The 853,929-nt window shown below is 45.8% G+C and overlaps 318 protein-coding genes and 4 non-coding genes across 322 annotated transcripts; 157 read left to right on the forward strand and 165 right to left on the reverse strand.

Moving 5' to 3' along the window:
- Window positions 1–50: 50 nt before the first annotated feature.
- Window positions 51–1,898, reverse strand: C8R40DRAFT_1097562 (Septin-type guanine nucleotide-binding (G) domain-containing protein; the record flags this gene model as incomplete). The annotated part of the gene is made up of 8 exons (XM_046227777.1): window positions 1,682–1,898; window positions 1,427–1,558; window positions 1,220–1,301; window positions 875–1,012; window positions 675–792; window positions 458–559; window positions 251–399; window positions 51–152 (listed from the first exon to the last, which is right to left on the reverse strand). Coding segments are annotated over exons 1-8 (893 nt in total), but the record flags the coding sequence as incomplete, so codon positions are not given.
- Window positions 1,899–3,122, reverse strand: C8R40DRAFT_1097565 (P-loop containing nucleoside triphosphate hydrolase protein). The gene is made up of 7 exons (XM_046227778.1): window positions 3,076–3,122; window positions 2,972–3,023; window positions 2,837–2,921; window positions 2,625–2,789; window positions 2,324–2,558; window positions 2,213–2,269; window positions 1,899–2,159 (listed from the first exon to the last, which is right to left on the reverse strand). The coding sequence occupies exons 1-7, from the start codon at window positions 3,114–3,116 to the stop codon at window positions 2,123–2,125; spliced, it is 672 nt and encodes a 223-aa protein (XP_046087626.1). The 5' UTR covers window positions 3,117–3,122; the 3' UTR covers window positions 1,899–2,122.
- Window position 3,123: 1 nt separating this feature from the next.
- On the forward strand, window positions 3,124–4,344 carry C8R40DRAFT_1097571 (ATP synthase subunit C-domain-containing protein). Its single transcript, XM_046227779.1, has 7 exons — window positions 3,124–3,248; window positions 3,311–3,422; window positions 3,477–3,554; window positions 3,615–3,651; window positions 3,705–3,783; window positions 3,838–4,014; window positions 4,081–4,344. The coding sequence occupies exons 1-7, from the start codon at window positions 3,176–3,178 to the stop codon at window positions 4,158–4,160; spliced, it is 636 nt and encodes a 211-aa protein (XP_046087627.1). The 5' UTR covers window positions 3,124–3,175; the 3' UTR covers window positions 4,161–4,344.
- An 8,794-nt stretch (window positions 4,345–13,138) lies between these two features.
- Window positions 13,139–13,677, reverse strand: C8R40DRAFT_1042148 (uncharacterized protein; the record flags this gene model as incomplete). Its single annotated transcript, XM_046224060.1, has 4 exons — window positions 13,139–13,191; window positions 13,250–13,373; window positions 13,425–13,583; window positions 13,633–13,677. Coding segments are annotated over 4 exons (381 nt in total), but the record flags the coding sequence as incomplete, so codon positions are not given.
- Window positions 13,678–15,086: 1,409 nt separating this feature from the next.
- Window positions 15,087–15,716, reverse strand: C8R40DRAFT_1018859 (uncharacterized protein; the record flags this gene model as incomplete). Its single annotated transcript, XM_046222971.1, has 2 exons — window positions 15,087–15,613; window positions 15,671–15,716. Coding segments are annotated over 2 exons (573 nt in total), but the record flags the coding sequence as incomplete, so codon positions are not given.
- A 210-nt stretch (window positions 15,717–15,926) lies between these two features.
- C8R40DRAFT_1016029 (uncharacterized protein) lies at window positions 15,927–16,989 on the reverse strand (the record flags this gene model as incomplete). The annotated part of the gene is made up of 2 exons (XM_046222930.1): window positions 15,927–16,238; window positions 16,300–16,989. Coding segments are annotated over 2 exons (1,002 nt in total), but the record flags the coding sequence as incomplete, so codon positions are not given.
- Window positions 16,990–17,151: 162 nt separating this feature from the next.
- Window positions 17,152–17,817, reverse strand: C8R40DRAFT_1041834 (uncharacterized protein; the record flags this gene model as incomplete). Its single annotated transcript, XM_046224022.1, has 1 exon — window positions 17,152–17,817. A coding segment is annotated over one exon (666 nt), but the record flags the coding sequence as incomplete, so codon positions are not given.
- A 5,381-nt stretch (window positions 17,818–23,198) lies between these two features.
- C8R40DRAFT_1042342 (uncharacterized protein) lies at window positions 23,199–23,928 on the forward strand (the record flags this gene model as incomplete). Its single annotated transcript, XM_046224073.1, has 2 exons — window positions 23,199–23,624; window positions 23,683–23,928. Coding segments are annotated over 2 exons (672 nt in total), but the record flags the coding sequence as incomplete, so codon positions are not given.
- Window positions 23,929–24,575: 647 nt separating this feature from the next.
- On the forward strand, window positions 24,576–24,848 carry C8R40DRAFT_1042251 (uncharacterized protein; the record flags this gene model as incomplete). Its single annotated transcript, XM_046224065.1, has 1 exon — window positions 24,576–24,848. One exon carries the CDS (start codon window positions 24,576–24,578, stop codon window positions 24,846–24,848), a length of 273 nt encoding a protein of 90 aa, XP_046087633.1.
- Window positions 24,849–25,160: 312 nt separating this feature from the next.
- Window positions 25,161–27,755, reverse strand: C8R40DRAFT_1068351 (uncharacterized protein; the record flags this gene model as incomplete). The annotated part of the gene is made up of 9 exons (XM_046225994.1): window positions 25,161–25,751; window positions 25,789–25,887; window positions 25,938–26,117; window positions 26,173–26,299; window positions 26,346–26,379; window positions 26,566–26,887; window positions 26,973–26,993; window positions 27,048–27,116; window positions 27,168–27,755. 9 exons carry the CDS (start codon window positions 27,753–27,755, stop codon window positions 25,161–25,163), a joined length of 2,031 nt encoding a protein of 676 aa, XP_046087634.1.
- A 556-nt stretch (window positions 27,756–28,311) lies between these two features.
- C8R40DRAFT_1068352 (uncharacterized protein) lies at window positions 28,312–29,693 on the reverse strand (the record flags this gene model as incomplete). The annotated part of the gene is made up of 3 exons (XM_046225995.1): window positions 28,312–28,338; window positions 28,401–28,469; window positions 28,521–29,693. 3 exons carry the CDS (start codon window positions 29,691–29,693, stop codon window positions 28,312–28,314), a joined length of 1,269 nt encoding a protein of 422 aa, XP_046087635.1.
- Window positions 29,694–31,820: 2,127 nt separating this feature from the next.
- C8R40DRAFT_1015680 (uncharacterized protein) lies at window positions 31,821–32,018 on the reverse strand (the record flags this gene model as incomplete). The annotated part of the gene is made up of 1 exon (XM_046222926.1): window positions 31,821–32,018. A coding segment is annotated over one exon (198 nt), but the record flags the coding sequence as incomplete, so codon positions are not given.
- Window positions 32,019–32,550: 532 nt separating this feature from the next.
- Window positions 32,551–35,257, forward strand: C8R40DRAFT_1068353 (uncharacterized protein; the record flags this gene model as incomplete). The annotated part of the gene is made up of 12 exons (XM_046225996.1): window positions 32,551–32,586; window positions 32,685–32,790; window positions 32,845–33,165; window positions 33,308–33,483; window positions 33,525–33,570; window positions 33,619–33,731; window positions 33,786–33,821; window positions 33,867–34,250; window positions 34,303–34,455; window positions 34,502–34,696; window positions 34,748–34,911; window positions 34,960–35,257. The coding sequence occupies 12 exons, from the start codon at window positions 32,551–32,553 to the stop codon at window positions 35,255–35,257; spliced, it is 2,028 nt and encodes a 675-aa protein (XP_046087637.1).
- Window positions 35,258–36,848: 1,591 nt separating this feature from the next.
- C8R40DRAFT_1068354 (uncharacterized protein) lies at window positions 36,849–38,341 on the reverse strand (the record flags this gene model as incomplete). The annotated part of the gene is made up of 8 exons (XM_046225997.1): window positions 36,849–36,959; window positions 37,008–37,100; window positions 37,158–37,468; window positions 37,510–37,528; window positions 37,757–37,825; window positions 37,874–37,943; window positions 38,006–38,092; window positions 38,145–38,341. The coding sequence occupies 8 exons, from the start codon at window positions 38,339–38,341 to the stop codon at window positions 36,849–36,851; spliced, it is 957 nt and encodes a 318-aa protein (XP_046087638.1).
- Window positions 38,342–39,277: 936 nt separating this feature from the next.
- On the forward strand, window positions 39,278–39,998 carry C8R40DRAFT_1017823 (uncharacterized protein; the record flags this gene model as incomplete). The annotated part of the gene is made up of 4 exons (XM_046222952.1): window positions 39,278–39,400; window positions 39,446–39,708; window positions 39,763–39,819; window positions 39,869–39,998. Coding segments are annotated over 4 exons (573 nt in total), but the record flags the coding sequence as incomplete, so codon positions are not given.
- A 1,484-nt stretch (window positions 39,999–41,482) lies between these two features.
- Window positions 41,483–42,862, reverse strand: C8R40DRAFT_1068356 (uncharacterized protein; the record flags this gene model as incomplete). Its single annotated transcript, XM_046225998.1, has 9 exons — window positions 41,483–41,509; window positions 41,548–41,643; window positions 41,703–41,917; window positions 41,971–42,044; window positions 42,142–42,242; window positions 42,298–42,520; window positions 42,574–42,649; window positions 42,704–42,739; window positions 42,802–42,862. 9 exons carry the CDS (start codon window positions 42,860–42,862, stop codon window positions 41,483–41,485), a joined length of 909 nt encoding a protein of 302 aa, XP_046087640.1.
- Window positions 42,863–44,359: 1,497 nt separating this feature from the next.
- Window positions 44,360–45,223, forward strand: C8R40DRAFT_1012585 (uncharacterized protein; the record flags this gene model as incomplete). The annotated part of the gene is made up of 2 exons (XM_046222878.1): window positions 44,360–44,972; window positions 45,099–45,223. Coding segments are annotated over 2 exons (738 nt in total), but the record flags the coding sequence as incomplete, so codon positions are not given.
- A 739-nt stretch (window positions 45,224–45,962) lies between these two features.
- Window positions 45,963–46,525, reverse strand: C8R40DRAFT_1169089 (uncharacterized protein; the record flags this gene model as incomplete). Its single annotated transcript, XM_046231315.1, has 3 exons — window positions 45,963–46,014; window positions 46,068–46,441; window positions 46,490–46,525. The coding sequence occupies 3 exons, from the start codon at window positions 46,523–46,525 to the stop codon at window positions 45,963–45,965; spliced, it is 462 nt and encodes a 153-aa protein (XP_046087642.1).
- A 3,639-nt stretch (window positions 46,526–50,164) lies between these two features.
- On the forward strand, window positions 50,165–50,442 carry C8R40DRAFT_1007635 (SNF2 family N-terminal domain-containing protein; the record flags this gene model as incomplete). The annotated part of the gene is made up of 2 exons (XM_046222818.1): window positions 50,165–50,265; window positions 50,325–50,442. Coding segments are annotated over 2 exons (219 nt in total), but the record flags the coding sequence as incomplete, so codon positions are not given.
- A 629-nt stretch (window positions 50,443–51,071) lies between these two features.
- On the forward strand, window positions 51,072–51,561 carry C8R40DRAFT_1041719 (chromatin remodeling complex subunit; the record flags this gene model as incomplete). Its single annotated transcript, XM_046224013.1, has 3 exons — window positions 51,072–51,159; window positions 51,211–51,315; window positions 51,368–51,561. Coding segments are annotated over 3 exons (387 nt in total), but the record flags the coding sequence as incomplete, so codon positions are not given.
- A 2,992-nt stretch (window positions 51,562–54,553) lies between these two features.
- On the forward strand, window positions 54,554–55,630 carry C8R40DRAFT_1169091 (uncharacterized protein; the record flags this gene model as incomplete). Its single annotated transcript, XM_046231316.1, has 3 exons — window positions 54,554–55,169; window positions 55,226–55,488; window positions 55,538–55,630. The coding sequence occupies 3 exons, from the start codon at window positions 54,554–54,556 to the stop codon at window positions 55,628–55,630; spliced, it is 972 nt and encodes a 323-aa protein (XP_046087645.1).
- Window positions 55,631–58,498: 2,868 nt separating this feature from the next.
- On the reverse strand, window positions 58,499–58,728 carry C8R40DRAFT_1169092 (uncharacterized protein; the record flags this gene model as incomplete). The annotated part of the gene is made up of 2 exons (XM_046231317.1): window positions 58,499–58,656; window positions 58,692–58,728. 2 exons carry the CDS (start codon window positions 58,726–58,728, stop codon window positions 58,499–58,501), a joined length of 195 nt encoding a protein of 64 aa, XP_046087646.1.
- A 3,129-nt stretch (window positions 58,729–61,857) lies between these two features.
- On the forward strand, window positions 61,858–63,012 carry C8R40DRAFT_1068360 (uncharacterized protein; the record flags this gene model as incomplete). Its single annotated transcript, XM_046225999.1, has 9 exons — window positions 61,858–61,875; window positions 61,929–61,952; window positions 62,015–62,042; window positions 62,125–62,201; window positions 62,394–62,413; window positions 62,444–62,456; window positions 62,489–62,656; window positions 62,701–62,870; window positions 62,910–63,012. 9 exons carry the CDS (start codon window positions 61,858–61,860, stop codon window positions 63,010–63,012), a joined length of 621 nt encoding a protein of 206 aa, XP_046087647.1.
- Window positions 63,013–64,866: 1,854 nt separating this feature from the next.
- Window positions 64,867–66,010, forward strand: C8R40DRAFT_1068361 (uncharacterized protein; the record flags this gene model as incomplete). The annotated part of the gene is made up of 7 exons (XM_046226000.1): window positions 64,867–65,091; window positions 65,126–65,187; window positions 65,240–65,275; window positions 65,332–65,419; window positions 65,479–65,773; window positions 65,839–65,900; window positions 65,966–66,010. The coding sequence occupies 7 exons, from the start codon at window positions 64,867–64,869 to the stop codon at window positions 66,008–66,010; spliced, it is 813 nt and encodes a 270-aa protein (XP_046087648.1).
- Window positions 66,011–66,571: 561 nt separating this feature from the next.
- Window positions 66,572–68,217, reverse strand: C8R40DRAFT_1169095 (uncharacterized protein; the record flags this gene model as incomplete). Its single annotated transcript, XM_046231318.1, has 7 exons — window positions 66,572–66,858; window positions 66,924–66,986; window positions 67,054–67,349; window positions 67,407–67,476; window positions 67,529–67,727; window positions 67,797–67,911; window positions 67,970–68,217. 7 exons carry the CDS (start codon window positions 68,215–68,217, stop codon window positions 66,572–66,574), a joined length of 1,278 nt encoding a protein of 425 aa, XP_046087649.1.
- A 1,359-nt stretch (window positions 68,218–69,576) lies between these two features.
- Window positions 69,577–70,650, forward strand: C8R40DRAFT_1169096 (uncharacterized protein; the record flags this gene model as incomplete). The annotated part of the gene is made up of 4 exons (XM_046231319.1): window positions 69,577–69,619; window positions 69,676–70,176; window positions 70,246–70,396; window positions 70,464–70,650. 4 exons carry the CDS (start codon window positions 69,577–69,579, stop codon window positions 70,648–70,650), a joined length of 882 nt encoding a protein of 293 aa, XP_046087650.1.
- On the forward strand, window positions 70,604–72,384 carry C8R40DRAFT_101200 (uncharacterized protein). Its single transcript, XM_046222868.1, has 13 exons — window positions 70,604–70,645; window positions 70,711–70,832; window positions 70,886–70,999; window positions 71,056–71,173; window positions 71,234–71,389; window positions 71,439–71,565; window positions 71,620–71,627; window positions 71,680–71,735; window positions 71,790–71,877; window positions 71,937–71,982; window positions 72,037–72,170; window positions 72,239–72,272; window positions 72,333–72,384. Exons 2-12 carry the CDS (start codon window positions 70,806–70,808, stop codon window positions 72,247–72,249), a joined length of 885 nt encoding a protein of 294 aa, XP_046087651.1. The 5' UTR covers window positions 70,604–70,645; window positions 70,711–70,805; the 3' UTR covers window positions 72,250–72,272; window positions 72,333–72,384.
- A 74-nt stretch (window positions 72,385–72,458) lies between these two features.
- Window positions 72,459–74,540, reverse strand: C8R40DRAFT_1041923 (SET domain-containing protein; the record flags this gene model as incomplete). Its single annotated transcript, XM_046224035.1, has 11 exons — window positions 72,459–72,668; window positions 72,746–72,944; window positions 73,001–73,169; window positions 73,225–73,264; window positions 73,321–73,392; window positions 73,453–73,473; window positions 73,534–73,848; window positions 73,912–73,973; window positions 74,029–74,109; window positions 74,164–74,350; window positions 74,403–74,540. The coding sequence occupies 11 exons, from the start codon at window positions 74,538–74,540 to the stop codon at window positions 72,459–72,461; spliced, it is 1,494 nt and encodes a 497-aa protein (XP_046087652.1).
- Window positions 74,541–74,633: 93 nt separating this feature from the next.
- On the forward strand, window positions 74,634–76,543 carry C8R40DRAFT_1097596 (CRAL-TRIO domain-containing protein). Its single transcript, XM_046227780.1, has 8 exons — window positions 74,634–74,817; window positions 74,867–75,069; window positions 75,122–75,144; window positions 75,201–75,533; window positions 75,596–75,662; window positions 75,712–75,763; window positions 75,821–75,912; window positions 75,969–76,543. The coding sequence occupies exons 2-8, from the start codon at window positions 74,886–74,888 to the stop codon at window positions 76,373–76,375; spliced, it is 1,158 nt and encodes a 385-aa protein (XP_046087653.1). The 5' UTR covers window positions 74,634–74,817; window positions 74,867–74,885; the 3' UTR covers window positions 76,376–76,543.
- A 73-nt stretch (window positions 76,544–76,616) lies between these two features.
- On the reverse strand, window positions 76,617–78,026 carry C8R40DRAFT_1097599 (Metallo-dependent phosphatase-like protein). Its single transcript, XM_046227781.1, has 8 exons — window positions 77,854–78,026; window positions 77,731–77,801; window positions 77,559–77,683; window positions 77,376–77,505; window positions 77,269–77,325; window positions 77,130–77,211; window positions 76,784–77,075; window positions 76,617–76,732 (listed from the first exon to the last, which is right to left on the reverse strand). The coding sequence occupies exons 1-8, from the start codon at window positions 78,018–78,020 to the stop codon at window positions 76,712–76,714; spliced, it is 945 nt and encodes a 314-aa protein (XP_046087654.1). The 5' UTR covers window positions 78,021–78,026; the 3' UTR covers window positions 76,617–76,711.
- Window positions 78,027–79,413: 1,387 nt separating this feature from the next.
- C8R40DRAFT_101713 (uncharacterized protein) lies at window positions 79,414–80,593 on the forward strand. The gene is made up of 3 exons (XM_046222943.1): window positions 79,414–79,750; window positions 79,805–80,357; window positions 80,418–80,593. The coding sequence occupies exons 1-3, from the start codon at window positions 79,579–79,581 to the stop codon at window positions 80,482–80,484; spliced, it is 792 nt and encodes a 263-aa protein (XP_046087655.1). The 5' UTR covers window positions 79,414–79,578; the 3' UTR covers window positions 80,485–80,593.
- Window positions 80,594–83,643: 3,050 nt separating this feature from the next.
- Window positions 83,644–83,910, forward strand: C8R40DRAFT_1041953 (uncharacterized protein; the record flags this gene model as incomplete). The annotated part of the gene is made up of 1 exon (XM_046224039.1): window positions 83,644–83,910. One exon carries the CDS (start codon window positions 83,644–83,646, stop codon window positions 83,908–83,910), a length of 267 nt encoding a protein of 88 aa, XP_046087656.1.
- Window positions 83,911–84,371: 461 nt separating this feature from the next.
- Window positions 84,372–86,398, reverse strand: C8R40DRAFT_1159972 (putative amino acid transporter; the record flags this gene model as incomplete). The annotated part of the gene is made up of 9 exons (XM_046229954.1): window positions 84,372–84,775; window positions 84,839–84,950; window positions 85,001–85,188; window positions 85,245–85,470; window positions 85,522–85,771; window positions 85,832–85,892; window positions 85,944–86,102; window positions 86,155–86,247; window positions 86,350–86,398. The coding sequence occupies 9 exons, from the start codon at window positions 86,396–86,398 to the stop codon at window positions 84,372–84,374; spliced, it is 1,542 nt and encodes a 513-aa protein (XP_046087657.1).
- Window positions 86,399–86,896: 498 nt separating this feature from the next.
- On the reverse strand, window positions 86,897–88,458 carry C8R40DRAFT_1169103 (BRO1 domain-containing protein; the record flags this gene model as incomplete). The annotated part of the gene is made up of 5 exons (XM_046231320.1): window positions 86,897–87,112; window positions 87,167–87,677; window positions 87,730–88,090; window positions 88,139–88,220; window positions 88,273–88,458. 5 exons carry the CDS (start codon window positions 88,456–88,458, stop codon window positions 86,897–86,899), a joined length of 1,356 nt encoding a protein of 451 aa, XP_046087658.1.
- A 1,606-nt stretch (window positions 88,459–90,064) lies between these two features.
- Window positions 90,065–92,015, forward strand: C8R40DRAFT_1068369 (uncharacterized protein; the record flags this gene model as incomplete). Its single annotated transcript, XM_046226001.1, has 2 exons — window positions 90,065–90,482; window positions 90,535–92,015. 2 exons carry the CDS (start codon window positions 90,065–90,067, stop codon window positions 92,013–92,015), a joined length of 1,899 nt encoding a protein of 632 aa, XP_046087659.1.
- Window positions 92,016–92,216: 201 nt separating this feature from the next.
- On the forward strand, window positions 92,217–94,397 carry C8R40DRAFT_101787 (uncharacterized protein). Its single transcript, XM_046222954.1, has 4 exons — window positions 92,217–92,912; window positions 92,970–93,920; window positions 94,035–94,108; window positions 94,248–94,397. The coding sequence occupies exons 1-4, from the start codon at window positions 92,426–92,428 to the stop codon at window positions 94,347–94,349; spliced, it is 1,614 nt and encodes a 537-aa protein (XP_046087660.1). The 5' UTR covers window positions 92,217–92,425; the 3' UTR covers window positions 94,350–94,397.
- A 444-nt stretch (window positions 94,398–94,841) lies between these two features.
- C8R40DRAFT_t96 lies at window positions 94,842–94,942 on the forward strand. Its single transcript has one exon. It is a non-coding gene; the product is annotated as a tRNA-Asp (tRNA).
- A 1,335-nt stretch (window positions 94,943–96,277) lies between these two features.
- On the forward strand, window positions 96,278–99,420 carry C8R40DRAFT_101813 (acetoacetyl-CoA synthetase). Its single transcript, XM_046222960.1, has 15 exons — window positions 96,278–96,537; window positions 96,592–96,692; window positions 96,745–96,970; window positions 97,037–97,134; window positions 97,198–97,400; window positions 97,453–97,591; window positions 97,643–97,723; window positions 97,790–97,914; window positions 97,969–98,033; window positions 98,098–98,244; window positions 98,308–98,346; window positions 98,401–98,586; window positions 98,647–98,716; window positions 98,770–99,040; window positions 99,097–99,420. Exons 1-15 carry the CDS (start codon window positions 96,426–96,428, stop codon window positions 99,268–99,270), a joined length of 2,037 nt encoding a protein of 678 aa, XP_046087661.1. The 5' UTR covers window positions 96,278–96,425; the 3' UTR covers window positions 99,271–99,420.
- Window position 99,421: 1 nt separating this feature from the next.
- On the reverse strand, window positions 99,422–103,889 carry C8R40DRAFT_101834 (uncharacterized protein). The gene is made up of 2 exons (XM_046222964.1): window positions 102,506–103,889; window positions 99,422–102,446 (listed from the first exon to the last, which is right to left on the reverse strand). The coding sequence occupies exons 1-2, from the start codon at window positions 103,551–103,553 to the stop codon at window positions 99,739–99,741; spliced, it is 3,756 nt and encodes a 1,251-aa protein (XP_046087662.1). The 5' UTR covers window positions 103,554–103,889; the 3' UTR covers window positions 99,422–99,738.
- Window positions 103,890–113,984: 10,095 nt separating this feature from the next.
- On the forward strand, window positions 113,985–118,934 carry C8R40DRAFT_1097661 (uncharacterized protein). The gene is made up of 2 exons (XM_046227782.1): window positions 113,985–114,135; window positions 114,196–118,934. Exon 2 carries the CDS (start codon window positions 114,288–114,290, stop codon window positions 118,650–118,652), a length of 4,365 nt encoding a protein of 1,454 aa, XP_046087663.1. The 5' UTR covers window positions 113,985–114,135; window positions 114,196–114,287; the 3' UTR covers window positions 118,653–118,934.
- A 14-nt stretch (window positions 118,935–118,948) lies between these two features.
- On the forward strand, window positions 118,949–120,172 carry C8R40DRAFT_1042057 (putative undecaprenyl diphosphate synthase-domain-containing protein; the record flags this gene model as incomplete). The annotated part of the gene is made up of 6 exons (XM_046224051.1): window positions 118,949–119,182; window positions 119,245–119,387; window positions 119,469–119,585; window positions 119,645–119,753; window positions 119,819–119,938; window positions 120,020–120,172. The coding sequence occupies 6 exons, from the start codon at window positions 118,949–118,951 to the stop codon at window positions 120,170–120,172; spliced, it is 876 nt and encodes a 291-aa protein (XP_046087664.1).
- Window positions 120,173–120,447: 275 nt separating this feature from the next.
- C8R40DRAFT_1097664 (uncharacterized protein) lies at window positions 120,448–122,110 on the reverse strand. Its single transcript, XM_046227783.1, has 10 exons — window positions 122,035–122,110; window positions 121,922–121,955; window positions 121,783–121,856; window positions 121,659–121,720; window positions 121,456–121,598; window positions 121,236–121,331; window positions 121,087–121,167; window positions 120,845–121,026; window positions 120,728–120,782; window positions 120,448–120,675 (listed from the first exon to the last, which is right to left on the reverse strand). The coding sequence occupies exons 1-10, from the start codon at window positions 122,046–122,048 to the stop codon at window positions 120,625–120,627; spliced, it is 792 nt and encodes a 263-aa protein (XP_046087665.1). The 5' UTR covers window positions 122,049–122,110; the 3' UTR covers window positions 120,448–120,624.
- Window positions 122,111–122,440: 330 nt separating this feature from the next.
- Window positions 122,441–123,217, forward strand: C8R40DRAFT_1068376 (uncharacterized protein; the record flags this gene model as incomplete). The annotated part of the gene is made up of 2 exons (XM_046226002.1): window positions 122,441–122,555; window positions 122,613–123,217. The coding sequence occupies 2 exons, from the start codon at window positions 122,441–122,443 to the stop codon at window positions 123,215–123,217; spliced, it is 720 nt and encodes a 239-aa protein (XP_046087666.1).
- A 458-nt stretch (window positions 123,218–123,675) lies between these two features.
- Window positions 123,676–124,815, forward strand: C8R40DRAFT_1041837 (uncharacterized protein; the record flags this gene model as incomplete). Its single annotated transcript, XM_046224023.1, has 8 exons — window positions 123,676–123,867; window positions 123,925–124,004; window positions 124,068–124,149; window positions 124,203–124,279; window positions 124,352–124,390; window positions 124,464–124,529; window positions 124,593–124,708; window positions 124,763–124,815. 8 exons carry the CDS (start codon window positions 123,676–123,678, stop codon window positions 124,813–124,815), a joined length of 705 nt encoding a protein of 234 aa, XP_046087667.1.
- Window positions 124,816–125,004: 189 nt separating this feature from the next.
- C8R40DRAFT_1169112 (uncharacterized protein) lies at window positions 125,005–127,361 on the reverse strand (the record flags this gene model as incomplete). Its single annotated transcript, XM_046231321.1, has 5 exons — window positions 125,005–126,157; window positions 126,218–126,408; window positions 126,464–126,605; window positions 126,657–126,897; window positions 126,947–127,361. The coding sequence occupies 5 exons, from the start codon at window positions 127,359–127,361 to the stop codon at window positions 125,005–125,007; spliced, it is 2,142 nt and encodes a 713-aa protein (XP_046087668.1).
- A 320-nt stretch (window positions 127,362–127,681) lies between these two features.
- Window positions 127,682–128,891, reverse strand: C8R40DRAFT_1041907 (beta-lactamase-like protein; the record flags this gene model as incomplete). Its single annotated transcript, XM_046224031.1, has 5 exons — window positions 127,682–128,089; window positions 128,147–128,258; window positions 128,311–128,419; window positions 128,478–128,500; window positions 128,551–128,891. 5 exons carry the CDS (start codon window positions 128,889–128,891, stop codon window positions 127,682–127,684), a joined length of 993 nt encoding a protein of 330 aa, XP_046087669.1.
- A 433-nt stretch (window positions 128,892–129,324) lies between these two features.
- C8R40DRAFT_1169114 (uncharacterized protein) lies at window positions 129,325–131,428 on the reverse strand (the record flags this gene model as incomplete). Its single annotated transcript, XM_046231322.1, has 19 exons — window positions 129,325–129,429; window positions 129,494–129,731; window positions 129,791–129,815; window positions 129,862–129,919; window positions 129,974–130,001; window positions 130,063–130,122; window positions 130,192–130,292; window positions 130,345–130,390; window positions 130,446–130,461; window positions 130,517–130,528; window positions 130,588–130,612; window positions 130,659–130,696; window positions 130,749–130,774; window positions 130,827–130,852; window positions 130,906–130,923; window positions 130,980–131,082; window positions 131,137–131,150; window positions 131,208–131,286; window positions 131,340–131,428. The coding sequence occupies 19 exons, from the start codon at window positions 131,426–131,428 to the stop codon at window positions 129,325–129,327; spliced, it is 1,107 nt and encodes a 368-aa protein (XP_046087670.1).
- Window positions 131,429–133,154: 1,726 nt separating this feature from the next.
- Window positions 133,155–134,469, forward strand: C8R40DRAFT_1169115 (uncharacterized protein; the record flags this gene model as incomplete). Its single annotated transcript, XM_046231323.1, has 4 exons — window positions 133,155–133,467; window positions 133,533–133,806; window positions 133,863–133,940; window positions 133,998–134,469. The coding sequence occupies 4 exons, from the start codon at window positions 133,155–133,157 to the stop codon at window positions 134,467–134,469; spliced, it is 1,137 nt and encodes a 378-aa protein (XP_046087671.1).
- Window positions 134,470–135,544: 1,075 nt separating this feature from the next.
- C8R40DRAFT_1097726 (microtubule binding protein) lies at window positions 135,545–138,015 on the reverse strand. The gene is made up of 7 exons (XM_046227784.1): window positions 137,902–138,015; window positions 137,748–137,807; window positions 137,408–137,504; window positions 136,590–137,352; window positions 136,523–136,532; window positions 136,278–136,473; window positions 135,545–136,214 (listed from the first exon to the last, which is right to left on the reverse strand). Exons 2-7 carry the CDS (start codon window positions 137,777–137,779, stop codon window positions 135,717–135,719), a joined length of 1,596 nt encoding a protein of 531 aa, XP_046087672.1. The 5' UTR covers window positions 137,780–137,807; window positions 137,902–138,015; the 3' UTR covers window positions 135,545–135,716.
- Window positions 138,016–138,042: 27 nt separating this feature from the next.
- Window positions 138,043–140,420, reverse strand: C8R40DRAFT_1159980 (uncharacterized protein; the record flags this gene model as incomplete). Its single annotated transcript, XM_046229955.1, has 11 exons — window positions 138,043–138,150; window positions 138,207–138,547; window positions 138,598–138,676; window positions 138,732–139,141; window positions 139,193–139,375; window positions 139,429–139,633; window positions 139,717–139,823; window positions 139,888–139,965; window positions 140,027–140,106; window positions 140,161–140,242; window positions 140,303–140,420. 11 exons carry the CDS (start codon window positions 140,418–140,420, stop codon window positions 138,043–138,045), a joined length of 1,791 nt encoding a protein of 596 aa, XP_046087673.1.
- Window positions 140,421–140,788: 368 nt separating this feature from the next.
- On the reverse strand, window positions 140,789–142,889 carry C8R40DRAFT_1159981 (mitochondrial distribution and morphology protein family 31/32; the record flags this gene model as incomplete). Its single annotated transcript, XM_046229956.1, has 8 exons — window positions 140,789–140,995; window positions 141,045–141,083; window positions 141,139–141,211; window positions 141,264–141,706; window positions 141,767–142,095; window positions 142,153–142,533; window positions 142,594–142,646; window positions 142,699–142,889. 8 exons carry the CDS (start codon window positions 142,887–142,889, stop codon window positions 140,789–140,791), a joined length of 1,716 nt encoding a protein of 571 aa, XP_046087674.1.
- Window positions 142,890–145,287: 2,398 nt separating this feature from the next.
- Window positions 145,288–145,839, reverse strand: C8R40DRAFT_1097763 (uncharacterized protein). Its single transcript, XM_046227785.1, has one exon. The coding sequence runs from the start codon at window positions 145,579–145,581 to the stop codon at window positions 145,330–145,332; it is 252 nt and encodes an 83-aa protein (XP_046087675.1). The 5' UTR covers window positions 145,582–145,839; the 3' UTR covers window positions 145,288–145,329.
- On the reverse strand, window positions 145,584–148,023 carry C8R40DRAFT_1068383 (laccase; the record flags this gene model as incomplete). Its single annotated transcript, XM_046226003.1, has 17 exons — window positions 145,584–145,639; window positions 145,698–145,759; window positions 145,817–145,840; window positions 145,903–145,991; window positions 146,043–146,099; window positions 146,159–146,514; window positions 146,567–146,796; window positions 146,847–146,941; window positions 146,995–147,085; window positions 147,135–147,162; window positions 147,215–147,293; window positions 147,346–147,379; window positions 147,430–147,501; window positions 147,555–147,604; window positions 147,660–147,728; window positions 147,779–147,845; window positions 147,899–148,023. 17 exons carry the CDS (start codon window positions 148,021–148,023, stop codon window positions 145,584–145,586), a joined length of 1,584 nt encoding a protein of 527 aa, XP_046087676.1.
- A 1,225-nt stretch (window positions 148,024–149,248) lies between these two features.
- On the forward strand, window positions 149,249–150,575 carry C8R40DRAFT_1249116 (UPF0005-domain-containing protein; the record flags this gene model as incomplete). Its single annotated transcript, XM_046233668.1, has 10 exons — window positions 149,249–149,413; window positions 149,469–149,541; window positions 149,596–149,606; window positions 149,659–149,726; window positions 149,781–149,957; window positions 150,010–150,064; window positions 150,120–150,171; window positions 150,222–150,393; window positions 150,459–150,472; window positions 150,532–150,575. 10 exons carry the CDS (start codon window positions 149,249–149,251, stop codon window positions 150,573–150,575), a joined length of 831 nt encoding a protein of 276 aa, XP_046087677.1.
- Window positions 150,576–152,091: 1,516 nt separating this feature from the next.
- On the reverse strand, window positions 152,092–153,612 carry C8R40DRAFT_104139 (Alpha/Beta hydrolase protein). Its single transcript, XM_046223996.1, has 7 exons — window positions 153,357–153,612; window positions 153,164–153,300; window positions 152,976–153,107; window positions 152,763–152,917; window positions 152,419–152,706; window positions 152,198–152,363; window positions 152,092–152,139 (listed from the first exon to the last, which is right to left on the reverse strand). Exons 1-7 carry the CDS (start codon window positions 153,505–153,507, stop codon window positions 152,131–152,133), a joined length of 1,038 nt encoding a protein of 345 aa, XP_046087678.1. The 5' UTR covers window positions 153,508–153,612; the 3' UTR covers window positions 152,092–152,130.
- Window positions 153,613–154,661: 1,049 nt separating this feature from the next.
- On the reverse strand, window positions 154,662–155,180 carry C8R40DRAFT_997665 (uncharacterized protein; the record flags this gene model as incomplete). Its single annotated transcript, XM_046236794.1, has 1 exon — window positions 154,662–155,180. A coding segment is annotated over one exon (519 nt), but the record flags the coding sequence as incomplete, so codon positions are not given.
- Window positions 155,181–155,612: 432 nt separating this feature from the next.
- On the reverse strand, window positions 155,613–157,637 carry C8R40DRAFT_1041940 (uncharacterized protein; the record flags this gene model as incomplete). The annotated part of the gene is made up of 3 exons (XM_046224037.1): window positions 155,613–156,789; window positions 156,851–157,116; window positions 157,170–157,637. Coding segments are annotated over 3 exons (1,911 nt in total), but the record flags the coding sequence as incomplete, so codon positions are not given.
- A 1,551-nt stretch (window positions 157,638–159,188) lies between these two features.
- On the reverse strand, window positions 159,189–160,984 carry C8R40DRAFT_1097808 (D-isomer specific 2-hydroxyacid dehydrogenase). Its single transcript, XM_046227786.1, has 6 exons — window positions 160,962–160,984; window positions 160,169–160,906; window positions 159,980–160,078; window positions 159,890–159,918; window positions 159,792–159,836; window positions 159,189–159,727 (listed from the first exon to the last, which is right to left on the reverse strand). Exons 2-6 carry the CDS (start codon window positions 160,641–160,643, stop codon window positions 159,602–159,604), a joined length of 774 nt encoding a protein of 257 aa, XP_046087681.1. The 5' UTR covers window positions 160,644–160,906; window positions 160,962–160,984; the 3' UTR covers window positions 159,189–159,601.
- A 481-nt stretch (window positions 160,985–161,465) lies between these two features.
- Window positions 161,466–162,542, reverse strand: C8R40DRAFT_1068388 (uncharacterized protein; the record flags this gene model as incomplete). Its single annotated transcript, XM_046226004.1, has 1 exon — window positions 161,466–162,542. The coding sequence occupies one exon, from the start codon at window positions 162,540–162,542 to the stop codon at window positions 161,466–161,468; it is 1,077 nt and encodes a 358-aa protein (XP_046087682.1).
- A 137-nt stretch (window positions 162,543–162,679) lies between these two features.
- On the forward strand, window positions 162,680–165,543 carry C8R40DRAFT_1144950 (MFS general substrate transporter). The gene is made up of 8 exons (XM_046229503.1): window positions 162,680–163,321; window positions 163,377–163,401; window positions 163,456–163,623; window positions 163,684–163,918; window positions 163,975–164,346; window positions 164,400–164,734; window positions 164,788–165,059; window positions 165,114–165,543. Exons 1-8 carry the CDS (start codon window positions 163,085–163,087, stop codon window positions 165,180–165,182), a joined length of 1,713 nt encoding a protein of 570 aa, XP_046087683.1. The 5' UTR covers window positions 162,680–163,084; the 3' UTR covers window positions 165,183–165,543.
- Window positions 165,544–166,844: 1,301 nt separating this feature from the next.
- On the forward strand, window positions 166,845–170,490 carry C8R40DRAFT_1042079 (glycoside hydrolase family 92 protein; the record flags this gene model as incomplete). Its single annotated transcript, XM_046224054.1, has 23 exons — window positions 166,845–167,001; window positions 167,057–167,075; window positions 167,131–167,158; window positions 167,213–167,252; window positions 167,306–167,380; window positions 167,442–167,549; window positions 167,609–167,734; window positions 167,786–167,882; window positions 167,936–168,037; window positions 168,085–168,415; window positions 168,471–168,544; window positions 168,602–168,611; window positions 168,667–168,776; window positions 168,830–169,024; window positions 169,076–169,157; window positions 169,210–169,296; window positions 169,347–169,546; window positions 169,601–169,649; window positions 169,715–169,750; window positions 169,799–169,837; window positions 169,888–169,972; window positions 170,027–170,058; window positions 170,107–170,490. The coding sequence occupies 23 exons, from the start codon at window positions 166,845–166,847 to the stop codon at window positions 170,488–170,490; spliced, it is 2,466 nt and encodes an 821-aa protein (XP_046087684.1).
- A 141-nt stretch (window positions 170,491–170,631) lies between these two features.
- Window positions 170,632–171,219, reverse strand: C8R40DRAFT_1159988 (CoA-binding protein; the record flags this gene model as incomplete). The annotated part of the gene is made up of 4 exons (XM_046229957.1): window positions 170,632–170,811; window positions 170,869–170,964; window positions 171,026–171,076; window positions 171,127–171,219. The coding sequence occupies 4 exons, from the start codon at window positions 171,217–171,219 to the stop codon at window positions 170,632–170,634; spliced, it is 420 nt and encodes a 139-aa protein (XP_046087685.1).
- A 488-nt stretch (window positions 171,220–171,707) lies between these two features.
- On the reverse strand, window positions 171,708–171,962 carry C8R40DRAFT_1041915 (ribosomal protein L39e; the record flags this gene model as incomplete). The annotated part of the gene is made up of 3 exons (XM_046224033.1): window positions 171,708–171,755; window positions 171,811–171,856; window positions 171,904–171,962. Coding segments are annotated over 3 exons (153 nt in total), but the record flags the coding sequence as incomplete, so codon positions are not given.
- Window positions 171,963–172,175: 213 nt separating this feature from the next.
- On the forward strand, window positions 172,176–173,272 carry C8R40DRAFT_1097825 (uncharacterized protein). Its single transcript, XM_046227787.1, has 5 exons — window positions 172,176–172,378; window positions 172,430–172,470; window positions 172,528–172,559; window positions 172,627–172,725; window positions 172,778–173,272. Exons 1-5 carry the CDS (start codon window positions 172,211–172,213, stop codon window positions 172,873–172,875), a joined length of 438 nt encoding a protein of 145 aa, XP_046087687.1. The 5' UTR covers window positions 172,176–172,210; the 3' UTR covers window positions 172,876–173,272.
- A 131-nt stretch (window positions 173,273–173,403) lies between these two features.
- C8R40DRAFT_1169128 (uncharacterized protein) lies at window positions 173,404–173,980 on the forward strand (the record flags this gene model as incomplete). Its single annotated transcript, XM_046231324.1, has 2 exons — window positions 173,404–173,463; window positions 173,516–173,980. The coding sequence occupies 2 exons, from the start codon at window positions 173,404–173,406 to the stop codon at window positions 173,978–173,980; spliced, it is 525 nt and encodes a 174-aa protein (XP_046087688.1).
- Window positions 173,981–175,039: 1,059 nt separating this feature from the next.
- On the reverse strand, window positions 175,040–175,704 carry C8R40DRAFT_1169129 (uncharacterized protein; the record flags this gene model as incomplete). Its single annotated transcript, XM_046231325.1, has 4 exons — window positions 175,040–175,102; window positions 175,171–175,249; window positions 175,343–175,497; window positions 175,582–175,704. 4 exons carry the CDS (start codon window positions 175,702–175,704, stop codon window positions 175,040–175,042), a joined length of 420 nt encoding a protein of 139 aa, XP_046087689.1.
- A 2,767-nt stretch (window positions 175,705–178,471) lies between these two features.
- C8R40DRAFT_1068394 (uncharacterized protein) lies at window positions 178,472–179,219 on the reverse strand (the record flags this gene model as incomplete). The annotated part of the gene is made up of 2 exons (XM_046226005.1): window positions 178,472–179,031; window positions 179,096–179,219. The coding sequence occupies 2 exons, from the start codon at window positions 179,217–179,219 to the stop codon at window positions 178,472–178,474; spliced, it is 684 nt and encodes a 227-aa protein (XP_046087690.1).
- Window positions 179,220–184,162: 4,943 nt separating this feature from the next.
- Window positions 184,163–184,423, reverse strand: C8R40DRAFT_992820 (uncharacterized protein; the record flags this gene model as incomplete). Its single annotated transcript, XM_046236742.1, has 1 exon — window positions 184,163–184,423. A coding segment is annotated over one exon (261 nt), but the record flags the coding sequence as incomplete, so codon positions are not given.
- Window positions 184,424–186,066: 1,643 nt separating this feature from the next.
- On the reverse strand, window positions 186,067–187,334 carry C8R40DRAFT_1042116 (uncharacterized protein; the record flags this gene model as incomplete). The annotated part of the gene is given in 4 exon segments (XM_046224056.1): window positions 186,067–186,354; window positions 186,372–186,568; window positions 186,624–186,795; window positions 186,849–187,334. The coding sequence occupies 4 exon segments, from the start codon at window positions 187,332–187,334 to the stop codon at window positions 186,067–186,069; spliced, it is 1,143 nt and encodes a 380-aa protein (XP_046087692.1).
- Window positions 187,335–190,473: 3,139 nt separating this feature from the next.
- On the forward strand, window positions 190,474–191,140 carry C8R40DRAFT_1169132 (uncharacterized protein; the record flags this gene model as incomplete). Its single annotated transcript, XM_046231326.1, has 4 exons — window positions 190,474–190,596; window positions 190,681–190,835; window positions 190,930–191,008; window positions 191,078–191,140. 4 exons carry the CDS (start codon window positions 190,474–190,476, stop codon window positions 191,138–191,140), a joined length of 420 nt encoding a protein of 139 aa, XP_046087693.1.
- A 1,956-nt stretch (window positions 191,141–193,096) lies between these two features.
- C8R40DRAFT_1169133 (uncharacterized protein) lies at window positions 193,097–193,673 on the reverse strand (the record flags this gene model as incomplete). The annotated part of the gene is made up of 2 exons (XM_046231327.1): window positions 193,097–193,561; window positions 193,614–193,673. 2 exons carry the CDS (start codon window positions 193,671–193,673, stop codon window positions 193,097–193,099), a joined length of 525 nt encoding a protein of 174 aa, XP_046087694.1.
- A 2,572-nt stretch (window positions 193,674–196,245) lies between these two features.
- On the forward strand, window positions 196,246–196,910 carry C8R40DRAFT_1068399 (uncharacterized protein; the record flags this gene model as incomplete). The annotated part of the gene is made up of 4 exons (XM_046226006.1): window positions 196,246–196,368; window positions 196,453–196,607; window positions 196,701–196,779; window positions 196,848–196,910. The coding sequence occupies 4 exons, from the start codon at window positions 196,246–196,248 to the stop codon at window positions 196,908–196,910; spliced, it is 420 nt and encodes a 139-aa protein (XP_046087695.1).
- A 905-nt stretch (window positions 196,911–197,815) lies between these two features.
- C8R40DRAFT_1169135 (uncharacterized protein) lies at window positions 197,816–198,567 on the forward strand (the record flags this gene model as incomplete). The annotated part of the gene is made up of 2 exons (XM_046231328.1): window positions 197,816–197,963; window positions 198,017–198,567. 2 exons carry the CDS (start codon window positions 197,816–197,818, stop codon window positions 198,565–198,567), a joined length of 699 nt encoding a protein of 232 aa, XP_046087696.1.
- An 843-nt stretch (window positions 198,568–199,410) lies between these two features.
- On the forward strand, window positions 199,411–200,825 carry C8R40DRAFT_1041894 (uncharacterized protein; the record flags this gene model as incomplete). Its single annotated transcript, XM_046224029.1, has 2 exons — window positions 199,411–200,188; window positions 200,257–200,825. The coding sequence occupies 2 exons, from the start codon at window positions 199,411–199,413 to the stop codon at window positions 200,823–200,825; spliced, it is 1,347 nt and encodes a 448-aa protein (XP_046087697.1).
- An 853-nt stretch (window positions 200,826–201,678) lies between these two features.
- On the reverse strand, window positions 201,679–203,231 carry C8R40DRAFT_1068402 (uncharacterized protein; the record flags this gene model as incomplete). The annotated part of the gene is made up of 3 exons (XM_046226007.1): window positions 201,679–202,186; window positions 202,236–203,014; window positions 203,067–203,231. 3 exons carry the CDS (start codon window positions 203,229–203,231, stop codon window positions 201,679–201,681), a joined length of 1,452 nt encoding a protein of 483 aa, XP_046087698.1.
- A 274-nt stretch (window positions 203,232–203,505) lies between these two features.
- Window positions 203,506–203,587, forward strand: C8R40DRAFT_t97. The gene has a single exon. It is a non-coding gene; the product is annotated as a tRNA-Ala (tRNA).
- An 86-nt stretch (window positions 203,588–203,673) lies between these two features.
- On the forward strand, window positions 203,674–205,742 carry C8R40DRAFT_1159991 (WD40-repeat-containing domain protein; the record flags this gene model as incomplete). Its single annotated transcript, XM_046229958.1, has 6 exons — window positions 203,674–203,945; window positions 204,005–204,144; window positions 204,197–204,273; window positions 204,329–205,108; window positions 205,182–205,439; window positions 205,497–205,742. The coding sequence occupies 6 exons, from the start codon at window positions 203,674–203,676 to the stop codon at window positions 205,740–205,742; spliced, it is 1,773 nt and encodes a 590-aa protein (XP_046087699.1).
- A 257-nt stretch (window positions 205,743–205,999) lies between these two features.
- On the reverse strand, window positions 206,000–206,716 carry C8R40DRAFT_1169139 (uncharacterized protein; the record flags this gene model as incomplete). The annotated part of the gene is made up of 4 exons (XM_046231329.1): window positions 206,000–206,118; window positions 206,186–206,251; window positions 206,309–206,576; window positions 206,651–206,716. The coding sequence occupies 4 exons, from the start codon at window positions 206,714–206,716 to the stop codon at window positions 206,000–206,002; spliced, it is 519 nt and encodes a 172-aa protein (XP_046087700.1).
- A 772-nt stretch (window positions 206,717–207,488) lies between these two features.
- Window positions 207,489–208,892, reverse strand: C8R40DRAFT_105175 (t-SNARE). The gene is made up of 6 exons (XM_046224730.1): window positions 208,576–208,892; window positions 208,432–208,516; window positions 208,183–208,328; window positions 207,917–208,122; window positions 207,706–207,860; window positions 207,489–207,647 (listed from the first exon to the last, which is right to left on the reverse strand). The coding sequence occupies exons 1-6, from the start codon at window positions 208,791–208,793 to the stop codon at window positions 207,636–207,638; spliced, it is 822 nt and encodes a 273-aa protein (XP_046087701.1). The 5' UTR covers window positions 208,794–208,892; the 3' UTR covers window positions 207,489–207,635.
- A 330-nt stretch (window positions 208,893–209,222) lies between these two features.
- C8R40DRAFT_1068406 (uncharacterized protein) lies at window positions 209,223–212,112 on the forward strand (the record flags this gene model as incomplete). Its single annotated transcript, XM_046226008.1, has 10 exons — window positions 209,223–209,309; window positions 209,358–209,600; window positions 209,656–209,727; window positions 209,780–209,824; window positions 209,876–209,929; window positions 209,989–210,489; window positions 210,550–210,888; window positions 210,945–211,433; window positions 211,487–211,696; window positions 211,756–212,112. The coding sequence occupies 10 exons, from the start codon at window positions 209,223–209,225 to the stop codon at window positions 212,110–212,112; spliced, it is 2,397 nt and encodes a 798-aa protein (XP_046087702.1).
- Window positions 212,113–212,936: 824 nt separating this feature from the next.
- Window positions 212,937–213,991, forward strand: C8R40DRAFT_1097912 (uncharacterized protein). The gene is made up of 2 exons (XM_046227788.1): window positions 212,937–213,203; window positions 213,259–213,991. The coding sequence occupies exons 1-2, from the start codon at window positions 213,088–213,090 to the stop codon at window positions 213,734–213,736; spliced, it is 594 nt and encodes a 197-aa protein (XP_046087703.1). The 5' UTR covers window positions 212,937–213,087; the 3' UTR covers window positions 213,737–213,991.
- Window positions 213,992–214,815: 824 nt separating this feature from the next.
- C8R40DRAFT_1184012 (uncharacterized protein) lies at window positions 214,816–215,968 on the forward strand (the record flags this gene model as incomplete). The annotated part of the gene is made up of 4 exons (XM_046232983.1): window positions 214,816–215,113; window positions 215,178–215,368; window positions 215,423–215,812; window positions 215,881–215,968. Exons 1-4 carry the CDS (start codon window positions 215,021–215,023, stop codon window positions 215,966–215,968), a joined length of 762 nt encoding a protein of 253 aa, XP_046087704.1. The 5' UTR covers window positions 214,816–215,020.
- A 3,406-nt stretch (window positions 215,969–219,374) lies between these two features.
- On the reverse strand, window positions 219,375–220,057 carry C8R40DRAFT_105252 (uncharacterized protein). Its single transcript, XM_046224763.1, has 3 exons — window positions 219,704–220,057; window positions 219,539–219,643; window positions 219,375–219,476 (listed from the first exon to the last, which is right to left on the reverse strand). Exons 1-2 carry the CDS (start codon window positions 220,017–220,019, stop codon window positions 219,630–219,632), a joined length of 330 nt encoding a protein of 109 aa, XP_046087705.1. The 5' UTR covers window positions 220,020–220,057; the 3' UTR covers window positions 219,375–219,476; window positions 219,539–219,629.
- Window positions 220,058–220,223: 166 nt separating this feature from the next.
- C8R40DRAFT_1068409 (uncharacterized protein) lies at window positions 220,224–221,301 on the reverse strand (the record flags this gene model as incomplete). The annotated part of the gene is made up of 6 exons (XM_046226009.1): window positions 220,224–220,429; window positions 220,493–220,715; window positions 220,769–220,813; window positions 220,872–220,884; window positions 220,937–221,061; window positions 221,128–221,301. The coding sequence occupies 6 exons, from the start codon at window positions 221,299–221,301 to the stop codon at window positions 220,224–220,226; spliced, it is 786 nt and encodes a 261-aa protein (XP_046087706.1).
- An 869-nt stretch (window positions 221,302–222,170) lies between these two features.
- C8R40DRAFT_1068410 (S-adenosyl-L-methionine-dependent methyltransferase) lies at window positions 222,171–222,824 on the forward strand (the record flags this gene model as incomplete). Its single annotated transcript, XM_046226010.1, has 1 exon — window positions 222,171–222,824. The coding sequence occupies one exon, from the start codon at window positions 222,171–222,173 to the stop codon at window positions 222,822–222,824; it is 654 nt and encodes a 217-aa protein (XP_046087707.1).
- Window positions 222,825–223,045: 221 nt separating this feature from the next.
- Window positions 223,046–224,542, reverse strand: C8R40DRAFT_105078 (uncharacterized protein). The gene is made up of 4 exons (XM_046224665.1): window positions 224,155–224,542; window positions 223,903–224,096; window positions 223,340–223,851; window positions 223,046–223,278 (listed from the first exon to the last, which is right to left on the reverse strand). Exons 1-4 carry the CDS (start codon window positions 224,227–224,229, stop codon window positions 223,268–223,270), a joined length of 792 nt encoding a protein of 263 aa, XP_046087708.1. The 5' UTR covers window positions 224,230–224,542; the 3' UTR covers window positions 223,046–223,267.
- An 836-nt stretch (window positions 224,543–225,378) lies between these two features.
- Window positions 225,379–226,413, reverse strand: C8R40DRAFT_1159995 (uncharacterized protein; the record flags this gene model as incomplete). The annotated part of the gene is made up of 2 exons (XM_046229959.1): window positions 225,379–225,836; window positions 225,885–226,413. 2 exons carry the CDS (start codon window positions 226,411–226,413, stop codon window positions 225,379–225,381), a joined length of 987 nt encoding a protein of 328 aa, XP_046087709.1.
- Window positions 226,414–227,013: 600 nt separating this feature from the next.
- On the forward strand, window positions 227,014–227,867 carry C8R40DRAFT_1169149 (uncharacterized protein; the record flags this gene model as incomplete). Its single annotated transcript, XM_046231330.1, has 2 exons — window positions 227,014–227,174; window positions 227,243–227,867. 2 exons carry the CDS (start codon window positions 227,014–227,016, stop codon window positions 227,865–227,867), a joined length of 786 nt encoding a protein of 261 aa, XP_046087710.1.
- Window positions 227,868–228,050: 183 nt separating this feature from the next.
- On the reverse strand, window positions 228,051–228,990 carry C8R40DRAFT_105642 (uncharacterized protein). Its single transcript, XM_046225081.1, has 4 exons — window positions 228,710–228,990; window positions 228,585–228,641; window positions 228,306–228,525; window positions 228,051–228,246 (listed from the first exon to the last, which is right to left on the reverse strand). The coding sequence occupies exons 1-4, from the start codon at window positions 228,799–228,801 to the stop codon at window positions 228,235–228,237; spliced, it is 381 nt and encodes a 126-aa protein (XP_046087711.1). The 5' UTR covers window positions 228,802–228,990; the 3' UTR covers window positions 228,051–228,234.
- Window positions 228,991–230,944: 1,954 nt separating this feature from the next.
- Window positions 230,945–235,963, forward strand: C8R40DRAFT_1097929 (RNA dependent RNA polymerase-domain-containing protein). Its single transcript, XM_046227789.1, has 19 exons — window positions 230,945–231,167; window positions 231,224–231,287; window positions 231,344–231,397; window positions 231,447–231,554; window positions 231,606–231,637; window positions 231,690–231,720; window positions 231,773–232,370; window positions 232,440–232,911; window positions 232,964–233,063; window positions 233,114–233,791; window positions 233,841–234,020; window positions 234,071–234,177; window positions 234,218–234,220; window positions 234,285–234,323; window positions 234,382–234,499; window positions 234,557–234,568; window positions 234,624–234,906; window positions 234,963–235,735; window positions 235,792–235,963. The coding sequence occupies exons 1-18, from the start codon at window positions 231,120–231,122 to the stop codon at window positions 235,720–235,722; spliced, it is 3,687 nt and encodes a 1,228-aa protein (XP_046087712.1). The 5' UTR covers window positions 230,945–231,119; the 3' UTR covers window positions 235,723–235,735; window positions 235,792–235,963.
- On the reverse strand, window positions 235,770–237,603 carry C8R40DRAFT_106589 (uncharacterized protein). The gene is made up of 3 exons (XM_046225706.1): window positions 236,180–237,603; window positions 236,022–236,117; window positions 235,770–235,965 (listed from the first exon to the last, which is right to left on the reverse strand). Coding segments are annotated over exons 1-2 (1,185 nt in total). The 5' UTR covers window positions 237,363–237,603; the 3' UTR covers window positions 235,770–235,965; window positions 236,022–236,115.
- A 379-nt stretch (window positions 237,604–237,982) lies between these two features.
- On the reverse strand, window positions 237,983–239,855 carry C8R40DRAFT_1097933 (S-adenosyl-L-methionine-dependent methyltransferase). Its single transcript, XM_046227790.1, has 11 exons — window positions 239,670–239,855; window positions 239,439–239,621; window positions 239,223–239,391; window positions 239,131–239,162; window positions 238,933–239,078; window positions 238,859–238,883; window positions 238,591–238,803; window positions 238,426–238,534; window positions 238,296–238,371; window positions 238,184–238,240; window positions 237,983–238,134 (listed from the first exon to the last, which is right to left on the reverse strand). The coding sequence occupies exons 1-11, from the start codon at window positions 239,718–239,720 to the stop codon at window positions 238,089–238,091; spliced, it is 1,107 nt and encodes a 368-aa protein (XP_046087714.1). The 5' UTR covers window positions 239,721–239,855; the 3' UTR covers window positions 237,983–238,088.
- Window positions 239,856–239,934: 79 nt separating this feature from the next.
- On the forward strand, window positions 239,935–242,240 carry C8R40DRAFT_1169153 (uncharacterized protein; the record flags this gene model as incomplete). The annotated part of the gene is made up of 3 exons (XM_046231331.1): window positions 239,935–241,260; window positions 241,315–241,368; window positions 241,425–242,240. 3 exons carry the CDS (start codon window positions 239,935–239,937, stop codon window positions 242,238–242,240), a joined length of 2,196 nt encoding a protein of 731 aa, XP_046087715.1.
- Window positions 242,241–244,548: 2,308 nt separating this feature from the next.
- C8R40DRAFT_1042196 (permease family-domain-containing protein) lies at window positions 244,549–246,936 on the reverse strand (the record flags this gene model as incomplete). Its single annotated transcript, XM_046224062.1, has 15 exons — window positions 244,549–244,711; window positions 244,766–244,846; window positions 244,909–245,050; window positions 245,102–245,268; window positions 245,384–245,451; window positions 245,507–245,705; window positions 245,765–245,918; window positions 245,974–245,987; window positions 246,039–246,146; window positions 246,201–246,280; window positions 246,329–246,556; window positions 246,612–246,629; window positions 246,691–246,720; window positions 246,768–246,848; window positions 246,904–246,936. 15 exons carry the CDS (start codon window positions 246,934–246,936, stop codon window positions 244,549–244,551), a joined length of 1,566 nt encoding a protein of 521 aa, XP_046087716.1.
- Window positions 246,937–247,257: 321 nt separating this feature from the next.
- C8R40DRAFT_1042002 (kinase-like domain-containing protein) lies at window positions 247,258–248,418 on the forward strand (the record flags this gene model as incomplete). The annotated part of the gene is made up of 2 exons (XM_046224047.1): window positions 247,258–247,306; window positions 247,364–248,418. The coding sequence occupies 2 exons, from the start codon at window positions 247,258–247,260 to the stop codon at window positions 248,416–248,418; spliced, it is 1,104 nt and encodes a 367-aa protein (XP_046087717.1).
- A 351-nt stretch (window positions 248,419–248,769) lies between these two features.
- On the forward strand, window positions 248,770–250,203 carry C8R40DRAFT_1169156 (ras-induced vulval development antagonist-domain-containing protein; the record flags this gene model as incomplete). Its single annotated transcript, XM_046231332.1, has 3 exons — window positions 248,770–249,227; window positions 249,283–249,354; window positions 249,411–250,203. 3 exons carry the CDS (start codon window positions 248,770–248,772, stop codon window positions 250,201–250,203), a joined length of 1,323 nt encoding a protein of 440 aa, XP_046087718.1.
- A 761-nt stretch (window positions 250,204–250,964) lies between these two features.
- On the forward strand, window positions 250,965–253,373 carry C8R40DRAFT_1169157 (aldehyde dehydrogenase; the record flags this gene model as incomplete). Its single annotated transcript, XM_046231333.1, has 17 exons — window positions 250,965–251,083; window positions 251,143–251,156; window positions 251,212–251,288; window positions 251,343–251,466; window positions 251,521–251,624; window positions 251,679–251,729; window positions 251,785–251,814; window positions 251,867–251,926; window positions 251,982–252,051; window positions 252,108–252,158; window positions 252,190–252,400; window positions 252,460–252,470; window positions 252,526–252,689; window positions 252,744–252,936; window positions 252,997–253,109; window positions 253,168–253,262; window positions 253,325–253,373. 17 exons carry the CDS (start codon window positions 250,965–250,967, stop codon window positions 253,371–253,373), a joined length of 1,536 nt encoding a protein of 511 aa, XP_046087719.1.
- A 739-nt stretch (window positions 253,374–254,112) lies between these two features.
- C8R40DRAFT_1169158 (uncharacterized protein) lies at window positions 254,113–254,816 on the reverse strand (the record flags this gene model as incomplete). Its single annotated transcript, XM_046231334.1, has 3 exons — window positions 254,113–254,487; window positions 254,542–254,576; window positions 254,630–254,816. 3 exons carry the CDS (start codon window positions 254,814–254,816, stop codon window positions 254,113–254,115), a joined length of 597 nt encoding a protein of 198 aa, XP_046087720.1.
- Window positions 254,817–257,003: 2,187 nt separating this feature from the next.
- C8R40DRAFT_1169159 (uncharacterized protein) lies at window positions 257,004–257,636 on the forward strand (the record flags this gene model as incomplete). The annotated part of the gene is made up of 4 exons (XM_046231335.1): window positions 257,004–257,126; window positions 257,183–257,337; window positions 257,426–257,504; window positions 257,574–257,636. The coding sequence occupies 4 exons, from the start codon at window positions 257,004–257,006 to the stop codon at window positions 257,634–257,636; spliced, it is 420 nt and encodes a 139-aa protein (XP_046087721.1).
- Window positions 257,637–258,497: 861 nt separating this feature from the next.
- Window positions 258,498–260,291, forward strand: C8R40DRAFT_1068423 (uncharacterized protein; the record flags this gene model as incomplete). Its single annotated transcript, XM_046226011.1, has 9 exons — window positions 258,498–258,691; window positions 259,032–259,044; window positions 259,151–259,344; window positions 259,538–259,600; window positions 259,658–259,683; window positions 259,802–259,819; window positions 259,870–259,938; window positions 260,107–260,162; window positions 260,217–260,291. The coding sequence occupies 9 exons, from the start codon at window positions 258,498–258,500 to the stop codon at window positions 260,289–260,291; spliced, it is 708 nt and encodes a 235-aa protein (XP_046087722.1).
- A 1,050-nt stretch (window positions 260,292–261,341) lies between these two features.
- Window positions 261,342–262,000, forward strand: C8R40DRAFT_1068424 (uncharacterized protein; the record flags this gene model as incomplete). The annotated part of the gene is made up of 4 exons (XM_046226012.1): window positions 261,342–261,464; window positions 261,546–261,700; window positions 261,790–261,868; window positions 261,938–262,000. 4 exons carry the CDS (start codon window positions 261,342–261,344, stop codon window positions 261,998–262,000), a joined length of 420 nt encoding a protein of 139 aa, XP_046087723.1.
- Window positions 262,001–262,198: 198 nt separating this feature from the next.
- Window positions 262,199–263,632, reverse strand: C8R40DRAFT_1097973 (uncharacterized protein). Its single transcript, XM_046227791.1, has 5 exons — window positions 263,526–263,632; window positions 263,027–263,465; window positions 262,936–262,970; window positions 262,494–262,874; window positions 262,199–262,433 (listed from the first exon to the last, which is right to left on the reverse strand). Exons 2-4 carry the CDS (start codon window positions 263,223–263,225, stop codon window positions 262,497–262,499), a joined length of 612 nt encoding a protein of 203 aa, XP_046087724.1. The 5' UTR covers window positions 263,226–263,465; window positions 263,526–263,632; the 3' UTR covers window positions 262,199–262,433; window positions 262,494–262,496.
- Window positions 263,633–264,279: 647 nt separating this feature from the next.
- Window positions 264,280–266,306, forward strand: C8R40DRAFT_1041859 (ABC1-domain-containing protein; the record flags this gene model as incomplete). Its single annotated transcript, XM_046224026.1, has 9 exons — window positions 264,280–264,502; window positions 264,561–264,749; window positions 264,801–264,886; window positions 264,936–265,068; window positions 265,124–265,272; window positions 265,322–265,406; window positions 265,464–265,600; window positions 265,657–265,753; window positions 265,816–266,306. The coding sequence occupies 9 exons, from the start codon at window positions 264,280–264,282 to the stop codon at window positions 266,304–266,306; spliced, it is 1,590 nt and encodes a 529-aa protein (XP_046087725.1).
- Window positions 266,307–266,366: 60 nt separating this feature from the next.
- On the reverse strand, window positions 266,367–266,450 carry C8R40DRAFT_t99. The gene has a single exon. It is a non-coding gene; the product is annotated as a tRNA-Gln (tRNA).
- Window positions 266,451–266,688: 238 nt separating this feature from the next.
- On the forward strand, window positions 266,689–268,299 carry C8R40DRAFT_1068427 (uncharacterized protein; the record flags this gene model as incomplete). The annotated part of the gene is made up of 1 exon (XM_046226013.1): window positions 266,689–268,299. One exon carries the CDS (start codon window positions 266,689–266,691, stop codon window positions 268,297–268,299), a length of 1,611 nt encoding a protein of 536 aa, XP_046087726.1.
- A 1,225-nt stretch (window positions 268,300–269,524) lies between these two features.
- C8R40DRAFT_1169164 (uncharacterized protein) lies at window positions 269,525–270,508 on the forward strand (the record flags this gene model as incomplete). The annotated part of the gene is made up of 1 exon (XM_046231336.1): window positions 269,525–270,508. One exon carries the CDS (start codon window positions 269,525–269,527, stop codon window positions 270,506–270,508), a length of 984 nt encoding a protein of 327 aa, XP_046087727.1.
- A 382-nt stretch (window positions 270,509–270,890) lies between these two features.
- C8R40DRAFT_1041956 (Alpha/Beta hydrolase protein) lies at window positions 270,891–272,260 on the reverse strand (the record flags this gene model as incomplete). Its single annotated transcript, XM_046224040.1, has 6 exons — window positions 270,891–271,113; window positions 271,173–271,460; window positions 271,513–271,670; window positions 271,725–271,856; window positions 271,904–272,043; window positions 272,107–272,260. 6 exons carry the CDS (start codon window positions 272,258–272,260, stop codon window positions 270,891–270,893), a joined length of 1,095 nt encoding a protein of 364 aa, XP_046087728.1.
- Window positions 272,261–273,759: 1,499 nt separating this feature from the next.
- Window positions 273,760–276,046, reverse strand: C8R40DRAFT_1098001 (malate synthase). The gene is made up of 6 exons (XM_046227792.1): window positions 275,493–276,046; window positions 275,305–275,440; window positions 274,912–275,241; window positions 274,722–274,856; window positions 274,463–274,667; window positions 273,760–274,403 (listed from the first exon to the last, which is right to left on the reverse strand). Exons 1-6 carry the CDS (start codon window positions 275,836–275,838, stop codon window positions 273,933–273,935), a joined length of 1,623 nt encoding a protein of 540 aa, XP_046087729.1. The 5' UTR covers window positions 275,839–276,046; the 3' UTR covers window positions 273,760–273,932.
- Window positions 276,047–276,051: 5 nt separating this feature from the next.
- On the reverse strand, window positions 276,052–277,084 carry C8R40DRAFT_1098002 (WRB/Get1 family). Its single transcript, XM_046227793.1, has 5 exons — window positions 276,955–277,084; window positions 276,710–276,890; window positions 276,469–276,651; window positions 276,339–276,419; window positions 276,052–276,283 (listed from the first exon to the last, which is right to left on the reverse strand). The coding sequence occupies exons 1-5, from the start codon at window positions 277,036–277,038 to the stop codon at window positions 276,231–276,233; spliced, it is 582 nt and encodes a 193-aa protein (XP_046087730.1). The 5' UTR covers window positions 277,039–277,084; the 3' UTR covers window positions 276,052–276,230.
- Window positions 277,085–277,954: 870 nt separating this feature from the next.
- Window positions 277,955–279,636, reverse strand: C8R40DRAFT_107499 (uncharacterized protein). The gene is made up of 4 exons (XM_046226794.1): window positions 279,306–279,636; window positions 278,798–279,238; window positions 278,306–278,740; window positions 277,955–278,244 (listed from the first exon to the last, which is right to left on the reverse strand). The coding sequence occupies exons 1-4, from the start codon at window positions 279,414–279,416 to the stop codon at window positions 278,212–278,214; spliced, it is 1,020 nt and encodes a 339-aa protein (XP_046087731.1). The 5' UTR covers window positions 279,417–279,636; the 3' UTR covers window positions 277,955–278,211.
- Window positions 279,598–280,834, reverse strand: C8R40DRAFT_1068432 (uncharacterized protein; the record flags this gene model as incomplete). Its single annotated transcript, XM_046226014.1, has 5 exons — window positions 279,598–279,951; window positions 279,983–280,187; window positions 280,240–280,361; window positions 280,438–280,637; window positions 280,681–280,834. The coding sequence occupies 5 exons, from the start codon at window positions 280,832–280,834 to the stop codon at window positions 279,598–279,600; spliced, it is 1,035 nt and encodes a 344-aa protein (XP_046087732.1).
- A 2,403-nt stretch (window positions 280,835–283,237) lies between these two features.
- C8R40DRAFT_1041778 (uncharacterized protein) lies at window positions 283,238–283,705 on the reverse strand (the record flags this gene model as incomplete). The annotated part of the gene is made up of 2 exons (XM_046224015.1): window positions 283,238–283,496; window positions 283,545–283,705. 2 exons carry the CDS (start codon window positions 283,703–283,705, stop codon window positions 283,238–283,240), a joined length of 420 nt encoding a protein of 139 aa, XP_046087733.1.
- A 4,985-nt stretch (window positions 283,706–288,690) lies between these two features.
- Window positions 288,691–291,952, forward strand: C8R40DRAFT_107528 (uncharacterized protein). The gene is made up of 6 exons (XM_046226837.1): window positions 288,691–289,736; window positions 289,805–289,948; window positions 290,008–290,764; window positions 290,811–290,971; window positions 291,029–291,663; window positions 291,725–291,952. The coding sequence occupies exons 1-6, from the start codon at window positions 289,152–289,154 to the stop codon at window positions 291,765–291,767; spliced, it is 2,325 nt and encodes a 774-aa protein (XP_046087734.1). The 5' UTR covers window positions 288,691–289,151; the 3' UTR covers window positions 291,768–291,952.
- Window positions 291,953–292,179: 227 nt separating this feature from the next.
- Window positions 292,180–292,790, reverse strand: C8R40DRAFT_1169170 (uncharacterized protein; the record flags this gene model as incomplete). The annotated part of the gene is made up of 2 exons (XM_046231337.1): window positions 292,180–292,653; window positions 292,716–292,790. 2 exons carry the CDS (start codon window positions 292,788–292,790, stop codon window positions 292,180–292,182), a joined length of 549 nt encoding a protein of 182 aa, XP_046087735.1.
- An 840-nt stretch (window positions 292,791–293,630) lies between these two features.
- Window positions 293,631–295,063, forward strand: C8R40DRAFT_1098044 (uncharacterized protein). The gene is made up of 2 exons (XM_046227794.1): window positions 293,631–294,319; window positions 294,389–295,063. The coding sequence occupies exons 1-2, from the start codon at window positions 294,061–294,063 to the stop codon at window positions 294,745–294,747; spliced, it is 618 nt and encodes a 205-aa protein (XP_046087736.1). The 5' UTR covers window positions 293,631–294,060; the 3' UTR covers window positions 294,748–295,063.
- On the forward strand, window positions 295,059–296,629 carry C8R40DRAFT_1249188 (uncharacterized protein). The gene is made up of 3 exons (XM_046233669.1): window positions 295,059–295,425; window positions 295,481–295,690; window positions 295,745–296,629. Exons 1-3 carry the CDS (start codon window positions 295,291–295,293, stop codon window positions 296,261–296,263), a joined length of 864 nt encoding a protein of 287 aa, XP_046087737.1. The 5' UTR covers window positions 295,059–295,290; the 3' UTR covers window positions 296,264–296,629.
- Window positions 296,630–296,741: 112 nt separating this feature from the next.
- On the forward strand, window positions 296,742–299,205 carry C8R40DRAFT_1042016 (organic solute transporter Ostalpha-domain-containing protein; the record flags this gene model as incomplete). The annotated part of the gene is made up of 4 exons (XM_046224049.1): window positions 296,742–296,881; window positions 296,936–297,047; window positions 297,098–297,278; window positions 297,332–299,205. 4 exons carry the CDS (start codon window positions 296,742–296,744, stop codon window positions 299,203–299,205), a joined length of 2,307 nt encoding a protein of 768 aa, XP_046087738.1.
- A 187-nt stretch (window positions 299,206–299,392) lies between these two features.
- C8R40DRAFT_107900 (uncharacterized protein) lies at window positions 299,393–300,240 on the forward strand. The gene is made up of 3 exons (XM_046227030.1): window positions 299,393–299,951; window positions 300,000–300,004; window positions 300,061–300,240. Exons 1-3 carry the CDS (start codon window positions 299,564–299,566, stop codon window positions 300,181–300,183), a joined length of 516 nt encoding a protein of 171 aa, XP_046087739.1. The 5' UTR covers window positions 299,393–299,563; the 3' UTR covers window positions 300,184–300,240.
- A 224-nt stretch (window positions 300,241–300,464) lies between these two features.
- Window positions 300,465–302,349, reverse strand: C8R40DRAFT_107917 (uncharacterized protein). Its single transcript, XM_046227033.1, has 4 exons — window positions 302,071–302,349; window positions 301,996–302,004; window positions 301,190–301,943; window positions 300,465–301,138 (listed from the first exon to the last, which is right to left on the reverse strand). Exons 1-4 carry the CDS (start codon window positions 302,256–302,258, stop codon window positions 300,779–300,781), a joined length of 1,311 nt encoding a protein of 436 aa, XP_046087740.1. The 5' UTR covers window positions 302,259–302,349; the 3' UTR covers window positions 300,465–300,778.
- A 61-nt stretch (window positions 302,350–302,410) lies between these two features.
- On the reverse strand, window positions 302,411–305,744 carry C8R40DRAFT_1169175 (uncharacterized protein; the record flags this gene model as incomplete). Its single annotated transcript, XM_046231338.1, has 7 exons — window positions 302,411–302,556; window positions 302,609–302,957; window positions 303,007–303,760; window positions 303,807–303,986; window positions 304,255–304,613; window positions 304,665–305,415; window positions 305,488–305,744. 7 exons carry the CDS (start codon window positions 305,742–305,744, stop codon window positions 302,411–302,413), a joined length of 2,796 nt encoding a protein of 931 aa, XP_046087741.1.
- A 2,053-nt stretch (window positions 305,745–307,797) lies between these two features.
- C8R40DRAFT_107988 (uncharacterized protein) lies at window positions 307,798–309,182 on the forward strand. The gene is made up of 4 exons (XM_046227063.1): window positions 307,798–307,988; window positions 308,037–308,132; window positions 308,237–308,815; window positions 308,884–309,182. Exons 2-4 carry the CDS (start codon window positions 308,083–308,085, stop codon window positions 309,089–309,091), a joined length of 837 nt encoding a protein of 278 aa, XP_046087742.1. The 5' UTR covers window positions 307,798–307,988; window positions 308,037–308,082; the 3' UTR covers window positions 309,092–309,182.
- A 993-nt stretch (window positions 309,183–310,175) lies between these two features.
- Window positions 310,176–311,672, reverse strand: C8R40DRAFT_1169177 (uncharacterized protein; the record flags this gene model as incomplete). Its single annotated transcript, XM_046231339.1, has 3 exons — window positions 310,176–310,538; window positions 310,590–311,337; window positions 311,410–311,672. The coding sequence occupies 3 exons, from the start codon at window positions 311,670–311,672 to the stop codon at window positions 310,176–310,178; spliced, it is 1,374 nt and encodes a 457-aa protein (XP_046087743.1).
- C8R40DRAFT_107932 (uncharacterized protein) lies at window positions 311,399–313,257 on the forward strand. Its single transcript, XM_046227039.1, has 3 exons — window positions 311,399–312,203; window positions 312,261–312,880; window positions 312,947–313,257. Exons 1-3 carry the CDS (start codon window positions 311,808–311,810, stop codon window positions 313,152–313,154), a joined length of 1,224 nt encoding a protein of 407 aa, XP_046087744.1. The 5' UTR covers window positions 311,399–311,807; the 3' UTR covers window positions 313,155–313,257.
- A 108-nt stretch (window positions 313,258–313,365) lies between these two features.
- C8R40DRAFT_1098062 (uncharacterized protein) lies at window positions 313,366–314,481 on the forward strand. Its single transcript, XM_046227795.1, has 3 exons — window positions 313,366–313,555; window positions 313,624–313,821; window positions 313,875–314,481. The coding sequence occupies exons 1-3, from the start codon at window positions 313,421–313,423 to the stop codon at window positions 314,367–314,369; spliced, it is 828 nt and encodes a 275-aa protein (XP_046087745.1). The 5' UTR covers window positions 313,366–313,420; the 3' UTR covers window positions 314,370–314,481.
- A 1,084-nt stretch (window positions 314,482–315,565) lies between these two features.
- On the reverse strand, window positions 315,566–316,677 carry C8R40DRAFT_108050 (uncharacterized protein). Its single transcript, XM_046227088.1, has 2 exons — window positions 315,790–316,677; window positions 315,566–315,742 (listed from the first exon to the last, which is right to left on the reverse strand). Exons 1-2 carry the CDS (start codon window positions 316,292–316,294, stop codon window positions 315,684–315,686), a joined length of 564 nt encoding a protein of 187 aa, XP_046087746.1. The 5' UTR covers window positions 316,295–316,677; the 3' UTR covers window positions 315,566–315,683.
- A 441-nt stretch (window positions 316,678–317,118) lies between these two features.
- C8R40DRAFT_1041796 (CPSF A subunit region-domain-containing protein) lies at window positions 317,119–321,359 on the forward strand (the record flags this gene model as incomplete). Its single annotated transcript, XM_046224018.1, has 12 exons — window positions 317,119–317,344; window positions 317,401–318,080; window positions 318,132–318,310; window positions 318,367–318,728; window positions 318,786–319,198; window positions 319,252–319,493; window positions 319,546–319,758; window positions 319,814–319,976; window positions 320,038–320,157; window positions 320,213–320,419; window positions 320,471–320,596; window positions 320,655–321,359. 12 exons carry the CDS (start codon window positions 317,119–317,121, stop codon window positions 321,357–321,359), a joined length of 3,636 nt encoding a protein of 1,211 aa, XP_046087747.1.
- A 255-nt stretch (window positions 321,360–321,614) lies between these two features.
- C8R40DRAFT_1160007 (mitochondrial ATP synthase g subunit-domain-containing protein) lies at window positions 321,615–322,292 on the reverse strand (the record flags this gene model as incomplete). Its single annotated transcript, XM_046229960.1, has 3 exons — window positions 321,615–321,665; window positions 321,719–321,945; window positions 322,079–322,292. The coding sequence occupies 3 exons, from the start codon at window positions 322,290–322,292 to the stop codon at window positions 321,615–321,617; spliced, it is 492 nt and encodes a 163-aa protein (XP_046087748.1).
- A 590-nt stretch (window positions 322,293–322,882) lies between these two features.
- C8R40DRAFT_108800 (uncharacterized protein) lies at window positions 322,883–326,484 on the forward strand. Its single transcript, XM_046227390.1, has 5 exons — window positions 322,883–322,960; window positions 323,012–323,257; window positions 323,313–323,488; window positions 323,544–323,682; window positions 323,734–326,484. The coding sequence occupies exons 2-5, from the start codon at window positions 323,099–323,101 to the stop codon at window positions 326,038–326,040; spliced, it is 2,781 nt and encodes a 926-aa protein (XP_046087749.1). The 5' UTR covers window positions 322,883–322,960; window positions 323,012–323,098; the 3' UTR covers window positions 326,041–326,484.
- A 558-nt stretch (window positions 326,485–327,042) lies between these two features.
- C8R40DRAFT_1068447 (uncharacterized protein) lies at window positions 327,043–328,236 on the reverse strand (the record flags this gene model as incomplete). Its single annotated transcript, XM_046226015.1, has 5 exons — window positions 327,043–327,134; window positions 327,221–327,404; window positions 327,457–327,501; window positions 327,652–327,891; window positions 327,949–328,236. The coding sequence occupies 5 exons, from the start codon at window positions 328,234–328,236 to the stop codon at window positions 327,043–327,045; spliced, it is 849 nt and encodes a 282-aa protein (XP_046087750.1).
- Window positions 328,237–328,609: 373 nt separating this feature from the next.
- On the forward strand, window positions 328,610–329,580 carry C8R40DRAFT_1160008 (protein-tyrosine phosphatase-like protein; the record flags this gene model as incomplete). The annotated part of the gene is made up of 4 exons (XM_046229961.1): window positions 328,610–328,672; window positions 328,730–328,980; window positions 329,030–329,165; window positions 329,221–329,580. 4 exons carry the CDS (start codon window positions 328,610–328,612, stop codon window positions 329,578–329,580), a joined length of 810 nt encoding a protein of 269 aa, XP_046087751.1.
- Window positions 329,581–329,664: 84 nt separating this feature from the next.
- On the forward strand, window positions 329,665–330,317 carry C8R40DRAFT_1041957 (OsmC-like protein; the record flags this gene model as incomplete). Its single annotated transcript, XM_046224041.1, has 4 exons — window positions 329,665–329,763; window positions 329,814–329,961; window positions 330,018–330,199; window positions 330,258–330,317. 4 exons carry the CDS (start codon window positions 329,665–329,667, stop codon window positions 330,315–330,317), a joined length of 489 nt encoding a protein of 162 aa, XP_046087752.1.
- A 401-nt stretch (window positions 330,318–330,718) lies between these two features.
- Window positions 330,719–333,194, forward strand: C8R40DRAFT_108676 (major facilitator superfamily domain-containing protein). Its single transcript, XM_046227354.1, has 18 exons — window positions 330,719–330,742; window positions 330,795–330,970; window positions 331,026–331,043; window positions 331,096–331,124; window positions 331,182–331,219; window positions 331,270–331,293; window positions 331,348–331,399; window positions 331,465–331,510; window positions 331,561–331,645; window positions 331,697–331,718; window positions 331,769–331,823; window positions 331,875–331,893; window positions 331,945–331,988; window positions 332,042–332,202; window positions 332,260–332,600; window positions 332,650–332,692; window positions 332,740–333,012; window positions 333,061–333,194. The coding sequence occupies exons 2-18, from the start codon at window positions 330,914–330,916 to the stop codon at window positions 333,071–333,073; spliced, it is 1,320 nt and encodes a 439-aa protein (XP_046087753.1). The 5' UTR covers window positions 330,719–330,742; window positions 330,795–330,913; the 3' UTR covers window positions 333,074–333,194.
- A 478-nt stretch (window positions 333,195–333,672) lies between these two features.
- Window positions 333,673–334,919, forward strand: C8R40DRAFT_1098144 (uncharacterized protein). Its single transcript, XM_046227796.1, has 5 exons — window positions 333,673–333,846; window positions 333,917–334,001; window positions 334,056–334,315; window positions 334,378–334,847; window positions 334,902–334,919. Exons 1-4 carry the CDS (start codon window positions 333,702–333,704, stop codon window positions 334,482–334,484), a joined length of 597 nt encoding a protein of 198 aa, XP_046087754.1. The 5' UTR covers window positions 333,673–333,701; the 3' UTR covers window positions 334,485–334,847; window positions 334,902–334,919.
- On the reverse strand, window positions 334,738–338,961 carry C8R40DRAFT_1249207 (DNA topoisomerase). The gene is made up of 16 exons (XM_046233670.1): window positions 338,825–338,961; window positions 338,406–338,770; window positions 338,179–338,351; window positions 337,868–338,126; window positions 337,734–337,815; window positions 337,548–337,684; window positions 337,271–337,491; window positions 337,028–337,219; window positions 336,798–336,976; window positions 336,608–336,733; window positions 336,270–336,558; window positions 335,679–336,217; window positions 335,424–335,627; window positions 335,345–335,372; window positions 335,173–335,292; window positions 334,738–335,115 (listed from the first exon to the last, which is right to left on the reverse strand). Exons 1-16 carry the CDS (start codon window positions 338,906–338,908, stop codon window positions 334,946–334,948), a joined length of 3,168 nt encoding a protein of 1,055 aa, XP_046087755.1. The 5' UTR covers window positions 338,909–338,961; the 3' UTR covers window positions 334,738–334,945.
- A 99-nt stretch (window positions 338,962–339,060) lies between these two features.
- Window positions 339,061–341,603, forward strand: C8R40DRAFT_1249208 (digestive organ expansion factor; the record flags this gene model as incomplete). The annotated part of the gene is made up of 12 exons (XM_046233671.1): window positions 339,061–339,304; window positions 339,349–339,533; window positions 339,585–339,636; window positions 339,688–339,823; window positions 339,878–340,315; window positions 340,377–340,461; window positions 340,512–340,597; window positions 340,652–340,802; window positions 340,855–340,926; window positions 340,980–341,110; window positions 341,167–341,265; window positions 341,320–341,603. 12 exons carry the CDS (start codon window positions 339,061–339,063, stop codon window positions 341,528–341,530), a joined length of 1,890 nt encoding a protein of 629 aa, XP_046087756.1. The 3' UTR covers window positions 341,531–341,603.
- Window positions 341,604–341,629: 26 nt separating this feature from the next.
- C8R40DRAFT_109050 (autophagocytosis associated protein) lies at window positions 341,630–343,334 on the reverse strand. The gene is made up of 7 exons (XM_046227479.1): window positions 343,237–343,334; window positions 343,151–343,186; window positions 343,045–343,090; window positions 342,930–342,984; window positions 342,437–342,871; window positions 342,269–342,380; window positions 341,630–342,210 (listed from the first exon to the last, which is right to left on the reverse strand). The coding sequence occupies exons 1-7, from the start codon at window positions 343,249–343,251 to the stop codon at window positions 341,794–341,796; spliced, it is 1,116 nt and encodes a 371-aa protein (XP_046087757.1). The 5' UTR covers window positions 343,252–343,334; the 3' UTR covers window positions 341,630–341,793.
- Window positions 343,335–344,666: 1,332 nt separating this feature from the next.
- On the reverse strand, window positions 344,667–344,912 carry C8R40DRAFT_1041724 (uncharacterized protein; the record flags this gene model as incomplete). Its single annotated transcript, XM_046224014.1, has 1 exon — window positions 344,667–344,912. A coding segment is annotated over one exon (246 nt), but the record flags the coding sequence as incomplete, so codon positions are not given.
- Window positions 344,913–345,294: 382 nt separating this feature from the next.
- On the reverse strand, window positions 345,295–345,783 carry C8R40DRAFT_1013415 (uncharacterized protein; the record flags this gene model as incomplete). Its single annotated transcript, XM_046222893.1, has 1 exon — window positions 345,295–345,783. A coding segment is annotated over one exon (489 nt), but the record flags the coding sequence as incomplete, so codon positions are not given.
- A 950-nt stretch (window positions 345,784–346,733) lies between these two features.
- C8R40DRAFT_1041995 (uncharacterized protein) lies at window positions 346,734–347,282 on the reverse strand (the record flags this gene model as incomplete). Its single annotated transcript, XM_046224046.1, has 3 exons — window positions 346,734–346,848; window positions 346,917–347,038; window positions 347,115–347,282. Coding segments are annotated over 3 exons (405 nt in total), but the record flags the coding sequence as incomplete, so codon positions are not given.
- A 1,778-nt stretch (window positions 347,283–349,060) lies between these two features.
- On the forward strand, window positions 349,061–350,653 carry C8R40DRAFT_1098198 (uncharacterized protein). Its single transcript, XM_046227797.1, has 2 exons — window positions 349,061–349,210; window positions 349,306–350,653. The coding sequence occupies exons 1-2, from the start codon at window positions 349,136–349,138 to the stop codon at window positions 350,428–350,430; spliced, it is 1,200 nt and encodes a 399-aa protein (XP_046087761.1). The 5' UTR covers window positions 349,061–349,135; the 3' UTR covers window positions 350,431–350,653.
- A 408-nt stretch (window positions 350,654–351,061) lies between these two features.
- Window positions 351,062–353,265, forward strand: C8R40DRAFT_1098200 (heme peroxidase). Its single transcript, XM_046227798.1, has 13 exons — window positions 351,062–351,543; window positions 351,600–351,648; window positions 351,722–351,803; window positions 351,861–351,997; window positions 352,059–352,093; window positions 352,153–352,189; window positions 352,249–352,310; window positions 352,363–352,379; window positions 352,437–352,502; window positions 352,556–352,633; window positions 352,690–352,761; window positions 352,822–352,905; window positions 352,959–353,265. Exons 1-13 carry the CDS (start codon window positions 351,247–351,249, stop codon window positions 353,056–353,058), a joined length of 1,116 nt encoding a protein of 371 aa, XP_046087762.1. The 5' UTR covers window positions 351,062–351,246; the 3' UTR covers window positions 353,059–353,265.
- C8R40DRAFT_1098204 (Prefoldin beta-like protein) lies at window positions 353,266–353,990 on the reverse strand. The gene is made up of 5 exons (XM_046227799.1): window positions 353,938–353,990; window positions 353,840–353,885; window positions 353,710–353,789; window positions 353,569–353,636; window positions 353,266–353,518 (listed from the first exon to the last, which is right to left on the reverse strand). The coding sequence occupies exons 1-5, from the start codon at window positions 353,944–353,946 to the stop codon at window positions 353,326–353,328; spliced, it is 396 nt and encodes a 131-aa protein (XP_046087763.1). The 5' UTR covers window positions 353,947–353,990; the 3' UTR covers window positions 353,266–353,325.
- Window positions 353,991–354,053: 63 nt separating this feature from the next.
- Window positions 354,054–357,146, forward strand: C8R40DRAFT_1098207 (PLP-dependent transferase). Its single transcript, XM_046227800.1, has 13 exons — window positions 354,054–354,284; window positions 354,338–354,578; window positions 354,635–354,887; window positions 354,939–355,064; window positions 355,115–355,133; window positions 355,193–355,426; window positions 355,484–355,501; window positions 355,556–355,628; window positions 355,695–355,731; window positions 355,817–355,870; window positions 355,936–356,167; window positions 356,431–356,536; window positions 356,797–357,146. Exons 1-13 carry the CDS (start codon window positions 354,087–354,089, stop codon window positions 356,877–356,879), a joined length of 1,674 nt encoding a protein of 557 aa, XP_046087764.1. The 5' UTR covers window positions 354,054–354,086; the 3' UTR covers window positions 356,880–357,146.
- A 1,006-nt stretch (window positions 357,147–358,152) lies between these two features.
- C8R40DRAFT_1041939 (uncharacterized protein) lies at window positions 358,153–360,418 on the forward strand (the record flags this gene model as incomplete). The annotated part of the gene is made up of 2 exons (XM_046224036.1): window positions 358,153–358,352; window positions 358,411–360,418. The coding sequence occupies 2 exons, from the start codon at window positions 358,153–358,155 to the stop codon at window positions 360,416–360,418; spliced, it is 2,208 nt and encodes a 735-aa protein (XP_046087765.1).
- A 173-nt stretch (window positions 360,419–360,591) lies between these two features.
- C8R40DRAFT_109588 (Muskelin N-terminus-domain-containing protein) lies at window positions 360,592–364,111 on the reverse strand. Its single transcript, XM_046227720.1, has 13 exons — window positions 363,887–364,111; window positions 363,752–363,834; window positions 363,679–363,698; window positions 363,606–363,615; window positions 363,368–363,560; window positions 363,218–363,302; window positions 362,828–363,160; window positions 362,234–362,760; window positions 362,145–362,176; window positions 361,880–362,087; window positions 361,495–361,830; window positions 361,375–361,428; window positions 360,592–361,315 (listed from the first exon to the last, which is right to left on the reverse strand). The coding sequence occupies exons 1-13, from the start codon at window positions 363,982–363,984 to the stop codon at window positions 360,766–360,768; spliced, it is 2,529 nt and encodes an 842-aa protein (XP_046087766.1). The 5' UTR covers window positions 363,985–364,111; the 3' UTR covers window positions 360,592–360,765.
- Window positions 364,112–366,282: 2,171 nt separating this feature from the next.
- On the reverse strand, window positions 366,283–368,994 carry C8R40DRAFT_1068458 (Endonuclease/exonuclease/phosphatase; the record flags this gene model as incomplete). Its single annotated transcript, XM_046226016.1, has 4 exons — window positions 366,283–366,376; window positions 366,473–368,586; window positions 368,641–368,711; window positions 368,895–368,994. 4 exons carry the CDS (start codon window positions 368,992–368,994, stop codon window positions 366,283–366,285), a joined length of 2,379 nt encoding a protein of 792 aa, XP_046087767.1.
- A 105-nt stretch (window positions 368,995–369,099) lies between these two features.
- On the forward strand, window positions 369,100–369,184 carry C8R40DRAFT_t98. The gene has a single exon. It is a non-coding gene; the product is annotated as a tRNA-Glu (tRNA).
- A 485-nt stretch (window positions 369,185–369,669) lies between these two features.
- On the reverse strand, window positions 369,670–370,181 carry C8R40DRAFT_994917 (uncharacterized protein; the record flags this gene model as incomplete). The annotated part of the gene is made up of 2 exons (XM_046236758.1): window positions 369,670–369,832; window positions 369,898–370,181. Coding segments are annotated over 2 exons (447 nt in total), but the record flags the coding sequence as incomplete, so codon positions are not given.
- Window positions 370,182–372,507: 2,326 nt separating this feature from the next.
- C8R40DRAFT_1169197 (uncharacterized protein) lies at window positions 372,508–372,928 on the forward strand (the record flags this gene model as incomplete). Its single annotated transcript, XM_046231340.1, has 2 exons — window positions 372,508–372,717; window positions 372,776–372,928. 2 exons carry the CDS (start codon window positions 372,508–372,510, stop codon window positions 372,926–372,928), a joined length of 363 nt encoding a protein of 120 aa, XP_046087769.1.
- A 103-nt stretch (window positions 372,929–373,031) lies between these two features.
- C8R40DRAFT_1098233 (Alpha/beta hydrolase family-domain-containing protein) lies at window positions 373,032–375,102 on the reverse strand. Its single transcript, XM_046227801.1, has 6 exons — window positions 374,991–375,102; window positions 374,515–374,918; window positions 374,275–374,451; window positions 374,105–374,222; window positions 373,448–374,042; window positions 373,032–373,394 (listed from the first exon to the last, which is right to left on the reverse strand). The coding sequence occupies exons 2-6, from the start codon at window positions 374,675–374,677 to the stop codon at window positions 373,236–373,238; spliced, it is 1,212 nt and encodes a 403-aa protein (XP_046087770.1). The 5' UTR covers window positions 374,678–374,918; window positions 374,991–375,102; the 3' UTR covers window positions 373,032–373,235.
- A 419-nt stretch (window positions 375,103–375,521) lies between these two features.
- Window positions 375,522–376,692, forward strand: C8R40DRAFT_1184126 (uncharacterized protein; the record flags this gene model as incomplete). The annotated part of the gene is made up of 3 exons (XM_046232984.1): window positions 375,522–375,571; window positions 375,660–375,909; window positions 375,962–376,692. 3 exons carry the CDS (start codon window positions 375,522–375,524, stop codon window positions 376,481–376,483), a joined length of 822 nt encoding a protein of 273 aa, XP_046087771.1. The 3' UTR covers window positions 376,484–376,692.
- A 559-nt stretch (window positions 376,693–377,251) lies between these two features.
- C8R40DRAFT_1042086 (uncharacterized protein) lies at window positions 377,252–378,235 on the forward strand (the record flags this gene model as incomplete). Its single annotated transcript, XM_046224055.1, has 3 exons — window positions 377,252–377,680; window positions 377,738–377,941; window positions 378,002–378,235. 3 exons carry the CDS (start codon window positions 377,252–377,254, stop codon window positions 378,233–378,235), a joined length of 867 nt encoding a protein of 288 aa, XP_046087772.1.
- Window positions 378,236–381,215: 2,980 nt separating this feature from the next.
- On the reverse strand, window positions 381,216–381,766 carry C8R40DRAFT_1169201 (uncharacterized protein; the record flags this gene model as incomplete). The annotated part of the gene is made up of 3 exons (XM_046231341.1): window positions 381,216–381,386; window positions 381,514–381,667; window positions 381,732–381,766. 3 exons carry the CDS (start codon window positions 381,764–381,766, stop codon window positions 381,216–381,218), a joined length of 360 nt encoding a protein of 119 aa, XP_046087773.1.
- A 398-nt stretch (window positions 381,767–382,164) lies between these two features.
- Window positions 382,165–384,172, forward strand: C8R40DRAFT_1169202 (uncharacterized protein; the record flags this gene model as incomplete). Its single annotated transcript, XM_046231342.1, has 3 exons — window positions 382,165–382,637; window positions 382,692–382,764; window positions 382,814–384,172. The coding sequence occupies 3 exons, from the start codon at window positions 382,165–382,167 to the stop codon at window positions 384,170–384,172; spliced, it is 1,905 nt and encodes a 634-aa protein (XP_046087774.1).
- A 1,240-nt stretch (window positions 384,173–385,412) lies between these two features.
- C8R40DRAFT_1041910 (P-loop containing nucleoside triphosphate hydrolase protein) lies at window positions 385,413–386,109 on the forward strand (the record flags this gene model as incomplete). The annotated part of the gene is made up of 2 exons (XM_046224032.1): window positions 385,413–385,469; window positions 385,531–386,109. The coding sequence occupies 2 exons, from the start codon at window positions 385,413–385,415 to the stop codon at window positions 386,107–386,109; spliced, it is 636 nt and encodes a 211-aa protein (XP_046087775.1).
- A 166-nt stretch (window positions 386,110–386,275) lies between these two features.
- C8R40DRAFT_110561 (nucleophile aminohydrolase) lies at window positions 386,276–387,563 on the forward strand. Its single transcript, XM_046228130.1, has 8 exons — window positions 386,276–386,347; window positions 386,401–386,416; window positions 386,472–386,498; window positions 386,552–386,566; window positions 386,636–386,789; window positions 386,845–387,011; window positions 387,062–387,313; window positions 387,368–387,563. The coding sequence occupies exons 1-8, from the start codon at window positions 386,345–386,347 to the stop codon at window positions 387,502–387,504; spliced, it is 771 nt and encodes a 256-aa protein (XP_046087776.1). The 5' UTR covers window positions 386,276–386,344; the 3' UTR covers window positions 387,505–387,563.
- Window position 387,564: 1 nt separating this feature from the next.
- Window positions 387,565–388,633, forward strand: C8R40DRAFT_110521 (RNAse P Rpr2/Rpp21/SNM1 subunit domain-containing protein). Its single transcript, XM_046228107.1, has 4 exons — window positions 387,565–387,959; window positions 388,008–388,090; window positions 388,143–388,525; window positions 388,578–388,633. Exons 1-3 carry the CDS (start codon window positions 387,625–387,627, stop codon window positions 388,496–388,498), a joined length of 774 nt encoding a protein of 257 aa, XP_046087777.1. The 5' UTR covers window positions 387,565–387,624; the 3' UTR covers window positions 388,499–388,525; window positions 388,578–388,633.
- A 136-nt stretch (window positions 388,634–388,769) lies between these two features.
- C8R40DRAFT_1041869 (yippee-domain-containing protein) lies at window positions 388,770–389,373 on the reverse strand (the record flags this gene model as incomplete). The annotated part of the gene is made up of 5 exons (XM_046224028.1): window positions 388,770–388,831; window positions 388,894–388,997; window positions 389,060–389,116; window positions 389,168–389,223; window positions 389,278–389,373. The coding sequence occupies 5 exons, from the start codon at window positions 389,371–389,373 to the stop codon at window positions 388,770–388,772; spliced, it is 375 nt and encodes a 124-aa protein (XP_046087778.1).
- A 59-nt stretch (window positions 389,374–389,432) lies between these two features.
- On the forward strand, window positions 389,433–392,815 carry C8R40DRAFT_1160025 (Vps53-like protein; the record flags this gene model as incomplete). The annotated part of the gene is made up of 17 exons (XM_046229962.1): window positions 389,433–389,559; window positions 389,622–389,767; window positions 389,822–389,972; window positions 390,023–390,093; window positions 390,146–390,273; window positions 390,322–390,624; window positions 390,679–390,799; window positions 390,853–390,959; window positions 391,008–391,286; window positions 391,397–391,517; window positions 391,568–391,650; window positions 391,701–391,925; window positions 391,973–392,042; window positions 392,108–392,178; window positions 392,231–392,300; window positions 392,350–392,421; window positions 392,474–392,815. The coding sequence occupies 17 exons, from the start codon at window positions 389,433–389,435 to the stop codon at window positions 392,813–392,815; spliced, it is 2,487 nt and encodes an 828-aa protein (XP_046087779.1).
- Window positions 392,816–393,059: 244 nt separating this feature from the next.
- On the reverse strand, window positions 393,060–396,751 carry C8R40DRAFT_110684 (uncharacterized protein). Its single transcript, XM_046228178.1, has 5 exons — window positions 396,321–396,751; window positions 396,022–396,268; window positions 395,826–395,968; window positions 395,533–395,770; window positions 393,060–395,485 (listed from the first exon to the last, which is right to left on the reverse strand). Exons 1-5 carry the CDS (start codon window positions 396,535–396,537, stop codon window positions 393,304–393,306), a joined length of 3,027 nt encoding a protein of 1,008 aa, XP_046087780.1. The 5' UTR covers window positions 396,538–396,751; the 3' UTR covers window positions 393,060–393,303.
- A 41-nt stretch (window positions 396,752–396,792) lies between these two features.
- Window positions 396,793–399,254, forward strand: C8R40DRAFT_1098282 (uncharacterized protein). Its single transcript, XM_046227802.1, has 4 exons — window positions 396,793–396,869; window positions 396,933–397,282; window positions 397,423–398,142; window positions 398,200–399,254. Exons 2-4 carry the CDS (start codon window positions 397,070–397,072, stop codon window positions 399,058–399,060), a joined length of 1,794 nt encoding a protein of 597 aa, XP_046087781.1. The 5' UTR covers window positions 396,793–396,869; window positions 396,933–397,069; the 3' UTR covers window positions 399,061–399,254.
- Window positions 399,255–399,400: 146 nt separating this feature from the next.
- On the forward strand, window positions 399,401–402,757 carry C8R40DRAFT_1184140 (putative fungal-specific transcription factor; the record flags this gene model as incomplete). The annotated part of the gene is made up of 19 exons (XM_046232985.1): window positions 399,401–399,482; window positions 399,600–399,682; window positions 399,735–399,754; window positions 399,802–399,856; window positions 399,912–400,069; window positions 400,128–400,245; window positions 400,295–400,302; window positions 400,354–400,613; window positions 400,663–400,754; window positions 400,806–400,870; window positions 400,924–401,082; window positions 401,142–401,301; window positions 401,353–401,470; window positions 401,522–401,598; window positions 401,649–401,804; window positions 401,855–401,991; window positions 402,044–402,067; window positions 402,115–402,618; window positions 402,676–402,757. 19 exons carry the CDS (start codon window positions 399,401–399,403, stop codon window positions 402,755–402,757), a joined length of 2,358 nt encoding a protein of 785 aa, XP_046087782.1.
- A 370-nt stretch (window positions 402,758–403,127) lies between these two features.
- Window positions 403,128–404,250, forward strand: C8R40DRAFT_1041779 (glycosyl hydrolase catalytic core-domain-containing protein; the record flags this gene model as incomplete). The annotated part of the gene is made up of 5 exons (XM_046224016.1): window positions 403,128–403,225; window positions 403,280–403,429; window positions 403,487–403,683; window positions 403,736–403,974; window positions 404,035–404,250. The coding sequence occupies 5 exons, from the start codon at window positions 403,128–403,130 to the stop codon at window positions 404,248–404,250; spliced, it is 900 nt and encodes a 299-aa protein (XP_046087783.1).
- A 687-nt stretch (window positions 404,251–404,937) lies between these two features.
- Window positions 404,938–409,159, forward strand: C8R40DRAFT_1068472 (uncharacterized protein; the record flags this gene model as incomplete). The annotated part of the gene is made up of 6 exons (XM_046226017.1): window positions 404,938–405,154; window positions 405,209–405,337; window positions 405,517–405,570; window positions 405,634–406,233; window positions 406,287–408,624; window positions 408,682–409,159. The coding sequence occupies 6 exons, from the start codon at window positions 404,938–404,940 to the stop codon at window positions 409,157–409,159; spliced, it is 3,816 nt and encodes a 1,271-aa protein (XP_046087784.1).
- Window positions 409,160–409,652: 493 nt separating this feature from the next.
- Window positions 409,653–411,657, reverse strand: C8R40DRAFT_1160032 (uncharacterized protein; the record flags this gene model as incomplete). Its single annotated transcript, XM_046229963.1, has 5 exons — window positions 409,653–409,749; window positions 409,822–409,975; window positions 410,042–410,688; window positions 410,782–411,407; window positions 411,499–411,657. 5 exons carry the CDS (start codon window positions 411,655–411,657, stop codon window positions 409,653–409,655), a joined length of 1,683 nt encoding a protein of 560 aa, XP_046087785.1.
- A 925-nt stretch (window positions 411,658–412,582) lies between these two features.
- Window positions 412,583–417,123, reverse strand: C8R40DRAFT_1236353 (GMC oxidoreductase-domain-containing protein; the record flags this gene model as incomplete). Its single annotated transcript, XM_046233408.1, has 24 exons — window positions 412,583–412,971; window positions 413,422–413,448; window positions 413,509–413,581; window positions 413,636–413,700; window positions 413,759–413,791; window positions 413,852–413,899; window positions 413,953–414,033; window positions 414,090–414,230; window positions 414,283–414,524; window positions 414,581–414,659; window positions 414,710–414,852; window positions 414,917–415,101; window positions 415,159–415,227; window positions 415,313–415,324; window positions 415,381–415,419; window positions 415,471–415,529; window positions 415,599–415,681; window positions 415,741–415,810; window positions 415,873–415,946; window positions 416,000–416,043; window positions 416,097–416,158; window positions 416,210–416,318; window positions 416,378–416,385; window positions 416,958–417,123. The coding sequence occupies 24 exons, from the start codon at window positions 417,121–417,123 to the stop codon at window positions 412,583–412,585; spliced, it is 2,301 nt and encodes a 766-aa protein (XP_046087786.1).
- Window positions 417,124–417,366: 243 nt separating this feature from the next.
- C8R40DRAFT_111604 (uncharacterized protein) lies at window positions 417,367–418,741 on the forward strand. Its single transcript, XM_046228579.1, has one exon. The coding sequence runs from the start codon at window positions 417,547–417,549 to the stop codon at window positions 418,534–418,536; it is 990 nt and encodes a 329-aa protein (XP_046087787.1). The 5' UTR covers window positions 417,367–417,546; the 3' UTR covers window positions 418,537–418,741.
- An 854-nt stretch (window positions 418,742–419,595) lies between these two features.
- C8R40DRAFT_1169215 (uncharacterized protein) lies at window positions 419,596–421,117 on the forward strand (the record flags this gene model as incomplete). The annotated part of the gene is made up of 5 exons (XM_046231343.1): window positions 419,596–419,640; window positions 419,702–420,004; window positions 420,058–420,522; window positions 420,576–420,782; window positions 420,833–421,117. The coding sequence occupies 5 exons, from the start codon at window positions 419,596–419,598 to the stop codon at window positions 421,115–421,117; spliced, it is 1,305 nt and encodes a 434-aa protein (XP_046087788.1).
- A 92-nt stretch (window positions 421,118–421,209) lies between these two features.
- C8R40DRAFT_1160034 (Di-copper centre-containing protein) lies at window positions 421,210–422,788 on the reverse strand (the record flags this gene model as incomplete). The annotated part of the gene is made up of 10 exons (XM_046229964.1): window positions 421,210–421,308; window positions 421,367–421,504; window positions 421,554–421,579; window positions 421,638–421,708; window positions 421,766–421,800; window positions 421,857–422,170; window positions 422,238–422,355; window positions 422,412–422,446; window positions 422,497–422,590; window positions 422,654–422,788. 10 exons carry the CDS (start codon window positions 422,786–422,788, stop codon window positions 421,210–421,212), a joined length of 1,065 nt encoding a protein of 354 aa, XP_046087789.1.
- Window positions 422,789–425,376: 2,588 nt separating this feature from the next.
- C8R40DRAFT_1042042 (uncharacterized protein) lies at window positions 425,377–427,345 on the forward strand (the record flags this gene model as incomplete). Its single annotated transcript, XM_046224050.1, has 6 exons — window positions 425,377–425,475; window positions 425,530–425,837; window positions 425,889–425,952; window positions 426,014–426,098; window positions 426,151–426,752; window positions 426,806–427,345. The coding sequence occupies 6 exons, from the start codon at window positions 425,377–425,379 to the stop codon at window positions 427,343–427,345; spliced, it is 1,698 nt and encodes a 565-aa protein (XP_046087790.1).
- Window positions 427,346–427,556: 211 nt separating this feature from the next.
- Window positions 427,557–429,468, reverse strand: C8R40DRAFT_1098333 (S-adenosyl-L-methionine-dependent methyltransferase). The gene is made up of 11 exons (XM_046227803.1): window positions 429,315–429,468; window positions 429,220–429,245; window positions 428,989–429,155; window positions 428,869–428,932; window positions 428,582–428,812; window positions 428,413–428,528; window positions 428,283–428,361; window positions 428,125–428,224; window positions 427,901–428,065; window positions 427,748–427,806; window positions 427,557–427,680 (listed from the first exon to the last, which is right to left on the reverse strand). Exons 1-10 carry the CDS (start codon window positions 429,368–429,370, stop codon window positions 427,800–427,802), a joined length of 1,011 nt encoding a protein of 336 aa, XP_046087791.1. The 5' UTR covers window positions 429,371–429,468; the 3' UTR covers window positions 427,557–427,680; window positions 427,748–427,799.
- A 315-nt stretch (window positions 429,469–429,783) lies between these two features.
- Window positions 429,784–430,143, forward strand: C8R40DRAFT_1042141 (uncharacterized protein; the record flags this gene model as incomplete). Its single annotated transcript, XM_046224059.1, has 2 exons — window positions 429,784–429,970; window positions 430,031–430,143. 2 exons carry the CDS (start codon window positions 429,784–429,786, stop codon window positions 430,141–430,143), a joined length of 300 nt encoding a protein of 99 aa, XP_046087792.1.
- Window positions 430,144–430,280: 137 nt separating this feature from the next.
- On the reverse strand, window positions 430,281–431,375 carry C8R40DRAFT_111769 (Fcf1-domain-containing protein). Its single transcript, XM_046228668.1, has 7 exons — window positions 431,319–431,375; window positions 431,201–431,268; window positions 431,077–431,142; window positions 430,875–431,023; window positions 430,751–430,823; window positions 430,446–430,705; window positions 430,281–430,383 (listed from the first exon to the last, which is right to left on the reverse strand). Exons 1-6 carry the CDS (start codon window positions 431,319–431,321, stop codon window positions 430,480–430,482), a joined length of 585 nt encoding a protein of 194 aa, XP_046087793.1. The 5' UTR covers window positions 431,322–431,375; the 3' UTR covers window positions 430,281–430,383; window positions 430,446–430,479.
- Window positions 431,262–433,324, forward strand: C8R40DRAFT_111850 (uncharacterized protein). The gene is made up of 3 exons (XM_046228695.1): window positions 431,262–431,383; window positions 431,488–431,935; window positions 431,994–433,324. Exons 2-3 carry the CDS (start codon window positions 431,633–431,635, stop codon window positions 433,146–433,148), a joined length of 1,458 nt encoding a protein of 485 aa, XP_046087794.1. The 5' UTR covers window positions 431,262–431,383; window positions 431,488–431,632; the 3' UTR covers window positions 433,149–433,324.
- A 1,212-nt stretch (window positions 433,325–434,536) lies between these two features.
- C8R40DRAFT_1042346 (L-Aspartase-like protein) lies at window positions 434,537–437,156 on the forward strand (the record flags this gene model as incomplete). The annotated part of the gene is made up of 10 exons (XM_046224074.1): window positions 434,537–434,610; window positions 434,688–434,860; window positions 434,911–435,228; window positions 435,282–435,824; window positions 435,881–436,191; window positions 436,254–436,270; window positions 436,328–436,419; window positions 436,478–436,906; window positions 436,958–437,055; window positions 437,106–437,156. 10 exons carry the CDS (start codon window positions 434,537–434,539, stop codon window positions 437,154–437,156), a joined length of 2,106 nt encoding a protein of 701 aa, XP_046087795.1.
- A 470-nt stretch (window positions 437,157–437,626) lies between these two features.
- C8R40DRAFT_1160040 (FAD dependent oxidoreductase) lies at window positions 437,627–439,307 on the forward strand (the record flags this gene model as incomplete). The annotated part of the gene is made up of 7 exons (XM_046229965.1): window positions 437,627–437,792; window positions 437,849–437,951; window positions 438,013–438,426; window positions 438,479–438,578; window positions 438,644–438,852; window positions 438,909–439,005; window positions 439,056–439,307. 7 exons carry the CDS (start codon window positions 437,627–437,629, stop codon window positions 439,305–439,307), a joined length of 1,341 nt encoding a protein of 446 aa, XP_046087796.1.
- A 484-nt stretch (window positions 439,308–439,791) lies between these two features.
- C8R40DRAFT_1068483 (carbamoyl-phosphate synthase) lies at window positions 439,792–443,763 on the reverse strand (the record flags this gene model as incomplete). The annotated part of the gene is made up of 10 exons (XM_046226018.1): window positions 439,792–439,960; window positions 440,012–440,390; window positions 440,449–441,068; window positions 441,119–441,314; window positions 441,372–441,921; window positions 441,971–442,412; window positions 442,466–442,480; window positions 442,533–442,759; window positions 442,812–443,092; window positions 443,124–443,763. 10 exons carry the CDS (start codon window positions 443,761–443,763, stop codon window positions 439,792–439,794), a joined length of 3,519 nt encoding a protein of 1,172 aa, XP_046087797.1.
- A 1,883-nt stretch (window positions 443,764–445,646) lies between these two features.
- C8R40DRAFT_1068484 (uncharacterized protein) lies at window positions 445,647–449,466 on the forward strand (the record flags this gene model as incomplete). The annotated part of the gene is made up of 17 exons (XM_046226019.1): window positions 445,647–445,818; window positions 445,869–446,009; window positions 446,067–446,425; window positions 446,472–446,699; window positions 446,741–446,926; window positions 446,975–447,171; window positions 447,220–447,265; window positions 447,335–447,433; window positions 447,497–447,636; window positions 447,670–447,787; window positions 447,846–448,025; window positions 448,077–448,271; window positions 448,332–448,619; window positions 448,672–448,974; window positions 449,102–449,104; window positions 449,239–449,333; window positions 449,388–449,466. 17 exons carry the CDS (start codon window positions 445,647–445,649, stop codon window positions 449,464–449,466), a joined length of 2,829 nt encoding a protein of 942 aa, XP_046087798.1.
- Window positions 449,467–464,160: 14,694 nt separating this feature from the next.
- C8R40DRAFT_1042179 (uncharacterized protein) lies at window positions 464,161–464,622 on the forward strand (the record flags this gene model as incomplete). The annotated part of the gene is made up of 2 exons (XM_046224061.1): window positions 464,161–464,275; window positions 464,327–464,622. Coding segments are annotated over 2 exons (411 nt in total), but the record flags the coding sequence as incomplete, so codon positions are not given.
- A 98-nt stretch (window positions 464,623–464,720) lies between these two features.
- On the forward strand, window positions 464,721–465,450 carry C8R40DRAFT_1068485 (uncharacterized protein; the record flags this gene model as incomplete). Its single annotated transcript, XM_046226020.1, has 3 exons — window positions 464,721–464,777; window positions 464,831–465,107; window positions 465,164–465,450. The coding sequence occupies 3 exons, from the start codon at window positions 464,721–464,723 to the stop codon at window positions 465,448–465,450; spliced, it is 621 nt and encodes a 206-aa protein (XP_046087800.1).
- Window positions 465,451–466,859: 1,409 nt separating this feature from the next.
- C8R40DRAFT_1042247 (uncharacterized protein) lies at window positions 466,860–469,127 on the forward strand (the record flags this gene model as incomplete). The annotated part of the gene is made up of 14 exons (XM_046224064.1): window positions 466,860–467,065; window positions 467,123–467,309; window positions 467,368–467,600; window positions 467,665–467,701; window positions 467,814–467,944; window positions 468,000–468,051; window positions 468,111–468,220; window positions 468,285–468,393; window positions 468,451–468,486; window positions 468,545–468,604; window positions 468,676–468,686; window positions 468,746–468,858; window positions 468,915–469,051; window positions 469,107–469,127. The coding sequence occupies 14 exons, from the start codon at window positions 466,860–466,862 to the stop codon at window positions 469,125–469,127; spliced, it is 1,443 nt and encodes a 480-aa protein (XP_046087801.1).
- A 701-nt stretch (window positions 469,128–469,828) lies between these two features.
- Window positions 469,829–470,739, reverse strand: C8R40DRAFT_112204 (ribonuclease H-like domain-containing protein). Its single transcript, XM_046228843.1, has 6 exons — window positions 470,566–470,739; window positions 470,462–470,504; window positions 470,374–470,413; window positions 470,273–470,315; window positions 470,181–470,214; window positions 469,829–470,122 (listed from the first exon to the last, which is right to left on the reverse strand). Exons 1-6 carry the CDS (start codon window positions 470,607–470,609, stop codon window positions 469,898–469,900), a joined length of 429 nt encoding a protein of 142 aa, XP_046087802.1. The 5' UTR covers window positions 470,610–470,739; the 3' UTR covers window positions 469,829–469,897.
- Window positions 470,740–470,743: 4 nt separating this feature from the next.
- On the forward strand, window positions 470,744–472,012 carry C8R40DRAFT_1098364 (uncharacterized protein). The gene is made up of 3 exons (XM_046227804.1): window positions 470,744–470,830; window positions 470,878–471,878; window positions 471,989–472,012. The coding sequence occupies exons 1-2, from the start codon at window positions 470,772–470,774 to the stop codon at window positions 471,806–471,808; spliced, it is 990 nt and encodes a 329-aa protein (XP_046087803.1). The 5' UTR covers window positions 470,744–470,771; the 3' UTR covers window positions 471,809–471,878; window positions 471,989–472,012.
- Window positions 471,895–475,512, forward strand: C8R40DRAFT_112591 (uncharacterized protein). Its single transcript, XM_046229002.1, has 11 exons — window positions 471,895–472,096; window positions 472,171–472,236; window positions 472,289–472,331; window positions 472,384–472,712; window positions 472,764–473,061; window positions 473,125–473,327; window positions 473,379–473,892; window positions 473,952–474,293; window positions 474,346–474,632; window positions 474,678–474,855; window positions 474,915–475,512. Exons 1-11 carry the CDS (start codon window positions 471,977–471,979, stop codon window positions 475,412–475,414), a joined length of 2,880 nt encoding a protein of 959 aa, XP_046087804.1. The 5' UTR covers window positions 471,895–471,976; the 3' UTR covers window positions 475,415–475,512.
- Window positions 475,513–475,609: 97 nt separating this feature from the next.
- On the forward strand, window positions 475,610–476,605 carry C8R40DRAFT_1041839 (uncharacterized protein; the record flags this gene model as incomplete). Its single annotated transcript, XM_046224024.1, has 3 exons — window positions 475,610–476,232; window positions 476,285–476,444; window positions 476,552–476,605. The coding sequence occupies 3 exons, from the start codon at window positions 475,610–475,612 to the stop codon at window positions 476,603–476,605; spliced, it is 837 nt and encodes a 278-aa protein (XP_046087805.1).
- Window positions 476,606–476,718: 113 nt separating this feature from the next.
- C8R40DRAFT_112491 (uncharacterized protein) lies at window positions 476,719–478,645 on the reverse strand. Its single transcript, XM_046228953.1, has 3 exons — window positions 478,298–478,645; window positions 478,100–478,235; window positions 476,719–478,040 (listed from the first exon to the last, which is right to left on the reverse strand). The coding sequence occupies exons 1-3, from the start codon at window positions 478,375–478,377 to the stop codon at window positions 476,883–476,885; spliced, it is 1,374 nt and encodes a 457-aa protein (XP_046087806.1). The 5' UTR covers window positions 478,378–478,645; the 3' UTR covers window positions 476,719–476,882.
- C8R40DRAFT_112580 (uncharacterized protein) lies at window positions 478,220–478,987 on the forward strand. Its single transcript, XM_046228997.1, has 2 exons — window positions 478,220–478,686; window positions 478,745–478,987. The coding sequence occupies exons 1-2, from the start codon at window positions 478,383–478,385 to the stop codon at window positions 478,825–478,827; spliced, it is 387 nt and encodes a 128-aa protein (XP_046087807.1). The 5' UTR covers window positions 478,220–478,382; the 3' UTR covers window positions 478,828–478,987.
- On the reverse strand, window positions 478,898–481,061 carry C8R40DRAFT_1184206 (aryl-alcohol dehydrogenase; the record flags this gene model as incomplete). Its single annotated transcript, XM_046232986.1, has 14 exons — window positions 480,736–481,061; window positions 480,554–480,680; window positions 480,460–480,496; window positions 480,315–480,404; window positions 480,153–480,254; window positions 480,030–480,096; window positions 479,939–479,976; window positions 479,810–479,885; window positions 479,586–479,686; window positions 479,435–479,529; window positions 479,294–479,344; window positions 479,153–479,226; window positions 479,047–479,103; window positions 478,898–478,983 (listed from the first exon to the last, which is right to left on the reverse strand). Exons 1-14 carry the CDS (start codon window positions 480,767–480,769, stop codon window positions 478,898–478,900), a joined length of 1,035 nt encoding a protein of 344 aa, XP_046087808.1. The 5' UTR covers window positions 480,770–481,061.
- Window positions 481,062–481,301: 240 nt separating this feature from the next.
- On the reverse strand, window positions 481,302–481,865 carry C8R40DRAFT_1098395 (uncharacterized protein). The gene is made up of 3 exons (XM_046227805.1): window positions 481,602–481,865; window positions 481,378–481,554; window positions 481,302–481,324 (listed from the first exon to the last, which is right to left on the reverse strand). The coding sequence occupies exons 1-2, from the start codon at window positions 481,800–481,802 to the stop codon at window positions 481,387–481,389; spliced, it is 369 nt and encodes a 122-aa protein (XP_046087809.1). The 5' UTR covers window positions 481,803–481,865; the 3' UTR covers window positions 481,302–481,324; window positions 481,378–481,386.
- A 328-nt stretch (window positions 481,866–482,193) lies between these two features.
- On the reverse strand, window positions 482,194–483,717 carry C8R40DRAFT_112673 (uncharacterized protein). Its single transcript, XM_046229036.1, has 7 exons — window positions 483,276–483,717; window positions 483,153–483,216; window positions 482,947–483,086; window positions 482,739–482,894; window positions 482,544–482,683; window positions 482,396–482,485; window positions 482,194–482,342 (listed from the first exon to the last, which is right to left on the reverse strand). The coding sequence occupies exons 1-7, from the start codon at window positions 483,398–483,400 to the stop codon at window positions 482,320–482,322; spliced, it is 738 nt and encodes a 245-aa protein (XP_046087810.1). The 5' UTR covers window positions 483,401–483,717; the 3' UTR covers window positions 482,194–482,319.
- C8R40DRAFT_113032 (uncharacterized protein) lies at window positions 483,412–485,308 on the reverse strand. The gene is made up of 6 exons (XM_046229166.1): window positions 485,100–485,308; window positions 484,764–485,046; window positions 484,644–484,705; window positions 484,378–484,594; window positions 483,836–484,323; window positions 483,412–483,781 (listed from the first exon to the last, which is right to left on the reverse strand). The coding sequence occupies exons 2-6, from the start codon at window positions 484,987–484,989 to the stop codon at window positions 483,572–483,574; spliced, it is 1,203 nt and encodes a 400-aa protein (XP_046087811.1). The 5' UTR covers window positions 484,990–485,046; window positions 485,100–485,308; the 3' UTR covers window positions 483,412–483,571.
- Window positions 485,309–485,694: 386 nt separating this feature from the next.
- On the reverse strand, window positions 485,695–487,162 carry C8R40DRAFT_1042299 (glycosyl-transferase for dystroglycan-domain-containing protein; the record flags this gene model as incomplete). Its single annotated transcript, XM_046224071.1, has 5 exons — window positions 485,695–485,787; window positions 485,840–485,987; window positions 486,040–486,221; window positions 486,276–486,646; window positions 486,703–487,162. 5 exons carry the CDS (start codon window positions 487,160–487,162, stop codon window positions 485,695–485,697), a joined length of 1,254 nt encoding a protein of 417 aa, XP_046087812.1.
- A 476-nt stretch (window positions 487,163–487,638) lies between these two features.
- Window positions 487,639–489,269, forward strand: C8R40DRAFT_1042067 (peptidase S8/S53 domain-containing protein; the record flags this gene model as incomplete). The annotated part of the gene is made up of 4 exons (XM_046224052.1): window positions 487,639–488,076; window positions 488,132–488,618; window positions 488,670–488,804; window positions 488,854–489,269. 4 exons carry the CDS (start codon window positions 487,639–487,641, stop codon window positions 489,267–489,269), a joined length of 1,476 nt encoding a protein of 491 aa, XP_046087813.1.
- Window positions 489,270–489,428: 159 nt separating this feature from the next.
- Window positions 489,429–491,669, reverse strand: C8R40DRAFT_1042244 (molybdopterin binding oxidoreductase; the record flags this gene model as incomplete). Its single annotated transcript, XM_046224063.1, has 12 exons — window positions 489,429–489,642; window positions 489,708–489,835; window positions 489,892–489,937; window positions 489,995–490,117; window positions 490,176–490,234; window positions 490,299–490,551; window positions 490,618–490,731; window positions 490,854–490,921; window positions 490,975–491,014; window positions 491,068–491,190; window positions 491,243–491,548; window positions 491,599–491,669. The coding sequence occupies 12 exons, from the start codon at window positions 491,667–491,669 to the stop codon at window positions 489,429–489,431; spliced, it is 1,545 nt and encodes a 514-aa protein (XP_046087814.1).
- A 646-nt stretch (window positions 491,670–492,315) lies between these two features.
- Window positions 492,316–492,519, reverse strand: C8R40DRAFT_1041826 (ATPase, F0 complex, subunit J; the record flags this gene model as incomplete). Its single annotated transcript, XM_046224021.1, has 2 exons — window positions 492,316–492,383; window positions 492,435–492,519. Coding segments are annotated over 2 exons (153 nt in total), but the record flags the coding sequence as incomplete, so codon positions are not given.
- A 577-nt stretch (window positions 492,520–493,096) lies between these two features.
- Window positions 493,097–496,725, forward strand: C8R40DRAFT_1169239 (uncharacterized protein; the record flags this gene model as incomplete). Its single annotated transcript, XM_046231344.1, has 9 exons — window positions 493,097–493,279; window positions 493,331–493,453; window positions 493,500–494,114; window positions 494,165–494,284; window positions 494,339–494,575; window positions 494,626–494,994; window positions 495,059–496,231; window positions 496,294–496,469; window positions 496,521–496,725. 9 exons carry the CDS (start codon window positions 493,097–493,099, stop codon window positions 496,723–496,725), a joined length of 3,201 nt encoding a protein of 1,066 aa, XP_046087816.1.
- Window positions 496,726–496,963: 238 nt separating this feature from the next.
- C8R40DRAFT_1098437 (acyl-CoA N-acyltransferase) lies at window positions 496,964–498,579 on the forward strand. Its single transcript, XM_046227806.1, has 2 exons — window positions 496,964–497,326; window positions 497,378–498,579. The coding sequence occupies exon 2, from the start codon at window positions 497,380–497,382 to the stop codon at window positions 498,379–498,381; it is 1,002 nt and encodes a 333-aa protein (XP_046087817.1). The 5' UTR covers window positions 496,964–497,326; window positions 497,378–497,379; the 3' UTR covers window positions 498,382–498,579.
- C8R40DRAFT_1098439 (uncharacterized protein) lies at window positions 498,568–499,700 on the forward strand. The gene is made up of 5 exons (XM_046227807.1): window positions 498,568–499,101; window positions 499,133–499,134; window positions 499,218–499,256; window positions 499,311–499,387; window positions 499,446–499,700. The coding sequence occupies exons 1-4, from the start codon at window positions 498,978–498,980 to the stop codon at window positions 499,332–499,334; spliced, it is 189 nt and encodes a 62-aa protein (XP_046087818.1). The 5' UTR covers window positions 498,568–498,977; the 3' UTR covers window positions 499,335–499,387; window positions 499,446–499,700.
- Window positions 499,701–499,989: 289 nt separating this feature from the next.
- C8R40DRAFT_1184254 (AGC/PKA protein kinase) lies at window positions 499,990–501,626 on the forward strand (the record flags this gene model as incomplete). Its single annotated transcript, XM_046232987.1, has 5 exons — window positions 499,990–500,332; window positions 500,388–500,617; window positions 500,669–500,884; window positions 500,935–501,311; window positions 501,371–501,626. The coding sequence occupies 5 exons, from the start codon at window positions 499,990–499,992 to the stop codon at window positions 501,477–501,479; spliced, it is 1,275 nt and encodes a 424-aa protein (XP_046087819.1). The 3' UTR covers window positions 501,480–501,626.
- C8R40DRAFT_1184256 (SNF2 family N-terminal domain-containing protein) lies at window positions 501,627–507,736 on the forward strand (the record flags this gene model as incomplete). Its single annotated transcript, XM_046232988.1, has 18 exons — window positions 501,627–502,350; window positions 502,401–502,457; window positions 502,508–502,543; window positions 502,592–502,974; window positions 503,083–503,209; window positions 503,268–503,396; window positions 503,450–504,010; window positions 504,064–505,160; window positions 505,217–505,289; window positions 505,342–505,753; window positions 505,819–506,527; window positions 506,567–506,725; window positions 506,747–506,786; window positions 506,829–506,894; window positions 506,922–506,965; window positions 506,993–507,022; window positions 507,062–507,088; window positions 507,145–507,736. The coding sequence occupies exons 1-18, from the start codon at window positions 502,126–502,128 to the stop codon at window positions 507,734–507,736; spliced, it is 4,767 nt and encodes a 1,588-aa protein (XP_046087820.1). The 5' UTR covers window positions 501,627–502,125.
- Window positions 507,737–507,771: 35 nt separating this feature from the next.
- C8R40DRAFT_1098456 (uncharacterized protein) lies at window positions 507,772–508,963 on the reverse strand. The gene is made up of 4 exons (XM_046227808.1): window positions 508,867–508,963; window positions 508,749–508,816; window positions 508,629–508,689; window positions 507,772–508,574 (listed from the first exon to the last, which is right to left on the reverse strand). Exons 1-4 carry the CDS (start codon window positions 508,943–508,945, stop codon window positions 507,826–507,828), a joined length of 957 nt encoding a protein of 318 aa, XP_046087821.1. The 5' UTR covers window positions 508,946–508,963; the 3' UTR covers window positions 507,772–507,825.
- Window positions 508,964–509,090: 127 nt separating this feature from the next.
- Window positions 509,091–510,596, reverse strand: C8R40DRAFT_1271845 (mitochondrial carrier; the record flags this gene model as incomplete). Its single annotated transcript, XM_046234059.1, has 5 exons — window positions 510,191–510,596; window positions 510,069–510,137; window positions 509,595–510,015; window positions 509,377–509,532; window positions 509,091–509,320 (listed from the first exon to the last, which is right to left on the reverse strand). The coding sequence occupies exons 1-5, from the start codon at window positions 510,272–510,274 to the stop codon at window positions 509,091–509,093; spliced, it is 960 nt and encodes a 319-aa protein (XP_046087822.1). The 5' UTR covers window positions 510,275–510,596.
- Window positions 510,597–513,567: 2,971 nt separating this feature from the next.
- C8R40DRAFT_1160055 (transportin-PC) lies at window positions 513,568–516,751 on the forward strand (the record flags this gene model as incomplete). Its single annotated transcript, XM_046229966.1, has 9 exons — window positions 513,568–513,669; window positions 513,726–514,055; window positions 514,108–514,993; window positions 515,064–515,137; window positions 515,189–515,299; window positions 515,354–515,665; window positions 515,714–516,188; window positions 516,243–516,517; window positions 516,572–516,751. 9 exons carry the CDS (start codon window positions 513,568–513,570, stop codon window positions 516,749–516,751), a joined length of 2,745 nt encoding a protein of 914 aa, XP_046087823.1.
- Window positions 516,752–517,113: 362 nt separating this feature from the next.
- On the reverse strand, window positions 517,114–518,916 carry C8R40DRAFT_1098473 (legume-like lectin family-domain-containing protein). Its single transcript, XM_046227809.1, has 12 exons — window positions 518,769–518,916; window positions 518,660–518,721; window positions 518,575–518,605; window positions 518,479–518,526; window positions 518,358–518,420; window positions 518,211–518,304; window positions 518,125–518,158; window positions 517,945–518,062; window positions 517,819–517,887; window positions 517,739–517,760; window positions 517,580–517,682; window positions 517,114–517,525 (listed from the first exon to the last, which is right to left on the reverse strand). Exons 1-12 carry the CDS (start codon window positions 518,880–518,882, stop codon window positions 517,243–517,245), a joined length of 1,041 nt encoding a protein of 346 aa, XP_046087824.1. The 5' UTR covers window positions 518,883–518,916; the 3' UTR covers window positions 517,114–517,242.
- Window positions 518,917–518,924: 8 nt separating this feature from the next.
- Window positions 518,925–521,290, forward strand: C8R40DRAFT_1236374 (initiator tRNA phosphoribosyl transferase). Its single transcript, XM_046233409.1, has 9 exons — window positions 518,925–519,114; window positions 519,172–519,212; window positions 519,267–519,373; window positions 519,426–519,493; window positions 519,547–519,712; window positions 519,773–519,803; window positions 519,863–520,036; window positions 520,091–520,619; window positions 520,680–521,290. Exons 1-9 carry the CDS (start codon window positions 518,976–518,978, stop codon window positions 520,811–520,813), a joined length of 1,389 nt encoding a protein of 462 aa, XP_046087825.1. The 5' UTR covers window positions 518,925–518,975; the 3' UTR covers window positions 520,814–521,290.
- Window positions 520,587–524,586, reverse strand: C8R40DRAFT_1098481 (uncharacterized protein). Its single transcript, XM_046227810.1, has 20 exons — window positions 524,445–524,586; window positions 524,115–524,397; window positions 523,986–524,067; window positions 523,743–523,935; window positions 523,574–523,688; window positions 523,340–523,470; window positions 523,250–523,287; window positions 523,087–523,128; window positions 522,891–523,039; window positions 522,749–522,841; window positions 522,600–522,699; window positions 522,510–522,538; window positions 522,267–522,454; window positions 522,191–522,220; window positions 521,975–522,139; window positions 521,717–521,922; window positions 521,587–521,663; window positions 521,339–521,486; window positions 521,197–521,289; window positions 520,587–521,131 (listed from the first exon to the last, which is right to left on the reverse strand). Exons 1-20 carry the CDS (start codon window positions 524,466–524,468, stop codon window positions 520,858–520,860), a joined length of 2,460 nt encoding a protein of 819 aa, XP_046087826.1. The 5' UTR covers window positions 524,469–524,586; the 3' UTR covers window positions 520,587–520,857.
- An 85-nt stretch (window positions 524,587–524,671) lies between these two features.
- C8R40DRAFT_1098493 (glycoside hydrolase) lies at window positions 524,672–526,672 on the reverse strand. The gene is made up of 12 exons (XM_046227811.1): window positions 526,634–526,672; window positions 526,496–526,563; window positions 526,421–526,442; window positions 526,307–526,362; window positions 526,121–526,240; window positions 525,864–526,068; window positions 525,735–525,809; window positions 525,525–525,668; window positions 525,441–525,470; window positions 525,286–525,385; window positions 524,993–525,231; window positions 524,672–524,944 (listed from the first exon to the last, which is right to left on the reverse strand). Exons 2-12 carry the CDS (start codon window positions 526,516–526,518, stop codon window positions 524,693–524,695), a joined length of 1,266 nt encoding a protein of 421 aa, XP_046087827.1. The 5' UTR covers window positions 526,519–526,563; window positions 526,634–526,672; the 3' UTR covers window positions 524,672–524,692.
- Window positions 526,616–528,023, forward strand: C8R40DRAFT_114318 (uncharacterized protein). The gene is made up of 3 exons (XM_046229491.1): window positions 526,616–527,610; window positions 527,666–527,755; window positions 527,812–528,023. Exons 1-2 carry the CDS (start codon window positions 526,720–526,722, stop codon window positions 527,753–527,755), a joined length of 981 nt encoding a protein of 326 aa, XP_046087828.1. The 5' UTR covers window positions 526,616–526,719; the 3' UTR covers window positions 527,812–528,023.
- Window positions 527,954–528,567, reverse strand: C8R40DRAFT_1041984 (uncharacterized protein; the record flags this gene model as incomplete). Its single annotated transcript, XM_046224045.1, has 3 exons — window positions 527,954–528,139; window positions 528,198–528,248; window positions 528,301–528,567. The coding sequence occupies 3 exons, from the start codon at window positions 528,565–528,567 to the stop codon at window positions 527,954–527,956; spliced, it is 504 nt and encodes a 167-aa protein (XP_046087829.1).
- A 395-nt stretch (window positions 528,568–528,962) lies between these two features.
- Window positions 528,963–531,532, reverse strand: C8R40DRAFT_1098511 (KRI1-like family C-terminal-domain-containing protein). The gene is made up of 8 exons (XM_046227812.1): window positions 531,399–531,532; window positions 531,164–531,349; window positions 531,058–531,113; window positions 530,608–531,008; window positions 530,312–530,554; window positions 530,028–530,254; window positions 529,621–529,973; window positions 528,963–529,567 (listed from the first exon to the last, which is right to left on the reverse strand). Exons 1-8 carry the CDS (start codon window positions 531,505–531,507, stop codon window positions 529,094–529,096), a joined length of 2,049 nt encoding a protein of 682 aa, XP_046087830.1. The 5' UTR covers window positions 531,508–531,532; the 3' UTR covers window positions 528,963–529,093.
- A 385-nt stretch (window positions 531,533–531,917) lies between these two features.
- C8R40DRAFT_114499 (uncharacterized protein) lies at window positions 531,918–533,167 on the reverse strand. Its single transcript, XM_046229504.1, has 5 exons — window positions 532,980–533,167; window positions 532,889–532,923; window positions 532,660–532,831; window positions 532,459–532,604; window positions 531,918–532,399 (listed from the first exon to the last, which is right to left on the reverse strand). Exons 1-5 carry the CDS (start codon window positions 533,036–533,038, stop codon window positions 532,170–532,172), a joined length of 642 nt encoding a protein of 213 aa, XP_046087831.1. The 5' UTR covers window positions 533,039–533,167; the 3' UTR covers window positions 531,918–532,169.
- A 597-nt stretch (window positions 533,168–533,764) lies between these two features.
- On the forward strand, window positions 533,765–535,827 carry C8R40DRAFT_1169252 (uncharacterized protein; the record flags this gene model as incomplete). The annotated part of the gene is made up of 9 exons (XM_046231345.1): window positions 533,765–533,976; window positions 534,041–534,118; window positions 534,168–534,251; window positions 534,304–534,415; window positions 534,465–534,528; window positions 534,582–535,006; window positions 535,074–535,474; window positions 535,536–535,692; window positions 535,747–535,827. 9 exons carry the CDS (start codon window positions 533,765–533,767, stop codon window positions 535,825–535,827), a joined length of 1,614 nt encoding a protein of 537 aa, XP_046087832.1.
- Window positions 535,828–535,977: 150 nt separating this feature from the next.
- On the reverse strand, window positions 535,978–537,388 carry C8R40DRAFT_1068507 (uncharacterized protein; the record flags this gene model as incomplete). Its single annotated transcript, XM_046226021.1, has 4 exons — window positions 535,978–536,080; window positions 536,130–536,305; window positions 536,369–537,188; window positions 537,327–537,388. 4 exons carry the CDS (start codon window positions 537,386–537,388, stop codon window positions 535,978–535,980), a joined length of 1,161 nt encoding a protein of 386 aa, XP_046087833.1.
- Window positions 537,389–537,743: 355 nt separating this feature from the next.
- C8R40DRAFT_1024439 (mitochondrial distribution/morphology family 35/apoptosis) lies at window positions 537,744–538,093 on the reverse strand (the record flags this gene model as incomplete). The annotated part of the gene is made up of 2 exons (XM_046223059.1): window positions 537,744–537,827; window positions 537,890–538,093. Coding segments are annotated over 2 exons (288 nt in total), but the record flags the coding sequence as incomplete, so codon positions are not given.
- Window positions 538,094–538,732: 639 nt separating this feature from the next.
- Window positions 538,733–541,151, forward strand: C8R40DRAFT_1184316 (FMN-dependent dehydrogenase-domain-containing protein; the record flags this gene model as incomplete). Its single annotated transcript, XM_046232989.1, has 13 exons — window positions 538,733–538,776; window positions 538,835–538,889; window positions 538,942–539,202; window positions 539,266–539,345; window positions 539,397–539,551; window positions 539,589–540,047; window positions 540,102–540,118; window positions 540,181–540,238; window positions 540,353–540,433; window positions 540,552–540,572; window positions 540,628–540,698; window positions 540,758–540,868; window positions 540,922–541,151. The coding sequence occupies 13 exons, from the start codon at window positions 538,733–538,735 to the stop codon at window positions 540,967–540,969; spliced, it is 1,461 nt and encodes a 486-aa protein (XP_046087835.1). The 3' UTR covers window positions 540,970–541,151.
- Window positions 541,152–541,362: 211 nt separating this feature from the next.
- On the forward strand, window positions 541,363–542,408 carry C8R40DRAFT_1041962 (uncharacterized protein; the record flags this gene model as incomplete). The annotated part of the gene is made up of 3 exons (XM_046224042.1): window positions 541,363–541,772; window positions 541,832–541,982; window positions 542,037–542,408. The coding sequence occupies 3 exons, from the start codon at window positions 541,363–541,365 to the stop codon at window positions 542,406–542,408; spliced, it is 933 nt and encodes a 310-aa protein (XP_046087836.1).
- A 713-nt stretch (window positions 542,409–543,121) lies between these two features.
- Window positions 543,122–544,373, reverse strand: C8R40DRAFT_1041860 (uncharacterized protein; the record flags this gene model as incomplete). The annotated part of the gene is made up of 5 exons (XM_046224027.1): window positions 543,122–543,314; window positions 543,376–543,446; window positions 543,500–543,625; window positions 543,684–543,973; window positions 544,028–544,373. 5 exons carry the CDS (start codon window positions 544,371–544,373, stop codon window positions 543,122–543,124), a joined length of 1,026 nt encoding a protein of 341 aa, XP_046087837.1.
- Window positions 544,374–545,579: 1,206 nt separating this feature from the next.
- On the forward strand, window positions 545,580–546,547 carry C8R40DRAFT_1160066 (ER lumen protein retaining receptor-domain-containing protein; the record flags this gene model as incomplete). The annotated part of the gene is made up of 6 exons (XM_046229967.1): window positions 545,580–545,601; window positions 545,666–545,734; window positions 545,840–545,996; window positions 546,048–546,305; window positions 546,365–546,460; window positions 546,511–546,547. The coding sequence occupies 6 exons, from the start codon at window positions 545,580–545,582 to the stop codon at window positions 546,545–546,547; spliced, it is 639 nt and encodes a 212-aa protein (XP_046087838.1).
- A 389-nt stretch (window positions 546,548–546,936) lies between these two features.
- On the forward strand, window positions 546,937–549,515 carry C8R40DRAFT_1169258 (terpenoid cyclases/protein prenyltransferase alpha-alpha toroid; the record flags this gene model as incomplete). The annotated part of the gene is made up of 8 exons (XM_046231346.1): window positions 546,937–547,113; window positions 547,164–547,408; window positions 547,467–548,450; window positions 548,501–548,649; window positions 548,700–548,805; window positions 548,858–549,080; window positions 549,136–549,282; window positions 549,342–549,515. The coding sequence occupies 8 exons, from the start codon at window positions 546,937–546,939 to the stop codon at window positions 549,513–549,515; spliced, it is 2,205 nt and encodes a 734-aa protein (XP_046087839.1).
- On the reverse strand, window positions 549,463–551,874 carry C8R40DRAFT_115066 (uncharacterized protein). Its single transcript, XM_046229548.1, has 9 exons — window positions 551,329–551,874; window positions 551,158–551,273; window positions 550,979–551,099; window positions 550,853–550,913; window positions 550,786–550,794; window positions 550,535–550,724; window positions 550,109–550,475; window positions 549,950–550,041; window positions 549,463–549,883 (listed from the first exon to the last, which is right to left on the reverse strand). The coding sequence occupies exons 1-9, from the start codon at window positions 551,686–551,688 to the stop codon at window positions 549,607–549,609; spliced, it is 1,593 nt and encodes a 530-aa protein (XP_046087840.1). The 5' UTR covers window positions 551,689–551,874; the 3' UTR covers window positions 549,463–549,606.
- Window positions 551,875–552,125: 251 nt separating this feature from the next.
- Window positions 552,126–555,248, reverse strand: C8R40DRAFT_114922 (AAAP amino acid permease). The gene is made up of 13 exons (XM_046229531.1): window positions 554,960–555,248; window positions 554,628–554,908; window positions 554,488–554,546; window positions 554,332–554,439; window positions 553,873–554,279; window positions 553,649–553,821; window positions 553,527–553,599; window positions 553,295–553,472; window positions 553,050–553,229; window positions 552,789–552,996; window positions 552,609–552,732; window positions 552,521–552,558; window positions 552,126–552,460 (listed from the first exon to the last, which is right to left on the reverse strand). Exons 1-13 carry the CDS (start codon window positions 555,054–555,056, stop codon window positions 552,311–552,313), a joined length of 2,076 nt encoding a protein of 691 aa, XP_046087841.1. The 5' UTR covers window positions 555,057–555,248; the 3' UTR covers window positions 552,126–552,310.
- A 235-nt stretch (window positions 555,249–555,483) lies between these two features.
- C8R40DRAFT_1024003 (uncharacterized protein) lies at window positions 555,484–556,526 on the reverse strand (the record flags this gene model as incomplete). Its single annotated transcript, XM_046223047.1, has 2 exons — window positions 555,484–555,899; window positions 555,959–556,526. Coding segments are annotated over 2 exons (984 nt in total), but the record flags the coding sequence as incomplete, so codon positions are not given.
- Window positions 556,527–557,467: 941 nt separating this feature from the next.
- On the forward strand, window positions 557,468–559,986 carry C8R40DRAFT_1042132 (alpha/beta-hydrolase; the record flags this gene model as incomplete). Its single annotated transcript, XM_046224058.1, has 17 exons — window positions 557,468–557,723; window positions 557,787–557,801; window positions 557,857–557,923; window positions 557,978–558,033; window positions 558,093–558,146; window positions 558,209–558,239; window positions 558,296–558,353; window positions 558,410–558,544; window positions 558,604–558,616; window positions 558,672–558,808; window positions 558,875–559,086; window positions 559,142–559,168; window positions 559,228–559,305; window positions 559,373–559,379; window positions 559,435–559,762; window positions 559,830–559,865; window positions 559,916–559,986. 17 exons carry the CDS (start codon window positions 557,468–557,470, stop codon window positions 559,984–559,986), a joined length of 1,581 nt encoding a protein of 526 aa, XP_046087843.1.
- Window positions 559,987–560,612: 626 nt separating this feature from the next.
- On the forward strand, window positions 560,613–561,978 carry C8R40DRAFT_1098546 (uncharacterized protein). The gene is made up of 6 exons (XM_046227813.1): window positions 560,613–560,850; window positions 560,901–560,929; window positions 560,985–561,061; window positions 561,189–561,347; window positions 561,401–561,451; window positions 561,514–561,978. Exons 1-6 carry the CDS (start codon window positions 560,694–560,696, stop codon window positions 561,752–561,754), a joined length of 714 nt encoding a protein of 237 aa, XP_046087844.1. The 5' UTR covers window positions 560,613–560,693; the 3' UTR covers window positions 561,755–561,978.
- Window positions 561,979–563,051: 1,073 nt separating this feature from the next.
- On the forward strand, window positions 563,052–565,700 carry C8R40DRAFT_1041942 (anthranilate synthase; the record flags this gene model as incomplete). The annotated part of the gene is made up of 3 exons (XM_046224038.1): window positions 563,052–563,374; window positions 563,423–565,302; window positions 565,378–565,700. The coding sequence occupies 3 exons, from the start codon at window positions 563,052–563,054 to the stop codon at window positions 565,698–565,700; spliced, it is 2,526 nt and encodes an 841-aa protein (XP_046087845.1).
- Window positions 565,701–566,822: 1,122 nt separating this feature from the next.
- Window positions 566,823–568,442, forward strand: C8R40DRAFT_1098552 (uncharacterized protein). The gene is made up of 5 exons (XM_046227814.1): window positions 566,823–567,032; window positions 567,083–567,235; window positions 567,285–567,344; window positions 567,397–567,513; window positions 567,563–568,442. Exons 1-5 carry the CDS (start codon window positions 566,987–566,989, stop codon window positions 568,108–568,110), a joined length of 924 nt encoding a protein of 307 aa, XP_046087846.1. The 5' UTR covers window positions 566,823–566,986; the 3' UTR covers window positions 568,111–568,442.
- A 1,626-nt stretch (window positions 568,443–570,068) lies between these two features.
- C8R40DRAFT_115421 (JmjC domain, hydroxylase-domain-containing protein) lies at window positions 570,069–574,147 on the reverse strand. Its single transcript, XM_046229585.1, has 8 exons — window positions 573,744–574,147; window positions 573,083–573,690; window positions 572,770–573,030; window positions 572,455–572,716; window positions 571,798–572,401; window positions 571,405–571,731; window positions 571,088–571,352; window positions 570,069–571,034 (listed from the first exon to the last, which is right to left on the reverse strand). The coding sequence occupies exons 1-8, from the start codon at window positions 574,040–574,042 to the stop codon at window positions 570,223–570,225; spliced, it is 3,438 nt and encodes a 1,145-aa protein (XP_046087847.1). The 5' UTR covers window positions 574,043–574,147; the 3' UTR covers window positions 570,069–570,222.
- A 284-nt stretch (window positions 574,148–574,431) lies between these two features.
- Window positions 574,432–575,610, forward strand: C8R40DRAFT_1169266 (uncharacterized protein; the record flags this gene model as incomplete). The annotated part of the gene is made up of 1 exon (XM_046231347.1): window positions 574,432–575,610. The coding sequence occupies one exon, from the start codon at window positions 574,432–574,434 to the stop codon at window positions 575,608–575,610; it is 1,179 nt and encodes a 392-aa protein (XP_046087848.1).
- Window positions 575,611–604,364: 28,754 nt separating this feature from the next.
- C8R40DRAFT_115454 (uncharacterized protein) lies at window positions 604,365–605,457 on the reverse strand. The gene is made up of 5 exons (XM_046229590.1): window positions 605,344–605,457; window positions 605,189–605,279; window positions 605,033–605,138; window positions 604,715–604,971; window positions 604,365–604,620 (listed from the first exon to the last, which is right to left on the reverse strand). Exons 1-5 carry the CDS (start codon window positions 605,380–605,382, stop codon window positions 604,475–604,477), a joined length of 639 nt encoding a protein of 212 aa, XP_046087849.1. The 5' UTR covers window positions 605,383–605,457; the 3' UTR covers window positions 604,365–604,474.
- A 561-nt stretch (window positions 605,458–606,018) lies between these two features.
- C8R40DRAFT_1160074 (uncharacterized protein) lies at window positions 606,019–607,208 on the reverse strand (the record flags this gene model as incomplete). The annotated part of the gene is made up of 5 exons (XM_046229968.1): window positions 606,019–606,124; window positions 606,177–606,437; window positions 606,513–606,705; window positions 606,759–606,902; window positions 606,959–607,208. 5 exons carry the CDS (start codon window positions 607,206–607,208, stop codon window positions 606,019–606,021), a joined length of 954 nt encoding a protein of 317 aa, XP_046087850.1.
- Window positions 607,209–607,511: 303 nt separating this feature from the next.
- C8R40DRAFT_1098580 (uncharacterized protein) lies at window positions 607,512–614,984 on the forward strand. The gene is made up of 10 exons (XM_046227815.1): window positions 607,512–607,834; window positions 607,886–608,011; window positions 608,058–608,777; window positions 608,829–609,145; window positions 609,196–609,376; window positions 609,429–609,614; window positions 609,664–612,129; window positions 612,177–614,585; window positions 614,636–614,664; window positions 614,739–614,984. Exons 1-10 carry the CDS (start codon window positions 607,559–607,561, stop codon window positions 614,743–614,745), a joined length of 6,717 nt encoding a protein of 2,238 aa, XP_046087851.1. The 5' UTR covers window positions 607,512–607,558; the 3' UTR covers window positions 614,746–614,984.
- Window positions 614,985–615,033: 49 nt separating this feature from the next.
- On the forward strand, window positions 615,034–617,252 carry C8R40DRAFT_115619 (kinase-like protein). The gene is made up of 10 exons (XM_046229610.1): window positions 615,034–615,300; window positions 615,358–615,392; window positions 615,455–615,716; window positions 615,766–615,798; window positions 615,848–616,138; window positions 616,196–616,275; window positions 616,343–616,424; window positions 616,476–616,679; window positions 616,732–616,865; window positions 616,914–617,252. Exons 1-10 carry the CDS (start codon window positions 615,133–615,135, stop codon window positions 617,086–617,088), a joined length of 1,464 nt encoding a protein of 487 aa, XP_046087852.1. The 5' UTR covers window positions 615,034–615,132; the 3' UTR covers window positions 617,089–617,252.
- Window positions 617,253–617,791: 539 nt separating this feature from the next.
- C8R40DRAFT_1098591 (uncharacterized protein) lies at window positions 617,792–619,776 on the reverse strand. The gene is made up of 8 exons (XM_046227816.1): window positions 619,352–619,776; window positions 619,253–619,295; window positions 618,944–619,166; window positions 618,790–618,892; window positions 618,580–618,730; window positions 618,398–618,524; window positions 618,265–618,339; window positions 617,792–618,199 (listed from the first exon to the last, which is right to left on the reverse strand). The coding sequence occupies exons 1-8, from the start codon at window positions 619,416–619,418 to the stop codon at window positions 617,906–617,908; spliced, it is 1,083 nt and encodes a 360-aa protein (XP_046087853.1). The 5' UTR covers window positions 619,419–619,776; the 3' UTR covers window positions 617,792–617,905.
- C8R40DRAFT_1249374 (uncharacterized protein) lies at window positions 619,777–622,585 on the reverse strand. Its single transcript, XM_046233672.1, has 5 exons — window positions 622,030–622,585; window positions 621,789–621,979; window positions 620,570–621,738; window positions 620,416–620,523; window positions 619,777–620,345 (listed from the first exon to the last, which is right to left on the reverse strand). Exons 1-5 carry the CDS (start codon window positions 622,454–622,456, stop codon window positions 620,159–620,161), a joined length of 2,082 nt encoding a protein of 693 aa, XP_046087854.1. The 5' UTR covers window positions 622,457–622,585; the 3' UTR covers window positions 619,777–620,158.
- C8R40DRAFT_1098604 (uncharacterized protein) lies at window positions 622,563–624,449 on the reverse strand. The gene is made up of 5 exons (XM_046227817.1): window positions 624,152–624,449; window positions 623,910–624,101; window positions 623,686–623,857; window positions 623,293–623,630; window positions 622,563–623,241 (listed from the first exon to the last, which is right to left on the reverse strand). Exons 1-5 carry the CDS (start codon window positions 624,425–624,427, stop codon window positions 622,705–622,707), a joined length of 1,515 nt encoding a protein of 504 aa, XP_046087855.1. The 5' UTR covers window positions 624,428–624,449; the 3' UTR covers window positions 622,563–622,704.
- Window positions 624,450–624,574: 125 nt separating this feature from the next.
- Window positions 624,575–629,579, forward strand: C8R40DRAFT_1041842 (calcium transporting ATPase; the record flags this gene model as incomplete). The annotated part of the gene is made up of 21 exons (XM_046224025.1): window positions 624,575–625,145; window positions 625,204–625,355; window positions 625,406–625,614; window positions 625,670–625,954; window positions 626,006–626,181; window positions 626,241–626,258; window positions 626,315–626,901; window positions 626,956–627,177; window positions 627,227–627,475; window positions 627,544–627,627; window positions 627,682–627,802; window positions 627,859–627,945; window positions 628,001–628,146; window positions 628,198–628,312; window positions 628,363–628,406; window positions 628,465–628,698; window positions 628,754–628,896; window positions 628,948–628,973; window positions 629,033–629,216; window positions 629,278–629,367; window positions 629,423–629,579. The coding sequence occupies 21 exons, from the start codon at window positions 624,575–624,577 to the stop codon at window positions 629,577–629,579; spliced, it is 3,900 nt and encodes a 1,299-aa protein (XP_046087856.1).
- An 873-nt stretch (window positions 629,580–630,452) lies between these two features.
- C8R40DRAFT_1041804 (NADPH oxidase regulator NoxR) lies at window positions 630,453–632,524 on the forward strand (the record flags this gene model as incomplete). Its single annotated transcript, XM_046224019.1, has 9 exons — window positions 630,453–630,542; window positions 630,597–630,721; window positions 630,774–630,875; window positions 630,934–631,138; window positions 631,193–631,267; window positions 631,320–631,485; window positions 631,526–631,807; window positions 631,843–632,216; window positions 632,276–632,524. 9 exons carry the CDS (start codon window positions 630,453–630,455, stop codon window positions 632,522–632,524), a joined length of 1,668 nt encoding a protein of 555 aa, XP_046087857.1.
- Window positions 632,525–633,097: 573 nt separating this feature from the next.
- On the reverse strand, window positions 633,098–634,659 carry C8R40DRAFT_1169280 (uncharacterized protein; the record flags this gene model as incomplete). Its single annotated transcript, XM_046231348.1, has 10 exons — window positions 633,098–633,349; window positions 633,413–633,421; window positions 633,505–633,519; window positions 633,592–633,674; window positions 633,732–633,830; window positions 633,886–634,014; window positions 634,068–634,146; window positions 634,212–634,367; window positions 634,422–634,540; window positions 634,599–634,659. 10 exons carry the CDS (start codon window positions 634,657–634,659, stop codon window positions 633,098–633,100), a joined length of 1,002 nt encoding a protein of 333 aa, XP_046087858.1.
- A 622-nt stretch (window positions 634,660–635,281) lies between these two features.
- C8R40DRAFT_1041896 (putative feruloyl esterase B-2) lies at window positions 635,282–637,058 on the forward strand (the record flags this gene model as incomplete). The annotated part of the gene is made up of 3 exons (XM_046224030.1): window positions 635,282–635,655; window positions 635,756–636,455; window positions 636,504–637,058. The coding sequence occupies 3 exons, from the start codon at window positions 635,282–635,284 to the stop codon at window positions 637,056–637,058; spliced, it is 1,629 nt and encodes a 542-aa protein (XP_046087859.1).
- A 297-nt stretch (window positions 637,059–637,355) lies between these two features.
- Window positions 637,356–638,984, forward strand: C8R40DRAFT_116069 (uncharacterized protein). Its single transcript, XM_046230041.1, has 4 exons — window positions 637,356–637,446; window positions 637,650–637,886; window positions 637,946–638,506; window positions 638,571–638,984. Exons 2-4 carry the CDS (start codon window positions 637,797–637,799, stop codon window positions 638,817–638,819), a joined length of 900 nt encoding a protein of 299 aa, XP_046087860.1. The 5' UTR covers window positions 637,356–637,446; window positions 637,650–637,796; the 3' UTR covers window positions 638,820–638,984.
- Window positions 638,652–640,579, reverse strand: C8R40DRAFT_115712 (uncharacterized protein). The gene is made up of 6 exons (XM_046229620.1): window positions 640,550–640,579; window positions 640,159–640,492; window positions 639,750–640,099; window positions 639,393–639,691; window positions 639,149–639,333; window positions 638,652–639,086 (listed from the first exon to the last, which is right to left on the reverse strand). The coding sequence occupies exons 2-6, from the start codon at window positions 640,419–640,421 to the stop codon at window positions 639,008–639,010; spliced, it is 1,176 nt and encodes a 391-aa protein (XP_046087861.1). The 5' UTR covers window positions 640,422–640,492; window positions 640,550–640,579; the 3' UTR covers window positions 638,652–639,007.
- A 407-nt stretch (window positions 640,580–640,986) lies between these two features.
- C8R40DRAFT_1098612 (Alpha/Beta hydrolase protein) lies at window positions 640,987–642,553 on the reverse strand. The gene is made up of 4 exons (XM_046227818.1): window positions 642,173–642,553; window positions 642,057–642,122; window positions 641,764–641,997; window positions 640,987–641,702 (listed from the first exon to the last, which is right to left on the reverse strand). The coding sequence occupies exons 1-4, from the start codon at window positions 642,469–642,471 to the stop codon at window positions 641,093–641,095; spliced, it is 1,209 nt and encodes a 402-aa protein (XP_046087862.1). The 5' UTR covers window positions 642,472–642,553; the 3' UTR covers window positions 640,987–641,092.
- A 358-nt stretch (window positions 642,554–642,911) lies between these two features.
- C8R40DRAFT_1098616 (uncharacterized protein) lies at window positions 642,912–644,978 on the reverse strand. Its single transcript, XM_046227819.1, has 7 exons — window positions 644,744–644,978; window positions 644,537–644,689; window positions 644,164–644,473; window positions 644,033–644,093; window positions 643,561–643,972; window positions 643,369–643,504; window positions 642,912–643,310 (listed from the first exon to the last, which is right to left on the reverse strand). Coding segments are annotated over exons 2-7 (1,053 nt in total). The 5' UTR covers window positions 644,539–644,689; window positions 644,744–644,978; the 3' UTR covers window positions 642,912–643,178.
- A 736-nt stretch (window positions 644,979–645,714) lies between these two features.
- On the reverse strand, window positions 645,715–647,619 carry C8R40DRAFT_1041795 (uncharacterized protein; the record flags this gene model as incomplete). Its single annotated transcript, XM_046224017.1, has 2 exons — window positions 645,715–646,201; window positions 646,265–647,619. The coding sequence occupies 2 exons, from the start codon at window positions 647,617–647,619 to the stop codon at window positions 645,715–645,717; spliced, it is 1,842 nt and encodes a 613-aa protein (XP_046087864.1).
- Window positions 647,620–648,061: 442 nt separating this feature from the next.
- On the reverse strand, window positions 648,062–648,766 carry C8R40DRAFT_1041922 (uncharacterized protein; the record flags this gene model as incomplete). Its single annotated transcript, XM_046224034.1, has 1 exon — window positions 648,062–648,766. One exon carries the CDS (start codon window positions 648,764–648,766, stop codon window positions 648,062–648,064), a length of 705 nt encoding a protein of 234 aa, XP_046087865.1.
- Window positions 648,767–651,228: 2,462 nt separating this feature from the next.
- Window positions 651,229–655,223, forward strand: C8R40DRAFT_1236404 (uncharacterized protein; the record flags this gene model as incomplete). Its single annotated transcript, XM_046233410.1, has 4 exons — window positions 651,229–652,177; window positions 652,234–653,905; window positions 653,964–654,234; window positions 654,292–655,223. The coding sequence occupies 4 exons, from the start codon at window positions 651,229–651,231 to the stop codon at window positions 654,778–654,780; spliced, it is 3,381 nt and encodes a 1,126-aa protein (XP_046087866.1). The 3' UTR covers window positions 654,781–655,223.
- A 148-nt stretch (window positions 655,224–655,371) lies between these two features.
- On the forward strand, window positions 655,372–657,528 carry C8R40DRAFT_1068536 (uncharacterized protein; the record flags this gene model as incomplete). Its single annotated transcript, XM_046226022.1, has 5 exons — window positions 655,372–655,789; window positions 655,877–656,360; window positions 656,424–656,871; window positions 656,929–657,088; window positions 657,155–657,528. 5 exons carry the CDS (start codon window positions 655,372–655,374, stop codon window positions 657,526–657,528), a joined length of 1,884 nt encoding a protein of 627 aa, XP_046087867.1.
- Window positions 657,529–657,905: 377 nt separating this feature from the next.
- Window positions 657,906–659,399, reverse strand: C8R40DRAFT_1169289 (uncharacterized protein; the record flags this gene model as incomplete). Its single annotated transcript, XM_046231349.1, has 3 exons — window positions 657,906–658,668; window positions 658,723–659,266; window positions 659,330–659,399. The coding sequence occupies 3 exons, from the start codon at window positions 659,397–659,399 to the stop codon at window positions 657,906–657,908; spliced, it is 1,377 nt and encodes a 458-aa protein (XP_046087868.1).
- A 1,114-nt stretch (window positions 659,400–660,513) lies between these two features.
- C8R40DRAFT_1169290 (glucoamylase) lies at window positions 660,514–662,739 on the forward strand (the record flags this gene model as incomplete). Its single annotated transcript, XM_046231350.1, has 10 exons — window positions 660,514–660,767; window positions 660,827–660,942; window positions 661,000–661,052; window positions 661,102–661,126; window positions 661,155–661,308; window positions 661,363–661,795; window positions 661,853–662,091; window positions 662,145–662,383; window positions 662,446–662,541; window positions 662,594–662,739. The coding sequence occupies 10 exons, from the start codon at window positions 660,514–660,516 to the stop codon at window positions 662,737–662,739; spliced, it is 1,755 nt and encodes a 584-aa protein (XP_046087869.1).
- Window positions 662,740–662,984: 245 nt separating this feature from the next.
- Window positions 662,985–664,498, forward strand: C8R40DRAFT_1098622 (DUF2407 ubiquitin-like domain-containing protein). Its single transcript, XM_046227820.1, has 6 exons — window positions 662,985–663,195; window positions 663,250–663,296; window positions 663,348–663,513; window positions 663,563–663,710; window positions 663,761–663,986; window positions 664,036–664,498. Exons 1-6 carry the CDS (start codon window positions 663,007–663,009, stop codon window positions 664,118–664,120), a joined length of 861 nt encoding a protein of 286 aa, XP_046087870.1. The 5' UTR covers window positions 662,985–663,006; the 3' UTR covers window positions 664,121–664,498.
- A 2,659-nt stretch (window positions 664,499–667,157) lies between these two features.
- On the reverse strand, window positions 667,158–667,735 carry C8R40DRAFT_1098645 (uncharacterized protein). Its single transcript, XM_046227821.1, has 2 exons — window positions 667,297–667,735; window positions 667,158–667,248 (listed from the first exon to the last, which is right to left on the reverse strand). Exons 1-2 carry the CDS (start codon window positions 667,628–667,630, stop codon window positions 667,217–667,219), a joined length of 366 nt encoding a protein of 121 aa, XP_046087871.1. The 5' UTR covers window positions 667,631–667,735; the 3' UTR covers window positions 667,158–667,216.
- A 61-nt stretch (window positions 667,736–667,796) lies between these two features.
- On the forward strand, window positions 667,797–669,088 carry C8R40DRAFT_1098648 (uncharacterized protein). Its single transcript, XM_046227822.1, has 5 exons — window positions 667,797–667,911; window positions 667,971–668,100; window positions 668,152–668,237; window positions 668,288–668,401; window positions 668,465–669,088. The coding sequence occupies exons 1-5, from the start codon at window positions 667,872–667,874 to the stop codon at window positions 668,980–668,982; spliced, it is 888 nt and encodes a 295-aa protein (XP_046087872.1). The 5' UTR covers window positions 667,797–667,871; the 3' UTR covers window positions 668,983–669,088.
- Window positions 669,089–669,691: 603 nt separating this feature from the next.
- On the forward strand, window positions 669,692–672,355 carry C8R40DRAFT_116615 (glucoamylase). The gene is made up of 11 exons (XM_046230804.1): window positions 669,692–670,106; window positions 670,168–670,283; window positions 670,353–670,401; window positions 670,460–670,473; window positions 670,536–670,680; window positions 670,736–671,168; window positions 671,232–671,488; window positions 671,542–671,759; window positions 671,813–671,831; window positions 671,895–671,971; window positions 672,038–672,355. Exons 1-11 carry the CDS (start codon window positions 669,853–669,855, stop codon window positions 672,181–672,183), a joined length of 1,728 nt encoding a protein of 575 aa, XP_046087873.1. The 5' UTR covers window positions 669,692–669,852; the 3' UTR covers window positions 672,184–672,355.
- Window positions 672,356–673,281: 926 nt separating this feature from the next.
- C8R40DRAFT_1042252 (glucoamylase) lies at window positions 673,282–675,361 on the forward strand (the record flags this gene model as incomplete). The annotated part of the gene is made up of 8 exons (XM_046224066.1): window positions 673,282–673,535; window positions 673,586–673,750; window positions 673,799–673,812; window positions 673,859–674,003; window positions 674,058–674,490; window positions 674,544–675,003; window positions 675,059–675,154; window positions 675,213–675,361. 8 exons carry the CDS (start codon window positions 673,282–673,284, stop codon window positions 675,359–675,361), a joined length of 1,716 nt encoding a protein of 571 aa, XP_046087874.1.
- A 562-nt stretch (window positions 675,362–675,923) lies between these two features.
- On the reverse strand, window positions 675,924–677,396 carry C8R40DRAFT_1169295 (uncharacterized protein; the record flags this gene model as incomplete). Its single annotated transcript, XM_046231351.1, has 10 exons — window positions 675,924–676,051; window positions 676,111–676,177; window positions 676,239–676,258; window positions 676,326–676,526; window positions 676,588–676,594; window positions 676,658–676,809; window positions 676,863–676,966; window positions 677,021–677,137; window positions 677,191–677,254; window positions 677,309–677,396. The coding sequence occupies 10 exons, from the start codon at window positions 677,394–677,396 to the stop codon at window positions 675,924–675,926; spliced, it is 948 nt and encodes a 315-aa protein (XP_046087875.1).
- Window positions 677,397–677,831: 435 nt separating this feature from the next.
- On the forward strand, window positions 677,832–678,631 carry C8R40DRAFT_1098687 (ribosomal protein S5 domain 2-type protein). Its single transcript, XM_046227823.1, has one exon. The coding sequence runs from the start codon at window positions 677,862–677,864 to the stop codon at window positions 678,384–678,386; it is 525 nt and encodes a 174-aa protein (XP_046087876.1). The 5' UTR covers window positions 677,832–677,861; the 3' UTR covers window positions 678,387–678,631.
- On the reverse strand, window positions 678,519–680,122 carry C8R40DRAFT_116886 (uncharacterized protein). Its single transcript, XM_046231264.1, has 2 exons — window positions 679,577–680,122; window positions 678,519–679,522 (listed from the first exon to the last, which is right to left on the reverse strand). The coding sequence occupies exons 1-2, from the start codon at window positions 679,863–679,865 to the stop codon at window positions 678,651–678,653; spliced, it is 1,161 nt and encodes a 386-aa protein (XP_046087877.1). The 5' UTR covers window positions 679,866–680,122; the 3' UTR covers window positions 678,519–678,650.
- A 241-nt stretch (window positions 680,123–680,363) lies between these two features.
- On the reverse strand, window positions 680,364–684,752 carry C8R40DRAFT_1169297 (uncharacterized protein; the record flags this gene model as incomplete). The annotated part of the gene is made up of 10 exons (XM_046231352.1): window positions 680,364–680,849; window positions 680,897–681,083; window positions 681,136–681,196; window positions 681,245–681,479; window positions 681,543–681,860; window positions 682,541–682,588; window positions 682,647–683,654; window positions 683,711–683,752; window positions 683,812–684,258; window positions 684,318–684,752. The coding sequence occupies 10 exons, from the start codon at window positions 684,750–684,752 to the stop codon at window positions 680,364–680,366; spliced, it is 3,267 nt and encodes a 1,088-aa protein (XP_046087878.1).
- Window positions 684,753–685,763: 1,011 nt separating this feature from the next.
- Window positions 685,764–687,903, reverse strand: C8R40DRAFT_116722 (uncharacterized protein). Its single transcript, XM_046230978.1, has 11 exons — window positions 687,667–687,903; window positions 687,483–687,609; window positions 687,409–687,421; window positions 687,295–687,349; window positions 687,032–687,229; window positions 686,886–686,968; window positions 686,769–686,823; window positions 686,661–686,713; window positions 686,542–686,601; window positions 686,398–686,485; window positions 685,764–686,339 (listed from the first exon to the last, which is right to left on the reverse strand). Exons 2-11 carry the CDS (start codon window positions 687,533–687,535, stop codon window positions 685,966–685,968), a joined length of 1,032 nt encoding a protein of 343 aa, XP_046087879.1. The 5' UTR covers window positions 687,536–687,609; window positions 687,667–687,903; the 3' UTR covers window positions 685,764–685,965.
- A 311-nt stretch (window positions 687,904–688,214) lies between these two features.
- On the reverse strand, window positions 688,215–689,193 carry C8R40DRAFT_1160088 (HAD-like domain-containing protein; the record flags this gene model as incomplete). The annotated part of the gene is made up of 5 exons (XM_046229969.1): window positions 688,215–688,342; window positions 688,394–688,876; window positions 688,946–689,011; window positions 689,059–689,100; window positions 689,148–689,193. 5 exons carry the CDS (start codon window positions 689,191–689,193, stop codon window positions 688,215–688,217), a joined length of 765 nt encoding a protein of 254 aa, XP_046087880.1.
- Window positions 689,194–689,298: 105 nt separating this feature from the next.
- On the forward strand, window positions 689,299–690,930 carry C8R40DRAFT_1169300 (uncharacterized protein; the record flags this gene model as incomplete). Its single annotated transcript, XM_046231353.1, has 2 exons — window positions 689,299–689,659; window positions 689,711–690,930. The coding sequence occupies 2 exons, from the start codon at window positions 689,299–689,301 to the stop codon at window positions 690,928–690,930; spliced, it is 1,581 nt and encodes a 526-aa protein (XP_046087881.1).
- A 1,395-nt stretch (window positions 690,931–692,325) lies between these two features.
- Window positions 692,326–693,652, forward strand: C8R40DRAFT_117482 (peptidase A4 family-domain-containing protein). The gene is made up of 5 exons (XM_046232239.1): window positions 692,326–692,329; window positions 692,402–692,719; window positions 692,786–692,964; window positions 693,042–693,054; window positions 693,108–693,652. Exons 2-5 carry the CDS (start codon window positions 692,480–692,482, stop codon window positions 693,495–693,497), a joined length of 822 nt encoding a protein of 273 aa, XP_046087882.1. The 5' UTR covers window positions 692,326–692,329; window positions 692,402–692,479; the 3' UTR covers window positions 693,498–693,652.
- A 155-nt stretch (window positions 693,653–693,807) lies between these two features.
- On the reverse strand, window positions 693,808–694,542 carry C8R40DRAFT_1042285 (thioredoxin-like protein; the record flags this gene model as incomplete). The annotated part of the gene is made up of 4 exons (XM_046224070.1): window positions 693,808–693,989; window positions 694,117–694,196; window positions 694,263–694,273; window positions 694,324–694,542. 4 exons carry the CDS (start codon window positions 694,540–694,542, stop codon window positions 693,808–693,810), a joined length of 492 nt encoding a protein of 163 aa, XP_046087883.1.
- A 225-nt stretch (window positions 694,543–694,767) lies between these two features.
- C8R40DRAFT_1042266 (uncharacterized protein) lies at window positions 694,768–696,661 on the reverse strand (the record flags this gene model as incomplete). The annotated part of the gene is made up of 2 exons (XM_046224068.1): window positions 694,768–696,063; window positions 696,128–696,661. The coding sequence occupies 2 exons, from the start codon at window positions 696,659–696,661 to the stop codon at window positions 694,768–694,770; spliced, it is 1,830 nt and encodes a 609-aa protein (XP_046087884.1).
- A 453-nt stretch (window positions 696,662–697,114) lies between these two features.
- On the reverse strand, window positions 697,115–698,132 carry C8R40DRAFT_1068550 (uncharacterized protein; the record flags this gene model as incomplete). Its single annotated transcript, XM_046226023.1, has 5 exons — window positions 697,115–697,302; window positions 697,323–697,354; window positions 697,412–697,463; window positions 697,660–697,999; window positions 698,058–698,132. The coding sequence occupies 5 exons, from the start codon at window positions 698,130–698,132 to the stop codon at window positions 697,115–697,117; spliced, it is 687 nt and encodes a 228-aa protein (XP_046087885.1).
- A 4,507-nt stretch (window positions 698,133–702,639) lies between these two features.
- On the forward strand, window positions 702,640–703,652 carry C8R40DRAFT_117526 (uncharacterized protein). The gene has a single exon (XM_046232301.1). It carries the CDS (start codon window positions 702,851–702,853, stop codon window positions 703,604–703,606), a length of 756 nt encoding a protein of 251 aa, XP_046087886.1. The 5' UTR covers window positions 702,640–702,850; the 3' UTR covers window positions 703,607–703,652.
- Window positions 703,653–704,323: 671 nt separating this feature from the next.
- C8R40DRAFT_1098743 (P-loop containing nucleoside triphosphate hydrolase protein) lies at window positions 704,324–708,438 on the forward strand. Its single transcript, XM_046227824.1, has 20 exons — window positions 704,324–704,518; window positions 704,580–704,786; window positions 704,833–704,916; window positions 704,966–705,080; window positions 705,134–705,671; window positions 705,726–705,803; window positions 705,856–705,959; window positions 706,009–706,107; window positions 706,160–706,311; window positions 706,361–706,570; window positions 706,622–706,807; window positions 706,859–706,967; window positions 707,024–707,120; window positions 707,171–707,306; window positions 707,364–707,551; window positions 707,604–707,697; window positions 707,748–708,017; window positions 708,068–708,142; window positions 708,196–708,284; window positions 708,340–708,438. Exons 1-20 carry the CDS (start codon window positions 704,423–704,425, stop codon window positions 708,425–708,427), a joined length of 3,015 nt encoding a protein of 1,004 aa, XP_046087887.1. The 5' UTR covers window positions 704,324–704,422; the 3' UTR covers window positions 708,428–708,438.
- Window positions 708,439–711,060, reverse strand: C8R40DRAFT_1098748 (pyridoxal phosphate-dependent transferase). Its single transcript, XM_046227825.1, has 13 exons — window positions 710,645–711,060; window positions 710,576–710,590; window positions 710,416–710,522; window positions 710,293–710,361; window positions 710,193–710,239; window positions 710,072–710,137; window positions 709,899–710,018; window positions 709,579–709,843; window positions 709,460–709,522; window positions 709,269–709,408; window positions 709,102–709,213; window positions 708,935–709,053; window positions 708,439–708,873 (listed from the first exon to the last, which is right to left on the reverse strand). The coding sequence occupies exons 1-13, from the start codon at window positions 710,656–710,658 to the stop codon at window positions 708,511–708,513; spliced, it is 1,500 nt and encodes a 499-aa protein (XP_046087888.1). The 5' UTR covers window positions 710,659–711,060; the 3' UTR covers window positions 708,439–708,510.
- Window positions 711,061–711,359: 299 nt separating this feature from the next.
- Window positions 711,360–712,842, forward strand: C8R40DRAFT_1249420 (3-ketoacyl-CoA reductase). The gene is made up of 7 exons (XM_046233673.1): window positions 711,360–711,449; window positions 711,503–711,621; window positions 711,672–711,831; window positions 711,895–712,014; window positions 712,062–712,200; window positions 712,256–712,424; window positions 712,483–712,842. The coding sequence occupies exons 1-7, from the start codon at window positions 711,404–711,406 to the stop codon at window positions 712,756–712,758; spliced, it is 1,029 nt and encodes a 342-aa protein (XP_046087889.1). The 5' UTR covers window positions 711,360–711,403; the 3' UTR covers window positions 712,759–712,842.
- A 2-nt stretch (window positions 712,843–712,844) lies between these two features.
- Window positions 712,845–716,476, reverse strand: C8R40DRAFT_1271881 (uncharacterized protein). The gene is made up of 8 exons (XM_046234060.1): window positions 716,173–716,476; window positions 716,002–716,121; window positions 715,794–715,942; window positions 714,778–715,737; window positions 714,539–714,724; window positions 714,291–714,489; window positions 713,465–714,234; window positions 712,845–713,405 (listed from the first exon to the last, which is right to left on the reverse strand). Exons 1-8 carry the CDS (start codon window positions 716,360–716,362, stop codon window positions 713,076–713,078), a joined length of 2,904 nt encoding a protein of 967 aa, XP_046087890.1. The 5' UTR covers window positions 716,363–716,476; the 3' UTR covers window positions 712,845–713,075.
- Window positions 716,477–716,528: 52 nt separating this feature from the next.
- C8R40DRAFT_1145246 (uncharacterized protein) lies at window positions 716,529–720,540 on the reverse strand. The gene is made up of 4 exons (XM_046229505.1): window positions 720,273–720,540; window positions 720,001–720,190; window positions 717,277–719,936; window positions 716,529–717,216 (listed from the first exon to the last, which is right to left on the reverse strand). The coding sequence occupies exons 1-4, from the start codon at window positions 720,337–720,339 to the stop codon at window positions 716,795–716,797; spliced, it is 3,339 nt and encodes a 1,112-aa protein (XP_046087891.1). The 5' UTR covers window positions 720,340–720,540; the 3' UTR covers window positions 716,529–716,794.
- Window positions 720,541–722,887: 2,347 nt separating this feature from the next.
- Window positions 722,888–724,355, reverse strand: C8R40DRAFT_1098765 (TBPIP-domain-containing protein). Its single transcript, XM_046227826.1, has 7 exons — window positions 724,262–724,355; window positions 724,178–724,209; window positions 723,991–724,114; window positions 723,786–723,926; window positions 723,662–723,732; window positions 723,471–723,607; window positions 722,888–723,412 (listed from the first exon to the last, which is right to left on the reverse strand). Exons 1-7 carry the CDS (start codon window positions 724,308–724,310, stop codon window positions 723,256–723,258), a joined length of 711 nt encoding a protein of 236 aa, XP_046087892.1. The 5' UTR covers window positions 724,311–724,355; the 3' UTR covers window positions 722,888–723,255.
- Window positions 724,356–724,399: 44 nt separating this feature from the next.
- C8R40DRAFT_1271883 (mitochondrial carrier domain-containing protein) lies at window positions 724,400–725,722 on the forward strand (the record flags this gene model as incomplete). The annotated part of the gene is made up of 5 exons (XM_046234061.1): window positions 724,400–724,610; window positions 724,665–724,743; window positions 724,791–724,936; window positions 724,997–725,060; window positions 725,115–725,722. Exons 1-5 carry the CDS (start codon window positions 724,521–724,523, stop codon window positions 725,720–725,722), a joined length of 987 nt encoding a protein of 328 aa, XP_046087893.1. The 5' UTR covers window positions 724,400–724,520.
- A 1,475-nt stretch (window positions 725,723–727,197) lies between these two features.
- On the forward strand, window positions 727,198–728,132 carry C8R40DRAFT_118439 (uncharacterized protein). Its single transcript, XM_046232990.1, has 3 exons — window positions 727,198–727,580; window positions 727,643–728,012; window positions 728,075–728,132. Exons 1-2 carry the CDS (start codon window positions 727,314–727,316, stop codon window positions 728,000–728,002), a joined length of 627 nt encoding a protein of 208 aa, XP_046087894.1. The 5' UTR covers window positions 727,198–727,313; the 3' UTR covers window positions 728,003–728,012; window positions 728,075–728,132.
- Window positions 728,133–728,376: 244 nt separating this feature from the next.
- C8R40DRAFT_118178 (uncharacterized protein) lies at window positions 728,377–729,588 on the reverse strand. Its single transcript, XM_046232957.1, has 5 exons — window positions 729,322–729,588; window positions 729,173–729,264; window positions 729,073–729,122; window positions 728,658–729,012; window positions 728,377–728,602 (listed from the first exon to the last, which is right to left on the reverse strand). The coding sequence occupies exons 2-5, from the start codon at window positions 729,246–729,248 to the stop codon at window positions 728,577–728,579; spliced, it is 507 nt and encodes a 168-aa protein (XP_046087895.1). The 5' UTR covers window positions 729,249–729,264; window positions 729,322–729,588; the 3' UTR covers window positions 728,377–728,576.
- Window positions 729,557–730,969, reverse strand: C8R40DRAFT_118394 (kinase-like domain-containing protein). Its single transcript, XM_046232982.1, has 2 exons — window positions 730,793–730,969; window positions 729,557–730,738 (listed from the first exon to the last, which is right to left on the reverse strand). The coding sequence occupies exon 2, from the start codon at window positions 730,716–730,718 to the stop codon at window positions 729,873–729,875; it is 846 nt and encodes a 281-aa protein (XP_046087896.1). The 5' UTR covers window positions 730,719–730,738; window positions 730,793–730,969; the 3' UTR covers window positions 729,557–729,872.
- A 965-nt stretch (window positions 730,970–731,934) lies between these two features.
- Window positions 731,935–733,381, forward strand: C8R40DRAFT_118481 (rho small monomeric GTPase). The gene is made up of 8 exons (XM_046232992.1): window positions 731,935–732,159; window positions 732,228–732,258; window positions 732,320–732,381; window positions 732,438–732,444; window positions 732,504–732,576; window positions 732,641–732,659; window positions 732,717–732,809; window positions 732,861–733,381. Exons 1-8 carry the CDS (start codon window positions 732,142–732,144, stop codon window positions 733,227–733,229), a joined length of 672 nt encoding a protein of 223 aa, XP_046087897.1. The 5' UTR covers window positions 731,935–732,141; the 3' UTR covers window positions 733,230–733,381.
- Window positions 733,382–736,706: 3,325 nt separating this feature from the next.
- C8R40DRAFT_1169315 (uncharacterized protein) lies at window positions 736,707–737,418 on the reverse strand (the record flags this gene model as incomplete). Its single annotated transcript, XM_046231354.1, has 3 exons — window positions 736,707–736,893; window positions 736,952–737,079; window positions 737,137–737,418. 3 exons carry the CDS (start codon window positions 737,416–737,418, stop codon window positions 736,707–736,709), a joined length of 597 nt encoding a protein of 198 aa, XP_046087898.1.
- Window positions 737,419–737,463: 45 nt separating this feature from the next.
- C8R40DRAFT_118581 (DExH-box splicing factor binding site-domain-containing protein) lies at window positions 737,464–739,091 on the forward strand. Its single transcript, XM_046233002.1, has 2 exons — window positions 737,464–737,800; window positions 737,873–739,091. Exons 1-2 carry the CDS (start codon window positions 737,538–737,540, stop codon window positions 738,876–738,878), a joined length of 1,269 nt encoding a protein of 422 aa, XP_046087899.1. The 5' UTR covers window positions 737,464–737,537; the 3' UTR covers window positions 738,879–739,091.
- A 1,255-nt stretch (window positions 739,092–740,346) lies between these two features.
- Window positions 740,347–740,925, reverse strand: C8R40DRAFT_1169317 (uncharacterized protein; the record flags this gene model as incomplete). Its single annotated transcript, XM_046231355.1, has 4 exons — window positions 740,347–740,364; window positions 740,420–740,629; window positions 740,694–740,839; window positions 740,901–740,925. The coding sequence occupies 4 exons, from the start codon at window positions 740,923–740,925 to the stop codon at window positions 740,347–740,349; spliced, it is 399 nt and encodes a 132-aa protein (XP_046087900.1).
- An 865-nt stretch (window positions 740,926–741,790) lies between these two features.
- Window positions 741,791–744,005, forward strand: C8R40DRAFT_1264498 (xylose isomerase-like protein; the record flags this gene model as incomplete). Its single annotated transcript, XM_046233890.1, has 11 exons — window positions 741,791–741,932; window positions 741,982–742,150; window positions 742,242–742,409; window positions 742,472–742,555; window positions 742,609–742,729; window positions 742,806–742,905; window positions 742,961–742,977; window positions 743,030–743,061; window positions 743,124–743,131; window positions 743,184–743,292; window positions 743,378–744,005. 11 exons carry the CDS (start codon window positions 741,791–741,793, stop codon window positions 743,805–743,807), a joined length of 1,380 nt encoding a protein of 459 aa, XP_046087901.1. The 3' UTR covers window positions 743,808–744,005.
- Window positions 744,006–744,181: 176 nt separating this feature from the next.
- On the forward strand, window positions 744,182–746,760 carry C8R40DRAFT_1264499 (uncharacterized protein; the record flags this gene model as incomplete). Its single annotated transcript, XM_046233891.1, has 3 exons — window positions 744,182–744,847; window positions 744,897–744,960; window positions 745,018–746,760. Exons 1-3 carry the CDS (start codon window positions 744,441–744,443, stop codon window positions 746,758–746,760), a joined length of 2,214 nt encoding a protein of 737 aa, XP_046087902.1. The 5' UTR covers window positions 744,182–744,440.
- A 287-nt stretch (window positions 746,761–747,047) lies between these two features.
- On the reverse strand, window positions 747,048–748,035 carry C8R40DRAFT_1098821 (uncharacterized protein). The gene is made up of 3 exons (XM_046227827.1): window positions 747,602–748,035; window positions 747,480–747,547; window positions 747,048–747,422 (listed from the first exon to the last, which is right to left on the reverse strand). The coding sequence occupies exons 1-3, from the start codon at window positions 747,976–747,978 to the stop codon at window positions 747,178–747,180; spliced, it is 690 nt and encodes a 229-aa protein (XP_046087903.1). The 5' UTR covers window positions 747,979–748,035; the 3' UTR covers window positions 747,048–747,177.
- A 76-nt stretch (window positions 748,036–748,111) lies between these two features.
- C8R40DRAFT_1098823 (amino acid permease-domain-containing protein) lies at window positions 748,112–750,854 on the reverse strand. The gene is made up of 11 exons (XM_046227828.1): window positions 750,531–750,854; window positions 750,122–750,472; window positions 749,878–750,063; window positions 749,735–749,825; window positions 749,639–749,685; window positions 749,486–749,566; window positions 749,339–749,431; window positions 749,099–749,280; window positions 748,912–749,037; window positions 748,827–748,854; window positions 748,112–748,765 (listed from the first exon to the last, which is right to left on the reverse strand). Exons 1-11 carry the CDS (start codon window positions 750,733–750,735, stop codon window positions 748,329–748,331), a joined length of 1,827 nt encoding a protein of 608 aa, XP_046087904.1. The 5' UTR covers window positions 750,736–750,854; the 3' UTR covers window positions 748,112–748,328.
- C8R40DRAFT_1098828 (uncharacterized protein) lies at window positions 750,855–751,423 on the reverse strand (the record flags this gene model as incomplete). The annotated part of the gene is made up of 3 exons (XM_046227829.1): window positions 751,403–751,423; window positions 751,183–751,267; window positions 750,855–751,110 (listed from the first exon to the last, which is right to left on the reverse strand). Coding segments are annotated over exons 2-3 (235 nt in total), but the record flags the coding sequence as incomplete, so codon positions are not given.
- A 583-nt stretch (window positions 751,424–752,006) lies between these two features.
- On the forward strand, window positions 752,007–753,313 carry C8R40DRAFT_1098837 (uncharacterized protein). Its single transcript, XM_046227830.1, has 8 exons — window positions 752,007–752,105; window positions 752,183–752,256; window positions 752,323–752,488; window positions 752,551–752,594; window positions 752,660–752,752; window positions 752,820–752,890; window positions 752,950–752,982; window positions 753,039–753,313. The coding sequence occupies exons 2-8, from the start codon at window positions 752,209–752,211 to the stop codon at window positions 753,238–753,240; spliced, it is 657 nt and encodes a 218-aa protein (XP_046087906.1). The 5' UTR covers window positions 752,007–752,105; window positions 752,183–752,208; the 3' UTR covers window positions 753,241–753,313.
- Window positions 753,314–753,492: 179 nt separating this feature from the next.
- Window positions 753,493–755,234, reverse strand: C8R40DRAFT_1169322 (nucleotide-diphospho-sugar transferase; the record flags this gene model as incomplete). Its single annotated transcript, XM_046231356.1, has 5 exons — window positions 753,493–753,683; window positions 753,748–753,837; window positions 753,894–754,920; window positions 754,984–755,073; window positions 755,130–755,234. 5 exons carry the CDS (start codon window positions 755,232–755,234, stop codon window positions 753,493–753,495), a joined length of 1,503 nt encoding a protein of 500 aa, XP_046087907.1.
- Window positions 755,235–764,012: 8,778 nt separating this feature from the next.
- C8R40DRAFT_1184692 (uncharacterized protein) lies at window positions 764,013–765,503 on the reverse strand (the record flags this gene model as incomplete). The annotated part of the gene is given in 6 exon segments (XM_046232991.1): window positions 764,013–764,555; window positions 764,642–764,847; window positions 764,863–764,954; window positions 765,003–765,157; window positions 765,174–765,264; window positions 765,321–765,503. 6 exon segments carry the CDS (start codon window positions 765,501–765,503, stop codon window positions 764,482–764,484), a joined length of 801 nt encoding a protein of 266 aa, XP_046087908.1. The 3' UTR covers window positions 764,013–764,481.
- Window positions 765,504–766,206: 703 nt separating this feature from the next.
- C8R40DRAFT_1042008 (ribonuclease H-like domain-containing protein) lies at window positions 766,207–767,198 on the forward strand (the record flags this gene model as incomplete). The annotated part of the gene is made up of 4 exons (XM_046224048.1): window positions 766,207–766,295; window positions 766,348–766,529; window positions 766,589–766,813; window positions 766,888–767,198. The coding sequence occupies 4 exons, from the start codon at window positions 766,207–766,209 to the stop codon at window positions 767,196–767,198; spliced, it is 807 nt and encodes a 268-aa protein (XP_046087909.1).
- Window positions 767,199–768,773: 1,575 nt separating this feature from the next.
- On the reverse strand, window positions 768,774–771,031 carry C8R40DRAFT_1160107 (G-alpha-domain-containing protein; the record flags this gene model as incomplete). The annotated part of the gene is made up of 14 exons (XM_046229970.1): window positions 768,774–768,893; window positions 768,965–769,047; window positions 769,118–769,298; window positions 769,353–769,426; window positions 769,480–769,509; window positions 769,565–769,568; window positions 769,635–769,690; window positions 769,744–769,776; window positions 769,841–769,873; window positions 769,926–769,978; window positions 770,035–770,626; window positions 770,678–770,698; window positions 770,757–770,771; window positions 770,803–771,031. 14 exons carry the CDS (start codon window positions 771,029–771,031, stop codon window positions 768,774–768,776), a joined length of 1,524 nt encoding a protein of 507 aa, XP_046087910.1.
- A 2,328-nt stretch (window positions 771,032–773,359) lies between these two features.
- On the reverse strand, window positions 773,360–777,361 carry C8R40DRAFT_121303 (uncharacterized protein). The gene is made up of 11 exons (XM_046233206.1): window positions 777,080–777,361; window positions 776,911–777,018; window positions 776,676–776,852; window positions 776,573–776,617; window positions 775,815–776,518; window positions 775,695–775,757; window positions 775,600–775,641; window positions 775,201–775,543; window positions 774,429–775,140; window positions 773,551–774,377; window positions 773,360–773,492 (listed from the first exon to the last, which is right to left on the reverse strand). Exons 1-11 carry the CDS (start codon window positions 777,152–777,154, stop codon window positions 773,418–773,420), a joined length of 3,171 nt encoding a protein of 1,056 aa, XP_046087911.1. The 5' UTR covers window positions 777,155–777,361; the 3' UTR covers window positions 773,360–773,417.
- A 2,215-nt stretch (window positions 777,362–779,576) lies between these two features.
- Window positions 779,577–780,298, reverse strand: C8R40DRAFT_1169329 (uncharacterized protein; the record flags this gene model as incomplete). Its single annotated transcript, XM_046231357.1, has 2 exons — window positions 779,577–780,182; window positions 780,233–780,298. The coding sequence occupies 2 exons, from the start codon at window positions 780,296–780,298 to the stop codon at window positions 779,577–779,579; spliced, it is 672 nt and encodes a 223-aa protein (XP_046087912.1).
- A 258-nt stretch (window positions 780,299–780,556) lies between these two features.
- On the reverse strand, window positions 780,557–782,704 carry C8R40DRAFT_1042127 (Flavocytochrome c; the record flags this gene model as incomplete). The annotated part of the gene is made up of 8 exons (XM_046224057.1): window positions 780,557–780,607; window positions 780,660–780,752; window positions 780,806–781,300; window positions 781,349–781,555; window positions 781,612–782,130; window positions 782,192–782,359; window positions 782,420–782,540; window positions 782,607–782,704. The coding sequence occupies 8 exons, from the start codon at window positions 782,702–782,704 to the stop codon at window positions 780,557–780,559; spliced, it is 1,752 nt and encodes a 583-aa protein (XP_046087913.1).
- A 418-nt stretch (window positions 782,705–783,122) lies between these two features.
- Window positions 783,123–784,667, reverse strand: C8R40DRAFT_1098915 (P-loop containing nucleoside triphosphate hydrolase protein). The gene is made up of 6 exons (XM_046227831.1): window positions 784,434–784,667; window positions 784,285–784,366; window positions 784,211–784,222; window positions 783,864–784,160; window positions 783,709–783,805; window positions 783,123–783,530 (listed from the first exon to the last, which is right to left on the reverse strand). Exons 1-6 carry the CDS (start codon window positions 784,496–784,498, stop codon window positions 783,319–783,321), a joined length of 765 nt encoding a protein of 254 aa, XP_046087914.1. The 5' UTR covers window positions 784,499–784,667; the 3' UTR covers window positions 783,123–783,318.
- Window positions 784,668–784,688: 21 nt separating this feature from the next.
- Window positions 784,689–787,089, forward strand: C8R40DRAFT_1098921 (membrane dipeptidase-domain-containing protein). The gene is made up of 9 exons (XM_046227832.1): window positions 784,689–785,040; window positions 785,096–785,235; window positions 785,293–785,364; window positions 785,420–785,474; window positions 785,529–785,611; window positions 785,874–786,023; window positions 786,264–786,489; window positions 786,543–786,722; window positions 786,779–787,089. The coding sequence occupies exons 1-9, from the start codon at window positions 784,774–784,776 to the stop codon at window positions 786,947–786,949; spliced, it is 1,344 nt and encodes a 447-aa protein (XP_046087915.1). The 5' UTR covers window positions 784,689–784,773; the 3' UTR covers window positions 786,950–787,089.
- A 952-nt stretch (window positions 787,090–788,041) lies between these two features.
- Window positions 788,042–789,515, reverse strand: C8R40DRAFT_1098935 (ubiquitin-specific protease). The gene is made up of 6 exons (XM_046227833.1): window positions 789,419–789,515; window positions 788,827–789,369; window positions 788,733–788,775; window positions 788,528–788,677; window positions 788,261–788,458; window positions 788,042–788,197 (listed from the first exon to the last, which is right to left on the reverse strand). Exons 1-5 carry the CDS (start codon window positions 789,478–789,480, stop codon window positions 788,291–788,293), a joined length of 966 nt encoding a protein of 321 aa, XP_046087916.1. The 5' UTR covers window positions 789,481–789,515; the 3' UTR covers window positions 788,042–788,197; window positions 788,261–788,290.
- Window positions 789,516–789,680: 165 nt separating this feature from the next.
- On the forward strand, window positions 789,681–790,146 carry C8R40DRAFT_1042260 (SOH1-domain-containing protein; the record flags this gene model as incomplete). The annotated part of the gene is made up of 2 exons (XM_046224067.1): window positions 789,681–789,892; window positions 789,951–790,146. 2 exons carry the CDS (start codon window positions 789,681–789,683, stop codon window positions 790,144–790,146), a joined length of 408 nt encoding a protein of 135 aa, XP_046087917.1.
- Window positions 790,147–790,494: 348 nt separating this feature from the next.
- On the forward strand, window positions 790,495–792,119 carry C8R40DRAFT_1041816 (triose-phosphate transporter family-domain-containing protein; the record flags this gene model as incomplete). Its single annotated transcript, XM_046224020.1, has 6 exons — window positions 790,495–790,679; window positions 790,753–790,941; window positions 791,084–791,172; window positions 791,222–791,663; window positions 791,715–791,854; window positions 791,905–792,119. 6 exons carry the CDS (start codon window positions 790,495–790,497, stop codon window positions 792,117–792,119), a joined length of 1,260 nt encoding a protein of 419 aa, XP_046087918.1.
- Window positions 792,120–792,933: 814 nt separating this feature from the next.
- On the forward strand, window positions 792,934–794,343 carry C8R40DRAFT_1042069 (uncharacterized protein; the record flags this gene model as incomplete). Its single annotated transcript, XM_046224053.1, has 6 exons — window positions 792,934–793,025; window positions 793,074–793,478; window positions 793,538–793,858; window positions 793,919–793,991; window positions 794,051–794,147; window positions 794,198–794,343. 6 exons carry the CDS (start codon window positions 792,934–792,936, stop codon window positions 794,341–794,343), a joined length of 1,134 nt encoding a protein of 377 aa, XP_046087919.1.
- Window positions 794,344–795,157: 814 nt separating this feature from the next.
- C8R40DRAFT_1098978 (uncharacterized protein) lies at window positions 795,158–797,702 on the forward strand. Its single transcript, XM_046227834.1, has 15 exons — window positions 795,158–795,517; window positions 795,566–795,595; window positions 795,658–795,764; window positions 795,814–795,853; window positions 795,914–795,986; window positions 796,036–796,069; window positions 796,127–796,146; window positions 796,209–796,213; window positions 796,264–796,395; window positions 796,443–796,463; window positions 796,593–796,683; window positions 796,736–796,743; window positions 796,799–796,860; window positions 796,911–797,568; window positions 797,619–797,702. The coding sequence occupies exons 1-14, from the start codon at window positions 795,513–795,515 to the stop codon at window positions 797,225–797,227; spliced, it is 945 nt and encodes a 314-aa protein (XP_046087920.1). The 5' UTR covers window positions 795,158–795,512; the 3' UTR covers window positions 797,228–797,568; window positions 797,619–797,702.
- A 7,570-nt stretch (window positions 797,703–805,272) lies between these two features.
- Window positions 805,273–807,245, forward strand: C8R40DRAFT_1068581 (uncharacterized protein; the record flags this gene model as incomplete). The annotated part of the gene is made up of 12 exons (XM_046226024.1): window positions 805,273–805,362; window positions 805,421–805,483; window positions 805,536–805,641; window positions 805,694–805,768; window positions 805,819–805,865; window positions 805,925–806,078; window positions 806,133–806,190; window positions 806,250–806,265; window positions 806,317–806,489; window positions 806,539–806,545; window positions 806,598–806,689; window positions 806,750–807,245. The coding sequence occupies 12 exons, from the start codon at window positions 805,273–805,275 to the stop codon at window positions 807,243–807,245; spliced, it is 1,377 nt and encodes a 458-aa protein (XP_046087921.1).
- A 24-nt stretch (window positions 807,246–807,269) lies between these two features.
- Window positions 807,270–808,821, reverse strand: C8R40DRAFT_121944 (uncharacterized protein). The gene is made up of 5 exons (XM_046233252.1): window positions 808,589–808,821; window positions 808,028–808,535; window positions 807,926–807,973; window positions 807,539–807,869; window positions 807,270–807,486 (listed from the first exon to the last, which is right to left on the reverse strand). The coding sequence occupies exons 2-5, from the start codon at window positions 808,414–808,416 to the stop codon at window positions 807,295–807,297; spliced, it is 960 nt and encodes a 319-aa protein (XP_046087922.1). The 5' UTR covers window positions 808,417–808,535; window positions 808,589–808,821; the 3' UTR covers window positions 807,270–807,294.
- On the reverse strand, window positions 808,595–811,262 carry C8R40DRAFT_1041968 (uncharacterized protein; the record flags this gene model as incomplete). Its single annotated transcript, XM_046224043.1, has 11 exons — window positions 808,595–808,884; window positions 808,933–809,142; window positions 809,200–809,480; window positions 809,541–809,656; window positions 809,721–809,734; window positions 809,783–809,903; window positions 809,954–810,147; window positions 810,201–810,823; window positions 810,872–810,933; window positions 810,991–811,019; window positions 811,073–811,262. The coding sequence occupies 11 exons, from the start codon at window positions 811,260–811,262 to the stop codon at window positions 808,595–808,597; spliced, it is 2,130 nt and encodes a 709-aa protein (XP_046087923.1).
- A 106-nt stretch (window positions 811,263–811,368) lies between these two features.
- C8R40DRAFT_1098997 (HAD-like domain-containing protein) lies at window positions 811,369–813,364 on the reverse strand. Its single transcript, XM_046227835.1, has 13 exons — window positions 813,220–813,364; window positions 813,088–813,173; window positions 813,013–813,031; window positions 812,878–812,946; window positions 812,709–812,830; window positions 812,593–812,646; window positions 812,495–812,543; window positions 812,351–812,423; window positions 812,102–812,289; window positions 811,907–812,034; window positions 811,820–811,833; window positions 811,728–811,742; window positions 811,369–811,673 (listed from the first exon to the last, which is right to left on the reverse strand). The coding sequence occupies exons 1-13, from the start codon at window positions 813,322–813,324 to the stop codon at window positions 811,510–811,512; spliced, it is 1,086 nt and encodes a 361-aa protein (XP_046087924.1). The 5' UTR covers window positions 813,325–813,364; the 3' UTR covers window positions 811,369–811,509.
- Window position 813,365: 1 nt separating this feature from the next.
- Window positions 813,366–814,771, forward strand: C8R40DRAFT_1098999 (uncharacterized protein). Its single transcript, XM_046227836.1, has 3 exons — window positions 813,366–813,443; window positions 813,491–813,602; window positions 813,655–814,771. The coding sequence occupies exons 1-3, from the start codon at window positions 813,389–813,391 to the stop codon at window positions 814,676–814,678; spliced, it is 1,191 nt and encodes a 396-aa protein (XP_046087925.1). The 5' UTR covers window positions 813,366–813,388; the 3' UTR covers window positions 814,679–814,771.
- Window positions 814,772–818,328, reverse strand: C8R40DRAFT_1099001 (uncharacterized protein). Its single transcript, XM_046227837.1, has 10 exons — window positions 817,959–818,328; window positions 817,834–817,904; window positions 817,640–817,781; window positions 816,863–817,586; window positions 816,685–816,793; window positions 816,478–816,625; window positions 816,100–816,416; window positions 815,804–816,029; window positions 815,195–815,742; window positions 814,772–815,137 (listed from the first exon to the last, which is right to left on the reverse strand). Exons 1-10 carry the CDS (start codon window positions 818,226–818,228, stop codon window positions 814,987–814,989), a joined length of 2,706 nt encoding a protein of 901 aa, XP_046087926.1. The 5' UTR covers window positions 818,229–818,328; the 3' UTR covers window positions 814,772–814,986.
- A 39-nt stretch (window positions 818,329–818,367) lies between these two features.
- C8R40DRAFT_1042274 (6-phosphogluconate dehydrogenase) lies at window positions 818,368–819,305 on the reverse strand (the record flags this gene model as incomplete). The annotated part of the gene is made up of 2 exons (XM_046224069.1): window positions 818,368–818,703; window positions 818,754–819,305. 2 exons carry the CDS (start codon window positions 819,303–819,305, stop codon window positions 818,368–818,370), a joined length of 888 nt encoding a protein of 295 aa, XP_046087927.1.
- A 681-nt stretch (window positions 819,306–819,986) lies between these two features.
- Window positions 819,987–823,644, reverse strand: C8R40DRAFT_1169345 (uncharacterized protein; the record flags this gene model as incomplete). Its single annotated transcript, XM_046231358.1, has 6 exons — window positions 819,987–820,975; window positions 821,034–821,171; window positions 821,224–821,287; window positions 821,342–821,394; window positions 821,451–821,618; window positions 822,042–823,644. The coding sequence occupies 6 exons, from the start codon at window positions 823,642–823,644 to the stop codon at window positions 819,987–819,989; spliced, it is 3,015 nt and encodes a 1,004-aa protein (XP_046087928.1).
- A 164-nt stretch (window positions 823,645–823,808) lies between these two features.
- Window positions 823,809–826,466, reverse strand: C8R40DRAFT_1099010 (cytochrome P450). Its single transcript, XM_046227838.1, has 15 exons — window positions 826,347–826,466; window positions 826,187–826,295; window positions 826,003–826,131; window positions 825,915–825,941; window positions 825,776–825,853; window positions 825,658–825,705; window positions 825,545–825,594; window positions 825,384–825,489; window positions 825,261–825,333; window positions 824,989–825,209; window positions 824,848–824,931; window positions 824,616–824,788; window positions 824,395–824,561; window positions 824,236–824,337; window positions 823,809–824,189 (listed from the first exon to the last, which is right to left on the reverse strand). Exons 1-15 carry the CDS (start codon window positions 826,380–826,382, stop codon window positions 823,964–823,966), a joined length of 1,629 nt encoding a protein of 542 aa, XP_046087929.1. The 5' UTR covers window positions 826,383–826,466; the 3' UTR covers window positions 823,809–823,963.
- Window positions 826,467–826,487: 21 nt separating this feature from the next.
- Window positions 826,488–828,361, reverse strand: C8R40DRAFT_1236451 (uncharacterized protein). The gene is made up of 4 exons (XM_046233411.1): window positions 828,335–828,361; window positions 828,032–828,284; window positions 827,533–827,979; window positions 826,488–827,479 (listed from the first exon to the last, which is right to left on the reverse strand). The coding sequence occupies exons 3-4, from the start codon at window positions 827,895–827,897 to the stop codon at window positions 826,660–826,662; spliced, it is 1,185 nt and encodes a 394-aa protein (XP_046087930.1). The 5' UTR covers window positions 827,898–827,979; window positions 828,032–828,284; window positions 828,335–828,361; the 3' UTR covers window positions 826,488–826,659.
- C8R40DRAFT_1002326 (uncharacterized protein) lies at window positions 828,131–828,286 on the forward strand (the record flags this gene model as incomplete). The annotated part of the gene is made up of 1 exon (XM_046222767.1): window positions 828,131–828,286. A coding segment is annotated over one exon (156 nt), but the record flags the coding sequence as incomplete, so codon positions are not given.
- Window positions 828,362–828,522: 161 nt separating the features above from the next.
- C8R40DRAFT_1041981 (ClpP/crotonase) lies at window positions 828,523–829,572 on the reverse strand (the record flags this gene model as incomplete). Its single annotated transcript, XM_046224044.1, has 6 exons — window positions 828,523–828,572; window positions 828,629–828,712; window positions 828,768–829,086; window positions 829,147–829,238; window positions 829,290–829,325; window positions 829,377–829,572. The coding sequence occupies 6 exons, from the start codon at window positions 829,570–829,572 to the stop codon at window positions 828,523–828,525; spliced, it is 777 nt and encodes a 258-aa protein (XP_046087932.1).
- A 157-nt stretch (window positions 829,573–829,729) lies between these two features.
- Window positions 829,730–830,635, reverse strand: C8R40DRAFT_122358 (uncharacterized protein). The gene is made up of 3 exons (XM_046233293.1): window positions 830,214–830,635; window positions 830,000–830,148; window positions 829,730–829,935 (listed from the first exon to the last, which is right to left on the reverse strand). Exons 1-3 carry the CDS (start codon window positions 830,395–830,397, stop codon window positions 829,879–829,881), a joined length of 390 nt encoding a protein of 129 aa, XP_046087933.1. The 5' UTR covers window positions 830,398–830,635; the 3' UTR covers window positions 829,730–829,878.
- A 1,074-nt stretch (window positions 830,636–831,709) lies between these two features.
- On the forward strand, window positions 831,710–832,382 carry C8R40DRAFT_1169349 (uncharacterized protein; the record flags this gene model as incomplete). Its single annotated transcript, XM_046231359.1, has 3 exons — window positions 831,710–831,881; window positions 831,938–832,180; window positions 832,237–832,382. The coding sequence occupies 3 exons, from the start codon at window positions 831,710–831,712 to the stop codon at window positions 832,380–832,382; spliced, it is 561 nt and encodes a 186-aa protein (XP_046087934.1).
- Window positions 832,383–832,912: 530 nt separating this feature from the next.
- C8R40DRAFT_1042334 (uncharacterized protein) lies at window positions 832,913–833,436 on the reverse strand (the record flags this gene model as incomplete). Its single annotated transcript, XM_046224072.1, has 4 exons — window positions 832,913–832,969; window positions 833,030–833,075; window positions 833,126–833,228; window positions 833,301–833,436. The coding sequence occupies 4 exons, from the start codon at window positions 833,434–833,436 to the stop codon at window positions 832,913–832,915; spliced, it is 342 nt and encodes a 113-aa protein (XP_046087935.1).
- Window positions 833,437–834,743: 1,307 nt separating this feature from the next.
- On the forward strand, window positions 834,744–835,749 carry C8R40DRAFT_1068591 (uncharacterized protein; the record flags this gene model as incomplete). The annotated part of the gene is made up of 2 exons (XM_046226025.1): window positions 834,744–835,354; window positions 835,449–835,749. 2 exons carry the CDS (start codon window positions 834,744–834,746, stop codon window positions 835,747–835,749), a joined length of 912 nt encoding a protein of 303 aa, XP_046087936.1.
- A 525-nt stretch (window positions 835,750–836,274) lies between these two features.
- Window positions 836,275–837,933, forward strand: C8R40DRAFT_122199 (uncharacterized protein). The gene is made up of 2 exons (XM_046233271.1): window positions 836,275–836,781; window positions 836,854–837,933. The coding sequence occupies exons 1-2, from the start codon at window positions 836,724–836,726 to the stop codon at window positions 837,510–837,512; spliced, it is 717 nt and encodes a 238-aa protein (XP_046087937.1). The 5' UTR covers window positions 836,275–836,723; the 3' UTR covers window positions 837,513–837,933.
- Window positions 837,934–840,037: 2,104 nt separating this feature from the next.
- C8R40DRAFT_1099038 (uncharacterized protein) lies at window positions 840,038–840,927 on the reverse strand. Its single transcript, XM_046227839.1, has one exon. It carries the CDS (start codon window positions 840,748–840,750, stop codon window positions 840,493–840,495), a length of 258 nt encoding a protein of 85 aa, XP_046087938.1. The 5' UTR covers window positions 840,751–840,927; the 3' UTR covers window positions 840,038–840,492.
- A 207-nt stretch (window positions 840,928–841,134) lies between these two features.
- C8R40DRAFT_1236455 (uncharacterized protein) lies at window positions 841,135–842,249 on the reverse strand. The gene has a single exon (XM_046233412.1). It carries the CDS (start codon window positions 841,883–841,885, stop codon window positions 841,310–841,312), a length of 576 nt encoding a protein of 191 aa, XP_046087939.1. The 5' UTR covers window positions 841,886–842,249; the 3' UTR covers window positions 841,135–841,309.
- A 905-nt stretch (window positions 842,250–843,154) lies between these two features.
- C8R40DRAFT_1169353 (uncharacterized protein) lies at window positions 843,155–843,731 on the reverse strand (the record flags this gene model as incomplete). The annotated part of the gene is made up of 2 exons (XM_046231360.1): window positions 843,155–843,277; window positions 843,324–843,731. The coding sequence occupies 2 exons, from the start codon at window positions 843,729–843,731 to the stop codon at window positions 843,155–843,157; spliced, it is 531 nt and encodes a 176-aa protein (XP_046087940.1).
- A 4,937-nt stretch (window positions 843,732–848,668) lies between these two features.
- C8R40DRAFT_1068595 (uncharacterized protein) lies at window positions 848,669–849,448 on the reverse strand (the record flags this gene model as incomplete). Its single annotated transcript, XM_046226026.1, has 4 exons — window positions 848,669–848,991; window positions 849,231–849,323; window positions 849,352–849,370; window positions 849,413–849,448. 4 exons carry the CDS (start codon window positions 849,446–849,448, stop codon window positions 848,669–848,671), a joined length of 471 nt encoding a protein of 156 aa, XP_046087941.1.
- Window positions 849,449–850,773: 1,325 nt separating this feature from the next.
- On the forward strand, window positions 850,774–851,193 carry C8R40DRAFT_1013814 (uncharacterized protein; the record flags this gene model as incomplete). Its single annotated transcript, XM_046222900.1, has 1 exon — window positions 850,774–851,193. A coding segment is annotated over one exon (420 nt), but the record flags the coding sequence as incomplete, so codon positions are not given.
- Window positions 851,194–853,929: the final 2,736 nt, after the last annotated feature.

Below are 853,929 nucleotides of genomic sequence, written 5' to 3' on the forward strand. Positions count from 1 at the left end.
GGATAGTTATCAGAATGGTCGATGGCAATAATATCCAAGCTAAAGCGTACCGAGCTTCCATATATGACCCGGTGGTCCTAGAAAGCTTCTCGGTACGGTAAGTCTCGTAAAGTACGTCCTCGGTCAACGACTTGAGGTCTTGGAGATGAGTACTAGTATTTGAAGCGAGACGAAACGAAGCGATGGATGTTGAGAAAAAAGTGAAATCATTAGTAAATTTACGATAAAGGAAAAGACGAAACTTGCTCACCCAAGGATTGCGCCCCTAAGCCTACTAAAATCAGAATGTTCTGGGTCGTCAACGATAGCCACACCCCATGGGTACACCCGCGCGCGGACATATTCGCCATCGATTTCGACTTCCTCTTCGGAACCCATAATGGCAAAGGGAAGCAAGGACTGCAACGCGACACCGTTCCTGAGTTCAGGAGATGGAAAGCAACGAACGGATTCTCACCCTAAGCTCCTGATTCTCTTGAATAGTATCCTCATCGTCTTCCTCCACATCATAAGGAAAGTTGTACACTGGAATATCGAAATGCGAAATATCTTCCATGACCTGAAAGAATTTGTATTAGTACGACGAAGGGTCAATAGGAATAATATGGCAGCGAAATGAGTGTGAGGGTAACTCTGCACTAAGCTACGTAACAAAATCAGCGGAAGTAGCTTACTCGTTTTTTGAACGCCTTCAATTCGCTCAAAGTCAGCGAATCCGAACGACCTATAACGGGAATAACGTTGACTCGATGTGATAGCTTTTGCATTAATTCTACATCTATTTCCCTCAGGCTATGAAACAAGGGGGTAGCAGTAGGAAGATTATGGTCAGCGAAAGAATAACAAAAAAACCTAACGGGATGTATATGCTCACTAATGACCTGTTGGAGGAATAAAGTACAGCAAACAGTGTACCCTATTGTCACGGAAACGTGGATTACGCTTGATTCTCGACTGTTCTGCGAGTATATCGTCGTATTGGCGTTCGAGGTAATTCACGATCTCTTGGAAGCTAAAATTTAGGAAGACGTCTCGTGTTAAAATCATGCGTAAAAGGGGAAGTAATATGAAGAATGCGCAAATTCGATTACAACATTCGTGGTGAAGGAAGGCTGTTTGACTATTCCATGTTCCTTTTCCATGGAACGTAATTGCGGCACGAATGAGGGTGAATCCTGCCAGCAAGGCAAGAGTAGACGAATAGGATGGATTCACGTACGCAAGGTCATTATTGACGTTATCCCCAAAACCAGGTGTGTCGACGATGGTCAAATTTATCCTGAGTCCGTCCTCTTCGATATCTGATGAAGCGAATAGAGAAGTAGTAGTTAGTAGGTTCCTTCGCAAGATCTCAAGGAGCTGAGCAGCAAGACTAAAGCTAGAACAGAGCACAGCTGATTACACACAAACGAAGGGATGAACGTACCGACGTTGACCGGCTTGATTGCAAGACTTGTTTCGAGTGCAGCAGTTTCCGGATTATCGCAATCTTTGTGAGGAAGAACTTCGGATTCGCAGAGGGTGTTGACGAAGGTAGTCCTGCCAGTCCCGGAGGCACCTGTAACAGTCCAATACGAGTCGAAATTGAGTTTGATTTAAATAGTAAGATTTAATGAGAGCAAAGAGAGGTAGTTGAGCATCGCGTTAGAATCTTGAGCATCGAACCATTAAACCCCCATACCGACAACCATTACAGTAAATCCAACACCCTTGGCCTTGCTTCGCCTTCGCTTTGTGATATTGGGTGGCATAGTTCAAATATCCCGAACGTTTTCAGTAGATGGCGAAGAGAGAGGCGGATAACGCTTGATACGTGGTAATTCGCAGGTGGCCAGGTGGTGGTTGAGTTCACAGAGAAAAGTATAAACCTTCGTCGATTTCGTATTGGAATTGCGGCACGTGATACCTTAACGACCCGCCTCGGCGTCCGAGGGCCGCTCGACGACCACAGTCGATCACTGATAAATAATGGAGAGAAACTATCTTCCAGATTCCTTGACCTTGAGGAAATTCCGTTCTTACACACTGGAAGCGGCGTTCGAAGAATTTTCTGAGGAATACTATTCAGTTTCAAAGCTAGGCTACCCATTATAATGTACAACATTCACTGATTCGGCACATTTCAAGTGGATGAGTTAGTAGTGTTCTTCTGTCTATCTCTGAAATAACGAAGTTTAAATGAGTCCGGTGCAACCAGTAAAATGAAGCTTACCTCCGACTATTCTGCACACGGATGAACAACCAGTCCACAGCTCCTCTAACTCCAGTTCTATCAACGAATGAGCAACGGTAATCAGTTGAACATACCGATCCACCGGCTCACCCTTCGATAGCCGACACACCCATAACATCCAAGCTCGCGATCCTCTCCTTCCGTGCAGTCATGTCCTCACCCTCTCCATATCTCACGGTTCTTCTCGCGTTCTCTATCTTACGTTGGTGATAATCCTCATAATCGTTACGAATTTCTTCCACAGAAAGACTGTGCGGACTATCTTGCTTGTTCGCGAGTAGGAGGAGGGGCACACCGAGGATTTGTGGTGCTGATAGTACTGAGTCTGGGAAACGAGTTGTAATATTAGAACAAAGCAGTGACTTGGGCCACAGACTGTTTCTACACATACCAAAGACCTCCCAACCTTCGCTCAGCCTCTCCCGGTCGTCGGCGTCAATAACGTAGACCACAGCATGACAGTCATCGTAATATTTGTGCCAGATGTTCCTGATACCCCGTTGACCTCCTAGATCCCAGAACTGGAGAATCGTCGAGGGCAGGGTGATCTTACCAGCTAAAACGATTGAGGACAGGATTTATAGAACTCGAATTACCACTGACTGTTTTGTCCAACAGTAGGGCCTATCTTGTCCGGAGAAAGACCTGGAGTGTCATTATACAAAGTCTTAATCTTTTCCAGTAGAGTCTACAGTTCATTATAGATGTTGACAGTGAAGGACATCCTCCAATACACACAGTCTTTCCAGCGCCGTCGAGGCCGATAATGATGACTGAGAATTCTTCCTTCCTGCGAACTAGTCATCACATTTGGAGAGCATAACACCAATCAGAGTAAATACCTCGTTAAATGTTCATGCAAGCCTTTGAGCAAATGGTACATTCGAAGGAGTCGCCGTCGTTATATAATCAATCAGTTCCTCTTTCTCTTCCCACTATACAATGGGCTATTACTACAATTATGGTCTCGTAACCTTCATCGTCATTGTCGTCGCATTATATCTTCTATTCACCGGTATGATTGTCTCCAAGAATGAAGCTCAGTAATACCTATTCATTTTCTCCGCCTCGTCACAGGTTCCGGGGAAGCGTTCAATGTTGGCAGGTTTTTAGAAGAATCGAGTCCATACGCGTGGGCTGCGACTGGAATCGGTCTTTGCATAGGGCTAAGTGTGCTTGGAGCCGGCTGGTGAGGGTATAAGGCGAAAGAGTTCGAACGAAGGTTGATGTAATCCATGTGTAGGGGCATCTTCATTACCGGCTCATCGATTCTTGGGGGAGGTGTTAGGGCGCCACGTATTTCGACGAAGAATCTCATTAGGTGAGTGAACAAATTAGCAAATTAGCTCTACACTGAGCAAATGCTGATAATCGAATTTAGTATCATTTTCTGCGAAGTCGTGGCCATATATGGCGTTGTACGTCCTCAGCTTCTCTCTTTTCCGGGGATACCTTCATCTCAGTCTCTTAGATCATCGGCATCGTCTATTCTGCAAAACTAGCCAGCGTTCCAGACGATATCCTCTACACCAGACAAAACTACTTTACTGGCGAGTCCACCTTCTCTCCGTACTCCATTAACATCTGTTTATTTGTGATGTTAGGGTTCGCCATGTTCTGGGGCGGCTTCACCGTTGGCATGTGTAACCTCCTTTGTGGTGTCTGCGTCGGCATCACCGGCTCTACCGCTGCACTTTCAGACGCCGCCGACCCCAATCTCTTTGTCAAAATCCTTGTCGTAGAGGTGTTTGGTAGTATATTGGGTTTATTCGGGCTTATTGGTCAGTCTTACACGCGCTTACCCATGTCTCTCCACTACTATGCTCACGATTATGCTCTGTTCTCAGTCGGACTTCTCATGACAAGCTCAGCACAAGAATTCAAGGGCGCAGAATCTTCGCCTATGGCTTCGCTATTTGTGCATTGACTGGCATTCGAGTAGAATGATGGACTCTTCTTTACTATGGATATAATGCATCAATAACAAGGTCAAAGTATATGCTAGTTCGACTTCAATGTCCGTTCGCTCTACAGATCGATTGGTACAGTACTAAGTAAACGTCAATATGTTGTTGGAGTGAAAATAACCAAGACCGATGCTGGTTTCCCAAAGTATGATCTATAAGACCCCATGCTGTGCGATTCTTCCTCCATGATCAATTTCTAACTAGGTCGCATTCGAGTACGCCGTGCATTCGTGGTCGCTAGGTGGGGACCCTGATTGGTGATGAACAAATCCAGTGTAGTTGTGTGTACGTCGAAGTGCGTCGAGATGTATGACGGTGGCAGGCGAATAAGTGGCGATTTTGTGGGGTGAGTGTGGTTGTACACTAGTTCAATTACAAGTGTCTTCCCTGTTGCTTCTCCTGCTGGATATAAATTCTACATTCTGACCATCGGATGAAGACAGGAGGAAACTGACCGTGGTCAGGCGGAGGTCCAAAAACTTCGAGCTCTTTTGAAGGAGCATCAGGATATTCTCGATACTCCTCAATGCTCCTGTTCGCAACCTTCCCCAGGAAAATTCAGGGAAATTGTTCAAATTTCTTCTATATAGTCGGATCATTGACACGAAGCTCCAGCAATTGCAACAATTGGCTTGTCGAAAAAATCATTCCAGGCCGTTTTTGTCCAATATTCAGACCTTAGACGCGAGCTCGTCCTCAACCACGTCACCGATGGTCATTGATCACGCTTACGACGCCTCGATCCGACAATGGACCTCACTGGACTGAGAGTATACAGAAGTGCAAATATTGGACATGGCCAAGGAAAACTCGTGGCACCTGAGCTTGAAAGCCTGGCCTTGTCAGTGTGGATTCTCCCTACCTCTGAATCGTCATCCTAAGTTCGGCCCAACACACCGGAAGTAGAAAAAATTCTGTCCAACGGAATCATGACTTGATTATTATTTATTCATCTGCATCGATAACAGTGTAGATAGTCTTAATGAATCAAAATATCTCAACATTGTGTATATAATAAACGAAATAAACTCAATCATGGAAACATTCGGTTGAATAGAAGCACAGTCTGAATCTTTTTGTTTCCAAGCCAGTGAATTTACAACTAAATTGACAAATCTCGCAAATCAATTTGAAAAGAGTGAAAGGAAGGGTCTCGGTGTCCTTGGAAACATTTATGAATCAAGACTTATCAGTGTTGCAGAGAGCTGAAATGAAATATGAACAATCTTCAGGCCTCTTAGAAAGGATGAAAACTCGACTGAGCCATCACATATCAATGTGACTGATAAGACACTCGTGGAAACCTGCTGTGTTCGCAGGTTACACTAGTCAACACTCACAAGTGGGCCAGGTACTAGGAATCGGCTATGATTGGAAGAGCGAGAGAAAAGGACAAGAGGAAATCTAGGATACAGGAGAGTACTCTATGTGACTAGATGGAGGGAAGCGGATAAGATGTAATCTCGAAGTAGAGCTGTATATATAGTGTGATCGGTCACAAGTGTGACTATATGCATATCCGTAGTAAGCAGTATGTTTACACCCTCACCCAACTAAAGACAAGACAGGACTGTAAAAAAAAATATATATATATAGTTAGTGCTTTGCGGTCGTTCAGTATAATTCCACGGAATTTAAAAGTTGAGGCGGGCCATCACCCCCATTGCGAACCCAATCATCCAGGGCTTCACAGTCGTGTAAGGCACTATAAGGAAGCCAACGGTCCTCGGAAGGGGCTTGGTCCACCCAACGAACCAAAAACTGCCAGCCTCGGCCGCGGCGCCGTGAGTCGAGGATACGGTCAATATCAAATTCTTCATGTCCATCAACAATAGTAGGTTCGGGAATCCCACGTTGACGGCCAGGGAATATAGCAGGATTGTTCGGCACGAAACGCTTAAGTTGATCAACGTAGAAAGACGGGAAGGCATTTGGTTGGTTTGGCATGTCGAGGGTGTAGTGTGATGTGGCCGGGAATGCTTTAAGGATTTTATAAGGTCCATCGAAACGTGCGAAAAACTTCGCTGCGCGTTTTTCACCGGCCTTTTTGAAGACCTCCCGGCAATGGTAAGTTGAAAGCATTACCCAATCACCTTCTTCAAACAATTCGCAAGGACCACGATGTTTGTCCGCCTGATAAGCTTGAACCACCTTGGCAAGGGTAAGATTATCTTGGGCTTCACGAACCATTAAATTTATTCTTTCAAGGAAGGTACGCGCTGCGGCTGCATCGGTGGAGGCATTCGGAACAAGGAGGGAGGGGTCATTTAGTAGAGGTGGGAGTACCCACGGGGATCGGCCATAACGTAGTTCAAACATTGAAAGGCCAGTAGAAGAATTTATGGAATTCATAATGTCGAATCGAATTTTTGGTAACGCATTAACCCATCCCATTTGGTTCCGTTCAACGTAGAAACGGATGCATTGATTAATAGTTTTGTTCGAGCGTTCACTGGAACCATCAGTTTCAGGGTGGAAAGAAGACGACATTTTTATTTTGACCCCGGTCAGTTTGTTTAATGTGGACCAAAATTCGGAAACAAAAAGCTTATCTCTGTCGGACACCCACTCCGAAGGTAGACCATTATCACAATACCAATGATCGAAAACTAGTTTCGCCAGCGCAGGAGCCGTAACATCGATTGTGGTAGGGATAATTTTTAGGTCTGAACCCAAACGGTCCGTCATTGTCAAAATACAATCAAAACCTTGGTCGACAGGTAATGGTCCAATGAAATCCATGGCTACACTTTCGCAACGTCCTTCAGGAACAGGGAGAGGATGTAATACCTTTTCCGTTTTTTGACGTACGACCTTTATTTCGTTGACAATCCTCACAACCTGGCACGTAATATTTGCAAAGGTCGCGCCACATGTGTGGCCAATAATATGAATCCGCCAGCATGGCATAAGATTTGTCCGCACCGAAATGACCGCAAGTGTCATGGGCCAAATGAAACAGATCTTCACGAAGTGACAAGTAAGCAGGAATTACAAGACGACCTGAGACAAACCATAACCCATCACGACGGGAAACATTTGGGACCAGTGAGCCCCCTTCAATTAATTTCAGGATGAAAGGATCATGATCGTAACCCTCTTTGATACGCATGAGGAATTCTCTATTGGCAGTCAGGGAAAGGACCGAGGAGCAAATGAAAGGGTTAGATTTCCAGCTTTCCACATTGGAGGGGCTTTCAATTATACCATGGGCAGGGTCCGAAGGTAAGGCGCCAGCGCGAATTCGACTTAGAGCATCAGCGGCGGGATTATTCTCACCACGAATGTAAGCAATTTCAAGATCAAATTGACTAAGTTCTTCCTGCCAGCGGAGCTGACGCCGGCTCAAATCTTTTTGTGTTTCGAAATTTTCAAGAGTACGGTGATCAGTTAGAACATGAATGCGCATCCCCAAACAGTCTGCACGCCATTTACGGAGCGATCTGACTATAGCGAGTAATTCTTTTTCGTGTACGGGGTAATTTAGCTCAGCTCCTGAGAATTGAGCAGAGTCAAAAGCTACCGGTCGGACCCCACATGAGAACCGCGCCGTGCCGCCAATCGCTTGCATCCGTTACTAAGAATATGTGATTATCCCCAGGATTATCATGGTCAATTGTTGTAAGAACTTGTCGGCTTAGCACGAGCGTTTTTATGGAAATGAATGCATGCTCATGCTCACGCGTCCACACGGGGAAATGTTTTTCACAATCCTTTTTTGTCAATGGTGTCAAGACTCTAGTATGTTCCGCAAGGTTTTCAAGATATCCAGCAATAAAACGAACCATTCCCAGAAAGCGGCGAACCTCGGATGCAGACGTGGGTGTGGGATAATGTAGGACAGCCTCACATTTCGACGATTGAGCTTCCACACCACGGCCAGAGATGTGATGACCAAGGAAGTCTATTTCTAATTGGAAGAATTGGCACTTTTTTGGGTTACAATAAAGTTTGGCTTTCCGTAGTGCTTCCAGAATGAGTTGTACATGATGGGCATGCTCCTCAGCATCTTTTGACCAAATGATAATGTCGTCAAGATACACATGGCAAAATCTCCCAATGTATTCACGGAGTGCTTGAGTGACGCGACGTTGCTGAATTGCGGGGGCATTCCGCAATCCTTGAGGCATGACTAACCATTCATATTGTCCCAATGGGGTTTGTACAGAAACTAATGGCACAGAACCAGGTGACATGCGACTTTGGAAAAAGGAATCCGTCATATCCATCTTTCCCCAGATTTGACCTTTTGCGCAATCGGCCAAAATGGAATCGATACGGGGCAGGGGATGGCGATCAGGAATTGTATTAGCATTTAGCTTCCGGAAATCATTTACCCAGCGGGGCAAAGCGTTAGGGTCAGATTTGGGGATGAGAAAGGCAGGCGAGGAAAACTGGGAAGAAGAGGGTCGAATTCCACCTGCCTGCAGATGCTTCTCAATAAGTACTGACCAAGCCTCTCGATATTTGCGAGGGGAAGCATATCCACGGGATTGCATAGTTAAATTAGCATCTTTAAGGGAAATGTTGCAAGTGATGTCCGTCGGGAGTTCATCAATGTGAGGGATATCTCCGAAAACGTCAGCAAAACGCCACTTTAGATCTTCCCCACGACGTTGTAAATTTTCAAGTACAGCCAATTGTTCAATTCGAGAATGGACGGCAGCTGCTACATTAATGGGTAGTACAGGATCGGATTGACGTAAAAGAGGGTGGTCGCGAAAATATGCGCGTAGTTCTACAAGGACAATTTTTTTCTTTTCTAAAGTATCTTCATAAGTATCAAAAACATCACGGCGACGTTGTTTAGGGCTGCGACACGGCAAGGGAGGAGTTGGTATATGAGGGTTCATGAGATCAAAACCAGAGGTCTTGTCAATGACAGTCCGAGCTGCATAATCGGTAACAAGAAAGTTGTGGGCCAGAAAAGGAATGCCCAACACCATAGGATAACATAAAGAAGGGACAACGAGAGCACGAACCACACGAGAGGACCAACCTCCAGAAGGATCGTCAAGAGATAATTTACAGAAATGTGTAGCCTCAAAAATTTGAGGCGTGCCTTCGGACATAGCGACGGACATTTGTTGTGGGCGGTGAAGAGTGCGCTGCTTTAATCCTAATTCGAGAACAATATCAGAACGGATTAAAACAAAAGGGCACCCGTCATCAATTAAAAGGGAACATGAAATTTCAGAAGTAGAACTTTTTAAACGAGCTGACCATACGAAATGTGGAAGTTCAAAAGGCATCGGAGATACACGTACATTGTCCGAAACGACACCTGCACCATTTTCACTTCCCGGCGAAGGCTCTTTCTCGATCATCGCAATAGCCTTTGTTCGAGAAGCAGGTGAAGGAGACATGGACCCGTCAGACCAATCCACATCCTCGTCGGTGTCATCGCGAGTTAAATGGTGTTGTCCAATCACCGGGGCAACAATTTGAGAAGCCCGTGAAGAGGAAGAAAAGTCAGAACGGCGCATGGAAGGACCAGCAAAGGAACCATAAACGTTTTCACCACGCGCCACATGAGCTACAGAGCGAGCGCCATAAATTGCCGCAGCAGGAGGGGCACAACTCGTATCATTTGTAATGTAAGCGCTGATATCCTCAAGAGGAGGACCTTGGATGGAAGATACCGAAGTTGCTGAATTGGCCTGTTTAAGAATAGCGTTGTACAATATAGGACGACCAGTCGATTTATGAGCTGCAATAGCCCAGTCGACCATCTCCTTGGTGAGTGGCCGCCAGGGAACTGAAAGCGTAGCACCCGGGCACTTGTCAAGATTAGACGCACAAGTACCCCACGCAGTACGACACTTCACGCAGGCACTAATACGCGACAGCAATTCTCGTTGTTCCTTTTGCATAGCCTCCGGCATCTTACTGAAGGCTCGCATGTAGAAAGGCCCCGTTCCAGTGTTTGATGCAGGTCCGTCAGTAGTTGAACGTTTATTAGGATGACCGCTAGGGTCACTGGTAGTGGTTCGTTTGTGAGGAGGGAAGTTGTTACCATTACCCGAAGGAAAATTTCCACGGCGGCCAGTACGATCAGCAGACATTAGGCGAGTTTTAAAGCGTACTTCAAGATCCCGACAAGAAGTGATCCAATCTTTATAGACCGTCGTCTCATCAATGACGGTGCCCTGCTCAGAAAGAATGGCCGTCAGAGTTGTCGAGATGCCACGTGCGAGAATTGTAAGAAGTTGAGGGGGAGTCAGGTAATTTCCAACTCCTTTGAGGCGATTGTTACACCCCTCCACTTGTGAGAGGTATTCATCAAAACACCCAACCCCGCCAACAGACATGCAAAGATCGTCCCGCCGAGCAGAATGGACCTGGGCCCAGTCATGTCCGCAGAACTTGCGACGAAGGGCATCCAGGAAGGGAAAGGTGGGAGGACCAGTATCGTCCACCGGATCTTTTAGTTCCAAGGCTAACGCCAGGTGTGTAGCTTTCTCGGAACAGAACCAATCTCGGTGAACACGGGCAGAAAAAGCGTCCACAATTACTTCACGTACGTTGCCGATAGTCTCCTCGGAACGTAATTTAGCAAATCGACGTGAATCTTCGTATAGATCATCGAGATCTTCAGGAGACAAAACCGCTGTCGGCTTTACGCGAGGCCCGTATTTGCCATGGCTTAACTCGATATTCCCAGATTCGTTAAGTCGAGCGGTCATGATATCTTCGTCTGATGAAACAGGTGAATAAGTGCGAGGAGTGACTGGAACAAGAATCTGGTTTGGAGAATTAGGGAGACTTGGAAGCTGAGGAATTTCTGAATTCGAAGATGAAGATGAATGAGCTGAAGGATCGAGAACAGGTGTCTTGACAGAACTGCGTAAACCTTCACGGCGAGGACATGAGTCAGCCAGGGTAGGTGAAGGAAATCTATTAAATGACGAGTTGTTAACAGGTCACTCGCAAAAGGAGAAGAGGAGGTGCGACACAGAAAAGATGGATACGAAGACGTTGACAAGTTATGGTCACGAAACGTGAGATACGTGATGGGTCACGAAAAGCGAAATACGAAAGACGAAAGGCAAGATACGAAAAATGGAGGTACGAAAGACGAAGGATGGAACACTTGTTGAAGTCTGAAGTCTTCTTATGTATGAAGGCAAGGACAACACGTTAGAAAAAACTGGTTTATGCGGATATTTTCTTTTAAGATTGGGCAAACCCAATTCAAGCTCGAAACGTAGTAAAAAAAAAGTGGAAACCTGCTGTGTTCGCAGGTTACACTAGTCAACACTCACAAGTGGGCCAGGTACTAGGAATCGGCTATGATTGGAAGAGCGAGAGAAAAGGACAAAAGGAAATCTAGGATACAGGAGAGTACTCTATGTGACTAGATGGAGGGAAGCGGATAAGATGTAATCTCGAAGTAGAGCTGTATATATAGTGTGATCAGTCACAAGTGTGACTATATGCATATCCGTAGTAAGCAGTATGTTTACAACTCCCGCGTGATGAACAAGACGCAGACGCAATCAAACCCCAGCGTCAGAATTGCTAGCCATCGACTCCGCTGAAACATAAGCCTAAGGAACCTTATTGAGAAGTAGTGAAGCAGATAGAGGTGTTTCCTGTGTACCGCGCAAATATCTCTACGTTCACGGAGTGGGATGAAATCGAAGAGTTCCTACTAAAAAACAAAACCCCGATCACATGTGTACTGTGTAGACGTCTGAAAGACATTATTTCACCCCAGACATACCAGGCTATCGTTGGAGAGCGATGCGCCAAATGACAGGATTTGGACTATTTGGAAGATCTGGTAACGCTTCTGGCACTCCGGGCGCAGGTGGTTCCGTAATACTCCAGTGTACCAAAAAAGAAGTCTTTGTGGCATCTAGTTACAAAAGTTTGAGTTGGTAAACAGACAAAGGACAATGCAACAACACACTGTTAACCACGAATCCGGTTATGTGGTATCCATATTTAAACAGGCTATGATGTTGTTCCTTGCTGTATTCGCAGTCAGGGTGTAACGTATATATATGACAAGCAAAGCAATAAGTTGACTTACTGAACAATAGCAGTGTCAGAACCTGTTTTGAGCGCACTTTTGATCATCAAGCTCTCACATAGTTTGACAATGTCGCCGTCGTTCGGGACGCAGCATTTCCAGAGACTCTCACAGTTTCCGTAGACGCCATGGTGCAAGTTGCACTTGGTATCTCAGATTGAAAGCTGCCTTGGCGCACGCATTTTGAAAGGACGAGGAAGGAGGGTCGCTTCAAGTGGTGCCAGACGCCACCGGCGCTGCTGCCGTAGTCTCGAAGCGAGAGGCCTCTAGATCTATGTGAAAAAAATCCAACCATTAGAAGCAAGTTCAACAGACAGAAGTACAACATACTAAAGCCGATATGGATGATCGCCACTCAGTGTTCGTTTGAATGTTCCTTTCTCTGACCTTGAAGATTAGACCAAAGGCCACCACGTTGCGAGTTCTGAGTGCTCGAACTCGTCTTTTCTGAGCTTAGGATCGACAACTTTGTTCTCTTCGGGATGATAACTGTAGAGCAGAGAACGATAGGTTATTGAAGTTGTCCCCTTACAATTGAAGGACAAACTGTAGAGTTCAACGAAGGCGACAGATGATAGCACAAGGAGGGAAGAGAGTCTGAACGTTGTCTGATTTAATGACTAGATCAAGTGGAATGACAGGTCCCCTTGCGTAAGAAAGCTAAGAAGAACGTCAGTGTATGTGTTCTGGGTAGAGGTAACAAAAAGGACATATACATACAGGTAATGCCAGAGATAGCTGGTGTGACTTGTGAGGCAGAGTGTACTCAGCAGAGTTTCATACTCACAGTACACGAAGTTACCTGTTTGTCGATTAAACAGTTTACCTCGGATCTGAACTGGGGCTAGTGTATGCCAGCCTTGCGGGTCTGTGATGGGTCCTGGTATGGTTGTGTTCTCCTCATACGCAACTTGTCTGAGCTGTGAAGGAAGCTGTGTGCAGTGCACGGTGCGCTGAGTATCAAAGCTGAATAAGTTCACATTATATTTCGATTAATTAATGGATACGTACCTGCCCAATGGAAGAGATCTTCAAAGAAGAAAAAGATTTGCCATGACATAGTAGAAAGCGAAGGGAAGGGGACTTGGTAGGTCTTCATTCCAACGAACTCGGACATAGGGTAGAAGAGCCAAATCTAATACCAACATGTCAGTGTGCATTACTTCATGCATATCAGGGGACTAACAGCAGGGGGTTCGACAGTAAGATGAGCCCAAAGCACCTGTTTGGTACAGTCCCATTGCTCTTGGGGAGTTAGAATCTTGTCAGGCTGTAGCTTCCATTTCTGGAAATATGGAATAGCGTCGATGATAATCCAAGGAAGAGAACGCTCGAAATATACAATCTGCATAAAATTGTTGAGGATATACGGAATATCACAGTTCATTACATACTTCATGCATGAGGAAACTAAGCATTCCAGTCGCAATGATTGGATTTCCCCACCAAACATACCAGGCAACCCATTTTTGTTCCGCCTAGTTCAATGAAGAAAAGTTGGGGCCGGCGTAGAGTGCATCCATAACATTGCCTGCTTCTACAGTCCCGTTGAAAGCCATCGCGGGTAAGAAGGAATGGACGAGGTAAGAAAAGATTTACTTGAAGGCAAGAAGCCACCTGGATGAATACGTACGTAGATGAACGGTGTTGTGATTCTGGATGCAATTTGTTCAATGAATTTCTGTGGGGGGATGAGGATGCATACCGATGGTCCGTCTTCAGGAAACCACGAGAAAAGCGGGCAATTACTTCATATTGTACGCTCGCCCTGGCATGCCGTTCCATGAAAGTTTGTGGAAGACGAAAGACCTCGACCCGAGGCGCATCTTTCGACCCTATAGTGATCATGAGGTCGGGAGATGTGCAGAGAAAGGCCAATCATGTACTCCTTGACATTTGCCCTTTGGACTGGTACGCCCGTCAGACAGTGACCATAATGTTTGGTTCTAGTCAAGGAAGATATGTTGCTTCGCGCCCGAAAAGTTTTCCCCTGAATCTACGAGATGTTACTATGTGTAGACCTTCCTCGTGTACAAGCAGTGTACAAGTAAGAACTCTTACCGAAATTACTACTGCATTTGAGGATTCGCCACTTTCAACGGCCTCATTTAGAAGAACATCTAAACTCTCCGTGGTGGGATTAGGTTGGTCAGCGAATTCGAAAAGGCCTGGCTAATGTTGTTTGCATGTATACTTCGTACTCATATGACGGCGAGGAACCACTCGAAGTTGTGTACATGAATACGAGAACCAGTTGAGCCTAGTAACATACTCACTTTCTTCCACGGTATCGTCTGAGGGCCACGACAGCATCTTTGCAGGTTCTTGGGGACCGAAGACCCATACAAGTCCGACGAGCACTACAACAGCAATAGCGAATTTTTTCCATGCAACCGCTTGAGCTTCTTGTTGCCCATCCTACTGGGTCCCGTTCCGCCTTCGAGTGGCTCGTGAATGCTGCTTCGTGGAGAATTTACCATTTGTATAATTGGTTCCTTGTCTATCGGTACTTTCACTGGCCAAGTTACTAGATTTGTTATGGAGGTGCAAGTTTCGTGAACGAGAGTGACTGGCTATGTTGACTGTGGGGACAACGGCCCCAGCTTATCGACCGGATGAGTTAGAAAAAGATGGAAGGGGATGTTTCATATCGTAGTCGACGCTGCCATTCATGATGACTTTTGAGCGTCTGTTCCTGGCATAGCTAGCTTCGATCTGCATGGCGCTGTTCTCATTTCCTTTGTAGCAACTTAACCAGATGGCGTATGTCTTTGCAGTGATCATGATATATAATATAATCCTCTATTAGTAAATCAAACTTAACGTTGACTAACGATTCAAATCATTGTCTAGACAGATTAACGAAAACAGATCTGCTATGAGAATAGTCAAACAGAGCAGCATGAGAGACAATATGGTCTAAACCAATTATCTCCTCAGTGTCACTAAGCTGAGATGAGTACGTAGCTGACTGGAGATATGGGTATTGGAGAAATGGGTCATAGATATTTTTTGGCAATTGTCGATATGCCCGCACATGAAGACGAAGTGCAGAACGGGTTGGGGCATTCTCGATAAACTGAATTTGACCCGGTATAGGAATTTCACTTGCGGCTGAACGGTAGATGATGGTTGCATTTCCTATGTGTGTCTCCACACCAGAGAAATTGACACCGTCGGATTGGGCGTATGCACGACGTGAACCCTTAGCCTGAACGAAATCTTCTGTCGATCTGGGAGCATTGACTGGCACAAAGCATTTGTTGAAGATGACCTGTACTTGTTTAATTGCTTGGGGACAGTCCGGGCGATGAAGCCAATGGCGGAGGTTAGCTGTACGAGCCCAGCTCTTGCTAATTGTTGATTCCATAGGCCCTGAAGACGAAAAGATCGAGGATGATTATGAGTATTCAAAGCGGACAACTGACATACCGCCTATGTGATCGTTGGTTTTGATTTTCTGCAATGCGCCAATCAATCGCTCAAATGGAAAACACCACCATGATATTACCGGTCCAAACAAAACCAAGAAATCAAATATATGGACAGCTGCATGAATATTCGGGCGTGGTATACCTTCGCGAGTGTGAGGATATAATGCGCGCAAATCCCTTATCCACTCTGTTATATATCTCCGAAAGGCATGGGTGTGAGAGAGTGTCACATTGTATCGGATAGCTATTGATGCTGCTTGAAACAATGCCATTGTATGGTTGAGAGCTTTCACTAACAAAGCAGATTTAGCGTCACTAGCTGTAGGGGCACAGCCATTATCATCGCCCCAGAGTGTGATCAAAGCAACTGGAAGATACACTGTGCTGAGAGTGCACCATTCATCAGCTTTGATTGACCCGGCCTTTGCGTCCCCATAGTTCTTAGGAACTGAATTAAGCCAGGATGGCGTTATAGTCTCTTGTATGACGTGCCGAATATGAGCGAGAGTTTCCGCCGTTCCAGTTGGAAGAATATAAATGTCAGAGCTGAAGGGTTGTTGTAATCTCTGAAATATTTCCCGTGAGTTACATAGACATCATATTATATCGTATGATTGAATTATTCACCCAGTTCAGTAACAAGGCGATAAAGTGATTTTTTTGGGTTGCTGATTTGGTGAAAGGGAAGATGAGTTGACGAGAGTTTTTGTCGGCAGAGCGTTTTCGTGAACGTTTATTATAAATTGAAGATATCTGTTCGTTGATATCATTTAGATGTGTCGGCAGTGAAAGAGTATGTGCAACAAAGTGTAAGGCATCACGAGGGGCACTATTTTCTAAACGTGTCCACATTCCTTCTAGAGTGATAGCTTTCTCCCCTTCAAGAGCCAAACATAACGTTTGATGGATGTTTGCCACACGGGGAATATGTTTCTCGGACAACTTGTTGCACCCACCCGGAACAAGATCATCGTCATATGGAATCCAAGGCCAGTCGAAAGCATACTTGAAGCCATCGGAGCTGATTTTGGCACAGGATCCATCTAAACGGAGTACATGTCGGCAGTGATATTGTATGAGACCTTCGAGAATACAGTGCATAGAATCAATTACAAGCATTCTTGTGGGGTCCCAATATTCCAACATCCAAAGGGAAGACCATCGAACTCCATGATCCTCCCAGATCTTCTTTTGCTCACCAAGGATTGAGGCATTCTTGTAGGCATATGCCCAACGTCGTAATTCCTTAACATCCCGGGGGGTCCAGTGATCACAGTCTGTATTGAAAACTTGTTCCGTTCCGCGCAACTGACAAATACTGCAAATAAATCTGGACCTTATCCCCTGGAACCCGGCCACCTTGCAAGCAGCAGGGAGATCATTTACAGAAAGCAAGATGCCAGCTTCAACAACTACAGGCACCTCCGATGACGCAGTTCGAGAAACCAAAAAGCCAGGTGACCAGGCTTGAACGAACTGATCAATAACAGGTTGAACAAAGTGATCTATTTCGCCTCCTTTGGGTTCGCTTGGACCTGGTATGATACCAGCAAGAAACATATTCTCGGGTAAATAGCGAATGGAAGGATCCAGTGCCAAGTTTGCACTTGATATTACCCCTATCGAATCATGAGCGCCTCGATGTGTGATACCATTAGGATTGAAAAAGTCAAGATGAATAGAGAAGGCAAGTCGTATTTTGTCCCCGCGGTCTACAAAGAGTTTACCATTGGGTCCTTGGAAATCTCTGATGAATTCGGCCTCAAACACATCGTGAACACTGGTCGTCTTCACATGATTTCCGGTTTGGATATCGTGAAACGCTTTATCAGTGGCGCGAACCGATTGCTCCAAATAAGTAGAGTCTAGAAGACAGCGTGCAAGATAGTCCGGGAAAGAGCCTACAAGGTAGGGCTTGATTGGCTGAGGAGTACCGTCTTTGCGACGAATGAGAAGGGGAGCTCCACAAGTAGCAGTGCCTTCTTTCCCCACTATGACATTAGGACAAGTTTCAGGCCAATCGTAGACACCATCTTCTAATGGTAGGCCTTTTGTTGTAGAATTGCAGGAGGGACAGGTTGCATATGGAAAGAAGGTGCCCTCAACGTCGAATTTTTGTAGCGCATCGGACAGAGAGGTGGGCATATCGGAAATAATGCCATTTTGGGAAGGTGAGAAAGTATTCGTTCCTTCCATGGAAACATTGGTTGTCATGGCCAATTTGATCAGCAAACCAGTCACAGCAACCAGGAAGTTGCATTGGGTAGTCGATAATTCCATAACCGTGTTACAAATAATAATCAAGACAATAAGAACCTGGTTGATTTGATCCAAATGTACAATATCTGTATTGTAAAGATGATCTTGTAAAAGCATCAATCCAGGAGCGAGCAACAAGTAACGGGTAACACACCTGCATTCACGGGGATTGGATTCGTTGGAATAAGTGGTGAATACAGAGCATAGATTTTCGCATAGAAGCTGGTCATGCGAACACGCAATTCCCTTCTTTCATCCCTCAATCCATCTAACCCTCCTTTTTTCAGCTTGAATTTTGCTTTCAGGTCGAAGTCCCCAAGTCTTTTCAAACCACGTTTCAAGAAAGCGGTTGCTTCATCGAGCAGTGCTGTTTGTGGTTCCACCGAAAGCATCGCAAAGTTTGCATTGAAAATTTGGGCATGAAGCTGCTCATATCGATCACGGATACAATCTAGTTCTTTGAGTTGGTCGCGTTCAATTTTTCCAGTGTGATGGCTGAGATGGGATGGGGAGCGAGAACACAATTGCCGCGGTGGTGATTTCGACTGCGTGAGCGGAAGCCTTCGCCCGAATCGTTGACCTGGACGTAACGTGGGCGAGGAAGCAGTCGCCTGCATAGTAGCCACGGTCTCTAAGCTCTCCACAGCATCGGAAATATCGAGGGACTTCAAAGTTTGAGGTACCAGTGGTATCCGTTCCTGATAAAATTCGCTGGAGGACATGAAAAGCTTGTGGTGCGTAGTTGTATCAACAGGGGTTGCTGTCAATACTGCAGCTGTTATTAACGTTTCGACATTCTTTAATTGATCGTTGACAGACGGCATCGACTCGTTCTATATTCTGTAGTCAGCATCCATTGTGCCGGTCCTGACTACAACTTACGGGGTGGACTGTGGAATCAGACGAGAAAGTCGAAAAAGAACCTGGCATGCTGAAGCTACCGTCTAATGACTTTTTTGGAAAAATCAATCAGCCATGTCTTCCTCTGAAGTTATTAGCATATACCTCCCCAGCTTCAGGTTCATGCGAATGTGGCGGTCGCGACAAGGGAAGCTGCGATGCGACAGGGGTTCAGTGAACAAGTGCTTCCATTAACCACAGTATTTACCTCGTTTTTAGACTTACTCAGACGTTTCTGTATCAAATATCCGGTCAGTACAAGAACACGAAAATGATGTGCTACACACATCAAGCTCTTTGGTATCCTCAGCATATGAGGTCAATGCGGCCATTAAAGATGATAAGTTCATTTCTGAAGATCCGGAGGCCTAAGCGGCGGCGGATTAGTTGCTTAAACTCATTCTTGGCAGGTCATTTTATGCGAGTCAAGCAAGTGATATCCAAATAGAGCACATGTTACGAACACAAAAGATGGATACCAGAGGACGAATAATTCTAATTCCTGAACAAGAACAATCTATTCATCATCTAGAACAAGGATTGAATAAATCATGATCAGTTATGCTACTGGGAGAGACAAACTGACAAAAGAAAATCAAAAAAATTTCCTATTTGAAACGACAGACAAGACGCTGTCATCAGTCGCAACCTATGATCAGGTTCACATTCAAGAGAACAAGGAGAAAAAAGGAACAAAGATGAACACAGTGCCATTGGGAACAAGGGACTGAGCAATCTGGACGGCGTCATGCAAAGAAGATAACGAAGTATAAGGGGCAGTTTGACTTCCTTGGCAATATTTGGTACCCGAGGAGTTTGGACGTTTGCGTGAAGATTGGTACCCGAGGAGTTTGGACGTTTGCATGAAGATTGGTATCTGGTAAGCTTAAGGTATATATATATATCAGTCACGGTACGAGCAAATTAAGGGTACATCCATTCCACATACTACTTAGCTTTTACGATCATGTCCTGCTCCCTCGTTCATAGGATAGGATAGGCATAGAATTCGGATAGTCATCACGACCGATTAAATTTGCCAAGTATAGGGCTGAGACGTCAAGGCACAGGATCACTGGTAGAATGCGTATCATGACCACATGCGTTCACCAGTACTAGTGTGTAATAGACGATACGCTCGGTATTACGATACAAGGCCTACGACGATGGGCTTCCCCGAATTCAGAGCGCAAGCATGCCTCCACCTATTCAGCGCTAAGTTCTGGAAGCCCTATTTGAGGTCCACTAATATGGTACACATCAGTGGTAAAGCAGTATTAATGACGCGCATCCTGACATTGTGAAAACATTTGTGAACTAGGGCATCTCCGTCTCTGGAGGAAGCGGTCATTGACAATAATCAAAACAGAGACATGAACTCACTGGCAATTCGAGTGCGCTGCTTCTGTGGCGTTTGGTGCTGGGTTCAACTTGGAAGCAGACCTCTATTGTTCAATTCTGTTTTTTTGTTGTCGAATCTGGGGAACTTGCTAGTCACACGCATTGAATTGTTGCCACCTTCTTCAAAGCGTACACTACCGTTTGGAACGTCAGGAGATTGCCTCAGATCATCATCATGGGTTGAAGAAGGAACACGAAGTCCTACATGGGAAAGCACCAAACATACATTAGCAAGAATACCACTCGTGTTGTCCTGAAACTCGCCTAGCAGATACCACTGGTGTTGTCCTGAAATTTGCCCAGCAGAGTGGCTGGGGAACGTGAAATAAGGACTTCGTCCGCGATTCGTACTCCTGAAAATTTTGAGAAGAATAGATTACTTGATATTGAAACTGAAGAAACAATAAAGGGTGACCTTTGTTCTCGAACTGCTGGCGGTTCGACTGCAGCTCTTCACATGTGGTCATTACTTTCGCCGACTTTAATTGTTATTGATTCCGTGAAATTTTCCCAAACGTACTTTATTATACCTCGCAAGCTATTCAGAGTTGTTGGTAGCTAGCTCACGAGATACGTAGTATTAATTGTAAAATATGTTTGGAGGAGCATGCGTCGGCATAGGGAGGTAATAACAAAAGGTGATTAGTAATCTATTGAACGAGTCATTGACTTCATGTTCCCCCGTGTTCAATCAATGACTTAAAAGCGAAAGTCTTTCCTTTCAAAATCAGCTCTCGGACTTCCTACAATCAAGTTGGCCGTTCGCGTAATTACTTATGTCTCAGTTGCCCCTTCCATCTTCACAAAGCATCCCGTCCATTTCACGCAAACGGCAGATCGAGGTCCTGGCAGAGCCTACTGAAGATTCCTCCAAAGTTCGTGTCATTCAGCTTGCTGGTATTGATCAAAATCAATTTGACAATGTACGTTGTAAATCACTAGTACTCTTCAGCCCTGACTGGCCCTGACCGATACCAGGAACGAGCTGCGCGGCGCTCATTAGAAGAACAGATGACTGTCCTGTTAAAGGAAAATCAAGCCCTCACGTCCGAAAAAGAACAGACGAAAAAGCAAATTGCTGAACTGGTGAGCATCTCACCCATGCATGGCCATCTTGATCAAGAACCAAATTGAATTACATATGTCCTTTAGACCGAGGAAATAGATTGATGGGAAGTGACCTCTGTCATCCAAGGAGAGACACTCATGACTCTGGTTGTTCATTTTCAGGCGTAAGAAACTGTTCTAACAATATATATTTTTCTTTGTAGAAGGAAGAACTTACAAATATTTTCGAGGAGAACGCATGGGCTTTTGGGGGAAGAACACGTCTATTCTCAAGGAGGTTCTCATCAGGTAGTGTTTCTGACTCAAGTACTAGTATCTTCATTTTGTCCTCTAACATTTCCTCGCAGACCGATATTCATGGCCTCAGCATACACGAAATTCGTCAGCAGGTGGTTCGCATGGTTCGTAGCAATTCTCCTATGTAATATGTTCGGTTTTAGTCCTCACTTTCGCAAAGAACAAGAGGAAAGCCGAATGGAAGGCTGCTCTAGACGAACTCGTACGTACGATATGCTTTGAGCTTAATGCTTTGCTAATCACTCAATAGACTCACGAGCGAGAAAAGGCTTTGGGTGAGAGAGACGAAGCTCTTCGGGCCACCGGTGAATTATCCGAAGCCTCTCATCGGGCAATTGAACAAAAAGAGACCATACTACAGCAAACGGTTAGTGGCTTGCTAATATATACCTTTGAGTCATATTATCACTGATTGTGCGACAGCTTTATGAACGAGATGAAGCCTCACGTCGAGTGATTTCTACTATTCTTGTCATAGTTACCTCTCACGCCCTTACGTTCGTCGTCACAGGTGACCGAGGTAACAAGTATTCTTCAACAAAAAGAGGCAGAACTGCGGGAGATTGTGAGCATCAGCGTGCTGTATATGGTCTGCATATTAATCATATTTCAATAGAGTGTCGAACGGGCTGAAGCAGTCCATGAAAAAAACGAAACTCTTGAAAAATGGCGGCAGGTTCAGGCCAACGCAGCGGATATCATCAGTCAGGTAAGTGTTCGTTAAGAATATCTTCATCAAATGTACATGTAATGACTTAGAATGTGATTAGACGAGTGCAGCGGCAGATAAACTTCGTCGACAAGATGATATCCTTCAGCAAATGGTTTGTTTCCGATGTCTTTAAGTCATACTCTTCACTGGTCTAACCACTTCCTCTCAGCGCGATGAGATTGCGCAACAGCAACGTTCTATAATAGAAATGGTAAGTGAATAGCAGATCTTCGGAGTCATTCTAGATCTCTCAATGCCCTATTAGCAAAATCAGAGAGACCAGGCTTTACATGACAAAGTGAACATGTATTCTTCTTCACTCAAGTCCTATTAATTAATATACAATCAAGGTTACATTGGAATCAGAGATATTTCATCGTCAGTCAAGAGCCCGAGCGGCATCCCCGAAGGGCAAAACTCGTCAACCTCGTACCCGCACAGCAGATCGCGACGGAGATGCTGACATGGATGCTGATGATGAGGATGAGACCGGGGCACCAAATCGCCACTCCGAAACATCTGCCACCCCCTCCGACGGCGATACTCCTAGCTCAAACCCATCCGAATCGACAACGAATAAACTGTCTTCTGATTCCGCGACTTCAGCCAATTCTGCATCGTCTGGGACAGGGAAACCTTCCAGTGGAGTGTCGTCCTCTAGCATCGATGTCGCTGCCATTGTCAGTGAAACGTTGCGACAGCTAAACCAAGTGCCTATTTCGACCACTCGAAAGCACAAGGAAGGCAGTGTTGCTTATGTAAAACAAATAAAGAAGGCTGGATTGAGTGCGTTACCGAAAAAACTGGAAAAAGATTGGAGGGTACGTTTACTATTGCTGTGAATTGCCTCATATTGTGACATTTGCTCCAGAGTCATATTTGTACTTGCTTTTGCAAGGCTACAGGATCTACATCGGTCAATACATTCCAAACTTATCATCCCATTGACACAACCATCGCAGTTGAATTCGCCACAGGAAAAGGTTCTGGTCCTGAAGGCGAGTCTGAGTACCGTTTGTACTTTGGCAATGAATGGCGCAAAGCAAAGTGGAATCACATTGTTGTCCGGAACATAATAACATTAATTAGCTCGCAGAAAGAACAAGCTCACATTTATGGAGATTTGTCCTCCGAAGTCATAGAAGCTTACGTTTGGGACTTGGTAGCACAGGCCCGCGTTTCCTGGAGGGCCCGCCTACCTCGTCCTCATGTAGCTGAATCACGTTGGGAAACGCCGGCAGAGGCCCGCACTCGTGCTGAGGAGTATGAAAGCAGACGCGAGATGGAGTTACGGGTGAATTCTCGTAAACGTAGTGTGAGTGATTCTGTTTTCCTTGTTGTGGTGCTACATTTGAATTTCACGGTCTTCACAGAAATACGTTGAACGCAAAGATGGCGTAATCAAAGCTTCTGCATCAGCATTTGATACTAGGAAGTGGACCATGGTACAGAATGTCCTGCTCAAATGCGGTATAGAGGTGCAGTCCTCTGATAACACCGACGCAGACGATGAAGTCAATTCACCCGCGGCACTCCGCACCGCTGTTCCGCATTATCGACGACGCATCCTCGGCGTTGTTTTCGAAGACTTAGACACCAAGATCAAAGAACTGAACTGACGCGTTGCGCGTGATACTGGAAAACGCATAATACCCAAGGCATCCAGGATACGTATCCGATCTCAAATCAAGACCAAGCGAACCATTGCTTGCAAATTGCCCGAGAGCTGCTATCATGCCCGTTTTGTCCGGAGTTTAGATCCTCTTGCTCTCGAAAACCTGGGGGTGAAGAGAGTTGAGATTGATTTGTTCGACAAGTGGGCAAACGCCCAAGGCAATTCAGACTCAATGGAGGAGGTTTAGGTTATTGTACATGTAGTTAACCTGATATCGAACTCCAATTTCACGAAAAATCTAGTATAAAGTATCATGCAAAGGCTGAGAGCCCGGGAGTCTCATATTTGAATTGTATACCATCTTCAGGTCTCTATGTATACTCTCAAGGATTTAAGTATTTTTTCAATTGCAATCGAAGGTACATAGCAATATTAAGCTGACTAGAATCGTTGAGCAGTCACGTGGGTGTCGATGCAACTCCCGAATCTTATCTTTCCGAGTCGTCTATAGCTATATATCTCTTCGCAGCGCAAAGCCTATAGACAGATTTATCATAAGCTGAGGTTGCCTTTTTCATCTTGCCATGACAGATGCTGGGTTACTTATGCTCGCTGCAGGAAGTTACGGACGAATAACGTTGTCGTTTCATCATGAATGATTCAGTGCTTCGTGGTGCAATTTCTTTGATACCTTCTGCACTAGCGTTCGAATCCCCTTTCATTCCCAGTCAACTTGACGAGGTGGAGAATGTCGATAATTACCGACCTGGAGGTTTCCATCCCGTGAAAATTGGCGACAATTTTTCTGCTGGGCATTACAGGATTATACATAAACTTGGATTCGGTGGATCGTCTACTATCTGGCTAACTCGCAACGAAAAGTTTTCAGAAACAGGCTCTGGAAAACTAGTAGCTGCGGGCTGATGAATCAATTGCAACTACCGACTACCCCGACCTATAGCTAGTTATCCCCAGGTTGCTACAGCGGACCGGACCGTCTCTCTATTCGAGAACGATATTGATTATGCTCTTTGGGGAAGATCCCGGCTTCTAATGTAGATCCGATGTTCGAAAATACCGAGATGAAGGTAGATGCAAAAGAAGTCAATCTCCTGGCAGACCTTTTAGAGAAAATGATGAAGTACCGCCCAGAGGATAGGATAAGAATAGGAGAGGTTGTCAATCATCCATGGTTCGGGTACAATCTAATAGTGAGAACTTGTACGAGATACTCTACTAAGTTGTGATGTACTCAATGAGGCCCTTCAGCATTCTCGAAATATCGTCCATCGCTGTATACCAATCCTTTTCTAATTCCTGCCTCTCGTCCTCTGTAAGACTCTCCAAACCTTCGCGCCACCATTTAACACAGGTAATGATAAGCATCCATCCGTTCTTCCCGGATTTATTGAGGCTTTTCCAATCGGTTCCGTATATGGAGACTGGGTTCAGTCTATTCTTTGACACTGAATATGACCTCCATGGTGGTTGAAGCGAGCACCACCAGGTCCAAACACTTTCGCCGGAGTGTTGAACCAACGCGACTGTAGAAAGTGCAGGGATACTAGCAGATCTCCGTTTGCTCCAGTCATTTAGCATCCTTGGGCGAAGCAAGTCTGCTAGTTTACTCTTTGGATTTTTCCACTGATGGATTTGTTCAAAGCGCATCCATAGCTGTAACAATTCGGCATACTCTACTCCAAAATCACGGTTCAAAAATTCGAATGCTTGACCAAACCATGGTGGAGCCGAAGAGAAGGGGAAAAGTGTCATGAAGTAGGTTTTGAGATTTGGGCCATTATCAGATGCCGATTGGACTTGTATGTTCTTCAGCTCCCTGAAACCATATACTCAACATACGCACCCTGATCCCTCCTTCTGTTATGGATGACGAGTCATGGTCAACCTGCACAGTCCAATTGCGAGCTCCGACTTCAGGGCATTCATTGCCTGAGTTGAAATCCTACTTTCAAATGAATGATTATACATTTCAAATCGCTGATATTGACGTACCAGCTCACACTGAATCCCGACTTCGGCTTTCATTGTTTCCACGATAACATTCCCTTGATTCACTTGATGCCTATTCACCAGGGTCTGCAGATGTTGAACTTTGGAACGAAGAGTTAGTATTTCGCTGGCAAGGCTGATGTCTTCAGGTTCGTCATAGTCATCGATTTGCCTTCGCTGTTTCTATCATGAAGCCATTGACAGTTATCCAAGTCAAAGGTACATCATTGAGACTAACTTTATTTTGTGTCCTCGAGGGACTGGAAAGTCGACGTTTCAAGGTTGGTGGATAAAATGGGGGCTTTTTCAACATCGTGGATTGAAGAGTGTGAAGCCAATTGTCAGTCATTGTATGGGTCATAGAACTAAAAGGCTCGCAGATATGGAAATATTAATATTGGTACTGCCTACGAGATTCGCGCCCACATCTTTAGTACAACAAAGCCTTTGTGGCATTAATATTTTGAGTACAACGAGAACAAGGTTGTAACATAAGAACAAGGCCATCGTGGCATTCTGTAAAATCGTCTCCTAGGATACCGGAGTATTATTTTGCGTTCCTCCCCGAATTATTTCCTTGAACAATTAAGATTTTCTGCTCCTCCGCGGACTATTGTAAATATTTGCCCACCTTGGATTCCCTGTCGCCATACTGTCCATATGACATCGGCCAACTCTCCTTTAGCAGCATCGCGCTCACGATTTCCCATCGATAACCACACTTTTTCCTGCTCCTGGTATTCTCGCAATAGTATTGTCGACCCACGAAATACCTCGGAAATGCGCTGTTGTTTTCTAAGTGGTTTCCAGAGGTCTCCTTGGACCAATTCAAATCCATCTACCATATCCTTGACAAGCATACCTTGTGGCCATACTTGTGAGCCTCCGCCGCCGACGTAAACACGTCCTTGTGCCTTCAAGACCTTGCGACAATCTTCGATAGACAACATCCCCTGTGCACGAAGGCAAACATCCTGGAAGCTGTGAAACTAAGAACACATTGAGAATAAGTATGTACTAGCTCCAGAAGAAACAAACCCGTTCTTGGAGCTCATGGAACTAGAGAAAGGGTCTTGAGAAGAGAAGTTGTTTACTTAATAGCAAAACACACACCCATTCCTCTTCAGTCCGTATCTGTGCCCTCATTCGAACCAGCATATTTTCCATGAATATGAGTATAGACTGGTGAATTCAAAATCAGTGCATAGTGTGTGTATATGACAGGAAACCTACCCAGAGAGAAAGAGTGCTCATATATGTTTCTTCCTCAGACCGTTCAATAGGTGCAGGTTGAGTGCCAATGAGTGTCAATTTTTTGTAACAGTACAGACTATACTCCTCCAAACATTCTAAGTATTCCCTACTCTGTTTCAGATGCGTGATTGTCTTGGTGAGTTTGTTGTTCTGTTTGGTAGTCGATCTACAGGCGTCGTTTGCCAGAATGGTATCTGGAAGCGGGAGACAATGTTTCGGATTATCGATAGCATCCCGACGCGGTTCCCGAAGAGTTTCCGAATTGCATAAAACACTTGCATCATTGTGGTTATTGCCAGGATCGATATTGAGGAGAGCGACGGGCTGGGCGATACTAGTACTGTAGTTGCTCGGGGAGAGAGTCCTCTCACAATCATTTAAATGTGGCGGATGAATTGAGGGCAATGAAAGTCCAGACTGCGTCACCAACGAGCCCTGGTCCACCGCCAAGGCGGCCTGTGGTAACTGAGGACCGTTGTCATCGAAATCCTGCCAGGTCAGAAGATTCCAGGATTCTTCCACATCCCACACTGTACGGTTTTCGTATACCAAGGAGCCGCTGGCCATGGATGAATGCTCGAGCTAAGATCGTACGATTAACTGTATGGTTGTCTGAACGATATTAGTACTCACAGATACAGACATTGCAAAGTCGTTCATTAATGTTAATAAGGCGCGAAGATAAAGAGCTACCAGTCAATATTTCCGCAAATGTGCTTCTTTCCTGATCCTTTTCTGGACGGCTGTACATCAATGGGACCGTCCCGGTTTTCCTTTCCTTTCCTGGAAGCCGGTTCAGTGAATCTTCGAACGCTCTAGCTACCTCTCCTCTTTGGCGCGGAAGAAAATATATACTACGTCGCTGGGTTGAAATTTAAATTGAGACTAACGTGGCTTTGAATTACATGACGAGATATGGATGGCAGTACAAGAGAAAATGTTACATATTGGAACATCTCGATGTCTGCGTTCAAAGAGTGTTGAAGGGGGAAATAGTGATTGGAGGTTGAATTATGTAGTACAAAGGAAGGCCTTGGAACATATATCTGAGCAAGAAGAAGCTTGGACAAACTTGAAGCATTGGGTTATAAACACCATCTTCACTACAAAGAATACCCATCATTTAAAATAGATTCTGAAGTGCACGAAACTAGCCATAAGGATAGGAATATTATTAGCAGAAAAATCATATCCTGCCAGGAATTAACATACCCTTTGCTCCTGAGTTTGAACTTGTTTGCTGACTTCAGCCATCACATTCTCCATGTACACAAGCAAAGTCTGCTTCGAAAAGATGTTTAGCGGCAACAAGAATGTGAATAAATGATTTACCCTGATAGAACGAGCGCGCAACCCTATATTCGTGGAAAAACGATCAATTGGCAAAGGCTGAGCACCGATGTATGACATCTGCGCATGGAGGAACACGATGTACTGTTCCAGAGATTCGAGGTAGTGCCTGTTTGTCTCATGACGGGTAATCGCCTGAAAAACCGGAGGTTCAATGGAAAGTGCTGGGTTAAATAGATTGTCTTGCCAGAAATTTGAGTTATCGTTAGGACCAGACTTCTCTACTGGACTCGACTCGTTCGAAAGAGCGATAGTTGGTTGGATGGATAGGTCAGGTAAGGGGTGTTCCACTAGATCTCCGACATTAAGGAAAGGAGTCACGGACAATGGTGGGATAGGCAGATCGTCTTGACCGAAAGTCGTGCTGTCATGAGGACCAGACATTCCCATTGCATTCGACTCGTTGAAAAGAGCGAGAGTGGATTGGATGGGTCGGTCAGGTAAGGGGTGTTCCAGATCTCCGATGTTAATGGATAGAGTTGATTCGACGGACAACGCTGGGTTAAACAGATTGTCTCGCCAGAAATTTGAGCTATTGTTAGGACCAGACTTCTCTACTGGACTCGACTCGTTGGAAAGAGCGATAGTTGGTTGGATGGATAGGTCAGGTAAGGGGTGTTCCACTAGATCTCCGACATTAAGGAAAGGAGTCACGGACAATGGTGGGATAGGCAGATTGTCTTGACCGAAAGTTGTGCTGTCATGAGTACCAGACATTCCCATTGCATTCGACTTGTTGAAAAGAGCAAGAGTGGGTTGGGTGGGTAGGTCAGGTAAGGGGTGTTCCAGATCTCCGATGTTAATGGATAGAGTTGATTCGACGGACAACGCTGGGTTAAACAGATTGTCTCGCCAGAAATTTGAGCTATCGTTAGGACCAGACTTCTCTATTGCACTCGACTCGTTTGAAAAAACGAGAGTTGGTTGGATGGGTAGGTCAGGTGAAGAGTATTCCAGATCCTCGACATTAATGAAAAGAGTTGATGGAGGATAACGCGGTATTGGAGCATGAAGGAGTACATCCTGAGGTAGCCCATATGCATACGTTTGACTAGCGAGATTGTACTCACGGGCCTGTATTGGAGCATTGACGGGTAAATCCTGATGTTTGCCACCGAAACCGTGCTCGCAGGCCTGCTGATTGTCAGGGTCCATCGAACCATCAAGGCAGTTGTCACTGGCATGAATAGCAGTGAGGAAAGTCGTTTTAATCGTAGGTGAGTTGACGCTTCTAGGGATATATAGGCAGTTAGGAAATTGTAGAGAAGGATTCATTTCTAGACGGCCCCGAAAATCCTCAGTGTGCTCCTCTACATGTAGAGGTATACTGAATGCTTGAGGTCGGCGGTGGATACCGCTGACACGCCTAAATTTTGGCTAGACGTCTATGTTGTGAATTGTGACATTTTCACGTATAGATTCGTATCAAGAGGACTGTAATTGAGACCCAGATTGACAGTCAAAGTCAATACTGAATCAGTCTAATAAGTTGAAGGGACCATATACCCATACTACCACAAGTTGGTTAGTTTACCCATCCCTGATACTACCTACGGATAGCAGTCTACCTGTTTGTCAAGCAGGATTATACCAGACTCGGACTACATCCAAAGGATGACCATTCACGTATGACATACCAAGGGTATTCTTATTGGACCTTACACTGGCAGGAGTTTGGAAGAACTTACTCAAGTGACCATGAACCGAGGATTGACTCAAAATGACTTTCTAGAACTCAGGAATTATCAAATACTCCTTCTAGAACGAGATCATGCATTAATCTAAAAGACTGCGATTTAGTCTAATAGACCAATCAAGTTGCATGGTTGAGGAAAATGACTAGAAGAACGATCGAAGTACTGCGAGGCTCCGAAGACATATCAAATGAATGTCAAAGAGTCCTGACGTAGAAAACATTGAAGAATGCAATTAAATGAATACTATGCGTAACTCCCTTGATAGAGTATAGGCACAATGGGTGTCTGTTGAAAGAGAGAAGCAATTAGTTTAATCCAGATGAATCAGATTGATAGGACTAGAATCGAGGAGAGCTGATTTGCCTCCGGACGAGGTGACAAACGATCGAAGTAAGTGTTGAACCGCAATGACAGTTGAACACCATTCGAGTCATCCTCCAAAAACAATTAAATTAAATGAATATTGAAGTACCTGCCTATGTTTGGAGGTATACTAGAATCTTGGAACCAATATGGACCAAATAAGGACATGTAGACTCAAATTAAATGGTATCTGACTGAGTGTAGAAGTTTCCTTGCGGTTCCAAACATTGATTGTATTAAATTAATTGTACTATGCGACTCTATATTCTGTATGTATAAATAGCGATCCGATGTATCTGGAATACAAGTGATTTTGGGACGACGTTGCAGTGCTAATCCGTAAAAAGGAAAGACACACTCCCGCCAGACTGAAACCTCTTCGCTAGCAGCCATTCGGGCCCGGCACTTGTGAGTATAGGAACGTTGTGTTCTGCTCCTTGTGACTGCGAGAAGTCTATCCAGTTGTTGGGTATTCTTCGAACTTAGGATCAGTTGTTGGTCTTAAGGGCAAATCACGCTGTGTGGTTGTGCCAGCACATAGTTCTAGCCCTCCGTAGGGGTCTGTGTGTTTCAGTTTTAATTTACTTTGATTCGAACCCCCAATTCTTTACCGCGGTCATCCAAAGTACACTCTGGCAAAAGGTGGGGACTCCATAGATATTTCAGATTTTTGTTGGTGGTCATCGGAATATTCTGAAGAGTTCGACACTAAGCTCTGTGGCCAAGAAAGTAAAGCACGTCGGACAAAGAAAAAGACAGCCGAATCGCGTACTCGCGATAAAATGAAAATGAGAAAGAAAACCTTTATTAGGAAGCCTTCGAAGAGCGAGATTATTAAGACGCTTCCATCAGGAAACCGGTCCTCGGGTAATGAAGCAATAATTATGAAAAATTCCATTCAATGTGAATATGGCCGTTAATGTTTTGATAATATTCATGAATTTCACATAGTCATCAGTCATTAGTGCTCGTCGATAAAAATGATAAACCATTAGAGAGAAGTTAGTCAATAAGGACCATAAAAATCATTGACATTAAGTTCAGTAGGAGTGTCGGAACACCTGTGGGAGTCTGTTTGGGTGCAAAGTGTATCGAAGACTTTACAAAAGATCTCTACCAAATTGTATACACACTCGAAGACAATATTAAGTTTCTATGATAAGTTGAAGTATGTAAGCTCGTCTTTGAAGATATTCAACAAGAATGAAGGGGCACGATCTAACACTGTTTCACTACTCCATTCAGAGGGGACTGATCCACCCCATTGTGGAAATAGGTGTACACTGCGGACAATGCTGTCGAGGGAAATGATAGAGGCAGCACATAGTCCGTCACCACCAACATCTCTCTTGATCCGATATAGGCCCGAGGATGGCTCAGGATTGGTCTGAAACTTTGTGAACCACTCGACATATGCAAGATGTTGTGGTGGAGGGATGTCGGAGGGTATCAAGGTGTCGAGTTTGTTGAAAGGGAGTGAGAATACGACCCGTACTCTGCCTACTCTCGTATCTGACTTCAGATTAGTCATATACTATAAAGTGATATGATGAATTCGTACCTTTAGCCCAATTATCTCCAACTTTAAGCTTGACAAGAACAGTATCGAAGCGGGAAGACTTCACTAACTGACCAGAGGGTTTCGAAACGGAAGGATGAGCCGAAAATGAGTCAAGTGTTTTCTTTCCAAAAAGCTCCGTATTAACATATTTGATCTTGTGCCAGACTGGAAGAGAGGTGAATGGAAGAACGACGAATTGTGCCCAGTCATCGATCTGATTAGGTGGAATGTCAGGATACCGAAACTGAACAACGAAACACTTCAACGCATGTGTGAACTGAACAGCGCAATAGCCGTTAGCGCAGATGTCTTCAAGTCTGGATAATAGAACGTGTTTGACCGTAGGGAAATGAGTGACCTTCTGTGTAAATGAACACGTCATGTTCTACCAATGTCCGTTGTGCACCGGGAAAGTCGTAGCGTTGGTGTATGTGAGAAGTGATGGTATTCGGGATAGAGGTAGTGTTATGGTTCGAGGGTAATGATGCTTCGGCAAGCCTCCATGAGATGTAGTTTGTGTGATAGTCAGGTGGAAATAAACCCATCGACACTGTTGTTGCTAGCACCACCATCAATGAAAATCCACGCGAAACTAGGTCTCGGAAAAGAAAGTTGACTGGGAGCAAACCGGGTAAGCCTTGCCTTAACCAATGGAAGCATTCACAAATTCACTGTGATTCTCTAGACAACAGAGAACTGGAGACTGAACAGCCAGCAAAACGCTTGCGCGGGTCAAAGAAGGATACCATACTCGCCAGTGTCTCTACGCCTCAGTTTTCACGCAGGCAGAGGAACAAGAATAAGAACGTACTTGCCCCTACTCCCCTCGATTCTGCTATTCAGCCTATGCAGGCCACTCAGGAGATGCCGACACCGACACCGAAACCACAGAGGAACGCAAGGACAAAGCTCTCTTCTACACCGCGAGGAAATCTTGCTTTAACAGGTGCAGATACCCCAAAATCCAGAGGCCGCGTAGCAGCACAAACACCAAACCAAATCCGCAGTAAGCCAGTGTACCGCTTCCACTTAATGGAACTGATAAATTTTTAGGAGGGCGTCCTGTCGTTATACAATCAGATGATGACGATGAAGGAAAGCATGCAAGTTCTAGCAAAATTACCTTGTTTTAATTCGTTCTTGTTTAGGTGACCTGCTGTTTAACCAGCCACATATTCGACAAGAGATTAAGGAAGCCCAAGAAGACGATGATAGTGACCAGGATAGTGACCTGAATGGAGATATTGGTGACATTGACCGTGAGGTTGAACGTCAAAATGATTCCGAGGCAGCCAAGCATTTCAACGAAGAGGTCCCAATTCATGTGCTTATATTCAATGGATTTTCTTACTGAATATTTCATAGGCAGCACAGTTCCCAAGTCGAGGTCATGGCGGAAAGAACAAAACAGGTACATAACCAACTGTACTCATTGTGAGCACTCTGAAGTCTTTGTCAGGTGATGCGGGAATGGTTAATGACCGAAGTCGACAAGTTGAAGTTGGAGAAGACATTGAGGAAGCCCTTTCTAGCTCTGAAGACGATGTTCCAAAGCCTGCTCCTGTAACCAAGGTGCGCAACCTATATTACAGTGACCTTCCCACCCATTGCTCATTGACCGTGAAGAAGGTACAAAGAATGGCTGCTAAGCTCGCAGTAGAGGTACGCATATTTCATCCCTTAGTATCATCACTCAAGATATTCCAGCTTCCAGTCGTCTCCACCAACGATGTAGATATGCCTACTCCCACCTCAACTCTTCCTCAATTTCGATCTGCTGAGCCTGCATGGCTTCCACATACAAACTTAATCCTCAAACCATCCACTGATGCGACTTGGTCCTACAGACTTGATTTGAAAGCCCAAAATGCTCAAGTCAGATCTGTTGTGAAAGCGGCAAGAAGTCGGGCAACTTTGGAGCTTGTAACTAATGGTGAAGAATGTGGTCTGCAAACCTCGGGGCTCAATGCCATCACATTAGGTGCCCTGATTCAATGTGCCGACGAGCTGGGATTTGATGAAGACCTTGACTTATCACACCGACTCGAGGAGGGAGACCATACAACATATGCTAGACCTCTTATAAAATACGTTAGTAATAACACACACCGCTACCCTTCATTACTAATTCCCAACTTTGCAGGTTGCACAGCGGGTTATACTTGAGCGAAGAACCCTAAAAACTGGCTTTTCATCTGTTGTCCTCACTGCATTTGGGCTCGACTACTCTGAAGAGGGAATTGAAGACGCAAAGCAGTTGGTTGCTAATTCGGATTATATCTATCAACTATTACCAGTATGTGCCACACAGATTTAGGTGTCAATGACTAACTTTTTGTTAGTCTGGCCTGTACGACTACGCCCGGCCATTCAGTCACAACGTTATCCATAAATATCTTAGCGCGGCTCTTTTCAGTTCAACGAAATACTCGAAACTAATTATGTCGAGGAAAGCATCAATATTCGTTTCTTCTCTTCCTCATAAGCCGCTTGAATTGGAACTTCCAAAAGCCATGGTAGCTATGGCCAGTTGTGTGGTACGTGCATTATTTGTTTATGACAACGTTTTGGTGCTGATTTTGCTCGAGATACATTCTATCTTGCAAGACCATGCAAAATTTACTGAGGAAAATTTTCCACCAACTGGGCTTCACTCGCAATGGTCGACATTCATGGCCATTTTGACAAACTTGGAGACTGCTAGCAAGGTGAATTATCACAAGCTCATGCATAAGCTCTATCTGCAATCTTCGTATGTGTTCTCGTCGTGCTCTTATTCCAATTCACTAATTCTATTCAGTCGTACGGTTGCACCAACCAAACATGGTCTCTCCCAGGATCAAATTCTGCAACGTATCAACCTCACTGCATTTGCAGCCAATGGCGGTGACGATGACAGCAGTAGCAGTTCATCGGAATCTGATCCGGTGCATGGAAGTTCAAATGATGGAGAGCGCACTATTAGCTTGAGCGGGGATGGCATGGCTAATAATTCACTCAATGGTGAGGGGTCTGCGAATAGTACTGGGTCCGTAAGTGGTCAAGACGATGAATTCAATGAAGATAAGGCGGGCAAAGAGACTGAAGTGCATGCTTAGTTTACATATTCTATACCCAGAGTAATCCATCAATTCATTACATTTCATGACTTTCTGTGACGATGAGCTACCTCAAGTCTCAAGATAATGTGCAAAACCTGTCATGAGTCTACCATTAAACTATTGCTAACTCATTGGTACACTATCAGTATCCTACCAGTAAGTTTTTATTAGTGTACCATTCAACTATCATTAATGTTTATTAATGCGTCAAAGGGGCCGGGCAATGTTCATTAATTTCCGATAATGTGCCGAGGCCACTAATTATTGAATATTATCAGAATTTTCAAAGAATTTTCACCGTATTAATGAGAGACCAGTTTCCTGATGTCGTAGCGGAAACGGAACAGTCAGACTGAGATTCAGAACAATGATTTGTTTGCTGCTATTTGCAAGGCGCTGAGAAGTTGTCAGGTACATTGGGGCGAGTTGTCTGAGCATCCTTTATGGTACTTGTCCCGGCATTCAGGCCCATCGCCACTGGTGAAACTTTAATGCAGTTATCATTGTTCACATGATGTACAAACGATATAAAGTAACGCTCTGATAGTCAATTGTCGCCGCATCTCGATGCAGACAATCGAAACAAAGCTCATTTCAGGGTCGCGGGCAATGCTTGCTCCAGTCTTGAGTTCTAAAATGACAATGTGGTTGACACTGGTACTTCTGAAATATTATGAAGCTTACACTTACAATTCTGCGTAATTTTAGAAGCCTGTATTTTGCTTGTGAAACGTCAAATTGCATCCTCCCTACTTTGTTCTAAGTTGGATCTATCATCACATCCATGGACCACAAAAGCTTGGGAAACACTGACTCTAGTTGTCCTCGGATGTTGACTCTTTAACGGGACCAATAACTCAGGAGCAAGAGGCCAATACCCATAACTAAAGATAACTCGTGCGTCAGCAATGATTTTCTCCCGCGTAGTGAGACTTGGATTCGAGCCTGAGCATTTGTGCATGGATTTTCTCGACGTGTACTTCGAGAGAAGATATGTAAATCATCATTCTACGGTTTTCGTTCATAGTTGAGCTAAAGTGGTTGTTAAGACAATAATCGACAAAACCACATGGAAAATACTTGCAGTTCCGTCGAATTGAAGACTGATTTTTCAAAGAGATGGTTCGAGCCTTCGAGATTCCTACGGATATATGGATGAGCAGTACTGCTCTCGGTTGTAGAGGGAGGAACAGCTTTTGGCATATAAAGCTAGTAGTGGTAGGGAAGGGACGCGTACGTGCGGATGATCTTTCCAGCACATGACTAGAGGCGGTAACGCTGGAATTAATATTGATAAGCAGAGCTGATATGATAAGATATATACGTCTCTGCTGCTCGCTTCACTTACACGGTCACCTTTCCCCTTCTAGACTATAGCTATCTAAATCGCGATCGGCGCAGATATTTAAACCTCAAAACACCCTCCAGGTGCAGTTCATGTGAATGAACTGTGACAAACAACGACACCGAATATGTCGATCTCATTGCAAGTATATCTCAGTAAGTCTTTTTTGAATCTGAATGCACTAGCTATAGTTCGCGACAGGTCTAAATACATGTTGAAACATGAACAAGGCAATATATTCCATCACTTCTTCTTCTTTTCCGTGTCCTTTACACTTTTGAGTTGGTCCCGAAGCAGTGTATCGGTCCCCCAATGGGCCTCATGAACCTTAAGCTCGGTAAAGATTTCCTCAATCTGGTCAATAATAAGCGAGACTTTCATCGAAAAAGAGAATAGGTTTACCATAAATCGAGCTTTCTCGTGAGCTTCGGGACTCTGATCACCAAGTGGTTTTTGGATGTCAAGATGCAATTTGACCGCCTCTCTTGCGATTTTCTATTATCCAACACAGTTACTAAAGATATCAGATTAAACGAATGGTAAGGTGCACACCCTGTAAGCTTTCATTGTTGAGACATCCCATCCAGCATTTCCTACCGTCATGCTGCTGTGAGGAGGAGGAATAATGATGGGAGTGATTGACACAGGATCAGGAGGTGTAGATGAAATTCTGCTTCGAAGAATCAGTCGAGGAGAATTATCCTTCCCGCGAGCCTGTTTGGCATGATTGTAAGGGTTATGTCGAACTTTGGAAGGGAGATTTTCGTGTATAGAAAGTTTCTGACGGAGTTCATTGTACGGGACAGAGGTGGTATAGAGAAGAATCACTCGAGGAAGGGGTGCACTCCTAGTTGAAGAAAATGCTGAGATTGAGCGAGCTTCAGGAACAGAGGACATAATTTACCTAGTCTATTTCCTGAACCCTTTGATTAAATATTATAGAAGAAACGTGTAATGTGGAAAGAAGAATAAAACAAAGCAGTGTCAATGCGTGAACTTGAACGACTTCGTATGACAAAAATCAATTGTAATACTATACAAGCAACCGATTCAACCAGGGTCCTTATTATTACCTTAACTGACGCTCAAACACTGCAGTCTAGACTATCTGTTGGCAACTATTTCCAATAATAAATTAAAGTGGAACTTACAGCTGATTGTAATTCCGCAAGTCTGGCTTTTGCATGTGAAATCTCGAACTGCAACTTCACAATTTTCTCCTAAACTGGATCCATGATTAATGACAATTGAGCATGTATGGAGCGTACCATGGTTATTGTTCGATGTTGTCCCTTTAATAGAGCTAAGGCCTCGGGGGATACGGGCCAATTGTTAAGTCTGGATAGATTGAAAAATAATGACTTCGCATGGTGACTTCGCATGGTGGTTCAAATTCGAACCTGAGGCACTGAGCATGTAATTTTTCCACATGGGCTTCAAGGGACGTAGCGTAGATCGCCTCCCTATGTTTCTCGTTTGAGGTAGCTCTGGTATTGTAGGAATTGAGCACATGGAGAATTATGAAAATGATCAACATACAATTCGACCGGATTGAAAAGCGATTCTGTGAGTGATTTAGTCCATATTTTGAGATTTGGATCTTTCTCCCAGGTGTTGACAGCGAGGGATAACGAATGGTCGGGCTTGTTAGCTCCCTGATGATGACCAGGTTCAGTACCAGACCAGATAGCAGCTTCAGGCAGAGTGAGAGATGGAGAGACATTGCCGCAGGACATAGGTGGTGTCGATACTGATGAAACTAGAATTGAGGCCAAGAAAATATGAAGAAGCACGTGCGTTTTGAGTCGGAAAAATCAAAAAGGCATTTCTGAACCGGTAGCAGCGTGTGTTGGAAACTCAATGAGAACGTTCTGAAGAAGACAGAAAAAGCTTGAGTCGGAAAGCTAAACAGGCATAGTGTTGAGAAATCTGAAAATCGAACATTGAGATCGTGAGTTAGAAACATAAAGGAAGATACATGAAGGGCTAGAGACAAGAAGTTCTAAGAAGACCCTGTGTAATGTGTTGATGAGAACAATGCATATGAAAATGGTGATCTTTTACCAAGTGTTTGGTCTTATTTCGTTTCTTTCGCCATATCTTCCTATATGGGCTACTGCGTCAAACTGCTCTACTCTAGTTGAAACTCGATCGCGAATTACAAGGACGTCAACTTCTATTTTGCCCGGTTGGACTAATCGTACGCCTTTCCATTATGCGCGACTCTCGTGTTAAATGATAACAATGCTCTACGTTTTCCTCCGCGGCGATTCGCATGAACTTGCCGCACCCGTAGATGGCTCTTTCAAAAAACAATTAAGAGATTTAGAGCACTATTGTCATTCTGAAAGGGTCCCTGATTTGGATTTTCTTGTTAAAAATGCGAAAATTGTCTTGCCTCGTTTCATCGACTCATGAAACTATTTCACAAAGTAAACAGCCTTCCTTCTCAAAGTACGCAACACAAGTACAAGCTACGTACTTCCCTCTCTGGTCATAGAGGGGCGGTCGCCTGCTTGGCTGTTCATCCTTTGGGAACATATGTATCCAGTGGGGGTAGGTTCTGATTGTCCTAATACGTGCGTCGCATTGCTAACTATCAAAAAGGAGATTATGGAACCTATATATGGCACCTTGCAACATCTCAACAAATCCGTGCACCCGCAGGGCCCGGTGACAGAGGCGCAACTACAGCACTGGTCTGGATGACCAGGTCAAATGATTCAGACGACGGGCTTGCATTTGGTACTGAGAATGGCTATCTCTGTGTCTGGAAGCGGTCACAAAACAGGGATGTAAGTTTCTTGAAAAATTAAAGCTCATCGTTGACTGTGAAGTAGTGGAGAGAAGTATTTTGTCGACGTCTGAATGGCGGCGAAGATGGCCAAGAAATCGTAGGAATTGCATATGATCCTGGTTCTGCACAGCTCGCAGTGGTCCATTGGTCCCAAGTGGTCCACCGATTTCTGATGAATAGTTCCATGCATCCGAATTCTTTGAGTTCTAAAAGTATTTCAAACCATTGGCCGCAGTCGGTTGGGTTCGGACAAACTGGTGCGCGCGGACCCGAAATATGGTCAATTGGGAGAGAAGATGGAGTAATGTGAGTTCGTCATGAAATCAATATACATGTTCTTACGCGGCATTCACTTTGAAGCCATATTCTGAATGTTAATGGCACAATAATCCAAAGTTGGCCAACGGAAACTATAATGTGAGTCTACATCTAACATTTTGTGAATTTGTCATTTATTGTACTCTAGTGGACATGCGGTGGTCAACATCAAAGAGGATGCATTGATCCTTGACGATGTTGCCCAAGGTGTGGTACTATTCAAAATATCCGGATTGGAGAGGGTCAGAACTTTCGCAGTACCTTCCAGGGAGCGGAGGTCCAGAAACGTGGCATTCCATGACAGTGGCAACACTCTGATAAGCGGTAGTGATCATGGTGTTATATACATCTTTGACCGGCGAACCGGTGATGTCGTTGACACCATTTACATGGGTGTCAAAGACTGGGTGCAGTCGGTTGTAGTAAGTATTTCAAGCCTACTCCTACATGACATCTTCACCGTCGTTGTTCCAGACTACCGAGTTGGACAATATTCCAACAATCATCTTAGGCCAGTCCGGTGATAATACTGGGGAAGGGCAAATTCAAGTGTGGCAAAAACAAAGTACACCCGCCGCCGACGTCACAAGGAGATCATCCCTCTTAGAGCAGACGTCTTGGGTCATTTGTGCCCTCCTCACAAGTTTATTTGTTCTAGAACATATTCTGGTACGGCTTCCCTTGAGTTTTGCTTCAAATATTATTGCTACATAATTAGTCTTAACAGGACCTTCCAACTACGAATCTGAAGCAATTTGGGGACTGGGTCATGATTTTATTGAAGAATTTTCGAGTCAATGCGATCCAGGAAAATGAGCTTGTTATAGAAGATTTGGATTATGTATAGATGAAACTATTTGTGCATGTAGCGTGCAAGATGGACACCGTACGCGTCGACAATCAGTATCAGTGCTTGCAAAGAGAATAGCAAACTATGTACAGAAATTCTGAAAAGAACCTTACAGCAACCAGCGAGGGAAGAAATAAATAAAGCCCAATCATTGATCAACGTCAACGGCTATCACCATCAAATGAAGTCACGAAGCTATGAAAATTGAGTACCAATTTAGGTAAAAATCCAAGCCTCGTGTCAAAAAGGGATCTCGAGAGTGATGATTGCTGAAATTAATATATTAATATTGACGCTACTGTAGCAGAAGAGGCTGTTATCGATGGTGCAGCCACGGAAATTTCCTGCGGCTAGCAGATATCCACGTCATAGGGTTAGGTAACTGGTGTCAAACCGATACATAAACTGTGGTAGGAGCAGATGGTACGAAACTGTTTGTGTAGTTATAGCAAGAACGCTCAATGACAATCCGAAATTTAGAGTAGTTGATCGTGACTACTTTGTTGAGAGTAGAGGGACGATGAATATTGAGATATGGTCCTAGGAGCAACGTGCGCTAGACTCCCGTTCTCACCACAGAACGGGGAGAAATCAGCACAAGGTGGCCGATTGTTATTTATTTGTTGAGAAGTGTAAAGGGACGATGAATATTCAGATATGATCGTAGGACCAACGTCCACTAGACCTACGTTCTCGCCAAAGATAGGAAAGAACTTAGCACAGGGTTCGATGTCGAATACCCGATTGTTACTGATTTGTTGAGAGGGATAAAGTGTAGGACCAACGTCCACTAGACCTACGTTCTCGCCAAAGATAGGAAAGAACTTAGCACAGGGTTTGATTTCGAATACCCGATTGTTACTGATTTGTTGAGAGGGATAAAGGCAGGTCGTATATTCAGATATGTTTGAATCATAAACATATCCATCCCGCGGACGACTGTTGAGCGCTTTCAATTTCCATGATTCGGAGCGCACGGTGTCGAGGTATTCCGTATAACTGCGATGTTCCCGGCCTTTGTAATTATATGACACCGGATCCGCATTAATCAGTGAGTCGCTGGTGTCTGGTATCTGGTACGAGAACAAGAAGCAATTAAATAGCAAACAACCCATTTCATAGATTAACTAACCGTTCGCTCCGGGAGTCGTGCCGTGGAAAGAAACGTTGGAATCTGGAACGGGGCGGAAATTGTGTTCAGGTCCTCTGGATTTTGGGGGAATCGTGTCAGTTGGGTGCAGTCCTCGACCTCGACCTCCTCGTCGACGGCATGAATGGGTGTAGAAGTTTTCAAATTCCGTACAACAAGTTTTGAGTTAGACCGTCTGGGAATGGACGTAATGCATTCTGGTTTGCGCAATGAACACCTTTTGCCAATGGTTTTAATGCAAATTAATTACCTTGGAAACGTGCAAGGCAGTTTTCGCAGGGCGTTGATCCCCCATTTCGCCTTGTACACCGACGCTTCCTAACCCTGCAATGATCACAGGAATCTGAGTGGTGGTTTGAGCTTTGATAATAGGTAGAGTAACGTTAAATATCGACCTGTTTTCGATCTGATTGTAGCGGACCTCGCAAGAACGGGGAGGTTGTTGAGCGCTTTCACTTTCCGTCGTGATTTGGACAAGCTCGCGGTGTCGAGGTGTTTAACATCACTGATGGTGTGTGATATCTAGTACGTGCACAGGAGATTAGTAGATAACAGTACATTGCGCAAATCGACTAACCGCTATCGGGTCCATCATTCGTTCTGCGAGTTGTGTAGGTGAAGGAAACGTATTTGTGCGATCCTCAGGACTTTGGAGCAATGGCGTCTGTTGGGTGCGGTCCTCGACCTCGGCCTCCTCGTCGACGGCGTGAATGGGTGTAGATGGTTCGAAATTTATTGCAACAAACGAGTTAGACCGCTTGGTTTTGGAGGTAATGCATTCAAGATTGCACAATGAGCACCTTAGAGCCATAATTTAAATTCAAACTAATCGCCTTTGAAGTATTGAAGGCACCTTTCACAGGCCGTTAATCCACCATTTGGCCTTGTACACCGAGTTTTTCGAAGTTTGCAATGATCACAGGCATTGGCTAAATGATAATGTGAGCTCCTAAGATAGGCAGAGTAATGTGAAACGAGTCTACCTGCTCTAGAAAAATTTTTTTCGATTGTCGGGGGAGCTAACGAGAAGAAAAAATAGTTAGCCCATCACAGCATCAATTCATGACCATACCATACACACCGTTGGTCTGCGCAAAATTGTAGAGCTCTATACGAAGCGCGATATCCAGAGCTGATTCCATAGTTGTGGATAAAAGAAGAAGAGCCTTTCGACTGATTACATGGCTTATGAAAGTCTCTCATATGAGCGTGTGCACTTTCAGGAATTCTTCTCCTCGTTCTTGCTCTGACCAAGCTAAATCAGCCAAAATGGACTCATTGGTGAGAAATACAATGATTATTTAGCATGCTCCACTTACCTTCCCATAATTGTACTTGCTCAACTCCTTACTCCAACCAGGTTGCCGGAAAACGGAAAACTCGATCTACTCTGAAATTGTCAAACCCAATCTAGGTGCGGACGCTAGTTCTTCGATGTCTGGACTTTGAAACCTGATCATTTGTATATGCCCGAAGGCTTGCTTTTCTTTATTTCGCCTCTGAACGCCCGCAGCGTTTCAGCTCTGGATTCCCAGGAAGGATATCAATTGTTGCATCTTCCATGAGTCCCAAATCCTGATCAACCTACCTAGGCCGAACACTGGGGAGAAAGGCCCCCTGCAGAAGTACTCCATCGCTTAGACGAGGAACTGTTCTTACGAGGATGGCTTCTAGCTCCTCCAAGTGTCTTTTCATCTAGATCCATTGAGCGATTTCGTCCGAGTATTACATGAGTATATTCAAATCTTATTGAAGCGCTTGAGCTAAACTGTAGGCCCGCAGATCAATGACACACATGAAAAATGGCTGTAGAAATTTTAAATGGGATATTCGAAGACAGAAATTAAACAATAGCAACAACAGAAATATTGGCGGTGAGTATCTTCGCAAAAACGCTAATACTGATAAATATAAATGGAGAATTTTAGTCGAGGGACATACCTGAGGCTCAGGAGCCAAATTGCTCCAGTTTCGATATCGATACTATGGCCGCTACACGGTGAAATCGTAAGACAAGTTAGCGGAGTTCAAGAGAATATGTAGATTATGTTGCGAATCGAAGTTCAAAAGAATGAAAATACAAGGACGCACAAGAGGCCTTCGCAATGGTCCAAAACATTACTGTGGGTCCGCAGGAGCCACCGCTGACACAATCGACTGCCGTTTGACTACTATCGAGTATCTACGTTGAAGCCAACGTTGAGTGAGACGCGCCTGGGCCCCGGCGCGATATTACCAAAGACTGTCACGTGTAATTCAAGATACTTAAAGTGGGGCGCCTGTTGGATCACCATTTTAGTAATATAAAATGTTGCTCCTTACTGCCTTCCTTGTCGGATAACCATTTTAGTAATCTAATGTTGCTCCTTACTGCCTTCCTTCCGAATATTTACCTACGGAATGTTCATCTTCCGCCTGGATCCTGGAGCGCACCTTCTAGATCTTTCTCCCTGTCCAAATATCAATCTCGGAACCAATGTAATGGATCACCTTTTCGCAAACGGCAAAGCATTGATAGGCATAAATCATGTCAGGTTGGACGCTGTAGCTCACTCTGAATTCCTCTGAATTCCCACTTCTCGATGACGTTTGCTACGTCGCAGTCGCTTTTAGAATGCGCGGCGTCCGTACACTCAATACGTCTAAACGAGCAACTAGCAACCCTTATTCCACGTTCGCTCTGGAAACCCAACTCACTCTCTAATTCCTGTGACGCTTTTTCTTGCGAATCGATTTTTTTGTCTTTCGCAAACTTCACCTCCTCGTTCCCGGTAGACTTTTCTATGTTCGAACGCAGACACCACTGCCGTAAATGCGGTGGTATCTTTTGCCACAAATGCACCTCGCGCACTACGCCCTTACTCAATACGCGTAATCTGCCTTTCCTCAGCCCCCCGAGGAATACCAGCATATATGACTTTGGGTCTGAGGGCGGAATTGTTGACTCCCTCGCACGAGTTTGCGATCGTTGCTGGGACCAATTACATGGTACCACGAAAAAGACTGAAACACCAGAACCAGAGTTGAAGCCTGGTGTGCTGTCTACACTGAAGACACCTTGTCGTTCCTTTGTGATGTCATCTGCCACTTTGGAGAGTGATACACAGTGTTCTTCTCCGACCCGCGTTGATACAAAGTCTATCTCTCTTGGCGAATTATCTGCGTACCCTCTGTGTCGCCCATCTACACTCTGCAAAGCATCTGGAGGAGGCAAATGGGTCCCAAGGCCCAATGAGGCCCCAGAAGACACTTGTATTATCGAAACGTCTTTTCCAGACTTAGTTTTTCTCTCAGATTCATCAAGTCCACCATCCCACTTGGGCTTAGTGTTATCCCCTCCTCGACATTCCCGCTTCCCCGCCTCGAAAGCCAACCGAGCTCCTACTCTTGGCATTGGTAAAGCACTATGGGAAGTCGAGTGGGAGAGGAAGGTACAGAAGGTAAAGAGGTTACTTAAAAACCCTGTTGTAAGAGATGGTGAGTTTTGCTACAGGGTTTATCGTGGTGCGAGTTTAGATGACTATCAAGATGAGGATGTATATGATGAGCATGATTCAGCAGAGTTGGTTTCACTGTCAACCTTCTGAGACTGCGTTCATTTCCCGCTGACCACTTACTATTTTTGCCTTATATTGATTGCCCTTATTTTTGTGGATCATTGATTACCTTTCTGTGTATGTATCGCTATGCTAAGGATCATATGCTGACATGCACTTGGAATGTAAGAGGGATTGAGAGTTGAAAAGGGGAAAGAGGTTGCGAGTGTTCTAAGTGCATGACCCTTGATGATCAGTCATTGAACAAGAATATCCATGGGCTGAACCGTTTGGCCAATAGCTGGGGTGGTTCTAGATTTCACGGATCCGGAGTGCACAAGCGCTCTCTTGCGGCTAGAACGAGAAAATTTTCGCTCAACGGATCGCCAGAGAAAAGAACTGCCATTAATATTATCCGGTGATCTATTCACCACCGAATTGTTGGATGCGAAATCCATGTTGACGACGACAAGTCTGGAATTGATCGTGATCACCTTTGTACATTGGAGTAAAGAGATATAGGAAAGGAAAGGAAAGGAAAACCGACACGGTCCCATTGAGGAACATTATATGGAAAAGAATGCACTGAGTTAGGTACAAAATATGAAACATAGAGGGTAATTCGCAATCGACTACGGAGACGCGTATGTTATCAGAATGACACGGTGTAGCATTCATTTCTGAAAAGGGTAATGGTTCTCGGAGCTCAAGAGCCCCGAGGACTATTCCCTTGAAACTTTGTCAAGATCGGTGCGATCCTACATAAGAGAAATAGTAAGACGAATGGTCTCTTGAGAAAAAATACACCAACTGTTTAACAATATAATCTGCAAGACGGTAATCTCCCTGCCCACGCATATTGACAACAGAGTTGCCATATTTGGAGCCAGTACGCATCACGACCAGGTCCCCCTGGACACCGAGAACAGGGTCAACAGGTAGACGCATCGATCGTTTAAAAAATACACGGAACGATGTTTTTGGTTTACCCGGGACTTTCAAATTGACAACGACATCATGGGTATGAGGCTGAAATCGGTGAGACTCGAAATGAAGGTCCACAAGAGGGTAGCGACCCTGTTCTGCATTAAAGTGGCAGGCAGCAGTGAGAACACAGAATGTTCGGGGGGTATGTGTCTGGCCAGAATAAAAATGAGAACGAAGTTGTAGAGTTGTTTTCATCCTCTGGAAGATAGATCAGAATATAACAGCGCCACTTAGAGAAAAACGTACAGATGTAGATTCGACGTAGATCCTTTGATTGACCATGACTGAGGGTTTTGAGCGACTCAGAGAAGTCGATCTCTTAAATTACCTGTACTAAACAAAGTGTAGTTACCAATAAAACAATATCGTGGTTACTTGTCGGGAATGTCTTTTGTAACTTGAAGAATACAAACTGATTCTGATGCGCAACTCACACAATTAATATTAATGTACACATGGGCAGTAAACATTCGCTGCGATTTAACAAAAGCAAGAGAAAGTGCAACTGATCACACACCAGAAGGAGAAAAAATTCCGCTCGACGGAAATGAGAACGAACAAGAAGAAGTATGCCTGAAGTATGCCGTGTTCTATTTGGGCCTTACGTAAATCAATCCTCCTACGACCACTATCAGTCTCTACATCTATTCCCAACTACCTTCACCCTCTAGCTCTGATCACGATCAAATCAGAAACAGAGCAACCTCAATTGAGATATCTTCCAATCATCCACACCCGACTATTCTCTTGCCAGGCCGGGCTCTTACCTCCTCACTCTTCTCGCACACGCAGATTCAGAATGCGTACGAACACTCCAGCAATCGCTAGAAGGTGGCAATCACTGACCTCCGACCAAAGCTCTGGGTCTTTACTCTTCGGACGGCCTTCTCCTCGTCCTACCGTTCGTCTTTCTCAATGTCACACTGTGTCGGCTTCCAGTGCGTCTTTGGGCCGCGATCATCCAGCAGCATCTTCTTCGATACCTCCAGGACATCAGCTTTATAATCTAGCACTGGATTGCGAAGAACTAGTCCTCTTTCCACACACGCCTTCGTGCACTTTCACCTCAAACCAGTTGCCGCAGAGCTCTCCAGATGCAAGCACACACGAGGTCTTCTTATCTTTCTGAAATCATGACCTTGCCCTAATTTTTTGACATATTCTAGGCTCATCTCATGAATCCGGAATCCGATGACGATAGCCTGGAGGTTGTTTCAATCGTATGTACGAATATTAATAACGCGTATTTGTCTATCATCACCTAATTTTTACGGAAACAATAACGATTGGAGTCGGCGAAAGTAATGACCACATGTGAAGAGCTGCAGTCGAATCGCCAGAATTTAGAGAACAAAGGTCTCCCTTTATTTCTTCATTTTCAGTATCAATTCTATTCTTCTTATTCAGAAGTACGTCCTGACATTCCAAACGGTAGTCTGCACATGGAAGAAGGTGGCAACAATTCAACATGTGCGACTGACAAAAACACATTGTCCCAAAGGACTATCGAACAAGTTCGGATCCTATGTGTCTATGCCATGTTGATATAGATACCGTTTTGTGAATTTCATTGACGTCGAGTTTTTGTTAATTGACTTCGATTAAAACTCTTTCTTTATCCAGCCTTGTTCTATACTCAGGCAGTGACGAAAACAACGCCTCAGTTGGTTAGACTCAGCACCAAATGTTAGAGGAGCAGTGTACTTGAACTGCCAGTGAGTTTATGTCTCTAGATCTGTTTTGATTATTACTAAGGACCCTTTCTCCAGGCCCTTAATCCATAAATATTTTCACAATGAGGATGCGCGTCAATGCTTTACCACGAAGCTGTGTGTACCGTACCTGAATTCGGTGCTGGATGGCCCATCGTCATAGGCCTTGCGATTCAGCGTGGGAGGCGCAGGTTCTGTATATGTGTATTAATTGTTTATCACGCAATGGTTAACGCATGTGGTGGTCCTGATACACATTCTGCTGATACCAAAGAAAATCTGTGCCTTGACGTCTCAGCCCTATTGACTGAGCGAACATAACCATTTGTGATGATTATTCGAATTCTATGATCGAGAGGAGCAGGACCATGATGCGTATGATAAAAGCTATGAACTAGTATGTGGATTGAATGTACCTTTGCTCGTAACATGACTAATATACCTTACCAGACACCAATCTCCAAGCATCCAAGCTCCCATTGTCAAGGAAATCAAACTGCACGTTATACTTCGTTGTCTTCTTCACATGACGCCCGAGTAGATTACTCAGGACATTATCCTGACAACTATCAAATATCTATCGAACATCTATAATTCCGCAGCCCTTGTTCTCTTATTGCCCGAGTAGATTACTCAGATAGATAGCTCAGGACATTATCCTGGCAACTATCAAACATCTATAATTCAAAGCGCAGCCCTTGTTCTCTTATCGTAACATGCTTGAAGAACGATTGGATTTTGTCTTTCTGCGAGGATTCCATTCCCAGCGATTTCTTATTGTAAGTCTCCTGGTAACTGTTGTTCTTCTCATTAACATCAGAGCAAGAACAAAGATATATCTCTTTCCTATTTTGATAGATGTCATAACATGTATCAACGACTGCCTTCAAAACCTGGAGCTCCAGAACCCAAAACCTCTGACCCTAAATCAATAACTTAGGTCCAAAGTTTGAACGTCAAGCACCTAGTCGGTATGGCGCCACGGTATGTGTGTGCGGGATTCATTGCAGGAGACTGAACATCCTTACCTCGCATCTAGACATATCATATTTCCAAATTCATTCTCGGATGATGTGAAGCCTCATCCTCTCTTCATACCTCCGGATGAGAATGTGTTTGGAAAAATAACTCATGGAATTAATATTGAGAACGTCCTCCAGATCGAATCACCCGACACACAACTTAGTCAATCAAACCAAGATTCCTTAAAGCTGTCGAACTCAGACCGTCAAGGTGCCAATATCAATGATGACGTAGTTGTAGATGAAGGCGACAAGCTGCAACGATCAACGTCGACCCCCTTTGGCAAGTGCCTTTCAACCTTTTACTCACCTGCATGATAACCGGACACTCACTAGGGCCTGAGAGTCCCATTCCGATAGGGACCCAAATTAGCAAAGCTGTAAACCCAGATGAGGATATTTTCAAGTGGTTCAACAATCGGGAACGCCGATTTCACGATTACCACAAATGTGGCATGGTAATAGAATACTCAAACCTTAGACTGAGGTCACACCAAGCTTATGCAAGGCAATGGATGGCGGATCAGGAAAGTAATGGCCGAAACGGTGGAATCGTGGCAGATGAAATGGGGTGCGTCTGTACAATTGTCAATCATTCAGCCATTGCTCATTACATGCAATACTTAGTCTCGGAAAGACCATACAGACTCTTGTCCGAATCTATGATGATAAATTAAGAGCGCTTGCCGCAGGTGAAAACCTGAGCCCGACCCTGTAAGTCGATTGAACATTCTGCGGATTGTTATCTACTAAGGACTGTACCTGTTAGTATTGTTGGGCCGAAATCTATCCTTGTTCAGTGGCATGAGGAAATCCAACGCTTCTTTCTACCTAATAAGAAACCCAGTTGCATCATCTATCATGGTCCCAATCGGGATGTTAAGTATAGTAAGTCCTAGTATATGACTCCTTCGACAAGTGATGACGGTCGGTTGAATTTTCTAGCTCTGACAATCTTGAAGGAAACAGACATAGTACTCACCACGTATGGGACTCTGAGTAATGACTACCAATATATCGAAGGTAGTGAACATACTTCTGTTACTAGTATTTTGACATCCGGACTGATAGTGAACATTAGACGGTAACTTGCCAGCGATATCTCATGGTCTATTCAGAATAACTTGGCGTCGTCTTGTACTAGGTATTACTGTTCACTTCTTTCTGTTTTGAGCGTGACTTTTTGTATAGATGAGGCACATGAGATCCGAAATGTTAGTACAAAGAAAGCTCAGGCTGCCTTTGCTGTGAATGCGGAGCACAGATGGTGCTTGACCGGAACACCGGTGTGAGTATTTTTCGATATAATATGCTTTATGTGAACAGCGCTCAGAATTTGTCTTACAGGCAAAACAGAATATCTGATCTTTTTTCCTTGTTCCATTTCCTTCGCATTAAGAATTTCTCCAATGCCCAGTGGTTCAAGAGCAATATAGAGTACCCAGTCACGAAGAATGATAAGAAGGATGCAGCACAAGCTAACAGACTTCTGAAGGTTTGTTTTGTGTGTTTTTGGTATCTCGGGTGATTGAACGACTCCTTAGCTTGCACTCAGTCACATTATGTTACGACGACTTAAGACTGACTACGTCAACGGTCTTCCCATCCTCGTACTTCCAGAGCTCAAGATCCAAGTTTGGGACTGCGATCTTTCAACACCGGAACGAGAATTTTATGACGCATTAGAAACGCGAATGCAAGAAGTTCTAGGAGAAGTATCCAAACATCTGGAACGGGGCAACTTGCGCCTTCACAGCACTGCTTGGGTCCTGGTTCTACGTCTACAGCAAGGTAAAGCTACAATTCGTATTCACTTTCTGCCGTCAGCTCACATTAAGACCTCGAGCTTGTGCACATCCCGCTCTATTAGCAGATCAAACAAAAGTGAAGTATGAAGATGGTTCAGAGAATGACAACAAATGCCCTTTGTGCAGTGTACGGCTTGGTGGTTCAATCGGGAATGAGTCTGCTACACATAGGGAGGCCTGTGTGCGCTTCATCGAAACAGCCAGACGGTTTGGAAAAAACGAACCTTCGAGTAAGATCACAACTGCGCTTTATATCTTGCGTGAAATCAAAGCTCGACCTGGAAATGAGAAGACGATCATCTTTTCTCAGTTCACCTCGGTGCTCAATCTCATCGAGCCTTTCCTGAAAAGACAGGATATACGTTTCTCCCGACGTAAGTAATGATGTTCTTGCGCATGGACCTGTTTGAGTCGTATCATTCTAGTGGATGGAATGATGGACATGAAAAAGCGCAACCAGAAACTGATCGCCCTTCAAACCGACCCCGATGTTACTGTCGTATTGATTTCATTGATGGCGGGAGGGACTGGTATGGACAAGTTTTATATATAACAGCATACCTCAAATAATCTGACACGCAGGGCTCAATATTACAACTTGCAACAACATTGTTCTATTTGATCTATGGTGGAACCCTGCTGTTGAGGAGCAGGCATTTGCTCGTGCGCATTGCATAGGACAAAGCAAGACTGTCAATGTTTACAAGCTTATCACACAAGACACCGTGGAAATGCGAATCATGGAAGTGAGCCTGTTTCTTTGCCGTGCTCTGTAAATGGAATGAATATCACCTGAATAGCTCCAGGACAAGAAAAGGAAGCTTGCCCTCAACGCATTGGTTTGTGATGACAATGAGAACATCAAGGAAGTCTCGAACGATGAGATCACTCAATTATTGGGTTGACTGAAGTAGCACCGGGACAATTTAGGTGGGACGTATGACGAAATGTGGGGCGAAATGATGAAGGGATCGAAATAGCACATGTAGCGAATCCGCCAAGTCTATTCTTTGGATGCCGATATGTTTTCTTCGTTTAAACTACCGTCCTGATAAGTCAACTAAGTGGGGGTAGCGTCGATTGAGGCCCTGAGTCTTGATAGGAAAGGAAAAAACCGACACGGTCCCATTCAGGGACAGCGGGCGGTAGGATTCTAGGTTTTGGATTCTCAGGACGCCAACCAGTGATCAATATGTACATGCATGTCCTGGAGAAGCCTTGTACATGTGGTATTGATGGAAGCTACGCAGCCACGAGCGTCACCTCGAAATGCTCCCTTTGGCAGTTCCCACGCATCTAGATCTGATGATGTTTGGTCCAAGCTCTCTTTATAGATAGTGACAGCTTTCGATGTAACTTCTGGACAGCACCCACATACAAAACGGCCTTCAACGGCGTGGCATGTGAGAGAAAACTTACTAGCTTCTGTCTCTTCTCACTTCATGCTCGTCAACCTTTCACCTTCACATATCATTCATCGAAAGCACGGATGTCGACCTTGTAACGACTCTCGTCCGTCGACAAGGTGAAGAGTTGCTGAAAGTGCGAAAGGATTTGGAGGAATCCAAGGTAAGCGTAGTAGCTATTTTCTCTTCCCGGGGTGTAGCCTGTTCATTCAATGCCAATTTTCATTCAATGTATTATGGTTGACCGGAAACTCTACACTACGGCTGTACATGTCGATGTTGTCTCCACATCCGAGAATGCTATAAGAACATCGTTGCAATGGCAGTCGAAATTTATGACGATGATATCCGATTTAGTTTCTCTTCAATTCGAGCACAAAGCGTCATTGGCCTAATTGAAAGCCACCTGCACGGAACTGCGTGCCACGTTGAGATTGTTCAATTCAAGAGATGTCCCGACGACTGTTTCTTTGCTCGAGCTCCCCATCTCGAATCCAAATTCGGCTGTACTGACAACTCCAGAAGATCCAGTAGATGGTTATACCAGCGAGTCGTCTATTGCAAGTTGATCTTTTTATATAATTTATAAGATTACTGATTATGAACATACGTTAGAGTGATATCTCCGTCGATAAAGAAGAACTTGAACATGATGAAAGTTATAAAACGCATATTTCCGTAAATGTAAGCTCCTATGATCGTTCCGTGATTACCGTGTATCCATGTTGCATTTTCTCTAACCAGCGTGCTTCTATTGCAAAGTTAGTCGAAGTCGTGGCTGGAGATTTCATGGACGTCCCTGCTGTAGAGACAGAACTCAGGTCGGTATCATCACAGGATGGCGTACTCGACGATGTTCCCGCAGTCAACGACTTCTACGTGAGGGGGATGATCACTCAAACGATGCGAAGGTGAGTTCACGATTCGACTGTCCTGTGCTGCCATTATGAACTAACGAATGGTATCTTCATCCAAGGTCGGTTTTTCCGTTCCTGGAACTGTTCCTCAACCTCTAGTTCTCTTATCGGCGTCGACTGCGACTCCCGTATTGGAGACCACAATTGGAACTTCGGACACCGTTCTCCCCGCCCCCTTGGCCCCGGTCGAGACTGCGACTGCCGTACCAGACGACACCTCCGGGTCTGACAAGCCCAAGTACAACGAGACCTTGATGCAGCTTCTCTTCCCAAGCCCTCCTCTCCGGCCTTCGGGAAGACGCCTGCAGTGCCCGAAAGCTTCAATGCAACCTTTAACAGGCTCAACGGCGCCTCGTTCTCCTCATCTGTACTTTCGGGTGTTCTTCCTCCCGGTTTCCATCACACTCTCACACGTCACAGCTACAGATACCTTCTGCTACTGCTTCTCACCGTCCTTCGTTTTTTCACCATTCGCCTGTCAACGGTGCCGTTATTACTCATGCTGGCAACGAGGGTGATTATGCAGTACCTATGGATATTTCCCCTCGAACCGAATCTCCCGAATACCCTCCACTAAATGGCCATTCTCATGCCAATGGTATGTCAACTCACACCACGGACCCCTCCCTCTCGGTATCTCAATCTCAATCTACTAAACTCGGCAAATTCTCAGGCTTTGGGAAAAAGTTTACTAGGCAGATTCGGGTCCGATAAACACGCCACAAATTCGTAGAACCATGAATTGCCTCCCGTACACGATGTTGGGTCGAGCTCTACAGGGTCCTTGAAGCGTACACAGTCTGACGGGTCAGATACACGGTCTATGCGCGGGGAACCTTCCTCTCCACGAGACACTCAAACCCCCTGTCCATCATGGTGATGGTAAACGGTTCACGGAAAAGGAAGCTGAACATAATAAGAAAGAAGCCGAACGTCTCCGGATCCATCGTGAAGCTGAGATCCAGCGTCGGGCTTTGGCTGAGAAGATGCAGAGAGAGCAAGCGAGCGCTGTGATGCAAATACGTAATTTCCTCAAGAACTCTATGAAGGGCGCGAAAGGCGCGACTGGGATGGGAAAGGAAATTGAGTGGAGGAGCGGAGGGAGTGAACACCCGAGTATTCGTGTATCGTATACACAGCAAATGTAGCATCATCAACATCAGCACCAGCAGCAACCGACTGTCGGACCAGCGGCAGTTCAACCAAGTCTATCTGCAGTAGTGAAAGGGAAACAGCCAGGTCCGATTCGCACCACGACGAGGGATAGAGATCGTCATGTGAACGGCGTTACAGTTTTTCCTAGATTACACCATCCACATCCTTCACATCTTCCAGTGGTTGGAGTCGGAATTGGAGTCGCAGGGCCTAGCAGTACTTATTCACATGATACTATGGACTGGCGAGACAGCGATCTACCAGGCAAACGGTCGACAAAAGTTCGTTGAATGGACCTTGACGATGATGTTTCTTCCATAGTGTCCTCTTCGACTGACGTCCATAGCACAGGTCGATCTTCTAATTCACATATGTCTCAGCTCTCACACATGTCAGCGATATCATTCGCTTCGGTGGGTACCGTGGATACGTTCAACACGTTCAATACGATTGGTTCATCAAATACTGTGGATTCTGTGGGGAGTGATCCTAGGCCTGGTCCAACCAGGCCATCAACGTCAAGGATTCGAAATAGACTGAGTTTGCTGGGCTTGAATAGGGTTACTTGGGCGGGGGCCTCTTTGAGACCGTCTCCTGATAATTTCACTACTACAGCTTCTGCTCCACCTGCTCCACCACCTCCCACCAATTTTCCGCCGAATTTCGCATTTTCGCATTCTTATTCACCGCATTTGCATACGCATACCCCATCTCAGCACTCACACAACTCGTACCACTCATGCCGCTCCACGCATACACACTCGCTCTCTACACCGGCCTCCGCCCGGTCCTCGAACTCCTTTAATAATGTGCCTTCTTCCGTTGACAGTCAGCTCGTGCATGATTTTCGGAATTTGGCGTCGATGGATCAAGAGCACCTTACAATGGCAGAGTCTCCTCCTCAGAGTATTTCTCCACCTCCAATGCAGCTGTTATCCTTGTCATCGCCTTCACGTTCACAGACACGGTCTCAGTTCCAAATGTGACACCCATACCTCTGAGTTCGAACGCCATTGCTGCGCAGTCCAATGGAACATCTTCTGTTCCTGTTCCTGTTCCTTCGACATTTACTGCACCTGCTTCACCCAAGAGTCCAAATGCAATCCCTTCAAGCTCCAAAGCCTCCGCCTTGGTCCCGGCTCCGACTACTACTCCGGTACCGCAGAGGACAAATTCGGTTACTGCTAAGCTCAATGGACCCCCGCCTGTGATTGCTAGTTCTTCTGTGCGTCTTTCCTTTCTCGTCTCTGAACTGTTTCTCATCTGTGCTTCAGAGTAGTGTTCAGGGTTTCGGTCCTGCTGACACGCATCCACTCAGCGAAACTGATATGCACGAAACTATCAGCTGTCTATACCTGGAAGGTTGAGATATGTGTGTGAAAGTAAGTGACCAATACCAAATACCAGGTATCATTTGTTCGTTTGTCTAACGTCTAGTCAGGTGATCGGAAGTCCCAAGAAAACAAATTATCACATCTCTAAGACCCCTGAAGTCTTATTGGCATATCCTTCTGGCCGAAACCTAGCGCTCGTAACGGTGTCAAGAAGTGCACACGAGGTTTCTTCCAATCTCACCCAATTTCAAATTCAGCAGACAATGGAAAGGGCGAACAGTGCGACAAAGCACCTCTTTTTTCTGGTTTAATTTCAAGGTGGAGTGAGCTATGAACTATCTGTCAATGAATACAACTTGCTTTCAGCGAAAGTGAGTACTTAAGTTATGTTCATTTCATACATGTTTGAATCTTGCTTCGTACAGACAAAAAAGTGTGTACTCAGTGCGGCGAAGTCACTTCGGTATCAGGACATCCACGACCAAAACCAATATGCTCTAGAATTGCGTTTTACTAGCGATAGCAGTGCCATCGAGGCTGCTATGAGGCAGGCAGCTACGAGAAGAGGGTTCGTGTGGTTTGGTGAAATCATCTGCACTTTTAGTGGGTTTAGACTTGTAGTTACTTATATATGCACCGTGTTAAGTTAAAGCGCGAATTGTATCTATATACAGTGTATCTAACAAAAAATCCAGTCGTTGCAGGTGGTATCCTTGGCCAGGAACAGATCTCATACCTGCCTTGAAGCTGCTAGTGTCTGGATCGGACTGGGAAGAAGGTTGGCAGTAAAGATAAAAACGTGATCGGCTCGTAGCGAGCAGAGTGATAACTGCTCTCAGAACAGGAACGTAATGTGGTGATACGAATCACGGAAAATGATTTTCGACATCGTATTTGATGTTCAGCCCCAGTTCTCATACAAAATGGCAAGTACTTAGAGAGTACTGTATCGTGATGGTCTCATATGAACCTCTTTGTTGATTGTACTGGAAAGAACACGTCAATGCGTTGCAATAATAGATATTAGAACAATCGTTGAATGGTATGGCAAAGAAACGAGACAAAGTGGTCCAATAGCCAACATAAAAGCCCAAAAGTCAGATTAAATGAAAATGCATTTCCCAATTGTAACACGCGAGAGCGACCATATAATTCGCCCAATGGTCCCATGAACTTGTTGTAAGGAGGGCCTGCAAATGAATTAGGGGCGATCGGAGGTAAACTAAGGAAGACCCAGAAGGCGGGTGTACCTGAAAGCAAGTTTCTACATCTGAGTGGGACAAGGATGTAGCCAAGGTGAGTGAGGGACCAACGCATACGCCGAGGCGTAGAGAAGGAGTTAATTGCACCCGTAATGTCAGGAGATGATGGCCTGGACGTGAACACAGCGGAAGAGTAATTATTATCATCCGAGTCAAAACCATCGTGCGGACGGAGATGGAGGTAGGTTGGTGTTAGGCGGTGCATGGAATGGCAAGTCGATAGGTGATACGTATCTTGGAGACCTTGATACATCACTTCCGGCAGCGGGTTCTTCATCTATTGGCGTGATGAGAGGTGGAGTAATGTAATAGGCCAGCTATAGGTTCAGCGGTTCGGAGAGGGGATGAAACGATGGGATCACCTCGCGCTGTGAGCGTGTCTCCGACCCCCGACATCACGTAATATACTACCTCGTTCACTGCCATACACCGGGGTGGGGTAAAGTTTCCACGCTGATATGACCCATTTTTATTTGAGTCTATAATGCAGTAATTATGCATTTTCAACTGTAAAGTACTATCAGTGATGCTGAGACTGGACAGTACATTGTATTCAGAGAAAACACATAGAACTACACAGTGATTGCATCTGAATGACACTTAAGTGGGTCTTCATAGCATAATACAGTTGTATTTCCAAATAATAAAGCTCTAATACTAAAACCCACACTTGTGTTTGACTTGGACTGTGACAATATCTGCAGGATTAAAGTGTTTCGAGCTTCACCTTTGTATAGCATTTCAATAGAGCTGAATGATAAGATTGAAAGATAACAATATTCCGGACCTCTGGAGTTAATTCCGAGAATATCAGAAATGATTTAGCATATGTCCCTCATCCGGAAAGCCTTCCGAGGTACAGCATGATTTCCATCAAAGGTAGCACATGGTACAACAAGACCACATGCTACTCCGAGATGCAGCATGATTTCCATCAAAATCAGCACATGCTACAAAAGTTCCACATGCTACAATGATTGATATCAGTTGTTAAGGGTTATTTTGAGGATATATAAGGAGGGTGCTGGCCTCTAAATGAGAACAAGCACTTTCCCCCCCCACTTCCGAGAGGATTTGGTTGGTTGGTTAGTAGCTTCTGGCTATAGTGACAAGTGCACTTTAAACAAAGATGATACAGTGTTAACTCCCACTTTAAACAAGTTAGAGTTTAAGAAAGATAGAAAGAAAGAAAGTTCAAAGTCACAGATTACCATTATGCTTCAGAGTTAATAGCAGTCAGAGTGCTGTGAGTAGTGCACACTCTTTCTGTGGATTGTACTTGTAGTGTATAATACAAATCAGAGGTTTTGTTCAGTTCAGATAAAGTTAAAGAAAGATTTAGCATGCCCGAGTTTGATAGAATCTCGAGAAGAAAAACTATTCAACCTTAACATTATACCCACATGATGAAGATATTTGTAGAGTTGCAGTGTGATCTTGCTTTTTCAATGATAAACCCCCTTGAACTTAGTGTTTGATGATGGTTTGTGTTGGTGTTGGTGTGAGTGTTAGAGCTTGCACTAGCATTTTATGCATAGCCCAGAGTCAGCATATCAATGCTCGGAGCAAGTCCCTTGACATGCACACTACAATGTGCATCTGCACCAATAGGGATATCGGTTTCCGGTGAACGCATCCTTCATTTTCCGTCTGTTCCATAGAATACAGTGCCTGAGCGTGGGCGATACCCGACATCCAACGCATCGCCTTCCTTGAGCGGAGACCCAAAAACCTGAGTGGCAAATAGACAGTTGTGAGGCTTGTCATCGTATGCGATGAAGTAACGATTAAATCCGGCTAGAAGAAATGAACGATAAGGTTCAGTTACCAACCTGATAGCAAATTGGTGGACTCTGGAAGATCGAACATCTTGACCTCCCAGTAGTACTAGTAGGCCTTCTCGAGCTTCGGTATCTCAACGTCATGAAAGTTGAGATTGCAAGCGTGTAACTTGTAGGAAGATAGTTGCGTTCTATTTCATCGTGCTACAAATCACCCGGACTTCGAGGTCGCGAGATGATTTAAGTGCAAGATCATTTGTGCATTCTCAAACGAAGACGTTACTATAAGCAGGTACTGAAGTTGTCCCACGGTTTCAGTACGGTGTGCATAGAGGGTCAAAATACACTTGCCATATGCCTCTTATCCGGCAAACACCAAGGATGTAGCAGCAATACAACAACTGCCTTGTATTCGTGTGTACAATCTGCATCGTCAGAATCCTGGTCCTGACTGGGTTCCTCGAGCAGAGACGCAAGTCATTTCAAATGCCCTCAAATTTTGAGTGACCGCGAGTAAAATTCCTACAAATTGCCTGCTTATGAGTTTTGCCTTGTGTTCCAGATTTGACCCCGTAGAGATTTCGAGCCGGTTCCCCAGACGATATTCGCCAAAGCACCTGCGCAATGCGGCTCAACCTACTGAGATACAAAGTTAGGCACATTCCCATAGCTAGTTTAAATAGTCACGCACATCCATGATATCGTCAAAAGAAATGCAGTACCATTCACCTTGCAATTGATTCCTTGCCCATCCAAACCTGTCAAATACGTCCATACAGCACAACAAAACACCAGTATGACTCAGCTACGTGCGGTCCACAAATGTTGCTGCAGTCTGCAGTACTTGAATAGTCCCTCCGACGCACGGGGATGCGGTATGAACTAGTGATACCTTGGATAGGATAGGACAGAAATTGGCCGATTCTGTTGACGAGGAGTTGAATCTTGGAATAGTACAATCAAGTATTATAAATGTGATCACTATGAATACTACAAACAAAAATTTGTGAAAGGAACAAACAAGAATCGCCAAACATGCGGCTCACTAGTTCCGCTCTCAGCAATCACATATACGAGCCTCTGAACATAGCCCATCGCTTTCTTCGACAAACACAACAGCCCTTACGATCATGGAGTCTGCCTCCAACTGCCGGGAATCCAAATACGATAGAATTAATGCCCATCACATTCAGTGCCTACCTGCATAACAATTAGCGAGCATATTACTCTGGTGTCGCTCTCGGAATCCTTACATTGGTTCCCGGCAATTGATGGACATTATCCACAAAACGAAACTGCCTGCATAACAATTAGCGAGCATATTATTCTGGTGTCGCTCTCGGAATCCTTACATTGGTTCCCGGCAATTGATGGACATTATCCCCAAAACGAAAAATTCGTGGTGTATGAAGTGTTCGGATGTCAGCAGTCACCGACATATTCAGGTGTAGCTCGGGATCAAAACAGGTTAGGTCTCTGGAATAATCACCTCTCTACTCATTAGCATATTTGACTGAACATCATAGCAGTAATTTTTGATCAGCCTCTGTCGATTTGTTGGCTGAATATTTAGTTTCGGTCCACGGTCATGTCACCACTTGCGCATCTTCGATTCATCTATATCGTCCTTCATAATTTGAAAACCCGGCTCATCTCTTATCGTTCGAGCGAACCAAAATCAGCTTGCAAACTGCGATAGTCCTCTACATAATGTCGGAGATGGTAGACGTTAGTGCAGTGCATTCCACCGTGGCGTATAATCACCTCTCTAGTCCGCTTTTTGAAGGCTTGACAGATTAATATTGATGAGAGCCAGTGAGCCATGTTTCATTCCTATGGGATAATAGAACCAAGAACACTAGGCCGCTCGTGATTATCCACTTGATCTGCACCATTCCTCCGCTGCATCCTTGCTGTGAAGACATGAAGTCCCACATGTGCCCGAGCCGACTGAGACGAAATGGTGCATTGTCTTGAACATGGACATGTCCTATCCTAGTTGCTGGAAGCAATCAAAGTAGACGAAGTTTTGTTTGGAATTCGGGATATGCTTGGCCGTGAATTCGTTACCCCAAAAGACTTTCCGGCGACGTGAAATGGAGGTTGAGACTTGGACCATAGAACGGGTGGTTCACGAGGGATAGACGCGTGGGTTGTTTTTTTGGGGCAGAAGGGGCGAGGTTGTCCATGTTGTTTCTCTTTCTCTTGTGCGATGGATATAGATTGAGGAGAATAAGGGTGACGAGTGCCTGTATTTGCAGCCATCGACAAGCTAGCGAAGATCCAGACAAATTGCGTCAAAGGATACTGGTCGAACTCGAACTTGGATTGAGCACGTTGTCATTTCTCGCTGGTAATCTACTTGCGCTAGATTTGAGAGATTCTAGTCCATGTCAATCCTGAGTAATCTTTCTTCTTGCAGTACTCGCCGTAGTCGGAAAAAAGATGAGTTTCTTATTTGAATGTCTAGCCAAATTCACTCACTTGTTCTATCAGTCCACTATTAGACGGCTCATCCAGGTGACCTTCCTCTGAGGTTCTGAAATTCAGTAATGTCGGCACGTTTCCTCGAACTCGGACAAGATCATCGTATCAGTGCTCAAGACTAGTTAATCAATATCCGGTATGTCATATTCTCTGTGATCTCGTGAATTTGTGTGAATTTTTTTCTATTCAGTGGTGATATTGCCGGACTGCTATCCGGACATATTCGACTACTTTCCTTGATTATTGAAATTCTCACCCTTCTCTATGTGGACACGTCCCATAGATTCTCCTGCAGATTTGAGTTTGACTGCTGCCGGAAAAACAAATATGGGAGACGGTGGGTTAACTGAACCAGAATTATCAGGTTCTTGACTTGCCAAGTAGGGTACCGTGTCCGAGTAGACGCCGAACTATTTAAATTTCTTCGTGCTTCTCTTCTTCCTCATTCACAAATTTCTCCTGAAAACCAATGTTCGTTTGCTGCGATTGCCTTCAGTCCTTCACTGGACCAGAAAAACCACTTACAACCATACGCCGAGCCAGGAAGAAGGCACTTCAGTACACCACCACCAATAGGCGATGCCATCGCCATTGCACACAAGTGCGTTTGTTTCTTTTTCACTTTTTCACCAAGAATGCTAAACGTCGTTACCATTCAAACACGATATATATAAGGCTAACACGGTGAGAACAACGAGAACCTGGATTTACCTCTTACTAACGACGCCTCATGATCAAGCCTACAGTGGTACGTTCTCTAAGGCGCCTTCGTCGTGACTAGGGCTTCATCATATTTTGTAGCATCGAACTATCACTCGCCGCATGGTTAGTTTTCCATTTGTGCCATATATGTGTTGCTTCGAACGTTGACGAGCTTTCTGCCAAAGAAACGTGAGGGTCCTTTCCTAGAAAGTGGTATGTATCAATGCTCATTATGGCTCGTGCAAAGTCGTTTTTAAAGCACTCTCTAGACAGAAAGAATGCGTATAACCTGAAGATTTCGGCAGGTCCCTCTGGATCCCACAGTACAACCCCTTCTATGACTACCGATTGAATAGTACGAATATCGACTGTGTATGTTCATCTGCTGCTCCTCATTGTCCATTCAATTGACTTTCTAGTATAGTGTCGCACGGCGCTCCTACAAAGTTCTGAAACCGCTTCATCTCTTCTACACTTCTTGATCTATTTTCTGTACCTTACTGCTCCTTGCTTTGCTGTTGTGAACGACCTATAACTTACCTAAATCTATCTGCTTGTACATAGTCTGTAAATATACTGAACCAGTACGTACCATCATCATATACATCGTATAGTTTAAACAAAATTGTATGTCTGATTTCCATCGATAACAATCGAAGTGGGGTGAAAGACTAAAGTTTATCAAAACCCAGTTTAAGGTTTTGATTCATCCTGAATCCTCAGAAGACGTACCTGGATATTCTACGCATATGTATGGAACGGTAGCGACCACCAGCCCTCCAGACTCCGTGTATTCATTCGTGAATTTCACTTGTCTTACCATGCAGGTATGTACAATTAAATTGAAACATTTCTGCGCTCAACTTGTGAGAATAAGCGCTCAAAAGAATTCTCGTGTAACACGGGTGCTCTTATCTACCTATCGATGCGAACTGGATGGGCACCGCGTACTCTACTTCCTCTTCTTGGGAGAACAACTTCACCTCTTCTCCTTACGAGCCGTGGCAGGGTCTTCTCTTATTGGCTATGTGCGCAACTTTTGTACGTCATCGTTCTTCTTTTCACTGACCTCTGTTGCAGTTCCAACAGTGTCCTCCGTGTATTCTCGGTGACCCACCTCGGCTACCTTGGTCCTCCTACAGCTTTCAGTTATCGGTCAATGACCGTTCCTGCTCCTCTATGACATACATTTCCTATCCGAAACCTACCTGGTACTTTTCGTAGGCAATCCAACCAACGTGGCTGTCTGTGAAGGATTTGCTATCAATAATGCCGCATTCACTGCATATACCATCTTACCGTTTCTTGCTTGCAACTTGTATGCTTCCTAGCGCTCCCCTTTCAGTTTCGTGACAAGAAGCACATTCCTCGCAAACTGCGCGCTACAGGTACATTAAATCCAAGAAGCGTTCTCCGCGATCCAGGTGGCGCCATCGTCGGAATCCTCCTCCTCGGAACATGCTTGGTGGTTATTATCATCGTCAGTCTCTTCGAAGTTGACATCTGGAAAATCAGTTCACCGTTTGCGGTGGCAAAGCTCATTTGACTTTGCCTGGGACCATGACCGTTTTACGACCGGAAAGCCCCCACATCACGGTCATTCGGATTTCAATGAAGAGATGACGATCCCATGTATTCGCAAATCCAGCGAGCGATGACGTCGCCGACGGAAGAGGGTCCGCACCGCAAGGTCCAAACTCCAATGCACGCACCCTTACAAATGCTACAGCCTCAGCCCAAGTTATGGACAGAAACTCGCCGGTTTCCTCAACCAAATCATCTAAACTCAGCCAATCCGTCGAAAATTTCCCAAACACCTGCCGTCGTCTCCAAATCACACATGACGGGTTGGCTGCCCACTTTTCCACCTTTTTTCACTGCCCTACCGCTTTGTAGATGACGGAAAGAGGGACCAGGAGGAGGAAATGCAGAAGGGCGGAGACTCTTGAACTCATCAGAGTTACCTTGTATAAACTGCTAGAAAAAAATTGAGTGCTTTGAGTTCAAGTATCTGACAATCCCAAAGTATCTTCCCGACAGTTCGCGTTCAACAAAGTATGTGAAACTGAGTACTGGTCACTCATTGCCGCCTGTCCTCTACAACATTTATCTACTCCATTTCATTTGAACCTACCATTCACCTTATGACGCCCAGAGTATGTCTCAATCCGTGTCCCAATTGTGATTTAATAACGCGCGGCTAACTAGGAGGAACTACATGCAAGGATTGTAATGACAGAGCACATATGTAATAACGGTCTTCGCCGCAAACTTGGTACATACTTAGATCTTGCACGATGTGTCTCTGCATTTCGCGTCCGCGTCTCTGTATTTTGCGTCCGCGTCTCTTTCATGACCCGGGGGCGCCTTATCAATCAAGTTTATATCTGAAGATTCTTTTGTATGTTCACTCGTCCTGAATGACCTGAAGAGTGCTCAAATTTCATTCAAATTTTCTGCCACATAGATATCCTTTGATCCATCTTGTTTCTCAAGGGCACTGTGATGCTTCCTTTCATATCTATGGAATCAACCTGGGAAAATTGTCAACACGCTTGTGAAATCTTCACTTTAGGAACATAGAAATTCAGAATATAATTGGTTCAATCTGAATGGATTCATGATATAAATATATTCGTCTACTGTATACATAATTCAGAAATAACTCGATTCAACCGAGTTTTCCACCCTGCTATCAGTCCAATTGAGAAGATATCATTCTAATAACAATTCCGTCGAGCAGAATTTTTTCTACTTTCGGTGTGGAAGCTAAAACCGTCCTATGATATCACAATCTATGGTTTAGGTTTCATATCATTCTTCCGTAAATCACTCATAAGAAGCTGATGTACGAAAGTATATAACTACTAGTACAGGATTTATTGGGACGCATTTTCGTCGACGCGCGTCGTTTGCTTGACAACCAAAGGTAACACAATGAGATGTATAAAACAAAGTCGCATAGATTGTTTCCTGCCTTTCACCCCCTTCCAAATTTACGGGTTCTCAATCGGCGAACAGTGAAAACCCGGAATCAATGCGCCCATCCTGGCTCACGCTTTCCATGATATGGGTGTTCCTCAATCTCTCAGTCTTGTGGGCCTCCGCCCACAGCGCAAACGGACAAGATACAGAGGCCGAAGTTGAAGATACGATTTGTGCATATGACCCTCACAAGCAGCTCCAGCGACGCGCCACAGATGTTTCTGGGAATGGTACGGATGTGGGTGTTGGCGTTGATGTGGGTAGCAATTGTTTAGATGTATGTATATGACTGCTTGGCTAATGCAATGCAGGTTCCGTCTGTGGGACTTACGCTAGGAAATATCACAACAAAACTAGGAAATATCAATTTGACGTACGTTCGGAATCAAATTTTTACTTTTTCAATGGTTAATGACATTGGCTAGTGTTACCAATGTTACTATATCTGTTGGGAACATTGAGTAAGTAGTATTTTACTCCTTTCCTAGTAATGGGCACCTACTTATTCAATAATTAGCATTGAGAATATAACAATCGGGAATATAACTGTGATAGTCTCCGTTCCACTACCGGGAGCAAGTCCGATAAATGCATTCAGTGCCTCCGTGAGTTCTCCTTTACTGATAATCCACTCAGGCTCCCAGTACTAAAACATATTGTCCAGACCGCTAGTCAAAGTATCACAACCTCCACTGCTTCTGCCACATCTACTATATCTCCCTCTACGACTGTCTCTCAAACATCCACAGGGCTTTTCAGAATGAAGCGTCAAGACTCTTCCACCTCACTCACTACCATTACGCCTTCGCCTACATCCACTTCCGGAGTAGGCTTGCCTAATCCCACAGTCTCCGCTTCAGTCGGCGGAGGCCCTGTCGGCTTAGGAGCAGGGAACGTGGACACAGAGATTGGCAACATCACGATCTTCGTTGGAAATGTGAATGTTTCGGTTGGGGATGGTGCGAATGGCTCTCCGTCTCCTTTAGGCCACGTTTTTAACTCTCGATATTATTTTTTTAAATAGTCAGTATCAAGAATGTGACCATTGGAAATATTTTTGTTCTAGTTCAGATCGGACAACCGGATGTACGTGTTTCCCCTCAGTGGCATACATATTTCTACGGAAGCTCATTTTTTTTGGTTGAATATAGCTGAATGGCGCTATCGGGAACTTGTCGAGTCAGCTCGGGGCATAGCGTTCGGAATGACAGTGACGATGCATCGTCCTTCCTCGAGTATTATTTAGACAGCAGACTTGATTCCGAGTTTCGATTTGATGCGGTAGGGATATATATTGGACAATGGGATATATCAGGGATATATATCCCTTTCTTAACGCTAATACACGGAAAGCCCAGCTGCAATAACCAAAAAATTTTGAAGTTAAATGTACTTTGGCATTACTGTAGCTGCTATACGTAGCTAAAGAAGTCCGCAGATCCTTCAACCTTTTCATTTCCCTCATGCTCCGAACTTGTACTTCGTGTTGCGAGCAATCAATGGTACTGCCTTTAGAGGATATGCTCACTAACACGTACACGAACTGGAGCCAGTGCAAATTCAAGGCAATACATACACTAAGTTCGTAGTCCATATTGACAAGGGTATAGGTAGAGGAGATCAGCGGTACCATAATACACAATACATACTTACTTACATTCCTGTTTTCATCCTTTCTTCGTCCATAGAACCAGAAAGTCTAATCCGTTCTAATGATACCAGCCAAATCGCGAGCCAAGAAATACAGTATGCTATGGTCATTTCAAATTTGGCACTGCGTTGGCAGTCGCAGGCGCTCCAGATGCAGTTGCAATTTCGGACTCCCGCCGCCCGACTTCATGTTCATCCTCAAAAGGATCCTCGTCAGCATCTGCATACAATTCCTCGGCATCACTATCCAGTCTTGATATGGCAGCTGGCGCAGGAGCAGTCTGTTCGGTGGAAAACCTCGTTGATTGACTGGGAGCGCCGCCAACCGGAGGGCTTGTAGGACTTTGTGCTCTAAAGAGAGAGACAGGGCGTTTGGGTAAAAGGCCTAATTTGCCTGAGAGAGTTCGGGGAGAATATGATGTTGACTGATAGTATCGCCGACAGGAAGCTAAATCTTACCTGCATCTATTCCCGAGCTCGTAGGAGGTGTTCGAGGGGTGGTTGCAGGCGTGAATTCGACGTCTATTGAAGGAAAAACGCGGATTGCCATGTGAAAAACTCTTTCTTTATCAAAATAGGAAGGACATACGACTACTCCTGGGACTTGGCGCGGCATCATACCCACCTGCAGACGAAGGCGGAGATTCGGATGTAGGATTCGGGTCATAATACGCAGGTTGTTGCTGGTCTTGTCTCGCAAGTTGTTCTTCCTGTTGCTGCTGCTGTTGGAGTAATTGTTGTTGTTGCATTTGCTGCATCCGCTGGTGCCGACTCTGCTGCTGCTGCGGGTTCGAGTTTGGCTTCGGGTTCGGGTAGGGAGCTTGTCCGGGTTCGTAAGGATACGTGTCACCGCCTACACCGGTACTCCAGGACGAGCCTTCTTGTCTATAAAAGATGATGATAAGACGGGAAGAAAGGGGATTGAACGGGACGTTGGTGTACCTTGACTGATCAAACTCTGAGATCTTCGCCTTCACTTTCGAAAAGATATTCCCAAACGTCTTCTTGCCACCTGTGCGAGCGCGGGTCAGTGGAAGTGAACAATGTAAATGACTAAGACAAACTTTCTGCGATCTTATTGAACTGATCACTAATCTCCGTCATCGTATCCTTCTCCTGAGCAGGTTGAGGATATGAGTCACGGCGACCGCTGAATGTCGGACGAGGGCGTTGTTGCTGCTGTTGAGCTTGCCACGCGGCTTGCTGTTCTTGATCTTCCATGTAAAGCTGTCGAGCAAAATGCGCGTCGAGCTCCTCTTGAGACTGCGGATTGGAATTGAAAATATTCGTTAGCAACCAATTCAAAGACGTAGGCAAAGGATGGCGACGCACCGCAACGGGCTCCTCTTGTGGCCTATGTTCACTGTGGTACTCAGGATCGCTCATTCCCAGTAAAACATCAATTGCTTGGTCAGAATTGCCGCCAACAGATTCCAGTACAGATTGTCTGTGAAAAGCGAATGAGGTCGGGGCAGCTTACAGCGAAACATCGAGCGCGGGCTCACAATAAGGATTCGTCGAAATCCGGAAACATCCCTTGTAATGTTGACAACTTTGGATCCCGAACTCGTTCTCGTTCTTCGGGTTGCTGAGGCGTTACTGCAGCTGCATCAGTCTGAGGAGCTTCTGTGCCGGAGTGTACAGGCTCTGATGCAGGATAAAGATCCGCAGGAGCATCAAGGCTCACTGCAGAGTCACCGCTACCTTGTTCAGTACGCGGAGGAGGGCTGACTGGAGGTGCGGTTTCGGTCATGTTTTTCGAATGTCTTGAGAAAGTAAGTTTAGGATAGGATGGGATATGACAGTTGTTTATAATGGCCTTCTTCAGGATCGTAGAGAGGAATCCAAGAATGTCTGTGCAATTGATGATGGTACAAGATTATGATGTGCAACTCTTACTTTGGCAATTACTTGTTAAAGACTTTATCTGATCCTGAAAAGCCTGATTCCCGATGATGATCCTTGTAATTGACAGTTGGGGCCTGTTGGGAAACGAAAAGAGTAAGTTTCCGATGAAGTTTTTGAGATAAAAGTGAAGCTGTGAATCAGCTGTGAATTGAGTGGCTATGTAAGCGCAGTCGGGTCAGTTGCCACCACAATCTCCTTGTTTTTCTCTGTTCTGCTCCACGGCAACCGCACAATGTAGTCTCGCGGAAAAAGTGCTCAAGAGAAGGAAGAAAAGTTCGTAAATGTATGTACATTACTACTTAGCAGTCTCGCAAACTAGAATTCACGAGTGAAGAAGTATCTCGTGGTTTCCTAGCATTTCCCAGAGACCAACAATAGCGGCGCAAAGACTCGCAAAGATCTTTAGCGAGTTCCTGCCAGGCACTCTCTTGTATCTTCATTCCATCGTACCATCCCCCAGTTCTTGTCGAAGCAAGATCATCACGGTTAACGCCTAACTTGCGCCACCTGCGGACTCGTCTATGTCACGGCCCACAACTTATTCAAATTTTGTCAGGACGAGCATCAGGGATTCGAGGACAGAACAATGCGTACCTGTCAACCTAAAGGTGTCAAGCTCTTCCATATCTTGCCATTTAACTGACATGCAAGCTTGGAATAATCTTGAATCTCGGGAGCTTTCCAGCCAACTATTCATAGATTTGACCTGCCGCTTTTACTCTACGAATCTTCCTGCCGGAATTACCATTGCACTCCTCACACTACGACGTCCAAGAGTTCTCGAGGTACCTCCTGTGAGCTTAATTCCTTACACCTCAAGCATTACCCACGCTCGGAGATGGTGTGCATGTGGATTTACGTGTCGTACCTAAGACCTGCATATCGTATCGTTTTGTTCTAGTTGAGGAGTCATCGAATCAGGAGCGTTTGTATCATGTATGATGATTGTGAACACTGAAATATAATGCCTGAATGACTTGAGCTAGATATTCTTCGGAAACATTGAAACTCATTGAAGGTGAGATGGGATTGATCACTGAGAGGTCATCCTAGGTCATCCTTGCATTGAAAAGGTAAGTTCATAGACCCCTGCTTTGCTTTCTTGAATCAAGTCTTGCCGAGCGAGTTATTGCGATAAATCATAAGGTTAATAATATTCCCACGGAAAACAGTAAGTCTCAACGCGTTCAATTAACCCTCAACCATGTCTGCTGCATTGTACTCTGAAGATGACGAGGACGATTTTCGTATGCATAAACAGCCGAGTTAATGTTTGCCGAATTTGACTCAACCTTCTTCCCAGTGTCTTCTCTGAAGACTCGGAGTGGCTCTTCAAGTTCTACCTTGTCTTCACGTCCTAATACGTGCGAACGAGCGGAGGCTGCTGAACGCAGTGATCGCTACAAACTGGCTGTGGAAGTCCTCAGAACTGTCTATCATGAATTCTACGATGAGCACGTCAGATTGGCACAGGAGGAAATCGACAAATTGAAATTTTCCAACGAGCCGCTACTAGAGGAGTCACCTTGGATCACCTTTTTTAACAGTACAGATGGTGAAGAACAGGTCATTCAACTCGGGGAAGTGCATACTATCATCTTAGAAAATGCTTTTGACGATTCCGAAGAATTATACTATTACTGCTGTGCTCCTGCATCGCAGAATATGGAAGAACTGGAATTTTTTACAAACTTTGTACCACACGCTGATGCACCTGAGTTCGATCTGGATGAATTCTTGGCCTGGGATGAAGATGCTCGAGATTCATTTTCATTTCCATGGCAAAACCTGGAAGATCCTGACCGTTCGTCCTCAGTCATTTTTTTTGTTTTGAGGTAATATCTACTCACGGGGAATGTAACATTCTGTGCAGGAGATATCATAGATGTTGAGGTTGCACGAATTCTTCACTACAAGCATCAATTCACATTTAAGGAGATCGATAAATTGGGATTATTGCGTCTTTCACTCCGAGGTCCCAATGACAATCCGGAATCTGGTTTGATTTGGATGAATTCTCAAAGGTGTATGCAACTCGTAATTTGTGATTTTCATTTAATCTCACTGATACAATGCCCTTTGGCTGCCCAGAGAAACTATTGAATGGCAATCATCTTGCTCTGCGAAGCTTCAATTACCAAGATTTCCGACCAATTTCTCTCATGGCACACTTCTTGAGGCAATAAATGCTGGTGTATATCATTTCTGTGCTAATCTCAACTGCATCACTTCTCATTGCGCTACACATTATACCGGTGACATTCGGAAACGCAGTTAGTCTGATGCCAAATAGCATTATCCCGAAAACCATCATTGAGTGATGCATTTTTTATTTCAGTCACACAACCCTTTGAGCCTTGTGAACCCAAAGAAACACAAGAAGGTATCTTGCTCAAATATGCGAATTTGAACCCTTGCAGCAAGTTCTGTTTCATGACACATTTGAATGAGGAGACAATAGTCAGTCTTTTATTCTGCAGTAGTGGATCTTGGCTTACACACATTTATCGAAGGAAACCAGCATATGGCGGGCAGAAGATGAACAAGAATTGCGGGAGTTGCTAGCTTTTATACCTGACGCCAATCCATGTGATCTTGCAGTGATGTGTCGAAAACGCTGCTATGAGGTTTGTCGCCAATCCTATTGTTTCTCCTGCTTTTCAACGCCTATGTGCCATGTCAGGTTTACTTTCATCGGAAGAATATTTATCCAGACAATGAAATTTTGAAGAGACGTTACAATGAAAACCTTGAACGAAGAAACGCTACATTAGTTTCGCCATTACCTAGAGATTTATCGGGTGCATAACTAGCAGCTTTGGTATTCCTCTCCACCCTTATACTGATGGTGAAGCATCCAGAGTTTGAAAATCGCGTTGATGGATTGGGAAACCCTATACTTGATTCTTCCCACAATCCCTGCATACATCAAGGTAGCTGTGGTACCGAGGCTCCCAACTGTTCTTGCTATACTTCGAGGCATTACTGTCGAAGAGAATGTAGATGTCCCCAAGATTGTAAGGCTTTGATTGTTATGATGTGTCCAGAGTATCACAACATTATTAGGTCCCTATCGCATTCCCGGATGTCATTGCAAAGTCAAAAAAGGTATAGCATGCAACACTACACGATGCCCGTGCCGCGAAGCTGGTAGAGAATGTGACCCTGAACGCTGTATAAGCTGTGATGCGAGGTGATAGGGTTTTGTTGAACTCCTTCAAGTTGATTTACTGACGTACTCATTTAGAGCTTGCGGTAAAAGTTTATGTCAAATGACTGGGAACGCTCTAACCTCCTGGTACTGAAGGATATAATGGGATAACAAACTGCCGCAATGTCAGAATGCAACAAGAGCAGCACAGCGTATGCTTTCAACTAGGTTTGTTATCCAACTTCTCTAACGGTCTTTCTGAGCAGCAATTCCAAATCGAAATCAAACCATCGGAGAGACACGGTAATGGAGCGTTTGCTTGTAAATCAGCCAGAAAGAATCAGCTCATCGGAGGTGAGCGCTCGAGCACTTGACCAAAAGATTTGCAATTATGGTCTTCATTTTTGGAACAGAGTACGTGGGTGAAATACAAGGCAGAAATACTACAGACGAGTACCAGTGAGTAAACGGCAATGGATTTTGAATGCCTATCTCAGAGTCTGAAATATTCAGGATCATCAACAATTTTAGAGAGCTCAACTACATCTTCGACTTCAAGGAATTTGAGGTTCTGAATAGTGCCACCATGGGAAATGAACTGCGGTACCTCAATCACGATTCAGAAATCTTCAACTGTAAGCCCGAGAGTGAGTTTTGTTCATTACAATTCTGTTCAAACCATCTACATGATGTATGCTGTAAAACAGTGATGCAGGTAAATGGTGATCTTCGAATTGGTATCGTTTCTAGTATGTATTTTTCATTCGATATACACTTGAATTCACAGCTGAACATCTGGTTTGCAATAGCAAAATACATCAAAAAAGGCGAAGAATTATTTCTCGACTATGGAGAACAATATTGGTCCAAAACCGATTAATACAGCCTTAGCTATTGATTGTAATACCCCATGATACGTGGTAACTACATGTGGTCTATCGTTTCGCTTTCTTAGTCGATTGATTTGAACCATCGAAAGCCGGAGCAGACTTTCTTTTATGTGTACCTCCACCTCTAGCTTTCCCGGCCGTTACCAGTCGCTGAAGAGTGTTCTCGAGGATTCGTTTCTCCCCAAGACGCACGAATATCGCCTGGTACTTGTTAAGAGGCATTCCAGGCTCTTGTTTTAGAATTTCTTCGTCATCCTAAGATGCGAAGATACAGATACACGGTCAATGATAGGTGAAAGAGCGTAAGCGAAAGAAACAAAGATATTACTGACTTTCATCGTCGAAGGATATTGTGCGATTCGTTTTTGCAGGACAACGAGGATGAGATTTAGTGCTTGAGAGTCTAATTTCGGTTTGGGAGGTTTACTCTTTTCTTGCGCCTTTTCCCATTCGTCCGACGACAGATAAAGCAGTCGTGTCAGAGATACCATAGCCTCGGGAACCTCGTAGTCAGTTCCAAGGACAAAAGTACTATGGTCAAGAGTTTGCAAACTTTCGGTGATTGCAAGTGAAGGCGTGAAACGTACTCGTCACCCCCTTCCTCCAACCACCAATCAATTCTCTCAGTACTTGAAGTAGATTCGGACTGTTGGGAAAATGTTGCAAGTACTAAATCTGCCCTAATTTCGACTACGTCTGCTGGATTGCCCTTGCCGCTTCCTGGAAGGGGTAGGATATCGACGTGACCATACCTTCCTATATAAACGTTTCATCGATAAAAGTGGTCAAAGAATTTGGTCAGAGATCGTACGGAGTAGTTCACTGTTTGGTAAATCGTCGTATGTATTCCACTAGAATTCTCTGAGACCCTTCATATATTACTGTAGTCAGAACTGGAATAACTCACAATTTGTTCTCCGGCTAGAATTCGTTTGGTTGTCACCATTTTGAGCTCCTTTTCTTCGTAGAAAAGTTTCGCCTGATACCAAAACGTTAGTAGCTTCATGAATAGATATAATTGTTCAGTTGGAATTCTTACATTCTCAGAACCGAAACGAGCCTAGTTGGTTATTGTTCAGAACGGAGTGAAACAAACATAGTATGTCGAGGGCAGCCTTACATTGAGAAGGTCCGCAATAGGCACCATCGAAATGTCTATAGCATCTTCCTCGCCTTCGTCACCATCTTCAGACGGGCTATCATCTTGAATAGATGTATCTTCCACGCCGGTCGTTTCGTCATGTTCGTCGACATCCATGGCACTTCCTATACTTTTGTCAGCTTCAGGATTCATCTCCTCTCCGTCGTCACCGCCATCTATGTCTACACGCTCGACGCCGAAGCTTCTAGAGAGAATGCGACTTCCCATAACATGATAACGTTCGAGTGAGTAGTGATTTGAAAGTGTTTCCGGTGGGAAAAGGTCCGGTCGGCTCTAACAAGAAGAATTATCCCTTGTGGGTGCTTGTAATGATCAGGCGAATCTTGATATACATACTTGTATAGCTCGAAAGACCTTGTCATGGTAATCGCGTTCTGCGTCCTCCTTTCCTAGTTTTTCTAAGCCAAGAAAAATTCAGATAATTCCTGTACCTAAAGAACCACTCAAACAGACCTACCACCGAAGTACCCTCAAGCTCTTTCAGGTCTTTTTCGCTCCAGAACATTGGGGTATCAAAGGCGGTAGGTAAAGTTGCTAAATTAGGATCGTTAACATGCATTTCAGCAAGAAGCCTGGGAGATAAATTACCAAGATAACATCTCCACTTGGAGTTGAACGTCTGAGCATCCTCCCACATCATACACAAGATAAGTCCTGACCATCCCTTATCCAATTTGTGTTCTTTCCAGGCTCGGGGTCCAAACTTCTCAGGTAACAATGATGTTTTGGTCGAAAGCGTTAATGGACGAGGGATGGCGAATAATGTTTGGTCTTTCTACACAATTACTGAGCCCGATTTTTCTAAATGAGGTTGGGCATTGGCGCACCTCGATGTTTTTCAGAGCAACAGCACCGCGTCCTCCTTCGGTAGAAGGAAAATACTTGAATCCAACGGCATCTAAATCAATTCTTCCGCCATTGCTTTGAAACCAGGAGAGAAATTCTTCCAGTTCTGGGAGCGACATGAAAGCGATGATATTGGTGGACGCAAAAGTCTATGTATCGGATGTCCGGACCAGGTCAATTGATGTATGACCGGGCCGACCAAGACCACCTGCCCCGGGTATACGAAGGCTTATTTATTGCACCTCTCTCGAACAAACTATACGCGTCATTATCGCCAGAAACGTGCTCGACTAACTTCTCCTCCAGTAATTCAAAACAAGTTTTTGGTTTGGTGCTTTCACTATCTACAGTCTGAAGCTTGACCTGACCAATCACCAATTTGTTCGCATTTCAAAGGTAAATGGATCGCTTGACCGTGGTTGTCAAAGCTCTGAACAATCTTCAGTCTTGTAAATGTCCTTATCATGGACACACGTCTGCTACTGCAGGCAAATTGCGACAGACTCTTAGAACAATATGAAGCTAATATGAAGGTCGTTCGAGAGCTTCAGTCTACTCTAATTGAAGATGTGCTTCCGTCGCTTGCAGACGAACTCGCCCTAGACTCAGAGCAGATAGCTTGGGCGAATCAATACCTGGAAGATAGTCGTACGTCTGTACACCTTCGTTAGAATTATATCACTCAGGAACCTTCCTTTAGAAACCATATTCCAACTATTGCGAGTACGTTTGTTCCGCCTGTTTGAATCTAGCCGTTCCTTACGCTCAATTCTTTTTAGCGTGAAAATTTTACTAGGTCGTTTGCGATGGAATCTATTCGTAAAAATTTATTATGGCGTTTCAAGAAACTATGGCCTCCGGAGCCGGAACTTCCTCTGACGAGAGTGTATTTTCTTCCTGCTGACGTCCGAGATCCCTTTGGGCGGCCAATCATCATCATTCAGGCCATAGGCTTCAAGAATTCCTCGGACACTTACATTCCGCTGCTCATTCGTGCAATGGAACAGTTCAGGCTTCGATTAAAGACCTTGAACGACACGTCTGATCAAGGGTTTCCTGTTCTCCAATATATTGTTTTGTTCGACGTCAAGGATCTTTCGGTGCAGAATTTGGTTCGTTCGCTTCGCGCCAAAGGAACACTTGAATCTTCCAGACTGATTCCTCCTTATCCCAGAGTGTTGATTTAATTTCTTGGGTACTCCGAGACCTGGTCCCGCGGTTCCCTGGCATGCTTGCAGCAGGTAGGTCTTTTATATATGTTGTATTCGCCCAATTTACAGGCGGAAACAGTTTTCATTGTCAATTCGTCGTGGGCGCATTCGGGAATGTGGAATATAGCCAAGTGAGTGACAATCTACAGTCATCTGCATCAAGGGGCTCTTTCGACGTTCTTTGAAAGGCGTGTACTCCCTGCCTCTGCCGTTTCACGAGTGTTCTTCTCTTCTCCGAAAGAGCTAGTGGCTTTCTTCACACCTGCTTCCTTACCGAAGGGTGAGTGTCATTTTGACTTTGCGATAACCCCAAATTAATGCAAGGACCTCTGGCAGATTACGGGGGAAGCATACCGCCTTTGTATTCCCTGGCTAGTAGACCTGCTACTCCGGGAAGTGCTTCATCTTCTCCCGAGCTCACCAAATTGCACAGTGACATAGGCGCTTCGACCAGCCTGAGTCCTGCCCACATTTCACCAACTTCATTGCTCAATCCGTTCTTTGGTTATCCTGCTTCAATGGCTAGGGGTTCTCCGTTGTTGCAACATGGACGTCGCCGAAAACGGGATCTCCTTCACACATTGGCCGTCCTTTTTTGGTTACGCTGGCGACGGCTGATTACTACATGTCTATGGCTAATCCCGTTGGTATTAGCAGGAAGACTGTGGTTCCGCAAATGGCTACTTTTGTCCCCTTCAGGTGCATTTCTATTGAGGAATTGGTGGGAGTCGTTGACAATGTAGCCAACATCTGCCAGGCACCACCTTCGTGTTTTGGTACACTAAATGTAAATTACTGGCGATATTTATAATTATCTGATTTCATTCTGCCTATTTGGGTTGCATTTACCAGAGCTAAGTTTGAGGTTCATGGACCATGCTCCCTGCGAGGGGCTATTTGGATAGTGTGGACGGATCTTTGACATTTCAAGAAGCTCAAACGACACACAAGTGAACAAGTTGGCGTTAGGGACCATGTGTTGCACCGGTGAGAACGGTTACTATCTCTCAATCTCTCAATGCAGCCTGACTAGGTATTGATACAGAATCCATATTTATGATACTCGAAACAGGCTAACACTATAAGAAATATTCTGGCAACTGCGAGACGTCAGAACAAGGATCAAGGATTAGCCTGATCGAAACGCTTACCTTTCCACTTGCGTTCTGAGCAGCTTGTTGTGTTGGTCCATCTCGCTCGTTTTCAGGCGCAGCTTCAAACACATTGAAATACATAGATCCACCCGGACCTACTTCTAAGATACTTGCGGAATTACCGCATCGATAACAATAATTGGGAGCTGACCATACGGTCGAGAGGTGCCGGTCGAACAACGATGCGTAGCCTTCCATACATAACTGATGTGCGCGGAGGATATGTGACATCTTGTTGATCTCCAAGAATTTGTGTACGACCCCAGAACCAAATGTATAGCCGGCACCACTAAAGCAATCCGTGAAATTTCCATGCAAGATATATCTGTTACACGCTACGAACCGAGGTGAGATGGCGAAATCCTCTTTTTCAGGATCGGGATCCGACCAAACCAAATCGGCCATTGGTCCTTCATGTGGTATTTCTAAAGACAGAGAATAAAAATCGCTGTGAAAGGAAGCGATGTCAAAGTCATGCTTACCTCGAAATCGATCCACAACTTTTATTTGGTCTATTGAGTGTATTGAAGGTGATAGACCTGAGAGAATTTGAGCACAAAACTATGGTGTGAGAAGGAGACCTAGTCACCGCCGTGAACGCAAAATATCCGATCGTCAATGACAACTGACAATGTCAGAAAGTCGAACATGTCCGTAAAGTATGTCCAGACATGCGAAGATCCGTACTTGCGGACACATTCAGTGTAAAATCCGTAAGTCTACAGTTTTGTTCGTCAGGATTTGTGACTTGTGGATTGTTTGGTTCACTTACTTGAGTTACGGCTCTGGATTCATGATTTCCTCGAATCAGTTGTACTCGATCTGGATAACGCAGCTTCAAGCATGTCAAGAGAGATATTGTCTCCACGCTGAAGAGGCCACGGTCAACGTAGTCGCCTGAGGAGTTATCGGCACACGAATGTAGAATCGGTGCCAAAATTCACCAAGGAAGAGATAGTTTGTGTTAGGAGCATATCCGCCTATCCTGAATATCTCAATGAGATCGTAGAACTGTCTTCAATGGCTAATGAACGGTTTTTTTCGCTGCAAAGTCGAATATGACTCACCCGTGTATATCTCCCACTACTGTCACTGGTGCGCTAACATGGACGACATTAGATTCTCGCATAAGGACCTCCTTCGTCTTCTCGCATATTTCACGAAGGAGAGCTTCATGCAGTAATTGTTTCCGGAGAAGTTGTTCAATACAAGCGTCAAGGTCAAAGGGAGCCATGGGTTTACCCAATTTGGTAATCTGTTCGCGAGAAAGTTGTTTCGTCATTTTACACTCCAAGCCCCGATAATTTCTTCTTCGTCACGGCTCTTTTTCCCGCAGAACTCGAGTGTCCCCCAAATTGTTTGTCATGCAACCCTAAATGCGACAAAACCAACTAACGGTCGGCTTCACCGCTATTCGTTCATAGAGCTACAAACCTAGGTCCGAAAGATAAATGCAGGCCATCGCGATTTTTTCGCACTTTGCAAGGTAGCCAGAAGTTCAGGTTCAGCCAAGGTTTACCGATACTTTCGTCCCCTTACATTCTTCTGTTCTTCAATCTTCTTCTCTGCCCTCATCCGTACTTCGTTTTCTTTCCGCGTACTGATTCTCTCCACACAGAAAGTTTGTCAAGGCTACATAAGATGGTAACGATTGCTTCCGGATTTGACGCTCTGTTCAAAAATGCACATCTGAACATTCACGTCCATTTGATTCCAATGAATAAACTTTCATTTTGACTCTCAAACTCTAATACATCTAAATATTCGGTGCTGGACGTCACATTGTCTTCATGCTTGATGCTACTGCACCGATCCTATTCCATTTGACCATTCAATGTCTTTAGCCCCGCATTTACTCATGTGTTACTCAACTTTTGTCAATTCATTCCATAGAGCTTGCGTTTTCCTCGTTCCCTCGTCCGTATCACGTCTCAGAGCCGGCTGTACTGACGTCCTGATAAAAGGAGAACTACGTTTTAGGGTCGGTAATTTGCACATACTATCCTCTGCGATCGGTGCTAACATTTTTTGGTAGAAGCCTAGTAGAAGCACAGATGACTGAATTCCATTGTGTGCTGAATGTAGAGCCAAGGCTTCTGAATTTCTCCGGCGTTTCCACCTTCATACTCTGTAGGTGTGTTTATTCATTGTCCTACATTATTCGTTTGCATCTTGAACCAAACGTTGACATATATGCACTTTGCACCATTCGTGAGACTCTTATAATTATGTGTGATATCTTTCTGAAATGTCAGTGCATTCCCTTATGTGCCCAGTCTCCAATGTCATTTGGGCGAAGTTGCTCATGTTCCATATATATTGTCAGTGCACCACATCCTAAATGGTTTCTTCGGATTAACTGATACATCGGTCTTCTGTAGATCGATCTAGGGCAGAGAGATATTCTTGCACACCATAAAGCCACGTTCAAATGCTTTCGGATTTCGCCGCCGAAATATACTTTGACAGCTTGGGTTGCATTACTTTTGAAGTGTTCGTGAAGGCGAAAGTTGCCTCAGGTTCGCAGCGTCTTCATTTAAAGTGTCCTTGTAAGTTCCAGATAGTAAAGTCTACCCGTAAGGAACGGGAGATCCTGTCTTTCGCTACCATGTAAAAAGTAATTATTTGGTAAGCCCCTCGATTCCGCATTCCCTACTTTGGATGACAGCCAAGCGGTGCCGGTGTATTTAAGGGCAGACCGCTTTTCGAACTTTCTCCATTAACGCCTCTTGCTCTTGGCCATTACTTTTCGCGCCTCCGCCACAACGTCTAAACCTAGATCTTGGTTCATTATGCATGGTACCCCACGCACCTATTCCTATGATGATCAGGGAATCGGATATTCACAAAACAATGCGACCCATAGTGGGTCCAACTATCCATACACTCAACAAATTTTCCATGAACAAAACAGCGGCCATTATTATCCTTCTACAAGCCAGATTACTGGTGCAATGGCCCATGGTGCTATCTCGTTTGCTATCTGACAATGCTTCAGGCTAACGGGCTGAACAATAGGTCACTCCGACCCCCGATATAGCCGTTCTACAACACCTGCTCCCGGAATGGGAAACCGCTATGGACGACACCCAACGGATCCCAGGTACTACCAAGGCTCATCAGGAACGATAGCCTCGTCATCACACAACGGAAACGATTCTCCCTCGGCTCCCTTGTTTAACATCCACCAGTATCCTTCCTCTCAGAATCCTTCTGGCCATCGTAGTCGATTCATTCCTACTCCTTCAGACATCGTTCACGCTTATAGCAATTATCCGGGGTCCATTTCAGACCAACATATCTCCCAGTCGCCCTCGACGTACTCTACTCCGGGACATCACTCCCGTCATCATCGTCAAACTTCGACGAGTCCCATCCTGAGCAGCAGTCGAGCCGCTCCTGTACGCGCCTCTTACGGGTCTGCCACATCCCCCAGCAATGAGCGCTATCCATGCGAGATCTGCGGTAAGACTTTCTCTCGATCTCACGACCGCAAGAGGCACCACGAAACGCAGCACATCGCGAGCCCTGTTCTGCACCGCTGTCGCTACTGTCGCAAGGAATTCAGCAGGTACGCGACTCATCTCGGCTCTTTTAGGCGGAAATGTTTCTGAACAGCTGTAATTCGCAGAGCTGACTCACTGAAAAGGCATCTCGATAATGGATGCGATGAAATGCCCGCTAACTCGAATAAATGATGCTTTCCAAGTCAATTTCGAGCTCATCGACCGAACGCCCCGAGGACGAAGAGGACGGTATAACTCTCGGCTAGTGCGCGTACAGATCTTGGACAATGCCGTGCTATACACATTCTTCCTTTATTCCCAGTGTCTCCGATATCTTTCTTGTCAAAGACAATATACATAGCTGATTATGTAGTACCCTTTGTTGACTTGACCTACGATGTCATTTAAGTTATTTATTTACAGACTGTAAATAACGGCGGTCACTGCTAACGACTTTGGACGTTTTCTCAGTGAAAGATCTGTATTGCATTGTAAATTTAGTACGCTTTCGATTACTTGGGGACAGGAGTACTTCCTTACTTACATATCTGTACGCAAATTATGCCATGCTCTCTCATACAATCCCCTAGCATCAATAATGCAAATTTCCTTCTTTGCGTATGTTTCAAAACATGAGGACCTTTGAGTTTTTAAGCCCTACCTCGCAAACCATGTAGACTACCTGAGGCGTTCTCTTGCACGCCATTCTACTCTGTAAAGCGGGAATAAAATAAACGATTTTCATTTATCTGAGCTTTCGTTCAAACACATGTCGGATGTGTACTGGGACTTTCCGGAAAGCAAGAATGATAATCAACAATGAGTGCCATGTTATCAAGTGAATATAATTTTACGCCTCGCTTCGTTGAGTGTTGGCTTACAGGCTATTCAAAATACAGCTTTCAATCTACTAGAGCGCGTATGCTACGAATTTTGGAGCAGCTAATCTAACCATCTTCGTCTTTATCGAATCGAAATAGGAGGAAAGAACTGTCGAACTCTAAAGGCCTAGGCTTGCGGCAAGGTCTGTTTAGACACAAAAGCCGAACAGACCAGAGAGATCGCATTTTGCTTGTACGCCATCCACGTAGATTTTCATCTTTATCAAGATGTCTGTTCTTCGCTTTTCTAAATATATGATGATATGCCACATGGAGGTTTACTGAGTGAAAGTAGATGAGGAGAAAACCGACACCGAGGGCTTAGCTGACCTGACAAGAGGAGTTGTTGGGTTGTTGGTTTTTGGGTCAATGGGCGTTCTTCCACCTTCTTCCACCATCTCTGAATCTAATTCGAAAAGTGGAAACTCACCAACCGGGAGGTTCATTGAATGGCTGATTAGGATACGTTACCAAACAGCACATTCTTTGAACGAGACGCATTTACGAACTGCAGAATCGCTGCTTTGGCACTCGTCGGATCTACTATCGATTTTCCGCACCTACTAGAGCCACGGACATTGCACTTTTTTCTTCTGACCTCTCCCTTGCAGCTGGCGGGCCGATGGGATGTGTGTGTTCTATTGACGTAGTCTTGAGTTGGAGTTGGGTTACAAACAAGGCGTCATCTGTAAATCTGCAAAAGTTGTATCCTCGGCTAATTGTCCGAGAACAGCTGAGAGCGCTTCCCAGCAGCCAAAGCACACCGAGGAAGTTAAAATTTTGCTCTCAGTGCTAGTGCTGGAGAGCACTCTCCAGCCAGTACCCTTTATCTGGCGTACAAACAGATTTTGCAGATGACCGTTGATAGCAGCAAATTGATCTCCATAGGAAAAGTTAATGTATATGCGTATAAATCGGAGCGGCCTTGGTCCTCGAGCATTTGCCTGTGTAAGATCCTGAAATCGCGAATGAGATGAATGTGTTCGATGGCGGTCTGCTACGGATAACAGCGGATAACACCAATCTATACAGATCAGACCAGTACGGCCTAGGTGTAACTTAGGTAGGTAATATAGACATTCTCCTCGCCCCCTTTCCATACTTTGTTGCCGGATTTTGCTGGCAGTGTGAATACATATCAATCGCCAAATCGTTGACTCTGGAAGACTGGAACAGCGATCTCGGAGGATGGTCGGCAAGTCAAGCCACATCAAATACTTGTCGGCAATTCCCGTCGCAGCCACCTTCTTTCTCTTCCAGCTTCAAGTTACATTGTTGTCATTACTGTGCACTGCCAGTGTGCCTCAAAGTTCAACAGGTTAGTGACATACTAGGCGTTTGTACATGTGCACTCTTCATTCTCATCCATTTCTCATGCTTTTTTTGGAGCTAATACAAGGATTGAGGTGTAAGGAAGCAGTTTGCGTCATATTTTACCGGGAGGCCTTCCACGTAGAAGGAATTCGTGATTGACATGCATTTTTTCAGATATCATCTCCCACCCTTTCCTGTGCGACATATGCTCGTCAAGAGCCTCTCTTCGTGATCCTTTGGTGTAGCTGGACCGCGCATCGCACCGTTGGCAGGTAGTGCACGAGCGGGATGAAAGGTCCGCTTTCATGGAAAATATGAATGTCTGATATCGTTCCTTATATACACAAATCAGTGTAAAATCTGCATAAACTACTCCAGCCGCTCTGGTATGATTGGCTTTTAATCGTTGTCCCAATTGTACTTACCAGGAGCAGAACGGAAAAGATTGACTTAAACTTTTTCTTGCGTCATGCATCCTTCGGGGTTCCGGTTTGTGGTCAATGTTAAAGGTGCCGTATCTTGTCTTGTCAAAACTCACACATTCTCTTCGAAGCATTCTCTAGAAACTTCTCATACCGACGTCCTGATTCCTCGTTCTCCAGTGATGCTCAACTCTCACATCCACGGTCTGAACGTCATTGAACCAGGACATCTCGATTCTGGCTCTCAGAATCTACTTTCGGGTCCATTTCCAGACTTATCATTATGGACTCATCTGCTTTTTGAAAGCGAGGACGGGCCCGTGTCTGCTCTAACGAATGACAGCGGGCTTGGTCAACTGACTGAGGAAGACGAGGACGGTGGGAACCATGCAGGAATAGAGGTTGCGGACGGCCATATCAATGTCGTTGCTGGAATGGCCGTGAACAATGAGTATCTGTCACAGGGCCAGCTGCCTCCGCTGTCGCTTGATATAGATTCCCTGCCATCCTCATTTGGAATCAATCCACTTGTCCTCGCCGGACAGTCACAACCTGCTGAGCAGGTCGCTCCTGTATTGTTAGCTATAAATGTAGCGAAGCCGTTGCCTCCTATAGTTCCCCAGCCAATGGATGTTCGGCTACCTGATCCTCAGCCTACCGAAAGCATAATGCCATCAGCCAAACGTCAGCGGTCTCGAAAGTTGTCGGTAGGAGAATCGTCTCAATCAATGTATATGTCTACCCCTCTCACTACTGCCGAAGATAAAAGGCGGCGGAATACTGCTGCTAGTGCACGGTTCAGGCTGAAAAAGAAAGAGCGCGAAATAGCTCTTGACAAGCAAACAAAGGAGTTGGAGGCAAGGGTCAATGAGTTAGAGAAACAATGTGAAGGACTTCGCCGAGAGAATGGCTGGTTGAAAGGCCTGGTCGTCGGTGTGACAGGGGGTGCTCAGAAGTCATCAACGGGATTGCAGCCTCGCAGGGAAGAAATATTGTGTTGATGGTGAGAAGAGCAATATCTCAAGCTGTTTCATGCAGTAGTCAGGAAGTTGAAGCAAATGATGCCTAGCTATTGGTAAGGCACCACTTGTATATTTCCTTACACCCCTTATTCGACTGCAGATGAAGCCAAGCCATACGTTTTATACCGAATACAAGTGCAAACAGTACTCAAGCATCGCTCTATTACTGTTGGACTACTACTGTATGTGTTCGCACAGATATAAAATTAGCGCTATTGCGCCACCAAGATCCTCCAAGATCGATCACGATTCATCTATGTGCATACACTCAGGCTCAAGAGAATACGCTTTGACCATGAGTACTTGAGTAGTCAACCCTGACTTATTGAAAATTCGAGATATGTATATACGAATGAGATAAAACCATCTAAATACTAAAAGAGGAAGCCATTTTGAAGCATTTCGGAGGATTGGATCCTACCGAAACGACGAGATGCCGATCAAATGGTTTCCTTGGTGTGAGGAACAATCGGGCCCGAGTATCTTTCTCTACCATGCACAAACCACCAAAGTACCGTCAGCACGCCTAGCCCAGCTAGAATAGCAGAATTATAGTTCATCTCTGATGCTTCGTCTACGGGGAGAAAATAAGGGAAACAGTATACGGTGTTTGTTAATAAGATCAGCGACACTGCCAGGGTGTTGATGACTGGTCCGCAGATAGGTCCCATCCAGAACGGACCTTCTCCGATGTTTGGTCCAGCAGCAGAAAGACGGGAGAGAAGATGAGGAAAGATTGCAAGGAGATAGGAGGTGGTAGTGAGAATAACGAAAGAGCCGACAAGGTCACTGAAGGCAGTCGAACTACCAAGTTGTATAGCGCCAAAACCAAGACAAAGGATGACTGCATGACACAGAAATCAACAATGATGGTGGAGTGAGGCAGAATAGACGAAATTGGACATACAGCAGAAGACAGTTGACCGAATCGGACAGCTCAAGTCAACAGACACCTCGGAGAAGAATCCCGAAAATGGGGTGGCATTATCGCGAGCGAGGGCCCACCAGCACCTTCCTGCCTGTCATCGGATTGAGGTCAAACCAGAAAACGCCATGGTATTACACATACGACCGTATAAGTTCCCAACAAACACCCTACCTGAGCCAAAATAATGATGAACAACAAGATGAAAGTTGCCGCAGTGTTTCCCGTAGCCTGCCGATAAATCTCCGCTAGAGGAAAAGATGTACCAGTGTTTAACACTGCATCCAGATCGGTGATAGCAAACATGATGACGATCGCAAAGGCAAACGACGCTAGGAAATGAAGAGATATTAGTAGGGTAATCTAAAACCTAAAGAAGCCAACTTACTTAATGTTCCAATAACCATCTGTGCCGCAATGGCCTTAGGCAAATCTCTTTTAGGATTTGGAAGCTCTTCAGCAATATGGGTGATCGCATCCGGTGTACCGATAGTGTACGCTCCGTTAAGCATGCCAGTGAGGAAGGCGACACCGGACGGCCATCCGGTTTGGTTGTCCCATGTGGTGAAGACGGATGCAGCAGATGCATGATGACGCGGTAAGGCTGCGAGAATCTAAGTGAAAGGTGGGCGATAATTCACTGAAGAAGTTAAAAGACGGCGGACCACAACTGTGGCAACCCCACCTCCAATCACAGCCACGCTCCCCAGCCTTTGTATGAGCGGAAGCCATCGATTTCGAAAAATAACAACCAGTAGACAAGATACGTTGATCAGAACAAACGCGAGATAAACGTGCCAGGTTTGTCGCGTGTACGTGCCTTGATGGAAGAGGGCATACATGTCTACGAAGACATTTGACGGAATGAAAACGATAGATGAGAGGGCAAAAATCCAGCCGTAGAAATTTATGAAACTGCCGGAATGAGGGAACGTTCATTTATCAGATTGGAGTACTACAAGAAGGAAACCAAACCCAGTGAAGAAGCCAACCACACGCCCATATCGACCCGCTGTCACTGACGCCCAATGGTAAACTGACGACGGTGAACTGATCGCCAAGCGGTGGTGCTAGATGGGAACCCTACCTCCTCCGGCACTTGGTATTGAACTAGCGAGCTCCGCAATACTTGCCGCTATGAAACAATAGTATATGCATGCTACCAAGAGCTCCCATATGATGCCTGGTGGACCGCCATTCGACAATCCTACGACGATAGAGCCACCCATGGCCACCCATGCACAATCTACGAAGGGGATCGAGTTCAGGCAAGCCATCCTCACTCTGTAGATACACACCGATAGTAACAGACGTTGAGCAGATACTCAACAAGCTGTACTGACGCTGCAATTGATCAATGTGCCCACTAGCGTTGAGCCTTGTCAGTGTGACTTCATCCAGGGCGGAATTTTCGATCTCAAAACGAGTTCCATTCGTTTTCGGCAGGTCAAAGGCGAGAGCTTGCTTCTCGGGCCCAGCCGAAAACGTTGGACTGGTTTGCGAGGCGGAAAGATCCTCGGATTGCTGATTTGCTTTTGACATACTGTACCCAGAATAATTTAGGGTGATCCGTCTGACTGAAATATCAAGGTCGCAATGTGGGGACTTCAACTTCGTGAACGATACCTCGAGTTCGAAGCGTCTTCAAATAAATAACAAACTGCTATTTCAATGCGAATACGTACTGAATCGGCATCAGCATGGAGTGATAACGTATACGCATAACTCTTAAAGTTGTCTCTCTTCCATCGAAAAGGTCAGATATCTGCCAATGAGGTGGGTTCCATATATCAAATCAAAAGCTGAACGGTGCGTGCTACGACGGTTAAGGGCAAGTCCTGTAGATAAGGTGTGTAAATGTCAAGCATTGTTGGAATATGTACACATGCGCTTCGAGCCTTGAATGATGAGAATAGGTTGTATGATTACACGCAGTTTAACCACAAAGAAGAAAGCAAAACTGTTCGCAATCGCGTTAGTATAGAATTACTTGAACATGTGTTGTAAAACATACAATAAAACTACGTCATATCCACAGTTTCAATAGTATTCTCCCGCACCAGCATATGTGCTCGAAGCAGATCCACCCATCGAGCCTTCCCGATCTAACGTATCTTGTTCCTTTTGCACCCGAGCACCAGAGCCTGGTCCAAACATGGGCTCTGGAAGACTATACGGGGTGGCAAAAACGGCAGAGACACCACTTGAAAGACGGGACTGTAGATCTGCTTGGGATGGGATAGATTTAAAATGTACCTGTAAAAGATGTTATGAAGGCCAGGGGAACATTGACAGAAAACGGATACGTACTGTATCATTAATTTTCTTGTAATGCTTCAACCAGACGCCAGTTATTTCCAACTCTTTGGTAACCTTTTCTTTCCTCAAATTCCTATCTCTCTTCTCTTTCTCTCCCCTTGATAGTCCGACTCCCTTGCCGCCATCTTTCAGTTCTTGAAGCTCTTTCTGGGCCCAGATCAGTAACCCGACAGCATCGCCACCTCTGTCCTCTCCACCGTTCTCGCCTGCGTCGATGCCGAACCATTTTTTTGCGAGAGCGGAATGCAGCAAGGCTTCGTCGCCAAGGTAATGTCGCAATTCTGGAGATACGTCTTCAGCAGACTTTGATGATGCTGATGGGGTCTTAGCAAGAGTTCGAGCGCTGGAATATAGCGAGGCACATTCCAAGTGCAGTTTGGCAATCAGACCGGGGGCAGGGTGTGATTTGGGAAGTGGAGGACCGGGCGCAATGTTGGAGTCATAGAAAGATTTAGATAACAATTTGCGAATAGCTAGGGTTTGTGCGTCTGCCAGAGACATCCTAGAAAATATTTCAGCACGATAAATGAAATTGACGCGAGATGCTCTGGTACCTCGCCAAAGCTGTATTGACTTCAGGTGAAAGGTCTGGTGGCAGTTTGGATTTAGATGCAGAAGCTGAATGTTGCAGCTCGGGCAATACTGTTTCACTGAGATACGTGAAAATTCCAGAGGCACGACTCAAATGACCGGTCGCATGTTTCAATTTTTCCTCTTTAGTTTCCCGTTCTGCCTGGGATATCGCGCGATCATGCTCGAATGGCCCGAGACTAGTTACGATAATTCTTGCGAGATTGGAAAGCGCGAAAGCATAAGTGAGGAGGCTGCAAGCATGCTCAGCATGAAGAGATGGCAGAGAAATACGAGGAGAGTTGTTCAGGAAGTTTGCGGAAAGTGTAGTTCTCCAACTAAAAACTTTGGTTCAATTGGGGTAAGTACGAATGCAATAAATTATTGGCGGACCAGGTTCCGATTTGAGCTCGAGCTCATGGTGTGCGACACAATTGATGATACTCTGTAGTTGAGGAAGGTAATCATCTATGATCTTTCCTGGCATTAGCTTCTGTTAACTTGCATTGGAGATCTTTGAATCTTACTTTGATAATCGTAAGATAGTCCTTCTCCCCATCTGTTCGTTTGCTTTCTTTCAATGCACCTCGTAGTCGAGAGCGCATCTGGGTAGCTTCGGAAAGCCGTCTCGTAAACGAGTTGGAGGGGTCATTTATAATATCTGAAAAAGAAATGGCGCCAGTGGTCGAGAGATCGTACAAAAAGGTAGTCATGGTAAGGAAGTGACCGTGTGACTTCCAGGTGACTTACTCAAACGCGAAGCCTCAAAACGTGCTTGATACAAATTATCCTAACGCAACGAAGACTAACGAAGACAACGACAATGATAACAAGAGGAGGACTCTCCAAAGTGCGCATGAAGATCACAGAACTGAATATTGCCATCGGGTACATCCACGATATCTACCTGGATTAATACATCTTGTTTGGATGGGGCCTGTTCGGATGCCTTATGGTGGCTTTGTATTGGCAAATATGGTGATATTATCAGGCGGAGACATACGGGTGCATCTGCTTTTCAAGAGCACCTCAAGATTCATCCAGGTGATCAACCAGATTCCTCTGACGATGAAAATTGCGACTGTTCAGAGCGAGCTCAAAGATTAGAGTCGTTCATTAGGGCTGGGTTAGCTTTGTTGCCTTCGATCGGCCGCGCAGAGTTCCCCGTTATGTGCTGCACGTTCTCCCGACAAACTTTACGAACTCTTGTGGCCACTCCAATCTGCTTTTGAACCACCTTGAGCCACGCTTACTTCATCCCCTTCTCTGCAATTCAACTCGGCGGCATCGCCGCCACCAACAGTATCATCCTATCTTCCAAAGTTGATCTATGCCACGCTTGCGCCTCCTTTGCGCCATCTCCCAGGCCCCCCAAGCACCAGTCTTGTAAATGGAAGCATGCGTGATACGCAGGATAATCTTTGTAGCCCTTATGGATTTAGAAATCTACCGTGACCGAACAGATCATATAGACTAAATCGATGGCAATATCCAAAAGGAAAGGGTTCGCAAATACGGCTCAATATTCCGAACAAAGGACATTATTCTTGGTGAGAAGACAACAGTCCGTTCTCCATGTACATGACAACTCTGAAAGATCTCTCGTTGAAATGCATAGTCGAGGTATACACTAGTACACAATCGAATTGGGCGCTGTTGCCCGTTTGAAGAATAATTATGAGTATCTGGAAGCCTCGATTTTCTGTGGCTAACTACGGGAAATGGTCTTGAAATGGTTGGTTATTTGTTTTTTGTCGTTATACCAGTTCAAGCACTAAATTATCTCGCTGACATTCGTTAGGCCTGCTCATGAGTCATGACCGAACATGATCAACACAAATTTCAGAAACATTATACAACCTAATGCGTTCAAAACACATCGTACCAGAGGCATACTTGACCCTCGTACTTCAAGTTATGTGTCAATTTCTTGATTTGTTTAGAATCAAGCTTTCGCTTCCGCGCAAACTCGGAACTCAACTGGCATTTTCTGGTACGTCAATCGTTCCGTATTACGCAGACGGGTTTCCGTTTTCCTCAGTGTATTAATTTATTGATAGCGATACAATTGTGTCGCTGGTACGATGGTGCACGGCGCGGTTGGTATGCAGTCACACGCAGTTCCAGAGCCATCGCTTACAGGCAGAAGGTGTGCGGTTTGAGGAACAAATCGAGTGTATTGGTTCTTTTCCGCACTTTTCCATGAGAAAACGTTTTTAATAAACATACACGTGGTCGCGTCAGTCATCACCCCTATAACTGTCGTTGTTTCAACTTTCCACAACCTTCACGCTCCTCACGGTGGCTCTGATCCTCACAATGGGAACCAACGGGTATCGCGTATACTACTTCAATGGTTTCTACTTCCTCTACTACTGTCACTATGACTCTTATCCCAGGGGCCTTGGCGTAGAATTCTCTAATGAAATTCCCTCAGACCCCGATGAGTACCAGATCTACGTGGCCACCAAGAAAGCCGAATTGCAAAGCTTGCTTACTCACCACGACCTTTTCAACCTGGGCGACACTCAGATCTGGGAGGACAAAGAGGTTCCGGGAAAGGGGCCAATTGACCAGCTCTTCGTAATGAAAAACCCCCCAAAGCTCACAACGGCAGGACGTTGGGTCGATTATATTTATGAAATCGATTTGGAGCATCACATATTCTGTATCAATGGGGAACCGCTGTTTGATACGAGGAACATGCCCTATGGTGACGAGTTTTTGCTTTATCTTGGTAAGTGACACAATTCAGTCTTCGAGTTATTTTGACTCCATGTGACAACTAGGGACGGACCTGTACGACCGCATCTGCTTTTCGAAAACCACGCCTGAAAGACATCGATTCAAACTCCCTCCGCCGGCCACAGTCGACTGTGATATCCTCGACACGTACGACGGCTACAATGTACAATGCATACCGGATCCACACACGTTGCTTCGCTTACCAGTGAACTTACGCCCAGTTGAACAAACCCGCGTACGAATCATGCAAATATTTATCGCTTCCCTGATGCTTTCAATGTGCAACCAAGAAGGATTTGGTATACGAGCAGTCCTTTCTCACTCTGTGCTCAACATCATCACAAAGCTCCGAATCATTTGTGAAACATTTTCCAATGCTCTTTTGTATGCGGAAGAGTGGAGGTACCACGACAGCGTCTACGAGGACCGTCCTCAGCCTTGGAGATGGATCCTTGAGGACGAATTTTGTTTGTTAGCTGTTCCACGCCTTGACAGCGAGCCTTTACTAAGAGCAGCAATCGTGGAGCTAGTGCAAGCAGTCACCAGCTATTTTGGGACCAAAACAAATTCAGAGTCTGCTGTTACTGGTACATCATTTCATGGAGTGATCATGTCACTGTACCATATCTCTATCGTGCGTTTCGAGGTGGTAGAATCTCCGGAAAATATCCAGTTTCGTGTGGAACACACTCCTTACATGCCATTCCTTCCCGAAGATCACTGTCGTAGACAGGATACACCAGGTATCACTGCTCTGTCTCGTCTTGGACAACTTCTACACGAGAACACCCTTCGGCACAAACTCTTCACTAAAAATGCAACTTACCACAAAGCAGCATCCCGGAACACCTCCAAGAACACCTCAAAACTTGGCGTGATTCCTTTGGAAATTGCTCACAACATTGCACAACATCTTCCACCATACTACTTGCTATTTTTCGCCACTATCTCTCCCGCGTGCGCCGGAGCAGCATTTGAATTTCTTCTTCACCCCCATTTCCGGGATGGTAATGTGGCTAATACTATGTACTACGGGTTCCATTATAATTCCTTGAAAGAAAATTCAGTCCTGCTTCGGTGTCACAAGTGGTATTGGTACCGCGTTCTGCCAATATGCGGTCCAGAAGTTGTTTTCTCCATAGAATCAGATCCAGATGGGGATGATGATGAGGAAAGAATTTCGACCTTATCCTATCGAGACTTATACTTTTCGACATTCTTTGCGGTGGATGAAAATGGAGAAGAAATCAAGTTTCTACTGACAGCGTATCCCCGGGGTTTTCAACCGCGCTTTGCTTTTCGGAGGATCCAAGGTCACGATTTGGCCAAAGAAAATTGCATGGAAATAAGGAAAACTAGACATTTTTGGCATGAGTTTGATGTAGCGTTTGCAGTCGGTCGGAGGATCCAAGGTCACGATTTGGCCAAAGAAAATTGCATGGAAATAAGGAAAACTAGACATTTTTGGCATGAGTTTGATGTAGCGTTTGCAGTCGGTCGGAGGTGGTGCGAGAGCGTGCTATAAAATGTTAATATTTACAAGTTTGCAAGATGATTTGAACGTGGTGTTCGACGTCAGGGTTAGGTCCAGACTTCCAAGCTTGAAGTAACTATCATTATTAACGCAAAGTTGAATGAAATTTGACTGGCTACCCAGGGGGCACCACAGGATAAAAGCGCTGAGATCGCAATACCCGTTGGGGGTTGTTTGGCAACAGCTTTAGTCGCCGTATTGCCGTGTTGCCGATTAGTGCCGTGCGCTTGATTCACAGTTATCGGATTGTGCTTTAGTGTGTAGAGCTATTGGAAAGATATCTCCCCTCTTCCGTGTATACGAGGCAGTACAGGGCAGTACATGCTGCAACGCAGCGGAAAATTATCTTCTTCAACTACGCTTGCCTGATATTATTTCTCTGGATCATCTCTATATTATCAATGCCAACAATCTCTAAAAATAAGAATGCTTCCCCTCCGACGACAGCAAGACTTATTACTGGCGATCGCATCATTGCATATGATGTTTATCTCAAGGATGGAAAGTACACTGTAGACTGTGACGTTTGTAGTCAGTCAATTGTTGTTGGAAAAGGTGCCTATGCGAGACACGGCGCTGATTGGCAAAACGGCAACATGGCTACTAAAGCTGTTGCCAAACAACCCCAACGGGTATTGCGATCTCAGCGCTTTTATCCTGTGGTGCCCCCTGTGGCTACCTATCTATTTATATTACTCCCAATGCCGAATCCCAGTTTCACTCTCACCGAGATTCAACAACTTCAGGCTGAAGGATTGGTCCTGCGATATCCAGATGTTCTGATGAACGCTCAAGTAACACTGGAGGGCTCAATTAGTTTGTTGTTGAGAGCGGCTCAGCAAGCCATGACGGTGCCATTTGTCTGGTCGTGGATTGACCGCGCACTGGGTGAGTTTTGACTCTTGTATTACACCCCCATTATATTAATTACAAGCACTCGAGCAGATGGGCAAACATTCATTGTTTTCTTGCCTTCGCACACTCCATTCCCAATCGACGGTATTCGCTGGCCTGAATCTGAAAATAAATACAGCATCAACCAGGGAACGCCAAAAGAGCTCGAAGTATGCGAAGCCAAATTTGGTTTTGTCCCTGGATCTGGAGAGACGATGGCGGCGAGGATTAGAAGGAGATATCGATTGGTTCATGGCGGCGGAATGGGCGGCATGGGTGCGATGCCTCAGTTATGGGTTGTACACTATACTCGAGGGCCAAATGGACCACCCATACCTCCCGCCATTGCTAATCAACTAGCGAGGATGTATCCGTTAAGACAAGTAAACGAGCCTCCCATGTTTGTCGCAGGAGAAAAACTGGGTCAGAAAGTCTTTCCAGGACAGGGTGGAATGGGCGGAGGCATGCCTAGCGGGGGTGCTGGAATGGGTATGGGTATGGGTGCCGGAATTCCAAGTGGGATGCCTGGTATGCAATCAGGAATCGGCGGCGGTGTGGGAGGAGGTATGCCCGGTGGAATAACTGGCAATATGGGTGGGAATATGGGTATGCCTGGCGGAGCAGGTGCTTTCAACCAACAGCAAGCGCAAGCCCTGATCGCACAACAGAACTCCAATATGGAAATGCTAGAAGCCCGTAGGACTCATTCTCTCGGTGGACGTGCCGGTCCTCTTCCTCCTGGTGCTCCTGTCCCGGGTGCTCCTGGCATGCACGGTCCACCCGTTCCTGGTCCCCACGGACGAGGCATTCCTCCTCCAGGTGTTGGTGTTCCTGGAGTTCCTCCCGGTAGAAGACCGGTAGGTGCACCGGGTGGTCAAGGCTCACCAGACGACGACGATTCAGGAGACGAAATCGATTCGATATCAACACGTACACATGCTCTTATGAGATACAAGCGGAATCATGATCTAATGAATGAGGTTTTTGTGAAAGCCTCTTTTGGTGAGTATTTCGAGCGTCTTAATCATTACTTTCGGACCCTTGTGCATCTCCTTCCTCTCGTTCTTCTGGTTTTCGTGAGATAGCACGGATCATGCTTATAGTATTTCAAACTAGGCGTTCAGCCAAACTCTAAACCACCAACTTCTCCATACGCCATATTCGATAAGAAGGAGTTAGATGAGAAAGCGGTAAGTCTTTTCACTTTTCACACTCCTTCGTCCTTTATTTTTCTAAACCTTGGCCCTTTCTTCCATTTATCCTCTATTTGTAACTTCCATTTCGCGAGTTTCGTCGTGTTCTAAGTTCGTTCTCAATCTCACAGGCAAGACTTTCCACCGAAATTGCAGCTCTACAAGCTCGTGCAGAGGAAAAGATTCGAAAAAAGGTCGAACGAAAAAACCGAAACAGTTTCAATGGGCAAATGATTAGTGGTACTCTCTCTCCGTCGTCATTGAGTAAAAGTCCGACACCACAACCCCAAGAAGACTTAACTTCCTCTTCGGCGGAGACAGGTACTGCTGCATTCATGAATTCGTCGGGGTCAATCCTGGGGCCCACAATGGCGACTGGGATTGGGGGAATGAACACGGCAGCATTTGACACTGTAGAGGCGGAATCAAAACGGCTATGATCACAGTTAAATCAGCTTCGCCCGCGCAAGTGGGGTTTATCGGTTCGGGAGGAGGAGGGCAGGTAGATGTACCTGCGTGGTAAACAGAGGTCATTTGTGCCGGAACATATCAATGTAAAGACGGGCAGAGAATTCGGAGGGATTGTGTCAGCAGAATATCGGAATTTTAAGAAATCAAAAGCTCAAAGGCCCGGAAGGGTGTGTGTACACAGTGTAGGATGCAGAAAGAATAATATTCAATAGGGTTCAAGATATCCAGAGAACAAGCAAATTTATGCACTTAATCCGCATCCCTGGTAGTATATCGGTTAGTACACGCGCCTGTCATAATTCATGAGGTCTTGGCGTAAGCATGTCGCGCGAAAGCTGGGTTCGACTCCCAGCCAGGGAGAATCTTTTTTCACTTCCCCTTTTGTCGTGTCTTTAATATTCGGTATTTAATTCATTTTTGCGAAAAAGGGAAAGGAAATATATAGACGTGAGTTAATGCTTCAAAGAATACATAGACGTGAGTTAATGCTTCAAAGAATACATAGACGTGAGTTAATGCTTCAAAGAATACATCGATCCTTCCCAGGTTCGTGTCTGTTCCTTTTTATTCATCTCCCTACATAGTTTAGATTCGCCAGTCATCATAGATTCTATTGTGTTCTTTCAATACATTTCGAATTCGTTAGGAGTGGAAATGACCGAGTCAAGACTCTAGGTGAGCCTCCGACCTAGTAACCATACAACAATCTTCGCCAGACTATACAATTCCCAGCGACGATATCAAATTAATGGAAGCAGAGTGAACAGTTCCTTCACCCATTGTGGAAGTGGATGACAGCCTGAATCTCCTTCCTTCCCCTTCCCCTTGCCCGTGACCTCTTCAGTAGTGAAGCTATTGGGAGCACTGGCCTCTACATTACCAGTCGTGGGCTTACTAAACGGCATCCGAAGATCTTTTGGCCAGTCGATAATTGGCAGCTCCTGATCCCACCGGACAGTCGCACTGTTTTTAGTACAGCCTTGGGAGGGGTGTAAGTCGACTTCTTCAATAAATAGAGTAAGACAGACAAAAGCTACGTGCAAGTAACGACCGTACTGGCGGCTAGAAAAATGAAAATCGATGAACTTACCTCGCGGGGAACACCACACTCGTAACCCGATTTGACTCAGTTTTGCCTTCGGAATACCCATTACGAAATCTTCATTTGTGCCTTTCGCAACGAGAATAGTTGTAGCCAAAGCCTTGTGCGAGTCTTTGGAACGATGACCAAACGGTCAACGTTAAGATTGAGTAAGGCAAAAACACCCACAATAGGATTTGATGTACTGTGTAGGAGGTCGAAGTCACCTGCAATAGTACACTAAACAATAAATCAATACTCTGCACTCCCATCGAAAATTCTCGGTATTCTGTCCCCGTCCGAGGTATCACGAGCTTGTCGAGTTGTGAGGATAGACTGGAATAAGAACTTGAATCTGTTGCGCTGTGTTGACCGATACTACATATATGCATTGAGGAAAAAGTACCAGTAACTTTGTGGTGAACAGATATCTGTTGAGCACAGTTAAATAGTCTCGGTTTGGGACGTTCGAACGAGCGCTGCATGTCGGAGAGCATTTGCTTAGAGTCAGACCAGGTTGGGGACGTGGACCGTGACGCGTGACGTGAAATCTCTTCCAAAACGGGAAATTCAGTCAAATGGTGAGATAAGATAAGATGTTCCGACAGTTGCTCGGACCAATCACTTAATTCAGAATCACTTGTCCGTCTTGTCTCTTCAATGTTCGACCACGAGACGCGGGGTATATAAGGTAAACTTAATAGTGAAGGGAACGCGTGTGTCTTTCTTGGTTTTCCTTTCCCTCCAGTATCAATTTCCTCTATGGCCTCATACTTCGATTCCTCACGTATCCTCTGGGAAAATCCTCAACCCCAATTTACCAATGTCGAAATCTTCCGTCGTATGGTCAATCGCAAACGCGGACTGAATCTCAGTTGGTTGAGCTCTTTGCGTGTTAGGTGAATATTCTGACTGTACTCGTTTGCAGAAGATTATCATGAGTTTCACAAATACTCCATTGAGAATTACTCATTCTGGGAAGATGCCTGGCAACATTTACGAATCATATACTCTGTTCCTCCACAAAATGTACTTATCCACTTGGATTCGACGTACAACTCTGCTGACGATATTGATTTAGGTTATCACAGAAGGGCCTATCCCAAACGTACCAATTTGGTTCCCTGGTGCTCGTCTCAACTATGCAGAAAACCTGTTATGGAGGAACGACGACAGCATCGCTTGTACTGCAGGTGGAGAGTCGGGAAAAGTAACACAGTGCACCTTTCGAGAACTCAGACTCAAAGTACAGAGTACGGCCTCTGCGATGCGGGCAAATGGCTTGCAAATCGGTGACCGCGTTGCTGGTATGCAGAGTACAATCTTTCTGGAAAACAGTCATGGTTCTGATTTTGCATCCCATCATCATCTAGCCGTCGTTACAAATTCCATTGAAGCCGTTACTCTTGCTCTCGCAACCGCGAGTATAGGTGGTATTTATTCTAGCACGGCAACTGACATGGGTACCCAAGTACGTCTTCCTGATCGCATATTAGTATCCTGTACGTCAGATTAAATTCACTCTCTTGAACAGGGTATCCTCGACCGCTACCACCAGATTCAGCCCAAATTTGTATTCCTTGAAACAGAAGTCATGTACGCGGGAAAAACTGTAGACTTGAGAGACAAGGTTTCTGCCGTGGTCAAGGGACTCCACGAACATGGACTAAAATGTGCCATTGTACTACCCAGCGCGATTACCGGGAAGGAGATAGAAGTCGGCGGCGTACAAAATACGTTGAGTAATATGCATTCAAATTATTCTTCGACTGTCCGAGCCCGCTTTTAGCATCACTCTTAGCAAATTCCTTGCAAGTGGAACTGGAAACGAACTCATATTTGAACAGCTATCATTCAATCACCCGTTGTATATCCTTTACAGTTCTGGCACTTCTGGTCCTCCAAAATGCATAGTGCATTCAGCTGGTGTATGTCCTTCGTCTCAAGGTTTACATCACCTCTAATCCTTAACTACTTAGGGAGTGTTGATGCAAACTCTTAAAGATCAAAGGATGATTTTCGACATGAAAGACACCGATACGCTTTTCCAGTTCACCACTGTACGTTGATTTACTTACATGTATCTCGATCTACTGCCTCGAATACTCAGCGATTACTATTCACAGACGGGCTGGATGATGTGGAATTTCATGGTTTCATCTTTGGCCTCCGGGTGTCGAATGATCCTATATGATGGATCTCCATTCCATCCTACTTTAGAAGCTTACTTGAAATTCATCAGTGACGCAGGGTAAGCATCTTATTTATATCTTCGCTAATACAATTCCGAATGAAATGCTACTAGAGTAACACTCTGGGGAACTAGTCCACGCTTTCTTGCTGAGGTCAAAGGTCGAAAAATTTCGCCATGTGAGTGAGCACCGGTATCTTCGTTTATTCATGTTCAACTTTCCACATCGCCTGATGAATACAGTGAAAATCGGCTCTTTTGAAGGACTCCGAACGTTAGCTGTGACCGGAGCGGTAGTCACTCCGCCCATCTTCGAGTGGTCACAGGAGGCGTTCGGTGGGAAATTTCTCTTTGTATCCACATCTGGAGGGACAGATGTCTGTTGTGCTTGTGAGTTCTCGGTTAACGCTAATCTGCCATTTTCTATCATTGTCATTAATTTCTTACTATAAGTTGTTGGTGGGGTCCCCAGCCTTCCTGTACACGTCGGAGGTAAGCTGGAGTTATTTAAATCCGGTTCAAGTTCCTCATCGTATCCGATGTAAGAAATTCAACATAAAGCGTTGGGCATGGCAGTGGAGGTTTTCGACGAAGATGGAAAGAATATCGAACACACCGGACAAGCTGGCGAACTGGTTTGCACTAGACCACATCCATCGCTTCCCGTGATGTTTTGGGGGGACACACCTAGTGGGAAGAAACTTCGTGATACATATTTCAACTTCTACCCGGGTGTGTCAGTCTTTCTATGGAGATCTTTCTTCTCCTATTCATCAAACACATGTGTTGCAGGAATTTGGAGACAAGGTGATTTCATGGTTGTCAATCCCAAAACAAAGGGAATTATGGTCTTGGGCCGAAGGTGAGCAAACCACAGTTAGATTCTCCCGATTTTCTCAGTTAGACACAATTCAGCGATGGCGTGCTTAATCCTAACGGCGTCCGCTTTGGCTCGGGCGAAATTTACACTGTCATGGAAAATTTTAATACTATCATAGAAGATTGCATTTGCGTAGGGCAGCGTCGTCCCAATATTGACGAACACGAACGAGTGCTTCTCTTCCTAAAAATGCGGGCTGGAAACAAGTTCACAACGTCGTTGGAGAGGGAAATAAAAAGCAGCATTCGAACAGCATTGAGTGCACGGCATGTACCGTCATACATATTTGAGGTCGAGGATATTCCGGTATGTCCGTCAACAAGTGCATTGCTTACGCTTTAATCATACCTCGGTTCTCAAAGGTCACTATCAACGGGAAGAAGATTGAAATTGCCGTAAAACAAATTGTTTCTGGATCAACTTTGAAGCCAAGTGGGACTGTGGCGAATCCCGAGTCTTTGAAGTTATACTTCAAGTACAAGAACATCGAAGAGATAGCTGAAACTGATAAAGTGGGGGTGAAATCAAGACTTTGAACTTGCGTTAGGGCGCCGCATTATATTTGTAGACTGATGTGCATTTGCCAACATAGATTTTTTCTGTCTAACCTTGCCTTCGCTAAAATGAAAAAAAAATAACCTTAGCTCTCCTTAGCTTCGATGTTCTAAGGCAGGGGGGAAGCAGCCATTTGTGAAATTTCAAATGATTCATATCCAAAATAAGGTAGGTAGGTAGTTAGTATCCCAGATACAAATTCAGGCTGGGTAGGACAAGACGGTCGTCAAGAGGAGCCAAATGTGGCGGCAAAACAGACAGACAATGAGACAAATCGAATGAAAATAATGACTATGGTAGAAGTGACTATGTGAGTAAAAGTAAGTAGATGCAATATGTATATGAGATAGATATACAGATGGAAAGGACAAAATACGCAGAAAAGACAGGAACATGATCATTTAGCAGTGTCACCCTTCCAAACACCCAACCTACATACAAAGGACTACTCAACTCGGTCCGAAGCTCATTAATGCCAATCCACCTACCCAGCACATCTCCATGACTGATCTGCCTACCGGGGTCAATTTGAGTTTCAATTCCATGCCTCCGAAGCCCCATCCATCTTGTCCTGACATCTCAGCTCCATTCTCAACAAAGTCCTCTGCGACCATGCCCATGGGAAGCGGATTCAACACTTTACAAAGCCCAAGGGATATAAGTGCTTCAGGATCAAACTCTACTCCAGACTCGCGAGAATGGCATACAGCAAGAATGGTAGGGTCTGGCATAAACGACGGAGTTAAAGGTGACCCAGAGTCGGCCATGATACCAGACATACTGTCAGGTATGTTGAAACATTCCCTCCATGCCTCCTCTAACGGACCATTCACCGTTACACCCTCATCGGGAACTCGCACACCTGTTCCCTGTAGATCGCGATAAGACACCCGCCGAACGGTGATGAGGAATCCAGGAAGAAGGATGTTCCTTTCGTCATTGGCATGAAGTTGAGCCCAAGTTAGGTTGGAATGGTGAGTCCCACTGGCAGTAGCGCTGCCCGTGCCTGAACCACGGCCTGAACCACCCCCAATACCAATACCTCCCAGAGAACGTGAAGAGCGGAGAAAGCCTGTGCTATCACTCGACGACGTTGGAGAGGCATGCGAAGATTTCCCTGAATCCTTGCCCGAATCCTTGCCAGAGTCTTTTCCGGATCCTGCGGATTTGTTGGAATTGCTTTTGGACTTTTTATCCTTCTTGTCTTTATCTTTCGTTTCCTTCTCTGTGTCGGGAGAAAATCCAATCAGAGAATCGATGACTGCCAACGCAACCTCTTCTTTCTCTTTATCCGCTCCAGCTTTCCTATCTCCGTCTTTTCCCCCTTTCAGCGATGGCAATTGCGGTTCGAGGGCCTTGTACCACACCAGCAAAAACGTTCTCTTCTCTAAGGGAAGTACTGGCTTCTTGAACGAAGACTGAGAAGGTGGGTAGACATGCTGTGAGTGCGCTTGAGAGGGTGGATCAGTGTCCCCGGGCCAGAGCGGGAGGAGCATACAGAGAGACTCAGGGGGTACAGATGCAAAGACGTCCCTAGATGGGTCAGAGGAAGCCTTACTGCTCGATCCCTTGTCCTTTTTACTCTTCCCGCCACCACTGACACTCTTTCTTCTCCCACTGCCAGTTATCGTACTTCTGGTACTTCGACCAACGCTGCTACTTCCAGGCCGTCCATGATTCTCCCGGGGCGTGCTGGGCAATAGGCCCACATCTTTGAAGCTCATATTTAGATTGTCTACCACTCTCCGTTGCTGTTCCTGTTTCCCGCGACTAGGGAATGTTAGCCACGGAGGATCGAAGGCGGGCCCAGCTGTAGCGCGTAAAGCAGATGCTGAAGGATCCAAAGAGTCGATAACGCCGGTGCGGACGTTACGATTGATAAACCGTAGTATTGAGAAAGGCGACGAGGAGGAGGATGAAGAGGAGTCAGACACTATTTGAAGTATTCTCTGTCGATCGTTTGCACTGCTAAAGTCTACAGTACCATACGTCTCGTTATGAGGTGTCCGAGCCACTCGAGATGAGCCACCGTCACGGTGGGGTCGGTAGCCATACAAGTCATCATCATGGTCGTCGTCATTATAAGAAGATTCGTCCGCTTCATCTTCGTTATGATCATGATCATATTCATGCAACTTTCTTCGAGGTATCCGATGTCTATGAGGACGCGAGGATCCGACGGACGATTCGGACGCAGAAGCTTCAGAGGCAGAGGTAGAGGATATTTCTGATAGTTCAGAGTCAACAAGTGTGGAAGATCGGTCGGTGTGCTCAGTATGATCGGTATTGTCCGTGTCGGTCGTGCAGGAGGACATCCTTTGAGATACAGATGTGGAAGAGGATGCGAGAGAAGTAGACGTGGTTGATGTGGAAGAAGAGGATGGAGGTCCCTCGATATTAGTTGAAGGCGCATCATCCGAAAATGAATTGGGGTATATCGCAGGAGGAGAAAGACTCGAAGAATTCAAAGGGGTTATTTGGGCCGATGGTGATAACGATGCAGGTGTATTCGGTGTTGTCGGAAGAGCAGGGACTGGAGGAGGAGTCGCTGAAGAACTACGCGACGGTAACTGCGGCTGGGACGCTGAGATACTTTTCTTTCTGCGCATTTTCTCTGGCGACGGTGATGATCGGGCAGATTTTCCATCTCCCGGGAGCGATTTCTTTCTCTTATCTCCATCTATGTCCCGAATCCTATCCTTTTCGTTCCGACTGAGTGAGCCAGAAGGAGGACTCAACAATCCATGATCAGCTAACATCTTCGTGGTTGTGGTACTTGTGAATGCTTCTTGCACTCTCCGTGGAGCCAACAGGATGATACGGTTGGCAGTAGCTCGGGGAACAGGCAAAGCTGACGAACCGCTACTTCCAACAACACCAGCAGCTTTGAGATGCGGAGGTAGACGAGCATGCTGTGAGTTTACAAACCCTTCGGATGGAGTTGCGCTTCTTGCACGCATTGCTGCTGAAGAACTGGTGACATGACTTGGCTTGTGGTACCTTGTTAGACTAAACGCCATCGCTTTGGAATGTTTGTGGACGGTCACGGGTGGATGGGGAAGATATAAGTGCTGCTCAGAAGGTTTTGGCGTTTGCTGCGGGTCTGGTCTGAAACGGATGAGTAGGCGCTGTTGAGGACCTTTCATTGGGTCTTCGGCTGTGTCAAACGGGCGGTTAAGATTCATGTTAACTGACATTCGAAATAAAGCAACTCACCCTTCGCACCTCTACCAACCTCTTCTCTATACACCGCAAATTTCCCTAGAAGATCATTACCCCACACCTCTTCCGAACCAACAGGCATACCTCGCCAATGCATGGTTGAGCGGCGAAGACGTTCCTTTTCCCTCTCTTTATGCGAATGATCTTTTTCTTGAGACCGCGAGTCTTTGGAAGTATCGTGTGATTGGGATTTGGTATGTGAATGGGATGCTTCCCTGTCTTTGTTGAGGGAAGACGGCGGTTCCGGACTGAGAAAACCATGAGAAGTCCCAACAGCAGTTGACGTCACTGCAGTGATGTTGGTAGCTGTGCTCATTCTGGGAGCAGTACTCGTCGTTGTTATTCGCTTCAATTTTTCCTCTTTATTTCCAGAGGATGTGGGTGCTGAGCTCGAAGAAGATGAAACTGGGTGGACCTCCCTCCGGATCGTCCAATCTTTCCTCTGCTCCTTATATCCCTCTCCGCCCCACTTCAATAAAGTCTGGGCGAAAGTATCATCGTGGATAAACATGTTGGACGAGTTTGAGCTAGCAACAGTCGCAGTCGAAGGTCGACGACCGGAGAGCCAGGAAAAGAATAACGACTTTCCGAGGGAGTCTTTCCGGCCAGAAGTTTCCCGATTACTGGAAGTACCGGAAAGAGACATAGCACTCACTCGTCGCGGTCGAACAAAGTCGGGCACAGAGGAGGAAGGATCCGCAGACAGGTCAGCACCGAAGGAAGTGATGTATGCAAAGTCGAAGTCGGCATCCATACCACTAGGTGTAGTGTCAGCAGACGGAGAGGTGGGAGTTGCGCTAACAGAGGGAGGACGGGCCATGCCCGTGTCGAAAGAGGGAGGGACCGAAGAGGATGGAGAAGCAACGGCGGATGTAGACGCGAACGGGGAAGTGAATATAGGTGGAGGGCGGTCCCTGTCGCCTCCACTGTCAGGACGCTTTATTCTTAGCGTCGCGACGCTGCCTTCTCGATCTCGGTAACCTTCTGGCGGTCCATAGCTAGCGTGTCCGCCAAAATAATTTCCCGTACCTCCAGAAGTCATTGAAAACCTTGCCGAACTGATTTCGATATTCTCTTCGCCATCATCCCCTTCCGAGTAATCAATATTATCAAACTCATAAGAATCGTCATCTGAGCTAAATTCAACGTCTTCTCTCCCATTCGAAGAGTATCGACCAGGTAAAGCACGTGATATATGCGCACCGCGGGCTGAAGAAGAGGATACAGACGCCGATTTGGCCAACACCGACGTAGGGGAGTTTGAACCAGAGCCGGCCTCTGCGGACGACGAAGGTCGTGACCGAGGACGTCTATAAGGGTAGACGAGTGCATCTGGGTGCGTAGGAGCAACGCTAGGCCTCGGTGTAACATCCACGGTGGTGACTGTCGGAGATACCTCTCCTTCCAGCTCTTCTCCAGCTTCGTCGTCTGGCTCTCCTATATCATAATTACCCACCACAACATCGACTTGAGGCTTTGAGGTGGTAGCGTTTCCAAAAGAGAACGAATTGAGCGAGTTGGTGGTGTAGTCATCGGCGCGGTGGACGTATGTCCGGTTTGCTTGTTCCGGACTAGATTATCACGTTTGACATCAATATCAGTTAGCATAAAGACAAACAAAGAGGATAGGTAGAAGTAGTCAAAGTAGGCGCAAAGCTCCAGGCAGATAGGCCCGATTGGGCCTAATTTTGAGGGTACAACAGCGGAACTTTTGATGAAATTTTGTGAAAAGAAATTTCACATCTGCTGGTTTCACTGCGCCCGCTTTGACTATTCCTATGAACTCACTCTATTCCCGCTTCCCCTGGTCCTAACATACTGTTGTTGTCCAAATTCCCATATCCATTTCTTCCTTTCATCCCCAGCCAAATTCGTATTTGTCTATTTAGCTCCTTGTATGCTTAATCCTGAGTCTTAGATATGTATCTTGATATTGAGCTTGTGAGCGACAGCAAGAACGCAGATCGAAGTAAGACTGACCAAAATTAAGGTAAAATGATTGTTAGCTTGTGTGTGCAACGTCAGATCGGCGTTTATTCCTTCTTTGAGTAGTCCAGTGTGCTCTTTGGTAACGTAGGAGGGAATAAATGGTGTTTCGAGTCAAGAAGGTGATAAAATAGAAAACAAGGCGGATCCTTGCCGACCAGTCTTGCTCGCGAAGAGTATAAGGGATTTTCAGGAGCTTGGACCACGTGCTGTGTCTTTATGCTACTTTGGGAATGATTCGGGCCTTTGACCGACACTTGACCGATTCTGCCTTTGGGTAACATTTTTGACTTCAGCGGTATCTCTTCTTGACACAAACATTCGGGAGTATTTGTTGCATGCACTAAAGGGGACTGGGGATGATAAACTCTGGGAATCTCTTCTTGTTCAAGAAATTCGATGTTATCCAATGATGCAAATGGATTGTAAAATGTCGATGAATACGGATATCTCAGGGTGAAATGAGTACGACTGTCAATGTTACTTTGTCGCTTCCGGCTCCGACGTCAAGACTGCAGTTTAAAAATGAAACTCACCCCCGGAAAGCATCTCAAAGGTTGCTCGAGCCTCAAATTCTCATCGATAGTGATCCCAAGCTAGTATTGATCCTCATACCTTGGCTTGTATTCTTACGATAGTTCACACTACCGACTTGGCTGGGAAGCCGTAGATCAACGATTTCCCCCCGCGGTTTTTCTCCTAGAGATATTTCAGTTCGGGTTTTGTGACCTGTATGCTCTGAATACACTGTCAATAACGACGAAACTTCACTGTTGTAGCGGGCTTAGTGGTCAAACAAAATAAAATCCTGGACCAAGATCAGTATCAACTCTGATTACTTTCCGTGTTTTTATAGAAGCATGAGGTTCAGACTCTATCGACTTGTTTTTCCTATTTATCCGCTGCGCACTGTTATTCCCTGTCATCCCAAATGATGTCATTGAGCCATCGACCAGAGAAAAAGAACTTGACAGAATGGGAAGGTCTACAAATATGTATATTATATGTATAAGAAACTTAGAGACCATTCATGAAAAAAATACAGTCCTTTCAAATTTGACAGTGTAAAGTGGGAACAGGTTCTAATGATGATTTTAGGTTATGATTTCGGCTGTGATTTATCTGTTCATATATACAGTGACGCGCAAATCAAATCCACACCCCCCGATTTGGAAATTTTGTGATTAAACTGTTTTTGTGAACATTTTTGTATGCTATATCCTGTAAAGCATGTTGATTCTACTATAAAGACTTACTTGTGGCAATATAAGCTGTTTGAACCCTCAAAATTCAATATTTCTGAGCAGAGGAACAACAGATTCACGCTGATTTACGGTTCTGGGCTGGTGACATAAGGCCTTCCAAATCGGGGGGTGTGGATTTGATTTGCGCGTCACTGTATGCATCCATTCACGAATGCCACATTGTGGATTCAGCATTGGTTTGCCTGTTTCCTTCTCGACCAATGTCAGATAAAATAGGACCAGATTGAAATAGGCCAAGTCTGTCATAAAATGCTGAAATGCCGGACTTCCTGGGCTGTCCACCTCCAATATCTTCTTGGTCTGTGAAAGCAGTAGTTGGAAATTTTTTATGATAGAAGTATGGCGTTTCCAAAATGATCAGTCCTTGCCTACGTGGACCACAAGGCGGGATGCTTTAGAACCATTGTTAACATTCATCCAGAAAGTATGCGGGTCTCCAGATGGAAAAGTCTAGATTTCTCTTACTTCCTGAACAAGAGGAATCATCCTTCCTTTGCTATCCTTGAATGAAATGACCCGAGGCTCAAAGCAAAAGTTGGGTCCATGAGTATCCCCAAAACAAATGGAGAATGAATTCGCAGTCGGTGCAGTGGCTGCACGGTTCTGCCCCGGATCCTTCCATGCCAGTGTGACGACCATATCACCACTGTTCAGGCCTAAGATAAGAACTTGATCAGCTGGGTACCTCACTACATAAGCATTTTTACTTACGTAGTACTCGCCGTTCAAGCTGATGTCTTGTTGCAGGATTTGGTCTAGCAACTACAGCAACAAAGAGAGCGATAGCCACCAACAAGCGGAAGGAATTCGGAAATGTTTGGCTTGCAGATGAAAATAGGAGATGGTTGAGAAGTATGATCATATTTGGTGATTTGGACCTGGATTGACCCAAGAAAACTAGAGAAAATTAGCAAACGAGGGACAATGCATGGCTAGATAACTAGCACACACAACAGCAGAGATAACGCTGTTCTCTGACTGACCATCAGAAGTTGAATCTACTCAGAAACCAGCACACATACCGATGAAACACTTGGGTGCAATGAATTGGACCCGCGAATATCACTTGTAAAGAGAACTAAACGAAGGACACGGCAATGAGTAAAATTTCATGTCGAAATTTGGACGAGCGGACAGACAATCTATGTGCAAGCAGTGAGTATTTCGCCCAAAAGTGTAGCGTCAATAGGTTCAACGGGGATGTTTTAGATGGAGACGCGAAACCGAAATCAATTGAGAAACCGTCCTTTATTTATATGACAGGCTCCGTCGTCGCCGTTGGTAAGTGGGTCCAGGAATGTAACGCCATCGGTCCGTCCTTTCTACAGTCTACTTGGTCGAGTGGGTCACTGACATAATCAAGAATAGCAACGCAAGTGCAAGCCTTGAAGCTGAAAAAGGCGATGGTTTGGGTCATGTCATGTTGCGAAGAAATTCATCTAGCAATTGCACGGAGGTAAACAAACGTTCCCGGGGTGTCTGGAGGGACTTCACCTTCTAGCAACACTAGTTCCCGCTCTTGATGGACATCATGATCGTCATGAGTGCACAGCTGGGGTATGGATAGGATAGGATAGGATATGAATTATACTGGCGAGGTCCGATTCCCGAACAACCAGTTTACCATGTACTGTACAATATTACATGATGTTGTACAATAATGGAACACACATATCTAATACAGGGGGGCGATTATGATCATCCATGTCCTGGTTATTGAGGGGAAAAGCGGAAAAAAACCCCTCCCATGGTATCATGAATTACACGGTCTTCCCTGCCTCAATATGCATGCAGTGCGTCACTCCAGCCGATATATTTCAACTGCATAGAATACTTCCAACACCTCATGCACATACTTTGCCAGCAACCCCACAACCCTCTTATCTGCCAGTAACTCCCTAAAGAGCTCCCATCCATCCCCATAGTGCCTTGCAAAATGGGGTATCTCCTGTATTACCCTTTGCATAAAGGCTTTCCTCAGCTGTATGACCTTGCAGCTGTTGCTGCATTCAAACAAAACATGTGCCCCATCTTCCACTTTTTCCCTACACATTCTACACAGTCTTTTATCATGCTGCACCATTGGTTTGTTCCTCTCTGCCCACCTTAATCTCTCCACTGCTAATTTGTGGTTGCTTGTTACCATATCAATCAAGGATCTTCTATGTTCACCTATTGGAATCCTCAAGTAGTGTCTAAAAGCCATGGTCTTTATAACCATTTTTTTTGTCTTCTTGTCATACTCTCTTCTATCTCTCAGCACATCCCTTGTCTTGTTTGATGTGTCCACCTTTTCTTGAATGTCTTTCTCCATTGATTTCTTTACCCTCTCCATTACCCCATCAATGTGTTGCACAGTCAAGTCCTTGAATCTTGGTATATTCCATACCACCCTGTGAGGTAGCCTGTCTAACACTTGTACCATTTCCATAAAGACTGAGTTTTTCCCCTGCTCTGCTAGTTCATATGCTTGTCTGCATGCCTTCCATGCTAAGTGGTCTCTCTTCAACTGCACCAAGTACTTCAGATTCTTCAGGAACAGAATAATTCTTCGATATCGAATTGGCCATAGGCCTGTTTCAGAGAATAATAGTGCCACCATTGATTTATCGTTCAGTCCCAACATCCTCCTAATGAAGTAATGCTGTACACTCTCTAATTGCTTTCTTCTTACATCATAAATGTCCACTATCACTTCTGCTCCATTTTTCAAATAGGGATCAACCCTGCCCATGTACAGCAACCATAAGTCCCATATTGGAATATTTTTCCCCACAAACACTTTTGCATGTAGTACTGCTCCTGCAGTCTTTTTTGCTTTCTCAGCACTCTCCTTGTACTGCTGCTGATACATGTCAACTCCTGTTGTCTGGTGCCAGATTCCCATGTACTTCATCTCTTTCTTCTTTTTCAACCTTTTGCCATACAGAGTAAATGGCAAGCCCTCTGTCTCCTCCTTTCCATACACTGCATAAACACACTTTGGAACTGACGCAATAAATCCAGTCTGTGCAGAATATTCTCCAAATTGGTTGAGTTTGGATTGGAAGCTTGTAGGGCACATTGTAGTCATCAATACATCATCTGCCTGTTCTGTATGGTTGACCACTTTGTCATATAATACCACATCCCCTGGGTGCTCACTAAGTCTGAAGTCTGCAATTGCTAGATTGAATAGCATAGGTGTTCCTGGGTCCCCAGTCCAAGCTCCAATATTTGAAGTAAATGCCTCTGAGAAGGAATCTGCCACCTGAACCACATTTCCCAACTTTTGGTACATCAGCCGCAGCCAATCAATCAGTGGTCCCCTGATGCCCATTTTATTCAGCTTCATCCACATCATTGGTCTATTTGTTAGTGGGAAGGCATGCGTCCAATCCATGTATGCAACATATAATGGCTTTCCTATTGCCTTAGCTGTGTCAACCATGGTCTTGAGAATAAATGGATTATTTGTAGTTCGATAACCTGGCCGAAACCCATTCTGGGTTGATGGCAGTAAATCCTGGTGCTCTGCATATTCCCTCAACCTTCTGTCAATAATTAATGTGAGCATTTTCAGAAAGCAACACTCTAGCACCACCAGTCTATAGCTTGAAGGGTCATCTGCCTCCTTCCCCCGTTTCAGTATGCCCACTACCAATGCAACTAGCCATGCCGATGGAGCAGTCCTGTTCTCTATACAGTGGTTCAACAACTTCACACAATTCTCATTTGGGATCTTCATAATCAGTTTATAATCCACCTGGTCCACACCTACAGAGCTGTCTAGGTTCTTCATTGCAATATGTGCCTTTGCTTCCTCAATCTCCTCCTCCTGTATTGCACGGCTAAAGAATTTCTGCTCAGTTGTATCCACATTTTTTTCTGGTATCATTGCTTCCCATTGCTTCCACAGTGCCAGATACTTTGCATCTAAATTTGGTGGGATAATGACTGGGCTCTGCATGCGTGACCGGAATTCCCTAAGCAACTGTTCCATGGTCACTTCCATTTCCTTTGCTTTGCCATCCATCCAGTTGATATATAAGGACCAGAACTGTGCAATAGTTTTGCAGTTTTGTAACTTCTTTAGGTTATCCTCCTGAATTTTTGCAACTTTTGACCTTCCTCTGTGTGATACTTCACCCTGTCTCACATCTTCAACCCCTGCTTTTCTCTCCCCCCCTACATCTTTGGGTAGAGCACTTGAGACCTTGTCCCCTTCTAGTGGTACTAGGCAGGAGGTGTTACACTTCCATGGTACCTCTTTGAGTGGCCTATAATTGCCTGGCAAATCCATTGTAGCACCCTTCTTGGCTAAATTATCTGCCTCATCATTATTCTGGTTTCCACTGTGGCCTTTGACCCATACAAATCTGGTTGAAGCTGCTCTCTCTTTAAGTAGAAGTGTGATGTCCTTGAGTATATCGCCATTTGGTATATTCCACCCCGTGGCCAAGTGGCGGCCAGCCCAGTAGCAGCATTGCCTAATAATATACTCTGAGTCTGTGTATATTATCAGTGGCCTCTTTGGATCCATTTCAAATAGGACTAAGTACACTGAATATGACTCTGCCCTATTATTTGTTTGTCTTCCAGGTCCTGGTACTCGCACACTTTGATTCCTCCTTGAGTTCAGGCCATAACATATTCCAGCACCAGCTTGTGCAGAATCAGTTCCCCCACCCAGACATGACCCATCTGTATATACTGTGACTGGATCGTTGGCATAGTAGAAATCCCCATAGTATTGTTTCAATGCCTCTTCTTCCGATAGAGCACTTGCCAGAATTTTGTTATAAAGTATATCTGTAGGTTCATGTAGAGGCTGTATTTTGAATGTCATTTTCCCCTGCCCCTTCACTGCACTGGCCTTGGGTGTGAGTGACAACTCCACTGCCATTGAGAGCATAGAATGATCTGACCACCTATCTTCCTCCTGCTTTGGATTACCATGTACTCTCATATGCTTTACTGCATTCACCATGTCATTTGACACTACACAGTAGTCAACCACAGCCTTCCCATTGTGCTGATGTGATGTGTAGGCACCCGGTTTGTTGACCTCCAGCGCAGTCCCATTTATCACTGACATATGTTCCTGAGAACATACCTGCATGAAAGCCCGACCCCGTGCATTCTCTATGGCATCACTTGATACTCTTGGTCTGTGTGTATATATCGGAATGTTAGACCCAATCCGACCATTCAAGTCCATCATCACTATCACAGGTTTATTTGACAACCGACACAGCCTGATAATAGTCCAGAGGTTCTCCTCTGGGGCAATTTCCGAAAAGTGAGTATACTTTGAAGACGCTGGCAGTACATATGCCACAATAAGCCATGTTGTGCCCAAATCCAGTACCAGAATGTCTGGCACAGATAGGCTTGATTTCTTGACCTGGATGTTATTCCGTACAAATGCGCACACTCCTCCATGCTGATGCTCCCATGGCTCAGCTGCCTTCCTTGACTGAGCAAAGAATTGATACCCTTGAAGCTTTGCCATAGCATCTTCCTCCTCAGGACATAGATGTGTTTCCTGCAAACCAATAACATCATACTCCCCTATAAGCATCTTAAAATCTGGGCTGAGCATCTTTACAATAAGGTCTCCATGAACATTCCAAGAGGCGAAGTTTACCTCAGTATATATTTTGAAACTATCTACCCCCGCTTCTGTTTGTTCAGATTCAACCTCATTGACCTGCGAGAGACCCCCAGCCCCCTCTAAAAATCCTCCCCTATACCCCGGAGCTTCAATCCTTCCCGCTCACTCAGCGAGTTTTTATAACCTGCGCTCCATTCCTTGGTAAATGCGTCCCTCTCGTTATATGACCGGAATGTCATGACCAAGACCCCGAACCGGTACTCATCTCTCCTTACATCCCCAGGAATGACACTTCTTGGAACAGATTTTGCAATGAGCGCAATCTGATCACCCACGCCGGCCGTAGCATACTGCCCTCGAAACACCCCGATGGCCAACTTCAAGTCCTGCTTGTCCTTAGCTGGGGCGGTTGGTGCAAATGCCGGTGGTTGTGCGAGACGTGGTGGTGGTGCCCCATACCCTTGATCATGCTGATAGCTTCCACGAGTGTGAGAATCATTCCGTCGATAGTCCTTCTGACCACTCCCTCGGTTATCATTGCTCCATTCACTACCCCTGCCGCCCATATCATGCACTGACTCCGCGCCGTTACCACGCGGGAACTTCCCACTACGGCCTTCATACACCATTTCATCCTCCCCCAGCCTCTTTCTCTGTGCCCCATAACCCATAACTTCTCTCGCCCTTTCCGACATCCTCTCCACCTGTGCCTCCTCTTCCTGCCTCTTTTCTTGTGCCACCCTTTCAACCCTGCGCTCAAGGTCTCTGTTCTTGCCCTCCAGCTCTCGATTCTGCCTCTCCAGGACTTCAATTCTCGCCACCAAATCCTTTACAACATCCTCCACCTTTGCTGTGTACGCCTCCGCTTTTTTCTTCTGCTCGTTACACTTACTCTCCATTTCCTGCCTCAGTCGCCCCTGCATCTCTTTGAGACTCTCCTTCATAACTGCAGTCACTCGCTGGATCTCGACCTTCAACTCCGCACGCACTGCTCTGCCCTCATCCCTTCCCTCCTTGCTGACAACCTTCACATCATTCTTCACAATCCCTCGCAAGGCCCTCATCTCCCCGTGTATCCCGCCGCATGTCTCAGCGATGTCCTCCTTTACTCCCTTTAGTGCCACTGCCAGCCTTCCGTCAATCTCGCTCCCAGTCGGCATCTTCAATGCCACCTTTTCGACGTTCTGCACCCTGCTCTTGAGCAGCACCAGCTCCGGTCGCAGAACAAACTCCCCCACTTTTTCGCTACCAGCCCGGCCTTTTTCCGCTCTAGCCACTCGCTCCTCTAGCTTGCTGAGATCTTGACGCAGAGTTGATGTCTCGTCCCGGAACGCATTCCGCATCTCCATCTGCCATCCCCCAACCGCGATAGTGGTTTTCTTAAGTTTGCTCGCCACCTGGACAACCTTCGAGACTGAGCTCATATCCAAATCAATACCATACTCCTTCTCCACACGCGCTTCCATCGTCGCATTACCTAGTGGATCCACAGTAGCCTCCGGCGCCTCCGACATAGGAGAGAGAAGCAGTGATGTTGCTAAAGGTTCGTCCCCGGACTCATCGTGGTCTATTGTTGCTGCTGACATTGTTGAGGGAAGCGTCCTGGCTGCCGGAGAGGCGGTCGATCCACGCGTCCGCGGTTTTTGCTTCACGTCCGATGTGCCCTTCTCCCCCCCCACTTCCGACTTTCGCGCTGTTCTCGCCTTCGCCTTTGGCGCTGCCTGCGCCCCAGCCTTTTTCTTTGTCTTTTTCGGCGACTCCACCACAGTCCCAGCAGTGTCCGCGGACCCATTGAAGCTCTCGCCAACCCTTCTGCCGCCTTCAACACTCGAGCTTGTGTCTTCTTCGTGACCACCGTCCTTCACCAAGCCTTCTCCCACTGTCTTCGCCTCGGGTGTAGCTCTCCTATCATCGGTCTCCTTGCTTCCCGCAGGGCCTTGCTTGTCTTCTGAGCCTCGGTCCTCACCAACAGTCCACTCCGTCTGCAAAGCCCCATTCGCAGGGCCGTCAAAGCCTTCGGTCGACAGCGCTCCCTGTTCTTGATTTGTCAATGCGGAGAGGCCTCGCTTGTCCGTCTCTGGTGGCGACGACATGCTTGCTTTTGTGATAGAACTTTCGTTTGCCCTTTTTTCGCTCGGTACGTGATAAGGTTTCTTCGATTTTGCTCTACGTTACCCACTATCGAGGTCTTTTTTTCTCCCCAGCGTTCAGCTGTTTAGCGTGGGAAAAAGCAAGATGATGGTGGTCGAAGAAAAAGGTATCAAACCTAAATTCTTTAATGTTTTGACGAAGCCTATCACGGTTGAGCGAGGGCACACCCATCAGTCCCCTTGCATCGTTCTGAGCTTCCATAAGTAATCCACTGTGGTCAGTCAGTTTCACTGTAAAGAAAGAGTTGCATTGGGGTTTTTGAATGGCATTGATTGACGCTATCCTCCGAGAAATGTTGGAATTGTTCTTGTAGAAGATACTTCACTAGGTTGGTCCATCGAGACCGGCTGTTCCGGTCTGAGACCACACCTTCGGGCGGCCCCGTGTATCTATCTATTTATTTATCTAGGTCCTTGATTCCACGAGACCATATCGTTCAGGCAATGTTGGCGTTCAAGAGAAGTGCAATTGAGAAGTTCTGGCGCTTTCTGGCGTCTATTCTAACCATAATGCTCAGATTAACCTTAATTCAAACTGGCGCCCGTCTTCTTTGTTCCCGAACCACGAACTATCATCGTGTATCATCCAGAACCTCCATAAAACCTGCTGCTCCAAGCACACACAGTGTCAGAAATCTTCCTTTGTCTTGTGTAAATTCGTGTTCCCATCTCACATCTTTTGTGCAGTTTCGACACAGAATCGTGCTACCAGGTGCTACCGTAAGCTAGCACCGGGAGCTTCTCTTTCCGTAAGAAGAAGAAGAGAACACGATTATATCATGGGAAATACAGCATCACCAAATTTCTCCGGGTTCCAATTTCAATCTATAGGGAAAAGTCAGTCAGACAACCAAATCTCACTCTTGAAACGATTGTCTTCTGTGAAGACTTCGGATTCCAACGAATACGATGATCAGGATCATTCCACGCAGACCCATGACATAGATGTGTCGCAAGGGTCTACTTCCGTGCCAACCGCAGCAGAGGTGGACACTTCTTCGGTCGCCATATCATCTGTGCCATCTAGGCGCACTTTATTTCAAACTCTAGGGAACAATGAACAAGTCACATCTGTGCCTGTTCAATATGGGCCTAAAGTGGATATTTTTGGTCAACGATTTCCATTTGTTTTACCGTCTGTCCGTCCAGTGGACTCTATGAACTCCACAACCGTCTCCCAGTCAGTTGTTGGTACTTCTACTGGCAATAATGCTGTTGATGAAGTTGTATCATTGCCTTCATCTTCAATCCCTATATCCAAACCTCCCTCTGACCTTCCCTCTATTCCTTTCCAATCAACAATCTCTCGAGCCAGTTCATGCGCGTCGAATTCTTCTCATATTGATCTCACGTATCCCATGTCCACCCCACAAAGTCCGCAGCAGCCTCCTTCCCCCTTTGTTGTAAAATCTGAATTGGCTAGAGCAGCTGTTCATATTCCATCCAAGGACCACTTGAATTTTTCGTCGTTGACCCAAGGCGACTCTTCCTCATCTTCTGCCCCGACGCCAACATCATTTGGCCCTTCGTTTGCGGCTCTTAACGAAATACATTCTCGTTTGTTATCCACATTCCATGACCTGAGCTCGGAATCCTCTGAGACAATTGCGCAAGCATCTGCTAAACTAGCATCTGCTTTCGAATGCGCCAGCCGTGCACAGAATCTTGCGCAGGAATCTTTAAAACTCACTCAAACAGCATCTTCCACATTAGTTGATTCTTTGGAGGCTGGGAAGGACTCGCACGAGACAGCGGACAAGGCCATTTCCCTTGTGGAAACGAGCATGAAGATCCTAGCAGCCTACGAAACTAAGCACGCGAAAGGTATCGCAGAAATGAAGGAAGCTACAGAGAGGATTGGTGGGTGGATTGATGAGGAGCAACAGCGGTTGAGGTTGACGAAAGAGGCAAAGGCCAAGGCGGAGAAAGAATTACAAGCAAGGGAAAAGAAAGCAGGAGAGGTGAGAGAGGCAAAAGAGAGAAGGGAAGAGGCGCAAGAGAAGATAGAGGACCAGAAGAAGGAGAAGTCGGCAAATGAAGCGCAGGAACGAGGAAATAAGAAGAAGCGGGGACCGGTGGCAAGGTTCTTCAACCTCACGAACGATGTCAATCATGTAATCATGAGTGGTCCTTCATGCATCACTGCCCACGACCCGCCGACATCTCATGCTCCTGCTGCCTTGGTCGATGCTACCGATTCCTTATCGGTGAACTCCTCCTTCAATTTCAGCATTGACGCCTCAACCTCTGCTCTTGACTCTCTCGACTCTCTTGAAAAAGCCGATGCCTGGATTGAGAAGCTCAAGACGATCGAGAACACCGCACGCAGAGCAAGAGAAGAAAAGGAGATGCAGATGGAGAGAGTCATGAAGGATAAGAACAGACAAAGAGAGGAGTACAAACAAGCCGAGGAGACTCGCCAACGTCAGGCAGCGGAACAAGAAAGACAAAGGCTCGAGGCTGAGCAAGAGGACCGGAGACGCAAAGAGGAGAACGAACGCCGTCAGAGCGACATGGCTGCTGCCGAAGGAGCACGCTGTGATACTTTAGAGGAAGAAAAACAGAAATGCGAAGCTGCAAACCTAGCTGCGGAGAAAGAGCTCGTCGAAGCTCAGCTGAGGAAGAAAGCTATTGAAGAACGGGAGCAAAAGCTTAGATTGAAACTCGAGCAGGAACAAGAGCAGGCACAGGCATGGAAGCAAGCAGCGATTGATGAGCAACAACGGAGGCGTGAAGCACTGCAACAATCGCAGGCTGGTAGAAAGCTTGGTAGCCAACGCGCGACCCCCGTTGGTAATATAGGTTTGCCAAGTGTACCGATCATCCCAAGTATTCCCTCAGTTGTATCGCCAACCTTCACCTCCACCTCCACCAGGCCTTTTAACCCGTCAGCCCTGCCCAAGTCCTCGGTTCCATCCAGACCTCAACTTTTTTCCTCCATCCCGACGACTCCTAATGTTATTGCAAATCAGACTGTACCGAAATTGACGAAAAAACAGCGACAAAAGGCGAGGAAAGCGGAAGCGCTTGCGCAGCAACAGCCTGTTTCTGGGAATGTACCTCTTGGTCCGACTGAATCGCCTTCCTTGATAGCAAGCAAGGTCACCCTTCCGACTGCTGCCTCCGGGGTTCGTCAGAACCCTACGACCCAATCCATGCCATTGAATCCTGATCATCGGACTAGTGTCAGCAACTATCCTCATTCTCCTAGAAATAATATCTCTCTGGGGCTCATTGACGGTAGCGTTTCGAGAAGTTCGAATTCTCCCATCCTTCACACCAATTCAACTGATGCCGGGAACATCCTCCTCCAAAGTTCAGCACCTAAATCTCCGGAGGTACGGGCCGCGAATATGCGGTTTGTCGTAAAGGGAGCGGGAGCAGGGATGGATAACTCCACCAGCTCTGATTCAAATGCAAATTGGAGAGAAAGAAAGCTAGCCATAAGGAAGTCGAAACCAGAGTATGATATACCGATGTTCAAGAATGAAGATGATGACAGAGATTCAATGAAATGCCTACGCTCACCAGCCAAAATGACGATCCCTGTTGTATCCCATCCTACGCCCGATCTTTCTACACCACTGTTGGAGGCAACTAGCAATCCACAAGTCTTGCCTCCCGCTGCGGAAGGTCATAGTAGGGTTGGTAATCAATCAAGGAACTCTTCAGAATACATTCCTGGTGATGCTTCCGGAGCAGGACTGGGTTACACACCCATAGCTCCCAATGTGGCTAAAGCAAGGTCAACTTCAGCAAAAGGTGTCATCAGTGTTCCTTCTCTTCTCAAACAACCAGCAAACAATCCTACTCTTACCTCAACAAGTGCTCCTGCGCCATTGCAAGAACCAACTTCTCAGGCTCGTCTAGTCACCGGTGCTTTTAGGCGACCTCCTTCTGCACCTGCACCATCAAACTCACAGACTCACCCAACTTCCCAGGGCAACCTAACTGCCCCTAACACCTCAGTATGCCCACCTCCTGCAACTGCGCTATCAGAATCGCAGAATCGTCCTGTCTCTCGGGCTGGTCCCAATGCAGTTGCCTCGCCCGTTTCTCAAATGTCTGCCCCAATTCGTTCACTTTCCCCCATTGCACCTAATGATGGAGGTTGGGCTAATGTTCGTATACCTGATTCTGCTTCTGAATATATAGCGCGGTCTGGTCGAAGAGGGCACAATCATAACTCCCCATCGCCTAATTCGATCGGTTCTGGTCGACATATGAGTTTGGAGGGATCACCATTTATTCCTCGATCGCCACCTTCGGCGATTGGTAGTCCTTTTTCACATAGAGAACAAACTCAACGTGACCGACGACTTTCTTCCTCTCCTGATCAACGTGAACGTTCTCCTTCTCGCCCGAATCGTCGAGGTAATTCTACTTTTCTGGGATATGGTCTTGACTCTGGTCGACCATCTAATAGCAATGGCCAAGATATACGAAGAGGCGGAGGCAGAGGTCGTACCAATACTCCGCCGAATCGAGCTACTTTCAAATCTAGGTCCAGGTCTCCACCTGTGACACATACTGGGAGGAAACGTTCTCGTGTGGATGACGATAGGAGAGACACTCCGCCTTTTAGACAAGATCATTACAGTCATCAGGCCGAGTCTATCAGCCGAAATGGCTACAAGAATTCGAGGCGCACTTCCTATCCGGATTCTGAACATTCGGTCGAAGCGTACAACGAAAGTCTTTCCCCGCCGAACTCCTCCCCCACCTATAATGATATACCTACATCCCTCGAGTCCCGCCTTTCAAATGGATATGATGCCTCGGGAGGTACATCAGAAGGCTTTTATTCTTCTTCTTATGACCGCAACGATTGGGTTCTCGATAATAGACGACTTTCGCCTCCCTTTCATCATCAATCCCAACCTCCTGAACTCCCAAACAAGCGCCAGAAACTGTTGGACCCTGGCTCTGCTGACAAGGCTCCACTACTTTCCCGGATGGCTGGTTCCAGCTACGAGGGTACTTTCAAAGGCCATAGCGGACAGGCGGTACGAGGGTATGGGCGTGGACGGGGACGAGGACGGGGACGAGGTGGAACTAGCTATAATTCACATTCTCATCTCGGTCCTGGTCAACGTCACCAGCAACCTGCAAAGAACTCCCTTATGGACCGCCTGAGCTACTAAGTTTTTTTTGGTCAGCGCAAGGCTCATCCCTTCTGGTTGTGACTTGTGGCTAATCCGGAACCCTCCAGGAGTTCGTTTACTATTCGAACTCTTCTTTTCTCGTTGAAGCTGCAACACATTCTAACTTAAGCTCTTGTTAGTACCTGTACATTAGTGTCTGACGGGCGTCGTACTTTCGTCGTCAATTGAACATACGTATCTATTTCTGCAACGTGATACAGTTAGGCATTCAAATATTAATTGTCAAAAGATCGAAATTCAAAGAGGGATGAACGTGGCCAGCGCTTATTCTTCACATGGCAAAGCCATTTACCTTGGTTTTCCTTCTTTCTATCCTGTATCCTTTTCAATGGATTTTAGCGAAACTTCGGATAACGCGGCTGGCTCAGCGTTCTCTCCTCCACATACTAGCTGCTGGATCAATTCCCCGACACGTTGGCTTCGTCATGGACGGGAACCGGAGATACGCAAGGGGTAAGGGAAAACTGGTGCAAGAAGGACATGGAGATGGATATTTGGCATTAAGAAGGGTGAGTTTCGTGCTATCTTTGCTATCCACGTTTACGAATGACCCGTCTCGCTTTAATGGAAGGTATTAGAGATATGTCTCCGCCTGAACATCCGCTGTGTGTCGGTGTATGCTTTTGCGATAGACAACTTCAAGAGGCCTCAGGAGGAGGTGACCGCTCTTATGCAGCTAGCTGAGAGCAAGTTAATGGAATTGTGCTCCCATGGGTGAGTGCATGGGCGTGTTCGACCTTTCGACCTATCTTCGAGCAAACACCGTAATATTGACCCTTACACATTTGTTCTCAGTGATCTACTACAAGAATACGGTGTCAAGTTGAATGTCATAGGAAGGAGGAGTTTGTTTCCGGAGAGTGTACAAGCTGCAGTTCGAAAGGCGGAAGAATTGACGGAAGGAAATAATCGGTGAGCTTCACCATAATTCTTCCTCGGCTGTTCGTAATCTCACTGAACAACTACCTCAGCTCGATTCTCAACGTCTGTATGCCCTATTCCTCGCGAGACGAGATAACCACGGCAGTAGAAGATTGTATTCGAGAAGTACTAGCGCCTGCGAACGATTTCATGTCGTGCGTTTCTTCCTTGTGTCACAAAACATAGTGCTTGACTCTCATTCGCGTAGAAATGATCCTATTGAGGAGATATCGGAGGATACCATCAATTCGCATTTAATGTCCGTCAAACAAGGCAGCCCACCGCTAGACATCCTTGTGCGTACGAGTGGGGTGAAGCGTCTGAGTGACTTCATGCTATGGCAGGTTAGTGGTCCCTGCGTCGTTCGCTTGGCTTCTTTCTTTTCGTGTTTCATCATACAACTTACACAACTCTTACGTGTATAGTGTTGCGAAAATACTCAGCTACATTTCAGTAACACCTACTGGCCTGATTTCGGATTATTTGATTTTGTGCCTATTATTTTGGAGTGGCAGAGATCAGTGTGGTTCCGCAGACAAGATGTCTGGCTTAGGGATAGCCATTCTCGAAATAGATGATGACCTTGTTCTCTCCAAGACCGAGCTGGAAGGATGTTTGGGACAAATTTCAATATCAATCCTGATATTTTATTCTCACAAACTTGGATGCAGTGATTCCTTTGAATTACATGAAAATGATCGTTGTGTGTTGTATCTCATAATTGGAAACTCACCTGAAGTCTTTCCAGTGCACATGTTTGCAGAATTCGTTCAGATCCTCCTGTTGTACACTTACTGGTAATCGAAACGCGTGATGGCTCTGATGACGATTAAGTGCTTTGGGCGGAGGAGCAATGGGTAGATAGTACTAGTGGCTTAATGATATTGTTCCGTGGGTGTTGCTACAAAAGATCTATTGACCGAAAGGTCTAAAGTAAAGTCCCCCGTAAAGATAGTACAGTTTGATATAAATTGTGCATTCCAACAGGTGATCGCAGTGCCCTCAAATAGCCTCAATGTAGTTTCTGTAATTAAGCACCACATATCGAAAGCTCACGCATCTCTTGGAGCACTCCTTCTACCTAGATGTAAAAATCAGTAACGAGATTTAGTCCTGAAGGAGGAACGGGTAACCTGAGCGTCCAATTGTCCAGCTGCATAGTCATCTCTGACACTGTCATCGAAATATCTGGAAGATCAAGTCCGACATTCAGTGGTGGGTTAAACAGGTGCACAATATGCATAACACACCTCTGTACTCCGCTGAGCTTTTCATATCCTTCTTCAGCGAATTTAGATTGCATGCGAATCATAGCTTCGAAGCTTGGATCAAAGTAAGGCACCCGTAGGTCGAGCAGCTGTGGTAGCTCTGCAATGAGTTGGTCGTTCAGCATGTCGAAAACTTCTTTTGCGTCGTCGTGCTCCTGTTGAGCCTTGAGGGAGAAATGTACGACATGTAAGAAAGTGATATAGGTTGATCAGCAAAACCACACCTTGGGAAGCTTCGTAGGATCCTCGCTAGGCTTGTCGATGAGTTTTCTCAGCCTGCTTCGTGCTGCGTCGTAATCGAGGAGCTGAGTGATGAATGTGATGAAGAGCATGTAATCAGGTGAAAGTACATCATAGGACGGGAAGTGCGTACCTTCTTGTTCCGCTTCGCAATATGTTCATTCACAGTTGGGAAGTATGCACACATCTTCCCTAGAGGTTCAGATATCGCCGTGCGGTAGGGTAGGTCCTACGTAAAAGAGTTGAGTATTTCGAGTCAAAGGAGTTGTCAAGAGCACATCAAGCTTAAATATTGCGAGTCGCGTTTATCATATTCATCGTATTCATCATGATTATTGAAGAATCTGACTGACCAGTTCACGACCAAACCCTCCGTCCAAATCATCTACGGATCTCTTATACGCATGACCTGACATTGCACCTTCAGATGTTCGATCTGCGGATCCGTAGAAGATTTCCAGGGTTTCTGCTATATGGGTTTGTGCCGCAGTCATCGCTGTGTATAACCTATTAGACATGCCTGTATGCTGAGATTATATGTGACTTCTGGACGCACCTTTCATCGCATCCCAGTATGCTTTGCTGTCCTTCTGTAGTGCTTGACATTCTTTCTCATATCTGAAGAAGCGACATTGACTTAGTTCACTGAGATGAGGTGTATTGGAGATGTAGGGACACACGTCCGATATTTGGCTTCCTCGTCGGTAAACTCCCGGTCCACCGTACGCTCAATTTGCCCAGTTTTTTGAAGGAGCTGTATGACACCGTAAAATTGAAAATTGAATTGAAGTAAGGCGGGAGTACGGGATCGAAATTCACAGTGGTTCCTGCTCGGTTCACCGATTTCTTGAAACTGATGAGGATTTAACATTAAATTTCGCAGATATATGAGTATGGGCAAAGCAGATGAGGTGGAGGAAATATTGACACACCCTGACCAGCTCATTATAGGATGAAGTTGCTGAAAAGTTGAACGTCGCAAGATGAACCCAAGATGTCGATGAACAGCGACGGATTCGGCATCGGTGAAACTCGGTCCGGTATCTTTTGTTTGCCTGTAGTCAGTACTCTGGTACTCCCTTTCACTCAAACCCAGTTCATCGGTCCTCAAACTCAGGGGAGCTTGAATCCAACGACGCATTGGCTACTAGGTTCGCGGGTCGAACCTATCAGTTTCAGCAGTCACTTGGTATCTACATACATATCCGCCTTTCATTGGTTGACCGACGTGCATCTCAAGTTCAATTCGACTGCGTTCAGTTGCTGTAACTTGTATGTGCTAGTCCTTTACAATTACAATGTCAACTAATCTTGCACTGACAGGAAGCTCCCTCATCCATGCTCCTCCTACAAAATACCTTTGTTCATTGCCTTTTCTTTACTGTCCTCCTCAGAATGACCGCGTTCGCCAGTCCAATTGCTGCAACAAGTCATCAACTCGATCGTCGAGGACGTAAGTGATAGTATATGTACCGTCGCCCCAAGGCTGAGCGCTGATGACTTATCCCAGGTAAAAAGGGCGAAATGGCAATCACTATAGCATGGCAATTTCCTGGACCATTGACAGACACAACCAGGTTTTCACTGTTCTTCGATGAAATTGGCTTCGAGCCTGTGGTCGTCTATCACAAGAATGAGCATGGTAAAACAGTAACCCATGTCCAGGAAGTCAAGGAAGTCTCATGGCGACCCTCGCCTACTAATACAATACTCCTTGGTTCCGTCTTCAAAACCAGCTCCCTCGTATGTCGATTCGGTGACTCGGCTGACTTTCGAAAACACATATTCGATACCATTAAAGATGTTCAAGAGTTGCAGTCGCAGACCATAGCATTGTTGGAGGGCAGACAGAAGGAATTTGGAATGGTTCAAACGGGGCCATACTTTGACCCAAGGTTGAGACAGCATCCTACCATCGAAGATGATCTAGACTGGATCAATACTGTCTTTCTCTTCTTGTCGTTGACTGATTTGCCCATGTCTTCCGGCGGCCCCGCGCACGTGTCTCCCATGGCCACTCCCTTGGTGACTGCGACTAGTCTGGAAACCTGGAACAAAAAGTTCAACTTGCTATGTCTCGCCAGATATCCCAGCCTACCTCTAAATCGTTGCTGACTACAGTATAAACTAGGAATGGACTCGGTATCGGTGTCGGGTGATTGTAATTTGAAAATTAATTCATGCACTTAGACCAAAAGTCCTTTTTTGCCCTTTTCTACAGTGAACCAACACTAAAATTCCTGAGGTTACATATTCTACCATTCAAATTGGTGCGATAAGGATTTGCTTGTTGTGGCCGAAATTTTGTGTTATCTGCAGTGGACCTAAGAGGAATTAGAACTCAGTACCTCATGGAAACTCCGATTCTTACATCTTTTTTCGTCTTTCAAAGGCTATCCAATATCCAAGAACATGATCATAATTTAAAAGACAGGCAGTTCACTAAAGAAGAAGCAAGAATTGGTTCTCTTAGTCGGCTATACAGAAACTGGCATCCTTCAAAAATACCCTTCCTGTCGATCGTCGACACCAAACTTCCTCCCTTGGTCTGTCACCTATTGCGTTCACTTAGCATGCAACTTCCTGTTATCTGCGCTCTGGTCTCAGTTGGACTCAATGCCGCTTTGATTTTTGCACATCCTACTGCCCATGACCAGAGCACTGATACTCAGTTAGCATGCGGACAAGGTGGATCATACTTTGACCCTCGAGTCAACGGCGGATCGATGCTCGACGCGTCTGGTGGTCTCGGTGAACCATTGAACGTGACTCCATCGGACTTGATCACTAATTATCTGAGAGACTCACCGAAATACTTATAGGTCATCATTTCTGGTCGGAGCAGCCCAGATGTCCTGGATGCCACGGGGAAGTTCTACAACTATGCAAACGCAATTGGCTTGTAAGTAAGACTTTTACTTTCGTGGTTTTACCACACCGGACTCTGTTCATATACCGTGGATAGCTCTTACGAGTGCCTCGGGTTCCATATTGGCGATCCGCAACAAGCAAACTTAGGAGACGGTCGTGGTTGGGTCAATCAAACTGTATTGTCGATTTTATATTGACATAGCTGTCCAACTAAGTCAGGTTCTTGTAGGCGGTTATACGTCAAGACTACGGAAATTCGGTATTTGGAACTTGCGAAGAGAGTGTCATCGGTGGAAATCATTTCCGGTATGTTCAGAGGTTTTCGTCTTTCGCCTACTACTCGGCCACTCACAGCACTTCGACTTTGTCTCTTTCCAGCATTTATCCGCAACTGGGTACCTGCGCATTGTTCTTAGCGTAAGCTTTCTCCCTTTTCCCTGGAAAGAAGACTTTTCTGTTGCAATTCATGATTTCTTCTTTGATCTTTCAGTGTTTCCATCGAAGAAAAAGCTTCGACAAACCATAATATTGAACCTAACGGATACGATGCGGGAAGGTACGTGTTTGTCTGCTCTCCAACTCAGCACTTGTACGAATAATCGGTCTGAATTCGCTGTAGGGATGCTCTCGTCGCTGGTGCTATCGGGGAACGTCAGTTCGATGGAGTGAAGTACACTACTACTGCTCAGACTATCGAAGGACTGCTCCCTGTCGGTACCCAAGGGATTAATCACAGTAAGTCCAAGAAAATACCAATCGTTTCTTAGTCTCATAATGGCCTTATATAAGACATCGCCATCGATGGCAAGGTCATACTCTTGACCGTGACAATTCACAATTGATGTATGTACTTCATACGAACCGAACATAAATTTCTTGAAAAAGCTTATCGCAGACATTCAATTTTCCTTTCAACTTACCCTATCGTTGTAGTACCAGTATTACAACAAATTCATAGTGATTGTTCGGCGTCTTGTATTAGCTTGTATCACTGCGTCTTGAGGCGATAATTTATGGCGCAAACATTATTTCTACATTATAGATGCTTCATGAAATCCTGTCATCCAAGTTTTAACATCTTCCCATACCTCACTTTTGATCTTCTCGTCCCACCATCCGGGAGGTATCATAAACACATCATGAACCGCATCGGGGATCCACCTGACTTGAACACACCCTCCGCCCAGAGATACCAATCCTTCCCGAGGTAAATCTTCCTCTTCTTTATTCCCTGCATCCTTCATATTGGCAGTCTCAGCTCCAACTCCACCTCCACCTCCACCTCCACAATCACAGTCCTTCCCCATAGCCCGAGCGAGATTTCCGACTTCCGTAGTCAGCCGCTCTGCGTCTCCGATGAGGATCAAGGTCTTGGGAAATTGCGCGAATAACGTGTGGAACTGAGGATACCTGCTCGGATAAGAATGGGCGGGATTCCGAGGGGTGTATGTATCCTGATTCCGGAGGACGGGTGGGCGATTCGGGTTTTGTGACTCTGACTGGGACGTAGATGCAAAATCAGTTTGCTTGATTTCGGGTACGGCAAAGGAGATCTTATCCTTTGATGATGGGGGTTCGGAGGTGTTGTTATTTGGGGTATCGTTTGAAGGTTGTGGGTTCGCACCATTACTATGCGCATTCACCTCCCAATCAAACTGGTCGTATGCGATATTGGGTGTTAACCATACCCGTGTCTTGTTGGATGGTTCTAACGAGGAAGCATCCGCTTTCGACGATCTATCGCCTAGTCTGGAGCCATCATAAAGATCCACTATGTGACCCCAACGACGCAGTACCCGTGGACTTGCAGGGCTAACATACTCTGAGTGGATAATCTCCATCAGGGACCTCGTCTCTTCCTCGATTTCTCTCCTTTCGCGTTCCTCCTTCCCTTCTGCGCTCTCCTCTTCGGTGACCTCCTGCGTACCCGGCCAATGCTCACGGATTCCCTCTTCTTCTTCGTCGATAACATCAGTTGCAAGAGATGCTGACGGTGGCGGTAAACCATGTGGCGAAGACTCTATATCGGAGGATACAGGGCTGCTACCAGCATGTATAGATTTTGTAGCAACATCTTTCACGCCTCGTACGAGCTTGGAGGTGCTTGCACTAGCGACACTCGCCACAGCTAACGCCAGTCCCTTGGTCGTGGATTTATGGAAATGTCGCTCCATTTGATCTCCGCTAATGGTCAAAGCTCCTTTCAGTCTTCACGGCGTGTGGAGCTATGAGAAACCTGCTCACCCTTCCCTGTTTCTTCCGCGCTTCCATTGCCCCCAGCCAGTTCCTCCAGGTCGGTATTTAAAACCAAGAAAGGTCCTCTGCATCAGGGCTCTTGGCTCAGGAGTATCCGTAAGATAATCTGTGCTTGCGTGAGGTCGAGGGATGTACGAAGAATGAGTCGAAGGGAATGCGTGGGATGTATCGCAAGACGGCTGGGGAAAAAATCATCAGTTTTTAATGAAATAAAGTACAACCGTGAAGGCTCACTGAGAACAGTAGTAAACCATCGGGCGTAGGTAAGATTTGCTCATCCCGTATCCATCGCGCTAGAGCGAGAGCTAAGTTTCCACCCGAGGAATCGCCTAAAAGCAAGATTTTGCAGGGCTTTCTCAACGGTTGCTCGGTTGACCTGTCTTCACGATGAGTTGACCTAAGCGGTACAAGCATGAAAAACACGTACCTTATATAATCTGGGCCGTAATATTTATTAACAACATGTGAATAGACAGCTGCAGCGTCCATGATTACCGCAGGCAAAGGCGCATGTTGTAGTAAACGATATTCGACGGCATAAATTTCCGTGAACAAGTTATCTCTCATCAAACGTCGTGGTATATGTGAGGTCCTGGATTTTTCGTGTGCAGACAGTTGAGAGAAACCTCCACCATGAAAAAATACCCCAACTACCGGTATCTGATGCTCTGAATCAAATCAGCCTGCATCAACACCGCGTAAAGGGTGAAAAATCACTGTTTAGGGCTTCCTTACGCCATACAAAGCATCCAACCCTCTTATACGGCACCCTTCTGAACCTATCCACTGCAACACCCTTTCTGAGAGATTCTTTCAAAGGAGGTGCCCATTCGAATGTCGTCTCTTTGAGCTCCTTCGTTCCAGGTTCATCTTCAGGATTCCGAGTACCCCAAGTAACACCAGCAACTTCCGTTACACGGTAAATACGGCGTGTAAAGTTGACGAACACTATCTGCCGCAAAGACCATGACTTTCGAGGACGTCGAGAGCGAGATAGATTGGATAGTATCCAGATGGGAACGAGGAGGACAGTGGTAATGATTCGCTGGAAGACATATATCGCTTTGAAAGGTTCCTTGGCGAAAGGTAGATGAGCAAAATGAGGATATTGCGGCGTCTTGTCGTACAACATTGAGAAACTTTACAGAAAATTTACAAGTTGAATCGGTGGTGCTTGCATGAGAGAACTTTGATTTGCGCGGTACATAATTGTGATGAATTCATGGAGCGAAATATTGTTCGACGTCATTAGAGACGCGTGAAGTGTAGGCGGCTTAAAACGGCAATATTTTTCCACAATCATAAGCGCCCAAGTTCTAATTGTCATCCTGGTCAAATTGAAATTCGAATTGTATGGGAGTGCTCACGATTCGACAAGTTCAAGTTAATAAATAATGGTACAAATTCCTTCTTCTCTTCTCAAGTATTTATAATGATATCTGTGTTTTATTCTTAATGGAATCCATAGCCCTTATTGCCTTCCTCCAAGAATGCCCATGAAGCCTTACCCTTCCATCCGAGCTCCTTCCAGTCATTGAGAGTCTCCGGGAACAAAGTGATAACACCGTCCAAGGTCGGGTCGTGTGCAGTGATCACGAATACATCGGGATGTGCGTCAATGACCGTCAATTTCTCCTGAGAAACAAGAGCACTGGCTCTATCAGCGTACATGGAAAATCCTTCTGGGATGCTCAGGATAGGTTTTGAAAGGTCGGCGAGAATGCCTCCTGGGCAAGGGAAATTCTTGTGTATATGCGGGTTGGGTCTCAGCTGGCCTGGGTGGTGGCAGACATCAGCTCCGAGGAGTACGAAGGAGTTTTCTTTGACATGGGCCAACGCAGAGAGATGTCCAGGCCAGTGCTACATCGGTATATGTCAGTGTGACACTCTTATGCCAGCTCAAAAGACTATACTCACTCCTGGCGTATCCAAGAGGTACAAACTACCATCACCAAAGAAGTCGATGGCAGGTATTTCGCCGATAGTGAAATCTGGTTTTTCCCAATTGATTTCAACTACTTCATGTCCTCTAGGCATGAAAATCAGCCGTGGATCTCTTGTTGTGTATATAAGGCACATACGCAAAGTCGCTCTCGAGAAGCATGGCATCAGGAACTGATGGGAACGTCCTTCTGTCCGTACCCTTTCCGACAATCAACTTCGTTTTTGCAGGGAATAATGACATGTCGCCTGGCATGGCATTCAAATTCTGAAAATTCCACTACGGGATGGGTTCGCATGTGCTTACCACTATGATCGAAATGCGAATGACTGTCAATACAGTCAGCAATGTACGATAACATCGAACCCTCCTCACTCACCTCCATATCACGCTGTCGATATCGTCCACTGACACTCCACCAGCCTTGAGCTGCTCAGTAATATCGGCATCAACGCTCATCTCGAATCCACCCTGCGCAAGCAAACCTTGCATCGCGGGAGGGAGCTTACTGAAGTCCTTCATCGGCCCTAGATCGAACAAAACCTTGCGTCCACTCGGGTGCTCAATGAGGAAGGCATAATCGGGCGACGCCAGTCGCTCTCTTCCTGGCTTGACAGGGGTAACGAATAGGGCGGCGGGTATACTTGTTCTTGGTGAAGCGATGTTCAACGCTTTTACTGAAACGGTAGAGGTGGACTTGGGCAGAGTGATGTCGGCCATGGTGATTATTTGGGAACCCAATAACTTTGCGTGTCATGGGTATTTATACGATCACAAGTTGACGTATGCAGACCGGGTAAGGATTCTCAGTCTCCATGAAAAGCATCATAAATTCTCGGGCAGCACTCGGGGACGTCGATAATCAAGCAGTATCGATATCAGCGATCGGCAGAATATATATTGGATTTTCCGATGCACTCAGAGGGTCACTTGTCATTCAAGTTCCAAACTTTTTGTTACTATGATACTATGGCTGGGATAGGATGTACTGGATGATCAACATGTTAGAAGGTCAAAGCTAGTTATAAGAAACGATCGACATATTAGGGAAGTCAAAGCTAGCCATCGCAAAATCGTGACTATACATCGGTCAGGGGGAAAATTTGAATATCTTATCTCTGTGAGGGGCAAGGAGTTACATAGGACCCAACTTTCATGAATGAACAACCACAGTGCCGCGTCCATGTCGCAAATCCGAAGTTATCGCATGGTGAGCCCTTTGTATCACGACCTCAACAGGCATTTGACGTACTATAGGCTGAATAGAACCGGGTATCATCATTTACACGAGAAAACGCAATCATAAAAAATTAAAGACTTACCTCGGGTTTATCTTCCACTTGGAATAGCGGAAGACCTATCTCATTAATGGTGGGAACGTTCGTGTCTGATGTTGCCATTCCGGTGAGCTTTAAATTCAATCTAGAACTCGAGTTGGGTGGAGATTGGCCTAAAAGGATGGAGGTTGTAGGGTCGTCGTTGTTGAAGTAAGGTAATATGTGTGTTATGGGTGGAACTTTGGAGGCCTGATTTGTCTGAAAGTAAACACTCGCATTCAACCTTTCCATGCAAGTGATCAATCTAATCAAGAGATGGTATATTGTTTGGATGAAACTTACATTGAAAAGCAGCAGTTGATATAAACTACATTGAGTCAGTATGAAGACATTGGGAGACCATAACACCTTACATTGGGGTAAAGCTATTTCTGAGACAATGTACAACGGATGTTGTACGCCTATGGCAAACTAACAACCTCTCGAGTCAGTAGATAGTCTAGAAATCGCTGGATGTGGTCGTACTGCTATGACAACTGCTACGGAGAACATGCTACAACAAAAACATCAAGTTCTAGCCCAGGTACTTCGTCAGTCAATAAAAATGAACGTACCCTGTGATGATTCCCGTGTTCACGAGATAAGCCACAAGCATCGTGCCGCTCGAACTCGTCCTATGTAAACAATGTAAGTAATATCGGGCATTAACTCAACATCATGATTTATAACGGCGAAATTCTTACCAACTCAGATCCGTATGGGACTTGGCAAGGGCATAAAGTAGTGTTCCGCCAACAAGTAAATCAGAAACTGAAGTACTGCACATTGACAAGATGACAATGGGCTAGAAAGCAATTAGTTCTCGCCGTAAGATTGGAAAGAGTGTTTTTAGCTACTTTGAATTTTACGCTCGCAAGATCAGGTAATACGTCGACAGTAAAGCTGGAAAAAGTTTGGACATTGGATAAATATGTAGAACATCGTTGTAAGAGCTCACACTTCATAAGCAAACACTAGTTCCATGAACATGATTAGTATACACTTCTTGTGCTCAATGAAAAGACGCACCAGCCCCCAAACCTATGGATGGTTCCGGACCATCAGATTTGATTTCAGACGGGAAAATGAAAGATACAGACCAAAGTCAATAGATAGATAAACGATCTATCCGGGCCATCAGCCATCTTCCACAGAATGAATGGAAACCTACCAATCCAATTGGGACCCATTTCGAGACAAGGTGTTTGACTGCACCGATATCTAAGTAAACTAATCACGTTGATCAGGTCTGACAACTCACGTTTCCACAAGCGACTCGTATAAAGCCTGTATATAAGGAGATCATTATGGAGTCTTAAAAGGGAAATTCGATGCTCACAGTTTCGTTGAGCTCATGATAAGAGTCTGAGGTCCGTTGATCAGAACAAGCTGGATGAGAGAACTTACTTCTTACTTACCTGCATGAAGATTTGTATCTAACACAAATAAATTGAGAACCAGAGAGACGGATAATGGCAGGGCAAGCTCTCACTTGGAAACTCCAGATGAATGGCGGGGAGGACACTCCTACTTGATCAACAACGTAGAAGTATGTCGAATTGAAAACAAAGCACAGTTGCAACACGTCCAACACCCTAAGTCAGGGTTCAATTCCGATTTGATAGACTTGAGTGAAAAACGACATTAACCATAGTAGACCGACCTACATAGTTAGTTAGTTCTTATGTTGAACATGTACTGCAAATGGGCGATATCGCACCGATATCTTATTGGAGATTGGGTCTGTCTTTTTTGCACAGAAAAAGATGGCAGCTTGTATGCTCGCGGTCCCACACAAGCTGAGAAGGATGAGATATTATTTGACAAGCGATCTCAAGAATATACCACGTACAGCGCCGCCAGCAACAATCCAACCATCATTCCACCATAGGTTTCGCCAACGTTGATCGCGAAGGTCAAGCCATTCAAGTTCCAGCTCATCGTACTACAGGGTGTGAGGATCGAGGATGTGACCGTAAGCTTTAAAAGTAGGTGGGTTGTCCAGTTTCCACTCACAGCCCCCAAAGATTCAAAACTCGGAACAAACAGATATAGATATCTCAATCAACCCTAGATCTCCAAATCGCGCAACATTGCTGTAAGTACAGTGATTGATCCTGGTGGTTTCTCAAAGGACTGAACAGCCTTACATTCAGGCCTTCCACGAGAACGCCGAATTTGAGGACGAGTCATCACATGATGGTCAAAATGAGATAACTTCTCTCTCTTCCGCTTTCGTTCCTCAAGCGCGAAGAGGCAGCACCCCAAGGTGCAGTGCGAATTGATATTGGATGTATCAGAACCTTGCCATAAAAATCGAAACAAAGCCTGATCGAGGTTTGATCAGTCCATGAGGTGACTGACTGACTCTCATCTTGATGGAGTTGTTATTGCGAGTGGGGTGAACATCCTTGCCACCTACATGAACCTTCATGTACCATGATCCACCATCTTCCCCTCTAGTCTTGTCCCTAAGGCATAGCAGAGACGATAGCTTTGCGTCTGCAACTTCTTTCTTCCGTTGGGTAAATCATTTTGTACGTATCCTATAGAAAGGGCTTGAATACGTACGAGACATGATACGATTATTCGGTCATCGCAAGAGAAGATCTTGGCACCTTCTGACAGTCGAAAAAGAAATATCGGCGCCAGGTCGTTCAAACTTCAGGTGACTATATACGGAACACTGTAAGTAATTTACTTACACGAACGTCTTTCTTGAGGTGTTCTAGGGCGCCTCCCGTGCTGATTAATTCACCGCTCGTCTTCCTTCCCTTTCCTGCAATGGCAATTGTTCGCAAGATAATGTCAATGGCAACGAACGGGATACATACCTATGACGAAGGAAAATCCAGCCCTACGAAAAATATTTTCATCCGAGGAACATACCCACTTCAAGGCGCGATTACATAGTCTCGAGCATCATGATTTGTGAATTGGACTAGATACTTTTTGATAGCCATTTTGCAACTTACATGATGTTGTTTCCGATGACGGGATGAACATTTCGAAACGATCTTTCTCGGTATATCCTCCGCAGGCAATGCAGCTGGTTTGCTATGGTAGGTTGGAGGAATCGAGAGCTAAGACGCTGCTAACTTGAAGACTATTAAGAGCTTGAAGGAGCAGGGAAGACCAGGGTGGGCGTCCTCAGTCCTGCCGAAAGCAGAAGTTATGAGTACGATCGCGGAAGCCCTTGTATGTTTTGATACAGCCTTTTGAGCGAGAATAACCGGGAGACTTAAGAAGGATAAGTCGAATGCCTGTGCTGCTGATTCCTAAAGGGTTCGGAGAACAGTTCAACCGGCACGTGCCAGCTTCGTGGGAACGTCCATATTTCAGAGCAACCCTCGAAATCACAAAGTCAAAGTCTCACGGAATTGCCTTCACTAACAATGCGAGACCGCAACTCGATGCCTCCAGTCTTATCGTCCCTATGCTTTTTTAGCACTAGGATCAATTCCGTGATAGATTTTTAATCTCCCTCTCGTTGTAACCTCTAGACATTGCCTAACCGCGATTCATGCTACACCAGGATGCCCAAACTCCGCAACTGAGTTGAGAAGATTAGGGGATATATACATGTATTTAGTCTTTATCTTATAAGGATTTCCAAATATCCAGGATAAACGATATCGATAAACCCTCATATCTCCACCAGACGACGATGCATGGCACCTTCCTTTGCTTTTGCACCTTTTCAGGTTTCGAATCTCCCTTCCTGTTCCTTTTGACTATACTCTTTATAGCCGAAAGTCATGCAATATTCCAGTTTGGATATATCGACGATGAAGACGGTGACTCTGTCACCGGGCTGGTCCCAATCTACACTCCTTCGAATTTTTGGCAGCAAGGAGACTCGTGCATCGTCTGCTTTTTGGCGTTTGATCCTACACAGATGTTTCATGGCACTTGGCACTCTATTACACATCAGACGCCGGATCCCGCTGCAACTGTCGAGTTTAACTTCACAGATATGTGTCTATCTCGCTATTTTCTTGGGGATGCTCTGGTATCGTGAAAGCTTATCTTATTCTGCCCACAGGGATATCTCTAGATGTATATTGCTTGCTGCCAAACTTTATACTTGAGGACGGACCGTTAGAGGATTACACGTCGACTTACAATTTATCCTTCGCCTTGGATGGCCAACCGGTTGGGCAAAGTTTCACACATAAAAGCGATTTCAGTGGTGTCACTCAGTACAATGTCAGTGTATTATCACTCAGCAATTTGTCTCAAGTTCTGCACACCTTCACCATGATAGGTGCTTCTACAGTCGACATGCTTACCATACAGTTTGACTATGCGAGGTATACGTGTGTGCCTTTCCAATTATATGGATTTTCTCCAGTAACTCAGCCCTTGATTGAAGCTTTGACAATGATGCCAGCCCGTCGCCTCCAATTACTCTGACGGCCTCGACCTCGACCTCGACCTCGACCTCCACCTCGTAAGCCTTATATATGATTATCGTATCTCAACCATCATGAAGTTCCCATTCACACAGTGTTACCAGCATCTCCAGCACACCTACCATACCTCCTTCATTCATATCCTCATCTACCTCTCATAAGCCTATTACATCTACTACGGCGTCAACATTGTCACCTAGTAATACATCGGTGGCAGAACCCCTAGGACAAAAGAAGAGTTTGGATCGCACAGCGATAATAGGTGGGAGCATTGGAGGAATCCTTACGCTCTTTCTCCTTCTTACCCTAACATTCATTTATCGCCGGTACAAACACCGCATCCGTCAACGATTCTTCTCCCATCCTCGACTCAGCGGTCAAATTGACCCATTCGATGTCCAACCTTCCTCTATAGGGCGTTATTTGATGCATTATGGAGATGCAGCTTTAAAAACCTCTCGTGAGAGTTCGTCGATTGCCGTTAAAGGAGCTGCTCCAGTTGCAACAAAGAGAGCGGCCAAACCAACACCGAATTATTACTCGGCAGGGGTAGGGGAGGCTTTCTAATTCGCCCTGGGCCCGCGGGCTGTGAAGGACGTGGATCGGCAGAGAAGGGCTTGAGTAGCGAAGGATATAGTGATTAAATGCCACTGCCACACAGACCGCTCATGTTGAACACATCTAGTAGTCGCACTGTAAATGAAACGTACTGATACCAAAAGGCACTGAAGATACCATCGCAGAAGCGCTGAAGCTCAGAAGAAGAAGCACAACACCACAAGGGATGATTTGTTTCATTTTTAGACTGCGTCCGAGAAAGACGGTAACTAGGATTTCCTCTTACCCCAACATTCCATTGACAATCAAGTTCTGTTCGATAGTAGTGTCCAATCTACACTTTTGTTGCGCAAGCATCGATGAAAGGTTTGACTGTCTTTTTTGAATTTTGTTACATATGTAGTCCGATCCAGATTCAGATAGGCTGAAGTGTTGCATATAGTAGCAAAGCAAACGCAGTACCCAGGAAAGTTTATAACACGGTTCCATCTATGAGTCAAAGTTGAACAAACGCAGGCAAGAGACGTAGGCAGGTGCCTAATGCTTGGTAGTGGTATAAGTAGATGTTTATATGAGATCCTTGGAAGCGGAATCCGTTATCAGCCTGTATAAAGGAGCAACAGCACTCTTACGCACCATCCTTAAAACAAGCTACCATTATTACGAATAACAATTCACCTCTGTACGTGTCTGACTTCGCACAATTTAATCACTCTTCTCTCTTGGCTCAGCAGACATCCGTTTTTCCAATACATCCGAGAGATATATCCCTGCTGCGGCAACAGCGCAGATACCCAACGAAAATTTGACGCGTGTTGAAGCAGGAAGGGCTTGAAGTACCGAAGAGCATTTGTCGTGCGGATAGTTTGATACCAAATAGCGAAAATCAGAATAAGCGAGAAGATGAGAGTTGACAGAAAGTACCAGCCCAAGATTGAGCAAGGGTTCGGTTGGCGGCTGATTTGGATGTCGCTGAAGGTACAGAGTTTTTAGGCATGATGAAGCAAAGTGAAAGCGAAAAACTCGGGCTCAATAAGAATTAATCGGCATTTCGGCATTGACAAAGGCAATTAATTCGAATTAAGCGCCCATTGCTCGGTGGCGGAGTAACGCGACACCCCGAGCGGGACTAGCTGCTTAACGTGCATCGCACGGGTCACTGCTAGTATAGTTATAATGCAGGTCTTTGTATCACGAGTATTAACTGACGAGCCTACAGGGAACATAGCCAAAAAGATAATGAATGAACGACAGCCTCATGCCGCGTCCAGCAACGCCTGCGCCGCCTTCCTCGCGTTCGCCCTCTGAGCTTCAACCTGCAACTCCAAATTCCGAATCAACTCTCGAGCCTCCCTTAATTCCTTTCTGAGTTGAGCGTTCTCTTGACCTAGAGTAGAATCGTCCCTAGAGTTGGATTTCTGTATCGTAGGGGCAGGAGCAGGCGACGGAGGCTCCGCCGTAGTCGTAGAACTAGGAGTCGGGATGGAGTAAGATTTTGTGATAACGGGTGCGGAAGGCGTCTGCGAGGCAGGCGCAGGCGTGGAGTAGGAAGGGGTTAACGGAGCAGGAGAGGGCATGGAAGCAGAGACTGGAACAGGTACAGCAGAAGGGGGAGCAGAAGAAACGAATGAAGCTCCGCTAGCTAGATCGACAACCTTCCTAGGAGCGTTCTTGCCTGAGAAGAAATCGTTTGCTGACATGCTGGGTTCTGAGGAGGGTGCAGGAGGGAAAATGTCAGATTGAAAACCATCAGCCTGTTGTAAATATGAGACAAAATGTTAGTGGACAGTAGGGCATAATCAGGCGTCGCTACATACCCTTCGCGGAACGATGAAAGCAATTGGTTCTATGTTTGATCCGGCTATCTTGTAAGCTCTTGCAATCTCGCAGTCGGCAACATTGAGGGCGCGTCGAGGAAGGAAACACATTCCGCGTTGAGGATCAACGCTCTTATGCTCGTCAAGAGCGAAGAGATTATCATTTTCATATTCATAGTAACGAATATTGCCGTCACTATGTAATAGTCAGCGATCATTAGAGATAAGTTCGGAGAATCGCTTACCCTTTTCCAGCTGCAAGAACGAAAGATCATAATGAGTACAGAAATGCATAGATGTAATGGTACTCACCAAGGAACAGGATGTTATTCTCAGACCAGAACGGCATCATTACACCTGAACTCTGATCTATAGTCGTTGTCTTCAGATTGCTCAAACTGCCCGTCTCCCAAATGGCCACCTGTCTATCAGACATCTTGCTGAAGCCAGTCGTTGCGATCCTGTCATGATCACCCATCCAGACCACTCTGGCGCCTTTGATACCGCCATGTCCGTCCGTGACGCGCACTGCATCGCTACCAGCACGTGGATCGAACAACCGCAGCTTACGATCACGACATGTAGTCACCAAAAGCGTTCCAGTTGAGTTGAAAGCTAGACTCTGGATAGCGTCGTTATGACCTGAGAGAACATTTCGTGGATCCTCTGTGCGAGCAAGATCCCAGAGTTTCACAGTGTAATCTCCGGTAGCACCCGCGACGACGTTGGAGGCTGTCGGATGGAAGAGAACTTGGCCGACTTTGCGGGGTGATGCGTCGATACGCCATACAGGATCGAAATCTTTAGGAACCCAATGATCTGCGCCCCATCCTTCAAACGCGCTATCATCGACCTTCCATATCATGACCTTTCCATCATCTCCACCGGACGCGACAAGTGAATCATCATGAGGAGACCAGTCTGTATCAAGGACAGATGCTGTATGGCTTCGAGCGAGAGGTAGAGTGTCCGGAAGCTTGTGTGGAAAGCCAGAGATAGTATGAAAAGGAGAGGGAAGGGGCAAAATAGCAAAAGCACCTCCTCCGGAGGCGTTCCAGTTGATGCTAACGTATTTCTGTAAATGGTCAATGATAAATATAGTGAACTAAGGATCTAGTCGATATAGTTACTCCAGATGCAGCGATAATGTTGGTATCCCAGGCGTTGTTGGTTACTTTGACATTTTCAATGATGTATTCCTTCTTGCCCGACTGGCCAAAGACGTGTCTGGGGAGTAAGCCAGTTAGTATGGACGTATTACTACTGGCCCAGTGCTAGCGCGGAAAGTGAAGTACTAATGAATTTTCATTGATTTGGCACAAGATATAACATGAGAAATGGAACACACTGTCAGGATCTCCCATCCGCATTTGCTCTGAGTCACCAGCAGAAATTGCCCACCCTCTCTCGCCATTCCGCTGATCACCCAAGCGCGAGCCATTGACTGGGCCTCAGTGCAAAGAAACTTACCGATATTTTGATGCTCTGACAAAGCGAGACATGAACTATTGCTGTTATCGGTGGTGAGTGCTGAAAGAATAATGAGCAAAATGCGAGAAATGCGAGGAAACAAATTTGGTCAGAGGGGTAAATGGAACTTTTGATGGTCGAGAAGGGTACGTACAGTGGGGTTAGGGTTGACAGTACTCAAATTCTATGTCGCAAATTCAATTTGGGGAGACGCAAGCTTACAAGTTTAACTCGTCAAGTCACTATTCAAGTAGGAAAAGCTCTTGCCCTTATTTACAAGCTACGATATATATAATCAAGCCGTATCCTCTTTTGATATTCCCCAGGCGTCCTTGATTAAGTCCGCAGCCCTCTCGGCGACTATGTAGACAGGAACCTGTGTATGAGCAGCTGGAAGTCTGGGCTTTATCGAACGTCAGTTTGGTCTCCCTCCTCAAGGACGCTGGCGCAAGTACGTACGAATACTGATGCATCGACAATTCGTAGTCCTGAGAGGCCTTTGACTCGCAAATTTGGGTCAACAACACCATATGCAGCACTCTTCGAGGACATCGCCGCAGTACCAACCGGGTGATTTTCAGTCGCCGCATTCTGGTTGATGTACTCATCAAGTTCTTCATCTGTAGTTGCATTGGTGGGTGGACTCAAGATGTAATTATCCCAGCTATGCGCGGCCAAGAACTTCTTTGTGTTTCGAAAAGCCTCACGAACTACGAAACGATCGAAAGTCGTACTGAATAGATTAAAATTGATCAGTGGATATTCAAGTGGATTGCTGGAATTCAATGTGATGGATCCTCCTGTAAGAACCTTTTCTTAGTCTATCTATATGCCAAAAAAAGGAGCTCACTGGAAGTAGGAGAAGAAACAGATGTGCTGAAGGTTAAGAAGTTACCAGTTGCAGGAGCAGGCTGCGCTAACGCGCCATTCTGAATGAACAGAAGTGGTTAAGATTACGCTTTGACTCAACGGCTAGCTGCTCACGGTGATTATCAACTCATAATGTGATGTATTTGGACCAGCAGCAGGATCCGGAACTTGTTGGAAGATCGACGAATTACCTGGAAGGCGAAGCCAACCAAGAAATGACAGCGGAGGATCGACCAAAGGCCCCATTCTACGATGCTGCCACTCCCGCGTCACTTCCGCAAGGAGAGTGTCATTTCGGGCGATTGTCTCCAACGTGTGGGTGGAATTGACTAGCCATTTATTTCTAACGATGGGTTGCTCTGTGAGGTTCTTTCCTACCGAAGGTAAATTATGAACTGTTTGTATTCCCAACGAATGAAGTTCTTCTGAGTCGCCTATTCCAGAGTGCATCAAGATGTGCGGAGTCATGATAGTTCCGGCTGAAATGATAACTTCTTTGGAAGCGGTAATAGTATGCGTCGTGACTGGCAACAGTTATTAAGACAAATAGTGTTGGTTCGTACTACAAAGCGCACCTCCACTATCTTGTGTGAACTCAACAGTACGAAAGTCGGATGGTTGGGGCTCATTTTCGAGTACGCGTAATACACGCGTATTAAGTAGCACATGGAGGTTCGGCCTGGAGATGAACGAAGGACCCAGATATGACGCAGCGGAACTACTTCGCGTCCCGTCGCCGATTGTAGCTTGCACCCAACCTGGCACTTGGATTAATCAAATGCAACTGACAGTATTGGACCAAAAAGCCCACCAATCCCAAGTTGATACCCAGAATTCATGTCCAGATTGAATGGGAATTCTTTGTTCATCTCAGACGTCGTTTGTATCGTTCGATTGTCGATTTCGTTCGGAAATCCTTGTAAGCTTACTGAAACGATGCCATCGAAACTGTGAACATTGGGATCAAATTGACCAGTGGTGTTGTGATGATCTGCTGGCGGGGTAAATCGTTCGTTCTGCAAGGTGGGAGAGGTGTGAAAATATTCAGAATTGAAGGAATAATAGACAGGCCAAGCAGCGAATGGAAGCTGCTATATACCTTCCGGATGTATTTCTGCAAGCTATCCCATGACCATCCTGCGTCGTCCGTTATGTTTGCCCACAGATCGTAATCTTCAGAGGAACCTCTAGTGTACACCATCTGGTCTGAAGACGAGTAAGTATTCACTCAATCAGTCATACATTCGTTATCACCTCTCAAAAGACTTACTAGTAGAGGTCGTTCCTCCAAGTATGAACCCTCGAGAAACAGTCAAGGTTCGATTGTTCAAAGCGCTCTGAGGTGTGGCTGAAGAAGATGATAAGGTAATCAGAGTTCTGGGGACGAAGTTGGTTAAAAATATCTCCACAGGTGAAGTTCCAATCCCAAGCGCTGTTGACGAGAAAGTTAACCAATCCAGGAGCGGCAACATTGAGCACTCCTTCGTTTCTACATGTGAGCAGGTCAATTTCAAGCAAATATTTCAAATCAAAGGCAACTTACGAGCCTCCTGCCTCAACAAGAAGGACAGATACATCGGGATTCTCTGTCAACCGGTTAGCTATCACACTCCCTCCTGCGCCACCTGGAATTTCAGAGAAAGTTAGTAGAGGTCTAATGCAAGAGTCGCTCCAAAATAGTTGACCTCCAACGACGATGAAATCGAACGGTTGGCTTACGACGGTATCCAAATTCCTAATCACCACTGCTACAGCAAAGTGTGCTATTAATCCAAGTACTAGCGGGAAATTAAGCAAGACCATCTTCGAGACTGAAGAGCTATTAAGGTGAACTCATGATTTGACTTCAAAACAGTTTAAGTACCGCGCAAGTTCAGCTTCCGAAACAAGTCGCGTGGATCAAATGTCTTCTTGAAAAGCTGTAGATAACAGGTATCCAGTTCAAAAGCCATACTTCGGAAAATACTGGGACCAAAAATAAGGGCCACTGAGGGTTCATCTATTGTTGGAATCCTTGAGAGAGTGGTGCTCAAATGAGTCCAGAGAAGGTTATACCTGTTCGAGTTCAAATGTCATCGATCATGCGACTTGCACCAGGAAGCGGAGAAGGAGGTGAAGTTGGCTGACGGCGATTCACGTGAATTTCTTGCTCAGATACATGCTATATAGAACTAAAGTTCAACGTTAAACCAATAGCGTTCCCTTTCTTCTAGAGCTTTCAAGTATGTTTCCCGAACGCGTATGGAAACAGGATCGACTAGGTTTCGCAACGCAGATAGTACAGCGCTAGCTGTCATTTGTAGACTCCAGACACTAACGGTCTTGATACGGCGATTAATGTTGGCTTGTGTGACATGGAACGCCAACGCGTCATACATCTGGAGGAGTATTTGAGATGCGTCCCATAGAAGCAGCCTCCCAACTTACCTTCAGCGAAATTTCGTCAAGAAGGCCAGTCTCCCACATCTAGAGTAGATACTGTAGATATGTTGAAAGGGCAAAGAGAAAAGTGGCGACTTACAGTCCAAGCACCATCAAAATCATTGAGAACTTTCACGACTCGACAATGTATGGGGACCAAGGTCCGATTGGCACTGTGGTTGGGGGTCATGAGCAATTACACAGATTGTATAGCAGTAGACGTACTTCATGAAGGCAACGATAGGACGGATCAGTGCGTTATTCACGTACGACAAGTCGCTCGTGAATATCGGCACTGCAGCTTTGACATCTCTAAACCTTAGGTCCAGCTCAATGACCACTTTAGGCTCCTTGCTTTGCTCCAAATTCACAGAAGCGGTGAACTCCTCTGTGTCAGGAGCACTCAGCGGAGGTTTCGCTAATTCCCGCTGACCAGGAATGCGTTGACGCAAAGGATCTAAAGCTGGTGAGGTAGATAACGTGTTGGATATAGCATCGGCAATTTCTTCTAGTATCACATTCAATGCGAGTGCGTCATCCGGGTCTTTGGGAAATTTGATGTCCAGGACCGCATCGAGTTTGCCTGAAGTTATCCACGAGACAGGGCCTTCCATCGAGGTGGAGGCTTGAAGGTGATCAATGCTCACACCGTCAATCCGGATACGCGACTACTCGAAGAATAATTAGATCACATATCACAAGTGATCACATGTTCAATTAGCACATACCATCCGAGCCCAGTCACCGTCATGCAACTCACTTCCCGTGGTACGTCCTATGCTTTGGGGCTTGTGCAAGCTGAACAAACAATTGTCAAATTGCCCAACAATATTCTCCGCAGACAAGAAATCATAGAACATCCATCGTTTACGAAAAGTTCGGATATCTGCGCGGAAAATGGACGCTGTGTATGGCCTAAAACCGCCAGGTTGATATACAGTGATGAGGACGTCCTCAAGCTGAAGAGAATCTAGCTCAAAGTCCCCCACATGGGACTCATGACGAAAAGATGCAGGGTCAAGAGGATGTTCAGGATCGTACAAAACGGAGCGTCGATCTACGGTAATCGGATCAGGATACGAAACGTCGAGAGATAGATATTCAGATACAGCACCTAATACACCTCGAACTCCTTTGACAACGGCATCTTCTACCAACCCTCTGCCGTCCAACCACCTCCATAGCGATAGTGTGACATCAACCGAGTCGATATTGAGGTCAAACATAGAGTAATTCGTGTCTTGCTCTGAGGCAACATGTGCTTCATCCTCTTCGTACTCTCCGAAGTCTTGATACTCTTGTATGCCAATACCAGCCGCAGCCATATGGGCATTAATTAACTTTTGCCTAGGTGTGGTCATTGGACGCCGCGACACGTAAACATTTTTGAAGGAGATGCGCGAATCTTTCCATTTTGGGACGATGGCACTTTCGAATATGATAGTTATTCCGGTTTCGGAGGTGAGATAGTCGCTTATGCCTCGAGCCACGAAGTCTGTGGAAGAAGCTCGTGGTTTGAAGTGCTTCGAACGAGATGGCAGAATGAACAACTCACGTTGTAATCGTAAGCTATTTACAATGGCAAATATTACAGACAGAAATGTGGTACTGGATGGGAGAGTTTTTAGCAAATATTCCACCAGGAGTGAAGAGCGCATACGTTCCGACTAGAATCCAAATAGTCTGGCTCATAAGTATCCATGTTGCGATACCTGAAATATCATCGGCATTGAATTTGCGAAAGGATTTGATGGTAAACCACTTGAACCGGATACGAAGACGTTGCCAAAAGCCGTCTGCCACCCTGAGAAAGTCTTCTTGCGTCGGACGATGAAGTTGTGGAAGCGACATAGCTAGCTGTCGGAACGATCGAGAGTAATATTGAAAGTTATATGGCAGTATATGACGCTGAGGATCGTCGGATACAATATTTGATTGGGAATCTTCCGTTCGTGTTTGTTCCTCTGATACAGGTAGGGGTTCGGACGGATGATGACCTTGAACCTGCTGAAGCTCTTTCTCCGGAGAATTTAGGCGATCTTTCTGGTCTGAACCATCAGCATTCCGTGTAATCGGGTCGGGCCTGGCACCTTTCTGCCTCGGAATATCTTGCACTGGGCCTGATTTCTTTCGCAATTGTGAAGCAGTGGAATGGAAGGACTGGATGCGAAATGAGCTTCTACACGAGAGTTCATGTGAGCCTATAACCACAAACCATTAGAGCGTTGTCTTTCCATGTGTATTTAGAAGCACACCTGTGTAGAGGAGATCTTTTCGTACTGTGAAAAAATTACAGATTGTTCTGTAACGGTCCACTGCAGCATAATCATGGCGTCGCACGATGGCGACGGGTATTGCAGAGTCAATGCTCTTCAACAAGCGAAAGGACATGGAAATACGGGAGCAATGTTGTTTACAGACCAATCCTCATCCGAATGGTCGTGGACGTCATGGACCAATTAGCCCACGTGAATTATGTATTGAAAGTGGGCGCTTCCAAGTGCTGCATTCCACACCCGTTCCACAACAAGTTCGAAGACTTCAAAACAGCTGAGTTGAAGACAGCAAGAGTTCGGCCAGTACGCTACTCTTCGAAATTGATTGTTGAATTAGTCGAGTACTTGAACATATCTTCCACTCGAGATTCAAGAATGGATACATGAAGAATCAAGATGCTTTTGAATACAACTGTACAACGAAGTGAGTATCAGAGCCTGGTACGTATCCTGGAATATATTCCTCCAGAGTCCCTCTGCTAATCTCGCGATGCCCATCTAATACTATCAATGGCAACAGAAAATGTACATGATCAAAGGAAACCAGACGAAGCAGAACAATGAACAAAAAATAATTATACAAACGGTCAGAACGAAGTGGGAATAAGTAATGGAAATGTGACACAAGGAAAGGATAGGCTGTGACGACAAGGAATCGACGGGCCTTTGACGATAATGCAAGTGATGAAGGACAGTGTAGTGAGTGTCAAGACAAAGCTCTGTGTGTGACTGTTGAAGTATGCGCGTGTATATGTTTATGAATCTTCATATCCCGGGCTATGAAGTGTGCGTAGAAGACAATTCTCTGTATTGAAATTGAAGGTGAGTAAGCTGATTTGGCACGAGTGGAAAATATGGCTCACGCAGAATGTCTAATAGTTTCGAGTTCAGGCAATCACGCAATAGCTGTTGCTTGCGCTACTGTTGGCCTCCTCTTCGACTGGTAATGGACTCGTTGCTGTGACTTCATCGTCACTACGAGCAAAGAAAGTTGCGAGGGTAGAGAAAGAGTCCATGTGGAACGTTGGTTGGCTTTAGAAAATTGGACTGAGTACGCGTAGGTGGCGCTACTGAGGATGAACGAATCGGTGACAAAGCGAATTTGTTGGGGTAAATCAGTGCATCCTTTGAGGTTTTATACCTCGCAATGAGGCTGGTTCGGGACGTCTTCATCGACGCAAGATCTAGCAGCGAGCACCTAATTGTTAATGAGATCATTGAAAAGGGCTCATGTACATAAAGACAATAACGGAGAAAGCTTTCAGATTCCAGGCACCGGTGCCTCGTCAAAAAATCTGACTGAACGCATGTCCTTGTTAGTCGTACAAGGTCAATGATCTGTCCGGCTCATCGTCAGGCTGACGGGGTAAGGTTCTTATCTTCTCCTATCCTTGATTTCGTGCCAAATCAAAACGCTTCACTGGCCTTACGAACAATTGAGGGGCGATGAAGATAGCTGTTGCACTCTCTAAAAGAAGCCAAACTGACGCCAATTCTCATCGTGCATATTATTATGTGCATTAAGCAGCATTGCAGCGTGTGCGTCAACTTAGTGAGAACAATAAGGGTAGGTACAACCGAAACCACCCGTTGTATCACCGGCAGAATTTACCAAGTTGGAGTGTCTTTGGTGTCCCCGAAGGGCCATAATACAATAAAATATCTTGAAGGTGTTCCTGACCTCAATATAGCTTGAGAGTCGAGCATCAGTATATTGATGTCTGGAATGACCTATCTGCCGCTGGGTATACTCGAGCCATTCCGGAACTCAGTATAAACAATAATAACAGACTACAAACGGAAAGAAAGAATTTTTTTTTGATACTTTGGTTCTGATTCCCGCGGGCCCGGCTTATGACCGGCTTGCTTATTGTGTTTTTGTCTGAGAAATGATACGAGCGAGAAATGCTGGACACGCTCGCTGAGAGACCGCAATATCGGCTGAGTTTCAAGGAGTGGCTTAAAATTCTAATCCTGTCAGTGTTACTGCAGCTGATGCGGAACAATTTTAGCGCTCAGAGGTCAAAGCTAAAAATATCGGCCAAAAAGGGAAATAGGAAGAAAACAGATGGATATTCAATTATGATAATCGTATAATTACTAAAGGATAAAGTGCAGTAGAAGTCCATATAGTCCATAGAACGTTTCGAAGGTCGTTGATATAAGTACTGACGTGTTTCTGAATGGTTGTGAGCTATAATTAAGTAAGTGGTGGTGATATCTGAGTACAGACTGATACAGTAGCAGAAAATTGAAAGAAGAATCATACTCAAAGCTGGTCGGGCTTGAGATTATCATAAATAGGACAGAGTGCGTCCCACTCCACTGTGAATATGAGTTCAGTAATTGGCGTAGGTTTTTGGATGCAGGAAGCAAAACGTACACGGAACTGGATTGTTGGACTTGACATCAGGCACGTCTTCAGCCATGACAACTGCGAGGCCACTATACAACAAATTACTAGTTAGTGTGCGATTGCAAAGCGATAACTGGTCAACTCACGCAGCAAGATGGAAGTCAATATGACTGTTGGTTTCAATTGAATACTGGATCAGAACTTGGATAATTCAGGAAATGTGTTTTCGTACCAATGCAAGAACCATGGCCCAGGATTGTCGGTTACAAAGCGAATTGTTGTCGTCTCTCCCGCAGCCACAGGAGTCGTATCTCGACGGACCTGTGGTTTAATGTAGGTACAGGGCTATGACACAAGCAAAGTATAACTGACAGGGTTTTTAAAGTTATATTCCGAACTGTCGAAGCTTTTGATAACGTCGAAATTGTGCTAAATAACCCGAAACCGTTCGAATGAGCGCTGATGGGTAGTGATTTCGGACAACGTACCCCGTGCAAATGGAAGGGATGTGGTCCTCCGGGTGCAGTTCCACCATTTATATTTATCTCATAGACTTCGTTCTTTTGAAGTCCGAAAACACTACCTTCCGGAAGAAGGTTCTGTGCTTGCTGTGTTCCGCTCAGGATTTGAAGGAGGACCGGCACGCTGGGAGACACAAAGGAATAATTGTTGATTGTGAACGCTCCGGCATTGAAACCTAAGGTCATATTGATAACGTGAGCACCGCCTGGGTACGGGCTCCCCGGGGCACCAGGATTCTGGAGCGGGTGCATTAGGCTTTCTGTGATACCAATTACCCCCGATGATGATGGTGCGATGGTTACGGGATCGGCATTGGGAGCACCTTTTACAAATTTCAGAGATCCAGAGAAAGCTTGGAGCGTCAATGAACATACCATTATATCTCAGGATAGCAGAGTTGATACCATTTGCAAACGGGTCATTTGCTGGGGTGCCTGCAAGCTGAGTATTGGGAGAAGCCCGTATCCAATAATTTCCGACTGGTTGATTAGCGGTCAAAACAAAGGAATATCTTTGCGCGGCATAAATCTGGATCTGATTTACTGTGACCGGTGTGGTACTGACACCGTCACTTTCAATGACCGTCAAGTTGTGGCCGTCAATACTGAGGGAGTATTAGTTTTCGTGGAAGAGACCATGTAAGTAGACAGATACCTGAACAAGTAATTGGGGTCGCAAGACATGGAGATTAGCCGAAATCTATAACGCTTGCCAGCCTGAACGTTGACTACAGCAAGCGATGCATCTGGCTGCAGAGAAGTGGTGTTAGAAACCGAATATGCAAGTGCGATACAGCACTTACGCCACCGGGATAGCGCCCTTGCCCGTTGATCAAAGTGGCGTTAGACACCGCGGCACCATGAGCAAGCACCTGGAAAGCCTTGGGATGGTACCTAAATGGTGTTGAAATAGGTATGATGATGTTGAACAATTACTACGTACCAGTCTGCCAAGGTTATCACAGTATTTTCTGTCAGGAAAAGTTAATGTCTCAGCAGCAATCCTGTCGCCAAAACACCCACCATCGTCAACATCATACATGTACGCTTGGGGATCATGCGGGTCATAGACGACGAATGGACCGCGAAGACCGTCACAATACTAGATGCTATTGAGAAATGTATTCCGTTCTCATCTCAGTGTGAAAACGTACTTGTACTCCAAGATGGGAGTGATACCAGTAGGTTCTATTCGAAATAGTTCAATTTTTGCAGCGTTCAAGGTTGACTTTATTTACCCTGCTTGGTCAGGTACAGCAAATCTGTACAGGAAAGAGTTTCCGGGCGCTATGGGGCATTGGGTGACAAAACTAAGGGATGATATGAGTCGGATCCCAGTATATGTGAATGGAGAAACACAGACCTTGGCCCATCGGCCCAGTTCGTGTGTTCCTGGAACAGTCCATGCCAATGCTATTGCGGATTCGTTAAAGAAACATCGCGGAGACGATATTTCTGTGAGGCTTACGATGCTCGTTGTTCGATTCATGGTTGTATCAGTGAGAGAGTCGACAACATCGATATTAAATGTGTCCCCCTGATGAATCGTCGGTATGATTTCAAGTCATGTTTTGAAGATAAGCACACCTTATTACCCTGGATGAGAGGACCAGGAAAGGTTGCGGAACCAGCACTTGTACCAGCTAAAACAGTGCTAATGACACAACATAAACACTTGAGAGTAGCTACATGAATGCAAACGCTCACGGGCGGGAAAAACCATCGGGAGACAGTTCTTTGTTCACGATTTGCAAGACGCCATTATTGCGAATTATATCTAAGGCCTGGGAATAGATAAGATGGATAGCGAGAGAAGTCAAGAGTAGACGCATAATGAATAAAAAGGAATGAACGAGGTAGAGGAAATCTCAGTGAAGAAAGAGGCTCGCACTTCCTGCTCCCCTTTATACTGTGAAGGTCAAGGACATAAGCTGTTTCTCGGCACACAATCATCGAGTCAAGTCATTCTTGTATAATTTCCCCATTTCGAAAGTAATCGGATAGCATTGCGGTCTGAGTATCCATGCGTTCAAGCGGCTAGGCGAACATTGCCCAGGAAACACTTGTCGGGCACGCTTATCCGGATGGCACAGATAATGTGTACAGATGGATGTAGGAGGGTGGTGTAAAGGTTTTGAGTTGGAGTGACAGCGGTGAAACACAGGCGGGCGCCAAGATGTCTCAAGATGCCCTATGAATACGTCTGACTTGCTATTGAAGTAGTCGTTAAGACCCAGAAAGCCAGGCTAGAGCATGAAAGAACCGTCCAAAGACATTTTTGTATCTTGTACATTCAAGACGGCAGGTGAATATCTAACATTTCAAGAGGCGGGAAGTTTAGTGCCATTATGATGTCCATTGTCACTTCACCCCTCTTGTCCCATGAGAGTGAGCACAAACGTAGGGCAGTTGTTGTAGCATTAATTTATCGTGCCTGTGCAGATAGCAAAGCACATCACTTTTGTAACTAAGATTTGAACATTGAAAACTTGTACACCTTCTGCACACTCAATGATGCACCGAATGATGTTAGTCAATCTCGTGGAAGAATTGGGGGGACGATGTGATGCGTACACTAGTGTCAAATATCGACGCCGTTTGGAACGAGATCCTTGGCAAAGTCGGAATGGATATAATCCGAAAGCATATTCCTATACAGACGCAAATGACTTCGAAGGAGTCTTGCTGTGTAACCCAAGAGATCCGATGTTCCGAGAAATCCCGCCCTTCCTCGTTGCCGCTGACCTCGGGATTCAAAACGTTATGGAGATACAGATACAGCTTTGGCATGAAACCTGAGAGCGACCAACGAAGACGATAAAAGAGACCCACTTCACCGGTCTTCACTAAATTGAAAACATAAGATCACTGAGCTCCGGTAGTTTCTGTTGAATTTTGGGTGCAAGTCATAAGTACAGTGGCAGGCAAAATTCCAAAAATTAAACAAGGGAACAAGGGAGAGAACAGCAGAGAAAGCTAGAGAAAGTCGAAGCCTAGATGCCCGACGGACCTTTGCTTAGTCAACGCAGTAATTGAATCTTTCTTCTAACTTCCATCATGAGCCAGTATCCTGTACCACCACCGTCATACGGCTCTGCAACGCCTTCGCCTAAGCAGGGTAATCTTGGAGATGAAAGCCGGGATCCTCTGTTAGGCAGCTCCGCCAGTGGCAGAGCTTTTTTTGATCAACCCGAGGCTGGTGATATTCCAGACGACTTCAAGGTGAGTTCTATCTTGACAACAACCTAAACTTCATCTTACTCAGGCTCATCTACAGTACGGCACAACAGTATCTGAGAGCTCCCCAGAAATTCGAAATGCCTTCGTCAGGAAAGTCTACACGATACTTTGTGAGTTGTATGTAGATGATTCTTTGGCTGCTCCTGACGTTCCATTTTCCACAGTCTGTCAAATTGTACGAATCTCAGCTCCTTTGAACGAACAAGATTCTGATGCTTGTATATTAGCTTGCTACTTGTATCGTTGCGGGTGGGATATCACACTCCGAGTCTGCTATCTTCTGGGTTCTCAATCAGTATGCTTTTCGAGATCGAATACCACCTCACAATGCTCATCTTCTGCTTCAAAGCACTTGGTCTTTCTATGTTCCCCTTTTTGGCACACTTATCAATCTTGGACTATTGTATTGGAAGCGACATGACCACCCTTTGAATTTTGTACTCTTGTCAACTTTCACGGTAATGGAGGCTTTTACACTAGGGGTTACAGTGGCGTTCTTCGACACAAAGATTGTACTTCAAGCTCTGTACGTCCATCTGTTTTGCCTGATAACTATCGCTCAACTCAGAATTACACAGCCTCATCACTCTTGGGGTTTTCCTTGGACTTACTCTATTCACTTTCCAGTCGAAGGTAAGTGACAAAGCTGCGCTGTTCTAGACACATAAGTCCTGACACAGAATTACAGTATGATTTCGAAGGCCTCGGACCCTGGCTATTTGGTGGATTAGTTGCTCTTTGTATGTTTAATCAATCTCGATTGATCAGTCGCACTAATTCCTCTCGCCAGTAATGACCGGATTTGTTGGAATGTTCATACCATTTGGCCAAACAATGGATCTCATCTATGCCGCGGGGGGCTGTCTCATCTTTAGTGGCTATATTGTGTACGATACATACTTGATAAATGCGAAGCTGTCACCCGACGAATTTATCATGGGTGCTATTAGTCTCTATCTCGAGTATGTCTTCAACTCTTGCTCATATAGTCTGCTCGCTGATAATGTTGTCTGTTTCATGCGTTCAGTTTCATCAATCTATGTGAGTCTTTCCTGTCCCAAATAATACATGAATTTTATCGATCGATGACAATTTGACAGTCATCAGCATCCTTCGTCTGCTCAACAACCTGCAGGAACGGTAATCAGTTGAAGAATATATCTGTTATCACAGATTTCATACGTCTTTCCTCTGGAGTTTAGCTACATCTGTCATCTACTCTTTATGTACTTATATATCTGGTTCTAGTCTTTGAATATCCAAGCTGCTGCATTCCACCTATCACCTGCTTGAGGATCGCAGTCCTTCCATGACAATTCTCCGCTTTCACTTCTGATACATACTGCCTTGACCCTTTTGGCGTTGTCAGCTAGACGTCTTGGTTGGATATGTAGATCCAAATGTCGCCTCTCCTTCAATTCGGTTTGCTTTGTTGCCCAAGTCTATCTCGAACGTAGGGTCGATCAACAACGGAGGACGAAGGCGCCTCCAGAGCTATTCAGGACAAGCAGAGGCAACATCTATTTAAGGGGTACATTGTAAGTGAAGATATTGATTAATAATGCATACCAGCCAGGGGTTGTAAGGTCTCAGTCCTGAGCGAATGCGCCGAGTTCACTAGAAAATACAAGAGTTCCTGCTCGTCAAATAGACCCAAAAAGGTCCAAGGCGATCCCAAGAACACGCACGCATTTGCGGATGCAACTCTTCACGGCGCGGTAAGCATTCATTCCGTATTTTGCTCTGATAGAGTACTAATTTACCTAATTTACTTCTGCTTGCGTACAAGAATTCTACTGCTACTCTTCTTGATCCTGCCATTGGTCCGTAAACTTGAGCTTGGGTTGAGATTAACGATCGAAATATGTAGACCATGGGCATAATTATCCGCGTGATTAGTGCTTTCTCTGCAGAGCGGATGATGTTCAGAGCTCCTTCCAGTACATCTTAGCTGTGTGTGTGCATGTATGTTCATGGTTTCAAGTCAGTCATTGACTTCGAAATAGATTCAGATAGATTCGCCTTCATAAACAGCGAAAGGGACGGCTGCTTGTACGATAACATGTACGTCCTTGAGCCCGTCAGGAGATTCCGAACGTGCTCCGAGCTGTCATTCATTGCTCGCTATATATAATAATCAACGTGTTTCTTTCTTTATTTTTGTCTTGTCAGCTACAAGAAATGCTTGTGAATTTTGACGTTCCTGTTGACTACCGAGAAACATTCAAGCTGTGCATGTACGATAGTAATTAATCAACTAGAGCGAAGCACACTCACATAATGGGCTACAACGGGGTAGTCTATGGCTAATATGACCACTTTGAAGAGAGGAAATAGTCTACGACTTGGTCCTTTTTTGGTACATCTCAGGCTACGGATCAATGTAGCAAGGATCTTGTGCCCTAGCTGAGTAGCTGCTCATTTATCTCTGATCAGAGTCATGTTAGAGTTCTCATCCGGATGAATGTTTGGTCAAGGCTGGTTTTGATCGAACTAAATAGTAAAAGCCGTCCGCAAAAAGCTCAAGTGCGAGCTTATTTATTTGCGGGAAAACGAGACTGCCTGAGTCTCATTATTGACATTACACACTTCAACCGCCCCACATCGTCGATAGAATTCTAATAACAAAGATCCTGATTTACTGGTATCAAAATAAGCAAAAAAAATATGCAAAGATGCAAAGGAAGGACGAATCCATTTTATTGCGGCTAGAGAACCACACGATTATTATGAATTCCAATTCTTCGCTCGTCACCGAGGACTCACATATGTAATCACGAAATCGTCGTCGTCGTCAGAATCATTGTTACCCTCTGGTGTCCAGCCATTTGACCGCAGAAGAGCATCCCAAGGGGACAGAATGTGCTCTGAGACTGGTGGCGGTTTCCGGTCGTCGTTTTGCAAAATGAAATCGTGAAGTACGGGGTTAACTCTTCAGTGATTTCGCATCAGCAGTTCATAGTAACATAGTAACTCCAGGAACTTACTGGCTAGCATAATCGACCCCCACAAAATGTGGTGCTCCTGGTACAACAAATAAGGAGGCCTCCACCCCAGCATCTTCCAAGTCCTGTAAAAACTCCTCGCTGTAATCTTGATTATATGCCACATCGTCTGTGCCATATACAAGCTTCACTGGGCATCGTAGACGGGATAAAGCCGCCTTCGGTTGTGATTGTCGGCCACAAAGAAGATCGAGGGTCGCAACACGAAAATTTCTCTTCCCATGATAACCCCAATGCTTCTGGCACAGTGGAAATGTTGCATTGAACAGACTTGAAAATAATATCCGATCAGAAGGTCAATTGTCAGATATGAAGATGGTGCGTACGCCTGCGCTAGATTCGTCATTTTATTACTGAACATGAATTGCGAAAATCCATAGCCACCCTCCATCCCGAGCTCTACATCAAATTGATCGGGAGCAGGAAAGGCTGAGGTCCACGAATCATACACCTGTCGGTGACCTTCACACACATCTGGAGGCTTGACACATTACAGTCAGGTCAGCTTGAAGACCTTCATAATTGTCAAAAAAACCAACCTCTTTCAAACAAATTTGCGACACAAAGAACAACGATAAAGCTCGATCTGGATGATCGATCGCTATCTGCAGAGCGATAGGACTTCCATAGTCTATCGCGACAAAATGGCATGCTGGAAGGCGTAGAGCATCCTAATTTGTAACTTTGAATGTTTATTACTTGGCAACCTGACGCGATTAAAACATACCATGAAGGCTAAAGAATCTTCTGCCGCTTCCTTTATTCCATACCCTTCCGGCAAGTCATCTCCTTCGGTATCACCGTGGGTCCTGAAGTCGAATACGACAAGGTTAAACTTCCGAAGCAGGGGGTCTGCAAATTGAGCTAATATGATAGGCCGGGTCAGAGGCGGACGAAATAAGGTTATACCGTTAACATACAATGGAATACATGAGGAAAGGCGAGAGAATGAAAGCAAAGCAAGACTGGAAGATCGGGGTTTATGTTCTCCGCAGAATCTGAGTTGGGAGTGCTAATGGTGTAGTTGAATTTGATTCTTCCAGAACGGGTCTTGACCTGGACGAAAGGCATTTCTGAAAGTTGAAAGGATCGTGTATGGTATGGTGGTAGAAAGTGGAAGAAAGGGTTCTCAAAAAATCAATGACAGGGCGGCCGAATCGGAGCGGTCTTTGCCGTTTTTCTAAACTGAATTCTGACAGAGAATCAGAATGTTCAGCGAAGGGAACACATAATATGTCACGCGAATGCAGCGATATGAGATCCAGCGAGATTCAGCGGCGACCTGCCCAATTATTCAGTTAATCCCGATTCTACTTTCAAGTGTCATGTTATTAAGAGTAGAAAGGGTTCTCTGTATTCCATTAAGACTCACCTAAAACGACTCGCGAGAGCTCCCAGAGCACTTCAGCAACACTTCTAAACATAGTTTGCGTTCTTGTTTGTTGACAGCTGTTAACAAGATTGTCGGTCGTCCATCCAACGATAAGATATCTGGATTCTGATGCTTGATATGCTTCGTGATTACATATTTTTGTTTGGGGTCGACGGAGGACGATTGTGCAGGGTCAGAGCGAAGGAAGCAAAATGATCTGATGACCGTGACCGCCCTGGGAGCTTTTTGCTTCCGTGTCCGTTGAACTCCGTTCTGGTCCGTTAGTATGTAGGACAAATTGAGGGCAAAGCAGAGAATTTCTGCCAAATGGATTTCTTTATCGACGTTCTTCATTCATCAGTACTGTAGTACCTAGCATGACTAGAGGCTCGTGGTATATTGTCCACGTACGGACGAGCAGTGAACTGCTAAGACACCATATATGTAGCCCGCTCGATATTTTTTCCGAGTCGATTGCTCCAGCGCAAAAAAATACGAAGTGATCTATTTGGTGGGCTACAGCAAGGAGTACAGCACAATAGATCGTGATAGTTCATTAGTATAATACAAAACAACACTCGGATGCCCTGCATGAGGGAGGGTGGTCGACATCAGGTATAAAAATACAGGCGAAAACTTGCAGATCATAGAATGGTTGTAAATGACTTCTCAGAAGAACCATAATTATCCCGATGATTAGGAATGCTGTAATATAGCGATATAGCGTCCAGAGCGATGCATGAAGTTGTCGTGTTTACTAGAAACGTCTTGGAGTGAGAAAGCATTACATAGCAACCACGGTGAAGGGATTCGTTTGGTAGCTCTGGCGAGGGGGCGCTCGTTCTACAATCACTTGATGTTCGTCGTCAAAAGGAGTCGCAAACGGATCGACGTTGGACGACCGTCGAGCAGAGTGGGAAGTCAAGAATCGGGTTACTGGAGTGACCGATGAAGCTGCTGGAGCTGACATTTTCCACGCAGGGACGGATGATGAACGTCGATGGCGATCTTGAGGGGGAGCTAGGGTTGAAGGAGCCTGGATATTCGACCTTAATATACCGGTGAAACCGTGATGCAGGGGCGGCGCAAGGGGGGCGTGCCCAACGTGGACGGCAGAACTTTCGTACACAGAGTTCACATCAGCGGGGATGCTTCGGACGTCCTGGCGCATAGTTCGATTCGGCGGAGGACCATGATCGTAACTGCGACGAGTAGGAGAGAGCATGCCCATCCAAGGAGCAATTTTCGTTACTTCAGGAGAAGTGGACCAGCGCGAATGCGGTTCTCCATCTTTGGCTCCGTCGGGGTCCTGAGCTAAGGTGCGCGTACTAGAAGCCCGATCGATAGATATTCGGAGATCAGGACGCGTCCGATCGCTTGGTGGGGTCGGAGATACCGATTGAGGGTCCGATATCTTCCTGGTGAAGGTACCAGTGAGACGTGTGAACCAAGTCTTTCCAAACTGATCATCCTGCCCCAGACCCGCTCGCTCTGGCTGGTTTCCGACTGCAGGCACCAATTTGAACGGTTTGCTAATCGCAGGAAATGGTTTCTTGCGAGAGTCCCCAGCACCGAAAAAGTTTTCCCAGCTCTTGCCTGTTTTGGGATCAGAAGATCGAGGCGCTCCCGAAGAACCGGCGGCATTGTCAGAGAAAGATTGTGTCGGTGGCGGGGTAAATGATAGGAAGTCAGTCCCAGGTTTTTCGCTGACAGGTTGACCCAACCGGAAAGGAACAACCAAGCCGTCAACACCACATCTCTGCTCTCGCTCCCACTTCCTGTGCCTCCTCCTCTCTAAATACCGCTTGCCATATGTGCTCCAGAGGATAATGCAAATCGCCATGAGAACCACGACTCCCCACAAACCCATGAAAATTCCGAACATGATGCGTTCTTTCTTCAGTGATGCAACATACGCGTTCACCAACTTCCCAACGAAACCACCATTGTCGTCGGATCCATCACCAACAGCGGCTGCTGCAATGGGCTGTGAGACTTCATTTATTGACTCTGGTGATAGCACGAGGATACTATCATTCATGCGAGGCATATCAATCTGCAAGTTGTTGTTCAAAAACGTGAGCGCGTCCTCAATAGCCTCGACTTTGGAACCAATGAAACAAGCAAGAAACTCCTGGAGCGGTTCTTCGAGCAAAGTACCGTTGAAGGCATCGCTGATCGCGTCTTGTATATCACTGTAGAAGGTGGCAAGGGTGTCATTGAGAGTGGTGGTAGTACCATTCACCCAGCCGAATAGACCATCGTTGATGGAGGATTGAAGAGTGTCGATGTGAGAGTTGACATTATTGGCATAAGTAGCAGACTGATTGTACATGCTGGCATTCATTGAGGTGGCAATTGTGTTGGAAAAATCCGTAGCGGTGGATGCTGCAAGTGCTGAGTATTTTGCTTCCAGGGGATGAACCGCAATGAGCTGTATTTCAACCGATAACAGGCCGAAAAAGCCGATGAGGAAACAAGCGAGAGCAGGAGCATGGAATATGTAGTGCAGGAACCAGGATAAATTGGTGTAGGTGGTCGGAGAGAAATGAAGACGGGCGGACAATTGGTTCATGATGCGGGTGATCAACGGATGAGAGCCATTGGCTTGCAGCATTAGCAGATTGTGATCTGTAAGTGTAACTGAAGGTGCACCGAAGCCTTTGCTTTGGGTAACTGAGGGATCCGTCGACCAGGCTTCTCGAGTGTACTGCAAGTGCGCTTGCTGGCAGCGCCACTTGTACCACTCAAGCAAGCAGTTAAGACCTACAAGGAGAAGGGCGAGAAGGATGATGATTATTACTCCGATTTTGGTGATCTTAATCAGATCCTGTCCCAAATCATCCACGACCGAAGTATCGAGCTGATCGCAAAATGAGACCTCGTTCTGCTCTGGAATAGTAAGCAACGAGGAGTTGAACGAGAGGTCTGCAAAAGTGTCGTTGATATCCTTCTTCAGTAGTTCGAACGGAGTATCAAGGCTGGGAGAGAAAAATATAGTAGTCAGCGAATGTCATGCAATGGTCTCGCAAGTAGACACACATTGCGTTTATATCATCTTTCAACTGCGAGAACGTAGGCAAAGAGCTATTGAGCTGGTTCAGCGAGTCTTGAAAGCTGGAAGGAAGGGAGACATTGTTGAGGGCGCTCAGGTCCGGAGAGGATATCTGAGGAATGGATATATTGCCAAATGGGTTGACCTTGTTGATAGCATCGATGGCTGATGTGATCGCAGAATTGGCACCACTTATGCTATCCTGGATAGCAGTCGAGATTCCAGAGGCAACATCCTGAATCACGTCGTTTAACTGTCAAAGTTCCATAAGGACGAGACATCATTGCCATTTCGCGGTCCACTCACCGCTGATACAGCGCCTATCACGAGCGAAAGTGCGCCACGAACGACCAACTCCACGAAACATAACAGTGTAGAACGATAGATATCCACGATGAAATTGATGATAGCCTCCATCACGGTCAGCGCGAGAACAAGAGTAGCCCGAGCAGCGTTCATGGAATCATTGACTGCAGTGACAAACTGGTCATTGGTAGCAATGGCCATATACCGTGGCATACTTGCAGCAGCAGTGGCAGCCTTTTGTGCGGCCTGACAGCTAGCAAGTAGATCAGCCTTTGCATTGGCGACATCGTCCTGAGCAGACGCCAAAGATAGCTGCAGACGGAAGGCGATGAAGAGGAGTGAAAGAATTGGGTACGCGAGCCACGTAAGGGAGAGTAGATGGGGAAGTTCCAGGTAAGGCTTCAAGGAGGTCGTAGAGACGTAAGAGTTCGAGTGAGCGTCGTACGTCGGGGGTGGTGAGAGAGACATGCCAGAAGTCGACCGGCGACGTCGAGAAAAGTAGTGAGTAAGACGGAATGGAAGATCGTAAAAAAGAGTACGAGGGAAATTCCGCTTTGTACTTTCCTTTTGAGTCTGTGCACTGTCGCCATTGTAGCCCTAGTCATTGTTCTTTGTGCAACACGGCCAAGAAATGAACAATGAGGATTTCTCCATTTAGACACCTTATTGTTCGTCCGAATACGTGATGTGTTACGTAATACAGCCCGAATAAACCTTGAAAAGACAACAAGTTACGAGGCTGTAGTTTACGGAAGTATCGTCCTTATGTACGGTACTCCATACAAAAATTATTTCCCTTTATGGCAGTAGTTTCGCCTTATTTGGCCAAATGTAACACTGAGTTGAATTGTATTGAATTCTTGTGACCGGCACGGGATATCACGGGACTGTGACTCTGTCACAATTATTTTTTCTCGTCTCACAGCATCTCACTCAGTTACCCCCTGTTACTCTCACTACGTCGGCAGTCGCTAATAACGGCTGGGATTTACAAAGGGAAATCTGAGTCAAAACTTTGATTTCCCATCTGTGCTTTTGATGTATTGATCTTCCGGCAATGACTTGATTTCTCGGCTCATCATTGATAATCTTTCCCATAGATAATTGATAATCTTTCCCATAGATAATTAATAATCTTTCCCATAGATAATTGATAATCTTTCCCGTAGATAATTGATAATCTTTCCCGTAGATAATTGATAATCTTTCCCATTGATGATTGACAATCTTTTACATCTGAACAAAATTTTATTTCCCGGTTCGCGAAAGTGAATGCCCGACTTTTGAGCCACTGCAAATACTAGTCTTGCGTTGATACAGAGTGAGAGTTACCAGAGTTGTGCGACATATAGTTATCCAATCCATTCAACATCTTCACCATATCGGCAACAAGTTCATGCCATCGTTTCTTATCACCTTCTGGATCAAAACCCTGTCCCCACCATTTGACGCATGCAAGAAGTCCCAACCAACCATTTCTGCCATGCTTATTGAGTGTAGTCCAATCATCACCAAATTCCTCAAATGCAACATTTTGTAAGGAGATACCGCCTCTCAATAGTTCTGGACAGTGGCTCAAAAGTCGGGCATTTACTTTCGCGAACCGGGAAATAAAATTTTGTTCAGATGTAAAAGATTGTCAATCATCAATGGGAAAGATTATCAATTATCTACGGGAAAGATTATTAATTATCTATGGGAAAGATTATCAATTATCTATGGGAAAGATTATCAATGATGAGCCGAGAAATCAAGTCATTGCCGGAAGATCAATACATCAAAAGCACAGATGGGAAATCAAAGTTTTGACTCAGATTTCCCTTTGTAAATCCCAGCCGTTATTAGCGACTGCCGACGTAGTGTCTATAGATACTGTAATTCATGTATTTATTTCATTCTTAAAAAACATTCAATGTCGGCGCCTGTAAGGCGCCCCGTTTATTTGATTCCATAATATTTAATAGCCCCCAAAAAAGGAGCCGAGTTTTTGCCATGCACGGTGGTGCAGTGGCCTGCAATCGCATGTAAAATCATTCCCGAGTCCCATGTTTCCAGCCTTTTTCCAAGCCATTCGACTCTCGAGCCATAAAATAATGGAACAGAAAGAAAGCAAATCGGCGCACCCGGAAATTCGAATGTGCACACTAGTATGTATAGCCAAAGCCGTAAATTTCAACAATTTTTGGAAAAACAACCAGTAGCAACTAGTGGACAAAGTTACATACGTAGACAACAAGTAGACAAGGTTATGCTCCGAATGAAAACGAACATATATCATTCGGAAGGACCTCGCAATCCAACACATAATTCCATCGAGTTACCTTTTCGAAGTTATTCTGCCTAGCACCTTACCTTCTACGCGCAAGAAACGTAAACACAAGCCTATGTAAACGTCGCCTGCAGAATTGCAACAGGCGCATCTCTCGCCGTGATTACATTTCATTGACAGCGTTCACAGGCTTCCCAGTCCTGATAAATGTCTCCAGATTGAGCAAAATCTCCATTTGCTGATCTTTTTCAAATGTCTCGTTGGCCACTGCGGCATGAGGAAGGAGCGTCTGGGAGACGGCAGCCCGGGGGGCATCATTCAGACTGTGAATGTAGCTGGGGATAAAGACTCACTGTACGCGGCGAAGCAATGAGTCCGGGGTGAATTTTCGGTTCAAACTACATGAAAAGTATGGCATCAATGGGATACGATGATGATATAGCTCTCATACCTCGTATACGTCCAGAGCAGCGCGAAGAACTGACTTAGTCGGAAGATGGTTTAACAACATGCTTCTCAAATGGTCTGTAGCTTTGCATACCTTTTCCAGAGTTCAGTGCCTCAACGAGCGCGTCTTCGTCTATCACAGCTCCTCTGGACGTGTTCACGATGATCATGTCATCTTTCATTCTGTCGAATACTGTCGGACAGAAGGGAAAGAGGAGTCAGCGTTCGGAACGTAGAATGGCTTTAGCAAATTCAGTCCTGTTCAGCCTAGATAGAAACGCACCTTGCTTATTGAATAGATGTCGTGTGCCCTCGTTCAATGGACAATGCAGCGATATGACGTCCGAGCGCACCAGTAACTCCTCGAACGAAACGAATTCCGCTCCGTTCTCCTCATATGGTGGTAGGCGATTCCGATTGTAATATACGACTTTCATACCAAAATGCTGCATATGTCCGGAAACAAGTTTCCCGATATTACCCATCCCAACGATCCCTAACGTCGAGCACCTAGCGTCTTTTGCCAGGGGTTTCGACGGATCCAACCATTTCCCTGCACGAGCATCGGCTTCGCGTTCAGATGATCCACGAAGAGCTTGTAATATCATCATCGCAGTGCTATCTGCAGTCCGAAGTGCAGGCATCTTTGGTGTGTTGGCGTAGTACACGCCTTTAGCTGTCATGTACTTGATGTCGACCTGAAGTAGAGTGAAAGAATGAGAACCAGAACCTCGGAGTTCGGAGTATCGGATGATCATCTGGAACTGACAAAGTCATATCCTGCACCCCCAGAGCTGAACATTTCACATCCTGTCTCGACTAGTGGACCAATCAGAGCTTCGTCCATAGGCCAAGGGAAAGGACGTGACCACCAATTGATGAAGACAATGAACGCTGCAGGGAACGTCAACTCAGAATTCGAAGTTTGAATTAACTGTATCCCACCAACAAAAGGACCGTTCTGCTTGACTGCTTCAGCTATCCTTCCAGCTACCACGTCGTGAGAGGCCTGTTCTATCGACTATACTTCTGTTGCTCAACCGACTGCTTTCCAACAAAACACGCGTTGCACTCACATAAAATTCGACCTTCTCCTTCAGCTGGGCTACATAGTCACTCGGAGCCTTGTCGGGAGCATTGAGAACGAGGACTTTCGGTTTGTGTACACTAGCCGATGCCATGATTACTGCAGGTTGGCGACGTTCAGAAGCGAAGTTAGATCAATGGATTGGAATCGGAGGTAAAGTCGGCGATTTGAAACGCTTCTTATAGAGCCTGAAGGTATAGTATGGTCTATAACCGTAAGCATTCATATGACGCTCAAACAAGACCTAACTAGATACATAGTTGCATGCATATGGTGTTTAGCAAGCAAAATGTTGGCACCCGAGTTCTCAAGATCTCAAGTTTTGCACACGGTCGGAGGTAACGGTGAAAAGCTTAGAATAAAAAGGCTTGTGGTACAAAATCCTAGTATGTTCCCTATGATATGAATGAATAATGGACATGTATGCGTAGAGGTTCTTCAATTCCGATTGCACTCGGGACGAGTATCTATGTTTGACCTTATTGCTCAACGTTCAACCTTGGCGACCCCGACGAAAACGAAAAGCGAGCCTTCTTTCTGGCTGATTGGGACTGGAATTGGCAAAGTCATTGTCGAATTTCGTTGAATTGCCGTTTGAACCATTCGTCCCAACCGAGGTCGAATTATCCCTTGTTGCAGAATCATCTGATTTCATGGTACTAGGGGGAGTTGTGCTATTCTTGACTTCGGGCAATCCGGGGACATTTATGCGTCGCATCGCAGCAGCTCGAGGGACTCGCCTCTCAGAGGAGTTGTCGGATTTTGATCCAGTAGAGTTGGAGCTCGACGTGTCATTGTCTGTTCCAGGCAGCATATCGAACAGGTTCGTACGTCGCAAGGCAGACGCTCGAGGAAATCGCCGTGAAAAATTTGTTTCAGTAGGGTTGACACTGGGGATGGTGGTAGTGCTGTTTTTGTTATATACAGGTTTCAAATCCGAGGTTTCCAGACGTCTCAACGCGGCAGTTCGAGCAGCTGGTGGCCCAGTCCTTACATGTTCTGTGGTTTCTTCGCGCCTGTTGTTGCTGTCAGCACTGTCCGTAGCACTAGGATGAGAAGCCGAAGACGAGGGATGTGCTTGCTCCGTAGAGTTGGAATCAGAAGACGACGAAGGCGCATTTGAGGATCCGTAATCAGCGTTGTGAATTTGTCTAGCGGCGAGCGATGGCACTGGAGGAGTGATGGTGGTGTTGGCGTAACGCGGAACAGGCTGCGATTTCAGGGTATCCATGGCGACCCCCAAAGAGCCGGGTTCATTTATAGCCTGTCGAGCAGACGGAGAGGCGTCTGCAGAAAGTGCCACGGGCGAGCAGTCAGAGGAGCAGGGAGGGATCTGAGTTGGATGACTTGATGAAACTGTACTTTCTGAGACAGCTCGAATGCTGGCGTTCACATGCGAAGGAGTTTGAGGAGGAGAAACTTCACGCTTGTTGTCACTCTTGAAGCTGCGCGGGACACGATGAGGTTGGGCGAGATCAGAACTGTCATGCGGACGGTAGGGACGGTAGGCAGCAGCTATGTGAGTAACTGTCAAAACACAGAGCAGAAGGAAAGATAGACGAGGATGCATATCAGAGGTAGATAGTATGGTGAGTCGCTGAAAAGCGAGATTAGGATGACGCTAGAAAAAAAGTCTGTGAGAGTAAGGATACAAAAGTGTAAGCAGAGAAAGTGACTATTTATGCAACGGAATAGCACAGCCTCATTCTCTTTTCGCGCCTATACCGTTACGCGCCGACTTGCAACCTGCAGTGATAAATTATTCCTACCCCACATTCATTTACTTTCGGATGGTTTTATCGTTTCAGTTATCTGATATCTGTGCCATACGGTACCGTAGAACGGCAAGAGAGCAAGAAAAAAACTCCCAAGGTTCTATACATAGGGTTCTATGTAGCTCGCTGCCTAAAATATGTCACTCGCCACCCCTCACCACCTCCCGATTGGCTCGGATAACGAGAAGGTTATGATACTGCCCAGCAACTCCCAGCGTTGAATCTTGATCGCATCAACGGTAACGAGCCAGCCAGGCACCTTCATTGTCAGGACATCTCTACCACATATATAGCATAACGCAGCCACACATGCAGCAACTCTCTTTCTCCTTCCCAGATGGATTCATCTATACCGGAATCTCAGGAGACGAAGTACGCTCGCACTCTTGATAATGAAGTGATAGTACAGGGATCGAAACCTTCCAGTGTTATTCGTGAAGAGTCCATACTTCCAAAGGATGAAAAGTCCAACGCTGTTGTCACTGAGCACAAGTCGGATGAACTAACCGTCCAGTACGCTTCTGGAAGTAAATTGGCAATTTTGACCTTGGGAGTATGTTTGGGACTTTTTGTGGTGAGTCTATCTTCCAAGTCTCCTTGACATGTCTAGTAATAATGTTCGTTATTAGGTCGCCCTAGACAGCACCATTATCTGTGAGCAGGCTTTCTTGAATTCACTGCTTTCTTGTTATTGAGAGCTTCCCTAAGCGACGGTCATCCCTACCATTACCACGGTTTTTGATTCCCTCGGAGATGTTGGTTGGTATGGTTCAGCCTATCTGCTCGTCTTGGCATCTCTTCAACCATCTTTCGGGAAGCTCTACACAGTATTTGACTTGAAAGCAGTCTATCTAATTGCTCTCGTCATATTTGAAGGTTCGCATTAGATCTGTTCCCCCCCCTAAACCGAATTATGCCTGATATCAGTCCATGTAGTTGGATCAGTTGTATGTGCTGCCGCCACCAGTTCCCTCATGTTCATCATTGGCCGAGCGGTAGCAGGAATTGGGGCTTCTGCTTTATTGTCTGGGAGCATCAACATCATCGCATATGCTGTCCCTCTGGAAAAACGTGCGGCCTACAACGCTGGTGTGTCCAGTATGTTCACTATTGCTTCTATCGTTGGCCCTCTTATGGGAGGAGCCTTCACGGACAAAGTATCATGGCGATGGTATCACTTAATTTTCCGAATGGATGGAGAATTATACTGACTTCAATAATCTCCAGGTCATTCTGGATCAATCTTCCTGTTGGTGGCGTTGCTTTCTTTATCGTTGCCCTTTTCTTTACATCTCCTGGGAGAAAGTCAAAGCTTCCGCTCAAAGAGAAGCTAGCGAAGCTTGATTTTTTCGGTGCTCTATTCTTCATCGGTGGCACCATCTGCTTGTTGTTGGCCCTCCAATGGGGTGGGGCAACCTTCTCGTGGAAAGATTCCCGGGTATGGGGCTTATTTTTAGGGTTTGGACTCATCGTGCCCGTCTTTGTGTATATCCAAGTCAAGAGAGGAAACCGCGCTACTATCCCGATCTCGATTGTGAAGCAGCGTACTGTTCTCATCAGCATTCTCTACTCGTTCTTGTATAGCATGGCTTCTTATACGTGGGTCTACTTCCTCTACTAGATTTTCTGGTTCCTAAATCTATCTGTATTAGGCATATCTATTATCTGCCTCTGTATTTCCAGGCAGTTGAAGATACGTCGGCAGTTGTCTCGGGTATAAGGTTGATACCGTACTTGGTCTTCAACACTGTAGTCGCAATCATGATGGGGATGTACGTCAATCGCACCGGTTATTATTACTACCTCCTCTGGATCGGTGCTATTCTCTACACCGTCGGTGCTGGACTTCTCTCAACACTGGATGTAAATTCATCCACCGCTGAATGGGTTTGTTACCAAATGATCTCTGGTATGGGACGTGGTTCGGGCCAAATTCCATTCGTCGCAGTTCAGGTTGTCTTAACTCCCGAAGAAGTTCCTATCGGAAGTACGTCCTTGATATATCAATCTCTTTTTAGTGACTGATACAGTCTTGAGAAGGTAGTCTGGTCATGCTATCGACATCTCTTGGAGGGGCCGTCGCGCTTTCAATATCACAATCAATATTCAATAACGACCTCGTCAAGGAAATCTCGAAATATGCGCCATCTATTGATCCGAGTATTGTCGCCGATGCTGGAGCCACACAATTTCGGGACTTCGTACCCGCTGACGCACTGAGTGGTGTGTTGAAGGCGTATGCAAAAGCGATAGATACAGTCTTGATACCCCCAATCGCTTTTGCCGGACTTAGTTTGATTATCGCACTTGGGGTGAGTTTTTCGTGCACAGAGCATTCCGCCGAACTAACATTATTTCATTTCTAGATCGAGCGTCTGAATGTGAAGACCATAAAACAATCTATCGCTTCGGACTCGAAAGACGCCAAAGCTTAAAGCAGTTCTAAAGCCTAATCCTTACCAGGGGGTGATTTACCTGGTCGCTCGTTTTCCTAAACCATATATTTTACTAATTTCTGCACGTACTTGCTCTACTAATAGTATACACCTAACGTGGAACTTCAAAACTTTCTGCGAGGAAAATAATGAAGCGAGGGGAGTCGCACTTGAAGATGTTGGAAAACTCGGCCCCGGGAGAATTGATTGAATTCCCGTTACCTTTGTTAGAGGTTGAAGGGTCTTATACAGGGAAAAGTTGTCAATTCGAGCCTAGCTAGCCATCTTGTAGAATGAGGAAGAACTTAATCTCTGTAATTCTTTAGTTGTGGTTTCTGAAATGTCATTGCAGGTCATTGCATACCTCCCCGAGAGAAAACATGTGTTGTTCCCTTAACACCCTCAATTCAAGTCTTTTCATGAATACTTTCTAATGGACATATATTATGAAAGCTGCATTGACACGCAAATATCAATGACTCCTTGGGCCTTAGGCCTCAATGAACCAGGTTTAATGAGGTTTAATGAGGTTTAATGGCGGCGAGTTGACGGCAACAGACTTTCTCACAGGCGTCGGAGCTTCAAATTTTTGGAGGTTCCTTCGAACCACGACAGGACCCCGGATAATCAGAGTGAAGGTCGTTCCCAAAATTGCCGAATTTCGGCTGAAATGTCCGAACCAAAACGCAGGATTTCTGTCAAAAAATGTCCGAAAGTCGACCAGCCTCCGGCGCTTAAGCAAATTAGCGCTCGCTTAAATGATCTTCGGGGAGGCTTCAAAAAATTTCCAAAAGTCCTACGGACTCCCACGTGAAGATATAACTCCCAAAGCTGAAAAAATGTCCGAACCCCTGTGAACAACCTACCGTCGTCAGAGGCCTTGAAATGTCCGAAAATCGAACGGAATTTTCGAAAAATTTCTCAAAATTTGTCCGAATTCCCGAACGACTGTATGCCCAATTATCCGGGGTCCTACCACGACATAACACTCGCGCCGTACTATATACAGTCTTGCGGCGCTTCCATTACCAAGTTCCTTCAAAATGAACTATTGTGACGATACAGAACTGTCATCGTTTGCCTCGGCGAAGAAAAGCTAATCTGATATACTTTGGTGCATTTTTCTTTACCTCTTCTCCAGGCTCCAGGGAGCTTCATAGAGTTCATCAGAGACTCGAAGAAGCTTATCTTTTTCGGCGGCTCATCCTTTATCTGAAGCACTATCTGCTTGTTGCAGGCCTTCCAATGGGGGGCAGTGAGGTGACGTATCAATTGCTCAGCCCAGTGCTACTTCTTACTAGGCTTGAAGTGAATGCCAGGGTGGTCTGCCGGTTGCATTACTTCTATAATCTTCTTGATTTTCTGATTGTCTTCGAAGCCGCTTACGGACTCTTCGTCGCTGACCATACAGCGTCATGATCTGGGAGCAGTTGATTTCCGTTGATTTTTATAAAAGTTCAATAAACTTGTCGATCACGAGGAAAAGCGACATGCTATACCTGGACATCTATCGCATCCCATGAAAGCAAGATTTGGAGCATACGATGGAAGCTTCCCATCCATGCGGGTCCGTAGACTTGAAGGTGTACCCTTCACGAGATAATGCTACCTTTTGATAGATATAAAGGCTTCCAATCCCCAACTGCTGTCTTCTAGTTCATCATGCCCCCTCTTATTAATACCGTATCACTCCTTCTCTCAACCGTGCTGGTTTACGCGCAGCCATCTCCAGAGGTGCAAAAGAGGATATCGGCTGCCATAGTGGCTGCTGCAAATGGTTCCAGCCCCGATTATACAACTTTTGTCAATCCCTTCATTGGTACTGGTATGTGCATTGTTTTTCTGCGACTCTCTTGTGTTTCATCTTTTCACAGATAATTTCGGGGATGTATGGTATGTCCTCCTCTAAAAACGCAAAAGCATAATGAACGACAATTCCTGTGCTCAGCCCAGGGGCTTCAGTGCCATTTGGAATGGTGCGGCAGCTTCTCGCGAGTGCCTGAAATTTTTGTATAACGCATACTCTCCAGGTGAAGTTCTCGACTGACCTCACTGGATACGCCCCCGCTGGTATACTTGACATTCTTGTAAACGCGTTTCCTGTAATAATCAGTATGGTGTAGGTTATGTTACAGATCCTACACAGACGATCCGGGGGCTCAGTCCCCTGCACGATAGCGGAACCGGCTCGTCGCTCGGTATATTCCCTTCCTTCTCATACTCCGACAAGCTGCCTACAAACTGATATATGGGGCTTAGGCACATACGGAAACTTCGAGATAATGCCTATGACGTGCTCTGGAGGATTCAATACTTGCGCTACTATGCTTAGCGATAGGGAGACCTTTCGCAAAAATAACACAGACGGTCTGTTGACCTTCTTCAATCTCACGCATCCAAATCTGACAATGACTTATACGTACTAGATGCATCACCGGGTTACTTTTCGCAAACGCTTGATAACGATATCAAGATGGAAGCAACTTCTACAAGGAGGGCAGGATTAGAGAGGTTCACATTTCCCGAGGGCTCAAAACCATATTTTGTCTTAGGTGAGCTTCCCGCATCTGCATGGAACCCCCCTGACGGACGTCATAATATAGATTTGTCCAATGACCTTCCTGATTCATTCGTTGGTGGAATAATGGATATCGACCCACAACAAGGCCGTATAACGATCGGAGGCAAATGGGGATCCAGGTACGTCTCAAAGAATAATCTTAACGACATTCTGATCCTCGTGATATCTGCAGCTTCGGGCCCGGAAGTTTCAGTTATCAAGCTTTCTCGTGTTATGACCTTCTGAACAATGGAAATCAAACTCTCGACGAATATGGAATTTGGGAGGCCAATCCGTAAGTCTCCAGCTTACAAAAGTTACAGCAAGTTGAATCGATCCTAGCTATGGTCTTAATGCTAAAGGACTTGGCCAGACACATCTTAATCTGACCCAAAGTCTCATTGGGGATCACTACGAATACGGTGCTCTTTTTTCTTTCGCAGGAACTCCCGAACAGATTACCATTCGTGTTGGAGTCTCCTTCGTATCCGCGGATCAGGCCTGCGCTAACGCCGAATCTGAAATTGGCACCTCGTCTTTCGACGACATCATGGCTCAAAGCAAAGCATTATGGAACGAAAAACTTAGCGCGATTCAGATTGACCTTGCGAACACCGCTCCTAACGTTACCGAACTGCTGTATTCCTCTTTATATCGTGCCTCCTTGACTCCGGTAAGGCACTCACTCTTAGTATTCTTTTTACGCGCTCAGATGCTCTCCTTGATAGAACAATGCCACTGGAGAAACCCAAGGGGTCTTTGCTGGGACAAGTTCATTCTATTTTGATTCATTGTATTGCAGGTTAGTAAGATCTGATGTCTTTTTTCAAGAACGATGAAGCTCACGCGATTTTTATAGCTGGGACACGGTAGCAACTAACACAACTTTGACCTCGATTGGGTATCTGACCTGTAATACTTTAGTTCCGTACTTTCTATCCGCTCATGGCCTTGCAACACCCAGTCGATTACGCACAGATCGTAGACAACTACATCGACGGATGGCGCAAGCTCGGTTGGATGCCTGAATGTAGGTCAGTGTCTTTTCCAATCCTTTACGGCGGCCGAAAGCTAAACTTCACGTTAGAGCGAACAACCTTCCAGGTTGGACTCAAGGTGGATCTAGTGGCGACGTTATTGTGGGACATTTTGCTATCAACTACCATAATGAAGCGGCTGCTCTGGGAATTGACTTAGATGAACTTTACTCTGCTATGCTGGCAGACGGCGATTTGAATCCCATGGAATGGGATATCCAGGGCCGAGAAGTCAATCTATATACGTGAGTACTGCAATCCATATAAGAAGCTGCGATCTCATGAACTGTTATCAGACAATTTGGATATGTGCCCTTCGACGCTATCGACCCGTCTAGTACTGGTCGTCAAACTCGGGAGGGAAGTAGAACGCTGGAAGTGAGGTTACAGTTCAACGCCTTCAGAGCAGCCTTTTACTTAGTGTGTATAGTACGCTTTCGAAGATTTCAGTATCCGACAGGTAGCATTGTTGCTCAATAACACCGCCGATGAAGAGAGATATCTAAACCGTTCTTTGGTAAGTCGCTGAATTCATTCACAAAACTTCGCTTTTTTAAGTCTTCGCAGTGGTATCGTAATGTCTGGGATAAGACAGTTGTGAGCGATGGCTTTCAAGGCTTCATGCAAAAACGATATCCAAACGGTACCTTCAATTTCACTGATCCAACTGATTGTTCTCCACAAGACACGGATGCAAATCGAGAGTGTTCGCTCCAAGGAGACAATATCGAAGGCTTCTATGAGTCGTCGTCTTGGGAGTATAGCTGGTATGTGAAGTTGCCTTTTGCTATGAGAAGGCGAAATGTTGACTTTTTTCAAAGGTTTGCACCACACGATACGAATGGTCTGATCGACCTTATGGGTGGAAACGTATGTTTTCTTTCAATCCGTCTCAAATCATAGAACCCTTCACTCAATGAACCTCTGGATTACAGAGCACTTTCGTGAACCGTCTGGACCATTTCTTCGATGTAGGTCTGATTCTTCCAATAGTTTTCGCAACGCTCAGGATTTCGAAGGCTGGCTACTACCTGGCTGGAAATGAGCCTTCATTTCAAGTATGTCAATTGAAGTGAATCCTTATTCCAATTTCTTGATACCCGCGTAGACACCAATTGGATATCATTATGCCAACCAACCTGCAAAGTCGATTCAACGCGTGCGGCAAGTAGTGTTCGAGAACTTCGATATAAGTATGTGGCTTCTTGTATTCATAGCTAAGCCTGAACTGATTGTAAACGTACTAGCACCGGCAGGACTGCCAGGAAACGATGACCAGGTAATAAACACTGACTTCCATTCTCCACTCGTGCTGACAGCGAGACAGGCGGCCATGGCGTCGGTGCTCGCTTTCCATCTTCTCGGGCTCTACCCGATTCCGGGTACATCTCAATTCCTCATACTCTCCCCATTTACCCCCAATTACACCATCCATAACACTTATCTCAACACTTCGACTACTGTAACAACGCTGGGTTTCGATCCCAAGTCCATTCAGGCTACCATTCCTGACGGTGCGGCAGCGTATGTGAAGAATGTCACCATAAACGGAGTCGAATCGCCTACCAAGTGTCATTTTGATTTCTATGATGTGTTCAGGGCTGGCGGAGAAGTGATTATCGAGGTCACAGATGATATCGCTCAAGGGAACGATTGTGGATCTGCGGTCCCGGAAAGTGTGTCAATGGGCGGATTTGGGAGCTTGAGGTAGGAGCGTCGACATAACAGTGGATTTAAGTGGACCTGTATATACCTACAACAATCTTTGCGCTAAAGGTTGATCACAGTCTACTTGTACTTGGAGCAAAGAATTAGATTCGGTGCCATGATTGCACAAACTTTCAGATAATCACTAGTAGTTGGTTCGGAAGCTGTCTCCTTCAACCAAAACACACGATCCACCGTAGATGACTTTATCTACCATGTCGTTATCCTTGATAAACTGTATGCAATCGCGGTCTGAAGCCCCAGGTTGAATCCAGAGGGCAGGGACATTGAGTTCTTTGGCTTTCTGCAGGAGAGCGAGAGTTATCTAATTGAGAAGACTGTTAGAACTAGTCCAGTACCATTCTCAGTGGGACAGGCGAACCTTGGAGGGTGTAATAATGCTGATGGAAGTTGTGCTGGGAGAAGATAACTCTTCGATAGATTTCACTGCAGTGATACCTTCTAGCTCAGATTCTTTCTATGTCGCATACATAGCAATAAGCTACGAGTCAGAGTTCGAACCAGCTCTGTCCGCTTACAGGATGAACTGGAGTGACATCCATTTCCCTAGCTTTATACCATTGGAGGACCTTTCGCAACGTTAGTTGAAGATTTGATCACCCACAGCGATTTGACGTACCTTAGTGCCATACTTGGTCTGATCTTTCGAGGCTCCTACAACTGCATAGGCTGGGGAGTGGAAGAAGGCAGTTTTGACAGCTTCAAATACCATTGATGTCTCGTCGAAGGTAGCAGTGGAGTTGCGATGTTAGTGAGAGAGGGTTTCGAAGCCTTGTTCGCAGTTAGTTATAAAGAAACTTTAACCAGCGTAAACCGAGGTGCATCTTCATAAGCAAATCACGGGGGTGTTCTGACAGTGACAACTTCCACATGCTCTACTTCGAGCTACAATCTCCTGGCTTCTCGACGAGATGGTAATCGAAAGACTTGCAGTAGAATTGTGACCTCGCAAAAGTTAGACGACACGCACAAACGTACATCGTTAATTGTGACAGTCAAAGGGGAGAAATATTGAATTATATTGCTTCCCAAATGTTGTACACAGATCCGGAAGCGACGCAAAGGGCGTGCGCAAAACTGGTCCACATTGGTAAAGGACATAGAGCATGTATAGGCCTAGAAGCATATGCACATTATTTGTAGTTCGTCAAAACACCCTCGCTCTCTCTGAAGTATCCCAACTTCCCCATACAATCCGCTCTAGATGTTGAGCTTAGTTCTTCTCCAGTGACGTCTCTTGGCGTTATACTGCAAAATAATCCACAAGTCTTAGTTAGATCCTAGGAACATTCAAATCACGCACCTGGATTTTTGTGTCAGTCTTCAGACGGAACCACTGAGGGATGGGTCTGTGGTAGTCAATGTCTATCGTTTAGAAATCCAAATGGGTCCATACCTGTTCTGGCGGGAAGCTTTTGCGAGAATACGCTTGGTGCGGAAAGTCTTTTGGGAAGGCTAAAAATATTATTATTTAACCAATCGAGCAGCAATCTAACTAGAATAAAACCATACCATGATAAGTGGAACGCGAGACGGGTTTCAGTGGACAGGAAAAAATAGAGTTCGTGTGATCACGAACTGTACAGTTGTTTATGCATGTGTGGCTGAACCCTCGAAGACTGAAATAAGCACAGTCACCTGAGCAACGTGATATTTCCAATTTCGTGACGTGTCCGTGCGCGCTTCTTCTCAAGTCTCCCAAGATGCAGATTCACAACTGGGTTCTATGTCTTCTCGTCGCCGCCGCTACTGGCTATGCGCAGGACGCCTCCTCCCCCGAACCTCCAACTGAACTAGTGATTGAGACTATCTACATGCCCGAGGTCTGCACGTTGAAGGCTGGAACTGAAGACCAAATCAAGGTTCACTACGTGCGTGCTTGTTCATACTTCCGAACGACTTGATGTTCAAATCATCAACAGACCGGAACATTACATGCAACTGGAGCCAAATTTGACTCGAGGTACATATTGCAATTATCATCGCTTCTCAACACAAGTATGCTGACCTCACTTCCCAGCTACGACCGCAACAGTCCTCTCCCGCTGAAGCGTAAGCGAAACCCAATTTTTGTTACATTCTCTGAATGGCCGACCTCCTTTATCTCTGTTTTTTGTAGTTGGTGTCGGACAAGTCATCAAAGGCTGGGACGAAGGACTTCAAGGAATGTGCGTCGGGGAAATACGACTTCTTACCATTCCTGCTCACATGGCATACGGTATGAGCTCTTCCACGTATACCATGCTTCTCACGTACTGATTTTCTTCTAGGCTCACGTGGATTTGGAAATGTCATCCCTGCCAACTCTGCTCTCGTGTTCAAGACGGAGCTCATGGAATTAAATCCTAGGTCTCGCGACGAACTGTAACTGAGCATTGGCCATTACATATAAGAGAAACTATGTGTAAAACACTACGTGGTCTGAAATCATATGATGAACACTTGTGCACAACCCCGAATATTTACTACTGGTCCGGATTTTTTGCCGCCACCACACTTTATTCCACCACCAATTTTGGTACATATATTGCAAGGAAATGTCGACAAACCAAGGTTTCGTACGATTCTTTATTGGTAATGGCGGATGTTAGAAGGAAACCTCAAGGAATCGAAGTTCTTTACATATAACAAGCAAGTGATTCAAATGATTTATGTTCCAGCTGGAATACATGAATACATACACACATATTACGCGTTCCAAGGCATTGTGTTGAACAAAACGAACATTGTACGACTGAAATCGTTGTAATAGTGGGTATGAGAAGGTGTGCAGATAAGATAATCTAACGTGAGACCAAGTGATAATCTGAAAAAGCGTGGTAAAATCTTCACGCGCGCAAGCAAGGTCAAAACTTACAACTTCTGTTGAGATACATACCTTCCAAAGCTACCATCCATGTATATCCCAGACGAAGAGATCTATAACCCGTGCCCGCGTCCGAATCCCGCAAAAAGTGTGAGCAATGTTCACACTGCTTGTTTCATTTTTACAAACTTGCTTTCCACAGCGGATTAAACCTGAAGACCTTCCGAAATGTTACACGGAAAAGACGCTTCCTGAAGAATACCGTTTCAACGTCCGACGTTGGAGGCTTGAGCCTGGATACATCAAACCCCGGAAGTTATTCTACGGGTTTGGTCTGGATATACAAGATTTTATCGACTACCACCAAAGACATCAACTCCCTCGACCACCGCCAATGGACAACCGAGCGAGCTTGTGGCACTACATCATGGACGACGTTATGGAGGACTTGAGTGCTCATTGTCGCTTCAAGCTCCAGCGTATACTACCTTTGTCACCAAAGTATGACTACACGATTGCGCTCTATAATTCCCACCACATTAGCGTCACAGAGCTGGAGGACGATGAAGAGGAAGATGTTATTCGGATTATCAAGGAAAGATTCGGTGAATACCTTGCCGCACAGAGGCCGCAGTGGTTTTTCCTCCTTATAGATTCAATCCACTGAGTACATGAACTGAATCTCCGGCAAAGCCACATTTGGATTATTGTCATTTCGTATCATACCCACACAAGTATTTTCTTCATTTCGTTTGCCATCCGTTCTTCTAGCACGTACATCTCCTATATACTTGATGATGCGTTTGAGCGAGAAGTCCTTTGCATGAAACTTCGCCCTTGCTGCCTGGGATGTCGATGTCACGCCTGCTTCCCTAGTGCTGGGCGCCGCCGGTCAGTATAGAAAAGTTCTATCGCATCGGAGTTGGTCTTCACAATCATTTATCTGCAGCCTACAATGTGCGTATTAACTGAATATTCTCAACGTCCTTCCCATTGTCTTCTGCCTCAGATGTAATGCTCATTCAAATCCATACACCGACTTCCCTTCCCTCTCGCTAGTGGATGACTGGATCACAAGCAGCCTTTAGAGTGGCACAGCTTCTACGGCTTTCAAGGCTGAGGCTGGTGCTCCCTTTCTAAACGGAATGTGAGATCTCTAGTATTTGTGCCTCAGCAATGCCCCGGGATTGCTTCAGACGTGAATTCCTTCATCGGATGTTCAAGTCAGTACTGTACAACATTACTCAATGGCGTTGAACATGATATCAATCTGGTATCAACTTGAATGTGAAGTAAGCCTGTGTAATTCCTACAGAAAGCCTCGAAAATCTTAATGTCCTACTGTTTCTAGTAGAGGTAAGGAGTGAAATGCACATGGGCTAACCTGCCAATATCAATCACATTGGCTTTCTGGCATTGCACGGAATATTGAGTTGTTGCGTTGTGTATTGAACGCCCTCAAGGCTCGCAGATAGGCTTCGAGGATGTGCTGATAGCTATGTACAGTAGAGGTGTGGGATAAAAATTATCAAGCACCTCGATGTACGGGTTTCGGAAATGCATTTGAACAAGATTTATTTACCAGCTGGAATACATGAATATGTACACTATGGGTTCCAATGCATTGTGTTGAACAACTTCAATGGTTCCCTGATACGTTCATGCAATGAGAAGAGAATATAGAAGAATGACACTATCTGGATCAAGGATACTGGTGGCAAGTAACCTAGACAGCGATAGGAATGAAGCTGAACTGAGTCTTGGCAGTAGTTCCTGTAACGCGTACGTTCTGCAAAGATGAACACAACGCAAAGCTACGTTAGCTCCAGACGGGATGAGTTATTGTGCATGACTTACATTACTGCCATCGACACCCCAGAAAAGCTGAGTTCCATCGCTGGTCATGACATATCCGGTCCAATAGGTGTTAGAAATGCTAGGAAATGAATGTACAAATCAACCCATGATCTTCATTTTCGAGCTCTCCCAGTGGCAAAACTGTGGACATTCAAAAAAAGACACCACTTACAGATTAGCTCCCGAAATGATCCATTGCTGGGCGATAGTTCCAGCATCAGCGACTACATTGTTTCCCGAAATAGCAGGGACATTCGGTGTCCGAGCTTGGGAAGCAGAGCTTCCAGTCTGGAACGATGTGATCACTCCGTCACCAGTAATTTGCCACTAATGTCGAAATTGTCAGTGATAATTGAAACAAGAACGGGGCGAAAGGAGTCGATGGTCTACGCCAGAGCCTTGTTCACTTACAACTTGAGCAGTAGAGGTATTAACAGTGATGTTGCCTCCAGCAGAAGCAGGTCCTGCAACCTTCTGGTTGGTATTACTGGTGACCTGAACTTGGTAGAGACCGGGAGGAACAGCGACGGACATGATGAAAATGAAGAGCTTGACTGGGTTGGTGTGAGTGAAAGTGAGTGAGGATAATGAGATAATTCTTGAAGGCAAGTTTTCCTCAGTCTTTATACCCAAGACGTTCAACCAAATACGGAAGCTTTGTAAAGATATGCGAGACTTGCTCTGACGATGAGAGAGTTAACCCACTTGGGTAGGACAAAAAGTAGTTGAGGCGTTGAAATTGGTGCATGCCAGCTTTCTGTCTCCCTGTCCAGACTCGTTTCGGATGAAGAACACCACCGAGCCAGATTAGTGTAAGAACTTAGTTATTGTGCGTACGCCTACCGCTGTGGATTATGGATATGCCAGCCTGGAAGTAATCGCTGGTCATTGTGACTCATAACCCAGTTCGAACGGAATCAGGCCCAACATTCCTGACTTCAACTTTTGAATAGGTACTTAGAAGAACCACAAAACTCATACGATTCACTAAAGCCAAATACATCATCAGTGGCACGAATTTTTTTAGTCAATACCTTTGGTTCAGAGAGTAGTAGTATTTCACTCTGACTACCGTGGTCGTGAAACTTTCCGATTGGGGATCGTAAATTCTGTCCAAGATAAATCTTATTTATCTCCGTTAAATTATTTTGAGTCCTAAGAATGAGTTGGGAGCATTAGCAGAAAGGATGCCGACAAATGGAAGTCACTTACTTTGAGTTCAACAACAACAATCATCCAGGACCTGGATTCATTGACAGTTGAGGTCAATCAAGATTCAATTCATTGGACTCTAAGGTTTCTCCCAAGCAGCGTGCACACTAGAACCCGTAGGTACACGTTCTACATGATTGGGAAACGTCGTACAAAAAAGGGGACGGAGATCCCAGTCAACGATGAGATTGGAACGTCCTTTAGGATTTCTGGAACCATTCTAAAGTTTAGGCCAACATGATGAACGACATTCAGTACTATTCACGGAGTAGAACTCCAGATGTTGGGCGTGCCGTGCAATCTTGACAGTGGGTTTCCCGAAGGATAATCTGCTTTACTATAAGTGATTATTCATTAGCACGCATGAATGGAGAGAAATCTTGCGCCATGCTTACCAAACCGTACATGTACTTTGTAATTCCGATTTCCCAGTTCCGAGGAAGTTAACTGCAGAATAAATTGCCCAAGTGGATTTTCTGATGCAACGTTCACGCTTTACCAGCGGAGAAGCTCCCATCAAGAAACAGTACCTTGGGTAATCTTTTCCCCCAAGCACAACGCACAATAGCCAAGTGACGAAAGAATGATCTGCTGAAGTAGCGTGGTGGATGGTGGAGAGACTGACACTTTTTCCGCATAACATTGGCTTTCTGAGAAGAAGACGAAGAGAGGGAGATAGATAGACCGGTTGGACTCCATTTCGCCTCCAACGCACCTTCATGTACTTAGCTGATAGAATCAGCTGCAAAAAAAATCCGATTAAGATGTTCAAAATACTCTCGGCAAGCCACAACCGGCCCAGTGCGGATCTCAAGACTTGGCCATAAATGAAATTCAAGTACAACAATATTTGAAGAAAAGACCGACATACCTTCATTTGCCAACGAGGTATGCAAATGTGACGGTTTTTCGACGCGGAATATTCAGCGTGAAGTTGCATGTCTATAAACCCTACAAACGCAGCAAGCATCAATTGAGTCTATCAAAGCACCATATTTATTTCGGCATATCGTGACGAACCTTGGATACTTGAAATTGGCCTAATTAGAGTGCGAGATGTCTTCTGCAAGCGAACGAGCAAGATTCAGACCCAGTTCTGAATCGACGTCGCCCAACATGTCACGAGCCTCCGTAGCGAATTCAGATCCTGTGAAGTTTCAGAGGAGGTACTTGATACGTCGAAGCATCCGAGGAAGTTTCTGGGAAAGCTGTAGGAGCTACGTAGCTCTGTTACGGCGGAGTCGTGTCTTTCCAGCTTTGCTCCTCCAATTGGCCCGGCATCGAAGATTCGGTCGCAGCCGAAGAGAGAAATTCGGGCAATCCTTCCTTAAAATATGGTTGTTTATTCGAAGGCGCGGGGAAGCTAAGTCGAGACTCGATGCAGCTATGGCGGAATTGTATCTTTCCTGCCCTGCCCCCACAATTAGATGGGCTGGTGTTGAAGATTCGGGAGTGCCGATGACTGAAATTCGGATTGTCCTTTTTCGAGTGATTGTTCATGAAAAGGTACAGCGGATGTTGAGCTTATACTGGAAGCAAGATTCGAGACGGTTTCGCAAGGTATATACGCCTCCTTCAAAGCCGCGACATGCTCCTCCACAAGTTCCATCAGGATACCGATACAGCATTTGATGTTGTCGAAAAAGCAGATTGCGAGAGGCCGACAATATATCCCTCTTCCCTTCTCTGGTCGTCTCTTTGCAGAACTGCCAATCTCTGGTCCACCGTCCAAGTCTCTTTATTCAATATATTCCAATCATTCTCCAACATTGCACCTTGAGCCTTAACATCCTCCCTCGAACGACGCGTTACTTGAGAAGCACGATAACTTGCAGCATGACCGACGATCTCAGTACCGATTGGTTAGAGTTAAAGAACGCGAAACTGCCGTGATTCATTCCGGCAAAAGTTCAGCGCTATTTTCGATTCGCACATCCTCAGTCAGTTTTCATCCACGTTGCTCAATGTCACCCTTTCCCGGGTCAACACGCAAGTCATGGCTGAATCGAGTATTTGGTTCCAGGAGAGTACACTTCTGTAACGCTTCGTACTACGGTACAGGCGAGTGACCACAAAGAACAGAACACCATCAACGCGACTTCTCCCCAGACCTCAAAGCCCTCATCTTTCGAAGTATTGCCTGCCCTTTCTTCAGATCGTCCGCGTCCAATACTGGGTCAACACCATTGTTCTTGACCAACGTCAGATATTCGAAGGTAGCAGCAATATGGCTCAAATCATCGGTAATCTCGAGCACGGTAGACTCGGGTTTCAGCTTTTTGATAGCCTGTATGAGTTCCTGAGCATCTCCTATAGTTCTCCAGACTATCTCTCGAAGAAGATGGTCATCGTTAAGGGTTCCCTCCAGTGAAGAAGCGGAATCTTTCCCCAACGTTAACAAGCGACTTCGATCGATTTTGGGCTTGCGCGAATTACTGCCGGAACTGCTCTTCCGCGGACTCGCGATATTTGATGTGATTTTCAAAGGATTGGAGCCGCGTACGACCTCGTAGCCTCTGTGCGCACCAACGAAAAGGGTGAGCCATAGTTTTGCTGTGAGGGATCTCTCATTGATTCGAACGTAGTCCGAGTCATCTTTGTCCATGATTTTGGCTGCCAGCACGATAATTGGCCGTTGTGGATAGGTTCCTATATATACATGAATGATCAGTTTTATTTTCCCGGTGATATCTTTCTTTTCAGTATTGCTTACCTCGCCGTTCGATATCTGGAGCAGGAGCTATCAGGGGAACTGCAACTACTGTGATACCGAGGAGCGTGGTAACAAGCAGACTATATACAGAAAGTAATCGAGGTGGAACTTGTAGGAGGAGCATGGATAACGAGTTCAAAATGAACGACCAGCGAATTTTGGAATAACTGTGGAGACAAGGGTGAGTAGGGAAATAGCGATTGAAAAGAGACAAAGAGCCACGTACCGGACCAGCGTTGAGGATACTTCAAAATGAAGTCTGTACTTTATATGAGAGGGATCGTGGATGGCTGTGAATCTGCGATGTCGTATCAGCGCTTAGCGTGTCATAGCCTCCCTTCAGCGTCGGCCGTCGGTGCTCCCCGTTGTAACAAAACTGTTACACAGATAGATTGATTGATATGTACAATGTAGATTGATACACGGCTCCGTCCCAGGTCCGGCATCGGAACACCGGTTACGGTAAGTTGACAACAGCGAGCTCAACCCACGCGAAGGGAAGGTAGAAGCAGGGTAGAAAAAACAATGTACTACAGCTAGTACAATCGGTGAGGGAAGAAAAGAGAGAGATGACTATGAGACATATGTACAAGAATATAAGGACATTGACTGAGCATACCTAGTACAATCGGTGAGGGAAGAAAAGAGAGAGGCGAGAAAAAGAAGCCCAATGTAAGTACTTATATTCGGTAGAGCACGGCAGCGAATACTACATAGGTGTCAAAAAATCTGAGTAATGAATTCTCCTACCGGTTGGGATGTAGCACTGCTAAGCGGCCATCTCACTTGTAGACCTCAGGAGGGCGGGCCCATGCGAGCCTGTAGGTAGAGATGGCCTTAGCGAGGTGCGAACGATGAACACTGAGAGCTAAACTCACCTGCTATTAGCCTTGCGTAAACTTCCGTTTAAGCTCGACGTATGAGTATGAGTACAGGTAACAGTTAGAGTGAGAAGAGTCGGAGTACGAGTAAGAGATCTCAGATCAGTAGGTAAGAGAAGGAGTCCGGCAGACACTTAGAAAGACAACCAATATCCTACACCGATGTATGCGAGAAGTATGCGAGTAGTATGAAGAAGTACGAGTGCCAGAGAGAAGCGGAGAAAGGGAGAGAGGCGAATTTTCAAAAATGCAGGAAAGTAAGATGTGGGAATGTTTAGCTATCGACGACTCCTTCTGCAATTTCCTCATTGTTGTCTTGAACCGTAGCGAGAGGCGGGTGCCGCAATTTCCAGTATACGATGATGTCGTGGACAAAACTTTGTTGCCTCCAAACATCTTATGGACAAATTCGGATTTGAACTAGAGACCTTTCGCAGACATTTGGGGAATGCAAAGCGAACGCGACCACTACATGCCCAAGAATGCACCGGATGATATTCAAATAAGCATCAATTTAACAAATAGAGCGATAAAAGTTGTAAACAAACATTGGCAAAACAGAGACGAGAAAAGAAAAAGTAAAAGATATAAAGAGATTCAATAGAACGACATAGACAAAAGAGATAGGAATGACTTTGACGAGAGAGTGGAGGTAATACAAGTTGCAAAACAAGGCAGAACATTTCAGTAGCAGGGGATAGAGAAAAATGGTGTGCGCATGTGGAGATGTGGGCGTGGATAGGCACAGAGATTGTGGTGATGGTTAGGTAGATATCCGTAAACGAGATGAGTGAAGAGAATAGCCATATCCACTATTTCGTATCGCGTAACTGTCATGATCTAAAGTTATAGTGAGTTCTTCTTCGACGCCCAAAGATATTCCTATCATGGTCGTATCGTTGTTCATGAAAAGTCGAGTCATCTTGAGTTTTATCGGGACGATAAACGACGGCGCATCAAGGGAACGGGGGAGCCTATGGCTCGTTACCTTCCTCCAGACCAGTTTTGAACGGGATAGTGATGTATAGAAGTCGCCCGTTGTTTGAGTCTTCAATGTACTCGAGTCCACGACTATCAAAATAATAGGGATGATGAAAAAGTTGTGTTAATTAATTGAAAAAGAAGGCTGAAAGCAAAGCGAAGAAAAAACAAAACAGCATAGAGCGAAGCAAAGAGTGAGATTAACCCGTTACTGACCTATCCAACGCCTCATTCATAGCAGATTTGAATTGTTGCGTCTTGCTTTTGTTCCCTTTCGCCGCCTTGGGCATCGTCACTTCTAAACGAGTATACCCAATATTTCTTGCATCTTTGTTGGTCAGGAGCTTCCATAGTCGGTCTTCGATCTCCTCTATGGCGATTTTCAGGTTGGGGGATACCTCTAGTGTATTGCTTTCTTTGGAGGAGGTCCAATCTAAGCACGGTGAATCTTTCGCCTGAAGACGATTGTAGAAGAGAATTGACACATACCGGTATTCGAAATTCTCTCGACCCTTCTCTCAAGCTTCCGTATCTGTTTCGCGATCTGCTTATCATATCCATCTCCCTGTTTCTGAACCTTCCGCAATCCATTGATCTGCTTCAGGAGATCCAACGATAACTCCAGTTTTGCGGAGGAAGAAGCATTCGACGGAAGAAGTTCGGTATCAGAGTCTACTTCCTTCTCCTCCTCCGCCTCTTCTTCTTTCGCGTCTGCCTCTGTTTTCGCTTTTTCTTTAGCCTTCTCCGCTTCGTTATCGTTTGTCTCGTTTTCCGGAGGGCTGGATGAATCGCCTGCGGCGCCATCGTCAAGTTTAGGCGCGGTTCGAGGGGACGCAGAGCGTTCTTTAGGAGATACTGACACTGTGGAGAGTGCTTTCGCTGATAGCGCTTTAACGGAAGGTGGCATCGGTTGAGGAAGCTCGGGTGTTCCTTTAGGAGACACCGACACAGTGGAAGGTGCTTTCGCAGAAGGTGCTTTGGTGGAGGCAGCTTTGGCGGAAGGTGTGATGTTACCAGTAGTAGCACCACCAACAAATGATCCTCCCTCCTTCTCCTTCTTATCCTTATCTGTAGTGAAATCCTGATACCCCGACGCGGAGTCATCTGGAAACAAATTCGGAGCACCATCAGGGAATGTCTGCGACCATGTTGGCGGGGGAGAGGGTCGGGATCGTTCTGATTTGTGTTTATCTACCGATGCGTTGATCTCGGAAGGGGCCTTGGTATTGGCCTTCACACTACCCCAAGGATTACTCCAGGAGTTGCTTTTCGTCTCATCCGCTGCTGGAGGTGTCGCGTTTCCGCTCAACGGTGACCGACCAGCACTTCCTAATCCCCATCCGGTACCAGCCCCAGCTCCGGTAGCGCCAGGCTTAACGAACGCATCGGTAATCCCGGCGACCGAAGAAACCGCTGACACGACAGATTTCGTCTTGGTCGGTTTCCCTGTCTTATTCTTGTTCTTACCAACCAAGTCGCCAAAGGAATCGAGCCATCCAGGTTCGGACATGGCTTTTTCGGGTTTCGCAGAGGAGATAAGGGTAGATTTCTTGGGGTCTATGAGGGGTTTGGGATCTTGATTGGTGGAGAAGTTGAAAGAAGAGGAATTAGAGGTGTTGACCGGCTTGGAGTTCTCTTTGGGTGGTAAGCGGGGGGGAATGGGGGTGATAGGCTCTGGTGTCTTGCTTTCGGGTGGACCTGGAGTAGGATGCTGGGATCGAGGTTGTGCTGCTTGTACTCCAGGTGCGAGCTTGAGGGCAGGCGTTACAGTCTTGGTCTTCCCTTTCCCTTTGACGCTGAACTCACTCTTAGCATCAAATTCGTCGTCCTTGACCGTGCCTTTTCCTCTAATGCTGAACTCACTCTTTGAATCGAGCCCTTCTTCTTTGGCTTTGCTTTTGACGCTGAACTCATTCTTAGCATCGAGTTCGTCGTCCTTGGCTTTGCCTTTCCCTTTGACGCTGACCTCGCTCTTAGCATCGAGCCCTTCGTCCTTGGCTTTGCCTTTGACGCTGAACTCACTCTTAGCATCGAGTTCGTCGTCCTTGGCTTTGCCTTTCCCTTCGACGCTGACCTCGCTCTTAGCATCGAGTTCGTCGTCCTTGACCTTGGCCTTCCCTTTGGTATTCCACTTTTTCAAAGGAAACTCGAACGGAGTTTCCTTTTCAACCTTTTCCCAACTATCGTAATCAACATCCACATCAGGTATATCCGGAACCTGATCGGCAGGTGGCAAAGGCGTTTTAGGCACGGTAGGGAGGTCGATACCCGTAATGAGCAGTTCGTTGTTATTGCCGTTGAGGTCGTTAGTAGTGTCTGGTAGGGTAGGGAGGATAGGATGTTCTGTGGTTACGGGTGACTGCGTGGGGGTAATTTGATCTAACTGCTCTGATTGTTCTGCTTCAGCAGCTTCCACGACTTCGAGAGAAATATCCCTTAATGTACCTGCATCGGGAGTGGGCGTCTCTGTCGTAGTAGAGGACGTATCGTCGTCGCCTTCGTCATCGTCCGAATCGGATTCTGTGAGCCGTAAATCGGGTTTCTTGGTACTAACAGGGAACAAAGAATATCTTGACCCGCGAGAAGTGCCGAGTAGTTCGTTGTCTGTCGTCAACCCAGAGGCAGAGCCGGAAGAATTTGTTGAGGGACCTGTGTAAGGAAATTTCCTCCTCGATAGCCTGTTCCTCGGCAGTGTAGTTATTTCCGTTTCTGTCTCCGAATCTCGCATGAAATGCCCGGGTACCCGGGTCTTACGGGGAGTGGGAGTGGTTCCAGGTGTGGGAGGATGGACAGAGACAGCAGGCCCTGTTGATACAGGAGGTTCTGTTGGTTCAGGAGGAGTCACAGAGGAAGCTGTTGTACTTGACGTTGTCGTCGTGGAATAAACAGATGCAGCAGGGGTACCGGCAAATCGAGGTACTGTCCTAGTCGTCGCAGTAGGAGCAGTAGGAGCAGTGGCTGTCGACACAACAGAATATGTAGGTCCAGAAACCGCAGATGAAGTCGGTGAGACCACAGATGTTGTTCTACTCCTTGATGAAGGAACGAACCTCACTGTCCTGGGTCGATCCAAGAACGGTATCGCTATCATAGGCATTCTCGGCATCCTTCTCCCCATAACCTTCATGTCCCTCTTGAACCGACTCCAAATTCTCCTCCCGCCCGAATCCTTCCATACTCCCGGACCAACATCCGCCAATACCATCCCTAACCCGGTCCATATCGCGACCAAAACCATCCTCGGTACACTCTCAGTAACCAAAAGATCCACGAACATCCTCACGCCATAAGCAACATACGGGTCGTACGATCGAGGCCATTTCTGCGTAAAATGCAATAAAACAATGCCTTCCCAGAGGCCGACCAGAGTTCCTGTTACTTTCAAGGACGAGGGGGAGTCTCGCGAAATGAGTGTGATGAGGAAACGGAGAGAAAGACCAAAGCCTATAGCGAAGATGTTGTCCATGAAGAAAGCAGTTCGGTCATTGAGTCCTAATGAAGTAGAGTTGGCGGAGAAGATAGTCGAGCTGATTGTTGAGCCCACAATACTAGTCATGCTGTGTGCCGGTTTTTCCTCCTGAAAGGCAAGTGGCGGTAAAATTTGATTGGATGAGAGCCGAGTGTGGGAATATTGATATGTTATAGATGCCGATTTGTTGCCGGCCCGGAGATGTGACCTTCATGGTCTTTCCCTTCGTTTCTCAATTGAGGGCATTTCTCCTACATCTTTCGGCGGATCGCTCTACAAATCGCAAGGGAACGTATACAACGGAAGACAGTGAAAGGTCGAGATAGACAAATAATTGTAATACAATTCCTTGCTCCCCTGAGCATTTTTGTTCTCTTGCACCTCTCAATGTCATGTGTTTCCTCAAATCGGATACGCTTTGCTTTCCGTCACCTGGACTTTCTTCAACGAGAAGCAGGGATATCTTTGCTTTAGTCTGACAATAATCTCTTGGTATAGTTCTGTGAGTAAATCGTCAGTTTACTTGTGCAGCGCTCACACATCCTTGCGAAAGGTCGGCCTCACGATCACTTTCTGTTAAGTGCGAACTGCTTCAAACGGACGTTTATCTCTCCTCCTTTCGGGTATACTGTTTGGGTTTTGGGTATCTTGTTGTACTCGGACGAGATATTGTATATCAATGGATCGAGACTATTTCAGCCTATACCCTGACGTACAACGTTACAAGTGCTTCCAGAATATAGAATATGTACATGTAGTAAGTTGAGCTAGCAAACACAAGGTGTGAATATACAAGTAAAGTTAGAGACGATTTAAACTACAAGTCCATTATTGGATGGCAAAGAAAGTGGCTTTTACCTGCCCAAGCCCTTCTGGTCGAGTCGTACACCAGTTATCGACAGAATAAATAGCATAAATGGGTGCGGGGAACTCGACATAAATTTAACGAGCGTCCCTATCATATGCAATAGCATGTGCATCTTTGCCCTTTGCGTATCCCGCACGCATCCAGTCTAGAAGGGATTGGAATTTAGTATCGATGTCCGAAGGTACATTGAACCAGTCTTTGGGCAAAGGACCGATTTTGAAGCCCTCAGGGCGTATAGGCTACTTGAAGCCTCCTGGAGACCCGCAGTTGGGCGTGTAGACCCATTCCTAATGCAAGCAAGAAGAGGAGAATCTCGCAAAGGGATGATGTTCTGCCGGGTCTCCTCGTTCTCGTTGTCGAGCGCGAAGTTTTTTAGCTGGAGCATTATCTGTTTCTAGTATATGCCAGCAACCGTTTCCCGAAGGTTCACTGCGCGACGGAGTAAGAGCTTCATCTCTTGCTTGTTATTTCGGGAAGAGTCAAAAGCCGACATGATTCTGAACACAGAGTAATATTCGTTACTGACTGCGTAAGCAAGGGAATTCGGGGGAGAACGGTGTAGAATGGAATAGGGGTGTTTCTTAGAGAGGCGGGGAAATGTGATTGTTAGGAAAGATGAAGTTCAGGAAGGGGAGATAATCACAGGGGGGCCCCAGCCGTGAGATGTGAGGACCGTTCGTTGCGACCAAGATAGACAAGCTAAGCAAGAGACGCCGCGGCTCCGATGCGGGAGATAGACTGCAGTAGAGGTTTCTGATCAACGTCAAAGATTCTAAACCTCAACTCGAACCAATCCTGCCTGGAAAAAGGCATGTTCCAGAATTGCCAAAGACCCTCCATCCTCTGCTAATACATTCAAGCGTTCGAAATCTCTCAGTATCTCCTCCATATACTCAGTGGCACCAGAGAGATATGCAACTCTACAAGCTGCAGCATGGAAAGCAAGGAGCTTCGGATCTGGAAGAGGAACATTGGGGTCGGAGGATGTTAGCGTGATAGGCCCGTTTAATTCTGACAATAGTCGGTTGGTTTCATCAGTTGTTTTGATGAAATATTCGTGCTCATTGTCCTGAGCACGAACGATGAGAAAACCGTCAAGGCGTAAAGGAGTATGCTCACTGTGGCTTCAAACCAAAGTTCTAGCCTATCGAAAGAGTCGTGAATTGGCTGAACCAAAGTCATAACATTCCATAAACTATGGATGTTCCCCTCGTTCAATTTGTCAAACTGAACCCCGAAGCGGTCGAACACTGCTAGAACTGATGCCGAGTAATCTTTTTGCGATAGAATTAAGTCAATCGATGTATACAGAAAATCAAAAGATGCTACGGCATACCGTCTTTCCTTTATCCAAACCGAAGTACGTAGCTTCTGGTATGATATGAGCGCACTCTGTTCGAAGTGTACCGGATTTCTTGAGCTCAGTGAGATCGAAAAAACCTTTGCACTCTGTATCGATTGTTCCAGTGACGACACAGCGATAACCATCACGTACAAGAGCCTAGGTGAAACGATTGGTCAATGTACTGAAACCAGCAACATCGTATAACCGACTTTATCTTTGGCCTCGGAATGATTTTTTGGGGCCTGAAGTATAGTTGCTTTGATTTCTTGAACACGAGCATCAAACGATGGGCGACTGGGATGGCTTGGGGTGAATGGAGTTTGAGAACCTTTAACCTTATAGACTAAAAGTATGTCAGTGAGCGTACCTTGAATATTGCGGTACAACTCACAGGAACGGACAAAACAATCGCTATAAATTTCCCCCAAGACATATAAATCACTCAAGTCTGTGGTTCTCACAGCAGTAGCAATCTCCGCAAGTGCCTTATGATCTGGCCCTGGAGCAAGAAGAACTAGATAACCAAGCACTCGAAGGCTCACGAGCTTGGCTTTATTGTCTTTTGTTGTCAGCAAAGTCAACCGCTCAGCCGCGTAAACTAGATCGTAGACACTCTTATGGCCGGGAGTGAGGAAAAAGTGCAGTATATCATCAGATTTAGGAAGTTCGCCCGGCGACAGGCCTTGGATCAACATGTTTGGGTTGAAAGAGGGTTGTTAGGCCGGGTTTGAGCCCCGTGACCGCCGCACATTTCCTTCAAGTTCATGCGTTGCCTGCACGCTTGACGATATGTTTAAATGTCAGAATTCACATTCTGCTTCGGACTATGTACCTGACAGATCTTCAGGAACCTCGTCTTTCTAGGTCTTTCTGCCCTTATCTTTCTGCCAGAGATAGTATATACGCAAGAACTCTATTCCTCTTTTTTCACTTATCCTTTGGTCGTTGAATGTACGCTCAAATCAGAGCAGGTGGTATCAAAAGTAAATGTGCCACAAGTGGAGGGGGTCCGGAGAGTATGTTTCGAGCTTTCTTTTCATGGCTGGCGAGACTAGGAATTCACTTTCTGCGAATCGAAAATAGTGCTGAACTCTTGCCGGAATGAATCACGGCAGTTTCCTGTTCTTTGACTCTAACCAATCGGTGTGAGGTCACTGAGGTGCCTTTACATAGGTCGAAAACTGGAAATTTGCGGGTCGAAATTTCCTACAAAGAACATCGCGCTGCTTATTGCCCCGCAATCTCTTCGTCTTCTTGGTCAAATCTGGGTTGCATGCCACCCGGCCCAGCGTCCTTTCCAGTACTACCGAGATCGTCCGTCATGCTGCCAGGTATCGTGCTTCTCAAGTGACGCGTGGTTTGAGGGAGGATGTTAAGGCCAGAGGTGCAACTTTGGAGAATGATTGGAATATTTTGAATACAAAGATTCAGACGATGGATCAGAAATTGGAAGTTCTGCAAAGAGATGACCAGAGGAAGGAAGAGGGATCTATTGTCGGCTTCTCGCAATCTGCTCTTTCGACAACATCAAATGCTGTATCAGTATCCTGATGAAACCTGCGGAGCACCATGTCGCAGCTTTGAAGGAGGCGTATACAGCTTGCAAAACCGTCTCAAATTCTACTTGCAGTATAGGCTCAACATCCGCCGTACCTTTTCATGAACGATTACTCGAAGAAGGACAGTCCGAATTTCAGTCATTGGCTACTCCCATATCTTCAACACCAGCCTACACCAGCCCATCTGATTGTGGGAGCAGGGCAGGAAAGATAGAACTCCGCCATAGCTGCATCGAGTCTCAACTTCTCCGCGCCTTCGAATAAACAACCATACGTTGAGGAATGATTGCCCGAATTGCACTCATCGGCTGCGACCGAATCTTCGATCCCGGGCGATTTGGAGGAGCAGAGCTGGAAAGACACGACTCCGCCGTAACAGAACTACATAGCTCTTACAGCTTTCACAGAAACTCCCTCGGATGCTTCAAAGTATCAACTACCTTCGAAACTTTGCAGGCTCTAAATTGATTACGGAGGCTCGCATTATGTTTAGCGACGTCGATACAGGACTGGGCCTCAATCTGATCTTTCGCTTGCAGGAGAAGTGCCACACTTCAACCACGCTAATTTTAAGTATCCAAGGTTCGTCACGATATTCCGAAATAAATATGGTGCTTTAACAGGCTCAACTGATGGTCGCTACGTTTATAGGGCTTGTAGACACGCAACTTCTTCACGCTGATTATTTCGCGTCGAGAACCCGGCATATTTACATACCTGATTGGCAAATGAAGGTATGGGTCTTTTCTTCAAATATTGCTGCACTTCAATTTGATTTCTGGCAAGTCTCGAGATCCGCACTAGGCTGGTCGTGGCTTACCGAGTACCTTGAACATCCCAACCAAATTTTCCTGCAGCTGATTCTATCAGCCAAGCGCATGAAGGAGCTTTGGAAGCAGAATGGAGTCCAACCGGCCTATCTTTCTCCCTCTCCTCGTCTTCTTAGAAAGATTCAATGACATCCCCTTTTCCAGGAAAAGCGGGAAAAGTCATAGTCAAGGTATAGTCCTCCAACATCTCGGCGGAATCGCGGGTTGTGCTTTAGGGAAAAGATATTTCCCAAGGTACTGTTTCTTGATAAGAGCTTCCTCGCTGCTATAGCGTGAACATCGCGCCAGAAAATTCACTCGGGCGCTTCCTCAAGACTTGGAAATCAGATCTACGAAGTACCTGTACGGTTTGGTAAGCGTGGCGCAAAATTTGTCTCCATTCTTGCGTGCTAATGAATAATCATTTATACTAAAGCAGATTGTCCTTCGGGCAACCCACTGTTGAAATTGCACGGCACGCTTAAGATCTAAAGTTCTATTTCGTGAATAGTACTGAATTCCGTTAATCATGCTGGTCTAAACTTTAGAAGATTTCAGGAAATCTTAAAGGACATTTCAATCTCATCGTTGACTGGGATCTCCGTCCCCCCTTTTGTAGGACATTTCCCAACCATGTCGAACGTGCACCTACTGGTTCTAGCGCGCACGCTGCTTGGGAGAAACCTTAGACTCAATGAATTGAATCTCTCCAGAGCAATGGTTGACCCCAACTATTGGTAAACCTTAGTCCTGGATGATTGTTGATCTTGAACTCAAAGTCAGTAACGGCATCCTTGGGAAACCCTCTGCTAATGCTCTCAACTCGCTCTTAGGACTCATAATGATTTCACGGAGGCAGATAAGAATTTTCTTGGACAGAAAATACACTCCCCAATCAGAACTTGAAAGTTTTACGACCAAGGTATTCAGAGTAATATACCACCACCCTCCGAAACAAAGGAAGATCTCACCTCGTATGTTGACTAAAAAAAGTTCTTGCCACTAGCAGTGTATTTGGTTTTAGATGAGTTTTGTGGTTCTTCCAAGTATTTGAAAGCTGAAGTTCGGAATGTTGGGCCTGAGTCCATTTGAACTGGGTTATGAGTCACGATGACCAGACATTACTTACAGGCTGGCATATCCATGAATCTATCGTGGTAGGCGTACGCACAATAACTAAGTGCTTACACTAATCTGGATCGGTGATGTTCTTCATCCGAAACGAGTCTGGACAGGAAGACAGAAAGCTGGCATGCACCAATTTTAACGCCCCAACTCCTTGTTGTCCTATTCAAGTGGGTTAACTCTCTCATCGTCAGAGCAAGGTTCGCATATCTTTACAAAGCTTCCGTATTTGGTTGAATGTCTTGGGTATAAAGACTGAGGAAAATGTGCCTTCAAGAATCATCTCCTTATCCTCACCCACTTTCACTCACACCAACCCAGTCGAGTTCTTCATTTTCATCATGTCCGTCGCTGTTCCTCCCGGTCTCTACCAAGTTCAGGTCACCAGTAATACCAGCCAGAAGGTTGCAGGACCTGCTTCTGCTGGAGGCAACATCACTGTTAACACTTCTACCGCTCAAGTTGTAAGTGAACAAGGCTCGGGCATAGACCATCGACTCCTTTCGCCCCATTCTTGTTTCAATTATCACTGACGATCTCGACATTAGTGGCAAATTACTGGTGACGGAGTGATCACATCGTTCCAGACTGGAAGCTCTGCTGCCCAAGCTCGGACACCGAATGTCCCTGCTATTTCGGGAAACAATGTAGTCGCTGCTGCTGGAACTAGCGCGCAGCAATGGATCATTTCGGGAGCTAATCTGTAAGTGGTGTTTTTTTTTGAGTGCCCACAGTTTTTGCCACCGGGAGAGCTCAAAAATGAAAATCATGGGCTGATTTGTACATTCATTTCCTAGCATTTCTAACACTTATTGGACTGGATATGTCATGACCAGCGATGGAACTCAGCTTTTCTGGGGTGTCGATGGCAGTAATGTGAGTTTTGAATGGTGAACTCATCCCTTCTGGAGCTAACGTAGCTTTGCGGTGTGTTCATCTTTGCAGAACGTACGCGTTACAGGAACTACTGCCAAGACTCAGTTCAGCTTCATTCCTGTTGCTGTCTAGGCTTTACTTGCCACCAGTATCCACAAAGGCTGAGCACTCACTTGATCCAGATAATGTCATTCTTCTATATTCTCTTCTCATCGTATGAACATATCAGGGAACCATTGAGGTTGTTCAACACAATGCCTTGGAACCTGTAGTGTACATATTCATGTATTCCAGCTGGTAAATAAATCTTGTTCAAACACAATTTCCGAAACCCGTACATCGATGTGCTTGATACTTCTTATCGCATACATCTACTGTACATAGCTATCAGCACATCCTCAAAACCTATCTGCGAGCCTTGAGGGCGTTCAATACACAACGCAGCGACTCAATATTGCATGCAATGCACAAAGCCAACATGATTGATGTTGGCAGGTCAGCCCATGTGCATTTCACTCCTTACCTCTCCTAGAAAAAGTAGGACATTAAGATTTTCGAGGTTTTTTGTAGGAATCACACAGGCTTACTTCACATTCAAGTTGATACCATATTGATATCATGTTTAACGCCATTGAGTAACGTTGTACAGCACTAATTTGAACATCCGATGAAGGAATTCAAGTCTGAAGCAATCCCGGGGCATCGCGGGGGCACAAGTACTAGAGATCTCACATTCCGTTTAGAAAGGCAGCACCAGATTTAGCCTTGAAAGCCGTAGAAGCTGTGCCACTCTAAAGGCTGCTTGTGATCCAGTCATCCACTAGTGAGAGGGAAGGGAAGTTGGTGTATGGATTTGAATAAGCATACATCTGAGGCAGAAGACAATGGGAAGGATGTTGAGAATATTCAGTCAATACGCACATTGAAAGCTGCAGATAAATGATTGTGAAGATTAACTCCGATGCGATAGAACTTTTCTATACTGACCGGCGGCGCCCAGCACTAGGGAAGCAGGCGTGACATCGACATCCCAGGCAGCAAGGGTGATGTTTCATGCAAAGGACCTCTCGCTCGAGCGCATCGTCCAGTATACAGGAGATGTACGTGCCAGAAGAACGGACGGCAAAGGAAATGAAGAAAACATACTTGTCGGGGTACTTTAATTGAAAGCCGACAACTGAGCACAGTTATGGCGCGCACCACAGAAGAAACCGCAAATCGTTACACAAGATTCGGACGAGAAGACAGGAGGGTTCGAAGCTACTGTGCCTATCCTACTAATGAGATCGGAAAGTAGCTGGTCAAGGCAGACTGAATATGCGGTCGATAGCTTCAGTGGGTAAAATCGAAAAACTACTGCGGTCTCTGGGCAGCAACAAAATCGCCGAATCTTCCCTTTATGGTCCGAATAACATCTTCCTCTTCGTCGTCCTCCAACTCTGTGACGCTGATGTGGTAGGAATTATAAAGGCCAATTGCGTAATCATACTTTGGTGAGAAAGGTAGTATATGTTGGAGATCGAAGCGACAATGAGCTCTTCAGTCGTCCATGAATTTGTCCATCATATAGTGCTACATGCTCGCTTGGTCCATTGGCGGTGGTCGGGGGAATTGATGCCTCTGGTAGTCGAGAAAATCCTGTATATCCACACCTAACCCGTAGAATAATTTTCGTGGTTTGATGTATCCAGGCTCAAGCCTCCAACGTCGGACGTTGAAGCGGTATTCTTCAGGAAGCGTCTTTTCGGTGGGACACTTCAGATGCTCTTCGGGTTAATCCACTGAGGAAGGCGAGGATGATACAACGAAACACTGAGCAGTCACAACACCACTCACATTGCTCACGGGAGTCGGACGCGGGCACGGTTTGTAGATATCTTCATCAGAGGTCAATTTCTTGTCCAAATATAGTGGCAGCAAAGCGCAGACTTCAGAGTGTTTGAAGGTCCTCGTGGGAGCACCAAAGTAAAATGAAAAATTGGGTACTTCGTGATAAGTGTACGGGTATGATACGGAATCCTGTCAAATAACAAGCGAAGACGAGACAATAATCCAAATGTGGCTTTGCCGGAGATTCAGTTCATGTATTCAGTGGATTGAATCCATAAGGAGGAAAAACCACTGCGGCCTCTGTGCGGCAAGGTATTCACCGAATCTTTCCTTTATAATCCGAATAACATCTTCCTCTTCATCGTCCTCCAGCTCTGTGATGCTAATGTGATGGGAATTATAGAGCACAATCGCGTAATCATACTTTGGTGACAAAGGTAGTATACGCTGGAGCTTGAAGCGACAATGAGCACTTAAGTCCTCTATAACGTCGTCCATGATGTAGTGCCACAAACTCGCTCGGTTGTCCATTGGCGGTGGTCGAGGGAGTTGATGCCTTTGGTGGTAGTCGATAAAATCTTGTATGTCCACACCAAACCCGTAGAATAATTTCTGAGGTTTGATGTATCCGGGCTCAAGCCTCCAACGCCGGACGTTGAAGCGGTATTCTTCAGGAAGCGTCTTTTCCGTGGAACATTTTGGAAGGTCTTCAGGTTTAATCCACTGTGGAAAGCAAGTTTGAAAAAACGGAACAAGCAGTGCGAACATTGCTCACACTTTTTGCGGGATTCGGACGCGGGCACGGGTTATAGATCTCTTCGTCTGGGATATCCATGGATGGTAGCTTTGGAAGGTATGTATCTCAACAGAAGTTGTGACTTGAACAATGCGTGTGGTATGTAATAGTATCCTGTGGACCTCTTGCTGAAATAGACGCCATGGATGCGGGAATTGAAAGTAGCGCTGGGAAATAAAGGGATTTTTGCTGGAGACTGAGTTTCGAGTTCTTTCAATGAAAACTACACGTCAAAAGTAATTTCCTGCAGAGGACATCGTACTACTTATTTTCTGCGCAATCTCTTCACTTTCTTGATCAAATCTGGGCTGAATCCCACTGACTGGATCTGCGTTCTTTGCAGTGCTGCTGAAATGGTCGGTCATGCTGCAATTTCGTGCTTCTCAAGTGACACGTTGTTCGAGGGAGAATACTTATGCAACTCAGGCTAGACTGTAACCTTCAAGAATGTTTTGAGTGCAAAGACTCAGAAAGTGGAAGAAGTTCAGGAAAGAGATGTTCAAATGGGACGTTTGAGCACTATCGGGCCCCTACAGACTGCTTTCGCGCCGACAACCTCAAATGCTGTATTAATATCTATTTCGGAAGTGATGGAATTTTCTGGAGGAATGCTGCTTCCAGTCTACACTCAGCCTCCCCCGTGCCTTCGACAAAACGATCATATATCGAAGAAGAATTGCTCGAATTATGCTCATTGAATCTTCGATACAATTGCGGGAGGCCCTCAAACCAGCTTGTGCAACCTCCATATCGCTTCTTAGAAGCCCTCTAATCTTTTAAAGTAGTAATTGAGATTTTGCGGGCTCCTTCACCACAGAGGCGCGCATCATGTAGAGTGACTCTTCCACTGTCGGATCACTGTATCTGACTCTCTTTCGTCCATAACCTATAAGTACAAGTTGCAGGAGAATTGTGCGACAGCCTGGCGCCGCACTTCGCACACAAATTATCCAAGGTTCGTCGCTAAATACTCTCGGCTGAAGTGGATGCTGCTGTATTTCGTGTGAAAACTAGGCATGTTTTACATGCCTGATAATTATTATTAATTTGCTAGTAGCAAATGGAGATATAGTAAGTCTCTCCTCCAAATATTGTTGCACCGTGATTTGAGTTATGATTAGCGGGTTCCAAACGATCTATCTTTCTCTACCTTTGTCACGGTCTTTCAAAAATTGAAAGCTGTTGTCTTTTCGGTAAAACGCAAGAGGGTGGCAGCCAAGGTCCAGTTCCCAACATTCACGACTTCATCTCAGTGGAACTGCCTTATAACTCCTGGCGAAAGATGTCACTCAAGGGACTGATTCTCGCCAAGACGATGGAAGTTGCTTCTATGTTGGTCATCCACCTAAAGTGTGGACATTGCGTCAGGCTGGCTGCTCGGGTCATTCACTTTTAGAGTCAAATTTCTCAAGACATGGGAATCAGGACTACAATATTCCTGTACGGTTTGGTAAGTGTGGTGCAAGATTTGTCTTCATTCTTGCGTGCTAATGAATAATTACCTATATTAAAACAGATCATCCCTTGCGCAACTCGCGACTGTCAAAATACACGGCACGCTTAACACTTCAAGTCTTAGTTGAATAGCGCTGAATCAGGAAATCCAAAAGGTCATTTCGATCTCAATGTTGGCTAGAATCTCTGTCTCCTTTTCCGTATGTTGTTTCCCAATCTCGTATCAACGTGCACCTGCGGTTTTAGCGTGCCTGCAATTGTAGTGCTTGAGAGAAAAAATCTGAGATATTCAAATGAATTGCCAACGAATCTCTCAAGAGTAGTTTTTGACCTCAAAGGCTGTTGGTGAATCCTGGCCCTGGCTGACAGTTATTCTTGCTCTCAAAGTAAATGACTTTCCTTTGCCGGTATCCTCAAGAGCCCTCTGCTAATGCTCTAAAGTTGTTCTTAGGACTCAGAATCATTTCACGGAGGCAAAAGAGAAGATTCTTAGATATTGTTTACAATTGGAGGAAAAGGAGGAAACGACACGGTCCCATCACAGTCCCATTGAGCGATCTCGGAAAGTCTTACGACAAAGGCACGGTCTGCGAATCGGAGTCTCTTTGTCGTAAATCGCAGAGTGAAATCTTACCACCCTCTGGAATAAAGGTGGAGCATAAATCAGAACTAGGTCATATATCGACTAAATCATTTTTGCCATTGTATTTGGTTTTAGTGAATCATATGAGTTTTCTGGTTCTGTTGAAGTTTGGAATTTTGGAACTTGGGCCTGAGTCCGCTCGAACTCTATGAGTCACAATGACCAGCGATTACCTCCAGGCTGGCATATCCATAATCGATAGCGGTAGGCGTATGCACAATAACTAAGTGCTTACACTAATCTGGCTCGGTGGTGTTCTTCATCCGAAACGAATCTGGACAGGAAGACAGAAAGCTGGCATGCACCAATTTCAACGCGTCGACGACTTGTTGTCCTACCCAAGCGGGTAAACTCTCTCATCGTCAGAGCAAGACTCACATATCTTTACAAAGCTTCCGTATTTGGTTGAACGTCTTGGGTATAAAGACTGAAGAAAATGTGCCTTCAAGAATCATCTCATTATCCTCACTCACTTTCACTCACACCAACCCAGTCAAGCTCTTCATTTTCATCATGTCCGTCGCTGTTCCTCCCGGTCTCTACCAAGTTCAGGTCACCAGTAATACCAGCCAGAAGGTTGCAGGACCTGCTTCTGCTGGAGGCAACATCACTGTTAATACCTCTACCGCTCAAGTTGTAAGTGAACAAGGCTCCGGCGTAGACCATCGACTCCTTTCGCTCCGTTCTTGTTTCAAACATCACTGACGATCTCGACATTAGTGGCAAATTACTGGTGACGGAGTGATCACATCGTTCCAGACTGGAAGCTCTGCTACCCAAGCTCGGACACCGAATGTCCCTGCTATTTCGGGAAACAATGTAGTCGCTGATGCTGGAACTATCGCCCAGCAATGGATCATTTCGGGAGCTAATCTGTAAGTGGTGTCTTTTTTTGAGTGTCCACAGTTTTGCCACTGGGAGAGCTCGAAAATGAAGATCATGGGCTGATTTGTACATTCATTTCCTAGCATTTCTAACACCTATTGGACCGGATATGTCATGACCAGCGATGGAACTCAGCTTTTCTGGGGTGTCGATGGCAGTAATGTAAGTCATGCATAATAACTCATTCCTTCCGGAGCTAACGTAGCTTCGCCTTGCGTTCATCTTTGCAGAACGTACGCGTTACAGGAACTACTGCCAAGACTCAGTTCAACTTCATTCCTATCGCTGTCTAGGCTTTACTTGCCACCAGCATCCACAAAGGCTGAGCACTTACTTGATTCAAATGGTGTCGTTCTTCTATATTGTCTTCTCATTGTATGAACTTCATATCGGGGAACCATTGAAGTTGTTCAACACAATGCCTTGGAACCCGCGGTATGTGTATGTATTCGTGTATTCCAGCTGGAAAATAAATCATTTTTGAATGACTTGCTCGATATATGTAAAGAACTTCGATTCGTTGAGACGGTTTCCTTCTAAAATCCGCCCGTATGAATAATACCAAGCTTTGATTTGTTGACATTTCCTTGCATCTTCGCCATCATGCCTACGGTGACGACTTGGATTGGGGTGGTACCGGTCGAGTTGTAGTGTGTGGAATCCAAAGGTTGGAGGTGTTCTTTTTCCTTTCGACATTCAAGTTGTATACTTTGCTCGCAATGAATCCTTGTTCGTTCAGTAATATTCGTCCTCAACCGACCCGAATGGGTGAATGTACGATCTTGCACAATCCGAAACCCGACTCGTCACCGGTCACCGCACAGCGTCTTTTCGTACAGCACCGCCATCTCTAGTCATTACGACGGTCGACGCAGGTTTGACCCTCAGGAGTCAGTAGCCCTTTCAAGCTTGTCGTCTATATGGTCTAGGGCCTTCCGTTTCAAAAAAAACTATTGGCAGCTGTGCAGACCTGTGCAGCTTGAAACAGGTTCGCAAAGTTGGAACCGCTTCCAGATTCCGAATTTTCCAGAACCCTGAAAACAACGATGATTGAAAAGAGGCGGCCAGTCATTCCCTGGATTCTCAGAGCTGGTCTCTTCAGTCTTTGAACTACCATTAGGCAAATCGTACATCACCTCGGGTCCAATAAGAATCCAACGCTATCGTTATTCGAGTTCTACCACACAAAAATCCCGATATGGTTCATGCACACGCCGCTCTTGTTGCTCTCTTTGTTTTCGGAGCTGTCTTCGTGCTTGCAGTCCCAGTTCCAGAAGATCTTTCCAGCGCTCTCGTAGCTCGGTCGTTCACATATGGAAAGCGCTCGTCATTGCCATCCTCCTCAGGTAAACCAAATTTTTTTATAGATGATCAAAATTCGAACCAGTTGCCTCAATAGGGTTCTCTATTGCCAGTGGTCTCGAGGGTGAAGAACGAGATACTCTCAGTCCCTTTGGATCACCCAAAAGCCCTGTTTTCGACCGTCATCCCGAACCCTATATCCACTCCGACATCACCTCTCAAACGCCAAATGGAGCGATACTTTCTCAGATAAACGCTTTAGTGCAATACGGGCCGCTTAGAAACAGGCTTCAAAAGCTCCTATCGAACTCACATCCTCCGGCTAAACCTACCTGGAATGCCCTCTTCGATATTTTGAGGAACCCTCACGACCACTCAACCAGAAGCAAATGTGACGAGATACTCAATGGCATAGAGAAAGTAGATGCGAACACACAGCTCGAGATAATCATTCTCTGGATTAATAAAATCATCACTGAAGCTGATAGACGGGAATTAGAAACGATTGTCGGCAAGTTGAAGGAACAACCTAAAGAAGATGCGTCTCTCGACTTTGTCGATGACCTGTGGTTGAAGTACAACGAAGAGTTGATGAACTATAAGGTAGCCCTTGTGCATGCTCTTCCTCGAGGTTTTCGAAGTCCTTAGCGTCCTGTCCTTGTCGAAGTCAAATGAAATGGATGGGAATGAATCTGAAAGGGTGGGTCTCCAATCCATCTGCCATGATTGTATTAAGCTGATGCGCTGTTCTGTACATCACTTTCTGTAATATGGAACTAGACGGAATGACTGGCGTATCAGTACGCCTCCAAGACTTCACAAAACATTTGCCTCAGGGTACTACTCTAGTACATATACTTGGCCCAGCAGGCGCGGGTTTTCCGATCACTTGTTATCTTGTTTCAGGTAGAGGTTGATGTATGGGAATCTACATAGCCTTAAACGGTCGAGTGGATTCGATTTTTCAAATCACCTACATAATATAGATTTTGTATTGTCACGAGCAAGCGTTGAATATTTACGCTTTGACCAACTGCTTTTTATTCTGTCTCGAACAGTCAATGCTGCGGGTTCTCCGTTCTTCGCCCGAATGCTCTATACCTCACTCTGCATCTTCTCAGACACGCTTGAGCAAGAACAAATGGATACTGTGGGATATACATACATACATCAAAGAAGCGATAGGAGCATTATTGAAAGGATAGTTGCTGTCATATACACGTTTTGGGCGCAGTAGTAGCACATTGTCTTCGAAACATCAGAGAGGTAATGACGGGGCATATAGGAAAAACATCACGAAAGAGGGGAGACCGTTTGACACGTTGCCGCCTCATGGTGTTCAAAGGAAGTGCACCAAAACCATCGGGTAAAACCCAGGTATGGAGACTATATTTCTTCTACATGTCCTCAGTCACGACTACAACTTTTCCGACCACCCTAGCATATTATGGCGCTGGAATCATCGGCTTTTTCACTCTCGCATCCTTTGGCATGAAGAAAATCTCTGGCTGTTTTCGCTGGATCCCGTTTTCACGGAACGATCTCTCCACAAACGTCATCCAAGACTTAAGACAGACGTTATCACAAAGAGATGCTGAGATTGCGGAACTTCGAGTATCTCTTTCTACTGCGGAGAATAGGTCGACGAAAACAGCACGGGAATTGGAAGCCTCGAGGAAAGAAATCGAACACGTGAATCGAACACGAACTAATTTGGAAAAGCGGGTAAGGGAGGCGCTGGTAGGGAAAGAAGCGCTGGAGCATGAATTGGGCACTCGAGCAGAGGAGCTGGCTACATCGAGAGAGGACGCGAACAGGATCCAGGAGGCACTGAACCAGACAAAGACGCTGTTGGATATGCGCACTGCAGAGCTTGAGGTCGCACAAGCGTTCCTACCGAGATCAGATCGATACGCGGGAGCAGACATCATGAAGATGGTTGAATCGCTCAATTCAGAGATCCACCAGACCGCATCCATCATGGCAGACGTGTTTTCACCAGACTTGCAAGGCCCAGGAACGGTTCTCGGTGATGGCGAAGTGGGATTACACGAGGCGGCTGTGCACACTGAAGAAATCTTGGGAGAGGGGATGACGAAGATACTTCAGACGTTCAACCACCAGGAAGAGAATATCTTACTCCAAATCGCGTTCCAAGCATCGATGTGTGCGTTCACCGAATGGATCATGGACTCTTGGTGTTATCATGACAGGGATTCGGAAGTCGAGGCTGTGTTGCAGGAGACATACGAACAACTACGAGAAACAGGTAAGCTGTGGGGCGTGCATCCTCGTTCGTGACACGTTTTGAAGATATCTTTGGGTATCACCTATTAGAGGAACAGCCCGTGTCTGCAAGGTGGCGTATCCTGACTCGAAAATACGTTCGAAAACTCTACCCTAGAGTTGAGCAACCGAATCTGGCCTACCACATCCTTGCTGCATGTGCCAACATCTTGATCACCTCCGGCCTTCACGAATCGGAACAAGGGCTCTTGGAAAGGCTCGCAGCACGGTTTGCCGACAGAGTAGCACTGATAGTTGAAAGAGCCGTCCATCTGAACAATGTTATTGGCGACGATATCACGTCTTGCGAGTTTGTGCCGATCTATTGCACGCCAGATGTCATTTTCGACCCCAGTACGATGGAGAACGCGACTGAAAACGGATCTGCGACGGCAGGTCAAGAGGAAATTTCTGTGCATAACGAGAACAAGATCCTTTGTACTACGGATTTGGGACTTTTGAAAGCAGAGAAGGTACATGGAGAGGAGGGAACTTGGGATAATACGGTTCTGCTCAAACCAAAGATCGTTATGCCATCTGCTTTGACCGCCTCGCCCACCTCATCCGAATCCCCTGATTGGAGGACTCAATCACTCCATGGTGAACAGGAAGAGTTGTAATCACAGCTGGATCTGTATTATTTGTCGCTCATTTTCAATGACCTTTTATGATATGCTGCAAAACAAACTTACCTTCATTAGCTAGTACGACCCACGTTGCCTTCTTGTCTATAGCATATTCCTATCATATTTACGACTGTATATTCTGCATATATTACTCCTGTAATATATTAACTGCTGACTGCTGTATGGGGTGCCCATAGAAACAAGTAACGCAAAAAGATCGAGCGACACGCGCACCTACTAAAGCTCGAAGACCCGAGCAGAAGTGTCCTTTCTCAGACGGTCCTCTTCAGCTGCAGCTTTCGAATCTCCGAGACTTGACTGAAAGTTTCGTCTGCAGCATTCCGGAAGAACTGTGCCGACATGACTTCGAAGAAACCAGACCGTGTCGATCGTCACAAACGCATTTTCACCAGACGAGTAGACCCAGAAACGAATGGATTATACTACTTCCATCGGGGAACTGTCAGTTTAGTATGGACTTTGACCAGGAAGAGTCTCTGAAACCCACACCAGACAGAGCGCTTTCACTAAACACCAGATAGATCATAGGCCCCGAGTGAATTCGCGTAGCATCGACCTCAATCTTTGACCTTCAGGCCTACTTGAAATCGAAACATGTCGTCTAGACTCTGAGTTAACCACTTCACAGTAGCTTGGTCTGACTGTCATTCATTTTCAGTCTCCCATCGCCTTCACGTACGGACCTCTCCTGGAATCACCCATCATAATTTTCTTCTTACTGACAGTTCCAATAGATTGTACCACATCAAGTATATGAATGTAATAACCTATATGAGGTAGATGGACATGAAAACGAGGTACAAGGGAAATATGAAGCGACTCACACTCATGAAGAGATCTCCTCTGCATCAATGACTTCTTGTTCAGCGGCTGCTTTTGCCTCTCTCTCTAATTCTTCCAATGTCGGGTTGGCTTTCTCCCAAGCTTTCAGTGCAGCCTCAAAAGCTTCCCACACTCTCCTACCAGCAAGCTCACCACCAAATTCACCATCATCCGGTAGATCCAGGGTTTGCGGTTCCTTCTCAGCCGCCTTTCCATTTCCATTTCCCTTATCGCTTCGATTTCCATCCGCAACTCCTTCCGGAGGTGGAGAGGGCACCTTTAACCTCACCACAGCACACTCGGCGTACAACGCACCAGGTTTGAGTACCTCTTCAGGTGACTCGGTGACGGACTTGTCAATAAGACTATCATTCTTGGCCTTGGGCTGATTCTGGATTGTTTGAGAGAGGAATTTGAACGGGGTCGGCAAGAATAGGACGTGCAATACCGACTGGACCGCAGCGACGGAGGATTTTGTGCAAAGGTGGAGCAAGGGTAGAGCAAGCAGGTACCTGAGAAACCGTCAGGATCAAACATAGAGTAGATCGGAGCACGACTCACAGAAAAACACCCATTATCGAATAACCGTCGGTGGACGTCCAATCTGCATTTAGTATACGAGCGACAGTATCTGCTCTACTGATACCAGGCGAAACCGTGATCGCCACGATGTTAGATTTTTGTGAATCGGAGTTCACGACGGGGATTGCAGAGCTATTACTGTCGGTTTTCGGAATCTGAGCGGCCGGCAGTGCATCCAGGATACGCTGCAGATGTCGGGTAAGGATGATGGTGCGTAAAGAGCGTGTTCCTTCTGCGAGAAATGTGGAATTCAGTGGAGGAGTTTCGTCAGATGTAAGTGAGTCGTAGAATGCCGATGAAAATGAGGGAGCAGAAGCGGCAGCGTAGAAACGGTTGACAACGTTGATTATACGAATGTCGCGTTCGGTAGGAGCGGTGAGAAGAGATGGAAGTAGGAGCGTGATCAACAGAAACGAAGCTAACGAGAGTTGCTCTCTCTCTACATCATCCTTCGCTTTTGGCTTGGTCATAAAGCGTCGGAGTGCACCAATGTGTGGAAATTCATGAGTGAAAAGCAGAGCGTCCAATCTCTTTACTTCGCCTGACAAAAAGTGTTTGCAGAATGACTGGATGGACGCTGGAGAAAGCAAATCACAATGCTCGGCATATATTTGTTCGTTGGACGTCGTTGTCCGGAGCACATCAACTATTAGAGAGACCCTTGGGGAATCTATTGGATCTGGTGAAAGAGCAATTATATGGGCTCCTCTTTCGGCTAGTTCTTGTAAAATGGTCAGTCCAAAAGGAGTGAAGCCTCCCTAGAACAAACGTTTCAAATCTACAAACAAGAAAGAGTTTGTCGTCACATACAGTGACCAGTATAGTCCTCGCATGCAAATCTCTTTCTCTGTTTGTTGCCCGGCCTTGTGAATATGTTCGCACAGCAAAAATAGTCGCAATAGCAGCGACGATGTGGAGTGTGTATTGAGTTGGAAAGTACTTGGAGCCCAAGACTTCGAGGATATTGAGAACCATGAAAGAAATCAAGCGCGACTCAATAATCAGATGCCGCTGCTTCAAGCGCCACGTGGAAAGTTGATTATCTTGTTTTGGCCCTTCTTGAAGTTCCCAAAGGTTCCCAAAAATATTCGCTTCAGAGAGCCAGCTATTATCTGAACGATATCTACTATTGCTCCATCTCTTTATCTCACCAGTAGAGGAAAATGAAGGTTCATTTCGCGGTTTCGATAATGGCTGGCGCAGGGCTGGCGAATGGAAAATTCTTAATAGCCCATGCATCAAATTCAACGGGCATGTAGTGTAGGGGTTATCGCGTTCGCTTCGCATGTTTGCCCTGCGAAAGGTCTCCGGTTCAATTCCGGACTTGTCCAATCATTTTTCTTTTTCTGCGCACGCGCGACGCGGCCCGAATCCAATTTTTTTTGAAGAAACTCCTCACGATACGACCACCATCCAGATGAGCGGCAGTCTCATCTCCGCCGTCTCTTGGGTGAAACGAGGTGTCGCCCTTCAAAATCCCTCCAAATATGTTTTGGACGATCAAGAACTTGAACGTGTTAGTGCATTAGCAAGAATCGAACTAGAGGACGCGCAGGTTGAACTTAAGAGGGCACACAATGCTGCGAAAAGTATGGGAAAGAGTGATATAGATGGAGAGGATGGCGACAGCGACGTGGACGTTGAGGTTATAGAAGGAGATAGGGATGGAGATGAGGGAGATTGGGTCGAGTGAGTTGATTTCTGTACTGAAATTTCAGTTTTTCTTCTTTTCCTAATTCTTTGCACAGCGAAGATGAGAACGCAATGGACGTTGATCCCGAGGCTGCCCCTCCAAATCCTAACTCGGATTCAAAAACGACAACATCAAAAGACGACGATCTTTCTCAATATAACTTGGACGACTATGATGATGATACACCTGGAGATAGTAAGCATTCGTATATCTCGGGGAGCCTAGTCCTAACAATACTAATTCGCAGATATCAGCCATTTCAGCAATATCAACAATATTGCTGTGTATAAAAATAACGATGAAGATCCTTATATCACACTAAAAGTAAAATTAACGATCCTTCTCGTCTATTCTTTTACCGAGTTATTTTTCTATATAGGACGACGAAGATGACATTGAAGCAGAACGCTCTGAACTTGAAGTCCTTCCCTCAGATAACCTCCTCGTCGTTGCCAAAACCGAAGACGAAATCTCCCAATTAGAGATCTACGTTTACGAAGAATCTGAAGCCAATCTATACGTCCACCACGATCTGATGTTACCCAACTTCCCTCTATGCCTTGAATGGCTCGACTTCCCGCCCGCTTCTTCATCATCTTCCACTATGAACAACGATCCTTCAAATCTAGGCTTCGGTAACTACATCGCCGTCGGGACACTCGATCCCGAAATCGAGATATGGTCGCTCGACGTCGTAGAGGCAATGTACCCAAACAGCGTCTTGGGTCGACCCGATAAGACAAAAGCCCATATCCCAGTTCCCCTTGGTACGGGTAAGAAAAAGAAAAAGAAGACCAAATCGAGACAGACGGAAAAAGCATACCACGTCGATGCAGTGTTGGGGCTAAGCTGGAATAAAAAGCAAAGGAATTTACTTGCCAGCGCGAGTGCGGATAAGACCGTGAAGCTATGGGATCTGAGTCGGGATCCGACGATTACTGGGGGAGAGGGTGGTGCGTTGCGGAGTTTCGATGTTCATAAAGACAAGGTACAGGCGGTGCAATGGAATGAGAAAGATCCAGCGGTATTGTTAACGGGAAGTTACGATCGGACTGTGAGGACATTCGATTCGAGAGCGCCGGAAGGAGGGGTCGGAGCGTTTTTGGGAAGTGATGTCGAGGCACTGAGATGGGATCCGTGGAACGAGAGTGGGTTCTATGTAAGTATCATCCTCTTTCCGTCTTGTGAAATGCCTGTTTCAATTACCAACTCTTACTATTTCGCTGTCTTAGGTTTCCCTCGAAAACGGCCTCGTGCTTAATTTTGACGCCCGCACACTTCCTTCCAGCTCCAACCTCGATCAGCCTTCCCCGGCACGGTTTACACTCCAAGCACACGACGGTGCTGCATCCGCTCTCGACGTGAACCCACATATCAAAGGCTGCATCGTGACAGGTGGAAGCGACAAACTAGTCAAAGTGTGGAACATCGAACAAAATGAAGGCGGGAAAAACAATGTCAGCCTGGTACAGTCGAGAGATCTAGGGGTGGTACGTGCCTCTTGGATACCAAAATTGAGACATGAACGAACTGATTTTTCTCCACAGGGAAAAGTCTTCTCCACCTCATTCTCTCCAGACTCGCCCCTCACAGTCGCCGCCGGAGGGTCAAAAGCCAAACTACAGATATGGGACGTGGCATCGAACGCAGGTGCGAGAAAAGCGTTCGGAGGGAAGTTGAGAGAGGCTGGAAAAGTGTTGAGTGAAAGGAGTGCTGAAGAGGCGCGGGGAGGTGTAGTTGGATTGGTTAGCGATGGTGAAGAGAGCGATGGTGAGGATGGTGAAGATGAGTAAGAAATAAGGCATTTAATTTAGGTGATAGTCATGCCTGATCTACGAATCATACTTTTGGCAATACGTTTGGGCGTTCAAACGAGATCGAATCGTAACCGGGCTCCAGTGCTGAACTGCGCTGAAGCGCTGAAATCTGGGCTCTGCATTATTCCAGACAGAACTCGCCTCAATTGCACGGGAAAGGAAAAGCCTTGTACAAATATTCAGACAAATTGAACGATGACCTCCACTACATTCCCCTTGTATATAGGTACGTTTCAAACAACTCTATCTCGTCTTCCCGGGACCCGTGTCACTAGCACATCTGCGTTATCCTCAGACAAGTAAATTGTCTTCCGGGCAAGTTCTGTTTGGGACCTGCTACTACTTTCCATGACTATAAACCCAACCCAGAAGCTGTTCCCAAGACATCCACTGGCTGCGTGCCGGTGGCAGGAGCTCACCGCTCCTTAACCGTTCTACGCGTATTTCTAGGTTCGACGGGACAATATCAGTCTCCTTGTAAGGGACTTAGATGATACATGAGTACGGCGGCTCGCACGGACGTAGATCAAGCGTCTGCATACTGCACTCGAAATACGTGGTATCGTACCAGTGACCTGTCGCCTCTTTGAACTTGTTCAAAATCTTGAATTCTCTGGGATGCGGCATTCGTCCGTAGAAGGATTCCTGCCGGTCCAATACTCTTTGCATCGTTGCCTCAAGTTTTGGCGACTCGAATTTAGACGCTGGCTGTCGGAGCTTAGCTCCAGCATACTGCCCGATGAATTCGACCACTATGATGGAGGTACTAGGTTCATTACGGGCTTCGAAACTTGGCCCACTGTCAGTTCCCTAAGCAAAAGGTTAGATTTATTCAGTCAGGTTCACTCCCAGGCAAGTCCAAGATACTGGTTATAGCAACGCACATTCAATGGTGCAGCATGCACAACACCAAGAGCAGCAACGCAGACACTGAGGATTCGGAGGTGCATTTTTTTAAGACGCAGAGATGGCAATGTGGAATAAGAGAAGGAGCAGACGAAGTAAAGGCACAAAGCGGATGGAGGCTAGCCGAAACGAATGCGACGGGGAGGGGGGGTTGAGTTGACCAGCAGCTTGGGGAAGGTGTTCAATACTCTATAGCTATTTATACCATTGCTCCTGGCTCATTAGTGTCTTTCAACCATCTCAACGGTAACTTAACCATCTGAACTGCTCTATCAGATAGGATAGATCCGACTCCGATTGGACCTCTGACGGTAAGAAAACTTCTGAAGATCCCTGGAAAAAAAATTCATTGACCGCAAGCAGGGGGAAGCGAGAAATGAAACTAAGTAGAACGCCAAATCTGCGTCGTGCTTCAGACCCAGGTTATGGTTATGTAGATTACAGGATAGGAAAACGAAGAAAACAAGGTGAGGTGTGACATTCGATTGGCTTCCAAAATGAGGAAATCCGAACGCAACGGTCGGAATAGATGGAGGGGACAGTAAGGGAATCTTCATCTTTCTGACGACGAAGTTGTCTCCTTTGCTCAGTGGGAAATAGAAGATCCATCACTCACCGTAAAATTTACTTGTTTAAAGTGGAAGCTAAGGCAAAGTGAATGTATTCCTGAATCAGAGATCGTCGGTGAAAAGTACGTCGTACTTATGTATGTATATCTTGACATAAGTATATCTTGACATAAGTTGAAGTCGTGACACTAATATAGTGTACAGTTCCAGAGTCTAGAAAAAGGGGCAAGAACGCATAATGATAACCGGTAGGATAAGCTGAGGATATATATAGGGATTAAAGTATACAACGCGCTATGTTGAATCGCTGGATAGTTCAAAAGAAAGAACGTTCACAGTGATGAGTACAGAATGACTAGAACAGGAAAATGGATAGAAGAGTTCCGAGGAGGGCCTACGACAAAACCTAACCACATGGACAAGTTATGAGCAGTATTTCCTCCTGTAAGCAACGAAACACGCACCGCGAGTAGTACAATCGCCACTACGACGATCAATATCAACATCAAGCACGCCGCACGTCTGCCGGCCTTTCGCTGATACTCATGCGCTGTGGTCAGTTCTTCTGCAGCACGAGATGTGTCCATATGTACACTTTGGATATTGTAATCGATATTGTCTATCAGAACAACGTAATCAATGCGGGTGCCACCTTAGAAGTATGTAACGGCTTACCGAGCATTCCGCCTTGTTGATGCACTAAGGTTCCCAAGTCTCTGAAGATTTCGGCCAACTCGTGCACTCCGGCTTCTATTTCTCGGATATCCTCCTCCCGTTCGTGAATGAGAGATTCTTGGTAGGCCAATTCATGAGGGGAGAGTTGCGCCTGCAGAAGTTGAGCTTGACGCTGAGAAGGTGATGAAGGTGGCTCGTTAGCTTCCCTGATGAGCAAACAATTCAATCACACCGAAAACAACTGGAAAAACCTCATATGTGCTCACGGTCCTTCGTTATCCTCCACTGCCATCTTCACACCTTGCACCACCGTTCTCTGTCGGTCAGCACTGAGTTGCTGCGCACGCTGGAAACCGACGAGGGAGAGTTGAAAGTCATGAGAGGTCTTCTGCAACGAAGCCTTTTGATGAGGCTGTAGAGGATCGTGCCGACGATGAAAACAATTTCAGGTAGCGCAGAAAAGGGAAAGTCGCGAGTGAAAAGATTGGTCGAATGGGATGTCTTAGACTGCTTACAAGCTTGGTCTGTTGTGTGGTAAGTTTCTTCAAGTCCTCAGACCCTCTCTTGGCCATGGCACGGGTAGTGTCCGTTAGGTCGTGCCTGCGAAGACAACAATCATTCCCCAAATTCGTTGAATAATTGTTCGCTGAAAGACCCACAGACTCTTCCTTAATGCCGCAGAATCTCTTCCAGTTCCGAGCTGGTCCACGAGCTTCAGGATCCCCTGTACATTCGCGTTCATCTTGAGCATCTGTAGCGAAAGACTGGACTGCAGACTGCGAAATGCTGCATCCTCTGGAGACTCGGGAGTCGCAAGGGAAATGTTATTGTTGGAAGCCCCGGGTCCAAATCCAGCTTCAATATCTTGAAAGCTCATGGTTCGAATGCTATCGAGGAGGCAAAAATTGTGACAGGTGTTTGAGGTGAGATGGAGGTAAAGAACAAATGACAATACAATCAAGTAACCGTGAGAATGGGCGAAAAAAGCTTTCAACTCATTTCAGCAACTCCATAATTTACCCAAAATACACTGGACTCTTTCTAATTCGAAAAGAAGGAAAAGGACCTTCTGAGGAATCAGTAAAGTACGACCTTCCCCGAGAAACTGAAATTGGGCCTAGGCAACGTTCAGGAATATTTAGCCCTTTTGCTTCATTTGCCCCTCGTTCCCTCTATGCGGCCAAAACTTGAATTCGAAATTGATTTTTCCCCATCTCCTTGCGAAGAATGTCACATAATAAGAACCGAGCGCGAAGATCTTCGCAACGAGCTCGAAATAGCCAACCAACAAATTGTCAAAATCACTATGGAAAAGGGGCGCCTTCTCAGTCAAATCGAGGAGTTGAAGAGAGAATTGGCGCGCCGAAATCAAGGAAACATACCTAAATCACGCGTAAGTGGACGCTAATGTATCTTTTTGTAACTCACATATCCTGTAAAGGCATCTCGACAACCATCTATCAAGCCGGTCGTGATCAGTGATGATGAAGGCGATGATCTCGCTCAAGACAACTTGGGACCTAGTACAGTTGATACAACCTCAATCACCCGCATCAAGAATAACAAGAGAGTCCGAAGTATATCCCCAGATGTGGAAATTATTGAAGTTGGACCTGTTGATAATGAGTTGAGTTCTCTTCTGAAGCGCCGAAGAGTACTATCCCCAGAATTAGCTCCAGTCAACGTGAGTTTTGGAACTGATTTGCTACTATGCTCATGCTAACGGTCCGGGTAACCAGGGCTCTCGTGCAGATGCAGCACATTTCGGGAACACTGACATTATCGAAAAGCCTTTGTCGAGTTTCACTGCTGTAAGTCTCAGGAGCTTGACGAAAGCTAAAAATCTGTCTCACGCTATTGTAGACACCAGGTGCCGACAGAGATACGAATGGTATTCTGCCTCACAAGGTAAGTTTCGCAGATCGTTGTGCAAATAGACCAGCCAATTGCTGTCTTCAGAAATCTACTCGCCTATGTCAAGCTACTCCCCCCTACACACCTTCTCAAGCTAGGGTAAGCTGCGAATACTACATAATTTGGCCGATTGTACAGAATCCTAAGACAAACATTAGGAAGAGTCGCATGACGTTGGAGAGAGCCCCAACGTAGAACAGCAGCAAGGACAGCAAGATTATCTTTCCTCCTTGAATTCCGACCGTGACGGTACAATAGACTGCGGCTCACGCAGCGCCTTTCCTGCTTCATCGACCAGCGATGTTTTGCCGCACATTGACCGGCATGCAACAGCCACCGAAAAAGATAGCGCACCTGTTACAAAGTCTATCTTCAATGGTGTTTCTCCACAAGGCTCTGCTACTGCGGGTGGCCTCGCTCATCTTTTCCTCGAAACGGAGCATGTTATTGGCGATAGCCCAGCGGTTATCAAGCATACTAAAGATGAATTGAAAAACCCTGTGCATGCTCCCTTCATCGGTGCTTCGTCTGCACCTACACCATCTTCATCTTCATCCTCCATTGCTGCCGCCGCACTTTCCTATTCTCATTCTCCTCTCCTATCTTATAGTCCATTTACTTCAAGTTTACCTCCTACTGTCGACCGAGATGCTGAGATGGTGTGTACTATCACATTCAACGTATCTATCGGACGTACAACTTTTTTTTTTTACTTACAGATACCTGCACCGAACGTTATACGCGAGCTTCTTGCTCTGCCAATTCCCACTGTGATATTTTATTTTTTGTGTATATTCGTCCCGTTACTGACCATGCCCAAGATTTCAAGTGACGTTGTGGACGGAATCAAACATGAAAACAGAGTTCCGGAACAGCCAGTTTCCTTCGCAGTCATGTCGCTTTCTTCTGAGTACCCGAATCAACAGGCGCACGATTCTAGCAATCATGCTGACTCAAGCAAGCACGGAAAGAATGAAGATCGAGAAGCACCCGCCACCACCACCAGCGTAAAAAGCTCTCTACATGGTGATAATCCTCATAGTACTGCCAAAGTAAAGGTAAATTATCAGCTATTTCAAACCCCTTACGTGGATGACTGGCTAATGACTCACAGGGGAAAAAGCGCTCACCTCAAACATCTCGACTTTCCTCAGTACCTACCATACTAGCTTTAGATCCTCTGTGGGTCGAAGCCGTTGCCGGTTTCTTGCATGATACTCCTGCCCTTATCATCAATCCTGATCCTGACATGAACTTTCGCGTTCCACGTGCACTCCTAGGCCAGAAGTACAAGATCAGTACTGGATCTTTCCAAGCTATTGTCAAGGCACACCTCAATCCGTCATCTACCCCCAATAACCCTCTTGTTCGTTCAATCCTGTTCCCGTTTTACGACCAGAACCCTGATCTTCCAGCAAAACCGGGAGATCCCGGAATCATCTTGACGAAACGCACTGATATCCTGGAAATTCAGCCTGCGACCATCTTCATCAACTACGATGGGCGGGGCAAGACCCCAAGTGTCTGGCTCTACGCTGGAGAGTATACATTGAAGAAGTGCGCAGAGATGACTGGAGAGCAGTTTTCTAGGCAACCTGTGAAGGTTGGTTGGTCAATCTTCACTTGGATCTATATTGAATCCACGATATTCTATAGACACAAGAGCGGTGGGGACGTACCATCATCACACTGAAGCGAGATAATGTTTGGGCTCAAATGCGAGCTCGTATTTACCTGCGAAAGCACAATATGCCCCTGACCCACGAAAATATCAAGACGGAATGCGACAAGATTCAGGCTGTCAAAGGGAATCCTGGGGTTCTTGACGTTCAGGATGTTATTGATGCTTTTATAAGGGGGGATGAGGTAGGCATTAGAGCGTCCATTCAAAATTTTGGTTCTCATTTGTTCCTTTCCTCGGACAGTGCTTAGATATTATCCATATGCAATGTGTCGCCTATGACCGTACATTCCTCGAAGATCTCCGGTCGAACAAGGCTGCATCCACAGTGACAGACTCGGATTCGAAAGTCGTGCAACCAACAATAAAATCGAAGATGAAATCACGGATGAAAGGAAGCACTAAACGACAGGGTATCGCTGCCGGGAGCGCACCAGAAGGCTCTGCGCCCGGTTTACGACGTTCCGCTCGAGAACGAAAGCCTTCGGGACGGACATTTTTGGAAGCTGACCCTGATCCTGACGTGCATTTGGATGGGTCAATGAGTGATCTCACTAACTCTGATTATCTCTACAGTTCTGGCGAGGAGGGTGAAGGATGATTGTATGAGCTCGAATTAGCTCACATATCGAGCCAAATATATCTTGGTCGAGGTTGGGATCGAAATTTTGATGATTGTAATTGTACTGAATTCCTTGTACACAAGTCCAGCAGGCGTAGTATAGTTCATGTACTAGTAGCGTACAGGGGGTGAATCTGAGCCTACTCATAATAGTAATACTATAATACATACTTTTCCGTTTCATTTCCGCGGATTCCTTCATTGCCATTGACGACCGCACCGTAGACGACCGTCCTCGTAAGTCTGACAGTCTGTAACCATTTTTGGTCAACCATCAAGCTAGTCCCAGTAGTCCCGGTTTGTGGGTTCATCGACATCGACATTTTCCCGAGTTTGTGTTGATACTATTTTTCGAGTTTCCCGCGGCTGCCATTCATGTGAACACGACTGAACCCAGATTCCACAGTTCCACTTCAACAAAATTTTGCTTCGAGAGTCCGAAAAGGACCTATTAGCATAAAGAGTGAAAGGGTCTTATCCTAGCCCCAGTACGTCAAATTACTTGGTAATATGCAACTCTTACGAAGAACACCGCAGAACGCCACAAGCTTTGCCAGCATCGAATTCCCCCGAATTCGGTTTCGAACTTTTCTTCTATCTTGCAGCGTGTACTTTTCAAACTGCACGTGGAGAGTACGAGATGATGATTTCGTTTTTGGCTTCTCTTATTCTTCCCTTCAAGCGCTACCTCCTCCACAGCCATATAAACGACGTTGCTCGCCATCTCCGTGATTCAGGATGTCAGACCGGTCATTGGAGCCTAAGCTGCAACATCTGAGTATTGTCAAAAAGTATTATATGCCCGGGGGTGATTTGTATTTCCAGGTGAGGCTTTAGTTGTGATAATCTGCGTTTAAGAATTACGACCAATGGACTTCATATCGCAAGGCCGAGAATAGTTTGTTCAAGGTCCATCGTTATTTCTTTGATCGAGAGTCCCCGAAATTTCAAGATATGCTGTCAAGGCCGCCGCCTACCGGGCAAGCGGCGTATGGTTCTCTCAACAATCCTGTGGTACTAGATGTGACGAGCGAGGAGTTTCAGCAACTTCTATGGGTGTTTTATAATCCGTGTGTTAACGCTACATGCCCATTATTTTGAGTTGCATTGATTTTCCTCCTTCAGGGTTTATACATACGAAGAAGCTAAACTAGAAGACTGGGCGTGCATACTGTCCCTCGCATGTCACTACAAGTTCCCCGAAGTAAAAAGATTGGCAGTCCGAAACCTGGAGAAATTAAATCTCGATCTTGTCGAACAGATTTCCCTGTATCAGGAATACAAAGTTGACGAGGATTTACTCATTCCGCTCTATGCACAACTATGTGCTCGAGATCGAACACTCAGCCTCCTCGAAACGCACAAACTGGGATACGAAACGGCAGTCATGGTGTTCCAGGCGCGGGAGCATCTGCGTTCCCCCGCAGACCGAGGGAAGAGTCCTTTGCCCGATGATATTGAGGAGGGAGAGGTTGAAGATACGATTCGTGATCTCATGAAAGATCTCTTCAGTGGAAATCCTAACGATAACCGTAAGAGCATTTCTGCTAGTGGCTGGGTGAACATTGCTCGCATTCGTCATTCGCGCGAGAAGCTGACTTGATTTCTTCTTCGTCATAGGCAGCAGCTTACGAAGAGGCATTAGCGACAATAAACATGGAACCCAAACCAAGAAGTATACGGAGAATTCAGAGGCCTCCTCCCCCTCCCGCTCCTTCGAGCGACACACCCGACGAGATGGATGGAATGCACAAAATGGAGACGATTACGGAAGTATCAACAGTTCGGACTGGGAGGACTAATAGTCTCTCCTCGCAAGTAACAAACTCTAAACGACGAGCTCAGAGTCCCAACGGAGGTGAGTACTACCGACTTCATCAGATTCATACTACATGCTGTTGGCTAACTGGGGCGGGCAGTGAAGACGTCTGGCCAGACACTGAAGAAGAGTCAACTCACGTACAAGAATCAGAATCAACAACGCCAAAGGAGGAAGTCCATTCGGAACACGTTACTGGGATTGATTTCACCACGCGACGACCCCCACTTGACGACAGACGAAGTTCAATGAGATGGAGTCGGGCGCGAACCTTCCGGACTGTTTCTACCACTTCTGTCCCTCCCCTTCCCGGGTCGTGGTCCGAAGCCTGACCAAATTACTTTCATACTGAGCAGTCTGTACATTCCACATTTACTTATCTTTTGGACGTTCTGTTACGATATGTATACACTATGTAGTTTGAATTTCCTGTTGTGAAGGGTGTCTTGGTAAATATATCTAGGCATTGTCGCCAGATGGAGGTTGTGACCTTGTGTATGATTACTATGATTGACACGAGGACCATAGCAATCAGAACATACATGAGCTGACAGTTTGAGAACAATGAGGCGCCGGTCAAAGCAAGAAATTGCGGCGTGTGCAAACAGATGCAAAGCGAGCGTTAAATTTTACCTCCGCGCGCTCAAATGCCTTCTTCCGTTGCTATAATCATCGAAGCTTCAGAAGTCTACATAGATATATTAAACTGAAATGAACAAACCCTGCAGCTTCCTTACGCTTGAACATCGCCTTGTCTACCACGAACCGACGCTGCGCTCTACCTCGAGGTAAAGGACTGCCAAATGTCTTCATACAACAATCGGCATACGTCTGATCGAACAAAACCCTATACAGTACAGAATACTACAATGAGGTCCGACAATATTGGAATCCCAACAATTGCAGGAACATCGGTTTGGTAACATGTGTTATACACGTGTAAATTAGCCGACAATTGGTTCAAATAAACCAGAATTTTTTTGTTTTCTTTCCTTCCATTTCACCAACAACTTATACATATACCCGTCGTTCGGTCAACAGGACAGACGACTTTTCCCCCTTCTTGACATGTTCTCTCACCAGTCTTCCGATTCGGAAGGTTTCACGGCTCTGCGCCGACATGAAGAGTACTACCTCACCGGTGGTGATCTCTTCTTCCTGGTATGTTGCTGCGAGTAATAATGAAAATCATATCTTGAACCTAACCTGCTTTCATTTCGTTTAGATTGAACAGAATCATTTCCGAGTACATAGATATTTTTTTGAACGAGAAAGCCAGTTTTTCAAACGAGAGCTAGCGACACCTGCTTCACCTGGGGCAACTCGACAAGGAACGTCCGAGTCGACAGCCATCGTGTTGGACAGCAGTGTCAAGGCATCAAGTTTTGCCAAGTTTTTATGGGTCTTTTACAACCCGTATGTATCCGAATACCTTGGAAATTTCAAGTCATCTTATAAGTTTGTTTTCAGTAAATATTCATTGTACAAAGCACGGGTGGAGGATTGGGTTGCGATCATGGAACTAGCTCACAGGTGGGGGTTCCACGAGGTTATGAAGCTGGCAACAAGAGAGATAGAGAAGCTAGAGATGCCGGATATCGATCGTATCGTGGCATACCACAAGTTCGAGCTTGACCGCAGCCTTCTTCTTCATCGATACGCAGCATTGACAGCCAGAGAAGAGCCTCTAAATCTAGAAGAGGGTATGGCTTTGGGAATGGACACCACGTTGAAGATTTTCCGAGCTCGAGAAGTCGCACGAGCTACTCCTGCTGCCGACGGTAGTCGCAGTCCCACCTCTGCCACGTTACCAGATGACGAGATGCAGAGTCTGATTGTTGATCTCTTCGAAATCCCCGAGTATTCTGAGCCATTGCCGGACGATGAGCCTCCGAGACCTCAGCCCACGAAGAAATCTCCGGTCAAAGCCGCCCCCGTCAAGAAAACGCAGGAGACTCCCTCAGCCGTACCCATTGCCCCAGAAGAACCACCTGCGCCACCTGCGCCCCCGGCTAAACCGAACCGTACTTCTAATGCTACAACTAACGCTACACCGACTACTGCCACTGCCACAACGAAGTCTACCAATAGTTCTGCTTGGGGTGCCACCGGTTCTACCGCCAACAAGCCTGCCAGTCCTTGGGGGTCCAATGCCACTACGAATTCTAAGTCAAATAATGCTTCGAGTAGTACGCCCGCTACTACCACATCAACCCCTCTCGCAGATGTTCCGCTAGCGTCCACCGACGTTTCCCCCTCCCTAATTACCACGGTGGATGAAAGCGGCAAGGATGCTAAGGTTATTGACAAGAACGCTGACAAATCTGGCGATAAAGACGTGAAGAAGGCTTCTCCAGGTGGATTGGTGAATTCTGTTACCCCCCTCGTTCCAGATTTTGCTAATCCATCCTCGCCTTCTCAGCAGGTTCGACCAACACTTCAGGCGGACTCGGTGGTATCACGAACACCCTCAATACTATGTTCAACCAGCTCTCTACCGATGCAACTAACAACGACACATCTGGGGCCGCTACCGGCAATGGAACTGCAGAAACCCCGGCCTCTGCCGCCAACATCAAGGACTCAGACCTGCCTCGAAGCCCTACCCCTACTGGCGGAAACAAAAACAGGAAAAAGCCCTCAAAATGATGACAGGAGCGTAACTGATTCTGGATTGGATATAGACGGGGGAAGTGACAGCGGTAGTATGAAAACGGTAGAAGAGTTGTCAGACGACGATGAAACTCGGGTTGATAGCGGCGAACATGACAATTTTCACGATGATGATTTTGGTACGAGTGAGAAAGATGAAAAGCACGAATCGAAAAAGGGTGATGATGTGGTGAACGATGATAATAAGAGACAGGCGGAGACTGTCACTGTCAATGACGAAGAGGAGGTAGCGTCCATCGCTATTGATGGTGAGGCGATGGCTTCCTTTACTGCCACCACATGGGGTTCTCATAACCCTGGTGATATTATTGTCGAGGACGCCAAAACAGCGCTAGTCGCTGCTCATGGTGATGCCGCTGGTGCAAATATTGGTCTCGGAGCCATTGCAGGCAGTTCAGAAATTGTCACAACAGCGCAGGTCGATGATTCAGAAGATATTCCGCTTTCCAAACTTGTACCATCCAATACGCTATACCCAGGTGCTGCTGATGACACTGATCAGACGGCCCTGGAGTTTGCTACCACTACTACTTCGGAAGCGCCAGAGCCATCGATTGAAGTTCCCCTTGATACGGCGGCTGCGCACAACGATCTTAAGGAGGAAAGTCCCGCGGCAAATACTACTAATACACTCATACACACGTCGGAGGGAAAAGGAATAATTTCTACCAGTACTGCTAACGAGGCAACCCTAGAGCCAGGCGCAGCGGAACATACACCAAGTCTACTACCAGAGGATAACACGCAAAGTGTTTCTGATCAATCTGAGTCCATTCAGGCTCAAGCTCTTGAGCAAACTGAAAACAAGGTGACTATCAAACCAGAGGATGAAATGCAAGCCGTCTCCAACGGTCCCGTCCTGACGAAGACTCCCTTACCTGAGATCCTTGACAAGGGTATGTCAACTGTGCCAGCACCGCAAGTTGATTCCGAGAGCCTCGTTCAGGTTGAGGCACCACTACCTGAGAAATCTGAGGACACGAATGCGTCGATTTTACCAGCAGGGGACGTTTCCAATAGCCTAACCCAGGATAACGCGATCTCGTCTACGAATCCTAGGGACACGAATTCGTTGACCGTGGACTCGGGAGATCAAGTAACCTCCGACCATCTCAGTACTGAACTGGTCCCCGAGATTTCATCCCAGCAACATAAAGACACGGAGGCTATAGAACCTACATCTACATCAGAAGGGGACAAGGATGATTCTGTACAAATCAAGGCTGCAACCCCAATCCAGGATGACAAGGTTGCTACCGGTGAAGGGAACACTGAGCCATCTTCGGCCATCGTCCCACAGGCCGAAGCATTAGTAGCAGAAACACCAGGGAAAGGCGATGACTCGAAGCCTCTTGTGACACTACTTAGAGACACAGAAGCAGGAACACAGGAGCCCTTGACAACGACTCAGCAGGAGACGTTGTCCGTACTATCGCCGTTGAAAGACGAAATTCGGGCAGCCTCCAACAGTAACGGGGTTCAGCCAGAAACGCCCAATGACCCTAAGATCCTGGATGGAACTGATCATGTGTCTTCATCTGACTCGCCCAAGGTGACGAAGACTTCGTTGGAGAATACAACGTCAACGCAGGTCGTGGTTACCGTCGAAGGTTCAACTCCTGATGTTCAGCCTTTGGAAGCAGACACTCCGAACAAGGGCGAAGACGCTTTACCTTCCAACGTTAATCCTACCGGTAACAATCCGGTGACGATTGGGGATGATTATCCGTCGGGGGGAAACCACGACGAGGGAAAATCTCTCGATAGCAAGGAGGAGGAACCAAACTTGGGTGCAGCTCCACCTGTGCCGGATAAAGACGCCAATGTCGAGCCTGCCCAATCACTGGACCCATCAACATTGGATACACCTCCACCTGTGCCGGAGAAAGACGCCAATGTCGAGCCTGCTCAATCACTGAGCCCATCAACAGCACAAGCTCCGCCAGATGTCTCGGCATCTCTCCTGCCCAGTGAGGAAATGAAAACTGTCGTACCTGAGTCCTCGAAGGAATCGAAAACCGAAGGTCCACTGCAATTCCCAGACGGTGACACTTACGCAAAGAACGAGGAGGAAGTCATCCCAGGCATTAGCACCACCAAGAACGACTCGGATACTTCTAATCCAGCGAAACTTTCAATTGAAGCTCTACTTCCCGTCCTCACTCCCGATTCTGCGACAAATACTGTAGTTTCTACAGTCACGAAGCCAGGCTCCACCCCCGAAGTTTCCTCCTTAAATCCTCCAGACCCTGGTATTTCTCGTACGGAGCCGGACTTCTTTCAATCATTGAGTTTCAACTTTGGGGGTGGTGATGGTACTGATAATGCCTTCCAATTTGGACGAGAGACACCAGAACATACCACTACTGATCCGCACGACTCCACTTGGTCGAAAGATTATTCTCATATCTGGGATGCTGCACAATCCTCGGACGCGACCGGAGCGGCTGCTCGAAACGCCGTGAATAATCTGGATCTCTCAGCCTTCAGCGACGACGATGAGTTCTTTGATTTACCAGAGGGTCCACAGGGGGAAGGAGGTTTCATGGCGCATTGATTCATCTTTCCAAACTTCTTCAGATGATAACAATACGATACCCGGACAATCATTCGAATGACAAGCAATCGCGCCCTCTGCTGGCAGGACAGGATTCAGATAGTGTACGAAATTAGTATATGTATGTAGTTCAGATCCGATATAATTTACTATCACTCCAAATCATGTATTCATCCAATTCACCCTGCACAAGATTGCCAAACAAGCTTAACAAAACCTCTTCTCCCTATGGCACAGAGAATCATTATTCCCGTTGGTAACTGTCCGCCCTAGGGCATGAAGTTGAAACTACACCTAATATCGATCCAGGGTTTAACTGATAGGGTACAAGACAAACAGCAGTGTAGAATTCGTACTGCATCTGTTTGCGTCTCGTTAGCTCGTGTCGTTAGACTCGGATAGTCGCTACGAGAGACGAGGTGTAAGTACTGTCCGACAAGATTATGGTCATGGTTCGTTTTCTAGGAATGATAATGGATGAGGATACTCGAGTTCCAGTCAACGGCAAAATTACGACGAACCAGAACCAGCAGATCGTCGAGACTTTGTCCGACCCAATAAAGCATCCTTCCAGCTAATCTTCTCTTCGACCATTACCTCTTCTTCTTTGTGCACAGGATTTCGAGCAAGTCTCCTCAACCTCTGAAGATCAGCTGGTGACAGTGAAGAATTCGATCGTAATTCGTCCAAAATTGACTGCAGGACAGATTCCTGTGCGTTCACGCGTGCTCTTTCATCCGCAAAAGTATTTCTCTGGTAAACGAGGTGAAGAGAAAGAGAGACATTGGCGACAGAGTATACCATATGGGGAAGATAGCCCGAAAACAGTGGTGGCATTTGAGGAATTCGAGACCGCAATATTTTTCTCACACTCTCTAAACTTATTGATACATTCTCTTATTCAAACAAGTAGTGGTTGTATCAACCACTCTGAATGTGTAGAGAAAGGCAGAAAACCGTTATAAATATTAAGAATCTGATCCAAGCCACCAATCAAGTCCGACCATCACTCTCTACAACAGTTCCATTAGGGGAAATAGCTCAATGGCGATTTTGTGAAGCAGTGAGAGTTTGGTTGCAGGCAGCCTGGGCTTCATGCGGACCCAAATCTCGAATGATTCCAGCGGCTTTGCCGACATGAACACAGGCTGCTACCACAGAATCAACCAACCCCGGGGTAGGCGGTTTCCACATTACGTTTGGCCACTTTTTCCACTCGGCAGTCGGGATGGAATGTGGTAGTTCGTCTAAGATCGGTATGATTTTATGAGATCAATGCAATTGAGCTTCGAATTCAAGAGTGGACTGACCTGGTGGGTAGCATCTCACACGAAGTTTGAGACGATTCTCTCCGTATTCCATATAACTGTGCGAGGGTGATTTAACAAGGAAGGGCGGGGGAATAAGCATCATGAGATTGTTTTCGAAATCGGAAAGCAAAATGTGGTCGTGACGTTCTGCTAATCCTGAGATCATAGCATCAAGATAGACCATCAGATGCGCAGTGCGGTCTTCCGATTTTGGGATATACACCTGAACAAACCTTTCTCAGTCTGGTAAACTAAGCGAGTGCATCGACCGCTCACTTTTGTCTCTTCATAAAATTTTTCCTTGTTCGCGAACACCATACACTATTTGAAGATTGTAAAATCAGAAATTTCAATCGTATATCAAAATATCTAGACTGACTGTCCAATAATCACTGCATGGATATATATCAAAGACCTGCACGATGATTCTTTCCAATTACTCACGGATCGTTTTTGGCAGGCGAGAACATTCCAGGTCCTGGAGACAAATATGCACCTTCTCCAAGTGCAAGGCCAGAGGCACGAATTGCGGAAAGTGTCCCTAGGGCGTTGTATTCATAGGCCTTTTCCTAGAATGAAGGGTTCGTTTCCATACTCTTTTTTCCTAATGTCGGAAAAATATAAAAGGTACACACCCAAAGAACCATTCGCACTCCCACGAAAACTTCGTCTGCCTCTTGTTCGAATTTCTTCGGAGCCAGAGAATGGAAATGCGCGCGAACTCCCTCCTCTCTGAGCTTGTAGGCCGGTATAAGATCAGCGTGGGTGTCAACGGGTGCAGCTTTAGAGGACCCCGGATAATTGGGCATACAGTCGTTCGGGAATTCGGACAAATTTTGAGAAATTTTTCGAAAATTCCGTTCGATTTTCGGACATTTCAAGGCCTCTGACGACGGTAGGTTGTTCACAGGGGTTCGGACATTTTTTCAGCTTTGGGAGTTATATCTTCACGTGGGAGTCCGTAGGACTTTTGGAAATTTTTTGAAGCCTCCCCGAAGATCATTTAAGCGAGCGCTAATTTGCTTAAGCGCCGGAGGCTGGTCGACTTTCGGACATTTTTTGACAGAAATCCTGCGTTTTGGTTCGGACATTTCAGCCGAAATTCGGCAATTTTGGGAACGACCTTCACTCTGATTATCCGGGGTCCTAGCTTTAGTAGCCAATGATGCTATGACAAGCGCGAGATAGGTAGAAATAAGAAGATTAGAAGGAAAAATCATAACGCGAAGTTTGCAATTGTAAGGAGGCCAGCTCAAAATTTCGAAAGACTTGCACCAGGCAAGTATGTAGGTAGGAACGGAAGAAAATTAGAGGTTGTATAACCCGGTTGTAACTTCGAGGCTTTTATCAGGCTGAGCCAATTCTTGAGCGCAGGATCACTGTTAGGTACCGGTAGGATCATATACATACGCCCGACGGAGTCTAAGTCTGGCATTCACCGGTGAGCCCTTCACAAAGTTAGGTCTTCCTAGCTCAGCTGGTTTTCGTAGTGTTTTCGTTTGTGTTCGCATTCGAGGTTCGAAATGGTATACATAATCTAGACCCAAAGTTCCACAAGATTACCTTCGGGTTAGCTTCGGTCGACAGTGGTCAGGAAATAGAAATCACAAATCACACATGCATGCATTCAGCTGATGCGCACCATTGATTGGTAGCTTACGATTTGTTAGTACCCCCAATGTCAACCTCAACCTCGGCTACCGATTTGAAAGCTATCGTGAAAGAAGGATATGACGCGATAGCTCCAAAATACCACAGTTGGGCTGCTCCGCGATTGACACAAAAGCGAACAGAATACATCGAGAGACTCGGGAAATCGTTGCCCAAAGGTTCGAAAGTCCTTGAGCTGGGATGCGGCGCTGGGTTACCTGCAACACAACAGTTGGTCGATCAGGGTTTTGAGGTACTCGGCGTTGACATCTCATCCTCTCAATTGGCTCTCGCCAAGGAGCATGTACCCAGAGCACAGTTCATGCAAGGAGATATGACGGCAATTGAATTCGAGAAAGGCTCATTCAACGCAGTCATGGCCTTCTATTCCCTATTCCATCTCCCGCGCGACGAACACGGGCCTATGCTGAAAAAGATGGTCGACTGGCTGAAGCCGGGGGGCTGGGTGTTGTTCAATCTGCACACGGATGAGAAGGATCACATGAGGGATGATTGGATGGGTGTAAAGATGTTTTCGACTGGCCTAGGGATCGAAGGTAACAGGCAGATGCTGGTGGAGTATGGGGCGGGATTGATAGACGTGGAAGACGTGATTGACAAAGAGTTCGTTGGAAGGTTTGAGGAGGACTTTCATTGGATATGCGCCAAGAAAAGCTTTTGACAGTGATGTATGTAGGAATATGGGCCATGGTACGCCCCCGAAGATGGACATTCATTCGAATTTTAGTGTTGACCGTAAGAGGAGAGAAAGTGTTGAAATTCCCATGATACAGATACTACAGGGGCCCACAGAAAAATACTACAGGTACAACTCGAAAACAAACCTCACCAATCGATTTTTGATCAACGGCATTCAACAAGGTTAAATGGATCAAATCACGTATGTTTCCTACAAGAATACAACCAGCTGGAATATGTACCATGACATGCATGACAATCCGGGCCATGAACGTATGCATACTATAGTCCTGAAATTTGAAACAGTGTCCATATTAACGCGTTATCAATGCACCGTTCCGATGTCCTAGAAAAATCATCCTTGAACATGTTCATATTTAACCTTGTCCTATTATTCGATGTGAAATCAATCTAGGGGCTTCATCGTCATTTAGACCCTGTAACGACAATTGTCAGTAAACCAAAAACTTGATACAAAATGTATGATCAAAAATTGACCTGATACGCTTGGATTTCGAGAATGGGTATTGAATCCAAATCCACTGCTAGGCCTCCGTGGAGAGTCAAGCCCGTTGAGTCTGGGCCTTGGTGTTGCTGGAGGTGTAGCTTCTCCTAGCGGGGGTAAAGCTTTGAAGAGACTGGTGATGACTTCTTTGGCAGCATCTGGACCCACTTCGTCTGGAAGAGGACTTTTTCCTCCCGACGCCAGCGAACGCAAACGCTCCCTGGCTTGAAAGATAACGATGGTGGTCCGGAACCCTAATCTTGTTGATTCGTCGTGGTCGAGCGTGGCTTCCCTAGAGGCAAGCTCAGCGTACAACGGCACGCGGAGTTTCGAATCAACATCATGGTCTTGATACAGAACGATTCTGTCGACAAGAGGGATATCTAGCTTCTGAAGCTCCTTAATAGCGAGCTCCTTGACATTTGGGAAGTCCCATAGGTTGGACAGCTTCAGGATAGATGCCCATTCTTCGTAGGGCCGTTCGAGATCATAGAAATAGTATTTCCTAAAATATACTCAGAGAACGTCCATACGAAGACACTTCTAATTAACGCACGGGTTATAGAACACCTTTAGGAAGCTCTCGAATTCCTCTGGGGTGATATCGTAGTCGTCCAGAACGATTGCACTCGACATCGAACTCCCATTGCCATGCAGATCAAACGCATCAGAGATGGCGAGCCGTTGTTTAAAGTGCTGCGATTCGCGAATGAAGAAGTATGAGTGCACTCGGAATCTGTATTCGTTGACCTGTCGATCGTTGATGAAGTTAGTCAGTTATCAAGCCCTGAATGAGCAGCAGTCGTACGACGAGATGCAAGTCGCCACCACTGAGGAAAAACGAAGGACTCCTCTTGAGCTGTCGAAGATTTCCTTCCATCATGGTGAACGAGTTTGTTGTGGGTATTCAAAAGACGATTGTAAGGGGACAGAAGTAGTGAAAGAATATGACACAGATGAGATAGGTTGGTGCGATGGCAATGTTATCCTGCGCAGACCTTCGGGGACGATCTTGAAGTAATTCAAGAAGGTGAAGTCAAGGTTGCATACTTCATATCCGCGTCCCAGGCCAACACGTGTAGTCCGTGCTTCAATTCCATGATGCTGGATTCTCGCGATACTTTAATCGAGACTGAATAGATTGGATAACCAGCTAGGATGACCTGTGTCCACGCATGTTCTCCCGTTTTACATTCGTCATTATTGCTGAGGGCATTTTCTGAGGTTGTAACATGTAAGAAGAAGAGGTCAAGTACACCACGTTGATAGCGTACGTACGCGATAATTACATCGATAAACCAAAGTCACACGACAGATTGACATACTAAACCAGTTCTGCCCAAGCTTCAACATGCGCAGGCGGCGGCAGGCCACATCAACGCACCATTACCACGAATATGTATGCCTGTGCACGTCGAACAGAAACACTTGCCTTGAACTAGGCAGATCGAAATGGTGCATAGTTTACGCTTCCTTGATTTATCCCCCTTGACGTCAACGAAAGCAGATATCAAATTTGCGGAACGCAGGACAATAGAGCAAAGCCGTGCAAAGGCAGAAACTGCTAGTCATCTGCATTGCGATGCAGCCTGATACAGCGTCGTGTTATCAGAAAAACGAAAGAGTTTTCCAAGTTGGGCAGTCACAGCCATTTCAAAGCATGTAATATGGTACGTACCACTGGAAGGATCATGGAGCTTGGGTGAAACGAGAGTCGAAGATAACATGGCTGGCATATCTGCTTCTGGGACCCACATACAGGGTTTTCGAAGAGGTAGCGCAGTCAAACGAGCACTCATTCCAATGCTGCGTTTTGACTGCGAGGACGATATGTTAACAGACGTTTATCGATCCAAGGTGAAATGTAGATTCGAAATAGTTCAATGCAGTGGAGACATGGGTTCAGGGGAAGATTCGTTTCTGGATATAGGTACAAGTCGATGGCGATAAGTATGTGACGACAGTTGGAACGAGGGTTGCGAGAAGTGAAACGGAAACCTTGTGGCAGCCATTAACTCGTCCCACTTTCTATTCATGAATCTAATTGGAGAACGTCTTCAAAAGTCTCGTACGTTTCCTTTCCCAGGACCGCAAATACCACTCTATCAAATGATTTCTCGAACGGTGCACCTGTCTCGATCAAGAGCTCCTTCCATAACCTAGCAACAACCTCAACGTTGTTTTTGAACACACCGGTTCCGAAACTTCCTAGGACCAAGTTTCGCACACCTTTGAGAGCAAAGATGTGCAGAATCCGAGCCATACGCTCCTTCATCTCCTTCTCGATTCTAACTTCAAGTGCGCGTTTCTCTGACTTGGTCGCGTTCTTTATGTGATGTTTAGTACGGATGTCACCAGCGTTGACCGCGGCGCTGGTCAGGACGTCCACAGGAAGAGGCTTCAGCCATGAACCCGTATCGTCGCGGAAAAGCAGCACTGAAGGAGAATATATCATTGCGTGCGTGTAGAATCCAGCGTCCCGAGTATGACCTTCCATCTGCTCTCCAGCATCAGACAGGTCCTGTTTCTTGCCTTTACCAAGTCCGTTCCATTTCCCATTGTGCTTCATCCGTTTGTGAAGTTTATAGAACTCGTCTGCGTTCCGAGTTGTCAGAGAATAGTACAAGGTGGAAGACCGCGCGATACTTTCTTCTTGTGCTGAGGCTCCACTCAAAAATCCACCGCCGGGTTTAGTGGCAGATGCGAAGTTGAGCAGACCGATTTTGGGGGTGGCTGTGGGGGTGGCTGTGGGAGTCGCAGCAGAAGAAGAAAAATAGGATGATGCTGTTGTAGCGGAGTACTGCGCCGATATCTGAGCGGCGAGAAATCTCGACCCTTCCAACGAAGAGATTTCCTGAAGCGAGATATCTAAGTTTCGACGAATGTCAGGTCTGACCACCCTCGTCGCCGCCCAACTCGCGAGTCTCTTTGAATCTGGACTCCAAAACTCGGTTGACGACCTCATTTCGTTGACTGCAACCTTCAAGTCGTAGATGGTCCCGCCGAGTTGAAAGGAGCCGCTTTCAACAGCTTCGATGGTCTCCTCGGCAATACGCTTAAGATTCATATATCGAGGGTGATTACCATTCGAGAAGCTGGTTGTGTCGGGATTGCTGGTAGACGATGTGAGGATAAATGATGATGAGGGTGTCTGGGAGACATTCAAAGTGACGGGCTGGGAGGGTTTTCGCTCCGCAGTTTCAGGATATGGTGTAGGACGTAGTTTGGCCTGTCCCTCCGATGTTGTTCGGTTGACGGAGCCGGTCGCACTGACTCTTTTGCTTTTCGCTTTGGAAATTGGAAAAAAATAAGAGGTGATAGACATGAGAACCAAAGTGCGGGTTTACTGGGACGAGCTTCGCAGGAAGGGAATATAAGAAGGAAGGATTGCACAGCTCTGCGTAGATTGTGGGTCCAAAGATTAAGAGTCAGAAGGCGCAGGTGTACGCGTGTTATATTCCCAAATTATCACAGGCGGAACCGCGATGCCATGAGCACAAGTCAGCCAGAAGTCAGCGCCGTTTTGTCAAATATGACAAGCAATAAGTCAGGACGCGAAAAATAGAATAGGAATAGGATAGAGGGTCAAAAAAAATTAAACTAGAACCTCGGTGTAGAAGTCAGGAATGATTGTGGGAACGACGCGTCTAGTAGGTGGACGACTATCATGTCCTCGGCACTAAAAGCGGCCAAAAATCTTATTAGGTTCTTTCGTCCTGGTGGAACACCTCACATATATGACTCTTCTACTCCTCCTCTCTTTCAGCGACCTTCACCTTGGTGGGCCAAATGGACCTTTGCTCTGGTCGCGTGCGATGCCTTCATGACGTGAATATTTACAATTTCGAGCGCGTACACAACACGGTTACTGACATCCTGCTTTTTGCCTGTTATAGCGGTTCAGCCATGGACTTAACTTGGAATCACTGGTCGCAGCCGATAGACGGAAAGTCAGAGTCTGCAGTCCCCCCTCATTCCGAGTATTACACCCTTCGACCGATGTGGCAACGCCTGGGCCTTTGCTCAGGATTTTTTGTTGGCGGCGTTGGTGCTGCTTCTGCACTTTTCATTGCTGGCTTTCGATACACTAAAGTCCTTGACGTATTCCCTCCCCTTCAAACCATCGTTAACTCAAGCCGGATGGACAAAAATGCCGTGCAAAAAGCATTGGAAAAACGCCGTGTCTTTATCCAATCAGCGCGACATTCCCGCTCCCGCGGAATCACCTTTCCTCTCTCTCATTGTACCCTACATCGTGGACGAGCAGACTCTGAGCTCCTGCTCACTGTCGATAACGAAAGAGGACACTGGTACATTGGCCTCGACGATAAATCTATCATTGACGGACAGAACTACAAGGGAAGTGCTGCTCGTGAAGTAATGCTTAAAGCATGGAAAGGCGGCTGGATCAATGATGATCTGGCGCGCGCTGCCTCTCTACCTACGCCGCCTACGCCAAAGAAGAGTATAGATAAACAAAAAAAGACTCGTACTCACGTATCATCATCATCATCACAATGATATTTCCATCAACTCGATCTGCTTTCAGATTTTGGTCGATATCTGATCGTCTGCAAACTTCTAGGACCTTGAAGGTCTTTTCACTGTGTTAACGGCGTCCTTCCTCGGGCTCATTCAAATTGCTATATAGCACTACACTATAGAGACGGATTTGGAGATTCTGAATCCGCATTCAATGTATTGCTGAGATCTCCCGATACTTGATACTCCTCCTGCGTCTGCCTACATTTGTACAAACAACAAATCTACAAGCTAATCGTGAATATCCCGCCCCAGCCCGCCCCCTGACTTCGAGACGTGTAGGCGTGAACGTCGCTCGACCTTCGGCGAGACGTGCAATTGACAATGTCTTTCGACTCAATCAAGCTCATACAGTGATCTGAATCAAGCAGCTATCAGTATTCAGCGCACACCCGAAATCCTACGCGTAGTAAGTACACACACTAAACCACTGCGATCTTCCAGCGCCATAGAACCCTCATTTTCACGGGTCGCAATACCCATGGGCATAGCCACTATCTGCGTTTTCTTGCCATTATTGCCAGAGTTGCTATTGCTGTTCCCGTTCTGGTCTGCTCCAGATTTGGCTCCTTTGGTTGCAGCCTTGATGCCCTTCTCAGACTTAGATGTTGCCTTGAATAAATTAAGTAGACCGCCGCTAGAAATGAGAATTGTCCTTGATTATCGTTGAACAGGCATGATGAGGTGTTTCCTTACAGTTGTCTGGTTTCGAAATTTGGTTCTGAGGAATCGCGGACCTGCGAGCTGGTATCACTGGACCCAGAAATATTTTAATGTAAGTTTGTTGTGAAAAGATTTTGACGCAGTTTACGTTTACTCACAGACTCGTGTATGAAACAGGTGCACTATCAACGCCACATAACAAAGCGAGAACAGTCAGGAACGCGATTGAGGATGAAGAGTGGGATATCATATTGAAATATAGAGGATATGTCGATTACGGACGCCCTGAAGTTCTGCTCCTGGAATGATTTAGAGACCTGCTCTAAGGAGACTGAACTTGATCAGTGCGACCACTTTATAGCCCTGGCCACTCGCCATGTAATAGGCCTTCCACCCGGAGATGATCTACCAGTGGTATACTATAACAGCCTTCGCTCTTCCTATCTTTGATGTGTATACCCGAGACCTCATAAGTTTCAAAAATTTTGGAGGATCTCATCGGAGTCGGAGTCCTGCTCCCCGTACCTGATGCCTGTAACACTGTTCAATTTAGATAACCTCTGATAGTTCCCAATGCTTATGATCAAAAAACAAAAAGTACTAGATGGGAACGGCTCTAGCTCCTTGGCATGTATTTGAGCAATCGGAAGACTCATCTCGCGGGTGATTTTCTCGGACTCATAACGGGGTTACTATTGGCGTACTATGTAGACAAGATCGTAACTTGTACAAAGATGCACCGTCTTGTATTGAGTGCTTTACCCCGTTATGCCGCCCCTACATACATAGATTTTGAATAGGTACTAGGTAGGATAGAAATTACTTGATGCTTGTTGGAAGTATCTTCACACCGGAAAGAGAAAAAATTCCGCTCGACGGAATCGTAACAATTCAGCGTAACTGATATATCATGTGACCGCGGATAAGCTATATCGGGTATATCGCCGGTCACATGATATATCAGTTGCACTGAATTTTGGTATTTCCCACTGCGGGGATGAGCCGATTTCCTCGAGGCGAAAATGTGGGTTTTATCTCGAGGTTATGTACAAAAATATGGCAGCAGATATTTTGAAGGAATTGAGCTGAGGTTATGGTAAAATTATGAAAAGATAATTTAAAATAAGCACGGCCCCCCGCCAAATTCACGATAGCTTCACAATAATCGCCACACGAAAAGTTTTAAAATTCGTGCCCAGGATTTTTGATGAATTTTGGTAAAAATCCTTGCATTTTCTCTACATTTTCACCGCGAAGACATTGGCTCATCCCCACAGTGTCCGTCGAGCGGAATTTTTTCTCCTTCTGGTGTGCTTCCTGCCTGGCCGATTCTTTCCGCTTCCACGTGACTCACACTATTTAGTTTGTATTTCGCACGCGACTTTCCCTCAGCTGTTTAGATCCTCATCGGTTCAACACTGAGGGTAAGTCTTTTTCTGTCCACTGTACCTATACCTTTAGATACTAATTAGCAAGTAGCTCTTTTTGTTCTTCGTATAGGTACAATTCCAGCTGTTTAGATCCTCATCGGTTCAACACTGAGGCTCTTTTTGTTCTTCGTATAGGATTGACCTCTAAGAATGCTGTCCCAATTCAGACTGAATGAAATAGCCCCTAAAAAGCTCTGTGTACATCTGCAAAACTTGGATTTTTGGCTAAGAGATTGACAGTATTTCCCAGCATTATCTGGCCAGTACACTTGATCATCCAGGTTCTGCAAATGAACACCAAGTGCAAGCATCATCTTTAGTGGATACCTGCTCAACCACATGCAGTAAGGTCTGAAACAGATAGCATTCCTTGAGGTGTTAAGGTAAGTTTAATCTACGGTGTAGTTAGTACATGAGCGGGGTGTCCAATATACTCGAGCTCACCTCAGTTGGTGGTAGAACAACTGAGGGGCTCGGATACGTCGTCATGCGTGATCTATATGGTACTGTACAGTATAATGTAATCGGAGACGGTGTATACGGATAGGGATGGTCAAAGCGGGGAGTACACGTATGTGGAGTAGTAGGTGTGTGTACGTACGGAGTGTTCCCCAACACGAGGCTATCACCGAACTCGAGGTGAAGAGTGTAAAATGCAATCTCTGACCACTAAATGTGTACGAAGATACAAATAATTATTATCCATTGACATACTGACATGCCATGATAGCCAGATAATTAGAACAGGTTGGATCTGACACTGAGATTTTGGATGACCTGTTGATGATGGTGAAATAAATAAAGGTTCAGTAACATAAACAAGGCCGATTGTGCATATCATCCTACAACTGGATAGGGTGTAGAAAGAATACTGAGATAGATTAATGGCCTATGAAGGAATTAGAGCGATAGGTCTTCAAATTCAAATTCAGATTCTCATCTAATCTGTAAACGATCACGTGTGTGTTCGGGCGGTAATCAAACGTCTCTAGCTATAGAGTCTTAACGCTCGCATGGCCGTTTTTAGGTAACTTCGTCGATCCTCCTAGGCCCATCCATCTTCTACATATACACCAGGATTCCAGCTGTTCTTTCGCGGGACCTCCGACTACCTGTGAACCCAGGCGGAACACACATAATGGGAAAAAACACAAAGGCGCCATACAATAATGATAATCATATGGGGGTATGTTTTGAACATATCACGAATATCGCCCCGCTCGTATTGATTCCATATCTTAGGATACAGAAGATCTAATTGGATCAGACGATAGTGAATGGTTCGAAGAACTCACGCAGAATCTTGGTATGCTTTCACGTTGACTTTGGTGACAATAGTTTGCATATGCGTAACTCATACAGTGCAGTCTCCCGTCCCCACTCCGAGGAAACCAAAAATGAAGAAAACCAGTCCTGGTAACTTACAATTGTTCATGCTCATGACTGTAACTCATGATGCAAGCAGAATCGGTCCCAACTATCACGACCAAGAAGATTCCAACTGCCATCGATTTGCATACTCAATGGGGACCATCCAGTCCTTTCAAAATTTCTGACCATACTTCAACCAGATGTAAGCTTTTACATGCTGCTTTGGCTGAAAGTGTTTCATCGTATCCTCTAGTTCCTATCAATGCTCCTCGCGCTCCGACAGTGGTAAGGCTCTTTGCCCTCTCACAATCGATTCCACTGACATTGTCATGTTTAGCCCAACCTCACTTGGATATCAGATGAGGAAGGTAAGTGTCACTAATTCAGCAATATCGTTGTTCAGATTAGACGTATTTTCAGATGCAGGGGATACCGCCACCGATAGCAGCTCATCCTCGATTTTCGATCAATACTCCGGACTATCGCGGCAGAATACTACGAGCTCGATTTCATCATTTACACCGGAGTCCTTTACCAAACCGAATTCTGTGCGCCCGTCGGATACAGGTTCTCTTTCTCTTCGGGCACATGCAGTCCCTCAGCCCATTATTTTCGACAATCCGAACTCTGCAATCTCGCCTTCTGATGATGATTCTCTCGCGAGCTCTCCTACCCTATTCTCGCACAGCGCGCCTTTCCCCTCTGCTCTATCTCCTCCACCCACCCCGTCGGACTCTTTATCAGGATCGTTTCCTCCCATTCTCCAGAATATTCGCAAGCCATTCATTATCGCACATGATAAAGAAACTCAGAAGCTATTCGACAATCCCGATGGGTTAGTACCCTGGGGAGCTCAATACGAACTGGCTAGAGGCGTAATACTGAGAGAGTGGACTTGGGAGGATGTTCGAGAGAAGATTCACAATTTTACCGGAAAATCAGACGCAGATACGATGCATTCGGTATGCTATATCATGAAAGATGTGACATTACCAAAATTGCTAAAGACCGACATTGGGTAAGTACAATGCCTCTGTTAGGTCTTTGATTCGATGTTCTTCAAGCTGATGCACTTTCATTGACTCAGACAAGAAAGCGATCGCGAACAACTCGCGATATTAGAGAATCGAGAGCGTGGTTTAGGGTTGATGGGTCATTTTCAAGGCGCTGACCACTGGTTTGGCGGGCAAATTCAACAAATTGCGACTCTCAGAAAGACAGCACGGTGCACGCTAAGACTGCAACTTGAACCCCTGGAGATGCGTCGGTCGACTAGATTGGCTCGCCAATTTGGTTCCAGGCGCGTGTTGCAAGTTCGGATTCCGGAGGACTTGCTTCGAGGTGAAGCAAGGCGAGAAACGATCAAGTTCCTAAGCAACAAGTTCATCTTGAATGGCCGAGTCTTCGCTCCAACCCCACCGAAGGAAGGTGCTGTCTATTTCATTGAAATCAATGAAGACTATGAACGGACACCTGTCGACAAATTTGGTGATCAGTACCGGAAATCATTGAGAGAAGTACTCGATTGGCATAATCCAATGACATTAAACTCCCAGCAGGTGATTCTCGTAACGCGAATGATATTTGTCCATCAATTAACATTCTCCATAGCCGTTGTCAAAATATGCAGCAAGAGCAGCGTTAGCCTTATCGAACTCAGTACCCGCTCTTCTCTTTGAAGCCGAAAATATTCATTTCATTGACGATATAAGTGAGTAATCTTCGTGGTGTGGCGGAATGATGCTGACGTTGACTTCTCAGTTGCATCGGATTGTACGGAACGAAAACCACCGGCGCACAAGGTCCTGACTGATGGATGTGGCTTCATGAACGAGGCTGCACTGAAAGCAATTGCCACAGCGCTCAATTATTCTAGTCGTCCTACTGCTGTTCAAGGCCGGATTGCCGGCTCAAAGGGTCTATGGACTATTTCCCCTGATCAAGTAGCAAATGCAAGTGACATTCCGCAAATCTGGATACGTGACTCCCAACGCAAAATCGTGTATCCGCATTTCAACTCCTTCAGTAGGCACTATGTGATGCTCGATAGAGTACATCGAACTTTTGACCTTTGTCATGCCGCGCTACCCTCTCTTTCTACTGTGGGGCCGATGGTCTCTCTCAAGAAACAGAGTGTGCTAAATTTGTGGGCAAATGGAGTACCGATTGAGATCTTCAGAGAGCTTATGGAAAAGGGTTTGCAAGATATGATTCAGCCGTTGATCCAATGGGAAGGACAGTTTGCCATGCCGGCGTTGTGGGACGCAATCAACAAGGCTGGCAAAGTCTCGCACGTCAGGACTACGAGACTTGGCGCTGGTATGGCTCGGGCTTTAGGACTTGCAGGGAGGGAATACAAAAAAGAAGGGTCTACCCAAGGCGAAGCGGATGCATCAATCTTTTCCTCCACTGTATCTGGGAGGAACGAGATCTCGGGTGGTGTGTGCGGTATCTTTATGCAAATATACACTAGCTCATTGCTGCATAGCTCCTGCCACATTACATGAGGTTGCAATTGAACTCGTTCAGGCAGGATTCCACCCTGCGAAAGATGCATTACTTTGGTCCACACTGGAAAGTGTGTTACGGGTCACTGTCCAAGGGGCCATCGATAAATGCAACATCCCCCTGCCAGAGGGGTCTGCTGCAACAGCGTTTGTTATCCCAGGTGGGTTTTATTTTTGATTATGGTGTCAGTTGCTCATGATCAAGATGCAGATCCTCTCGGTATCCTGAATGAGAATGAGATTTACTATAGGTCGTCGACCCCTATGAGAGATCCTAACACCCAAACACTGTTTCATGTAATTACCGGCGAAATGCTGGTAAGAACTCGTTTTTCTTAATTGTCTGATGAAGGCTGATATCCTTGTTCAGATCTTCAGGTCAGGGATCTATCTCTTTACTTCAGTCGCTGGGCATTAAACTTGCATTCAGGTATCCACTCCGTGTCACCTCGGACACGCAAAAGGTGGATCGTTTCGATAATGAATTGATACATCCGCTAATCCAAACTCTCCGTTGTGTAGGTCATTGCGGTCGACAAGCCTGAGCTTGCCCCATGGTCAGATGTTTTCATTGTTCCTATAAAACCCTCCCAGTCAGGCCAGGGGCTTGTAAGCATGATGAGTAAATGTTCAGGCGGAGGTGAGCCATGCACTTATACTAGATGAACCCAATATTCACCGAAATTTTGGAATTTAGATCAGGATGGTGGTAAGTGATTCTTCGAATTGACACTTGTACCCCTTATGCGACAATTGACTTTCAGATGACCTGTGCGGAATTTGGCTGGATCGTCTGGTGAAGCCGTTCAAGGTTTCCCCGCTTGTGCTCGAGCCGCGGGATATTTCGGCCAATTTTGAAGACAAAGTAGAGAAGGTTGACGACTTTTTGAACCGAATCAAGACTGTTCCAGATGTTGAAAGCAGTTTGATTTCTGTTTTCTTGCAAGGCTTGACAGACTCTAACGTTGGGTTGTATGACGAGTTTCATGACAAGGCTGTTCGTCATGATGGGTATGAGTCTATGGAAGCTGTGAGACTTGCATTTCTGTGAGTGATGATATGTGTATTACCAAAACTTGTAATGTCTAAGTGGCTTTATCTAGGTTCAACCATTTACTTGACGCTCCGAAAACGGGCGCGGTTCTTCGCGCCGCTGTTTCGACAGAGGATAGATCGCAAAATCAGAAGTATAAAAAGTCTTTGGAGCATCGGGCCCAGACGGGCTCGCAGGAATCTTTCATTTTTGATGAGCTTGAAGCTTTTGGTCGCGAACTTTTGGAGGCCACTATGGCGGAATTCATGCAACTCCCAGCGTCGTCATCTGAGAAATCCGACGTACTTCTTGAGCCTTATAGAATGGCACAGAGACTCTGCAAAGTCGGCTGTATTCCTATGGATGCTGCCACGAAGATCGCGGAAACTGTCGGGACTTCAGAACTAGGTGCCAAGAATGTGACGCAAATTCTCCTGGAGGCACGGCGCTTGGACTTGGACTTGATTGAGAAACATGTTGATCGAGCGTTTCACAAATTTTGCTCTATCGCTGGCACAACCAAAGATTTCGACGACGAGAAGAAGAAGAAAAAGGGGAAATCTTCTCAATCTGACGTGATGGCTCCTGCAATTGCACTATTTGCCCAAGAGATACATGGACTTACAAACACACTTCCAAATATTGATCAAGTCAAAGCTTCATACGCCTACAGTAAAGGAAAGACGGTCAATTTTGGGAAAACCGTGGCGTTCCGCACGTTGTGCGAAATTCAAGTCGCTGCTTCTAGCGAGGGCGGCGCGCCATGCCTCAGGTTATTAGATCAGGTTAAATCCATTTCTGGGGGAGCGCGACGTTTGTTCCAGCAGTAAACAATTTCAAAAGGTATACGCATTTAAATCTCCTTCTACAAACTGTTCCACAATTGACGGACGATGCAGATGTACTTGTCCTATATACCCCTATATACCCTCTATCTGGAGTTCTAATATCTTGCATAACTTGTTCCTATGACTTTAGGATCTTTCAATAATGTACTGTACTATGTAGTTGTGAATGGTGTAAAATACTTGTAAACCTTGGAGCAGTTACGAATTATACCACGTCTCAAACACCTTGAAGAAAGCAAAGTCTAGTATTGCAATGCCAAAGTAAACGTAGGTAAACGTACATTACCCGAGTATACGAGGAATTGACGCCTCCGAGTCCGAGTCCGAAAGATAACATCGCATCACAGTTGACGTTGTGTAAATACGGTCGTGGTCTCCTTGGTTGGAAGAGATACGTGATATTTAGTGAGTGACTCTTTCAACGCATATGGCGAAATACATTTGTTTCTCAAACGCGTCCTTTCGCATTGAACAGCTCTATGCCTCTTCTCCTCGTCTACCCGTTTCACAGTGTCTCCACACCGCAAACAGAGGATTTTCAATTCTAAATGAATAGATTGGGCATGCCTCGAGAAGAATTTGCTTTGCATCATTTTCTCGCACCCAAGCCACCCACATCGAATCTTTCTATTACCTGCAGCCTCAAATTCGCTACCGTCATCATTCATATGGACGTTGTCGACGTTGCGATGGGACTGGAGGTGAACCTTGGCTCCTTCATTGGAGGTGAAAGCTTCTCCGCATACAGTCAAGGCATTGCCAAGTTGGTCGGTTTCCATAACCCATTGGCAAACTTGATCATAATGGCCTGGCTCGCGAACAAGGACAAAGTCAGGTTCGTGCTCGCCCGGTTTCTTCCTCACGTAAGGTTTAGGTCGTGCACTTTGCGATCCAGTCCTACTAGGACCCGCAGCTGACCCAACTGCTCCTTGGACCGCTGCGCATGCGGCATGGCGCTGCTGATTCGTGCGTTCTTGAATGCTGTTCTCAGACAACGGGCGTGAAAGGGGTTTGGAGGAAGGCTGCGATGCGGTAAGGGAACTGGCAGGAACCCATGGCAACTTGAAGGACGGTGTATTCATGACCTCCCGTTGAGAGGGAACATGACAATAGCTCTCTGCTAGATTAAGGGAGGAGGATCGTCCAAGGGCAGTGACCGAAGGAGGGGGTACTCCTACAGGCGAGCAAGCATGTCGGTGCGCGTTTGATATAGGATTGCTGCTGGAAGCAAAAGATTGAAAACCTTCTTGTCTTTCAACAGGATCTAGATCGTCGATTTCCGGTGAAAGTCCTAATTCACTGAAGGAGGGTAAGTGGCAGGAAGTTAACGAGCTTCTGAAGGCATACCTATGATCGGTATCCTGTGTCATCCTCCGCCGCAGGACATAATCAATGTGGTCCTCTAGCGATGTTAGAGTCCAGCCAGTAGGTAGAGGATTCCTGGTTGAGTCGCTAATGCGTTGGATGAAGATCTCTTGACCGGCAAGAATTTCTAAATCTTGCTGAATTTCGGAAGGGAGATTGACACTGGCTTGGCATTGCAGACGAGGAGTGGTCGACATGTCTCCCGCATGTGCAAATTCAGAGATACAGCTCATCGACTGAGACCGGAAGCGGAGCATATTGTTGGTGCTCAGACTGGCATCTGAAAAGAGCGTGAATAACTCACGTTACAATCGCTGGTAGCGGACGACCCAAAAACTTCAGGCATTTAGGTTCACTGACTGGCGGTTTCGAGGAGTGGCACAAATCAGAGGTATGGATTGAAGGTCAAGAGCCTGTTCCGCTTTGGTTTGGAATTCTGGGCTCATCATCCTGACCATTGTTAACCTGTGGGCCCAAATTGGCTTGTCCAAGCTGGAGCATGATGCGATATGACATGTGATCGCGTCGCAGTATTCCAGATGATCCTGACATGCAACTGCCATGTACTATAATCACGTTAACTAGGATACTATTAATCTGGTGAACGGAGAACACCGTGACACTCGTTCTGAATTTCGTTACATGGTGAACAAGAAATCCCCATCATACGGCGTCAATTTTCCCAAAAAGGGAAAGACTAGCACGCGTCAGGATCTACGGACAATGAACGCGATGACATATTAGGCAAAGAGCTTGCTTCCGCGCCTTCTCATCGTGTTGACGGTTCCGAAAGTACATTTGTTTGGCAAGTTCAACCATTGACTGCCAACCTTTTGATAATATTGTTTTATGTACATCCTCATCGGTGATTCAAGCTGGTCTGCATCTACTATGTGCTCATTTTGAAACTTCATTTGAAGAGTTCTATTTCGTTGTGCATTCTAAGGTAGCATACTAGAATTAAGAAAGCAGTTACAGTAGAATTATACCGCATCTTTCCTTTTAAATAAGTAATGACCAACTCCCCATCTAAAAGGAAAGTTAGCGATGACAAACGACAAGCCAAATCTACACTCACTCTTCACCTCTGTTGAAGTTGAATAGTTCAGAACAAGCCATGTAGAAAACGCGGAACCTGATCGACGAAGTCTGTCAACTTGTGAACTCTGAACTCCCGGCGAACCTCTTACCGGTAGAAAGCTTTCACACCCTCGATCGGGTCCTGTCCTTTCGCCTTGGCGTCAGCTTGGAGCTCTTGCAGACCAGCTATGGCATCGCAATTAGTAAGGCAAGGGCATCATCTACACCAGCACAAATAACCTTCTCCGTTCTGATCTTGTAACTTCAACCAGGCTTCTAATGTTTTAGAATAGTGAGCACCAGAGAGGTACCAGCTCCGCACGAGGGTCAAGTCGTCTTGGAAGTACAACTATGAAGTCGGTATGTCAGTCAGGAAGAAAGAATCACAGTAACGAAACAGTCTACCAGCAAATCATGCGAAGGCATCGTACCACCGGAAAAGAAATTTTTGGCCATCCAATTCGTCTTGTCCCCACCTTCTTTGTCTTCCGTGTCTTCAAAATGGTATGGGGTCATACGATGGCAGAAAATATGGATGAACAGAAGTGAATCCGTAAATTTGAGCCAAGTGGATATTTTCTGAAGGAGGACCTGATAGTTCTTCATATGTTCAAACATCTGACGGGAAGATATCCAGTGTTAGAGAGTGTGTGTACATCAAAAGACTACGTACTTCAATAGAAAGTATCCGGTCGAACCTGCCTGAAGTGTAAGGAAATTCGAAGACGACGTGTATATGAAACGCACCGAGTAGTTTCCTGAAAATCATGAGTATTTACGTCGGCGGTGATGATGTTTAAGTTTGTAAGGCCTAGCGATTTGGCGGTAGCATCTATGTGCGCTTTCTGCGTTGAAGAGTTTGATAATCCGGTAATACGGGATTTGGGGTACTTCTGCTGTAAAGGTGAACATTTTGGGGTGAAGATTTTCGGGGTAGGCACGAACCTGAGCCAGGTATAGCGAAAGACTTCCCCAACCTACAGTTGAAAATATGAGAAAAATCAAAGGAAGATTTATAAAAGTACATAGGCACGCACCACATCCCAAGTCCAAGACATCCTGTCCGTCTTGTAGCTGCGCTTTCTGGCAATAGCTCTCCAGCATTAGCACCTCGGCTTCTTCCAGGGTCTCATTTCCAGTTGGAAACAAGCACGAGGAGTACTTTGCCCACGGACCAAGAGTCGATAGAATGAATTTTGTAGACACCTAGAGAGAATTGAAGATTTTGAAACGGTCAATGATAGAGTGCTCACCTCATAGTGTTGTTCGTTAGCCTTCTCTGGAACATCTGCAATGGTAGTTCTTCGCTTCACGCCTTCTATCCAAGCCATTTTCATTGCATGGTTTACTTCCAGAGAGCCATGATCTATTTCACGAAGCCGTTGACGCAGCAAAGCACGAATAGCAAGTCTGACAATGAAGTCTGGAACTACGCCCTGCGCAAAGGTTAGAGGGAGCAAAACTTTGTCTTCAACAAAACTCACTCGGTCAAGTCCGTCATAACCCAGTTGAAGAATCCAATCAGGTATCGCCATTGTGAGGGTACAGAGTCAACCCGTGGTTGAACGGGAAGCCGTAGGATGTCAAAATTTCAAGCTTCATTGGCAACCGATCCCTCCCTACTCTGCACCGATTCTAGAGTGACAATAACCATGATTGCTTCTGTCACAGTCACAGGCGGAACTGTAGTCACGTTAGCAACAACCATTATATAATCACAATAATCCATGCCTGCATTTGCTCTTCGATATGCGGCTGGGAATTCTTCGAAGGTTCTCGTATTTGATTCATCGAAGGACGAGATCAGATCCTGTTCTCCTTCAATCTTCTCGTCCCGCTGCCGCCTTTTCTTCCTCAATATCTTTGGATGGTCTCCAGCAACGCAATGATTTGGCGACATGCGTGATCGATACTGTTCTACCACCAGCACCAGTTCTATCTCCTTTTATGCCTATCCATATTCCGCCCGACGTAGAAGATCCCACGCCGCGTTCGATTCATTCTCAGCGACTTTCGCCAAGGTCCCCCGTTGTAGATAGCGATCCCTGGCTTCGGCTCTCTGCAGCACAGAAACACGCTGGTGAACTAGCGGCACAATCATCACAGCTCAAAGCATCTCTAGAGGCCCTCAAGATCGAATCAAACTCTGCCGAAGGAGCAGCCCGCAAGGCTAAGAATGATCTTGACCGCGTTCGATCACTCGCCAATCGCCAGAAACGCGCGAGTGCAGATTTAGAATTGCGAGTAAAAGCGAGGAGGGATGAACTCATTCAATGTGAAGCATTTGCTAAAGCGCTCTCTGAACCCGACCTTCTAGCTCTTGCTCGTGCTCGTTCAGGCTTGGCAACTTCACCAGAAACGACGAGTGGACAGGATTTCGAGGAAAGTGCTGTCGAAGCTATTCGGGAAGCTTCATCTAATGACGGAAGTATCTGGTCCAAGATCGTATCACTTGTTATCGGCCCTCGTGCCCCTGACAACTACATCAACTCTATCAACATGACTCTCCAGGCCAGACAAGAACTTCGGTATTGGAAAAAAGTCTCGAATTTCTGGAAAAAGACTGCAAGAGAAAACAATACTAACACTGGCGCTCCTACCCCCTCCACTTCAATTGTATCCGAAATACGGGAAATTCTAAGCGATGAGCGGAAAAGGGCAGTCCAAGAGTTGACCGAAAAGAGGAAAACGCTGGGATTGAACACTACTTGCAACGAGTCCACGTCGAGCGGGTCTCTCAGTTCAAGTTCAAATGAATCGTTCAAACTGTCGTATCGACTTCCAGATTCTCAACCGTCTTTTACTTCGGTCATGTCTACTATGTCAAAATCCGTATCCAGCCGTGAAAGTACAGTTCCACAGTCTGCTGATCGCCTTGCGCCTTTAGCAAGCGACCTTTTCAAACAAGATCTACTCTCTAGTCACTCCGCTCAACGTATGTTTTCAAGTTCGTCGCATAAATCTCTATGGTCCTCCTTCGCAGCCGAGAAACAAGTACAAGTCATCTCAAGGCCTTCCGAAAAATCTTTCGGGAAGCGCAAGGCAGTAAGCGCTCGTGATAGTTCTGCCTCTACGGTAAAATCATGTGTTATCCTTGCTGATGTAGATCTGATCTCGCGACGTTCACAGCTCCCAACCAGCTTTTCCTTCGAATCGAACGTTGGCCAAATCGGAAGTTCCGCGGTATGTTATTTATTCTGCATGATCTTGATCCTCGTCCCGACGGTTCTTCCTCACAGATCGACTCATCGTCCTCGAGCGGCCATCTATCCAGTCTGGCGTCGTTCAACTCTAATGCATCGCGTCAAGGTGTTCCGATTTCCCACCTCTGGACAGGTCCTAAATCTCTACCCGAAGACATCGAACCCTCGCACAACAGCCTAACGTCTGCGGAACGCGCTTTGGAGTCTTTCGAACGTATCTGCAATCGATTCTCTAGCGCAAGCAATCTTGGGTCATTGCAGAGTATTAGTGAAGAATCTGCCTTTTCCAATCCAACAACGAATGGACCTCAGATTGTGGTACATATATCGGAAGAGCTTAGCTCAGAGTCACTTTCTAGTGCTGGGTCGATGGGAGATCTCGACGCACAGTTTGCTACGCTACATCCAGAACTTTGTCTTCCTGTCTCTAAAGCTCCGACTTTCGAAGGAGACATGACACTGGTCGAGAGTGGGAGCGAAGAGAGTAATCAAGGGTTGACTCATCACGAGAACGACATGACACTAGTCGAAGTCGACAGGGAAGAAGGATTGAAGGCTATCATCAAAGAGGACGCCTCCCTGGAAGATGGACCTCTGACGAAGAAATCCCGCCTTCCATTCTTCAAAATCCCTGATCGTCTATCCCAAATGTCCAAAATGACTGGATCCTCGTCCAAGAAGTCGCTTTCCTCTTTCCGAAGTCGAAACTCCTCAAGCACCATTTCCACTGTAGCTTCCAAAGAAAATAACGGTCCACGTTCAGTGAAGAACTTCCTTGTTGGTATACCCGGTTTCAAGCCAATATTGCCCTTGCGTATCATCAAAAAGGACAAACTCGGGACAAACATATGATTCCCGTCGATTCTACATCCATTATCTTTAGAATTTATTCCTCTAGTTTTGTCATTCAATTTTTTGGCTTTCGTTTTGTTTCTATGTATGTACCACTGTTCTTTCATTGAACTCCACTGTGTTTTCCCATTCTACAACTTGGTGCTATGTCTTCCCAACTGGAGACTTGTTTACAGGCAGTAAGTAACAACTTCCCTCCGACTCGAAAGTTAAAGCGAGACTTACAGTATCATGCTGACCGAACTTGACAGACGGATAATGCATTCAGCTACAAGTTAGTATCAGTGTTAGTTGTGTCTTTGCCATTGCTATGCCGCACCGATAGGGTACGCTGGTTGAAAACAAGTATGTATAAGCTGTTCACAAATAAACGCCTTCAGTCAGCTTCAGCCAAAACTGTGAACGACGTCTCATCTGGCAATTCCGTGCTGCCTCTCCCTTGAGTAGATGGCGATGAAAGTTTTTGTGTCAGCTCAACAAATTTGTCTCTCTCGTATTCCCTTGTTGTGACCTCCAAAAGTCATACGACAGTGGCCCTCGTGTAAGAATTTCCCAGCGTCGACACTTCATCTACTCCTCAAGTACTGATGTTGCCTACACTCAAGTCAGCAGCGTCGGATGTGACATTTTGGAAACTGACGCTCAATCTGCAAAGGTGTCAGCGGAATTCGAAGTGATTCCGTACATCACGTCTCCCTTTGAATGACCATCTGCTAGGGTAGCGCTAAATTGGTTTGGAGGTGTTAATAACATGTTATTAACATTGAGCCCTCCAAACTGCAATTTAACATGAGTTAATACATAACATGATTTTAACATTCACACGAGTTTGTTATTAACAAGTTAAAACCCTCAATATTAACATGTTATTAACATATGTGAATGTTAAACTACCTTTTGCAATTCAAATAGCCTCCCAGTTGATATTTTCAGTCCCTAGCACACTCAAAACAGCAGTTTGTGCTGCTGGCCATACCTCTGGCTTAAGAGAGGAGATAAATCACCTGTTTTGGCAGTGTGGCAGAAGGACAGATTGGCCTCATTTTTGACAAGCACTATCTGCAAAACATAGATGTTTGCCAGAGCAAGGATACTGGCTGGAGAGCGCTGTCCAGCACTGAAAGCACTCCCAGCAGTATTGATCAACCGCTGGGAGTGCTTTCCCAGCTAGACAATGCTGTCAGCTGCTCTCCAGCTATTAGCCAAAAATCCAGGTTTTACAGATAAGTTCCAGCTTGTATGAATTTGGGAAGAATTGTGGACTGCCTTTGTTAATGACATTGTCATCCTCTGAGTTTGAATCAATGGCATTGCACAGGTCCACAGATTCATCACTGGACTTTGAAGAGGTCAAGGCAAATGGGACATGTCATGGAAGCCAATTAAATTGTTTGGCCCACTTGTACATTACTAACTAGGTGCTAATATAATTCTAACATGGTCTAACATGGTATTTTTGGGATGATGTTAATAACCTGTTATTAACCTGTTGTTAACCATGTTAATTAACATATGTTAGGAACTTTTGAAGTTTAGCGCTACCCTACCATCTGCTTGTTGTACCTTCATCTAGCCTTTCACCAACATCTCTGCACAGGTAAACTCCACCCCCTTCACCAACAATTCTCTGGTCATTTGTCCCCCCCACTCAATTCCTCGCTCATCGTTCAAAAAAAGCACTCCCGCTTTCCCCAAAAATTTTAGCGCCTTCTGTTCGATCTTCCGATCTCTGCGCGGCCCTCCTACACCTCGATGCTCAGCACAAGTACCTTTGCCTACATCATTTTAGGTGCTCATCATGAGGATAGAATTAACTTATTGTCAGTGTAACTAATTTTCGAAGTTCCAATAATCCCCCTTCGACTTCAGCCTTGATTCCAGGTAGAAGGTAAGCAACGAGAGGAATACTGTTCAAAATTCTGTATCGCGTTCTAGATGGTGGATATAATTCGTACAGCTACGTACCGATAGATTTTGAAACAGATGAACTACATGTTATAGAAGGACAATATTAACGACTCCAAAACTCAAGAAAACAAGAAAAGTATTACTGCAACAGCGAGATAAGAGATAGATAATACACAGAAATGCCTTTTAGATTGCATCGGGATGTTTCTCGAGTGTGCTGATGCTTCTTCCACCATTGACGTGGTCCTGTGAAGCGGTATCGATCGAAGCATGTCGAGGAACATATCGTTCCTCAAGTACAAGACCTTCTTCTGTTGGTGGGGCTCGACCAGTTGCTTTGAGTCTATATGGTACTGAGTGAGCCGCCGGTGGCTCGAAATTAGAGGAGTGTGAGAGGGACTTACAACCAGAGAGGGAAAATACTACCGGGGGGTATCGTCCATTCTTCTGACGCGTCGTAGTTAGGGGGAACAATCCGGTCGTGGGTTAACTTGCGAATTGCCCAAGGAATGAAGTTGATGGCGACATAGGATAGGATACCGGCAATGAGACCGTAAGCAATGCTATAATCCGAATATGAGAGTTGCGCAAGTCGATGGAGTGAGACTGAAACTTACTTATATGACAAGGGAATGATGATAAGAGTAATGAAAGCTGGGACAGCGTCTCCGATATAGTCCCAGTTGATTTCTCGAACACTGAATTGTTTCAGAATTCGGACTGAGCATTTGACACGCCACGGTTCGGAGTTTGAACTCACTTTCTGATCATGAGAGAACCGACAATTATCAAAGCACCTCCAGTTGCCCACCCTGGTATTGACGCGAAGATCGGAGCGAAGAAGATGGAAACAAAGAATGCTAGGCCGACGACAATGGCTGTGATACCAGTCTTGCCACCCTCTGTTGGGGGAATGAGTTGTGAGCAGAACAACTGAATAAGCAGGAACGCACCGCTGATACCAGTCGCGCTCTCGATGAAGGCAGTGACAGGGCTAGTGCCGACGAGCGCTCCCATGCTGATACTGAACGCATCAACGCAATAAGCGGCAGTGGAACCTTCGAAGTCTAGAGTGACCGGGTCTCGTAGACCAGCGAATTTTGCCATGGAATAAAGTGTACTATCGGGGGAAATTTTTACGGTAAGCAGATTGCGAAGTAGAAAAAGGTTGAATTTTACCCAGTTGTATCTGAAACGCAAGTTACTTTGTGCGAGTGTGAAGTAGGTGAGGCAACGTACCTAGGATGTCGACATATAAGAATGTTACTAATGCATACCAGACTCTCGGATTTCTATAATTGTACTGAAGAATGAATGCATCAATGGTTGGTCCAGAGATACCAGGTAAGGTTTCTCACATTGATGACATTGCCTACTTTGTGAAGAGGGTGGAATGTTACAACCTGTTTGAAGAAATCGAAGAGTGCGTCGCCAGCATCGGTATGAGGGAAATAAGTGACGGCCGTCGGTCTGGGCCAGGAAATGATTGACACCAAGAAGATGCCAATCAAGATAGCCCCCCGTACTCGATAGAGCATGAGGAGTACGGTGAGAATGCTGTATGAATTTACGGGGGTTCGGATCAGTCGTTCAGGATAGGATACATTCAATCTTACCCTCCGAGAAATATACCAAGCCACATCGTTGGATTACGGAGCTGTCCATGCTCACAGTAGTATGGTAGGTTAGTGATATAGTTGTCGGCTGTGCAACCCCCTAGACCGACAAAATTGGTTGTATCACCACCGATGACACCGAGACCAGAGGGCGCTAGGAGGGATTCAGGATTGGGCGCCACATGTTCGTAAATCACTGGAAAGCTCACACAGGCCAATAAAACTAAGATATAAATTGAGATGTTGTTCGGCAGAAGAGGTGGACAACACTCACGCTATTAAAAGACCAATACCAGCACCAACGGCTAAAACTAATGATTCGGGGATGATTCGGACTAGCCATTGACGAAGACCGAGGAGGGAAAGGGCAAGGAAGATCCAACTAATGCAATCATTTGGGGTGTGAACGGTTACAGTTAAAATGCCAGTGACACACCCTTCCAGGAAAACAGCGGCAAGAGCTTCTTGATATGTGACCATTCCGGTTCCATGAAAGCCCACAATCGAGTAAGCAAACTGGAAAAATCATGAGATGCGGCTTGGGAAAACTGCTGATGAACGTACATAAGCATTGAGTCCAAGACCAGGGGCCATACCAACTGGCAGATTGGCGAACAGGCCCATCAAGACTGAAGATAGGGCGGCCATGGCGGCTGTCGAAATGATGAGGTCGTTGCGAACATCGTTCACACATGCCAAGTAGGTGGTATCATTAGTGCAGGAAGGGTCGGTCGCACTCGTGCAAACACATGTTCCTCCTGAATCTGAGACGATAGAAGCGTTGACTGAAATCTATCGGAATGGATTTCAGTGAACAGTGCGATAAGGGAGAGAGCAATGTACGGACTATATAGGCCATCGCCGCCTGCGAATATCGTATCCTGAGTGTGATGTTTTCCCCTGAGTAGCTGACTTTCCGTACGTACCCATGTAGTAAGGCCAGCCCGAATTTCAGTCTGCAAAAGCTCAGCTGAATCACGGATGTAGAATGAAGTCTACTTACTACAAACCGGGATCCTATACGCTCTTTGGGGTGCCCAGAGCCCTCCAGTCTAAACCACCTCCCAATAGGGGAAAAGGCAACCTATTGCAAAATTCGAGATGAGGAGTTGCGACTTGAAGATCAAGATGATATTTACTTGAGCGTTGAGGCGGTCAGCAAAGTTCACCATAGCGAAAGAAGGGAGTGGGCGCAGTGAGAAGGAGCGAAAAGACAGGAAGATGGAAGAATCAAAGGAAGCTGAGAGATACTCCCATCAAATGATCTTGAACTCGAGTAATTTATGACCGATTGTCCGGACATAAGTTACGTCTTATCTTATCTTATCTGCTCGTGGTAAGATCAGATCAAGATCAGACGCTTAAACCCTCCCCAGTTTCTCCACACCCTTTTCACGCTGGATTTTTACATGCAGAATTCTTGGCCTTCATCACCTCCTGGAAACTCCCTTTCTGCACCAGATGGATTTGTCCGACCTCCTCCTCCCTCCATGATGCACGTTAAGCGTGTTACGCTAACGTCCAAAAAGAACTGGTGGATGGGTGCGTTTCTGATCTTAAAGTCTATCTGTGTTGTTGAGCAATTCTAACTTTTAATAGTTGAAATGGATGAAGAAAACGAAAGTAAACAGCCTGCCTCCTCCGCAGACACGGTCGTGGATCCGTTTCACTATAATGACTACATCAAGCATGAGATCCAAGGAGAACACACGAGAACGCCTCCTACTCCTACTCCTACCATGCCTCCGATGAATTACAAAATCCCTCGCCATCCAAATGCCATATTCTCTTTTCCTACTCCCACTCCGTATTCTGCGCCATCCGGTAACCCTACTTTAACCCTTGCGCCATGCGCGAATGGATCTGCTTCTGAACTCTTCAAATGCATTGTGAAAAAGCCTGATGTGGTGCAGATGGAGATTAACGACGAAATGCAGTCAAATGCGTCTGATGTAACCGTGCAATTTTTAGCCGAGCTCAGAGTCTATACGACTGTCCAAACGCATCGCAACATATGCGCTTTTCTTGGCTCACTCGAGAATGTAGGCATGGTACTTGAATATATCGACGGACGCACTCTCTTCGATGTCATTTCTGTCAGACCTGAGCTGACCGTCTCGAAAAAAATTGATTATCACAATCAACTCTTGGACGGCCTTACACATTTGCATTCATATGGGCTCAGCCATGGTGATCTATCGTTGCTCAACATTCAGGTTACCAATTCGTCCGATACCATAAAACTTTTAGATTTTGGCCGCTCTGTATCTGCAGATTCAGTATACGCGAATCCAGAAGCAGAGCCTATAGATCCTTTTACTGCACTTGCAAAACGAACTTCGATCTTTTCTCCCCTTCCGCCTAGCAAAACTGAACAGATCCATCCTGGTACTCGTCCATTCTGTGCACCAGAAATCCTTCGTGGAGAGTGTCAAGATGCACGGCTGGCGGACGCCTACAGTTTCGGTTTGATTATCGTCTGCTTGGATCGATGCGAAACTGTCGATATAAGGCCTTGGGATCAGCGGAAAGATCTTTTGCCAAGGGATCTGTTTGAGGGTTGCTCAGTGTTTGAGGATCGGGCTCGGGCATATCTGCAGAAATGGATGACTCGTCGGAGACTGATGAAGGAAGACAAGATGGCCCTTCCATGAAATGTACGTATTATTCCAGAGGCTTTCACTCTTTGGTTCTTGCGATTGGACTTGATTTGTAATTCTCTCTGGTGGGTGAACTTGTGCGGCATGTCATATATCCCAAGGTGTATCGAAACTAAAAGCAATTGTGCCATTATTGTAACAGAATATCTAACTCACACTGCATTATACCATCATGAATAAACGAATAAACCTTTATGTATACACTGCATTGTGTTGAGTTGTACCAGGTTGTACCCTGTTGTACCCCGCATAAAATTTGTCTTTGTGGCAGTGCGGCTAATCGGCCGGCCCTACTTTAACTTCGCACCACGTCCATTGAGTTTATCGAGCTTTCATTCGTTGATCATGGCTATGGTGCACCCTTCTCGCTTGGGTCTTGTCCCTCCAGATTCTTCTACTCGCAAACGGTCGCCTTCTCCGCGACCCTCCCGCCGCAGTCCTTCTCCAAGAAGAAGTTCAAGGACTGAGGATCGTAACTCTCGGAAACACGATAAACACGATGATAGAGAAAGAGAGGGCGACAATGGGCGGGACAAAGGACGAGCTCGGTACTCTAGTCGTGAAGATGACTATGACCGTGGCCGAAGTCATGGAAGAAATAGAGATAGAGGAGAGAATAGGAGGGCTAGTCCAAAGTATGAGGACTACAGACGAGCATCTCCTCCCAGAGATGATCCTCCTCATAAGATGCAGGGTGAAAACATGTACCCTGACAGAAAGGACCGGGGTTTGGACCGTGGCCCACCTCCGCATAGTGGTTATGTCCCTTCACGGAGCGGCGGAAGCGCAGATTTCTTCGAAAGGTATTCCCTTGTTTACCGTTCTCTTCATATTCAAATCTATTCAAAAATTTTCTAGCCGCCGATTACAGCGTGAAAGTATGACTGTCGATATATGGCCGCCATCTCCGAAGGCTCCCACTCGAGAACTGTATGCTTCTGCATCCTCGTATTCGCGTTCGTCCAACTCACAACTTCTGGTTACAGGTCACCCAAACGGAGCCACAAAAGATCTAAACGACGACTCTCGATATCGTCTGACACTGATTCTGAAGAAGAGGAACGTCGCAAGAAGGAAAGGACCGAGCGAAAGAAGCGGAAGGAACAGAGAAAAGAGGAAAAACGAGAGAAGAAAAGGAAACGGTCTCGAAGTCGACGACGGAGTGACGAGGAGGAGGAACGTCGATCTAGGAAAAGAAGTTACAGCAAAAGCAAATCCCCGCCCCGCAAGCGAACACGTAGTCCATTGCCCATCGACCATGACGATGAGTGGGTCGTCAAAGATTCTGGGTCTGGAGCCATGCTTCCTCCTGCGCTTCCAGTCTCGGAGCGTGTTCCTCAGACGTCCATCAATCGTGATGTTGGCTCAGACGATGATGATGATACCGTCGGTCCTCAACCAGCGGTCAGACCGAACATCAAACGCATTGACGAACGGTCATATGGTGGAGCTCTACTTCGCGGCGAAGGTAGCGCCATGGCCGCCTTCTTACAAGACGGAACCGAATCACGTATCCCTCGTCGTGGTGAAATTGGTCTGACCTCCGACGAGATCGCCCAGTACGAGGACGTGGGTTACGTGATGAGCGGTAGTCGACATCGCAGGATGAATGCCGTCCGTATCAGGAAAGAAAACCAGGTCATCAGTGCTGAAGAGAAGAGAGGTATTTTGAAGTTGCAAAAGGAAGAGCGGGAGAGGAGAGAGACTATCCTTAGGGAAGAGTTTTCTGAGCTTGTACAAGAAAGTTTGAAGGGTGCGGAAAGACCCAAGGCGGGTTGATTCATGTTAGGGTTGTCAAGTCATCAGGGATTCGCGATGTATCTTAGCACTCGGCATCCAGGTGATTCATGTTATTTTCATCATTTTGTATAACATTCGAAATCCTATTCAATGATCATCACAGGTGTACGCTTCGGTTGCAACTACTTCCTACTCATATCCTCTGAGGATCATAGGACTGTAGTTCGCTGTTGGGTATTTGTCGGATGTACTTATTGAGAATCTATTCTATGTGGCTGTTCCTCAAAGTCTAACTCGTGAGTAAAAGCTGGTCCAATGACCTCACCGCCTTCTGCAATACTTTAGACAAACATTCGTGTTGACCATTGACAATCTTCACTGAATGCTACGCCGCCGGGGCTCGTTGTTCGCAGAACGCAATAGGAGTCTCAGCTCTGGACGAATCCATTCTTTTGACATCTTTGAATCTTCAACTACGTTGAGGATGCGTAAGTTTCGACGGACTTAACACGTCCTTCACTCTCGGCGATCCTCTGACTATCACCACTCCTTACCATCCTCGGGCCGCCCACAGTGCGGGAATTCGTTTTCCTTGTGGGACGATCCACCCACATACAGTGAGTTTGACTACTTCCTTCTGAAAATCTACATCTAATGATCACCTGGCAATGACTTCGTTTTGTAATCAAGTCATCATTATACTCAAAGTTACGAGCGATTTAAAACCAGTGGTGCTTGACGTCAAACATATATCGCCCATCCTTAACGCACAACCAGCACCACCGTAAAATTTCGCAAATATGCCTGAAACATTCAAAGTCGAGTTGGATACGCCAATTTACAAAGGAAGCGTCTCGTGTAACACTGGTCTCTTCATTAATGGCAAGTTCGTTGACGCTGTAGAGGGTGGAACTATCGAGTAGGGGTACTCTCATAGCCCGTTTACATTTATAACTGAATGTTCTATTTAATCGTCAGTGTCATCAACCCATGTATGTCTCCATTATCTGCTGTATCTTTCCTGTTGATATCTCATGAACGTCTTAGCTACCGGAAAATTACTCACAAAGGTAGCCGCGGCAACCTCAAAGGATGTTGACATTGCTGTTGAAGCGGCGAAGAAGGTAAATAGTCCTGCCAATCACCTACTTCTTAATATCATCCCGGTCTTTCCGTAGGCGTACAAAACGAGCTGGGGTCTCAAGGTTTCTGGCGCCCAGAGGGGTGAGCTCCTGATGAAGCTTGCCACCCTTTTGGAAGCCAACATTGATGAATTTGCTGCTCTTGAGTGTTTGAATGTTGGTATGTCGTGATTTGAACTCTATTCATCGTGGCCTGTGTTAAAACATGACGTAGGGAAACCATGGTCAGAGTCAAAAGGATTCGATATGAAACTCACGCTGCAAACTCTAAAGTATTATGCTGGCTGGGCCGACAAAGTTCACGGGAAGACCATTGAGGTATGTCCTCCGGTTGTATACTGTTCGATTCGCCATTTATTGACATTTTCCCAGACCAACGAGCAGAAACTGGCATACACCCGACATGAGCCTTACGGGGTAGTCGTAAGTCTAAAATTCCTTTCCCACTTTGCCAAAGGCTTATACACATCCGACGTAGGGTCAAATTATCCCGTGGAACTATCCTTTGGTAAGAAGCCACCCCTTGACTCCTTTTGAACGCAATATCGAAAGTTTTTCAGACTATGGTGTCCTGGAAAATAGGACCTGCTTTGGCCACCGGAAACGTGGTTGTTTTGAAGGTAAGTTTCCAACTTCATTCCCGTGACAAGCTCGTGAACTTCCTACGAATTATAGCCATCCGAAATAACTCCCCTTACCGCCCTGAAACTCGCTGGCTTGGTACAAGAAGCTGGTTTCCCTCCTGGTGCAGTCTACCACCATATATAATCCAACGGTGTATGTACTAACCACTGTTCATAGGTGTCGTAAACATCATTCCCGGATACGGCGAGTTGCATTTCATTTATGTGCGTTTTCGGAGTCAATCTGACTGTCCCTCCAGGAGCAACGGCTGGTGCCGCAATGTCATTGCATCCTGATATAAGGAAGATCGCGTTCACCGGAAGCACACTGACAGGCCGTAAAATCCAAGAAGCATCTGCCAAATCTAATCTCAAAGTTGTCACACTGGAACTGGGCGGGAAGAGTCCCAACATCATTTTCAATGATGCGGATTTGGAACAGGCAGTGAAGTGGGCAGCAATTGGAATCTTGTTAGTCTCCTCATAGTCGGTGCTGCATTCATGTTCTATTATTTATTTGATATTCACAGCTCTAACTCGGGTTCGTATGAATCCACTCCATCCAGTTGCTTTGATAATTTCTTAATCCTCGTTAGGCCAAGTATGCACCGCTGGTTCACGAATCTTTGTACAAGAGGGAATATACGATGCGTTCATCAAGGCCTTCAGTGAAGCTGCAGCTGGAGTCAACACGAAAACTGGGGACCCGTTTGCAGAAGGCACTATCCACGGGCCAGTAGTGTCTCAAACTCAGTTTGATGTATGTGCTGCATGTACATGATTTGGGTTTCCATGACTCACTTGGGGTCTTCAGCGGGTTATGGGCTACATCGATGCTGCCAAGGCAGAAGGGGCGACCGCTTTCATTGGCGGTGAACGTCACTCCCTTACCGAAGGTTTCTTTGTCAAACCAACCATATTCACCGATTGCACTCCCGACATGAAGATTGTTCAAGAAGAAGTTTTTGGTCCTGTAGCAGCGGTTGTCAAGTTCAAGACGGAGAATGGTTGGTGACATGACTTGTAATCTTCAAGATAGCCATTCTTACGTTCATCGCATAATACAGAGGTCATCGAAATGGCGAATGATAGCAACTACGGATTAGCCTGCGCCGTGTTCACGGAAAATGTTAGCAGGGCAATCAGAGTATCTAATGCGCTAGAGGCTGGAATGGCATGGGTGATTAAACCCGTCTTCGAGAAGTCTGATCTTGGATGATGACCGCAATTCCTTCCAGGTCAATTGCAATGTGACCACAGAATACAACGTTCCGTTCGGTGGCTACAAACAATCTGGGTATGGCCGCGAACTGGGTGCATATGCAATTGATACGTGAGTGCAGCATTATATACTCAAGGGTCGGCAGTACTTATGATAACACTTGGGTTGCGCAGATATACCCAAGTCAAGGCTGTCCACATCAATGTAGGGCTCAGGATCTGATTGTTTCCTCAAGCGTACTTTCTGGTCAAACAAATTGTATTATTATGAGTGGTACAGAATAATGATCGAATTTTCAAGTTCAAAATATTATTTAGAGTAGCAAGAGTGAGGTTCAAGTTGTTGGCCAAGGTCCAGGGTCGCTTGGTACTCAAACCTACTCAAGCTCACCTATATACGTAGAGAAGGAATAAGAACGAAGAGTGATTCACAAGGCTGTATTATGTGCCACTGTACATTATAATTAAGTGCTCCTGGTCCGAAAGTCTTTGACAAAGATCCCCTTCTCTGTACATATACGAGGACAATTTCCAGTGAGCGAAAAGATGATGCAGAGCATACTCTTCGGTTTGGAAGAAAACAGATCAGAAGGAGATGCAGGCTCTGGACCTCCAAATTTAGTATTAGTAGACATTGTTTTCATTGAGTTCAGGATAGAAATAATTTTAATCCGTCTCTCAAAGAACTTACCATTTCTTTGCATAAACAGTGAGTTCGCGCTACCTATATATTCCCCGGTAAGATAAGACGTAGATCGACGGATATTGTCGTAAATTTCGATTGAGAATAATGTCCTTATGATTGCGGAATGCACTGGAAGTATGACGAGGTACATAACATTAAAAACGCACAAAACGTAGTAGGCCATGCGCGGTGCTCGTTCTGATGACACATCATACCGGTATCACTTGGAAACATAGTCCACTGAACGCCGGTTTCCAAAAAAATACATGCGCCCACTTTACACCGGCACCATGTTGAGCGTCACCGAGTAGCATACAATAGGACTGGCACCCGAAACTCCGGACTGTGAGGGAATGGTTGTGGCGTTAAAGTATAACGAGGTTTGTGGGACACGAGGCGCATCACTAGGGCACAGATACCACAAGTCCGCAATCTCATTGACCGCAAGGATGGGGAAAGCTCCATCGGACACAGCGGAGAAAGCCGTCGAAGCAGGTGTGCTATAGAAGCTGCTAGTGCCCCAATCTAATGAACCACCGGAAAGTGGGGCACTGGCATTTGTCTCCCATGTACCATCGGGGTAGAAGGCGCGAAGCTCGCCACCCACGAGGCCAAGAGAGGGAAAATCATTATACGGGTAAGAGGCGTATGTCTATGAAAGAGGTTATCAGACTTTTATATGACGCTTGATTCGACAGTTACATACTGAGCTGACATGGAAAGACTCTCCGTCAATTGCGCCTAGAATCAATATTAAAAGCGAGAACGATTGCGGACGACGACCTACTACTCACCGGCAGATCCCAATACAAGAGGTGCACCCGTGGAATTCGCGTTCGGAAGAGTATTGTTCAAGGCAGCGAGGGTGAAGTTGTTAGCCAAAGTCGTCACGCTCGAACGAGCTGAGATTTGTACGGGAGTTGTGGCAACAAAACTCGTGGACGCCAACATCACGGCAAGTAAACGAACAGATGCGAACATGTTTGTCGAGAGCTAAGTCGAGAAAAGTAGCAAGAGATGAAAGGTGCAACCCAAGGCTAAGCTGAAAAATGGAAGATCTGCAAACCCCGCTTATAAAGGGAATCTAACACTGTATTATACTGTATATCCGCTGTCATTTTACCCACACTGGCTCTAGCGGCTTTCTGGCTCCGTGAAAGTATGCCAAGGGATACTAACTGCTGTGTTATGACGGAAGACGATCGCCGCAGGCAAGTCGAGGCCACTGCGAAACCAATTACTATTCGTTGTTTCACAAAAAGAAGCCCGAAAGTGAGAAAGTTATGTCCGTTCCGCGAAATTTCCATTTGGATAGTCCGGGATGGGGACAGTATCTCTTCGGTTGTTGACTCGAATAGAAGGACAGCCAAATCAATGTCAGAAAGTACCCAGGCCAAAAGGTAGTGAACGAAAAGCAAATGTAGACGTAAAACAACATTCCAGTACGGATCTAAAGACGAGATTCAACACATGTATCAAGCGGTGCCCACGCAATAGTCGTTAGGTACTCACTTCTATTTCTTGCTCTCCAACTCTTCCTCCATCGCGTCCTTTAATTTCTGCAACTGTACTGTCACAGCAGTGTTGCCACCCTGGGCAGCGGTGGTTCTAGCTTGGAAATCTTCGACGAAGTTTCCTAGACGTATCGCGACATTCTTCGCAGAGATAGGCCGTGAAGATATGCAGATTAGTAGACTTTCGGAATCAGCTGTATCATACTCCATCGGGCTCCATTATAAAATGAATGAACGCCTCAAAATCATTGAGCGTTTCGCAAAGGGCCCCAAAAATGTCAGGGAAGCGTCAATGGTTGTGGAACTGGTTTCCTTCTTATTGGTGACCTGTCAGACGAGGGTGAAAAGTGTGACCATATGAACTCATATGAATCGAATCATGTCAGTCGACAAAACAATCTTCATCGCGTTGCAAAGAAGGCAACTGAACGGGAATACCCTCGGGACTTGGCACCTTGTAACTTATTCTTATTCTGAAGCCAACTCTCTCTCAGACTTGGGAATCGGAACTACGTAGATCCTGCACAAGCACCTGTACAGTTTAGTACGTGTGGTCCATCATTTGTCTTCATTCTTGCATGACAATGAATAATCTTTTGTAGTAAAGTAGATCATCCCTCGGGCGACTGGCCACTATCAAAATTACACGGCACGCTCGTTGATAGCATGGAATACATATTGTCGGTCATGTTAGCCACACATCAAGAAAATCAGAAGAACTTTTCGATCTTAAACTTTTTGATTTATGTACGTCGTTTCTCAGCTGTATCTGCTCATACCTGGAGCTTCTAGCGAGCAAGCTGCATGCAGCTATGGTGCTCGGGAGAAAACGTGTGGAAAGTCAAAATGAATTCGATCCTCTCGCGGGCTATTTTTTTTGAGCTCAACTGTCGGTGAATCCTGGTCCCTGGCTACTTTCTCTCAGATTTCACTCAAAGCGAGTGGTCTGATGATGTCTTCAGCTTGTTCCTGGGAATAACAATGTTTTTAGGGATGTACAAGTGAAATATACTGGGCAGACTCATCAAATGTTCCGATAAAGGTACATAGTACAGGGTGTGATAGTACTATAAGTTTTTGAAACAAGAGTAGGGTATAGTAGATCTCACTACATATGACGACTCAGCAAGCGTTGCTGGCAGTGTATCTGGTTTTAGCGAATCAGATCAATTCTGTAGTCTTTAAAAGCATATACATAGACGGTTGAAAGTTGAAGTTTGGAATGTTGGGCCTGAGTTCACCTGAGTTCGCCTGAACTAAGTTATGAGTCAGAATGACCAGTCTTTGCTTTCAGGCTGGCATTACTACCATCGATAACACAATGGCGGGTAGGTGTATGCACCATAACTAGGTACTTACGCTAAATCTGGCTCGGTGGTGTTCTTCATCCGAAATAATGCTGAACAGCAAGAAGACAGAAGGCTTGCACACATACAATTTTAACGCCTCAACTAATTTATTGCTCAGCTCCAATGAGTCCAGTTCTTCATCGTCAGAGCAAGTCTCGCATACATTTGCAAAGCTTCTAGATTTGGTTGATTGTCAAGTTGGGTATAAATTGAAGACTGAGGAAAATCTGCTCTTAAGAATCATCTCATTAGTATCCTCACTCACTTTCACTCACACCAACCCAGTCAAGCTCTATATTTTCATCATGTCCGTCGCTGTTCCCCCCGGTCTCTACCAAGTTCAGGTCACTAGTAACGCCAGCCAGAAGGTTGCAGCACCCGCTTCTGCTGGAGGTAACGTCACTGTTAATACCACCACCACTCAAGTCGTAAGTGAATGAGGCTCCTTTCGCCCCGTTCTTGTTGCTGACGATCTCGACATTAGTGGCAAATTACTGGTGACGGAGTGATCACATCGTTCCAGACTGGAAGTTCTGCTGCCCAAGCTCGGACACAGAATGTCCCTGCTATTTCGGGAAACAATGTGGTCGCTGATGGTGGAGCTACCGCGCAGCAATGGATTATTTCGGGAGCGAATCTGTAAGTGGTATCCTTTCTGAGTGGTCGCAGCTTTTACCACCGGGAGTGCTCAAGAATGATGGGACTAATTTGTTCATTCGTGTCCTAGCATTTCCAACACTTATTGGACCGGATATGTCATGACTAGCGATGGAACTCGGCTTTTCTGGGGTGTCGATGGTAGTAATGTAAGTCATGCTTGGTGAACACATCTCTCGTTAAGTTGAGTTAACACAATTGTGTTTCCATCTTTGCAGAATGTTCGCGTTACAGGAACCAGTGCCAAAACTCAGTTCAGCTTCATTCCCATCGCTGTCTAGGCTTTACTTGCCACCAGCATCCACAAAGGCTGAGCGTTGAGCACACACTTGGTCTAAATGGTGTCATTCTTCTATATTATCTTCTCATTGCATAAACGTATCAGGGAACCATTGAAGTTGTTCAACACAATGCCTTGGAATCCGTAGTGTACATATTCATGTATTCCAGCTGGTAAATAAATCTTGTCCAAATGCATTTCCGCAACCCGTACGTTGAGGCCGAATCCTGCTTGATAAATTGTATCGCACACATCTACTGCAAATAGCTATCAGCACATGCTGAAAGCCTATCTGCGAACTTCAATACACAACTTCGCAGCAACTCTACATTGCGTGCAATGCACAAAGCTGATATGGTTGATATTGGCAGGTCAGCCCATGCGCATTTCACTCCCTCCGCCTCTGCTAAAAGTGTAGGACATTAATATCTTTGAGGCTTTTTGTAGAGAATCCACACGCTTACTCCACGTTAGTATCACGTTCAATGCCACCGACTAATGTTATACAGCACTAAGTTGAACATCCGATGAAGGAATTCTTGTCGTGCTGCAATACACTAAAGTCTGAAACAATTCCGGGACATCGCTGGAGCACAGATACTAGAGATTTTTCGTTCAAGTTAGAAAGGGAGAAAATTTCAATACCAGATTTAGCATTGAATGCTGTCGAAGCTGTGTTACTATAAAGACTGCTTGCGATCCAGTCTAGGAAGCCATAGAGCAAGGTTTCATCCCCTAGAGAGAGAGGGAAAGGAAGTTGTATGGATTTGAATAAAGATGCATTTGAGGCAGAAGACGATGAGAAGGATGTTGAAAATATATCTTGAATTTAGTTGATACGCACATTGAAAGGTGCAGATAAATGATTGCGAAGACCAACTCCGATGCGATAGAACTACTGACCGGCGGCGCTCAGCACTGGGGAAGCAGGCGTGAAATCCGAAGCAGCGAGGGTGAGGTTTTAAGCAAAGGATGTCTCGCTCGAGCGCATCGTCAAATGCAGGAGAATGGAAGAAAACATTTAATTGAAAGCCGACAACTGAGAAAGAAGGAACCGTAAATTGGTAGACGAGTTATTTGGACGAGAAGAAAGGATGATTCAAAACTACCATGGCCGTCTGCTTTTCGTGTTTGTCGTCCTAAGACTGGTTGCTGGAAATTCACCTTTTCAAGTTTTTGATGCCATGGATGGATGCCGGAGTAGTGCTGTGAAATGAGAGTTATTTTGCCGGAATGAATCACGGCAGTTTCGCGTTTTTTCGATGAACCAGGTCAAAACCATGTACATGATTCCCTGCAAAGAACATCGTGCTCTATCGTGCCACTTATTTCCCGCGCAATCTCTTCACTTTCTCAATCAAATCTGGGTCACCAACTTGATCTGCGTTCTTTACAGTGCTGCTGTAATGGTCGGTCATGCTGCAATATATCTTTCGTGCTTGTGACACGTCGTTCGAAGAAGAATATTTACGCAGCTCAGGCTAGAGGTGTGACCTTGTGAATGCAAAAACTCAGATAGTGGAAGAAGTTCAGGAAAGAGAGGACCAGATGGGACGTAGCATTGCGCACTATTGGGCCCCTACAGACTGCTTTCGTGCCGACAACCTCAATGCTGTATCGGCCTCTATTTTGGAGATGATGGAACCTGCGGGGGAATGCTGCATTGAGTCTAAAATCAGCCTCTCCCGCGCCTTCGAACAGGCGACCATGTATTGAAGAAGAATTTTTCGAATCTTCGATACAATTACAGGATGCCCTTACAGAGCGCTTTTGCAAGTTCCACATCGCTTCATAGAAACCCAACAATCTTTCAAATTAGTAATTGAGCATTTGCGGGCTCTTTCAGTGCTCTTTCTCTACGGAGCCACGGTCGGATCAGAACTGACTCTCTTTCGTTTGCAGGAGAGGTGTGCGGGAGCCCAGTCACGCGTCGCACTCTGGCCGCACTCAAATTAAATATCCCAGGTTCGTCACTATATTCTCTCGGCTAAAGTAGAGGCTGTTGTTCACGTCGAAAACTAGGCATATTTACGGCAAATGGAGGTACGGTAAGTTACTACAAATATTCTTGCACCGTATTCAATCATGGCAAGCCTTGAACTTCGCCCTGAGCCTGTCCTGGTCCACCAAGTATTTTAAACAATTTGATTGGGTCTTTCACCGCAGCCGAGTCTGTACGCGAAGGTGAGCACTGAGTCCAACCGGTTGATATTTTTCTATCTTCGTCGATATAGACAAATTTACCAAATGCTGTCGCCTTTTCGATGAAGCGCAAGAGGTGACAGCCAAATCCAGCTCCCATCGTACGTGACTCTATATCAGCGGATCTGCCTTATAACGCATGGGGGAGAGATGTCACCTAAGAGATTAATCCTCGCTAACACCATGGAAGGTGCTTCTGTGTTGGTTATCTATGTGCCTAAAGCGTGAACATTGCGCCAGGCTGTCTGCTCGAGCCATTTATTCTGAAGTCAAACCCCTCCAGACATGGGAATCAGAACTACATGACAAGTTCCTGTACGGTCTGGTAAGTGTGGTGCAAGATTCGTCTTCACAATTGATAATCATTTCCGCAAAGCAGATCATCCCTTGGGCAACTGGCCACTGTCAAAGTAACACGGCACGCCCGGAATCTGAAGTTTTCGTTGGTGAATAGCACTGAATGCCGCTGGTCATGTTGACCTAAACTCTAAAGCATTTCGGGAAATCCGAAAGGACGTTTCGATCTCAATGTTGGCTAAGATCTTCGCCTCCTTTTCTGTATGTCGTTTCCTAATTTGTCCAACGTCCAACGTGCACCTGCGGTTCTAGCATGCACGATGCCTGTAACTGTAGTGCTTGAGAGAAAAAATCCAGGAGAATCGAATGAATTGAATCCCTCAAGAACATTTTTTGACCTTGACTGTCGTTGAATCCTGGCCCTGGCTGATTGTTGTTCTTGGTCTCGGAGTAAGTGACTTTCATTTGCCAGCATCTTCGGGAAACCCTCTGCTAATGCTAAGCTCGTTCTTAGGACTCAGAATGATCACACGGAAATAAAAAGAAAATATTCTTGGATATTGTTCGCAATTGGAGGAGAAGGAGGGAACGGCACGGTCCCATCACGGTCCCATCGAGCCATCGGAAACTTACGACAAAGGTACTAGGCTGGTTCGCAGATTGACATCCTACCCCCCCCCCCCCCCCAAAAATAAAGGTGGAGCATGAATCAGAAACCTAGGTCATATATTGACTAAATAATTTTTTGCCACTGTATTTGATTTTAGTGAATCATAGGAGTTTTGTGGTTTTGTTGAAGTCTGGAATGTTGGGCCTGAGTCCGCTCGAACTGGGCTATGAGTCACAATGACCAGTGATTACTCTCAAGCCGGCATATCCATAATCGATAGCGGTAGGCGTACGCACAATAACTAAGTGCTTACACTAATCTGGCTCGGTGGTGTTCTTCATCCGAAACGAGTCTGGACAAGACAGAAAGCTGGCATGCACCCAATTTCAACGCCTCACCCACAACAATTGTTGTCCTGCCCAAGTGGGTTAACTCTCTCATCGTCAGAGAAAGTCTCCCATACCTTTACAAAGCTTCCGGATTTGGTTGAACGTCAAGTTGGGTATAAAAATTGAGAAGAATCTGCTCTCAAGACTCATCTCATTATCCTCACTAACTTTCACCCACACCAACCCAGTCAAGCTCTTTATTTTCATCATGTCCGTCGCTGTTCCTCCCGGTCTCTACCAAGTTCAGGTCACTAGTAATGCCAGCCAGAAGGTTGCGGCACCTGCTTCTGCTGGAGGCAACGTCACCGTCAATACCTCCACTTCTCAAGTCGTAAGTAAATAAGCCAGACCATCACCGACTCCTTTGGCCCTGTTCTTGTTTAGGGACTATCACTGACGATCTCGACATTAGTGGCAAATTACTGGTGACGGAGTGATCACATCGTTCCAGACCGGAAGCTCTGCTACCCAAGCTCGGACACCGAATGTCCCTGCTATTACGGGAAACAATGTGGTCGCTGATGCTGGAACTATCGCGCAGCAATGGATTATTTCGGGAGCGAATCTGTAAGTGGCATACCTCTTTGAGTGGTCGCAGTTCTTACCACCAGGAGTGTTCAAAAATGATGGGACTAATTTGTTCATTCATTTCCTAGCATTTCCAACACTTACTGGACCGGATATGTCATGACCAGCGATGGAACTCGGCTTTTCTGGGGTGTCGATGGCAGTAATGTAAGTCATGCTTGGTGGACTCATCCCTCATGGAGCTGACATAGCTTTGCGGTGTGTTCGTCTTTGCAGAATGTACTTGTTACAGGAACCAGTGCCAAGACTCAGTTCAACTTCATTCCCATCGCTGTTTAGGCTTTAGGATATTTGTCACCAGCATCTGCAAAGGCCCAGCACGCACTTCTGGTCGAGATAATGTATATCCTTATGTAGTCTCTCGTCATTATTTAAATGTATCAGGGAGCCATTGATGTTGTTCAACACAATGCTTTGGAACCCGTAGTGTACTCTTCTTGTATTCCAGCTAGAAAATAAATCATTTTCAAACGTACATCCCGCAACCCGTTCGTCGAGGCCAACCCGAGCTGTTAATTCAAGTTGTATCGCACAATTCTAGGTTCAGGAGACTGTATATCAGCAAATAAGCCTATCTCCGGGTCTTCTAGTAGGGCATTAAGCACATAAAACAATAAATAAAATTCAACTGTCCGACAAGGTGGTCGAGATATGGCGGAGAATCTGATAGGAGATTGACAGATCGTTTCATGCGTATCTCGCTCACTATTTTCTAGCAAGGGTACATCAATTTTTGCAGGCTTTTTTTTTTTGGGAGAATCCGTGTACTCACTCTTCATACTGGTATGATGTTCAATGTCACGGAGTAGCACTGTACAGGACTAGCTCCAGATGCCCCAGATTGAGACGGAATTGTTGTCGTGTTATAGTATACAGAGTTCTGGGGCAATCCCGGGGCATCGCTGGGGCACAGATACCACAGATTTGCGGTTCCGTTGAAAGCAAGGACGGAGAAATTTCCAGTGCCTGATTCTGCAGTGAAGGCTGTCGAAGCTGCGCTACTATAGAGGCTGCTTGTGGTCCAGTCCAAAGAGCCATGGAGCAAAGGAACACTAGCATTAGTATGCCAGCTCCCTTGTCTTGAAAAGGCGCGAAGGTTTCCATCCACCAGCGCGAGGGAAGGGAAATCGTTATATGGATAAGAGGCGTACGTCTAAAGTAGAAACCGATTAGAAGGATGTTAAGAACATAGTTGACAATCAATCGGCGCGCACCGAGGTCACATCGAAAGATTCTCCGTCGATAGCACCTGTGTATGAATGATTATGAGGGCCAGGTCAGATGCAAAAACACCCGAGTACTGACCGGCGGTGCCCAAGACAAGGGGAGCGCCAGTCAAGTTTACATTTGGAAGCGTGACATTCAAGGCGGCGAGGGTGAAGTTTTGAGTCAATGTCGTCTCGCTCGAGCGCATCGCTAAGTATACAGGGGATGCGAAGATGAAGCTGGTGGAAGACGACATCACGACAAGGAGAGCAGATAGAAAGCGAAGGGAAGAAAACATGCTTGTCGAGGGTTGAAATTGAAAATAGGTTGAAGGTAGACAAGCAGACGACTGGGCGAAATATGTGATGTTGAGAGTTCAAAAAAAAATCGGAGTCGTTTCGAGTACGGAAGAGCGAATAATGTGAGGATGTTCCGAGCGGTGACTTTATATCACTCTTCCCCTTCGGACAGATACTCATTTTCCGGTGGAGAACACTTCGATAATCAATTAATTATACAGCGCATAGCAATGCAGCGCCTAATACTTAAATCAGTAGATGGATAACAGTGAGTGAATACTATGATGAAGGAACCATACTTTCATGCGAAAGAAAGAAAGATTCAGAGCTGCTATAATCCTACTGATTTCCGTGTTTGTATCGTGGTTTGTCGACCAAGAATAGTTGCTGGGATTCGCTTTTTGCGTGATGCCAAGTCTAATCTAGCGCTGGGAATTTGATGAGGGAATTTTCGAAGCCGCGAGGGTGCCGGAGTGAATCACGACTCTTTCCAGTTTTCTATACTTGGCGACTCTAGTAGCCAATTGGTGGTTAGTAGTGCTAACTGGTGATGTCCCTTTAGTTCGAAACCTAAAGAAAAGAACCCCCTGCTACTTTTATTTCCCGCGTCATTTGTTCGTTGGTTGAATGCCACCTGGCCCAGGATACAATTGGATTTGCGTCCTTTCAAGTGCTGCTGAAATCGTCGGTCATGCTGCCAGATATCGTGCTTCTCAAGTGTCGCGTCTTTCCAGGGAGAAGGCTTCTGCAAATAAGGCTAGAGGTGTAACGTTGGAGAATGATTGGAATGATTTGAAGGCAAAAACCCAGACGGTGGAAGAGAGATTGGAAGTTCAAGAGAGAGATGGCCAGAGGGAGGAAGAGGGACGTATCGTCGTGCCCTTGCAGCCTGATTTTGCGCCGACAACCTCGAATTCTGCATCGGTATCTATTTTGGAGCCGATGGAGACTACGGAGGATCGTGTTGCAATTTCGAAGGAAGCGCATACACCTTCCGAAACCGCCTTAAATACGGTCTCGAATGTTGAATCAAGCGTAAACTCAACCTCTGCCATGCCTTTCGATGAAAAACCACTTGAGGAAGGACTGTCCAAATCTCAGTCATCGGCTACTACCGAATCTCCAATACCAGTCGATCTACTTGAAGCAGAACTGGAAAGAAACAAATCCGCTATAACAGAGCCAGCTGCTGCAGCCTCCACGCTGGCTCATAGAAACACTCTCCAATCTTCCAAAGTACCTTCTTCGAAACTGGGCAGGCTCTTTCATTACGGAGGTACGCGTCGTGCAGAGCGAAATCGATCTAGAATTGACTCGCGAACTTTTGTTTACAGGCTTAGCAGCATCTTTAGGATATGGAGCAGCTTCAGAATTCCTTCGTCCATCTACATCCTCCGCAAACGCGTCTGGTACACCAAATCGTTCAGTTCTACTGACTGATGCTAATATCGGTCGTCTGGTGTCGAAACTATCCCAAATGAGAGGTGCCGCGCTCAAATTGGGCCAATTTTTAAGTATTCAAGGTTCGTGAGACAGACCTGGTATTGAAACGAGCTTCAATAATGCCTTTGTAGATACGCATCTTCTCCCAGCTGAAGTAGATGCTGTATTTAGACGCGTCCAAGACTCGGCGCATTATATGCCTGATTGGCAAATGGAGGTAAGTCTGTTTCCTAAACGTCATTGCACAGTAATTTAATTCATGGTAGCAAGTCTTAAGTTCCGCTTTGGGCCCATCTTGGTCCACCGAGTATTTTGAACATTTCAACCGAATTCCATTCGCAGCTGCGTCTATTGGCCAAGTCCACGAAGGAGTGTTGAAGGCGAAATGGAGTCCAACCGGTCTGTTTATATTCGTCTTCGTCTTATAAATATTCAACGCTGTCCTCTTTTCTAGGCAAAGCGGAAAAAGTAGCAGTCAAGGTTCAGTTCCCCAACATCCGCGACTCTATCTCAGCAGATCTTTCTTATATCACCTGGCTATTGCGCGTTACGCTTGGGGGTAAAATATTACCCAAGGGACTATTTCTCGATAGGACTATGGAAGTACGTACTTCTCTGTTGTTAATATACCTGAAACATGAGCTTTAGACAGGTCATGAAACAAGAACTGACAGACGAATGCAACTATGTACGTGAAGCACATTTCCTGCAACAATTTCGTTCGGCGGAATTTCTAGGTATGAGGTTCTCCTCATTCTCAACTGGGGCTTAGCTCATTCGGTCAACGCGCATAGGATCTGATTCTCGTTTCCACGTACCTTGGGTTTCATCTGTTTCCAGCGAACAAGTACTCGTCATGGAATTCGTTGAAGGAGGCGTCAGTCTTGGCTCCGACCTCGTCACAGCATTGCCGCAGAAAGAAAAGGACAAGGTTTGTTTGGCTTCAGAGTGTAGTACTTGCTGCCATTTCTTATTTTGAGATTACAGATTGCGACGACAATCCTTCACCTGTGTTTACTCGAGTTGTTCCGTTTCGGGACAATGCAAACCGACCCGAATTACTCCAATTTCCTCTACGTCCCCGGTATGTTGAGTTTCTGTGGGCAATGCTCATCGGGTACAATTTCTCATGCACTACTTGTGTAGAAACAAAAAAAATCGCTCTGATAGATTTCGGGGCTACACGAGAGTATGGTCCTGAATTTCTGGACGGATGGCGCAGGCTCCTCGAAGCTGCCGCCTCTCTCGATCTGAACAGCGGTGACTTACATCAAAACCCTGCTTGGAATGCGTGTGTCCACGAAAGTGTCTCCCTGGGGTACCTAATAGGAGGTCCGGGCGAAGGCGAAGGCTTCGAGTCGCCTGAAATGATAGAAGCGCATGTAACGAGTCTTGCTTTATTGGCGTTCCCGTTCAACGAGAGGACATCGCAACCTGTGCGGTTTGGAAAGGGATCTGAGTTTGGGCGGAACACTGAACGGATACGAGATCTTATACCGGTGATGTTGAGGGAACGAAAGAAGGGTCCGCCAAGGGAGACGTACAGTTTGAACAGAAAGTTGAGTGGAGCGTTTCTGTTGGCGTCGAGGTTGGGGGCAACAATTCATGCTCGAGATATATGGGTAGATGTATTGTGACAGATTATAACATTCAACTGGTTTACTGTACACTCATTCCCAGCAAAAATTTTCATACACAGGTCTAACCAGGACTCGAACCTGGGTTACGGGAAGTAAATCACTCGTCAAAATCCCGTGTGATAACCTCTACACTATTAGACCATTGTGCGGCTCCAGAGATATCTTGAATCTCTGCGGGAATCTTTCCGGTCGAGTTTGATAGACTATGTAGCGCCGTCTTTGCTTACAAATTTACAAGATGATACTCATCAGAATCTTTGCCTTGAGGCTTCGACACCACACCTGGTCACCTGGAGCACCAGGGAGCTCCTCTTTGTGAACTATACTCTATATTATCCACTGGTACCTGCTCCTCTCAGAAATTTTAACGAGGTGTCGGATGTCGGGGCAATTTCAACCACGCTCGAGGATTGGGACCCAGTCGCTCCAAGAACATCTGCGATCGCCTTGCGGGCTGTCAGAGAAAGAGTTATCCGAGATTACACAGCTCGTCAAGGTAGCTGAAGACGATCTGGATGGATATCATGCAGAGATATTACGGTTAGAGGCTAGGATTGTATATCTCAAGTCCGAACACGATCGGCTCGTCGACCATAAATCCACCCTTTCTTCTCTTCTTTCACCTATACATCGCCTTCCGAACGAGATCATGATCAGGATATTCACCTTTTCATGCGATCAAAATACTCTAGGCCACTCAAAGCAAAGTCATACGTTAGACGTTAGCGCAGTCTGTAGCAGATGGCGTGCTTTGACTCTTTCGTGTTCGGAACTCTGGGCCACCTTCAGCATAATCTTGCCTCCTATAGTTAACGAGCGTCATGATCCTCAACTGCTAGAATATGTTTTGGATATCTTTCTTGAACGCTCGAAACATCAGCTCCTCACAATCAGCATCGACGCGTATGGTTCCTCGGAGCATCCCCTACTACATAAAGTCATGCAAACTTCTCCAAGATGGCGCGATCTGACTTTGAACGTAGATGTTGTGCGATTCTCAGCACCATTACATTCTTGTCTTATTGGGCTGCGACTCCCTGAACTGCAATCTGCCTGCATAGTGCAACCCACAGGGTATGGAATCAGCACCCTGGACCTTCTTTCCGGAGCTCCCAAACTTCGTGATCTTCATGCCTTGTCACTGCCGCTCTCTTGGACAAATCCTCACTCTCTGAGCCAGATCACTCATTTATCGTACTGTCCGTCCTTCACAAATTTCTACGAGTTGCTTGACTGGTGTCCCCAATTAAAAACTCTTTATCTGTCTAACTTCGAACACGATAGAGACATTCGCGCTCGATCCATTCCTGCCAAACAGGTTCCTATAATTTCGTTGACAGTGAGCTTGGCTGGGTACTACCCCATGGTTCAGGACATCCTTTTGGACTCCATGGAATCCCTTGTTGCTCCTGCGCTAACTTCACTCGTACTAGAACAGCACGGTGAACTACCTGATAACCTGTATGCTCCACCTAGCCCTTTCAATGCTGTTGACAGCTTCTTAGCTCGTTCAGCTTGTCCATTGACGGTACTAGTTCTAGATAGCATGCCCTTGACAGATTGTGAGGTGGTCGCGCTTCTAAAACGACTACCTTCTCTTGTCGAGCTTACCGTAACGGAGTCCAAATTCGAGAATGCTCTCCCTATCACACTCGATTTCGTCGAGAGCCTACACTCGCATAAAAGGAGCGCCCTCCGTTCTTCTGTAAACCCCATTCTGCCAAAACTTCAGACGTTGGTTTTAGAGGTTCAGGTGACTGCGAGTGAATTTGAAAGGGAAGGCTCTACACTGGCGTTGATAGATGTAATTGTGTCTAGATGGTTACCAGAAAAAAGCTACGCGGCCAGTATAGGTGTCTCGTGCCTGCGGTCTGTCGAGTTGTACCTGTTGGGTCCTCCTCGACCAGGCCAATTCCAACTCCTGGAACCTTATGACAAATCGGGCTTGCGATTCGTGGTTGGAGAAAGCAGGGATTTTGAATACCGATAGGCCTGGGATCAAAAGCGAGGGGGTCGTATCTTGAATCCAAAGATTACATGGTACGTTTTAGCTCATTCTCACTAAATGCGTCTGCACATCTTATTGTAGATGAATGAAATGTTTGAAAGAAGAGCGAGCGTTTGACCTCCAAAAAAACTAGACTGGCTGCTGAAGCGCTTAAGTCTAAGCTGTCGAATGCCCTACAGCTATCAAAAGTATGTGTACCTACTATATATATCACCTTATTGGACAATTTTGATCGGCGGGCATACTTTAAACCTGTTTCGTTCTAAAGGTTCTATATCACTACTCGCACTCTTGTCCCTCACCTAGCATGCATATGGGACCCTGTACCTACTTGGGGCGCGCATATTGCACGCCGCATTTTTGATATACAATTCCAGTACATTAGCCACCACCTGCCACCACCAAGCATGGTGTGGTCCACGACAGTGGAGCCTAGTATCGTTTGGTGCTTCTGATTCAAACCAATCAGAGCAACCCTTATCCACCCACACTGAAAACTGGTTGCAAACTCCTTCAGGCTAATGATCACAGACTCTCCAATGTTCAATGTTCATGAGCTGGTAGACGGAGTACCGAGGCAAACGGCACCGCCGAGGGTAAGCTTGCGATGTAATTGTAGTCGCAATTCACTCGGGATTTTGTTATGGGTAACGTATGGGTTTAAAACTTTGGGCGAACCCTGGACAGTTTGGTTTAATTTACGATTTCTTTTTCTCCCTGCCAAACAGCTGGATAATCCGAGGGATCACCTTCAGGACTGGAAGGACAGCATGGGTACACCACACGCACAATCTCCTTCTTCTTGGAGGACACTACCTTCGTAATCAAATCGGACGATTTGGAATAGTCTATCTATTCGGACGGTGAAAGTTTGGAAGATCGTAAAAGCTTTTCACATATTTCGAGCATTCTGAGACGTTCAAATTATTACCTTTTTCCCCAACACGATTATTTTCGGTTGGGTGAAACTCGGCGTAAATGCATTCTATCACTACCCTACTACTTATCTTATCATCGTTGTGCTGACAATTTGTTTTCTTTCAGCCTACTTGGTTAGTCTGTCGTGTTTCATAAACTCCGGTACTTGCGTAAGAAAGATCATTGCGCGCATAAGACAACCCCGTTCGGTTTTCCGGTTGACATTTAAAAGTTCTACGTGGCAACCTCGTTTATTCCACAACTTCGCTCCGCCATAACACTCAAAGAAATGACCAGTCGACTTCCCCCTGAAATTTATCACCTCTTCATCGACGAGTTGGCAGATTCACCCCAGCTTCTCAAATCATTTTCCTTCGTGTCGCACGTCTGGTTATCTAGATGCCGCACACACCTTTTTAAACAGTTTAGTCTGCACTGTATGCCTTCAGCTGTGCATGATGCTGTCGAGGAGTATTCAGAGTGTTGGTACCCAGCGAATTCTTTTCCGGCCGATGACCCTGGTGCCGCAGTAACTGGTTCAGAAGGATATTGTTCTCTGAAATCACTTCTGAAAGTCCAACAAATCCAACAATCCATACGGGAACTATCATTGATCGAAGGAAACACGGTAGATTGTAATCGCTACAAGAAGCTTGATTTTGGAATGTGCTTATCGGAGTTGGCAACCAACATACAGTTTCCAAACCTCAACGCCCTCGCTGTCTCGTTCAATGGACCCGGATCACGGGAGTATTGCTTAGGTGTCACCGCGGTAGGGGAGCTCATGCGTATCCATTCGAAGCTGGAACACCTTGGCATATCCTCCCTTTATCTTGACACTCACTGTTTGCAAAACCTTCTCTCCTCTATGAGGGTCTGCGCCCAATTGTCAAGTATTACACTCGAATGCATCACTTGCGCAGCTGGTACAGAGTCTTTGATTTCTCGCGACTCTTCTTTAGCGTTGGAAGAGAACACCGCAGCATTACCCCAGTGGTCTCGTGCACCGATTCAGAGGCTCTCTTTGTCCGACGTTGGTCTTAGTTTGGTCGAAGTTTTGTTTTCTCCAACAAAACCGACCATATTCCAGATAGAACTGAAGTCACTGGCCATTGATTGTTCGAATCTGGACAGTAATCACGGAACGATGGAAGGGAGCGTAGGATTTAGGTTGATAGACCGTCATGCGTCCAGTCTACAACACCTCTTACTGAAACATCCAAAAGCAATTAATCATGGTCTGTACCTTGTGCAATTTCATAGACCCACCTGATTGACAATGTTTTCAACCAGCATTTTATAAACCCTTATTGGAGATGACTTTGCCTTTTCTTTTTATCATCGAAATTCATTTTACCAATGTCCACGACGGGAGGTTTCGCTATGCGCTCGAGAACTTATGCTTCTTGCGATCTCCCATCTCCGAATTGCGTATAGGACTGAAATACGGTCCTCGAACGGCCTTCACCCCTCCCGTTGATAGGTCGCTCATCAACTTTTCTCGATCGCTCCAGTCTCTAAGGCGGGTTAAATTCAAAGTAATCCATATGATAGACAAATTTAGCTGCGAACATCTGCCAAAGGCTAACCTTCATTTGCAGTTAGAAATTGTACAAGGAGATAGGTGTATAAGTACAAGATAAAGAGTTTTACATTTACAGGAAATCGAGCGTCTCTACTAGGTATGAGGGCGAGCAAGAGTTGATTATGATACCGTCATCAGAGGAAGAGTCCGCGTCTTCAGCGCCGTCTGGATTCAACCCCGCTTGTCTCATTTTATCTTCCCAGGGGGATACAACATGATCTGGAATTGGGGCACATAACCCAAGGTCAAAGCGATCGTTTTGAAGAATGAACTTGTGCAGAACTGGATTTATACTTATAAATATCTGATATTTCAACAATTGACACGGATTACGATAAATCATGTTCCTCACCAAGCTGCGAAGTCTGGCGATAAGTAGTGTGGTGCACCAGGGACTTCTAGTAATGAAGCTTCAACACCAGCTTCTTCTAATTGTCGAAGAAACTCTTCTGCATATGACTTTGGATATGCGACATCTTCAGAACCATGCACAAGTTTTACGGAGCCAATTATTCGAGCCAATACAGATTTTGGATGAGATTTGCGGTTGAGGTAAAAGTCAAGGTTCATGATGCGAAACTGATCCAAATGATGATAGTTCCACCTGACCATGGCGACTGGATAAGTGACACGGGTCATACTGTCGACGCTCGAAATCAGTAGTACTCAGTAAGATGCCAGCATTCACATACGCTGTTACAAGAGGAGAGAGCTTCGGATTGCTGAACATGTACTGTATGTTGCCAAAACCCGCATCATAAATAGCATCTTCTTTCACAGTCGATTCGTCTGGGAAAGCGGAAGCCCAGACATCATTAACTTCTTTGTGACCCTCGGCTACTTCAAGTGGCTAGAGCGATCGTAAGAATAAAGGTTAAAGATGTGTGAGAGGCATGAACTTCACTATTTCAAGGCACAAGTGAGATATTAGAAACATGGACAATACACGCTCGGGTTGTGTTACTGCTATTTCAACAGCGATTGTAGTCCCAGAGGACATGGCGACAAGGTGACAGGGTGGTAGCTTGATTGCATCCTGTAGAAGCTGTTAGTACATACTATAGTCGAACCTGAGATACATACCATTAATCTCATAGTGTCTTCTGCAGCTTCAACCTGTCCGTAGCGAAATGGAACTCTGTCGCCAGTTGTACCACCGTGCCCTCCTCTCAAATCAAAAGAAACAAGATTAAATCGTCGTAGTTGACAGTCACAAAATTGGGCTACATTGTAGAAACGTTATTGTTAGCACCAGAATTTTTCGACATCGAAGGAAGAATACACACCATAATATATATGTTCAGCTATAGACACAGGATGAATAAAAAGCAAGGTTGGAAGATTTCGATCAATCTCGTCAGCCTCTTCAGAGGCCGGAGTGCATATTGTGTACTTGAATCTGGTTTTCCCAGTGCTAGATGTCACGTCGACATAGGGCATATTCGAATAAGCCTTGAATCCGGGGAATGATAGTGGGAGTTGAAATAAGGTGAGGCACGTACTGTGAATGTCTATATAAGCGTAGAATGCCTCCCTACCCCCCAAGATCGTGGGCTGGTAAATAATGTATATACGAACGTCGAAAGAATCACTACAATTAATAAATAAGATAAGTACTTTCGCCACTCGCGAAGAACCTGATTGGCATCATGCGGTAAATCACGTTGGAGTACAGTTCATATTGATTAAGTGATTTCCCTTACCTGCAGGCTTCGAGATTCCGAAGTCGAACGACGACCAAGCGCAAGCTCGATGAAAGGATGTGTCCTATCTGGGCCAAGTAGGACAAAGTCCTGTTTCGACTGCTTGGAAGGAAGCCTTGAGAGGCGGCGTGGACTGGATTGGATGCATTCAATAGACTAAGCTTTATGGACTTCCATAGACCGTCTGGAATATTTTATACTTAGTTCGTAGATCGTAGAGCCTGTTTTTAGAGTTATAATCAGCGTAAAGGCTCAGAAAATCCTCGAGAAAAGTCCAGGATTCGTTGCTGCACCCTATTCCGGGTACTATGTGTATCAACAAATACATAGATTCGAGGCCAGATAGCAGATGTAGAGTTTGGAAATTGGAATCTAAAGACATGGTGCAATTCCTGACATCTGTATGCGGTGAACCGGCGGGAAAAGAAGAGCAGAAGGATTGGACCCACAACTATATCAAGAGCACACGACGAAAAAAAAACCACTCGAAATTCTGAGCCGTACATACGAATTCCTATGAGTGTCAGATCGGGACTTCGCATTGGCTGCTTACCTTGTATAGTTTGAGCATGCATTTAAGTAAGTAGGTATCGTAGTCTTATTTGCAGCTCAGCGACATTGTCAATATGTATCATAGAGCTTCTTGGGAGACGGTCTGAGGCGGTATGTATGATATTCATTAAATTAGTCCTTGTCAACGCATGAATGGAAGCGGTTTTTCGAGAACACAAAGGAGGCAAGTAGAGGGGAAATTATCAACAGTAGAGTCTTGGTAGCTCTTGGTAGTCGTCCATCCATCTTTTTTTGATTCTGATTCCAAGATCTTGAACTTGAAGGGAGCTTTCGACCATTCTTTTGACCCTTTTTCCAAACGATAATTATAACAGCGCTAACCGTCTGCTAGTGAACAAATTTTGCGACACTGGATATCTTGGATCTGACCACCCTCGCCCTTTCCTATCAAGAGCCAAGTAGATTTGAGCATAATTCCGCCATCAAGCACACTCCGCCGTTAAGCACGGTCTGTCTGCAGAAATAAGTAGCACCTTGTGGTCTTGGTTATAGATAGAGATTACCTCGTTCGCGACACCTGAAATACATGTACTCCATTCTACCTGATCAGCATTGGTCTTGAGTCGGCGGAGATGGTGGTTGGTGTGCATCTGTATCACAGTGGTCAAGACTGGAGGAGCTGCCTGAAGCAATCCTGGTGGATGTTCTCGATCCCGGTGAAAGTTTTGGAAATAGTTCTGATGATGACAAACATTAGCAATTGCTCTTTCTATTTTGGGAAATACAGTCATTGCGATTCGTATTACATTTGTGTCTACATACAGCGTACAAGTACCTTGGAGAAGTGCGAAGAAGAAATCAATGCATGAGAAGCGGGTCCAAAGTCCTCCAAGAATTTACAAAGCCGACTTTTGCCATTTGGGCTCTGCCCCATCAGCAATCGCCAAGTAGGGCATCAGGTCACTAGTCAAAAATTCGCTCGGCCACTCTTTCTTAATTTGACCCTTGAGGTAATCCACCGCGATCTTCAGGTTATCCTCCTTTACCCCAGGGTAAATCTTCTTTACATCCGGTGCAAGCTCGTCGATTAGCTTTTCTACGTATTCTGCCGTGATGTATTGTCCTGATTCGAGACGGGAGTTGTACTTGACCCATTGCCACAGCTGAACACGAGTTATCTCCGCGGTAGCAGCATCCTCCATGAGATAGTTGAGAGGGATGCATCCATTGCCACCTATCCAAGCCGAGGTGTAGGCCAACGACGTCGAAATGTTGGAACGAACGCCTTCGTCGGTGATCGTGCCAGGTACACGAGGGTTGAGAAGATCGACAGCAGCGACTTTGACGTCCTCACGACGGACGTGGTACTAAAAAAATAGGTTGAGATAAATTTCGAAGCAAGAGCAGGGATTTCTGAAAGCCTTACCTGGTTGGGCCCAAGCATATGTTCATTGAAAACCGCTAACGCAATTTTGTTGATGAGGGGGTGTGCAATCCAGGTACCGTCGTGTCCAGCTAGAACTTCGCGGAGTTTGTCCAGGCGTACTTTTTCCATAACAGCATCGTTCGCTGCTGGGTCGTTTTTGATGGGAATTTGAGCAGCCATACCACCCATCGCGGCAACTTTACGGCTGGATACATCTCCGTCAGATAAATGTAGTGGTTGTTTGTAAAGATAAACATACCGGTGGCAAGTTTGGATAAGAAGACGAACGTAGGAGTCCATAAACGGTACAGTCATTGTGACGTCTTTCCGGTCAGGAAGAACAGCAGAGCGGTCTGCACGACGCTTCTTAATGAAGCTGAAAATGTAGTCCCATCTAGATGTATACGAAGGTAAGCTACACGAGTTTGGAAGATAACAGTTGATGTCACCTTCCACAATTCAAACCAGAAGAATGTGTTCGAAGTTCAAAGAGTATCTCCTCCATGTTGAATACAGCGGGAAGAGTCTCAATGAGGACAGTCGCACGAATAGTTCCGTGTGCCAAACCAATGTAAGATTGGGAAAAATTGAATACGTCATTCCAGAGACGGGCCTCGAGATAATGTTCCATTTTGGGCAAATAGAAGTAGGGACCAAATCCACGTTTTACGAGCTCTTTTGCGTTATGGTAAAAGTATAAACCGAAGTCAAACAACGAGCCAGATACGGGGGCATTGTCGACTGTCACGCGAGGTTCATCAAGGTGCCATCCTCTTGGACTGGAGAAAGAATAGTATCAATGAGAACTTGAATTTTTTGAAAATACGATATGAAGAGCTCACCGAACGATAAGAACACACGGTTTCTCGATAAGCTTGTAGCTCTTTCCACCGGTATCGAAGTCAATCTCACGCCTGATTGCATCGCGGAGATTTAGCTGTCCGCTGACCATGTTAGAGAACGTGGGTGAGCTAGAGTCTGAGCGATAAGGTTAGCGGAAAATTTCTACAAAAACGGTATAGTGACATACCTTCAAAATCAGCCATGAAAGTTTTTGCTCCACTATTTAATGCATTAATGACCATCTTCCGGTCGGTAGGTCCTGTGATCTCTACACGTCTATCCTCGAGACCAGGAGCAGGCGGCGCACACTGCCATGAAGCTTCAGCGCGTATATGCGCTGTTTCTGGAGGGAAGTCAAACGGAGCACCCGAGTCCCAGCGACGTTGAGCTTCTTCACGGGCGATGAGCAACGATTGTCTAGTAGATTCAAAGGTACGGTGAAGAGCAGCAAGAAAAGCAAGAGCATCCTCTGTGAGGATAACGGCTTGGGCCTGTTCGGCGAGCTTGGAGTGAATTTGAACGCCAGACACCATGGTTGTAATTCTGTAAGCAAAAGAGGTTGAGGAGAAAGATGTTGGCTATCTGGCAATATAAGTCTCGGATTTGTTTGGTGGCGGGATCCCGATCCGTTATACGTCATTCCGTTTTTCACATGATTCCGTTTCCGTCCAGCATCCCCGCCTCCTTTGCGCGCCTCCGACAAGCCTCCGAGGAACAAAGCCAGACTCAGCCAGGTTCCGAGTCCACCGAGAAAAAATGGAAAAATAAATCAGCCGGCGGCTCACTGGGCTTCTGTGTTCAACAATATTCCGAATACAGCTGTTCTTTACCGTTCTACCACCAATATCGGTTGTCCGTAGTTCCGAAATGTCAAATAACATGTTTAGAGCGCTCCATTTACAGTGGTTAGAAACACATGGATATATTATGATGCATTCTTCTCAGTTACAGATGCCGGTCCCATTGCGGTATACGAGGCTAGAGCAGCACTTATCAAGGTCGGTACATTCAAAGGAACGGAAGTATAACTGACCAACAAGTTCCTTCGCTGCCCGTTCTCCAATTTTAATCACTCTTCTACAAGCCATCTGCCACATTCCAACACTCACAGCGCCTGATGACCACGTCAATACCAAGAGAAAAAGCACATGGGCATCGCTTACCCTTTGGCGCAAATGGGAAAGCTAAGACCCACGCCAGAGGTCCGAACCATCCTGGTGGAAGGTAGAAGATGGCGGCTTTTCTGTACCACCATCCGATGACAAATTGGGCGCCTGTGGTGCATATCCAAATGCCCGTGCTGAATTTGACCGAGAACGAGGTCTTCACCGAGGAAATATCACTGTCTAGATTCAAGTGACATCGTAAGCAGGGAGACTTTATCAGACTATAACGTATACGAACTAAGTTTCTCGAGATCTGCCAGTCCCTTGTCCACACTCCTTCTCAATTTGGCCCATTTGGCAAACTGATCTTGCGCACTTGTCTTCAAAAGCTCTGTTTTGGTGTTCAGAATATCAACTTTGAGCTTCTTCTGCTTTTCAGCAAGCGTTGGATAGAAGATACGGAGATAGAGAACGTAGAACTGGTACCCAAAATTGGCAACGTGTCAGCTTGATATCCATCGAAGTGAAACGAAAACAGCTCACCCATCCAATCAGGACTGATTTACCAATCCATGAGATGAGCTCTGCGAAAAAGACTAGACAAAATATTGTAACAATCAGGGACATTTCGAGCCAGAACTCGTTGACGTCGACGTCAACAAGAGAAAGAAATAATATATTGCCAGCATCAAACAAGCGCGAGGCGCGTCAGACTATTTCCTAATTTGGAGTATCCTCAAACAGCTGGGACCGTGCCGGTTTCCTTTCTCACACAAAGACGCTGTTTGAACAAAAGGCATTGCGCAAATTGAATAGCCTCTTTTCTCTACTTCCTGAGTAAAACCAATATGAGTACCCGATGAGTACTTGCCCCAGTGTTTTTTATAGCCTATACGCGCGTTTTCTAGAACCTGTTCCTGACAAAAAGTTGATATCGTCTGCACTATTTTGTTCACGCACGACGGTACTCATACCCCAAAGTGAAGATGAATTGCTCCGGATTTCGATCTCAGGGAAGGAAAATTGGCAGGGAAGAAGATAATAGATCAAGGGGAGCTTCAGCAGCAGGCCCGGTGAGATGGAGCGATAACTTCTCAAATTGGGGAATCGACTCTTTCTTTCTTCAGCGGAGAGTAAGGGAAGTATTACTCCTAACTTTGCTTGTTCATCAAGCCAGATGAGATAACAGTCGAGCCAGTGAACCTGCGGAACCGATATATCTAGGAATGGAGGAATAATTAAATCGTAAGTGCACAAGTCCATGAAGCAGCTCCTGCATCCTGCCATCGCAGGCAGGAATTTTCCCTCCTTCGCGGGTATTGGAGAAATGATGTTGTCAGCTCGAACCTCATGGAAGCACACACATGTGCTCCTACCCTTCGGACGCGTTACTGACTGACATCACGCATTCTACATTACTGATATCATACATCCCTAGATAGTATATATACTTGTACTCTTGGTTCTTGACTTCCTTCTGGTTCCACTACCATCTTCACTGTCTTCTTCTCCTCTGTCCCTCTTCTGCTGTATATCAATTGAGACCCTTTGTCTGTTTGCTCTCCAAGACCTCGTGGGTTCTTTCCTTGAGTGTTGCTCGCTGGGTGGCCCTGGCAAGCTTCCACCTCATTCATATCACACAGTACCAAGCACCCATGCCAATGAGAACCAGAGAGGTGCCATTGATTTTATAACGACGTTGACCTCACATTGATTTCGCGAAACACGGCATCGTTTAAAATCCTTAAGAATATGTACATAGTGTGTCAGGCATCACAAAATCGTGATTCAACCGGTCGACTAGCCCTTTGTTTGTGCCTTTCGAATTGTTTCCTATTTATCACGACCACAGCGCCATGAGGTCATGCAGTACTCGTAAAAACAAACAACTCACACTGGCCTGCCCAATCCTTCCTCTTATGATCGACACAACCTCCCTTTTCGCCGGGTCAGTTAGTCTCCCAGTGACTTTGCCTTCCTCCTCCTTACATCTCCCGTTGTAAATCCCATTTACAACCTCCAATTCGTGCTTGCCAGCCCCTGTAGTCGGATTCAAGACTTTTGACTGGAAGCGGACATCGAAATGGAAGTAATCATCCTGATCGGCAACTGGATATCCATCCCACTTTAATATTCTAATGGTCGATACACCTTGGAGGTACTTGGGTGCAGCATTGAGTACCGTGATAGCAGCAAACTTGGCCGATTCTTGTATGTATCGGTCTGGAACCGCTGGGGTCCTACCATTGAAGTTGACGGTGGCTTCGAGGGTAGGACCTGAACCGCTGACCATCTTCTCTCCGACTTCTTCACGGTTCCATCGACCAAGCTGCCAAAACAGAGGAATCAGTGTCCACCAGAAGATGCCGAGCATCAAAAAACACACCTGATACCTCCCTTTCCGAAAGGATATGATTATTTTATTGGACTGTAGATTCCGTAGTTCCCCACTGAGGGTAAGTTCCCGTTTAGTTGGCCATGTCTCTATGAAATAAGGACGATCCGAAATGGTCCCTTGAAATGAAGAAAAGTGACCACTCTGCTCGAAATTGACATAGAAGCAATACGAGGAAAGAATGGCTTTTGGATAATCTTGCCACCTGGTGACTGTGATTGTTATCCCTTGAACGGTAAGATGGGGGGATGCTGTATCCATGATACTCTGAACAGCGTCTTTGAAGAGCTTGAGCTTTCCTTCATCAACCTGATCCCCGCCCGTAAATCGAGCGGTAGCCTTTAAGGAATCGGTCGACAACGTATCCGCAGGGAAGGAGTTTACGTTGGAGATTGCATGGTTCAGATTGTCAGACGAATGATCGGCAGGTAACTGGAGAAGTCGGTCAGTCAGATAATGTGGCGACGAAGGAAGTATAACAAGGCAATGTCAAGCTCACCGAGTCCAAATCGGCAAAAGCAACGTTCTTAGTAGGTAAAGCGAAAGTCCATGTAAGGGACGTGAAAAGCAGCAAAAGGGTCAGGTAGAGCTTGAAAGAAGTTGTATGCATCGTGGAGACGAAAAATTTTGACCAGCAAAACCTTTTCCAGTAGCGAGAGGGTTTGTAACCAGCCAGTGGTGGGAGGGATATTTAAGCCTCGGATACGTATCCTTTTTGAACAAAACGAATGCCTGCACATCTTGATGATGATTTGATCAACCTCCTGCGCGTCGGTTTCCTTTCCTTCGTACTAAGTTCGAACATGCTTCCGACATTTGCTCAGCTGGATGAGCTTGTTTAGCCCCGGTTTGGCCATGTGGAATCCTATGGCATACACAGGATTTCTCAGGGATAAAAATCCCGCATCTGATTGATTGGGATAGGACCTGATAAGACTATCGATCAACGCGATCTCGAAAATCCTTCCCTGCAGCAAGTCGCACCAGGTCGCACCCTGCCCACTGATCGCCGCAGCCGACGAATGGTTCACGCCAGTGAGATCGAAAACTTCAAAACCAAGCGCGGGATCCGCGACGACATAAGCATACGCTTCCTGGCCCAGAACTGATGTGATGGAGAACGGTAAAACACCAGAAGGAGATAGCTGAAAAGTTTTTCGAGAGAGATCCATTAACACCGATGTCATAGTACCCAAGATATCCTGGGGCAGTGGGTGTCGTACCAGAGTAAGCCACGAGAAGCTTTGAAGAGTCAGAGGAAAAGAGGATCTGGCTGACGGTGTTCGTGGGTCCAGCAGCAGGTGTGGTTTGGTTGATACCGAGGTAGCGGGCGGTGTCGGCCAGAGGTGTTAACCCGGAAGTTTGGTGTACGGGAAAACAGCTATGCAAGAGTTGATTAATTCGAATATTGATTTGAAGAGGGAGCACTGTACCTGATGCCATTAACCTCGCCTCCGTTCATTGTTGAACGTGACTGACGTGGGCCACTGGCCACCACTTTCCGCAGCGAAAGATTGCTTGGGTCAGAAGGGTTGATGGAAATGAAGGAAAACCGCTACAGAACCAGGCTGTATATACATACATAGGAAGGATTCCAAATCAGAACGGATTATAAAAACTAGGAGACATACGTTGACCGCAACGAGCATGTTCGTCACATTGCTCACAGCTACAGGACCTTGCCCAAAAAGTCCATCTGGGCCAGTATTCCCTCCGTTGATCCCATGAAGACCCATTCCGCCAGTTGCATACGCTTCACGGAGGTTAACTTGTCCGTCTGAACCGACATCTGCTGCGAGGATGCAGTTGCCACTATCTTCGTTCGTCATCCCTATCATGTAGCGTGAGTTTCCAATGAAGACACAGGAACAGACAATACTCGCAGTATCCAGATCCAATGGTGGTCCCAGACGCAGAGTTGACTTGAACGGCTGGTGTCGGCTTTCCATGAACTTTACCGCTTACGGAGATGACATTTCCTAAAGCGAGGTCGATAACGGCGAGGAGCAGACGTGTTGTATGCTTCATCGTAAATGCGAGAAGAAAAGGGGTGGAATTAGATTCGATATGGGTCACATGAATCGGGAGCTCAAGCGCTCACCACCCGACAATTCTCAAGTTCGGAATTACCAAATTGGATAGGTCGACACAAACAGACAGTCTACAGCCTGAGCATTCAACGTCAACGTTCAACCCTTGGCCTTAACAAGCAAAGACCTCAAAAACAGTTGAAATGTCTTTTTTGCAAGAGCTTTCTGCCATCCGGTGTATGGAGTGGTCCTGCCTAAGTACCAGCGCTATGGGCTGCCAAGCCCACTTTGAACATCGACTAGACTCCGACAACGGATATATGCACTCTATGCCATGAATCATTGGCACACTGGTATACCTTGGTATACATTATCTTCCAAGGAAAGGTGCCGGAGAGTTCAGCGGTCGGATCTCAGGCAATCTGGTGTCTTCACCTTGCTAGTGCCAGAGGCGCTATCTTAAGCACAGTCCTGTGAGCCTTGCGGTAAACATTCTGCAGTGGTTGAGGCAGAACAACAAGCTATTCAGCTGGCCATGACGGGAAAACTCCAGTTACGGGTTACGAATTTCATGATCCCCGCAGTGTCTGACTGACACCGAAAGACTCGCAACCGAGAAAATCGCAAGGCTTCATTACTTGCACTGCCTGTACATCGCGCGGCTCCGACAGATTGGAAGGTAGGAGACTTAACGACACCAAAGTGGCAGAGGCAAAGTGCATGTTATTCGCAACAAATCAGAAGGGGATACTCACGAATATCTAGGTGTGGCAAAGAAGTTAGACCGAACAATGATAGCAAAATCCGTTCGATGCTAGAAGGCGCAATGCCAACAGCGGGAACAAAGGATTCTTGGAGGAAAGGTGAGGGCAAATTGATTTGAGCGAATCGACGATGTTCTCAATCATCGTCGTGTAAGACCTCGGAACATGGCAACAAAACCGGACACAAGTGACTTTACTGGCGAGCGACGAGTTGGCCCGTAAGGTAGATATTAATGCACAGAGCTGTACTATCAAGTAGACCGCTATATCCGCATACAAGAAAGGCCGGCCTCGTACCAGTCCCGACAGATGTTCATCGGATGAAGTTGCCAGGCCCTTTGTGTTCAGGTTCTATGCAGATTGAGGTCTGCGATCTGGGATCATGAGGGATGCAGGCGCTGTTGCGCCAAGGAATATCAAACGAATGATTTCCCAAGGAAGATGCGGCAGAGTCTGGGAGCAAAGATTCTCAAGGATTATAAGTTAGAACGTTTGCCAACTAGTAGCGACTCACCATGCGTCAACTTCAGGAGCTGTCATTGTCTGTTTTCAGTACGGCATTCTGCCTCTTCAACACGTCGATATCTTTCTTGAAGTTTTCGTTCAATTCCTTGAGGGTTGCATTCTCTTTTCTGAGGGTCAAGCCATCAGCGAAGAGACATTGAAGAAAGTAAATTATGTAACACTGCCACTGAATAACATACAAACGGTCGTTTCGATGGTCCTGCTCAAACTATTCGAATATAATATCTATTGGAAAGTATTACAATGATGCACATTCTTCGTATCATATAAAGTATTGGTACATGAGTATCGGCTTATTTATCATGATCATAAAATGTGGATTGGTCAAAAAACGACAGAGACTGTAAAACCCGGAAAAGTCGTCAAGGATGGACCCGGCAGGTTCGAGTAATCAGTGGATGGAGTTGTATGCTATATGTAGAGGAGTGTCGCAGGAAGAGATATTGGGAATTGGGAGTATAGGCATGCGATGTGGGGGTGAGATGGATATGGGTGCTGTATTTGGTATATTTTGAACAAATCGACGACGGTAGACCAACGTTCAAAGAAACAAATGCATGAACAGAGAGCAAGATAAGCATAAATAGACAGACGAGCAAGAAAATTAGAAGAGACAAAGATTAAGACAACAGGGAATCAAGAAAGAAGAGGATTGTTGTGGGAACAAAAAAAGAGAAAGAATTAAAAAAAAGAATATGGAGGTAACGTCGAGAAAGAGAGAAATGAACAAAGAAATCAGGTGTTACGAATGCTGGATCGAGGATGTATCTCTTCAATCCGCTTGAATGGGGTACTTTTTTCAGCGCCAAAGCCAAGGAGGTCCCTGGTTCAACACAGCGATCGAAGCCTGAACAACGATCGAAGAGATTAGGCCCTAGACGCAGATTGAGGATATGATGACCACCGGTCCGAAGAAGACAATCCGAAGAAGGCAGCATGAGGAACTACGGGCTAAGTATAGCGTGGAGCTCGGACGGGCCTTAACTTGCAGGCGTGTGTGCACACAAGTTTTAACTCTTTACGAGGTTACGAAGGCACTAGCTTCCCTTCCTCCAACTGTCCTTTTAATTAGCACTGACACACCATGGATTTCGCAACAATGACCAGTCATATTAGAGGAATGGGGCCATCGCTCCACTCAAACCCTGTCTCCTCGGTACGACTATCTTCAATATCTCACCATCGAACTCTGCCCGGACACCGACGAGATCTGCGTCATAACCAAAGCTGATTCGACGCTCAAAGTGGCCGCCACTATGTGATGTCGAAGATTCGCCAGGATTGGGATTGCTGCTTCGCGGTGAAGGATCGGGATCCGGCCAAGAATCAGCAACGATGTGTAGAATTCGACGTCGTTTGGTAGATAGTGTTCTACAGGAAAATTTAGAAACAAATCAAACGAAGGAAAACAACACTTACATTCCGTCTCTTTTGAATCCAGGCAGCCGTATGTTTAGTCTATACTCTAAGGGCGTCGTCTCTACCTCTATCCAAGAGTCTGCGGGAGGTGGCATGTGGGAGAGGAAGGGTGCGTAAGGTGGAGTTGCACTAGAATGAGGGGAAACGGTACGACTGGCCATCGAGGACTGGCCGAGGGCACCGGGAGCAGACAGAGAGCTGTTACCCAGGTTGGCGGCGCCGGGATACGATAAGGTCGAGGATGCGGACGAAGTCGAAGCAGAGGAAGTGGAAGCAGAGGAAGTGGAAGGTCCGGCGAGAAAATTACCAGTGACACTCCTTGTCCGACTGGGAGGAAGTACAGGTGGCAGTTCACTAGGGTCTACAATTTTGGGTACTGGCGGCGGGGGTGTCTGGGTGTCCGCTGAACCATTTGATTCCATACTGCGTTGCGAAACAGCATATCTGGACATGAATCCCATATTCGGTGGAGGACTCGGTGGAGGGAGGATAATTGGCGGTTCGGGGGGTTGACTAAAGACTGATGAGGAGGAATTTGAATCAGAAGATGTTGGACGGCGACGGAGGGCAGTAGCATGCGCAGTGGTTTCTAGAAGTGTGTTGAGCCGTTGTCTTGCCTCATCGCTCGAAAGGACGGAAGAAGTTCGGGCAGATGCAGGATGTGCGCAATCGAGCAGATTATTGCGAAAGGCATGAGCGTTAGGATTATTAGGGTTATGTTGAGCACCAGACGAGGAAGGTGGAGGAGACCTGAACGAAGGAGGATCTGCTGCTTTGGGCGGCGATGGCGACAAACTATGAGACGTGGAAGGTAATGTATCCGTACTGCTTCCTGAGCTATTCCTACTTTCAAGTTGTGGTCCATCCATGTCTTCGGCAGATGATTCTGGTACCTGGCTTCTGGCAACCTCACTCACAAACCCCCGTAACCTGCCAACATCTGAGTTGTGAAGCTCACCAACCTTTGGGAGAGTGTAAAACGGGATTTGGGAGGGGAGGGGCAACGACGCAGATGAGGACCTATCAACGCTCTTGAAGGAGTCCCAGCTTGGCTTTCCTATTCCAAGCTGTTCACTATTATAGATGTTCAACCCTTCCTCTGTTTGGGACCTTCCTAATCGTGGTAAACTGGTTTTCTCATTATCGGTCTCGGTCCCTGAGCTGATCACCGATCCACCGGAGCCTGACGACGAGGAATGTGGTAAGGAGTATGGCCTTGGAAACGGGTGTATCTGTTGCGAACTGGCCGGGAGCATTCCCAATGCGGTATAAGTTTCGTACAAGTGAGAAGGTGCGCCTCTGTGTGCCGAATTTAGAGCGCCTTGTGCCTGGGAATTGGAATTTTGAGAAAGCGAAAGTGCAGGAGATGGAGGTTTGTCCACTGCAGTCCACTCGCTATTCTCAATTTCTTCAAAGACAGGCGAAAAGATATCTTGCTCCTTGTCTTTCGCCGAAGAATGACTTGGCTGAGGAAAAGTAGCTTTTCTGGGGCTCCGCGGACCCTTAAGAGGAACATCGAAGTAACTGAAGTCTGCTTGTCCTCCCTGAGCTTGTAGAGACGGTGAAGGCATAGGAACTTCTCTAGGAGAATCGAACGAGGCGTGTCGCTTTGAATATGACGGCTGACGAGGAGGAGGAGACGGACGGCGGCCTGCACAAGAGTTAAGTGCTTGAATTAAATCTACTTATGAAGAGCAGCTCACCACGGGGAAGAATTAGATGCCCTTTCTCCTTCTCCATCTCATTCTCCTTGTCTTTGTTCAATGCACTCGGGCCTGCAACGTTGACATTCGTCGAGGTCGAGGGCATGCTGGCAACTGGCAAAAAAGAACCAGGCATTCAAACGTGCAAGGTTGCTCTATGCTTGTTGAACGAATCGAATGCTCAGCCGTTGAGCAATTGGACGATGTGGCTTCCGATTTATCACAACTGAAGGTAGTGAATGAGGGGGCAGGAACGAGTTACGGCGGTGAAATCGTTTGTGAGTTACTGTTGGCAGAGGATGAAAGAAAGGCAGAAGGGGAGAAAATGTGGTGTGACTTGCAGGCAGATGGGGTGACTGTAGACTAAGGAAGAGAAACGATTATTTGTCTGGTGGAGCTTTCACATAACTGATTGGTGTTGTAACTGATTAATCTGCCGACTTCTGCCGACCGGTTTCGGCGGAGATCATTGTGGAGAAAGTGATATCATCGCTTAAAAAGGCGAACTCAGGCCGGATTATCTGTGTCATCAACCGGGCTACCTTCAACTCTAACTGCGTCGCAGACTCACAATTTCCGCAAGAAATCCAGGAAGGCCATTTCAATCATAGGTAGGTCTGCTGAGGACAGAACTCCCACCCCGAATTTTACTCTGTGCAAGGGGACTTCTTCTTTGCTCCACCTTTCGCTGTATGAATGCTATAATGTGAAGCATACAGCTTGGTGCGGTTCCGTGAGATGCGTGAAAGCTGAAACTCTGATTGGAGAAATACACTCTAAATATTGCATTATTATACAAAACTTATGTTTTGTTCAAGACGTCGAACACGATGTACATGATAATTGAATGGCTTTGAATGGACAGTCAAGTATTGACCAAGTGACATACCGAAACCTAAAAAATTCATCGAAAATTACGGAAAATTGGCCGAACTCGAATTTGACAAGGTTTTTATCGAGCTTTCATATTTTTGTGTAGTAGTGTACTCGACTCACCCAGTCATCAATCCCAGAACCTTCCAGCCTTGTCAGAGACCGCGGTCTAGGTGAGTATTATCTTAACCATCACCGTTCGGCTTCCCACTTGCCCTCACTTACCTCGGTTCATACCTCCGAGGGAGTAACCTCTAGGCAGAGGATGGTAGGGCGAACAGTGTAATTTGGCTACGTGAGATACTGCAGTTAGTAATGTGCCTCACAGTGAACTGTAGAATGTGTGTGGAGTTAGATTGTATGCGATACAGCCATAGCGGATATGACGCGTCATCTGCACCGTGGTGGACGGCCTGGAATTTTACCTGTGACTAGCCTTTGATTTACCGAGAATCGAGTCGCCGCCATTGAGTAGTTTTTCTGCATTGATATAATCTGGTCTAGAAGGACATACATACTGTAGTTTCGAAGAATTCTTGAAAGGAAGGAACTTCGGCTGAGGCATGTGAAAATATTTTTATTCTGGTATAGAAAATGGAATGTTCAGAACCAAACCAGCCTTCAAACGGCTTCGAAAGTCAGGCCACTATTTCGCGAGAATTCGCCACCCCAAAACTGTCGAAATTGGCCATTGGACGACGCCTCCGTGAGCCTGATCCTCGCATTGACCTATTAGTCCTCGCAACACGACGACTAAACCCCCGGAATGCGAAAACGTGAAGGAAAAAAGGGTAAACAAATCGTGCGATATCAAGGAGAACTTACTCAATCCATGATATCAGTTTGGATCTGATATCATTCAACGGTGAGCATTTATGATTTCGGTATTGAATACACTCCACCTAAAGCATACGCCCCCACCGTGTATCCAGCCTTGGCATGCCCCGTTAGGCCCTTGTTACACCAATGGAGAAGTTGGCGTCAATGTGTTTGTTGAGGTAATTCGAGGGTAGCGATCTTGTAAATAAGACCTTGCGGAGAAGTGGAGACTCCAGCACCAGCGTTTGATATTAAATAAACTTGAATTACAAGAGGTACCGGTTTTGATCCCAGCAAGCAGCAATTGTGGCACCTAATTTGACGCAGTGGCAATTAAGACCTTGATCACATCCTCATATTAGCCAAATTGATGAACGAAAGGGTCTATGTTTGAGGGCACCTAGAAGGAAGTCGTTGTCAGTCTTGAGAAAATCATGAGTCCAAAGATAGAGCGGCTCCTTTTTGCATGTCCGACTTGTACCAGAAAACTCGACTCGATGCACAAAGAATTTGCTAGGCTTTTCAGGGATCCTTCATAATTCGAAAAGGGCTTCCTGGGACAGTGTTTGGAAAGGTCGCATACTCCAAAGCTCCCAAGATGATTTCTTATCCTAACATTGATGTCAATTATACTCCCGATTAGTGATTATGATCCTGGGAGGCTCTGAGAGGAGACCGGCTCATCCCTGTATTAATGGAGACAAGAGCTATACATCCTCCCAAAAAGGCCTTTCCAAAACGATCTATAAATGTGTAAGATAACTGATGATGTCTAAAGCGTAAAAATCACTTTGGAAGAGAACTAGATGAGCCAAGTAAAGACCATCAGTGACTACATATAACCATATGGTCTCTCCTATAACATCCTGCTGCTGCGCCGACCAAGAACGAGCCATGTGCTAGAACCGAGGAATAGGGTCGGACGTAGAGTTGGAGCATATGTAGCTAAGCGTGCATTAGTCCTCTAGATTTACTGGCTCGCGGCTTTGAATGAAGAAAAAGAGAATTCAGAGTGTGGAATCGGGCCGCCAAACACCGTTGAAGGTTAAGGTATACCATGACCCGCGATCCTCTGGCATTACTCGCTACTCGTTCCTCGCTCTCGACCGAGTACTTCCCCACACAATCTTCCTCTACAAATAGATATCTTAGAACACTATTACCAATCGGACTCGTCAATCTCTCTCCCATTGGGACTCCAGGGCTGCTCACTCTCGCTTCAAAATTCGAGACCCTCATTCTTGATAACGTCTCGGTTTTATGTCTCCCCGCTAAAGATCAAGATGCTCCATCTCCCTGATCGACACACTACACGAGGCCCGATGCCGATTGATAGTTCAAGCTCATGCACAAAATCCTTTTCTCAGATGCCTTGACGATTCAAGACACCCACTCGAACACGATATCATGATGACCGAGTCGGCGAGACGGGGGACGAGTATCGCCCAACTGCGTCTTCGTATGGTGTGCCTAATCATATAAAGGAAGCACCGAGAGGGTCATTCCCTTGGGTGAGTTGTCGATATTCTCTGCTGAGTCTATCGTGATTCTCTTATTGATAGATAGCTCTGACCTTCCCATGTAAGGATGAACAATTCGCTTTCAACAGGACCCTTTCACAGTTAATGGAGATCAATCACCATCGTGAAGAGATATGGATACCCCTCCCACTTACTTCACGAAAGTGGGAGACTAATCCCAGTTCGAACGGAAAACCTGGTCCAATCTCGTAAATGATTTCGAACGGATCCTAAGCAATTCCACAAACATGCGCAGTTACACGATTTCAATTTCAGAACAACGATAATTTTACCGTCGAAGGTGCATTCAAGGCTGCAAATAACCAACATCTCCCTAAGGATGCACGCCTGGAAGACTGGATTAAAGGTGCTGGTGAATAGGGATCAGACAGTAGAGCGTATGAGAGCTCTCAACCTGAAACCAACGACGAGCCTGTTGAACAATTGTGAACAATAACCATCCTGATGTGGAGAATTCGTCGAACAATGGAGTTCTTTCAAGTTGATTGGCAATAGTCATAGGCCATATCTGGATCCACGACCAAAGTGCAAAGTAGTAGATGATATCAAGTCCTCGTCACTTCCCCTCGTGCAATCACTTTTGATTTTTTTCCTCACTTCGCATCATCACTGGTACCGTCCTCATTTCTTTCTTCAGCGTCGCGAAATAGAATTCGCACGATCGCCCTCACATGACTGCGAAACCAACTACAGTTGTACCACCAGCAAAAGCGACTCCTTACAACTCACGCGCTACCGACTTCCTGATATCCCACGAAGGTCATCTTGACAATGAAAGAAACGCCGTCATAGAGGATCTGGGGAACATAGTGCCAGAGATTGACCTAGACTGGTTCTTTGAAAATCCCTTACCACCACTGCCGACGGGTATAGACACTGCAACTGTGGTCGAGCATTTGCAGAAATCTGGCGTAGCTACTGAAGATGCGTGGGGCGGCTGCTCCCTAGACCCTCACGGACCTCGTCATGAAGACGTAGTTTTTGCTCAAATCCTTGAACCTATTTCCAAGGCGATCTTCGACACTGTGCAGGAACTCAATCCTTCACTACAACAAACATTCACGCTTTTGCTGCAGCCGACAAAGTATCCGACCTCGGAAAGGGCATGTAGCACAATGCCTAATAATTGCTGGGTTGCCATAAAAGACGTTGAGAGCATCAAGGCTGATCCAGGTCGCTTTTACACTTGGTATAACATCGCAGGCCCCGTCGAGGATAAGAAGCTACCTGAGGGCTCTAGAGAACAACGCAATAAGGTGCGCTTTCTCATCATAGTCTTCACCTCGCCCTTTGCTCAGGCTGGTGTTGGTACAATGTTGCTCAGATTGTCTTCAGCATGCAACAAATTATGTCTCTCGATCCTTGTCGTCGGTTTACCTTCGGTACCACGATGCGGGATCGAGAATTGAGGGTCTGGTATGCGTGTCGAGGATTTGTTCTTACTACGAAGCCGTGCGATTTGCTGAAGGTATGTTTGTCCTATCAGTGGTTTTGCACTATGTTCATGGCAACATTATCTGATTATAGGACTATCACCGATTGGTCCATCTTTACATCGCTTTTGCATTCTCTTCCCGCGTAAATTTCGGCTGGGATCCGACTATTAGTTGCCTCAGCCCCGAATTTATCTTGCGAGACCAGCGAAAGCGGAGAGTGTATAAAATACAGGTCCGCAACGATGAAGGTCAGGTCAAATCCTTCAAAACAATTCGTATCCTCGCGGATTATGCTGCGGACAGCACCCTCAGTCGAGCTACTCGCGTGTGGTTGGTTGAGGATGAACAAGGTATCCAATATGTTCTCAAGGATGTCTGGCTTGACATGGATCGACTTCCGGAGCATATAATACGCGCACAGATGCTCGCCGATGTTTTGGAAAAATGTGGCGCTGACGACCATGTTACGCTCCAGAATCATCTTTTAACTCTTTACATCTGCGGAAAGGTCTTCGTCAATGGAGTAGTCGATACTACCGATGACATGATGCATAATCAACCGCCCTGCTTGTCTTCAAATTCGGTCTTTAGTCTGAAGCTCGAGCAAACAAAGAACCCTTTGCGGCAAAGCTGTGACCCAGCATCCTCATCCGCAACCCTTAGTGCAACCACAAAAGGCTACTCTCACAATCGCTATCCACAAGCGAAACCTACTTGGCAGGCCCCTCAACCGCCTGTTCTTCGCCGCAAATATCATTACCGGATTGTTTTTTTTGAATACGGACACACATTATTTGCCGAAAAGAGTTTGTTGAATATATATACTACTCTCACTGATTTGCTCACCGGTAAGCTTATCCATCAGATGTTAAACTCGATTCTAATCTCCTTCAGCGCTTCATATCATTCATCGCAGCGGCTGGGTTCACAGAGACATCAGTTGCGGCAACGTTTACTACTATACAGGCCCTACTGAAGCCGAGCCTCGAGGTCTTCTTGGTGATCTTGAGTATGCCAGGAAGTGCGATTCGAGGGAGGAACATCAGATGCGCACTGTGAGTTAACATTTTTTGAAAATTTTAATTTAGGCTGGTCGTTGATTTGTTCCTAAGGGTACTCTCGATTTCATGGCTTCGGAAGTTGTAAGTCAAGTATGGAACTACATGGTGCCTCCTCCGCGCCCCCCACCCAAAAAAGGACTCGTTTATAACCTTCCGAAGCGAGCCCCTTTTACATACACTCCCCTTCATGATCTGGAATCCTGCTTATGGCTGCTCGTCTACATCCTTTTCTTCAATGATGATGCACTAAATCCCCTTTTGGATCCTCAAACCCTCATTGTTCGTAATAAAAAAACTAACCAACTTTTCTCTCGCAAAGCCGAGACCTTTTGGCGCTTTTACTTCATTCGAGATTGGGATACCATAAATGTCCATACGACCGGCCTCTCACCGACTCTTGAGTCTGCTGTTCGCACTGTCTCCTACTTCGCCAGCTACTTGCATGCCGCCTTTCAGGAGATTCAAAAGCCATACACCTCGGTCACTGTTGAAGAATCCTTTTTGCAGACTCTGTATGATAATATCCTTCCCCTCGTCAATGAGGATTCGCTTTTACGGGAAGAAATCCGAGACATTCAACTGAAGTCAATACCGAAGCCGGTCATGAGTGCAGGCGAGAAGCGAAAAGCTGAGGAAGAGGCGGACAAAGCCAATGTCAGCAACCTACCGAAATCTAAAAAATCAAGGTCAGCGTTTTTTGCGTTTGTATTTCTTCTTTGCTCACTTACACGTTTCTTCTATGACCAGAACACATACTTCCTTGCATGGACTTTGTGGAACACTTTTCTGAAAGCATTTTGTCAATTCCTTGGATGATCTTCGATAACATTTCATTTTTCAAAGTTTGCATTGTGTACTTCTCAAGCACTAATTGTGTATTAATATCGCCGTTGTTCGAAGATGTTTTCTCCAAGTATGTATGTAGCTATATCTACACTTTAAAGTTTTCATTATTGACTCACTAATGTATCGTACATGTATCAATATATCAAGTCTAACTTTCAGCAAGCTTGGTTGGACTTTGAGTCGGATTGACTTCAAAATGCTCGCTTTTGCTCTTGGCTCACGATCAATGTTTACGATCAATGTTATTTCCTCCTTGCTCTTGTCGTTTTAAGTCACATCGTCACATAAGGATCATTTATACTAATCTTATGTACTCTTTCAAACTCTTTCTCCCTCGACATGGAAAAAATCCCTTTCTAAACTCCATTAGCCGCTGTAGCAGCAGGATACTCTTTCCGGAAGGTCTCCAGCAACTTTTCGAAGTCTCCACCCGTCTCGGTAGGCACGGACTCATATACACCATGGAAAGGATCAGTAGTAGCGGTACCTGGGCCTGAACCCATATCCACAATCCCAATAGCATATCCCGTCGAGTACCCAGCATCATGCTTCATTCGGAATCGAACATGGTCCAGCTTCAATTCCGTCGAATATGCATTTTGCCAAGAGACAGCTTTCCCAAATTTATGCCACAAAAAGCCTTCAACCTGGCCCTGCATATGCCTAGCAGTCATGGGATCCCTATGAACAGCAGCATCCCTATGGCCAAACGTGATACCAGGGACGAACCAGACGTCGATGTCTTTGGATTGTTTGGGTGGGATGCGAGGCCCTTTCCCTTGACGATGAGGCGACTCATTTCCGGAATACATTTGAGTGTCGGTGGGAGACTTGATAGTGAGCAAAAACAATCAATAATAATATTTTTTTTACAATTCTAGAATTTACTCACTACAACGGGCGATGCAAATGCAACGGACAACAGACTGACGCCCAGCGCTATAAAGAAGGCGTGAAGGAGACGCATCGGTGGATGATTCGAGCAGGGAGCGGCTACAAAGAGAGAAAAGAAAAGCACGAATGAGGATGTGATCGGGATGTGATATAGTAGGTATTGTATAGAAAGCGCTCTGCGTCAGGTATCTTCTTTGACCAGCAAAAGAAAGAACTTTGGTGGGAGTTCGGAGTCAAACAGGTGAGTATAGGGTTTTATCTGGTTTCTTATACGTTTACCGAAGGCTGAGTAAGGACGACACTTTACCGACGGTCATTATTATGAGGAGCTTTAGACCTAAAATACATGTTGAAATGTTCACATAATGGGCCAGTAATGAGCAAAGCCGGATGGGTGTTAGCTATGGCGGACCCGGCAGGTGATGTCTGTAGCAGCCATGTCTCGCAGTGGCTCTTCTCGAGTATCCTTCCTCTCGGTTTCACTTCCTAACCATGCTATTGTAGTCCTCCGTTGTTCTCTGAATCCGGTTTTCTAACTTCCAGACATGTGCAGATCCTCCTATGGAGCTTCAATTCGGAACCAGGATCAGTAGAAAAGTTGATTTGCGTAGGATCACAAGAGGTCCATAGGATGCGATCCTAGTGGAAAGCAAGTCTGATTATCTCAATGCCATGATGGCATTTAGCAACAGTGCGCCGGTCTAAAGACTCGAGGTGTCATTGTAGGTAACAGTATAACAAATTCTAGTGAGATGAGCATATGTAGCAGGACCTGAAGGAGGATGTAGCGCGCTCAGGCCAGAAGAAGCTTTAGGCAAGAGAAGAAGGAGAGTGAAACAGCTGGAAAGCCTGGAGAGGGGAGGAGCGGGTGGGAAGAGATATCGGCTGAATCTACAATTAATCATGCGTGGGAATTATGCCGGAATTATTCCGTTTTACCCTTCGGGATTCATTTCTAATTTATGCACACCTCGGCTTGCTTGCTTCCAGCATGCGCTGCCGTGTTTCTTGACCTGCTTAGCAACTACTCTTTCTTGTATCCCCGAAGATAACTGTTTCATTTGCAGCGGACACTCCGAGAGTTGAGTTGATACTAGAGTCAGATATCGACGAGGTACGTTGGGTAGTCTTTGGTATTTCACAGGGCTAACAATACGTGTTCTCTTTAGATTGGGCTTTATCGTCCTCCCAGATGTCAACTCTGAATACAGAATCGAGTTCGAGCGCAACTTTTTCCTCTTCGTTCGACACAATCACCACGTCCTCCTCCTCCTCTAGTTCTGCTTCGCGTTCCACTTCGATTGGTATGCCTCTTTGACCTTTTCCTGATTCCGTCTCATGAAATGGTCGCTGCTAATCCAGTCGTATTTCCGAGCACCGTCTATACTACCACAATTGCTACTGCAACGAATGTCGGCTCTTCTGGGACAACCAAATCGCATCTGTCACCGGGAACCATCGCAGGCCTAGTTATCGGAGGTTTGTTCGCTGGATTTGTGGCTGGAGGGTGTATCGTGTTTCTAGCAATCCTCATTCAACGACGGCTGCGGCGAAGAAGGTCCGTTGTGAGAACGCAACCCGAAGAACGCCTCATGCATTTAGGTGTGTTTAATTTTAGCCATTTTTCCTTCGTATCTCCCCGCTAATTAAATATATGTGTACCTCTGGCAGAGAGAATGCGTGGAGAAATGGCTCCTCCGTTACGGGAAGGTTCCACGATACAAAGCCTTCCTCCGTCCAGGAATATCCGGGTGTTAAATTGGTTGGCGCGTACTCGTAATGCTGGGCCTCCTAGTGTAACACAGCACACTATGAGTGAAAGAAGTACAGGCGATCATCGCAGTGCGACATCCGTCCCGCTTCCAGTTTCGGTATCGGATTCCACTAGTCAAAGTCATTATTCTCAACCTAGTCTCGACCCGCACAGATCCGAGCCTCAGAGAAGCTCTTCTACAGTGGTGCGTCCCACAAAATCGGATTCTCGGTCAGAACACGTAAATGCAACGAACGATGGACTAGACGGACGATGATCATGATCTATCTTTTTATTTACAGTATCATATATACTAATTCGACAACGCACGGACTTTATCAGTTATGCTCAGTTATGTCAAGAAATGTATCGCTACTTTATCAAACTATATGCATGTACGGCGGCGTTTCTTTCAAATTCAAGCATGGGTTTGGACCAGGACCGTTCAGCGGATGAATGAGGAACTATGAGGAAATCATCGTTCAACGTTCGTTCAGTTCTCGCAGTGTAATAAAATTTCCTTTCCCTCTTTGCGCGTGGGATTACGTCGACATCAGTCTGTGACGAATTTATCGTTGCATCGCTGGCATTTCATTGGCCATCTCTTGACCTTCCTTTTTGGGAACGTGCATATATGCAGAACATCTACGTTTTTTCTTTCTTTCCCTCAAACCCCCAACATCCTTGACTACTTTTTCGCGCTTCGAGCTTCAAGCCTCTAAGATATCATCAACGACCCAGGTGTATTCGCTATACTCTTTCACTCTCAAGACTCTTCCACCTCTCTACAACGTCTTTTCGCCTGAACATCAACCTCAACATGCGTCACTGCAACAGATGCCGACGCAAATTCTATTCAGAGCAATCCTTTCACACTCACTGCTGCAACAGAAATGATCATCCTTACTGCGTATCCTGCCGGCTACCATTCAGAAACCTCGACGACTTGCACTGCGTAAGTCCCCCGCTGATAGCCTCACTGCCGACTTGACTGAAGGCATATCTGGTAGCATCTTTACCAGTACCATGATGAAGACACATCCTTTAGCGATTCAGACTGCGACTTGAACGAAGAAAGTAACTCCGACCCTTGCTGCCATACCTGTAACCGCCAATTCAGGAGCTCGGCCAGCCTCTATCAGCACCTCGCCGGTAGCTCGCGACACAACTGGTGTTTTGTCTGTTCGAAAGATTTTTCAAGTCCAAACGCCCTTAATCAGGTTCTTACACCTTTATTTAAGCATGGTAATCTCAGCCTTACGCATAGAACCTAGCATTCATCCTCCCAGGTTCACCGTTCACGCGATATCAAATGCCCTCTGTGCTCTGAGCAATTCAAGATGGCCTCAGCAATCGCTCAACACATCGAATCTGGTGCTTGTCACCACGCCATCAACCGACACACCGTGACTCAAGCAATCCACAACCTCAACCTCATTCCAACCATCTCGATTAACCGTCGTATCGCCGGAAACTCGGAAAGCATCCCAACATCCCGCGCTATTACGACGTACTCGGCCTCTGAATGCGCATATAACGGCACTGCGTATGAATGCTACCTCTGCGATCGAACGTACAACACTCTGAACGCACTCAACGCGCATCTGGGCTCGCCAGCGCATGATTCGAAGGAGTTTCGATGCCCGAAATGTCAAAAGCAGTATTCTTTGATCTCGGGTCTTGTGCAACATATTGAGAGCGAGGTGTGCGGCGTGGCTAGGTTTGAGGGAGTCCGGGAGCAGATGTTGGAATTGACGAGTGGTCACCATTTCCAGAGAATGTTGACGATGTGATACCGCAATGGGGCCGCGCTACAGTAACCGAATTCTGCACCATAATAATAGCTGAAACTTCACTCTTCTTTATGTACTCACTGTAACTTATGCACCTAGCACTATAACTGTACCTAATGGCCATGGAGAAGGCTTTTCATCATACAAGGAGCATCGATAAAGATCCTAATGAAGCGAATGCAATTTTCATGCATAGTTCAACCAGAGCGCTCGATTAGTTGAATGCGCTCAATATAATGAACCCCATTTTCGAAAGTCAGTGATCCACGACAACATTTGAACTGAATATCCGCACCGAACAAGCAAAAGGAGACTGGTGGGGTTTGAATATCCTAAGATGAGAAGAGATATGATGAGCCAAAAGAGTTTGACCGGTTTACGGGCCGGTAGCGCAGTAGCGGGATCTACGTAACTTCCACTAGTAAGCCCTTCGAGACTGACTGTTTCTTCATCAGTAACTTCAACGTTACACCCAGTTATGTGGGGAGATGGCGCTGGATCTAGGCTGCCTACTGCGGTGCTAGTCTTAGCTGGCCTCTCTGCTTTCTTTGCTGTAGTAATATCTGCTACCGGTATCTTTCTACAACTCAAAAACTACCGAAAACCATATTTGCAAAGGTATTCATCAGTTTCTCTCGCTTCGCTTTGAAATGTTCACATATTTCTGTATAGGATGGTCATTCGAATCATGGTTATGGTTCCTATATATGCAATATCGTCTTTCATATCTTTGTTCTCACTAGAAGCTGCGTTCTTTATCGACGCTGTTAGAGACATATACGAAGTAAGCTATTTCATTTGTCAATACGAGACGTTTCTTAAACCTCAGAAAAGGCCTTTGTTATATACTGCTTTTTCGTCCTCTTATTGTCGTATCTCGGTGGAGAACGCTCTCTGCTGATCCTCCTGCATGGCCGTCCACCAAAGGACCCTCCGTTTCCTGTGAACTTGTTTAGACGGGAGATAGACGTTAGTGACCCGTATACATTCCTCTTTTTGAAGCGGGGAATTCTTCGTGCGTTCACTATTCGTGTTCGTTTTTATCTGTCAGCTAATCCTCTCGAGCAGAATACGTGCAAGTCAAACCCATACTAGCTATCGCAACTATGGTCTTGAAAGCCTGTGGAAAGTTCAACGAAGGCGACCTCCGCGCTAACTCCGGGTACCTATACGTCAGTATCATCTACAACGTCAGCATTTGCCTGAGTCTTTACTGTCTCGCCATGTTCTGGATATGCGTCAACGACGATCTCAAACCATTCCGTCCAATGCCCAAATTCCTCTGTGTCAAGGGAATTCTCTTTTTCTCTTTCTGGCAATCTATTGGCGTTTCCATCATCGTTGCCGCCGGTGCTATCAAGCATTTAGGTCCTTACACCGATCCGGAAAGCATCTCACTCGGACTCACCGACACCCTGATCTGTGTGGAGATGCCTTTCTTCGCTATCGCTCACATATTTGCTTTCTCTCATACCGACTTCATTGACCGAGACAAGACATTCATCGGGCGAATGCCGATATCTTATGCATTCCGGGACGCTTTCGGCGTTAAAGACGTCGTTGAAGATACGAAGACGACTTTACGTGGCGAAGGGATGGATTATCGGGAATTCGAGCCCTCTGAAGGATTCATGCATCAGGGTCTAGGGAGAGAACGAAGGATACGGGCGGGTCTGAGGTACAGCAAAGGCGGGAAGCGAAAATACTGGCTGCCGACGTTTAGTGCAGCTGAACCTCCCGGACGTATCGAGCGCGGTGTGGACCGAGTCGTGCAGAAGGTTGCTGGAAGGGATCAAGCTGAAGATGTCTATGCACCGTTGTTACAAGGACAGGCTGAAGACGTCGTGCATCTGGCTCCTGATATGATTGACGATAGTGACGAACTGGTCGATCTATGGTCTTCTTCGCGCGTCGGAGTTGAAGAAGGATTCGACCTACCCTTCGGAGATCTCGATGACGACGACGAGGCGCTCTTCGCACACTGTAAACGATATCTTTTCGGTGACTACAACTACCCATGTATCGACGCCAGTACCGAATTCGCTCGTGCAGCTATCTGGGACGAAGAAGAGCGGATTTTGCGAGACGAACACGGGGCGTGGGTTTCCCCAATTCGTGGATCAAAAGGACTTGTGAATATACAACAACAAAGGCATGTTCCAGGAGGTTATGGTGCTATGGGGACATCGAACCGACAGTATGTTGATGATGCTCGGGAAGAGAGAGTTATCGATATGGAGTTGGAGAGAGAAGAACGGAAGGTAACGGGGGCTGTTAAGATGCAGTGGGCTAGGAATAAGAATCAGACCAGGCCATCAGGCTCGGGATCGCGCTCTCCTCAAACAGGGAATGGCAGTCGCCCCACGTCTCATTCTCCCAATGTCCGGGTACGGGTGGAAAGTGCTGGTAGTAGTAGTACTCCTAGTGCATCAACACCTTCACGGACGCCTGCAGGGAGCCCTGGCGCAAGTCGACTACGTAGTCTACCCAACCCTTTATCGCGAAGCAATTCATCGAATAATGAATCACGTACCCCGCCACTACCTCCAGACGCCGTCGATTTGGTAGTAGAGGCGTCCGAGGATGACGATCCCAAGAAAAGACTTCGGAAGGTCTACCGTCGAGGATTCGTTGCGAGGGATGAGCAAGGGCATCCGGAAGAAAGAGGCGAGATCGAAGTAAAGGGACACGGACGAGATAGAGTTGAGGCTGGAGAGGAAATTGCGGAAGCCATCGAGGATGAAGGAGAACATGTTGAAAGTGCTGTCGAGCGTGTTGAGGGTGACGATGTTGATCTGGAAGTGGAGATTGACCGCGAGACTACCACTGGCGTCGCAGAACAAGATAGTCACGGTCAGGATGTAGTCATTGCGAGGTCGACTACTCCACCAGCATATGCACGACCACGGTATGATTTGGACGATGATAATCCTTGGGCTTGATTAAAGGTTCCTAAACAATGTCACGACATTCACGACTTCCATGTTTCGGGAAACACAAACTACATACTTCGTATTTTTATTGCTTTTGTTGGCTGTATGTTTCTATGATAATGCACAGTTTGTACTCGAATTTGTTCGTTAATTTACTGCACGCATAGTCATAGAAGAGAATCGGGCGCTTATCTAAGCGCTGCGGTCTCCCCCGGCGCGGTGCTCCTGAAAGGTTAATTCAATATTCAATTCCAACCGCCTCCCCCTTGTTACTTTACCAAGCGCTTTGGATCTTCTGCTGGTTGGAAGCATCCTCCCTCACTGTGTACTACTTTTTCTTGTCTTCATTCTCAAAATCAGACCTACGATGCGCTTCAACGCCACCGTCTACATCTCTCTTGTCGTTTTCCTGGCCTCCGCCAGTGTATCAGGTAGTCCCATCTCTGTCAGTTTCCATCGTCTTCAAATTACTTTTATCTTATTTTCCCGATTTCCTCTCCAGTCTGAAAACACTCAAGAGGTAGATGCTACAATCACTCACAACACTGGAGCGCCTGGTCAAGAACATATCTGGACGTTAATGAGACAAGTTTTTGAAGAAAAGCATGGTTGGACGCGGACCCAAGCAAACCACCTGAACCTTCACATGGTGCACGATGATAGTGTCAGCATACGCCAGGATGGAAAAACATTCTTTGCGGAAGGAATGCTGGGTGTCACCCGGAAGTGTAAGGGCGTGGTTGGTCCTGAAGGAGGTCAGCTTGCATATACGGATACTCATGAAGTTTACTACTCTTCTCCAGGGAACGTATGTGCGCTAGCTGTCTACACTCTTGTGATACTTTTTGATTTTATCTGTTGCAGACACTGCAAGCGTTCCCAAGCAGGAGATCGAGAAAGAAGAAAACTAACTCTTCCGGGCCCGTCGAACAGTACCACATACCTGGAGCGTTCCCAACACAGCCCCCCATGTTATTGCCCTTGTGACAGTCTTGTCCTGTTATTCAGAGTTCGCCAATACGACTCAGTCACTTCCTTCCTAGTTCATCCGGGTGCTACTCTTACCACATGTCTCTGATGCGCTGATTACTGCGATTTAAGTCAGTAGTGACCTAGATAGGGTAATAGAAATATTACATACCCTATGATTTTCGGCATAAGTGGATTTACAAGACACTGCTGTGAAAGATTCTCCAAGTCTTCGAGACGCTTGAGATGCACGAAAGCAACCAAGAATGGTAGGCTGATCTGCCGCAATTGCCGATTGACTGTCGAGAGACCGAGCAGCTCCGCAGAGGGACTCTCAAAAGCTGCCGGAAAGCTGGATGAAAACGGTTTGTCGATAGATGTCAATATTATGTAGTGAAGCAGCTCTTCAGGGAGCAACATTGGCGGTTCGGAGTCGTTCAACTCCAAGTAGTCGTCTCAAACACAAGGTCATTTGTCTATCATTCCAGAGTCCAGACCCCGCCACCCTCGTATATGACCAGTAAAACACAGCTATATTCTTCTATAAATGTGTATTAGAGTTGACAGTCACCAGTTCATGCCTGATGCTATAAATTGTATTTATTGCGAGCCCTCACCCGGATATGCCGCCAAGTTCTAATGTTCCAGCGAAATCTCGAGCACCCCTGACACTGAGCCATCCTTGGAGAAACCAATCTCCATGAGAACAAGATTTCTCATCGCCATACCCCTCTTCTTCAACATATACAGCTTCTAGAGAAGGCAGGCCTTTCGAAATGAGAGACATATACCAATATAACCTGGCTTCCGCTCGAGCACCAAGTCGCCGGACCCGATGGATCTTATCAATATGGCGAAGTGGCTTCCATGGCCGGTGTAGCTGTTCGTCAGCAGATCGCAACCGCTCGAAGAGGCGAGCCGGCTTCAACACTCGGAGTGACCGAAAGGAGGCGAGGACAGCCACGAGTTTATCCTAAGCAGGATTGCCGTCAAAACTTGGAGACAAAAATTAAGAAATACGTACGACATTGTATCGTCTCTTATGATAAATCCAAAAACCCAACGTGCGCAAACATGGAAAGCAAGAAGCAACGATTGGAAGAATTACAAGTAGAGAGGACTGGACATTCATGATGAGTTCCGTGACGTGCCACCCTGAAATGGATAGACAACCACATTGAGTACGGCTAATCACAAGGCGTGTGATATTGAAAGTTGAGTCGAGTCCTCGCTGGGACGACTTTTCGATAAAAGGAAGGATGAAAGGGATGGTGTCAGGGGTAAATTGCATTTTTGAATTTGACATGTCGACGAATATGACATTCTTCAATTGTGGATGAGCGGATGCGAGTCGGGGAAGCCACCCCAGAAGGATAGGGTGGCGATTCATGGCCAAGCTGATTTCATGGAGACCTTGAAATGTGGAGTTCCCAAATTCTTCCTTGAGTGATTCTGGTTGGCGAATAACGAGTTGATACACTTTCAACCCGCGAGCATAGGAGGTCTCCAAGCCGGGATGAGATATGCTTCCGCACTCGACTACGACTTTTGACAAATCCAAGGAACTGAGTGGTTTCGGCAGATGATGAAGGCCGTACAATGAATCGACAATCATTGCCGAAACAGAGGGATGTTTATTCACAGCGTTGAGCAGTGCGACACTCGAAGTGTAACCTTGCAGGTCTATACATGCAAGACGAGGAAGATGAGGCAGCAACATGCATAGTTCCTCGTGTCCGGTCTCCATGGGGAAGTACACATTATCTAGTTTGATTGTTCTGTGCCGGTCAATAAAAGAAGTAGACAGATACTAAGTAGAGTACCACATACTTGATTATCCTGCCAAATGTTGGATCAGAAAGACACTTTTGAATCAGTTCTCCGAGAACTTCAAGTCGTTTTAACCTGAAGAAAGCAAATAAGAATGGTAGACTGATGCGTCGCAGCTGCCGATTAACAGCTGAGAGTGCGATGAGCTCAGGTGATGAATTTTTGAAATGAGCTCCAGACGGACTGTCTGACGGATACGCCGGATTGTATGCAAGACTTTGGGTCGCCAGATGGAGAAGCTCTTCAGGTAGAACTGTTAACATGATTGGTAGTTTTTAACACGTCGAAGCTCAAGCTCGTTCAGCTCTGGACGCAGTCATGTGACGGTTCACGAGACAATTGCGTTCATCAAATTCATGGAAGGTGCATATGTCATACGTATTACTTAAAACACGCCTACAGTTTTAACCTAATCTCAAGCAATGGTATCAGATGTATTGGACTCAGGCGCTTTTGATGCGGATTGCGTGAAGATCACCTTCAGTGTTATAGTTGAACTGTATGAGGTTTTGTGATCACTGTCTGGTTGAAGCACGACAACACTCTGCATATTGAAGTGGGCTATGGAGTTAAATGTACAATTTAAAAGTTCTTCTGCCAGGTGCCGGTAAACCATCGAGCTTGAGGATTCCCGTGACATTTCGAGCAGCGCCGTCAACTTTCAACCATCCTGCAAGATGCCAGTCCCCATTGGTGCAAGATTTCTCGTCACCATATACCTCTTCTTCAACATACAGAGCTTCTATAGACCGAAGACCATGCGCAATGAGGGACGCATACCAATATAACCAAGCTTCCGCCTGAGCGCCAAGCCTCCTCACCCGATGAACTTTGTCGACGTTACGGAACAACTTCCATGGTCGCTGGAGCTCTTCATTTGGGGATCGCAACCGTTTGAAAAGGTGAGATAGATTGAGCACTCGAAGTAACGGAAAGCGAGCGAGAGCTGCTATGAGATTATCCTGGAATGACTAAGCATAAAGCACTGGACGGACAGTGAAGACGACGCACAATGTCATATCTCTTCCTGCAATGTTCAGCGCTGATCCCCAAAGTATGGATGGTTGGGAAACACAAAGTGACAAGTGAGAGGATCTCGATTAAAGAGGACCGGACACTCATCGTGAGCTCTGAGACTTGCCAATCAAGAGATAAGGAGCCACGATGAGCTCGGCTTACAACGATATGTGTAAGATTGAAGGCTCTGCAAAGTTGTTCTTGATGTGCCTTTTCGACAAATGATTGAACAAAAGGGACAGTGTGGCGGATGAAGTAATCTTTCATGGTGGATTGGTCAATAAATTTAATTAGCTTGAGATTCGGATGGCCAGATGTGAATTGGTGGAGCCAGGATAGAGTGACAGGATGAAGGTTCAAATTCAGACTGAGTTCTTGAAGACCTCGAAATGTTCTAATCCCGAATTCTTCCTGAAGCGACTCGGGTTTGTGAACGTCAAGTTTTGTCAAAGTTAGCCCTCGAGACAACCACACTTCCAAGCGAGGATGGGAGGAATCTGCACGCTCAAGGACCGTCTTAGATAAATCCAAGCAACTGGGGCCTTTGGGCAAATTATACAGGCCATATGGTGAATCGACTAGAATTGTTGAAACCGATGGGTGCTCGTATAGAGCTTTGAGTAGCAAAGCACTTGAGGTAGAGCCTTGCAGGTCTAAACATACCAAACGGGTGAAACGAGGAAGAACTCGGGAAAGAACGTCGTGCCCCGTCTTCCGGGGAAAATATATCCCATTCAATTGTATCGTTCTGTGCCAGTCAGTGACCGAGATAGAGGAATAAGAATTTTACATACTTTATTAGTTTCGCGAGAAGTGGATTCGCAAGACACTGCTGTGTAAGATTCTCTAAATCTTCAAGACGCTTGAGATGAACAAAAGCAACCAAGAATGGTAGGCTGATCCGCCGCAATTGCCGATTGACTGTCGAGAGAGCGAGCAGCTCCGCAGAGGGACGCTCAAAAGCTGTCGGAAAGCTGGATGAAAACGGTTTGTCGTCGGATGCCAATATTATGTAGTGAAGCAGCTCTTCAGGGAGCAACATTGATGGCGGTTCGGAGTAGTTCAAGTTCAAGTTATCGTCTCAAACACAGGGTCATTTGTCCATCACGTTGTCCAGACCCCGCCACCACCGCGCACGACTAGTAAAACACAGCGATATTCTTCTGCTACAAATGTGTATTGGAGTTGACATTCACCAGTTCATGCCTGATACTGTAGATTGTATTTATTGCGAGTCCTCACCCGGATGTGCCGCTAAGTTCTAGTGTTCCCATGACATCTCGAGTAACAGCCCTGACACTGAGCCATCCTTGGAGAGACCAATCTCCATGAGAACAAGATTTCTCATTGCCATAACCCACTTCTTCAACATAGACAGCTTCTAGAGAAGGCAGGCCCTTTGAAATGAGAGACATATACCAATATAACCTAGCTTCCGCTCGAGCACCAAGTCGCTGGACCCGATGGATCTTATCAATGTGGCGAAGTGGCTTCCATGGCCGGTGTACCCCTTCGTCAGGGGATCGCAAGTTTTGGAAGAGGCGAACCGGCTTCAGCACTCGGAGTGACCGAAGAGAGGCGAGAACAGCCACGAGTTCATCCTAAGCAAGATTGCCGTCAAAACTTGGAAACAAAAATCAAGAAATACGTACGACATTGTATCGTCTCTTATGATAAACCCCAACACCCAACGTATGTATATATGAGAAACATGAAGCCACAAGTGGAAGAATCAGAAGTAGAGAGGACTGGACATTCATAACGAGTTCTGTAACGCGCCACTCCATAGCTGATAGGGAGCCACATTGAGTGCGACTGATCACCAGGCGTGTGATGTTAAAAGTTGCATCAAGCCCTTGCTGTGACGACTTTTCGATAAATGGAGAAATGAAAGGGATGGTGTCGGAAGTATACTGCCTTTTTGAGTTTGACATGTCAACAAAAATGACATTTTTCAAGTGTGGGTGAGTAGACGCGAGCCGGGGAAGCCACTCCAGAAGTATAGGATGGCGATTCATGGCCAAGCTGATTTCATGAAGGCCCGGGAACCTTGAATCCCCAAATTCTTCCTTTAGTAATTCCGGTTGGCGAACAACCAGTTGATACACTTTTAACCCGCGAGCATAGTATGTCTCCAAGCCGGGTTGAGAGATGCTTCCGCGCTCGACTACTACCTTCGACAAATCCAAGGAACTGAGTGGTTTCGGTAGATAGTGTAGGTCGTACATCGAATCGACTATCATTGTCGAAATCGAAGGGTGTTGATTTACAGCGTTGAGTAGTAGAACACTCGAAGTGGAGCCTTGCAGGTCTACAGATGCTAAACGAGTAAGATGAGGTAACAGCCTGCACAAGTCATCATGCACGTCCTTGTTCGGAAAGTACGCGTGCAGCTTGATTACCCTGAGAGGGTCAGGATAGCATAGGTGACATATACGGTCAGCAAACGAAGTAGACGGACAGAATACCACGTACCTGATTGTGCGCCCAAGTATTGGATTGACAAGACACTTTTGAAGGAATCCCTCGACATCTTCAAGGTGCTTCAAGGTTACATAGGCAAACAAGAATGGTAGACTGATGCGTCGCAGCTGCCGATTAACCACAGAAAGAGTAATGAGCTCTGAGGATACGCGTTTGCAGCGGGCACTTGACAAACTATTGAATGGATAAATGGGAGTGTACGCAAGGTCTTCGATCATCATTTCAAGCAGCTCTTCGGGTAGCAACATAACGATGATTGGAGATGGTTAGAACTTGTAAAGAGGAGTGCAGTCATGTGACGGTTCTTTCAGGCTGTCATGTGGACTGTGCAGTGTGGACAAGGCGCGCACCAGGCGCGCACGAACAGAAGGGCGTGACGTTGTTCTGTTCGTCGCAGCCTGTGGTGGTCACTGCTAGTACACGTACAATCAGTATATCGGTCGTCAATGCTCAGAGATAGTCAGATACCTAGATACGGCTCCGTCGATAATGGGGCCCCACAAGGGAACAGCCCGAGATATGTACCACACTTGTATTCCATATGTGGCACCAGGATCGTTGCGTGCTTTGTGCTCTTATTGTTCATAATCATATGTATAAAGTTCTGTCTCGTTTCCCATTCATGTCGTTTTTCTAACTTTTATTCTACATCTGGATTGCGTCCTATAGCCCACCATGTCTAGTGGACCCTCCTCAGATGAGCAACTCATTCAGGCTATTCTCTCTGCAACTGATATTGTAACGATGGAACCCTCCGGTATCGATGACGCCTCTCAGTCAACGCGATCTCCTTCCCTGTACGACTTGCACTTACCGAAGCAACTTCAACTCAGAATGCTCCAATTGGGAATATCATCTTCAAACGTGTATGTCCCTGAAGGTGACTCTTCAACGCCTGCTCAGCTAGCAGGCTCTGAAGAGGACCGGTTCCTTAAACGGCTTTGGCAACAACCGGCAATACTAGAGCTTCTTCGTGGACCTCGTGGTGTCAATTTGAGACAGCAATGGTCTGCACAGCTCAACCTTCTCATTGCAATAGATTGCATTGACGAAGAAAGTCTTGTGTTCGCTGAGAACACTGTCTCCATGGTTATAGCAGACCTATTGGCTCTTGTGGTGGTTGATCTATCCGACATCCAGTTCGAACATATGGGAAGATGGAGACTTCTCTCACCTTATTCGAGTCGAGAGAAAGAAACAAAGGCTGATTTATTGTTTGGGCTGCATTTGGAGGATACAATCAAGCAATTCGATGTCAAGCTGTCCAGTCTTGAGGGGTACAAGGCAATATGGCCATTGGTCGAAAATCTCAATCCGACTTACATGCGATGCATCACTAGCATGGAGTGTAAAAACATTGCTCTCGGTGATCCTAGGGGTTACCTTATGCTTCTCCTCCTTACTCGACTCATGACAGATGGAAAGGTCAGGGAGTTCTGGCCACGGTTGGACTGCAGTGGCTGCCAAGAGTTCGCTGAATCCCATGCTGCGTTAGCAAGAGATGCCGCCTCAGTGCAAATCCCTGATGATGATCCTGGTCGAGAGCTCGGTATAATACCCACTACTAACCCTGTGGTTTTTCGTGCCGAGTTCAATCGTCTTCTGGCTTTGATTCCTCCAAATACTATCACTGCCAATGCTAGTGACTCTAAGAAGACGGTCGGCCCACCTCGAAACCAGAGTCCTTGGTACAACACAGTTTACAAGGAAATGAAACAACTCCTGATTGAGTTAGGTCATTCTGATCCCCGAGAGCTCAATGCAATCATGCATTGGGCAACTCCAATCCGCAATATCATGATTCAGGTAGGTAAATGTTCCTCTGTCATTCTGTCATTTGAAACCTCCTAATTAGATGATTTTTGAAGAATTGGAGCCAGATGGTTCGACACAATTTAACATTATCGACTGTCACTCACTTCACCAAGTCTTTTGGTGTTCGACGTGACCGAGAAGCCGGATGCGCCACGATATCCTCGCCTGATTCTGCTGATTCTCGAGGTTATCTACTCCGCAGGGTTGCGCGGAACCTTGACGCATGGATGGACGCTTTGGCGCGGTCTCAAATCGAACAGGTGCCTTGGGTCGATATCTATCGCAAGAGCAAAAAAACCACTTTTGTCTACCATTCAGCGAGCGAGGAGTCTGACGATTCCAAGGATGATAGTTATCAGCCAAATCAAGGTGACACGACTACTGACGAAGACGATAATGATGAAGACGATCCTGACGAAGACGATAATGACGAAGACGATACTGACAATGGCGATAGCGATAACAGTAACGACTCTCCAGATCAGGGTAACGACTCGGCCGGGCCAAGAGGTGGTGCTGGTGCTGGAGGAAACAGTGGGTCGGGCTCGAGTGGCCAGGGTCGGAGCTCAGGAGGTGGCTCGTCTAATGCTCGCACAAAGCGCAGTCTGAAGCCTACATATTCTCAGGGAGACAACAAGCGCCCCCGACAGCATTCAGATTTCCAGGTTGTTCTGAACGTAAGTCCCATCTCTCTTGCTAACATGTTTTTAATCCTGGGTTTTCAGCGATTACACCTCGCATTTAATTGTCCGGGTGAACAACTGCTATCGGATGGCTTCAGTCACTATTTTTTCATTCCTACGGCAGAGTCATCCACTGGTGTGAGTGGTGGTGCAGCTACAAATATCACCGCTGCATTGCCTGTCTCTGTGCCTTCTGGCACTGTGACGCCCCCTCGTCGTGGTTCTCTAACTTCTTCACTCAGTAGCGGCAGTGGAACATCAAGTAGTGATACTGATGCCTTTTGGTCACCAACGAGCACTGTCAGCTCAATTCATTCTCTGCCTCTATCTTCCCCGCAATACAGCCCTGTCCGCCCGAAAGGCATCACCACAACCAGATCCACAGATAATTCACTGACCCAAACAACCTCGCAATCAGTTGTGGAATCGTTAAGCGCCACTTCTCTCATTGAATCCCGCCCTCAGAATCCCCTCTCAATCATTGATCATGCCGGTGTGATCCTCGACACTAAGGTTCATCAGTCTACTATCGGGATTGTATGGGCCGGAAAGATGTATCTCGAAGGACTGGCATCCGTCCCTAAACCCCTACGTATTGTAGTCAAGCTTGCGGACTGGGAGAGAGATAGCGAGGCGCCTGAGGGATCTGAAACTCTTCACGGTAAAGCTCTCCGCTCTGAAGCCAAGATTTACCACCACTTGGTTGGGTCAAATATTGGCCCTCATTTCTATGGCGTTTTCAATAACTCAGGATCAATTGCACTTGTTCTCGAATACATGGGTAAAAGGCTCTCCAATTTTGGTACCCTCACAGATGATAGGTATTTTTTATCCACGTATGCCAAGTCATGCAAACTTCTCTGACATTGTGATGTTCTCTCTTTCCTAGCAAACACAAACTGTATGATCAAGTTTGCAACTTGCATGCGCTTGGGGTCCAGCACAATGATCTAGCCCCACGTAATATCCTGATCAACAAAGAGGAAGATTTGACTATCATTGATTTTCACCAATCAGAACTTGGGCATCAGTGCAAGGGATCCGGAAGATGCTCAGAGTTAAGGGACTTTGCGGAGCAACTTCGGATAGTTGTTTGAATTGTTGCACGTTCGATTTAAGGTCAATGACAAGCTGCTGCTGTACTAGGTTCACCAGTTGCGTAAAGGAATAGTGTAAATTCGAAAGACCACTTTACATTTTCAGTGAACTGTGAATGTTTCAACGCTCGCCAGCACAAATAGGCTTACATAAGGCTAATCGAAAGTATCTAGTTGAACTACTAGTAGTTGTATCAGGTGTCGCGCGCTATGCCAGCAAGAAAGTCAGCAAACTGGCAGCATGATTTGGGACAAGATCCAGACCCTACCATTGAGATGATACAGCATGTAGAGTGGATTATGATAATATTCCGGGTGGGATGGAGGGTCAAACAGGAAACTTGAGCTCTCAGTCGTGAAGACAACGCGCTCACTGTCGTGGTGATGATGGATCTAGTAGTGGTAGTACTCCCGGTGCATCAACACCTTTGCGGACGCCTGCAAGGGGCCCTGGCGCAAGTCGACTACCTACGTAGTCTACCCAACCCTTTATCGCAAAGCAATTCATCGAATAGCAAATCACGTACCCCGCCACTACTTCCAGACGCTGTCAACTTGGTGATAGAGACATCCGAGGATGACGATCCCAAGAAAAGACTTCGGAAGGTCTACCGTCGAGGATTCGTTGCGAGGGATGAACAAGGGCATCCGGAAAAAAAAGGGCGAGATCGAACTATAGAGACACGGACAAAATAGAGTTGAAGCTGGAGAGGAAATTGCAGAAGCCATTGAGGACGAAGGAGGACTTGTTGAAAGCGCTATCGAGCGTGTTGAGGGTGACGATGTTGATTTGGAGATTGACCGCGAGACTACCACTGGCGTCGCAGAACAATATAGTCACGGTCAGGATGTAGTTATTGCGAGGTCGACTACTCCACCAGCATATGCACGACCACGGTATGATTTGCACGATAATCTTTGGGCTTGATTGAAGGTTCCTACACAATGTGATGACATTCACAACATGTTTCGGGGAACACAAACGACTTTGTATTTTTAATGCATTTGTTGACTATATGTTTCTTTGATAATGCACAGTTTTGTACTCGAACTTGTTCGCTTATTCAGCGTACGCACATATCCCTCACCTGGGTGTGCCCCTAAGTTCAAGTGATCCAGTGACTTCTCCAGTGGCACCCCCGACACTGAGCCATCCTTGGAGAGACCAACAACCCTGAGAACGAAATTTCTCATTGCCATAACCCTCTTCTTCAACATAGACAGCTTCTAGAGAAGGCAGGCCCTTTAAAATGAGAGACATATACCAATATAATCTGACTTCCGCTCGAGCACCAAGTCGCCGGACCCGATGGATCTCATGAATGTGGCGAAACGGCTTCCATGGCAGGTGCGTTTTTTCGTCAGGGGATCGCAAGTTTTTGAAGAGGCGAGCCGGCTTCAACACTCGGAGTGACCTAAAGGAGACGAGAACAGCCACGAGTTCATCCTAAACAACATTAGCGTCAAAGCTTGGGGACAAAAATCAAGAAACACGTACGACATTGTATCTTCTCTTATGAGAAATCCAAAAACCCAATGTGCGCAAACATGGAAAGCAAGAAGCAACGATTGGAAGAATTACAAGTAGAGAGGACTGGACATTCATGATGAGTTCCGTGACATGCCACCCTGGAGTGGATAGAGAACCGCATTGAGTACGGCTAATCACAAGGCGCGTGATATTGAAAGTTGTGTCGAGTCCTCGCTGGGACGACTTTTCAATAAAAGGAAGGATGAAAGGGATGGTGTCAGAGGTAAATTGCACTCTTAAATTTGACATGTCGACGAATATGACATTTTTCAAGTGTGAGTGGGTAGATGCGAGGCGGGGAAGCCACTCCAGAAAGATAGGATGGCGATTCATAGCCAGGCTGATTTCATGAAGGCCAGGAAATGTCGAGTTCCCAAATTCTTCCTTTAGTAATTCCGGTTGGCCAACAATAAGTTGATACACTTTTAACCCTCGAGCATAGGATGTCTCCAAGTAAGGTTGAGAGAAGTATTCGCGCTCGACTACTACCTTCGACAAATCCAAGGGACTGAATGGTTTCGGCAAACGTGGGCCGTACAATGAATCGACTATCATTGTCGAAATCGAAGGGTGTTGATTTACAGCGCTGAGTAGTAGAACGCTCGAAGTGGAGCCTTGCAGGTCTACACACGTTAGACGAGTAAGATGAGGTAACAACCTGCATGAGTCATCGTGCACGTCCTTGTTCGGAAAGTACGCGTGGAGCTTGACTGCTCTGAGAGGGTCAGAATAGCATAGGTGAAATATACGATCAGCAAACGAAGTAGACGGACAGAGTACCACATACCTGATTGTGCTCCCAAGTGTTGGATTGACAAGACAAGTTTGAAGGAAACCCTCAACATCTCCAAGGTGCTTTAAGGTTACAAAGGCAAACAAGAATGGTAGACTAATGCGTCGGAGCTGCCGATTAACCACAGAAAGAGTAATGAGCTCCGAAGATACACGCTTGCAACGGACACTCGACAGACTGTTGAATGGATATACAGGAGCATATGCAAGGTCTTGAATCATCATTTCGAGCAGCTCTTCAGGTAACCTCGACAACATGGTTATCACATTAGCGCCTGGCACGTTTACTTACCAGCTGCTTACCAGTAGGGTGACAGTATGTGACGGCATTTTGGTTCAAGATTTTTTTTACAAGCATCGACACATCGCAAACCCTTCGAACAACTTCAATTCATGCAACAGTGCCTCACCACCGAGGGCGACCTGAACGAAAGCGACAGTAATAATAGCAACAATTCTCCAAATCAGGGCAATGACTCAGCTGGGCCAAGAGGTGGTGCTGGAACTGAAGTCAATAGTGCGTCAGGCTCGAGTGACCAAGATCGAAGCTCAGGAGGTGGCTCTTCTAATGCTCGCACAAAGCGCAGCCTGGGGCCTACATATTCTCAGAGAGACAACAAGCGCCCCCGACAGCACTCAGATTTTCAGGTCATCTTGAATGCAAGCCCCATTTCTGGCGGTAACATATGTTTTTTAACCCTGGGTTTTCAGGAACTACACCTCGCATTTAATTGTCCCCGTGAAAATCTGTTGTCGCATGGCTTCAGCGAATATTCTGTCATTCCTATGGTAGAGTCATCCACTGGTACCAGTGATAGTACAGCTACTAATATCACCTCTGCATAGCCTGTCTCTGTGCCTTCTGGCACTGACAAGCCTCCTCGCCGTGGCTCTTTCACTACTTCAATCGGCAGCAGCAGTGGTGCATCAAGTAGTGGTACCACTGCCAACTCAATTGAGAATCAGCCTCTGTTTTCCCCGCATTCCGGCCCTGTCGTTCCCGAGGGCATCGCCGCAACCAGATCCACAGATAATTCATTGACTCAACCAGCCTCGCAATCAATTGTGGAATCGTCGAATGCCACTTCCGTCATTGAATCCAGCTCTCAGAAGGCGCTCCCGATTGTTGATCATGCCGGTGTGATCCTCGACACTAAGGTTCATCAATCTACCAAGGGGATAGTATGGGGCGGAAAGATGTATCTTGAAGGATTGAAGCCTGCTCCTAAACCCGTACATGTTGTGGTCAAGCTTGCGGACTGGGAGAGAGATAGCGAGGCGCCTGAAGGATCTCAAACTCCTTATGGTAAATCTCTGTGTTATGAAGCGAAGATTTACCACCACTTGGTTGGGTCAAATATTGGCCCTCATTTCTATGGTGTTTTCAATAACTCTGGATCAATTGCACTTGTTCTCGAATACAAGGGTAAGAGGCTCCCCGATTTTGGTACTCTCACAGACGATAGGTATTTCCATTCATGTATGATGGGTTCTGGAATTTTCTCTGACATCGCGGTGTTCTCTTTTTCCAGAAAACAAATGCTATTCAATCAAGCCTGCAACTTGCATTCACTCGGGGTCAAGCACAAGTATCTAGCCCCACGTAATGTTCTGGTCAACAAAGAGGGAGATTTGACTATTGTCGATTTCCACCGATCGAAGCTTGGGCATAAGTGTAAAGGATCCAGAAGATGCTCAGAGTTAAGGGACTTTGCGGAGCACCTTCAGATAGTCGTCTAATATCGTTACACCTTTAACCTATGCTGTAGCAGTATTTTTCCGTCGTGTAACTAAAAATATGGCTCATCGAAATAACGAAATTTTCGACGTCGGTATCGGACAAGAACCTAGTAAGCTTCTATACATATTCAAAATACATTCAAGGTTCAATTATATTCAATCCTGGTCCAGTCGGTTCGATGCAAGACCAGCTTGCGTAATTCGTAGTGTTCTGTACATGTGCCAACAGCCTTGCAGCTGCGCTTTTTTGCTTTGTACCGAGAACGATGTTTTACTGCGAAAGATGTGCTCGCGAATTCACCTCTCCTGGAGCCCTACACGCTCATTGTCGAGACAAAAACGATCACCCATACTGCGCGGACTGCGAAAGGCTCTTCAGAAACTTTGATGCGCTGGACAATGTAAGCATGTCTCTGACAGTGAGAGATTGGTTCTAGTTGGTTCTTCGAGACTTATTTTACTCTTGTAGCATACTCGGGATGTGCATTTCGACTCAGACGACGACTACTATGAGACTGATGACGATAATGCTAACGTATATTGTCAATCGTGCGACCGCGAGTTTCAGGACTCGACAAGTCTCATCCAGCATCTCGCCGCCAGTTTGAGGCACAACTGGTGCTTCGTTTGCTCAAGAGACTTTTCAAGTCCTAATGCCCTCGCTCAGGTTCTTTCTTCTTCATACACATCTCAACAATCACACTCATCGATATTACTTAGCATTCATCCTCTCAAGTGCATCGCGCTCGCGATATCAAATGCCCTTTGTGCTCAGAAGCATTCAAGATGGTTTCTGCTATCGCTCAGCATATCGAATCTGGCTCTTGCCACCATAGTATCAACCGACGCACGGTCACCGAAGCTGTTAAATCTGTCGTTCCATCCATCTCTATTGATCGCCGGATCACCGGAGGTAGCAGTTCGACCACCACCACGACTTACTACGCCACAGGACGCGCATACAATGGCGTTGCGTACGAATGTTACCTTTGCCACAGAACTTTCACCACCTTAAATGCATTGAACACACATCTGAACTCGCCTGCTCATGATTCGAAGGAATTTAGGTGTCCGAAATGTCGAAGGGAGTTTTCTTTGATCTCGGGCTTGATCCTACATATCGAGAGCGAAACGTGTGGTGTTGCGAGGTTCCAGCAAGTTCGAGACCAGATGCAGGGACTCACGAATAATTTCCGGAGAATGTTGACGATGTAATGCTCGGTGCCCTCTACGTAAGTAGTACCAGCAGCAAGCACGTAAATTTTACACATGTATCATACCACCTTATATCAGTACATATTTCACTACGTCTCAGAAGAACACAAAACTTGAACGGCTTCAATATTGGATGCCAAAAAAATAGAAAGTAGTTATAGGTATGGGTATGTTAGTCTATTCATGCCTTAAGATCCTCATTCCTAACTCACACCCACGACATCTTACTTCTTTTTCGCGGCAACGATGTCCCTCCTCCCAATTTCACCTTTCGCTGGAACGGGAGGAGGAGGGCGATGATGTTGCACCGGAAGTCGGGATGGGTAATTCTTCCTATTTTTCTTCATCGAGGACAGCGACGCCACAGATTGACCTTGCATTGTATCCACACGACCACTAGCGTACACATTTTGAGACGACCCACTCGCAGCGGCGACTCCAGTTCGAGGGGAGGTGAAGTGTATGTTGTTTCTTGCATTTGCGGCTTTCGTGGAACGCGAAGGTGATGTACTGTGGGTCTTTTTGAGTGAAGAGGATATAGTTGGTCTAGAAGGCGGACGGTTCGCAATCGGTGATGATGTCCGAGCCTCTTGACAGCGACTAGCAGAAGGAGTAGAGCGGTCTTTTGGAGTCTTCCCAACTAATTTCCGTACCGTTGTAGATCCGACTGACATTGGTAAAACTTTGCTAATGTCCCCTGGCCTGTCTGGAGTCGAGAGTAAATTCCCTTTTTTCAATGGAACGTTCAGGCCAGTCTTGGCAGATTTAGTAGGCGATCTCGATTTAAAGCTTGTCGGCGAAAGAGAGATCGAAATTCGTCTAGGAATTCTTGAAGAAATGTTGAGACTCTTCAAGATGGAGTTTCGCTTTTTTGCAGAAGAACTTTCAGCGGAAGTTGGGATGGATACAATAACGAAATCAGCTTCGAAATCGGATCCGGATTCGTCACTATCTGAAGACAGAATGTCGGTTTCACTAAGAAAGGCATTCTCAGCAGGAACGCAAGTGGTATGTGCCTCTGGAAGAATCGTGTCAGCAGGGCATACAGGACTGGCTTCATTGATAGTGTCGAGCTTCATGTTATTGAATCGGTTATAGATCAATTCCAGAGATTGGATTGCGTCCTTCGTAGTGAAATCGCTACCCGCGGACTCGCTATCATGCCCCGCAGCTATGTTATCGGAAGAGACACCTGCGTTACTTGCAGCAGCCCAAAAGTCAGAGGAGAATAAGGATAACCGGGGAAGAGGGGAAATGGCTTCCTCAGAACAAAGACGTGTACTTGTGGATGGGGCAGAGCCGACTATAGAGCTGTCACCGGAAGATTGAGTGCTGGGAAATGATTCTCCCGAGGAGGAGTGCGTCAGGGAGGCCTGCAGAAAGTAAAAAAAATGAAACAGCATAGTCAATGAACACTTACTTACATTGAGTGTGACGATACTTGCTGCAACCGAAGCTGACATCTGAGGCTTGATGGACTGAGGGTCGGGGGGCATAAATAGTGAGCTGGCATTCACGGAGGGTGCGGATGGTTTCACAGTAAAAGCATGAATAAGAGCAGTATCCTCTTCTCGAGCTTGGCTCACAACAGTGCTTCTGATAGGTAACTCTCCACTCTTCAACTTGATCCATAATGCGTCGACTGCTTTCTGCCGTTCGGTTGTAAATACTTCCTGTACCTCTGAAAGAGTAGAACCAGATGGTGTGATGACGTCCTTGTGTTTCTCATCTTCTTGAGCGGATGATTTCCAGTATCGAGCAAGATTCTTGATTCGACGGACGTCAGATCTTGTTCTCAGGGTAATGCTAAGAGCGGATGCGTAGTGATCCTGAGAGCGGGCTCCGATTACGGGAGGAATCAAAGCAGACCATGGACTATGCGGAACCTCGGCAGCCTCTCGGATGGCATCCACAATAGCGTCCATAAATACAAAGCCTGATGATATCGCACTCCGAGTACGATGAAAGACGGGACCGCAGACAGCGATGTCTAAAAGAAGCACAAAAGACTGATCAATAGAGTCGATGCTAGTCCCTAAGGAAACGAGCTCCTGCTCAAACGCCTCTATAACAAGATTCAACTTGCTAAGAGAGTGATTCAAAGACGCGATACGGGTCTTGTACGAGTAGAGTTCGGTGGATTTGAGTTCAAGCTGCGTCTTGATATGTTCACGAGTGACCTGTAGTTGAGCGTTTTCTTTCTGTAGTTGACTGATACACTGTTCGACATAGAAAATAGCAACGGATGGGTTTTCGGAAGATTCAGCAAGTAGTGGGCGATTAGAAGTTGTGGTGCGACTCTCAGTAGGCGGAAGTGCGTTTGGGTATCTCGAATAATCTCCGAGTTGTTGAACTAAGTCGCCGAGAGAAAGAGAGTGAGGAAAGTCCCGTTGTGAAGGTAGGGAGAGCTCCGGAAGAGCAGAGTCAGATCTAGTTCGACGATGAATGAGATGCGAGAATCGCCTGAGGAGAAAGAATTTCATGTTGGGATAGTGTCGCCAGCCAGCAGCGAGGACCGACCAAACCAGATAAAGACTGGAGTTGGAAAGTTGAAGGAAGATATTGTACAGCTTTGACACTTACTAATCTGAGTAATCGCCTTTTCTTCTCTGCCAAGAACTTCAACTTGTGTTGCTCGTTTGCAACGCCAGCAGGCACTCCTTCTCCGTCTTAGTCTTCTCACTAAGATCTTCCTTCTATACCGTCAAAATTATCCGCAGTCTTAACTGACCAGCGACCAGCAAATACCATGCACTTGTACAATCTCACTCTCCAGCCTCCGACAGCCATTACACAGGCCATAGTGGGCAATTTTTCTGGAGTTCGTCAGCAAGAGATTATAACTTCGCATGGAACCCGACTCGAGCTCTTAAGACCTGACCCTCAGACAGGAAAAGTCGCGACAATACTTTCTACCGATGTATTCGGTTCGATACGTTCTTTAGCTGCTTTTCGGTTGACCGGCGGTACCAAGGGTGAGCGCACTCTGTATGTGTATGTGTCTCCTGCTGCATCTCAATCTTCTCCTCAGACTACGCCATAGTAGGATCTGACTCTGGCCGTATCATTATCCTCGACTACGACCCTAAAACGAGCTCGTTTATGAAACTACACCAAGAGACGTTTGGAAAATCTGGAGCACGTAGAATCGTTCCCGGGCAATATCTCGCAGTAGATCCTAAGGGTCGTAGTGTCATGATTTCCGCTATGGAAAAGTCGAAACTGGTCTATATTTTGAACAGGGACGCTGCCGCCAACCTCACAATCTCATCTCCCCTCGAAGCTCACAAAAACGGCGCAATCATTCACCATATCGTTGGCCTCGATGTTGGCTTCGAAAATCCTACATTTGCTGCCCTCGAAGTGGATTACACAGAATCCGACCAAGACCCAACAGGAGAAGCATTTAAGAACGCAGAAAAGATGCTCACTTACTATGAATTGGATCTTGGGTTAAACCATGTCGTCAGGAAATGGAGTGAACCTACGGATCGTCGAGCAAATCTTTTACTGCAGGTTCCTGGAGGTCAATTGGCGTCTTCGGATCGTTTTGACGGGCCTTCCGGGGTCCTTGTTTGTTGTGAGGACCACATCATTTATCGACATATGGATGCGCCCCAGCACCGTGTCCCAATTCCGCGCCGGAAGCATCCATTGGACAATAGAGATCGAGGGATGCTCATTGTTTCAGCTGTCATGCACAAGATGAAGGTAAGTGCCATTTTTACGCAGGTTCTTGTACCAAGTTGAATTCACTTTTAGGGTGCCTTCTTCTTCCTGGTTCAAAACGAGGATGGCGACTTGTTTAAGGTCACTATTGAGCACGAAGACGAAGAAGTGAAGTCGTTGAAAATCAAGTATTTTGATACTGTACCTGTTGCGTCCAGTCTCTGTATTCTTAAATCTGGTTTCCTTTTTGTTGCTTCCGAGTTTTCGAATCAGTGAGTGACCTAACTCGATTTAGGGGCTTCCGAAACAACTGATACGTGCTTTGCAGTTATTTCTACCAATTCCAGAAACTTGGTGATGATGACGAGGAGCCCGAATTCAGCTCGACTTCTTATCGCTCGTTCGGCATGGCAGACCCTACAGCACCTTTGCCAAACGAATATTTCCGTCCTCGTCCATTAGAAAATCTTGCACTTGCTGACGAGCTTGAATCGTTAGATCCTATACTAGATTCCAAGGTGTTGAACATACTTCCCAATTCTGACACGCCTCAGATATTTGCGGCGTGCGGTCGTGGTTCAAGGAGCTCTCTGAGGACGCTCCGACATGGTCTGGAAGTTGAAGAGTCTGTAAGCTCGGATTTACCTGGTATACCGAATGCAGTTTGGACGACCAAAAAGAGAGAAGATGGTAAGTCGTTATACCTGTTTGAAATACAGACATACATTCTAACTACTCTCTATTCAGATGCTTACGATTCGTACATCATCCTTTCGTTCGTTAACGGTACCCTGGTTCTTTCCATTGGTGAAACCATTGAAGAAGTTCAAGATACCGGCTTCTTATCTTCCGCTCGCACCCTGGCCGTGCAACAAATTGGCACTGACGCACTCCTTCAGGTTCATCCAGAAGGTATTCGGCATGTTTTGGCTAATGGCCACGTTACCGAATGGAAGTCGCCATCGGGGAAGACCATAGTTAACGCCACAACGAATAAGCGACAAGTTGTTGTTGCCCTAAGCTCAGCTGAATTGGTGTATTTCGAGTTGGATCTGGAGGGACAACTAAATGAATACCAGGATCGTAAAGCTATGGGTAGCACTGTGCTGGCGTTGAGTATCGCAGAAGTACCAGAGGGCCGACAGAGGACACCGTTCCTGGTGCGCGCATCCCCTCATTCTGTTAATTATGAGTTTCTGATCGACAGACGTAGGCTGTTGGCTGCGAAGACCAAACTGTTCGAGTCATCTCCTTAGATCCCGAAAGCACATTAGAAACCATCAGTCTTCAAGCCCTAACCGCTCCACCTTCTTCCATCTGCATCGCAGAAATGCTCGATGCAAGTATCAACAAATCCCAACCTACCTTGTTTGTCAACATTGGTCTTCAAAATGGTGTTCTACTAAGGACCGTGCTGGACCCCACCAATGGCCAGCTAACTGATACCCGTACTCGGTATTTGACTTATCATTCATCCTTTCCATATAATAATCTGACTAGCTTGTAGTTTCTTAGGAACGAGACCCGTCAAACTCATACGTGTGCAAATTCAGCGCAATCCAGCTATTCTTGCGCTATCGTCCCGGTCATGGCTTAACTACACTCACCAAAATCTCATGTACTTCACACCATTGATTTTCGAAAGCTTTGACTTCGCGTGGAGTTTCTCAGCCGAACTGAGCCCAGAAGGGCTTATTGGGATTACCGGAAGCACATTGCGGTTAGAGTACCTGCTTTCATCGAAAGAATGCAAGCACTCATTTGTTTTGTTTAAGCATATTCCAGATACCAAAATTGGGCACACAATTGAAGCAAGACTCCATACCGCTTTCGTACACTCCTCGGAAATTTATCGCGCATGGAAACTACTTTTACATGGTGGAAGGGGATCATCGAGTACTTGGAGAGGATGCCGGGGAAAAGAAGTTGGCCGAACTTGTACGTCGCAGATTGGATCGCCATTCAGACATACACACGTTTAACTTAACCATACGCGTAGCGCCAGCAGGGCAAGAAAATCGACCAAGAGGTTATTGATCTTCCTGTTGAAGTGTTCGGAAGGCCAAAGGCTCCTGCTGGGACATGGGGATCTGCTATCCGAGTCATTGACCCTGTAAAGGTTCGTGTTTCTTAGTCGTGGACTTTGGGACCGCGTCTGACATGTGGTTATTCAGGCGGAAACAGTCGCATATATCCCTCTAGATTCTAACGAGGCTGCGTTCTCTTTAGCAGTGGTTCCCTTTTTGGTCCGGGGTGGTGAGCTCCACCTAGTTGTTGGGACCGCGGCTGATACGACGGTGTCTCCACGCTCTTGTTCGAGTGGCTTCTTGCGGACTTACAAATTCACGGATGAAGGAAGAGGCTTGGAGTTACTTCACAAAGTGAGCTTTTCCCTCTCTATTTGCTGAAACGTATATTAACCTTGTCTCTAGACGGAGACTGATGATGTACCACTAGCGCTTTTGGCGTTCCAGGGACGACTTGTCGCCGGTGTAGGAAAAGCTTTGAGAATCTATGATATCGGAAAGAAGAAGCTACTTCGTAAGGTTGAAAACAAGGTCAGCATCCAGGTTTATGCTATGAAAGGGACGCTCATCATAATCATACATGGTTCAGACATTCGCTTCGCCCATCATCACACTCAATACGCAAGGTTCGAGAATTATAGTGGGGGAAATGCAAGAATCGGTTTCTTTCGTTGCATATAAAGCACCAGAAAACCGTTTGCTTGTTTTCGCCGACGACTCCCAATCAAGATGGGTCAGTGCTGTAGCGATGGTGGACTACAACACTGTAGCAATCGGAGACCGCTTTGGTAACATTATCGTCAATAGGCTGGACACTAAAGAATCGGACCAAGTCGATGAAGACCCTACCGGAGCAGGTATCCTTCACGAAAAAGGGATATTGATGGGTGCCCCTCACAAGACCAAGATGGTGGCGCATTTCCATGTCGGAGACCTTATCACCTCTATACACAAAGTAGCGATGGTTGCTGGAGGACGTGAAATCTTGCTGTATACTGGTCTCCATGGCACGGTCGGGATCCTCGTACCATTCGTTTCGAAGGAGGATGTCGACTTCATATCGACGTTGGAGCAGCATCTGCGGACAGAGCAGAGTAGTTTGGTTGGCAGGGATCAGCTGAGTTGGAGAGGGTATTATACGCCGGTGAAGGCGGTTGTAGATGGTGATCTTTGCGAGACATTTGCTCGACTACCAGGGTCCAAGCAGAGTGCCATTGCTGGTGAGCTTGACCGGACAGTAGGGGAAGTTCTTAAAAAACTGGAGCAATTGAGGGTCACTACGAGTGGATTTTAAGTATTATAACTGACTGTAATACTGAAGACATATATACTTGGGAAATTGAGAAGGCTTCTGTATTTGATGTACCGTAATAACCATACATAGTCGTCACGAAACTGGGGAAGACGTGGGGACCTGTAACATTATCTTAGTGGGGGTATGGTTAAAAAAACTGTCACTTTCATCTCAGAACACGGGAACCCCATTTCGAGGCGGCACAAAGCAAATTACTCAATCTAAAGTGCGGATGATACATGTGAAAATGCCGGTCTATTCAAGCTTGTAACCAACAATACTCCTTCTCCCAACCATTTCGCCTATCTGCACCAATGATATTTGAGGGACATCCAAAGGTGAAATACGAATAAGCTTACCTTGAAGATCCCATATGCCTCCACAGCATAGACTCCCAGTCTCGCAATTTCTCCGTTATTAATCGCTTTCTGCCAGAATACCTTTGATGTGGCATTCGTCCATATGGTTCTGTATGCCGACTGGACTGCGTCAACGGATGATGGGGGTGAAAGGCCTTCGGCGCGGTAAACTTGTTTAACAATTTCTCGGAAAACAGCGAAGTTGTAAAAAACTGGCTCTTTGTACGCTAGCGTTTAAAAATTTCGCGGTTAGTTCACCAGAAATACATCCAACGAGTACGAGTTAAATAAACACGCTTCACTTACCTCCCATCAACTTTCCTGCTCTTTCTCCTAAAGGACCAGCAGATTTTGTCGCACTAGCGAGGTATTTTCCAGCTGTCTCCCCCAGTGGTCCAGCAAGTTTCTTCGCGCTCTCTAAAGCTTTGGTGGCCGTCTGCTGTGTACTTGAGAGGACTTCCTGAGCCTTCTTTTGAGCTGCTTCCAATTGTGGATTGGAGCCGGTGGATGCAAAACGAGTAGGTCGTGCAACTCTGCTGCGAAGAGCAGCACGAAAAGATGAAGGCCGTAACATTGTGGGGACGACAGTGACAATGACGGTTGCGGGAAGTGTAACAAAAATTCGAGGCGTCTTCCGTTCCGTCCCGGCCCGATGCTTGGCTTTGTTTGGTTCAATTAATGGCAGACTTATAACATAGATACTAAAAATAGTAATCGTAACAAAGTAACAAACTAATATTACCCATGTTACTTTTTGACCTTTTTCGACTATCTTATGCACGCTGGAGATCAAGTGCCCAACCAACCAGAACCAACCTGGCTCGAGTCTTGATTCGCTAGTTCTTGCTTACAGACTAAATCCTCGGCAACATGCAAGCACAGCCTGTGTATGTATAGTGTATGGATCTCAAGCTAGTCAATGATTCTGAAGTTCAATAACAGCGCTGAGCGCTGATTTCATTCATGTAGCATTGAATAAAACGAGCACTATTCAGAACTGCTTCTTGGATCTTCCTCTCTAGCTCAGTCCCTCACTGATGGATTCTGAGCCCGAACTAAAGTTGGGATGTCTGACTCTGTGCTTTTGGAAAGGCAGGAGGAGACGTATCAGGAATACCAAAGTTGTTTTTGATATGTTCTTAATGCTGTGGAGACTGATTGCAGCCTTCCATATAGGATCATAGGAAGAAGAGTAGATCCAGTCACGATGATAACGAGTCGAAGTCAAATATTGAATCAGAGGTATGAATTATATCACTTAGCAGGAAAGTAATGTCGCTAACGCGCTCACAGTCCCTCCCCGCTTACAATACGGTTTCTGGAAATATCCAAAAACCCAATCTTACCAAACGCGGGAAAGGTGTCGCAAAACGTCGAAGCATGGAAGATAGAGACACCAATGGAAACCTCACCAAACGCTATGTCTTCGAAGCATCAAGAAAGACCGTTGAAGTGTTACAGGGAGTGGCAGAAATGGCTGGTGTCCCGCTTGTCAAGCAAGTGCTTGAAATCGGATTATCGCTCATCAAAGCATGTGAGGTGGGCTTGCACGTGTACAATTCCTCTCCCTTTCTCATCAGCGTCAACACATCAGGAGCTTAACGAAGTCCAAGAGAAGGTTCAGCAGTTGAAGAACAGAGTCGCGGAATTCCTACTCGTTATTGCCAAATTCATGGACAGGCCACAAGATGCGAAATTGGCTCCTCATTTCAGCACCTTCTTCGCAGAGATGTCCGAGGACCTGGAACGAGAGTTGGGAGACCTTAAAATGTACTAGTGCGCTTACATTCCTCTTATAGAATCTTAAACTAATCATGTTTCTTAGCTGTCTAGACTCTATAACCAAACGTCTCGAGCATATCAAGGCACGGAACGCCTTGATCACTGCTATGCTACCTGAATCAAACATCGATGAAATTCAGGCATGCGAGACCGAATTTTCGGACGCGATCGAGCGATTCCAGGTCTATCTATCCACTCTTAGTGATGTTTTCATCCACTGAGATTTTGGGCAGACCTTGCGTGGACTACATGCTGCTGAGGACATCACGAAATTACAAGACAAACTGGAGGTCGTGTATAGCGAGATTAAAGCTATATCACAACAGGTGACCCAGTTACAGACTTCGTTCGACGATCTGAAGGCCAGGTTGGGACCTCTGGATGACTCTCAATTGGTTGTACCCACCATGCCCAACCCTCCCACTATCTTTCATGGGCGGAACGAAATAGTGAATGAGATTGCAAATACTCTTGCAAGGCGCTCGATTGATGGCAAATTGTCTCGTTTTTGTATCCTTGGACCCGGGGGACTGGGAAAAACATCCGCTGCTTTGGCAGTCATGCAACATCCACTCATACGAAGTAGTTTCGAAGAAGGTCAATTCTGGATACCTTGTAATACGGCTAATTCCCCCAATGCGTTATTAGATGCATTAGCTGAAGGCACTGGTGTGAATCCTCAGACTAAGAATCTGCTTCGTAGTATTCTCAGTCGACTCTCATCCTTGCCAGGGCAATCCATTCTGTTGCTCGACAACTTCGAGACACCTTGGCTTCTCGATGAAGGTTCCCAATCCAGAGTCCAGGCCATTCTAGAACAGCTAAACTCCCTGCCGAATGTCGCTATACTCTTGACAATGCGTTCCAATTCGCCGCCGTTACGCGATTGGAAGCATACAGATCTTCCTCCAGTGGATTTAGATAATTCTCGGAAAATCTATCTTGATGTTGACGGAGCCGCACACGATTCTCCTGACTTGGATGTTTTACTAGACACACTGGGACATATGCCAGGTGCAGTGTATCTCATGGCTAATCTAGGAGCAAACTCCCTTTCAACACCGACAGAGCTACTCCAACAGTGGCGTGCCGGGGGCATCAATGTCATGGATCACTGCATTGGACTGTCAATGAAGAGTAGCTTTGTTACAGACTGCGAAGGTGCAATCGAGTTACTCCAGGTTCTGTCGATGCTTCCAGCTGGAGTTGTTCGCAGTCATTTGAAATTATGGCTTCCCTCGTATCGCCCCGAAGCTATTCAATGCCTTCGAAAAGCTGCTCTACTTCATGTGAGCTCGGGAAGCGATCCGAAACTCTTTGTTCTCCCTGTTATCCAATCATGCGTTCAAAAAAGCATTCCGGATGATGTTAGCCAACGAGTCTACAACTCCTGCTGTCAAATTCTACTCAGTTATAATGGAGCAATAGATGGGCCGAATAATCCGCTCTTTAAAGCTCATTCACGCTTCATTCGCTCAGAGCAGTCGAACGTTGAATCTTTGCTCACGGAGATGTTGACGAACATCTTTCACTCTCATACAGACACCACGGCAGAAACGGTGGCCCACCAATTAGATGCGTTCAGAGTGTTCATTTGGTTCCGGTATTGGAGTCAACCCCACGTGGAACTGGCCGTCAAAGTCGCCCAGGCGGCTGAAATGACCAACAATACTACGTCGCAGGCCGACACTCTTCTCTGCCTCGGCAAAATGTATCGTATCACTGGAAAGTCGGATGACGCTCTGAAAACGTTAGCTCGTGCGCGAAAGCTTTTTTCGACCCTTGATTACACACAACGCCGAAATCGTCGCAACGCAATGCGCTGCGAAGTGACATATACTGAGATGTCGGCTCTGGTGCGCAGTCTGCGTCAAGAGGATGTCATACCTTTAGTAGAATCGCTTCGTCCTCAATGCGAAGGTGAAGATACATATCTCGAAGCTCTGCGCCTCGAAAGTCTAAGTGCTTACCAGTTCAAGGCACATCAATTTGAGGCTGCTCTGGTTTCTATCTCGGAATCTCGGAATCTCTTCAGAGAAAATGATTGCCCATTCGACGCGGCCACATGCCTTCTTGACCTCGCTCGTATTCTCGGATGCTTAGAACGTTATGAGGAAGCATTACAGATAGCAGACGAAGCGGTTTCAAGCTTCCACGACCTGGGGTTTGAGGGATATAACACTTGTTTCAGCTACATTCTTAAGGCCCGTATCATGAAGTCATTACAAGCGCCCGGAGATGCTATCTTGGAAGTACTCAATGATGCGCTCAAACATTCATACCGAGAGCCACTACCGCTTGCCTTCACTTTGTTGGAGTATGGCGAGGTTTACTTGAAAAGAAGAGATTGGCGTGCGGCTACGCTAGCATACGAGGAAGCAAGAAATGCGATCTCCCGTCTAGATAAAGAGGGTCATCGCGGTATTCCTGATGAATGCAACAATAAAATTCAAGTCATACGAAGATATGAAACACAAGAAGTCGACCCTCCAGAAGAAGAGCTAGCTTCCTTGATTCCGGCTCCGAGATTGTTTCCGTAGGGTTTAAAGAAGTACGCAACAAGATTTCTAACTCTAAACAAGACTCTTTTTTGTTTCGTAGTAAACGGCGTTCTAAGTATCTCCGCTATCAAGTAATCCACTGGAATGAAACTTTTTCTTATTGTCCTATCCGAGGTCCTTGTACTGTCCCACCCAGCTCCCACAAATCCTCTGGGGCTAGTCACCCTATTTCCATTCAAAAACCGCTCAAGTCAATGGTATTGCAGTTACAGTAGTCGTAGGCTGCGTATATTGTTTGTTCGTTCATCCTCGCATTGTAGCTACCGAGCTGACGCGCGGTAAAAAGTCTACCCCCGTAATCATTTTTTCTTGCTTGCCTTGGTATCCTGGCGCCTCTAGTGCGTATCGCGAGAAAGTTGTGCCGGGGTAACCACAAGGTGCTTTGACCCAACTCTATGCACCGACATCTTCAAAAGTTGAGTAGAAGGATATAGAGGGAGTATCATTTGTAAAGTTCATTTGTTTGTTCCCCTGAATTTCTTTTTGATGCAGAACCGCATTGCTATTCCCTGTTGCTCAACCGCAAGCTAATAGTTCTCTTGCAAAAGATGAAAATCATAGGTTAGGTGGTTAATTTTGGACTCTTTGCGAGGCGTTGGGTGAAACAGAAGGCCTAAACATTGAAGTAGATAACAGCTGTATCTACATATGAGTACAAGGCTTCATATCGAGTGGTAACACCAACAACACTCTGTATGGACATATATCTTCTGCCGCTTCGGGTCGAACGTGAACAGAATGCAAACGATATGATTGCTTTGACACTGTCTGATTCCGCGGTAACTCTTAAACCATCGGTGGGGGTAAGAAAACAGAAAGAGATTGGAGGATTACAGTCACAGGAATTTCACACGACGACCAGTACCTATGATCTATGTATGTCGCGACACGAAGGTGACGAAGCCAGAACCGGTTTTCGAGGATATTGCCTTTGTAGAGTACGTACATGATTCGCCCGGCCGTCCCCTCTCAAACAGTGTATCAAAAGAACTGTTTGGGAATGCCACGCTGCAACTTCTGTTGTTTCTTCACCCCGTCCAGAGCCTCCCAACGAGCAGCAGGTAGGTCCGTTGCTGTAAAAGGAATATTGTTGATTGTTAACGATGAAGCATGAGAAACAGTTTGGAGAACGACCGGTACTGCGACCAAGTCCACGCACCCTTGACCTCAAAGGACACTTCAAATCTGAATTTTCCCGAAGATGGAACGAGAAGTACGTAGTGTCCTCCACCTAGTTCAGCAAGGACGGTGACTGCTGAGAGTTTTGCTTTTTTGTCTTTGTGACTCTCGATATGCTTTTTGATCATCTTGTGTTTCGTATCGACGGTTTCGGGGATGTACACCTACAGAGATAATAGATCGGTGCCAAGTCCAACAAAAGGATGAGGTACTCACCATGTCGAGTTTATTCAATTTCCTAAGTTGAGCCCATCCTTTACCCTGACAAAATGCATAACAGAGAAACATGGTTATGAAACGACTGAACGTAAGTGGCAGGACTTCAGACTTGCCTGTTCGGACCCCTGAATGTAACTGGGTTAGATTTCCGGGAATACATCATTTCTGGAATTTAAGCTAAATATTACTTACAAGGGGAACAAGGTCATCGAAGTAATTGGGGCTTGGGAAAAAATAGTTGTATTTTATGGTATTGATTTTTTCTAGTGACTTGAGTAAAATTTCCAGTCTTTCGAGTGCTTTCCGAGCTGCATTCTGACCCGGTTCTTTCGACGATCCAGTATCAGAGTCTGCGGCATGAGAGCCTGCCCAACTTTCCACGTCGGAGATCTCGACTTCAAGGATCTCCTTGGGAGACACTCTTGTTGTCGCCTAGACCATTTTATTTGATGATATATATAGAGCATGTGAGAGCGAAGGGCGACTTACTCCTGCTTTCACCCACGCGTATCCGACCACCACCTCTTTAGGACCTACATTGAAATGCTTAAGGATTCTGTCACCAAAGGACGTTTGGGATTGTTTCGGAATACTGCTGGCATCGCCAGAGGCCCGGGCGACGGGGGAAGCGGCACAAACGCCAACCAGCACGGCGATTAGAACGAGCCTTATCACTGTTATGGAAAGCTGGAGACTACGTCTGGTGTGCGAATGCTGGTATGAACGAGAGTAACTTGATATGGATGCATTCGAGATATTGGAAACGCTGAAGGCCATTGTGTCAAGGGTGAACATATAAGGCGAAGAGTATACAAGGGAAGCAGAGACCAGCTCTTATATCGAGGTTGAGGTGCGCCAGGCAAAGACGAAAAGTTGGAAAACTCATTGATACCGTTGCTGGGTTTTTAAAGGTTTTATGTCTTGATCGGAGGGCACTCCGGGATCCACAGATCCACATGAACCTCTTGGCCCGACGGATGCCCATCAATGCCAAATGCGCGATTATCTTGCGATTACATCATGAATGTCGAATCTCGTGGGAAAAGTTGACCTTTATTGCCTCTAGGTATGCATTATACCGCTAAAGTGGATTATTCGTTACTTCGAGGTCCAGGCATCGTCAACGCCTCCCTCAGTCCGCACGTTGGACATGACAGACACTATCACCAATCCTCCGTTCATAGGCATCAACAACTTTCGCGACGTCGGAAGAGTTATCAATGCGTGCACAAGTCGGCATGATTGCGTTGAAGTCTGCGAGTTGAACAAGCTTCCTCGCATGAAGGAAGGCATGCTCCTACGCTCTGGTCGTCTTGATAAAGCTACTGCAGAAGATACACAGCTGATGGTAGACAAGTATGGGTTGAAGACTGTCATTGATTTAAGAACCAAAACAGAGCATTTAAGGTCTCGGGATTTCGAAGTGCAATGTGAAAGACGGTGGGACACGGTGAAGATTAACTTTATTGGAAGGAAGTTTGAGTTGAATCTATTGAAGCAATTGAGGTGGTGGCAAGCTTTGTGAGTGTTTTAGTCTGGTCATGAACATCCAGTAACTCTGACGATGTAGATGGTTCATTATCCTCATTCTCTTTCGGCAACGTATGGCGGCCATACGTATAATCGGGAAAAATGTGATGAGTCCCAGAGGACTCGCCGAGCTAAGTAAAGATTCTTTACGGTTCTGTCAAGACGAGATTCTTCAGGTAAGAGATTGAGCTCTGTCATTCATGTCCTATGCCTATCCCGAACCTCATATAGGCATTGGAGGTATACATCAGTCCTCAAGTCTATCCTGTCCTTGTCCATTGTACCCAAGGCAAAGATCGTTCAGGTCTCATAATCATGCTCGTTCTCTTCGTACTTCATATTCCACTGGACCTTATAAAAGCGGATTATGTATTATCGAATGAAGGTTTGGAACAAGTGCGGGCATCAATGATGATCGAAGTATTGGAAATTGGGATGGACGAAAAATATACCCAGGCGCCGGAGGAAGTGGTCGATGAGGTATGGAGTTTCCTCGAAGACGGCGGAGGCGTAGATGCGTATTTAGATGAGATTGGATTTGGTGAAAGTAAAAGGCAGAAACTCAGAGAATTACTGCTGGAGTACAATTAAACTTGTGAATTTTGCGATCCCAACTCGTTATCTTATCTTATCTGTCTGACATCATTCCTACCGACACATAAACACACCAACACCATGTCCTTCGCCCGTACCACATTGAAAGCCTCTCGTGCATTCACCAGTGCATCTCTCCGTACCAGATCCAGAACTCTAGTCACACTAAAAGACCACAAGGTAGGATGTTTAGCCTGGAAGTAAACCAACAACACTGAACAGTTCTTCAGTATACGGCACAGGCTGTTGCTCAAGGTGCAGGGAGAAATGGAGAAGTCACTTCCAATGGACTTGACCTGAAGCTTGCTCTTCCCAAAGAAATGGGCGGAACGGGCCAGGGCCAAAATCCAGAACAACTATTTGCAATGGGCTACTCCGGTACATTTGCCCTGCTCCGAAGTATTACGACTGCTAATTCGATTTTCCCCTTTTAGCTTGTCTCCTTGGCGCAATCCAAGCTGTAGCCAAGAACCTGGGGAAAGCAGACATGGCAAAGAATGCCAAGGTTCATGCTAGCGTTCACATAGGCGAACCGGAAGGAATGCCAGGATTTGGAATCGCTGTTGACATGAAAGTGGAAGGAATCGATGAGGAATTGCTCAAAGCAGGCCACGAGGTATATGGATGAGCCCTCTCTCTCTCTCGCGAACGACACGTTCATACTTTTCATCTAGTTCTGCCCATATAGCCGGCTCATGAGGAATGGTGGTGTTGTTAATGTATCGCTAGCTTAGGAAATGTCGCTTGAAGTATGAATGACAGATTGTATGCATGTATTTCGCTTCCTCTCTTTATCTTGGAGTTGTCCTTTTCAGGAGCTCTCGCCTGTTCTCGCTCGTAGTGCGCCAAAGAGCTTCAGTATCCTTGTGATCACAGTAGCTCCGAATCGGACTAGAAGCTTCAAGGTATCCGACCATAAACTTCCCGTCCGTCGTCATCTCTGGAGTGCGTATAAAGACGGCCGAGTTATTCCATTCTTCCGTTTTTCCCATTTACTCTGCACCTCAATGTCTACCACACACAACCGAAGCTCGGGAGAGTTGAAGCTTCTTGATCCAGAGAAAAGGCCTTTAGATGAAGTTGAAATTCGAAGAGTGCTTCGTAAGCTTGACTACCACATACTGCCAATTGTTGTTCTTCTCTATCTACTCGCATTTCTGTAAGTCCATCGTTTGTTTTCCCTCGCAGATATTCACTAAGGATTACTTTAGGGATCGTGGAAACATAGGTTAGTTCTCGACCTCGTGCGTAGGTGCACCTTGTTCATTGTACACTAGGAAACGCAAAAATACTAGGTATTCTCTGGGACGTGTCAAGTGTGCCAGTACTCATGAAGGTTTTAGGAATGGTTGAGGATGCAAACTTGACAGGCCTCCGCTACAATATCGTGTGTTTTGCCTTATATGCACTTAATCATCTTGTTGAAAAAATGATTTTGTTAGTTATCTGCAGTCTTTTTCGTGAGCTCCCAAACCGAGGGTACTTGATGCCGCCACTCACGATTTCCATAAGATTCCATACTGTTTGGGAGAGGTTCCTTCGTGAGTCGGCGACTTGTGTGACTAACTTCTCAAACCTGTATCTAAGATTTTGCCCAGCAATATCATGTTGAAGGTTGTTCGCCCATCGAGATGGCGTACGTTCTAATTCTAGAAATTCCTAATGACCACTGAAAATTCCTTCCAGTAAGTGGTGCTGCCGTAGCCTGGGGTTCGTACTTGAATATTCACTGCTTGAATGCTGACACTAATGTTTCCTTCTTAGGGACAATCGTGACTCTGATGTGCCTCTGTGATTCATTCAAAAGCCTCTTAATGTGAGTCTCGAGCCAATACCATTCATATCTTGATACTATGATTTGCCTATCGTTATAAATACTAGCACACGTCTGTTCGTGGGACTGACGGAGAGCGCATTATCTCCTGGGGTTAGTCAGTATATGCCTCATCTAATACCTCCTATGCCGACTGTGTGTAGATTCTCTTCTATCTTTCGACGTGGTATCCTCGCCGATATCTTGCTTGGCGGGTCGGACTTTATGTGAGCGCAACTGTTATTGCAGGCGAGTATTCCTTGCCCATCGGCGGTGTTCGAAATCCTCACGAGCATGTAGGGGCGTTTAGCGGGCTCTTGGCGTATGTGTAGTTCCCTTCGTATTTGAGATCCCTCTTTTCAGATTTCACAGATATGGGATCGAGCGTATGGACAACTTGGGTGGGCTTCATGGCTGGCAATGGATTGTAAGTGTAACTATCTTGGCCACGTTGGCCCGACGTTGAATGTATCTTTAGTTTGGCCTTGAAGGAATCGGTGCGTCATTTGCGCTTGGTTTGACCTACTATATTCAAGTATTTGTTGAAGTCACTGTACTTGTTGGTCTTGTTTCTCTGTTCTTCATACATGATGTGAGATATGTCACTCAATTCCAAACATGGATCCTCTGCTAACAATTTGATAGAGTGTTCAAAGCGCCAAATTTATAACTATGTCCGAGAAAGACTACCTTCAGCGCGCAATCGCCCGCGACTCCTCTGAGCTTTCGGTTCATTTGGACAAGAAGTTCATCTGGCAAGCTTTCAAAGACTATCGAACATATCTTCATAGTCTATGCTTCCTCGGGTTAGTCACTTATGACCAGCCTTGACGAGGCTGTGATCGAAACTAATCAGCGAACAGGATAATGATACCACTCTACTCCCTCGCACTGTTCCTCCCAACCCTAATCAATGAATTAGGATATCGCGCTATAGATGCGCAGCTATTTACAGTCCCGCCATATGCGCTTGCCTGCGTATGCACTCTCGTCAGTGCCTACCTCTCGGACAGACTGAATTTGAGAGGTCCTTTTATCATCATCACAGCTTTACTTGGCATCGTAGGGTTTATCATGCTGTTATGCAGTAACTCCTCTACTTTAAGCTACGTCGCAATGTTTTTTGCCACGTCGGGCGTTTTCTCTGCAGACGCCGTGTTCTGTACCTGGTTCAGTACTGCTTACAGTGGCGAAACAAAGAGGGGTTTGTATTTTGCTTTTCTCTTTCAACTTGCACTCAGAGATCAACACAGCGGTAGCAATTGCAATAATTAATGGAGCTGGCAACCTGGGAGGGTGAGTAATGACATTCTGAATTTCAACTTCTCTAAACTAGTTTGTAGTGCACTGGCCTCTTTTGTGTATATCAGTCCGAAAAACTATTATATCGGCTACATCGTGAACATTGGATGTTTGGTTGCAACGTCAGTTCAAAATTTCTCCTCGGTATCATTCTGTTGCTTAGGTCTAATTGCTAGAATCTTGCTTACTGGCTTCATGATGTGGGAATTTAAACGAGAAAATCATCTCAAAGAGCAAGAATGTGCTGGAAAAGATATCACCGTCGAGTTGAAGGCGGAATGGAAGAACATGGGAGATCGAAGTCCCCTCTTTAGGTATGCTGATACATGCTCGGTTTGCTAGGCTCTGACACAGTCGTACAGATATCCGCTGTAAATGTTACCTGTAGAGTTTTAAAATTATCGAGTGCAATATTCATCTGTTCCACGACCATTAGAATCAGGAACCATGAGTGGCTTGTCTTCGTGCTCATGAGGCAGCTCAAGGATCAAGCTCAATCCTTCTTTCTCTCGGCGCGTCAGGCTTTCCGCATCGAGCAAGAGACTAGTGAGTTCTGATTCTACTAGATCGAGTTTTGGAACGGGTTTGCGTTTTTGTGAGCTCTGCGAGAAGACTGGATGAGGAGGGAATCTCGCGCGTTTGACAATCTAGTGCGTGGATGGGAAGAAAAAGCGGTCGAGGGGACTGAGAAGATGAATCAGCCTCGATGGGCAATGGGGGGAGAGGTCTCCAGTTGTCACCGTAGGACCGGAAGGTTGATCCCTAGAGTCCACAGACTCTATCAAATTTGTCCTCCCGTTTGGAAATATCAAGTGGATTAGAATAGTCTCTCCAAAGCTTTTTTCGAATTCTATCCATTTTCGCTAGATGGCGTATTTAAGATACTCATCATCGGCAAGCCTCAACGGCAGAATCCGACGGGGCTGTGCAGAGATATATAAACTAGCGATAGAAACTTTGATGCCCTCAAGACAGGCAGGCCTGATCCCCCAGCACAAGAATAATGGTCGTCAACATGAGCACATTGAGTTCCGCAGAGCGGACGTCCACACCACTGTCGAGACACCATGTGTTGTATATTGCTTTTTCGGAATTGTTGTTCTCCATCATTTTCCTCGTCGTAGGGATCTTACTCTTGTATACCTTGGGTAAGTACTATCATCTGAGCTCGTTGGTTTTGCACTGCAAGCTTACGATGCTCTTTCTTTGGCGATGCAGGTGAACAAATTCTGGATGTCGATGCGGTTGCGTTAGCTCTACACATTTTCTCTTACTTCTTCCTGGGGCTCTCTACTATATTAGGGTGCGTCGCTCGATTTCATGACAACTTCAAAGTACTGACATTTTGCATTGTTAGAATAAGCGGGGCTTTGTATAGATCTTGCCCTCTGGTTGCCATGTTCTGTTCCATGATAATGGCTCAACTCGTTTTCGGCATTGGGTCTGGTATTTACTGCCTCACAATACTATTCAGCGACCCAGGAGACATTACCAGCCGAATTCTTCACCAAAAGTGTCTCCATTTAGACCATTTCTCGGGCGCTTTCTGCGAGCGGACACCCCTGATGAAGTACTTGACCCTTGCCTTGTTCGTACAGGCATGGTTAATCGAAATATGTATGACTCGCACGCGTTATGTCTTTGACCAACAGATAAGATGCTTACCCTTTTTCTTACAGTGGGTATCTACTACGCTCAAGCCTACGTTCAGGAGCTTCTCGATGAGGAGACAGATGGAATGAAGGAATTTGATTACGAGTTTGATTACGACTATGCCTACTACTAGTATAGTGAATGTTGATGTTATGAGCAGTATACGCACGCTGGATTTTTTCCCTTGACAGATCGTGACAACTCGAATCTTGAATTCCTCGTATACAAGTCTCGTTCCAACAAATTTCGTGTTCCAGGTTGAACATCTTCCTCCGGAACCGTTGATACCGTTGATCATTGCGTTAGAACTTAGGAAGTAAAAGAATGAAATTCTGATGTGATTGAAATGATGATTAACTTACCCTGTTGGGGACTTGCATTGCTTCTCACTTGCCTGATGATGTTCTTTCATCAGTTGGACTTGACATCTGCAAAACCTGGATGTTCATGAGAGCAAGGATCCTAACTGGAGAGTGCTGTCAGCTGCTTTTGAGCTCCTGGCCAAAAATACAGGTTTTAATGACAGTCAATCATTACAGTGAATTATATACAATTGTTTGTGTCCTTCCTATAATTTAAAATGATACACATACATTAGAACATTTCTCCAGGTATACTAAGTCCTGACTTTGTCTTAGAACGACCTTTGCCACGCCCTCTGCCCCCGCGACTTCCACGACCTCCAGCACTACTTCGACCTCTTCCTCCTCGAGAAGAACTCCCCCTGCTGCTTTTCGTGAAGCTGTTACTAGAAGCCGTGCATGCTAGGCGCAATTCAGAGTAATGAATAAAATCGCATTGGCGGATGAAGATGAACACACCATTGCTCCAATGACCAGGCTTCCCACATTTGAAGCAGGCTTGATCTTGTTGCGATGCATTTCCACCATTTGATCCAAAGCTTCGCGATCTCTTGTTTGTGGAGCCATCTTCGGGGCAATCTGCATCATCCAAGTCAATAGAAGTCTGGCCATGAAAGTCGAAGGGACACACTAGATGCCCAATGTCCAGATTGATGGCACTGGTTCAAAATCATCAGCAGATAATTTTCCATTACAGCGACAAGCCATACCTTGAAACACTCTCCCAAAGCTTGGTCTCCTCTCGTACGAGAGGAACCAGGTTCTCCATCCCATTCCCAAAACTTACAGCGACCTTCGCCTTCTTTTGCACAGCGCCAGAACATCCGTCCTTGATTTTCATTCTCTTTACGAGAGGTCAATTTCAAGGCGGGCTCATTACATTGGCATAAGCGAGATGACGACTCGGTAGAAGCCTATTGGAGGGTACATGAGTTGAAATCATCAACATGAAATGGAACACTCACGTTAGAAAACGTCCTCTTAGTCGGTACAGTGGACATGGGTTTCGAGGGAGGCATTGAATCATCTGCCCAAGCGAAATAATCACAGGCCTTTTCTTCGCAGGTCCAGAACGGTCTGCCTTGATTTGGACCATCTTTCACAACGGCTCGTCGTCCTGCAAGTGCATCACATTTACAATTTGGTGCTTGAGTCGAAGCGATGGAATTAGTTCGGCCAGAGTTTGAGGATATATTTGATTGCACCGCGTCAATGAACATGAAGAAGTTGCAAGACTCCGGGGTACTTCCGCACTTCCAATAACTTCGCCCATTACTCGCAGACCCATCAGTAACTACAGCAGGGATTGCTGGAACACTGCATCCGCAAAGAGTTTGATTTCCGTAGTTTCTAGAAGCACGAGAGGGAGGTTTCGCCGATGAAATAGACCGAGGATTTGAACTAGATGACGAGAAAGGCTTTACTGGTGGGATAGACCGAGAACTAGAAGAAGCAGGTTTCGTTCGTGCGATACTTCGTGGTTTGGGGGCTGGCGGTGGCAAGTCTGTTGGGATAGAGTATGAATATAACGCGAGACGGTGGAACTTGATACTTGCCATCATCGGAGTTAATGTCGATGATATCTCTTCGGGCGTCCGTTGAAGAGCTTGACTGTTTGCGCGAACCATTATCAGCCCTTGCTCCGCGATTACCTCTTGCACCTCCGCGTCCCCCTCTTGAATTGCCACCGCCACCGCCTCCGCGTCCCCTGTCACCGTCTGCATTTCCGCCACCTCCGCCTCCTCCACCTCCACCTCCATCACCACCGCCTCCACCACCACCACCACCTCCTCCGCCTCCACCTCCGGCCGCCAAGTTATTTCCGTCGATGGCACGTCGCATGGCCTAAATGATGATGAATACTTTCCAACACACGACGTATGAACCAACGTACTGCAGCGATCTGCTCGAGTTGCATGCGCACGATAACATACATTTCCTTATATTCCTCAACACATTGTGCAATCATGTCGTGTTTGCTCAGTTGACCTTGAGTTATCTGTCTCATCCGACGTTCAGTCTGCAGGACCAAGTATAAAGGGACTGATAAGCTTTGGAAGTTAAGAATGAGCGACAGGACCTACCTCCCGTCTAAGCATCGGTTTCGTCATACTCTTGACGATATCAATATTGTCGTAACCTTCGACAATCCCGAGTCCTAGGGTGGAAGGAAGGAGGTATTTGGTCGCCCCCTCATAGTGTTCAATGACATACTCCCGATCGATTATGGTTTGAATGTGTTGCGCAATTGTTGCATCCGTGCCTTAATTGATGTTAGCCATGGAAGTGAGCGTCAAAGCTGAAAAATACCTACCAATCCCGTTCTTGTCCATCAGTGCGACGAGGTCTGCTTCGGTCAGCGGACTTGGTTTCGTCGTTTGACCGTCGCGTAATTCACATACTGAGGGGTCGAAGGTTTCTCCTTCCGTGAAGTCAGGAAGAATATTGTCTACCCACTTGTCGTAGGGATATACTTCGAGATAATTCTTTGCAATGACGGTCAATCCTGGAAAAGGCCCAATTAGCAAGCTTTGTATATGACACTCGGATATCTTACCTGTGGCATAGAATTTCTCGTCTCCGCACACCACGTCAACGGTAGTCTGGTTGCCTATAGCATCCTCAGAGCAGCTAGCCAGGAATCGCCTTGTGATATAGTCATACACTTTCTTCTCGTCGCCGGCAAGATTTGCAGCGTGCGCCGTCGGATGGATGGGAGGATGTGCTTTGTCGTTGTTCCTTCCTTTACGTGGCGTGTGGAAGCCGCCTTGTCGAAGTCTACGTGAAAAATTTAAGAATTAGAGGTATATAAGTGAAGAATTTGATGATCACACCGTTCGGCAAAATTGCCCCAGGCTGGATCCGCGGTCTGTTTTTGGATAAGGGACTGAAAGTCGAATTGAGGGTCGTATTGATCTGTCTCTGTGCGTGGATAAGACAAAAACCCATTTTGGTAGAGTTTTTCAGCAATCTGTTTATATTTCAGCATGAGTCCTGCCCCAATAATTGAATCAACATACATCGAGCACTTTCTTCGGTGCGAGCTTCAAGAGTCGAGACCCGGCTTTCTGTAACTCTACGGTTGTGAGCGGAAGAGGTTTCCTGAGACAAAATTAGAAGCGTAACACGCAGTAGCCGAAGCAACCGAACTTACCATTTCTTCGTCTCCTTCTTTACTACTTTTTCAACTTTCGCTGCAGGATCCGCTAGGACATGCTCATATAGGACAATTGCGATATCCTGATCAAATAAGTGGCCTCGCCGCCAGTTGAATCGGGTTTCTTCATTGGCACCTTGTGAAGCCGATGGACGTATCAACGAGAGGTAAATAAACCAAAATGTTTCCGCTCTGAAGTTTTGCATATCTTGGAATCTTGAGACGACAAAACCGAGTGTGGGGTACTGACAGGATCCTGGAGAAGAGAATGAGAAAATTGCGGCTAGAGATAAGAGTCAGGCTTTTACCGTAGCTCAGCATCTGGATGTCGTCTAGCTGTCGAAATTTAGCTTTCAAAGTCAAAGTCTGCCAACGAGTGAAAGCAGCGCCAATCTTGAGGTCAAGAACCATTCGTGCTTCAACTGCATCGACTAGTCTCTGGTCCAAATTGAAGGGATTTTGAGCAGCGTTATGGATCTGTCTGGGCCTGAAGGTCAGTGCACTCATTTATAGGCCCCTAGTAGTAGACACGCACTGAGCTATGATGGCACTGAACCTAGCCCGCTTGACAACAATGTTGCGTTTTGCCCTCCGACAAACTTGGACAATCTCTGACCCAATATGCTCTCCTTCTCTATCACAATCAGTCCATATCATCAATGTGTCTGCATTCTTTGCCTCGTTGAAGAGATTTTTTTCTATTGCTTTCATCTTGTCTGGTACTTTGATAATGGGCCCGAGATCAAATAATGTAAACGGATCGCAGGAGTTCCATTTTCGAAAGGCATCGGGAAAGTCGTGCTCTGTAAGATGTCCTGCAACACAGGTGACAGTAAACTTTGCACGAGTTTGAGGATAATCGAAGTCGTAGTTCTTGACGAATTTACTCGGCGAATTTCGCTTTGTGTCCTCGTTTAAAAATGGACAGTAGTAAAGATGTTAACAACTCCTTACAGTAGTGTATTGACCGCCAGAGAGGATTTGGGTGATGGATTTTGAGATGGATGGCTTCTCAGCCACACATAATACCTTGGGCATGGAAAGGGAATTACAAACGAATCACTAAGAATGTAGAATGTTGTTGATGAAAAGGACCGCGTCCGAGATGAGTCATGACGCGCTAGGTTCCATCAAACACGTGCATATCATATGTGCGATTAATTTTTTTTAGTTCTACTACTTGCGCCATTATGGTCGACGAAAATACAACAACAACCCGACTATTGACCCTTCTCAATGTTTCTGCAACGAAGGCTGGGAAGAAAAAATGGGAGCCGTATGTTCCCGCAGTCAAATTAAACAAGCGCAAGTCGGTCAGGGTGATGGAAGATGAAAATCCAACTGCCGAGGACACACCCGATGTACAGATGGGGGATGGAGACCAAGTACAAGAGATTGCATTTGCGAAAGAAGAGATGGGCCCTGAAGGTGTGTGTTATAATTGCCCTTGGATACAATTTAACTTAAACTTGTGTCAGATACAACAGATCCATACGAGCAGCACTTTGGCTGTAACTCCGTCCATCTTTCTGAAGCAGCTAGGCTCTCAGTAGATGAACGAGCTTGGAATCTTCAGCAGTCATCTCGGGGAAGGCTTGGACCCACTCATGAGTCCATACCTGAAGGATGTGATCCCGGTCCTTCAATCATGAAAGGAGACGCTGTTAGTCTGTCGTTTCCGCCTAATCTACCCTGGACCTACTGGTTTTCCTAGATCCTTGATAGGCTGAAGAAGCCGTCGAATGCCAGAAAAGGTGTACCGAAAGGTTGGTTTTCTTGTTTTCGGCCTTTTGAACTGTACATGACCTGACTCCCAGATCAACATGACCTCCAAAACGATCTACTTTCTACATTATCCACCTATCGAGACCTTTATTTATCCTCTAGCTCTTGGGAAAACAGGAAGCCAACCCGTGAAGCTATATCCCTACATTTATTGAATCATATCACAAAGTTTGCACTCTTTCCACCGTAATCGAGCTCTGTTGAATACTGATTGTACGAAAGAAAGCGCCGACGGGTGATCAAGAATAACGAAAGAATATCAAACGCTACAAAGGCTGGTAACGAACCACCTGAAGACATCCAAGATCAAGGATTTACTCGACCCTCTGTTCTCATCCTCCTACCTTTCCGTTCTTCCGCATTGGCCTGGTTTAGTGCACTTACGACACATACTCCTTCACCCGAATATCAGATCGAAAATCATACTCGATTCACCTCTGAATATGGTCTTCCTTCTGGTGCAATCGACAAACTGGCGACGGCAGAACCGGGTACATATCCTCATGATCACGTCGAGACGTTCAAAGGAAATGTGGATGACAATTTTCGAGTTGGAATCAAGCTGACACGGAAGAGCGTCAAGCCCTTTACAGAATTCTATGGCTGCGATATAATAATGGCCAGCCCTCTGGGTCTGCGACAATCAATACAGAAAGAAAAGTCAGCACAGTTTACTTGCTATCATAGCTAATTTAATGGCTTCCACTGACATTTCGTTTAGGAACGCCGATTATCTTTCCTCAATCGAGATGCTGGTAATGGACCAACTTGATGCGTTAACGATGCAAAACTGGGATCACGTCAAGGTTCTGAGTTGGTTCCTTTCTTTTTGCTTCCTTGTTAATATGTCCAAAAGTTTATCCTCGACCATCTTAATAAGCTACCTAAGGAAGCCCATGACACAGACTTTTCGCGTACCAAACCCTGGTATTTGGATGGGCAGTATGTATCTATCATAGACATGGCTTGAACGCGCTTTATAAATTCGGTTTTCAGCTCGGAATACCTTCGTCAATCGATATTACTTTCTGCGTATGAAACGCCCGAGACACGACAGCTCTACAACGCCAGACTCAAGAACGTCGCAGGCAAGATCAAAACGTACAAGCGGTGGCCACCAATAGAAGTCCCAGAAGGTGTTGACCAGGTTTGTCCGACCTTGACACCAGCTGAATTTCGGTTAAATCCAATGTTTACAGAGTTTTCTTCGTTTTGAATGCGGGAATCCAAAGGACGAAACAGACAAGAGATTCAACTATTTCACGACCCAGGTAAGATCTGTCAGCGTCAAGAGGCTTGCAATATGATTCTCATCTCCACTCAGCTTTTACCCACCATCCTGAAATCCGCAGTGCAAAGTTCCAACACAGTCATCTTCGTTCCGTCGTATTTTGACTTTGTTCGAGTGCATAATCACTTCCGCAAGTTGAGCGTATCATTCACGGTACTATCCGAGTGAGTCACAAGTTCGGTCCTCATTGTCCGAGGTTACACTTATTCCCGAATTCAAGATATTCTACCAATCAAGAAATATCTCGTGCCCGCCAGGCTTTCTTTTCGGGACAGAAATCGTTTCTAATCGTCACCGAACGGTTCCACTTTTACAAAAGGTATGAATCTCGAGCCTATGGGGATATGTGCTAAATATATTCATTGAATGATAGATACAAACTACGAGGGATCCGCAATCTTGTCTTTTACGGACCTCCCGACCATCCTCAATTTTATAGCGAATATTTGTCTTATCCGTTCTTGGACGATGGAGTTGAGAGCCTAGATGTTACGTGTCGTGTGTTGTATTCAAAGTACGATTGGTTTAGGCTAGAGAGGATAGCAGGAACGGAGGAGGCTATCGAGTTGACGAAAAGTTTGTAGGGGGCGTAGCTAAGACGCTATGATATGTATCCATTCTTATGTTCAAGATATACATGTCCTTTACAGAGCTGTTCTGTGAGCTCTGAAGCAATTTAGCACGCCGTCAAAACTTGTACATTAACAGATTTCATTCCTTTCTTCATATATATCGATCGGAGTACTAAGACATACATTCTCGAATTCTATACGAGACTATCGATGGAAATATACATATATCAGGGTATCAACGTTCCTGTAAAAATCTTCCTGCTTCTGAAATTCCACTAGAAGGATGTTGTAGAGTCGACCTCGATAGTAGGCACAATCGAGGCAATGAACTTGAGGAAAACAACCAAGTAAAAATCAACTCTCATTCCCTCTACCTCTTCATCGTCCCCAGCAACAGCAGCAGCGGCGGCGGCGGCAGCGTTCTTATCGTCCTTCCCAGTGCCACTGGTCTTTCTACCGAAAGGCCATTTCTTCTTTTCCTTTGGAATTTTTTGCTGCGCAAGCTGCTCGGCCACTACGCTGTTATTCATACGCTCGATGACTTTCTTCATCACGCTCGCGTGTTTGCATGGGTGGACCGAAGCTGCCTGGAGGGAGGAGGAATGAGGGAAAGGTTCAATAGTGACGGTTTTGAGGGCATGATCTGCTGAGACGTCTTGGAAGATTTGAGAGGGTGTCAATGGGGTTCGGTTCTACACACATGAATACTATCAGATTATGAGTAAAAAGAGAGAGCGTCGCGTTGCGAACCTCATCGTAACCTTGTAGCCAGATTCGGGGGGTTTGATAATACTTGTCGTATGTGATCATGACATCGTAGGTTCGAACTTGAAGTAAGTTCCCCGTCGCTACTTCGACTTGACTGTAAAATCATGTCGAGTTGAAAATTATGATAGAGAATATAAAGCAATCACGCACCTGGGGTCAATCACGTTTGGTGTAGCCTTAACTGGAGCAGTAGCGGCATCTCCTTCCTCAAGATCTTCTTCCTCCATATCAGGTATCTCGTCAATATCCGGGATTTCAGACATCGCCGGTACATTGCCCAACGACATATTTCCCACTCCCGAAGCAAGGTCATCATCTTGCGCGTTATCATCAGGAATATCGGCGATCTCTCCTGGATTCGCTGCTGAATCTAAATTTGGTTTGCGTCCAGCGTGTGTCTCGACCCACTCGTCACCATCTCCGCCTGCTGAGGAGTCACCAAAGTTGAGTAAACGCTCGGCGTCTTCGTCTGCGTCGGTATACGCCAGAGATGTAGCACGACGGAGACAGGGAACGCCGCGGGTGACTAGGTATTGTTTATCGGCTGGAAGATAATCTCGAGCTTTGGAGGAATCTCCCTTCTCCCTATATACATACACGACATTAAGCCGTAGAACGAGATCGCGACGGTAGAATAACGAACCAAGTCCATACAGGAAACTTGTACGCAAGAAAGTCCCCTGCAGCAACGAATTCCTCTGAGAGATGCAGGATGAGTTCAAAGTATTATTTAGCGCGTACAGTGGGTGGCAGCTTACCTGGTGTAATCCGTCCGTGTTCTTTGAATTTGCTCTCCTTGAGGACCTATTTGGATGCAAATGTTACTTTCTTGACGCCACTGAAATGTTGCGAACGGTTCCTCACTGGGCTCAGATAATCACGAATGCTCCAGTATTGTTGCTAAAGAACTGCGTAAGTTCAATTGCTGTAGAGTTGTGCAAAGGCCTTACTTGTATGGCGTGCATAGTCAAAAAGGTTAGTGGTTAGAGAGAGGAAGTTGAAGTTCAATCGATCACACGTGGGGAGGGCTCCCGTAAATTTACTACATATATCGATTGTGACAACAAATCCGGTACCCAAATTAAAGCAAGAACAACAAAAGATAGCGGGAGATAAGAGAACATCTACTACGACTCTGCTTCAGAGACAGATTTTCGTGGTTTTTTAGATTTCTTTTCCTTTTTCTTCTCTGTTTGGACGTCCAGCTTTGCCTCCTCAACCACGGAAACCTGTTCTGTCTTGCTCTTCTTTGTTGCGGTCGATTCTTCAATAACATTCTTCTGCTGCTCCTTGTCCTTTCTCTTGTGTTTATCCTCCTTAGACTTCTCTTTCGCCTGCTCGATCACCTCTGCTGCCTGTTTTTCGACCTTTTTCCGCCTCTTCTTTTCTGTTTTCGCCTCCGGATGTTCCGAGTCTTCGGGTTGCTCCCGTTCCTGAGTCTCCTCGGTTTCCACCTTTTTACTTTTTCGTTTCTTCTTCTCCTCTTTCATTTCCGATTTTTTCGCATCCCCGTTCACCTCCGCCTCACTCTCCTTCCTCTCTTTCTTCCCTGTTTTTTGCGTTTTTTGTTCCAAATTCTCCTGTTCTCGCTCCTTCACTTCTACTACGTCGTCCTCCTTTCTCTTCTTACGCTTCTTTTGCTCCTCCGTCGACGACTGCTCTTCCTCTTTCTTCTGCCCTTCCACTTCATTGACCTCCTTCTTCTGCTTCTTCTGCTTTTCCTTCGTCTCTGTACCAGTGACCAGACTGTGTTCACCTTCGCCGCCACTTCTCGATTTACGACGCTTCTTCTCCTCCTTGGTGCTGGTTACATTAGCCATTTCAACATCCTCTATTATTTCCTTGTCCTGCTTCCCTTCTGCAGAGGAAATTTCAGCAGTAGCAGTAACATCTTTGGCAAGCTTCTTTGCCTCCTTGCGCTTTTTCTTTTCTTCCTTCTCCTCGCTCGATTTCTTCTTGCTGTCCTCCGCAGGCACGGCCTCGGCGATCTTGGACTTTTTACTAGGTCTATTCTCATCCTGATAACGGTTAAGAGATAAGCACAAGCGAACATTGTGCACTTACTTGAGCACTTTCACCGCCTATAGACTTTCGCTTCTTCTGTTCTTTCTTCTCTTTTCTCTCTACCTCCGCCTCAATAATTGGCTCGGGTGCAGCATCAGCAACGACAGCAACAATGGCGGGACTGATTTGCGCTGATTCTTCAGGAGAGTACCTCGGCGTACCTAGAGGTGTATCGTTCGCTCCTGTGGCTGAATTGTACGACTGACGGGACCATCCACCTCGACCTCCGCCACGACCTCGTCCACGTCCGTTTCCTCTGAAAGAGCCATTCAGTGGAGATGAAAAGTCCTGCTCAACTGCTGGTTGAGGAGGATAGTTATTCTGCCCTTTCTACAAACCGAAAACGATTGTTAAGGGATACGTGATTGAGATGAAAAAGTAAACACACTTTGGGACCTTTATACAAGGTCTTTTCGTATTTTTCTGCTTCGCTTATACATGAAGTATGGCTCTTATATTCGGCCGGTGTATTGAAAGTCTTGCTGCAGTCGATACAGTCGAATCCTGTATGACAGCGATTCCTATGTTGATCTAGTTTGGGCTTTTTGACAACATCGTTGCAGGCTTATGAGAGAGTAAGGAGTTTAGGGAGCTCTCAATGAAGAGCAAGGGTAAAGTAGTGGTAAAGTTCGCTAACCATGGCATCTGTGATTAGGGTAAATTTAGTAAAGAGTGTCCATTTTGTACCAATGGAACTCACTGAAAGGAGACCATTTGCAATGCCTAGTCAAGTCCAATAGTAGCGTATGGTAGGATGGCCAGGTTCCGTGCACAACCTTGCGTTACGAACGGTACAGACAACGTATGGAGGAAAGATAATTACAGATTTGCCGGAAAATTTTGCATAGCCACCACGTGGGTTATCGAAGTACTGCTGTAACTGCACTATGTTACATGTGTACTCGCAGCCAAATTTTCTATCATAAATACATCAATATCTAATCGCTCATCTTCACCACCCATGTCTCTGCAACAGGATCCGATCCAGGCAGTAATCGAATCTTCTGGAAATCCTCCACTTTCTCCAGCCCCCTAAAAATCGTCGCATCTCCCAACCAATCTATCCTCTTCAGCGCCTTATCCGCATCTGACTGCCCTCGCTTCTTCGCCGCCTTCTCAATGGTCTCTCTCAATTTCTTCTCACCAGCAAGCATCCCCCATTCAGAATCCGCTATATTCTCCTGCAGCGCTGAATGCAGTGCATCCCAAACTGCTGCGCAAGTAATTGGCGTGGTCGATTTTATCTCAATCGACCAAGGAAAGGCTTTTGAGATGAGTCGTATGTGATAAGTGGGTATTGCCATGGCGTACATATCGGCGTAGGCGTAGAATGTTGAAGCATTTATCCCTGCACGAGGTTTTTGTTTGATATCGATTTTCAAGGTGGTGCTATCGACTGCGAGTATGTGGTGAAGACTGGGATATTTTGCAGATCGATTTGTGGCTGATGATAAGAGAATGTGAGTCAGTGTTTTCACAGAGGAGATAAGTTTTGTCGTACTTGGCGGTGGAAGCTGAGTGGGATATCCAGGAGCATAGAATGGTGCTGGATGGGGGTGGTATTGTTGAGCTGGAGGATAGTATCCCGGCGCTGGGTATGCATACGGGTTCATGGTTGTCTACGAATGAGTCTGAATGAATACCCCTTGCGAAGATAAGTTAAATCAGCTAAATTGGTTGAGGCGGTGCTACACAACGTCCTGAGCGCTGCCACGGGGTCGTATACTGTAATACAAATCGCAGAAAGCGTCAATCAACATCACCACCGGTACCATTGTGATGCTGAGGCAGATCATGATGACTTTCGGTCGCAATCTGGACGTAGTGCGATACACATTTCTCGTGCTTGTCCGAAGGTGTCCAATGTTGTAGCCCAGCTCCCGAGACTATAGCGTAGGACCAGTCTAGATGCGTGACTACTTGAACAGCAAGAACCTGCGTATCTTCGAAGTATCCCAAGTTTACACTACTGTAATGATCCTTTCTGAGCGGGGGGACGACGATAAATGCTGGCGGGGAAAATGGAAACAACGGGAAATGACAACTTGCTACTATTGCCAGGTCATGATCAGAGATCCTTCATCCAATCCTCCAGTCAAAGTGAATCATCGGACTATGATAAGTACCCGGTGGACTGAGGCTCGAGCAAAGTTTAATCTGGAAATAGAATTTCGACTGCGTTAAGTTTTAGTAGATATGAAAGTACAGTACCGAGACAACAATAACGAATGTGATTGACTAAGAAAAGGGATACACAACGACTGAGAATTATTTGTCCTGTTCAAGTTCGAAGTGGTCCAGTCCATGTCCATAGTGGAATTGTAACAAAGTTGAGTAAGAATTTGCTTCAGCTAGACTTCGGCTCCTTGTCCTCTAACCATACCTACTGCGAATTCGAATAATGCAGCCAATCATTGAAGTTCAGATATGGCACGGTTTCGCCTGTAGCAGTCCACGCAGTGATAAAATCCCACCAGTTAGTGATGACATTGTTCACGCTGCAAGATTATAGTGAGTTTTTTAGAAGTAGAGAAGAGAATCTATATTGGTCAATACAAGTACTCACTCGGGGTAAACATCAGTCGCAATGGCAGACAAAGTACCGTAGACAAAGTCGATGTAGTTTTGCTGGGTGATGGGGCATCCACCCTCCTGCCAGGCGCACTCACCGACGATCGAGGCATAGAGCTACATGATATAGAAGACAAGTGAAAGATCAGGAATTACTAGACTATCTGCAAATACCAATTCTTTGAAGACGCACATTATAGTCCAAACTCACGATCTCCGGTGCGTCAGAGACCGTTACGCTACTACCGACCTCAGTCTGAGTGCATTGCACCATCTCAACGAGCGGTGTGACACCTTGACAAGTAGCAGCAGCGACACAGGAAGCAACTCCCCAGATTTCAGTGATGTTATTGTCAGCAGCTGTGAATCTGCAGTTCTCCACCTGTCAATTGGTTGAATGGAAATTTAGATATTTACTGATATGAATCACAGCCGGACTTACGAGGTTAACACAAGAATCATCCTGTGTGCCGTGATAGACACCCCGAGTGAACTTGAAGAGGGAAACACAATCGCCGGGAGTCAAATCACGGGAAGAGGGCTGCTCCACGACGGGGGATGGGAGAGGGAGCAGCAAAGACACAGGTCAAACTGGCCAGTGTGACAGAAAATAGTGCAACAATCGAAGAGGAGGAAGCGACCTTCATTGTATAGTTCGAGCAAACCTGAGGAAAAGAGGCGAGATCGTTAACTTTTCTTCTGGGTCAAAATTGCGTTCTTATAGGAAAAGAACTGAATCCCAATTGTTGACATGGAGTAACAGTTACATAGTGAATCACAAGCTGGAAGTTTGAGATTAGTACGTCCAGACTGCCAAGAAGCGGCGAATGTTCCCCGAGCCATTAGGGAAGTAAGGAAGGAAGTTGAAACAAATAATGGCTTGGCCCAAGACTTGAACACGGCACGGTCTAAGGATACTCCCGGTGTGGCACATCGCCATCAGTGCTGTGAGTTCGCACCTGGCTCTGGAGCCACTACTATAGATCTCTGCCCGACCCCAGAGGCCCAAAAGGTGGGCAGTCTGCTTATGACACGGTCAGTCCCTATTCATGTAGACAAGAACACCGAGTTCGGAGCATTAAATCCATGCCTTGACATGGCAAATACGTTACCATGTCGTTTAAGAAGATCTTAGGTTGTTTGGCTCCTCCCATTTTTATACTCTTCTCTCACCGGCAGCTTCATAGGTTGTGACATACATTAATTCACGGAAACACATCGTTGTCACCGATACCTGGTAGAAATTGTCATATTCAGTTTTGCCTTGAAGAAAGACGTATATTGTCTCATACACCCTCATACTCTGATTGATGCAATTTATTGTTGGCATATCTCCCTCGAAGAAAAGTCTTGCAACCAGCGTAAATGGATTATCTTTGTAGCGAGTTCGACGATAGGTATGTGGCCTCTGGATCTTTAGTAATTACATGTTCGTCCCTTGCAGCGTTAGGATATCCGATTCTTCAAGCACTTCCGAGCGCATCTCAGGTGTTGATTGGTTATCCAGTATTAGGTCCAGGTTTGTAAGACCACGAAATTGAAGAGAGATCAAGGAGAGATAGACCGATGTCCATGCAACGATGAGATGCGTAAGTGTTTGAAGCTCCAATTGTCCATAAATATTAGAACATGTGTACAGTGAACGGATGAGAGTCTGACAAAAGAGATTGAATAAGCTCTCGCCTGAACCGTCATTATTGTTTTCGGGTCGTTGGAATCTGCTAGAAAGAAAGCCAATAAAGGTTAACGTTGGTTGAGACGGATACAAAACAGAAGAGGGCAAAAAATCCGAGCCATGCCAGTGTGTATCCTTCCAAGGAAGAATGCATCGTGGTAGATTGTGCTTGTGCTAGGAAAAAATATGGCTTGAGAACGAATTATATAGCGAACGTGTTGGAAGGAGAGCTTACAACCCAAACAAATTGGAAGTTTGAACGACAGAAAGACAGAACTGAAAAATCACTCAGTTCATCAATTTCCCACGGTTGCTTCAAGTGGCCAAAGTGCTTTGACGATAAAAAATCCAATCATCCATTGTGACCATCTCTCCATTGTCCGCCTTCTGTGAACATTGCTATCCACATTGCTATCAAATCTCTTTTGAGTGCATATAAAGTCGAGTCCAGCAAACTACCTCACGACCTCAGCATTACACCACCCCACATTCTACCCTAACAATCGCTCCACACATCACTCTAATCTCTAATAATCATAATGATGACCAGCACGGTATCCTCTCAAGACATTGCGGACGCCTCCAGCTCGCGGGCTGCTCAGCGTAAAGCTCGGCTAATGCAAATCGAGTATCAGCAACAATTGGAGGATATGGAAGCGCTAAAAATGTCAGAGGTGAGCTCGCCGAGATTGCACCCGATTTCACCCACTTAGCATGTATTCAGGAGCAACGCTATACGTTGATGCAATCGTTCAGCTCTGTCAAAGTTGAATTCTGTGACCTAGATGGATTACAATGGACTGGGTCAGCATTGCGAAAGCGAACTGTTTCTCGCCCAGACTCAAATTCTGGCATATTGTCCCAATGTAAAAATCTGAACCAAAACTCTCCTCGTCGTGCCCGTGCCCAAACTCTTTTCTGTCCATCATCTCCGTCCCTATCATCTTCGAGCTTGTCGCCGTCCTCGTCATACTTTCCATCTCTCGACACCCCGCTTTCCAGTCCCAAATGTCGAAAACCTGAAGCCTTGACAACACTGAATAACGTGGACTTTGCCCCCAACTTTGATGAGAAAACCGTCCGTGCTTGTGTCTCTCCTGTCAAAGCCGCTCTGGACTCGCAGAAACATACTGCTTCTAATCGTGATCTGGACTCTCGTCCACCCGCAAAGCAGAGGCGTAGATCACGCTCCCCCGTCAAAGGCGCTTTTATTGGTGAAACCAAATCCTCGGCGAAGCACGAGTCAAGGTCCGACATTTTGCCCACTGTGGTTTACGACAGTAAACCTGCGATGTCTACTCCTCCTCCGCCTGCTTACACCGGTGGTGCACCTATGGAGCGCCTTGAGAGTAGCTCCAGCCGACGGTCCCTCACGCGCACGTATACCCAGGCAGAGATCACATTCGGCGTCTCTCCAACGGTTGCGACCGAGGTGATGCGGGGTAGAGAGCGTTCACGAGGATTTAGGGTTCCTTCCAAACTAGCCTTGGAAGACACTATGGTGTTCGACGAAAGTGAAGAGGTTATTGAAAGTGACTTGGTCGGTCTGGGTCCCATCAGGCTCAGCCCTCCGAAAGCCGACCGCGAGCGTGGACAGCGGCTCCGAGGACTCGCACCTCAACATCCCTCTTCGTCGGCGAGGCTTTTCCAAAGTATTGTAGAAGAGGAAGATCCTTTGGTGACACCTACGCCTGAACGGTTTAGCTCCGTCCTTGAATATCCCATCTCTCCCGAGACGCCCATTCAACCTCGTTGTTCCTGTGCCGATCTCACCCTATTGAAGAGAAAACGTCAATCGAGCGAGGCACAAAATGAGATTGACCAGGAGCCGTGAAGGACGGGTTGTGGAAAATCCTCGACTCCGTCTGTTGAGCCATGATTTTTACTTAGAGACAAACAGACTCGGTTCGTCACATTCGCATTATCCGCATACATCCCGTAATAGACCTCACTCGCATTCAAGAGGACATCACAATAGTATTTGCACATATATAGCTTGTAATTACTGTCTTGCTTTCTGTATCGAAAATGTATCAAAAAATATAAAAGCATACCCATATTTATGTATGCCCCTCGTGAAAAGTGAGGCTTTCTCTCCCTTGTGATGCCTGAGCATAGTTCCTCCCGTGATTCTAGCTATCAAGCTGCCGCAACTGTCAAGTAGCACAAGCTGGGTCTTGGAGTCGAAGGTCCCGACATTGCCCGGTACGACAGAAATTGGCGTTGCAAGTTATCAGGAGACCATGTTGGCAATGGGTACTGGTATATATAAGTAGTACATAGTGTATGAAATAGGTATGCAATACAATACAACGAAAATATGATCATGTGAAGAAGATGGCTTTAAGAGAATCAGGCCGGTGATTTTCGATATAATTAGTGGAGCTTCGAATCTTCATCCTAAATTGCAACCATGAAATTTTGAAGGCGCGTCTGGACGCGACGAGACGATACTCGACGCGTTTGCGAGGATGAGGGACGTACTAATCCTCGGAATCTTATTGGCCGATCAATTCGCCCGCTTATCAATTTCAATTTTACCCCAGGTCATGCAAAACAGTCACGGCTTGCTTGCTAAGATTTCAGTTACAAGTTACGGGAAGGACCATATAGAAAAACGACAACTTACTGCTGTTCAACTCGAACCCCCATGTCTTTCTCTCTGTTTCGGGCTTCCGTCCGCAAGGTTGCGACCGCTGGGTCTCTCCCCAGAGCGCAGCTAAGAAATCAACTCAGGATTTCTATTCGTAAATTCTCTACACCTCCTCCGGAAGCACCAGCACCAAAGAGTAATACCACATTGTATGTCGGTATCGGTGCTGTCGTCGCCGCTGCAGGTGCTGCTTTCTACTCCTTCAGCGACTCGGGAACGAACGCGGTGAAGTCTGGGGTGCAGGTCGCAAAGGTCAAGACTAATTTTGTGCCGACTAAGGAGGACTATCAGAAGGTACCTGCGTGAAGGCTAAATTATTTTCTTCAATTCTCTGACATAGACTCGTGTAGGTTTACAACAAGATTGCGGGAATATTCGACGATGCTGGGGACTACGATGGTGGGCCCTATCACATCCGCCGTCCAATGGTCTTCTTCATTCTCACATTTTCCGGTTGCCGTTTTGAACCCAGATGGTTCATATGCTCCAATTATTTTACGTCTAGCGTGGCACTCGTCCGGCACTTACGATAAGGAGAGTAAGACAGGCGGGAGGTATGTTTTATAATTATGTGTACATCTTGTTGTCGATCCTTATCATTTTACTTATAGCAACTACGCTACCATGCGTTTTGCTCCAGAATCACAACACGGTGCCAATGCTGGCTTGGATGTAGCTAGGGACTTGATGGAAAACATTAAAAAGGAATTCCCTTGGATCAGCTATGGTGACTTGTGGACTCTCGGAGGTATGGGCGCCTTTGTGTTCGAGAATCCCTTCTTATTGTTGGATCGTTGAATTGTTCATAGGCGTGGCTGCTATACAGGAAATGAATGGTCCCAAGGTAACTATACATTCTGCCGGAGGCACTTCGAGCGAACAATGTTTCATGTCGGTCGATAGGTACCCTGGCGTCCTGGACGTGTTGACGGGGTCCAAGGTGATTTGTACTTCGTGATATCGTATAAATCATATACTAATCCCTGCAAACCATCTTAGCCCAAGCAACTCCTGACGGACGATTGCCCGACGCTTCACAGGGTGCCGACCATTTGAGAAAGGTAAGAAATGTTCCCGCTTCCTAACAATGCCGTATGCTGATTCCTTGCACAGATTTTCGGCCGTATGGGGTATGCATTTGTTATACGTCCCTTTTAGAATGGCTTGTGCTCATATCCATTCACCAGATTCAATGACCAGGAAATCGTTGCTCTATCTGGTGGACATGCTGTTGGTCGCTGCCACAGTAATCGGTATGCACGCTGTCTGGACCTCGATATCAATGTGATATTCTAATCCGATGTAGTTCTGGCTTCGATGGACCATGGACGTTCTCACCTACCACAATGACCAATGACTTTTTCAAGCTTCTATTCGACGAGAAGTGAGTGTATTTCTCAATACGTCGCGTCGTAGGTTTGAGGTACATTCTCCATCTAGGTGGGTATGGAAAAAATGGAATGGACCTAAGCAACTCGAAGACAAGGGCACCAAGTCTCTGATGATGCTTCCGTGAGTTATCGAACATGTTTTTAGTGCCCCGCTCTTTAATAACACGCGCATCCTTCTCAGCACGGACTACGTTCTTGTTACAGACAAAATTTACAAGAAGTACGCCAGAGCATATGCAGACGATGAGGCTCTATTTTTCAAGGAGTAAGTTTCCACCGTATCATACATCTTCAGGTGCTTGATCAATCTTACAATAGCTTTTCTGCCGTCTGCGCTAAACTCTTTGAGCTCGGAGTCCCCACCGAGCAATGGGTCACTCCAGAGCCTTGGATCATGAAGAACGTCGACGAGAAGTAATAAGTGTCTTTCGGGGAGATTCTGTGGTCAAAATGGTTGTGCTATGTGGTTTCCTTTCTAGAAACTCTTAGATATGTCTGCTCTTCTGCTCTCGTAGAGGTCCGTGTAGAGATCTGTAGAGATTCCTGTGGATTTGGTTCGCCAAGTCATGATCTGCCAACCTGTATCTTATGTATTTGCTTGCTTATATATTGTTTTTGTGGAACGAAGTCGTCTTTGAGTAAATGTGTCGTAATTTATCAGGACAGAGAAGCAACGACTGATGATTCATTCGTCTAAATTTATAGCACTGCCAAACTTGGCGTATAGCGCGACTTTCAGCTGCTTCATGTCCGCCTCGCATTGCTGAGCAGATTCTGACAATTTTGTAAGCCTTACGTCGAGATCGGTTTGATCTTTCTCCAGTCTTTTCAATGCGCGAGGTAACGACATGTGCACATAAGTTTCGCCAATTTTGTATCTGATATATGGCGATGTCAGGGATGTATGTGTGAAGAGGATATAACGCACAGCACGGGTTCATCCTCGTCTGCCAACTCCAATTCGGTAGATAGATCGTCCAGAGCTTCCTTTTCTTGCTGTAATCGTTTCATTTACGACGAACATCATCAATGCTGACACGCATAACGCATAGAAGGCACGTAAATTCACCTTGCCAGCGTCAACCTTAGCCTCGAAACCCTTCATACGAGTGTTGAGTTTGGAAAACGAATTGATTTTCTGCTGATCCTCTATCAAACAATTGTCAATGATTACCTGCAAGTCAGGTGCTGTTACTAACCCCATGTTACTTCAGTAGAATCATCGTTTTCTTGATCCTGTTCTATCTGAAGGGGTATCGGAGGATGTAAAGGATCGACCAGGGACAAAAAAGCGTACCATCCGCATTTTGAAAGTTCAACGCAGCCAGGGGCACTGTAACCGGCTGTCAATTTCAGAATCACATGGTAATTTCACATGGCCGTGTCCGGCCACTGTTTAATAAATAGCTTCAAGCAACCTTCAGCTTCAACCTTCAACGGTCAACAATGTCGAACACCGTCAAAAAATTCACTGACGCTATCGGTTCTTCCAAAACGCTACTCTTGCAGCGCTCTCTGTACGAAAATTTCAAGTCGCTGCTGTTTATCTACTTCCTGGTAACTCAGAGTATTAAAGCTGAACGACATCTGAGAGCCAGAGGGATTCTTACGACGTGTAGAGAGTTATATGCATGGATAGCACAAGTTTGTCTCTACCAGGATTCAAATGATTTGACTATCTCTGACATCCTTACCAGCGGGTTATCTTTCTCTTATTACGACTACCTTCGGCCAGAGCAAAGGTCAAGGCAGAGATGGATAAAGCGAAACTCGACATCGAGCAATCTTTATGTCCACAAGGTGCTGACGTTGTGCGACACCTCTCTTTGCCCGCAGAAGGCCAGACATTAGAATGGATATTATCCGAAATGGACACAATGGATCAACAGTCCGGAACCTTAGATTATAGACGCGGAAAGATATCTGGTGCTGTTTACCGTATGCCCTGTCCCCTCGTCGTTACAAAAATTCAAGACTGAGATCTCCTTACTCAGATGGTGGAGATGACTTGGAGAAGGTCATTGTTGCGGCGTACAAACATTACTGCGTGTCCAACCCGCTTCATCCTTCTGTATTCCCTGCCGTGCGTAAAATGGAAGCCGAAATCGTAGCTATGTGTCTGCGATTGTACAACAACCCAAATGGTGCCGGTACAATGACTGCTGGCGGTACTGAATCAATCATTATGGCAGTCAAGACGTACCGCGACTGGGCTAGAGCTACTAAAGGCATCACTGAGCCGGAAATGTTCTTTTTCTTCCTTTGAAGCCCCGAACGGAATGCTGATTCTGCGTGTAGGATCATACCTTCGTCTGCACATGCTGCTTTCGACAAAGGTGCCGCTTATCTGAAGATCAAAGTACATACCATCCCAGTGGACCCAGTAACGCGCAAGGCCGACATCAAACGAATGAAACGCGCCATGTAAGTCTCTTGTGGATCTTGAATCGCACTGAACTTTAATTATTTGCTAGAAACACTAATACCATTATGGTGAGCCTGAAACCGAATATATCTGGTACTTGAAATCTCAAAATTACTTTGTGATGTAGTTGGTCGGATCTACCATCAACTTTCCAGACGGCAACCAGGACGACATAGTCGCGCTCGGAGTGCTCGCATCCAAATACAACATCGGTCTCCACGTCGACTGTTGTCTCGGTAGTTTCATTGTACCTTACCTCGAAAAAGCGGGCCTGGCGGAAGGCTCGAACGGAAAATACAAACTCTATCCATTCGATTTCAGAGTGAACGGTGTTACCAGTATTAGTTGTGACACCCATAAGGTCTCGACTCATATTTTTTCGTCGCGATCGTGTAGGTGCTAACAGCGTTTGCTCAAGTATGGTTTCGCTCCCAAGGCAATTATCCATCTTCCTGCGATGTCTAGATTTCCATTCTTATGCATCTTTTAGGGTACCTCGGTTGTAATGTACAAAAATGCTGCGCTCCGCAGGTTCCAGTACTACGTATATCCTGATTGGTCAGGTAAGCCACCCTCAAAAAAAACAATCAATGGTATCATGCTCATTGTTGTGCACATTTTGATTACAGGTGGAGTCTACGCTAGCCCTAGCTTATCTGGTTCGCGGTAAGCTCCCAGCTGCTTCACGTCCTTATTGTACTTATCGTTTGTGCACTTCAACCCTCCTTCTTGCATTCCCCGTCCCTCGTAGTCCGGGCGCTCTTATTGCTGGAACGTGGGCTGCTATGCAATACATGGGTGACAAGTAAGCACATGCAAGTTTTGGGAGATATAACAGCAGAGCCTCTGATTCCGCCGATATTTTGCCAGAGGCTATCTTGAGTCCTGCCGTGATATCGTGACATGTGCACGAAGTATCGCCGATACTGTTGCCTCCAGTATTCCCGAACTCTACGTTCTCGGTTCCCCGCCAGCTTCTGTTGTCGCTTTCGGATCTAAGCACCCGAAGGTGAACATTTTGGAGGTGGGGGACATGATGTCGAAAAAGGGTTGGCATTTGAACGGACTCAGTGGCCCGCCTGCACTTCATATTGCTTGCACGGTCGGTGTCCGTTTTCTTCGAAGTCTTTGAAAGAGCTAATCATTGCCCCCTGCTTTTGCTTTCGCTGAAATTTTCGGTTTTCTCGGATGTGCTCTTTGGTGCTCTCCTTCATATGGTAATGTCAAACTGCGGTACCTCGGAAATCTCTTTCATTCCTTCTTGACCGCAACAATCACTTTTGCTTCCTAAATATACATCTATCTGTGTGGTTTTTTTCGGGGTTTATTGCCCCGCTGTCGATCTGTTGGAAATACACTCAACAGAGGCTCACTGTAACGATGGTTGATACCTTCATCGCTGACCTGAAGGATGCTATCAAGGAGGCGAAGATTACACCGAATGGAAAGGGTACCATGGTTGCCCTGTACGGTGAGCACTGTTTCTTTCCGTCCTGTTTGTCTCTCTATATATTCGATCTTGCATTGTTACAATGCTGTCAAGGGCGTGTGGATTGTTGGCACGTTGAAATAAGCAATAAGGTCGTTTGAATGATGATCTTCGGTCAAATGTCATCTTTTGTGTTCATGTTTTTTTTTCGTCCGTCATGATCTTTCCAATATGAGGACTGTTCTTCGCGCGCACGATCGTCTTTCTGTCTTCCTGTGCTGATTTATTCTCTATTGATCCAGGTCTGGGAAATTCTAGCCCTGTAGGACCTTCAATGGTTACTCAGTTGGCAGAAGCATTTCTAGATACAATGTACAAGGCATGATGCATGATGGATCATTACCTAGAGATTCCTCGTATTCAGCGGCCTAGGTCGTCGTCGATGAAGTTAAACCCAATACGTACACTATGTATGTAAGTGCTGTCTATTTTAGTATCTATCATGAGATTTTTCTTGGAAATGGGAGGAAATGGGTCGCTCAAAGCCATATCCATCCTTATCTATACGCTCTATGAGATCCACAACGAGAAACACTTCAGCAGTCTATACACGTGCGTCGCACAGCTTGACACTGCACTTGGAATCGTTCAGGAGCGCTCAATGAAGTCGTCGGCTGTCGTTGGCGAGATGAACGAGGATCTCAACATCTTCTCGAGATAAGCTTATCATACAACAAACTGAAATAAACTATCGGCCCAGCAAGAAACTGGGTTTTTTGAAAATTGAAAGTCCCAACTCAAGATTCCGGTGTCGCTCGGTGTCGGAATAACTCCAACAAATGTCCAAGCTAAATATGTGTATGTACTTCAGATGTCTTGGGATGTTTATCCGTACCTCCGAGGAGGAGGGCCTTGTGTGAATGTTGGAGAGTTGAAAATGTTGCGAATCCACCCAAACCCATTTTTAGCGAGACGTATGATCGAAAATTCGAAATCGAGGAACATGCTGGAACATGATGATTTCGGACAACTCCGGAAGCTCAAATTTACTACCAAAATATTTTGCAGGTATTGTGGACGCAAGGGGGACGCATGGAGACTGTCTCAAGAGCTCTAAAGCAGTACAAGAAGAGCATTCATTCAGAACTTTTCTAGGGCCTCCAGGCTCTTCTGGGCGAATTTTGCGTCAGGGTGACTTTCGGATCCGGCCCGTATCAATGAAGTCAGCAAGATATCTTCATTTTTGACCCGAACGGAAATCTGAATCCGGTTAAGAAAGATATTTTCACCACTTGAACCGATACGGCCACATCTCTTTTTGCGCTGCCAGTGCGCTGCCTTCTTCCTCAAGCTTCTATTCGGAACGAGCCCCAAGTGATATTTAAGCTTGGAGAACTTCCCTTTGTGAGTTACTTTGTGAAGTTGTAAGTAAGCATCGCCCCTGTTGATCTTCCTTTTGTATTTACCAACATTCATTTCTTTCTCATTTCTTCTCATAGCTCAGCTCAAAGATGCACTCTATCTTCAATGGATCTGTGTCACCTGCTTCAAGGGAACAGCATATAGCTATCCCTCTTAACGAGGAGGAAGCATCTATTCAGCCTTCCTTCCTACCGCAGTCCGGCTCTTTGTCTTCACTTTCACCGACCGATCACGACATGAGTAAAGAGAAGGAACGCGCAAGACTTGAAATAATCCTGGAGAAGGAATGTATCCTTCTCAAAGGTACTGGGGTCGACGTCGAACCAGCTCGTCTCTCCGGGCATGTTGCGCTTTACCTTTCAGAATCGACTTCCATCAAAGAAATCACTCTGCAGTTCAGAGGTAAAGCTCGCTTACCTGTTCCCTCTCATGAATCGTACGTCGAACATTCTTCAATCGCGACTCAGCCGCGTACTCATGTCTGATATTATCAGTATTTCCTTGAATTCTGCTCCCCTTACATTTATTGTGTGCAATCATGAATGGTCTTTTCTCGAGGGAGAGAAACGGCACTCGCATACACTGAAAGCTGGTCGTCATTTCTTTCCCTTTCAACTCCAACTTGGCGGTTCCCTTCCGTCGACTGTATCGACCACTGTGTTTGGTGGCGCGTTTGTCGCATACAAACTCCGAGCTCATGTGTCCCGACCAGGTCTCAGTCACAACCTTCAGTCCCAAATTCCTGTCACCATCATTCGCTCCTTTGCACCCGAAGCGCTTGAGTATCAGCAGACACTTGAGATCGAAAACACATGGCCGGAGAAGCTCATGTACTCCATCATGATTCCACACAAGGCTTGGGCTTGCGGTGACACCGTCACTGCCCTTGTGAAATTTTCACCTCTTCTGAAAGGGGTCGGTGTGCTCAACATCAATACTTCCATTCACGAGACCGTAAAAGTCTATACAAGGACTGGTCATCAGGAGCATAACCGTGCGGTTGCTAGCATGAAGCATGAAATTGTAGGTGGTAAGGCTGTCGAAGTGCACGAACACGAACACCGCCATCGAACAGCTCAGACACCATGTGGGTCACCATCTCCCGGGACTCCGAGTTTGTCCAGCAGCTATCGTAGCACAGGATCCGCTGGTGGCTATTTTGCCTATTCACCTAACGGAAGCCAGACTTCCCAACCTGGGCCTTCTTCATTGCCTGCTTCCTTGTCTGCATCTCCATCATCTCAGCTTTTACGAGACCCTGTCGAAGGCCTGGAAATGAGCCAAGATGACGTCGTAACCTATCTTCTTCTCCCAATTCCACTCAACATCACTCCGACTCATGTTCTTGATCCAATACATGTCACTCATCGGATTCGATGGAGCATACTTATACTGAACCCGGATGGCCACACCTCCGAATTACGGTGTTCGCTTCCTCTTCATGTCCTTGACCCACGTCTATTGAATGAGGCACGTATGAACACAGCTGCCACACGGCGACTGTTAATAGGAGGCCCAGAAGTTCCAGCGGAGGAAACAGAAGATGACATGGAGCTTCCTAGCTACCATGCACACGTCCGTGACCGAATAGCTAACATGTACCTGCCTGAAAGTGCGACCATGCGCGTTACCAATCCATGGGTCCGAGACGGTGTCAACTCTTTAGGTGGGAATAGTGACGTTGTTTCACCTTGGCCGAGATCGCGTTCTGGCTATTCATCACCTTTAGATGCTCATGCATTATCGCATCTTCCTCACGCGCCTGGTTCAGGGGATAGCACACCTTTGGATTGGGTCAATTCTGAGCTTTTGCTTCTTCACCCCGACAGTGATCCCCACACTCAAACAATTGGTCATTTTTCTCAAACATCCTCAGAGGTTTCTCCTGACCATTCGAATCCCTCCTCCAGTCCTGTAACCCGTCCCAACAGTCGTCCAACCAGTTCGTATCCCAGTCGTCGGTCAAGTCGGGCTTCCAGTCCCGAACGTGGTGGCCACGTAAATCCTCAATCTCTCCATGTCGCCGGACCAAACGAGACTTACATACATACTGGAAAAGACAGCCGGAATATTCAGGGCGTGTTCAAAGCGACGATGAAACCTTTTACTTCCCTCACTCATCCCACATGGCTCGGTTCTCGCTCCCACAGTCATAACAACCTGTCTTCGTTGACTTCTTCCAGCTCTTTAACGGCTAATCTTTCTCATGACCGCCCAGGTCAATCAATAACACCTGGCAATCGAACGCTTCAGCTTTCGGATTACAACAACAGTCAAGAGGCAATGCAACGTGTACCCGATTATCAGATAGCATCGAGGGGCTTCATCGGTGGCGTTCCTCCGTTGACAAGTTTAAGAGACCTGCCGTCGTACGAAGACTCACAGCTTGGGACTCGTACCCGTAGTGACTCTGACCTGGCTTCGAGGTTTGCGGGCGTTTCGCTTTCACCTATGGCGACGGTTGCAGGTAGAACCGCGTTGCCCACTACACCTCTTTCATGATTTTTTTCTTGCATTTTAGAATAGTGTAAATTATTTTCCTCTCATTGTCGGTGCTATCGCTGTAGCATATCTGGGGTTTAGTTGTGCTGTCATTGTCTCCCACCATAGATTTCTCATTCTTTTTTTAGTCAATTATCTGCATCACTGTCATCTTTCTATCTGGACCCTCTACTCACTCAACTTTCATGATCTTTCTACAAGTCACTACCACACTCATACTCAGCATTCGCTTCGGTATCCAGTACTTGGTCCTGACCTTCAACAGTAATTAAAAAAGTAAATACGTACTGTACATACATACATACAAGAACTGGCCCAAATACATACACTAGCAAGGGGCCGCATACTCATAACAAATCAGCGTCGACATCGACTAGTTCCAGAAGGCTCCCAGCAGGTTGTTTTGCGTCATCGTCAACAAATTCCAAGATAGCCTCGAAGGTCTTTGTACGTTGAACGAAACATTCCTGCGACGTAGGGTCTTTTGTGGGGTGGAGCTTCCTCTCGTATGGATCTTCAGAGGTTTGTATCTTGGTATTAGTCCGATTCTGACTCGACAAATCAGGTAGAGGCTCAGAAGAGATATGCACAGAGTCTAGACCGCTTTGGAGGAGCCCTGGATGGCCAAGTTGGTCCGAGCTATTGCCTGTGGATATATTCAATAGCGATGAGTCAGTTTGAGGCTTAGCGTTGCCTGCGTAATTATTTCTGGGTGACTCAGTCTCAATAGCGGAAGGGACGGTTGAGATTGGGGATGAATTCATCAAGAGATGGGTCAAGAGAGATCGAAAGAGTTGAGTTTCGCTGGGATCATCGTGATTCACTACTTCCGAAACTTGGTTCTGAAGGTAAATGAGAGATTGAACTGGAGCTTGAGTTTCACACATTTCTTTGAACCTAGAGTAATCAATAAGATCAGCAAGCTTTGTGAGAGAACTCAGGATGTAGGTTTCTACCGTTGTTGGCGAATGAGATAGGCGGAACGCCGGATGAGCTCTTTCGACGAAAGTCTTGAATTCAAGGACATCGCGCCAAATGAGTACCTTTGGACGCTCGATATTCAAAAGCCTACATACCTCCATAATGACATTTCCCAGAAATCAGACAACCTTTTCATCGGTGCTTCTTCAGTCTGGCCATCATTTCCCTCCCTGAGTTTCGCGGAATCAGAATCCATCATGGTTCCTCCGTGCAAATACACCGTTTTGGACGGAAGATCGTATACAACTTGATGAGCAAACCTCGACGGAGGATTGGCAGTGATCTGAGGAGATGACGACGAAGGGGTAGGGCTCTTATGCAACCCCTTTAGAGGTTGTATTTTTTGCCATTTTCCTGGTCGAGATGGATAACGATAGAGCCAGTTTGAAGACTCGGATAGCGTGGCACGGTCGTGGATAAGCCCGCCGAATCTATAAATGTTCATCAATTGAGAAGCATTAGCGACTGGTCCAGACTGACATGTAAATTTCTTGCAATGTAGGGTCTATAACAGCACGCTGTGTAAAGCACGGCTGGGGACCACCCGAGGACGTAAAATCAGAAAACACTTCCGTCGCGGTGTTTGTGGCGATATCGTAAATATACATGTCCGAAAGAAATTTCTCATCTCGTTCGCCAGCGAATATGTATAGCTGCCGAGTGGTAGGCTCGAGAATCATCGAGTGACCTGCACAAGGGAAGGGAGGACATCAGTTCAGAATCTTCAAATCAGAAGTCTCCGTACCAAAACGAGATGGAATTGTGCTATCAGTGGCCCTAGACATAAGTGAAAATTGGATGAAAAATTTTGTTCTGCAAGATAAATAGACATACTGAAGTAAGCTCCACTTCTTCATACGCACATTAAAGCTATGGAGTCCCGAATAGTCGTAATCTTTTTCGGCTGCACGCCCTCCAAACACGTATAAAATTTGCGCTTCGCTATCCATAACCATTTGATGGTCAAATATAGTTCGAGGTCCGTTAACATCGATATCGAGATGCTCCCATGTGTTATCTTCACAGCGATATCTGTAGAACTCAGATGAAGGCATTGGCCTCGAGCTTAATGTTGGTGTTTCGTCCGCGGCTCCTGATGAACGATTGAAGCCCGGGGACCCCGCAGATTCTGAATTTCTAGTTTGCGCACGACTTGTTGGCCTATCTTGGTCGTCTAATCTTCCAAGAACATAAATGCTATTAGTTTTGGAATCATACACCATCTTGTGGCATGACCTGGGCCCTGGACCATTCGATTCGAGAGACGTGTTGGCACTGAGAACCACCCATCGTTGTTCCTTGATATCATAACGCCAGAAATCAGCCAAGCTTGTCTGGCCATCCCATCCCCCGAAAAGGTACTACAAGTTCAGGAGTTGAACGTTGAGGCTTGACAGATCGAACCTGAACAGTGTGAAAATCACTCACGATGTACCTTCGTTGAGTATCGATGCACATAGCATGCCCGCCACGAACGGAAGGGATGTCACCATTGGCGTCGGTGTCGCGTATTTCTCTCCACACGGCGCGTGGATTAGAGGATTTAAGGCATTGCTCAAACAGACCTGCTGCGGACATGTCGTGTAGAACGTTCTCGGCTTTGTCCCAATTACCAGTGAGAACCACGCTTTCATACAGTTCAGTAATCAGAGGATGTTCAAGTCGGACGCTTGATTGAGTCAGGATGGAGTTGAAGGGCGTCAGGAGCCGACGTTGGCGAAGATGTTTGAGAATGTGTTGCATGACTCGCGTTTCCCGAAACTAAACATTAATGAATGAGTTACGCAGACAGAAGAACTCGGGTTCAACTAAACATACTCGATCATAATCTTCCTTTACTTCCTCGACCGACACCTCGTTGATTATTCCGGTAAGTGAAATGTGCCATATTGAAGTATTGTAACTGGGGGTAGCATGAATTGCGGTTAATCCAGTGGTTCATTCATACATAATGACATCGTACAGTACCTTGGGCTAAACACCGTGAGTGGTTCTATTTTGACAAAGCGAGTCGGAAAGCAGTGACCAGTACTGTTATGATGCCGAATTGAAAAGGTTTCCCTAATAGGGTCATTCTTCAAAGACGAGTGCAGAACTTCGGTCATATTCTCTGGAGTCATGCCGACGTAGACTTTGAACTCTTTCATATTGCAGGGATGAGCTGTAGATGATGAGTTTTGGCCGAGTATGAATATAAGACGCGTACATGTATGATACTAGGATAATATCCCTCCGTCAAAGTTTTCAAGAAAGAGCGCAAACGTTAGAGGACAAGATACCTTCCCAAATGTTATGCTTTCTGATTGATGCGATATGAATAAGAGAGCTGCGAGGGTAACTTATGAGACGCACTGAGAACTGAGAGCTTATTGAGGCGCAGAAGTATCCAATGTACGGCCTCAGATTGTTGTGTAGTCCATCGACTCTTCGAGTTACTGGATGGAGAGTTGAATCTAGGAATAAACTAAACGGTGGTAGCAAATTCACCTTGGGTCATCTACCAAGATATTCTCCGGGTAAAAGTGGGTGCTGTATGAGGAGTAGTCATGAACAGTATATTCAATTGCATCTGAGGAGGTTTCCATAGACAGAGTTATATCCAGAAAGAGCGACCCGTGAATGATCTTGGTTAGCGCTTGAGCGCTTGAGCACAATCGCCGGCCGGCATTTTCCTTTCTTTCTATTAATGCTCAAATAGCGACGAAAACGACGCCTCCGTTGATTAGTCCCAGCTAATCCTTATTAACCCCTTGAAACCTCTAAACGCCCTTTCAATATTGAAGGTGACCATGGGGATTGCAAGCTCCCTCCGATGAAGTCGCTAAATCATGCCCTGTAGCTTCTGGCACAAACCGTATCGGAATAACGGCAAAACGACGGTTTAGGTCAGGCAACAACAACAAATGCTATCGCCATGAACAAGAACTATCGAGGGACATAGATGCAATCTGGAAAGATGTTTCCGTAGGCAAAGCAAAGCAATGCTAGGCAGTTCAAACGTTCAACGTTTAACGACCAATCTTTATAGAGGCCGTGTCGAATCATTGGCAAGTTCGTTTCCAATGCACAAATCCAATTTTAGGTAGCCTTCAAGTTCCGCAGTTGTCGCTCTCACCACAACTACTTCCAGTTACATGTCGCTATATCTATCCGCTAATGCTAAAGTACCCATTCGGAACACGCTTGGCTCCACAATATCATCTTATAGAAACATGTCATTTTTGGTCTTTCCGTCATCAATAGTCCGGTTTACCAACCTGGCAATATCTCCCGTGTGGAATAAGTTTCTTTTCCTCAAGAAATCTCAATCTACGGCTCAAGCTATTTACTATCTGAAAATGAGGAAAAGGAGAACGGAGGTAGCGCGCCAACGAACTGCTTCAGTGGCACTGGTAGTACTATGTAGCCACTAAGCCTAAACTACTGCCTGAGCTCATCAATCGAGGACCACCCGCTCTTGCAGCCGTAAGAGCGGTAGAAGGCTATGATCTGGTTAACGAGATATGTGGGTCGTGAACTTGAGACTTGTAACAATGATACTCATTTGGTACTAGGTACGTACCTCACTGCTCGAACCAGGTTTAAAAGGGCCTGTCCTTGAGGTGGAATTCCTCAGGCCGGTCCTCTACACAAAACACACTCTCTTCGCATCATCTCGACTACCAACACTCTCCTCAGTGACCATGAAGTTTTTCACCATCCTCTCTGCTCTTCTCATTGCCGTTGTCTCTGTCAACGCTGTCGCCCCGGACGCCGACAGTGCCTGTCGTTGTCCCAAGAACTGCTCCCATAAGAATGGCAGCTCATGCAAGTTTTATAAGGATGGTAACGTCTTGGACGGATGTCGGTGACTTCACAGTTAAATGAGAGGATTGAACTGATGATTACCCTCCATAGCTTGCGGTGACGGCAACGGTGGTCTCACTTGCCAAACATGAGGTCCAATTTAGCCATTCTGTAGAACCGTCACTGGGGTAAATTGTCTATGCATAGAAGGCTTTCATATTCGTTCTGACAATCATCTTGTTAGATAATGAATGCTCTTCCAACGAGCAAGAGTTTAGGGTTTTCGCATTCATCTTTTTGTTCACATCATGTAAACGAGGTTGGATTGTTGTGTGACACAATTTTAGAACATTGATTTGAACAGTGAGATTTGATGAGACTTAGCTATAGGAAAACTACAGTCCCTGTCGTAGGAGGCAAAGCGTGAAATATCAATCAGATCAGATCCTCAGACTAGTCCAAGAGCTAGTTCAGTGGGAATGGACACTTAGCACAGGAAGGCACGGGACAAACAAAGAAGAAACAAACATAACAGACAAGGACAGAGACAACGTACGCTAATGACAGCAGCAACAGGAAAACATAAGTATATACATACACAAGAGCACAAAAGAAAGTAACGAACAGTAGGCACAGAAGAAGGTGAAGTGAAGATCAGTACACATGAAAATAACTCGTATGAACAGTAGATACGTAGCACATGCACCTATTCGTGGCTTTGAAAAAATTTAAACAGGCAAAACGGCAGCAAAGAAATTCAAAAAAAACACCTATGTAACCTATATGTACCACAAAGTACCACAAAGTATACAATGGCTGGATGAAAAATAAAGAGAGTGACTGAAAAAACCGTTTCGATAGAGAGAAAGTATAGACAAAGAACTTGATAAAGAAAAGAAGTGGGCTATAGGTGGTCACGATTGTGGGGTAAAGAGGGACAGACACGATACGAGAGATACAAGCAAGTAAACGAACGAGAGTGAACATAAGATAAAAGGAACGGTAGTAGAATACACTCGACGTACACCCCAAAGTACAAATATCGCTTGACATCGGGATAGTTTTATTCAGATTCTCCTTTCCTAACCCTTATTCTTTCACGAGAATGGTAAATGTCCATGCTCGTCTTTTGACGACGACGTCGTTTCCCTTGGAGGCTTGACCCGGAACTCGGCCATGATGCATATATGACTGCGATAACGAATTGGGGTAGTTGTTAGAAATAGAGTCAAAGGAAAAAGAGCCAGAAAAAAAGAAAACCAAAAGAACAAACAACAAGGGACTCACTCTGAGGGAAAATGAACATTCGGAAATCCCACACATTTACTCATGTACACCGGATCGACTTGACCCAGGACGGCGTTCACTCCGAGGCTGGAACCAGAGTACCAGATATAGTCGAGAACACCGCTGAACGAGGACACGTAGTTGGTCGTTGGAAGGAGTTCAGGTGAAGGAGAGGAGGTGGAAGATCTTAAAAGAGAAGAGGAGGTATGGGTGAGGGAAGTGGAAGCAGGAATCGACAACAGATTATTCGATGCGCCAGGCGCAGGAGTAGAGCCCGGTGTCCTCGTTCCCGAAACCGGCAGTGGTTGTTGCTGCTGTTGGTGCAGCGATTGCGGCGCTCTAGAATGTGCACCATGAACACCATGTGCCGGCGCCGCATATGCACTTTTCAGCCCTAACCAGCTTTTCAAGCCATCCGCGTTCCCTCCTGCTGAGCCGGGGCCTGAACCTGCACCCCCGGTATACTTCCCGTACACATGCCCCATGAAATCCGGATGGTCCTTTCTTAGCGTACCCGTTGACAAAAACTCGTACACACCGGAGCCTGGAATGGAATTAAAATCGCCACAGAAAATGAGAGGGATTTGCGAGGCAGATGTATATGTCGGTGGTTTGGGACGTTGACGACGTGTAGAAGGCTTTGAGGAGGGAGAGTCGGGAGGTGATGATGACGACGACGAAGGTGGTAAGGATGATGAGGGTAAGGATGAAGTGGTAGGAAAAGGAGAGGACAGCTCTGATGATGATGAAAACGAGGAATCGGCAATGCCATCGACACTATCAACGTTCCCATTTGCCGTCTCCGGCTCAGGCCACAACCTCGGTGGCAACTTCACGAATCTCTCCGCCATTTTCTCCACCTCCTCAACCATCAACGCGACATGTACTAGCTTCACATCACAGAACTTGGGATCCCACAATATATGCACATTCGCAACCAGCACCCTCGAGCCCGTATCCCTATTCTCAAATGCACACGCAGTCGCAATATGGTCTTTCCCCAACACCCTATTGAACATATCTTCCGTCTTCTTAAAATCTTCTCTCTGCATCGCAACCGCACTAAACTCGATAAGGTGTTTCTCGATAAGTTGGTACTTGTCTGCACGAAAGAACGTCGCCAATCCATCGACGAACCGCCGCTCGTTCTCGTTAGACATCGTCTTGGCACGGGATTTCGGCCAATAGACGGATTCGTAACCGGCTTCGGAGAGGTGTTTGAGGAAAAAGTCTTCGTAGGAAGTCACGTCGACTTCTTGGAGACAAATGAAATCAGCTCCATGAGCGAGAATTTCGGAGAGAATGAGTTCCCGACGGTAATCCCAGGCCAGCGCCCAGGAGGGAGTATATCCGTACAGACGCACGGTGGCAGCGCGCTGGCAGAGGATATTGTAGCATACGACGGAGATGGTCTCTGTCGATGGTGGTAGGGCTTCTTGTTCAACTGGTGTAATGAGCGGTATCCACGCTCGATTCTGGGGTGGCGCCGAAACCGGACACGAATCCCGCAGAAAGGCTATCAAGGCGGGAGTACCGTCCTTGGTGATGAGGTTTTTGAGGTTGGTGTCCAAAGGATTGCCTTCGACACCGAGAGTCTGTAACTGGTGCAAAGTTCCAAACTCTGGGGGAATTGTCATTATCTGATTATCAAACAGATAAAACTCTTTCATGGACACCAGCATGCCCAATTCTGGAGGCAACGTTGTCAATGCATTCCCAGATAAATCCAGCAGCTCCAGATTTCGCAGCTGAGCAATCTCTGGAGGGATTGCGATCAGACCGTTGTGATTGAGGTAGAGATTTGTGAGGAAATTGAAGGAAAATAAGCCAGAATTTGATGGAAGATTCTTGATACCTACTCCGCCCATGTCTAATGACGTCCACGTTGCCTCTGACCGCGGTCTGGGTGGTTCAGCGATAGGTGCAACCGTCGACGACGGGTGGCTAGCGTTCCCATTGGCCAGTGGTGGGGAGTCCGATAGTAATGGCTCTTCTGGTGGTGGTTTCGGGTTCGGGTTCGGATTGGTGATAGGGATAGCTGATTTCGCGACTGTCCGCGACGCCATTGCACTGGCTCGTGCTCGATGATGCGGAGAGCGAGATTGCCTTATGATCTGATTATGATTATTCATTAAAGAGAGGTGCCTACGAGTGCAAATATCACTCACCTCGCATTTCAACAACTGCTGTTGCCAATGTTGCGCTAGCGGCGCACTGGCTGGACTCCCTTGATTTATCCCTACATGGTGTTGCTGAATTGGCGGGCTAGGATAATGAGGATTGTGATGAGTATGTGTATGATTGTGATTGTGATTATGAGTGTGGTTGGTTAAGTTCTGCGGAGGTTGTTGTCCAGATAAAATCTGATGGTGAGTTAAGGGTGGCCCAAGATGACTATGTTGGTGGTGATGTTGAGGCTGACTGTAGATTCCGTATCCAGGTGAGGTCGGCGGCGGTGGCCCACCAACAGGCTGTCGAGGCCAGGACTCAGTCCCTAGTTTCTGACCTCCCGTGAAATACATCAAGCATGGAAGAAAGAGTAGTACAAGGAAGGAATTGTCGCCGACGAATGACCTAATCACTAGTTTCTTATTCAATTTAACGAGTCGGAACCTTTTCACATGCATTCCGATATGGTGTAGTGGCTAACATTATCGCCTCTCACAGAAAAGTGTATCGCGATAGCCCGGGGTTCGATTCCCCGTGTCGGAATACTGTCACCAGGGAGTTACATTTTTTCTGTTTTCAAAATACGTTACTGTTCTCATGTGGTGCGCACCACCCGTATAAATAAGTCTCCCTGTAAGCGAAGACTTTGACCAGTGATGAACCGAATGTTACCATTTCAACAGGACCGAGAACGAGGAAAAATCAAAATTTGCTCCTATGTACGAACGGTTGCGCTCAGTATCGAAGAATGAAATGAAAAAAAGATACTTTTTCCATCCAGATTGGAAAAAAGCATATAGTTTCATTTGAGCATCTATTCAATTACTTCGATACTCTAGCTCTTTATCTTCAAGAATCTTCTGCAGGTATTAAATAGGATGCGGGAACATCAGCGTTTTCCAAACCTCATTCTTCTCTTGAAACTGCGCGCGCCTCCATTCTCTCTCTGTCCCTCCTACGTGTCCATTACTATTATCTCCATTTCGACTCGAAGACTGATCAGTCTCGATGGCATCCTTTAGACTCCACGCCCGCCCAAAATCGATCAGCCTAAACCGTCTATCGTTCCTTGACTTCATCAGCGGGAAGTCACCATGATCACCTATCTGCATGACAATGTTCCTATGTGCGAAGGAACCGTGTGTCCACCCGTGGTGGTGTAGCCGGAAGAGGAGCGCGGCGCATTCTTGTCTAGAGGTAATGTTGTCAGCAAGAGTCAAATGAATTAGGATAATCGCAAATGCAGCTGCACACACCTATCATCAAGAGACAGCTTCTTAACTTCGATTGGGTTGCCGCAATCTTCGATCAAAAGGATAGGGCTGAGAAATGAATCCCGGTCTATGACTTTTTCCTCGTTGTCTTTTGTCTTGTCCTCTTCCTTGGAATAGAACCCATAGAAATTCGGCGTAATCGCCCCGGTAGGAGTCGGATCCCTTAGTGGTAACGCAACTGTATACCCGGACCAATGCTGCGAAAAGTCTTCTCCGAAGCTTTGATAGCATTTCGCCTCCTTCTCAAGGTGATTGTCATCATAAACAGATAGCTTGGCAATAACGGATACAGATGCTGTTGGAGGAACTGGGCCTGGGAGAGGACCGGAGATCGAAGACGTGACAGCGAGGTGAGAACAAGGAGCAGGATCAGTTGATGATGAATCGTACCAAGGTACAGTGTCGACGTGAATGGTGGGAATAGACTCGCCGGTGTATTCGAGATAGTCTAACGTTTCACCGCGAACACTGTAACATGGGGTGTTTTCGTCCTCCCGTTGGCCTTCTCGAACGAAGTTCATATCAATCGCAGGAAGATGTTTCTTTCTTAAGATGAAGTTCCCGCCCACAATCTCGTCTGCAGGCCCAACTTCATCAGAAGGACTGCGAGTATCGCCAGCTGCGTTTGATATCGTGTCTTTTGACAAAATCTTCTTCGCGGCTTCTATTACACATCTATGACATATCACGTATTTTGAAAACACGGATCGAGGCAAATCCCACTCTGCGCGGTAGACAACAGAATGATGGCCCTTTCCGACGAATTCTGTAGGACTGATGAATAAGTGGGCTTCGGGAATGGACGATGGCGAGGCAGGTGGTGAAGGGACAGTCAACTTAAATGCTGTACCAGATTGTGCCGTAGACGATGATCCTATCCCTGTTTCAGTGCGGTTCAGGATTTCAAGTGAAAAGCCAATGAACACTGGACCGCCTTCCCGGGCTGCCTCAGTCATTTTGGCTCGTTCTGCGGCGATGGAATCCTTGATAGAGGGAACAGTCAAATTGAGACTATATCTATGAGTGATATCGTCGACAGAAGTCCAGTCAACGTCTAACTCGTCAGGGGGGTCACCGCCGTTGAGAAGACGAAATGGATCATGTACGATTAATGTTTCTGGAAGTAGATGAAAAGGAATCGGCGACTGGAGGGTGGGCGCTTTGGATGAGAATGGCACGAGAGGCCATGGATCAGGGTAGTTTTCGTAGTCAAATGGACGTGGTATTGCGCTCTGAACTTGAATGTAAGAAATGATAGAGAAGAATAAATGGTGACAGCCTACATACGATGGTCTCGTTTTCGCTTTCGTCGCTTTCTTCTTCAGCTTCGCCATCATCATCATCGCGCATCGAAATTCCACAAGAGCCCATCAAGATCGCCAAATTCTTTGCCTCAATGATCTCTAGAATATCAGCAGCAGGTCTCAACCTCGGTTTCTCCTCCATCTCGGCCCACTCTAATTCATCTTTAGCATAGAGCTCTCCATGAGCCTTCATCCACGCATATAGCTTACTTCCACTTGAGAATCCCAGCATCGCATCAGCACATTCATCGTTGAAGCTTCGGAACATGTAAAAGTCGAGGATTGTCGCACCCCAGAGGTGGTAACTGTTATTCGTTCTATACCCTGCAGAAAGCTCGCGCAAGTCGGACATTAGGCACGGTTTCCCTCCTCCTTTGGGATCTCGGGGCCAAACCTTGTATATGCGACGTGTATGTTTGTTAAACTCCGAGTCTTGCGAGCCTTCTTCTTTTTTGAAAAGTTCTTTGTATATCCTAAGTGACCATTCAGAGTCCGGATCTCCATCAAACATCCCTTCTAAAGTGTCACTCGAGAAGCGAGTAAATTGGTGAGTCGATGAAGACATGATATTAGTGTAAAGAGCGAGTGTACAAGAGTGGGCGATATAGTGATCACATGTCTTGATCGACAGTCATGCCAGACTGACGACGGGTATAGCCTGAAGAGGGATAGAAGAGGCAAGGCTCTTGCTGGACGGGGAAGGAGAAAGAGAGGCAGCAAACATGGAGGCTGGCGAGACATCATCAACAGCGTGTCATATCCACCTGAGGAGATACATCAGCTGGGAATTCCTCTGTTTTGATTGCCCAGAGCACGGTTGTATCAACCTGTAAAATATGTCGGTGACCTGCACAGACCATACATAGAAAAAAGAAAGCAAGCAATATGCGTTTGCTATCTTTTACGTTTACGAACCCAGTGGTAGCGGGGGCTGTAGCTGAGTGGCTAGTCCTTGTCGGTGCTGTCGCACCTCCGAACAATGTGTAATTCAACAACGGGGAGTACTTGCATATACTTTAGCTAGCCATCATGGAATGCCCGTGGGGACACCTAACGAGGACATTGACAGAGCACGTGTGTATGAGACCGATATAAACTTGCAATGTATAGTCTTATCTTTACTGCTATTTCGATGTTTTTTTATATCACTAATAAGGTGGGACCCTTGCCAATGCCCCGACGGACGCAGAATGTGGTGAAATCGTGCAGTACCCACTCACTGTCGCTACACAAAATGCACCAGCTGGTGGTGACTCACAATATATGTAGATTCTATCACATATTTTACATGAATGCAGTCCCAGCTTGGTTCAATGGTGCTTTCCAAGCAGCTCTTGCCCCTATTCTTCAGGAAGTCCAAGGCCTTCGTGATGATGTTGGTCGCATGAGACGAGAGTTAGTTGTCTTAAGTAACCAGGCAAAAGGCGATGGTCTCAGGATGCCATTTGCTGCTGTTCATGATGAAAATGGTAATCTTCCAAGTCCTGCCTTGAATTTGGTATATTTTCTCCATATTTAGTCATACTTGCTAGCCTGATGATGCATGTTCCTTTTAGCCAGAGCTTCAGAATATCAATGTTCTTAATGACCTTACACATGATCAAGCATTGGGATGGTATCAGCACTATTTCCCAGAAGGTGCCAATGAAAGTCGAACTGCAATGGTAAACCAAATTGCCCACTACATTGGTTACTTTGCTGCTCTTTAATCTGGCTCAGGTAGAATTTCTTGTTGTATTTCCAGTAGTCAGGGACCCAGATTAGTTCTGTACATAGTAGTTGAAAGTTGTCTGCAATTATAAATCTACTATTTAGCATCTTTGCCTTGTTCAATTGAATCTGAATGTCTCCCAACTTCTCTGTTTGCTGACTGCTGTGTTGACCACTCACATATTTTCTATCTATCTCTGACTCATACCATTTGCTACATTCACTAAATGTTGGTCCCAGGAGATCACCTCAAAGGCATGTACTGGACCACATTAAATAGCTACTCTTAGGTCACTGCGTGTCCTATCAAAGTCTGCTATGCAAATTACCCCGACGTTGATTCCTGGGCTTCTGCGTCCCCTGATCTTCAGAGTTCTCTCCTAAAAAACTGACCGCGTCGGGGGTCGATTCTGAAAAGATGTCCCATAAAGCCTTCGCCGTTGCTTGAGGAGATGTTTGTATCATCTAATTAATGGAATTCAATGCAACCCCAAAACGAACTTTGATCCCATACTGACCATATGCCCAACGTCCTCAACCCTCGTCACAGAAGTGAACACCCTCCCTTGTTCTGAATCCTCCAAACGATCCTTCATCTCTCGCGAAAATAGATCATCAATATCACCCCACACGATGTGAATTGGTATGATTGGTTTATGGCTTCCTTTGGATTTAGACGCCGTTCTTTTACCTGCTTCGTTATCGCCTACATGAGCATTCGCACTGCACAGCAGATTCAGCTGCCACAGCCCAGGTAAACTCTGTCTTATTCCCCTCTCATAAGCCAATGCCTCAGTTTGTCTCGTGCAACTCAGCGTCACTCCTCCTTTCGCGTTATCCACCAACCCGAAGTCAACATATGCCTTCAACACCCTTGCATCCCACATCCCCCAGGGTATTTTTTTCTCCATCCATACCCTCGCTTCTTCCTTCGACGCCCAAGTGTCTTTGCGATTTGTCATGAGAAGTGATATCGCGCGATATAGAGGCGTATGTAGGGCGGGATCAACGAATGCGGGAGTAGGTGCGATTGCGGGCTCAATGAGGACGAGAGAGTGAAAGATATTTTGAGTTTGGAGAATGGGGAGGGGGAAGAAGGTTGTTGCGAGGATGCTGGTGGTTTGTTACAGTCAATCGCCGTTCAATGAGCATGGGGTAGAAGTACGACAACTCACGCAGCAGTAGCACTAGCTGAATGAGCGACCAAGACGAACTTGTTATCTCGGTAACTGGGGTTAGAGCCAAGGATGTCTCGTCTGAGGGTGACGAACGAGTCGGCATAGTCCCAAATTGCTATGATATAGTCAGTACAAATGCCCACTATCTATAGCAGAACGATGCGTACACCAAGCCTCCGGTTTCTCTCTAGTAATCCGTTCGTTTAACACCGCAGCTTCGCCGTGATTCTGGACATCTATTGCCCAGCATTCGCGGATAGTAGGTGTTGGCGGCGATTTTGTTGATGTAAGCTCGGATTCAAGACTGAATAACTGTTCAATTGTTGGTTCCCAGTGTTCTTTGTCTGAGAACGAAGAAAACAAGAGTCAAAATCAGCATCCTGGAGGGAATACATAAATAAACGCACGATATCCAGTTCCATGAGCCATCAGCAACACCAGTCCCTGCTTTACCTGATAATCTCGCGTTGAGTCTGATTGCAGAGGTCGATAACATTTCGCAGAGTTCAACAACGACAGTCCAGTGGTGTGGGTCTCAAATGTGAGTGAAGATATCTCGAGGACGACCATAATGTTTGCAATGAATTCGTTAGAGCCGAAACTTCCATTTAAGTAAGTGTTGCATCAGGTTGCATCCTGGGTCCGGTATCCCTGGATGTCAAGGTAAGCGAGCTATCAGCGCTTCAGCGCTTGGTGATTAGCTCAGAACTTCGGAAGGTCCTTCGGCTCTACCATGTACATTGTACCGGAAGGGGCTTGATTTGAACAGGTTTGAGCAAACGAGCGACGGGGTCGCTGGTTCTAGTTATGCCTACGGGAACTTTAGGCACGAACTTATATTGTGAACTGTGAGCCAAACGCTCTCGAATTGCAGTGTACCTACATTGAGATGGCAGTAACAGCCTGAGAACACATACCAATCGGGTTCTTCCAAACCAATTTGTGAAATACGGGAAGAAGAGAAGTGACTGTACGATCTGCAGAAAAACGAGAGGTCTGTTGTCACTGCCTGTGGGTGGAGAAAGAAAAATTGACGGTCGGAGCCTCTTACACTGTTGCCTTGCAGGGCATTGATCAAGGAAGGCTAAATTTGAAATCGAACCGACGCGTACCATGAGCAATGGATTGCTCACGAACGCGAATTACTCATGAACGCGATCGGTGACTCATGATAGAAAGAATCCAAAACCCTGTCCAGTGTCGGAATGTGGTATAGACCAGTTGGTCACCTTCAGCGAGGAAAGGCGCTTCTGTGATCAGGTCATACGATTATGCCTTGCCTGTTCACCCTAGATAGCGCTGAGCTCAAGCTTTACACACCATACGATGGTTATGAGAGATGTTGAGAGTGGAATTTGATTCGGTCATAACTAGGGGCCTTAAGAGCATTCCGGAGTGAAGTAGAACAAAGATTATGTCCGCAACGTTCAAGCACACTGTTGTGCACCTGGAAAGAGCTCAAAAGTTAGTACCACGTGGCTTCTGTGCAGTTTTGATTTTGCTGAGTCACAGTCCATCATCACTCATCAACTTGACCGTTTACCACCACTAGTCGCCCACTTGCCGCCTTCGTCTTGAGTGGCGCACTGATCTCGCCTCAGATGTCCGCGATGTCCCAATCGCCCTCTCCTTCTCCTCCACCGCCTAACTCCACTACCACCACTAATGGCGAAACGAGCACGCCAACTAACGGTCTCTCACTGCCCCATTCCTCACAAGTCGACGCGGAAACCTTGTCTCTTCGAGCTAAAAATCGAAGGGAGAGAAACAAACTTGCGAGCAGGAAGTGTAGAGCTCTGAAGGTGAGATTCTGAATACGAGAGTCCATTGGGATGGAATGCTAAACGACTGAAGTCCGCGAGGCTAGTCTACCTCGACGGCCGAGTAGCCGAACTCGAAGATGAGGTTCGGGTCCTCCGAGCGGCTCTGGGAGCTTCTGCAAACGCTATTCCTACGTCTGTTGACCAAGGGCTTCCAACACCATACGTGACTCCTCGAACAACCGTATTATCTCTCTCATCCTCTACACGATCTCTTGCTTCCGTCCAGTCCTCTTCCCTTGCTTCAATAACGTCTACTTCCTCGACGGACACCGTTCCAGACATGGAAGTAGAGGAAGATAACTCGATCAACGAGCTCAAACGAGAGAATGAGGTTTTAAAAGCGTCTATGGCGAAATTTGAGCAAGAGTGGAATGCTGCTCTTGCCACTCTAGGCATCAAATTCCCTAATGGCAAACAGCCCCCCTCTACCTCCGCTCCGGACGAATCCAAAGACGAAGGAGCTTCGGAATCTACCTCATCGAACGCGGAGTCTTCCCAACCATCACACTCACTTGCCACTTTAATTGCAGCGGCGAGCCAGCTTCCCCACTAGTCTCAGCTTCTCAATGCTTTCAATCGTTGATTCTGGTTTCAAAGGGGAGTGGAAATATAAGAAGGGAATTTATGGTTGTCGTACATATGCATACCCTTTATGTACAACATGCAACTTGTTTCATGATCCTGATACATGTAGTCCTTGGAGTTGATATTGTAATATGCTTGATTATACGGGAGTTGTGGTGGTTGCGTTCAGTAGAAGTAGAGGATGTATGCCGATGCTTTCATAACAATGTGGAAGGAATTTCATTGTCTGATTCTTATCGTTATATGCACCATCGCATGAAAACGTGAGAATCTACATTGTAATAAGTTAAGTTCAACTTCATTACTTTCCATTGCCAACAACTTTCCACAGCTTTCCAGTGTCCACCAATAGTCTTTTGGGACCTGGTCATTTCCTCCGAAAGATGGCTAAACGAATGAAGAAAGAAGTATTCGTACTGATAGTAAGCCTCCGGCTCTCATGTCCAGGAGACCATGAACTCACAGTCCGGGTCTAAGGAACGCCGCCATACAGACGAAGACGACTCCGTTGGTGATACAACCGATGAAGAGGCTCCTTTAGAGGCTGCTATGAAACTCGAAGAAGAAGAAGAAGAGAAAAAGGCTCTAGCAATCCTTCTGAAAAGGGAAAACGTGCGTTGCAACGACGAAAACAACCTGGACTACATTTTGACTGTGCATACTTATGTACCAGCCGGAACTGGAAGTCAAGAAAGAAACCCTTGTGCCTCCTATCCCTGCATCAACTGTCCTCTCAATGCTTGACGGAATAAAACCATACGTCCTGAACCCCACTCAGAGGCTGCATTGTGAAGTTGACGTGTCTCGCGAGTTTATGTCCAACGTTTTTGGTGGTAATACACAGTACACATTTCCGGCGATAGGCAAAGACAAATTTAGGAAGCATGGTCTCAACGATTTCATGTATCTTTCGAAGAGTTATAATCCTGTTGCACCAACGATCCCAGGTCAATCTGGACTATTCTTCTCACATGATAATTTTTGGCTTTCAAATATCAATCCTACTGCAAAAGAGCTTGAAGACGCTGAACAGCCTGGATGGGCGAAAGTCAGCCAGAGGGTTTTGACGCGTCTGAAGCCAAGTCACTGGTTATATGTCGGTCAGTATACCGTGTCCTTCTCCAGGGCACTTGCTCCATCGGAATGGGAAAATCTATCAGAGAAAGTGAGTAATTGCTCTGATGTATTGCGCTCTCATCACATCCCTTGACAATTTTTCCAGGTGAAAGGTACATGGGTGGAGAATATTGCTGAACGTGACTGGGCAACTATTGTCCGTGCGCGCATCTTACTCCGAGACCGTTTAGGCAGGAGACCTTCCGTGGCGGAGGTTAACAATAAGCTCAAACGAGCAAAGAAATCCGGAACCAAATTTAAAGACATCTCAGAAGACCGCATTCTGAAGGCTTTTCAAACCGGCGAAGAGGTTCGTTCCACTTGACACTATCTTCCGGTTCTTGCTCATGCATACAAACACTTTGGGTAGCTCCTGCTGATGTGGACAATGGAATGTATGGATTATGATGCAGACTTTCAACTTCGGTTGGCAAATGAGTCAAAACTCTGGAGCTCATCGCACCAGAAATCCACGAAGCAGGGCATGAAGACCAAATCAAGGAGTCGGAAAAAAGGCAAGGATGCAACGACCAAACTGACTGTGACCCCTAATCGTAAACGAAAGAGAAGTGACGATTCGGATTATGAGCCAACTGGTCGATAAACTTTGGGACTGGGTGATATGTGGTCGCCTATATGTATGCAAATAAAGTCTGCAGGGCTGTCTACATTTTCAGACGACGCAACAGAAGACGATATGTATTGTGCTTACACATCCGTCAAAGATGAGGTGCGCCAGCACCAATGAGTTAAACTTCGAAGCAACCTATGTGAGAAATGGTGAAATGCTCTGAGGGCCAGATGAAGGAGGACTACACGCATTGCGAATGTATATACCATACTCGCAGGACGCGTAGATACCTGGATACGCTTATCTCTTCTAAGAGCCTGGGACAGCGGCTCAGGACTGCAGTCACCATGAACGCAATGCTTGGTTTTGGGAACTAACCACTCGTTTCAATAGATGGTAGCCATAATTCGGTGGTCGCTCGGTACTAAGTACTACATAAGAAACAAACAAAGACGTGCCGACATTAATGGAGTCACAACGTCAGGATTGATCATACTTAACGTTAATCAACGCGAACATGTACAACCGCGTGACACGGTGACGGCGGTCAAGACCAGGTTGGGAGAGAAGCTTCGTAGGCCGGGTCGTAATTTATTTTTCAAAGATGCTCGGGCTGTCAGCTGGCATACACCCTCAAATTTTCCGTATACTATGCTTGCGAGTTCAGGCTCAGATACCAAAGGCCTTGAGACTTGGAAACGTTGAGACATACGTTGCCATAACTTCGAAATGTTCAAAAATGAGTTCGTCAGGATTTGACATTTTAAAAAAAGGACAAAAATATGTACTCACCGGTGGGTTTACCCTCCGATGGTTGAGCGGAGTCCATGATTTTCGGATGTATTTTTGGACTATCCGTTCGTGGATAGACTCCCTCTGAAAGCTTACAGAGACAGTGCACCTCAGGCTCATGAAGCTAATGAAAGATAAGCAGCGAAATCGTCACATAGTAGTGGCGTACTAGGCTTACCTCCACCAGCCTGGAATATTGGTTCTCTTTGTTTGAATTAGAAATCTTGGGAGAGTTGAATACCGATCGTAATTATTGTCGCTTTTCCTTGAAGCGAAACAGAAATAGCAGAGGAAGTTGTAGAAGTTAGCATACTATGGCCAGTGTCAGAATCTGTAAGTAAAAGATCGAGGAATGACTCCTTCATATACTTCCACCAACGATCTTGACATCAACAATCTCGTGTTATACTTTACTTTGAAATCTCGGGAGAAGACCTACCCCCCAAAAAATCAAAAGATCTATCTGGTTTTTGAACGGTTATGCGGATACACACGGGAGGAACAATGCTCAATACTCGCTAAGAGACCGACAGGGTATCAGAGAATTTTGAAATGGGAGGGAACAATGTTAGTCTTCTTACATCGCGTTGAATATAGCGGTATTACCACTTTCCGGCGAGCCAGCCATAGAAAGATGTCGATCTGAGTTTCGAGTTAGCGCGCAAGAATAATTGGGAGCTGTCAAGTTTATGGCCAGAGCGTGACATTAAATCTTTGCACAAGCGGTATGCGCTGTGAAGGTAAGATAAGGAGGGGGAGCTAAGGAACAGGTATCATACCAGGTCATACCATCAGGTACTGGCGGCCAAATGTACCCATAACTTCCGGGCTCATTAAGGAACAGACCTTGACTCTGCATCAAATGTTAAGAGAACACTGACGAAAGAACCTGATTTCGATGATATAGTCATATGTTCTCGAAAGTTGTCCCCGGAGAAATACGGTTCCGAAAATCTCGTAGATGTCCAGACGAGGTTACTTGGACCCGTTGAAAAGGATTGGTTTTTAGGAACACATCAGTCTCCAAAAAAGCGATCATTGGCACAGAGTTGGCTGATTTATCATGGAGTCGATTTCTTCACAAAGTATGGAGCGAGGAGAAATTCAGTCTGCCATGAGTCAGTGAATTGTGTGCTATTGTATCCATCTCATTTAACCTTTCTCACATTAAGCCACAATTGACCTCAAATCAGCCTCAAATAGCCTCCAGTCAATCTCGCACGAGTTTTTCTTTGACGTCTGCCAACAATGCATATAATCAGTCTAGCCCCTCCCCCGTTTTTGCAGATATATTTCCACACTCCACCTGGTATCTCATAGTTTGTACCGGACGTGTGAGTAACAATGAGTGTCAAGCTGGGATCTCCACATTCCTCCGTGTCAATCCAAGAAATCACAGGCGGAGCTACTCACAGTAGGATGACAAGCTGTAGTCGTGCAACCATATGGACATCCAGCTTTTTCGGGCGAATACAGGCGCATCACCATGAGTCGAGGAACCCTAAAGGAACGTCATTCACCTCGTCGTATGGACAATGACGGTTGATGGCGAGTTCATGTTTACTTTCACCTCGGATCCCCTCGGTTTCAAGGCTTATAGGCCATCTCCTGCCATCTCCTGCCATCTCCATTTCTCGGTAAGGGCCATTGGGTTCAGGAACGATCTCGAAATTGAAGCGCTGAAGAGGCCAATACCTTCCAGATACTTACGTTCAGCCGGTAGCTCGGTTACCAAGAGGAAAACAACCGCACCTATAATTTTTTTTCGTAGCCTTGTGACCAAATACAACAGTCGTATTCAACCTTCAGAAGCTGCTGTGATGTCTGCTGTAGAATAAAGTGGAATACAAGAATTTATAGTAACCTTGACTCCGAGTGTCAAAGGTTGTGTACACAGCCTGGCTTCGGTGTAGAAAAACCACTCGCCAAAGGAGATACACTACACTGGATTTCGATAGCACGCCTGAAGTATTTGTACAACAACGGGGGTACAGTACGTACTAGAGCGACAACAACAAATTATTTTCAGCGACAGGTTGTACGCTGTTCAAACAGACCAATAGTGAGAAATAATTTTTAGAGGCAGCACATTATTCGGGTAAAAGGCAGAGACAAGGAAGAAAACGAACGGTTCCGTAACATTCCCCGTGCATATGATTTCAAAAAGCTGCCTTCCGAGCCCAACTGATAATCAACAGTTCTTCCTTCAAGTTCTGACCATTCAGTTTTCTTTCATTTCGTCGTCATCGTCATCTTCCTCTTTCTCGCTGCTCTTCAGACCTGCCTTTGCGAGAGCCTCAGCGGATGTATAATCAACCTTTTTACCACGCGTACGGCGCCCAGCCATAATCACAGATGGGTCAATTTCTTCCATGGAGTCGTCTTCATCTTCCTATATGGATATACGCGTTAATTACTGATAGAGTTAGGGATAGAGAGTGGCACAAAGAGTATCATTCGTAGAGTAGTGAACAAAATTACGCGTCCCGCGCCTAGAAAGAGCAAAAAAAGATACGGACCTCTTCCTCTGACCCTTCTTCCTCGTCTTCGTCATCTTCGTCATCGTCATCGTCTTCATCTTCATCCATAGACTGATCTTCCTTTGGAGCTTTGCCTTTGCCTTTGGCGTTGGGAGACGCGTCGATAGGCTGGGTGGCCTCAGCAGCAACTTTACTAAGAAAAAAAAGCGGGAATGTTCAGAAACAGGTTTTGGAGATTAGCTACATGAAAGACTTACGTAGCAGCTGTAGGGTCCGTCGCGTCAGTAGACATCTTTACTATAAGTAAGTAGTTGAGTTGGACGTTGGAAGTAAAAGAGTTTGTTGTTTGTTTGGCGAATCCATGTAGTGATACGTAATCTTTGAGATTATGAAAGCAGCACTTCCTCAATTTATACTTCTGTCGTTGTTCTTGGGCGTGCCAACGTATTCAGCTTGTTATTCCGCTCAAAGTTGTAATTATCGAAAACTTCTTGTTGGACCGTTTGCTCCTCATATTCGGCGGAGAACCCATTTTCCCGGGCCCACTTAAAACGGAAGATCTGATGGATCTGAATGCATGTGCTTTTTCGGATTTCCGTTTTGATGCATCATTATCTCAGCATTGCCGTCCAATCTGAATCTTTCTCAAGTGAAGTATATGCCCTTTCTCCTTCCGACCACCTTGTTCCAATGAACAGAGGTTCATTCTCTTCATCTTCTTCATCTTCTCCCGACGGCCCCCCTCGTCGTCAAATGGATGGCAGTCCATTGTCGACTTTCCGCGACAGCAGAGTCTCTCGTGCCTCGGTTCTTCCTTCAGTCGTTTTGCCATATCTACGTCGCCTCGACCTTGGGGATACTTCTGGTCTCCCTCTCAAAGATCCGATGCTGGTCCTCAAGCTTTCTTCACAATCCTTTTTGGATAGCGATATCAAAGACGACATTTCTCGGGTCCCCCTGTACACTATCAGGACTAACGGTACTCAAACCAGCGTTGTTCGCTCAGATCCCTGGAATGGAAATACCACCATAGCAGAAGTTGAATGGCCTATCTTAGATCCTAGCAAAGCCAAAGGCAAACAGCTAGATGGTGTTACCATCCAGATGCGAAGTGGGCGGCAAAAACAAGCAGATACATTTCTGAGGCCAGGCTCAATTCTGAGGTGCGTTGATAGCGCTTTTCCATGGAATAGCAAGGTAAATTGTTGTATATCTAGCGCCCCGCGCAAGTTCAAGATTCCCGGATATTCACGTTCTTTGAAATGGAAGGCTGTCGGATCGTCCTACTGGGTAAGGGTTGGTGCTGTCAATAATGTAGACTCTACTTACGTATTTATAGTGCCTAGCTGCCTCTGCGAAAGGTCCCATCGCGATTTTGGAACGAGGTGCAGAAACCATGCCTCCAATAATCAAGGTCTTCGAAACATTACACGATAAATACGACACCCGTCCCATGTTGGTCCACCAGGGTGTCTCCATTCTTCTCCTGGACTATGTAATGGTTACCGCTCTCCTTTTGACTACCGACATACAAGAATGGATGGTTGTTCAAAAGCATGACGGAGAAGTCAATCATGAACTTCCTCCCGAAGTATCCGGTAGTGACGACTTTGGTCCTAGGTCAGCCCCACCTGCGTCAACTTCGGCCTTGCAGTGGAGAAAGGTTCTTTACGGTGTCCCACTCTATCCGAAGCGACAGTCGAGTGCATCTACTGCCTCGCACGTACGCTTTCCTGGGAACCTTAATCAAATTGCCAAAATCGTGAATGGCGAGCCAATGTATCCATCTCTGTATAGAGAGAGCTCGAGTATCGATTTCTCATCTTCCGAGAGTGAAAGCGATCAGGAGACTGAGTCTGAAGACATCCTTGATACGAGGGTTCAGCCGTCTTCGACTCCGTCCCGCGCACCAAGTCCCTCTGCCGAATCTGTTCTCTACCCTCTCACGACAGCCTCTGCACCATCTCACACTTATCTAGACCCATCCTTCTACAATGAATATGGTATCCCTCCCGTTCCTCCTCTCCCTGCGGAATATGTTGCTTCGCGCAACCTGGTTAGTCCCGTTTCCGCGTCGGCTTCTCGACGGCCTAGGGAGCTTCCTAGACCGCCTTCCCAGCACTCAGCGACACATCGTTCTCGTTCTAGTCCTCCAAGACCCCATACAAGTCCCTCTAGCCCCGCTGAACCATACAGTGCTGATTTTACTCCAGACCGCAGGCGACCCTCTGTCGACTCAACTTTCTTGAGTCGCAATAACTCACAATTTCAGAGGACGTTACCTGAGCTTCCTCCAATTTCTTTACAGGCCTCAACAAGTCACTCACCACTTCGTCATAGTCAAAGCAGCACACGGCCAATGAATTCTCGGACGAGGGAAAAACGTTCATCACAGTGTCCTCGCCGTACGCTTCCCCCAACGCCGACAGCAGTGTCACACCCAGATTGGATGACTGGCTTGCGGATCCGGAAACGGTCACATAATGAGTTGGCACAGTGGTTTCACAATGGTCACGACTCTATGCCAACTCGTTATGATGACCACAGACAATCGATGGTGTTCGATGCACTCGATTGTCCGCCGCCAGCATATAATTCCCTCGAATTTGCGGCCGGCACGTCTTTGAATATTGCTCCCTCGTCGTCTCTGCCGCCGCCGCCGCCTCCTATGCATGATATGCAAGGAGTCTTACAATAAACTGTTCGTATGATCAATCAAAATTAATCACTCTCTCCCGGGGTCGGAGGAGCGGAAAACTTGTATCATTTATTCTTGTTATCTCGGCACCTTGCATATCTCTCACACATCTCTACGTCACCATCACCATCATCGACTCATCACGCATGGAATGTGCTTGGGCCTCATTCCAACGACTCTTTTTTACTAGTATACAAACGTCAATGAGTCTTCCTCCATCACTCATTCTCATCATCATTCAGTAATCTCCCCTATCCTCTCGTTTCAGAACTCGTTCTTTCCCACCCCAGTCCAACTCCTTGGGCTCCGCGATATTAAAACAATAGCTGGTCAATATCAAAGCGAACGATGTCTACTTTTGTTGTGGTAGATTTGGCTCTCGATTTCTCTCGTTTCTGAAATCTATTTTCCCTTGTCGTTTTACATCGCTTCTCTCTTCGAATCTGTCAGAATCCCTGGCGGAGGTACATGTAATTCAGTCATGACAGAATGATGATCCTCTTACTTTTCTCGACACTTTTTCAAAATCCGTGCTGTTGTTGTTCTACCTGTTTTATCATTTCCGTCCTCCATTTCTGACTCACATATACACACCACTGCTGTTATCGTTAATGCCGCATATTTGTATCCATATACATTACTCGATGAAGTCTAATTCGATAATTCGAATGTGTTTTGCTACATCTACGTTCTGATTCCCTTTCTGTTCTGTTGTTGATTCTTCGTACTATTCTTAAGGGATACGTAGTTTAATTGAACGAGCACAGCGTTGTTTTTCTTCGAGTGTTCGTTCCTGTTCATACCTGAACCCATTCTGTAATAAGTATCATTTACATAACTTTTTTACTACTGCCTTCCTCTCCATAGAATTTCAAAGTCATTGAACAAGGGCAGTCGCGATCGGTCGCGGACAGGTAATTCATTGTACAATATGTAGTCTTCTCTGTTTGTGGCTTACAGTATACACTACACTTCCAAGCTGTGTGGGTGACAACAGGACTCGGACATCCCGATGATTCCGATGAGTTGTGCAAACACTAGCCCTATGTACAACTCGAACCAATACTAAATGATGGCAAAATGAGGTATGTCGAGTCCCGGTTGTGCATAATGAGTACTGCCACCGGTATCGGGATTCGGACCGAGAAGTCCGTGCAAGTGTTTCCTTCGAACGAAGTCTTACTATCCAACTTGTTGGAATACTCCCTTTTCATCTCAACATCACCAACAAATTACCGTCATGGAATCTTTGCATGAGCCAAAGGGTGACCGGAAACCGGTGCTGATTGTTGTCATGGTTTGTCTTGCATAATGCACCTCCGCTCCCCGAAGCAAAACCTTCTCAACATGGACCACAGGGCGTATCAGGTACAGGGAAATCGACGCTGGGTGCAGAGCTTGCGAAAGAGCTGGGGATACCGTTCATCGACGGCGATGATCTTCATCCACCTGCAAATGTAGAAAAGATGGCTTCCGGGCAACCACTGACGGACGCAGACAGGGAACCATGGCTTGAGCTCATTCGGACGACTGCAGAGCACAAATCTGTAGAGCTTCAGGCGGAGAAGGGCTGTGAGAAAATACACGGATTGGTCGTCGGATGTTCCTCGCTCAAGAAGTATTATCGGGATATTCTGCGAGGCAAACGAAAAGAAGCAGCCGATACAAATAGCGCAGTGCTACCAGAGCATCTCGAGCCTCCACATCCCGACCTTTTACCGACATATTTTGTGTTCATCAAGGGTTCAAGGGAATTGCTGCTAGGTCGAATGCAGAAAAGAGAAGGTCATTTCATGAAGGCGAGCATGTTGGATAGTCAGCTGCAAACTTTGGAAAGCCCAGAAGGAGAAGAAGGTGTGTTTGTGGTAGATGCTGAGGACTCGACTGAGCAGCAGATTGCAAAGGTCAAAGAAGGTCTGGAGAAGTTAGACGTGTAATTTTGACTACAAAGACCTTGTCATACAGTCCACATATAATATGCAAGCTAGAATGGAAAGACAGATATTTCGTACTGTTATGTTCAGTAATGATTCGTGAAGGATGCAGAAGATCATGGTCAAAGATGGGGAGCCGTGCGGTCCGGCATTTGCCGAGGACGCGTATGCGCAAGTGACGCGTCTTGATCTCTGAAGTTGTACTCACCTATTCTGATTCTCTCATCTCTCATCTACTATGGTAAGTACATCACAGCTTTCTCTGAAGAATTATTGCTGACGAGTCTCTAATAGTCTCGAAGATATGATAGTATGTTTATCGCTGTCGTCGACCACTAGTTACCCCGCTGACGACCGTTGAACAGGTCGGACAACCATCTTCTCTCCGGAAGGTAAGCATCGTAATAAAAACACCTCGCAATCGAGCTCATCAGCTTCTATCTAGGCCGGTTATATCAGAGTAAGCACATATAATTCAAGTGACCGGGGATTACTTGAAGATTATGTGCAGTTGAATATGCCATGGAAGCAATCTCACATGCAGGAACGGTGCTTGGTGTTCTAGCCAAAGATGGTGTAGTTCTTGCAGCAGAGAAGAAAGTCACGGGAAAGCTCCTTGATCTTTCAGGCGCGAAAGAGGGTGGATATGGTGGCAGCGGGGAGAAAATCTTTCTGCTAAATTCGTGCGTTACACACATCCGAATGTCTGACCATCGTCGCTTACCTACGTACCTCCAGAAATGTCATTGGTGGCGTAGCAGGACTGACTGCTGACGCTAATTCGCTGATCAACTATGCTCGATCTGCCGCACAGCAGCATCTACTGCAATACAATGAGGATATTCCGGTAGAACTGTTGGCTCAGCGGCTTTGCGACATGAAGCAGGGTTACACGCAGTACGGAGGTACGTCTCTTCAATGGTCTCGTTTTGTACAGAAAATGATCGCCTGTCAGGTCTTCGACCATTCGGTGTCTCTTTACTCTACGCTGGCTACGACCAGCATTACCAGTTCCAGCTCTATCATTCGGACCCATCAGGAAACTACTCTGGCTGGAAAGCTACTTGCATCGGCGCTAACAATGGTACAGCACAAAGTCTACTGAAACAAGAGTACAAGGACGATATCGAAGTCAAGGCCGCGATAAGTCTTGTGCTCAAAACTATGAGCAAGACGATGGACAGTACGACATTAGGAAGTGAGAAATGTGAGTCCCTGTCTCTGTGTATTCTTTTCAACCTTGCTCAAATCCGCTTTCTAGTGGAATTTGCTGTCATTACTCTTGATACAGAAACACAACTTCCGAAGGCAAAGATCTACAAGCCGGATGAGATCGATGAGCTGCTGCAAGCGGAAGGATTGGCGAAAAAGGAGGACGATAATGCTATGAAGTCCTAATAAGTTGTATATTTTGCGCGTAGGGATTAATGCCAATTGTCTTCATGATCCCTATTTGTATATACTGTATGCGATTTCGTTCGCCTGAGCTCAAGGGTCCTATCGAAATTTTGTTCAGTGATGTGTGTCATTTTGTGCTTCTTACCACCACCACCTCCTCCATCAGTCATGGGCAAAAAGCCGAAGAACGACATCCCAAATCCGAGCAGCATCTCTAATCGGGACGTTATCCAACGGTTGAATTTTTTGTACCAAGCAAGCGTTTACCTTAACAACATTCACTCGTCTTCGCCGTCAACGCCTGTGTCATCCTCATCTCAGCCAGTCAATGAATCCACTTCTAGGAAAAACGAGGGCAAGAAAAGTAAAAAGAAAAGGATCGTACAGCTCAATGATCTTTCAAGAAGTTACATAGAGACGATGAAATCGGTTGGAACAAAAACTACTGTTCAAGTGTAGGTTCGACTTCACTGTGTTTTGTCCAATTCGTTGATCCGAATTAGGGACCCTTCAGTGAAACGGACACTCTGTAAAGGATGCAATGTTGTGCTTGTTCCCGGCTCAACAGCCTCTGTTAGGACGAGAAGTCGGTTCATATTCAGCTTAATTCTTCCCACATCTTCCTGACGCTCATGTAGGGTCCTCTACTCATGGACACATCATGATTTACACATGTTCAGGATGTAAGCATTACTCCAGGATCCCTGCTGCCCCGATTCTCAGACCAGGTGGAGAACCTACCGCCTCCGAAATGGTCGCAGTAGCCATGAATGTCGATGTACCTCAGGCTCAAACAGAGATACAATCCATCTCACAAGCATGTTTATCGGAGCACCAACAGCCAAATAATCAGATCAAGACGAGGAAGAAGAAAAGCATTCAGCCCCGTCTTCCCCAATTATTTGCTCGGGATGCTGGTCACATCGTGTATGCGGGTAACGAACAGCTCCCAACGTCAAATGGATCTTGGGATGATGGAATATACATAACTTGAGGATCAACAGTTCAAGGCAATGAAACTGTAAGTACTTGGTTATGTGCATTGTTATGGAGCTGATTCAAATTCACAATAGTAGCCTATCGTTAGATATGTATATCTTTGTTGAATCGTTCGGTGTAACTGTACAATATGTGGAAATGATTTTCCGCACAGACTGCCATTTGGCGTGGCAGGTGAACGCTGTCCATAAGATGATTCTGAATCTGCACTAATGGGTCAAGGGTGCCATAGCGGCTCTCGTATATATTTTCTTGCTTTGCACAACTCATTCATCCAAAGTCCAAGCGTTGTCTTTGATTATTTTCTCCTTCTCCAAGAGATATTTCCCTACACCATCATGGTATAAGCTTTAGCATACTACACACTTATTGAAAGGCCAATCTTCTTACCTTCTTTATACTTCTGGGAGTGTTCCGACGCACTGTGATAATACCAGCCCAACCTGTCATTGCATCCCATACAGAATACATCTGCAACCGAATGAAGACCTGTGCTATCGTATAGACATCCAGCGATTCCGGTTGAAACGGTAAGGTATTTGAGTGATAAGCTTACAGCAACGGCCGCTCTTCCTTTACACCAAGCTTGACGTTGCATGCAGAATGCATAAGACTGTATGGCATCAATGACTTGGATCACAGAAATGTCAGGAATAATGCTCACTATCCTCGGCCATCTCTACCAGAGAACGCTTTACTTATCAGCTCGTCTTGAAGAGCCTATCAGGCAACTATCGGTTTTGGATTCTGTATTTATGCCATAAATTCACAGACAACAACAGCAGAGCATTTAGCGCAAGCGTATGTAGGTAGATTGTCATATATTTGGACAACTTGAGCACGAGTATCGCTTGAAATGGAGGAGGCCATGATAGGAATAAGCGCCGTTGTGAAGCGCCAATGATGTCCACGTGGTCCAGTATCCTGCTATGCAGAACGACGACCTCCCCACTGAAGTGCTCATCGCTGTACAACGCGTATTTGAGCAACATTCATCTCTAGCCGCAGGTGCTAGCTCCAACGCTATAGATGCGCTTAATAGCTTGTTTCCCAATGGTCTGTGTAAGTTCCGTTCTATGCATCTTCATAATCCTTCTGACTGGTCGTTCGATACACAGAATCCTCTCTTGCATATACCGAAGCGGTACAAGCACGGCTTCTGGAAAGACAGAGGGAAATTCAAAAGGAAATAGATCTACTGAGGGAGCGACTGAAACGAAATCAGGACTCCGACCGAATGCAACTCATTCAGGAGATGATATCAGTGCGTTCCCTGTTGTCCGTATTCTATCCTCCAAATTCATTAATGTCATCACAGGAACTACTTGGTCAAATGTCACGTATACGCGAAAAGGCCACAGAATCTGAAGCTGTTGTCAGAAGTATCACGAAGGACATCCAGGTTCTGGATCTAGCAAAGAAGAATCTCATACTGAGTATGACCACTTTGAAAAGGCTTCAAATGCTTGGTTGGGTCTTATAATTTCTATTGCTGTGTAGACACTGAGCGGTCGGTTAGTCAATGCTTTGGCGCAACTTGAAGATCTCCTCTCGGAAAGGAAATACCGCGAGATCTCGCAAACTCTTGCCGTACGTCGCGATGTTATAGAGGTTCTGCATAGTTTGTTCATCTTTGCAATAGGCTGTAAAACAACTGGCGTCAACATTCACGTCGTACATGTCTGTGCCTCGAGTCTTGCAGACATGGAAACAAATACAAGAGCTTCAAACCAAGCTGCGCTCCGTTATAGACAAGGATTTCGACACCTTGTAGGTTTCTTTGCTTTTCACAAATCGTTGGCCTGACCCCCGGATTAGTTATTTGCAAGATAGCTCAAAGGGTATGAAACCTGCTGTCATCGCGGACGCCTGTCTCGTAGTAGATGTCCTCGGGGAGGATTTCCGTTCGCTCTTGGTCGAGAGATATGTTGCATTAGAATTGAAGGAATACAGACGAATATTTCGTACCACAGATGAAGCAGGCCAGCTGGATAACATTTCGAGGCGATTTTCCTGGTTCAGACGGTTACTGCAGACCCACGAACTTGAACAGGGAAGAGTGTTTCCCTCAGAATGGAAGGTCGGTTGGCACCTGCTGGCGAAATTCACTGAGATCACTCGGTTTGTTCGACTGTCTCATTCATGACCCTGCTGCTGATATTATTCGTGATTTAGAGATGACATTACTACATTGTTATCTACTGCAGGAAAGTCACTGACTGTCAAGACGCTCCTTGATAATCTGCAAATTGCCGCAGAGTTTGAATCTTCGATGGCCAAGAAGTGGGCTACACCGGTACAGTTCACGAGGTTGCTGGTATGATCTTTACTCATGGCCCTACTTTCAAGTATCAAGATATGCTGTCTGCTACTGTACAATCGAATTCCCGACCTCCGAAACCCCTCACGCACGCATTTGACCCCCACATGAGCGTATTTGTTGACGCTCAAGATAGGTACGTTTCTCCTTCTCATGCTTATCAATATCCTCATGATTACTTCAGAGCATTGTCCGACATGCTTGCTCCTCATCGAAAAAACAAGGGTCTCAAGAGCACCCCGCGCCATTCTTTGGAAACTCTCGATGCAGAAGATGGTGACGAAAGCAATTCATCTCCGATCGTGGTACTACCATCATCCACGGAACTCTTCTACTTCTATGCTCAGAGTCTGGAGCAATGCGCCAAATTATCTCGAGGATCTCCTCTTTTCGAATTGTGCAACGTACATAAGAAATGGTTACGAATCTATGCAGGTACTGCAATCAAACTTCTCGCTTTAAAGTCATGTTGTTCACTTTTCACAAAGAGGACGTCTTGAGAGCTGGTTTGAAACAACGGTATCTATGTTCTTTAGGTCAACTTTGAATGGTCTTATGCTTTTCGATGAACAGACTTCCTCCAATTGTCGCTCCTCGTAAATCCATAGACTCGGCAAGGTTCGACATCGCGGAACTCAAGCAAGCATCCATGGTCATTAACACAGCGGATTATTGCCAAACTACTGCATCAGAAGTGAAAGCTGTTCCTATGTTTCTACATCATTTCATTGACTCTTTACATAGCTAGAGGACAAGATACGCAGCCATATCGATGAAGAATTTAAGGAGAAGGTTTCTCTGCAGGAGGAGCGTGATCTATTTGTGAGGTGGGTAATTCACACTATGAATACTTCTTGTAATCGATCTATGTTTATAGTGCCATATCGGCCGCTATCGTTGTTCAACTTCGGGAACTCGAATCCGCTTGTGAACCTGCTTTCAGTTCAATGTCGCGGTCTGTTTGGTCAAATCTCAACCACGTCAGTGGTCCATCTGCCTACACTGCGGAGCTAGTTCGAACAGCGGAGCAAATTGTTGAAGCTCTTAAGCCTACTGTAGAACAAAAGAAGTACCTTAGAAATTTTCTCGATAAAGCCTGCAGGTGAGGGACGATGTTTCTCATGTGGGAGGCCGGCTAAATTGTGTCAGTCTAATCATAGCGAAGTTCACGAATTCCTTGGTGAAGAGCAGACCATTGAAGGAGATCGGAGCTGAACAGGTGATATAAATTCCTTTCGCTATATCCCAACACTAGAAAATAATGTGATGTTTGTTTGGTCCTAGCTGCTCATTGATTTGCAGACAGTCAAAGCGTACCTTTCAAAAATGCCGGGGGATTCGCTGATCACTCCGAGGTGCAGTTTATCAACCTCTTTCCAATTGACACGGATACCAACCTCAATTTAGCTATACTCGGTCATTAAGTAAGAGTACCAGTAGACTGGAATCGTTATTGAAAGTCATAGTTACACCGGTAGTAAGTGTTGTGAATATTTTGTCATTGATTTCTCTAATCGGTTGAACAGGACCCACCAGAAGGATTCATACTCAACTACACACTTCTTATCGGGGACGCCTCATTTTCAAATTTCCAGAAGGTAGCGAAGTTTTCAATGTATTTATTAGATCCTTCCACTCAGCATTTTCAAGATTCTTGACCTGAAAGGGACCCCGAAAGGCGAACAAAATCATCTTCTGGACTCTTTCGTAACAATCACCAGTACAAAGGACGAACTTCAGGGCACTTCGTTTTTATCGTCGTTGGATATGGACCCCCCGAGTGTCACACAATTGGGTGGAACACTAACTAGCCCTGCGATAGTGAGCGCGACAGAGAGTATATTCTCTGGGTTGGTTTCTCCGCCAATAAGTGGACCGCCCACAGGCTCTACGGAAGTATCACGGAACGACCAACGTCGAGAGGTCTTCTCAGACTTCAAACGTTTTGTCAGTTTTGGGTTGCGACGTGACTCTTCACAGATACCTCCTTAGTCCTTCTACATGTTCTGAATATTAATGAGATTACTACTATATGCAAAGCTCCAGCATTTGAGATACAACACGAAGAGTAAATGGCATCGGAATGGTAGCCGTGATACGAGAACGGGAAAACGCATACAATACAAATGATACGGAGAATAGCACGAAATGAAGGAGTGTAACTATATGAAGAAATTCAAGAGTCCCCTGAGAATTACAACAACATGCGATAATGGTGCCAGAATCCAAAACTTATATACAGTATGTAGATTGTCAGATTAACATGTATGTGCTTCCTTCGTTCAACTTTCAGCCCCTCCGAGCCCATAGTTTTGAGGATTTGTCGGTGTTGCAATAAGATGCTGATGCAGGTGGGCGAAAAATACTGTCCGAATTCGGTACATGGGATAGCAGTGGAAGTGACCTCATGGGATTTGCAAATTCGGGATTCCACACTCAAACCGCATCCTATGGACAGGATTGCGAGCGAACTAAAGCAATCATGAGCTGCCAGCGGTCCGGTGGGCAGATGGTGACTGAGGGTCAATTGCGGAATTTGATCGGCTGTGAGGGAACACGCGACTGACAATATAGCTGGGACTTGATAAGGTCGGAGAAGTGGGTGGGGCGACATGAGATGGCGCATTCAGAGGAGGGGGAGATGTTGGTGTGGGAGGAATGCTGGGAAGAGGAGGATGAGGAGGAAGGTGGGAGCCAGGATCCGCAGTGGAGTCTGTAATCAGGTCGTCATTCTCCGAATCACTGTGTCGAAAGTGTAGATCTGATATAGATATGGGAACACTATCTGACGGAGAAGCTGGGTTCATGGCAATGCCAAAAGGATGAGGATGAATATTTAGTCGCCCAGGTGCGAGCGTTTGGTATGTCCCCGACGAAGGTGTGACAGGCGGCGATGGCTTGAATCCCTCCGGGTGATGCGGGGATGCGGGCAGAGATACAGGGAATGGGAAATTACTAGAAGGAGAAGAAGTCGATCCTCCGGAATTCTGAGAGTCCGATGACTCCTGCCTGAGATTGTGTGATCCCAAATCAGTGGCGGTAGTAGCGCTCCATCTTGACTTCAACCCTTGCCCTTGTGAAGCCAACGACGGTTCTTTCTGTGAAGAATCCGAGTTGGACTGGGAGTTTGAACCGCTTAGATCCAAAAAAGATGTAGCGACTTTAGAGTCGGCTTCTGAGATCGGGGAAGTGACCGGACGTTGAGGAGTTAAACGGAAAGCGGCTTTGGGAACCTCCAAACGACCAGGTGGTACAAGTAGACTATCATCTGCTAGTTCTGCACTCTGGTTTTTGGAACTTGATGTCAATCTATCAGTATCATCCTCGAATCTCACTGACAGCCTCGATTTCCTGCTGGCACTTTCTACGGTCTTACGACGGTCGTGCCTCGCAAGATCAACATCCGCCGAGGGGTCTTGACTTTGTGGTCGAAGTGTTTCGTCGCTTACAAGTCGCTCGCGAGGAAATCTGGGGTCGTTTTCTGAATGGCTAGCAGAGGGAACCGGTTGGTGCAAACCGAGGGTAGTGAAGGCGAGCTCGCTAGTACGAGGACTCAAACTTCGTATTGCAGCTCTAGCTGTTGCTGGTCCCAACATGCTCAAACCATCGTCATTGGTTCGCACACTACCGCGATCCATCTCGCGCGCGTACATGCTGGCGGCTGTACGGCTCACGCTCCGTCTGGTTGAGAAAGTGGCATTGGTACTTTGGACCTCGAATTCTTGGACATGCACCTGAAGATCGGGTTCTTGTCGAGTTGAAACAAGACTAGAGCGAAAGTCGACTTCTGATTCAGACTCATTTGACCTATGAAACCCATCGCGGATGAGCGGCGCGCCATGACTGACTGTTTTGCCGTAGTCAGGAGAAGCAGCAGGAGGCTGAGGGTGTGATGTATTGGAAAGGTGACTAAATGGCGCATTGAAGGAGAGTTCCCGAAAGTTTCGAGTGTCAGGTGTCGACATGTACGTCAGGGAAGTAAAATCAGACAAGGGTGTGTGAGCGGTAGGAGGTGGAAGTAATGTTGGAATCTCGAAATGCTCCTGGGACAGATTTAATGGAGGGAGATCGATTGTAAAGCTGGGAACATCTTGCTTCGACTTCCCAGTCCAGCGGCTTTTGCCTTTCCTTCCAGGACTCTGAGTAGGAGATGTAAAAGAGATATTAGACGATTTGCGACTTCCCGATCCATCCTCATAAAGATTATCATCATCCAAATGACTGGGTGCTTTGTCCTTAGGAGAGTACGAATGCCTAAATATCAGCCCAAGCGCGCCGAGCACATTTCCACCATCGGTGGATTCCATTTCCCGTTTCCAGCGGAGAAACCCTGAGCGGCCGCTACTTCTTTGGCTTCCACGAGTTCTCCGACTTCCAGTTGGACTGATATTGGACACGTAGCTGGGAGTGTGCTGTCCGATGTTGAGGACTGCGTCTCCACCACTAGCATCTCGTTCCAGCATGTATCGTTCTCGTAGAGCTTGCCGATGTTTAATCTTCATTGGTCGCCATACAAAGAAAAAGAACAAGAGACTGCTGATGAGCAGAAATGCGAGGATACCAGCTAGCACCAACGCTGCTATAGTCCCTTTAGGAAGGGAGCCGCTACTAAGATTGCCACCAGGGGACGCAGCACCTGGTGTAGTACCCGTCGAAGGAATACTGAGAAGATATGAGAGTAATGACACGTATGGAATAAGATTACTAACTTGGGATCACCAGAGGAGTATACTACGAAGCCGTTGAAAGGTAAAATTAATGTGCCTCCATTATTTGATATTTGAACATCGTGTGCTACGTCGGTATTTAACGCGCTGGCAAAGAAAAGAAGGGTGTTGTTCTGGATGAAGGATGCATTGGCCGAAAACTGGGACGTTACATTGTCCAGTTTTACGGTATAATTTCCACCTTGCGGAGAGACTGTCCCATAAATTTGTAGCGCAGTGCCTATCAGGAGCCTTATAAGTCCCCATTTGATTGGTCCTCTTGGAATTCGGCTCACCGTTAAATTTTGCTGAGGCACTGTCGTCCGGGTTGTTAGATATGTAAACAGGGCTCAAACCATTTCCTGAAGTATTCTGGAAATTCCATTCCCCGATGAAGCTGATTCCGCTATCATTCAACGACTGTGGGGCAAAAAGTGTGCTTCAAAGGACAATGTGAGTTCCAGATAGATTGTAAATGCAAGAGAAACGCACTCGACGGTGGCGTTATCGGAAGCTGGCGGTGCTAAGATTGTAGCCTTATCGAATACAAGGAACGAGGACGTTTGATTTTGAGTAGTGTCCGAAATGATGGTTGTAAGTGAAATGTCATGGTCAACATTGTCGAGATCTTCAATTGAAGCTAGGAGAGTCTTCGTGGATTTTGCATCTCGAGGGAAACCGTCTAAGAGAATGGTATATGATGCATCCGTGGTATACCCAGCGAGCTGAATCCCGGTTCCTGCATAATTCGTGAGCGGAGTCACTATATTTGAAAGTTACATTTAAATGACCTTTCCATTTAAGAGAAAAAGAGGCATTATTGAGCGAGGTGATGTGAACTGTGGTGCTATTTTCCACCTCAAGAGGAACCCCGCCAAAGCTGGTTTGATTAAATAACGGATTCCAGCCCGCCGTGAAATTTGGGATTGAAAGGGTGTCACCAAAAGGAAAATATAGGATGGTGGGTGATGTATCGTCCACAACAAACAAAGGAGGAGAATTTGCCATGGATGCATGAGCAGGAAGGGTGTTGGACGCTACGAGCACAAGAGCAGTTGCGTCCCGACGCAAACAGGGTGTAAGATAGCTTGTCAAGTAAAGAGGGAGATGGAGGAGGCGAGTAACCTATTGGCCAGAAGGGGACACACACCATGCTTCGCGGAAATTTAGCCGATTCCCAGTGGCCGATTCAATCGAGATGGGAATAGAAATGGATGCTAACACCATTCTAAGTGATTATCTAATCTAATCAGCACGTGCGATGAACTTATGACAGACTCATGATCAGAACGAGATTCTCTCTGCAAGGATACCCACTTTTCCGCTTCCTAATCAATTTGGTAAATATCATTTAGCATCTTCCTCATTTGGCGCCTTCAAGCTTCATATATTGCTTCTGACAGCCACCACCATCACACCTTCGCGGTAATATAACTTCACGAAACTACCCGTGCCTCGAGGTTCCAACTGTTTATTCCCGAAACCAGGCTAAACTGGCAGGGCGTGCCGGAATTCCTCTGCAACTCGCTTTGGAAATCTTATGTCGGATATGGCCGATTTTCCTCTAACTCGGATCGGAACCCCCTCCTTCGTCCCTCTACTTTTAACAAATGCTCGACTAGCTTCGGGTGGTCTTCCCATTGAACCTGTCATCTTTCAATCAATTCTACTCTGTCTCATTGCTGGAAACAAACACCTCATTCTTCGAACTGTAGAAGATGACATTGGTCTGGTGGTCAAGTTGGCTGTCAAGGTAGGCCTTGCGCGTACTCATTGCTGCTTGGCCTCTCTTCCTTGTCACGTCGATAGATAAATAAATGCTAAATCTTTATTCTTTCCCCATATTCACTGATGTGTATGTGTAGTAGCGCTTACTAGATTTTTTTGTCCTAGACGTTGGCTACCGTGTTTGGTCTTTTGACGCACAGAATTCGAATCCATCGTCGCACAGGCACTTCGAAACATGATTTATCTGCAATTCCTGGAATTTCTACTTTCCTTCGGTCTCTATTCGTACCTATCTCTGGAACTAACTCCTCGCATCTTGGACAAGATGAAGTATCGACATTGACGGGCCATGGCGCTAGAAGATACCGCAAACGTCCTGACTCCAGATCCAGATCCCGCTCCGCCACAGTACGAAGCATGACCAGCCAGTACACTAAATCACTTTCATATCCCAATGATTTACTATCCGCAAAGTCGTTAAACACGGCTCCTTCGTTATCACTGTCTGCCTCCGAACCATTTGGAGACTATAACAGTCCGAGTATAACGGAAGTAGTCTCACCTACTCATATAAACACTGCTTCCAGAAACTCCTCACTATCCGCTCTTCCCCAACCTACATTTCCACATTCTTACTCTGACCCGACCCCGCTCCGTGTAGTTCGGGACCCTACTCAGATTCAACTTCCGGACGCACTAGTACTCTCTGGACTGGAACATGCCAGTCTCGCATCTCAGAGAGCCCTGACCGAAGTTCTGATCGAAAGAAGAGTTGTGATAGATGATACCGATTTGAGCGGTGTATGGCCATTCCCCAAAGACTTCATCCTTGTCTATATCTGTCCACTAGACGAGCGGGAAAGGCCCCCTATCCACAAACCTCTAGTCAGTCCCTTGTACATTTCCAACGTTCACCGATTGACTTCATATTTGGCTCTGTAGCTGGACAAATTTGCTCTGAGCGCCACGGTGTTGCTCCATCCTACTGTCCGTGCACTTTCAAAGAATTTCTTTCGCTCTGTATCCCACCGTTCCTCTCCAATCCTATCACCTTTACCTCAACTCGCAAACTCTCCCCCGAACTCACCACCTTTCTTAGCTCAAGCGTTACCTCATCGACATATCTCGCCAGGAATCATAACGCCTTCAAATGGCTTGCCAGCAGTGATAACGCCTGAAATAATGAGTCTGCTTAAGGAAGTCTATTCCCGAGTTCACGTTCCTTCGAATCTGCATTTATATGTCAGTGATCTATTTTCTGCCACACGACACCATCATCAATTGGAAGGTAGACTTGTTTCTATCACCGCAATCAAGGACGCGTCAGAACTGTCTCGCGCAGCTAGGGTTCTAGGTGGAGATCCCACTGGAATGGAACTTATTAGCGAAACATTACGTTCGGACGCCAGGACGGATGACAACTCGACGACCGGTGGCGAAACTGGTGACGAGAGGTTTTCCAAGGTTTTAAATGACGTTGAAAGTGCATTTGTTGTGATTGATCCCCAAGTAAATATTGAGAACCATTTGTCTACCGAGTTTGCTCACGAGGACTCGGATTCGGTCAGAGTACCAGCACTGCCTGTTCTTGATCTTACGCAAGCAGATATTGCGAGGATCGTTCCCCGCGTGCTAACGCATCGCCTGCGAGTTAAGGATGGACCAGAGGATGAAGTACTTGCCAGTGCAGTTTTCGGTGCAGCGTTTTCGGCGACCTCAAAGAAGGAGGAACGAGGAAGGAAGCGAGATCGTAATCGTGTGACCGTGAAAGAGCTGTTGGTAGAAATATTGCAGGAGGTTTAACTCGAAGAGTTAGGAGTTACATGCATGTATGTAGAATTCTACGACCCGCAGCTCTACCACCACACAGGGACCCAGTCAAGGTGTACCCATATCTGAAGAATGGAGAAAGGCAACAGACGAGGATATCACCTATTTGTTTCCGTGACTCCCCGCGCCTTAGTACTTAGATTTACTTACTTGCGGTTAATGAAGAGTTTAAAATTTTTAAAAAAAGTATGTAGAATTTTCGCCACATTCAAATTGCCGAGTATTGCCGGGCGATCTCCGTTCGAGTGGCGAGCGCTTGTTTACTCATAAGTCATCTTGACCTTCCTCGCACTTCCAGAGAAAAGTTCTGGCAATGGCCAATGTGACCACTTCCGGAAGTGCTTCAAAGCGGCGCAGGACTCCGGGTAGCTGTGATCTTTGCAAACGGCGTAAAAGTTGAGAGCGCTTTGATGATCTGAACAAACAAATCACTGACATCCTCGTTGACATCCTACAGTCAAATGTAGGGGAATCCAAAGTACATTCCACAGCGTTATTCTTAATATTTTCAGGCGATAGCGGAGGGGTCGCAGGACAACGCTGCTCAAACTGTGTCAATGCGGGAGCTGAATGCACCCATGTAGAGTTAACGAAGGTACCCCCCGGATACATGCTTGATAGTTTCTTACTCATACAGCAATGTGCAGAATCTCGGTTCCGCGAAAGGGTATTCCAAAATCTTGACATGTCCCAGAACTACTCTAATCTATATAGATACGTCTCAGGGTTAGAACAACGACTGGAAAAAATGGAGACACTTTTGCAAAAGGTGCGTATTTTACTCTCAGATTTCAGTTTTTTTTAAAGTAACTTGATGTATTCAGCTGCTACCCGGCGTCGACATCGCTCAAGAATTGGAAAACGGAATTGATTGTCCACATGATGAAGCTGAAGAACTTCCCCGCAATGATGCAAGCCTCAGCTTACGTCTCGAAAACCTCAAGTTAGATCCTAACCGAAAGCGATTCTTTGGAAGGTCAAGGTATCAACTATTCATGATTGTTTTGCGAAACTTCAAAATGACTGGAATGTGTGTCTAGTGGTTTGTATCTCATCGAAACGGCCTTACATCACAAGGAACATCATGTTGGAGAGTCGTATTTTAAGCCACCAGAGGTTTTGAACCGGAAACGTGATGCAATATGGGATCCGGAGGACGTGCGTGCAGCCACACTTATTATCGGAATAATACTAACGTTTTTTCCAGTGGCAAATGTATGTCTCCCCAGGTCCTCCCTGTCGAAATGTATCTAATGTATGATCTAGGCGATATCTCCAGTACCCACAACCACAATACGAGTTCCCACCCGACGATCTTTTGTTGGTACTTGTGGATCTATATTTCGACAATGTCGATATTGTACTTCCTCTTCTTCACCGCCCAACGTTCCAGAAAGGAATAACGGAAGGTGTCCACCGAGATGATCCATTTTTTGGCGGTACTGTGCTACTGGTCTGTGCGATAGGCGCTAGATATTCCGATGATCCCAGAGTATTCTCAGAAGGGCCTACTATTCCCTCTTCTGGTAAGATTCTTCTCTGCAATTCCTCCGTATTACTGAAAGTACCTCACAGCGGGGTGGCATTATTATGCTCAAGTACCCATAATACGAACTAGTCTTCAACTCTCAGCAAAGCCTTCCCTTCACGAAATACAATGTTACGCGGTGAGCTTATTCCTTTTATTCCTTTGGCTAGGTCTGACATTTGTCGTTCAGCTCAGTGTCACGTATATCAAGGCAACCACAGTATCGCAGAGTACATGGACACAAATTGGGTTCGGGTGCGTCTGGCCTTTCAAAGTGAATGAGTTTCTGACATTCATACATTCAACAGCTTACGCCTAGCGCAAGACGTTGGTGCGCATCGTACGCGAAATCTTCCACGTCCGACTGTTATGGATGAATTGTGGAAACGGGCGTTTTTCTTACTACTGACGCATGAAAGGTCAATTGGATCTTTTGCAGGCCGACCGTCGACAATACACGAAGAAGAGTCAATACCTTGTTGATTCTGAATTCAATGCGGGCATCTGATTTCGAAATCTCTCGTAGATATGACGTAGATTTTCCTGTAGACTGCGATGATGAATACTGGGATCAATCTGACCCAGATTCAAATTTCAAGCAACCCGCTGGAACGCCTTCCAAAGTCTCTTATTTCATTCATTACCTGAAACTTATGGATATATTGGCTTATTCTATGCGTGCAATAGTAAGTAATCCTTTTCCTGATGAGAAAAACCTCATACTGAAAAACATTCAGTATCCAATACGACAAACGAAGCTCGTCTCCGGCCGCCCGGTAATGAAGCCTACTCAACAACTCATCGCAGAACTGGACTCCTTACTCAACCAGTGGCTCGACGCGATGCCGGAACATCGTTTGTGTCCAAGTTTTCGTTGTCATTCCTTTCTCTTATCTCTATCTTTAGTGAAATGGGATCCAGATCGGCGCGGTCCTTTCTTCAAACAAAGTGCGATGTTATATAGCAATTATTATAACTTGCAGGTAAGTATACTATGCTCTTATCGTAGAACGTGACCCTCACCTGCTGATAGTGCTTCATCCATCGGCCATTCATTCCAATGCCTCGAAATCCATCTTCGTTGTCTTTCCCTTCCTTGACAATGTGCGTCACCGCAGCACGAGCATGCAGTCACGTTGCAGTAGCTATGATCGAACAAAATGTTCTGTTGCCGTTTCCTCAGTCCACGGTGCGGATATTCATTGAGCGCGGTTCAGATTCTGTTAATCTTCCTTCTAGATGTGCTTTTTCACTGCTGCAGTCGTACTACTGCTCAGTACTTGGACAAGAAGACGCTCTGGCGTAGCCTCAGCAAATGCTGATGCGATGTTGGGAGTGGATGCTTGTTTACAAACGTTCAAAATGTGTGAAACCAGGTAAGCTAGTGTACTGAAGGGCAAGTTTGAACTCTGATGCACGCTATCATAGATGGCCATCATCGGGAAGATTCTGGTGAGTAAGGCAGTCTACTATCTGAATCTATGCTTATGCAACCCTAGGGATATGATTACAGACATGGCCAGAGTTGGTGAAATACTTCCACTGACTAACAACAAGAGGCCAAGATCGTCTGAGGACTTGCGTGACCAAGTTCAACAGTCGTCGGCTGAAAACAGGGAAGACAGACAGATTGTTGGCTCGTATCGAGTGTTCCATACCCCACGCGATCCGTTACACGGTCCTCATAATTTCGGACCCGAATCAGAATTTGGAAACGAGGCTACCCAAAGTTTCGATTTGAGCAGCTTCCTTAACACCACTCCGAGTCAAGGCTCTTCTCCTGAAGGCTCTGTACTTGATACCCCACGACATCTCTTTGAGGACCCTCTCAGCACACTTAGACCTTCAGAATTCACAATCCCAAATCCAAATTCTCTTGAAAATGCTAGCGCTGACTCTTCGCCTCAGACCGATTTCGATTTCGACACCTTCTTGGCCTCTTTACCCAGTAGCATGGATAATGCAGCATCGTCGATGTGGTCCGCAACGCCGGCTGGATATGAGTCAGTATCTGCTGCATGTGGCCGTCATTTGTTCTAACACACTCGATATCTCTTCAGGGCAGATGACTGGAAAGTCTATTTATCGAACCTGCAAGGAACGGGTGTCCTCGACAGCATTGTGAACCAGCAAACGTGGTAGTTAGCGAGAAAATTTTTGGACATTTAAGACTGTATTTTGTATCGTTCCAACAGGTTTTAGAGACCTGTTCAGTCTAATCACAGTAAATAGTCTTGTGCTACATATCAACCTCTAATATTTGGGACTCGGAGGACGATCAGATTGGAGCCTGTTACAGCATGGTTGATGTGAATTCAGTCGACGTCATACATCCTCATCCTTCCCTTCTGGAGCTGTTCATCTTGTATAAAGGACACCACTGACGAAGGAGTAGGAAATATAGACAAGTTCCACGACCATCATGAATTCGATGTTTCCAAATTTCTTGGTTTCCCTTCTTTTTCTAATCCATCTAAAACCCGTAATATCCTTCATCAACCATGAAACCCTGATGAGCAGAGCAACCAACTCATCAAAGGCAGGTCTTGCGTGGCCCAATGGAAATGATATTGATATAGACCAATATTTAACGACTGGAAAGATATCTTGGTGAGTGTCGGGACAAGTCAATATTCAGACTTCTCTGACCATTTGTTTTTGAAGGTATTACACATGGTCTCCCGATGCTATTTCTTCCACAAAGATTGAGTTTGTGCCCATGCTTTGGGGAAACAATTCCGTGGACGATTTTTCTTCTACAATAAATGATACGATATCCTCCCATAATGTCACTGCAGTCCTCGGCATGAATGAGTGAGTCTGTGTTAGAATCATAGTACTTTGGCAGGTTTAATATCAAGAGCTTCTCAGACCTCAGCAGAGCGGCCAATCGGAACTGACGCCGGCGCAAGGGGCGGAACTGTGGAAGACGTACATGGAACCACTTAAATCGCAAAACATTCGTTTAGGAAGTCCAGCTCCGTCTAGTGCGCCTTCTGGTAAAACCTGGATACAGGATTTCTTGACAGCCTGTAACGGTAGCTGTACGGTCGACTTCATTGCTCTCCGTGAGTCTATCTATTTCACAGATTTTTGCGCATTGTCTCATTGACTTTCCAGATTGGTATGATATTAACGCCACCGCGTTCATAGAATACCTTGAAGACTTCCACAACACCTTCCAACGGCCTTTATGGGTAACGGAGTGGGCTTGTCAAAATTACAACGGCGGATCCCAGTGTTCCTATGATGATGTTGTGTTATTCTTGAACGCGACACAATCGTACATGGATTCAAGCGACTTTGTTGAACGTTATAGTTATTTCGGAGCTATGATAGATCTTCAAGGAGTGAACGAGGTAAGCGAACTCGCTTCCTGAAGCATATTCGCATGCTGAAACGATTTGGTTGCGACGTAGGACAACGCACTGATGAGTTCTAATGGACAAATCAACACATTAGGGAAGCAGTACATCGGAGAGCAGGCCCCACAGACCAGCGGCTCGGGTAGCGCAGATGGACCTTATGCGCCTGGAGGAACATCGGGTTCACCTACGCTCAACCAGTTTCTACCATCCGTCGTCGTTGGTTTGGCGATCATTCTAATTATTGCCGGCAACGAAATTCCGAGGTAGTTGAAAGACCTTATTTGGACATCTGCCTTCGTTCGCTGATTCCTTGGACCTTGAAACATGACATCCACAAAGAATCTACTTATGAACACAAACTGACAGTCGTTGGACCCTGAAACATGACATCCACAAAGAATCTACGTACCGCATATCTGGTCCTCTACGCGTAACTATTGTACTAGATTGTACTATACCCACTTACCCATAATCGATACCCTATTGCATCTGTACCTGCATTATTATCGTTTTTTACATATGATATGTATAACAGTGGTTTTCTGACTTTTCTTCTTAGAGCTTGTTTTCCGGATTTCGGCACAATTCTTTCGACGGGATCTTCTCTGACCCTCTCCTCGAACAATATTGCGGCATTCCGAGAAGCTTGCGAAGAGGAAATTTCCAATTAAACACTTGCAGCAGTATGACAATGGCATCGCAGGCCCGCCGACTGTCTCCCTCGCCGTTGTCGATGGCCTGACACCGAATCCGCGGAACGACATTCATTTCCGGGGTATGTAACCCAATTAGGCAAATTTTGTCTTCTTTGGGATTTTGCACGGTTAGTGTACTGTTTAGGCTTTAGAGAGCTCTTCGCTCGTCACCCGATTTGAGTCTCTCTTATGCATCTGACGTTCATCATCCCTTTATATTGACTTTCTTATTTAATCTTTCTTCAAAATCAAGTTACAAATGGTTTTCTCTCTTTGCATGTTCTCATTCGCTCTCTTTTTCTTTCTCCCTGGATTGAGCCTCGTATTCTTTTCACAATGTATATTTACGCGTCGAAACCTTGCGAGCATTGTTGTGCTCGTATCTTTTGGCTTTCTGGGAGGTGTTGAAGCTGTGACTGGCATTTTGGGAGCATCGACTGGAAGCATGATTTCAAGCGCCGTCCTGGACGGGTTTTGTCAGTATTCTACTTCAATACCTTCTCCACGATCCTGAAATTGAAGATTTGCAGCTGGAATGACTACTATCGTGCTCCTCGTTGGTAGTATCAACAAGATTAACCAGAATCGTGAATCGTCTATCATTCCGAACGCCAATTTAGGAGTATATGCGGTTTCTATGAGTCTGCTCGTTATAGGCGGTACGCGGATTTCTTGTGCAGACCTATCCCACACTGATTTGATGTAGGGAGCGCTCTATTACTCACTCAGAGACTCGTACCTTCCTCGTCACTGTTGGGACCTTTGTGTAATCTTTTATTTGCAACTACGGCGCTTCCGTTGCTCGTTTATTTGTTTCTAATCACCGTTCCTGGCTCAGCAAGTAACGAGGACCTTCCAGGCCCTACGGAAGATGTTCAAATCCCAGAGGCTAGTACGCCCCAGAAACACCACCTTACCCTTCCACTTTCTCCTTCTTTTCTTTCACTCTCCTCAGATCCACCTTCTCCAGCTTCTAACCGCACATTGACGACTGATGCCTACCTTGATCACCCTACTCCAAGGACCAAGGAATGCACCTCCTTAAATTCATCCTCAGCACAAATCTATTCCATCCAGTTGAATACCGAAACGGAAACACATGTCGGGTCTAATAAGAAGATGCTCAGTGCTCGACCTGCTACGTCCCCGATGTCTTGTCGAGAGAAGAAGACCAGGCTCAGGCCTACCTCCTTGGATGTCTCTCGACAGATGGAAACAAACGTTGACTCGCCACAGATCTCAGGATGCGTACTACCACCGAGAACACGTTCGTCCAACTGGCACCGGCAGCATCAGCCTCCGAAGTCGGATTTTCCTCCCAAGAGAGTCATGTCCCAATCAGTCTTGTCCATAGCACACGGGATCTGGATTTTCCTCATCGCTGCTCAACTAGCGGCGTTGCTAGCTGAAAGCCTCGGAATATGCATACAGGTTGTGCTTTCCGGAATCGAGGATTCTGGACCCAAACAGGAACCGTTTGGGATAGTCATGGCGGTGATATTTCAGAACCTGTTCTTTGTGGTACAGGCAGGATGTATAATGTGTGCCTTGAATTGTGAGTTCGTATTCTAGACGGAATCAAATTTTGCTGATGCTTGATCGTGATAGCATATACCCACTTTTCACGTTCGGCAAGAGATGAGCCTTTCCCGGGATCTCATGGCTCGGACGCCAATTCTCCCCATACTTCGACAAACCGCCTCCAAATTTTGATCAATAATTCAAATTCCTCGGGACCTCTCACAGATAACGCGCTGCGTACAGGCTCAGCTTTCCTAACTTCATTTCCTCCTTCACCATTTTGCGAACAACATGAAGAGAATATTAGGCTAGATGAGGACGTCGAGAAGTGCTTGCGTGCATTGAACGGGAACACCAACCTAGAAGCATTGGACCTAGCATTTCCTTTGACGCAGACTACCTACAGTGTTCTGGAACAAACCGCTTTGCCCCTGAGGCCAACCAGAACTTTGGTCCACGATAGGCAGGAGCTTTGCCAGTCGTTGTCTGTCAGCGTACACAGTGGGACTGACGTGCACTATACTCAGGTGGCGTCGTCAACTGTATTTATAAATGACTTCAACTCGCTTTCTCACTCTTTGAATGCCTTGGAATTCGGCTCGCCACCGCGATCGGTATCGTTTGTAATGGCGGAGGCGGAGGCGTCTAAGACAGCAGACAAGTTAAAATCAACTGTCATCTTTCCCATTCAACAGTCTCAGCTATCCATTCCGTTTGACGACAAACAAATACTAAATGATCTCGGGAAACCAGCATCACTCACATATAGACCGGTTTCTGGTCAACTGCAATCTAGTCCCTCAAGGTCGAAGAAGGACAGTTTCGGGAGCAAAAGTAGCAGGAGCTTAAAGCACAGCCGTCTTCCGTCTATCCTATCGCTCTCGTCGCTCTCGTCATCCCTTGCCAAATCGAGATTGCGTAGTTTCTCTTTGACTGGAAAGAATAAGTGGACAAATTCTCCAGCCACAGCATCAATGATGGATTTGGATTCAGAAAACCAACATGATCCATCTACTGTGTCTCTGTCGCGCTCATCCTCGTTCTGTTCTCCAAGACCGAAAAGGAGAGCATTTCTTAGCGGGGAGATGGAGGTAAAACACTCTGCCGATGACACTCAAGTACAATTGTATGACCTGGGCGAAAAACGGAATCAGGATGAGTCTCAGGGGCCGAACGTAGACGTTTTCAGTTCAGAGCACCACCGTGACGAATCACGAATGCGTCGTCCAGATGCCCTATTTCCAGATAACAGGACTTTGTCGCCTGTTCCATTCGCGTCGTACATATCGGAGAACACATCTCACATAGACGAAAGCACCCGTCCCGCCAGTCGATGTAGCGAAGACCAAAGACCACCTCTTCGTCCCACACGTTCGTCCACTTTCCACATTTTTCCCAACTTCGATGCATTGGTCGGTTTGGGCTCGCTTGGTGCGAAACTAGGCCGCGGACTGAGCGGAGGACGATCACCATCGCCGATGCCGACGAGAATGCTCAGTACCGGTGCAGGCGAAGGGATGATTGGTATGCGCTCTCCGACGCCTTGGAGGATGGCCGGAATCATGGAGATGACGAAGGCTGCGGTGAGTGGTGCCGCAGGAGTAATGAGGCCTCCTAGCGGTCTAGGTATGGATTTGCTTCGGACGAAGGATCCGTTGGGTGCGAATGGGGAGGTGATGGCAGTGGAACGGATCGAATCTCATGGAGACGAAAATATTGTCAAAAGCAAGCAAACAAGGAACGGTGGACGTGGGTGGATCTGTGTAGAATCGGAAGATGAGGAACAATACGCATCTGATGCCGATGTTAATCTCTGTGAGATCAGGACACCAAAGAAACTCAGTAGGCCAGCGGAAGAAGACCGATGGACAAGCCCTTCGAGGATCCCGAGATTGAAGACAACGGTTCTACATAGTCCTGAGTCGTTGAAGTCAAACTCTTCTTCAGAGATATCAGCTTCGTTTGGTCTGCAAACGCCTCGCACTCCGTTCACACCAAACACCCCGATATCTTCTTTCCGCAAACTCATCCACTCTGAATCACCTCAGTCTTTACCCGAAACTGTGTCTATATCGTTGAATCCTTACGACGCCTTTCGCTCTTCCCCCCTTTCGACCAAAAATAAGCCAGCTTTCTCCCCACCACCGAGTTCATTCAGCAGTTCTCGTTTTGGTTCCAAGAAAGCCCCACATTTTGGTGGGCCAGTCGAAGTGTTCAGCAATGATCCAGATCCTTTTGCTGGTCCCGAGCTAGGTGCTATTGTCCGAGACTCACAAGTTAACCTTTTACGAGAAGACGCGGACAAAGATGGATATGGAGTGCAAAGCGCTACAAGGATGTCCGCATGGGGCAACCTAACTTTATCTGTACCGAAAGAAAAAAGGAATCCAGGTGTTGGGCTGAGAAGGCCTGTGGGGGACATTAGGTCAGTTTCTTTCGGTTTCCCTACTTGTAATTGTTAGCGCTCAAGCTGCTAATCCAGAAACGTCTCTAAGCGCAATGTCGCTGCCTCTACTCCCCCCTTCGACAGGTCCATCGATACAAGCGACAACCAGACTGGTAGTGTACATGCTGAGACTGATCATTCCCTCGATTCACCATCAGCATATGCACAGGAGATAGTCACTCAGGCACGCTTAGAGGCCATGTCACTGAGTGGGCCGTCAGCTGTTGAGGATATGAAGCAAAGAGAGGTTGGGGACCGGGTCAGTCATGGGTCCGTTTCTCAGGTCCCTGTCGAAGAAGCACTCCTGGCCCAAAGGCTTCTACGAAAACTTAATCGACGGGCCGAGGGTCGGAAGGCCGTGGGCGGAAAGCAGAGAGGAGCCCAAGTTAAGAATTTAAGTGGGCCAGGAGCCAGTCTTGACGTCACAGCCAATAGCGGAGGAAGGAGTTTCTTGCTAGGCATGGCTAAAACCAAGTTTCTGGGTTATGGACGGTCTACTGAACCTGAGCACTAGATTCCACTGATTTCAAGTTTCCGTTTATGGACTTTCGCTGTTACTGTTGTGCCATAACTTACAGTTATCTTTTTGGCTTATCAGATAGTGATCCTACCAATAGGCCTGTTGTTTGTTTTCGTCGCACATTGACTTTGTTGTACCCCTCGATTCACCTTCACAAAATGTAGTCAAGATTTAGCCATCGTTCTCTTCTCTCATCAGCTTCACCTGTACTCATTATGTTGTATCATAGATCTAGTAGATACTAAGCTCGAGCCCTTATTCCGGTCGGAATCCTCGGATTTGGTTTCAACGTTTGTTCCATGCCCAATGTTCATCGGGTCATTGACTCGTTTCTGTAGCAGCTTGAGCATGGCGTCCGCTACGGACGAAGTATGCAGGTGCTCTTCAAGAAAGAGTCGAAGGCTGCTGAAGGAGGGCAACAAGTTTGATGAAGTGTCATGCTACGAACGACGATGCAATGAATGACAGTGTCAGGAAGCATGAGTCGCTATGCCATCCTCGCTAGCCTCCGGCTTTCCAAGTCCTTCATCCGCTTCCAGACGTCTATAGATACCTCTGGCTCGTGCGTCGAGAGAGCTAACAATCTAACGGGTAATGATAAGTGCTCAAGTCAAAACTCAAGACTATTGATTGCGGAAACCTACTTGGTCATCAACATACGATGAATCAGGTCATCTGGGGTTATTGTAGTTTGCGCTTTCCTCTCAACGGAAGATTGTGATCTTTGCGCTTCGTTTTGCCTTTCCTGTACGAATTCCTCCTGGATAAGCTCGGCTGCTGCATTGGAAACCCCAATCCCTCCTACAGGTACTGGCGGCGGCGGCGGTGACGAGGAGCTTTGGTTTACAATATGGACTGTTTGCTTTGCGATCGCACCTCCAATCAACTTCCGCCATGCTTCCAGTTTCTCGATGGGAGGAAGGTTTAGCTCATCTGGTAATTTATATAGTCGTTTCTGGAGCTCTGAAGTTGACAACGAATCGGCGGGTCTCAGTGGAATAGTTGTGTGCGTTTCCACTAAAGCACTCTTTTTCCCTTCCGTGCAGACGATACATCCGATGTCGGTCTCGAAGCGGTATACACTATACGGGAATACATATTCGAGGGTTTGATTGCGAATGACCTCTTGTAACGCTCTAAGGTTCCGAACTCCGCGATCGTTGATTTGGCCCTCCGTGACACTGGAATCTGTGATGAGGCATACCGTCGACGGGGCGAGTTGAAGTAAACCGGAGTAGAGCTCGTCCTCTGGCTCTTCGTCAGCACCTTCTGATCGCGGCCGAGGCTTGGACTCGGGGAAGAATACCCCGTCGTTTAACAACGGCAGGGATAGAGGCACATGTGTTATGATGGGCAAGAGAAGAGATAGAACATGGTAAAGGGCTGGTGTGCCAGTAGACGTTTCCAGTCTATACACATCGGGGGTATCAGACGTTGAAGCAGTAGGTACCACTTTTGCAGGTGGAGGCGGAAAACGCGCCAGAGTGAGGGAAGCGGGGATGATCGGTGGGTGTCGCGATTGGCTATGAGCAAGTATACATTAATCACTCGGGATCAAAGGAAAAAATAAGCCAAGAGAGCAGTATGGAGAAAGAATGAATGTGGATATTACTCACACTCGGGAGATTATAGATAACAAAACCCATTCTGCTGCATCCATGTCGCCTGCTAATGATTCATCCGCTATCCATTTGACGAGTTCGCGTTGAAGGGCTCGATTTCCCTTTTCCAATGAGGTCGATTCGTGCGTGTCGGTCATCGTCAGAGGATACACTCGATATGGTTTGTGCGCTGTGTTCTCGTGCAGATGAAACAAGACATGTAATGTATCGCGTTCTGCTTCAAAGAGACCGACGAACGTCGCAATGTCAGTACTCTTCAAGTCAGGGTCTGATTGTACAGAGTAGATATTGGTATGGACACCGATATGTGCAGTGGAAGGCAGAGGAAACTTGTGATCCGCGCTTCGATTTGAGTTTTTTGACGTTGAAGCCAGAACAGCGTCCGTGCGAGTCTGTCCGGCCCACTCAGTTTCACCAGGAACACTGATCACCCAGTATCGGGTGCATTCACGAAGATTTGAATAGTCGATATGTTCGTCCATTGATTCATGCGCGCCCCAGCCACCATATTTCCCTTCTCTGAGTTGCGAGAGATACAATTCCGGAGACGCAGAGGTGTCCTGAACCATGCCGCGAAATTGTACCAGACGGGGCGAGGTTGAGGAAGAGTTACTTGAGCTCTGGGCAAAGTATGTCGAATGAAGGTGCGGAATCTTGGGTGAAAGAATCACTAAGAAGTGGCACGACTGTATGATTATCACCACCACTCACCAATTCCAAACGTTGCTCCTGATCAAAAATTTCTCGGAAATGATTACTGAGAACAGAGTGAAATTCGATTGAAGACTGCGACTGAAGATGTTGATCAAAAAGCTCTTGTATCGCAGCTTGAGGGTCATTCAGAACATCGAATGGCACAGATGAGACCATGGTTTTGTGAGTCTGAAATTTGAATACTGTGGCACGAATCGCGTTTGCGCGTTTGCTTATGTCAAATTGGGTCACATGCACCTTTCGCCAACTGCCAGTCGTTGGAACTTGGAACTCGGAACCAGTCTCACCAAGGATCCCACAACAGAGAACGACAGATCAGAAACGCAATGATATTGTTTGAAAGAGCTATTTGTGAGCCGAATCTCTTTCTTTTCTAGCTCAGATCCAGAACCTCGGCGGACGAAGGAAGATAAAGTCAAAACCCTAGGTTAAAACTTTCTGATGCTTCTCCCTTACAGAGACACTTTCTGATGCTTCTCCCTTACAGAGACGGGGACAAAATACCGTCATCCTAAATTTCTTCGCGAGCATGATCTGAGTATACGCTTATCTGATGCAGGAGGTGCCACTCTAACGGTAGACTGAACTGAACGGCGCAAGTTCGCCGAAAAAGATGTTTAGAAGATCGGAACTAATCTGCTCAGTCTTGGAAGATTCTTTCTTTGGAACACTCATTACTCTCGACGTGTACTAGATTCAACTTGCTCAGCTTCGCTGCCATTTGGTGTCTTGGGTTCAAGGTCATGGTATTCAAAAAATGACTTACTATCGTGCTCATGTGCCCGTCCGTCCATACCGTCAAAGAGTAACATCTTAACGCATGACCTCACATAACCCTTTCCATCTCCCGTTTGGCCCTCTCGAAAATCCTATAAAGTCCTTGTCGTTCGTCTGGTCCTTCATAGACTTCCTACCTTTCGCCCCTACCTTTCGCCACAACACTCCTCCCGCTGCATTTAGCTGTAACTCCCTATGTTTGCTCTCGTTCAACTCACTGTATGGGCAATGGCGTTCTGGACCATGACACGTAAACGTCCCTTCGTTCAGTTCCGTTCAGAAAATTCTTGATATTTGTGATTGTTCACATCTTGTAGACACGAGCCTCGATGTTTTCGCTCAAAATTCCACCTGCGCTAGTAACTACACCGTCCAGCAAGGAGACATCTGCCAAACCATCGCTGCTCAGTTCAATATCACCATCAGCGATTTGGAGGCCGCCAATCCTTCGATCAACTCGGGGTGCACGAACCTTGCCATCGGAGAGGTGCGTTGACTCGTGTTCAAGGTGTTCAGTATCACTGAGACCCTTGGTGCGCTTTTGTGCCAGGTTCTGTGCATTCCAGGGGCTGCAAGCTGCCCAAGTGGGGTAACCTACGTCGTCAAAGATGGTGATGTTTGCATCGACATTGCCGATATGTTCAACATCACTGTTGCTGCTCTTGATGCTAGTAACCCAGAGATCGACGCCAACTGTGACAACCTCAGTATTGGAGAGGCAAGTGGCAATATCCGATCTCTTTGGGATTTGTTTACTTATTGGATATCCTCAATTGTAGCGTTTGTGCATTCCCAGCTCTTAATTTTGCATCATATCTTCGGACACTGTTTTTCAAAAGGACTAAATTCGGACATATTCTGACCTTCTATTTTTTGTAAAACTAAATCTTTTTCAAAGTACTCAGAACCATTGGTATACATGGACTACATAAATGACATGCAATGTTTGAACAATGCTCGCAAAAGTTCTAGGCCCACATTTGTTTTTCAAGTGTATTCATATCAGAAGGCTAGACAGTAAGACGCAAATTTCTATTCAAGTTCGGAGCTCATTCAAGGAAGAAAAGCCCCCTTGATGATTTCAGCAGCTTATGACGACGTGTTAGTGGCAAGCCAAAGGGTATTTGTGCAAAGTTGACATACCTTGTTCAGCTATGATATAAGCAGTGGCTACAATTTACGATGATTTTTCGGTCATCCCATTGAAGCGTGTTGACAATATATGCGCACCTTGGGTATGAGCGGCAATTTGCAAAGGGACAACCGACAAATCCACGACGCGTATGTTCTTGGTTCCGTAGACCTGTGAAACATCGCATCAGCATCGTTTATCAGAGATTGTTGGGTTCATACAGACTTTCAGCTTTGAGTCTACAGCACCATTTCGATCCTTTGGAAGCATTGAAAGCGTACCGACTGTATCTATGGGAGGATTGAGAAAATTGAAAAGCCCTTAAACTAGTACTTAGATGTAACTTACGCCAACCAGTGCTCAAATTCTGCTTTAACCAGCCTAAAAAGCAACACGATGATGGGTAAGTATGTCAATACACAATTAAAGAGCGGCACATACTTGCAATCTGCTCGTCTGTCTGAATATCTGCACCGGGATTTAGCTCTACTGTAGCACTATGTGAGTCATGTTTTTCAGGGTATAAGTGCCGCGATCCCGACCATCTGAAAGAACATCTTTCAAAGGCGCTGTCTTCACAATTTTGCGAATATATTTGACTTCGTTAATAAACGCTTGGAGATCTTGTTGAAATCAGTAGTCAGTATCAAATAGCAGCTGTAGTTGATCCAAGGTAGACCTATATCGTGTTCAAAATAATGCGGATCTATCAGCGGGGGATCGTAGGGGTTGCTTGATGAGCTATGAATTGTTCCGCGAGAGAAATTGTGATTCAGGAAACCGATGATCGTATAATACTTCTTCTCCGGTCGTGGTGGATCTATCTTAAAGCTTAGCCGGGTTAGAAGTGGACCCTAATGTCCGAGACTTACTTGGACCAGAGAGGGAACCGGATAAACTGACGAATTCACAATCCAGGGCATCATGTTGATGGTATTGCAACTGGAGTTCATACTGTTCCGCCAATCCTGGTGGATACCTGCCTTCTTTGATATCCTGGTGTATTCTTATTTTTTCCGCGTCATATAATGCTTCTGCATCTGAAGCGATTTTCTTCAGAGGAAAACTGGCCATATTGACGATTCCGGTCATGTATATACCTTGACCCTTTGAGCTATAGTTACTCTTGTTAGATTACATATACTTGATTTGACCTAGGATGACTCTTACTAAAGATCAACATGTTCTGACTGTTGAACGCTATCTCGCAGAAGATCATATGTTTCTCCGGTGTAATCTTCCTTGAGCTCTGTTCGAATACTGAGTATAGAATAAGTGATAAAAGCCTGCTCAACTTACCGAATGTACAACCAATAAACAGATGCTCTTGCAAGTTTTCACCCACACCTTCTAGAGGAACTTTGACATCGATGCCAAGTCTGGACAAAATCTCTTGTTTCCCGATACCTGATAGTTCAAGGATTTGCGGGGACTTGAGCGATCTGAGTACAAGGCACTTAGTGTTCCAGAGACTTCATATTGGTACATCCACGTTTGAATATTCACCCAGCAGACAGAATGACTTCCTTTCGTGACAGAGCACAAAATTTTCTGTTTGTTGCTTTGTGAAGAAATTCGACACCGGAAGCCTCGAAATCATCATCTTTGGAGTCAGAGGAAAGGATGACCGTAACCTCGGCGCCGACTAAAACGGATAAATTCTGTCTTTGGAACGCATTATCCTGTGATGCCTATTTTGTGTTACTGAGATTTGGTTTTCATGGAAATATTGAACGGGAAAGGCATACAGTAGCAGCATACGTGCGAGAATGCAAAGTCGGATGTACGTTGTTCAAAGCGAAATAACATCCATGACTCTGCAATATAAGTCAAATTAAAAACCCACCAATGACTCCACACTGGACACGAAGACACGAGTGAGTCAGGAAAGAGGTTACACACATCGCCATGATACTAAAGAAATACTTGCTCAGAAACAATCAATGAAATAGTATGAATATAATTCATACAGGAGCTCGAGATTGGATGAAACCCATGTTCAACAAAGTCTAGAAGAAGTTCCATGACCCAAATTCTCCATGGAGTCTGGAAAAACTTGCCTGATGCATTTTGATATCCACGTCGAGTACACCACGAGGGTGAGCGACTTGTAGAGGACCTGTTCACGCATATCAAGCACATCACATTAGTATTAGCCCGGTTTCGTATAAGGTGAAATATAATTTACCTTCACCATGAGGTTTGTTAGCGTCCCAGACATTGAAAGCCTCGACAGACAATGCGGTAGTGGTGGATTCAAGAGGTGTATACCTATCAGATTGGGAGATGATATGACTCTGGATTCACATGATGGGGTTGGAAAGACCTACGTTATTGCCCGTGTTGTGTGCTTCTCAAAATTAGCCCAATTCCAGCCTGGGTTTCCAAGTTTCTCCCAGTCTAAGAGTAAGTGACGGTAGGATCAACAAATTCTTGGGGAACAAGACCAGATAGTAACTGACTGTCAATATCCTCTTTTGGAGGAAAAGTCCACACAGAGAAGTTCATTGCTGAAGTTCCGCCCAATCCCTTACCGCTGTCATTCAATGTGAAGCAGGAGCAATACACAAGAGGTATATCCAAATTCACCGACTCCATAGATACTCATTGTTATCTGAAAATTTCTGGGGTACCTAGTATTATTCATATTGAGAGGTTTGAAGGCGGGAAAATCGGATATACAAACAGTTTTGAATCCCCAATCATACTCCGGATTACCGATTTGCATTCCAAATTGCCCCGGGCGAGCTATGCATATCATCTAGGACGATTCATTACCCAGATTTAAGAATCTCGTACTTATCAGAGGATGATTCTCCGAGTCTAGATGCGCATTTCCCGCTTCTAGCACGAGTACAGACGAATCTGCATCTTCCGACAAGCGAGAAGCGAGGGTGAGACCTGCAGTCTACGTTGAGCATGATGCTTCAGTTATTCGCTAAACTAACAGCACAAGATTACACATACGCCGCCACCTGGAAACAAAGAGGTATGTAGTGAGAATATCCTTGCAAAAACAATCTTAAGAAGTTGACTTGCCTATCACAATGTAATCGAATATAGAGCCTGCAACTTGCTCTATTGACACGAGAGGCATGGTGGGTGAATTGAAGAAGACGAATCTGCAACTCCTGATGTACTTATGACTACTTATAAGCTGAGCTGAGAAAGTCGCAAGTATGGTACCCGGTCAGCGGCAACGAGACATCTGTCAGGCGCGACTGCAACCAAGGAGCCAGAAGGATGATGGTAGTAAAGAATTAATGGCAAAGTAGCGATAGTGAAGATGGGCAACTTCGAATTCTTATTGAATTCGATTACAAGCTCAGAGACGGGTTAGGATCCTGCTTGATCCTGCTTCCCTGCTCTACTAGAAGCTGCACACTGGCATCTGATTTATACAGATCCTCCGGATACTCAATGTAGTCTTTCAGTTTGTCCGATCAGCACAAATGAAGCGCAGCTACCTTGACATAGCTTGGAGTTGTACAGACTTGTACGGGTGGGTGCTGGACAGAAATTGTGCGGAGAATTCTCCCAATATCACCATAAGAACCATCGCCCTGAGTCAGCTTTGTGGGAAGATCACAGCTATTGTATTCAACGCTCAACAGCAATTCTGCATTTGCGAGGGCGCTGTCGGTGAGAGCCTCTGCCATCCCGCGCCCAAAACCATGATATACGACTTGTGCAATGCCCTTCATAGTCGGCATAGCGAGCGCAGAGGCAACACAACAAAGGAAAAGAGTGATAGGCGTATTGCGATAGCGAGGGTCCAGGAAAGTTCAAAGTTCTTGTTGTACACTGTCTGGAGGGCTGCTGGCTGCTGTTGCGATTGATGATTGGCCAGCTATTCACCGTATTTTGATGGTTTGATGCTGATACATGATCCTCCCTCCCATCTTGTAGGCAAAAGAGTCAACAAACTTGGTGAGCGAGCGCGGCCCAGCTGGGACGCAGTCAAAGTCTAGATCACATTACGTGGAAAAATTGAGTCACATGAGTGTGAGAAGTATCTCAAACTAAGGATTGCCACGTCGCTCGTATTTTCTCTTCACGACTGCCACGTATATCTATCGATCGTCCTGCTAACCGCAGTATTAAAGCCTCATTCCTCCTCTTATATCGCCCTCAGAATGCCCAAAGTGCCGACAAACAAAAACTCTTTTGTCAACCCAGCATCTCTTTCTTTACCATCTACATCTGACGACATGTTTTCTTCTCCTTCACCCGAACCTCAGCCTGGTCCTTCTCGAAAACGTCCTCGTACTGAACAATCTTCTGAGGACCGCAAAGAAGCCAGGGCTCACCGTAATCGTATTGCTGCACAGAATTCTAGAGACCGTAGAAAGGCCCAATTCTCCTATCTTGAGCGCCGAGTCGCTGAGCTTGAGGAGGAGAATCGTCAGCTTCGCGCTGGCATGGGAATGTCTCCTGCAGCTGCAACATCTGCTCCCGTTCTCGTGTCTTCTGCCCCAATCAAATCATCTTATGATGAAGCTAGAGATCGTGAGAACGAAGAACTCAAGGAGCGGATAAGAACCCTCGAAAAAGGTTGGGACGCTGTTGTTAAAGCTCTCGCCGAGCGGGGTCTTCCAACAGGTGTCGCTTCATCATCGAATGTCGAGATTGTACCTTCCGCTGTTTCCCCTCCTGCCCTTTCCACTTCTGTTATGCCTCCCTCGCCTTCCTCATCGACCACCTTCTCCTCCTCATCTGTGTCGACATCACCCATCCCCTCAACTGTTACGTTGTCACCGTCATCATCATTAGTATCAGAGTCTTCTGAGGCCCCCCAGTCCACTCGCCACCTAGCACGGGTGGCGACAGGAAGAACCCCCCTTCCTTCCCTGCAGCGGGTGAACTGGCCCTCTATGACCCCTACTGTGACAATATCTCAGCCGCCGCTGATTTCGAGGTTCCCACTGGCTCTCAAGACGCACCGCCAGTTGACGACGCTACCATGGAATCCCTCTTCCGCGAGATCATCTCTGACAGCGAATCTTCACCTGTCACACAGACGCATTCGGAGCTCGTCTCGCTTCCCACCGAGAGTCATTCGACTTATGGTCTGGCTCAACCAAAAGAATTCCACTCGCAAGCGACCTCCGCCAAGGAGGAAATGACCATTGGGCTTTTGGATAGCGATAGGAGAATGCGTGTGGATGGATTAAGTACGGTCCACTTGAACGAAGAGAATGCAAGTACAGAGGTTGATGGGCTGGATCTTGGTCTCAACCATGGCCGTATCGAGAACGACATGATGGATTTGAGCGACTACATTGGGGAATCGGCGTCTTCACCCGAGTCAAGTGCCGCCTGGTCCGATATCGGACTTACTTTGGAGGCCTTCTTGGATATATTGCCTGGTACGCAGGATGTCAATGATAACATCCCCACAACAGGCTTGTGGGAGTCTTTTGAGGGACGAATTGGGCTTGTCTGAGCCGTCAAAAACGTTACTGCAAGGAAACGGACATCCTCCTCTTTTGTGATCTTTATTATCAGTCTATTCTTGGTGGTTACGTGTCATGAATGCAATGTATCGCCTATCTCCTTTTCTTTGGTTTCTATCTCGTCTCGTTCCTCATATATATCCGTCTCGCACCTCTCATTTTTCAATCTCTCAAATGGACCATTACGATACCGCACTTTTTGATGCCTTTCACCGAAGACTTCACCGCGTTCATTTCTTTCGTATCATCCTATTTTTCTTGTTACCAATATCCCTCGTGCACACGTTCCTTTCTCTCGTTACCTATCTCTCCCCTCCTTCCTCACCTTCCAGATCCTGATGCAGTCTCCCACTGGCCCTTTGTTTCGTTTTGTGCAGCGCATTTTACTAACCCTTCGAGCCTTGAATTTTCTCCTTCTCGAAGTGATGAACTTTCATTGTGTTCGAGGGTGCTAGGATCATGAGCGCGCATAGTGGAGCGGGTGTGTCTTTGGTGAGCGCTTGGGTGTTTCGGTCGGTTAGGCTCCCGGTTTTTTCTTCGTTTGCACGATTTTCAGATATTGGTCGCGGTTTTCGAAGGATGTTTACGAAGGGGGTAGACATGGACGTTGTGTAGTGTTGTACTTAATTTATCAAATGGATGCGTGTTCGTGTTGGTTTCCATGTGTGCGAACGTCTAGTGTATTGCGGTTTATCAGTGACTACGGTTTCTTGGTTAACTTCCTTCTCAATGCAGAAAAAAGAGGATATTGTTAAAATTGAATTCTGCGAACAAGTAAGTCAGGTTTCTGGTTTGTCCTATCTTTAAAACATCAATATTGATTGAAGAAATTCAGCATGTTTCGAGCCAACTGAAGGTAGAAGACAGTCTCGACGTCGACATTCGAAAAATCAAAGACGAAGACTCCGATGACACCAAAAAAGTTCTTGAGCGGTCTGAAATCAAGCCAGCCCTTTCAAAATCATCCTTTGGAATTGTTAGTACTTCGTCCAATGGCGTTGGCAAGACGAATGCTTCCGCTCCTCCTCGTACAAGGACTAGACTAGTGCTAGACCATGTTTATATCGACTCCTCCCAATCAGACAAGAAATCTAAAGAACTTCAGGAAGCGTTGGCTAGGCTCAGGGCCATGCGAAATGTACGTGTGTACCTACTACTAGTACTTTCGGTCTGTTCTGATTATTTCTCCAGCCGAAACTGAAAATTAAGAAGAAGGACGAATATGAATTACCTCTGAATCCAAACACACTTCTTACGCTCCTCGATCAAATGAAACCTTATGCAGTCACAATTGCAGAGCTTGAGCGTTCTGTTACTGTCTCAAGAGAGTTCATGAATAGTGTCTTTGGAGGAGGAACACGAAAATCTTTCGTAAAAGTTCGTTTGGAGAAATTCAAAGAGCACGGATACAATGATTTCGCGTACCTCACTACAGAAGTGGACTCACTTGCTCCAAGTCTGGCCGGGCAGCCAGGGCTGTTTTTCTCCACTCGGGAAGCATTTGACCATGAATATACACCTGTTTGGATGAAGGAACCTTATATCTTCCGCGTCTTCACCCGGCTTGAATCCAGTCGTTGGCTTTATCAAGGTCAATACAAATTTGCCCATTGTAAGACCCTCACTGCGAAAGAATGGGGTGAACAAGGTGAAAAGGTAGTCTCTTCAATGCATTATCTCTATATGTACCAAAATACTTGGAAAATCAGGTGCAGAATACTTGGGCGCAGAATATCGCACAATATCGCTGGGGAGCTGATGTTCGTGGTCGGATAGCATACAGAGAACAATTTGACAGAGATCCTTCTGCTGCACAATTAAAGGAGATGCTGATGGAAGAAGCAACGAAAAAGACAGCAGCATTCCCACACATCACTAAAGAGAAAGTCCTGTCAGCATTTCAGAAAGGGAAGGAGGTCGGTGTCAACGTTCTTCCTTCATTTATTTTTACTAACTTTGCTAGCAGCGTATGGTGATTTGGAAAATGGAATGTGTTGGATACGACGAGGGCTTTCAACGACGCATTGCTGCAGAGTTCAGGGCATGGGAACTTGGTCAGAACCTCACGCACAAGTACGAGGACATAAACCCTGTCACATTGAATCAAAAAGTGGAGACTGGGGTACGGCAACGCTACATGAAAAACATCCCTCAACGCACTAAGATGGGAACCAAAAAGAGAGGGGAACAAGAAGAAGTTGTTCAATATGTTCCTCGAGGGACCAGATCGCGCCCCCTACAGAGTTCTTAATTCTTGTGTTGTTTTTTTGAATGCATGTAAATACAGTCCAATTAATTACCTGCTACTAAAGGTAGAGTTTCGGGATAGAACTGTCCCCTGTCTCATTCATAAATGTAACACAATATGCCAGCAGTGGTATTGATAACATCTCCGACGGTGGATTCTTCGAACATACCGTCTGCATGCATAACAGAGTCCAACTAGTTCGAGTAAATTTTTAGTAAAACGAGAAGGTTCCAAGTCCCGAGAATCACATACAGATAACATCGGAGGTCCTCCGTTAGGATATTCGGCATAAATTGTTGCATTGTCAATCATCTGGACAGAACCTCCATAAAAGATCCCCGCATTCGCAGAGTTCGCGATTTGCCAGTCGTACCAGACTTTGTCCACCATCTATGCACGAATATGATTGGTATAGCTTTGATTAGAAGATAAAACATACTGCATGATGCATCCAAAATATAGGCTCTGTAAATGGGATCACGGTTAGTAAGAGAAAAAGAAAAAGGTAGGAGAAAAAACTCACCGTTGGCCGAAAAGGTGGGCCCCGGTGTGCAGTTAGCGGGAGCAGTACTTGGACAAGTACCACCCAAATCGCTGTCCAAGTCACGAATGTCAACCTCAAGAAAAATGTTGCAAACGTTCATGACTTGCCCGCCCAAGATTTCATGAACACTACCGTGCGCGCCCTTCAGGATGGCATTTGAGTTAGACTCCACAAAATGCGCCCTATTATTAAACACACCTCGAAACCTTCCATATAAACCTGGAATCCCTTATAGTCTCCTACGAATCCATCGACCATTTTATCAACTTCAGATTGGGTAAAAGTCGCATTTGCATCCTCATACGGGTTTGTGAAAAGTGTGGGATCAAGGCCGATGTATGGTTGAAGAGTGAAGTTCCGTCGTAGAGTGTGATAGGAAGGATACGATAGTTTGAAATCGGAGAAAGCCCCGTTGGGCACTTGGGCGTCATCCGATAGGTTGCCCCAGCCACCAAGACCACTGACAGGATCGAAATCCTGGAACATTGTAGACCCATATACATCAGATGCATCTACGTCGGAGGTGATAGAACAAATAAGATTTTTTTACTGTATCTAGTGTCGATAGCAGATATTCACCAGCAGCCCAGTTCCAGTACGGAGAAGTCCCATTGAAACCGCACTTTTCTTTCAATGCATTTTCATACATTTGAACGTACCAACGATGAAAGGGAAGAAATAGACCCGTAAAATGAATCTGAACGATGATCCAGTCAAGATACTGAATGATGTCAGTCAGAGAGAGCTGCCTACGATGTGATTGAGATCCATGTGCATGTAAACAATATCTGTTCTGGCGTTAGTCTCAGATCTAGTTGTCAACGAAGCTCATACTCACCATCGTAGTAAGAGCCTGAGGCGTTCACAGATACAATGTCGTCGGGATTGACGTATGGAGTGAGTGCAGGATCGTGCGGGAGTTCACTCAAACACTGGACGGAAAAACGGGAAGTGAGACCGGGTCATGGTCAATAAGGGTAGAACTTGGAGCATACCTGAACGGCGCTGATCCAATTGGCACGCTCGTCTGTGGACAAGGTGCGCCATTCCCTCCGCACAGCCGGATTGGTGCAATTCGCATGTGCAAAACAGAACAAACCGAAGAGGAAGACCGCACTAAGACCTAGCATCCTGCACGATAATGGGGGCGTGAATTATCCAATGACCTACCCTTTTATCTTCGAAAATTGTGCCGTGTTCATTTGTAGAGGCTTGATTTCGTCGTCGGTCTATTCGGACTTCCGACGATCGTGGATTGTAATTGTTGCTGAAAGTTGTTGATATTTGGCAGTCTTCGCTCTTCCAAAGAGCCCCCTCCCAGCCCCTCCCCCGAATCTCGGAGAAGCGTCGATATGCAAGTTCGAACGAAACGCAATTAACAATCATATATTCATTTGCGAAATTCGGGAGTATACAGTAGACGGGTACGAGGCCTTCGGTAGCTACGCCGCGGGCCTTCGTGTTACCTACATAGTAACCCAGGCCTTCCGTAGGTCGGAGAGGGACTGTGCCGAAACGATGCCAAGGCTGAATGGCTAAAATCTGGGCTGAGTTCACATCTGTTCACATTGTATGCAGATCCAATTTCTTCAGTGGAGTCTGAGCATGCGGCATGTAAGCGCAAAACAGCATGAGATTATGCTTTTCTATACCCTTTGAAGTTGGAAGCCTCGTAAGGGCTACGGAGAGCTCTGAAGTTAAATTGTAAAACATGTCCGTAGTTGAGATGGCCACATACCAAAATAAAGGCATTGTTCGAAGGATGGGTGGGAAGAGACTGTTTCGAATATGGCGCATGCGGCACGAGTTGTAATCTTTGTCGCAAGTTGGTGGCGGTAAATCCTGTGGTTTGACGGGGTGGAAGGTTAGTACCAGCTGAAACTACGTAGTGTACGAACGGCTAGCCTAAGTGTAAGATAAAGAAAGAGGAATGCGAATGAATTTTCAAACGAAGTCGTGAAGCAAACACGTGCCTCTTGCTCATCGCGCTCATTGATGTCGATGAGCCGCTACTCGCATTTTCCCCTCCTCTTCATCCCTCGCTTCATGAAAACATGAAAATTAATCTAGGCCCACCCTCCTCTTCCCTATTCATCGATTACACTTGGTATCTTTGGGTCTCCTCCAAACCGTTTCCTCACTAGACCCGATTTACCTTGTGTACTGGAATTGCTCCATCCTCGGAAATGATGCGGACGCCGGCCGCAAGCGGCGCCAATTCCATCCGCAAATCATTCAATGAATTTGCTGCAATGTTTGGCACTTTGTCAACTCTTCCAAATTCTCTTCGTATGAAACAACCTATATATATAGAAGTTATACCACCTTCCATTTCTCTGTTCACACCTCGATATGGAACTTGCTTTATACTTGGGATGGGAGAGTTTCGATGATGTTCAAATGTTCACACGCGGACAAAGCAGAAGTTATTCTGCGCTTTTTCAAAACTCTTCCATAGCCGCTGCGGCCCATCAAGAGTCGCGACGATCGGTACAATTTCCCTGATTCCATAGCTGTTTTTTTGATGTCATGTTCCGGCTCAGCGCGGGAGGTGGGTTCTTGATGTCACTTCCTCCACCAGGTTAGCCTGCCTCAACCTATGTCCGCGTATTGCGAAAAGACCAATTGTGGCTCGCTCCCAAATGCTAGACGCTTTCCAGTTTGTCCTTCAAGAAACATATGTAGTATCATAATCTATCATGATGCCCTTGTATGTGGACGCGACAATTTGAACTTCAGCCTCGACTCGGACGACATATAAATGTATATCATCCATATGGTTCAAGACGTTGAAAGGTATGTGGTGCCAATGTGGTGCTCCAACTGACATGAATCCGTTATGGGCCTTTATGCTTATTATGGTTGTTAATGTTCCGATGTTTTTTTTTTTTACCTGAGTCCCGGTAACACTTGTCCGATGGGTTATGGCTGCAATTAACTGTGAGATACTCAGGAGATACTGAAATCCTTTTACTCGAATGCTTTCACTGCTGATTCACTAATTTAAATCAATCTTCTCCAGGTTCTGTCACGTTCTGTGTCTCTAGTCATCTAATCGCATGCCATCCAGCCGCTGTGACCTGGTAGTTTGTCTAATTTATTCCGGATGGAAACCTAATCTCTCCGTAACTTGCGTTAACGTTTTCTTCCATCTGACTCGCGACTTTAATAAGTGGGACCTTTTCAGCCCTTCTATTTTCAAGATGGCTGACGTTGATGTCTTTATTATCGGAGGGAAGCAGCGTTTCTGCACTTCTCGTTCCAACTTGCGGGCGAACCACGTAGATATGGTTTCCTCCCCAAAAATTTCTGTAAGTATAGATCAACGCTTCAAAAATGACTCAAAGCTAGAATTTTCGTTGTACTGCTGCTTCATAATCACCATAACTCCAAACCACCGTAACCAAGACCATTCCGGCGGCGGGGAGTAGGAGGCGGTAAGTGGCGGCGGTGTGAAACTCTAAATTTACTGTTTATGTACACGTGTGATGTTATTTTCATGTACCTTCCGTAGCGCCTCGGTTTTTTACTCAGTCTTACCGCCTCAGTACCGCCTCGGCATGCTTTCCGTATATTTATATTCCCCAATGAGAACTCAATATCTCATTCTTTTCTCTAATTCGTTGATTCCCGGTTGAATCTTTCGGTGACATTCCTTGTCTCCGTAATCTTTGGATCGTACTTTAACCTTCAACCTGGCGCCTCCTCATCTCTCAATATGACCGCTTTGTCTCTTGCTGCTGCCCCAGGCGATTTGCTTCTTGAAATAGCTGCTCATCTTGATTGTCGAGCCGACGTTTTTAGCCTCTGTTTGACGGTAAGCGCTGCTAATCATTGGCACTGCTCACATCTCTAAATTCTCTCCAAACAGAGCAATAGATTCTTCGCTACAGTGTCATCCGTTCTTTATACCTCAGTCACCCTTAACTCCGTTGAACAATGCTCTACCACGTTGAAGATGCTCAGGAATCGCCCGGATATCGCCCGACACGTCCGCGAGCTCATCGTTAGGCCCGGGGCTCTTTCTACATCTGATAATCAATTCAATGCTAGTGAACGGGCTTCTGCAGCAGTCAGGGATGTTGCAATGTCGAAAGCCCTAGATGCGCTGGTGAAGTTTACTTGGGATTTCGATGATTTACCAGTATATGACGACATGTGGTTTGCTCTTCGTATATGGTTCGTGGTATTCTCCCATGATCTATGTTCCTTTACTGATCTTTCGTTAAGTTGCGGTCAGCTTCGATATGTGGGCACCTCAATAGGAACAAGAGTCCCGAACCTTCACAGCCATGTGAGATCTTATAATATCCATTTCAATGATATCTAGGTTACTGAAGGCTGGATGATTGAAGTTATTTGACTTTGCCGACCTTCGAGGATTCTCCTTGTATCTGAAGCGCGCATTTTTTGAAAGTCACCTGGACATTTTCTCGGATGGTAAATATACGAGGTTCCCAAAATTTGGATGAACATTGATCAGACATCGCAGAGCAACAACCTACTTCACGGAGATTCTGGCACATGCTTATGAAGCGGTGTCCCAACCTTCAAGAACTAGTCATAGACGGTGTCTCACCGTTCCCTGTCGACGCTCGGCCGCTATCCCATGCACGCTGGCCAAACCTCCGGCGGTTAGTTTTGGGTGACGTTGCCGTCGATTGGCTCCCTGGAGATGCGCTGGCCGCACCCGATGCGAAGAGTCCTTTCATAGAGTTTCTGGAAGCGCACCCCAACTTGCAAACGTTGGGCCTTTCGAGATCCAATGTCAGCCACACTCGACTGGCAACCATGGCTCCCGACACCGTCAAGCTGCGCTCATTCACTGGCACGCTAGAGCAGCTTCAATCGATCCCCCACATGCACAAATATCTAGATTGCGTTGCCTTTCGAGAACCAATGCGAACAAGAGACGTCACCGCGCTGGCAGTAGCTGGTCTACTTCAGAAATTGACTTCATTGACGAAACTCAAGATTTCATTCATGCTGCATTCCATGTATGATAGCGGGAATTTACTACGTTCATTAATCGCTTCATGTCCCAACCTTACACACCTCGAACTAGCATGCGGCCATAAGCCATCCTTCCAGCTAGTATGTTTTTCCCTCGATCCCCTCGGCCGATTACTCACAATGCTGTTCTGTAGGAGTTATTCGCCAAAACGATTAGAGGCTTTTCGAAACTCCGCGTTCTACACTTGACCCTTGTCAAATATCCTGGAGACGATACCCTCGCTACGGGAGCTGCACGGATTGCGATGACCAACCCCAGAATACAACATTTTTCCTTGACTTTCTTACCGCCAACTTACCCATTCGGTTTTCCGTTTCCTTTCTTGACTTTCCTGCCGTTTCCATATCGGTCAAGGGATTCGGGTTCGTTCACACTTACATGCGACAAGCATGGCCTGCCGCAAACACTTCGTGGGTTTGAACGGCGACGATTGCTCTGGCCGTTTGGACTGGGGCAAACTTACCGGATGCGGAGATATATCAACGATCTTCGACCTGCTGGTTCTCCAGGCAGGCGGCAAACAGGCTTCCAGGGAATAGTTGAGCTACTGTCCGAGAATTCCGCTGCAGGGGAGGAATTGCGGATGTTGTTGTTCTGCGGACTGCTGGTCTTTTTAGCTATTTGGGGATGCTGGCTAGGGAATCGCAATCACGGTAAAGACAGTACGTTATGACTCGCCTGATTCTCCTCCGGCTATTTTCCATGATTTGGTCTGGATGTTTCCACCATTGGACGTACACTCTTATAATTCCCCTTATTCTTTTATTTTACATATAATAGTCAGTTATCTGATAAACTATCGTGTTGTACCTGCTCTGTATCTCTGCTTAACTTAGACACAACGTGGATGAAAATGCTTTGCGTTTCTAACGAAAACTACACATTGACACAACAAGATAGCAGAATCAAATTTGTAAAGACAGTCGATATGAAAACGTATAGATACGGCTATTAGATATGATGGCTCAAGATGATACTCTACTCTGGGCTCCATTGAGGAATTAGTACCTAAAAGCATGACCCCATGAGTGACAGATAGGCAAATTGGAAGTAAGCAAAAGCGAAGTTGAATCACCGCAATGGCCCCAACAAAAAGGCGAATAATTATCGGGAGCCAAGGGATACAATCAAGACCTGGCCAGCGAACCGATCAGCTTTTGATTCACACCCGCTCGTACATCCCGACAAGGGCCTCAAGATACCGAGAAGATAGAGGAAACGAACGCACATTTTGTATGCCATGGTGGTTGACGCAGGGTCTTGTACACTCTGGTATGTTATTGAGATATCTAAATCTCGGTTGTTGCGCTGATTCGGTGCACACGTCAAACGTCCGGAGATGGCGTCCCCTTCTGAGACGGTAATAGTATTCGGAGTGTAAAACACAGTTTGCCTGCACGAAATGTTGAATCAATGAACATATTCGACACCATGACTGTGGAACAGACTCACTTCCAGTGCGTGTACTGCGCGTGAGGGCCAGTTGAAAACTTAACCTTTTTGTGTGTGCATTCGAAAGATATATCGAACCAAGCGAGGAACGCATGGGCATCTAAGATACGTACGCGAAATGACAACGCGGAAGAAGAAGGCGTGGGGGTTATGCTTACAATCGTTCCGGGTGGCTCGTAATGTGAAGGGGACCTCAAACGTAAGGTCTTCCTTTTTCGCAGTGAGCAGATCAATGTGCTGCCAAGGAAAAGTCAAAGGACGTATGACAAGAAACAACGGTAAACATACCTTGATCATGCAAGGATCCGTAACCACCGACTTCAAATCGACAGTGTCCACCAGCGGCTCTCGCAAGGCGATGTCTTTGATGCAGGAATAGTCGAAACCATATACATTATCCCAGACTAATGTCTGAGTGAGCATTCGCAATCAGAGCCCTTCTCTCCACGTTACGCACAGTTGATTTTTTCTTCCTTATAGTCCTGATCCTCGATCGCAGCAAGGTACATCGTAGCGTTGTCAGGGAATATGAGCCCTCCAGGTTTGAGGTATTGGTCCCGGGCAAGAAGAACAGTGTCGAGCATAGATTCGTAAAGAAGGAAGTACCCCATCCATTCGGATATGATAATGTCAAACTGTTTTATAGGAAGATCAGATTCTTCCAGTTTACCCTTGACGAGGGTGATTGCTGGATGGATGATTGTGAGTAAGGGTCAACTGGGTATTCTGAACGTGGAGACTGACTTTTTGAAAACCCATTGGCATCAATGATTTTTTGAGCTTGGTCGATGATATTCGACATATCAATCTAAAAATATTCCAGTAAATGCAAAATCATCATGTACAGAATGTGTGTCAGCGTACTCCGACCACATGAGATGCGCCAGCTTTTGCAGCAAACATGCTGAGGATTCCAGTACCACATCCAACATCTAGCACAGTCTTTCCTTTGAACAGATGAGGGTTGTTTATAATCGCACTGCGATAAGATCCTGTCCGGACTGAATCTTTGAGCATTTCTTCGTGGATTCCTGAGCAGAGTCGATGAATTTATATGTAAGCCACTCTTGGGCATCTAAGGGGAGCACACCGTACCAAAATGTGCGTAAGAGTCGGCATAGCTATTGCAGTGAAAAAGGAAGAATCAGAATGAGATCCCACGTCATTAAACGTGTCGGAATGGGCGCAACTAGTCTTTTGAAGTCATGTCGTGAGGAACTTCTGAGGTTGAAGCCGTGGTGTCCATTTTGAAGTGTAGATCGATGTGTATACGCTATGTACAGATTGAACCCCAGGAAGGCAAACGAAAAAAAATGCTTTCACGTGCTGAAAGGCGCTTATATTTGACGCTGGCGTGGAGCAGTGTAATTGGTGAAACATTTGTCAGTTGAACATTCTTTCTTCTTTACACCCATCTTGAAGCTTGAACGTTGAACCTCGCAGATATTATGGTACGTCCTCTTTTGACCTTGAGTGCTACCTCTGTTTATTCTGAACCATCAGACTCATAGCGATAATCCCCCCTCATATGATTCGTTAAAGGAAGGTAGCGATGGTACGTGTTCATTCAGTTTCACCGAATCTCCTTTTATAAATTAATCTGTAGTCCCGAAACCAGACGAGAATAGGGACAATAAGCATACCCCTCAACTCCATTCCATGATACCTGGCCCTTCATCTCATTATATCCATCCCGGTACCACAATAGGACCTTCTCCAGTACTATATCACTACCGCAACCCTCTCACACAACAGACCGTTGTTTCTCTTTTACCCCCAGATCACCCCGAGATGATATGCCTCCAATCTGGGGAGCATATTACCCAGACGCATTTCGGTATCCTTGGTGAGCTACAGCTTTACCCCCCAAGTCAATCGAGAACTAAACACAGCCCCCGCTTGTCAGGCATCCTTGCTGCGGTTTTTTGGTTTCCTCTTGGTGTCGGTCTCTGCCTCTTGGATCGCAGAGTGAAATGCAGACGTTGCGGACAGGTGATTGAAGATGGTATGTGCGCTTAGGTGTCCCAGCACAGTCATGTGGTCGGTTTCCTCCTCTTTATATTTTGACTGCATCGGACTTGACTTTGTATGATACACACGACTCATTACCTGTACCTCCGTTCCTGATTATACAATTCTATGGATAAGTGTTGTGTTTAATCAGTAAGACTAGCTTGGCACAGTATAAAATTGAGGTATTCTCGAATTTTGACCCGTAGTGCCACTGCCGATACATAATGAAGATATGATTTAACGAAACTGCATTGTGGAAGATCGTAAGCTGCAGCAAGATTGGGCTTGAAATCTTACTGGGAACGTACTATGTAACACCTCACTGAAAATAATTCGAGGCCTCTACACAGGTGCACCCTGATCTGGTAATCGCTCGATTGCGTATCGTCGTTTGACAATATACATCAGTGGAATACCAGGTATTTGCCGTATCCGCCGTCGAAGTTCTCTATCGCAAGTGGCGACGATGTAGCATTTATGCGCATTTACACGTTGAACAAGACAGTCATCGGCGTATGTGCCGGAATGAGTACATGTTAATCGTTCGAAGCGAGGGTCCCGAGCAACGCTGAGGGAGAATGAGAACAAATTTCAGAATGTAAAGGCTACTCACCGCAGTGCCACTCGATACTTGTGTCCGAGCTTTTCTAATTCAGCCATTACACAGTCTGTCACGCATGGTATACCTGATCTTTCTTGATGAATTTCTTCCAGAACGGTATGCGGACGAGACTCACATTTCGCATACAGACAATCCATCATTCCGCTAATGAGTTCTAATTTGTTTTGCAAGCTGAAATTTATGAAGTTGGTGTCAATTAAAACTCGGTAGGGAGGTACGAGGGATGTATTATGGGCCAAGAATAAGGAAGAAGCTACTGGGGCACTAGAAAGTCGAATAAGGATGTGAGCGAGTTCAGAGGTTGAATAGCAGCATACACGCGTCGGACTGCCTTTTCTTTTAGATCCTGCTCCTTTTTCTGTTGCTTTGCCTGATTTTCTTTCCTAAACATACGTATGAGTGTGGTGATTCCTTGTTGAAACTTATTCAATCGAGACTTGCAATCGTATATCGTTTGGATTGAGCATCCGCTTGACAAGAGCAAACTTCTTCGTCTTTTTTACTTTACCCTGATTAACATCAGTCCATGTCAGTGGACAACAAATCATCTGCTGCTCACCATTTTCCACGACGTCGAGGAACAAAATTTCAATGACAAAGGCGCCCAGAGCGCCACATAATCAGGTGATTGATCATACGTAGTTATCTCAGTCTGAAATTTTGATAGTGGACTGCTGGTCATAATAAATACATTCTACTGGACCCACATGCGGATTCTAACTATGCAGAGTTACTGTTGGAAAAAGACTTTTGACGATCATCAGTTACTCAAAGCGTGAATACTCTGGTGACAATGTGGCACACATCAAATTTGTAGAATACTACTCGAGTATTGAATCTGATGACATCGGCGTCCCATCTTCTCTTCTTACCATGATGAACATATCTGCGCTTCGACACAACGCTGAACACAATGAACCAGCGAGCTCCGAAAGCGAAGAGGGAGAAGAGTGCGTCGTTCTTAGTCTCTCAGAATTTTTCGTTGTTAACGAAAGTCGAAGGTTGACTCCTTGGCCAGAGCACGTTCATGAAACTGCGCTCTCCTATTCGCCTTACGCGTCCTCAGCGCAAAACCAATGGGCCAGCTATGAGTGGTCGAATAGAAATGGCAAATCTATATCTCGAGACCTTCCAAAGGACCAACAATATCCTATCAACATTTTTGGACATACTGCTGTGAGCAGTCAATACAATTTTGTACCGTCAATCAAACACTCAGCCATTTTTCGAGCAGGAACAGGCATTTGCCGATTTTCCTGAACCAAGAAATGACTTATCCAGTGGCGAAGACGATGATTTTGCTGCTCATTTCCCGGATACTCGTCCTCGACGACCTCACAGTGCTTTATCTCATTACGCGGTATCCAACGAGCGTCACTCTCAAAATGAATCTCCGATATCCCCTAAGTCCTCGAACTCAAATTTTCGGCCAATCTTCCATGAGCCGTTCCAATCTCACTCTTATGAAAACGCATTCGGAGGCGCAAGTTCATCCCGTGGTGACGCTGCTCCTTTTCTAGAGTCTACCGGCCCAGGATTATCTAGAATGTCGATTGGGAGTTACCCAGACGATGAAACCGGTCGCAGAAGAAAACAACTGTTTGACAACGAAGAAACGGTTTCACAGTACCTGGACAGTCCAGTCGTCTCGTATCCGCTATCCGATCGCTCCCCGGGCGGAATTAGCGCAAAAGTCAAAGGCAAACAACGATCCTACGAGGATGCTGAGGATTCTGCCATTCCCAATGTGCAAATGTCCGGTCTTCATTTGGGAATTGAAATGTCCACGGGAACTCGTACTTCGCCTCGATTAGAGTTAAAAGATGATGATAGGAGGAATGCTCGGTTCCGTAGCTCACCAACCGGATCGGTGTATCTCGATGAAGACGACGTAGAGGAAGAGTTCGATTGCCAACGAACGGAGACACGCTCAAGAAAATATACCTCGCAGTCTTCTGCCACTGGTGGTCGCCTTGGTAGTTCACGCGCAGCTGTATCTAGATCGGGCAAACGTCCTGTCACATCAGATGAAGAGGATGAAAGCGCTCTCGATCAATCCGCAGACGCTCTGCCTACGACCATCGTTTCGCCCACAAAGCCCAGCGGAAAGAAACGCAAAGTCAATCGTTATCCATGTCCGGTTCCATTATGCAAGGAGACTTTTACCAGGAGAAACGATGTCAGGCGGCATATCAAAAACGCAGCGGTTCATCGAGATTCTCCAGAAGCTTTGGCTCTTCTTGGTGAAGTCGTTGGAGCAGGAACTCGCTGCAAATACTGTAATGCTGATTTATCGCGATCCGATGCGAGAATGCGCCACGAACGCGCATCTGCATGCGGCAAACGGACTACACAGAAAATGAAGGACCAGATGCTTCTGAAGACTTGAAGAGTGTGTCATGTATCGGTTCTTCATCAACTCTGTCTAATAAAGCCTTCATAGATCCTACATATCTTATAGATCATTATTGTTCTCAAGATTATAACTACATTATAAATATATGAATCAACTCTATCAGTCATCGGCATCTACATTGTTGACCATATGGAATGTTTTCTGCTGTGCTTCGTAACCTACGTTCCATAAAGCCTTTTTTCCTCCGGTGATCAGTAAATTCCAGACTGATTGTTTGCAGTGCCGGGCAATATTGCAAGCACTGCACTTTCGGTACGCTCAGGGCTTCGAATTAACCCTTGTTTTAATCCCCTGACCTTCGTGGCTTTCTGTCGCATTTTGAAAATGTTAGTGAATGTCTCTCCGTTTAGTCCGGAAAATAACTTGCTTATTGGCCCTCTAGGATCTTTTTTGTGCTAACCAAGCTTGACCAGGCTATGTTAATCAATCTATGGCTGATTGTTTCTTACCCGTGCAGAATCACGTCGTATTCTGCAAGCATCCAGTGTGACCGTTCCGTTCTCTGTACTGACATCCGCGTGGAATACGAATACAGGTAAATTCGGACACGAATGTCTCCGATCCCGAATTTCAACTCTTTCTGCTATCTCTTGTGCTGCCTCGAGGCTAGAGAAGAAACCTAGGCAAGCTTCTCGAGTTCAGTCTTGTTTATGTTGCTAAGCTAACTTGCCACCATATCGGAATAGAATACGGTCCTACATTGTGGCGAAAACCTCGATATGTAAGCTATCTATAGAATTTCACAACGTTCAGGCAGTGTTATAATTCTCCTGACCTACTTACGTGCTCAGTGGCAAGGTCGGATGACCAGCGGATGACCTGGATTATCTTTCAAGAAGTCAGAGACATACTATACATCAAATTTTCGGTCCAGCAGTCTGGCGTGAGCACCTGAAAGACTGATTGGCAGCCTGCTCTCAGTGGGTGCTTGTGGATAGTCGCCACATTCACTGCTCTGGAACCTTTATTTTCGTATGTCTTCCTTTCCGTCATGCGGGTTCCGAAACTGATGTTGGTGCCAAGTTGGTGCAAGAATTATGTCTCCTCATGGCGCAGATCACTCCGGCCCAGCTCTTCCATAGCCCTTCTATATCCAGGTACTTTCATCTAGAACGTAATTCCCAAGGCACGCGCCCGGTATATAAGGCCTATGGTCAAATCTGTGGACGCATCTTCGTTCCCTTCAAACTTAACCAAGTACCTTACTAGTCGCCTCGTTTAATCTTTATCGTAATATCGCAATCATGGTTATGCTCTCCGCTGAAACTCGCACTGGAATCCAAAGGCGTCGTTCCTCCGCTGCTACTCTTCCTTTTGGCGACGGAATCATAAAAGTACAAACGTCGAAGGCATTGAAACCAATGTCAACACTCCCTGCCGAACTCCCTCTCCTTCAATTTTTCATGGATTCAAATACAGAGCTCGAGGATTACAAGTTAGTCTTCTGGTTATTCGATGTCTTCGGACGAAAGAAACTAATGCTATCGATTCTGCGAAACTTTCGGTTCTCAGATGTGGTAAATATGTGACAGTCGACGGCAAGACTCTTTCAATAGCGGCTATCGTCGCGGCATCTAGACAGGGTACATCTGTCCAATTAGACCAGTCCCCCAGAACGAAGGAAAAAGTCGACCAAAGCCGTAAAACCATCGCGGACAAGGTTGATAACGGAATATCTGTATATGGTACGTCGCTGTCATTGGTTCTCTCACGATATGTTGAAGACTCCCTGTAGGAGTTTCTACTGGATTCGGTGGAAGTGCGGACACCAGAACCGACTCACCTTTGGCTCTTGGACATGCGCTTTTGCAAATGCAACATGCCGGGGTCCTTCCCTCTTCAACCAAAACACTAGATATTTTGCCTCTCCTCGATCCTATGGGATCAGTCATGCCAGAAGCCTGGGTACGCGCGGCCATGCTGGTCCGCATGAATTCTCTTATTCGTGGACACTCTGGAGTTCGCTGGGAACTCATTGAGAGAATGAACCAAGTTCTATCAGCAAATATAATTCCCGTTGTTCCATTGCGAGGAAGTATATCGGCTTCCGGAGGTACGTTTTCCGACCGGCTGCTTGCGCGAAAGAGCTAAATAGTCTCCCTGAAGACCTTTCTCCTCTTTCGTACATCGCAGGAACACTTTGCGGAAATCCCTCAATCCGAGTGTTCGATGGACCTTCCGTATTTGGGTTCCGGCAAATGGTCTCAAGTCGCGAAGCTCTTGCACGACACCACATCGCACCCATACCATTGGCTTCGAAAGAGCATCTCGGAATTCTGAATGGCACGGCTTTCTCTGCAGCGGTGGCTTCTTTGGCGTTGGACGACGCGGTCAAATTAACACTGTTGTCTCATGTCCTCACTGCGATGGGAGTTGAAGCTCTCTGTGGCACAAGAGGATCTTTCGATCCTTTCATCCATGATGTCGCTCGTCCCCATCCTGGCCAAATAGAATCAGCGAAGCTCATCTGGAACCTTCTTGAAAGCAGCCAGTTCGCAGTCCTTAAGGAAGAAGAAGTCACAATCGAAGAAGACGAAGGCACACTTCGACAAGACCGCTATTCTCTTCGTACAGCCCCTCAATTTTTAGGACCTCAAATCGAAGATCTGCTTGCGTCACTTGCAACGGTAACGAAGGAATGCAACTCCAGTAAGCTAAAATCAAATTGAACCTCCATCATGGTTTTATTCTAAAACTCACAACAGCGACCGATAATCCATTGGTCGATGGTACGACTGGTCATGTACATCACGGCGGGAACTTCCAAGCCATGGCTGTCACCAATGCCATGGAGAAGACCCGTCTATCGCTCCATCATATCGGAAAGTTGATGTTCGCCCAATGCGCAGAACTCATGGACCCATCCATGAACCGTGGACTCCCCCCTTCGTTGGCATCCACTGACCCGTCTTTGAACTACCACGCCAAAGGGATAGACATTGCAACAGCTGCATATGTGAGCGAATTGGGTTATCTAGCCTCACCGGTATCCACACATATTCAATCCGCGGAAATGGTCGGTTCATTTTTCAATCTCGAAGTTCTACTTATCTTATCTGAACTTGTACTCCCATATAGCATAATCAAGCAGTCAAGTAAGTAGCATTCCTTTGTATCTGGGATTCCATTCAAATCATCTTCGACATCTCTAGTTCTCTTGCATTGATCTCAACGAGACAAACCTTGACTTCTTTGGACGTGCTATCAATTCTCATGTCGTCGTACCTATACGTTATTTGTCAAGGTAAGATCTCAAATATCCATATGTTCTCGTTTGGGGCTTATTCTTCCTGGTACTCTAGCGCTGGATCTGCGCGCTTTACAGCACGAGTTTTTAATCGGACTAGCCAGCATATGCCATGAAGAAGTACTCGCCTCTTTTGGCTCTGTGCTCCCTCCATCTGAATTTTCTGTCGTCGAGCAACACGTGCGCAAAGCTGCTATAGCTACATTTGAAAAGACCAGTACGCTAGATTTGCATGAAAGAATGCATAAAGTTGCAGCCTCCAGCACTACCGTCCTCGTCGACTTCCTCACTTGCTCTGTCAATGCAGATGCCGCATCTTCACTGGTCCATATTCCCGAATTTCGTCGCTGTTTCTCGGAAAAAATGGCTCTCCTCATGGTCGACCTCCGTGAAGCTTACTTGTTTGGAAAACGCGGGCCTGCTCCCGCTAGTCCATATCTCACCAAAACTAAACCAGTGTATGAGTTCGTCAGACTGACACTAGGTGAGTGCGGTTTACTATTTCCTCTGCCGTTGTTGATCTCTCCTTTGATAGGAATTCGCATGCACGGGTCTGAAAACTACAATCGCTTTGTTAACGGTCACGGTGTCGACGAATCCACTGTTGGTGAGGCAGTGTCTCTGATTCACGAAGTAAGGATTTGTTCACATTATCTTTGTCTTCCTCTGATCATTTGCCTCAGGCTATTCGTGACGGAAAAATGCAACACGCCATGATTGCCTCCCTTATTTGATTCTTGATTTTCTTGTTTTTTAAATCATACTTATCCATATATCATTACTTCAAATCGGGTTTCCCTTGATAACCTGATTATAATAACAGATAATAGTAATCCCGGGAGGCTTGAAGCATTCGTCTTTTTTACTTAACTGTTGCTAATCCTTGGAGGTACAACTTGGCTTGAGGCCCTGTTCAATATATATCATTTGACAAAACGCTTTCGAGTTTGAGTTCTTCAGCAGATGGCACGTCGCATATTCCATGATGTTTGGTTTTCAGCTCGCTATGCTCTTTCCAAGTAGTATGGTGGGTGCGCGGGGCTGGTCCACAGGCTGAACCTTGATATCTAGATGCTCTATCTTAATGACTGAGCTGTTCTATTATCCGGTCGATCTTATCTTATGGAGCTTTGAGAGTGGGTTGGACCATGTGCATGATCAGTCAAGAAATCGAATCCCGATCCGTTCTTCAGAGACCTCTTTCATGAACCGACAAGGCTTAGATTGTAAAATTGTGATTGTGGGAGCAGGATGTTTTGGAATATCGACCGCCTATTATCTACTCACTAGAGGCTTTCAAGATATCACGATAATCGAACGATCTAACGAATTCCCAGCGAAGGATGCAAGTTCGAATGACATTAATCGAAGTCGGTGACCCCTCACTAAGTTTCTTTCGAGGAGCACTACTAATACCTACATGTAGTTGTCCGCACTTCTTACACCGATCCTTTTTATGCCAAGCTCGCAAAGGAAGCTATTAAGTCATGGAAGGAGGATGTGGATATCTGGGGAGATAGTTATCATGAGTGATGATATGCGGTTATCAATCTAAATTTATCGTTAACGATATCCGTTTCTGCCCTATAGGTCTGGCGTCCTTCTTATAGCAGGAAAATATGCAGATGAAGCTTACTTGAATGAAGTGCAACAAGGGTTGCGCCTCACACAATTCGAACGCTTTTCAATGGTCCATCAGAGTTTTCCTTCGAACGCTGCTGTCTATCTACCTGAAGATACCAAAGGATATCTCAACCATGACAATGGTTGGGTCGATGCTGGCAAGGCTACCTTTCTTCTCACAAAGAAAGTGATAGCTCTTGGCGGCAAGCTCATTCTAGGAAAACGCGCCACTAGACTGCTGCGGAAAGGAGGTATCACAGAGGCTGTAGAGTGCCATGATGGTACAGTTGTCGGGGCATCTCTCGTGGTTATTGCTGCAGGCCCATGGAGTCCCTCGATCTTTCCTGAACTAGAATACAAGGATAAATCGCTTGCAACTGGGTATGAGTGACAGTATTCCGTCTGCGGTCGCAGACTCAAATTCATATGGCAGACAATGTGTGGCCATGGTTCAGCTTTCACAGGAAGAAGCTGATATATACCGCAACGTTCCAGTCGTTCTCAATTACTCTACAGGGTTTTACTGCTTTCCGGTGAGTTGCTAATAAATGGCATGTATTACCCTTTGTTCAAGTTTTACAATGTTTCACAATTACAGCCCACGAAGGATAATATCGTCAAAATTGCGATCCATGCACCTGGATTCACCCATACTATTGACAATATCTCTATCCCGCGCACCGTGACCACTCATCCGGAAGATGGTCTATTCATACCAAAGGCATTTGCCCAAAGATTGCGAGATGAGTTTGCAGCTGTGTATCCAGAGCTTGCGAAGAAGGCTTTCTCAAGTACTAGGCTCTGCTGGTAACTTAGAACATTATTTTTGCATGAGTGTCTCATCGTTCTCTGTAACTTAACAGGTATAACGATTCTCCCGATGGAGATTGGATCATTGGACGGCATCCAACCGATAGTTCGATATTGTTTGCAACTGGGGGGAGCGGGCATGCATTCAAGGTCAGTTCCCCAAAATCTGAATTCAAGAAACAGAAGCCCATTTTTTAAAGTTCTTGCCTGTCATTGGCCGTATCGTTGCCGATGCAATACAAGGTACTTTGGACTCATTGGTTGCCGAAAAATTTGCATACGATCGCGAGATAACTCACGTCGACGGTTCTCGAGATGGAACAGGAATGGTTCGCGAAGAATTGAATGTGAATGATCTTTGTGGGCAACAATTCGCCAAAAACGAAATTTTGAGCAGCTCGGGAGGACGTTGGGACGTGCGAGGGGAGAGGGGAGAGGGGGCGAAGGGGTAGAGTAAAAAGGTCGAAAGCTATGATGGGCAAGGCAGACGCGGAGGAGAGGGGTAGGTACAGAAGCAGAGCGAACTCAAAAGTTTAGTGTTCAGCGGTAGGTTCTGTGCGATACAGTGACTGGTATCATCTGGATATCCATGCGTACGCGCGGGATAATATAAATGTGCTATCGAATATTTTCTGAGTCCTGGTCAGGTCTTGGTTAACTCGCGCAATCCTGACGATGCAGATAATGTAAATCCCTGTAAAACCTCCATCCGTATCGGGCAATGTATCTGGAGCCTGCAACGAGTCACGGCGCTGAAGCTAGCTCCATTGAGGACCACGCCAATTCCCCCTCTGCATCCTACACCTACACCTTGCCAGGATTTGAAATTTTCTACAGACACCATTATTTTCGGAATCGAGACTACTATAAATATAAGTAGATTATGATACAGAGCTTGTGCGCTCTTTTGGATCGAAGGATCCGCTGAGATCTCCATTAAACCCGCGAGCCAACAAATTCTCTCCATGACTTCACTTCCGAGGGTATACGGCCTTCAACGTAGCCTTTCAGGCCACCGTGGGGTATTTTTCTCGCCAGACTTTCGACGAATAGTTGAGCGTTACGAGCATTGTTGAGCAACGGTAACCCAAAATCAACAGCATTTCTAGTGAGCAGTCATGAGTGAATTGGACAAAACAAACAAAATGAAATTTACCGTCGGGCGACATAATCTTCGTCCGTAAAGGACGTAGCTCGAGAATTGGCGAGATTAATGACACATTGAATGTCATATTCGTCGAATACCTCACGCAACTTTCTCTTGTCCTTGGTGGGGAAGAAGATACGTTTGGCTGAGATGTATGGGATATCATTCAAGAATTCTTCGACAACTGGTGATGAACAGTAGAGTTTGAATCCCAACTCGAACAGTTTTTTCGCAACAGAAATCATCTCGGGTTTATTTATGTCACCACCCAAGAGCATACCAGAACCAGCGCTGGGTACTTTAAACCCAGTCGTGCTCAAGGAAGATGCCCAATAGGCTTCGTGTATGTCTTTTCCGAAACTGGCAACTTCCCCTGTACTAGCCATCTCTAGAGTAAGTATTAGTACGAAGTTCGGATTTGAGCCCACAATTGGAACGCCACTCACCCACTCCCAAGAAGGGGTCAGCACCTGGGAGTCGAGTCCATGAAAACTGCGACACTTTTATAGCAGTGTAATCCCTCTTCTGCGCCATAAGGTCAACAGGTTCAGGAACGTCTTGACCCACAATAGCAGCAGTAGCAGTATCAACGAAGTTGCGACCGAGAACCTTGGATACGAATGGGAATGACCGTGAGGCGCGCAAGTTACATTCAATAACCTTAAGCTCCGCTTGTTCGTTCGCTGCACTGGATTTTTTAATGATCTGCATGTTGAAAGGTCCGGAAATCTTGAAAGCGGAAGCGACCTTTTCAGCAATGACTTTGAGACGGGACATGTCGCTTTCGGACAAGGAGAAGGGTGGAAGGACAAGGGTGGCATCTCCGGAATGAACTCCAGCGTTCTCAACGTGTTCAGATACAGCATGGACCAACAGCTTGCCCTGGTGTGCAACGGCATCAACATCGATTTCTTGAGCATCGTCAATGAATTTCGTGATAACAACTGGATGGAGAGGGGACACGGAGGCAGCAGCGGAGAGCCTGTAATCGAGGTCTGATTCTTGATGAACAACATTCATGGCAGCGCCGGATAAGACGTAAGAGGGACGAATCAACACGGGGTATCTAGTCACAGGTTAGTAAATAACAGGAAAACTGTCTTTTGTGCCACCTACCCGACTTTGTCGGCAAACTGTTTAGCAGCAGCGACAGTTGTTACTTCTGTCCACTCAGGCTGGTCTACCTCAATGCTATCAAGCACGGAGGAGAATTTGTGTCGGTCTTCAGCATTGTCAATTTGCTCTGGGTCGGTGCCAAGTACATTTACGCCTGTCTTCTTGAGTCGAAGAGCAATGTTCTGCGGGAGCTGGCCTATAGATAAAGACAATTAAATTCAAAACTTTCATGCCGGTCGGGAAATACGCGTACCCCCCACGCTGACGATGACACCTTGAGCTTGTTCAAGTTCGTAGATGTCCATCACTCTTTCGTATCCAAGTTCCTCGAAGTACAACCGGTCGGCCTCATCGAAGTCGGTGGACACAGTTTCCGGGTTATAGTTGATCATGATGGTACGTTTACCCATGTCTCTTAGCTTTCGCGCACATGTCACAGCACACCAATCAAACTCGACACTGCTTCCGATACGGTAAACACCGCTACCAAGGACCATGGTGCCATGTTCATCGAATTCAACATCGTGCTCGGAGGCGTTGTAGGTGGTGTAGAGGTAGTTTGTGTGTGCGGGGAACTCTGCAGCAAGGGTATCGATCCTTTTGACAAAGGGTGTGATACCGAATGACTTCCTGTGCGCACGAACCTGATCCTCAGTTGAAGACACCAGATCAGCAATTTGAGTGTCAGCAAAGCCCATACGCTTCGCACGAGTCATGAGCTCAGCATCGATATTTTCAAGCGACCCAGCCGCCTTGAGGGTGTGATGGGTTTGAACAATGTTGTCGACCTTGTACAAAAACCACTGCGATACTATTAGAAATCATTCAACGTTCTGTGTCCGAATGCCTCACCTTGTCAATCTTGGTCAAGTCGTGGAGTTGATCTATCGTGTAGTTTTTCCTGTACATGGCATACGCAATAGCGAACAGGCGCATATCGGTAGGCTGAGTCAAAGCATTATCCAAATCCTCGGGCTCAATGTAAACCTCAAAACCTTTCCAGCGGGGATCAACTTGTCTGATAGCTTTTTGAAGACTTTCCTCGAAAGTACGACCGATGGCCATGACTTCTCCAACGGATTTCATAGCTGAACCAACTTGACGGTTCACCTGCGAAGAAAATTTGGCCAAGTCCCATTTTGGAATTTTGGTAACGATATAGTCCAAGGAAGGCTCGAAGCAAGCAGTCGTAGTCTTGGTGACAGCATTGGGAAGTTCCGGCAAGGTGTACCCCAGAGCTATCTTGGCTGCTGTGTAAGCAAGGGGATAGCCTGTAGCTTTGGAGGCAAGGGCACTAAGGATCATATTGAGCGAGGAGGACGGATCAGGGAGAGGAAAAGACATTACCTTGATCGACTTAGGCTGTATGGAAAATAATGAGTAGGAGTTGTCGTAAAAAGATGTCAGCTCCTACCGAGCGTTAACTTCAATCACACAGTATTCCCTGGATTTCGGATTCAAGGCGTATTGGATGTTACACTCTCCAACGACACCGAGATGGCGAATAACTTTGAGAGCAGCAGTCCGAAGCATATGATACTCATCATCTGGAAGGGTTTGGGAGGGAGCGACCACGATAGAATCACCAGTATGTGTGCCAAGGGGATCAAAATTTTCCATGTTACAGCAGATGATTGTATTCTGAGGATCAGAGATAAAAGACGGTAAGAATTTCGAAGGGAGAACGACGTACATCAGCACCGTCCCGAACGACTTCATATTCCAATTCTTTCCAGCCTTTCATACTTCGTTCTATCAGTACCTGGGGACTCAGACTAAGACTTTTCGCGGAAAGGTCGCGCAATTCATCGGGGGTGTTTGCAAACCCTGAGCCTAATCCGCCGAGAGTAAACGCAGATCGAAGAATGACAGGATAACCAATTGTTTCTGCGGCAGCGAGGGCAGCATTGACTGATGAAACTGCCGTGGATTGAGCAACCGGTATATCAATTTCTGTCGGGTACACTGAGATATCTATGTTTGAAAATCGATAAAGAGAATGAACCTTTGAGAGCCTGGACGAATAGATCACGATCTTCCGAAACTTCTAGTGTCTTGATAGGTGTACCGAGGACTTGAACGCCTAATCGTTCCAGAACACCCATTTTATCCAATGCAATACCAACATTCAGAGCACTCTGGCCGCCGAAAGTCAGAAGAATACCATCTGGTCGTTCTTTTTCCAAAACGTATGCAACGTAATCAGCAGTAATGGGTAAAAAGTAAACCTCGGAAGCCAGTTGGTGAGACGTCTGCCAAGTCGCAATATTAGGATTGATTAGCACTGCCTGCACGCCCTCTTCGCCCAATGCCTTTAATGCCTGCGAGCCAGAATAATCGAATTCTCCGGCTTGCCCGATGGAGAGACCTCCACTACCGACAACCACTACTTTCTGAACGTCAGGTCGTGGCAGTTTTGGGAGGACTTTGGCTGATATTCTTCTAGCCAGTTCTGAGGGTGATTTTAAGACGTGCTCCCCGTCTTTGAGGGCGTATGAGCCAACCGCAGGAGCAGCTACGGCACGTAAAGGATTGGTGGGTGCTATGGCCCCAAGAGAGACGCGCGATTGGTGAAAACATCGAGCTGAAGGTTGAGAACAATGTCGAACCCAGTTGCGTGTCAATTGGGGGCGTAGAAGGCTCATGTTTGAGCAATGCAGCGAGCCCACGCTGCCAGAGCTCTGGTAAAGAGATAGACGAAAGATGACTCGAGACTGACTCGAAAGAAAAAAAATTGATAGTAAAATTCTTTGACGCCGGGGACTTTTATCTCCTTTAGTCTAATCTCTAAGTGATAACCAACATGATAAGTCTCGTGGACCTTATCTGCCACTCCTTGCTTTCCTCAGCTTTCCTCGCTTTCTTCCCTCCACCTCCCATCGCCATCCCCTTGTATTAATCTAACAAGCTTTATACAAAAGCGCACGACTGGAACTCGAGTGGCTTTCCCGGAGATGATGGGAATTGCGTAGATAAATTAAAGCCAATATTAAATGGCCGTTCACAAATGTGTGTTCGTATATGTATCTTCGTTTTATTTACTCAAGTAATATAAGGTGACCATCTGTCGAAAAATTGCAAAACAAAAACAAAAACCAACGCCTCGGTCAAGGAAACCAAAACCTATCAAAACGATGTCGGAGCACCGATGAATTAGGCATGACTTCGTTGACACTGACAGACTAGATGACTTCCCGTAAGGATTATTGGACAGTTCATTTTTTCTAACATTATGAGCGTGCTTGTCCGATCAACGGATTCTGAGCAAAACTTGAGCAGAGCATCTAGGGAGGCATCGGGAGCCCTCTCCAGATGGTTCTGCGCTTGCTTACTGGGCTCACCCACCGGAAAGAGAAAAAATTCCGTTCAACATAAACGGAATCTCATGTGACGAAAGATAACCTATATTAGGCATATCTTCATAGAGTAGAATTTTTTCTCTTTCCATTCAGACCGGCTCGAGAATTATTAGATCTACATAGGCTTATGGGAAGCCATCTACCTTCATCCACTGATGTCGAATCGTCGACCCCTCCTAGATCTAGGACTGCTTATGTTATAATACGCTGAACTACTGTGTTTGGGCCGTTATTCGGAACAGCACAAACAATTATGGTCGCCCAAATACAAATATGCTATGGTGCAGTTGGCTTAGTCACCACTAGTTTTGAACAAGCGGACTGACACACTCAAATTTCAGTATTTTTCTTATCTCTCTTACAGAAAGGCTTATAATAGATACAGAAAGAGAACTGTAAGAGCAATTTCTCTCAAAGTAAAAATTGCCCAAGTAAGTTACACACGAATGGCGCACTTCCCAATTGGGAAGTGATTAGGGCTAGGGTTACCACACTCTACTGCACTAAGGGTCAGCTAAGGGTGTCTCAATGTCAGCTCAATGCTCCCTTTTGTCCATTCTGATAACAGGATATATCATCTATACATTGCATCGGGGTGCCAGGGACTCTAGAATACATCAATGAGCTTTATTCCTCTTGGAAATGCACATAAAAACACCTAAATCGCGTCTATAATTTTCAAAATTTTTTCCAAACCCCGAATGGCGCCTGTCCCAAATAGGTGGTGACTAAGCCAACTGCACCATAGGCCTCTCGCACTCTGCTTCAATTTTGCACCTACTTGCTGCTCGCCTTGTCGCCTGATTAGGTGAAATCCATTGATGAGACTGGTCAATGTCCGATAATGAGACTCATTTCATGTCGGAAACTTGAAATGGCGCTTATAATCGGCCCGTGATTAGAATTTGATTAGATGTCGATTACACCGCAATTGTAATCACATTATGACACATCTGAAACTTGAAATGGCGCTTATGATCAGCCCGTGATTAAAATCAGATTAGATGCCGATTATATAATCGCAACAGGATGTTATGATAAGATGATAATCAGATCACTGTACAGCTTTTTGAGTGGACGCTCAATTAGGCAAGGTAGGGATTTCAGACAGGTTTGCCTTTTTTGGCCTCCACAGAAAACTCTTAAACAAAACATTGTTTCCTTTCTAAATGTCTCGCCATAGGGCTGCTCCTAACACAAATAAACGTGAATGCAATATTTGCCATGGCCTATTTGCTCCACAGACCTTTGCACGGCACCAGACTGCTTGCAAACGCAAAATAGAGGAAGAAAAATCTGCGAGGTTATACAGGATGAGGGAAGCACCTTCTGAAACATCAGGTGAGGCTCTGGAGCTCAAGGAAATATGTATATACTCAGTTCATAGCTAGCTTTTGGCGACACACACCCTGAAGCTCAAGAAGATGACCCCGGCGTTGGCAATTTTGAATCAGATACAGACTTGGAACCTATTTATTTCGACAATTATCAAGAGACTTCCACAAGTATGGAAGGGGATAATCATACTCCTAGTAGGTCCTGTACTTCTATACACTTGGTCTTCTACTGACCATAAGTTACCTACTAAGTTCTCGAAGAGTTGGAATCTGAAGAGTTGGAATCGGAAATACAACTGGACGATATCAAAATTGAATATCATCCCAACAGTGGCCGGAAGCCTGTGATTGTACATTTCGATGACTTCGGAAGGAGCGAGGATGTAAACAAAGGATCGATTCCACCAAATTGCACACCATGGCATCCATGGAGGAGCCGTATGGATTTTGAAGTTGCTTCATTAGCGCTTAACTGCCACATGAATAAACAAAAAACCGACAAACTTATCAATTTGATCTATCGCGCTGCCCGTGGTCTTGACGCTTTTACATTAAAAGATCACCAAGAAATCCAGAATACTTGGGACTTAGCAGCTGAACGATTAACAAAGGTTTGTTTTATTAATCCCTCAAAAACAGATATTGATATTTTAACAGTTTCGAAAGACAGAAGTTGTAGTCCGCTATCGTGATCTAGAGCCAGAATCATATGAGCTGTATTACCGACCTGTTTGGGACTGGTTGCAAGAGTTATTACTTAATCGCGATATTGTATCCAAGATGGAATGGGATGCTCGTAGACTCTTCAAATTTGATGGTGGATCTCAGACATGGAAACGTTTCATTGAGGAAGCATGGTCAGCAAATTCATGGTGGTCATTTCAGGTGAGCTCATTAACTATCGCCAGTATAATACTGATCACAAGATACAGAGTAAACTTCCAGCCGGAGCGGTACCACTTTGTGTTGTGTTTTACGCTGATAAGAGCAAACTATCATCGTTTGGTACTGCAAAAGGTTATCCTGTCATTGTTCGATGCGCAAATTTACCCATGGATATCCAGAATGGCTCTGGTATTGCTGGAGATAGGGTCGTAGGGTGGTTACCAATTGTACGCCTAGTTAATCAGCTATTTACGCAGTGTTTGACATCAATCTAGGTTTCTGAAGATGCTGCACATAGTGGTAAGGCCGATTTTGTCAATTTCAAAAACGTTGTATGGCATGAATCGGCCGCGAAGATATTCGAGTCCATGGCAGAGTATTGTCGAACTGGGTATACAATGGTTTGTGGTGATGGAGTTCATCGGTGGATGTATCCTATTGTCCTCATCAAGTCAGCCGATTATGAAGAGCAGTAATTCATATCTATTGTATCCATCGACACGATCTCATGAATATATAGATGTGTCATCTGTCTTACTCGGGGGTTAAAAAGCTTGCACCCATGCGTAAGATGCCCAATTCCACATGACCAATTATTAGACTTTGACAATAAATACCTTGAATGAACTGCGAAGGACACTATCGAAATACTCAATAATGCTAGACAGAAGGCATTAATCTCAAAAGCAGATGAAGAAGCAGAGCTTAAAAAGTATAGTCTGCGACCATGCTTTGTATGTATTAATTTCATCATCATAACTTACTGGCTGACCTCAATTCAAAATTCCTTCTTCAAGCTCGCCCATAGTGATCCATTTGCAGGTGTTTCCTTCGACGATCTCCACTTCCAAGACAGTGGGGTTTGGGGCGATCATATATTTGAACATGCAAAGATCCAAATTGATAATCGGAGTGCAGTAACCAAAATTGATAATCGGTTTGTTTTCAGTTCTTCAAATTTGTTGTATAGCAACAAACTGTCTGTTAGGTTTAAAGAATTTCCTCGCTGGTCCAAACTCAACCATTTCGACACTGGTGTTATGAAGCTATCATTTAATGATGGTAGTAAACACTACGATATATCAAGGGTGAGTTCACGCTAGATTTATTTTCACCATCGCTGTTCATATTACAGATCATTTCTAGCTCTTTTTATTTGCCGCCCATGATGTTATATCAGAAAAGGAGAACAAAGCTGCCTATACGCTTCTCAAAGTCATGCGGAAGTACATCAACATGATCATGTATTCGGGACTGAACGTACAGACTTCTGATACAATAGCACTTGGCCATGGTGCTATCAAGAATTTTGTAGATATGCTCAAGGTTTGTGCTCTTTCGAGAATCTGACAAATCTAATGCTTTACCTACAAATAGGTGTACATATCGCTCTCACCTGATGTGAATAAAACATTCAATGTCATCAAGGTACATTACCACCAGCATCTCTACGATGACATTGAGAACAAAGGTGTTTTACGTAGAATGAGTACCAAACCAAATGAGAAGTTTCATGGCCCTTTACGCAAAATTTACCTTCGACAAACAAATTTCAAGGACACAGCAAAACAGGTATATATTTGTAATTTGTTTCTTATATCTTCTGTGCGTCTAAGATCACCGGATTCTTAGATTGTACGGTTTGAGCATCAGAGCGTTGTTGCTACCCTCATACAGGATGAAATCCAAATACTGGATAGATATAAGCATGGCGATCCAGAGCTCCCATCAGATCTGGAGACATCAATCGACAATGTCCACTTCACATTAGGCTCAAAATTGAAGCCCGTTTCCTTTGCTCAACTTGAGGGTGAAGATCTTATATTTGCACGAATACATATCCGCTTGGCAGAGTTCATGTCGACCTTACTCACAACTGCAACCAACATTGTTCGCGTCACATATACAGCTCATGATACTGTAAGTTAATATTTACAATTCATGGTATATTCTTATCGGAGCATACTTAAAGGTTATTCCATATCAATTCTTGAAAATCCGTTATGAGTCTTTAGAGACCTGGCGGCTTGCAGTTGACATCCTGCGTTGTAATCCCAGCTTTCATGGCCATCCTCGATACGACTACATCATCTTTCGTGGAATTCTGGGGCCAGTCTTTGCCCGGCTGCATTATTTACTCCTTTGTAATGCCTGCAACAGCCAATACCCGATAGCACTTGTGCAAGCTTACAAGATTGTTTATACCCGGTCACGTATAGACAAAGATCTTGGACTTCTTCACATTCGCAAGGAGCATAACCTAGAATTTATTTCGGTGCGGTCAATTGTCCGGGGAGCAGTTGTACTACCAATATCATCTGAAACTGATGATAAGTTTGTTTGGGATCCTCTGGATGGAGACATGTTTCTTCGAGTAAAAAAATACTTTCCTGGGTTTACAGATGGTAGGTAGATATATCTAGTTTACTTGCTCTCCGCAATCATTATTATGTCATAATCTTGAGATTTTTTGTGGGTCCAAGTTGCCACAAGCTCTCATCCGTCTACTTTGAGTACTCTTCATTCAACATGTTTGAAGATGAAGGCAATATCTCAGATGCCTCTGATGATCCTGAATTTGTACCATATACACTACCTGACTTGGAGAAGGTTACGATGCATGATTTGCGACAGGTGAGTGTCATTTATTAATCTTGCTTTGTTTTTGTCTCATTTACATTACATCAGGCTCTCGAAAAGGTTCAAGATCAGAATCAGCAGCTCCTTGGTCACAACTCAAAGCTCAGGATGCAAAATTCAGACTTGAAATCACAGCTTGCCCTAGCAAAACGACACAAGCATTTAGGGAAGACAGTGGGAAACGCAGATCCAAATATAAACCATGAACTTGTGGTGAAGCTGGCGAAGAAGTACACTGTGATGGTATATCCTTGGCCTACTTCAAATCTTTTTATGAGCTTTCCGCCAAACAATTTACCTGATCCCGAATCCCCGGTAACGAGCTTGCCTCGTTTTTGTGTGAAAGAGAAAGGAAGGAATCTAATGGGCACTCCAACCAACCAATCTAATACACAATATGCGAGTTCACTGCTATCAAATTTATTTAATAGCAAGGGGTAGCGTTGGCAAAGGTTCCGCAAAGCTTTGAGAGCTAAGCACGAAGCTTTGATCAATCAATTTGAATCGTTCTAAGGGTTCGATATATTCCTTTGATCAAGGTAGATTCAGCACGATTTGTGCTTTGGTTTGTATTGATTTGGGTATATCAAGAATTGGGGGTTTGAATCAAAGTAAATTAAAACCGAAACACACAGACCCCTACGGAGGGCTAGAACTATGTGCTGGCACAACCACACAGCGTGATTTGCCCTTAAGACCAACGACTGATCCTAAGTTCGAAGAATACCCAACAACTGGATAGACTTCTCGCAGTCACAAGGAGCAGAACACGACGTTCCTATACTCACAAGTGCCGGGCCCGAATGGCTGCTAGCGAAGAGGTTTCAGTCTGGCGGGAGTGTGTCTTTCCTTTTTACGGATTAGCACTGCAACGTCGTCCCAAAATCACTTGTATTCCAGATACATCGGATCGCTATTTATACATACAGAATATAGAGTCGCATAGTACAATTAATTTAATACAATAAACGTTCGGAACCGCAAGGAAACTTCTACACTCAGTCAGATACCATTTAATTTGAATCTACATGTCCTTATTTGGTCCATATTGGTTCCAAGATTCTAGTATACCTCCAAACATAGGTAGGTACTTCAATATTCATTTAATTTAATTGTTTTTAGAGAATGACTCGAATGGTGTTCAACTGTCATTGCGGTTCAACACTTACTTCGATCGTTTGTCATCTCGTCCGGAGGCAAATCAGCTCTCCTCGATTCTAATCCTATCAATCTGATTCATCTGGATTAAACTAATTGCTTCTCTCTTTCAATAGACACCCATTGTGCCTATACTCAATCAAGGGAGTTACACATAGTATTCATTTAATTGCATTCTTCAATATTTTCTACGTCAGGACTCTTTGACATTCATTTGATATGTCTTCGGAGCCTCGCAGTACTTCGATCGTTCTTCTAGTCATTTTCCTCAACCATGCAACTTGATTGGTCTATTAGACTAAATCGCAGTCCTTTAGATTAATGCATGATCTTGTTCTAGAAGGAGTATTTGATAATTCCTGAGTTCTAGAAAGTCATTTCGAGTCAATCCTCGGTTCATGGTCACTTGAGTAAGTTCTTCCAAACTCCTGCCAGTGTAAGGTCCAATAAGAATACCCTTGGTATGTCATACGTGAATGGTCATCCTTCGGATGTAGTCCGAGTCTGGTATAATCCTGCTTGACAAACAGGTAGACTGCTATCCGTAGGTAGTATCGGGGATGGGTAAACTAACCAACTTGTGGTAGTATGGGTATATGGTCCCTTCAACTTATTAGACTGATTCAGTATTGACTTTGACTGTCAATCTGGGTCTCAATTACAGTCCTCTCGATACAAATCTATACGTGAAAATGTCACAATTCACAGCATAGATGTCTAGCCAAAATTTAGGCGTGTCATCCCCCCCAAACTAAAGAATTTGACCGTCCTCGGTCATTCGTAGTTTTGTATCGGGAAAGGATACCCAATCTGTTATTAGATTGATTCGACAAGACTATATCTCCTTTTAATGTAAATCACTGGGTTTGGATCTCTACTTCTCCGTGCTCTCCAATCAATTTGGATGCCCTCAAATGGGTTTCTAGCGCTCATCTTATCAATTTATTCACACGCCTGCTATGAATCGTAGCAGTTTAGCGCTCAATTTGAATTGAATACATTTTCGGTATTCGTATCACATTTCGAAAATGTATTTCACAATCTTTTCATCATCTAGTCACAGAACGAGCTTCCATTTCACGAAGAACTGCTCTGACGTACGCACTGATTCAGTGTGTACGTTTATTTGGTTCGGGGCACGGGGTTCAATGAAATTTTTCGTTGAAGTCCGTTTTCCCTCTTTATTCCTTCTTTCATCTCGTTCTTATCAAAATGGCTTCAACCTCGAGTCCAACTCGATCTTCGGCCACAACCACGCGTTTACCATGCTCTCTAATGGAAGCTCAGGTGATGCTCGCGGGTATCTCGTTTAAATCCACTCTGCCTCTTTTCTTTGAAAGCGCTGTATTTCAACGACTTCAACAAGGCGATTACTCCCCTCCTATCATTGATTCAAATAACTCTCCGGATTACGATGGATCTGGTCCCTTCCCCGCTTTTTCGTATCCCCGCTCTTTAGTTCCATTCTGTTTCCCTTTCGAAACTTTACGCCCTTTGTCGGTAGCATCAGGCTTGGATTTGTATTGTTCTGCCCAAATGGCAGTTCGAACATTGCAGGTTTTGACGGACGATTCTCCTTCAGACGATTCTCCTCACAGAGTCCTCGGGAGATTACGATGTTTTTGAGGAGGCTGCACCATTTTTGGTACGTAAACTGAAAATCCCTCCTACATCGTTATATTAATGGTTCTCATTAGGTCTATATCCGGGACTTCTGGATCGGTCGGGCTAATTGCCCTTTATTCGCGGAGCAGGTTCTATTGTCGGCAGAATCCCTATCTCTTGGTCTTCCCATTTTTCTTCGTGACAACCTGACGCAACAATGGGGGGTTCCACCTGAGCATCGGTCTTCAGCTGGAGTAAGTGTTCTTTCCCATTGAATTCTCTTTATTCTCATTCCGTTTCATCTACAGGGTGTTCCCAAATTCGAACGATTCCCTGCCCTTCCAATTCCGTTTTGTCTGCGTTTTCGTGAGGGAAGCGCAATGATGCGCATGGTTTCGTCTACGGATTTAGACCCATTTGTCTCACTTCGAGGCCAAAATGCTCTTTCTGGAGTTCCGAAAACTGTTTCCTCTCCCAAGGTTTCCGATTTAATCTCGCCTTCCCCTGCCAACAAAGCACAGGCTGTGCCCCCCAGGGCACTTCGAAGGAATCGGGAAATCGAAAGCCTCAAGGCTGACGCTTCCTCGTTTCGTGAGTATCTTTTTAATTTCTTCATTTCTATTTGATTATTCATTTTGTTTGTCTTCAGTTGCTTCTCCCCAGTCCATCCATTCAAAAGACTCCGATAATGAGCTCTTAAGAGGATCCCCTTCTGTAGACCCAGCTCCTCGAACTTCCACGTCTACTAAGGTTCCTGTGGACAGCAAGAAGCCTAAATCCAAGACTACCATCAAAGTAGTTGAAGATTCTAAAGCTTCTATTTCCTCTCCTGCGGGTATGGCTTACAAAAGGGTCCGTCTTCCCCCTCGTTCGAGGAAAATCGCGCCAGCTACCGCAAAAGGCAAGTCCCGACAAGTAGTCGTTTCTGAAGACGACTCTGCTTCCAATGAAGTAGAGTCTGAAGACGAGGAAGAAGACGAGGATGAGGAGGAGGACTCTGCGCCTCCTCCAAAACGCCTCAAAACGACATCTTCCATCTCTGGTAAAATTTCATTCTTCATTTCTCTTCTCATGTTTTAATTCAATTTGATTGTAGCTTCGCTACCTCGTCGTTCAGTTAAACGGGTGTCCGTTCCCAAACGAGTTTCTAAGGCTGCGGTGAAGCCCGTTCCCGAGCGTTCCCCAGAGAGTACCTTCCAACCGGTACTACTAGCGGATGCTCAAGGACGACTACGACTTCCAGAGCAGTCAACTGGTGCTTTCACACCTTTTCCAAAGTTTGCACATGCCAGGGTAAGTTGTTGTTATTCAATTTAATTCATTCCAAGTGCTAACTCTATTAATTTAATAGAATAGCGCTGCTTTAACTCGAGAAAACCCTCTGCTTGCTATCAATCCTGACTTCGTCGAGCTGGGCTCCATTTTGGAGACTCAGAATGCTCGTTTCACGATGCAGGACTTGATGCAGGTTAATCGGGTGATTCGCGACGTGGGTTTCCTTTTAAATGTTTTTATTTTAATTTAATTGTTCATTATGCTTTCTTTTCATGTAGCCTTCAATTCCCAGTCAAGCTTGCGTTTCGGCGCTTGCTCGAGGGGATTTGGAAGCCAATTCGGCCCCTCTTCCAGGGTACAAATGTCAAGCCTGCTCCTCACGGAGTTTGAAGTGCCTGGGATCCTTGGACGTGGAGCTAGCCATGGATGCGCTCAATGCGCTCCATAAGGCTTCGACTAGCAGTACGCATAGTAAGTTTTTGTATTCTATTTGATTTTATTCATTTAATTTAATTCGTTTGATTCTATTTAGATCTAGCAAACTCATTACGACGAGCTACCGACCTGAACGACCAATTAAAGCAGATTGGGTCCCTTTTTGACACTACGCGGGAACTCTTCTTGCGGTCCATTTTGGACTTGCAGAATGCAGGAGAGGACCCCGTTGTTGTGTTGGAGGCACTCAAGGCCGCCGAGCCCAATCGTCGGGCGATCAATCTAAATGAGTGGACCCTTATGGCCACTCTATTCCGTTGGCCCAGTCCATTCAATCTGAGTGGGCTGGATTTCGACAATCGTACCCCCGGTGAATGGATCGAACTGCTTTGCAGCATCCATTCCGGAGAATCAACTGCGCACATCGACGAACACGGACACCTGGTCGAGGCTTCCCCACCTCCGGATTCTGCTACCGAGGCTTTGGAAGGCCTCAAGGAAGTCGAGAGGGGGTTTGCGGACGAGGGTGCTAGCAGTCCAGTAGGGGGATCGGTTCCTATGGAGCTGGATCTCCCTACTATCGAGAGTTTGGCCGAGCGAACTCTGTCTCCTGAAAAGGGGGCAGAGTCAGCGCAGATTCTCTAGTCGTAGCTGGCTCCTTGGGCGTCGTTTTTGTTTTTTATTTTAATTTTGTCATACACGGACGGGCTTCCATGCCCACTGTCTTTACGCCATCACAGCTGTATAGTAGATGCATCATCTTACCATCGCCATTCATTTTATGATGTTCGTTTGTAACAGTATATCACCAGAGTTTCAATCTAATTATTGATCCTCTCCCTCACTAAGTGCTTCGTCAGAGTCTGTATCTGAGAGTCTCAGATGCGGTATGGCATCGAATATATAATCATTTTCTGGTGTCATCCAATATTCATCTTCGTCTTCTACCATTAAATCTAATTGTTCGGCAGTTAAGTCGATAAGTTCGTGAATATTGTTTGGCAATTCAATTGGTTCATTTCGCGTGAAATGCGGCAATACCCTGAAGGCACCGACCTTCTCTTTGAGTACTGTTCCATCCATTTCAGCAATGATATAAGAGCCACCCTTAGTCCGTCTGATTACGACCATAGGTCCTCTATATCTTGGATACATCTTTCTATCCAAACTCTTTTCAATTCCAGAATTCCTAACCTGGACCAATTGACCTGGTTTGAAATCCCAATCTTTAATTGTATGTCTATATTTTCGTTCGAATCTTCGTAGCTCTGCAACTTTATTTGCATCTACTCTACATCGTACTTTCTCAATGAATGAGTTATGTTTCGACAGAGCTTGAGCACGATATCCAATTAATTCATTTCTAGTTAAGATTCTATTAGGTGGATTCACCAACCAAGTTGATTCCACTATATCAAAGGGAAGCAACGGTTCAGCTCCTGTTACCAGGAAATATGGAGAACAACCTAGACCACGTCTCGGTGTTACTCTATCCGCCCATAGTATCATTTTCAAAAAGTAGAACCATTTAGATACATCTCCACCAGTTGCTTTAATTAAAGCCTGGCATATGTCCAAATGCGCTCTTTCAATCTTTCCATTAGCTTGAGAGTTGTAGGCGGAAATTCTTATTCCTTTAATTCCATACTTCTCTTCTAACCAAGCTAGCATGTTTTTCATTTGACCTGCATTATCGGTCACCACTTCTTCAGGACATCCCCAACGACAAATTATATCGTTAAAGAACCATTCTCCTAAAGTTCTAGCATTTTCATGTTTTACTGCCCGGGCCTCAGACCACGAAGACAGTGAATCCCTTCCATGGATGATGTATTTACATCCATTAGACGGAATCGACATTATCATTGTATCGACATGTACCTTTTGAAACAATGAAGGTGTATGCATCAGAGTAGGAGGTGCTTTCAACAGCTTCATCTGTCTATTTTGACACTCCTTACATGATCTCACATACCATTCCACGTCTTTATATATGTCAGGCTACCAGAATCGTTTCTGCAAGAAATCATTCGTTGCAAAGACTCCTTTATGTCCTAAACAATCATGTGCACTATTCAACATGTGCATACGTTTTTCTTTCTCCACCACTAATTGTGGTTGATCCGGTTGATCAGTATTCCTATGGTACAACCTTCCTCGGTCGTCCACTTGAAATTTCTTAATTAATCTAATAAATTTAATCCGTTCATCTTTTGACATTTCACCCAGAGATTCATCTGATGGGTTCGACAAGTACTTCCCAATCAAAGGAATTAATTCGTCTAATCTATTACCCTCAGAAGATCTATGTGCTTCTGGGTACGGATTATTTTGTACAAATTCCTCGTCAAAAGTAGGGAACAAATTCCTACTGAAGACTTCACATGTTGCGTCTTTGGATTCTAACATGTGGTTCCTACGAATCTCGTAGCTGCGCTCTTCATCAAGAGCTTCTTGTACATCTAATTCAATATCATCAGCTTCTTGAGCTGTTTCGTATAAGTAACCACTTCTAGGGTCAATTTGATCTTTGAAGTCATCAAATTGATACGGCTCTTCCGTTTCCCCATCTCCCATAATAAAATTAATTGGTTCCCCACCATCCTCATCAACGTAATCTTCTGGATTTAATTCTGGACGTTTTGTTTGCCATCCACCAGGTGTGATTCGTGATAATCCATCAGGACCATGGGTTGCACCTTTTACATGGATTAATGTAAAGTGATAGTTTCGTACATGCTCAATCCAACGGTTTATGGTTGCATTAGGACCACAACTAGGATTGTCTAACATGCCTTTAATATAACTTGCATCGGTTTCAACTGTTAAACGTCTACATCCATAGACATGATAATAACTAGCTTCCAATGCTAATTTCAAGCCATACAATTCTCTCTTAGATTGCGAGAATCGTGCTTCACGTTCATTCAAAGTCATTGATCCAAAGTAATTGAAAAACTTCTTCTTTTCAGTCGGATCAATTTGATAGATATACCATCCCACAGCTTTGTAAGAGGTATCCACTGCTAAGTAAACATCCCAATCAAAATTAATTGGTCTCAAAGCTGGACAGTCTCGGATTCCATCCTTTAATTCGTCCATTGCTTTGTCACATTTTTCATTCCATTCAAATGGAACGTTACTTGTCAACTTAGTCAAAGGAGCTGCTTTCTTAGCAAAGTTCGCAATGAACATTCTCAATTGACTTGCAGTCCCTAAGAATGCTCGAACCTCAGTCTTATCACGACATGAAGGCCATTCTAGGACTACTTGAGCAATATGTTCTTCGGGCATACTGCCTTCATAGGTACATCTATGTCCTACGACAATTGTTTCCTCACAACAAAGAAACGCTTTGGTTCCACTGAAGGTTCCACCTGCATATTTCATTCGTTGTATTACTCTATTCATATTTTGGAAATGTTCCCAAACAAATTGTCTAATTCCAGGATTTTCTGGAATAGTTTCGTAACCTCCTTCTGGTAATTCATATCGAGTTGATGGTCCCTTTACAGGTACATCATCAATGTAAGGAATTGTTACGTGTGGTATTTCATGTCGTAGAATATATGTCACATCATCGTGAAATATAGGTACAGAATTCGTCCACCCCATAGGTAGTTTTACTAACCTATGTGGTCCATACGGCGTTTGAAACGTCGTCATGTCTCTAGACAATTGATCTAATTCTCGTTCATCATATCCAACATATAAATCTAAGGTTCCTCCACAAGATCTTCCACTGAAGGATCTTGCTAGATCTGCAGTTGCAGGAGGTACGCCTGAGTGTTGGATGGTAACCTTATTCAAAGGTTCCAAACTATGTACTAATCGTAGACTCTTGCCATCTTTCTTAATGACACAGAACCATTTCGAACGATAACTAGCATTCGATGGTTCGTATATTCCTGAGTCAATTTTACTTTTAATTATTTTGCACACATCCTCGAAGATACCTGGCAGAATAGGTATATTCCTTTCAACCCACGGTTCATGTGGAATTACAGGTACTTTCACAGGTGGAAAGAATTCATTTTTAAAGGTCCCAGCTTCACTTGGTTCCCAAGCAAAACCTGCTTCCTGTTTACACATCATTTCGTGCATAAGATCTCTTTCTTGTTCCCATAAAAATCCTTCAGGATGATTCTTATCTATAATCTCTTTCCTTTCTTCCGTATATCTTCCCGTAGGAACAAACGGTTTAGGATGTTTCGACAATTCAGGTAGTTCCAATAACGGATCACCATGAATGTGTCTTTCAATTCGAAATTCATCTGGTAACGTCGCCTTTATAGGGTTAACCTTTTTATCAACTGGTTTATACTTCGTAAACACTTCTTCTGTGTTCGAGTTGATTGGTTTCTCGACTCCTATGGCTTCATTATCCACTTGTTTATTCGTTTCATCTATTAAATTGATAGGAGATCTATCCTGCTGATTCAATTTAATACGTTCTTCAAGTTTGTTTGTTGGAGGTTCATTCAGTACATCTGCCTGAACATTCTCCTTCTTGTCCTTCGAGTCCTGGGCTTTTCCTTTCTTTCGTTGCCTCGACTCATATCTTACTTTCTCAAAACTCGGTTGAGATCTTTGGAATGATTCAGTTCCTCTTTTGAGTATTTCATATCGAACCATTCTCTTCCTAGTTCTTTGAGAGTTTTTAGGTTTATTCCAATTATCATCTCTGATCGTTTCAGAGGTATTTTCGTTATTACATTGATTCTGTGTGGTTTCTGTGGATTCAGATTTATCGCAATTCTCCCCCAAACTAAATTTTTGCAGTATAGGTTCGACAAATCGCCTCTTCTGAACTTTCTTTCGTACGGGTTTAGGCTTGATCCTTCCATTTTGAAGGAAGAACGACTTTATAGGATTTAAATTGAATTGTTCATTATTCAATTGATCGTCAAATTCGCCTAAAACTCCATCTCTCCATACACAGAATACTTGTTTATCCCCAATCGTCTTTTGATTAAGGTAACAATCAATTATTTCTTCAGCTTGCTCATCTTGAGATTTCAAATGTTCCCTAGATGCAAGAACATATGCTTCAGAAAGCTCCTTCTTAGAGAACGTTTCTTGTTCACATCATTTGTATCCATCTAATACGATGTTTTGCTTTTCATCAAAGTGGAAGCTTATAGCGTATTCATCCTCTCCTTGGTCGCTACTCAACTCATCGAGGAATGAAAATTTCCTTTTAAATCATTTTCACCTGTCGATTTTTCATTATCAGGTGTTACATTCTTTGGTTCATTATATCGTGAAGTATTAATTTGAATGTTTCGACCTTTCTGGCCACGAGGATAGGTTCCTACAGTAACCCTCTTGTGTGAGTTCGGATCGCTGATTGTTATCTCGGAATCTCCGTTTCCAAAGGTCTTAATTTCACTTTCCACCAAGACGTCAAAAGGTCTCCCTAATAACACTTGAAATGGCGCTTTATTCTGTACGTGTAGCTGTAAGTACACCGTAACTTCACCAAATTTAAATGGAATATTTCTTGCTAAACCAAGAGTTTGGTTTAATTTTCCACTTGCATCTTGCATTCTGATCGTGAATTCTGGATCCCAAGTAATTCCTAGACCTATAGCTATCAATTGGTCTATCACAACAATCTGTGAACCTTGGTCCAATACACTTTCAATCTCTTCATCTTTATTATTGATTTCAGGAGTAACAGCACGTAGTCCATTTGATTGATTCGCTACTACCACTGGATGATCACTATGGTCTTCATATGCCACACTCTGATTAGCAACTATGGCAATGTTCCTTCGTTCATCATCAATGGAAAGGTCTCGTAGAAAACTTTCCACAATGTCTTTCTGCACTATAGATCCCACAGGAATGTCATTACGACTTTCAGTCAGGACTTCAAACATATCCGTCTGATCCTGCCAAAGATCTCAATTCTAATGCATGTATCAATCATCTGTACCCTAGATGGATCATCCAAAATTTCAGTTTCTCCATCTTCGGATAAAGTTGATACGTAGTTATTCGTTTTAGTCCTTGGACGGACTCTCCTATTGCGTATCTTGCGCATAATAATCTTTCTGATAGCAGGTGATAAAGCTGCTAATTCTTCTGTACTCAAATCAACTTTAGCATCGAATATCTTCTTTGCTATATCTTCTTCTACTACCTGGTCTCGAGACTTCATTCCTAATTTTATAGGCTGGAGTATATCCATGACTATCAATTTGATTCGTCTGGTCTCTTGGTACCTTCGTAGGTGTATTAATTTGAATAGGACGATACGTCCTAGGTTGAACATGATCATATGGTCTATGTTCGCTATTAATTTGATTCGTTGGTCTTGACGAAGGAATTAATTTAATAGTATCCTCGTCATCAGATTCATCAACATCTTCGATCGTGACTGAGGGCTTCTTCAAAGGCCGATCTATGGACTTTGGAGCCTCAAATCTTACTGTTTTCTGATTTCCATTGGTCGTTTCAACCAATTTCCCTGGTATTAAACCTGGTTTCTTGGGTATATGCACCCCATCAAATACTAATCTTTTCGTATTTTCATTAAATTGATTTCGTTTTGCTTTCTCACTTTCCTCCGGAGCTACAGCATTGGATCTTAAAGTTCTCATGGACCGATCCTGCTCCTTCATTGGAGTACTTATTTTTTTCCATTTGAACTATCTTGGTTGAACACACGGACATCATCTTCTCGGTGTGCTTCCAAATTCCCAAGTCTATCTGATAGTTCCTCTATTCTTGTCATCCAAACAGCTAGATTGACGTTAGGATTCATCTGCTGGTCCATGACTTTATCATCTTCGTCATCTTCCATGTTTGCAAAATAGGATTCAGCACGATCCCATCCCAAGTCTTTCGCCATTTGTTCAATTTTCTTGTAACGAGGTACATTTGGATCGTCTCGAGGCATTCTAGCGTTGTCTCTTAGTTTGTAACGCTTCGAGTCACCTCCTTCAGGCATCATCCAACCTCTTTTCGTAAATTCCAGCAAGTGTGGACATTCATTCATAAAATGATCTGTCGACTTGCACAAGAAACATGCCCACTGAGTTCCATTCGAACTTCTCGGTGTCGTATTTCTTTCAAATCTATTAGATTGATTCGAGGGACCACTCGGTGGTATCGAATTAATCATTCCTTTAGCATTTTCTTTGGCCATCTGTGCCATTACTGCTGTTAACTGCGTCATAATGTCTGCTCCTTCTTTGAAGTGCGACTGTAATGACTTCACAGCTCTAATTTCTTTCATGTTTGCCTCCATGAGGTCTTTATTCAACGCAACCATCTGCTGTTGTTCCTCCGTTAATTCCCTTGGGATCAAACTTTCTAATTTAATTCCCAGAAGATCCTTAAATTCGTCTTCTACTTTGGGTTTCAATGCTTGAAGATAGTTCCTATCTGTCTTGGGAACATCTGCAGCAAACGGTAAATTAATGTGTCCCCTACTAAATGAATTAGGGTTATTAATTGGTGGGCTCGAAGAAGCAATGGAAAGTGTTTGATAGTAGTTATCAAATGAACTCCCAATCATATACTTCTCGGCCGCATTCATTACTTCGTCAATCTTAAAAGGGTCTTCCTTTCGTCTATCTGACATAGAAGTAACTGATACATCTTTCACAACTGTTTCTAGCACGCCTCTCCTTACTTCGGGAGTCATAGGTGCCAAGAACAATCTTACTGCATCACTGTTTGTGATCATTTTCGGTTCATCCATCAGCTTTTTCATTTCAGCATCGAAGAGGAGTCTGAAGATTCTCATCTTCTCCTGTTCACCTGCATCAATTGGATTAAATTGATGGACCAATTGTTCAAGCAATAATCTAGATCCTCTTTCGTCTCCTACAGATTGCGGAAACATATTCTTTAGATCCTTTTTAAATTGATCCCAATTCGGTTTCTTCACCGAATCAAAGACTCTTAATGCTTGTCTCGTTTTATAAGACGTCCATTCTAAAGCTAATCTCACTTTAGCCTCGTCAGATGTAATTCCTCCATGTTCAAATATGCTTTCAGTAGCTTCGAACCATGGTATCATTTGACTTGGATCAGTTATATCGAATAATGGTGCTGTCTTATACTTTCTTGGAAGTTTCGCACTGGCTTTATCAATCTCAGCCTTAGCTTCAGCTGACAACGCAGGCATTCCATAATTATTGGTAGTCATTTTGACTGGTTCAATCGTATTACTTGTTTGAGAGATAGTCTGATGTAACGTATCTATCAATCTAGTTGATTCAATCGACGTAGAAGATGTTGAAATTGACTCTGGAGCAATCAATTCAATTATATCTTCTTCAATATCAATCGGATTAATTTCTTTTCTCTTTCTTTTCGGATCGAGATTAGATTTCTTCAGATTCCTCGGCAAAGATGTAAGTCTTCCTCGAGATATAGATGATCCTGTTCCTCTAGAAACAGAACTTCCACGCGATTCTTCTGTCGGTATTTGAGAAGAGGATGGACGACTGGATTCGTTCGTAGGATTTAATAGGGATGTTCGAGCTGATGTGCCGAACGTAGATCTCCCGAATACAACTCCTGCTTTACGATATTCTTCCGGTGTCAAAACTCCTGCTTTCTCCGAATTCTTCGAAGTACGCGGTTTTCCTGATGAACTAATGTTGACAGTTCACAGAAATGGTATCACAAAGATCAACACACTTCTACCAAATAATCGAATATAATCCAAACAAACGTTCAATTTAATTTATCAAGCTAAATGTAGCTTCAAAACCACCCCTCGCGGTGGGCTCCAGATAACGAGCTTGCCTCGTTTTTGTGTGAAAGAGAAAGGAAGGAATCTAATGGGCACTCCAACCAACCAATCTAATACACAATATGCGAGTTCACTGCTATCAAATTTATTTAATAGCAAGGGGTAGCGTTGGCAAAGGTTCCGCAAAGCTTTGAGAGCTAAGCACGAAGCTTTGATCAATCAATTTGAATCGTTCTAAGGGTTCGATATATTCCTTTGATCAAGGTAGATTCAGCACGATTTGTGCTTTGGTTTGTATTGATTTGGGTATATCAAGAATTGGGGGTTTGAATCAAAGTAAATTAAAACCGAAACACACAGACCCCTACGGAGGGCTAGAACTATGTGCTGGCACAACCACACAGCGTGATTTGCCCTTAAGACCAACGACTGATCCTAAGTTCGAAGAATACCCAACAACTGGATAGACTTCTCGCAGTCACAAGGAGCAGAACACGACGTTCCTATACTCACAAGTGCCGGGCCCGAATGGCTGCTAGCGAAGAGGTTTCAGTCTGGCGGGAGTGTGTCTTTCCTTTTTACGGATTAGCACTGCAACGTCGTCCCAAAATCACTTGTATTCCAGATACATCGGATCGCTATTTATACATACAGAATATAGAGTCGCATAGTACAATTAATTTAATACAATAAACGTTCGGAACCGCAAGGAAACTTCTACACTCAGTCAGATACCATTTAATTTGAATCTACATGTCCTTATTTGGTCCATATTGGTTCCAAGATTCTAGTATACCTCCAAACATAGGTAGGTACTTCAATATTCATTTAATTTAATTGTTTTTAGAGAATGACTCGAATGGTGTTCAACTGTCATTGCGGTTCAACACTTACTTCGATCGTTTGTCATCTCGTCCGGAGGCAAATCAGCTCTCCTCGATTCTAATCCTATCAATCTGATTCATCTGGATTAAACTAATTGCTTCTCTCTTTCAATAGACACTCATTGTGCCTATACTCAATCAAGGGAGTTACACATAGTATTCATTTAATTGCATTCTTCAATATTTTCTACGTCAGGACTCTTTGACATTCATTTGATATGTCTTCGGAGCCTCGCAGTACTTCGATCGTTCTTCTAGTCATTTTCCTCAACCATGCAACTTGATTGGTCTATTAGACTAAATCGCAGTCCTTTAGATTAATGCATGATCTTGTTCTAGAAGGAGTATTTGATAATTCCTGAGTTCTAGAAAGTCATTTCGAGTCAATCCTCGGTTCATGGTCACTTGAGTAAGTTCTTCCAAACTCCTGCCAGTGTAAGGTCCAATAAGAATACCCTTGGTATGTCATACGTGAATGGTCATCCTTCGGATGTAGTCCGAGTCTGGTATAATCCTGCTTGACAAACAGGTAGACTGCTATCCGTAGGTAGTATCGGGGATGGGTAAACTAACCAACTTGTGGTAGTATGGGTATATGGTCCCTTCAACTTATTAGACTGATTCAGTATTGACTTTGACTGTCAATCTGGGTCTCAATTACAGTCCTCTCGATACAAATCTATACGTGAAAATGTCACAATTCACAGCATAGATGTCTAGCCAAAATTTAGGCGTGTCACCGGAATGATTCAAGGATGAAAGTGCTTTTGAGGCTGGTCTTATAAACGAGCTCCATCTGTATTTGAATGACCGAGATCTTCGCAAAAAAGCAGCAGAGTATAGTCCATTCCAAAAATCTGTATGTGCTTGTTGAATCTTTTCACGTTGGCACTAATATGCTTTGACTTCCAAAGTTTCTACAACAAGCAAAGCAAGGCCGGAGTTCAGCCCTGCATACAATACGCGCGAGTGTGCTTCCATTATCATGCAAGGCATCAATGTCGAGGCTGCTGTATGGGTAACCAAAGCAAATTTGTTGCGCCAGAATTCCACAACATTAAGACTTCAGCTTGAATTTCCCGGATCTTCAGCTGTAAATGATATATTTTCCCCTATATTCTATCCCAATGGAATTCGCGATGATACAAAATTGTTCATAAATGATTTTCAACCGAAGGTGCATATTTCCTTGATTAATATATCTATATAGAGCTCAAATGTATGTAGATTCTTCGCGCTATCTTTTTTAACAAACAATCTCTTACTCTTGACCAATATTCCTTCAATTATGGATCGTCACTCACTGGGATGCTTTGGGGCGTGAAAAGTGTCAATGATTCATCTATTGCACTATCTGCAATTCTGGTGTGTTTACGCTGCATTTGAATAAGCTCAACATTAATTAACTTATTGTTTAGGTGCGATTTCTTCTTTCAGACGACACCGAGTTTGTTCCCATTGGCAAAAATTCGCAATTAAACTATAAAAAGAACTTCTACTCGTATCGTGCATTCTTAAATGGCTCAAAAGGCACCAACTATATCAAGCAGCTCTATTCCTTTTTCAATCAGCGTGTTTTTCTGGGAATGCCATCAGCAGCAGTATGTTCCACAAATGATGACCACGAAGATGATGCGGTTACTCAGGCATTGCTGGCAATCAGACTTGCTGATTCACGCCCTGCAGATACATCATGTATGTATAGACTTATCTTCTTTAACCTTTGTCTACTTATGTTCATTTTATCTTAGCACTTCCCAGCATTCCGATTAATATTGACACAGATTTAATTCCCACTCAATTCACCGCAATGGAGGTTGAATATATAGACGAAAGCTGGCCTCCTGAGGACAATTTAACTGAGATTCCTCAGAACATGAGCAATGGTAATGTTCAGGATCGTGGTCGGGGTCGGGGTCGGGGCAGGAGTCGGGGTCAGGGCCGGGGTCGCAGTCGCAGTGATAGTCAAATCCAAAGTCAAAAGGCATCAGCACCAGCTCCAGTCCGCACCACACGGAACCGGAAACAGGTAGTATAGAACATTCATAGTCATATCAATAGGAAAGCTCACAAAGATGTATATAAGTAAAAACTGAGCAAACCGTACCTGAGTGATACACATGATATATTAACTGAAGGGTTTTTTATAACAATGTGTATTTAGTGTAGTGGTAATATTGTATTTGATAGTTTGTGATTGTATCTATGTAATGTCTTGAGTTCGATTCCCCATTATAACTACTAATAAGTTTTCCTCTCCAGTATCAGTTTGATTATGTAATACAGTAAGTACTTGTCTTCGATGAAATGAATAAAGCACAATGGAAAGAGAATGAGCGCCTGAGTGCCGATATATTTATTAATATATCTTCTAAAGGGTTTATAAGCGCTTGCCTTCGCACAAGGCTTAAGAGCGCTTATGCTACTCAATTAGTAAAGAATGCTTATGATTTTCTATGAAGGTTTAGGATCCGGCATAATCGGCAGTTCGATTATGGGGTTTATGAGCGCTTACTGCTGCTTACGGGCGAATTTTAATGTTTCCGACACAAGCACAGCTCTAGGGACAGTTCAGGGACGGTTGGCGGTTGTACAAGGCCACGATTCCCACCTGCTCCCTGTTTGCTGTATTGTCGTGCCCTATACGCATTTTTTCATACGGTGACATTGACATATCTCGTTGAACTTCCCGTGTGTACTATGCGGTCTTCGTTGTAAATGGAGGATTCGCTCTGGTAATGTGTAGGAATTGTTTGGCAGGGGGTCAAAATTTGTCCACACATAGACTTGTTGTATAGGGAAGAACGTTAGACGTGTACCTTCAACACTGTCTGTCAGACTGTCCTTCCCGATAGGAATTACTTACCTCAAGGTTCCTATATCGTTGGGACCAGGAACGAATGCGGACTGGACGGTATGACAATCATTTAGCAGGAGTTGAAAAACTTTGCTCGAGTTGAGTAATATTTTCTTTCCGATTCCATGGCTATGTACTTACATTTCAGGGCCCAGCTTGAACTTCAAGCGATACCTTCACGAACCCGAATTGTCCAATTGAATATTTTGGCAGCTTGAATAGACATTCTGAGTTTGCCACTGTTCAGCCCACCAAACATTCGCCGTAATGCTCGGTGTTTCCCTTGATTAAGACACATAATCTTCATGAGGAATTCATCCACTGCGTGAGTCGTTCGCTAACACTTCGGGAAGAATATTGGTACTGAGTCGGCGATTCTCAACCGGTATCTATTGGTCCCATATCCTAACAGTACCCAAACAAATCCCATTTACACAATATAAGAAGCAGCATATCCTAAAATCGAACATCGGGCACTCACTCCTTGTTCTTCCTCCCTCCTGATCAGAATGTCTTCTACTGTACGGACTGTCGATGACGCCGAAAAGGGAACTTTGGAGCATGTATCATCCATGGCTACTCTCGATACTATGACCTCCACGGCCTCTATCAAGGATGTTGCGCACAAGGAGCTGAAGCGTTTGCCATCAGATACTTCTACTTTACAGGCTCGCTCTCCGGACTCTGTATCTAAATCTAAGGGGGCTGAGATCAGTAAACCAGACCCACCCAAGCCAAGTCCTCGCCCCAAAGTTAGCAAATGGTTAAAGTTTCAGCTTTGGTTCAACACTTACAGGTGATATAATCTTATGGTATACTTCCTCTGATCCAGTGCTAATTTTGGGTTCCACAGAAAATTCTACACCTTGACGGTCATCCTCAACGTCATTGGTCTAATCCTTGCTGCGACTGGTGTCTGGCAGTATCCTCGACACTATACTAGCGCGTTCATCCTGGGTAATTTACAAACAGCGCTCCTCATGCGGAACGAATTATTCGGTCGATTCTTGTATCTATTCGTAAATACCCTCTTTGCCAAGGTTAGTCCGCACGTCATTATTCACTGTTCCTATCGATAAACTAAGGAGAGGTTTTCAGTGGACCCCCTTATCGTTCCGACTGGCTTGTACGTCAATATTGCAGCATCTAGGCGGTATTCATTCAGGATGTGCGACGTCTGGATTCATGTGGCTGATTTTCCGCGTCGTGATAAACTTCATGAACCACAAAAATACCCACGATGCGGTTCTAGCCATGGGTGTCGTCACAAATATAGCCATAGCTGTGTCCATACTATCCGCTTTTCCTTGGGTCCGGAATACTCACCACAAGTAGGCTCATCTTTTTGAATTGAGGTTGGCCTGATAAATTGACTCATGATGCACCTCTATTCAGCGTATTCGAAAGACATCACCGGTTCATTGGATGGTTCGTGATTTTCTCTCCTGTATTTTTGGTTCGACTGATAAACCTGGACCCCTCAAGGCTTGGACTGATATGCAGTATGTTTCTGGTAATCTTCATGTCCTGTTATCTATTTTGAGCTTGTTGAACCAGCATGGGTTTTCATTGTACTCGGGGATACTTACGACCTGGACACGCACACCTGGAATCCTAATGGATTGCATCTTGTTGAACAACAGGACTTTTGGTTTGCAGTCATGATGACTTTCCTGTAAGACCATACGCTTCTCCAAAATCTAGACGGTTCGCTCAAAGAAATTGATAAGAATCCTCTGGCCATGGTTGACAATCCGGTCTGTGAAGGTCGACGTTGAGATTGTAAGGCTTCTTCACCCAGTTTTTCGGCGTATCTGACTCTCAACGACATGATGTTCTAGCCTTCGCCAAAGGTCGCTGTGCTACGTTTCGAACGTGGAATGCAACAGGGGCTTCTAGCGAGGATTTCGCGAAGTTCTATCATGGAGTATCATGCTTTCGGGATCATCTCGTACGTCGCATTCGCGATATCGACCGGTAATCATCCTTCGACTAAACGCGAAAACGTCCTTCAGGGAGGGTGTTGACGCCAAATACCATTATTTGATCTGTGGAGTTCAAGGAGATTTCACGAAAGGGCTCATACAGAATCCCCCGACGCGTATATGGACCAGACAGCTTAAAGTACAGTTGTCGTTCTTATATCTGTTGACGCTCAAGCTGATCCTGATGCCTCTGCAGTTCGCTGGTGTCTCCAACACCTCCACCCTATACAAGGTATAGCTAGCTCTTTGCTCCTCTATGACGTTCTAGAGTTCTTGACCTATGATTTCAGAGAGGAATCCGAGTTTGTACCGGAACAGGGCTAGGCGCAGCACTATCAACGTGTTTGCAGGTGCGAGCATATTCCGGTGCCTGGGATTTATTCAATCCTAACTTTCTCGTATCGTTACTCCTTGAATCCAGTCTCCAAATTGGTGAGCTTTCTTGGTATAGTTGAAACGAACAAACATAGATTGGAACTCTCAAAATCCAGGTATCTCATCTGGATTGGTTCTGATCAGGAAAAGACTTTTGGTCCAACAATTGCAGGTCTGATTCATGATAATCTGGAGGGCCGTGTTACCCTTTGGGACTCAAAACAGAGAGGTTGGTTGCACCTTTATTATGCAATTAGACACGCTTTTGATTTACCTTACAATCAGGCGGTCGTCCAGACACAATGAAATTGATAAAAGAAGTTTACACATCTTGGAACGCTGAAATCGTCTTCATCACTTCAAACTGGATCGGTAACAAGGAAATGATGGAAGGCTGTAAGGAAGCGGGAATTCCTGCATTTGTGAGTGATCTTATCACCACTGAGATACGAGGCTCAATGAAGCGGGTTTTTACAGGGAACATTATGGGACTTCTGACCCCGATTACTACTCCTACCGACCCGAACGACATACAGTCATTATCTATTATGTACCTTCCCATTAACTATATTACTATTCTTGACTCGCTAGAGCTCATTCCTGAACACGTCTGAACACTGGTGTCCTCTCCCCAAGCAATGGTCGTATGTCCTATTTCCACATGTTCGTCACTTCATATTCTCGTTTTGAGTATGTACGTTGGCAACTAAATTCCTGAATAAAATTCAACGGACGTCTACGAACATGTTACGCACTGGCGACAAATACAGGACGTGCATCAAATATTGAAGGTTGACGGACCACAATCTAATATATTGTTGGAGGTCCGGAGTCATAGTCTTCAGCCTTGGAAGGCATTGGTTGTGGAAGCACGAAAAGATTCTCGCGATACCATTTTAACTCTGCGCGAGTTCGCCATAAGTTCAAGGATAGAAAATACCAATGGTGTCCCACCTTTGATAGACCCACGGATGTCAGACAAAGCCCTACGTAGGAGGTAGTGTGCGTAGTATATCAATTCGACAGTATAAAAGATATGATGATGCATATTCACCGATGGTCGCTCTCATAGAGGCGCGGTGTCTGCTGAGAAGGATTTTTGTACCAGCGACGCGCCAATTCCTGGCAAAAGATTGATAAATCCGCTTGAACGGGATTCCCAGTGCTGCTTACCTTAATCGAAGATACATCTCGAAGAAAGGGTTAGCCGTTGAGTGAAGTTTTTGACGATAGATTGACCCACCGACAATTCTAAATGTCATCCCTCATTAATTTGAATAACTGATCGCAAGCAAAATAACACACCGATAATGAAGCCAATTTATGAGCTCCGGCATTTCCTTGACCAGAAACGAGCGATCGGCATGAACCGAGTTTCCTGCGAGAACGGCGTTTCGAGAACTGGGTACCCATCTCTTCACGTAGGCCAGTACCGCCTTTGCGACATATTCACGGGTATAAGGGGAAACAAGACAGCTTTTCGTCAATCCGGACTAGTTGGAAATGTTCTTAACAGTATGACTCGTGGTTCTCATAGCACTAGATACTCACACTCCCATGTTGTTTCGTACACCATTCGTCCATTCTATATAGTTCATCTTAGAAATTCAAAACCAACGACCGTGAATGTAACCAATGCTCACCGATCCAGAATCTCTTTGTCAGTCCGAATAACGTACTCCACGCCTTCAAAACTAACATCAGCGGCTAAGACACTACTTTATGCTTTTCGAGGAGGTCTTGCCTTCGTCTACGATTTCGAGATTGCCATTGGTTATAAGCACCTAGACGCAAATAAGATGCAAGACATGCATTTCGCGTAAGCCGCTCACAGCAATTTCAAGTATCTTGTCTTTTTCTGGGTTCAGTCCTGTCCTGACAAGGAGATATCGTCAATACGACTGTTTGAAACTCGACGAGAAAATAAGTATACGACTCGCATTTCGCAGTCGATCCAGACCATGGGACCCGCTGCAGCATCAAGTGGCTTGATTGACCCCATCCTGCGCTTGGTAGCAGCTCTATATGTGTTGAAGCAACGTCTATATGAGTTCGGAATGAAAGCCGGTCGTAAACTGTTGAGTGCAGAATGAAAGAACATAGAAGCACAGCCACTAACTGTCTTTCACCACCACCATCACCATGTTTTACGATGAGATGAGAACGATCACTACTATTACTGATGCTCTCAACACTTCTCTGTGAGTTCCGAACGCTCTGCTGAGCCCCGCATATTAAAATTTCCCAGTGCTACAGTTGAAGTGCTTCCCGGAACGATAGAGCAATGGCAAACAGATCTTGCAATTCCTTTCCTACTCGTTGATGGACATTTAGGGTTGCCTCAGAAGCTCTTATACAAGCTTCTTCCATGTGCTCTTTCTCTCCTCAAACAATTTCGTCTACGATCCTCAAGGTGCTCTCCATCTTCCCATGAGACCACATCCCTGCTTGAGGCTTCTTCTATCATACTTCTCGCTAATCCCGCTCATCAGACCGCCCTGAATCAGCGTAAACGTCTCATCCTAGCAGCGCATTGGTCTGTGAAGCAAGAGCTAGATTTTTCGACCCTTCTTCTATCTTCCAGTCGAGAGGCCTCAAAACAATCTATCTTATGGGATCACCGTCGATGGCTTTTCCAAACCGAGTATATCCATAATCGGGAACGTCCAAGACCAATACCTGCACCATTGCTTGAGAAAGAACTTGGGATTATTCTAAGGGGGTGTGAATCATACCCGAGAAACTATTATGCTTGGGCTCATTGGGAATATTGCTTGGACAACCTCTATGAGAGCTGCGCTATGGCAGAAGGCGATTATCTTCCAATAGTCACACGTGCCTCCAATCAGCTACTTCGATGGATGGAGCATCATCTTTCCGACTATAGTGCTGCCCATCATCTCTGCAGGCTGGTACGCAGGTTTTATGGGCTGACAAAAACTCATGAGGAGATGCCGGACGTTGATCTTTCCTTTGACCAACTCTCAAAGCAGGCTATCTCCCTATTGAGTAGATACGCAGACCACGAGGCTCTGTGGATGTATTTACGAGCCAGCTGGGCTGTTGGCGGAGATCACTTTCACAAAGAGAATTTAGAGGCCTCCATTGCTTCTCTACCGACATGTAAATACCGCGAACAGTGTATTTCTTGGTGTAACTTGGTCAAACAGTTTGAATAGGATTAGACGGCCTTTGGCATGAGATTAGATTAGATTGGCGCCACGTACATTTTGTCATGCGCTTTGACACGTAAGTATGTCCGCGACACGCTCTTGAATTCTGCGTACGTCCTCCACCATCTACCACCACCGGGTAGCTTGCTCTATTTATGCTTTTTAGTGAAACCTATGGCGGCGCAGAAGAAAACATGCGCGAGAAAAGCATCTTGGCTAGCGTTTGGCTTGGTCGCATTAGCTGCCGTGAACTCGTATGCACAAGAATCAACCACTGAGGTAGCATCCCAGAGTGTGAGTGGTGTACATTTCAGTCTGCTCTTCTACTAATACCAGTTTTGCGATACCTCTTCAATGACATTTCTCAGGGACCTGAGGTTGCTCAGCACACGCCACTACAAGGAGGGACAACAGCAAGCGACAATATACCCTCGGTCAGTATTCTTATTAATACGGCAAAGCAAACCAATCCTGATTTTGTGCCAGACAGTGTCAGATACACAGAAGCATGATGAGCAGGCAGCAGAAGGTTTGATTTCTGTATTGAGCCCAATACAATTGTTGTCAATGAATATACATAGCTTTTAGAGCATACAAACAAGCTCTGTACACTCTGTCCACTTTGACAGCCCATCCACCAGCATATACATACGATGCCACAGCTCATGCCTCAAATTCAAAGTCGCTACTCTCTTTCATCCCCACTCTCCAGGGAAGGGGACCTATCGGCAGCATATATCGCATCATTTACAAAATTCAGCAAAAACTTGGATCCCACAAGGAACAAACAACTCCCAAACGACAAACGGAAGATGTACACCCCAAAGCTATCAAGGTCGTAGATTTATTGCAACATTCTGCGGAACTAGGGAATATGGACGCGCTATTTACCTACGCAAAGATATCTTTGGTGCGTTGGTCAGCTGTCACTTGAATGCTCCCATACTTATTTGGCTCTTAGTTTCCTCCAACTCCTCATTTCATAGCTGACCCACACATTGCGTTCAAATCTTTCTCCGCACATGCAGCAACAACCGGGAACGCGACATCTCAAAGTTATCTAGCTTTCTTCTACGCTACTGGTTATCATGGTGTTGTACAAGTCAATCCGTCTATGGCACAGCTATATTACACCTTTGCTGCGAATGGGGGCGATAAAGGTGCTCAGATGGCGCTAGGATATCGTTATTGGAGCGGGATTGGAACTTTGGAGGACTGCAAAAGAGCTGTAGATTGGTACGAGCATGCCGCCGAGCACTGTAAGTCCAGTTTGTTCGATTTCTCTCTTCTCTTCTCTGATCTTTTTGTTGGGTGGAGCATAGCGATGGCCAAGTTCCTCTCGGGACCGCCGGGTGGAAGAACCCTGCCTCAAACGCACACTCGATTGTCTGATCTCGACGGCGGAATCTACGGATATGGAGCCAGTGTAGCCTCAACGGGTATGAATGTTAATCGAGCCGCTATTAAGGCGGGCGCTTCGCGAGCATCTGGTGAAACTTGGGAAGATATTCTCGACTACTACCTGGTAAAATTTTGAACCATCTTCTAAGCTATAATCTAACTCCGTCCTTTGTAGTTCAATGCAGACCGAGGTGAAACAGACTTTGCCCTCCGTTTAGGAAAGATATACTACCAAGGTAGTATCTATGCTTCACCAGGAGGAATTGGTTCTGGAAGTGAAGGTGTCGGAGCTATCCCGCGAGATTTTGCACGAGCAAAACACTATTTTGAACAGATCGCCCGCCAAGTTTGGCCGCGCGATCCTAGCAACCCACTTCAGCACAAAGCGGCAGCTGTCCAAAGGGACGAGAACTTGCCAGTAGGACACGCAGCAGCCAGTGCTGCATATCTTGGTCGAATGTATTTGCGAGGCGAAGGAGTCAAAGCGGATCCTATAATTGCGAAGCTCTGGTTTGAACGAGGTGAAGTTTACGGTGATCGAGAATGTCATAATGGTCTTGGTATAATTTGGCGGGATGGATTAATACCTGGTCTCAAACCCAACTTAAAAAAGGCTATGTATCATTTCATGGCAGCGGCGAATCAAGACCTCGCGGAAGCTCAGGTCAACATTGCTAAAATTCATCTCGGTGAGCATTTAAGTTAGAGTTTATAATCATCACGAATGAATCTTTTCGTACTTATGTAGCGCAAGGCGATATAGTCTCTGCTACCACGTATCTCGAAGCTGCTGTTCGCCTTGGCTCTCCCTTTGAAGCGTACTACTATCTTGGCCAGATCCATGCAAGTCAAACGACTAACCCCATGGTGCCTTCAAATATCGCATCGTCTTCCTGTGCCATGGGAGTTTCGTTCTACAAAATCATAGCAGAGCGAGGTTCTTGGGACGATGATTTTCTGAGGGAAGCAGAGGTTGCCTGGGCACGAGGTACCGACGAAAGCAAGGAGATTGCTATCCTCAAGTGGTGGCTAGCTGCTGAACGAGGATCCGAAATTGCACAAAATAATCTGGGATATATTTTAGACCAAGGTAAATTCGTGTTTTTTATTATTGGTCGAAATAGTAATCTTGATTGATTCAGATAAAAGCATCTTACGGTTTACGCGCTTTTCTCCAATGACGCCCTCTAACGATACTGCTTTGCTTGCTCTTACACAATGGACCCGTGCCGCCGCACAACGCAATATTGATGCTCTGGTTAAAGTGGGAGACTACTATTATCATGGCTTGGGCGTTCCAGATGAGAAGGAATCTTTCCGTTACGAGAAGGCAGCCAAATATTATCAGTCAGCAGCCGATACTCAAATGAGTGCGTTAGCGATGTGGAACTTGGGATGGATGTATGAGAATGGCGTTGGCGTTCCTCAGGTAATTGACGTGAATATATCCTTAGCATTGTCTAATTTTGATCAGGATTTTCACCTTGCCAAAAGACACTATGATTTAGCAGCACAAACGAACTCAGAAGCTTACCTGCCGGTTTTTTTCTCCTTGGCAAAATTATATGTCCGCAGTATATGGCATACTATATTAGGTGGAAAAGGTGGTCTTAACATCTGGTTCGATGAAGATGACTCAGAAATTCAATCGGGTGCGTTGTTTGGCTCAATTTGACCTTGTCAGCTTGCTTACATCGCCGTATGGAATTAGAGTACATTGATAGAGTACCTGAACGGGAGTTGGAAAGCGTGTCCGATCAACCATCATCAACCGAAGAGCAAATCTTCTATGATGACGAGGGCCCATGGTATTTGGGAAAAGCTCGCGATGAGTTTCATCGTAGGCGTAACAGCCAGTCTCGCGTGGAAGAAGAAGACGACCCAATTCAATGGGCTCGGGACCGTCGAAACGCAGAGGCACGAGAGGCTGAATATGGAGGGGAGGACTATTTGGATGCAGGCTTACGGCCAGATGAAGACGACGACGACGAGTATTCGGAGACTATGCTCTTGGTCATGCTTTGTGTGACAGTGTCTGTATTGATCTATGTGCGAACTCGGATAGTGCGGAGGATGCGTCATGATCAGCAGCAACGACAACAACAACAACAACAACAACAAGAGGAAGCGGTCCCCGAAGCTCCAGCGGGGAATGGAATGTTTCCAGCTCCCGGGGATCCCGCTAGGGATGAGTGGGCAATGTTAAGGTGATATATATATTGTATAGAGTATGTACCGGAGCTCAGAACAAATGACATGAAGTATAGCTTGCACGAAGATTTTCGGGTATGTAATCAGCGAAGTGTACATAGTTCTCACGCTTGAGGTTCTACCCCAACCACAAACGATATCCTTTAGTCTATCTTATCGTCTCTACACTACATCTACTACAGTCATATTGGAATCATGGGCTACAGCTTTGATGACTTAGAGCCGCTCGTTCGCCAAATTCTGTCAGCCCCTGGAACTGATCTCACAACTATAAGCGCTAAGCGCGTTCGACGCGAACTACTTTCTCTGGATCCGTCTTTAACCCCCGAGTTCGTCAAAGCGAATAAGCTGGACGTCGATGCTGTTATCACGAGAGTCTTCGGGGAAGTGAGTGCCGCACAAAATGGAGAGGTCATTGACGCCCCTGAAGAACCTGTGACCGCGTCAAGGCGATACAACTCTTCGGATCAGGAGGAAGCGGAGCAAGAGGAGGAGGAGGAGGATGCTGATGATGATGATGATGAAGCTGAGCACATGCCAAAAAAGTCCAGGAAAGGGCCGAAGAAGGGACTGAGCGACGCGGAACTAGCGCGGCAGTTGTCCAGTGAAATCAACGGTCGCTCAAGCACAAGAAGGAGTACAGGGAAGGGTCGTGCAGCGAATGGGACTCCGAAAAAATCTAGATCGAAGAAGAAAAGTGCTACAACAATTGATTCTGACGATGAAGATACTGGCGAGGAAGGAGGGAAGAAGACGAAGAAGAAACGCGCGGGCGGAGGCGCCGCTAAGGGTGGGTTTGCAAAAGAATATACTCTGAGGTATCAGATACATATTTCAATGAGATTGGACTACAACTGAGAATGTCTATAGCGCACCGTTAGCTGCACTCTTACAAGTGGACAAACTGTCTCGTCCCCAAGTCGTAAAGCAGCTGTGGGTTTATATAAAGGAGAATGAGCGACAGAACCCAGATAACAGGCGAGAAATTCTCTGCGACCAGAATCTGAGAGCGATATTCAATGTTGACAAGGTGCGTTCTATGTTTGTATCCTGTTCATGACCCACAGTGACGCTTCCCCTTCCTCTCATTTATTTTGTTGAACCGTTTCACTGTCACTCCTCCTTCCGAATTCACAGATAGACATGTTCAAAATGAACAAAGTTCTTGGATCTCACCTCCATGAAGACTGACACAGTAATCATAATCTATTTCATCCGGAATCGGGCGGTATTTGCTATCCTACACATAGACCTTGTATCTCTAATTGTCATTCTCATGTATTCAGTGATGTATTTCCTCATTCACTAAATTCACTTATAATGTCCCCAAAACACAAGCAACAGTACAGACGCAAGGGTATCAAATCGAAAACAAAACACGAAACAGCACGAAACCCAGTAAATATAACAACATCCGAACAGATTCCAAAGCAAAAGCAAAAGCAAATCACATAGAGATATGCATATATCAGCCATCGTCAGCCTCGAAAGAGGCGTTAGGAACTCTCCCTTGTGCTTGGCGCGCCTTCCTTCCACATCTCCTGGCTTTGACCTGGTGCCTTATCAGGGCATCATGTCGGGACAGGACTGCATGACAATAAATACAGGGAAACCTCCTGTGCTCGTGTGCACTCTCGCTGTGGCGCCGTTGATCGGCTGAACGATTGAAAATACGTCTACAGCCCGGTGCTGGACACGGGAATCTAGGATCTGAACCAGAAATGTTGCTTGTGGAAGCCCTGCTCCTCTTAGTACGAGCTGATTGCTTCTGGCTACCTCCGTAATCATCATCTTCCGAGTCTTCGACATGACAACTAATGTATTCCGGGTCATCATCGTCATTAGATTCCACACCGTCTTCCGAATACGAAATTCGTTCTTTTGCTGCCCGATGGTGAGAGGCAACATTATAGTAGGAAAAATCTTCATCTTGATAGCTTCGTTTTCTCTTTCGTGTGATAGGAACATTCGAGACCACAGCAGACGTCGATGCCTGTGGTTGAACGATATCAATCGATGATTCTGAATGTAGCGGGTGGTAGTTGTGAGATATGGACGAGACAGGTGACCGGGCCACATAGGAATCAGCAGGCGACGAGGAGACTAAGCGGGGAGCAATGCTCTGGGATTGAACTTTCTTATTTCGCCGCCTGTGGGCCTTGGCGGTTTTCTTCTGTGTAGTCGTAGCACACGAGGAGAAATCGTCAACTTGCTGTGGCGATATCGGCACCGCAGGGTGGACCAACAATTCCTCTTTATCAATCGCGGCCCGGGGATTTGAGAAATCCGCGAATGAAGCTGGGGGTCTGACAGACCAGGAAGACGTTTCGACCCAGCCCTCAGCAGTGTCAATCTCCGAGGTCGATGAGCGAAGACTTTGGTTATTATAGAAAGTGTCAAAGGTGTTCAGTTCCAATGGGTTTTGGGCTGATGGACCTTCCTGATACTCATCGTTGATAGAGAATGTGGAAGGCATTATATCGGCAGGTGAGCAGGTCATAGTCGCGGGAAAATTTCCTTGGGGACTGTTCGTCGGCGAGTACGATTCCGGCACAGAGTAATCGGATGATGAAGAAGGCGACAACATAGACGCAGAGCTTGATACTGGGGATGAAAAATCCAAAAGCTGAAAATTCGCCATCGGTCATCCTAGACGATTTTACAACATCCGATTGCGACACTTACTTCATCGTCAATGTCATAATGCTTATAGGGGTATTTCACGAAATCGGTGGTCTCTTCGAAAAGTGCACTATTTGAATAGTATACTGTATTCTGGGAGAAAGCATCGAGCGCGTGCATTGGCTGTTGTGTTTGTGGGCTAGAGACGCTTCAGTTTACGGTCTCAACGATAAGCAATGAAGGAAGTGACGGTATACAGACCTATAATAAGAGTCAAAATTATGCAACGATTCCATCCAACCTTCGGAACTGGAACTATCGAAACTGTCGAAGGGGCGCATACTGAATGTGGAGATTGGGAGGGAAAATTAATTCTCATAACAGGATCGCGGCTCTATTTAATGATATTAGGTTTGTTATACCTTCTTTGCCTCTGTGGGGGCACGCCTCGATGAGGACACGCGTCGAAGGTATCAAGCGCTCAAATCCGGATTTAATCTGGATTAACTCTTCTATGACTCTGGCTAACTCATGCCTTCCGCGCTTCCGTCTTGAGTACCAATCAATCAAGTTCATCCCTCCAAAAGTACTCAAGGACATGCACTGGCAGAGCTATTATAATGTAGAGGCAAAAGTTTGGGTTGTTCAAGGTGGGATATCCTATCTTCAAGCGCTTATTTCAGAAATTGAGTTGAAGGACCAACTCAGTGCCTATCACAGCTTATCATCACTGTCATATGGAAAAATACACAATTAAAGTCTACATCTGGACGGGATCACAATATAATTGATATTTCAACAACGTGTCTACCTTGTTCCACATCGAATACAAGCACTTCGTAAAAGGTGACAGACGGCTTGTTACATATGTCCAATGACTTCTGTGGGCTTGTACGGTTCTTCCAAGAACTTCATCTCCTCAGCATCCAGGACGACGTGTGTTCCGGCTACAGCGATGAAACAGGCGTGATTGGTTCACTAGGTAATCCCTTGAACAACAAAAAGCTCACCAATTATATCTTCTAAGTTGCGAAGGCTTGTGGTGCCCACAATAGAGGCGGTGACACCTATTACACTTTTGTTACAATGCCAGGGATACAAATGTAGCGATCTCACCTTCTTTCGCAAGGCTCCAGGCTACCGCAACCTGTGCCATAGATATATTCTTCTTAGTAGAAATCTGCTCAATTCTGAAAAAGGAAGTATGACTCGCATGAGTCACTGCTTGCGCAACGTGTTTTCATTGTCTCATCTGACCTTTTTATGATCTCCTCTGTTCCCAGTGCGGCTGTGTATTTCCCGATGAACCTACAAGTAGCACAATGAATCAGAAAGGTTCAAGTGGATGTTCTCACACTGTGCTCAAATTGATGATAACGATAACAGGCGATAACTCACCAATCACTGGAGCCTCGTGTGGTCTGAACATCCAGAGGTCGAGTCAGAAGGCCACGAGCAAGAGGGGACCAAGGAATTGCCCCGACCCCAAAATACTAGAGAATTCACATGTCAGTGAGCTTTACAATCAACCGGTACATGATTATATCACCTTGAGAGTTGGGAACATTTCCCTTTCTTCCTCTCTATATACCAAATTGTGGTGATTTTGCATCGAGATGAAGGGCGTCAATTTATTGTTGATAGCATAATCTACAGGATGTGTGAGTACAGGCAGGAACAAAGTGAGAACTCGCTTCACTTTGCATGGCATGAACTGCCACAAATAACTTATCAGCACAAAATAGACGAAGAGATCGTTAGAAAACGACGGACATTGCCAGGCCCAGCAAGAGCTCATTCCGATATAGCGCACATAACCAGCCTGTACAACATCGTGCAAAGCTTGCATCTACCTCAGAGGAGTGAGCGGCGATGAATGATTCATTATAAAATCGACGATACCACTTCTGGGATTGGAGTATCGGGGTCGAAACGATGGCCTGGAGATATATGAGAGTTGAGAATAATCACAACTGGAAATCCACCTACTTACACTGCAGCACATCGACGTAGTCGAGTTGGAGGCGCTTCAGGCTGTTCTTAACTGCAGCAAAAATGTGCTTTGAGACTCATGTAAGTTATATAGGCGAATTTTCAACTGTTCACAAAAGCAAACCTTGCGACTCAAGCCGTACTGGTTGACGTAGCCATTTGCGTCAGGATCTGCCCGAGTTGCGATAAGGTTTTCACTGGCAGTTTTCCCAACGACACCAAAACACTGGGAGCATACGTGAGATGCTGGAATAAGACGGAACGCCGTTGTAGTCCAAATGTATACCTTGGTCATTACAACAATTTCGTCGCGGGGAAGGTGAAGTTTCTTGATTGCTTTGCCTAGAATGACCTCTGAGAGACCATTCGAATAGACCTAGATCTTAACGTTCAAGACATTCGCCCGAAGCAAGGCTGTAAAATCTACACACATCAGCCGTATCGAATGTCTGTATGCCTGCGTTGTAGCTGTGCGTCTAAGCGTAAACCACAACCAATGCGAGATGTAGAAGGTCAAAGCCTTACGCTGTTTCGATATGTTTGATAGCCTCATCTTCATCGCCTAATACCCATGGTTGCCACTCAGGACTTCCGTACTGCATAGTGCCTAGGATGATTTTGGACACTTTGAGCCCAGAGTTCCCTAGGCGAGCTAAGCAGGAGTACATTAGCTACACACTGATGCAGAGGATGGCCGCAAGACACACCATAGGTCATCTTTTTAGCAGGAGATGAAGACATGTCGAATCTTGGAGGCAAGTAAAATGAGACTCAGAAGTCATAGGGCCCAATCTGGAGCTTTTTATAGGTGTAGAAAAAATAAAAAATCGCGCGTATCTTATTCCACAAGAGGAGTATCCCGAAAAAAAAGAAAAGTTCGGATCGGAGTCGGAGGAGTATCATCGATATTAGGTCACCTACTAGGACCAGGTCAGGTCAGCCCAGTACTCTGTTCGTAACATACGCAATGCTCTCGTGAATTCCAGATGAAAGAGCAAGATCACTTGATAAACTTGAAAAACAGGCTAACCGCATCGTTGCTTACGAAAAGACAACCGGGATCAAGTATGTAAGTTCTCAGATGTGAGATGCAACGGTGTAACTTGAACTATTTCTTTAAGTACTCGACCACTGAAACCGATATTGACGACGACGTGAACATCTGTATGAATGATGATGGTGCCGGCAGCATGCACTCTGACCCCAAGCTGAAGTGTTCTGGAGTGTCGAGATGATCGTAGACAGCGTCGTCGAACGCAAATAGTACATGTTGCATTCGGCGTAAGATGGAAGTTGCTGGCAGAGACTGGGTTCAAGGAAATGCAGAATACACCGTCTGTGCTACTCACTTTTGACACTCAAGTAATGATTCGAAGTTTTTCGATGTAAGGGACGATTTCTTCCCATGCGTCCAGGTCAATCTCGACAAAGGCTCCATCTGCCCTGCCAGTGATCACAGCCTGCAGAAATAACGGTGTTGAGGCGTTGAGGAGCCCGAACTTTCCTTTGACGTATAGGAACGCATTCTGTGGGATGACGAAGTCATTTTGAAAAGAACAATGAAGCGTGCTACCTTGAAACTACTGACCCGCCCTGTCATCGTAGACATTCGTTTCCGGCCCAACGCCATCGTTCGGTGTCCGAACTCGATTAATATTGGTCCAGGTGAAGGATAGGAACCAGCAACAAATGCTTGCAAGACTTCTCCCAAGCCTGCGGCAACATTGTTTTCAGAATTCGCTAAGCTGGCTAGTACGTCCACGAGATGCGACATGGGTGATCGGGTAAGGTCGCGATAAACAAAGAAACTCGGTATCAAGATATAACATCTTGGCACCTTGATTGAAGGCTGTAGTAACGTGTTTGGCCTTGAACAGCTCGAAAGTCTTACATAATAATAACCCTTCCATAATGAGATGGCGACCAAGTAGTTTGGCAGCTGGCCGTGCACTACCCACTTCACCTCGACATTTCATGATTGACAGTGTTTAAATGCTAATGTACAGCTAAAATAGGACAAAACCTATGTTGATGATTGTAGAGGATCGGAAGTAGATAGTCAAGGAAAATGCAAAAATGGAACGCACAGACAAACGATCTCTGAAACTGTCCGGAAAAAATAAAGAGAAAGATGGGCAAATGAAGGATGAAATTTACAGCTTTGACACGGTGCAAGAAGCCGTGCCATGCGCCAACTTTGCACCATGTGAATAACTGAGTGTGTTGTAGCAATCGTCGAAACCGGAACAATATCTTTAATGTACGATTTTGTTGTATGTATGCTTGGCGAGTCAGACCAACTGCTGTTTCACACCTGCCTCGAGTTGCTCAAATGATTATCTTCAGTAAAACGGCAGCACAACATACCGATGTAGCCCAAGAAGCAGTTAATATTGGCATCGTGTGCCTTGTCGATCGGCAGCTCATAGTCCCTTAGTAATTTCTTGACATTCTCAGCTGTGATTTATTGACTGATCAGCATTTTCCAGCCAAAAATATTTCAGATCTTCCTTACGGTCATATGCAAACAGAGAATTTAGGTCCGCTGGCCATAAGCTACTTTTTTCCCCGTCTGGTCTCAATACAAGCTTGAGCTGCTCGTTCCGAGTGACAGCATCTACAATATCAATCGAGGAATTGAAGCTACGTGCTTCCCTGGAACAGTATCTGTTTATAATGAACAGACATAGGACAAAACTTAGCAACGTACGAATTTTCATATGCATTTTTTGTCTTCCGCAACTGTTTATTGGTGTCGTCCAACTGTTGTTTCAAGGAAACTGGCATTAGTTTGGGAAACTGAGTCTTCAATTCATCTTTGGTGAGGGCTTGAACCTCCGCCTTGATGTGGTCTCGAATTCCAGGGCTAGGTAAAGTGTTTTCCCTCGTCTGGTTTCATATGTTCAGCTTTGACAAACCTCAACTGCTGTACGACCTCATTAGGGTACACTTCTCGAATGCGCGATTTGATTTCGTTGATTTCCCCTTCGTGTGCTGCCTTATATTGTATGACCTCGGCTTGGAGCTGACGAGTTTTTCCATTGAGTGCTTCCTCCGACTTTGCGCATTGAACGAGTCAAGAAGTCAGCATTCTGAACTTTAGGTCAACATTCAGATCGCGCACTGTTTGTTGCAAGTTATTTCTCTCATGAGGTTGGCTGGAATTCAAAGCAAGAAAATCCATTTCTCTGACAATTGTCTCACCGTGAGACATCGCATTCATCAAAGACTGTTATGGTTCACTTACAGCTTCGAAAGCGTGCTGCTTAACGAGTTAAGTGCCTGGGTAGAATCTCCGTTCTCCGAGTCAGCAGACCTTTGTATCGGTCGGGGGGTGGCAGCGCCATTTGTGGACGTCGAGGATGAGGCCATCGAGAAATCCTTGATAGTAAAGAGTGAAGGTAAACTGCTACAGCATTGTGCATACACACATATATAGCCTCAAGGCATCCTCGTGCCAATCACCTTCTCTCGATGATTCGATAGAGTTCGATACCCCGTGGCACTGGGCAACAAGTTATGGATAAACTTTATATTGCTAGGCTACATATTTTTCATTTCGGGAATGACATCGATTCCCCTACCATTTTTCAGAAAATCTTGAATATTTTTCAACGCTCTAACCTCCATCTTGTGTTGTGTATCCCGAGTTTCCGTACCCATATGAGGTAGGAGTGTAACGTGCGGGAACTCGAGGAGCCTTGGATTGACCTCCGGCTCATTGGGGAATACATCGAGACCGACAGAAGCAAGCTATGAAATCTCATGATTACCGCAGGGACAACATTGAATAAATCTATTGCTCACGTGTCCGTCCTCAAGGGCTCGTATCATAGCATCCTCGTCAATCACCTTTCCCCGAGCAGTGTTGATAATGATAGCGCCTTTCTTCAAAGCTCTGATCCACTTCTCTCCTACCAGACCGACAGTATTTGGGTTCAATGGGACGTGGACACTGAGGACGTCGGCCTGGGCCAGCATCTCTTCCACGTTTTCGAAGTACTCGCACCACTCAGGTGCATCAGTTACCTTGTGTCTTGAATAATAGATGATTCGCATAGGGAACGCGTGCGCGAGCTCAGCTAAGCGCATACCAATACCGCCGAGTCCAAGGATTGCTAGTGTGTGGCCTGTCAGGTCATGCGATCGTTTGGCTAGTCCGTTGGGCTTCCATTTCAATTCACGGAGAGAACGTTCGCTGATGGCATAATTGCGGAGTGTGGAAATGAGGAGGTACAAGGCAGTTGTTGCAGAAGCGTCGTCAACAGCCCCAGGAGTATTAGAGACTATAATACCTGAAGGATATGAACGTAAATGGACGCGTGCTCAGGCTGATGGCACAACGCTACCTTTGGCTTTGCATGCCGGTACATCTATCTGATCATATCCAGCACCATTGTGCGCGATCCACTTGATAGTTGAAGGAAATCCATCGACGAGCGATTGATCAAAAATGCCAATTTTGTCGGTCAAATTGTTATCCCTGAATACTGCGACCGTTCCTTCGTATTTTCCACCAGGTTGAAAGCCTTTCAAGAAATCTGACCGATCGATTGAGTCAAAGCGCTGGATGAATTGTGAGTTGGCTACTGACTTCCGATGGCATGGATCTCACCACAACGTCAGCGATAGGTCCTAAAAGCTCTTTGACATCCTCATCGGCCCAAGTAATTGTTCCTAGGAGTAATTGCAGATTGATTGGGGATTTGGACAGTCAAAAAAATTGGAAGCATACCACAAATGAGGACTCTGGGGAGCATGATGGAGAGTACAAGGAACGGAAACTGGGAATCTTCGCAAACATTCTCACTCCTAATAAAGTATTGTGGAAGAGTGGAAGAAGGTTCAAGTTCGGCCCTTCGGTCCGTAGAAACTTTGATCAAAATCGAAGCGGGCCCCGCACCACGGACAATGATGCCGGCACGTCTGTTGTTGCTTGAATTCGCCGCAGGAGAACACATCCACAGATAGAGATACAGCTCAAGGTTGACACCATGAGTGGTCCTTGGCCCAGTAATCTGAGTAATCTTGAGCCAGTCTGATGTAACAAACGGACCGTTCATCTGCTCACTTAGTCCAGTAAGCGAGTGCAGAACTGTGCAGAACCATCTATAGCCAGAGGTTCTGCTCAAATTCTGCTCAAAACCCGTTGATCGGACCGAACTCGCTCAGGTTGTTAGAAAAAATACACCATTATGATTCAATATATCAGGAATAATCCTTACGGTAAGTCATCCACTGAGAAGAGCAGGAGAAGACATAGCATTCCTTGCCTAGCGCAGATTTCACCGGTTCGTTCTACATACAGTCCTAATGTGAAAGGTATGCACTCATTAGTAGGATCATATAACATCAGGATCTATGCATACATTGTCTCTAAGAAGGCGAAAGTGGAGAAACATACAAAGATCGCGATCGATGCCTTTTGATACTGTTCGGCTAACCGTCCATGTCGAACCACCGTTGACCAGTAAGTACTCATGCCAATATCTAATTGCTCTCTAAGGTCAAGTGCCTGACGGGGACTCGAAGGGACTCGAGGGCACATACCTGTTGAGCGATTTGGGGAAAGCCTTTTAACTTTGTACATTCCTGCTGAATGTTGTAACCTCGCGTAGAGTTGAGTATGCCAAGATCATGGTAATGCTTGAAGTATCTGCGGAAGGTCATCGATTCCAGTCTATGATGTGAACGCATTTCACCCACCGCAAACAAGTCTCCTCCTTGAAGTCGTTGTAAATTTTCTTGTTGAATTTCCGCTGCGGGATTAACGATCAGCGACGTGTGGTCGGAGGTGCCAGGAGTACTAACCTCGTCCTTCCGAACTTTTTCCTCGTACAAGTGATTTTGATGTACAATGAAATGGTCGGAAAGTACATAGTAAGATATCCCAGAGAGATACAATTCGAATAGACAAGCCGCCTTGTTGCCTCCGTAACCAACGAACCGCTCGTCACACCTGAAGGGCGGGGAAATTACGCCAACGTGGGTGGTCAACTAGAGCGACTCACCATGGGGGACCGTCTTTCTTGAAAACGATATAGGGTTCGTAAGCAGCTTGATATTTTGTCACCTTGTACACTTCACCAGGAGGGGCTGCATAATATCTTGGATAGTCTGTGCTATTGTGTCCGACTTCCCAAGAGGCATGAAACATATCTAAACGTCCAGCTTCGACTGCGGAAAGCAATGACTGCAAAAAGAACATGAGCAACAGATAACATCGATACTAGAAAGATCATGATACAGTTTTGTCAGTTGGGAAGGCCACCTGGTGATTTCCTTCCTCTGGTTTCACATACTCGAACGCCGGGATCACGAACGCTGAATTTCCTTTTCGAAGTTCATCCATGATAGACTTGTTAGCCCTCATGGCACTTCGAAAGTCAGTGCATATAGCAAAATCAATATCGAGCATCATGACAAAGTCTGTACGAGCGAATAAGCGAGCGATGTTACGCCAAGTATTGAATTGGCGATCGAAAGAGTCCATAACGAGGTGAACGTCAACAAAACGAGCCATGTTTGGGGTAGAGGTGTAGAGAGAGTGTATGGAATCCAATAGTGAGTAGTATTCAGAGCTGTTATTGTTGACATGTATAGCGACAGAGATAGGTCCTTAGAATAATGTCGGCAATGATTGAAAGTTGATTATGAAGATCCAGTCAACATACCCTGATATCGCTCCACTAAACGGGCAAAAACAGGAAATCGGTTGCTTGTTATCAAAGTCGTGATAGTTATATCTTCAACGTCGAGCTCGCCAGACGCCCGATAGAAGAATGGCACAATCTTGCTTGGAGGATGCATCGAACTTGAGAATGCTTTTGAAAGGACCAGATCATTGTCTATGTCCGCCGGCCAGGAGCTTTCACTTGGGCGAGACGCCTCAGTGTTCCAAAGAAGAGGAGAAACTTGAGGCTTGCGAAAATTTTGCTTATTGAGAGAATGGAGAATTGATGAAACTGAGGAATTTGGTAGGGTGGTCGAAGTCGGAAGGTTGAACAAAAGCGAGAAACATGCACGTAAAGGAGATGCGAGGAGATAATTGGTGGTGTAGAGGATAGCGATAAACGCGTAAAGAAGAGCTATAGTTTGTCCTATGCGGGCACAATGTGTCGTAGATACAATCATCGCTTCCTACAGGAAGTTGGCGTGAAAGGTCAAAAGTCAAAGCAGTATTATGACTTGATATTTATGTAAGCAGCGTCAGTCTCCTCGAATTCTTCGCGAGTCACCGCAAAGCCACGGTAGGCCGTCTTGGTAATGCTCAACTCTTTCGCTGATGCGTTAACTTTTTCTACACAGCTGCTGCAGAATTAAGTCTAGCGCCAGGGCCCTGATATCCGCGTTTGGGTTTGTCTGCCGCGAATGTACAAATCCATTTGAGTCCTGAATTTGGGGTTCTGTCATGTAGTCTCACTGAGAAAACTGGGATTGGCAGTCTGAAGACGTGTATATTGCTGTAGATACTGTAAGTAGCTGTAGAACATGCGTATCACACGCGAGTGCTAGTGGAGCACGTGCTGCTGTTTGATCAAAAAGCCGTTGCCAAACAACTGCGTAGCCTTTATCTACTTTGGGGCCCCTCCCTTCTAACAGAGACAGTCATGTCGTTCATAACATCCTCGTTACTAGCACTCTCTCTAGCTGCTTCGGCCTATTCCTCTCCGCTCTCTACCAACTATCACAATGCGCCTGCTCAGCGCTCGTCTTTTATTCCAGCTCCTCTCATAGAAGAGAACCATCTACATGGAACTATCAATAACTCTTACATCGTCAAGTTCCGGGATGGCTTGTCCAATGCTCTCGTAGCCAATCATCTCAACTTTCTGCAAACCAAACATACTGAAAGTCCCCTCGTCGGTGAGGATTCTGGATTGCGACACGTCTACGAGTTTGGCTACTCTGGCTACTTCCATGACGATGTCGTTGAACAGTTAAGGGCACTGCCTGAGGTCGAATACATTGAACGAGACCAGGTCGTGCGTATATCTGACGAAATACTTGTGAACCCTGAGACGACGCGACAGAAAACAGCACCTTGGGTGAGTTACAACGAATCCCGTAAAGGTCTTATCTTTTGACGTATTTTGTTAACAGGGTCTTGCTCGAGTCAGTCACCGTAAGAAACTCACACTTGGCTCTTTCACAAAGTACGACTACGTAACTTACGCTGGTGAGGGCGTTGATGTATATATCATCGACACTGGTATCTACGTTGACCACCCGGAGTTCAATGGGCGTGCGCATTGGGGTGTGACCATCCCTCAGAACGACGTCGACGAGGATGCCAACGGTCATGGAACTCACTGCGCTGGTACCGTGGCTTCAGAAGCCTATGGTGTCGCCAAGAAAGCCGAAGTGTATGCAGTCAAAGTTCTTGGTTCTAACGGTAGTGGAACTATGTCGGACGTTATCAAGGGTGTCGAATGGGCTACTGCGGCCGCGAAACAGAAGGCACAGTCTGGTTCATCCAAGCACAAGGGTTCTGTTGCCAACATGAGTCTCGGCGGTGGTAAGTCGCCAACACTTGACGCAGTTGTCAACAAGGCTACCGACTCTGGTCTTCATTTCGCCGTCGCAGCTGGTAGGTTTTTATCTTGACCTTCATGCACTATGTACTGATATATTTTGATAGGTAACGAAAACAGAGATGCTTGCAGCTCTTCGCCTGCTGCCGCAGAGAAAGCGATTACTGTCGGAGCCTCGACCATCTATGACGAGCGTGCTTATTTCTCGAATTTCGGCAAATGTGTTGACGTGTTTGCACCGGGTGTGTTTATGTCTTAGAGCTGTATATCTGCCGCTCACGCTTCTGTTAGGCCTCAATATTAGGTCAACCTGGCCCAACGACGAGACTAATACCATATCTGGTACCTCCATGGCGTCCCCTCACACCGCTGGTCTACTTGCCTACTTGCTCTCGATATACCCTTCAGTTCCTTTCAACCCGGATTTGACCCCTGGTTTCGATGTGCCCACTCTGATTGATCCAGAACAGCGTGCCTTTGCTTCCATGTACAAGGTCATACATGCTGCTCTTCCTCCCGTCATCAGCAGTTTCCTTCCTTCACCGGAAATTGTTGAAGCTGCTACAGCCCCTGTTCCTCCCAAGACGCTTTCTGCTGCCCAATTGAAGCGCGCGGTTTTATCCCTCGCCACCAAGGGTGTGATCACCGGTACTTTACCTGAAGGTACACCCAACTTGTTGATTTTCAACAATGCGACTACCGCGTAAGGAGACATCGTCACCAGTGTGGTTGTATCTTGTCATATTCAGTACGTGCATCATGTGTAAATAACGACCTCTCATTTTGTAACTGTAGGATATTATAATATGCCTTTATCTCGAAACAAGTTACATTATGTTAAGCTTTCGATGAAAGGCGTCGCGCCGTCAATCAGTTGGCTCTCGAGGGTACTGCCTATACTTTTCTAGATAATCTTGCTCCGGCTCCAGCGTGAACTCAGCTGGATGTGATAATGACTGCTTCTCAATACCCTGCCCATGTGCTTCAAGCTCCCGTAGCCGTTGTGCGGTCGCAGGGCGCGAGGTGTTGATACTGTAAACTTTGATGCGATGAGCAGAAGAGGTGACGTGAAGGTCCCAGCTACCCAAGAACGTTCATATTAAAGTAACGTCAATAGGAAATTTTGTCATCAGATGACCACTTACTTCCAAGCAGACCTTACGAAAGTAGGCTCAGTATTGTTGGAAGAATCCCATGTCCGCACACAAAGTTCAAGCCACCCTTCTGCGTCAACAGGGAGGTCGAATTTCCATAATCTCCATGCGTAATAGTGCTTGATAGCAAAGATTTACAGTTCTTAGTCAAAAATTCGAGGACAGCAGGAGTTACCTTTGTAGTCATATTCTCTTCTTCGACTGCGTACCAGACTGAACCTCTGAAAATGTCATGGTTATACTTAGTTGGAAACAGGATTGAACGTGATAAAAATTACCCATCATTGGATACCTCGACACGCTGTACCCAGTTTCCGCCTCCACTGTACGCCCAACCTTGCATCGTGATTTTACCTGAATGCACGACGACTTGCTTATCTAGAGGATATATTATGGCGCTCCTAGTAACGGCGACCTGAGTGAGTCACACAAAACATGGACTGTGAAATGTAAACATACGAGACTGGCATGTTCTGAATCGAGAACCCATTGGAATATTTTGCATTTTGTTTCCCGATCTGTGTAGAGGGGTCAGGACAAGGTCAATGCTTCCACTAAGCCAAACCGTTCATCGTGTCGTACCTGCGGCGTGTAATACAGGTATTCCTGTCTCTGTACTGGTCCCATACTTGGTTCCTTCAATGCATTGATCTTATATACCCATTTGCAGCTGCGAGCACCGATATATCCTGCGACCACGAGGCGGAGTGGCGCTCCATGAATTTTGGGCAAAGGAGCGCCATTCATCTCCCAAGCAAGAAGGACTTCGGTGCCAGAAGAAGCACGGACTTTACGCAAAGGAACTGAGACGGCATAGTTGAATACATTATTTTTCCTGGTGAGGGTGAAGGGTAAAATGGATTCGGTATGGTATGAATGAAAGATGCAAGGTTCCACGTACTTGAAATAAGTATCTGCGCCGATAAATTCAAGGTGTTCGCATTCGGGAAGGACACCACCGCAAGCGAGTTTAAGAACTTTTTTGAGGGGAACACCTCGGTAAACCGCTGTCCCTCTGCAATACGAGATTTAGATAATGCTAGCCAACTCAGAGTACATATTTGACCCACATGGCGCCTTCGCCTGTGTTACACAGGTCAGCGAAGGACCAAACTTTCTGGTATGGATAGCAGTTACTTACCCCAGGGTGCATTGATGAGCTCGTCACCGTCACCGGGATATACGTTGATTTGTTCGATGCGGCGCTAGATAGGAATGGATTCGGGCTCAAAAGATTTGGAAGGATTGAAGGACTTACAGTCCCGCTGCACTGGATAGTCACCGTGACCTCTGCTTGCCTTTGTGTACTGCTTGAGCAACGATGTTATGGAAATGAGCAAACGAAACTCACGGAAATTTCTCGGGATCCTTCAGGTCTTTCAGTGAGATTTTGATAGGTTTGTTAACCAGACCAGCAATCTCGAGCTCGTAATCATTCTCGTTGATATTAGGCACCCCACCATGATTGCGAACACTGAGGAACGGGCTTAACAAGCGCGAATGCACCGAGGTGGATTCGTACTCACAAATGATATTTGTTGTCTGTGAGCTTGCCTTGTAAAAGCTGATCTCTCTTTGTTTCACCGTTATACGGGAAGTCAAGGAGGTGTAGAAGATCAGGCTTCTCACGCTGGACCGTCTCCCAGCTAAAGTCGACGATGCTTTTCAATCCAAGCACGTCATGGTATTCCTTCCATCTGTGTCCAATGAGTACCGGGTTCGTGGTGGGCAAAGGAACGAATTGAAATTCTGGAATCGGTGTAAATTTGCTTGCAGCAAGGACCTTTGAAGCTAAAGCCTTCTTTTCTGGATACTGCTCCCATTCAACGTATCTATGAATATGTTACTTACGCGCAGGAAAGAGACGAAGGGAAAGACAAACCCAGTCCAGCCTAGTCGTTCTTCGGCAAAAGAGCTCTTCGCATTGATATTCTGTACTTCGGAGTCAGTCATGATAAGGATAGCTTTGATGGGAGGAGAAATTATTATCCATCTATCCCTATGTAGATATATATAAATGAGATAGATGATGCGGTCATAGATACTCTTTATCCTGCTTCGGCTCACTTTCTCCCATATCCCAGGAAATTCCGCTCAGCCGTGCATGGGGACGTCAAGAATACATCGCGGGTCCACCCAAACCCCTTCATTAATGCGTCTATCAATCGTCATTCTTCACCAGCATCAATCCGAAGTCGCCAAGCAATCGTCTAACGTTCAAAACCCTATTGAATGTACAAGCAACCACTGTGTGAATGGGGTTCTTACTTCTTATGCTGCAATTGTGAATATAGGACTCACGATTATTTGATACCACGAGGCTAACGTTCGATGAACCAAAGCTTCGGATATCCCCAATGTCCAAACTATCGTTGTTTTTCCGGTCTTAGTTTATCATTCCATTCATGACATATATCTCATCCTCATTGCAGGCAATCACCTGATGCTGAGGAATATCTGGACGGAAAGTGGACAGACGACCGCGCAGTGGAACTGCTCGAGTAAATTGGTGGTAGAATTTTAAATAGCATCGCGTATGTAGCCAGACAGATACATCGACCAGAGTAATTATTCTTCTATCCTCCAGGTATGAACCCTTCTAATGAGCCGACGAGTTTGATATTTGCGTGGCATACGGATTTTTGGGATCCTTGGCGTATTCCGGAGCTAGCAATGGAAAGTGAGCTATAATTGTAGCGAGAATATGGGAACACACACATCGGACAGCCATGTCTTGAATTTTGGCAACGTAGTAAACAGTGATGGCGCCCGCTACCATGAACGGCCACATGGGCTTGAGAACCTAAAGCCAAGTCATTTAGCAGATACCCAATCCCTTGGTGGTAAAAAAAACTTGCGGGCGTAGGCCATTTGCGATAGCCAAGGAAAGGCATGGTACTGTGTATATGAGAGTTGGACCAGAAGAGTGTTCGGGACTCACCGTGAGAGTAGAGATCACATGATAACATGAGCGTCAGACCAGTCAAGTATTTTGGTAATAATTAGTAAATTACAATCAGGCTCTGATTATCCTCTTCTACTACTACTGGGTATCAAGTGTCAAGATATCGAGTAGTAGAACGTCTAGCTTTGACTTTGGCTTGATACGTGGTTCTATGGTTTCAACTATTTCCGCTGGTACTAATAGTGCGTCAGCGCCTGCTGTGAGTTATACTCCCATCGTTTCCCTAGGTTATTTCATGTCCTACCCTACGTGCAATTGTGGGTAATCCGACTGATTCTTTGACCTTGAAAAGTGGCGTCAGTTTTCATTCTTTGATCCCATTCCGGTGAAAGATATACATGATGCAAATAAAACTCCAGAAATATTCAAGGTGCGCGAGGTTAAATTCTGTTACTCAGAGGCTGATCCGGCGACTATGCAGGCTACTCTCGAAATTTCAACAATCACTTCATCCTCCGCAGGAATCCTTGTAGCCGATATCTATGGCTCTATTCACCTTTTGGACAAGGGCTTCGAATCTATAAGCAGCTGGGTAGCTCATGTAGGAGGAAGGGTCACACACATGGTGGAGAAGAAAGGAATTCTGGTTACACTTGGAGTACGGATCCCATTGGTTGTATTGCCCGCACTCATATCCACAATCGGTTAGGAGGAGAACACAGCACAGTCACCACTCATAAAGATATGGGACCTTGGAAAGAAAGACAGACGAACAACCGCACCCCTTCTTCTTCGCTCAGCTAAAGTTCAACCTAGCAATAGACCACATCCGGTAGGTAATCTGTGCTTCTATAGAATTTGACCCTTACGATATTTAGGTGTCCACGGTTGCACTCTCTGCAAATCTCTCCCACTTGGCCATAGGCCTTGGCGACGGCACAGTCCTCTTATATCGACATCTAGATCAATCATTGGCGTCCTCTGGATCGCTGACTACTCTCCCCAAACCACGAACGATACATGAGTCACCCACTGAACCAATCACTGGACTAGGCTTCCGTGAACCCATTTTGCGTTCCTTGAGTCATGCTCCGGACGCAGCCCTCAGGCACTCGAGAGAGCCGACAGACCAGACCGACTCCAATCTTTACTTGTTCATCGTGACAACCAATCATGTTCTTGTTCACCAAGCCACTGGACGCGGCGCTGGCAGTTCTTCGGTCATGGTGGTAGACGAAATCGGCGCTGGACTAGGCTGTGCGGTGATGAGCGAGTCGAATATGATCGTTGCACGCGACGAAGCCATATATATGTGTGCTATTGAAGGCAGGGGAAACGCATTCGCTTATGAAGGCAATAAATCCGCTATCCACGTACACTCCTCGTACCTTGTCATTATCTCCCCTCCATTTGTAGCCTCCGCCTCTGCTGCCTCTGCTACCGTCCGCAATTTCGTTCGCACCACTGGTGACGATACATCCGAGATTAGCAAGGTTCGTTGTGTATCATTCGATACGTCCATTTATTGACTGCATCTGGACAGGTCACTGTGTTCGATCACGCCAATAAATTCGTTGCGTACAGTGGAACCTTCTCACAAGGCGTTCGCGAGATTTTTAGCGCACCTTGGGGTGATTTGTACATTCTGGGCAACAACGGAGAAGTACCTATGTTGCAAATTCGTGTAGTCCTGCTTCACTGATTATATCTTTCATAGCTGACCCATCTTATCGAGAAGTCTACTTCGGCCAAACTGGATATGCTGTACAAAAGGTCGTTATACGGTCTCGCCTTGAACCTTGCTAAGACACAAAACCTTGATGATAGCCATGTCGCGGATATCCACCGACAGTATGGTGACCATCTGTATTCTTCCAAGAATGACTACGATGGTGCAATGACCCAGTACGTGAAGACACTAGGTTGGGTTCAACCTAGCTACGTGATACGGAAGGTAGCGTGTTTTGGAAGGTCTGCTATATTTTACTAATGGGGGACACCTAGTTCCTGGATGCCCAACGGATACACAATCTGGTAACATACCTGCAAGAACTTCACACTCAAGGTCTTGCCAACTCAGATCACACCACTCTTTTGCTGAACACTTACACAAAATTGAAGGATGTGTCGAGACTGGACAGCTTCATCAAAACGGAATCAAAGTATTCAAGAGAGGAATCGATTGCCTCAGATGAACTGCCTTTCGATCTCGATACTGCGATAAGGGTCTGTAGGCAAGCCGGTTACTTCGAGCACGCTGGCTATCTTGCTAAGAAGTACGAGCGTCACGAAGATTACTTGAGGATACAAATAGAAGACGCTGGCAAATATTCGGAGGCACTGCTTTATCTCAGGAAGCTGGGAATGGATGCTGTATGTCGCACTACTACTTCAATCGGTTATCCGTCATCATTCATGCATGGCCATTTTTGTATAGGCTGAAGGGAACTTGGCCCGCTATGGTAGAGCTCTACTGAGTAACCTCCCGCAAGAAACCACAGAACTGCTCATTGACCTATGTACAACAACATTAGATACCACTGTCGAGGTCATCGACAACACGGGAGAGGAAACACCGATCAGTGCTGTGTCGAAGTCCACAGCTGGCGGTGCTTCCTACCTTTCGTATCTTACTCTCCATCGCAACTCCATTGCAGGGCAGGCATCAGAGACTGCTACTGTTGCTGCCCCGTCAGTCAAAACCGTACGAGTCGGCGATATTGATGGCAGTACCATAAGACGTAGCGGGAGCTTGAACAGCGATGGTGCCTCAGGCACTCCACGAGGTATCTCGCCTCCTCCCACTGCTTTATCGACGATAGGTATCGCGCCGATGTCTGCGCGTCCACCTAATGTGAATCTATCGAAACGGCTAAGTCCGCGCTTATACTTTGCGCACTTTGTAGACCACATGGAACAATTTGTGGTCTTTTTGGAAACTGTTGCGTTGAGAAGATGGGGACAGAGTGTCGATGAGAATTCTCAAAAGGATATGTCTGATCCAAGCCGGTTGAGCACGACGCCTGACATCGACGATGAGGAAGATCGGCACGATCAAGTAGCTGTTTGGAATACATTACTGGAACTTTACCTCACCCTTCCAGGATTATCCTCTTCCCTCGGATCTTCGGCGCCTCAGGATGAAATAGCTTTGAAGGAGAAAGCCCTCCGAGTCCTTCGCAGTGAAACAATTCCCTATGATACCACGCATGCCCTTATCCTATGCTCGAGCCGAGGATATACCAAGGGCTTAGTCCTTCTTTGGGAGAAGATGGGAATGTACGAAGACGTTTTGCGGTTCTGGATGGAACGTGACAAAGAGGGTGCCACGCCCGAAGCTTCGACACAAGTACTGAAGCATCTTCAGTTATACGGTCCAAAGCATCCACATCTTTATACCCTAGTACTACGATTTTTGACTTCATCCCCAGTGCTCTTTTCTCGCCACATGGACGACGTGAAGGAGGTAATACAGCATATTGACCAGGAGAGCATCATGCCACCGCTAGGCATTATACAAGTGTTGAGTCGCAACGACGTCGCAAGTGTTGGTCTAGTCAAGGAATGGCTCATCGAGCGCATAACTCAGGAGCGGGGTGAGATACAAGCTGTCAGTTCCCTCTTTCTATTATGTTCATGACTAGGTCACTGATGTATGCATTACTGCTGTAGGATCGGGAATGGGTCAGCTCGTACAGAATGGAAACAGCCGCAAAGCTCAATCAAGTTCAGGAGCTTTCTGATCCAGAGCACCCGAAGGTTTTCCATGTTACTCGTTGCTCTACTTGTGGTGGGCAACTGGATCTACCCAGTATCCATTTTATGTGTAACCACAGCTATCATCAAAGGTGCGTTTCTGCGTGTCCTCCTTAGTTCTCGCTGATATCTTTTTCTTTCAGGTGCCTACCCGACAACGAGACCGAATGCCCCAACTGCGCTCGGGAACACGGTGTTATACGAGAGATACGGAGGAATAATGAACAGCTGGCGGATCAGCATGATCTTTTTGTTTCCGAAGTGCAGGAAGGAGGGTTCAAAGCTCTCGCGAACGCTTTCAGTCGAGGACTGTTCAACCAATCTCGATTAGACTCCGTTGCTGTCTAGACAGTATCGTAGCTCAGTTCCGAGTACGTTTTGCTCAGAACGCTTCTAACAATGAATCCCTTCATACCGCATCCTTCTCGTGGGAAATATAGATGCAGGCGCTTATTGAGGAGGCGCCTAAGTGACTCTTCGATGGCCTATGATAATCTCCAACGTTGAGTCACGTATGAATGGAGGCGCAAAGCGAGGGCTCATAGATATCAAAATGATTGGTTTCATACCCTCTATCCAACACCGCTCAAACATGTGCGCATTAAAATGTGAGTAATGCGCAAGTAATGGTGGACCACACCGGCGCTTAGACGAAGTCATTCGAAGCTGCATCAGTCTCCGACACACTAACCAAAACCAGTGCCAATGTCTACTGTAAGAACTGAATATCAAAGACGACTTTTACTAACAGGATTCTCGATCCGGACCCTAGGGATGTGGTTTCGTTCGATATTCTTGTCAATATTCATCGAGTCATCTTCAAAGAAACCGCAAGGAGCATAACAGCAAAATCCACAGCGTTTGAGGACCAAGAAAGTATAAAAGCAGTATGGACGGCGGGATATAACCCACTGCAGTTTTCTTCTCAATCGGCCTACTTTCCTGACAGGTTGAGTCTTTCAGTCATCGTTCCATTATTTTATGCTAAACAATTCCACAGAAATGCCGTCTACTCATGAAATTTCGATATCGTCCTATACGCACGCTAGGCAATTGCCTGACTTTGTGTTTAGCACTCTGGAGGCTAATCGAATCGATGCCAACGTGATTCTTCCCCTTCTGAGAAAGTCATCCGATAGCGAACGGTCGAATTTGCCTATCTCCTTCAACCAGCTATGGCTCTGTTGTATTTCCTATGACAGCAGTATTACCGGCACAGTGGATATGGTACTCTCTTGTACTGAGAACGAGTTGGGAAAATACCCAATTTTCATCGTTCCTACCTGGCCCAGATCGCTTTGGACTCGAAATTCACTCGAGGTCCGCCTTCGGAAACTCGCAGAAGCTCTATTCAAGAGCGTGCCCCGAGAACGAGTTTACAGCGTTTTTGCGCCAGATATCATCGTTTCCCTATTTTCACAGCAATGGTCTGAGCTTGCGGGTGTTAGCATCAACAATGAGCCTTACTACGCGGCGAGGCTGCTGTCTTGCACTGCTGTCATCCCTCAACCTTCGACACTCCCTCCTTTCGGAACCTGTCGCCTGGCAGACACTGCTGATACCAAAACGGTAGCCAAGTTGTGTAGAAGATTCTCTGAAGAATCAGAACCCTTTGTTTTAGAACGTGAGGGAGCATTCAAGGAAGCCAGATTGCTCATTTCCAAGGAACAAGTCTGGGTTCATTGTGTCTCCGGGAAAATCACTTGTATCGCAGCCTTCACTAGGAACACTGCGGATACGGCGACCATTACAAAAGTATACACACATCGCTCTTGGAGAAGGCAGGGATGTGCTAAACGCCTTGTAAGAGAGGTCACTGAACACCTGCTAGGAACTGGTAGGAGCGAGGTTGTATTATACGTTGCGCACAACAATGGCAGCGCAGCAAAGGTCTATGAAAGCGTTGGATTCGTTGAGCCCGATGGTGCTGTTGCCATTGGGCACTCTGTCAAATGGACAGAGGTAGGTTTCGACAGAAACTTCGTTGAGCTTGGTCACTGGTGATTCCTCTTTACCTCGTATATTTATTTGTATCTGGACCCTGCTAGAACGTGCTAAGTATATACATAGCGTGTATCAAAAGGACAGAATTTTCGTAAACACTAGATAGATAGATAGATTATAAGTTTCACGGCTCCGTTTCAATGGGAACAGCCAGGCCCAGCTGCCTCTATCATATCTACTCATCCCAGAGGATGGTACTATATAGACTGTGACCGAGTTTGGGGAAAAGTAAGCACTGGCAGATCAATAAATTATAAAGCTCTTCATCGTCGCTGTCATAATGATACTCTCAAGCTAGATCTAGTTGTACTATTAAAAGAACGTTGACAAGAATCCATACTGCGAATAACTTACAGATTCGCACAATTTCCCATAAGGTCAATAAATAATGGTATGTAGGGCAATGAAATAATGAAAACGTTCTAACAATTCAAGACTTTCACCTGCAAAAAAGGATACTGGTGACTGAAAATAACAACACTCTTTTTCTTTGTCACATTCTGAATATTATAGGCGTTATATATCTTCGGGCCGCGGTTCGCGTCCACTCTGGAAATTTCGGTTCGCATAATATATCACATTCCTGACCATAAACCATGCCTAGATTGCCTGTGTTAGATATCATACACAGGACCGTGGTCTATTCTCTCGCAGGGCTCACTGCATGGACAGTTGTTTCTGCTGTCATGATTCACCGCGAAACATTACAGAAAGGAAGAGGTGATTTTTGATTTTTCAATGAGGAAGCAGAACACTGAACTTCATTCCTTCTTCATAGACGTTAGTATAGTCTGAGCAACCAGGTTTTAATGACTCTCTCACATGAAGGAAACTAGCTCGTCGCACGTATGGAAGCTGAGGAACGTCAAAAACAGGTGCGTAGAATAGCATTCACTTTCATGTAAACTATTAACAGTGGTTTGTCGCAGGAGGATAAGTCCTACGGATCCTAATGCAAGCGCGTAGGCTGTTTCTTCGACGATCCGAACCAAAAATGTACTTGCAAGTATGTGGCCTTTGTCTTCGTGTACGGTGGCGTAAATGTCCCAACTTATTGCACATAGAACTTGATACTACACCTTACCTTTACTGCATCACTCGACGTTCATGATGAGTAAATGTTAAACAAGATCGTCTTTCTTGTTTGAATCATGGAGAAATGAAATAGTGGAATCCTGTAATTCTTATATGCTCATAATCATAGTGATGTTTTCGTTTCCTGACTACCTTCAAGTCGTTCGATAGAGTGGAAAATGAACTGGAGAGAATCTGAAATGTTCATTTTCAGAGAATGTAGCACAGTAACTGATACTATGGTCTCGTAAACATTTGGGGGATCTGAATCAGACATTCGATTCGATCCAAAGCACTATAATATAAGTGGTATTATAGTAGTATTAGTTGGTAGGTCGGGGCTGTATTCATACTAAGAGTAGAGTAGGGGCATTTGATTTCACGGCTAGGGTCGGTTGCTTTGTTTCCGAATTCGGAAGAAGACCTGACATCCAGTTGTTTATTTGTTCCTTCACAAAGAACAATGAACTAACTGAAGAGGCCCTTTCATCTTTCTCTTCGTTCTTCCATCACTGTCTCTTCAGCAGGATTTTCATGTTCAAACGAATGACGGACAAACTTGGTTCTCACTTTCACGGTTACAGTAAAGAACAATATAGTTCATCTCCCATTCAATCCCCGATCTCCAGCATCCCATCTACCGCCGTTTCCTCTGCGTCTTCACTTCTACCTCAATATGACCACAGAGGGTCTATTTCTACTGAGAGAACATCTCTTAGCGCAAGTGATTGGAGCAAACGAGGAGATAGCCTAGACTACATTGAGGAGGAGAAATCGTTAAATGCTCGGCCTAGGAAGCATAAAGGCACATACCGCTTAGAGGATTTTATAATTCAACGCACACTCGGCACTGGAAGCTTTGGCCGCGTTCACCTAGGTGAGATCCCATTCATCGTAGGCAAGGCCATTGCCCCTGACCAATGCACATCTAGTTCGGAGTAAACACAATCTTCGCTTTTATGCGATCAAAGTCCTCAAAAAGGAAAAGGTTGTGAGGATGAAGCAGATCGAACACACCAACAACGAACAGTACATTCTCGCCGATATCTCACATCCTTTCATCATCAATCTATGGGGCACGTTTCAAGATGCGACCAACCTCTACATGGTGATGGACTTTGTACCAGGTGGTGAACTCTTCACTCTTTTGCGCAGGTCGAATGTCAGTACTACTCTTGACAATCGAATATCCTGGTATTAACTTCGCAATCAGAGATTCCCCGAGCCTGTCGCAAAATTCTACGCGGCCGAAGTCGCATTGGCTTTACATCACCTACACACGCTCCACATCGTATATCGTGATTTAAAGCCAGAAAACATTCTCCTCAACTCCGATGGGCACATCAAGGTGGCCGATTTTGGTTTTGCCAAAGCTTGTTCATCTGTAACTTGGACGCTTTGTGGGACACCCGATTACCTAGCTCCCGAGGTATGTTCCCGCGTATCTCAAATTCTTGATGATACCGATCGTGTTATAAGATCATCAGTCAGCAGCGTTATAACAAGAGTGTAGATTGGTACGCCCTCGGCGTACTCATCTTTGAGATGCTTACTGGGCTACCGCCATATCACCAAGCTCAAGGAAATCCAGCCATACTTTACGAAAAGATTACTGCTGGTCCTGCTCATATTCGATGGCCCAGTGCAAACAACGAGGAATTTCCCCTCTTGGCCAAAGATTTAATTGTAAAGCTCATGGACTGCGACCCTTCTAAGCGATATGGGAACATGCAACACGGCGCCGGCGACGTTTTTGCACACCCATGGTTCAGAGAGGTGGATTGGCAAAAACTCTGCTCGAGAGATATCATCGCGCCATACCTCCCGAAAATTTCTGGTGACGGCGACGCTAGCGCGTGAGCATTCTGAATTTCCTTTGGTTGTTCAAATACTGATTTGAGGTTATGTGCTCAAGCTTTGACAATTATGATGAGGATTTCGAAGCGACTGCTAGCTATGGTCTACCCGCTAATGACCCGTATGGACATTGTTTTCCGGACTTCGAATATTCCTACACCTCGTAGGAGTTGTGCATGTATCCCCAAAATTACCCTGGATGGACGGATCCTCTTGTTTGTATTTTATTACAAGCCTCCATTTCTGAATGTTCATAACGAGCAGTGCCTCCTATTATCTATACTTTTGATTTTTGATTCCATTCACCCAAAGATTTTGCCGCAGGGTGTCTAAGCCTGTAATTATCTCCATCTCCTTGGCATATCACTTAATACCCACTGTTGCATTATTGGAAATCGAATGAAGCGCTGTGTATAACTACCAACTTTATTCAAATCAATAGTGACATCTTTGTTACGATGTTACATACATCGTAACGTTTGTAGCTTGAAAGATTTCATCTTCTGAGCCGACAGGGATGAGTCGTGCAACGTAAGAGTTGTATTGCCTTGTTTGGCACAGTAATCAAGCTCAGTCATGTAAGAATCACAGAAATGTGGCTTTCTCTTCACGGTACTGCATACGACCATTGATGTTCATTATTATTTCAAACGACGCTCCTACTCCCAGAATATCCTGACCATTATCAGAACAGGGTCAAAAACCGTACACAATCCTACGAGATCAATAATATTTTCTCATACATTAGCATTTCGAAACTTGTCGCTTTCCGAATGGAAAGCGTTCAATTTGTCTTAACATAACTCGTCTCCAATGTCTTCACGCCACTCAAAAAGTGGGGAAATCAGGAGTCTGAGGAGTGGTCGTGGTAGTCGCAGGCAGGATGCAAGAGAACCTGCCGTTCTAGCAAAAGCAGGAGGAGGGCATGAGCTTAAAGGCGGCTTTGAAGAAGGAGGATTGGAAGATACCAGGAAGAACTCGTTAATAGCAGAAAAAGAAGCCGAGTTGACCCAAATTTACGAGGGCCATGATTCTCTTGTGCGTCTTACTTTGTGTTCTTTTGGGCCAGTCCTAATTCCAACCGGCAGGTGAGAGAAGCTTTTCATATGGAGCACTTCCGTATGATGCTCTCATACAATCCTGCTGTACGTTGCACTCTTTGTTTGTTGATTTGCAAAGCTGATCGTTATGACAGGAAGCAAAGCAAGACCATTCAGCGGTATTTCAGAATGTTAGTTTTTCACTTTCAATCCAGTTGCTGGACTAAATACATATCCAGTATAAGTCGAACTATGACCTTCTCGAAACAGCTAGTGCTTCCGCCCCAGGCCCATCTAGGAGAACGAGACGTGCCCACACCGAAAGGAAGAATCTTTTACTACCGGAGTCCTCTAGCTTCTCTCCTGCTGCGTCAATATCTGCTTTCAATCGCAAAGGGAACGCATTCGGCAATAACGATGCGTCGGAATTACGTCCTGCGAACAATAGCTCATCATTGAACGGAAAGACTCTAGATTCTCCATCGAGTCTATCGAGTAGTAAAGTGAAAGGAAAAAGGAAAGCCATAGATGCAATTCAGGGCGCAACATCCTCGAGCTTAACCAGATCGTCGAGAGGCAAGAGGAGGAATAAAGATGACGCAGAATCTGATAATAGCAATGCGTGCATGGATCTTGCTTCTACCATAAATCGCGTTCATACTAACCATCCTGACATTTCAATTCCAAAACCAAAAAGACCTTCTGGCATTCTTCTACGTGTGCCACCCAGGTCGTCCATGATTGCTCCTCCTTCCGAATCCACGTCTGTCAACGAATTCGATCCAATTCGCAGTCCGCGCAGAATCACCTTACGGGGATCGCGGTTAACAACTGAAATTCCGCCTCAATTCTCCTTGGTATGCTATTACCTTCTCATCGTTTCAACAACCGAACGTTCTGAAGCTTTTATCTTAGTCTTCACCTACTGGAGGGTCGCGACATCATAGGGCAGAGTTAAACCAGTCTCCATCAAAATTCTCGAATGTACTATCTACAAAACGCAAGGTTGATCTCACAGATCATGGGTCGCATCCAGAATCTACAGTCAGCACATTAATCTCTTGCTTCTCGTATGTGAATATGACCTGTATTTACAGCCGCCAACTGATTCGATCACCTCTTTCCAAGCTTCGTTGCCACCCGTCAAACGAATCAAGCTCATCGTTCGCCGTCCGGCACCTCTTGTTTCTAGCCCACTTCAAAGACCATTGCCTCCAAAATACAACTATTCTTTGTCTGACTTCCTTTCGAGTTACACGACAGACGGTTCAGAGGAAGTTCCTCCTGATACTTTGGTTAAACGTGCTCGCACTCGGACGAAATTCTTGGAACGTATTCAGAAGCTACGAGAAGAAGGTCGTCTTCTGGATGACCTCTCTGTTTTGGAACTGACACCCGCAGAAGCTGCAAACAAGCAACAAAAGTCCTCTGATATCTGGTGCCACTGTATTGTAGACGCTGCAGCTTATCTGGAGTCCAAAAGCGAGGAGCCTTCAGGAGTGGAAATTGCCGGACAAATAGCCAAGGCCATTCAAAACTATTGGGATGTAAAGACAGTGAAACAAGAGAAGATGAAAGCTCAGGAAGAGAAGCGGATCAGAGCATTAGCCAAGGCTACGATCAAGTTGGTCGTTGCGGAGTGGAAAAAAGCTGTCTTCGTGGGTCTTTATCTTTTCACCCATTTTGGACCATTGTCAATCTGTACATATAGCATCTCCGTGAGCAGGAGCGCCTTAAATTAGTGGCGGAGGAAGTCCGGCGAGGGCGTGCACACTTGGATGCAATTTTAGACCAGTCAGGACATATCTTAGAAACTCAGCACGGTGATTTAACGAGGCTAGATCGTTCCCGTTCCCACAGTCGCGGTAGTAGCATCTCGGATTGGACTGAGAACGACAGTGAGGATGAAGCGGAAGACGGAAAGGAGGAAAAAGACGAGAACAAGGAGACAGGCGACGACACTGTTATCGGCGTGGATGAGGAAGAAGGTAATAATCAACAAGGGGCATCAGTCGTCTCTCATGCTCAATACGACTTTTCCATTGAAGTAGATCAATCTACTCTCCCGGATATCGTGATCGACATGGATTCCGTGGGAGGTCGGGAGGCGTCCAGTACCTCTGATTATCATGGGACTTCCGACGATCTTTCCCATTCGTCTCTTCCGCTCTTGGGGACATCCGAGCCCGTTACTATTTTTGCAAAGCCTCTCAACCAGCCTTGGGATTCCACATCCCTTGATACGCACGAAGTACTCCCTCCGATCAATGGTTCAACATCATTTCCTCCCCTTCACCTGGACCAGCCGTTGGACGGTGATACGAGCAGTCCGAGCACTGCAGATGTGGTCACTCCGCCGAACGAATTCGAAGCATCCATCCCTATCGTGGACTTGGCTTCACTTCAGGGGGGTGAATTTATGTCTGAAACCTTAGCCATTAAGGCAAACTCGGGCGGATTAGGTCTCAAAGAATCTTTCACCTCCGTTGCAGTTGACTCCCTTGCCACAGTAGACCCCAACAATTCGACTTCGGAGCCTTTGAACGGCGATGGGGAGTCAATGGAATATTCCTTCCTTCAAACTCAATACCAGGAGGATTCAGATGATCAGTCACAAGAGGCCCGATTTCCTGCCTATTTGACGCCTTACATAGTAACGCACGTAGACTGGAATCCGGATAACAAAATCGCACCACCTGTGTTGCTCAGAGGCGTGCTTCGGCCCTATCAATTCGCTGGCCTCGAATGGCTCGCCAGCTTGCACTCAAACAATCTTAATGGAATTCTCGCTGATGAAATGGGCTTGGGGTAGACTTTTTATTAATATTTCCCGCATCTCCGTCTCTGATCTATTTTCTTTGAAGTAAAACCATACAAACCATTAGCTTGCTGGCTCATCTCGCATGCGATAGAGGTATATGGGGCCCTCACCTCATCGTATGTTCCTTGTTTTGACATATCATTTCGTGGCGTCTGACGCTCCTTGTAGATTGTACCAACTAGCGTTCTACTGAACTGGGAAATGGAGTTCAAGAAATTTCTTCCTGGTTTCAGGATCTTGTGTTATCACGGAAGTACCAAGCGTAGGAAAGAACTTCGCCAGGGTTGGAATGACAAGTATCACTTCAATGTTTGCATCACCTCTTACACCCTCGCGAGCCGTGATGCCCACATCTTTAAACGGAAGAACTGGTACTATATGGTTTTAGATGAAGCTCATATGATCAAGAATTTTAAATCTCAGCGTTGGAATACGTTGCTGCTGTTTCGCTCTTTCCGACGCCTACTCCTTACTGGTACACCCCTACAAAACAACCTAACGGAATTGTGGGCCCTGTTGCAGTTCTTGATGTCTGGTGCCAAGTTCGCTAATCTGAAAGAGTTTGGCGAGTGGTTTTCAAGTGAGTATCGCGAGTTAATTACCAGCCATGAGTACCTAGCCAATCCCATTCATATCATTTCTCAGATCCACTGGAAAAAGCGATCGAAATGGGTAACGTTCATGACGATGAGACGAAGCAACGTGTATCGAAGTTGCACACGGTTCTTCGTCCGTACCTTCTCCGTCGACTGAAGCGGGATGTCGAGAAAGAATTGCCGAACAAATATGAACACCTAGTGCTCTGCTCGCTGTCCAAACGCCAGCGGTTTCTATACGATGAGTTCATGGCGAGGGCCCATACGCGTGACGCACTTCGATCTGGTGTCTACCAAAAGATTGCCAACATCCTCATGCAACTGCGCAAAGTCTGCAATCATCCTGATCTCTTCGAGGTTAGACCTATTGTCACGTCTTTTGTGATGGATCGCTCTGCTGTTGCCGACTTCGAAATCAAGGAGCTTTTGATCCGGCGTCAATTTCTGAAAAATGAGAGTGAAGAACTTGATTTTGAACTTCTCGGACTTTCCTTCCTCAACCTTCAGAATACGTCGATCGCCACAACGCTGAGCACCCAAGCTGAAGCTGCGGGTGCAATCATGATGCGACTTTGCGAACATCCTGGTCCCGCCCCCCCGAAAGACGTTAGGAGAATCGAAAAATTTCTACAGTATGCAGAATGGCGACGTCGCGCGAGCCTTGCAGCACGGTGGTCTCATACGGCCTATCTAAATCGTCTGCGCTACTCTAGATCGCCTATATACAGCTCCGAAACTATTTCTCTCGTTCGCTCAATGTACAACCCTATTATTCCCTTATGTCATGTCAACACAAGGACAGCGGCCTTCGTGGATACTGTGCTTCCTTCCCTGCACAAAGCCGTGTTATCATATGAGGAGCGTTCAAACGAAATGTCTGATGTGATCGATAGGTTTGCCTTCATCACATCTAATGTGGTCGCACGCGATGTCGCTCGATTCGCTCTTCCTGGTCTGTTACCCAGCATCTTGAAAAGCGTTCCTCTGACCTTCGACGACGTTCTTCACAAATCTGCTGTGAAATTAAGCATAGCTTTTCCTCCTCCATCTCTTCTCCAGTATGATTGCGGGAAGCTGCAACGGCTCACTGCTCTACTTAGAGAGAAGAAGGCAGGTGGTCATAGAGTGCTGTTGTTCACCCAGATGACGAAGATACTGGATATCCTTGAGATCTATCTGAATTTTCACGGTTATCTGTATCTACGGCTCGACGGTGCTACTAGCATTGAAGACAGGCAGTACGTCACTGAACGGTTCAATAAAGACGAGAAAATATTTTGCTTTATCGCAAGTTCTCGAAGTGGGGGCGTAGGTATCAAGTAAGCATTTTAGCTCTATTCGTACAATTCTTGGCATCTGAAACACTTTTGTATAGCTTGACTGGAGCCGATACCGTTATATTTTACGATAGCGATTTCAATCCGCAGATGGACCGCCAGTGTGAAGACAGAGCTCACCGTATAGGTCAAATCCGGGATGTACATATTTACCGCTTTATCTCCGAACACACCGTTGAAGAAGCCATGCTACTAAAAGCCAATCAGAAACGATTCCTGGACGATATGGTGATCCAGAAAGGAGAATTCGACTGGAGATCTATTTTCAAATTCGATTCGGAAGACGAGGCTAATAATATTGAGGTGGCTCGAGTACAACGTGGAATTGATAGTGGACTTTTGACAAAAGCACTGGGAGAATTTGAAGATAGCGAGGATTCACTGGCTGCGAGAATAGCAGAACGGGAGGAGGTGGATATGGAAGGTGCAGATAAAGCAGATTTTGGGTTGGGTGTTGTTGGGGGAGATGATCAAGAGGATGCTCTTAAGGGTCGGTCAGGAACCATGACCGTTGGGGAAGGGCACGAGGGAGACCATGAAGATGGAGAGGAGGATGGCGGAACAACGGTGGATTACATGCTTGCTTTTATTTCGCGTGACAGTGAATTCTTCGCTGAGTGGCGGCTATAACTTATGCACTATTGTACCCTGCATCTATATACATAACTGCTATCATTTATCGTACATACACCAGATTATAATGTGAACTTATGGCCATATCAAGATTGAACGAGCTTTCGATTAAAGCCCCAACCCATACGCTCGAGCTTTCCTGTCTCTATATCCTGAACGAAACGCTCCATCATGGCTCCATACGGCTTGAAGAGTGTATTGAATTCCGAGACTGTCTCGGGAGATGATGAATCATTCGTAGCACTAGATAAGCGAGTATGGATAGCAAGGAGAAGCTGATCTCTGGGTGGTATTTGGGGCGGTTGGCTAATTAAAGTATTTTCTGACTGCATTTGCGGCGAGTGAATGCCTATTATCAAAGGTTCTTCATCAGATTCGGATTCGTCTGGTTGTACTGAGGTGCGAGCAGGCTCTGAAGGGCCCGATGGTACTGTAGGAGCGGTACTCTCAACTTGGTTCGCCCCTTGTGCTTTATGGTCTTTCACCCATCGCTCTACATCGTCCGGTGAGGCTTTCAATAACGATGCCCAGGTCTCGATCAACCTCATAGACGGTTTTTTTGTTGTATCTGCGAGAACTACCAGCTGAGGGACTGCAGAAAGCTTGATCGAAGGGTAGTTGGTCAACCTGGCCTTGCCGCTGCGACGCTTGTGCTTAACAGTACCGCTGCCAGACTGAGGGGTATCTATGGTCATAGCAGACGATGGTTCGGCCACTGGATCTGAGTCAGGTTTTGGGCCGGGAATCTTGATAGTCAGTTTGTGGATGTCTACAGGGGATGCGGTGGAATTGACGACGGTAGCATCCATTGTCTCTTGAGGCGTGATTAGTTTCTCTGAACGGAAAAAAAGGTTATTCATGAGCGTATTCGCAAGTCAATTACGCTCACTCCGGTTATGAATGAACCAAGACTTCATTTTCTCGTCGGTATACCAGGTTAAGCCTAATGCCTGGTAATGTGGACTGGACTAAAACAACTGTCGAAACGGAGATACTGTTGAATGCGCACATGGATTTTTTTGAGAAGAGCTTCGCGTTGAAGCTTCTTGGGATGGGTGACACCTTTGTTAAATACCTCTATAGATCTGCTGAGCACAGTCCACTCATATAGATGAGAATTAACGCACCTCGGAGGACTTGAGCTCCTTCCGGAGGCAATCTTCTTGGTATTTTAGCATGTGATGAAGATTCACTCGGACTGTTCATCGAAGATGTCAATTAATATGTGGGAGTTGCTAATCGGCAGCCTGAACCGGGAACGAATAGCAAGAACCGCAAATTCCCACGATTTACATGTATATTTTCTAGCACGACGCGGTGGAATCAAGTTACTGTACAACATGTCCGTCGTTCACTCTGAGTATGCATCGCCCCCAGTACTCGGTCTCATCCTCTCAATCATTCCACTGACACGTTCGTACACAGCAAATACCACCGACTGGCCAGGCGCTACACGCAGTATGCGAGGCGTCAACCCTTTATAAAATGACTTCACTCCTTCCTGTATCCACATTTCTCTTGCGATAGTCATGATTCGAGAAAGTGCCGAAGATCCAGGTGTCGCGGTAGATTTTTGTAAACCTGGAAAAATGAAAGTAAGTACAAGCATAGTGAAGTTGAAACGTGAATGGACATACGGGTCTTGATTGTATCGATGGGCGCATTAGACAAAGGCCCTGCGGCGCCTGACAATAGACCAATCATCATTGTCTGGTATGACGGGAGCTCCTCCACGCCAGGTTGTAGTCGTTGGGCAAATTTCTTAGCTTCCTGGTATACAGTGAAGTTTGCACCTGAAATGAAGACGACGTCTATAAGCGAATTTCCCCGCATATCACATTCAAATCCACCGCACCTTGATTTGTTGCTTGTCTAAGAGCAGTTAACGAGACCCCTCTATATAACGTGGAGAACCCTTCTTCTCTAACGATGGTATATACAGCGTGACCAGCGTTTCGATATCGCGGCGTTTCTAACGGATCTGCTAGTGAATGCTGCTGGGCTTGAAGTCTGATCTTCACAACTTCCATGGGCGTGACTACTGCGACGGCTTCTGTTGTTCCAGCCCCCAATCCAGCTATGAATATGTTTCCCATGCTCGTGTTGCCTGTTTCTGGGTCGGCAAGAGCGGTCTTGTAGGCTTCGAAACTGGCGAAACGGATAGACATCTTTGGAACAATACCGGAGAGGACGGCACCAAGGCCCTTGTAAAGTGCGAGAGGCGTTTCTCGACGAACGATGTAGGTACCAGTAGCGAAAAACCCGCGAGGTTTTGTCTGCGCGAACTCTTGAGTGGGGTAATGGCGAATTTGGAAGAAGGATCACATACCCCAGGAAGTCGGCCTGATCTCGATAGCTGCATCCTGACTTTGATAGTATCCAGAGGTTGGCATGTTAGCTGAAATGATAAGTCAGTGGAATACACGCGAGAAACTAAGATAGGATACAGACCGCCTCGCATGCTCCTGCAATCCCGCCAGCAGTGACATGAGTAGCAAACCCGACTGGCTTTTTGGATCCGTTATTGCGCGACATTGGTTTATAGAGCAAAGATGAGAGTAGTCGGGTACTTCGACGTAAAATAGCTCCTAAGGTCAAGGGCGGATTTTAGCATGTGAAACCGCGCAAATTATATGCCCTATGTAGGCTGGCCGCACGGATCCCCGCGATGGCGACTGGAATGTTTTCCTGCTCCGATGTACAACCGATGCGGAGGTACGGAGCCTGCAGGTTTTGGAGTCGGGAATTCGAGGGAGGATGGAAAGATGAACGAAAGGCTAGCAAGAAAACTGTCAGTGTCACCTTTTTAGACTAGTTTTATTTATGCCAGAAACCTTTTGATTCGTGTCATCCATCATGCGAGACCGGCACTGGATGTGGTATGAAAGAAGATCAGAATAAATATGTAAGCGTGCTGACAGTGTTTACCTGGGGACCAGTGAACTGCGACCAATTCCGACTCTATTCCTTCTTCATCAGGCGCCAAACTTCGCGTCACTCATTTTGCCACCTTTCATCTATTTGTATAAATAAAATTCTCTCTACCGACCAGTTGTCACCTGCTAATTCATCTCTCGAGGTCTCCTGCAACCCCCTCATGATCAGCGGCACGGTGATTGAACTCGTTCCCGACTGTAGCGGGCGTTTTCGAAGAATAACGCCATAATTTGAACTCCAAGTCTCAACTCAATCCTTCAACCAAGATGATACATCGGCTTTGACGATCATGGCCGTGATATAAACAGTCAGAAACTCCAAATGAGAAGGAGAACCGGTCAATCCGGTGCATTTTGTAAAGTCTAAACCACATACCTTTTCAACGCAACAGTCCTCCTGAGGTATGTCCTTACCCACCACGTTTTCATTTACAATACCGATCTCACTGGAGCTTACAGGATAGAATGGATCCAACAATGGAAACCTGCCCCAGCTGTGACACGTTCAAACAACCTGTCGATGGGAACAATAGTGCATCAACGTTTGTCGAGACTCGTCCCGCAAGTGATTCCCGGGATGTAGCTTGTGTGCTGCGGTAAGAAAAATTGCAGGAAAATCGTTAATTTTCCGAACTTGGATCACTTGATTTACTCAATGTCGGTTATACTTTGGGATGAAGGATTTCACGCCTAGGCGTATTTGAGTAGTGCATGGGTCCTTGACTGTTTTCTCTGGTATTCAGTTCTCCATTTCCATTTCAAGGCTTCTACAATAGTCTTCGATCAGGCCGCAGTCTTCCCTTCTCTGACGGAGTGTTTCTCGAATACTACCTCATCTCCTCATCCACCTTCGAACACAGTTCCTTAGTACTATTAACTCTTGCTGCGGTATGGGGATATTTTACATGTCTTCTATCGTCTTGCTTCCCCCTACGGGCCGATATCCACATTGGAAAAAAAAATGGTGATGCGCGTGGAATACGTTCTATCGATTGGTGGACTTGTTAGAGCAGCTTTTTCGCGGAATCCGGGGGAGTTAATTCTGACGCAGGGCATTATGTTCAGTGTTGGAGGGTGTGCGTGCTTTATTTTATTCACTACTGAAGACCGATCTTATATCAAAAAGGTGTTTTATACTACCCTACCCTACGATTATCTGGCTCTTCAAATGGTTCTCTCTCACGAGAAGTCTGGTACATCCGAAACTTGTTAAGTCTGCTTTGGAATTTAATTCATCTTCACAGGCAAATGGAATACCATACTCAGGTTTTAGTACGAAGTTTTTCTTTCGTGAAAACTGTCCTTCAAGGTGTTGGTGGTTTGCCCATTCGCAATCGAAGCGGCCAAAAGATTACTTCACTTGCAATAGTAAGTTATTACACTGTAATCCTATGCATTTAGGTAACATTCTTCAACAGCATGCACAGGCGACATTCCTGGCTGTATTCAGGGTCCGTTGCCGGTTCTTTTGGAGACCTCATCTCCGAATGTAAACGCGCAATCTATTAGTTCTCGCACTTTCCTGGATCTTATCGGTTTTCAATATCACTCAAGTATTGGGAAATTTTATTTCATACTCTCATCTTCCAAGGTGAGCATATCATTGATCTCTCTTTTCTTGCTTGTAATACTGAGATGGTCCAGTATTTGCGTCCCAAAATCTAAGCCCAATCGAAGGGACGATGGGCGCCTTCTAGATGGCGAACACCTGTAGGTGTCGCTGGCTAAGCCTTGCTCAGGAGTCAGCACGAAATAATCATCTTCCAGAATCTTCAGCGCATGATTCTCCTTTTCCTCGGTTGGTTATCTGATTACAATCTACGCAATTTGATGGTGTTATCGCCACTCGGATCCACATTGGCGGTCTTTTTTTAATGGGGTTTATCTCCCACTCTAATTTTGTACACCATTTTCGCCTTTACGTATGGCGTTCTCGGACCCGGCTGCCAGTGGATTGTACAAGACGTCTTTGAGTATGATTCAAGCGGTGTGTATGTGGTGTCGATATTCTTAACGGGCAAGTTCATTTTTTTGGTTGTGACTTGACATGCAGCATAAAAAATCTGAAGATATGTACTTGATAGGGCGGGGAGTAGGAAACGTCCTGTGCGCGCCGATATCCACTGCTCTTAATCATTCGTAGGCATTGGCCAACAGGACCTCGATGGCATATGGATTAGAAGGCTTTGTAAGTGTGATTACTTCACGGCAATGCCAATTTATTGCCGTGGTTCTTACGAGCGCTGACCGATGTCTGTCTTGAACAGGGCCCTTCGATCATCTTCACAGGAACGACGCTAACTCGTCAGCCCTCTGGGTGCTACGTGTTGAGAGCATTACTACGTCAAGTCGAGTTGGATTTCATCTTCTACACCGGCCTAAAATGAAGAGGACGATAGTCCTTCTGTTCGACATATTCGATCTCTTGTTCTCATCATCAATGATGAGTATCTTCGGAAGCCTCCCCTCCTCATTGCCTTCTTTCTCATTCTGTTGATCAATCGATTCATCGAACTTGTCAAGTCTTATATGGTTCAGAAATCATCAGATTTCCTGTTTTGCTGTCATGGACATCATGATGTCGAGATGCAGATCACTGTACTTAACTTGCCAAGGGGATGTAAGGAATCGCGACGAGAATTCTATTTGGCTCTCAAGAATCTATGTACTTTGAGTTTGCACTGTCGTCGAGGAGCATTGCAATGGAACGAACGTACTTATGTGGGACTGTGCCGAGTTCCAACTTACCTCGAATCATGAATGACTCTGCATGTGACACCCGTGACATTTTGTAACCTGGCCGTGACCACAATCTTAGTGTTCCTCTTTCACGTTCCAACCCTCGCCTCTTTTCACGAATTTCTGTATTTCTGAACGCGTTTTCACCATATAATGTCGTCTTGGAACCCTCAGCCTGCAGGTTTGCAGGAGATTCTGTCGACCATTCATGAATCAACAGACATGAACGTCACTGTCCAGCGAAATATCACCCAAGTAAGTACAGAGGGTTTTTCGACATTTTCTCCACTGATCACTTATCTAATTTATAGAAACTCAACTCTTTCACCCGTGTCCCAGACTACATAGCCTATCTGGCCCACATCTTGACAGCGATGCCACAAGAAGAAGAACGAATTAGAACGATAGCCGGTTACCTTTTAAAAAACAACGCACGTCTCATCCTCAGCTCATCTCCAGAAGTGGCCCAGTATGTTAAGGCCGCCGTGCTCCGCGCCTTTGATGACGGGTCTGTGATGATTCGAAATGCCGCTGGTCAAGATATCGTATCCTTCCTTGGAGTCCTTGAACCCAGAAACTGGCCAGAGTGTTTATCTCAGTTGGTGAACATGTTGGACCTTTCCGATCTGGATAAGCAAGAGGTACGCAGATTCAATTGTTTTTTAAGTGGGTTTTGCATGAAATGTTGATCAGGCCGCGTTCAACGTATTGGAGAAAGCTTGCGAGGATTATCCGCGAAAACTGGACGTAGAAATCGGTGGAACGCGACCTCTAGACTTCATGATCCCCAAATTTCTCTCCCTTGCAGACCACCCATCGTCCAAGATGCGTTCGCATGCAGTCGCTTGCCTTTCGTATTTTGTTCCTGTGAACTGTCAATCTCTCTTTCTTCATATCGATTCGTTCATCGCTTGTTTGTTCAGACGAGCTTCCGACGATGACCCTTCGGTCCGTCGACACGTATGTCAAGCTCTTGTTTTGCTGCTCGCTGCACGGCCAGAAAAGCTAATGCCCGAGATGGACCATGTGGCCGAGTACATGCTTTACTCCACAAAGGACAAGAATGAGAATGTTGCCCTCGAAGCATGCGAATTTTGGTTGACGTTTGCTGAGGACGTTGAACTGGCCCCATTCCTACAGCCTCTACTTGGCAAGGTTGCCCCAGTCTTGTTGGACTGCATGATCTACGGCGAAGACGATTTGCTATGGCTCGAAGGTGACGCTGAAGATGCTGAAATTCCTGACAAAGAGACGGATATCAAGCCTCGCCACTATGGTAGCAAGTCACACGGGTACGAGCGGGACGCGAATGGTGAGCCCACTGAAGCCCCGAAAGCTCGCATCGGTGCGTACGGTGAGGAGACTATTGACTCCGACGAGGATGATGATTATCTGGATGACGACGAATTTGTGGACGAGATGTCCACTGAATGGAATCTTCGCAAGTGCGCTGCGGCTGCACTTGATGTCCTCGCTGTCAGGTTTAGCGGCGATTTACTTAATGTATTGCTGGCTCCTTTGAAAGACAAATTATGGAGTAATGACTGGCTGCAGAGGGAGAGTGGTATTCTCGCACTTGGTGCTATGGCAGAGGGCAAGTCGTGTTGATCCTCGATGCTATCGACTGTCTTGTTCACATTGCCTCTCAGGTTGTATTGAAGCGATCGAGCCTCACTTGCCAACTCTCGTTCCGTACCTCATTAACACTCTTAATGATTCGAAGGTATCCTTCATTCTTGCCATCTCATTCGCGCAGCGCTAATAGAATACATAGCCTCTTGTCAGGTCAATCACTTGTTGGACGCTCGGGCGTTATGCGAGTTGGACTACACAACCCATTTCAGACGAACACAAGCAAAAATACTTCATACCTACAATGGAAGGAGTAAGTTTTCCTTTAGAGTCGCTAGTCTTCGAATTATTCATCCTTGTATCAAAGCTTTTGCGCATGGTCCTCGATAATAACAAACGGGTTCAAGAAGCGGGATGTAGTGCGTTTGCGACTTTGGAAGAAGATGCTGGGATAGAACTTGCGCCGTATCTCGAGCCGGTCTTGCGCAATTTGGTCTTCGCCTTCGACAAGTATCAGCACAAGAATATGCTAATCTTATATGACGCCGTTGGAACCTTAGCTGACGCCGTTGGGCGCGAGCTTTCCAATCCGACATACGTTGAAATCCTAATGCCTCCGCTCACTAATCGTTGGGCGAAGCTGAAAGACGATGATATTGATTTGATACCACTACTCGAGGTATATATTATGCATCCCCTTAATTTATCATCTCTCAACTGTTTTCAGTGCCTGGCCTCAGTAACAATTGCTATGGGACAAGCCTTTCTTCCATATGCACCTCCAGTCTTCGAGAGATGTTGTTCCATCATACACACCTCACTTCTTCAGTACCAGCAATTTCAACAGAACCCTGAACTCGACGAACCAGACAAATCGTTCCTAGTAGTGGCACTGGATCTTTTGTCGGGCCTTACTCAGGGCCTAGGCATGGCGCTGGAAGTGCTCATCAACCAGAGCCAACCAAATTTATTGACTCTACTCACAGTTTGCTTGAAGCATCCGCAAGCTCCTGTTCGTCAGTCTGCGTATGCTCTCGTTGGTGACATGGCCATGGGTTGCTTCAGTATCTTGAGGCCCTTCATGCCTGGTATCATGTCAGAATTGATCTTGCAGTTGGACCCGGAGCCGAAAGTTGAATTTGTCAGTGCATCAAACAATGCAGCATGGTCTGTTGGAGAAGTTGCATTACGCTACGGACGAGGTAAACCAACCCTTTTCTTCTGTTAATGTCAAGCTCATTCAATGATAATTGTAGATGATGCCGAATTTCAACAATGGGTGAACCCACTCATTTCGAGGTTAATCCCGATCCTTCTTCATCCCAAGGCACCTCGAAGCTTGCACGAGAATGCGGCTGTATCAATAGGACGTATCGGCCTCATGCATCCTGGCATTGTTGCGCCACATCTTCCTGAATTCGCCCAAGCTTGGTGTCAGGCACTTTATGAAATCCGGGATAACGAAGAGAAGGACTCGGCATTCCGCGGGTTGTGTACCATGGTACAAGCAAATCCAGCTGGTATTGCGAAGGTGAGTAATAGTCCTGAATCTGGGGCATCTACTCATCACGTTCACTTGATGCAGAGTTTACTTTGGTTCTGTAACTCAATCGTCCGGTGGAATCAGCCATCGCCGGAACTCAATAATATGTTCCAGACGCTGTTACAAGGCTTTAAGCAGCACGACGAAGCCGGGTGGGCTGCTCAAGTTGCAGCGTTTCCCCCCGTCATTCAAGAACGGCTTGCTACACGATACGGAGTTTAATCCGTACAATTCGAACCTTATCTTTTTTCTTATAACCTTTTTCTTCCCTTTTCATGGGCTGATTTTGTTCTCTCCGTATATCTCTGGTCCTGCTCGTAGTTACATGTTTCTCTCCATCTCTTGCATCAGGATCCCTTTGTAGTGTAGTCTTTATCCATCGTAGCAGTAGTATCATCTTCGCTTCCAATCTGTGTCACTAGTTTTCGTCGCATTGACGCCACCCTGTCCTGTCATTTTGCATATCTGCCAGCACATTTCACGTAGCATATCAATCCCAGTAGTGTAGTATTCTTCTTATCCTGCAAGTAGATGTTTGACTCAATACATACTTATATAAATCTGTACAATATAACTACGTGCCCTTTCTCCCTCCAAAATGGTCAATATGTTATGTTATAGTGCATGGGTTCAAGATTAACAGTATCTCACAGGCTCATCCAACGTCAATGATAGCACTCTGCTTTATATCATATACACCTTACTCGGATAGCTTAAAACCGTTTCGGATTTGTATATACCCCACCGAAACCACCCCCGCCACTTAATGACATACCTCCAAAATTTGCCATACCTCCACCATATTTGTTTCTCTTCTGATACTCCATCCATCCGTAATACCCTCCCACACAGACACCGCTGAATAGGAACAGCTTAAAGAAAAATCCCGTCCATGTTGAAGAGGAGACACCCGGTATTTTTGTGCCAGGGATGCTTTTCGATGTCTTAGAAGTGATGGCGGAAGTGATGGCAGATGAGGTCGTTACGGCGATAACACTGTAGAACATGATAAGAAAAGCAGTAGGTAGCTATTGAAAATTGAACACATACTCGTGTGCGTCTGCGACGTCGCCAGTCATGGCAGAAAATCCAAGAAAAGGGCTTGGAGGGAGTGAAATGTTCTCAACATAAATGCAATCGGTCCATTCATCCCCTATAGGTCGAAACGGTGTCAGATCCTCATAAGGTGGATAGGGAAAATATACATACAAGCTTGATACTGAATTTTAACCTGTTGAGAAAGTAGGTTAGACCTACTGCATAGGCCAGCTCGAAATAGAAGAACCTACGTCTAGAAAGGTGTCCTTGACATATGTGATTTTCAATTTGGTGGCGACGTTCGTTCGCCGATAATTCGCCTAGAGAGAGGTATAGCTGAATGATTGTATTGCTAAATGATTATTGAGAAGACATACTGAACATGCCCCAATCTCCTGACCATCTCCGTCATTGTTGTAGTTGTACGTTGTCTTTCCGTCTCCCAACATCGCCATTATGCGCGGAAAAGCAAAAGTATGCCGAGCATTCGCATAGCTTCATACATAAGGAGATGGAATCAGTCCACGACCTTCTTGACATTGTAAAGGCAATCGTACGTGTCTAAGAATAATCCCAAGCCGTTGAATTCATCTACGAAAACGCGTCGTGAGCGTGGGATTCCATTGAAGCGTGATGAACAGACTTTTGCTGCCAAACACTGGGCCAGGTTGTGTCCGCTCTGTTGTTAGCCAGATGGCCATGCCGTCTCCGAATAGATGTCCTGATTCCCCAGAAACCTATGTGGATGGGTAAGAATTTGTGTATAAAATTACAGTGAGGCGCAGCACACCTTGAATTCCACCTCAATTACGAAGTTTTGCGAAGTTAATGGAAGTCGAGACCATAACCAGCCCTATCATAGGATATGATTGACTTGAACTACTGAATCTGATGCATGAATTTCGACGAACCATTTGTGAGGGGCGGTTCCGCGTGAGACGAATATGTTTATTCGTATTCTACCAAGAGTTCAGAGTTGGAAATGAGCAAAGTAAATGAACACGTACGACATAAGAATCGGCACCGAAATCCCACCATCTGCAACAGAAAATGAGCACGTTGGATTCGAAGTCAAAAAGATAGCAGTCGGACCTATTTTGCAGATCTTGGTCAATGTATGGTGCAAATAATGAGTGTGTACGGAGTTGTACTGTCTGTTGAACGTCAAATAAGCCAGCGAGGAGATTTTGCTGGTACACACCCTCTCAATCGTCTGATTGCCTATTTTTGTCGGAACGGTGTCAGCTGCAGCCTGCGCAAGCCCTATGAAAGGAAGAAGTGTCAGGACCGAGGACCATAACGAGGTCGAGAACATGATTGAAGGTAAAGTTATATTAACCCTCAGCTAAACTGTCATGATTACATCAATTCACGTGCTCCCATTTTTCACCCCCCCAAACCGACGACCATGAACACTGACAGAAATAAAACCTTTTCTCATCTTAGAAAAGAATCATTGGACATCTATAACCGCTTGAAATCAATTGAAGAAGATATTAACTTTGTAAACCAGGTCCACGATGCTTATCCCGACTTCCCTCTCCTCCGTACGCGATCAAATTTTATTCGCGTTCAGAATCCAATTCGTTCTCATTAAACCTCAGCCAACTTGAGATGCGGGGCATGGTATACAGATCCCTGTCTGGCATGCTTTTCGCAAATTTTCGATGCGCGTATTGAGCCCTGATCCCTCTATCAGGCTGCTCCTCATCCTGTTTACTTCAAGTCCACTGATGGTCACTTTGCCAATTGGAGGTTCAACCTTCGGAGGGCCAATCTACATTTATTAAATTTGAGCCACAGAGGGTGTGTATGTTCAGCGTCCTTCAAATGCCTTTCTCATTGCAGACGCGTGAAGGATCGTCTTAGTTGACTCTACGAGATCGGGGAAACGAATGCCGGATGCCTTGTCAAAAACAGTCCCGAGTGAGCAATCTTCATTCATATATAACACTTTAGTGGTCAACATTAGACGTCAGTTTGGTGTACTGTCGTGAATCGTGCAGTGCGTTTGCGACATAGAGAAACGCCTCGCCAGAACTGGGACATTTCACTTCATACACCTCCAGGCGTGGTCAGCACCCAGGAGCACTCGCAGATCGTGCCTTTGCTGGATGGTTGGGCAGAATCGTTGAATGTATTCCTGTATGTCTATGTTCACTCAGCATCATCACTAAATCTTGGATCTTAGAAATCGTCTTACAGTCTTCCGGACTTGTCCTTACCGCTTCGACCAGTGAGCAGACATAATTTGGTCTACAATGATTCGCCCGTACTGATTGCGCATCTCTCAAGATATGGATAACCCCGACCTCATCTTCATTTCCCAAGTTCTCTCCAACAGAACAGACCTTCATCCCCATTATTTGTGTTTCTGCCTCGCGTCAGGTTGAAGAGGGGTTTGACAGGCGTAGTGGGGGTTTCGTGTACATCCAAGGTTCTGGAGATGATCACGAATTATGGGGGATGGTATAGTCCAACCCCTCCTTGCGTCAGCCCTCTGCTACTGACCGTGGTCCTCAGGGTCTTAATCCTGACATCTTTTGGCACAACCGTGAACGTATCTTGTCCGCAAATCGATCCGAAGTGGAGACAATCATCACCTCCTGCGTAAATAGCGCGCAGAATACTAATACCGCCCGTCTACCTTCCGCCGTCGCTCGAGTCAATGGGCGCATTCTTCTGTGTGCAACCTCTGACCTGATAGTGAGGTCTCCAGGACACCTATCCGCTATATTTTTTGGGGAATCCGGGGATGTTGCATATCTTGTCCTTTCTTCTCGCGATCGGAATGACACGTCTGCAGACGATGCTCGGAATGTGCTTTACATTCCCATACCTAATGGAAAGAAGGGCCATGCTCATTTTTTGCAAATGGTTCTTCCTCGTGCAATGGAATTCGTACAAATGCAACTAGCCCAGGGAATGCGCGTATGTATTGCTTGCGATAGTGGCAAGGATTTGAGCATCGGTGTAGCAACTGCAGCACTCCAAAAATATTTTGATGATGAAGGCAACTTCGTGGTAGATGGTTTACATGATATTATTCCTGGTAGATACAACACTTTGATCATCTATATCCTTTGTCTCCCCACTAATTACACCCTTCTAGACAAGCGAACCATCCGGATGCGCTTGGAGTGGATTATTGCTGCGAGACCGGAAGCCAATCCTGCACGGGATACCTTGAAAAGAGTCAACCAATTTCTCCTGACTTCCGACTCATTTCTCCGCAAAAGATGTTGAACGCAGTAAAGATGTCATTTAACTTTAATCCGTTCCTACTCCTTTCATAATAGTTTTGGCTTAACTTCAATTGATGCGAGTGTGCTAAACATGATCAATTGAAATCCACTTTGCGTTCCGGGATTATAAGTCGAAGGAATAACCCAATATTGGCCTCTGGGTAATAATGTCAAAGAGGTTACCACTCCGGTGATTGGATCGTCGTAGGGACCGGAAGTCGCAACATGGTGATCACTAGATATTCTGTTTACTGATGCAGGATAAATAGTGACGTTCAAGCTGACGCCCGCAGATGGACGAAGGAGTTGTAGCCGGATCCTACAGTATAAACGAACATTAGGTCAGCCTTCCCTGGATTTTCAAAGATCAGCGGGAGCTTGTACATGATTTGAGATTGTGCTGGAAGGTTCAATTCATATATTGGATTTTGGAAATATCGGTTGAAGCTCGGTCCTCCAGCGGCTGACAAGGTATCCCTACAAAACTCTTCATTCAGTTTCCCTGTCAACCAGACAACGTCCTTACCATGTACCCTTGATAGCCTTTCTGTACATTCCAGCCCCTTCCTGAGGGATCGGAGTGACCTCGATGTTCGCGAAACTACTTACGCTCAATGAGAATGCCCCCGTTTGGTACGGTTCGAATGTGGACACGATAATGCTATAATCCCCAGCTACAAGACAGATTAGACGATCAACTGTGGGAGTTAAAGCTGAAAGGGTGACGGGGGTGGTGGAGGAGGCGAGAGTAGTGAACTTGAAAAGAGCACTTACGTAGAAGTTGAGTGGTAAGTCGAGCAAGTCCATGAGTGTATGATCCCGAAGTAGCAGCAATGCTCTTCTGTGAAGGTCTTAAAAATGGACAAGTTAGCAGTTGAGAAGAAATCAAAGCTTGATATCGTACTCAAAAAGTCTTTGGCCTTGTGACCAGCAAATCATGACCTGAACAGGAAGGTCCTTGTTGGTTTCTACGACGACTGTCGTACGTCTTGCTGTTCTCACTTTGTCCTGTTTGGAAGAACATATACGTAAATGATATTGAGGATTGATCATGAAGGTGGGATATGTATGATTTCCACCAGAGTTTTTACTGGTCAGGATGTCTTCCAACTATGTAGAGGAACTAATCAGAAACGAGATGATGTTTAGTTGAAAAGCAGACCGTTTTAGAGAAAGGGAACTTGGGAATATCTTTCTCCCAATGAAGTCTGAAGTGTTTCGGTGCGAATATCGTCACATCGAAACCAGTGTCTTCAGTAGGATCCTCGCATAGGACCAAGATTAAGAGAGAGACAGATTGGGTGAGCGTCGGTATCTTCGTCTTAGTCTTTATGAAGCGTTAGTCGAAATTGCAGTTTCGAAAACGTGTATGACGGACTAGCACATGAGGACTGTTGGTGAATGTTCCCTGCAAGTGTTCAGGATTGCATTTTACAAGCCGTGTACTATCGTACCTTGTGTGATACTTGTTGTCTATCACATACAACGGAACACCCTGCTTCGTCATCTTCTACTTGGACCTTACAAGCAATGAATTTTCCAGGTTGTCTTGTGTCGTTGATATGTCTCGTGAGTAGAACCCAGATCTCCTCAGAATCAGACCCAGTGCGGTCAAGCTTGGCACGAACTTGGTGAGTGCATACTATACAAGACAGGCCATTGACATCCTATACGAAGGTTGTTATATTGTCACGAACCTTTTCTGTCCGAACTTGGTTTCCACATCCTGGAACACAACGGTTCATGCCAATGGTTTGATGAAGGAAATGGATAACGGCGTGACGCACGCATGATATATCAGACTTGACGGCCAAATTTTGGGATCCCAATTCAGATATATTCCCTCAAAAACATTTAATACTTCTGACCAAGGGATTTCGAGCAAGTCTTTCGATGTGTATGAGCGACTACCTGAGTCGACAAGGGAATAACATACCCGGTCGTGCCCGAAGTGCGATGTCAAGAGAATCGGAATGAGCCCAAGAATCAAGAACGATGACGAACCGCCCATTTTCCTCTTCGCGTACATCTAGCTAATATTTTCAGTGGAAAGCGTATACATAATATATTGAACCCACCGATCACAGCGTAGCTATGAGTTGAAAGGAGAATTCTGTCTCTCCACTGAATGCCCGGTCTGGTGCCCGTGCCAAGGGTGAACATACAACTTCCACCAGTGTAGCCTTTCAATATTCTGGACCAAGTCTTTTCGCTTTCGAAAGTTGCACTAGGATACTTAAGCCAAAGAAATATTATTGAATGTGAACCACATACCTTCTGATTTCAATGTACTCAGGAATCCAGCCTGTCAAAGCGCTGTTCGAAAGTGAGAGAAGGCAGCTGTTTAGAAAGGTCTGAATTACTGGAGGTCAATGGTGGTGTTCCTAAGTGGAAAACCCAATGAGCCACTTCAAGGTGCCATCATAGAGACTCTTACGATCCAGGAAAGTCATATCCGCCCATTAATGCCATGTACTAACAAGCTACATGTCATAATCAGTCAAATAAAGCGCTAGAGGATGCTCACCCCCTTCTCGAGGATACTCGGCCAGGATGTTTTCAATTTCCTAGCCTCAAGTTGGCCTATATCAGATGATTTACAGGCCAAGCATAACGGAACTCCTGATGTCGGATGATATGGTAGTTGTGCGTCAATGCCTGCCAAGAATTCAACGATATAATCAATAAAGGATAAACTCAATCTTACTAATCTAGGACAGAATATCAATTTTTATGTTGGTGGTATGGAAGCCGACAGTGCTCACTCGTCTCCAGCCCCCATTAAAAAGCAGCTTGAGGTCATATGAATGTCCCGATCGCAGGACATTGGCAGATTTAGATGTTTGAAAGGATGTCTGGAAGATCGACTTCGCAAGCTACACGAGAAGCTTGAATTCACAGCCAAGTCCGGCTACAATCTTAATACTCACATTTGACCCAAATCGCTTGTCATGCTCGATACAACAAGATATAGAAGCACACACGGAACAATCCGTGACGATATTCTGTGATATATCTTGAGGAAATATAGGGCGATCCTCCGTGAGAACACCTTCGACTTCATTCCTCCAAACAGCCCCGTATTTGGATTGCAAGGAAGAGAGCCGGGGTTGTTTCTGAATACTATGATGGTATGGATCAGGAATAGCAAGAAATAAATAGAACGAACACACAATTTAGGTCCAGGCTCGTGCCATAGTGGAAATACTGCTCCGTTGACGTTCCCGCCCCTCTTCAACACGTACGACTGTTCCTCTGATGCCACAATCAGCAACATCTTGCATGATAAAACAGCAACGCACCAAGAGAGAAGTAGTCCACACTAACTGGGGTAAGTTTCGTCGTGGCTTTGGATTGGCCTAATGCTGAACTCGTGCTTGACCTCGACTTTTCCGTCATCTGTTTGATTCTCTCTGCCCTGTCTAACGCCTTGCTGGCGCTCTTCTTGCATTGTGATTTTTCGTTCTCAGCAGCAGAAGCAGATCTACTGAGGTGAAGGAAATTTTCTGCGGCTTTGATGTACAAACGGAAGGCCGAGTCATAGTCGCGAGCCAATTCGTATTTCGTAGCTTGAGCGTACACTGACTAAAGTAACATGAGAGACGATGGCATTATTGAGTTTCCAAGCATACTTCAGCATCTTGAGACCTTTGCATGGGGAGTGTTCAAAGACAAGTATTCATGAGCGCAATTTGGAGATTCGGAGTTTATGCGGAGGGAGACAAGTGATGTGGCGCTACTTAGGTGGCGCTGACATATATGATGATGATATAGGCGCGTAGTAGATGGACTCCAACTCCGAGCCGGCAGTCAATGTAGTAATTCTAATGAGTAGATAATCTACAGATCTGAGGAGAAATACGACGAAAAAATGTCTTTTTTAAGAACAGGCTGTAAATACATTGAAATTGTACAGCAGGGGTTTAGGATTGAATGTAAATTCTAAGGGGGAGCATTCGGTCACAACGACTTCATTACGCTGCATCACAATCTCCATTCCATCCCCGGGCTCTAGAGTTTGAGATATCTTTGTGAGACCCTCGCGCACGTCGACCTTGAGATTCTTTGGTCCGTAAATCAAAACCGTGGCAGGTAATTTTGCGAGCACGACCACCCACACCTTATCGTCGGTCTGTGAAGAGAGATCAGCGTCAGGACGTCTAGAATTGAAATTCCTCACCAAGTCCCAATTTTCTGGTCGAGGAACACGGTCATTAGAGGCGATAGCGCTTTTGGGGTGTGGGCGAGCCCAGGCAAAAATACGATCTTCATTTATATCAGGATATCGGCCTTCTTTAAAGGCACGGCCGAAATAGGCAGTCAATTTCAGAAAGGCATCGTGGGGATACCCATCTACCCAACCTTGGGACTTGGGTTGTATACCTTTGATAGGGCCGATGTAATGTGATTCGCCGTAATCTAAAGCGTCACTCTTGAGATTAGAAGGGAAAGGCTCATATGTAGGCCTCTTACCATTCCAAGATATTATCTGGATGATGTCGACCCGATCTCTCATTGCGACCAGTTGCTCCCAGCGCCTCACATAAAGCCAGTCATCCCCTCGATATATCCACTAGAGGAATCTATTAATTAAAGCTTAAAGGAACGAAATTTTCCCACAGGCGTACATTCTTGTTCCAACTATCAGGACCATAGTGCTATAAACCTGGTTCCTTCCTAGTTGATTAGAGAATTCAATGCGGAGCTCGTACCGTAAAAAACCAGGGAGAAACTGCGGACATGAAAGTGCGCCCATTGAGATTTTGTAGGTGATGGTTGTCGGAATCCAAACTGGAGCATTCCATTTCCTGGCGAGAAGAGCTCGAATTCAACTGAATCGGCCAGCTACCGTTCCACTGTACGAACAAGTAAGGAGTTGTTTGAATGGGAAATCAATGAGATATCATCTTGATCATCCTTACATTAAAAGCTCCGTCCAAAGACTCCATACTAGAGTAGAGCGCGGGGTCAATAAACAGCGACGGTACATAATGGATCTAAGCATCAGTTTAGTGGCATTGAAACCCGGTGGAACAGCGCAAAACACACACGGGAGATTGAGCTGCGAATGCAAGTCGTTCTTTGACAAAGCACCAGGCACGGTCCAAAGTAGGTTGCCCAAATAGACTTTGTTCTCCAGCAAACGTGGACACAAACAAGCCATGGCCATAGTGAAGCATTCGTTCGCTCTTACTAAACCTTTCGAGATATTCGTACATATAATGAATGTCCTCCGATGTAGCCGAAGGAAGTGAGCTGCCACGGGGATTCAATTTTGAGCAGTATAGAGTGTTTGGTAATACTTCACCTCATATCAAAGCTGAAGAACAACCAGAAAGGAGCTTCAATTCTCGAAGCAGCAGCAAAGCAGTCGGAAACTCTATCTATCTGCCACTTTTCCCTGCCTATATTCAAAGCAAAGCCATCGCTGGAGCGGGTTAGTCAATGGTTGGAAATCAGCGATCACCATCCCTTGAGTACTTCTTGAGCGTACATATTGTGTTCGTGAGCCAGTTTTATATCATCAAGCCAATCTTTTTCAGTATAAGACTATGCAGCGATCGTATTCAGAGAGTTACTTGCAGGCAGGAAAAGTGACTGAACTTACGAAGGTGTTCCCAACCATGAAACTGAACAGCGAGTGTTACTTCAACCAGCGAGACTATAGAAAGGTTCCTCTCACTGTGCAAACACATATTTCTTCATTCGACGATGTTGTCTCAGGTTATATTTCGGTGGATGATTGATAATCTTCAGATCAATTAATATAAGAAGCACAATCACGGTTGAACGTTGAACGGGCGCTAGTCTAAGTACTTACATAGTATTTCACGAGCACGTGCCGTGTTAACTTTCGATTTTGAACTTCAACCGCCATCGATGCCCTAGTCCACATCGCAGTCAGCAATGCAGATGAGCGCACGAGACAAGTCGAATCTACTGAACTCTGCTCTTAGACCACAGCGTAAACCGAAAGTTCCCAAAGATGCACTTGGGGCGAGAGCCAAAGCTTCCCTGAAACAGCAGTCTTCGCGAAAATCTTCCCCTCTTCCTCCATCATCTCCTTTTGCTACTTCATCACAGATCCCGGACTTTCTGCCAATAGCAACCTCGGAGGCCTCTGAGCATCTCGAAACACCGTTTTACGAGGAAGTCAGTGTTGAGGAAGAACATGACTTCGAGTCTGATGTCTATGGAATGCTGGAAGAACCAGCTGATGTACAGTACTCCACCTACTCTGCTCGAAATTCGGATCCCTTCGGCTTCTTCGCGCTTGAAGCTAAGCTAAAGGCCCAGCGTAAAGAACAGTCCATCACTACGACCTCTAATGCACCTTACCCACAGTCGTGGGAACCACCTCACTCCCCACATAAACCACGCATTCGCAAAAGGGCGTCCGGCAAAAATGCTGATAGTCCTTCCTTACCGAGCTCTCCTTCTCCCGCGAAGCCTCGCCGGGTGACGAAACAAGGCTTGGCGAAGGCGACGAACACTGATGAAACTAAGATTCAGAAGGCACTTTCCGATGATGAAAAAGACTGCCTTGACGTTGCTTCTCAGGACTACCAGCCTCGAAAACGCATGAAAACAAAAGCCGTAAGAAGGCAAGGACAGCGAAATGGTGATAAGTCCGTTGATCCTGAGAGGTTAGCCAGAGATTTGAAGGTGCTCTTGCCTAAACGATCCAGTCGCAGGAATGGCAAACGTCGATCTGACTCGAACAGCCACGAAGCCGACGCCAAACGTTTGCGGGGCACGACGCGTGACAAACAGAATAAGAGTGATACTGGGGATCAGGTGGGAATTCTGTGATAATAAATACAATCAGCTCAGGAATTCCTTTGTTTTCTAGGAGAGGGATTCTGAGCGACAGAAACGGCTTGAATATTTCAAGAAATTAGAAGATTACAAGGTGGCTAAAGAGAATGTATATGTTATATAAGTGAGTATCGAGTCTTCGCTTGTTTCTGAAATCTTCTCACTGTGTACATCGGGTAGCTCGTATATCTAGAAATGTTACAAAGTACGATAACCTCTTCTATTGTGGAAGCTTCTATGTATATGCTATCCATCGGTATCGATTCCCCTTCTTTCATGTCTCCATAGTCCTTGTTGAAATCAAGTTTTGACGTCGCCATACTTATTTGAGCTTAGCTCTCCGTCTCTCCTCTTGGAAGAATTCGGCAGTTGTTTTACTGTCAACGAACTCTTTTACACTGGTTATTTTGGGTAGTTCTCCCAGTTCGGTGGAAGGCGTAAAATGAAGGATGATCATATACTCGTTTTTGAATGTAGCTCCGCTTAAACTCGCCCCCACCGAAGAAGCCTATGTAAATGGTGTAGCTGGAGAAAATCGGTATTGCAATACCAGGAAGATTACGCACATGAATAATGATGGAATTGTCGTTTGACTCGATTAATTCATGCAACGATATCTGGGAAACAGAGTAGGTCAATAAATTTATGACTTTGAAATTTAACACGCACCTTGTAGTCTCGGATGAAACGAAGCAAGCCTTGTACATACTCCCTGTATTGATTCTTGTTGAGGACTGGCCTACCCAAAGATTGTGGCAAAATGCGATGCTCCAGGCTCTCATCAAAGAGCGACATCATTTGACCGACACCACTGGAGCAAGCAGCCCGAGAAAACCAAGCGTTGCGCGCTTCGATGAACGCGAGAGCAGTCTGGACATTGGGAGATTGTTCTTTTGGAGGTACGTAAGTTAGTGAGGAGGGTGTCCACACAGGCATCGAGCTAGATGGCATGTGCTCCTTAAACGACGTGTTTAAACCGGTGGACTTTTGAGAGGTCGGAAAATTGCAATTGCAATGCGTGAGGGAGGGCAAAAACGACGGTAGAGCTGAAGATGAAAATAGCGAGCTAGCAAGCTTTATACTTACAAGTGTGAGAGTGCAAAATTTGGAAGCCAGTAACATATAGAAATGGATCAACAGTGAACACAATCGTTATCTCCATTAAGCCACCGAGCCACCGAGGCTTCATTCTCGGCAATCATTTTATGAATGACAAGATTTGTTCCTGATTTGTAGTGTGAGGTGCTCACGGTGTCTGACGCTGTACAGCAGATACAATCCATGTAGAATAAAACAGCTATAGCATCCTTTCAAACATTACTGTAAGAACGGGTTCAATCAATCATTCAATATAAGAGAACAGGACCATCGATCGACTCATTAGAACTTAAAGCCACCTAAATCCCGAGTAGAGTCAAGATTTACGATATGAGTAAACTGTAGTAGGCAAATCATTGAAATATCATGGTGAATCTTCACTATGATTCTTCTTCTTGTGCCGCCTTCGTTTTTTCTTCTGTGCTGCTTCCTCTGATTCATCGAGTACATCCCCGGATGGCTGCTTTCTCTTCAAGTTCTCAGGCATTGCACTCTTTCCTGTAACCTCGACTTCCTTTTCTACATCTTCCCCTACATCCGGATCCAGCAACGTTTTCATTCTCATCCTCTCCTTCTTGCCCTTTCGCTTTTTAACAGCTTTGTCGTCTTGTGTTATATCTCCGCCGTACCCCCTCTCCCCGATTTTCTGCCTCAATTCCTTCAGACGATCACCCCTGTTCGAGTCCCATTTCCCAGCTTTTCGATATGGCGCAAACTTTTTGATACCCATGTACTCGTTCAACTCGGCATCGGTGGCCATCAGAATTTCTGTTGGCGAGAGGTGGAAGTTTTCTGGTTCGACGTGTGTATACTGGAACCTTGTGGGGATTCCGCCGACCTGGAAATTGAAATATTGATAACTGAATATGGTAGCTTGACGGGTGCACGTACCATGTCATTGAAATCCAAACCATATACTTCGTCCATATATTCTTCAATTTTCTTCTTTCGCATTTCCTCAGTCCCATCCCACTCATCGTCGTCAACTTTGTCTATGTCAGCATCCATTGCGTCAACGGATACTCCATCCTCTTCGACTGCCTTTTCGCCTTTCTTTTTTTTTTTCTTCTTCTGGCGTGTACTCTCAGAATTATTCGCCATCGCTATATCACCAATGTTGATGTCATCGTCCCAGGACGGTTTACCATCTTCGTCATAGTCGGCGTCGTCGCCATATAAAGCTGCCATCTGTCGATCATGCGCTTCAGGATCCCATTCACCCTCGAGATCCAATTCTTGTAAAGCTAGGAGATAGAATGGTTATTTCTCGAGCAGAACGAACGTCAGGATGGACGCACCAGGATCATCTTCAGCGTTCTTTCCACCCTGTTTGCCAATCCGATCCAGTCTCATTCGTAGCTCTTTCATCTTGAGCGCCTTCATTCTTTTCACCTCCTCACGTTTCTTTTCTATTTCCTCTTCTCGTCGTTTCTTCCGCCTCTCACGAGCCTCTTTTCGCGTAGTATCTTCCCGCCGAATGAGAGATGGTATCTGACGAGGATGTGTTTGAATGACAGCTGCATCACTGAACGGGTCACAATTTGAACATGAGTGGGAGGAAATCGAATCGGATGAGACTTACGGTTCTTCGAAACGGAAATTATACGAGCTTTCAAACCGATCAACTATTTCTTCGAATTCCTCCTCATCAATGTCAGAGTCAGCTGTTGGGTGTATGTCTTCTTTGAAATGAGAGGGATTTGCATCCTCCAAGCTCCCCTCTTCATCTGTAGCCTTGCCCTTACCTTTCTTGGGGGCAACGACCTCTTTGTATGTTGGCACACGGTTGGTTGAACGATCAATCCACCCGCGGTTAAGGATGTAACTTGGATACCCAAACTCAATCTACGAGGGTGATGGAAAACCCGAAACACATACTTTATGAGAAACTCCTGATCGTCATCTTCGACTTTCTTAACGACTTTGCCCTTCTTGTTCTTCTTTTTCTTCTGTTTGCTTTCAATTGATGGCGGAGTTTCCTCCTTCCAGGTATTTTCTTCAACCGAGACCAAGGTCTTTAAATCCCCACCCACTTCCCGTTCCAAAAAAGAACGATACTCTTCTTCTTCTTGTTCCTGTTCATCTTTGGTTTTTTCACGAGGAACGAACAAATCGTCGCCTTCACTATTGTCATCGCCAAGCTGGTGAAACACGGCAATCGTTTCGTCTCGCAGGCGTCGCTGCTCCTCTGAATGAGTGAGAGGTTCCGGCGACGGAGAACGAGAGTCGCCTTGCAGTTGGGCTTCCATGGCCACTTGGCGCATTGTAATAGGTCTTGCCTGTGGAGTTTCAGAGTAAGCTTGAAACTTCCCGCTATAAAACACGTACCTTGTCCTTGGGCCGCTTGGAGACAGGTTTGGTTGAACCCAACTTTTTCTGCTCCTCTTTAAATACTTCTTAGTGATCTCAGTGAGGGAAGAGTATGAGTGCGCACCTTCAAAAATACCCGTTTTATTGTTGTATATCTCTGGATCCTTTCGTTTGATCCTAGCCAGTGTGCGTAGAATAGCAGCATCCACCGCAGGTGTCAGTTCTTCCCCATCCTCATCTTCTGACTCATCTTCCTCAGAATCTGTTTCCGAGTTGTTTTCCTCCTCATCCGAGCCGTACTTGAGTTTCACTGTAAGAGTGTTATTAGTCTGAACAATCCGTGAATGGGAAAATCACACATTGTTCGAGCTCTTCGCGCTCTTTCTTATACTGAAACGCCTGAGCATAGTGCTCATTTATTGTAAGTTGAAAGTCTGAGTCAGATTCTGCATCAGAGAGCAGCGACATTCACGATATGAGGGAGAAGCTGGGGGGAGAAGCAGAAGAAAAAAATCATCTTATCTTATCTCGTTAACCATGGGGCCGGAGCACAGCCTCGACTCCTTTGTACTCATCCATGATCAGGGATAAAATAGTTATCACTCGACTCTGCGAAAAGCGAAGATTCATCCTGTTACGTATACGTGAAGATTCAGAGAGTGAGGATGGAAATAATGCGTCAGAGTTTTGGAAAAGGTTCGTAGCGTCGATAAATTGAGAAAATGGCACTCGCTATTCCCTAGCTATTCCATCTCGACATTTAGAGTCTGCATGTAATGATACATCCACGCCCCTCTTTCTCTCTTAACGTTTTACGATTTCTTGAGTAGTCTTCTAGCAACTGCCTTTGAACATATGTGCATATGCGTAAATGTATTAACTCGAACTTGAAGACGATGTTCTCCCGTACTAGCGGAAGAATAAAATAGGGTTTCACGGACGCAAAATTAGTATCAGTTGGGGAGATTGGACGAAGGAATTATATGTGATAACTTGGATCCAGTGTTTACAAATGCATACAAGAAATACAGCCTCATGCCTTGTAACCTAAATAATACATCTCATTTGGTATATTTTACAGGTAGTCGAAGGTCCAGATCATCATTCGTAACATCTCAATATCTATATCGTCATGGCAGTGTTCGATTTTCACTGGAGACTGGAGACAGAGGAGATACGCCCTCTTGAATTTCCAAGCTTCCGTCCTCGAGGCTACTTCGTTGACTCCCGGCAGATCTGAGACTAATGTACTCCTCCATAGCCGATTTCGAAGTTGACAGCTCCCGAATGTTTATGATAAGTACTCCGCCTGTCGGAAGATCCGTATGGGGGTTATGAGAGCGGAGCGGCAGGGCAATGGCTATGTTTCAATGCATATCAGTGGGGAATGGATTTGGTTAGACAGAGTTGCCAACATACTGGATTGACGATCCATGTGCCCTTGCATCTTTCTCAGCTTCTTCAGTGTATAGGTTTCGGTAGATGCTAGTATTGCTGTAGTCTTCGAAAACTTTGAACGAGTCTTCACATGGAATGAGATAGTTGAGAATGGCGAAAGCCACATCCTGGGAAATTTCATTGGCTCCACGACCATTTGTCAAGTTCACGATATACACTCACGGTCCGAGGTTATCATACCACTCTGGTTCATCTGCACTCTTGCATTTAACAACAGACGTCGAAAGGTATGCTTTATCTCTCGGTGTATCCCCGACTACTCTCATGCCTACGAAAGCATTACTAGGTCTCTTCCCGTGCGATTTGGGAGATATAAAGTCTTTCGTTCCAATGACTGCGGGTGCGCGATCTGTTAGCAGATCAACTGGTGTGAATGTTATAGGATACTGACCATGGAATTGCATTCGTTGAGAGGACTCAGATTCACTGAAATGCAGGTAGTCGTCATTATTAGAGTAACGGAATGAAAGAAGCCTACTCACTCCAAGTCCATACAATATTTGGCGTTGGCAGTAGAGGTCATGTCGAGTAATTGAATCATGAGAGAACTGAAAACAGTGGGAACCGTACGAGTAGTGAAAGTGTGATGGAGAGTGGAGTGGCAAAGAAGTCACAGGAGAACCTGAAGATTTTATAGTTCGGAAGATAGATCGCCACATTAGAACAGTGGCAGTCATCCGCTGACACACAGCTGTATAATTGCATTTCCAAACTGGGACAACAATCGATTCATATTCAACAGCAATTGCTGGGAAAATCAAGGCACTGTTCTGAAAACGATACGTGTATTCTGACTGGATCAGGAATGACCTGCGTTGAACTGGCTGGTCAAAAATTCTTCCGATTCCTCCGCGACACAGCTAGGTTCCGGTGGTCGAAAAACATGGTAGGCCTGGAAGCAGTGCCTCTCGATTTCCACTGCGGGAAGCTATGTGAACATTGGGAAGTGGGTTGAAAAGGGCCGCTGACTATTGAGCAAAGTCAAATCCCTGAGGGTATACTTACATACAGAATGACTTTTCAATTCATCTGAGTTTGCGCTCTGCACATGTCTAGCACAGATAATATTTTGATTTGCTGTCAACGAGGCGGCCAACGTTTCCATGATAAGAGAAAGCCATATAACATCAGTGTAAGGAGTATAGGACCGCCAGGATAGGATCTGATAGCAAGTTGGTTGTTGCTGGTTGTTGCCGTGCGGCGTGAGCAGCTCGTCGCAGTCGGAAGTTAAAACCACGTGGTTACCTTCTTTCAACCTTCTCGACATATGACTCTATCGGACGTGCAAAAGTTCTGCACAATTGTGTCGTGTCTCGGAGGACCAGCGTATACACCCAATGAACTCGAATGGGTCACGCAAGTTCCGTCTGGAAAAGCTTTGATCGGATGGATTGCGGCACAACTCCATTCCGAAGACGATGAAAATTCGGGACAGGCAGTTCTTTCAAGAATTGCATTAGAGGCAGAAGAAGTGAAGCTGTGTGCTCCTATCTGCTCCTATGCTGCTTGGACTTGAGGATGTACTAAGATCCAATATAATTAGACTGCAGGATTCAAAGCCCCGGGCGAACTCTGATGTAGAGGTTGACTTCTCAAACTATATTCCTCCTAGTCGTCAAAGGTGTGCAGAGTTTTTTTGTTGTTCTTTGATGGAACTTGATGTAACTCAGCTCTCGAACCGCCCTTATCGATAACAATGCGTACACGTTCGAACAGGAGGTTCTCTTGCTTCAACATCGATTGCGACAGACAAAGTAAGTATTCTAGACTTAAGTTTCCAATCTTTTGCTTGATATCATTCCGTAGAACTATCTCTCAGCAGTTACGGAAAACAGCTCAAAGCATCACGATAGGAATAGATCGAGTGGAGGGTAGTATAAGCAAAAAGCAAGAGGAGCTAGAACAACTGTCATTGGAGGTGTGCAAATTCCATACCTTCGAATGATCGAGACAAATTTGTTTGTCAGGTGGATACACTTATCTCTGGTACCTGTTCGAAGTCGTTTGATTTATTGCAATGCTTACAAGAAAGTGCGCGCGCTTGGTTCAATTCGGCTTTAATCGAAAGCGTTAATTATCGTCAGACCTCCTTCCAGATGTTACCAGTGACACTCTAACGAGGTGCCTGAAGGCTCGTAAACAAATTATCCAGAATGTCATTGAACAGCTTGGTGCGATCGACACATGGATGGATCAACTTCCCAGTGCTGCACACCTCAAGCTCGAAGCTTTACGCTTACAACATGTCATCGGTCTAGATACGACTGGATCCTCGAGTTTATTACTGCTGGCGGAAGAATCAGCGTACCGTCAACAGCTGAAATCGCTCATGGGTACTTTAGAGAAGGCTGATGCAGATGAAGGGGAGATATACGATATCTTACAACGCGTCACAACAGTAAACGAAGAAGTTTATCCTGGCTCTCCTAAGATTGTAAAGGAACTGGAGCTGGCCTGGAATATGGACCAACTTGCAATTCTCGAAGCTCGTGCCTCTGTGCTGGACAAGGTACAGTTCATGGAAAAACTCTGTTCAATCATTGTGTTCACGTTCCTTTGCTATCTCTCCTATGTAGGCCTCTTCCCAGTTTCATCGATCTATACTTCCTCCTCTTCAAAGAATGCATGCCCTCCTTGCCGAACAACAATCTGTGATCGATGATACACTGGCTGTTATTGGTACTTTCAGACAAGAAATGGACGAGGTTGTCCATCATGTTGACGCAGCAAGGATAAAAGCGTGCGATCCTTCCCGAGATCTATCTTCAAACTTCATAAATCATTCTTCCTTGGAAAATGAAATGAAAACTCTGTTGAAGGACCTACAAGCTGTCAGACCATCAGATATGCCCCCTCTGGTTTTGTTGAATCAAAATGACATTCTAGCAGAGCTTAAGGCTTTGAAAGAGAAGGAGAAATCATTGGATGATCAAGAGGAACGATTCGGCTCTTTGATTCCTATAATGCTTAATTCTCTGTTAGCTTATCTTTGCGCACTGGGTCATGTTGCGCTGACTGTTCTCATTTTAATTTTACAGCATGGTCCCGCATGGTCCCGCCTTGGATGCTATGTATGCGCACTCTCCCGTGAACTCTTCAGCACCCTTCCAACTTTCTCCCTCGGTGGCAACGCTTCAGCACAATGCTAAAGCTAATGGCGATGCCTTGGCAGCGCAGATTCAGCGCTTGCAAAAAGTTTGTCGTCCCTTTCATCTCTTAGCGACTTCCAACTTGATTGTTCTTTGACAGGATTTGACGATTCTGGACGACAATAGGACACAACGTAAATTGGAATCTTTTGTGGAACGATGGAATTCACTGTTCATATAGTGTACAACTTTTCATAGTAATCAGAATAATACTACATATATAGTGGTAGAGGTGTAAGGGTATATAACGATAAAATGAAAGGATGTTCCGATTGTACTTAGAGGCGTATAATGAGTGTGTTCGTCGAGGTGACCAAAGATCAACACGACGTCAATCAGGGGCAGTAGGATTTGAGTGATTGACAGTTTTCAAAGACTCTGCCTTGGATAAAAAGGTTGAAGCAACTTCGAGACCATATTGTTCGGAGAGTTGACTACATATACCAATCAGTGTTATATTACATCGCTCACGGAACAACCTACTTCGCACAATTTTGAACTATCGCAGCCATATTATGCGAGCCGATGCGGTAAGCTTTGGGCATCATTCCTTTACCAAAACGACGGGTTACGTGGTTGGAACATAACAAGCCGGCAACCATGACCGCAATATGTGCGGGGACGATACAAAAACATATTAGATACCACCGGTCAAGGACCTATTAAACCACGACCAAGAAATCAGACATTCAGAATGTTACAAAGATAAAGGCTATTCTTACCTTACGTTCAAAATCGAGATACCTTGCTTTACACCCCGGTAGAACAGAACGAGAGTAGCATGTTTGGCTGATCGTGGCTTCCACAAAAGGTGAGAAGTACCCGCAGCACGCAAGTTTGTTCTGTATCCGCAATCTACCAGCCTCGGCGAGGTCCCTGGACCACTGCAGGTTGAGTTTCCCTTCCAGATTGAATGCGCGGCGTTTGTACGTGACATATCCTGGGACGACGAGGAATGCGAAGGTGATCCACAGTAGAAACGTGTAAGTAGCAAGGAAAGATCGATTATTGAGTAGGATTCCAGCCCATCCGATGACTGAGGTCAAAAGGCCAAACGCAGCTGCTAGTGTAGAGAGAATGAGTTCGGTTTTGTTTCCGACGCGGATAACGTCTGCGAGTTGGAAAACATCGAACCATAAAAGCAAAGTGATGACAAGGATTGCAAGGGAGTAGAGGGTAAAAAGCAGGTTGGCAAGGAACAGAATCCACTTGAATTTATTCCAGCGTAAGTTCCTACTGTCTTTATGACCCTTTAAAAATCCGTCCTCGTCGTCTGATATTTCGATACCTCCTCCCGAAGTAAGGAAATCGCCAGCGTCATTTCTACGTTTCCTACGCCGGGGTCGTTCCGAACTGAGAAGGGCGGTCGAGAATTTGGAAGGAACGAAATTGATGGATAGCGTGCTGTTGGATGCATCATTTGACGGAAGGGGAGGCCATGATAGAAGAGCATTCGTTGAAGCGAAAGGCGGCTTTGGTTGATCGAGTGAGTTGGTTAGCATATGTTGAGTCGAGTGAGCTTCTGAAGGAAGATTGTCCTCGCTACAAAGATATAGACGAGTTCAGATTGTGAAAGAGAATCAATTTGTGGTTCAGAGCACTCACGAATGAAAGAACTGGGATATAAGTACGGAATCGATTAGCAACCACTGTCATAATCGGTTTAATTTGAAGACGTACAGAATCCGGGGACGACGGCCGACTTGTCCATAGCCGCTCTTCAAGATATATCGACCAGACATTGTGGGCCATGCCAGATGCCCAAACGGCAGATGGTGAAAGGAGTTTATGGAACCGGAAAGAAAGGGCTAGCATTTTTATCTCGGGCGCGGTTATACATTATTTTTACACGCTCAGCGGCTACAGCTGAGCGGTTCCCAGAGCCGCGGACTACTCAATGCAGCAGTGAATGCTTTCATTGTGATTCTTGAATATTGATGAGTTGGGTGCATTTATAATGACAATTTTATTCGACAGCTATGACAGAACCTTGCCACGAGAAAGGAGGGAGGATTCGAAAAGCAGGATACTAATCGACCTAGGATAGAAATAAAAACAAATCACCAGCGCTGTTCACGACGACGATGACGACGAAGGAGGCAGAGGTGGGGGCCGAGACAGCGGATTCTCTTCTCTTGACTGCTGAAGCATTGTGTCCAAACCCTTCTCCTTTAATGATTTCTTTTGAACCAAAGACATTATCTTCAGAACACTAGTAGTCAAACAAGCACCTCAAGGCGTACCTGCACACAAGTCCTATATTCCTCCCAAAGCTTCCCGCACTTTTCCTGAAACTCGTCCGCCTTGCGTTGTGAATACTCGGAGTATTTTTCTGGAGAAGAGGAAGCTGATACGGCAGGTACAAGATATCCTTCAAACCATGCATTGAAGCAAGAATCGTATTTTATCTTCAGCGGTGTACATTCGGATGCAAGACTTTCGGCCATGAAAAGATGGTTCAAGAGTTCAACCCAAACCCAGGGCAGCCTTTATAAGATGCTGTCATTTCGGCTGGGACGCGTCAGACTCATTTCGGCCTCGAAACACAATAATATTGGTCACTGTGCTTTACGTTTGCCAATCTGCATAATGGGCTAGAATTCTATATAGGCGTACTAATGTCATTTTCACCTCACCTCTCTACATGTTCTAAGTTCTTGTCCTTATCGAGCTTAATCATTCTTAATCAGCAGTTGATACTCTCCTCTGTACTGTGAGCCTTGGAGTGGAGAACAAATCCAATTTCGCGTCAAATTTTCACCGCTCTCATCGCACCAGGCTCGATTTTGCGTTATTTTGGAAGGGCATCATAGATATATGTACCACGCATAGCTAAGCAACCTAGTTGGGAAAACACCTTATCCGTGAGCTTACTACTAGGCGCATATACTCGCGGAGTCACCGTCGCCAGTCACTGCCACGCTATATATACTGGTACTCTCATACTTACGCCTAGAGTTTTCCGTTGTATCCTTCCCGATTGGTTGCTGGCGTCCTCACATGTGAACAACATCGCGGTCCGAATCCTCTGAAGTTTGAAAGTTCAAATTGATGCACACTGACAGTATTCTATCGAGATAACTTCCATGGGCTGGTCTATAGAAGAAGTGTCCAAGCACAGAGATTCAAGGTCGACGTCCACGGCCTTTGCTCATTTTATTGCTGAATACTTATGATGCGCTTCGCAGGTCCTGCTGGATCGTTATCAGGAATGAAGTTTATGATGTAACCGAGTTCCTTTCGGCATGTCGTTCTCATATGTATCCAGCTTTAATCGAACCTCACATCCATGCAGAAGCATCCCGGAGGTCCTAGTATTATTTTGAAGTATGCTGGTCGGGATGCGACTTCCGCATACGAGCCTATACATCCTTCAGATGCAATTCAGCAATATTTGTCTTCTGCGCAGCGTCTAGGCCCTCTCAATAGTACGGACATTCAGGACCTTGAAGCTCAAGAGAGGAAACGGGAGCGAACAGAAGACGAGATCAAGGTTGAGCAAGCGATGAAACAAAGGCCTCCCTTGAATCGTCTGTTGAACCTGGCTGATATCGAGGTGAGATGTCCTTCATAATACTTCCTGGCCGGCTGTGACTCTCTTCTCTCTCGTTCTCTTCAGGATGTTGCTCGCAAAGTACTTCCGCATAGCGCGCTAGCGTTCTTCTCAGCAGGAGCAGAGGATGAATTGAGTGAGAACCTGTATCCTCGTCGAGCCTGTAAACGTGTTTGACAGTGCTACAAAGCGCTTAGGGAAAACGCTAGGGCCTTCGACAGGTTTTTCTTCCATGGTCGTGTGATGCGGCCAGTCTCGAAATGTGACCCTTCGACCAAGATCCTAGGTTTTCATTCTTCTCTCCCTGTGTTCGTGTCCGGCGCGTCAACAGCCAAGCTCGGCCACCCATTAGGTTGGTACTATCATTATCCACTGAAATCTACGTTGAGGCCGTTTATGGTCAGGTGAACTCAATATCACCCGAGGTTGTGGAACTGCCAACATCATCCAAATGGTGTGCACCTATGCTTCCATCTCAAGGGCAGAGATTGCTGCTGCCGCTCTGCCATCGCAGACGTTATTTTTCCAGCTATACAAGAGCACAGATCTAGCAGTCGCAACAAACCTTGTCCAGGAAGCAGAACAATTGGGATTCAAGGCTATCTTTCTGACCGTGGATGCGATAGTAATTACTACCAGAGAGAGGGACGTAAGGAGCCCGTGGGTGTTGGAAGCTCAGACTGGCAACATTCAATATTATTCGGAGGGTGATCCTGATGGAGCAACGAATCTACTTGGGACCAGCTCCTTGCATGTCGATCGTAATAATGTCCTCGATGCAGATATGAGTTGGCAAATAACTATCCCTTGGCTTCGGAGCATAACCAAATTGCCTATCGTTCTGAAAGGTCTGTTTGCTGATTGGTGCACAAGAACCGCGGTAGCTGATTTATGGTATTCAGGTATCCAGTGTGTCGAAGTAGGTTTCACGTTGAGGTTCCTCCAGTACTACGCTGGCTTGTGAATTGACTTAATGGTCAGGATGCGGTTTTGGCTGCGGAAATGGGCGTAGAAGGCATACTTTTGTCCAACCACGGGGGTGAGCTTTATTTCCATCATTTTGCCATCCTAACTTGATTGCACTGCACTTAGGTCGACAGTTAGAGTAGTGAGTTTGTTACACTATTTCCCTAACTCGGGCCTACGCAAACAGAAATCAATAGCTCCTTGCCTCCTCTTGAGGTGCTTTACAAGATACACAAACAAAGACCTGATGTATTTGAGAAGCTGGAAGGTCAGCCCTATGCCATGAGTTTGACTTTTCCTAATCAGTGTTGAATTCCCCAGTGTATATTGATGGTGAGAATGAATTTTATCTCTAATCCACAACCGAAATTCAAGATCTGTCTTAGGCGGGATACGGCGGGGAACAGGTACCGGTCGTTGATTTTCTTTTTTGTGTCGGCTTGATCCAGGATTTCGATGCAGATGTCATTAAAGCTATCTGTTTGGGAGCCAAGGCGGTTGGACTAGGTCGACCGTTCCTTTATGCTTTGAGTGTGAGTAGTCTTCATCACACTGCGGTCATGACCCCATACATGATGTCAACTACCGATAGGCTTATGGTGAAGTGGGCGTTTCCAAAATGCTAAGCATCCTCGAACGAGAAATTATGACCTCGATGCGATTACTTGGGGCTGCCAGCATTGATGACCTGACTCCAGAACTGGTATACTCTTTTATTTCTTCTGCCGACGAATGTCTGATCGCCTTTTTGTACAGATCGAACGAGTAGACTGGGAGCCAGTGAACCGACAATCCAAACTCTGACTCGAAGTTCGGCGGGTCATTCAAGTTGAAAAAGGGTTTATATTCCTACGTAGTACGAGGCTCTGTACTGTGGGCAGACTCTAATTACTCCTTGAAGTGGGTTTTACTTGATCTGTTATTCGGTACCAGTGTGGTACAGTCGAGTAAATACATGTACATACCTCGTTCAACGTGACTTACATGAAAGTTCTCGCGATGTGACATTCTTTTCTCCACTGAACTCCACTGTACAAGTACTTTCCTTCATCAAACATCTTCCAAGCGGTTTCCTGCTGGTAGCCACATTTCTCCCGACGCTTCAGTCCTTCAAACCTAGTGGATAGTAAGATGTTTCTTTTCGTTTTCTTTCTAGGGTTACTCATCAAAGTACAGTCATCCAAATTCCTTTGTTTGATGATATCGGCACTACTCGGATTTGCTGGTTGGACATTCGTGCCCAATATCGCTACCCGGCATGCTTTAAAGATCGTTCTTCAACTATATACACAACTTTCCGGTCGTCCATCACCTGCCCCAGGTCAACAACTTTACAGTCAACTTTATCGTTACACCTATGCTACCGTTGTGCTTGCTTACCTGCTTTACAATTTAATTAATGGCTCGAATAATATGGCACCAAACTTCTACGAAATCCTCGGAGTCTCACCCCTCGTCGACGAAAACGGACTAAAACTGGCCTTCAGGCAATTCGCGAAGAGATTTCATCCTGACCGAGTGGGACCACAGGGAGCGGAACTTTTCATGCAAACGAGAGATGCATTTGAGGCGTTGAAGAATCCTACAATAAGATTTGCATATGATAGGTGTGCTCCCTGTAGTTGGCCACTAAAACAAATCTCAATAAATACGCGTTTGTTTGTAGATTTGGACCCGATGTACTGCAATGGAGTAAATTAAGCACATCCCGTGAATACCTACATCACGGTCTACTTCAAGCTTCTGGATACCATTTAGCCACAGCGATAGGCTTGCTGGTATTCTCTGCTCTAGGTAAACAAAGTCCCGTCAAATTTGTATGTGATACCCTTGAGATTCGTGATTTCCTTTACTCAGTGATCCCAATATAGTGGCGCTATCTTTTGTTCTTCGTTTTCTTTGGATCTGAGTTGGCATATGTCCTAAATCCCTCACCCTCTGCTGTCTCCGTATTCTCATTCGCGTTCTGGGATCCAACTAACGGTGGCACTCGCCCAAATCTGCTGCACATCTTGTTCCCCCACCGAGTCGTCTATCAACACATTCTCTTCTTACATCAAATGTTTATTTTCACAAGCATCGCACTCACTCAAGTGGCACCACAACTATTTCCTAATAATGAGCAAGATGAACAACAGAAGTTTTTACAACAAATCAGTAGTCTGGCTGCATTCTGTGATCGTGAAGGTATTTTTTTCTTTCCGAATGCAAATTGTGTGCGGAGCTCAATCCATTTTTTGTAGCTTCCATTACACTGCACACCGAAATGCAGTCATTACATCCTTCCACACGTACTCGCTCTGAGATGCAACCGGTCCTGCAGCCAACCGTGGAGGTCATTGATGCGTTGGTAGTCGAATTAAAGGTAATTGCATGCTATATATATATATATCGCACCTTTTATGCCAACTTCCACCCATAGAATATGATCATTGAAACGAAGGTCAAACAGGACACAGGTCCTCTCCGAAATGTCTGGGAGAGTGCAATCGCTCGCAAACGGACTCGCAGTGAAGCTGGTGCTTCTCGTCTCGTTATCCCATCCTCGGATACAGAAAGAACACAACCACCGACACCAGCGTCGGCATGTGAAGGTGAAGGGAAGTTGCCGTCCCCCAGACCATCACCTCCGCCGAGGATTTCCAGTTACGCCAGGGCGAGAAGTTTGAGTTGGAGCTGAAGTACAAATCTTTTGTATTTTGACCCAATGTGTATGAATACTGCACACTAGAATGGAAATACAAGCCCGTCTTGTCTTATGTATTAAGCGAATCGGCGGGTAAGAATAAGGTGTACATGTTGTACATACTACATACACCGAAAGCAGGATGTCTCTGTGTGGTAGGCTGGGGAGTACATTGTTTGACATCAGATGCGAGATGAAGCACAGGATAAGCGGATGCGCAAGTGGGTGAAAGGAGTGTATACAGTAGAAAGCAAAAGACCCAGATTCATATTAGACACTGAATCTACTGGTGCTCATTTTGAGTTTGGCGCCATCCCAAATTCCTGAAAAGAACGCAGTGGCCCTGTTGGCGCTGAGGTCTTCAGTTGGATAATTGAGACACAGGTCGTCATCGGACAGCGGAGGACCCCTTCTGGTAAATGGCTGCTTGAATAACAAGTGTTGAGCGAAGGCGAAAGCAGGTCTATATGTGTGACTAGTGTCAGCCATCTTCTCAATCTCGAATGTGATAGACCATATCGTACGTCAAGACTAGTGAAGCGATGAGGATAATTCTGGTAGATAAGGTCGGGCGGTAAGTTCTTTCGATGAAGTACTGTTGGGAAGATGAACGAATGTCGTTGAACCGTTTGCACCGAGCACACTCACCGCGAGGTGGTTGTCGTTCGAGTCGAAGAGCGATCTCAGTCCAAAACTAAGTCCCGACTGTTTGTTGAAAATCAAATCAACCCCGAGGGACATCAAGAAGGTGCCAGCATTTGCGCAAGCAATCAACTGTAATACAAGAGTGATCAGATAAGTACAAGCAAGACAAGATGTACGAAACACGTACCATTGCGATTCTGTTTGTCCAAATAAGCAGCAAGCCTCCCGCCACACCAAACACCACAATGATCAACCAGTTCAATCCCAAACTTGAAAACAACAAGTTCGTTTTCAATAAAGTAATTCGCACACCAAATGATAATCCCCCGATGAGACAGAGTAATGTCATAGCTATCATTCGGGAAAATTCGAAGACACCAACGACCAGGCCAAGAAAACCTAAGGCAAGGACGATCAAGGTAAGGAGGATGTCGGAGATCCCGACTTGATTAACGGAATTGATGATAGCAGCCCAAGCTAGGGAAAAGCATTGAAGAACTGCATAAAGGAAGGGGCCAACAACAAACTCACAACAAACGATAACAGCCAAACCGATAGCAACACCAGTAGTGCATCTCCAGCCCCGGATACCTGCCAAAGCCAGAGGTGCGCCAATCGCTAGTAGAAATACGATCCAAACTATAGCCGGGAGGGAGAAGCCCAAGCCACTTCCATCAGTACCGGGTCCTTGTGGAATAGTCTGTTGGGTGGAGGGATCCAATATGATAACAGATCCATTCGCTGAATGAGATATCACTGGATCCGTCTTTCTTGCGAGGATGTGAGGTGCTGCAGGAAAGATTGGTATAGCTGAGACCAGCGCCGAAATAAGGGAAAGCAGCCACCACGAAACAAGTAGACGGACTACTGCCGTCATAAGAAACGAAAGTGAGTGGCCAGAACGGCAAGGAAAAAAGAAAGCGATAAAAATCAAACTTTGTGGTCCCGCCACGGACGTGTTGATTACACAGCGATCCACGGTGGACTGAAGATGGGAGAGCCCAAGAGAGCAGTTACACAGAGTTACACTGGTGGAAGGAGATACGTGTGCTTGTTGTCGCTTCCATCAGTTAATCGTTTGTTGCCACGGAACGCGAACTTCGTCGTGATTGTTGTGAAGGCAACAACAGCAACGAATCTACAACCAATAATGTACACGATAGGAGTTCCGCACGACGTACTAAAAAGTCGCGAACATCGTATCATAAGCAATGAGCGTCATATTTTGACCAATGTATGATACAAGGTTTTTCTGTTAACATGAGTCCTGAACTATATCGCTGGTGCCCTTCATTCATGCCGTCTTCCAGGAACAAGTCTACAGTGTGAAAATCAGCCAACCAATACGCATCCCAAGAAATTAGAAAGAAAAAATCGATAATCAGGATCCGACTTCTGGATCACGTTCAATCTCATATCTCCAACCCTCAAGAGCATACAAAAAGGACCCAAAATACCCTCCCGATTCTACCAAAATTACACCCCATACCAACAGATTGTATGCATGTAACCACATACGACGAACGTTGTGCTCTAGTCCGGATACTTATGACATGCACCAAGGGCTGTATGTTCGAGAATGACCACACCAGAGACCACTCAGCGAAGAGTTGTACTGGTCCTTCGCGAGCTCGGCTTACGAACAGTTGAAGATGGTACGGACTGACCGCAACCATCCCCCTTTGTATGACTCCGCCTTTGCTGCCAGGGTATAGGCCTTTGAACCGTAGCAGCCTATATGTATGGAGCCCATGAATGTGAGTCCAGCCTTACAATGAGCCTCAGAGATTTTTAGAGGATTCATTGAGGATAAAGACGCGTTTAAATGGTTCGGGATACTGATGACGATCGAAGGGTAAATGGGTCCTTTTCTCAGCAAACGAAGAGGGAAGGAGTCGACCCTTTTACTAGAGCATCATTCTGAGACTATATAGGTTTGAAACACTCACCGTGAAGGTCGAGAAAATGGAAACTGAATTTTGGTAGTGAGTGTGTGTAGGAAAGAGGCCAATTGCTTAGTCAGCCGCCCTAAACACGAGTGTATCGAACACGTCTCTTACCTTAATTCGCTCACTTGGTCGCCATGAATCTTTTCCGTTTATTGGGTATATTTTCCATCAAATACGAGTGCAAGTCAGCTAAAGCTAAATCGAATCACTGCAAATATAGGTGACTTGTCGCATCTCGCTTCCATCCTCATTCTTGTGCATAAAATTCGAACGTCACGGTCATGTCGAGGTTCGTTCAATACACTTTGTGTCCTATGGCTACCGCCGCCATTGTCCAAAATATTTCCTCGCCCTGTCAGAAACGATGCAAGACACTGATTCGCCTTTCACATAGGCATTTCCTTCAAAACTCAAGCCCTCTACGTTGCAGTTTTCGTCGCCCGTTACCTTGATTTATTCTTCCGTTTCATCTCGATCTACAACACGGTTATGAAGGTCTTTTTCATTGGAAGCAGTTGCTACATATTGTACCTCATGAAATTCCGATACCGGTATGTCGTATTGCTATTTCTACGCTGATATTTTCTGACGTGTCCGTCCAGACCCACGAATGATCCCTCCATTGACACTTTCAGACTCGAGTACTTGATAGGGCCTTGTGTCATCCTATCACTGATATTCAATTATCAGTTCTGGTTCACAGAAATTCTTTGGTCGTTCTCGATTTTCCTGGAATCCGTAGCAATTCTCCCCCAGCTATTCATGCTTCAACGAACTGGAGAGGCAGAGACAATTACTACCCACTACCTTGCGGCTTTGGGTATATATCGGGCACTATATATTCCAAATTGGATTTATCGGTGAGCAGTGTGTCTTGGGTCTTCCTTCTTCTGTCTCTGAGTCTGTACGACTTCACCAGGTACTTCTCCGAAGGCGTTGTCGATCCCATCGCTATCACCGCAGGAATAGTGCAAACTGGCTTATATATAGATTTCTTCTACATCTATTTTACAAAGTGCGTCTCGTCATTCCTGGTGTTTTACTTTTTCTGACTCATCACTCCAGAGTACTCCAAGGACAAAAGTTCGAACTTCCTGCATGAGTTTAGCATATATGTAATTAATACAGACGGCCGGTTTCAAAGAAGCCAAGATGTGTTGGCGCGAGGAGAGCTGGATATTAAGGAAATCCCGGAACAGCTCAAGCAAAGCTCGAGGCTATCAACGTAACCGAAGTGGCCTGGTTGTCATCTTATTTACAAGTTTTCCATCTATATCCCAAGAGGACTAAAGTCTAAGGTTACATGTAACCGTGATGAACCATATGTAGCTGAAGCCTACTTGGGTGTATGCCTAGAAACTCCCGTCAAATTGAAATTCGGAATTACAGGGCGCCTGGGGTCTATCAGATGCGCGTCTGTTCATAATACCGGTTTTTTATATATGGTACGATCCACAAAACGATGTTCCCAGTAGGCTTCAGTTTTCCTCCATGTACAATCCTATCTGTGTACCCGAGTCGTGTAAAGCGTCATTCACGGACTATTCCCGCTGGAGACTTCTGGTGAATGACAATGGTAGACACACTTGGCATTATCTGAAGACCGACGAGGAAATTCAAGAATGGCCACAAAACACGGTCGATAAATTCTGGATAGGACTGCCAACAGTACGTATAAGCTCACTGCCAATGAAATATGCACTGAACCCTAATGTCAGGACTTGCCGAAGCTGAGTCCCGCGAAAGACGCGTTCGAAGCTGCAAAAAATGGTTATAAATTTTATAAGAACCTGCAGGCTCACGATGGTCATTGGCCAGGAGAATATGGAGGACCAATGTTTCTACTTCCCGGTTTAGTGATTGGATCCTATGTGTCTGGAATGGGTTTCAAGGATGAAGAGCGCGGGGAAATGATTCGATATCTCATGAACCGAGCGCACCCAGATGATGGTGGTTGGGGAATGTACGTGTTACTTGTTATCATGCGTGTTGAATTCCCTTACTAAACATTCATCCTTCAGCCACGTAGAAGGTCATTCGACAGTCTTTGGTACTGCACTCAACTACGCCGCTCTTCGTATTCTTGGTGTATCCGCTGATCACCCGGTCTGTATCAGGGCTCGCGGAACACTACACAAGCTCGGCGGTGCTTGTGCTATTCCTTCTTGGGGAAAATTCTGGCTGTCTATACTCAATGTGTACGACTGGGCAGGAAACAACCCGGTCCCTCCGGAGCTCTTCGTTCTTCCTACTCAATTACCTTTCCATCCACACCGATGGTGGATTCATACCCGGAATGTGTATATACCCATGTCCTATCTCTATGGCGTACGTTTCTCTGCTCCCGAGAACGACCTCATACTATCTTTGAGGGAAGAACTATACCCCCAGAATTTTTATTCCATTGACTGGCCTGCTCAGCGTAATAATGTCTCCGAAGCAGACTTGTACGCACCCCACAGCAAAATATTCGATGGCATCAATATTGCTCTTTCATCGTACGAAATGTGTTCATTTCCACCCCTACGCAAACTCGCTTTGCAAAAGGTTTACGACCTCATTGTGATGGAAGACGAAAACACCGCATACCAGACGTTGGGTCCAGTCTCCAAAATGTTTAATTTAATCGCACGAGTACATAATGAAGGGAGGGAGTCAGAGGCATTCAAATTGCATGCCGAAAAGCGGGCAGATTTCATGTGGCTCGGGGCTGAAGGTATGATGATGTGTGGTACGAACGGAAGCCAACTTTGGGACCTTGCGTTCATTTCCCAGGCTGTCGTCGAGACTGGACTGGCGGACCTAGAAGAGAATCAGGGGGAGTTAATTAAAGCGCTCGACTGGTTAGAGAAAGGTCAAATGCTGGATAATCCCAAACACTTCGAAAAGGCTTTTCGTCATCGAACGAAAGGTGCATGGGGTTTCAGCACAAGAGAGCAGGGCTACACAGTCAGTGATTGTACTGGTGAAGGCCTCAAATCGGCCATCTACCTACAAAGACTCGAGTATGTATTGTGTCACGTTCTTTTGCCAAATTGTTTCTCAACCGTCTTAGTTTCGTTCCTAAACTCATATCCGAGGAACGAATGTGCTGGGCCGTTGACACAATGCTTTCCCTTCAAAATCCCAATGGCGGATTTGCTTCGTATGAGCTGATTCGAGGCCCACAGTGGCTCGAATGGTTGAACCCTGCTGAAGTTTTCGGTGAATATCGGTCTATCAATTGCTACATGTACTAAAGTCGTTCCCCTCAGGCGATATTATGACAGAATTCTGTTACCCAGAATGTACCACATCTGTCATTACAGCACTTGCCATCTTCCGGAAACACGTACCTGATTATCGCTCTGGGGATATAGAGTGAGCTAATCCTTCATCTTGCTATGCAGAGCTGATGTGTTTATGGGTAAAGCATCACCATACGACGAGCAATAGACTATCTACACAAAGCACAAAAGCCTGAAGGGGGCTGGGTAGGCTCATGGGGAATATGCTTCACGTACGCCACGATGTTTGCCACAGAGTCCCTGGCGCTCGTCGGAGAGAATTATAGCAACAGCGCATACTCTCAGCGGGCTTGTGAGTTTCTGATCAGCAAGCAGAGGTCAGATGGAGGTTGGGGAGAGAGTTATAAAGTACGTGGATCTGAACTTGCTGGTAAATCTGTTGCCCATGCTTTGCCTTTTTCAGTCGTGCGAGCAGGCGGCCTGGATCGAACATAAAGATTCCCAAGTCGTTCAATCCTGTTGGGCAGCAATGGCTCTCATGTACGCTGGCTATCCGTATGCAGAGCCCTTGGAGAAAGCCGTCAAGCTTGTGATGGATAGGCAGCTTCCTGTAAGTGCTTGAATTCCGACAAGATATGCCGCTCATGTAATTTCATACTTCATCTCCAGGATGGGTCGTGGGCTCAAGAAGCTATTGAAGGTGTTTTCAACAAGAACTGCGCGATCGCGTATCCCAACTTTAAATTCTCATTCCCGATATGGATGCTAGGGAAAGCACACTGGTATCTGAAGAAGTTGCATGAGAAGTCGTCAAATGATAAAGAGGATGGTGGTTCTTTTTGATCATAGACTGTGAGACGGGTTTGATTTATCAAGATTCATTACTACTGTTGATATGTAGGTGTACATACAATCTACATCTACTATCGGTGTATCACTCCGTCAGGAATGTGGCGAACCCCTCCATTGCCTTGCGCGCAGCGCCTTGCCAGTGGTCAATTTTCATAGCCTTGCTGAAAGCGATGACCCTTTGTCGCATCTCGGCTCCATCTTTGCCTCTCATTAGTTTCCATATCTCCCTCATCTCCTCTTCTATCGCCTCCTGCGTTCCTTCAACTATCGAGCCGCGATGTGTTGGCCGACCAATGCTCTCACCATTCCGCACCTGAACAAGTTCATATGCAAGCTTGAGTCTGACTGAGAGTTGATTTCTGATGGAAGAGAATGGGTTTTCGTGGGTAATAATACACTGTCCTTAGTCTTTAGGATGCACATACGCAATGAGAGGTTGATCCATAGTATATGGCCACAGAATCATAGGGACTTCATTCAAAAACGCTTCGGAAACAGAATTTGAACCAGCATGACACTTAATCAATGTTATCATCCGTTATCCACATCACAACTTCCGAGTTAGTATTCTAGGCAGTACTCACCAAATACCATCCAGTCGCGTTATGTTTCAACACCGCTTGTTGGGGAACAAACCCGGCCAATAGTCCATGGCCAGACTTCTGGATTGCCTCGCGATGATCTGCCGTCAGCAGTTTATTGTTAATGGCACCCGCGAACAGGAATGGCAGAGGCGGCTCTGCACCGAGCAGTGTTTTCAAGAGTGCATCGAATAAATGTGGGGCGTTGGAAGGAAGGAAGGTAGTCCCAAAGCTGATATATACGACACTGTTCTCTCCATAGCGGTCGAGCATGTCATCCAAGAAAGATACGACTTTTCGATCCTCGGTAGAAAGGACTTGCACCTCCGTGGGTATTCCATCAGTCCACCATGTCTCCGGATACTGTGGGCTACGAACAACACAATTCAAATAACTGGCTATGATGCATACTTGATCAAAGATTCATACCCAATATGATAGAAAAGGTGCATTGGCGATATATGCTGCATTTCTTCCGCTTCCCCTGGTTCCATAATTGGAGTGGTGTGTATAATGAAGCCGTTTAGTCGGTCCATACGATTGGTGATTGATATGGCTAATTGCGCTTGGGAAACAACTACCGAGCTTTCGCTGGTGTCCAGTGAATCCGTCTGCGGGTCTGCAAATATAGATGGCCTTCAGCTGTAATCAATTTGACACTGACAAGAAAAGTTACACACTAAGTTCATCTGTGACAAGAGAGTTTCTAATCAGCTTGTGGTTATGGAAGTGCAAAATTCAACCTACGATGATGCATCGGGGGTAGGCTGACTGTTTTGGCATCGATATTAGAAGCTCTACACCAGATCTTCAATTCCATTTATTTGAACTGCGTTTAGCTAAAAGACAAAAAGCCATTGTCGAAGTACGAACCTTGTATGCAACATGATCTACTGTCAAATTCTCATATATGCCAGTCTCCACTTCTTTCTCCGCTTGTGAATAAATCGGTCTCCAAAAGGTTTCAGGATATTCTTCCTTGCGCAGCCAATATCTGACACGAATAGATTGTAAAGGGTTGCCGGTTGTGTAATTTCCCGAATCGAGCTCACAGATTCAAAGTGGCCGCGTTCGTTGGGGAGTAGCATAAGGCGGGTATTTTATGCAATGTATTGCATTTTGAAAAGTAAATCTTATCCAAGAGGTCGACTGAAGGTAAGGCCAAAATCTAATATCGAACTAAAATCAATACCAAATAATCGACGAACAATAGAAAGACATACGTCTATGATTGACAAAGAAGGCACCTGTTTGAAAGTCGATTGCTGAGTTCCGGGAGTGAAGAGCTCTTCCAGAAACGCCGGTATCAAGGCAAATAACGAGACCATTTGTTCCACCAGGGAATCCTTTTTGCCTTCTCCTAAAAGCTCCAAATGCAAGCGCGAGCGAGGTTCGTCCTGAAGCCCATACAGCGTCATTTCCTGCTCGAATGAAGGAGACAACCCCGAAGTGCTTGTTCCAGTGGTGACATAAGTTATGTGAAGCTCAGGATACATCACCAAAAGATTCATAGTAAAGGCAAAGATTGGACGCACATGTCCAAAGAACGGAGAACATATTATGAGGAAGTGAGTAAGAGACATGTTGTAAGGTCGAAGTTCGCCCAGGTTAATGAGCGTTTGAAAACACACATCAAAATTATACCAGAAGAGGAAGACCGAGACCACCTTGGAACCTCCTTGCGTGAGAGAAAGCCAGCCCTGAGGCAGTTAAGCATCTAGTGAATGAAACAGCTGGTAAGCTCAAAAGCATATATGTATGTAAGTAATCACCCACGTCAGCCTGATGATGCCTGGACGATCTCCGATTATAGCACATAGCCACGTGGGTCGTATTTCTCGCTTTGACCGATCCAATTTCGGTGAATCATACACATTATTGCCAGTAAGGCTCTTTACAAAAATTTCGAAGGGTAAGTCAAGGTTTAGTTGGTCTTCTCCACCTCCCACAGTTCTGACTAGTTGGAAACACTCAATCTTGCACTGCAATGTCCTTGCTTTACACCCAGTCCTATGCAAGCTCAACAGTCCTAGTCAATCTCCATCTGCTTGTATATGTACAGTATGTACAGTATCGGCCCATACATCTGCCTGAATGCATGCTAACAGTACATGTTTTAGGGGTTTTTCAGTGATTGTAGTGTTCAGCACCCGTCCAGTCATATATCTCTGCATTTAGCCATATTTCGCTCATTCAGTTATATTTCTACAATGTTATTATCCTTGTTCCCAAGTCGGCCACCCTATATTTGAATGTAGGCCCCGGGCAGCTCATGAACATCAAAGAAGGTGGTATATTAAGACGGTGAGCCAGTGCTGCAACGTTGATAGGGTTGAAACATCCAGTCACTATTATCTATATAGAGTTCCGGATATTCTCAAATCAAGAAAAAACGGTGTTCAACGGACGACTTACGAGATCTATCGTTATTTCGGGAAAGGCCTCATCCAAGACTAACAACTCGAGTTAAAACTGGTGTTTAGATGAAGGTAGAGACGCATACTTCGGGCATTTGCTTCTAGTTCTGAAGGTACTCCAAATTCCTCATCGACAAAATGGACAATTTTGACGCATGCTGTTTCTTCATTGTCGCGCACATACAGTATCATATGAAACAGGTTATTTATCTGACACAGGTGTTCGAATTCTCATCGAAATACTCGAATACGGATTGAATACTCACTTCGTCTGTTTTGACCAGGATGCCCACTGGCTGACGTTTGAGAGTCCTCATAAGATTGATGATCCTCTCTCCGTAAGACTTGGTCAAAGACCATCTATGCAATGATGGAAATTGATCGTAAATACCATAAGACCATTTCAAGATGCGGGTTTTGTTTTGTGTGGCGGAGAAGAAGAAAACGATAGCGATTAGATACACTGCAAAATATCTGTGAAATGTAAGCATCAGTAATAGCGGGTGCATTCAAAGGGCTTATCATACCCCGCGGTTGTGGGGTCCACAACAACGTTGCCAGCAAAAACAACAGGAACCAACGTTAAAGCAAGTAAAACCACCCAAAATGGAGTGTTAGGTGTTCTCAGGAGACGACCTCTATTGAATTTGAGCAAGAGAAGGGCAAGAGGAAATAAGGACATGACAACCAGCCATACGAGGGAGAACCTAGGAAAGAGAGAACGGAATTCAGCTCTTCCATTGGAATGCTTTACTGATGAACGGTTGTGCACATTTTTGAAACAATGCTCAACTGAGCCCCTGTGCTGGCATAAATGGCTGCACTGAAAGCAATGAAGGAAATGACTGAAATGTAGGGAGAATTTGTCACAGGCATGGTTCGGGAGAAACTTTTAGGAATCATGCGATCGAGAGTGAGCTGTTCCAGAAGTTCACAGGCGCTGAGGATACCTGCGTAAGTACAGGATATCAATCATGTTCAAAACACATCTTGGGGACTCATACCTGTAAGTACTCCTCCGCAGAGCACAATGATAGCATTCACAACAATGAACGACCGCATTCCTTTTCCAATGGTCTAGAAGGGACTATTTAGTACTCGAGATGATACAGAAACAGTTACCAACCTTTTCGGCGAGCAGACTCAATATGTTGTCACCTTGCAGAATAGACTCTAGTGGGACGATAGCTAAAACCAGAGTCATCAATACGCAATTTAGCGCAATAGCAGGATAGTGTAGATTGCGAAGGACAAGGGGCAAACGGCCTGGCTTGATTCGCGCTATGTAGGCAGGTATGCCTACGACAGGATCAGTTTTATAATCAAGGTAGTAACAATATCATTACTCACATTCAAACCCAGTGAGTCCCAACATTCCGAGACAGAATCCATTGAAAATCTGCTTTGCAACTTCGGAAGCCGACGAAGCTTTTCCATTATGCCAATTCTCTATGATTTGGCCATTCCCGATGTTCGCCCAATGTACAGCGCCAGCAATGATTAGGATAGTCATGGTGACCATGTGCAGAGTAAGCACGCAGAGTGCGACTCTAGCGCTTTCCTTCATCCCAGACAAGCTGACCACTGTAAATATCAATAGGACGATAATAGTCCCAACGAACTCCGGAAAAGGTAACGCAACTTCCCCAGCGAGATAGGAGGTGGCCGTGGCTGCTGAGACAACAGATGTGGATGCGAAATCGAGGAACAAGAGGGCGGCACCAAGGAGAGCTAGACTCTTGTTAGATATGTTTAAACTTGGAATGGCTCAGTGCCGACGAGGGTAAAAGAGAGAAGGAAATATCGTACAGGTAGGAATAGGGAGCGCCGCATATAGGGAATGCTGACCCAAGTTCTTCCATTATGGGACGCCAGACGAAGAGGGTCAATGTGGCGATAAATAAGGAAATCGGAGAGCTATTGATAGATATTAGATGGTGAGGGAATCGTTATTTTTGTACACACTAAACACTAGCAACTCCCACAACCGCAGGAAGGGCGTAGAACACGCTTCCAAGGACGGCCTAGCACCAAGACAGAAGGGTTAGTCAATGGCAAATGCATATAGAAGACAAGAAGAAATTCATAGTATGCGGAAAACTAACATTTCCAGCAAGTGCACTAGCAGTGAATTGGCCAAGAATTTTCATCCCGTCGTTCATCTTGATTCGAGCCTCTCCCGCCTCGTAATCAGAGGCTTCTAACCGGAGATTGATGAATGATCCCCATCCAGCAAACTCGAATTCATTGGAGAGATTCAGGAAACGCGAAGGAATGGTGGTTGATTTGCGAGAAGGTCCGAGGGGCGGTCTGACGCGTTGGCGGCGAAGAATAACATCAAATTGTGATTCGTCAAAGGATGGTGGATTGGGAGATGCCAGAGGGGCTATGTTTGCAGATTGATTGTCATGTTCTTTGGAGAACTGGGAAGACGTACGATGGGGAGCATCTGTCCGCTGTGGTTCTATAGCAATCCACTGGGTATTATCGTCTGGTTCCCCTGGCTCATCTTTTCGAACTTGGCTTTTCGACATTTATGACAAAAACCAGGCCTCAGACGATTTCCTTTAGTAGGATATATTTCTGGTCGTCGACAGGAAGAGAGGAGAATGTAAGAAAAGAAAAACCAATTGAAAGAGCATGAGGCCGGTCTTTTTGGTTCAAGCGGAGCCTGGTCCAAACTATGTAGAGGTCCCGACCCGACCCAAGACTGACTTCAAGCTCCAACACATAAGCTACTACACCAACTTGATCCTCTTTTTTAGTCTTTTTTTGACCACTTTACAGGAACAAATCATTCAAGCTTTCAACCAACGAAGAACTCGCCATAGAAGGGCCATGTACATAATTAAAGTTTACAGATTAGACGATATTGGACAATGTCTCAATATAGAAAATAGTGAACGATGAGCAGATCCTTCAAGAGGGTACACTTCCTGAGGAGGGCGCGAGTGCCGCGGAAGGAGGGGTCCAGTTGGCACCGAAGCGGTGATTTAATACGTCTTTGATAGACAAAGTCCGAGTAAGGCGGCAAGTACTACGCTCCTTCCACCAATGAAACCACGATTTCGAGTTCCACAGTTTGCGCATCTGATTCCGGGTGTGCACGTCTGAGAGCCAGAACTGATAGTAATACCAGTTATCACCGCAGCTTCCCAAAGGTCCTTCAATGGACGATACGAGACCTTGATGCGCAGGAGCATCCGGATCAGAGACCCATACGGTGATAACTCGAGAGGGATGGAGTAGGAAGAGAGCATTGATCAACGTCTGGTCTTTGCCAACAAAGATGCCTTGAGAGAGATAATAATCGTGATACAGGTAGAAGAGCTCCTTCCACCAGCGAACGGTTTGAGGGGATCCTCCGAAAAATGAGCCTAGAAAATGAAGATCATGGATGACTGTAGGATCGAGAGGATCAGGATCATGCCTTCACTGAAGTCAGTATCCACTGGACCGAGTGCTTCCTGCCAGTCTTTCATGCTTGCATGGGGAGGCTCCCACATAGGAAAGAACAACAAGTCTTCTTTTGCAACACCGCTCACTCTACTGCCCTCGTCCCAGACTTCCTCTATACGGGCACTGCTCGGCCAGCCCCGATACACATGGTCACTCCTAAAGCTCCCCGCATCACTCCAGAATGCATACGAATACTGCTTTTCAGAGTTCTTCACCGCTTCGTCCAGATAATACGGCTTCCCGTTCCAAATAGCGTATAGTTCGGCAGAGTGGCGTGAACGCTCGCGGTCTATTGCATGCATCCGTTCATAGGACACCTTCAGATTCGCGAGTGGTGGGATATCAAAAGGAGTTGAAAAGGTGGTGTTTATGATGATTGGAAGGCTTCCGCGGACATCTGCGACAAGTTCTGCAAGCTCTGGAGTGGTAAAGAAGTAGATATCTGTGGTCACTGACCCAAGGAATAGAGTTAACCAAGATCGATAATCTTCGGCAGAATGCTTGGATTTGGACAGAGGAAAGAGGCCAGACACGAGAAGAATCTGTTGATCGTTGTGGGAAGTTGTGTTTGTCCCATCCGACTCAAGAGCGTACACCAAGGATGACCGGCCCTCGCGCACAAGGGAAAATGTCTTGCTAAAGATAAATAAAAGGGAAATTAGGGAGACAGCAAGAAAGATATTCCAAAATCCGATGCGCTTCCCCATCGTTGATGTCGATGCACAACGAAAGATGTGGCTGTGCAGTCGCGTCTCTCATCCCTTACCACCATCACTCCCTAGAAAGCATCCAAAACTACAAGTCATCTATAGCCCTATCCCAGTCTCCCGGTGAAAATAGAGAGACCTCCAGGTTCGTCCACCATGCTATTAGTTCCTATTTACAGCTTCCGCGCCGCACCGTCTTCTTGATTTGTCACGAGTCGCCTGTCCCTCGATGCACCTATCTTACTTTCGGTTTGAATACAATTTCTTGGCGTCATCGGATCCTTTTGCTATTCGGCGTGGTCGATCGTGACTCCGAACTCATCTCATACTGCACTGCTCAGGAACAATGGGAATCTCTGCCTTGGTTTGTATCCGAATCATCATATCTATTTTATGAACATGTGGCATAGATGACGCGTAATCGCGTCGAGTTTGAGTAACCATTTGTGTTTGCTGAACGCGAAACTCAGGATCCTTCACTATTAATCAACATAGAGACGCACAAAGCGATTCAGGAATCCTTCCTCCCGTACCCCGTGTCTTGCAATCTCTTATGTCAATGCCATAACTCATTGTCATATACCGGAGATGCCTCCAGCTTCAAGATAATGCCATCGGGGAGTAAATGTCCATCAGCTGATTGATTCTGAAGCATACTTCTGTTCACCACTTCGACTTCTTTCAACGCATGGACCATATTCAAAAATATAACCTCTGGTATATAAACCTCCCTCCTAATACTCAAAGCTGTAAACACCACTGAGTGTATCTTTGACTCCATGAGACTTCTAGATTTCACATACGCTGCTCTGGTGACGACTCTGTTCGCCGCTCGAGGCGTCCTTGGTATCGGAGGAGCGAATCCAGGGTTCGAAGAATCGCAACAGATCCAGCGGGACCAGCTCAAGCGTATGCGCGACTTTTTGGGACCTGATAGTGATTTTCTGTCGAAGAGGCAGGCGCCTCCTCAGACAATCAACTTCTCAAACCCTGCTGCTCAACAATTCTTCGTGCCCGGTACTAGCCTTCCTGATGGTAAGCGCAGATTAGCTGTGTTCCTTCTGAGTCTCTCGTTAATTCACCACCCTCTTACCCTAGTCAACTTTGACGCTGGTAAGCTCGCCGATTCCCTCAAGGGTTTGAATTTTGTCTGATATCGGATTCTTAGGCCCTTCTTGGAGTGGTTTGCTACCCATCTCCGGTGACCCAAACGAAACACGCAAACTATTCTTCTGGTGAATCACATACGTCCAGCCGAAGGCGAGTTTACTCTGACGATTTTAATTGAGGTTCTGGCCTACAAACAACATTACTAACGGGGACAAACTTTTGTTCTGGACGAATGGTTTGTCAATCGCAACTTTCATACTAATGTTTTCAGCCTGACATTCTTTCGCTCCTTAGGCGGACCCGGTTGTTCTTCTCTCGAAGGATTCTTACAAGAAAATGGCCCCATTTGTATGTAGAACTTCGTTTGATCCCGTCACCTCTCGTTGAAGTTATTGATGAATTCCAAATAGCTTGGTCTTGGGGTCAATCCGAGCCTACTCCGTATGTACGAATTCTTCTCACCTGCCATCACTTACTAAGGCCGTATCGATTTACAGAAATCCATTTGCGTGGACTAATTTGGCTCATATGCTATGGGTTGAGCAACCAGTTGGGGTACTACCAATTTCTTTTGTCCTGTATGGGCACATTGCTGACTTGTGTACTGGAAGACTGGATTTTCCCAAGGTACTCCCAATATCACCAACGACGACGAGCTCGCGGCGCAACTAGTAGGCTTCCTCGGCCAGTTCCTCGAAGTCTTTTCGGAACTAAAGGGGAAGGACTTTTTCCTTTCTGGAGAAAGTGTGAGTTTCCAGTCACGTCAAACCATTCGAATATTTATTCAATCGATTGATTGTCCTAGTACGCGGGATTCTGTAAGAATATTCCGTCTTCCTTGTAGTTCATGATTAAACCAAAAGGAATTTAAAGACGTTCCGTACATCGCCAACTTCATCTATGAAAACCCAGATCTCCTCGATTTGAACTTGAAGGGCATCGATATTGCGGACCCTTCACTCTCCTACGATGTCGTCCAGGATGAGATCCCAGCACTCCGCTTTGCACAAGTGAGTCGTGGCTTTCAGAAACTCTCGGATCTCCCTGAACATTGCTCAATGAATGTATCGTGTCAGGCTCATGCTGACCTTTTCCCATTTACCCAAGCTCAATGGGCTGAATTCCAAAATATTTCGGACACTTGTGGATATACTGACTACCTCGACAAATTCGTCACTTATCCTCCTGCTGGGCAGTTGCCGTTCCCAGCTGGTGTAGTCGAGGGGACTTTCGGGACGCTGAAGCCTGGCTGTAGACTACACAGTCCAATTCAACAGGCTGTTGGAGTGTACGTGATGATTGAATGACTCTTATTGTCTTTTTGACTGAGAGTATTTGAACAGGTTGAATCCGGTGTTCGATGTTTATAGGTACGTTAATGGATTGCCATCCATAACGTAGTGTAGATGTATTGAACTTGATAATTCAGGGTGTCAGATACATTTCCCAGTCTTTGGAGTGTACTCGGATTCCCAGAATCCACACAACAGTTCATCTACTTCAACCGGTAAGCATTCCCGTGATAATGTATTCTCCCCGAGGATTCAAGTTTATACTTATGCTCTACATTTTAGAACGGACGTAGGTCTTGGTTTTTGGATAGTTCGAACTTGAAATAACATTCCACCCATCCTAGGTTCAAGATGCCATCCATGCTCCTCACATCAACTGGGATATTTGTTCGGAAGGATCAGTATACGTGAATGCCGCAGGGCGCCCAGGAAACGATCAATCCGTCGCCTCTATGCTCAGTGTGTTCCCGAATGTGATCGAGAAATCCGAACGGGTAGTCGTCGTCCATGGTCTTGCAGACTTCATCCTCGTAGCCGAAGGGACCCGAATTGCCATTCAAAACATGACTTGGAATGGGGCGCAAGGCTTCCAGACTCCCATTGAGAACGAAACCTTTACGGTTAAGAACTTTGGCGTGTTTGGTAACGAACACACTGAACGTGGGCTTACTTGTACGTTTATAATTCCCTTCTCAAATGTGATGGTAACAATGCGATCTGACTTTTTGGCTCGGCATAGACCTTGAATTCTACTACAGTGGACATATGACTCCTCGTGCGTTGTCTATGTGATACACACTGTGGAAATTGCTGACCTCCCCTTAGAATTCGTCCCCTGGGCAGCCTATAATGCCATCTCATTCTTACTCGGTCTTCAAGACTCCCCTTCCACGTGAAAATACTACAATGTCTATTGAACGGTAGATAGACGATTAACTGTAAAATAGCTCGAACCACAAATATACAAGCTACTATCGTCCTTCATTAGTGACTATTCCGATACCTCTCCTTCAAGAGCTCATCATCAGCAGCGTTATACTATGTTGTTATCGGACTGCATACTGGACAGACGACCATAAGCTATTGGCGTTATAACATCTGCATCTGCATTGACAGGTGTCAGATCTAGTTCCCATTCACCAAACGTTGGTTGTAACAAAGATGGCCTACTTGGGAAACTGCTATGAAATATTACTTCAACCCCTTACTGAGTGGTATGTCTTCCACCCAATAGTAAAACATTCTTGCACATGTTACAGAGGTCGAGGCTTCGATTCAACGAACGTTTGAGCTCGTAGTTCATAGCAGCGACACCCATATGCTCTCGTCAAGAGAACGAGGAAGAGAAATTCATTGCAATATTCACGTTCAGATCAAAGCACATGGGGAACAAAACATACTAGAACGCCTGATGAAATTCAGTTTCGACTTCTTGCCTGTTCTGTTTTGTTAAAGTTCGTGCGATGACAGATGTACCTCCGTATAAATAGTTTTTGGTATTCACACCATAGCTCGTCGGTTCTAGCTGGATTTCAAGCCTCACCCAAGGCGTGCTAAATCGTTCCTTGCAGAATAACTTCACTCCACGTAGTACATACATACCATGTTCTATCCCAAGGCTTCGCTCCCTCGACTTGTGTCCCTCCTTTCAGCTACCGCGTTCGCACTCTCTTTCAGGATTCTTCCTGTTGCTCCTCGTCAAGCGACCGACGCAGACTTCTTCAATCCGTTACTGAATGGAGGGAGTATGCTTGATCAAGGTGAACTCGGTTGATGATCATTATTCATACTGTGCTGACTTTTTGACGAGTTCCCGGAGTTCTTGGGGAGCCTTTGAACGTGAGTTGCAAAACACGCAAATTCACCCTGCTCGTCTCATTCACAGAATCAATAGGTGATCATATCAGCGCAATCTTCTCCTGATGTACTTACGCTGAACGGGATCGTAAATTTCGCAAAGGCAATTGGGTTGTAAGTGTTGGTTCATTCCTCCACATCATGATGCCCCTGCACGTTCTCGTCATGGTTCATTCCCTTCAAACTACTGTCATGATAACAACGGTCCGTACAAAATCTAAACTCACATTTACATCCCTAGTTCGACAGAATGCCTCGGGATCCACTCGGGTGCACCACAGTCTGCCAATCTTGGGGATGGAAACGGCTGGGTGAATCAGACAATCGAACTTAGAGAGGACTATGGTGATTCTGTCCTTGGGACATGTTTGGAAAGTTTGATTGGAGGGAATCATTTTAGGTGAGCAGAACATTGCGACAAAAGCTGATTCTTCTATCCGACTCGAACCGCAGAGTGTTTGTTCAAAATGGAACGGAGCATCCTACAGGAGCGTTGTTTTTGGCGTACGTATCGAGCTGATGACTTTTGCTCTTGATTGTATGTTGGTCTGAATTTTGTTCTCCAGCGTCTCGACAGAAGAAAACGTGACGGAAGGACACACGACAGCGCCTGATGGGTACGACACAGGCAGGGATCTTTTTAGCGCAGCAGCTATCAATAGCGGAGGAACTACATCATTCGGTGGAACGACTTATTCGACTGTGGGGACGAATATTACTGGGTTAATCCAGCCTGGGAGTACAGGGATTGAGGATGGGATTGCTACAGATGGGATTGTTACTCTCTTGACAGTCACAATTGTATGAAACACATATAAAATACTGCCAGTATACTGCCTGAATACTGCCATGTCTGTTGTTCCTGGGATATCTTTCTTATAGTTTGGAGCGCTGTAACCTGGAACCAGTCGCAATGTTTTATCTGATACGAGAGCTCGGTGAGGAAGGCGCTTCAGCGATAACGAGAGGTTGAGCTTTGTGGTTGGAAAGAGTGTTGCGTAGGTCGGGGAGTATCGGGGGTAGACCGAGAGATATTCCAAAACCGGTTAACCCGTGAGAGAGATCCCCCAAGATTCCGAATTTTGAGCGTTTATCATTACACCACCTTTGAGATTGACTTTCAAGCTTACAAGATACGGCCTCATCCTTAAAAACTGTTCCTCAAGGCCTCTCAAGCTCTAAAGCTAAGACACGATCTTCACAAACTCTATTCCGTCCACCTTGTGGGAATCACTTCGGAGGTGGAACTGCTTTAGACCCGTTCTCTAGTTCTTCGTTGTCAAGACCTGCGATCGCGAAAGGACATCCGATGGTACACTAGTGAAAAGAAGATACTGATCACTTACTTTATTAAAGCCGGTCATCATTCTTTGCTGTTGGATGTCCGATAAAAGAATTCAAACGGCTACTCATAATCCTATCCTCTCCTGTCCTAGTTCCGCGTCCAAGCTGTCCCCGCGGTCAGGAAACCATGGACAGGAGCCACAGACCGGAAGGATCCTATATCTCGAGCGCGACACCAACCGGTAGATCTGCAGTTGAGTTTACTGGGCGTAAAACACATCCTCTGAATATACCAAGTTTATACTGCCTTCATAACGTACTTGGAAGCTGTGATTTACATTGCACAGTCTGGTCACTACAGTACTGTCTGTATAATGAGACCCATTATCTGTTTTATTGCGATAACGGCGGCTCTGTAGCGGCCGAGTGAGATGTTGTTCACTGTCGGTTTAACGCGTCTGGGCGCGTTCATGACGGAGTTCAAACGGCCGCGTCCGCCGCGGCATCACGGTTTATCAAAAAAGATAACTTGACCCGGTCATAGCCATGAATAATTTCGCTTTGACAATACTTACTCCTCTAAACAATGCATCTGCATCAAGCTTCAGCTAACTGTGATGGATTTTGACACAAAATTTTCGTTGCATTTATACCAATTGCAGTGCTGACCTAATTGATGCTCGGATTCGTACGCGGAAAAACTTCTAGGCTGTGACTCGAATCTCCAACTCAGTCAGTCAGTGACTATCTGATTGCATTCGCCCGAGGTCCCAATAAAAAGGCTGATTGCTCGGTTGACAACCATCGCTCTCATCTCACAATGGCAACCACTCTACCCCCTTTCCTCACTGGACAGCTCGATGTGCTCATGATAGACAACTTTGACTCCTTCACCTGGAATCTTTACCAGCAACTATGTCTGCTTGGTGCTCAGGTTACAGTCATTAGGAACGACGCTCTCTCTCCTTCGTTATTCCCGGAGCTCAAGATTAATTCACTCGTAATATCACCTGGACCCGGTCATCCAAAGACAGACTCTGGAATATCCAATGCAGCTATCGAGTATTTTCAAGGTAAAGTCCCTGTTCTAGGAGTATGCATGGGTCTCGAGTGTATGGTAGACTTGCATGGTGGTACGATCGCGTAAGCAATCCTCATTTTGTTGGAGTCACTCTTGTTAACAGCTCACAGATATGCAGGTGAAATTATGCACGGCAAAGTCAGTCGGATACGACACGACGACCGAGGTTGCTTCAGGGGTGTTTCGCAGAGCATTCAGTCTATCCGGTACCACTCCCTTAGCGCGGCCCTTACATCATTACCCTCACACCTCGTGGTAACTGCAGCTTCCGAAGAGTCTGGTGTCATTATGGGCATACGCCACCGTCAGTTCACTTTAGAATCGGTCCAGTATCATCCCGAAAGTATACTTAGTGAAGGAGGTGACGACCTTCTGCGGAACTTCCTTGCCCTCCGAGGTGGCTCTTGGGAGGAGAACCCGGAAGCTCGGGTCCTTGATACCACACTCCCCCCTTTCCATCTCGACCTTCCTGTCACCAACAAAGGCACTACTTCCAAATCAAAAGTCCCTTCCATACTCAATAAGATCTACACACAGCGGCTTGCCGATGTTTCTGAGGCACAAAAGACTCCAGGAACTACGCTCGCCGATTTGCAGACTCTCCTATCTTTGAACATTGCACCACCTCTAATTCCTTTACTTCCCCGTCTAAAGCAGAACACGGAAGACCGGCCTTCTCTCCTCGCTGAAATTAAACGCGCATCGCCTTCCAAAGGACCCATCTCCGTCGCTACTTCACCTGCCGCCCAGGCATTGACTTACGCACTTGCTGGCGCGAACACCATATCTGTTCTTACAGAGCCCAAGTGGTTCTTAGGGTCTCTGCAGGACATGCTTCACGCGCGTATGAGCGTTGCCAATCTGCCAAATAGACCTGCAATCCTACGGAAAGACTTTATCCTTAGTCGGTATCAAGTTCTCGAATCGCGTATCTGGGGTGCAGATTCCATCCTGCTTATCGTAAGCATGCTTTCCGAAACCCTCCTTCGCGATTTATACCAATATAGCTTGGAGCTTGGCATGGAGCCTCTTGTCGAAGTAAACAACGCGAAGGAAATGGAACTTGCGTTGTCTCTCCCCGCCAAAGTCATTGGAGTGAACAATCGGAATCTGCATGATTTCCAGGTGGATATGACTACAACCAGCCGTCTTAGCGAGATGGTTAAAGGGAAGGACGTGTTTCTGTGTGCATTAAGCGGGATAGTGAGCGCGGACGATGTGAAGAAGTATGCTTCGGAAGGAGTTAGTGCTGTGCTTGTTGGGGAAAGTTTGATGCGAGCGAAGGATCCTGCGGGTTACATTCGTAAGCTTTTATCGTTGCCTGAGCCTGAGCTCGCTCCAAGAGAGTGGCGCTCCGAAGCACCGTTGGTCAAGATATGTGGTGTTCGTAATACGGAGGAGGCGTTGTTCATTGCAGAGGCTGGTGCTGATATGCTGGGATTGATGTTCGTCAAAAAGTCGAGTCGTTACATCGACTTTGACACTGGCAAAAGTATCTCTGAGGCCATCCATACATCAAAACCTACTCCTTCGCCTTCCAATTCGCTCGACGACTCTTCTCTAAACGTACCCTGGTTCACATCCCAAGTCAACCGGCTCTCTTCGATAATATCCAGACCTCTCGTTGTCGGTGTGTTCCAAGACGCGTCTTTATCTACCATCCTCCATGCTGTGTCATACTGCAATTTAGACATGGTTCAATTACACGGCTCAGAGCCAACCGAATGGGCACGACACATCCCTATTCCTGTCATTCGTGCGTTCCATGTAGGGAAGGACTCAGGTATAGACGGAATTACTCGTGGGGGAAACCACCACTTTATCCTTCTCGATTCAATGAGAGACGACGGGAGTGGTGTTAGCGGAGGTACAGGCAAAGTCGTCGACTGGAACCTCGCCAAACGCGTCATCGACGCAGGCGAGATTATTCCGGACGGCGCTACCTACAACATCGCTGCTGCTGAACTAGCCCCTGAAGTTGTACCTACAGGTTCTGTCGAAACGACGACATCAGAAAGTAATGGAAACATCGCTGAAGAACCTTCCCCGGTACGAACAAATGGAGATCTCAACGGGCACACCACCGGGCACGCCAACGGGTATGCAAACGGGCATGCAAAACATGGTACTCTATCGTCTTCCCCAACTACACCTTCCAAATACCCTCTTCCCGTTATCCTTGCTGGAGGATTGACACCGGCGAACATCGCCGAGGCCGTATCGCAAGTTCGCCCGTGGGCGGTTGATGTTAGCGGTGGTGTGGAAAATGCAGAAAAGACCGGAAAGGACATGGAGAAAGTGAGAGCTTTCATTCAAGGTGCGAAGGGCTTTTCGAGTCTGGGCGCCCAGGAGGAGAAAATACCTCAGCATGTGGATGTGGAGGTTTGAAAGGTTTCTAGGGATTTTTAGGGAGTCTGCATACGTATCAAAATATAGATATTCTGTAATGCATCGCGTTCTTCAGCGTAAAAGCAAGCCCAGTCAGGCCTCCGGAGTCAGGCATCCGAAAATTACGGTCTTGGCAAGAGCACATACGCATCAATCAGTGCGACTTGTCGGTATAAGTTATCATGACAGCGGTGAGTACAGGATTGTACCGGGGTTGTAAGATCTAGGCCTAGACAGCACAGGACAGCACTTCGTTAAGGTTGACTTTTTTGTTGTTCATCATCGGGACTTCTTCTTCCGGTTGCAATTTCCCGCATTGTGTTTTGTTTCCGTGCAAGATCGAAAATTTCTCCAGAATAATGCGCTGCACAATAATGAACGACAACCGAAACTCTTGTACCGTTATTGATAGTGGTTTTTGTAGGGTAAAAACACAACATTTCGTTTGTTTATAGTACTAGTATCTGTGCGCGCGCAGTATCAGTAACTTATTACATGCAAGACAGCGTTTAGCCGTGTCGATTGAGCCCCAGGAAATCTCATCTTATCTCGATCAGGAGAACAATACCTGCGAAATATTTCTCGGCGAATTCTTCAATACATATTCTTCGTTCATGTTAGCCAACGCGAAAACGTCGCTCTTCCAAATTATGAACGCCACTAAATAAAAACAGAACAAAGGACTATACATGTAACCTGTATACAAAGATACTACTTTACACGTTTTTTGTGTCTGTAACGTCGCGGCGACGAGGAATCGGCGAATATCGCTTGACGATCCGTGATTACGCCTGTCAGCTGGAATGAACCTGAGCAAGACAATCATGATCAGACAGCTGTGTATATGAGATGATTTAAGTTGTAGTACCTAAAATGCTTCTTTCCGGGAGGAAGCGGAAAGAGAGATAATTTCTTATGAACACGAAACAGAGCCCGAAAAGCAGACGATAACGGGGATACTTAGCCGTAGAGGTCGTCGCTGGTTCATAATTGAGAGAGTTAAGCCTGCGATGACGGATCCGGAGGAAGATGAAAACGGAGGCAAATTAAAGTCAGAAGGTCTGGCCCTATGTGGCGTGGTAAAAACTTCCAGGAACGGTTGAATTTCATTCCAAAATCGACCCCTGACTTCCATCCATAATTAATCTGATTCCTGAACATACTTAGCTCCTTGCACGGAAAGAATAAAAACCTCAAGCTTCGAATCCAGCGGCCAGTCGCGTGCGCTCTTTCCCTCTCAGTTGCATTTTGACGCTTACTCCCTTCCTCTTCCAACCTAACACACGATGGCGGCTGCATTTTCTAACTCAGAGCATAACTATCCTTATTTGGGTATGTTCGACAATATTATTCCTCAATGCTTGTTGACAATCACTCCTCAGACTCCGCTGGCTACCCTCACTTGGCGCCATCGTCCTACGAAGTGCAGGATCCAAATTTCTACGCTCAAAAATCATCCGAGTTCCATTATCAGCCGACATACGATGAAATACAGTATTCATCATTAATCCAGGAATCTGGGTCGATAAATTCTGGTTAGATCTTCTCCGCCTAACCTTTTCAATCATCCTTATCTTTATACAGAGCATCATCGTCTGTACGAAGATTCACTCGCGTTGGAGTCACAATTCGCATGTCGTCCAGGTAAGGAGACGAAGTAATGTAATCGCAACCCGACCTCATCTCTCACACGCAGACTACGTTGACGACGTCCCACAATCTGTGTTTTCCTGGCCTGTGGAGTACTTCGTTGCTCCCGCAGGTGCTGACTTCGTTTCTGAGTCGTTTCTTCTTTCACCGAGTACGCCGGACTGTAAGTCAAAATCATGCGCCTGAAAAAACTGCGCTCATCTGTATATCAGTAGTTCATAGCCCTGCCTCAACTGGTAGTTTGGATGAATCATTTGGAAATGTCTTTGATATGCAATTTGGCACTGTCATTGGCTGTCAACCGTCTTATCAACCACATGCAAGTGGTAGCGGCAGTGAGTCTGCATCGTCGTCACCAACACTTGATTCGTGGCCACCTATTCGATCCTCTCGACCATCCTCTACAAATCGCACTCCCTCACCCCCTTCAGATTCCGGTTCTAGTTCCCATTCTGATCATCGACGACGATTCCCTTGCCTACTAGCCGGGTGTTCGCGCAGGTTCACCAGTCAATACACGCTCAAAGTCCACATGGAGGCCCACAAGCCGAAGCCCAAAGTGTCTTTCCTTTGCACACTGGGGTGCTCAGAGCGCTTCTCCCGTCAGCACGATCGCTTACGACATGAAGTGGCAAAGCATGGAAAGATCTGTGAATTTTCGTGCGACGATTGTGGAAGGTTTTTCTCTACGAGCAAGACGCTTGGAAATCACAGATGCCCCGTCGCTCAAGGGAGTACACGTTGGGTCCACAGCCAGTAAAGCCATCGAGATGTCTTCTACGTACTAAAATATTTCCATTCCTTTGAATATACATAAATCTTACATTCTTTAGTACTTCCCCCATACTGTATAATTCCTAATCTACTGTTGTACTTGATATGTAGGATGTATATCGCAGTCCTCGTGAGCCCTTTTCTGTGGCAATATACGTGTCGCATTTTTCCCCGCTCTTTATGGTTTTTCGATAAGTTCGTACTTTGTAGGTTACAAGGTTCAGGATGAATAATATATTCCCTTTATGGTTTTTCATTTGAGTTTGTATGTAGGTTATAAGGTTCAGGATGTACAGTATGTAGACCCGTGGCGCTTGGAGTTGCAGAACAAGTTGGAATCGTCCAATAGAAAAACCAGTCCCTGTTCCGCATTTTTTACTCCTCACTCATTCAATCAGTCACAGTATTTTCTTTGGTCTGCAAATCATAGTTGAGAGGATATGTAAGTGTCATCGATCATCGTACGGCGTTCTCGTCTTTGATGACTTCTACCGATTTCTGAACAACGCCAATGAATGCCAGATCGATCTCCCTCAGTGCCTATATGTGTCAGGATAATGTTATATTCGTACGGTGGTAGCTTTGTTTGACGCTGACAACTAACAGTGTGTTCGCATTGACATTGGTCTGTAGATATGTTCTTCGACGTCTCTCTAAAGCATCGCCCTCAGTGATTTGGTTCAATTATCAAAGCGTCTACCACACATCGTAAGTAGAAAAACACTGCTCGACGGATTGGGGCGTTGAATCAGGATATTCCACTAGCTGCTGTATGGAAACACGAATCATTGCATTTCGGAGTCACTGAAACGGGCATACATTCTGAATTGGTTCAACAGAACTATGGCGATCCGGTGGTGGCTGAATCATCCACTGACTGAATAATCTCAGTTCTTCAGTCTTTTCTGTCTAGCAAAATTGTGCTGTGCCTGTTGAGAGACTGTCAATCCTACAATAGAGGCTATGGGGGGTCAAAATCGCATTCGTGTCTGACATACATAATATAGTGCAACGGCATTGCAGAAGAATCTTGCACAGGAAAGTTCAGTGGGACCTTCCTCAGATCGCATCTGAGGAACACCACCAATGCATGGCAGTAAGTACTGTCATGAATAAGGCTAGCCGTCGTATCGCAGTTAAATGACAAAAGCGATAGCATTTCCGGGAAAACCTCTGGAAACCGGCATTCAGTTCTTGAACCATGCTCTATAATAAAATTTCTTTCTTTTCCGGTAAATCCATCTTGGCGAATAAGAAGCACGGTACACTGGACTTGGACTGAACGCATGATATACTAAGTGCTTGTTGTGGCTACAGATTGCGACAGTACGAAGGCTTGAATAGATATGGGCCTTCAAAATTTTAAAGCTTGAAGCTTAAAGGTAATGGAGCCAGTCCGAAGCCTACTTTTGATAGTGGGAGCAGATAGGATACCCCTAGAGGCAGTCATTTTGACAACCGTAGTCCTGAACGGAAATTTGCAGAAAATTTCGGGATAGGATAAGTACTTGCTCGGCCGAACACACGGGATAGGATAAGTACTTGCTCGGCCGAACACAATGTGGAATGTGAGGAGCACTGTTGAGTGCTCTATGCTAGTGGATAAGGTTTTCCTGGGGTACCGCCCCGCTCTGGTGGCAGATCACACGAAACACAGTTTGGTTGAGAAGACTAAACACTAGAATAACACAGGGAAAGGAGGGTGGGTTCACAAAACGACGAGAGCATAGTTCAGAAGGCGATAAGCGCCTACTCTCATCGCCTCATCTTATCTTATCCAGCTCTGCTGCCTTCTCTCGGATCAACAGCCTTACAGGAGCATAAACCATTCCATGTATGCGTGGATTCCGAAATTGATATGTATGTGTTGCTATCCTGACGTCTGTGAAGTCGTGCTAAGTTTAGTAGTAATTTTGGCTATTGAAGATCACAACAAATATCTCTTTCAAGTCACCAGCTGAACTTCCAGCTGCCATGCACTATGCGACATGAGTAGTATAGCTGTACGGATTATAGGTACATGAAGAGAGTAAATAATATAAGTATACATAAGGAAATTATGAGACGGAGTGAAGAATACAAGTGTTCATTTCATATTTCATGATTGGAAGGCAGATTGGAAGATATCTCGGAACTGAGCATTATCACGAACGAGTTGGGCGAGCTGCTCCGGGCGCAAAGATTTCAGTGCATCAAAATCAAAGACTGGAGCCTGGGTAGAAGGGTCATGTGTCATATGAGATTGAGGAAGTGTATATGCAATAGAGGGACTCTGAGCATGTGGGAGAGTAACGGATGGAGGATCTTGCATGATCGGAGAAGGAAGAGTAGGGGTACTCGTCTGTATAGTGTTGGAAATAGAGCCGGTCGTTCTTATCGGAGTTGGGTGTATACAGGTCGGCATGAGATTAACACTGCTTGAAACAGAGTTATACGAAGGCGTTGATATCGGAGTTGGTATCGGAGTCGGGGTGCTCGAAGCAATTGGGGAGATGGAGGTTGAGGGTGTTTGGTTAAGTGCTAATGAAGGCGAACCAGATTGGGTTGATAATTGCGGTGCAATATAGACAGCAGGAGGTCGATACTTCTGTGCCAAATTTAGTTGTTGATATTGCTGCTGCCATGCACTCTGAAGATAATGGCTTTGGGCTAGGTGTGTATACGAGGCAGTAAACGACGGCCCTGAAACGTGATTGGTGGATGACGCGCCCATATTTGGGGCGCCGTGGGAAGCATGGGATGGCTGAGGCAGATACTTTCCATAATCGTATAGATTGTATGCCGCATAAGGGTACTGCGAAGTCGTACTATATGAAGGGCTTGTTGTAGTTGCCTCAACAGGAGGTAATTGGCTGGCCGTTACTTGAGGGGTCGATGAGGTAGAATAGGGAGTTAAACTAGCACCCATTGCTGTGAAAGTGGTAGTTGGACAGGGTTGTCTATATCAATCTACGAATACTCACGCGGAGGGTCCGGAGCAGGTTCTGATGGCTTCTGTAATATTGGACCATCTGTATTCCCGAAAACAACGCTACCCCATTTAAACTCCCTCTTCAATCCACGGTCCCACACAACTTCGACAGACCCGATCTCCTCAATAACTCGGATGAGGGTTACCTCGAAGACGCCCGCACTCACCCGAAGCTTGATACGTGACATTGGAGGAAGAGCGAGCAGATCCGCTTTGATCCTATCTTGCTTCGACGCTCTCTTCGCAGCTGCAACAGCCTGCAAAGGTACATTTAATATCAATCTGGGGCACAAATAAACGAGAACGGACTGGGTTGTGTTGAGAGCATAAAACCTGTACTTCCAATTTCTTGATTACTTTGAGAACGTTCGGCGACGGGGCATCTTTGTTTGGAGCCATTGCATCATGACCGTTAACGGCGTGTGTTTCAAGGTCAACCTGCTTATGATTATGTGGTGAAACTGCATCAAGTAGGACGACTTCTTTCTCCGATTCTCGCAATACGTTGAAGACAATATTGTTATCTTTCCCCTCGCATGCACAAGACACATGGAATGCTTTCAAACATTTGCCCCTCGTACATTGAATGGGTGCGCCATGGGCTTTTGGTTGCATCCTGGTACATGCAGAACATTTCTGAAACAGAAGTTGAAGAATAGTGAATCACTTTCAATTCACTAAACGAAGAGAAGAGAATCATACGAGATTCCATCTATCTTTCACGATCCCATCCACACCAAAAACCATCTTTTCCCTCTCACCAGAAACCTTTTCAACCTCGTCAACCCAAGTTTCCGGGATAATGTTCGCACACCGTTCGTGGGCCATCCAAACAGAAGGATTTGAACAAGCTTCTAATGCTTCTTTCCGATCGAAAGGGGGATCATGAACATGAAGTAGCCCTTCATTGCTCATGGAAACACACAGACAACATGGGAACACTTCTGGTATAGGCCTTGGCCCTAACTTCAATTTGATTGATAGTTTGGGGAACGGTTGAGTCACGACGGTGTGTGAAGAAGCGATGGGGGGCAGCGTTATGGTTGTGGGTTTTGACTTGCGTGGTCTCTTCGCTGCCGGCGTATGATTTGCGGAAGAGGTAGCCTTCCGCTTATTCTTTGCCAAAGGAGAGATAGATACATATATCTCCTGTTCCTTGACAAGGATCGGAGGAGCTCTAGTGGGCGACTTCCTGGCGTAAGGTTTAGCTCTGAGTGAAGAAGGAAGAATATCTGAGGGATAAGTTTCTGCTGTTTCTTTTTCTCTGGCGCGATCTGCTATCAGTTGACCGACGTCTATAACGACGCTGAGCATAAATGTGAGGACGAGTGATTGTTTATGACTGAGAAGGATTAATACCTGTCCGGCACACATTTGCAAGCCTTTGCTACCTTCCCTAATTCTACCCAACTCTTCAAAGCAAAATTGACACTTTCTGCACAGTTGAGGCCAAGGTTGAATCCTGCATGATACCCTCGAGGATAGGTGATGATAAATTCACCTGCGTGTTGAACTACGGTATTGGGTCTACATGCCGATCTGGCCAACAAGGTAGGCGAGGCGAGAAACGACTTGTGACGAAGGAACTCTGGGCATTGAGAAGTGTCCTTAGGAAAGTAACCTGAAAATCAGATAAACATTCCGGTAATTCAGAAATCGTCAAAGGAACCTTACTTCGCATTGTTTGCTCAAGTGCGGCCGCTCTTCCTTGTGGAATGGCATACCAGAATTTTGGGGCTCCAAAATGGATATAATTTATGCTAAATAGATCCATGTCTTCGACGTGCCAAGCGAAGGTGGCTCTCCACATCCCCCAGTAGAGATAAGGAGTATTTACGCCTGGTAGTCCTCTGTCGCTCGAAGGTAGAAGTCGAGAGAGCTCTGACTCAAGATGAGCCACATTCCATTCTTCCGTCTCATGGGTGAAAAGAGAGCCTGAGGTCCGTAGTAAGGGGTGTAGTAAGCCTGGATGACCGATGTAACATACCTTGTGTATCTGCTCCATACCACGGAGCTTTTCCCAAACCCAGATTACGCCAATAGTGCCTTTCAAGCTTTGCGCAAAACTCTGGAGTGTAATCCTCCGGACTCATACTAAAAGGCAGCCAATCTAGCGCGGGATCGAAATTTTCGAGGAACGAAGCATCTCTTTCTAACTTTTCAACCTCGGTGAGTTTTTCCTGTTGTCTCCTGTTATTCTTGACCTTTGGCTTTATGTCGTCTCCAGCAGGAGTAGCGGAATGAGACAGCAGGATATGGTCGTGCGTCAGGCTATCGACCGGCTCTTCTTTAATTAACACTTGGTTTGCCAGATCAAGGTCACCTGCTTCGTCTTTAGCGGTGACTTTAGACTTCCTAGTTCTCCGCGTCTTGGCTTTCACGGTGGTTCGCGCATGGATTCCAACTTCATCGACACTTGGAGCCCGGTATTCAGGTTGGCTACAAAACTCGGCCCATTCGCGCACGCTCATCGTTTTCCGTTTTTCCATGTTCTGTTGACGGAAAAGGCCGGTTTGCCCGAGCATAAGTTGTTCTATCGGCGTCTTGATCTGAACAGAAGATAGTTGTTCTTTCACAGAGGGCAAAGCATCGCTCCTGAGGAGAAATAGATTAAGATCGCGATGTGCAACGTAGATCTCCTGACGCACCACTCTTTGGGAGGAATGACCTTGACTATACCGCTGTATTTGCCCCAACATTCGACCATGTTCATGTACGCTTCGAAATCTCGAAATTCTTCCATTGTTGGCTTGAAAACAGGGATTCCACGTGATGCCAAACGGTCGTCTTCTGGTTCATACCAAGTAGTCCCATCGAGGGAGCGAGGAGATGACGGCAAACCACTGCTGTCATCTAAGCGATAAAAGTGGTCTGGTTGCACAGGAATGAAAGGAGGAGGAGAACCGATGCTTGGAGTAAGAGATGGTGTAGGAGAACTAAAATCCATGGTTCAAAATGAGAACCAATAGATGCGTAGTAACCTCTTAGGACAGGCTAGAGAGTAGAAGAGAATATAAATGGAGTTCGTCGTCTTAGCCAGGTCTGAAGCCGAGACCAATCTAGTTGACACGTGAGATGACCGTTGTCGGGATGACTCATCCGGCGTTTCTTTTCCACGAAAACTGCTACTAGCGAACCCCTGCGGGTACGGTTGCCGAGCGGCCGAACTTTGATCTCTTACATCCATCTGCTACGATATTCCCACGGTTTCAAACCGAGAGAATGTACTAAAAAGATAGGACACGACTCAAGTAGTAGGCAATTAAATGAAAAATCTCAACCAAAAAAAAGGCCTAAGGTATAGGGCCAGCTGCTATATACCAACACCGCTATGAAATGTCGCGACAATCGATGCTGAGTAGTGCCGGAACCTTGAGACGAGGAACTCCGAATAAGACAAGACCAGAATCGGTAAACGGAATACTAGAGCCAACAGACACTGATAATACACCAACAGTGACGGCTACGAAAGAACAGATAGCCAGGGAATACCTCACCAGCAAAGCAGCCATCATAGGCACAAATGCGCTATTGACCAAGGACGACATATACGACGCCATGCTACGGGCTACCAGGCTGCCCAAGAAGGAATTAGATGTCGCACTCAAAACGGTGGAGCATGGGATCACGCTATTGAGGGATATGGATGAGAAACAAAACCAACACCAACTGCTAGGTGAAATAAAAGGCGCAGTTGAGTCATCATTCGCAAAACTAGACATAGAAAAGCAATTACAGCACCAGCTCACACAGGTCAGGAATGAATTCAATGAAAGGCTGGACTCCATCGCGGCCAACATCAACGGAACAGAAGAGAAAATCAACTCTATTGCTAAGAACAGCCAACCAGCTGCACCCGAAGCCTCTTACGCCGATGTCATGCGAACGAATGGTAAAGGAACAATGGCCCCGACACAGGCCATGGCGCGACAGAGAATGCGCGCTCACATTGAAGTAAAGCGCCAACAGGTACTAATCCTAAACGTAGGGAACGAGGCAGGAAAGGAAATCTCGGGAGAGATTCTGGAATACCTTAATAACATGCTAATAAAGATGGGCGCCCTGAACAAGGGCACTTTTGTCTCTGCAACGAAACTAAAGAATACTGATAATCTCCTTACAGAAGTGAGCTTGCCCGAGCTAGCAGACTGGATCCACCGAGTTGAACAGATGATACAATTCACGACACTCTCTGGCCAAGCACTAACGATTGCCGACAAGGAATACGAGATCATACTACATTTTGTACTGATAACTTTTGGCGCAGATGATGCATTTGAGCTGCAACGACTGGAGGACATCAACAACCTTCCGACTTGTTCTATCACCCAAGTGAAGTGGGCCAAAGCAATACAGAGACAAACGGAAGGACAACGTGTTGCAAGTCTCCTCCTGTACCTCAACAATGCAAATGCTGTGAACCAATTACTGCTATCTGGTGCAGTCATAAGTAATAAGAGAGTCGAAGCCAAGAAAACAGTTAAAGAAGAGAGAAGATGTTACAAATGTCAGTGATTCGGGCACATAGCAGGACAATGTACTGAAGGAGACGAAAACATATGTGGTAAGTGCAGAGAACATCACAACACTGCTGACTGCTCTTCTGAAAAGAGATACTGCATCAACTGCAAAACCGATGAACATGCTAGCCTGGACCGCGAGTACCCGACATTTCGTCAGAAATGTGAGTTACTAACAAGTGTTCCCCAACTAATTTACTGCCGTTCTTCCCGAGTGACGAGGAGTGGACCTGGGTGGAAGAACCAGACAATGCACCTAGGACGGGACCACCACCAAAAATCACTCTTCGTCAGGAATGACATTGGCATCACCAAATGCGATGACACGCCTAAATTTTGGCTAGACGTCTATGCTGTGAATTGTGACATTTTCACGCATAGATTTGTATCGAGAGGACTGTAATTGAGACCCAGATTGACAGTCAAAGTCAATACTGAATCAGTCTAATAAGTTGAAGGGACCATATACCCATACTACCACAAGTTGGTTAGTTTACCCATCCCCGATAACGAGCTTGCCTCATTTTTGTGTGAAAGAGAAAGGAAGGAATCTAATGGGCACTTCAACCAACCAATCTAATACACAATATGCGAGTTCACTGCTATCAAATTTATTTAATAGCAAGGGGTAGCGTTGGCAAAGGTTCCGCAAAGCTTTGAGAGCTAAGTACGAAGCTTCGATCAATTTGAATCGTTCTAAGGATTCGATATATTCCTTTGATTAAGGTAAATTCAGCATGATTTGTGCTTTTGGTTGTATTGATTTGGGTATATCAAGAATTGGGGTTTGAATCAAAGTAAATTAAAACCGAAACACACAGACCCCTACGGAGGGCTAGAACTATGTGCTGGCACAACCACACAGCGTGATTTGCCCTTAAGACCAACGACTGATCCTAAGTTCGAAGAATACCCAACAACTGGATATACTTCTCGCAGTCACAAGGAGCAGAACACAACGTTCCTATACTCACAAGTGCCGGGCCCGAATGGCTGCTAGCGAAGAGGTTTCAGTTTGGCGGGAGTGTGTCTTTCCTTTTTACGGATTAGCACTGCAACGTCATCCCAAAATCACTTGTATTCCAGATACATCGGATCGCTATTTATACATACAGAATATAGAGTCGCATAGTACAATTAATTTAATACAATAAACATTCGGAACCGCAAGGAAACTTCTACACTCAGTCAGATACCATTTAATTTGAATCTACATGTCCTTATTTGGTCCATATTGGTTCCAAGATTCTAGTATACCCCCAAACATAGGTAGGTACTTCACTATTCATTTAATTTAATTGCTTTTAGAGAATGACTCGAATAGTGTTTAACTGTCATTGCTGTTTAACACTTACTTCGATCATTTGTCACCTCGTCCGGAGGCAAATCAGCTCTCCTCGATTCTAATCCTATCAATCTGATTCATCTGGATTAAACTAATTGCTTCTCTCTTTCAATAGACACCCATTGTGCCTATACTCTATCAAGGGAGTTACACATAGTATTCATTTAATTGCATTCTTCAATATTTTCTACGTCAGGACTCTTTGACATTCATTTGATATGTCTTTGGAGCCTCGCAGTACTTTGATCGTTCTTCTAGTCATTTTCCTCAACCATGCAACTTGATTGGTCTATTAGACTAAACCGCAGTCTTTTAGGTTAATGCATGATCTCGTTCTAGAAGGAGTATTTGATAATTCCTGAGTTCTAGAAAGTCATTTCGAGTCAATCCTCGGTTCATGGTCACTTGAGTAAGTTCTTCCAAACTCCTGCCAGTGTAAGGTCCAAAAAGAATACCCTTGGTATGTCATACGTGAATGGTCATCCTTCGGATGTAGTCCGAGTCTGGTATAATCCTGCTTGACAAACAGGTAGACTGCTATCCGTAGGTAGTATCGGGGATGGGTAAACTGACCAACTTGTGGTAGTATGGGTATATGGTCCCTTCAACTTATTAGACTGATTCAGTATCGACTTTGACTGTCAATCTGGGTTTCAATTACAGTCCTCTTGATACAAATCTATACGTGAAAATGTCACAATTCACCGCATAGACGTCTAGCCAAAATTTAGGCGTGTCATCCCCCCCAAACTAAAGAATTTGACCGTCCTCGGTCATTCGTAGTTTTGTATAGGGAAAGGATACCCAATCTGTTTTTAGATGGATTCGACAAGACTATATCTCCTTTTAATGTAATTCACTGGGTTTGGATCTCTACTTCTCCGTGCTCTCCAATCAATTTGGATGCCCTCAAATGGGTTTCTAGCGCTCATCTATCAATTTATTCACACGCCTGCTACGAATCGTAACAGTTTAGCGCTCAATTTGAATTGAATACTTTTTCGGTATTCCTATCACATTTCAAAATTTCATTCACAATCTTTTTATCATCTAATCACAGAACGAGCTTCCATTTCACGGAGAACTGCTCTGACGTACACACTGATTCAGTGTGTACATTTATTTGGTTTGGGGCACGGGGTTCAACAAATTTTCGTTGAAGTCCGTTTTCTTTCTTTTTCTTCCTTCATCTCGTTCTTATTAATTCAAAATGGCCTCAACCTCGAGTCAAACTCGGGCTGTAGCTTCGACCACGCTTCTTCCTACCTCCCTTATGGAGGCCCAAGTAATTCTGGCGGGTCTCTCATTCAAATCAACACTCCCTTTGTTCTTCGAGAGCGCTGTTTTTGTTCGTCTTCAACAGGGAGATTACTCCCCCCCTATGCTCGATTCTCAGAATTCTCCGGATTTCGATGGATCTACTACCTTTCCAGCTTTTTCGTATCCTCGTCCTCTGGTTCCCTTCTGCTTCCCTTCTAACACTTCGCGTCCTCTATCTGTTGCCTCAGGCTTGGACTTATATTGTTCAGCCCAAATGGCCGTGCGGACGTTACAAAGTGGGGATGAGGATTCCATTGAAACCAATCCGATGGAGTTATATCATTTATTTGAGGAAGCCGCCCCGTATCTGGTGCATATTCCACTTCTCATTGCTTTTATTTATTTTAATTGTTCTTATTAGCTTTATATTCATGAATTCTGGATGGGAAGGGCGAATTGCCCTTTGTTCGCAGAACAAATCCTTCTAGCTGCCAAGTTCTTATCTGCCCGTCTCCCTGCATTTCTTCGCGATAGCTTATTACAGCAGTGGGGAATTCCCCCTGAACATCGGTCTTCTTCTACGGTACGTTTTTCCTGCTTCTGAAGCAATTCTTTTATTCATTTTAATTCGATTTGTAGGATGCTCCTGTCCTTGAACACTTCCCCACTATTCCAATTCCTTTCTGTCTTCGATTCCGCGAAGGGAGCGCCATGATGCGTCTGGCGCCTTCCAAAGAACTGGATGTCTTTGCCTCGTTACGCGGTAAAGGCTCTCCTGGAGCTTCAAAGGCAGTTTCGCCTCCCAAGGTTTCCGATGTCATCTCTCCTCCCCCTGTCACTAAAGCACAAGCTGTGCCCCCTAGGGCACTTCGACGGAATCGGGAGATCGAAAGCCTCAAGGCTGACGCTTCCTCATTTCGTGAGTATTAATTTAATTTCTTGGTTTCATTTTATTCATTTCATCTTTGTTTTGATTTAGTTGCTTCTCCCTGTTCCACCCATTCAAAAGACTCCGATAATGAGCTTTTGAGTGGTTTCCCTTTGGTAGACGCAGCTCCTCGAGCTTCTTCGTCTGCCAAAGTCTCTGTAGGCCGAAAGGAGCCTAAATCCAAAACTACCGTCAAGGTAGTTGAAGATCCTGAGGCTGATCATCCCCCTCTTGCTGGTATGGCTTACAAAAGGGTTCGACTCCCTCCTCGTTCGAGGGAAAATACTTCGATCGCCTCAAAAGGAAAAGCGCGACAAATTGTTGTCACTGATGAGGATGAGGATGAGGATACTGCTCCTCCTCCAAAACGCCTCAAAACGACATCTTCCATCTCTGGTAAAATTTTTATTCTTCATTTTTCGTCTCATTTTATTAATTCAATTCGATTGTAGCTTCACTGCCTCGTCGTCCAGTTAAACGGGTGACCGTCCCCAAACGAGTATCCAAGGCTGCAGCGAAGCCCGTTCCTGAGCGTTCCCCAGAGAGTACCTTCCAACCGGTACTATTGGCGGATGCTCAAGGACGCCTACGACTTCCAGAGCAGTCAACTGGTGCCTTCACACCTTTTCCAAAGTTTGCACATGCCAGGGTAAGTCACAGTGATTCAACTTAATTTAGTTAATACTAATTCTATTAATTTAATAGAATAGCGCTCCCTTGAATCGCGAGAATCCCCTCCTCGCCATCAATCCTGACTTCGTCGAGCTGGGCTCCATCTTGGAGACCCAAAATGCTCGTTTTACTATGCAGGATCTAATGCAGGTGAACCGGGTGATTCGCGATGTAGGTTTTTATCTGACGTTTTAATTAACTTAATTGCTAACATGTTTCAATTTATGTAGCCTTCCCTCCCAAGTCAGGCTTGCGTTTCGGCGCTTGCTCGAGGGGACTTGGAAGCCAATTCGGCTCCATTGCCAGGATACAAATGTCAAGCTTGCTCCTCACGGCGTTTGAAGTGCTTGGGGTCCTTGGATGTGGAGCTGGCTATGGACGCGCTCAATGCGCTCCATAAGGCTTCGACTAGCAGTACGCATAGTAAGTTTGCTGTATTCTATTTGATTTTATTTATTTTATTTAATTCGTTTGATTCTATTTAAATCTAGCAAACTCATTACGACGAGCCACCGACCTGAACGACCAATTAAAGCAGATTGGGTCCCTTTTTGACACTACGCGGGAACTCTTCTTGCGGTCCATCTTGGACTTGCAGAATGCAGGAGAGGACCCCGTCGTTGTGTTGGAGGCACTCAAGGCCGCTGAGCCCAATCGCCGGGCAATCAATTTGAATGAGTGGACCCTCTTGGCCACTTTATTTCGTTGGCCCAGTCCATTCAACTTGAGTGGGCTGGATTTCGATAATCGGACTCCTGGCGAATGGATCGAACTGCTATGCAGCATCCATTCCGGGGAATCAACGGCACATATTGACGAAAACGGTCACCTGGTCGAGTCCTCGCCACCTCCGGATTCTGCTACTGAGGCTTTCGAAGGCCTCAATGAAGTAGAGAAGGGATCGGCGGACGAAGGTACCAGCAGTCGGGTAGGGGGATCTGTTCCTATGGAGCTGGATCTCCCTACGATCGAGAGTTTGGCCGAGCAAACTCTGTCTCCTGAAAAGGGGGCAGAGCCAGCACAGATTCTCGAATCGTAGCTGATTCCTTGGGCGTCGGGGCATCGTCTTCTTTTTATTATTATTTTAATTTTGTTTTTCTTATACGCACACGGACGGACGGGTTTTATAACCTGCATATTTCATTATAGCTGACCACTCGCGGTCATGTCGTCTGGGTTTCTTAACCCAAAACATCTCATTATGGACCTTTTCAGGACCACAGGTCAATCGCGACCATTTTGTTCTAATTAGATTAATTAATCTAATTATATCTTGTATTATTCTTGTTTTTTTGTATTTCTTGTAGGTAGTTTACCTATTATTTTGTTGTGGATAGCTTATACTATCCTGTATATATCAATTTACGAGCTCTCATGCTCATGTTTATATTAATTTGAATGAGTGAACTTAAGTCTCATTTAATTTGAATGAATTCCTATAACCATTGTTCACTCAATATACTTTTCAACTCGATTCTTGTTTTAATTTGAATGAGTGCTTGCGAATTATTGAGCTGACTCTGAGTTCCACCTCTGAATAGGGGTTCAAAGTAAGACTCCATTCCGGATCCTGTCATGAATTTTCATGCGAGATCAGGACCGCAAGACTTTCCTGTCTTCATTGTCCTGAGTGCTCAAGTCGATCTCCGTTCGCCATTGATCATAACAACGTCAGGAGGTATTCTCAACTCCACTTTCAGGTTCTAAGCGTCAGTTTCTTTACTCATTCCGCTTATTTTGACCTTCTGTATGATCGCTTTGATCAATTCTGGGTCACTGCGTTCACAATATCATTCAATCTAATTGCAAAACTATTAGTCTAATTGAAATTTTGTAAATTTTCAATCAAATCGATATCCTCCTCCCCCAAACTAAAGAATCCAACTGTCCTCAGTTGTCCTAATTTGGTCAGGAGCTTGATTTCACTGTTTCGGTATAAAAGCTCAGGCCAATTGACTTTCAATATGCCATTCGTTCCAAGTCGACTTGCATTAGTTGAACTTACTCGAGCTCTCATTCCATATAAAGTTCCATCAACATCTATTATCGTTCATCCTAGCATGCCTATCCATCACAAGAAGGATCTTGACATTGCTCGAGTTGCTGAGCCCCACTTGGGTGCTTTGCAGCAGCTACTTGCTTCGTACAAAGGCAAGAAGACGAACAATCCCGATAAGGCTACAATTTCTGTCCTTCGTCAGTCTACCGAGTATCTTCATGATCTCTTGGTATGTATTCTTCATTCAATTTAATTGATACGTATCAATTTAAATCGTTTATTCTCAGGAAAAGCCTGTGACCCTTCGTAGTCACGTTAGACAGGTCTCTAACTTGACTGCTCGTCAGAGCATTATCGATACTTTGTGTCTCGGGCACAAACTATTTCCTGACATCGTCAGTGATTCTCACTTCGAGCAACATCTTAAGTTCATGGCTTTTGCCAATGATGCTCGTGTATGTATCAATTTCATTCGTGACTATTTACATTAATAGTCTTTCAGAACACTTTCGTCAGGAATCGCCTCCTCGATTGTGCTCGTTCAGTTCATTCGGATCACGAGGCGTCTACTCGTGCCGATAATTCTCGTTTTATCAGGAAGTCCAAGAAGAAAGCTACTAGATTTGCTTCCTCTTGTGACGTCAAACGTGAACCTAGATCTGTTCGTTTCGACTCTGATGTCGAGGTAAATTCTCAGATCTAATCTCAATTAATTTGATTTATCAATTTCGTTCAGATGAACTCAGCCTCCGAGGACGAGTTGGTGTCTGGAACTGAACGCAGTTTCAAACAGAAGCCTACTCTCTCTTTTATCAAGGTGAGTTAAAATGTAATCATGTTCTGTATCCACGACTCATTCCATGTCGTAGAATCGTCGCAGCACTCCCTATCCCACCACTGGTTCCAACAAAGGTTCCAATAAGGATGAAAAGTCTGCTGTGAACAATGTTTCTCCTCATCTCAGCAAGGTTCATTGCCACACAGACAGTCATGTTTCTTCTAATTGTATGTCGTGCCTCGCTGAAGATAAAGGTGAATCAATTCAATTCAAATCCGTTTCAAATGGATTCTTATTTCATGATTTAGTGACCCATAGCAAGCATATCAATCATGCTCTTGCTCAAGTCGTATCTTCTAATCTCGATACTCCGCCAGCTCCTCTTGAGTCGCAAAGTACCAAATTCATTGCTGCTACACTCAACTTTCAGGCAGCTGAATTCGAATTTAACGCAAACCTGGTCAAGACTTATGCAACTCGTGCACGTATTGCCAAGGTAATTGCGGACGAAGCCTGCAGCATCTTGAAAAGTCGCCAAGATTCTGGTTCAGACTCTTCTGCTTCTGATGCAAGTTTCGCTACTGCTCAGAGTATTCCCACCACTGGTTCTGAGGACACCGTCGTCACTCCTACAGAGAATGCTGTTCCAGTCCCTAAGACCGTCGAACGAGCTACTACTCCATTCACTCGTGGTGTTACTCCTATGATGGAAGACAAAGAACACGTCTCTGCCTAGGTCTGTAATCCATCTAATTGATTTCCTTTTAAACTGATACATCATCATTTAGATGCATTCGTTTAAAATCCATAAATATTATAAAAACAGTTGTTCGTGTTGACCCACTGTCTTTACATGGTTTCCTACTATTCGTATTCATTCATTTCATGCCTACTGTCTTTACGCCATCACAGCTGTATAGTAGATGCATCATCTTACCATCGCCATTCATTTTATGATGTTCGTTTGTAACAGTATATCATCTAGAGTTTCAATCTGATTATTGATCCTCTCCCTCACTGAGTTCTTCGTCAGAGTCGGTATCTGATAGTCTCAGATGCGGTATGGCATCGAATATGTAATCATTTTCTGGTGTCATCCAATATTCATCTTCGTCTTCTACCATTAAATCTAATTGTTCGGCAGTTAAGTCGATAAGTTCATGAATATTGTTTGGCAATTCAATTGGTTCATTTCGCGTAAAATGCGGCAATACTCTGAAGGCTCCGACCTTCTCTTTGAGTACTGTTCCATCCATTTCAGCAATGATATAAGAGCCACCCTTAGTTCGTCTGATTACGACCATAGGTCCTCTATATCTTGGATACATTTTTCTATCCAAACTCTTTTCAATTCCAGAATTCCTAACCTGGACCAATTGACCTGGTTTGAAATCCCAATCTTTAATTGTATGTCTATATTTTCGTTCAAATCTCCGTAGCTCTGCAACTTTGTTGCATCTACTCTACGTCGTACTTTCTCAATGAATGAGTTATGTTTCGACAGAGCTTGAGCACGGTATCCAATTAATTCATCTCTAGTTAAGATTCTATTAGGTGGATTCACCAACCAAGTTGATTCCACTATATCAAAGGGAAGCAACGGTTCAGCTCCTGTTACCAGGAAATATGGAGAACAACCTAGACCACGTCTCGGTGTTACTCTATCCGCCCATAGTATCATTTTCAAAAAGTAGAACCATTTAGATACATCTCCACCAGTTGCTTTAATTAAAGCCTGGCGTATGTCCAAATGCGCTCTTTCAATCTTTCCATTAGCTTGAGAGTTGTAGGCGGAAATTCTTATTCCTTTAATTCCATACTTCTCTTCTAACCAAGCTAGCATGTTTTTCATTTGACCTGCATTATCGGTCACCACTTCTTCAGGACATCCCCAACGACAAATTATATCGTCAAAGAACCATTCTCCTAAAGTTCTAGCATTTTCATGTTTTACTGCTCGGGCCTCAGACCACGAAGACAGTGAATCCCTTCCATGGATGATATATTTACATCCATTAGATGGAATCGACATTATCATTGTATCGACATGTACCTTCTGAAACAATGAAGGTGTATGCATCAAAGTAGGAGGTGCTTTCAACAGCTTCATCTGTCTATTTTGACACTCCTTACATGATCTCACATACCATTCCACGTCTTTGTATATGTCAGGCCACCAGAATCGTTTCTGCAAGAAATCATTCGTTGCAAAGACTCCTTTATGTCCTAAACAATCATGTGCACTATTCAACATGTGCATACGCTTTTCTTTTTCCACCACTAATTGTGGTTGATCAGGTTGATCAGTATTCCTATGGTACAACCTTCCTTGGTCGTCCACTTGAAACTTCTTAATCAATCTAATAAATTTAATCCGTTCATCTTTTGACATTTCCTCTAGGGATTCATCTGATGGGTTCGACAAGTACTTCCCAATCAAAGGAATTAATTCGTCTAATCTATTACCCTCAGAAGATCTATGTGCTTCGGGTACGGATTGTTTTGTACAAATTCTTCGTCAAAAGTAGGGAACAAATTCCTACTGAAGACTTCACATGTTGCGTTTTTGGCTTCTAACATGTGGTTCCTACGAATCTCGTAGCTGCGCTCTTCATCTAGAGCTTCCTGTACATCTAATTCAATATCATCAGCTTCTTGAGCTGTTTCGTATAAGTAACCACTTCTAGGGTCAATTTGATCTTTGAAGTCATCAAATTGATACGGCTCTTCCGTTTCCCCATCTCCCATAATAAAATTAATTGGTTCCCCACCATCCTCATCAACGTAATCTTCTGGATTTACTTCTGGACGCTTTGTTTGCCATCCACCAGGTGTGATTCGTGATAATCCATCAGGACCATGGGTTGCACCTTTTACATGGATTAATGTAAAGTGATAGTTTCGTACATGCTCAATCCAACGGTTTATGGTTGCATTAGGACCACAACTAGGATTGTCTAACATGCCTTTAATATAACTTGCATCGGTTTCAACTGTTAAACGTCTACATCCATAGACATGATAATAACTAGCTTCCAATGCTAATTTTAAGCCATACAATTCTCTCTTAGATTGCGAGAATCGTGCTTCGCGTTCATTCAAAGTCATTGATCCAAAGTAATTGAAGAACTTCTTCTTTTCAGTCGGATCAATTTGATAGATATACCATCCCACAGCTTTGTAAGAGGTATCCACCGCTAAGTAAACATCCCAATCAAAATTAATTGGTCTCAAAGCTGGACAGTCTCGGATTCCATCCTTTAATTCGTCCATTGCTTTGTCACATTTTTCATTCCATTCAAATGGAACATTACTCGTCAACTTAGTCAAAGGAGCTGCTTTCTTAGCAAAGTTCGCAATGAACATTCTCAATTGACTTGCAGTTCCTAAGAATGCTCGAACCTCAGTCTTATCACAACATGAAGGCCATTCTAGGACTACTTGAGCAATATGTTCTTCGGGCATACTGCCTTCATAGGTACATCTATGTCCTACGACAATTGTTTCCTCACAACAAAGAAATGCTTTGGTTCCACTGAAGGTTCCTCCTGCATATTTCATTCGTTGTATTACTCTATTCATGTTTTGGAATGTTCCCAAACAAATCGTCTAATTCCAGGATTCTCTGGAATAGTTTCGTAACCTCCTTCTGGTAATTCATATCGAGTTGATGGTCCTTTTACAGGTACATCATCAATGTAAGGAATTGTTACGTGTGGTATTTCATCTCGTAGAATATATGTCACATCATCGTGAAATATAGGTACAGAATTCGTCCACCCCATAGGTAGTTTTACTAACCTATGTGGTCCATACGGCGTTTGAAACGTCGTCATGTCTCTAGACAATTGATCTAATTCACGTTCATCATATCCAACATATAAATCTAAGGTTCCTCCACAAGATCTTCCACTGAAGGATCTTGCTAGATCTGCAGTTGCAGGAGGTACACCTGAGTGTTGGATGGTAACCTTATTCAAAGGTTCCAAACTATGTACTAATCATAGACTCTTGCCATCTTTCTTAATGACACAGAACCATTTCAAACGATAACTAGCATTCGATGGTTCGTATATTCCTGAGTCAATTTTACTTTTAATTATTTTGCACACATCCTCGAAGATACCTAGCGGAATTGGTATATTCCTTTCAACCCACGGTTCATGTGGAATTACAGGTACTTTCACAGGTGGAAAGAATTCATTTTTAAAGGTCCAGCTTCACTTGGTTCCCAAGCAAAACCTGCTTCCTGTTTACACATCATTTCGTGCATAAGATCTCTTTCTTGTTCCCACAAAAATCCTTCAGGATGATTCTTGTCTATAATCTCTTTCCTCTCTTCCGTATATCTTCCCGTAGGAACAAACGGTTTAGGATGTTTCGACAATTCAGGTAGTTCCAATAACGGATCACCATGAATGTGTCTTTCAATTCTAAATTCATCTGGTAACGTTGCCTTTATAGGGTTAACCTTCTTGTCAACTGGTTTATACTTCGTAAACACTTCTTCTGTATTCAAGTTGATTGGTTTCTCGACTCCTATGGCTTCATTAACCACTTGTTTATTCGTTTCATCTATTAAATTGATAGGAGATCTATCCTGCTGATTCAATTTAATACGTTCTTCAAGTTTATTTGTTGGAGGTTCATTCAATAAGTCTGGCTAAACATTCTCCTTCCTGTCCTTCGAGTCCTGGGCTTTCCTTTCTTTCGTTGCCTCGACTCATATCTTACTTTCTCAAAACTCGGTTGGGATCTTTGGAATGATTCAGTCCCTCTTTTGAGTACTTCATATCGAACCATTCTCTTCCTAGTTCTTTGAGAGTTTTTAGGTTTATTCCAATTATCATCTCTGACCATTTCAGAGGTATTTTCGTTATTACATTGATTCTGTGTGGTCTCTGTGGATTCAGATTTATCGCAATTCTCCCCCAAACTAAATTTTTGTAGTATAGGTTCAACAAATCGCCTCTTCTGAACTTTCTTTCGTACGGGTTTAGGCTTGATCCTTCCATTCTGGAGGAAGAACGACTTTATAGGATTTAAATTGAATTGGTCATTATTCAATTGATCGTCAAATTCGCCTAAAACACCATCTCTCCATACACAGAATACTTGTTTATCCCCAATCGTCTTTTGATTAAGGTAACAATCAATTATTTCTTCAGCTTGATCATCTTGAGACTTCAAATGTTCCCTAGATGCAAGAACATATGCTTCAGAAAGCTCTTTCTTAGAGAATGTTTCTTGTTCACATCGTTTGTATCCATCTAATACGATGTTTTGCTGTTCATCAAAGTGGAAGCTTATAGCGTATTCATCCTCTCCTTGGTCGCTACTCAACTCATCGAGGAATGAAAATTTCCCTTTGAATCATTTTCACCTGTCGATTTTTCATTATCAGGTGTAACATTCTTTGGTTCATTATATCGTGAGGTATTAATTTGAATGTTTCGACCTTTCTGGCCACGAGGATAGGTTCCTACAGTAACCCTCTTGTGTGAGTTTGGATCGCTGATTGTTATCTCGGAATCTCCGTTTCCAAAGGTCTTAATTTCACTTTCCACCAAGACGTCAAAAGGTCTCCCTAATAACACTTGAAATGGCGCTTTATTCTGTACGTGTAGTTGTAAGTACACCGTAACTTCACCAAATTTAAATGGAATATTTCTTGCTAAACCAAGAGTTTGGTTTAATTTTCCACTTGCATCTTGCATTCTGATCGTGAATTCTGGATCCCAAGTAATTCCTAGACCTATAGCTATCAATCGGTCTATCACAACAATTTGTGAACCTTGGTCCAATACACTTTCAATCTCTTCATCTTTATTATTGATTTCAGGAGTAACAGCACGTAATCCATTTGATTGATTCGCTACTACCACTGGATGATCACTATGGTCTTCATATGCCACGCTTTGATTAGCAACTATGGCAATGTTCCTTCGTTCATCATCAATGGAAAGGTCTCGTAGAAAACTTTCCACAATGTCTTTCTGCACTATAGATCCCACAGGGATGTCATTACGACTCTCAGTCAGGACTTCAAACATATCCGTCTGATCCTGCCAAAGATCTTCAATTCTAATGCATGTATCAATCATCTGTACCCTAGAAGGCTCGTCCAAAATTTCAGTTTCTCCATCTTCGGATAAAGTTGATACGTAGTTATTCGTTTTAGTCCTTGGACGGACTCTTCTGTTGCATATCTTGCGCATAATAATCTTTCTGATAGCAGGTGATAAAGCTGCTAATTCTTCTGTACTCAAATCCACTTTAGCATCGAATATCTTCTTTGCTATATCTTCTTCTACACCTGGTCTCGAGACTTCATTTCTAATTTTATAGGCTGGAGTATATCCATGACTATCAATTTGATTCGTCTGGTCTCTTGGTACCTTCGTAGGTGTATTAATTTGAATAGGACGATACGTCCTAGGTTGAACATGATCATATGGTCTATGTTCGCTATTAATTTGATTCGTTGGTCTGGACGAAGGAATTAATTTAATAGTATCCTCGTCATCAGATTCATCAACATCTTCAATCGTGACTGAGGGCTTCTTCAAAGGCCGATTTATGGACTTTGGAGCCTCAAATCTCACTGTTTTCTGATTTCCATTGGTTGTTTCAACCAATTTCCCTGGTATTAAACCTGGTTTCTTGGGTATATACACCCCATCAAATACTAATCTTTTCGTTTTATCATTAAATTGATTTCATTTTGCTTTCTCACTTTCCTCCGGAGCTACAGCATTGGATCTTAAAGTTCTCATGGACCGATCCTGCTCCTTCATTGGAGTACTTATTTTTTTCCATTTGAACTATCTTGGTTGAACACACGGACATCATCTTCTCGGTGTGCTTCCAAATTCCCAAGTCTATCTGATAGTTCCTCTATTCTTGTCATCCAAACAGCTAGATTGACGTTAGGATTCATCTGCTGATCCATGACTTTATCATCTTCGTCATCTTCCATGTCTGCAAAATAGGATTCAGCACGATCCCATCCCAAGTCTTTCGCCATTTGTTCAATTTTCTTGTAACGAGGTACATTTGGATCGTCTCGAGGCATTCTAGCGTTGTCTCTTAATTTGTAACGCTTCGAGTCACCTCCTTCAGGCATCATCCAACCTCTTTTCGTAAATTCCAGCAAGTGTGGACATTCATTCATAAAATGATCTGTCGACTTGCACAAGAAACATGCCCACTGGGTTCCATTCGAACTTCTCGGTGTCGTATTTCTTTCAAATCTATTAGATTGATTCGAGGGACCACTCGGTGGTATCGAATTAATCATTCCTTTAGCATTTTCTTTAGCTATCTGTGCCATTACTGCTGTTAACTGCGTCATAATGTCTGCTCCTTCTTTGAAGTGCAACTGTAATGACTTCACAGCTCTAATTTCTTTCATGTTTGCCTCCATGAGGTCTTTATTCAACGCAACCATTTGCTGTTGTTCTTCCGTCAATTCCCTTGGGATCAAACTTTCTAATTTAATTCCCAGAAGATCCTTAAATTCGTCTTCTACTTTGGGTTTCAATGCTTGAAGATAGTTCGTATCTGTCTTGGGAACATCTGCAGCAAACGGTAAATTAATGTGTCCCCTACTAAATGAATTAGGGTTATTAATTGGTGGGCTCGAAGAAGCAATGGAAAGTGTTTGATAGTAGTTATCAAAAGAACTCCCAATCATATACTTTTCAGCCGCATTCATTACTTCGTCAATCTTAAAAGGGTCTTCCTTTCGTCTATCTGACATAGAAGTAACTGATACATCTTTCACAACTGTTTCTAGCACGCCTCTCCTTACTTCGGGAGTCATAGGTGCCAAGAACAATCTTACTGCATCACTATTTGTGATCATTTTTGGTTCGTCCATCAGCTTTTTCATTTCAGCATCGAAGAGGAGCCTGAAGATTCTCATCTTCTCCTGTTCCCCTGCATCAATTGGATTAAATTGATGGACCAATTGTTCAAGCAATAATCTAGATCCTCTTTCGTCTCCTACAGATTGCGGAAACATATTCTTTAGATCCTTTTTAAATTGATCCCAATTCGGTTTCTTCACCGAATCAAAGACTCTTAATGCTTGTCTCGTTTTATAAGACGTCCATTCTAAAGCTAATCTCACTTTAGCCTCGTCAGATGTAATTCCTCCATGTTCAAATATGCTTTCAGTAGCTTCGAACCATGGTATCATTTGACTTGGATCAGTTATATCGAATAATGGTGCTGTCTTATACTTTCTTGGAAGTTTCGCACTGGCTTTATCAATCTCAGCCTTAGCTTCAGCTGACAACGCAGGCATTCCATAATTATTGGTAGTCATTTTGACTGGTTCAATCGTATTACTTGCTTGAGAGATAGTCTGATTTAACGTATCTATCAATCTAGTTGATTCAATCGACGTAGAAGATGTTGAAATTGACTCTGGAGCAATCAATTCAATTATATCTTCTTCAATATCAATCGGATTAATTTCTTTTCTCTTCCTTTTCGGATCGAGACTAGATTTCTTCAAATTCCTCGGCAAGGATGTAAGTCTTCCTCAAGATATAGATAATTCTGTTCCTCTAGAAACAGAACTTCCACGCGATTCTTCTGTCGGTATTTGAGAAGAGGATGGACGACTGGATTCGTTCGTAGGATTTAATAGGGATGTTCGAGCTGATGTGCCGAACGTAGATCTCCCAAATACAACTCCTGCTTTACGATATTCTTCCGGTGTCAATACTCCTGCTTTCTCCGAATTCTTCGAAGTACGCGGTTTTCCTGATGAACTAATGTTGACAGTTCACAGAAATGGTATCACAAAGATCAACACACTTCTACCAAATAATCGAATATAATCCAAACAAACGTTCAATTTAATTTATCAAGCTAATTGTAGCTTCAAAACCACCCTCACGGTGGGCTCCAGATAACGAGCTTGCCTCGTTTTTGTGTGAAAGAGAAAGGAAGGAATCTAATGTGCACTCCAACCAACCAATCTAATACACAATATGCGAGTTCACTGCTATCAAATTTATTTAATAGCAAGGGGTAGCGTTGGCAAAGGTTCCACAAAGCTTTGAGAGCTAAGTACGAAGCTTTGATCAATCAATTTGAATCGTTCTAAGGATTCAATATATTCCTTTGATCAAGGTAGATTCAACACGATTTGTGCTGTGGTTTGTATTGATTTGGGTATATCAAGAATTGGGGGTTTGAATCAAAGTAAATTAAAACCAAAACACACAGACCCCTACGGAGGGCTAGAACTATGTGCTGGCACAACCACACAGCGTGATTTGCCCTTAAGACCAACAACTGATCCTAAGTTTGAAGAATACCCAACAACTGGATAGACTTCTCGCAGTCACAAGGAGCAGAACACAATGTTCCTATACTCACAAGTGCCGGGCCCGAATGGCTGCTAGCAAAGAGGTTTCAGTCTGGCGGGAGTGTGTCTTTCCTTTTTACGGATTAGCACTGCAACGTCGTCCCAAAATCACTTGTATTCCAGATACATCGGATCGCTATTTATACATACAGAATATAGAGTCGCATAGTACAATTAATTTAATACAATAAACATTCGGAACCGCAAGGAAACTTCTACACTCAGTCAGATACCATTTAATTTGAATCTACATGTCCTTATTTGGTCCATATTGGTTCCAAGATTCTAGTATACCTCCAAACATAGGTAGGTACTTCAATATTCATTTAATTTAATTGTTTTTGGAGGATGACTCGAATGGTGTTCAACTGTCATTGCTGTTCAACACTTACTTCGATCATTTGTCACCTCGTCCGGAGGCAAATCAGCTCTCCTCGATTCTAATCCTATCAATCTGATTCATCTGGATTAAACTAATTGCTTCTCTCTTTCAATAGACACCCATTGTGCCTATACTCTATCAAGGGAGTTACGCATAGTATTCATTTAATTGTATTCTTCAATATTTTCTACGTCAGGACTCTTTGACATTCATTTGATATGCCTTCGGAGCCTCGCAGTACTTCGATCGTTCTTCTAGTCATTTTCCTCAACCATGCAACTTGATTGGTCAATTAGACTAAATCGCAGTCTTTTGGATTAATGCATGATCTCGTTCTAGAAGGAGTATTTGATAATTCCTGAGTTCTAGAAAGTCATTTCGAGTCAATCCTCGGTTCATGGTCACTTGAGTAAGTTCTTCCAAACTCCTGCCAGTGTAAGGTCCAATAAGAATACCCTTGGTATGTCATACGTGAATGGTCATCCTTCGGATGTAGTCCGAGTCTGGTATAATCCTGCTTGACGAACAGGTAGACTGCTATCCGTAGGTAGTATCGGGGATGGGTAAACTGACCAACTTGTGGTAGTATGGGTCTATGGTCCCTTCAACTTATTAGACTGATTCAGTATCGACTTTGACTGTCAATCTGGGTCTCAATTACAGTCCTCTTGATACAAATCTATATGTGAAAATGTCACAATTCACAGCATAGACGTCTAGCCAAAATTTAGGCGTGTCAACGCTCCTCCTTCTGGTCTCCCATACTCCCCTAGTTCAGCTCTTTGCACTCGGGCTCCCCACTCGTGAATACGTCGTCGGTCCACACTCGGAGTATCCGGGATCTGTCCTGCTTGTTCTGCCTGGGGGTTTCCATCCTTAGCTCCTGTAGGAGAGTTTCGGTTAAAGGATATTGGTTCCGTAGCTTGCCAGCTCCTTGGCTGTGGAACTACAGGAGAAGGACCCCCCCTCGTATATTCTCTCATTACCCTAGGTGCTCGCCCGGATAATGCCGCCGTGTTTCCTGTTTTGGAAAGGGGTCCTCCAGTCGGTACTTCCCCCGCTGTGAATCCTTTCTTTACCTCACGGAGTTGTTCCTGGAGCGTCTCAATGACCCGAGCCTGTTGTTGGATCATTGCTACCGATTCCTGAGAATGTGCCGAGTCGACAACCATGCCAGGTCGGTTCGTCTGAGCTCCAGTTACAAAGGGAGTCCCTAAAGGGGCTCCCTGCGGGGGTACCGCCTCTTCGTGAACTACCAACATCCTTCGTTGGTTCGGATCCCTTTGACTCTCCGCTCCCACCGCATGGGATTGCATCGATACCGACCCTTGATAGGGTATGACTGATGGATTGCTCAGTCTTGGAGGAACGTGTACAGGGTTGGGAACCAGCCGAGCTGTCAGATCTTGTCCGTAGATCCGTGATGAATGTTGCGCACCTGGGGGGAGGAGTCGAATTTTGAGCCAAGGCATGTACCGTGGGGGAGGTCCCAGAGCGTAACTGGGGGCTCCTCGTGGCCGTGTTACCGGGGTTAAAGAATTCAGGAACCTCGATACTCCTGGGCGATGAATGTTTCTGTGCCAGGAAACGACCATCAGATCCATGGAGCTGCCTTTTCTGGTCAAATTGCTCCGGAGGGAACTCCCCTACGCTCTCGGGTTCGCATTGAACCATATACGAGGTTCCCCGATTATCCGCGACCAGTCTGCGACGGAATTCCAAAGCTCTTTCTAGATTCGATCCAGAAAGTTCCTCCGACAGCATCAGAGTGTCTGATTCCGCTAGTAGCGTCCGGTGTCGGGTCTCCTGCGAACACAACATCGCTTCAGACTCCTCACTCCTCACCAGAAGCTGGTGCATATGCCTCATGGGCGTGTACGTGTATACCGTCTGTCCGCTACGGACCCGGACGGGACTATCCTGATCAGGCATTGACTCCACTGGGGCCAGGAGGTGAGCCGTGGTGTATCTCCTGCGTCTACGATTTTTTGCAGCAATTGCGTTAGCATCCTCGTTACTTTCCTCATCGATTTTAGCTGCTGCTTCCGCTAGGTTTGCGTTCCGAAGTATTTGGATCGCCTGGTAGTTCGGTATGTTAACCCTCGAAGGGGGAGGTTCAAACCGTACGGCTCCTGATCTGTAGTTAGAGGCTCGGTACAATATACGTAGCCCTGCTTCGCCACAGAATTCCTTCTCCCTTCCATGGGTATGAGGGAGGAGGGGAAGTATTCCCCTCGAGTTTCGGAACGATCGCCCGTAACGTGCCTCTGCCTCTAACAGTTCCAACATCCTCTCTGGGTCCAACAGGACGTTGTACAGCCAGAGAAAATCTGATCGGTTCGCGGGGGTCATCAGCCACTGCTGGGCCTTCTCTGGGAGGTCTATCTCCAGTTGAGTTCCCACTGTTAGGAACTGTACTTGTAGGTCTGAGAATTCGAGACCGTCTCCCAATATTTCGATCCCCATTGACTCCAATACCTCCCTTAGGACCATAGCTACATCCTCCGGGATACACTCCTGAATTCGAATGACGTCTTCCAGACGCAATGTCATTTCGGACAAGGGTTGTACTGGGAAGTTGGTCCTGCTATGGTGTATTGCGTGTGTACGCTCCCAGTTGGGCATATTCATAGCTGGGCTCTTCAGGAGACTGGAGAGCGAACTTCCTCGTCTCGGGAGAGGAAGGTTAAGGGACTGTACTGGAGGTGTTGGTAACCTCCGGGATGACGTCCGAGATTGTTCGGATACGGCAGGGGATACCCTCCTCTCTGGAAGTTTCTCCTGTTGTCGTACTGAGAGAGGGTCAGTACTCCCCCCTTGTATCCTTTTGATAGCGGCTACTTGACCGCTGACTCTTCCACCTGCGTTCGAAGCTGACTCCATGTCTAGCTGCGGTACCGGTCCAGGGGGAGGTCCTCTCGTTCCCCAGGTAGGGGAGTATGCGAAACCTCCCATGGGACTACTGGCAGGTTGGGCGTAACCCATGGAGGTAAACCTCCGTTGTGGTGGTCCCATCCCAGGTTCCACTGGAGGGGGCCCCTGAACCTCCGGTTGACGTCCCTCTGGGGTCCGGATGTTGCTGGCGGTTTCATCCCTGAACGACTGTTCTGGGATGGACATCAGGTGTTGACCAGCTGCCACCGTGATGACAGTGGAGCTAGCAGCCTGGTTCGATTTTTGAGCTTGTGTCGTGTTTCCACGAGATAAGGCGCTCTTTTGTTTCTTTGATTCGGTCTTGGAACTAGAAGGTCGTTCCGTTGACGTCGCCGACATTTCGTCGCGACGAGTCCATTCGGTGACGGGAGAGCTTGGTATAATGTAAGACCTGGGTCAAAATAGGTCTTAGGGTAGGTTTTGGTATAGGGAGGTTTATGTTGTAGCGTGCTAGGAGCAGGCTGGAGCTCGAAGGGAGCTACAAGAACCGCGACCGAGGACGGGAATGACCTAGTAGTGGTTGGAACGACGAGATGGTGACCCTTGAGGGGGTTCCTAGGAGGTCCAGGGAGGTCCCTAGGGCGTAGGGAGGTTATGGAAGAGTGCGGGACCGTACGATATTGCGTAGTAGGAGTTGTACTCGCTAGAACGTCAATATAGGATCAAGTAGGTCGTATGGATAAATGGGTCTCAAGGGTGTAAGCTCCCGAGAAGGGATGTGCCAGGGAGGGCAGGTCCCTGGGGGCTAGGATTGAGGATGGATGTCCTCGAGTGTGGGAGGTGGTAACGGAGAAGCAGTATGTAGTTCGACGTGAGGGGTAGCTTCGACGTTACCTAGATCGAGGTCCTGAAGCCTATAGAATAGCTAGGGAGCCCGAGGAGGTTTGGGGAGGTTAGCTCACCAAGGCGGTAGGCGTTGGGGAGCTTTAGTATTGTTCGAGGGAGCTCGGGAACTCACTCGGATTGCTTAGACGTGAAGTAAAAGCGTGTATTGGATCGTATAGACAATCACAGAGACGATAGACAAGAGTTGAGAGAAACAGAGGTAGTGAAACAGAGAGTAAGAGAAATCTGTATGGTTAGCAGGTACAAAGGGACAGGGACTGGACCTATGCAAAAGGGTGTGTGTTCAAAATATACCAAGCTGGGGCTTCAGGACATTGCGGCGTTACTTAAATAGGTACGGGAAGTGAACAAGGGAACATCTGGAGGCATGAGGTAGCTAATCGGAGGGAGGGAGGTAATCGAGATTAATACTTAAAGGGGTTATCGGCTAGAGGGTTTTCGTACGCGTGTCGGGGTGAAGGACGTTTGGGTAGCTGCGTCAGAAATACTTGGGAAGGTGTCTGGTGGTACTTGGGGAGGTGCAGAGGACATACGGGAGGTGGGTAGGACATATGGTAACGTGTGGTGGGTACTGGGACTGGTCTGGTTGTAGCCAGGGCATGACATTGATAGAGTATAGGCACAATGGGTGTCTATTGAAAGAGAGAAGCAATTAGTTTAATCCAGATGAATCAGATTGATAGGATTAGAATCGAGGAAAGCTGATTTGCCTCCGGACGAGGTGACAAACGATCGAAGTAAGTGTTGAACAGCAATGACAGTTGAACACCATTCGAGTCATCCTCCAAAAACAATTAAATTAAATGAATATCGAAGTACCTACCTATGTTTGGAGGTATACTAGAATCTTGGAACCATTATGGACCAAATAAGGACATGTAGATTCAAATTAAATGGTATCTGACCGAGTGAAGAAGTTTCCTGGCGGTTCCGAACATTTATTGTATTAAATTAATTGTACTGTGCGACTCTATATTCTGTATGTATAAATAGCGATCCAATGTATCTGGAATACAAGTGATTTTGGGACGACGTTGCAGTGCTAATCCGTAAAAAGGAAAGACACACTCCCGCCAGACTGAAACCTCTTCGCTAGCAGCCATTCGGGCCCGGCACTTGTGAGTATAGGAACGTTGTGTTCTGCTCCTTGTGACTGCGAGAAGTATATCCAGTTGTTGGATATCCTTTGAACTTAGGATCAGTCGTTGGTCTTAAGGGCAAATCACGCTGTGTGGTTGTGCCAGCACATAGTTCTAGCCCTCTGTAGGGGTCTGTGTGTTTCGGTTTTAATTTACTTTGATTCAAACCCCCAATTCTTGATATACCCAAATCAATACAAACTAAAGCACAAATCGTGCTGAATCTACCTTAATCAAAGGAATATATCGAATTCTTAAAACGGTTCAAATTGATTGATTAAAGCTTCTTACTTAGCTCTCAAAGCTTTGCGGAACCTTTGCCAACGCTACCCCTTGCTATTAAATAAATTTGATAGCAGTGAACTCGCATATTGTGTATTAGATTGGTTGGTTGGAGTGCCCATTAGATTCCTTCCTTTCTCTTTCACACAAAAACGAGGCAAGCTCGTTAGCGGGAGTCCTGTTGTGTCTTGAAAGTTGCACTTACTGGCGGGCTTCCACTGGATTAGACGTTCACAGGCGGCACAGTGGGGGCGTAGGGCAGATATTATAGGTGTTAGATTTACTGGGTAAGGACGAACAGTATGAGTAGCTACGGTATTCACAGGGAGAGAGATAGCAGTAGGATAGTTTGAGGTAGCTGGCCTGCTACCAAGAGTCCTCAAAGGCGGCGAGTAAGCGTCCTTCTTCTTCAGAGTGCCATTGGTCATAGGATGGCCGTGTGAAGGGTCGCTTCGGTTTAGGTTCATAAGCAATGCGTTCAAGAGGGCTGTACTCACGGCGTTCAGCTGCGGTGTAAGGTTTGTCGTAGTCAATGATGAAGCTTGAGAGGTGGTATGGGATAGCAATCTTTGGGAGGAGGTAGTCTGTTCTGCCACGGGTGCCTCGCGAGAACGGATTGGCTGGGTTGTGAGCACTGGCAACGTATCGGGTGTGGATGTTGAGATGGCAGCGTGAAGTGAGTTCCCGAAGATGTCGGAATATGTGGTTTGTGGCTCGGTTTCTGCTCCTTCCATTCCACCACCCCTTGACCACTCCTTCGTTGTCCCCCCATATCTTGTAATGCCACCCTGCAGTTGCTTCCCTGGCAATGATGATGATGAGGAGGTAAAAGCCGACCGCTTTGGCCCACCCGATGTCTCGTTCTCCGTCCTTTCCTCTCCATCCTGGGAGGAGATGATAGGTTCGCCAGTAGCCGCAGATGTATAAGCCGATGCCAAAGCTGCTGCTGGCGTCAGAGTAGGCATGTAGGTCTATGAGGTCGGCAGGTCCTGGGATGGGCACGGAGATGGGAGAGGACAAGGTTGATTTCCACCAAAGAAGGTCCGCTGGCCATCTGCGTGGTGCACTGTGCTTTGTCAGCAGCGCCTCATGGCCAAGTTCCGCGGTGAACTTCTTGAGCTCGATCAAGTAGGTTCTGCCAATGGGGAGGACGAGACTGATGTGCAGGAGCTTGCCGTATAGTTTTCTTACGTGTTCGATGTTGTGCGATTTCCGTTCTTCCCACTCTTTTATTGCGGCTATGTATTTGAGGCGTTTGGCTGCGGGAACAGACACCGTTTTCTCTTTGAGATTCCATTGCAAGCCAAAGTAGGTCGGGTCGTAGCAAAAGGGGATGTCTTTTTCGGCAGCCCAGGTGTAGCCCAATGGGAGTGTGATTCGGTCAATGTCGTGGAAGGAGTATGCATATCTCGAGTCTTCTTGGGAGCGAGGGGATAGGCGAGAGAGGTCTTGGATAGGGAAGGTGAAGTCGTCATCAAATTCTTCTAGCTGTCCATTTGGCAGGGTGTGGCCTTGATACAGAAGACAACCCTTGCGGTGGATGACTCCTGTTCTGGCTGTGCGCTCTCGTAGTTGTTCTCGTAGTGTGTTGTATTGGTTGGGTGAGGGGACCTAAGCCATAGCCTCTGCAGATGTCCATGCCGCTGATACGCCTAAATTTTGGCTAGATGTCTATGCTGTGAATTGTGACATTTTCACATATAGATTTGTATCAAGAGGACTGTAATTGAGACCCAGATTGACAGTCAAAGTCAATACTGAATCAGTCTAATAAGTTGAAGGGACCATATACCCATACTACCACAAGTGGTTAGTTTACCCATCCCCGATACTACCTTCGGATAGCAGTCTACCTGTTGGTCAGGCAGGATTATACCAGACTCGGACTACATCCGAAGGATGACCATTCACGTATGACATACCAAGGGTATTCCTATTGGACCTTACACTGGCCGGAGTTTGGAAGAACTTACTCAAGTGACCATGAGCCGAGGATTGACTCGAAATGACTTTCTAGAACTCAGAAATTATCAAATACTCTTTCTAGAACGAGATCATGCATTAATCTAAAAAGACTGCGATTTAGTCTAATAGACCAATCAGATTGCATGGTTGAGGAAAATGACTAGAAGAACGATCGAAGTACTGCGAGGCTCCGAAGACATATCAAATGAATGTCAAAGAGTCCTGACGTAGAAAATATTGAAGAATGCAATTAAATGAATACTATGCGTAACTCCCTTGATAGAGTATAGGCACAATGGGTGTCTATTGAAAGAGAGAAGCAATTAGTTTAATCCAGATGAATCAGATTGATAGGATTAGAATCGAGGAGAGCTGATTTGCCTCCGGACGAGGTGACAAACGATCGAAGTAAGTGTTGAACAGCAATGACAGTTGAACACCATTCGAGTCATTCTTCAAAACAATTAAATTAAATGAATAATGAAGTACCTACCTATGTTTGGAGGTATACTTGAATCTTGGAACCATTATGGACCAAATAAGGACATGTAGATTCAAATTAAATGGTATCAGACCGAGTGTAGAAGTTTCCTTGCGGTTCCGAACATTTATTGTATTAAATTAATTGTACTGTGCGACTCTATATTCTGTATGTATAAATAGCGATCCAATGTATCTGGAATACAAGTGATTTTGGGACGACGTTGCAGTGCCAATCCGTAAAAAGGAAAGACACACTCCCGCCAGACTGAAACCTCTTCGCTAGCAGCCATTTGGGCCCGGCACTTGTGAGTATAGGAACGTTGTGTTCTGCTCCTTGTGACTACGAGAAGTATATCCAGTTGTTGGGTATTCTTCGAACTTAGGATCAGTCATTGGTCTTAAGGGCAAATCACGCTGTGTGGTTGTGCCAGCACATAGTTCTAGCCCTCCGTAGGGGTCTGTGTGTTTCGGTTTTAATTTACTTTGATTCAAAAACCCCAATTCTTGATATACCCATATCAATACAAACTAAAGCACAAATCGTGCTGAATCTACCTTAATCAAAGGAATATATCGAATTCTTAAAACGATTCAAATTGATTGATTAAAGCTTCTTACTTATCTCTCAAAGCTTTGCGGAACCTTTGCCAACGCTACCCCTTGCTATTAAATAAATTTGATAGCAGTGAACTCGCATATTGTGTATTAGATTGGTTGGTTGGAGTGCCCATTAGATTCCTTCCTTTCTCTTTCACACAAAAACGAGGCAAGCTCGTTACTGCAGTCTGCTAAGTGGCCAAAAGATCCTCCTGCCGACTTGAGACCGAACATGTCTCGGGTGTCTATGCAGTATTCCTCCTGAGATGTTCTAACAACGACTCCCGCCCATTGCGACGGATGTAAGGGAATCAATCAGTATGCCTCCGAGATGTCCCTTACTGCTCCCTGTGAATTGGGGGGCAGAGTCCATATTAGCCAACAGGTGGTGGCAAAGGTTCCCCATAGGCAAGGGTAAAGGGTGGAGTCGATGTGGGAGTTGATGGAGGAGATGACAGCAGGAATTGATGGGATGAGTGTTGGTCGATATGGGTACGAGAGGTTTTCGAGTAATCTGAACTTGCCGGGTTTTCCGGATTTTGGAATCATTGAGATTGGTGATGTTTGGAATGGTCCGATAGTCTTTTCGATGGTTTCCTTGGAATATGGGCCAAGCCATCGCCCAGTGTTGATTTCGTTCCTCATTATTTCATGAAAAGCAGCTATTGATTCGGGATTATTAAGTTTATTAGGCGGTGAGAATGTATGTTTTATTCTGGGGATTCCGACATTGAAGCAGTGTTGTATGGATTCAGCAAGGGTGGGGTATTTGTGTGTGAGGTTGAGACTAGTGATAGCAAGTTTCCATTCCTTAGCTTGTAGAGGGGTGCGTACTGCGAACTTATTCTCCATCAGGGCAGCTGCTAGCTCCGTGTCCGCTGTTAGAGCATCCTGAGCAAAGATGCTTTTCAGGGTGGGCACGACTGGTGCATCCGTTTGGTCTCTGCCAGTCCGCACAGAGTTCCAGACCTGCGTTAGCTCCTTTAGCAATTTCGAGATATCCGTGCTTGTTCCAGTTGCAGGTGACATCGCGTTTTCCGTTCCAGATTGATGTTTGTGAGCAGCGGCGTATGTCATGTTTGTCCCGTCTGAGACATCGGTGACATCGTGAGAGCGGTGGTTGGTTTGAGTCCCGAAAGGAACGTTGAAAGCTAGGGGGGTCTGGTTGACGGTTTTCAGCTTGTCTGCTAGCTTTGCGGGGGGATGTGGAGGGATAGGGAGCTTGGCGCGTTCTATTGGAGGATTGCCGTGTGTTCTGGAAAGGGTTTGAGGTCGCCTGAGACAATTGTTGTAGCCTGGCTGCAACCCTTGCTTCCATCTGTGCTGTGGCAGTCTGAAAGTCTGTTGGTGCATTCGATTGTTGCGATGTTGGTGATAGATTTAGTTAAGCGGGTAATGTTTTAGCATTAGTGCAGCGAGCATCGGCAGCGGGATTTAGTGTTAGCATGGTCGGTGTTAGCAGCAGGGTTGATGTTAGCGATTGAATTGGAGGATGCACCGGGAGGTTATTAGCGTTGTTGGGGGGGGGAATTGTTGTTGTGTGGAAAGGGTTGTTTAGTTGTGGAGGAGGCGAAATGAGACCATTAGATGTGGTGTATTCATTCCCTTGAAGGGGAGGATTGCTTACCTTTGAGACTCTTTTCCTGTTTCTGTTTGACAATCTGCTGACGACTTTCCCCGAGGACTCTGTCCGAAATTATGGAAAGGTCAAAGGGGGCTTTCCTTTCCATTGCGTCGTACCACGCCAGCCGCATTTCTGCATGGTAGTGCGCCATTACCTGGTCTCCGTCCTGCTCTTGTAATTCACGATGCATGTCCATGTTGCTGTAGAATCCGGCAAACATGGCAATGAAATGGTCTGGCCAGGTTCCTAGACGTAACGCATTGAGGAAAGCACTTTTGGCACGCATGACTTGTGGCCAGGATAGCTGTGAGTCGGGGATGGCATTCGGTGATGTGCGGACTGAATGGGACCCGACTAAGGAGACGGTGGAGCCTGAGAGGGAGTCACCGTCCTCTACAGCGAATTGGAGGTGGTTGGTGTCTAGGGATTCCTTGCTCCTCTCCTTGGCTTCGACTGCTGCGTCAGGGAGGAAGTACCATAAGGGTACATACTTGCATGCCATCATCATCTTCCTTGCGTATGGGTGTAGTTGTAGTGGGATGGAGTCTACGCCGAGGCCTTTCTGGAAGTCATATATGGGGAGGCGTTTCTTTTCAGCCTCCTTCGTTAGCTCCCTCTCTTTCTCCTGCCTCTCAGCTTCTGCTTCTTCTTGTCTCCTCTGTTCTCTCAGGGTTTCTGCTTGTTGTAACTGTACTTGGTATTGTGCTCTGAGTCCCTCGATATGCCCTTCCCACTAGTCTTTGAGGCGTTGGGCTGCCAGCTCATTCGTGGTTATTTCGGGAGTGTTTGCGTCTGCAACGAGAGCCGCTCGCATGAAGGCATAGGCTTCACTTGCAAAGTCAGGGGCCAGTATCTTAGCGGGGTCAAAGTCCATCCGTTCAGCCATGAGTGAGTTAGGCAAGTAGTTTATGTGGAAAGAAGACTGGGAGAGCTACTAGACTAGTCTTATGCTGCTTCGACGGACGCGTGTCGATGCGGTACTGGCAGGAGAAGAGAGTACCGCATCACGTGTCCGTTCGAAGACTCTAGTTTGTCGCGTCTCGTTACTCTTGCCTTACAAACTGCCAATGTGGACCTAGCCATAACTATATGCCAGGTAGCTGGCCTTTTCTCGATCCTAGCGAACCTGGTGAAAAGAGAATGGATCTTCGTGAGTGCAGTGTCTACTGTCCAAAGCGCATTTGATGGCTGGAACTGCCTCTTCTGTAGATATTTATTTCCTTCAGAAAAACGCAGAAGACTCGTCAAGTGCATGCTACGCTTCAGCTTCGTGAAGCTAAATTTTGCAACTCCGTCTCGCTGGCGCTTTCGTAGCAGTCCCTCATTTCCATGTAAATGAAGGGCCTCTTTGACTTCACCCAATCGAGTTAATACTATCATTGTGATGACCTTACAGGACTTGTCTTGTCTTTTCACTGGCATGCGGATAGGATCATATGAGATCTGGGTATCTAATGGGACATTTTCTTTTACATTCTCGTATCCGTACTGAGGGTATCCTTGCTAGACTACTTGGATGGGGCTATTGCTTTCTCTTGATCTATCTGGTCTTTCTCGCAAACCACTGGTTGACCAACCTGCATGTTACTCTGACCTCAGTAAGCCTTTTGTCATTGAATTACAGCTATTTCTAAGCTACCTTTAGATTTGGGGCTATTCAGCTATTCCTAATGTGACGTGACAGTTGATGGAAGAAGATTAGGACAGAACATAGAAAACATTCTGAAAAATGAAAGATCACCACTGTGAAACTGCTGGGGAAGCTTGAAGTTGCATATTGAATTTTTTGAAATCTATCATCATCTCTGAAGAGCATGCTCCTGAGAGTATAATCATCGGAAATCTTTTACCCTTACCAGTACTGTGACATTGGATTGGATCTACCCTTCTTTTTAATGGAAGCCTGAGGCATTAGGACACTGACTTGTTCAATCCTAGGCATGCTTTCACATAGAATTTCGCAGTCAAAATTTGCAGTGGATAGAGCTTTCCTCAGGGCTTTCAAAGACCTTACTGGCATGCGTTCTTGTAATAAGTAGGTTATGTGACATTCAGCATGCTTTGAAAAGTCTTAAAAATTCAAGTCGAAATACCACTTCAGACCATACCAAATCCTGGGCAAAGTTCATGATCGAACGGAAGCATTCCATTGAAGATAACTTTGTAAAGCATCACGATGTATATACTTCAATGGAGAAGGCGGCGATGATAATAAATGTAAGATCCTGTTCTGATTGAGGCTAATATCCCTTCCCGTTTGTCAAAGGAATGCTGTCTTCGGACGGAGGCACTGGAGCGACGCCAGCATATCGCGTAGCAAAGGGATATTCCGCCACTTGTTTAGTTTCAAGATCATCAATGCAATCTGATACAATCCAAATACCATCTAAAAATGCAGCATCACAGTTCAGAGTGGGTAAAGATATGTGGTTGGAATTAGGAATCAAAAACCCGAGGAATTAGAGGAGAAATACACGCACATCCTTGCAAGAGTAGGACAACTGCTAGAATCAAAGATGCGATAACTATAATCAAATCTCTTGAAGCAGTCCCAAGAAAACTTGGGCACGAGTTTGCATTTGACGAGCTATTGCCATTGACGCATATATTCTTCTTGTCAATTGCAAACAGCACAATCGCAGTGACTCCCGCGGAGAGGTTCAGGAACAGTATGGTCTTCATGAAGCTATTAAAGGTGTGGATCCAACTAATTCGATGACTAAGAACACCAATGAGCCTGTCGTAGGAAGCCAGTTGTTTGATCTTAGTAAGGTTTTGAGGTAGTTGGAGTCACCTACCCGAACAGAGCCGACATGAATAGCAAACCATAGGAGACTGCTAAGACACCAAACATAATTTCTATCCCTGTCGTCATGCCTCGCGTCTGTCCTGTCGAAACCAGACCTTCATAAAACTATTAGTTTCTGGAAAACTAACTTCAAATTGGAGCCCACCTTTACGAACATCGATGATAACGCAGATGGAGATGAAGGTTAGGAATCCAGAGTAAGCCATTGTCAGCAACGATATCACAAAGGCTCCAAGCTAACGTCAAAACCAACGAATGAGTATGACATTTGATAAATCCAACGTAGTTAGGGAAACAGACCCGGATAGGAAGACAGCAAAGGAAGTGGTGTCGAGCCATGTCCTGTATCGAGTTCTAACCTGATGCCTGAGAGAATGAAGGAGATACTCTTTGGAGCCAACACAAGCTCATGCTTTTATAGGCCTAGATTTTGACGATCACGATCCTTTGACTCTTGAGCGGAACATGATAATATTGCATTGAGCGCCCCGGCCAAGTTTTCTTTAGTGTCTCGGCGAAAATGGGTTTGGTTGTTCTTGGTTCACTCATTTCTTGCGCAAAACCGTTCACGCAGGGAAAATAGTGTCACTTTCAATTCTCTTGTCTTTCTTTGCCAGAACCAGAGAATTGTCAGTACGGTTTCCAAACAACGATTCGACAAGCTCACGATTAGGTTTATGTGAGAGGCTCTAAAAATGGGGTAGAGTAGAATAGCACTACTTACTGGCAATGGAGAAAAATCCGACGACGCCGAAAGCGCCATAATTTCGCGCTGATGAAGGGCCCTGTGTCTTTGAAATTGTTGGCAACGCTACATGCTCTGACACAATTTAAATGACTGAACATGTTGGAGGGAATAGGATAGGATGAAGTACGTCGCCATACATACAGAAAGAATACAGAATGAAGTCGAGATGGTGATTATAGATTATAGTTGAGTCATAAGATATAAGGCAAGATGAAACAAAAATTGCTTCAATGTCCAGACTCAGCACCATTCGCATAAGTAAGAATAGCTTTCTGATCCAAAATCATTGCTGCAGGTTTCTGTATGGGTTTTGTGAAAACTTCGGCCTGAGAGCTGCGGGTAAGGAGTGAGCAGAAGTCCATAACGAAGCAGGTATACAACACACCCAAATGTAGCATGCAATACTCGATCCATCATCGCATCTTTTTCACCCCTCACCCTGTTTAACTCTGCGCTGGCCAACGTCAGTTCGGCTAGCAAAGCCTCCTGCCGTTGCAGCGCATACTTGTGTTTCGCCTTCGTCAAGATATACATAACCATTTCTGGTGAACGTCCCATAACCCGCCTCGAAGATGAGTCGAATTGAGATTTGAGATGGGCTGGGAGAACATCTAATGCAGATTCCTCTTCTTCATCAACTGGGGGCCTACGATGAGCGGCCTCCGCACGAGTATAGTTTTCATAGTCTAAATCGGCTTCATCCATGGTTTCTGAGTTTGACCAAGGCTGTTCCACCTTGAATGTTCTAAAACCGCTTCCACTCGCTAGTGCTGCACCATTGGTTGGCGGGGGAGAGGTCTCGTCTCGTTTTCGTTTACGGGTTCCACCGCGACCAGGCGCTGGTGGTTCGATACTGTGCTGTAAGCGCATGTGCTTTGCTAGAGCATCGGATCGGGTAAAGGACTTGTCACACTCTGTGCGGAGGATTGCTTAGAACTATGATTCCAAGGAATGGAACAAGACGCGCCTGGTAACGAGCATACAAATGGTTTTTCTCCAGTATGTGACCGGATGTGAGATATAAGAGCAAAGCGCGAAGTCTGAGAGAGGCCTCTTCGATGGCAGGTGGCCCATTCACATGTGTAATTTGATTTGTTGACACCGATATGTCCTAAGGTTTTATTCAAGGTTGAGCATCATCGTAGCAACCAATGAAGCAGTTCGCACCGTTATGAATGTGATCAATGAATACTTGGAGATCCGTAAATACAAGTCCACAGTCATCCCAAAGGCAAGTGACGCTGTCATCGTCGACCTCTGCCCGTGAGTCGTGAACTGAAGAAATCGAGGGTGAGCCAAGGCGAGAAGCAGAGTCAAATCCGTTGGCATGAGTATCTTGTTCATTCACATCGTCGTCCGAAGAGTCAGAAATCATTGGAGTGGCAGTAAATGAAGAACCAGAGCGAGAATTACCCATTTTTGGAAATTCCGAAATTGCATGGCAGGCGAAAAAGGTACGCGAACATGTTTCAGGTTCGATGTAATTTTTCGCACGTGCCCAAGCGTTCGTTCGCGGTAGTTTCGGTCGGGTATACCGATTCGTCTTGTTTCGTCAGTTAGGGAGCGTGGCGTTTTAACCTTGCATTTTAAGGCCCCCTTGCAAAATCCTATACACGAATTTTAAAGGCTTGAGACAGTACATATGTGCACTATTTCGGGAGTCTTTACAGAGGCTACAACAATAAGCGCCGAGCGGCACAAAGAGCCACGTGGGTCGTGACGCGTTTCTCTACCAGCCTTAAACGCGATCCCTTTGTATTAATTGCTATGGCGAGAGGTCGCGGCTTTGGTCTCTCCTCTGCGCGAGGCGGAAATCGTGGCGCTTTTCGCGCTTCAAGCTATCGAGGAGGTTCTTGGAGAGGCAGGGGACGAGGAAAAGGCAAAGGAAAGCCAGAAGACGCTCCGAAACGCGAAGATGACGGCACACAACTGGCGGAGAGATTCGAGGCGGTCAAAGTTAGTGATGAGATTGATGAAAAACTCGGATTCGGATTGGTACAAGAAGGCGTAGTCAAAGAAGGCTGGTTGGTGAACATGCATCCGGTGCGTAGCATTTTGTTGGTCGTTCGAATCCAACTCTGAGATTACGCCTAGACTCTTGTCAAAGACGCGGATTGGCCATCTGGGAAGGCAGCTGTGGACTATTACTTTATTCAAGACGATGGACAAATGTTCAAGTGCACGTATCAGTATGAGCCTTATTTTTATATTGCTTGCAAGGTCAGCTCATTTTATAAACATTTACTCAATATTCATATTCTCTCAGAGCGGTATGGAAAATTCAGTCGAAGAATGGCTGAAGAAAAAGTATGAAGGCCTCATCTGTCGCATTGTTCGCGATCGTAAAGAAGATCTTAAACTTCCCAACCATCTCATGGGCCACCGTCGCCTCTATCTTCAGCTCTGCTTTCGGAACGTTTCAGACTTGCTCAATGTCCGTCGTGAACTTCTCCCCTTGGCTCTTGCCAACGGCGCCAAACGCGACGCTGTAGACGCGTATGCAGAGGTCGTCAACGCGACTTCCACGGGTCTTGCTAACATGGATATCGCGTTCGAAGAAGAAGGATGGGGTAACGCTGGCTTTTCCAGGAATGCGACATTTCGTGAAGACGCCCGAGAGGCTATCATTGATATTCGTGAATACGACGTTCCTTATTATCTACGAGTGGCCATCGACAATGACATTCGTGTCGGGCTCTGGTATGCAGTAAGCTTTACTGCTGGTCAGCCCGATTTCCGTCACATTGCTGAGCGTGTAAAACGTGCGGACCCAGTGGTTATGGCCTACGATATCGAAACCACCAAGGCTCCGCTCAAATTTCCTGACCAAGCGACAGATCAAGTCATGATGATTTCATATATGGTAGATGGTCAGGGATATCTCATCACCAACCGGGAGATCGTTAGCGAGGACATCGAAGATTTTGAGTATACTCCAATGGAAGGTTATGAGGGTCCTTTCATAATATTCAATGAACCAAATGAAGTGCGTACACATTTTTACTTCCTCGACCATCTGTGTTCATGGCGTGTTTAGGCTGAGACCATCAGACGCTTCTTTTCCCATATTCAAGACGTCAAACCCACCGTGATAGCCACTTTCAACGGCGATTTCTTTGATTTTCCGTTCCTAGACGCGCGCGCAAAAGTCAACGGAATAGACCTATACCTTGAAACCGGTTTCGCAAAGGACTCTGACGATGAATACAAATCGAGAACTTGTGTACATATGGATTGCTTCCGTTGGGTGAAGCGTGATTCCTACCTACCTCAGGGGAGTCAGGGCTTGAAGGCTGTAACTGCCTCAAAGTTGGGCTACAACCCTATAGAATTAGATCCTGAACTCATGACTCCGTGGGTACAGCTCGTTGTTCATTTCTTCAGTGACCTGATCTTCCTAATAGTTACGCGCTAGAACAACCTCAGACACTAGCGCAGTACTCTGTGTCAGATGCAGTCGCAACTTACTATCTGTATATGAAATACGTGCACCCTTTCATCTTCTCTCTTTGTAACATCATTCCGCTGAACCCCGACGAAGTTTTGAGGAAAGGAAGTGGCACTCTTTGCGAAACTTTGTTGATGGTACGTCCACTGGCTGTTCCCTAGGGCCTCACTCAACCTCCGTGTGAGATAGGTTGAAGCGTATCGAGGTCACATCATAATGCCGAACAGGCACGAGGAGGAGCATGGAAACTTCTACGATGGACACCTCTTGGCATCGGAGACGTATGTCGGCGGTCATGTAGAAGCTCTTGAAGCAGGAGTTTTCCGTAGTGATATCCCCACAGACTTTAAAATCACGCCTTCTGCTGTTCAAGAGGTAGGGTACACTTCTTGTGGCAGCATGGTCCTGGGCTAATGATTTTTAGCTAATCAACGACCTTGATGCCGCCCTGACGTTTTGCATCGTGGAGGAGTCTAAATGTTCAATAGAAAAAGTCACCAACTATGAAGAAGTCAAAGCTGCCATCCAATCTGCCCTCGAAGCCATGCGCGATAATCCAAAGCGTATCGACAATCCCTTGATCTACCACTTGGATGTGGCTGCCATGTATCCCAACATCATGTTGTCTAATCGTCTCCAGCCCGATTCAATGGTTGACGAATCTATTTGCGCCGTCTGCGACTACAATCGACCGGGAAAAACTTGCGACCGCAGATTGGAATGGGCATGGCGAGGAGAATTCTTTCCATCCCACCGTGACGAGTATAATATGATCCGACATGCGCTCAACCAAGAGATTTTCCCTTCCAAACGTCCGAATGGTCCTCAACGCCGATACGCCGATCTTTCGCCTGCTGAGCAGACTGCGTTATTGCATAAACGATTGGGCGATTATTCGCGAAAGGTTTACAAAAAAACCAAGGACACGAAGGTGGAAAACCGGGAGTCTATCGTCTGCCAACGGGAAAACCCGTTCTATGTCGACACTGTAAGGAGGTTCCGAGATCGACGATACGAGTATAAAGGTCTGCATAAAACGTGGAAGAAAAACCTCGATACCGTTATCAATGAAGGGCGCTCCCTTGCAGAGGTCGATGAGGCAAAAAAGATGATCGTGTTGTATGACTCCCTTCAACTGGCACACAAGTGCATTCTGAATTCCTTTTACGGATACGTAATGCGGAAGGGTGCTCGCTGGCACTCGATGGAGATGGCTGGAATTACTTGTTTAACTGGTGCTACCATTATTCAGATGGCTCGAGCGCTGGTGGAGCAGATTGGGCGACCACTAGAACTAGATACCGATGGTATTTGGTGTATGCTCCCAGGAGTCTTCCCCGAAAACTTCAAGTTCAAGTTAGACAATGGTAAATCAATTGGATTCTCTTATCCTTGTACAATGCTCAATCACCTCGTCCACGCCAAATTCACCAACCATCAATATCACGATCTTGATCTCGAGACTGGGGAATACAAAATCCACAGCGAAAACTCTATCTTCTTCGAGCTGGATGGACCTTACAAGGCAATGATCTTACCCTCTTCGAAGGAAGAAGATAAGCTTTTGAAGAAGCGTTACGCCGTGTTCAACGATGATGGTTCTTTGGCTGAACTCAAAGGGTTTGAAGTGAAGCGTCGTGGTGAACTACAGCTGATAAAACATTTCCAGTCTCAGATCTTTGAGAAATTCCTTCTTGGGTCGACCACGGAGGAATGTTACAAAGCTGTTGCGCAGGTTGCAGACCAGTGGCTGGATGTCCTGTTCAGCAAGGCGGCAGCACTTACAGACGAGGAGTTGGTGGAGCTTATTGCTGAGAATCGTAGCATGTCGAAAACTCTGGCGGAGTATGGCGGTCAAAAATCTACTTCTATCAGTACTGCCAGACGTTTGGCGGAATTCTTAGGTGACCAGATGGTCAAGGACAAAGGGCTGGCTTGCAAGTTCATCATATCTGCCAAACCGATTGGTGCCCCTGTCACAGATCGTGCCGTTCCAGTTGCTATTTTCTCTGCAGAGGAAAGCATCAAGCGGGTGTACCTCCGCAAATGGCTCAAGGATAGCAGTCTCATCGATTTTGACCTTCGTTCCATTCTTGATTGGAACTACTACATTGAGCGACTGGGCTCTGTGATTCAGAAATTAATCACTATCCCCGCTGCGATGCAGAAGGTTTCCAACCCCGTGCCTCGAATTCATCACCCAGACTGGCTACATCGTCGAGTCGCAGGAACCATTGATAAAATGAAGCAGAACAAGCTGACAGACTTCTTCAGACTAGCCACCGATGTAGAAGCCCAGGAAGAAGAGTCGCAACTGATGGACATTGAGGACTGGGGTGGTGAAGGTCCATCTACTCAAATACTTCTCGCTCCGTCCGAGCCTCACATCGTCCGGCAAGACATCCCTGAGCCAGGCGTTGCCGAAGAAGACAAAGCGCTTCCTGATCCCATGATTAGTTATTCTGCCTGGTTGAAAGCGATGCGACCTCGCTGGAAACGTAGGCGCCAAGTACCAGACCCTAGATCTGTCGTAGTACCTTCTATGTTCAGCAATGTGAAGGTGCGCGCCGACCGAAGATGGGACATTGTGCAAATTCGACCTACAGGGACCTTGGGTAGATACATGCTGTGGCTATCGGTCGACTCAGAACTTATCCCGCTGCCTCTGCGCATAGCGCGACAATTCTATGTGCACCTCCGCACCCCGAAAGAGGAGATATTTCGTACGGACTTCTATTCCTATGAGAAGGTTTCACGCAATTTGCCTCGAGACCTTCCTTGCATTAATCTGTACAAAATCACCGTTCGAGAGGACCTTTATCGGGAGATCAGCGAACACTTCATAGATCTTACTAACGATCCGAACGTTGATGGAGTTTTTGAACTGCAAGTGAGTGCCTCAAAAGATCCCCCCTATTGTGCACTTACCATTTCTAGGTTCCATTAGTAGTGCGCGCTTTACTAAAACTCGGTCGTATTTGTAAGTCTACGGACAGCAGCATGACTTTGAATCGCGCGGAAGCTATCGGGTTTGACTTACATCAACTCGAAGCACCTTCTGTATCTGGAAACTCTAAACACAAATACCTGAGGAGTGGCAAAAATCAAAAGTACATATTTATCTACCACGCCTGTTCTGCGAATGCCCCTCTTCACGTCTTCGCCGTTTTTTTCCCTTCTGGACTGGTCAAACTTCATATTGTTGATCCTGCTACTCGAAGGCAGGCCATCCCTCGTTTACGAGAGGGCTACACAGAGATCAAGAAAAAGCGCGACGAGCATTTCGGCAGCAGTTCGTTCGTATACCCTGACACGAGAGATTTCACCACCACCTACCATTCAACTGATATAACGGCTCTCAAAGCCATTTCTCGGGAGCTAGGTGTTGCCGAAGACCAAAATTATATCATTGTCTTATCGTCTAGTAAAGACAACTCTTATTTTGAAATGAATGTCCCAAAACTTGCCAGGTTCCCTGTGCTCTCTATGGCAAAAGCAAAATCCGCTCACACTTTGGACGTTTTCCCTTGGCAGTCTCACGTCGTGGGAAAAATGTTGAACCGTTATCTTGCCATGGGAGGCTGGTTAGATAGGTCGATGGCACTATCGGAATACTATGACATACCTCTTGGGCATATCGAAGGCGACCAGCCTCTCCAACTGTCGGATATTACTTTTGCTCGTCGGCTGGTTCAACAAGACATGGTGTTGTGGTGGTCTTCGAGCGAACTTCCTGATCTTGGAGGAATGGAAACTGACAAACGGCCGACGGATGACCTTCCGAAGACAGAGTTCACCATGCCAGGAGCTTACTCTCATGTCTGTCTCGAGATCGCGGTGCGGAATTTGGCGATCAACTCTGTCGTGCATTCTCTAGTAATCAATGAACTTGAGGGCAGTGGCGGTTCCACTGCATTCGATTCTGTTTCACGCACCTTGGACGAGTACGCTCAAGGAGACGGACAGAAAGACATCTCGCTGGGCGAATCCAATGTTCCTGTTCAGACCTTCAGTATCCTAAAAGCTATGGTGAAGGCATGGCTGACAGATCGACTACAAGGTGAACTCGAAGGGGTGGAATGCCCTTCCGTCCTCACCGTAGACCATTTTTGGCGCTGGATTAGCTCAAGTGCGTCAAATATGTACGATCCTAGCCTCCATCGCTTTGTGCACGGTCTTATGCGGAAAACATTCGTGCAACTGCTGGCCGAGTTCAAACGACTAGGGTCCCATGTTATTTATGCTGATTTTAGCAAAATCCTGTTAGCGACCTCAAAGCCTCCGGGTACTGCCCACGCATATGCCACATATATCAATACCGCTGTTACTTCGCATGAACTCTTTCAGCATATATACCTCCGTAACGATTGCTTCTATGATTATCTTCTGTTCATGGACCAGGCCAATTGGGGTGGGATTGTATGTGAGAATCCTCTGGCACTAGAACCACCCGAAGAGTTGTCAATTATGATGAAATTGAACATCGCCGAATTCCTTCCGCAACCAGCCCAAAAAGAAATTACATCCATAATACAGTACTTCGTTGTCTCCCTCTTCAAAATTTGTCAAAAGACAAATGAAACGGCCCGCGTGCCTCTTCGGCCTCTTCAAAATGGCGATCCACCAGGTGCGACGCAGCATGATTTTCAGATGAAGGATGAGGTAGAGAATGTTCGACAGTTCATTGCTGGGAAGCTTACACGGCGGATGCTCAGAACTGTCGGAAACATTCAAGAACAGTATCGGGAAGCAATGATGAATGAAGAAACTGCAGTAGAATGGCAATTTCCCGTTCTTCCTGGATCACATCTACATATGTCAAACCCCCCGCTCGAATTTATCAAATTTGCTTGTGCGATATTCCAGTTGGCAAAGGAATATCACGTTGAAATAGGCTTGGTCAAACGGAACGCTCTCGACCTGATCGGTGTTAAAGAGTTTGCATCTGAAGCTATTTTCCGAAACCCTTGCGAGCCACTCAAATTGTTCAATGTCCCTTGCAAGCACTGTGATGCGCTCAAAGATTTTGACTTCTGTCGGGATCCCGAGCTACTACCCGCTCAGGGCGAGACTGGCCCTCCAAAGTGGGTATGTTTCAATTGCAAAGGCGAATATGATCGGACTTTGATTGAGTTCTCACTCATTCGTGTGGTGTGGGCCATGGAACGGAATTTCGCAGGACAAGACCTGAAGTGTAGCAAGTGCAAACAGATTCAAGGGGACTATGTCAGCCGGTGGTGTCATTGCTCCGGAAGCTATCAGTTGACAATCGGAAAGGCGGAGGTGAAGAGAAAATTGAAGACTGTAGTCAATGTAGCAATTGTTCATAACATGAACAGATTGAAGGTGAAAATTATCCTTTGAATTGTGTCTCTCATTCTGATGACAATGATCAGGAATGTGCACAAATGATGCTCAGTAACTGGTGATCAGTTTTTTTCATGTTACATTAAAAAAATTGCGCTTATGTATGTATAACGACTTTTCAAAAACCCTTAGGCTTTGAGTATTGCGCAAGGACTTACATAGACCAGTAAGTATCTGTACACATGTAATGAATTATCTATAGTTGTGGAGATAGACACCTGCAGATGTTGAGCATAGCGTCGGTCTTAGGCTGGTTACCCGGGACATTGTCATGATGAAGGCAAGGGTACAAGTATAATTGTATACTTACAAAACCGTTTCAGATAATCTTTTCTATTGTGGAAGCTGATCGCTCAGCTTGCTGTCGGTGGAAACGCGTTTGAGGGGCAAGCGCCGGTTTTGCTAGGCGCCTGCTGTGGCGATGATAAGCGCGCGTTGATGTCAATCAAAATATTGTTTTATCCATCTGTCTTCCTCCCATCCACTTTCACTCTGGATTTCTTCACCTTTCTTATCGCCGTGAATAATGCAGAGACATAGTTTTACTGCCTTGAACTCCACTTTTGTAGTTGACTCTGAATATCAATTTGTCAAGGAGCTCGGCCAAGGTGCTTATGGTTGCGTCGTAGCTGCCAGACATCGACGAACTGGGGATGGATGTGCAATCAAGAAAATCACTAATATCAATACTAAAGTTCGTCCGATATTTCATTTGCCCCCTCATCGATCTGATATTTTATCGGACATACAGCGCATCCTCACGAAGCGGTGCTTGAGGGAAATCAGGTATGTGTTCCTAAGTGCTATTGGCATGAATCCATTATTCGTAGACTCATCAGACTACCCAGGTTATTGCACCACTTTAGGGGTCACAAAAATGTTCGTTATCTAACATTCGTTGTCGTATCCAGCCAACGTCCATATCTTTCAATCTTCATTCTAACATGGACTCGGAGACGGGGCCCAACCGTCCAATATCGGAAATTTATATGTTTACATGACCAGCGCCGCAATACGCACCGATCTAACTTTCTTTTGCAGATTACTAGCCTCTACGATATGGATATCGTATTCCAACCAAACGGCAATTTTGATGAAGTGTATCTTTATGTATGTGTACTTGTTACGGATTAAAGGATTTCACTGACAATGCCCGTAGGAAGAGTTGATGGAGGCCGATCTGCACGCTATTGTAAGACTGGCCCGATTACGAAAGTTGACAACTCACTCATAATACACAGATTCGTTCAGGCCAACCTCTCACTGATGCCCACTTCCAGTCATTCCTTTACCAAACTCTTTGCGGCTTGAAATATATTCATTCCGCCAATGTCCTGCACCGGGATTTGAAGCCTGGTAACCTACTTGTCAATGCGGATTGCGAGCTCAAAATCTGTGATTTCGGTCTTGCGCGAGGATACACTCCAGGGAGTGGAACCTCTAAAGTAGCGGGTAATCAAGGATTCATGACCGAATACGTCGCTACGAGATGGTACCGAGCCCCGGAGATCATGTTAAGCTTCGCCAACTATGTGCGTTCCGGGCTTTATGAATATCACTTCACTTCGGTCGTTGATCTCTTTTGACAGACCACTGCCATTGATGTTTGGTCAGTTGGATGCATACTTGCTGAGCTTTTGGGCGGGAAACCCATTTTTAAAGGCCGAGAGTATGTGCCTCTCCATTGATTCTATCCGCTGCAATTATATCACCGACATCCGTTCAAACTCAACCAGTTACGTCGACCAATTGAATCAAATTCTACATTACCTTGGCACACCTTCGGAGGAAACCCTTCGACGCGTTGGTTCTCCTCGAGTGCGTTCATTATTTCCCGGCCAATTCGCTGTGTTCTCATCGCTTTTGCAGGCTCAAGATTACATTCGTTCTCTGCCCATCAAGCCGCGTGTCCCATTTTCTACGCTGTATCCGCATGCAAATCCCCTTGCCATCGATCTGCTGTCGCAGATGCTGCGTTTTGACCCGGCTAAGCGTATCAGTTGTGATCAAGCACTTAACCACCCGTACTTGCAAGTCTGGCATGATCCCACTGATGAGCCCACGTGTCACTCAGTATGCCTCTATGATTTCAACCCAATTCGTATTGCTAAAGTCCTTGATTCAGAAATTTGATTTCAGCTTTGAAGAGGAGGACAGTATTGACGGAATGAAGAAGTTGATCGTCGAGGAAGTCAACGCATTTCGTGCGGAGGTGCGGGCTCAGGCTCGTGCTGCGAGCCAGATCCGTAGGCAGGACAGGTAAAACAGTTATTTCTGTTCCTTCCTTTCGGCACTCATATCCCCTAGCCTACCCATCCCCTCCCGAGAGGAAATTCTCAATTCCCCGATGCAGGGACAAGAGGGGACTACGTCCAACTTCACTGCGCCTCCTCAAAACCAGCGACCACCTAGTCCCGTCATGGATGATCCCAGCGAAATGCTGGAACGAGAGTTGGCTGGTGCGCATATTAGCGACCGATAGATTGACCGATTTAGCTGATTCGTTGAATCTGGATCTCCCCAACATCCTTCCCTCTCCTCTGTTACTCCCCATTTTCGAACCACCGCAGGTCGATAAGACTGTGATACGTGATGACAGCGTACAAACGGACGATGGTGCACTCTGGGCATTATGCCTGTGTGGATACCATCTTATTTTCAATCCGTCATTGCGCTGCTTAGTTTGGATCTTATATTTATTTCTTTCAACCCGCTGTATTTTCATTGGTCTTTAATAAAAGGTAATCTATGTATTTGAGAGGCTCAGATTTCTATGGCACTCTTGAACGAAAACTCCATGCCTTGTACATATGTATGTCCTGTGTTTTCGTGAACTTGTGTATGTCGTGTGGCCGAGGTGGTTCCTTCATACTAGTCAACAGTGGTTAAATCAAGGTGAAAGTGTTATATTCACAACTCTTTCCTATGAATCTTGTTTATTTTTATTGCATGAACCTACAAACTTTAGCGTATCCTTCCTTTTGCGAGCACGCTATTCCGAACTGGTAACATGGGGGGCTCATTTCGAAAGTTTAGTTCGAGGGTTTGTTAGTGCTGCTCCTCCATACAATGTAGGGAGCAGTGGGTGCGGGAAAATGTCGGTACAGTACGAAAATGGAGATGCGACTGGACCGAATTCGGGTCGCCGTGTACAGTTGGTGTGATCTCCTCTTTTGCCAGTAAAGTTGCTTTGATCAAATATGAGCATTTTTTGGGTAGAGTGCATACATAAAATACAAAGAATTCAAGGGCCAAAGATTATGATGACGCGGTACATCTCACTTTACTTGTATGCTTACTCAAACCATTGAGCTGGATTTATCAATGTTCATAGGCCCCGGATTACTTCGAGAGTCTTTGATATCTTTCATGACATGAATCCTAATTGGTTGTGTCCCGTAGGATTGACTACCACTTGAAGATACGGTGCTGACTGATGCCGGAATAGTGAGAGTATACTCAGGCTGGCTATCATGGTCCATCTGCTGCAAACGAACGGTCATGTTGCTAGCGGCAAGTTCTGTCTGAGTTATAATGTCACGTTGAGTAAGCTGTAAGCAGATGAGGACAATGATCGCGGTCGGGTAGATACCCTGCATATGGTTAAAGCTTCGTCAAAAGACGTCTTGCCTTTTGATACTGTTGAGCAGTCACTCACCGTCATTTGAGCGAGCACGCCTATGACTATATAAACGCCATTATTTGCCACGCCAAAGAGAATCACCATCAGGACCTATACAAATGATGGATAGATTCAGTGAACGCAATTATCACAGCCTTGCGAAACACACCGGAATGATGCAGTAAATGAAACCCGACTCGATGAAAATAAGGAAGATGCGAAGGTATTGACCTCCGAATCTACCCATGATAAGGCTTCCTGAGCTAGTAAAAACTTTCATTTGTCGATCATGAGACCTGCATACAAAAGGTCGTTCATGATTGAAAGAACGAGAGTGGAAGCCAGACTCACCATGCGCGATAGCCAATGACGATGATAGCATAGAAATTTATCATAGTAGTAAGGATTCCGAAAGCCACCATAGCACCAATAGTCTTTGGATTGAATAAAGTCTGCCCGACTAGGGAGATAAATATAGCATGAACCAAGAACCCAGCGGAAACTAATTATGAATCATTGAATAAAATTGCAACGAGTTCCGATTCGGTCGAGTCCTCTTACCGATGCCGCCTAACAAAAGAGCGCAAGGTAAGAATATGACCTTCCAACTGCGATTCCAAAGAGTCCATGTACGCCATATCACTATAGAGTCCCCAACGATACACTGGAAAGATGATCGATTAGTATGTATACGTGCATAATAGAACGTCATCACATTCAGAGTTTCGGCTGCAATTGGGGTACAAGCCGATACATTTTCTGTGTTTTCAACACTTTTTGGGACTCCGTCCAGTGGGGCAGAAGCTTTTTGGTCGAACAGCGCTACCAGGTTGATCTGGAATGAGAATGCTAGATGTAGCATCGATAGGCAGTACATGATGACCGTCATCGCTGTCATGACGTTCTTTGTTCTGTTTTCATGCCGTTTGCGGTGATGCCTGACGATAATTTCATGGTCAGCACAGGTAGGCACAGGTCGACCATTCGAACCTTCGAATAACGATCACCGTGTAGAACTACTCACAACAGAAGATACATCGCAGCGCAGAACAGTACAGTGTATAAGCCTGCACACCAACCACTGAATCCAGACGGAGGAGGCAAAACAAGGCGGTAGGCGCACCTGCAAAGATCGCCTCACAGAACAGCGAAACAAAATACGCCTTGGGCTGAGATAATGAGGCAGACATCTTCAAGCAGTGGCTAGTGACTCGGCGGCACTCGCAGTAGACAAAGGGAAAGAAGGACGATTTGGAGTATTTATTATCGACGAAACTTTAGAATGCCTCTTCATTTCCAGTGACAGATCCATAGAAACTTCATTTGATAGAAGCTCGACATTTTCGTTCACCAGGTCAGTGCTACGCCTGGGCAGGGCTATGTATGGTTGAGTACAGCAATCCATGTATGTACGTCCTGGGATCTAGTCATCGGACGTGTCATATATTTATTTGCTGTTTGAAAGACGGAATGGAATGGGAAGTTAGATGTCAGTGGGCAAAATGCATTGACGGCACACTTAGCTTTGAATCGAGGCACATGTGACTACTAGCTAAGAATTTACGAAATCGTTCCCCGTTGTTCCCGTGGATTTCAGAAGTGATTATCTCCTATGTTCCCAGCACCAATCGACGAACGCAGAAGTTCCGCTCTCGCAGCATGCAACCTTACCCTAGCTATAGGTATCGTCGATAGGTAACATGATTTGACGATCAGTTGTCTTTCTGTAGTTGTAGTTTTGAATTAGGTTCGACATTGGTGAAATAACTTCGAAGTAGACTCGCTCATATCTCTTTCTCAAGCGTGGGCGTGAGGCTTGAGTACAGCTTATCGAAGCAAATATGTACCCATGAATCATGCTCTCCCTAGGTACAATGCGGACCTGTACTTAAGTATAGTGGTGTGTTTGAGTCTACATACGATCATACGATCAGTATTTTATCCATTCTCCATACATATTGGGGATTTCTCCACGAAGATACGCCTCGAAAGTCCGTTTCAGAACCGTTGACCAGTTAAAATCTTGTGGATCTGGTTTGTGTATGAATATGTCGACATCGCGAGCAAAGCGCGGCCCTAGATCAGGGAAATTTCGTGAAGGATCGTTCAATCTTGACCTGTGAGCGAGGGAAAGTTGTGAGCAAAGATCGAACGACGGATCAAACTCGCAGGCAAGTAACTACGTACCATGAATTGTGGAAATGGTACGAAAATGCACCTCTGAAAAAGCCATCGAAGCCAACTACAGAAGGCGCGGCACTATTTTGTTGAGGAGTCTCGAAGAACTCTTCGAATCTATGTGCCAAGTTAAGTTAAGGCTTGTAGTGAGCGTCATTATTACCTTGAGAAATATGGTTGTGGCGGTCTCTCGCGCTGGTATCCTTCCATGTTCAGCCACGCCGAATCGAACATCGCATCAGGTAGCCTGAAAAGAAGATCTTCCATATGTGCGTCCTTCAAATAATTCGTGATCGTCATTGGATGAAAGTCAAAATCGTTCTTGAACGCCGTTCGAAGTATGAATGAGCCCAATGCGGAACCCTTGCTCATCTTGAGTGCGGCAGTATTGTAGTTATCATGCCACGACCACCTATACGCAAATGCACCTTTCCATCCCCATAGCTCTTCCCAATCTCGAAGGAAAAGGGTGTCGGCGTCAAGATACACACCACCAAATCTGTGACAAAGTAGGAATCGCGCCATATCCGAAAGAACGACCGCAACTTTTTCGGGTTCACTGTAGCTGACAGGAACAGAAGTTGCATTCGGGTGGCCTTCGACAACGCTTGTAGTTCCCTCATCCTGTACTCCCCATGTCTTAGGCATTCCAGGAATATGGTGCCCACCGGAATTGAAGAGCGTAGGAGCAAACCGCCAAACATCCCGGAGTTCCGAGACACCGTCGAGCTGCTCAGTTGTATTCCAAAACTTGAACTCGATGATGCCTTTGAACCGAGGATGCAGGAAAGGAGCTGCCCACTGGTTTTGTATGATTTTCTCGAACTTCTCCCGGCTTAGGGCTGGATTTTTGAGAGTGAGCATGAAACCTGGGTTGATCCAAAGCCAGAGTTTGGGTGAACAGACATCTTTCGATGATTGTGTGTCGTGAAGGCCAATGTTCTGTGTGTAGAGGAAGGACAATAAAGCTAGGTAAGGCTTGTCTGTGAAGTCGCCAGACCAGAACATATGGAAGATGCGGGGATCCTCGGGACTACAGTAGGGTGTGCGAGGGTTTTTAATCGAGGGAAGGGATATTGGAGGGATTTCCCATACAGCGTGCCTGCTCTTCGTAAATGCGCTGTCGCCTTCTGCATCATTGTCACCGCGTAAGACGCCTTGCCGTTTGGAATCTGGGACCTGAGGTGTGGGTGATGAAGTGGTACTCCTTCCAGAGTTATTGCCATCTTCAATGAATACATATTTCCACTCGTCAGGAATTACTCTGCGGACCCGTTTGCCGTTGTCTAGCCCTCCACCGATCCGGAGGACCTCTAGACAGTCACGAACGTACTGTAAACTTGTAAGTATGCGAGACAGGAACGAATGAAAAGATTCCGCACGCTATTCGTGTTGAAATCACAGTGGCGCATAAGAACATCAAGGTCGGCAATGCTTCCGGCCTTGGGCCGTGAAGGATACGCGACATTGTTACTAGGAACGCGACTTTGTCCATCGAGGTAGACACGGTCTACGCCTGCATGTGGAAGGGAGGGATTTTTAGGCTGGAATTCGAGATTGAACTCAGCCGGTACTGAACTTGTCCATAAGACTTATGACTCCAAGAATTCGTAGACAACTCACTGGGCCGAGTAGAAGGATGATGACCATTGGCAATCTCCCACTCCCAGATTCTCTGTAAATCTTCTTTCTCATACACCAGCGTCGTGCTTGGAACTCCTGGCCACGTCTTCTTCTTTGACCCAAACCGATGCGCGACAGCGAATACCGAAAATATGAACAGTAAATATACGAGGATAATAAAAAGAGAACCAGTTTTCTTCCCGAATCTCGAAAGGCTGGCGCGATGTAAGCCTCGTATGTTGGGTATCCAGAGTCGTAGTTTCCGCCTGGCACCAGGGATCACGACGGAAAAGGGTATAATCCAAGGTGTTGAGCCCCGGGTGTGATAAACAGGTTTGTCGGAGTAAAATTTTGGTAAAGCATCTGAAGCACGACTGGACCTTCGACCTGAGGCAGAAGACGGGGCCCGGAGATGGATGTGTGACATCTAATCCGGCTCCAAAGAGTGCAAGGACAAGAAACTTGCAATGTTGTAACCCCAATGTATGAACGCTGAAGCAGTCAGAGTGTGGAAAAACTGAATTCGCTTCAACGATTTTTCCAAGGCTCAAGCACAGCCCTTTTTGATTGCTGCGGGCTAAAGAAGGACATAAGAATAACTAACGTACATATGTACATTGCAATTGTGTAGGGATGTACTAGGATGTACTACATAGGGGAATACAGAATTCTATTTTATGTACCAATTTTTTTCAGCTTCATTTTGCTCACCCACGAATCAGTACTCTCTTTCTCAACCTCCACCTTATGAATCGCACGCAAATGTCGACGCAAATCATACGCGCGGCGGAAGACGTAGGCGCAATTTGGACCAGCTAGTGTGCTTTCCGTTCCCCCGAGCTGTTCGGTAGCGGTTTCATCATCTCTCGAACAAAGGACAAGAGAGATATCCTGGAGATGAGGATAAGGACATCGTATGGCTTGAGTAGTGCCTAGAAGCTCTTGAGCGCGACTGGAGTAGGCACTGCCGGTTATATCTTCGATACCCATAAGCGGCTTAGTTGCAACGTCAGAACCTGAGCTAGAGCTAGCGTCTTGGTAAGCATCCCTCTTGTCAACAGAGGAATTATCGGAATGTTTGAAATGAAGCCTGACGACGTGACGTTGAAGAAGGTGCTTGTAGCCAAAACTGGCGCCACAACTTTCGTGAGAGCAAACGAAGTCTTTACGGCCTAAATGAGTGACTTTGTGGTGCACATTCAGAGCTTTACTCTGGAGGAGGAAGAAATTTAATAGCTTTTCGAGCAAATTATAGATACCCACAGATTTGAAGTCCTTTTCGCAACCTTCGACTTCACATTTCCAGTCTCTTCCATGTTCACCCCCCCTACGACGTTTTTTTGGCGGTTGTTCGTCATCCCGGTCAGATTCAGCGACGACTGCATTCAACTGGATTTCTTCATCGCGCTGCTCGTGGGTTTTTTGGTGCGCTCGCAGGCCTTTCTGGGACGCAAAAACACGCCCATTGCAGGACGAATCCGTACAAGTAGGCGGATGGGCCATGCGCGTATGGTGCTGAAGCGCCGTCCAAGTGGGATAGAAAACGATGGGAAGTTCAGCAGTGGGCAGGCACGTTTCATTGACACAAGTGTAGCGTTTGTCTATAGAGATTCTTTTGTAATAAGTTATAGTAGAAAGGGCATACATTTTACTTGCCATTGTGCACTCGTGAATGGGTACGTAGATGTTGATTAGTATCGAAAGACTTTGTGCATCCTGCGTGAGTGCAAGAATAAGGTTTGGTGCCGGGAGGAGAGTGTGCACTGCAGATATGAGAACGGAGTTGATGATGTTTTCCAAACATATCATTACAATCTGGTTCTGTACACTAGGATACATGTAAGAACCTGTTTCAGCGCATTTAGGAGTGAACAATGTACTGGGAATGTTTTCAGGCCCTTATGCCAGTCGACATGAGCGCGTAGGTGTTGTTGAGTCCAAAAACGTTTTTCACAGTTTGGCAATGAGCAAACGTAAGGTCGCTCAGATGTAGGAAGATGGACACGCGCATGGGCCTGCAGATGAGTCTCCCTAAGGTAGGATTTCTGGCAAGTGCTGCATACAAACGGACGCTAAGTAGTATGAGTATAATGGAAAGTCAAAAATGGTTGTGGACACTCACTATACCCGTGTGCGAGCGTGAATGCTCTTCTAAACGCGACGGCTTCGAATATGCTTTTCCGCAGCCATCAACAGTGCACTGATACCGTTTTGTTGTCCCTGATATGAGCTTGCCACTGATGGTGACCGGTTTTTTACTAGATGATGCTTCGGGCTCGTAGTCCGACTCGGAGAGTGCGGTCTGGGGCTCTGGGCTTGAATTAAGATGCAGAACATAGCCCTTGTTTTCAGAGACTGATGCTTTTCGTTTTCCGAGCACCGAGACAGTGGCCAACATTATCGTTGGTTCGTAGAAAAAGATGATAGCTTATTATACACCTGTTATCCACAGAAAGTGAGAAGTTTGACCGACTCCGGTAAATAATTCCCACCGTACCCTTCTACTTAGTACTTCCTTTCGTCGACGTCGACGTCGTCCACGAAAATGAGCGACGATTTCCTACGGCTAGTCTCGCAGGCGAACCCAGCTTCAAGAGAATACCAACCAGCCAACAATAATAACAACGGCTACCCCCCTTCAACTTCTGTATCCGGTCCTTATGCCAACTCGTCCGACCCGCAGCTATTGGATCCCTTTTTCGACGATGATGATGACATGCCCGATTCTGCCTTTGGAAGGCCGATGCCAATGGAGTCTCAAGAGAGCGGCCTGCCGTTAGCTCGTTCTGCTGCACCGCCGGCCGGTGTATCCAAAGTCATGCTCGGAGACGGCGTTCCTCAGGGCTGGAACTTTGATGACGACGATCTGCAAACTTCAAATCAGCGGCCCTTCCAAGGCTCGCATTCCTTTCCCGGACAGGCTTCCTCTGCTCTTGAAAAAAGCTCAAGAAAATCAAAGAAGCGGGCTTGGAGATGGCCCTGGCAACGGGAGAAGGTGCTAGAGGGCGAGCGAGTAATTGCCCTCAATAATAGAGCTGCGAACGCGGAATTCATCTCGAACTATGTGTCTACGAGCAAGTATAATATGATAACGTTTGTCCCCAAGTTCTTGGCAGGTGCGTTCAGAATCTATACTTGGACCAATCCGTACTAATAACTATTTCTGCGGGGTAGAACAATTCTCCAAATACGCCAATCTTTTCTTCCTCTTTACCGCTTGTATACAGCAGATACCCGATGTATCACCTACTAATCAGTATACTACGATTGTACCGCTGGCGGTTGTCCTATTAGCTTCTGCATTCAAGGAGGTGCAGGAAGATTTGGTTTGTAGCAAACTTTGTGTGTGTAAATTCACTATCTTATCCTTTGCTAGAAACGACACCAATCAGACTCCGAGCTCAACGCACGGAAGGCCAAAGTCCTTGAATCTCAAGGCACCTTCGAGGAAAAGAAGTGGAAGGATATATCCGTGGGCGACGTGGTGCGGTTAGAAAGCAACGAATTCATTCCTGCCGACATGGTCCTCCTCAGTTCAAGCGAACCGGAAGGGTTATGCTACATCGAGACTTCGAATCTAGACGGGTTAGATTGTACATGCTTTTACAAAACACCTGGAATGCTTAACTCTGTCTTACAGTGAAACCAACCTCAAAATCAAGCAGGGTTCTCCTCAAACTTCTTCAATGACATCGCCTCACATGGTCACATCTTTACGCGGATCTTTACGCTCTGAACATCCCAATAACTCCTTGTACACCTTCGAGGGTACCGTGGAGCTTTTAACAAGTATGGGAACACCGAAGCAAGTGCCTTTGGGCCCTGATCAACTACTGCTTCGTGGAGCTCAGATTCGGAATACACCTTGGCTGTATGGCCTTGTCGTGTTCACTGGGCATGAAACTAAATTGATGAGAAATGCTACGTGAGTGCGTTCTGATACTACAATTGCGCATCATTGACCAAGAGCTCTCAGCGCTGCTCCGATCAAGCGCACGGCTGTTGAAAGACAGGTCAATGTGCAAATCGTGTATCTGTTCATTTTGCTTTTGCTTTTGTCCATTGGCAGTACGATCGGAAGCAGTATTCGGACTTGGTTTTTATCTAGTGCCCAATGGTATCTCGTCGAGACCACAACGTTGAGCGCAAGAGGTGGTGTCGTTTACTTTCACCACATTCAAAATACTAACTTTAGCTCCTTAATAATATAGCGAAAACATTCATCGAAGGTTGGATATGCTTTCTGCCTACTCCCAACTGCTTAATCACTGACCGATATTTGCAGATATCCTGACGTTTATCATTCTGTACAACAATCTCATTCCAATTTCCCTGATTGTCACAATGGAGGTAGTCAAGTTTCAACAAGCCCAGCTCATCAATTCCGATCTTGATATGTACTACGCCCGTACCGATACCCCGGCCCTATGTCGAACATCTTCCCTTGTTGAAGAACTAGGTCAAATCGAATACGTTTTCAGTGACAAAACCGGCACTCTGACCCGAAATGAGATGGAGTTTCGAATGTGCAGTATAGCGGGAACTGCGTATGCTGACGTGGTAGATGAAAATCGGAGAGGTGACGGCGAAGACGGTAAAGGTAACGAGGACGTTTGGAGGACATTTGCAGAGATGAAGGCGATGCTTGAGGACAATGCCAATGCCAATCCGTTCGTGGATCCGTCTGCGTCAGGATCATTAACGTCGGATGCGGATAGGGAGAAAGAGGTCATAAGAGAATTCCTGACGCTATTGGCGGTTTGTCATACTGTGATACCCGAGGAAAAGGATGGAAAGCTCCAGTATCAAGCTAGTAGTCCTGATGAAGCCGCTTTAGTCGCTGGAGCTGAGTTGTTGGGGTACCAGTTTCATGTACGTGTTCTCCGACAATCAACCTGCTATCGACGTTCATATGTCTGTCCAAAGATTCGGAAGCCCAAGTCCGTCTTTGTCAATGTTTTAGGCGTGTCACAGGAATTCCAGATTCTCAATGTTTGCGAGTTTAACTCTACTCGGAAAAGAATGTCAACAGTTATACGAATGCCCGATGGAACGATCAAGTTGTTCACCAAAGGCGCCGACACCGTCATCTTGGAGCGATTAAGCAAAAATCAACCTTACACCGAGAAAACGCTGGCCCATCTCGAGGTGACAAGCACTTCAACCTGTACCATATATTTAATGACCGTTTGATCAGGAATACGCTACTGATGGTCTCCGGACTCTCTGCCTTGCTTCCCGGGACATATCCGAACAGGAATATCGCCAATGGTCCACGATATACGATCAAGCTGCCTCAACCATCAATGGTCGTGGTGATGCTCTTGATCAGGCAGCCGAACTAATCGAGAAAGATTTATTCCTTCTTGGCGCTACAGCAATTGAAGATAAACTTCAAGAGGGTGTTCCGGATACTATTCACACACTACAACAGGCTGGTATCAAGGTGTGTTTCTATATTTCCTGATAGACCACGACTGAATACTGTTTTTCAACTCGTTGACTCGTTGGTAGGTTTGGGTTCTGACTGGCGACCGACAAGAGACAGCTATCAATATCGGGATGTCATGTAGGCTGATATCCGAGTCAATGAACCTCGTCAGTAATTTTTTAAACATGACTGCGTAGCTGTCCTGCTGAGTTCCAAATTAGGTCATTGTCAACGAGGAAACGGCTCAAGGCACTGAAGAGTTCTTGTCAAAACGATTGGCTGCCATCAAGAATCAGCGCAGTACTGGGGAGCTCGAGCTTGAGGATTTAGCACTTGTCATCGGTAAGTATACCTTGTTCTGGCTATTGGAATCATGATTTCATCGATCTCATTATTAGATGGAAAAAGTTTGGCTTTCGCTCTTGAAAAACCAATATCGAAAGTGTTCCTGGAACTGGCTATCATGTGCAAGGCTGTCATCTGCTGTGAGTTGGGAGCCTCCTGCGCCGACGAGTAGTTGCTGACCATGAATAAAATCAGGTCGTGTTTCTCCATTGCAGAAGGCCCTTGTCGTCAAACTTGTGAAAAAGAACCAAAAGGCCATCCTACTAGCTATCGGTGATGGTGCCAATGATGTCAGCATGATCCAGGCGGCACACGTTGGCGTCGGTATTTCTGGCGTTGAGGTTCGCAAACGTTGATGAATCCATCTCTCCTACTAATATGTATCTACTCAGGGCTTGCAAGCGGCGCGTTCCGCAGATGTAGCGATATCCCAATTCAGATATCTGAAGAAATTATTACTAGTCCACGGTTCATGGAGTTACCGAAGGCTCTCTAAATTGATCTTATGTTCGTGATTTTAATCTTTTCTGGGCGTAGCAACACTAAATGCCGAATAGATTCGTTCTACAAGAACATTACCTTATATATGACTCAGTTTTGGGTGGGTCTAAGTTTCCATTTTCTTTCTGAACTACGTAAAAATTGACATATCTTGAAAGTTTTCGTTCTTCAACAATTTCTCTGGCCAAATTGCATACGAGTCCTGGACCTTGTCGCTATACAATGTTGTATTCACATTGTTACCCCCATTGGTGATCGGCGTCTTTGATCAGTTCGTCTCCGCGCGAATACTGGACAGATACCCGCAGCTCTATATACTCGGTCAGAAGAACGAGTTTTTCACAAGCAAGGCATTTTGGATGTGGGTTATCAACGCCCTATATCACTCTGTCGTAAGGATTTCTCTCCTTGGGTTTCATCATGCAATAGTAATCAACTTTGAGAAAGATTCTGTTCGGATTCTCTGTCATACTCTGGTGGGGGGATATCAAACAGGCTACCGGCTATGACACTGGCCATTGGTTCTGGGGTACAACACTATACCTTGCGGTCCTTCTCACAGTGCTTGGAAAGGCGGCCCTCATTTCCGAGTACGATTCCACGTTCATTTGACCAAAGGGTATCCTCTGACCATTCTATAGTATCTGGACGAAGTACACGGTTGCAGGTAAGCACTTCCATCGCTTGCGTTATCAAAGATCTTACCGAATATTAATATTTTCGCAGCAATACCAGGATCCTTTGCTTTCACTATGGTCTTCCTTCCTATCTACGCTGTGGTTGCTCCCGCAATAGGGTTCTCTAGGGAGTACGAAAATATTGCTCCTCGTCTCTGGACGGATGCTGTTTTCTATTTTGTCCTTCTTTTGATTCCAATATTCTGTCTCAGCCGTGACTTAGCTTGGAAATAGTACGTTTTAGGACATTTTCATTCGTTCATTCGGGTTGCTCAACATTCTCATGATACGCAGCTACAAGAGAACGTACATGCCCTCCTCTTACCACATCGCTCAGGAGTTACAGAAGTACAACATTCCCGATTATCGCCCTCGACAAGAACAGTGCGTCATACCCATTTCCTTTGTTTTTTTAAAGCTTCTAATGGGAATATCTCAGATTTCAAAAGGCAATCAAGAAAGTTCGTGCGGTCCAACGTATGCGTCGCAACCGTGGATTTGCGTTCAGTCAGACAGAGAATGGCAAGCAGGACCAGGCAAAGCTGATCAGGGCATACGATACCTCAAAATCGGATGCTAAACCTTCAGGCTACTGAGCAGCATAACCTCACACTCCTTGTTCCCATTTCTGTTACTTACGTGCCATTATTCTCCGTCATCGGAAGGGACAATTGTATTTTTTTGAGTACATAGGTACATAGCATACATCTTCGCTCTTATCTTATTATTTTTCTTTGTCTTTTGTTCCTCCAGACGCTTAGAGATTTTCCATAACACAACTGGTGCACTTTGATGCACCCCAAACTTCTAGAGCTACCGTTACTTCGGTGCTTAGAATGGGCAGTGTTGACTTGATTGATGATATACGTCCCGACAATGAAGTCTTGGAAATCCAGCCACGTCCAGCCCAAATCGAGAAGCTGCACCGCTACGGCGAGATAACCCCTTATAACAATCAATGGGCTGAAGGAAGGCATTCCCGCAGTAGCGCGTCGACAAAGGTGTTTCCATTGACGAAAGATTGATGTTTATCGCGTTGATGAAAGGCGACGAACCATGATCTATGGAACATTCGTTCACTAGGAACAAAGTGCAAGATGAGAAAGATGAGATTTGGGAGACTGGAGGCTGACTGGAGGACTACTTAATGAGGAACAAAGTGGAAGGGACGCGCCGAGCGAAATATCGGAACGGACAAACGGGTATCAATTCAATACCGTGTGATTACAGGTGATTACTTGCAATGGCAGATGCCAAACTCGTCCTTGACAACGCCATCGCAGACTGTTAAATATCCAGGTTGCTCTTTGCTTGAGACGAATTCTTTCCTCGCCGCTTGGGACTGGGTCTCGACTTTTCATTTTTTCTCCCTCCTAATTCTCTGTTACTGCCACACTACCAACCACTCCTTTATTCCGAATCCAGGCAATCATTAATCGCGACCGGCTCGCTTCTTCCCGTTTAACATTATGTCTCTCAAAGCTGAACTTGAAACCTGGTCTGCTGCACTCAAGGCATACGATGAAGAAGATTTCGAAAAGTCTCTTGATCTTTTCTCTGTTCGTTTGGTCCACTTTTGTTGTTAGTCTTCACGCTAATCATCAGAACTACAGCGTATCGCTGATTCGTCTAAAATTTTGACGAATATGGGCTTGATATACGCGACGCTGGGCGAGCATGAAGCTGCTGTGGATAAGTTTATCGAAGCGACTGGGTTGGATAGTTTTTTGGCAGTTGCGTGAGTTTATAGTCAGTTAAATATAGCATCTGCTCCGTCTTATTCTCTGTAGATATTTCCAATGTGGGGTCTCTAATTTCCTGCTCGCTCGGTACGATCTGGCGTTGAAAGACTTCGAGGAGGCGCTTCTATATTTGAGAGGGAACCAAGCCATGTATGATTCTTTCCGCGTTCTGGTCGTCATTGGAATGATATTGATCGATGGTTACCAGAAATTACGAACAGCTCGGGCTCAAGTTTAAATTGTTCTCAGCAGAAGTACTATTTAACAAAGGGCTGTCTCAAATTTACTTGGGCAGTGTGGACGCAGGATTGGCGGACATGCAGGAGGCAAGGAAAGACAAAGCCACAGACGAACATAATGTTATTGATGATGCTATTGCTGATCGCGGAGAGGGATACACGGTGTTCAGTATTGTAGGTTTCCTTTTCGTTCTCATGTTGTACATCACATCATTGACAACATTACAGCCTGTTGGTGTCCTCTACCGTCCATCGGAGAAGAAACTCAAGAATGCCGTTAGCAAGAACTATATGGGCAAAGCTGTATGTATTTGTTCTTTCTAAACCACTTTCATATTGACTAGAATTCCGCCAGGTTCTGATTGCTGCTGCGGATTCTCGAGATGCTTTCACGGGCTTCACAGGTTCCACCAATCTGAAGCAGGGTATATCTCCTTCTGGCGTGTTCGTTGAGACAGCGCCTGATCTCACCAGGAGCGCTACTGCCCCTGCACCTTCTTTACCTAGTACGTTCCTCAAACGTATTGATCGATGTGTTCTGACATCTGTTCGTAGAATTAGATACTGAAGTGGGACGAGCTCCTGCCTTGGGCAGAGCAAACACTACGTTAAACGTTCCTTCTAATGCTCGTGAACGAATCACTGGTTCAGACTCTTCGCCAGAACCCACCGCTAGCGTTACTAGGAGCAACACTACTATATCTCCGATCAAGCCAAGCGTCAATGCCACTATGGGCATGGGTATGGGAGGTCCCGTTCGTGGGCTCAGCGTAAGGAAAACGCCGGCAGGCAATACTGCACCACCCCCGCCACCTCTCAAAGGTCCGTTGATAAGACGCTCTTGTTCAAGAACCTTGCGCTAATTTTTTTCGCAGAAGACAACCGTCTCACGGAATTTTATGACGACTATCTTGATAGCTACGGGAATGACGGACCATCTCCACCTTTGCCCCTTGCCAGTGCGGGTGCAGCTGCAAATGGACCTCCCGACCGCATCGCTGCATGGGCGCGTTCGAACGCAAACCCCAATAATCTTCCTCCAATTGCAAGATCAGGTTCTCGAAGTGCACCTGCTAGTAATTATGCTCCAAGTTCTTTCGGTGGAGGCAGCGTCAGGAGAAGAGTAACAAGGCGGAACACCGCTCGTACTGCGAATAGTCGCATCCAAAGCTCCTATGAAGAGGAGGAAGAGGGCTATGCAAGTGGTGATTATGACGACGGCCCATTTGAATTGGTCAAGATTCGTGTGAAGGTCAGTGGGTTTCAAAGTATATTTCCTTCGTTCACTCAGCTTCTTTTTCACCATTGTAGCTACACTACAAAGACGACGTACGTGGTATGGCACTGACACCCGACACTTCGTTTGAGGACTTTATGGACAAAATCACCAGCAAATTCGGCAAGGGCTTTGGTGGGCTCGGACTGAAGTTCAAAGATGAGGATGGTGGTAAGGTCACGTTGCAGGACGAGTCTGACTATGACCTTGCCATTGAGACTGCACGCGAAAGCTCGAAGGGAAAGCCAGAAGGGAAATTAGAAATCTGGTGTGAGGATAACTAAACTTCCTCATCTACGTCGTCTTGTTTTTTTTTTTGCTGTGATCTATCTCCGTTCCGGGTTTTTGAGCCGTTGTGTTTGTCATACTAATACCATCGATCTTTCTCCACTTGCAATATCTTCGTCGGGTACAAGGGGTGCCGTTTACAGATGTGCTCACATCTACATCGAGCACTCCGTTCTTCTTGTCTTCGTTAATCTATCATTTCGCGTGTTTGCGATCTTATATCCGTATTCTATGCATCTCACTGCTATCTCCTCTTTAGTCTTGGTTGGTTTCATTTTTGCTTAGACCATGTACATGTATGTATACTATCTATGTGAGTGCTACTATAGCATGACACGTAGTCAACCAGTGTACTTACACCATCCCTCGTGCCCCCTCCAAGACCAAAGATGTACACAATCTTGGAAATTACTGGCTGCTCTTTGATGCGCTGGTGCTTCAAGTTTCAAGGCTCGGGCAATTAAGTAGTAGATTAAACAGGATAAGCACGGATATTAACACTAAATGCCTTCCCCTTCCCCTCCTTCTCCTGTAGTTCAAGTCACTCACTTGCGAGTGCAGAAATTGTTTTATTTGGACAACTCCCGTCCCAAGCCACCATCTGAGTGATCGGTATGTTGGCTGTGAGATGCTTCAGTGAGATGCAGCTGGAACTCATTGTTTTCCATTGCATGCAGCGGGTCGGTTGCTTGGAATTGGGACCGTTCCACCTCAGACGTAAATTCACTGCGCGGTGTCACAAAACGTAGTGACCTAGTGGGCGGAGCAGCATTGGTGTCTGGGCTCAATCCAGACCCCACTCGCACAATGATCAAAGTGAACTATTACCAATTTCCCCGTAAATGTTAGTATAAAGCCATAGTAAGTCAATGACATGCACATACTGCAATCCCCTGAATCAAAAATGAGTTGAAAAAGAAAAACAAGTCATATGAGTTATTCGCGGTAGATAGAAAATACTAGCAGATTATCTGACCACAATCGGGGACATCTGAAAGGAAATGTTCAATAACCATAGTTAGGATGTTTCTTCTGTGTTTCTTTCGAGTGACTGACTACTCACCACACTAAGCATACAATATTGAACATTGCTTCCTGTTGCTGTCGGAGCAATCATGGCTACAAGGGAGCTAGAATATAATGCAGCTGTAGATTATGTCAAAATTTAGCAAGTCATTAGTATAAGATTGGCTCCCTGTTCACCAGATTCTACCACAACCTCGATTGCCATGTTCAAATTCATGGAGGATTTGATGAGCCTTGTTTGACGCTGCGCCCAGTAGATTCTGGATGCAATCATGACTAAAAACAGGTAAATGAGTAGGCAATAACACGAGCAATCCATATACTTATTTACATGTTGAGAGGACATTGACACTTAGCGTGAATCCATAGAAAATCAGAAGGTGAGTTGCGAGAGTCGAACCATCTGGGCTTTCTCCCGCAGTCAATTGGTGAATGGTCTGAATGGTCAATGCACCAGTGACTAAAATGAAAATTAGTACATGCAGCAATATCATGAGAAGACTTGATTTATACTAATGTCCGCAATTGCTAGCAATGCTGGGACAGTTGCTGCATAAATGCTACTTCCCCACACTGCATATACACGGAAAACCTAAAAATATAAAAAATGTTAACATTAAACAGGCTCGGATGTGTGTGTAAATATTTGAAACATACAATGAATATGTCCGCAACAATTGTCAAAGCAACATATGTCCCAGTCCTAAACATAGCACCATTACCAAAGCTACCAAGATAGATTTCTGCTGCATCTGGTGTCAATGGAGCGTAAGTAAATGCCGTCACGGAAGCATAGTTGTCCAAAGCCATTCGCTAATGAAATCGTCAGCAAGCAACTTACATTTGGCTCTCATGCGCCAATCTTACAATCGTGATCAGGACAAAGAGAGTTGTCGTCGCAGTGATTAGATAAAGTGATATCCTCCCTTTGATATGTCTTTGCCAGAGGATCCGCACGCAGCGACAAAACAAGAGAAAGTAAATTCCTAACATTATCAGAACAAGATCAAATTTCGTACAATTTATTTGCGCCTCGAAACTCACCATAAGCCATGGATTCCATGACTGCGCCTATGAGACATGACTTTGAGTAGCTCAGCGTCATTGTTTTCCTTTTTTTCTCGGAATGATGATTGGTGGGGCAAAACGTAGTCAAGTGTACTAATATCCTCCTTATATGTACTGAGTAAGGAATTCAAACACTGAATAACCACAAATATGTAACTAACGAATAAATTGAGCATCAGTGAACAGTAGTGAACACGTTGGTAAAACTCGAAGCATTTTTTTAGATTCAGATCATTCACACTTACGATGCTCCAACACCCCACCTTTCGGATCGGTACACTTGGTGTTCTTCGAGATACAAGCTGTACATCTATGCGCATCTTCATTCTGGTGGAGGAAGATTGTAATGATTTGCCGTCCAAGGCAATCGGGGAATTTAACAACAGTGACCAACCTTGGATGACTATGACAGGAAGAGAGAACATCATTAAATCAAGCCTTCGCACAAGCCCGTCGTTAGCGTTGAAAGAGGTTGAAAGGAAGATTGATTAATTACCTGAGTACCGAGTTATTCGCTCCCACAGTACAGTACACCGATCATAAACCATAATCAGAACACGGGCTTTGATTATAGAATTGATTGCTCCACAGCAGCACCGCGACGAACTGAACGGTCAGCTTCCATCATGTATCAACCTCTGCAAAACGTAGTCCTATGGATGAACCAAGTTCTCAATATAACGTCGAATCTCATCAGCGACCCGACACTACTAAATTTCAGTTCTCAATCACCATCTTCCTTGTTAACAACAACAACAGACAATCTTGATTTTGTTGCCAATTGTAGTCGTTTCGCCTCGGAAGTCGATATTCCTGGTATCAAGCTACACTTCACGCAATATGTTCATGGGGGAACAAATTTATCATTTCCTGAAAATCACCCCACGTGTGGTATTCCGTATCATGTTGTTTCTTCTGACCTTTGTCGCGTCGTAATGGCGGTTCCAACTTCGAAATCGAGTGAAATCTCACTGGAGGCATGGTTTCCCTTGGACTACTCTGGCCGTTTCCTGAGTACTGCAAATAGAGGTGTGTAGGGATCAGAAATCTTCTATTCTCAGTTACTAATTGGGTCAATCTATCAAAAGGGTTTTCAGGATGTGCGCATACAATTGCTTATATCCATGCCAGAGATTGATGTCAACTTCAGGTATCCTTTACAATGAGCTTGAGTTTGCAACTTCATTAGGTTTTGCGTCCATTGGTGCCAATAATGGTCACAATGGGACAAGTGGATATGCATTCCTAAACAACACAGATGCGCTCGCAGACTATACATATCGCTCCTTGCATACAGGTGTGGTAGCTGGGAAAGAGTTGACCAAGAAGTTCTACGGGTTTCCGTTCCACAAATCTTATTTTCTTGGATGCTCTTCCGGTGGTCGACAAGGTTTGAAAGAGGCACAGGATTTTCCGGAGGACTTCGATGGTATCGTTGCAGGCGCCCCTGCACTTGCACTCCCCAATATCATGTCGTGGGGTGGCGCGTTATATAAGGCTACTGGGGATCCTGAGTCAGAATCATTCCTTTCGCCAGAATTGTGGGCTGTTGTTTACGACGAGGTTCTTCGACAATGTGACGCACTGGATGGAGCCTCAGACGGCCTCTTGGAGGATCCTAGCACGTGTCAATTCACTCCAGAGACTTTAATTTGTTCCAAGGGACAAACTTCACGGTGTTTGACTGGTTTACAAGCGCAGACCGTGAGGTCAATATACAGTCCGCTCTATGGTTCGGATGGTCAGCTGTTGTACCCGCGTATGCAGCCAGGAATCAACACCAAAAAACAAGTCCCCTTCTACTTTCAGGGAATTCCTTGGGACTTGACTGAGGTAATCTCTCGAACTTCTTACTTATCACCTCTGACGTGTTTCGTTCAGGATTGGTTCCGGTATGTAGTCTACAATGACACAACGTGGGACGGAAGAAACTTTTCGTTAGCCAACGCGATGAACGCTGCATCCCAGAATCCTTTCAACATCCAGACATGGGAGGGAGATCTCAGCGCGTTCGCCGAAAACGGTGGGAAGATACTCACCTATCATGGACTGCAAGATTTTGTTTGCAGTTCTGAGATATCTCAACTGTATTATGCCCATGTTTCACGAACCATGAACTTGCCACCTCGTGAGTTAGATAGCTTCTATCGTTTGTTCTACGTCAGCGGTATGGATCACTGTCGAGATGGAGACGGGGCATCAGCTATCGGACAAGATGTTGGATCATCCGCTGGGAGAGACCCTAACGAAAATGCTCTCATGGCAATGGTTCGCTGGGTTGAAGAAGGGATTCCGCCGGATACACTGCGAGGTGCGAAACTTTCTGCTGATGGTTCGCAAGTAGAATATTGGAGAGCACATTGCAAATGGCCCAAGAAAAACCGATATATTGGCAATGGCATGGTTACAGATGAAAAGGCTTGGAAGTGTATGTAGGGTATGTCCAACAAATGTATAATCAGTCTTGCTTGTCATATCCCAGTATTAATCCTTCAGTGTCCGTTCTTGTAATCGCCCCAACTTTGGACCCATGCATGAAACTCATATCTACCATGCAACGCATTCGGCCTCCGCACACGAATCAGAACACAAGTTGAAAATGAGCAGCATTGTTGCATCGAATAGGACGTGCATAACGTGCGTACATAGACCTTTGAACAAGCTCATTCGTTGTTGGTGCGCACTGCGATGCTGGACTTCAAGGGGATGAAATAATCGGCTTCTCATTGGCTCGGTTAGTAAGATACGGTTGTCGAGATACTCAATGAGGGTTCATCGATGCATGCTGTAGCTGTTGCGGTTAGGACACAGCTTGGCACGCACTGTTACAGAAGTAACTCATAATTTTGAAGAAAACATTTCCTCAAATAGACGTGGAAGGGTACCTTTCGAGTCATATGCATGCTAAATGCCATGCCCGCACCTCTCTGATCTGGTTTCGTAAATCACAAAATAAATACCGCTCACAACCGGGTACCCTGTCAGTCTCCTAGTCTTTGCACAAGATGATTCAAGAAAGTTTAAAAGACTCGCCCAAGCTTTCCCTTCAAGTTCACAACCTAGATTTCTTCCCTTCTGCTGGTCAGAAAGATCTTCTGTTCTAAAACTTTCCAAAAGCCAAAAGGACCCCCTACAATACTATCCCCAGAACACTCTTTCGTACGACATATCGCGATGCGCACGATCTTCGATATGCTGCTACTCCTCTTCGTCACGGCAATAATGATGGTGGTGGCCGTACCTCTTTCCCCTCCTCCCCCCACAGTGAGCCCATTGCTTTGATTCTTGGCTGATCTTTTGTTGATGCTCTCCACTCGATATAGTCTGCCAATGCGGTCAGTACTTCCGCAGGTATTAGTCACACCTCGACCTCAGATACTCCCGCTCCCACTTCTGCTGACGCCAGCGTCGCGAGTGCAGTTGCGGCACCAGAGGTTACTCAAGAAGTAACTGCCAAAGTAACACTGAACAGCGATAAGAAGGTCTACCCATGGGAGAATGATGCCCGAGCCGCCGTTAAAGAGTTGCTGAACTTCGCTTTGGATGCCACTTTGAAATATCTGGATGGCAGCGACTCCGCTAGTAATCGTCATAAATCAACATCAACCAAGTTGAATGTTGAATGGGCCCAACATAAGTACGCTGCAGCGCCTCCAGAGTTTAGCTTCACGGTCAAAGTCACGAATTGGCCCGGGAAGACTGGACCACGCTGGCTTTGGGGTCGGAGGCCCAGCACATTCCAAGGGACTCTCAGGCTCGTCCCAAGTCAGCGGTGTCCCAGTTGTTATTTGCGAAAGAAAAAATATAACATCATTTTTGGGCAACTGAGTGATGAATCGAACGCGAGGCTAGTGACCATTATGAATGATAAGGTTATTTCTCCCGTGGTTCGTACGCTCCTTGAGGTTGTTTTTTCCATTCGACTTACCTACCTATCTATTTCTCCAGGGCACAGAGAACAACGATATACCGCTGCTTACTCTGCCGCCACCTGCTATCGTCAAGCAGGGAACGGGCATGGAAAAGGGGGGGCCAAGTAGTCACTCAGGTGTGGGAAGAACAGGCCCAGGACCAAGTTCAAAGTCCTCGCGACCCACAACTCAAAAGAAGGGCGGAGATTTAGAGACGTTGAAAGAAAGCGAGGAACTCGAAGCTGAAACTGGTAAAGTCAAAGGTAAAGGGAAGGCGAAGGAATAATGGTGATTTGCATGTAAGACACCGATAAGTTCATGAAGTAGAGTTTTACAGAAATAGACTTGTGTGTATGTCTACACGGGCGGCTCTATGTATGCTGGTTACATGATTATGAAAGGAAAAGGGTCCACTCTTTCGATTCCTTGCAGTGAACACAACAATCAACTGGAACGCTTGCACATCTTCGGTGGTTACTGACTGTGTGTCTTCGGTATCGGGGTGGCCTCTATGCTTGCAGCCCTATCGACTTCAGTGTCTTTGACTACGACACTGACGAAAAATGTGACTGGTTAGATAAGAAGTGATCTGAATATTGTATCTTATATACTCACTCTCCCATCTTCGCTATGAGATTCCGGGCCTTCTGCTCGATGATTGGACCAAGTATGGTTGTATCACTTCCGGTCTCCGCACTGACATCTCCGCGAAGCCACATCCTCTGCTGTGCAAAACCTTGCTCGACAACAGCGTGCGTCCCGTCGATACCATCCCAATTGTGTGCAATTGCGACTTTGAGCTGGCAGGGATGAATGTCACCTCAATTTTATCTACGGAAAAGGAAAAAAACCGGCTCACCATGGGCGTGAGTCTCGGCTTGTAAGCCATTTCCAAGAATAACCTCTTTGTGGGAATAGGTAAAGATTTCCTTGTTGACGCATCGACAGTCAGAGGATGATAAGGTAATGTGAACAAGGCAGACGCAACGGTATATACCATGCGTTCGGCTTTGGTGATAGGGGGTATCGCTGGTATGGCTCCGACAATCATAAGAATACGAGGGGAATCTGGTTGCGCAAGGAGATTCTCGACCGCGTCGGGGTGGTCAAGACGTATCAATGATCCTTTTTTGACCAATTCAGGATATGCATCTTGTACTGGAACAGCGACCACACATGTGAAAAACCGTTTGGGCGAAAAAGGAAAAAGATGCACCAGCTTTGACCTCATCTGCGTCTCTGTTGACAAGGTATATGGGATATAATCCAAGTTTCGTGAGAGCGTAAACTGCGCTACGAGTCGTCGCCCCTCCTCCGAAGATAGCACCAGCACCGAGGCCTTCTGAATATGATGCTTGTGAGGAAATCGAGATCATTGGGTGTTGTAAACGAAGTTGATTGAGTAACGCGTTTTGTATGCCGAGGATGTCTGTGTTTGTCCCTATGAGTTTGGGGCCGTCTGGTGAAGGGACCTTGACAATGGTGTTCACCGCGCCAGAAGCTTCTGATTCCGGTGAGAGGCCATCGAGGTAAGGGATTATCGCGGATTTGATAGGCATGGTAACACTTCATTGCGATTCATGAATATATGAACACGTAACGCTCGAAACTTGTATCGGGCATACCTTGACCCACCAAAACTTTCATTGCGGATCTCTTCGAGCAACTCAGGGATGACTTTGCTAGTAGAGAATAGTGAATATTCTTTGTTTCCACCTAGTTGGTTGAATATGTGATTGTGGAACGAAGGAGAGGCTGAATGAGCGACGGGGAACCCATACAACCTGTAGAAAGTGTGATTTTCTGGATTGGACATGGTAAAGTTAAGCAAGTCGAATGGCAGGAGAGGGGAGAGGAGGGAATACGCAAATGCTACATTGAACTTCATTTTGAAATGAAATGAAACCCCGGTTATGTATACCCTTGTATTCCGTTCGTCCTGAAGGCCCAGTGAAAAGTCTGCCAATTTAGAGCAATTGAGAATGACTCTATGTTGATTGAGGGTGTGAAAATTACTTTTGTCTGGTGCAATTCTTCAGTAAGCTCGTTCTCTCAACACGCCTTTCAACCTTCCAACAAAATCAGTCCGTTTCAGGTGTGCTACTGTGTGGGTGTGTTAAGTTAGCTGTAACAATGGTTTCTCTTTACTATTGCGGTATATATATATCTATGTAATCCAGTAGTATGATGATGTTTTTGACCCAAATTCTGTGCGATTGAATCCATTTTAATTTGACTAGGAGAGGGAGAGTGGATTTATGCCACTGTCCATGAAATGTAGAGACATGAATCGAATGACAGCAGCAGACATGTACATTGCACTGAATCGATCTGGTTGAAAAAAAACATGTGTTCTCCTTTTTCGCAAGGAACATAATTCGTGTCAATTCAGCATCAAATGTTCAGCATTGCTCTGTATCGACGGACTTCTCACTGGACTCGCATCGGTCGAATGGTGAGAAGGTACTTTATTGGCATTTATATAATCTGGTGCTACAGTATGTGGGTGATACAGCATATGGGTATACTATAGAAATGAATAATGCACTTGAAGTTAGACTAGAAGGAATCCGAAAGTCCATCAGTCTCTGTCCCATCTCCTGTTCTTTTTACTCCATTTACTATCCCTGATAACTTGTCCTTATCTTCGCAGTACCTCTTCAGTGCATCCAAAACTTCCGGAATAACATCTCTATCCACATCCTTGCCCCACAGAATGTCTATATGTTCATACGAGTGAAGACGTCGAGCCTCCGTGTGTTCAGGGAGTTGGCTCATCATGGCGTCAATGTCTACAAGACTGTCGCGGTCACCATATAACAAAACAATTGGAGTCGCAATGTTTTTGGTTGGGAAGCGTGCGGGTCGGTAGGAGCTCACGGACGTACGAACGACTGGAGACATCACCTCATCATCGTACATCAAAAATGCACCATTGCGCATGATCTGGAACCAATGAACCACGGACTTGGTCGAAGCGAAGGAATATAGATGGGCATACGCGGCAATCTTCTGAGAAGGAGTTATATTACGATTGTGCCAGTTGAACATCCAGATAAGGGAGACGTCGATGACTTTGGCAAAGATAGGTGGGTATAGAATTGACTGCCACATCGTAGCGGAAGACAGAATTGATTTACGGCCGAAGAAAAGGAACATCAAAGTAGGCCTAAATGGATAATGGTTCAGCAAAACGACCTTCGGATGGGGGCAAGAACACTGTCACTTACGATGATTTCATGAGCCCGTCAACGATTGAGGCAGATAGACCCGCAGGACTCAAGGCTGGGGCTAGCGCAATAAACACGTTGATCTTTTCGTTGAGCTGAGGATGGATGCTGAGAGCGGCAAAAGCCTGTGCCGTTCCCTGGCTGAAACCGACATAGCTTAGCTTGGGGGCTTTGGTAATGTCTAATATGTATTGTATCGAGTCTGGAATATCGTGCCATGCAAAATCATCAATACTGAAAGGAGATGAGAAAGGCGAGTTCTTTCAATTATGGCTGGCTGACGCGAGACTGACCTAAAATCCCAGAATTTCGTGGAATTGGGGCCATGGTGAATGCTCTTCTTGGAATACTTGTTTCCTCTACATGGAGGTCGGAAAACAATAGACTTAAAACGCTATCGATAGCGTACCTGTTATTCCCCAGCCAAACATCAAAACCCTGCTCCACTAACACAAAAGGTAACGCCCGCTCCGCATCAGTCAAACAAACCCACACCTCGCTATTCATCAACAAGCCATGGTGAAGGTAAACCACCGGCTTCCCAGTACTTATACCAGGCCTTGAATTCTGTTGACCCTTCTTTGACGAGATACGATGCAGGCCCAACAAGTACCCGTCTTTCGTCAAAACGACATGCTCTTCTGGCATATAACCATGCAGTGCACATAGCTCGCCGAAGTCTCGAGCATGCAAGATCTGGTCCGCCATTGAACGTTTGATTTGCCGCTGTGCGTTTACTCGAGGAGTCGCCTTTGGATCGCGAGAATTTTGCTTCTTGAGTCCTCGCCCTCCGAGAAAATGGAAAAGAGATCGTGAGCGGTCATAAAACCAGTTGATGAGGATTCGTGGAAGCAAGAGAATAATAACCAGGCGAATTAGGCCCTCGAATGCGATAAAGATTAAGCCAAAAACAAGTGCTACGTATTCTCTGAAGGAGAGTCGCCCGATTAGAGGAACTCGCGCCATGTTGGTAAAAGTGAAGGTGCGATCAATTTACGTCATTTCCATATACTGTATAAGATAAGATAAGATAAAGAATGTTTACAAGTTTACAAGATGATATTCATCTGTGTCCTAAATGTTCTGCATCTGCAAAACCTGGATATTCGGCTAAGGGTCCGAAAGCAGTTGAAAGCATTTCCCAGCAGTGAAAGCACTCAGAGCAGCCTGCTCTCAGTGCTTTCGGTACTGGGATCTGCTGGGATCTGCTCTCAGCCCTTAGCCGAATATCCATGTTTTGCAGATGTGTGTTCCCCCTCTTCATTAACCGCAAAGGTGAGCAAGAATATAGGTCGGTGGTGTAGCCATGAGTCATGTGGAAGTGTAATGCCAGAGAGTGCCAGTGTGTAGGTATAGCGCTCGACGTATATGGGTACCCCCTTCAAACTTTAAGCTACATCTCCTTTCCTTTCACGTTAGGGGTCGTTCACCTCGACTACCTCCCCCTCAATCAAAGCCACGTATTTCATATAATGAGGCGGCTCTTCACCAAGCAATTCATAGACATAATCCCACAAAAGGTCAAATCGTAAGTCAAACCATGCCCTCTGTATAATTCGTAAGTGCTCATGAGCATAAATCTTACACGAAACTAGAGACACTCACGAATTTCTTCTGTGGTGGAAGCTCCGTCGTAGTATAAATTCCTGGATATCCAAAGTCCAACAGGCGTACCCCAACGACCGTTATACGCTTATTCTCGAGCTTGAGTACAACGTGAACGTTGTTAGGGTTGAAATCACTAAGAACCCGGTCAACAAAATTTGAAGTGATTCAAAACTGGGGATTAAATCTCACGTATGAAGGAGATGGTGAGTCTCTTTAGCCTTCGAGTAAATGATTTCGAAAAGCTGATTCCGAACCTCTACGAGTATATTCTTCTTTTCCTCCAAAGAGGGCCTCCTAAGCCAGAGCTGGTATCTATACAATGGTTGACCAGGAATCTCTTCCATCTGAAGAGCACCCCATTTTGTCCCCACCGAATCCATCAAAAATCCAGTTTGAACCCAGATTTTATGCGCCTGAAGAGCATATGGCTCGCACGACGCATATTCTTGGTGGAGATCTACCAGCTTAATGACATGCCCCGGTCCTGCACGATTCTCATCTTCAAATTCGGAGTCTAAAGCAGAGAGTTTGTAAATTCCCCCATTGAATCCTCCAAGATTCAAATGTAGAGGTTTCATTGACAGGCCAGTAATGTCATGTTCTTGTCCCAGGTAACTTATGTCAGCGATAAGCACCCGCAGAAAGGTACGCACGTACTTACGGAAGTATTTCTCGTTCTCTCCAAATCCTGGACATTTTTCCTGGTATTTAATCCATGACTGCTACGAGTTCCAACAGGAAATTGGTACCTATGTGTCAATATTTATCTGATGCAACTCAAGAAGTACTTACTTCGATGTTCCTCCTCAAATTCCATTTTCTTATTGTATCCCATGGATCTTCTACCGTTTGTTCTGAATTATCCAATGTGTGCGAGGAAGCGCTAGATCCCAATGAAGAGTTGAGCGGAAGCGCATTGGCATCAAGAATCCAGAAAGCGGGACTGATGACCAGCTGCAGAAAGATGCTGCGGAGCCACATCTCGTAAGTGAGGAATAATAAACTTCGAAAATGATTTTGACGATAAAACACTATTGGCGTAGGAGCATGGATCCCTGACCGGCAGAGAACAACGTAGCAAGGAGGGTACCTGCTCCATATCCTAACGAACAAATTGGTTTATATAATTTTTCTTTTCAACTTCGCCCGCCGCGAAACAACTCACATGCACAGCCCTTTGCCCCATACTTACGCATATGTGAGCGTTTCGTCCATTCCTTGACTCCTGAGGAGACCGCCGGAGCCTATGACGCAAAAGCAGCGTCGACGTTTCTCTAAGTTTTAACAGTAGATCGTATTAGCTGGTCCACAGACACTTCTGGTACCAAATGAGAGGAATTTCAAGAAGGGGACTGCATAGATTAACCCTTACCTGTCAGTCCGATGCCTCTCTCTGAGGCTGTTAGACGGCCATAACATCTGCTGCTTGATTAGCCGTTTCGACTCACCGCAGTCCACCACGCGAAGTGGATTCTCGTTTTCCTCTAAAATCACACCGGAGAAAGGAGGACCCCCCAAAGTACTATAAGAACCTGGGTACCAAATTTTTTGAAATTTCGCGAAATTTGTCCGGACAGCAGTAGAAAATTTGTCCGGATTTTCCCTCAGGTCAGTCAGAAATTTGGGCGTTTTGTCCGGACAAGGTATCAAGGTTGGTATTTTCGAAAAAAAACTTCTCTGTGTAGCGCTAGAGGTGTATTTGGGAACGAACTATCTACTCAAAATCTATAAATCCTCGGTTGCATCCTTCTTGGACCGCTTTTTGAACAATGCAATTGCTTGAAAAACATTAGTCTTGTCCCTTTGTATATCAATGAAGATTTCATCATCTTCTGCACAAAGTCGGGCTTGAAGGTTAGTATCACTACCAGTGATGGTTGGCTGCTGAACACGCGAAAGCACTTGGATTGATGGGAGAAGAGCATACGACACCGATTCAAGAAGGGCTGCTGCCTCGGTGATGGACTTGAAGGCTCCGTCACAAGACCGCTCAAATAATTGAACTGCAATGTTAGAAAACGCCGAAATGTTTGACTTGCTGTCAATAACAGCATCGTGTTTTCCATACTTGCCACCACCCTTTGCATAAGAAGTCAAGACTATTGGGAGGTGGTATGAGGGCTGAGGAGGACCGAGGTAGGAAGAGAAGAATAAGAACCACATACCTTTGCCAAGGTAGATGTCATTATTTCCGGCGGGACTAGCTGCTACCAGAACGTAGTCTCCAGCTTTTAATGGAGCTAAAGCATTCACTCGGGCATTGACTATTTCGTTCAGTCGGTTGAGTTTGGCTTTTGTAAAAGTTTCACGGCGCTTTCGTGCTATCTATTCGAAGTATTCAAATTAGTTGTTTTGTTCAAGATAGAGATGAAAACTCCGAACCGCATTTGCATCGGAAGACGCAACCGCTGCTGCATTTGCAGAATTCCCCATTTGAATTGGGACATCTGCCTTCGAGCCCAAAGCCTTGGTTCTGAATGAACGGCCAAGACCTGTCGTTAATCCGCGCTCCTGGGTTTCCTTCAAGATGTCCCGCATTGCCTTGATGATCTTCATGTGAGCAGAATCCTTATTTGGTACTTGTACTGATTGGGTCGTGCGCACTCCATGTTCTGCCTGGTATGTCTGATGCGCACGACGCAGATCAACAAGGATGGAATAATCAAAAGACGACGCAGTGACAGGAATCCCTTGTTGACCAAAAATGCTCGGCATGGTGACAACTGGATGGAGAGGTGGGGCTGTAACATTTGCCGTCCAGTAGTGATGAAGTTCGAGGCATTCTTCGTCCACTTCATCATCATCTTCAACTTGATCTGCAAAGGCTTGCCTTCAAATTTGAATGGGAGAAATCAGATAATCAAAACGGGCATAAATCCAGGAGACTCCTCACACTTTCATATGTTCATCGACATGGAGAGCAGCTGCGGCGTAATTCAGACTCTGGATAATTTCCAGCTGTTTTTGTGTCCCTGCTGATTGTACTTCATCGGATTCGCTGCGTTGAAGTAACTGTTGAAGCTCATCAGCCTCACTCAAAGGATCAAAGATCGAGCTGTCATCCTCATCGAATTCCATTTCCTCGTCTAGCTGTCTCTCTTTATACCAAAAGGAAATGGTAGGAAGCTGTACTGTTCCCCGTTGCCTTAGGGAATGAAGACTTCGAAGCCGACTGGGCTGGATGCCCAATGCTACAAAGAGTTGGTCAGCCTCGTCAAAAGCAATGGGAACTATCCGGGTGTGTATTTGATCGTCATCAGGAAAAACTGCGAGGAGAAGTGGGTCCAGGCCAGAGTTATCAAAGTACGTGTGACAGTAGCCACTAGCTCGTGCTTTTCCATTTGCTGCCCGTGCATGCAGATTTGCTTGTCGCACGGCTACATGAAGTTTCGGAATCATGTAAAGAAAATCGGCATAGCAGAAATCTTTCACAATTTTCCGAGATTCTCCAATGCAGTGCTCACAAGTTTCACTGGAATGGAGATGAGGAATGAGAGGAACTTGTTCCGACATATGATCACGGTAGATAACCAGTAGTGAAACATATCCCTCAATAAGAATCCTTGTAATATCTAAGCATTCGCGAGAAAGAAGATATTCCTTCTTGTAACCGGCAGTGTCCAAGAAGGTGTCCCACAATTTCAAGAAGTACCAAGCGCGAAGAACCATAGCAAGGCGCTCAGCATGGTTGATTCGACGGCTCTGGTATGCATCCACCAATTCACCAAAGATGAACAAATACACAGCGAGCCCCACCCATTCAGGATTCTGGTTACCCAGAAACTGTAGAGTGTCAGCGGAGAATAAACGCATCGCGGCATTATCATCCTGACGGTCAAGTTTTTCAACATCCCGGCGATAAAGAGGGGTACCTGGATCATGAGCAAGTTTATGAATCTGAGCATAGAAAAGACTGTGATTTCCTAGGACAAGGAGGCGTGCGCCTGAGTAGAGATTATTCCGGAAGGTTTTGAGAGCATGTTTGGAGTCTTGAATCATAGCAACAGGTTGACTGTCGAAAATGGGCACGACACATTTGAGCACATCACCAGAGCTTTTAGGCGGGGCAATGGCATATTCAATTCTGCTATCGCCATTCGTCACAAGTAATGCTTGAATTTTGCGCTCGATTTCGGTGCCATCACATGCATAGGAGACGACCTGTATCTTGGAATTGATAAGCCCGCGAATAAGGCGTTGAGAGTAAGGCTCCAGCTTTTCTGCAGTAAGACTAGTACCAAGAGGCATTGCATAAAGCACAATCGGTCCTGACTTCGGAGCCTGGAGCATTAAGCACCAAATACGAATCTGAAATATTGAAACTAATCAGGAGAGAACAGAATGTTATGAACTCTGTCAACACACCTTTGTAGCCTTCTGGATCTTTGCATCTCTTATAACCTGTTCAACGGAGTCGGGATCGCTAACTTCCACTGCACCATCACTTCCCCCGATGAGAAAATGCTTCTTCTTGCCAGAATCCCAGTAGAGACGAAGACTTGCGAATAGCTTTGCATCATCGCAACAGAGACCTACGGGCCCCTTATAGCCTAAGCTTTGAAGATGCGCTACTGCCATTTCAAACGTGTGGTCGCAGATTTCCATGGGAAAGCGAGGCTTCCGTGATTCTTTCTGTCTAGGGGGGCGGGTGTATGTTTAGAATTAACACACCTTGGATAACATTAATGGCTCACCGAAAGCTCTCGCTAGTTCTAGCAGGAAACCACTCACGTAGGACCCGGAATGCGGAAGGACTGGTGATTCTCATAATGTTCGTAAACTCGTCATAGGCAGGTGAATATTTGAAGTTTTGCAATCCAATACCATTCTCTTCCTTTTCGTTCCGAATGAGCATGGCCTTCGTCAAGCCTTCAAAGACTTTATCATCATATTTCCCTTGGAGTACACCGAGCGCATAGCGGACAAATGGTGACTTTTTGGACTGCTCTTCTATGAGCTCCTTTGTCCCAACACTAAGAGCGTAAATTTCACCCAGTACTTTAGGCCGAAATCTGTGGTTGGTATGAATATAATTCTTGGCAGATGGCTTCTGTCGACGAATAGCATTCTTGAAGGCACGCGATTTGTAGACAGTCAAACATTCATTGCAAGGGAGAGGAAGATGAGGCGAAAGGTCAAGAGTTTCTTTGGTACATCTCCGGGAATAGACTGCAGGTGGGACAAGATGGTGTTTGTTTTCCCAAGTTTGGGATAACTCCTGGGTAGTTATCACCTTCTGGCGCTGCTCTTCGTCCAAGGTACTGAATGTCATATTGAACAAAGTTTTTGCGATCTCTGCAACATTTGTCCCACCACCACCAGAGTAGCCAGTACGGCTCAGATATGTCTCAATGCGTGGATCGTAACTTGCTGTGAGGCCACAACATGCGACCATTTTGGGAAGTAGGTTGGGTTTTGATGTCTTCATGCTGGGAAGAGGTGCGGAAGACTTTTGGAAGAAAGCGGTGATTTTGTGACTGGAGAGGATGGCCTGTGTGGTTTTTGACTTGGTCGAAGATAAAGAACATGTCTTCATGTGAGCGCGGGCACAGGTAAGATCATAAGCCTGCTTTGCCTTGTACCATTTTCTGCACTTAGAATGGCAGAAATCAATGCCATTGTCTCTACACTCAACGCCCGAATCCATCTCTTGCAGTCCGTTTTTCCAACTAGCAAGCCGTGCATTGGTCACAACAAAGGTACCATCCCTTTGTGACTGACGAATTTTCATAGAATGAACAGCAGAACGACTCTCTCCTTTCTGATGTTCAGTCTCAGTCTCAGTCTCCGAGTCTGTTGGCTCAGGACTGCAACTTTGACTGCGTTTTGAGCCAAAGAAACTCTTCAGAAGGGACGTCGTTGGACCAGTTAATGATTTCGGTGATGTGTGTATAGTGGTTACAGGATAACAGTCGTTGTCAGATTCTGAGTCATCATCCGATTCGCTCGAGCCTGAAAGTTCTGCAGTAGAGCCGATATTGGAAGGAATTGATGCAATTGGATTTAAAAGGTCTACAAGACATAAACGTCGACTGGGCTTTGCTAGGTCAAGCTCGGGAAATGGTTCACGTTCAGTACATTCAGTGGCGGTAGTGTCTGAAATAGGACATGGAGAGTCAAATGACAAATCGATAAACCACTGCATTCGCTGAGACAGGGCAAGATCCGAAGTCCATAGAGGATCACCAAAAACTGCATGGGAGATGGCATTTGCAACACAGATTCCACAGTTAAAGGTATCACGCTGCACTCCGCACTCGAGTCTGAATCCTTTATCAACCAAACGTCGGTTGAAACGTTTACGAAGCCACAAATCTAACCTCTGAAGGAAGACGCGGGGTGGGGACATTTGGGAAAGAGAATCACCTGGATAAGTGAATTCGATTATACAACTGAAATATATGAATAAGTGTCAAACTCACCATAATACACCTCACCCCGCCCGAAGTCCACTGCTACAGCAATCCAATGATTTCCGTTGACATGAACTGGGGCATACAGGACCTCAATCCTATCCTCTACGATCACTGTCTCAAAGTGTTTCAGTACAGTATCTTGAACCTCTCCAACTTTCCGAAGAGAATTTTGAATGAATGGGTTCTGTATCTTGTTCGCAAATGCAAGAGGCGCTATCACGACACGTCGGCGAGACTTTGAGCCTTGGGCCTCAAGACGCATGCTCATATGCCCCACCATCAAGTCTATCTGGTCTCCTGAAAGCCAACCAGATCCAAGAAAACCAATCAAAGCTGTCGTATACATGTTATAATGAGGCAAACACTCATTCCAACCGATAGCATGCAGCATCTCCCATGCCTTAGCAAGAACTGCTTTTGGGCCAGTATCAGACACCTTCTCCTTTTGTCGTTCAACGTATTGGATAGCTTTACCCCAACTTTCCTGCATTTTGGTAGTTTCTTCAACCTGAGTCCAAAATTCGAGAACATAAAATGGAAATTGTTCAGTCGCCCCATTCCGTGGGTCTGTGATAGACTGGTATCCTGAAAGCCAATAAGATCCAAGCTCAGCCTTCATCTGATTTACCAGGCTCTTCGGAGGTGCAGAACGCGTCAATAGCCGCTGTACCTCAGTAGCTGGAGGCTCACGACTGAACCAGAAATCAACGCTTCCAGTAATGATATCGGATGACCGCGGTGGGAGAGATGAGTTTGCGAAATGATAGGCTGAGATTGCAGGACTGATGGGAAAGAGTGGGGAAAACACGTCTGGTGGAATGACAAGAAGCTCTGCTCGAGCAAGAACGAGACTTGGGGGAGGAGTCATAGGCCATTTCTTGCCACAATTGAGCCAATCTGCAGGTCGAAATTTACTCTCGTCAAGATCTATAACTGGGCTATTCCAATTGTCCATTGATTTTTAGAACAGGTTTGGTTGAAAAAATATTTTTTTGCTTCAATGTCAATGCGTAGTTAAACTTTACATAAGTGATCGTAACATGTCCGTGTCCGGACATTGCATCAAGGACGGTTCAAATTTCATTCATTTTGTCCGTACATGGTACCAAAATGTTTGCAAATTTCCTCAAAAAATGTCCGGATTTTGCCCGGGTTGAAGCAGGACCCCCCAAAGTACTATAAGATCCTGGGTACCGATCCTGGGTACCGATCCGGACAAATTTTTTTGATTTTTGAGCTTCAACCCGGGCAAAATCCGGACATTTTTTGAGGAAATTTGCAAACATTTTGGTACCATGTACGGACAAAATGAATGAAATTTGAACCGTCCTTGATGCAATGTCCGGACACGGACATGTTACGATCACTTATGTAAAGTTTAACTACGCATTGACATTGAAGCAAAAAAATATTTTTTCAACCAAACCTGTTCTAAAAATCAATGGACAATTGGAATAGCCCAGTTATAGATCTTGACGAGAGTAAATTTCGACCTGCAGATTGGCTCAATTGTGGCAAGAAATGGCCTATGACTCCTCCCCCAAGTCTCGTTCTTGCTCGAGCAGAGCTTCTTGTCATTCCACCAGACGTGTTTTCCCCACTCTTTCCCATCAGTCCTGCAATCTCAGCCTATCATTTCGCAAACTCATCTCTCCCACCGCGGTCATCCGATATCATTACTGGAAGCGTTGATTTCTGGTTCAGTCGTGAGCCTCCAGCTACTGAGGTACAGCGGCTATTGACGCGTTCTGCACCTCCGAAGAGCCTGGTAAATCAGATGAAGGCTGAGCTTGGATCTTATTGGCTTTCAGGATACCAGTCTATCACAGACCCACGGAATGGGGCGACTGAACAATTTCCATTTTATGTTCTCGAATTTTGGACTCAGGTTGAAGAAACTACCAAAATGCAGGAAAGTTGGGGTAAAGCTATCCAATACGTTGAACGACAAAAGGAGAAGGTGTCTGATACTGGCCCAAAAGCAGTTCTTGCTAAGGCATGGGAGATGCTGCATGCTATCGGTTGGAATGAGTGTTTGCCTCATTATAACATGTATACGACAGCTTTGATTGGTTTTCTTGGATCTGGTTGGCTTTCAGGAGACCAGATAGACTTGATGGTGGGGCATATGAGCATGCGTCTTGAGGCCCAAGGCTCAAAGTCTCGCCGACGTGTCGTGATAGCGCCTCTTGCATTTGCGAACAAGATACAGAACCCATTCATTCAAAATTCTCTTCGGAAAGTTGGAGAGGTTCAAGATACTGTACTGAAACACTTTGAGACAGTGATCGTAGAGGATAGGATTGAGGTCCTGTATGCCCCAGTTCATGTCAACGGAAATCATTGGATTGCTGTAGCAGTGGACTTCGGGCGGGGTGAGGTGTATTATGGTGAGTTTGACACTTATTCATATATTTCAGTTGTATAATCGAATTCACTTATCCAGGTGATTCTCTTTCCCAAATGTCCCCACCCCGCGTCTTCCTTCAGAGGTTAGATTTGTGGCTTCGTAAACGTTTCAACCGACGTTTGGTTGATAAAGGATTCAGACTCGAGTGCGGAGTGCAGCGTGATACCTTTAACTGTGGAATCTGTGTTGCAAATGCCATCTCCCATGCAGTTTTTGGTGATCCTCTATGGACTTCGGATCTTGCCCTGTCTCAGCGAATGCAGTGGTTTATCGATTTGTCATTTGACTCTCCATGTCCTATTTCAGACACTACCGCCACTGAATGTACTGAACGTGAACCATTTCCCGAGCTTGACCTAGCAAAGCCCAGTCGACGTTTATGTCTTGTAGACCTTTTAAATCCAATTGCATCAATTCCTTCCAATATCGGCTCTACTGCAGAACTTTCAGGCTCGAGCGAATCGGATGATGACTCAGAATCTGACAACGACTGTTATCCTGTAACCACTATACACACATCACCGAAATCATTAACTGGTCCAACGACGTCCCTTCTGAAGAGTTTCTTTGGCTCAAAACGCAGTCAAAGTTGCAGTCCTGAGCCAACAGACTCGGAGACTGAGACTGAGACTGAACATCAGAAAGGAGAGAGTCGTTCTGCTGTTCATTCTATGAAAATTCGTCAGTCACAAAGGGATGGTACCTTTGTTGTGACCAATGCACGGCTTGCTAGTTGGAAAAACGGACTGCAAGAGATGGATTCGGGCGTTGAGTGTAGAGACAATGGCATTGATTTCTGCCATTCTAAGTGCAGAAAATGGTACAAGGCAAAGCAGGCTTATGATCTTACCCGTGCCCGCGCTCACATGAAGACATGTTCTTTATCTTCGACCAAGTCAAAAACCACACAGGCCATCCTCTCCAGTCACAAAATCACCGCTTTCTTCCAAAAGTCTTCCGCACCTCTTCCCAGCATGAAGACATCAAAACCCAACCTACTTCCCAAAATGGTCGCATGTTGTGGCCTCACAGCAAGTTACGATCCACGCATTGAGACATATCTGAGCCGTACTGGCTACTCTGGTAGTGGTGGGACAAACGTTGCAGAGATCGCAAAAACTTTGTTCAATATGACATTCAGTACCTTGGACGAAGAGCAGCGCCAGAAGGTGATAACTACCCAGGAGTTATCCCAAACTTGGGAAAACAAACACCATCTTGTCCCACCTGCAGTCTATTCCCGGAGATGTACCAAAGAAACTCTTGACCTTTCGCCTCATCTTCCTCTCCCTTGCAATGAATGTTTGACTGTCTACAAATCGCGTGCCTTCAAGAATGCTATTCGTCGACAGAAGCCATCTGCCAAGAATTATATTCATACCAACCACAGATTTCGGCCTAAAGTACTGGGTGAAATTTACGCTCTTAGTGTTGGGACAAAGGAGCTCATAGAAGAGCAGTCCAAAAAGTCACCATTTGTCCGCTATGCGCTCGGTGTACTCCAAGGGAAATATGATGATAAAGTCTTTGAAGGCTTGACGAAGGCCATGCTCATTCGGAACGAAAAGGAAGAGAATGGTATTGGATTGCAAAACTTCAAATATTCACCTGCCTATGACGAGTTTACGAACATTATGAGAATCACCAGTCCTTCCGCATTCCGGGTCCTACGTGAGTGGTTTCCTGCTAGAACTAGCGAGAGCTTTCGGTGAGCCATTAATGTTATCCAAGGTGTGTTAATTCTAAACATACACCCGCCCCCCTAGACAGAAAGAATCACGGAAGCCTCGCTTTCCCATGGAAATCTGCGACCACACGTTTGAAATGGCAGTAGCGCATCTTCAAAGCTTAGGCTATAAGGGGCCCGTAGGTCTCTGTTGCGATGATGCAAAGCTATTCGCAAGTCTTCGTCTCTACTGGGATTCTGGCAAGAAGAAGCATTTTCTCATCGGGGGAAGTGATGGTGCAGTGGAAGTTAGCGATCCCGACTCCGTTGAACAGGTTATAAGAGATGCAAAGATCCAGAAGGCTACAAAGGTGTGTTGACAGAGTTCATAACATTCTGTTCTCTCCTGATTAGTTTCAATATTTCAGATTCGTATTTGGTGCTTAATGCTCCAGGCTCCGAAGTCAGGACCGATTGTGCTTTATGCAATGCCTCTTGGTACTAGTCTTACTGCAGAAAAGCTGGAGCCTTACTCTCAACGCCTTATTCGCGGGCTTATCAATTCCAAGATACAGGTCGTCTCCTATGCATGTGATGGCACCGAAATCGAGCGCAAAATTCAAGCATTACTTGTGACGAATGGCGATAGCAGAATTGAATATGCCATTGCCCCGCCTAAAAGCTCTGGTGATGTGCTCAAATGTGTCGTGCCCATTTTCGACAGTCAACCTGTTGCTATGATTCAAGACTCCAAACATGCTCTCAAAACCTTCCGGAATAATCTCTACTCAGGCGCACGCCTCCTTGTCCTAGGAAATCACAGTCTTTTCTATGCTCAGATTCATAAACTTGCTCATGATCCAGGTGTGAGGCCTGGCACAAAAGGCCTGCTCTCGTCCTATCTGGACTGGGCCTAAGCAAGCAGGACAGCTGCCTAGGCCGTACAAGGGGAGGTGGGATAAGTGCCGCTACTGGTGTAGGGAGCCTGACCAGTGGTGGTTGCGGAGCTTGGGTGGACCTAGCCAAAGGTCCTGGAGTGGGGGAAGGAGGTGTAGTTGGTGAGGATGGAGGTGGTTGGGGGTGTGGAGCCTCGACGTAGACTGTAAGTCGTAGGAGAGGCTCAGGAAGTTGAGAGAGGTGTTCAGAGAGGTGAGACAGAGAAGAGAAACAGAGTTGAGTGAAACAGAGGTGAAGGAAACAGAGTTGAGGGAAACAGATAAAGAGGAAATGTATGACAGGTGAGACGTGTCAGGCCCTGTTAGCAAGTACAAGTAGACTGTACTAACAGGGACCAAGCCAGGTTGGAAGAGTTTCCAGATAAGATTTGACAATAACACGCTGGGGAGCTCCGAGGGGAGTCCCCAGCCTAAATACTATACATGTGACAGCCATGTGGCATATTACATAATGGTAAAAGCGGACAAGGGGAGCTCTGGGTATACAGTGGGGAGATATAGGGAGGTAGTAAGGAGGAATATGATAGGTAAGGAAGCAAAATCAGGCAAGGCATGACACCAGGTACCCCTCTTTATCGCCGGGATGTTGAAAAACTTGACCGTCAGGATGATAATGCCGCGATGCGTTTATTCTCCGCTGACACTCTACAGTTTCTGGGTAACCAGAATCCTGAATGGGTGGGGCTCGCTGTGTATTTGTTCATCTTTGGTGAATTGGTGGATGCATACCAGAGCCGTCGAATCAACCATGCTGAGCGCCTTGCTATGGTTCTTCGCGCTTGGTACTTCTTGAAATTGTGGGACACCTTCTTGGACACTGCCGGTTACAAGAAGGAATATCTTCTTTCTCGTGAATGCTTAGATATTACAAGGATTCTTATTGAGGGATATGTTTCACTACTGGTTATCTACCGTGATCATATGTCGGAACAAGTTCCTCTCATTCCTCATCTCCATTCCAGTGAAACTTGTGAGCACTGCATTGGAGAATCTCGGAAAATTGTGAAAGATTTCTGCTATGCCGATTTTCTTTACATGATTCCGAAACTTCATGTAGCCGTGCGACAAGCAAATCTGCGTGCACGGGCAGCAAATGGAAAAGCACGAGCTAGTGGCTACTGTCACACGTACTTTGATAACTCTGGCCTGGACCCACTTCTCCTCGCAGTTTTTCCTGATGACGATCAAATACACACCCGGATAGTTCCCATTGCTTTTGACGAGGCTGACCAACTCTTTGTAGCATTGGGCATCCAGCCCAGTCGGCTTCGAAGTCTTCATTCCCTAAGGCAACGGGGAACAGTACAGCTTCCTACCATTTCCTTTTGGTATAAAGAGAGACAGCTAGACGAGGAAATGGAATTCGATGAGGATGACAGCTCGATCTTTGATCCTTTGAGTGAGGCTGATGAGCTTCAACAGTTACTTCAACGCAGCGAATCCGATGAAGTACAATCAGCAGGGACACAAAAACAGCTGGAAATTATCCAGAGTCTGAATTACGCCGCAGCTGCTCTCCATGTCGATGAACATATGAAAGTGTGAGGAGTCTCCTGGATTTATGCCCGTTTTGATTATCTGATTTCTCCCATTCAAATTTGAAGGCAAGCCTTTGCAGATCAAGTTGAAGATGATGATGAAGTGGACGAAGAATGCCTCGAACTTCATCACTACTGGACGGCAAATGTTACAGCCCCACCTCTCCATCCAGTTGTCACCATGCCGAGCATTTTTGGTCAACAAGGGATTCCTGTCACTGCGTCGTCTTTTGATTATTCCATCCTTGTTGATCTGCGTCGTGCGCATCAGACATACCAGGCAGAACATGGAGTGCGCACGACCCAATCAGTACAAGTACCAAATAAGGATTCTGCTCACATGAAGATCATCAAGGCAATGCGGGACATCTTGAAGGAAACCCAGGAGCGCGGATTAACGACAGGTCTTGGCCGTTCATTCAGAACCAAGGCTTTGGGCTCGAAGGCAGATGTCCCAATTCAAATGGGGAATTCTGCAAATGCAGCAGCGGTTGCGTCTTCCGATGCAAATGCGGTTCGGAGTTTTCATCTCTATCTTGAACAAAACAACTAATTTGAATACTTCGAATAGATAGCACGAAAGCGCCGTGAAACTTTTACAAAAGCCAAACTCAACCGACTGAACGAAATAGTCAATGCCCGAGTGAATGCTTTAGCTCCATTAAAAGCTGGAGACTACGTTCTGGTAGCAGCTAGTCCCGCCGGAAATAATGACATCTACCTTGGCAAAGGTATGTGGTTCTTATTCTTCTCTTCCTACCTCGGTCCTCCTCAGCCCTCATACCACCTCCCAATAGTCTTGACTTCTTATGCAAAGGGTGGTGGCAAGTATGGAAAACACGATGCTGTTATTGACAGCAAGTCAAACATTTCGGCGTTTTCTAACATTGCAGTTCAATTATTTGAGCGGTCTTGTGACGGAGCCTTCAAGTCCATCACCGAGGCAGCAGCCCTTCTTGAATCGGTGTCGTATGCTCTTCTCCCATCAATCCAAGTGCTTTCGCGTGTTCAGCAGCCAACCATCACTGGTAGTGATACTAACCTTCAAGCCCGACTTTGTGCAGAAGATGATGAAATCTTCATTGATATACAAAGGGACAAGACTAATGTTTTTCAAGCAATTGCATTGTTCAAAAAGCGGTCCAAGAAGGATGCAACCGAGGATTTATAGATTTTGAGTAGATAGTTCGTTCCCAAATACACCTCTAGCGCTACACAGAGAAGTTTTTTTTCGAAAATACCAACCTTGATACCTTGTCCGGACAAAACGCCCAAATTTCTGACTGACCTGAGGGAAAATCCGGACAAATTTTCTACTGCTGTCCGGACAAATTTCGCGAAATTTCAAAAAATTTGGTACCCAGGTTCTTATAGTACTTTGGGGGGTCCTGTTGAAGCTCAAAAATCAAAAAAATTTGTCCGGATCGGTACCCAGGATCTTATAGTACTTTGGGGGGTCCTGAGAAAGGCCATACACAGCCACCTGGTAATCAGTCATTTGTCGATCAGGACTTGACGAATTGATGGAATTGGTTACATAGTACTATTCTAAATCGTCTCCGCAAGTTCACCTTTGTGTCTCTGCTTCTTCTCCTTCTTCTCCGCCTTTTCCCGTCTTCGTTCATCCTTGGCTATCTTTCTTGCTTTATCTTCAACATCTACAGCTCCTGGCTCGCCAACTACTTCTGCTACACCATTACTGCTTTCCTTCTCTTTCTTCTGAGCTTCTTTCCGCCTTCTCTTGCGATCTTCTCGCGTGTTAGTGTCTCTGCTAATGTTATCCACGCTTTTGACATCAACTTGTACTATGGTCTCTTCTTTGGCAATGACAGAGGCCGAAGTAAACATCGATGCGAATTTAGACATCCCTGATTGGAAAGTGGATGCAGCAGAAGTAAATGTCCGAGTAGATCCAAGGCCTCCACGGGGTGTATCATCGAGATCACCATTATCCCCGGTCAAGTTACGGTAAGAACCTAGGCCGGCTCGTGGCGCATCTTCGCTTTCGCTCTCATCTGCTGCGCGTGCATTTGTCTCGGGCGTGACTGTTGAGGACAAAGGTGAAGAATTTCCGGAGGTCTTCACCAGTAATCTCTCTTTGAAGTATTCGGAGACACTTTTCGTTGACGTCGTGAGTTTCACCAGGCCCAAGACGTCTTGATCTAAAGGTGTCAACGTGCCAGAGGGCGTGGCAGCAGTCATTGGTGTCGCAAATGAGGATGAGGACGAGGATGCGATGCCTAGAATTTCGGATATGTGCACCGCTGATTTTGATGAAATGTTTTTGGCTGCGATGGCTCGTGCACGATGTCTGTATTATGAAATTAGAACAGTCAGGGTATTATTCTCGAAGAAAAGGACTGACGCTCGGTGACGGGGTATAATCCGTTTTGGTTCTTCGGCCTTCTCTACTTTGGGAGGTTCCTCTTTCACTTTTGTATCTGACTTTGCTTTCTTCTTCGGCTTCGGCTGTTCTACCTCTTCACCAACGCTTTCAGCTCGTTTTCTTTTCTTCTGTTCTTTTCTTTCTTTTTTCGCCTCCTTCTCCTCCTTCTTGCGCTTCTTCCTATCCTCCCTATTCTCCTTCTTCCCATCTTTTTCGAGATCGTCGTCTCCATTAATTCCCTCTTCCTCTCGGATATTCTCTGTATTTCCATCGATTACTTGAGCCCCAGAATCAGAGGAAGCTGCATTACTTTCGTTCAACCGTCTGAGCAAACTCTCGAAGTCTTTACTCTGCTTCCACGCAATCCCATTAGGATCTTTAGACTGGGCCGCGCCAATACCTAGCATATCCAGTTTTTGGGAGACCTTGATATGCGACGTACGGCCTTGACCCTCGACGCCCAGGCCTTTGGAAGAGTCCCATCCGAATTTAGCAAGGTAATTGGCACCGAATTTTGACGCATCTGAAGTGAAAAGCGAACGCTCTTATTGATTTTGAATTCATTTGAGAGCCACAATGTACTGACCATCAGCCCAGGTGAGGTTTCTAGGGTCTGGACCGATGCGTTGTTTGATTTTACGACCTGAGAGACCCATTGACTCGTATCAGAAGCACGCGAAGAGGGAGGGAGGAAAGGTGATCACATCGTGGGAATGAATAATTTAGCTTACAATCTACTCAACCAAGTCACGTCCGCCGACTTGCTTGCAAGTTGTCATCATTTGTTATCCTCAACACGCCTCATACGTCTGCAAGATATCGCCCTTCTATCTGGAAACAACCTCGTGTGGAAGCCCATAAAATGTCAATCTTGTATCATGATCACCTTCAGAGGATTTATTTAACTCGGGGCACCTCCCATTGCACATTGTCATGATAGTACAGGATCGTACTCATCGGTCAGTGCTTGGACTAACTCTGACTAACTCTACCCTCTGAATTTCTATTTGTATAGCTTATCTTCATCGAGTAGATACACATAATCTCGGTATCTCTATTCGAATTGATCGTCATATTCCCTCATATTCCGAGTCAAGTCAAGAAGTTGCAAGAAGCAGGTGCTTCAGGACCACGAGTCTTCAAATATCGAATTCAGGCCACTCGACACGTCGATATTCCTTGGCTTCACAGTCATCATATTTTTTTTCTCTCTTGCATTCAAGTTCGAAAGTTTCGGAGTTTAACTTTCAAGGTCCCGTCTTTCTCTCACTGTGTGTCTCTGTTTGAAGGGAGAATCATATGGTGAGTAAACCGTCCCTCTTCGGAAACGACCGAACAAAGATACTGATTTAGACGAACTAGTCAATTTTCGACAGCTCAATGACCTTCTTGTCCTGGGTAAAATCCTCAACACCACGTTACAATATCCCGAGATCACCGAACAAGATACTGCGCCTTGGCTTTGCGCGAAAATTCGTGTACATATTTTTTGGCGTTTTGCAGCGAAAATATCATAGTCAGCACATGTGGTCTGTTGTAAATTTCAGGCTGCTGACCAAAAGCCAAGGGTTGACTCCTTGTCTTTGCTGTTAAATCCGTGTAAGCTCAGTTTATTTCGCCTGAATGGGCACTTCCATTCAAGAAATCGATGGTCGCCAACATAGCTCTTATATTCTATTTTGAGCCAATGCATCTTTGTGGCCTATATCAGACCGTATAATCTTTGCCTTCAAGGGCAGCGATTTTTCGTTCTCCATCGTTGGTTTCACCATGTTATTCTCTACCTTGTGTGGATTTCTTGTCGTTGGAAAGACCTTGGCTCAGTCCAACACAGTGGACGCGTATGTTGCCTCTCAATCACCGTTAGCCAAAGCTGGACTACTCGCCAACATTGGTCCTTCAGGATCTAAATCAATGGGCGCGAAATCAGGGATTGTGGTCGCTTCGCCCTCTAATGTGAACCCTGACTACTTGTATACCTGGACTCGCGACTCCGCACTAGTATTTCAAACCATCATCGACCAGTAAGGATTTGTCGTTTGGAAACTTGAATGTCCGTGCTAAAAATCTGACTGTCTGTCAGGTTTTCTCTGAGCATAGACACTAACACAAGAGGGGAAATTGACAATTATGTTGCTGCGCAAGCTATCATCCAACAAGTTTCCAACCCCTCTGGCACTATTACTACCGGAGGTCTTGGTAAGTGCATATATTCGTCAGAAACCACGCCGAAAGCCGACGTATGCATGGACTCAGGGGAACCAAAATTCAACATTGACGAGACTGCCTTCACGGGTGCTTGGGGGCAAGTATAATTGCTAGTCCTTACTAACACTGTGGCTGACAAATTTACTCTAGTCGCCCTCAACGAGGTGCGCTCTCCGTAATGAAAATGTAGTCACTCATTTCAGGTGTTTCAGATGGACCTGCCCTTCGATCCATTGCTTTGATCACCTGGGCGAACTTTTTGTTGACAGAAGGCAACACATCATATGTCACGAATACGCTATGGCCTCTGATACAAAACGACTTGAACTACGTAGCACAAAACTGGAATCAAAGCACGTAAGTATTTCGAAACAAAGTGAACTCCGAATGTTGTTCATGATTTCACGCTAGGTTCGATCTGTGGGAAGAAGTCGATTCGTCGTCCTTTTTCACGACAGCCATCCAACATCGCAGTCTTCGTCAAGGTGTTCAACTTGCAAATACCATAGGGCAGACCTCCGTTGTATCCAGCTGGACTGCACAAGCAGGAAATCTGCTTTGTTTCCTTCAGTCCTACTGGAACACTGCCGGTTATATCACAGCAAATACCGGAGGCGGCCGCTCGGGCAAAGACGCGAACACGGTTCTCGCGAGCATCCATACCTTCGACGCTGCTGCTGGTTGTGATGCTCTCACGTTCCAACCTTGCTCAGACGTTGCTCTCTCGAATTTGTTGACATATGTTAACGCATTCAGAAGCGTTTATTCTATTAACTCCGGTCTTGCTAATAACGCCGCTGCGGCCACCGGTAGATATCCAGAGGACAGCTACATGGGTGGAAACGTAGGTTATCGAATTTGCTTCGTGGTTAAAGATCTGTCGTTGAAGAATCTTGTATAGCCGTGGTACCTTACAACGCTTGCAGTGTCGGAGCAGCTCTATGATTCTCTCATCGTATGGAATCAACAGAAATCCCTCAATGTCACCAGTCTTTCTCTTCCCTTCTTCCAGCTCTTCGATGCCAGCGTCACGGTGGGAACATATACATCCACTTCCTCTACTTTTACCACTCTTACGACTGGTGTCAAAACGTTTGCTGATGGATTTGTCGCCACAGTGGCGAAATACACACCATCTAGGTAAGGGTCTAGTTCTCATTTAGCAACTGGGAAATCTTATGTTATCCACACAGTGGCTCTCTTTCCGAACAATACTCGAAATCTGACGGTTCACCTTTGAGTGCCACCGATCTAACGTGGAGCTATGCCGCTACCCTCACTTCCTTCGACGCGCGCGCCGGCCTTGTTCCTACAAGTTGGGGAGCGAAGGGCTTGACCAGTTCATGTGGTATTTCTACTGGAGGCGGGGGCGGAAGTAGCTCTGGTACTGTTTCTGTTACGTTCAACGTCGACGCTACGACAGTATTTGGGGGTATGGGTAGCCAAGAATGTCCATACAAAATATTCACTAATACTGTTGCCTTTCACTCGCAGAAAATATATACATCTGCGGCTCCGTGGACGCACTTCAAAATTGGGATCCTGATACTGCCCTTATCCTGAGTGCTGCGACTTATCCTATTTGGAGCAGTAAGTACCATTCCCTGACGTCCTTCATGCGTCGTTCTGACTTGGCTTTCAGTAACCGTTAATCTACCCGCCAGCACTCAAGTCCAATACAAGTACATTCGTAAATTTGGCTCCAGTTTGACCTGGGAGTCTGACCCCAATGATGTGATCAACACTCCTTCCGGTGGTTCCTTCATTGAGAATGATACCTGGCGATAGCGATTACTACCAACGAGAAATTTTGGTTTTAGTGTGCTTTTTGTATTTATATACACGCTATGCACGTCTTCAATCAACTCTGCGTCAGGGGCCGACGACTGCTGAGTATGTTCTGGTAAGGGAGGTCGGGTCCTACGACTGGGTCCTGATGCTGGCAGGACGAGGTAGAATCAAAGGGCTTTGATACGTGAGAATATTCGGTAAGGTACGCAAAGTCAGGTCACCGGTCAGTACTCAGTGTTGGAAACACCCTTGTAGCACATACCCATGATGCTCAGTGAAAAGGCGAAAGGCAAACAGAAAGCCGCTGACCCTCCTACAGGAGTAGCCTCGACCTCAAACATTGCTACATCTCCAAAAGACATAAGAAGATTCATCGTCCGCTTCACAGAGGATGCACCTGATTTGGAATTAGCTGTTACTGAACAGGACACTATTCGAGATGTCAAGAGATATGTGAGGAGCATCGACCTTGGAATATCTACTAATCTAATTAGTCAAGGTCCAAAGATTCGGGATCAAAGACCAGAATTCAAAGACCGAAGATTGCGGCTCATGTGCGACCTAGCGACGACTCGAGTTGTGACTTGACTTAAATTTTGCCTCAGATACTCAGGAAGACTGCTAACCGATGGCACGTTGGTTTTCTCATGGCTCAAGCCTCCGGACGAGCGTCAAGTGGGAGTGGATAGTCCACATGTCGCATGGCTGCATTGTTCGGTGGGGCAAGAACTAGAGCCGAATGAATTAGAGAACGACGAGAGTAAAGAACAAGTATGATATTTCCTCTTCCTACTGGCAACAACTCTTACGCTGTCGCCAGATCTCTCAAATCCAGCCTGCGAGGGGATTCGATAGGCTTGCCTCCTTGGGCTTCTCGGAAGAAGATATTGCGGGAATTCGACGTCAGTTTCACAGTCAATCGACTTCCAACTTTCTAGACGACCGAGACTTCGACTTGGATGAAGACTGTGATGAAATTTGCTTTACATATCGACCTCAAGCTAAATCATGCCTTTAGATGACGAGCATGCTCGTGCGCTCGAAGAGCAGTGGATAGACAACTTGGACAATAACGATGTTTCCTTATCTAATTCCTCCAATTCCAACTCTCCAGCAATGATTGGCATCATTATTGGCTTTTTCTTCCCATTCATACCTGCATTCATCAATGGCAATAAACCTGCGCAACCAATATTTTGGGAAGATGGGATCGAGCACCGACCCACTGAAAGTATGGTGTTTCCGTATGTGTTACTTTTCCTTTCCTGTCTTTACGTTCTTAAACAGTTCTAGGCGGACGATACAGTTTGGGCTGGTAGCAGGTTTTTTGGCCAATGTGCTGTTCGGAATGTGGCGCTTTTTACTGGACACTTCCTGATATGAACCAATTGGTGGTATAGGATAGTGCAATTATACCGGCTACATGGGTCTGATTCTAGACCCGAACCAGTAGCTTCGGTGTCGACACTTTGAAGACCGAGTAGTGACTGGTTCGAGTCTAAGTTTATCCCTGAACAATTGCTGAACTATGTACATACACTGCCCACATCCTCTACTTAGATCACAGTAATGGAAAACACATTTCTATTGTGGGGGTTGACTCCTAATATCACTCTTGATGGGAAAAACCTTGTGAAAAGTGCATGGTCAGGTCCTCCTTGTAATGCATACAGTCACCCAGTATTCATCTCAGATGGAACGAATATTTCAACCTCATATGCCAAGACATCGAGTACCTAGCAGTTGTCGAAGATGTTGTGGTTATTTACATAAACCATCAGCATCGATTACAATATGTAGTATATTAGCACTACTGGTCAGCGGTCAATCCGCCTTTACAAAAACTAAGTGAACAGCAAACGGTCTTTCCTTGAATAATAATGAAACGTTGTACAATGTGTGTATGCAAAGGGACTGAAAGCGAGCAAGATAACAGAAAGAATTCGAAGAGCGATGATTTCATCATAAGATTACAGAACGCAATGTTGGAGTAAGCGCAAATTGCGGGAATTAGAGCACACAACCACTCAAGAGGTTCTTGATTGGATCAGATCCCTCGATAACGGTATCGGTATTAGGGATTTGGTCGAGCAGAGGTCCTACTGCACTCCAAAATCCGGGATTGTCGAGAGTGATATCAGAAGGGAATCCTAAGAGGCTATCTCTATGTGCAGTATCAACGTGTTGACTCTGTCCCGTTTCGTCGACGACGGCTCCCAAGTCTTTGAATATGTCGTCAGAATTATCTGCGATAAAAGGTGAACCTGAGTTGACGTTATTGGAGTTAGTTAACATTTCCAGTATGGCAGCAAGTGCGGTATCATCAAAATGGTTTACTTCATGGTCCACATCAGAGAACGTGTTCTCTACATTTTCCGAGTCAATTATCTGCTCAGTTTTGGGCGGAAAGTCTTCAATGTCAAAGTCCGAAGAAACGGTAGGCAACTCGAAATCGTCTTCCAGGTCATCAGTTGGTTGAAGCATAGGACTACTCTGAGGCGGTGGAGACGACGGAGGAAGCCCTGGCCAGAATGGTTTGTCAGACCCTTCCTCATCTTCCTCATCTTCGTCCTGAATATGAGCATCGACATCATCACGAGAATCTGTCATCTCTTTGTCGGATCGCTTGACTGGCAAGATTGCGGAAATCTCTGTCTCTTCCATAGCGCTGTTCAACTCCTGAGTAAGGAAATTTTCATCATCCGAGTCATCTCCCTGACAGCTCGCAGTATCATCTTCTGCTGCTACGGGTTCACTGGAAGGTGGGGGCGTAGCCTCGCGCCTGTGAATAGGTCGAATGCTGGGAGATTGGGTAATAGTCAGGCTTTCGAATACAGACGGGCCTTTCTGTGGTGTAGCCATTCTACGAGGGGTGAACAATGAGAACTCTTCTTCTTCAGGGGACGAGCTTGAAGAAGCAAAGCGTCTACGTGGAGGAGTTTGTGGAGGGGCAGGCTGCATAGGAGAAGGAGAGGGTGTGCGCTGAGGAGAAGATGGAAATGATATAGAGGTGCCGGCAGCAGCGATGACAGGAGGCAGTAGATCCGGTACGGGATGCAGCGAAGGACCCGCGATCGGCCCTTTCTTTGAAAACGAAGAGAGCCCAGAGCCGGATGCGACAGGCTCATCGGCCCCGCTTGAGAATACCGCAGGTGTGCTCATGGTTCTATGCATTAGTCCTGATTTTCTTTGTTGCGACCATTTCATTCTCTTCGCCAACTTTTCTTCCTGCTTGCGCTGTTCCATCTCCTTCATCATTGACAGGGCCTCTTCTGACAATCTCGGTTGCAGGGCTGTCTGTGTCCGAGCCCAATCGGGAACCACGTATGGCATCTTTAGTCGTGCCCGAGATTGTGTTCTCTGACCGCCTGGTTTCGGCATGGAGGGAGAATCAGGTATGACAATAGGTTGATCCTTCGAAAACCCAGGGCTCATGATGGTCCTGTTGGACCGGGGAGGTGAGGAAAATGTGCCATTTCGCTCTTGATTTCGTTTGAAGGAATGAGTGTCATCTAGAGCTTCACTCAGGGTCCGCTTTCTAGTGCTCGGAACAGAAGGAATGGCTTCGTTGGTGAAAGTAGTAGTGGGTCGTAGATACTGATTAACGCCGGAAGCTAGGAGGACCTGCTGCTGCGGCAATGGAGGAATATCTATGGAGAGAGTTGCAAGGGATTTTCCCTCCTCTGCACCACGTTCTGCACGCCTGCGAAATGCAGACGGATTAACATTCTCTTTGTCAAGAATTACAATGGTATCATCAGGTGACGTAGGGGCAGTAGGAGCAGGAGGGGTCCGCGGCGGTGTTTGTGGTGCTTGGGGTAATGTTACAGGAGCTTGTGAAGGCGCTAGTTTTCTGAGAGCGTCTGCGATTGTGAGTTCTGTATTCGTCTTAGTGGCGGAATCGATGAAGCTTATAACACGTAACAAAGCTTCACGATTGACCTGCGGATTATTTTTCGCTGCTTCCAATATGGAGAGAAGTTCCGAGGATAGGTTTTGTGAGGAAATTTCCTGAACAGACGACGAGGATGCTTGAGCAGACTGAGAATTCAGAGGCGCATGTGTATTCTGAATGGGTAGTACATTTGAGGCGGATGTTGAATGGGACGTTTGTGAATAAGAGTACCGGTAAGCAAATGGTTTTGGTAGAGCCAATGAGGGACCTGCAGGTTGAATTAAGCACAAATCGCCAGACGCCTCCAATATGCGATCTGCTTCAGTCTTTAGAGTAGGAGCAGGTTTACTATTGAGTCGTTCCATTTCTCTCTGTTTACGCCTTTGCGCCCTATCACTCTCTTCCATTTGACGCGCAAGAGCAGCGCTGATTCTGCCAGCTGCCGCAGAGTCAGGCACTTTGTATGATAAGTCAATACGAACGCATTACTTCACCCATTTGTTTGAGGTCTTACCTTTGTAGATAGCAGGAGTCTGAGCAAAATAGGGATCAGAAGGTGATTGTCGGAGAACATTCTTGTCAACGCACCTCGCAAAGCACAAAAACCACTTGTAAGGCCTCTTGTCCTACCCTGTCCTTCACTAACGTCCCAGTCACAGTGGAATGCCCATTTGATGCCCGTATAGCAGATATACGACCACATGCTACTGAAACTGTCTGCAATGAAGTACTAGTGCTAGCCACTGAAGCCAGCGATTCCAAGGGATCTAGGGAGTACACCGAGAAGTCTTTCTTGCTGTTATTGAAGAGTTCAGGACTGGAGTTATATATGATATCGATACAGCTCTTAAGAGAAGTGCTGGCAAACTGGGTCGAGTTTCCGATAGAATTTTCGTTTATAGGATAAATCTGTACGGGAGATGGTGAACGAGAAAGAACGTAGGTTTGTGCAGGAGATACAGAGTGTAGAACCCTAATATATCTGTTCTTCATAGCTCAGGGCACAAGAGCGCTTTGGTCTACGCGTCAAGAGCCACTTGAAAGGTAAAGACAGAGCGGGTACAAGTTGTTGAAAGCAATGAGGTTGATGTCACAAACACGGGCCACGTGCTACCGTATCACACAGGCGGTGGCAATGCAGTGACATCGAAATTTGAATTTCTCATCTCACCAGGACAACCACCAGAAGATCTATTAACATACAGGGCGTCTTCAACTATCCGGCTGCCACAACATGGCTTTTAGGTTCTCTACTATCAGGCGATTTTTATCCGGCAAGCTTTCCTCGCCAACTTCATGTGTGCCTCTGCAACAACAATAATCTGTTTCACAGTCAACCTCGCTTTTATTCATATCTCTTGTCTAGCCTTAGCTATCTATCTCTGTCGCTCATTCATGTCTCGTAACACTATCTGGATCATCGGGTTTCTAGAAGTCGCACTGGTACTTCTCTTTGTAAACTCGTACGTGAATATACTATTACAAACAATGCCGCTCCAAATTCTTCATCCCAGAGCTGTCGCCAAGCCGTTGTTCAAACATACTACCTCCGTATTGCAAGAGCTCTGTAGCAGCTTTGCTACTTTCGCATTGAATTCAGGTCCGTCGTTGTTCAGTATATGACCGATTCTACTTTAACCGATTACTCAGTGCTATCTCTGCTCGTTGTATCGCTTGAGGTCAACGACAGAGAAATGGCGCGTTTGAATATGGGTCGCGCGATCCATGTCTGGATTCGTATCGTACTCGCCGTCGTATTCACTCGTGAGTTGTTGGAGTTTTTTGTAGTACATACAATATAACTCATTTAACTGTACATTCTGAAAGAGTTCAGCTACACGATCATTCTAGTTATTTTAGCTATGTTGACTCACTTCTCGTTCGACAAAAACGTATGGAAGCGCGACATCGACTCTTCGCCTGCTCCGTTTCCCTTCGCGATCATCGTCTCGATCCTTCTTCCTTGCTTCTTGCGTCGTCCTGATCTGACTCTTCCACCTTTCCCGTCTGGTCCTGCCGATGCTTCACCTGTGATTCGACCTCCGTGTAATTTTCCAGGTACCTGTGGATGTCCCGAGAAACCAGTTTCACAACAAGTATCAAGTCTAAGCAAAACTGAAGACCAGATATCAACATTATCAACTATTCCATTGAACTCAGAAGGCATTACTCGAGCTCGCCGCACGTCAATAGCCGATTCGGAAGCACGTCTTAGCATCATTTCCAAGATTTCAAGAAAAAGTTCCATCACGACCTCGCAATCACTAGTGCAAGTCCCCAATGCAGCACAACGGAGGATGTCGTTTCCTCTCACGCTAACCATGTGGTCGGATGAAATGGAGTAATATCTCTATCCTATCCAGGCAAATACTATCTAGAGTAGAATCCTACCGTCAGATTATATGTTTATTCCGTAGCTATCTCAAAGTGAATCTCAGCGTGACAGAAATGGCTTTACATGTGGGGTTTCTCGAGTTTGAGTTGTTGCTGTCCACATTTTGAGTCTTATCATCTCTTGTCGGCGAGTCCTCGTTCGCATTGGAAACAAATATCTTGAATGACAGTTGTGTGTACGTGACTAAGCGCTTCCCTCTTATGTCCGCGGTCAGATGCTTCGGTGTGATGTGGACCATCTACAACGAATGCGCTACAGTAACAGGAGTCAAATCTAGCCAACTTTCCCACTGCCCCACAAGTCCTATTCACAGCTTTCCGAACCACCAATTTGGGACAAAGGATCAGTGGATGTATCTATGTCAAAATAGGCTACGTCGTCATTTGTCCAGAAGAACGACTTCTGACTTCAATTTCGATCGATTTATCTCCTACCATGTGGGCGAGTTCAAAATTAGCACGATTCTTCGGCGTCCACGCGTCCCCCTCAACATATGACTCGTCCCCTTACTTTCATCTGCTTTTGGTTTTCTATACCGCGATGAACTACGCGTAAGCTTCTATATTTCTTAGGGTTTACAACTTTTTTTTCGGGTACCTTTATTAGGCTCATGGCTCTGAATTTCCGACTCGGAGTTACCAAAGCAGCAGCTCTATGGATGTTTTCTTTATACCAGTCTACTTTGGGGAATTCTAAGTCGCGTAATGACATGTCGCGTCATGTTTTCGCAAGGGAAGGGTAATACGTCTATGCATAAAAGCTTCAAAAATTCATCAACAAAAGACCAGAGCTCCCCCAGTTCCCTACGTCTGTCTTCAGCATGTTGTTAACCGTCTTGTACAGCTTCCTCGTTGTTCACAACGCTTGGGCTCAGTCCAGCACGGTCGACGCGTATATCTCCACAGAATCGCCGCTTGCAAAAGCAGGTTTACTCGCTAACATTGGTCCTTCGGGATCCAAGTCTTCGGGAGCTCTGTCGGGAATAGTAATCGCCTCGCCGTCAAACGTGAACCCCGACTATCTGTATACATGGACCCGAGACTCTGCTCTTGTTTTCCAAACTATCATTGACCAGTGAATTACTTCCTTGCCTTTCAACTATCCTCTACTGACTAAAAGTCTGTGCTGCTTCTAGATTCACCCTTGGTCTTGATACGACTTTGCGTAGCGAGATCGACAACTACGTCGGAGCTCAGGCTATCATTCAACAGGTTTCCAACCCATCCGGCACTATTACCACTGGCGGTCTTGGTAGGTTCAAGCTCTTATTGTCCGACACGTCGGGTGTCAAGTTTCTGATATTTTCTGATGTACGCTCAGGTGAACCCAAGTTCAATATTGATGAAACTGCTTTTACCGGAGCCTGGGGGTAAGTTTGAAAACGTCGTTGTCCGTGTTCGAATATTTGTTGACGTGGTATATTCCAGACGTCCGCAAAGAGGTACACTATGAATTCATCAACATTAAATATCTAGTTTTGACCGCAGTTATTCTGTATATTAGATGGCCCCGCCCTGCGTTCGAATGCCCTGATAACATGGGCGAATTATCTCTTGACTGAGGACAACACCACTTATGTCACCAATACTCTGTGGCCCATCATTCAGAATGATCTCAACTATGTCGCGGAAAATTGGAATCAATCTACGTTTGTGTCTGATTGCTATATTTGAAAATTTTCGTCATCAACCGCGTTCAACTAGGTATGACCTTTGGGAGGAAGTTGATTCGTCCTCGTTCTTTACCACGGCCGTCCAGCATCGCAGCTTGCGACAGGGTGTTCAACTAGCAAATGCTATCAGTCAGACGTCTGTTGTATCGAGCTGGACTGCACAGGCCGAAAACCTGCTTTGCTTCCTTCAGTCCTTCTGGAATACTGCAGGCTATATCACAGCCAACACTGGAGGCGGTAGATCAGGCAAGGACGCGAACACAGTTCTTGCCAGCATCCATACTTTCGACGCCGCTGCTGGCTGTGATGCTCTTACTTTCCAACCTTGCTCCGACGTCGCTTTATCGAACTTGCTAACATACGTCGACGCTTTCCGATCCGTCTACTCTATCAATTCTGGAATAGCTGAAAATTCAGGTGTTGCCACTGGACGATACCCAGAGGACTCGTACCAAGGTGGAAATGTGAGTAGGAATGGATGTTCATCGTTCAATTCGCTCTGGTTGACGATTCAATAACCTGAATAGCCTTGGTATCTGACTACACTTGCTGTCGCCGAGCTGCTCTATGACTCCCTCACAGTCTGGAATGCACAAGGATCTCTCAATGTCACTTCCCTTTCCCTTCCATTTTTCCAAGTTTTCGACTCTTCCGTAACTGTAGGCAGCTACGCCTCGAGCACTAGTACCTTTACTACCCTTACTGCTGGCATTCAAGACTATGCTGACGCGTTCGTGGAAATTGTGGCAAAATATACGCCCTCAGACGGTGAATTATCAGAACAGTAAGTTCGCGTCATTTTCATAGAGTCGTATCTCAATCTCAAGTTGTTCCTAGGTATTCCAAAACTGACGGGTCCCAACTGAGTGCTGTAGACCTGACCTGGAGCTATGCCTCCGCTCTGACTGCCTTCGACGCTAGAGCGGGAGTCATCCCGGCCAGCTGGGGCGCAAAAGGCTTAACCAGTACATGTGGGATTTCCACTGGAGGAGGAGGAGGAGGAGCAGGTACCGTTGCTGTCACATTCAACGTCGATGCTACCACTGTTTTCGGAGGTACGTCGGGTGACCCAGTCCGTTTAACGAACTCATATCTCACTATGCCGCAGAAAACATTTATATTTGCGGGTATGTATAGGATAGCCTAACTGGAATGCCCGTACCTTCCATGGCTTAACATAAAAAATGTAGGTCCGTGGACGCCCTTCAAAACTGGGACCCGAACACCGCTTTGCTGTTGAGTTCTGCGGACTACCCCATCTGGAGCAGTACGTCCATCTCGTCAAAAATGACATCGTTCGTGTCGCCATGTCGCTTACTCACTTGTTCACTAGTTACGGTTAATCTTCCTGCGAGCACGGACATACAATACAAGTATGTTCGTATTGACGGCTCTAGCATCACCTGGGAATCAGACCCGAACATGGAGATTACAACTCCTGCAAGTGGTACGTACATCGAGAACGACACTTGGCGATGAGTGGAGGGGATATCCTGAGTGTCTGAACGACCAAAAATCCACCTTTTCGATATTTTGTATTTTTCAGTTCGCTCACTTTCATTGGATCCTTTGTTTATTCCTATATACACCACCTTGTTTCTTCGTCGACGATACGAAATGCGACCATTCTTAGACATATGATTGAGTGCCCATTGCTCATTAGATGAGCTAGTGCCAGTAGAACTGAGTTGCTCAATGTGCATCACACGAGTCATTGCTGATGGACTTGTTGTAACCTGTCCATCTTCCTCCGTAATTAGTTCGATGACAGTTCAGATTTTTTTGCTATGCACCTTACACCTGAATTTTCCGGTTGTGCTACTTGATCACCCCACCATATCAATATATGCTATTTAAGAGAGACATATCTACACAGTTCCATTACACATTGCACTGAGCCAAGGCCAGATGGCACATGGAGATTTGGATAATGGTGCAAATGGTAGGCATTAGCTTCAGGACTTGTCAGAGCATTGATTGCAGTTATATTGTGCAAGGCAGGTAGAAGTACTTCAACCTGGAATTGATATCAGTAATCATTCTTGTGAAATGGGACGGCCATTGCGGCTCATTGCAGTCGGTCTTGGGGGGTCAAGTACTCAATGATCACGTAAAAACGAGGCTGTAAGTGGCCGGCCGGCTTCCGTATGGAGTAGCGGAGAGTAGCGGGTTATGCCACATATAGTCAAGAAGTTGATTACATAATGAGTCTCTTTTGGAAGACTCCGTTATTCCGTTGCAGCTATTACACTCTTTGCCACACCAATGTAGTCTCGCGGGCCAGAATTCACGAGAGGGAAGACAAAGTGCGTTCACTCAATGCCAATGACGATTTGAAAGCGAATGATAATCTTCCAGTACGCCATTTCGGAAAGGGAGCGCCCCATGCGATAGGCTGATCTACACATGACCGCGACGCATAGAATGGTTCGCAAAATTCGAATGGCATAAGTAGGGGCATATGTATCCGGGTTACATACATACATTCAAACACCTGATCGGAACCGAGCTTAAAAGCAGGTCCCTATATGTTTCCACAAACACTCCTTTGCCATCGACTTTCAAGTGAACTCAGCAATGTTGCTCTCTGCTGTATTCCTCGCCTTATTTGCTCCCAGCGTCTGGGCACAATCCAGCGTCATTGATGCATATGTAGCCTCTGAATCGCCCATCGCCAAAGCATCCATGCTCGCCAACATTGGTCCATCTGGCAGCAAATCATCAGGTGCCTTTTCTGGAATCGTTATTGCCTCGCCATCTACAGAAAATCCAGACTACCTTTATACGTGGACAAGAGACTCAGCCTTGACATTTCAGACCATCATCGACCAGTGAGTGATTGACTATATTTTGGCTGGAACAAAAGTAACGAAATGGTCAGGTTTACACTCGGTTTTGACACCACGCTTCGAGGAGAGATCGATAACTATGTCGGAGCTCAGGCTATCGTTCAACAGATTCCCAATCCTTCGGGTGATATCACTACCGGTGGCCTTGGCGAGCCCAAGTTCTATGTCAACGAGACTGCGTTCACTGGACCCTGGGGGTATGTTTGATGACTATTCGACTTGCACTTCTCTAATTCTTTTTTTAGTCGCCCACAGCGAGGTATACATTCATTTCTCTGACCCACTATGTTTTTGACGCGACTTAGATGGTCCTGCCCTTCGTTCTACTGCCCTCATAACATGGGCAAACTATCTTTTATCTGAAGGCAATACATCTTACGTGACGGATACCTTGTGGCCAATCATTGAGAACGATTTGAACTATGTATCTTCCAATTGGAACCAAAGCACGTATGTATCTGGCACAATTTTTGTGTGGTTTTTCCGTTGAACTTTTCACTTCAGTTATGATCTCTGGGAGGAAATTTATTCGTCTTCGTTCTTCTCTACTGCCGTCCAACACCGTGCCCTGCGTCAAGGAATCACGCTCGCTAGAGCCATTGGTCAAACATCGCTCGCTTCCAGCTATGGAAATCAAGCGGACTTTTTACTTTGTTTCCTCCAGTCTTACTGGAATCCTACAGGATACATGACCGCTAACACGGGAGGTGGACGATCTGGCATTGATGCTAACAGCGTTCTTGCGAGTATTCACACGTTCGACGCGGCTGCTGGCTGTGACGCCATCACCTTTCAACCATGCTCTGACGTTGCGCTCCTGAATCTCTTTACCTACGTGAACGCCTTCCGGAATACATATGAAATCAATTCTGGCATCTCTACGAATGAGGCTGTCCTTACCGGACGGTATCCGGAAGATGTTTACATGGGTGGGAATGTCAGTCGGTTTCTGCTTCTTCAACCTGTACCAAACTCACTAGACATGGATAGCCCTGGTATCTTACCACACTAGCTGTAGCGGAACAACTGTACGACTCTTTAATCGTTTGGAATAGTCAAGGATCGCTCGACGTCACCAACATCTCTCTTCCCTTCTTCAAGCAGTTTGACTCGACGATCACTGCAGGCACATATACCTCTTCATCGCCCGAATTCAGTACCCTTACTGCAGCAGTAAAAACCTTTTCTGACGGTTTTGTCGCGCTCGTGGCCAAATATACACCATCATCAGGGGGACTGGCCGAGCAAATCAGCAGGAGCAACGGGGCTCCCGTGAGCGCAGTGGATCTGACATGGAGTTATGCATCTGCGTTGACGGCGTTTGATGCTCGAGCGGGTGTCATCCCTGGTAGTTGGGGTGCACAAGGCCTATCGCTGAACTGTGGTGGGGGTCCTGTCGCTCAAACGGTGTCTGTGACTTTCAATGTCGATGCTTCTACTCTTGAAGGCCGTAAGCTGTTTTCTCTCGTACCAGACCCGGACTAACAAGTTATGGTTCCGTACAGAAAATGTCTATCTGACTGGCGCAGTTGACGCTCTTGAAGACTGGTCGACTGATAATGCTATCCTTTTGAGCTCCGCAAATTATCCCACTTGGAGCGGTAAGCCCAAGTCTACGTCGAATTCTATGTAGTAGTATCTAACACTTTATGATTCAAGTCACGGTGGATCTTCCTGGAAGCACCGATGTTCAATACAAGTACATAAAGAAGGATGGATCGGGTACTGTCACCTGGGAGTCTGATCCGAACATGGAGATTACAACTCCCGCTAATGGAACATACGCTACGAATGACACTTGGAGGTAGTCTGTATTATCCTCAAGCACGTGTCATCCTCAAGTGCCTATGGTGCTCATCTGAACACAATCATCTATATCACGATACCTCAAAGGACCAATTAACATAGCTATCTCCCACAAGGAAAGAAGCCAAAATTGTAGGATAATTCATCATGCATGTATACGGAAGGGATCATAATATACATCAGTCACAACATAATATACAGGACGATACACAAAGACACAGATACACAACTATGTAGTACATAGATACACAAATAGCAAAAATACAACGGAACGTCGGAAGAACGCTATAATCTAGAAATACATGATAATATAGGTAACGGTTTTGAACATTTGGTTTCCAGACAGCAATATGCACATGCAACAGTAAAATTCTATGTAATTACAAGACGAAAAACGACAAGTATGTAGCACACATTTTAGACAGAAAACCCGGTGAATCATTGTATCGTCTTACAGAGGAATAGGCACTTTAGTATCAGTGGCTGATTCCTGCCCCGTTTGCAGTTTGCATTTTCTTTGGGGGGAATCGGTGTACATAGATAGAGTACGAGGGGAGGTCCACCTCACTCCATGCTACCAACTTGGGGCACTGGGACGTTGCCCTTGGCTTTGAGCTCACGCTGAGTAGCCTCTACTTCGTCTTGCACACGTTCGATAGATTTAAAGTACTTGACGGTCTTCACGCGGAGCTCTGGAAGATTGAAAAGGTGAGGTAAGGTATTGGGGTGAACGTGAATATCTATGACGTACCAGCGGTCGCATCCTCATCCACAACGATAAGAGCCCAGGGGTGCAATTGAAGCGCGGAGAGGGTCCACTGTGAAAGATAAAAGATGGATGTGAGCTGAGATTGATATTCTTGTGAAGACGAAGCATACCAAGTGGTTTACACCCCCCTCTACAGAAAGAATCCGAGTCGTGCTCTGTGAGTACTTAGAATTTTACAAGAAATAAATGGAGCCCACCAATTGCTTTGCTCAGAGCCAAAGCCTTCCGCTGTCCGGTAACGACAACAACGATCTCTCTAGAATCTAGGACTGTGGCGACGCCAACAGTCAAAGCCATGTGCGGCACAGCACTGATATCGTTGTTGAAGAAACGTGCATTAGCGAGGATAGTGTCGTACGCAAGCGTCTTGATACGAGTTCGGGACGCGAGGGAAGATCCTGTGAATGGACATCATGAGGTTCCTTCCATATGTATTTTTTTAACCAATGATTTGCGTACCAGGTTCCTATGTTGTATCAAATTATTCAAACTTTCTAGAGTCCCATGGCAGTAGACGGAGACTGCTTACATTGAAAGCGATATGGCCATCCTCTCCGATACCACCAAGGAACAGTTCAATACCACCGTATTTTTTGATTTTCTCTTCATAAGAGTTGCACTCGGCAATGAGGTCTATGGCATTTCCGTTCAGGATGTGGACTTGCGCAGGAGGTATGTCGACTGCAAGGATGATCTTCAGAAATCATACAGCATCAATATAACATTATACACACCATGAGAGAAGAATTCACGGAACATGAAGGTGTGGTATGACTCCGGATGGTCTTTGGGAAGGCCAACGTACTCGTCCATGTTGAAAGTCACGACATGTTTGAAGCTATAGAAAGGTAGTTCGTAACCTTCCGACATAAATGTTGTCAGATGAGCCTACGATAATTTTCCGTCTTTGACAAGCTTGATAAGGGCCTTGTATGTAGGTATAGGCGAAGAGCCTGTCGGCAGGCCAAGGACAAAAGGTTTCTCGGCAGTAGGGGCGAAATCGTTTATGCTGCATAATGCACAGTCAAGGAAGACGGTAATGAAACAGCAAATTCAACACACCGTCTACAGATGTAATGGGCGATATAGTCGCCAACAGAGGGAGGAGTTTCACGTATGATCAAACCTGGTTCATCATGAGCATGAAAAGCAAGACATGTCCTGCTGTTCTACGACATACGCATAACGACGAGAAAGTAAAGTGCAGATGGACAGCGGTGGTAGAGGATGGGTAAGAAAGAATCGGGAGCGAACCCGTTCTGATTCATGTGCTGGTCTTATATACATCTTTTTCTTGCTCACTTGCGATCTACTTGATAATCATGCGCAATTCGGGCCAGATGGATCAAAATTTTCTGTAATTTGGACTGTTCTGGGTGGTCTCAGCGAGCCTATTGAACAAATAATTCGAATACTAATTGACCAACGTGCACGTTCTCATTTTCTCCTAATAGTTCTATGGTCCATGATTTCCCCTTCTTGTCTACTTGGGTTTTCAGCTGGCTCTTTCACCTTGCGGATCTTCATCGGCCAGCACTGTTGCATGAAGGTTTTGAACGTAGCACATGGCACTCACAATTCTAAAACTGTCTCACGGGCCGCAAAGCGTTCATTGATCATGAACCTTCCGAATTCTTAACTGTAACTTACTAGTCCATGCTTTTCTTCGCTCGACAGAGACTAACTTTCATCATTCAGCGACGTAAATTATACACCGAAATTGCCAGTAAGAGATGGTCCCAAGTGTGCTTAGCTTTCCCTTCCTGAACGTGGTTTTTTTAGATTCTAGCAGCTGGCCATACCCCATCTACGCTTCCGAACGGCTTCATGATCGAAAATCAATCTTCGTGGCACATGCTTCAAGATTACCTAGCGACAGTCTGTTTCCTTTGTTCCTGGAAGTCCTGACAGCTTCCCCGAAGCTTAAGAAAGCCACACACTGTATGTACGCTTACCGTACTTCCGAGCCACAATCTTCAACATCCCATTCAAAATCGAAATTGGTTACTGGACAACATGATGGAGGAGAGAGCGGCAGCGGGAACCACCTAGCTCGACTTCTCGACGTGACAGGTTGTGAAAACACTGTAGTCGTCTGTTCAAGATGGTATGGAGGTGTGCAGTTGGGGGGTGACAGGTGGAGGCGAATTACCCATGTAGCGAAAGAAGCGTTGGATAAGGGAGGGTTTTGCGGGATGAGACACGAGGCCGATAGAGTCAGTGAACGCCCCAAGAAGAAAGGCCAGAAGAAGAAATGATACACTAGAGATCGAGTGTAATTCACTCCAGTGCCAGCGATATGCCTTGAAGCAGCGCTTCCCTCGTCATCTCTTCGAGGATCGATCCAAACGGGTATCTCAGACAATCCTTTCGACCCATTATCTTTTTTTTCGAGTACCCCATATCTATCCCGCTTGAAAACCATGAAGGCACCATCATGGGGACGAACAACACTTTGTAATGCGGAAGCAGAGCTCGAAGCACGTAGTTCTGCATGTGAACTAAGCATCGCAACGGTCAGGCTACTCCCTACCATGATAGACAATCATCTTACCTTGCGCATTATAAAACAATGTCCATGAATCCATCTTGGAATCGAGTGTACTCAAACCTCTAGCATCTTTCCCCGCACACTCCGGTTCCATGATCCAGCTTCCATGCCACAGTACCACTTGCCTATGTTGTTGTGCTTCCTTAGACAGCGCCTTCAGCGTTTCCACAATTTCTGGCAGAAATTTAGCCACTGTCACACGTAGTGCAATATCCAATATGCCCTCTCCGTACAAATTCCTGGACTCCAACGTGTTTTCACCCACTCTACCGTCTCGTTCAATTTCTCTACCGCGCATGATTCTAAGTGGCTTCTGCACAAACGACCAATTGCCTTGGAGTGTTCCGTCATATGTCCACGCAGGAGCAGGAAGCGGGCCTCGGTTGAGAACGAGCACGTCCGCCTTTCTTGCCTGTCCTAACCAATACCGTTCTTTCTGTCGCACACCTGTGTCTTGATCGACTTGCGCGAGGGGATCGGTATATCTCGGGTCTTGCATATCAGAGCCTACATAGAGCGAATTCGACAAGATGTATTTGAGGATACCTGATTGAGACGCATCGAGTTCGCGGTTGCTTGGATATTTCTTAAATCCACCGGGCGGAAAGAATGGCTCTGCCGAATTTGACGAGCGAGGTACGCGACAGATTTGATGAAATGTGCAGAATTCGGTACCAAGGCAGCTGTGTGATCTGTTTTCATGTAGCTCAAATGCTTGTAGCAGGTTGGCGTGCAAATAGAACGTTGTGTCTGGTCCTGCAAAGAGAATTTTCTTCCGGCGAATCAGTGGACATAAGGTGTCAACGCGAAGGGAATCTAGGTTCGCATCTGGACATAAGGTGTCTGAAAAAAATTCAGCTGAATTGGAGGACACAAATTTTGGGTGGTCTCTCGAACTTGTTGTACCATTGGCTTGCGGTCGCCCATTGTCCTCTTCCCGTGACCTCTTCGCTAGTCGGCACAAAATCATCTCTTGAACAGTTTTATACCGCTCTAGATATACTGTTTCAGGTTGAGTGGGAATATATTTGACAATTTCGTTCTTGAGAAACGGAAGACATTTGGCTGAAAGATAGACATCCAACGAGTGAGGATTGTTGAAAGAAAGATCCTGGATTGTTGTATATATGCGCCACAGAGCTGTTAACAGAATCGCAAACGCAGAAATTGTCTTCGCGCGTTTCATCGATGGGTGAGCCGGTGAAGCTTGAAGTTAGAAGGCCAAAGCTGTATAAATGCGAATCTAACACGGACACGTGATGATGCTCTACCGCGTTTCCCAAGTTCCAAGTTTCTGAATTCAAGAGAAGTCAAAGTTGGTCAAATATTCGTGGTTACTCTATAGTTATAGTGACCCTTCTAATATATGGTAGTAAGAGTGCCATTATTGCATAAGTATTTATTCTAACAAAGAATCGTTGAATCGTTGGAGTGACGCGTGCGAAACTTCAAGTTTTCTATGAGTTTTCTATGCGTCGTGAAATGTTATAACAGATTGTGCGGGTATCAGATGATCATTGTCTCGCTCCAACTTTCTGATACAAGAGATATGGGAATAGCGATCTTGAGTGGAAAGAACGGAGACTTAGCGTTGTCGCTTGGGATCACAGGCGCAATTTGAAGAAGTAAGAAGTCCTAAGTTCTCAGATCAATTCCTGAGTTTCATGGATATATAAAGCAGGAATTAGCTTGCCTGTGCCTTCACCCTTCCGACATCGAAGGAACCGTGTTCCACTTCTGGTGAACATTTTATATCGCCTACGACATCAAGGTATCCCGTCCTCCCTGCATCGCGCACAGATCGTGCAATAGACTCTGAATCGATTTTACCGGAGGCCTTTTGTGTATTACTGTCTGGCTCAAAGTGGGGAGGAAGAGGATGGACTCGCCCTTCACCGATGACGAAGTTTCTCCAGACGGCTTGATTTCTGACGTCTACACAGACCTGACGGTTCAGCGTGACATTCAAAGAGAGAAAACGTTCGGAATCTGGATTAAACACTCGCGGTCGCACGGGTAGCGCGGAAGATGACGAAGACTGCTCGGTTAAAAGATGTGAGTACAATTTGAGTAGTGAAGATTCGGATCCAGTAAGTTGGACGTGGAAAGGTATTTTGTCAACCAGTCCAAATTTTCGCTCTGATGGTACAAAAAACTGTTCGAAGATGGGCTACGATTAGATCAACTTCCTTCGACGAAGGGAGAAATAAGGCTGACCTGGACTTCGATGGGGTCCAGCTTTAGAGAAGGTCGAGTGTGCAAGGTGGAGCTTTTTTCGACCCAGACTTCCGGTGCAGTTTTGATTGTCTGCCGGAATAACTCGCATCCCGGGGGAACACTTGTGTACGAGATGAGAGGCATTGAGGGCCGTTCTCGAGGCCAATATTTGAAAGGAATGGAGAATCTGATGATATCCTCAGCATTATAAGCAGAAGTATCATTTTATTGCGACTGACGTTCTAGTCCTATTCCAAAGTGGGCTGCGAACTAACATGCTCACTTTCATGGCATAAGAGCCTACCATGAACGTCAGTGCTAGACATTGGAAAAACGTACAGAGCGCACATTCAGAATATAGACCAGGAAGTCCAGCAAGAGATATTTTATGCGAGGGGGGGAGTGGGAATTCAGTGTTCCCTTCCTTGAATGTAGATGGAAGTACGGTTGCAAAGTCGATTGCACCTGGACACTTTGCGCCGTCACGTTTCTTGGACCACAGCTCGTAACTTTCATCGACGAGTTTGATAGAAACCGAAGCTGAATTCTTGCCGAAAACACTGAGCTTGAGCTTGCCTTCGACCTGACATAATTCAGATCTCAGAGTGGGCATGATAAAGGAATCATCTTGTCTATTCAAACATACCTTTAAAATCACCTGCAAAAAATTCTCTGTATCTTTATGTGAGAATGTTCCCAATATAAGGCCTCGCTGATGGTAGAGGGGAATTTCAATGTCCTCGTTTTGCTCCTTCACCGTTACTACCAAATCACCGCAGTGACACCGTGCGGTAAAAGATCCTGTAGGTGTTTGATAAACGCGAGTAGCGGCCAGAACTTCCTCCCCTTCGTTTACTCGCTCCGAGTAGAACGGGGGAGGGGAAGACGTATAACACGGGAGGGATTCCATCGATGGCATGAATAGAGTCGGATGAGAGCGGACGAGAGTCTGCACTAGGACAAGCTGCGTTGAATATTCGTGGATTATGACCTACCATAGTTTATATATGCTTGATCTCGCTGTGGACACGAGTCAAAACTGGATTTGTAAACGTAAATATGAATGTTCCAGAGTTAGAGCGTTCAAATGGCGAAACCGTTTGTAAGCAATCCTTGAATGGAGCAGGTATATGACTCGAATATCTATATAGTCGTTTTGAGGGAAAAGCGGGGAAGCGGAAGCTTCTACTGGATGATGGAATATGAGAACATATCAGAACTGAGACGTATTCGCAGTCCTAACCCCTTGCGCAGACGGAGATTATGCACTGCCAATGCGACCGTTGTGTGATAGAGAGGAAGTAGGCTCTTCCTATACGAGGATAGAAGACATTCGGGCCGCCATGTTTCGCATTGCAATTTGCAAATGACGGCTGCAATAGTTGTAAAATGAACCGATATAGAATAAGCTGCGACACCTATGGGTGTGCATAGATATGATTTTAGGAATACATTGTGAAGATTGTGAATGTTTTCGCTATTGCTTCAACACATACATAAGTATACAGTGTATACACCTAATAGTAGCATGCACCTCATTCTCATACTTTGATTTTAGCATCCACACACTCAATGATCGACATTATAAACAACTCTTCCCCCGACCCAAGCATATGGATAATTATGTTGCCAAAAGTTGCGTACAGTCCTCCGAGAGGAAAGGCGTGGAATTGTGGCGTAGGACGCTCCGAGCTGTGGAAAAGAAGGCAATCAGATCGATGAATAAATAAGAAACTGCGGCAGTACTCACAACAACATGATGTTTCCCATCCCAGAAATCCTCTGAATACCCCGTGAACAGATTCGTACCGACAAATCCTGCGTGACCTTGGAAAGGTGTCGAAGTCCACTCCCAAATCCCACCATTAGTTCCTTTACTAGAAGGCGACGCAGAGCCTGCGGTTGGGCATACGGGATGCCAATTCCTGAATCCGGAATTTCCTCCACCTTCATATCCAACCTCAAACGTATCCAAAAACAGCCTCAGTTCTCCCTCTGTCGGCATTCTCCCCCCTTTGGAGTTTGCGTAGGCCTCCAAATCATCGTATGCAGTCAGTACGGGCCATGTATGTGCGATTCGGAGAGGGACGGGGCCGTAGATGGTGCGCACTTGAATTTCGGATTTACCTGTTGTTTCGTCGTCGGTTATGATCCAACTTTTTGGCGCGGGGACTTTGCCTTTGCCTCGTCGCCAGTATTGGGCGAATTCGCCGTTGCTTACTGGTCGCAATTCAGCTTTGAATTTGCCTACCGCGAGGGAGCGAGAAGGGGACTCGTTGTCCCAGCCGTATTCATGGTTGATGACTTCTTCCGTGTTACCTCCCTCGAAATGAGGGTCGTCGCCTTCGCTGTCGTTGTGTCCCAACACGACTGTTGCTGGGCCGAGCAAGATGGTCTTGCTTTTGACATCGGAATCAGATTCGAGGATATTGAATGAAGCCCAAGTAGTGTCCCACTGAGCAGCAAGCGAATCCCAAGGAGGTAGAGCGAATCCTGGAGGGAGCAACGTAGTAGGAAGATTGGAAGGGAGGGCTCCGGGGGAGCGTTGTATCAGCATGTACAATAGCGTCTCGACATGCCATCCCTCGTGCTCGATGCACATGACCAACATCCGGGCTATCCGTCTGGTAAGCACTCGCTCTCCGCTATCCAGTTCAGCATAAAGGTTTTCTAGACGCGAACGAACCCCGTCACGAAAATGGATGATGGTGGAGAGGGAAGGCCAGTCAGAATCGGATTCGGGAACGACCGAATGGTTCTGCGAAGGGATCGTTAAGTCGATAAAATCGAGGAAGAAAGCAGAGCGAAACATACGTGGCAATGGTCCGGATCGTCGACATGCGGATCAATTCCTCGCTGAAAACAATCAGTCTCGTTAAATTTCGAATGACAAAAAGAGGATGGATGGGTCGAACCTCAAAAATGTTCCAGAAATACTTCGGCTCGGTCGGCTCTCCACCGACCGCCTTTGAAATAAGCATATCCAAAAATGTAGGAATATGTCCGATGTAGAAGAGACACTTGTGCCTCAAGTCGATTGGTTTCTGTAATAACATTTCGGAGGGAATCATACGAAGGGTAACGAGATCCCAAGCAGACCAGAGGGTGTTCCATTCAGCCAAGGTCGGGATATTTGGAGTGCTGTCAACACTTGTTTTGGAGAAGGAAGAGCGCTTAGAAACGTAAGCAGGTTCATACGAAGGCGTATGAGACATCGAAGGGAAAACGACAGGTGGTCGTTCAAGGATGTAGGTATAAGCATTCGGTTTCGAGGATGGGAAAGAAACGATAGAGCGTAGCCCTGCGAGGGAGAAAACATTCAGAAGAATGGCGTGGTTGGCAGGAGCTCTGAGTGTACAGATCTAGTAATATAGTTTGAGTTAGAAGGCTTATTATTATAATTCTAGTTTAATGGCCTCACTTCGAATTCGGTAACAGGCTTGTGTGTTGTTGAATTGCTTTTCGAAACAGAGTACTTAACCCCGTCCATTTCTTCTTTGGTGGTGAAATTTTTGTCGTCAGCCAAAACCAAACCCAACACTCCATCGACAGCATGCAAGTCGAACAAATGGCTCAAAATGTGAGCTAAGTGTTCGACCGGCACTATGGACGAAGCAGAAGCGAGGGAAGGGAAACAGACATAAGTGGAAGGGTCCAGCAAATCCAACTCAAGTTCTGAATTGGAGGCGGAGGAGGACGAATCATGATCGGAAAATGGAGAAGACGAACGAGGACTATCCAAAGACGAACTTGAGGATGTCGACTCAGTACGCATCAAGTTTAAATGCTTTGAGAAAGAATCTGAGACGAAACGATCAATTTGTCCAGTAATCGCAGTGGAAGCTGGAGTTGCCATCGCACAGGAGGGAATTAAAAATGAGGCGACAGGGAGAGCAAAACAGAGACACTTTATATTGTGAGAGATACCGACAAAAACCAGCTAAATGCGACAAAATCCGGTACAGGTTTTTTTGCTACCAAAGTGGTTCCGTGTACGGTTGTACGGTGTACCGCAGGACAATACAAGCGGACACCGGATCCGATCTGTACAGGTAGAATTTATGTACAATAAATGCGGCGTCGAATGAACGTGTCCACTTGATAGCGACAAAACCAACACGCGTTAACCCAGCCGATCCAAGGTAGGACTTCTCTCATCCGGTGTAATAAAGGTGGTTCGAATATTTGCCAGCCTGAGAAGCCGTTCGACGATCCCAGAAGCCCATGTAAAGCCAAAACAACGCAACGTATTGACCGATACTGATCATGAGGACCAAAATTAGAAGATATCGGAAAAAGTTATTGGAAATCTAGCACGCATGATGCTGCAGGCAGTGAAGGAGTGAATAGATAGAAAGATCCGATGGAGCCGACCAATGGAACGTGGCGGCAGTACGCGAACATCGCACAGAGAAGACGTGGCGAGCTCTAAGTGGACGATAGTTTGATCTTGGGAACAAATGGTGGAAATCTAAAAAAAAATATGGAATGTCGCCAGGGTAAAATGGGGTGAAAACCTTGACGTTGAAGAGTAAACGATAAGAGGGGAGAGATTAGCGTTATCAATTGACGCCAAGAGCGAGGTACCCACCAGCTACCGAAAACCGTATTATGTTCTCTGTTTGACCGCCTACCCATTCCATCCCAGTGATAACTTCTGCCTCTCGCATTGTTCACTAGTCCTTTGAAGCTTTTAACAGTATTTTTGCTTGTTTCCTGGTCCTCGGAGAATCGGTCCGATTATATGCTTGGTCGTTCGTGACTTGATTTGGTCTTCATCGAGCATAAAGCAAAAGATTAAATGATTTCTCCATGCACAGAAAGGAGAGAAGAAAAATGACACTTGAATTTTCCGACCAATGTTTATACTCCCCCAGATCGATGGTGCCGCTATTGCGCCTTATTGCGTGCTCAAGTCACGGAAGCGTGATGCTTTGTGACGCGTGACAATCCCCCCCTATATGACTTACGACTACTAACTCATCAAGTACACGTACAATGGTTCAAGACAACTCGATCATCATTAGAGAGAATATACGGTGGTACGGAAATATGTATAATGCGAGAATTCATTTGATGTTCCCCGCACCATCGAGAATTTTCGGCACTTCGTTACCGCCTGCTCCTGCAAATATCAGTTCATTCATGCTAAGCTCCGTGTCCTCCGTATTCTCGCCCGTTCTACTAGAAGTGATTACTCTGAAATGCATGCTCGACTCATGCACATTGAATTCTGTTGCGCCGTTGTGAGCATTGCGGGGTCCGTGTCCGGCGTCAAAAGTCGAGATATAGGTTGCACGTCCACCGATGATTTTGATTCGAGCATTGAGCACCATGAGCACGGAGTTGGCGTAAAGTTTGGGCATAATAAGAGCAGGGACACCATAGTAGCCTGTGTCGGGGAATACAAAGAAAAATATGAAGTTCAGGAGAGCGACAATTGCTATGATTTTATTAATCAGGCTTATATACATACTTTTTCCATGTCTTGGAATACTCACCTGTCACAGAACCAGTTTCAATAGTCAAACGTATAAACTTGGTCACTATAGCGTGTGTTCCTGCGAGACCAGAATCTTTTTGGGAAAGCTATGGGAATAATCTTAGCATCGATGAATTTTTGGGGAATGACGAAGAACAGCTACATAATAAGTCATGCACACTGCAATAACAATATCCCCCAACGCAGCTCCTGCACACCAGATCTACAACTGCTATCAGAACTTGACTGACAGTGACAGGAAATCCGGGAAAGATGACTAACACCAACGACAGTCGAAGTCTTTATGCTCTGACGCAGAGTAAGCACATTGCCAGCTTCATAATCTACCTCAGCAAAAAGTATGCAACATTCTTGAGAAGAACGATTTACCTTGATAACTATAAGCACCAGTCATGAAAGCAGCTATCGAACTGGTAAGCGAAACCTGACAAACAAAGTGTTAACAAATGCATCGTTCTTCTGACGCGAGTAGAACTGAAAATGCACAATGATTATGAACGCCGGCACAAGGTTGGATTGGGATATTGCTCGAATACGGTAGGCATAAAAGGTTTGTCCAATGAAAGCCACTAAGAGGGGAAAATTAATTCGTAACGGCAGGGAAAGCCAGGGATCTCAGTGATTACACTCACCGATACCACTCATGACGGGTACAGTGAACCAATCAAAATACATTTTCGTCAAACTCTCGAAGCTTCCAAACCCATAACCAAAAATCGCGAATGCATCGTGAGTGACTAGAATGGTCTGAATGATCTCAATGAGGAAGATTCCATATACTACGGACTTGATGACGGTACGATCTGAGGGAAAGGCGAGATAATAGAGGTCTAGAAACAATCGCCGGACGGTGAAGAGTCACTAAGAGTTGAAAGGGAAATATATGAAAACACACATATTTGTATTGAAAGTGTTCCGAAAAGACCCCAGTGCAAGATATAGGCGATAATCTGGCATACAATATATAATTTAACAAATTTGCCAATGCAATTGGAAGGCATTTTCGCACCAGTGGGCCAGATCTACAGGCCACAAAAATGTCAAAATTTCGAACTAATCCGGTTGCGCAAGTATTGTACTCACAATTCCGAAATATCAACGCCTGGGGGGAACGCAGAGGCAGGTTCCGAGGACATTTCGTGGCAGCAATTGTTGCTGGTCGAGTGAAGTGCGAGACAGGATGAAGAAGGTTGCAATCAAGCTTCAAGCTCTTTCGTTTTCGTTGAGACTGTTTCGGACCATTAATATCAGATACTGGAACTCGCACAAAATCCGAGGCAGCTAGCGCCACTCCAAGTCAGACGTTATCCTTGCCGCTTTGAAAGCACCATTCTAGCTTGATATGGGCTGTCAAATGGCACAGGCGTTCATGCCACTCGATGACAAGACAATTTATCACGGCTCGAAGTAATCCTTGAGAGTTCCGGGAATACTAAATGATAGAGTTGTGTAACGCGTGTAAAAATTGCGATGAGAGTCCAATCAATGTTTAATCAGAGGGAAAGGACATTGTGGCGGACACGCGGATAGGGTCCAAAGAGCTGACGAGGAGCTATTGATCTACATAAAAATGGATAGGAACAATCAAATTTTGGATGTGAAACGGAACGAGCGGGGAAAGTGAGGGAAAGTGCTGGAAAGTGTGGAAGGTGCTTGGAAATCATCATGAAAGGAAGAAGCAGGTATTCCTAAAGGCTCATCGATTTCCGCCGTTCTTGAGTGCCGTTCTTGATTAATTATAACGAGCAAGAAGAGCAAAAGTAACTGGTCGCAATGATCCATAATCCAAGCCTATATAGCTGCTGTCTGTAGCAACTATGGATCATATGGTGGTAATCCCCATTCCTCCGGTACGAAATCTTCCAGCGATTTCAAAATCTGATCCGCCTTTTCATTGCCCGAGTAGTTCACATCCAAAAGATTGGCATCCGGAACCCATACAACTAGAATGAAAAAGTCAGGATCAGATTAAGGCAGAGAAGAATCAAACATACCAGCCATTCCCGCTCTTTTTCCTGCTTGCATCCCCGGCAATCCATCCTCCAATACCAAACCCTTTCCTCTTTCTATCCTTTGCGCGTCAGTCACCTCTACACCTTTTTCATCCTCGCCTTTCAAGGGTCCAACGTCCCTGCCAAGGGTCTCTTTTGCTGCAACCAAAAAGATATCTGGATCCGGCTTTGACCTCATACCAGACCTCGGATCATCACCGCAGACGACATTGCCTTCAAAGCAACCAAAAACTTCACTAAGATGGCTGGTCTTCATTTCGTAATTCCTTCTACGCGAACCGGTGGCAACAGCTATGGGAATGTTGTGTTTCTTGAGATGAAGAACGAGTTTCCGTACGCCTGGGAGGAGAGGAACTGTCGGCCAAGCAAGATCTTGTAGAGTATTGCGTTGAGTTAGATAGTCTTCTAGTCGGAGCGATATTTCAGGGAAGAATGAGAGTAGATATAGTGCAGCTTCTTTTTCAGCTGATCATAATAAAGATACCCCTTGCGTTGAGTCTCGAAACATACGCAAAAAATAACAGTCGAACGTACGTTTGCCCATACAGCCAGCTTTGATATCCCATGTCATTTCTTTACCATACTTAGCCAGTATTTCGTCTGTACAGCAGTTTAAATCTGATCATTGTATACAGACTGCAGCATACTAGTAACGTCAGTGTATATTTTTTCAGAGTCAATCATTAAACCTGCCAGAATTTAGATGCAATGAAGATGCGTAGAAGATGCTGCTCACCATCCATATCAAAGAGCACATATTCTATTCCCTTTGAGAAGGACATTTTGGACTTGTTTTGGATTTGAAATATAGGTGATAGAAGAGGTGATCTGGATAAGCATCCTACATCATTAAATAAGCGCGTACACCGACTTGTTCTTGTTCTCCCATGGGCACACGCGGATTCTATGTCTATCGCTACAAAGGCTTTTACTATGTCTTTTTTAACCAATATGACTCTTATCCAGAGGGGCTAGGTGTTCAGGTTGCTAATGAAATTCCCTCGGATCCGACCGAGTTCGAGAGTTATGTGGCGTCAACCAAAAAGTATCTCCTTCGACTGTTTTCGGAATCGAAGGAAAGGGACGAGGGGTCGGATCCGGAAATTACAAAGACTCCCCCACAAAACGATATCTTCATTGAGTGGATGTACGAAATTGATTTGGACAACTACATATTTCATGTCGACGGAGAACCGTTGTTTGACATACGAAACATGCCTCGTATTGATGACTTTGCTTCTTACATCGGTGAGTGTTATAGTAAAAGTATTTCTTTGTATCTTCAACTTGGATTTCTAGGAACAAACAGCTACGGATGTCGTTCTTTCAATGTAAACACTCCCGAAGAGCACCGCTATAAACTCCCGCCATCACTTCCGGTGGCGCCTGAGATTCATGATATTTACGAAGGCCTCCATCCTGCCTGCACCTCTACACATGAAGTGCTTCATGTTCCACCTGAATTGCGAGGCATAGAGGAGATCAGGTTCAAATTCATGCAAGTTTTCATTGCATCCTCAATGCGAACGTTGTATAATTCTATTGGATTGGGAATCAACGCTGTGCTTTCCGATAAAGTATCCGACAACGTTGTTACTAGACTTCGTGTCATAGTTGATACCCTGTCTGGTCCTCTTGTCTTTTCGAACTCTATTGCTTCTGTGGATCAAAAATCGCTGGACACTTCACCCTTCCAATGGGTAGTCAAAGACGTCCTTTGCATACTTGCTGTGCCGCGTCTCGATGAAGACCTCCTTGTACAAGCTGCAATTGTTCACCTGATGCAGCACATTGAAAACCACTTTCAAATCGAAGTCCATGCCGTCGGTACTATGTTTCATGCCGCTATCATGTCTTTGTACCATGTTTCTATTGTCCGTCTCAAGGTAATTGAACATGATGGGACGAAAGCCTTCGAATTGACACATACAAACCATCTCCGATTTCTCCCAACGGAGCACCCAACAAGTTCTTTCACGCCCGGGCTCGAAGCGCTATCTCGCCTCGGCCAACTGGTCTTTGAAAAACATCTTCGACAGGATGTCCTCGACAGAAACTATGTTTGTCATAAGTTGGCATCCGGTTCGATAATAGAATCGCTCCCAGCAGAAATCTGTATTTCCATTGCGCAATATTTACCACGAACAACTCTCAAACCATTGACCACTATCTCTCCTACGTGGGCACAGGTTGCTTTCGAATTCCTTCTTCACCCTTGGATTGAAAGATCAAGGTCTGTCGAAAGATCTGTGAATTATGATTGGTATCATGTCGTAAGCCATGATTTGTCCAGTACAATTGCTTTTGAGACTGTCCATTCCTCCTCATTCCTCGCCACCGACCAGGATGGGCGTAAGGTTGCGCTTGTTCTCACATCCAACTTGAAAAGTGATAGAGATGATATACATCAAACATTTGGCATATCTCCTGAAGACTTAGCTGACTCAGTCTTCAACATTGGCTATGTATCGGATCTCTGGCGTAGGATTTACGTTCTCGCCTTCCCATTGTCAAGGTAGAGATGTGTACTTAGGCAATCGAAATCATAAACTTGAATATGCGCGGTGCAATCTCTGCATTGGTGATTCTTCACTACGAACAATTTCGCTTGCGAGATTAATCCGGAGTTGACTTTCTTCAAAACTCTTTTCGTTGATTGCTTCTGCTGCAGAAATGGACTTCGTCTGTCGTACACTAATTGTCGTTCTGGAAGCGTTCGTGCAAATCTCTAGACGAACGACAAGGAACGACATGCCTACAATTGTCAGTATCTGGTAGAGGCATCCAATCAATGCTTGATCTAATGCAGTCTTTTCATCGACCACTTTTTCTCTCCGGATCGCTGCCAGTGCGATGGCGAATTTATGTGACGGTAAGCTGCTTTGAAGCTAATAAACCTACTGATTATTTTAAGAGATTATGCGTAGTGTGTGTGTATTTTTTGAAGGATCCAGGCCTCTTATCTGGTGTGGGTGATATGATGATGTCTTATGATGACCTTCTTTCCTTGTTATGTAGTATCCGGTGACATCTCGCTCTTTATCCAGAGGTGATGCGGGGCCGACACCGGGAAAATCTTTGGAACAAGCCGTATTAGGCGTATGTACTGTACATATAGATTTCCTTTGCTTTTCGAACTCTTTTCGCCGGCACCGGTCGCAAACCTCAAAATTGGCTAAATCATCTGTGTCCGTACATCCTTCTCCAACTATGATTCTCCCGGAGTCAGGCTCACTATTCCGTCAACATAACCTCCTAACTATCAGGTCTTGACTCTTATCAAGCTATAGCCTATGCTTCATTTCCTCGACAAGATATCATTTGCCAAACCCGAGACCTCGGCAGAAGCAAATCTCATTGTTGAATCCCTTTCTAGCTCTTCCTGGGCATTCAAAGGCTGAACGTTGAACGTCTAGGAAGCCTGTAATTGTACGTGATGATATCCATGGCTTGAATCTGCTTCGACGCGTACGGTAGCCCAGTGATCACACCGGTTCCTCTTATCTATCGGATCTACCTATGTATGTCTTGAAGTGAACTCTGTAATTAAATAATATCCTTATTTTTATTGGCGCTCATTCTCCAGATTGCATAAGTCTATCTTCTCCGGCATGTTGCATGTTGGATATACTATTTTTAATCGCTATCTCTAGGTGAAGGGAATTGCAAGGTACTAGAACATCGGTTTTCTCCCTTCTATCTCCTCTTTTACTCGTCAAATTCCCATTGTTACACATGCATTGATCCAAAAGACATGTCGAATCCATCGTCGTGCAAGCTTCAATCATCAGGACGAGCACGAGGATCTGATCATGGAATATACCTTCCTTGATCTCGTATCTTGTGGCCTGTCAGCGAATAAACACCAAGATCCCTTAAACCGGTCGGTTTCGTCCCACAGAATTAGAAACAATATGCGTATGTATTTCCGTGCGGTCCGTTTCAAGCCAACAACACAATTTGGACTCAAGAGACTCCACACCGATTCAGGAATTGTATAAAAGCCATAAAAATTGAAGCTTACAGTTCTTCAGCTCATTCACGAGTCCTATTTTCAACACCCTTTACATGATGTTCTCCGCTGCTTTCCTCGTACAGGCCCTTCTTGCCTCCGCTGCTTTTGCTCTCCCTTCGAGCAAAGACCGCTTGGCTTCCCGCCGAGCTCGCCGCAGTGGCGATGTCGCACGTACCCGCCAGAGCAAGCCCGTGAACATCATTACCAGCCCGCAGGTATCCGCTGCTGTTGGTAACGCGTCTCATCCTGAATTCAGCTCGAATTGGGCTGGCGCCGTGTTGGTTGCTAGCACCGTGAGTAATATCATGCTCCTAGTCTTCCCCTTCTGACTTGAATACTGATAATATTAATGTCTGTAGGCAACATACAAGTCCGTCACCGGCACCTTCACTGTCCCTACACCCAAATCTACAGGTGGAAGCGGCGAGCAATGTGCCTCTGCTTGGGTCGGTATTGACGGTGACACGTGTGAGACTGCGATCTTGCAGACTGGTGTCGACTTCTGTGTATCTGGATCTGCTGTTTCTTTCGATGCCTGGTCAGTCATTGTGCCGATATCATCTTTTTCCCATTGTCTCCAAAGACACTGATGCGAGTTTTCTCCTTTTTTTTCAGGTATGAGTTCTTCGTGAGTAATATGGTTTTGTATAATTTCCGCAGTGCCCTAAATGTTTAAAAAAGCCCGCTGACTCTTTCGACTTCTCTGGTTTTTCCGTCTCCGCTGGTGACTCTGTTACCGTTACAGCAACCGTTATCAGCACAACCGAGGGCACCTTGACCATCGAGAACAACAGCAAGGGAACTTCCGCCAGCAAGACCGTTACATCCACCGCAAGACTCTGTGAAACTAACGCGGAGTGGATTGTGGAGGATTTCGAAGAATGCGAGGGTAACGACTGCGAGTTGGTTCCCTTCGCCAACTTTGGCACGGTCGAATTTACGGGAGCTTCGGCGACCACTAGCTCGGGCACCGTTACACCAGCTGGTGCTACGATCTTCGACATCGAGCAGAATTCGGTTTTGACGTCGGTTTCGCAGAGCGGAAGTACCGTCACAGTCGAATTTGTGTAAACAAACACAAACGACTTTGAAGGGTTATTAGTGCTTCGACTTGCTAAGTACGCAGAATAAGTAAAGAATTCACCGTGTAAGCTTCATCTGTCCCGCAATCTAAAAAGCCCCTCGAGGCAGACAAGAAGTTTATATATCGAAAGAAAGTTTGGTCGTTATCACTTTGTTCGGCCATTCGAGCTGCTCAAGCAAATCGTGATTTGGTATGAATCCAATCACCTATTATAGCTCATGGTTGGATTCAGAAAGCGTATACTGTATATTGAACGTCTTCGCAAATCAAATCAGAACTCAAAGTATCCCTATAATCCTACATGAAATCTCCGTTTACGTCCACCCCAGCTTCTTGGAACATGTCCCTCAATGCATTTGCGTTGTGCAAAGCGTGTAGATCGTCCGAACCGCCGATTGATTTGCCTCGCAGAAGTATGTTCGGGAAAGTAGACCGGCGAGTAAGTCTTGTCAACACCGTCTTGAGTTGGGCAGCGTCTTCTATTGGTATGAAGGAATAGACAGAATACGGCGTGAGAGATAGGCCGCACGGTTCCGCGGGAGAGAGAGGAACAAATATTCAGGGAGATGAGCACTGCTGCCTGCGGGATTTAGAGAATTATCACACCTCGTAAATCGACCTCAATGATTTTGGGCGGCGGAGAAAGTTCATATGCCTGCAGAAGCTGTTTAGCTTTCCGGGAGTACCTATCCAAGTCAAGGGTGAATAATGTTAGGAGTACGCGTGGTTCATCCAAGCGCTCGAATACATACGGGCAGTAAGTCTGAGGGGTAGTGAGACAAACGAATTATTATCAACTCCGATATCACTTACCTTACTAAAAACCACAACTGGGAAGTCCTCATTCAACCTCTGCAATTCCTTTTTCCAATTCATCCCTCTCTTCGCCGCATATACGTTGATATCCACCGGATTGGTTATATCCACGCTCTTCGCAGTCAGAACACGCTGACTATTTTCACTTTCACGCGTGACCAGGGATATCAGGCCGTAGATCTCGTCCACGGATGGCGTTGGGTTCTTGGAGGACATAAGGCCGAACTGATCTCCAACGAATTTCGTTATTGACGAGTCATGATTATCTGGATGAGAGAAGACGAATAGATATAGGCAGACGGAAAGGAATGTCAGAAATCCAAAGAGGAGACGGCGCCGGTAGGACATGGAAGAAACAAGAAAAACGTGAGATTCAAGCATACATCATACGTAATGGTGAAGTGATAACTTGAACGATTTAATTACTAAGTATAGGCTGACTCATGCCCCACATACAGGACATGCGTTCATATTGTTATGTCTCCAGACCTTACATGATATACACCGAATTCCGAAGCAACGACCTCCAGGCATTCTTTCGTGTTTCTCCGGAACTAGCTGGAGCTTGCAGTCGTGCCTTCGAAGATACTTTCCCCACTCGTTTCCTGGGAAACGCTCCTTACGGTAGTCCATGCATTGCTTGGCCAACGCCCGAGCCTGTTCTACTTTGTCTTCATTCACGGTCATCCTGTTCGTTGAAGGTTCCAAGATATCCAGGATCTTTCTGCTGAGATCCACAAAATCATCATGTCCAACTCCAACGACCCAATACACGTCCTCTTCAGTGAACTCATTCACGTACTGACTATCTATATCATCAACTCCTAGTGTCCAGAAACATGGAACCATTACTTCGAACAGTCTGTGATCACGGAAACTGTTGTACCAGTAACGATTCATTAGATGAAGTCGAGGGATCATGAATTCGTGGCTATAGGTTTGATACGATGCAGCGCATTTCTTCATTACCGCACGAGAATGCTCCGGTGGTTGGTCTAGGATCTCTTTTGACATGTTAGCGGCAAGAACAGAGGTCCCTATACCGGCGTTGATCCCGGGTGAGATCAAAGGGTTCGTGAAACCCGCAGAGTTTCCGATTGCGAACCATCCTTCGCCAGCGACAACAGGGCTGCGGTAAGTCATTGACTTGCGCACAAAGTAAGTCTGTTTTCCGTAATACTTGGGAAGAAGCTCGTATACCCCATTCATCAACTTGTTTAAGGTCGGATATCGGACCTTGAAATAATTAAATTTTCGCTCGCCCTCGCCATCACCGTACTCCTCAAGGTTATCGGGGAATTCGTGATCATTCCTGACCGCCCATCCGATTGAGGTGATGAACTCGAACGGACAGTTAAACATCTCGGAAAGAATTTTGGTAGGTGGGATGGCATGAGCGGGAACACCACTCTTAGCTTTATTGATGATATAGGCAACGAGGTCCATGAGATTAGCAAGAGGAGCATGATGCCACGAGATGAGTTTAATGAACCAACCCCAACCCTCTGGGAAGCACATGTGCTTCGTAGCAGGATAGTCCCAATGGTCCAAGCGATTCTCAGCTTTACCGCCTTCCTTTTCTTTGAAGTACGCCCAGTAAGCATCGCAGTTCCACCCGTCGAGTAATTCTTTGTTCCCGAACTTGGATGTCAGCTTCCTGGAAAATCCAGAAGCGTCACAGACTATCTTAGCGTCGACCTCTGTCACCCCAGGCTTCGGGAAATTCTTCAACTTGACCTGAGGAGTTTTGAACTGGTGTGTACTCTTCTGAAACATATTAACACTCGGCTTGTTGTAGGACGTTAAACGTACTTACAGAATGCTCTTGTACGCTTCCTGCAACATCGAAATCAACTTCGACGCCATGGTATACATTAATACCAATCCTTTGCGCCCACATCGTGAAGAACAATTCTGACATACGACGATCCAGTTGGAAGGACAAATCTAGTCCTCCAATATCTTCAGATGAGACCTCCACTCCTTCTCGATCTATGCAGTAGAACTGCAACCCATCCTTTAACCCAAACAGGCGAAAGAAGTAGTCCTGAGCCATCACGGCCCCAGTGGTGAATCTGGAGAAGGACGAAAGGGTTGATTCACCGATCTTTTGTACCGGTGCCTGATTCTTTTCGTACACCGCAATATTCAGGTGCGGGGAGATGTTTTTAAGATGGATGGCGTAACAGAGACCTAAGATACCGGCTCCTGCCACGACTACGTCAGGTTCGGTGGAGAATTGGGATGAGTTGTTGGAATTGAGTAACATCGAGTCCGTGAGCTCAGGGTGAGTCGCTCGCAGTTGAGTGAAATAGCGGAGGTCGTCGATGGTCATGTTCGGTCGAATTTTGGACTCGATTCCAATACACCAAGGGCAAAAGGAGAATGCGGATAAATGTGTATGCCCCAAAACGTAGGGGTATGTTCTGGTATTCTTTGTTTCGCAGCTTGATATTTTAAAGAGAAGCTGATATCAATCAATATATAGCCCTGCAATAAAACTCGGCAGATTCAAAAAAAGGAAAAGAGAAAGAGTCCATAGTACATACCGTCTCATTCCGTACGGTCCTACGGATACCTCTTTCCATTCTTGCTTTGAGGTAATAATGTCATTGCTCCGCCCTGTAAGTTCGTCTTGCGCTTGTATAAATAATAATATCTCCTTGTAGTTTTATTCAAAGTAATAAGAACTCTCCTTCCTTAGTTCCTAAACAAGGTGATAAATATCATCGTCGTGTTCGATGGTCGGTCAGCGTAGTATGTAGATTCACCCTCCCGTTGTTTCAAATTATAGATTATACCGAAGAAAGTCTGTATGTATATAAGCCTTCACCGACAGGCCTTTCTTGAGCCGGTCCCAAGCATTTCCAATGGTCATGTGCGTATCAGGAAATGCTGAGGGCGCTGAAGCCTGCTCAAATTCAAAACTCAAGGTGAACTGACCCTGGCCGTTGCCTTCCCAATGAACATTAGGTGCTACATTTATGTACATTTACATACAACTATTGTTTTCAGGGACTGCTCAGGTCTAGATACTTTCAGAGTTGAAGCAGCAGGTTTAGGCGTTACCAATATTGATGCATACCTTTCCGAACTTTGGGAAATTATAGAAGGCCATCCGACGCAATTGCCTTCAGCTACGGTGATGGTGAAAAAACATGAAGCAGAAGTCTCATCTCGATTACAATGAACTATGTACTGGATATGATATAGTACTGAGTGTGCAATGCCTAGGACAGTATGGAGTAAGCCTAGAGTGCAACAGAGCGCAACTCGAAGCGGAAGAACAACTCACATGATGTACCTCATGCTACCCTGGGACTCTTGGTTCACTGGCGACGGAATTTCTGTTGATAGAGAGGAGAGTCCCGAGTGACTTCTTGTTAGATTCAGTGACCAAAACTAGAATCTCGGATGGTCCTTTGGGTTCCAGCGCAAAATCATTTTTGTAGTCGTTTTTGAATCGTATGTTGTATAGAGGGACTGAGAAACGGTTTGCGAGCGCGGTTTTCACTCGCTCCTCAATCGTTTCATAGCAAAGGTGAAGTCTTGGCGAGTCAAAATTTTCCCCTGCACTTAGACTCATAAATCTAACGTTCACGAGCCTAGTATTCTCGGTCTCAATCCAGTCGCTTCCCCTGATTCTGAGGTCGGAACCAGTGCTGCCAGCGGCCTACGTCAACGGAGAAAGGAAGTCAATATTATGAAAATTGAATCGGCCAACGACCCACAGTCAAAGGTGCGGCATGCACGCTAGCAGCAGTTGCTAGGAGGGCTGCAACAATATGTGCAAAGTTGAGGCGCATTGCACAATGGATACGAGGAATGACTTTAGGCGGAAGATAGCCAGAGGCAATAGAGCGACGAGTGGTGGAAATGGCTTTTAGGAGAGGCAGGTAACACGAAGGGGAACTGACCAGCAGCTGCGGGGAAAATCTCCCTGTCTGTGTATGCCTTTTATATGTGCACAGTGATTCACCACTGACTCAGAACCTTTCGGATATCGCTGCACTTCTATTGATAGTTTCAGATATCCCTTGAAAAGTTGATTCAGTAATAATCGAAATCCCTCGTCTTGGCTATAATCCCGCATCCTAAACACCATCGGGAAAGGAGCAACTGGTAGGGCACGGTAGGGCCCGTAGGAAGGAAGGAAGGAATTAACCGAGAACTTTGCAGATGGCGAGCTGATTCAGGGTTTCCCAATCCAAGCAATCCAAGCGAAGGCTATGTAGCAAGGAGCTCAAGGAAACCTCAGACAGGCTGGAAAGGAAAGGAAAACCGACACGGTCCCATTGAGGAACAGCCGGGGTCGTCCATGCTACACACATTGCGCTAGATGTGTGCCATGGATGTACATAACCAAAAAGTCTGTAATGCGATGGATCGAACAGGAACGTTTGAATGTTGAGTGCATTGGCCCGGCGGTTAAAAGGATAATATAACTTATTCTGAGTGACTGCTCGCGTACGAACTCCCAAACCGATTGAGCGGCCTGGAGCAACGAAAAATAGAATCCTGACCTATCCTTGAAATCCCCTCTAGATCATTTGAAATCGTCCACAGGACTTCAAGCCCAATGCAATAGTCTTAAATTGCATGCTATTAGATGTTGTTGCATGATATCACGCGGCGCACGAGCTCGAGGTTGACGCTAGGGCGATTCTGGGGACGATTATTCAAAGAAGCTCCCTGGAAGCTCCTTCAGCTTGATCCTGCGTTGTTCTTCGATTTGTTGCGTGCCAATAAACACAGCAAATCCGAAATGGTCGATAAAGCCTGAAAGAAGACTTGGAAAGACCTCGAGGATAAAATGTGCCATAGTAAAGTGTTCGATCGCAACTCCAACAGAGACTCTGAGAGAATTTCTGCCGCTTCGGCATGTGTCCATCAGTTTGGTCGAGCTTGGTCATATTTAGTCTCCCTGCTGCTTCTGTTTACTACTATAAACGACACCCGCCGGCCAAGCTTAAATTACACAAGAGGGATTCAGGGAGGACATACGACGCGGTACACGGTGCGCGGCCTTTATAGTCTCCGGATGACTATGCTAATTCTTGCTATCTAGTCGTTTTAGGCTCAGTTAATTGGGTCACCGAAACGCCACGGAAACACAGGCCGATTTAACAATAAGCCTTTTATCGTTGTCGCTCTGAATACAGACAACAACCAACGGACGGAAATCAGGATACTTCCAACTACTACACTACTTCCTTATATGCTTAGGAACTTTAACTGTAGACATTAACACTGCGCCAGTAATTATGGCTGCACCAGACATTGACAAATCCCTTAGACGGTCCAACCGTCGACCTTCAACTTCTACTACGCTGCTAGCAAAGGATACAGAAGGTGGCAGTTTGCGTCGCAGTGCAAGGGTTGGTCGACTTCCCGCCAGATATTCTCACAGTGCCACTGCAGGAACAACGCCATCTCATTTTCCTCTATCTGCTTCTAACAAGCGGAAGCGCACTTCCTCTACATCTAAAGAACGATCTACGGGCAGGGCCTCCAAACGTTCACATATCATTCAAGCTGATACCCCAACCGCTAATAATTCGCCTCCTGCAGACCGTAATAATACATCTTCTGCTTCCGCACGATCTCAACGGTATCAGCGTCGTCACCCCAGCGTCTTCAACGGAGGAGTTTCAGAGACGGAGAACTCACAGGCCATCGCATCCACATCCTATCTCCCACCACTTGTCGTCAACAACCCAATTGACTCAACGCAACGGCGAACTCGAAGGAAAGAAAACTTCCTTGGAGAGAGAATTATCACAGTCCGTATTTCCTATGCCTCAAGTCCTTCGAATTGCTGATTTTTTACTAGGGTTCTCGGGGCCCGACGTGGGACTCGGTGAAACGATCTGCGGATATATCTCCTCCCGTCCACACACCTCGGACTCCCACTCTGAAGGGCAAAGAACGAGATCCCAGTCCATCCTCCGTTGCTTATGACAATGCTTCTCCATCATCCTGTCCCAGCTTCAGTATGGGAAAATCCAATCAAGTCGCTAACGATGACTTACCGGAACCCATGCGGAGCAAACTTACTTCGCCTCTACAGAAAACTGCAGAACTCCCTGTATTTGTTAGCGCTGATGATGAAGCGACACAGTCGGTCATGAAATCACAGAGTCGTTCACCACTTCGTCGGTTACGCAGCCTAGCCCAGACCACAGCGAAAGCATCGTTGACGAAGCGAAAGAGAGCTTCAAGTACTGGAGTGCCAACAGGCAAGAAGAAGCCAAAGATCGTTGAGATAGAGGGTGATATCCTGGACGAAGAAGAATCGGATGCGTCAACCCCTTCCGAGGATGTGGAAGCCGTGACCACCGTTCCATCGGAACCAACGATCCCCATAGCTGCAACTCTTCCCTATCCAATGTCTCTTCCGAATCCGATTCCCACATTAAGTGTGACCCCCCCTACCCCGCCAAACTCACCTCCTCCAGTATCCACCTCAGACCCCATCCCGTACGATCATTGTTCTGTTCCTTCTATCGAAGGTCCAAAAAAAGCCAGTCAAGACATAGGCTGGAATTGGCCTACCGGAACACAACCAGTCGTACCAGTCGAATCTTCTGCTTGGGAGGACGCATTATCATCCGCACAATCAGAAGCATCTTCCTCTCCAGATGACGCCCAGCGTGGTCGCAAAGCTATTCGAAGCCCGCGAGCAAGACGCCCTAGACAAAAGCCTCGTCAAGTTGCCCGGGTCACTGAAAGGCCCTCCGAAACACTTTTCACGCTTGCCTGTCGTGAGAGAGTAGATTATTTGTGGGTAACCTCTTGCTCTGCCTGTTAATTATTCGTTAGTCATTGAAATCTATCGCCAACAGAAGATATTACTATATGGGACAACTTAAGGACTACGAGGCGGACCAGGCGTTCCAGTTCTTCACTCGTGTTTCTGCCTCCCCAAGATTCGACTCTAGTGGGGTGTCTTCATTCACATCCGACGCTTCAGTAGTTGCACCTTCACGGCCCCAGTCTCCCACCTGGAGCATCGCATTACACTGGGAGGATCGCTTGCAAGATGCTGGCGAATGGGATGGGCATATACATGCCATGCATCCTGTATCTCTTCTGACTTCATCCTCCGTGCTACCTCCCTCCATAATCGAATCTCGCAACGCCAATCAAGATGTGTCTGATCGGGAGTTGGACTTCAGAACAGAGGACTGCTTTCCATTTGAGTTGGCTGAAAGCGATGAAGAAGAAGAAGAGCACGCAGAACAGCCTTCATTGTCCGACCCTCCCAGTGATCCGGATCCTAGCACCGGAGCGAACGTCGAAGAAGAACATGAGGACACAGAAAGTGATGAATCAGATGAAAGCGAAGACCCTTCTTCTGTGCATGGTGAAAATGAAATGGAATTAAACCTGCCTGTGTACATGCCGACACCCTCATCTTTGGCAGAAGCATTGACTCCTCTGGATCCATCCGAGTCTCCGCAGAATTTTACGACAGGCGTTTTTGCGCTACCAGTACCTCTGCCACCTAAGAAACCGGAAACTCCCCAAGACCTGCCACCTTTCATCACTAGATCTCCTTCTTTTGAAGAAAAAACACCCTTTGCACCTCCTCCTTTGTCCATTCCTCCCCCTCCTTTAGCTACTATTGTCCCTGCACAATCAAGACTATATGAGGCTGATCAACTGAGCGAGACCTTCCAGCAAGAAATATTACCAGATTATCAGGCAGATAAAGTCCGAGAATTATCCCAAAATGACGATCCACCGGCTTTTTCTTCATCAGCGTCTACTGCTGTACTCCGTGCTGAGATCCAGCGGCAAGCCGATATCCGTCTTCGTACGCCCTATTCGAGGCTTTTGAATTATGCTTCTAGGAAGTTAGGTTCAATAGGGCATGGCACTCCTATCGACCCAAATCGACGAAGGAATTTGATCGCTTGGCTTGAAGATCGGAAAGTTGTCAACAATGCCCATGCCATATCAGAAAAAGTGTTCGTGCAGCATGGCCCTGAGCGACTGCCTCCAGTAGGCTCTTCCGCGTGGTATGCTATGCGCTTTCCGTCAACGCTTTCCTCCCAACCTGTACTCAAATCGACTGCCGTCAAGCCTGATGCTTTCATAACGTCGACAGGCCCCACTGCATCGTCACCACAAGCGCTTTTGGCTGGAACCCAGCAACAACAGCTGGAAGCGCAACCGTCTTTCGAAACCAATTGGCCTCCTTTAACCGTTCAACCTGGTGATCTAGAAACGTTCAGAAATCACAACTGGATGGATGCAAAGGCTTACTTTGTTCATGAAGGGGTATCATCTTCCGATATCATGCAAAGTATGTCCATCCTTTTGAAGGAAACCGGTATCTTGCTAACCCCATTCAATAGATGTTGATTTCCAACAGGGATCAAGCCGCGGCTGTGGTACTGATCAGGCCCAATACCAGTATTCTCCGGCAAATCATGGTGCTACACCGAATACGAACGGCAATTTGAATCAAGGTGCTGCGCCAAATGTTGCACCTTCAAGATTCAGTCCTAAAATAGCCATGGATGAAAACCTCTCAGACGAAGATGCTGAGGGTGATATTGATCCCGATGTCGTACAATCTGTTTCCGAATTTACTAGTTCTCCATCCAACGACCCTGCTAGCTCGGGTGGAAACCTAATGACAACAGGGGTGCACGAAAACCGCTCGTATAGCCCTTCGACAGCGGGTATGGACTCTTTTTCCGGGTTGCCACCAGATGGTCATTCCAACGGGGGTATCGGATTTGACTCCAGCGGACCTAGCTCTGGGTTTCATAACAGTCGGATGGGCATCTATAGCGGTACGGTCGCGCTCAATGCAAATGACGTCGTCGGGCATGGAATGCCAAATTCCGAGACCCCACTTCCAGGAACTGTTCCCAATCGATCATTCGCAGACACGAATCCTGCAGGCTTTCCCGATTCGGGAATTCAGGGCATTGGAATGAACCTCAACGTTGGGGTCAGCGTTGGTTTCGGCATGGGCATGGGGATCAACCGGTTTGACATGATGGGGGTCGGTGTTGGTTTAGGCATGATTGGTTTTCCTGTAGTGGAAACTGATTCGTGGTTCCTTCCTGCTTCTTCTCCGCCCTCTACTTCACTTCCGACATCGAGCGCAAACGGGGAGCACCATGATCATGGCGTTGGAGGGATGGGGTCTTTCGGAAATAATTCTATCTATAATGACCCCTTACCTGACCATGCGAGAGAGAGGTTCGGTAGTCCAGGATCTCCTGAGAATGCGTATCCTCTTGGATTTGCCATGGGTTGAGTTTTGGAGGTTTGCAATGGCAAAAGAGGGCCACGAAATTGTACGCTGTATGAGGCTTTATATTTATCCGGCACTTGTCTGACGATTCTATCTTGATTTTTTTCCAGATCTGATTAATGTTGCACGCTGTTAACCAATTTGGCCGTGTCCGTGGGCACTACGTTATGAATGCAGTGGCACTCAAGGGGACTACCGGTTTCGTTCAAACCTTCAAGTTTCAAACGCTAGGATCTTCCCTTATTAGGTGTTTCTTTTCATTTTCCCCATTCGCATCGCATCGCCGTCTATCACCGGCCAACAAGCTTCTTGGGACCAACTGATTTTGATTGAAATGCAACTCCTCCCATCATTCCGGATCCATCTGCAACATTATCGATGTGGGCTCGGCCTATATCCTCACCCTCGCATGAACTGGAATGAACTAGAGCCCTTTCTTGCCTGTTCCTCATAACCCGCTCCTTTGTGATAATCTCAATCGTGCACGTGTTTCTCCAGACGTAAATAACATCCATTTCAATCTGCTGTGCGTTCATCGTGTCATCTTTAACGTTTTCCACCCATCTTCGAAGTAATATTTAACTGGCGCCTGTAACTCTCTGTCTGTATATATCTGTACCTAGATCGTGCTGTACCCGCTGTACATAGTGTGTTGGAATAAAAGTTTGTTAACTGTTGTTGATCAAAACAACAATTTAGCGCGTGAAATTCAAGTGAATTACTCAGTCCGGGCGAATGCTTTAGGCATCATGGGCACCTTCTTGACCTCGATACCGAGGTCCCGGCGCAAATCAATACTCCTCCTTTCACCTCTAGAAAATGCCACGAAAAGCCCGCATTCACTTTGTTTCTCTTCATTCTTCGTTGGTTAACCTTCCCATCTCAATATATGGACCGCTTCTTGAGCGTAACATCGTATGGTTTTCGCTTCCAGCAAGATGTATGGCCCAACTTAGGCGTAGTCTTTCTTTACTAGCGTCCCCAAAATCTTGCCGTTCATTTGACTCTTGTGCCTCCCAATTCCACTGCGATCAGGAAGGAGGCGTATGTAGGATGGACTGGCATGGCTTCTGCGTCGTCTCTGGCCCAATTCAACGTCTCAGAACCCACGGAAAAAGGTCTTGAAACAATCGAGATTGACCCACAGTACTCACAAAGCTTAGGATTTGCTCAAGGAGATATTGTTCGCGTCTCTCCATTTCACTAGAGTTGCAATTGACGCGAATCAGGTTGAAATCGGCTTACTTCATGACATGGCTTTTGCAAAGTCTGTGGCGACCGAACCTTTGACCTCAGACGATTGGGAGATTATTGTATGTCGGTCTATGATTTCGGTTGAATTTCGGTTGATTTGTTGCCCAGGAAATCCATGCATCTCACGTAGAATCTACTCTTCTCTCTCAAGTCCGCGTAGCGAAAGTAGGCCAGGAGATCAATGTGTGGGTGCTGGGCAGGACACGCGTCCGACTCAAGATAGGCACGTTTATCGTGCCTTTTTTGTTCCTACCCTAAATTTAATAACCGTCGTAGTATCTCTTGCTCCCCAAGCCAAAAACGACGCACTTCTTCTAAGTACCAACACCGAAGTCTCCATTTCACCTAAATTGCATGCCAATAGACGCGTTCATGCGAAAGAACCCGCGGTTAATGGAACCGCCGATGCTGTTGTTCCCAAGTCTATACCACAGCCTTTCCAAATCCTCAGAGTCCTTCCAAATCATGTCCTGTCAAAACCCTTAACCGCATACAGTGGATCCGAAGTGATTGGATATGTGTCATCCTCCACTTTAGCTCAATTACTTCCAGCAAGTCGAAATGTGGCAAAGCAACATACATGCTATAAGGTATCTCTTAAGCGTCTTGAGCCTCCTATCAATCCTGTTTCTACGCTACAAACACCAGAAACAGTCCCCGAAACGAAAGTATTGAATCCCAGCGAAAAGATACACAACGTGGAAAACTCGGACAATGCAGAGCGCAGTTACGTATGCGGAAGAGTTGAGTTGATTGGTGGACATATTGTCTTTCCTAGTCTTCCCGCCGGTATAGAGCACTGGGATCTCATCAAGTTTGTGCCTCGTATTGTTGAATATCCTCTTTTTCAAACTCAAGAACTTCTTAGAATAGTGGCGGATAGTTCCGCTGGAACCCTCACGATTTCTGGTGATAATAACACCGAAACTTTAACTCCGCATCCAGAGTAAGGTTTGGTACCCTATGCCAGTATCAGAAAGACTCATTTGCTCGTGTAGAACGGCTGAATTCCTTGCTGGAGTGGACGATATTCTCAAGCGATGTGTCGAGTTCTGTGTAAGGAAAATAGCTATCCACAGTACCAAACTCTCTGTTCCAGGAGGTACGTAGTCTTAGTGAGCCCGATGTTGAAAGTTGTTAACCCGAAGTAGTATCATCCCTTCTCTTAACTGGACGAGCTGGGGTGGGCAAAACATCTATCGTCAAGACTGTGGCAAAGGCTTTACAGCAGAACCCCAAGACTTATACCTGTATGTTGGTTCCTTAGCATGCTTGTCCTATTTCAATTCATTCCCTTTCCAGACACTCATTATGTCGATGTTTCCCCCTACGCCGACAAACCCATTTCTGTCGTTAAACTGCTTTTCAGGTATTGGCTAAAGACAGCTATCTGGCATAAACCCTCCATTCTAGTGTTGGACAATCTTCATGAGCTGTTAGGAATCGAATCCGAGGTTTGCTTGCCCATCTCAAAATAACACGCCCCTCTAATCTTTTTTATAGCAAAGTGATTCATTCCGAACACGTCATGTAACTGAGTTATTTCTGTCAATGTTCTCTTCCTCAGCACGGTCTGCCTCGGTCAACTACCGTGGTATAATTCTACTGGCTACTGCACCATCCTCTGCTGCTCTCCATCCATTGATTGGTACTGCTCATGTCTTTGAGGAAGTGGTCAATGTGACTCCACCAAATAAGGATGCACGTAGAGATGTAAGATCCATCATCATTGTCTCCTGAATACTTTGTTGAATCGTAATTTAGATCCTTGCGAAGATTATACACGATCGTTTGGTTGCGGCAAATGATTTGGCTCAGTCATCCGAAGCCCCAATTAATTTTACATACCTGGCTACCCAAACCGAAGGTTACTCCGCCACAGACTTGCAAGACTTGGCTTCTAGAACCGTGCACCAAGTCACCATGAGATTGGCGAGCGAGAACAAACCAGTGAGTGACCACGTACACTACACGCGCTGTCGTCCTCAGATTCCATTCTAGCCTATCATTACTATGGCAGATTTTGAAATTGCCCGCGCAGATTTTATCCCACTCTCCTTGCGAGATATAAAACTGGAAAAGTCTGACGTGTCCTGGGCAGATATCGGCGGTGAGGCCTGCCCGTGCCCAGGTGTGAAAGACCAGTGATTGATTTCTTTTCCCAAGGTTTGCATGAAACCCGTCGAATACTTCGTGAAACTTTAGAATGGCCAACAAAATATGGTCCTATATTCGCTCAATCGCCACTGCGGCTTCGATCTGGGTTTGCCTTGCCTTCATTGCATTCACGCACGAAACTTATCTTGGGGACAGGCTTCTTCTGTTTGGGTATCCTGGATGCGGCAAGACTCTCCTTGCTTCAGCAGTAGCGAAAGAATGCGGTCTAAATTTCATTGGCATCAAAGGTCCAGAAATTCTGAACAAGTACATCGGTGCTAGTGAGCAGACTGTGAGCTTCCTACTAATACAATGCCGGCATGTTATCTAACTAGATGCCTCGTTACAGGTGAGAGACATCTTCGAACGTGCTAGTTCCGCGAAACCCTGTGTGCTCTTTTTCGACGAGTTTGATTCCATTGCTCCGAAGAGAGGTCACGATAGCACTGGTGTAACAGACCGAGTAGTCAATCAGATGCTAACGCAGATGGATGGCGCGGAAGGCCTCGATGGTGTTTACGTTCTCGCTGCCACTAGGTGCGTATGACGACGTCTTGAATGTGCAGCGATGCTGAGAACAACAGAGTAGTCGACCAGATCTCATAGATTCCGCCCTTCTTCGGCCAGGTCGATTGGATAAATCTCTTCTCTGCAACATGCCGGACGTCCGTGAACGCAAAGACGTACGTTTATGTGAGACAAGTTTCTCATAATACTGATAACTGTCACAAAGATTTTAGAAGCTGTCAGTCGCAAGGTTTCCCTTGCAGCCTCGGTTGACCTCGATGAAATTGCGCAAGCTACCGAAGGATTTTCTGGTGCTGACTTGCAAGCTCTGATATACAATGCACATCTTGAGGTCGTCAATGCTGCGATTGTGTCCTCTCCTTCGGGAAAAGATACTGTCTCCCAACTGAATAAGCGGGCAATAAGATACACCACCATCGGTGGACACTCGAAGACTATTAGAAGCAAAGCCGAAGAATCAGCATTGCAAAGAAAAGTCTGTTGCATCTTTTCTCGTCGACAAATTCTGTTTACATATCTCAATAGCTTCAACAAATACAAGCTGCAAGCCAACCGATACAAGAACGGGCTGATGACCGTGTCGATGCTGTAGCGCACAAGGTGTGTTGTCGAGATTGTTACTACACAACCTTTAGCCAAACTCTGCCCTTCAGCAGCAGATCATGCAAGATCACATCCGCCATGTCCTCAAGACGACCAAGCCTTCTGTTTCCACAGAAGAGCGACAACGCTTGGATAAAATGTGAGCCATTTTCTCAACCTCGTTTTGATTTTCATAAGCCGATATTATTATAAAGATATCGTGCATTCATGTTCGATCGTGGCGATGTACCGTCTGCGCCTTCAGATTATGCTGGTGTAGGAAATAGATCTACACTCATGTAGATGTAAATGATAACAGGTGATATTGATTTTTTTGGGAGTACGGGAATACAGCAACTTCTTATTTTTGAAAAGTCATAGTGTATCTACGGCCCACGCGGTAGTAACCGATCCCAAGCTTCCAAGGTTAACTTCCCTTCGTGCGTAATGACCTCGAAGGCCTCTCGTATATGGACATCCTGTGTTAAAGCTGACCCGATGGCAAGCCTGATGCAAAACTGACCGTTCAAAACAGTCTGAGTAAGGAAAATATCTTTCCGAACACTTATCCTTCCGTAAAATAATTTATTGAGATCATTCAACGCATCTTCTGGAAGGGTTGCTTGATTGAGCGTAGATGGTTTGGGATTGACGCGAAAGACTGAAAGCGCCAACGAAGGAGGAGCACAAAGTGAAAGCATATCCGAGGACGAGACAAGCTCGACAAAAACTTTGTTGAGATCGACTGCCTGCATGATAAGAATTATTCAGGACGGTGATGATCAAGTATATCGAGCTACGATGTATTACCTTGCGGATGTGTTTCTGAAAGCCTTCCACTCCGTATCCCCGTAGAACAAACCATAATTTGAGAGAACGATAACGGCGTCCCAAACCCAGATGCCAATTTCGATAATCAATAACGGTTCCTAGAAAATACTAAGCTGCAGCCTAAATGATGTTTTATTTCTACTCACCAGCGTCTCCTTGCGCTGTGCGCAGAAAGGGAGGAGTGATATCCAAAGCATCAATTAGATACTTTCGATCTCGTACCCACAAAGGACAAGCATCAAAATTTGTGAGCCCCCACTGCAAAGGACCAGGCTTAGTAGACTATTCGATCATAATCCCAAGGAACACTTACTTTGTGAAAGTTTGTAGAGAAAGAATCTGCGATTGCATTGATATCTTTCAGATAGCACATTTCTCGAAACTCAGGGCAGACTAAGGCCATCCCAGCCCATGCCGCGTCGACATGAATTTTGATATCAGGAAAGTCAGTGACTTTTGCTACCTATAAGAGTCTAGTATACTTTTTTCTCGAGTGTCACGTACCCACTGTTCTAATTTCGGCGATATTGTCTACTGCACCGGAAGATGTTGTTCCAATAGTAGCAACTGCAACAAAGAAAGGTAAGAGGAGTGCTCTCGTTGCAACATGTGAATCATTGAACTCAAGATGAAGGGATGAAGGCCCTTTTTCTTGTCTTCCTCCAGCGCACTACGCAGAGTGTGACCTCTCAGCGAGAAATTGTCTTCCTTGGTAACCTCCAAAGCGCGAACAGTAAGTCCGAGGATCACACCAGCCTTTAAACCGAGCGAGTGTGTTTGTGTGGAGGTGTAAATCCTCATGTCTTCTAACTTTGTATCAGGGTGTGCAGCCTTGTAGGCCGTGCGGGCAGCTATGATTGCGACCAGCGCAGCCTCAGAAGCCGTATTCTGTACATCGTCGGCGGATCATTTTTGGTGCCCGGGGTAGCAAAAAGCAACACACCTGGAAGCATCCACCGCCTACGCCTGATGCATTCAAGAAGGAAGAACTTAAACCCAGCATTTTGGAAGCCCAATCGAGGACGATCGATTCTAGTTCGGTGCAAGATGGGCTTGACAGCCACTGACGATTGCCATCAGAGAGTAGATAAAGTAGAGATCCTAGAGGCCACGAACATTGAAACCAGGATTGCTGACGCTACTTGCGTAAAGATCACCCAAAATTCCTTCAAAGCTAAAGCCCTATCTAACAAGTTGAACTCGGTGAGTAGAAATATCGAGGAACGATCGACCTCACAGCAGGAAAATAAGCCAGGAAGGATGGGTGTTGCCAGTGGGTGTATCCTGTTAGTACTGAGAATGGTCGATCAACACGCAGTGGATATATGAATTTTGACCTTTGACAATCAATTTCTGATAATCCTCTGCAATCTGCGAGAAATCCTCCCCAGATTCAGGAGCACTGGCTGGACCAAATACAGCATGATTAGACTGTAACGCAGGGAGTAGTGCCGACTCACAAGGGAGCAAAGGACGTAGATAGCCAGGCTCAACATCCGGGAGAACGGGAAATTTGGATTCCTGCAAAGCATAGTAATAGTCACAAATGCGATCTATTGCCTGGTAACTGAATCGGTGATTAGCTCGATGATAGTGGATCCACAGATACTACATAAATACCCTGCTTTTCTGAACCTGGTAGAAGATCGAAGTCCATCATACGACCAGGCTGGAAATGGAGCGGCTCACTGTTCGATATTCATCTTACACTAAGCCGCAAATTTGAGTATAACTTTTGAGATGATGGAAGCTGAATGCAGGCCGCGGCTGCCCAGAAAAGGATGACTAATGTTCTTTCCGGATTTCTCATTTCAGCGATGACTGGACTCCTGTGTATGTGCTCTCCCGGTGTACAAATATGACTAGCCAAATTGCCTGTGAACGAGCGAATTCGTATCGGCTTGCGGTATTCTTGATTTCAATTACTGGACTTCCAGTCCTCATGGACCCGCAGACATACTTCCTTCCAATAATTAAGTGCCCTGACCTACCTTTTACTTACACAAGGTCATCCAGAACTACTCCAGAAACTCGTAGTAAGGAGATGGAAATTGGTCAATCGATCAATTTTCCAATATTTACCGTTTTAAGGTGACAAGTGTGGCGTTGCACCGCCCTCTGTAGTGCACCAGCGTGTAAACTTGAGCCTCAGAGGGCATATCGTTCGAATTTTGGCGGACTCGGGTGGCGCTGAGCGTGGTTGGATGCTCAATGAAATGTTCAGATGCAGGACGAAATGAAAGTTGTCCTTACAGGCCGCCGCGACGATACCTGCAGTATAATTCATATCCTATCCTGCATATTTGTACATCGACATATATATTATCACACCGCCGCCCGCAAACGCAGACGACCTTCCATCGATGTTCATTGTCAATTTCAATTTCAGTATCTGAGATAGGATGACTAATTTTACTCGGCTCAGCTCAACACCCTCATTTCCAACCAATGTCCTATTACGCACGCTCGTTGGCGAATTCAGGCATCCAGCTTGGTGAATGTCATCCCGACGTTTTTCGGTACATGAAACTGACTCAATATATGCAGCAAACGCGTATCCGCTCGCGGCGTCTTTGCTTCTGGGTTTAGGAGCAATCACTATAGCCAAGTTCTGTTATAGGACCCTTTCAGTTTTCCTGCAGATATTCGTTCTTCCCGGTCAAAGTGTGAGAGATAACCCGTTACAGATTCGTTCAAAGTATTGATGTTCCTACAGCTCAAGCGATACGGTGCGAAGAAGGGAGCATGGGCAATTGTTACAGGTGCCTCGGATGGAATTGGCAAAGAATTTGCGTTCCAGCTGGCTAAAGCAGGCTTTAATGTCTTTTTGGTCGCTAGAAACCTTGAGTTATTGGATACTGCTGCTGCTGAGATTGGTACGTGGCCGTGATCCTGAAATTGGAGGTTCTCAAAAGCTGACTTGTGTGTGTGTGGATTAGCCAGCAAGTACTCCGTGTCAACCCAAACTGCTTCGATAGACTTTGCGAAAGCTGACGATGCTGCCTATGAAATTCTTAGTCAGAAGTTTCAGGGACTTGATGTTGGTGTCTTGGGCAAGCGTTTTCGCGTTCAGAAACTGTTCACTACAATTTACATTCTGCAATAGTCAACAATGTTGGGAAATCGCACGCGATGCCTGTATATCTCGTTGACACACCCAAAGAAGAGATGGCTGACATTGTCTCCATTAATGTAAACGCTACAATGAGAGTCACGTATTCCATTCTTCCTGGCATGATTCAGAGGTGCGTAATCAACGTACTATCCGTCGTAGAATTGATTTCTTACGCGTCATCACAGGAAGCGAGGACTCATATTGAACATAGGCTCTTTCGCAGGAGCCATCCCTTCTCCCATGTTGGCCACTTATTCGGGAACCAAGGCTTTCCTTGCCACTTTCACCAGCGCTCTTGCAGAAGAAGTCCGACAACATGGCATCACCGTGGAACATATCAACACCTACTTTGTGGTACGCCACATACGAGCCTCGCGTTTTTCAAGGTGTTCTGACTTCTGACGCCGATTAGGTATCAAAATTATCCAAGATTCGCAAATCCTCAGCTTTGATTCCCCGTCCAGGACCCTACGTTCGTTCGGTATTGTCAAAAATCGGCCTCCCTTGCGGTGCAGCTTATAGCCGACGACCCAATACTTCAACACCGTACTGGTCTCATGCGCTCATTGACTATGCAATGACTGTGCTAGATATGCCTACCTTGTTAATAAAATATACTCATGGGCTACACAAGGACATCCGGAGGCGCGCCTTGAAGAAGATGGAGAGGGAGGCCAAGGCTCTGTAGACATTTACCCATCGTACAATCACAACCTTTCTTGATGATCTATTCGGTTAAAAGTATAGCATCGCATTCTATTGTCCCTCCGATTTCGTTGGATTAGAATTAATTGTTTTTACCTACTAACATATGGAACACAAGCACACCTACGAAAATGCGAAAATGCGGTGGTATCAAGCACCCTATGAGGTGCTCCTGCCTCATGGTGAATGTGAATAAAAATGTAACGGAAGAGCATAGGGGATATATCAAGATCATACAAGGAATACCCAGCTAGCGGGGAAATGTCGAAAGCGCGTTATGTACACCAATAACAATATCTTCTACTCAAGTTTCATTAGCCCCTTCATCGCATTTGCGATAGCGAAACTCGACTTGGCCATGACCTGGCGCGATTCCTTAGTGACCTCGGGCAGCGCCTGCATCTCACTGAGCGTGTTCGCATGTTCGCTGAGCTCTTGTAAGATTTCGTTCCCTTGCTGAGCAGACGCAGGAGGGAAGTTATCCTTGCAGACAGCGACAATACTAAACACGATCGTTATGATCTGCGTAATATTCTCGTTGAGTGTCGGAGAAGGTGTGGGACTCCGCACTCCAGACAAGACACTCTGAATGGCGTAGACTATTGTTTCGGTTTGGGTTTCTAAATATGGCTGCAGGAAGAGTACACGTTAACCAGCTATCCAAATCGATCAATAGATGGAATGTTTACCTTTACTTCGGCCCAATTATCCTCTGTCCCATCCCCATCGCTAGCTGTGCTCGCAGTATTCGGAGGATGATCAAATATCGGAGGTGGGGAGTTTGTCTTTTCAGAGCTGGAATTATCAGATGGAGTTCGGCGAGCGTGTTCATCAGAGGAACGACCTGATGGATACATCGACGGATTGTCATACCGCGAACTACTGCCAAACGCAGACGATGCAGAACTGCCCTTCCGTTGATGATCCTTCTCATTGACGGATCGGAGGCTTGGTGTAAATCCGTTCGTAGCTGATGGACCAGGGGAATACGTTGATGAGGCAAACTGTTCTTGCTCGGCTTTGGTTGCCTTACGGATGTAGATCAGTTTCCCAATATCTGTAATGGTGGCGGCTACATGACTAGCTGCAGCATCCAATAAACTAACTGGTGACATTCCCGAGCTAGTGGCGTGAGTTTTAGAAGCAGTGACGAGGTTGCTGAGAGTAGCATCAGCTCGTTCGCGTAGCATATGGAGGGTGTCTACGTCAACGTCCGCCCGAGATGGCCTTCTCTCATACGCCCGAACATCATCGATGATATTCGTGACAGCGTTGACAACGTATTTCATGGGAGAGAGGACCCTTGTGGGAGCGTTTGAGCGGCCTGCAGTCAACAGCCCGTCGACGGCGGATAAGAAAGCAGTGACATGTATGTCGAGAATACCACCGTCAGCACTGACAGGGAGTTGGTCTTCAAGTTTGTCTATCTTCGGTGCTTGCAAGAACAGCTGAGATGTGGCTATTGAGAGCGACTGTCAGTCGAGCGCGGAGTAATAACATTATATGGGTTCATACCTTTAACACTCCGCAACTCAGTCTTAGCCTGTTCGTACTTCCGCTTGTACTCTTTCAGCTGATTGTCCAGATCTCGTATGACCACCAGATCCGAGTCTTTGGCAGTCATTAACTCATCGTTGCGTCGAGATAGATCGCTGACTTCGACGAGGAGGCCTTGCATGTCAGAACGCAGTTGCTCGACTACCTCCGCGTCGGCCTAGAAAATGTTGAGAATCACAGCATAGATATTCAAGGTGGTGACATACCGCTCCGCCTCGTCCGTTAGCTCTTTCTTCTTCGAGGCTCTCCAATCTATCTCGCAAAATTTGAAGTTCTTCTTCATCTTCTCGAGCTCGCCGAGACTCTCGCTCCTTTTCTCTCTGTCGTGTCTCTCGAAGATCATCAAGCTCCTTCTGCAAGGCACGCATGGCCGAAGTTTGTTCTTCTACTCTCTAGAAAGAAATCAGTGAGCCATTTCAAGATCGTAGCCCAAGGATGCACATACTCGCAAAACACTGGCTAACTCCTCTTCCAATTGCCGGACCCTCATTTCTGATTCTGATAGTTTGAATTGAGTCTGCTGAGAGTCACCAAGGTCGCGCTGTAAATTTGATATTTGCGTTTGCATGGTGGCTATCCTGAATTCATAATCCCGCCGCATCTTCTCGTTCTCTTCGACGACACTCGCGCGACCACCCATTCTATTAGAATAAGCATTGATGGATCTGTCTGAGTTGGCGGAATTTCGACCATAAGATAATGGCTTGTCGTAAAAGTCGTCACCGCTCCGGGTGGATGGACCATCTTCTTCATCATCAGTCTTAAGCCTTGCACTCAATCCACTGAGACCGACTGCAGGACTGTTGGGACTTAGCGGGCTAGCGTAGTTGCTCGCGCTATCAGGTTCATCATCTGTGAACCCCGGTGAAAAACCGGGAGTCTGGCCCCTGTCACGACTTCTATCCCTCTCATCGTTGGTCGAACTACCACTCTCGCGAGCATCGCGTCCATACGGAACCTCTATATACTCCTCTTCCATTGTACTCGTGTTGGGAATAATCATTCCACTGGTTGCCATAGTACTCTGGGCGGCAGTAGCAGTGCTGTCACTGTTTGCGCTCATACTGGCAGCAGCACTAGGCCGTCGACTGTATTCTCGTTCTCGTTCCCTATCCTCTGATCTCCGGGTAGTTGTATCCTGGGACGCCTTTCGCCGGGATGATATGCTTGAAGCATAATTGTCATCGCTCATCCTTCCGCCATAGAGATCCTCGCTAGGACGGCGACGATCCTGTGATGGTCGCCGACTAGACACGCTGCCGCCATAGCCACTGTCAGACGGGCGATCAGCCGAAGCCCGTCCAGACGTTCGAGAAGTGTTTGCAGCACGAGGAGTGGTTGTGGAAGGAAAGCCAGGGGCAGGATAATCATCATAATTAGATCCAACTGAAGTCCTTCCTGCTGGCTGTGAAAAAAAAGACTATATAATGGTTTCTGACTGCAAGTAAACAGTGAACGCACATCTTCTTTGAATTCCGGATATCTCCTTGCGAGCTCAAAGTAAACATCGCTGGAAAGATCCTCAAATCTGGAAGTCGGAAGCGTGGCCAGCTTCTGTCGAGCCTGGTTACGTTTCGGATGAAATTCTTCTCTGACCGGAAGGAAAGGCACTGAAGACGTAAAAAAAGGTGAGAAACAGACTTAATGGAGAGCAAGGAAATCAACGTGCCTTCTTTGTCGCTCTTTCTGCGGATAAGTTCATCATAGACGTCGGTGGATAGTTCGTGGAATTGTTGAATAGTAAGTCGGGTGAGCTTTTGTCTTGCTGTTGAGCGGGAATTAGGAAGAGCTAAACGAAGATAGTTAACTATTATGAAACTGCAGGGAGTGATAGACGAACCTCGGGCAAGATACGCCGCAAGATACTGGCTTAGTTCATCGAAATGGATCTTGGATATGGAGCGATAGTCGATCTGGGGTACAGGAGGAGCATTTTTGCTGATTGGTCTATACGAATCCGTGCGATAGTTGGAAATGCCCGAAAAGGCAGTGGGCGTCGGCGACGGGGCTCTGGACTGTGAGCGTTTCATTCTGTTCGACAGAAAGTGGCGGCGCGGTTATTATGAGGAAGGGAATCCGAGAAGAGAGTATCTCATTTAGCTTGTTGTTCAACAAATAACCGCTAGCAACTGAACATCCGGTACACACGCCGTGTGAACGAACACGTGTAAAAAACATGTCATACAATAATGAATATTGACGACCGAAAAGGTATACATAGAATTCGACAAGAAAGCCTCTTGTTTGGAGTACATGTACATACATACACGAAGTGCAGAAACAACAAGACAAGATGATATAGTGCAAAGAAGTGCGTGTAGTATACAAATGAACAACAAAGAAGCAAAATAAGAATAATGAAAGCGACGACGACAATGCAGTTCAGAGCAGAGGAAAGTAAACTTTAATGCAAGAGAAAAGAGAGAGGTACAACAATGCACACAAGAAGAAAATATTCAGCATTACTTGCTACCCTTGAGCGACTGCATCAAAGACTTGAGTCCCCCGAACCGTTTCGACGGTGCGCGCGCATTCTCACTGGGTGAAAATCCCATGCGAGTTAATTTAGTGTTACTAGCCAACTCCCGCTCCCGTTTGTCGCGAGTCGAAAAGCTCGAGTTGGGCGCTGTGGACACGCGGAACAAAGAGGGTCCCAGCTCAGTATCCACATCGAATCCTTCCAAAGAGCTTATGCGGCTCAGGTCGTTTTCGAGATCGGGTGTCCGAGAATGATTTGCCCTACGATCAAAGAATTTGGACTGAATCGAGGGACTATCGACATCGGAATCAAACGTTGGTGACGAAACGGAAGCCTCAACGACAGATGCCGAGAGTGAAGGATGATGTGTGAGTTTAGTTCGGTCTATTCGTGCACTATCAATATCTAGGAGGAGGAAATTGAGCATCATTTTTGCTTTGCCCATTGGAAGAAAACATAACCTACCATTGACCGTTGCAATTCGCGAGGCCTCACTATTTGCGTGAGGCCGTCGAATTTGTTGAGAAGACGAGACTGATCCCGACAATTGATCAAGGCTACACTGACGAAGAATTTCCGTTCGTGCTGTCGAACTAGTACTGTCTTCCAACAACTCAGCTGTAACCTGTGCCTTGACCTCTTCTGCCTGCTTCTTCTCCCTCAATCTTCTCTCTAACTCGAGACTTTCACCAAGTGCAGCTAATCTAGCACTTAAAGGCATTGAATCAGTGCTTGAACTGTGTCCATCTGCATGGGCAGAAAGAATATCCTGTTGTGTACGTTGTACCAGTGCCTCAGCTTGGGCATGCGAAGAAACGATATTGACGTCGATGTTCTCTAATGCCGTATTCCCGCGACGTTCATTTATGCCAATAACCGCCACACCTTGTGCGGGACCCGCTTCCAGATAATCATCGTAAGAAACTTCGGGCACATTGATTTTTTCGTTATTGCTCCTTGGTCTAGAATCTGCACTCGATAAATTCAAATATGAACCGCCTTCTGGCGAAACCATAGGAGTTGGTATTGTGCCGCTTCTCCCACTTCCACTAGTGGTGGCACTCGCACTCAAGCTCGGGTTTAATCCACTATCAGCCGTACTCGTGCTACTGACACTGTCACCTCTCATTCGAGAATCAACAGGTGGAGGTGATAATTGCACCTGGGGAGGCGCCACACCGTCCACTTCATCGATTGGCGGAGGCGCGTCAAGGCTAAACGGAAAGTCGGCATGCAATGCAACTGTTGATGTGGGCTCATCTCCTGCTGAAAGTGCAGGCGACAGGGATGACTCGGAAGAGGTGAATGACGAACCCCGGTTGCGAGTCTGAATCCCGAGGCGCGCTGCAATAGACGGCTGGATGGGATGTCCATATTCGTTTTCCTCAGTGACCGTAAAGTCGAAATCACCGATGTTGGCGGGGGCGGAATCTGGAACACGAGCTTTCCATGGCTGCTCCTTTTCCTTTTCTAAAGCCATAGGTTGTAGTCTAGGTGAACCATTTCGTTCATTCTGAAATCGGTTCAGAGATCCGGCACTGATGCATCCTCGAAGAGGTATATTGACAGTCCTCGGAGGTTGCGCGTCGCTTTCTCTTCGTGGGACCACACCGCTCCCAGAAGTAGATGAATCGAACCTCAGTGCACGTGGTTGACTTGACGAAGAAGTCCGGTTATGACCCCGCAGTATACTGGGTCGAGAATTATTCTTGCTGGTTCCTCCAATGATGCTTTCGGTTGTAGATATGTTTCCGGAGCTGCCGTTGTTCGGACCAGTAGAAATTATGATTTCGTCGTCAAATATAGTGCCATTACGATTGCTCGCATTTGAGCCTGACCTATCCCGATGTTGTTCAATATCAGAAGGTCGAAAGCGTCTAGTCGAAAGCTTATTGAAACTGGCGGCAGTCTCGCCATCGGCCTCGTCAAAGGAAATTCCTAGGCCCGTTGGAGGTTCATAGCGCGCAGCGCTCCCCGAAGAACCCGATCGGTCTCGATTAGAATAACGATGATGTTGAGCGGTGATGCCGTGATGCAAATCAGCAGCAAGTGGGACCGAAGGACGAGGAGGAGTGTACGTCTGCTGATGGAATAATGATGATGTCGATGGAGACGTCCGCGTGTGTGAAGAACTTGACCCACCAAACCGAAATCCAACAGCAGGAAGAGGGCCATTTTCGTTCAGCGGAGATGCATTCAGTTGTGGGGAACTTGAAAGAATAGCTGTGAACTTGGACGAATTTGGGCTAGGCGATGGAATAGACGCAGAGCTCTGATACGAGGCAGTCCTCTCTAGCGGAACGCCTCCTGATTCGTTGCCTTTCTTGAAAAGATTCAACAAGGAATATTTGGTCCCTAGTTTTTTTCCGGTACTTCCTCGGCCGAACCCAGTGCCACTTCCATCAGGATCAGGATCCTGCTCAGCGTCAGTACCAGCAGAACGGGGTCTACGTGAATTCCTAGGTTTAGTGAGCGTCGCAGGTTTCTGCGACCGCTGTGAGGAGCTGGAAGGCGTTTGAAATATGTGAGGAAGTGATGGTCTTCGAGACTCTTGGTTGATAGGGCTCGGGCTTGGGCTAAAGCGTCCATCTTCTGATGGAGAAGGTGAGAAGTCACGACGAGCGATGGTTGGAGAAATAGGTGAGGTAGTGCGAGCGTTGTTTGTAAAAGATGACGTAGAACTCAATGCAAGCTTGGAAGAGGGTGTGGAAGTTGAACCAGCCTTGAGTATATTGAGAGCAGTGTCAATTGACCGTTTGACCTGTATATGCTTCCTCGTGTTCGGCTTGATATCGTCCTCGCTACCAGAAGGAGCCTGCGCTACAGACAGAGCCATGGAAATACCCTCATCTGGCTGTACACGTTCTCTTAGATCACGGTCCTTGTCCTTGACCCAATTGTTAAGAACATCAGCGCACTCGAGCCAACCATACTGCTCGGCCAGCATAGCGGGAGTGATTCCGTGTTTATCGCGACGATCTGCGTGCGCGCCTCGCATTAACAAGGTGATTATGACATTCTTGTTGCCGTTGGCTGCCGCAAAATGTAGAGGTGTAGAACCAGTTGTGCCTACAATAGGCGCAGAGGAATCCCGATTCTTCTCATTGGAGTAACGTCGTGGCAATCTTACAGGTTCGTAAGGAGTTAGGCAAATGAAGGAGCGACTGATACATCTAACAGCAAGCTCACCTGGCCGCGTTCACGTCTGCCCCATGGTCAAGCAACAATTTGACTACCTGTTCGTGGCCTCCGGCGCAGGCAGCATGTAAAGGAAGTACACCATCTACCACTGAATTTACTGGTTGACCGCGGGCCAGTGCATATTCGGCAAGACCTTGATTTCCTGAAGCTGCAGCTGAATGCAAATCGTAGTTGGGGACTGGGTACAGACAAGTCAAAGGGAAACAATAGTTTAAGTTACAAACAGTTAGAACGGGATTAGCTCAAGTTAATGCACTTACATTCGGTGACAACGTTGTACTTGGCTTCAGCTCGAAGATTAGCATTGGCCCGCAAAGGGACGGGCATTCTGTCGGTATTTTGGCCAAGAGAGATGGTGTAAATTTTAGTACAAGAGAGAGCCAATAGATACAATGAGAGGTATATTGACCAGGTGAGACTTGATACCAAAACAAGACCAGAGGACAGGGAGACTTGGAGACAAAGGGAATCGTCGACAAAGATAATCGACGAGAAAGAGATGGGAAGATATGACCAAGATATGACAGGAGAGAAAGAAGAGATGTATCCTAAGATTCCGATGAGCCCGTCTCGAATTCGGCACAGATCCGGCATGTGATATGGCATCGGACCTCACTGCCACTATGTTAACACCGCTTTTCTTTCTTTCATTCATTCTTTCCAGACCCAAAGTCACGGTTCTATTCCACTTCCAGGATCCTTCATGCTTCATCTGCCAACAGTTCCTATCAACAATCGTATAAAATTCTTTCTCCTCGAGCAGCAGTCACTGACCTGCTGAATTCGGATGATCGTGAAAATCGGAGAAGAATATAAACATGGATACAAATAATAATTGTCTGAAGCTTCCCGTCGTTGCGTCGCAGGCTTGACTGTGATTGGGCTCATCAAACTAAAACAAAAGAATAGCTATTTATGGTGCAGCGCGCTCGCGTCAACATAGACAAGGACGTTGCTTGGAAAAAAAATTCACCGGGTTATGTGCATGGTCCATCCGTAAACTAAATATAGGTCGTCTCTCCTCACCAGTGCAAATCTTTACGAATCCAATCCTAGAACATCTGATACAAAGTGCGACCATCTAGAAAATCTCTTCATCTTGTTACCGAAATGCGAATCCGTTTGTTCGTCGTTCGTAAATCTTCGCTTTACTGGATCAGGCTTCTTGATATAATATGTAGAATATGTGGTTAACATATACTCGAACAACATACTGTCACGAAGTTCTTTCTCAACTGGTTCACATCTTTCTGATTTTTCCTCTCGATCTTTCAATCAATCAATGATCATCCAACCCCTTGAATCGTTCTGCGGCGTTCTGCTTTCCGCGGTCAACTCCAAGGATGAGCGTGTACTTGGCGCTAGAACATTCCTACTACAATCTTATCATTCTTGCTGAAGATTCACCTAGATATACTCTACTATTTCCGCACTAGCTTCAATGATGTATTCAAATTCCTACAAGATAATCTTGTATCTCATGCAACTCCAGTGCAACTCCATTCCGATATAAGGTTACATACCCGTGGACGGTTTTCTTTGATTTTTAACATATCCGAAATGCAGGCGCTCTGCACACTCCAGTACAATCTCGTCGGAAGCATTAGCTTGGCCTACCGCACTTTGTCCACCCTTTTCTCACTAGCATGAGATCTTCTCCTTCAATATCTCGAAGAGGAGCCGATGAACCATATCGTGCCGCATCCTTTCCTCGCTGAGCAGCGTATTGGATATGGAGGACGGAGCAAACTGTAGAGGGCGTACAGATTCCGAAATGTCGACCCGCGAATTTTCTCATCTTCGGACTGTTCGTTGTCGACCAGCACCTTCACCACTAGGATTCTAAAATGCTATTCAGAGATAAGCTGAATCGCAGTCAGCTGTTCAACTTGGCCTCAATGCATATTTGTCGGCGGAGGTGGAAGGTGCAATCAGATACATGTATGGATTTTGACCGACTGAACTTTACTTGGAGCTTGCTAGTCTCACCTGTGTGGTATGACACGACGATCCCGGTGTCAATGAGGGGAGATTTCAAACACAATGAATATGTTAATTAACAAAGGTGCAGTAAACATGGTACATAATTGATTCTTTATCGCGAAGTGTCAAAATCATTGAAGTATAAAGAGCATCGTACGGTTCGTACCATTACGCTGGCCTCAACCCAAGCAGCTTGAACAGATTTTAGTCAACGTATTTTGGTCAACGCCGAGTCTCCGTGTACAATTCACGTTATGCAGGTAAAGTCATATTCTGTACACGACAAGCTTAAGTACGCCACATTGATTGAGTGATCATGATGCTCACTGCTCGCATCCTCGATGAGATGGTTTGATTGTTCCATGACGACTTGGCGGTAAAACGGTCTTGGTGTAAGCTGTACGAGGAGGAGTTGTGATTCAGCGTTGATACATGAGGCCTAATGGTCTGCTGCTAATCGTGTCATGGACACTACAGCCCACAGGTTGCTTCACGTAGCACTCGGGATCATAGCGCAAAATGACCTACGACTCATAAATAGGTCTCATTTTGTCGGAGAATGCTCTACTATATGCGCACTTTCCAAGGGAAATTATTAGAATTAAGTCCTAGGATGTTACATCATTTTATGGGGGCCCAGCTGGGCAAGTGCATATTAGCACCCAACGAACACGACATTCTGCCTATCATGCACATTGTACACCTTTGTATACCCGGTACAATCTGGTATATCCATAGACATGACAGCCGTAAAATACCAAGAAATACTTGCGAGTACGTACATTGCAATCAATTCTTCCCTGATAGACTGACGTCTGGGGTGGGATGTAGATCTACAGCAACGGCTCCTGAGCCAGGTGCGAGCTCGTCGAAGTCCTTCCCCTCACGTCCCGGGGACTGTGGTGAGGTTCCACACCAAGATACTCCCCGGACTGTGCGGTGTTCAGATCTTGGACCAAGCCGTTTAATATACCTTCCTTCCTTCCCTACTCTTGGGCCCTTCAACGACTTTGAGAATTGCGTTCAGTTTTGTGTCCCCCAGCTCTATAGTTGACAGATATCCGGGATTGAGCATATAGTATGATATACATTTTTCTTAGACACCACAACCAGGTTTGTTGACCGTATCTCGTTCTCAAATCGGGATGCGCGGATATACGCAGTGTAGAAAGCGAACAAAACATAGCAGTTGCAGAAGTCGAGAATCCGGAGCCATAAACATATCAATACATAGCATAGAACTGCATGTTCAGACAACATCTACCGTTTCCTCTTGAGGAGATTTTTCTTCGTATCGACGCAGAGGTGACTTTTCTCCAGGGTAGCGTGTTCAGGAGTATCGAATTCAATTCCAAGGTCTTCTGAAAGGATCGTAGCGTCCTGAGGAGGTAAGGAATCGGTTGCGAGTTGCCAGAACCTGATGATATATGAGTAAGATCTGAAGAATCAAAGCGATCCATGCAGTAATGACTGACGAATTGAATGTCTTCTTCCGTCGTATCCATTCCTCTCTCCACTTCAGCCAGTCAGCATCGATCTGAGCGATTTCCTCGGCAGATATAGGCGGCGCGCCGGAGCGTAACGGTTGAAGCAAGACGGTCCGTTTAGCGATCTGAGGATCAACACTCAAAAAACAGCCGAACATAGCTTCGACTTAGGACCTTACCGCATCCTTGAGAGACGCAAGTTGCTCGTCTAACTCGGAATCAGAGGGCAGGTTCTTGATTTTGGTGAGTTCTATCAGGATGTTAATGACTTCAGGAGATGTACATGTTTGAGAGTAGATATACCAGTGGTGGCTGCTTTGATTTGCAACGCGATTGCTTTGTTTTCCTCGTCTAGTCTCTTACATTCTTCCTCGAGGGCAGATATCTTCTCAGGCGACAACGTATCAATTTTCGCTTGATTGGCAACAAAGAATGTCGTTTTCCCTGAAATAGTTGAAATAGTTGTTGTATCCGGCCTTATTCTGGGTAAAACGCGACGAGGACGCACCGTAGTTCTTTTGAACCAGCTCTCCCTTCTCTGCAAGCGCTACTAGTATTTTCTGTGTCGCGGCTTTAGGAACCGCGCCTTTGAGATTTGCAGCCACGTCCACAGCGCCGTATGGACGATTCATCTTGTACGAAGACGCGTATCAATGCGTTATTACAAAAATAAATGCAGCAAAATGCAACTGAACTCGTCTAACATATTCCAATACTTTGTTTTCGGCTTAGAGTATCTAAGTGAAAAGATGATGATTAAAAATAGTATTCAGACTAACCTTCTTGACCCTTAAGGACCTTCACCTCGGATTTCTGTTTGCTCGCCATCGTCAATTTGAGCTGTGAGCAAAATGCTAGAAGTGGAATTTGAACGCGTCAAAAATGTTCCGTTTAATCACATGGCATCTTTACTCAGCGCGCGGAGCACCGAATTCGTGCACGGACGCCTTTTCTCTTCTTACACTGACGACGACTGTAGAGCCGACGAGAACCTGGTCAATTTTGGAAGTCGTATGAGACCCAGCGGTTGCCTTGCAAATGAGTTCAGATGTCTCCGCTACACAAGATAAACGGAGTTTACACTATATCGTTCGGTCGGGTCTAGCAGGAGGAGTTGCTGGTTGTCTTGTACGTCCGCTAGTTATCTTCTGTCGAATATAGCACTGATGATGTGACTGTCAGGCGAAGACTGTAGTTGCACCATTAGACCGAGTAAAGATTCTATTTCAGGCTTCAAATCCTGATTTTCAGAAGTATGCGGGTGCGCCAGATACTGTCATTTCGTAGAATAATATTGATCTTCTGAAGGGACCTGGAGTGGTGCCTTTCGGGCTGGCTCTGATATCTACAAGTCCTCCGGAGCGCGCGGACTGTTCCAAGGTCACTCAGTGACCTTACTTCGCATATTTCCCTATGCTGCCATCAAGTATATGGCCTATGACCAAGTCCATCACGTTGGTATAAATTTTCCCCCAATATTTTTTCAATCAGAACTGAACTCTCTTTCTACTAAGTATTTAATGCCAACTCGAGATAAGGAAACCAATTTTCGTAGATTTTCCGCTGGCTCAATATCCGGTATGTGATGTCGACTCTAACTAGCATATTGGGGCGCTTACAACCGGATCTTAGGACTGATATCAGTATTATTCACTTATCCTTTGGAAGTTTTTCGTGTTCGACTAGCTTTCCACACGAAATTCCCGGAACAGTCCAACAATTCCCTCCTTCGTTCCTTTAAACAAATTTATCACGAACAAGCTACTGATAGCCGTCCAGCATCTGGACTGACGCCCAACACGAACTATTACTTCAAACAATACCCTATCCTGAAATTCTATCGCGGATTTTCAGCTACACTCATTGGAATGATACCGTACGCCGGGGTATCCTTCTTGAGTTGGGGGTACTTACGCGCGCGTTTTCTCCCTCCGCCCAAGGAAGGCAAGATAAAATCAACGCCTGTTGCTGATCTGACAATAGGTGCTGCGTCAGGTGCAATGGCACAGACCGCGTCTTACCCTTTTGAAGTCATAAGAAGGAGAATGCAAGTTGGAGGAATAACGCAGCCCAACAGATGGCTACAATGGGGAGAGACTGTACACGCTATATGGGCTTCATCCGGCTGGAGAGGATTTTATGTCGGACTCAGCATAGGTTATCTGAAAGTCATTCCAATGACTGCGGTGAGTTTCGCAGTTTGGCAAAGTGGAAAACGTTTTCTGGGTGTTATTGTTTGAATTTTGCTTCTGTTGTACGTTATTCTAGTCACTTTATCCTATTTCACATTGTATCTTCGGAAATCCCTGCTTTCCTCACATCACGCCGTAGCATTTCTTCTAACATCTTTATATGGGACTTGATACATGTGTAGCATCCAATCGAAAATCAGCCATTCTGCCACAGAACAGCCTACCTGAACCATCGTTATAAAATATGAGGCGACATTCCGTTGAAATATGCAATGATGGACCCCCAGAGGTGTCAAACAACTTTGCCAATGTCCCGTTTGCTCGGCGCAAACCAGCAAAACCTCCCGTACCACCAAAAGTGGTTACTGAATCAGAGAACATCCATTGTCCTTGAGCGGCAGCTTGATGTTAGCTGAAGCTACGAGAGCTTGCTCCGGCTAGCGTAAGTGTTAGATAAGGCAATGGGAGTAGGTTTTAAAGTTGGGTAGAAACTCTAGTTCAGACGGCCCGGCAGCGACAAGTAATTACCAAACTTGTGTGCGCGTCAATTAGTCTCTTGCTCGTCGCATCCATCTCAGTACACAAGAATTCACTCGTTCTTTCTCTTATCACTAAGCATTCGTTTTTTGGCCCCACCCACCATTCCCCTATTTATTTAGCTCACGCTTGGTATGTTTGGGTTCATGTGATATCTCTCCTTCACACCCTTGCACTCCTTGCGTACTGGATTCGACGTCGATGGCCTGCTACGTATTGGTTTTGGATTTCCTTTCCAAACCATTATCTGTCTTAGCCCTGCTTTGCGGGACGTCGTTTCCCCCGCAACTACACGATATCATTGACTGACATCGGGTTATTACAGAATACATTTGACCTTTCCCTCTATACGCGTACGAAAGGATATTATCGGCCCATTGCCTTATGCAACCACATACATATTATCCTTTTAACCGGCCCAATGCACTCCTCATTCATACACACATCTGTTCGAGCAGGTCATGAATTACAGCCTGTCTGAGGCTTCCTTGAGGTCCTTGCTGGCCCTTGACTACATAGCCTTTGCTTGGATTGGGAAACGTTCCACCCTGAAACAACTCGCCATATGCGAAGTGCCGGGTCCTTGGCAAGTTGGAAGGTAAGTACCTCACTTTCCGGAAACACTACTCGCCTGATGGTGTTCCCAGGTGTCATCCCAGCGTCACGATCATTGGGCGGAAGTGGAGGCTCATTATGATCTCCGTAAAATGCTCATGAGTGATGTTCAAGCTTGTTCAAGCCTGTTCAAGTTTACCAAACTAACCCAGTATGCAAATCAATTAACAAAGGTCAACAACAGTTAACAGCTGCCCTGAATTTCATTTGTTGCATGTTCGTGCGGGATATCTGCTGCAATTTTGTCAGACATTGAGCAAGATTGACTTTTTGTTTGAGCTCAAGGGTGCGCAAATTGTATCAGATTGTATTTCCATGGGTTTCCTGGTATACAAGCTTCACATAAGTAACCGCTGTAGAGGAGGCCATAGGGAGGCCACGGGGGGCGATGAGGGGGGTGCAGGATTATATCTAAGACCTATTCAGTTGAAGTGAGGGATTTCGATAATCACTGAATCGACTTTTCAAGGGATATCCGAAACTATCAATGACTGCAGCAATGCCCGACAGATTCCGAATCATGGTGAATCACTGTGCACATATAAAAGGCATACACAGAGGCAGATTTTCCCTAGCAGCTGCTGGTCAGTTTCCCTTCGTGTTACCCGCTTTTCCTACTCTTGTCTTAATTCTTATCGCCCTATTTCTCCAAATAACACCTCCTCTCCATTGTGCAATTATGCGCCTTGATTTCGCATATATTGTTGCAGCTCTCTTAACATCTGCTGCCAATGTGCATGCCGCACCTTTGACTGTGGGTCATTGGCTGACTTGATTTCTATACATAATACTAAATTCCTTTCTCTTTTGGTGTAGGCCGCTAGTGGTAGCAGCAGTTCCGGCCTCGGTATCAGAAGACGCACCCAGAATACTGGTCTCGTGTACATTAGATTGACCGGTCTATGTGGAGGAGTTGATTTTGACTTGCCAAGTTCTCAACTTAACAACGGAGCGATTGAGACGCGAGTGACAACTGCGCTCAACAAATACCTCTCAGTTCATCCAAGCAAGATGCGATTTCTCAACGAATACCACCATACCTATGGGCCGGAACCGCCAGTTGGCAAAGGACCATCCGAGATTCTAGTTTTGGTCAATGAATATGACAACTCACGCGAAACTTTCCTCTCCATCGACAGAGATTCTGTTGCCAGTAAACCAAGCACCGTAGGGTAACATGTGTCATGTGAGTTGTCCTTCCGCTTCGAGTAGCGATGTATGTGCATTCTTACTCCTATACTGTCCTAGGCACTGCACATTTAGTACTATATCATATGCAATACAGAGCATTATAATCAAGATGATAGAGTCACCTTTCACCTCATGTTTTTTTTACTATCACCATAGCTGAAGGCAACTGTGTGGAACAGCCTTCTACGATTTCCCAAAGTTCAAAAAGGCATGCATCAATATTGGTAACACATAAGCTGTCGAATGTGCTGCTTCAACTCTGAAAGTATCTAGACCTGGGCAGTTCCTGAAAATATTGGTTGTATGTAAATGTACATTGGGAGACATTGGGAAAGCAATGGCCAGGGTCAGCCACCTTGAGTTCTGAGCAGGCTTTGGCGCACCGGGGGGGTCCTGTTTTTGATACAACATATAAAGAGTATGAATTCCTGCCTACTAAATATCATATGTTACAAGTGTCTATGTATGCGTTGTCACTCGTGTATTAATGTTCGTGAGCAATACCGTGGAAGCAGGCGTCATTGGGAAGTCCTTGTATGTTTATATCGATAACTTCGTTTTAATGCAGTTGTAATCTTTGTGAGTCTTGGAGATTCGGGTTGGTTAAACGCAATTGAAATTAATCGTATACACCACGCACCTTCGATAGCTTCATCAGGCTCAGGCATACGTTTCGGAAGCGGTACATCCTCTTCGATAACCTCAAACGTCTCCTCCGAAATTAACTTCTCTCTCACCATCTTCAGAAGCAATTCTCTCATCCAAACTCGACATCCATTGATCACCGATGTTTTATCGAATTCAATTTCATTTGCAAGGCGCAACAAAAGCTGCCGCTCAGCACGAGTGAAGCTACCCAGGTAATACTGTGTATGCGATTCGAGAGTGGCGGGATTACGAAGCTTGGCGACGAGCGAATCAAAGACGAATTTTCCTCGAATGCCGCTGAGTTGGACGATTTGGGTTACTGGATTATCGGCGAGCGTTCCGTTAACCTATTTCGTTGAAGTATACTACTTCAGCAAACTCCCCGAAATCGGAAAAGCATATACTACCCAGTGGATCACAACGTGCCTCTCTCGGCCGTCGAAATTGTGGCCGTGAGCTATGAAGAAAGGGTCAAACTTGATTCACGATTCGACGACTTATGGCCACCTTGCAAGTAGACGTCCTTCTCTGTATTGTCGTCGGGGGTGAATGCGTAGTAATTTCTACTCACTTGTCGCGACATATAGAGGTAGATCGCCCTAGAAATTTACTGTCAGCGGAAATTTTCAGAAACAGATACGATGGATGTGCCTAACCGTTTTCAGTATTTCAGAAGCAATCGTGAGCGAAATATGTACGTAGCAGGCATAGATCAAGAACTGCTATAGAAAAAAGGCCAGACTATCGGCGTATCTCGAAAATATGAAGACAGAAGAAGACCAAGAAAACAAAGATGTTTCAAGAAATGCTGACATCATCGAAAATCATTCGGTCATATCCGGTTTTCTACAAACAGTAGCTACTTGATAAAGCGACTAACAGACGAAGCAGTAGAAGGTGCTGCGTGAAAAAGGCAGTTTGGAATATAGAAGAGAACCAATTGCGTAAAGCAAAAACTAGAAAGCCTGTAGATGTAGACAACAGGTACTGTAGATACAGCAGATGGGTAGCAGCGATAACGGTTTCGATGATTTTCGGGCGTGGTTGATGATAGCACGCACTTAGAGTTGTGATCCTATCCACAGCCGAGCAACACCGTCTAAGAGACCTTGCAGCGCTCTTGTAGCATGTGGGACATGCATTACTGATATTCGTTCGGTAAAATGGGAATCCGGCACGTCAAGAAAACCTTCACCGCCATGGGTCCTCAAAGGTTGTACAGCAGCGTTCCCATTAGACGATGAAAAGTAGCAATTTGATTATCAAGTCGAGGGCCAGGAAAGATCATGCTCAGGACCTGACTCCAGCCCTTGGACTGTTCGCTGTCATCGTACATCCGACTATATTCCCAAAATTCCGGATAGAACCCTGCCATGGACCAATCGACGATCCCAGTAATAGTAGAGCCTTCAACGAGTATGTTACGGGGTACCAGGTCGCCGTGAGTAAAGTTGACGGGGCAGTCCTGAGGAAAATTGGCAAGTAATTCCTTTGCATATTCCTCGGTACCAAACGTCATCAACAATTGGTGATAATGGTCGATGAAGTCAGAGACCTTGGTCCAAGCATTCTGAGGTTTGACGGCGTAGGGGAAGAAGTATGAGTTTTGGAAAGGGCCTCCCGAAACAGATCCAATATGGGGTGCAGGTACAGAATGCATATCAGCGAGTATAGCCTTTATCTGGGAGGCGACGTGCTCGAGCTGAAGAGGAGTAAAGCTGTCGATCACCTCCTTTAGCTGAACGCCTTGGATCTCCTCCATACAAATATACCATACTTGCGGTAACTCCTCTGTACGCGGATCCCAAAGCGTTGACTGACGAACGTCACCTGGGTGATGCAGCACTCGCGGGACCCGAATAGAGAGATGATCCCTAGCAAAATTCAAACAGTTCACTTCCTCTGCTAAGTCCCCTCTGTATTTGATCACTACGCCTGGCGCGGTGCGAACGACTTTACTGCCTCCTAATTTAGGCTGATAGACGATATTCTCTGAAGGCAGATCGTTCAAATCCTGGTATGATTTCGGCAACCACAGAGGCATTTCGTGCATTCTGAGCTTTGCTAGATGAGCTGAAGGAGCCTAAAAGTAAGAAAAGGAATGGTAACTCGTAGAAGAAAACTTGCGTGTAGTATAAGTACTAGTTCGATGATCGGCTTTAGACTGTGTGGCGTTGTGTCGATTATGAAAAGGGAGGGGGAGGGTATAATGTCGATAATGGGGAGGAAAAATTGATAAACATATGTGAGTGGTGGTTGAATCGAAAGGAAGAGATGGTTCGCGACTCCGGAACGCGGCCCGACTGATAATTTGGACCTATGCATGGTTATTTTTTCATTTTTCCTTTCCTTTCCTTTCTTTTCTTACGGGTCTACACTTCCCTCTTTGACAGCGGTAGTTAAGCTAGCGCAGGTGCTCTGGTCCTGTGGATACCTCGTTTACTCTTTGAGACCACTTTGGTTCATAGCGCTACTTCTTCAACATCCTTCCTTCTACAGAAGCTCAGATTCTGGTCTAACTTTTCTCTCTCGTGACATTGCTACGTACCTACAGCTCCTGACTGTCGAACTGGAACTCCTTACAACTCTCATCCGTACTAGGTGGAATGAAGCCAACTGAAGTCAATCAATCCCAAGAACATCCCTTCTCACTTGTGGCTACTCGTGGTCATCTATCTATCCGATTCTGATCATGTCAACTTTGATAAACTGGCTTCTCATCCTTGTTACGCCATCGGCGTCGGTTAAATGAACGACGAGAGGACGGGAGATGCTTGCGAAAGAGTTCAATGAAATCACCGCTTAAAGATTGGTTCCTCTTTCATGGGAAGCCGACTGGATCACTCCAGGATCACTCTACTTATATCTGTATCCTGAATCTTGTTCTCGTCGTCGTGGACACTCGGTGTTTCATATCTACTTTGTCCCGACATACGAGTATGTACATAGATGTACATACGAATATGAACTTTGAAGGCAGGGCCTGCAGGACTTGAAGAGGCTTGAATCTGAATTATCGGCCTTACTGCACGACGGCTATAACTGAGAAGTTAGGCTTGTGCTGCGGCGAAGAAACCCCGATTATCGTGTCGGTGGTCGACAGCGTCCGAGAGGGATCTTTATACTTGGTAACGGACTGCTCTGCAAACTTGCATATACGGTGTTTATATATCTACCGCAGCATTGAATATTGAATCTTTGAGATAATGAGCACTGGAATAAATCTATGTACATATGTACATAGGATAGTAAAATCTTGAAGTTGTGACTGTGCCTGCCGTAAGCTAGTAAGCAGTGAAATGAGAGTTTCCGGTGCTCTCTTTCTCAACTCCATATCCTCTGGTTAAGGTGTTTCTATACCGTCCTTAATCGTATTATTTTCTTCTCTATATTCTTTCTATTCTTATAGCGCATCCTTACACTTCTGTCTTGCTTTCTTCGCCTCTGGAGCGGCCTCTTTCCCCAGCTAACTCATAATGACCTCTCAAAATCCTGTATGTTTCTCTCCCGCTCCAGGCGTTCAAGGTTTTAATCGCTGACCCACCTTCTGATGCATTAATAGATCCGACGAAAACTGGTTATAGTAGGCGATGGCACGCAATAGTCACCCGTACATTTCGACCTATCCGCTGACCATTTGTCTTTTTCTACCAGGTGCTTGTGGAAAGACGTCTTTGCTGTGTTCCTTTGCGCTAGGAGAGTTTCCTAAAGAATATGTACGTGTTGGGCTCTCTTTGTCTGATGTCCCGGACCTCATCAATTTATCTTATAGCAACCCAGTGCGCAGTCAACCAAGTCATTCGCCGCCTGTCCCACTGACTTTCTTTTTCCCTCTCAGCTGTCTTCGATAACTATGTCGCTGAAATAAGACTTGATGAGAAGCCTGTCCAATTAGCACTATGGGATACTGCGTGAGTTATTGTTATTGACTTTGACATTGATCTACAAATTTTACAAATGAATCGAATTTCACAGTGGCCAGGAGGAATATGAAGCAAGTCGTCTGTCCTTCGTTTATAGAACTCAACGGTACTAAAACGGCCTTCTTCAGCGCTTACGACCCATGTCATATTCAAAGTCCCATGTCATTCTCATCGCATTTGCCCTTGACACCCCTGATTCTTTGGAGAATGTAGAAACCAAGGTACGTTGTCAATAGCTTCAATCCTACCGCGTGCGTAACATACTCCCACAGTGGATAGAAGAGGTCCGTTCGATCTGTGGTCCTACAATCCCTGTCATTCTCGTCGGTTGTAAAGCCGATCTTCGGCCAAGTCCTACACATCCCAACACGCCTGACAATCCCGCTCCCTACGTCACTCGCGAGATGGGAGAGCGCGTTGCTCAAGTGATAGGTGCTCGTGCCTACAAAGAGTGTTCCGCTTTGAAGATCGAAGGTGTTGACGATGTTTTCGAGACCGCCACTCGTGCCAGCATGCTAATGCGTGACGGCGCGCAGTCAAACTCTAACACGGACGGTCGTCACCATCGACGGAAAAGTAGTACGAAGAGTGCCCTGCAGGAGGATACTGGAAACGGGTGGAAGTGCTGCGTTGTGTGCTAAATTGTTTTCCCAATCTGTGTGGAAACTAGAAGGACTGGATTCGACTGCTTCATCGATTTCGCTCCTTGTTGTCTTTCCTACTCCTTCGCTCACGTTGTCAACGGCCTAACTATGATCCCTTTTAACGTCGTGGCTTTTTCTCTCTGACTCCTCCTCGATTTCACTGAACTTACCGTTGTTTCTTATTCATGTCCTTTCGTTTCTTGCTTTACCTTTTCTTCGTTGATCTTACCAGTATATTCTGTCCATAGACTCTAATCTTTTCATTCTCATTCTCACGGTTACCGACGAGCCCCATGCAAGAATGTTGAAGCGACGATCAGCATGGATTTTATTGACACGCTCGGTATCCACATTTGCTCCAATGGGACATCTTGTTTTCAAGTTGAATACAACAAGTGAATTTCACAATCTTTACATGTCAGACTCTGGCTGGGCTGTCCTGACTCAACTCTTTGGTCCTTGGAGCTGGAAGGAATTCAAAGGTAGGCAGCGCTGACTTGGTCACGTGCCCATGACCTCCGGAATCGTCTTGACTCAGCTTTAGCCACCATGTCAGATACGTCGAGTAAATAGATTATTTCATCCTCGTAGGTACATTTCAACTATAATGCCTACCTGGGTCACTGAGGTTCTGCCGAGGGAGTCATACACTCCTGCGTCTATCCAAAATTCAGGAAGTTCCTTCGAACTGAATCTTAGCGTTGGCCTGGGCGGTCGGCTGCTGTTGGCTGTTCAAGGCAGAGGTACCGCAGAATATTGAGAAATTGACTGAAAAAGCCCACAAGAAATATGTAAGAGATAATCCGCTACGCTGTCGTCACTCCCTCGTCGTCAACACAAGCGATGTGGAACTTATGGCTAGCGACTGACAAATTGAAATTCCATGTCGAAAACTTATACCCCTATCTGTGTCAAGACTTCGATACTCTCCAAGCGGCCAGAAAAGCAGACCATCGAAGCGAAGTAAAACAGTAGTAGAACTACCTTTCGATGACGTTTTGAGAATGGTATTTTCGCAGGATGGAAGTTCAGCATGATATGACAAACATCGGTAAAGCATTTATCTATAGCTCCCCGTCTGACACATTTTGTACAAGAATGGAGGTTCAGGTTGATTTGGCCTCGTTCGACCCTACCGGCCTTGACACGTTTCCAAACTCTCCGGCCAAAATTGACGATGCTGCATTCGTTGCGCTGGAACGACGTGTTCCATCCTCGCCGATCCTGCAATATCTTCAGAGGTCGTACTTGGCCAGCCCTGTCGAATACAAACAGGAGTAAAATGGTGAAATCCGACAAACGATCTTGTCCGTCGGGCATTTATAAACTGTGAACCGTCTGCTGGAGTTGGAGCAAATGATAAATGTCTCTGTTAGCATTCATCGCGAGTCTGGCAAAGTAGATCTTGTATTGAGCACCTACATGAAAAATGGCACAGTGAGTACTCCATTTACTCGGTTTGATGCATTCTTGGACTCTTGGCACAAGGTTATGTCTACTATTATCAAAAACTACCGCAAGCATTTGATACATCAGAAAGCTTTGGATTTATCATCTTCTACTGTTTTCTCTGCCACCTGAGAGAGTACAACAAAGGGCTTGTCGACAGGGTGGGCAAAGTAGACCCCAGTCGACTGCCCCTGGCCTCCGGCAACCCATTTGCGAAACATCATGAGCGGAAGCCTAGGAAGCGCCAACATACAATGGACCCGATTGATGAGTGGGGAGAGGGGGGAAGTATCCCTTTTGAAACTATGGGCAATGGCAGTCAATGTGACGATTACCTGTCAGAGTATGGGGCCAATGCGGTTATTATCAAGGTCAATGAGGACGATGAGGACTAGAAAACGTTGGATGAACTAAGATTGGAGCTGCTTGGTCTATGGAAGCGCGGGTTTTTGGCCGAGAGCAAGATTGTGGAGATTTCACCGCTGGTAAGTTGTTGAGGTTTTTTGATTATTGGTATGTACAATATTAAATGTAGAAAATACATTGGGCATGCTCACAGTAGCGTCGCCTTGGACATACCAAACTTCTTGGTGATGGAGATAATTTTAGTTCACCTAAAAGAAAATAACAAGTTAGGTCATGAAATTTTAGCAAAAGTAGTTTCCAAGATCTTCGATGGTAGAGGTAGCTTTTCCTCTTGCTTTGGTCAACGTGATTCCCAATGGGCACAATGACTGTATCGCTGGGCTTCAAAATAATTTAAAATTCAAACGACTTTGGATGCGTACGATTAATTAATACGTGCCTCCCGCTGCATCAAATAACGTCCAACACCAGTCCAACACCTTGTTCAGGCTGTTATCAGCTGGTGTTGATTTTTTAGGGCGATAGAGATGAAGAAGATATAACTGGCTTTTCGCTGGATCGCCGCCTATCGCCGCCTAGTGCGGCGACCCATTCTCCCCTTGGGCCATCCCGAATCAGGCCTTGAACCTCACACCTTCTGTGCCATTATCAGAATATTCTTCGGCGACAGCAACGAGCAGGCATAACTTTCCATTCTAAACCTCCCTTCAGCTTACATGCTAACGGGATTGTGCGATGGACAGTTATTTCTCCACCCGAACGCCCAACTTCCCAGGAAAAAAATTGCAGGACTTTTTGGGGACGGCATGCAACCCGAACCTAGGGTACGTTGAAAATCAGCTGAGAAACCATTGAAGAGGAAGAAATGGAATGGAGGAAGTTACGCCCCGGCGCTGAGATTTCCGACTAACAAATCAGCTTAAACTATAGAAATCCGAGAAGTCTGCGACCCGTTACAAGTTTCGCATGGTTTCTTTCAGCAACGAACTGGTCATGAGCAAGTAGGTAAACCAGCGACCTGATGTACAAGAAGGTTTACGAATATGCTTGCAACCTAGCTCCATCATAATTGGGACGGTGAAATGGAGAATGAGATCAACCATTGAAATTTGCGAACGCTGGTTGAGAGCGCAGTTCCGAGCTTCCGAGGGGAGGTTGAGAAGGTCACCGTTGCCAAACGCAGGTTAAATCTGAGTTTTAATTATCCAGAAAGGATGAACGGAATTTCCGACATTGCTACTTCCCGCGCAATGCGCAATGTTTATCACTGAATACAGGCTCATGACAGATTTCCCTTCCATGGTTTAGGCTGATATTTTGTGTCACAGGTTCCTATTGTCCCATGGTTCGAACACCTGCTCGAGCTGGCTCATAATCTCATCAGAGGGATGGGCGGGCTTGGGCGGGGCTGTCTCGAGGTTTAGGATGTACATGGATGTTGAATCGGTTCGGATGGCCGATTCATTTTTTGCGTTGTGTCTTGACTTTTCGGCTCCGAGTCTCTGAGAAGGTTTTGTCAATGGAGTCTGGGTTACAAGCGCTCTGAGTTCCCGACCCCGGACAATCTGAGTAGAGATTTCCGCGATGCAATCTAGAGCATGAGACGTACCGATAGTATACATTATTATAATTAGTTCTAACAAATCTTTGTTTCTTTTCCTATGTTTTGAGTTCCCAACTGACTCCACATCCACACCCACTACCTTTCGAATGCGGGTTTTCGGATATTCGGAAACTACTCCCAATAAGTTCAGTCGCGAAATCTATCGTGGCCCCATTCAGTAAAGTAAGTGAGACGGCATCGACAAGGATATTTGAAGGTTTGATTGTAGGGTGCGAGAAATGACTTGAATGAATGAAATATATCAAAGGGACCTTGACCGTATTTGGGTTCAAGAACTTACTAATCATCCAAAGACCGACTCTTCGCTAACTCCATTTTGTACTGGTAGCCATGACATCCCCCAGATTCTACCGCCACCCTCAGAGCAGCATCTGGATCTTGCTCTCGTTCAGACATCTTTCGTAATTGCTACAAGGACACCCTAAGATAACAGTCACGATTCTGGTTGCCACTTGGAATACACACCTCCGCAGCTCTATCGGTGATTATTACCTTGGCATCTTCAGGAGGTAGAAGCTTAACGTCAATTTCTTCTTGCTCAAGATACTCAGTAGAGGGTAAAGAAAGAAGGACAGTTGGGGAAGAAGGAAGATGTTGGGTAACAGTAGTTGTTTTCCGAGGTGCGGAGGCTGAATAAGCACAAACGCGTGTAGTTGAGAGGTAAAAGTTGGTTCTAGTGCGGGGAAAATCTCTGGTTAAAGACCGAGATACATGTCTGAAGATTCGGGGAGTAATCTTGGAGGCCATTGTGGTGTAGAAGAGAGAAAGATTCGACAGACCCGGACCGGCCCGATTTTTTTGCTTAGGTAAACTCGAAATCAATTCAGCTCGGCACCGCTTGGAAGCAAACTTCGTCTCTGACCACCATGTCTGCCCAAAAGGTTTCGTTTACTATTCGCAGGCCTAGTCCAACCTCGCGAGCTGCTTCCTCAGGACCAGAATCCGACAGCGGATCATCCTTCAAAGTCCCTGCATTACCCCGTCACCTAACAAATGATTCTAGTGTTCCTGGGAGCCCTCTCGCCAGAAGTGGCACTTCTTCGCCATACTATGATGACTCCGATAGTGATCAGGATGATGAAGTGCAGGACGAGCTCGTTACTGGCTTCGATAAATTTGGGGTACAACGGTGTGTCTTTCGTCAAGCCTCATGCATACAGTCATCTCAACTCACAAAGGTCCTGCGCCAAAATCATCGTAGATTGCACGAGCGGAAGAAACCCCAAGGTCCACTTGTTATCCCTGCGCTCAAAAACCGCGACTGGCGTGAAGCTGCTCGTAGAAGGCGAACTCTCAACCAATATGTCCCGGAGTCTGCTCGCGCTCAGACTGTGGGAAGTGACGGCAGTGTCGGTGGACTTGGTACCAGGGATTCCATAAACAGTGGGCCCGTTGTCTCAGGGCTTCAATATACGAAGAAGGAAATGGACAGTGAGAAGCGTGAGCAGGATGTCGTGATGGTTGAAGTTGCTGGGGAAGATATCCCGAAAGCAGAAGAAGAAGAGGATTCAGAAGACAAAGCAGCTCTACGGGCTTTACTCGCTGGTGCGGATGGTGAAGACTCTGGCCCTCGAATAGACATCATTCCTACGCCTATATCTGAGAAGGATGCTTACAAACAGGACGTTGAAGAGCTTCCTGAAAGCGCTTCACTTGCCGATTACGAACGAGTACCAGTATCGCAGTTTGGCGCTGCCATGCTACGAGGCATGGGATGGAAGGAAGGTACCGCGGCTTCCAGAAAAGGCAACGGCATCGTACAACCCTACATACCAGAATCACGACCTGCGTTATTGGGTATTGGAGCCAAGGAGATGGAAGTCTTCGACGACGGTTCCAAAAAACGCGGCGGAAATCGACGCCCGGAGAAGCGTTATATACCGGTAGTAAAGAAGGACAAGGATGGGAATATAGTCTCAGAGGGCGAGGCTCGGAGGAGGGATTCAGAGAGGGAGAGGCGTCGTGATCGTTCCAGATCTCCCCAACGTGAATCAAGGGTTTCTTCGAGGCGTTCTTCCTCAGAAAGACGGTCTTACGATGACCGTCGCAGGGAGTACTCTAGGAAGGACGAGGATGAAAGGAATAATAGGAGGGATAAGTTTCGGGATCGAGATACAGACAAAGAAAGTAGTCGACGGGAGCGAATAGATCGAGACCGCGATCGCCATCAGGATCGTTCCAGAGATACAGAGAGGCAGAGACGTTAGACTTCGTGCATGGGCCGTGCATAAATTTGAATATTTGAATGGTAAACTTACTTATGGCGTATGTCGTTCTTTGATTCATCGATACCGAGGTACGAAACAATTGTAGCATTGAAATTTGAGAACCAGCAACCGAGTGTGCCGTGTTGGATGCTCTTCAGACGTGAATATCGGCTCTCATGCCATTAGTATAGCTGTGAGCACAACAAAGTAGCTGCAAATACTAACTACCTTTGCATATCTCGGTGGCTCCCACGAAAGCTCCTCAGTCTGCTGACACAACTACGCACAGGGCACATTCCCCTGCAAAAGCACCTTCATCGCATTGGAAAAGCAGATTCCCCAACGTGCCCATGTTGCAAAAGAGCCACCGAGACCGTCACACATTTCCTATTCGACTGTCCCGCACATCGAAGAGCCCGAGGTCGACTACAACGAAAGCTACCTAACCAACTCTGGTCCCTAGGTCCCCTGCTCTCTACGAAACAGGCACTTCCACCACTATTTCGCTATATCAACAGCACCAAACGATTCCACCATATCGTTGGAGAACTCCCGGAACTCTGCGAAGATGATGAAGATCGACCCCAGCGACAGCGATAGCCCACCGACTGCCCAAATGCAAAAGCCTTAATATCCCAAAATATAGTATTACTTTCTCTCGACTCCTCACGATACATTCAGAAGCTCACTAAGACACGATTACATGGGAAAAGAAGGGGGAAAACCCCGCACAACAAAATCCACAGTACATGGACTTTCTACAGATACATTGTGCTCCTGACGGATCCCCGTCTTGGCTTCCCCTGGGAACCGATACGAAAGAAAACACAAAATACCTACAATTAGAATAGTATGTACACTACCATATGCTCCCGCACAGCGATGTATAAACAGGATTCAAAAAAAAAAAAAAAAACCTTTGCATATGCCCGAGGAACATTGCGACTGCAATTCTCGTTACAGGCATGTGTATATACAAAGATATTGTAATGATATACAAATTCCCAAAAAGGTCTTATATTTACAGCTTTGACCGAACCTTACGAAACTACGACTTTACCAAGAATTCAAATTGTTGAGATAAAGCTCTATGTATGTACATAATCCAAGCCAAGCACAAACATCTCATAGACAAAAACCAAAGACGAGTCCGAAATAAAGACCCGGAAGCTACGATTACTAAAAAACAGCAGTCTTACAGAGTATGTATATGTTCAATCAAATGTTCTTCAATTTCACCTAACGAGTTGCGATGAGTACTTGTAAAAACCCCTATGGGGAGCAATCTAATCTGGGAATTCTCATTCGCAATGTTAACGTCTGAAAGAATTCTGCATTATATTTAGGCATCCTGGAAGACCTCACATCGAAACACGACAGGGGCGACTTTTAAACTTAGTTTAAGCAACACTAGAGTGTCAACATGGTGTACATTCCGGAAAGTTCCACGTAACATCGATACTCAGACCTAGGGAATGCATAGAACCTAAATGCGAGTCATTAGCAAAGTCTCGATTCGTAGAATAACGAGATTGATCTACCTCGCCAATTTGCAGATTGTCGCATAAGGGATCAATCTCGGTATTAGCAGCTTCCAATTGAGCAACGGTGATGTTAAACTGGTTTGCAATATTGATGCACACATCACCAGCCTTGACTGTATAGTTTTCAGCGCAAGGGGGAGGTGGTGTGGTGCCAGGGATGCAAAGCTGTTCTCCGATGAACAGATTGTCGCAATTCGCATCAATAGACTATTTAGGAAGTTAGTGCATGAGTTAAGTAGCTCTTTGAACTATGGAGCTGCAGTTAACTTACTGGATTAGCGGCCTCCAAGGCGGAAACTGTAACGTCGTTCTTGGTGGCGATCTCATTACAGGTATCCCCGGCCACGACCGTGTAGGTGGCCTCGCAGGTAGCCCGAGAAAAAATCTGACTGCCCGGAAGAGCACGACCACTGGCACCTAAGCAAGCAGGACGTAAATTATATGTATAGGCGACATCTGTAGAACAAAGATGCCTCACCAATGGCCCCAAGAGCAGCGACCATGGCGAACAGAGAGAGACGAGCGAACATACTGCAAGAGATTCTAGAAAAGAACGAAGAACTGGAACAGGAAGAGAACCACGAGTGCTCTGGAGAGACTGGAAGCTCAACGAGGGCTTTTATACGTTTTCAAGCAATTCTGGCAGGAATTTTCGCGTAAGACAAAAGACCGGGGACCTGGGTTTTGATTCATTGGGACAAAATGGATGAACTTGAAGAAGTTGAATTGGGTCATCTCTGAGTCAAGGATTCGTAAAAAGAGAATGTTCCTCGAACGTTCTTAATAGCAATGACCTGATTTTTCAGTAGAAATGCAATGCATTTCAAACTTGAGTAACAAGAAGCGCTCCTAAGGCAAACAGGCATCTACTCACGGAGTAGGAGTGCACTGATGTAACCATTCATATTGAGGCACAAACAGACCGTAGACGTTCAACCCAACCGCGACCTTCACGGAAAACTTCGAGATGAAGACAATCCAGAGCGTGAATTTCATCACGGGAAAACACGATCGCTGGTATAAATGGTGCTGTAGAGTATATTCTTGTCAGTCATCTGAACACCCTCGTTCTGAGTTCTACGACGGCAAAGTTAGACCGCCTAGAGGCTATCATGCCCGTTCGCCTGTTTTAATGACGGAGTTTGTTAACCTTGACTTGACCTTGACTCGCTGTTATTGAGCTTGGCTATATAGCTCGGACCATAGAACATTCATTTGGGGCCACTGCGCAGAATGAATAAAGGCACCTGATTTAGGCGCCCGCGATAATCAATGCTCCGATTGACGTTGACGTTGAGCTCTCATATTCGTCCCGCTACAACTTCAAGATTATCCGAAACCAGAGACTTCAGTTCATTCAGTGCTTCTATGGTAAAGCGTAAAATCGATATCGTTGGAGAAGAAGGAGCCATTCCGCGCAGGTCAGCAAGGGCTACAAAGAAGGCAAAAGTGATTGTCTTTGAGGACCCCGCAAGTGAAGAGGTAGAAATAAAGGCGGTTCAGGTGAATAGTATGTTCCGAATCTCTTGTGCCTACAATATGTGCTCAAGTCGACATAGGTGAATTCACAGAGTCGTCAAAGAAGAAAGAAAAAGTCAAAGCTTCCCCTCGAGATATTATTGACCTTTCGAGCCTTCCGCAACGCGTATCAAGCAATTGGAAAGTAGGAGCCCACGTATCTGCTGCTGGTGGCATCGAGAATACTGTGCTGAATGCAGCCAAAATCGGGTACTTTACTCAACATCTTGAAGTAGAATATTCTGAAAGCCTTGATTTCCCTGGACTTTCTCCTAATACACCTCTTTTTCTCTCCGTGCAGCGCTAATGCATTCGCCCTTTTCTTAAAATCCCAAAGGAAATGGATTTCACCACCGTTAACAGAATCGAGCATATCATTGTTCAAGTCGCGTATGAAAGAGCTTTCGTATAATCCGAAACATATCCTCCCGCATGGAAGTTATCTGATAAATTTAGGGAATCCAGATGAGTGAGCCTTTTCTCCTACATATGCTATCGAGAAGTTCCCAATGTATGGTTTGACAACTCTAGTGAGAAGAGGGAAAAATCCTACGAATGTTTTTTGGATGATTTGAAGAGATGTGATGCGCTTGGACTGGAATTGTATAATTTTCAGTAGGCATGAACGATGTTCATACATTCTCATGAGCAATAACTATCTTTCCTAGCCCAGGATCCAGTCTCGGAATTGTCGAACCCTCAGTATCTATGGCCCACATCGCGGACTGCATCAACCGATCGCATGGGGACACATCGGGATCAAAAGTGGTAGTTGTGTTAGAAAACATGGTGCGGCTTATATCGCTCGCCGTTTACAACTCGTGTGTTCAATCGTTTGCGTACTCGCCTCATTTGGTGGAGGAAGGCAGGTTCAGGAAACATAATCGGTTCAGATTTTGTGCAGTTGGGAGAAATTATAAGCCAGGTCAATGACAAGACTCGTGTGGGTGTTTGTCTGGATACTTGTGCGTTCCTTTCGGTTCTCGGTCTGTAAAAACGACCGTCCTGACGTTCCCGCAGGTCATATGTTCGCTGCGGTCAGTTTTGTGACTTTTGTCAGTTTTGTATGCTTATTCGTTTCTGGTGTAGGGATATGATATCCGTACGGAACAAGGATGGAAGTACGTTGAATGTTAATCTCGGATATATGCCCGCTCTTTTTTTATGCGAAAGTTTCTTTCAGTTCTACAGGTGAATAACTGCAAGCTCGCCGGTTGCAACCAAGCTAAGATTTGGCATGCAGTGGAATTGTTTAACGCTCAAGTCGGCCTCAAATACCTTCGGGGTATGCACTTGAACGATTCCAAAACGGAATGTGGCTCGAAAAAGGATAGACATGATAATATTGGAGTGTTCGTACTCGACATTTTTTGTTCTCTGTCTCGAGTTTCTCTGCGCCCTTCCTTCCCTGAACTGATCTGTTGATTGATTATTTAGTGGACACCTTTCAATACGAACATTCGCTCATATCCTTGCCGATCCTCGAGTGCAAGATATACCTTTGATCCTTGAGACTCCAAGTCACGAAGAATCGAGCAAGAATTGGGACGTCTGGGCTAAGGAGATTGAAGTCCTGAATCTCCTTAGCACGAGTTCAATTCCTAACACGAATGCGGCCTCGGATGCTCTTCCTTCTCGCCATGACACCACAAACAGTATAGAAAATGCAGAAAACCCACGGGGTGGCACAAACGGCGCACATAAATTGAAATTGGATTCATTGGCTCAAAGTATTAAGGACGCGATCACAACTGCGGAGACTACCGGGAGAAGGAAGAAGGCAACGAATGCGTCTGCTTCTCGCGGAGGTAAGAAGTCAAGAAGGGGGAAAAGAAAAGAGGAAGAAGAGGAGGGGGAAAGTGAATAGGCAAAAATTTGAAGAAATGTCAGTGATAACCAGTTCACCGTTTGTTTATCCCGAAAATAGCTTGTGGGACAGATGACCTGGGTACAAAAGATCAGAGGTAGTCGATGATCCATCATAGAAGATGCGGTAGTAGTAAGAGCTTTATGGTAATTGGAGCAAGGTCGATGCTTATCCAGGATTTTCCCCGCGTTACGAGAAACGTTGCTCTCCAGAAAAAATTACATTCTAAGCATCGGAGCAATAACGCTGAAAAAAATTAGAGCAACAGTGAAGTATCTCAACGTCGCGTGGTCTATAAGGCAACAGAACTTATCGTGGAGATGAACGAGGTTAGGGGTCACTTTACGATAAGATGAGATAAGATAAAATCCCACCGACTTATTTTGAAGTTTGAACGTTGAATGTTCGCAATTATGCTCACAGTGCTATAAAAACATCTTGTTCATTCCTTACCTCCCTGTTGGCCTCGTTCCCAATGCAAGTTTGCGCTAGCGTCACGACGAGTGGAGCGGAAGAAGAACTCGTGGTTGCTGTCCAAGCCAAAAACACGCATGAAATTTCGTATTCGAGTTGTTGATATATAGGGGCATTCGAGTGTACACCCCCAATCCACATTACTATCTTTCAATTACGATGTTCCCAACATCCGCGCCACCAGGCCTTGACGTGTCCTCCAATTCTATTCTCGGCTGTCAGATTACTCTTTCTCCCGACCGCATGGTTCTTGGTCATCGACGGAATCCATCGACAGGAAGCCTGTACAGCGACGACAGCGACGACACTATCGATATAAGCGACCTTGACGACGACGTCGGCGTCGGCCTTATTGGATTCCCACTACAGCGTATGGCTCAGTATAGTACATTGCCGTCTGGAAACAGTCGGAGAGAGGACGAAGAAAATGAAAGTGAATATGAAGACGATGACGAGCTCACTGCGTTGTACAATGCTTGTATGGCTGCTCGGCTAGAGACCAATCAGAACGCTGACGATGGCAGGAGCGACTCGAGTGGTACTTCTAGTATCGGCTGGGACGATGTGTACGTTGTTAACCCCTGTCTGTACCACTCTATCTAACATCCTAAGCAGGGATTTCGAACAACTCGTAGATTCTCTTTCCGAACGGTATACACGCGACGTTGGAGAAGTTTACGTGCATAGCGCCGTTTCATATCTCGTCCCGTATTCCTTCTAACCGATTTGATTCTAGGTCCAATTACACCCCTCGTCGTACCCTGCTCTCTCTGCGCCCATTACACTGCATACACTAAGACTTTCTGCGAATCCGAATCCGTTAGAAACCTCTCCCTTTGAGGATAGAGACGACAGTTTAATCCTTTTACTCCTTCTCGCTCTCAACACTCCGGAACTCCGCTCAGACCCGTGGAATCCCGTTCCCAGGATCCTGAGAGCCGTTGAACGAGTTTGTGGAGATGTATCTTCTAAAGAAGGCGCTGGATCTACAGTGTATCTGTTTCACCCGCCCCTAGTCTCTCTTACGCAGCAGTCTCAGCTCAACTTAGACAAACAAGAAAACGGTACTTTGGCGCAATGGTTAGACTTTTTCAGGCAGGTACTTGAAGGTCTAGCTTTCTTGCACGAAAACGGAGTTGTGTGGGGTGGGTTTGATGCGATTGAACCGCGTCCGTGCTCCACCGCAGCTCCTTCCCGTCCACCAGGTCTGGACTCGGGCGGAGTAAATGAGCCTGAGATGTTCATGATGGATATCTCTTCTGACCCTGGAGTGTTCACTTCTAGCCCTGGTACAGAATGGAATTTCGACCGCTCCCGATATCCAGTCAAATATTATTTTACCAACTTTCGTAGAGCACGTCAAATCTCTCCTCCTGTGATTTCCACTCCCGCCCCGTCTCCTTCTTCCCCATTTACCAAAGACGTTCAATCTTGCGGAAAATGGCTCGAGGCAGTAGTAAATGACATACATCCAGTTTACGAATCCCTCCTCCCCCTCACCCAAGCGATGGTAAGTGGGACGTTCACTGCAGACGGCGCCCGGAAACTTTTCGAGGCTCGGGCGAGGAGCTTGAGCTTGAGTAGAGACAAGTCCCTGTGGGACGATGAAGTTCCCAGTGTACGATGGAAACCTATGGTACAGCCTGGGAAGGAGTTTGGAGAAAAGTCATACGTTAAACGGTCAAAGACAATACATGTCGCTCAGTCTCGTCCGGGTATGGGGGTTTCACATACACGGATAACCGAAGCCAGTAGCACAACTAAACCTACTACACTTTCTACGATGGATCCACCGCCTCCTGCACATATTTCCCGTTCGAAATCGAACCCAATCCCAATTCCGCAAGAAAATTCTCGGAAAGATGTTTTCGGTGACCTTAGTTTCGTCAAGAGTGTTGAACCTGGTGTTACAACTCCTGTCTCTCTTCTTAATACATTCTTTCCGGACGAGCCGGTCGCTCTGCGTTCCGCGAAGTCGAAGGAATCGGATTCAGATATTGGTTCGACCACGACGACAACGAAACTCAATTCACCAGCGCCTTCGCGCCCTCTCAGTTTTCTCAACCCCAACCCTCATACTCATGCAAAAGTCCCACCTTCCCCTGTGTTCACCATTCCCTCGCTGGTCACCTTCCCCTCCTGGTCCCCGTTACCATCCTTGCCAGAGCTTTCATCACAACAACAACCTGACCAGCATTATCAGCATCATCAACACCAACCACCAACCTCACTTCTTAGACGAAAAACTCTTGCATTAGGGACAGGATTATTTTCTCGCAAGGCATTGCAGTATGCACCGTCACTAGGAGGTCCAGGATCTTCGAGTTCGGTTGCAGCGGTTGTAGATGAGGAAAGCGATGTTGGGTTATCTAGTATGAGCACTTTGACACCTACCCTCCCTACACCGTTGATGAAGATTGGACGTTCGATCTCAATGCCTGTATCTGGGTCTGGGACATGGACGAACTCGCAATCGTAGGACACGGAGAGAGGGGGATTAGATATATGCAGACGCAGGCGTCTTTGCAATTTTTTTAGACGAACGCAACGTTCACATGTGTATAGAAGACAAAAGAAAAGATGTAAATATAGTGAAGACTTCTTCACCATACCTGGGTTGACGTTATAGCGATGTTACTTCAGCGAAAAACCGCGTACTGTCAAGGATTTCACCGCTCGCTCGTAATCCTGGCCATGATGTGAGAAAGAATGTCGTCTAATGCTCATTGGTAAACGGAACTGTTCTTGAAGACAGTAATGTCTTAAGCAGCGCCGCACACAGGTGGCCTACAGAATTAGCTCGTGTTTGGTCGCATCCTCACAATTGAACAAGGTGGTGTCGAAAGAGTTCATACTATACAGATACAGTCACTATGAATCAAACGCTTCAGATACTTCAGACATTCGAATACCCTTTAACAGAGTCCGATACAGACATCTTCTCATCGTGTCCAACCAATGTACCGGAATCTGATATAGAAGCAGCATACCCTGAATCCTGCATGCCTTCTGGATGAACGTGCCCTTCTAGTTGTTGGTACGTTGATGGGTTTGCACGAGCGGCACGTTTCCGCTCACGACGTTTTCGATAAAAGGAAAAAAGCTTCCAAAAAACAAATGCAAGAATGAGGGAAGCGATAACTATTCCAAGAAATTCGTCAGATAACGATAGTGGAAGTATACCAAAAGTGAACCGACTAGATCCAATAACTATTCCGGCTATGGCAGCAGCGGTGAGATCGGATGGACAGGCTACAATCAGTCCTCTACAACGTCGAAGTTAGGATAAACAAAAAAATTAAATGGTAAATAAGGCGCACGTATTCTGTTCTGTGCATTCATGGCTACTACCGTGGTGCACTATCACCGTTGGAGTTTTCAAACCTAGCGATTCACCTGACGGTTTAGACTGGGATGGCTTTGTTTTCTCAGTAACATGGGCTCCGTCACCTTTTGCGCTTGTTTTCCGTTCTTTTGTTGGTCCAATTGTAAAGGAAAAGATGATAGGGATGGTAAAAAGAAAAGACATAAATTTAGCCTGGGTTCTTGCTACAGATAAAACCCCCATGGTGTTAAGGATAAGATGTCGAAGTTGAAAGGTGACCCCATCATGGGTACTAAGTGGGAGTTGGAACGGAGTTAATGATAGCGTCCCGTGGCCTCTCTGCGGCGAGTATTTGAGGTGGAGTTCAGTCATAGACCATCGAAATACTTATCGATGAAATCAAGCGACAAATGTTTCTTGTATCATCTTCATCGAGGTATAAAGTTTCAGGGCATAGAGGCCCTTTTCGTTCCATGACAAATTTGCCGGTCTGATTTGGTCTACAAGATTTTATTCAGATTTATTTGATCTTGCTGGTAACACAAACGGTGCCACTCACGAATGCTGTGTGGATGAATTCCTCCAGGTTGTTGGAGCTAAATTGATATTTTCTCTTGCAAAACATTCTTCAGAGACCTAATTTCAATACTGTACTTCCCCAAGTTTCTGTCGTACAGGTTGCTGCATTTCGGCAATTAGTTTTCCATACATCCTAGATACCACTATACGATTAAATAAAACAACCTCCATAATGTCCTTTGTACAAAATTCGACCCCTTCAGCCGTCTTTCCCTTTCGACATCGTCTACTCGATCCTCTTCCTCTTCGTCATGCTCATCCCGATATAAATCTACTGTGTTCACATCGACTATATCATTATACCACCACCGTCCACCTCGTTCTCGCCGCCTCCCCTTCGAGGAAGAACGTCTTCCATTCCCTTCAAAAAGCGGAGTCTGTGAAGGGGACCGAGGATTCCGAGATCCAGTAGACGGACCGCTGGTGATTCCATTGACGGGCTCATTTATACGTGAAGGTCGCCCGGGACGTTGGATGAGCATCCATGCAAGGTACATGATCAACATAATTGGAAGTTCGATATAGTACGACACGAAATAAACGGGCGTAAACTTGGGAATGACCGAAGACCATCCTTGAACTGGAGAGGAGAATGGCTGCCACTGAGTCATTGGTAACCAAGAAAAGAAGACAGGACGCACTGATGATAATCGCACCCACTGTAATGACCTGAACAAGCCAAAAATGCATCATTCAAGCAGCGGCCTTTCAATAAAACTAACATACCACGAATAGCGGTCCCCAAGGCCAAGTCCATCTCGAACGAAATTTGAGCTCATCTAACGAACGGCCCTGTACCAACCATGCTTTGCGAAACCGCCAGCTTGCAAGTCCAATGGATAACCAAGCAATCTGCAAAATTTTCGATTCCGTTCATACTCGGTATCCTCGTATTAAGAGCAGAGAGACAAACCTGATTAGATACACCCACAATATTCTGCAACCATCCCCATAGTGCACCACTGCCGATAAAACTACTACCAAAGCACAAAGCACTGACACTACTGGTGAGCATTAAGGATGGAATCGGAACACCATTTGTTGACGTCCAGGAAAAGATGGCCGGTGCTTGGCGGGGTGAAGTCACAGACAAACCTGTGTGAAATTGATTTGTAAAATTTCAAACGATGAATTATTTTGTGAATACACTGACCGTATAGAACACGGGTGCCAGCAAAAAGTGCGTGGTTCCCAGCCGACAGAACAGAGGTGAGGATGACAGTGTTCATGAAAGAAGCAGCAACAGCTGATTGAACGATAATTGACAAAGTTCCATCAGGCGAAATTTACGATAGCTTACTTGAACCTGCTTGTTGGAACACAAGTGTGAACGGGGACGTAGTCGTCGTTTTGTTGGACAGGTTGGGATAGTCCCAAGGAGCTATGTGTATGTAATGTAAATATCGGAAACGTACAGCAGACAGCAGCAGACGCAGTAGAATCAGAAGCGTACCGTTCAATCCTATGAGCAGTATACTCAAAAGGTAGAATAACAAGATCCTAGCAAGATATGAGCAAACTAATCTTTGGAAATATACTGTATGCGTACCGCCAGAAAACGAATTTGACCACTCGTGGCATATTCCTTGAGGGATTCTTCGTTTCTCCCGCTGTAATACCGAGACTTTCCGTTCCGCCGTCTAAAAAACTTGATGAGCAGCGATTTTGAAGTACGATAAAATATCCACAGACAAGCAAAGCTAGCAGTGACAAAAACTTGAGCAAATCCTCCAAATCCTCCTACAAACGGCGCGCCTGGGATATACCAGTACCGAGCTCCAATGTATTCATGTTGTTGATTCACGCCGACGTTGACGAGGATGCCGAGGATGATAAAGATGATTATCGTGATGACTTTGAGTGAAGACAACCAATATTCTAGTGAAGTTCATTTGTGTGAGAGATACAGAAGTAATTTCTTGAGAAGTTTTCGTACCAAGTTCCCCATATGCCCGTACATGAACAGCATTGATACTAACCAAGAAGACCCAAAACACCAAACTAACAATCCACGAATGCTGGACGGTCCAGAACTGAAGGACCAATTGTGCAGCGGTAAGATCAGATGCAACTGAAACCGCATCGTTGAACCAATAGTTCCAGGACAACGCAAAGCCGTAAGATGGAGAAAAGAATCTGGTAGTGTATGCGTTGAAGGAGCCTGCCACTGGGTACTGGGTAGCCATTTCGCCTAATAGCAGCAGGGTTACATAGACAATGAACCCAACGATGGCGTAGCAGATGAGGATACTGGCCGGTCCGCCTTCTGCAAGGGATTTCCCAGTGCCTGCACAATACAAACCAGATTGAGTACGACGGTCGGTTATCTGCGAAAACAAAGATACCAAGAAACAGCCCCGTCCCGATAGTACCCGCAATAGCAATCATTTGGACTTGTCTAGCTGAAAGCCCCCTGTGAAGTCGTCCATGTTCGTTGTTAATATTCAGAGCTGTCGCGCCATCTTCCATCTCACGCGAGGTGTCGCCCGAAACTGTAGCGCCATAACCTGCAGAATCTGGACCAGATTTTCTATTGCTTTCTTGAGACATAGCCCTCTTGGTGGACAGTCAAGGTAAGAACGAAATCCACCATTGAAATATAAGTAATCAACGCGGCGGACATGCTGGTCGGGTGTCACGTCTTATCACGCGATTCACGCTTCGAAAAACTATTTATTCCACTTTCAAGCAAAGTCTTCAAAGTCCGTCCTTCATCACATTACTGTGCATCTCTTAAGCTCGTCTTCCTTATCCGTATCCTCATCTGAATCCTCCTCTTCCTCTGCAGGCCTCCTACGATATATATTCTTGAACTTTTCAATACGTGCTAACTTTTCAACCTTTCTCTGCCCAATCTGTTCCACCAGAGCCGAAATATCCTCTTCGCTCATACCACAGAGCTGAGACTCGAGTTCTTCTTTGCCCGTACGTGTCTGGAACTTTTCGTCACAGTATAGATGGAAATTTTCTGAGCTGGAAATTTTCTGCGCCGGAGAGGAGTGGGGATATAGTCTTGTTTTTCGCATCCTACTTATGTGACGTGATCAACACCACCATTGTCTGAAATCCACACAGATCAAAGGTACACTATCGGCTTACCTCTAAGATCGTACTCGTACTCAATCGCAATCTCCTTTCCTCGGTAAGCGTTATGCGTCAATTGTCGATTCTACACTTGACCGATCGTCAACTGATCGTCCTCTACAATCAGAACTAGTCTCCAAAATCCTGACTGTAATTACGTCTGCTGCTACCGGCTCACATCGTACTCTGCGAGCGTTCTGTCTCTAACAAAATAGTAGTGCTCCGCAAGGTGATGAGTGTCGTCAGGATCCAAAAAGTCCGGAAAAGGTGTGATGCAACCTTTACTCTTGATATGATATGCTTTGTAGTTTCCGCTATACATCTCCACGTCGCCCCAGACCTTGGTCTGGTGCAGATGACCTCCACTAGCCTCCACTCCATCCGAAGAGATATTGGATGAATCATGAGAGTGTGGAGATTAGCAAAGGTGTAGTTGGTAGGGACACGGACTTGTCTCCAGACGCCTTTGAAGCGACAAAGGTGGATACGGAGCTGAACATAAGAGGATATTGGAGGTGGAAGTGTCAAGTAAGCATCCTTTCTTGGCTCTTCGGAGGGGTTGTCGTCGGAGCTTGAGTCCGAATCTGTAGGTACGCGTGCTTTTTTGGCAGTATTGCCCTTGAGGGGAGAAAGCTGAGCCTGAGTTCGTTTGAGAGAAGCTGAGGGGCCAGGGCCAGGCAGCCGACATGGTGGTTTAGACTGGTTTAGAATTTTTATAAGATATCACGATCAGACCTTGTACATAATCATCCACGACGTCACATGAGCGCGTTCCTGCTCTCTCCTCTCCTGTCCTCTCAACTTTTGTGAACGAAGAAAAACATCACATATCACTGGTCAGAAGATGAATCATTTACTTTTGAGATGCGATAACCTGAATGACTTAAATTTCTCACCACGTATATATGGGAAGACGTGGGAAGTTTTCGCAATGAAGTAATGTCATCCTCTCTTCACCGCTCAATCATGTCCTTCCTGTTCCCAAAGGCAAGTTTGTATCGTACAGCTCACTTCAACTAGCCCAGAGCCACTATCTAATGACATGCCCTACAGCTTCCTCTCCAAACACCTCAACGGGATCCCGATGGGGCATGGAACTTTTTCGATGGCGCTTTGAAGACATGGGCAGTAAAGAGTGATGGGAATTCTTTCACTTCTCGCCAGATCTTTAAACACGGGAACCCCCATACTGGGGTAGGTCGAAAGTCAACAGCTACGCGTGAGCTAGGATCATCTGCATAACTCAGCAGACCTGACATAGGAGTCTATGCTCGTACTTAGCTCCTTACCACTGGCATATCTACCAGACAGAGCGGTTTGACGTGGTAAGCTACATGGCTAATATGAATATACTCAGGAATGCCGAACGATTCATTAATCTATTATGTAGCAAAGTGGTGTTCTATGCTACGACTTGGATGGAAAGGAGGGCAAGTTAGTCGGGGGAGAAAGTGTCACAATCCCTCCCCACCATTATCATACTGTGCGTTTACGATCTGGCGTTCATTGGTTGCCTAGCGAGACTAAGGATATTTTCCTCCATCGCAAAGTTTTGGCTAGATCCTGAATCAGGTGTCGATCTCGATGTACACATCACTGTCAGCGGAGGACCTAATGCTGGGTAAATTTCAGCCTGTCGTCTCCAAATCGTCCTTCTCGTATACTCAATGTTGATTCTAGCTTCGATGACACGTTCATTCATAACTTTTATGGGTGAGTACATCAAGCAATGTCTCCATTTGAACTGACCACGGAAAACGATCATGTAGGTATCTTTCGTCATGTGTGATGCAAAATCGTACTCCTAGTCCCTTCCAAATGCTTACTTTTCTGGACCACGCCGACGTAGTTCTCGTCGATTTCCCTCTTTGGACCGGTCGACTCGCCAACATCGTGTTAGGAAGGTGGCTTGGTCGAGGATTGGGGGGATATCAAGTCGAATATAAAGAATTTGATGACAAAACTACTTGAGGCAGGCTGATCTAGGAGTATCTGTATTTTAATGACAGCAATGAAAAGGTTATTGTGAATTTAATGAATAAAATTTTCAATGTCCTTAACAGTATTAAGTTCGCACAGGGTACTTATTTGTTCTGCTTTCCAGAATAATGATGACGGGAAGGAAAGTAAGAGTAGTAATGGAGGAAAGTTAAGACGACCCATAAAATACCCGAGTTGAGAGAAATAGACTTGGTGTGTGTATTAATTTCTGTTTGTAACACGTTAGAGGAGCTTCTTCCACCCATGATCCCTGGCCTTTTTAACAATTCTTTTGACTTCTTGCGATCGTGCGCGGGTAGTGACCAATAGACAATCTGGCATATCGACGATGACCAGATCGTCAACGCCGAGGCAAGATATCAAACGACCTGAACCGGGTACGACAATACCTCCGGCAACTTGATCGGTAAGCACTAGCAAAAGAGAAGAGGAAAATGTTAAGATGAAATTTAAATGAATACAATCATTTCAGCTCACCAAGAGAGGGGTCTCCCAAAACACGAGGTTGATTCGCCTCTGCAGGCAAAAGGTCGGAAAGAGAAGAAAAATCACCGACATCATCCCAACCTATTCCAAACAGCTTCAGAACAGTCTTGGAAATATGCGCATTTCGTAAAACTTACCGAAGGTTGCAGGTACAACAGCAACTCTTCCAACTTCTGCGGCGGGTTCAGCGACCGCATTATCGATGGGAATCTTCTCCAACTCTGGCCAAATTTTTTCCAAAATTATATTCCTCTCTTTTTCGTCGTCCCAAACCGCACCAATCTTCCTTAGCCCTTCACTCATCTCAGGCTTGTATTCCTCAAGGAATTTAAGAAGAGTTGTGGCTTTCATCACGAACATACCCGCGTTCCAGCGGTATTTTCCGGTGGCGATGTATGAAGCAGCTGTTCTGGCATCAGGTTTTTCTTTGAAACTGGAAACGAGCCGTGCGTTTGGAGCATTCTTGATATTGACGGGTTCACCTAGACGGATGTACCCAAAGCCGGTAGATGGATGTGAAGGGGCAATTCCGATTGTCACGAGGTAATCGTTTCGCGCGACCTCGACGGCCTCAGCGACAGCAGCCAGGAAGGCATCATCACCAGAAATCATGTGGTCAGCAGCGAATGAGCCAATGACAGCGTCGGGATCTCGATGAGCCAAAATAGCCGCAGCGAGGCCGATGGCGGCCATCGAATCTTTGGCCGTAGGTTCACAGAAAAGGTTTTCAGAAAGCAAGTCAGGAAGTTGCTCGCGGATAGAAGATACGTGACTGGGTCCAGCTACAATTGTAGTGCGACTAGCAGAGGTCAGAGGAAGAAGACGATCCCATGTCGCCTGGATAAGGGACCGTCCTTTGAGCGTAAGATCGAGAAGGAACTTCGGGTGCCCTTCACGGGAAAGGGGCCACAAACGTGTACCTGCACCACCAGCGGGAATTACGACGTAGAACCCAGGAATGTCGCGGGCAGCGCTAAAGTAACTCGAGTTTGAGATCGCGTTGTCACCCAAAGGAGATGGGTGGTGTACAGGAGCGGAGAGTGTCGGGATTGAATTAGGAATTGCAGGACTGAGGAAAGGTGACTTTGCTCGCATTTGAGGACTCGAGGGTACTGCAGGAGTCATAAACCCGGGCGTGCTGGCGCGGTAGTACCCATTGTAACCCTAAGATAGATTAGAATTCAGCCTTCTGTTCGCTTTGGCGGTGACTGTAGAAAGACTCGATACCTGGTTGTTGTCTCGTAGTTGCCTCTCAAGATTGGCGTTGGCCTGCTTGAGCTCTGAGCATTCGTGCTTGAGGTCGGCAATGTCGATTTGCTTGTGAATTGTTATTGAGAAACACACCAAAGTTTTTACAGCGGAAAAAGGCATACAGATTGCTGCATCATGCCCATAATGCTTTGGAACATAAGTTCAACGCTCAATTGACTGTTGCTCTGGCCAGCAGACAGTGAGGACAATTGTGGAGGCACAGACATGGTGTGGTGAATTGTGAAAGAACGTGGACAAAGAACGAACGGTGGTGTTCTGTCAGTGTTATGTTGTTGTTATGATTTTATTTACTCCAATTTTCCAAATTCACTCGGCACTTTTCACCTTGCTTGCAATGGTCATTGAACATCCATAACCTCGAGCGCCCGTGCAAAATTTCCTTTTAAAGTTGTCGTTGTCCGATCCGACGGCGGAACAGGGTTACATCTACGCCTTATAGGGCAAAAGGGATCCGGATGCAGCCCTTTTACTTTCCCTTCATCTAACAGACTCCGACTCCACCCCTGCACTTTACCAGCTCACAACAAATTTCCTCACCTGGCTCACCATAATGCATCATCCCTAAGCTTTTCTGCTTGCTGTTTCACACCAAATTCCCTCACCGTAGCAGTGAACAGACGCAAGCAAGGTGTGTGTCCCCAACGGGGTACGTTAATAGGTAAATTGATCCATCCCTTACTTGCTAAACATAAATTAATAACCGAGGTAGCGCCGGCAAGCGGCAGTGCCCGCTACATCGCCCATATGTAAACCACTATAATATACAAGCAATGACCACTACACACATATTACTATTTAACAATGTCAAAAACCATATTTCACAACATTCACCAATGAAATGCCTGGACATGAAGAAGAAATACCTGACTTTGCCCTTTGTAATCTCTTGATTGTCAGCGACTGGTTCTAGTAACAGGTGTCACCAGGCGTCACACTCAAGAAAACCTTAGAGGGCGGAGCGATAAAAGAAGCAAGCAGAGTTCTGGGCTAAACCAGGTAGAATAGACGAGATCAAAGCTAAGGAAATACAGCAAGTAGCTACAGCCTATACTAGTGAACAACCCTCTGCCCTAGTAATGCCCAACGCCCTGGGTTAGTGGTAAACATGAGTAGAACATAAGTAAAGTAGTGTGTAAGTAATGAAAGCTCGATCGCCATGCTGTATACGTGTTGTGAGACTGCTGTGTTTAATATAAGTAAATGAAAAGCGCATGTTGTATCAGTAAGCATAAATAATAGGTCAGGTGACAAGATAAGACAAGATATAGGATAAGGGAGATAGAAGATAAGACAAAAGATAAAAGATAAGACAAGGGATAAGGAGAAAGATAAGATGAAAAAGAAGTGATCGTAACATTACCCCCCCTTTAAGGCGCGAATTCCATGACGCGCAAGTCGGTTGACAAGTGCTTCAGATGGCATGGTACTTGGGACTGGTTCTATGTTTGGTGTAGGTATTTGTCGGAACAATTCAGTGGGAAATTGAGCAATCGGAATCTCGATCCGTTTAAGGGTTTGAGGCCTGGGCTTGTTAGGATACTTCTTGTGGAAGTCCTGAACAGCTTCTTTGGCATTCGTCATATTAGCTGCAGGTTCCCACGTCATTTCATGTGGTCCGTAACCTCTCCATTTTACCTTGTACTGGATGCCATTCCGATACTTGCGTGCATCCACAACCTCTTCTACTTCGTACTCTTCTTCTTCTCCAACTACTTCTGGAGGTGGCTCGGTATTTCGGGGTTGTGTCGGGAATTGGGGTTCATGGTACGGGGATAGGTGTGTTTCGTTGAAGACATTATGGACTCTTTTCCACGTGCGAGGGATGTCGAGTTTGTATGAGCTGGATCCGATCTTTTCAAGAACTTTAAACGGTCCAAATCGTTTATCCCCAAGTTTCTTCATTGGGCGATCTGTCGTTATGTTGGTTCCTTCAAGCCAGACTTTATCACCAGCCTTATACTCTATCGCTTCATTCCGGTGTTTGTCATATTGGCGCTTCATGTCCTCAGCGGCTTTTTTCAGCGCCGATCCTACTTCTTCCCTGATCCGTTTCATACTATCGGCAAACTCCTGTGCTGTTGGGTTTTGTGACGTCATCTTCGGTGTGGTTCCTTTGTATGGGTGTCTACCATTGTCTGCGTAGAAGGGCGAAACCTTCGTAGCTGAGTGTACTCGATCGTTATATGCAAACTCCATCATAGGAAGCCATTCGTGCCAATCACTCTGATGATGATTCACAAAAAGACGGATGTAATGTTCAATTTCTTGATTTATCCGTTCCGTCTGGCCATTAGTCTGAGGATGGTATGCAGTTGTATAGTTGCTTTCGATTCCTAGCAACTTGTACAGTTCCTTCATGAAGCGGGCATGGTACTGAGGGCCGCGATCGTGGACAATCTTCCGGGGCATTCCATGGATCGGGAATACTTTGTCACGATAGACACGTGCCATTCCTTCAGATGTTATCGTAGTATGTGTGGCAAAGAGCCGTAACCTCTTCGTGAAGTGATCAACAAACACGCTGATGGCATTATACCCTCCAGACTCCGGTAATTCGCCAATCATATCTGTTCCTATGATTTCCCAAGGCTCAGATGGTACGTCATGTGGATGTAATGGTCCTACGGGTTTTGTACGATGTGTCTTTGTGGCCTGACATTTTTCACAGCCTTCCACGTAGATCCTGACGTCTCGACTGATTCCTGGCCACCAGTAGTTGCGTGTAATTAACTCAATAGTTTTATAGCGGCCAGGGTGTCCTGCTGTCTGGGCGTCATGATGTGCCTGTATGATTCGTCCTCTGAGCTCTTTGTCCTTGGGGACATAGATGCGTCCTTGCCAAACTGCTAGTCCATCCTCAGTTTCAAGCCATTCCTTGTCTTTAGACTCGAGGGCAACCTGTACTAACTTGTCTCGCTGGTTTTTCTTTCTTCGGATGAGATTAAGCAGATCGTCTTCGGGGGCAGATGTCTGATCCGTTACTTGAGAAATGAAAAATTCTGGTTTTAGCAGTGTGACGTCGGTATTGTCATTCTCCCCTTTCTCAAGGCCTGACATCCTTGACAGAGCATCGGCTTTTCCCATTGATTTCCCAGGCTTATGGAAGAGCTCAATATGGTATTCAGCAATTTCAACTACCCATCTGGCTTGTCGTCGATTCAACTTCTGAGGTTTCTGGAAATACTGGAGATTCTGGTGATCGGTAAAGACTTCAACAGGTTCTTTTGCGCCCAGCAAATACTGTCTCCAGTCTGATAGAGAATCCATGATGGCCATCATCTCCTTGTCGTAAATTTCATAATTCCGTTCAACTTCGTTAAGTGACCTGGACCTGAAGGCTACTGGTCTCCACTTTCCATCGACATTTTGCGATAAGACAGCGCCATTTGCGTAATCGGAAGAATCAGCTTCAATCCGGAACTTTCCAGTCTCTCTTGGGATAATGAGAGTGACGTCTTCAATGATCCGGTCTTTCAGTTGATTGAACGTATCTTGTTCAAGAGATGTCCATTCCCAAGTCGCATTCCCTGTGAGCCGTGTTAGGGGTTTGGCAATTTTACTGAAATCTCGGATGAACCGGCGGAAGAAGTTGCAAAACCCTAAGAACGATTGTAGTTCGTGCTTTTTCTGTGGTGGCTGCCAGGTTCGAACTGCTTCAACCTTTTTTGGGTCCATCCGGATTTGTCCATTGCCTACAATGATTCCAAGATATTCAACTTCCCTAGCCTCAAAGGTGCACTTTTCAGGTTTCAAGTACAGTTTGTTGGCTTTTAGGATGTCAAGAACCTTTCTGACGATGATCCGATGTTCCTCAATGTTGTCCGTGAAGATAAGGATATCATCCATATAGACAATGACGTGTCCTTGATCAATGAGCTCTCGAAGGATGTGATTCATGAATGCTTGGAACGTGGCGGGTGAGTTTGTAAGTCCGAAAAACATAACTGTGGGCTCGAACAAGCCTCTGTTTGTTCGGAATGCTGCCTTCCATTCATCTCCTTCTTTGATCCGGATGTTATTAAATCCCCATCGGACATCCATTTTGGTAAAGATCTTGGAATTCTTCAGTTTATCAATGAGTTCCTGGATTAACGGGAGTGGATATCGATTCTTGACAGTCATGTCATTTAGCTTTCGATAATCCTGTACAGGCCGTAGTGTTCCATCTTTCTTTTTGACAAAGAAGAAAGGTGAAGCCATGGGTGAGCGTGATGGTCGTATTCGTCCCGATCTAAGGTTTTCCTCTAGGAATTCATCTAAAGCCTTCTGTTCCGGTGGACTGAGGGGATAGACTTTACAGTCAACTGGTTTGGAGCCTGGCGTTAACTCTATGGCATGATCCCATGGATGTCTTTCTGGCATTTGGTCAAAGTCTTTTTTACTAAATACATCAGCATACTCGGCAAGGTACGGAGTAGCGGCATCTGTAGTGGCAGTTTGTACTTTGATATGGCCTTGGTCAGAAAGATACCCATCCCAATCGAACCAGAAGATCCTTTCACCATCGACAAGTTTTTCCTCTGTACCATCATCCTCAGGTGATTCATAGTGTGGCAAATACCCGCATTTGTCAGGACAACGTTCGAACGTTAACGTAGATTCCTTCCAATCAATGCTGGGATTATGGTAACGTAGCCAGTCTATGCCTAGAAAGATATCTGTCTTGCCTAGATTGGTAACTGCCATATCTATCCGTTCGGCATGATCTCCTATCACCATTCGGACTTGTACATAGCCTTCTATGGAACCATTTTTGTTCAGAGTGCCATCGGCGTTATAGACCGGCATTTTGACTGTTAACTCCTTAACAGTGAGCTGGTGCTGTTCTACAAAATCCTTATTGATACAGGACCCTGTGGCTCCGCTGTCTAGGAGGGCTTCCGTTTCAATCTGTACACCATTGTCGATATTCTCAATAGTGGTTCACAACTTTAGCTCACGTCCTCGGGTACCTCGGACGAATCTCTTACGACTTTTGAGATTGGTAACTGCTTCAGTTGCGGTTGCATGACTCAGATTTCGTATAGCCAATACTGTTTCTTCCGATGCTTCTCTGATACGACTTTCAGGCATCCAGGCTCTAAGGATTCCTATAGCCATAGGGAGTTTGTCCATTTGTAACCGCTGCGCCACCCATTCAGGTGTGTTTGGTTCATATCTCACAGGTTTTTTCTCAGCTCGGGTCGTCATTGTAGATAAGTTATTTTTATTGGGTGTACCAGTACTACCAAATTCAAAACTAAATTGACTGTCTACATATGACGATGACAAAAAGTCCGATGCTGATTCTGAGATTGGCCCCGGCAGACCTGCGTCTACTGCTGGGGCAGGACAAAACCCAATTCTTTGGCCATAGCCTCCTGATCCTCCTGTGTCATCCGGCTCCACATGCCTCTGACGAACTGCGGCTTCGGTGCTTTCTCTGGACAGAACTTCGCAATGTGGCCTTGCTTGCCACAATGGAAACATTCCTTGTTGCGACGCGCAGCGTCGATGTCCATTGGTCTGCCTGCACCTTTGAAAGTTGTTCCAGTACCGTCTTTCCTATCCTGGGTGGGTACCGCAGGGGTTGGAGCCTTAGTTATGGGAGCCTGTGTCGTTTGTGGTTGCCATCTCTGGCTACTAGGTCCTTGCCCAGCATTCCGCTGGTATCTGTTTGACCAATTCCGTCGCATTTCCTCACGACGCCACCACATGTCATCGATACTGATAATCTTCTGTTTGAGTTCATCGAATTTCTCGATTCGCTCATTGCTGGTGCCATATACTTGGTCGATCAGCTTCGGCTTTACGTTCATTTCAATTAGCCTGATGACGTAGGGGGCGTCCTTAGCATATCCGGCGTCTCGCATGATGACTTCAAATTCCTTGAAGAAATCCTCTGCCCTCTCACTGGGGCCCTGACGGAGATGTTCTAGCTTCTCCTGAGCATTCTCTGTGAGTCCTTTGTCTAGGAAGGAGGCATTCAATGCATCCTTGAATCCTTTCCAGGTGACTTTCCATTCCTCCTCGTCGTCATTGAAATTATCGTCTGTATAATTCTGGACCCAGCTACTGACTTTGGGACCTCGCATATACGAGACCGCAATGTCGATTCTTTCACTGTCTGTGACGATCCTATTCCTTGGATCACGAATGTAGGCAAAGAGGGTACGGCGCCACTCTTTGAACTGGGCTTTGTCGCCATCAAAGATGCTAGGCTCTCTGAGCAATGACTTGCCATGAATATTGGAGGTAGTGGTGGTGGGAGCGGGAGTAGGGTTAGACATGCTGAAGTTGGGTGGTATGTAGGCGGGTATGAATGAGGTAATATTTCGTTCGATAGAGGATGAAGTGGATGGAGCAGATGAATCGGGGGTACGGTAACGATCGGTTTGTACCGAAAGTCTAGGTCGTCCTAGTCTTGAAGTAAAATCCGTTGTAAGGAAGACGAGTTACTAATGCAACCCGGTGGTGATGATGGGAAAATGTATGATTGGATTTGTAGAAGTTGAGAGTAATGTGGGAGAGATTTCGAAAATAGAGTACGATGATGTGGGAAGCAGCCTTCCACTCTCGCTTGATGAACAGATGCACCCTCCCTGTCTAGGAATGGAGCTCGTTGTGCACGCGAAGACCCTTCTCCGAAGATTAGTGATCAGTCGACGCTTTCGTCTGCCAGTACGGTGTCGGACTCAACGTTACACCTTTGTACTATAGGCGACACTGCTCGAATAGAGAGTAGAAGTCTGTGAAGGGTTGGTAAAAATGTGAGCGGGGATAATTGTGATAGGGATATGATTGCGTAGCGTGTGACAGGTGGTAAGAATAGCTTTGATCTTCTGTCTGCGACTGGTTCTAGTAACAGGTGTCACCAGGCGTCACACTCAAGAAAACCTTAGAGGGCGGAGCGATAAAAGAAGCAAGCAGAGTTCTGGGCTAAACCAGGTAGAATAGACGAGATCAAAGCTAAGGAAATACAGCAAGTAGCTACAGCCTATATACTAGTGAACAACCCTCTGCCCTAGTAATGCCCAACGCCCTGGGTTAGTGGTAAACATGAGTAGAACATAAGTAAAGTAGTGTGTAAGTAATGAAAGCTCGATCGCCATGCTGTATACGTGTTGTGAGACTGCTGTGTTTAATATAAGTAAATGAAAAGCGCATGTTGTATCAGTAAGCATAAATAATAGGTCAGGTGACAAGATAAGACAAGATATAGGATAAGGGAGATAGAAGATAAGACAAAAGATAAAAGATAAGACAAGGGATAAGGAGAAAGATAAGATGAAAAAGAAGTGATCGTAACATTGATCAATGTCATTGTAGATCATTCCTCTGCATTAGTAGTGTTACTTGAGAATACAATGCTAATTCCTGAGGACCAGACAGTTGTGCAGTGCAACAAGAATGAGACATACACTGACAATCAACTCATTTCATCTTGCATTTTGCATGACAAGACCCATGCTTGCTATTCCTTTCTTTTGGTCAATCTATTAGCTAAAATAAATTTTTGGACTACTGTAAACTCGTAGATATGCACTTGTGCTCACATGTAAACTGACTGGTGCTTTTTGAGGTAGGGACAAAGTTTTATTCACCTGTTCACAAAGAACAGGGGGCGCTTTGTGGCCAGTCATCATTCTCACCAGGAACAAACATGGAACATCATATACCAGTTTTACAGTTAACAAATAAGCAAGCATTTAGTACAACATTGCAAGTTGGAGTTGCTAGATGGACAGAGTGGCATTCGGAAGTAGAGGGTGCGAGAGCATTTTCACAAGTAATCAGATTATTAAACCCACAACAAGGGGGATGCCCATTTGGGCTGGCCAAATTTTTTGGCAATTAATCCTTCCGAAACCATTGAACCACCCACACACAGTTCACCTTGTAATTGCTCAGTGTTATGGGAGAGTACCAATGACAAAAGAATAAATAAGCAATGTAAATGCATTGGATAAAGGAAATCTCACTTTGAAAATTTGAGAAAGTCAAGGTGGCAGGTGAAGACAGCTCAAGTGCATTAACAACAGAACCAATTTGTCAAAATGAAGGATGAAATGGTCCTGGATACAACAGTGTTACATCTTGCACTGCAGTTTATGAATTTGATTAATAGTAGGCAAAACATTATAACAGGCAGCATGAGAAATGGACAATCAGCTGAAAGAACTGGCTGTAATCGCATTGGCTGGGCTATTCATTGGAGGATTACAGGAAGACAAGGTCAAGTACAACTGTGAAGTATCAGAAGCTGAAATTCAATGAAATGATATCAAACAAAACAGATATCATTAACACACAGGTGCACCAATTTGTGGATCCAACTATAAAACATGTAAGCGGCAATGATAAAGACCATTACGAATTAACCTACTAGATTGAGTATTCACAGCTACAAACAGGATGTCAGTTAGAATGAAATCTATACACACAATATTGAATAGTGAGAGGAGGTAAAATTGGGGGTGATAGATAACCTTCCAGCCATAACTGCACAAGAGGGAAATTGTTGAATATCCAAACACAATCAGAAGATTGACATTGTTGTTGGAATTTGACACCAGATATTACACTGTAAACTGCTAGATCACTGAAGCAATGTGAAACCAAAATTGCTGAGACTGAAGTTAACAGTGGCAATGACAAAATCACAGTGCCAGTTGCTGAGATTATCAGCACAAATAAAGGATCTTGATACAACAGATAGTGATAGCTTGAACTGCAAGGCAAGGTTGGCCAGTTGTGAGCAACTTAAACAGACCACAAAAGAAAATCTTCAGCAAAGAGGCAAAGTAATTATATAATCATGAAAGAACCCAAAGTGGAAATTAACAGATGATCGGTCAGCAGTCCTAAAGTAGTCATCAGCGAATGATCCTGGGATGATCGTGCAAGAAATTGCTGTTCCTGAATTGAAGTGCTACAATACCCACTACCTAAAGGTAGCGGGAATAAGTAGTTGTCCTCCCTTCAGACAGACACAGCAAAGTACACATGTTCTCAATTTGATTTCAACAGCGAATTACGACGATTAAGATTACTGAAAGTGTATACACGCAGCCAATCCTCAACCGACCTTCGCGTAACTCAAACTGCCGCAACAGATATAATCTAGCTCTTAGGTCTGGAAGTAGGGAGAAGTTCCACACATATGAGCACGTACGTACCACATAGCATATGTCCTGTCATTATAAAGTATGTACCGTCTAGCAAGTTCCAGGCGATAATAGGGACTCTGAGCGGACCACCGGAGTGCAGTATGTCTGGCAACTCGTGCAGCTGATCCAAGTTGTTTTTTTCTCTGGGACGGGGAAATACCTCCGTTACACACTTTCCAACATGCATTCAACCAGCGTTCAACTCACGGACTATGAACACTACGGTCCACATCAGATCTGCGATGTGGGGCGGTGAGATTTCCCCACTTACAAACAACGTCTAGTGTCTTGCTCGAAACCGAAATTAATCCTCGTCACTATCAAACTGCACTGCTTGGTATTTTCTGGCTTTTTTGGTTGGATTCGCCAGAGAAGCGCCTTTGATGGGTTTTGGAGCGCCCTTGGCCTTGGGTTCTAAGGAACGAAGTGAGATTGCAAAAGCATGAATGATCAATGGAACACACTGGCTTCTGGATCTGGAGACTGAGTCTCCTCCTTCTGTTCTTTCCTCCTCTTAGACGGTGCAGGCTGTTCTGCTACCCTTTTCGATTTCGGTTCCTCGCGTTTCTTGATTGACGTTCCGAGCCCGCTGTTTGCGAAGCTTTCCGATGAGCTCGGTACAACAGTTTCTACGAACGGAAGGGCAACACTGCTGAAGTTATGTACCATTCTGTAACCAATTCACTTACTGTTTAGGTGTGTTGTAGAGACGTCCGCGGCAACCGCAAAGGAGGAGCCATAAAGTTGACACTTACGCGTTTGAGCATCTCGCGCGATCTAGAATGCGCGTCAAGGCCATGGGTTTGAGGTTAGAGCGATGCATACGCTACAGAAGACTTCGGCGGCATAACAAGCAGCATCCTCAGCTGAAATCTCATTCAATTGAAAATGCGAAGGTTTCTCTGACGAAGGGCCCAATATTAACTGAAAGCAAAATATAGTCGAAACCGTCAAAGGAGGTAAAAGGACGTGCTTTGAAACTGGTAGATTCTTTACTCCATCCGCTTAGAAATAACTCTCCTTGAACGATATATTCCAACAGCTTCTCCGACATTTCCAGAAGGTCATCTGAGGATGATTTAGAGCCCTGTCATTATATCATATAAGCCTGATTCAACATGAACCACAAACACGCGTACGAACAGCGACAGCCAAAACATCTTCCTCATCCCATTTACCGCGCCACCATCGACTGTCTGAACCTAGAAGACCGATATGAAGCACCCATTCGTCATTTTGAACCTTGGATAGAAGAAACAATTGACGATTCAGGTGGTATATCACTTGAATCACATCATCCAGGAAGTGAGCGAGAGGAGAAGACATTGGTCGCGCACCCACGATGCTCCGGGCCGTTCAACCGCCACCACAATTAGGGCCACTGATTGATCTCTTTCTTGGAGTGCATTTTTCTTTTATCTGACAACTATCGAAATCAATGCAACAAGATAATACCAGCAAGCGACGTTGCGAGTGCGCCGTGCTTATTTTGACCTACGTTTCGAATCATCGACCGTCCACTATGCAGAACCCTTCTAGATAGAGAAAATGCCTCCATTGTAGCAAACGAAGCTAAAAGGCAGAAACTCGCTCCTCATGGATCATTTGCAGATGCCTTACAGACTATGAAGGCAATGGACAGAGGTTAGTAACGATATACCCCCCTGGCGTTGGCGTAGCGACAAGAACCCCTTATCCATTGCTACGACGTCGGTGTGGACAGATAAGGTGACCAGGCCTGGCGTCCCCATTGACTTGGGTAAAACACTTGGTATGTCATAAATGGGGATACGTTTTCCTATGAGTCTGATGCACCCCGTCAGTGTTCCAACAACTGGATATACAAGACTGCCGAGATCCAAAATTTCTGTCATCGGTTTTCCTCTTCGGTATAACTGAGGTACATCCCGAACTAGCTATCTAAGCTTCATTTACTTGGTCTCATAACTTAATTTAGGCGGGAGTCACTATTTGTCTCCATATTGTCGATATCCCACAAGGACAAAAAATTGAGGAAGAATGGTATGGGATGCGATGGATATCCCTGTCTCCAAGGGTATACGACCTAGTGAAGGCCACTGATAGACTCTCTGCATGCCAATACGAGCTCCGTTTGACGTTTGTACACTCGCTTTCCCGTTGTTTTGTGAGCTCATACTATAGATGACAGATATGAAAACTTCAATTGTTCAGCGAAAGAGGAACCTATCAACTGTGCTCGCGAAGCTCCTCTGCGCATCTTAAGTTTTGATATAGAAACGGATGTCTACATCGATCCTTCAGGAAAGGATGAATTCCCCACACCGAACGCACAATCTATCATTCAAATTTCTGGCATGCTCAAGTACCAAAGTATGACTTAGTATTATATTATTGTCAATTTAGCCTATCGTACTAAATGAAGTTCACAGGGGACAGTGAACCTTTCTACAGGAACGTACTGACTTTAAAATCATGCAACGCAATCGAAGGGACGGATGTTGAATCTTTTGAAGAAGAATCAGACTTAATCAAGAGATGGTTGAAGTTTATACACGACGCAGACCCGGACATCATCGTTGGATACAACTCCTGTGGATTTGACATCCCATATATCCTTCTTCGTGCAAAGCGCCTCAGTATTCCTTGCGGAATCAGTAGAATAAACGGTAGGACCGGCTCCTAGACGTTTTCTGCTCGCAAAACAAGCCAATTTTGACTCGATTGTTAGACTTCGAAATCTCGAATCCGATCTTTCGACCGGGACCAGGTGCTTTCAGTTCTGCGCCGGTTATTCCGGGTCGCCTGCAAGTTGACCTTTACGATTTTGTTTTTCTGGAGCATGGACATCCTTCTGCCAAAGAAAAGGCTGAGTTACGGGCGGTCGGCATCAGGAGGAAGCTCTTAGGCCTGGAAGCATCCTCATTCCGATTTTTGAAACAGAGGAAAGAAGACATTGATTTCAGGAACATCCCAAAACTACAAGCTGGCACGGGAGAGGATCGAAAGAAGCTCGCAATTTACTGCCTTAAAGTGAAGTGAAAACCTTCCGAAATTCTGTTTTGTGCATTGATCGTTAGTCTTGTCCAGGATTCTCATTTACCGTTGCAACTCATGGATCATCTGCAAGCATTGGATAAATGGATTAACCGAGCTCAACGGAAGAAGGGCACTTTTTATCATACAATACGTCGTTTAGCTGGCCGAATACCAGTCTAACATTGACGGGGACCAAATATTTTCCCTTTTCCGACTAGTCTGGTGACTGACCCCTCAGGCGGCAGTGACGAGGTTCGTTTATGATACTTAATAATGATCCAGAGGACCTGTTTTAGGCCTAGTCTCCCGCTACGACTTCTTAAAGTGGCGGATTTCCTTCTTTGAAACTTCGGTCACAAAGCTTCCGGGACCACTCCAATTTCCTCCCAAGAATGTGACTCCGTTAAGTTGAGCAATATCGGTAGAATTGTGTCGGATGTGCCGAAGAACTGCTACTCAAACATTAACACTTTTGCGACTGGGGGGTGAACAGCTGAGGCAGCACCCTACACTAAGCAGGATCAGTAGGACGGCGGCCATTGCGTTGGGTATGATAGACTGTAATATTAATCTCGGTTCACAGCTCATTTTGTAGAATTACCACCTAGGTATCGCAACTCGAGCTCACATTGTACTACGTCGAGGACTCAATGCAGTCTATGCTAGAATGGAGATGATCTCGCGAATTGTTGTTTTCTTCTGTTGACGCTTCGGAAAGTGCAAGACCATCATGATCAAATCCAAACAAGGCCTACGAAGATCCAAAAGCAATAAGTGTAGACGACCGATTACGATAAGTACCTCAGACATTCACTATGAGAGAACGGATCTATTAGATACTTGTAGACGACTGATTACGATAAGTACTACAGGCTAATTATTAATACATAAGTAGAGTCAAGATGCTCACCCTCAGACGTTCACTATGAGAGAACGGATGAGGGTGATATTTGTAACGATAAGGAATTTATGATGCTTCGATGAAAATGAAATAAGTGGAACTGATCGCAGTATCACACCAGAAGGAGAAAAAATTCCGCTCGACGGAATTACCAAAATTCAGTGCAACTGATATATCATGTGACCGGCGATATACCCGATATAGTTTATCCGCAGTCACATGATATATCAGTTACGCTGAATTGTTACGATTCCGTTGAGCGGAATTTTTTCTCTTTCCAGTGTGTATCTTGGCGTTTGTGCCATCCATATGATACCGATGTCTATCCCGACACATTCCTCAACAATAAGTATTATGGATAACGATGCCCTCCCGGTCCGTCTGTACATGGCTGTGAATCTCGAATATCGATTCTGGATTAAAGGAGATATTTACCCTACAAAAGTGCTAGCCAGTAGCAGCCAGTAGCAAGACAATTATATGAGGGTGATACAAATCCACTCATGAAATTACTCAAGTGAAGAATATGCTAATGTATGCGGACATATACATAGTGAACATATATCATGAGTACAACGGGAAACAATCAAGATGAAAGATAGATCTCGAAATATCGTGAAAGAATCAGGACTTGGCGTCCGTGCTGAGCGTTGGTGTAAATGGCGAGTTAGATCCTGTTAAAGCATATGGCTGTCGGTAAGGCTTTTCCTGACAATGAGATCTTTCACTGAATGGAAGAAAAAAGCATCAGTGGAAATATTCGTAGGGTTCAGTGCGTTAATACCATTTTCGAGTATCTGAAAGGTGGATTTTATGTCCTGCATCGAAGCACTCAGTGAAGAAGAGGTATAGACGGTTGCTGACTGACCGTAACAGATGTGAAGTGGCAGTAAAACGTTCTGGGGGTGGGCGAGTTGTGTTTGTGTATTGTGCCAAACTTCTTTTTCATATCTATGTATCGCGGGAAGAGTAAGAAGCGGAGTCAATGAGAAGCCTACAGCAAAATTGTAAGTGATCTCACATTTCGAGGTTCCTTCGAACGTATTTGGTCGATCGCCATATGAGATAACCCATTTTGAAAACTGAATGCCTGACTCGAGCTTGGCTTCCAAAATATCACACTTGTTGAGAAATAGGATCAACTCGGTCTTTTGAAGTAGTTGGTTCGAGACAATGGATCTCCAAAGAAGGATAGAATCCTCCTGCATATCAGGTTAGACAGGGAAGTACAACGAAACAAGGAAGAATAGGCCTACCAGTCGGTTCACAGAAGGATCTTCAACTAAAGATTGGTCGAAACAGGAAAGAGGCGCGAGAAAGATAATGGCATCTACCGAGTTTCTCAGTTGGTGATCAAGATGCACGTGTGACTATAAAGTTCACCTATGAATTCGAAGAAAGGGGCCCACGCGGCTAGCAAAAAAAATATTGTATGCATTTATTCTGGTCTATGATTGAGTCCGCATACCTCGCTGGAAACAATGAAAGTGAGTAAGTCAGTAAATTTGGTATCTCTTCTGTATTAGTAGAAGCCTCACTAAGGATCGAGCCCCTCCAACGTCGAATACTCTCCAATCCCGGCTTACCATATTTCCTTCAGCAGCGGATATCAAGACAAAAGTAGTTTTTGATGCATGATCTGCTCACCTGTTTTCAAGACAAAACGATGCTCCGAGACGCCTGAATGGGCCATTCAAAATAGAGTTTAGTATGTGTATTTATCTGCGGAACAACTGGCACTTACCCATGGTCTTCAATCGCGCTTTGAGAATATCATCTGGATAGAAACAGCTGAGAGAATCGCCAGAACGCAGTGGAAAAAGAGCTACCATCGGAAGGGACATATCTTAACTCGGTGATTCGTTCAAGGTCATCTAAAAAGCTGTCGGAAAAACGGGTGAAATTAAAGATACCAGAAGGTTCATTGATGAAACTCACAATCCAGGTGTGTCTTCAAGGCGAATTCTGAGAACATTCAGGAGATTTCTGATAGTAGGATCATGCCATAGCTTGATCATGTCCTCCGCGCAGTTGTTCAAAATAACCCCAGGGTCCTTAGGGTCGTCGAAATCGATACCTGGATCGCTATCGACACTGCTTCTTGTCGATGTTGAAAGTAATCGCGAAAATGTGGATTTCCAGGCCATGGAAGACTGAACATAAACCTCCTTTGGCCGTGTGGAGTGAGGAACATTGGTGATAGATGCAAGATGGGAAGTTTCGGATTCAAAAGCACTAGATGGTGATAATCTTCGCCATAACGATTCCTCGACCTGCAAGAGTGGAGATAGTCGCATCTTCAGTTTGAGATGTTCTGCCGTCAGTGTCGGTAATTCATTTTCAGAATCCAATATAGATATATCGTCCAATGAGTCAGGTGCAAGTGGTGAATTTGGCGAGGAAGCTTGTTGTGCCCTGGTCATGGCGTCGATGATGATACGGATTGAGCGGGCAACGTTTAATTGAATAACAGCGCGCCATGACGCTCGTTCGGCTTTAAACGCTTTCGGAGAATTAATCAGTTGGAAATCTGATTTCTGGGTTAATACAGGATCTGTGATAATCGGCAGACGTCACTTGCTCTTCAAGGTTGTTGTCTTCCCTAGGACGTTGAACGTTGAGTTCCATAGAAGAATATGAAGGGGATTCAAAAAAGATACCTGATTCGCTTTGACCTGGTATAAGATCAGCATAGTCCAGACAAACATGAAATAACATCCGACAACATGCCTAGGAGCAAGACTTTGACAGGATTTTCCTTCTTCTCGGCCAAACGTTGTACATTTATCTCCTCGTCAATGCTATCTGATATTTCCTTCGCTTTTTTCTCTTCGGCAAGCCTTTGGTCTCGTTGCGTAGGGGTCTCATTCGGTGGAGGTGCAATGGCGAGAGTCAGAGGGTCTTCATCTTCGGAAGTAACGCTACGGCGGGTCATGGTGTTGGTCAACAGAAAAAACAACGTCAGGGCAGAGGCATGGGGTAAAATAACAGCAAGTTGAATTGCCTTTAAAACGGCCCTCTCATCGGCATAAGCGAAAAGAAGCGTGTCGTAATAAGCTAGTGCTATTTTGATGGATGTCCACTTGTATAGTTGTCTCATGCAGGATCATTTTTTTTACCGCCGAGGGCTTCACTTGGCTTCCTTCGTTGAAGTTCACCCATGCTACTTCGTTTTCACACCACTCTTGGAGCTGTCTTCTGCGCTCTGGAAACACTTGTACCCGTGTCCGACATCCTCTTCGATGGGCCTTCGATCCGGCTTCCGTGATTGACGTCTCGAATAAAACTCGGGAGTTAAGATGGTTATAAAAACCTCAAATAATATCTACCAGTGTAGCTCTAGCTCCAGTGCCACCAGGCATATTGATATGTGTGAACTGATTCCCTATGCTTCTTTTCACGACCTCGAGACACAGCAATCAAAGCTAGCTGCTAGTCCAGGAGACTCAGAATCCACTTTCTTTTCCCTCGATTCCAAGGTCTTGGTGGTCAACTTTACTTCTATCCTATCCTATCATTCGAAAACGCAATATCATTTAAATCACTTCATAATGATTGTTCGGCACAAGTGTCACGCACGAACATTTTCAACCGGGAAAACTTGATCAGAATCCACAGAATGAGCGGGACGACGATTACCTACATTCCGTGCGAAGCTGGCCACTCCTACAGACAGCCTTATCACGATGACCATTAATTTGAACCGTCCGTGAATGTTCATAAAGCTTCAGTTATTTCTGACTGACATTTCCTTGACTGAAACACAGTCTTCAAAGATCGCAATATTATCGCAAACGACATGACATGGAAGTTACACTGTTGCCGGGAGCGGAGTTGTTAGGGTGAGTATCAGGTCAGAACCGTGCGAGGACAGTCGAGAACGCTAGCCAATGCCATGCGGGAATAAATCAGAAGAAAGTTTCCCTTTGGTGCCGGCGGGACAGTCAGGCCTATGAACACTGTTCTAGATGCATATATGCTGCAAGAGTGCTTGGATTGCATCCCTTGCGATCGCCGAACCCAAGTTTCACTTGCGGGAATTTTCTGTCGAGCATCTGTATACTGATCCCTGCTTATCCTCGTTTCAAGCTGTTTCTAGGCTTTTCTAGTCTGACAGGCAGAGACGACACTTGCGGTAAACCGTGAAACATGGTGGCAACATGCAAGGCTGGCAGACACTGACACAATGACCCTGCTCGCGCGGCGTCCGTACTATGTATGAGACTATATAACAAGGTGTGCTAATCTATACATATGATTATTCTGTGCATACAAATCGTTATATACGTGCAACCCGTTGGGCCTTGGCTTTTATAAATTTTTGTTGCTACAGAATACAGGGCCGTAGACTACAGTCTATGTATAGCTTGGTGACCAAGCCCTCCATAGGAGGAAAGACCAATGATCAAATTTTGCGTAGCAATATCGAGGTGTCCCTCATAGACCGGTCTACATCAATCTTATACTTACCGGCGACCGCGGTTGTCTAGAGTTGTCTGTCGATGTCAGGGATAGGATAGCAACGGCGGCTTGCAAACTTTGTAACACCAAGCCTGAAGGAGACCTGCCGTGGCCTGCCGTCTCCTGTCGTACAATGGATTAAGTATGGGGAATGGAGTAATGGATACTGTCCTATGCCGCCAAGTTGTGCGAACCAGTCTCAGCCGAAAGGGACTGGCCTCCAAATGATATTGTTTGGTCCGAAGAACGTCAATCAGTTTTTCATGGGAATTCCACACAGAGGATGACTCAGGGTGACTCCTGGAGTCCTGGTTACTCAGAGTAAGAATTCTGGCTAAATCAAGAGTTCAAGCTTCAACTTCGAATTCAGCGTTGTACCTATCTAGTGCTTTGACTACAGCGTACTCAAAAACAATGTCCATAACCCGAGCAATTTACCGAGCGTTCTGCCGTCACTAGCAAGCTCTAGCGAGGCAACATTCTGCAACATTGGCTCTAGAACACCTTGCCTTAAACTACCTTAAAATCTGCTGCCTAAATGGTGGCATCTGAACTTGGACAAGGATGTCTTTGGTTTACTAATCATGATGGGCAAGACTACTTAGTATGCAGAGACCAGGCAGAGAATGCGATGTTTAGAAGTGCATTGGCAACTTGTTCAGGGCTCGGGAAATCACTCGCGTACCCTGCGCGTACATCAATTTTTGAATACACTGTAACACGAATCGTTGCAGTGACTGAATAGATATCTGGAGAAATACTACACTTCTCCGAAAATTTAGAATGACTTTTGTGATAGATACATATATATAGTATATAGTCTGTAAATAAAATAATAAGTTACAAGAAAATAGAAAGAATTAAAATAGGTCGAAAATGTCCTGGACGTCAGTGACATCCTGAAATCTGAATGATTCTACTGTAGCCCATTCAATCTACACAGAATATTTTCATCAGTGAAAATAAGCCAGGCTATGTTTACTCAATACTCACACCACTCTGATCAGTCTGCAGACCCTTGTCCTCGCTACCTGTGACAATAACAAATCGTCTGAGTTCCTCCCTGAACCCCCGACTAATTTGCAAACGTCCAAGATGCTCTATGATTTCTCGTTTGATCGCATCCTCCCATTCTTCTTGTGGCAGATTACCACAAAGCTGCATAAACTCCCTCACGCAAAATGCTAGCGTTTCAGAGCGATCACGGACATCGCTATCAAAGAGCTGGAAAATCCAGGGTACGAAGGAGTCATCATATTGAACCGGAATGGAGGATGGAGGGCACCCGAGTTGGTCTTGCGCAATAAAACTCAAGGGTAGAGAGCTTGACGGAGTATCCAAGTAAGTAAGAAAGGACGAGGATGTTGAATGATTCTCTGAAAGTAAATTCCAATCCTCTGTATTGCGAAGTCGATTGTCCCTAGACGCACCCCGACGAGTTACGGCACCTTGGCCACCAAGATGCGTCTGCAAAGGTGGAGCCCCCACAATTGAAATTAACTCCTCGTCTATCGCATCCAAAAGCCATTCGTACCCGAGCCCATCACATGTGCATGATATTGGCTCATCGATACCAATATCGATGTCCACATCAATACTTTGAGAACCAGTACAATGCGGCACATGTTTGTTTGCTTTACATGCTATTCGTTTCTGAATAACATGCTCCCTATCGCGATACGCAATAGAGACAGCCATACCAATGACAGCAGGCAAAATGTAACACGCCCAAAAATCGTGTTCCTCGATCTGAAGGATCCTTTCATGCACTCCCAGGGGGTCGGAAAGCAAAGCATTGGGAGTAAACGTCACAAGTCCACCTAAACCTTCAGCGTTAATCGTTGCAATTGACACTGAGATCTAGATCGTACCTATATGCCAAATCTCCTCGATGATATCAGAAAACCGAGGATTCACGATGTCACTGGAACCATAAACAAAGAACCTCACATCGTTCATCATTCGGTATTCTGAAAGACCAGGTATGTCTCTAATGTCTCTCCAACCTGAACTGGGAACCAGCGAATTGACATGGGCAAAAATCACTCTCAGAGATGAATCCCATTCCGTACCCACAGTGCCTTGATTGACCGTGGCGGGATATTCGTTCAACAGCGTTGATAGCATTTCCCTTTCAATCTCAGAAACGGGTGACAAACCAAAAACTTCTGAATCGACTGGGGGCCATAACGCAAAAGGCCGCTCACCGCCAGACACTAAGTATGAATGTAGCAGTTCGGGGAGTTCCAGCATCCTTACGGCGTGCTTGGTTGTCAGCTTGGGGACTAAAAGGCCCTCCAGTGGTTTGATACCGGGCTCGCCGTAAGCTTCATACACGCCCCGCGGTAACTTGAAATCTCTCCTGTCGTATGCATTATCCAGTCGCTGAACAAAATGTTTCAGCACATCATCCAGAAGACAGTCCTCCGCATTGATGACCCAGTTATGCAGCGATACGATGAGTGCGGTTTCGTTTGGAACGAATGACTTGACAGGAGGAAGGTAATGATGTGAAAGGGTAGAAGGATATATCAAGTTTATTGCAACAACTTTCTCTTCGACTGCGACAGGTATGAACGCAACCTGTAAAGGAGAATTTTATCAATCACGATGTTCAAACTAAGGTAACAGGAGTATCATTACCCATTTTTTGTGAGACAAAAGATCCGCAATCTGCCTAAACTTTCTCGCCTCTTCTTCTTTTGCCGCACAGAGCCACCCCCACTCCTTGACCGGACTACAGGCAGCTAGAATTGCATTCAAGTCTTCAAATCTATAGAAAGATCTTGACTTCATAACCAACTTGGAGTCGTTGTATGACATGGAAACCTTCAACGGGATCACACCTTGCGTGAGCGAGATTTGACCAGCTGAAGGGTCGGACGCAAGAAGCAGGCTTTCCATAGACATTGTCTGAGCTTCATCAATTTCGTCTATTTCAAGGATAAGTTTACCCGCCCATATCGCATTCGTCTTGGAAGAGATGCTGGAAGAACATTGAATATGGCCTCAGCAACCGTCCAAAATTAAATGTGAACTCACCGTGACTCGGATTTTGGCAGGACATATTCCACACCAGCAGTCCTGAAAATTCATCGTGTTCATGAAATGACAGGTATATTTTGGAGGACACGTACTTTGTCATTGGCATCACCGAACTTAGGAAACTTTCAGCTTCGTCATTCAGCATGGAGCTTCTCCTGAATATAACCATGATTTAGGAATATAAGGCTATACATGCAAGGATGGAATAATACCTGGAAGATATTGGCGGCGAATGGTTCAGGTCAGCGGCAGAAGGATCCATCCCCCAATCATCAGATGGTTGAGCCTCTGAGGTTGAAGCAAGTGGTACGAATGGTTCTACTTGCGGGTTAGTAGGATTATTGAGCGTCTTTTGAGACGAGGGAACTTGATCTTCAGATGCCATTTTCGGTCTCGAAAAATGTCGCGGTGTTGGGGTTGCACTGACAACGGCGGGAGACGAAGGTTCCGCTCGATGAGAATATGTCGGTACATTCTTTGGAGAAGCGCGATCAGCTATTATCGTTTGAGACTCCTTCATAGGACCTCCGCGGTTCTTCTTGAAGCTTATGCCGTTCAGAGTCGATGTCGATTTCCGAGGGAGATGGGGCCGCGATCCTCCAATATCTTTCTCCGGTAACGCATCCATCTTCAGAGCTCCTTGTGTCGAGGTTTTCTTGGAGGCGCTGCCACCTGCAGACGCGGAACCCTCCGTTGTCGGTTTTGGTAGAGATGGTGTAGGTGTTTGAAGTTTAGCAAGGGTTGGTAAGGACGTGGAATGGGTCGTATTAGAGGGTCCGGAAGCTGGACGGGCTGTTCGTAAACGCGGCAAAGATGGCTTGTTTTTATTCACGAGCTTCGTCTCTGTCTGAAGAGAAAGATTGGAAGGCCCTGGATTCATGTACCTCGGTGGTTCAGTTTCTTCAGCCGTTGATCTCTGTTCAACTTGAATGTAAGCACGCAGAATGACTACAAAGCAGGTTAGACCAACAGCTTTGACATTGGGACGTTTCCTTTTTCCTTTAACCGACGGAGGCTGCAATGGTTACACTATTACCATCGCGAATTACGATTGACTCAAGAAATATGGCTACCTTTGCTTCCGATGAATCTGAGGAACTTGATGATTCTTGTTCCACCCTCCGAACTTGTTTCACCATTTTAATTATAGGAACATCTGGTTCTGAATCTGATGATGCTTCAGGTTGTATGGCCGGCTTTGGCATTGATTTCGAAATAGTTTTAGGGACGGTGACCCTGCGGTCGTATTCCTGTATGGAATGTCACTGCTCAAAATATACCAAACGTCGCCAGACCTGATTTTCATACCTCTTTGACTCGGACATTCACTCCCATTGAAGATGGTCTTTTTGATTCCTGCATGGAGGTAGGCGCTTTCGTAGTTTCCTGAGTAGCCGCTTTAGCAATAACTGGTTTCTGTGTATATTCAGAAAGAGGTAAGCACGATAGTCGTATAGGAAGTGTGAGTGACACTGACCTGCTTCTGTCTTCTCTGTTCCTTTTTTCGATCTCGCTCAGCTGCCTTAGCTTTCTGCGCCGCAACCCTTCGCATCGCGTCCGGATTCTTGCGAGCAAATCGAATCTTTTCCTTGTCTAAGTGGCGCCAGAATTAGATCCAATTTGAAGCGAAGTTTAGGAGGTGGTACAGACTGATCCATGCTTCAGAAGGTGTACAATTGTATCCAGGATAATAGTCTTCGTCATCCCCGCCTATTTCCTTCCAGAATGAAGCTAGCAGACGTTGACAGTTTGCGATATATTCTTGAGGTTCCCATCTAGTAGGAGTTTGCAGCTGTGAGATACATATTTTTGAAGATGCGCACGAAATGATCGCCTACGTATCGTCCTTTGGATTATCGTAGCCATGCCACTAGGAAAGCAGGCGATTCAGTAATGCAAATCTGCGATCAAATAATCTTTTGTGTTGGTTATACCTTGACAAGATACAGCTATGGCGTTTTCCAGATTAGTAGAATGACACAGAAGAAAGCGAGGAGCAAGAAAGTCGCACCCATTCCCCATCTTCATCGACTTTGGCTGCCTTGAAATATTCTATATCATGTCGTGTTTAAACCAGTCGCGTTGGGTCAAAATTCGAGTAAGGGACAAGATTTACCAACTTGGAAGACTTCTTCGTCGGATTCTGCCGAGTCTTCTTCCAGGCGAGCTTTCTTTTTTGGTGGAGCTCCCATTGCTATTGATGGTGAAGGGTTGAAGATAATGGTTGAAGTAGTAAGTTCTAAATTAGGGGTTGCATCGCTTCATCCTAACTATTTCCTCATACCGGTTGCCCAGGACCATTTTTTTTTCAAATTGCTGAACAAAGAAAAAAAAGCTCAACATAGTCAGCATGAAAATATCTTCAAAGGACTTCATAATATTCTGGATTCACCCACGTTTGGAAAGGCGGCTTGTACTGGTGTATCCTAAGCCTTGCATCCATTTCCTTATCATCAGTTGACATCTCCCGCTCCATTGCATGACCGGCACCTATTCCTCTTAGGCTGAAAAACTTTGTCACACTGACGGAGCATATCGAGTCCATAGTTTCACCGGTTAGGATCCCCTAGAGGAAAACCCGTTCCCTCCTACAGTACATTATGAGTTCGTCATCCTTGGTTGCGCTCGGGAAAACAAAGTGGTTAAACTTCCTGGTTACTTCCTGGAATTTAGGAGTCCGGCCGCGGGTATGTATGTACTGTATCCCCACAATTCTCATTGACAGTGCCTATGTACTCAGTTATTGAGCCAGTGTAGGTTCAAAAGAGACTCCTGATCTCAGCCAAAGATTGACTGTTTCGGACTCGGAGGTTGTTGCGGATATTGTGTGAGCGAGCGTCTGTGAGTCCCAGCAGGAACCGTGGCTCAACCTGGAGCACTGCCCAGCGGAAATCTTCCGAACGGAAGGAGGATCGATCTGGATCCTGGAACAATACAGATTGTCGTGTTCTCGTTTATGGCACTATGGAGGTGGAAAGCCTGTGGGTCGAGTGTCAGTGAATACTGAGTGAATCTTCACTCAGGTCAAGATAGGTCAAGATGGGCGCAGGTGTTTCAGGGCGTGCACTGTTCTGCCCCGACGAACCCTGGAAGTCTTTCGGGACAATTACATGGTCGATTTCTTGGAATTATAATCATAACGGCGATATTCAAACATTATCCAAGTCAGAGCATCGCTCTCGGTCAACTAGGGCACTAAACATCGGGTACCAGGCTGGTACCAGGTAAAGCACACATTCATCGTCGTTCTGGGTACTGCGGACGTACGAATATGATTCTGAATTATTATGCAGAGAAGTGAACCCATATGATCCAATATTAGCGTTCCCGCATTCCCGCATACCTATACAGTGGTCTTCAGTACAAAACCACTACATAGCAGCGCCTCCATGACGCGGCTTTTCGCCGATGTGGAAAAAAAGATAGCGATCACATATACTTACTGTGACAATCTCTCAATATTTATCATGAATTTGTGTTAGCTTTCGTAATGAGTTGTTTGACCTGTGAAGACCTATACAGGCTAGTGCAGGGCTAGCGTCAGAGATAGGGAGTACAATGCTGATCTGTAAAAGTTTGTAGATCATCGCGCGATTGGCGCTACGGCAGTTACAGAGGTACCATTTGTGTATTGCATGTTTGTATTTTGGGCTGGCTCGCAAAGGTTGGGAGACCGGTGCGCTTCAGTTCGGTTTGACTGTGAGTGCGGATGGATCTCTGCCGTTTTAATAGTCACAAGTTGAAGGTGCCGACACTGAACACCATAGGAACGTGCCGCGCGTTTCCAAGTGACACCCTCAATGAATCAACAGGGAAGGCGCGAGGACATTTAAATAAAGAGTCATCCACCACGGCGCCGAGCAGGTGAAGATCTGTGAAGATGGTATTGAATGAACAGTACATCTTGAACGAAACAACAAAGTTCTCCGAAATAATATACACTAGAAAGAAATTTCCAATCCCGTAATCATTAATCATGTACGCTTGCTTGCCTTCGCCTGTACATCTCCTGCTGCATCTGAGACTTTCTCGGCACCTGCCTTCTTAATATCCTCTGCAGTGCTTTTCCCCCATCCAAGCCAACTAAACCATCCAGCTTTAGCTTGTTCCTTCTTCTCTTCGACACTACCCTTTGCATCGCCATACTTCTGATCCACAGACGCCCTAGCTTCATTATACAAATTCTCTGTTGAGTCTTTGGCGTTCGACAGGCTCCTCGAAGCACTTGATTTGTATTCATCGAATTTCGCTTGAGCATCATTGGCTGCCTGCTTCGCTCTTGTCTCCGCCTGACCAACGGTTTTGTCTGCAGAGGCTTTCGCTTCGCCGATTTTCAGCTGACCCAGCTTATATGCATCATCAACGCGTGCTTTACCTGCAGCACCAGCTTCCCGAGCCTTCTGAACGGCTACCTCCTCGTCTTTCTTTGCTTTTGCCTCCAACCTAGCTGCTTCGTCGGGATTGTTGGAGTAGTACCAGTACCCGCCGGCTCCGACAGCAGCGACAACAGTAGCGATTAGCAGTCCATTGTTGGATTTGGATTTTGGTACTTCAGTAGTATATGTTCGGATTTGCTTCGCCTGATGTTATCATTAGCATTTGCAGTGTGACCAATTTGGCTGAAATCTACCTTTGTCAGGGCAGGAGCACGAGTAAACGAAGGCTTTGCAACGCGAATAGCTTGAGAACGGAACATTGTAGAACGTACGGTGGTTTTAAAGCGAAGATAAACTAGATACCAGCTTTTATAACACACGCGATCTGGGTGAGGATTCGCATGACGTCAGTGACGTAGTGAGCCCAGTGACGCCCTCTCACCGTGGCGCGCGTCTTTTTTCGTGAAAAGTCAAATGCTCCAGTCTCCAGAAAGTCCATGATGTTATTGAGAAATAAAATTCAAAAAATACATCGTCAGCACAGGTAACACGGATACATATTTTGTACATAGCGTTCTCTATTGCTTGATCTTGCCTATCACGGCGTTTGCTGCGTATCGAGGAATAACCTACAAGTAATCGTTCATGCAAGTTCATAAAACACATAGAGAAAACTAATACCTTGGGATCGTGTAGCATGTTGAACTCTTCCGTAGCATCTCGCCCAGCATAAAGCATGATCGCTTTCTCACCTCCGGGATGGTCAGGAAGGAACTACCGACATTAATATTAGCAGGGAACCGGTCGAATAAAATAACAAGACGTACCTCGGTAACATCGAGCACCTCGCCATTCACGACGACCCAGACGTCCTTCTTATCCTTGTGTTTCGCGACCTCGTCCATCGTATACACTTTTCCACCTGTGCTCGACTGTTCTCCCTTAGCCTCTGGTGCTGGGGCACTCGATGATGATGACGACGCTGACGGAGCACCAGACACTTGCCCAGCAATAGCACCAAGACGGCCACCTGCCTTTGCTATAGCAGCACTGGTTGCTTGAAGCGTGTAAGCAGCCGCAGAGTCTCCGGCGACCCGTCCAAATACAACACAACCAAGCAAAGAGCTTCCACCGAGACGGTTGGCACCGTGGACGCCTCCAGCAACTTCTCCGCAAGCGAAAAGACCAGGTATGGGTTTGCCGTTGGTATCAATGACACGAGAAGCGTCGTCAATTTCAAGACCACCCATGGTGTAGTGCAAAACGGGAGTCATCATAGACACATGGAAAGTATCGTCGTAGGTCCATTCACCAGAGAAGAACTAACGAGACATCAGCGCAAAGTCCAATGTAGGGATATACCCACAAACCTTCTTGCCGAAAGGATCCTTTTTCGAGCGGACAACTTGATTGTAGTCTTCAAATGTTTTCTTGAGGGTTGAGGGAGATACACCGAATTCCTTGGCAAGAGCATCTCCAGAATCGAAACGCTTCATCAAACCACGGCCGACATAGTGCTTGCAATGCCATTCGATATCTTTCGACGCGGGTCCGTTGAGAACGAGACGAATAGGGAACTGGTAGATACCCGGGTCAAACAAAAAGAATTGAGCTTTCGTTGAATATTTCATACCTTGCCGTTCTTCCACATCTTGCCGGTAACATAATCCCGATGTTGTAGCTCATCAACGAATCGTGCACCGGTGTTATCCAACAACAGTCCACCGACACCTCTCAAAGCTTCTGCAGCCAAGAACTTCACCTTAGCTTCGGGGTCGTTGGGGTCCACTAAGCCGGTGGGATGAACCTGGACCTTCTCCATGTCAATTCCCTTTGCGCCAGCAGTCATGGCCATCTTGTGCCCATCACCAGTACAATGATCTCCGTTTGTTGTAGGAAGGTTGTAGTACTCCGGTCGATGTTTTTTCAGCAGCGAGTCAGACGTAAAGTCAGCAGCATATCCACCGGTTGCAAGAATAACCGGTCCGTAGGCGGTCTCCGTTTTGCCATTGAAAGTGTATTCGACACCAATAACTTGAGCATTCTCGTCCTTGATAAGCTTGGTTACTCGGGCCTTTTTGATAATCTTAACACGCTCTGGTTGAGACACAGCAAGATCCTCTAAACGTTCCATCTGAGCATAGGTAATGACCTGGGACGTAAACGAATCGAATTAGAACGTCACTGATAACATTGAGTTGCAAGATTCTTACCATTCCCGGGAACTGAGCACCACCACGATGTGTACGAGGATGAGTGTGACCACCGAGACGAGCGACCTTTGACAAGTCCAACCCAAACTTATCCTGGAGCCAATTGACGGCATCACCTGAGCGGCCAGTAAGAACTCGGATGAGATCGTCTCTTGCAAGTTCTCGGGCCTGAACGATATAGCAGAGTATATAAGTATAAAAGAAGCGAGGAACAAATTCAGCACGCACGGATTTCTTAGTATCCTCAAAGAAGATCTTTGCGTTGTCGGGAATGTTCAGCTCCTGCTGGGTCTGTGTACCAGCGCCGTTGATTCCAGACGTTGCCTTGGTTGAATTTCCCCCCATGAACCTATATTAAACAACGATTATCGTTAAATTGGCAGAAGATGATTTAGGAGTAGTATGGTGCGCGGACCCTTGCTTGTCGAGGAGAAGTACATTAGCCCCACGTTCGAGTAGTGTGTGGGCAGCAGAGAGACCGGCGAGACCGCCGCCAACGACGATGGTAGACATGGTGTTGAAAAGATGAGGAGGTGGTGAAATAGAAGGTCTTGAAACGGACCCCAGGTGAGCCGTGTCTTATATAGAAGTTAGAACTTGAGCTTACCCCGGAGATGGGCCAATCACAAGACACCTATTCCTTTGTACTTGCATGTGATTTATCCGGTAATGCGATCCGAAATACCCGCATTTCAAACTGCCCCCCAAACATTTCAAACACCAGCCAACAGAGCTTGACCACCGGTTGATCACTTAACTTGCCGGGCAGCTTTCATGAGCTTTCTCAAAGAATAAATCGTTGGAGGTCTACACTCAAGCTCTTACAGCCGGTGGTCTAAACTTTTCGCTGTGGACCAAGGTAAGGAATCGTCTATGTATACCAGGTCTATACGAGTCTAGAATGTGGGTATTAACATACATGGTGTCAAGTAGTTCAGTCCCTTTCGTCGATATAGTATGGCTGAGGAGAGGACGCATTGCGGCTGTTATCACTATGCGTGTAGTTATTCCTCAGGTTGATCTGATTCAAGCGCGAGGGGATAAGCCAATGATGGTCTTTCGTGCTGAACTATTTCTTCCTCTCCAAGCTCTATGTAGGGAAATTGTCCCAAAAAGACATCGGAATTCTATAGCGTCTCCTTCAACACCTCACAACATCTCTGAACCAACTCCTCCATGCTCGCTTCAATCGCATCTATAAGGACCAACTGTGGAACTTTTCCACTAGGGCCGCCATGCTCTACATCTCCATCGGCGAATATATCTCTATTAGCCTCCAAGTACGCGGGCCAGACAATCTGCTCCCAATAATTCGGGGGATCGCGCCAGAGTGATCCCTCTGGGTCAAATTGGACTGTTGGTCAGCGACAGGTAGGTTATACAGCGTCGGGGCCAAACAGGTGGAGTTAGAGAAGTGGACCGCGGGAAAGGAAGTGAATAGACCCCGTCAATATACATGCAGAATAGAGAAAGGAAGGCCGAAAACCAAACGAGGCGAATTGGCACAAGAAACATACCTGCAGTATGATATCCGTGTCTTTCATATCGTCTATGTTTAAGTATGGCTTCCGGGACACGGAGAAATATCCGTGCATCCAATTGCTCGTAAACGCCCTACCAAACCATTTGGTCAGAGATCCTCAAAATAGCTTCTCACATTACATCCACTGACCGGGTGCCAATACAATAAGAACCCATCCACCAGACCCCATATTATCTTAACCCCACCCCGCTCTGCGTTTTGTTGCATCTCGTCGAAAACGCGAGACCACTTGAGCATTAAGCCATCGTTCAAAGGTACATCCTTTTGTTCGTTCAAATGGTCGTGACTTATATGTTCTGGGGGAATTACTCCGGTCTTCTTAACTTCTTTTAAGGACTCGACCATGCGAGGCCATTGAATGGCTCCAGTTGGAGCATCCCAGTCTTGTACATTATACACAGGATGCACAGGAACTTGTTCTTGAGGCTAAGAAAACATATTGATGAGCTTGAAAGACAATACTCAAATGACCTTACTGGAGCAAAATCCTGAAGGATGAGTCATCGTTTAGGACGAAGCATATACATCGACGGACATCGAACGTACATACGTCCTGATGAATGATGACACTGTTTGGCAGTATTCGTGCTAGGTGCTTTGCGAGGGTTGTTTTGCCAGAGCAAGTTGCACCTCTGTGAAAATTAACAAGTTTCAGGGAAGAGTATTTGAATGAAAGGAGAAGAAATATTCAGAGCGTACCCGATTCCTACGAGAATTACTCGGGTTTTATGCTGGACTGAGTCGTTGCTTTCTAGGGAGCCCATCCAGAACTTGGAAAGAGAAGCGGAGTATAAGGGATATCCCAGCCAGTAAAATTGCGAATGTCGTGAAGTGTAGAGGATCCGGACTCCGGAGATTATCAACGCTTATCAGCGCTCATTATAAGCATAATCTTATCTTTCGGCAATCAAATGGCATATATCCTGAGTCAGCTATGTCAGTCGCGCTCTCAGCCTTGTGCAAGGCGCGTTTCTTTATCCGTTGTTCTCAAGTGTCACTGTCAACAGAGTCCTGAAGTTTGAAGCTTGAAGGTCTATTCATGTCTGAGCATACTGCCCTTCTCCCATCCACTTCGGATGCGAACAATAATAGCCGTGGCGCACATAAATCACTTCCTACATTTAATTTCACAGTGCGCTTTATAGTATGGGGAATACTGACTGCAACAACAACAGCAGCTCTTGTGGTTTTTCTGTTCTTCTCCGACTCCCTTCCCGATAACATCAAGGAACTTCCTTGGATCGGCGGAGAGCTGAAGGATCCCATGGTTGCGGCACTGGGCATACTAGAAAAGGCTCCAATTATTGTGAGTCCCATATATCTCTGTATACAGATGTTACATAGCTATCTTCCTTTGTTAGGACGGGCATATCGATCTTCCAATACTCATTCGTTACGGTGGTTACGCCAACAATGTATCAGCCGTTGACCTCAACTCCGAAATGCCTGCCCACGTAGATATTCCTCGACTTAGAAAGGGAAAAGTTGGTGGCTTCTTCTGGTATGCCTTTGTCAGCTTTCATGATGCTCACAATGAATAACCTGATATCTACTTAAGGTCAGTATATGTAGGCTGTGCGGACCCCGAGGCTGAGGGAGCCGATTTTTTGAAATCAACTTGGAGAGTCAGGTCTGCTTCATGAAGCTGATAGGACCCGTGCACAACCTTAATATCTACATATTAGGGATACACTGGAACAAATCGATGTTGCTAAGCTGCTCATTGAAAAGTACCCGGAAGTATGTTCGTGTTTCCCTGGCCATGGACAAAATTAACCAACAGGTGATTGTCAGACCTTTCGATTTGCGCGGAATGCAGAAGGGATAAGATCTTCTATCGCTAGCGGAAAGATAGCCAGTCTTCTTGGCGTTGAAGGGTGCGTTGTCGTTGACCTGCTTCAGTATGCTCCCAAGTCCCGTGCAATATGCTCTCCACATCGAACCCAGGTTCGATGGTTGTCTCTGAATATTCTTGAGACCGAGGGACATACTCAGTAGCGCACAATGAACGTCCAGATTCAGTAGTCTGGGTGCTACGAGGCCTGGTCGGGAATCGAGCTGACCGGTTTTTGCTCCTCGATCGTTCCTGTTCTTCGTCTGAACTGTTGAGATCTCCTGGCTCATCTTCGCCTTATATAGTGCTCACCAACTTGGTAATTCTATCTCTGTACTGAGGCAGTACCAAGCACTGGGAGTTTCATACGTTACCCTCACCCACACTTGCCACAACGCGTTTGCAGATTCATGTGGTCTGGCCCCGGGAAAAGAACCTTTACATGGCGGTTTGAGGTGAGCCGATTTTTTCAAGTTTTCTTTTTCCATCCGGGTCCGCTCTTCTGAGTATGGTGAGCTTGGGTATCTACAGAGGATTCTCCCTTTCGAGTCACAAAAATAGTACGCCGTAATATACTGCGTCACTTTTGCCTTTCCTCCCCGCGTTTCCGCGTTTCACCCCGACGTCCGAACTTGCCGCCCCTGCTGTTTTTTATTACTTTCCATGTGCTGAATACTTACATATGTTGCACTCAGTGCCCTTGGGTTCTCACTGATTGATGAAATGAACCGACTCGGCGTCTTAGTAGACTTGAGTCACACTTCCGACGCCACTGCAATTCAGGCTCTCAAATACTCCAAGGCCCCTGTGATCTGGTCGCACTCATCCGCCCGAGCTGTCCATAACGTACCCCGTAACGTTCCAGATGATGTTCTAGGACTTATTGGTACTGGTAGCGGACAGAAAGATGCGGTGGTCATGGTACTCGAACTGGCTTCTAATCAAATAACATGCTGATTCTGCCGATCTTCAAGGTCAACTTTGCGCCGTATTTTGTGGCACCCGAAGGTCTGGCAACAGTGAAGACTGTAGCCAACCATGTCGAGCATATTGCAAATATTGCTGGTAAGGAACATGTGGGTATAGGCAGTGATTTCGACGGTATAGAAATTGTTCCAGCTGGTCTGGAAGATGTATCAAAGTATCCAGCACTAGTGCGTGATTACCCCCATTTCCGTGTGATTACAACATTTACATATCCCTCATGTAGATCGCTGAGCTTTATAGCCGTGGCTGGACGAAACTTGAATTAGCAGGTTTGACTGGAGGCAATCTTCTCAGGGTTTTCGAAGGAGCAGAACGGGTTTCGAGAGAACTGAAAGCCACAGGTGTGCAGCCGGTGTATGATCTATACAAAAAAAGAACAGATATACCCCACTGAGCCATTCAGATGGTCATAGAGGTCATAATGTAATGGCATGTAAGTATGCTGTCTTACTGCATAGTGTATTTTCTGTTTGAAGAAGTTCGTTCTTTGACCGAACTCAGATATGGCTGTATGGAATCCAGAAAGTTTGCAAAAGGACCAGACCGTAGCATCCAGCATTAAAAAAAGGTAATATGTATTGATTATGCATGAAAATCATCTCAAAAACGTTCTGTCGGAAACAATTTACTATTTAGATGCCGACTTTGAAAATCCTCTGGACAAGGAGTTAGAAAGACTGATAAAGCTTCCCCACTCCCGAGTCCGACTGCGTGGAAGCAGTTACTGCTAAGAACTTTAACCCCGGAGTAAATGCATGGTTTAACTCAGGTTTCATTCATCCGTAGTCTTTGCAGTATTGTGTTCGACATTCAATTTCTTTCAAGGAGATGATTGAGCAGGGGCAGTCCTGAGCAAACCGTCGAATTTGTTGATATCAAATTGAAGGACATATGTACTTAGAAATTCGGGAACCTATTTCCGCAATCAGGATCCAGAACGTATCTTCTCTTTCCTTCTAATACCAGGTACTTACTACTATGAAGGTTTATTTCACCAGGATTTATCCGATTACCGCTTCTGAGAAGATATTATCACAGTCCAGGTGCTGTGCTCTGATCTGCTGAACGGTCTAACTCAAGACTCCTAGTTAATTGCAGCCATTGAACAGCGAATGCTCCAATCCGAGATTTGACTCATGACAGATGACCAAGAGAGAGAAAGTCCGCGAATCTGAAGTGCGAAAGACAGCAATAATTATGCTTGGATAACGTGTAATGCGTGATAGGTCTTGATAGGTCAAGTACCGTGCTGGATCATCAATGTCCGACGAGGCTAACGTAGAGCGTTGTATGTGCGTTTTAACGAGGTTCGCCGTACAATATTGTTCATTAACTCTAAGTACTATATCTGTGCATGTAAAATCGGCCATCTGGAGTCCCTGCGCCGACGGTGAACCGCCGATGATTAGCTCAATTTCTTATGTGACTGTACTCACGGTAGTGGAGGTAAAACATCGTGGTGAAAGATACCCTCAATCTTCTAAGTGATGTTTTCCAAGAGAAGCGGAGATCATTAATCATTATTCACGGTCGCATTAGAGAAAAGATCTGCTGATTTGCAAACTTCCTGATCACTCATACCTTTTTCATCTTCTTCTGGATCCCGTCTGGATTGCTGTGTTCAATTCTTGGACTGCAGTGTGTATGCCGTGCTATTATTTTATTTTACCTTCTTTCTGACGATCCAACTCAAATGTGGGTGCAGATCAAAATTGATAGCCATTTACACGAGAATTTAACTTTCATCCATTGCCTCTCCTTTCGACTTTGCCTTAGATACACGCTCCTTCATAATACCTTTTGCTCTTTCCTTCGCCGACTCCAGCTTTCCAGCCTTGGCAAGTGCGACCAGAAGGGAGTGCACAAGCCCAACGTGATTGTGCCTTCGCAAACTGTTTTCGAACTATGATTCATTCACATTGTACATCAGCCATGTATGCAACCCGAGAATATAAAGCGACCCTTTACTCACATTCCATCTATTTCGTTTAGATGTCTCGCTCTCCAGCTTGACGACTAAATCGGCGGCTTCAGCTTGCTTTCCGGCTGCTTGAAGTTCTGCTAGTTCGGCTTGTATTAAGGGAAGTGGGTCTTCTCTTAAGGCTAAGAGACTGAAATCGAGCTAGATTTCATCACTATTCACATATGAACTTGGTTTAATGAAGATCAAGACTTACGGCTCCAGGTGGGTACGTCGCTATTCGATTTTCAATAACCTCACTTTCTGAACTATTGAAATCTCATCATCTTGGAAAACGTGAAACGACTGACCGTGCGCGAGAAAGCCAGCCTTCGCCTGTTTCATTATAGGACCCGTGACTGACGGCGTGAGGCTTCAGGCCATCCAGTTCGTATAGAAATCCCATGAACGGAAGATAAACCACAAAGTGGTAAGCATCCTCCGTCTGCTTCGGAAGCCCCAGTCCATCCAGAGAGATTGCACTAGGTGGCGACAGAGAATTATGAGCTTCTCTTAACCAGTCGGAGCTGGTGATGACAAGGCCGCGAGTCTGAGGGTCCATGCCGTTCGTAAACTCCAATAATTGAGTCAATTGCGATCCACTTTTGAGAGCCGGAATATTCCCAAGCGCGTTAAGAACCGCTAGAGTAGCGCACGCATTGTTCACAACTTGATGTGCGAAGAAGCCTGGAAATTCAGGATCGTAGTTTCCACTCATGCTGTCAGATGAGGTTGAAACCCATTTGAATAGAAATATCAAGGCATGCAGAGGTTGCAGCGAGGCAAGAGATTCTGAGTCTAAAGAGTAGAGATCATCCACGATTAGTGGAACCCCTAGAGTTTTTAACAACTCTCTGAATTCGGCATGAGAGTTTGTAGGGGTCCCAGATCGGAAGAACATACGAAAAGACACCAGGGTCTGACTCTGTAAGCTGCCAGCCATTTGAGTCATCGTCTCCGGACATTGTTGAAGTTGAGATGATACGAGAAGAGGAGTTGCAACGAAAAAATAAATGAAGAGTTCAACTGAACGCGTCAAGTGGATGACGCGTCGCAGAATCACGTGGGCTGAAACTGCGGGCCGAACTTGAAGAAGAAGTTGGCCCTGGTTGTGCCACTTCCGTTCGCGCTCCCATCGTCTGCATCGTTTGGTACAAAGGGAGTCATGACAACCCCAGCACCGGCAACTCCCAGTGCTGACCCAGAAGCAGCCAATCGAGCCCGATTTGAGCTTGAGTTGGAATTCGTTCAAGCTCTTGCCAATCCCTTTTACCTCCATTCGTTAGCGCAGCAGAACATTTTGGAGCAACCTACGTTTATCAACTTTCTCAAGTACCTTTTATACTTCAAGGAGAAAGATTGTGCTCGCTTTATACAGTAAGTGAATAGGGTCCGCTGTAAGATACATACTCATTTCCGAACTTATGATCTTAAGTTATCCCCACGCGCTTCATCATCTGGAGTTGCTTCAGCATGCTCAATTTAGGACTGCTATGAAGAAGGACGAGATGTTTCGTGAATATCTAAATCAACAACAATTTGAACACTGGAGAACGTGGTCAGTCCACTTGGTCGTATTTCCGCTCAGCCGTCAGATTGCTGTACTACATCTACAGGAAGGACCCTGCTAAGTTGAATGCAAATTCCGAATTGGAGGACATGCAGAAACAGCAAGAATGATCATGCATGTTGGCAAAAATTTGTCCATTATGTTCCATCTGCATGTAACAACTGGCTGCCAACTGACAGTGCAGATTATTATTATCATGTCTCGGCATTCCGACCTTGTGTACAACATTGTATCATAATAGCACTTTTTTTTGAAAGAAGATCAGATTGTCACCTGTACGGGTGCATTTGCACTGATTAAAGCTTTTCGTTGAGAGGTTGTGGGCAGGTACAAGCGGAACGCATTTCCAAATTCGGTAAGTATTCCCAGGAAACGTCTTTGACGTGTTCTCAATTGACAATTCTCGTGCATGGCTCTACTACGCCAAGATGACCGCTCGCTGGACGACTCTTTGGGACAAAGTTCATCGCAAGAAGATGATTACGAGCAGCAAGATTTGCGCCCTTCATTCTATGCGCATGTTCCTTCGGTGGAAGAAAAGAGAAGATTGTGGATTCAAAATGCGACCGTAAACACAATGTTTATCGGTTCTTGGTGAGTTATAGAGTTTTCTTTTTCAAGTTAGTTCAGTGCGCTGAGTCAAGTATCGAACCCTTGTTTGATCCAGGTTCTTCTTCGCAATTCTTCTTTCAATGTATAACAAATGGATGTTTTCCGACTCTCATTTCAATTTCCCCTATCCTCTGTTCGTCACGTCGCTACATATGGTCGTCCAATTTATCTTGGCTGGCCTAGTGATCAGCATATGGCCTCATAAATTCAGGCCAGATCGATACCCCACGACTGAGGAGTATGGGTTAGTTTTTCAAATTCAATCGAGTGATTGCGTCCCGAACCATGCCATTGTCACTGCGAACTTATATCAGGGCCAGGGAGCATGCATGGAGATTTTACGCGTTTCTCAGGATTTGCGGCTCTCACTGACGCGATCTTTGCAGGAAGAATGCGGTCCCCACAGGCGCTACCACAAGTCTCGATATAGGGCTTTCAAACCTTTCACTTAAAACTGTATCCTTGTCGTTCTATAGTGCGCTTTTTGTCTTCCTATCGTGCTCCTGTACTGATAATATACAAAGCTATGGTCAAATCATCTTCTCTAATATTCGTGCTGCTTTTCGCCTTCCTCTTCCACTTGGAGCGTTTTTCCTGGCGCCTTGTAGGGGTCATCATGCTTATCTGTAGCGGGGTCCTACTTATGGTAGCGACGGAGACGCATTTCATTCTCGGTGGCTTCGTACTGGTAATTAGTGCAAGTGCCTTGGGCGGTCTTCGATGGGCTTTGACGCAGCTATTGTTCCAAAACAAGAAAATGGGCTTCAGCAATCCTGCGTCTACGATATTTCTTCTGAGTCCTATAATGGCGGTGACGCTCATTATCTTGAGCTTTTTCATCGAAAGCTGGTCTTCTCTATTGAAGAGCGAGTTTTTCACTTCCGGTATCACTCGAACAATAAAGACAATCCTACTCCTTCTTGCACCCGGAGTACTTGCGTTTTGTATGGTGCTTAGTGAATTCTAGTCAGTCATTCTTACATGCTCCCGTGAAGATTTCTCATCCCCACTTTGAAGCATCATCCAGCGTGCTGGGATGGTACCGATGTCAATTGCAGGAATTGCAAAAGAGGTCGCTACCATCAGTGTATCAGCATGGTTTTTTGGTGACGAGCTCACTCCACTGAACATAACTGGTGTTGCTATCACAATATGTGGTACGTCGAGTGGGAATCTGACTAAGTCCGTCGTCTGAAATTGTTCGCAGGCATCTGTCTTTTTACCTACCACAAATACTTGAAATCAATACAATCGACGATACCACTGGACGGGCATGGTAATCCTATCCTTCCCGAGGAAGAGATCGCTCTTCATCCTAGAGATGACTCTACTGAACTCGATGAAACGTCGCGGTTGACTTCAAATAGTGCGGATAATCTTGAAATACACCAAGTCGTGAGTAATGACATTTTGCGTACTTGATGATCTCAAAGACAGAAACTCAATCCCAATTTCCTGATGCTCTTACTTCACTTTATCTATAGGATGAGGCAAGAAATATGTTGTTCTCCACCGAGTAAGAGGAGGAGAAAGAGGAAAAGGGCTTTCTCAAGGATTCCGTTGACTCCGGTGCCACCGCCGGGTGCGACCCGTCTAGAACGGTCGAAGAATGTCCCGACGGACTAGCAACGGATATATCTTTGCCATTGCTTATTTATAATCTATTTGAAAAATCTTGATACCTTTGAGGTCCAGGAGCGCGTACTTGTAGAATAATAATAGAGACGAAACAGAGTCATTCCTTGCCGTACGTAAGATCTGGTACCTGGAAAACGAACCGAACGGACCTGGTTTGCAGGTAAATCGCATCCTGCGGATTGATGGATGATGAGTCCGAAGTCACTCTTCGCATGTGGATTTTAGCGATTGATAGAGTGATGTAAGCACTATTTGAAGTACTTCTTTCAAGTTTCTATTCTTTGTTCTCATTATATTCATTTAACAACAACCAGCCCTTCGCAAAACGGACCTACAGGAAACCCACGGGGCGCAACCAAATTTTGGGCGGTCAGCTCAAATTCTGCACTTCCCTTTCAGAGATCCGATTCGGAACGACAAGGCCGGGCACAAACGACGCCCTTGCCAACGAAACAACTCGACTTTTATCTATTTTCCCGTTTCCGGGATATTTATGATATCTAAGTGTTACGTGTGACTGACGCCAAATAAGCCTTGAGGTCGAGTCGCTCCATACTTAAAAGCCATCACTGTGTGCTAGTCACTGTTGGCTTTTCCGATGGACGACTCTTTCCAGTTTATCATTGAATCTCCTCAAAACACACAAGGTCATAAGAAGCGTCCTCGTCTCGTCACGTCTTGTGATAATTGGTGAGTGGCGTACCGAGGCTTCTTCTCCATTCACTCAACATCTATCAGCCGTCTGAAAAAGATCAAATGCTTACAACCTACTCCTGAGGGGAAATGTGAAGCTTGTAGAGCGGCAAAGATCCAATGTCGATTCCGAGATAGAGAACGATACTTTGCTGAGCGAAGTCGCTCTATTGCTGGGCCTGGAGCCTCTTCTAGTGAACAAAGGTCAACTTTCTTTGAGTATAACGCGTACATCGACGTAACGTTGCTTTCTCTTAGATCCGACAGTGCTGCAGATGGGTTTCCGGTAGCCTCTAGTTCTTCCAGTCCTGCGCTTTCATCTTATTCTATTCCTCGTTCGGTGTCTCATTCACCCAAGGCTAACGGCGTTGTCGGCGCGGATGACAATGGCAGTGTTCGATACTCTCCCTATGCCCCAGATCCCCGACGGTCGGTAGAATATTCACACCGGTGCGTTTTGTATGAATATACGTGTTCCTCGGCGCTGAATTCGAGTGGTTTTGGCGTAGTCATTCCTCTTCTATGTCCTACAACAGTTCTGCTCGTCAAAGCCCTCTTAGCTATCAGTCAATGTCGCCGAGTCCTTCAAATTCACCGATGATGTACCACTCCCGATCACAGTCCAATCCTAATTCGCGTCAAGTCCCTCTCTTCGATTCTACTTCACCACAGCACCCGTCCTATAGTCTAATGACAGAATTCATTCTATTGTTCTTCAATAATTTACATCAAGAATACTCCTTTGTTGCCTACGACGACGTTTACAGAGATTACAATCAACGTAGAATGTCGCCATCTTTGGCTAATTGCATTGCGGCCTTCGCTGTGAGGTGAGTAGTGGTTTTGTTTTTCCAACTTCATTGAATGTATATTTGATCTGAAACGCGTAGGTTCTCAACGAATCCTGATCTAACAGTACGCGGACTGCATAATGTCGCGGAAACGTACGCGAATAACGCCAAGGTACTTCACGCTGCCACCTTGCACTGCCCATCCCGCTAAGACATCGCATATTGGTACAGACAGCTGTTAATGCCGTCTCCCACATTCCTAGTGTAGACACTCTACATGCTTTGATGTTGATGGCATGGTATGAATACAAAGCAAACAGGATCAACTGTAAGTCTGTTTTGTTTATACTACGTGCTCCTCTCAGCGTTGCTTTGCAGCATTTCGAGATTACGCCCAATTAAGTACGCGTATGTCCACCCAGCTCGGCTATGCCACCGCCAGCAGTGGCCATGAGGGTGAACGTCGAACACAAACAATGAAGGCCCTGTATCATCTGCAACTAGTCGCCTCGCAATATCATTAATAATGTGAGTTCAATACTTGTTCCTGTGGCAGCCCTAGCTGACGCATGTGTTACAGTTAACTGATAGAAATTTCAAACGCACAAATGCCCACATCCAATACAGGATTTGTATAATTCTGGCTATCTGTATTTGCTTACTTTAATGGCTCTGTTAATAGCTTTGTTAATAGCGACCTAATATACCTTCGACTAATATATGCGCAGTATGTACATAGCTGGGCAGACACTTCTATATGTTGGACCTGCGCGTTGCACCTTCATCGCCATCTTCAGATGAGAATCGGTATTCATAAATTGGTACTGTACTTGGCGGCAACCACTCTCTTCCTGGTCAACTGTCGAATAGAATTGTTATGAACAGACCAGGTGAATATTATTTTTAATCTTCGCGATTACTATTCAATTTTACATATTCAAGTGTCTGAGGAATCTTCAATCGTCGCATTGACAATTTTCTGTGGGATCTCATAGATTGGATGGTGGAGTGGTCAATACGGCATGAGTTTGAGTTTGGGAAGGTTCGGGATCATTCCATTTCCGCCCGCCACAAAACCATATGTAGTGTCGTCTCGCGCCCTTTGTCGGGCTGTAATCTGTTGCAACCACGCTTCTCGAAGTGTTCTTTTCCCATGGGAGCTTCCATCTGTGAATACTTAGGCTTTAAGCTTTCGATTACTCTTTGTAGCACACCATAACTTACTCTATAACTTACAACGGTAGACCCTGCCACGGTCCAATCAATTCAAGAACAATTGCTTTATGGGAAACGATATAAGCACATGCTCATTCTGTTCTCCGTATGTGTCCAGATGTAAGTACCTCCTTTGTCAACTTACGTTCAGATTCGCACACCTGTCATGGCTGGACTCCAGATGCGCCACGAGGATGTCAACATTGAACTTGACCCCCATCTTCTTTCCCTCTTCGTCGACCGACAGATAACTGCAATCGCCTCTTCACCTTCCGGCATGGATGGCGACTACATCAGTCCAAGCTCATACCAGTTGACAACATACCTTCGGATTGCATCTGTATCGATCGCACTCTACGAGTAGGTTCAACGGGTGATCGACCTCAAACCAGTGACAAGCACTCAGATATTGTTTAGCTTCCTCGAAACTGCCCCGAGTACCTGTAGGTATATTCGAGAACAGTGGAATGCTCCTCACATGACGTGCGCTTATCCTTCGCCTGATGTTATTTCGTCTTACCACCTCTTCAGTGCCTCGTTCAGTCTTTTTCTCCTTATTCAGTTGCGTCTTGCGATTTTCCTCACTCTCCAAGCAAGTTGTTTACGGCCCTGTATCTTTCAAGATTCACAAGCATAGCGACCCTCGCTCTTTCGAATGTCGGATACTTCTATTCCCATTTCACTGAGCGCTCTTGCTCTCACTACTATTTAATACCCTCAATTTTCAAAGGTATATAAATCTAAAACATGCAGAACTTACACCAATAACTTCTCTCTAGTCATACAATCCACGGTATCTCAAATCATCCTTGGTCTCCGGTATGTTTCCGGTTTTTTGTCAATCTCCTTCCTTGGAAATCTTGCTAATGTACAGAGAAGTGCCTTCAACCTTTCACGGAGATCTCGATTAGTTGGAGGCTCACTTCTAGTTTTATTGATAGCCGCTACCGCTGTGCGCATTTTCCATCCCTTCTATAACTCACATTCACCTTCGGAAGCAGTTGGAAGGCTTGACTAACCTCTACCATCGAACTGGCGAGTATTGAGGTAAACTGAACTACTTTGAGTTGGTATTGATTATATTTTTTGCAGCGGTTCTTGATCCTCAGTTTGTGAGTCCCTCAACACTGTACCATCTTTTTCTGTGAATTTGACCTCAAGAATCGTTCTTCAGGGAAAGTAAGGCGAGAATTTTCGTTTGAGGATCTGAACCCTCACCAAAATAACAGCTGCCGAGGTGTGTTCCAGATTATGCATCTAGGAGCATGGATCTACTACGTCGTTGCCATAATATACGACTTGACAACCTCAACAATCTGCATGGTCTACCTGAATAAGTATAAGACGGCTTCGAATTCATTGTACGTTTCTATGCACCTTTCATCAATGGTTGTACTAATTGAGCTAGCTTTGCCAAAGTGACAAGAATGTGAGTGTCAGAGTCAGGACAACGAATGCAATGATGGCATAGCGAGGACGGTCTCAACCACTTGCAGAATTTTGCTTATTACATTTATTATCTTGATTAAACCCCGTATTGATAGCTCTTTTCCGACAGGATGTTTTATGACGGAATTGGATATTTCACAGCCCTCACCTGCGTCAACATCCTCAATCTTGTTATATATCGGGCGTCTCAAGACATACAAGTATGTTCTGATCCATCTCATATGTGGATGTGGCTGAACTGCATATTTTAAGACTGCAGCGTGAGTTACCCAGAACGTTCATTGATCTGCCACTTACAGTGGATCTACTATGAAGTGCCTCTCTCGGATACTGTATGACGTGGATCATGTCCAAACGCCTCATCATCCATTTACATGGTACGTAATAAATAGCCTGTTTTTTTCAATGCTAACCGGTAGCCTTTCAGAAATATCCATGAAGAGAAGAATCGATACTGCTGCTGACGCTGCATCGAGTTCAACCTCACAAAGTATCAGCTCGGTGTACAGCGTGAGTCATGTAGTTCGGACACAGTTCAAGCCAAAAGCATCGACGGTTAGTCTCGATTTGACTATTCCAGACTTCGATCTGGAGGATGTGGAACTAGGGACCGATTGGGCTGAAGATGGGAGTGCGCATGTGAGGGTGGAAAAGACTGTGCAGGTCGAGCGACGATCTAGGATGGTTTATGAATTGGGAGATGATAGTATTAGTCCTGGCCCTTCATTATCGCGTCCTCGATGACAGGTTTTGGGATTTTTTGGTCTTGAGATTTTTTGCTCTACCGCGAACGCGTTGACCTTGAGAGTAGAGTAATCAATGATTGTCTACCGAAGCACCGTAGATGCATTGAAGGTAACACGAATCTCCAGTGAAATTCCGGTGATCGGCGGAATTCAAAGGTGGGACGCGGACGGACTGGAAATCTGCAAACAATCATAATTGGCCCGAATACCTTGATAGGATGGATGTTTGCTGTGCTATCTAATCCTAGTATTCCCAAAGCAGCTCTATGAAGTGGTCGGGTAAAAACGAGAAACCTTATTCACTAGGCCCCCTATTACTCTGATATTGCTCACAGTTCTGCATAAGTTATAACCTATATTCATCTGTCCATGTCACTTCTTGCTTACCTCCCCTGGCTACTACCAATATTTTGATGTTACTTGTACCCGGTACAGGGCATCCTGTCACGAAGCGGCAGAGGCGGAGTGACTAACGGAGCGGGAAAGCGGAGCGACTAAGCAGAACGGTGAGGCGGAGCAACTGGACAAGGCAACAAGGCGGAGCGACTAAGCAGAACGGCGGCAGGCTGGTCCCAGATAATGACAGAGATATATTGAGTATCGTAGTCATAGGTAATAATAAGTAAGCACATACCTGGTCCCAGATAATGACAGAGAGGTCAAGATAAGGGACCAGGCTGTGGAGGGTTGGCTATATATACATAATCCGGTCTGCGAGAAACAACGATGTAATACTGTACAGTTTAGGAACAAGGAAGGTGGCGGAAGCCAATAGAAGGAGAAGATGGGTCAGGTGGATCAGTAATCGATGGATCAGTAATCGATGGGGGTTTGACAGTGATGGGGGTTTGACAGTGATGGGATGATGTATCGTACAAGTAAAGGCGTCGAGACGGTGAGAAAAGGAAAATGATAGGGGCTGCGTACTTTATGACATTACCCCCCTCCTTATGACCATTGCCCTCGATGGTCAAGGCTTTGCCGCTGTTGGGTGTTTTTTATGAAAGGCCCGAACAATTTTTGGTGCTCGACTGAGGTTGGCTGCAGGTGTCACGAAGCGGCAGAGGCGGAGTGACTAACGGAGCGGGAAAGCGGAGCGACTAAGCAGAACGGTGAGGCGGAGCAACTGGACAAGGCAACAAGGCGGAGCGACTAAGCAGAACGGCGGCAAGCTGGTCCCAGATAATGACAGAGATATATTGAGTATCGTAGTCATAGGTAATAATAAGTAAGCACATACCTGGTCCCAGATAATGACAGAGAGGTCAAGATAAGGGACCAGGCTGTGGAGGGTTGGCTATATATACATAATCCGGTCTGCGAGAAACAACGATGTAATACTGTACAGTTTAGGAACAAGGAAGGTGGCGGAAGCCAGTAGAAGGAGAAGGTGGGTCAGGTGGATCAGTAATCGATGGATCAGTAATCGATGGGGGTTTGACAGTGATGGGATGATGTATCGTACAAGTAAAGGCGTCGAGACGGTGAGAAAAGGAAAATGATAGGGGCTGCGTACTTTATGACAGCAGGTTCCCAAGAGTTGTGCCCTGCGTCGTAACCTTTCCACTTAACCAAATATTCCAACTTCTTCCATCGAACCCGGCTGTCTAAGATCTCCTCTACTTCGTATTCCGGTTCGTCTTCATCCTCTAAGTATACCGGCTCTGGTGGTGTTGGTATTTCGCCATTAATGGAGTTACCTTTCCAGGGGTATAGTTTATCGACATGGAAGACGGGATGAAGGCGATCTAGGGATAGGGGAAGGTCAAGGCGGTAGTCTAAAGGGCCAATTTTCTCCAGAATGCGATAAGGGCCAAGCTGTCGATCTCCTAACTTTTCACTGGAAAGTTGAAGGTTAATGTCCTCTGCACTGAGCCAGACTAGGTCTCCAACTTTAAATTGATGAGCTTTCCGCTTCCCGCGTTCGTATCCCTCCTTCTGTTGTTTCTTTCCTAGGTGTAAGGCAGCTCCAGCATCTTGTCGCGCTTCTCGGAGAATCCGTATACGGTCATCCACAGCTGGAATACCGCTGCGTTGGCCCACTGGGATATTGAACAGGGGAAGATAGCCGTAGGTTAGCTCGAACGGGGACATGCCTAGCGCAGAATGAGTCCGTGAGTTAATCACAAACTCCGCCATGGGAAGGTGCTCTGCCCAGTCGTCTTGTCGTCGTCCTACATAGAGGCGGATGTATTTCTCTACTTCCTGATTTGCTCGTTCGGTTTGGCCATTAGACTGAGGACGGTATCCGGAGGTTAGATCTGATTTAATTCCTAGCCTAGCGAGAAGGGATCGCATGAGTTTAGCTGCAAACTGGGGTCCGCGGTCGGATTTAAAGTGAAGAGGAAGACCATGGAGACGGAAGATCTCTCGGTAGTAAATATCGGCAACGCCTTCGGCTGTGATGGAGCTGGTGCAAGGAATGGCATGAATTTGTTTTCCATACAGGTCTGTGCAAACCAAGACAGCATCGTAGCCTTGGGAGTTAGGTAGCTGTGTTATCAGGTCAACCCCTACCTCTTCCCATAGACCGGATGGTACATCTAATGGTTGAGTTACGGCCCGTGGGTGTCGCTGGATCTTCTTACGGGCACAAACCTCGCATCCCTCAACGTATTTTTCCACAAAAGAGCGCAACGTAGGCCACCAGAAATGGGTACTGACCAAGTCGAGTGTCCCATGTAGTCCGGGGTGTCCTGCAGTTGGATGGTCATGGCATTGACGGAGTACCTCAGTGCGTAGGTCGTCGTTTGCTGGTACGTATACTCGACCTCGGTAGTAGACCAACCCATTGTCTTCTTCCCATTCGGCTATCCCATTGGCCAAGCGCTGTAGTCCGTGCTCTTTGACTGTTTTGAGACCCTCCAATACCTGTGCCTCCCATTCTGAGGCTTTCCGGATACGATCCTCTAAGGGGTTCTGTAGGATCGAAGCTGCAATTTTTACAAAGTGGCCAGGTTTAAGGACTGTCTGTTGTCGGTTGTCATCGCTGTCCGATACATGATGAACTGCCATGCGGGAGAGAGCATCAGCTTGGGTGTTTACTCTACCAGGGCGGTGGATCATATGAAAGTCAAACCGTGACAGATAGAGGGCCCATCGGGCTTGTCGGCGGGTGAGGTCTTGTGCAGTGCGCCAGAATTCGAGGTTCGAATGGTCCGTAATGATGTCGAATGGTTGAGGGAGTCCTTCTAGAAAGTTCCTCCAATCCTTCAGTGCTTCAATGATAGCAAGCATTTCTCGATCGTAGATTTCGTAGTTCCGTTCCGCTGGCTGCATGGATGCCGATCTGAAGGCTACCGGATGCCATTGGCCATCGTCTTGCTTCTGCATAAGGGCGCCTCCTGTGGCAAAGCCTGATGCGTCTACCTCGATTCGAGTAGGCCTGTCTGGTGTCCATAGAGCAAGGATCGGTGCGGAGATGAAGGCTTCTCGAAGGGTATCAAATGCTTTCTGTCGAGTGTCGGTCCAGGTAAAGCTGGTGTCTTTCTTCGTCAGATCGTTCAGAGGTCGTGCTATTTTGGCAAAATTCCGGATAAAGCGTCGGTAGAAGTTTGCAAATCCCAAGAACCCTCGTAGTTCCCGAAGATTATTAGGGACTGGCCAGTCGCGAACAGCCGCTACTTTTACCGGATCCATTCTCACCTCCCCTTCTGAGATGATGAGTCCGAGGTATTCAATCTGTTGTTGTTCAAATTCGCATTTTTCGGGTCGTAGGTAGAGGTCGTGCTTTTCTAACCGAGTTAATACTTCCCGTACCATTCGTCGGTGTTCCTCGAGATCGTTACTGAAGATAAGGATGTCATCTAGGTAGACTGCCACCTTGCCGGCTGCAATGAGATCAGCAAATATAGCATTCATAAGTGCTTGGAACGTGGCAGGGGAATTTGTGAGACCAAAGAACATGACCTTAGGCTCGAACAAGCCACGGGTTGTTGCGAACGCGCCTTTCCATTCATGTCCCTTCTTAATCCGTATGTTATTGTAACCCCAGCGGACATCAAACTTCGTGAAGTATCTGGCTCCCTGAAGTCAACTAATGATGTCAGCAACTAATGGGAGAGGGTATCGGTTCTTCACAGTGTACTCGTTCAGTTTCCGGTAGTCTTGTACGAAACGGAGTTTCCCATCCTTCTTCTTTACGAAGAAGACCGGTGATGAGATTGGTGATTTTGAGGGGACGATATAGCCTTTCCGTAGGTTTTCTTCTAGGAAACGATCCAACTCCTCCTGCTCGTTTAGGGACATGGGATAAATCTTGGTACGCATGGTTGCCGGTGCTCCAGGTACGAGATCAATCGCATGGTCCCAAGGTTGGTGGGCAGGTAATCGTTCGGAGGCGGATTCTGAGAAAACCTTCTTGAAATCACGATACTGCTCAGGGACCATTTCTTCGAAGGTTTTAACGGGTTTGTCTCGGTTGGCTTCCTCTGCTAGCTGCTGGGAGTAAGTGAATCCTGCGGCGCACCAGACTTCCTCCGTCTGTTCCTCTAGAATTCCTGCTTTTACCCATGCCCGGCGAGTTTTATGATTGGCTCGAATTCGGTGTATTGGTGGTTCTTCCACCGCTGCTGATTCACTCGGTTCAAGGGTCGCTTCTAGTGGCACCTCAATGTGGGGGTTTTCTGCGGGAGGTTCCAGTTCCGGGAGTTCGAGGATCGGGGTTTCTGTGTGAGTGGCGGCTAGATGAGAGTACAAGATCTCCTCGTCTGGGACTTCTTCTATCGTTACTCGAGGAGGCTTTACTGAAAGTCGTCCTTTCTCCCAATCAATCTCCGGATTTACCTTCCGTAGCCAGGGGAGTCCAAGGATGATGTCTTCACCTCCTAGGTTGGTGATCAGAAAGTCCATCCATCGCTCTTGATTATCCACTGTGAGTGCTAGACGTGCAAAATGGGTTATCCGTCCAGCTCGGTTAGGTGTTCCATCGATATTAAAAACGTCGATTGGTTTATGGAGGGGTGCACATCTTACATGGTTCCGGGTGACAAAGTCTTGGTTTAAAAACAGGGCGGTAGCTCCACAGTCTACCATGGCTGCAGTTGTTATACTGTGATTCCTTCCTCTTAGTCTCGCATGAATTCGGAAATGTGGGGAAGTAGAGTTTAATTCCCGGATCGACGATATTGTACATGATGGGTGCGAGTCATACGAGGAAGTAGCGAACATAACAAACTGATTACGGGGTACTCTCGGTGCAGCCGAAGCGGGTACCCTCTTTAAAAACCCTGTTGAAAGCCAGAGGACGAGGAGGACATAGCGTTAGCACGATCAAGTAATTCCCTTATTTGACCAATCTGATTGGAAAAGTCCTGGTTAGGGGGGCTCGGAGTAGCAGCTACGGGTGCAGAAGCAGATGTTGGGGTCGAGGATGCGATTTGGACGGATTCGTTTGGGAATAGGGAGAATGGCGCGGGTCCCGTAGCGGATATCTGTTGGCGTCGAGGTTGCTGGCGTCGGCCTCGGTCTCGTCCGAGTCCCATGAATTTGTCTTGGCAGACTGCTTCCAGATGTCCTCGACGTCCACAGTAGCGGCAGGTGGTTTCTCGGTGTGGGCAGTTTTGCTTGACATGACCTTGGGCACCGCAGCCGAAGCATCGTCCTCGCATGCGAGCTAGGAATGCTTCCCTAGTATTCCCATTACTGGTGTGGGTTGCATCAATGTCCATAGCGTGGGGGTCAGCAGGGGTAGTATGAGCAGTATGCGTGGGAGGGTATCCAGAGTTCCGGCCAGTCATGGTGGGATCGTGCAGGTAGACATCCACCGATATGGCCCGTTTGATTGCCTCCTTCAGAGTCGGAGCAATTCCTTGGGCAATGTTTACGGTGATGAGGTGTTGTCGGATCTCTGGGAGTAATGCAGTGAAGAAACGTTCCCGCAAGTCAATATCAGACATTTCAGTCCGATCTCCGATATCCTTGAACTTCTGAGCGAATTCCGCAACTGTCTGTCCTTTACTTTGCCTGAGATTCTTGATCTCGCTACGGGCTTCCATACCTGGGTCCATTGGTTCAAACCGTTGGCTAAATTCCTTCAGAAACGCCTCCCAATTTCCTCCGAAAGGGGGATTTTCCGCATTGAAATGTAGCAGATGGGGAGTTGCCCAATCTCCGGCACTTTCTGTGAAGAAGCCCAAGGCGGACTTGATGAGTTTTACTTGGCTTTTGGCGAGATCCGGTTGTTCTGACGCCCAATTCTGGAACTGAGCCATGAAGCGACGGGCTTCAGCGCCATCTTTACCCTTGAAAACCTCGGGTTTATTCATGCTTGACTTGGAGGATGAGCGTTCCTCCATAGCTGTAGCAAGGTTAGCTACTTGTCTGATGAGCTGAGCCATGAGATCCTCCGCAGAGGTGTTTGGGGCAGGCGGGATAGGAGTCGACATGATGGGAGTAGGCAATCGGGGCTGGGGAATCGGCAGGAAGGTTATATTGCTCACAGTGAGTGGCTCTCGGATTGAGTTCGAAAGGGCGTTGGGGCAAGGTTGAGACTGGCAATCGCGCCAGGTATCGTCGTTGTTATGGGCGTGAGCTTGGTCTCTGGGGTCAAGTGCGTGCGGGAGTGCGGAGCAGTCTATACTGGCAACAGGTGTTTCAGAGTCGGGCGGAACTGGGGAAGACGTGGTGTCTATAGACCCTGCAAGGACAACCTTATCGGTAGGCTGTCAGTGCAGTAATGGATCTTGACCTAATGTCACGAAGCGGCAGAGGCGGAGTGACTAACGGAGCGGGAAAGCGGAGCGACTAAGCAGAACGGTGAGGCGGAGCAACTGGACAAGGCAACAAGGCGGAGCGACTAAGCAGAACGGCGGCAGGCTGGTCCCAGATAATGACAGAGATATATTGAGTATCGTAGTCATAGGTAATAATAAGTAAGCACATACCTGGTCCCAGATAATGACAGAGAGGTCAAGATAAGGGACCAGGCTGTGGAGGGTTGGCTATATATACATAATCCGGTCTGCGAGAAACAACGATGTAATACTGTACAGTTTAGGAACAAGGAAGGTGGCGGAAGCCAATAGAAGGAGAAGATGGGTCAGGTGGATCAGTAATCGATGGATCAGTAATCGATGGGGGTTTGACAGTGATGGGGGTTTGACAGTGATGGGATGATGTATCGTACAAGTAAAGGCGTCGAGACGGTGAGAAAAGGAAAATGATAGGGGCTGCGTACTTTATGACACATCCCCCGCTCTTGCCAGACTCTTGGCTCTGAAATGGTGGCCAGCGGCGGTTCAAATAAATCTCCCTCTCTCTATATCAACTCATAATAACTAATTTCGAGTTGTGAATGAAATTGGATGTATAGTAGTAATTAATCAGCCATGTCGATGGCAGGGCCTTTGCATAGCAAGAATGAAGTAGTCCACTTCAGCGTTCTAGTCCGAACTTCAACTGAATGTGACGACGAAGGACGACGACGAAAATATCGAAACATCTATAGACATAGCCATACGGAGATATAGGGAAACAATCGTCTCGAAATGCAGACTCAACGATGCCTAGCATGGTATGGTAGAGGGAGGCATGTCAGTGTTACTTACCCATGTATAGTAGTTCCGGAGCCCTTATGATGACAAAGTAATTCATATGTATATTTACTAAAGTTCTACAACTTCACTGAAATCCACTGGCGACTGTAAGTACTTACAGCTTAGCCGGTACAAATTTACAAAAAAATATTAACGGAGTCCATTTCGATCAGTGGAAAATCACCAATTACTGATCATGATGAATCCCGGTTTCCGGTCAGCGTGGTTGTAGCGAATCCGAAATTCACCGGTAATCCACTGGACGTTGGTGGATAAAAGATGAGGGACACTGGCTGGACAATGGACAGGGGACAAACAACCGGACGGCGGACGCCGAACCGTCTGATCTGAAACATGACAACCCCGTGCGAAAGCTCTGTGAACAATCGAGCTGGCTCAGAGTTGCGTTTCTACTCTCATCCTCTTCAACGTTGACCGTGAAGATAACACTTTTCCGGACGAGCTGGTCTCAGTTCCCTTGTGTCTTCAATAATCTTCCTTCCTCCAAATGTCTAACACTACCTCGATCAAGCTTCCGAATGGTGAATGGCTGCTTACCCGGGTCGCGTATACAGCCAAAGAGCATTCTGGTGTGACAGTGAGACTCATTTTCGTAGCTGATATTCACCGCACGAATTGACAAATTCTTCACTCAGTTTCTTCTTGTTGTGTCTGCACTGTCTCTGGTAGCCGTTGTTGGGCTATTGTCAGTGATCTCAGTGTGTTTTACTGTTTTTTACTTTCAACTACCTACATCTCATCTTTCAACAGCTCTCGGCTTTCAATACACGGACATACAAGAATGACGAGCACCTCTTTGTACGGACGCATGTCGCTGCCTACTTCATATCGCTCCTGTGTTGTGATCTTATCCAAGGTGTGTACCTAAATGATGTCGGGCACTAGATATTTTGATAACATTGAACAAGCGATTGGGTCACTCTACAATAGCCGATGGGTCAACTCTGGCGCAGTATTGCTTGATAAATACTGCACTGCTCAAGGTTTGTACTTGAGGATTCGGATTTGGGACTCAGGCTATACAATTTATTAGGTGTTTTCAAGCAAATCGCAGATGTCGGAACTGCGTTGTGGACTATCGTGAGCTTGATACTCAACTCGATATTTACACGATCAAATGACCAGAAATCGTTTCTCAGATCATCGCTGTGCACACGTTCTATCTCCTAGTTCTCGAACGCAAACCAAATCAGTTCACTTTGTATACGACTCTGATAGCTGGTTGGTCTGGGATATTTGCGATCGTAATTTCTGGGCCCGCTGTACTTGATACAGTAGACCGTGGTCCTTTCTGTGAGCTTCTGGATTAATTTTCCCGTCTAAACTGCCGTACTAATATTTCACAAGTCGGAATATCTGGGTACTGGTGCTGGATATCCGACGGATATGAGGTTCCTAGGATAACGTGAGCCCTCGTCACTACCTTTGGTCTCATTCTTCAACTAAAATACGCTCGCTATGTAGGTTGGACTACCTGATCGTGAGTTTAACTAGTGCTGGTTAATTTTGGATATTGAATGTGCGATATAAGATGTTTGTGGCGGCATTTTCGTGTTTCGTCCTCCATGGACTCATCCATCTGCGTCTACGAGGGAATATGTCCATGAAAGGATGGCGTATGACATTTTACAGACAACCACAAGAACGTCCAACAGGCCGTAATTTCGATGACAAGGGAATGTCGATAGCAAGACAAATGCTGCTGTAAGTAGTCTACTATTCCTAGGGCCTGCTTCACTAATGCTTCCCTCAGGTTTCCAGTGAGCCCCATTGAATTGGTGTGAAGGTCTCTAGTTGAATTTGGTTTAACAGATTGCATATTGCATAATCATTCTACCTATTGCCGTTTCTCGCTTCGCTGCTTGGAACGGGCACATAGTTTCTTTTGAGGAGACTGTCTTTTGGTGCGTTGCACACTCTACTTGCTCTTGCTCTTCGCTCTTTCTAGTGCTCATATTGTTCAGTGAAACCGTTTTCCTCTTGTCGGGATGTGTCAATGTCACACTATTTTGCACATGTCGGCAGATTCTTCCTCCGAAGTCACTCGTTCTCTTGAAGAGGTCGATCTCCAAACCCAAGCCTATCCAACGTGTCGAGGCAACCTCAATTGCAGTCTCACCTGAATCTGACCCGTATTATGCAGCTTCCATCACTACCACAGTTGTGGGCTATGGATTCGACAAGGGGCATGATGTTGATATCGAGAAAGGATCCATGTCCGACAGCTCTTCTGTTCCGATGGGCGAGGGTTCCACTCGTGTTTCTGACCCTTACGAACAGACTGTGGCACCCCTCCAAATACGAAAATCGGTCCGACATCCTCGACCTCCTTCGGTGATCATTCCTAACCGCGAGCTCGATGATGTCTATAACATGTACTCTGGTGGACAACCTGACGTGTACTCCGGAGATTTTAATGACGTTAATCTTGGTTCTGGTCATCATCCGTCTCATCGATGAGTCGTTCTTCATTGTATATATACAATGGTTCTAGGCAGTCTACTAGAGTCTACTTTGTCCAAGGTAGCATCCCATTATACAGTGTACTTCCTGCAGGACACCATTCCAACAGTTCACTGAGTTCCGGAGACGATGTATGATATGGATGGTATCGACGATGATGATTTCTTGTCATCCGCTTTTGGAGCAACTTGGAATGACAGTGATACATATCATTTGAAGTTTCAGTATATGTTCTCATCTAAGTGTTCCTGTTGAGTACAGTTTTTGATTTCGTCCGATAGACTGCTCACCTCTCCTTCTTGAGCGATAACGTTTTCCTGATGATTACTGTTGTCTATCCCAATGTACTCAAACCGATGATTTGACCAACGGACTGCTTCACGGTGTAGGTCAATAAACCTCTTCCTTTTCATCTCATAGCCAATGACAGTGATCTTTGCGGGATACACTCCAGTGTATTCGTGGAAGCGGGCAATGGAAAATAGCAGGTTTTGGTAGGAATCAAGAGCGTAATTCTCCGTTGTTGCGCGCATGAAATCGGGCGGTAGAAGGTTGGCTTGCATTGCCAACCTGTGATAAGATTCTGCTTCCGTTGTGGTGGTTTGTTGACGGGTCTGACCCCTGTAAATATACGGGAAATCGTTAAGTGGAAAAATTTAGGCTTGATGTGAACGAACCCGCTGAAAACCACAACGGCACGCTTATCTTGAAGGGCCAGTTGTGCACTGAAAGTTTTCTCAGCACGTTATCGGAATAAGCGCAGAGAAGGCGAGTATTACGCGTAAGAAATGTGCTGGTAGAACGCCTCTACTCTGCCGCTGTTCTTCTGATAGGGCTCCAGTGTCCAAAGATTCTCATCTAGCCTGTGTTTAGCAGAAGCACCATTCCAGATTGCATGCCCTGGTACTATGATAAGGTGATCAAAATTATCGAAGTTTCTATCGCTGTTGAGTGTAGAAAGTATGCTGTTGGGCGGTCCAGGTAATCTGCTTATCCAGACATTCATATTGAGAACAACCGAGAAGAAAGCGAGGGAGGAAAGTAAAATGAGGCTAAGGTTGGTGATCCGTGCTCGGGACTGCAAACCGGGTAGGATACTTCCGTCCCGAGCCACTATCTTGTTATGAAAAGATCTTTGTTGAGGCTGGGAGACTGGTAAAGGTAGCATGGTTGGAAGTTGTTGAGTGTTGCACGTAGAACGACGACGAAACAAAGAACGTAATGTTATATTGTATTGTTAGAAGCCCCTGTCTCTGCCATAACTGGTACCTGGCCATAACGAATAGTCTGAGACTCAGATATCAGATGCCGGACATTTTGGCGTCAAAGCGATTGCATACCTCTGCCTACTGTACAAAGAAACCTAGTAGCCCGAGGGGATCGTCTTTAGCAGGATGTTCTAAACTAACTTGCCACGACTGCAGGCGGATATTCATTAGCTCATCCCAAAGTATGGTCGGTGTATGTCCACGGGCTCCTGCTAGGAAAGAACGAATGTGGCGTATCCACTTTTTGACCTGCCAGAATCTAACATCCATCCTCAAATTCATGGACAAATTTGCTTGATCATTGAATGGTGGTAGATTTTCCTGGTAAGCCATAAGAGCCACTTGACCAAGCCAGTAGAAAGGGAGAGCTGCCAGAATTTCAGATCTGTATACGCCTTTCGGTATTTCTCACGTACGATTCTGCATAAAAGGTAGTTCTGCCTCTTCTCGAGTATTTTCGATGACTTCGGGACGTTTCATCCACCAATCTAACCAATTGTGCATCGCAAACTGAATTCTATAAAGCTCTTGATTCAAGGGATCTCCGTTGGCCCCGAAAGATCTTTGCACAGGAAGGTGACCTTTAGTACACAGAGTGAAGAGGCAGCTAATGATGCCATGTATCACTGTCAAGACGGGTGAAAGTCAGACTCATAGCTAGTACCATTCATAGAGAGACCAACCTGCCCAATGTGCGAAATGGGATATAGCTTTTACTTGAGTCGTTCGAGGTTCGAATACTAACTGTAACAAACTTGGTAGGGTTGGACAATTCAGCCGGTCATGAGCATCTCCGTATGGAGACCCTCGATGTAGTTCTGACCACCATTCAGACGCCGATTGAGCGCGCCAAAGCTTGTCATCGCAAGGGAGGTTGAAATTTAATTCTGCAATGTGATACGAAGACGGCACAGTAAAATATATGGACTGAGAGGCATCTTGAAGATAGGACAGCAGGAGGGTGCTAACCAAAATAAAAACAGTGTTTTAGACTCGAAACCCCTTAACACTTTGGACCGCATACCGTTTTGACATCTCATGCCATGCCCAATGCCGCCAATGTTCTTCCAGCGATAAGTGATTGTCTTCATCGGCAGACCAAGTAGCAACATGAGAGATGAAGTCAGCACCTCTGATCATCTATAGACACCTTATTAATTAGGAAAGAAATAGGATTGCGTGTTCGACGGTATTCGACACTGACGGTAATCAACATGCCTGTCGAAATTCAGAGCCCGCGAAATGTTTTTTTGAATTCCCACTTACCGTGGTATAAGCTAGAAGCAGCACGCTCCTCAGCGTCTTCGTGATACATGCCCAACGTGTGTAGCAAAACCACTGTTAAGATCAGATTGAGCTGTTCCTCGATCGTCAACAGATCTCTAGACTGGAAAAATTGGTAAAATCCAACCGAGCAAACTGAGACTGTTATCTTACCAGTTCTTCAGATAAGACTTTCCGCGAAGATTTCAACGTCGTTGCAATGAATGCTGCGGCTGTTTTCGACTTCACGAAGATTGCACCACATGCTTGCATGGCATTGATTAAGAATGGTGGTTTGCCTTCTGGGCTGAATGAGGGAGCGTGCACTACAGGTACCTGCTCCACAAAACCACTGTAAAAGAGATGCACTTGCGTACAGGTAAGAATGAAGTCCAGATTTCAGATGAAGAACACCGCTCACAATAATGGCGTTTTTCGTTATCTTCTTGCTCAAGCAACGATCCCATTGCTGTTTCTGTAGTCGCGTCGCTGATAGCGGAACGTAGAGATGCAGAGGAAGTTGTAGTTGTAGGAGTATCCTTTTGTGACACATTGTTTTGTCCAGGATCGAAATTTATCCAAACGTATTCCTTATTGCCCCGGCCGATGGGGGTTTGTAGCGAGTTATCGACAGTAGTAGAAAATACATCGCTAAAAAAAGGCTCAAACACGTCGCAATTATACAAAGACACCAAATGACTGTTGATTGGAATATGAGATGATGTCTCGGTCGATGTTACGGAGGTGGAATCACGGGAAGATTTGGTAATATCTGTTGTAGTCGGAGCCAGACTAAAATCCGAAGGATCGTTAGGAATGGTAGAGGAGGTGTTACCGAAAACCGGGGATAGTGAAAATTTCGAGTGTGTTGCTTCCGGAAAATCGGTCGTAGCTAATTGGTGGATTCGATGAACCTTCTTGGTTACCGCAGCATAAACGCATTCTATTCCTCTCGAAGAGCATTTCGAGCAAGGAAGTTCACGATCGCACTTGACTTTAGATTCGGCACACGAAACACAAGATTTGCGTCGGACGTTAGAAGTTCTGATACATATGAGCATTGAGGGCCTAGCAAGGATAGATCTCACCTACTGATTACAGCCTTTTCTGTGTCTCGAAAGCAGGTCGCTACGCGTGAATTGGGCCTCGCATAGCTACGGAGCGATTTTTTCTTCAATTTATTTTCCTTGGCCGTAGGAAGCCATGCTTACGTCGCATTTGTGAACTCTTTCGTTTGTATCTGAAGTCAAGGACAATAAGTACCAGATCACACAAAAAGAAATTATCACCGACGATTACGCAGATGTCTGTTCAGGTGTGTCGTGCGAGTGAACTTTGCAGGACAAAACGGACAGAGCTTCGTTTGCGGTAGTACTGGGATGTTGCCTGCATGGGAACGCATCTTAGAATATGTTCCATCCTTCTTTCTAAATTCCGAAGGCTGTTTGGGGGAATGAGGTTTTGAAGAGCTAGTGTCTGCCATCGGAAAAATGTACTTCGACCTGGCAGTATGAAAGTAAGTTGTTGTTGGACAAAGTATTAATAAATATAGGGGATTACCACTGATTACAATCTGCTTACTATTCCTATTCGGTTTGCAAGTATAATATTTCCTTATGTCTATAGGCGTACGTACATATCACATCTATTGGAGACAGGAGGACACATAGTATCCGCAACGTTTCTCAGAATGCTAGATGTCGTTCTTTATTTGAAAATGTGCAAGAACTTCACGGCCTCGACCTGAGAGTCCTGTCTAGAGCCCAAATCACTGCTTCTTCGACGTCTCGAGCTTCCCGACTTGGTATATGGGTGGGGGGGCCAGTAGTAGGGTCATAAACTCCTGTGTGCACCAGAATTGAGGACCAGCCAGCTGCATTCGCTCCGGCAATATCTAAATTCGCGGATTAGATAGGCGACGGAAACGTGAACGACTAAACGCACATACCAGATTCAGGGTTATCTAAACACGAGTTTGAGGTGAGAGCGGGAAGTTTGAGTCAAACTTACACGCAAACATTCAGAATGTCGTTCACATACCTCCAATCATATACCTACATTTAGATGTTTGAAACTCAGCAATGAAGCAAGTTCTGAATATTTATGCAGAGACAAAATGCAACTGACATATGAGGAAGTTCACCGGGGCCGTATGATTCTTCCAAGAGGTTTTGAAGAACACGACGTGCGTAATCATACGTAGGTCTGGTAGGTTTTCCGAATTGAACATACGGATATTCTGAACCTGTTATCATCTTGACATATCGCATTTGGTCACAAATTCTTTCATCACGTTGGGTTGGATGAATTTCCAGGGCTCACCTTGTAGACCGCTTCGAATGATGCTTTGAATGCGCCTTGCCCAAGCCTTGGTCGAGGAAAATCGGACTTCCATAGAAGATCTGGATTGCAAAATACCACTTGGATAGGGTTAGATTGTTGTGTCGATATGTCTACATAAGGGCCTTCCAACAGTCCTCCAGACTGCAAAACGTCACACATAATTTGCACTATGGAGGGTAGGAGAATTGTGCAGATAATTCTCTAGGAATCGACGCATTAATCTCTTACCGTCGACGCCCCAGTTCCTCGGATCATGGAAGACAAATATGGCGGAAATTGGAGTACGCGAAAAATCCACGGGCTGATCAACGAGTGCGTACGAGACCATTCGTCAGTAATCAAAGAGAGCAAGTAACAGAAATCAGAACACACTTTCGCGGAAGCGAGATCTGACTCTGAGACGTGTATAAAGGGCCATATTCTTCTCAGGATCGTAAGCCAGGAAGAAAGGAAAGCATACTCGGACTTACGATGTGTTCCATGCCAACACGTCGGTCGTAGTGTACGCTTTCCGATAACCGTAGCTAGGGAAGACCAGGGGAAAACGGAGTCATTATTCAGAATCACCGAACAAAACAATGCAAACCTTTCTGCTACTTTACGCATTGTATCGCCAATGCCTCCCAAACATAGGACAGCCTTGTCAGCATATTGATCGACATAGTCTTTCAGGATGGTATGCGCTTGTATGATTTGGGAAGGCGATATCTAAGATAGCGTCAGAATAAATGAAACCCGAAGGAGATCGGAGTAACCTGGATATCTAAACAAGAAGATAACTTTTGCGCACGCTCGTACTCTGTATGACCTCCCCCATTTGTGAGCTATGAAATCTTGAAGAATCAGTCGAAGGAGCCCCCAAAAAGGGTGATTGGTGACTAGTGACTTACCAGGATGTACGGTATCTTTCTATATCCAGAGCAGCCATTCAGCACACATTTTGAGGAATGGGCAAACAAACATACGCGTTCAAGGGGTTATCTCCATTCAATATCCTGAGAGCATTGCGAGCTTTAGGCAAAGGTTCAGGACCACCCATAAGTACGCCGTCCTAGCAACTAAAGAAGTCAGAGCACTGAGTAGAAGATTATACTCACTATATCGAACGCAAACCCGAGTGGTGGGCGCTTTACATGCTTCGTTTGTAAGCTCCTTCTGAGTGTTCGTGCAGATTTGAGAAAGTTGGTCGATCCTTGCAACATGAGAAGTGGGATTAAAGACGCGTAAACGGAATCCGGGCCGCGAGTTCTTTGACCAGAACCTTGAATGATGCTCAGCTACTGCAGATTTTCCAAAACCCTCCAGCGGCAGAAAATTAAACGTGAGCATCTTTTTCTCATCGTAGTCATGAACTCATTCACTCTCCAGCATTTCATTCGCACAATGCTTTGGTACCACAGGTTGATTCATGCCGCTCTTTTGTCCCTGTTCCACGGTACGTGAGGATACAAAGATACTCAACAGACAATGCGAAGAATACGTGCGTGAACTGAGCTCACAGCTGATATCAGAATGGACTCATTATAACTCAGAAATGCAGATAAGCCTACTTCCATCTTTAAAATGGAGGGAGACACCTGGGACCATGTCTTCAAAGGCATAAAAAACATGCCTCCTCTCACTTCATCTGCGCTTCGAAATCCTGCAAGTCAGACTCCTCGGCGGGTTCGCAGACAAGCAATGTCAGCTACGGAATTAAGCGCATTTGACGACATGTTTACCATGATCTTCGATGCCGTTTCTGAGCAAAAATCTTCGGAAATGCGCTCTTCTGGCACTCAGGGAAAGACCTCCGATCCGGGAGGACTGAATGACCTCTTTGGAAAGTTACGGAAACATTCGAAGAGGATGAGATGGACAACCGAAGAGGAGGAGCTATTGGATCGCAAGAAGGAGGCTATGGATTTGTGTGACACAGACCAGGAACTTCTAGAATGGGCAATTCGAGAGGTGTTTGACGAGTCGCAGAAATTCGAAGCTGCATCGAGAGAAGCACTGCAGAAAGTTACTTCCAGCCCAAACAAGACATCTGCCGCAGAGAATTTACCCATCCTACAATCACCCATATATCCTCATATTATTGCTCATCTCATGCGTACTTTCCGGGACAAGTATCACGATCCCCATCTTGCATTATCAATATTTGACCATGCTCGAAATCTTTCCATTCCATCATACGTGTTCGGGTGCACCACTCCTGCTTATAACGAGCTCATTGAAACGAAATGGACACATTTCCACGACTTGAAAGGTGTACACGACGCCCTGCAAGAAATGGTTATCAACGGCGTCGACGTTAACGATAACACGCGGAAGATAGTCGATGGAGTGCGAAGACAAGTTGGCGAACGGAATCTTTGGATTGAGGATGATTACTTTGGCGAAGGGGAACTCTGGGATGTACTCAAATCGATTGAGTCACTTGTACGAAAACCAGAAGCAGACAGTGATAGATCAAAGAGGTGGAATGACTGGAAAACATCTACTAAAGCCGATAAAGATTGGGCTTTCAATCAATGGGATACAGCCTCAGATTCCACATCCAAGAGATATTAAACTTACACATATCGTCCTTACATCACCGTCGGCATAATCTTACATACGAGCATTTGATTGTAGGATTAGAGTCAAAAGTCATTCTTTGAGATACGTCGAAAAGGAACTAATAATGAGTGATCCATGCATGCAGCAGCCAAGACAAGAATTGATGGAAGCAAGAACGCAGAATGAAGATTAGGAAAATGCGAGAATTCTAATTAACTTTTTGATTATCAGTAATGGGTATATTCAAGGAAGAGTGTTAAGTAGAAAAAAGCATGATACAACATTGTACCAGAGCCCAAGAAGGAGAAGAAAAAGGAGTGTCAGTGTTGAAGAGGCTTTACTCTAGATTTAGACTTCCGTGGGGCTGGTGACGGTTGAACAGCCCCAAGTCCATGAACCGGCACATAGTTAGTGTCGATGTCTGCACATTTGAGGTGCAAGAGTAGATTATAAACAAATATCTGCTCGTATCTGGAGCATGATGTAAGATTACAAGTCCGAAAGAAGGATCAAAAGAGCTGAACTCACTGCGCATTAGTGAAAACCACTGACATCGAATCTGAATTACACCGCAGTATATTGGGTGCCATCACCAGGGCGAGGTTAGCAGGTGTCATTTTCGTCACACTTTGGACTTTTTCGTCCAGGAAGAGTTGGAGGAAGCTGATCACAAAAAGCACCACCCTCCTGCTGATCGTCGGGAGACGCTTCACGATATGCACACACGCCTCGGGATCCTTCGAACTTGTGACGCATTCGTTGTACATCTCCTCCGGCACCAAAGGCTCACACAACTCTCGCAACCAAAGTTTCATGAGCGACGCAAGGACGTTCGGGTCGTCAGCTCCTTCCAAGTTATAATACCCGCGGTCGATCCTTAACTTGAGCTCAGATACCGAGTCACCATCCCCGGGCACACGGAATATGCCTTCGGATTTCGTACCACCCAGGGCGAGAATCCCATCAGCAAGGAAGGGCAGGATGATGGGAACCTTTTGTTGAGGATAGTTCCGTTCTTGGAGACGAATGATAGCGTCAAGGGATTCACCAAAGGTTGAAGGGTTGAAGGCGGCATCCTACATAAAATTTTTCAAACATTTAGTCAGTTGCCACTATCTCGAAAAGGTCTAAACGCACTGAAGCCGTCTCTAGTTCCGAAATCGTAGGTGGTTTCCCTCGTGGACCCTTTTTGGATATTACGTCGAGGCGTCGCAAGCTGAACTTGGCCATAATGTCTATCCGACCTTCATGATGTGACAGGTGAGTCTGAATGAAGGATCGCAAATACATCTCAAAATCCTTCGATGGAGGAAAGGTGATGAGAAGGACACATAGCAACTGCCAGCCCTTGAATACACTCTCGCTACAAGACGAAAACACAAGAAACCCAATCAGAGTAGGGATACACCGCAGTCGAATGGGGGCGCACTTACGGATTTGGATTTTTGGAGAGCTGTTTCATCACTTGACAATATATTTCATCTCGCAGTTCACCGTGGGTCAACCCCTCCCCCAGCAACCATCGTTCTTCTTCCAAAACATGATTATGAGATGAAGAAGAAGAATGTCCAAGTGAGGTGGTCGACGAGTTGATAGGAGAGACCGTCGAAACGTAGTCAGAAGGAGCACGAACACCCAAACCCCTCTCCTTCTCCCGATCTCCCATTATGTGTTGAACGACCTTGAATATCTTGACAGCATCTCGGTTGAGATTACCTTTCAGTGTCAAAAGCGGGGAACTCAGAGGAGCCTATATCCATTGTTTGTTAAAAAGTGCTGCCACTCATAGATCGAGATCGTGAAATGCTTGCCTTTTGCCATGTCACCAACTGAGCGACAGGGATTCGTCGTTTGAATATGAATCCAGAACGATGTGTAGAGAAATATTGTTTTGCGTAGTCTGATTCCGAGAACTGCAGAATGTCAGAAGCGAGGTCGTGCGGGAGAGCAGGATATATTCTGGTATTGGACGTGTAAGCCGATGACAGGCCAGAGAGGAGAAACATTGAATCTCTAACCCAGTACTCAGAGTAGTCGAAGGCGTAGGATGAAGTGGGACTACGGGTGAAACAGGTATAGGTTTTCCCGCAGCGCGGTTTTTCACTGGACTCATATCCATCGTTGCGGCTATGTAGAGCAGCGCTTTATCAGTAAAGAGATAATATAACGTATATACGCAAAGCGGTAGGAACGAACCATGATTGAGGATCGGCGCACTAATTTCCTTTCCAGCCACAGTGATACCGGAAACGTTACGGCCAGTATGTTTACCAGTCGTATTTGGCAACGATGGGATCCGCGTTCGTTGAGGGGAAGGCGGTGTTGGGGGTGTCTCCCTTGTGCTGGAACGAGAAGATGGTGAGGTGGGACTGGATTTTGCTGAGCTACCCTGATTACTATTCTCGGACTGAGACGTGTTCAGAAGTTCCAAAGCGGCATTGAGGCTCTGCGGTTGCGCTGGTTTACGAGATACATAGGAAGATGATTTTGAGCGCGCTCGGGTCGGTGAATTTGAGCCGTTGTGGGACATATATCCATTCGGGCTGGGGCCGGAGGGAGTTTTAGAACGTGGAATCGTTGTAAGTTTTGAGAGGGAATGTTGAGAAACAGCGGGTGAGGGAGGGACAGATGCGTCAGTCGAGTAAGGCGAAGCAGGGATCGGCGGTAGTCGATTTGTACTGTTACGGCCAAGCTCGTTAGAGAAAGATCGCCGGACGCTAGAACTTTGTTTTCTCGCGCTAGGCGAAGCATGTTTGCCATTCGGAGAGAGATGAGCGGTCTGTGTTACGTCTTGGCTACCGGGCAAAGTCTGAGAGCGTCGAAAAGAAGGCCTCTCGGGTATCTGAGCTAATTTAGAGCTTGCTTCATCAATGATCGACTGCGAAAATCGATTTGATAGACGTCGGCCTAACGCATTATTCTGTATGATAGCATTAGACGTAGGACTAAGGTTAAATGAACAGGAAGACGGACTTGAAGGATACCCAAAGGTATAACAAATCCTGTCGGGCGCTCCCAGACTGTCTCCCCAGTTTTGGTTTGATAATAGTAGGGTATCCCGCCTCGAGATTCATCACAAAGCTCCCACCACTCTCCTTCGTCGCTGGGAGGCAGTCTGCGGTTTCTTCAGAGATAGATCGTGCGTGAAAAGAAGCTGGACTACTCACACAAAGTTTCCTGTGGGTGGATCCCAACTGACCTCTCCAGTCCCTGGGCAAGCATAGAACGAGTTCTGTGTCTAGAAAACTTACGGTTGACCTAAGTTACAAAGCTAAAATACAGCCAAACGCACCTCAGGATCAATTATAGTGATCCAAAATTGGGCACCCCAGACGTTCTCGCCTCGAGCATTTTGGTCATCGTCTAAGCCTGTAGTTGGGCCCTTGGATGCACGATATCGAAGACTAGATTTGTGCGGAGAGGGTGCAAGAGAATTGGAACTCTGGTCTGAAGGCTTGCCGTTGATTGATGAACCAGACGGCTGACGGGACAGATTCTGAGAAGATGATAATTTCGAAGGAGATAAAGTCAACGATTGGCCTTCAGTAGCGACGGCAGACATCTGATGGACAGGAAACGCCACCAAGGGAAATAGAGGGAATTATTTTGGTGATTAATCAGGACGAAAGAATATCATGGGTGGAAGGAAAGGCGTGTTACGATATATAATGATAAGGATCTTGAGTGTAATCTTATCTATCTTACATTTTCTTCTTTGCCTCTTCAACGAACTTTTTCAATACCTCTACGTCCTTCTGGTCGCTGCTTAAAGACTGTTCGACCCTCTGATACAACTTTGCTATGCCTTCATAGATCGCCCCTTCCCCACCACCTACGAAACTGCCAATTTCTTCCATTTCGCCGACCCATCGATAAGCTTTGGGAAGCATAGGTGGGATTGTACGAGTGATTCGGCGAAGAAACTCTGGCTGGGAGTCACTAAGCTCATGCAAAAGTGCTTCAGCAGTGGCTGGAGAGCTGGCATGTGCGGCCAGAATCATCGTAGTGAAAAGCGCCGTGGTTCCCTTCGTCATGCCCTGATTTCTCCACTGGTAAGTGCAAATATTATCAAAGGGATTATAATTACCGCGTAAGACATCTTCAGTGCACTTGCGTCTCCTATTCCTGCACCTTCTTCGAGCAACGATATCTTCAAACCAAAGTTGGACAATTTTCCAAACTTGAGAAGGATGTCCTTATCATCTGCCGATGCGTAAAATGTCGGATTATATGCGTCTTGAGGAGGTCCTCCAATAATGCCGCTGTCGATAAATCCAATTGCAGATGAAGATTGGCTGAACAAGTTAGAAATACGTTTTACTGTCGCAGGACTGACTGCATTGCAGTCGATGAAAACCAAAGGATCTGCATTCGCGATTCGTTCAGCTGATTTCGATTCTTGAAGAAATTTCTCGGCAAAGGAGAATGCATTGCTCGGTGGCAGAATGCTCAACACGTAGCTGGCTCGGTTGGCAATTTCCGATAACGACTTCTCTTCCATTCCACACTCAGCTGCCCTTTTTCTCGTCGCTTCAGATCGTCCATCCAGATTTGTCAAAACTGTGCAGCCTCCCTGTACAAGTCGTCGACCAACTGCAGAGCCCATGGCTCCGGCCGCAATGACAGCGATCGTAGCCATGATAATATATCAGTCACAGGTGAAAGTGAGAGCATCTGTGAGTAGATTCCCACTAGACCGAACTAATAATTACATAAGTACCACTTCATGAATCAAGTGCTGCCATGCAGAGTCATATATCAACCAGCTAACACAAGCTGAAAGGACGGGAGATCTACTATGTATATGTAAAACAAGAAGACGAATGAACCCAGATTTGCTCAGCATCCTCGGAGATGAAACCATGTAATATTACCCACCGCTGTCGCCGAATCTTCGACCTACTTACATAATCCAAATGAAGAGAAAAACCAAGGAATTGTTTTTATTATAGATATATGAGCGAGCGATTAAATAACCCATTCCATGCAGAAGCGACCAGCACCAATCTTGCGCCTCAGTTCCAAGGTGAAGCCAAGTTCACCTAGTAGAACATTGTCAGTAGAGAGGCAAGCAAGAGAATATTAGTACTGATGAACGTATAGTATGTGAGGAGGAACTGATACTGATACTGTGATGCTGCTGCTACAAATACAAAATGACCGGATGTTTTGTTTGGAGTGCTATCATGAAATGTAAAGGGTTAGGAGGGAATTTCCGGATGAATCAGATAGATTTAATTGAAGCCAAAGAATAGATAGATGAAGATGATGCAGAATAGTTATGGAGATGAGAAAGAGAGCTAACTTGGAGCTGCAATCTCTATAGATTCGGGGCTGCGCTGCGAGGAACCGACACTTCACCCATATTTGGTAGAGAGCTGCTGGGCTCAACACCAGCTGTGACAGGGATTGTTGGGGTGAACTCAATACCCATCTTTCTCTTCACGTTCTCGAACGTCTTGATCATCCTCCTGCGTGCTCCCAGAGCGACCACACCTCTCTTTTCGAGCTGATCCTCATTGAGGTCAATCATATCCTCCCACGTCATGCCTGTGAAGCAATCCGTGTACTTGTGCAGCCTCAGGCTCTTCAGCCATACCGGGACATCTTTGAGAAGTTCCGGGTCAATATCCTCAATTTTCGGCGTAGTAGCACTCCCAAGAGTATTCGTGGACACTGCGCTTTTAGGCGTCTGGGCTTTCAAAGCACTCCGAAGCGCACTACTGCGAAGTCCACTGCTCCTCAATGCACTTCCGGGGTAACGAGCGCTGGCGGGGGAACGCCAGTTATTGGAAGCATTCGCAGCTCTCGAGTGAGGCTTGGGCTGAATGGGTTTTTGAATTCCTGAAGGCTGTACTAGCCCGCTCATCACCAGTTGAACGGCAAGGATCTGCGCCTCAGTAGAGAATCCAATGTTGTTGAGCATAGCCATGTTGAAAGGGTTCATCATACCAGCCGCCAGTCCAGCAGCCATCCCCGCGGCAGGGCCAACAAGTCCACTGGGAGCGGTAGGCACACTCGTAGGAGCAGCAGGGTCGGAAGGAGCAGCAGCAGCAGCAGAGTTCGGCGGCACATCGCCGCCCTTCTTGAACATAAGGTCCTGTGGAGTTGCCACCATGCTAGCCCAACTGGTTTCTTCGCTAGGCTTGACGACGACCTCTTGGGTTTGTTCGGTTTGTGGGCCCTTTACTTTGGCGCCAGGAGCGTCGTTCTCAACAGCAGGGGACTCGAACTGCGAAGCGATAGGAGTACCAGGGAGGTTCAGGCTAGGAGGCCGCACACCGCGGCCAGCTTTGTTTGCTGAATTGTCTAGAACAGAATGATGCATTAGCTTCCTTTCAATAGATTATCAGGGGAGATGTATCACCGGCAGCGGCGACCGCGGGGGCACCGTCGGACATCTGTTGCAAGACTGCGGACAGAAACTTGACCTGGGCAGGTTTAGCGTGTTGCAAAAGAGTGTAGAGCGAAGCTGTCTGCTCCGACTCAGAAAGCAATTTGAACCCTAGGACGGATGTCAAGAAGTCCTCTATTGTGGACAATTCGATCCAACGTACATTGCTCGATGGTGCCTAATTCCTCTCTGAATTTGATGTCTTCTGATGCCACAGCCATAGCACCCTAGACAACAAAATTAATATCACTCTGATACCACCTGAAAACCTGAAAACTAACAAGAGTGGCTTCATACTTCTGAAGGTCTTGGAACCACTGGTCAATGATTTCACCTGCCAATCGAAGTGTTAATCTTCGGTAAGAAAGAAGATCTAACGGCAGCACACACCATTCGCTCCAGCGACCCGGGGTGAAGGGGGGACAGCAAACCCAGAGGCGTTGGGTCGAGGTTCAAAGAGAGAATTACCAGCAGTCGACGGGTGAAGGGAAGAGGGTTGAAGTTCGGCCGGGAACTTCTTCGTCGAATTGGAAGGCTGGGTGCTCAACATATCGATATCTACACAAATTGGGGTGCGGGAAAAGAAGAGAGAAAATGAGAGGAAAGAAGAAAGACCTTATGCCAGATGGTCAGAGAGGCGGGTTGTGAAAGAGAACGCGCGCCGAAAAATGATTGGACTTTTATACGCGCGGTGGAGATCCGTGAAAAAGATCAAATGATGGTGAAACCATCAAACCATCATCGCAACGCCATTTAAGCGGAAGTCACTCCTTCGGAGTTCTTTTATTTTGTTACACTGTTGGCTATGCTTCAATACAATGAATATACAATGAATGCTATGAGATGCTATGCTCGCACATCCACCTCTAGGCTCCTCCAGTCCTCCCAAACAACACGCAACAACTTTCAATGATGAACAAGAATTGTTTCAATTTATCCTGATTAGGCCGGTCCCCTGCCAAGGTGCAGGTAGGGACTAACCTCGTTCCGAAATTGCCAAGTTATGGTACTTTGGCCAGAGCACATCCGTAATGTATGTGGAGAATGTGCTTCCTGGGGTACCCATAGCGCGACTAGCCATTCCTACGATGATAGCATCTAGAAATGGAATGAGGAATGGCTTCAATTTAAGGCCGTCATAGAGATTTTCAAGATGATCCAAGGTGTCAATATGGCCCAGAAAATCACCCAGATGGAAGGTACAAGGAAAAGCGTGAAAAAATAAAGCGAGGTCAGGGTCTGTAGCGGGGTCCGTAACATCTGTCGCTATATAGAGTGGAACATTCAGAGGACTGAGATGCGATTGTGTGTGATGACCTTTCCGACATCGAAGGTTAGAATCGGAAATGCTAAGCCCTTCTTGGAAATCGTTCATCTTCTGATCAGAGAAAATTGATGAATCTGTGATCGGTTTCCCGATGTTTTGTTCGAGGGCGACGATATCGGCAACAGGGATCCCAAGCTCATCTCGTATCAGCGACCACCACACCGATCGTGCCTTGCTTCCACCATTAGCCTGGAATTGACCATCTCCTAAACGCACATGAACAGCTACATATGACTGCCCTAGTGTCTTGGCCACTGATTCGGCAGCATGTAAGAGATAGGGGTTGGTGAGCACCATACTCTCACGAATTTGCGAGCGAACACGACGGTTTTCTGGTACCGAGAGATGAAGTCTGGAGGAGCCAAATAGCGTGCCGATTTGTAGTAAGGGTTCCTTGACGGAGGCTAATGTGTCAATTTGCAGGTCTTCAGAGAATTTCGCGTTCGGCGACAACGAAGTATTATCGACGAATCTGAACTGATAACGACCAGAGTCTTTGAGAGTGTGGGTGTTCGCAAAAGATATGTTCAGACAGTCAAGTATCCAGACATCGGTGAGATTCCATCGAAGTATGATTGGCTGACGGGCGCGTATCGCTGAAAAGTCGATCAACCATTCCCAAGACAGGAGAGTATAGTCAAAGTAATCAAGGCATTCGGATGGAAGAGGAACGTTTAGAGCTGTTCGGGAACAATGTGTAAAATTTTCTTTTCCCGACAATGCGACGAATGAATATAGCGAATCGTAATTGACATATCGTAAAGGTTTAGATCCCAGACGAATGGGTGGTACAAGAAGAGTGCGATTGAGGATATGAGATAATGCGAGAGCGTTCTCGAGAGCGATGCGTTGATTGTGGAAGCCGCTATGGGGCAAGTAGGACAAGTATTTCTCTTCTCGCAAGTTCAATTGTGGGCAAGCTTCGATGCGGGGATCAATTTCGATGACTTTGGAGACTTCATCAGCTCGACGAGGACCAACTTCAAGAAAGTGACTCCACCTGAATTTGTAGAGATAATAAGCGGTACCAAAGCAAGCGAAACAGGCGAAGGCGAGAAGTGAAACGAGGACGGCGATATACAGGTTATTTCGGTCTGTGCTAGTAGGCTGAGGACGACGAGAAGTAAGGATAGGTGCTTCCAATGTGATAGGAGTGCGCGGAGCACGCATACGATGTCTTCCTTTTTCCAGAGATACAGAGGGAGAGGCACTTGCTTCGCGAGCGCGCGCGGTGAGCCTGAACGCAGGGACTGCCATTTTACAAGCTCAGTACTCTCTTCTAGGAAGAGTATAGCTATTATGAGTACTGTAGGCTGGCCGAAGTTGTAGTTCACGAAGAATCAGATGATACGCGTTTTAACCGATTACGTTAACTGTCACCCTTGTCACGTCGACGCAAGAACAGGCAAGAACTTCCCGAACCGCGTCAATATGTACCGCTTCGAAATTGATTTACGAACTCGAGTACACGATATTTCGATATGATACATGTTGTTCAAAATCGACAAAAAGATATGGCAAAAGACAGTGGAAATAACAAAGAAGCAATACCCAACGATCCATATAGTGCTTCAAGTTAATCTCGCGCAGCTATGCTGACACGGAGTGGTAAGTTCTCGCCTTTAATTTCCTCGCCTTCCAAAGTCGGCAGCATCACCAAACAAGCTTCTCGCCTCAATCGTTCCAGTTCTTTCGTAGGTCCCAACTCAAAGTTGTTGATGATTTCCACCAGTAGGGATTGCATTTCATACAAGGCAAACCTCCAACCGACACAAGTGCGCACCCCTCCGGCAAAAGTCAGCCTTGGAGAAGGTTAGTATCCTGCCGAAAACGCAGCACTTAGCTTACAGATTCCCATATACACCCACTGTGGGCCCTTTCTTTGCAGAGGTTCTAAACCATCTGTCTGGATTATAGACGTCAGCGTCTTCACCGAACACTTCCTTATTTCTGTATTCAGCGCCAATAAAGTTTCTCAGATAGAATTATAGAAGATGGGAAAAATACCTATTGTATGCTGCAATAGATAGCACAAGTTTCGTCCCTTTGCCAATAGGGAGACTACTAATGGTTTCGCCAGTGGTTGTCGTGATAGGTTTGGAGAGAGGTAGAACAGTATCATGCGCCGCCATGCGATAATTCTGATACACCGCAGGTTGAAAACGCATTGACTCCTGATAGACGAAGCATTTATATAAGCGAATGTAGCGTAAGGTGAACGACCATACCTTCAAAACAGCTGCCAAGTAAGGCATGTTGTCAAAATCAGTCGCTGTGAATTGTTTACCGTTGAGCCTCCGCTCGGTCGCTCGAATCTCTTCCCGAAGTTTGCTTTGTACCTCGGGATGGCGGCTCAGTTCTAGAATACACCAAACAAGGGAAGTTGAACTAGTTTCATGGCCTGAAATGCGCGATGAGTTGGGTGTTCGAAACTTCAAAACGGTGTGCGGCGTTAATGACCTGCCAATAAGAGTGTGCGCATCTGTGCTAACATCTCCTCGTCTGTGAGGCGGCTTGCGGGGTTTTCTGAGGCGTTGGCCTTGACTGTTTGATGAGGGTGAGTTACTCCTGAACAATCTCTATGAACGAGAACTGTCTTACCCAACAGGCTTAGGATGTCCTTGTTCTCCTTCCCATATAGAAGGGCTTCAGATTTCATGTTAATCAACGACTGAGCAATGTCATTCGCTAATTCAGCTGTGTGTCGAGCGTGTACCATTCGTCTTGTATTAGAATATCTTGACATGAATCGGAGATACCAGACCGGCATTACAGTCTGAGTGAAGATTGCTTGACGCGACGGCTGGCCAAGGGTGTCCGACCTGAAGCGTCTTTAACATGCAAACGGAGATGTACGATCAAGATTGACGAACATTAGGCCAAAATACGCTTTCATCAACTCGTTCTCCTTGTTTTCCAATGCTCCAAAGTGATAATCAAATGCCGCTGTATTACTTCAGAAAGGAAGTGATTATTTCAGTTATCTAGATTTATACCTTCCCCAAGTGAATCCATGGTTGCCCTAGAAAGCCACGACGCGACATTGAGCTCGACCGATTGGTCAATAGAGCTTGCGAGAAGATCATTCCATTGCTCCACGAGCTATGATTTCGGATTTGCACAGGAAGACCTAGCAATAGTAGTGACTCATACGCACAGCAGATGCAGCTTTTAGGAAAATAGGAACAAAAGCCTTGCATTCGGGAGCTGTAGGAAAATAGGTTATTCAAAATAGAGATTGTATTATAGATAAAAGCTATGAGCACTTACCTCCAAATCCGGGAAGCATCACCTTCCTTTGTCGTCTGTGAATAGCATCTGTATGATCGTATGATGAATTTAAGTCGGTATATAAGTGCCTGTGGGAAGAGGTATACGCAGTCCATACCGTCAGCCCATAATAAACCTCTCCCCATGAGAACCCGACTAATTTCAGTGCGTTCTGGCCATTTGAGAAATCCATAACCTAGATAAGCATTAAGGAACCAATAGCATACTTAGTATGAATAACCTGTCGGCAGACAAACCTGCTGTATGAAATATGTATTGCATGGCTGGGTGTATACAGCATAAGTGGGTATGAGTTCGTCCATCTCCTTTGTCCAGAAACGATACCTTTAGGATCCGAGATGAAGAGGCGATCTTCCCCAAACGGGCCTTTGATTCGAACGATATCCCCAAATTGCTGCTTCCATTTGAAATCTGGTACACCAACCTGGCTTTGGAATAGCTCCGGTAGATTACCTATGCGCAAGATCATTGAACAGTAGTTAGTTTGAAGGGATGTACTGCAGCGCACCCAGTATAAATGATTCTGGTTCAGGACCAGGAATATGGGATACGGATATGCGAGTGTATCCTCGGTACAGGAAATAGGCGAGGGCGATTACACCGAAAAGCGAGGCTCTCTACACCAGCTACAATCAGCCCCCACAAGTTGAAATTGTGAATGATACTACCGTTGCGTTTTCGAAAAGTAGGCGCTCAATTTCCATGCTGTACTAGAAGAATAAGAACAAAGGCAGGACGTCATTTTGGGTTGGTTTGCTTTATAAGGCGGGATGAAAGTTTAATGATAGAAGCAGAGCAAATCGATTCATGTGACAAAACTGAATTTCGGGGAAAAACTACCCCGCTCTAGTACAAACACGTTCCAGCGCGTTCACGGGCAGATACTAGAGTAGAACAGATGAGTAGGTACGAAGGAACATAAATAAGTGACTCCTATGTCGGAGAACGGCACTGCTCCAAGTAAGAAACCCCCAGCTATCTTTACGACAGTCTTTCACGCCAGTTGGCTTCGATTTGTATCTGCTTTTCCCGCAACTTGTCCCAAGTGTGTCCGGTGAAGATTCTGGGTATTTGGCCCCAACTAGCCAAGAGACAATACATGATTCGATCTGTAAAATAGACCTGACATTCGGGACAAAGATGACTCTTCATGGTTTCTACGGCTTCGAAAGAAATCGACTCTAGAGCATCGCATCTGTCCTCCAACAACCTTGAACTAGGAGAAAAGAACAAGTTATAGAGGTCGAAGATGAAGTCATAGCAGCCCTTTCGCTTTGGGAACTCCCTCGAGGTGCATCCATGGAGCAGAACGTAATCCTTTGGATAACCAGCATGTTCGATGAGCCACATGAACGTAACGTTGCGTCGTAGACTTCGCAACATCTCTCTACCCTTCAACACCTTCTTCTTGTCATCATGATCAAGCTCTAACAAAGAGCCATCCGGAAGCTTGATACCGTCCAAGATATCATTATGAGTTTGCTGCGCAGCGAAATAATACGCCATCGGCATGCAGTATCCCAATTCGCATTCTCGGAAGACTTTGATCATGCGGAAGCACAGTACGCGGAGAGCATTATCTTTGCCCATGGTATAACCCGTGAGGGCGACGACAGGGTATTCGGGTGGGGGTTCACAATAAATGATATGACTCCACATCGTCCGAAAGAAGTCGTGTATGGCCTCTTTGGCTTGTGTTCGAATTCCTGGAAGGTCAAGTCTCGATGAAACGAGTAGAGCATCAAGAATGTCCTCTATATTGAATTCGGTTACGCCAGATGCAGCCTTTCGCTGAAAGACACTAAGACGTTCACTGAGCTATTGAAGAAAAGGTTAATAAAAACGCACACTTACTACTTCGATCCATGGATGAGCTTCATTAATACGCGAAGCTCTGACTCTGAACAGTTGAACATGTCGCAATAGGGCAAACCGTGAATGCGATCGGCGTGTTCAGGCTGCTGAATAGAAAATAAATCCGCAAAGAGCCCTTCAACGTTTTGGAGTTTTTCGAGTGACGCGGGAAACAAGGTGTTTCCAACTTTGAGATATATGTCTCCCTTCAAGTTCGAGAACCCTGAGTCGATAACATATGAATCGTCAAACTTTGCAGGACCTGGCGTTGCTCCCTCGTTCCGAGCTCGTTTGAACGAGGGCTCGCTGAATCTGGATCGACTGGCGCTGCGAGTGCGCTTGAGGCTGGTAGAAGCTGCAGCCATAGAGAGCTGGTATGGTGTTACGCGTCGTCAAGGGGTCGGAATCTTGCTTTATAGTTTCCATATTATTGTAGGTTATTGTTCTCTAGATTGGATGTCAAAGCTCAGAACAAGGCGTGGGTGTGGAATTTGCTCACGGAGTTTGCCACATCGGCTGACTGGTGCCACTCGGCAATACTTGACGCGTCTCTAATAACATTAGCCGAAATCTTGCACTCTCAATCAACGTTCGTATGGAAGATCCCAAAGCGAAACCTGGAGACTGTATCAGCTGCAGAATTGTGGGCACAGGTACATTCGCGACTGTAGGCGGCTACGCGCTTTGGCAGTCCCGAGCTGTTTCTCCCGGGACGCCAATGCAAAAGAGAGTAATGGCAGGTGTCGGAGTAGGTGAGTGTTCCATGTATTTCTTCAAAGAACAAGTGCCTAATAGTATTCAGGCATGTTGATAGCAAGTGTTTTTAGATGGTACAAGTAATGAAATGCATATAGGTGTGTGTTCGCAGTTTCCATCGCATTCCGCAAACTTGTCAACTTTTTCGAAGATTTGTTTAACTTACATTGACCGACAAGCAATTATCGTACACATCCCAACTCATTATACACAGCTCATCCTTTTCGTCCATGTTCAGAGATGGGTGAAATTGGCCTTTCGCTTCTCTACAAAGGCAGTCATTCCTGTCCGCTAACATTAGAATCCATGTCTTTATTCGAGAGTGTGCAGATAACTCTACCTTCTTCCTGATCCTTGGTGGCAAAGAGCCCGTGGAAAGTGCGCCTCTCAAATCTCAGGCCCTCTGCCAACGTTAATTCATACGCTAGAGAAGAGTAAGCAAGTGATGCCTGTACCGCCCGTCGCAAACTAAGACGCACCGGCATTGACAACTTCCTTTCCAGCCTGTATCGCTATTTGACCTTTACTTGAGATCTCTGTGGCCATCTTAACAGCTTCTTCGACGACGTTGTCGGTAACGCGACTGATCATTCCCCATTGGTCAGCTTCTTGAGCAGACACCATTCGGCCAGTGAGAACGAGTTCCATCGCGCGAGACTTCCCGATAGCACGGACTAAACGCTGGGAACCTCCCCCACCGGGAATCACACCAAGGTTAATCTCCGGCTGCCCAAACTTGGCGGTAGGAGACGCGAGAATAATGTCACACATGAGAGCGAGTTCGCAACCTCCTCCGAGCTGTGTAAATGCAATGTAAATGTATCAATATATAGAAGGGCTTCATTATAGCAAACGCACTGCGTATCCGCTCACTGCTGCTATCACAGGTTTCCTCAGCCTAGATAGTTCGCCCCAATTTGCTAGGAAGTTGTTCTTGTATACGTCGGAAACTGTTGATTTCGTCCTTTATAATGTGAGTGAGCTAGCAACCATAGGCTTACACTCCTTGTCTTTCATTTCCTTGATATCGGCCCCAGCTAATTCACGAGTATGAACATATGGATGATCAGAGTTACCAGCGGACTCACCTGCGAAAGCCTTCTCGGAGCCGGTCAAGACAATAGCACCAATAGCCTGGTCAGCATCGGCTTCAAAGAGTGCTTTGTTTAATTCAAGGAATAACGGTGTGCTCAAAGCGTTCAAAGCTTTTGGCCTGTTGAGAGTGATAAGAGCGACAGATGGGTTTGGTCGAGATGTTAGGATATGTTCGTATTGCGTTGACATTAGCCGTATGGTTCCAGGAGTGAGGAGTTTGCAGGAGGAAGTCCTGAATGCAGTGGTCTTTATTTGAAAGGCACGAGAAAACATGGAACGGTTTGTTTGAGGGAGGGGTTTGAGGAACCGGTTATAAACGCGGTTGACGGATGAGCAATTGCCGAAGGCCTTTCTCTCGTCATTGAGCATAATTCCCAAATAATTCCTATTCCTATTCACACAAGCTCTATCCAAGCCTACATACACTATGTGCTGCAGATTGAGTCTTATTCGTGATTCTCCGCTTAAATCAACGCCCTAGTCGGATAACTCATTCTACGGGAACGACGTGACAGGGAGAAAGGGTACGAGAACTAGCTTTTCCCGGTCCCACTGTACAAAAAGCCGACATCAGTTACCAACAACTCGAAAGAGACCAGGTATTGAGGATATTCACCACACCAGAGGTATAGTAGATATCAGATTCCACCATCTTTCTTACTACATCTATGTTTGCAGCCTCGTATATAATACACGACCCAAATGGCTTCACAGTCGCGTTTTCAGATTCGACTGATTCTGGTGTCACCGTCATTCCAGCGACCTCTACAATCATAATGTGCTCTGCGATTAGTTCCGCAACTTGAAAAGCAGAACGCCTTTTTTCTTACTGACGACGCCAGACTGAACGAAAGGCGCGATCGCTTCACGGTGTTGTTTTTGGACGGTGGACCGAAGGGAATCTTTGGCGTCTGGAGCGAATAGGACGAATTTGTGCAATTTGGTACTTGGCATTGAGGACATTAATCGTGAGTGGTTATTCAGCAAAGCTTTGGAGACTCGCAGAGATGACATTCAAGGGGAAAGGTGGTATAACACCCGGCCCGAGGCTATACCGGAGGTGAACTTTCACGGAAAACTTACCACTGCTATAGTACCATCAGGACTGGGTATTTGCGTGAACACGTTACAAGCCTCGAGGCGTTGAGGCTTGGACGTGGGATATGGACGGATGGATTGTTGTTGCAAATCGGTGGGTCCACAGATGAAGTTTATCTATCTTTGATCAATACCCTCGGGTACTGAGTCAAAAAGACCATCAGGACGCGTATGTTCGCGGCAAAGTTTCTCGTTCTGAGATGATCCAAAAACAGGGTGTCTATGTATCTGATACGGAGATAGAGGTGACGATTGGTAGCGAATGCATCGGCCACTAGAGTCATTTGTCCTGGTCATCTTTTACGAAGATGAAGTCGCCTGGCTCGCTTGTCCTCAAGTCCCATCTTCTATGAAATCAAATGTGGAAATTAGGACGCATTGTTTAGTGTGGCATGCGCGTTCAACTAAGTAAACATAATGGAATCCAAAGCAGGAATGTTCACGAGTCCCATTACTGGAGGATTTCGAGAGCATTACAGGGGAAATTAAACACTGTCTATCTCGAAGAACCCGTCCTTCCATACTTATCAATGTCTCGTTTTTTCTTTCCCTTATGTATACTGATACAGATGCTTCGCGGGCACCAGTGGAGAAACCGAGGCAGAGAATACTATTGTTCCCTTAAACGTAACTAGGTTACCTTCAGTCAAATTTCTTTCCGACTTTGAAGCTAACTTCGAGTTACAAGTTGCTTTGTTCTCCTCGACACCTCGAGGCATTCGGGCGCTTATGTCCAGCGGACTCCAAAGTGTCCGTTGGCTCAAAATCATCGATTAGATGTAGCATCATGGAATTCGTACGACAGCGCAGTACAAGAGACAAGAAACATGATGCTTCCTGATGCTTCTAACGGATTTTTCCATCAAAACAAGCTGCGAAGACGTGCACGGCGACGTGTTGCGCAACTAATCCGGCAAACTTTCCCTCAGCCCTACTGCACCGGATCCTCCCATCAAAGGTACAATCTATATTGAATACAAGTATACAAGCGCTAAGAAGTAACTTCTGTTACCGTTGTGGAAGGCTGGAACGCGCTTGTTCTTTTTGTTCGCATGATTGATGGTCAGGTTTAGCGCCTGCGCTTTGGCCGACGCTGGTTGAATATATAAGCCCTTGTCTGCCTTGCAATCTATCCCCATCAATTTCCCCCCTCCTACCAGTATCTTCACCACTGCGAATACTTCTCCTCCGTCCTTAACATTTTGACCAGCGACCAAACATTTGCACAATGCTATACAATACATCGAAGTTCGATCCTTTCGGCGACGGATATCATCCAACACCATCGAATTCAGCTCTCTTGAGTCCATTGGACAACGAGTTTCCGATGCTCTCTACCTTCGAGGAGCCAGCATCTAGCAGCTCCTTGTGGGACCCGAACCCCGTTAGGGATCTGGAAGGTACGTTCCTCGCCCTTTTTTTGCTGTGCACATCGCTTACACCTAGTGCTGTATAGATGTGGCGTTCTTTGCCCTCGAGTCAGTTGATGTCGTATCAAGGCGCCGACTCGGCCCAAGCTGTCCCAGACGCTCTATACCTCATGCCATGGCACCAGAGGTCCCGCCAACACCACCATCACCATGCCATCCAGAGGATTTGAAACGAGCTACCGTCTCTGCACATGACCACTTCGAGCTGAGGTCTGCGTTCAGTGTGATGTCTATTTCGAATTGCTCGCCCTCGCTTTCTGCGAAGAGAGGTATGTTTCACCAGTTTTTACAGTTCAAGATATCCTGCTAATCAGATCTATCATAGTATCCTCTCCACCTTTGAATGCATTGAGTTTAGGCTCGCCGAGATTGAACAATGCCATCGAACTTTTCCAACGCGCAGCATCACCTCCCTCACTCACACCGACCAGCCCCCGCTGGAACAGGCAGAATATCTTAAGCCACGCATGAGCCGAATTTGCTGTACCCGAGGCTAGTCCTCTATCGAACTGTTCATTTCACGACCCTTCACGCTGTACTTACTCATCATTCTTGTTTATACGCATCTGCAACCGTTCCGCATCATCTGTATCATTCTACGTCCAAGTTCTTGTCTATACAAGCCCGTTTTATACTTTATATATTCCCTTGATTTATCAGTACTTACTTTGTCATCCACTACATATACATACTACCTGTACTCAGCCTTATTTCCTCCTGCGTCTTGATTATCATACCCTACTCAATTCCTCTCCCCTTTCACAATTGTCGTTACTGTCTCGCTGTACCTGCCATTCACCTTGTTGTCCTTTGCTGTCCTCTGCTGTCCTCTCGAATGTTACGATGATTTCGGATCCAAATGAGCGCTGAGCTTGGATCATAGATCGACCCTAAGTGATAAGAAAACTGAAGATAAGTGCTGCTGACTCGCAGGTCGGACTGATCTGGCAATGAGATTGCTTTCACTAAGTGGTTGTACAGTTGTATGTTACACAATGTGTTCAAGGAATGGGGGTAGCAGCCATCATTGGGAGTACAACGATCTTTTCCTTGTCCCACTAAACGAGAAAACCTCAATAAGTATTGAACGGATGAAGAAGAAGCACCTAGGGACGTACCACACCCTCTTTGTAGTAGATATCTTCTTCAACCATTTTCTTCACTCTATAGACTAATTGTAAATCTTTGTGACAAACGCGAATTTAAATACGCACTCGTCCAGAGATTCCGCTTCGCATATGAAAGTGGAGCCGATCATCTTCTGGCCTTCTGGAGGCGCAGACAGCGATTCAGGGGAGAGAAGTACACCACCGACACCTACCCAGTACCAGTGCAGTATTCAAATGAGATTCCGAATGCCAGCAGATGGATAGTAAGGAAACGGCGTACGAATGGTCCCTGCTGCGAGGATCGTCTTCATGCGAGCGAGATGTTCATTCCGAATGGATAACCGCTTTGCGAAAGTGCCTTCTTCGGTATGGTCTGGAGCGTAGACGAAGAATTTGGGACGGGGGGAGTTGGACATGGTTATGGTTATACGGGGGTTCCTGATGATTGGGGAAAGAGAGGAAGAAGCGTGGGCTTATTATATACTGTGAGGGAGGTAAGGAGACTGATCCCTGACTGATTTTGATAGAGTGTTTGATTGAGATGAGAGTGAATCCCGTGGCATCAAGATGATTAGTAACTTTGGTGCGTCTGCACCGGGCCCAATATGGCTTCTTCTGGTTTCGCCATCTTCCCCAAGTGAGCGGGTCTATTTTGTGCACATCAGGCGTCGTACATATCAGATTCATCAACCAGATTTTGGTTGGTGGATTTTATCGTTGATGTATTTGGCCTTTTTGACAGATGGAGCATACATACATACATATATCATGGATTGACGATTGAAACAAGATGGGAGAAGACCACTCCTTCGAGATCGTTTTGCGGGTATCGTTTGGCGTGATAGTATCCAAAGCGAAGCTCGGCCGTGTTTTTTTCCGAGAGCAAGGATGACGACGCCCATGTACATACGGTAAACAGAATGTGTCCCATTTATAGAGGTGCATCAGCCCCCGACTGTTCGACCATGTGCAAACATTCCATGTGATCCCTCTTCTGTGCAGGTCGCGGTCTATCTATGATGGTTGGTGTAACTAGCTTTAATTCACCTTCAAAAAAAACTTCTCTCCAGATTCACGCTCTCATATCTCAGCGTAGGTGCCCGGGCCTGAGTTTGAGGAGTGAGAATGTAAGTGTACATAAGTAGGTCAAGGAGCAAGTTTTCTAGCAAGTTGGACTTCACCTCTCTCAGCGTACTCCTCGATTACTACTACAGCTGCAAAAAAATTCTTGGAGTGATTCTGGGGATTGCTGTCAGGCTCTGAGAATCGAGATGTTTGGCTCTTCGATAGTATGAAGGGTTTGGATGTATGCACCTATTAGATGAGGGTCAAAAACTCGTTCGATGATTACGCTGGTACATAAGTCACTTGCTTGTTGACGGCAACTGGAGTACTGACTAGTACCTTCGAGAGATGCTTTGAGTTTCGTGGGTTTTTATAGTCCAGGTCAATTTCGAGAGACTGATGCACGGGCGAGGTTGCCGCCGTTCGTCGCTGGAATTCGGGCCGGGTAATAGTGGGGTCATCTGAATCATGTGATCTCTCCGTTGCCACTCGACCTTAACCTTGGACCTTTTGTTTTATCGTCGATAGAAAGGTATATCCTCTTCGTATAATCCCAAACTTCACAATCGTCTTTATAGGGTCAGACACTTCAGCTTGTACATGCAATTAACCCTTATATCATCCGTCTAGTGGCAACCTGGACAACACGAATTCAATGATGGAACTAGACGGTTCGCACTCGACTGCTTTAGTCGAAACCCATCCCCATCCGAGTCAAGAAGAGAGAGAATACCATCCGTTATTCTCGTCTCCTGACGCCGAGGTAGTATTAGCCGCGAAGAACGACTCTGTCACGAAGGCATCAGTGTTCTTCAGGCTACATTCTCATAACCTGAAGACCGCATCGGGCTTTTTCCGTGAAATGTTCATGCTCCCGCAGAATTCCCAACTCGAAAACGGTGGTGTTTTCTACTTGGAAGAAGATGCGTCTACGTTAGAACTCCTCTTCCGGATGATTTCGGGGTTGCCTATCCCACAGATCGACTCTTATGACCAGATTGATCCTTTGCTGGATAGTATTGAGAAATATGATACGCCGGGCCCGCTGTCTATCGTTCGGCTGCTCGTGATGACTCCGTTGCTTTTGGGGCAGCCGTTTCGCCTGTATGCGATCGCGTGTAGGTTTGGTTGGGACACGGAAGCAAGGCATGCTTCTACTCAGACTCTGACATTCGATCTGTATAATAAGGACGTGCGCCCGTATTTGAGCAGACTCTCGTCGAATGCTTTACTCCGTCTGTTCGACCTGCACCGCACCCGCAGGGAAGGGTGCGTTATACATTTTTTTTGCCTCGAATCTTTGTGTTCACCGGTCAACTGTACATGTTTGTTTGACTGGGGGCTCGTTCTTTGTTTTCATCAGGTTGCGGCAGCGTTTGAACGACCCGCCATTCGTCAGCGGGGGTCTCGCGACATGCAATAACTGCAATGCGGTGATTGACTATCATACGTGGCGCGAACTCAAGTACAAGATTATATTGGAGATGGACGTGCGGCCGGCGGGCGACACTATTTTAGAACACGGTTTATCTGAGTGGCCTGAAGCTTTGGCGTGTTGGCAGGCGAAGTGCGCGCAAGCGGGGTGTTCAAGAGCTTTGTACGACAAGGGCGAGACGCTACGGGTTATCCGGGAGTGCATCGAAACACTTCCGAAGACCATATGATGGAATTTCATAGATCTATTCGCTTTGTTTTACTGTTTCATCCCATAACTGTGAGCCGGCTTTTTCGAGTTATGCTGGTATCGCTGCACTTGTTCATCCCCCCGGTGTATCGTTGTCCTTCTATAGAGACGATTGTGATTCCTCAATACCCGCTGTCGTGTGCATGATACTGAAGAACACGAAAGCCACGTTGCCAGGACGTCACAAGGCGATGCCTCTGAATCTGCCTAAACAAACTTGTCTTTGTCGAGTCGGTCGCTTGTCAATACAGAACCTCAGAAACTTATATATGAGAAGTGTGTCTACCCCCAACTCCATGTTTTACGTCCTCTCTAAGCTTCGCTGCTCACAACATCCTCCAAGGACGACTTCTTTTCCCTTATTTTCTAACCATCCATCCATCCAATCCATCGATCACGATCAAGGGCGGATCGTTTCTACTACATAGGCGGCCAAATATAGTAGTTATCCCTTTGTTCGGCTATTCTTCGTGGCCCAAGGCCCAGCAATTAATGATCATGAGTACACGAGGCCAGATGGACAAACCTACGCCTTTGGCTTCATTTGGGTTGTTTGTTCTTTTTTGTGTCTGAAGTATAAAGGCCCCCGACCTCTTGAATCTCGATATTCTCCCCGTTCACTCAACTCAACCCACTCTCTGAGCCTTGGCTAGGTATCTCTGGTGCTAGGTTTTAGTTGATTAGTGAATCACTTATCAACACCTCTCTCTCCACTTGTCATTTCACCCGGTTGTTGCCACTTAACCGCGCTCGACAGGAGTTGTTTTTGTTAATTCTCTTTCATTGGACGTCGGTCAATCAATCGCACCTCCTCCCCCCTCGTTACAGTTCTCCTCCCTTTACACCTAGGCAGCGCCTGAGACTCGTATCACCCATTTCTCTCTCAACATCCACCCACCCACGCACCCGCATACCAATCAGTCACTCCCGCCACAACTCCCCGACCAACCGACAATGCAGCCAGTCAGACCGAAGATGAAGAAAATGATATTAGCAGGTTTCGTAGCATGCAGTACGTTGGATTCAGCAACTGTGTAGTCGTCATTTACGCATTAAATCCTTTCTTTGTTCTATGTTATTGAAGTGTCGTTATTCGGTTCATCATCCGGAGCACCCGTACCCCGTCACCGTGCGAGGCATCCAGCGGAATCAACTACAGCATCTCTACCAGCTTCCTCCCCCTCGTCCACGACGACGACGACAACGCGTTCAGAAGCAGCAAACGGACATACCACCTCTTCTCGTAATCCCTCTTCTTCTTCTCCTCCTTCTTCTCGAGGATCCCCCACGGCATCCCCACCCCGTCCGTCATCGTTCAGCCTGGGACTGAACTTGGGCCAGTTCGATTATGCAGCGGCGGGGATCGCGCGCCGCGTGTCGAGGGTATTCGTGAAGAGGATGAGTGCGGGGAGTTCGAGGAGTATGGGGAGTGCGAGGAGTACCCAGGTTGTGCAGAAGGGAGGTGGGGAGGAGGGAGATAGGACTGCGACGGGGGCGATGACGACGAATTTGGTACCTGTTGTTGAAGCCGGATCGGCGAGTTCATTGAACTTTGTGGACGAGGAGGAGGAGGAGAGAGGACGTGCACCTGTACCTATACCGGTGCATGGACCCCGTGCCGCGGGTCAACTGGACAACGAAGGACATGAACCCGGGATGCTGCGGTCAACTAAAGAATCCGAATCTGAATCTGGAGAGATGGTTACGCCTGATATCAGGGCGTGCCGCTGGGGGTGTATCTGATCATTCCTCTCTGCATTATCTCGGGATTGATTTGGAACTAGTCACTAGATCCCAGTTCCTGCGTTCTGTTCTGTCTTGGTTTTCTAATCACATTTTTTCAATTACGACGCTACGACTTTCGTTTTTTTATAATGATGCTGCTCTGGGAGTAGTGAATTACGGCCTTTCTTTCCCTTCTTTTCGTTGCATCTACATACACATATCTTACACTACACGACATCTTTCATCCTTATATTTTGTCTGTACTTTTCATCATTCAGATTACTTACATCGAACATTTGATTGTACACATTCAAGTATTCACTGGGGCCGCCGCAGAATTTCCCGAGCGGGAAATTTTTGGCTAACAAAGCCATTTAACATAACAATATGTTTCTCCTATATCAGCCTCAAATAGCTAATCTTTCCCAAATGAGAAATGGGCTCCTGAAGTACCTCCAACTTGCTACAACCCTGACCAACCCTGGTATTATGATCCCAGGCAAGGATGGCATAGGAAGGCTGCTCCGAGACCTTCTAACGAAGGACAGGGTACATGGGAGAGCAACAAGGAGAAGAGCCGAAACATTGGGAGCTCTCATGTCTGAAGCTCACATCATCTACTAGTTATAACGATCCTACGTTGACGTTCTAACTATTACAATTCGTACTACACAATCCTCCTACATTTCCTAACTCCCGGTTACATCCATCTTCACCAGTTATTGTCCTAGGGACCTTCCTGGACCTTCTAGGAACCCCTTCAAGGGTCACATCTTGCAATCAGAGCTACTACTAGGTCATTCCTGTCCTCAGTCGCAGTTCCCATAGCTCCCTTCAAGCTCCAGCTTGCTCCTAGCACGCTACAACATAAACCATCCATACCAAACCCACCCCCAAGACCAATTCTGACTGAGGTCTTACAGCCAGCATGTGCTGGAAGTATACTGTCTGTGATTATGGTGACAGCTTTTGGTGGGTCAGATGCTGCATGATGGTCATCCTGAGCAGTACCTCTGAGGGGTCATCACTTTGTTCGCTTTCCCAGCACTTTCCAGTGCTTCCTGAGTTCTGCAACTGCCCTGTCCCTTTCCACCTTTGCCCTGTTCCTTCCCCCTTTGCCCTGTCCCTTCCCCCTTTTGCTTTGCCCTGTTCCTTCCCCCTTTGCCCTGTTCCTTCCCCCTTTTGCTGGTTGAGCCCCTGCCACACATCGCCCCATATGTACTAGATGAGTGATGGTGTATTTTCCTCCCATCTGTTTGTAGCATATACATGGGTCTGCGTTCATAATGATGTTTTGTACCCATTGGCTCTGTAGCCTGTGCCAAGGGTTGCTGTCATGCCCTAACCACGTTCCTATGCCGTAGCTAGTGATGTGCCGGCTCCGGCTCCGAGCCCTTGGGCCCTATGAGCCTGGCCGGATTGAGCCTGGCCGGGCCGGAGCCGTCTCTAGGGCTGTGGAAAGCTGAGGGCCCGGCTCAGAATTTTCAAAGGCCCCAAGCCGGGTTCTGAGCCGGGGCTGAGTACCCGAATTTTGTGCTGAAATTCTCACCTGGATGGCTCAATATTTACCTATGTGGGCATCACTAGCACCATTCTCAGCTGCAAGAATAATTAGTAAATGCCATAAACCTAAAGGTAATATTGTTGAAGTATACAATTCTGAGACTTTTGTCATTGCAGATAGGTTGGAGGTTGAATCAGATCAGTGTATTCACAGTGAATTCTTCTTAATGAGGATTGTGACAAGACCGTGCCTACAGGTCAATAACTATAGCGGGTCTGAGGTCCGATATGGGCCGGAAATGGCCCGGGATAACTCCGAGGTCCGGAGCTCGAGTACTGGCCTGTAGTACACACTGGGAGTGGGACGTCGGTGAAGCTATTAGCAACACCCTTCACACACTGTTGGTGTCCCCGGGAATATAATGGCAAGAGTGCAAGATTGGTATGAGCAGCCTAAATGGGGTTCCTGATGATCCGGGAGTCCGGAAGCAAAGGGTAAAGAAGATATTAAAGACTGGGATAAGATGGTACACTTGATTTCAAGCTTGACTACAATGTACAAAGTATTCTAGCTTATATACATCCCAGATACAGTCAGAAGACCTCGATGAAAGCTCGGAACAATAAATAAATACAATGATGGTCACAAGGTTATTATTCCGAAGTCCGGCCGCTCCGGGCCGGGCCGGGAAGTGTATGGGGTGAATTGCATGCATATGACAGTATCCCCCCGTTAGGCCTGAGCCCACGAAGGCCTCTGTGAATATGTGTGCAGTGAAATAGTAAAGTATAGTAAAGCAAAGGGATTGGATTAGATCCAGTAGTGAAGAATAAATTAAAAGTGGAAGTCTTGGAGAAATTGGAAAGGATCGGCCTGCCGATGTAGGGGGTCAAAGGAACATAATAAAGCAAACAAAAACCAGATTGAAACAAAGTAAACTTGTAACAAAATAATCAACAAAAGAATGGATGACCACGTAACTTCCGAAGTCCGGGCCGGCCGGAAAGTGTTCTGAAGTCTCAAAAGACTAAAACAAGTTCCGAAATTCGGACTACAGAACTGGAATACAGCAGTATCCCCCAAGTACGCTTGAGCCCTCGAAAGCCATGAATCAAGAGCCGAAGTTGGAGTAAATGGTGATGTAGGAGGATTGGGTAATGGAGTAGGGAAAATTTCGGAATAAAATCCGAACCGAGGGGCGGGATTGGGCCGGAAAAATCATCGGAAACTGCGGAAAAGTCCGGCATACCAATCAACACAAAGTGCTGCCAGAGATGATAACCTAAGCTGATATCCACACAAGAGTGATGCCTTAAAAAGGCCGAAATTGACACAAAGTGTCCAGAATGATGGTAGAACCATCCCGAGACCGGAAGTTCCAAGGGAAGCAAAGCCGGAAAGCGCTATAAGGATAATCATAAAAAATGAGTTGGAAAAGAGTGTTTCGGTCTACCCGGCAGATCAACGGATCTAAGTGGGAGTAGAAACTGTATCCTAACAAATAATCAATGAAATCCTACTAAAAAGAGGAGCAGCTTGTGGGTGAAGCAAAGGAATCAACATAAATAGAAATGATAACAGGTAAGTGAGTGGAAGTGCTAATGAGCAAGCTTGAGATAATGCCAATAAAATGACGGAAAAATCGGAGCAAGGTCGGAAACATGGAATGGAATAATTAGTAATCAATAATAAGCAAAAACATCGGCATAATCGGACCGGAATGAAGCAATAATAGTCATTACAATGAAACATTACCTGAATATTCAAAAACTCGAAACAGAAGTGGAATGGATGGAAAAAATGCGGTCCGAAGCTTGGAAGTGAAGTGAATCATAGTGTCAACAAAAATTGATTATGTAAAGATATAAAAATCGGGCCGACATTCGGAAAAAGCGGAAATGAGCCCCAGACATTGAGAATAATAACAAGGGAGCCAAAACTTGGGCCGAAACTCGGAAATGAAGTATATATCATGTCAAACAATGAATCGTCATAAAAAGGCCTAAAAATCGGGCCGAAGTTCGGAAGGAATGGGAATTTGCAAGGTCAACAAGTGAAATCATGAAAGAAAAGGAAACATTGGTTCAAACCTTGGAAAAATCGCAAAAATGCGGGCCGAAGCTCGGAAATAATATCAATGATAATGTCAAATACTGAATAATCATTGAAGGGCATAAAAACGGGCCGAAATTCGGAAAGAAAGGAATTTGTAAGGTCAAATAAGTGACAATCATGAAAGGAAAGGAAAACTCGGTCTAAGACTCGGAAATGGTCAGAAAATTCAGAATTAAAATGTAGAAAAAATTAGGAATTACTCGGAACCATCATCGGAGCCCGGAACATCCGATTCAGAGTTATCTGCATCATAGTTCTGTCCTGTACAGGCCTGCAGTTTGAGACAATCTACCTTCATATGTTCTCCTCCACAATAAAAGCACAACCCGAGCACCCTGCGCCTTTTCCTCTCGGAGTCCAAAAGCCTGCCATCGGGTCCGAGGTGAGGATGACCAGATCCATCATCACCGGGCCGGAGTTCCGGCGCTTCGGAGTTATCAGAGGCAACCGAGTGGAAAGACTCAACCGAGTCTGAGGCTGAGGATGAAGGATAGGAATGTAGGTAACGGAGATCATAAGGGCCGGGGTGATCAGAGTCGAAGTCAGAGGATTCATGAAGATAATCATAGTCAAATGGGCCAGGAAATTCCGAGTCATAACTTGACTGGTCAGGATCGGAATTAGTACCAGACTGAACTGAATCTTGTTCAGAATGCTGTTCAGATGAGCTAGATTGGTCCGACGAATCCGAGGTTTCCGGGTCCGGGCCGACCGGATCAGGTAACGATAAGGCATACTCGAGGAAGGATTCAGGATCAGAGCCAAAAGACATAATGAAGGGTATTTTGGTGAAGGAACAGTGTAATGAAGTGTAAGCTTGAAATACTGACAAGACCGTGCCTACAGGTCAATAACTATAGCGGGTCTGAGGTCCGATATGGGCCGGAAATGGCCCGGGATAACTCCGAGGTCCGGAGCTCGAGTACTGGCCTGTAGTACACACTGGGAGTGGGATGTCGGTGAAGCTATTAGCAACACCCTTCACACACTGTTGGTGTCCCCGGGAATATAATGGCAAGAGTGCAAGATTGGTATGAGCAGCCTAAATGGGGTTCCTGATGATCCGGGAGTCCGGAAGCAAAGGGTAAAGAAGATATTAAAGACTGGGATAAGATGGTACACTTGATTTCAAGCTTGACTACAATGTACAAAGTATTCTAGCTTATATACATCCCAGATACAGTCAGAAGACCTCGATGAAAGCTCGGAACAATAAATAAATACAATGATGGTCACAAGGTTATTATTCCGAAGTCCGGCCGCTCCGGGCCGGGCCGGGAAGTGTATGGGGTGAATTGCATGCATATGACAGATTGGGAAGATGTTATATTGTAAATTTCACTATAACATGATGTGGCAGCATCTTAATCTTAGTTAACAAGTCTCAAGGAAAGAACCACTTTGATCCTATTTGAAATTGACAATAGTTGAAACAACAGGTAATGATTTTGGTGCTTGTTACTTTGATAAATCCAGTGTACTGGAATTCTACTGTTTGATTGATGTAGACTATTATTCTTAATGTTACACCCCTCTCACAAAGCTGGAGCATTAAGAAACAATTAAGCAGTGTTTTCAGACCATTGTGGCAGTGTTTTTAGACTAACACATCTTGGACACAGTTTCCGCCTACCACAGCTGGGGCCCAGGCTTGAGCCGGAACCCAGCCGGGCCCTGGCTTTCATGTAGGGCCCGGCTCAAAAATTTTATGAGCTTTGGCCGGGGCTTTTGAGCTGGGCCCCAGCCGGCACATCACTAGCCGTAGCAGTAACCTAACAAACCTAGCACACTGTGTACATAGTCTGTTGTTTACTCATACTCTCATACTCACTCATACTCATAATACTTACTTGTACTCATACTCACTCATACTTTTACCCATTTACCAAAGTGTTGTTATTTGGTTCATCGCATGAAGCACCGGTACTGGTACCTCGTCATTGTCATTGTGTGAGGGATGTGGGGGAGTCGAATACAGCTTCACTGCCAGGTTCCTCCCCTTTATCCACGACAATGCATTCAGCAGCAGTAGCAAAAGGACCTACCACCTCTTCTTCTCATTCTCCTTCTTCATCTCAAATATCCCCCACAGCATCCCCACAGCACCCCCAGCACCCCCACCCCATCTGTCATCGACGTCGTTCAACCTGGGACTGACCTTGGGCTTGGGTGTGGGTCAGGCTTGGATCAGGCTTGGGCTTGGGACTGACCTCAGGTGTGGGTTGGGTTTGGGCTTGGGCTTGGGCCAGCTCAATTATGCAGCACTGCATGTCGTGGGTGTTCGTGAAGAGGATGAGTAAGGGGAGTATGGGGAGTGTGGGGAGTATGGGGAGTGTGGGGAGTATGGGGAGTGTGGGGAGTATGGGGAGTGTGGGGAGTGAGAGAAGTGTGAGGAGTGAGAGGAGTGGGAGGAGTGAGAAGAGTGCGGGGAGTGAGAGGAGTGAGCGGAGTGTGGGGAGTATGGGGAGTACCCAGGCCATGCAGGTTGTGCAGAAGGGAGGTGGGGAGGAGTGGGATGGGGAGAGGAGGGAGGAGGGAGATCGGACTGCGACTGCGACGGCGATGGCAATGACGGTGACGGTGGGGGCAATAACAATGATGAATTTGGGACCTGCCATCGATCGAAGCTGGATCGACGAGTTCGAGTTCGTCGACTTTTATAAACTTTGTGGAAGTGGATGAGGATGAGGACGAGGAGGAGAGGGGGGAGGGGGGGGGAAGAGGAAGAGAATGTGTATGTGTACATGTACTGGTGCATGGACCCCGTGCCGCGGGTGGACTGGACAATGAAGGAAGGAAGGAAGGATATGATACCGAACATACTCATACTGAACATAGTACCCATACTGAACATACCCACACCAAACATAGTACTCATACCAATACTGATACCGATACCGAACTTGGGATGGTACCTTCAACTAGAGAATTTGAATTTGAATCTGGAACTGGAACTGAATCTGAACCAGAGTCTGAATCTGGAACTTATATACGACTTTTGTTTTTTTAATAATGCTGCTGCTCTGGTTACTTACATTGGGCACTTAATTGTACACATTTGAGTAGAGTAGAGTAATTCCTGACGATAGTGGTACTGGATGACTTCCCATAGGAATTATTTGCAGGACACCAGACAATTAATTTGTGCCACCAATATAAGCAAACCTAAGCGAAGATGGCCGGAGAGCGGCTTCTCAAAAACTGCATCAAAACTAACTGTAAACTGGTTTTTGGTGTAAGTGAGGGTCCCATCAACAGTCCGTACGTCGCATCAAATACCGTTAATAGTTAACTGCAGGTTAACTGCAGAATAATAATTGCAGCGGGAAGTCACCCACTAGTTTCTTTCGCTTTGATATATTACTCAGTACTCAGTGCGGAGACAACGACTACCGCATTCAATATCGATATTTGGGAAACATGAGATCGGTGGAAATTCCTACATTAGATACAAGATCTAAATTCTCCGCCGCCATCAGACATCCATTCCTTGACATTAGTCTTGTATAGATTTTTGACTGTGGCAATAAATTGCTTTATCACCGGAAGAGATCCGCTCTTCTTTTTTAAGTGGCAGTAGAACCCATGCGAAGTATAGTCATCTATGAAGAAGATCGTATACTTGTACTTGTGGTATGCAATAGTAGGCCATTCTTTGAGGTCTGAGTGAATAATTTTGAAGGGACGTGATGCCCGACGATTAGTTGGCGGAAATGGACGTAAAGTCATCTTTCCCTTGGCACAACCTTCACAGAGATCTTCCTCATGGGGAATGCTAAAGGTGGGAACACCTTCTGCATGTTTCCTCAGTTGAGTCAGTGCTTCGCGCGATGGATGACCCATATGGCGATGCATGGTAGTGTAGTCCACTGAGTGGATCACTAAATTCACAGCCATAGGCTGTGGCGAATAATCTTTGAGAATGTAGATTGTATTGCTGTGAGTTTGTGGTTCAAATGACAGGAATAAACTGTCGTTGTCCCAGAAGTCAACTTTGTCTGCGTTGCCGCGAACAGTTTTGCCATCTTGTAAGAAGCGACCTTGTGCTATAAGGCAATGACTCAACTCCTTCATATAGAATACTGGAGTGATTCGTGCCGAATGCATGCGACCTCTAACATCCTTGAAATTTATCAAGACAGTCCCAACGCCAGTAATGTAGGCAGTTGTGGTTGCAGTTGCTATAAGAACTTTTTCCTCAAGGTCTTCATACTCAATGAAGTCACTTAAGTCAAAGGTAGTGTGTTCAGAACAACCGGAGTCATTCATCCACCATTTGGGTTGGTTCCTCTCTTTACCCTTACACTTCTTGCACACAGAGTATGAAACGTCATGTACACAAAATTATTCATTGGATATATACTTGACATCGATACGATAATTATACAAGCGGGACAAGAGATCAGGCTCAAAGGCCGACTTGCATGTCTTTGTCACTGCAACCGATGAAGGTGCGTTAGTACATTTTGTATGATCAAGATTAGAGGAGGATACTGACCCCATGGTGTCCATGAATCCAGTGATTGCCAAAATCTCATGATCCAAGTCGAAGTTCATCAACTCATCAGGGTTGAAAGAGGCAGTTCCTGGGACCTCAAAGTCCATAGGAGGAGATGGAGGAGGCGGCGTAGGAGCCTTGTTGCCATCCTCAACATCATCCTCAGAAGGCAACACACGGGTGCGCTTCGTTGGAGGATCAGAAGAACCTTGCTCATCATCACTGTCCAACTCTGAAATATGCCCAGTCGGTTCAAGGGTGCGAATGACTTCGGCAGTCGCACGGACGCCAATATCACAAGCACGTTGAATGGCCACCCTTGTCTTCTTATGAAGACGAAGGGATGTAGCATTAGAAGGAGGATGGATGGAGTGCTTGCGCACATCTTGAACAGAAGGAGTAAGATCAGTACGTACCGGACCAAAGTCAACAGTACTGCCAATCGGACTGAAGATCATAGAGTCTGCATCAGCTTGGGCAGCGTTTGCATTCTTCTTAGCCTTCTTGTTCTTTCCACTGCCACGCTTACGCTTCTTCTTGTTGTCATCATTCCCATTCTGTCCCTTCTGCTGCTGGTGACTATTGTTACCATGCTGCTGTTGGGAGAACTTGGGATCGTTTCCCTTGCGATGAACATTCGAAAACTTGTTCGCGTTCTGTGGTTGGGAGTTGCCAATGGTGTCTCCACTGAAAGCGTTCATAACTGCAATACGAACTTTAGCAAAGGTCAATTTCTTGAGCTCTGCAGTTTCAAGCTGAGACATGGTTTGGACAACGACAGAGTAACGTGATGGAAGCTTAGATAGAAAAATCAGAGCTTCGAGGTGGTCAGCAAGACCAATGTCAGCTTCCTCCATACGCGTGAAGTGCATGCCAATGTCAGCTTCCTCCATACGCGTGAAGTGCATGCCAATCTCCATCATAGAGGACAGCGGATTTTGCTTGTATGGAATTTTGATAGCCATGGCGGCAGCAAAGTCATTAAAGACTGCGCCCAGACTCTTGACATTGTAAGTCTTGGCTAGATATTTCCAAAGCTTCTTAGCTGTGTCACTGTTATCCTTGGAAAGGATGCGGATGGAGGGAGAGATACGGAGGCGAATATTGCCAATAGCCTTGGTGTCAATCTCTTTCCAGGCTTTGAAAGCAACCTCATAGATCTTCCAGGCTTCAACACTGGCGGCATTTGCCGCAACAAGTGGAGATGGTTCACTGGGTTGGTCAGTAGTAATTGCTGATTCAAGCCCTGTAGCCTGAAGGAAGGCTTCCATTTCGGAGGCCCAGGTGTCGTAGTTATCACCTTTAAGAGTGGTGGTAACAGCGGTGAACAGTGCAGAGGACATTGTAATCTGGATAAAATCAACAGAAGGTGTCAGCATGCAATTCATAAACGCTCAAGACAACAGATGGAAACAAAATGGCATGAATGTTATTGCCAGTAGTGACAAGCTGCGACATATGTCTAGCAAGCTGTCATCTACAGTGTCTCAGTGAGGCAATAAAAGTAAGAGAGAAGCGAGTTGGATTCCAGTACAGGATATGGCCTGTTTATATACATAACTGTATAACAGTATTACATAAGGAAGTACTGAGGAATCCGCATATAGTAAATGACTACATATGACTACATATGACATATCATAACACATGATCATATTAGTGGCATGTGAACAGCATAGCCATGTTCAACAGGCTTGGGTCGGGCTCAGGCTCGGGCTCGGGCTTGGGGTTGGGACTGACCTTGGGTGTGGGTTGGGCTTGGGTTGGGCTTGGGCTTGGGATTGGGCCAGCTCAATTATGCAGCGGCGGGGATCGTGTGGGTGTTCGTGAAGAGGATGAGTGTGGAGAGTATGGGAAGTGAGAGGAGTGTGGGGAGTACCCAGGTCATGCAGGTCATGCAGCAGGGAGGTGGAGTGGGACGGGGGGAGGAGGGAGTTAGGACTGCAACTGCAACAACAACGACTGCAACGACAACAATGACTGTGATGACTGCGACAGTGGGGGCGATAATGACGACAAAGTTGGGACCTGCAGTCGAAGCTGGATTGACGAGTTTGAGTTTGTTGAACTTTATTGACAAGGAAGGGGAGGAGGGGAAGAGGGGGGGGAGGAGGGGGGGGAGGGGGGGGAAGATGTCGTGTACCGGTGCATGGACCCTGTGCTGCGGGTGGACTGGACAACAAAGGAAGGAAGGAAGGATATGGTACCAAATATACTTATACTGAACATAGTACCCATACTGAACCCAGGATGGTACCTTCAACTAAAGACTCTGAATCTGAATCTGGAACTGGAATCTGGAACTGAATCTGGAATTGGAACTGGAACTGGAACTGGACCTGGAGAGATAGTCGCGCCAGATATCAGGGCGTGCTGCTTGTGCCGCTGGGGGTGTATCTGATCATGCCTCTGTGGCATCATCTCTGGCTATCGAGGGGTTAATTTGGACTACATACATATAGTTACTATGTAGATCCCCAGTCCCCAGTTCTGTTCTGTTCTGTCTTTTTCTCAATTACGAATACCATGGCTACCTACATACGACTTTCGTTTTTTTATAATGATGCTGCTCTAGGAGTAGCGAGGATGTTGGAAGACCTCTTCCTCTTTTGGCCGATTCTTTCCATGTCCACGTGACTCACACTACATAGCTCGTTTTTCGCACGACACTTTCCCTCAGCTGTTTAGATCCTTGTCGGACTACACTGAGGGTAAGCCAGATTCACTCATTATACCTATGTTACCAGATACTCATTAGCTACTCTTAGCTCATTCTGTTCCTTGTATAGGTACAATAGCAGCTGTTTAGATCCTTGTCGGACTACACTGAGGCTCATTCTGTTCCTTGTATAGATTTGACCTCCAAGAGGTTATGGGTTTTCCCTAGGTCTTTCATACATCGAACGAGTTCGAACCACTTTTGCGGCATTCTACCGCCAACAGCTCAACATTTCATTTCTTAACTGACGCGTTTTTCCTCGCTTAACGAGATTAATCTCCGGACTCAATAATCGCTGCCGCGGATGAATACTGACGATCAGGGATCCAGAATGGATCTTACAGTTCCGGTCCATCGCGATCCACCTCGGACCCAGTCGATTCCATACCAAACGCCGGTTTCTGTCCCATTTCGTCCCACCCAACATACACCAGCATATATGCATGCAAATTCTCATGCCACGTCACCGATGGATACGGGACCGAGACAATTGATCCATAATTTTTCTCCTTCTCATTCACTTCACTCTTCTTCTCATCCCAGAAATTCTCCAATCCATACCAGTACTGTTCCATCGCTTCCGTCTTTTCCTTCTGTACCGACAATTCCTCAATCCATTTCAGAAACTTGGCATAATCGTATTGTTCCCACTTTTCACAATCTTTCTCACAACTTCACGACTCAGAATATGTTTCATTATCGCCCTTTGCCTTCTGCCCCTGTACCTCCTTCGAATACCTTTATTCCTGAATCCTATACTCCTCTTAACTCTCCCAACTTTTCACCTATTAACTTTGTACGATCTCCTGTCTCGGTCCCACCGGCCTCTGTTCATCTTCCATCCCGCGTTGGCTCACGCATGGATCACAATCATATAGTCGAACGAACACCATCACGTACCATGCACCAACCAAGGCCTCACCGCATCGTGGACCTCGATCATATCTCTACTTCCGCTCAACTTATTCCAGAAACTCAGAGTGCACCGGCGATCTTGTCGGAATTCCCACAGGAGACTCACCATCCGTTTCATCACCATCCTACCATACCACCACATTGGGTACCACCGCCACCCCACGCACCTGCCGATTACCCGTATCCCATGTACTACGCTCCATATCCGATTTACCAGAACCCTCAGCCACGACTTGAATCACCACGTTCAACGACTCCGAAATTTAAAATCGAGTACTCTTCTATCCATGCGACCTTTCTCGCCACGATTAAAGATGCTGACTCCCTGAAAGATCGTAAATCTTGGGTAAAATGGAACGAGGGTGTATGGCAGGCCGTCGGCGATGGTTTTGCTCTAGGACATATTTGTGATGAACCTCCTCACGGGACTCCTTGGACGGAATGGAACACACCCTTAATCCGCCCTACCGTCCCTTCTCAACCTACCCGAAAGGAAATCGAGGCTCGTCTCAAATGGGACAAGAACGATGGATGGGTTTCTTCCATCTTGACAGCACGTTTGTCGGACGAGGCACGCAATCACCTCCCACCTATGATCGATGACCGAGGAGAACGCCGTACTGCAAGACAGATCTACCTTCGTCTAAAGGCGGCATACCAAGCTGCCCCCGATAGGAAAGCTTGTTTACGCATCCAAGATGAACTTCTCAATTCTCAAATCCATGGCATGGACATCGAAAAATTCAATCTAAAATGGAGTTCGACTCTCACCACCTTACGAAACTACGGATATGACATCCCCTGGGACACTTTAATCTCGAAATACATCTCGAAATTGCCGTCAGGTCCTCGATACGTTTACCTTAAACAAACGCTTGAAGAGGATTTTGATCAGCCGGGAGTTATACCGAATAGGGACCTATTTGATAAGTTTGCTATTCGCTTGGAGAACACACGTAACAGGGAACTCCTTGACCTTGCCGATTCTGGGGGTGGTACATACAACTGTCGTTTTCAACGTAACGGGACTGGAGGAACATCAGATAAACCGCCAGATCAACAGAAACCGAAGGACTCACCAAATATGTCTAAGCCCAATACCAAACCGACTGCCTATGTTACGACCACTACTTCTTCCTCTCCGAACACTACTTCCAAGATTGAATCTGTGGATACTGTAACTTCTGTACCTAGTATTACCTCGACCGCTAATACAACTGTTCGTTCCACGTACCCTGCGCGACGACTTAAACCATTTGCGGCCTTACTTTCCTCCTTTCCTAGTTCCCCACTACCAATACGCTGTTTGGAGGACAACAACCCAATCGCATTCTCATCCATTCCCCAGAAAACTCAAACGCTATTAGATTCAGCATGCACGAACCACATCATCAACGACCGAAGATTCTTCTTCACTTTCGATGAAGATGGAGCTCTCGCTGTCCAAACAGCCAACTCAGGTATCTTATCTACCAAAGCTTCGGGAACCTGCTACTTTGAGATGCAAGTTGAGGGAACAAACGACCAATTGATATTGGAAATGCATGACTGCCTGTATGCTCCTGACGCTCCGGTGAACCTTCTATCCGTGGGCGCGATGCTCGAACATGGCTTTACTTTCACTATAACTCCACAAATGGTACAAATCCATCCGGATCCAGATCGATTTACAATTGCCGATGTCATTCGAAGGCTATGCGTTCTACGAGGCAAATTCTTACTACCCAAAGACGGAATCTCTGACTTTATACATATCGCAATGCCCGTATTCCTTCCACGGACTCCGAATGGTGCACTGTTTCATGAGCGTTTTGGGCATCCTGGTATCGACCTCACGAACGAACTCCTAACAGGATCTTCTGCAGAGGGACTCGAAGAATGGAATGGGACGAAAATGCGGGGTATTTGTGATTCTTGTCTAAAAGGTAAACACCCTCGTTTCCCATATCCGTATCATGGCAATCGTGCATCCAAACCACTCGAACTGATTCACACGGATACTTGTGGACCTATCGGCACACTTTCGAATCACCAGAACTCACACTTCAATATCATTCTTGATGACTACACGAGCGCGTTATCAGGTGGTTGTTTCGCGAAGAAAAACCAAGCCCTACGTATAATCAAATCAACAGTTTCGACCTGGGAGAATGTTATGGCACCTCATAAAGTCAAAAACATACGGCGAAGGAATTCCATGGTAACGAAGCTACGACATACTTCGAAGACAAAGGCATACTGGTACAACAAACAGCCGCATATTCTCACCAACAAAACGGGAAAGCAGAACGTTGGGTTCGTATCATTGAAAATGATGCAATGACGATGTTAGTTCACTCAGGTTTGCCCTTGCAATTTTGGGAAGACTCAGTTCGGACTGCAATATATGTTCGTTTCCGATTACCAACTAAAACCCTTCCTGACAACAAAACGCCATACGAAATGGTCCACGGACGCCCACCGAACCTATCACATCTTCGCGTATGGGGGTGTCAATGCTGGATCCAGGTTTCTGAAGATATTCGACTAAAATTTGGTGACAAAATGTTAGAAGGTATATTCGTAGGCTATGAGGACAATCGTATTGGATGGCGGGTTCGCGATACTAATGGGAAGGAACATTTCTCTGACCAGGTTGTATTCAATGAATCTCAATTCGGTAACGAGCTTGCCTCGTTTTTGTGTGAAAGAGAAAGGAAGGAATCTAATGGGCACTCCAACCAACCAATCTAATACACAATATGCGAGTTCACTGCTATCAAATTTATTTAATAGCAAGGGGTAGCGTTGGCAAAGGTTCCGCAAAGCTTTGAGAGCTAAGTACGAAGCTTTGATCAATCAATTTGAATCGTTCTAAGGATTCGATATATTCCTTTGATCAAGGTAGATTCAGCACAATTTGTGCTTTGGTTTGTATTGATTTGGGTATATCAAGAATTGGGGGTTTGAATCAAAGTAAATTAAAACCGAAACACACAGACCCCTACAGAGGGCTAGAACTATGTGCTGGCACAACCACACAGCGTGATTTGCCCTTAAGACCAACGACTGATCCTAAGTTCGAAGAATACCCAACAACTGGATAGACTTCTCGCAGTCACAAGGAGCAGAACACGACGTTCCTATACTCACAAGTGCCGGGCCCGAATGGCTGCTAGCGAAGAGGTTTCAGTCTGGCGGGAGTGTGTCTTTCCTTTTTACGGATTAGCACTGCAACGTCGTCCCAAAATCACTTGTATTCCAGATACATCGGATCGCTATTTATACATACAGAATATAGAGTCGCATAGTACAATTAATTTAATACAATAAACGTTCGGAACCGCAAGGAAACTTCTACACTCAGTCAGATACCATTTAATTTGAATCTACATGTCCTTATTTGGTCCATATTGGTTCCAAGATTCTAGTATACCTCCAAACATAGGTAGGTACTTCAATATTCATTTAATTTAATTGTTTTTAGAGAATGACTCGAATGGTGTTCAACTGTCATTGCGGTTCAACACTTACTTCGATCGTTTGTCATCTCGTCCGGAGGCAAATCAGCTCTCCTCGATTCTAATCCTATCAATCTGATTCATCTGGATTAAACTAATTGCTTCTCTCTTTCAATAGACACCCATTGTGCCTATACTCAATCAAGGGAGTTACACATAGTATTCATTTAATTGCATTCTTCAATATTTTCTACGTCAGGACTCTTTGACATTCATTTGATATGTCTTCGGAGCCTCGCAGTACTTCGATCGTTCTTCTAGTCATTTTCCTCAACCATGCAACTTGATTGGTCTATTAGACTAAATCGCAGTCCTTTAGATTAATGCATGATCTTGTTCTAGAAGGAGTATTTGATAATTCCTGAGTTCTAGAAAGTCATTTCGAGTCAATCCTCGGTTCATGGTCACTTGAGTAAGTTCTTCCAAACTCCTGCCAGTGTAAGGTCCAATAAGAATACCCTTGGTATGTCATACGTGAATGGTCATCCTTCGGATGTAGTCCGAGTCTGGTATAATCCTGCTTGACAAACAGGTAGACTGCTATCCGTAGGTAGTATCGGGGATGGGTAAACTAACCAACTTGTGGTAGTATGGGTATATGGTCCCTTCAACTTATTAGACTGATTCAGTATTGACTTTGACTGTCAATCTGGGTCTCAATTACAGTCCTCTCGATACAAATCTATACGTGAAAATGTCACAATTCACAGCATAGATGTCTAGCCAAAATTTAGGCGTGTCATCCCCCCCAAACTAAAGAATTTGACCGTCCTCGGTCATTCGTAGTTTTGTATCGGGAAAGGATACCCAATCTGTTATTAGATTGATTCGACAAGACTATATCTCCTTTTAATGTAAATCACTGGGTTTGGATCTCTACTTCTCCGTGCTCTCCAATCAATTTGGATGCCCTCAAATGGGTTTCTAGCGCTCATCTTATCAATTTATTCACACGCCTGCTACGAATCGTAGCAGTTTAGCGCTCAATTTGAATTGAATACATTTTCGGTATTCGTATCACATTTCGAAAATGTATTTCACAATCTTTTCATCATCTAGTCACAGAACGAGCTTCCATTTCACGGAGAACTGCTCTGACGTATGCACTGATTCAGTGTGTACGTTTATTTGGTTCGGGGCACGGGGTTCAATGAAATTTTTCGTTGAAGTCCGTTTTCCCTCTT

Source organism: Lentinula edodes (genome assembly GCF_021015755.1).
Source record: "Lentinula edodes strain Le(Bin) 0899 ss11 chromosome Unknown C8R40scaffold_12, whole genome shotgun sequence".
NCBI lineage: Eukaryota > Fungi > Basidiomycota > Agaricomycetes > Agaricales > Omphalotaceae > Lentinula > Lentinula edodes.

What these genes read in the sequence shown, in the direction of transcription:
- C8R40DRAFT_118394 (XM_046232982.1), bottom strand. Translation starts at nt 730,718, where the DNA reads ATGCACGAAATGCCTCTGTGGTTGCCGAAATCATACCAGGATTTGAAC.
- C8R40DRAFT_115421 (XM_046229585.1), bottom strand. Translation starts at nt 574,042, where the DNA reads ATGGATTTTAGTTCTCCTACACCATCTCTTACTCCAAGCATCGGTTCT. An exon ending in GTCATTCCTCCCAAAGAGTG is followed by an intron (nt 573,691 to 573,743) that starts GTGCGTCAGGAG and finishes ATTTCTCCTCAG; the next exon opens with GAGCGATGCTTTGCCCTCTG. An exon ending in ACCTGCTCCGGACCCTCCGC is followed by an intron (nt 571,035 to 571,087) that starts GTGAGTATTCGT and finishes CCACTTTCACAG; the next exon opens with CAATGGGTGCTAGTTTAACT.
- C8R40DRAFT_1249420 (XM_046233673.1), top strand. Translation starts at nt 711,404, where the DNA reads ATGTCCTATTACGCACGCTCGTTGGCGAATTCAGGCATCCAGCTTG. An exon ending in TGTTGGTGTCTTGGGCAAGC is followed by an intron (nt 712,015 to 712,061) that starts GTTTTCGCGTTC and finishes ATTCTGCAATAG; the next exon opens with TCAACAATGTTGGGAAATCG. An exon ending in ATATCAACACCTACTTTGTG is followed by an intron (nt 712,425 to 712,482) that starts GTACGCCACATA and finishes GACGCCGATTAG; the next exon opens with GTATCAAAATTATCCAAGAT.
- C8R40DRAFT_114499 (XM_046229504.1), bottom strand. Translation starts at nt 533,038, where the DNA reads ATGATTCAATTACTCGACATGACCTCTACTGCCAACGCCAAATATTGT. An exon ending in AAATATTGTATGGACTTGGA is followed by an intron (nt 532,924 to 532,979) that starts GTGAGTAGGCTT and finishes CCTGCATTTCAG; the next exon opens with TGAATCTGAGTCCTCTCAAC. An exon ending in GCACATGGATCGTCAATCCA is followed by an intron (nt 532,400 to 532,458) that starts GTATGTTGGCAA and finishes ATTGAAACATAG; the next exon opens with CCATTGCCCTGCCGCTCCGC.
- C8R40DRAFT_1098915 (XM_046227831.1), bottom strand. Translation starts at nt 784,498, where the DNA reads ATGGGCTCCCTAGAAAGCAACGACTCAGTCCAGCATAAAACCCGAGTA. An exon ending in GTAATTCTCGTAGGAATCGG is followed by an intron (nt 784,367 to 784,433) that starts GTACGCTCTGAA and finishes TAATTTTCACAG; the next exon opens with AGGTGCAACTTGCTCTGGCA. An exon ending in ACACGGATATCATACTGCAG is followed by an intron (nt 783,531 to 783,708) that starts GTATGTTTCTTG and finishes AATTTGACCCAG; the next exon opens with AGGGATCACTCTGGCGCGAT.
- C8R40DRAFT_105252 (XM_046224763.1), bottom strand. Translation starts at nt 220,019, where the DNA reads ATGCCACCACTGTTTTCGGGCTATCTTCCCCATATGGTATACTCTGTC.
- C8R40DRAFT_1249188 (XM_046233669.1), top strand. Translation starts at nt 295,291, where the DNA reads ATGCGTCACTGCAACAGATGCCGACGCAAATTCTATTCAGAGCAATCC. An exon ending in ACCTCGACGACTTGCACTGC is followed by an intron (nt 295,426 to 295,480) that starts GTAAGTCCCCCG and finishes CATATCTGGTAG; the next exon opens with CATCTTTACCAGTACCATGA. An exon ending in GTCCAAACGCCCTTAATCAG is followed by an intron (nt 295,691 to 295,744) that starts GTTCTTACACCT and finishes CATAGAACCTAG; the next exon opens with CATTCATCCTCCCAGGTTCA.
- C8R40DRAFT_106589 (XM_046225706.1), bottom strand. Translation starts at nt 237,362, where the DNA reads ATGCTCCGCTTCCGGTCTCAGTCGATGAGCTGTATCTCTGAATTTGCA.
- C8R40DRAFT_1098765 (XM_046227826.1), bottom strand. Translation starts at nt 724,310, where the DNA reads ATGGCGAGCAAACAGAAATCCGAGGTGAAGGTCCTTAAGGGTCAAGAA. An exon ending in TATTGGAATATGTTAGACGA is followed by an intron (nt 724,115 to 724,177) that starts GTTCAGTTGCAT and finishes TCTTCGTACAAG; the next exon opens with ATGAATCGTCCATACGGCGC. An exon ending in AATCAAAGCAGCCACCACTG is followed by an intron (nt 723,733 to 723,785) that starts GTATATCTACTC and finishes ACATCCTGATAG; the next exon opens with AACTCACCAAAATCAAGAAC.
- C8R40DRAFT_1098207 (XM_046227800.1), top strand. Translation starts at nt 354,087, where the DNA reads ATGTCGAACACCGTCAAAAAATTCACTGACGCTATCGGTTCTTCCAAA. An exon ending in CGTATATCCTGATTGGTCAG is followed by an intron (nt 355,629 to 355,694) that starts GTAAGCCACCCT and finishes TTTTGATTACAG; the next exon opens with GTGGAGTCTACGCTAGCCCT. An exon ending in ATGCAATACATGGGTGACAA is followed by an intron (nt 355,871 to 355,935) that starts GTAAGCACATGC and finishes ATATTTTGCCAG; the next exon opens with AGGCTATCTTGAGTCCTGCC.
- C8R40DRAFT_116615 (XM_046230804.1), top strand. Translation starts at nt 669,853, where the DNA reads ATGTTGTTAACCGTCTTGTACAGCTTCCTCGTTGTTCACAACGCTTGG. An exon ending in GACGGTGAATTATCAGAACA is followed by an intron (nt 671,489 to 671,541) that starts GTAAGTTCGCGT and finishes AGTTGTTCCTAG; the next exon opens with GTATTCCAAAACTGACGGGT. An exon ending in GGACTACCCCATCTGGAGCA is followed by an intron (nt 671,972 to 672,037) that starts GTACGTCCATCT and finishes CTTGTTCACTAG; the next exon opens with TTACGGTTAATCTTCCTGCG.
- C8R40DRAFT_1098233 (XM_046227801.1), bottom strand. Translation starts at nt 374,677, where the DNA reads ATGGTCGTCCTCGAGATATCTTCACTCACATTTGAGACCCACACCACT. An exon ending in GGCTCATGGAACTGGATATC is followed by an intron (nt 374,452 to 374,514) that starts GTGCGTTTATTT and finishes CTTCGTTCTCAG; the next exon opens with ACAAAGAACACTGGGAACCA. An exon ending in TTGAGGACGTTGGGCATATG is followed by an intron (nt 373,395 to 373,447) that starts GTCAGTATGGGA and finishes TCCATTAATTAG; the next exon opens with ATGATACAAACATCTCCTCA.
- C8R40DRAFT_1099010 (XM_046227838.1), bottom strand. Translation starts at nt 826,382, where the DNA reads ATGGAAATTGAGCGCCTACTTTTCGAAAACGCAACG. An exon ending in TACTTTTCGAAAACGCAACG is followed by an intron (nt 826,296 to 826,346) that starts GTAGTATCATTC and finishes TAGCTGGTGTAG; the next exon opens with AGAGCCTCGCTTTTCGGTGT. An exon ending in GGACATCCTAAGCCTGTTGG is followed by an intron (nt 824,932 to 824,988) that starts GTAAGACAGTTC and finishes CTCATCAAACAG; the next exon opens with TCAAGGCCAACGCCTCAGAA.
- C8R40DRAFT_1098748 (XM_046227825.1), bottom strand. An exon ending in TCAGCAATCCTGGTTTCAAT is followed by an intron (nt 710,019 to 710,071) that starts GTTCGTGGCCTC and finishes GGCAATCGTCAG; the next exon opens with TGGCTGTCAAGCCCATCTTG. An exon ending in TAGGCGGTGGATGCTTCCAG is followed by an intron (nt 709,844 to 709,898) that starts GTGTGTTGCTTT and finishes GACGATGTACAG; the next exon opens with AATACGGCTTCTGAGGCTGC.
- C8R40DRAFT_1098511 (XM_046227812.1), bottom strand. Translation starts at nt 531,507, where the DNA reads ATGTCGCTGCTCTCTGATGCAGAATCTGACTCAGACTTTCAACTTACA. An exon ending in TAAAACGGGTATTTTTGAAG is followed by an intron (nt 531,114 to 531,163) that starts GTGCGCACTCAT and finishes AAGTATTTAAAG; the next exon opens with AGGAGCAGAAAAAGTTGGGT. An exon ending in GATCAGGAGTTTCTCATAAA is followed by an intron (nt 530,555 to 530,607) that starts GTATGTGTTTCG and finishes TGGGTATCCAAG; the next exon opens with TTACATCCTTAACCGCGGGT.
- C8R40DRAFT_1098612 (XM_046227818.1), bottom strand. Translation starts at nt 642,471, where the DNA reads ATGGCGGACCAGATCTTGCATGCTCGAGACTTCGGCGAGCTATGTGCA. An exon ending in ACGAAATTCTGGGATTTTAG is followed by an intron (nt 641,998 to 642,056) that starts GTCAGTCTCGCG and finishes ATCTCCTTTCAG; the next exon opens with TATTGATGATTTTGCATGGC. An exon ending in GACGGGCTCATGAAATCATC is followed by an intron (nt 641,703 to 641,763) that starts GTAAGTGACAGT and finishes TTATCCATTTAG; the next exon opens with GCCTACTTTGATGTTCCTTT.
- C8R40DRAFT_1144950 (XM_046229503.1), top strand. Translation starts at nt 163,085, where the DNA reads ATGGATTCATCTATACCGGAATCTCAGGAGACGAAGTACGCTCGCACT. An exon ending in CGAAGAAGTTCCTATCGGAA is followed by an intron (nt 164,735 to 164,787) that starts GTACGTCCTTGA and finishes AGTCTTGAGAAG; the next exon opens with GTAGTCTGGTCATGCTATCG. An exon ending in GTTTGATTATCGCACTTGGG is followed by an intron (nt 165,060 to 165,113) that starts GTGAGTTTTTCG and finishes TTTCATTTCTAG; the next exon opens with ATCGAGCGTCTGAATGTGAA.
- C8R40DRAFT_109588 (XM_046227720.1), bottom strand. Translation starts at nt 363,984, where the DNA reads ATGGAAACCTCCTCAGATGCAATTGAATATACTGTTCATGACTACTCC. An exon ending in CAATAAGCTCTCAGTTCTCA is followed by an intron (nt 363,699 to 363,751) that starts GTGCGTCTCATA and finishes CGCATCAATCAG; the next exon opens with AAAGCATAACATTTGGGAAG. An exon ending in AAGAAGTGGAGCTTACTTCA is followed by an intron (nt 362,177 to 362,233) that starts GTATGTCTATTT and finishes ACTTATGTCTAG; the next exon opens with GGCCACTGATAGCACAATTC.
- C8R40DRAFT_1098978 (XM_046227834.1), top strand. An exon ending in TATTGATAGCCGCTACCGCT is followed by an intron (nt 795,987 to 796,035) that starts GTGCGCATTTTC and finishes CTTCGGAAGCAG; the next exon opens with TTGGAAGGCTTGACTAACCT. An exon ending in TAACCTCTACCATCGAACTG is followed by an intron (nt 796,070 to 796,126) that starts GCGAGTATTGAG and finishes TATTTTTTGCAG; the next exon opens with CGGTTCTTGATCCTCAGTTT.
- C8R40DRAFT_1145246 (XM_046229505.1), bottom strand. Translation starts at nt 720,339, where the DNA reads ATGCCCGTCCCTTTGCGGGCCAATGCTAATCTTCGAGCTGAAGCCAAG. An exon ending in GTACAACGTTGTCACCGAAT is followed by an intron (nt 720,191 to 720,272) that starts GTAAGTGCATTA and finishes GTCTGTACCCAG; the next exon opens with TCCCCAACTACGATTTGCAT. An exon ending in GCAGACGTGAACGCGGCCAG is followed by an intron (nt 719,937 to 720,000) that starts GTGAGCTTGCTG and finishes CGAACCTGTAAG; the next exon opens with ATTGCCACGACGTTACTCCA.
- C8R40DRAFT_117526 (XM_046232301.1), top strand. Translation starts at nt 702,851, where the DNA reads ATGGATGAAAACCTCTCAGACGAAGATGCTGAGGGTGATATTGATCCC.
- C8R40DRAFT_1098604 (XM_046227817.1), bottom strand. Translation starts at nt 624,427, where the DNA reads ATGTTGGCCACTGTCTCGGTGCTCGGAAAACGAAAAGCATCAGTCTCT. An exon ending in CACGCTCGCACACGGGTATA is followed by an intron (nt 624,102 to 624,151) that starts GTGAGTGTCCAC and finishes CATACTACTTAG; the next exon opens with CGTCCGTTTGTATGCAGCAC. An exon ending in GCGAAAAGGACTTCAAATCT is followed by an intron (nt 623,242 to 623,292) that starts GTGGGTATCTAT and finishes TTCCTCCTCCAG; the next exon opens with AGTAAAGCTCTGAATGTGCA.
- C8R40DRAFT_1236374 (XM_046233409.1), top strand. Translation starts at nt 518,976, where the DNA reads ATGAACACTGACAGAAATAAAACCTTTTCTCATCTTAGAAAAGAATCA. An exon ending in TGTCCTTACCGCTTCGACCA is followed by an intron (nt 519,804 to 519,862) that starts GTGAGCAGACAT and finishes GCATCTCTCAAG; the next exon opens with ATATGGATAACCCCGACCTC. An exon ending in TTTACATGATATTATTCCTG is followed by an intron (nt 520,620 to 520,679) that starts GTAGATACAACA and finishes ACACCCTTCTAG; the next exon opens with ACAAGCGAACCATCCGGATG.
- C8R40DRAFT_112491 (XM_046228953.1), bottom strand. Translation starts at nt 478,377, where the DNA reads ATGCGCCCCTTCGACAGTTTCGATAGTTCCAGTTCCGAAGGTTGGATG. An exon ending in AATTTTGACTCTTATTATAG is followed by an intron (nt 478,236 to 478,297) that starts GTCTGTATACCG and finishes AAGCGTCTCTAG; the next exon opens with CCCACAAACACAACAGCCAA. An exon ending in ATTATGACATTGACGATGAA is followed by an intron (nt 478,041 to 478,099) that starts GTAAGTGTCGCA and finishes GCGAATTTTCAG; the next exon opens with CTTTTGGATTTTTCATCCCC.
- C8R40DRAFT_1098204 (XM_046227799.1), bottom strand. An exon ending in TTCTACTGAAGTAACATGGG is followed by an intron (nt 353,790 to 353,839) that starts GTTAGTAACAGC and finishes ATTGTTTGATAG; the next exon opens with AGGATCAGCAGAAAATCAAT. An exon ending in GACGAGGATGAACCCGTGCT is followed by an intron (nt 353,519 to 353,568) that starts GTGCGTTATATC and finishes GCCATATATCAG; the next exon opens with ATACAAAATTGGCGAAACTT.
- C8R40DRAFT_107988 (XM_046227063.1), top strand. Translation starts at nt 308,083, where the DNA reads ATGGCTTCAGTCACTATTTTTTCATTCCTACGGCAGAGTCATCCACTG. An exon ending in CGGCAGAGTCATCCACTGGT is followed by an intron (nt 308,133 to 308,236) that starts GTGAGTGGTGGT and finishes TTCTTCACTCAG; the next exon opens with TAGCGGCAGTGGAACATCAA. An exon ending in GGTACCCTCACAGATGATAG is followed by an intron (nt 308,816 to 308,883) that starts GTATTTTTTATC and finishes TCTCTTTCCTAG; the next exon opens with CAAACACAAACTGTATGATC.
- C8R40DRAFT_1098687 (XM_046227823.1), top strand. Translation starts at nt 677,862, where the DNA reads ATGGTCCCAAGTGTGCTTAGCTTTCCCTTCCTGAACGTGGTTTTTTTA.
- C8R40DRAFT_1098493 (XM_046227811.1), bottom strand. Translation starts at nt 526,518, where the DNA reads ATGAAGAAATATGTGTTTGCACA. An exon ending in CTGGCTCACGAACACAATAT is followed by an intron (nt 526,241 to 526,306) that starts GTACGCTCAAGA and finishes AACCCGCTCCAG; the next exon opens with CGATGGCTTTGCTTTGAATA. An exon ending in CATTCGCAGCTCAATCTCCC is followed by an intron (nt 525,810 to 525,863) that starts GTGTGTGTTTTG and finishes ACTGATGCTTAG; the next exon opens with ATCCATTATGTACCGTCGCT.
- C8R40DRAFT_1097661 (XM_046227782.1), top strand. Translation starts at nt 114,288, where the DNA reads ATGGGAAATACAGCATCACCAAATTTCTCCGGGTTCCAATTTCAATCT.
- C8R40DRAFT_101813 (XM_046222960.1), top strand. Translation starts at nt 96,426, where the DNA reads ATGGCCTCATACTTCGATTCCTCACGTATCCTCTGGGAAAATCCTCAA. An exon ending in GACAGATGTCTGTTGTGCTT is followed by an intron (nt 98,245 to 98,307) that starts GTGAGTTCTCGG and finishes TCTTACTATAAG; the next exon opens with TTGTTGGTGGGGTCCCCAGC. An exon ending in TTGAGGTCGAGGATATTCCG is followed by an intron (nt 99,041 to 99,096) that starts GTATGTCCGTCA and finishes CGGTTCTCAAAG; the next exon opens with GTCACTATCAACGGGAAGAA.
- C8R40DRAFT_1099001 (XM_046227837.1), bottom strand. Translation starts at nt 818,228, where the DNA reads ATGTCTGCCGTCGCTACTGAAGGCCAATCGTTGACTTTATCTCCTTCG. An exon ending in TCGACTACTCTGAGTACTGG is followed by an intron (nt 816,626 to 816,684) that starts GTTAGAGATTCA and finishes GTCCAATACCAG; the next exon opens with AATATATCCTGCTCTCCCGC. An exon ending in CTCTCCAAAAATCCAAATCC is followed by an intron (nt 816,030 to 816,099) that starts GTAAGTGCGCCC and finishes TTCGTCTTGTAG; the next exon opens with CGAGAGTGTATTCAAGGGCT.
- C8R40DRAFT_122199 (XM_046233271.1), top strand. Translation starts at nt 836,724, where the DNA reads ATGCAGCCAGTCAGACCGAAGATGAAGAAAATGATATTAGCAGGTTTC. An exon ending in AGCAGGTTTCGTAGCATGCA is followed by an intron (nt 836,782 to 836,853) that starts GTACGTTGGATT and finishes ATGTTATTGAAG; the next exon opens with TGTCGTTATTCGGTTCATCA.
- C8R40DRAFT_1098473 (XM_046227809.1), bottom strand. Translation starts at nt 518,882, where the DNA reads ATGTTCTCGACCTCGTTATGGTCCTCGGTCCTGACACTTCTTCCTTTC. An exon ending in GGAACCGCCCCTCACAAATG is followed by an intron (nt 518,421 to 518,478) that starts GTTCGTCGAAAT and finishes ATCCTATGATAG; the next exon opens with GGCTGGTTATGGTCTCGACT. An exon ending in TAATTGAGGTGGAATTCAAG is followed by an intron (nt 518,305 to 518,357) that starts GTGTGCTGCGCC and finishes CCATCCACATAG; the next exon opens with GTTTCTGGGGAATCAGGACA.
- C8R40DRAFT_1098999 (XM_046227836.1), top strand. Translation starts at nt 813,389, where the DNA reads ATGATGCTCAGCTACTGCAGATTTTCCAAAACCCTCCAGCGGCAGAAA. An exon ending in CCAGCGGCAGAAAATTAAAC is followed by an intron (nt 813,444 to 813,490) that starts GTGAGCATCTTT and finishes TTCACTCTCCAG; the next exon opens with CATTTCATTCGCACAATGCT. An exon ending in ACAGACAATGCGAAGAATAC is followed by an intron (nt 813,603 to 813,654) that starts GTGCGTGAACTG and finishes ATTATAACTCAG; the next exon opens with AAATGCAGATAAGCCTACTT.
- C8R40DRAFT_1099038 (XM_046227839.1), bottom strand. Translation starts at nt 840,750, where the DNA reads ATGTTTCATTGTAATGACTATTATTGCTTCATTCCGGTCCGATTATGC.
- C8R40DRAFT_108050 (XM_046227088.1), bottom strand. Translation starts at nt 316,294, where the DNA reads ATGGACGCTATTGTGGATGCCATCCGAGAGGCTGCCGAGGTTCCGCAT. An exon ending in TATCGTCACACTCAATGTAA is followed by an intron (nt 315,743 to 315,789) that starts GTAAGTGTTCAT and finishes TACTTTCTGCAG; the next exon opens with GCCTCCCTGACGCACTCCTC.
- C8R40DRAFT_1098622 (XM_046227820.1), top strand. Translation starts at nt 663,007, where the DNA reads ATGATGCTCAGTGAAAAGGCGAAAGGCAAACAGAAAGCCGCTGACCCT. An exon ending in TTCGAGATGTCAAGAGATAT is followed by an intron (nt 663,196 to 663,249) that starts GTGAGGAGCATC and finishes CAAGGTCCAAAG; the next exon opens with ATTCGGGATCAAAGACCAGA. An exon ending in GACCGAAGATTGCGGCTCAT is followed by an intron (nt 663,297 to 663,347) that starts GTGCGACCTAGC and finishes ATTTTGCCTCAG; the next exon opens with ATACTCAGGAAGACTGCTAA.
- C8R40DRAFT_115454 (XM_046229590.1), bottom strand. Translation starts at nt 605,382, where the DNA reads ATGGCTCGACACCACTTCCTTTGCTGTCTTCCTATCCGG. An exon ending in TTCATGTCGGCTCTGTTCGG is followed by an intron (nt 604,972 to 605,032) that starts GTAGGTGACTCC and finishes TTCCTACGACAG; the next exon opens with GCTCATTGGTGTTCTTAGTC. An exon ending in TGTCCTACTCTTGCAAGGAT is followed by an intron (nt 604,621 to 604,714) that starts GTGCGTGTATTT and finishes CTGCATTTTTAG; the next exon opens with ATGGTATTTGGATTGTATCA.
- C8R40DRAFT_1097565 (XM_046227778.1), bottom strand. Translation starts at nt 3,116, where the DNA reads ATGTACCATTTGCTCAAAGGCTTGCATGAACATTTAACGAG. An exon ending in TTGCATGAACATTTAACGAG is followed by an intron (nt 3,024 to 3,075) that starts GTATTTACTCTG and finishes ACTAGTTCGCAG; the next exon opens with GAAGGAAGAATTCTCAGTCA. An exon ending in CGAAGGTTGGGAGGTCTTTG is followed by an intron (nt 2,559 to 2,624) that starts GTATGTGTAGAA and finishes CTCGTTTCCCAG; the next exon opens with ACTCAGTACTATCAGCACCA.
- C8R40DRAFT_1249374 (XM_046233672.1), bottom strand. Translation starts at nt 622,456, where the DNA reads ATGTCACACATCCATCTCCGGGCCCCGTCTTCTGCCTCAGGTCGAAGG. An exon ending in TCATCCTTCTACTCGGCCCA is followed by an intron (nt 621,980 to 622,029) that starts GTGAGTTGTCTA and finishes GGACAAGTTCAG; the next exon opens with TACCGGCTGAGTTCAATCTC. An exon ending in TACCATTTCCACAATTCATG is followed by an intron (nt 620,346 to 620,415) that starts GTACGTAGTTAC and finishes CCTCGCTCACAG; the next exon opens with GTCAAGATTGAACGATCCTT.
- C8R40DRAFT_1098481 (XM_046227810.1), bottom strand. Translation starts at nt 524,468, where the DNA reads ATGCAAAGGTCTCAAGATGCTGAA. An exon ending in GAGTACATTGAAATCAGAAG is followed by an intron (nt 523,040 to 523,086) that starts GTATGTGGTTCA and finishes TAAGTATCCTAG; the next exon opens with TGCAACTTTCGAAAGCGAAA. An exon ending in CCAGCACAATCTCAAATCAT is followed by an intron (nt 521,132 to 521,196) that starts GTACAAGCTCCC and finishes TTTATACTGTAG; the next exon opens with GATCCGGCTACAACTCCTTC.
- C8R40DRAFT_112673 (XM_046229036.1), bottom strand. Translation starts at nt 483,400, where the DNA reads ATGGCCTCATCCTCGACGTCCACAAATGGCGCTGCCACCCCCCGACCG. An exon ending in GAAATAACTTGCAACAAACA is followed by an intron (nt 483,087 to 483,152) that starts GTGCGCGATCTG and finishes CAATGCGCAAAG; the next exon opens with TCGGAGGAAGCACTCAATGG. An exon ending in AAAAATGCATATGAAAATTC is followed by an intron (nt 482,684 to 482,738) that starts GTACGTTGCTAA and finishes ATACTGTTCCAG; the next exon opens with GGAAGCACGTAGCTTCAATT.
- C8R40DRAFT_1098837 (XM_046227830.1), top strand. Translation starts at nt 752,209, where the DNA reads ATGTCATCCTCTCTTCACCGCTCAATCATGTCCTTCCTGTTCCCAAAG. An exon ending in TGTCCTTCCTGTTCCCAAAG is followed by an intron (nt 752,257 to 752,322) that starts GCAAGTTTGTAT and finishes CATGCCCTACAG; the next exon opens with CTTCCTCTCCAAACACCTCA. An exon ending in CTCCCCACCATTATCATACT is followed by an intron (nt 752,753 to 752,819) that starts GTGCGTTTACGA and finishes TCCATCGCAAAG; the next exon opens with TTTTGGCTAGATCCTGAATC.
- C8R40DRAFT_1097808 (XM_046227786.1), bottom strand. Translation starts at nt 160,643, where the DNA reads ATGATCATCCGATACTCCGAACTCCGAGGTTCTGGTTCTCATTCTTTC. An exon ending in GGCACTGAACTCTGGAAAAG is followed by an intron (nt 159,919 to 159,979) that starts GTATGCAAAGCT and finishes CGACTAAGTCAG; the next exon opens with TTCTTCGCGCTGCTCTGGAC. An exon ending in TCATTGCTTCGCCGCGTACA is followed by an intron (nt 159,728 to 159,791) that starts GTGAGTCTTTAT and finishes GCCGTCTCCCAG; the next exon opens with ACGCTCCTTCCTCATGCCGC.
- C8R40DRAFT_1097596 (XM_046227780.1), top strand. Translation starts at nt 74,886, where the DNA reads ATGGACACACGTCTGCTACTGCAGGCAAATTGCGACAGACTCTTAGAA. An exon ending in CCATATTCCAACTATTGCGA is followed by an intron (nt 75,145 to 75,200) that starts GTACGTTTGTTC and finishes AATTCTTTTTAG; the next exon opens with CGTGAAAATTTTACTAGGTC. An exon ending in GGAATGTGGAATATAGCCAA is followed by an intron (nt 75,764 to 75,820) that starts GTGAGTGACAAT and finishes GTTCTTTGAAAG; the next exon opens with GCGTGTACTCCCTGCCTCTG.
- C8R40DRAFT_101787 (XM_046222954.1), top strand. Translation starts at nt 92,426, where the DNA reads ATGCCAACAATCTCTAAAAATAAGAATGCTTCCCCTCCGACGACAGCA. An exon ending in TTTTGTGAAAGCCTCTTTTG is followed by an intron (nt 93,921 to 94,034) that starts GTGAGTATTTCG and finishes ATTTCAAACTAG; the next exon opens with GCGTTCAGCCAAACTCTAAA. An exon ending in AGGAGTTAGATGAGAAAGCG is followed by an intron (nt 94,109 to 94,247) that starts GTAAGTCTTTTC and finishes CTCACAGGCAAG; the next exon opens with ACTTTCCACCGAAATTGCAG.
- C8R40DRAFT_1098044 (XM_046227794.1), top strand. Translation starts at nt 294,061, where the DNA reads ATGGTCGCTGCTAATCCAGTCGTATTTCCGAGCACCGTCTATACTACC. An exon ending in AGAACGCCTCATGCATTTAG is followed by an intron (nt 294,320 to 294,388) that starts GTGTGTTTAATT and finishes TACCTCTGGCAG; the next exon opens with AGAGAATGCGTGGAGAAATG.
- C8R40DRAFT_1098364 (XM_046227804.1), top strand. Translation starts at nt 470,772, where the DNA reads ATGTTTTACGATGAGATGAGAACGATCACTACTATTACTGATGCTCTC. An exon ending in GATGCTCTCAACACTTCTCT is followed by an intron (nt 470,831 to 470,877) that starts GTGAGTTCCGAA and finishes AAAATTTCCCAG; the next exon opens with TGCTACAGTTGAAGTGCTTC.
- C8R40DRAFT_107932 (XM_046227039.1), top strand. Translation starts at nt 311,808, where the DNA reads ATGCAACAGTGCCTCACCACCGAGGGCGACCTGAACGAAAGCGACAGT. An exon ending in AATATTCTGTCATTCCTATG is followed by an intron (nt 312,204 to 312,260) that starts GTAGAGTCATCC and finishes ACCTCTGCATAG; the next exon opens with CCTGTCTCTGTGCCTTCTGG. An exon ending in GGTACTCTCACAGACGATAG is followed by an intron (nt 312,881 to 312,946) that starts GTATTTCCATTC and finishes CTCTTTTTCCAG; the next exon opens with AAAACAAATGCTATTCAATC.
- C8R40DRAFT_1098439 (XM_046227807.1), top strand. Translation starts at nt 498,978, where the DNA reads ATGCCTAGATTGCCTGTGTTAGATATCATACACAGGACCGTGGTCTAT. An exon ending in CTGAGGAACGTCAAAAACAG is followed by an intron (nt 499,257 to 499,310) that starts GTGCGTAGAATA and finishes GGTTTGTCGCAG; the next exon opens with GAGGATAAGTCCTACGGATC.
- C8R40DRAFT_1271881 (XM_046234060.1), bottom strand. Translation starts at nt 716,362, where the DNA reads ATGAAACGCTCACAGTCCAGAGCCCCGTCGCCGACGCCCACTGCCTTT. An exon ending in ATCCGGAATTCAAAGAAGAT is followed by an intron (nt 715,738 to 715,793) that starts GTGCGTTCACTG and finishes TTTTTTTCACAG; the next exon opens with CCAGCAGGAAGGACTTCAGT. An exon ending in CTAACGGACGAGGCGGAGCG is followed by an intron (nt 714,490 to 714,538) that starts GTATGTCACCAC and finishes AACATTTTCTAG; the next exon opens with GCCGACGCGGAGGTAGTCGA.
- C8R40DRAFT_1098200 (XM_046227798.1), top strand. Translation starts at nt 351,247, where the DNA reads ATGTCTTTCTCTCTGTTTCGGGCTTCCGTCCGCAAGGTTGCGACCGCT. An exon ending in CGATGCTGGGGACTACGATG is followed by an intron (nt 351,649 to 351,721) that starts GTGGGCCCTATC and finishes TTTTGAACCCAG; the next exon opens with ATGGTTCATATGCTCCAATT. An exon ending in TGACTTGTGGACTCTCGGAG is followed by an intron (nt 351,998 to 352,058) that starts GTATGGGCGCCT and finishes AATTGTTCATAG; the next exon opens with GCGTGGCTGCTATACAGGAA.
- C8R40DRAFT_121303 (XM_046233206.1), bottom strand. Translation starts at nt 777,154, where the DNA reads ATGCGAAGGGTTGCGGCGCAGAAAGCTAAGGCAGCTGAGCGAGATCGA. An exon ending in AACGTCCCAATGTCAAAGCT is followed by an intron (nt 776,519 to 776,572) that starts GTTGGTCTAACC and finishes CAAGTTGAACAG; the next exon opens with AGATCAACGGCTGAAGAAAC. An exon ending in CGAGGAGATTTGGCATATAG is followed by an intron (nt 774,378 to 774,428) that starts GTACGATCTAGA and finishes CTGAAGGTTTAG; the next exon opens with GTGGACTTGTGACGTTTACT.
- C8R40DRAFT_1098002 (XM_046227793.1), bottom strand. Translation starts at nt 277,038, where the DNA reads ATGTCCCTGATTGTTACAATATTTTGTCTAGTCTTTTTCGCAGAGCTC. An exon ending in AATCAGTCCTGATTGGATGG is followed by an intron (nt 276,891 to 276,954) that starts GTGAGCTGTTTT and finishes TTTGGGTACCAG; the next exon opens with TTCTACGTTCTCTATCTCCG. An exon ending in GGCAGCGAAGGAACTTGTTG is followed by an intron (nt 276,284 to 276,338) that starts GTCAGTTATACT and finishes GTGCTGCTCTAG; the next exon opens with CCTCGTATACCGCAATGGGA.
- C8R40DRAFT_1098935 (XM_046227833.1), bottom strand. Translation starts at nt 789,480, where the DNA reads ATGTCCGGAGACGATGACTCAAATGGCTGGCAGCTTACAGAGTCAGAC. An exon ending in TCAGACCCTGGTGTCTTTTC is followed by an intron (nt 789,370 to 789,418) that starts GTATGTTCTTCC and finishes TGCCGAATTCAG; the next exon opens with AGAGTTGTTAAAAACTCTAG. An exon ending in CTAAACGAAATAGATGGAAT is followed by an intron (nt 788,459 to 788,527) that starts GTGAGTAAAGGG and finishes AATGAATCATAG; the next exon opens with TTCGAAAACAGTTTGCGAAG.
- C8R40DRAFT_1098437 (XM_046227806.1), top strand. Translation starts at nt 497,380, where the DNA reads ATGCCGTCTACTCATGAAATTTCGATATCGTCCTATACGCACGCTAGG.
- C8R40DRAFT_1098001 (XM_046227792.1), bottom strand. Translation starts at nt 275,838, where the DNA reads ATGGTGTCTGGCGTTCAAATTCACTCCAAGCTCGCCGAACAGGCCCAA. An exon ending in TTTCATGGCTGATTTTGAAG is followed by an intron (nt 275,441 to 275,492) that starts GTATGTCACTAT and finishes CTTATCGCTCAG; the next exon opens with ACTCTAGCTCACCCACGTTC. An exon ending in TCTGGTTTGAATTGTGGAAG is followed by an intron (nt 274,857 to 274,911) that starts GTGACATCAACT and finishes GTATACATCTAG; the next exon opens with ATGGGACTACATTTTCAGCT.
- C8R40DRAFT_1097726 (XM_046227784.1), bottom strand. Translation starts at nt 137,779, where the DNA reads ATGTCTCGCTTTGTCAGAGCATCAAAATATCG. An exon ending in GTCAGAGCATCAAAATATCG is followed by an intron (nt 137,505 to 137,747) that starts GTAAGTTTCTTT and finishes CTTACTCCCCAG; the next exon opens with ACACGTCTTTGGCCAGTCGG. An exon ending in CTTTCATCGTTCCGCGAAGG is followed by an intron (nt 136,215 to 136,277) that starts GTATGTAGCGAC and finishes TATTTACAACAG; the next exon opens with GCTGATGGTTTTCAATCTGA.
- C8R40DRAFT_1097973 (XM_046227791.1), bottom strand. Translation starts at nt 263,225, where the DNA reads ATGTTTTCTTCCCTTCGCTTTCTATCTGCTCTCCTTGTCGTGATGTCG. An exon ending in CCTTGTCTTGGGCACCGCCG is followed by an intron (nt 262,971 to 263,026) that starts GTCAGTACTCGG and finishes ATTCATACACAG; the next exon opens with GTGCTATCGACGGAGAATCT. An exon ending in AATCTTTCGATGTGACCTCG is followed by an intron (nt 262,875 to 262,935) that starts GTGCGCGCCGAT and finishes TTTCTACTTTAG; the next exon opens with ACGTACGCCTCTTATCCATA.
- C8R40DRAFT_104139 (XM_046223996.1), bottom strand. Translation starts at nt 153,507, where the DNA reads ATGCCTTTCGTCCAGGTCAAGACCCGTTCTGGAAGAATCAAATTCAAC. An exon ending in AAGATTCTTTAGCCTTCATG is followed by an intron (nt 153,108 to 153,163) that starts GTATGTTTTAAT and finishes GTTACAAATTAG; the next exon opens with GATGCTCTACGCCTTCCAGC. An exon ending in ATGACGAATCTAGCGCAGGC is followed by an intron (nt 152,707 to 152,762) that starts GTACGCACCATC and finishes ATTATTTTCAAG; the next exon opens with TCTGTTCAATGCAACATTTC.
- C8R40DRAFT_1097763 (XM_046227785.1), bottom strand. Translation starts at nt 145,581, where the DNA reads ATGATTCTTCTTTCAATTTTCTGCTACTGTATCAGTCTGTACTCAGAT.
- C8R40DRAFT_116886 (XM_046231264.1), bottom strand. Translation starts at nt 679,865, where the DNA reads ATGAAACGCGCGAAGACAATTTCTGCGTTTGCGATTCTGTTAACAGCT. An exon ending in GCAAGCCAATGGTACAACAA is followed by an intron (nt 679,523 to 679,576) that starts GTTCGAGAGACC and finishes AATTTTTTTCAG; the next exon opens with ACACCTTATGTCCAGATGCG.
- C8R40DRAFT_114318 (XM_046229491.1), top strand. Translation starts at nt 526,720, where the DNA reads ATGCAGATGAGCGCACGAGACAAGTCGAATCTACTGAACTCTGCTCTT. An exon ending in AGAGTGATACTGGGGATCAG is followed by an intron (nt 527,611 to 527,665) that starts GTGGGAATTCTG and finishes TTTGTTTTCTAG; the next exon opens with GAGAGGGATTCTGAGCGACA.
- C8R40DRAFT_101834 (XM_046222964.1), bottom strand. Translation starts at nt 103,553, where the DNA reads ATGACTTCTGGAGGTACGGGAAATTATTTTGGCGGACACGCTAGCTAT. An exon ending in GGTTGGTAGAGGTGCGAAGG is followed by an intron (nt 102,447 to 102,505) that starts GTGAGTTGCTTT and finishes CGTTTGACACAG; the next exon opens with CCGAAGACCCAATGAAAGGT.
- C8R40DRAFT_111769 (XM_046228668.1), bottom strand. An exon ending in GAAAAGGCAGTCCGACGCGT is followed by an intron (nt 431,024 to 431,076) that starts GTATGCTGCTAT and finishes TCGACTTTCTAG; the next exon opens with TGCCCCAGTAGCTTCTTCCT. An exon ending in GGATTGTCTGTATGCGAAAT is followed by an intron (nt 430,824 to 430,874) that starts GTGAGTCTCGTC and finishes AAGAAAGATCAG; the next exon opens with GTATACCATGCGTGACAGAC.
- C8R40DRAFT_1098591 (XM_046227816.1), bottom strand. Translation starts at nt 619,418, where the DNA reads ATGTCTGCCTCATTATCTCAGCCCAAGGCGTATTTTGTTTCGCTGTTC. An exon ending in GTCATTGGCTATCGCGCATG is followed by an intron (nt 618,525 to 618,579) that starts GTGAGTCTGGCT and finishes TTTTGTATGCAG; the next exon opens with GTCTCATGATCGACAAATGA. An exon ending in TCATTTACTGCATCATTCCG is followed by an intron (nt 618,340 to 618,397) that starts GTGTGTTTCGCA and finishes TCATTTGTATAG; the next exon opens with GTCCTGATGGTGATTCTCTT.
- C8R40DRAFT_115619 (XM_046229610.1), top strand. Translation starts at nt 615,133, where the DNA reads ATGCAGAGACATAGTTTTACTGCCTTGAACTCCACTTTTGTAGTTGAC. An exon ending in TCACTAATATCAATACTAAA is followed by an intron (nt 615,301 to 615,357) that starts GTTCGTCCGATA and finishes TCGGACATACAG; the next exon opens with CGCATCCTCACGAAGCGGTG. An exon ending in GACGCGTTGGTTCTCCTCGA is followed by an intron (nt 616,425 to 616,475) that starts GTGCGTTCATTA and finishes TCGCTTTTGCAG; the next exon opens with GCTCAAGATTACATTCGTTC.
- C8R40DRAFT_118178 (XM_046232957.1), bottom strand. Translation starts at nt 729,248, where the DNA reads ATGTCGCGACAAGTGAGTAGAAATTACTACGCATTCACCCCCGACGAC. An exon ending in GAAGGACGTCTACTTGCAAG is followed by an intron (nt 729,123 to 729,172) that starts GTGGCCATAAGT and finishes CTTTCTTCATAG; the next exon opens with CTCACGGCCACAATTTCGAC. An exon ending in GCCTGATGAAGCTATCGAAG is followed by an intron (nt 728,603 to 728,657) that starts GTGCGTGGTGTA and finishes CGAATCTCCAAG; the next exon opens with ACTCACAAAGATTACAACTG.
- C8R40DRAFT_116722 (XM_046230978.1), bottom strand. Translation starts at nt 687,535, where the DNA reads ATGTCCTCGGAACCTGCCTCTGCGTTCCCCCCAGGCGTTGATATTTCG. An exon ending in AACACTTTCAATACAAATAT is followed by an intron (nt 687,230 to 687,294) that starts GTGTGTTTTCAT and finishes GATTGTTTCTAG; the next exon opens with ACCTCTATTATCTCGCCTTT. An exon ending in CAGTGTGCATGACTTATTAT is followed by an intron (nt 686,486 to 686,541) that starts GTAGCTGTTCTT and finishes TTATTCCCATAG; the next exon opens with CTTTCCCAAAAAGATTCTGG.
- C8R40DRAFT_1097825 (XM_046227787.1), top strand. Translation starts at nt 172,211, where the DNA reads ATGCAGATTCACAACTGGGTTCTATGTCTTCTCGTCGCCGCCGCTACT. An exon ending in ACCAAATCAAGGTTCACTAC is followed by an intron (nt 172,379 to 172,429) that starts GTGCGTGCTTGT and finishes AATCATCAACAG; the next exon opens with ACCGGAACATTACATGCAAC. An exon ending in CAGTCCTCTCCCGCTGAAGC is followed by an intron (nt 172,560 to 172,626) that starts GTAAGCGAAACC and finishes TGTTTTTTGTAG; the next exon opens with TTGGTGTCGGACAAGTCATC.
- C8R40DRAFT_101200 (XM_046222868.1), top strand. Translation starts at nt 70,806, where the DNA reads ATGACACATTTGAATGAGGAGACAATA. An exon ending in ATGTAGATGTCCCCAAGATT is followed by an intron (nt 71,390 to 71,438) that starts GTAAGGCTTTGA and finishes CAACATTATTAG; the next exon opens with GTCCCTATCGCATTCCCGGA. An exon ending in AATACTACAGACGAGTACCA is followed by an intron (nt 71,983 to 72,036) that starts GTGAGTAAACGG and finishes TGAAATATTCAG; the next exon opens with GATCATCAACAATTTTAGAG.
- C8R40DRAFT_107900 (XM_046227030.1), top strand. Translation starts at nt 299,564, where the DNA reads ATGCGCTTCAACGCCACCGTCTACATCTCTCTTGTCGTTTTCCTGGCC.
- C8R40DRAFT_110521 (XM_046228107.1), top strand. Translation starts at nt 387,625, where the DNA reads ATGTGTGTCATTTTGTGCTTCTTACCACCACCACCTCCTCCATCAGTC. An exon ending in ACAAAAACTACTGTTCAAGT is followed by an intron (nt 387,960 to 388,007) that starts GTAGGTTCGACT and finishes GATCCGAATTAG; the next exon opens with GGACCCTTCAGTGAAACGGA. An exon ending in AGCCTCTGTTAGGACGAGAA is followed by an intron (nt 388,091 to 388,142) that starts GTCGGTTCATAT and finishes ACGCTCATGTAG; the next exon opens with GGTCCTCTACTCATGGACAC.
- C8R40DRAFT_111604 (XM_046228579.1), top strand. Translation starts at nt 417,547, where the DNA reads ATGCCCAAAGTGCCGACAAACAAAAACTCTTTTGTCAACCCAGCATCT.
- C8R40DRAFT_114922 (XM_046229531.1), bottom strand. Translation starts at nt 555,056, where the DNA reads ATGTCGAAAAGCCAAGTTCGAAAAGATGAGCCAGGGGAACCAGACGAT. An exon ending in GTGGGAGTTGCTAGTGTTTA is followed by an intron (nt 554,440 to 554,487) that starts GTGTGTACAAAA and finishes ATCTATCAATAG; the next exon opens with CTCTCCGATTTCCTTATTTA. An exon ending in TCCTGGTCAAAACAGACGAA is followed by an intron (nt 552,733 to 552,788) that starts GTGAGTATTCAA and finishes CACCTGTGTCAG; the next exon opens with ATAAATAACCTGTTTCATAT.
- C8R40DRAFT_1097599 (XM_046227781.1), bottom strand. Translation starts at nt 78,020, where the DNA reads ATGGCTCCCTTTGACCTTGACGCTTGTATTGAACAACTTCTCCGGAAA. An exon ending in GATATTTTGCGTTCACGGCG is followed by an intron (nt 77,326 to 77,375) that starts GTGACTAGGTCT and finishes AAATTCTCTCAG; the next exon opens with GTCTATCACCTTCAATACAC. An exon ending in GATTTCGCCATCTCACCTCG is followed by an intron (nt 77,076 to 77,129) that starts GTTCGTAGCGTG and finishes GGATTGCTTTAG; the next exon opens with TGGTGCCGGCTATACATTTG.
- C8R40DRAFT_115066 (XM_046229548.1), bottom strand. Translation starts at nt 551,688, where the DNA reads ATGTCTCTTACTCACTTCCTCATAATATGTTCTCCGTTCTTTGGACAT. An exon ending in CTTCTTTGTCAATCATAGAC is followed by an intron (nt 551,274 to 551,328) that starts GTATGTCTTTCT and finishes GTTCGATATTAG; the next exon opens with ATTTTGGCCTTACCTTCAGT. An exon ending in CACCTTTTCTATCATATTGG is followed by an intron (nt 550,476 to 550,534) that starts GTATGAATCTTT and finishes TGTTGTTCGTAG; the next exon opens with CCCACAGTATCCGGAGACAT.
- C8R40DRAFT_111850 (XM_046228695.1), top strand. Translation starts at nt 431,633, where the DNA reads ATGATGAACATATCTGCGCTTCGACACAACGCTGAACACAATGAACCA. An exon ending in ACATTTTTGGACATACTGCT is followed by an intron (nt 431,936 to 431,993) that starts GTGAGCAGTCAA and finishes TTTTTCGAGCAG; the next exon opens with GAACAGGCATTTGCCGATTT.
- C8R40DRAFT_1098997 (XM_046227835.1), bottom strand. Translation starts at nt 813,324, where the DNA reads ATGTTGCAAGGATCGACCAACTTTCTCAAATCTGCACGAACACTCAGA. An exon ending in CTTCTTGTTTAGATATCCAG is followed by an intron (nt 812,831 to 812,877) that starts GTTACTCCGATC and finishes ACGCTATCTTAG; the next exon opens with ATATCGCCTTCCCAAATCAT. An exon ending in GTGTTGGCATGGAACACATC is followed by an intron (nt 812,544 to 812,592) that starts GTAAGTCCGAGT and finishes GATCCTGAGAAG; the next exon opens with AATATGGCCCTTTATACACG.
- C8R40DRAFT_112580 (XM_046228997.1), top strand. Translation starts at nt 478,383, where the DNA reads ATGTGGAGATTGGGAGGGAAAATTAATTCTCATAACAGGATCGCGGCT. An exon ending in AAAAGTTTGGGTTGTTCAAG is followed by an intron (nt 478,687 to 478,744) that starts GTGGGATATCCT and finishes GGACCAACTCAG; the next exon opens with TGCCTATCACAGCTTATCAT.
- C8R40DRAFT_1098198 (XM_046227797.1), top strand. Translation starts at nt 349,136, where the DNA reads ATGATGACCAGCACGGTATCCTCTCAAGACATTGCGGACGCCTCCAGC. An exon ending in CTGCTCAGCGTAAAGCTCGG is followed by an intron (nt 349,211 to 349,305) that starts CTAATGCAAATC and finishes GATTTCACCCAC; the next exon opens with TTAGCATGTATTCAGGAGCA.
- C8R40DRAFT_1098395 (XM_046227805.1), bottom strand. Translation starts at nt 481,802, where the DNA reads ATGTCGCATCTCGTGGACGTACTAGCCAGCTTAGCGAATTCTGAAAAC. An exon ending in GGCGGGTCAGTAGTTTCAAG is followed by an intron (nt 481,555 to 481,601) that starts GTAGCACGCTTC and finishes GTCATCCCACAG; the next exon opens with AATGCGTTCCTATACGTCAA.
- C8R40DRAFT_1098144 (XM_046227796.1), top strand. Translation starts at nt 333,702, where the DNA reads ATGGTCGTCAACATGAGCACATTGAGTTCCGCAGAGCGGACGTCCACA. An exon ending in GGGCTCTCTACTATATTAGG is followed by an intron (nt 334,002 to 334,055) that starts GTGCGTCGCTCG and finishes TTGCATTGTTAG; the next exon opens with AATAAGCGGGGCTTTGTATA. An exon ending in GGCATGGTTAATCGAAATAT is followed by an intron (nt 334,316 to 334,377) that starts GTATGACTCGCA and finishes TTTTTCTTACAG; the next exon opens with TGGGTATCTACTACGCTCAA.
- C8R40DRAFT_107499 (XM_046226794.1), bottom strand. Translation starts at nt 279,416, where the DNA reads ATGCATACAACTTCTTTCAAGCTCTACCTGACCCTTTTGCTGCTTTTC. An exon ending in TTCGGAAAGGGAGGTATCAG is followed by an intron (nt 278,741 to 278,797) that starts GTGTGTTTTTTG and finishes CTGTTTTGGCAG; the next exon opens with CTTGGTCGATGGAACCGTGA. An exon ending in GAAGGATTGGGCAGGCCAGT is followed by an intron (nt 278,245 to 278,305) that starts GTGAGTTGTTTG and finishes CGTGATAAATAG; the next exon opens with GAAACAATTCGAAAGGCACA.
- C8R40DRAFT_110561 (XM_046228130.1), top strand. An exon ending in GGGTTACACGCAGTACGGAG is followed by an intron (nt 387,012 to 387,061) that starts GTACGTCTCTTC and finishes ATCGCCTGTCAG; the next exon opens with GTCTTCGACCATTCGGTGTC. An exon ending in GACATTAGGAAGTGAGAAAT is followed by an intron (nt 387,314 to 387,367) that starts GTGAGTCCCTGT and finishes TCCGCTTTCTAG; the next exon opens with TGGAATTTGCTGTCATTACT.
- C8R40DRAFT_105175 (XM_046224730.1), bottom strand. Translation starts at nt 208,793, where the DNA reads ATGAGCTTTCAAGATATTGAAGCTGGATTTGGACCCGGGGCTTCCAAC. An exon ending in CCACACAACAGACCAAGCTT is followed by an intron (nt 208,329 to 208,431) that starts GTAAGCAGTCTA and finishes GATCCTCTACAG; the next exon opens with CCTCATCAAAAGGCTTCGTT. An exon ending in GTGGAGGATAACGAAGGACC is followed by an intron (nt 208,123 to 208,182) that starts GTGAGCACATAT and finishes TTTGCTCATCAG; the next exon opens with GGAAGCTAACGAGCCACCTT.
- C8R40DRAFT_108800 (XM_046227390.1), top strand. Translation starts at nt 323,099, where the DNA reads ATGGAAGATAGAGACACCAATGGAAACCTCACCAAACGCTATGTCTTC. An exon ending in GAGTTGGGAGACCTTAAAAT is followed by an intron (nt 323,489 to 323,543) that starts GTACTAGTGCGC and finishes CATGTTTCTTAG; the next exon opens with CTGTCTAGACTCTATAACCA. An exon ending in ACGCGATCGAGCGATTCCAG is followed by an intron (nt 323,683 to 323,733) that starts GTCTATCTATCC and finishes GATTTTGGGCAG; the next exon opens with ACCTTGCGTGGACTACATGC.
- C8R40DRAFT_105642 (XM_046225081.1), bottom strand. Translation starts at nt 228,801, where the DNA reads ATGATATCCCACTCTTCATCCTCAATCGCGTTCCTGACTGTTCTCGCT. An exon ending in CCTGTTTCATACACGAGTCT is followed by an intron (nt 228,642 to 228,709) that starts GTGAGTAAACGT and finishes TTCTGGGTCCAG; the next exon opens with TGATACCAGCTCGCAGGTCC. An exon ending in AATTTCGAAACCAGACAACT is followed by an intron (nt 228,526 to 228,584) that starts GTAAGGAAACAC and finishes TCTCATTTCTAG; the next exon opens with CGGCGGTCTACTTAATTTAT.
- C8R40DRAFT_1098546 (XM_046227813.1), top strand. Translation starts at nt 560,694, where the DNA reads ATGTTCTATCCCAAGGCTTCGCTCCCTCGACTTGTGTCCCTCCTTTCA. An exon ending in TTCTTGGGGAGCCTTTGAAC is followed by an intron (nt 560,930 to 560,984) that starts GTGAGTTGCAAA and finishes CAGAATCAATAG; the next exon opens with GTGATCATATCAGCGCAATC. An exon ending in ACAGGAGCGTTGTTTTTGGC is followed by an intron (nt 561,452 to 561,513) that starts GTACGTATCGAG and finishes TTTGTTCTCCAG; the next exon opens with CGTCTCGACAGAAGAAAACG.
- C8R40DRAFT_109050 (XM_046227479.1), bottom strand. An exon ending in ACACGGACGGATTACACCAG is followed by an intron (nt 342,985 to 343,044) that starts GTAAGCTGCCAC and finishes TGCATCTCTCAG; the next exon opens with AGGAATTCGTTGCTGCAGGG. An exon ending in CCAAACGTGATTGACCCCAG is followed by an intron (nt 342,381 to 342,436) that starts GTGCGTGATTGC and finishes ATGATTTTACAG; the next exon opens with TCAAGTCGAAGTAGCGACGG.
- C8R40DRAFT_1098645 (XM_046227821.1), bottom strand. Translation starts at nt 667,630, where the DNA reads ATGAAGAACAGATATATTAGGGTTCTACACTCTGTATCTCCTGCACAA. An exon ending in GGCATCAAATGGGCATTCCA is followed by an intron (nt 667,249 to 667,296) that starts CTGTGACTGGGA and finishes AAGAGGCCTTAC; the next exon opens with AAGTGGTTTTTGTGCTTTGC.
- C8R40DRAFT_1098616 (XM_046227819.1), bottom strand. An exon ending in AGAGAACGAGAAATACTTCC is followed by an intron (nt 643,973 to 644,032) that starts GTAAGTACGTGC and finishes ACCTGGGACAAG; the next exon opens with AACATGACATTACTGGCCTG. An exon ending in ACTCACCATCTCCTTCATAC is followed by an intron (nt 643,505 to 643,560) that starts GTGAGATTTAAT and finishes CCGGGTTCTTAG; the next exon opens with TGATTTCAACCCTAACAACG.
- C8R40DRAFT_1097912 (XM_046227788.1), top strand. Translation starts at nt 213,088, where the DNA reads ATGCTGTCAAGGCCGCCGCCTACCGGGCAAGCGGCGTATGGTTCTCTC. An exon ending in CTATGGGTGTTTTATAATCC is followed by an intron (nt 213,204 to 213,258) that starts GTGTGTTAACGC and finishes TTCCTCCTTCAG; the next exon opens with GGTTTATACATACGAAGAAG.
- C8R40DRAFT_112204 (XM_046228843.1), bottom strand. Translation starts at nt 470,609, where the DNA reads ATGCTGCAGCGGGTCCCATGGTCTGGATCGACTGCGAAATGCGA. An exon ending in ACAAGATACTTGAAATTGCT is followed by an intron (nt 470,414 to 470,461) that starts GTGAGCGGCTTA and finishes ATTTGCGTCTAG; the next exon opens with GTGCTTATAACCAATGGCAA. An exon ending in GACAAAGAGATTCTGGATCG is followed by an intron (nt 470,215 to 470,272) that starts GTGAGCATTGGT and finishes TGAACTATATAG; the next exon opens with AATGGACGAATGGTGTACGA.
- C8R40DRAFT_118439 (XM_046232990.1), top strand. Translation starts at nt 727,314, where the DNA reads ATGACTGCAGCAATGCCCGACAGATTCCGAATCATGGTGAATCACTGT. An exon ending in TGCATGCCGCACCTTTGACT is followed by an intron (nt 727,581 to 727,642) that starts GTGGGTCATTGG and finishes CTTTTGGTGTAG; the next exon opens with GCCGCTAGTGGTAGCAGCAG.
- C8R40DRAFT_116069 (XM_046230041.1), top strand. Translation starts at nt 637,797, where the DNA reads ATGCGCACGATCTTCGATATGCTGCTACTCCTCTTCGTCACGGCAATA. An exon ending in TTTCCCCTCCTCCCCCCACA is followed by an intron (nt 637,887 to 637,945) that starts GTGAGCCCATTG and finishes CACTCGATATAG; the next exon opens with TCTGCCAATGCGGTCAGTAC. An exon ending in ATGATAAGGTTATTTCTCCC is followed by an intron (nt 638,507 to 638,570) that starts GTGGTTCGTACG and finishes CTATTTCTCCAG; the next exon opens with GGCACAGAGAACAACGATAT.
- C8R40DRAFT_112591 (XM_046229002.1), top strand. Translation starts at nt 471,977, where the DNA reads ATGGCGGCGCAGAAGAAAACATGCGCGAGAAAAGCATCTTGGCTAGCG. An exon ending in CGAGCATGCCGCCGAGCACT is followed by an intron (nt 473,062 to 473,124) that starts GTAAGTCCAGTT and finishes GGTGGAGCATAG; the next exon opens with CGATGGCCAAGTTCCTCTCG. An exon ending in ATATTCTCGACTACTACCTG is followed by an intron (nt 473,328 to 473,378) that starts GTAAAATTTTGA and finishes CGTCCTTTGTAG; the next exon opens with TTCAATGCAGACCGAGGTGA.
- C8R40DRAFT_1098552 (XM_046227814.1), top strand. Translation starts at nt 566,987, where the DNA reads ATGGCGGCTGCATTTTCTAACTCAGAGCATAACTATCCTTATTTGG. An exon ending in ACAATTCGCATGTCGTCCAG is followed by an intron (nt 567,345 to 567,396) that starts GTAAGGAGACGA and finishes TCTCACACGCAG; the next exon opens with ACTACGTTGACGACGTCCCA. An exon ending in TTCACCGAGTACGCCGGACT is followed by an intron (nt 567,514 to 567,562) that starts GTAAGTCAAAAT and finishes TCTGTATATCAG; the next exon opens with TAGTTCATAGCCCTGCCTCA.
- C8R40DRAFT_1098456 (XM_046227808.1), bottom strand. Translation starts at nt 508,945, where the DNA reads ATGAACAGTCCGAGTGAATCTTCATCACATGCTAAAATACCAAGAAGA. An exon ending in AGGAGCTCAAGTCCTCCGAG is followed by an intron (nt 508,817 to 508,866) that starts GTGCGTTAATTC and finishes GCAGATCTATAG; the next exon opens with AGGTATTTAACAAAGGTGTC. An exon ending in TTGGTTCATTCATAACCGGA is followed by an intron (nt 508,575 to 508,628) that starts GTGAGCGTAATT and finishes TTTTCCGTTCAG; the next exon opens with AGAAACTAATCACGCCTCAA.
- C8R40DRAFT_118481 (XM_046232992.1), top strand. An exon ending in ACTGGTTATAGTAGGCGATG is followed by an intron (nt 732,259 to 732,319) that starts GCACGCAATAGT and finishes TTTTTCTACCAG; the next exon opens with GTGCTTGTGGAAAGACGTCT. An exon ending in TGGAGAATGTAGAAACCAAG is followed by an intron (nt 732,810 to 732,860) that starts GTACGTTGTCAA and finishes ATACTCCCACAG; the next exon opens with TGGATAGAAGAGGTCCGTTC.
- C8R40DRAFT_1097664 (XM_046227783.1), bottom strand. An exon ending in TGAACCGAGCAGGAACCACT is followed by an intron (nt 121,857 to 121,921) that starts GTGAATTTCGAT and finishes GGTGTCATACAG; the next exon opens with CTCCTTCAAAAAACTGGGCA. An exon ending in CTGGACAATTGGACGCTCAG is followed by an intron (nt 120,676 to 120,727) that starts GTTACCCGTTCC and finishes TTTTACATCTAG; the next exon opens with GTAGAAGGAGTGCTCCAAGA.
- C8R40DRAFT_107528 (XM_046226837.1), top strand. Translation starts at nt 289,152, where the DNA reads ATGACTGCGAAACCAACTACAGTTGTACCACCAGCAAAAGCGACTCCT. An exon ending in CTAGAGAACAACGCAATAAG is followed by an intron (nt 289,737 to 289,804) that starts GTGCGCTTTCTC and finishes AATGTTGCTCAG; the next exon opens with ATTGTCTTCAGCATGCAACA. An exon ending in AGGAACATCAGATGCGCACT is followed by an intron (nt 290,972 to 291,028) that starts GTGAGTTAACAT and finishes TTTGTTCCTAAG; the next exon opens with GGTACTCTCGATTTCATGGC.
- C8R40DRAFT_1098333 (XM_046227803.1), bottom strand. Translation starts at nt 429,370, where the DNA reads ATGGACACCACGGCTTCAACCTCAGAAGTTCCTCACGACATGACTTCA. An exon ending in GACATGACTTCAAAAGACTA is followed by an intron (nt 429,246 to 429,314) that starts GTTGCGCCCATT and finishes TCACTGCAATAG; the next exon opens with CTATGCCGACTCTTACGCAC. An exon ending in TAAGGAAGAAAAAATCAACT is followed by an intron (nt 428,529 to 428,581) that starts GTGCGTAACGTG and finishes CTCAGACATTAG; the next exon opens with TCTGGGATAATGTATATGGT.
- C8R40DRAFT_1098821 (XM_046227827.1), bottom strand. Translation starts at nt 747,978, where the DNA reads ATGACTGAACTCCACCTCAAATACTCGCCGCAGAGAGGCCACGGGACG. An exon ending in GAATGCACAGAACAGAATAC is followed by an intron (nt 747,548 to 747,601) that starts GTGCGCCTTATT and finishes TCGACGTTGTAG; the next exon opens with AGGACTGATTGTAGCCTGTC. An exon ending in CGGAATAGTTATTGGATCTA is followed by an intron (nt 747,423 to 747,479) that starts GTCGGTTCACTT and finishes TTCTTGGAATAG; the next exon opens with TTATCGCTTCCCTCATTCTT.
- C8R40DRAFT_1098648 (XM_046227822.1), top strand. Translation starts at nt 667,872, where the DNA reads ATGGCTTTTAGGTTCTCTACTATCAGGCGATTTTTATCCG. An exon ending in GTACTTCTCTTTGTAAACTC is followed by an intron (nt 668,101 to 668,151) that starts GTACGTGAATAT and finishes TCTTCATCCCAG; the next exon opens with AGCTGTCGCCAAGCCGTTGT. An exon ending in TACTTTCGCATTGAATTCAG is followed by an intron (nt 668,238 to 668,287) that starts GTCCGTCGTTGT and finishes CCGATTACTCAG; the next exon opens with TGCTATCTCTGCTCGTTGTA.
- C8R40DRAFT_1098580 (XM_046227815.1), top strand. Translation starts at nt 607,559, where the DNA reads ATGGCGAGAGGTCGCGGCTTTGGTCTCTCCTCTGCGCGAGGCGGAAAT. An exon ending in GGTTGGTGAACATGCATCCG is followed by an intron (nt 607,835 to 607,885) that starts GTGCGTAGCATT and finishes GATTACGCCTAG; the next exon opens with ACTCTTGTCAAAGACGCGGA. An exon ending in ATAACATGAACAGATTGAAG is followed by an intron (nt 614,586 to 614,635) that starts GTGAAAATTATC and finishes GACAATGATCAG; the next exon opens with GAATGTGCACAAATGATGCT.
- C8R40DRAFT_1236451 (XM_046233411.1), bottom strand. Translation starts at nt 827,897, where the DNA reads ATGGCTGCAGCTTCTACCAGCCTCAAGCGCACTCGCAGCGCCAGTCGA. An exon ending in CTCATCCATGGATCGAAGTA is followed by an intron (nt 827,480 to 827,532) that starts GTAAGTGTGCGT and finishes TGAACGTCTTAG; the next exon opens with TGTCTTTCAGCGAAAGGCTG.
- C8R40DRAFT_118581 (XM_046233002.1), top strand. Translation starts at nt 737,538, where the DNA reads ATGTCTGCCCAAAAGGTTTCGTTTACTATTCGCAGGCCTAGTCCAACC. An exon ending in GATAAATTTGGGGTACAACG is followed by an intron (nt 737,801 to 737,872) that starts GTGTGTCTTTCG and finishes AAATCATCGTAG; the next exon opens with ATTGCACGAGCGGAAGAAAC.
- C8R40DRAFT_1098921 (XM_046227832.1), top strand. Translation starts at nt 784,774, where the DNA reads ATGTCTGAGCATACTGCCCTTCTCCCATCCACTTCGGATGCGAACAAT. An exon ending in AAATCAACTTGGAGAGTCAG is followed by an intron (nt 785,365 to 785,419) that starts GTCTGCTTCATG and finishes TCTACATATTAG; the next exon opens with GGATACACTGGAACAAATCG. An exon ending in TCATTGAAAAGTACCCGGAA is followed by an intron (nt 785,475 to 785,528) that starts GTATGTTCGTGT and finishes GGTGATTGTCAG; the next exon opens with ACCTTTCGATTTGCGCGGAA.
- C8R40DRAFT_1098062 (XM_046227795.1), top strand. Translation starts at nt 313,421, where the DNA reads ATGTTTTACTGCGAAAGATGTGCTCGCGAATTCACCTCTCCTGGAGCC. An exon ending in ACTTTGATGCGCTGGACAAT is followed by an intron (nt 313,556 to 313,623) that starts GTAAGCATGTCT and finishes TTACTCTTGTAG; the next exon opens with CATACTCGGGATGTGCATTT. An exon ending in GTCCTAATGCCCTCGCTCAG is followed by an intron (nt 313,822 to 313,874) that starts GTTCTTTCTTCT and finishes GATATTACTTAG; the next exon opens with CATTCATCCTCTCAAGTGCA.
- C8R40DRAFT_108676 (XM_046227354.1), top strand. Translation starts at nt 330,914, where the DNA reads ATGAAGGTTTTAGGAATGGTTGAGGATGCAAACTTGACAGGCCTCCGC. An exon ending in TGTTTGGGAGAGGTTCCTTC is followed by an intron (nt 331,125 to 331,181) that starts GTGAGTCGGCGA and finishes GATTTTGCCCAG; the next exon opens with CAATATCATGTTGAAGGTTG. An exon ending in AGAGCGCATTATCTCCTGGG is followed by an intron (nt 331,511 to 331,560) that starts GTTAGTCAGTAT and finishes GACTGTGTGTAG; the next exon opens with ATTCTCTTCTATCTTTCGAC.
- C8R40DRAFT_1098282 (XM_046227802.1), top strand. Translation starts at nt 397,070, where the DNA reads ATGTCGGATATGGCCGATTTTCCTCTAACTCGGATCGGAACCCCCTCC. An exon ending in TGGTCAAGTTGGCTGTCAAG is followed by an intron (nt 397,283 to 397,422) that starts GTAGGCCTTGCG and finishes TTTTTGTCCTAG; the next exon opens with ACGTTGGCTACCGTGTTTGG. An exon ending in CCCCTATCCACAAACCTCTA is followed by an intron (nt 398,143 to 398,199) that starts GTCAGTCCCTTG and finishes TTGGCTCTGTAG; the next exon opens with CTGGACAAATTTGCTCTGAG.
- C8R40DRAFT_122358 (XM_046233293.1), bottom strand. Translation starts at nt 830,397, where the DNA reads ATGTCATCTCTGCGAGTCTCCAAAGCTTTGCTGAATAACCACTCACGA. An exon ending in CGTTCAGTCTGGCGTCGTCA is followed by an intron (nt 830,149 to 830,213) that starts GTAAGAAAAAAG and finishes TTATGATTGTAG; the next exon opens with AGGTCGCTGGAATGACGGTG. An exon ending in TCTACTATACCTCTGGTGTG is followed by an intron (nt 829,936 to 829,999) that starts GTGAATATCCTC and finishes CTTTTTGTACAG; the next exon opens with TGGGACCGGGAAAAGCTAGT.
- C8R40DRAFT_107917 (XM_046227033.1), bottom strand. Translation starts at nt 302,258, where the DNA reads ATGTTAACAGTTCTACCTGAAGAGCTTCTCCATCTGGCGACCCAAAGT. An exon ending in ATAAGAGACGATACAATGTC is followed by an intron (nt 301,139 to 301,189) that starts GTACGTATTTCT and finishes AATCCTGCTTAG; the next exon opens with GATAAACTCGTGGCTGTCCT.
- C8R40DRAFT_113032 (XM_046229166.1), bottom strand. Translation starts at nt 484,989, where the DNA reads ATGTGTTCTCCTGCGGCGAATTCAAGCAACAACAGACGTGCCGGCATC. An exon ending in GACCTATCGCTGACGTTGTG is followed by an intron (nt 484,595 to 484,643) that starts GTGAGATCCATG and finishes CAATTCATCCAG; the next exon opens with CGCTTTGACTCAATCGATCG. An exon ending in ACCGGCATGCAAAGCCAAAG is followed by an intron (nt 484,324 to 484,377) that starts GTAGCGTTGTGC and finishes CATATCCTTCAG; the next exon opens with GTATTATAGTCTCTAATACT.
- C8R40DRAFT_1098823 (XM_046227828.1), bottom strand. Translation starts at nt 750,735, where the DNA reads ATGTCTCAAGAAAGCAATAGAAAATCTGGTCCAGATTCTGCAGGTTAT. An exon ending in CGGGACGGGGCTGTTTCTTG is followed by an intron (nt 750,473 to 750,530) that starts GTATCTTTGTTT and finishes TGTATTGTGCAG; the next exon opens with GCACTGGGAAATCCCTTGCA. An exon ending in TTGTGGGTGTATCTAATCAG is followed by an intron (nt 749,038 to 749,098) that starts GTTTGTCTCTCT and finishes AAAATTTTGCAG; the next exon opens with ATTGCTTGGTTATCCATTGG.
- C8R40DRAFT_115712 (XM_046229620.1), bottom strand. Translation starts at nt 640,421, where the DNA reads ATGAAGTTCAATGTAGCATTTGCGTATTCCCTCCTCTCCCCTCTCCTG. An exon ending in GAAAGTTTTGGTGGGTCAAG is followed by an intron (nt 640,100 to 640,158) that starts GTATGCCCGATA and finishes ATCGCAATGAAG; the next exon opens with TGTTACCATGCCTATCAAAT. An exon ending in CTCATAGCGAAGATGGGAGA is followed by an intron (nt 639,087 to 639,148) that starts GTGAGTATATAA and finishes ATTTTTCGTCAG; the next exon opens with TGTCGTAGTCAAAGACACTG.
- C8R40DRAFT_117482 (XM_046232239.1), top strand. Translation starts at nt 692,480, where the DNA reads ATGATGTTCTCCGCTGCTTTCCTCGTACAGGCCCTTCTTGCCTCCGCT. An exon ending in CCGTGTTGGTTGCTAGCACC is followed by an intron (nt 692,720 to 692,785) that starts GTGAGTAATATC and finishes TAATGTCTGTAG; the next exon opens with GCAACATACAAGTCCGTCAC.
- C8R40DRAFT_1097929 (XM_046227789.1), top strand. Translation starts at nt 231,120, where the DNA reads ATGGGAAAAAACACAAAGGCGCCATACAATAATGATAATCATATGGGG. An exon ending in ATAATGATAATCATATGGGG is followed by an intron (nt 231,168 to 231,223) that starts GTATGTTTTGAA and finishes TCCATATCTTAG; the next exon opens with GATACAGAAGATCTAATTGG. An exon ending in AACAGCGTTTGTTATCCCAG is followed by an intron (nt 234,021 to 234,070) that starts GTGGGTTTTATT and finishes ATCAAGATGCAG; the next exon opens with ATCCTCTCGGTATCCTGAAT.
- C8R40DRAFT_1236455 (XM_046233412.1), bottom strand. Translation starts at nt 841,885, where the DNA reads ATGTCTTTTGGCTCTGATCCTGAATCCTTCCTCGAGTATGCCTTATCG.
- C8R40DRAFT_101713 (XM_046222943.1), top strand. Translation starts at nt 79,579, where the DNA reads ATGCATGGTACCCCACGCACCTATTCCTATGATGATCAGGGAATCGGA. An exon ending in TACTGGTGCAATGGCCCATG is followed by an intron (nt 79,751 to 79,804) that starts GTGCTATCTCGT and finishes GCTGAACAATAG; the next exon opens with GTCACTCCGACCCCCGATAT. An exon ending in TGTCGCAAGGAATTCAGCAG is followed by an intron (nt 80,358 to 80,417) that starts GTACGCGACTCA and finishes TGTAATTCGCAG; the next exon opens with AGCTGACTCACTGAAAAGGC.
- C8R40DRAFT_1097933 (XM_046227790.1), bottom strand. Translation starts at nt 239,720, where the DNA reads ATGGCGATACCTGATTGGATTCTTCAACTGGGTTATGACGGACTTGAC. An exon ending in GTTATGACGGACTTGACCGA is followed by an intron (nt 239,622 to 239,669) that starts GTGAGTTTTGTT and finishes ACCTTTGCGCAG; the next exon opens with GGCGTAGTTCCAGACTTCAT. An exon ending in ACCGGATACTTTCTATTGAA is followed by an intron (nt 238,804 to 238,858) that starts GTACGTAGTCTT and finishes TCTTCCCGTCAG; the next exon opens with ATGTTTGAACATATGAAGAA.
- C8R40DRAFT_110684 (XM_046228178.1), bottom strand. Translation starts at nt 396,537, where the DNA reads ATGGCAAATTCTCCTCCTTTGTTTGTTGTGGACGATACATCACCCACC. An exon ending in TTTTTCTCTTAAATGGAAAG is followed by an intron (nt 396,269 to 396,320) that starts GTCATTTAAATG and finishes CGAATTATGCAG; the next exon opens with GAACCGGGATTCAGCTCGCT. An exon ending in TCCGATAACGCCACCGTCGA is followed by an intron (nt 395,969 to 396,021) that starts GTGCGTTTCTCT and finishes TGTCCTTTGAAG; the next exon opens with CACACTTTTTGCCCCACAGT.
- C8R40DRAFT_1098743 (XM_046227824.1), top strand. Translation starts at nt 704,423, where the DNA reads ATGCCACGAAAAGCCCGCATTCACTTTGTTTCTCTTCATTCTTCGTTG. An exon ending in ACGCGTCCGACTCAAGATAG is followed by an intron (nt 705,081 to 705,133) that starts GCACGTTTATCG and finishes TAACCGTCGTAG; the next exon opens with TATCTCTTGCTCCCCAAGCC. An exon ending in GAACCCCAAGACTTATACCT is followed by an intron (nt 706,108 to 706,159) that starts GTATGTTGGTTC and finishes TTCCCTTTCCAG; the next exon opens with ACACTCATTATGTCGATGTT.
- C8R40DRAFT_121944 (XM_046233252.1), bottom strand. Translation starts at nt 808,416, where the DNA reads ATGCTACCTTTACCAGTCTCCCAGCCTCAACAAAGATCTTTTCATAAC. An exon ending in TACCAGCACATTTCTTACGC is followed by an intron (nt 807,974 to 808,027) that starts GTAATACTCGCC and finishes GAAAACTTTCAG; the next exon opens with TGCACAACTGGCCCTTCAAG. An exon ending in GCCGTTGTGGTTTTCAGCGG is followed by an intron (nt 807,870 to 807,925) that starts GTTCGTTCACAT and finishes GTATATTTACAG; the next exon opens with GGGTCAGACCCGTCAACAAA.
- C8R40DRAFT_1249207 (XM_046233670.1), bottom strand. Translation starts at nt 338,908, where the DNA reads ATGCCCAAGGTATTATGTGTGGCTGAGAAGCCATCCATCTCAAAATCC. An exon ending in AAGAAGGAGACGAAGAAATG is followed by an intron (nt 337,816 to 337,867) that starts GTAAGTTCGGTT and finishes ATTTTGTCTCAG; the next exon opens with GAAACCTCTTCCGCTCACAA. An exon ending in CTAAGAGGACGTTTTCTAAC is followed by an intron (nt 335,628 to 335,678) that starts GTGAGTGTTCCA and finishes ACCCTCCAATAG; the next exon opens with GCTTCTACCGAGTCGTCATC.
- C8R40DRAFT_1097571 (XM_046227779.1), top strand. Translation starts at nt 3,176, where the DNA reads ATGGGCTATTACTACAATTATGGTCTCGTAACCTTCATCGTCATTGTC. An exon ending in ATTATATCTTCTATTCACCG is followed by an intron (nt 3,249 to 3,310) that starts GTATGATTGTCT and finishes GCCTCGTCACAG; the next exon opens with GTTCCGGGGAAGCGTTCAAT. An exon ending in GGGTTTATTCGGGCTTATTG is followed by an intron (nt 4,015 to 4,080) that starts GTCAGTCTTACA and finishes CTCTGTTCTCAG; the next exon opens with TCGGACTTCTCATGACAAGC.
- C8R40DRAFT_105078 (XM_046224665.1), bottom strand. Translation starts at nt 224,229, where the DNA reads ATGATGGAAGGAAATCTTCGACAGCTCAAGAGGAGTCCTTCGTTTTTC. An exon ending in GTGGCGACTTGCATCTCGTC is followed by an intron (nt 224,097 to 224,154) that starts GTACGACTGCTG and finishes AACGATCGACAG; the next exon opens with GTCAACGAATACAGATTCCG. An exon ending in CTAAAGGTGTTCTATAACCC is followed by an intron (nt 223,852 to 223,902) that starts GTGCGTTAATTA and finishes AGTATATTTTAG; the next exon opens with GAAATACTATTTCTATGATC.